Raw genomic sequence first — 863,521 nt, 5'->3', positions numbered from 1 at the left:
TAAACATGCGCCACTAAACGCCGTCAGTAGCAAGGTCCACCTCAACACTGATTCGTGGACCAGTCACCATGGACAGGGACGATACCTTTCCCTCACTGCCCATTGGGTTAATGTTGTGGAGCCGGGTACAGATCGTGAGAGTGGCGCTCTACGTGTTCTGCCAACTCCAAGGATTGCAGGAATCCAGTCTGTGCACATTGACTCCTCCTCATACTTCAGTTCCTCTGAATCATCGCTGCAGGAGCTGTCATGGTCCACCTCCACATGGACCCGTGAACGCTTACCTGTTACGACCGATATGAGCACAGCCGTGGCCAAACGTCAACAGGCCGTATTGAAATTAATTTCTTTGGGGAATCGAAGCCACACAGCGCAGGAGCTCTGGAATGCCAGAGCATCAAGCAGGAGAGCGACGTGTGGTTTGTGCCAGCGAATCTCCAGCCAGGCATGGTAGTGTGTGACAATGGCCGAAATCTGGTGGCAGCTCTGGGCCTAGGCAACCTCACTCACATCCCATGTCTGGCACATGTGCTCAACTTGGTCGTGCAGAGTTTTTTGAGGGACTATTCGGATCTTGATGCACTGCTGCACAAGGTCCGCCTAGAGTATGCTCACTTGCAGCGTTCCAGCATGGCAAGATTGCGCATTGCAACTCTGCAGCGCCGATTCCACCTTCCGGAACATCGCATCATATGTGACCTACCCACCATGTGGAATTCAACGTTACATATGTTGGAGCGGTTGTGTGAGCAGCAGCCAGCAGTAATGGAGTAACAGCTGCATCAGGCGCAAAAAAGTCGCACTGCGCGCCATTCAGACTTCACAACCACTGAGTGGGCCACTATGAAGGACATCTGCCAGGTTTTGCGTGCCTTCGATGATTCCACGCGGATGGCGAGTGCAGATGATGCACTAGTCAGCATGACTGTCCCCCTTATCTGCCTGCTTGAAAGAACACTGCAAGCGCTAAGGGATGAGGTGGTGGAAGAGGTGGAGGATGAGGAGTCAGAAATGCCATCTGCTTCTTGACAGTCTGCGCGACATGGTTCATCACAAAGGCCTAGGCAGGGGACACTTTGTGAGGAGGATGAGGAGGAGTCAGTGGAGGAGGAAGACATCTGTCCAGAGGAGGGAGTTACACAAATCTCCAGTAGTCAGTATGTAGAGCAAGGGTGGGGTGATGCAGAGCAGGCAGAGATCACGCCCCAAGCAGGGGGCAGCGTTTCTTGGCCAGTTGGCAGTCTGCAGCACATGGTTGATTTCATGCTGCAGTGCCTGACAAACGACTGCCGCATCGCCCACATTCTGAACACGGCTGATTATTGGGTGTACACGTACACCCTCCTAGATCCGCGCTACCGGGACAATTTACAAACCCTCATAACACCGTTGCAGCGGGAGCGTAAAATGCGGGAGTACATCATGTTCTCCAGTCCAATCGAGAGAAGTGCTGCTAGTGCTTTACAAAGCAGCTCAGTGCATCGAGGCAGTGGAGGAAGCTATGCACAAAGAGGGAGCAGAAGCAGTACCTCAGCACAAGGCAAGACCAGTATGGCCCAACAGTGGCAAAGTTTTGTGTGCCCGCCACTAGGGTTGAGCGAAACGGATCGGACAAATTCAAAAATCGGCAACTTTCGGCAACGTCGGGTTTCATGAAACCCGACCCGATCCTAGTGTGGGATCGGCCATGAGGTCGGCGATCTTCGCGCCAAAGTCGCGTTTCGTATGACGCGTTCAGCACCATTTTTCAGCCAATGAAGGGCGACGCAGAGTGTGGGCAGCGTGATGACATAGGTCTCGGTCCCCACCATCTTAGAGAAGGGCAGGACAGTGATTGGCTAGCTTTCTGCGGCATCACAGGGGCTATAAAGGGGCGTGCACGCTGACCGCCATCTTACTGCTGCCGATAGTAGTGGATCGCCCCCAAGCACAGGGCCACGAGTTCTCGGTACCAGGCCTCTCTGGTTCGGTTCTGAGGCTGTCACGGTGGCTAGACCCAGTCCGCGACCCTGCTAAGGGGCATCCAATAAAGGTGGTAAGAGTCTGTCAGGGATTCGTGACGCCACCTGTGGTGTTCGGTCAGGGTGACCGACGCTGCTGTGGGGTCCACTGGGGTGATGGAATGACAGCTAGATGGTATACCTTCCCACAGGCGAAGTATGTCCCCAGGGCTTCCCAGTAAGGTGGATGTTGATGGTGTGAGGTGCAGTCAATAACGAGGACACCAGGTTGCAGTCTCTTTACCTCTTTACTGAAGACTTCAGGATCCTCAATCCAGAGCACGCTTAACAGGGCTATCAGAGACTGGCCGGTCTGATGGGCACATCCAGAGTTCCCTTTGCAGGTGGAAATCAGTGCCTACCACTAGCGCTTGTGTGTTGTAGTGCTACGCTGCTGAGCATTCGGAATAGTCCTCACTAGGGTTGAGCGACTTTTAGTTTTTTAGGGTCGAGTCGGGTTTCGCGAAACCCGACTATCTCAAAAGTCGAGTCGAGTGGAATCGGCCGATTATCACGAAAAGTCGGGGATCGACCGAAACACGAAACCCAATGCAAGTCAATGGGGAAGCATAGTCGGCAGTGAGTGTAGGCCAGAAAAACACCTACAGTGCCCATTTTAATTGCAAAAACATCCATTCTTGTTACTGAAGCTTGTCAATCTTAATTTACCTTATAATAATAGTTAGGCATTGGAAATTGGGGGACATTTGGCTAAAGTTGTGGGGGGTAGGGTTGGTTCAAGTATTTAGTGGGCCCAGGTAATCTGGACCACCTCAGGGCAGTGGAGCAGGGAGAGGTAAGTATTTAAACTTTGCAAGTGCTGTGATCCTGAGCAAGCAGGGGGGGCCCACTCGTTGGCATTGGCACTGGCACAGGGCCCCTCAAAGTACGGCAGTGTGTTTGCACGGCGGGGGCGCCTCCCACCGGCAGCGACACTTTTTGCGTACTATGAGGGGCCCTGTGCCAGTGACGTTGCCAACGAGTATTCCCCCCACCTGATGAAGGAACCTGCACTTTCATCTGCACCTTCCTCTTTGTCCCCGTGTAAGGTGTTATGGTATGCGGGAAGGGGAACCTGACTTTCAGCAGGGTCACATTCTTGCTGTGTAGCGTGCACGGGGAATGTAGCGTTCTGGGTCAATGTACCAGCAGACTCATCTATCACTGGCTGGGCAATGGGCAGGATGAGGAGGAGACTAAGATATAGGCCCAAAGAATAAAGTGGGCTAAATGCAGTTCAAAATTGGTAACAGGACTAACCAGGGGGCATTGCTTTGTTCAGTGGAGTACAACTGTAATGAGAGGCTGACAGTGAGTAGGCCCAAATCAGTAAGTAGGCTAAATGCAGTTCAAAATTGGTAACAGTAAACAGGTGGCACTGGTTTGTTCAGTGTAGGAGAACATCAAGGAACGGCAGACACCGTTGGTAGGGCCAACAAAACAAGTAGGCCAAATGCAGTGTTATATTAAAAACAATTTAATGAGAGCCTGAAGATAGAAGCTAGGGAAAGGCAACCTGGAGAACACCTTGGAGCGGAAGACACCGTTTGTAGAACCCAGACCCAACTTGTAGGCCTAATGCAGTGTTGTTTCAACAACTATTTAACGAGAGCCTGAAGATTGAAGCTCAGGAAAGGCAACCAGGAGAACACCTTGGAGCGGAATACACTGGTAGTGGGCCCCAACCCAACTAGTAGCCCCACTGCAGGTAACATAGTAACATAGTAACATAGTTAGTAAGGCCGAAAAAAGACATTTGTCCATCCAGTTCAGCCTATATTCCATCATAATAAATCCCTAGATCTATGTCCTTCTACAGAACCTAATAAGTGTATGATACAATATTGTTCTGCTCCAGGAAGACATCCAGGCCTCTCTTGAACCCCTCGACTGAGTTCGCCATCACCACCTCCTCAGGCAAGCAATTCCAGATTCTCACTGCCCTAACAGTAAAGAATCCTCTTCTATGTTGGTGGAAAAACCTTCTCTCCTCCAGACGCAAAGAATGCCCCCTTGTGCCCGTCACCTTCCTTGGTATAAACAGATCCTCAGCGAGATATTTGTATTGTCCCATTATATACTTATACATGGTTATTAGATCGCCCCTCAGTCGTCTTTTTTCTAGACTAAATAATCCTAATTTCGCTAATCTATCTGGGTATTGTAGTTCTCCCATCCCCTTTATTAATATTAAAGGTGTTCGATTAAAAAACTATTTAACGAAAGCCTGAAGATTGAAGCTCAGGAAAGGCAACCTGGAGAACACCTTGGAGCAGCTTACACTGGTAGTAGGCCCCAACTTAACTAGTAGCCCCACTGCAGTTGTTCCATTAAAAAACTATTTAACAAGAGCCTGAAGATTGAAGCTCAGGAAAGGCAACCAGGAGAACACCTTGGTGCGGCAGACACTGGTAGTAGGCCCCAACCCAACTAGTAGCCCCACTGCAGTTGTTCCATTAAAAAACTAACGAGAGCCTGAAGATTGAAGCTCAGGAAAGGCAACCTGGAGAACACCTTGGAGCGGCATACACTGGTAGTAGGCCCCAACCCAACTAGTAGCCCCACTGCAGTTGTTCCATTAAAAAACTATTTAACAAGAGCCTGAAGATTGAAGCTCAGGAAAGGCAACCAGGAGAACACCTTGGTGTGGCAGACACTGGTAGTAGGCCCCAACCCAACTAGTAGCCCCACTGCAGTTGTTCCATTAAAAAACTATTTAACAAGAGCCTGAAGATTGAAGCTCAGGAAAGGCAACCAGGAGAACACCTTGGTGCGGCAGACACTGGTAGTATGCCCCAACCTAACTAGTAGCCCCACTGCAGTTGTTCCATTAAAAAACTATTTAGCAAGAGCCTGAAGATTGAAGCTCAGGAAAGACAACCAGGAGAACACCTTGGTGCGGCAGACACTGGTAGTAGGCCCCAACCCAACTAGTAGCCCCACTACAGTTGTTACATTAAAAAACTATTTAACAAGAGCCTGAAGATTGAAGCTCAGGAAAGGCAACCTGGAGAACACCTTGGAGATGCATACACTGGTAGTAGGCCCCAACCCAACTAGTAGCCCCACTGCAGTTGTTCCATTAAAAAATTATTTAACAAGAGCCTGAAGATTGAAGCTCAGGAAAGGCAACCAGGAGAATCCCTTGGTGCGGCAGACACTGGTAGTAGGCCCCAACCCAACTAGTAGCCCCACTGCAGTTGTTCCATTAAAAAACTATTTAACAAGAGCCTGAAGATTGAAGCTCAGGAAAGACAACCAGGAGAACACCTTGGTGCCGCAGACACTGGTAGTAGGCCCCAACCCAACTAGTAGCCCCACTGCAGTTGTTCCATTAAAAAACTATTTAACAAGAGCCTGAAGATTGAAGCTCAGGAAAGGCAACCTGGAGAACACCTTGGAGCGGCATACACTGGTAGTAGGCCCCAACCCAACTAGTAGCCCCACTGCAGTTGTTCCATTAAAAAACTATTTAACAAGAGCCTGAAGATTGAAGCCCAGGAAAGGCAACCAGGAGAACACCTTGGTGTGGCAGACACTGGTAGTAGGCCCCAACCCAACTAGTAGCCCCACTGCAGTTGTTCCATTAAAAAACTATTTAACAAGAGCCTGAAGATTGAAGCCCAGGAAAGGCAACCAGGAGAACACCTTGGTGTGGCAGACACTGGTAGTAGGCCCCAACCCAACTAGTAGCCCCACTGCAGTTGTTCCATTAAAAAACTATTTAACAAGAGCCTGAAGATTGAAGCTCAGGAAAGGCAACCAGGAGAACACCTTGGTGCGGCAGACACTGGTAGTAGGCCCCAACCCAACTAGTAGCCCCACTGCAGTTGTTCCGTTAAAAAACTATTTAACGAGAGCCTGAAGATTGAAGCTCAGGAAAGGCAACCAGGAGAACACCTTGGAGCAGCATACCCTGGTAGTAGGCCCCAACCCAACTAGTAGCCCTACTGCAGTTGTTCCGTTAAAAAACTATTTAACGAGAGCCTGAAGATTGAAGCTCAGGAAAGGCAACCAGGAGAACACTTTGGAGCAGAAGAATTAGTTTGTAGACCACAACGAAACTTGTGGCCCCAATGCAGTTTTATAATTCTGACAGGCTGAAAACCAGTTTTTTGTTTTTTTTTAGAGGAGAACAGCTGTATTAAGTGGCGCAGACAGACACTGCTAGTAGGCCTTACACCACAAAGTTGGCTCACTGCAGGTTGAAAAAAAGGTACGTGGGTACACGGTCGGCATTGGTGTGCTCAGCGGAGGACAAATGGAAGGATGGACCGCAGACAGACTTAGTAGGCCTACAATAAAGAAAGTAGGCTCTATGCACTTTTAAATAGGTTCCAGGGGTACACAGGCAGCATTGGTTGGTCAGCGGAGGACTATTGGAAGGAGGGACCGCAGACAGACTTAGTAGTCCTAAAATAAAAAAAATTAGGCTCAATGCAGTTCGAATTATCTTGCAGGGGTACACAGGCAGCATTGGTTTGTTCAGCGGAGGACGATTGGAAGGAGTGTCTGACACAGTTAGTACTCCCCAAAAATAAATAGATGTTAATGTCTCTCAAAACAACTAAACCAAAAAACAAAAGGGTGGCATACTTAGGTACAGGGGTGGGTTCCTCTGCTGAGTTTCAGACATAGTAATTTGGCGCTGCTAAGTATTTACTGGTGTCAATATAGGACACTGACCCTGACTATTTTAACTAGCATCAACAAATTGGTATTGTCAGTGCCAGGCATTGAAGCATGTCAGCGCATAGACTAAACATTGGTGGAGCTGAGATAATTTTGCAAGCGGTAGAGCACTGTTTGAGCTGGGGGGGGAAACTCTCTTGTGGCCGGCGGTACAGGCCCAGGGCCCTTCATGTTACAACGGTGTGTCTGACGTTGGTTGCGCGCCACCACTGCCAGAGACACTTTATTGTACTATGAGGGACCCAGTGGCAGTGCCGTCGGCCAAAAGTGGGCACACCCACCTCTTCAGACAAACGGCACTCTCACGGGTGCTTGCGCCAAGTGGCGAGACCACGGCCCCGTGGGGCGGAGTTAGAGCATTTAGGAGGTGTAAAGATGTCATATGCCGGACAAACAGCTGCTGCAGATTAAGAGATTGGAACAGTTAGTAAGACCAGTCCACAAGCAAGACCTTTTTATAGGAAAGTTAGGTGTCAGCCGGGAAAGGTGGGGCAAAATAATTCGAAATCCATGAGTGGTTCATTTTAATGAAGGTTAGATCATCAACATTTTGGGTAGCCAGACGAGTCCTTTTTTCGGTCAATATTGAACCAGCAGCACTGAATACCCTTTCTGATAGCTGCTGGGCAAGCAAGCTCCTGCAATGCATATTCTGCAAATTCAGGCCAGGTGTCTATTTTGGATGCCCAGTAATCAAATGGGAATGACGGTTGAGGGAGAACATCGATAAGGAATGAAAAATAGTTAGTAACCATACTGGACAAATGTTGTCTCCTGTCACTTTGAATTGATGCTGCAGTATCTGTCCTGTCTGCGGTCATTGCGAAATCACTCCACAACCTGGTCAGAAAACCCCTCTGTCCAACGCCACTTCTGATTTGTGCACCTCTAACACTTCTCCCCTGTTGCCCCCTGCACCTCGTGTGAGAACCATCACCGGTGCTTTGTGCTGGGAATGCCTGAATCAAACAGTCTACCAGAGTTGCTTATTTGGTTGCTAATATTTGTTCGAGGTTCTCATGTGGCATGATATTTTGCAATTTGCCTTTATAGCGAGGATCAAGGAGGCAAGCCAACCAGTAATCGTCATCGGTCATCATTTTAATAATGCGTGGGTCCCTTTTGAGGATACGTAAGGCATAATCTGCCATGTGGGCCAAAGTTGCAGTTGTGAAATCTGCGGTTGTGCTGGGTTGAGGGGCAGTTTCAGGCAAATCTACGTCACTTGTCTCCCTCAAAAAACCTGAACCCGGCCTTGCAGCACCAACAGTTTCTATTGGCCCCTGAGAAGCTTCCTCATTCAAAAAATACTCCCCCCCCAGGAGCGCATAATGGCATAAGTGTGTCAGTGTGGAGTGTGTGAGTGTACAGTAGTACTTGTTGTGAACCAACCGTTACTACTGTAAATGGGCCCCCCTGTCTCGCCAGGGCCCCAGCACTTGCCCGGGTACGCCGGGTGCTGACGCCGGCCCTGCTCTGAAGCATGTTCAGTGTGGAGTTCCACCTTGTTGCAACGTTGATGATTAGGCGATGCTGGGGAAGGTTCAAAGACCGCTGATGGTTTTGCATACGGCTGGAGTGTACAGGCGAACGGCGGATATGCGCGCAAAGTCTGCGCACTTTGAGGAGCAGGTCGGGTAACCCCGGATAACTTTTCAGGAAGCACTGCACCACCAGGTTTAAGGTGTGAGCCAGGCAAGGAATGTGTTTCAGTTGTGAAAGGGCTATGGCAGCCATAAAATTCCTTCCGTTATCACTCACTACCTTGCCTGCCTCAAGATGTACAGTGCCCAGCCATGACTGAGTTTCTTTCTGCAAGAACTTGGACAGAACTTCCGCGGTGTGTCTGTTGTCGCCCAAACACTTAATTGCCAATACAGCCTGCTGACGCCTGCCACTAGCTGTCCCATAATGGGACACCTCGTGTGCAACAGTGGCAGCTGCGGATGGAGTGCTCGTGCGACTGTGGTCTGTGGACAAGCTCTCGCTTCTGCAGGAGGACGAGGAGGAGGAGGAGGGGGGGGGGGGGCGAACGCCTACAGCCAACTGTTTCCGTGGGCTAGGCAGAACTGTCCCAATATTGCTGTCCCCTGTGGACCCTGCATCCACCACATTAACCCAGTGTGCCGTAGTGGACACGTAACATCCCTGGCCATGCCTACTGGTCCATGCATCTGTTGTCCGGTGCACCTTTGTACTCACAGATTGCCTGAGTGCATGGACGATGCGGTCTTTTACATGCTGGTGGAGGGCTGAGATGGCTTTTCTCGAAAAGAAGTGTCGACTGGGTAGCTCGTAGCGTGGTACAGCGTAGTCCATCAGGGCTTTGAAAGCTTCGCTTTCAACTAACCGTTAGGGCATAATCTCTAATGAGATTAGTCTAGCAATGTGGGCGTTCAAACCCTGTGTACGCGGATGCGAGGATGAGTACTTCCTTTTCCTAACGAGAGTCTCATGTAGGGTGAGCTGGACTGGAGAGCTGCAGATGGTGGAACTAGCGGGGGTGCCGGTGGACATGGCAGACTGAGAGAGGGTTGGAGATGGTATTCTTGCTGGTGCCCTACATGCAGTGTTTCCTACCACGAACCTGGTGATTCCCTGGCTGCTTTGGCCTGGCGAAGAAACCTGCACATTTACTGCAGGTGGTGCGGTAAACGGTGGGCTTACAGTGAGGGAAGGGATGTAGTGTTGCTGACTAGCTTCATTGGCCGAGGGTGCTACAACCTTAAGGGACGTTTGGTAGTTAGTCCAGGCTTGCAAATGCATGGTGGTTAAATGTCTACGCATGCAACTTGTATTTAGACTTTTAAGATTCTGACCTCTGCTTAAGGTAGTTGAACATTTTTGACAGATGACTTTACGCTGATCATTTGAATGTTGTTTAAAAAAATGCCAGACTGCACTCTTTCTACTATCGGATACCTTTTCAGGCATTGCAGACTGAGCTTCTTTAAACGGATGGCCACGCTGTCCTACAACTAGTTTTGCCACGTGTTTTTGGCCAGATACGGGCCCGGCAGATGGAACCTGTTGCGATGTTGATGCCTGCTGCGGCTCCTCCTCCTTCGTTCAAAGCTACTGCCGCCTGCACCCTGTTCCCCCAATGGCTGCCAATCGGGGTCAACAACTGGGTCATCTATGACCTCCTCTTCTATCTCTTGTGCAACTTCATCTGTGTCACCGTGTAAGCCGGTGGTATAGCGTTAGTGACGGGGCACCATAGTCTCATCAGGGTCTGATTCTGGATCAGTACTCTGCGAGGGCAATGTTCTGGTCTGAGTCAAAGGAACAGCATAGTAATCTGTGGCTGTGCATCTGTGCACTCCATGTCCGATTCAACTTGTAATGGGTATGGCCTGTTAACTGTTTCACTTTCTAACCCAGGAACGGTATGTGTAAAGAGCTCCATGGAGTAACCCGTTGTGTCGCCTGACGCATCCTTCTCTGTTGTTCTTGGTGAAGAAGACAAGGAAGCGACTTGTCCCTGACCGTGAACATCCACTAACGATGCGCTGCTTTTACATTTAGCAGTTTCAGAAGAGGAGGCGAAAGAGCTAGAGGCTGAGTCAGCAAGGAAAGCCAAAACTTGTTCTTGCTGCTCCGGCTTTAAAAACGGTTTTCCTACTCCCAGAAAAGGGATCGTTCGAGGCCTTGTGTAGCCAGACGATGAACCTGGTCAACAACTCGAGACTTAGGTGCTATATTGCTTTTCCCATGACCACCTGATGCTCCACCACCACTACCATCATTACCAGCTGGCAATGACCGCCCACGGCCACGACCTCTTCCACCAGACTTCCTCATTGTTTGAAAACGTAACCAAACTAACGGTATTTGTTACTGTAAAACCAGTTACAAGGTGAACTCAAACTTCTGTTGGATTTATATGTCCCTTTATTTTTATAGGTGGGTGAGACTGCAGGGAAAATCAGGCCCAATGTATAACAGTACACAGCTTCAGTGGCAGACAGATATGCCACTAACAGGACTGACGCTGATGCAGACACTAACAATTAAAATCTCCCCCTTTTTATTTTTTCTGGGAGAATATTCAATAAATGTGGCCCACTCTTATACAGTATATGTTCTGTGGCACAAAATTAGAAACAGATGCCACACACAGCACTGGCACTGAGGCATAATTGCCAATCTTAATCTCCCACTATTTGTTTTTTTTTTTCCAGGGAGAATTTAAAAGAAATCTGGCCCAGTGTTACACACTAGGTTTTCTGTGGCACAAAATTAGAGACAGGTGGCACACACAGGACACGCAGTAATGCCAATCTTAATCTCCCACTATTTTTTTTTCCAGGGAGAATTTAAAAGAAATCTGGCCCAGTGTTACACACTAGGTTTAATGTGGCACAAAATTAGAGACAGGTGGCACACACAGGAATGGCACCGAAGCAGTAATGCCAATCTTAATCTCCCACTATTTTTTTTCCAGGGAGAATTTAAAAGAAATCTGGCCCAGTATTACACACTAGGTTTAATGTGGCACAAAATCTTAATCTCCCACTATTTTTTTTTTTCCGGGAGAATTTGAAAGAAATCTGGCCCAGTGTTACACACTAGGTTTAATGTGGCACAAAATTAGAGACAGGTGGCACACACAGGACTGGCACCAAAGCAGAAATGCCAATCTTAATCTCCCACTATTTTTTTTTCCAGGGAGAATTTAAAAGAAATCTGGCCCAGTGTTACACACTAGGTTTAATGTGGCACAAAATTAGAGACAGGTGGCACACACAGGACTGGCACCGAAGCAGTAATGCCATTCTTAATCTCCCACTATTTTTTTTTTCCAGGGAGAATTTGAAAAAAATCTGGCCCAGTGTTACACACTAGGCTCAATGTGGCACAAAATTAGAGACAGGTGGCACACACAGGAATGGCGCCGAAGCAATAATGCCAATCTTAATCTCCCACTATTTTTTTTTCCAGGGAGAATTTGAAAAAAATCTGGCCCAGTATTACACACTAGGTTTAATGTGGCACTAAATTAGAGACAGGTGGCACACACAGGACTGGCACCGAAGCAGAAATGCCAATCTTAATCTCCCACTATTTTTTTTTCCGTGAGAATTTAAAAGAAATCTTGCACAGTGTTACACACTATGTTTAATGGGGCACAAAATTAGAGACAGGTGGCACACACAGCACTGGCACCGAAGCAGAAATGCCAATCTTAATCTCCCACTAATTTTTTTTTATTTATGTGAGAATTGGCAAGAAATCAGGCCCACTGTTAGACTGTATGTTTTCTGTGCCAGAAAATGACACACAGATGCCACACACAGGACTGCCACTGATGCAGATTTGTCAATTTTAATCTGCACCCTTTATTTTTTTTTTTCTTCAGGGAGACTAGTGAATAAATCTGGGCCACTGTATTAGAGTATATTTTCTGTGGCAGAAAGTGGCTTGAAGAGATATAATGAAAAAAAAAAAAAGGGACTGTCCTACAATTACTATTCCCTGCAGTAATCTCAGCAAAGTATGGCAGGCAGCAATAACAAGGAGTGGACTGCTGCACAAAAAAGTCAAAAGTGTGGACAAACAAACAAGATAGCTGTGCATAAAGGAAGGAGCAACAGGATTTGTGCTTTGAAAGAAGCAGTTGGTTTGCACAGCGGCGTACAAACAGCAATGCAGCTATCAGGGAGCCTTCTAGGGCAGCCCAATGAGCTACAGTGCTGAGGAAAAAAATTTTAGCCTCCACTGTCCCTGCAAACAAAAGGTGGTGTTGGACAGTGGAAATCGCTACAGCACAAGCGGTTTGGGGGTTAATGTACCCTGCCTAACGCTATCCCTGCTTCTGACGAAGCGGCAGCAACCTCTCCCTATACTCAGATCAGCAGCAGCAAGATGGCGGTCGGTGGGAACGCCCCTTTATAGCCCCTGTGACGTCGCAGAAAGCAAGCCAATCACTGTAATGCCCTTCTCTAAGATGGTGGAGACTGAGACCTATGTCATCACGCTGCCCACACTCAGCGTCCACCTTCATTGGCTGAGAAATGGCACTTTTTGCGTCATTGAAACGCGACTTTGTCGTGAAAGTTGCGTACCGCATGGCCGACCCCACACAGGGATCGGGTCGGGTTTCATGAAACCCGACTTTGCCAAAAGTCGGCGACTTATGAAAATGAACGATCCGTTTTGCTCAACCCTAGTCCTCATAACTGCTGTTCTTGTTCGTTCGTTCTTTCTCATTCTCTCTCTCTTGTTCCAGATGTTACTAGTTTCTCGTCCCCCAGGTATGTTATGGCTAGGACGCACCCGTATGACGGGAAGGCTCGGAGCTCTTCCGGGACCCTAGAGACGCCCCTCTCCACGCGTTGCCCCCTATGTCTTCGTAGGAAATTTAAGGTACACAGCCAACCTATAATAAACTGTCCTGCGGAGTTCAAAGTAAGGCCTAGAGTCAGTTACTCCCGCGGTGTTCCGACCACCGGCTACGCGCCTCAGTAGGATGTTGCCTCGGTCTCACGGCACGACTCCTACTGGCTCTCCTTTGTGCTTAATCTCGTTTCTCACTGTTCCACAATATCCTTCCCTTTGTGTCACTTTCTTAGGATACCGCCACGGGGTGTGCAGGCGCGGTTCCGTAACGTTCTGCTCTGTTCGCTAGGCACCTGCCAGGTTCCCACGCCTGACAGGGACCCCCCTGTGTCTTCTCCCTGCAACACCCCCTGCCACGGGATGTTGCCTGAATCCAACCCAGTCAGCTTCTGACTAACTTCCTATCCAACCCCTAGTTTTACCAGTGTGAGGAGTGGCCCAATAAATAAAGCCTTTTTCTCCCCCTAGTGGCCGGAGTGTGAAGTGTAATGTGTGCTGGTGATACCTGGTCAGTAGAATTCCTTCAGTGCCATCAGACGTACCATCACTCCCCTTAGCGGCAGAGTGTCATACTGCAATGACCAGATCTCTGGGGCACTGCACTCCCCCCGGTTAAATCCAGTACTCCTGGACTGGGAAGAAGAACAACAATACATTTCAGCAAAAGACATACAAAATTTTGAAATGCTTAAAACAAGTAAATAGAACAATGCTTCCCTTTATGGGAGGTGAGGACACTTGAACGTTACAAACAAAACTAGGTTAAATATTTTTAAATAACATCCTATTCTACGTACTATAAATAACTCTCATTACCCAGCCGGGTATTCTACTAAGTGCAAATTCTGAACAATAATTTAACTTTTCCTTTAAGGGCGTATAAGCTGAACCCACTAAAGGCCTACTATAAAATACTATAAAATAACTCAACTTTTCTTTCCTTTCTAGCTTCACCAATGCAGGACTGCCTAGCTCCCGGGCTGGGCCTACTGTCATTGTCTCTCTTTCAGCAACCAACTGTCGTTCTACGGTTCTCAGGAGGACTCTCTCTCTAACCCCTACGGGTTCACTTTCAATCTTTCCTGTCCTCAATCTCTATTAACATTATCAAACTTTTCTAAATCACAACATTATCAACATTTCAACTTTTCTTAAGGCAACATGTGAACATTCCCTTTAAGAGGAAACCAAATCTCTATGAGGTAGTGCAGATTCTCTGTCTGCAAGTCCAATGAAAGTAAGACCTTCTGCGTCATGTCCAAAAACAGTATCTTCGCAAAGTCTTCTTTCTTTTGTAAAACCAGTAGGGAGCACCTTTAAGAAGGTGCAAACTATATACAAAACAGTTTTGGAATCATTCACTGTTCATGATCCGGCAGTCTTTTAGAACATTGATGAACTTGTAGAAAAATAGAAAAGATGTAAAACAATAGGGATCCCGGGTCAACAAAGGGATCCCTTTAAGAAATAACCCTGGACGGGTTTAAAGCAGCAAAACAGGAAACAGTTAAATAACTATGTACATTTGTCGGGGTTTCGAGGTTTAGTGCTGTAACTCAGGGGGTAGCCCAGCTGGATACTGGTGGCTACCAGGTGCCACATAAGGAGCTCCCTCACTCCAGATGGGGGTCTTATGGCTTTGCATATCTCTTTTCTCATCCGATGCGGTATCAATGTCACTAATCGGTTTTTCAGGTATAATCTGGGTTCGAATGTCAGTTTTGGTAGTAGGTTCAGTAGCTGCAATAATGCCCACTGTGGTAGCAGTATTAGGATTTGTCAGTTCAGAGTTAGTCTTAGTCATGGCAGCAGGTGGCGCTGTTACTGGGCCTACCAGTAGGTCTTTGGTCACTGGGGCAGGGTCGTTCTTCATACCTGCTTCAGATGCGGTCCTTCCAGTACCGGCCTGCTCCGTCTCCGCTGGGATCTGGAACGCTGACTGCGGGGCCTTGCGCTGTGGCGTTGCCATCTCTGTTTGCAGTATCTCGCTTCCCGGCAGGGCCTTGCTTTCTGGCTTCGGAGCGCTGGAACTTCTTTCTCGCTCCGGACCACACGAGGCTGCCGACAGACGTCTGGTGAGGCCCCTGATGACGGTCTCCTTCCACCCGGCCTCGGTGCTCAGCTGCGTCCGCTGGAGTTCATCGCTGAGCTCGTCCACGCCGGCCTGCAGGAAGTCGGGTGTTGTGAATTCTGTGGCAGAGCTCCCTCCTGTGGTCACAAGTGGTACTTCGGCTGATTCTGTCTGTGAGCTTCCGTTGGTGGAGGAGAGTGGTACTGCGGCTTCTGAGTTTCCTTCCTCAGGTGATGTGGTGAAGTCGTTAGGTGCTGCTCTATTTAACTCCACCTGGTGCTCTGATCCTAGCCTCCAGTCAATGTTCTAGTATAGGACTTGCTTCCTCCTGGATCTTTCCTGTGGCCTGCTGCTCTGCTTAGCTAAGTTCCGCTTTTGTTATTTTGTTTGCTGTTTTTTCCTGTCCAGCTTGCGTATTTGTTTTTTCTTGCTTGCTGGAAGCTCTGGGACGCAGAGGGTGTACCTCCGTGCCGTTAGTTCGGTACGGAGGGTCTTTTTGCCCCCTTTGCATCGTTGTTTGTAGGATTTTGTGTTGACCACAAAGTTACCTTTCCTATCCTCGCTCTGTTCAGAAAGTCGGGCCTCACTTTGCTAAATCTATTTCATCTCTACGTTTGTCTTTTCATCTTAACTCACAGTCATTATATGTGGGGGGCTGCCTTTTCCTTTGGGGTATTTCTCTGAGGCAAGGTAGGCTTATTTTCTATCTTCAGGCTAGCTAGTTTCTCAGGCTGTGCCGAGTTGCATAGGGAGCGTTAGGCGCAATCCACGGCTGCCTCTAGTGTGTGTTGGAGAGGATTAGGGATTGCGGTCAGCAGAGTTTCCACGTCTCAGAGCTCGTTCTATGTTTTTGGGTTATTGTCATGTCACTGTATGTGCTCTGGCTTCTATGTCCATTGTGGTACTGAATTGCCTTATCATAACAGTACTGGAGGCCATCTCTGTCACGGGATGTGCATTCTTTTGTGCAGTCCTGGGGGATTTGTGCTCGGGCTAAGCCCTGCTGTTCTCGTGCCAGTGGGTTGCTTTTGCCCTTGCCGGTCCCGAAGAGGCCTTGGACACATATCTCTATGGATTTTATTTCAGATCTTCCCGTCTCTCAAAAAATGTCAGTCATTTGGGTGGTTTGTGATCGTCTCTCTAAGATGGTCCATTTGGTACCCTTGTCTAAATTACCTTCCTCCTCTGATTTGGTGCCATTGTTCTTCCAGCATGTGGTTCGTTTACATGGCATTCCGGAGAATATAGTTTCTGACAGAGGTTCCCAGTTTGTTTCGAGGTTTTGGCGAGCCTTTTGTGCTAGGATGGGCATTGACTTGTCTTTTTCCTCGGCTTTCCATCCTCAGACTAATGGCCAGACTGAATGAACCAATCAGACCTTGGAAACATATCTGAGATGCTTTGTTTCTGCTGATCAGGATGACTGGGTGTCCTTTTTGCCTTTGGCTGAGTTCGCCCTTAATAATTGGGCTAGCTCGGCTACCTTGGTTTCGCCGTTTTTCTGCAACTCTGGGTTCCATCCTCGTTTCTCTTCAGGGCAGGTTGAGTCTTCGGACTGTCCTGGTGTGGATACTGTGGTGGACAGGTTGCAGCAGATCTGGACTCATGTAGTGGACAATTTGACCTTGTCCCAGGAGAAGGCTCAACATTTTGCTAATCGCAGACGCTGTGTGGGTCCCCGAATTCGTGTTGGGGATTTGGTTTGGTTGTCATCTCGTCATATTCCTATGAAGGTTTCCTCTCCTAAATTTAAGCCTCGTTTCATTGGTCCGTATAGGATTTCTGAGGTTCTTAATCCTGTGTCTTTTCGTTTGACCCTTCCTGATTCTTTTTCCATCCATAACGTTTTCCATAGGTCATTGTTGCGGAGATACGTGGCACCTATGGTTCCATCTGTTGATCCTCCTGCCCCGGTTTTGGTGGAGGGGGAGTTGGAGTATATTGTGGAGAAGATTTTGGATTCTCGTGTTTCGAGACGGAAACTCCAGTGTCTGGTTAAGTGGAAGGGTTATGCTCAGGAAGATAATTCCTGGGTCTTTGCCTCTGATGTCCATGCTCCCGATCTTGTTCGTGCCTTTCATATGGCTCATCCTGGTCTTCCTGGGGGCTCTGGTGAGGGTTCGGTGACCCCTCCTCAAGGGGGGGGTACTGTTGTGAATTCTGTGGCAGAGCTCCCTCCTGTGGTCACAAGTGGTACTTCGGCTGATTCTGTCTGTGAGCTTCCGTTGGTGGAGGAGAGTGGTACTGCGGCTTCTGAGTTTCCTTCCTCAGGTGATGTGGTGAAGTCGTTAGGTGCTGCTCTATTTAACTCCACCTGGTGCTCTGATCCTAGCCTCCAGTCAATGCTCTAGTATAGGACTTGCTTCCTCCTGGATCTTTCCTGTGGCCTGCTGCTCTGTTTAGCTAAGTTCCGCTTTTGTTATTTTGTTTGCTGTTTTTTCCTGTCCAGCTTGCGTATTTGTTTTTTCTTGCTTGCTGGAAGCTCTGGGACGCAGAGGGTGTACCTCCGTGCCGTTAGTTTGGTACGGAGGGTCTTTTTGCCCCCTTTGCGTGGTTGTTTGTAGGGTTTTGTGTTGACCGCAAAGTTACCTTTCCTATCCTCGCCCTGTTCAGAAAGTCGGGCCTCACTTTGCCGTGTGGGCGGCATCTGGTGGTGATTGGTGCACTGTGTGGCATCCACACTACTTAAGATGGCCCCCTATGCTGTACTGTATGCTTGACAAAGACCAAGTGGTGGTCGAAACGTTGCTGTGTCATGGCTTAATAAAGCTAATTTTCAAGATTTCTACACCTGGATGGAGCGCTGTTCATTCTTCTTTGATTGATCTGGCTATATTCGGGACGGTTCCCTGAATGTTGAACGGGCGCCCCAGTACTGTGAGTGCTGTCAGTTTTCTTTTTTTTTTAAGTTGTGGTTCAGTCTCCCAAAAAAAGGGAGATTCAAATTGTCACAAAGTGGATATACTTCTGTCCTGTTAGATTGTGGTATATCAGCCAGCCACTTTTTGCCACTTAGATTGCGTTGTTATATACACTGGGCCAAAGTTGTGGTTCAGTCTCCCCCCAAAAAAGGGGAGATTCAAATTGTCACAAAGTGGATATACTTCTGTCCTGTTAGTTTGTGGTATATCAGCCGGCCATTTTCTGCCACTTAGATTGCGTTGCTATATACACAGGGCCTAAGTTGTGGTTCAGTCTACCCCCAAAAAAGGGGAGATTCAAATTGTCACAAAGTGGATATACTTCTGTCCTGTTAGTTTGTGGTATATCAGCCGGCCATTTTCTGCCACTTAGATTGCGTTGCTATATACACAGGGCCTAAGTTGTGGTTCAGTCTACCCCCAAAAAAGGGGAGATTCAAATTGTCACAACGTGGATATACTTCTGTCCTGTTAGTTTGTCGTATATCAGCCAGCCACTTTCTGCCACTTAGATTGTGTTCTTTTTTGCACAGGGCCTAATTTTTTTGTTCAGTCTCCCATAAAAAAAGGGAGATTTGAAATCTCAACACGTTTGTCTACACCTTCTACCTTGTTTTAGAGTACCATATAACGGTTGTTGTAATAATAATAATAATAATCTTTATTTTTATATAGCGCTAACATATACCGCAGCGCTTTACAGTTTTGCACACACTATCATCACTGTCCCCGATGGGGCTCACAATCTAAATTCCCTATCAGTATGTCTTTGGTTGTTATTTTGGTTAGATTTTCCCTAAAATGAGGAAGTCAGGTGGAAGTGGCCGTGGGCGGTGGTTGCGAGCTGGTACTGATGGTGGTGGTGGTGCATCTGGTGGTAGTGGCAAAAGCACAATAGCACCTAAGGCTGGTGGTGTTGAGCCAGCGTCATCGTCTGGCTACACAAGGCCTCGAAGGCTCCCTTATTTGGGAGTAGGAAAACGGCTTTTAAAGCCAGAGCCTCAGGAACAAGTTTTGGCTTTCATTGCTGACTCAGCCTCTAGCTCATTCGCCTCCTCTTCAGAAAGTTCCAAATAGAAAAGCAGCGAGTCGTCAGTGGATGCTCCCGGTCAGGAACAAGACGTTTCCTTGTGTCCTCCACCCAAACCAAAAGTGAAGGATGCGTCTGGCGACACTACGGGTTTCTCCATGGAGCTCTTTACATATACCGTGCCTGGGTTAGAACGGGAAATTGTTAACAGCCCATTACAAGATGAATCGGATATGGAGTGCACTGATGCACAGCCACAGCTAGATTATAATGCTATTCCACTGACTCAGATCACTAAATTGCCCTCGCAGTGTGCTGAGCCAGAATCTGACCCTGATGAGACTATGGTGCCCCGTCCCGAACGCTATAGCACCTTACACGGTGACACAGAGGAAGGTGCACATGACATTGAAGAGGAGGTGATAGTTGACCCAGTTGTTGACCCAGATTGGCAGCCATTGGGGGAAGAGGGTGCCGCTGCCAGTAGCTCTGAAGCGGAGGAGGATGATCCGCAGCAGCCATCAACATCGCAACAGCTGTCATCTGGCAGGCCCGTATCAGGCCAAAAATGTTTGTCAAAAAAACAAACAGTTTTAGGACAGCGTGGCCATCCAGTGAAAGTAGCACAGCGTGCAATGCCTGAAAAGGTATTCCATAGTATGAAGAGTGCAGTGTGGCATTTTTTTAACCAAGATCCGAATGATCCGTCAAAAGATATCTGTAAGAAATGCTCAAAGACCTTTAGCAGAGGGAAGAATCTTCAAAATTTAAATACAACGTGCATGCTTAGACATTTAACCAGCATGCACTTACAAGCCTGGACTAACTACCAAACGTCCCACACCGTTGGTGCACCTGCTCAGAATGAAGGTAGTCAGCAACGCTACATTGCTTCCCTCACTGTAAGCCCACCGGTTAGGACACCACCAGCAGCAAATGTGGAGGTATCGTCGCAAGGCCAAAGCAGTCAGGGAATCACAAGGTTATTGGTAGGAAACACTGTATGTAGGTCAACATCGAGAATACCATCACCAACCCTCTCTCAATCCGCCATGTCCACCACCACCGCTAGTTCCACCATATGCTCCTCTCCAGTCCAGCTCACCCTACAAGAGACTCTCGTTAGGAAAAGAAAGTACTCATCCTCTCATCCACGTACACATGGTTTGAACACCCAAATTGCTAGACTAATCTCGTTAGAGATGATGCCCTACCGGTTGGTTGAAAGCGAAGCTTTCAAAGCCCTGATGGCATATGCAGTACCACGCTATGACCTTCCCAGTCGACACTTCTTTGCGAGAAAAGCCATCCCAGCCCTCCACCAGCATGTGAAAGACCGCATTGTGCATGCACTGAGGCAATCAGTCAGTAGAAAGGTGCACCTCACAACAGATGCATGGACCAGTAGGCATGGCCAGGGATGTTACGTGTCCATCACGGCACACTGGGTTAATGTGGTGGATGCAGGGTCCACAGGGGACTGCCATAGTGGGACAGTTCTGCCTAGCTCATGGTCTAGGAAATAGTTGGCTCTAGGCATTCGCCACCCCTTCTCCTCCTCCTCCAGAAGCGAAAGCTCGTCCACAGAGCGCAGTCGCACGACCACTCCATCCTCAGCTGCCAGTGTTGCACACGAGGTGTCCCATTATTGAACAGCTAGTGGTAAGCGTCAGCAGGCTGTGTTAGAAATGAAGTGTTTGGGCGACAACAGACACACCGCGGAAGTACTGGCCGAGTACTTGCAGCTGCAAACTCAGTGATGGCTGGGCAGTATACATCTTGAGGCAGTCAAGGTAGTCAGTGATAACAGAAGAAATTTTATGGCTGCTACAGCCCTTTCAGAACTTAAACACATACCTTGCCTGGCTCACACCTTGAACCTGATGGTGCAGTGCTTCCTAAAAAATTATCCGGAGTTACCAGCCCTGCTCCTGAAGGTGCGAAGACTTTGCTCGTACATCCGCCGGTCGCCCGTACACTCCAGCCGTGTGCTGAACCATCAGCGATCGCTGAATCTTCCCCAGCACCGCCTAATAATCGACATTGCAACAAGGTGGAACTCCACACTGCACATGGTTCAGAGGCTGTGCGAACAGAGGCGTGCAGTAATTAATTTGTGGGAGGATACACATGCACGGGCAGGCAGTTGGATGGCAGACATGGAGTTTTCTGGTGTGCAGTGGTCAAAGCTCCAAGACCTCTGTCAAGTCCTTCAGTGTTTTGAGGAATGCTCACGGCTGGTAAGTGCAGACGACGCCATCATAAGCATGAGCATCCCATTAATGCATCTGCTGATGCAAAGTTTGACGCACATTAAGGAGCTGGCGTCTGCAGCTGAGGAGGAGGGAAGCCTCGATGACAGTCAGCCATTGTCTGCTCAGGGAACTCTCCAGGACGAGGTGGCGGACGAAGATGAGGAGGAGGATGATGGGGATGAATATTTATGGGAGGAGGATGCTTCTCAGGGGGCAATAGAAACTGGTGGCGTAGGTCAGGTACAGGGTTTTTGCGGGACACAAGTGATGTTGATTTGCAGGAAAGTGCTCCTCAACCCAGAACAAGCAGTGAATTGACACCTGAAACATTGGCCCACATGGCTGAGTATGCCTTGTGTATCCTAAAAAGGGACCCCCGCATTATCAAAATGATGACCGATGACAATTACTGGTTGGCCTGCCTCCTGGATCCACGATATAAAAGAAAATTACAAAATATCATGCCACATGAGAACCTTGAGCAAATACTGGCTACCAAACAAGCAACTCTTGTAGACCGTTTGGTTCAGGCATTCCCAGCACATAGCGGCGGTGATGGTTCTCACCCGAGCAGTAGGGGGCAACATGGCAGAGGTGTTGGAGGTGCACAAATCCGAAGTGACGTTGGACAGAGGGGTTTTATGACCAGGTTGTGGAGTGATTTCGCAATGACCGCTGACACGACAGGTAGTGCTGCATAGATTCAAAGTGACAGGAGACAGCATTTGTCCTGTATGGTTACGAACTACTTTTCCTCCCTTATCGATGTTCTCCCTCACAGGTCATTCCCCTTTGATTACTGGGCATCTAAAATAGACACCTGGCCTGAATTGGCAGAATATGCATTACAGGAGCTCGCTTTTCCTGCTTCTAGTGTGCTATCAGAAAGAGTCTTCAGTGCTGCTGGTTCAATACTGACCGAAAAAAGGACACGTCTGGCTACCCAGAATGGTGATGATCTAACCTTCATTAAAATGAACCAATCATGGATTTCCAATTATTTAGCCCCACCTTCTCAAGCTGACACGTAGCTTGCCTGAAAAATGTCTTGCTTTTGGCCTCCTCTTACTGACTTCTCCAATTCCTCCATTTGCAACTGCTGAATGTCCACCATAGGCCATTCTTATACCTCCCTAAATGGGCTGACTCCCCCCACAGGGACGTGGTCAACACCTGGCGCAAGCACCTGTGCGAGTGCCGTTTGCCTGGACAGGTGGGTGCACCCACTCTTGGGCGACAGCACAGGCACAGGGTCCCTCATAGTACAATGAAGTGTCTCTGACGGTGGTGGTGCACAACCAACGTCAGACACACCGTCGTAATATGAGGGGCCCTGTGCCAGTACCGCCGTCCACGAGAGAGTGTTCCCCCCGCTCGAACAGTGCTCTGCCACTTGCAATACTTACCTCTCCCTGCTCCACCACTGTGTAGTCTGTGCTGTTAAATCCTTCAATGGCACTGCCAATACAAATTTGTTGAAATGATAGACGATAGTTAAAATATACAGGGCCCTGGCCTCCATTTAGACCACTTAATACTTTGCGCTTACTACCACTGTCTGCTACTCAGCAGAGGAGCCCACCCCTGTACCTAGCTATGCCACCTGTTAATTTATGAACAATTATTTGGCAGACATTTCGCCTAATTTATTTTTTTGGCCTACTAACTGTGTCTGCGCCACTCATTACTGTTGTCCTCCACTGAACAAAGCTATGCCACCTGTTTAGTCCTGTTACCAATTTTGAACTGCATTTAGCCTACTTTTATATGTTGGGCCTACAAACTGTGTCTGCACCACTCATTACTGTTGACCTCCACTGAACAAAGCTATGCTGCCTGTTTAGTCCTGTTACCAATTTTGAACTGTATTTAGCCAACATTTTTATTTTGGGCCTACAAACTGAGTCTGCGCCACTCATTACAGTTGTACTCCACTGAACAAAGCTATGCCGCCTGTTTAGTCCTGTTATTAATTTTGAACTGCATTTAGCCTACTTTTTTATTTTGGGCCTACAAACTATGTCTGCACCACTCATTACAGTTGTCCTCCACTGAACAAAGCTATGCTGCCTGTTTAGTCCTGTTACCAATTTTGAACTGCATTTAGCCTACTTTATTATTGGGGCCTACTAACTGTGTTTCCTCTTCATCCTGCCCATTGCCCAGCCACTGCTAGATGAGTCTGCTGGTACATTGACCCAGACCACTACATTCCCCTTGCACTCTACACAGCCTAAATCTGACTCTGCTGAAAGTCAGGTTCCCCTTCCCGCATACTATACTACCTTACACGGGAAAAAGAGGAAGGTGCAGATGAAAGTGCAGGTTCCTTCATCAGGTGGGGGACACATACTCGTTGGCGACGTCACTGCCACAGGGCCCCTCATAGTACGCAAAAGTGTCTCTGGGAGGCGCCACCTGCCGTCAAACACACCGCCGTACTTTGAGGGGCCCTGTGCCAGTGTCAAGTGCCAACGAGTGGGCCCCCCCTGCTTGCTCAGGATCACAGCACTTACAAAGTTGAAATACTTACCTCTCCCTGCTCCACCGCCGTGACGTATTCCGCGGTTCCTGGGCCCACGAAAATCTTGAGCCTGCCCAACCCCCCCCCCCCCCACAACTTTTGCCAAATGACCCCCAGTTTTCAATGCCTAACTATTATTATAAAGGAAATTAAGATTGACAAGCTTAAGAAATAAGAATTGATGTTTTTGGCATTAAAATGGGCACTGTAGGTGTTTTCCTGTCCTCCACTCACTGACTTGCATTGGGTTTCGTGTTTCGGTCGGCCCCCGACTTTTCGAAATAATCGGCCGATTTCACCCGACCAAACTTTCGCGAAACCCGACTCGATCTGAAAAAAGTAAAAGTCGCTCAACTCTATCCGCCACACATGTCTACACCATCAATGATGGCCCCAGTCAGCAGGAGGCCACGTTTCCGTCAGATGGTGACAGACTACATGTCTTCCCCTTTCAGCGTACTCCTAGACGGCTCTTCCCCCTTCAAGTTTTGGGTCTCTAAGCTGGATAAATGGCCAGAGCTTAGCCAGTATGCATTGGAGGTGCTGGCTTGCCCTGCTGTTAGTGTATTATCGGAATGCGTCTTTAGTGCTGCAGGTGGTGTACTAACAGACCGTCGCATGCGACTATCCTCCGATAACGTTGACCGGCTTACTTTTCTGAAAATGAACAAGGCCTGGATCTCGCAGGAATTTGCCACTCCTCTTACAGATTAAATAATTGGTTGGCAACAGTATCCAAGTCTCCTGTTGTGTTCATGTTTCTACCACCTGAACTTTAATCCCTGGGCTCCAACACCACCAGTTGCTGCTCAGAAGTGCCGGCTGCAAAGTCAACACATGACCCAGTGTTATTGGGTTTCAGTAACGTCAACTGATCCCCTGCTGTATCCGGCAATTGCTCCTGCTACCTCCACACTCACACTACTACAGAAAGGGAACCTGTCCCCCCCCTCCCAGGCGTTTGTAACTGAAAGAGCTACCTTGTGCAGCACTAATGCTGCACAAGTAACAGGTGGCTCTTTTAGTTATGCTCCTTGCAGACGCTGCACTTAGCACTTATAAAATATGTGTCCCCTCATACCGTGAAACCATCCCAGAGGTGGTACTGAGACGCAGCACAGCTGGCATTCATACCCCCATGGCGCCAGGCGCCGCCTCCTCAGCGTTGTTTGAATCTGTCCCGGAGCCTGCGCTGTTATGTTTAACCTTGGGCATGCACAGTTAGCGCTGCCCGTCTTCTGACATCATTTGATGTCAGGCTGGCTGCGCCTGTGCGGCCGCGCTGCCCGAAATCCCGTCCTGCAGTGTCTTCTGATTTTGTCATACTGTGGAGCTGGAATTCGTGGGCATGCGAAGGATGCAGTGGGAGCAATGGATGCACATACAGTGCCTGCAGGTCTTGCACTGATGTGGATATGCTGTGCCCTGCCTGCCTAGCGCTGCAATATCGGGACTCATGAATTAGCCCTAAAAAGGACTGTTGGTTTCTCAGGAGTTGTGGATGTACGAGTTGCAGATCTACACTAACTCTAAAACCACGATTCTGAACCTATCCCGGCAGCAGCTCTCCCTACTCTCGCTGAAACAGGAACAGAATGCAGCGAGCAGGACGCGCCTGGTCTCTTATACTCGAGATGATGCTGTGCGGCCCAGCCACTCACTGCATGACCACAACAAAGATGGCTGCGGTGTTTCATGGCCTGGCAGGCAATTCCTGCACCATGATTGGGTCTCTAAAGTCCGCCAAAACTGCTGGGTGGAGACTGCAGTTACCGCCGAATAATCCCTGAAATGCTCGCCGAGTACACCGAGCATAGTGTTACTCGGGTGAGTAACGAGTGGTGGCGAGCACGTTTGCTCATCACTAATTATTACCAACTAACCGAGGGGTTCATTATAGATTTCCGGACCATACACTCCACATGCATATATCATTATACCTAGTCCATGTGGGTACAATTATTTACATAACTCTCCCATCTCCGGTCATTTCTCACATTACAGCTCTTTTTCAGGTTAATTTTATCTAACATAGGACTATAACAAGCCTGCTTTAGCAATATTCATCTACTCCTTATATCTCTTAGCAGTTGGGTAGGTTCCCATCCTTTATCCCTATATCCTTTATCTTCTACTGCTATCCTACATATGAATATGTATAACCTCCATGGTTTTATAGCTTGCATTGAGATTTTCTTTGTTTCTTTACCTTTATATGATCATATTGTTATCTTTGATTGTCTATTGATACAATGCTATTTACTTATATCGATGTATAGATATATATGTTTAGGAGGTAGGTCGCTATATGACCGAAATCCTAATGGATGTACTACTCGTGGATTACATTAAATCTTCTCATCTATATACCAAAGCTGAATGCCAAGTTTTACTGCATCATATTCACTGGTTTGGGACCCTACTTGTACACCTGCACGGTCGTGCCACGGTTTCTCATTATTATGATAAAACCAAACTGAAGACATCAGCCATATTTGCTGGGCTTCCTCTGAGTTCTCCGGTTTTGCTTCCTCCCACACCCCAAAGACATATTGACAGGGAATGTAAATTGTGAGTTACGAAGGGGACAGAAAAAGTAGCTATTCTAATACATCAGATGCAGTTACACTTTTATAAAAACCTATCCTATGACTGCCCTCTATATATTATTGTGCTCATAATACTCATTTAATCCATTTTCTTCTAGGCACTACAATTACAAAACCCTGACGAACTTTTCTTGGACAACCTAGCTTAATATTCAGTGTTTTCCCTCTCTGATTGTTGCCTCCTGGGCGGTTCTTACAGGTGACACATAGGTTTTTTGTCATGAGTGTGGCAGAAGGAGAACAATGTCCCTATGTGATTACCTGCATGTGGGTACTGTATGTCTAGGCGCAAGCAGGGAGGGCTATCACTGCATGAGACCTCCATCTGTCCAGAACACACAATACAGCAGCCTATGTGAGTGCCCCCTTATTCCAGCAGCAGCCCCACATTATGCAGATCACTGGGTGCTCTGGCGCTGCGGATTGGTGGATGCTATTTGTGGGGGTGTGATTCTGCAGGAGGTGTACTATGTCTCTAGACATTGCCCAGACACAGAGAGGAGAGGGAGGCAGGAAAGAGTCTTACAGCACAGTGGATGGCAGAATACTCTCCTACCATCAATACATCTGCACAGCACACTGGCCTGCTCAGCACTGGAAACTTTCTGTAATACCCACGGCCTCTGCCCACATCTGGCGGAGTGATTAAAGTAAGAGGTAAGTGGACACCAAGATCCCACCCGTCACTCACACAGCATTCCACCAGAGACTCCATAGGAGGGGACCAATGCGCCCCACACTGGCAGGCCTGGGCACTCGTTAATGATAGAGATGTAGCAGATGACAACTTGACGATTGACACATCACAATCCATTGGCAGTTATGTCAGTAGTACGACATAAGATTGGCAGCTGTACCCTTAAAGCATATACATGGCATTTGGCACAAAAAGAAATATCACAAGCCATCGCGCTCCGAAGAGTTAAAAGACACATTGGCGGCATGACATCTTTGCACATATGCGATTTTCTGCTTTTTGCCTTGTGCTTTTGTTGTATGACACCGCCGCTGCTCTATGGACTTGTACATGGCGTGTGTGAATGTTACTGGATTTATTGACTACAGTTTCTGCATTTACCTCATTTTGTGTTAAGAGTTCCTAGCCTGGCTCTAAATTTAGGTGGGGGAGGTGGGAGTACAATGTATTTGGATTAGGGTTTTTTCATTGCCTGCTTTGGTGCCTGGAGTCTGCTCATTATTTGCCTTCTCAATAAACTACAGCTGCTGCAGATGTGGGCGAGCAGCGTTAGCAGAGACGACATGTCACGGGCATTAGTGCTTTCTGCTGATGTGATTGTTATATTCGGTGACATAGTAGCATTTGTATCTTTGTAGCTGTTAGCCAGTAGTAGAAAGATACTTAGGCTGTGCCAGATGAAGAGACCTGAGGAATCTCCAAAGCTGCGCTTTGTTACCATCTTCTCAGTTAGCCACTAATAGATAACACTCTCTGACGACTCTGAATTTGTAATAATTTGGTCGAGGTAGGTAGTGAACTATCTGCAGGCTGTGTACCGATAGGTATTCATATACCAGTTCTATGTTCTGGCTGCGCCATCCGGGCTCCCATTTTGTGCCCAATAACACAAGTGCAAACAAAATGTTCTAGCCTTGTTTTCTTGTCACGTCAGTGCTGCCATGCTAGGCATGCTTGTGGGAAATGACAGGAACAGATGCTTGGCATGGATGAGCCAGCAACCTACATACCTTATTGCCAATGATTGGATACAGTATGTAAGTCACACAGTAATATTAGCAATAACTTGGTTTCAGCAGTCCAATCCATTGCCTGCAATGCAAAGTTTACAATAATATTAATTTAACATATGATAACACTAATTATGATGGTCATGAAAGATATAATTATGCATGAAGGTAGATAGTATTCTATAGCGAACATGAAAGCAGTTACTATTGTCCCTCTCTGGATTATGTTTTAGGCTGTGTGCACACGTTGCGTTTTTTTTGCGTTTTTTTCCCGATAAAAACGCTATAAATCTGCAAAAAAAAGTGCATACAATAAGCATCTTATCATTTAGAATGAATTCCGCATGTTTTGTGCACATGATGCGTTTTTTTCTGTGAAAAAAAAACGCATCACGGTAAAAAACGCAGCATGTTCATTAATTTTGCGTTTTTTTTGCGGATTTCCCACTACAAAATGCATTGGGAAATGTCCGGAAAAAAACGCATCAAAAGCGCACCAAAAACACGGCAAAAACGCATGCAGATTTCTTGCGGATTTCTTGCAGAAAATTTTAGGTTTTCTCAGGAATTTTCTGCGAGAAATCCTGAACGTGTGCACATAGCCTCACAGTTAAAAATGACCGATTGTTTAAATCAGGTTTTGTGTTAAATGTACCTAGGGTTGAGCGACTTTTACTTTTATAGGATCGGGTCGGGTTTCACAAAACCCGACTTTTTCAAAAGTCGGGTCGAGTGAAATCGGCCGATCCTATAAAAAAGTCGGGGTCGGCCGAAACACGAAACCCAATGCACAGAGGCGTAGCTAGAGCTTTTGCCGCCCGGGGCTGATCCCGAGTTTGGCGTCCCCCCCTCCCATCCCCCCCCCCCCAGCTCAATACACACAAAGGTTACCAAAAATGGTTTTCCTGTTTTGTAGAACTTAAACTGGGCCTAATGGTGTCACCCCCACATGCCACACCTGTGACTTAATACCACCACACCATGACCAGGCCACATAGTGACCGAATAATACTACATACAAGGGACAAATACCACCGCACCATTTCCAGACCACATATTACCACCACATAGTGACTGAATACTACAATACTGATCAGTAATAAAAAAAAAACCACAATACTATCACCATAAGTGCCAGTATTCACAGGAGATCTGTACTTAGTATGCAGTGTCTGTGTAGAGGTAATACAGAGATCACTGGTGACATTATACACAGGACCTCTATATAGTATACAGTGTATAGTGTCAGTGTATAGGTAACACTGACTCACCAGTGACGTCTCTAGGTGAAGTCCTTCATCTTTCATCCAGCACAGACCGCCATCATTCCTTCCAGCCAGGACTCGTTTCTGCAGGAAATAACACAGTTATCTCGAGCTCCGCTTGCAGAACACATTACTTAATTTTTCACAACTTCTACATTACACCACATGAAGAAAAAAAGGTGATATAGTGTCACTCTGCACAGTAACAGGACCGCCCCCCCATTTAAAACAGTATACTCAAAAAATAAAATAAATACATCACTGCAGTAACAATATCCCTTAATTATCCCCTATGGTAATAATATTCCCCACCCTGGCCCCGTTTATCTCATTCCTGGCTCCAGCCATATGTTGTCGTATCCTGCCCTCATGAGTATCCATTCTACCCCATTTGATCTCCCCATCCTGCCCCACCAGCCTCCATCGTATCCGTCCTGCCCCATGATCCAATCCTGCCCCGTGTCTCCAATCATGCCCCGTATCTACATTCTGCCCATGCCTCAAGTCCTGCCCCCAGTGTGTCCAGCATATTACCCCCATGTTGTCCAGCAATCTGCCCCAGTGTGTCCAGCATATTACCCCCATGTTGTCCAGCAATCTGCCCCAGTGTGTCCAGCATATTACCCCCAGTGTGTCCAGCAATCTGCCCCAGTATGTCCAGCATATTACCCCCAGTGTGTCCAGCAATCTGCCCTCAGTGTGTCCAGCAATCTGCCCCAGTGTCCAGCCTTTCCCCAGTGTGTCCAGCAGTCTGCCCCAGTGTGTCCAGCATATTACCCCCAGTGTCCAGCATTGCCCCAGTGTGTCCAGTATATTACCCCCAGTGTGTCCAGCAATCTGCCCCAGTGTCCAGCATTGCCCCAGTGTGTCCAGAAGTCTGCCCCAGGGTCTCCAGCATTGCCTCAATGTGTCCAGAAATCTGCCCCAGGGTCTCCAGTATTGCCCCAGTGTGTCCAGCAATCTGCCCCAGGGTCTCCAGTATTGCCCCAGTGTGTCCAGCAATCTGCCCCATGGTCTCCTGTATTGCCCCAGTGTGTCCAGCATTCTGCCCCATGGTCTCCAGTATTGCCCCGGTGTGTCCAGCAATCTGCCCCATGGTCTCCAGTATTGCCCCAGTATGTCCAGAAGTCTGCCCCAGGGTCTCCAGCATTGCCTCAATGTGTCCTGAAATCTGCCCCATGGTCTCCAGTATTCAGTGTGTCCAGCATTCTGCCCCATAGTCTCCTGTACTGCCCCAGTGTGTCCAGCATTCTGCCCCATGGTCTCCAGTATTGCCCCAGTGTGTCCAGCAATCTGCCCCATGGTCTCCTGTATTGCCCCAGTGTGTCCAGCATTCTGCCCCATGGTCTCCAGTATTGCCCCGGTGTGTCCAGCAATCTGCCCCATGGTCTCCAGTATTGCCCCAGTATGTCCAGCATTCTGCCCCATGGTCTCCAGTATTGCCCCAGTGTGTCCAGCATTCTGCCCCATGGTCTCCAGTATTGCCCCAGTGTGTCCAGCATTCTGCCCCATGGTCTCCAGTATTGCCCCAGTGTGTCCAGCATTCTGCCCCATGGTCTCCAGTATTGCCCCAGTGTGTCCAGCAATCTGCCCCATAGTCTCCTGTATTGCCCCAGTGTGTCCAGCAATCTGCCCCATGGTCTCCTGTATTGCCCCAGTGTGTCCAGCAATCTGCCCCATGGTCTCCTGTATTGCCCCAGTGTGTCCAGCAATCTGCCCCATAGTCTCCTGTATTGCCCCAGTGTGTCCAGCAATCTGCCCCATGGTCTCCTGTATTGCCCCAGTGTGTCCAGCATTCTGCCCCATGGTCTCCAGTACTGCCCCAGTGTGTCCAGCAATCTGCCCCATGGTCTCCAGTATTGCCCCAGTGTGTCCAGCAATCTGCCCCATGTTCTCCAGCATTGCCCCAGCCCCAGGCAGTCAGACATAAAGAAAAAAAAAAAAAAAGTAAAATCCTCACCTCTCCCGTTCCCAGCGCAGGTCCGGTGCAGTCAGCGTCTCTCCGGCTCTGCGACGCTCAGGACAGAGAGGCAGAGCGGCGCGCACAGTAGTGACGTCATCGCGCCCTCTGCTCTGAGACGTCGCAGAGTCAGAGGACGCTGAAGCCGCAGGAACCAGGAGAGGTGAGTATAGAGCGGGGGGCGGGGGCTGGGGCGGGACCCGGGGGTGGGGGGAGCTGGCCCTGGTCGTGGCTGCGGACGGCGCCGCCCGAAGATTTAAAGGGGCGTCTTTTTTTTTTTTTTTTATCTTCTTCTCCTGCAGCGCCGGCCGCCCCCAGCATTGTGCCGCCCGGGGCAGACCGCCCCCCCCGCACCCCTCTTCCTACGCCACTGCCAATGCAGTGCATTGGGTTTCCAATGGTTCCCAGGGTCTGAAGGAGTGGAAACTCTCCTTCAGGCCCTGGGATCCATATTTAATTGTAAAATAAAGAATTAAAATAAAAAATATTGCTATACTCACCCTCTGACGTGCCCGAGGGTGAGTATATTCCTATTAGGTATATACTCACCCTCGGACGTGCCCTGCTTCTTTCCGGCAGCCTTCCTTCCTAAGAATTAGCGCTTGAAGGACCTTCGGTGATGTCGCGGCTTGTGATTGGTCGCGTGAGCGGTCACATGGGCGGTCGCGCGACCAATCACAAGCCGCGACGTCATCTAAGGTCATTCACGCGCTGATTCTAAGGAAGGAAGGCTGCCGGTTAGTACCAGGGCGCGTCAGAGGGTGAGTATAGCAATATTTTTTATTTTAATTCTTTATTTTACACTTAAATATGGATTCCGATACCGATTTCCGATATTGCAAACATATCGGAACTTGGTATCGGAATTCCGATACCAGATTCAGAAGATCGCCGACCTCATGGCCGACCCCACACAGGGGTCGGGTCGGGTTTCATGAAACCCGACTTTGCCAAAAGTCGGCGACTTCTGAAAATGGCCGACCCGTTTCGCTCAACTCTAAATGTACCTTTAAAAATATTGAGCTACTTTTTTATTTATTTGTAATATCATAATCTGTATATATTTTAAAAAATCCTGTCATATACATATTGCCACTAAGGCTATTTCAGAATCTTAAGGGCTGGCTTTAAGGCCAGTTTCACACGTCAGTGGCTCCGGTACGTGAGGTGACAGTTTCCTCACTTCCCGGAGCCACTGACACACGTAGACACATAAAAATCAATGCATCTTTTCAGATGTCATTGATTTTTTGCGGACCGTGTCTCAGTGTGCCAAACACTGAGACATGTCAGTGTTCGTGGGAGCGCACGGATTACACGGACCCATTAAAGTCAATGTCCGTGTTCCGTGCAGGAGACAGCGCTACATTAAGCGCTGTCCCCCCCACTGGTGCTGAAGCCGCCATTCATATTTTCCCTGCAGCAGCGTTTGCTGCAGGGAAAATATGAATATTAGTGTTTAAAATCAGATCCATTTCCCCCCCTTCCCCGTGCACCCCCTCCCGCTGTGATTAAAATACTCACCTAGCTTCCGGATCCCTCGCCGCAGCGTCCTCTTCTGGCCGCAGCTTCTCCTGTATGCGGTCACGTGGGGCCGCCGATTAAAATCATGAATATGCGGCTCCGCCTCTCAAAGAGACGGAGCCGCATATTCATTACTGTAATCGGCGGCCCCACGTGACCGCATACAGGAGGCGATGCGGCCAGAAGAGGACGCTGCGGCGAGGGATCCGGAAGCTAGGTGAGTATTTTAATCACAGCGGGGGGGGGGGGGGGGGTCTGGGGGGGAGGGGGGCGCACAGGGGGTGGGACCTGGATCTGCATTTTAAACACTAATATTCATATTTTTGCTGCAGGGAACATATGAATGGGGCTTCAGCATGATGCCGGGGACAGCGCTAAACTTTAGTGCTGTCTCCGGCACACTCCATGTGGTACCCAGTGGGCACACGGGCGGCACACGTGTGCCGCTCGTGTGCCACACTGATGTACCACAGAAACGTAGGGCACACGGACTCGGATAATTCCTTTACCGATTTTTTTTTCTGGTACCGGAATTATCTGGACGTGTGGGACTGCCCTCAAACTGGCATTTCATACATCAGTCATAATGAGGGGCATGCAGGAATAAGATGCACCAAATTAATTCAGAACTTCCCGCCACTTATGAATGAGGCATATCGTATCACTGGCAAGCACATTGCCAGAGATGTTACTCCAGTCTAGGACAGGAGTAACATTTCTGTTGTAAAGTATGCCACAAGTTGAAATAAATTTGTCAGGCAGGCAGCACCATGCTCCATCTGGACAAAACTGGCGTGAAAATGCAAAGAAAAATTATGCTAAATTTTTGCACAACATTTGACTGTGCTTTGGCACAAACTCTCGATGAATCAATACCAAACTTCCTGGACCTTTATGTAATCCACATGTACATTTATATAAACAGACTCAAGCAAACCCTATCTTTTGTATTGAAATATCTATTGTGCAAAGGTCATTTTGATATCGCCTTCTGTAATTGATGGATCCTTGTCTTATCAGTTGTATATCGAAATGTTACCTGTCTGATGATGGTGAGACAGCTGAAAATGCTTCTGGAAAGGACAGGAAGAATAAATCTAAAATAACCCTAGTGGTCAGTTTGAAAATTGCAAGATTAGTAATTTTGTTTTTTTTTATAAAAATTGTGATATGCATAAAAAAAAATCCAATTTCCAATTCCAATGTAACACAAAAACCTGATTTAAACAATAGTTAATTTTTCTATGACCAATTCGCTTTAATTCAATGCCTGCACATAGAATTAAGTGATAATTAGGCTCTACTCACAGTCTCTACTCACAGCCATACACAGACCTTGACATCCTCCTGTCTGCAGCTGTGACATACGCTGGACCTTCCTTCGGGCACAGGACAGTTCACCTCTGGGCACAAGACCTGTCCACATCCGTGACCAGTCATCGTGGACAGCAGCACCACTGTGAATGCTGTGAATTGCCAGGCCTCACTCTGGCCCTGAAACACCTAAGACTCCTCAGACTCAACTCTAAAACCTCTCTATACTACAGGGCTTTTAACAATGGTAATCACAGCTACACCTGCGACTATATCACCCCCTCATGGCCTCACTACGCCTCTGTGCACATCCTGGGGAGAACAAACAGCACCCCCTAGCTGTAACAGGGGTCACTGCCTCACAGGGTGTAGCGAGGTTCAAACATCAAATTACCATATATACTGGAATATAAGCCAAGATTTTCAGGGTTTTTTTTAGGCTGAAAGTGCCCCTCTCGGCTTATACTTGAGTCATTGTCCCAGGGGGGTCAGAGGGGGAGCAGCGGCTGTGACATACTCACCTGCTCCTGGTGCGGTTCCTGGCAGCTTCCCCGCATCTCCGGTCTCCAGGTGCTGACAGCTTCTTCCTGTAATGAGCAGTCACATGGTACCGCTCATTGCAGTAATGAATATGAACCCGAATCCACTCTCATAGGGGTGGAGCCACATATTCATTACTGTAATTAGCGATACCATGTGACCGTTCACTACAGGAAGAAGATGTCAGCGCCCGGAGACCGGAGATGCAGGGACAGCGCCAGGAGAAGGTGAGGGGGAGCGCTGCGTGATAGTCACCTCTCCTCGTTCCGAGTGCCGCTCTGTCTTCCGCGTCCTCTGCAGTGTCGCTCAGGTCAGAGGGCGCGATGACGTGGTTAGTCTGCGTCCTCTGCCTGAGCGTCAGTGCAGAGGACGCGGAAGGCACAGCCGCGCCGGAACGAGGACCGATGAGTATTGCAAGTGCCGGGGGCCTGAGCGAAGAGAGGTATGTCATTTTTTTTCATCGCAGCAACAGCATATGGGACAAATATCTCTTTGGAGCATCTTATGGGGCCATAATCAGCATTTGTGTAGCACAATATGGGGCAAATGTCTCTATGGAGCATCTTATAGGGCCATAATCAATGTTTGTGCAGCACTATATGGGGCAAATATCTCTATAGAGCATCTTATGGGGCCATAATCAACGTTTGTGCAGCACTATATGGGGCAAATATCTCTATGGTGCATCTTTTGGGGCCATAATCAACCTTTGTGCACCATGATATGGGGCAAATATCTCTATGGAGCATCTTATGGGGCCATAATCAACATTTGTGCAGCATTATATTGGGCAAATGTCTCTATGGAGCATCTTATGGGGCCCTTATTAACCTTTATGCAGCAATATATGGGGCAAATGTGTCTATGGAGCATCTTATGGGGCCATTATTAACCTTTCGGCAGCATTATATGGGGCATATTTTAATATAGAGCATCTTATGGGACCCATCACGAACTGTATGGAGCATCTTATGGGGCCCATTATGAACTGTATGGAGCATTGTATGGGGCTCCTGATTCAATATGGATATTCAAAAACACTTAACCTACTGATGTCTCAATTAATTTTACTTTTATTGGTATCTATTTTTATTTTTGAAATTTACCAGTAGCTACTGCATTTTCCACCCTAGGCTTATACTCGAGTCATTAAGTTTTCCCAGTTTTCGGTGGCAAAATTAGGGGGGTTGGCTTATACTCGGGTCGGCTTATACTCGAGTATATACGGTAATCAAAATTTACCTCACTTTAACTACTTAAATTACTCCAGAAATGTACTCCATTCCTTTACTGGAGTAATATTTCTGGCAGGGGCACATGGCACTTGTAAGCTGCAACAAATTCATTAAGTCTATTAATGAACTAGGCGCTTCTTACTCCAGTGGCGCCTTCATTAAGTCTAGCATACAAAACTCCAATCTTAATGATTCGGTGTTTAAGAAGCATAAAATTATCTTCTAAAGCTACATTTAAAGAGCTTTCGAGGATTTTATATAATTGATATAAAGGGCTTTCCTTTCTAATATATATTCATGACCTATCCTTGATATGTAATTTTATTATGATATGCTGTGATTTACAGCAATAGCCTGAGAGTTTTTTTATAAGTTAAAATACAAAAAAAACTTGTTTCATTTGTTGAAACTTAGATTGAAGGACCACATGTTGTTTTTTGATGTTGAGCAAACACACCTCTATTGTGATGTCTCAATATACCATAAGGATACGTACAGTCTGACTTTTCCGAGAAGTTTTTGGAGCAGAAACTGAGTAGAAATTGAACAAAACTTCTCCAAATCCTCCTTCAATTTCCAAAACTTGTCACAAAGTTTGGTCCCAGTTCCTTAATACTTTGGATTTTCTTGCTGGTCTTGGTGAGGGGATGTCTAGGAGTCTGATGCTCCTTGCAGCAGGCCAGAAATCTTATTCCTGTCTCAGGACTGGATGAGCTGTGACGTCATTCTCCGCCATACCCCAGTCTGCCCCAGGTCTGCCTATTAGAGAAACTGGTGTGTAATAAAGCCAAAAGTTGTGACATTTTTGCACCACTACGAATTGCGCAAAAAATGTTGTGACTTTTCCAAGCTATTTATGCCATAATTCTGGAAAAATTGCTTTGATCAATCAGGACCTTTGAGTTTCCATTCTATTTCTGCTACAAAAACTCTGCAAAAACACTGTGTGCACATATCCTTCGGGGTTTTTTCTAAAGTTTTTTTTAAAGCCAAAGCAAGGAATAGATTGTAAAAGGAGGGTGAAGTTGCGCTCACACCAGCGCATAAATAACCGATCAATCCCATTCTCATACAGGAGAGCGGTATTATTTTTTCTCACTTGTCATCTGTGTGCAGTTAGTATACAATGCTTTTTTTTTACTCAGCAGCTATTAATCATTTGCAGGACGGTTTACAGTTTCCATAGGAAGAAAAGAACAAGACCCCTAAAATATTACTTTTATTCAGAGTTGTCTTAAAAGTATCACATGTTTGGCTAGAATACAATACAATAAATCAATCAAACCACAATGTGTATCCACTAAAAAAAAAATAAAAAGATATACAAATGAAAAAAATGTGACAAAAATGGGGCAGTAGGAAAGAGGGGTCAGCCACGAAAAAAAGGGAAGGTATCACATTATGTGGGCTAATATGCCCTAAAATTCCCTAATGGATGCCCTACCTAACAGTGGAGGTTGTCATCCTAAGTTTCCACGGTATAGCGCCCCACTCCTCGATGACTACCCCTAAAGTCCCTGGTGTACTCTAAGTCTAATATGTAGTTAAATCAATTATAAATGACTAGATGGCAGCCCGATTCTAAAGAATCGGGAGTCTAGAATCCATATATACTTTATTTATTCAAATGTAAGAATAATACAATTAATAAATAATAGTAAGAAAGAACAAAAAATGGCTGCACTCACCAGCTCTTGACAATTCTTGTTATTTAAGGTACAGTTACACAGGATCCATGAACATGCTTATGAGGGGAGGGATGAAAGACATCAGACGACAACTTTGCGTGTTGTGGCAAATGCCACAACAACTGTTCTTTGCTTAAGAACAATAATGTAAATAATAAATAATATGTATCAATAACTATGTATATTGGTATGTTCTATGACATTTTAAAATATTTCATTATTATGTGGAAAGGCTCTTAGTACCCATACTGGCGCATACGTGTGTGCCCATCACGTATTTTCACAGTAATTTTACATCTGATGGGTTGGTATGAAACGTTTTTAATCATCTCTTGGGCTTAGCTAAGCCTTCATTTTAAATAATTCTAATAGGTACAACAGAAATAAAAGCCTTTTTGTGTACCCAAATTTTTTGTGTTTATTTTTACAGAAGTGTAAAATTTAAGAAATCAACGTTCATAGTACACCGATGGGCTAATATAAGCATGCCCATCAACCACATCATGGTAGCCTTTGAACTGATGGGTCCTAACTAACTGATTCCTATTTCTTAATACTCAGACCTCTTTCACATCTGCATGTTTCTGATATTTGCAGAAGTAATGTTAAAAACAATACAACTTCCACACTTGGCACCAAAGAACTGACCTACAACACACTTTCAGCAAGTGCCATGCAATGTAGATGAAGCTTGGAGTTAACTTGCAGTAAATGCAGCAAACGCGGCTTCGGCAATTGCATTAAATGCAGCCACAACAAAAACACTGGTAAGTGGAGATTTTGTGGCGAAAACAGCAGAAACCACATGTGCCGCACCTGCCGCAAGTGAAGTACAAATTCCGAATACATTGCATGCAACTTACAGCAAGAGTGGCGTGGGTCAGCCCTTAGGCAGGACGTGCAGAAATAGCCTTTTTTCCACCATAAATTCTCCAAATAGCAGAAAAATGTTGATGTGAAAGCAAAATCTCTATTCTTTCCCTATCTATCTAAAAATGTACCTATCTATATATCTATTTCTATGTACAGAACACACCTGAAGATAGAGATGTGTGTGAACAGCCATCCCACCCGTCTCTTACCTGTTCACAAAAACCTCACCCTTTTTAAAAACAAAATGAAATCTCTCAGCAGCTATACTGCTGGAGCTTCAAATACAGGTTCCTATCACCAAATACAGGCATTTGAATGATACACAGCTTACATCTTGTACTTAATGTGTGTTCTACTTACCTATAAAAATATGTATTGATATATCATATTTCTAAATTTATGTAGATATGATATAGAGTTATTAACCCTATATGCTAATGAGTACGTATGTTATATACGTATTTCCTACATAAGTACTTAAAATCTATATGTCTATGGCTACGCTAATTTTTTTTTATTTATTTTTTTTTCCTTATCTCTACACATAGAATTTGCCTATTGCTGTCTATGTTATTAGAAAAACTGAATAATGAAAAAAAAGAAAAGTAACTTTAAACTAAAATATTTTTGTACACAATATTACGTGTGAAGACTTTAGTACTATCAGCCAATAATTGTCCTTGAAGTGGTGTATTAACCACTTTAACCCTCACATTGCAACATTGCTTCACCCTGGAAAAAGCAACATACAATTGACCATGGGCAAAAGCAGGTTCTGGTAGATAAATGCCAACTCGATGGAGGGTCTGGCCTTGAGATTCATTTATGGTCATTGCAAATGCGGGCTTGATTGGAAATTGTCTCCGTCTTAATTTAAAAGGTAATCCAGTCTCTGATGGACACAAATCAATTCGTGGAATGAATACCACATTTCCTGCTGCTGACCCACTAATTACTTTAGCCAGTATGATATTGGCATGTAAGGCAGTGACAATGAGCCGCGTACCATTGCAGAGACCTTTGTTCGTGTTCACATTACGTAATAACATGACAATGGTGCCAATTTTAAGTTTCAGCCGATGTGAAGGCATACCAGTTGGTGTTAGTGAATTCAAAAACTCAAGTGGGTATTGATCGAGGTCATCAGCTTCATCAGGATCGATGGAATCATCACTGATATATTCAGTATAGTCACCTATCAATAAATCCATGACTTGGGAATTGACTTTCTCAACGTCCTCATTTTTTGGACATAAAATTGCATGAGATGCAGCTGTATTTATACTTTCGGTGTCATTCACATCAATACAAAGATTATCTCCAAAAATTTCAATTATTAAAGAGCCAGTACATACCATGTCTGGAGGAATTTCAATTACATCATCTCCAAGGTTATGTTCATTAGATAGTTCACCATTTCCCAGTTGAAGCAACCAACTGCTGTAGTGAGGATCAATGGAGCGCATGTTGTTAATAAGTGGCAGGCGAGTAAAATGTTGCCAGTGTTGTGAATATTTTATACAGCTCTCTACAACATCAGTTCTTGTCACATGAGGGATGACAGGAAGACATTGTCTAAAGTCGCCTCCAAAAACAATCACTTTACCTCCAAACGGTGTTTTTTCTTTGTGAGCTACATTTGTTGTCATGACATCACGTAAAACTCTATCAATGACATGCAATGCATATTTGGATAGCATTGTGCACTCATCAATAATAAAAAGTTTAGTGCTGTGCAAATCTTTTGCTGCATCGGTATCATTCTTAATCCTGGAAACAGATGTTTCATTCACAGGAATTGGAATCCCATAAAGAGAATGAATGGTTCGTCCACCTTGTAGCAAGTTGGCGGCAATTCCAGTAGTGGCAGCAGGTGACACAATGTCTCCTTGTCCTCTTAGCTGATGTAGGAGTAGATGATATAGGTACGTTTTTCCGCTGCCACCAGGACCATCAAGGAAAAAACACTTTGCTGTAGAATTAGTGTCTTCTAAAGCTTGAGTGATAGCATCAAAAGCAAAAAGTTGGTCCTCATTTAGAGTAGCTTTCATTTCAGCAGCTGCTGATAACTCATAATCTTTATCATACTGTGGGAGGAGGTGTTGTTTCTTGACTGGACGTGGCAAATTAAAATCAATATAAGTTTTGCCATGAGCTTTAAGAACATGTTGGACATCTGTCATAGCATAGCCTTCACAATTGACACACTCCAGAGTGTCGGAGTGGTATGCATGGCAGTAGTCTTCTACAAAGTGTTCCTTAAATTCATCCCATAAGTCCCGAGGTTTAGCTGGAGGACCAAAAATACAAATGTAGGCAAACATGTCACGTAGCTCTGTTGGCATGTTGAGAGTACTGGCATCAAGTAATGCATTTCTCCACAGACTATCATCAAATAGTAAGCCAAGAGCTAATGCCGCATCTTTGAAGGTTTCATGTGTGACTCCGTGTAGTTTTTATGCTGTCAAAACTGGTTGCACCTTTGACATGTAACAATAACAATCTTAAATAGTAGCGTTCTTGGTCTTTCACACTGACAGTATACATTCGTCCAATCACAGAACCACCTGCTCGCTTTCTAACTTCCCAAGAACCTTCTTTCCAAACATAGTTTTCGGGAATTTCACGGTATAAATAAATATGAGCATGATGGTCGTTCTGATTAAGCTTGAAGTAGGCCATAAGTGTAGAATTTTGATGGAGCTTTTGTTTGATGTTTCCAATAGAGTCATCCTCATGAAAATAGAGTGGCTGAGAATGCGGTAGATGTACAGCAAGGCGAATGATGCTATGAGATTGTTTATGCATTGGATATGAGAATATTCACCAAGCTGCCTCTGGTGCACTGACATATCTTGAATCCATGAATTGGTGTGTTTCATCATGTTGGATGTTAGTCTGGCAGATTTCAAGATTGGCTTTATCATGTCCTTTGTAGACGTATTTAAATAAATATTTCACAGCCTGAATGGAACCACAAACTTCGACATTTATATGGCACTTGTATTTTAGTAGCAGGAACGGATTATATGGAACCACCCACGAATTCAATCATGTTAGAATGGTGTTGAAAAGATGGGCCAAAGTGTCTGCGGTAAGTAGGATAGGCGTCCTTAGCTATGATGGTTCTTGGTTGCAAATCTTTAGGGAAACCTTTTGTACACTTCCCCAGATCCATACAGGGAGAATTTGGGTTGTGTTCTCCACACGGACCATGAATCATATGTTGGAGAACAATTTTATGGAGCTGAGGGTAGTGGGTAGGATTGGGAATTTCAGCCCACACTGTATTGTCTATGTCCTCCTCAGTCCTTAATTTGGAGTTGCTGTCCAGAATAATCAAAATGTGAGCGTGTGGAAGGCCACGTTTTTGAAATTCAATTACATGAACCATAGCGCAAACTTTCCCAAATAATCCATTGTTAATGTCTTTTAAGAGTGCTTCCAGTTTTATTTTGAAAACACGTGCCACCAAATCAGGTCTATGTTCCACACGCTGCCAAGGTTCCAAATTCTCAGTAATCTCATTCCATTTCGGATTAGAGGTCATGGTGATGAATAGATCAGGACGACCATATTTAGTCACAATAGCCATGGCATCCTGGTACCGCTGCTGCATATTCCTGGGACTGCCTTCAAACGAAGATGGTAAAATGACCGTTTTTCCAATGGGGATGCCCTTCTCAATGGATTTTTTCTGGAGATGTTCCTGGAGTACACAATAATCCTCTACTTTCAAATCCTTTTGGTGTTGACGGATATAATTTAGGCGATTTGCCTCGATTTTCACATAAGCATCCACTAAGTACTGCTCAGTGAGTTTGCCACCATTCAGGAGTGGATTAAACTGATTACGGACAGACAGCACATAGCAGTAATATTGCAGTTGTGTAACTCTGCGTGGACTTTGCCTTTGTTGCTTGAGGCCATCATGCCAGCCCTGGTCTCCGTAAGGGAAAAATAAAGGATAGAGTAAAGCATCTAAATTACTGTGTAGAATGCTGACCTGTTGTGTTCTTGGCGCCAAAGGATTTTTGGGGTCCGGTTGTAAATGTATTAAAATATCACGATTAAATGGTGGCTCTCCATTGTCATTTTCAAATACGACAGCAACTTCATTGACAGTTGGATTATTATATCGGCGAGGGTCTTGATTCCGATCTTGTTTAAGGGCCATGATGATATTTGGCATGAGAGTGCCATTAGCTTCAGCTTTAAGATGTTCTTCATGTTCCACATCTCGTAACATTTTGTAGGCAGCAACAAAGGGATTCACATTGTCTAACTGAAGAGCAATTATACTCATCAAAGTGGGATGACATTTTTGATTTTGTTCACAGTTTAAACGTTGTTCATTCGCGGTAGCGGTATCCAAAATATAAAGTTGGGCATAAGCTGGAACTTGATCATCACTGGGATGTAGAGTTCCAGTACGATGATATATTTGTTCATGAATACGGAAACAGTAAGGGCCATGTCCAGGTGGAGGGGATATATTGGCACCCATGGAGGCAAAAGCAAATGAGCTGTTAATACTACGAATATTTTCCATGAGATTCTTACTGAACTCACTCTCCCCTGTCAGCAATCGTTTAAAGACCTCGGGATATTGGGGTATAGGTATATGCACTTTACTCTTGTAACAACACAGAGTAAAATTTTTATCTGCTGGTATCTCAGCATTAAAATGTAATGCTTGACAATGTTCACATAAATAGTTCATAGGACCACAGGAGTGTTCTACTATGGTACTGTCATCATTAGTAAAACCTGTAGGATGTTGAGGTACAGGTTGTGATAACGGAGCATTGGAATGTTTCTGTAAGCCAACATATATAAAGCGTGGACCTGGTAGAGGATCTTCACTGTCCACAGATTCAATCACTGAGGAGTTGGAAGGTGTATCGTGGTCAGAGTTTATTAATATGGAGGTGCAAGCGGTTTTTTTGCGCCATTCACGGCGTGCACCAGCTGCATTTGGTAATGGTTTGTTTGTTGCCTTAGAAGAGTCAGGTGTGAAGCATGTCTTATAAGCAGACTTAACAGTGTGCAGGCGACGGCGTTTATCATTTGGAGTGTAAGTAGGACAGTGTTTGCGCTTACGTGCAGATTTACCAACGGTTAAAGGAGCTTCAAGCTGCACACATTCTATGAATGGAGACAAAGAAGCTGTATTGTGGGCAGAATCTATGACTGAGGACGTGGAAATATTATGTTTGCAACGTTGAGAGCGTGCAGCAGCAGCTTTATTACTTAATCGATTAGTTTTGTCCTCAAAAGACTCATTAGTAATGCGTTTATTGCAAGCAGCATTAACAGTGTCCAGGCGCTTATGTCTGTCCTCTGTAGTCTCGTTAGCACGCTGTTTGTGCTTACGTGCGGCATCGGCGGCTTTTCGCTCAGCGTCATTGGTATACTTATTATCAGACCTGATGTTACGTGCGTCATCAGCAGCTTTGGGCTCTGTGTCATTAGTACACTTAACAGTGTCCAGGCGCTTGCATCTCTCCTCTGTACTCTTGTTAGCACGCTGTTTGCGCTTACGTGCGGCATCGGCGGCTTTTCGCTCTGCATCATTACCATACTTTATATCAGACCTGATCTTACGTGCGCCATCAGCAGCTTTGGACTCTGTGTCATTAGTATACTTAACAGTATCCAGGCACTTGCATCTATCCTCCGTACTCTTGTTAACACGCTGTTTGCGCTTACGTCCGGCATCGGCGGCTTTTCGCTCTGCATCATTACCATACTTTATATCAGACCTGATCTTACGTGCACCATCATAAGCTTTGGACTCTGTGTCATTAGTATACTTAACAGTGTCCATGCGCTTGCATCTATCCTCTGTACTCTTGTTAGCACGCTGTTTGCGCTTACGTGCGGCATCGGCGTCTTTTTGCTCTGCATTATTAGTATACTTTCTATCAGACCTAATCTTACGTGCGCCATCAGCAGCTTTGGGCTCTGTGTCATTAGTATCCTTACTATTAGAGCTCATGTTGGCTAAGCTAAATAGCTTTAAGCGTGGTGGTGGCAAACAACAGGTTAATAAGAGGCAGTGTCAGGTAGTAGGAAAATAGCCAGTTAATAATAGGCAATAGTTCTTTGCAGGAATGCAGATATTAATAAATAGGCAGTTTATATTGCAGAGAAATTGCTGGGCAATAATGGACAATGTCCTTATGTGGCAAATAATAGAGCAATATACCCAATGTGGCAAAGAAGAGGTTAATAAATGGCAGTCTCTCAGTATAACAGTCAGTGAATAATAGGCAGTATATGGAGAAAACACCAAACAAAAGTTCAAAATTGGTGTGAAAATGTCACTGAACCACTTCACAACTAAATATATATAGTTTTGGTAAATGGTATTATCATTTTTTTGACGAAATTCGGCAGGAGCTTGAAGAGCAACGTCACTGGGCCCGCCTCCACGCAGTAGAAACTTGCTGTGAGGTAAAAATTCAAAAATCACACCAAAATGGCGGGCGGAGTGTGTCACAGTACGGCACGTTTCTGATTGGTCGCTCGCAGCAGGCGGCAACCAATCAGACACTGGACACTGTTGACGTCACTTATCTCCGGACATTAGCTCCGGACATTAGCTCCGGACATTAGCTCCGGACATTAGCTCCGGACATTATCTCCGCACATTAGCTCCGGACATTAGCTCCGGACATTAGCTCCGGACAAAGCCACGGAAGTTGGCAGAAATTGCAGGAAGTAGTATTCTAGGCAATTAATCTCCGGACATTAGCTCCGGACATTAGCTCCGGACATTAGCTCCAGACAAAGCCACGGAAGTTGGCACAAATTGCAGGAAGTAGTATTCTAGGCAATTATATATTAGATAGAGCGATCTAGGAAGTCACTAGTAACAAATGTTGTGACCCCTATCAATATCTAAAAAAAAAATATCTTAATGGTAAAAAGAGGGAACTCCCCACTATTTGTTCTTTATATATCAAAAGTAGCATAAATTTGGGGATATATTTTTCCACTCAATATAGTAGAGCCAGATGATTGATGCTACTTCTAAGCTGATAGAGTGGACTGTGATCAGTAACCCACTGAATCTGCACACACGCACATCCATGGCCACTACTCAGTTAATGGATTTGTGCTCATCAGCTCCGCAACTGAGGTTAGACCATCTATGTTAAAGTCACGGACAACCACTTTAAGTTTAAACTACCAAAAGAGAATATACAGCAGTTTTGACATGGATATTCAAAGTAAGTACCACTTTAAAAGACACAAAAGCTATACTGACACTTAGTTGTTGTTATTTTGGGTTTCTCCTTGAATTTGTCAAGTCCTACAAAAAGGCCGATGGGGAAAAACCCCCCGTAAAAAATGTCATTCCCAGAGTATGCTGCACTTTGACATAAAAAAGACCTCCACAAATACCAAAAAAGGACAAATAAATGCATTGTATGTGATGTTATGATGTGATTATATAATTGTCAATTTTTTGGACAATTGTATATTTAGCACAAAAACCTGATTTAACTCCTGCATGACTTGGTAATTTTCCATTTTGACATATTCACTTTTTCCTTCCTCTCTTTCACAAACTAAAACTTACTGTATTTTTCCATTGACAGCCATAAAAGGGTATGTTTTTTGCAGGTCGAGTTGTTTTAAATTATACCATTGAAACCAATGTGCTGGCACACAGTAAAGAAATGTAATAATGTAAAATGGTGAAAAAAATTCCACCATTGTCTTTTTGGTTTGGTTTTTATGGTGTTCATTGTATGTGGTGAAAAAAAATCCGAAATGTAGTTTCTGGACATTTTTTTAAGATCTGCAAGACTTTATTTCATTTTTTGTTGATTTTTTCGTCTGTTTTTATTGGTTTTAGGGTACATATAACTTTTTTTTATTGTTTCTTACTGCATGTTTATAATCTGAGAACCAGTTTATTTTATAACCTACCAGGTTTTGTGACTGTTCATTGTGATTCCTCTGTAATAATTCTGGTTAAAGATATTATATTACCTTTACTTTCTTAACTCAACTCGCGTAATGCCAGTGATATCTGAAATCATAACCCTTCCATGCGATAGAGTAGTAATCATTGTAACAGCTAAACAAGAAGATGCAGATGTCAGTGTCCTTTTTTATCTGCCTGTTTTTTTGATCTGCTATTCAACTAAACTCCTATTACCAGGCGTTGACACTAAGACCTTAGTGTGAATCACTCACTATTAACTCATTCTGCTTAAGTGATTCAAGGACATTTATTGATATAAAGAAAAACTGAAGCAAGCCCGCAATGCCCCTCTGTGCACACACAGGTCTTCATATATAAAAACAAGTCCAGCAGCAATGGCAGCCGAATATTAAAACTAATTTTTATAAAGAAAATAGAAGCTGTGGCAGCTCCTTTCATAGGAAGCTGTATGCCAATCAGCTGGTTTTACCTGGGAAAGTCGCAGGTGTTGATGAGAGATTGTATAAATACTAGAGATGAGCAAGCAATGGGTGGTGCTCAATGTAAAACTCAAATCCCTGCCCCGCAATTTTGGCGCCTGTTACACAGCCAATAAGCATGCGAGGATCGCGTGCGCGTCACTGTAATGCTGTAGCCATCTTGATTGTGGCATTACTGTGATTGGCTCACCGTGTAACATCAAGGACAGGCACGGCACATTGACGCAATTGCACAGCTCTGTGACACTTTGTATCAGAGGGAGAGAGTGCCTGTCTAGGCCTTTGTGTACAGTATAACGAATCAGAGGTCTGTAGTGTTGATACTGGTGTTGAAGCTGAGCCATCATGCCCTTCTAAAGGCTAATCATTTGCTTTGCTGTCTGTATCACATACAATGTACATTTAGCCTAGGAAGGGAGAGAGAGTAGCAGGAGCAGGGAGAGTGACAGAATCCAGTCTGTAGATAGGGATTTGGCCTGTGCAGTCTGTTGGCAAATATATAGCTGCAGTTTTTGGGGGGAGGTGAGTGAAAAAATGTAATATATTTTGATTCATGGAGTATTACGTGATTTGTGTTACCTTTTTGTTATATAACTTAAAATAATAGTTTAAAATTTCCCTAGGTTAAATTTCCTACTCATACACTATTCTGTGTTCTTGATTTATATATATATATATATATATATATATATATAAACCCTCCAAAATAGCGCTTAAAATTTTTGCAGGCTTAAATTTGTCACCCACACATTATTACATGATCTGGGGCAAGTTTCATGTGATCTATAACATTGAAAAAAGTGTTCTAGAATTTTGCAGTCTTAAATTTGTCAGCCATACAGTTTTACGTGTTCTGTGGTACATTTCTGTGATATCCAACACTCGAAAAAACCATAAAAAATTAGTTGGATTACCGTATATACTCGAGTATAAGCCGACCCGAGTATAAGCCGACCCCCCTAATTTTGCCACAAAAACTGGGAAAACTTATTGACTCGAGTATAAGCCTAGGGTGGAAATGCAGCATTTACCGGTGAATTTAAAAAAAAAAATAGATCATTATTTCCCCATAGCTGTGCCATACAGTGCTCTGCACCGTTCATATTTCCCCATAGCTGTGCCCCATATACAGTGCTCTGCACCGTTCATTGTGCCCCATAGCTGTGCCATATACGGTGCTCTGCACCGTTCATTGTGCCCCATAGATGTGCCATATACGGTGCTCTGCACCGTTCACTGTGCCCCATAGATGTGCCATATACGGTGCTCTGCACCGTTCACTGTGCCCCATAGATGTGCCATATACGGTGCTCTGCACCGTTCACTGTGCCCCATAGATGTGCCATATACGGTGCTCTGCACCGTTCACTGTGCCCCATAGATGTGCCATATACGGTGCTCTGCACCGTTCACTGTGCCCCATAGATGTGCCATATACGGTGCTCTGCACCGTTCACTGTGCCCCATAGCTGTGCCATATACGGTGCTCTGCACCGTTCACTGTGCCCCATAGATGTGCCATATACGGTGCTCTGCACCGTTCACTGTGCCCCATAGATGTGCCATATACGGTGCTCTGCACTGTTTATTGTGCCCCATAGATGTGCCATATACGGTGCTCTGCACCGTTCGCTGTGCCCCATAGATGTGCCATATACGGTGCTCTGCACCGTTCATTGTGCCCCATAGATGCTCCACATAAATCTCTGCCGCCGCTGCTGCTGCTGCAATAAAAAAAAAAAAACACTCACCTCCCTTGATTGCAGCTCCCGGCGTCTCGTTCCGGCGCCTCCATCTTCCCGGCGTCTCTGCTCTGACTGATCAGGCAGAGGGCGCCGCGCACACTATATGCGTCATCGCGCCCTCTGCCTGAACAGTCAGAGAGCAGACGCCGGGAAGATAGAGCAATGCTCGGCGGATGGAATGCGGACAGGTGAATATGCTATACTTACCTAGTCCTGGCGATCCTCGCGCTGTCCCTCTGCCTGGTCTTCGGTGCCGCAGCTTCTTTCTCTATCAGCGGTCACCGGCACCGCTGATTAGAGGAATGAATAGACGGCTCCGCCCCTATGGGAGGTGGAGCCGCTTATTCATTTCTGTAATGAGCGGTCCCACGTGACCGCTGAAGAGGGGAAGAAGCTGCAGCACAGAAGCCCGTGGGACGGCAGGGACAGCGCGAGGATCGCTGGGACTAGGTAAGTATACCTCAGCGCCCTCACCCCCTCACCTGCCGACCCTGCCACCCACCTTGACTCGAGTATAAGCCGAGAGGGGCACTTTCAGCCCAAAATTTTGGGCTGAAAATCTCGGCTTATACTCGAGTATATACGGTACATTCCTCATCCATACACTATTCTGTGGTCTGGGGTAAATTTCTGTGATCTATAAAAATGAAAAAAGCGTTAAAAAAGTATGCAGTCTTAAATTTCTCAGCCATACAGTTTCATGTCTTCTGTGGTACATTTCTATAACCCTCCAAAAAAGCGTTGAAACATTATTCTGGATTGAATTTGATTGCCACCCATACACTTTTGTGTTCTATTACATTACGGTGGTATTTAAAGGGACTCTGTCACCTGAATTTGGAGGGAACAATTTTCAGCCATGGAGGCGGGGTTTTCGGGTGTTTGATTCACCCTTTCCTTACCCGCTGGCTGCATGCTGGCTGCAATATTGGATTGAAGTTCATTCTCTGTCCTCCGTAGTACATGCCTGCATGTCAGACCTCATGATTCTCAATTGGTCTGACATGCATTGTGAGCTGTGAGGTCTTATATAGACAGCTGTGTGCCTTTCCAAATCAAGTCCTATCAGTTTAATTAAACACAGCTGGCCTCATTTGAAGGAGTAGAACCATCTCAAGGACGATCACAAGGAAATGGACAGCATGTGACTTAAATATGAGTGTCTGAGCAAACGGTCTGAATACTTACGACCATGTGATATTTCAGTTTTTCTTTTTTGTAAAATTTGCAAAAATGTCCACATTTCTGTTTTTTTCAGTCAAGATGGGGTTCAGAGTGTACATTATTGTGAAAAAAATGAACCTTTTTGAATTTACCAAATGGCTGCAAGGTAACAAAGAGTGAAATATTTAAAGGGTCTGAATACACTGTGTACAGTATTATTAGGCAAGTTGTATTTTGATCATATGATACTTTTTATACATGTCCTACTACGGGCTGTTCCGGCTTGAGAGCCAACTACCAATTAAGTAAATCAGGTGATGTGCATCTCTGTAATGAGGAGGGGTGTTGTCTAATGACATCAAAATCCTATATGAGGTGTGCGTAATTATTAGGCAACTTCCTTTCCTTTTGCAAAATGGGTCAGAAGAGAGATTTGACGGACTCTGGAAAGTCCAAAATTGTGAGCTGTCTTGCAGAGGAATGTAGCAGTCTTGATATTGCCAAACTTTTGAAGCGTGATCACCAAACAATCAAGCGTTTCATGGCAAATAGCCAACAGGGTTGAAGAAGTGTGTTGGGCAAAAAAGGTGCAAGATAACTGCCCATGAATTGAGGAAAATCAAGGGTGAAGCTGCCAAGATGCCATTTGCCACCAGTTTTGCCATATTTCAGAGCTGCAACGTTACTGGAGTAACAAATAGCACAAGGTGTGCGATACTCAGAGACATGGCCAAGGTAAGGAAGGCTGAAAAACGACCACCTTTGAACAAGAAATATAAGGTAAAACTTCAAGACTGGGCCAAGAAATATCTTAAGACTGACTTTTCAAAGGTTTCATGGACTGATGACATGAGAGTGACTCTTGATGGGCCAGAGGCTGGATCAGTGAAGGGCAGAGAGCTCCACTCCGACTCAGACACCAGCAAGGTTGAGGTGGGGTACTGGTATGGGCTGGTATCATCAAAGATGAACTTGTAGGACCTTTTCAGGTTGAAGATAGAGTGAAGCTCAACTCCCAGACCTACTGCCAGTTTCTGGAAGACAACTTCAAGCAGTGGTACAGGAAGAAGTCGGTATCGTTCAAGAAAAACATGATTTTCATGCAGGACAATGCTCCATCACATGCCTCCAACTACTCCACAGCGTGGCTGGCCAGTAAAGGTCTCAAAGAAGAAAAAATAGTGACATGGCCCCCTTGTTCACCTGATCTGAACGCCATAGAGAACCTGTGGTCCCTCATAAAATGTGAGATCTACAGGGAGGGAAAACAGTCCACCTCTCGGAACAGTGTCTGGGAGGCTGTGGTGGCTGCTGCACGCAATGTTGATCGTAAACAGATCAAGCAACTGACAGAATCTATGGATGGAAGGCTGTTGAGTGTCATCCTAAAGAAAGGTGGCTATATTGGTCACTCATTTTGGGGGGGTTTGTTATTGCATGCAGAAATCTTTAATTCTAAATTTTGTGCAGGTATATTGGTTTACCTGGTGAAAAGAACAAGTGAGTTGGTTTTTATTAAGTTGCCTAATAATTCTGCACAGTAAGGCTGCTGTCACACTAGCAGTATTTGGTCAGTATTTTACATCAGTATTTGTAAGCCAAAACCAGGAGTGGAACAATCGGAGGAAAAGTATAACAGAAACATATGCACCACTTCTGCATTTATCACCCACTCCTGGTTTTGGCTACAAATACTGATGTAAAATACTGACCAAATACTGCTAGTATGACGGCAGCCTAATAGTTACCTGCACAAACAGATATCCTCCTAAGATAGCCAAATCTAAAAAAAAAGCACTGCAACTTCCAAAAATATTAAGCTTTGATATGTATGAGTCTTTTGGGTTGATTGAGAACATAGTTGTTGATCAATAATAAAAAATAATCCTCTAAAATACAACTTGCCTAATAATTCTGCACACAGAGAACATTTTCGTACCCACTTAATATACAGGCCATAGGGTATATTTTCATTTGGCAGGAACACAGAAAATGTGGTTTAAAATATGGAAAATGTTCATATTTGTAACAAAAAACATGCAGCCGCCACAATATGTATTACGTTACTGCAAATAAAATGGCTACAAATGTTTAGCCCTGCTCCATCATGATGCCCTATCTCTGTTCTCTTCATGTCCTTCTTGTACTATCCACTACGATACTAATTTCTGCTAGTAAGAGATCCATGATGGCAATGGTTAAACGCAACAAAACTTGCTTTCTGCTACCTAGCAAAGTGGGGATATGATGAACTTTAGGATTAGTATCGCACGTTAACACAAATCTCATCCATGCTGCTTTATTTCTTCTCATGTGAGGCCTGAAGCCTTGGTGTGGTTTTTTTTTTAAAATAAGAATGTGAGTAATAACAGTTCTAACCTCAAAATTGTAAGTCTGAGCTGAACGGGAAAGGCACTAGCTGTGTGTCCGGACTGCCATTATACAAAAGAATAGCTCCACTGAACAGAGGAAACACGTCAGCATATAGGCAGCACATAGGCAGCACATCGGCTGCACATAGGCAGCACATATGTTGCACACAGGCAGCACATAGGCAGCACACTGCCTGCACATAGGCTGCACATAGGCAGCACACAGGTGGATCACCCCCAAGGGCAGCGGTACTTGATACCGGGTCCTTCGGTCACAGGGGGATGTCACAGTGGCTGACCCGGTCCGTGGCCCTGGGACGTCCGTTTAAAAGGGAAAGGTCTTTAAAGGGGAAATGTTCATGACGCCACCTGTGGTATTTGGTCAGGGTGACCGACGCTGCTTTAAGGGGTCCACTGGGGTGATGTTATGGCAGCTAGATGGCATACCTTCCCACAGGTGAAGTATGTCCCCAGGGCTTCCCAGTGTGTAGATGGTGGATGGTGAGAGGCGCAGTGAAGAACGAGGACACAACGTTGCAGTCTCTTTACCTTTACTGAAGACTTCAGCATCCACAGTCCAGAGCACCAGATCACAGGGCAGACAGAGTCCAGCCAGTTTGGAGGCAAGTCCAGAGTTCCCTTATCCAGGTGGAAATCAGTAGCCTTCCTCTAGCGCTGCGGTGTTGTAGTCCCTTACAGGTAAGCTTCTCATAAGGTCCTCACAGATGTTATGTCTCTCTCTCTCTGTTCCCCGGATGGATAGGACAAACCCGTATGACCGGTGGCTTGAGGCATTTTACAGGGACTCTATCATGCCCCAGCCTCTAAGGGGTGCCACCTTGCCTCCTGGGTGTAGGGGTGGACAGGTAACATGAAATTAGCTGTCCTGCCGGTCTCTGGAGCAAGGCATAAAGGATTGTTGCTCCCTCGGTGTTTCGGCTACCAGGCTCCTGTCCCTCAGAAGGAGGCAGCCTGTGTAGGGCTGATCCCCTCCTGGAATCCACTCCTTTGCTACGACTTCTTTCACCCTATCTGCAATACAGTTCTCCTTCAGTGTCTCTTTCTATAAGCTGCAGCTCTCAGGGCATGCACAGCTCTGTGTCCTTCTGTCTCGATCTCTGACAGGATCCCACCACTGTCAGGGACCAACTACCTGAGCAAAGCTCAGCCAGCAACTAACTGACTATCCCTCCAGGTCACCAGTTTTACCTAAGTGTGGGGAGTGCCCTAATAAATAGGAGCAGAGCTCTCCCTGGAGTGTGAAATGTGTTGTATGTTTGTGATACCTGGATTCAGTTGTCCTTCTTTGCCTCCAAACATAACATCACTCCCCCCTAGAGGAGAATTATATTACTGCAATGACCAGGACCCTGGGGCGCTGCACAGGCAGCACACCGGCTGCACATAGGCAGCACATAGATTGCACACAGGCAGCACATAGGCAGCACACAGGCAGCACACTGGCAGCACACTGGCAACACACTGGCAGCACATAGGCTGCACACAGGCAGCTCATAGGCAGCTCATAGACTACGCATCGGCAGCTCATAGACTGCACTTAGGCAGCACATAGGTTGTGTAGGGAGGAGTGTCAAGTTAAAGGTCTCTCCTGCGTGTCTGCGCTGGAACCGTCAGGGCTGTCACCAGTGTTGCAGGGGGAAGAGATTGCTGACCAGAGCAGTTCTGGGCACCTGACTGATGGGGGCGGGTCCGACATGAATAGCAGTTTGAGCGGGAAGATGGGACACTTAGCGAGGACCAAGCCTGTGAGTAGTAAGACGGTTAACTCCCTCTTCATGGACCCACGCCCGCTAGCTGTGCCTATATCCCCAGCTAGCCAGACTGCCGACACATCGTAGCATCAGCCCAGAGAGACTTCCGCACCAGTTAGTGACCAGGATAGAGTACGTACCTTGGCTCCGCTCACCACCACGGAGGCACCGCTTAGTTCCATTCTTGCGGTGCCTGCTAAGGACCGGCCCGTGGCTGTGTCCGCTGGACTGTATGCTTCTACTGCGGCCTTGCTCACTGAACTCTCTTCTTCTTCTGTGCCGCTGCCCATTACCTCTACCCCACTGTGTGCATGGATCAGGAAATCGCGTGCCGAAGAACTCGGAGGAGTTGTCGTCGCAAGGAGAAAGTGCATCGCTTACCTGCGGGACTGGATCGGAGACATCTTGCGCCTCCTGCGGCGCCGCCGATGGATCTTCCAGCCAATTCCTCCAGGGCACAGAGACTGATAAGTTAACCTGCTATATTCTAGTGCATTTGACTTTCCCCCATCCTCCAATCACATCCTTTACCCCCTGCTTGTACCAATACTGTTCCTATACATAAAGTACCTGTTAACCCTTGCTCTGCCTCCTGTGTGTCACTGCATCCTACGCACCTGCTAACATCCTACAGATGCACAAGCAGCACATAGGCTGCACATAGGCAGCTCATATGCAGCACACAGGCTGCACTTAGGCAGCACTTAGGCAGCACACAGGAAGCACATAGGCTGCAGTCTCCTGCGGGGTTGGGGATTGAGATGGCATTCTTTAGAGCAGCAAGTTGTGCTTAATGTCTGCACAAAGGAAATTCCTTCCTCACATGGTGCGGATAATAGAGGACTGGAGCAGCCTAATCAGCCGGCTACATTGTACCATTGGCTCCAAAATGAGGGAACCGGCTGTATAGTCTGTACAAAGCCTTTCTCCTAGTGACAGGGTTTCAGCTAAATGCCCTGATAAGCATGTGGCGCAGTGTCCCACTACCAAGCTTGGCACTACATTTACAAAGTGAAGCCTTGAAATGTGTTGTATTGACTGCTAAAATATTTATTTGTTATTACTGAAACTATTTTAGTTGGATAGTATCAGAAACAGAACATTTTACTGGTCTAATTTAAAATATACATCCAATTTGCAAAATCATGCGGAACGTTTCATCTACAAGTTTGCCACATTTTTATTGTGCTGCAATGTGTGAATGATACCTAAATCGTCATGATACTTTAGTTCAGGCTTGCACTGGTCACAGGAGAACAGGTCACTCCAATCACCTATATATGAGGAGTAGCTGAAACCAGAGGTGTACCTAGGGTTTCTGGCACCCGGGGCAAGAATTCATTTTGGCCTCCCCCCAGGACATATGCGATTTGTACTCTTAGGCTAGTTTCACACTAGCGTTTCCCTGATGTGCGGCGAGCTGCGGACTTCCTCCGTGAAGCCCCGCCCTCAGCCGCACCTCCACTGCTAGCTCCGCCTACATCTGCATTCGGCCTGCGTACCTATATTTAACATTAGGTATGCAGGTTGTGCGGCTGTATTCGGATGGTGCTGCATGCGTCATTTTGACGATCCGGAAAAAAAAATGCTACGTGGCTGCGTCTCTCCTGGTCACCGCATCGTCAAAACGACATACAGCCGCATGACCTGCGTACCTAATGTTAAATATAGGTATGCAGGCCGCATGCGAGCTGCATGCAGATGTAGGCGGAGCTAGCAGCGGAGGTGCGGCTGAGGGCGGGGCTTCACGGAGGAAGTCCGCAGCCCGCCGCACATCAGGGAAATGCTAGTGTGAAACTAGCCTTAGTCATGTACTCACGAGCTCCTCTCCCTAATGCTCTCAATGTTCAGTGAAAAACAGAGAAGCAGAAGAGAAGCTCGTTATCACAGGACCATAAATATGAAAGTCACATATGAGTGAAGTGTCCATGTGACGACTACTGGAACCTGCAGATAATTCTCACAACTAATGCACTGCACACTTTTATAATTTTCCCTGGCCAGTGGACAGTCATGTCAGCACAAGCATGTCATTTGGATACTTCTGACATTTGGATACTTCTGACCACTTTCCGACGAGATGTGCCCGGCCTCGCTCAGTTCATTTTCATTGAGTGAGGCCACACATGTCTAGTCAGCGTCTCATCATCCCCCCATTCCCCACACAGCGTTGCATCATCCCCCATTCCCCACACAGCTCCTCATCATCCCCCCATTCCCCACACAGCGTCTCATCATCTCCCCATTCCCCACACAGCGTCTCATCATGCCCCTATTCCACACACAGCTCCTCATCATCCCCTTATTCCCCACACAGCGTCTCATCATCCCCCCCATTCCCCACACAGCGTCTCATCATCTCCCCATTCCCCACACAGCATCTCATCATCCTCCTATTCCCCACACAGCTCCTCATCATCCACTTATTCCCCACACAGCGTCTCATCATCCCCCCCATTCCCCACACAGCTACTCATTATCTCCCTATTCCCCACACAGCATCTCATCATCCTCCTATTCCCCACACAGCTCGTCATCATCCCCTTATTCCCCACACAGCGTCTCATCATCCCCCTATTTCCCACACAGCGTCACATCATCCCCCATTCCCCACACAGCTCCTCATCATCTCCCCATTCCTCACACAGCGTTTCATCATCCCCCATTCCCCACATAGCTCCCCATCATCCCCCTATTCCCCACACAGCTCCTCATCATCCCCCTATTCCCCACACAGCTCCTCATCATCCCCCATTCCCCACACAGCTCCTCATCATCTCCCCATTCCTCACACAGCGTCTCATCATCCCCCATTCCCCACATAGCTCCCCATCATCCCCCTATTCCCCACACAGCTCCTCATCATCCCCCTATTCCCCACACAGCTCCTCATCATCCCCCTATTCCCCACACAGCTCCTCATCATCCCCCTATTCCCCACACAGCTCTTCATCATCCCCCTATTCCCCACACAGCGTCTCATCATCCTCCCATTCCCCACACAGCGTCTCATCATCCCCCCATTCCCCACACAGCGTCTCATCATCCCCCATTCCCCACACAGCTCCTCATTGTAGGGATTCAAACTGAAATCTAAGAGTGGACCCTCTGGGTCGTGACTCTAGAGCCCCCGGGGTCGAGTGGACCAGATGGAGTCACCCCCTATACAGGGAGCGTTAGGAGCAGGACCTCGGGGGAATGGAGACACAACAGCTAGAGCTAAAGGGACGACCCAAGACTACAGAGCTATAGAATGACGGGGAATAATAGGAAAACAGGACTTAACTGATAAAGACAGGAACACAGGCGATGACGGGCAAGGCTGGACCACAGGACTTGGCAGGAGACGGCAGGAACACGGAACTTGGCAGGTGACGGCAGGAACACGGAACTTGGCAGGAGACGGCAGAAACACGGAACTTGGTGGAACACAGCAGGAACACGGAACTTGGTGGAACACAGCAGGACCACGGAACTTGGCAGAAGACGGCAGGAACACGGAACTTGGTGGAACACAGCAGGAACACGGAACTTGGTGGAACACAGCAGGAACACGGAACTTGGTGGAACACAGCAGGAACACGGAACTTGGCAGAAGACGGCAGGAACACGGAACTTGGTGGAACACAGCAGGAACACGGAACTTGGTGGAACACAGCAGGAACACGGAACTTGGTGGAACACAGCAGGAACACGGAACTTGGCTGGACAAAACACTGAAACAAAGCGAAGACTGAGCAGGGAAACAGGAATGGCGAAAGGGAGCCTAGGACATAGGGACACTGACGGCAGACAGTGCACCTACAAAGCAAAGGCGTCTTACCTAGGGAGACGCCGGGAAGAAATACCCGATGGGCGCCGCCATGTTGGGGCGGAGCCACCGGGTCGCGACCTCCCAGAGGGCTCAGCGGCGGAGGAGACGCGACTGCGCATGCGCAGGGAGACTGGACGCCGAGAGCCGGCGAAGGAGGAAGCAGAGCGGCGCTGGACAGGAGAGCGAGTGCGCCGAGGGATGTGAGAAGCCGGGTAAGTATGCGCAGCGATCGTAACACTCATCATCCCCCTATTCCCCACACAGCGTCTCATCATCCTCCCAATCCCCACACAGCGTCTCATCATCCCCCCATTCCCCACACAGCGTCTCATCATCCCCCATTCCCCACACAGCTCCTCATCATCCCCCTATTCCCCACACAGCGTCTCATCATCCCCCATTCCCCACACAGCATTTCATCATCCCCCCATTCCCCACAGAGCCACTCACCATCATCTTCCCTATGCAGCCCCACTCAACTAGCATCACCCCCTTTCCAAATTACATCCTGAGAGCCTCACATCGAGTCCTGCGTGCTCATTCTCTTGTACAAGGGTCCATGGTGCAGCTCCTCTCCTCACACAGCTCCATGCTGCAGCTCCTCGGTCCTCTCCTCGCACGGCTCCTCATTTCCTGCTTCTCTTCTCCACCAGCAGCTTCCTGCAATCGACTCCTCCCCTCAAGAAATCAACTCCAATTTAGACGCTGCCCTGCAGTCAGATCTTCAATTGTACTCGTGTCTGTAGGATACGAGTACAATTGAATACTGGGCCCCGGCGCGCTGCAGCTTCTCTGTCTGTGCCGGCTGTCAGCTTGACAGTGGGCGTAGAGAACAGCTGACGCCCAGTCCAGGAGGTGGCAGAATGCAGCTGCCAGGGGAGACACTGCGGAGCGTCTCATTAGGTGGCCCGACTATGCCCCCCTGCCAGCTGCGCCCGGGGCATATGCCCCGGATGCCCCCCCTAGATACGCCATTGGCTGAAGCAATACACTTGATTTTCTATGTACAGACAATGGCAAATTCTCATCATTTATTTACCAAACTACCCAGTGTATAAAAGTATAGGTAAAACATGGCGGGATATGATATTTATGTGTATCTGATCAGTGATCAGTTACCGATACTGCTTTATTACGGACTGGATCTCTCTTTGAATGCAAAATGATCAAGTTTCATTTATTTTGTCAACATTTGCTTTTAATACATTTACAAAAGCAGTGAATTGTGCCAATCTGAGCCACAAAGGGCTTATGTTAGGTAGTTTGCCTCCTGCTTTTTGCCCAGTGTTGTGGGGCAGTGGTCAGTGGATGCACAACATATTGTGCATCAAGGCTTCAAGAGGTACTGCAGATCTGGTGTTATTGATTGACATTCAGCTAACAGACTAATTGAGGTATGAAACCTTGGCCAAAGTTATCTGAACAGACTGATCTCCAAGGGTGCCAACACTTTTGCATTGGCCCATTTTCCTTTTTGTAATTTTTAAAATGTAAAAGATTAAAATATATTTGTTTTGCCTAAAATGCAAAGAAAATGTGTCATCTTTAACTTTAGGCCTTTTAGAGATCATATAATCTTCAACTTGCTTAACTGTGGACAATAACAGTCATTTTGACCAGGGGTGCCCAAACTTTTACATGCCACTGAACATATGGGACTCTAATAAAGCCTTCTCATTAACTTTTTGCCCCCTAAACTTGCCTATGTTAGTCAGTTGTGTATTGTTGTGTCAGTGTGTTAAAATACTCACCTACTGCCATCTTCTCCAGTGCCGCTCTGGTCATCGCTCTTCAAACTGTCTGGGTCACACTGGGTTCTGTGTAACCCAGAAGTGGCTATTACAATGTAAGCTTAGTAAGTGACAAAACAAGGCTCCATAGACTTACCACTCTAAAAGAGACCTCTGGCTCACGCATAGACTGTGCTGGGTAGTTTGAAGAGCGATGACATCACTCAGACAAGGCACTGGATAGCAGAGAAGGGAACAGCAGGTGAGGAAAAAAGTTAATAGGAGGGCTTGTTAATATGTTTTCCCTTGCCCAGGCATTTATTCAGATTTCTTTCTTTTTATATTTTTGTATTTAATATTTTTGATCCAGTTGCATTTTTATAATTATATAAAAAGTCCCTTTGTATAATACAGCTCCAACATTAAACATTAACCCCTTCATGACCCAGCCTATTTTGACCTTAAAGACCTTGCCGTTTTTTGCAATTCTGACCAGTGTCCCTTTATGAGGTAATAACTCAGGAACGCTTCAACAGATCCTAGCGGTTCTGAGATTGTTTTTTCGTGACATATTGGGCTTCATGTTAGTGGTAAATTTAGGTCAATAAATTCTGCGTTTATTTGTGATAAAAATGGAAATTTGGCGAAAATTTTGAAAATTTTGCAATTTTCACATTTTGAATTTTTATTCTGTTAAACCAGAGAGATATGTGACACAAAATAGTTAATAAATAACATTTCCCACATGTTTACTTTACATCAGCACAATTTTGGAAACAAAATTTTTTTTTGTTAGGAAGTTATAAGGGTTAAAATTTGACCAGCGATTTGTCATTTTTACAACGAAATTTACAAAACCATTTTTTTTAGGGACCACCTCACATTTGAAGTCAGTTTGAGGGGTCTATATGGCTGAAAAAGTGACACCATTCTAAAAACTGCACCCCTCAAGGTACTCAAAACCACATTCAAGAAGTTTATTAACCCTTCAGGTGCTTCACAGCAGCAGAAGCAACATGGAAGGAAAAAATGAACATTTAACTTTTTAGTCACAAAAACTATCTTTTAGCAACAATTTTTTTGTTTTCCCAATGGTAAAAGGAGAAACTGTACCACGAAAGTTGTTGTCCAATTTGTCCTGAGTACGCTGATACCTCATATGTGGGGGTAAACCACTGTTTGGGCGCACGGCAGGGCTTGGAAGGGAAGGAGCGCCATTTGACTTTTTGAATCAAAAATTGGCTCCACTCTTTAGCGGACACCATGTCACGTTTGGAGAGCCCCCGTGTGCCTAAAAATTGGAGCTCCCCCACAAGTGACCCCATTTTGGAAACTAGACGCCCCAAGGAACGTATCTAGATGCATAGTGAGCACTTTGAACCCCCAGGTGCTTCACAAATTGATCCGTAAAAATGAAAAAGTACTTTTTTTTCACAAAAAAATTCTTTTAGCCTCAATTTTTTCATTTTCACATGGGCAACAGGATAAAATGGATCCTAAAATGTGTTGGGCAATTTCTCCTGAGTACACCAATACCTCACATGTGGGGGTAAACCACTGTTTGGGCACATGGTAAGGCTCGGAAGGGAAGGAGCGCCATTTGACTTTTTGAATGAAAAATTATTTCCATCGTTAGCGGACACCATGTCGCGTTTGGATAGCTCCTGTGTGCCTAAACATTGGCGCTCCCCCACAAGTGACCCCATTTTGGAAACTAGACCCCCCAAGGAACTTATTTAGATGCCTAGTGAGCACTTTAAACCCTCAGGTGCTTCACAAATTGATCTGTAAAAATGAAAAAGTACTTTTTTTTCACAAAAAAATTCTTTTCGCCTCAATTTTTTCATTTTCACATGGGCAGTAGGATAAAATGGATCATAAAATTTGTTGGGCAATTTCTCCCGAGTACGTCGATACCTCATATGTGGGGGTAAACCACTGTTTGGGCACTCGGCAGGGCTCGGAAGGGAAGGCGCGCCATTTGACTTTTTGAATGGAAAATTAGCTCCAATTGTTAGCGGACACCATGTCGCGTTTGGAGAGCCCCTGTGTGCCTAAACATTGGAGTTCCCCCACAAGTGACCCCATTTTGGAAACTAGACCCCCCAAGGAACTTATCTAGATGCATATTGAGCACTTTAAACCCCCAGGTGCTTCACAGAAGTTTATAACGCAGAGCCATGAAAATAAAAAATAATTTTTCTTTCCTCAAAAATGATTTTTTAGCCTGGAATTTCCTATTTTGCCAAGGATAATAGGAGAAATTGGACCCCAAATATTGTTGTCCAGTTTGTCCTGAGTACGCTGATACCCCATATGTGGGGGTAAACCACTGTTTGGGCGCACGGCAGGGCTCGGAAGGGATGGCACGCCATTTGGCTTTTTAAATGGAAAATTAGCTCCAATCATTAGCGGACACCATGTCACGTTTGGAGAGCCCCTGTGTGCCTAAACATTGGAGATCCCCCAGAAATGACACCATTTTGGAAACTAGACCCCCAAAGGAACTAATCTAGATGTGTGGTGAGGACTTTGAACCCCCAAGTGCTTCACAGAAGTTTATAACGCAGAGCCATGAAAATAAAAAAAAAAATTATTTTCTCAAAAATGATCTTTTAGCCTGCAATTTTTTATTTTCCCAAGGGTAACAGGAGAAATTTGACCCCAAAAGTTGTTGTCCAGTTTCTCCTGAGTACGCTGATACCCCATATGTGGGGGTAAATCACTGTTTGGGCACATGCCGGGGCTCGGAAGTGAAGTAGTGACGTTTTGAAATGCAGACTTTGATGGAATGCTCTGTGGGCGTCACGTTGCGTTTGCAGAGCCCCTGATGTGGCTTAACAGTAGAAACCCCCCACAAGTGACCGCATTTTGGAAACTAGACCCCGAAAGGAACTTATCTAGATGTGTGGTGAGCACTTTGAACCCCCAAGCGCTTCATAGAAGTTTATAATGCAGAGCCGTGAAAATAATAAATACGTTTTCTTTCCTCAAAAATAATTATTTAGCCCAGAATTTTTTAATTTTCCCAAGGGTAACAGGAGAAATTTGACCCCAATATTTGTTGTCCAGTTTCTCCTGAGTACGGTGATACCCCATATGTGGGGGTAAACTACTGTTTGGGCACATGCCGGGGCTTGGAATTGAAGTAGTGACGTTTTGAAATGCAGACTTTGATGGAATGCTCTGCGGGCGTCACGTTGCGTTTGCAGAGCCCCTGATGTGCCTAAACAGTAGAAACCCCCCACAAGTGATCCCATTTTGGAAACTAGACCCCGAAAGGAACTTATCTAGATGTGTGGTGAGCACTTTGAACCCCCAAGTGCTTCATAGAAGTTTATAATGCAGAGCCGTGAAAATAATAAATACGTTTTCTTTCCTCAAAAATAATTATTTAGCCCAGAATTTTTTATTTTCCCAAGGGTTACAGGAGAAATTGGACCCCAAAAGTTGTTGTCCAGTTTCTCCTGAGTACGCTGATACCCCATGAGTGGGGGTAAACCACTGTTTGGGCACACGTCGGGGCTCAGAAGGGAAGTAGTGACTTTTGAAATGCAGACTTTGATGGAATGGTCTGCGGGTGTCACGTTGCGTTTGCAGAGCCCCTGGTGTGCCTAAACAGTAGAAACCCCCACAAGTGACCCCATTTTAGAAACTAGACCCCCCAAGGAACTTATCTAGATATGTGGTGAGCACTTTGAACCCCCAAGTGCTTCACAGACGTTTACAACGCAGAGCCGTGAAAATAAAAAATCATTTTTCTTTCCTCAAAAATTATGTTTTAGCAAGCATTTTTTTTGATTCACAAGGGTAACAGGAGAAATTGGACCCCAGTAATTGTTGCGCAGTTTGTCCTGAGTACACTGATACCCCATATGTGGGGGTAAACCACTGTTTGGGCACACGTCAGGGCTCGGAAGTGAGGGAGCACCATTTGACTTTTTGAATACGAGATTGGCTGGAATCAATGGTGGCGCCATGTTGCGTTTGGAGACCCCTGATGTGCCTAAACAGTGGAAACCCCTCAATTCTACCTCCAACACTAACCCCCCCACACCCCTAACCCTAATCCCAACTGTAGCCATAACCCTAATCACAACCCTAACCCCAACACACCCCTAACCACAACCCTAATTCCAACCCTAACCCTAAGGCTATGTGCCCACGTTGCGGATTCGTGTGAGATATTTCCGCACCATTTTTGAAAAATTGACGGGTAAAAGGCACTGCGTTTTACCTGCGGATTTTCCGCGGATTTCCAGTGTTTTTTGTGCGGATTTCACCTGCGGATTCCTATTGAGGAACAGGTGTAAAACGCTGCGGAATCCGCACAAAGAATTGACATGCTGCGGAAAATACATCGCAGCGTTTCCGCGCGGTATTTTCCGCACCATGGGCACAGCGGATTTGGTTTTTCATATGTTTACATGGTACTGTAAACCTGATGGAACACTGCTGCGAATCCGCAGCGGCCAATCCGCACCGTGTGCACATAGCCTAATTTTAAAGGTATGTGCACACGCTGCGGAAAACGCTGCAGATCCGCAGCAGTTTCCCATGAGTTTACAGTTCAATGTAAACCTACGGGAAACAAAAATCGCTGTGCCCATGCTGCGGAAAAACTGCACGGAAACGCAGCGGTTTACATTCCGCAGCATGTCACTTCTTTGTGCGGATTCCGCAGCGGTTTTACAACTGCTCAAATAGAAAATCGCAGTTGTAAAACCGCAGTGAAATGCGCAGAAAAACCGCGGTAAATCCGCCATAAATCCGCAGCAGTTTAGCACTGCAGATTTATCAAATCCGCAGCGGAAAAATCCGCAGAGGACCAGAATACGTGTGCACATACCGAAACCCTAACCCTACCCCTAACCCTACCCCTAACCCTAACCCTACCCCTAACCCTACCCCTACCCCTAGCCCTAACCCTAACCCTACCCCTAACCCTAACCCTACCCCTAACCCTACCCCTAACCCTACCCCTAACCCTAACCCTAACCCTACCCCTAACCCTAACCCTACCCCTAACCCTATTCTAACATTAGTGGAAAAAAAAAATTTCTTTATTTTTTTATTGTCCCTACCTATGGGGGTGACAAAGGGGGGGTCATTTATTATTTTTCTTATTTTGATCACTGAGATATAATCTATCTCAGTGATCAAAATGCACTTTGGAACGAATCTGCCAGCCGGCAGATTCGGCGGGCGCACTGCGCATGCGCCCGCCATTTTGGAAGATGGCGGCGCCCAGGGAGAAGACGGACGGGACCCCGGCTGGATCGGTAAGTATGATGGGGTGGGGGGGACCACGGGGGGGGGGGGATCGGAGCACGGGGGGGGATCGGAGCACGGGGGGGGGGGAATCGGAGCGCGGGAGGGGTGGAACGGAGCACGGGGGGCGTGGAACGGAGCACGGGGGGTGGAACGGAGCACCGGGGGGGGGGGTGGATCGGAGTGCAGGGGGGGTGATTGGAGCACGGGGGGGTGATTGGAGCACGGGGGGAGCGGACAAGAGCACGGGGGGGAGCGGAGCACTGGACGGAGGGGAGCCGGAGCAGTGTACCGGCCAGATCGGAGGGCTGGAGGGGCAATCGGTGGGGTGGGGGCACATTAGTATTTCCAGCCATGGCCGATGATATTTTAGCATCGGCCATGGCTGGATTGTAATATTTCACCCGTTATAATAGGTGAAATATTACAAATCGCTCTGATTGGCTGTTGAAAGTGAAACTGCCAATCAGAGCGATCGTAGCCACGAGGGGGTGAAGCCACCCCCCCTGGGCTAAACTACCACTCCCCCTGTCCCTGCAGATCGGGTGAAATGGGAGTTAACCCTTTCACCCGATCTGCAGGGACGCGATCTTTCCATGACGCCACATAGGCGTCATGGGTCGGATTGGCACCGACTTTCATGACGCCTATGTGGCGTCATGGGTCGGGAAGGGGTTAACGGAAGACAGGTTTTTGCCATCTAATCTGAAAGCAGCATAAGGACAGACAGAGATCCTGATTCCAGCTATATGTCACTTACTGGGCTGCTTTCTGTAGTTTTAGTAACATCAGTGTTTTATCAGCAGGAGATTATCACTAGAGGACTAGTAATTCTGCTGCCCTGTAGTCCTCCAAATTCATGAGCTTTGTATAACCCCGCCCCACCACTGATTGGCAGCTTTCTGCCAATGCACAAACCGCTACCAATTAATGGTGTGGGTGGGCTTAACCAGTGCTCATCATTAGAACTCAGCTTTCAGAGTGCAGACAAATCGTCAGCAGGCAACTCAGTAAGCAATACAATGCCGCTGGATGCAGGGCCTCTGCCCTATATCATACTGCTTGCTTTCAGATGGGGTACCGAAAATTTGCTGACAGATTTCCTTTAAACGTATTGTTATGTTTTTACAGATTTAGAGATATCTTCATTTCCACTGATTCATTCTTGTTGCTGTTACCAGTTGCGACAACCATAGTAAAGCTTCCTGCACATGGCCATCTTTATCAGGCTTTTTGACTATTATAACGCATTTACTGTAGTTTTCGCTGGCCACTACAGAGTCAGAAACTAACCTAGTCTTACCCGCACAGAGTAACATCACTACTGGGCGTGTAAAATAACTCTGGAAAAGTGTGCCTGTTATTAAAATTCCATAACTTCTATCAACCAAGACTTCAACCAAGAAAATGATCCCAGTGCTGAACATATGTATATTATTACAACGAGAATCACGTGTTTCTGCAAGGTCTAACACTGTTACTTACTGTAACGTTCCAGGATTTATGAAGAATGTTTTTACAAGGCAAAATATGTTGGCCGGACAGAAATCCCGACTTGCTATTCGAAGCCCTGCAGAGTTTACAGACTCTGACAGCGATTAAATCAGAATGACATGGTTCATGGCCGTGGCGCGTCTGGACAATGCAGTAGCTAAATTAAAGCATTCATCAAGTTGTGTGTACTAAATGGGTAACAGGATTTAATCAAGAAATTAGTGCTCCAATCCATTCTACTTGCTACAGCGCTGCATAGCAACAATTGTGGGATAAAGTGTCAGATTATTCCTTAATATACCGTACTTTCCCTTTTAGCAAGTCGTGGAGCAATGAGCTACACCCTAACAACAACTGGCGAAGGAGTCTAGAAAAATAAAAACGGAAGAAGAAAATGGATTTTTTTTAGTGACTGCAGAACACTGCTCGGATTTGTCTATTCAATAGGTCTAAGGGCTAAGGTTTCTCCTTGTGGATAGTGACATACCAGCTCTGGCTTGTCAAGGTAAGGAGGCTTATACGCCTTTCCCTTAGACCCCAGTCCAGAGCCTCTCACCTAGCCAAATCAGTTCTCAGGCTTCGCACTGACGAGGGCCAACAGCCAGAGACACCATGTCTGCAAATTGAGATACTGATTTGGCTTTTGTCCTAAGTCATATTGCAAGACTCATTAAAGGGTCGATTGTGACTTGTAGGATCGCTACTTCCAACAGGTGGCGCTATAGAATTCAAGTCCTCTTTTTCTCTAAAGAGGCAATTTGCATATTATACTCAATAGATAATAGGACACCATGTTCACATAAATGTACAGAAAATGAGGGCGAGCACGGTGTAGGCAAGCCCACTGCAAATACTCATCTCTTAGCTAATAGAAGAGGCAGAGGCTTTTATTCTATCATTGATGAAACAAATAGTGTATGTTATCATCTAAATAGAAATAAATATGACCCATCAAAATGTGAGACTTGTATCTTCTGCGCTAGGATGATAAACAAGTTGGAAAAATACTTAATAAACCCCCCAAATAGCGAAGGAAGTAGTTCACCTACCATAGCGCTCTAGCTATTGTTGCTATCGGTGCAGGAATATTATACGGTTGTCTACTGACCTATATCGTAGAGTGTAGATTAGGGTTGGGCGGATCGATTCTCTTGGGACTCTGGGCCATTGGCCAGTTCAGCAGTCTTTGGCTGCTAGATGGGAAACTCGCACATTTCTTAGTTTCCGTGATCCCTGTCAAGGCTTTGATTTGCCGAGTTAGCGAGACGTCATCCTGGAGAGATGCTGCAATGTTGACGTTGCTTCAACCCGAGCAATCAGAAACCATTGGGGTGTTCCCAAAATGTAAGAGATTCGCAAAGCTCCTATCTAGCAGCCAAAAACTACTAACCTGGCCTATAGGTTAGAGTCCCGCTAATTTATCTGCCCAACTCTAGTGTAGATTTTGAGTACTAGTTTAAATTATGACTTGTGGCTTGTAGAGGTCCATTGAAGTGGTGTAAACGATGTGCTTCCTGTTGTTGATATTCCTGTCTCTTCTCCTGATATAGGCTGTAGTGTCCGGGATTATTGGGTCCCTTTGGGCAGTACTGTGTTTTGTTTGAAGGCAAGTAACATATGCAGCTTTGGTTGGTGATGTGCCCTGCTTAGGAAGCCTAGCTAAACCAACAGTCCTACAATGAGCTTCGAAAAGTAATTAGTTTTTTCCCTCAGGGATCTTATTATCAATTATCCTTTCTAGAGTTGTATAATCTCAAAATCATAATACTATTACTTACACAAATGTTGTAGGCACTTTCAAAATGCGTTCGGAAACTGTGTATTGTTATTATAAATATATATATCCACTATGTATTTCCTTTAAGTAGAGGGCTTTTCCGTCTCTTTCGTCCCGCTACATTTAGCCCAACTTGGGTCTCTCCCTAAGGTGGCTAGCATGTATGTATCGCTTGCTCACCGAGCCCCACTCCATACAGCCAACCAATTCCAGCCCTGTGCTGATGAGGGCCTAAAGCCCGAAACACGTGTCCACAGGTAGGAATTGGTTGGCTGTGTAAATTTAGAAACTAATCCGCAGCATTGCACGCTTGGCGGTTCCAAGCGCTGTGGATTAGACAGGGGTGGAAAGAGATGATTTGCATAGCTCTGCCTACTGCAAAGGATTCTGAGTAAACCTGCTATTCTTTGTATTATGCTGCTTGCAAGTACTTTCCGTTTCAGGAAAGCATCCACTATGTATTTCCTTTAAGTAGAGGGCTTTTCGGTCTCTTTCGTCCCGCTACATTTAGCCCAACTTGGGTCTCTCCCTAAGGTGGCTAGCATGTATGTATCGCTTGCTCACCGAGCCCCACTCCATACAGCCAACCAATTCCAGCCCTGTGCTGATGAGGGCCTAAAGCCCGAAACACGTGTCCACAGGTAGGAATTGGTTGGCTGTGTAAATTTAGAAACTAATCCGCAGCATTGCACGCTTGGCGGTTCCAAGCGCTGTGGATTAGACAGGGGTGGAAAGAGATGATTTGCATAGCTCTGCCTACTGCAAAGGATTCTGAGTAAACCTGCTATTCTTTGTATTATGCTGCTTGCAAGTACTTTCCGTTTCAGGAAAGCATCCACTATGTATTTCCTTTAAGTAGAGGGCTTTTCGGTCTCTTTCGTCCCGCTACATTTAGCCCAACTTGGGTCTCTCCCTAAGGTGGCTAGCATGTATGTATCGCTTGCTCACCGAGCCCCACTCCATACAGCCAACCAATTCCAGCCCTGTGCTGATGAGGGCCTAAAGCCCGAAACACGTGTCCACAGGTAGGAATTGGTTGGCTGTGTAAATTTAGAAACTAATCCGCAGCATTGCACGCTTGGCGGTTCCAAGCGCTGTGGATTAGACAGGGGTGGAAAGAGATGATTTGCATAGCTCTGCCTACTGCAAAGGATTCTGAGTAAACCTGCTATTCTTTGTATTATGCTGCTTGCAAGTACTTTCCGTTTCAGGAAAGCATCCACTATGTATTTCCTTTAAGTAGAGGGCTTTTCGGTCTCTTTCGTCCCGCTACATTTAGCCCAACTTGGGTCTCTCCCTAAGGTGGCTAGCATGTATGTATCGCTTGCTCACCGAGCCCCACTCCATACAGCCAACCAATTCCAGCCCTGTGCTGATGAGGGCCTAAAGCCCGAAACACGTGTCCACAGGTAGGAATTGGTTGGCTGTGTAAATTTAGAAACTAATCCGCAGCATTGCACGCTTGGCGGTTCCAAGCGCTGTGGATTAGACAGGGGTGGAAAGAGATGATTTGCATAGCTCTGCCTACTGCAAAGGATTCTGAGTAAACCTGCTATTCTTTGTATTATGCTGCTTGCAAGTACTTTCCGTTTCAGGAAAGCATCCACTATGTATTTCCTTTAAGTAGAGGGCTTTTCGGTCTCTTTCGTCCCGCTACATTTAGCCCAACTTGGGTCTCTCCCTAAGGTGGCTAGCATGTATGTATCGCTTGCTCACCGAGCCCCACTCCATACAGCCAACCAATTCTAGCCCTGTGCTGATGAGGGCCTAAAGCCCGAAACACGTGTCCACAGGTAGGAATTGGTTGGCTGTGTAAATTTAGAAACTAATCCGCAGCATTGCACGCTTGGCGGTTCCAAGCGCTGTGGATTAGACAGGGGTGGAAAGAGATGATTTGCATAGCTCTGCCTACTGCAAAGGATTCTGAGTAAACCTGCTATTCTTTGTATTATGCTGCTTGCAAGTACTTTCCGTTTCAGGAAAGCATCCACTATGTATTTCCTTTAAGTAGAGGGCTTTTCGGTCTCTTTCGTCCCGCTACATTTAGCCCAACTTGGGTCTCTCCCTAAGGTGGCTAGCATGTATGTATCGCTTGCTCACCGAGCCCCACTCCATACAGCCAACCAATTCCAGCCCTGTGCTGATGAGGGCCTAAAGCCCGAAACACGTGTCCACAGGTAGGAATTGGTTGGCTGTGTAAATTTAGAAACTAATCCGCAGCATTGCACGCTTGGCGGTTCCAAGCGCTGTGGATTAGACAGGGGTGGAAAGAGATGATTTGCATAGCTCTGCCTACTGCAAAGGATTCTGAGTAAACCTGCTATTCTTTGTATTATGCTGCTTGCAAGTACTTTCCGTTTCAGGAAAGCATCCACTATGTATTTCCTTTAAGTAGAGGGCTTTTCGGTCTCTTTCGTCCCGCTACATTTAGCCCAACTTGGGTCTCTCCCTAAGGTGGCTAGCATGTATGTATCGCTTGCTCACCGAGCCCCACTCCATACAGCCAACCAATTCCAGCCCTGTGCTGATGAGGGCCTAAAGCCCGAAACACGTGTCCACAGGTAGGAATTGGTTGGCTGTGTAAATTTAGAAACTAATCCGCAGCATTGCACGCTTGGCGGTTCCAAGCGCTGTGGATTAGACAGGGGTGGAAAGAGATGATTTGCATAGCTCTGCCTACTGCAAAGGATTCTGAGTAAACCTGCTATTCTTTGTATTATGCTGCTTGCAAGTACTTTCCGTTTCAGGAAAGCATCCACTATGTATTTCCTTTAAGTAGAGGGCTTTTCGGTCTCTTTCGTCCCGCTACATTTAGCCCAACTTGGGTCTCTCCCTAAGGTGGCTAGCATGTATGTATTGTTATTATAATACATTTTTATAGCGCCATTTATTCCATGGCGCTTTACATGTGAAAAAGGGGCAAATATAGACAAATACACTAAACATGAGCAAAAAACAAGGCAAACAGGTACAGTACAGACCAAAAGTTTGGACATACCTTTTCATTTAAAGATTTTTCTGTATTTTGATGACTATGAAAATTGTACATTCGCACTGAAGGCATCAAAACTATGAATTAACACATGTGGAATTATACACTTAACAAAAAAGTGTGAAACAACTGAAAATATGTCTTATATGCTAGGTTCTTCAAAGAAGCCACCTTTTGCTTTGATGACTGCTTTGCACACTCTTGGCATTCTCTTGATGAGCTTCAAGAGGTAGTCACCAGGAATGGTCTTCCAACAATCTTGAAAGAGTTCCCAGAGATGCGTAGCACTTGTTCGCCCTTTTGCCTTCACTCTGCGGTCCAGCTCACCCCAAACCATCTCGATTGGATTCAGGTCTGGTGACTGTGGAGGCCAGGTCATCTGGCGTAGCACCCCATCACTCTCCTTCTTGGTCAAATAACCCTTACACAGCCTGGAGGTGTGTTTGGGGTCATTGTCCTGTTGAAAAATAAATGATGGTCCAGCTAAACGCAAACCAGATGGAATAGCATGCCGCTGCAAGATGGTGTGGTAGCCATGCTGATTCAGTATGCCTTCAATGTTGAATAAATCCCCAACAGTGTCACCAGCAAAGCACCCCCACACCATAACACCTCCTCCTCCATGCTTCACGGTGGGAACCAGGCATGTAGAGTCCATCCGTTCACCTTTTCTGCGTTGCACAAAGACACGGTGGTTGGAACCAAAGATCTCAAATTTGGACTCATCATACCAAAGCACAGATTTCCACTGGTCTAATGTCCATTGCTTGTTTTCTTTAGCCCAAACAAGTCTCTTCTGCTTGTTGCCTGTCCTTAGCAGTGGTTTCCTAGCAGCTATTTTACCATGAAGGCCTGCTGCACAAAGTCTCCTCTTAACAGTTGTTGTAGAGATGTGTCTGCTGCTAGACCTCTGTGTGGCATTTACCTGGTCTCTAATCTGAGCTGCTGTTAACCTGCAATTTCTGAGGCTGGTTACACGGATAAATTTATCCTCAGAAGTAGAGGTGACTCTTTGTCTTCCTTTCCTGGGGCAGTCTTCATGTGAGCCAGTTTCTTTGTAGCGCTTGATGGTTTTTGCCACTGCACTTGGGGACACTTTCAAAGTTTTCCCAATTTTTCGGACTGACTGACATTCAATTCTTGAAGTAATGATGGCCACTTATTTTTCTTTACTTAGCTGCTTTTTACTTACAAATTCTAACAGTCCATTCACTTGGACTATCAGCTATATATCCACCAGACTTCTGCACAACACAACTGATGGTCCCAACCCCATTTATAAGGAAAGAAATCACACTTATTAAACCTGACAGGGCACACCTGTGAAGTGAAAAGCATTCCCGATGACTACCTCTTGAAGCTCATCAAGAGAATGCCAAGAGTGTGCAAAGCAGTCATCAAACAAAAGGTGGCTACTTTGAAGAACCTAAAATATAAGACATATTTTCAGTTGTTTCACATTTTTTGTTAAATATATAATTCCACATGTGTTAATTCATAGTTTTGATGCCTTGAGTGTGAATATACAGTTTTCATAGTCATGAAAATACAGAAAAATCTTTAAATGAGAAGGTGTATCCAAACTTTTGGTCTGTACTATACATAAAGAGGGAGGACCCTGCCAGCGAGGGCTCACAGTCTGCAGGGGATGGGTGAGTATACACTAGGAGAGGGTAGAGCAGATCATGTAGTGGATCAGTAGGTTGAGGATCACTGCAGGCTGTAGTCTTCTATGGCTTTGTGTAGGCTTTGAAGGTTATGTAGGCTTTGAAGGTTTCCATGGTACGCGAGAGTCTGATGTGTTGGGGTAGAGAGTTCCAGAGTATGGGGAAAGCACGGGAGAAGACTTGGATGCGCTTATGGGAAGAAAAGATGAGAGGGGAGTAGAGAAGGAGATCTTGAGAGGATCGGATGTTGCGTGTAGGTGTGTATATATAGGTGTGCATATATTATTTAACAATTTTTTTATATTAACAACATTTTGGCTACAGAGGTGACCATGTTGTTAGTTCTACTCTACTATCCCCATGATTGGTTATATATATATATATATATATATACATATATCTTTAACTTGATTTATATCAGTTAGTCTCAGAATTGGAGACCTTGGTCCCCTTGACTACCTTATGCGCATACTCCCACGTGCTTGTGCATTATTAGTTATTTATATTAATCCCTTGCAGCCTGCCTGGTGATGCATGATGCAATAACATCAGATTTATACAAAGCTCTTAACCACGCATTATCATGTTGGTTTCAAGTACTGTACATGTTTCGTTTAAGTGTGAGTTTTAAAATATCAGTTAAACATAGTTAATGGCTGTTTCTTAAGTTTTTAGATTTGTACTAAGCAAAATTTAGATTTAATGGGGTTGTGGCATTAATCAATGGATCTTGGAAAAATAATAAGTTCCTCAATTGGATGTGTTGAAAAATAATGCTCCTGTGCTGAGATAATCTTATAAATGAGCCCTTGCTGTGTACTGTGTAATGGCCGTGTCTGACCGTGCAGGAACATGGTCTGATTATACCACAGCTCCTGGGCAGGGGAGGACGCATAAGAGTATACAGACAAGTTCCTGCACAGTCAGACACGGCCATTACACAGTACACAGCAGGGGCACCTTTATAAGATTATCTCAGCACAGGAACATTGTTTTTAAACACATCCAATTGTGGAACTTATTATTATTCATGACATTGCCATCTCCGTGTGCGGTTCCACCATTACTCCAAAGCAACATGCCCGCTGCCTTGGGGTCCTACTTGATTCTGACCTTTCATTCACCCCCTACATCCGATCACTGGCTCGCTCTTCTTACCTGCATCTCAAAAACATTTCTAGAATTCGCCCTTTTCTTACTTTCGACTCTGCAAAAACTCTGACTGTTTCACTTATTCATTCTCGTCTGGACTATTGTAACTCTCTTCTAATCGGCCTCCCTCTTGCAAAACTCTCCCCGCTCCAATCTGTCCTGAATGCTGCAGCCAGGATCATATTCCTCACCAACCGTTACACCGATGCCTCTACCCTGTGCCAGTCATTACACTGGCTACCCATCCACTCCAGAATCCAGTACAAAACTACTACCCTCATCCACAAAGCACTCCATGGCTCAGCACCACCCTACATCTCCTCTCTGGTATCAGTCTACCACCCTACCCGTGCCCTCCGCTCCGCTAATGACCTCAGGTTAGCATCCTCAATAATCAGAACCTCCCACTCCCGTCTCCAAGACTTTACACGTGCTGCGCCGATTCTTTGGAATGCACTACCTAGGTTAATACGATTAATCCCCAATCCCCACAGTTTTAAGCGTGCCCTAAAAACTCATTTGTTCAGACTGGCCTACCGCCTCAATGCATTAACCTAACGATCCGTGTGGCCTATTTATAATAAAAAAAAAAAAAAAAAAAAGGTTCCTCGCATCATGTTCTCATACACTTTATGCAGTATTAGCCCTCTGTGTCTGTACTGCTACATACTTAGGCAGTTAACTGGTTCATGCAGCTTTACATGAACACCTGAGCCTTACACTATAGCTGGTCCGAATAACTAAAGCAATTGTTACCATCCACCTCTCGTGTCTCCCCTTTTCCCCATAGTTTGTAAGCTTGCGAGCAGGGCCCTCATTCCTCCTGGTATCTGTTTTGAACTGTATTTCTGTTATGCTGTAATGTCTATTGTCTGTACAAGTCCCCTCTATAATTTGTAAAGCGCTGCGGAATATGTTGGCGCTATATAAATAAAAATTATTATTATTATTATTATTATTATTCCAAAATCTGATTAAAATATAATTTTGTTCGTGGCACAACTCCTTTAAGGGTGCTTTTCACCTTGCTGCATGTTACTCAGGTATAAAGTGCCATAATTAATCTGATCTGAGTAGGTACAGATTCATAGAGGCCCCTTCCTGGAACCGTAATACGAAAGTGCCACAGTATTTGAAAATGCAGAGACCTATTTTGATTTTTCTTTATACAGCACCAGGTTTCACCCAGTGTTATCCAAGTATTACAACCATAAAGGATCACTGCCATTTGGGTGTTTAGATCCTCATTCATGAGCCATACAAAATTATCATCTTGACATTCATCTTGCTATATTTGATCCAACATTTAATTAACTCACCCCTGATGTGATGGCTGAAACTACTTCTCTTTGGTGAGGCGTATGATGTTAGGTAGTATTGATAATGTTGCTACTTGCAACTCCTTTTCAAGGTTTGCAGCGGTCTCGAGGACTGTCTACTCTTTTCCATAAGTTTGTAAAGAAATGAACCCAGCAGTAAGTTGTTCTGAACACAGATATATAATACACTGCAGGTCTCCTGAAAGTGGGAAATTCCTCACTGATCATGTTAAATTTATAGAACTCAGGCAGTGGCAGGTCTGCATTATATGCATTGCATAGGGAACACTGGGGCTGCTATATATACATCACAAATGAGACACTGAGACAGCTGTATGCATCACAAAGGAGACACTGGGACTGCTGTATATACATTGGGTAGGAGACACTGAGACTGCTATGCATGCACATCACGTAGGAAACACTGAGACTGTTGTATATACATCACATATTAGACACTAGAACATATACATGAAATAGAGTACACTGGGGCTGCTGTTTAACCCTTCTCATACTGAGACTTCACTATATGCATCATATAGGAAACACTAAGACTGCTGTATACTCATCATATAGGAGACAGCAAGACTGCAGTATTAATCACATAGGAGACAGAGACTACAGTATACATCACATAGGGGATACCAAGACTTATGTACTGTATATACATCACATAGGACACACTGTGGTCTGGTGCATATGTATATATGTATATACATCACAAAGGAGACACTGGCACTGATTTATTATGGTTTCCAATGTGTCCTTTAAAATTATTTGTTTAGAAAAAAATAAAGAGTTAAGTTGACAGCCCTGAAGAGGGCCTTAAACCTGCAAATAGTCTTTACTCTGAATGTTAATCAAAAATCTAGGAGTCCTGTTGATCTGTGTATCAGAGTTTAGGAGAGTGCATAGAGAATGCATTACACTGCACAACAAACTTCATTTGCTGGTTTACTGCAGTAAAATCAGAGTGAGTTTAGAAATAAGAATTTCAATCAAAACATTATCCTGTTAATATATTGCAATCATCAAATTATATAGCACTGTGTACTTACAATTGCTCATTTTGCCTTTCTATCCAGTTATTTCTTCTATTTTCCATTAGGCCTATGACATCACGTGATTAAAAACTGACTAGCTGAATCCTTCTATATCAGGGATGTCAAACTCAGATACACAGTTAACCACAGTTAAATTTAAAAACATGGACAAAGTCTTAGGCCAACCTTGATATTTAACCCCTTAGTGACAGAGCTCATTTTGATCTTATCAACCGGGCCAAATCAGAAATCTGACCAGTGTCACTTGATGAGGTAATAACTCTTCAGTGGATCCCACTGATTCTGAGAATGCTTTTTCGTGACATATTGTACTTCATGATAGTGGTAAAATTTGATTGTTATGACTTGCACTTATTTGTGAAAATATTGCCATTTGGGTGAAAATTTTGAAGAAAAATTTTTGAAATTTTCAAGCTTTTAATCTTTATATCCTTAAACCAGTTAGTCATGCTGTTCAAAATAACTAGTGAATAACATTTCCCATATGCCTACTTTACATCTGCATCATTTTTCAAATGTCATTTTATTTCGTTAGGATGGTAGAAGGGTTAAAACTTTAGGGCTCGCTCTCACATTTGCGATTAAATCGGAGGAGTGCCATTTGATAAAAAAAAATTGCACTTTGACCTAAGCTAAATTATAGGGAAGATCACATCTGCCATTATTTTCTCATTTTGTTAACAAATTTACAAACCTGTTTCTTAAGGGACCTATTCAGATTTTAACCTTTTTTAACCTTTCAGGTGCTGCAAAGTAATTAATGCAAGGTGGAAGGAAAAAAATAAATACATTTGACCTCCAAAATGTTGATTTAGCCCCATTTTTTTCCCTTTTGAAAGAAGTAACACCAAAAAGTGGACCACACAGTTTGTCACCCACTTTCTTTCGAGCACAGCGATACCCCACATGTAGTCAAAAACTTCTATTTGAATAAACGGCAGAGCTCGGAACGGAAAGAACAATATTTGAATTTTGGAACACAAATTTCGCTGAAATAGATTGCAGGTGAAATGCCACGTTTGCAGGGCCCCTAAGGTGCCTAAACAGCAGCAGAAACCCCCCCACAACTGACCCTATTTTGGAAACTAACCCCTCAAGGATTTTATTCAGGGGTATAGTGAGCATTTTGAAGCCCAAAGGTACTACACAGAATTTGGTAACATTATGTCGTCATATCGGATATGTCATCATATCGTCATAATTGTTTTTTGTAGCTTTTGAAAAAATCCTAACCCTAAACACAACCCTAATGGTAAAGAATGAAAGAAATAAAAATTCTGAAATAAAAAAAAAATATTTTTTTTTTACTAAGTTGGGGAATGATCTATATATATAATTGTCTAAGGGATTTTCCGTCTGTCTGTCTGTCTGTCCTGGAAATCCCACGTCCCTGATTGGTCGATGCCGCCAGGCCTCGACCAATCAGCGACGGGCACAGTATCGACGTAGAAATCCCGCGTCTCTGATTGGTCGAGGCCGCCAGGCCTCGACCAATCAGCAACGGGCACAGTGACGATGATGTCATAATGGTTGCCATGGCGACGATGATGTCATAAAGGTTGCCTCGACCAATCAGCGACGGGCACAATCTTCCGCGAATTCTGGAATCATCATTGTCCATATACTACGGGGACATGCATATTCTAGAATACCCGATGCATTAGAATCGGGCCACAATCTAGTTAAGGATATGTTCCCACGGTTAGTAAAGCGTCCACTCCGTAGTAGTCAGATGTTACAGCATAGTGAAGGGAATTTTATGAAATCCCATCTCCACTATGCGTGCACAGACGCCTCCAGCTTCCCTGCGTATACGCACCTGTGGCGCGTCTTTCCAGACTGCCGCATGTCTATTTATCTTGAAGAGACGCTCAGTCCAATGTATAGGATGTGGTGATTCCACACGGTTCAATAAACACAACGCGTACAAAAGCCAGGAGCTGTATCCAAAGCGCTGCCAATATGGACCGTGGAAACATACCCTTAGGGCTGTTCAGTGAGGCACAGACCAAGTGTTGCCCAATTTACTAATTACTGGGCTTCTGATCACTATGATAGGGTCTATCACAGTGATCAAAAGTCAGGAACAATCCCTGCAGTAGCCAGGTGCAAGCTGGCAGATCTTGGGGAGCGCACTGCAGATGCACCCCCCATTTTGCTTTATGAAGAGGGCCGGGGAATGGTGGATCCAGTATTTGGGTACCGAGGGGGCTTGGGGACATCATTTATCTTTCCTATGGCATGTTTGATAATGTCTGGGGCGATAAAATGATTTTTACGCCACTTGTCACTTTTTAGTTTTACGTGATTGCTGTTATTTGTGGAATAGCGGTAATCACGTGATCGGGGTCAGAAAAAAACAGCCATACTAGTGTTCTGCAGGCTCTCAGCTACCGCCAGTAGCTGAAACCCTGGAGATTTTCCAAATCTGGGGGGCGCTTTTACCTTATTCTCTATCAACGTTTAAAAAGGCGATGAGGGAATAAGGCCCCTTAGCAGCTGCCATTTTTATGCATGTAAACACACAATCTATATATATAATTGTCTAAGGGTTTTTCCGTCTGTCTTTCTGTCTGTCTGTCCTGGAAATCCCATGTCTCTGATTGGTCGAGGCCGCCAGGCCTCAACCAATCAGAGATCGGCACAGCATCGACGTAGAAATCCCGCGTCTCTGATTCAGCAACGGGCACAGCGACGATGATGTCATAAAGGACGTAGACATCCCGCGTCTCTGATTGGTCAAGGCCGCCAGGTCTCGACCAATCAGCAACGGGCACAGCGACGATGATGTCATAAAGGACGTAGACATCCCGCGTATCTGATTGGTCGAGGCCGCCAATGGCGATGCCATGGCGATTATGTCATAATGGTTGCCATGGCGACGATGATGTCATAAAGGTTGCCTCGACCAATCAACGACGGGCACAGTCTGCCGCGAATTCTGGAATCATCATTGTCCATATACTACGGGGACATGCATATTCTAAAATACCCGATGCGTTAGAATCGGGCCACAATCTAGTCTATATATATAATTGCCTAAGCGTTTTTCCGTCTGTCTGTCTGTCTTTCTGTCTGTCTGTCCTGGAAATCCCGCGTCTCTGATTGGTCGAGGCCGCCAGGCCTCGACCAATCAGCAACGGGCACAGCGACGATGATGTCATAATGGTTGCCATGGCGACGATGTCATAAAGGTTGCCTCGACCAATCAGCGACGGGCACAGTGACGATGATGTCATAATGGTTGCCATGGCGATGATGATGTCATAAAGGTTGCCTCAACCAATCAGCAACGGGCACAGCGACGATGATGTCATAATGGTTGCCATGGCGACGATGATGTCATAAATGTTGCGTCGACCAATCAGTGACGGCCACAGTCTGTCGCGAATTCTGGAATCATCATTGTCCATATACTACGGGGACATGCATATTCTAGAATACCCGATGCGTTAGAATCGGGCCACAATCTAGTACAATAATATACAAGAATGTAAATTTCTAAACTCATTCTGATTCTCCTGCAGGAAACTCGGATATGTTCCTTGTTGTGCATTGTAATGCACCTAGACTCCTAAGGTAAAAATTGTGATAAGAGTGCTACTTAACCCGTTTAGGACCAAGACAATTTTTGGTTTCTCGTTTTCATTTTTCCTCCTTTTCTTCCAAAAGTCATAACTTTTAGGGTATGTTTCCACATTCAGGAAACGCTGAGTTTTTGACGCAGCGTTGAGCCGCAGCGTCAAAAACGCAGCGTCCTGATGTTACAGCATAGTGGAGGGGATTTCATGAAATCCCGTCTACACTATGTATTAAAAGACGCATGCGGCAGACCCGCGAAAACGCACATGCGGCGCGTCTTTTCAGAACGCAGCATGTCCTTACATTGCAGAAAAAGCGCAAGGACATTGCAGGTGACCTGCCAGTGACCTGAGGTGCAGATTTGGTCAGGATTTTACCTGCATAAAATCCTGACCAAATCCTGATGCAATCCTGAACGTGGACACATACCCTAATATTTTTCTGTGAACTTTCTGAAAAAGAGAAAACAAATTCTAACTGAGGTAGAAAGGAGAAAAAAAGCAATTCTATTGTTTTTTTGGGTTTAGTTTTTAAAGGAAATCTGTCACCAGGTTTTTGCTACTCCATTTGAGAGCTGTAAAATGCAGAGGCAGAGACCCTGATTTCAGTGATGTATCTCTTACTGAGCTGCATGCTGCAGTTTTGATTAAAACTGTTTTATGGTTGAAGATTTTCCAGTTCTATGAATGCTGAGTTGTATGTGTAGCGCCCCCAAAGGCTAGGGGTAATCGGTACCGGGTCCTTCGGTTCTCAAGGGGGAATGTCACGGTGGCTGATCCGGTCCGTGGCCCTCGGGAAGTCCGTGTAAAGGGGAAGGGTCTTTTGAGGGATAATGTTCTTGATGCCACCTGTGGTAATCGGTCAGGGTGAGCGACGCTGCTTTAAGGGGTTCGCTGGAGTGATGTTATGGCAGCTAGATGGTATACCTTCCCACAGGTGAAGTATGTCCCCAGGGCTTCCCAGTGTATAGATGGTGGATGGTGTGAGGCGCAGTGAAGAACGAGGACACAAGGTTGCAGCCTCTTTACCTTTTACTGAAGGCTTTAGCATCCACAGTCCAGAGCACCAGATCACAGGGTAGGCAGAGTCCGGCCGGTTTGGAGGCAAATCCAAAGTCCCCTTATCCAGGTAGAAATCAGTAGCCTTCCTCTAGCGCCTTGGTGTTGTAGTACCTTACTGCTAAGCCTCTCATAAGGTCTGTTATGACCTGGTGGTCAGGACAATAATGGACCTGGTGGTTAAGAGTACACGGAATGACCTGATAGTTACTGATAATAAGGACGAGCTCTGGGACGTGGGAACTCTGCTGACCGCAATCTCTAATCCTATCACGCACACTAGAAATAGCCGTGGATTGCTCCTAACGCTCCCTATGCAACTCGGCACAGCCTAAGGAACTAGCTAGCCCTGAAGATAGAAAAATAAAGCCTACCTTGCCTCAGAGAAATTCCCCAAAGGAAAAGGCAGCCCCCCACATATAATGACTGTGAGTAAAGATGAAAATACAAACACAGAGATGAAATAGATTTAGCAAAGTGAGGCCCGACTAACTGAACAGACTGAGGATAGGAAAGGTTGCTTTGCGGTCAGCACAAAAACCTACAAAAAGACCACGCAGAGGGCGCAAAAAGACCCTCCGCACCGACTCACGGTGCGGAGGCGCTCCCTCTGCGTCCCAGAGCTTCCAGCAAGCAAGACCACAATAAAAATAGCAAGCTGGAGAGAAAAATAGCAAATCAAAGAAAAACACGCAGGAACTTAACTTCTGCTGGGAAGACAGGTCACAAGAACGATCCAGGAGTGAACTAGACCAATACTGGAACATTGACAGGTGGCATGGAGCAAAGATCCAAGTGGAGCTAAATAGAGCAGCCAGCTAACGAATTAACCTCGTCACCTGTGGAAGGAAACTCAGAAACACCCACCAGAGGAAGTCCATGGACAGAACCAGCCGAAGTCCCATTCATGACCACAGGAGGGAGCCCGACAACAGAATTCACAACAAAGGTCCTCACAGATGTTGTAGATGTTATTGATGTTATCTCTCTCTCTGTCCCCCAGATGGATAGGACAAACCCGTATGACCGGTGGCTTGAGGCTTTTTACAGGGACTCTATCATGTCCCAGCCTCTAAGCAGTGCCACCTTGCCTCCTTGCGGATCAGTAACTTGCAATTAGCTGTCCTGCCGGTTTCTGGAGCAAGGCATAAAGGACTGTTGCTCCCTCGGTGTTCCGGCTACCGGGATCCTGCGCCTCAGAAGGAGGCAGCCTGTGTAGGGCAGAACTCCTCCTGGTATCCACTCCTTTGCTATGACTTCTTCACCCTCTCTACAATACAATTCTCTTTTCGTGTCCTTTCTGGTGGCCTGGAGTGCGAAATGTGTTGCAAGTTTGTGTTACCTGGATTCAGTTGTCATTCTTTGCCTCCAAACGTAACATCACCTCCCGCTAGAGGGAAATAACATTACTGCAATGACCAGGACCCTGGGGCGCTGCATATGTAACCCTACCTTACCACTGAGTGATAGCTTTATGTACACTGTGTATAGGCACAGTGCCTTGCGAAAGTATTCTGCCCCCTGGAACTTTTCAACCTTTTCCCACATATCATGCTTCAAACATAAAGATACCAAATGTAAATTTTTGGTGAAGAATCAACAACAAGTGGAACACAATTTTGAAGTTGAATGAAATTTATTGGTTATTCTACATTTTTGTGGAAATTCAAAAACTGAAAAGTGGTGCGTGCAATATTATTCGGCCCCTTTAACTTAATACTTTGTTGTGCCACCTTTTGCTGCGATTACAGCTACAAGTCGCTTGGGGTAAGTCTCTTATCAGTTTTGTACATTGAGAGACTGAAATTCTTGCCCATTCTTCCTTGGCAAACAGCTCAAGCTCAGTGAGGTTTGATGGAGATCGTTTGTGAACAGCAGTTTTCAGCTCTTTCCACAGATTCTTGATTGGATTGCGGTCTGGACTTTGACTTGGCCATTCTAACACCTGGATATGTTTATTTGTGAACTATTCCATTGTAGATTTTGCTTTATGTTTGGGATCATTGTCTTGTTGGAAGACAAATCTCCATCCCAGTTTCAAGTCTTTTGCAGACTCCAACAGGTTTTCTTCAAGAATGGTCCTGTATTTGGCTCCATCCATCTTCCCATCAATTTTAACCATCTTCCCTGTCCCTGCTGAAGAAAAGCAGGCCCAAACCATGATGCTGCCACCATGTTTGACAAGGGGGATGGTGTGTTCAGGGTGATGAGCTGTGTTGCCTTTAGAAAATCTCTAGCTGATAAACAGTGATTTTATCAAAACTGCAACAAGCAACCCAGAAAGTGATACATCACTGGAATCAGGACCTCTGTCTCTATATTATGCTGCTCTCAGGGTAGCAAAAACCTGGTGACAGATTCCCTTTAAGGTGTCTATTGCTAAGTACGGCTATAGTGATGGCATTTTTTTTTCATTATTTTAGTACATCAAAAACAAACAAACCAAAAAGGCCGGCGTCACACTCAGCGTAAGATAATACGGTCCGTATATTACGGCCGTAATACGCTGAAAAGTCCCCAAAATAGTGGTCCGTAGCTCCTCCGTAGGCAGGGTGTATCAGCGTATTTTGCGCATGGCATCCTCCGTATGTAATCCGTATAGCATCCGTACTGCGTGTTTTTCTCGCAGGCTTGCAAAACCGACATACGGCTATACAAGGGATCCATGTGTTAAAAGCAAAAAAAAAACATATATACTGTAGACACATATATATATACTAGATTGTGGCCCGATTCGAACGCATCGGGTATTCTAGAATATGCATGTCCCCGTAGTAAAATGTTAAAAAAACAGACAATGTGATTTTCTGGATTTTTATTTCTCAGTTTGTCTCCCATAGTTGAGGTCTATCTATGATGTAAATTACAGGCGCCTCTCATCTTTTTAAGTGGTGGAACTTGCACTATTGCTGACTGACTAAATACTTTTTTGCCCCACTGTATATGGACAATGATGATTCCAGAATTCGCGGCAGACTGTGCCCGTCGCTGATTGGTCGAGGCAACCTTTATGACATCATCATCGCCATGGCAACCATTATGACATCTACGTCGATACTGTGCCCGTCGCTGAATCAGAAACGTGGGATTTCTACGTCCTTTATGACATCATCAGAGAATCAAAAGACGTGGGCACAGCTACTTAGGTGCACGGGTAGGTTCCCACGCCGTATACATATAGATAAAAAGAACCCGGCACTCAACTTGAGTCAAACTGGTGGTATTTTATTTCGTAGTATGAAATAAAATACCACCAGTTTGACTCAAGTTGAGTGCCGGGTTCTATTTATCTTTATGACATCATCGTCGCTGTGCCCGTTGCTGATTGGTCGAGGCCGCCAGGCGTTGGTGTCATAATAGGTTGCCATGGCGATGATGATGTTATAGTGGTTGCCATGGCGATGATGATGTCATAGTTGTTGCCATGGCGATGATGATGTCAAAGTTGTTGCCATGGCGATGATGTCATAATAGTTGCCATCTTGACGGTTGCAATGGTAGCGGTTATGTCATAAAGGTTGCCATGGCGACGAAGATGTCATAATAGGTTGCCATGGTGATGATGATGTCATAATGGTTGCCATGGTGATGATGATGTCATAATGGTTGCCATGGCGATTATGATGTCATAATGGTTGCCAAGGCATTGATGATGTCATAATAGGTTGCAATGGTGACAGTTATGTCATAATGGTTGCCATGTCGATAATATCATAATGGTTGCCATGACGATGATGTTATAATGGTTGCCATGGTGATGATGATGTCATAAAGGTTGCCATGGTGATGATGATGGCATAATGGTTGCCATGGTGATAATGATGTCATAATGGTTGCCATAGTGATGATGATGTCATAATGGTTGCGATGGCGATGATGTCATAATGGTTGCCATGGCGATGATGTCATTATGGTTGCAATTGTGATGATGTCATAATGGTTGCCATGGCGATGATGATGTCATAATGATTGCCATGGTGATGATGTCATAAAGGTTGCCATGGTGATGATGATGTCATAATGGTTGCCATGGTGATGATGATGTCATAATGGTTGCCATGGTGATGATGATGTCATATTGGTTGCCATGGTGATGATGTCATAATGATTGCCATGGCGATGGTGTCATAATAGGTTGCCATGGCGACTATGTCATAATGGTTGCATTTGATGATTGTGTCATAATGGTTGCCATGGCGATGATGATATCATAATGGTTGTCATGGCGATGATGATCTCACAATGGTTGCCATGGTGCTGATGATGTCATAATGGTTGCCATGGCGATGATGATGTCATAACGGTTGCCATGGTGATGATGATGTCATAATGGTTGCCATGGTGACGATGGCCTCAACCAATCAGAGACGCAGGATTTCCAGGACAGACAGACAGACAGAAAGACAGACAGACAGACAGATGGAAAAACCCTTAGACAATTATATATATAGACTAGCTGAAGACTAGTAAATATCTGTGGTTAGTTACAGCACCTCACTTCTCTTATTTTCCCATCACGCCTCTCATTTTCCCAATCACATCTTTCATTTTCCCCCTCATATCTCTCATTTTCTCCCTTACACCTCTCATTTTCTCCCTCACTCCTCTCATTCCCCCCTAACACTTGTCATTTCGACCTCACATCTGTCATTTTCCGATCACTCCACTATTTTCCCTCACTCCTCTTTCGACCCCACATCTGTCATTTTCCGATCACTCCACTATTTTCCCTCACTCCTCTCATTTTGCACTCACACCTTTTCATTTTCACCTCAGTATATACATGTTTGTCATCTCCCTTATATATAGTATACACCTGTATGTCATCTCCTGTATATAGTATATACCTGTATGTCATCTCCCCTGTATATATAATATACCTGCTGTGTGTCATCTCCCCTGTATATAGTATATACCTGTATGTCATCTCCTCCTATATATAGTATATACCTGTATGTCATCTCCTTCTATATATAGTATATACCTGTATGTCATCTCCTCCTGTATATAGTATATACCTGTGTGTCATCTCCCCTGTATATAGTATATATCTGTGTGTCATCTCCTCCTGTATATAGTATATACCTGTATGTCATCTTCTATATATAGCATATACCTGTATGTCATCTCCTCCTGTATATAGTATATACCTGTAGGTCATCTGCTCCTGTATATAGTATATACCTGTGTGTCATCTCCTCCTGTATATAGTATGTACCTGTATGTCATCTCCTCTATATAGTATATACCTGTGTGTCATCTCTCCTGTATATAGTATATATCTGTGTGTCATCTCCCCTGTATATAGTATATACCTGTGTGTCATCTCCTCCTGTATTAGACCTCGTTCACACATTATTTGCTCAGTATTTTTACCTCAGTATTTGTAAGCTAAATTGGCAGCCTGATAAATCCACAGCCAACAGGAAGCCCTCCCCCTGGCAGTATATATTAGCTCACACATACACATAATAGACAGGTCATGTGACTGACAGCTGCCGTATTTCCTATATGGTACATTTGTTGTAGTTTGTCTGCTTATTAATCAGATTTTTATTTTTGAAGAATAATACCAGACTTGTGTGTGTTTTAGGGCGAGTTTCGTTTGTCAAGTTGTGTGTGTTGAGTTGCGTGTGGCGACATGCATGTAGCGACTTTTGTGAGATGAGTTTTGTGTGGCAACATGCATGTAGCAACTTTTTGTGTGTCGAGTTGCATGTGACAGGTTAGTGTAGCAAGTTGTGTGCAGCAAGTTTTGCGCATGGCGAGTTTTGCGCATGGCGAGTTTTATGTGTGGTGCCTTTTGAGTATGTGCAAGTTGTGTGTGAGGCAACTTTTGCATGTGCTGCAACTTTTGTACATGTGGCAATTTTTCCGCGTGTGCAAGTTTTGCGTGTGGCGAGTATTCCATGAGGTGAGTTTTGCACTTGTGGCGAGTTTTGCGTGAGCCTAGTTTTTGCATGTGGCGAGTTTTGCGCGTGGCGAGTTTTGAGCGGCGACTTTTGTGTTTCGACTTTTATGTGGCGAGGTTGGTGTATGTGTGGTGAAATGTGTGCTGAGGGTGGTATATGTGTTCACGCACGTGGTAGTGTGTGGCGCATTTTGTGTGTGTCCATATCCCCGTGTGTGGTGAGTATCCCATGTCGGGGCCCCACCTTAGCAACTGTACGGTATATACTCTTTGGCGCCATCGCTCTCACTCTTTAAGTCCCCCTTGTTCACATCTGGCAGCTGTCAATTTGCCTCCAACACTTTTCCTTTCACTTTTTCCCCATTATGTAGATAGGGGCAAAATTGTTTGGTGAATTGGAAAGCGCGGGGTTAAAATTTTGCCTCACAACATAGCCTATGATGCTCTCAGGGACCAGACGTGTGACTGTGCAAAGTTTTGTGGCTGTGGCTGCGACGCCTCCAACACTTTTCCTTTCACTTTTTTCCCCATTATGTAAATAGGGGCAAAATTATTTGGTGAATTGGAAAGCGTGGGGTTAAAATTTCACCTCACAACATAGCCTATGATGCTCTCGGGGTCCAGACGTGTGACTGTGCAAAATTTTGTGGCTGTAGCTGCGACGCCTCCAACACTTTTCCTTTCACTTTTTCCCCATTATGTAGATAGGGGCAAAATTGTTTGGTGAATTGGAAAGCGCGGGGTTAAAATTTCACCTCACAACATAGCCTATGACGCTCTCACGGTCCAGACGTGTGACTGTGCAAAATTTTGTGGCTGTGGCTACGACGCCTCCAACACTTTACCTTTCACTTTTTTCCCCATTATGTAGATAGGGGCAAAATTGTTTGGTGAATTGGAACGCGCGGGGTTAAAATTTCGCCTCACAACATAGCCTATGACGCTCTCGGGTTCCAGACGTGTGACTGTGCAAACTTTTGTGGCTGTAGCTGCGACGGTGCAGATGCCAATCCCGGACATACAAACATACATACATACATACACACACACACACACACACACACACACATTCAGCTTTATATATTAGATATATATATTATTACTTCATACAGCGCGAGATACCTTTAAAGCCGGTAGTTCAATTACCGGCTTTTTCTTTCTCCTTCCTAAACCCGACATGATATGAGACCTGGTTTACATACAATAAACCATCTCATATCACCATTTGTTTTGCATATTCCACACTACTAATGTTAGTAGTGTGTATGTGCAAAATTTGGGCATTCTAGCTATTAAAATAAAGGGTTAAATGGCGGAAAAAATTGGCGTGGGCTCCCGCGCAATTTTCTCCGCCAGATTAGTAAAGCCAGTGACTGAGGGCAGATATTAATAGCCTGGAGAGGGTCCATGGTTATTGCCCCCCCCCCCCCCCCCCTGGCTAAAAGCATCTGCCCCCAGCCACCCCAGAAAAGGCACATCTGTAAGATGTGCCTATTCTGGCACTTGGCCACTCTCTTCCCATTCCCGTGTAGCGGTTGGATATGGGGTAATGAAGGGTTAATGTCACCTTGCTATTGTAAGGTGACATTAAGCTAAATTAATAATGGAGAGGCGTCAATTATGACACCTATCCATTATTAATCCAATTGTAGTAAAGGGTTAAAAAAAACACACACACATTATTAAAAATTATTTTAATGAAAAAAGCACAAAGGTTGTTGTAATAATTTATTCTACGCTCAATCCACTCACTGAAGACCCTCGATCTGTAACAAAGTCAAAATAATAAACCAACAATATACATACCTTCCGAAGATCTGTAACGTCCAACGATGTAAATCCATCTGAAGGGGTTAAAATATTTTGCAGCCAGGAGTTCTGCTAATGCAGCGGTGCTCCTTGCTGCAAAACCCCGGAGAATGAAGGTAAAGTAGGTCAATGACCTATATTTACCTGCATTTGCGGTGAGGCGCCCTCTGCTGGTTGTCCCTAGATTGTGGGAACTTTCCTAGAAAGCTCCCAGGCTCGAGTTCATATGAGGACAACCAGCAGAGGTCGCACTCTTATGAACTCGAGCCTGGGAGCTTTCTAGGAAAGTTCCCACGATCTAGGGACAACCAGCAGAGGGCGCCTCACCGCAAATGAAGGTAAATATAGGTCATTGACCTACTTTACCTTCATTCCCCGGGGTTTTGCAGCAAGGAGCAGCCTGCATTAGCAGAACTCCTGGCTGCAAAATATTTTAACCCCTTCAGATGGATTTACGTCGTTGGACGTTACAGATCTTCGGAAGGTATGTATATTGTTGGTTTATTATTTTGACTTTGTTACAGATCGAGGGTCTTCAGTGAGTGGATTGAGCGTAGAATAAATTATTACAACAACCTTTGTGTTTTTTTCATTAAAATAATTTTTAATAATGTGTGTGTGTTTTTTTTAACCCTTTACTACAATTGGATTAATAATGGATAGGTGTCATAACTGACGCCTCTCCATTATTAATTTGGCTTAATGTCACCTTACAATAGCAAGGTGGCATTAACCCTTCATTACCCCATATCCCACCGCTACAGGGGAATGGGAAGAGAGTGGCCAAGTGCCAGAATAGGTGCATCTTCCAGATGTGCCTTTTCTGGGGTGGCTGGGGGCAGATGCTTTTAGCCGGGGGGGGGGGGGAGGGGGTCAATAACCATGGACCCTCTCCAGGCTATTAATATCTGCCCTCAGTCACTGGCTTTACTACTCTGGCGGAGAAAATTGCGCGGGAGCCCATGCCAATTTTTTCCGCCATTTAACCCTTTATTTTAATAGCTAGAATGCCCAAATTTTGTACATACACACTACTAACATTTGTAGTGTGGAATATGCAAAAAAATGGTGATATGAGATGGTTTACTGTATGTAAACCAGGTCTCATATCATATCGGGTTTAGGAAGGAGATAGCAAAAGCCGGCAATTGAATTAACGGCTATCTGCTATATCGCGCTGGATGAAATATTAATATATATATATGTGTCTCAGTGACATATATATATATATATATATATATATATACCTATTCTATGTGTACACATTTATTCTACCTATTCTATTGTAAGCTGTCAGTGTGATTTTACTGTACACCGCACTGAATTGCCGGCTTTTCTCTCTAACAGCGCTGCGTATTTCTCGCAAGTCACACTGCTGGTCCGTGTGTAATCCGTATTTTTGGGGCTTCCATAGACTTTCATTGGCGTTTTATTTGCGCAATACGGTGACAAACGCAGCATTCTGCGATTTTCTACGGCCGTAGAAAGCCGTATAGTACTGATCATTAAAAACGGCAGATAGGAGCAGGGGCATAGAGAATAATTGGGACGTTTGTTTTGCGAGTTTTACGGACGTATTTTCTGCGCTCATACGTCCGTAAAACTCGCAAGTGTGCCGGCGGCCAAAGAGTTTTGGTATGCGGCACTATTTTCTGAGAACCATAACTTTATTATTTTTTCATCTCTTAAACTTTTTGATGGCTTATTTTTTGTATGTTTTGATCTTTTCATGTTTTAACATGTTTACAGAATTAAATACTTTTATACTACTTTTTATGTGACAGGACAAAATTAGCATATTTTTTTTTTTAACTGGAGAAAAGCAGGGTGATTGCAATTTATGTATTAATCCTCATATTAGACTTGACACTGCAATTAGCTATTGCAGTGATGATGCCAGGGAAAAGAAGGATCCAACTGATCATTTTGTTTTCCCAGCAGATATGGTGCTGCTTGATGATTTTGTCAGTGGGTCTCTCACTGGGAACAAAGGCATGGTGGCTAAGCGTTCTTGTGTATGAGAAGTCAAGAGAGATAGCTGTCAGCTGATTGATTGTTAGGCCTACAGCTCTCTATAGTGTATGGGGTCTTTAGACACTGTGGGCAGACTTAGCAAAACTAGCTGTCAAGCTGGTGGGTGCAGACCTTCTGCATGACAGATCAGTCTTTCCCCAGAGGGCCAGGATCTAGTGCCTACAGGGTATTCACCTGCCCTCTAATGGCCAGGAGGGACTTCGCTGCCGGCAGACATCAAACTTTGGTGTAGTACATGGATGCCACGCTCCATCAAGGAACCAGACCGTGCATGGCAAGATGGATGGGAGGGGGGGGGGGCACTATCACTAGGGAATGATAAGGAGGGAAACGCCTGAAGCTTACCCTGTACAACCCTGAGCTCCCTGACGTCTCTAGTCATGTTCTTTCACCCTGTGCGGTGATCACATTCCGATCCCTGTCTTACACTAAGCACGGCCCTGGCTAGTGCGTCAAGCAGCAGGAATACTAGTCCTGCGCTATGATCTAAACACAAGGGAAAATAGACAATGATGACAGAAAGCGCAATCACTCAATGTGCACCCAGACTGCCGAAAAATTATTTTACAATTTGAAATGTTGGCCTACTGAATTGTATGTTCAGTAAATGCACTCAATACTTGAGGCTCCATTTGCATCAATTACTGCATCAATACTGCGTAGCATGGGGGTGATCAGCCTGTGCCACTACTGAGGTGTTATGGAAGCCCAGGTTGCTTTGATAGCAGCCTTCAGCTCGTCTGCATTGTTGGGTCTGATGTCTCTCATCTTCCTCTTGATAATATGCCATAGATTCTCTGTGGAGTTAAGGTCAGGCGAGTTTGCTGGCCAATCAAGCACAGTGATGCTGTTGTTTGTAAATCAGGTATTGGTACTTTTGGTAGTGTGGACAAGTGCCAAGTCCTGCAGGAGAATTAAATTTCTATCTCCAAAAAGCTTTTCGACAGAGGGAAGCGTGAAGTGCTCCAAAATTTAATGGTAGACAGCTGCGATGACTTTGGCCTTGATATAACACAGTGGACCTACACCAGCAGATGACATAGCTCCCCAAACCATGACTAATTGTGGATGCTTCACACTAGACCTCAAGCAGCTTGGATTGTGGCCTCTCCACTCTTCCTCCAGACTCTGGGACCTTGATTTCCAAATGAAATGCAACATTTACTTTCCTTGCGGAGTGTGTCAGTGACTGCCTTCTGGACATCTGTCAAGTGAGCAGTCTTCCCCATGATTGTGGAGCCTACTGAAACAGACAAAGGGACCTTTTTAAACACTTAGGAAGCCTTTGCAGGTGTTTTTTTTTAATTATTCTAATTTACTGAGATAACTTTTGGGTTTTCATTGCCTGTAAGCCATAATCATCAATATTAACAGAAATAAACACTTGAAATAGATCATTCTGTAATGACTCTATATAATATATGAGTTTCACTTTTTGTATTGAAAAACTGAAATAAATTAACTTTTTGATGAGATTCAAATTTTGTGAGAAGCACCTGCATCGACCATATATAAAATACAGTACATACCTATATATGCCACACACAGGTAGAATATACCCATATATAATACACACCTGTGTCTTCTTCATATGTGTATACACTATAGGTTTATGCATTATATGTGGGGATGTAGTGTACTTGTGTGTATTTATAGATACCATTTACAGTATATATTAAAGCAAATCTGTCAGCAGCTTTTTGATATGTAATTTTAGGATACCATGATGTAGGGGAAGTGAGCCTTATTACAGCAATGTGTCATGTACTGGGCTGTGTTTTGCTGTTTCAATATAGTTTGTGTGTTTTATCAGCAAGAGATTATCACTTGAGGACAAACTACCCGTGCCTCCTGGTCCAACCACAACCCCAGCATTGATTATCAGCTCTCTGTCTCACTCCACAATGTACACAGAAAGGTAAGGTTATACACAGCTCAACTACTGAGCTCTGTTAGATCTACAACAGAAATAACTGTGGTTCTATCATAACTGCTGCACCCAGTAAAATAAGTGATACATCACTGGAATTAGGGTCTTTGTCCCTACCTCATATTGCTGTCAAATTAAATAACAAAAACCTGCTGACAGGTTCCTCTTAACATATGTGTTCCAATGGGCTATAGAGTCAGGGATCTGGATTTGAAGTCCCAATTTGGGTTTGTCAGAGTAGTAATGACAGGAGGCATATTGAACTACTGATTTTTCAATATCTCCCATTGAAAAGAATGGTGAAAAAAATATACCCTATATGGGCTTTCAACTTTTTTGGAGGGCACAAAAAGGAATCGCCAATTATTTTCTGTACATCCATACAAGAAAACCACATTATACCTTAACCATGAAAAAAATGTAGTGAAAAAACAAAATTTCTTTTCTGTATCATTTCAGCCTATGGGTAAGCCTTCACGTATGTCTGAATACCGTCGTTTTGCAATTCAGATATACACATGCAGCAGAATGTATTGTCCAAATGTGAAATGAAGCTCACAGCTCAGTGGTGCAGGTTACCGCAAACTTGTGCATTTATGTGTGTCTTCCATCCGTACGTGGCAGCAGATCGTGGGGCTCTACCCATATCATGGGGCAAAGCTCATTTAAAATCAGATGACCTAAATCAATCAATTTTTTTTTTCCATTTTGCTCCTCCCCTCTGGTCATTGTGAAAACATTTGCATTGTGGGACCTTCACCATTTCTGTGCTACCGGCCCAGAGCGCGACCTCTTCTTGTGATCTCGTTCATTATTTAACTACACAATGATTAGATGCAATTACCCGAGCCAGTGGTTCTATTGAAGAAGAATGCCACATCCACCCATAGCATAAATATAACCTGACATAAAGCAGGAAACAAGCAGACATTCCAGTGCAGACAATTAAGGTTGTTTATTTGACTTCTCCTGACAGGATTTTCACATCAAATTAGCAAGGAATATTGCACTTTTTAATTGTTTTAAAAATAAGTCCAAAATATAACCCAGCTTTTCAATGGAACATTAGGCTAAGTTCACACATGACAGAATATTGCAGTCATGGATTTCACCACAATTCCATGGGTTTTTTTCCAGATTCCATCACACAAATGCAAAACAATGACACATGTGAATTTAGGGATCTAAAGTTCCATAGATTAAATTTCATAGAACTAATAGTAGACTATTATAATATTTATTGGTCATTTAAAGGGAATCTACCATCATGTTTTTTTTTCATTCTAATCTGAGAGCAGCATGATGTAGAGACAGAGACCCTGATTCCAGCGATGTGTCACTTACTGGGCTGCTTGCTATAGTTTTTATAATATTATTACAGTTTTATCGGCAGGAATTTATCACTAGCAGACTAGTAAACCTGCCGCCATGTAGTCCTCCACAGCCCTATCGCTGATTACTAGCTTTTTGTGTACACTGTGCATAGGCAGAAAACTGCCAAAGAGTGGTGAGTGCAGGGTTACCCAGAGCTCAGCATTCAGATAGCTGGTAGATCTGCAGCAAATAAAACAGTTTTAAATCAAAACTACCTCAAGCAGCCCAGTAAGTGACACATTGGTGGAATCAGGGTCTCTTCCTCAATATTATGCTGCTCTCAGATGGGTGTCAAAAACCTGGTGACAGATTCGCATTGGGACCCCATTTTAAGACTATTTTATTATCATTATTACTACTATTATTATTCTAGTTCAATTCTAAGATCAAAAATAATTTGATTTAATTTTTTTCATAAAAATTCTTTGTGTTGACATTTTAGGCTCATCTGTAAGAATTAATAACAATGGGTTTTGTTAATTTCTGAAAGGATATTTCTAGTAATAACACAAAAATGCGTACTTGATGCTTATAATTAATTCTTAAGGTATTTTAGGCAATGCTGTTAAAAGAAAAAATCTGTCGTATGACATACATCATGATTGTACCTGGTGTACAGACTGATAACCTGTATTTCATATGTAAATTTCTCATCTTTCATTAACAACAGTCTTTTCGACGTAGTGCCTTTTGTCATTATAGTATGACTGCTGCGTTTGAATTCACTAAAGCTCCTTTATTTTATCTTCACATGCGTTTGAGTTTCATCTTTTTTTAACATTTTTTTATAAAATAAAGTTTCAATTTATTGATTAAAAAAAGTTGAAAACTAAATATCTGCCTCCTGGAGAAAAAAAAAGACAGTACAGAATGCAAAGATAATTTTTTTTTCTGTAGTAGTGGCTAAAAAACATTTTCTATGGATCAATTGCCATCAGCATTGGGAACAATTGATGCTTCATTTATTTCCTTTTTTGTCATGTTTCCATTGCTTTTTGACAGACCTAATATAATACATTAGATAAAACCATTGTATGACTAGATTCATACCATGTCCAGGTCCCAGCTCAGCACTCTGATTTTTTTTATTTTACTACTGTGACATCCATGCTGGTACCTGTACCTCCTTTCTATTTATACTTCTGTCGTCGGCGATGCAGGATGACTATACGGTAGCACTGCTTTACTACTGGGACTTGTACTTTGTATGCCCTCCTGGTTCTGATCTTTATTTACTGCGGCACCAGCCAGCATCGACTTCAAGGACACACCCCAGGTCCACTTTGTAAGTCTACATCCCTACACTGGTGTTAAAGGGTGAAAGCAAGGGCTCCCCTGGGACCTGATATTGGGAGTAGCCATCACAAAGCCTGTCTCTGGTAGCCCTTTATAGAGATGCCACTGTCAGGCCCCCTTAACAACAATGCTATTGTGTCTGCTAAAAATCTGAACACCACTGGCAAGAAGCTCAAGCGGACTACAAACTTTCATACTTTGGACTCTACTTGCCTCATTGATGTTAGTGGCTAAGGAACATGAAATGAAAGCACCCAATAGAGTTAGGAGCAGGAATTAGGGCAAAGTGTGAACCCTGTCTGCACCTTTGAAATTAGTCAGGATCAGTTACAGAATATATCAAGGGCATAACAATCGTGGTTGCAGAAGGTGCGACCTCGACCAGGCCTGTGCGGGAAGGGGCCCCGCCTACACGGATTGTATTGCAGTGAAGAGACCCACGAGCTGCCTTCGTTGCAAGGCATGCCGGTGGCCAATCAGAGACCGGCAGCTGACGTCAAATTGTCATTGACGCCCAGTGCATGCAAGGGACATCATACGCTGTTCATGATGGCATGCCGAAATCAGCTGCCAACTACTGTGCTGACTATAAAACGTCACGCTGCGTAGGAGCGAAATAACTTAAGAATAATGATTTGTTTCTTTTTAAAATGTGCTAGAGAACAACCAGTGGGACCCAGGATGGGAGACTTTATACCACGATGTGGGACATTATACCAGCATGGGGGACGGTATTCCAGGATGGGGGGAAATTATACTAGTTTTTTTCATTTTTTTTTTTTTCATTTTACATTATCTAAATAAATAGTTGTTTTTAATTACCTCCCCTGGTTCTGTTGCTGAATAAGCATGTCTAAACTTGTCGTGTCTTGCTGCCAACACAGAAAACTTTCTCCTTCTATTGCCAGAAGGATATTTTCTTCAAAAATTGTTGAGCTGGAAAACCTTTTTCTATTTTTGTTTGTCAATAGCAAGCTAAATGTGGACTCACGCTGTATATTGGGATGCTATTTGAGGGCTTATACTATATATAGGAGACTATGTGGGGGCTCATATTGCATATAGAAGGCTATGTGGGGGCTCATACCGTATATAGGGAGCTATGTGTTGGCTCATGCTGTATATAAAAAGCTATGTGGGGCTCATGCTGTATATGGAAGGATATGTGGGGGCTCATGATTTATATTGTAGGCTATGTGGTGCTCATACTATACATAGGACATTATGTGGGGTTCATACTGTACATTGGAGGCTATGTGGGGGCTCATATTGTATGTAAGAGGCTATGTAAGGCTCATAATGTATATAGGAGGCTATGTTGGGTCACATGATATATATATAGAAGACTATGTGGGGCTCAAGCTGTACATAGGAGGCTATGTTGGGGCTCATGCTGTATATACAGTGGGTACAGGAAAGTATTCAGACACCTTTAAATGTTTCACTCTGTGTTGCATTGCATCCATTTGGTAAATTGAAAAAAGTCCATTCTCATTAATATACACTCTGCACCCCATCTTGACTGAAAAAACCCCAGAAATGTAGACATTTTTGCAAATGTATTAAAAAAAAAAACTGAAATATCACATGGTCATAGTATTCAGACCCTTTGCTCAGACGCTCATATTTAAGTCACATGCTGTCCATTTCCTTGTGATCCTCCTTGAGATGGTTCTACTCCTTCATTGGAGGCCAGCTGTGTTTAATTAAACTGATAGGACTTAATTTGGAAAGGTACACACCTGTCTATATAAGACCTTACAGCTCACAGTGCATGTCAGACCAAATGAGAATCATGAGGTCAAAGGAACTGGCCAAGGAGCTCAGAGACAGAATTGTGGCAAGGCACAGATCTGGCCAAGGCTTCCATTATCCTTACATGGAAGAAGTGTGGTACCACCAGAAGTCTTCCTAGACCTGGCCATCCATCCAAACCGAGCAAGCGTGGGAGAAGAGCCTTGGTGAGAGAAGTAAAGAAGAACCCCAAGATCACTGTGGCTGAGCTCCAGAGATGCAGTAGTGAGGTGGGAGAAAGTTCCACAAAGTCAACTATCACTGCAGCCCTCCACGGAAGCCTCTCCTCAGTGCAAGACATATGAAAGCCTGCATAGAGTTTGCTAAAAAACACATGAAGGACTCCCAGACTATGAGAAATAGGATTCTCTGGTCTCATGAGATGAAGATAGACCTTTTTGGTGATTATTCAAAGCGGTATGTGTGGATAAAACCAGGCACTGCTCATCACCTGCCCAATACAATATCAACAGTGAAACATGGTGGTGGCAGCATCAAGCTATTGCGGTGTTTTTCAGCTGCAGGGACAGGATGACTGGTTGTCATTGAAGGAAACATGAATGCAGCCAAGTACAGAGATATCCTCAATGAAAACCTCTTCCAGAGTGCCCCCTGATGAAGGTGGTTCTCCGAAAAGAGCGTTGGGGCGGAGGCGCGTTCCCTGGACATCTAGACTGAACTCCCTGACGAGTAATTATTATCAGTGGCATGCTGTTCATTTACTATATACTGCAGGGAATATTAACCCAGAGGAGAGATTATGGTGGATTCTGCCATCTTTTAAGTAGCAGTTGACTTTGGATTTGGATCTAACATTTCTAGACTATATTCTAATATGTCTCCATTGTGACACATTTAGAGGCCATAAATCATTATATGCTATCACTAGATGTTCAGGGTATGTGCTTCTTTTGCACAGTACTTTTACAGCTTGCGGTTCTGTACTTCACTTCCTGTCACTTGAGTCTGATGATTTTAATAATAAAGTTTGGTTATATTTTGATACTTTGACCTCAATATCATCTGTTTTGCTTGGTTGTTATAAGCTATAGTGATGATAGGTCAGGTAGTCCTTTATGCATATTGGTACCAGATATGATAGATTGGATATTGTGTACCATGCAGAAACATCATATAAGCTGCTATTTACACTTGCGGCAGGGCATGGCAGCACCTTCAAGGCATACAAGGAGAGGTCGGGCCAAGTATGCAGCTTGGAAAACCAATATTTAAAGGGTTAAAGGGCACTGAAGAATCAGGAAGGGTGCTGGTATGGTCACTTAAGTACTCCTTCACCATCACCATCTTGGTCAACTTCTCCCTCCTTGTCATAGTTACACCCAGAGATAGCCTTTGCTGATTTGACGGTTTCATGAAAATGACCCAGTTGGTGGACACTACCCCAGAGTTGCACCTGGTGTGCATGTCCCTCCCCTGTAATCCTTGTGGGTTAAAAGAGCCAATACCTCTGCCAGCAGCGTTGTCTGAGGGTAATCTTTTCAGCAAGTCTTCAACAATGGCCCTCTGGCATGCATGCACTGAAAATGTCACGTCTGCCTCTGACATGAGAGAAGGAAATTTCTCCTTGTATCATCAGTCAAAAAATGTGCACAGCCAAAATTTTGTGTTGGACAAAATGTCTTTCACACAAGGGTCTTGGAAAAGACGTCTGGACATGAATTGTGCCATGTGTGGCAGACTACAAAGAGTCAAACGTTCAGTGTCCCCACCTCTCCTCCTTACGACACATCGCCTCCTCCTCTTCAGGCCACCCATGCTGGACAGGCATGAAGCTGGAATTGAGAGTCCCCTCTGTAGTGCAGACCAAAATCTCCTGTTCCTCCTCCTTCTGTTCCTTGTCATCACCCAATGTGACCTGAGAATATTGTGTGAGGCTGGGCTGTGTGGTATTAGCCACTGTAAATCTTGCTCCGTAGCCACCTGATCGTCATTCAAAGCTTCCTTTTTGAGATTCTGCAGCGAATATTTTAATAGACATAGCAGCGGGATGGTTGCACTGATAATAGCGCTCATCATCTTGGTGCAGTCCTCAAAATTTTGAAGAACCTCACATATGTTAGCGATCCACACCCACTCAGCAGTTGTTATGTGTGGGGGCTGAGTGTTACTCTGACGGGCATTGAGAAGCTGGAACTCAGACACTGCCCTCTGCTACTCACTAAGCCTTGCCAACATATGAAAGGTCGAATTCCAATGTATGGGCAGTCAATAACGAGGCAAATTATAGCACTGCTGCAGTGCAGCCAGACCGGCAAAAGCCTGAGATGACTTTCGGAAGTGGGCCCGCTATTCTTGGTGAGGGTAAGATGTCTGATATTCCATCCGCTGACTCAGCCACAGACTCCACCAGGTTCGGGCCTGTGGGTGGATTAGTGGATATTTCTGCTTCCTGTGAAACATCTGGGACAAGGACAACTGAACGCTGTGCTGGGACAATGAACTGGACGTGGTTGCTGACTGTTGTGTCTGTGCAACTTTAGGTTGTGGGCAGGAGGCATCAGCGCCTGCTTCATGGACAGCAGATTGGGAAGGATGTAACACCGGAAGGGGCAGTGGTTTATAGCACAGATTTTGTACCCAGGCATTTCACCCACCTTCTAGGGTGCTTGACTGCCATGTACTTCTGCATGCTGGTGGTGCTTTGGTTGTCAGTGTTCTTGCCTCTTCTCAGCTTTGTATGTCAGATGCTGCAAATTACAGTTGTTTTGTCTGAATGACTTTCAGAAAAAAACTGCCATATAGGGGAAATACGCACTCTTCTTACTGCCCAGGAGAGGCTTTTGTCTTGGAACTTTGCCATGCAGACCATTTTTGCAGTCTCTTGCTTATGGTGGAGTCATGGACACTGACCTTAACTTAGGCAAATGAGGCCTGCAGTTCTTTGTTGTGGTGTCTTTTGTGACCTATTGTATGAGTCTAGGGATAATTTTGATTGGCCGGCCACTCTTGGGAAGGTTTACCACTGTTCCGTGTTTTCGACATTCGTGTATAATCACTCTAACTGCGGTTTGCTGGAGTCCCGAAGCTTTAGAAATTGCAATATAACCTTTTCCAGAGTTATAGTGTCACGACACAGCTGTCGGAGGACCAGAGGCCATGGACTCCTTTCCCGGCCCTAACAATAGGGGGCGCCTTAGCTCGCCCTGTACTTCAGTTGGCAAAGACGCCGGGGTCTCTGCCCTTGCCTTATCTCCTAAGTTAGCCCTCCATCTGTTCTGTTCCCCCACCCAGGAAAGAGGGGGCACTACTGTGCACCTCAGTACTCCAACCTGACAAACAGGGCAACAAAGTTAAGGGGTAACTGAAAACTCCACACACACAAAATATTCGCTCACATATTACAGAGGAATCCACTGGGGTGTGTAGTAATGAGAAGAAACCAAAATAGGGAGGGAGAAAGATTCATCAAGCGTACAAACCAAACAACAGTCGCTTATAATTCCTCCAGCTCTCCATCTCATACCAACTACTCTCCCTCCTTTATAGTCATGCAGCAAAGCTAACTCATGCAGAAAAAGCTAACTGACAAGGATTAGTAATAAAGCCCAGATTACATAGGAAAAAGAAGTGGCTAACCAAGCACAGCTGAGAACAGAGATTTCCAACATAGTCGCTTAACCCCTGTTCTGCCGGAAAAAATAAACACGTTTAATAAAACGGAGAAGTGCTTCTTCTCAGCGCCGGAGTAGGAACAACCAGATGCTGCAGCCTTCTGGCTCCATTCCATCGCGGTAAGCCCCTAACAGTACCCCCTCTTCTACGAGGGACCTTTGGAACCTCAGGGCCAGGTTTATCACGGTGTGCCAGCCACGTGAAAAGCCTGAACCAGTCTGGCCGCATGAACGTCAGATGCTGGTACTCACATCCTCTCCTCAGGACCGTACCCCCTCCAATGTACCAGATACTGAAGTAACCGACGAACAAGACGAGAGTCCAAGACCTTTGCTATCTGGAACTCCAGATTACTATTCATGACAGGAGAAGGTGGTAGAGGTGATGGTACTGCAGATGCCACGCATTTCTTGAAAAGTGAATGATGAAAAACATTATGGATCCTAAAGGTAAATGGTAAAGCAAGGCAAAATGCTATGGAATTGACAACGGCTAAGATCATATAAGGACCGAAAAATCCTGGGACCCAGTTTCCAAGATGGAACCTTCAGCTTAATGTTACTCGGGGACAGCCACCAAGTTACCAACACACAGGTCTGGACCCACCAAATGTCTCCAATCAGCCACACTCTTATCTTTGGAACCCATCTTTCAAATTATTAGTAAACCCCTCCCATATGGTAGAAATGGAAGATGAAAAACATTCTTCCTCCGGTAATACAGAAGGGTGATTAGTTACCATTAAAAGAACTAAACTGAGGATGGAACCCATATACCCCCCAAAAATGGGGACTTACCAATTGATTCCTGATAATGATTATTCACCCCTCGATGCAGTCTAAGTATTTCCCTGATGAAAATTTGTGCCAAGGAGTTAGATTTGGCGTTATTAAAAGCTTGTAAACCAATAAAATGAGCCATTTTACTGAATCTGTCCACCATTACCAGAAATACAGTGTTCCCTGCTGATACGGGAAGGTCCGTGATAAAATCACCAGACAAAATGAGTCCACAGTCTGCTGGGAATCTCCAATGGTTGGAAAGCCCCCGACAGACGAGTATGAGAGATCTTCGAGTGCGCACAAACACTGCAAGTGTCTACATACTCTCAGACATCCTTATGAGCACCTGACCACCAAAAACATCGAGTAAGCAAATCCGCAGTGGCCTTATTTCCAGGATGTCCTGCCAACAGAGTATCATGATGTTCACTGAGTAGTCTAAGACAGAGATTAACCGGAACGGACAGTTTACCAGGTGGATAGGCAGCAGGGGCGTACCGATGAGCGTAAATAATCTCAATTTCCAGATCAGAGCCTATAGATGCCATCACCACCCCTTTCTGATGAATAGGTACCCATTCGCACTTATCTCCCATTAAAGCAACGGGACGAGGCCTCTGCTTTAACATTTTTTATGATCCGTGATAACCATTACTGGGTGAACCACTCCCTCAAAAAAATGACGCCACTCCTCAAAAGCCCATTTGATAGCTAAGAGTTCCCTATTACCAAGGTCCTAATTTGTCTCAGCTGGTGACAGTTTTTTTGAAAAGTAAGCACATGGTTGCCATTTACCAGGAGATGCACCTTGCGATAATATAGCCCCCACTCCCACCTTCGACACATCAACCTCCACAATGAAAGGCTGAGAGACATCAGACTGAATAAGAATTAGAGCAGAAGCAAAACACCTTTTCAACGTGTCAAACGCCTCCCTTGCAGGACTGGTCCTCCTGGAGAAGTCTGTCCCCTTCTTGGTCATATCTGTAGGAGGTTTGGCTACTACTGAAAATTTCTTCATGAATTTCAAAACCCAAAAATCTCTGCAACACCTTCAAATCCTCTGGTCAATCCCAATCCAATACCATCCGTACTTTGGCTGGATCCATGCAAGGGGGTGAGTGGGTGCGGATACGGATCACAGACAGTGATCTCACATTGAGTTCCCAGAAATCCAGGCAAGGACGTAACCCCCCATCTTTTTTTCTTAACAAAAAATAACCCCGCAGCAATGGGAGATGAGGTCCTTAACCCTGTTACCCCCAAGGGTGGTTTGTACGTTAATGACTGTCCAATTTTTACAATTCTGACAACTGTCCCTTTATGAGGTTATAACTCTGGAACGCTTCAACGGATCCCGGTGATTCTGACACTGTTTTCTTGTGACATATTGTACTTCATGATAGTGGTAAAATTTCTTTGATATTACTTGCGTTTATTTGTGGAAAAAATGAAAATTTCGCAATTTTCCAACTTTGAATTTTTATGCAATTAAATCACATAGATATGTCACACAAAATACTTAATAAGCAACATTTCTCACATGTCTACTTTACATCAGCACAAGCACGCCATGTTGCGTTTGGAGAGCCACTGATGTGCCTAAACATTGAAACCCCCCACAAGTGACACCATTTTGGAAAGCAGACCCCCTAAGGAACTTATCTAGATGTGTGGTGAGCACTTTGACTCACCAAGTGCTTCACAGAAGTTTATAATGCAGAGCCGTAAAAATAAAAAATCATATTTTTTCACAAAAATGATCTTTTCGCCCCAATTTTGTATTTCCCCAAGGGTAAGAGAAGAAATTGGACCCCAAAAGTTATTGTAAAATTTGTCCTGAGCACGCTGGTACCCCATATGTGGGGGTAAACTACTGTTTGGGTGCTTGGCAGAGCTCGGAAGGGATGGAACGCCATTTGACTTTTCAATGCAAAATTGACTGGAATTGAGATAGGACACCATGTTGCGTTTGGAGACCCACACACCTTGCAATGCGATTTTGGGCTCCACTCTGGTTTGCCTGAGTGATGAGATCCCCACACCAGATATATCAGGGTGCAGAAAAAACACCTTGCATAAATCTGCCACCTCCAGACTGAAAGCTGCCCTGCTAGAGCAGATACTGGATCCATCATGGATTCGAGAAAATGATAACGGTCAAAGTTACTGTCACGACACAGTTGTTGGGTGACCCGGGACCAGGGGCTCCTCTCCTGGTCCTATCACTAGGGGGGGTGCCCTAGCTTGTCTAGTCCCCTGGGAAACTTCAGACGACGAAGACACCAGGGCCTCCACCCTTGCCTTATCTCCTCAGTTAATCTGTTCTCTTTGCCCACCCAGGGAAGAGGGGGCGATACTGTGCACCTCAGTACACCTACCTGATAAACAGGGCAACAAATACAAGGGATAACTGAAAACTCTACACAAAATATTCACTCACATATAACAGAGGAATCCACTGGAGTGTGTATGAAGTGGAAGAAACCAAAATAGGGAAGGACAAAGAATTATCAAGCGTACAAACCAAAACAACAGTCACTTATAACTCCTCCAGCTCTCATTACTGTAATGAGCGGTACCATGTGACCGCTCTGTACAGGAAGAAGCTGGGGAGCCGGGGACCTGCAGGGACCGCTCCAGCTGTCAAGAGTAGGTGGGTATAATTAGACAGCCCCTGGCTGCTCCCCCTCCCCTGCCGAGTCAGCTAGCTGAGGGCCCCTTGGGGAGCGGTGGTCCTAGGCACTGGCAGCTGCCTGCCCTTAACGCCGGCCTTGAATGGGCCCCCCTGTCTCGCCAGGGCCCTGGCACTTGCCCGGGTATGCCGGGTGCTGACGCCGGCCCTGAAGGCCGTGACCAGAGCCACACTAGGCCTGAGGGATGCCAAGGCCAAGTTACTGGGATGTGCTTGGAGAGCGAGATAGGCGAGATGTTGGGAGCCAGTGAGCAAGATCTGGACAACTCCAGTCAAGGCCTGGGATCCAGACTACGCAGATCAAGCACCAGTCCCCCAATTTACGAGATTTGGAAAGCAGCAAAGATGCCCAGAAAATATGAGACCAGGGAATCTCACTGTAACGGGGTCTACCAATCTGGGGTACCTCTTTCAGTACCACCCCGTGTTTCCGCAGGTCCACTCTGCTTTGGCTGGAGTCTGAATGAAGGACGCTGGCTGGAATTGCTTGGTCACATGGGCGCATATAAAAGATCACTGCTTCTCCATGTATTTCCAGTCTGACAACACTTTACTCACAGGACACAGAATATATCACACAGATACAGAGGGCAGGCCAATAGAAAAGCGGCAGGCCAGACATACATTACAATAGCCGCAGGTGGCCGGAGCCTGCCGATATTTACTGTGGGAATTACAAACGTGGGGGCGGACAAAAGGGGAATATCGTGTCCCCTCTGCCCAGGGGCACAGCCTGTGGGCTGATGCATTAGGGACATGCATCTCACAAGGAACCTATTATACATACATATAACTGCACAACATATTCTGGGTGCTGAGTGGTTCCGTAACACTCACCTAGGTTGGTGATTGCAGGATGCAAGTGAGCAGGGCCATTGCTTTCAGCACAGACTCACAGTACCGAGTGTGTGCAGGGGGAGGCTGCAGATGAGATGGGCTGACGCTAAAGCAGCTCAGAAAGCAATATTACACTTTGACAGGGCCCATAAAGCTGCAAGGGTGCCCTAGAACCTGTTCCTGCCAAATACAGTGTTTGCCTCCTTCCCTGTTAGACCAAGGTTGAACTGCAGACCCCCAACTGATCTTGAGGATATATCACTTGTAATGTACTAACCAATATATCTGTATGCATATAATTGACTGTAAATGATAATGTGAATTTTGCTCTTGTGTGATTTATCTGTGATAATGATCTTTCTCGAATTTTTATCCCAGTTAAGTGAATAAAGTAGAAGTAGATTGTTGATCCCACCTGTTGTCTTAGATGTTGCATTCTGATCACCTACATTACATAGGAGCTCATAATGTATATAGGAGACTGTGTGGGGGCTCATACTGTATGCAAGAGGCTATGTGGAGGCTCATACTATCAACAGGGAGCTATGTGAGGGCTCATGTATATAGAGAGGCTATGTGGGGGTGCATACTGTATATAGGGGACTACGTTAATATTAATACTGAGTAGAATTAATTTGAGCCTATTGGTAATACCCTCTACAACAGTCACAATGTCTCAAGTGGCCCCTCAGGAAAATTAATTGCCCACCCCTGCTTTTTAGGATCTAGAAAGCTACAAGGGCCTGTAGATCTGACTAACATGCAGGTGAGGGTCCAGGTCCAGATTTTGCACCTGTGCTCATCAGTGGAGTTGAGTGAATATGTTCAGAATCGGTCACCAAATCTGTATTTGCCATATTCGCGCCATATTGTTACCCTGTTCGAAACCTATTTGGTCATTTCTACTCCCATTGACTCCAATGACATTCGGCTGTGTTCGGCTCAAGATTGCAAAAACAATATGTGCCACCTATCATTAATCGGAATCAAATTTTGCTCAACTCTACTCATCAGACTCTATAGTTACAATACTGCACAACATGTTGTAAAATTAGAAGCAGTAACACCTATGTGGACAAAATTCGCTAGCAACTTTTTGTCCCAAACTGTACAGTAAGATAAGCTGCAGATGGTTGCACATTTATTGCCACAAGTTGATAAACTTTTTGAGGAATTTAACAAAAGCTGTATTTAGTTGTCTTCTCTCCCTGCTCTTTGAAATAGACAGACACCTAAAACGGCTTGACGAGTTCCTAAATTCTATGTAATTTTGTTTTTTTCCTGCCAGACAGAGAGTGATTAACTTGTTAAACTATCTGAATCTTGGCAGTGAACAGAAATTTAAATGAGGTCAATAAATATTTTATATGAAAATCATGAACACAACAAACTCACAGAGGGATTTGCTGCATTGCTTTGATGCAAAAATGATACAAATGCAAAACAAGTCTTATTGTAATCAAATAAAAATGGAATAAAGAATAACATTTTTGCTTTTATTTTTTTCATATTAAATCCCCCCTGTGAGTTTTGAAAAGTGGGCAGAGCAAAGAGGAGAGGGGGGCATAGTCATTTTGTTCTTCTGGATAAGAGATAAATATTTCAGTCAAAATAACAGATATTTCAGTGCAAAATGCCAGAGCCCATTAAATGTAATAGTGGCTTGTCGGTTGTCTTTAGTATTGATTGTGTGTTATACATGAATTATGTCCTGCTCCTCACCCCAAATTTCAGAAGTCAGGAATTTATAATCGGAGCTCTGATACACATAATGTAGCTTTTATCCATTCTACACCTTCGTGTCCATTATTTAATCAGAATACATTTTTCTTGCCAGGCAGTAAACAGTGCAAATTTCCACTGATTGACAACAAGCAGATATTTTTAAAACCATGAGATAATTGTACAGAATTAGTAAATAATCTTTTATTACACAAAGCATAATTGTTAAAAATGTGACGTGGAAACTATATATGGATGACCAAGGCCGGAAAGGGAAGGAACTAGGAGTGCAGGTCATCTTCTCATCCATCCTCCCAGTGGATGGACATGGACCAAAGAGATTGAACAGGATTCTACAGGTGAACAACATTGTGCTACGTTGGTGGTGCAGTGAGCAACGTTTTGGGTTTCTTGACCATGGAGTCAAGTACCTGTATAATGGACTACTTGCTACTGATGGGTTACATCTTACAAAAACAGGAAAACACAAATTTGGTAGACACCTTGCTACACTCATCAGGAGAGCTTTAAAGGGACTCTGTCACCTGAATTTGGCGGGACTGGTTTTGGGTCATATGGGCGGAGTTTTCGGGTGTTTGATTCACCCTTTCCTTACCCGCTGGCTGCATGCTGGCTGCAATATTGGATTGAAGTTCATTCTCTGTCCTCCATAGTACACGCCTGCGCAAAGCAATCTTGCCTTGTGCAGGCGTGAATCTCTCTCAGGCAAAAGTAATGGGTAAACAAAATTCGAATTTTCTCTTGCTGACAACTTTATCTTTCAAAAAGTAGAAGAGAGAACAATAGGATCTGCAATCTTGGACCTAATTCTTAACAACAGGGAGGGAATGGTTGAGGAAGTAAAGGTGGCTGGGAAATTAGGAGGCTGCAATTATGCCATCGTCGAATTATGGATTACATGAGGAGGAAGACCAGTGAGATTTTAATGGACACAGAAAGAGTAGTAGGAAAGGTCCAATGGCTGGATGTTCTAAAGGACAGAAATGTCCAAGAAAGATGGGAGATTTTGCTAAATGAAATTCTCTCTACACAATTGGTAACAGTCCCCAAAAGAAGGAAGAATTGTACGCATTTAAAAAGACCAGGGTGGTTGAACACAGAAGTTAATCACTTGTTAAAAAGGAAAAAGATAAATATATATCAAATGAAAAGAGTGGAGCATACCTAAAAAAGAATATAATTCTGTTTGCAGGGAATGCAGGGCAAGAGTTAGAAGAGCAAAAGCCAGTGTGATGTATTGTACATAGTCTGTTTAGAGTCTTGTGCTTGGGTGCGAGGAAGACACAGTAGACACAGGTTTAGTTATGACTTGCTTATATTACTGCATACAAGTATGCCACAGGGAAAAAGGCTTTACACAATTGCAGGTACACAGGCAGGAGACACGGCAGATGACACGGCAGGTCAGAGTAAACATTAAGATCAACATTAAGCACAAACTGGTTCAGAGTCTCTCTTTACATCCCTTGCAAATGTAGATTAGCATGCAGCAGAGTTCCAGTGTCCACCAGTGTCCCAGAGATCCACAGTAGAAGATGGCTGGATTACTAAGTCCAAGACTTCCAGGAGCAGGTCACAGGCTGACTGCAGACATGATTCAGAAGCACTGATTGAACAGCTGAGGCTGGTTATAAAGGCAAGAGGCAGAGAACAGGGCGGAAACATAGAAGCTAGAAACTCCATACTGACTCAGGGCAAAGTAGCTGCAGCAGGACAAAGCAAAATGGCCGACGGAAAAGTTAGGTTTCAATAACAGAAAACAACAGCAGATATAGCAAACATACTGGAAACCTTACATTACTCCCCCCTTAGGGACAGCCTCTGGATGACCCCAGACACGGCTTGTCTGGGTACCTGTGATGAAACTGGTGGAGTAAGCGAGGAGCATTAATGTTATTAACCTGTTCCCATGAGTTACCCTCAGCTAGGTAGCCCTGCCATTTAATCAGATATTGTAGCCGATTCCTATATAAACTGGAATCCAGAATCTTCTCAACCACAAATTCCTCCTGACCATCAATCAGCACCGGATCAGGATGGGGAGAAGAACGTCCAGGAAACGTATTGGGTACTGCTGCCTTTAGTAAGGAAATGTGAAAGACAGGGTGAATTTTCATAGTTCCGGGCAGTTGAAGACGACAAGCAACGGCACTTAAAATCTTACTGATCTTATAGGGTTAAATGTACTTACATTGTATGTCCCAATTTGGATGATGGGATTCTCAATTTAAGATTTTTAGTTGATAGCCAGACCAAGTCTCCTACCTTGAAAACTGGTGCAGGTTTACGAAACTTATATGCTGCTCTCTTATACCTTTCCTGAGCCAATTCCAGATTTTCCTTTAGAACATCAATATTGCGTTGTAAAGACGTGATTCTTTCAGCCACAGCTGGCAAGGGCGTATCTATGGGAATTGAGGAAGAATGTTAGAATGATAACCTAGATTGGCGTAAAAGGAGACTGCTTCACCTGATCTCTTTTTTGTCAGCACATACACAAAAGTGTGCATCAACAATTCTAAAGATGTCCAGTTTTTCCCCTTATATGGAAGGTTGCCTGTACGGTATCCTGCAGTAGTATGTGCTGCTGCTGTCACATTTCTTGAAGCTGGAAGTGCTCAAATAGCTATGATCTCATGCCAAACATTGAGAAATTCAGTATTTTTTTTTCCAACACAGGCCTGTACGTCTGAATAAGATTGTTGAGATACAATTTATGGTTTATCATGTTGGTTCTCATCAACTGATTTTACAAATTATTCCAATATTATCTAACAAAAACCTAGATTTTTGGAAATAGACAAGTGTGAATTTCGTGCACAAAGCACTGCACTGACAGTACTGGTTTACTGAGTTCACATTTGCGTTTCTGTGCTCAGCGTATGATCCGCATACATCAGGATGCGTCATGCATATCTTTAACATGGTGTACGCAGGGACATGTGGATGTGTACGCATGCGTCGTTTCGCGGTGTGTGGCGTGTCCGGCAAACACAACATGTTGCATTTTTTGACGCGTCAAATATTGTGAAATCATGCGCATGCATGCGGATGAGTGCATAAAAAAAAACCATTACTGTCTATGGCAACGCATTGTACACAAGGACATGTGTACGCATGTGTTTGATACGTATGCGTACTTTAGACTGCGCATGTCCAGGAAATGATGTCACCACCTCCACCATGTCCATAAACAATGCAAACGCATGCCAAAACGCATTTAAACACATGCACACGCAGCGTGTTTTTTTGTCATGCGAAAGATATGGAGGCGTAAGCATGCTTTTGCATGCGTTTTAGCATGTGTTTGCGCATGCAGATGATACGCTGCACACAGAAACGCTAATTTGAACCTAACGTAAGAGAATGCACATTTACATGCAGATTCAAGTACTCAATTTAATAAAAATTATATATTTGTGGATTGTGAGCCTTCGCGGGCAGGGTCCTCTCTCCTCCTGTACCAGTTATGACTTTTATTGTTTAAGATTATTGTACTTGTTTTTATTATGTATACCCCTCCTTACATGTAAAGCGCCATGGAATAAATGGCGCTATAACAATACATAATAATAATATATTGAATATGAAAATCCACACAATTATTTTTCTGTTACATGTCAGATCTGGAAAAGCCAATGCCCAGACACTGCATTATTTGGTGCAGCAATTGTGTTCTAGAGCACTAACACTGCATAATGTGAGCCTTGTCTAAAGTTAGATGATATATGCTACGTATTTCCAAAAGCTCTACGATTTTGTGTTGACTGACCCATCCACAGATAATCACGGACATGTGAACGGCCTTTATTCACTATTAGGCTGGCGTCACACTCAGCGTAAGACAATACGGTCCGTATATTACGGCCGTAATACGCTGAAAAGTCCCCAAAATAGTGGTCCGTAGCTCCTCCGTAGGCAGGGTGTATCAGTGTATTTTGCGCATGGCATCCTCCGTATGTAATCCGTATGGCATCCGTACTGCGTGTTTTTCTCGCAGGCTTGCAAAACCGACATACGGCTATACAAGGGATCCATGTGTAAAAAAAAAACAAAAACATATATACTGTCTATATATACGAGGGGCGATCCAAAAGTAATGATAATCAATACTAAACACAATGAATATAGTCAAAACTTTTTTTTTATTTTTTTACATAGTCTCCTATCAAGTCTATACATTTAGTCCATCTGTTTTCTAAACTTAGAATTCCCTTAGAAAAAAATTCTTGATCTTGACCCTCAAAAAAATCCCCAACAGTGGTTATCACGTCGCTATTGTCGTCAAATTTCTTGCCCCGGAGGTGTTCCTTGAGTCGAGGAAAGAGAAAGAAGTCACTGGGGGCTAGATCTGGCCAATAGGGGGGGTGTTCCACCAGTTCAAAGCCCGCTTCTTGAATGGTAGCCATGGCAACTGCAGCTTTGTGAGCCGGCGCGTTATCTTGGTGAAACAGCACTCCAGCTCGCAGTTTGCCGCGCCTTTTCTCCCTGATAGCCTCCCACAATCTTCTTATTTGTTCTGCGTAGTAGGAGCCCGTAATAGTGGCTCCCTTCTCCAAATAGTCCACCATAATAATTCCTTCATTGTCCCAAAAACGGACGCCATAAACTTCCCTGCTGAGCTTGACACTTTGAATTTCTTCGGCGTTGGTTCGTCGGCTCGTTTCCATGTCATCGATTGTTGTTTAGTTTTGGGATCAAAGTGGTGGATCCAGGTCTTGTCCATGGTCAAAAAACGTGACAAAAAATTTTCCTTGTCTGCTTGGAACTTTTCGAGATTTGCTATTGAAATGTCAACTCGTTTCTTCTTTTGCTCGTCGGTTAACATTTTTGGCACCCAACGCGCGGTGACCTTTCTCATATGCAATTCTTTTGCAAGGATTCTTTGAATAGTGCCATATGAGATCCCTGTGACCTCGGCTACATGCCTGATAGTCACTCTTCGATCTGCCAATACAACTTCTTCAACTTTTTTCACGTTTTCTTCATTGAGGGACGTGGATGGGCATCCTTGACGATGTTCATCTTCCGTCGATGTTCTTCCCAGCTTAAATTCCTTGGCCCAGCGTGCAACTGTGGAATATGGAGGAGAAGAGTCCCCCCATGTTTCCACCAAGTCGCTGTGTATGTCTTTGGTAGTCATTTTTTTCAAGCAGAGGTATTTGATGACAGCTCTGAGCTCATTTTTTTCCATTTTGATGTTCACTCCTCGGCAGTTCATATTCAAATGAATGCAGCTCTCGGGAATCGTGGTCTGTTTAAGTGATTTTTTTTTTCCTGGACTAGTGGGTACCTAAGAGAGAAGAAAACATTTTATTTTAATTTCTGTGTGCAATAGAAATAACCGATTATCATTACTTTTGGATCGCCCCTCGTATATATACAGTGGGGCAAAAAAGTATTTAGTCAGTCAGCAATAGTGCAAGTTCCACCACTTAAAAAGATGAGAGGCGTCTGTAATTTACATCATAGGTAGACCTCAACTATGGGAGACAAACTGAGAAAAAAAAATCCAGAAAATCACATTGTCTGTTCTTTTAACAATTTATTTGCATATTATGGTGGAAAATAAGTATTTGGTCAGAAACAAAATTTCATCTCAATACTTTGTAATATATCCTTTGTTGGCAATGACAGAGGTCAAACGTTTTCTGTAAGTCTTCATAAGGTTGCCACACACTGTTGTTGGTATGTTGGCCCATTCCTCCATGCAGATCTCCTCTAGAGCAGTGATGTTTTTGGCTTTTCGCTTGGCAACACGGACTTTCAACTCCCTCCAAAGGTTTTCTATAGGGTTGAGATCTGGAGACTGGCTAGGCCACTCCAGGACCTTGAAATGCTTCTTACGAAGCCACTCCTTCGTTGCCCTGGCGGTGTGCTTTGGATCATTGTCATGTTGAAAGACCCAGCCACGTTTCATCTTCAATGCCCTTGCTGATGGAAGGAGGTTTGCACTCAAAATCTCATGATACATGGCCCCATTCATTCTTTCATGTACCCGGATCAGTCGTCCTGGCCCCTTTGCAGAGAAACAGCCCCAAAGCATGATGTTTCCACCACCATGCTTTACAGTAGGTATGGTGTTTGATGGATGCAACTCAGTATTCTTTTTCCTCCAAACACGACAAGTTGTGTTTCTACCAAGCAGTTCCAGTTTGGTTTCATCAGACCATAGGACATTCTCCCAAAACTCCTCTGGATCATCCAAATGCTCTCTAGCAAACTTCAGATGGGCCCGGACATGTACTGGCTTAAGCAGTGGGACACGTCTGGCACTGCAGGATCTGAGTCCATGGTGGCGTAGTGTGTTACTTATGGTAGGCCTTGTTACATTGGTCCCAGCTCTCTGCAGTTCATTCACTAGGTCCCCCCGCGTGGTTCTGATATTTTTGCTCACCGTTGTTGTGATCATTCTGACCCCATGGGGTGGGATTTTTCGTGGAGCCCCAGATCGAGGGAGATTATCAGTGGTCTTGTATGTCTTCCATTTTCTAATTATTGCTCCCACTGTTGATTTCTTCACTCCAAGCTGGTTGGCTATTGCAGATTCAGTCTTCCCAGCCTGGTGCAGGGCTACAATTTTGTTTTTGGTGTCCTTTGACAGCTCTTTGGTCTTCACCATAGTGGAGTTTGGAGTCAGACTGTTTGAGGGTGTGCACAGGTGTCTTTTTATACTGATAACAAGTTTAAACAGGTGCCATTACTACAGGTAATGAGTGGAGGAAAGAGGAGACCCTTAAAGAAGAAGTTACAGGTCTGTGAGAGCCAGAAATCTTGATTGTTTGTTTCTGACCAAATACTTATTTTCCACCATAATATGCAAATAAATTGTTAAAAAAACAGACAATGTGATTTTCTGGATTTTTATTTCTCAGTTTGTCTCCCATAGTTGAGGTCTACCTATGATGTAAATTACAGACGCTTCTCATCTTTTTAAGTGGTGGAACTTGCACTATTGCTGACTGACTAAATACTTTTTTGCCCCACTGTATATATATATATATATATATATGTCAGTAGACACATATATGTATATATATTATTACTTCATACAGCGCTAGATAGCTTTAAAGCCGGTAATTCAATTGCCGGCTTTTGCTATCTCCTTCCTAAACCCAACATGATATGAGACATGATTACATACAGTAAACCATCTCATATCCCCATTTTTTTTGCATATTCCACACTATTAATGTTAGTAGTGTGTATATGCAAAATTTGGCCGTTCTAGCTATTAAATTAAAGGGTTAAATGGCGGAAAAAATTGGCGTGGGCTCCTGCGCAATTTTCTCCACCAGAGTAGTAAAGCCAGTGACTGAGGGCAGATATTAATAGCCTGGAGAGGGTCCATGGTTATTGCCCCCCCCCTGGCTAAAACACCTGCCCCCAGCCACCCCAGAAAAGGCACATCTGTAAGATGCGCCTATTCTGGCACTTGGCCACTCTCTTCCCATTCCCGTGTAGAGGTGGGATATGGGGTAATGAAGGGTTAATGCCACCTTGCTATTGTAAGGTGACATTAAGCCAAATTAATAATCCAGCAGCACAGGGGGCATATAGTGACCGGGGGGGATGTGCCTGCCAGCAGCACAAGGGGACATATTGTGACCAGGGGGGCATGTGCCTGCCAGCACAGGGGGGCATATAGTGACCCAGGGGGCATGTGCTTGCCAGCAACACAGGGGGGCATATAGTGACCCAGGGGGGCATGTGCCTGCCAGCAGCACAGGGGGGCATATAGTGACCAGGGGGGAATGTGTCTGCCAGCAGCACAGGGGGGCATATAGTGACCAGGGGGGCATGTGCTAGCATAAGGATGGGGGTTATAGAGATACCAGGATGAGGGACATATGATTTGTAAGACGGACACTGGCATTATAAGACAGACCCCCATTTAACATAAAAAATATTTTTTCTTCATCAAATTTGGGGGTGCGTCTTATAATCAGGTGCGTCTTATAAAGCGAAAAATACGGTAATTGCATTGAACAATCACATAAGCCATTGGACAGAAGTGAGTAGGAAGTTTTATGGCAGACCGATCAGCTGTCAGCTTGTGGAAATAAATGGCAAATTGTTAATTTACAACAGATGAAATGATAGAAGCGCTAATGAATATTCACATGTAATCTATTCTGGAGATTCATAGATACATTTTTGCAGGAAAACATGATTTATATGGAAAGAATAGCTGAACAAATTGTTATATTAGTTATGCCTGCACCTATAATAGGGATTTTTATGATATTGGTTGCCGACTTTTGAGATTACTGAGATAGACACCATCACAGTGATGAAAAGCCCAATTAGTCATTAGGACAGAGCTTGAGCTTTGCCTCAATGTGATTCACTTTGATCATTCCCCCCTCGCATCAACCCCTTAGTCAGATTTATTTATTTATTTTTATTTTATAATTTTATTTTAATTTTTGCCATTAGGGTTAGGGTTACGCTTAAGCTTAGGGTTGGGTTTTGGGTTAGGCTTTTGCTTAGGGTTATGTTAAGGGTTTGGCTTAGGGTTAGTTAGGGTTTTTTGAAAAGTTACCCCCCAAAAATTATGAAGATATGACGATCTAATGTTATGTACCTGCAGTTTCAAAATGCTCACTATACCCCTGGAGATGTGTTAAGAGACGCTATACATTTAATACAAGTACAGTATATTACAAAAAGTATTGTTCTGAAGACCTAGGATACATAACAAGGGGTGAAAGCATAGTGGAAAACCTATAATAAAGTTTTATTTATTAAAAACACTGCAAAATACTAATATTGCTCTAAGTTTTTTCAGCATTTTTTCAAATTCTCATTTCATTCAATTGGTAAAAAACCACTGCAAAATGCTGAAAGAATTGACATGCTGCAGATTTACAAAAATGCTGCAATGCTCACATTCAGCCATGAAAGAAGAAAGCGTTGAGCGTCGGATTTCTGAAATCGCATTGCTTTTGCTGGTATTGTAAAATGCTGCTTTTTTTCCGCCCCCCCCCCAAAAAAGCAACAAAAAATGTTGCGAAAACACCAAGTGTGAACATACCCTTGTAAGTATATAATTATAGTACGCTATACTTATAGTACGCTATAATAAGTGTTTTAGATATTGAGTCTAATGATGCAACAATCAGTCATCGAGTTTAAGAAAAAAAAATAGCGACATATGCAGAAAGGTTAAGGCTATGTGCACACGCTGCGGATCCGCAGCGGTTTCCCATGCGTTTACAGTATAACGTAAACCTATGGGAAACAAAATCCGCAGTGCGCATGCTGCGGAAAAAAACGCGCGGAAACGCAGCGGTTTACAATCCGCAGCATGTCAATTCTTTCTGCGGATTCCGCAGCGGTTTACACCTGCTCCAATAGAAAACTGCAAGTGTAAACCCGCAGCGGAATCTGCAGTAGAAACCGCGATAAATCTGCAGTAACAAACGGAAAATCCGCAGCCCTCAAATATACGTCTGCACATACCCTAAAAGTGCTGTCGCGTTTACCACTTGGGAAAATGTCACCTATAATGTACAGTTGATTGTTGTCTTTGAACATGCAATTGAGATCATTGTGTCCAGCTGTCCCTTTGCCCCTTATGTCAGGCTGTCCTGATGAATTTAACTTTCGCCTTACATATTTACCATTGAATATATAGCTGCACACTTAGTGCAGTGTGTAGGACATAGCAAGAGGGAAATGGCTTTGGTTTTTGGTACATTTGCAGTTTCACAGCAGCTGGGAACAAGAACAGTACCTTCCCTGAACTGTTATTCACTTTTTCTTTTATGTCTAAGTGCCCATTAGTGTTCCTAGCTGGTCCTGTTATTAACGAAATGCCTTGGGATAAAAGCAAGTGATTAAGCTTACTCCTCCATATAGATGCTTGCTGTGCTGTACAGTACACTGGAATGACACTTGCTTTCTGTACATGTAGTTTACAGAAATTAAAAAAGCTAAATTGAAATAATGGTGAGAATTTGTCAGAGATAAGCTAAATGTTCAGCAGTACTAAAATCTAAGATATTTCATCATTGCCTCAGTAAAGAGTCAGATATAGACTTTCAAGATGATTTAGTAGGCAGCAATTGCCATAAAGTTTCTTTCCCTCTGTGATAAAGCTAATATTGTTTCATGTACTTTGACCATAAGATTCCAAACTAGCCTTTACGTTTTTTATGCCTCAGACTTGTTCCTGGTAAAAATAATGAAATCAGCTTTACTTTTCTCCTGCCACGTCAGGGATACATTGGGCTCAGTGGTCATGCTGATGTAGAAAGCACAAAATGCTGAGTCCAGTGAAAGTCTGGATGAGTTGCGTGCAATAGTCGTAATGTCACCGATTCTGCCATGTCAACAATGACCGCAGGCAGCTGTGGAGAGGCATCACTGCAGCACCTAAGGTTAAGTAAATCTGATTTTTAGCTAAAGGAATAAAAAAAGGAAAGATGGAAAGCCTCCTTAAATAGAGCCATTGTTGCCCTTTATAAAGCTTAAGAAATGGGCAGCACGGTGGCGCAGTGGATAGCACTGCAGCTTTGCAGCACTGGAGCCCTGAGTTCAAATTGCACCAAGGACAGCAACTGCATGGAGTTTGTATGTTCTCCTCGTGTTTGCGTGGGTTTCCTCTGGGTACTCCGGTTTCCTCCCACATTCCAAAGACATACTGATAGGGAATTTAGATTGTGAGCCCCATCTGGGACAGCGATGATAACGTGTGCAAACTGTAAAGCACTGCGGAATATGTTGGCGTTATATAAATAAAAATATTATTATTATTATTATTAAATGAGACCCAGCTACCCTTAAACCATCAGCAAGCTACTTTGGACAAATCATAATTACTTACAGATTTGTCCTTCAAGTTCATCTGAGACATGGGGAAGGATAAATGGAATTGGGTACAGGTACATCTATAATGTGTGATCCTGTCTCATACCGAATGTCAACACTTTACTGGCACTAGGAAATCCTTCACTTTTGTGACAAATGCACTGAAAAAAGCAACAGAAATCCAGCAAATACTTAATGTGTGCTTATACCCGAACAGGGACTTTCTGATTTCAAATGAATAAAGGATAATTTTTGGACCTTTTTTATTATTTAAATAATAAACATGAAAAATTTGTAAGTGTACTGTTATTAAATGGGTCTCATCATTTCTAAGATGAGATCACTTTACAATTACTAAGTCAATGTTTGCATGAGAGAGATTTGAAAAGGTTGGATACAGTAGTAGGAGACCTCAAAGTGTTATACACATCTTTTCAGGGCAGTTAGAGAACTTGTAATTCATAGTGAATTTATTTGCCACAAATTAAATTTTTTTTAGAAAGTTCCCTAAACATGTGTAGAGGCTAAGACGACCTTAATTCTAGCAATGTATCACTTACTCAGCTGCTTGCTGCGGTTTTACTAAATTCACTGTTTTATCTGCTGCAAATCTACCAGTTCTCTGAATGAACCCCACCCTCAACACTGATTGACAGCTTTCTGCGCGCACAATGCATAGACAGAAAGCTTCCAATCAGTGGTGGGGATAGGGTTATACAGAATTTACTATTCCTCCAATGATGATCTACTGAAAAAAACAATGATTTGGTAGAAACCTGGTGATAGTTTCCCTTTAATCTTTCACCATAACTAAGATCCTCCATTCCACTTATTTTTGTGGCTCTTCTTTGCAGTTTTTCTGACTCCATCTTTTCTATGAACTAATGCCTGGAAATTAACTGCATTTTCCAGATCAGGTTGTACTAATGCTTTGTTAAATAGCAGTATTATTTCATGCATCTTTTAATACATCACAATATCCTGCTGACTTTAGATGCCGATGATTAATATTGAATGCTGGTATTTAATCTGTAATCTACAAGTACACCAAGATCCTTTTCTACAAGTGACTCTCCTAGTTTCATTTCCTCTACAACAGGTTTCTGAAACTTAGTTGGGCTTATTTGCCCTACATAGAAAAAATTTGATTTTGTGGGGTCGCATTCTTTGCAGGACAAAGTGATATTTTTATTGATATAATTTTGTTTCTATACACCTTTGATAATTTTTTTAAATGTTTGCCGTGTTTATTTTATTTTTTTTAAATAGCATTGATCATATGATTTATGGTACTGTTTTATAGTTTGGGTTGTTATGGATTTGGTGATAAAAACATGCACTTTTTGGTTAACTTTAGTTTATATATAAAACAGCATTTTCAGTGTCAAAATATTTTTCATGATTTATTTGGAATATTGTTTTTTCACAATTTTACTATTTTGTTTCCCTTATTGGCCACATACAGTAATATTTTTTTTACAATTAGCACCATATAGTAATTCTGGTAAAATTCTAATAGTAATATGCCCCAATCATATTGTGGTAACACCCCATCCTGGTCCCCATCTAGTAGTAATGCCTCATCCTGGTCCAGATATTGTAGTAATGTCCCCATCCTGGGCCTCATCTTGGAATAATGTCCCCATCCTGGTCTCCTTCTTGTAGTAATGTCCCAATCCTGGTCCTCATCTTATAGTAATGTCCCCCATCTTTGTCCTCATCTTGTAGTAATGCCCCATCTTGGTCACCTTCTTGTAGTAATGCCCCATCATTTCCTCCTTCTTGTAGTAATGCCCCATCCTTGTCACCTTCTTGTAGTAATGCCCCATTTGGTCCCCATATTGTAGCAATGTACCCATCCTGGTCCCCAACTTGTGGCGATGTCTCCATCCTGATCCTCCACTTGTAATAATATCCCATCCTGGTCCCCATCTTTCAGCAATATCCTTATCTTATAGTAATGTGCCCATCCTTGCCCTCATCATGTAGAAATGCCCCATCCTGGTTCCCTTCTTGTAGTAATGCTCCATCCTATTTCCCTTCTTGTAGTAATATGACCATTCTTATCTTCATCTTATAATAATGCCCCATTCTGGTGCCCATATTGTTGTTACGTCTCCATCCAGGTCCCCATCTTGTAGTAAAAACCCCATCCAGGTCCCCATATTGTAGTAATGTCCCAATGTCCCATATTGAGCTCTTCATCACATACACATAAAAGAATAAAAGATTCTTTTCAACCGGTCCTCTGCTCCCTTGGCGTCCTGTTTTCTGCACATGTGGCCCACGATGGCGTATAACACCACTGCTATGTATCAGCACTCCTATGTCAGCTGCTGGGCTAATGTTTGACTGGCATTGGTATTGCTGTGCAGAGAGCTTGACTCTGTGTGGTAATACATTTCAATTAGATGTGCATCTGAGGACGTACATTCAACAAAATAAAGCCCTGATATTGAAGGACCCTTGGGCTAGACTGCCATCGTCAATGAAACTACGGTGCCTGCGGGCCACATGAAGCTGCATGTTTGAGACCCCTGCTCTAGCACATATGGTACCTGCAGGTTATTAGTACAAAAATGCATACGTTTACATTTATCCACATAAAACCTCATATGCCAAGTTGATGTGCAAACACCAAAATTGTTCAAGTTAGCTTGTAATTTATTAACAAGTAATTACCCCCATATAGAAATTCTGGCAAACATCTTGTAGTAATGCGCCACATCCTGGTCCCCATCTTGTAGTAATGTGCCCCATCCTGTTCTCTGTCTTGATGTAACGCCCATCCTGGTCCTTTTCTTCTACTGATGCCCCATCCACATACTGGTCTTAATCTTGGATTAATGTCCCCATCCTGGTCCCCATCTTGTAGAAATGCCCCCATCCTGGACTCCATCTTATTATAATGCCCCATCCTGGTCCTCATCTTAGAGTAATGTCCCCATCCTGGTCCCCTTTTTGTAGCAATTTTCCCATCCTGATCCTCAACTTATAGTAATTTCCCCAATCCTGGTACTCATCTTGTAGCAATGCCCCATCCTTGTCACCTTCTTGTTGTAATGCCCCATTCGGTCCCCTTCTTGTAGTAATGTCCCATCCTGCTCCCCATCTTGTAGCAATGTCCCCAACAATGCCCATTCTTGTCCTCATCTTGTTGTGATGACCCATCCTGGTCTTCTTCTTATATAATTCCCCACCCTGGCCCCCATTTTGTAGCAAAGTCCTAGATCTTGTAGTAATGTGCCTATCCTAGTCCTCATCTTGTAGGAGTGTCCCATCCTAGTCTTCTTCTTGTACTAATGCCCCATCTTGGTTCCTTTCTTGTAGTAATATGATCATTCTTGTCTTTACCTTGTAATAATGCCCCATATTGTTGTAATGCCCCATCCAGTTCCCCATATTGTAGTAATGTCCCCTATTGTGCCATTCTTCAGATACACATAAATAAGGATTATTTTCACCTGTCTTCCCTAACCTCAGTGTCCTCATATTTCCATATGCAGCCCATGGTGATGTATGACATCACTGCCATGCGCCGGCATGCTGATGTCAGCTTCTGGCCTCTGATTGGCAAATGGCTGGCATTGATATTGCTCTGCAGTGAGCTTGTCTCTGCACGGTAATACAATTCAATTGAATGTGCATCCAAGAATGCACATTCAAATGACATAAAGAACTGACGTCGGCGGGGTCTCGGGTGCTTGGGGGTCGTATGAAGCACCCTCAAGGGCTGCATGCAGGCAACAGTCCGCGTGTTTGAGACTCCTGCTCAAGAACATACAGTGCCTGCAGGGTATTAGTACCCAAGTGCATAACTTAACATTTATCCACATAAAACCTCATCTGCCAGGTTGATGCGCAAGTTTGTCCAACTCGGCTTGTAGTATATGAACCTCTAACATAAGCTTCATTATGCTAAATAGCTTGGTGTCATCTGTGAAAGGATAGAAATAACACTATTCTTCTATATCATTAGTAAATAAGTTAAATAATAGCAAACCCAGCACTGAACCTTGGGGTACACCACTTATCACAGGAGACCATTCAGAGAAGTAGTCGTTCACCACAACTCTCTAGGTGAGATGTCTGAGAAAGTTTTCGATCCAATTGCTTACTTGCAGTCTATGAACTTTAATTTACCCATTATGTGTCTATATGGAACATTGTAAAATGCCTTTGCAAAGTCCAAAAATGAACAAGTTTCTACTCACCTCTTCCTAAAAAATTGTCAGGTTTGAAAACTTATGCCCTTAGTAAAGCCATGCCGATTATCCCCAATTATTATTATATATCACATGACAGAATGAGGGTGCAGGAATGGAGCAGCTCATGACAGAATGGGGGCGCAGGATGGGAGCAGCACATGACAGTAGAGTGTGCAGGATGGAAGCACCACATGACAGGATGGGGGCACAGGATGGGATCACCACATGACAGGATTGGGGCACAGGATGAGAGCACCACATGACAGGATGGGGCGCAGGATGAGAGCACCACATGACAGGATGGGGGCCCAGTATTAGAGTAGCACATACCAGGATAGAGGCAGCACATACCAGAATGGGGCAGCACAAACCAGAATGGGGGTGCAGGATGGGAGCAGCACATGACAGCATGGGGGTGCAGGATGGGAGCACCACATGACAGGATGGGGACACAGGATGAGAGCACCACATGACAGGATGGGGGCGCAGAATTGGAGTAACACATACCAGGATGGGGCAGCACATACCAGAATGGGGGCGCAGGATGGGAGCAGCATATGACAGCATGGGGGTTCAGGATGGGAGCACCACATGACAGAATGGGGCGCAGGATGGGAGCAGCACATCACAGAATGGGGGTGCAGGATGGGAGCAGCACATGACAAGATGGGGTGCAGAATGGGAGCAGCACATGACAGGATGTGAGCAGCACATGACAGGATGGGGACACAGGATGAGAGCACCACATAACAGGATGGGGGTGCAGAATTGGAGTAGCACATACCAGGATGGAGGCAGCACATACCAAAATGGGGGCGCAGGATGGGAGATCACATGACAGCATGGGGGTGCATGATGGGAGCACCACATGACAGGATGGGGACACAGGATGAGATCACCACATGACAGGATGGGGGTGCAGAATTGGAGTAGCACATACCAGGATGGGGAAGCACATACCAGAATGGGGGCGCAGGATAGGAGCAGCCCATGACAGCATGGGGGTGCAGGATGGAAGCACCAAATGACAGGATGTGGCGCAGGATGGGAGCACCACATGACAGGATTGGGGCGCAGGATGGGAGCACATGACAGGATTGAGGCGCAGGATGGGATCACATGACAGGATGACGGCACAGGAAGAGAGCAGCACATGACAAGATGGAGGCGCACAAAACAGGATGAGGATACAGGATGGGGACTGAAAATGACAGGAAGGGGGCGCAGAATGGGAGCAGCATATGACAGGATGGGGACGCAAGATGGTAGCAGCACATGACAAGTATATACGTTACCTAACCGGTATTGACGCGTGGTGTCTTCGGGCCGGAGGCTGGCACATGAGTCCTCCATCGGAAATGTCGCATGCGGATAGCGCACTTCAGATGCCAATTTGTAAGTTACGCATCCGGGGATGAGGATTGTGGCCCAGGAGGGCTGTGGCATCGGAATCGGCAGCTGCGCAGTCCGCGCTTTCCAACGCCACTTTTATATAAAATCTATTTATAAAATATGTCAGCAGAGCAATCAAGCCACTTTCTACTGAATATATATAGAAAATACATCAGCTCAGCAACCCAGTGACTTTTTACTGCTCGTGACAGAATGGGGGCGCAGAATGGGTACTGCACATGACAGAATGGGGGTGCAGAATGGGAGCAGCACATTACAGAATGGGGGTGCAGGATGGGAGCAGCACATGACAAGATGGGGGCGCAGAATTCGAGTAGCACATACCAGGATGGGGCAGCACATGCTAAAATGGGGGCACAGGATGGTAGCAGCACATGACAGCATGGGGGTGCAGGTTGGGAGCACCACATGACGGGATTGGGGCACAGGATGGGAGCACATGACAGGATTGGGGCGCAGGATAGGAGCACATGACAGGATGAAGGCACAGGAAGAGAGTAGCATATGACAAGATGGAGGCGCACAAAAAAGGATGAGGTGCAGTATGGGGGCTGCACATGACATGAAGGGGGCGCAGGATGGGAGCAGCATGTGACAGGATGGTAGCACCACGTGACAGGATTAGGGAGCAGGATGGAAGCAGCACATACCAGGATGGAGACCATATACCAATATAAATACTCGCCACCCGGGCGTAGAACGGGTTCAATAGCTAGTATAGTATACTAGTGGGCGTCCTCATATTAATAATCAAGTGGCAACCATAAACCAAGCTCCGCTATTACTGAAATGGAATCAAAATGATTGTGGCACGGGGTTAGTGTAAAGCCCAGTAATCATGGAATATTCAGCACAGTACAAAGACAATGCTATAAGAGTGTTATCATAGCGAATGAGAAAGATCATAACCTCAAAGAATACAAATTCATAGACAAAGATCCATATGTCCTATGGTGAGGACAATGGGACTGTAAAGGACTCCTGCCTAGTAGTGAAATGACAAAAGCAGCATATGAGACTGTAGACTGTGAGCCCTCGCGGGCAGGGTCCTCTCTCCTTCTGCACCTGTGTGTGCCTTGCTTTGCTCATGTTTATTGTACTTGTCTATATTTGCCCCCCTTGCAGCTATAAAAATGTATTATGATAATAATAATAATAATAATAGTATGAGTCTAAAGTGGGTAAAGCTCTAGAGGTAGTTTGCCGATAAAGTGTCTGAGTGCATGGTTACCAAACCAGGGGAAGGGAACACATCCCACATGTATCGCTGCTTGACGCAGCTTCATCAGGGATAAAGAATTGAGACTGTATATGACAGCTGACACCCTGCGGCATCAGCCCTGATTGGTTTCAAAACTCCTTAAATACCACTGTAAATCACGACACCGGCATATAAGTGGTTAATGTCACAGTTCCACCCCTCAGTGTGTCTGATATATATTTACTGACAACTCGGCCATCCAATCTGGTATAGGGGTGAGCTGAAGCTGTCAGTACGTTGATTAACAGCTTGGCCACCCAATCTGGTACAGGGGCATGCTGAGCTGTCAGTGTGTTGACTGACAGCTTGACTATCCAATCTGAGACTGTGAGGTGTCGGCTGTCTCCAGGTGTTCGTTATTCCAGGTAATTGCCATGCTTCTTAGCAGGGCTGTGTCTCCCAGAACTCTGCCAGACGTACATTCAGCTTGTGAGGGTTATGCTTTCCTGTGCCTTCAGTTCTGTATGCTTGATCTGTTGCTTGACCATGGACTTCTTTCTGATCAAGTGACTGTTTAACCCCTTCAGCTCGGATCCCTTATCCTCCCGGTATTCTGACCTTGGAACGTTACCTAACTACACTTTTGTCTCTTCTGATTATAACTTACCCTCCTGGCTTCTCACCTTGGACTCTTTAACCACTCTGACTCACGGCTTGGCTGAGAGAAGTGACTAGCGTCACATTACGCCTGGCCCATACGTTTTTCTTTTTCGCCAGTATGGATCCTGTTCACACACTTTGTGACCAGGTGGCAAATTTGATGCAGATGATTCAGGATCTGGCAAAGGATTGCCAGAGTCTGGAGTCATCGGAATATCAGTTGCAGGCTCAAATAAATAACTTGATGAACACCCCCCTTAGCTTAAAAGCTCGCCGACACAAAGAGAGGACTTAAAAATCCTCCAAAAAATTGAAAAAAGTCACAGAGAAAAAAGCAGAGATGTTTACCTGCTGAAGCCTCCAATCAAATGCACTGGCAGGGTCCAGCAGACCCGATTAATGATGGCAAACACACAGGTGCAAAAAAATAACGATGAAACAACCACTTTCAATCAGTGTTGGCTGTTTGGTATTAGTGCACAAAAAGATAAGACATAATATTCTGTATGTGGCATTATTCACACAGGCAATGCAGAGCATCTGGTTTACAGCCTATTACTAATGCACATACAGGCGGGCCGCCCAGTGCTACAAAATGCATGCTGTGCGAACAGAGGCCAACAGTTTACAGAGCCATCTTGGTCCGACTGCACCCTGCAAGATAAAGTGCAAAAGAAAAAAAAACACATATCAATGTATGTAAGGTATTAGTTTATATTGGGGCCTCAATACGTAAGCTGGCAACCCACATCAAGGGTCCTTACATTTTGCCAGTCCTAATGCTAAACATAGAATAAAAGCTCACTGACACAAAAAAAGGATTTAGAAATCCTCCAAAAAATTTAAAAAAGTCACAGAGAAAAAAGCATAGATGTTTGCCTGCTGAAGCCTCCAACCAAATGCACTGGCAGGGTGCAGCAGCGGACCCGATTAATGATGGCAAACACACAGGTGCAAAAAATACCGATGAAACAACCACTTTCAATCCAGTGCCGGCTGTTTGGTATTAGTGCACAAAAAGATAAGAGTGCATTTGCATTTGGTTGGAGGCTTCAGCAGGTAAACATCTCTGCTTTTTTCTCTGTGACACCCCCCATAGCTCCCCACTGCCGGCAGTGACGTCAGTACCCTCTAATGTACAGTTAGTCTCTCCCAAACTTGTGATATCACTCCCTGATAACTTTTCGGGAGAGAAAGACCAGTTTAGGGTATTCAGGGAGCACTGTAAGGTTTTTTTTACCCTGCGCCCTCGGTTGTCAGGGGAGGAGTTTCAGCGGGTGGTAATAATCATGTCCCTACTGCGAGGGGGTCCTAAGACCTGGGCATTTTCTTTGTCCCCACAAGCCCCAGAATGTCTTTCTGTTGATGCCTTTTTTGACAGTTTAAAGGGAACCTGTCCCCTGAATTTGGCGGGACTGGTTTTGGGTCATATGGGTGGAGTTTTTGGGTGTTTGATTCACCCTTTCCTTACCCGCTGGCTGCATGCTGGCTGCAATATTGGATTGAAGTTCATTCTCTGTCCTCCATAGTACACGCCTGCACAAGGCAAGATTGATTTGCGCAGGCGTGTACTATGGAGGACAGAGAATGAACTTTAATCCAATATTGCAGCCAGCATGCAGCCAGCGGGTAAGGAAAGGGTGAATAAAACACCCGAAAACTCCGCCCATATGACCCAAAACCAGTCCCGCCAAATTCAGGTGACAGAGTCCCTTTAAGTCTGATATATGACGAACCCAACAGAATCCAGATCACTGAGGCTAAGATGATGAACCTGGCAAAGAAAGGTCGCACAGCTGAGGACTGCTGTAATGAGTTCTGGCAGTGGTCCAGTGAAGTTGTATGGAACGATGCTGCTCTCAGGTGCCAGTTCCATAGAGGCCTTTCCAAGACCCTCCAAGATGCTCTGGTCCTCTATGACACCCCTTGTTCTCTGATGGAGGCATGACTCAGGCGATACAAATGGACTGCAGAATCCATGAGAGACATGGTGAACCTGCCGCATGTTATACTTCCCCAAAGCAGGTACATTTACCCGAGGTTAGAGTTTCCAGTCCTCGTGTTGCCTCTATACAAGTCACTAGTTCGACCACACTTAGAATACTGTGCACAGTTCTGGTCTCCGGTGAATAAGAAAGACATAGCTGAACTGGAGCGGGTGCAGAGAAGAGCGATCAAGGTTATTAGAGGACTGGGGGGTCTGCAATACCAAGATAGGTTATTACACTTGGGGCTATTTAGTTTGGAAAAATGAAGACTAAGGGGTGATCTTATTTTAATGTATAAATATATGAGGGGACAGTACAAAGACCTTTCTGATGATCTTTTTAATCATAGACCTGAAACAGGGACAAGGGGGCATCCTCTACATCTGGAGAAAAAAGGTTTAAGCATAATAACAGATGCGGATTCTTTACTGTAAGAGCAGTGAGACTATGGAACTCTCTGCCGTATGATGTTGTAATGAGTGATTCATTACTTAAATTTCAGAGGGGACTGGATACATTTCTGGAAAGTATAATGTTACAGGGTATATACACTAGATTCCTTGATAGGGCGTTGATCCAGGGAACTAGTCTGACTGCCGTATGTGGAGTCGGGAAGGAATTTTTTTCCCAAGGTGGAGCTACTCTTTGCCACATGGTTTTTTTTGCCTTACTCTGGATCAACATGTTAGGGCATGTTAGGTTAGGCTATCGGTTGAACTAGATGGACTTATAGTCTTCCTTCAACCTTAATAACTATGTAACTATGTAACTATGAGACAAGATTCCTTGATAGGGCGTTGATCCAGGGAACTAGTCTGACTGCCGTATGTGGAGTCGGGAAGGAATTTTTTCCCCAAGGTGGAGCTACTCTTTGCCACATGTTTTTTTTTTTGCCTTACTCTGGATCAACATGTTAGGGCATGTTAGGTTAAGCTATCGGTTGAACTAGATGGACTTATAGTCTTCCTTCAACCTTAATAACTATATAACTATGTAACTATGAGACAAGATCTCGGACTCTGTCTATACTGTGGTCTCTCTGGACATTTTCTTAAGAATTGCCCAACTCGTCCTCAAGCTATCAAACGTCTGAGTCTGGGTGACGGCCGAGGAAATCACGCAGACTTCCAGGTAGCTTTTTCTTCCTCTGATAAAGCTCTGATAAATGCGATGATTTCCTTCGAGAACCAGGTGTTATCAACATTGACGTTCATTGACTGTGGGTCTGCTGCTAACTTTATTGATTCGAGACTGGGTCTGAAGTTAGGGTTAGGGACAATTAGTTTAGGAAGACCCATTCAAGTCATCACCCTTGAGAATCAAAAAAAGCGTGTGCACAGCTCTAAAGAATGGTGCCCAGGTGCCCTCTCGGTGGAGTCCGCGTCTGCAGCACCACAGTCGGGCAGCGCTCTTATCTATGTCCTCTAACTTGCGCCTTCCTGAAGAGGGCCGTAATCAATTTAGTCTGTCAATCAGGACACAATACTTACCTCACCATTATTCACAATACGTAACTGATGAAGGTCATTGTTTATGACTGGTACATTTTGCTGTTACTGCATTTGGAATAAAAACCGTTTGCATATATCACAAAGTTGAGTGCCAGGTTTTGTTATATATATCACCCTTGAGAAGACACCATTAGCTCACAATTTGGTCAGCACTCCACTCTGAATCCATCTCCTGTTTTGTGTTAGATAATTTACCTGCTGCATTGGTATTGGGGTATTGGGGTTTCCCTGGTTGCAGATTCACAATCCAGTTATTGATTGATGTCAGAAGGAGATTGCGAAATGGAGCCCAAATTGTTACAAGAAATGTCTAAAAAATGCACAAATATGCTTCGATAGTCTGGAGGGTCTTTCAGGGTACCTGAAGGACTTCAGAGATGTGTTCTCGGAAAAAGAGGCAGAGATACTACCTCCCCATCATCGATATGATTGTGCAATTGATCTTATTCCTAGTGCCAAGTTGCCAAATGCTTTCCTTTACAATTTGTCAGGGCCTAAATGGACCGCCATGAAAGAAAATGTTAACAAAGTTCACAGAAGAATCATATCCATCCTTCCTTCTCCCAAATAACTGCTGGATTTTTATTTGTTAGATGGGGGTCTACGTCCTTGCCTTGTTTCCGAGAACTAAACAAGTTCACAGTTAAAAATACTTATCCACTTCCACTCATCCCCGACCTATATAATCAGCCTCTGGGGGCCAGAGTGTTTTCTAATCTTGATCTTAGAGGGGCTTACAATTTGATATGCGTCCAGAAGGGTGATGAGTAGGGTTGAGCAACTTTTAGTTTTTTAGGGTCGAGTCGGGTTTCACGAAACCCGACTTTCCCAACAGTCGGGTCGAGTGAAATCGGCCGATCCTATTGAAAAGTCGGGGTCGGGGATCGGCCGAAACTCGAAAACCAATGAAAGTCTATGGGGTTTTTTTTTTTTACATTTCCTTCAGGGCGATATAGCTTTAAAGCCGGTAATTCAATTACCGGCTTTTCATTTCTCCTGCCAAAACCCGACATGATATGAGATATGGTTTACATACAGTAAACCATGTCATATCCCCATTTTTTTTGCATATTCCACACTACTAATGTTAGTAGTGTGTATATGCAAAATTTCGGCGCTCTAGCTCTTAAATTTAAGGGTTAAATGGCGGAAAAAATTGGCGTGGGCTCCCGCGCAATTTTTTCAGCCAGAGTAGTAAAGCCAGTGACTGAGGGCAGATATTAATAGCCTGGAGAGGGTCCACGGTTATTGGCCCCCCTGGCTAAAAACACCTGCCCCCAGCCACCCCAGAAAAGGCACATCTGTAAGATGCGCCTATTCTGGCACTTGGCCACTCTCCTCCCTTTCCCGTGTAGCGGTGGGATATGGGGTAATGAAGGGTTAATGCCACCTTGCTATTGTAAGGTGACATTAAGCCAGATTAATAATGGAGAGGCGTCAATTATGAGTGTCTTTTTGAAAACCTTGTCATGCCTTTTGGATTATCTAATGCACCTGCTGTGCTTCAAAATTTTATGAATCATATTTTCTTTGATTGCATTGGAAGATTTGTTGTGATTTACCACGTTGACATTCTAATTTTTCTCGCCAGACTTGAAAACTCACCAGGAACATGTCCGTGTTGTGTTACTGAGACAGAGGAAGAACTCTCTGTTTGCTAAATTAGAGAAATATGTTTTTTTCTATTCAGGAAATCTCTTCCTTGGGGTTTATCTTGTCAGAAGAAGGGTTTAAGATGGACCCTGGGAAGGTGTAGGCCATAATTGATTTGGTTCAACCTTGTGATCTTAAGGCTTTGCAGCATTTTCTGGGATTCGCCAACTATTATAGAAAATTTATCAAGGGGTTTTCACAGATTGCTAAACCATTTACTGACCTTACACGTAAGGGGGCGAATCTCAAGGTTTGGTTGCCATGTGCTATCAGGGATTTTGAAAGATTAAAAGAGTGTTTTATGTCCTCACCTATTCTGATCCAGCCTGATCTCCAAGAACCGTTCACTGTGGAGGTGGATGCTTCAGAGATCAGAGTGGGGGCAGTCTTATTGCAAGTGCCCAAGACTCTGACTAACCTGCATCCATGTGCTTTTCTTTCTAAAAAAAAGTTTCACCTGTAGAGAGAAATTATGATGTTGGGAATTGGGAGTTACTTGCTGTCAAATTGACCTTTGATAAATGGAGGTATCCAGTGACGGTGATCACGGATCACAAGAATTTAGCTTACATTGAATCTGTTTAAAGGTTAACTCCTAGACAGGCCAGATGGTCCTTGTTTTTCTCTCGGTTTAATTTTTCTATTACATTCAGGCCAGGGTCTAGGAATGTGAAATATGCTTTATCTCATAGTCTAGATTCCATTTCTCGTCCAGAATTTCTATCCTCCATTGTTCCTCAGGGTATTGTGGTGTCTATGGTAACCTCTGAATTGGAAGAGGAGATTTGTAAACTCCAGTCATTGGTTCCTTCCACTTCCCCAAGGTCCAAAATTATTTTATTTAAGATTATGGGTGTTACAGGAATTTCATGGCTCCGTTTTAAGTGGTCATCCTGGGGTTACTGCCACAAGGAAAGCCATTGCTAGACTTTTTAGTGGCCGACCATGCATAATGATCTAAAAGATTTTGTATCTGCTTGTGAATTCTATGCAGTCAGTCATAGCTGGTCGGCTGGGGAATTTGCTCCATTGCCTATTCCAGAAAGACCATGGACTCATTTGTTTATGGATTTCAATACAGATTTGCCTCTGTCTGATGGGAAGACTGCTATCTGGGTGGTAGTTGATTGTTTCAGCAAACAAGCTCATTTTGTTCCTTTGTCAGGATACCCAATGCAGAGACATTCTCCAGGTTGTTTATTTGTCATATTGTAAGGTTACATGGGATTCTGAACATTGTGTCTGATAGGGGAGTACAATTTGTCTCTAAATTTTGGAGAGCTTTTTGAAATAAACTAGGGATTGACTTCTCATTCTCATCTGCTTGTCACCCTGAAACCAATGGTCAGACTGAGAGGACAAATCAATTTTTGGAACAAATTTTAAGGTGCTTTGTGGCAGTGCGACAGGTGGACTGATCTTCATTTTTACCTTTCGCTGAGTTTGCTTTTAACAGTGGAGAAAATTAATCTACTGGAACATTACCATTCTTCTGTAATTATGGTTTTCATCCCCATTTTGGTGAATTTTCTAGGATTGGTTCTGAATGCCCTGGGGTGGAGGTCACCGTGCAGAGACTTGGGGATGTCTGGAGGGAGGTTCAAAAAATATTGGGACTGCGGAGATTCGCCAAAAACGAAAGGCCGATAGAAGACGCTCAGTGGGTTCTGTTTTTAAGATTGGGGATAAGGTTTGGTTGTCTTCTAGGAATATTAAACTTAAAGTATCATTGGCGAAGTTGTGTCCAAAGTTTATTGGTCCATATAAGATCCTAGAGGTGGTCAAGCCTGTGTTATTTAGGTTAAAGCTTCCTCCATCCCTTTCATCCCTAACGTATTCCATAAATCCCTATTAAAGGAGTATGTCCCTTCTGCATTGTTTCCCTCATCCCCGCCTCCTCTGCTTTCAGTAGACGGTGTTCTGGAGTATGAGGTTCAGAGGGTTGTGGATTCTCAGAGGGTCTGTTATTCCCTCCAGTTCCTCATCCAATGGAGGGAATACGGACCAGAGGAGAGATCCTGGGTCCCTTCTCGAGATGTGAAGGCCGATGGGTTAGTCAGGGCCTTCCATCTAAAATTTCCTGGGAAGCCAGGGGGTCTGGTGGCCCCCCCTAGCAGAGGAGGTACTGTCATGGTTCCACCCCTCAGTGTGTCTGGGAAGGAGTTACTGACAGCTGGTGTCAGCTCGGCCATCCAATCTTGTATAGGGGTGTGATAAAACTGTGAATACTTTGACAGCTTGGCCATTAATAAAGAGATAAAAGAATCGGTCCTAGCGCAGATCCTTGCGGACCCCAATGCTGACTATATCCCTTTTAGAGAATGCACCATTTATGATGATTCCTTTTTTTTTCCTGTCATTTAGCCAATTCCTTACTCATCTGCATATAGTTTCCTCCAGTCCCTGCTTCTGGAGCTTCAGTATAGGGCTGTTATGTGGTACAGTATCAAATGCCTTTGCAAAGTCCAGATATATCACATCAGCTGCACTACTAACATCCAGATTTGCACTTACCTCCTCTTAATTATCAGATCAACATCAGCCATCCTCCAATCCTATGGCACCAGCACTGTTTACAAAAGAGTCTAAGAATATAAGATGCAGCGGTCTGTCAATTACTAAGCTAAATTCCCTCAGTATCCGTGGATGAATGCCATCTAGCCCGGGCATTTGTCAATGTTTAATTTGCCCAAACGCAATCATACTTCTTCTTGTGCTAAACTAGTTACAGTGGGGGAAATAAGTGATAAGTAGTGCTGATTTTGTAAGTTTGCCTGCTGACAAAGACATGAGCAGTCTATAATTTTAAGGGTAGGTTAATTTTAACGTTGAGAGATAGAATATCAAAAATAAAATCCAGAAAATCACATTGTATAAGCTATATAAATGTATTTGCATTTTGCAGTGAAAAAAAGTATTTGCTCCCTCTGGCAAATAAGACTTAATACTTGGTGGCAAAACCCTTGTTGACAAGCACAGCAGTCAGACTTTTTGTAGTTGATGATGAGGTTTCTGCACATGTCAGGAGGAATTTTGGTCCATTCCTCTTTGCAGATCATCTCTAAATCATTAAGATTTTGAGGCTGTCGCTTGGCAACTTGGAGCTTCAACTCCCTCCATAAGTTTTCTATGGGGACTGGCTAGGCCACTCCATGACCTTAATGTGCTTCTTTTTGAGCCACTCCTTTGTTGCCTTGGCTGTATGTTTTGGGTCATTGTCTTGCTGGAAGACCCAGCCACGACCCATTTTTAATGTCCTGGTGGAGTGAAGGAGGTTGTCACTCAGGAATTTATAGTACATGGCTCCATCCATTCTCCCATTGATGCGGTGAAGTAGTCCTGTGCCCTTAGCAGAGAAACACCTCCAAAACATAATGTTTCCACCTCCATGCTTGACAGTGGGGACGGTGTTCTTTGGGTCACAGGCAGCATTTCTCTTCCTCCAAACATGGCGAGTTGAGTTAATGCCAAAGACCTCAATTTTTGTCTCTTCTGACCACAGCACCTTCTCCAAATCACTCACAGAATCATCTAAGTGTTCATTGGAAAACTTCAGATGGGCCTGCACATGTGCCTTCTTGAGCAGGGGACCCTTGCGGGCATTGCAGGATTTTAAACCTTTACGGCGTAATGTGTTACCAATGTTTTCTTGGTAACTGTGGTCCCAGCTGTCTTGAAATCATTAACAAGTTCCCACTGTGTAGTTTTAGGCTGATTTCCCACGAGGTGAGATTTTGCTTGGTGCCCCAAATCAATGTTGATTGACAGTCATTTTGTATTTCTTCCATTTCTTACTATTGCACCAACAGTTGTCTCCTTCTCACCCAGTGTCTTACTAATGATTTTGCAGCCCATTCCAGCTTTGTGCAGGTCTATGATCTTGTCCCTGATATCCTTATAAAGATCTTTGGTCTTGCCTATATTGTAGAAGTTAGAGTCTGACTGATTAATTAAGTCTGTGGACAGGAGTCTTTTATAAAGGTGACTATGTAAGGCCGGTTTCACATTCGCGTTTCCCTGATCTGCGGTGGGCTGCGGACGTACTCCGTGAGGCCCCGCCCTCGGCCGCACCTCCGCCACTAGCTCCGCCTACTTCTGCATGCGGCCCGCATACGGCCTGCGTACCTATATTTAACATTAGGTACGCAGGTCGTGCGGCTGTATGCGGACTGTGCCGCATGCGTCGTTTTGACGATGCGGTGACCAGCATAGAGCCGCACGGCCTGCGTACTTAATGTTAAATATAGGTACGCAGGCCGCATGCGGGCCACATGCAGATGTAGGCGGAGCTAGCAGCTGAGGTACGGCGGAGGGCGGGGCTTCACGGAGGAAGTCCGCAGCCCGCCGCAGATCAGGTACGCGAGTGTGAAACTAGCCTTAGACAGCTGTCTTTCATGCAGGTAACGAGTTGATTAGTAGTGTCTAACTGGTCTGTAAGAGCCAGAACTCCTAATGGTTGGTAGGGGATTAAATACTTAATTTCTCACTGCAAAATGAAAATAAATTTATATAATTTATACAACGTGAGTTCTGGATTTTATTTTTGATATTTTATCTCTCAATGTTAACCCCTTAAACCCCAAGGGTGGTTTGCACGTTAATGACCGTGCCAATTTTTACAATTCTGACCACTGTCCCTTTATGAGGTTATAACTCTGGAACGCTTCAACAGATCTTGGCGATTCTGACACTGTTTTCTCGTGATATATTGTACTTCATGATAGTGGTAAAATTTATTCGATATAACGTGCGTTTATTTGTGAAAAAATGAAAATTTGGTGAAAATTTTGAAAATTTTGCAATTTTCCAACTTTGAATTTTTATGCCCTTAAATCACAGAGATATGTCACACAAAAAAATTAATAAGTAACATGTCCCACATGTCTACTTTACATCAGCACAATTTTGGAACCAATATTTTTTTTGTTAGGGAATTATAAGGGTTAAAAGTTGACCAGCAATTTCTCATTTTTACAACACCAATATTTTTTTAGGGACCAAATCACATTTGAAGTCATTCTGAGGGGTCTATATTATAGAAAATACCTAAGTGTGACACCATTCTAAAAACTGCACCCCTCAAGGTGCTCAAAACCACATTCAAGAAGTTTATTAACCCCTCAGGTGTTTTACAGGAATTTTTGGAATGTTTAAATAAAAATGAACATTGAACTTTTTTTAACAAAAAATTTACTTCAGGAGAAAATGGACACCAATAGTTGTTGTACAATTTGTCCTGAGTACGCTGATACCCCATATGTGGGGGTAAACCACTGTTTGGGTGCATGGCAGAGCTCGGAAGGGAAGGAGCGCCATTTGACTTTTCAATGCAAAATTGACTGGAATTGAGATGGGCCACCATGTCGCGTTTGGAGAGCCCCTGATGTGCCTAAACATTGAAACCCCCCACAAGTAACACCATTTTGGAAAGTAGACCCCCTAAAGAACTTATCTAGATGTGTGGTGAGCACTTTGACCCACCAAGTGCTTCACAGAAGTTTATAATGCAGAGCCGTAAAAATAAAAAATCATATTTTTTCACAAAAATGATATTTTCGCCCCCAATTTTTTTTTTCCCAAGGGTAAGAGAAGAAATTAGACCACAAAGTTGTTGTGCAATTTGTCCTGAGTACATCGATACCCCATATGTAAGGGTAAACCACTGTTAGGGCGCATGGGAGAGCTCGGAAGGGAAGGAGCGCCGTTTGAGTTTTCAATGCAAAATTGACTGAAATTAAGATGGGACGCCATGTTGCGTTTGGAGAGCCCCTGATGTGCCTAAACATTTAAACCCCCCACAAGTGACACCATTTTGGAAAGTAGACCCCTTAAGGAACTTATCTAGATATGTGGTGAGCACTTCGACCCAACAAGTGCTTCACAGAAGTTTATAATGCAGAGCCGTAAAAATAAAAAATCATATTTTTTCACAAAAATGATCTTTTCGCCCCCAATTTTTTATTTTCCCCAAGGGTAAGAGAAGAAATTGGACCCCAAAAGTTGTTGTCCAATTTGTCTTGAGTACGATGATACCTGATATGTGGGGGTAAACGACTGTTTGGGCGCATGGCAGAGCTCGGAAGGGAAGGTGTGCCGTTTAACTTTTCAATGCAAAATTGACTGGAATTGAGATGGTACCATGTCGTGTTTGGAGAGCCCCTGATGTGCCTAAACATTAAAACCCCCCACAAGTGACACCATTTTGGAAAGTAGACCCCCTAAGGAACTTATCTAGATGTGTTTTGAGAGCTTTGAACCCCCAAGTGTTTCACTACAGTTTATAACGCAGAGCCGTGAAAATAAAAATTCTTTTTTTTTTCACAAAAATGATTTTTTAGCCCCCAGTTTTGTGTTTTCACAAGGGTAACAGGATAAATTGGACACCAAAAGTTGTTGATCAATTTGTGCTGAGTACGCTGATACCCCATATGTGGGTGGGAACCACTGTTTGGGTGCATGGCAGAGCTCGGAAGGGAAGGAGCGCCATTTGGAATGCAGACTTAGATGGATTGGTCTGCAGGTGTCACGTTGCATTTGCAGAGCCCCTGATGTACCCAAACAGTAGAAACACCCCACAAGTGACCCCATATTGGAAACTATACCTCCCAAGGAACTTATCTAGATGTGTTGTGAGAACTTTGAACCCCCAAGTGTTTCACTACAGTTTACAACGCAGAGCCGTGAAAATAAAAAATCTTTTTTTCCCACAAAAATGATTTTTAAGCCCCCAAATTTTTATTTTCCCAAGGGTAACAAGAGAATTTGAACCCCAAAAGTTGTTGTCCAATTTGTCCCGAGAACGCTGATACCCCATATGTTGGGGTAAACCCCTGTTTGGGTGGACGGGAGAGCTCGGAAGGGAAGTAGCACTGTTTTACTTTTTCAACGCAGAATTGGCTGAAATTGAGATCGGACGCCATGTCGCGTTTGGAGAGCCCCTGATGTGCCTAAACAATGGAAACCCCCAATTCTAACTGAAACATTAATCCAAACACACCCCTAACCCTAATCCCAACAGTAACCCTAACCACACCCCTAACCCTGTCACACCCCTAACTCTAATCCAAACCCTAATCCCAACCGTAAATGTAATCCAAACCCTAACTTTAGCCCCAACCCTAACCCTAACTTTAGCCCAACCCTAACTTTAGCCCCAACCCTAACCCTAACTTTAGCCCCAACCCTAACCCTAACTTTAACCCTAACCCTGACTTTAGCTCCAACCCTAGCCCCAACCCTAACCCTAGCCCTAACCCTAGCCCTAACCCTAGACCTAACCCTAACCCTAGCCCTAACCCTAACCCTAACCCTAGCCCTAACCCTAACCCTAACCCTAGCCCTAACGGGAAAATGGAAATAAATACATTTTTTTTTTATTTTATTATTTTTCCCTAACTAAGAGGGTGATGAAGGGGGGTTTGATTTACTTTTATAGCGTTTTTTATAGCGGATTTTTATGATTGGCAGCTGTCACACACTAAAAGACGCTTTTTATAGCAAAAAAGTTTTTGCGTCTCCATATTTTGAGACCTATAATGTTTCCATATTTTGGTCCACAGAGTCATGTGGGGTCTTGTTTTTTTGCGGGACGAGTTGATGTTTTTATTGGTAACATTTTCTGACATGTGACAGTTTTTGATTGCTTTTTATTCCGATTTTTGTGAGGCAGAATGACCAAAAACCAGCTATTCATGAATTTCTTTTGTTGGAGGCGTTTATACCGTTCCGCATTTGGTAAAATGGATAAAGCAGTTTTATTCTTCGGGTCAGTACGATTACAGCCATACCTCATTTATATCATTTTTTTATGTTTTGGCGTTTTTATACGATAAAAACTATTTTCTAGAAAAAATAATTATTTTGGCATCGCTTTATTCTCAGGACTATAACTTTTTTATTTTTTTGCTGATGATGCTGTATGGCAGCTCGTTTTTTGCGGGACAAGATGATGTTTTCAGCGGTACCATGGTTATATCCGTCTTTTTGATCGCATGTTATTCCACTTTTTGTTTGGCAGTATGATAATAAAGCGTTGTTTTTTGCCTCGTTTTTTTTCTTACGGTGTTTATTGAAGGGGTTAACTAGTGGGACAGTTTTATAGGTGGGATCGTTACGGACACGGCGATACTAAATATGTGTACTTTTATTGTTTTTTTTTTAATCAGATAAAGAAATGTATTTATGGGAATAATTTTTTTTTCTTTATTTAGGAATTTTTTTTAATTATTTTTTTTACACATGTGGGAATTTTTTTTTTACTTTTTTACTTTGTCCCAGGGGGGGACATCACAGATCGTTGATCTGACAGTTTGCACAGCACTCTGTCAGATCAAAAATCTGACTTGCAGTGCTGCAGGCTTACCAAGCGCCTGCTCTGAGCAGGCACTTGGTAAGCCACCTCCCTCCCTGCAGGACCCGGATGCCGCGGCCATTTTGGATCCGGGCCTTGCTGCAGGGAGGAAGGTAGGAGACCCTCGCAGCAACGCGATCACATCGCGTTGCTGCGTGGGTCTCAGGGAAGCCCACAGGGAGCCCCCTCCCTGCACGATGCTTCCCTGCACCGCCGGCACACCGCAATCATGTTTGATCGCGGTGTGCCGGGGATTAATGTGCCGGGAGCGGTCCGTGATCGCTCCTGGCTTATAGTGCCGGATGTCAGCTGCGATAGGCAGCTGACACCCAGCCGCGATCGGCTGCGCTCCCCCCCCCCCCCCGTGAGTGCGGCCGATCGCATATGACGTACTATCCCGTCACTGGGAATTAAGTCCCAGGGCACCTTGACGGGATAGTATGTCATATGGGATTAAGGGGTTAAAATTAACCTACCCTTAGAATTATATACTGTTCATGTCTTTGTCAGTGTGTAAACTTACAAAATCAGCAAGGGATCAAATACTTATTTCCCCCACTGTATATCAGGTGGCGACCTTTGATTTTTGCCTTATTGAATGATTCCCAGAAAAATCAGTTTGTTTGTGAACACGGATGAAAAGTGCCTGTTTAACCCATTACTTCTAAACAGCAAAAGCACAAAAAGAGGATTCAGAGATCCTCCAAAAATTAGAAAAAACAGCAAAAACACGGCAGAGGTTCTTACCTGCCTAGGCCTCCAAACAAATGCACTAACAGGATGCAGTGGACCCATGTGGTAAAATAGAAACACAGGTGCAGCATAACCGATGACGCAGCCACTCACCAGCTACTAAACTAATGGAGGGGGTGGCTGCTTGGCACATAGCTGCACATAAAAACTTGTATGTGGCGCTGTTCACACAATGGAGATGCACAGCATCCAGGCAGGCCTAGTAGTGACACCCTTCTATTAGATCAGGCGGGCCTGCCCAGCGCTATCCAAATGCACCCCATGTGCACAGACACCACAGTTTACAAGCAGAAAATGGGTCCAACTGCACCCCGAAAAAAAGTGCAAAAAACACATAAAAAAATATTATGTGAGGTATTGGTTTATATTCTGGCCAAAATACGCAAGCTCATAACCCACGTCAAGGGTCCTCACGCTTATGAGTCCTATCTCTAAACAGCAAAAGCACAAAAAGAGGATTCAGAGATCCTCCAAAAATTAGAAAAAACAGCAAAAACACGGCAGAGGTTCTTACCTGCCTAGGCCTCCAAACAAATGCACTAACAGGATGCAGTGGACCCATGTGGTAAAATAGAAACACAGGTGCAGCACAACCGATGACGCAGCCACTCACCAGCTACCAAACTAATGGAGGGGGTGGCTGCTTGGCACATAGCTGCACATAAAAACTTGTATGTGGCGCTGTTCACACAATGGAGATGCACAGCATCCAGGCAGGCCTAGTAGTGACACCCTTCTATTAGATCAGGCGGGCCTGCCCAGCGCTATCCAAATGCACCCCATGTGCACAGACACCACAGTTTACAAGCAGAAAATGGGCCCAACTGCACCCCGAAAAAAAGTGCAAAAAACACATAAAAAAATATTATGTGAGGTATTGGTTTATATTCTGGCCAAAATACGCAAGCTTATAACCCACGTCAAGGGTCCTCACGCTTATGAGTCCTATCTCTAAACAGCAAAAGCACAAAAAGAGGATTCAGAGATCCTCCAAAAATTAGAAAAAACAGCAAAAACACGGCAGAGGTTCTTACCTGCCTAGGCCTCCAAACAAATGCACTAACAGGATGCAGTGGACCCATGTGGTAAAATAGAAACACAGGTGCAGCACAACCGATGACGCAGCCACTCACCAGCTACCAAACTAATGGAGGGGGTGGCTGCTTGGCACATAGCTGCACATAAAAACTTGTATGTGGCGCTGTTCACACAATGGAGATGCACAGCATCCAGGCAGGCCTAGTAGTGACACCCTTCTATTAGATCAGGCGGGCCTGCCCAGCGCTATCCAAATGCACCCCATGTGCACAGACACCACAGTTTACAAGCAGAAAATGGGCCCAACTGCACCCCGAAAAAAAGTGCAAAAAACACATAAAAAAATATGTGAGGTATTGGTTTATATTCTGGCCAAAATACGCAAGCTCATAACCCACGTCAAGGGTCCTCACGCTTATGAGTCCTATCTCTAAACAGCAAAAGCACAAAAAGAGGATTCAGAGATCCTCAAAAAGTTAGTGCATTTGTTTGGAGGCCTAGGCAGGTAAGAACCTCTGCCGTGTTTTTGCTGTTTTTTAACCCATTACTTGCCAAATTAGCAATTTTCGTTTTTTTTAAATGACAGATTTTTATTGATTTGCGTCCTAATGAATCAGAAACATAATTTGCAAAATTTTTTTTCAAGTACGGATTTTTCAGAAAAGGGTGTCCCTAACCTTAAACCAACCCCCTACCCCCCTCAACCCAACCCCACTGCTATTAACGATTACCTCAAACTAATAAACCTCCCTTCCTTATCAACAGATGACCTGGCCTGTATGAACGCCCCCTTCTCCTCAAATGAAATCGAAGAAGCCATCAATAAACTAACCCTCCACAAATCCACAGGCCCAGACGGATTTAACAACTCATGCTACAAATCATTCAGCAAAATTCTATCTCCCCACCTTGCGGAAGTATTCAACTTCGCTGCAGACAAAGGTTTCTTTCCAAAAGAAATGCTTGAGGCCTCGATTGTCCTAATACCGAAACCCAAAGGCAACCCAGAACTAATGACCAACTATCGCCCCATCTCTCTTATCAACACCGACATAAAGCTATTCTCCAAAATATTAGCCAATAGACTAAGCACCTTTCTCCCGAACCTACTGGTCAACGACCAAATGGGATTTACTCAAGGGAGACAACCCTCAGACGCTACGAGGAGATCTATAAATGCCATCAGATACGCCAATTCTACCAAAACTCCCACAACACTAATTTCTCTTGACGCCGAGAAGGCCTTCGATTGACTTGATTGGGGATTTCTCCGGCACACTCTCTTTAAATTTGGGTTCAACCAACAACTAGTGACCACCATTATGGCCCTTTATTCCAACCCAAGCGCAAAAATACTATCCAATAATCACACCTCTAACTCTTTTTCCATCATAAACGGCACTAGACGGGGTGCCCCCTGTCTCCCTTACTATTTAACCTAGCCCTAGAACCCCTAGCCGAACGAATACGAAAAAATGAACAAATTAAAGGTATACATACCCGACATAAAGAACACAAAATCAGCCTTTTTGCTGATGACATCATACTGACGCTAACTGACCCTTATAACTCCACATCTGAGGTCTTCAAAGAACTAGATAAATTCTCAGACCTATCCAACTACAAAATCAACCAGTCAAAATCCAATATTCTTCCCCTCAACCTTGAAACCAACCAAATAGAGGCAATAAAGAAAATGTCATCTCTAAATTGGTGTGACAAAGAAATTCCCTATTTAGGAATCTCTCTTTGTAGTAACCTCCAGTACATGATAAAGGCAAACTTGAGTAAAATAACTGACTCAATAAGCAAGGTTTGTGCAATTTTCAAAGAGAAAGAGCTTTCATGGTGGGGGAAGAATTACACTCTAAAAACATTTATCCTCCCAAAAATTCTTTATGTCCTCCGATGTCTTCCTTTACCCGTACCCGCCATCCTTTTGATAAATATTCAATCCACATTGAACACATTCTTATGGGGAGGAAAAAGAGCCAGAACCTCTACCTTTTCATTATATAAGAAAAAAAGTAACGGGGGCATGGGCCTTCCCAACATCACTGCACATTACCAAACCTTGCTTATCAAACAGAGCGCCCATTGGATTCTTCAACAGGACCCTCCTGCTTGGTTCGACCTAGAAATGTCTTTAAATAACGGTAATCAATTAAGCAACATTATTTCACAAGCAATCTCAAACTACCTTCCCAACCCTAACGCCCACCCCTTATTCCTTGCCATCGCCCAAGCTTGGCACAAATTCTCCAAACCAAAGAGAAGGACACACAAATTTTCTATCCTAAAAAATCTACCCCTCACTCTCATCTTTCGCCTCACCAACAAAACTCTCCCCCCCATCTGGCAAGAATCGAAAATCTTAAAACTAGGGGATATCCACAATGGCTCTAACTTCCTAGATTTCATATCGCTGAGGAAAAAATTCAACATTCCTACCTCCTTATTCACAGAATTCATCCTCCTAAAAGACAATGTATATACATTCCTCAACTCAAAAATGAACTTCACACATGCCTCCATAAAAGTCCTAAACAATCCCCACCACAAAATTTTCTGGAGCCATGGCTTCCTTTACAACTCCTTCAACAATGACGAAATCATGCTAAAATCCCCCTACATGTTCACCTGGGAAAAAACTCTGAATTCTACCTTCTCCCCAGAAAATTGGGAAGATGCTCTCTCAACAACCTATAACTCCACAATTTCATTTCCACTCCAAGAGACACACTTTAAAACAATTAGCAGATGGTACCTCACCCCGGCAAAATTGGCTCACTTCGGACCCTCAACGTCCCCACTCTGCTGGAGAGATTGCGGTTTCAAGGGAGACCTAATTCACATACTTTGGCAATGCCCTAATGTCAAAAAATTTTGGTCTCTGATTTCCACTACCTTTAACAGACTCTCCAACAAAGTCTTTACCCTTACCCCCCAAATGGCCCTCCTATCTATTAACTTGGATGAATTGGACTCAACACTCCAACCTCTACTCATTCATCTATGCCTTGTAGCAAAAAACATCATTACTCGCCACTGGAAGAATAAAACACTATCCAATCCGGATATTATTTTACAATTATTCCAGCAACATAGATCCCACGAACTGAAATTCGCTCTGATCAACAACCAGTTTGGCAAATTCTGCAAGAAGTGGAACAAATGGGACAAGGCCTTTCCGCCTCACTTGATCTATTCGCCTCTAACATATAGGCTTAATATTACTTAATTCTTAATTCCCAATTCTTAATTCCATACACTATCCATTAATTAAAAGATTAGTGTCAAATGCTTTGGATTAAATGCTGTCCTCATATGATTGGCCTTAAATGGCTTGCAATCAATTCAAAGTCCTATGAATAATATAATTTGAATAATTTGATTAATTTGCAAAAATTGTCTACAATAAGTTGTATTACAATGAACGTTCCTTTTGTTATATTGTAACTGTAATTGCTACAAGTTCTTGTTAAATGATCCTCCCCCCTCCTCTCTCGCTCCCCCCTCCCCACCCCTCCCCCTTCCTCCCCCTCCCCCCATCCTCTCACAGTCCCTCTCGTCCCTATAATAATAACAATAAATCTTTGGAAAAAGAAAAGGGTGTCCCAATATTCAATAAAAAATGAAATGACAATGACACGATTTCCTATTTTGTAAACATTCATTTTACAAACACAACAAAAATTGGACCTAATTATAAAAATTATGAAATCATTGTTGCTAGAAGTTAAAGGGACTCTGTCACCTGAATTTGGAGGGAACAATCTTCAGCCATGGAGGCGGGGTTTTGGTGTTTTTGATTCACCCTTTCCTTACCCGCTGGCTGCATGCTGGCTGCAATATTGGATTGAAGTTCATTCTCTGTCCTCCGTAGTACATGCCTGCACAGTGCAATCTTGCCTTGCGCAGGCGTGTTCTATGGAGGACAGAGAATGAACTTCAATCCAATATTGCAGCCAGCATGCAGCCAGCGGGTAAGGAAAGGGTGAATCAAAAACACCAAAACCCCGCCTCCATGGCTGAAGATTGTTCCCTCCAAATTCAGGTGACAGTGTCCCTTTAAAGATTAGGCATCCCAAAGAGAGGACATTGGTAGATAATGGGTTAACATCACAGCCTTTCCTTTGTCCTCTATAATTATCTTATCATCTTTTAAAGGGCTGATACCATCTGTTTTATTCTTTTTGGCATTGATGTATTTATAAAAATTTTGAGGATTTATTTTAATGTCGCTGTCAATTTGTTTCTCTGTAGATGACTTTGCTAGCTTGATTTCTTTCTTACATTTTCTATTGAGATTTTTATACTCATGAAATGCTATTTCAGTATTTTTAGACCTCAAGGTTTTTAATGCCCTTTGTTTTTGTTCGTTTACTCGATTAATCTCTTCCTTTAATTTGTTAAAATCAGCTTTTTTTAAAGTACAAGGTTTTTGCATTTTCTATCTTGAACTGTGGATAAGAACTTACAGCTTTTAGCACAATCTAGAAGATTCTATGTCCCATTGAATGTCTGGATAGTTAAAATACCCCATTAATGACCATATTATTATTTATTGCTGCCTTTTAAATTTGTTGCATCCTTTCCTCCTCTCCATGTTCAGCTAAATAGGAGGCTTACAGCAAACTCCAATTAGCAGCTTTCCATTATTACCATCCCCATGTACATTCACCCATACTGACGCTACATTGTCGCAGCTCTCCCCAATGTCCTCATTGAGCAAAGGTGAAAAAACAAAATTCTGGTGTTTTGATTTTTTCTCTCATCATGCCATTTACTGATTGGATTGATTCATTTTATATCTTTATAGATTGGACATTTCTGAACTCAGCAATATCAAATATATGTATTTTTTATTTTGAATGGGTGAAAAGGGGGTAATTTGAACTTTTAGAATATAGATTTTAAAAAGTGAAAAGAATTTAAGACTTTTTTCTACTTTTTACTTATTTTATTAGTCCCCTTAGGAGACTTGAAGCAGCGTTCATCTGATCGCCTCTGCTACACATAGCAGGGCTTCAGCCATGGCTGTCATGCCAATCCATTGGTGCTCTGCAATCATGTGATAGGGCACTGATGGGCAGGTCTTATGATGCGCTGCAGTTAAATATCGCTGTCAGAGATTGACAGCGACATTTAACATATTTATAGCCGTGGGTGGATCATGATTCCACCCGCGGCTGTTGGGGGCACGTGACAGCTGATCACATCAGCTGTCATGTGCCGGAGAAGTTGTGGGCTCAGTGCCGAAGCCTGCATTAAAGGAAGGGACACGACCTATGATGTACCAAGTTTATATAGTTTGCACAGTTGGAAAATCTGTATAAAAATGATAGAAACGTGTTCAGGAACATATGGGCTTCAGAAATTCTACATTCCAAAGAATGAGCTCACACATCTCCTGCTGCTATAACCATTATTGATTTGATCTTGGCCAAAACACATTATATCACTTTGTATTTAAACACAAAAAAAAAACAAATAAAAAAGGAGCCTAATAAAATGCCGGCATGACTGCTATTACTTTCATTATGCTGCAATGTAGCATTGCCGTGGCCCGATTTTTGGCCACATTGCAATGTGTGCTTCTACAAAAGTTGAAGTGAATCCCTAGCTTTAAATTGAACCTGTCAGCAAGATTGTGCACAGTAACCTACAAACAGTGTCAGGTTGGCGTTGTTATACTGATTAAAATGATACCTTGGTTGATGAAATCTGTCTTGTGGTTGTTGTGTAATCTGTATTTTCAGTTTTGAGTTAATGATATGCTCGTGCTCTGGGGTGGGACTGTGGGGCGGTTTTTCATGTGGTGCTCTGATTAGGTATTCATCAGTATGGCTTCTGACAGGTCACTGATCATTCACTGACCTGCCCCATAGTTTACACAATGCACGTAATAGTGTTGATATCACTGTTGATAATACCTGTAATATTGTGGCTATTGTGAGGCTTAGAAAAAAAAATTACATCCAGAAAAATGGCTTCGCTTGCGCAGTAGCATCTACCTCTTACCGATTGATGCTGCTGTGCAAGTGCCGCCGTTTCCTTCAACAAAATGGCACCGTCAGTGGCACATGCACAATCAGAGGTGTATCTAGGGTTTCTGGCACCCGGGGAAAGACTTCATTTTGGCGCCCCCCCCCCCCCCCCCACCAAGGACATATGCGATTTTCACACTTAGTCATGTAACGACGAGCTCCTCTCCCTAATGCTCTCAATGTTCAGTGAAAAACTGAGAGAGGCAGAAAGAGAAGCTCGTTGTCACAGGACCACAAGTATGAAAGTCGCATATGAGTGAAGTGTCCATGTGACGACTACTGGAACCTGCAGAGCTGAATCCTGACATTGCAGACTTCTGAATTCTCACAACTAATGCATTGCACACTTTTAGGATTCTCCCTTGCCTGTGGACAGTCATGTCAGCACAAGCATGCGATTTGTATACCTCTGGCCACATTCCGGCTAGACATGCCCGCCCTCACTCAGTTCATTTTCATTGACTGAGGCTACGCATGTCTAGTCAGCATGTGTCCGCATGTATCTAAATCGCCAGCAAGAGAGAATCCTGACAGCGTGCAGGGCGCACTGTGAGAAGTCAGAAGTCTGCAGTCACAAACAATGACTGCAGACTCATTACAAACCTGGACATCCCCTTTAAAGCTCCTAACATAAATAAAAACATGAGAGTTAGTTAGCATCATACATAACATTTACATTGAGGTACCTTATAGATGACGTCGTCTCTGGAGTCATTCTCCTTCTTTTTTTCATCTTGTCCAGATCCCATGATGCGTTTTCTCATCCACAGTTCATCTCTGCAGACTTCCATCTTCTCCGATCTTTTGCAGAAAATTTCCACATGATACCCTTAAAGATACAAGTGTCATTAAAATGCTCCTGAATAAAAAATTGCCCCTCACTATATTGTCTGCACAAAATATGACCCCCACACTGTCCCTCTTATGGTACATGCTCTTCACACTGACCTCTCCTTTCCATACCGGCCTCCTCTTCACACTGTCCTTTCATACTGTGTCCCCCCTATAGCGCCCAGTATTTATACAGTACTCTATCATCACACTCCCCCTCCTGGGTATACTGTCCCCTCCTGGCTGTCTCTCACACTGTCCCTCCATGCTACACCCCCACTATTAAGTTTCTATTCTGTGCCCACTCACTTTTGTCCCCCCATACTGTCTCCTCACACCATTCCCCTCCCTCCTCATACTGTCTCCTCTCACATCCCCCTGTTCACCATACTGTCTTCTCATATATTTACCACCTCACTTTCTATACTACCTGCTCACCTAACTCCCCACACTGTGTCTGCACACATCCCATCACCCTCACTCCCCTTTTTCACATCGCTCCTCATACTGTGCCCTCATTCTCCCATATTGTTTCCTCATACATGCCCCCCATTCCCTCATACTGTTTCCTCATACATGCCCCCAATTCCCCCATACTGTTTCCTCAAACATGCCCCCTATTCCCCCATACTGTTTCCTCATACATGCCCCCCATTCCCCCATACTGTTTCTTCAAACATGCCCCCAATTCCCCCATACTGTTTCCTCATACATGCCCCCCATTCCCCCATACTGTTTCCTCATACATGCCCCCCCTTTTCCCCGTACTGTTTCCTCATACATGCCCTCCATTCCACAATACTGTTTGCTCGTACATGCCCTCATTCCCCAATACTGTTTCCTCATACATGCCCCCAATTCCCCCATATTGTTTCCTCATGCATGCCCCCATTCCCTAATACTGTTTCCTCATACATGCCCCCCATTCCCCCATACTGTTTCGTCATACATGCCCCCATTCCCCCATAGTGTTTCCTCATACATGCCCCCCCATTCCCCCATACTGTTTCCTCATATATGCCCTCAATTCCCCCATATTGTTTCCTCATACATGCCCCCCATTCCCCAGTACTGTTTCCTCATATATGCCCCATCTCACCTTTTGCTCTTCATTTTGTGTCCTCAAATCTCCCCCATGCATTAAATCCCCCATCCCCACTCCAAATCTCACCCCACACATAATAAATTCCTCATCCACAAATTCTCCCCACACATAATAAATCCCCCTATCCCCACTGAAATTGTCCACACACATATTATTGTTCTCTACCCCACCACATAGTAACATAGTTAGTAAGGCCGAAAAAAGACATTTGTCCATCCAGTTCAGCCTATATTCCATCATAATAAATCCCAAGATCTACGTCCTCCTACAGAACCTAATAATTGTATGATAAAATATTGTTCTGCTCCAGGAAGACATCCAGGCCTCTCTTGAACCCCCTCGACTGAGTTCGCCATCACCAACTCCTCAGGCAAGCAATTCCAAATTCTCACTGCCCTAACAGTAAAGAATCTTCTTCTATGTTGGTGGAAAAACCTTCTCTCCTCCAGACGCAAAGAATGCCCCCTTGTGCCCGTCACCTTCCTTGGTATAAACAGATCCTCAGCGAGATATTTGTATTGTCCCCTTATATACTTATACATGGTTATTAGATCGCCCCTCAGTCGTCTTTTTTCTAGACTAAATAATCCTAATTTCGCTAATCTATCTGGGTATTGTAGATCTCCCATCCCCTTTATTAATTTTGTTGCCCTCCTTTGCACTCTCTCTAGTTCCATTATATCCTTCCTGAGCACCGGTGCCCAAAACTGGACACAGTACTCCATGTGCGGTCTAACTAGGGATTTGTACAGAGGCAGTATAATGCTCTCATCATGTGTATCCAGACCTCTTTTAATGCACCCCATGATCCTGTTTGCCTTGGCAGCTGCTGCCTGGCACTGACTGCTCCAGGTAAGTTTATCATTAACTAGGATCCCCAAGTCCTTCTCACTGTCAGATTTACCCAGTGGTTTCCCGTTCAGTGTGTAATGGTGATATTGATTCCTTCTTCCCATGTGTATAACCTTACATTTATCATTCTTAAACCTCATCTGCCACCTTTCAGCCCAAGTTTCCAACTTATCCAGATCCATCTGTAGCAGAATACTATCTTCTCTTGTATTAACTGCTTTACATAGTTTTGTATCATCTGCAAATATCGATATTTTACTGTGTAAACCTTCTACCAGATCATTAATGAATATGTTGAAGAGAACAGGTCCCAATACCGACCCCTGCGGTACCCCACTGGTCACAGCGACCCAGTTAGAGACTATACCATTTATAACCACCCTCTGCTTTCTATCACTAAGCCAGTTACTAACCCATTTACACACATTTTCCCCCAGACCAAGCATTCTCATTTTGTGTACCAACCTCTTGTGCGGCACGGTATCAAACGCTTTGGAAAAATCGAGATATACCACGTCCAATGACTCACCGTGGTCCAGCCTATAGCTTACCTCTTCATAAAAACTGATTAGATTGGTTTGACAGGAGCGATTTCTCATAAACCCATGCTGATATGGAGTTAAACAGTTATTCTCATTGAGAATCATTGCTCTCTTCACCACCTCCATCATTGCCTTCTCCATCATGCCCATCATTGCCCATTTCACCACCTCCAGCAGTTCCTCCCCCTAATCCCATCATTGCCCTTTCCACCACATCCATCGTTTCCACCTCCCCCACCATCCCCATCCTTGCCCATTCCAACACCTCCATCATTTCCTCCTACCTCACCATCCCCATCCTTGTCCATTCCACCACTTCCATCATTTCCTCCTCCACCACCATCCCCATCATTGCTCTCTCCCCATCAGCCCCATCATTGCCCTCTCCTCCCCCGCCATCCCCATGATTGCCCTCTCCCCGTCAGCCCCATGATTGCCCTCTCCCCGTCAGCCCCATCATTGCCCTCTCCTCCCCCTACACACGCACACACCATTTACTTCTCTGCACATTCCCCTGCAGTGCACCACACACACACACGCACACACACACACCCCTCTCACCTCTCCTTGCGCTCTGCCACAGCGTCTCCATCGCCTTCCTCTGACACAGCCGGCCGCTGAATGATGACGTCATCCAGCGGCGTGTCTGTGTGAGAGGAAGCGTGAGCAGGAAGCAGGAAGACAGATCACTACAGCTTCGCTGCTATTTTCTCTTGTAGGCAGTGGAGCTGCAGGGATTTCTCCCTGCCCACCGCAGCCACCCTGCAGGGGCACCCCTCCACCTCCGCACATGTTGGGAGCCGGCGCTCTGCATCTTCTCTGTGCCGGCTGTCAGCTTGACAGTCGGCACAGAGAACAGCTGACTCCCAGACCCGGGGCAGCAGAATGCAGCCACCGGGGGAGACACTGCGGACCGCCACATTAGGAGGCCCGACTGCGCCCCCCTGCCGGCTGCGCCCGGGGCACATGCCCCGGCTGCCCCCCCTAGATACGCCACTGTGTACAATAGCATCTATCGGTCAGAAGTAGATGCTACTGAACAGGCGCTGTCGCCGGTGGCATTTTTCTGGATGTAAATTTTGTTTTTCTGAGCCTCACAATAGCCACAATATTATAGGTATTATCAACCATAGTAGATATCAAAAATATGATCAAAAGTAATATCAACACTATTCTATGCAGTATGTAAAATAGGAGGCAGGTCACTGAGGGATTAGTGACCTGTTATAAGCCCATAAGGATGAATATGTAAGCAGAGCACCACATAAAGCACTGCACACAGGCCCACCCATAGGCCTGCATTCAGCTCTGTGCTCAAGCCCGCCCCAGAGCACGAGAATATCATTAACTGAAAACTGCAAATAAGGATTAAACTACAACCACAAGACGGATTTCATCAATCACGGTATCATTCTAATCAGTATAACAGCTGTAGGTTACTGACCACAATCCCGCTGACCGGTTTGCTTGAAAGGGAAGCATCAACAGAAAATGATATTTCAATGAGACCTTTTTTGTATTACATTTATAGTTCTTTAAATTATTGGCAATGGGTTTTTTTCACATCACAAATGGTTATACTTATATGTCTGGATATAAGTACTTTGGATATGTACTTTGGATATTTCTTCAAAAATACATATCTACTTAGCTCCTCCCCACTCTATAGCATGATGTTTACAGACATGACTGCTTTTTCATGGTAACATGTTCCCTTTAAAGGGGATTTCTGTCCCTGATGAATAGTAATGCTAGTGAATGTGAGACTAGAGCTATGTCCTATACACATAGCACAGTGCATGATACATGATGCACGGGCTGAGCACTTGAGTGCTGTATGTTGTCTTCAGCTGATGGTTGCTCATCATTGTCATAAAAAAACACTGAAAAGATCAAAATCACATAAATGTTTTTTTTTTATACATTTTCTAGTAAAGGCCATGCTTTCTATCATTGCCTCTATTAAAAGTTAAAAACAACTTTGGTTTCAGTACAAATCCTGGAAGAATGTTGTTAAAATTCTTTGTTCTGTTCTCCTTAAAACAGATGTTAGTCTGACCTAAAATATCCAGACAATGGGAGGAAAGTCCAGACCTTAAATACTTGTCTGTTCTGCAACCATTAGTGTTTAATAGGAAAAAATGGATGTCACATTCTGAACTATGATGTAACATGAAGTTCTCACTTTTGCTTCAGTACATCAATGTATAATCAGAGAGACTGGACTGCAAGCCATGCAGAATGTAGCACATTCCTACAGACATAGATTATCATAATGGTCAAGATCTTGATCCAAAACCTATATAAAGAATGACAACAATATGTGGCTCTTCAGTGGCAATCATCACAGGGTTTGTTTTATCACTACTGCTATATTCATTGCAGAATCATTCTATTCCTTGGTGGCATTCCTCTTGTGGTCCTTCCATAGTGAATAGAGGAGAAATTGCCTATTGTATGGGATTGTTGGTGGCATGGCAGATCTGCCCCCACCACAATTCATTGCAGATCTGCCCCCACCACACTTCATTGTAGATTTGCCCCACTATACTTCATTGCAGTTCTGCCTCCACTACACTTCATTACAGATTTGCCCCACCACACTTCATTACAGATATGCCCCAGCACACTGCATTGTAGATTTGCCCCACTATACTTCATTGCAGACTTGCCCCACCACACTTCATTGCAGATTTGCCCCCACCACATGGTAACCCAGATTTACTCCACTACACTGCAATGTAGATTTGCCCCCACTATACTACATTGTAGATTTACCCGCACTATACTTCATTGCAGATTTGACCCACCACACTTCATTGCAGATTTGCCCCATCACACTGCACTGTAGATTTGCCCCCACTATACATTGCAGATTTGCCCCACCACACTTCATTGTAGATTTGCCCCACTACACTTCCCTGTAAATTTGCCCCACCACACTACATTGTAGATTTACCCCACTATTTGCCCCACTATACTTCATTGCAGATTTGCCCCACCACACTTCATTGCAGATTTGCCCCATCACAATGCACTGTAGATTTGCCCCCACTATACATTGCAGATTTGCCCCACCACACTTCATTGTAGATTTGCCCCACTACACTACATTGTAGATTTGCCCCACCACACTACATTGTAGATTTGCCCCACCACACTGCAATGTAGATTTGCCCCACTATACTACATTGTAGATTTACCCCCACTATACTTCATTGCAGATTTGCCCCACCACACTTCATTGCAGATTTGCCCCATCACACTGCACTGTAGATTTGCCCCCACTATACATTGCAGATTTGCCCCACCACACTTCATTGTAGATTTGCCCCACTACACTACATTGTAGATTTGCTCCAGCACACTACATTGCAGATTTGCTCCAACCACACTGCATCTAGATTTGCCCCAACTATACTTCACTGCAGATTTTCCCCACCACAGTTCATTGCAGATTTGCCGAACTACACTTCATTGGCTTCATTGTAGATTTGCCCCACCACACTTCATTGTAGATTTGCCCCACTATTTGCCCCACTATACTTCACTGCAGATTTGCCCCACCACACTGCATTGTAGATTTGCCCCCACTATACTTCACTGCAGATTTTCCCCACCACATTTCATTGCAGCTTTGCCCCACAGCACTTCATTGCAGATTTGCCCCATTACACTTCATTGCAGATTTGCCCCACAACACTTCATTGCAGATTTGCCCCACCACATTTCATTGCAGATTTGCCCCACTACACTGCATTGTAGATTTGCCCCCACCACATTTCATTGCAGATTTGCCCCACCACACTTCATTGCAGATTTGCCCCACCACACTGGATTGCAGATTTGCCCCACCACATTTCATCGCAGATTTGCCCACCCCACACTGCATTGTAGATTTGCCTCCACCACACTTTATTGATTTGCCTCCACATTTCATTGCAGATTTTCCCCCACCACATTGCTTTGCAGATTTGCCCCACCACACTTCATTGCAGATTTGCCCCACTATACTTAATTGCAGATTTTCCCCACCACACTGCATTGTAGATTTGCCCCACTATACTTCACTGCAGACTTGCCCCACCACACTTCATTGCAGATTTGCCCCAATACAGTTCATTGCAGATTTGCCCCACTACACTGCATTGTAGATTTGCCCCCACTATACTTCATTGCAGATTTGCCCCACCACACTGCATTGCAGATTTGCCCCACCACATTTCATTGCATATTTTCCCACCCCACACTGCATTGTAGATATGCCTCCACATTTCATTGCAGATTTTCCCCCACCACATTGCTTTGCAGATTTGCCCCACCACACTTCATTGCAGATTTGCCCCACCACACTTCATTGCAGATTTGCCCCACCACACTTCATTGTAAATTTGCCCCACCATATTTCATTGCATATTTGCCCACATCACACTTTGTTGCAGATTTGCCCCTCCACACTGCATTGCAGATTTGCTCTCACCACATTGCAGTGCAGATTTGCCCCACCACACTTCATTTTAGATTTGCCCCACCACACTTCATTGCAGATTTGCGCCACCACACTTCATTGCAGATTTTCCCCACCACACTTCATTGCAGATTTGCTCCCACCGCACTGGATTATAGATTTGCCCCCCCACACTGCATTGTAGATTTGCCTCCACATTTCATTGTAGATTTTCCCCCATCACACTGCATTGTAGATTTGCCCCACCCCACTGCATTGCATATTTGCTCTCACCACACTGCATTGTAGATTTTCCCCACCTCACTGCATTATAGATTAGCCCCACCACACTGCATTGCAGATTTGCTCCCACCTCACTGCATTGTAGATTTGTACCACTGTTGTGAATTCTGCTCTTGGGCTCCCTCCGGTGGTTATGAGTGGTAGTGCTGCTGTCTGTGGATCGCAGCATCTATCAGGTGTGTTCACTTTTTCAATTTAATCTCAGCTATTTAGTCCTGCTTGATCCTTTAGTCAGTGCCAGTTGTCCATTGTTTTTGGAGGATTCACATCCCTTTCTGGTCTCTCCTGTTTGCTGTGCTTTTCTTCAAAGATAAGTCCTGGCTTTGTTTCTGCTGTCCACATTCTGTGGGCCTTTTAGTTCTGTGCATTTTTATGTATTATCTTGTCCAGCTTGTCTGTGAAAGGATTTTTTGCAGCCAAGCGGTATCTCTGGAGATGCAGATATACCCTCCATGTCTTTAGTCAGATGTGGAGTTTTGTATTTTCTGTGGTGGATATTTTCTAGTGTTTTAATACTGAACACATAGTTCTCTGTACTATACTTTCTATTTAGCTAGTATGGCCTCCTCTGCTAAATTCTGATTTCAGTCTGCGTATGTCATTTCCCTCTCCTCTCACAGTCAATATTTGTGGGGGGCTGTCTTTCCTTTGGGGATTTTCTCTGAGGCAAGATAGTTTCCCGTTTCTATCTTTAGGGGTATTTAGTCCTTAGGCTGTGTCGAGGTGTCTAGGGAGCGTTAGGTACATCCCACGGCTACATCTAGTTGTGTTGTTGAGTTCAGGGTCTGCGTTCAGTACAGGTACCACCTTCTCCAGAGTACGTCTCATGCTGCTCCTAGGCCACCAGACCATAACACACCACCACACTGCATTATAGATGTGCCACAACTACATTTCATTGCATAAAGGAAAATGCATTTAATACATTGCTCTTCCCGGGAAGAGGAATACTCCTAGTGTATGTCACTTTTCTTGGACCAAAACAAATAGCTAAACCCTTATTTAAGCAATAAGATTTATGATGCCAACCTAAATTAAATTAGGAATAAGAGCAGCAATTAAACTCGATCCATGTAAGGGAACCTCAGTAATGACTGCAGTATTGCAGAAAGCTGAGAGGTTATACAGGTGCTTTTCACAAAATTATAATATAAAAAAATTAATTTATTTCAGTTCCTCAATACAAAAAAATGAAACGCATATATTATATTGAGTCATTACAAACAGAGTGATCTATTTCAAGAGTTTATTTCTGTTAATGTTGATGATTATGGCTTACAGCCAATGAAAACTCAAAAGTCATTATTTCAGTAAATTAGAATAATTAACAAAAAACATCTGCAAAGGCTTCCAAAGTGTTTAAAAAGGTCCTTTAGTCTGTTTCAGTAGGCTCCACAATCATGGGGAAGACTGCTGACTTGACAGATGTCTAGGAGGCAGCCTTTGACACATTCCACAAGTAGGGTAAGCCACAAAAGGTCATTGCTAAAGAAGCTGGCTGCTCAGAGAGTGCTGTATCCAAGCATATTAATGGAAGGAAAAAGTGTGGTACAAAAAGGTGCACAAGCAACCAGTATAACCACAGTCTTGAAAGGATTGTTAAGAAAAGGCCATTCAAACATTTGGGAGAGATTGACAAGTAGTGGACTGCTGCTGGAGTCATTGCTTCAAGAGCCACCACACACAGTGGTCAGTCCACTCATGATGACCAATAGACAATGATAGAAGCATCTTACCTGGTCCAAGGAGAAAAAGACCTGGACTGTTGCTCAGTGGTCCAAGGTGTTGTTTTCAGATGAAAGTAAATTTTGCATTTCATGAGGAAATCAAGGTCCCAGAGTCTGGAGGAAGAGTGGAGAGGTACACAATCCAAGCTGCTTGAGGTCTAGTGTGAAGTTTCCACCATCAGGGATGGTTTGTGGAGCTATGTCATCTGCTGGTGTAGGTCCACTGTGTTTTATCAAGGCCAAAGTCAGCGCAGTCGTCTACCAGGAAATTTTAGAGCACTTCATGCTTCCCTCTGTCGACAAGCTTTTTGGAGGCGGAAATTTAATTGTCCATCAGGACTTGGCACCTGTCCACACTGCCAAAAGTACCAATATCTGGTTTAAAAAGAACAGTATCACTGCTTGATCGGCCAGTAAACTCACCTGACCTTAACCCCATAGAAAATCTATGGGGTATTGTCAAGAGGAAGATGAGAGACACCAGACCCAATAATGCAGACGAGCTGAAGGCTGCTATCAAAGCAACCTGGACTTCCATAACACCTCAGCAGTGCCACAGGCTGATCGCCTCCATGCCACGTTGCATTGAGGCAGTAATTGAAGCAAAAAGAGCCCTACCAAGTATTGAGTGCATTTACTGAACATACATTTCAGTACGCCAACATTTCGGATTTTAAAATCATTTTTCAAGCCTGTGTTATAAAGTATTCTAATTTACTGAGATAATGACTTTTGGGTTTTAATTGGCTGTAAGCCATAATCATCAACATTAACAGAAATGCACACTTGAAATAGATCACTCTATTTGTAATGACTCTATATAATATATGAGTTTCACTTTTTGAATTGAAGAACTGAAATAAATTAACTTTTTGATGATAGTCTAATTTTTTGAGACTCATCTGTAGATGCCTCCCTCCTATGAGCCACTTGAACTTTCTATGCCTTTTATTTCAGGTAATACTAACTTAACTAGTTGAAAATGCTGAAACTTAAAAAAAAAATATTTACTTAGTTACATAAAATAACATTGTTATTGCATTCTGAGATTTTATTAAAATGCAGGTTGTCATGCAAAGAGACTATAACAAAAATGTATCCCATCATATATTCTTGTAGTTAGTACACAAAAATTAGCAGGTATCAGTTATCTCAAACATAATGATGCTCTCAGATTAGGTGGCAAAAACCAGGTGATATATTCCTTTTAACCGTGTGTCATAAAAATAAATATCTTTGTTACATGTGTGTCTAATGGCATACATCACCAGGTTTTTGCAACCTAATCTGAGAGAAGAACAATGTAGAGAAAGAGATCCTGATTCCAGTGATGTGTCACTTACTGGGCTTCTTGCTGTAGTTTTGATAAAATCACTGCTTTATCAGCAGGATATTATCACTAGAGGACTAGTTAACTTGCTGTCATGTAGTGCTCTATATTCATGAGCTCAGAATAATCCCACCCCCTCCATTGATTGACATATTTCTGCCTATGCACAGTGCACACAGAAAGCTTCCAATCAGTGGTGTGGGTGGGGTTATACAGAACTCAGAATTCAGAGAGCTGAATGATAAGTGATACATCACTGAAATCAGGGTCTCTGCCCCTACAGCATGCTGCTTTCAGATTGGGTAACAAAAGAAATTGGTGACAGATTTCCTTTAAAGCAGGACCTCCCAAAAGTATTAATGTAAATAACTTTTCCGTGTGCATAAATAGGTCAAAATTATTGACAGTACTTGAAGTTACGTGCCTAAAATCTGCTGTGTAGTCTGTGTCTACTAATCAGTGGAACACTGTTTTTAATTGGACAGAATTTAGTATATGAATATTGGGAAAATGAAACTGAAAAAACTGGCCAAAGTCGTTATATTAAAACAGCTCTCCAGTGATTTTTTTTTATTTTACCAGTGGAGCTGTGCTTCTAATCTAAGGTCCCTCATAGAGGTGAGTGAACTTGTTCGGAAAGCACTCTCAAATTTGCCGCGAATGTTGCACAGTTGGATTTGTGTCTAGCTTCCTGAGCATTTTTCCTCAAAGTCTTCCAAATTCAGTCAAAGATCGATAAACTATAATTTTTACACTAATGCTTTTGTTGTCTAGGAAAGTGGTGCTGTATGATGAGCGGGGGGATTGTCTAGATCACAGGAGTGGCGGAATGTAATTTTTTTCATTTTTTTGTTGCTCTGTAATAACTTTGTGTGTACATTACAGCAGCCAATCAAGAAGCCTAAACCATCCACAAGGTCTTCAGTGATTGTCTGCCAAAGTCACATATCCTTCTTTATATAAAAAGCGGACATCTTGTTTTGCTGGCGCCATTTTCTCAGTGTAACAGCGCAGAGAGGCAGCTCCTGCGGCTGCTGAAAGTCATCTTGTCATTTAGCTAGATAGGACCCTGTCCTGTGTGAAATCGATCTTCCAGCATCTAACTAGTAACATAGTAACATAGTAAGGCCGAAAAAAAAAATTTGTCCATCCAGTTCAGCCTATATTCCATCATAATAAATCCCCAGATCTACGTCCTTCTACAGAACCTAATAATTGTATGATACAATACTGTTCTTCTCCAGGAAGACATCCAGGCCTCTCTTGAACCCCCTCGACTGAGTTCGCCATCACCAACTCCTCAGGCAAGCAATTCCAGATTCTCACTGCCCTAACAGTAAAGAATCCTCTTCTATGTTGGTGGAAAAACCTTCTCTCCTCCAGACGCAAAGAATGCCCCCTTGTGCCCGTCACCTTCCTTGGTATAAACAGATCCTCAGCAAGATATTTGTATTGTCCCCTTATATTCTTATACATGGCTATTAGATCGCCCCTCAGTCGTCTTTTTTCTAGACTAAATAATCCTAATTTTGCTAATCTATCTGGGTATTGTAGTTCTCCCATCCCCTTTATTAATTTTGTTGCCCTCCTTTGTACTCTCTCTAGTTCCATTATATCCTTCCTTGTGTTGCAGTCAAGAGGTCCCATTTGCTAATTGAAATCGTTTGGGCAAAAACTGTGTTGCATGCAGTGAGGATTCAGGAGGCCACATTTCCTCTTAAAAATCGTTAGTCCTAATAATGGGGTTCAGCCAGGAGGGCCTATTTGCTTATCCAAATAGTTTGAGATAAAACTATGTTGCAGTTAGGAATCAGCAGGCCCCATTTGCTCATCAAAATCGATGCCCAAATTTTTTTCATGTTGGATTCAGGGCTGGATGAAGTAGGGTCCAAGCAGAATCCAGACCCTCATCACCAGACGTTAACCCCCGTGGTTGGAGGTGATCCTGAGGAGACTCAGATACCAGAGGAGCACGCAGACATACACTGTGGTGTCAGGGCAGGAAGAGGATGAGGGTGACTCTCAGGGCGAGGAATGGGAGAGCAAAGAGAATGATGATGAGGTTCTAGATCCAACTTGGTGTGAACCCAGAGGCACTCAGCCGACTAGTTCAGCAGAGGAGGTGGAGGTGGAGGAGGATGACGGCGAGGCAGTTATGTTGTGGATTGTTGCACAGAAATTAAGTGATGCAAGCACAACAAGCACTGCATCCTCAGTCACAACTGTGGCTTTGGCCAGCATCGGTCGCAAGTGTGCAGTTCGCAGGGCCAGCAATGGTTGCCTAGCCTGGGTCTTTTTTGAGACTGCAAAGGATGACCCAATTCACAATATCTGCCAACTTTGCAAAAAGCAACTCATTAGAAGCAAAAATTCCAATACTTTGATTACTACATGCATGAACTGGCTCATGCATGATCAACATGCCTTAAGGTACCTTCACACTAAACAACTTCACAACGATATCGCTAGCGATCCGTGACGTTGCAGCGTTCTGGCTAGCGATATCGTTGTGTTTGACACGCAGCAGCGATCAGGATCCTGCTGTGATGTAGTTGGTCGCTGCAGAAAGTCCAGAACTTTATTTCGTCGCTGGACTCCCTGCAGACATCGCTGAATCGGCGTGTGTGATGCCGATTCAGCGATGTCTTCACTGGTAACCAGGGTAAATATCGGGTTACTAAGCGCAGGGCTGCGCTTAGTAACCCGATGTTTACCCTGGTTACCATCGTAAAAGTAAAAAAAACAAACACTACATACTTACCTTCAGCTGTCTGTCCCCGGCGCCACCGCTCTGCTTTCCGGCCGCTGTGCTCACAGTCAGTGCAGGAGGAGTGCAGAGAAGCAGAGCGCCGGGGACAGACAGCTGAAGGTAAGTATGTAGTGTTTGTTTTTTTTACTTTTTTTTGTGACAGCTCACCAGCGACCAAACAGCGACGCTGCAGCGATCGACATCGTTGTCGGTTTCGCTGCAGCGTCGCTTAGTGTGACGGTACCTTTAGTCTGGGAATCTCACTGTGGTAAAATGCAGACCAATGGGCCTCGCCAATACAGTCCGTCCCATCAACAACATCAGCTGCCTCTTCCTCCTCTGTCACCATGCCAGATCTTCTCACACAGATCTCTGGCTGCTGAAACTCCACTCCTCTACCCCTACAGTCGGGTTGAGTGAGAGCACGTCCGCTGTTATGAAAGTGCAGATGACTGCTGTTTTTTGTTTCACAGAGCACAATCTCAATCTACTATAACATCTCTGCCTACACCTCACTCACAGTCCAACAGTTTGTCCTGTTCCCCGTACTCCACCCTCTCTCAGTAAAGCAGCCCTCGGTCCTGCCGTTGTGGTCACGAAAAAGAGTATTTCCTCCTACACATGTCAAAGAGTTGAACTTCACCATCTCCAATCTATTGGCCACAGAAATGCTTTCTTTCCGCCTTGTCGATACAGATGGCTTCTGAAAGATGAAGACCAGTGCAGTCTCACAGTACCAGCTGCCCAGTCACCATTACGTCTCTAAAAAATCTATGACTGCGCTACACCAGTAAGTCGCAGACAACATCACTCGTTCCCTGAAAAAATCTATGTCTGCCAGGGTGCATTTCACCACTGATGCCTGGACGAGCAAACATGGGCAGGGGCGTTACATCTCACTGACTAGGCACTGTGTGACTCTGGTGGCTATGGGGGCAAGTGCTGCTCCACAAGTCTTGGAATCCCCAAGTCTTGCGGGACAAACCTCTGTATTTAACACTTCCTCCACTGTTGATGGCTGCTCCACCTACTCTAGGGCCTCCACCTGCGCTCAACCACTCCCTTAATGAGATACGCATTCTAACAATGCAGAGAGAATCCCCCCACCTCCTTACTGTGCAGCCAGGGCGCACCGCAATCAGGCAGTATTAAAAGTAATATGCCTTGGAGATCGCAGTTACACAGCTGAAGAGTTGTGGACAGCTATCCAGGCCAAGTTAGAGCAATGGCCATCTCCTCTGAACCTGGAGCCATGGAAGACTGTGTGGAATAACAGTGCAAACCTGGAGGCTACCCTACGCCAAGGTAACCTCACACAAGTGCTTTGCATGGCTCATGTATTCAACCTAGTGTTACAGCAATTTCTGTGCCACTATCCCGGCCAGGTGCAGAAAGCACGGTCGCTGTGTGCTCACGTCCGACGATCGCACCCTGCAGGTCATCGAGCTCTGCTGCATTATGTCCTTTTGCATAGCCTGGGCCAATGCAGTGCAGATGTGGCGCACATCACACTTGCGGAGTGCATATAGGTGAATTACTTCTGAACCGTTCTGCATAGATTCAAAATGGCTACTAAGATGGCTAGTGCTGAGGATGCTGTCATCAGCATCACTATGAAACTGATATTTGTACCATCTGAGTGTGGCTGGGAAACAAAATGTTGCATGATGTCAGCAAAGGCGGCTTACACTGCTCCCTTAACCACCAGGTCTTAATTTAAACCTCAATTCAAAGCTCCAAATGCTGGCCCAGACTCTGATATCTCACACATGACTCATGACTGACTGCTTCTGTGCCATAATAAAATGTTCTACTATGGGCCAATTGATTATTATTATTATTATTTATTTATATAGCACCATTGATTCCATGGTGCTGTACATGAGAAGGGGTTACATACAAGTTACAAATATCACATACAGTAAACAAACTAACAATGACGGACTGATACAGAGGGGCGAGGACCCTGCCCTTGCGGGCTTACATTCTACAGGATTATGGGGAAGGAGACAGTAGGTTGAGGGTTGCAGGAGCTCCGGTGTTGGTGAGGCAGTAGCTCCGGTGTTGGTGAGGCGGTAGCTTCGATAGTGATGAGGCAGCAGCGGTGTCAGTGCAGGCTGTAGGCTTTCCTGAAGAGATAAGTTTTCAGGTTCCGTCTGAAGGATCCGACTGTGGTTGATAGTCGGACGTGTTGGGGCAGAGAGTTCCAGAGGATGGGGGATATTCGGGAGAAGTCTTGGAGGCGATTGGATGAGGAGCGAATAAGTGTGGAGGAGAGAAGGAGGTCTTGGGAGGACCGGAGATCACGTGAGGGAAGATATCGAGAGATTAGTTCAGAGATATATGGAGGAGACAGGTTGTGGATGGCTTTGTAGGTCAGTATTAGCAATTTGAACTGGATACGCTGAGGGAATGGGAGCCAGTGAAGAGATTTGCAGAGGGGGGAAGCGGAGGAGTAGCGAGGAGAGAGATGGATTAGTCGGGCAGCAGAGTTAAGGATGGACTGGAGAGGTGCAAGGGTGTTAGCAGGGAGGCCACAGAAAAGGATGTTGCAGTAGTCAAGGCGGGAAACGATGAGGGCGTGCACAAGCATTTTAGTAGATTGGGGGTTGAGGAAAGGACGGATCCTGGAGATATTTTTGAGCTGGAGGCGACAGGAGGTGGAAAGAGCTTGGATGTGTGGTTTGAAGGACAGGGCAGAGTCGAAGGTTACTCCGAGGCAGCGGACTTCTGGTACAGGGGAAAGCATGATGTCATTGACTGCGATAGATAGGTCAGGTAAGGAAGATTTGTGGGATGGAGGAAAGATGATGAGTTCAGATTTGTCCACATTGAGTTTGAGGAAGCGAGAGAAGAAGAAGGAGGATATGGCTGATAGGCACTCTGGGATTCTGGACAGCAGAGCGGTGACGTCTGGGCCAGAGAGGTAGATCTGAGTGTCATCAGCATAGAGGTGGTACTGGAATCCATGGGACTTTATGAGTTGTACCAAGCCAAGTGTATAGATTGAGAAGAGTAGGGGTCCTAGAACAGAGCCTTGGGGGACTCCAACAGAGAGAGTGTGGGATGAGGAGGTAGTATGTGAGTGGGAGACGCTGAATGTGCGGTTGGAAAGGTACGAGGCGATCCAGGATAGGGCGAGGTCTTTGATGCCAAAGGAGGAGAGCATCTGCAGTAGGAGGCAGTGGTCAACTGTGTCGAAAGCAGAGGACAGGTCTAGAAGGAGGAGTACAGAGTATTGTCCAGTAGCTTTGGCGGTAAGTAGGTCGTTAGTGATTTTGGTCAGGGCAGTCTCAGTTGAGTGATGGGGGCGGAAACCAGATTATAGATTGACATACAACAAGTTAGATGAGAGGTGGGAGGAGAGTTCAGCATGGACGTGCTGCTCCAGGAGTTTGGAAGCAAATGGGAGCAGCGATATTGGGCGATAGTTGGACATAGCAGTTGGATCGAGGGTTGGCTTTTTAAGGATAGGCGTGATTGTGGCATGTTGATCAGTCCTTTGTTACTTTCCTTACATTTTTCTACCAATATTACTCTATGAATCTGATGTTTGTGTAATCTCAGTGAGGTTAGGAAAAAAAAAAGAAATTTGAGCTTTTGCATGAGGTATCAGGGCTCCCAGCAAAGAAGCCTTACCCTTAACCACTAGGTCTTAATTGTAACTTTAATTCAAAGCCCTACATCCTGGCCCTCATGCCTCATGCATGGCTCATGGATGACTGCTGTGTCATTACCAAATTTCTATTGTGGGTCAATTGATGCCACTTTTCATAGTGTTGGGCCCTAGTTTTAGCTGTTTGGGAAGTTTTTTGTCGCCTCATAAGGTGTTGTGTATATGTTTGGTTTGACCTGCCATTGAATTTAATGGGGTTTGGGTACATTCGACAAACATGTTCTGCGAACATCGCGGCGTTCTGCAAACTGAAGCGATCCAAACCTTGGAAGGTTTGCCAATCCCTAGTCACTCAACCTCTCCCTATATTTAGCTGCAAGCATCTTCACCTTTTATCACTGCCACTCCCATCAGTCCCCACCAGTTTGTGACCTGCCAGCAGCTCCAGTGTTTAAGAGGTCACAACTCAATACAAGTAATACAAGTCTGTAAGACCCTCGTTCTGACTCTCATAGACTTGCATTGAGCGCTTGTGATGTAACTTCTGACTTCCAGCCAGTCAGAAATTGCGTGCACAAAATGGCACCATGAGACCAGCATGCCATTGATAAAAGGTGAAGATGCTGTAGGGTGAGTATAAGATTAGGTATAGGGATCTTACTATAAAAGCACGACTCCAGCACTGAAAAACAAAAAAAAACGCTGGAGTGGTGCTATAACTGTGTTATGTGGGTTATGAGTTCAATTTCATTATCTACAGATATTACCATCACTTAATACATTATCAGTATTGTCATATCAGGTTAGATGACTGCAAAGAAAATGATAAGTTGTCATTTTATGTTGTAGCTTGAAAGGGGTCATCTAAAGAGTTAAACAATGTTTTCTTTTGGCTCCACCAAATTCTGCTGTCCTCAAATTTACCAATTGAAGCTTGAAAACCTTGGAGACCCCTAGTGACCTCCTTTGAATTCCCGCATCTGCTACTAATGTGCTTCATTCTTTCTCCATTATGAAAGGCATCTCCTTGTTTTGCAGACCTAGATGGGAAGAGCTTGCAGACACTACATATTTCAGTGCAATCCTCCGTGCCTTTTAGAAGAGGAGGCCGCAGTCTGTAAGTATTCATGACTATTACTATCACTATTAGAACGAGGAGAGTTTTTGCTGCTTTTCCTGTATTTTGTATTATTAGAGTGTATGAGACTCAATATCATTGAAATAAATGTCTCCCGTGAGGCCTGAACACTACTATAAGATATCGAATATTTACAAATTTGTGTATGCAGCAGTTTTTAGATACCTTGCTAATGCAAACCATATCTTATGTGCATTAAGGTCCAGATGTGCGATTATATGTAGAATTTAGAAGGTCAGGCAAAGAGGGTCAGGCAGGGTTTTGATGAGATACATTGATAGTTTAGAACTTTTTTCTACTTTCTGTACGTTCTTCACCAATTGGACTTTTAAAATAAAGATCATTTCTGCTTAGCAAGTGAAAGCTTGGCGTTCAAGCATAGCAATATGGTTTGCTGAGTCAGAAAAGATTCTTTAAAATTCACTGGGCAACATGGAACAAGAGGAGTGAGAAAGCTAATACTGCTCATATTCAGTGTACAGCTCTGACCACCACATCAAATCCCTGTCATGGCCAGCCCAATCTCCAGACCTGAACCCCATTGAAAACCTCTGGAATGTAATCTAGAGGATGATGGATAGTCACAAGCCATCAAACAAAGAAGAACTGCTTACATTTTTGCACCAGGAGCAGTGTGAAAGACTGGTGGAAAGCATGCAAAGACGCATGAAAGCTGTGATCAAAAATCATGGTTATTCCACAAAATATTGATTTCTGAACTCTTCCTGAGTTAAAACATTACTATTGTTGTTTCTAAATGATTATAAACTTGTTTGCTTTGCATTATTTGAGGTCTGAGGGGGGGGTTTAAACAAATGACCTTAGTAACGCTGCTCGACCAGAGAATATGAGTGGTTCAGCCGGCATGCATGCTCGACTATGGCTCCATTTAAACTCCTCCTCGTGAGTGGCACGACTATTCATTATTTGGTTCTGTAGAAGGACGTAGATCTGGGGATTTATTATGATGGATTATAGGCTGAACTGGATGGACAAATGTCTTTTTTCGGCCTTACTAACTATGTTACTATGTTACTATGTTACTATGAAAGCACTGGGTTTTTTGTAATTTCAACCACTGTTTAACTTCGGAAACGTTGTCAGTAGTTTATAGAATAAATGAAAGATTTACATTTTACTCAAAAATATACCTATAAAGAGAAAAATCAGAGAAACTGAACATTTTGCAGTGGTCTCTTAATTTTTGCCAGAGCTGTGTAATATCGTGGCATTCTCACTTGACGGTGTCATTTAAAGTGCACCTTCATTTTTATATTACTATTTGATTTTTTCCTTGCATGTAAATGAAGGCTACATTTCGTCTACATTGGTACATGTAAGCAAAATATTTCTAAAGCTTTAAAGTAGACTTGTCACTCGCTTCCCATTACACATCTCTCTTGGAAATAATTGTATATAGAACTATATGAGAATTCTGGAGCTTTTTTTCTTATGTTGTGCTTCTCTGTTATTTCTGTTATGAAATTTATCCTGACTGTTCATCTAATATATTCATTTGTGCTCTCCATGATTTTCAAGATCCTATAGATGTGTACAGGGAATCTTGACCTGTGATGTGGATCAGAACCAGGCATGTCTTCATGGATTTTTTTTCGGATGCGCAGTCCACGAAAAAATGCAGACATGTGAACAGCTCCTTCGATTATAATGGGTACTTGTTCTATCCGTGAAAACCATGGATAAAACACGTACGTGAAGAACGGATGTCTGCATGTGGCCTAGTGTTCTTCTGTAGCCTACAGAAATACTGGTTCATTCCTCCTTTTAGTTTCTTGTAGTTATGAATGCTGGGTTGTTTTTTCCTATCATCTAGTTCAGATCTATTAGTCTTGTGAAAAGATATGCAATAGCAACATTCATACAAGAGCTTCAATATCTACAGAGATGATGGGAACTGTTGTTTCTATAGGTTCATCTATTTTATAATCAACAGAAATGTCAGTTCTGAGGTCCAGAGACTGCTCCGAAAACAAATATATATATATATTTTTTTACATAATATATCTTTGTGTAGCTTTCAGTAAAAATTATTATTATTAAAAATTATTATGGGTGTTCATATTTAAATTTAGATTTTTTTAAAAATATTATTTAATGCATTGGATGTAGCAACCAGTCAGATTATTAAGGCCGGCGTCACACACAGCGTAAAACAATACGGTCCGTATATTACGGCCGTAATACGCTGAAAAGTCCCGAAAAAAGTGGTCCGTAGCTCCTCCGTAGGCAGGGTGTGTCAGCGTTTTTTGCGCATGGCATCCTCCGTATGTAATCCGTATGGCATCCGTACTGCGTGGTTTTCTCGCAGGCTAGCAAAACCAACATACCGCTATAGAAGTGATCCATGTGTCCCAAAAAGAAAAGAAAATATATATATACTGTCTATATATATATATATATATATATATATATATATATATATGTCAGTAGACACATATATTAGAGAGAAAAGCCGGTAATTCAGTGCGGTGTACAGTAAAATCACACTGACAGCTTACAGTAGAATAGGTAGAATAAATGTGTACACATAGAATAGGTATATATATATATATATATATATATATGTCAGTGAGACACATATATGTATATATATTAATATTTATTCCAGCGCTATACAGCTTGAAAGCCGGTAATTCAATTACCGGCTTTTTCTTTCTCCTTCCTAAAACCCGACATGATTTGAGACATGGTTTACATACAGTAAACCATGTCTTCTCTCCATTTTTTTTGCAGATTCCACACTACTAATGTCAGTAGTGTGTATCTGCAAAATTTGGCCATTCTAGCTCTTAAAATAAAGGGTTAAATGGCGGAAAAAATTGGCGTGGGCTCCCGCGCAATTTTCTCCGCCAGAGTAGTAAAGCCAGTGACTGAGGGCAGATATTAATAGCCTGGAGAGGGTCCACTGTTATTGGCCCCCCCCTGGCTAAAAATATCTGCCCCCAGCCACCCCAGAAAAGGCACATCTGGAAGATGCGCCTATTCTGGCACTTGGCCACTCTCTTCCCATTCCCGTGTAGCGGTGGGATATGGGGTAATGAAGGGTTAATGCCACCTTGCTATTGTAAGGTGACATTAAGCCTAATTAATAATGGAGAGGCGTCAATTATGACACCTATCCATTATTAATCCAATTGTAGTGAAGGGTTAAATAAAACACAAACACATTATTTAAAATTATTTTAATGAAATAAAAACAATGGGTGTTGCAGTATTTTATTCAACGCCCAATCCAGTCACTGAAGACCCTCGTTCTGTGAGTAAAAAAACATAATAAACCAACAATATACTTACCCTCCGCAGATCTGTAACGTCCAACGATGTAAATCCTTCTGAAGGGGTTAAAACATTTTGCAGCAAGGAGCTGTGCTAATGCAGGCTGCTCCTCGCTGCAAAACCCCAGGGAATGAGGCTAAAAATAGATCAATGATCTATATTTAGCTTTATTTGCGGTGAGGCGCCCTCTGCTGGCTGTTCATAGATCGTGGGAAATTACCTAGAAAGCTCCCTGGCTTTCTAGGTAATTTCCCACGATCTATGAACAGCCAGCAGAGGGCGCCTCACCGCAAATGAAGCTAAATATAGATCATTGATCCCTGGCTTTCTAGGTAATTTCCCACGATCTATGAACAGCCAGCAGAGGGCGCCTCACCGCAAATGAAGCTAAATATAGATCATTGATCTATTTTTAGCCTCATTCCCTGGGGTTTTGCAGCGAGGAGCAGCCTGCATTAGCACAGCTCCTTGCTGCAAAATGTTTTAACCCCTTCAGAAGGATTTACATCGTTGGACGTTACAGATCTGCGGAGGGTAAGTATATTGTTGGTTTATTATGTTTTTTTACTCACAGAACGAGGGTCTTCAGTGACTGGATTGGGCGTTGAATAAAATACTGCAACAACCATTGTTTTTATTTCATTAAAATAATTTTAAAAAATGTGTTTGTGTTTTATTTAACCCTTTACTAGTATTGGATTAATAATGGATAGGTGTCATAATTGACGCCTCTCCATTATTAATTAGGCTTAATGTCACCTTACAATAGCAAGGTGGCATTAACCCTTCATTACCCCATATCCCACCGCTACACGGGAATGGGAAGAGAGTGGCCAAGTGCCAGAATAGGCGCATCTTCCAGATGTGCCTTTTCTGGGGTGGCTGGGGGCAGATATTTTTAGCCAGGGGGGGGCCAATAACCGTGGACCCTCTCCAGGCTATTAATATCTGCCCTCAGTCACTGGCTTTACTACTCTGGCGGAGAAAATTGCGCGGGAGCCCACGCCAATTTTTTCCGCCATTTAACCCTTTATTTTAAGAGCTAGAACGGCCAAATTTTGCAGATACACACTACTGACATTAGTAGTGTGGAATCTGCAAAAAAAATGGAGAGAAGACATGGTTTACTGTATGTAAACCATGTCTCAAATCATGTCGGGTTTTAGGAAGGAGAAGGAAAAAGCCGGTAATTGAATTACCGGCTTTCAAGCTGTCTAGCGCTGGAATAAATATTAATATATATACATATATGTGTCTCACTGACATATATATATATATACCTATTCTATGTGTACACATTTATTCTACCTATTCTACTGTAAGCTGTCAGTGTGATTTTACTGTACACCGCACTGAATTACCGGCTTTTCTCTCTAACAGCGCTGCGTATTTCTCGCAAGTCACACTGCTTGTCCGTGTGTAATCCGTATTTTTCACGCTTCCATAGACTTTCATTGGCGTATTTCTTGCGCAGTACGGTGACAAACGCAGCATGCTGCGATTTTGTACGGCCGTAGAAAGCCGTATAATACTGATCAGTAAAATACGGCAAATAGGAGCAGGGGCATAGAGAATAATTGTGCCGTATTTTTTGCGAGTTTTACGGACGTAGATTCTGCGCTCTTACGTCCGTAAAACTCGCATGTGTGACGGCGGCCTTACCTGCACGGAATCCACAACTTTAAAATTAAACTTATGCAGGCGAATAAGGCAGTTAGTTCCCTTTGACTTGGTGTTTATCCCATGAGAGCTAAATGTGTTTTCAATGTGAGCTCTTGATGGTATTGCCTGCAGTAGCTGCTTTGTGACAACAAGATACAATGTTATTTCAGCACTGATATTACTACCACATATACAGAGGTGCTAAATAAATGAACATTTGATGCAAATGCATGCAGTGTCAATCCAATGCTTTTATTTAGAATCATTTAATTGGCAATTGCAAGGGTCATACAAAAAGATAAGCAGATCATATAAAATTTTCATTTGCCAGTTTCGTCAAATTTTCCCCTAAAATTTGATTTGTGTCGAATAAATTTTCCGCAAATCTCAATATTAAAAAGTATCTAATTACCTAGAAGATAAATGATTAACACTCTGAGGGCTCATACTGAACCCATACTGAATGGAAGTAGTGGTGGAGGCAGAACAAAACAAAACGAAAAAAAAATATTATGGCTTGCCTGTGTTACAATGGAGAAGTCAGATTTCCTGTGACACACAAGCCTTGTATTCAGGATTTTGGGTTAAAAGCAAAATTAGCAATAAGGGGTTTAATACTGCTCACCTTGTTTGCAATGTGTAAAAAACAAAAAAAGCATTTTATTAAGTTGCTGTTACTGCAGAATATATCAAATCAATTAACAGTCACACTGAGGGAGTACGCAGATGCAGGACTTCCTTATATATTGCTTGAATCTCGGACTAATATTCACAGCCTGGCTGGAGCACTCACATTTTAAATCTGCTTCAGCACTGAATTTAGTACATAACAATTAGATTAGGACTTTTTCTATCCTTAGGTGGAATGGGCTCTGCACTCTGACCTCCTATGCCTTCACTGTATAAGCATAAAATGGCACACCTTGGCAGGTCCTATTCTTTTATGTTGACTGTGATAGCTCCCCTGATTGGCTGCACTAAACCATGTCATGTGATATTGGCAGGGCATTATGGAGAAGCCTGCACAGCCATTCCTGTTGTCATTAGCCCACTTGCTGAGTCTTCAGCAGAGTAAGGCCGGTTTCACACGTCCAGATAATTCCAGTACCGTACAAAAACGGTACTGGAGTTATCCGTTTGTCCGTGTGCACACGTGGCACATCAGTGTGGCACACGTGCGGCAAATACTCACCTATCTTCCGGATCCCTCGCCGCAGCGTCCTCGCCTGGCCGCATCGTCTCCTGTATGCGTTCACATGGGGCGCTCATTTACAGTACTGAACATGTGGCTCCGCCCCTTTGGCAGGTGGAGCCGCATATTCATGATTGTAATCGGCGGCCCCACGTGACCGCATACAGGAGAGGCTGCGGCCAGAAAAGGACGCTGCGGCGAGGGATCCGGAAGCTAGGTGAGTATTTTAATCACAGCGGGGTTTGGCACACGGAGACACGGTCCGCAAAAAATCAATGACATCCGAAAAAATGCATTGATTTTTAAGTGTCTACGTGTGTCAGTGGCTCCGGGTACGTGAGGAAACTGTCACCTCACGTACCGGAGACACTGACGTGTGAAACCGGCCTAAGAAATGGCACCAAACTTGACTCAAAGTCGATTCTCCATTGATTGTTCCACTCAACTCTAGTTGTGAACCAACCTATATAGTTAAAATCAAATTTGTAAATAGATGTATTAAATGAGTTGTCTCACAAACAAAGTACATTTTAATCAATAGATCTTAACCCCTTAGTGACAGAGCCAATTTGGTACTTAATGACCGAGCCAATTTTTACAATTCTGACCACTGTCACTTTATGAGGTTATAACTCTGGAATGCTTCAACGGATCCCGCTGATACTGAGACTGTTTTTTCGTGACATATTGTAAATCATGTTAGTGGTAACATTTCTTCGATATTACTTGTGATTATTTATGAAAAAAACGGAAATATGGCGAAAATATTTAAAATTTTACAATTTTCAAACTTTGTATTCTTATGCCGTTAAATCAGAGAGATATGTCATGAAAAATAGTTAATAAATAACATTTCCCACATGTCTACTTTACATCAGCACAATTTTTTTTGTTAGGGAGTTATAAGGGTTAAAAGTTGACCAGCAATTTCTCATTTTTACAACACCATTTTTTTTAGGGACCACATCACATTTGAAGTCATTTTGAGGGGTCTATATGATAGAAAATAACGAATTGTGACACCATTCTAAAAACTACACCTCTCAAGGTTCTTAAAACCACATTCAAGAAGTTTATTAACCCTTTACGTGCTTCACAGGAACTGAAACAATGTGGAAGGAAAAAATGAACATTTAACTTTTTTTTGCAAACATTTTAATTCACAACCATTTTTTTTATTTTCACAAGTGTAAAAACAGAAATGTAACCATAAATTGTGTTATGCAATTTCTCCTGAATACGCCAATACCCCATATGTGGGGGTAAACCACTTTTTGGGCGCACCGCAGAACTTGGAAGTGAAGGAGTGCCGTTTTACTTTTTCAATGTAGAATTGGCTGCAATTGAGATTGGACGCCATGTCGTGTTTGGAGAGCCCCTGATGTGCCTAAACAGTGGAAACCCCCCACAAGTTACACCATTTTGGAAACTAGACCCCTTAGGGAACTTATCTAGATGTGTGGTGAGCACTTTAAACCCCCAGGTGCTTCACAGAAGTTTATAACGTAGAGCCGTGAAAATAAAAAAAAAAATCGCATTTTTTCTACAAAAATGATCTTTTTGCCCCCAAATTTTTATTTTCACAAGGGTAACAGGAGAAATTAGACCACAAAAGTTGTTGTGCAATTTCTCCTGAGTATGTCAATACCCCATATGTGGGGTAAATCACTGTTTGGGCGCACCGCAGAGCTTGGAAGAGAAGGAGTACCGTTTTACTTTTTCAATGCAGAATTGGCTGGAATTGAGATCTGACGCCATGTCGCGTTTGGAGAGCCCCTGATGTGCCTAAACAGTAGAAACCCCCAACAAGTGACCCCATTTTGGAAACTAGACCCCCCATGGAACTTATCTAGATGTGTGGTGAGAACTTTGAATGCCCAAGTGCTTCACAGAAGTTTAGAATGCAGAGTCGTGAAAATAAAAAATATTTTTTTTCCACAAAAAAGATATTGTAGCCCCCAAGTTTTTATTTTCACAAGGGTAACAGGAGAAATTGGACCACTAAAGTTGTTGTCCAATTTATCCTGAGTACGCTGATGCCCCATATGTGGGGGTAAACCACTGTTTTGGCGCACAGCAGAGCTCGGAAGGGAAGGAGCGCTGTTTTGGAATGCAGACTTTGATGGAATGGTCTGTGGGCGTTATGTTGCGATTGCAGATCCCCTGTACCTAAACAGTAGTAACCCCGCACAAGTGACCCCATTTTGGAAACTAGACCCCCCAAGGAACTTATCTAGATGTGTGGTGAGAACTTTGAATGCCCAAGTGCTTCACAGAAGTTTAGAATGCAGAGTCGTGAAAATAAAAAATATTATTTTTTCCACAAAAATTATTTTGCAGCCCCCAAGTTTTTATTTTCACAAGGGTAAAAGGAGAAATTGGACCACTAACGTTGTTGTCAAATTTATCCTGAGTACGCTGATGCCCCATATGTGGGGGTAAACCACTGTTTGGACGCACGGCAGAGCTCGGAAAGGAGGGAGCGCCGTTTTGGAATGCAGACTTTGATAAAATGGTCTGTGGGCGTTATGTTGCGATTGCAGATCCCCTGATGTTGTGAATTCTGTGGCAGAGTTCACTCCTGTGGTCACAAGTGGTACTTCGGCTGATTCTCTCTGGGAGCTTCCGTTTGTGGAGGAAAGTGGTACTGCAGCTTCTGAGTTTCCTCCCTCAGGTGATCTGGTGAGGTCGTTAGCTGCTTCTCTACTTAACTCCACCTAATGCTTTGATCCATGCTTCCTGTCAATGTTCCAGTGTTGGACTTGTGTTTCTCTGGATCATTCCTGTGGCCTGCTGCTCTGCATAGCTAAGTGCTTCTTTGCTATTTGTTGCTATTTTTTCTGTCCAGCTTGTCTATTTGTTTTGCTGGAAGCTCTGGGACGCAAAGGGTGTACCTCCGTGCCGTTAGTTCGGTACGGAGGGTCTTTTTGCCCCCTTTGCGTGATTTTCTTTAGGGTTTTGTGTAGACCGCAAAGTTATCTTTCCTATCCTCGTTCTGTCTAGAATATCGGGCCTCACTTTGCTGAATCTATTTCATCCCTACGTTTGTCTTTTCATCTTACTCACAGTCATTATATGTGGGGGGCTGCCTTTTCCTTTGGGGTATTTCTCTGAGGCAAGGTAGGCTTATTTTTCTATCTTCAGGCTAGTTAGTTTCTCAGGCTGTGCCGAGTTGCATAGGGAGCGTTAGGCGCAATCCACAGCTGCCTCTAGTTGTGTTTGGAGAGGATCAGGAATTGCGGTCTACAGAGTTCCCACGTCTCAGAGCTCGTTCTATTATTTTGGGTTATTGTCAGATCACTGTATGTGCTCTGATCGCTATGTACATTGTGTTACTGAATTGCCTATCACAACAGTACAGGAAGCCAAAAGTACTAATGATTCTCAATAGAGGGAAAAAAGAAGTTCTGAGACCATTTTTTTTCCTTTGCACTGTGATTTGTCTTTTTTTTCCCCTAGACATTTGGGTGGTTCAGGACACAGGTGTTACAATGGACATTAAAGGTCTGTCTTCATGTGTAGATCAGCTCACGGCAAGAGTTCAAGATATTCAAAATTTTGTGGTTCAGAATTCTTTGTTAGAACCGAGAATTCCTATTCCAGATTTGTTTTTTGGAGATAGAACTAAATTTGTGAGTTTTAAGAATAATTGTAAACTGTTTCTGGCTTTGAAACCTCGCTCCTCTGGTGACCCAGCGCAACAGGTTAGGATCGTCATTTCTTTTTTGCGTCGCGACCCTCAGGACTGGGCATTTTCTCTTGCGTCAGGAGATCCTGCATTAAGTAATATCGATGCGTTTTTCCTGGCGCTTGGATTGCTGTACGATGAGCCTAATTCAGTAGATCAGGCAGAAAAAAATTTGCTGGCTCTTTGTCAGGCTCAGGATGAGATAGAGCTATATTGCCAGAAATTTAGAAAATGGTCCGTGCTCACTCAATGGAATGAATCTGCGCTTGCAGCCATTTTCAGAAAGGGTCTCTCTGAAGCCATTAAGGATGTCATGGTGGGATTTCCTATGCCCGCTGGTTTGAATGAGTCTATGTCTTTGGCCATTCAGATCGGTCGACGCTTGCGTGAGCGTAAATCTGTGCACCATTTGGCGGTATTACCTGAGATTAAACCTGAGCCTATGCAGTGCGATAGGACTATGACCAGAGTTGAACGGCAAGAACACAGACGTCTGAATGGGCTGTGTTTCTACTGTGGTGATTCCACTCATGCTATCTCTGATTGTCCTAAGCGCACTAAGCGGTTCGCTAGGTCTGCCGCCATTGGTACTGTACAGTCAAAATTTCTTCTGTCCGTTACCTTGATATGCTCCTTGTCGTCGTATTCTGTCATTGCGTTTGTGGATTCAGGCGCTGCCCTGAATTTGATGGACTTATGAATTTGATGGACTTTGATGGATTATGCTAAACGTTGTGGGTTTTTCTTGGAGCCCTTGCAGTGTCCTATTCCATTGAGAGGAATTGATGCTACACCTTTGGCCAAGAATAAGCCTCAATACTGGACCCAGCTGACCATGTGCATGGCTCCTGCACATCAGGAGGTTATTCGCTTTCTGGTGTTGCATAATCTGCATGATGTGGTTGTGTTGGGGTTGCCATGGCTACAAGCCCATAATCCAGTATTGGATTGGAATTCCATGTTGGTGTCCAGCTGGGGTTGTCAGGGGGTACATGGTGATGTTCCATTTCTGTCAATTTCGTCATCCACCCCTTCTGAGGTTCCAGAGTTCTTGTCTGATTACCGGGATGTATTTGATGAGCCCAAGTCCGATGCCCTACCTCCGCATAGGGATTGTGATTGTGCTATCAATTTGATTCCTGGTAGTAAATTCCCAAAAGGTCGACTGTTTAATTTATCCGTGCCTGAGCACACCGCTATGCGCAGTTATGTGAAGGAATCCCTGGAGAAGGGGCATATTCGCCCGTCATCGTCGCCATTAGGAGCAGGGTTCTTTTTTGTAGTCAAGAAGGATGGTTCGCTGAGACCGTGTATAGATTACCGCCTTCTTAATAAGATCACTGTTAAATTTCAGTACCCCTTGCCATTGTTATCTGATTTGTTTGCTCGGATTAAGGGGGCTAGTTGGTTCACTAAGATAGATCTTCGTGGTGCGTATAATCTGGTGAGAATCAGGCAAGGCGATGAATGGAAAACTGCATTTAATACGCCCGAGGGTCATTTTGAGTATCTAGTGATGCCGTTCGGACTTGCCAATGCTCCATCAGTCTTTCAATCCTTTATGCATGACATCTTCCGTGAGTACCTGGATAAATTCCTGATTGTGTACTTGGATGACATTTTGATCTTCTCGGATGATTGGGAGTCTCATGTGAAGCAGGTCAGAACGGTTTTTCAGGTCCTGCGTGCTAATTCTTTGTTTGTGAAGGGATCAAAGTGTCTTTTTGGTGTGCAGAAGGTTTCATTTTTGGGGTTCATCTTTTCCCCTTCTACTATCGAGATAGATCCGGTTAAGGTCCAAGCCATCCATGATTGGACTCAGCCAACATCTCTGAAAAGTCTGCAAAAGTTCCTGGGCTTTGCTAATTTTTATCGTCGCTTCATCTGCAATTTTTCTAGTGTTGCCAAACCATTGACCGATTTGACAAAGATGGGTGCTGATTTGGTCAATTGGTCTTCTGCTGCTGTGGAAGCTTTTCAAGAGTTGAAGCGTCGTTTTTCTTCTGCCCCTGTGTTGTGTCAACCAGATGTTTCTCTTCCGTTCCAGGTCAAGGTTGATGCTTCTGAGATTGGAGCAGGGGCTGTTTTGTCACAGAGAGGTTCTGGTTGCTCAGTGATGAAACCATGCGTTTTCTTTTCCAGGAAGTTTTCGCCTGCTGAGCAAAATTATGATGTGGGCAACCGAGAGTTGCTGGCCATGAAGTGGGCATTCGAGGAGTGGCGTCATTGGCTTGAAGGAGCTAAGCATCGCGTGGTGGTATTGACTGATCATAAGAACTTGACTTATCTCGAGTCTGCCAAGTGCTTGAATCCTAGACAAGCTCGTTGGTCGTTGTTTTTTTCCCGTTTTGACTTTGTGATTTCGTACCTTCCGGGCTCTAAAAATGTGAAGGCGGATGCTCTGTCTAGGAGTTTTGTGCCCGACTCTCCGGGTTTATCTGAGCCGGCGGGTATCCTCAAGGAAGGAGTAATTGTGTCTGCCATCTCCCCTGATTTGCGGCGGGTGCTGCAAAAATTTCAGGCTAATAAACCTGATCGTTGCCCAGCGGAGAAACTGTTTGTCCCTGATAGGTGGACGAATAGAGTTATCTCTGAACTTCATTGTTCGGTGTTGGCTGGTCATCCTGGAATCTTTGGTACCAGAGAGTTAGTGGCTAGATCCTTTTGGTGGCCGTCTCTGTCGCGGGATGTGCGTACATTTGTGCAGTCCTGTGGGATTTGTGCTCAGGCTAAGCCCTGCTGTTCTCGTGCCAGTGGGTTGCTTTTGCCCTTGCCGGTCCCGAAGAGGCCTTGGACACATATCTCTATGGATTTTATTTCTGACCTTCCCGTTTCTCAAAAGATGTCAGTCATTTGGGTGGTCTGTGATCGCTTTTCTAAGATGGTCCATCTGGTACCCTTGTCTAAATTGCCTTCCTCCTCTGATTTGGTGCCTTTGTTCTTCCAGCATGTGGTTCGTTTGCATGGCATTCCAGAGAATATTGTTTCTGACAGAGGTTCCCAGTTTGTTTCGAGGTTTTGGCGAGCCTTTTGTGGTAGGATGGGCATTGACTTGTCTTTTTCCTCGGCTTTCCATCCTCAGACTAATGGCCAGACCGAACGAACCAATCAGACCTTGGAAACATATCTGAGATGCTTTGTTTCTGCTGATCAGGATGACTGGGTGTCCTTTTTGCCTTTGGCTGAGTTCGCCCTTAATAATCGGGCCAGCTCGGCTACCTTGGTTTCGCCGTTTTTCTGCAATTCTGGGTTCCATCCTCGTTTCTCTTCAGGACAGGTTGAGTCTTCGGACTCTCCTGGTGTGGATACTGTGGTGGACAGGTTGCAGCAGATTTGGACTCAGGTAGTGGACAATTTGACCTTGTCCCAGGAGAAGGCTCAACTTTTCGCTAATCGCAGACGCCGTGTGGGTCCCCGACTTCGTGTTGGGGATCTGGTTTGGTTATCTTCTCGTCATATTCCTATGAAGGTTTCCTCTCCTAAGTTTAAACCTCGTTTTATTGGTCCGTATAGGATTTCTGAGGTTCTTAATCCTGTGTCTTTTCGTCTGACCCTCCCAGATTCTTTTTCCATACATAACGTATTCCATAGGTCATTGTTGCGGAGATACGTGGCACCTATGGTTCCATCTGTTGAGCCTCCTGCCCCGATTTTGGTGGAGGGGGAATTGGAGTATATTGTGGAGAAGATTTTGGATTCTCGTGTTTCAAGACGGAAACTCCAGTATCTGGTTAAATGGAAGGGTTATGCTCAGGAAGATAATTCCTGGGTTTTTGCCTCTGATGTCCATGCTCCCGATCTTGTTCGTGCCTTTCATGTGGCTCATCCTGGTCGGCCTGGGGGCTCTGGTGAGGGTTCGGTGACCCCTCCTCAAGGGGGGGTACTGTTGTGAATTCTGTGGCAGAGTTCACTCCTGTGGTCACAAGTGGTACTTCGGCTGATTCTCTCTGGGAGCTTCTGTTTGTGGAGGAAAGTGGTACTGCAGCTTCTGAGTTTCCTCCCTCAGGTGATCTGGTGAGGTCGTTAGCTGCTTCTCTACTTAACTCCACCTAATGCTTTGATCCATGCTTCCTGTCAATGTTCCAGTGTTGGACTTGTGTTTCTCTGGATCATTCCTGTGGCCTGCTGCTCTGCATAGCTAAGTGCTTCTTTGCTATTTGTTGCTATTTTTTCTGTCCAGCTTGTCTATTTGTTTTGCTGGAAGCTCTGGGACGCAAAGGGTGTACCTCCGTGCCGTTAGTTCGGTACGGAGGGTCTTTTTGCCCCCTTTGCGTGGTTTTCTTTAGGGTTTTGTGTAGACCGCAAAGTTATCTTTCCTATCCTCGTTCTGTCTAGAATATCGGGCCTCACTTTGCTGAATCTATTTCATCCCTACGTTTGTCTTTTCATCTTACTCACAGTCATTATATGTGGGGGGCTGCCTTTTCCTTTGGGGTATTTCTCTGAGGCAAGGTAGGCTTATTTTTCTATCTTCAGGCTAGTTAGTTTCTCAGGCTGTGCCGAGTTGCATAGGGAGCGTTAGGCGCAATCCACAGCTGCCTCTAGTTGTGTTTGGAGAGGATCAGGAATTGCGGTCTACAGAGTTCCCACGTCTCAGAGCTCGTTCTATTATTTTGGGTTATTGTCAGATCACTGTATGTGCTCTGATCGCTATGTACATTGTGTTACTGAATTGCCTATCACAACACCCTGATGTACCTAAACAGTAGTAACCCCCCACAAATGACCCCATTTTGGAAACTAGACCCCCCAAGGAACTTATCTAAATGTGTGGTGAAAACTTTGAATGCCCAAGTGCTTCACAGAAGTTTAGAATGCAGAGTCGTGAAAATAAAAAATATTTTTTTACACAAAAATGATTTTGTAGCCCCCAAGTTTTTATTTTCACAAGGGTAACAGGAGAAATTGGACCACAAACATTGTTGTACAATTTATCCTGAGTACGCTGATGCCCCATATGTGGGGGTAAACCACTGTTTGGGCGCACGGCAGAGCTCGGAAGGGAAGGAGCGCCGTTTTGGAATGCAGACTTAGATAGAATGGTCTGTGGGCGTTATGTTGCGTTTGCAGAGCCCCTGATGTACCTAAACAGTAGTAACCCCCCACAAGTGTCCCCGTTTTGGAAACTAGACCCCCCATGAACATATATAGATGTGTGGTGAGAACTTTGAATGCCCAAGTGCTTCACAGAAGTTTATAATGCAGAGTCTGGAAAATAAAAAATATTTTTTTTTCTACACAAAAGATTTTGTAGCCCCCAAGTTTTTATTTTCACAAGGGTAACAGGAGAAATTGGACCCTAAAAGTTGTTGTCCAATTTATCCCGAGTACGCTGATGCCCCATATGTGGGGGTAACCCACTGTTTGGGCGCACGGCAGAGCTCGGAAGGGAGGGAGCACCATTTGACTTTTTGAGCGCAAAATTGGTTGTCGTGTTTGGAGACCCCCTGATGTACCTAAACAGTGGAAACCCCCCAATTCTAGCTCCAACCCTAACCCCAACACACCTCTAACCCTAATCCCAACCCGATCCATAATCCTAATCACTAACCCTAACGATAATCACAACCCTTACCCCAAAACAACCCTAATGTCAACCCTAACCATAACCCTAATCAAAACCCTAAATCCAACACACCCCTAATCCTAATCTCAACCCTAACCTCAAACCTAACCCTAATCCCAATACACCCCTAATCACAACCCTAACCTTAACCCTAATCCCAAACCTAACCCTAATCACAAGCGTAACCCTAATGCCAACCCTAACCCTAATACCAACTCTAATCCAAACCCTAATCCCAACTCTAACCCTAACTTTAGCCCCAACCCTAGCCCTAACTTTAGCCCCAACCCTAACCCTAGCCCTAAGGCTACTTTCACACTTGCATCGTTTGGCATCCGTCGCAATCCGTAGTTTTGGACAAAAAACGGATCCTGCAAATGTGCCCGCAGGATGCGTTTTTTGCCCATAGACTTGTATTGCCGACGGATCGTGACGGATGGCCACATGTCACGTCCGTCGTGCACTGGATCAGTTGTGTTTTGGCGGACCATCGGCAGAAAAAAACGTTCATTGTAACTTTTTTTGTACGTCTCGTCCGCCATTTCTGACCGCGCATGCGTGGCCGTAACTCCGCCCCCTCCTCCCCAGGACATAGATTGGGCAGCGGATGCGTTGAAAAACTACATCCGCTGCCCACGTTGTGCACAATTTTCACAACGTGCGTCGGTATGTCGGGCCGACGCATTGCGACGGCCCCGTACCGACGTAAGTGTGAAAGAAGCCTAACCCTAAATTTAGCCCCAACCCTAACCCTAAATTTAGCCCAAACTCTAACTCTAAATTTAGCCCCAACCCTAACCCTAAATTTAGCCCCAACCCTAACCCTAAATTTAGCCCTAGCCCTAACCCTAGCCCTAACTCTAACCCTAGCCCTAACCCTAGCCCTAACCCTAACCCTAACCCTAGCCCTAACCCTAATTTTAGCCCCAACTGCTCTTCTCCTGCCGGCCGGCAGATGGCGACAGATGGCGGGCGCACTGCGCATGCGCCCACCATTTTCTTTTCCCAGGAAGACGCCGGCGGCCAGGAGGAGCAGCAGGAGGACCCAGGGACACCGGGAAGTATGGCAGGGTCGCCGAATCCCTCTATTTCTCTGTCCTCTGATGTGCGATCACATCAGAGGACAGAGAATTACACATTACTTTTTTTTTTTTTTTGTGGTCGTCGGTAAACAGTTAATTACCGGCGATCGCAAAACAGGGGTCAGTAAAACCGACCCCGATCATGTTCTTTGGGTTCTCGGCTACCCCCGGCAGCCGAGACCCCAAAGATTCTCCTGGTGCCAGCCGGCGGGCGCACTGCACATGCGCCCGCCATTTATTTGCCGGAAAAAGATGGCGGCGCCAATCGGGAGCCACGAGGAGCACCGGGGGAGACAGGTAAGTATTGGGGGGCTATCTGGGACCCCTTTTCTCTGTCCTCTGATGTGCGATCACATCGGAGGACAGAGAAATTAAAAAGAAATCGCGTTTTGGTTTTTTTTGCGATCGCCGGTAAACGGTTAATTACCGGCGATCGCAAAACAGGGGTCGGTAAAACCAACCCCTATCATGTTCTTTGGGGTCTCAGCTACCCCCGACAGCCGAGACCCCGGAGAAAATCGGACTCTGGGGGGCGCTATTTACTTTTTCCACAGCGCCGTTAATTAACGGCGCTGTGGTTTAAAGGGACTCTGTCACCTGAATTTGACGGGACTGGTTTTGGGTCATATGGGCGGAGTTTTCGGGTGTTTGATTCACCCTTTCCTTACCCGCTGGCTGCATGCTGGCTGCAATATTGGATTGAAGTTCATTCTCTGTCCTCCATAGTACATGCCTGCGCAAAGCAATCTTGCCTTGTGCAGGCGTGTACTATGGAGGACAGAGAATGAACTTCAATCCAATATTGCAGCCAGCATGCAGCCAGCGGGTAAGGAAAGGGTGAATCAAACACCCGAAAACTCCGCTCATATGACCCAAAACCAGTCCCGCCAAATTCAGGTGACAGGTTCCCTTTAAGTAACCCTTAATGGCCGCCATTAAAAGGCGTATCGGCGGTCGTTAAGGGGTTAAAATAATAATAAGTTCTACAATTGGATATGTTAAACAATGTTCTTGTGCTGAGATAATCTTATAAATGTGCACTTGTCATGTACTGTGTAGTGGCTGTGTCAGACCATGCAGAGCTGCTCAAGTTGATAGTCGGCAGAAAGCACAGCTCCTGGCCAGGGGGATAAGCATAAGTCAATTATGAAATGAGAGTATATAAACAAAACAGCAGGGGCTGTATACTCTGTATTGTCATGATAGCATACATCCTAATACAAACCAAACCATATATATATATATATATATATATATATATATAAATATATAATATAACGCTGGGAGCGTCACTCTGTCCGAAGCCTTTATAGACTGCGCAGGAGCGACACTTCTAGCGTTACATTATAGAGTGTCAGAAAAAAAAATGGCGCCGGAAGGCGCGGACTGCCGGGAGCAGGGGGTCGGGAGCAGGGGGACACCGTGCACATAATTGCGCCCTGATTATGCTGTGGCACTTCATGCCACAGCAATTTGTTACTTACGCCATTCTTTTCCGCCGGCGTTTTCTTTGTCCTCCTGCTGCCGGAATCGGCGCCTGCGCAGTCCGCGCTTTCCGGCGCCATTTTCTTGAACACACACTGCAGTGTGTCTTCAAGAAAATGGTGCCAGAAAGCGCGGACTGCGCAGGCGCCGATCCCGGCAGCAGGAGGACGAAGAAAATGGCGGCGGAAAGGAATCAGGTGGTGCCAGTAACAAATTGCTGTGGCATGAAGCTGTGGCACTTCATGCCACAGCTATTTGTTACTTACACCACCTGATTCCTTTCCACCGCCATTTTCTTGGTCCTGCTCCCGGAATCGGCGGCTACCCAGTCCGCGCTTTCCGGCGCCATTTGCAGTGTGTCTTCAAGAAAATGGCGCCGGAAAGCGCGGACTGCGCAGGTGCCGATTCCAGCAGTAGGAGGACCACGAAAATGGCAGTGGAACGGAATCAGGTAGCATGTGCACAGGATCCCGCCCTCATTATGCTGTGGCACTTCATGCCACAGCGACTTCTTACTTTTAGGCCCCCTGACTCCGGGCCATGAATTTCTCCCTGCTCCTACAATCGGCGCATGCGCAGTCTGCGCTTTCCGGCGCCATTTTGTTGGAAACCTCAGTGTGTCTTCAAGAAAATGGCGCCAAAAAGTGCAGACTGCGCAGTCGCCGATCCCGGCAGCAGGAGGACCAAGAAAATGGCGGCGGAAAGGAATCCGGTAGCGTGTGCACAGGATCCGCACATGACAGGATGGGGACGCAGGATGGAGCAGCACATGACAGGATGGGGACGCAGGATGGGGCAGCACATGACAGGATGGGGACGCAGGATGGAGCAGCACATGACAGGATGGGGACGCAGGATTGAGCAGCACATGACAGGATGGGGACGCAGGATGGAGCAGCACATGACAGGATGGGGACGCAGGATGGAGCAGCACATGACAGGATGGGGGCGCATGATGGAGCAGCACATGACAGGATGGGGACGCAGGATGGAACAGCACATGACAGGATGGGGACGCAGGATGGAGCAGCACATGACAGGATGGGGGCGCAGGATGGAGCAGCTCATGACAGGATGATGACGCAGGATGGAGCAGCTCATGGCAGGATGGGGATGCAGGATGGAGCAGCACATGACAGGATGGGGACGCAGGATGGAGCAGCACATACCAGGATGGAGACCATATACCAATATAAATGCTCGCCACCCGGGCGTAGAACGGGTTCAATAGCTAGTATATATATATATATATATATATATATATACATATATATATATATTGTGTATATATTTATATTTAATACAGAGTTAGATAGCAGAAAAGCCGGTAATTCAATTACCGACTTTTCTATAGAACACCGGTTCTCGTAAGTCACACGCATGGTCCATGTGTAATCCGTATTTTTCTCACCCACATAGACTTTCATTGGCGGATTTTTGCGCAATATGCTGACAAACGCAGCATGCTGCGATTTTCTCAGCCCGTAAAATACGGCCGAGAAATATATGGCAGATAGGAGCTGCCCCATAGAGGAACATTGGTCTGTGTGCAATGCGTTGTTTTTGTGCCTCTCATACGTCCGTATTCCTCTCTAGTGTGACCCCGGCCTTAGATTGGATTAAATGGACACAGCAGCCTTTTAACATTTAATACAAATAGTTTAAACAATAACCTCCCAGAAGGAGTGGTCCTCGTAGCCCCAAAACTATAAATCACAGTTTTAATAATCCTACCTTGGCCCCAGGTTGAGTCTTACCTCTAGCCGCTATGCACCAGCTCAGAGGCAGCTATTCACCAACCTGGCCAATATCCAAAAAACATTGACAAGTCCCCTATTAATCCCTTCCGTGGGATTATTTAAACACCCATCCACTTGAATCCACCCAGGGGGTGTCCAGGACCTCTTGAGATCTCCCACCTTCTGATCCACCATTAAACAATTCCACCAACTTCGAGGACCTCCCCCCATGCCACACTGCCCTGACCTAAATTTAGTTATATTAATAACAATAAACCAATAGTCAATCTACATCACAATGATCCCTACACTACATAGAACTGAAACAAAATAAAACACATCCACAAACCTCAGCCCCAAATAAGGGAGGGTGGGTGTTAGCTTCTTAACTCTGTCAGGGGGTACCTATAATGGCTACCTACACTAAGATGCCTGACCCTTTTATATTACTGCCCCATAACCCCACCTCTAACCTATTCTACCCTCCAAGACTTTACCCCAGCTCCTCCTATAAACCAATCTGTTAACCCCCAATCTTCTAAATATCCATTCAGCTCACTATATTCCCACGTCAACTCTGTCATGTCGGCCTCCCTTCAAGGCCAGGGGACACGCATTGCCTCTCTTGACATATATGAGGTTTGCGTGACTCATGTGAGCTTCAATTCTTAACCTTTTAGTCACATAATCCCCTCCTGATCTTCTATACTAAAAGCCCAATAAACACACCACACTTAGATTGGATTAATTGGCCACAGCAGCCTTTTATTAACCTCTTCACCGCGAAGCCTGTTTTCACCTTAATGACCAGGCCAATTTTTACAATTCTGACCATTGTCACTTTATGAGGTCATGACTAGAGTTGAGCGACTCTTACTTTTTTAGGATCGAGTTGGGTTTCTCGAAACCCGACTTTCTCCAAAGTCGGGTCGGGTGAAATCGGCCGATTATTGCGAAAAGTCGGGGGCCGACTGAAACATGAAACCCAATGCAAGTCAATGGGGAATCGAAGTCGGCAGCGAGTGGAGGACAGGAAAACACCTACAGTGCCCATTTTAATGGTAAAAACATCAATTTGTATTACTGAAGCTTGTCAATCTTAATTTACTTTATAATAATAATTAGGCATTGAAAATAGGGGGTCATTTGGCTAAAGTTGTGGGGGGGTAGGGCTGGCTCAAGATTTTCGTGGGCCCAGGAAACGTGGAATACATCACGGCGGTGGAGCAGGGAGAGGTAAGTATTTCAACTTTGCAAGTGCTGCGATCCTGAGCAAGCAGGGGGGGCCCACTAGTTGGCACTGGCACAGGGCCCCTCATAGTACGGCGGTGTGTTTAAAGGCGGGCGGCGCCCTCCACTGCCAGAGACACTTTTGCGTACTATGAGGGGCCCTGTGCCAGTGCCAACGTGTATGCCCCCCCCCCCCATTCTGATGAAGGAACCTGCATTTTCATCTGCACCTTCCTCTTTGTCCCCGTGTAAGGTGCTATAGTATGCGGGAAGGGGAACCTGACTTTCAGCAGGGTCAGATTCTGGCTGTGTAGAGTGCAAGGGGAATGTAGTGGTCTGGGATCAATGTACCAGCAGACTCATATAGCAGTGGCTGGGCAATGGGCAGGATGAGGAGGAAACACAGATATAGGCCCAAAATAAAAATGTAGGCTAAAAGCAGTTCAAAATTGGTAACAGGACTAAACAGGCGGCATAGCTTTGTTCAGTGGAGGACAACTGTAATGAGTGGCGCAGACAGACTTAGTAGGCCTAAAATAAAAAAGTAGGCTAAATGCAGTTCAAAATTGGTAACAGAAGTACACAGGCGGCATAGCTTTGTTCAGTGGAGGACAACTGTAAGGAGTGGCTGACACAGTTACTAGGCACAAATAAGTAAGTAGGCTAAATGCAGTACAAAATTTGTAACAAAAGTACACAGGCGGCATAGCTTTGTTCAGTAGAGGACAACTGTAAGGAGTGGCTGACACAGTTACTAGGCCCAAATAAGTAAGTAGGCTAAATGCAGTACAAAATTTGTAACAAAAGTACACAGGCGGCATAGCTTTGTTCACTGGAGGACAACTGTAAGGAGTGGCTGACACAGTTACTAGGCCCAAATAAGTAAGTAGGCTAAATGCAGTTCAAAATTGGTAACAGGAGTACACAGGCGGCATAGCTTTGTTCAGTGGAGGACAACTGTAATGAGTGGCGCAGGCAGACACAGGTAGTAGGCCCAAATGATAAAGTAGGCTAAATGCAGTTCAAAATTTGTAACAGGAATACACAGGCAGCATAGCTTTGTTCAGTGGAGAACAACTGTAATGAGTGGCACAGACAGACACAGGTAGTAGGCTCAAAATAAAAAAAGTTGTCTAAATGCAGTTCAAAATTGGTAACAGGAGTGCACAGGCGGCATAGCTTTGTTCAGTGGAGGACAACTGTAATGAGTGGCTGACACAGTTAGTAGGCCAAAATAATAAAGTGGGCTAAATGCCAAAAAATAGTTCATAAATAAACAGGTGGCATAGCTAGGTACAGGGGTGCGCTCATCTGCTGAGTAGCAGACAGTGGTAGTTGGCGCAAAGTATTAACTGGTCTAAATGGAGGCCATGGCCCCTGTATATTTTTACTATCATCTATCATTTCAACGAAGTTGTATTGGCAGTGCCATTGAAGGATTTAACAGCACAGACTACACAGTGGTGGAGCAGGGAGAGGTAAGTTTTGCAAGTGGTAGAGCACTGTTCGAGCTGGGGGGGAACACTCTCTCGTGGGCGGTGGTACAGGCACAGGGCCCCTCATATTACGACGGTGTGTCTGACGTTGGTTGTGCACCACCACCGTCAGAGATACTTCATTGTACTATGAGGGACCCTGTGCCAGTGCCATCGCCCAAGAGTGGGCACACCCACCTGTCCAGGCAAACGGCACTCGCATGGGTGCTTGCCCCAAGTAGTGACCACGACCCTGTGGGGGGAGTCAGTCCTTTTAGGGAGGTATAAAAATGGTCTATGGTGGACATTCAGCAGCTACAAATGGAGGAGCAGTCAGTAAGAGGAGGCCAAAAGCAAGACATTTTTCAGGCAAGCTACGTGTCAGCAGGGGAAGGTGGGGCAAAATAATTTGAAATCCATGATTGGTTCATTTTAATGAAGGTTAGATCATCAACATTTCAGGTAGCCAGACGTGTCCTTTTTTCATTCAGTATTGAACCAGCAGCACTGAAGAATCTTTCTGATAGCACACTAGCAGCTGGGCAAGAGAGCTTCTGTAATGCATATTCTGACAATTCAGGCCAGGTGTCTATTTTAGATGCCCAGTAATCAAAGGGGAATGACCTGTGAGGGAGAACATTGATAAGAGAGGAAAAATAGTTCGTAACCATACTGGACAAATGTTGTCTCCTGTAACTTTGAACCGATGCAGCAGTACCTGTCGTGTCTGCGGTCATTGCGAAATCACTCAACAACCTGGTCATAAAACCCCTCTGTCCAACGCCACTTCGGATTTGTGCACCTCTAACACCTCTGCCATGTTGCCCCCTACAGCTCGTGTGAGAACCATCACCGCCGCTGTGTGCTGGGAATGCCTGAACCAAATGGTCTACAAGAGTTGCTTGTTTGGTAGCCAATATTTGCTCAAGGTTCTCATGTGGCATGACATTTTGTAATTTTCCTTTATATCATGGATCCAGGAGGCAGGCCAATGAGTAATCATCATCGGTCATCATTTTGATAATGCGGGGGTCCCTTTTTAGGATACACAAGGCATACTCAGCCATGTGGGCCAATGTTCCAGGTGTCAATTCACTGCTTGTGCTGGGTTGAGGAGCACTTTATTGCAAATCAACATCACTTGTGTCCTGCAAAAACCCTGTACCTGACCTTGCAATGCCACCAGTTTCTATTGCCCCCCGATAAGCATCCTCCTCCCATAAATATTCATCCCCATCATCCTCCTCCTCCTCCTCTTCTTCCACCACCTCATCGAGGAGAGTTCCCTGAGCAGACAATGGCTGACTGTCATCAAGGCTTCCCTCCTCCTTGGCTGCAGATGCCTGCTCCTTAATGTGCGTCAAACTTTGCATCAGCATACGCATTAGTGGGATGCTCATGCTTATGATGGCGTGGTCTGCACTTACCAGCCATGTGCATTCCTCAAAACACTGAAGGACTTGACAGAGGTCTTGTAGCTTCGACCACTGCACACCAGACAACTCCATGTCTGCCATCCAACTGCCTGCCCGTGTATGTGTATCCTCCCACAAATACATTACAGCACGCCTCTGTTCGCAAAGCCTCTGAAGCATGTGTAGTGTGGAGTTCCACCTTGTTTCAACATTGATTATTAGGCAGTACTGGGGAAGATTCAGCGATCGCTGATGGTTCAGCATACGGCTGGAGTGTACGGGCGACCGGCGGATGTGCGAGCAAAGTCTTCGCACCTTCAGGAGCAGGGCTGGTAACCTCGGATAATTTTTCAGGAAGCACTGCACCACCAGGTTCAAGGTGTGAGCCAGGCAAGGTATGTGTTTAAGTTCTGAAGGGGCTATGGCAGCCATAAAATTCCTTCCATTATCACTGACTACCTTGCCTGCCTCAAGATGTACACTACAAATAGATCAATGGCTGCTCTCAATTTTACTGTACTAAAGCAAGGAAATGTGCGATACATGAAAAGTGAATAGCACAATGGCTTGTGAAATCTATGAAAAAACACATGAGATGCTTAGCACAAGATTTGGCCAAAAATTGTGAGCCCATCCACCAAACGTCAAGGTAATCTCAGATCGGATGGGAACCTGACCTGTCTGCCTAGTGTGAACACTTACCTCTGAGATGTACACTGCCCAGCCATGACTGAGTTTCTTGCTGCAAGTACTCGGCCAGTACTTCTGCGGTGTGTCTGTTGTCGCCCAAACACTTCATTTCCAACACAGCCTGCTGACGCTTACCACTAGCTGTTCCATAATGGGACAACTCGTGTGCAACACTGGCAGCTGCGGATGGAGTGGTCGTGTGACTGCGCTCTGTGGACGAGCTTTCGCTTCTGGAGGAAGAGGAGGAGGGTTGGCGAACGCCTACAGCCAACTGTTTCCTAGATCGTGGGCTAGGCAGAACTGTCCCACTATGGCTGTCCCCTGTGGACCCTGCATCCACCACATTAACCCAGTGCACCGTGATGGACACGTAACGTCCCTGGTCATGCCTACTGGTCCATGCATCTGTTGTGAGGTGCACCTTTCTACTGACTGATTGCCTCAGTGCATGGACAATGCGGTCTTTGACATGCTGGTGGAGGGCTGGGATGGCTTTTCTCGCAAAGAAGTGCCAACTGGGTAGGTCATAGCGTGGTACTGCGTAGGCCATCAGGGCTTTGAAAGCTTCGCTTTCAACCAACCGGTAGGGAATCATCTCTAACGAGATTAGTCCAGCAAGGTGGGTGTTCAAACCCTGTGTATGCGGATGAGAGTATGAGTACTTCCTTTCCTAACGAGAGTCTCTTGTAGGGTGAGCTGGACTGGAGAGCTGCATATGGTGGAAATAGCGGGGGTGGTGGTGGACATGGCAGATTGAGAGAGGGTTGTTGATGGTATTCTTGATGTTGGCCTAAATACAGTGTTTCCTACCAAGAACCTTTTGAATCCCTGACTGCTTTGGCCTTGCGATGATACCTCCACATTTGCTGCTGGTAGTGTCCTAACCAGTGGGCTTACAGTGATTGAAGCAATGTAGCGTTGCTGACTACCTTCATTCTGAGCGGGTGCACCAACGGTACGGGACATTTGGTAGTTAGTCCAGGCTTGCAAGTGCATGCTGGTTAAATGTCTAAGCATGCACATTGTATTTAAATTTTGGGGATTCTTCCCTCTGCTAAAGGTCTTTGAGCACTTCTTAAAGATAACTTTGCACTGATCATTTGGATCTTGGTTAAAAAATTCCCACACTGCACTCTTCCTACTACGGAATGCCATTATGGAAGGCCACGCTGTCCTAAAACTGTTTTTGGTTTTGACAAACGTTTTTGGCCAGATACGGGCCTGCCAGATGAAAGCTGTTGCGATGTAGATGGCTGCTGCGGATCATCCTCCTCCGCTTCTGAGCTACTGGCAGCGGCACCCTCTTCCCCGAATGGCTGCTAATCTGGGTCAACAACTGGGTCATCTATCACCTCCTCTTCAATGTCATGTGCACCTTCCTCTGTGTCAACGTGTAAGGTGCTATAGTGTTCGTGACGAGGCACCATAGTCTCATCAGGGTCAGATTCTGGGTCCGTACATTGCGAGGGCATTGTAGTGATGTGGGTCAATGGAACAGCATTATACTCTAGCTGTGGCTGTGCATCTGTGCACTCCATGTCCGATTCATCTTGTAATGGGTTATTAACAATTTCCCTTTCTAACCCAGGCACAGTATGTGTAAAGAGCTCCATGGAGTAAACTGTGGTGTCGCCTGCCGCATCCTTCACTTTTGGTTTGGGTGAAGGACACAAGGAAGCGACTTGTTCCTGACCGGGAGCATCCACTGACGACTCGCTGCTTTTATATTTCGAACTTTCTGAAGAGAAGGCGAAAGGGCTAGATGCTGAGTCAGCATGGAAAGCCAAAACTTTTTCCTGCTGCTCCGGCTTTGAAAGCAGTTTTCCTATTCCCGGATAAGGGAGCCTTTGAGGCCTTGTGTAGCCAGACGATGACGCTGGCTCAACACCTCGAGCCTTAGGTGCTATTTTGCTTTTCCCACTACCACCAGATGCTCCACCACCACCACCACCACCACCACCATCAGTACCAGCTGGCAACGTCCGCCCACGGCCTCTTCCACCAGACTTCCTAATTTTTGGGAAAATGTAACCAAAGTAACAACCGTTATATGGTACTGTAAAACAATGTAGATGGTGTATATAAACTTGTTGAGAATTTAAATCTCCCTTTTTTGGGGGGGGAGACTGCACCAAAACTCAGGCCCAGTGTATAACACTACACAATGTAAGTGGCAGAACGTGGCTGGCTGATATACGACAAACTAACAGAACTGACGTAGATCCACTTAGTGGCAATTTAAATCTCCCTTTTTTTTTGGGGGGGGGGGAGACTGCAGCAAAACTCAGGCCCAGTGTATTACACTACACAATGTAAGTGGCAGAACGTGGCTGGAAGATGTACGACAAACAGAACTGACGTACATCCACTTAGTGCCAATTTAAATCTCCCTTTTTTGGGGGGGAGACTGCACCAATACTCAGGCCCAGTGTATTACACTACACAATGTAAGTGAAATGGTAAAGGTATTAAATAGCAACATCACATAAATCACCAATATATATATCTCTGTTGCTGGATAATGGATATAATTACACCCAGTCGTTTAAGAACCTAATGCTAAAGGAGGTGTGGAAACCACAAGAGAAACGACCAATACTGGGTAAATCACATATATAAATAGTCTTTATTAGTACAAATACAACAAATTTAAAAGCATAATAATCCCTGGACAACAATGGTACATAGTGAACTAATGGTGGCGGTCGCCTCAGCAAGTCGCCACTGTACAAAAGGACGTGTAGACCAAGAACCCCAAGCTACCATATGGTAAAGACACGCGCTAGTAGGTACAAGCACACATAAAAAATGCTAGCTGAAAAAGTGTATTGTGTACTTGCGCTATGGGTCAAAGAAACATGCAGCAGGATGCCTATATCCAAAATATACCACAGTGGGTTAATAACCTGCTGTGCCACATAGCGCAAGACCACATTATATCAATTAACCAATAAAGCAGCAACAAGAATATGTGTGTAACAATTACTGCCTACCATAATTGTATCTCTCCCCCATGGTCAGACACGACCATCAATCCCATTACGCACCTATAGCTGCCAAAAGTGTAGCAAGGCAGCATGGCCATAAACACAGCTGTAAATTACCTGTAGCGGGGGCAGAACGTGGCTGGAAGATATACGACAAACTAAAAGAACTGACGTAGATCCACTTAGTGCCAATTTAAATCTCCCTTTTATTGGGGGGAGACTGCACCAAAACTGAGGCCCAGTGTATTACACTACACAATGTAAGTGGCAGAACGTGGCTGGAAGATATACGACAAACAGAACTGACGTAGATCCACTTAGTGGCAATTTAAATCTCCCTTTTTTGAGGGGGAGACTGCACCAAAACTCAGGCCCAGTGCATTACACTACACAATGTAAGTGGCAGAACGTGGCTGGAAGATATACGACAAACTAACAGAACTGACGTAGATCCACTTAGTGGCAATTTAAATCTCCCTTTTTTTTGGGGGGGAGGAAACTGCACCAAAACTCAGGCCCAGTGTATTACACTACACAATGTAAGTGGCAGAACGTGGCTGGAAGATGTACGACAAACTAACAGAACTGACGTAGATCCACTTAGTGGCAATTTAAATCTACCTCTTTTTGGGGGGAGACTGCACCAAAACACAGGCCCAGTGTATTACGCTACACAATGTAAGTGGCAGAACGTGGCTGAAAGATATACGACAAACTAACAGAACAGACATAGATCCACCTTGTGCCAATTTAAATCTCCGTTTTTTGGGGGGGGAGACTGCACCAAAACTCAGGCCCAGTGCATTACACTACACAATGTAAGTGGCAGAACGTGGCTGGAAGATATATGACAAACTAAAGGTACCTTCACACATAACGATATTGTTAACGATATCGTTGCTATTTGTGACGTAGCAACGATATCGTTAATGAAATCGTTATGTGTGACAGCGACCAACGATCAGGCCCCTGCTGGGAGATCGTTGGTCGCTGAATAAAGTCCAGAACTTTATTTCGTCGCTGGACTCCCTGGAGACATCGCTGGATCGGCGTGTGTGACACCGATCCAGCGATGTCTTCACTGGTAACCAGGGTAAACATCGGGTAACTAAGCGCAGGGCCGCGCTTAGTAACCCGATGTTTACCCTGGTTACCATGCTAAAAGTAAAAAAAAACAAACAGTACATACTTACCTACAGCTGTCTGTCCTCCAGCGCTGCGCTCTGCACTCCTCCTGTACTGGCTGTGAGCCGGAAAGCAGAGTGGTGACATCACCGCTCTGCTTTCCGGCTCCCAGACAGTACAGGAGGAGAGCAGAGAAGCAGAGCGCAGCGCTGGAGGACAGACGGCTGTAGGTAAGTATGTACTGTTTGTTTTTTTTTACTTTTAGCATGGTAACCAGGGTAAACATCGGGTTACTAAGCGCGGCCCTGCGCTTAGTTACCCGATGTTTACCCTGGTTACCGGCATCGTTGGTCGCTGGAGAGCGGTCTGTGTGACAGCTCTCCAGCGACCAAACAGCGACGCTGCAGCGATTCGGATCGTTGTCGGTATCGCTGCAGCGTCGCTAAATGTGAAGGGGCCTTAACAGAACTGACGTAGATCCACTTAGTGCCAATTTAAATCTCCCTTTTTTAGGGGGGAGACTGCACCAAAACTCAGGCCCAGTGTATTACACTACACAATGTAAGTGGCAGAACGTGGCTGGAAGATATTCAACCAACTTACAGAACTGGCGTAGATCAACTTAGTGGCAATTTAAATCTCCATTTTTTGAGGGGGAGACTGCACCAAAACTCAGGCCCAGTGTATTACACTACACAATCTAAGTGGCAGAACGTGGCTGGAAGATATACAACAAACTAACAGAACTGACGTAGATCCACTTAGTGCCAATTTAAATCTCCATATTTTGGGGGGGGGGGGGAGAGACTGCACCAAAACTCAGGCCCAGTGTATTACACTGCACAATGCAAGTGGCAAAACGTGGCTGGAAGATATACGACAAACTAACAGAACTGACGTAGATCCACTTAGTGCCAATTTAAATCTCCCTTTTTTGGGGGGGAGACTGCACCAAAACTCACGCCCAGTGTATTACACTGCACAATGTAAGTGGCAGAACGTGGCTGGAAGATGTACGACAAACTAACAGAACTGACGTAGATCCACTTAGTGCCAATTTAAATCTCCCTTTTTTAGGGGGGAGACTGCACCAAAACTCAGGCCCAGTGTATTACACTACACAATGTAAGTGGCAGAACGTGGCTGGAAGATATTCGACGAACTTACAGAACTGGCATAGATCAACTTAGTGGCAATTTAAATCTCCATTTTTTGAGGGGGAGACTGCACCAAAACTCAGGCCCAGTGTATTACACTACACAATGTAAGTGGCAGAACGTGGCTGGAAGATATACAACAAACTAACAGAACTGACGTAGATCCACTTAGTGCCAATTTAAATCTCCATATTTTGGGGGGGGGGGGAGACTGCACCAAAACTCAGGCCCAGTGTATTACACTACACAATGTAAGTGGCAGAACGTGGCTGGAAGATATACGACAAACTAACAGAACTGACGTAGATCCACATAGTGCCAATTTAAATCTCCCTTTTTTGGGGGGAGACTGCACCAAAACTCAGGCCCAGTGTATTACACTGCACAATGTAAGTGGCAGAACGTGGCTGGAAGATGTACGACAAACTAACAGAACTGACGTAGATCCACTTAGTGCCAATTTATATCTCCCTTTTTGGGGGGGGGAGACTGCACCAAAACTCAGGCCCAGTGTATTACACTACACAATATAAGTGGCAGAACGTGGCTGGCTGATATATGACAAACTAACAGAACTGACGTAGATCCACTTACTGCCAATTTAAATCTCCCTTTTTTGGGGGGGGGAGAATGCACCAAAACTCAGGCCCAGTGTATTACACTACACAATGTAAGTGGCAGAACGTGGCTGGAAGATATATAAAAAAAATACAATGACTGTACTACAATTTCAATCTCCCTACAATGATCTCAGGACAAGTATGGCAGCCAGCAATAAAAAGGACTGCTGCACACAAAAGTGTGGACAAATAAACAAGATAACTGTGCAGAAAGGAGCAACAGGAATTTTGCTTTTAAAAAAGCAGTTGGTTTGCACAGCGGCGTACAAACAGCATTGCAACTATCAGGGAGCCTTATAGGGCAGCCTAATAAGCTACAGAGCTGATGCAGAAAAATATAAACTCCACTGTCCCTGCAAAGAAAAGGTGGTGTTGGACAGTGGAAATCACTACAGCACAAGCAGTTTCGGGGCTTAATCTTCCCTCCCTAACTATATCCCTTCTTCTGATGCAGCTGCAGCAACCTCTCCCTATGCTACGATCGGCAGAAGTAAGATGGCGGTCGGCATGCACGCCCGTTTATAGGCCCTGTGATGCCGCAGAAAGCAAGCCAATCACTGTCATGCCCTTCTCTAAGATGGTGGGGCCCGAGACCTATGTCATCATGCTGCTCACACTCTGCATCCTCCTTCATTGGCTGAGAAATGGCACTGAAAATGTCATATGAAACGCGACTTTGGCGCGAAGATCGCTGACCTCATGGCCGATCCCACACTAGGATCAGGTCGGGTTTCACATAACCCGACTTTGCCGAAAGTCGGCGATTTTTCAATTTGTCCGATCCGTTTCGCTCAACCCTAGTCATGACTCTAGAACGCTTCAACGGATCCCGGTGATTCTGAGATAGTTTTCTTGTGACATATTGTACGTCATGTTAATGGTAACATTTTTTTTATATAATTTGTGTTTATTTGTTTAAAAAAAACGGAAATTTGGCGAAAATTTTTAACGCTTTGCAATTTTCAAAGTTTAATTTTTATGTCCTTAATCCAAAGAGTCATATTGTAAAAATAGTTAATAAATAACATTTCCCTCATGTCTATTTTACATTAGCAAAATTTTGGAAACATCATTTTTTTTTGTTCGGAAGTTATGGGCAGCACGGTGGCGCAGTGGTTAGCACTGCAGCCTTGCAGCGCTGGAGTCCTGGGTTCAAACCCCACCAAGGACAACATCTGCAAAGAGTTTGTATGTTCTCTCCGTGTTTGCGTGGGTTTCCTCCGGGTACTCCGGTTTCCTCCCACATTCCAAAGACATACTGATAGGGAATTTAGATTGTGAGCCCCATCGGGGACAGTGATGATAATGTGTGCAAAATGTAAAGCGCTGCGGAATATGTTAGCGCTATATAAAAATAAAGATTATTATTAGTATTATTATTATAAAGGTTAAAGTTTGATCAGCAATTTCTAATTTTTACAGCAAAATTTGCAAAACCATTTGTTTTAGGGACCACATCACATTTGAAGTGACTTTGAGGGGCCTATGTGACAGAAAATACCCCAAAATTACACCATTCTAAAAACTGCACCCCTCAAGGTGCTCAAAACCACATTAAAGAAGTTTATTATCCCTTCAGATGCTTCACAGGAATTTTTAGAATGTGGAAGGTAAAAATAAACATTTTCTTTTCTTTCACAAAAATTTTCCTTTAGGCCTAATTTTTTTTACTTTCACAAGGGTTACAGGAGAAAACGGACCATACATTTTGTTGTGCAATTTCTCCTGAGTGAGCAGATACCCAAAATGTGGGGGAATTCTACTGTTTGGGTGCACGGCCGTGCTTGGAAGGGAAGGAGCGCCATTTGACTTTTTGAATGTAAAATTTGCTGGCATAATTAGCGGTTGCCATGTTGCGTTTGGACAGCCGCTGAGGTGCCTATAGAGTGGAAACCCCAACATCCATTTTTCCATATCACAAAAGGATAAAAGACCGCGGCACTCACCAGTTTGCTGAATGAACGTCTTTAATGTGCCTTCAATCCATGATAGATTATATTTGACACATACCAAGAAATAGCGAGGGTGCGGGGAGTGCAGAGGGACGACGGCCATTTCGTGCAATCAGCACTTCTACGGGTCCATGTCAGGACCTGTAGAAGTGCTGATTGCACGAAACGGCACCTTGAACCCACAGGTGCTGTACAGAAGTATATAACGTTAAGCCGTGGAAATAAAAAAAAAAATCACATTTTTCCAAAATAAATCTTTTTTAGCTCGATATTTTGCATTTTCATAAGGGTACCAGGTGAAATTGCTCCTTAATATTTGTTGTGCAACTTCTCCTGAGTACAACGGTACCCTATATGTAGGGGAACACTACTGTTTGGGTGCACGACAGGGCTTGGAAGAGATGGAGCGCCTTTTGACTTTTTGAATGTAAAATTTACTGGAATAATTAGCGGTGCCATGTCACGTTTGGAGAGCCCCTGATGTGCCCAAACAATGGAAACCCCCTCAAGTTACCCCATTTTGGAAATTATAACCCTTTGGGAATTTATCTACAGATGTATTGATGATTTTGACTCCAAGCGTGTTTTCCAGAAACAGGTGGCAGTTGCTGAGTGAAAATTGCAAACAGCCATTGTAGTGACCAGTACGTTGTAGTGACCAGTACATTATGCCCAGTTCATGCTTCTTGGGACACGCACCTGTAAATTAGGCAGACTCTCTTCACTACAGAAATGCCAAACATGTGGGCACTAAATGTTGTTTAGGCACACTGGAGCTCAGAATTGAGGGGGCATTTGGATTTGGGAGTGGAGAATTTGCTGAATTTCTTTTGTTGGGTAAGGAACCATTTTGCTTTTCCTGAGCCTTTGTGATATCAGTAACGTGGAAGCCCCCTATATTTCCATTAACCCCTTAATCCCATATGACGTACTATCCCGTCAAGGTGCCCTGGGACTTAATTCCCAGTGACGGGATAGTACATCATATGCGATCGGCCGCGCTCATGGGGGGAACGTGGCCGATCGCGGCCGGGTGTCAGCTGCCTATCGCAGCTGACATCCGGCACTATGTGCCAGGAGCGGTCACGGACCGCCCCCGGCACATTAACCCCTGGCACACCGCGATCAAACATGATTGCGATGTGCCAGCGGTATAGGGAAGCATCGCGCAGGGAGGGGGCTCCCTGCATGCTTCCCTGAGACCCCCGCAGCAATGCAATGTGATCGCGTTGCTGCGAGGATCTCCTTACCTCCCTCCCTGTAGCAGGCCCGGATCCAAGATGGCCGCGGCATCCGGGTCCTGCAGGGAGGGAGGTGGCTTACCAAGTGCCTGCTCAGAGTAGGCTCTTGGTAAGGCTGCAGCGCTGTAAGTCAGATCACTGATCTGACAGAGTGCTGTGCAAACTGTCAGATCAGTGATCTGTGATGTCCCCCCCTGGGGCAAAGTCAAAAAGTTAAAAAAAATATTTCCACATGTATTAAAAAAAAAAAAAAAAAATTCCTAAATAAAGAAAAAAAAATATTACTCCCATAAATACATTTCTTTATCTAAATAATAAAAAAAACAATAAAAGTACACATATTTAGTATCGCCGCGTCCGTAACGACCCAACCTATAAAACTGTCCCACTAATTAACCCCTTCAGGGAACACCGTAAGAAAAAAAAAAAAAACGAGGCAAAAAACAATGCTTTATTATCATACCGCCGAACAAATAGTGGAATAACACGCAATCAAAAAGACAGATATAAATAGTTATGGTAAATAACCATGGTACCGCTGAAAACGTCATCTTGTCCCGCAAAAAACGAGCCGCCATACAGCATCATCAGCTAAAAAATAAAAAAGTTATAGTCCTGAGAATAAAGCGATGCCAAAATAATTATTTTTTCTATAAAATAGTTTTTATCGTACAAAAGCGCCAAAACATAAAAAAATGATAGAAATGGGGTACCGTTGTAAAAGTACTGACTCGAAGAATAAAACTGCTTTATCCATTTTACCAAATGCGGAACGATATAAACGCCTCCCCCAAAAGAAATTCATGAATAGCTGGTTTTTGGTCATTCTGCCTCACAAAAATCGGAATAAAAAGCGATCAAAATCTGTCACATGTCAGAAAATGTTACCAATAAAAATGTCAACTCGTCCCGCAAAAAAATAGACTCACATGACTCTGTAGACTTAAATATGGAAAAATTATAGGTCTCAAAATGTGGAGACGCAAAAACTTTTTTGCTATAAAAAGCATCTTTTAGTGTGTGACAGCTGCCAATCATAAAAATCTGGTATAAAAAATGCTATAAAAGTAAATCAAACCCCCCTTCATCACCCCCTAAGTTAGGGAAAAATAGTAAAATAAAAAAAAATATTTATTTCCATTTTCCCGTTAGGGTTAGGGCTAAGGTTAGGGCTAGGGCTAGGGTTAGGCCTAGGGTTAGGGCTAGGGTTGGAGCTAAAGTCAGGATTAGGGTTGGTGCTAAAGTTAGGGTTAGGGTTGGAGCTAAAGTTATGGTTAGGGTTGGGGCTAAAGTTAGGGTTATGGTTGGGGCTAAAGTTAGGGTTAGGGTTGGGGCTAAAGTTAGGGTTAGGGTTTGGATTACATTTACGGTTGGGATTAGGGTTTGGATTAGAGTTAGGGGTGTGTCAGGGTTAGGGGTGTGGTTAGGGTTACTGTTGGGATTAGGGTTAGGGGTATGTTTGGATTAGGCTTTCAGTAAGAATTGGGGCTTTCCACTGTTTAGGCATTTCAGGGGCTCTCCAAACGCGGCATGGCGTCCGATGTCAATTCCAGCCAATTCTGCATTGAAAAAGTAATACAGTGCTCCTTCCCTTCCGAGCTCTCCTGTGCGCCCAAACAGGGGTTTACCCCCACATATGGGGTATCAGCGTACTCGGGACAAATTGGACAATTGGGGTCCAAGTTCTCTTGTTACCCTTGGGAAAATAAAAATTTGGGGGGCTAAAAATCTTTTTTGTGGGAAAAAAAGATTTTTTATTTTCACGGCTTTGCGTTGTAAACTGTAGTGAAACACTTGGAGGTTCAAAGTTCTCACAACACATCTAGATAAGTTCCTTGGGAGGTCTAGTTTACAATATAGGATCACTTGTGGGGGGGGGGGGGGGGGTCATGATATGTACTTTTGCCCTGTCCTATATTTTAATAATATGCCATTTGATGCATGTAACTGTTCTCTGGTTTCTATTAGCTGTAATTTATGTATTTTCTTGTGCTGGGAGTTCACCTGTAACACTATGTCTCCTTCCCCCAATACTTGCAGCCCTAAGCTATAATGTAATTAAGCTTTGTCAACATCACTAGTGGAGGAATGGCCATTCTTCCTCACAGCAGGTGGCTAGTCAAATGTACATACTACATAGACTACTTGGAGCCCACCAGTCTAGAATCTTCTGGTGGACCCAACCATTGAATAGAAGGTGTGACCCCTACCCCCCTTCATGGGCAGATCCCAGGAGCTCAGACAATCCATTCTTATTTTGAGATCAGATGTGAGTTGATCCTTAAAGGAGAAGGAGTGGGGATTCTTAGCTGAGGCAAGACCCCATTGTCCATCTTTGACTGCGGAAGTGAATGGTGCGAGACTTGAGCTGAGGACATATCTCGTCGTTCGTGGGATTGTTTTGGGATCCCTTGGACTCGTGTTGACTATTGCTTTGTTAGCTGGCACAAGGATTATCGGGAGGTGCCCCCGAATCTGTTCCGTTGGACTAATTGTGGACTCTGTAGATCTACCTGCATGTGTTGTTCCAGCGTTCTTGATAATAAATCTGTTGAATCATCCCTCGGCCTGTGGTCCCTTCTTGCTCTGCCGTACACCCCGTCACAGGGGGTTCTACTGTTTGGGTATATCAGGGGCTCTGCAAATGCAACGTGACGCCTGCAGACCAATCCATCTAAGTCTGCATTCCAAATGGCGCTCCTTCCCTTCCGAGCTCTGCCATGCACCCAAACAGTGGTTCTTCCCCACATGTGGGGTATCAGCGTACTCAGGACAAATTGTACAACAACTTTTGCCGTCCAATTTATCCTGTTACTCTTGTTAAAATACAAAACTGGGGGCTAAAATATCATAATAAATCTGTTGAATCATCCCTCGGCCTGTGGTCCCTTCTTGTTCTGCCGTACACCCCGTCACAAACTGGTGGCAGCGGTGGGATCAGAGCAGAAGGAATGGAGGACAATGGCCCAACATCGGGAACCAACACCGCAGAGTACAAGAACTGGACTTTGGGGAGCCTACAATCAAAGGCCCGTGAAGTAGGAGTCCGTTTTAAAGGACTCTCCAAGGAGCAGCTTATTGAGGCTTTGGAAGGAGTTCACCTGCAAGATGACGCTGAGGAAGGATCCTCACAGCAAATGGAGGAAAGACTGCAGCCGGAGGTAAATACCCAAAAAAGTCGGTGGGTTGTGTGGTACGAGGAGGAGTTGGCATTGCTGGGAGAAGAGGCCACCATAGACGATAAGAGGGAGGCCATTCACAGAGCTCAGGAGAGGGAGGCCATTCATAGAGCCGAGGAGAGGGAGGCCATTCACAGAGCCGAGGAGAGGGAGGCCATTCACAGAGCCGAGGAGAGGGAGGCCATTCACTGAGCCGAGGAGAGGGAGAGGGAGGCCAATCACAGAGCTCAGGAGATGGCATTGCTGGAGAGGCAGATCGCTTTGGAAGCAGCTAGAAGCTCCAGACAGACTCTAACCCCAGCACCCACCATGAGGGAACTCCCCAGAGTGTCCCGCAAAGACTTCAAGCCCTTTAATGAGGCTGCAGGCGACATTGAGGGCTTCTTCCAGGACTTTGAGCATCAGTGTCGATTAATGGAAGTCCCGGAAAGGGACCGAGTCCGACATCTGGTGGGGCTCTTAGAGGGTGGAGCTGCCACAGCCTATAGAGCTATGGACCCTCAAGGGAACTGTGAGTATGCGGAGATTAAATGGACTATTCTAGAACATTATGCTGTTACCCCAGACACTTACAGGACTCGGTTCCGTACTTTAGCCTGTGATGAGGAAGTGTCTTTCAAGATGTATGCCCACAGACTCAAACAAATATGTCATCGCTGGCTGGAGGCAGAGGGGGCCTTAACCTGGGAGACCTTCCTCCAGGTTATCCTAAACGAGCAGTTTTACTTCAAGTGCCCTGCTGAGATCGGGGAATGGGTGCGTGAAAGGAGACCAGCCACTGTGGAGGAAGCTGCAGCTCTAGCTGATGAGGCTCTCACCATCAAGCCTCAGTGGAGGGTTCTGTTGGAGGATGGAGAGAGGCCTACCAGCTCCACAACACCGGTGGCCCCCTGTTCTTCTGTCCCCATTGTTCCCCGTTCCTCTAAGCCACCACCTCATGCTGATACCCGTGTAAATGTGCCTCCAGTTGCTTCTACTGCGTTTTCTGGAATACGACGAGGAGAGGAAGTAGCAGAGCGCAGGTGTTATGGTTGTGGGCATCCGAGGCATCTGCAGGCCTCATGCCCAGCCAGCCCATGGAGGAGTCGTCCTCAAAACCCTACAGCACCTTCAGGTGGGGGCCGACCTCCAGGTTCCCTTACCCCTCGCCCAAGAGGACGCCTTGGATGGAGTGAGACCCAGCACAGATGCTATCGATGTGGACAGCCGGGGCATCTGCAAGCCTCCTGCCCAGCTGTTCAAATGAGGATTGATCCTGTACCCAGTCGTATTATTAATTATGTACAGCCAAGTGCCATGGAGGACGATGTGTCACCACTACGTGAGGACTGGCCTAGTGCCTCACCCACCCATGTTGCACCACTAGGAGTTTATGGTGTGCGACCTGCAGCTATGACGACTTCTGCTCATCGAGGTAAGCACTTGCAGGAGGTCGTGCTGGATGGACAGAGACTAATTGGATTTTGTGACTCAGGGGCTTTCCTCACACTGGCTGATCCCCGAGTGGTTCGGCCTGAGGCAATCCATCGAGGACCTGGGATTGTCATTGAACTGGCTGGTGGACAATGGAGGACTATTCCCACAGCCACTGTGGATCTGAACTTTGGTTTTGGGGTCAGGCAATGTGTGGTTGGGGTGATGGGTGGTCTGCCTGCAGATGTTCTCCTGGGCAATGATGTGGGAGAGCTACGATGCCAATTCGTGGCTGCATGAAGCCACATGTAAGTTACGCTCTGCCTGTGTGTACTTAACCAGCGACCTGTAGAGGTCCCTAGTACGTACACAAATTGGGAGGGGAAGGGATTGTCATGATATTTACTTTTGCCCTGTCCTGTATTTTAATAATATGCCATTTGATGCATGTAACTGTTCTCTGGTTTCTATTAGCTGTAATTTATGTATTTTCTTGTGCTGGGAGTTCACCTGTAACAATATGTCTCCTTCCCCCAATACGTGCAGCCCTAAGCTATAATGTAATTAAAGGGACTCTGTCACCTGAATTTGGCGGGACTGGTTTTGGGTCATATGGGCGGAGTTTTTGGGTGTTTGATTCACCCTTTCCTTACCCGCTGGCTGCATGCTGGCTGCAACATTGGATTGAAGTTCATTCTCTGACCTCCATAGTACACGCCTGCGCAAAGCAATCTTGCCTTGTGCAGGCGTGTACTATGGAAGACAGAGAATGAACTTCAATCCAATATTGCAGCCAGCATGCAGCCAGCGGGTAAGGAAAGGGTGAATCAAACACCCAAAAACTCCACCCATATGACCCAAAACCAGTCCCGCCAAATTCAGGTGACAGGTTCCCTTTAAGCTTTGTCAACATCACTAGTGGAGGAATGGCCATTCTTCCTCACTGCAGGTGGCTAGTCAAATGTACATACTACATAGACTACTTGGAGCCCACCAGTCTAGAATCTTCTGGTGGACCCAACCATTGAATAGAAGGTGTGACCCCTACCCCCCTTCATGGGCGGATCCCAGGAGCTCAGACAATCCATTCTTATTTTGAGATCAGATGTGAGTTGATCCTTAAAGGAGAAGGAGTTGGGATTCTTAGCTGAGGCAAGACCCCATGTCCATCTGTGACTGTGGAAGCGAATTGTGCGAGACTTGAGCTGAGGATATATCTCGTCGTTCGTGGGATTGTTTTGGGATCCCTTGGACTCGTGTGGACTATTGCTTTGTTAGCTGGCACAAGGATTATCGGGAGGTGCCCCCAAATCTGTTCCGTTGGACTAATTGTGGACTCTGTAGATCTACCTGCATGTGTTGTTCCAGCGTTCTTGATAATAAATCTGTTGAATCATCCCTCGGCCTGTGGTCCCTTCTTGCTCTGCCGTACACCCCGTCACAGGGGGTTCTACTGTTTGGGTATATCAGGGGCTCTGCAAATGCAACGTGACGCCTGCAGACCAATCCATCTAAGTCTGCATTCCAAATGGCGCTCCTTCCCTTCCGAGCTCTGCCATGCACCCAAACAGTGGTTCTTCCCCACATGTGGGGTATCAGCGTACTCAGGACAAATTGTACAACAACTTTTGCCGTCCAATTTATCCTGTTACTCTTGTTTAAATACAAAACTGGGGGCTAAAATATCATTTTTGTGAAAAAAAAATTATTTTCACGGCTCTGCGTTATAAACTTTGTTGAAATACTTGGGGGTTCAAAGTTCTCACAACACATCTGGATAAGTTCCTTGTGAGGTCTAGTTTCCAATATGGGGTCACTTGTGGGGGGGGGGTTCTACTGTTTGGGTACATCAGGGGCTCTGCAAATGCAACGTGACGCCTGCAGACCAATCCATCTAAGTCTGCATTCCAAATGGCGCTCCCTCCCTTCCGAGCTCTGCCATGCGCCCAAACAGTGGTTCCCCCCACATAAGGGGAATCATCGTACTCAGGACAAATTGTACAACAACTTTTGGGGTCCAATTTATCCTGTTACCCTTGTGAAAATTCAAAACTGGGGGCTAAAAAAATCATTTTTGTGAAAAAAAAACAATTTTTATTTTCACGGCTCTGCATTATAAACTGTAGTGAAACATTTGGGGGCTCAAAGCTCTCAAAACACATATAGATAAGTTCCTTAGGGGGTCTACTTTCCAAAATGGTGTCACTTGTGGAGGGTTTTAATGTTTAGGTACATCAGGGGCTCTCCAAACACGACATGGTGTCCCATCTCAATTCCAGTCAATTTTGCCTTGAAAAGTAAAACGGCCCTCCTTCCCTTCCGAGCTCTGCCATGCGCCCAAACAGTGGTTCCCCCCACATAAGGGGAATCAACGTACTCAGGACAAATTGTACAACAACTTTTGGGGTCCAATTTATCCTGATACCCTTGTGAAAATTCAAAACTGGGGGCTAAAAAATCATTTTTGTGAAAAAAAAAGAATTTTTATTTTCACAGCTCTGCATTATAAACTTCTGTGAAGCACTTGTTGGGTCAAAGTGGTCACCACACATCTAGATAAGTTCCTTAAGGGGTCTACTTTCCAAAATGGTGTCACTTGTGGGGGGTGTCAATGTTTAGGCACATCAGGGGCTCTCCAAACGCAACACGGCGTCCCATCTTAATTCCAGTCAATTTTGCATTGAAAAGTCAAATGGCGCTCCTTCCCTTCCAAGCTCTGCTATGCGCCCAAACAGTGATTTACCCCCACATATGGGGTATCAGCGTACTCAGGACAAATTGCACAACAACTTTTTTGGTCTAATTTCTTATATTACCCTTGGAAAAATAAAAAAAATTGGGGGCGAAATGATCATTTTTGTGAAAAAATATGATTTTTTATTTTTGCGGCTCTGCATTATAAACTTCTGTGAAGCACTTGGTGGGTCAAAGTGCTCACCACACTTCTAGATAAGTTCCTTAGGGGGTCTATTTTCCAAAATGGTGTCACTTGTGGGGGGTTTCAATATTTAGGCACATCAGGGGCTCTCCAAACGCGACATGGCGTCCCATCTCAATTCCACTCAATTTTGCATTGAAAAGTCAAATGGCGCTCCTTCCCTTCCGAGCTCTGCCATGCGCCCAAACAGTGGTTTACCCCCCATATGGGGTATCAGCGTACTCAGGACAAATTTTACAACAACTTTTGGGGTCCATTTTCTCCTGTTACCCTTGGTAAAATAAAACAAATTGGAGCTGAAGTAAATTGTTTATGAAAAAAAGTTAAATTTTCATTTTTATTTAAACATTCCAAAAATTCCTGTAAAACACCTGAAGGGTTAATAAACTTCTTGAATGTGGTTTTGAGCACCTTGAGGGGTGCAGTTTTTAGAATGGTGTCACACTTGGTTATTTTCTATCATATAGACCCCTCAAAATGACTTCAAATGTCATGTAGTCCCTAAAAAATATTGGTGTTGTAAAAATGAGAAATTGCTGGTCAAATTTTAACCCTTATAACTCCCTAACAAAAAAAAATTTTGGTTCCAAAATTGTGCTCATGTAAAGTAGACATGTGGGAAATGTTACTTATTAATTATTTTGTGTGACATATCTCTGTGATTTAAGGGCATAAAAATTCAAATTTGGAAAATTGCTAAATTTTCAAAATTTTCTCCAAATTTCCGTTTTTTTCACAAATAAATGCACGTTATATCGAAGAATCTTTACAACTATCATGAAGTACAATATATCACGAGAAAACAGTGTCAGAATCGCCAAGATCCGTTGAAGCATTCCAGAGTTATAACCTCATAAAGGGACAGTGGTCAGAATTGTAAAAATTGGCCCGGTCATTAACCCCTATCTGACCTTGGATGGGATAGTACGTCCAAGGTCAGATCCCCTGCTTTGATGCAGGGCTCCGCGGTAAGCCCGCATCAAAGCCGGGACATGTCAGCTGTTTTGAACAGCTGACATGTGCCCGTAATAGGCGCGGGCAGAATCGCGATCTGCCCGCACCTATTAACTAGTTAAATGCCGCTGTCAAACGCAGACAGCGGCATTTAACTTCCGCTTCCAGCCGGGCGGCCGGAAATTACGTCATCGCCGACCCCCGTCCCATGATCGGGGGTCGGCGATGCGTCTCCATTGTAACCATAGAGGTCCTTGAGACCTCTATGGTTACTGATCGCCGGTGGCTGTGAGCGCCACCCTGTGGTCGGCGCTCACAGCACACCTGCATTTCTGCTACATAGCAGCGATCAGCAGATCGCTGCTATGTAGCAGAGGCGATCGCGTTGTGCCTGCTTCTAGCCTCCCATGGAGGCTATTGAAGCATGGCAAAAGTTAAAAAAAAAAGTTGAAAAAAATGTTAAAAAAATTAAAAAAAATAAAAGTTTAAATCACCCCCCTTTCGCCCCAATCAAAATAAATCAATTAAAAAAAAAATCAAATCTACATATATTTGATATCGCCGCGCTCAGAATCGCCCGATCTATCAATTAAAAAAAAGCATTAACCTGATCGCTAAACAGCGTAGCGGGAAAAAAATCGAAACACCAGAATTACGTATTTTTGGTCGCCGCGACATTGCATTAAAATGCAATAACGGGCGATCAAAAGAACGTATCTGCACCGAAATGCTATCATTAAAAATGTCATCTCGGCACGCAAAAAATAAGCCCTCAACCGACCCCAGATCACGAAAAATAGAGACGCTACGAGTATCGGAAAATGGCGCAATTTTTTTTTTTTTTTTAGCAAAGTTTGGAATTTTTTTTCACCACTTAGATAAAAAATAAACTAGTCATGTTAGGTGTCTACGAACTCGTACTGACCTGGAGAATCCTAATGTCAGGTCAGTTTTAGCATTTAGTGAACCTAGCAAAAAAGCCAAACAAAAAACAAGTGTGGGACTGCACTTTTTTTGCAATTTCACCGCACTTGGATTTTTTTTCCCGTTTTCTAGTGCACGACATGCTAAAACCACTGATGTCGTTCAAAAGTACAACTCGTCCCGCAAAAAATAAGCCCTCACATGGCCAAATAAAAAAGTTATGGCTCTAGGAAGGAGGGGAGTGAAAAACGAACACGGAAAAACGAAAAATCCCACGGTCATGAAGGGGTTAACGTGCAAACCACCCTCGGGGCTTAAGGGGTTAACAGATGACAGACCTGAGTGGGGACTTGTTTTTTTTGTGGATGGAGTTGAAGTTTTTATTGGGAACATTTTACATAACATTTGGGATCACATTTATTTGGTGCTGTACGCTGACCACTTACTTTGGGGTTTCCATCTAAAGCTCTGAGTGATGTGACAGATGAAATCACTGAGAGATCCATGACATTGGTATTGTCGACTACCCCCCTTATTAAGTGCCTTCCCAAGGGATCACCGACCCCTTTTCCTCCCAACCTCCGAATACCGACATGAGTCTCAAGTTGGATATAATTGGCCACAGCGGCCTTTATTATTACAAACAAAACATATAACCATAAACAGCTGGGAAGGGGTCCTTGAAGCTAAAATCTGGTGTCACCCATAGTATGAACAAGTGGACAAGAGACCAACCGTAGATTACTCTCAGCCGTTACCCCACAGGCTCGAGAGCACCAAAATACCCCGAAGGGTTACCATTGTCCACTTCCAACTTAGGAATCTGGCCCACCATTACCACGATTCCCCCAGATCACCAGACCCGCAACCAAAACTTAAACCAACTGGAGAGTCCGTATCCCGACGGACCCCCCAGGCCAATTTAGCACCAACTCCAAGGACCCCTCCCCCCGCCTACAGCCACTATGACCCGAAAGATAAAGACAAACCACCCGTGAACACAACAAAAAGGGGAGGGCGGGCGGGACTGCTCCAGATTCTGTAGAGCGGGAAGTGAACCGCTCCACCCCCCGCTCCCATCATCCCCTTCTCCACCACTACCCCTCCCCCTGGAACGAACGACACGCCCCCACCACTTGTCGCCTGCTCCAAACCCCCTGTCATGGCGGCTTCCACCTACGCCGCCCGGGGGGGGGGGAGGGGCGGGCGGCTCGCTCCAGCCTGTCTTGACATTGGTATTGTCGACTACCCCCCTTATTAAGTGCCTTCCCAAGGGATCACCGACCCCTTTTCCTCCCAACCTCCGAATAACGACATGAGTCTCAAGTTGGATATAATTGGCCACAGCGGCCTTTATTATTACAAACAAAACATATAACCATAAACAGCTGGGAAGGGGTCCTTGAAGCTAAAATCTGGTGTCACCCATAGTATGAACAAGTGGACAAGAGACCAACCGTAGATTACTCTCAGCCGTTACCCCACAGGCTCGAGAGCACCAAAATACCCCGAAGGGTTACCATTGTCCACTTCCAATTTAGGAATCTGGCCCACCATTACAGCGATTCCCCCAGATCACCAGACCCGCAACCAAAACTTAAACCAACTGGAGAGTCCGTATCCCGACGGACCCCCCCAGGCCAATTTAGCACCAACTCCAAGGACCCCTCCCCCCGCCACCATGAGGATACTTGACCCCCTCAAGTAACCGAAACCCCACCAACCTTAACCGCTATGGCCCGCTCAATTCCCGACTGCAACCCCAAAGCCCACAAATCTATGCCTACCGCGTTTAGATGGACCCCGTCTCCCAAAAGAAATTGGTCACCACCGCGCTCCAACTCAAAATGGCGCACGGCCATCCCTCCGTTTCGCACAACAAAACCCGACACGGCCCGGTTCACCTTAATCCGGGCTCTATTTATCTTCTCCACCGACCTGGCGTGCCTCCAAGATGTACGAGGAACAATCTCGGACCACACGATCGACATCTCCCGAAACGAAACCCATAGCCGGAGCATGTCGTGTTTTATGTCCCGTATCAACTCTCAACAAGGACGAATTCCCAGGTCGTTTCCCCCAACGTGCAGAACCAAAATGTCAGGAGGCCTATCCAGACGAATGCCATTGTGTACCTCCTCCAGGACTCTGTTCCAACTTAAACCCCGAAACCCCAACCACCTGATGACGGCCACGTCCCTGGAAAACCCGAGCCGTCTTCCATCCTGCCTGACGTCGGCCCGTCTCGCGCCCCAGTACACATATGAGTGGCCGACGATCCACACCAACAACGAGGATGGACCTGAAAAACATAAACAACTTAGACAAAAGCCCACACACGCAAAATATCAACCGTTCCCAGATGTTCAAGGCCTCACATAACTCCGATAGCGGCCGGATTCCCACCGCCCAATTCTTTGCACCACCTCCGGAGCCAACCTGTTTCGTGCCGCCTCGGTGGCAGCCCCAATCCTGAAAGAATGGGAGGCGAACCTGGCCGCATCTACCCCGATGGCCTTTAAACACTGCCGAAAAACCGCTACAAACTGATATTTGGACAGGAAAGACCCATCCTCGTGACACAACAAAGGCCCATCACCCCGCGGATGCAACCTAACAAAAACCTGCCAGCAACGAATAGGACACATAACAGAACCAGGAACTGCGCCCAAAACAACCTTTTTACCCCGCCCCATCTGATCTGTCTTAGACTTCCGAATCCAGAACTGCATTGACCCATCGGAAACAAAAACGTCCACCGCCCACAGGCCCCCTTGACGAACCGTAGTGGGCGACACCAGTTCCCCAATCCTCAACGCTCCGTAAAAGGCCAAGGAAAAAGCTAAGCGAAATAGCGCAACCTCGAAACTGGAAACGCATACGTCACTCAAACGTGCCCCCAACCGCTCCAACATTTCAAAGGACACCGGGCGCCTACAATCTCCTCGGCTGCCTGATCTTCTCAGCCCCTTCGCAGCCTGCTTCACCAGAAAGGACTTTGTCACGTCCTGAAAACCCCGAAGCCTGAAACCAAAGGCTAAAGCCGCAATCGTCCTATCCACCTTCGCTGCCGACCATCCCTGATCCGCCCCATGTCTCAACCACAGCAACAATGCCCCCACCTGATCAAAACCCGTACTCCCGACACCACAAGTCGCCAGCCAACTCTCCCAACTGTTCCATACCGCCTGATAAACCGACCACGTACTTGGGGCTAAAGACGCTTGGATTAAAGGCTCTGCAGCCCGGACACCACGTTCCAAAGTTCCGCCGGGCATTCCAGGCCTGTCTCCTCGGCATCCGGCGCCAGCGACCGGAAACGCTCCCACTGGAAACGAGACAAAGAATCGGCAACACAATTATTAACACCAGGCACATGTGAAGCTGTGAAATAAGCATTCAGGTGTAAACAAGACAAAACCAACTGCCGAAGCACTCTGATCACCGGGGGAGACGCCGTCGTCAAACTGTTAATGGCGCACACCACAGCCATATTATCACAGTTAAAGCGCACCCTTTTGTTCCGAAATTCGTCGCCCCAGATCCGCACCGCCACCAAAATCGGAAAAATTTCCAACAACGTGATGTTCCGCACCAAACCTGTTTCAACCCAGGCTTCTGGCCACCTGGCCGCACACCAACGGCCCCCAAAAAAGGCCCCAAAACCAATACCGCCTGAAGCGTCAGTGAACAAGTCTAAATCAGCATTGCCCACTGCCTCCTCCATCATCAATGAACGCCCGTTGTAACAGGACAAAAAACGGTCCCAAACCTCCAAGTCAGCCTTGTGCTCAGCTGACAAACGCACAAAATGATGCGGGGCGGTGACCCCGGCCGTAGCACTGGCCAATCTACGTGAAAAAATTCTCCCCATGGGAATAATTCGACACGCAAAATTCAACTTCCCCAAGAGCGACTGCACCTCACGCAGTGGCAATTTTTTCACACGCCTAGCTCGCGCCACCTCGTCCCTCAAACCCAAAACCTTGTCCACCGGCAACCTAAACTCCCACTTCTCAGAATCGATGACAATGCCCAAAAAAGACAAGCTCGTACACGGGCCCTCCGTCTTGCCCGGTGCCAACGGGACCCCGAAGCGCTCCGCCACCCAAACAACTGTCCTTAACAGGACCTCACAACATTGAGACTGCCCAGGGCCTATACACAAGAAGTCATCCAAATAATGAATTACTGAGTCTAAACCGGACACATCCCGCACCGCCCACTCCAGAAAGGAACTGAAAGCCTCGAAATAAGCACACGACAGTGAACAGCCCATCGGCAAACATCGATCAACGTAGAATGCACCGTCCCAATAACAGCCTAACAACCTCACGCTATCGGGATGAATGGGCAACAAACGAAAGGCCGACTCAATATCAGTCTTGGCCAACAACGCTCCCTTGCCGCAAATGCGCACCCACCTGGCTGCTTCATCAAATGAAGTATAAACCACCGAACAAAGCTCCGGATCAATCCCATCGTTAACCGACCTCCCCTTCGGGTATGACAAATGCTGAATGAGCCGGAACTTATTCGGCTCTTTCTTGGGCACAACGCCCAGGGGTGACACAACCAAATCCTCCAAAGGGGGGGTAAGAAAAGGACCAGACATCCTCCCCAACGCCACCTCTTTGCCCAACTTTTCAGACACCACCGAAGCGTGCAACCCGGCCGATTTCAGGTTCTTCAGCGTCGGTGGTATCGCAAAACCCGGAGCCGGTATAGAAAAACCAACATCAAACCCAGCCCGGAGCAACTCTGCCCCCTCCCTATCGGGATACCTATTTAGATAGGGGGCCATCGCGTCCAACCTCACCGGAGTCGCCCCCTTTGGGATTACCCTCAGGCTTCCCTTTCTTCTTAAAACATTTGGAGGCTCCGTGGGAGGCACCATTGCAGTGCGAGCACAAATGCTTGAACTTGCAAGTCGCCCCGAACTTACATTGGCCCTCGTTGAACTGCCAACACACGCCATGCTTCTGACTTCCGGATTGACCCGCCTGACCCCCGGCTCCCGCAGAGGAACCCTGTCCAAAGCCTTGGCCGGAAGTTCCGGCCCCCCCTTGAAAGGATTGACTAAACTTCGTCGGCGCCATTACGCATAACCACAAACCGATGTCCTTCTGATCCCATCTGATCGCTGGACGAACCGCCTTCCGCTGCCGAAACTGCTCATCATACCTTGACCATGCTTGACCACCATAAACCCTATGCGCCTCCCCTATGGAATCCATATAACAAAACAAGGCTGAGCAATTCTCGGGAGCCTTTTCGCCAATAACACTTGCCAAAATCGCAAATGCCTGAAGCCAGTTCACAAACGTCTGAGGAATAAGTCGCCAACGCCGCTTCTCCTCATCCTCCTTCTTACTATCCTCTTTTTTATTCTTGTCCAAGTTAAATTTCTCCAGTGGTAACAGTGAAAATATCTCCACGTACTCATCTTTCCAAATCTTCTCGCGCACTTCCTTCTTCAAATGCGCCCCCAACGGCCCTTCAAAGCACACATACACCTCACCACGTGCCTTATCATCCAGCCGAATACCCCCTTCCTTCTCCTTCTCCGTCTGTACTGACACCGAGACCGGCTCAGCCGACCTACCCTGGTCACCTGAACCACTGCCCAACAACGTTAACCCTGAATCGGACGATCCGACCCAAGCTGACAAAGGGGACGGCCCTGCCCTACCACTGTTCAACCGTGACAACAACTCCCGCACCCCCGACAACAACTCACCCACTCCTTCCCGACTCGTATCCCCACGCACCGCGACTCCCTCGCCGCGCTCCACACACCCCCCAACCCGATCAACCGCAGTCATAATCGGCGTCGACAACGCCGGGGACAAACAAAACATAGAATGGTTCTCACCAGGCTGCAGGGGAGCTGCAGTCCCCCCAGCCGCAGACGTCGTCGCCGTCCCGCCGTCTCTTGCCTGCGAAGCCGTCTGTGCGTCCACCCGGACGTGGACCTCGCTCCCCACCGATCCAGCTGCTCCGCCCCCAGCAGAGGGGACCGAGCCGACTCCGTCACTCCAGGAGGCCGCCAGGAATCCGTCGGGCCCAGACCCGGACCCGCTGACCACAGCGCTGCCACCTGCCGCCATCCCATAGAGTGGTGCGGGCCCGATCGCAGGTGCATGGGGGGAATGGCGTGCCCCGGCTGAGTCTGGCAGCCCCGCCGAGTCTGGGGCGCCGCTTGCAACTAGGATGCTCCCCCGCTGTCTCGTGGCGCCGCCGGAACCAGGCCGCCCGGGGCAGGCGTAACCGCCGCGGCCCGCCGTGCCCATACCACGTCCAGCAGCCGCTCTGGCGCGCGTGGGACCAGACCCCCCAGTGGATGAGGGAGAGGGCCCAACTGCCGCCGCAGGCCCCAGCGCAGCAGGTGGATTCCTCCCGGACCGCGGCCTGCTGGGGCGCTTACACGCAGGCGCGCGGCCCGGAGGGTCCCGAGAGGGGCTCCTGCGCCGTCGCTGGGGAGTCGGGGCAGCATCAGGGGATAGCCGCTGAGGGGGGCGCACGCGCCTGGACCGCCGCTCGCCAGGCCCAGCCGCTGAGGGATCAGCGCCGCTGCTGCCGCCACCGCTGGAACCGCTCAATACCCCTGCTACCTGTGCCTCCAGCCAGCCGGGCGGCTGTGACGCCGCCGCCGCCCGCAACTGCGAAAGCACTCTTTCTATGGCCGCCATCGCAGGAGGAACGGATGCTCCCTCCTGCTCCAGATTCTGTAGAGCGGGAAGTGAACCGCTCCACCCCCCGCTCCCATCATCCCCTTCTCCACCACTACCCCTCCCCCTGGAACGAACGACACGCCCCCACCACTTGTCGCCTGCTCCAAACCCCCTGTCATGGCGGCTTCCACCTACGCCGCCCGGGGGGGGGGGAGGGGCGGGCGGCTCGCTCCAGCCTGTCTTTCACTATAATGAGACAGCAGATTTTATCTGGACTCCATCTGGCCTCTGTTCAGCAGAGCACAATACTGTACAATCCTAAAAAGATAGACACCGCCGATTACGGGACATATTGCGTCCACTGTGACTCCATCTGCCTCATTATAGGGAATATTCAGTGGGGGGGGGTTCTGTCTGAATCATGTATTTCAGAGACTTACAGAGTGCAGGATATATGTGTGCCAAGCCTTACTGCGATCTTTGGGAGGCAGAATGAAAAAAATCAACAGCATGTGAAGCATTGGTTTTATTAATTTTTTTCTTTGTGCAGTATAAGTGATTAGGTGACTATATCCTTCAGGTCGGTGCGATTACAGCGATACACTAAAAGACGCTTTTTATTGCGAAAGCTAGTTTTTGCATCACGATATTTTGAGAGCTATAATTTTTGAATATTTTGGTCGACAGAATCATGTGAGGTCTTGGTTTTCGCGGGATGAGCTGACGTTTATATTGGTATCATTTTTGGGCACATGACATTTTTTGTTCGCTTTCTATTCCAATTTTCAGGGGACAGAATGAATAAAAACCAGCAATTTAGGAATTGCTTTTTGTGGTTTTTTGTTATACTGTTCCACTTGGGGTAAAATTAATAAGGCTACGTTCACATTTGCGTTGTTGTGTGCTGCGTCGGCAACGCAACGCACAACGCATGCAAAAACGCAGCAAAAAGCAGCGTTTTGTGACGCATGCGTTCATTTTTATAGCGCAAAAAAAATGCAACAAGCAGCGTCCTCTGCGCCCTGACGCTTGCGCCCAAAAAAACGCATACATCACAAAACACAACACAGTGCCTGTCCATGCGCCCCCCATGTTAAATATAGGGGTGCATGACGCATGCGTCGCCGCGGCTGCGTCCGACGCAACGCAAATGTGAACGTAGCCTAAGGCAACTCTATTCTTCGGGTCAGTGCGATTACAGCGATACCTCATTTATATTTTTTTTTACGTTTCGGAACTTTTGTACAATAAAAACTATTTTGTAGAAAATATTATTATTTTTGCATTGCTTTATTCTGAGAGCTATAACTTTTTTATATTTCTGCTGATGGAGTTGTATGGTGACTTGTTTTTTGCGGGACAAGATTATATTTTCAGTGGTGCCACTTTTATTTACATCTGTCTTTTTGATCGCGTTGTATTGCACTTTTTGTTCGGTGGTATGATGATAAAGCATTGTTTGTTACCTAGTTTTTTTGGTTTTTTTTACCGTGTTGATTAAATGGTTTATCTGGTGGGAACGTTTTATAGAGCGGGTCGATACGGATGCGACAATACCAAATATATGTACTTTTATAATTTTTTTTATTTACATAAATATATTTATTGGGAAAATATATATTTTTTATTTATTTAGGAATTTTTAAAAATATATATTTTTACGCTTGCTAATATTTTTTTTAAACTTTTTTACAATATCCCAGTGTGGGACATCACTATATAGTGTCTGATCGCTGATCTGACAATTTGCACTGCACTGTATCTGATCAGCGATCTGACAGGCAGTGAAGGAGGCTTCTCAGGTCCTGCTATTAGCAGGCGCTGAGAATCCACCTCACTGTAGGACCCAGAAGAACCCTGCGGCCATCTTGGAGCTGGGAGTCTGAAAGAAGAACCTCAGAACAACGAGATCACATCACGTTGTTCTGAGGGAAGCACGCAGGGAGCCCCCTCCCTGTACGATGCTTCTCTATACTTCTCAGAGGGATTATATGCCCACGAGCGCTGCTAGCACCACTCATGGGCATTGCTCCAGGGTGTCAGCTATCACATGCAGCTGACACCCGCACACGATCGCTGTGGCACTCAGCGTGAGGCCACACGATCACAGCGCCGTACTAATACAGCTGCTTGCGGGAACGCACTTCCCACAGAGCAGTAGTAATATGGCGCATGTCGGGAAGGGGTGAACATTTAATATAAACAGTTTAAACAATAACCTCCCAGAAGAGGTAGTTCTCGAAGCCGCAAAACGATAAATCACAGATTTAATAATCCCACCTTGACCCCAGGTTAAGTCTTGCCTCTAGCTGCTATACACCAGCTCAGAGGCAGCTGTTAACCAACCTGACCAATATCCAAAAACCATTAACAGGTCCCCTTTCGGCAGGATTATTTAAACACCCGTCCACTTGAATCCACCCAGGGGGAGTCCAGGACCTCTTGAGATCCCCTCCCCCCTCCGAGCCGCCATTAATCAATTCCACCAACTTCGATTACCTCCCCATGCCACTAACATAAATGTTCTGACTCCTTAAAGATTTATGTCCCTCCACACCTTTAGACCTTTCTAAATTCCATTCTGTTTCGCCAAACACAACATGTCCATGCTGACAGCATTCAAATGAATTCCATCCTTCCTCCAAAATTCCCCTTCACCAGACTCCAATTCCACATAGCACACCACCACCGCACCATTCCTTACCATAAAGTGAGACACTGCTCTATCTACTTTAATTCTTGCTTGATTCACCCCCTCAATAGACCGAGCTCTCCGCAAAACCTTCCTGTGAATGATATCTGACCAGATTGCTAAAACCCTTGGGAACATTGCCCAAAGCTGCAATATATAGGGCAGCACGGTGGCGCAGTGGTTAGCACTACAGCCTTGCAGCGCTGGGGTCCTGGGTTCTAATCCCACCCAGGACAACATCTGCAAAGAGTTTGTATGTTCTCTCTGTGTTTGCGTGGGTTTCCTTCGGGCACTCCGGTTTCCTCCCACATGCCAAAGACATACTGATAGGAATTCTAGATTGTGAGCCCAATCGGGGACAGTGATGATAATGTGTGCAAACTGTAAAGCGCTGCGGAATATGTTAGCGCTATATAAAAATAAAGATTATTATTATTATTATATCAAACTTGATATCATTAATCAATTCCCTACAGGGCCTCTTACCTAAATTAATTCCCCCAAATGTATTACCAGCACATCCGGAGCACAGTCTAGATGCACAAAACGGTGAAACTCCGGTAGTAATTGCTTCCAGACTATGTTAGGGCTGGCGGAACGCACAAAATAATATAAAGGAAGATATAAGGTGCGTTCGCAGCCCGGGGTCCACCGTGCAGAAATGACACCTGCTGCTTGGTAATGGCGGACAGTATATGGTGGTATAATGAAAACACACACGGGTTAACTTCACCTGGTATGTAAGGAGGCGACACAGAGCCGCAATACCGCTGAGTGAATGCTAGTGTTAGATCACAGGACTCTGCCCCAAGGACACAGGGTTAGAGTCCCTGTAGACCCACTAGCGCTGGGCGGTGCAACTGAGGTGCCAGGGAGAAACTGACACTAACATATTTAGCACGCAGCGCTGCTCTGGCGGACGCCAATAACCACCCTAACTAGGGCCTGGAAAGTGCACTAATTAACTAATTAATCAAGCCCGACCTGACCTCGGCCACTATCGATAAATTAAATGTCAAGCCCTGTAAGACCAAGTGCTGTAAAACTTTAACCACCAACGGTGTTGCTGATGATAACGAATTTATCGCCACAGCCACCCCCTCGAACTCACAACAAAAACGTATCTTTCTATTTTGAACCTTTTCCACCCACAATGACAACGACACAACAATGGGATATAAATGAAACAATATCCGGTTCCACGTCAAACTCTGTTCTAACCAAACATGAGGCCATTCCTCCACCAGCCAACTCCCTCAAAAATAGAAACCAAAAGTGCTGTCTGTCAGTACTGATGAGAAAACCCAACGTTTACGCGTACATCACTGGTTGAATCCAAATAGATCTACCTTTATTCGGTTCCAAAAAGAATGCCCACACCTTCAAATCTTCTCGCAATTCTCTCTTCAGTCTGATAAAATGTATAGGTGATTTCACCCCCACCGTCGTCAAAGATAACCTCCAACAAAAGGCTCTACCCATCAGCATTATTCTGCATGCAAAATTTAGCTTACCCAACAAGGATTTTAATTCACGTAACGTTATTTTCCGCCAATCACTCACTCTCAAAACTTCAGCCCGCAGTCCAATCACCTTTTCAACTGGCAATCTACATTCTATCGCAATGGTATCGATCTCAATTCCCAAGGAACTCAAAGAATTCACTGGCCCAACTGTCTTCTCTGCTACTATAGGAACCCCAAATTTTTTGCCAAACTTTCCATCGTATGCAGTAACAATCGTATGCCTGAGCTGGACCAATGAACAAAAATTAATCTAGGTAATCCATGTACAGATTTTGCATAAAAGACAAGCGGAGATGATGAAGGGGTGCGGGGAGAGCGAGCTGCATTTTTTCTACTTTCTTGTGCAAAGTTTTACTGTGCTGTTATGGCTATTTATGCTGAGCATCATGCTCCAGTACTGCATGGATACCGCACGCTGTGTGTCTAAAGAGGTGTATTTGTTTCAGCGCTCCCAATACTGCCTTGTTGAGTCCTGGTGCCGTTTGTCTCTTTGAACTTTTTAATCTAGGTAATGGATGCAAAAATTCAGACCCCACACTTTCTTAACCGCCCATTCCAAAATAAGTGCTAAACCTTTCAAAGTAAACACATGAAAGTAAGCATCCCATAGGAAGACATCGATCGACAAAAAATATTCTGTCCCCAAAACAGCCCAACAAATGCATGCTATCAGGATGTACTGGTAACATCTAAATGCCGCTTCAGTGTCAGTTTTTGACAATCAAGCCCCTTTACCACACAACCGTACCCAATCCATGGCTGCATCAAACGATGTGTATAACACAGAACATTACTGTGGATCAATCCTGTCATTCACTGAAGACCCTTTAGAAAGGACAGGTGATGGATTAACCTAAATTTATTTGGCTCCTTTTTTGGAACCACACCAAGTGGTGAAACCCTCAAATTACTAAAGGGAGCCACTGCAAATGGTCGTGCCATTCTACCCAAAGCCACCTCTTTTTTTAATTTGTCATAAACCACATCAGAAAATTGCAATGCTGACTTTAAATTCTTGGTGGACAACCGAACTTTTATGTCAACAAAAAGTATTCTGAAACGATCCCTAAAACCATCTCCTAATACACCAGCCACCGCCTAATCAGGATACTTATTTAGAAAGCCCACCATCACGTCGAGACACACCCCTTTTTTCAATGTTATCCCCTCCCCTCTGTCTGCCCCCTTGAAACATTTCGCTGCTAAGTTAGTTCCCACACATGCTGAGCACTTATGCTTAAATTTACACTTGTTCCCAAATTTGCACGTCCATTAAATGAGAAACACAGCCCTCTCTGCATTGTCACCAAGTGTCCTAACTATCCCGAACCCCGGTGACCCCTGGAAATGGCTGACTACCCTGTCCCAACCTAGTAGGGACCATCACCCTCATCCATAAAGCTATATCTTTATGGTCCGACGAAATACTGGACCCAACCGCCTTCCGTTGACGAAACTGTTCGTTGTATCTTAACCCGTGTATAACCTTACATTTATCATTGTTAAACCGCATCTGCCACCATTCGGCCCAAGTTTCCAACTTATCCAGATCCATCTGTAGCAGAATACTATCTTCTCTTGGATTGACTGCTTTACATAGTTTTGTATCATCTGCAAATATCGATATTTTACTGTGTAAACCTTTTACCAGATCATTAATAAATATGTTGAAGAGAATAGGTCCCAACACCGACCCCTGCGGTACCCCACTGGTCACAGCGACCCAGTTAGAGAATATACTATTTATAAACACCCTCTGCTTTCTATCCCTAAGCCAGTTACTAACCCATTTACACACATTTTCCCCCAGACCCAGCATTCTCATTTTGTGTACCAACCACTTGTGTGGCACGATATCAAACGCTTTGGAAAAATCAAAATATACCACGTCCAATGACTCACCTTGGTCCATTCTATAGCTTACCTCTTCATAAAAACTGATTAGATTGGTTTGACAGGAGCAATTCCTCATAAACCCATGCTGATATGGAGTTAAACAGCTATTCTCATTGAGATAATCCAGAATAACATCCCTCAGAAACCCATCAAATATTTTACCAACAATAGAGGTAAGACTTACTGGCCTATAATTTCCAGGTTCACTTTTAGAGCCCTTTTTGAATATTGGTAACACATTTGCTATGCGCCAGTCCTGCGGAACAGACCCCGTCGCTATAGAGTCCCTAAATATAAGAAATAATGGTTTGTCTAATACATTACTTGCTTCTCTTAGTACTCGTGGGTGTATGCTATCTGGATCTGGAGAGTTATCTATTTTAATCTTATTTAGCCGGTTTCGCACCCCTTCTTGGCTTAGAGTGGTGACCCTAAGGCTGTGTGCACACGATGCTGATTTTTCGTGTTTTTTTCACGTTTTTTCGCTATAAAAACACTATAAACCACAAAAAAAGCATACATTATGCATCCCATCATTTAGAATGAATTCCGCAATTTTTGTGCACATGATGCGTTTTTTTCCGCTGAAAAAACGCATCGCAGTAAAAAGCGCAGCATGTTCATTAATTTTGTGGATTTTTTGCGGATTTCCCACTATATAATGCATTGGGAAATGTCCGGAAAAATCCGCAAAAAAAACGCACCAAAAACGTGATAAAAACGCGCAAAAAATGCATGCAGATTTCTTGCAGAAAATTTCAGGTTTTTCTCAGGAAATTTCTGCAACAGATCCTGAACGTGTGCACATAGCCTTAATATAGGGTTTTCTTTGTCTCTCGGCTTTTCACCTAGTATTTTATTTTCCACTGTGAATATTGTGGAGAAGAAGGTGTTTAATATGTTAGCTTGTTCCTCATCATCTACAACCATTCTTTCCTCACAATTTTTTAAGGGGCCTACATTTTCAGTTTTTATTCTTTTACTATTGATATAGTTGAAGAACAGTTTGGGATTAGTTTTACTCTCCTTAGCAATGTGCTTCTCTGTTTCCTTTTTGGCAGCTTTAATTTTTTTTTTAGATGTAGTAGTATTTTTCCCCCTATAGTTTTTTAGAGCTTCAACGGAACCATCCTGCTGTAGCAGTTGAAATGCTTTCTTTTTACTGTTAATTGCCCCTCTTACTTCTTTGTTTTTGGGTTTTTCCTATTTCTTGTCCTTTTATTCCCACAAGGTATAAACCGCTTACAGAATACCCCTTTAACATAAGAACATGTATTTATTCATTTATTATTTATTAAATTGTTCATGCTAATTGTGGTGTTGTCTCTTTTTTTCTGGATGAAAAAAGCATAATTTTTTTACGTTTGACTGAATCCAGCCTTTATCTGGCACAGCTCAAAAGCACTGTACATTGTCGTACACCTCTGTCCTACTCAATGAATGGGACTGTTCTGCAATATCAAGTGGAGCTGCTGTGAAAAGTAGGAAGCTATGCCGTACAACGCAGTGTACAGTATACTAGGAAGAGGATCGCCATTATTTCAGCTGGAAAGATCTGTACAATCTTGAACTGAGGGCTTCTTCAAGGGAAAGGCCATCAATTTTAAGAATGTAAAATTCATTTTAAAATTTGGTGCCTATGCTGAGATCTTGAGGACAGGTTAATTTATATGCATACTTATTTAGCTGTGATACAGATATGACGTGTACATTGAACCCTATGGATGGCTACATGCAAATAATGATGGACTTTAGGTCATTGAGGCTAAGCTCGGAAACTAGTGATGAGCGAGTATACTCCTTGCTCGTGTTTTCCCGAAAATGCACGGGTGGTCTCCGAGTATTTGTGAGTGCTCGGAGATTTAGTTTTTGTTGACCCTGCTGCATGATTTGTGGAGGCTAGACATCTTGAATACATGTGGGGATTCCTTAACAAACAGGCAACCTCCACATGTACTCAGCCTGTCTAGCAGCCATAAATCATGCAGCTGCTTCAACAAAAACTAAATCTCCGAGCACTCACAAATACTCGGAGACCACCCGAGCATGCTTGGGGAAACCCGATTAACCAGTATTAATAGCTCATCACTATTGGAGACCAAAATGTTCAATATTATGGTACTGAAAGCTTACCATTTTCTGTAAACATTTTGTCTATCTGTTCCAAAGAAATGCTCTCCAACCATGTGCTGTTGCGAGAGCTTGGTAATTTACATCAATTCCCTGAAGCATGTGCTGTTACGAGAGTTGGTCAATTTACATCTATTTTCTGTTTAAGGGTATGTGTACACGTTGCAGATTTGCCTGTGGAATTTTCTGCGCAGATTCTGCATCTCTTGGCAGAAAACGCAGGTAAAAAATCCACTTGTTTTTTTATGCGGATTTGATGCAGATTTTTATGCGTTTTTTTTTCACGCGGATTTGTATGCATTTTTGCAAGCTAAATAAAGATCCATTATTTAACAAAAAAAAGGAATTGTGATGTCATTTCTAGATGGACAGAGATAGACAGACAGACAGACAGATACAGTGGGGCAAAAAAGTATTTAGTCAGTCAGCAATAGTGCAAGTTCCACCACTTAAAAAGATTAGAGGCGTCTGTAAGTTACATCATAGGTAGACCTCAACTATGGGAGACAAACTGAGAAAAAAAATCCAGAAAATCACATTGTCTGTTTTTTTATCATTTTTTTTGCATATTATGGTGGAAAATAAGTATTTGGTCAGAAACAAACAATCAAGATTTCTGGCTCTCACAGACCTGTAACTTCTTCTTTAAGAGTCTCCTCTTTCCTCCACTAATTACCTGTAGTAATGGCACCTGTTTAAACTTGTTATCAGTATAAAAAGACACCTGTGCACACCCTCAAACAGTCTGACTCCAAACTCCACTATGGTGAAGACCAAAGAGCTGTCAAAGGACACCAGAAACAAAATTGTAGCCCTGCACCAAGCTGGGAAGACTGAATCTGCAATAGCCAACCAGCTTGGAGTGAAGAAATCAACAGTGGGAGCAATAATTAGAAAATGGAAGACATACAAGACCACTGATAATCTCCCTCGATCTGGGGCTCCACGCAATATCCCACCCCGTGGGGTCAGAATGATCACAAGAACGGTGAGCAAAAATCCCAGAACCACGCGGGGGGACCTAGTGAATGAACTGCAGAGAGCTGGGACCAATGTAACAAGGCCTACCATAAGTAACACACTACGCCACCATGGACTCAGATCCTGCAGTGCCAGACGTGTCCCACTGCTTAAGCCAGTACATGTCCGGGCCCGCCTGAAGTTTGCTAGAGAGCATTTGGATGATCCAGAGGAGTTTTGGGAGAATGTCCTATGGTCTGATGAAACCAAACTGGAACTGTTTGGTAGAAACACAACTTGTCGTGTTTGGAGAAAAAAGAATACTGAGTTGAATCCATCAAACACCATACCTACTGTAAAGCATGGTGGTGGAAACATCATGCTTTGGGGCTGTTTCTCTGCAAAGGGGCCAGGACGACTGATCCGGGTACATGAAAGAATGAATGGGGCCATGTATCGTGAGATTTTGAGTGCAAACCTCCTTCCATCAGCAAGGGCATTGAAGATGAAACATGGCTGGATATTTCAACATGACAATGATCCAAAGTACACTGCCAGGGCAATGAAGGAGTGGCTTCGTAAGAAGCATTTCAAGGTCCTGGAGTGGCCTAGCCAGTCTCCAGATCTCAACCCTATAGAAAACCTTTGGAGGGAGTTGAAAGTCCGTGTTGCCAAGCGAAAAGCCAAAAACATCACTGCTCTAGAGGAGATCTGCATGGAGGAATGGGCCAACATACCAACAACAGTGTGTGGCAACCTTGTGAAGACTTACAGAAAACGTTTGACCTCTGTCATTGCCAACAAAGGATATATTACAAAGTACTGAGATGAAATTTTGTTTCTGACCAAATACTTATTTTCCACCATAATATGCAAATAAAATGTTAAAAAAACAGACAATGTGATTTTCTGGATTTTTTTTTCTCAGTTTGTCTCCCATAGTTGAGGTCTACCTATGATGTAAATTACAGACGCCTCATCTTTTTAAGTGGTGGAACTTGCACTATTGCTGACTGACTAAATACTTTTTTGCCCCACTGTAGATAGATATGGGATTGATAGATGATAGATCTATAGATAGATAGATAGATAGATAGATATATAGATAGATCTATCTATGTATAGATCAATCTATCTTTCTATAGATCTATCATCTATCGATTTATTATCTATCTATAGATATATCTATCTATAGATAGATAGAAATATAGATAGATATATCTATAGATACAGTAGATGGATAGATAATCTATAAATAGATAGATAATACCACACCCCATGTTTAGTAATAAACATAATAAAATGCTACATAAAGAGTTAAATAAAGACACACACAGACATTTCCCGGTGACTCTGGTTGACTGTGCCGAGGATACTGGTTTTCCGGCTAAGCAGTCGTTGTGCAAGTGACAATGATGTAAAGAAATTGTCCGTGGTTACAGTTCTGCCCTTGTCCATGAAAGGTTCCATCAGCCTCATCACTATAGTTTCAGACAGTCTCTCCCCGCTGGGATGACTGGGGTCCTTGCCAAGATATGGGAGGACTTTACAGATGTACTTTGATTTCAAGTCGCAAGCCACCCAAAACTTGATGCCAAACTTGTCTGGTTTTGTTGCAATGTATTGCAGAAAACAGCAGCGAGTCTTTGAAGGGAAAAGCTGTTCATCAATAGTGATGTGTCGACCAGGGTTGTAGGATGCGATGCAGTTGGTGACAAACAATCTCCACACATCGGAGATTGCAGCAAACTTATCGGTCTCCACTCGCTCACTGCGTGTTAACATGTCATCAAAACGTAGGTGTTGCATGATGTCTTGGAAGCGGTTTCGGGTCATAGTTGCAATGATCCTTGGGTTTGCCAGGTTTGCTGACCAGCTGTTACGTAGTGATGGAACCTTGGTCACCCCCCGCAAGATAATGACTGAAATAAATGCCATTAGTTCCAGGAGACCCATGAACCAATCCACCTGCTCAGTGTGATGTGCATGTTGAGTAGTCCATTCTTCAATGATACGAAGCATGTCAAGAGTGATAAAACAGAGGAAGCTCTGAAGGCGACTCCGGACACTTCGTCTGGCCTTAGCACTTGGCTCTCCATCTGTAGGGTACGGTTCTATTGGGGTGAAATAATATAATAATAATAATAATTTTTATTTATATAGCGCCAACATATTCCGCAGCGCTTTACAAATTATAGAGGGGACTTGTACAGACAATAGACATTACAGCATAACAGAAATACAGTTCAAAACAGATACCAGGAGGAATGAGGGCCCTGCTCGCAAGCTTACAAACTATGAGGAAAAGGGGAGACACGAGAGGTGGAAATGGAGACGTTTCCCCACTTGTACTTCACGCCACACTGTGCCATCTTTTGCGGTCTCTGTTGGCACACTCACCAACCGAGCTCTCTTTTTTGGTAGAGGAGGAGTCTCCCCATGTGCAAGATAAATAATTTCAAATTAACATATTGTTTTGGTTCTAAATAAGGCTAGGTTCACATTTGAGAGAATTTCAGTTCCCTGCAAATCCAGCAGGGAACTTAGAAATTTTCTCAGCTTCCGCATGTTCCCCGCATGCGGGAGAGCAGGGAACGCGGTCCCTAGCAACCTGCTGTGTTTACTGGTTACCAGCTACACAGCGGGCTGCGGGGAGTGCGATTCGCACCCCCGCATCCTCCCGCACAGAGAACTCCTCAAGATGCGTTCCCTGGGGAGGGAGGATGCGGGGGTGCGAATCGCACTCCCCGCAGCCCGCTGTGTAGCTGGTAACCAGTAAACACAGCGGGTTGCTCGGGACTGCGTTCCCCTCTCTCCCGCATGCGGGGAACATGCGGAGGCTGAGAAAATTTCTAAGTTTTCTGCTGGATTCGCAGGGAACTGAAATTCTCTCAAATGTGAACCTAGCAAAAAGATAGTCAGGAAATAAAAATAGGTAATTTGAAAAATCTAACCTGTACACAGCTCAGAGTCCGAATCCGGTTGAAAGACTATGTCTTCTCCATCTGAGTCAGAAGGATAGGTGTTGCTCAGGATCAGTTCCAATGCCTGTTGAATGGTGTGTCTTCTCTGCATTTTGTTTCTTGTGAACAAAATAGGTGACGCAGTCACCTATTTATCCCCCACAGCACAAGAGGCTGCATGCAAATTTGCTAATGTGGGGGCTGGGGGGTGGGGTGGGCAGACACACTCAGGAGCAGCTTACATTCTTTTGTTTACACTCTCTCAAGACCTTTGTTGAGGTGGATAAACACAATTGCCCCCTGCAGATTCCTCAGGCAATGGCCACATTTACAAATGAAAGGATGCTAATTGGAGCCATCAGAGTTGTCAGTTTGGACTAAAGGTACTGTCACACATAACGATATCGTTAACGATATTGTTGCTTTTTGTGACGTAGCAACGATATCGTTAACAAAATCGTTATGTGTGACAGCGACCAACGATCAGGCCCCTGCTGGGAGATCGTTGGTCACTGGGGAAAGATCAGAACTTTATTTAGTCGCTGATCTCCCGCTGACATCACTGAATCGGCGTGTGTGATGCCGATCCAGCGATGTCTTCACTGGTAACCAGGGTAAACATCGGGTTACTAAGCACAGGGCCGCGCTTAGTAACCCGATGTTTACCCTGGTTACCGTTGTAAATGTAAAAAACAAAACACTACATACTTACATTCCGGTGTCTGGTCATGTCCCTCGCCTTCAGCCTCCCGCACTGACTGGTGAGCGCCGGCCGGCCGTAAAGCAGAGCACAGCGGTGACGTCACCGCTGTGCTTTACGGCCGGCACTCAGTCAGTGCGGGAAGCTGAAGGTGAGGGACATGACCAGACACCGGGAATGTAAGTATGTAGTGTTTTTTTTTTACATTTACAACGGTAACCAGGGTAAACAACGGGTTACTAAGCGCGGACATGCGCTTAGTAACCCGATGTTTACCCTGGTTACCCGGGGACTTCGGGATCGTTGGTCGCTGGAGAGCTGTCTGTGTGACAGCTCTCCAGCGACCAAACAGCGACGCTGCAGCGATTGACATCGTTGTCTATATCGCTGCAGCGTCGCTTAGTGTGACGGTACCTTAAGGGTCATTTGACCCTCTTTCTGGACTTCAGGGGGGAGCTCGAAATTTCTGGGACTTCTAGTGTTAATGGCTAAAAAGAAACTATTAAAACTCCCATTTTTTAAAGTATTCTTACTATGCAACATTTTTTCTACAGCTGCCTAAAACTTTTGCATAGCACAGTACATGCTATAAAGACAACTTCTTTAAATGGGTATTCAAATGACTGACATTTCTGACGTACAGGGTAGGCCATACAGAATGATACATACAGGTCCAATGTTCAGGACCCCACTTATTGTCAAGAATAGGGAATCTATCTGGAGAGTGGTCATCAGCTACTATACCAAGGCAGAGTATAAATGGAGACATAGCCATTGTGCTTGGCTGGCTTTATTCACTTCTATGGGACATATTATTTCCAAACCAATATAAAAAGAACTTCCATACCCGCATTACTTCCATATCAGCATCGGGAACAAACCAGTGCATCCAGACTGGAATACAATGGTACTTCTGAATCCCTAATCTATTCCCTAAACAAGGAAATATATGATTGTTTCATACTGACCTCAATGACCTAAAAATATGCATGGACATATATAATTTTTAGACTTTTAGTTGCGCTGACAATGTTGTATAAACCTGATTTCTGAACATCTCCAATCTCTTCGATGTCAGATTTACATACTGAGTGTTGCCACAGCAGCTGTGTTCCAGGGTTCTCATTAACCCTTATGAATTTCTAATTGACTAATTAAGCAATTAGGACACAAATGTTGCAGCAGATGGACATAAAATGAGTACCATGTTTTCTTGCACATCATACAATGCATCTTGTTGTATGAAGTGACAGGTTATTGTGTTAAACAATATTCATTGATTTGCCATTTGAACCGTCTTGCAGGGGTAGCAGCTTTATGTCTTAGTTCTTTCAATAAGACACATGATTGCAAGCAAGTAGATGATCCGATCTTATTTTCTGGGTGACAGTGAGTCGGCCTGACAGACTGGCATGTGTTCAAGTAAAATTAAGTCATGGCATTCTTTTAACTATCTCGTGATGTCTGTGGCTCATACATCTGGCCACATCCATCAGGTCACATGGTGTCACTTTTAGCACGAGATTTATGTTGTTATGTGGTTAAGGGAGGAAGGATAATTGTGCAGAACTTACAGCGCTGTTCTTTATGCCACTATCCTTGACAAGGGAAATTCACTTTGCTGAGTTCTGTAGTGATGGAGATTGTACGGCTGAGCGGGTTGCTAGGCGTCCTACTTAGTGGTTGAACGTTGTTAGTTCATTGCACCTCATTTAATGACAAAGTTGCGTCACAAAGTGGGACATTTGTTCTTCAAAGAAGATGTTGTGGTTTGAGTCATCAGGAAACTGAGTCACTTTCATATGTTTTGAAATTTCTATATTTGTATTGGACTAATTTAGAAGAAAAGGATATTTTTTCATTTTACGAGTGTTATTTCTGTAACAATATCTGCTGTTTTAGGTGTCGTTTGTGGGGCACGACCGTTCTACACATGCTTGAATACCATATGTGTTTCAGTTGTTGTTTTTTTAGCTTTTCTTAAATAACAATATATATCATGTTCTTAGGTTATTTGATAAAAATGATTCTGTACTTCTGTTATATAGGCCGCAATGCAGTGATTAAGTGTCCATCTAAATATATGTTCTCTCTAAGAGGAAGACCTCCTAACTGGCATACTGGCATAAAACACTTTGATAGGTGTTGTGCAAACATTTTGTGACTTTTGGCGTTTTCATATCAGTTTCACCCAGCTCTGCTGGAATCGGCAAACCTGGGGCGGGACAGGGTCCTGATGCCACAGAGTGTCTAATTCATGACGGCTGTATTAAACCTTATGCCAGAAATCTTACTCCAGTCTCCAACTTGAGTAAGATTAGTGGCAACACTTGTTAGACACTCCTGATTTAAAGAATCAGAAGCATCTGACTCCAACATGGTCCCTCATCAAGACTGGCATTGTTCATAGTCTTGATGAATCGGGGACATAGTGCCAGAAAATAATGGTCAAGATCAGGGTTGGCTTCCCAAAGCAATAATCTTTAGATTGCTGGGTGGACTTATTAAAATACATTTTTCAAATGCGCTTCTGAATTTCAATAAAAATAGTAGGTACCAATAACAGTACAAGGTACAACAGAGAGTAGATTTCTAGTATTTCTCCTATGCTGACATCTCTTGTAGTCAGTAGATTGAGCAGTATAAGGAAATTCCTTCTTATATTTTGACAAATGAGCAACAGTGGACAGAAACAACTAGAGTATTCTCAGGGTTGATGTCCCAAATGAAGTTCAGATCAGTGTTGCTGACTGCTTTCTTATCCTACTACCTCATACACGAACGTTCACTATGCCAAACGCTTCTGTGTTTTCTAGAAGAGACTCGGTGCCAGACATCTTAGGGAGAAAAAGTATCATCAGTCAAAAATCATACATGTCAGATCCTTATCTCTCCCTGTCATGTCGAACGCTATTCACACCAGGGCGTCCGACAGACAGCGGTAATTCTGCATTCGTCTACTATGCGCTCAGTGGTGCCGGCTAGATTTTATTTAGGTTGTCCAGGGTTAATCTAGCTGGTACTCGGATTGGAGGCTGGGTCACGCCCACGGCCTTCAAATAGTTCTTCTGAACTTTGGGCGTCGCCGATTATAGCTTGTGTCTTGTACCTGGTGATCTCGGTTCGGAGTGGTGGTCTTGGAGTGCAAATATCGTATCTGGTGGTGTATGATCCTTTGTCATATTTCTCCTTCCTATTTGTGTTTTGTTTTGCCCTGTGCACATTATAGTGTTTTCCTGAGTGTGTTTGCGGCATGGTGCGTTTTTGGTTTTCCCTGTCTGTGCTTTCTGTAGGGGTTGGTGTGAGGAATTATCACTGGGTGGAGGGTGGAGGTTTCAGATTAGTACTGAAACAGGAGTTAGGTTCAGGCCTGGCGGCCCAGACAAGCACACCATCAGTGTAATCTCTGGGAGAGGGACAGACAGGGTTTCCCTAGTCTGAGGGATATCGCAGGGGCCCGGGTCATTAGCTTTGCCTACCTAGGCTCCCCGTGACACTCCCTACATCAGGAGGCCCCGCACACAATGCTATGAGAGAGGTGAAGATCTCCCATACACATTAGACTGTCTTCAATATTAGTGGGTTCAGCCAAAGTTGGCTTAATCTGTCTTAACCAGTTTGCAACCTATGATTATACATACATCATACATCATAGGCCATGTCCCAGCACATGACCACTGATTTGATCATATGAACATTCGAGGTGCTCTCAAAATATATCATTCTATTGGCACAGAATGATTGTATTAATGCATAGAATGTTCATCAGTCTATGCAAATGGTCCAGTAAGCAAACGACTGTCAACTGGCTATATGAGCCAACAAGGCCTGAATAGGCTCATCTAAAAGTCCCTGGAGACAGACTAATTTAGACCGTTAAACAACTACCAATTGACTATATAAAAGACAATTGGAGGTCCTATACTGGACTTGTATTTGCTACAGACAACAAATGTGTTAATACAATCTTTCTGTGCCCAAGGAATTTCAAATTATTGACATAATTGGTCTATATCAGACAATATGAATAATATATGACAATATTCATATCAGACAATATGAATATTTTTTAAACTTGCTTAAAAAATCCCAGCACCCAATGAAGGAACATTTACTTGTTTCTTGGTTGTTTGTTGGCCTTTTTGGATGAGCCAATAGTCAGGAACTTGTGTTCTTATAAATGCTCATTCCCCTATTACTGGCTAGTAGAAATGGGCCATTAGGGTATGAAACCACAGTGTTCACTGTGCCTGCAATGCAGATGAACACCGAGCCGACATGCTTTTCAATTATTATTAATATCCACATATTTACGGCAGAGACTTTTGAGGAAAAGTTTTAGAGTTGCCCATGTCAGAAGGTGGCATCTTCTCATAGTTACTCTTGGTAACCATACTTTGGAAGATATTTAATTGAATCATTCCAGTAATAAATCATGCTTGTAGATGAGTAACTCACTGACAGATAGGTGATGACCACATTTTTACAGTATGTTCCTATAGTGCTTGTAATATTTGAATATTTACAAATCCTTGTTGTGTTTTCAGGGATATCAGACTTGCACAGCAATTTAGGTCTAATTTAATTCTTCAAGGGTCCCTGTATTTTTATTTCAAAATATTTAATCATTTAAAGTTGATATGCCTAATAATAAAACAAAATGATCTTAGAAGTGCTAACATACGCTACTGCTATTTGAAGTGACCTTAAGATCAGAAAGCTTTAAAAGCTTTGTTGTGTGGTGGAATGAGATGAAACATTATTGATTACATGGGGTTCAAGTACTAATGACAAGATGTCAGCCTTTTGCCCTGGACTATTGATCTGAGTCCTGTGTAAGTTGCGGGGAATAATGGCCACCAGGTGGAATCACTATAGGGGAATATAACTATTTTAAGTTGTGCTACTAATTCAGACACAATATAGATAATAGCAACAAATATTATTGCTCATTATAAAGAGGGAAAAAAATCAATTCAAAATAGTATATTTTAGTTTATTTGATGAGCACCGTAGGAAAAACCCAAATGTGCATTGCAGTTTTCACTTATCACTAGTGTTGAGAGATACCTTCCAATATCCAGGAGTATCGGTATCGGATTGAATCGGCCGATATCCAAAAAATATCGGATACCGATACCAATGCAAGTCAATGGGACACAAATATCGGAACGTAAATAAGCCCTTTCTGTCCTTCTATGGTGTGGGCGGTGCGTGGGCGGACACTGTGAGTGTCTGTGTGTGCGGGTGGGGTCTGTGCGGGCCTGCCAGGGATCTGTACCTGCCTACCGGGGCTCTGTGCAGGCCTACCGGGGCTCTATGCGGGCCTGCCGGGGCTCTATGTGGGCTGCCCGGGCTCTATGCGGCGTGCAGGGGCTCTATGCGGGCTTGCCGGGGCTGTATGCGAGCTGCCCGGGCTCTATGCGGCGTGCCGGGTCTCTGTGCGGCCTGCCTGAGGTCTACGCGGCGTGCCAGGTCTCTGTGCAGCGTGCTTGGGGTCTGTGCGGCATGCCGGGGGTATGTGCGTGTGTGCAGGCATCGTCCGATGGGACTACAAGTCCCATCGGACGATGCTTGCTACACTGACAGTGATTGACACATTAGCCAATGATGGGACAGTAGTAGTCCCATCATCCGGCTAATGTGTTGAATGAAAAAAAAAATACTACATACATACTCCATACATACTCAATACATACTCCATACAATACATACATATAGACATACAGTACATCAAACATAGAGTTCATACTCACCATTACTTGTCATTTTGATCCCCGAAGCCAGTGTATAGACATACAGTACATCAAACATAGAGTTCATACTCACCATTACTTGTCATTTTGATCCCCGAAGCCAGTGTCAACCTGTAAAAAATATGAAAAAAACAAACAACCAATATACTCACTGTCCACAGAAATCCACGAGTGTCCCATGACGATCCGGCGTAAAAAATGGATCCGGTGGAAAAAAACGGATCCGGCGGAAAAAAACGGATCCGGTGGAAAAAAACGGATCCGGTGGAAAAAAGGATCCGTTTTTTTCAAAACTCGCCGGATTGTGCCTGACGGCAAAACCTGATGTGTGAAAGCAGCGAGATATATGGATAGATACATCTATGTATCTATAGATATATCTATTTATAAATGTATCTATAAATAGATATATCCATAGATATATAATAGAAAGGCCGATGTTTCTAAGGCTACTTTCACACTTGCGTTTTTAGCAATCCGTCGCAAACTGTCGTTTTGGGAAAAAACGGATCCTGCAAATGTGCTCGCAGGATTGGTTTTGTACCCATAAACTTGTATTAGCAACGGATCGTGACAGATGGCCACACGTCGTGTCCGTCGTGCAACGGATCCGTCGTGTTTTGGTGGACCATCGGCATGAAAAAACGTTCAAGTGAACGTTTTTTTGTCCGTTGTGTCTGCCATTTTCTACCACGCATGCGCGGCAGAAACGCCGCCCCCTCCTCCCCGGACTTCAGAATGGGCAGCGGATGCATTGAAAAACTGCATCCGCTGCCCACGTTGTGCACAAATTTCACAACCTGCGTCGGTACGTCGGCCCAACGCATAGCGACGGACCCGTACCAACGCAAGTGTGAAAGAGACCTTAATGAGCGTTGAATTTTAAAAAAAAAATTGAAAAAAACGGCGTGGGCTCCCGCGCAATTTTCTGCGCCAGAGGGGGAAAGCCGACGGCCGGGGGACAATATTTATAGCCTGCTATGAATATCAGCCCGCAGCTGTCCGCGTAGCCTTTACTGGTTATTAAAATACGGGGGCCCCCCAAAAAATGATGTGGAGTCCCCCTATATTTTATAGCCAGAAAGGCTACGCAGACAGCTGCGGGCGGATATTCATAGTCTAGATAGGGGTCATGGATATTGGCCCCCCTCCCCGGCTACAAATACCAGTCCACAGCCGCCCCAGAAATGGCGCATCTGTAAGATGCGCCAATTCCGGCACTTAGCCCCTCTCTTCCCACTCCCATGTAGCGGTGGGATATAAGGTAATAAGGGGTTAATGTCGCCTTGCTATTGTAAGGTGACATTAAGCCGGGTTAATAATGGAGAGGCGTCAATAAGACGCCTATCCATTATTAATCCAATAGTAAGAAAGGGTTAATAAAACACGCACACATTAGGAAAAAAGTATTTTAATATTCTTCATTTAACCATACTTACCATACTTCAGCGCCTGCAAAAATGTAAAATAATAAACCGTATACTACCTGTCCACCGTAGTCCAATTAATAGCGAGTGTCCCACGACGATCTCCCCTATAGAACAGTGACATCGGGTGATGTCACTGCTCTATAGGACCCTCAGTGACACACTGACAGGCGACAATGGCTCCTGCAGTGCATCACTGAGGTTACTATAGTTCAAAGTGTCACTTTATGGCAATTGCTGCGTGGGAAAATTTCTCACCCAACAATGCCATAAGTGAGACTAGGGACTATTTTTTTACAGCGGCGGAGGAATACCTTCCTCCTGTCATTGTGTTTCTGGGGCCCCTGGAGAGCGGTCGCATCATCTAATGCTGCTGCTCTCCACGAGAGATCATCGTGGGACACTCGTGGATTTCTGCAGACAGGGAGTATATTGGTTGTTTGTTTTTTTCATATTTTTTACAGGTTGACACTGACTTCGGGGATCAAAATGACAAGTAATGGTGAGTATGTACTCTATGTTTAATGTACTGTATGTCTATATGTATGTATTGTATGTAATGTATGAATGTACTGTATGTAGTATGTATGTATGTATGTAGTAAGTATGTATGTAGTATGTAGTATGGATGTATGTAGTATGCATGTATGTATGTATGTAGTATGTATGTAGTATGTATGTAGTATGTATGTAGTATGTATAGAGGGAAAGCAGCGGACAAAGAATAATAAATCAAAAGGACAAAAATAAAAAATAAATAATAAATATCAACCAAAATTGTGTGTTAGTGTCCAAGTGAAAAAGATACATATATAATATGTAAAAAGGACCACTACTTAGAAGATGAATGGCAGACCATTCGGTAATTTGGAACAACAAAGCGCCCTATGTATGGAAGAAAACACGTATATGGATAAGAAAATGATAGCCAAATGAAAACCCAATTAATATAATAACAAACAAGTATAATATGGTAAAATGCCTTTATTATAAAAATATATATATAATGGGCAATAAATGGCAACAGCAGTAATGTGCCTGTAACTGGAGGAAAAGGTATACAAGACAAAATTTAAAGCAAAATAGCAATAATAAACCGGACGCAAAAAGGAGGCAAGGTACGTATAATAAAAAATAAATAATAAAAAATATATAAGACAATTGTCATATGATGGCTAGAAAAAATTACTCCACATATGTAATACGTAAAAAATAGTAATAATGGTTATAATAGTTTACAGTTACGCTGCAAAATATGTAAAAAATATATACAATTATATAAGTAAAAAAAATAGAAAATGAACATATGCTGTGTGTGAGATAAAAGTACTAAAAATAGGCGGCTGAATTAAAAGTGATGGCAATAAAAGGTGTAATTAGAGCAGATACAGTGTACAAACAGGTGTAAAAAACTGTATTAAAGACAGCTCATGAGTATAAGGTGAGCTGTGCAACAATTACGTATGTATGTGCAAAAAGGTAAGTGCAGTGCACAACAAACAATACAGCGCCTGAGTATGGGAGAACATGAATGTGAGGTTAACGCAGAAGCGTAAAGTGCGGTGTGCAAATACACAAAGCAAATGTGGATGATGCAGCATAAACTGAAGACTAGGGTTGAGCGAAACGGGTCGAACATTTTCAAAAGTCGCCGACTTTTGGCGAAGTCGAGTTTCATGAAACCCGATCCGACCCCTGTGCGTGGTCGGCCATGCGGTACGCGACTTTCGCGCCAAAGTCGCGTTTCAATGACGCGAAAAGCGCCATTTCTCAGCCAATGAAGGTAAACGCAGAGTGTGGGCAGCGTGATGACATAGGTCCTGGTCCCCACCATCTTAGAGAAAGGCATTGCAGTGATTGGCTTGCTGTCTGCGGCGTCACAGGGGCTATAAAGGGGAGTTCCCGCCGACCGCCATGTTACTGCTGCTGATCTGAGCTTAGGGAGAGGTTGCTGCCGCTTCGTCAGAAGCAGGGATAGCGTTAGGCAGGGTCCATTAACCACAAAACCGCTTGTGCTGTAGCGATTTCCACTGCCCAACACCACCTTCGGTGTGCAGGGACAGTGGAAGCTCCTTTTTTTTTTTTTTTCCTCAGCGCTGTAGCTCATTGGGCTGCCCTAGAAGGCTCCCTGATAGCTGCATTGCTGTGTGTACGCCGCTGTGCAAACCAACTGCTTTTTTCAAAGCACAAATCCTCTTGTTCCTTCCTTTCTGCACAGCTATCTTGTTTGTTTGTCCACACTTTTTATTTAATTTGTGCATCAGTCCACTCCTTATTGCTGCCTGCCATACCTGGCTGAGATTACTGCAGGGAGATAGTAATTGAAGGACAGTTCCTTTTTTTTTTTTTTTGGTGGGAGATTAAGATTGACATTTCTGCTAGAGTGCCATCTCTGTCTGTGTCATCTCTCACTCAGTGGGCCATAGAAAGCCTATTTATTTTTTTGCTTGATTTGGGTTCCAAAATCTACCAGAAAAAATCACAACATCAATCAGTGGGAGAAAAATATTGGCCTCAGGGCTTGTGTGCCAGTCCTAAGCATGCCATCTCTCTCTCTCTCAGATAGTGGGCCATAGAAAGCCTATTTTTTTATTATTTTATTGGGTTTATAAATTTTCCCTGGAAAAAAAAAAAAAGTGGGAGATTAATATTGGCCTCTGGGCTTGTGTGCCAGTCCTGAGCGTGCCATCTCTCTCACAAATAGTGGGCCATAGAAAGCCTATTTATTTTTTTGGTTGATTTGGGTTCATAATTCTACCTGAAAAAATCAATCAATCAATCAGTGGGAGATTAGTATTGGCCTTTGGGCTTGTGTGCCAGTCCTAAGCGTGCCATCTCTCTCTCTCAGATAGTGGGCCATAGAAAGCCTATTTATTATTATTTTTTTTATTGGGTTTATAAATTTTCCCTGGAAAAAAAAAAAAAGTGGGAGATTAATATTGGCCTCTGGGCTTGTGTGCCAGTCCTGAGCGTGCCATCTCTCTCACAAATAGTGGGCCATAGAAAGCCTATTAATTTTTTTGCTTGATTTGGGTTCCAAAATCTACCTGAAAAAAATCACTAAATCAATCAATGGGAGATTAATATTGGCCTCTGGGCTTGTGTGCCACTCCTGACTCCTGTGTGCGTCATCTGTCACTCAGTGGGCCCTAGAAAGCCTATTTTTTGTTTTATTTGTTTTCTAAATTCTCCCTGAAACAATCATTTTATTTTCTTTGGTTTCTAAATTATTCCTGAAAAAAATCATTTTTTTTGTATTTTTTTTTCTCTAAAGTCTCCCTGAAAAAAAAAAAAAAAATCTGTGGGAGATTCATATTGCCCCTTCTGCTTGTGTGCCAGTCTTGACTCCTGGGTGTGCCATCTCTCTCTCTCTCCCCAATTGTGGGCCATTGAAAGCCTATTAATTTTTTTGCTTGATTTGTGTTCCAAAATCTACCGAAAAAAATCACTAAATCAATCAGTGGGAGATTAATATTGGCCTCTGGGCTTGTGTGCCACTCCTGACTCCTGTGTGCGTCATCTGTCACTCAGTGGGCCCTAGAAAGCCTATTTTTTGTTTTATTTGTTTTCTAAATTCTCCCTGAAACAATCATTTTATTTTCTTTGGTTTCTAAATTATTCCTGAAAAAAATCATTTTTTTGGTATTTTTTTTTCTCTCAAGTCTCCCTGAAAAAAAAAAAAAAAAAAAAAATCTGTGGGAGATTCATATTGCCCCTTCTGCTTGTGTGCCAGTCTTGACTCCTGGGTGTGCCATCTCTCTCTCTCTCCCCAATTGTGGGCCATAGAAAGCCTATTAATTTTTTTGCTTGATTTGGGTTCCAAAATCTACCAAAAAAAATAACTAAATCAATCGGTGGGAGATTAATATTGGCCTCTGGGCTTGTGTGCCACTCCTGACTCCTGTGTGCGTCCTCTCTCACTCAGTGGGCCCTACAAAGCCTTTTTTTTTTTTTCCTAAATTCTCCCTGAAACAATCATTTCATTTTATTTGTTTTATAAATTCTTCTGTAAAAAAAAATTTTTTTTTAATTTTTTTTTTTTCTGAAGTCTCCCTTTTAAAAAAAACAAACACAAATCAGTGGGAGATAAATATTTACATTTGCGCTTCAGTGACAGTCCTGCGTGTGTGCCATCTCATTTGTTGCCAACAACAACAGAGTGTGTAACATTGTGGCTGATTTTCGTTGTGGTCTCACCCACCTGTAAAGGGGTAGCTAAATCATACTGAAGTTATAGCTCACCGTGTAAGTTGTGTGACAGCAACAAATACCGTTCGTTTGTTAACGTTTTTAAAACAATGAGGAAGTCTGGTGGAAGAGGTCGTGGCCGGGGGCGTTCATTGTCAGCTGGTAATGAGGGTAGTGGTAGTGGTGGAGCATCAGCTGGTCGTGGGAAAAAAAATATTGCACCTAAGTCTGGAGCTGTGGAGCCAGGTTCGTCGTCTGGCTACACAAGGCCTCGAACGCTCCCTTTTCTGGGAGTAGGAAAACCGCTTTTAAAGCCGGAGCAGCAAGAGCAAGTTTTGGCTTATCTTGCTGACTCAGCCTCTAGCTCTTTTGCCTCCTCTCGTGAAACTGGTAAATGTCAAAGCAGCGCGTCGTTAGTGGATGTTCACGGTCAGGGACAAGTCGCTTCCTTGTCCTCTTCAGCAAAAACAACAACAGAGAAGAATGCAGCAGGCGACACAACGGGTTACTCCATGGAGCTCTTTACACATACCTTCCCTGGCTTAGAAAGTGAAGCAGTTAACAGTCCATGCCCATTACAAGTTGAATCTGACATGGAGTGCACTGATGCACAGCCACAGCCAGACTACTATCCTGGTCCTTTGACTCAGACCACAACATTGCCATCGCAGGGTGCTGATCAAGAATCAGACCCTGATGAGACTATGTTGCCCCATCACGAACGCTATACCACCGACCGCCACGGTGACACAGACGAAGTTGCACACGAGCTACAAGAAGAGGTAATAGATGACCCAGTTCTTGACCCCGATTGGCAGCCATTGGGGGAACAGGGTGCAGGCGGCAGCAGTTCTGAAGCGGAGGAGGAGGGGCCGCAGCAGGCATCAACATCGCAACAGGTTCCATCTGCCGGGCCCGTATCTTGCCCAAAACGCGTGGCAAAGCTAAAACCTGTTGGAGGACAGCGTGGCCATCCGGTTAAAGCTCAGTCTGCAATGCCTGAAAAGGTATCCGATGCTAGAAAGTGTGCAGTCTGGCATTTTTTTAAACAACATCCAATTGATCAGCGCAAAGTCATCTGTCAAAAATGTTCAACTACCTTAAGCAGAGGACAGAATCTGAAAAGTCTCAATACAAGTTGCATGCATAGACATTTAACCACCATGCATTTGCAAACCTGGACTAACTACCAAACGTCCCTTAACGTTGTAGCACCCTCGGCCAATGAAGCTAGTCAGCAACGCAACATCCCTTCCGGCAGTGTAGGGCCACCATTTTCCGCACCACCTGCAGTATCTGTGCAGGTTTCTTTGCCAGGCCAAAGCCGTCAGGGTCAGGGAATCACCAGTTTCGTAGTAGGAAACACTGCATCTAGGGCACCGGTGGCAACAATACCATCTCCCACCGTCTCTCAGTCTGCCATGTCCACCGGCACCCCCGCTAGTTCCACGATCTCCAGCTCTCCAGTCCAGCTCACCCTACATGAGACTATGGTTAGAAAAAGGAAGTACTTAGCCTCGCATCCGCGTACACAGGGTTTGAACGCACACATAGCTAGACTAATCTCGTTAGAGATGATGCCCTACCGGTTAGTTGAAAGCGAAGCTTTCAAAGCCCTGATGGACTACGCTGTACCACGCTACGAGCTACCCAGTCGACACTTTTTTTCCAGAAAAGCCATCCCAGCCCTCCACCAGCATGTTAAAGAGCGCATCGTCCATGCACTCAGGCAATCTGTGAGCACAAAGGTGCACCTGACAACAGATGCATGGACCAGTAGGCATGGCCAGGGACGTTACGTGTCCATCACGGCACACTGGTTAAATGTGGTGGATGCAGGGTCCACAGGGGACAGCAAGTTTGGGACAGTTCTGCCTAGCCCACGGTCTAGGAAACAATTGGCTGTAGCCGTTCGCACCCCCTCCTCCTCCTCTTCATCCTCCTGCAGAAGCGAGAGCTCGTCCACAGACCGCAGTCGCACAACCACTCCATCCGCAGCTGCCACTGTTGCACACCAGGTCTCCCATTATGGGGCAGCTACTGGCAAACATCAGCAGGCTGTATTGGCTATGAAGTGTTTGGGCGACAACAGACACACCGCGGAAGTTCTGTCCGAGTTCTTGCAGAAAGAAACGCAGTCGTGGCTGGGCACTGTAGATCTTGAGGCAGGCAAGGTAGTGAGTGATAACGGAAGGAATTTCATGGCTGCCATCTCCCTTTCCCAACTGAAACACATTCCTTGCCTGGCTCACACCTTAAACCTGGTGGTGCAGTGCTTCCTGAAAAGTTATCCGGGGTTATCCGACCTGCTCCTCAAAGTGCGTGGACTTTGCTCACATATCCGCCGTTCGCCCGTACACTCCAGCCGAATGCAGAAGGTGGAACTCAACACTGCACATGCTTCAGAGACTGTGTGAACAGAGGCGGGCTGTTATGTTTTTGTGGGAGGATACACATACACGGGCAGGCAGTAGGATGGCAGACATGGAGTTGTCAGGTGTGCAGTGGTCGAAGATTCAAGACATGTGTCAAGTCCTTCAGTGTTTTGAGGAATGCACACGGCTGGTTAGTGCAGACAACGCCATAATAAGCATGAGCATCCCCCTAATGCGTCTGCTGATGCAAAGTTTGACGCACATAAAGGATCAGGCGTCTGCAGCTGAGGAAGAGGAAAGCCTTGATGACAGTCAGCCATTGTCTGGCCAGGGCAGTGTACAGGACGAGGTAGCGGGCGAAGAGGAGGAGGAGGACGAGGAGGATGATGGGGATGATTATATTTTTAATGAGGAAGCTTTTCCGGGGCCACTTGAAATTGGTGGCGCGGCAAGGCCGGGTTCTGGTTTTTTGAGGGACACAAGTGACGTGGATTTGCCTGAAACTGCCCCTCAACCAAGCACAACCGCAGATTTGAGAACTGGAACTTTGGCCCACATGGCGGATTATGCCTTACGTATCCTCAAAAGGGACACACGCATAACTAAAATGATGAATGATGACGATTACTGGTTGGCCTGCCTCCTTGATCCTCGCTATAAAGGCAAATTGCAAAATATAATGCCACATGAGAACTTGGAACTAATATTAGCAACCGAACAATCAACTCTTGTTGACCGTTTGCTTCTCGCATTCCCTGCACACAGCGCCCGTGATCGTTCTCACACGAGCTGCAGGGGCCAGCAGACCAGAGGAGTTAGAGGGGCAGAAATCAGAAGTGGCGTTGGCCAGAGGGGTTTTCTGACCAGGTTGTGGAGTGATTTTGCTATGACCGCAGACAGGACAGGTACTGCAGCATCAATTCAAAGTGACAGGAGACAACATTTGTCCAGTATGGTTACAAACTATTTTTCATCCCTTATCGATGTTCTCCCTCAACCGTCATTCCCATTTGATTACTGGGCATCAAAATTAGACACCTGGCCAGAATTGGCAGAATATGCATTGCAGGAGCTTGCTTGCCCGGCAGCTAGTGTCCTATCAGAAAGAGTATTCAGTGCTGCAGGTTCAATACTAACAGAAAAAAGGACTCGTCTGGCTACCCAAAATGTAGATGATCTAACCTTCATTAAAATGAACCACAACTGGATTTCGAAATCTTTTGCCCCACCTTGCCCGGCTGACACCTAGCTTTCCTATGAAAAGGTCTTGCCTGTGGACTATTCTGAATGCCTTTTCCAATCTCGTAATTTTCAGCACCTGATTGTCCAGCATACGACATGTTTACACCTCACTAAATGGCCAAACTCCCCACACGGGGCCGTGGTATCGACACTTGGCGACAGCACCCGTGAGAGTGCAGTTTGTCTGAAGAGGTGGGTGAGCCCGCTTTTGGTCGACGGCACTGCCACTGGGTCCCTCCTAGTACAATAAAGTGTCTCTGGCGGTGGTGGTGCGCACCCAACGTCAGACACACCGTTGTAATATGAGGGGCCCTGGGCCTGTACCGCCGGCCACAAGACAGTTTCCCCCCACCCCAGCTCAAACAGTGCTCTACCACTTGCAAAATTATCTCACAGCTCCACCAATGTTTAGTCTATGCGCTGACATCCTTCAATGCCTGCCACTGACAATACCATTGTATTGACATTTTTGTTATGTTAGGCCTTCGATGCCTGTCTGTGGTCACTCCTTCCACTAGGCCTCCACTGACCACACCACTGCTGCCCGTGTACCCCTGGAACCAATTTAAAATTGCCTACAGCCATGTGTTATTATTTTAGGCCTTCGATGCCTGTCTGCGGTCACTCCTTCCACTAGGCCTCCACTGACCACACCACTGCTGCCCGTGTACCCCTGGAACCAATTTAAAATTGCCTACAGCCATGTGTTATTATTTTAGGCCTTCGATACCTGTCTGCGGTCACTTCTTCCACTAGGCCTCCACTGACCACACCACTGCTGCCCGTGTACCCCTGGAACCAATTTAAAATTGCCTACGGCCAGCCCAATTTTTTTATTTTAGGCCTTCGATGCCTGTCTGCGGTCCATTCTTTCAACTACTACTACACTGACCAGGTCACTGCTGCCCTTGTACCCCTGGAACCAATTTAAAATTGCCTACAGCCATGTGTTATTATTTTAGGCCTTCGATGCCTGTCTGCGGTCCATTCTTTCAACTACTACTACACTGACCAGGTCACTGCTGCCCGTGTACCCCTGGAACCAATTTAAAATTGCCTACAGCCATGTGTTATTATTTTAGGCCTTCGATGCCTGTCTGCGGTCACTCCTTCCACTAGGCCTCCACTGACCACACCACTGCTGCCCGTGTACCCCTGGAACCAATTTAAAATTGCCTACAGCCAGCCCAATTTTTTTATTTTAGGCCTTCGATGCCTGTCTGCGGTCCATTCTTTCAACTACTACTACACTGACCAGGGCACTGCTGCCCGTGTACCCCTGGAACCAACATCAGAAAATATAAAAATAAGTATTTTGCTTACAAAAAAGAAAATACTGGAGAGATATCAAATGCAGACATTTTAACATTAAAAACAAACACACAACTAAAATCTGGTACAGTACTAAAAATGGCCACCAGCTACAATTACTTTCTCCTGCAAGTAGTTAACTGAAAGGTTTTTTCAATTGAAAACACACATATGGCATCCACCGAGTGTTGTCCTGTCGCGTCTTCTTTATATTATTGCCGAGAAGATGCAAAACAATGAAAATAATAAAATCATTAATTACCAAAATAATAGAGAAAGTCAACACCACATTGCAAATAAACATTCATTCCAAATAAAGAAGCAGGGCGCGTCCGAGGGTGAGTATATACCTAATAAGAATATAATCACCCTCGGACGCGCAATGCTTATTTCCAACAGCCTTCCTTCCTAAGAATCAGCCCTTCCGTGGTGTAGAGAGACGTTGTGTTACACTCCAAGGTGTTCCCCAGGTTGCCTTTCCTGAGCTTCGATCTTCCGGCTCTCGTTTAGTAGTTGTTGGAAACTACGCTGCATTAGGCCTTCAAATTGGGTATGGGGTGTAGAGAGATGGTGTGTTCCACTCCAAGGTGTTCCCCAGGTTGCCTTTCCTGAGCTTCGATCTTCCGGCTCTCGTTTAGTAGTTGTTGGAAACTACGCTGCATTAGGCCTTCAAATTGGGTATGGGGTGTAGAGAGATGGTGTGTTCCACTCCAAGGTGTTCCCCAGGTTGCCTTTCCTGAGCTTCGATCTTCCGGCTCTCGTTTAGTAGTTCTTGGAAACTACACTGCATTAGGCCTTCAAATTGGGTATGGGGTGTAGAGAGAGGGTGTGTTACACTCCAAGGTGTTCCCCAGGTTGCCTTTCCTGAGCTTCGATCTTCCGGCTCTCGTTTAGTAGTTCTTGGAAACTACACTGCATTAGGCCTTCAAATTGGGTATGGGGTGTAGAGAGAGGGTGTGTTACACTCCAAGGTGTTCCCCAGGTTGCCTTTCCTGAGCTTCGATATTCCGGCTCTCGTTTAGTAGTTGTTGGAAACTACACTGCATTAGGCCTACAAATTTGGTATGGGGGAAACATTGGCGCATCTGCGGTCCCTCCTTCCTCTAGGCCTCCACTGACCTGTCTACTGCTGCCCGTGTTCCCCTGGAACCAATTTTAAATTGCCTACAGGCAGCCCAATTTATTATGTTAGGGCTTCGAAGCCTGTCTGCGGTCCCTCCTTCCACTAGGCCTCCACTGACCCGTCTACTGCTGCCCGTGTACCCTTTGAACCAACATCATAAAATAAAAAAAAAAGTATTTTGCTTATAAAAAAGAAAATACTGGTGAGATATCAAATGCAGACATTTTAACATTAAAAACAAACACACAACTAAAATCTGGTACAGTACTAAAAATGGCCACCAGCTACAATTACTTTCTCCTGCAAGTAGTTAACTGAAAGGTTTTTTCAATTGAAAACACACATATGGCATCCACCGAGTGTTGTCCTGTCGCGTCTTCTTTATATTATTGCCGAGAAGATGCAAAACAATGAAAATAATAAAATCATTAATTACCAAAATAATAGAGAAAGTCAACACCACATTGCAAATAAACATTCATTCCAAATAAAGAAGCAGGGCGCGTCCGAGGGTGAGTATATACCTAATAAGAATATAATCACCCTCGGACGCGCAATGCTTATTTCCAACAGCCTTCCTTCCTAAGAATCAGCCCTTCCGTGGTGTAGAGAGACGTTGTGTTACACTCCAAGGTGTTCCCCAGGTTGCCTTTCCTGAGCTTCGATCTTCCGGCTCTCGTTTAGTAGTTCTTGGAAACTACACTGCATTAGGCCTTCAAATTGGGTATGGGGTGTAGAGAGAGGGTGTGTTACACTCCAAGGTGTTCCCCAGGTTGCCTTTCCTGAGCTTCGATCTTCCGGCTCTCGTTTAGTAGTTCTTGGAAACTACACTGCATTAGGCCTACAAATTGGGTATGGGGTGGAGAGAGATGGTGTGTTACACTCCAAGGTGTTCCCCAGGTTTCCTTGCCATTGCTTCGGTCTTCCGACTCTCGTTTAGTAGTTGTAGAAAAGTACACTGCATTAGGCCTACAAAATGGGTATGGGGTGGAGAGAGAGGGTGTGTTACACTCCAAGGTGTTCCCCAGGTTGCCTTTCCTGAGCTTCTATCTTCAGGCTCTCATTAAATTGTGGTTAAATGGAACAACTGCATTTGGCGTACTAGTTGGTTTGGGGCCTACTATCGGTGTCTGCCACTCCTTGCTGTTCTCCTGGTTTCCTGTCCTGAAATTCCATTTTCAGGCTCTCGTTAAGTAGTTGTTAATGTTAGACTGCATTTGGCCTACTAGTTGGGTTGGGGCCTACTATCGGTGTCTGCCACTCCTTGCTGTTCTCCTCCACTGAACAAAGCTGTGCCGCCTGTTTACTACGGTTGCCAATTTTGAACTGCATTTCGACTACTTACTGATTTGGCCCTACTCTCTGTGTCAGCCTCTCATTCCAGTTGTCCTCCACTGCAATGCCCCCTGGTTATTCCTGTGTTACCAATTTTGAACTGCATTTAGCCCACTTTATTCTTTGGGCCTATATCTGTGTTTCCACTTCATCGTGCCCATTGCCCAGCCAGTGATAGATGAGTCTGCTGGTACATTGACCCATAACGCAACATTCCCTGTGCATGCTACACAACAACATTGTGACCCTGCTGAAAGTCAGGTTGCTCTTCCCGCATACCATACCACCTTACACGGGGACAAAGAGGAAGGTGCAGATGAAAGTGCAGGTTCCTTCATCAGGTGGGGGGAGGAATACTAGTTGGCGACGTCACTGGCACAGGGCCTCTCATAGTACGCAAAAGTGTTGCTGCCGGTGGGAGGCGCCCCCGCCGTGCAAACACACCGCTGTACTTTGAGGGGCCCTGTGCCAGTGCCAATGCCAACAAGTGGGCCCCCCCTGCTTGCTCAGGATCACAGCACTTGCAAAGTTGAAATACTTACCTCTCCCTGCTCCACTGCCGTGACGTGGTCCAGATTTCCTGGGCCCACTAATTACTTGAACCAGCCCTACCCCACACAACTTTAGCCAAATGACCCCCAATTTCAAATGCCTTCCAATTATTATAAGGTAAATTACGCTTGACAAGCTTCATTAAGAAGAATGGATGGTTTTGACATTAAAATGGGCACTCTAGGTGTTTTCCTGGCCCCCACTCACTGCCGACTATGCTGCCCCATTGACTTGCATTGGGTTTCGTGTTTCGGTCGATCCCGACTTTACGTCATAATCGGCCGATTTCACTCGACCCGACTTTTGAGATAGTCGGGTTTCGCGAAACCCGGCTCGACTCTAAAAAGGTCAAGGTCGCTCAACTCTACTGAAGACTATGGGGGCCAATGCAGAGTTACATACGAAAAGCAACAATATTACCTCCTCCTGAGTTCCGTCCGATCCTCCAGGTACAGAGCACCCCGACGCGCGTTTCGGACTGTGTCCTTCATCAGTATGTAGTATGCATGTATGTATGAAAGGAACGTATGTTTTATAGTATGTATGTATATATGTAGTGTGTATGTAGTATGTATATAGTATGTACAGTGGGGCAAAAAAGTATTTAGTCAGTCAGCAATAGTGCAAGTTCCACCACTTAAAAAGATGAGAGGCGTCTGTAATTTACATCATAGATAGACCTCAACTATGGGAGACAAACTGAGAAAAAAAATCCAGAAAATCACATTGTCTGTTTTTTTATCATTTTTTTTGCATATTATGGTGGAAAATAAGTATTTGGTCAGAAACAAACAATCAAGATTTCTGGCTCTCACAGACCTGTAACTTCTTCTTTAAGAGTCCCCTCTTTCCTCCACTCATTACCTGTAGTAATGGCACCTGTTTAAACTTGTTATCAGTATAAAAAGACACCTGTGCACACCCTCAAACAGTCTGACTCCAAACTCCACTATGGTGAAGACCAAAGAGCTGTCAAAGGACACCAGAAACAAAATTGTAGCCCTGCACCAGGCTGGGAAGACTGAATCTGCAATAGCCAACCAGCTTGGAGTGAAGAAATCAACAGTGGGAGCAATAATTAGAAAATGGAAGACATACAAGACCACTGATAATCTCCCTCGATCTGGGGCTGCACGCAAAATCCCACCCCGTGGGGTCAGAATGATCACAAGAACGGTGAGCAAAAATCCCAGAACCACGCGGGGGGACCTAGTGAATGAACTGCAGAGAGCTGGGACCAATGTAACAAGGCCTACCATAAGTAACACACCACGCCACCATGGACTCAGATCCTGCAGTGCCAGACGTGTCCCACTGCTTAAGCCAGTACATGTCCGGGCCCGTCTGAAGTTTGCTAGAGAGCATTTTGATGATCCAGAGGAGTTTTGGGAGAATGTCCTATGGTCTGATGAAACCAAACTGGAACTGTTTGGTAGAAACACAACTTGTCGTGTTTGGAGGAAAAAGAATACTGAGTTGCATCCATCAAACACCATACCTACTGTAAAGCATGGTAGTGGAAACATCATGCTTTGGGGCTGTTTCTCTGCAAAGGGGCCAGGACGACTGATCCGGGTACATGAAAGAATGAATGGGGCCATGTATCGTGAGATTTTGAGTGCAAACCTCCTTCCATCAGCAAGGGCATTGAAGATGAAACGTGGCTGGGTCTTTCAACATGACAATGATCCAAAGCACACCGCCAGAGCAACGAAGGAGTGGCTTCGTAAGAAGCATTTCAAGGTCCTGGAGTGGCCTAGCCAGTCTCCAGATCTCAACCCTATAGAAAACCTTTGGAGGGAGTTGAAAGTCCGTGTTGCCAAGCGAAAAGCCAAAAACATCACTGCTCTAGAGGAGATCTGCATGGAGGAATGGGCCAACATACCAACAACAGTGTGTGGCAACCTTGTGAAGACTTACAGAAAACGTTTGACCTCTGTCATTGCCAACAAAGGATATATTACAAAGTATTGAGATGAAATTTTGTTTCTGACCAAATACTTATTTTCCACCATAATATGCAAATAAAATGTTAAAAAAAACAGACAATGTGATTTTCTGGATTTTTTTTTCTCAGTTTGTCTCCCATAGTTGAGGTCTACCTATGATGTAAATTACAGACGCCTCTCATCTTTTTAAGTGGTGGAACTTGCACTATTGCTGACTGACTAAATACTTTTTTGCCCCACTGTATATAGTATGTATGTAGTATGTATGTAGTGTGTATATAGTATGTATGTAGTATGTATGTATGTAGTATGTATGTAGTATGTATGGAGTATGTATGGAGTATGTATGTAGTATTTTTTTTTTCATTCAACACATTAGCCGGATGATGGGACTACTACTGTCCCATCATTGGCTAATGTGTCAATCACTGTCAGTGTAGCAGGCATCGTCCAATCGGACTTGTAGTCCCATCGGACGATGCCTGCACACACGCAGAGAGCCCCGGCACACACACACAGAGCCACGGCAGCCCACACAGAGCCACGGCAGCCCGCACAGAGCCACGGCAGCCCGCACAGAGCCACGGCAGCCTGCGCAGAGCCACGGCAGCCCGCACAGAGCCCCACAGCCAGCACACAGGCCCGGCACACACGTACAGAGCCCCGGCACACATGCACAGAGCCCCACGGTCACGCACAGACACCGCCCACACACACGCAGTCTCCGCCCTCATAGTGCATAATTGCACTATAGGAACTTCCGATTCCAAAATTGCAAAAATATCGGAACTCGGTATCGGAATTCTGATACAGCGAATATCAGCCGATACCCGATATTTGCAGTATCGGAATGCTCAACACTACTTATCACCTAACAGACAAACCTTTCTTAATAGCACCGGCCTGAGGAACTGGCGCAGCTCTTCCGAAGTCAACACTGTCTCTCATTGGTCACATTAGATGCAATGGGAGTAGGCTGTAATAGGCCTTCATGTGGTTTTACAATCGGTCTCTAATATAAAAAGTATACAGAAACCCCACATGCTGCATATTAACATACAGTACAGACCAAAAGTTTGGACACACCTTCTCATTTAAAGATTTTTCTGTATTTTCAAGACTATGAAAATTGTACATTCACACTGAAGGCTTCAAAACTATGAATTAACACATGTGGAATTATATACTTAACAAAAAAGTGTGAAAGAACTGAAATTATGTCTTATATTCTAGGTTCTTCAAAGTAGCCACCTTTTGCTTTGATGAATGCTTTGCACACTCTTGGCATTTTCTTGATGAGATTCAAGAGGTAGTCACCGAGAATGGTCTTCCAACAATTTTGAAGGAGTTCCCAGAGATGCTTAGCACTTGTTGGCCCTTTTGCCTTCACTTTGCGGTCCAGCTTACCCCAAACCATCTCGATTGGGTTCAGGTCTGGTGACTGTGGAGGCCAGGTCATCTGGCGTAGCACCCCATCACTCTCCCTCTTGGTCAAATAGCCCTTACACAGCCTGGAGGTGTGTTTGGGGTCATTGACCTGTTGAAAAATAAATGATGGTCCAACTAAACGCAAACCGGATGGAATAGCATGCCACTGCAAGATGCTGTGGTAGCCATGCTGGTTCATTATGCATTCAATTTTGAATAAATCCCCAACAGTGTCACCAGCAAAGCACCCCCACACCATCACACCTCCTCCTCCATGCTTCACGGTGGGAACCAGGCATGTAGAGTCCATCCGTTCATCTTTTCTGTGTCGCACAAAGACACAGAGGTTGGAACCAAAGATCTCAAATTTGGAATCATCAGACCAAAGCACAGATTTCCACTGGTCTAATGTCTATTCCTTGTGTTCTTTAGCCCAAACAAGTCTCTTCTGCTTGTTGCCTGTCCTTAGCAGTGGTTTCCTAGTAGCTATTCTACCATGAAGGCCTGCTGCACAAAGTCTCCTCTTAACAGTTGTAGAGATGTGTCTGCTGCTAGAACTCTGTGTGGCATTGACCTAGTCTCTAATCTGAGCTGCTGTTAACCTGCGATATCTTATCCTCAGAAGCAGATGTGACTCTTGGTCTTCCTTTCCTGGGCCGGTCCTCATGTGAGCCAGTTTCTTTGTAGCGCTTGATGGTTTTTGCCACTGCACTTGGGGACACTTTCAAAGTTTTCCCAATTTTTGTACTGACTGACCTTCATTTCTTAAAGTAATGATGGGCACTCGTTTTTCTTTACTTAGCTGCTTTTTTCTTGCCATAAAACAAATTCTAACAGTCTATTCAGTAGGACTATCAGCTGTGCATCCACCAGACTTCTGCACAATAGAAATGATGGTCCCAACACCATTTATAAGGCAAGAAATCCCACTTATTAAACCTGACAGGGCACACCTGTGAAGTGAAAAGCATTCCCGGTGACTACCTCTTGAAGCTCATCAAGAGAATGCCAAGAGTGTGCTGCAAAGCAGTCATCAAAGCAAAAGGTGGCTAGTTTGAAGAACCTAGAATATAAGACATATTTTCAGTTGTTTCACACTTTTTTGTTAAGTATATAATTCCACATGTGTTAATTCATAGTTTTGATGCCTTCAGTGTGAATGTACAATTTTTACAGTCATGAAAATACAGAAAAATCTTTAAATGAGAAGGTGTGTCCAAATGTGTGGCCTGTACTGTATGTAAGTGCAGTACCAAACTTTAAAAAGTTGTTTTTTCCCCACATTACAAGCAGTTGTTTTTTTTGTTCAGTTGTTTTAATATGTTCATGAGTAGAGTTGAGCGACCTTGACCTTTTTAGAGTCGAGCCGGGTTTTGCGAAACCCGACTATGTCCAAAGTCGGGTCGAGTGAAATCGGCCGATTATGACGTAAAGTCGGGATCGACCGAAACACGAAACCCAATGCAAGTCAATGGGGCAGCATAGTCGGCAGTGAGTGGGGGCCAGGAAAACACCTAGAGTGCCCATTTTAATGTCAAAACCATCCATTCTTCTTAATGAAGCTTGTCAAGCGTAATTTACCTTATAATAATTGGAAGGCATTTGAAATTGGGGGTCATTTGGCTAAAGTTGTGGGGGGTAGGGCTGGTTCAAGTAATTAGTGGGCCCAGGAAATCTGGACCACGTCACGGCAGTGGAGCAGGGAGAGGTAAGTATTTCAACTTTGCAAGTGCTGTGAACCTGAGCAAGCAGGGGGGGCCCACTCGTTGGCATTGGCACTGGCACAGGGCCCCTCAAAGTACAGCGGTGTGTTTGCACGGCGGGGGCGCCTCCCACCGGCAGCAACACTTTTGCGTACTATGAGAGGCCCTGTGCCAGTGACGTCGCCAACTAGTATTCCTCCCCCCACCTGATGAAGGAACCTGCACTTTCATCTGCACCTTCCTCTTTGTCCCCGTGTAAGGTGGTATGGTATGCGGGAAGAGCAACCTGACTTTCAGCAGGGTCACAATGTTGTTGTGTAGCGTGCACGGGGAATGTTGCGTTATGGGTCAATGTACCAGCAGACTCATCTATCACTGGCTGGGCAATGGGCACGATGAAGTGGAAACACAGATATAGGCCCAAAGAAGAAAGTGGGCTAAATGCAGTTCAAAATTGGTAACACAGGAATAACCAGGGGGTATTGCAGTGGAGGACAACTGGAATGAGAGGCTGACACAGAGAGTAGGGCCAAATCAGTAAGTAGTCGAAATGCAGTTCAAAATTGGCAACCGTAGTAAACAGGCGGCACAGCTTTGTTCAGTGGAGGAGAACAGCAAGGAGTGGCAGACACCGATAGTAGGCCCCAAACCAACTAGTACGCCAAATGCAGTTGTTCCATTTAACCACAATTTAATGAGAGCCTGAAGATAGAAGCTCAGGAAAGGCAACCTGGGGAACACCTTGGAGTGTAACACACCATCTCTCTCCACCCCATACCCATTTTGTAGGCCTAATGCTGTGTACTTTTCTACAACTACTAAACGAGAGTCGGAAGACCGAAGCAATGGCAAGGAAACCTGGGGAACACCTTGGAGTGTAACACACCATCTCTCTCCACCCCATACCCAATTTGTAGGCCTAATGCAGCCTACTTTCCGACACCTACTAAACGAGAGCATGAAGATCGAAGCTCAGGAAAGGCAACCTGGGGAACACCTTGGAGTGTAACACACCATCTCTCTCCACCCCATACCCATTTTGTAGGCCTAATGCTGTGTACTTTTCCACCAACTACTAAACGAGAGCCGGAAGATCGAAGCTCATGAAAGGCAACCCGGGGAACACCTTGGAGTGTAACACAACCTCTCTCTACACCACGAAAGGGCTGATTCTTAGGAAGGAAGGCTGTTGTAAATAAGCATTGCGCGTCCGAGGGTGATTATATTCTTATTCGGTATCTACTCACCCTCGGACGCGCCATGCTTCTTGATTTGTAATTAATGTTTATTTGCAATGTGCTTTTGACTTACTCAATTATTTTTTTAATTATTGATTTTATTAAATTAATAGTTTAACATCTTATTGGAAATAATTTAAAGGAGACGCGACAGGACAACACTCGGTGGATGCCATATCTGTGTTAACAACTCCAAAAAACTTTCAGTTAACTTCTTGCAGGAGAAAGAAATTGTAGCTGTTGGACCTTTGTAGTACAGTTCCAGATATTTGTTGTGTGTTTGTTTTGATTGTTAAAATGTCTGCATTTGAGATCTCAACACGATCTTATTTTTTATAATCAAATTAATTTTTTTTATATTTAATGATGTTGGTTCAAGGGGTACACGGGCAGCAATAGACAGGTCAGTGGAGGCCTAGTGGAAGGAGTGACGGCAGACAGGCATCAAAGGCCTAACATTGGGCTGGCTGTAGGCAAGTTAAAATTGGTTCCAGGGGAACACGGCCATCAGTGGCCTGGTCAGTGTAGTTGTAGTTGAAAGAACGGGACGCAGACAGGCTTCGAAGGCCTAACATAACAAACTTGGGCTGGCTGTAGGCACTTTTAAATTTGTTCCAGGGGTACATGGGCAGCAGTGGTCTGGTCAGTGGAAGTCTAGTGGAAGGAGTGACCGCAGACAGGCTTCCAAGGCCTAACATAACAAACTTGGGCTGGCTGTAGGCACTTTTAAATTGGTTCCAGGGGTACACGGGCAGCAGTGGTCTGGTCTGTGGAAGTCTAGTGGAAGGAGTGACCGCAGACAGGCTTCGAAGGCCTAACATAACAAACTTGGGCTGGCTGTAGGCACTTTTAAATTGGTTCCAGGGGTACACGGGCAGCAGTGGTCTGGTCTGTGGAAGTCTAGTGGAAGGAGTGACCGCAGACAGGCTTCGAAGGCCTAACATAACAAACTTGGGCTGGCTGTAGGCACTTTTAAATTGGTTCCAGGGGTACACGGGCAGCAGTGGTCTGGTCAGTGGAAGTCTAGTGGAAGGAGTGACCGCAGACAGGCTTCCAAGGCCTAACATAACAAACTTGGGCTGGCTGTAGGCACTTTTAAATTGGTTCCAGGGGTACACGGGGAGCAGTGGTCTGGTCAGTGGAAGTCTAGTGGAAGGAGTGACCGCAGACAGGCTTCGAAGGCCTAACATAACAAACTTGGGCTGGCTGTAGGCACTTTTAAATTGGTTCCAGGGGTACACGGGCAGCAGTGGTCTGGTCAGTGGAAGTCTAGTGGAAGGAGTGACCGCAGACAGGCTTCGAAGGCCTAACATAACAAACTTGGGCTGGCTGTAGGCACTTTTAAATTGGTTCCAGGGGTACACGGGCAGCAGTGGTCTGGTCAGTGGAAGTCTAGTGGAAGGAGTGACCGCAGACAGGCTTCCAAGGCCTAACATAACAAACTTGGGCTGGCTGTAGGCACTTTTAAATTGGTTGCAGGGGTACACGGGCAGCAGTGGTCTGGTCAGTGGAAGTCTAGTGGAAGGAGTGACCGCAGACAGGCTTCGAAGGCCTAACATAACAAACTTGGGCTGGCTGTAGGCACTTTTAAATTGGTTGCAGGGGTACACGGGCAGCAGTGGTCTGGTCAGTGGAAGTCTAGTGGAAGGAGTGACCGCAGACAGGCTTCGAAGGCCTAACATAACAAACTTGGGCTGGCTGTAGGCACTTTTAAATTGGTTCCAGGGGTACACGGGCAGCAGTGGTCTGGTCAGTGGAAGTCTAGTGGAAGGAGTGACCGCAGACAGGCTTCCAAGGCCTAACATAACAAACTTGGGCTGGCTGTAGGCACTTTTAAATTGGTTCCAGGGGTACACGGGCAGCAGTGGTCTGGTCAGTGGAAGTCTAGTGGAAGGAGTGACCGCAGACAGGCTTCCAAGGCCTAACATAACAAACTTGGGCTGGCTGTAGGCACTTTTAAATTGGTTGCAGGGGTACACGGGCAGCAGTGGTCTGGTCAGTGGAAGTCTAGTGGAAGGAGTGACCGCAGACAGGCTTCGAAGGCCTAACATAACAAACTTGGGCTGGCTGTAGGCACTTTTAAATTGGTTCCAGGGGTACACGGGCAGCAGTGGTCTGGTCAGTGGAAGTCTAGTGGAAGGAGTGACCGCAGACAGGCTTCGAAGGCCTAACATAACAAACTTGGGCTGGCTGTAGGCACTTTTAAATTGGTTCCAGGGGTACACGGGCAGCAGTGGTCTGGTCAGTGGAAGTCTAGTGGAAGGAGTGACCGCAGACAGGCTTCCAAGGCCTAACATAACAAACTTGGGCTGGCTGTAGGCACTTTTAAATTGGTTCCAGGGGTACACGGGCAGCAGTGGTCTGGTCTGTGGAAGTCTAGTGGAAGGAGTGACCGCAGACAGGCTTCGAAGGCCTAACATAACAAACTTGGGCTGGCTGTAGGCACTTTTAAATTGGTTCCAGGGGTACACGGGCAGCAGTGGTCTGGTCAGTGGAAGTCTAGTGGAAGGAGTGACCGCAGACAGGCTTCGAAGGCCTAACATAACAAACTTGGGCTGGCTGTAGGCACTTTTAAATTGGTTCCAGGGGTACACGGGCAGCAGTGGTCTGGTCAGTGGAAGTCTAGTGGAAGGAGTGACCGCAGACAGGCTTCGAAGGCCTAACATAACAAACTTGGGCTGGCTGTAGGCACTTTTAAATTGGTTCCAGGGGTACACGGGCAGCAGTGGTCTGGTCAGTGGAAGTCTAGTGGAAGGAGTGACCGCAGACAGGCTTCGAAGGCCTAACATAACAAACTTGGGCTGGCTGTAGGCACTTTTAAATTGGTTCCAGGGGTACACGGGCAGCAGTGGTCTGGTCAGTGGAAGTCTAGTGGAAGGAGTGACCGCAGACAGGCTTCCAAGGCCTAACATAACAAACTTGGGCTGGCTGTAGGCACTTTTAAATTGGTTGCAGGGGTACACGGGCAGCAGTGGTCTGGTCAGTGGAAGTCTAGTGGAAGGAGTGACCGCAGACAGGCTTCGAAGGCCTAACATAACAAAATTGGGCTGGCTGTAGGCACTTTAAATTGGTTCCAGGGGTACATGGGCAGCAGTGTATGGTCAGTGGAAGTCTAGTGGAAGGAGTGACGGCAGACAGTCTTCGAAGGCCTAACATAACAAAATTGGGCTGACTGTAGGCACTTTTAAATTGGTTCCAGGGTAACACGGCCAGCAGTGGCCTGGTCAGTGTAGTAGTTGTAGAAAGAAGGGACCGCAGACAGGCTTCGAAGGCCTAACATAACAAAAATGTCAAAACAATGGTATTGTCAGTGCCAGGCATTGAAGGATGTCAGCGCCTAGACTACACATTGGTGAAGCTGTGAGAGATAATTTTGCTAGTGGTAGAGCACTGTTTGAGCTGGGGGGGGGAACTGTCTTGTGGCCGGCGGTACAGGCACAGGGCCCCTCATATTACAACGGTGTGTCTGACGTTGGGTGCGCACCACCACCGCCAGAGACACTTTATTGTACTATGAGGGACTCAGTGGCAGTGCCGTCGACCAAAAGCGGCCACACCCACCTCTTCAGACAAACAGCACTCTCAAGGGTCCAAGCGCAAAGTGGCGATAGCACGGCCCCGTGTGGGGAGTTTGGCCATTTCGTGAGGTGGAAACATGTCGTATGCTGGACAATCAGGTGAAGAAAATTACGAGATTGGAAAAGTCATTCAGAATAGTCCACAGGCAAGACCTTTTCATAGGAAAGCTAGGTGTCAGCCGGGCAGGGTGGGGCAAAAGATTTTGAAATCCAGTTGTGGTTCATTTTAATGAAGGTTAGATCATCTACATTTTGGGTAGCCAGACGAGTCCTTTTTTCTGTTAGTATTGAACCTGCAGCACTGAATACTCTTTCTGATAGGACACTAGCTGCCGGGCAAGCAAGCTCCTGCAATGCATATTCTGCCAATTCTGGCCAGGTGTCTAATTTGGATGCCCAGTAATCAAATGGGAATGACGGTTGAGGGAGAACGTCGATAAGGGATGAAAAATAGTTTGTAACCATACTGGACAAATGTTGTCTCCTGTCACTTTGAATTGATGCTGCAGTACCTGTCCTGTCTGCGGTCATAGAAAAATCACTCCACAACCTGGTCAGAAAACCCCTCTGGCCAACGCCACTTCTGATTTCTGCCCCTCTAACACCTCTGGTCTGCTGGCCCCTGGAGCTCGTGTGAGAACGATCACGGGCGCTGTGTGCAGGGAATGCCAGAAGCAAACGGTCAACAAGAGTTGATTGTTTTGTTGCTAATATTAGTTCCAAGTTCTCATGTGGCATAATATTTTGCAATTTGCCTTTATAGCGAGGATCAAGGAGGCAGGCCAACCAGTAATCGTCATCGTTCATCATTTTTGTAATGCGTGTGTCCCTTTTGAGGATACGCAAGGCATAATCCGCCATGTGGGCCAAAGTTCCCGTTGTCAAATCTGCGGTTGTGCTTGGTTGAGGGGCAGTTGCAGGCAAATCTACGTCACTTGTGTCCCTCAAAAAACCAGAACCCGGCCTTGCCACGCCACCAATTTCCCGTGCCCCCGGGAAAGCTTCCTCATTAAAAATATACTCATCCCCATCATCCTCCTCATCCTCCACCTCCTCTTCGCCCGGTACCTCGTCATGTACACTGCCCTGACCAGACAATCGCTGACTGTCATCAAGGCTTTCCTCTTCCTCTGGTGCAGACGCCTGATCCTTTATGTGCGTCAAACTTTGCATCAGCAGACGCATTAGGGGGATGCTCATGCTTATTATGGCGTTGTCTGCACTAACCAGCCGTGTGCATTCCTCAAAACACTGAAGGACTTGACACATGTCTTGAATCTTCGACCACTGCACACCTGACAACTCCATGTCTGCCATCCTACTGCCTGCCCGTGTATGTGTATCCTCCCACAAAAACATAACAGCCCGCCTCTGTTCGCACAGTCTCTGAAGCATGTGCAGTGTTGAGTTCCACCTTGTTGCAACGTCTATGATTAGGCGATGCTGGGGAAGGTTCAAAGAACGCTGATAGGTCTGCATACGGCTGGAGTGTACAGGCGAACGGCGGATATGTGCGCAAAGTCCACGCACTTTGAGGAGCAGGTCGGATAACCCCGGATAACTTTTCAGGAAGCACTGCACCACCAGGTTTAAGGTGTGAGCCAGGCAAGGAATGTGTTTCAGTTGGGAAAGGGAGATGGCAGCCATGAAATTCCTTCCGTTATCACTCACTACCTTGCCTGCCTCAAGATCTACAGTGCCCAGCCACGACTGCGTTTCTTGCTGCAAGAACTCGGACAGAACTTCCGCGGTGTGTCTATTGTCGCCCAAACACTTCATAGCCAATACAGCCTGCTGACGTATGCCAGTAGCTGCCCCATAATGGGAGACCTGGTGTGCAACAGTGGCAGGTGCGGATGGAGTGTTTGTGCGACTGCGGTCTGTGGACGAGCTCTTGCTTCTGCAGGAGGACGAGGAGGAGGAGGAGGAGGAGGGGGTGCGAACGGCTACAGACAACTGTTTACTAGACCGTGGGCTAGGCAGAACTGTCCCAAACTTGCTGTCCCCTGTGGACCCTGAATCCACCACATTTACCCAGTGTGCCGTGATGGACACGTAACGTCCCTGGCCATGCCTACTGGTCCATGCATCTGTTGTCAGGTGCACCTTTGTGCTCACAGATTGCCTGAGTGCATGGACGATGCGCTCTTTAACATGCTGGTGGAGGGCTGGGATGGCTTTTCTGGAAAAAAAGTGTCGACTGGGTAGCTCGTAGCGTGGTACAGCGTAGTCCATCAGGTCTTTGAAAGCTTCGCTTTCAACTAACCGGTAGGGCATCATCTCTAACGAGATTAGTCTAGCTATGTGGGCGTTCAAACCCTGTGTACGCGGATGCGAGGCTAAGTATTTCCTTTTTCTAACCATAGTCTCATGTAGGGTGAGCTGGACTGGAGAGCTGGAGATCGTGGAACTAGCGGGGGTGCCGGTGGACATGGCAGACTGAGAGACGGTGGGAGATGGTATTGTTGCCGCCGGTGCCCTAGATGCAGTGTTTCCTACTACGAAACTGGTGATTCCCTGACCCTGACTGCTTTGGCCTGGCAAAGATACCTGCACAGATACAGCAGGTGGTGCGCTAAATGGTGGTCCTACACTGCCGGAAGGGATGTTGCGTTGATGACTAGCTTCATTGGCCGAGGGTGCAACAACCTTAAGGGACGTTTGGTAGTTAGTCCAAGCTTTCAAATGCATGGTGGTTAAATGTCTATGCATGCAACTAGTATTGAGACTTTTCAGATTCTGACCTCTGCTTAAGGAAGTAGAACATTTTTGACAGATGACTTTGCGCTGATCAATTGGATGTTGTTTAAAAAAATGCCAGACTGCACTCTTTCTAGCATCGGATACCTTTTCAGGCATTGCAGACTGAGCTTTAACCGGATGGCCACGCTGTCCTCCACCAGGTTTTGGCTTTGCCACGCGTTTTGGGCAAGATACGGGCCCGGCAGATGGAACCTGTGGCGATGTTGATGCCTGCTGCGGCCCCTCCTCCTCCTCTGCTTCAGAACTGCTGCCGCCTGCACCCTGTTCCCCCAATGGCTGCCAATCGGGGTCAAGAACTGGGTCATCTAATAACTCTTCTTGTACCTCCTGCGCAACTTCGTCTGTGTCACCGTGTCGTTCGGTGGTATAGCGTTCGTGATGGGGCAACATAGTCTCATCAGGGTCTGATTCTTGATCAGCACCCTGCGAGGGCAATGTTGTGGTCTGAGTCAAAGGACCAGCATAGTAGTCTGGCTGTGGCTGTGCGTCAGTGCACTCCATGTCAGATTCAATTTGTAATGGGCATGGACTGTTAACTGCTTCACTTTCTAAGCCAGGGACGGTATGTGTAAAGAGCTCCATGGAGTAACCCGTTGTGTCGCCTGCTGCATTCTTCTCTGTTGTTGTTTTTGCTGAAGAGGACAAGGAAGTGACTTGTCCCTGACCGTGAACATCCACTAACGACGCGCTGCTTTTACTTTTACCAGTTTCACGAGATGAGGCAAAAGAGCTAGAGGCTGAGTCAGCAAGATAAGCCAAAACTTGCTCTTGCTGCTCCGGCTTTAAAAGCGGTTTTCCTAATCCCAGAAAAGGGAGCGTTCGAGGCCTTGTGTAGCCGGACGACGAACCTGGCTCCACAGCTCCAGACTTAGGTGCAATATTTTTTTCCCCACGACCACCTGATGCTCCACCACTACCACTACCCTCATTACCAGCTGACAATGAACGCCCCCGGCCACGACCTCTTCCACTAGACTTCCTCATTGTTTTAAAAACGTAACCAAACTAACGTTATTTGTTGCAGTCACACAACTTACACGGTGAGCTATAACTTCAGTATGATTTAGCTACCCCTTTACAGGTTGGTGAGACCACAGCGAAAATCAGGCCCAATGTTACACACTCTTTTTTTGGTGGCTGCAAATTAGAGAGATGCCCCACACGCAGGACTGTCACTGAAGCACAAATGTTAATATTAATGTCACACTATTATTTTTTTTTTATTTTTATTTTTTTCAGGAACACTTTAGAAACCCCCCCCAAAAAAAAAAATAGATTTTTGCAGGGAGAATTTAGAAAACAAATGTAACAAACTATATGCTTTCTATGGGCCACTGAGTGAGAGATGACGCACACAGGAATCAGGAGTGGCACACAAGCCCAGAGGCCAATATTTTTCTACCAATGATTGATGGAGTTATTTTCTCTGGTAGATTTTGGAACCCAAATCAAGGAAAAAAAATGTAGGCTTTCTATGGACCACAATTGGAGAGAGAGAGAGAGAGAGAGAGAGAGATGGCACACCCAGGAGTCAAGACTGGCACACAAGCAGAAAGGCCAATATTAATCTCCCATTTTTTTGGGGGTTTTGTTTTTTTTTTTTGTTTTTTTTTTTTTTCAGGGAGACTTTAGAAAAAAAAATAATAAAAAAAATATGATTTTATCAGGAAGAATTTAGAAACCAAATAAAATAAAATGATTTTTTCAGGGAGAATTTATAAAACAAATAAAAACAAAAATAGGCGTTCTATGGCCCACTGACTGAGAGATGACGCACACAGGAGTCAGGAGTGGCACACAAGCCCAGAGGCCAATATTTTTCTACCAATGATTGATGTAGTTATTTTCTCTGGTAGATTTTGGAACCCAAATCAAGGAAAAAAAATATAGGCTTTCTATGGACCACAATTGGAGAGAGAGAGAGAGAGAGAGAGAGAGATGGCACACCCAGGAGTCAAGACTGGCACACAAGCAGAAAGGCCAATATTAATCTCCCACTGTTTTTTTTGTTTGTTTTTTTTTTTTTTTTTCAGGGAGACTTTAGAAAAAAAAATAATAAAAAAAATATGATTTTATCAGGAAGAATTTAGAAACCAAATAAAATAAAATGATTTTTTCAGGGAGAATTTATAAAACAAATAAAAACAAAAATAGGCGTTCTATGGCCCACTGACTGAGAGATGACGCACACAGGAGTCAGGAGTGGCACACAAACCCAGAGGCCAATATTTTTCTACCAATGATTGATGTAGTTATTTTCTCTGGTAGATTTTAGAACCCAAATCAAGGAAAAAAAATATAGGCTTTCTATGGACCACAATTGGAGAGAGAGAGAGAGAGAGAGAGAGAGAGATGGCACACCCAGGAGTCAAGACTGGCACACAAGCAGAAAGGCCAATATTAATCTCCCACTGTTTTTTTTGGTTGTTTTTTTTTTTTTTTTTTCAGGGAGACTTTAGAAAAAAAAATAATAAAAAAAATATGATTTTATCAGGAAGAATTTAGAAACCAAATAAAATAAAATGATTTTTTCAGGGAGAATTTAGAAAACAAATAAAACCAAAAATAGGCGTTCTATGGCCCACTGACTGAGAGATGTCGCACCCAGGAGTCAAGACTGGCACACAAGCAGAAAGGCCAATATTAATCTCCCACTGTTTTTTTTTTTTTTTTTCAGGGAGACTTTAGAAAAAAAAATAATAAAAAAAATATGATTTTATCAGGAAGAATTTAGAAACCAAATAAAATAAAATGATTTTTTCAGGGAGAATTTAGAAAACAAATAAAACCAAAAATAGGCGTTCTATGGCCCACTGACTGAGAGAGAGAGAGAGATGGAACGCTTAGTACTGGCACACAAGCCCAAAGGGCAATATTAATCTCCCTTTTTTTTTCCAGGGAGAATTTCTAAAACCCAAAAAAAAAAAAAAATAGGCTTTCTATGGCCCACTATTTGTGAGAGAGATGGGACGCTCAGGACTGGCACAGATGGCACGCTCAGGACTGGCACAGAAGCCCAGAGGCCAATATTAATCTCCCTTTTTTTCTGGGAGAATTTATAAAACCAAAAAAATATTTAAATAGGCTTTCTATGGCCCACTATTTGTGAGAGAGATGGCACGCTCAGGACTGGCACAGATGGCACGCTCACAACTGGCACACAAGCCCAGAGGCCAATATTAATCTCCCTTTTTTCAGGGAAAATTTATAAAACCAAAAAAAAAATTAAATAGGCTTTCTATGGCCCACTATTTGTGAGAGAGATGGCACGCTCAGGACTGGCACAGATGGCACGCTCACAACTGGCACACAAGCCCAGAGGCCAATATTAATCTCCCTTTTTTCAGGGAAAATTTATAAAACAAAAAAAAAAATTAAATAGGCTTTCTATGGCCCACTATTTGTGAGAGAGATGGCACGCTCAGGGCTGGCACAGATGGCACGCTCAGGACTGGCACACAAGCCCAGAGGCCAATATTAATCTCCCTTTTTTTCAGGGAGAATTTATAAAACCAAAAAAAAAAATAAATAGGCTTTCTATGGCCCACTATTTGTGAGAGAGATGGCACGCTCAGGGCTGGCACAGATGGCACGCTCAGGACTGGCACACAAGCCCAGAGGCCAATATTAATCTCCCTTTTTTTCAGGGAGAATTTATAAAACCAAAAAAAAAAATAAATAGGCTTTCTATGGCCCACTATTTGTGAGAGAGATGGCACGCTCAGGGCTGGCACAGATGGCACGCTCAGGACTGGCACACAAGCCCAGAGGCCAATATTAATCTCCCTTTTTTTCAGGGAGAATTTATAAAACCCAAAAAAAAATAAAATAGGCTTTCTATGGCCCACTATTTGTGAGAGAGATGGCACACTCAGGACTGGCACACAAGCCCAAAGGCCAATATTAATCTCCCACTGTATTTTTATCAGGGAGAATTTATACACCCCACAAAAAAAAATACAGAAAAATGAAAAGGCTTTCTATGGCCCACTATGTGAGAGAGATGGCACACACAGGGATGGCACTCTAGCAGAAATGCCAAATTGCCAATCTTAATCTCCCACCAAAAAAAAAAAACAAAAAAAAAACAGGGAATGTCCTACAATTACTATCTCCCTGCCTGCAGTAATCTCAGCCAGGTATGGTAGGCAGCTACTATCTCCCTGCCTGCAGTAATCTCAGCCAGGTATGGCAGGCAGCAATAAGGAGTGGACTGATGCACAAATGAAATAAAAAGTGTGGACAAACAAAAAAGATAGCTGTGCAGAAAGGAAGGAACAAGAGGATTTGTGCTTTGAAAAAAGCAGTTGGTTTGCACAGCGGCGTACACACAGCAATGCAGCTATCAGGGAGCCTTCTAGGGCAGCCCAATGAGCTACAGCGCTGAGGGGAAAAAAAAAAAAAAAAAAACTTCCACTGTCCCTGCACACCGAGGGTGGTGTTGGACAGTGCAAATCGCTGCAGCACAAGCGGTTTTGTGGTTAATGGACCCTGCCTAACGCTATCCCTGCTTCTGACAAAGCGGCAGCAACCTCTCCCTAAGCTCAGATCAGCAGCAGTAAGATGGCGGTCGGCGGGAACGCCTCTTTATAGCCCCTGTGACGTCGCAGACAGCAAGCCAATCACTGCAATGCCCTTCTCTAAGATGGTGGGGACCAGGACCTATGTCATCACGCTGCCCACACTCTGCGTTTACCTTCATTGGCTGAGAAATGGCGCTTTTCGCGTCATTGAAACGCGACTTTGGCGCGAAAGTCGCGTACCGCATGGCCGACCCCGCACAGGGGTCGGATCGGGTTTCATGAAACCCCGACTTAGCCAAAAGTCGGCGACTTTTGAAAATGTTCGACCCGTTTCGCTCAACCCTATTCATGAGGATAAGGCTTTCATGGTAATCAATTTCAATTTAAAGCACATAACCAGTTTACTTAATAGACTTCAGAAGCCCTTTAAAGATGAGACATCTTAGGGCAATGACAGATTGACACATAACATTTTATTAATGCTTCAAAGGAAACACAAGTTCGGACATCTAAAGCATGCAGCTGTCAATTTGATACTTCATTTGATAGAAATAAAGTATTGGTAAGCCAAAAACACTTTTTAGGCTACTTTCACACTAGTGAAATGCGTCGTTTTGCAGAAAAAACGCATCCTGCAAAGTTGTTTGCAGGATGCGTTTTTTCTCCATAGGCTTGTATTAGCGACGCATTGCCACACGTCGCAACCATCGTGCGACGGTTGCGTCATGTTGTGGCGGACTGTCGGCACCAAAAAACGTTGCTTGTAACATTTTTTGGTGTGTTTTGTCCGCCATTTCCGACCGCGCATCTGCGGCTGGAACTCCGTCCCCTCCTCCCCGCAATTCACAATGGGGCAGGGGATGCGTTGTAATAATGCATCCGCTGCCCCCATTGTGCTGCGTTGGCACAGGATGCGTCGGTACGTTGGCCCGACGCACTGCAACGGGCGGACGCCGATGCTAGTGTGAAAGTAGCCTAACCTCTTCTGGACTGCTCATTGATTTTTAACCTCAGTATGGTTCCGTTCCTAATCTGGAGTGACATTCTGAAATGTCACTAGATAGTAATGTAGCTACACGCAATCATGTAGATGCAGGAGCAGGAAATTCCCATAGAGAAGGCAAAGATAGTTTATAACCAGCTCTGCCTTCTCCATTGCTGTATACACAGAAGCGAAAGAAGTGCTCTATATGCAGTAACAGGAGTTGCTGGGTCATCAGCTAGGAGATTTCCCTTTTAACTCGGGTTAAAGTACCAGCCTCATTTACAAGGGAAATAAGATGAAAATAAAAATATTTCAATATTGAAATGGTCCCAAAGGTCGTTTATGACCATATGGGAGGGCACAATGTGAAAAAATAAATGATAAATAAATAAATACAGGTAAAAAATACATAAATATAAAAAAAAGCCAGTGTCAATCCAAATTGCTCCCACCTCGTAAAATAAGTGTCCAGTAAATAAAAATATTTGTTATGGAATGGGTAACAAATTTTTAAATTGATTTTAGTCATTCTTTATGGTCGTAAAAAATACAAAAATGGTAAAAACAGACACTTATTCCTCTTCTTTTCCCAGCAATATCACCCAATATCAACAAAAAAAAATCACAAAAATTAATCAAAACCTACTTGAATATCCGAATTAGAAAAAAATGTAAAAATCTCTAAACCGCATCTCTGAAAAACCCTGAAAATGTGCCTGTTGAGGAATGGGGTAACATGCCAGTCTTGAGCTGGTTAAGAAACCATTTTTGTCAGAGCTGTGAAACATTTCAGAAATTAATTTTATATGTTCTGTATCTTGGTGAAGAACAAAGTCAGATGATTTTGGAAGACAGGGTCAAATTAGTTGTTAGAGTAGATGATGGGGGGGGGGGGGGTCAGAGGGCATAGTCCCCTTTACTAAATGCCAGGGGAAGCAAAGCCTCAACAAACCACTCTGCCTACACCAAAGTATTTAGATGCTAAATTTCCTAGGGTTGCAAACTAAATTCTTATTCATTCTTTCTTAAAGGGGAGATGTCAGCAGGTTTTTGCTATGTAAACTGACAGCAATATGACATAGGGACAGAGACCCTGATTCAAGCGATGTATCACTTATTTTACTGGATACAGCAGTTATGATAGAACCACAGTTTTCTCTGGTGCAGATATAGCAGAGCTCAGTTGTTGAACTGTGTATAACCTTACCCACACCACAGCTTTCTGTTTACATTGTATAGTGAGAGATTATTAAAGATTACAAAATCTACATGACTACATCACCAGAACTACTGTCAGTACAGTAATACATCGCAAAAAACACGGTCAGTGCAGTAAAACATCACCAAAACCACATCAATACAATAAAACATCACCAGAACCACCGTTAATACAGTACTACATCACCATAACCACCATCAATGCGTAATACATCACCACAACCACCGTTACAGAAATATATCACCAGAACCTCCATCTCTTCGTGAATATATTGCCCAGCTTAGTACAGCAATCAATTGAAGTGTTAGGATTTCCCCAAATACAATTGTATCCTATTAACCTACAACTCCCAGTATGTCCTTAACAATGTAAGCAGATGCTTGAAGTTGTTGATACTAGTCATCATCAATAATAAAGATTATTATTATTATTATTATTATTATTATTATTATTATTATTATTATTATTATTATCATCAGGCTGAGGACCATAGAGGAACCAAGGTCCTAGGCAGGAGCTTTATTAAACATTTAAAGGGAACCTGTCACCCCGAAAATCGAGGGTGAGGTAAGCCCACCGGCATCAGGGGCTTATCTACAGCATTCTGTAATGCTGTAGATAAGCCCCCGATGTTACCTGAAAGAGGAGAAAAAGACGTTATATTATACTCACCCAGGGGCAGTCCCGCTGCTGGTCCGGTCAAACGGGCGTCTCTGGTCCGCTCCGGCGCCTCCCATCTTCATTACAAGACGTCCTCTTCTGATCTTCTGCCACGGCTCCGGCGCAGGCGTACTGTGCTCTGCCCTGTTGAGGGCAGACAAAGTACTGCAGTGCGCAGGCGCCGGGCCTCTGTCCTTTCCGGCGCCTGTGCACTGCAGTACTATCCTCTGCCCTCAAGAGGGCAGAGCAAAGTACGCCTGCGCCGGAGCCGTGGCTGAAGATCAGAAGAGGACGTCTTGTAATGAAGATGGGAGGCGCCGGAGCGGACCAGAGATGCCCGTTTGACCGGATCAGCAGCGGGACAACTCCTGGGTGAGTATAATGTAACGTCTTTTTCTCCTCTTTCAGGTAACATCGGGGGCTTATCTACAGCATTACAGAATGTTGTAGATAAGCCCCTGATGCCGGTGGGCTTGCCTCACCCGCGATTTTCAGGGTGACAGGTTCCCTTTAAAGAGTAACAACTTTTGGAAGATATCTTATATGTATTAGGTCCATGACCGCGTATGGCCAATAAAGGATACTTTCCGTAAGGCATCCTCCAACCCCCAACTACCCTGCTCCCTCTTAAACCCTTCCATTTACTACCCAAGAAAACACACCACCACGTTAATTTCTTTTTGGATAATTTGGCCACAGCGGCCATTTTTATTAACAAACAAATACATAAATAACAACATGTAAACATTGTAAATGTAAAAACCTCGAGGGGGGGGGGCTCTTGGAGCTAAAAAATCTGGCTCATAATAGGCAGAAATCCTACCCAAAAATTTAACCAAAAACACGTATTTACCCTCAGCCGTAACCACCAGCTCGAGGGCACCATGTAACCCATTTCGGGCAAACCAACCACAAAGCTCCCGAGGTAAACACCCCGTCCAGAGCCCGTAACAAAAAGCCAGGTCAACCCTATAAGCATCATCACTGACTCCAAGAACCCCACCCCCCACCACACACGAACAACCCTGACCACCTCAGGCTCGTGAGTGCCCCACCACCGCCAAAGCTCTTTCTACTCCTTCCTGTAGACCGAGCACCCATAAGTCCATACCGATCTCGTTAAGATGCACTCCATCATCCCTCCAGAAATTACCGACCCCGGCCTCTAGCTCAAAATGTCTCACGGCAATACCCCCGTTCCAGGACACAAAACTCTCCACCATCCTATTCAATTTCACCCTGGCTCGGTTAATCCCTTTATGGGAACGGGCCTCCCGCCACGTCCTCCGTGGCACAATGTCCGACCACACCGTCAGTATACCGGGAAAAGATACCCACAGTCTCAACAAGTCGAAACGGATATCCCGAATCAGTTCCCTCACTGGTTTTGCCCCCAAATCGTTACCTCCCAGGTGAACCACCAAGATGTCCGGGGGGCGATCCAAACGGGCGGCGCGGGATAATTCCGGCAAGAAGCTACGCCACAACATACCATGAAGACCAATCCAACGAATGATCACTGCCTCCAGACCGAAACCCAGTTGCCTACCATTCACCCTAGCATCAGCCCGGAGGGCACCCCAGTAAACGAAAGAGTGTCCAACAATCCACGCCAAGAAGGGGGTACGACCTGGAAAACATAACCATAATTAACAATATGCAAAAAACACACCTCCCCCCCGGCCTCGCTGACTTAATGCCGCACATAAGACAGGTAACGATTAGAACTCCATCTGCCTATCTTCTTGATCACATCCAGCCCCAGGCCCAAACCATCGGCCTCGGACGCGGCCCCAATCCTAAAAGAGTGCGAACCAAAATTTTCCGGGTTAACACCCAGTAAACCCAAGCCTTTCTTCAAAATGGCTACAAACTGGAAACGTGACAGGAAATACCCTTCTTGGTGTTGCAACAAAGGGCCTGACCTGACCGAGGACAAATTCCAATATGCTTCCAAACAGTGTTGCGGACACATCCCGCTACCAACCACCCTTCCTAACACTACCTTCTTTCCCCTCCCTAGCTGATCCGTTTTTGAATGCCTTATCCAAAAAGCAATTCCCCCATCCCAACAAACCACATCTTCCGCCAAAAGAGCACCCGACCTGTCCTTGCTCGGGGAAACCAATTCTCCCAGACGCAAAGCACCAAAAAATGCTAAAGAAAAGGCCAACTGATACAGTACAACCTCGAACTGAGATGAACAAATGACACCCAAGACCTCACCTAACCTCTGCAACATCCCAAAAGAAATGGGCCTACGCTTATCAAAAGTCGAATTACCCTTGCGAAAACCCTTCAACGCCTGCCGTATCACAAAGTCCTTTGTAACGTCCCTCAATCCTTGCAGCTGAAAACCGAAAGCCAAACCTGCTATAAACTTGTTTAGCCTAGACACGGACCAACCCCACTCCACCACCTTACCTATCAGTGCCAATAACGCCATTGTCCTATCGCTATCTGACTCAGCCGAGCCACATTGGGACAACCAACGTTCCCACATGGCCCACGACACCGCATAATCTGACCATGTCCTGTTTGACACTGAAGCTTGGATCAATCGGCCTCCCCTTCCGTAACCACCTGCCACAGATGCAAAGGACATGCTGCTCCTGCCGCCTCCGAATCTGGAGCCAATTCCCGGAATCGGTCCCACTGCAAACGAGACAAAGCGTCAGCTATATTGTTTTGAACTCCAGGCACGTGCACTGCCGAAATCCATGCATTCAACTCCAAGCATCTCAACACCAATTCCCTGACCAGCCTGATTACTGGTGGGGAGGAAGAAGATAGGCTGTTAATCAGGGACACCACGCTCGAGTTATCGCAATAAAAACGTACTCGCCGGTCCCGAAAATTGTCGCCCCAAATAAACACCGACACCACAATTGGGAACAGCTCTAACAATGCCAAATTCCTGGTAAGCCCCTTCTTTCGCCAATCCTCAGGCCACACCCCCACACTCCATTTTCCTCCACAATAGGCCCCATAACCAACTCCACCCGCTGCGTCTGTGTAGATCTCGCAGTCAAAAGCATTCAGATCCTCCCGCTGAATAAGTGACCTGCCGTTATAGCCTTCTAAAAAACGTTGCCAAACAAGAATGTCATCCTTATGCTCTCTACCCAAACGGATAAAACGATGAGCCGACCGGACTCCAGCCATTGCCCTGGAAAATCTGCGGCAAAATATCCTGCCCATTGGCATAATACGGCAAGTAAAATTCAGGCGGCCCAGCACCGACTGCAACTCCTTCAAAGATGCCTTCCGCAATTTTCCGATCCTACTCACCTCTTGCTTAGGCAACATCAACTTATCATCCGGCAACCTACACTCCATTTTTTCAGAATCAATGAGAATCCCTAAAAAACTCAAGACCTTGCAGGGGCCTTCCGTTTTATCCTGTGCCAAAGGAACACCAAACTGTACGGCCACCCATTCCATGGCAGCAAGTAGATGACCACACACCGCAGAATCCGGTGGACCAACAAATAAAAAGTCATCCAAGTAGTGAATAACCGAAGGAACAGCCGAAACGTCTCTAACTACCCATTCCAAAAAGGTGCTGAAAGTCTCAAACAATGCACAAGAAATCGAACATCCCATAGGCAAACACCTATCCAAGTAAAAACCACCCTCCCACCAACAACCTAACAAAGGAATGCTCTGCGGGTGCACCGGCAAAAACCCAAAAGCCGACTCGATGTCCGTTTTTGCCAACAAGGCCCCAGGCCCGTACTTTCGCACCTACTGGACAGCCGCATCGAACGAGGTGTAAACAACGGAGCACAACTCCTCCGCAATCCCATCATTAACTGAGGATCCTTTGGGATATGACAGGTGCTGAATTGGCCGGAACTTGTTCGGCTCCTTCTTGGGCACCACCCCAAGCGGGGAAACAATTACGTTAGCCATGGGCAACGAACTAAAAGGCCCCGCCATTCTTCCCAATTCAACCTCTTTTGCCAACTTAGCCGAAACAACCTCTTAATGCAACCTAGCCGATCTCAAGTTTTTTGTAGAAAAGGGGACAACATGCGTCGGGTGAGGGATCTTAAACCCTTCAAGAAAACCATCCCTAATAACCTCCGCCTTTTGACGATCCGGGTATCTATTTAGATAGGGGGCCATCTTTTGAAGCCTCACCGTAGTCACCCCCTTGACCGCCACCCACTGATGGCTTACCCCGTGATTTCTTGAAACACTTAGCGGCCCCATGAGAGGCTCCGTTACAGTGGGAGCACACATGTTTAAATTTACAGGTGGCGCCATACTTACACTGGCCCTCGTTAAACTGCCAGCATGTCCCCGTTTTCTCCTTTGCCCCCTGTGACCCATGTCCTCCACCTTGTCCTGACTGCTGACTGCTACCCCCCCCGCCCCCTTGAAAGGACTGCCCATATCGCACCGGAGCCATCACCTTCAACCACAATCCAATGTCCTTTTGATCCCACCTTATCTCGGGCCTCACCGCTTTTCGCTGCCTGAACTGTTCATCGTATCGCAGCCAGGCCTGGCCCCCGTAGGTACGGTGTGCTTCTCCAATAGCATCCAAATAACAAAACAGGCCTGAGCAATTCTCGGGGAATTTCTCCCCTATAACACTCGCTAGAATGGCAAAGGCCTGCTGCCAGTTAACGAACGTCTGAGGAATAAGGCGCCAACGCCTCTTTTCTTCCTCCTCCTTTTTGCTGTCGTCTTTCTTTCCTTTATCCAAATTAAATTTTTCTAAAGGAAGGAGAGAGAAAATCTCTACGTATTCGTCCTTCCAAATCTTTTCCTTCACCTCCTTCTTCAAATGGGCCCCCAGCGGGCACTCAAAACACACATAGACCTCGCCTTTTGCCCTATCATCTAACTTAACGGTATCACCTTTCCCTGTTTCCGTTTGCACCGACACCGACACCCCCGCTGCAGAAGAAGGCGGCCCGCTACCAGAGCTCGCAATCTCGCTCGAACCCCCCACTCCACCACCAGCAACTGACACCCAAGCCCCAGCGGGCGATGATCCCACACTATCAGCAACCGCATTACCCCCGCCGCCCTCCAATCTACGCAAAATCTGCGACATACCCGCCAAAAGCTCTCTAAGGGTGGTTTCACACTTGCGTTTTTGTCTGCAGCGTTTTTTTTCAAAAAAACTCATGCGTTTTTTTTTCCTATCTTTAACATTGAAAACGCATGCGTTTTTTTGTGTACGCGTTTGGTCGCGTTTTTTGACGCATGCGTTTTTTTACTGCATGCGTTCATTTTCTGAAATGCTACTTGTAGTATTTTTAGAAGCGTTTTTTGGACCAAAAAAAAACTCATGCGTTTTCATGCGTTTTTTTTGGGTCAAAAAATACATTGGAGTCAATGGGGACGCATGCGTTTTTTGGTGCATGCGTTTTTTGCGGTAAAAAACGCATGCGTTTTTTTATTAAAAAACCAGAAAACACACTGATATGCCACCCCCCAGCATAAAGGTGATAAAGGGAACCTAACCCTACCCCTAACCCTACCCCTAACCCTAACCCTAAGGGATCCTAACCCTAACCCTAATCCCTTTATGGTTAGGGTTAGGGGTAGGGTTAGGGTTAGGGTTAGGGTTAGGATCCCTTAGGGTTAGGGTTAGGGGTAGGGTTAGGGGTAGGGTTAGGGGTAGGGTTAGGGGTAGGGTTAGGATCCCTTAGGGTTAGGGGTAGGGTTAGGGTTAGGGTTAGGGGTAGGATCCCTTAGGGTTAGAGTTAGGGGTAGGGTTAGGGGTAGGGTTAGGGGTAGGGTTAGGATCCCTTAGGGTTAGGGTTAGGGGTAGGGTTAGGGTTAGGGGTAGGGTTAGGGGTAGGATCCCTTTAGGGTTAGTGTTAGGGGTAGGGTTAGGGGTAGGGTTAGGGTTAGGATCCCTTAGGGTTAGGGTTAGGGTTAGGGTTAGGGGTAGGGTTAGGGGTAGGATCCCTTTAGGGTTAGTGTTATGATCCCTACCCCTAACCCTACCCCTAACCCTAACCCTAACTATTTCTGTTTATAGTGGGTTTTTTACTTTATTTTGATGATTGGCAGTTGTCACACATTTTTCTGCATGCGTTTAAAAAACGCAAACGCATGAAAAAACGCATGTAAACGCGGTAAAACGCCGCGTTTTTTTCACCACATGCAAAAACGCATGCGTCAAAAAAACGCAGCGTTTACACGCGTTTACATGCGTTTTTTCACCATGCGTTTTTTTGCGTTTTTTACCGCAAAAACGCACCCGAAAAAACGCCAATGTGAAACCAGCCTAACACCCGGAACCTCACTACTGCCCCCACCCTGCTCCACTAAACCCGAAACACCCGGCACTGGAAAAAGACTGGACATATACTCACGGGGCTGCGCAGGTGCTGTGTTCCCACCAGCCGTGCTTCCTGAACCCTGCCGGTCCCTTTCGTCACGATGTTCGTTCCCGGAATCGTCGCTGCCACTCATCTGCCCCAGGCCCACGCCCCTGGCCTCCACGTCACCAGGGGGGACCGAGACTGGCGTAGGCGACCGGTCCCTCGACCTCCTGCTGGATCTGGATCTAGCTGCCTCCGTGGGTCCTCTGTTTCCTGCAGCCGGACTGTCTCCTCTGGACGCCGCTCCCGCAGCGCGACCCGTTCCCTGCCGCAATGCTGCCACTGGCCTGCCCGACATCCTGCTCTGCCGTCCGGTCCCCGAGCCAGGTGCACCGGACGGATGGGATCCAGGTGCACCCGCCGCAGTCCTCCCCGGCTCCTGCCTCATGTCTGATGCCATTGCTGCTGGGCTCCTCCCTCGCCCCGTCGCTTGTGCTGCCGCCACTGCAGGAGATGCTCCTTGGCGGGTAGAAGCTGCAGGTCCCGATGCTGCGGCGCCCACCGCGCCCTCTGCTAGCAATGCAGTCATGTGGGGGCTTCCTTTCAGCTGCGCCCCATACAGCCCCCCTCTTTAGACTCATGTATTAGGTCCGTAGAATGTAAGTCCGCAAGGACAGGGTCCTCTCCCCTCTGTACCAGTCTGTCATTATAAATTTGTTTACTGTAAACGATATCTATAACTCTTTATGTAACCCCTTTCTCATGTACAGCATCATGGAATAAATGGTGCTATATAAATAAATAATAATAATTCTCAGCAGATCGGTGTGAGTCTGAAGTTGGCTCTTTGTGAAGAAGAGGAATCATGGAGTGGGACCTAAGACCCCCACCGATTGTTCAAAAGATCTCTTAGAAGTGCACTGCTCAGGAGAAAGGACTCTTACTTTCTACTCACTGGATCCATTCTGCACTTTGTGCATGCTTTCCTGTCTCCAGAGCTGCAGTCTTCTAGGAGGTCCTTGTTTAGTGACTGGGTAAGGGCCTCAGAATTGGATGAGCCACCTATCTGTTCAGAATGGGCGTAAAACATAATTATTCCAAAAGTTTAGATACTCATTAAAGGGAAGGTGCCATCAAAAAAATTTTTTTTTCAGAAATTGTAAAAATGTAAAGAATTAATGATTACATTTTCTTAAAAAATATTATCATTTGTTTATAATTTAGTAAAATATGAAAAATAATTTGAAAAGTTTTGGAATTTCCACTTTTCAACACTAGGGGGAGCAGCTGCTGAAATTTCAAAAAAACCTAGTGTAGAAATAGCTCACATTACAGCACTGCAGTAAATATGGGCGGAGTCTGCTCACCTGTGTGATGTCTCCTCCCCTTCTGGGTGTTTGCTAAGGGATTAGAGAGGACGATATTCAGGAACCCAGTGAGCAGCCATTTTGTTTGTGACTGCAGAGTATGGCTGCCGTCACACTATCAGTATTTGGTCAGTATTTTACCTCAGTATTTGTAAGCCAAAACCAGGAGTGGAACAATTAGAGGAAAAGTATAATAGAAACATGTCACCACTTCTGCATTTATCACCCACTCCTGGTTTTGGCTACAAATACTGAGGTAAAATACTGACCAAATACTGATAGTGGACGGCAGCCTTAGGCTACTTTCACACTAGCGTTGTTGGCTGTACGTTGCAATGCGTCATTCAGGAGAAAAAACGCATCCTGCAAAGTCGTCTGCAGGATGCGTTTTTTCCCCATAGACTAACATTACCGATGCATTGCGACGTATTGCCACACGTCACAACTGTCGTGCGACGGTTGCGTCATGTTTTGGTGGACCGCCGCCACAAAAAAAGTTACATGTAACGTTTGTGCGTCGAGTCCACCATTTTCGACCGCGTATGCACGGCCGAAACTCCGCCCCCTCATGCCCAGACCTAACAATGGGGCAGCGGAAGCGTCGTAAGACTGCTTCTGCTGCCCACATCGGACATTTCTTTCACAGCATACGTCGGTACGACGCACCGCGAAAGGCTCGTACCGACGCTAGTGTGAAAGCAGCCTTATACTGACAAGTAGACAGTCACCGAGGATGGCAGGCAGCAAGGATTCTGGGAGATATGTGGTTGGTGGAGGGAGCAGGGTGACAGCAGCACAGAGTATTTCAGGAGAGCAGTGTGCTGGTCTATAGGGGCCCCCTGTTTGGTGCGCGGAGCAGCCAGGGATTGTACATAGAGCGCTGTCTTTTATACACATGGATAGACCGTCTGCTCCACAGAAATCCAGGAAACATTTCTGCGGATTGATGGCCTGGTCTGATCCAGACTTTGCATGCAGACCCCATTCCCCTCCTCAGATCCTGTCTTCTCCATCCTGTCCTGGCGATGTGTGAAAGGGAGGCGACAGGCGAAGTACGGGGTGACGCTGGGAAGGAAATGTAGCCATATAGTAACAATAAAAATGAGACCCCTCTCTTCAGCTGCCTCACCAGCCCTGACTGCACCTAACTGGAGGTCACGCTGTCCCCTCTATTACCCCAGACCCGCGTGCAGGTGTTCAGCCAGAACCACCATAGAATGGGTCCGCTTTCTGAAGATAATACTGCCATAGTGTTCTCACATAATACCGCCATATAGATCACACACAATACTATCAAATAGATCACACAATACTGTCATATAGTTCTCACATAATACCACCATATAGATCACACATAATACCGCCAGTGTTCTCACATACCGCCATATAGATCACACATAATACTGCCATAGTGTTCTCACATAATACCGCCATATAGATCACACACAATACTATCAAATAGATCACACAATACTGTCATACAGTTCTCACATAATACCACCATATAGATCACACATAATACCGCCAGTGTTCTCACATACCGCCATATAGATCACACATAATACCGCCAGTGTTCTCACATACCGCCATATAGATCACACATAATACTGCCATAGTGTTCTCACATAATACCGCCATATAGATCACACATACCGCCAGTGTTCTCACATACCACCATATAGATCACACAATACTGCCAGTGTTCTCACATACCACCATATAGATCACACATAATACTGCCATAGTGTTCTCACATAATACCGCCATATAGATCACACATAATGCTGCCAGTGTTCTCACATAATACCGCCATATAGATCACACACAATACCACCATATAATTCTCACAATACTGATCAAGAATAATACCACCATACAGATCACATAATACCGTCATATAGATCTCACATAATGCCATAATACAGCATGACGCTCGCAGCTCCTGTTATCGTACACATTGAGTTGCGTGTGCAATGGGGAAAGATATGCAGGGGGGAGAGGAGTGCATAGAAGTGGATTAGATACACGGTTCACCAGACAGTATCACACAGGAGAGGATTAGATACACGGCTCAGCAGTCAGTATTTCACAGGATTAGGCTATGTGCACACGTCAGGATTTTTTCCTGACATAATCCTGAGAATTCTGCCAGAAATCCGCGTGCTTTTTTGCGCGGATTTCTTGCGGAATTTGCGCGTTTTTTGCGCGGATTTTTTGCTTTTTTTTTTGCTTTTTTTTTTTATTTTCCGGAATGTCCTTTTTGATAGGAAATCTGCAAAAAGATAGAGCATGTCCGGATTTTTTGCGGTATGCGTTTTTTTTGCGGAAAAAAACGCTAACATCTGCACAAAAAATGCGGAATGCATTCTAAATGATAGGATGCATAATGTTAGCGTTTTTTTAGTGGATTTATAGCGTTTTTATGGCGAAATTCCGCAAAAAAAAAAACGCTAAAAATCCGGACGTGTGCACATAGCCTTAGATACACAGGTCAGCACAGGATAGGATTAGATACACGGTTCACCAGACAGTATCACACAGGAGAGGATTAGATACACGGCTTAGCAGACAGTATAGGATTAGATACACGGCTCAGCAGACAGTATCACACAGGAGAGGATTAGATACACGGCTCAGCAGACAGTATCACACAGGAGAGGATTAGATACACGGCTCAGCACACAGTATTACACAGGAGAGGATTAGATACACGGCTCAGCAGACAGTATCACACAGGAGAGGATTAGATACACGGCTCAGCAGACAGTATCACACAGGAGAGGATTAGATACATGGCTCAGCACACAGTATAGTAATCAACATTAACAGAAATAAACACTTGAAATAGATCACTTTGTTTTTAATGATTCTAAAGAATATGAGTTTCACTTTTTGTATTGAAGAACTGAAATAAATTAACTTTTTGATGATATTCTAATTTTGTGAGAAGCAACTGCATGTCCTCAATCCCCTATGCAAGGCACAGGTAGCATGGTCCAGTCCAATGGGAGGCTCGATTCTTGATCCAAAGTCTCGTCTCTTCTTACACGTCGTCCACCTACATCTGCTTCATATGGGTGACGCATCCAACCTCATCATCACGGTGTGTCCAAATCGCCCTCCTGCACAGGCGAAAGTCTCTCTGCCATGCCGAGGGAAGAATAAATTAATGTAGTGTGCATGGGCCAGGAAAGGCAAAAGTGCACTGATGACAGGTAGGTAAATCTGGTGCATGCGCACCACTGAACTTTTCTCTGCTCTCCGTAGGGAACAGAGAAGTGCACCTGTGCAGGAGCACGATGGTAGACACAGTGATGTGGATGTAGGACGTCACATTCATATGAAGCAGGGGCCAGAGACACCCATCGGACCGGACCTCCTAATCTGTTGGTTTAATTAAAGTTTTTTTTGCACCTTGCATAGGGGATTGGGGACATTCAAACAGCATACCAGAATGCTGTAATAGAGGCTTGTATGTGCTAGCTGCACTTTATATGGGGAAAACCTGGTGACAGGTTCCCTTTAAAGCCAGTCTCTTGTCATAATAGTGATCCATTGGTAAGAGTGAGCATGGTCTAATTTAATCCCCCCGCCTGTGCTTGCGCACCTACACTGGAGGGACACAGCAGCACGTTCCAAGTGTCAGGGTGAGTGCGCACACAATGTGGCTGTGGGTGCGTTCTGATCCTGTCTGTCTGCGGTTGCCACTCCTGGAAGTAGCGAGTGGTTTCAGTGAGATGGGGACAAGGCGTTGTGATGTGCTGTCTACTCACTTCAATGGCCTTCCTCCACATTGAGTCTGCAGCCAAAAGAAGGCAGCAACCAGGAGTCAGAACATGCCTCCAGACTCATTGTGTGCGCGTTCACACTGACACTCCGTTCCCTACTGCGCTCCTCTAGTGTAAGGACACAAGTGCAGAAATACAAAATGATTTTAGATAGCACTTACTCTTACCAAAGGACCTCTGTCAATTATAACAACGGCATGGCTTTAATATGCAAATAGGAGGGTGTGATGGTGCACCAAGGCATAGGCCATTCCAAGGGTGCACAGAAGCGCCCTCATTTGCATATAAAAAAATAAAGTATTAAGCTAAGTTAAAACTGTATATGCCTGGGCTATGTCTCCTATATAAATGTGTATGCCAAATAGTTGGTATTTTGGGGGGGAAAGACTGTTTTGATATATCGTTTTCAGCAACACACATGTGTACACAAGTGCTGCTGTGAATAATACTTTATGTGCACAGGACTGTGCTGCTATGAACAATGCTTTTTTATGTGCACAGGACGATCATGTTAACGATCGTTCTGTGCACATGAAAGTGAGGCCACATCCTGTAAGGCTACGTTCACATTAGCGTCGCTGTTGCGTCGGCGACGCAGCGGCGACGCAGCGGCGACGCGCCCCTATGTTTAACATAGGGGACGCGTGCGTCTTTTTGCACGCGTTTTCCGACACGTGCGTCGTTTTAGACGCTAGCGTCGGACGCAAGAAAACGCTACAAGTTGCATTTTTCTTGCGTCCGATTTCGTCAAAAAACGACGCACGCGTCGCAAAACGCGCGCGTTTTTGCGCGCGTTTGCGCGCGTTTTTCCGTGCGTCGCGCGTTGCGTCGCCGACGCAGGGCGGCGCAACGCTAGTGTGAACGTAGCCTAAAAAGGTTACTAACCAGCTGCTGATTGGCCTCATATAGCAGCTGAGCAGTTGTTTAAATGCTGCAACTAACCAGTGTATATGTACCTCAGCTCTAAGTACTTGAATCCATTTGTGACTTCTCACAGGAACAGCTCGTTTCTGCAAGCCTCCTTCTTCTCCGGTTTTCTGCAGCACATCCCGAAGCAGTTCTCTTAAAAATAACAATGTCATTATAATGTTCCTGAATAAAAAAACACCCACACTATTCCCTAAGTAAGCCCTATACTGTGCCCCTAAATAAATAATTTTCCCTCACTGTGCTTCCTGCACACAAAATGACCCCACATTGTCTCACTTATGGTACATGGACTCCACACTACTATAAAATATTTCCACCACACTGTCTACCCTAATGTCAGCATCCCCTCATAAATGAAAACCACCATTATGAAATATTCCCACCATAACTTCATCCCTTATGAACTATGATCTCCACATTGTTCATGCTTCATGCAGCCCCCTCTTCACTGTCCGCCTCATGTTGTCCCCATTCCATACCGTTTTCCGCCCTCATGTTCTCCATACTGTGTTCCTCCCTCATGTTCTCCTTACAGTGCTCCCCTTCATGTTCTCCACTCTGTGCTTCCCCCCTCATGTCCTCCATACTGTGCATCCCGCCTCATGTCCTCCATTCTGTGCTTCACCCCTCATGTCCTCCATACTGTGCTTCAACCCCTTGTTCGCCATATTGTGTTTCATTCTCCTTGTTCTCCATACTGTGATCTTGATATCCATACTGTGCTTAACCCCCTTGTTCTCCATACTGTACTTTACCCCTTCATATTCTCCATACTGTGTTTCCCCCCCTCATGTTGTCCACACTGTGCTGTCGCCACTCATCGTGTCAACACTGAGCTCCCACCCATCATGTTCTCCATACTGTGCTCTGCCTTATATTCTCCATACAATGCTTCCCCCTCTCATGTTCTTCATACTGTGCTTACCCCTCTCATGGTATCCATATTGTGTTCCATGTTCTTAACACCGTGATTCACCATGTTGTTCTCCATACTGTGCTTCCCCATCATGTTTTCCATAACGTGATTCACCCCCTTGTTCTCCATAGTGTACTTCACCCCTCTTTGTTCTCCATACTGTGCTTCACCCCCCATGTTCTCCATACTGTGCATCACCCCCTGTTCTCCATACTGTGCTTCCCTCCATGTTCTCCATACTGTGCTTCACCTCCCATGTTTTCCATACTGTGATTCACCTCCATGTTCTCCATACTGTGCCTCACCTCCCATCTTCTCTATACCATGCACCCCCCTCATGTTCTCCATAATGTGCTTCGCAGTGTGTTCTCCGTACTGTGCTTCCCTCCTCATGTTTTTCATACTATGCTTCCCCCCTCATGTTCTCCATATTCTCCTCCTCATGTTCTTCATGTTCAGTCATTGGCATAGTATGTGAAGGGAGATACCTGTCACTGCGCATACTGCAGTCAGTGATGTGAAACTAGAGTGTTTTTGCCTCCAGCACAATAAGTGGTGAGAGGGTTAATAGGAACCTATCTTATGGGCTGGTTTTAGTGGACCTTCATAGAGCGGGTGGGAGAAGGTCCACCTGCAGAATCCTGACAGGACCTGTGTGAGATCAAGGTCAGGTGACCATCACATGGGATGTTAAATACTTGGACATGAGAGTCAGGCTTGCGTGTCTCTTGGGAGAGCAGGAACTCCCACATATCTACAGGAGGAGCTCAGGACTGTATGGGTTAGCTGCAGGTGAACCCTACATTGAATGGACTCATATGAACTGTGTTTTGTTTGTTTTACCATTATGCCAGCAAGGCTCTGTTTATTTTGCTGAACCCTGCCAAGATTTATGTTATCCACAATAAACCAGCAGGTGATCGTCTACCAGAACGGTTCCTGGGTCTACCTGGGAAAGCAGCTGAGTGTGTCAACTCCTCACACCCCCTTGTTCTCCAAACTATGCTTCACCCCCCTCATGTTCTCTATATTGTGCTTCTCCCACCCATATTCTCCATATTATGCTTCCCCCTCTCATGTTCTCCAAACTGTGCTTCACCCCCTTGTTGTCCATATTGTGCATCACGCCCCATGTTCTCCTGTACTGTGCTTCGCCCTCGATGTTCTCCATACTGTGCTTTACCCTCCATGTTCTCCATACTGTGCTTCACCAACCTTATGGTCTCCATATTGTGCTTCCACCACCCATTTTCTTCATACTGTGCTCCCACCACTCATGTTCCCCATACTGTGCTTCACCACCTCATGTTCTCCATTCTGTGCTTCCCCCCTCATGTTTTCCACACTGTGCTTCCCCCCTCATGCTCTCCTCACTGTGCTATCACCACTCATGTTTTCCATACTATGCTTCCCCCTCCTCCCATTCTTCATACTGTGCTTACCCCTCTCATGTTCTCCATATTGTGCGCCTCCCCGTGTTCTCCATACCATGCTTCACCACTTTGTTCTCCATACTGTGCTTCACACACCCATATTCTCCATACTGTGCTTCCCTATCATGTTCCCCATTCCCTGCTTCACCCCCTTGTTCTCCATACCGTGCTTCACCCCCATGTTCTCCATACTGTGCGTCACCCCCATGTTATCCATACTGATTCACCTCACATGTTTTCCATACTGTGCTTCACCCCCCATGATTTCAATACTGTGCTTCACCCCCTATGTTCTCTATACTGTACATCACCCCCATCTTCTCCATACCATGCACCCCCTTATGTTCTCCATACTGTGCTTTGCCCTATATTCGCCCTACCGTGCTTTACCCCTCCTTATTCTCCATACTGTGCTTTACCTCTCCTTGTTCTCCATACTGTGCTTCACCCCCCCATGTTCTCCATATTGTTTCACCCCCATGTTTTCTATACTGTGCTTCACACACCCATGTTCTCCATACTGTGCTTCCCTATCATGTTCCCCATTCCCTGCTTCACCCCCTTTGTTCTCCATACCGTGCTTCACCCCCATGTTCTCCATACTGTGCGTCACCCCCCACGTTATCCATACTCTGATTCACCTCCCATGTTTTCCATACTGTGCTTTCACCCCCCATGATTTCAATACTGTGCTTCACCCCCTATGTTCTCTATACTGTACATCACCTCCATCTTCTCCATACCATGCACCCCCTCATGTTCTCCATACTGTGCTTTGCCCTATATTCGCCCTACCGTGCTTTACCCCTCCTTGTTCTCCATACTGCGCTTTACCTCTCCTTGTTCTCCATACTGTGCTTCACCCCCCATGTTCTCCATACTGTGTTTCACCCCCATGTTTTCCATACTGTGCTTCACGCACCCATGTTCTCCATACTGTGCTTCCCTATCATGTTCCCCATTCCCTGCTTCACCCCCGTTGTTCTCCATACCGTGCTTCACCCCCCATGTTATCCATACTCTGATTCACCTCCCATGTTTTCCATACTGTGCTTCACCCCCTATGTTCTCGATACTGTACATCACCCCATCTTCTCCATACCATGCACCCCCTTATGTTCTCCATACTGTGCTTTGCCCTATATTCGCCCTAGCGTGCTTTACCTCTCCTTGTTCTCCATACTGTGCTTCACCCCCCATGTTCTCCATACTGTGTTTCACCCTCCATGTTTTCCATACTGTGTTTCACCTCCCATATTTTCCATTCTAGGCTGTATCTTTGGCTCTGTGAGCGCTTAGCTGCTCCAGGCTGTAGCTTGTCCTCTGCAGTCCTCTACACTGATGTTGGCAGCATGATGAGATCTCCTCATCGCGCTTTCATGATGGAAGCAGTGTACATATGCTACCGCTGCACATCGGGTCAGTGAGCTGGTTGGAGCTCCACTGACGCCGGAAGTGCCAGAGCTCACGGAGGATCATTGTATTTGCATCTTATTGACGCAAATACACATTATGGTGCTCTCAAATTACATAGTAAAAACCTGGTGACAGATTCCCTTTAATATGAGATAGCCATTTCACACATTGAAGTAGAAATGTGCTTCTGGTACTAGCATATATTTTGAGTAGATGATTTGATGTGAAATGTATACTTGAAGTTGCTTAATAAAGGAGTAGCCAGTTCTCAGTGTAATTTGGGGTATGAAATGAAAATGCAGAGCCAGGGAGGAGACCAAGGAAACTGACTAATGGGTGTAGGCAGCCAGTAGTGGAAAAAAATGTATAGAAAGAACAAGCGTCACCTTCCACAATTCTTGGCTTATTTCGATTGTTGAGCCAAGTAATCCAGACTTCCACACCCACTGCAGGGAGCAGGGAAGGCTCTATACACATAAGCAATGTCTTCCTTTCCACACTGATTTATTACCACCACTACTTTCACTGTGGGTTTCCTTTTGCTGTCTGCCTGTGCTGGAGTAGTGTTCCACAAGTGCATACATTTAGAGAAGCCTTGGAAACAATGTTTTTATTGAGAAGGTGCTCCTACTCTAGACAGGCTAAATGTAAGTAAATAATTGAAGGTTTATGTTATTTTTACATAGTTATATAGTTGTTCACAAAATATTTTTTCACAGTTTAGGATTTCTTATGAAGTGAGTTGTTAGCTAATAGAAAACATAATAAGATAAATGTCATCATAGTTTTCTGACTGCTGCTGTAAAAACCTTTGTCACTTCCACACAGCTCCGGTTATGGACCTTGTGGACCTATATGGGTTAGAACTTGTATAAAGCTAAATAAGACAGGGACAAGATAACACTGTTCAATAAGGGTAGAGCAACAAATGTGAAGTTACCTCACTGTGTTGCCAGCTAGGATCCAGACTTCAAGCTGATATATTCAGTTACTGTTAAAGTTGGGCATCAAATTAAAGTTAGACCTTGACATGTAGGAGCATTTAAAGCTTGGTCTCCTGCACTCCGCTCCTCTTCTTTCAGGCACTGCAAAGTAGAGTGTGTAGCTATGAATAATGTTATAGATTCTCTAGAGGTAGCTTCAGACTAATGATCAGAGTCCTGATCTTATAAACGATTGATTATTTTTATCAGGCTTTCATCAAAGTTTGATCAGAGTGTGGTCTGAGTGTTATGAGTTTCTGGTGCGTGGAAAAAAAGTTTCCCCACCTTCACCTTCCTGACAGTTCATGAAAGTAAGACCACACTAGAATGTCATCCGACTGCTGTTCAACTTATTCATGACCCCATAGACTTGCATTACCCTCGAATCAAAATAGAACTTGTCTTTTTTTAAATGGATAACACTCGTACGAGAAAAACAGACGTCTGAATGAGGTCACACAACCGGCCCTTTTCTCCACAGGTTTTACTCCACAATTCTGGCATAAAACACCTTCAAATATCGCAAAATGTTTTCACAACTCAAAATAGCACAAAAATTTTGTGTCGGTTTGTGTTTTGGGCAGCTCCGCAAAAATGGGCAGGGCTGGGAAGGAGTCTGAGTGGGAAGGGGCATTGCATTGCCTGTCAAACAAATTAATTAAAAGTAGCAGCGTTCCTTATGTCAGAAATGTTACTCTAGTCCCTGTATTTAGTAACATTTCTGTAGAGGCGGATGGAAATGTACACCATTGATAAGATTTGCTTAAATTATTAAATGGCATGCACATCTTTATGCATTAGATGTGCATTATTTCTGTACACCCATCATTAAGACTGACGTATACAGTAAAAGGCTAATTTTAATGAATTAAAGGGAACCTGTCACCCCCCCCCCCCCCCCCCAGGCGTTAGAAACTAAAAGAGCCACCTTGTGCAGCAGTAATGCTGCATTCTGACAAGGTGGCTCTTTTAGTTAGTGGTGCTGTAAATGCTGAAATAATGCGTTTTGCAATTTCTCCAAAATACCTGCCTTCAGTCCTGGAGACAGGTCTTTCCCCCCCTGCTGCACACGCCACACAGCCATCACTCAACTGTCTTCTCGGCGCCGGGCGCCGCCTCCTCAGCCCTGTTTTCAAATCATCCGGCGCCTGCGCTCTTTTGTCCTGCCTGGGGCAGGCGCAGTGGGCGCTGCCCGTCTGACCTCATATGCAGTCTCGCAGACTGCGCCTGTGCGGCCGCCCTGCTTGTGAATCCCAGCCCCGCAGTGTCTAATGATTTATTCACATTGCGGGGCTGGGATTCACAAGCAGGGCGGACGCACAGGAGCAGTCTGCGAGACTGCATATGAGGTCAGACGGGCAGAGCTCACTGCACCTGCCCCAGGCAGGACAAAAGAGCGCAGGCGCCGGATGACTGTCAAAACAGCGCTGAGGAGGCGGCGCCCGGCGCCGAGAAGACAGTTGAGTGACGGCTGTGTGGCGTGTGCAGCAGGGGGAAAAGACCTGCCTCCAGGAGAAATTACAAAATGCATTATTTCGGCATTTACAGCACCAATAACTAAAAGAGCCACCTTGTCAGAATGCAGCATTACTGCTGCACAAGGTGGCTCTTTTAGTTTCTAACGCCTGGTGGGGGGGGGGGGGTTGGGGGGGGGGGTTGACAGGTTCCTTTTAAGGCCAATATCTTTTTCAGGCTGATTTTTAAAACTGCCTAAAAGAATGGACATATGCATTTCTATGTAAAAATGAGTTGCTATTCATAGGAACAGTCTTGTAACCACTTCAGGTTTACAATGACGCTAAACGCTTAAAAGAAGTGACCTGATCATCCTGAAGATGTACTTTGTAATAGGGTTAATTGGAAGGCTTCTAAAGATGCTCAGAAGTCGTCCTGGGCTTCTTTTTAAGGCCGGGGTCACACTAGCGTAGAATACGGACGAGTGCTATGCAATAAAACATTGCATAGCACTCGGACCAGTGTTAATCTATGGGGCAGATCACAACACCGCTTTTTTTTCTCGGGCGTATTCAGCATGCGTGTGAAATCGCAGCACAGTACGATTTTACACAGATATCGGCCGAGTCTCGCCAATGCAATTCTATGGGTGCGAGGAAAACTCGGACATCACACGGATCATCCATGTGACTTGCGAGAAATACGCACACATTTTTCTCATTTCAGCCCATTGAGCTATTAAATTCAATGAGAAAAAGCAGTGAGAAATGTAAAGCCAAACGCATGTCATACGGATACATAGGTGCGATAAAATCGCAGCATCGCATTGTAAATGAATTACACACAGATGACCATACGGAGAACACTTGTGCGACCCTCGGCAGGGAGACTTGGACCGATTTTCCATACTGTAAGTGTGACCCCGGCCTAAGTCTCCTGCCAGCACTGTTGCTAAAATGGTGTTAAAAAAAACCTGAAAATGGCATTAAAAGATGCCACAAAAGCACAGGAAAAACATGCCAGCAGTCAAAAACATAAAAAGAGTGCTTAAGAAATGACAAAATACACACTAAGGCCAGGATCACAGATACGCGAGATACGGCCGAGTCTCGCAGGTGAAAACCCAGCTCTGACGCCGGCACTCCGGAGCGGAGCGTGCAGCCGCACTGCAATACATGGAGCTGCACGCTCCGCTCCGGAGTGCCGGCGCCAGAGCTGGGTTTTCACCTGCGAGACTCGGCCGTATCTCGCGTATGTGTGATCCCGGCCTTAAAAAGATGCTTCAGGAAAAAAAAGTTGACATTTTATGAAGCGTGAAGCGTCTCTCTCTTGAAAAACTCGGTGGTTTTGCCCACCTGAAAATGAAGCCATGTGCCCAAGTCCTGAAAATGTATATAGCAGGACCATAATAACATTACCTTTACATTCATCAGTAAAATGAAAAGTTGCTTCCTGCACACCACCATGTCTTTTATATTCAGTAAGTTTAAAAAAGATGAAGGAATAAAAAAGAATAAAAGGAATTTTGCTTTATTTGTGTGGGACTTAGAAGCATTGCTCAGTGACTGTACACCATGTATTATTTCCCATTGTTCCTAATGAGTGGAAAACCTCCCTGCAGAATTGATGCATAATTCAGCCATTGGAGACTTGACAGCTTGAACAATGGTGCATGGATCCAGAGAATGCGTTGGGGCACAGAGACACCCCGGCAGATGTTGGAATTTCCCTCATTCATTCTGCTGCAGGCAAATCACCTTTTTAGCAGCTGAAGTTCTAAGCCTCATCCTCTATTAGAAACCAAACAAAGAGTCGTCAGCGAGCTGCCAAACCAGTTTGAGAGCAGCGTATCACATATCACATACACACTTGTTCTGTATCCCTCTGGATCACATGTGTGGGAACAAGGCTTTGATACACCTCCCAAGTAAATGTACACAATGGGGTGAGCATTTCCTGCTCTTTTCTGAAAAAGTGTTGTTCTTATAGTGGTGGAGACCACATTCCGTTTGGGCAATATAATCAGCAGCTCTGGTTTCCACAGTTTCCATCTTGATGCAGAAAATGCAAACAACCATTAGGCTGGAGTCACACTAGCGATTTTAAAATCGGTCTGATTTTGATGCAAGAGAGTCGGACGAGTGTAGAGCAAGTGTCATGCATTTTTCATGCGAGTACAATCCCATTTTTAACACCTAGCATCCAATTAACATCTGACTTCAATGTGATTTTAAAATGAGCTTTTACATAGAACAGTTCTGTATGTCATTTACACATCATTTTCAAAGGAAACATTCTTCAAAACAGATAGATAGATAGATAGACAGATAGATTAAAAGCTGACAATTCATATGCGGTGTACAGTAAAATCACACTGACAAGTTAGAATAGATAGATTAGATATATACACATAGAATACATAGATATATAGATGTCAGTGACACACACACATACGGTATATATACACTGTATATATATTACATAGATAGAAGAAAAGCCTGTAATTCATCTGCCGTGTACTGTAAAATTACTGCTGGAGCCGACAGGATAGAAAAGATGAATTACATACAATAAATACATATAGAATATAGACACATGTATATGTCACTGACATCTATAATTAGTGCAGCTTACTGTACAAGAATTTAATAAAAGATTATTTTTCTGAAAAAAATGGCATTTGCTCCCGCTCAATTTTCTTACCCAGCAGAGGGAAAGCCGACGGCTGGGGACAGATGTTTATAGCCTCGGAAGGGGGTAATACCCATGGAGCTTCCCAGGCTATTATTATCAGCTCACAGCTGTATAATTAGCCTTTACTGGCTATTAAAATGGGGGCCCACCAAAAAAAGATGTGGGGTCCCCCTGTAATTAATAACCAGCAAAAGCAATGCAGACAGCTGCGGGCTAATATTAATAGCCTAGGAAGGGGCTAGCTTTTCAAATGCGATTGGTGTGTAAACATTAGACAGCACTCACATGGTCTGAGTGCTATGTGATTTTTTTCTCGCACCCATTGACTTCTATTGCGGAATGCGATCCGATTTCAATCGCAGCATGCTGCAACTTTTTCCCAGTCCAATTGTGATCCAATCCAAGCTGCAAAAAAAACGCAGATAAACACACAATTGTAGAATAACATTGGTCCAAATGCAATCCGATTTTTTAACAAATTGCATTCGTCTGATTTCATCACAAGTGGGAATGAGCCCTTAGGCTATGTGCACAGGTTCAGGAATGTTTGCAGAATTTTCCTGAAGAAAGCCGGGCTTTTTCTGCAGGAAATCAGAATGCGTTTTATTCGGTTTTTTTGCTCATTTTTTGGCAGATTTTTAGCATTTTTTTCCGGAGCTTCCCAATGCAATAATATAGCAGCAAAAACTCGAAAAATCCGCAAAATTAATGAACATGCTGCGTTTTTTACCACAATGCTTTTTTTTCGTGGAAAATCGCAGCATGTGCACAAAAATTGCGAAATGCATTAAAAATGATGGGATGATTATGTATGCTTTTTATTAGCGTTTTTCCATGGAAATCGGCCGAAAAAACGAGAAAAAACATGAAAAATCCTGAAGTGTGCACATAGCCTTAATGTGACTTAGAACGGGATAGATATAGTTTTCAGTTGAACCCTAATATATGATAAAATGAAACCATGCCTTCAGGTTCTGAGCAGGATCGGGCTTTCAGAATTGAAAAACTGAATTATAATCTCCTCTCTTTGTAAGGCTGGAGTCACACTCAGCGTAAGATAATACGGTCCGTATATTACAGCCGTAATACGCTGAAAAGTCCCCAAAATAGTGGTCCGTAGCTCCTCCGTAGGCAGGGTGTGTCAGCGTTTTTTGCGCATGGCATCCTCCGTATGTAATCCGTATGGCATCCGTACTGCGTGTTTTTCTCGCAGGCTTGCAAAACCGACATACGGCTATACAAGGGATCCATGTGCTAAAAAAAAAAAAAAAACATATATACTGTATATATATATATATATATATATATATATATATATATATACATATACATATACATATATATATATATATATATATATATATATATATATATATATATATATATATATACCTATTCTATGTGTACACATTTATTCTACCTATTTTACTGTTAAGCTGTCAGTGTGATTTTACTGTACACCGCACTGAATTGCCGGCTTTTCTCTCTAACACCGCTGCGTATTTCTCGCAAGTCACACTGCTGGTCCATGTGTAATCCGTATATTTGGGGCTTCCATAGACTATCATTGGCGTTTTTTTTGCGCAATACGGTGACAATCGCAGCATGCTGCGATTTTCTACGGCCGTAGAAAGCCGTATAATACTGATCAGGAAAATACGGCAGATAGGAGCAGGGGCATAGAGAAGCATTGGGATGTTTGTTTGGCGACTTTTACGGACGTATTTTCTGCGCTCTTACGTCCGTAAAACTCGCTAGTGTGACGCCGGCCTAAGCTTGTGCTCTTCTTGGGGCTGATTGGGAAAGTCAGGTGTTCAGCTGTAGAATGTGTTTTTGACTAGAGGCTAAATAGATGTTACCTTCATGTTTCACATATCAGATTCGCATGTTGGAATGTTCATGTACTGAAGTCTTGAAGAATTTCACTTTAGTACACAACTTATTTGTGCATAGTTCATTGATTTTTCCCTTAATTATTCTGACATTTTTGTAATTATTCATCATATTATTATTTTTGAGGAGTCAAGTATGATACTGCCACTCACATTCACGGGTTTCCTGCACATTAGGACAGATATACTCAACAAACACCTCTCCATTGTATGGCTATAGCATTAACCCTACCTTGTGAATGTATAAATAATGTGGTGTTTAGCACCAAGTAAAAGCGGTGTGCTCATCTTCTGTCTTCTGCACCACTTTTTGGAAGTGCATTTGAACAGCAAGGTTGATTGCTGTTGAGGGGAACTAGGAAAAAAAAAAAAAAAAAATCTCTATATATCTTCAGCAGAGCGAGTGTGAGCAAGCTGAGTGTGAGCTGAGCGTAAGTGTGGACGGCGGTAAGTGTGACTTGTGATTCAGTGAAGAGGTATTTGGAAAGCCTTTAACAAATACCTGTGTGAATTGGTGTGAGTTGCTGAATTGAGGGTAGCTATATTCATAAGGGTTAACTTAGGGTGGGGGCTCATAGTTAAGGGTTTATAAGGGGCAGCTGTTTGGGGCTCAAGTCCTTTTTGGAAGTGCATTTGAACAGCAAGGTTGATTGCTGTTGAGGGGAACTAGGAAAAAAAAAAAAAAATCTCTATATATCTTCAGCAGAGCGAGTGTGAGCGAGCTGAGTGTGGCCTGAGTGTAAGTGTGGACGGCGGTAAGTGTGACTTGTGATTCAGTGACTTTGGAGTCAGGGAGTTTTCAGGGGAGGATTTACTGAATTGCTGTCTGATTTTTATTAATACTTTGTATTTATTTATTTTTTTTATTGAACTGTTCTGTCTGGTGCAATCCCCATTAGGAAATGTGCTCCACGATTGTTAATGCCATCCAGTGCACATCTTGCCACATGTATGCAGTCCTTGAGCAGCCGATCGAGGGTGCATACTGCTGTGCGAGATGTGAGCACGTTGTGCATTTGGAAACCCAGATTCTGACTCTAAATGTGCAGCTGGCAACACTGAGATCCATAGACAACATGGAGAGGAGTCTTCTGCTCACGGAGCAGACGCTCAATGGGACAGATGAGGGGGGGGATGGTGGGATGGAGCTGCAGGACAATGAAGTAGCAAGCTGGGTGACAGTTAGGAAGCGGGGTAGAGGGAAGAGTGCCAGGGAGGCTAGTCCTGATCTGGAACACCCCAATAAGTTTGCTAAGTTGGCAGATGAGGGGGGTGCCAGTACAGGGGTAGCACTGCTGCAGCCAGGCATGTCCTCTGAAAGCCGGAGGAGTGACTGCTCCAGTAAGGAGGGAAATAGGAGAGCAGGGCAGGCCAGACAGGTGCTGGTAGTGGGCGACTCAATTATTAGGGGAACAGATAGGGCAATCTGTCACAAAGACAGGGATCGTCGAACGGTGTGCTGCCTACCTGGCGCTCGAGTCCGACACATCGCTGATCGGGTGGACAGATTATTGGGAGGGGCTGGTGAGGACCCAGCGGTCATGGTGCACATTGGCACTAATGACAAAGTTAGAGGTAGGTGGAAGGTCCTTAAAGATGATTTCAGGGAATTAGGCTGCAAGCTGAAAGCAAGGACCTCCAACGTGGTATTTTCCGAAATACTGCCGGTACCACGTGCCACGCCAGAGAGGCAACGGGAGATTAGGGAGGTTAATAAGTGGCTCAAGAATTGGTGTAGGAAAGAGGGGTTTGGGTTCCTGCAGAACTGGGCCGACTTCTCAGTTGGCTACAGGCTCTACGCTAGGGACGGGCTGCACCTCAATGGGGAGGGTGCAGCTGTGCTGGGGGAGAGAATGGCTAGAAGGTTGGAGGAGTGTTTAAACTAGGAATTGGGGGGGAGGGTATTCATTTTATAGGAGGGGAAGATAGTGCAGACAGAGTCCTGGGCACAAATAAGGAAGTTGGGGGTGGCGGTGGCATGGGGGGTGGGGTCAGAACAGTTAATAATTTAAGAAATAGAAGTACAGAGAGGAACATAAAGTGCATGTATACTAATGCCAGAAGCCTCGCCAACAAAATGGACGAATTAGAACTAATGTTGTTGGAGCATAATTATGACATGGTGGGGATATCAGAAACGTGGCTGGATGAGAGCCATGACTGGGCTGTTAACTTGCAGGGCTATAGCCTGTTCAGAAATGACCGTACAGATAAGCGAGGGGGAGGGGTGTGTCTGTATGTAAAATCATCCTTAAAACCCATCCTGCGCGATAATATAGGTGAATTTAATGAAAATGTAGAATCCCTGTGGGTGGAGATAAGGGGAGGGGGAAAAAATAATAAATTACTGATAGGGGTTTGTTATAAATCTCCAAAAATAATGGAAGCAATGGAGAATATCCTCGTAAAGCAAATAGATGAAGCTGCGACTCAAGGAGAAGTCATTATTATGGGGGACTTCAACTACCCTGAAATAGATTGGGGAACAGAAACCTGCAGTTCCAGCAAAGGTAATCGGTTTTTGACAATTATGAGAGACAATTACCTTTCACAACTGGTTCAGGACCCAACAAGAAGGGGGGCACTGCTAGACCTAATATTAACCAACAGGCCAGACCGCATATCAAATATAAGGGTTGGGGGTTACTTGGGAAATAGCGATCACAAAATAATAAGTTTTCATGTATCCTTTAAAAAGATGTGTAGTAGAGGGGTTACAAGGACACTAAACTTCAGGAGGGCAAATTTCCAAAGGATGAGAGAGGATCTTGGTGCAATTAACTGGGACGATATCCTGAGACACAAAAATACACAGAGAAAATGGGAGACGTTTATTAGCATCCTGGATAGGACCTGTGCACAGTATATACCGTATGGGAATAAACATACTAGAAATAGGAGGAAACCAATATGGCTAAATAGAGCTGTAAGGGGCGCAATAAGGGACAAAAAGAAAGCATTTAGAGAATTAAAGGAAGTAGGTAGTGAGGAGGCATTAAATAAATACAGAAAATTAAATAAATTCTGTAAAAAGCAAATCAAGGCAGCAAAGATTGAGACAGAGAGACTCATTGCCAGAGAGAGTAAAAATAATCCTAAAATATTCTTTAACTACATAAATAGTAAGAAACTAAAAAATGATAGTGTTGGCCCCCTTAAAAATAGTCTGGGTGAGATGGTGGATGAGGATGAGGAAAAAGCCAATATGCTAAATGACTTTTTTTCATCAGTATTTACACAAGAAAATCCCATGGCAGACAAAATGTCTAGTGATAAAAATTCCCAATTAAATGTCACCTGCTTAACCCAGCAGGAAGTGCGGCGTCGTCTAAAAATCACTAAAATTGACAAATCTCCGGGCCCGGATGGGATACACCCTCGAGTACTGCAGGAATTAAGTACAGTCATTGATAGACCATTATTTTTAATATTTAAAGACTCCATAATAACAGGGTCTGTGCCACAGGACTGGCGTATAGCAAATGTGGTGCCAATATTCAAAAAGGGAACAAAAACTGAACTCGGAAACTATAGGCCAGTAAGCTTAACCTCTACTGTGGGTAAAATCCTGGAGGGCATTCTAAGGGACGCTATACTGGAGTATCTGAAGAGGAATAACCTCATGACCCAGTATCAGCACGGGTTTACTAGGGACCGTTCATGTCAGACTAATTTGATCAGTTTCTATGAAGAGGTAAGTTCCGGATTGGACCAAGGGAACCCAGTGGATGTAGTGTATATGGACTTTTCAAAAGCTTTTGATACGGTGCCACACAAAAGGTTGATACATAAAATGAGAATAATGGGGATAGGGGAAAATATGTGCAAGTGGGTTGAGAGCTGGCTCAGGGATAGGAAACAAAGGGTGGTTATTAATGGAGCACACTCAGACAGGGTAGCGGTTAGCAGTGGGGTACCACAGGGGTCAGTATTGGGCCCTCTTCTTTTTAACATATTTATTAATGACCTTGTAGGGGGCCTTCAGAGTAGAATTTCAATATTTGCAGATGACACTAAACTCTGCAGGGTAATCAATACAGAGGAGGACAATTTTATATTACAGGATGATTTATGTAAACTAGAAGCTTGGGCTGATAAATGGCAAATGAGCTTTAATGGGGATAAATGTAAGGTCATGCACTTGGGTAGAAGTAATAAGATGTATACTTATGTGCTTAATTCTAAAACTCTGGGCAAAACCGTCAATGAAAAAGACCTGGGTGTATGGGTGGATGACAAACTTAAATTCAGTGGCCAGTGTCAGGCAGCTGCTACAAAGGCAAATAAAATAATGGGATGCATTAAAAGAGGCATAGATGCTCATGAGGAGAATATAATTTTACCTCTATACAAGTCACTAGTTCGACCACACTTAGAATACTGTGCACAGTTCTGGTCTCCGGTGTATAAGAAAGACATAGCTGAACTGGAGCGGGTGCAGAGAAGAGCGACCAAGGTTATTAGAGGACTGGGGGGTCTGCAATACCAAGATAGGTTATTACACTTGGGGCTATTTAGTTTGGAAAAACGAAGACTAAGGGGTGATCTCATTTTAATGTATAAATATATGAGGGGACAGTACAAAGACCTTTCTGATGATCTTTTTAATCATAGACCTGAAACAGGGACAAGGGGGCATCCTCTGCGGTTGGAGGAAAAAAGGTTTAAGCATAATAACAGACACGGATTCTTTACTGTAAGAGCAGTGAGACTATGGAACTCTCTGCCGTATGATGTTGTAATGAGTGATTCATTACTGAAATTTAAGAGGGGACTGGATACCTTTCTGGAAAAGTATAATGTTACAGGGTATATACACTAGATTCCTTGATAGGGCGTTGATCCAGGGAACTAGTCTGATTGCCGTATGTGGAGTCGGGAAGGAATTTTTTTCCCCAATGTGGAGCTTACTCTTTGCACATGGGGTTTTTTTGCCTTCCTCTGGATCAACATGTTAGGGCATGTTAGGTTAGGCTATGGGTTGAACTAGATGGACATATAGTCTTCCTTCAACCTTAATAACTATGTAACTATGTAACTCCTCTGCCTCCCTGTTCCGGGGGCGGTGTACGCCTAAATACTGCGAGTTCAAGAGGACGGCAGGGTCGCACTGCTGGTCTTAGTCTACGTTCACATTTGCGTTCTGCCGGGCTGCGTCGGGCGTAGCCGCGGCGACCCATGCGCCCCTATATTTAACATGGAGGCGCATGGACATGCGTTTGCATGCGTTTTGCGATGCATGCGTCTTTTTTGCCGCAAGCGTTAGGGCGCAGAGGACGCAGCAAGATGCATTTTTTTGCGTCCAAAATCCGTCAAAAAAGGACACATGCGCCGCAAAACTATGCGTTTTAGCGTGCGTTCTTGTTTGCGTTGTGCGTTGCGTCGCCGACGCAACAGCGCACAACGCAAATGTGAACGTATCCTTAGCTGAGTGCTTTGTGCTGAACTATAGCTCTGCAGCATGTGAGTAGCACTGGGGCACTGAGGCTGACCGGATCCAGCGATCTGGCCAGCTTCGGACGTGTGATGGCAAAGGAGCTGGCAACTTAGTCAATAAGCTGTGCACTGTAAGATTAAAATCCTTCCATTATTGAAAGCATAAAGGATTTTTAATAAAAAGTAAACTGCAAAGTTGCTTGTTTTTACATACATTTTGCAATTTTAACCATTAATAAATGAGACAATTCTTTTAAAGATGTATTTTCATCTCGGATAATATTCTGCATAATAACACCATAATGTGCCACATGCCTTATAGATGTGGCTTCCAAATCTAGGTCCTGCACCTATGTTTAGAACAGAGCCAAGTAATGAGTATACACATCTCTCTCCATTTGCCTCTATGGAAGCTCTGAACATTCTTGTGCAGGTTGTTGAAGTTATTCTTGGAGGACCCATTGTGAAGATGTTCCTCCAAGTCATGGATGAAAATTATATACACAGACTTTACTATGGGTATATTATGTAGCATTGACATAACACTACTTTTTTACAGGTGTTTTATTCCTGTTAGAAAACTGCTATAACAGTATGTTACATGAAATCCCACACTATATACAATGACTATTAACCCCTTCACGACCTTGAACATACCCAGTACGTCCTGGATGAGAATGACTTCACGACCTTGGACATGCTCGGTACGTCCTGGCGATTGCCCTCAGGTGTTCAGCTAATATCATAGCTAACACCCGGCTCTCAATGTCAGGAGCAGTGCCCACTTCGCTCCCAGCAGTTTAACCCCATAAATTCTGCGATCGATATCGATCACAGCATTTAGAAGACAGGCAGAGGGAGGGACTGCCTCTGCTCTCCGATCAGTGAAGTCATCCCAGGGGGGCAGACTGACAGTTATAATTCATTGCAATGCATTACAACAATGATCTGACTGCTGAAAGTGAAAGTACCACAGAGGGACTAAGTAAAAAAAAGTGGAAAAAAGTTCAAAAATAGTTTAAAAAAATCTCAAAATAATAATAATAAAAAATAAAAACATATTGCACCCATACATTTGTATTTTTATGGAAACAAAATAAATAAACAAATAAAGTACACATTTGGTATTGCCTCATCCGGAACGACCCGCCGCATAAAACTGTCAGACTAGTTAACCCCTTCAGTGAACACCGTATAAAAAAAGTGACAAAAAACAATGCTATTTCACCGCTGAACAAAACATGAAATAAAATGCAATCAAAAAGACAAATGTAAATAAAAATGGAATAGCTGAAAATGTCATCTTGTCCCACAAAAAACAAGCTGCCTTAGGCCGGTTTCACCCGTCCTGATATTTCCAGTACTGGAAAAAACGGTACTGGAGATATCCTTGTCCGTGTGTCTGTTTGTGTACTACTTGTGGTACACGTGTGGCAACCATGTGCCACCCGTTTGCTGCATCACTATCACACGGACAGCCGCCGGGGAAGAAGTTCTACAGTAAGCGCTGTTACCCAGCGGCTGGTGGTGAAGCCGGCTTTAAGCATTCTCCGCTGCTTTGCAAGCAAGCAGAAGAGAATGATCAGCGATATGATGAGAATGATGAGCACCTTTTCTAGCCCTTTGCCCAGCTCTTTCCACTTGCCCTGTAGCGGTGGCAAGTGGGGCAATATTTGTGGGGTTGATGTCACCTTTCAGGTGACATCAAGCCCACGGCTTAGTAATGGAGAGGTGTCTATAAGACACCTCTCCATTACTAATGCTATAGTTGTAATGTTAAATAAAGACACAGCCAGAATAAAGTCTTTTATTTGAAAAAATTACACAGACACCTTTAATGTTCTTAATTTAACCATACTTACTGTAACACCTAATTCCCTGATGCCCTCAATCTCCTGTAATAAAAGTAAAATAGTAAACCAACAATATACTATACCTGTTCGTCGTTGTGTTCCATGCTGTAATCCAAGTCTGGAGGCTAAATAGTATTCAACCAAGACGGTGCCAAGATGCAACTGCCCCAGCTGAAAACCACTGGTGAATGAGGTGCTGAGAGCACAGCATCATTCACCAGCGGTGACATCATCATGGCCGTCCAGAACTGAGGTGAATTCTGGACCGTGGGAAAAAGCTGGTAATGATGTCACTGCTGGTGATTGATACTGTGCTCTCTGCAGCTCATTCACCAGTTGTTTTCAGCCGAGATGGTCGCATCTTGGCACCGTCCTGGTTGAAAACTCTTTAGCCCCCAAACTTGGAGTACAGCTTGTGACACAATGATGGACAGGTATGGTATATTGTTGGTTTATTATTTTACTTTTATTACAGGAGATCGGGGAAATAGGTGTTACAGTAGGTATGGTTTAATTTAGAACATTAAAGGTGGCTGTGTAATTTTATCAAATAAATGACTTTATTCTGGCCGTGTCTTTATTTAACATTACAACTATAGGATTAGTAATGGATAGGTGTCTTATAGACGCCTTTCCATTACTAAGCCATGGGCTTGATGTCACCTTAAAGGTGACATCAAACCCACAAATATTATCCCACTTGCCACTGCTACAGGGCATGTGGGAAGAGCCGGGCAAAGAGCCAGAAAAGGTGCATATAATAGATGTGCCTTTTATGGGAAGCTACAGGCTGCTGTTTTTAGGCTGGGGGCCTATATCAATGGCCCCTTACCAGTCTGAGAATAGCAGCCCCCAGCTGTGAGCTTTAGCAAGGCTGGTTGTCAAAAATGGGGGGACTCCACGACGTTTTTTAAAATTATTTATTTAAATAATTTAAACAACAGCATGGGGACCCCTCTATTCTTGATAACCAACCTTGCAGAAGAAGCCCCCAGCTGTGACTTTTTTCTGGTTGGTTAATAAAATAGGGGAGAACCCACGTCGGGTTTTTCATTCATTTATTTCCGAATGATCGCAGCCGGCAGTTGTGGAATACCCCGATCATCCGCACCTACTGTCACTGTTAGCAGCAACAGCAGGTGTTGGATGATGGGGCAACAGTCCCAAAAGCCACCACCTGCTGTCATTCAGACTTTAATATCACTCATCATTCTCTGCTCACCGGCAGAGCAGGGGAGAATGACAAGAGTCGGCTTCAGCAACAGCCCCCGGGGAACAGCGCTTACTGTAGCGCTTCTTTCCTGGCGGCGGTCTGTGTGATACTGATGCATCACACAGATGGTATCTGTTTGCTGTACACGTTTACATGGACCCATTGACTTGTATGGTACCGTGTGATCCGTGCAGCTACACAAAAACAGACATGTCTACGTGTGGTGCACACGTACACATGGTCCATGAATAAACACAGATATGTGCATAGACCCATTTGAATATGTCTACGTGTGTGAAACCGGCCTTACAGCTCAATCAGCAGAAAAACAAAAATGTTAGGGTATGTTTCCATGTTCAATATTCACTGCTGATTGGACGCTACGTACAGCCGCAGCGCACAATCCGCAGCGGCCTGATATTACAGCATAGTGGAGGGGATTTTCTGAAATCCCAACTCCACTATGCGTGCAGGGGCGCCTCCGGCTTCCCTGCATACACACACATGCGGTACATGTTTCAAAACCGCAGCAGGTCTATTTATCTTGGAGAGATGCTCAGTCTCAGCAAGATAAATATCACCGTCCTATGCATAGGATGCGGTGATTCCGCATGGTTCAATAAGCATGTGCGGAATCACCGCACGTACAAAATCAGAGCTGCGTCCACAGCACTGCCAATCCAGACCATGGAAACATACCCTTATAGTTCCCAGAATACTGCATTGCAGAAATAATTATTTTACCTAAAAAATAGTTGTTGTGTAAAAGAGCCAAAACATAAAAAAATGGTATAAATGTGGTATCGCTGTAATCGTACTTACCCAAAGAATAAAGCTGCTTTATCAATTTTACCACACGTGGAACAGCATGAAAAAAAAAAAAAAAATCCTGAATTGCTGGTTTCTGTTCATTCCACCTTTCAATAATCAGAATAGAAAGCTATCAAAACATGTAATGTGACCGAAAATAGTACCAATAAAAATGTCAACTCATCCCACTAAAAACAAGCCCTCACATGACTTTGTCAGCTGTGTAACATCAGCCAAGCATAAAAAAATAAATCTTGTATTGCTATAATCGAACCCGAATAATAAAGTCATCTAATCATTATACTGCATGAGGAATGGTGTAAAAAATGAAAAAAAAAAAAACAATTCTTCCCCTGCTGTTGATTTGTTTATTCTGCCTCCCAATGATCGCAGTAAGGCTCAGTGCACATTTATCCTGCACAGTGGGCTGAGAGCATCCACCAGAGTTTTAGTGTAAATCTCCGAAATAGAGGATTCAGACGGAACCCCTGGTCAAAGATTTCCTATAATGAGGCAGATGGAGACACAGTGGACATTGTCTGGCCTATGATCTGGCGGCGTTCGTCTTTTTACGCGTGCATAAAAGTGCCGTCGGACACAATTTTGTGCACTTCAGAAAAGAACGACACCGCTGAACAGAGACCAGATAGAGTCTATAGTAACTCTGCTGCCTCATTATAGTGAATTGATCATTCGGGGGTTTCATTTGAGTCACATAACTCGAAGTAAGTGCTCAGCGTAGAGCGCCAGATAAATCCAGATAAATGTGATCCAAAATGTTATGTAAAATGTTCCCAACAAATGCTTCAAATCAATTCTCAAAAAAGCAAGTCCCAAGTCAGTTTTGTCATCTGTTAAGGGACATATAAGGCGCTTCCATGTTACTGGCAGTACAAAGATTCTGGAAACGTGAAATATCTGCTCTCTCCCCAAAAGAAATTCAGCAAATTCTGCTCTCCAAAATCCAAATGCCTCCCTCTGTTCTGAGCTCGAGTGTGGCTAAACCACATTTACCTTGCACATGTTTGGCATTTCTGCAGCAATGAGAGTCCCAATCAACCTAATGATCCAACTATAATATGTGCTGCCACTAGCATATAATTCCATCTGTGTCACCATAAACTCCAAAAGGAAGTGAACAGAAAAGGCACAATATTCACTATTATCTATAAAATAATTTTTTTTTTTTTAAATTATAAGAAGTAAACTCAACCACAATAAATAGGAAAAAAAAAAAAAAAAACCTCAGATGTGAGGGACTATCCAGCTACTAATCTCATTAAACACAAGGTGCGTATATAAAGAATCCAAATTTAACAGCACATTTGCTTAACAGTACCAAGTTATATCAAGATCCAATTGGTTATAATGGTGTCAGGACACCCTCCATATATACATACATCATAAGTGCCCGATCACAGGGTCAGCTTTAACCTAAGTTTCTCATGTCATAGCAATATATTTCATGAGTTTTTATACAGAGTTCGGCCGGCGTCACACACAGCGTAAAACAATACGGTCCGTATATTACTGCCGTAATACGCTGAAAAGTCCCGAAAAAAGTGGTCCGTAGCTCCTCCGTAGGCAGGGTGTGTCAGCGTTTTTTGCGCATGGCATCCTCCGTATGTAATCCGTATGGCATCCGTACTGCGTGGTTTTCTCGCAGGCTAGCAAAACCAACATACCGCTATAGAAGTGATCCATGTGTCCCAAAAAGAAAAGAAAATATATATATACTGTCTATTTATTTATATATATATATGTCAGTAGACACATATATTAGAGAGAAAAGCCGGTAATTCAGTGCGGTGTACAGTAAAATCACACTGACAGCTTACAGTAGAATAAATGTGTACACACAGAATAGGTATATATATGTCAGTGAGACACATATATGTATATATATTAATATTTATTCCAGCGCTATACAGCTTGAAAGCCGGTAATTCAATTACCGGCTTTTTCTTTCTCCTTCCTAAAACCCGACATGATTTGAGACATGGTTTACATACAGTAAACCATGTCTTCTCTCCATTTTTTTTGCAGATTCCACACTACTAATGTCAGTAGTGTGTATCTGCAAAATTTGGCCGTTCTAGCTCTTAAAATAAAGGGTTAAATGGCGGAAAAAATTGGCGTGGGCTCCCGCGCAATTTTCTCCGCCAGAGTAGTAAAGCCAGTGACTGAGGGCAGATATTAATAGCCTGGAGAGGGTCCACGGTTATTGGCCCCCCCCTGGCTAAAAATATCTGCCCCCAGCCACCCCAGAAAAGGCACATCTGGAAGATGCGCCTATTCTGGCACTAGGCCACTCTCTTCCCATTCCCGTGTAGCGGTGGGATATGGGGTAATGAAGGGTTAATGCCACCTTGCTATTGTAAGGTGACATTAAGCCTAATTAATAATGGAGAGGCGTCAATTATGACACCTATCCATTATTAATCCAATTGTAGTGAAGGGTTAAATAAAACACAAACACATTATTTAAAATTATTTTAATGAAATAAAAACAATGGTTGTTGCAGTATTTTATTCAACGCCCAATCCAGTCACTGAAGACCCTCGTTCTGTGAGTAAAAAAACATAATAAACCAACAATATACTTACCCTCCGCAGATCTGTAACGTCCAACGATGTAAATCCTTCTGAAGGGGTTAAAACATTTTGCAGCAAGGAGCTGTGCTAATGCAGGCTGCTCCTCGCTGCAAAACCCCAGGGAATGAGGCTAAAAATAGATCAATGATCTATATTTAGCTTCATTTGCGGTGAGGCGCCCTCTGCTGGCTGTTCATAGATTGTGGGAAATTATCTAGAAAGCCAGATGTGCCTTTTCTGGGGTGGCTGGGGGCAGATATTTTTAGCCAGGGGGGGGCCAATAACCGTGGACCCTCTCCAGGCTATTAATATCTGCCCTCAGTCACTGGCTTTACTACTCTGGCGGAGAAAATTGCGCGGGAGCCCACGCCAATTTTTTCCGCCATTTAACCCTTTATTTTAAGAGCTAGAACGGCCAAATTTTGCAGATACACACTACTGACATTAGTAGTGTGGAATCTGCAAAAAAAATGGAGAGAAGACATGGTTTACTGTATGTAAACCATGTCTCAAATCATGTCGGGTTTTAGGAAGGAGAAAGAAAAAGCCGGTAATTGAATTACCGGCTTTCAAGCTGTATAGCGCTGGAATAAATATTAATATATATACATATATGTGTCTCACTGACATATATATACCTATTCTATGTGTACACATTTATTCTACCTATTGGACTGTAAGCTGTCAGTGTGATTTTACTGTACACCGCACTGAATTGCCGGCTTTTCTCTCTAACAGCGCTGCGTATTTCTCGCAAGTCACACTGCTTGTCCGTGTGTAATCCGTATTTTTCACGCTTCCATAGACTTTCATTGGCGTATTTCTTGCGCAGTACGGTGACAAACGCAGCATGCTGCGATTTTGTACGGCCGTAGAAAGCCGTATAATACTGATCAGTAAAATACGGCAAATAGGAGCAGGGGCATAGAGAATAATTGTGCCGTATTTTTTGCGAGTTTTAAGGACGTAGTTTCTGCGCTCTTACGTCCGTAAAACTCGCAAGTGTGACGCCGGCCTTCTAGTGCCAGAAGGTAGGCAATTCTTATGATGCCATGAAATAAACAAGTTACATAAATGAGTACATTAATAATGGCGCTATACTTACTATGTGTGAGATGAGTGCTGTAATCCCTCTACCCCGATGCGCGTTTCATCCACACTTCTTCAGGGGGCGTCTAGAGTCCGCCTAATTTATGGGTGCGTGTCTCCAGAAGAACGAGCTGGGCACTACAATGTACTGGGGACTACAGCGTACTGGGCGCTACAACGTACTGGGTGCTACAATGACAGTTTCACTCTGCAACATCCACTGCAGTTTGTTTTTTGCTCAGCAAACCAAATCCGAAAATTCTGCTCTGGACTAATTCGGCTAGTATGAATATAAACTATCTAGCATAGCCAGCTCATAGACTCAATAAAACTTAACATTTAATATGTATACATAAAATCAACGACAGTCAAAAATAAAGTGCTCATAAATACCAGTGCACTTAATAAAATGGTACAATCTCACCCAATTGTTGTTTCTTGATTTTCCAAAGTTCCATACAGGACCTCAGTAGATGAGTACCAAGATGAGAAGAGGCAAGGCAAGGGGGGGGAGTTTAGGACCTGACTTACCCTGTCGTGCCCTCTGCAAATAACTACCACCCTAACAAGGGCAGTACCCAAGTATGAAACTACTTTGTGGTGCCCATGATAAATGTAACTTCCCTGGATGGTATGTCTTCTGTTATGGTCTGGTAATTAAGGAGCGACATGCGACTAGCTCTGAGCAGGTGGTAACTATACTGACCGCAGTCCCTAAGCTCAACACAACACTAGAAGTAGCCGTGGGATGCTCCTAACTCTCCCTAGGCACCTCATCACAGCCTAAGAGCTAACTACCCCTAAAGATAGAAGCAGGAAAACTATCTTGCCTCAGAGAAAATCCCCAAAGGATAGATTAGCCCCCCACAAATAATGACTGTGAGAGGAGAAGGAAATGACATACGTAGTATGAAACAAGATTTAGCACAGGAGGCCACTTCTAGCTAGATAGAAATAGTACAGGACAGAACGCTGTGCGGTCAGTAATAAAAACTAGAAAAAGTCCACCGCAGAGAACTGCAAAAATCTCCACACCTGACTAAAGGTGTGGAGGGCAAACTCTGCTGCCCAGAGCTTCCAGCTTAGCTGAATAGATCCATATTGATAAGCTGGACAATTGAACAAAAACATAGAAGGTGCTGAACAACAAAGTCCACAACAAGTGAACCGCAAAAGGACAAGCAAGGACTTAGCTTTGCTGAGCTGGTCAGAGTGTCAGGAAAATCCTAAGAGCAATGACTCCAGGCTGGAACAATTGACAACTGGCATTGAATGAGGGATAAGGCCAGACTAATATAGCCGAGCCAGAACGACGATCAGTGAAAACCGCTGCAGAAGCTAAATCCAAGAAGCAGCCATACCACTCAAAACCACAGGAGGGAGCCCAAGAGCAGAACTCACAAAAATGCTACTTACAACCACCAGAGGGAGCCCAAGAACGGAATTCACAACAGTACCCCCCCTTGAGGAGGGGTCACCGAACCCTCACCAGAGCCCCCAGGCCGATCAGGACGAGCCAAATGAAAAGCACGAACCAAATCGGCGGCATGAACATCGGAGGCAACAACCCAAGAATTATCCTCCTGGCCATAACCCTTCCACTTGACAAGATACTGAAGCTTCCGCCTCGAAAAAAGAGAATCCAAAATTTTCTCAACAACATATTCCAACTCCCCCTCAACCAACAGCGGGGCAGGAGGATCAACAGATGGAATGACGGGCACCACATATCTCCGCAACAAAGATCTATGGAAAACATTGTGGATGGCAAAAGAGGCTGGAAGGGCAAAACGAAAAGACACAGGATTGATAATCTCAGAAATCTTATAAGGACCAATAAACCGAGGCTTGAACTTAGGGGAAGAAACCTTCATAGGAACATGACGAGAGGACAACCAGACCAAATCCCCCACACGAAGCCGAGGACCAACACACCGACGGCGGTTAGCAAAATGCTGAGCCTTTTCCTGGGACAACGTCAAATTGTCTACCACATGAGTCCAAATCTGCTGTAACCTGTCCATCACAGAATCTACACCAGGACAATCGGAAGGCTCAACCTGCCCTGAAGAAAAACGAGGATGGAAACCAAAATTACAAAAGAAAGGCGAAACTAAAGTAGCCGAACTGGCCCGATTATTAAGGGCAAACTCGGCCAACGGCAAGAAGGTCACCCAATCATCCTGATCAGCAGACACAAAGCATCTCAAATAGGTTTCCACGGTCTGATTAGTTCGCTCAGTTTGGCCATTTGTCTGAGGATGGAACGCTGAAGAAAAAGACAAATCAATACCCATCCTAGCACAAAAGGCCCGCCAAAACCTGGAAATAAACTGGGAACCTCTGTCAGACACAATATTCTCCGGAATGCCATGCAAACGAACCACATGTTGAAAAAACAATGGAACCAAATCAAAGGAGGAAGGCAATTTAGGCAAAGGTACCAAATGGACCATTTTAGAGAACCGGTCACAAGCCACCCAGATAACAGACATCCTCTGGGACACAGGAAGATCCGAAATAAAATCCATGGAAATATGCGTCCAAGGCCTCTCCGGGACGGGCAAAGGCAAAAGCAACCCACTAGCGCAGGAACAGCAAGGCTTAGCCTGGGCACAAGTCTGTTGTAAATTCTGTTTTCGGGCTCCCTCCTGTGGTCATGAGTTAGTGGTCTGTTCTATTTAACTCCGCTTGGATCTTTGCCCCATGCCAGCTGTCAATGTTGTAGCATTGGTCTAGTTCGCTCCTGGATCTTTCTGGTTACCTGTTTCCTCCAGCAGAAGCTAAGTTTCGCTTGCTTTTTTCTTGTTTGCTATTTTTTCTGTCCAGCATGCTTATGTGAATTTTGCCTCGCTTGCTGGAAGCTCTGGGACGCAGAGGGGCGCCTCCGCTCCGTTAGTCGGTGCGGAAGGTATTTTTCCCTGCACTCTCTGTGTGGCTTTTGTAGGGTTTTGTGCTGACTGCAAAGTGACCTTTCCTATCTTCTGTCTGTTTAGTAAGTCGGGCCTCTCTTTGCTAAATCTATTTCATCTCTGTGTTTGTGATTTCATCTTACTCACAGTCAATATATGTGGGGGGCTGCCTTTTCCTTTGGGGAATTTTCTCTGAGGCAAGATAGGAAAAATAAGCCTATCTCTAGGGCTAGCTAGTTCTGAGGCTGTGACGAGGCGCCTAGGTCATGATAGGAGCGCTCCACGGCTATTTCTAGTGTGCGTGATAGGATTAGGGATTGCGGTCAGCAGAGGTTCCACTTCCCAGAGCTTGTCCTGTGTTAATGTACTATCAGGTCTTTCCTGGTGCTCTAACTACCAGGTCCACTATTTGTCCTAACCACCAGATCATAACAGTACAGCTGGCCAAAAGTATTGATGCATCTCAATAGAGGGATAAGTGAAGCTCTGAGACCATTTTTTTTTCTTTGCAGCGTGTTCTGTCTCACTTTTCCCCTTTACCTCTGGGTGGTTCAGAACACAGGTGTAGACATGGACATTCAAGGTCTGTCCTCTTGGATGGATAATCTCACTACAAGGATACAAAACATTCAAGATTTTGTGGTTCAGAATCCGATGTCAGAGCCTAGGATTCCAATTCCTGATTTATTTTTTGGTGATAGATCTAAGTTCTTGAATTTCAAAAATAATTGTAAATTGTTTCTACCTTTGAAACCTCGCTCCTCAGGTGATCCTGTTCAACAAGTAAAGATCATTATTTCTTTGTTACGTGGTGACCCTCAAGACTGGGTATTTTCCCTTGCGCCAGGAGTTCCGGCATTGCGTGATGTGGATGCGTTTTTCCTGGCGCTCGGATTGCTTTATGACGAACCTAATTCAGTGGATCAGGCAGAGAAAATCTTGCTGGCTCTGTGTCAGGGTCAGGATGAAGCAGAGATATATTGTCAGAAGTTTAGAAAGTGGTCTGTGCTCACTCAGTGGAATGAATGTGCCCTGGCAGCAATCTTCAGAAAGGGTCTCTCTGAAGCCCTTAAAGAAGTCATGGTGGGATTTCCCATGCCTGCTGGTCTGAATGAGTCTATGTCTTTGGCTATTCAGATCGATCGGCGCTTGCGTGAGCGTAAAACTGTGCACCATTTGGCGGTACTATCTGGGCATGGGCATGGGCCTGAGCCTATGTGGTGTGATAGGACTTTGACCAGAGCTGAACGGCAGGAACACAGACGTCGGAATGGGCTGTGTTTTTACTGTGGTGATTCCACTCATGCTATCTCCAATTGTCCTAAGCGCACTAAGCGGTTCGCTAGGTCTGCCACCATTGGTACGGTACAGTCAAAATTTCTATTGTCCGTTACTCTGATTTGTTCTTTGTCTTCCTACTCTGTTATGGCATTTGTGGATTCAGGCGCTGCCCTGAATTTGATGGACTTGGAGTATGCTAGGCGCTGTGGTTTTTTCTTGGAGCCCTTGCAGCATCCTATTCCATTGAGAGGAATTGATGCTACGCCTTTGGCCAAGAATAAGCCTCAGTACTGGACCCAATTGACCATGTGCATGGCTCCTGCACATCACGAGGATATCCGTTATTTGGTGTTACATAATCTGCATGATGTGGTCGTTTTAGGGTTACCATGGTTACAGGTCCATAATCCAGTACTGGACTGGAAATCTATGTCTGTGTCCAGCTGGGGTTGCCAGGGGGTACATGGTGATGTTCCATTTTTGTCAATTTCGTCTTCTACTCCTTCTGAAGTTCCGGAGTTTTTGTCGGATTATCAGGATGTATTTGATAAGCCCAAAGCCAGTGCCCTACCTCCTCATAGGGATTGCGATTGTGCAATTAATTTGATTCCTGGTAGTAAGTTTCCTAAGGGCCGATTGTTCAATTTATCTGAGCCAGAACACGCCGCTATGCGGAGTTATATAAAGGAATCCTTGGAGAAAGGCGATATTCGCCCATCGTCATCACCGGTATGGGAGCAGGGTTCTTTTTTGTGGCCAAGAAGGATGGTTCTTTGAGACCTTGTATTGATTACCGCCTTCTTAATAAAATTACTGTCAAATTTCAGTATCCTTTGCCGTTGCTGTCCGACTTGTTTGCTCGTATTAAAGGGGCTAGTTGGTTTACCAAGATAGACCTTCGAGGGGTGTATAATCTTGTGCGTATTAAACGGGGCGATGAATGGAAAACAGCATTTAATACGCCCGAGGGCCATTTTGAGTACCTGGTGATGCCATTCGGGCTTTCCAATGCTCCATCAGTATTTCAGTCCTTTATGCATGACATCTTCCGAGAGTACCTGGATAAATTCCTGATTGTGTATTTGGATGATATTTTGGTCTTTTCGGATGATTGGGAGTCTCATGTGAAGCAGGTCAGAATGGTGTTCCAGGTCCTTCGTGCTAATTCCTTGTTTGTGAAGGGGTCAAAGTGTCTCTTTGGAGTTCAGAAGGTTTCATTTTTGTGGTTCATTTTTTCCCCTTCTACTGTCGAGATGGACCCTGTTAAAGTCCAGGCCATTCATGATTGGACTCAGCCGACATCTGTGAAGAGCCTGCAAAAGTTCCTGGGCTTTGCTAATTTTTATCGTCGCTTCATCGCTAATTTTTCTAGTGTTGCTAAACCGTTGACTGATTTGACCAAGAAGGGTGCTGATGTGGTCAATTGGTCTTCTGCGGCCGTGGATGCTTTTCAGGAATTGAAGCGTCTTTTTTCTTCTGCCCCTGTGTTGTGCCAGCCAGATGTTTCGCTCCCGTTTCAGGTTGAGGTTGATGCCTCTGAGATTGGAGCAGGGGCTGTTTTGTCGCAAAGAAGTTCTGATGGCTCAGGAATGAAGCCATGTGCTTTCTTTTCTAGAAAGTTTTCGCCTGCTGAGCGCAATTATGATGTTGGTAATCGTGAATTGTTGGCCATGAAGTGGGCATTCGAGGAGTGGCGTCATTGGCTTGAAGGAGCCAAGCATCGCGTGGTGGTCTTGACAGATCACAAAAATTTGACTTATCTTGAGTCTGCCAAATGGTTGAATCTGAGACAGGCTCGATGGGCGTTATTTTTCTCCCGTTTTGATTTTGTGGTTTCGTACCTTCCGTGCTCTAAGAATGTGATGGCTGATGCCCTGTCAAGGAGTTTTGTGCCTGACTCTCCGGGTGTTTCTGAGCCGGCAGGTATTCTCAAAGAGGGGATAATTTTGTCTGCCATCTCCCCTGATTTGCGGCGGGTGCTGCAAAAATTTCAGGCTGATAGACCTGACCGTTGCCCAGCAGAGAAACTGTCCCTGATAAATGGACTAGCAGAGTTATCTCTGAGCTTCATTGTTCGGTGTTGGCTGGGCATGCTGGAATCTTTGGTACCAGAGATTTGGTGGCTAGATCCTTTTGGTGGCCTTCTTTGTCATGGGATGTGCGTTCTTTTGTGCAGTCCTGTGGGACTTGTGCTCGGGCTAAGCCCTGCTGTTCTCGTGCTAGTGGGTTGCTTTTGCCCTTGCCGGTCCCGAAGAGGCCCTGGACGCATATTTCTATGGATTTTATTTTGGATCTCCCCGTCTCTCAAAAGATGTCAGTCATTTGGGTGGTTTGGGATCGCTTTTCTAAGATGGTCCATTTGGTACCCTTGTCTAAATTGCCTTCCTCCTCTGATTTGGTGCCATTGTTTTTCCAGCATGTGGTTCGTTTACATGGCATCCCGGAGAACATCATTTCGGACAGAGGTTCTCAGTTTGTTTCGAGGTTTTGGCGATCCTTTTGTGCTAGGATGGGCATTGATTTGTCTTTTTCCTCGGCTTTCCATCCTCAGACAAATGGCCAAACCGAACTAACTAATCAGACTTTGGAAACATATCTGAGATGCTTTGTTTCTGCTGATCAGGATGATTGGGTGTCCTTTTTGCCGTTGGCTGAGTTTGCCCTTAATAATCGGGCGAGCTCGGTTACTTTGGTTTCGCCGTTTTTCTGCAATTCTGGTTTCCATCCTCGTTTCTCTTCAGGGCAGGTTGAGTCTTCGGACTGTCCTGGTGTAGATACTGTGGTGAATAGGTTGCAGCAGATTTGGACTCATGTGGTGGACAATCTGACATTGTCCCAGGAGAAGGCTCAACGTTTCGCTAACCGCCGGCGCTGTGTGGGTCCCCGACTTCGTGTTGGGGATTTAGTTTGGTTGTCGTCTCGTTATGTTCCTATGAAGGTTTCCTCTCCTAAGTTTAAGCCTCGTTTCATTGGTCCGTATAAAATTTCTGAGGTTATCAATCCTGTGTCATTTCATTTGACCCTTCCAGATTCTTTTGCCATCCATAATGTGTTCCATAGGTCGTTATTGCGGAGATACGTGGCACCTGTGGTTCCATCCGTTGACCCTCCTGCTCCAGTGTTGGTTGAGGGGGAGTTGGAGTATGTGGTGGAGAAGATTTTGGATTCTCGTGTTTCGAGACGGAAACTCCAGTACTTGGTCAAGTGGAAGGGTTATGGTCAGGAGGATAATTCCTCGGTTTTTGCCTCTGATGTTCATGCGGCCGATCTGGTTCGTGCCTTTCATTTGGCTCATCCTGGTCGGCCTGGGGGCTCTGGTGAGGGTTCGGTGACCCCTCCTCAAGGGGGGTGTACTGTTGTGAATTCTGTTTTCGGGCTCCCTCCTGTGGTCATGAATGGTACTTCGGCTGGTTCTGTCCATGGACTTTCTCTGGTGCCTGTGGGTGTTTCTGAGTTTCCGTCCACAGGTGGCGAGGCTAATTCGTTAGTGGTCTGTTCTATTTAACTCCGCTTGGATCTTTGCCCCATGCCAGCTGTCAATGTTGTAGCATTGGTCTAGTTCGCTCCTGGATCTTTCTGGTTACCTGTTTCCTCCAGCAGAAGCTAAGTTTCGCTTGCTTTTTTCTTGTTTGCTATTTTTTCTGTCCAGCATGCTTATGTGAATTTTGCCTTGCTTGCTGGAAGCTCTGGGACGCAGAGGGGCGCCTCCGCTCCGTTAGTCGGTGCGGAAGGTATTTTTCCCTGCACTCTCTGTGTGGCTTTAGTAGGGTTTTGTGCTGACTGCAAAGTGACCTTTCCTATCTTCTGTCTGTTTAGTAAGTCGGGCCTCTCTTTGCTAAATCTATTTCATCTCTGTGTTTGTGATTTCATCTTACTCACAGTCAATATATGTGGGGGGCTGCCTTTTCCTTTGGGGAATTTTCTCTGAGGCAAGATAGGAAAAATAAGCCTATCTCTAGGGCTAGCTAGTTCTGAGGCTGTGACGAGGCACCTAGGTCATGATAGGAGCGCTCCACGGCTATTTCTAGTGTGCGTGATAGGATTAGGGATTGCGGTCAGCAGAGGTTCCACTTCCCAGAGCTTGTCCTGTGTTAATGTACTATCAGGTCTTTCCTGGTGCTCTAACTACCAGGTCCACTATTTGTCCTAACCACCAGATCATAACACAAGTCCCAAAGGACTGCACAAAAGAACGCACATCCCGCGACAAAGAAGGCCACCAAAAGGACCTAGCAACCAAATCTCTGGTACCAAAAATCCCAGGATGACCGGCCAACACAGAACAATGGACCTCAGAAATTACCTTACTTGTCCATCTATCAGGAACAAACAGCTTCCCCACAGGACAGCGGTCAGGTTTATCAGCCTGAAATTCCTGAAGCGCCTGACGCAAATCAGGGGAGATGGCAGACAGAATCACCCCTTCCCTAAGAATGCCAACCAGCTCAAGGACTCCAGGAGAATCCGGCAAAAAACTCCTAGAGAGGGCATCCGCCTTAACATTCTTAGATCCTGGAAGATATGAGACCACAAAATCAAAACGGCAGAAAAACAGGGACCACCGAGCCTGTCTAGGGTTCAGCCGCTTGGCCGACTCAAGGTAAATCAGATTCTTATGATCGGTCAAGACCACAATGCGGTGCTTGGCTCCCTCAAGCCAATGTCGCCACTCCTCAAATGCCCACTTCATAGCCAACAACTTCCGATTGCCGACATCATAATTGCGTTCCGCAGGCGAAAACTTTCGGGAAAAGAAGGCACATGGCTTCATCAAGGAACCATCAGAATTCCTCTGTGACAAAAAGGCCCCTGCCTCAATCTCAGAAGCGTCAACCTCAACCTGAAAAGAAAGAGAAACATCCGGCTGACGCAAGACATGGGCAGAAGTAAATCGGCGTTTAAGCTCCTGAAAGGCCTCAACAGCCTCAGAGGACCAATTGGTCACATCAGCGCCTTTCTTCGTCAAATCGGTCAGGGGTTTAACCACACTAGAGAAGTTGGCAATGAAACGGCGATAAAAATTAGCAAAGCCCAAAAATTTCTGAAGGCTCTTCACAGATGTGGGTTGAATCCAGTCATGAATGGCTTGGACCTTAACAGGATCCATTTCTATAGACGAAGGAGAAAAAATAAACCCCAAAAAAGAGACCTTCTGAACTCCAAAGAGGCACTTAGACCCCTTCACAAATAGAGCATTATCACGAAGGATCTGGAATACCATCCTGACCTGCTTCACATGAGACTCCCAATCATTGGAAAAAATCAAAATATCATCTAAATACACAATCAAGAATTTGTCAAGATAATTGCGGAAAATATCATGCATAAAGGACTGAAATACAGAAGGAGCATTAGAAAGCCCGAAAGGCATCACCAGGTATTCAAAATGGCCTTCGGGCGTATTAAATGCAGTTTTCCATTCGTCACCCTGTTTAATACGAACAAGATTATATGCCCCTCGAAGGTCAATCTTGGTAAACCAACTAGCCCCCTTAATCCTAGCAAACAAATCAGAGAGCAAAGGTAAAGGGTATTGGAATTTGACCGTGATCTTATTAAGAAGGCAATAATCAATACAGGGTCTTAAGGAGCCATCCTTCTTGGCAACAAAAAAAGAATCCCGCTCCCAATGGTGACGAAGACGGCCGAATATGCCCCTTCTCTAAAGACTCCTTAACATAGCTCCACATGGCGGCATGCTCTGGCACAGACAGGTTGAAAAGTCGGCCCTTAGGGAACTTACAGCCAGGAATCAAGTCAATAGCACAATCACAGTCTCTATGTGGAGGAAGGGAACTGGACTTGGGCTCACCGAATACATCCTGGAAATCTGACAAAAATTCAGGAACATCAGAAGAGGGGGAAGAGGAAATTGACATTAAAGGAACGTCACTATGTACCCCTTGACAACCCCAACTAGTCACAGACATTGATTTCCAATCCAGCATTGGATTGTGTACTTGTAACCATGGAAAACTCAGTACAACAACATCATGTAAATTATGCAACACCAGAAAACGGCAATCTTCCTGATGTGCAGGAGCCATGCACATAGTCAGCTGAGTCCAATACTGAGGTTTATTCTTGGCCAATGGTGTAGCATCAATACCCCTCAAGGGTATGGGACTTTGCAAAGGCTGCAAAGAAAAATCACAGCGCCTAGCGAATTCTAAGTCCATTAAGTTCAGAGCAGCGCCTGAATCCACAAATGCCATGACAGAAAAAGATGACAATGAGCAAATCAGGGTCACAGACAGGAGAAACTTAGGCTGCACAGTACTAATGGTAACAGATCTAGCGACCCTCTTAATATGCTTAGGGCAAACAGAAATAGCATGAGCAGAATCCCCACAGTAAAAACACAGCCCCTTCTGACGTCTGTATCCCCTCTGTTCCGCTCTAGTCAAAATCCTATCACATTGCACGGGCTCAGGACTCCGCTCAGAGGACACTGCCATATGGTGCACCACTTTGCGTTCGCGCAGGCGCCGATCAATCTGAATGGCCAGAGACATAGATTCGCTCAAACCAACAGGCGTGGGAAACCCCACCATGACATCTTTAAGGGCTTCAGAAAGACCCTTTCTGAAAATTGCTGCCAGAGCGTCCTCATTCCATTTAGTGAGCACAGACCATTTTCTAAATTTCTGGCAGTGTAATTCTGCCGCTTCCTGACCCTGACACAGGGCCAACAGTGTTTTCTCAGCATGCTCTACAGAGTTAGGTTTGTCATACAATAATCCGAGCGATTGAAAAAATGCATCTACATAAAGCAATGCCGGATTCCCTGACTCAAGAGAGAATGCCCAGTCCTGAGGGTCGCCACGCAGCAGAGAAATAACTATCTTTACTTGCTGAATGGGGTCACCAGAGGAACGGGGTTTCAGAGCAAAAAACAATTTGCAGTTATTTTTAAAGTTCAAAAACTTAGATCTATCCCCGTGAAACAAATCCGGAGTAGGAATCCTAGGCTCTAAGGCCGGAGTCTGAACAACATAATCTTGAATACTCTGTACTCTTGCAGCAAGCTGATCCACACGAGAAAACAACCCCTGAACATCCATACCCGCATCCAAATCCTGAATCACCCAGAGATTAAGAGGAAGGAAAAAGACAAAACAAACTAAAGAAAAAAAAATGGCTCAGAACTCTTTTTCTTTTCCTTCTTTTGAGATACATTCAGCTCATTTTTGGCCAGTTGTACTGTTATGGTCTGGTGATTAAGGAGCGACATGCGTCTAGCTCTGAGCAGGTGGTAACTATACTGACCGCAGTCCCTAAGCTCAACACAACACTAGAAGTAGCCGTGGGATGCTCCTAACTCTCCCTAGGCACCTCGTCACAGCCTAAGAGCTAACTACCCCTAAAGATAGAAGCAGGAAAACTATCTTGCCTCAGAGAAAATCCCCAAAGGATAGATTAGCCCCCCACAAATAATGACTGTGAGAGGAGAAGGAAATGACATACGTAGTATGAAACAAGATTTAGCACAGGAGGCCACTTCTAGCTAGATAGAAATAGTACAGGACAGAACGCTGTGCGGTCAGTAATAAAAACTAGAAAAAGTCCACCGCAGAGAACTGCAAAAATCTCCACACCTGACTAAAGGTGTGGAGGGCAAACTCTGCTGCCCAAAGCTTCCAGCTTAGCTGAATAGATCCATATTGATAAGCTGGACAAATGAACAAAAACATAGAAGGTGCTGAACAACAAAGTCCACAACAAGTGAACCGCAAAAGGACAAGCAAGGACTTAGCTTTGCTGAGCTGGTCAGAGTGTCAGGAAAATCCTAAAAGCAATGACTCCAGGCTGGAACAATTGACAACTGACATTGAATGAGGGATAAGGCCAGACTAATATAGCCAAGCCAGAAAGATGATCAGTGAAAACAGCTGCAGAAGCTAAATCCAAGAAGCAGCCATACCACTCAAAACCACAGGAGGGAGCCCAAGAGCAGAACTCACAAAAATCCTACATACAACCACCGGAGGGAGCCCAAGAACGGAATTCACAACAGTCTTCCCTTCCCAATGCGTTTCCTCCCCTGTTTAGGGGGTTCATCAGGGGAAGTTGTCCAGGCTAATTGAGGTCTTCTGCAGTGGCAGATCTGACCTCCCTATGTGATAGATGCCTCAATGTGAGGGTGAAAAAAGTGAAGGAGGCATCTATCACATAGGGAGGTCAGATCTGCCACTGCAGAAGACCTCAATTAGCCTGGACAACTTCCCCTGATGAACCCCCTAAACAGGGGAGGAAACGCGTTGGGAAGGAAAGACATACCATCCAGGAAGGTTACATTTATCATGGGCACCACGAAGTAGTTTCATACTTGGGTACTGCCCTTGTTAGGGCGGGAGTTATTTGCAGAGGGCACGACAGGGTAAGTCAGGTCCTAAACTCCCCCCTCCTCTTGCCTCTTCTCATCTTGGTCTCATCTACTGAGGTCCTGTATGGAACCTTGGAAAATCAAGAAACAACAATTGGGTGAGATTGTACCATTTTATTAAGTGCACTGGTATTTTTGACTGTCATTGATTTTATGTTTGTTTCTTGGAAAACACCCATGGAGCCAAAATCGTCACTATACCTGTGAATAAATTCCCAAAGAGCTATAATTTCCAAAATGACAATGGGGTAACTTGAGGGGGATTCTACTCTTATAGCACTTAGGGGCTCTGTATCTGGAGTCTGCAAGCTATTCTAGGAAAATCTGCTCTCCGACCCTCTCGAGTCTCGCTGTATAACTAAACAGTACTGTACAGCCACGTTGGGGTATTTTTGCATTCACAAGAAATTATGGGACACATTTTGGTGCCATTTTTACCCATTTACCTTTGTGAAAATGTAAAATCTTGGGCTAAAACAAAACTTAGGTGGTAAAAATGTATAGTATAAGATTCTGTGACACATCTGTGGTGTCAATATGATAATTGCACCCCTAGATTAATTAAATGGGGGTGTAGTTTATAAAATTAGGTCACTTATGGGGGTTTCTGCTGTTTTTGGCATCTCAGGGGCTCTGCCAATGTGATATGGCACCCTCAAAGAAGTCTAGCAAAATCTGAACTCCAGTAGGGCGCTTCCTCCTTTCTGAGCTTTGTGGTCTATTTTCTCCTACTATTCTTGTGAAACTGGAAAAATTAGGGGTTAAAGGGAATCTGTCACCCCAAAAATCTTATATGAGATAAGGCCACCGGCAAAGTGGCTTATCTACAGCATTCTGTAATGCTGTAGATAAGTACCGATGTAACCTGAAAGGTAAGAAAAACAGGTTATATTATACTCACCCAGGAGCGGTCCCGCCCTGATGTTGGTGAACTTATCTCATATAAGATTTTTGGGGTGACAGATTCCCTTTAAAAACATTTTTGTGGGAAAAATAATTTTTCTTCATTTTCACAGATCAATGTTGTAAAATTCTGTGAAGCACCTGTGAGTTCAAGATGCTCACCACATGTCTAGTTTCCAAAATGAGGTCATTTGTGGAGAGTTTCCACTGTTTAGACACAATAGGGACTCTCTAAATGCGACATGACACCAGCAGACCATTCCATAAACGTCTGCTTTCTAATACATCACTCCTTCTTTTCTGAGCCCTGCTGTGGGCCCAAACAGTAGTTTTACCCACATATGGCATATATGTATACTCAGGAGAAATTGCACAACAAATTTTGAGTTCCATTTTCTCCTGTTACCCTTGTGAAAATAAAAAATATGTGGCTAAGAAAACATTTTTGTGAGAAAATTTTGATTTTTCATTTTCATGGCTCTATGTTATAAACGTCAGTGAAGCACTTTTTGGTTCAAGGTGCTCACCATACATCTAGATACATTCCTCGAGGAGTCTGGTTTTCAAAAATAGGGTCACTTCTGTGGGTTTCCACTGTTTAGGCACATCAGGGGCTCTCCAAACGCAACATGGCATCCGCTATTGATTGCAGCAAATTTTCCATTTAAAATGTCCAATGGCATCCCATCTGAGCCCTGCTGTGCACCGAAACATTAGTTTTCCTTCACATAAGAGGTATCAGCGAACACTGGAGAACTTGCAACACAAATTATACAGTGAAATCTATCCTGTGGCCCTTGTGAAAATAGAAAAATTTGGGGATAAAGATACATTTTGGTGGAAAAAAATGTGATTTCTTTTTATTTTCGCAGCTTTAAATTATAAACTCTATGAAGAACCAAGGGATTCATGGTTTCTTACCACACTTCTAGACACATTCCTTGAGGGGTCTAGTTTATAAAATGGGTTCACTTGTTGGGGGTTTCCACTGTTTAGGCAATAGGAACTGTGGTTATGTGCTCCCACTTGGGAATGGATCAAGTTTGGTGCTACACTGCTCTGGTCACAAGTGCCACCATTGTCCTGATCCTGGAGGTGATGCTACCACACTCTCAGGGAAAACATCCCAATCTTATGGAACATTGCGATCTGGAGTAGTAGGATGTGTGGGTACTCAGGACACCATATCTCCCACGAATTTCACTGCCTTGGGAACATGGGAAGCTGTGATGTATTGTTCTAGGCAGTGGTGGAATTGTGTCCATTCTGCTGTGCAAGTTAGTAGGGTGTGGTTGTCTGAGGGTTATTGGGAGGTATTTAATGCCTAATCATTTCCTTCAGCATCAGGCGGGCTACTTAACCCTGTTCCTAGCTCAGGACTTTGCTGTTTATTGCAGTTTCTATGTGTTGTAGTGGTGAATGGTGCTTGCAGTATTGGTTGCTCTCTTTCAAGGTTTGTCTCAGGGTTTGTTTTCTTTTTTCTTCATGCTACACTCCATGGGTTTCTCAGAGAGGTATCTACTTGTTCTCAACTAAACTTCTGACGCATCACCAGACGCCAGTTGCCCGGCAACAGTGGGCCTGGGAAGGGTTGTGCTAAAGTCCCCCGCCCATTTACTGGGAGCTGGGTGAAGAATATCCCGGACTTTTAAGGCTTGTTTAGTTGGGGCAGCCTGAGCCTGTGGCTGCACCTTTGTTGGTTTGGTGCCAGTCTTGTGTCTCTCTGTGATTGTGCATAGCATTAGGCACATCAGGCGCTCTACAAACATGGCATGGCGTCCCCTAATGATTGCAGCAAATTTTGTGTTCAAAAAATCAAATAGTGCTCCCTTCCTTCCAAGCACTGCTCCCGGCACATCTAGATAAATTCCTTGAGGGGTCTAGCTTCCAAAATGACGTCATTTGTGCAAATTTTCCACTATTTACAGTTGTGCTCAAAAGTTTACATACCCAGGCCGAATTTTTGTTTTCTTGGCCTTTTTTCAGAGAATATGAATGATGACACCAACACTTTTCCTCCACTCATGGTTACTGGTTGGGTGAAGCCATTTATTAAATCAACAAGTATCCATATATCAACGGGGCACTTCATACATTAAACAGACTACTGGTCCTACATAAATACATATAGAACAAGGAAGAGATCCAACAATTAGAAAATTAAATAAAATCAATAATTTAATTAAACCATATTTTAAAATATTAATAATACAGCAGGAAATCCATAATAGGGGATGCCAGGCAGTATATCAAGAGAGCCAACAATGGCTACAGCTAAAAGTGATGTCACAAAAGTATCAATACAATAATAACTCATAATCAGTAAACATCTTAATAATGAATAAACATAAGTGACAAAATGCTGACCAAGAGCCCTTCAGAATAATGGAGCCAAACGGAAAAGATCCCCCACAGGATAAATAATAACTAGGCAGCCCACTGATAACACAAATCGAGTGAATAAAATAAATCTTAATATGTGAATCAAAAAGTAATACTCTAGGTTATAGTAAACCAAGAGTTAACTGTGTGAGCAATAATTAGCCTAAATCAGATAGATTATAAGGTCAATATGGTAAAGCCTTTACACTAAAAGTCAAATAAACCCCATGTAAGAAAGTGAAATACCATCAGTGCCGCAGCTGCATGTGTTAGCTGTGTGACAGTCACGACACATGTATGGATAGCCTGTTTGTTGGGCTCAATATGCATGTGTCGTGACTGTGACACAGCCATGACAGACTGCCCGGACCATAAAATCCCTTCCCAGTCCTCCTTGATGCAAATAATGACACACTCCCATATTCAACTTATAACTTTATTGGAGAGTCACAACATAAACAACTCTCTTCTTCTCATCAAACCCTTCTTTGTTGGAGGGGTAAGGTCACAGCTCACTCTCAATTACCACCGGAAGTTGTGAGGATATGCCACCGGACACCCTGCACATGTTACCCATTTTATTCTTCCGCCAATGCTGCAACTTTCATCAACTTTTAACCAAATAAACCATAATCCCCATCAATTAACCATCTGAGTAACCAAAACAATGGGAGGGAGGGTGGGCAGCTTGATACCCGCACCAGAGAGGCCAGTTCGCCTCACACACTCCTTTCTCTAATCTACCACTGGGCAATGGCTATAAACCCCCCCCCCCGGAAGTGACGGCGTCCTATACGATAGGCTGCCACTATGCAAGGAATCGCTCCTTGTAACCCTTCCCCCCCCCCCCCCGCACCCAAGGAAAACTGAGAAGGGGGGAGGGAACCATAAGCCCAGGCTAACCAGTTAAGAGGTCTCCGTTAGATAAAGACGGGACCTCACACATGCAGCTGTGGCACGATCCAGGAAGCTGGGTTCTCTCTGCAGCTTATTTGGCAAGTACTATAGCTTGCAGAATAAGAGTGAACTCGAGCAAATTCGCTCATCTCTACAAATGACTCTGATCAAAAGTTTAAATACCTTGGTGATTTTGGCCTGATAACATGCACAGAAGTTGACACAAATGGGTTTGAATAGCTATTAAAGGTAACATCCTTACTTGTGACCTGTTTGCTTGTAATTAGTGTGTGTGCATAGCAGAGTTAGTTTCTGTGATCCAGTCAGATTCTTGCTTCCTTCATCCAGCCACAGAATTGTTAAAAGATCTAAGGGCAAAGGTAATTGAACTGTATAAACCAGGAAAGGGATACAAAAAGATATCCAAGGAATGGATAATGTCAGTCAGCAGCGTTCAAACTGTGATTAACAAATGGAAAATCAGGGGCTCTGTAAAACCACGGTCAGGTAGACCAATAAAAATGTCATCCACAACTGCCAGGAAAATTGTTTGGGATGCAAAGAAAAACCCACCAATAACATCAGCTGAAATACAGGACTCTCTGAAAACTAGAGGTGTGGATGTTTCAAGATGCACAGTCAGGAGGCACTTGAAGAAAAATGGGCTGCACGGTCGAACCGCCAGAAGAAAGCCATTACTGCACAAATGCCACAAAGTATCTCACCTACAATATGCAAAACAGCACAGAGACAAGCCTCAAAACTTCTGGAACTAGGTAATTTGGGGTGATGAGACCAAAATTGAACTTTTTGGCCACAACCATAAATGTTACATTTGGAGAGAGGTCAACAAGGCCTATGGTGAAAGGAACACCATTCCTACTGTAAAGCACAGAGGTCGATCGCTGATATCTTGGGGATGTGTGAGCTACAAAGGTACAGGTAACTTGGACAAAGTTGAAGGAAAGATGAATGCAGCAAGTTATCAGCAAATACTGGAGGCAAATTTGCACTCAACAGCCTGACAGCTGCGCATGGGGCGTTCCAACATGACAACAATCCAAACCACAAGGCCAAGTCAACCTGTCATTGTCTACAGCAGAACAAAGTAAAGGTTCTGGAGTGGCCATCTCAGTCTCCTGACCTCAAAATCATTGAGCCACTCTGGGGAGATCTTGAGCGCACACTTCATGCTAGACAGCCCAAGAATTTACAGGAACTGGAGGCTTTTTGCCAAGAAGAGTGGGCAGCTTTACCATCTGAGAAAATAAAGAACCTCATATACAACTACCACAAAATACTTCAAGCTGTCATTGATGTTAGTGAGGGCAATACACACTATTAAGAAATGGGGTATGTAAACTTTTGATCAGGGTCATTTGAATGTTTTGGGTTGTCATTATGATTTAAAAAGCGAAAACACAGTAGTTTGACACTAAATGGCTTCACCTAACTACTAACCATGAGTGGAGAAAAAGTTTTAGCATTCATATTCTCTGAAAAAAGGCCAAGAAAGGAAAAATGCAAACCTTTGAGCACAACTGTAGGCACTTCAGGGGCTCTTCAAATGTGACATGGAGTCCACTAATGATTCCAGCAAATTTTACGTTCAAAAAGTCCAAGCCCTGCTGTGTGCTCAAACAGTAGTTTTCCTCCACATATGGGGTATTAGTGTACTCAGGAGAAATTGCACTATAAATTGAATGGTGCATTTTCTCCTCTTTCCTTTGTGAAATTAAAAAGTTTGGAACTAAAGCTTTTTTTTTTTTTTTTTTAAGTAAAATATATTTTCCTTCCACATTCCATTAATTCCTGTGAAGCATTTGAAGGGTTAATAAACTTTCTGAATGTGGTTTTGAGGACTGTTTTCTGTCATATTGGCCTGCCAAAGTCTCTTCAGATATGATGTGGTCCCTAAAAAAATGGTTTTGTAAATTCTGTTTGAAAAATTAGAAATTGCTGACCATCTTTTAACCCTTTTTAGTTCCTAACAAAAAAAATATTTTTCAAAAATCACGCAGATGTAAAATAGACTTGTAGTAAATTTTATTTATAGTGTTGATCGAATAGCTTCTAATAAGCACTTATCCGAATAGCTATAGTGCTTACCGTATAGCTGCATCGGGAACCTGGATACCTGGAGTGCTCCCGCTCCCCCCCCCCCGGAAGTGACGGCGTCCCATACGATAGGCTGCCACTATGCAAGGAATCGCTCCTTGTAACCCTTCCCCCCCCCCCCCCCCCCCCCCGCACCCAAGGAAAACTGAGAAGGGGGGAGGGAACCATAAGCCCAGGCTAACCAGTTAAGAGGTCTCCGTTAGATAAAGACGGGACCTCACACATGCAGCTGTGGCACGATCCAGGAAGCTGGGTTCTCTCTGCAGCTTATTTGGCAAGTACTATAGCTTGCAGAATAAGAGTGAACTCGAGCAAATTCGCTCATCTCTACAAATGACTCTGATCAAAAGTTTAAATACCTTGGTGATTTTGGCCTGATAACATGCACAGAAGTTGACACAAATGGGTTTGAATAGCTATTAAAGGTAACATCCTTACTTGTGACCTGTTTGCTTGTAATTAGTGTGTGTGCATAGCAGAGTTAGTTTCTGTGATCCAGTCAGATTCTTGCTTCCTTCATCCAGCCACAGAATTGTTAAAAGATCTAAGGGCAAAGGTAATTGAACTGTATAAACCAGGAAAGGGATACAAAAAGATATCCAAGGAATGGATAATGTCAGTCAGCAGCGTTCAAACTGTGATTAACAAATGGAAAATCAGGGGCTCTGTAAAACCACGGTCAGGTAGACCAATAAAAATGTCATCCACAACTGCCAGGAAAATTGTTTGGGATGCAAAGAAAAACCCACCAATAACATCAGCTGAAATACAGGACTCTCTGAAAACTAGAGGTGTGGATGTTTCAAGATGCACAGTCAGGAGGCACTTGAAGAAAAATGGGCTGCACGGTCGAACCGCCAGAAGAAAGCCATTACTGCACAAATGCCACAAAGTATCTCACCTACAATATGCAAAACAGCACAGAGACAAGCCTCAAAACTTCTGGAACTAGGTAATTTGGGGTGATGAGACCAAAATTGAACTTTTTGGCCACAACCATAAATGTTACATTTGGAGAGAGGTCAACAAGGCCTATGGTGAAAGGAACACCATTCCTACTGTAAAGCACAGAGGTCGATCGCTGATATCTTGGGGATGCGTGAGCTACAAAGGTACAGGTAACTTGGACAAAGTTGAAGGAAAGATGAATGCAGCAAGTTATCAGCAAATACTGGAGGCAAATTTGCACTCAACAGCCTGACAGCTGCGCATGGGGCGTTCCAACATGACAACAATCCAAACCACAAGGCCAAGTCAACCTGTCATTGTCTACAGCAGAACAAAGTAAAGGTTCTGGAGTGGCCATCTCAGTCTCCTGACCTCAAAATCATTGAGCCACTCTGGGGAGATCTTGAGCGCACACTTCATGCTAGACAGCCCAAGAATTTACAGGAACTGGAGGCTTTTTGCCAAGAAGAGTGGGCAGCTTTACCATCTGAGAAAATAAAGAACCTCATATACAACTACCACAAAATACTTCAAGCTGTCATTGATGTTAGTGAGGGCAATACACACTATTAAGAAATGGGGTATGTAAACTTTTGATCAGGGTCATTTGAATGTTTTGGGTTGTCATTATGATTTAAAAAGCGAAAACACAGTAGTTTGACACTAAATGGCTTCACCTAACTACTAACCATGAGTGGAGAAAAAGTTTTAGCATTCATATTCTCTGAAAAAAGGCCAAGAAAGGAAAAATGCAAACCTTTGAGCACAACTGTAGGCACTTCAGGGGCTCTTCAAATGTGACATGGAGTCCACTAATGATTCCAGCAAATTTTACGTTCAAAAAGTCCAAGCCCTGCTGTGTGCTCAAACAGTAGTTTTCCTCCACATATGGGGTATTAGTGTACTCAGGAGAAATTGCACTATAAATTGAATGGTGCATTTTCTCCTCTTTCCTTTGTGAAATTAAAAAGTTTGGAACTAAAGCTTTTTTTTTTTTTTTTTTAAGTAAAATATATTTTCCTTCCACATTCCATTAATTCCTGTGAAGCATTTGAAGGGTTAATAAACTTTCTGAATGTGGTTTTGAGGACTGTTTTCTGTCATATTGGCCTGCCAAAGTCTCTTCAGATATGATGTGGTCCCTAAAAAAATGGTTTTGTAAATTCTGTTTGAAAAATTAGAAATTGCTGACCATCTTTTAACCCTTTTTAGTTCCTAACAAAAAAAATATTTTTCAAAAATCACGCAGATGTAAAATAGACTTGTAGTAAATTTTATTTATAGTGTTGATCGAATAGCTTCTAATAAGCACTTATCCGAATAGCTATAGTGCTTACCGTATAGCTGCATCGGGAACCTGGATACCTGGAGTGCTCCCGATAATCAGCTGTGCGGCACTGCTCGAGTGGCTGTGTGACAGTCACAACACATGAATGGAGAGCCTGTTTGTTGGGCTCTCCTACAAATGGAGAGACCAAGTTATCTATGCTGTGGTTGAAATGTGTCTTGCAAACCAGTGGCGTAGGAAGGGGGGTGCGGGGGGGGCGGTCCGCCCCGGGCGGCACAATGCTGGGGGCGGCCGGCGCTGCAGGAGAAGAAGATAAAAAAAAAATAAAAAAAAAAAAAAAAAAAGACGCCCCTTTAAATCTTCGGGCGGCGCCGTCCGCCGCCACGACCAGGGCCAGCTCCCCCCACCCCCGGGTCCCGCCCCCGCCCCCAGCTCTAATACTCACCTCTCCTGGTTCCTGCGGCTTCAGCGTCCTCTGACTCTGCGACGTCTCAGAGCAGAGGGCGCGATGACGTCACTACTGTGCGCGCCGCTCTGCCTCTCTGTCCTGAGCGTCGCAGAGCCGGAGAGACGCTGACTGCACCGGACCTGCGCTGGGAACGGGAGAGGTGAGGATTTTACTTTTTTTTTTTTTTCTTTATGTCTGACTGTCTGGGGCTGGGGCAATGCTGGAGACCATGGGGCAGATTGCTGGACACACTGGGGCAGTACTGGAGACCATGGGGCAGAATGCTGGACACACTGGGGCAATACAGGAGACCATGGGGCAGATTGCTGGACACACTGGGGCAATACAGGAGACTATGGGGCAGATTGCTGGACACACTGGGGCAATACAGGAGACCATGGGGCAGATTGCTGGACACACTGGGGCAATACAGGAGACCATGGGGCAGATTGCTGGACACACTGGGGCAATACAGGAGACTATGGGGCAGATTGCTGGACACACTGGGGCAATACTGGAGACCATGGGGCAGAATGCTGGACACACTGGGGCAATACTGGAGACCATGGGGCAGAATGCTGGACACACTGGGGCAATACTGGAGACCATGGGGCAGAATGCTGGACACACTGGGGCAATACTGGAGACCATGGGGCAGAATGCTGGACACACTGGGGCAGTACAGGAGACTATGGGGCAGAATGCTGGACACACTGAATACTGGAGACCATGGGGCAGATCTCAGGACACATTGAGGCAATGCTGGAGACCCTGGGGCAGACTTCTGGACATACTGGGGCAATACTGGAGACCATGGGGCAGATTGCTGGACACACCGGGGCAATACTGGAGACCATGGGGCAGAATGCTGGACACACTGGGGCAATACAGGAGACCATGGGGCAGATTGCTGGACACACTGGGGCAATACTGGAGACCATGGGGCAGTACAGGAGACTATGGGGCAGAATGCTGGACACACTGAATACTGGAGACCATGGGGCAGATTTCAGGACACATTGAGGCAATGCTGGAGACCCTGGGGCAGACTTCTGGACATACTGGGGCAATACTGGAGACCATGGGGCAGATTGCTGGACACACCGGGGCAATACTGGAGACCATGGGGCAGAATGCTGGACACACTGGGGCAGATTGCTGGACAACATGGGGGTAATATGCTGGACACACTGGGGCAGATTGCTGGACAACATGGGGGTAATATGCTGGACACACTGGGGGCAGGACTTGAGGCATGGGCAGAATGTAGATACGGGGCATGATTGGAGACACGGGGCAGGATTGGATCATGGGGCAGGACGGATACGATGGAGGCTGGTGGGGCAGGATGGGGAGATCATATGGGGTAGAATGGATACTCATGAGGGCAGGATACGACAACATATGGCTGGAGCCAGGAATGAGATAAACGGGGCCAGGGTGGGGAATATTATTACCATAGGGGATAATTAAGGGATATTGTTACTGCAGTGATGTATTTATTTTATTTTTTGAGTATACTGTTTTAAAAGGGGGGGCGGTCCTGTTACTGTGCAGAGTGACACTATATCACCTTTTTTTCTTCATGTGGTGTAATGTAGAAGTTGTGAAAAATTAAGTAATGTGTTCTGCAAGCGGAACTCGAGATAACTGTGTTATTTCCTGCAGAAACGAGTCCTGGCTGGAAGGAATGATGGCGGTCTGTGCTGGATGAAAGATGAAGGACTTCACCTAGAGACGTCACTGGTGAGTCAGTGTTACCTATACACTGACACTATACACTGTATACTATATAGAGGTCCTGTGTATAATGTCACCAGTGATCTCTGTATTACCTCTACACAGACACTGCATACTAAGTACAGATCTCCTGTGAATACTGGCACTTATGGTGATAGTATTGTGGTTTTTTTTTTATTACTGATCAGTATTGTAGTATTCAGTCACTATGTGGTGGTAATATGTGGTCTGGAAATGGTGCGGTGGTATTTGTCCCTTGTATGTAGTATTATTCGGTCACTATGTGGCCTGGTCATGGTGTGGTGGTATTAAGTCACAGCTGCTGTGGCATGTGGGGGTGACACCATTAGGCCCAGTTTAAGTTCTACAAAACAGGAAAACCATTTTTGGTAACCTTTGTGTGTATTGAGCTGGGGGGGGGGCGCCAAACTCGGGAACAGCCCCGGGCGGCAAAAGCTCTAGCTACGCCTCTGTTGCAAACTATGTGTCCCCAAATGGAACTGCTAAATCTTGTGCCTCTGTTCAATGCAGAAGATGTATCATCATCATCATGTACCTGCTACCAAATGTATATGTCACGATTCCAACCCTCAGTGTGTCTGGGATGCAGTTACTGAAAACTAAGGCCTCCAATCTGGTACAGGGGCGTAGTAAAGCTGTCAGTACTTTGATTGATAGCTTAGTCAATCAATCTGGTGCAGGGGCGTGCTGAGCTATCAGCATGTTGATTGACAGCTTGGATGTCCAATCTGAGACTGTTAGGTGCTGGCTGTCCCATTCTGATATAACATTCCCTATTTTGGTATAATGTCCCCCATCCTGGTACAATGTCTCCTTTCAGGCATAATGTCCCTATTCTGGTATATTATCCCCATACAGGTATAATGTCCACCATTCTGACATAATGTCCCCCATCCTGGCATAATGTCCCTATTCTGGTATATTATCCCCATACAGGTATATGTCCCCGATCCTGCGTCCTTTCATTCTTCGCCAGCACATTTTAAAAATAAACATATGACTCTATTGACTTTCCCCTGCTCGCACGCTGTGCTGCCTCCTCTTCTATAGCTGGCACAGATAGTGGCAGCTGATTTCTGCGTGAAGGAATGGGCAGCACATGACGTCACTGGCAAGCCGTCTGCTGTTGGCCAGCAGTGTGTCTGAGGATGCACATCCAGGTGAAATTGACATTGATTGCTATTGTCATGCTGCTGTATATATGGATGAACTATGAAATTGGGCTAGTGATATTTTGAGTATGAACAAATCTCAATTTTTCGCATTGGACAGCATGTGTACATATATGATGTTAATGTTTTGCTTATTATATATAGGGTCTCTCCCTAACGTGGCTAGCATATATGTATCGCTTATTATATAGTTAGATGACTGCCATGACAACCCAAATGGGCTCAAAGGAGGAGGAAGTGGTGGAGCCATTTCAAATGTTGTATAGAAAACCTCAATGTGACGCCATTACTCTCTACCTATATTTTTTTTGATTGTTACGTTGGCTTTGAAAAGACGAAATATGGATGAAATGTTGCTTTTTTTTTGCTGCTATGTAATTTGAAGGATGTAATGAAAGTTATGTTTCTCATCACTAGAATGACTTTGGTGCCTCAGATTTTCTAGATTTTTACTGTGTTTTTAACCTGGTTCAAGGTCAAACGAGTGAGCACAAAAATCCGCCAATGATGCATGAGATCTCCCCTCTGGATGATGATGAGAGGAAGGATCAGTTCAAGGAAATCAAAGCTCCACCAATCAGTCAACTACTAATTTGCATAGCACGAGTGCAGATTCAAAGTTCATTTTCTATTAATTCAGCATTTGATAAGCCACACAATGGGGCTTGTTAAAATGCAAGAAAAGGTTGCTATAAATACATAGTGGTGGTTTAGAGGGGCATCTGACGGGGTCCCATTAAGAACTAAATTCATACAACTGACAATCCATTCTTGCTCTCCAGAATTCCCTACTACTCATATTCAAGTCTAAGAATAATTTATGAAGAGAGCCAGCCTTTCGTATTAGTAATTCACCACCGCTGGAGAGACTGCAATAATGGCACTGTGGGAAGGCGCCATGCTGAGACTCTTAATGTGCGTCTCATTGGTAATCATTAGATAGCAGCCATTTAGGCCTTGAAAGGCTTCTTTTCATTGCTCTGATATGAAGTCAAGCATCTCTACTCAAAAATCTAAAAACTATGTACAGCAATATATAATAGAGCCTAAAATTGTTGTTCTTCTGAAGCCCAATAACCAGTTAGGCTATGTTCACATGCAACATTTTTCCAGTGCTTTTTTTGCTGTGTTTTTTTAGTACAAATGAAAAGCTGCTTTTCCCAACAACAGCAGAAGCTCTAAGGTTTCAGCAATCTCATGTACACACTTGCTTTTTCTTGCCCTGACTGAATTTGGAAACTACAGTAATTTCAAAATCTGCAACATGTAAATTCTTTCAATTCTGTTAATTCTTTTATCGTTTTTGGTGCATTTTTTCACTCCATAGAAAGCTATGCGAACGTGAGAAAATGCTGCAAATGAAGCAAGAAATGTTTTTGTGGTGTTTTCAAAGTGTTTTTGGTGGATAGGTCTAACTGTTAAACATAAAATGTAGAAAAAGCACCCATGTAATCCACACCCAATAAAAACACTACAAAAAAAAGATAGAAAAACACTGCAAATTGCAAATTTTTACCACAGCAATTTTACTGCAGGTTGTGGTTGAAAAAAAAAAGCAGCCTAAATGCGATGTGTGCACATAGTCTGAATAAAACACTTGTCTAGCTGAGTTTTCTAGGGTTGCTAGAGGAGGTATGGCCGGCATAGAATAAGCGTCTTGTTGCGGGCTATCCCTTGGATTGATACCAGCACACAGAGCTCGTGTTCGCCGTTATTACTCAGACATAGATGTGGGGGCACACTGGCAGCAGGCGACATTCATTCAGAGGGCTCAGTACAGTAGTCCCTTTCCTCCAGCAGGCTCCTGGTAATTTTGGAATGCAGGGTCAATCAACAAGCTCAGTCATTGGAGTATTCCCCGGTGACTCCCAGGTTGTGTGCCAGGCCATCCAGGCTAATCACTTCAAGTGCTTTGTGGAAAAAACGGCTTTTGCTTAAGTCTGCATGATACTGTTCCACCAGTGGAAAAACATTGGAACGATGAGGAGCGGAGCTCGCAGACAGGAATATCTGCTCAGCAGACTATGTGCTCTTATTAGCTTTCCACTCTTGCAAGTGTGAGTAGCATTTACTTTTCTGTAAAACGACAGAATTGCAGCCTCTCCGAGAACTGGCCTCCCTTGGAGACGTTGGTGTCCTGGCGTTAAGGCGGCTGCAGTATAATGGGTATGTCGAGCTGGCACTTCTTTATTTGGGCTCTGTGTTACCTGTCGCTGCTTTAAAAATGTTTTTTAGAATAGGATGTTATATAGACTCTCCAGATGTTTAACCCTTTGTTAGTGCCGGCACTGCGGAGCTGCGTAGAGTGGAGCAATGCTTTCTTTTACTACTGAAGACTAGACAAGGGTTTCTTGTCGCCAGGGAGCTGGGGTACACATACAGATGTGCCAAATGTTCATCTCCTTGTGTGTAAAATAGCAGTTCCCTTCCCCCGTTATTGCCAGAGCTTGGCGTTTTGTCCTTTGTAACTGCACCTGTTAGAAAAATCCTTGTATTACCATAGTCGCATACTAATATTGTGCTGAAGGGTCTGTGCTCTGTGACAGTACATCTGCTTCATATTATGGAAATGTCGGCTTGTCAATCATATGCAGTCGCCTAGTGAAGGCAAATTAACGTATATGTTTGTCATTGTGTTTGCTTGATGTGGAATGTGTGTATATATATATATATATATATATATATATATATATATATATATATATATATATATATATACACACACACAAATACATAGTAATAAACATATATGTTAATGTGTGTTCACTAGCGAGCTGTATATACAGTGTATATATATATATATATATATATATATATATATATACACACTCATGCACACATACACATATATACACAGATTCACATGCACACATGTACACATATACACATACACATATACACATACACACATACATATACACACATACACATAACACATATACACATACACACACACACGCACGTATATACATACACACACATATATACATACACATATACATATATACACACACATGCACACACATGCACACACATACACATATACACATATACACATGCACACATATGCACATACACATACAGTATACACATACACACATATATATACACACACACATACACATACACACGTACACACATATACACATACACACATATACATATACACACATATACACATACATACACATACACATTTACATATACACACACATACACATTTACATATACACACATACACACATATACACATACATAGACATATACACATTTACATATACACACACATATACACATATACACACGTACACACATATACATATACACACATATACATGTGTGTGTGTATATGTGTGTATAACACATATACACACACATACACATACGGTATACACATACACATTTACATACACACATATACACATACAAACACACACATACACATACACACATATACACATACACATACACATACAGACACAGTATATATATTTCATCTGTCCAAATTGCCATTTCTGGACCTAGCTAGTGCTAGGGAATTTTCCAGTCTTGACCCTTTTTGCAGAATTGCTTGTGATATTCGGTGACTCAGATGAATGCTGTTGCTAGGTTAGACCAAAAGAAAACGGTTACTAATGTTCTCTTCACTGCGTGGCCACCACATGTGCAAATATCAGGAAGTGGAGCTCATGTTTTTCTTTAGATGTTGGAAATTTGCTTCTGGTAAGAAAGAATGTATCACATTTTCATAGTACATCATGGTCTCATTGATTCATGCATTTCGACGTATCTGGCAAAGCTGTTTTATTAGTTAAAGAATAAGGGAAAAAGGCAGCTGTTCTCCCTGCTGTACATGATGCTCCAGTCAGTTTCTAGTTTCCAGCTACAGTTTTGGTATTTTTGTTTTAAGTTTTTAAGAAACTTATTTTCACTTTTATATTTTATTTTTTAGTATGTTTTATTTAAACTGTTAAATAATAGACAGCAATACATTTTATTGAAACGTTTAAAAAAAAAACCTTCCGTTGATGTGATCATATCTTTTAAAATTAAAATTCACCAGGTTCAACACATTTTTCCAAAAGATTTGATTTACACTACATTGCAATGCTACAAAGCTTCCAATTGGCCTGACAGATGTGTGTAACACTCTGAGGTATCCTAGGACTATATTCAACCACTTTCAAACTATTTAACACACTATTTGGTTATATCAAAGTGACGTCACCATAGAAATGGATGGTAACTCCGTATTAGTCAGAAGCATATTTAATGACATAGCGCTTTGACAGACTTCATGACTATATATTTGTGACCAGCAAGTACATTGACTCTGGTTTACACTGATTTTAGATTATTTTTACTCATTAACCCCTTAAGGACCAGGGGTATTTCCATTTTTGCGTTTCCATTTTTTGCTCCCCTTCTTCCCAGAGCCATAACTTTTTTATTTTCCTGTCAATATGGCCATGTGAGTGCTTGTTTTTTGCGGGATGAGTTGTACTTTTGAATGACACCATTGATTTTACCATATCATGTACTGGATAATGGGAAAAAAAATTAAAGTGCGGTGAAATTTCAAAAAAAGTGAAATCCCATAATTGTTTTTTTAATTTTTTTTACCATGTTCACTAAATGCTAAAACTGACCCGCCTTTATGATTCTCCAGGTCATTTCAAGTTCATAGACACCAAAATAAAATCCAAAAAAAAAAAAAGTTTCCATTTTCCGAGACCCGTAGCATCTCTATTTTTTGAGATATCAGGCCAAGTAAGGGATTTTTTTGTGATCTGATGTTTTTATTGATAGCATTTTGGCATATATACGATTTTTTGATTGCCCGTTATTGCATTTTATTGCAATGTTGCAGCGACCGAAAAAAACATAATTCTGTCATTTTGATTTTTTTTCTTCCTACGCCGTTAACTGATTGGATTAATTCCTTTTATATACTGATAGATCAGGTGATTCTGAATGCAGTGATACCAAATATGTGATTATTTGATTTTTGTTATTGTTTTATTTTGAATGGGGTGAAAGGGGGTTATTTTACTTTTTTTATTTTTTTATTGTTTAAATATTTTTAAAAACATTTTATTTTTACTTTTTACTTGCTTCTATAGTCTCCATGGGAGACTAGAAGCTGCGATCATCTGATCACTTATGCTACATAGAGCAGGGCTGCAGCCCTGCTCTACAAAGAAAGCTCAATAATAAATATGGCACCATTAAACAGATGGAGTATATACAAATAGCATACTAGTCATTATAGTGCTCATGTATAGGACGTATAGTAGAACCAATTGTCATAATAAACATAGCAAAAACAAGAGGAAAAAAGCAATCACAGGGTCCAATGTGTTATAAAATTCTAAACACTTTATTAGAATAATACATAAGAGAACAAGTGGATAGGGGAAAAATGTGCATGAGTGCAGCAAAACATGCGAGGACACAGTATGCATATGGATGGCCTTATAATTTATAGGATCAGACTGGTAGTCAACCATGAATATAAATTTTAGCAAAAAAGACCAAATGTCTATAGATGTTAACAATATTTAGCAGACCTGGGTGAACAAAATGCCATGTGATTACTTGCAGTATTCAGCCTAAAGACACTGCGAAGGCAAAGAAACCAAGTCAAATATAGTAACGTAGTACCATAACAAGGTCGAAAAAAGACATTTGTCCATCCAGTTCAGCCTATATTTCTTCCGAATAAATCCCCAGATCTACGTCCTTCTAAAGAACCTAATAACTGTAAGATACAATATTGTTCTGCTCCAGGAAGACATCCAGGCCTCTCTTGAACCCCTCGACTGAGTTCGCCATCACCACCTCTTCAGGCAAGCAATTCCAGATTCTCACTGTCCTAACAGTAAAGAATCCTCTTCTATGTTGGTAGAAAAACCTTCTCTCCTCCAGACGCAAAGAATGCCCCCTTGTGCCCGTCACCTTCCTTGGTATAAACAGATCCTCGAAGAGATATTTGTATTGTCCCCTTATAAAGTTATACATGGTCATTAGATCGCCCCTCAGTCAACTTTTCTCTAGACTAAGTAATCCTAATTTTGGAAATCTCTCTTGGTATTGTAGTTCTCCCATCCCCTTTATTAATGTTGTAGCCCTCCTTTGTACTTGCTCAAGTTCCATTATATCCTTCCTGCGCTCCAGTGCCCAAAACTGTACACGGTACTCCATGTTTGGTCTAACCAGTGATTTGTACAGAGGCTCTCATCATGTGTATCAAGACCTCTTTTAATGCACCCCATGATCCTGTTTGCCTTGGCAGCCGCTGCCTGGCACTGGCTGCTCCAGGTAAGTTTATCATTAAAGGGAACCTGTCACCTGAATTTGGCGGGACCGGTTTTGGGTCATATGGGCGGAGTTTTCGGGTGTTTGATTCACCCTTTCCTTACCCGCTGGCTGCATGCTGGCCGAAATATTGGATTGAAGTTCATTCTCTGTCCTCCGTAGTACACGCCTGCGCAAGGCAAGACAAACACGGAGAAACACCGCTCTCCACCCCCCCAACCTTAAAAAATATTATTCATAATAATCGCATGTACGACGTAAGCAATGGATGCCAGACCATTCGGGAATATGGAAGCTGAAAAGCAAAACCGAACATGGATTACATCAAAAGAATAATAAGTACAGGGACAGTAATATAGATGGTATAAAAATGCCTTTATTGCCATTCATTGTACAATAAAGGCATTTTTATACTATCTATATTAGGCTATGTGCACACGCTGCGGATTTTGCTGCTGATCCGCAGCGGTTCCAGCTATGGGTCCGCAGCAGTTTCCCATGCGTTTACAGTACAATGTAAACCTATGGGAAGCGCAATCCGCAGTGCACATGCTGCGAAGAAAACCGCGCGGAAACGCAGTGGTTTATATTCCGCAGCATGTCAATTCTTTGCACGGATTCCGCTGCGGTTTACACCTGCTCCATAAAAGGATTCCGCAGGTGTAAAACCGCAGTGGAATCCGCATTAATTCCGCAGGAAATCCGCAGGTAAACCGCAGTGCCTTTTACCTGCGGATTTCACAAATCTGCTGTGGAAAAATCCGAAAACCTTCAAACTACGTGTCCACATACCCTTACTGTCCCTATACTTATTATTCTTTTGATGTAATCCATGTTCGGTGGTGTTTTTCGGCTTCCATGTGCCGGAAAAGGTGCGGGCTCATCGCCGGAGCCTGCACCAAACAAGAGGAGGCGTCCAATGTCAGATATATCCGTCAATGGACTTTAAGGGGTTAAACTGAACATTAAAAATTGGTAACAAAGGAAGGTTGAGTATACATGTTTCCATAATTTATGCTGCTAGGTTTAGGGTTACAGCATTTTTTAGCTGTATATTATTTCTATGACTTTCCAGAAGAAATAGCCTTTCCATGAGAATGACTGATGGTAATCTGCATATTTTAGATATCATTAGCACGTTACTGATGTACACACAATCTTCTTATCTTGACGTGTGAATTTTACCAAACAATGTACAATGTCTAACCGAAACTAAAAATAATTTAAAGCTGTTGGGAACATAAGAGAGAGGGTGTCAATTTGCAATGTCAACTGCGCATTAAATGCTTACATTAGAAAAGCTAACTTACTGCCTTTGCTGCTAGACTTGCAATAAATGAGTGTGGATCACAACTGAGCAGTTATTGGCTGCAGCTGTCATATTTGCTACATTCGTGACATCACTACATTAGCCGCTCAACAAAGCACGAGGCAGAGGTGGCTTAGTTTACTATTTTTTTCACCTTGGTAAGCCTTATCAGTAAAAAAAAATTATTCTTCGGAGATCACTTTAGGCTGACCATGTGCATGAGATAGCTGTCCACAGATCAGTCATCTGGCAAAAAAGCTATCCCTACTAGAGATGAGCAAATCTTTGAAATTAGAATTCACTGGCTTAGCCAAAGTTTCTTGAAACATGCAGTAGGGGAGAATGACAATGATGATGATGGTGATGATGACTACGAACAAATGTTGCCTAAGGGTGCAGCTTGGCTCTGACAGAAAGACAAGCATATTGATTAGGAGGAGGAGGACACCTTGACGCTTGCTCTGATTGCTGGATGGCTTGACTTTTCCAAATGAGCAAGTGATGTTGCATTATGTACTGAGCTGTAGTTCCTAGTTTTTAAGAAATGGGACATCTACAGATTATTTTCCTTTTGCAGAGCCTGCAGAGCAGAGGCATAACTAGGGGGGCAGCCAGGGCATGTGGCAGGAGATCACAGTCGGGCCATCTAATGCCTCATCCGAATAGTCTCCCCTGGAGGCTACATACTTCCACACCCCGGACTGGAAGTTGGCAGTTCTTTGACCCGGATGTTAAGCTGTTGCGGCTCCCAGAGCCAAGTGAACAATTGTACTCGCATCTTATAGACGCGAGTACAATTGAAGCTCTGACTGCCGGGTCAGAGCAACATCAGCAGCGTGATCAGGTCATGTAGTCATGCTGCTGACATCACAACTATCAACTGTAAATAATACATTTAAGTTCCATACTTAACAACTGAATATAACTCAAAGCAGTCATGCAATTGATGTCATATCTGCACAGAAGACACTTGCAGATCATCCTGTCAGCCAATCACAGATGTGCTTGTAAGGCAGTGTGTGATTAGCTGAGAGGTAACCATGCATAAATGTCACTGTGCAGTCCATATAACTTTAAACATGTACCAGGAGCTCTGTAGATCTCTATCCCCATCCACCCCCTATATAGTGGATCGATCATTTTAATACATTTATTCCAGGGGGGCCGGCCCTTCCCCTACCTAGACCAGTGATTAATTCATTCCTCCCCTCACCCCCCCTGTGTTCATGTATAATGTAAAGACCCAGTCCTGCGGATCACTGAGGCTCTTGGAAGAGTGCACGAACTACTGCATGTGCACAGCAACAGTGAGTCACAAGCAGAGCAAGCTTCAGTGACTCACTGTGACTGAAAGGCCCTCCCACTCCCTCCTCTCTTCCTGGTCCAGGGTCTGCTACCCGTCACCTCACCACAGACCGCACCAGTGACAGCCGGCTGGACAGCAGCATAATGTATGCTAGCAGGTGAGGTGGGGGGCCCGTTTATCTGTCATATCACATGCGTGCAGCAGAGCGGGGCCCCCTGCTTCTCCTGTTAGCATTAATACTGCCGCCGGCTGTCATTCACATTCATTGCTTTGTATGTCCGTCGGGGCCCCCCTCCCACTCTGGGCCCCTGTGCGGTTGCACAGGTTGAACAGATAGTATGTCCGCCCATGGTCCATTTCCCTGTGATCCTCCTTGAGATGGTTCAACTCCTTCTCTGGATTCCAGCTGTTTTTAATTAAACTGATAGGACTTGATTTGGAAAGGCACACACCTGTCTATATAAGACCTCTGTTAGGGGTCGAGTTCCCGCTTCTGCACAGGGGGAATCTCGAGCCACCTCCGCTGCGGTCTCCCATTCTTGTCCAGCCGCAGTGGAGCCTGCTCAGCAAAGACGTAGGTCCCAGCGTCTTGCTCATTCTCACTCTGTTCTGATAGTTACTGCTGCTTCTCCAGTCTCTGCCATTAAAGTCAGTGCTGGTCAACAGCGAGCGGACTTCTCTGGGACTAAGTCCTTGTCTGCACGTACTGAGCATGCCCAGGGTAAGATCTCCCGTTGGAGATCGAGGGTCATGTGCTCAGGCTCTGCAGCACATTCCATTGGTCCTCTTGGCAGGTCTTGGAAGGGCAAAGGTACTGTGGCCACTTTCTGTGCTGCTGCTATATAAACTGCGCATGACCGCACGGCCATGCGCTAGTATTGTCTTACAATTGCTAATGTGTGTATGTTGTGAGTGCAAGTCGTCCTTGGATACCCCTACCCTATTGAATGTCTGTTCGCGGAAGGTGTATGGCTGCTATCTAGCGCCCGACTTATCCTACAGCACTAATCACACACTACAGCGTCCAGTTGCTGTGACCGCCAGTACGGCGCCGTGCACTTCCTCTGTGCTATCCTTACCCAAGCCTGGGTGGTTAGTGGCGTTCGTCAGTGCGGCACTGCATGCACTCTTGTGCCTTAATATTGTTGTTCAGTTTCCTTACACACCCAGTTGCGGTGTTGTGCCAGCAGGGGTCTAATCGGACTTCAATCCTAGTTGGGGTTGAGTTCACTGACTACCTGCTCGCGCTTTAGGTGCGGTACCGCGATCCTGTGACTTAACAGGATTGCTTCTTTCACGCTGGGTGAGGTTAACCCACGCGTGTATACTTTAGTGTACCGCCATATAGTCTGCAAATTGCTAGCAGCAGGTTTTCACCTGCACGGTGGACCCCGGACTGAGAACGCATCTATATCATCTGTCTTGGTGCGTTCTGCCAGTCCTAACAGAATACTAGCGCCAGGGTCTGGCTAGTAAAATGGCGGACGACCAGCGTTTACAGCGGTACATCCAGCAGCTGGAGGGAAGGTTGGCGGCTCTTGAGCGTACAACCTCAGCTGTGGATGTCACTGCTGTAGCTGTGCAGGCTGCAAGTGTAGCCGCAGCCAGTTTGTCCGCTGCCACCCCTGCTCCGACTTTATCCCATCTCCCGCTACCTGACAAGTTTGCTGGCGACAGTAAACATTGTCGCGGATTCGTGAGCCAGTGCTCTATACAGCTTGAGCTCCTGGCGTCACGTTTTCCTACGGAGCGGGCGAGAGTGGGATTTATCCTATCTCTCTTGTCGGGCAGGGCGTTGGAGTGGGCAACGCCACTCTGGGAGCGAGATGATCGTGTGGTACAGAGTGCTCCTCTCTTCTTGGACACTCTGAAGCAGGTCTTTTTAGGGCCTCGGGTTACCCACGACACCGCACTCCAATTGTTGTCTATTACACAGGGTACGTCCGTGGTCAGCCAGTTTGCCATCCAGTTCCGGACTCTAGCTTCAGAGTTAGAGTGGCCAGACAAAGTTCTTATTCCGGTGTTCTGGAGGGGACTGGCAGACCACATGAAGGACGCCTTGGCCACTAGGGAGATACCGGCCACACTGGAGGTACTTATTTCTGTGTCTACCCGCATCGACCTCCGTTTTCACGAGCGGAGGTTGGAGCGGACCCAGTGTAGGCAGAGGTTTCGGCTGGCTCCAACTTTCGCCAGACCTCTGGAATCTCCTGTCTTGGCATCAGATTCCCATGAGGCAATGGAGGTTTCTCGAGCGGGACCTAAATCTCTAGCCGCTCGAGTACCCGTGGTTTGTAATAACTGTCAACAACATGGACATTACGTCAATAAATGTCCGCGGCGGTCGGGAAACGATCGCGTCTAGTAACCATTGGGGGAGGTTCACTAGACACAGCAGCATTCTCCTCCAAACTGTCCTTTAAAGGGACAATCCTGTTAGGCTCCTCCACTCTAACAGTCGAGCTGTGTGTGGATTCAGGAGCAAAGGGAAACTTCATGTCCTCTGCTTTTGCTACACGTCATGCTATACCACTAGTCATGCTCGCCAAACCAATAACGGTTAGAGTTGTGAATGGGGCGACACTCCCACTGCAAATCACACACCAGACAGTTCCGTTATCGCTGTCCATGTCTCCTTCCCACCAGGAGATTATTTCCCTTCTTGTCCTTCCTGAGGGAATGGATGAGATTTTGCTGGGAATACCCTGGCTCCGTTTCCACTCCCCACATATTGAGTGGTCCTCAGGGAGAATATTGGGTTGGAGTAAGTCCTGTTTGAGCAGGTGTGTGAGTGTGTGTGTTCAGGTCTCTACTACCGAGGTACCCGGAGATCTTTCATAACTTCCCAGGTATTATTGGTGTTATGCAGACGTGTTCTCTAAAAAGGCTGCTGAGACTCTACCACCCCATCGCCCTTACGACTGTCCTATCGACCTCTTGCCGGGAGCCGAACCTCCTCGGGGAAGGGTATATCCCCTCTCTCTCCCTGAGACGGAGGCTATGTCTCAATACATTCAGGAGAATTTGGCAAGAGGGTTTATAAGGAAGTCAGTGTCTCCGGCAGGGGCGGGATTCTTCTTTGTGCAAAAGAAGAACGGGGAGTTACGTCCTTGCATCGATTACAGGGGTCTCAATGCTATCACTATTAAGAACAAATACCCGTTGCCCCTGATATCGGAGCTCTTTGACAGATTAAGGGGAGCTAAAATATTCACCAAGTTAGATCTGCGGGGTGCCTACAATCTGATTCGCATCCGTGAGGGGGACGAGTGGAAAACGGCTTTCAATACCAGGGATGGGCACTATGAGTACCTGGTGATGCCTTTCGGGCTCTGTAATGCCCCAGCCGTTTTTCAGGACTTTGTCAACGATATCTTCCGGGATATGCTTTCTACCTCGGTCGTAGTCTATCTGGATGATATTCTCATCTTCTCCCCAGATATTGACTCCCACCGGAGAGATGTTGGCAGAGTCTTCGAACTCTTACGGGCGAATTCCTTATATGCAAAGTTGGAGAAGTGTGTGTTTGAACAGGAGTCCTTGCCTTTCCTGGGCTATATCATCTCGGCCCAGGGATTGGCTATGGATCCTGCCAAACTACAAGCAGTGATGGACTGGCAGGAACCCCATTCTCTTAAAGCGGTGCAGCGCTTTATGGGGTTCATAAATTACTATCGCCAGTTCATTCCCCACGTCTCAACTTTGGTAGCTCCCTTGGTATCCCTCACCAAGAAGGGAGCGAATCTCAAATCATGGTCCGAAGAGGTCTCCAAGGCCTTCTCTTCTATAAAGTCCCATTTTGCTAGCGCTCCTATCTTACATCGTCCCGATGTGGGTAAGCCATTCCTTTTGGAAGTGGATGCCTCATCCGTTGGTGCTGGAGCAGTCCTCTATCAAAAGGATGCTCAGTGTCGGAAGCACCCATGCTTCTTTTTCTCAAAGACCTTCACACCAGCGGAGAGAAATTACTCCATCGGGGATAGAGAGTTGCTGGCAATGAAGTTGGCCTTTTCGGAGTGGAGACAACTCTTGGAGGGTGCTCGGTTCCCATTCCAAGTTTTCACGGATCACAAGAATTTGGTCTATTTACAAACAGCCCAGCGGCTGAATTCTCGTCAGGCCAGATGGTCCTTGTTTTTCTCCCGGTTCCACTTTACCCTACATTATCTCGCCGGGGAGAAGAACATTCGTGCTGACGCTCTCACTCGCTCCTTCGTGTCAGCTGAGGAGGAGGAGGACGAGCCTCGGCTCATTGTCCCTTCGGAGAGTCTGATAACTGCAGCTCCGGTTTCGCTGGAGTCTGTGCCCCCGGGCAAGACTTTTGTTCCCGTCAATTTGCGTCCGGAGGTTCTCTCTTGGGCTCATTCATCCAGAGTGGGTGGACACTTTGGGGCAAAAAGGACATCTAAGCTACTGGCGAGGACGTACTGGTGGCCACATATGGTTCGTGACGTCGGAGACTACGTTCAGGCATGTGTCTCTTGTGCCAAGAATAAGTCTTCCTGACAACGGCCAGCTGGTTTGTTATACCCTCTGCCGGTGGCAGACAGGCCCTGGGAGATGGTCGGGATGGATTTTGTTGTGGGTCTGCCCAAGTCTCGTGGCTGTACCATTATTTGGGTAATCACCGACCATTTTTCTAAAATGGTGCATTTGGTGCCGCTTCCCCGGTTACCTTCTGCACGGGCCTTGGCAGCGTTGTTTGTCAAACACATCTTTCGTCTTCACGGTATGCCTGACAAAATTGTCAGTGACCGAGGTCCCCAGTTTGCGTCTCGGTTCTGGAGAGAGCTTTGTCGTCTTCTCAGTATCGAGTTGAATCTCTCTTCGGCTTATCATCCCGAGACGAATGGGTTGGTAGAGAGAACCAACCAGACCTTGGTCACATATCTGTGACATTTTGTTTCTGCTAAGCAGGATGACTGGGTATCTTTGCTACCGTGGGCGGAGTTTGCTCTTAACAATGCCGTCGCTGATTCCACTGGACAGACTCCATTCCTCCTTAACTATGGTCAGCATCCGCGGGTACCTGTGCCCATGCCCGTGTCTTCCGTCGATTCCAGGGTGGCAGACTGGGCTGTGGAGGCACGGGACATTTGGGATCGCACTCAGGATGCCATTCAGGCTTCCAAGGAGAGAATGAGGTCCTCCGCCGACGCACATCGGCGCCCCGCTCCAACCTTTGCTCCTGGCGACTTGGTGTGGCTCTCCGCCCGTAACATCAGGCTGCGAGTTGAGTCTACCAAGTTTGCACCTCGCTACTTAGGTCCTTTTAAGGTCCTCGAACAGGTTAATCCTGTGGTTTACCGTCTGGCCCTTCATCCACGCCTAGGTATCACCGACACCTTTCATGTGTCCCTCCTTAAGCCCGTCTACATGTCCCGGTTTTCTGAGTCATCTACTGGGACGTCGGGTTCGTCTACGGACGATTACGAGGTGAACGCTATCTTGGGGTACAAGGTGGTTCGTGGCAAAAAATTTTATTTGGTGGACTGGAGGGGTTATGGTCCTGAGGATAGATCCTGGGAGTCTGCTGAGCACATTCGGGCTCCGCAGCTCATTGCTGCCTTCGAACGTAGCAAGGCCCAAGGAGGGGGGGTAATGTTAGGGGTCGAGTTCCCGCTTCTGCACGGGGGAAATCTCGAGCCACCTCCGCTGTGGTCTCCCATTCTTGTCCAGCCGCAGTGGAGCCTGCTCAGCAAAGACGTCGGTCCCAGCGTCTTGCTCATTCTCACTCTGTTCTGAGAGTTACTGCTGCTTCTCCAGTCTCTGCCATTAAAGTCAGTGCTGGTCAGCAGTGATCGGACTTCTCTGGGACTAAGTCCTTGTCTGCACGTACTGAGCATGCCCAGGGTAAGATCTCCCGTTGGAGATCGAGGGTCATGTTCTCAGGCTCTGCAGCACATTCCATTGGTCCTCTTGGCAGGTCTTGGAAGGGCAAAGGTACTGTGGCCACTTCCTGTGCTGCTGCTATATAAACTGCGAATGACCGCACGGCCATGCGCTAGTATTGTCTTACAATTGCTAATGTGTGTATGTTGTGAGTGCAAGTTGTCCTTGGATACCCCTACCCTATTGAATGTCTGTTCGCGGAAGGTGTATGGCTGCTATCTAGCGCCCGACTTATCCTACAGCACTAATCACACACTACAGCGTCCAGTTGCTGTGACCGCCAGTACGGTGCCGTGCACTTCCTCTGTGCTATCCTTACCCAAGCCTGGGTGGTTAGTGGCGTTCGTCAGTGCGGCACTGCATGCACTCTTGTGCCTTAATATTGTTGTTCAGTTTCCTTACACACCCAGTTGCGGTGTTGTGCCAGCAGGGGTCTAATCGGACTTCAATCCTCGTTGGGGTTGAGTTCGCTGACTACCTGCTCGCGCTTTAGGTGCGATACCGCGATCCTGTGACTTAACAGGATTGCTTCTTTCACGCTGGGTGAGGTTAACCCACGCGTGTATACTTTAGTGTACCGCCATATAGTCTGCAAATTGCTAGCAGCAGGTTTTCACCTGCACGGTGGACCCCGGACTGCGAACGCATCTATATCATCTGTCTTGGTGCGTTCCGCCAGTCCTAACAACCTCACAGCTCACAGTGCATGTCAGACAAAATGATAATCATGAGGTCAAAGGAACTGGCCAATGAGCTCAGAGACAGAATTGTGGCAAGGCACAGATATGGCAAAGGTTACAAAAGAATTTCTGCAGTACTCAAGGTTTCTAAAAACACAGTGACCTCCAGAGTCCTTAAATGGAAGAAGTTTGGGACAACCAGAAGTCTTCCTAGACCTGGCCGTCCAGCTAAACTGAGCAATCGTGGGAGTAGAGGCCTTGGTAAGAGAGGTAAAGAGGAACCCTAAGATCACTGTGGCTGAGCTCCAGAGATGCAGTAGGGAGATGGGAGAAAGTTCCACAAAGTCAACTATCAATGCAGCCCTCCACCCATCTGACCTTTATGGCAGGATGGCCGATGGAAGCCTCTCCTCAGTGCAAGATATATGAAAGCCCGCATAGAGTAAGCTAAAAAACACATGAAGGACTCCCAGACTATGAGAAATAAGATTCTATGGTCTGGTGAGACGAAGATAGACTTTTTTGGTGATAATTCTAAGCGGTATGTGTGGAGAAAACCAGGTACTGCTCATCACCTACCCAATACAATCCCAACAATGAAACATGGTGTTGGCAGCATCATGCTATGGGGGTGTTTTTCAGCTGCAGGGGTAGGACGACTGGTTGTCATTGAAGGAAACATGAATGCGGCCAAGTACAGAGATATCCTGGATGAAAACCTCTTCCAGAGTTCTCTGAACCTCAGACTTGGCTGAAGGTTCACCTTCCAACAAGACAATGACCCTAAGCAAACAGCTAAAATAACAAAGTAGTGGCTTCAGAACAACTCTGTGACCATTCTTGACTGACTCAGCCAGAGCCCTGACCTGAACCCAATTGGGCATCTACTCAATACTGAGCAAAGGGTCTGAATACTTACCATGTGATATTTCAGTTTTTCTTTTTTTTAAATTTGCAAAAATGTCTACATTTCTGTTTTTTTTCAGTCAAAATGGGGTGTAGAGTGTACATTAATGAGAAAAAATGTACTTTTTTGAATTTACCAAATGGATGCAATGAAACATAGAGTGAAAAATTTAAAGGTCTATCTATATCCCATTTTAATGAGAGAAAGACCCAAAATTCACTTCAATAGCCTCATACAAAAAAAAAGGTTTGCCATATATCATGTTTACAAAAAAAACACGTCGACAAGACCCCATAAGGACGATCATGCATTTTCATTTGAATTATATAAAGTTTCTGCAAGATGTGTACATGAGGCAGAAGGTGTGTAACAGAGCAATACACTTTCACTAAATATATGCTAAAGTGTTATATCCTTGCCTATTACTTTTGCATTCACCCGTACCATCTTCCTGCCTTCCCAACTGGCGCATAACCACCCAGGCTTTAACAACAACCAAAAGGCAGAGGCCAAGCACATTTTAATGTGATGTTTTAAGATCCTTTCAGAGTATTCTTTAAAGTATTCTTTAAAGTGGTTAATATTTTCACGAGTAGTATAAAAGATGATGTACATTTATTATTGCCATATTTGCTTGTATGTATACAATATACCAGTTGTGCTCAAAGTTTACATACCCCCCGCAGAATTTTTGCTTTCTTGGCCTTTTTTCAGAGAATATGAATGATAACACCAAAACTTTTTCTCCACTCATGGTTAGTGGTTGGGTGAAGCCATTTATTGCCAAACTACTGTGTTTTATCTTTTTAAATCATAATGACAACCCAAAACATCCAGATGACCCTGATAAAAAGTTCACATACCCTGGTGATTTTGGCTTGATAACATGCACAGAAGTTGACACAAATGGGTTTAAATGGCTACTAAATGTAGAATCCTCACCTGTGCCCTGTTTGCTTGTAATCAGTGTGTGTGCATAAAAGCTGAATGAGTTTTACAGAATCCAGACAGACTCTTGCATCTTTCATCCAGCCACTGACGTTTCTGGATTGTGAGTCATGGCAAAAGAATTGTCAGTGCATCTAAAAGGTAATAGAACTGTTTAAAACAGGAAAGGGATACAAAGAGAAATCCAAGGAATTGATAACGACAGTCAGCAGCATTCAAACTGTGATTAACAAATGGAAAATCAGGGGCTCTGTAAAAACAAAACCATGGTCAGGGAGACCAACAAAAATGTCGTCCACATCTGCCAGTAATATTGTTCAGAATGCAAAGAAAAACTCACGAATAACATAAGCTGAAATACAGGACTCTCTCACCACTAGCGGTGTGGCTGTTTCAAGATGCACAATAAGGAGGCACTTGAAGAAAAATGGGCTGCATGGTTGAATTGCCAGAAGAAAGCCATTACTGCGCAAATGCCACAAAGTATCTCACCTACAATATGCAAAACAGCACAAGAGACAAAGCCTCAAAACTTCTGGAACAAGGTAATTTGGAGTGATGAGACCAAAATTGAACTTTTTGGCCACAACCATAAATATTACATTTGGAGAGAGGTCAAGAAGGGCTCTGATGAAAGGAACACCATTCCTACTGTAAAACACAGAGGTGGATCAATGATGTTTGGGGGATGTGTGAGCTACAAAGGCACAGGAAACTTGGTCAAAGTTGAAGGAAAGATGAATGAAGCACGTTATCAGCAAATACTAGAGGCAAATTTGCACTCATCAGCCCGGAAGCTGCGCATGAGATATATTTGGACGTTCCAACATGACAACGATCCAAAACAGAATGCCAAGTCGACCTGTCATTGGATACAGCAGAACAAAGTGAAGGTTCAGAAGTGGCCATCTCAGTCTCCTGACCTCAGTATCATTGAGCCACTCTAGGGAGATCTCAAGAGCACAGTTCATGCTAGACAGCCCAGGAATTTACAGGAACTGGAGGCTTTTTGCCAAGAAGAGTGGGCAGCTTTACCATCTGAGAAAATAAAGAACCTCATCCACAACTACCACAAAAGACTTCAAGCTGTCATTGATGTTAGAGGGGGCAATACACAGTATTAAGAATTGGGGTGTGTGAACATTTGATCAGGGTCATTTGGATGTTTTAGGTCATCATTATGATTTAAAAAGAGAAAACACAGTAGTTTAACAATAAATGTCTTCACTCAACCACTAACCATGAGTGGAGAAAAAAGTTTTGGTGTTGTCATTCATATTCTCTGAAAAAAGGCCAAGAAAGCAAAAATTCTGCTGGGCTATGTAAACTTTTGAGCACAACTGCTTCCAGGGATATGGCAGTAGGAGTTATATTTGTGCCTTTTGCCCGATAACTAGACACCTATATTTAGCACATGCTTATGGTTTTGAAGATTTTTTGCAGTAGGGCTCGGCCAATCTTTCACTTGTGTAGCTTTTTCTGTTACATTTTTGCTTAAACCAATCGCTGGTTCATTATGCAACTAAATCTGAACTGGGTCTATGATTTGAGTCGGGACCCACCAGACGGTATTGAGCAAAATCTCAAGAACCTCTGTTATGAAGTATAATAATGATGACCACTTTTTTAATTTTATGGAATCTTGGCCAAGGGCTGCCTAGATCTACATATAGTTTAAGTCAGCTCTGAGTTTTTACAATTCTCTCTTTCTAATCTGTCCAAGTGCTTAAAACCCTAGTAATTTTTGTAAATCTATTTTTAATCAGGCGTTTAACCTGTAAAATGATTTCAGCAGCACCAAACATAGTGTGTTACAATGTAAAAAAATATACAGAATATTCCTTCTAAACCCGTTCATTTACACATATACTGTATTGTGCGCACTTGATAATGCAGCGTTGATAGCTGTCACCTTTTCTAGCTATTTTTGTTTCCGCCCTAGGTGAGAATATGGAGCTCCACAGAGGTTGGTATCACTACAGTAAACTCCATTCCAATAGGAATTTCACCTATATACTGTCTTAAGATACATTGTCTTTTTTAGTAGGAAAGCCTGACAGTAATAATTAGAGTTGAGCGAAACGGATCGGACAAATTCAAAAATCGGTGACTTTCGGCAAAATCGGGTTTCATGAAACCCGACCCGATCCTAGTGTGGGATCGGCCATGAGGTCGCCGATCTGTGCGCAAAAGTCCCGTTTCATATGACACTTTCAGCACCATTTTTCAGCCAATGCAGAGTGTGGGCAGCGTGATGACATAGGTCTCGGTCCCCACCATCTTAGAGAAGGGCATGACAGTGATTGGCTTGTTTTCTGCGGCGTCACAGGGGCTATAAAGGGGCGTGCACGCCGACCGCCATCTTACTTCTGCCGATCTTAGCATAGGGAGAGGTTGCTGCAGCTTCATCAGAATAAGGGATATAGTTAGGGAGGGAAGATTAACCCCCAAACTGCTTGTGCTGTAGCGATTTCCACTGTCCAACACCACCATTTTTTTGCAGGGACAGTGGAGGCTATATTTTTGTGTGCCTTATAAGGCTCCCTGATAGCTGCATTGCTGTTTGCACTCTGCTGTGCAAACCAACTGCTTTTTTCTAAAAGCAAAAATCCTGTTGCTCCTTTCTGCACAGTTATCTTGTTTATTTGCCCACACTTTTGTGTGCAGCAGTCCTTTTTATTGCTGCCATACTTTTCCTGAGATCATTGTAGGGAGATTGAAATTGTACTACAGTCCTTGTAATTTTTTCATATATCTTCCAGCCACTTTCTGCCACTTACATTGTGTTGTTTTATACACTGGGCCTGAGTTTTGGTTCAGGCCCCCCACAAAAAAAGTGAGATTCAAATTCTCACAAAGTGGATATACTTCAGTCCTGTTAGTTTGTCGTATGTCAGCCAGCCACTTTCTGCCACTTAGATTGCGTTGTTATATACACTGTTCCTGAGTTTTGGTTCAGTCTCCCCAAAAAAAAGGGAGATTCAAATTTTCACAAAGTGGATATACTTCAGTCCTGTTAGTTTGTCATATATTAGCCAGCCACGTTCTGCCACTTACATTGTGTAGTGTAATACACTGGGCCTGAGTTTTGGTGCAGTCTCCCCCCCAAAAAAGGGAGATTTAAATTCTCAACAAGTTTATTTACACCTTCTACCTTGTTTTACACTACCATATAACGGTTGTTATTTTGGTTAGATTTTCCAAAAAATGAGGAAGTCTGGTGGAAGAGCCCATGGGCGGTGGTTGCCAGCTGGTACTGATGGTGGTGGTGCATCTGGTGGTAGTGGCAAAAGCACAATAGCACCTAAGGCTGGAGGTGTTGAGCAGAGCGTCATCGTCTGACTACACAAGGCCTCGAAGGCTCCCTTATCTGTGAGTAGGAAAACAGCTTTTAAAGCCGGAGCAGCAGGAAAAAGTTTTGGCTTTCCTTGCTGACTCAGCCTCTAGCTCTTTCGCCTCCTCTTCAGAAAGTTCCAAAAATAAAAGCAGCTAGTCGTCAGTGGATGCTCCCGGTCAGGAACAAGATGTTTCCTTGTGTCCTTCACACAAACCAAAAGTGAAGGATGCGTCAGGCGACACTACAGGTTACTCCATGGAGCTCTTTACACATACCGTGCCTGGGTTAGACAGGGAAATTGTTAACTGCCCATTACAAGATGAATCGGTTATGGAGTGCACTGATGTACAGCCACAGCTAGATTATTATGCTGTTCCATTGACTCAGATCACTAAATTGCCCTCGCAGCATACTGAGCCAGAATCTGACCCTGATGAGACTATGGCGTCCCGTCCCGAACGCTATAGCACCTTATACGGTGACACAGAGGAAGGTGCACATGACATTGAAGAGGAGGTGATAGATGACCCAGTTGTTGACCGAGATTGGCAGCCATTGGGGGAAGAGGGTGCCGCTGCCAGTAGCTCAGAAGCGGAGGAGGATGATCTGCAGCAGCTATCTACATCGCAACAGCTGTCATCTGGCAGGCCCGAATCAGGCAAAAACAAAAACAAAAACAGTTTTAGGACAGCGTGGCCATCCGGTGAAAGTAGCACAGCGTGCAATGCCTGAAAAGGTATTCCATAGTAGGAAGAGTGTAGTGTGGCAATTTTTTAACCAAGATCCGAATGATCAGTCAAAAGATATCTGTAAGAAATGCTCAAAGACCTTTAGCAGAGGGAAGAATCTTCAAAATTTAAATACAACATGCATGCTTAGACATTTAACCAGCATGCACTTGCAAGCCTGGACTAACTACCAAACGTCCCGTACCATTGGTGCACCTGGTCAGAATGAAGGTAGTCAGCAATGCTACATGGCTTCCCTCACTGTAAGCCCACTGGTTAGGTCACCACCAGCAGCAAATGTGGAGGTATCTCGCAAGGCCAAAGCAGTCAGGGAATCACAAGGATATTGGTAGGAAACACTGTATGTAGGCCAACATCAAGAATACCATCACCAACCCTCTCTCAATCCGCCATGTCCACCACCACCACCGCTAGTTAGCGCCATAAGCAGCTCTCCAGTCCAGCTCACCCTACAAGAGACTCTCGTTAGGAAAAGAAAGTACTCATCCTCTCATCCGCATACACAGGGTTTGAATGCCCACATTGCTATACTAATCTTGTTAGTGATGATGCCCTACCAGTTGGTTGAAAGCGAAGCTTTCAAAGATCTGATGGCCTATGCAGTACCACACTATGACCTACCCAGTCGGCACTTCTTTGCGAGAAAAGCCATCCCAGCCCTCCACCAGCATGTCAAAGACCGCATTGTCCATGTACTGAGGCAATCAGTCAGTGGAAAGGTGCACCTCACAACAGATGCATGGACAAGTAGGCATGGCCAGGGACGTTACGTGTCCATCACTGTGCACTGGGTTAATGTAGTGGATGCAGGGTCCACAGGGGACAGCCATAGTGGGACAGTTCTGCCTAGCCCACGGTCTAGGAAACAGTTGGCTGTAGGCGTTCGCCACCCCTCCTCCTCCAGAAGCGAAAGCTCATCCACAGAGCGCAGTCGCACGACCACTCCATCTTCAGCTGCCAGTGTTGCACACGAGGTGTCCCATGATCGAACAGCTAGTGGTAGTGTTAGTGGTAAGTGTCAGCAGGCTGTGTTACAAATGAAGTGTTTGGGCGACAACAGACATACCGCAGAAGTACTGGCCGAGTACTTGCAGCAAAAACTCAGTCATGGCTGGGCAATGTACATCTTGAGGCAGGCAAGGTAGTCAGTGATAACGGAAGGAATTTTATGGTTGCCATAGCCCTTTCAGAACTTAAACACATACCTTGCCTGGCTCACACCTTGAACCTGGTGGTGCAGTGCTTCCTCAAAAATTATCCGGAGTTACCAGCCCTGCTCGTGAAGGTGCGAAGACTCTGCTAGCACATCCACCGGTCGCCCGTACACTACAGCCATTTGCTCAACCATCAGCAATCGCTGAATCTTCCCCAGCACCGCCTAATAATCGATGTTGTAACAAGGTGGAACTCCACACTGCACATGGTTCAGAGGCTGTGCGAACAGTGGTGTGCTGTAATTAATTTGTGGAAGGATACACATGCACGGGCAGGCAGTTGGATGGCAGACATTGAGTTGTCTGGTGTGCAGTGGTCGAAGCTCCAAGACCTCTGTCAAGTCCTTCAGTGTTTTGAGGAATGCACACGGCTGGTAAATGCAGACGACGCCATCATAAGCATGAACATCCCACTAATGCGTCTGCTGATGCAAAGTTTGACGCACATTAAAGGGACACTGTCACCTGAATTTGGAGGAAACAATCTTCAGCCATGGAGGCGGGGTTTTGGGGTTTTTGATTCACCCTTTCCTTACCCGCTGGCTGCAATATTGGATTGAAGTTCATCCTCTATCCTCCGTAGTACATGCCTGCACAAGGCAATCTTGCGTTGCGCAGACGTGTACTATGGAGGACAGAGAATGAACTTCAATCCAATCTTGCAGCCAGCATGCAGCCAGCGGGTAAGGAAAGGGTGAATCAAAAACCCCAAAACCCCGCCTCCATGGCTGAAGATTGTTCCCTCCAAATTCAGGTGACAGTGTCCCTTTAAGGAGCTGGCGTCTGCAGCCGAGGAGGAGTGAAGCCTTGATGATAATCAGCCATTGTCTGCTCAGGGAACTCTCCAGGACGAGTTGGCAGACGAAGATGAGGAGGAGGATGATGGGGATGAATCTTTATGGGAGGAGGATGCATCTCAGGGGGCAATAGAAACCTGTGGTGTTGCAAGGTCAGGTACAGGGTTTTTGCAGGACACAAGTGATGTTGATTTGCAAGAAAGTGCGTGCTCCTCAACCCAGCACAAGCAGTGAATTCACACCTGGAACATTGGCCCACATGGCTGAGTATGCCTTGCGTATCCTAAAAAGGGACCCCCGCATTATCAAAATGATGACCGATGACAATTACTGGTTGGCCTGCCTCCTGGATCCATGATATAAAGGAAAATTACAAAATATCATGCCACATGAGATCCTTGAGCAAATATTGGCTACCAAACAAGCAACTCTTGTAGACCGTTTGGTTCAGGCATTCCCAGCACACAGCGGCGGTGATGGTTCTCACACGAGCCATAGGGGCAACATGGCAGAGGTGTTAGAGGTGCACAAATCCAAAGTGGGGTTGGACAGAGGGGTTTTATGACCAGGTTGTGGAGTGATTTCGCAATGACCGCTGACACGACAGGTACTGCTGCATCGATTCAAAGTGACAGGAGGCAGCATTTGTCCAGTATTGTTACAAACTACTTTTCCTCCCTTATCGATGTTCTCCCTCACAGGTCATTCCCCTTTGATTACTGGGCATCTAAAATAGACACCTGGCCTGAATTGGCAGAATATGCATTACAGGAGCTCCCTTGCCCTGCTGCTAGTGTGCTATCAGAAAGAGTCTTCAGTGCTGCTGGTTCAATACTGACCGAAAAAAGGACACGTCTGGCTACCCAGAATGTTGATGATCTAACCTTCATTAAAATGAACCAATCATGGATTTTAAATTATTTTGCCCCACCTTCCCCTGCTGACACGTAGCTTGCCTGAAAAATGTCTTGCTTTTGGCCTCCACTTACTGAATTCTCCAATTCCTCCATTTGCAGCTGCTGAATGTCCACCATAGGCCATTTATATACCTCCCTAAATTGGCTGACTCCCCCCACAGGGCCGTGGTCACCACCTGGCGCAAGCACCCGTGCGAGTGCCGTTTGTCTGGACAGGTGGGTGGCCCACTCTTGGGCGACGGCACTGGCACAGGGTCCCTCATAGTACAATAAAGTGTCTCTGACGGTGGTGGTGCACAACCGTCAGACACACCGTCGTAATATGTGGGGCCCTGTGCCAGTACCGCCACCCACGAGAGAGTGTTCCCCCCAGCTCGAACAGTGCTCTACCACTTGCAATACTTACCTCTCCCTGTTCCACCACTGTGTAGTTTGTGCTGTTAAATCCTTCAGTGGCACTGCCAATACAAATTTGTTGAAATGATAGATGATAGTTAAAATATACAGGGGCCCTGGCCTCCATTTGGAACAGTTAATACTTTGCGCCTACTACCACTGTCTGCTACTCAGCAGAGGAGCCCACCCCTGTACCTAGCTATGCTACCTGTTTATTTATGAACAATTTTTTGGCAGACATTTAGCCCACTTTATTATTTGAGCCTACTAACTTAGTCCGCTACCCATTACAATTTGCCGACACTGAGCAAAGCAATGTCGCCTGTTTATTTATGAACAATTTTTTGCAGACATTTAGTCCACTTTATTATTTGGGCCTACTAATTGTGTCTGCCACTCATTACAGTTTTTCTCCACTGAACAAAGCAATGCCGCCAGTTTAGTCCTGTTACCAATTTTGAACTGCATTTAGCCTACTTTATTATTTGGGCCTACTAACTGTGTCTGCCACTCATTACAGTTTTCCTCCACTGAACAAAGCAATGCCGCCTGTTTAGTCCTGTTACCAATTTTGAACTGCATTTAGCCTACTTTATTATTTGGGCCTATATCTGTGTTTCCTCCTCATCCTGCCCATTGGCCAGCCACTGCTAGATGGGTCTGCTGGTACATTGACCCAGACCACTACATTCCCCTTGCACTCTACACAGCCAGAATCTGACCCTGCTGAAAGTCAGGTTCCCCTTCCCGCATACTATACCACCTTACACGGGGACAAAGAGGAAGGTGCAGATGAAAGTGCAGGTTCCTTCATCAGGTGGGGGGGCATACTCGTTGGTGACGTCACTGGCACAGGGCCCCTCATAGTATGCAAAAGTGTCTCTGCCAGTGGGAGGCACCACCTGCCGTCAAACACACCGCCGTACTATGAGGGACCCTGTGCCAGTGCCAATGAGTGGGCCCCCCCTGCTTGCTCAGGATCACAGCACTTGCAAAGTTGAAATACTTACCTCTCCCTGCTCCACCACCTTGATGTATTCCGCGTTTCCTGGGCCCACAAAAATCTTGAGCCAGCCCTACCTCCTCACGACTTTAGCCAAATGACCCCCAGTTTTCAATGCCTAACTATTATTATAAAGTAAATTAAGATTGACAAGCTTAAGTAATAAGAATTTATGTTTTTGGCATTAAAATAGGCACTGTAGGTGCCGACTTTGATTCCCCATTGACTTGCATTGGGTTTCGTGTTTCAGTCGGCCCCCCCGACTTTTCGCAATAATCGTCCGATTTCACCCGACCCGACTTTTGACAAAGTCAGGTTTCGCGAAACCCGACTCGGTCCGAAAAAAGTAAAGGTCGCTCAACTCTAGTAATAATTAACATTCCAAGAAATAGAGACTATTGTCACATATTCTATACACAAGCCAGGTAATGTGTCTTCAACAAGTGTTCTCCGCAGTAGGAATGTGACACTTTTTTTACTTCCACAGTATGTGAGCTGTTTAGAGTCCCGATGGTTGCTTATCTGCAGAGAACGTCCTTTCTCCTATTTTTGGAAAATGTTTACAACTGCCTTTGTAAAGGATTCACATACTGGATAAAAACCACACACAGAAATAGGAAAGTTAATGTCATCACTTAGAATCTAACTTCATGTGATTTTTGGAGAATTTTTAAGGTTCAACGTTCCTTACTTTGAATCCCACAGGACTCCTCTGAAGTTTGAGGTCAACAATGCTACATTGATTATCATTTTTGTGTAAATTTTCAGTACTTTTTCATGTGTAATAAAGTATTTTTCATTGATCTTACTATATTGTATGGAACTCCATTTTTGTTTGTTTCTAATTGTATTGGGAGTATACATTTATTGTCCTGTTATGTACATGGGTAAAACTAGGGACTCACTGAGATTAGGCTCTTGTTACATGGGACCCATGTTATTTCTGGAAGTTTGATTATATTGATTACCAATGCACAGCAAAACAGTTTTACACATACTCCTAGTTTTATGGATACTTAAAAAACTTCCCAATTCAGCTTTTATTTTTAAACATTTGTTAGCTGTCAGTAAATTATGTTTATCGAGTTGCTGTCTTCTACCATTTCAGTGCTGTTCCAATTCTCTTCTGCATGATGTGACTGCAGTTTTGTCTACCTGGCTCATGCAGAGTTAATTTCTAAGTATAAGTCTATGAAACTCACAAAAACGCTCTCATAGACTTACATTAGGGTCTTATTCTCAAGTTAACTCTTGAGCATCACACTGCTTTCCAGTATCTACCACTTCCTTGTTTCTGGAGGAACAAGCACTCCTTGAGTGACAGTACTGGTGAGTATCAGAGCTGTAGAACAATAAAGCTCTGATAAAGTTCTGCTGTAACAATCATCTGTTGTAGCAGGCTGGGTGGTGGAACCACTGTGCCAAAGCCCAAGGAAGACCTGGAGGGGTGTGACTAGGAGCCTCACCCAATCTGACCATGGACACACAGCAGCAAATGACACCGCAGTCCGTGGAGAGACAAGGGAGGTGATCCAGGTGCTACTCCAGAACTGACCTTGGGTAGATAGCAGCTGACCCCTAGGACAGGATAGCTGGAATTGCCTGGGGAATGTCCAACATATGCAGGCAGGTAGAGAAGATGAAGATGGAACCGCAGGTGCACCCAGGACAGTCTGATGGATAGATGAGCACTGCCGGGTGCAGGTGGCTTGGCTGCTACTGAGGCGAGCACTGGCGGGTGCAGCTGGCTCTGCTGCAGTTGAGGTGAGCACTGGCGGGTGCTGCTGACTCAGCTGCTGTTGAGGTGAGCACTGGTGGGTGCAGCTGGCTCTGCTGCTGTTGAAGTTAGCACTGGCGGGTGTTGCTGGCTTGGCTGCCATTGAGGTGTACACTGGCAGGTGCAGCTGGCTCTGCTGCCATTGAGATGAGCACTGGCAGGTGCAGCTGGCTCAGCTGCCATTGAGGTGAGCACTGGTGGGTGCAGCAGACTCAGCTACAGTTGACGGAAGCACTGGCGGGTACAGCAGACTGAGATGCTAGTACAGGGACCTGAGAACTGACAAGCATGTTAGGAACAAACTCACAACATTGCACAGGCACCTCCATGTTGGAGGAGGTGGTTTAAATAGTAAGAGATCTCCAGCCATTGGCTGGGGACAATTTAGAGAAATGCGCAGGGCCCCATTAAGAAAGAGGAAGTGTCCACACACGCACAATCTAAGCACAGTGGAGACCTGTTGGAGTGTGTGCACCCCGGGCAGCCGCAGACCCAGAAGGACCAGGATGGGAGCCTTGGAGGTGAGTATGCTGATGTCTCTGCAGGGAGAGAAGGACTGCAGACAGAGATGCGCGCGTTACATCTGTCAAAGATTCGTTCTGAATCTACAATTATATTACTGTATTTAGATATAGACACTGTCACAGGACAGTGATTGCTGTGATTATGAGAACTGTTCTGAGAGCTGCTGATAGTGGGGACTGGTGATTTTGCAAGATTTATAACACCAGCTTTTCAGGAGCTGAAAGGTAGGGGGAGGTGATCAGCTAAGTACTGCACATAACTTAATGAGCTGCAGAAAGTTAACTGATCTGCTAATAGTTAATCCCTCTGGAATGTAACTACTGCACACTCTCAGCCATGGTTCTTGCAGGCACTAGTGGCTGAGCTCCATGGGAACAAGTTGTACAATATGTAAGATAAAAGCTCTCGGCGCAGGAGAATGACAGATATAGAAACAGTAAGTCAGTTCAAAGCTTGCATATTTTCATGCTGTCTAACTAACTAAAGCATGGAACATCCTTCAATGTGAGCTGGCAAGAAAGAGCTGTTGTCAAATGATCCAGGAGTTGACCAGTGCAGCCAGCATCAGACTGGAGCACCTGGGCCCACCAAAGAAAATCATTCTTGGGGCCCACTATGTAGCTACATAGAAATAAATACAAGACCACCTATTGTGTGGTAAAGCATGCTAATATCAGGATATAATATAAGGTAGTACGTCTTAATTACGTAGCAGGGGTGGGAGCAACCCCCTCATAGAATATAATGTAACCCCATCATAGAATATAATGCAGCCCCCTTCATGGAATATAATGCAGCTCCCCTCACAGAATATAATGCAACCCCTCATAGAATATAGTGCAGCCCCCCTCATAGGGTATAATGCAGCACCCCACAAAACATAATGCAACCCCCTCATAAGATATAATGCAGCCCCTCATAGAATGTAATGTAGCACCATCATAGGGTATAATGCAGCCCCCCTCATACAGCATAATGCCGCCATCCACACAGAATATAATGTAGCCCCCTAAGAGAATAATGCAGCTCCCCTCAGAGTATAATGCAACCCCCTCATAAGATATAATGCAGCACCCATAGAATATACTGTAGCCCCCACTTAGGGCATAGTGCAGCCCCCATCATATAGTATTATGTCGCCCCCCAATAATATAATGTAGCCCCCTGAGAGAATAATGCAGCTCCCACACGGAATATATTTCAGCCCCCCACAGAATATATTGTAGCCCCCTCAAAGTATAATGCAGCTCCCCTCGTAGGGTATAATGCAGCCCTCCTCCATCTCCATCATTGTCCTCATCACCACCTCCATCATTGCTTTCTTCCCCACCACTCTCATCATTGCCCATTCCACCACTCCATCATTGCCTCCTCCCCCACCACCCCATCATCCTTTCCACCACCACCAACATTGGCTTTTTCGCCATCATTCCCTCCTCCCCCACAACTACCATTGTCCTTTCCACCGCTACCATCATTGTCCTTTCCTCCACAACCATCATTGTCTTCTCCCCCACTACCCCATCATTGCCCATTTCACCACCTCCATCATTGCCTCCTCCCCCACCACCCCATCATCTTTTCCACTACCACCAACATTGGCTTTTTCCCCACCATTCCCATCACTGCTCTCTCCATCACCCACATCATTGCCAATCTTCAATAAAAACATCTCCAATACACAGCACCGCACCACACAATACACACACACAGCACCACATACACACACACAGCACCACACACACAGCACCACACACACAGCACCGCACAACATACACTCACGGAGGCAGACAAATAGAGACAGCAACACGCACCTATCCGCACGCTCCCCGCAGCTACAGCACATCCAGGAAGCAGATCTTTGGCGCCGGCAGCTTTCTCTCTGAAACAGCCACGCTGAATAATGAAGTCATCCAGCCGCGCTGTGTCAGACAGGAAGCGCCGGCCAGCGGACAGGAAGCAGGACGGCATTGGATCCCTGCAGCTCCGCTTCGCCTGCGGCTAACACAGCCCGCTATGTGAAATGAATACTCACTACAATAATACCATGGGGGCCTCGGGAAGCGTGAATATTCATTTCTCTTTAGCAGTAGGGACAGGCTCTTGTGTCCAGCTGCTGGTAAGCTGACACCAGGCAGGCCCCCCTGACTCAGGGGCCCCATAGCTGCTGTGAGTGACACTATTAGTGACACACCACTGGTTGGGGGCCCCTGGAACAGTGGGGGCCCTATGCAGCTTCTGGCCAATATGCCAGCAGGTGTCAGTGCCTGGGCCCACCGTAAAATCCTTCATTTCTCCGGTAGGCCAGTCTGACCCTGAGTACAGCACTGGAAAGAGCAAAAAACAGCAACCGATAAATATTTTAATACACTGCACATATTTTAGTCAATGCTGAAATAAAAAAGCACCACTGGATTGGGATTAAGAACTTGTGAAAAGCTGGATGACAACTTGCTGGTCTGACATCCATTGTAGGCTGTTACTCAGTATTTTTTATATGTTGATGACTAAGATAACTAAAAAATTGATTAAACAATCTACATAAAAAGACAACACAGGGCACACATTTATGCTCCCTCCTTCATGAACTCGTGTTAGGACCTACAACAAAACACTTAGGCCTCTTTCACACTTACACATGAATTTCAGCCTGCAAAATTGTGTGCAATGAAGAACCATATTTAAATGGGTTTTCCCATGACAGATAATTTTGGCATTTGCACTGAATATGCCATTCATGTTTAATATGTACCCCACCCAGACATGGACAAAGATAGAAGAGGATCTATGTGCAAGTACACTTTTTGGGCTCTTTGCAGGCCAATCATTCATCTTGCTGCATCCCTTTATGTTCTGATTTGGAGGTGGAAATGAGCCCTCTTACCTCTTAGGCCCCTATGTGACTGCACAGGTTTCACCAATTGTATGTCTGCCCTTGGCCCCACAACCTCTGGAACATGCATCTGTCTCTAGGAGAGTGGCCCCCACCACAGTGGCAGAAGTTACAGTTGTTCGAACATGCGCAGCTCTCTCCATTTACAACTACGGGACTTCCAAGTCCAGCCAAACAAGTCCAAGTACAGTATGTGGGGAGGTCAGGAGGAGCATCTATCAGACGAATGTAGGGCAGACACGTATTGCATATGTTTGGGCATATTAAACGTACTTCCGGGTCTGCAGTCTAATAATTCTATACAGTAATTTAAGTGAAATTTGGAATATTGTGTGATCTGTATTACGACTGACTTCCTTGCTTTCTTATAAACAGGATATATATTTCCTCTATAACCTGGGTAACACTGACAGTTTCTAGATTAGATTAAATGTACTTCCTATAATTCTTGGTGCTAGGAGTCGAGACATGTACTGAATGTACCCTACTGTACTCATGTTAATTTGTTTATTTCAAATGTTTTACTGACTTTTATTGGCCAGACAAGTTTTCTGAATGGAAAATACATAGTAATGTTTTCATTTTTATTGCATTTCCACACAGTTAAGGGTAAAATGCAGATGAAAAATATTGCCCTGCTAAGTTTACCTTTAGAATCACTTTTTTTATTCCAATGTATGTGAGTCACCCACCAGGGCAGGGTACTCGGTACCGGGTCCGGTCCGGTCGGCTATTAAAAGGGATGTCACGGTGGCTGCAACCCGGTCCGTGGCCCTGGGACTCACTGTAAAAGGGAACGGTCTTTTAAGGGAAAAGTATTTATAAGTCTGTTGTGATGACACCTGTGGTGTTCGGTCAATAGTGGGACCGATGCTGCGTTAAAGGGGTCCTCTGGGGGATGTTATTGCAGCACTGATGGTACACTTCCCACAGGTGAAGCGGGGTCCTTAGGGGTCCTAAAGTGTATGGCGGTGATGATGGTTGCCGGTAAATGAGTAAAGGACACAAGTTGTAAGTCTTTACCTGGTTTACTGTAGCTGGCAGGCCACAGTCCACCGGCAACAGGTACATAGGAGTCCAGGCAGCCCGGAAACAATTGGAATCCCCTTGGCAAGTCAGGTTAGGAGACTTCCACTCTGCGCTTTCTAAAGTCCCTTGCTGCCTGAAGTGTTCCAAACAAGGTCCTAATTCTTTCAGTTCTTTCTCCTGTCCTAGGACAGGTACTTGTATGGTAGGCAGCTTGAGCCGTTCCTTCTGGAATCTCTGCACTGTGACTCCAGGCTCCAGGATGCTGCTGTACCAGAGGCTTAATTTGGGCAATGTCTGTGTAATCCTATGCCCTCCGGTTCTGCTATGGGGCTTGCAGCTCCCCACAGTCTCGGGCTCCCAGTACTCGGTTTCTGCGCTTTGGCTCTTCGGAGCCACTTGTAGCCTCCTTGAGCCCTGAAATCTCTCCTCTGCTCCTTTCCTGTCTCCTCTCCAGACTGTCTGGTCCAGACTAAACTAGCTCCTCCTCCAAACCAGGATCTTTATTCAGGGAAGTTCCCCTAAAACAGGGTTTTGAACTCCCCCCCCCCCCCTGGCCTGGCTTCACAAGGTGTTGAGTGTGAGATTTACCTGCCAAAGAGATCCCTCTTGTTTTCAGACATAGCACTACCCTCCCCGAGAGGAAGGTAGCACTACTGTTGTACCCGAACGCCTGGGGTGCCACATATGCATCTTTAATGAAGGCTAAGTAATTTTGCAGTGTTGATTAAAGAGAACCTGTACAGAAATGCCTGTTACATGCAGATATAGGCTTGATCTGCAGGTGAATAGAATTACAATCATGTTCAGCTGCATTACTGTAACAGAGGCTACAGGGAGAAAATTAACTTGTTTTCTCCCTGATGCCGCTCACTTCCAAATAGGCCTGCATGTACGCTCCCTGACAGAAGTAATGTCGTTTATCCATGTTATGTAAATAAAAGCTTAAAACCCGACATTAAGTTCATCCATTGGTTGTATAAATTATTATTTTGAAAGCTGAAACCCTCCGAAATGTGGTTTAGGTTAAGAAAATAAATTGGCATCAATGCAGAAATGTTGATCAGTTAATGGACACAGAATGGTCAGATTTTGGCAAGACAAAAGTTTTGTCGCCCACAGAAATTAATGTGATATTCAAACAAATAATTAACTTAAAATACAAATATATGTTGAATAACATTGGTGAATGAAGTTGTGGTGAAATTAGAGTCATATTTAATATTTTGTGTGACTTCCATGAGCTTGAAGAACTGCATCCATGAGGTTTAACAATGATTCATACAATTTATTAATGAAGTCATCAGGAATAGCAAAGAATGCAGTCTTACATGCCTCCCAGAGTTCATCTAGATTCTTTGGTTTTATCTTCCATGCTTCCTCTTTCATCATGTCTGGTGACTGGGCTGGCCAGTCCTTGAGCACCTTGATCTTTTTTGCCTGGAGGAACTTTGTTGTAGATATGGATGTATGAGATGGAGCACCATCCTGCTGCAGAATTTGACCCCTTTTATGATTTGGAATATAAGAGGTAGCTAATACTGCTTGATATTTTAGGCTATTGATATTGCCTTCCACCTTGCAAATGTTTCACACACCCCCATACTGAATGTAACCCCCAGACCATGATCTTTCCACCACCAAATTTAACTGTTTTCTCGGTGTATTCTGGATCCATATGGGCTCCAGTAGATCTCCTGCAGTATTTGCGGCAACTGTAGTGTAATTCTACTGAAGATTCATCAGAGAAATCGAACGTCTGCCACTTTTCCAGCGTCCATCTGTTTAGCAGGCTGTGGGACTTTGCAAATGCCTGAGCAGTTATCTTGCGGGGTCTGCTGGACCTGGGATTGTCAAACACATCTCCAGTCTCTTCAAATCTTTTTTTAATTCTTTGTACTTGATGTTGCAGAGACTAGTGTTGAGCGATACCGTCCGATACTTGAAAGTATCGGTATCGGATAGTATCTGCCGATACCCGAAAAGTATCGGATATCGCCGATACCGATACCCGATACCAATACAAGTCAATGGGACACCAAGTATCGGAAGGTATCCTGATGGTTCCCAGGGTCTGAAGGAGAGGAAACTCTCCTTCAGGCCCTGGGATCCATATTAATGTGTAAAATAAAGAATTAAAATAAAAAATATTGATATACTTACCTCTCCGGAGGCCCCTGGACATCACCGCTGGTAACCGTCAGCCTTCTTTCCTAGAATGAGGAGTTTAGGGCCTGAGAATGACGTCGCGGCTTGTGATTAGTCGCGTGGCGGTCACATGAGCAGCACGCGACCAATCAGAAGCCGTGACGTCATGGAAGGCCCTAAACGCGCTCATTTTAAGCAAAGAAGGCTGCCGGTTACCAGCGGTGATGTCCAGGGGCCTCCGGAGAGGTAAGTATATCAATATTTTTTATTTTAATTCTTTATTTTACACATTAATATGGATCCGATACCGATTCCCGATACCACGAAAGTATCGGAACTCGGTATCGGAATTCCGATACTGCAAGTATCAGCCGATACCCGATACTTGCGGTATCGGAATGCTCAACACTAGCAGAGACACATTAAAGGTGCCAATCACCTCTGCAGTGGATCTGGTCTTCAGCCTCTTGATAATCCAGGCATTGGTCGCAGGGTGGATTTTTGGCATGTTGTCAGAGCTCAAGTTGCAGATCAAGTGAAGGTCTGGGGTGCTGGGTTTCTTTTCATACACACACACTAATTAACCGATCATTTACTGAGCACAGGTGAGGATGTAAACTAGGATTGGATGCATTATATGACCAGGCAACAAAACTTTTGTCTTGCCAAAATCTGACCATTCTGTGTCCATTAACTGGTCAATATTTCTGCATTGATGCCAATTTATTTTCTTAACCTAAAACACATTTCGGAGGGTTTCAGCTTTCAAAAGAATAATTTATATAACCAATGGATGAATTGAACATCAGGTTATAAGCTTTTATTTACATAACATGGATAAGCGACATAACTTCTGTCAGGGAGTGTAGTGGTTACAGTCACAACCAACTATACAGTGAGTGTGGCTGTAAACATTCCCTGGCACTTTGACAGGACTCTCTGCACACATGTAAGGATAGTGGACTGTCCTGTTGCTTTCCTGCAAATGAAGACACCAATCTCATTATATGTATTATGACCTGCGTCTTTATATATATTTTATCATATGAATTGTGTTGTAATGTATTATGGTATGGTTATGCATAGTGTATAAGATGGGTAAAGTGGGGACATACAGTTTATGGTTTAGTACATAAGTAAGGATGTATGAGATAGTTGACTGTTGTTTAGATAGGGACATTAGGATAAGATAACATATAGTTGATGTTTGGGACTAGCCCATAGTGGGAGAGAAATATACTAGCCCATTAGAATTAGGGAAAGAGAATGCTTCCTGGAGATATTCAGAAAGGGTTTGGAGAGTAAAGAGAGCAGTGCTGCTGTTTGAGTGAACCACAATGTCACAATCCGTTTTTGGATTTGTGGCAGCTCTGGTTCCACTATGATTTAAATTAAGCTTTTTCCTTTCAGGACCAGCTGGCGTTAATGCACGTTTCACTCGGTGGCAATCTGTTGTAACTCTGGAGTTGTTAGGTCAGCTGATGTGGGTGGTGACCACTCCCACCATCTTTTAAATCGTCATCTGATGCATCAGCTGACTGTCAGTGATAGGGCAATCTACAGTGACTAAAACTGGAGTAAGGAGCTTGCTGGCTGCTGTGGTTTATCTGCTGGTTTCGTGAGTTTGTGTGTTGTTTCCTCATCTGTCTCATGTTTGTCACTGTCCCCTGTGTTGTACTATCTGCAGTGGGGAGGCTAGCACCCTTGCCAGTCAGGGCACTAGCCTGGGCAGTGTGAGGTGACAGCGAGGGATGAGGTTTCTGATGGCGGTGGGTGGGAGGACCCACTTAGGGCATTAGGGGAGTGCAGGGTCAGGTTCAGGTTTGAGCAGGAGGTGACCATTCCTTATTTTCCTATTGGTAGGGCCTTCCTCACCCCTTTACCATCCTGTTGTGTGTTGACCGACCCCATCCCCCGTGGGGTTGCTATATACAGCTCTGGCAAAAATTAAGAGACCACCACATCAAAACCCTGTAATGGGCAGCCTAATCTCCAGACCTAAATCCCATTGAAAACCTCTGGAATGCAATCAAGAGGATGATGGTAGTCACAAGCTATCCAACAAAGAAGAACTGCTTACATTTTTGCGCCAACAGCAGTGTGAAAGACTGGTGGAAAGCATGCCAAGACGCATAAAAGCTGTGATTAAAAATCATGGTTATTCCTCAAAATATTGATTTCTGAACTCTTCCTGAGTTAAAACATTGCTTGGGAATTCGGAGACATGTTGTCAGGAGTTTATAGAATAAAAGAATAATTTACATTTTACTCAAAAATATACCTATGGAGAGAAAAATCAGAGAAACTGAACATTTTGCAGTGGTCTCTTAATTTTTGCCAGAGCGGTATATCATGACACACAAATGGAAAGGAGACTTGAGGACAGGGATAGTGAGATCTTGAAATAACAGACGAAACAGAGTAGTCTTTAGGATAAGGAGAGGACGACGAGTCATGAGACATCCTGAGCTTACAAAACAATGACGGCAATGGACCTAAACAGGACTGAGTTCATGTTACTGGTGGGATCCAGAGCGTCAGTAGTAGAAGACATAAGATGCGGAACAGCTGAACGAGTAGAGAGACTTGCTGATCAGGACTGTGGCATAGAAGGTGGGTTGTGACGAAGTAGGACATAACAGTGTGTCTCCCTGGAAGGATACTGTGTAGTGAAAATGCTTTGTACTGCAAAGGAAACGTCCATAAGTTGTACCCGCTAACTCTTGTACATAACTCTTACCAAGTTACCATGAGGTAAAGACTGTGTTTTTGAACTGAAGTCTCCTTTGTTGAACTGTGAAACGTACAAACCCGGCCAGCCGACACCACTGACTACAGGCGGCCTGCACAGGCGCAAAGGCCTTACAACATGAATACAAATACCCAGCCAGGACTGCACTTTCATGTAGTGTGCCAGGCATAAAATGAGGATTCAAGTGCCTCGCCTCGCGCCCCACTACACACACACCCACACGCTGCAGAGCAGGCTGTTATTCAGAGTTACAAGGAGTGATTACGACGTGTTCACTGTGTCACAAGTAGTGACTGTAACTGCTCCACATACTGCCACTATGACTGGAAAGGAGTGGATGCAGGAAGAATATACATTTATTTTCTTGCTATAGCCGCTGCTCCCGTAAGTCAGCCTAAAAGGATTTTTACAAGCAGCATAACAATCGCGGTCACAGAGGGTGTGACCACGACCGTGTCTGTGTAGTCAGGGGGCCCACTAACCCCAGCTCTATTCTAAGCTGAAAGTGCATCCTTGGATGCACATTATTACAGGATGATCGATTTTGTTACAGGACCTGACTGGGGGGACATTGTTAAAGAAATGCATCAAAAGGGGACATAATTATAGGAAGGGGGCCAGACCAAGGGGCATTGTTAGATGTTGGAAGCTATTATTACAGGAAGAGAGCCAGAACCGGGGTATTATGAAAGAAAGGGGTTAGGATGGGGGATCTTATTACAAGTTGATGACAAGGGTGGGGGACTTTATTACAGATTATGGGCCAGAATGGAGGACATTGTTACAGGGGCCCATGCATCTGACCAATGTGCTAGTGGGGGACCACAACCAAATTTTGCACTGGCGCCCATAGACTCTAGTTATGGAACTGATTTTGTAACGCGTTTTAACTGCAGATTAACTCCTTAGCGACCAAGTCAATGTTGACCTTAATGACCAGGCCAAATTTTTGAAATTCTCCAGTGTCATTTTATGTGGTAATAACTCTGGAATGTTTCAACGAATCCCACTGATTCTGAGTTTTTATTTCATGACATATTGTACTTGATGATAGCAGTAAAATTTGTTCGAAATGACTTGCGTTTCTTTGTAAAAATATCGTAAATTTGGAAAAAAATGTGAAAATTTCTCAATGTTCAAACTTTTGTTATGCCCTTAAACCAGAGTTATGTCACACAAAATAGTAAATAGATGACAATTCCCACATGTCTACATTACATTTGCATAAATTAAACACAATTGTTTTTTTTTTAAAGTTCTACATCCCATTTGACATGACTTTGGGGGCTTGTATGACAAAATACCCAAAAGTGACACCATTCTAAAACCTGCACCTGCACATACATTTTGCTCCCATAAAGTGTAGAGCCCCCATATATTGTACTGCCCTCATACATTGTGTCCAGCTTGTAATTCTGTTGACACAGACCCCATAAATTAAGTGCTCTCTCCTCGCTACAATAATGCCAAATATATGGCCGCTAACTGCGATTTAGGCAAGTGGTGCTCAGTAAGAGGGTGGGGCATTTGGATTTGGGAGCGCAGAATTCACTGGATCTTATTTGGGGAGGGGAAGCCATGTTGCTTTTCCAGAGTCTTTGTTCTACCAGTAAGGTGGGAACCAACTATAAGTTCAGTGACAGATGATGGACCTGAGTCTGAGGCTTTGTGTGGGATAAATTAAGGTTTTTAATTGTAACATTTTGTGGTACCTAATATATTTTTTGATTTCTTCCAGAATAAGGCTTGATCACATTCTTGTGTTTTACGCTGATCACTCATGTTGAGGTTTCCATGTAAATCCCACAAAAATGCGATTCAGATGAAACCCCCGACAGAACCATCCACCATAATGAGGCAGATAGAGACACTTTGGAATTCATTTGGTATCTGCTCCAGTGATATTCATCTTTAGAGGTGTGCACAGATCTGTGGTCGACCATACTTGTGCACTAAAAAGGCACCTAAAGTGATGGGACAGAGACCAGTTCAAAGTGACTCCATCTGCCTCATAAGTGAATTGTTCCATCTGGGGTTTTGTGTGAATCGTGGTTTTGGGGAATTTACATACAAACCCTGACTTCCGCGCTCAGTGGAGAGCATATGATAAATGTGAGCCGAGCCTTGTTACGATTTTTGGGAGGCAGAATGAACAAATAGACAGCAGTGCAAGAATAGTTGCTATTTTTATTTTTGTGCAGATTACCATGCAGTTTAAGTGATAAGGTAGATTTATTCTTCGTGTCGGTGCGATTACAGCGATACCAGATTTACATCTTTTTTTTAGGTTTTGCTGCTTTCGCACAGTAAAAATCCCTTTTTATAAAAAGTAGGTTTTTCTTGCCATATTCTGAGAGCTGTAACTTTATTTTTTGGCAAACAGAGCTGTATGAGGGCTTATTTTTTGTGGGACAAGTTGCAGATTTTTTTAGTACCATTTTGGGGTACATAATATTTTTGATCACTTTTTATTCCTATTTTTCAAGCACAAAAAACAGCGATTCAGTTATTGTTTTTATTTTTTACCGTGTGATAAAAGTGATAAGACCAATTTATTCATTTGGTCGATACAATACCAGAATCATATATTTTTTATGCTTTGCTATTTTTACACACTAAAAACAATATTTTACAAGAATTTTACAAAAATGAATTTGTTTTTGCATTGTCATATTCTGAGAGCTGTAACTTTAATTTTTTTGCTGAATGAGCCATGTTATGGCTTGTTTTTACAGGACGATTTGGCATTTTCATTTATACTATTTTTTAATTTACAATTTTTTTTGGCTCGCTTTTTATTCACTATTTTGTGAGTTACTATGATGAATAAGTGACATTTTTGGCTTGTTTTTTTAAAGATGTTCACCATACTGAATAAATAATGTGCCTGTTTTATAGAGCGGTTCATTTCGGATGCGGCGATACCAATTATGTGTACTTTTTGGTTTACTTTTGTTTTATCACGAACACTGCATTTTCAGTGGTGAAATGGCTTTTCATGATTTGTGTGTGCTTTATTTGTGTTTTTTTTTACTTTTTTACACATATCCGGAAGTGACAGCACTTTGGACGCAGCGGATGTTCACTGCCGTCTATTGAACACAGGTGAATCCGCATGTGTTCAACTGAACCGTGCGGATTCACCATGTTCAAAACATTCTATAGTGAAATTTCTCTTACATAGATGCTAATCTGGAAAAACACGCCGCATGTCAGTCTCCGTGGGTGAGCTATGGGCGTCTGTGGACACATAGTGGGCATGGCATTTCTTGAAAAGCTGTAACATCTGGACGCTGCATGTTGGACACTGCGCAATTATGCAGCGCCCAACCGCAACGTTTACTGATCGTCTGCACATACCCTAAGGAGATCCCACTTCCCATTCTCAGGAAAGTGTTTGTCATGCTTGATATTTTTGTACTTTGCGCTAAATATAACAAGATTCCTATGTGTTTGTTCATTAGTCCCGAAAATGTAACTTACCTGTGTTCTGAACGTAGTGTTCATTGTACACTTTTTTTTTTAGGACATTTCTCATATTCAATGCAGTAACTTATGATGGGACCCTTTTCTACTATAAATTATATTCGGATATAGCTTCAGATGAAACGGTATGTAAAATGATCCCTGAAAAATATTTGTTTTACTTGTCATAAATAACCACCACCACAATGGACTATTTTCTTTTTAAAAACTTGACTTACTAAAAGAAAACAGAAACTGCAGTGTCTGCAACACAATAAAAACTCATGTAAAAAATGCACCCAAAATGCAATGAAAAATGCAAGTGACCTAATTTAACTAATTGGCACAGTGGCTAGATACATGTGTTGTTTCCTGAAACATCTGGAAATTAGGATCTAAAACATCCCCAGTTTCCAGCGTTAAAAATACAAGATTTTTTAATTTTTAATACAGATTGTAATATGGAAAAAGTGTTAAATTAAAAAAATACATTTAACACAGAAAAACTGGTTTAATCAATAGGTCATTTTCTATTAATAGCTTTGTTTTAATGAAAAGCGATATCCCTCCTTTAACCAGTGAAGAAGTGATTCTAATAATAATAATAAATGATAATTGATACTTATGGAAGCTACATATTTCTGTAGAAGGTCAGACTACACTGAAATGTAACATTTGAGTTTTCCAAATGGATTCTAAATGGCAAACCTGACTTTCTAGAAATAGATATTTCCTTTTCTTTGACTCATATGTAAATCTCCTATTTTGAACATGATGTTTGTTCCCTGCTTGTACATAATCCGCCAATGCTACATAAGGCAGGTCTTACATCACAGACACCTCGATTTCATTATGGCGGCTTTTCAAACCTTTCAAAGGTACAAGATTAAGTAGGTTTAGCTGAATGTGTGCATTGATAGAGAGACAGCTAATTTGTCTGAAAGGTTTGCGCAATTAAAAACATCTGCTGACAGCAATTGTAAACTGAGGTCTGCTAATCCTTCATAGTATTACCACCATGATAGGATAACCTACTATGCGACTACATGACAGCTATAAATTACACAGCAGTAACCAAAATGATCTCAACGAATAAATATAGCGTGGCCACTATGTGTGGCCTAAAAATTCTAAGAAATATTAAATGTGATCATGCAAATATTTTTTTTTTGTAGAATGTGAATTTATGAAAGAAATGAGGGCATGCAAAGTAGAGCAATAATGAGGATATTTTTTATTTTTACTCTGGCACAAACACCCTCTTTTCTTTTAGGTCATCGGTCTTTTAGTGCAATTTGCCAGTGTTAGTAAGCAGGGATTTTATATTGGTTTTGTTTAGAACAGGGCTATCTCCAGGTTTTCATGGGCCCCGGGCAAAAGAGTCTCAGTGGGCCACTTTAACACATACCACAATTCATAATGCACAGATACGGCAGAGAAATATAGGTATAGTACAATGCCAAAGATTTCACATTCTTCTTACATTACATGAGTGATATCAATAGCTCAGAAACTGGACAGTATAGTCATCCATAGAGCATTATGGACATCACATAGTGCTCAATACAGAATAAGGAGCCTCATACAATGTTCCATATATGATAGGCCCCATGTGATGCTCCATATATAAGGGGCCCCACATGATGCTCCATATATAATGGGCCCCATATGATGCTCCATATATTATGGGCCCCATATGATGCTCCATATATTATGGGCCCCATATGATGATCCATATACTATGGGCCCCATATGATGCTCCATATATGATGGGCCCCATATGATGCTCCAGTATATGATGGGCCCCATATAATGTTCCATACATAATGGGCCCCAAATCATGCGCCATAAATAATGGGCCCCATATTATGCTCTATATATAACTAGATTGTGGCCCGATTCTAACGCATCGGGTATTCTAGAATATGCATGTCCCCGTAGAATATGGACAATAATGATTCCAGAATTTGCGGCAGACTGTGTCCGTCGCTGATTGATCGAGGCAACCTTTATGACATCATCGTCGCCATGGCAACCATTATGACATCAGCGTGGCCTGGCGGCCTCGACCAATCAGAGACGCGGGATGTCTACGTCCTTTATGACATCATCGTCGCTGTGCCCGTCGCTGATTGGTCGAGGCCTGGCGGCCTCGACCAATCAGAGACGCGGGATTTCTACGTCGATACTGTGCCCGTCGCTGATTGGTCGAGGCCTGGCGGCATTGACCAATCATGGACGCGGGATTTCCAGGACAGACAGACAGACAGACAGACGGAAAAACCCTTAGGCAATTATATATATAGATGGGCCCCATATAATTTTCCATATATAATGGGCTCTATATCATGCTCTATAAATAATTGGCCCCATATGATGCTCCAATTAAAATGGGCCCCAAATGATGCTCCATATATAATGGGCCCCATATGATACTCTAGTATATGATGGGCCGATATAATGTTCCATATATATAATGGGCCCCATATCATGCTTCATAAATAATGGGCCCCATATAATGCTCGAGTATATGATGGGCCCCATAGGATGCTTTAGTATATGATGGGCCCCATATGATGTTCCAGTATATGATTGGCCCCATATGATGCTCCATATATGATGGGCCCCATATGATACTCCAGTATAAGGTGGGCCCCATATGATGCTCCATATATGATGAGCCCCATATGATACTCTAGTATATGATGGGCCTGATATAATGTTCCATATATAATGGGCCCCATATTATGCTTCATAAATAATGGGCCCCATATGATACGCCAGTATATGATGGGACCACTATGATGCTCCAGTATATGATGGGCCCAATATGATGCTCCATATATGATGGGCCCCATATAATGCTACAGTATTTGATGGGTCCCATATGATGCTCAATTATATAATGGGTCCCATATAATGCTCCATATATTATGGGCTCCATATGATGCTTCATATATGTTGGGCCCCATATAATGCTCCAGTATATGATGGGCTCCATATAATGCTCTAGTATATGATGGACCCCATATAATGTTCCATATATAATGGGCCCCATATCATGCTCCATAAGTAATGGGCCCCATATGATGTTCCATATATAATGGGCCCCATATGATGCTCGAGTATATGATGGGCCCCATATGATCCTCCAGTACATGATGGGCCCTATATGATGCTCCAGTATATGATGGGCCCCATATGATGCTCCAGTACATGATGGGCCCCATATGATGCTCCAATATATGATGGGCCACATATGATGTTCTATATATAATGGGCTCCATATCATTCTCCATAAATAATGGGCCCTATATGATGCTGCAGTATATGATGGGCCCCATATGATGCTCTAGTATATGATGGGCCAGATATAATGTTCCATATATATAATGGGCCCCATATCATGCTTCATAAATAATGGGCCCCATATGATGCTCCAGTATATGATGGGCCCCATATGATGCTCCATATATGATGGGCCCCATATGATACTCCAGTATATGGTGGGCCCCATATGATGCTCCATGTATGATGAGCTCCATATGATACTCTAGTATATGATGGGCCTGATATAATGTTCCATATATAATGGGCCCCATATCATGCTTCATAAATAACGGGCCCTATATGATACGCCAGTATATGATGGGCCCGATGTGATGCTCCAGTATATGATGGGCCCCACATGATGCTCCATATATTATGGGCCCAATATGATGCTCCATATATGATGGGCCCCATATGATGCTCCAGTATATGATGGGTCCCATATAATGCTCCAGTATATGATGGACCCCATATAATCTTCCATATATAATGGGCCCCATATCATGCTCCATAAATAATGGGCCCCATATGATGTTCCATATATAATGGGCCCTATATGATGCTCTAGTATGCTCTAGTATGTGATGGGCCCCATATGATGCTCTAGTGTACTGTGGGCTCGATATAATATTCCATATATATAATGGGCCCCATATCATGCTTCATAAATAATGATAATATGATGCTCCAGTTTTTGATGGGTCCCATATGATGCTCTAGTATATGATGGGCCCCATATAATGTTTCAAACAAAAAAAAATGAAATACTTCCAATTCTCTGCACTGAGTGTTCAGGCAGAGGGCACACATCATTGCACCCTCAGACCTGAAACGTTAGAGTCAGAAGACATGGAAGACACCGCAGCAGAAGAACGGGGAGAGGTAGATATTGTAAGTACTGGGGCACTGACCAAATAGCGGAGAGCCCACTTGCACCAGGCTCCTATAGCGCGTCGGTGTCCCAGACAACGAGTGCCCCCCCCCCCCTGCTCAGGGCCCCAGCACTTGCCCAGGTGCTGACGCCGGCCCTGGTTTATAATGTGCACTTAACAAGTTTATTTTTTCTCTGTAGGCAAAAAATATTCAGGTGACTAGTAGAGTAAATTCACATATAGCAGATTTTCTGCCCTGCTGGAGTCTGTACACTGGCCTCCAGTAATGATGAGTTGTCACATGAGACCACTGCAGCCTGTAAGCGTGATGACACTTATCACTGGAGGCCTGGTGTACTGAGGCAGATACAGAACCAGATTAGCATTGCCATAGAGTGCCGAGAAATGGAGTACAGTATAGTTGTTTTTTTATTTGAAACTTTCATAAAATGTGTAACATTTGTGATTTGTTGCAGATTTTGTTGTTGCAAAATTTGATCCACAACCAGTCCTTTGCATTATTTCACATGCTGTGGAGTTAAATTCAGCACTTCATTTTTATGCATAAGTTAAAATAAGAACAATGCATACAAACACTGCAGTAAGTACAGTGGTTACGGAAAGTATTCAGACCCCTTTAAATTTTTCATTCTTTGTTTTATTGCAGCCATTTGGCAAATTCAAAAAAGTTCATTTTTTCACATTAAGGTACACTCTGCACCCCAACTTGACTGAAAAAAAGAGAAATGTAGAATTTTTTGCAAATGTAATAGAAAAGAAAAACTGAAATATCACATGGTCATAAGTATTCAGACCCATTGCTCAGACACTCATATTTAAGTCACATGCTGTCCATTTCCTTGTGATCCTCCTTGAGATGGTTCTACTCCTTCATTGGAGTCCAGCTGTGTTTAATTAAACTAATAGGACTTGATTTGGAAAGGCACACACCTGTCTATATAAGATCTCACAGCTCACAGTGCATGTCAGACCAAATGAGAATCATGAGGTCAAAGAAACTAGCCAAGGTACTCAGAGACAGAATTGGGGCAAGGAACAGATCTGGCCAAGGTTACAACAGAATTTCTGCAGTACTCAAGATTTCTAAGAGGGCAGTAGCCTCCATAATCCTTAAATGGAAGAAGTTTGGGAAAACCAGAAGTCTTCCTAGACTTGTCCATCCAGCTAAACTGAGCAATCGTGGGAGAAGAGGAATGGTGAGAGAGGTAAAAAAGAACCCCAAGAACACTGTGGCTGAGCTTCAGAGATGAAGTAGGGAGATATGAGAAAGTTCCACAAAGTCAACTATTACTGCAGCCCTCCACCAGTTGGGACTTTATGGCAGAGTGGCCCGACGGAAGCCTCTCCTCAGTGCAAGACATATGAAAGCCTGCATAGAGTTTGCTAAAAAACACATGAAGGACTCCCAGACTATGAGAAATAAGATTCCCTGGTCTGATGAGACAAATATAGATCTTTTTGGTGATAATTCTAAACGGTATGTGGGGTAAACTAGGCACTGCTCATCACCTGCCCAATATAAACCCAATAGTGAAACATAGTGGTGGCAGCATCATGCTATGGGGGTGTTTTTCAGCTGCAGGGACAAAATGACTGGTTGTCATTGACAGAAACATGAATATGGCCAAGTACAGCGATATCCTGGATGAAAACCTCTTCCAGAATGCTCTGGACCTCAGACTTGGCCAAAGGATCACCTTCTAACAAGACAATGCCCCTGAGCACACTGCTAAAATAACAGAGGAGTGGCTTCAAAACAACTCTGTGACCATTCTTGACTTGCCCATACATAGCCCTAATCTAAACCCAATTGAGCATCTCTGGAGAGACCTGAAAATGCTGTCCTCAACGGTCAACATCCAACCTGACGGAACTAGATAGGATCTGCAAGAAAGAATGGCAGAGGATCCCCAAATCCAGGTGTGAAAAACTTGTTGCATTATTCCCAAGAAGACTCATGGTTGTACTAGCTCGAAAGCGTGCTTCTACTCAATACTGAGCAAAGGGTCTGAATACTTATGACCATGTGATTTCAGTTTTTCTTTTTTAATAAATTTGCAAAAATTTCTACATTTCTGTATTTTTCAGTCAAGATGGGCTGCAGAGTGTACATTAATGAGAATAAAATAACTTTTTTGAATTTACCAAATACATGCAATGAAACAAAGAGTGAAAAATGTAAAGGGGTATGAATACTTTCCGTACCCACATTAAATAAATGGTAACACATATAAAAAACACAGGGTACTTAGTTGAGTTTTTTAAATGAAAAAAGTCTTAAAATTATCCTACCGCGACAAGGTCTATGTAATCAGGATGGCCCTTATCTCTAATATCTCACCTCGCTTTGTGATAGAAGGCCTCAGAATGGACTAGGACAGAGAAGGACCTGGGCCTGACTGTGTTTGACACATGCCTGTGGAAAGACCAAGTAGGTGGCACACCCCAAGTGTACGGAGTACCAGTTATACTAGTCTGCTAATGACACAATTTATGTGCACCTACACATTAAACTTATTCTGACAGGTGTCCTATTCCTTTTTTGGTTTGCTTTAAATTTTGTTTCACCATTTCTGCACCCTGTATATGGGATGTGGATACATTTTCCGTGTGAAAATCATCCACAATTCCAGTACAGTATCCTTGCATGAATCAAATATTCTAGAGACTATAATCAATGTGAAAGTCAAACATTGCATAAAGAAAACTGCAGCAATGAAAGATACTACGAGTAGTACAGGACTTTCAGGCTATTGCCAATTGCAGACAGAAAAATCTTGATCAAATCTGTTATTTTTTAGTTGATAACACTACTTTTGTGGTCAAATTAGTCATTGGACCATATGGTTTGGTCCTTTAAAATATAGAGTAAAGTCAGTTTAGCATTTTCATTTACAGCATTGGTTCAGCTTTGATACCAATTGTCATGACCTATCTAAAACTAAAATAGACCTGTTAGAAAATCTTGAGACTAAATCTATAAAGAATATAAATCAACATGAAAAATGAGCAGTGTGATACAACTATAATTGCTTTTTATTTTACAGTGAAATGGGGAACTCGGAAAGTCAGTACAGTCTTCAAGGGACACGAAGTCCGAGAGGAAGTCCAATGTCAGAGGGCAAACCGAAGGGCTGCTCTTTAAAAATTCATAGCATTAACGTAGATGAAGAGAAGGACTGGCCTTCCCCCGGTTGGGGGCGAACAAACAGCAGTACTAGTTACAAAACCCGCTCCCTAGCAAGAACCTGTCTCTCTCAGTGTAAGAGTAATCCACCGTATTCTGCAAGACATGGTGATGTTGTGCTAAAAGCCTCAAAAAGTTGTGCCCATCACAAACAAAGGCCTAATCTACCAAGTGATTGTTGCCAGGCAAACAACAACACATATTTACCAGACAATGGATATCATTATGTTGGTGTTGACACCCCAGTAGAACACAGAGGATGCAATGGACATATATTAAGTTGCTATGAAATTCGTGACAGCATGTCTTCAACACTGCAAGCTGAAGAAAGGAAAAGCCCAAAGGTATTAATAAAAACACTTGGAAAGTTGGATGGTTGCCTCAGAGTTGAATTCCACAACAGTGGGAATGGTGTACCATCTGAAGAATCTGATGGACCAGTTCAGTTACTCAGGTACTCACCTGCGATGGAAATGAAGGATGTGACTCGCCATGACCCTAGAAGAAATTCTGGCATGGAGTATATGACAAACCATGGATTGTCAGCAAGCGACTCTGGTCTAAGATCAAGCAAAGGAAGTTCACTAAGTTCTGACTCTTCTTGGTATGATTGCCCCTGGGGAAATAATAGAGACGTTAATGACTTGGATAGTTCATATCTGACCAGGAGTTCATTAGACACTAGTGTACATGGAGGACTTACCCCAAATGAAAGTGGTATACTTTTCAACCAGAGATCATCTCTTTCTTCACTCCGTGAACTATACAATGCAGATTTGCAAGATAGATTAACCCCAGGTCAACTTTCAGATGAATACATAGGTAGCGGTAGTCATCATACCCCAAGTAACAGAGTTTCGTTTGCCTCAGATATTGATGTTACATCAAGAACAGAACAGAGACGACCTTCTCATTATTCTTCATATACCTTACCCTGCAGAAAATCAAAGCCTTTAACAGAGGATGCATCTAAAAAAGATACACTAAAAAGTAGAATGAGGCGCATCAGTGACTGGACTGGTAGTCTATCAAGGAAGAAAAGAAAGCTGCAGGTGTGTTAATTTGTCTAGAAGTTTCTCTACAGTGAATACAATAAGATTTATTGCTAAGATGCTTAGATTTTTAAATACAACCTTTCACTGGATTTTATCATATAAACCAAGTACTGCCACAATTTGCCCCTGCTGCTCTAGATCTAGAACAGTTTTTCTTTTTCTTCTATGTCTCTCCATTACCCTGGTAATAACGATGCACTATTTCCCTTCAACCAACTGGGTGTATTCCTTAGAAATTCTCAGTGAGTGCTGCCATGTTTTGATTGAATATCATCAAGAGAAAAAACAAATGCCTGCCGAGAAGTTCTGTTGGTGCTACCCAGTTAGCTGAAGGGAAAATTTGCATCTTCATGACCTGGACATAACATTAGAATAGAGGGGCACAGAAGAAAAAGATTTGTTAAGCGTAAATTAAAAATCCAGTGAAAGGTCCTTTTTTAAGACTAATATACAGGCTGGAAAACATATGGTTTTTCTAATGGAGAGTCCCTACTTTCACAACTTGAAGTAAATTAATGAGCATATATAAAAATTTGTCTCAGTTTGTAATAGTACTATGGAGCAACGTCAATGTATGACATGTATCTATTCGTATGTATATCTTTCTATAATTCACTCATTATCGTTTTTCCATAGCCTCTGTTGACTAGAGAGTCATTTATATCAGTTGTATACATTATTTTCTATTTTCTCATCAGGAGCCGAAATGTAAAGAAGCAAGTGAATGTTTTGACAGTGGGATAGATGGCTTTACTGCAGAAACAAGCTCTCCTCCGCATCTGTCTAGCATTTTGTGGTCTGGGGGCTCTGGACCTCTCACGCAGCCTAGAAATGAACATACCAGTGTAATTGGCAGTGATGCTGTAAGGCAAAATATCTATGAAAATTTTATGAGGGAGCTTGAATTAGAGAAAACCAATGTGGAAGAAACAACAACGTCAACAGGTACAGACGACTTAAGCAATGACTCTCTTAATTCATTAGAACAACTTGACCTACTCTTTGAGAAGGAACAAGGAGTTGTACGCAAGGCTGGGTGGCTATTTTTCAAACCCCTTATCACCCTTCAAAAGGAGAAGAAACTGGAGCTTGTTAATCGCAGAAAATGGAAACAATACTGGGTGACACTTAAAGGTAAACTACGTAAATGCATAGAGATAAATATAATAACATGCATTATATTATAAAGTGGCAATATAGAGTAGTATTCCTATTTTTTTTGTAGCCAGAATAGCCATGTCTGTAAATAAAGAAAAATCTGTATTCTCTCAATAGCACATGGCTTACTGATTTTAATTGCATAGTTCTGCATATAGGAAGAGGTTTCCATAGAGAGCAGTAATCTTAGTTTTGGACTGTTAATATAAACATTTTCACATATTTCAGTGGTAAATAATGATGCCTGGTTGCTGTTTTTATTTTTTACAGGGTGTGGTGGTAAAATATCAGTGAGACTACAGTTTTTTTTTATTCCAGAGCAAGTAGTATTATGAATAGTGTCGATAACATTCTAGCCTCAAGACTTCCAACAAGCTTTGTCAAGCTCTCAAATATTCACTGAACTTTAGATGATATAAGATATTAGGCTTTTACCCTCTGGAAACATTTTTATATTAGCTAATGTTTCAATGTAATCAAATAGCACAGCAATACATTTTGTAAGGTCAGTTTTCCCCCCTATCAACACCAAAAAAAAAAAAAAAAGAAAATAATTTACGTACAAATAGAGGTTGAAAGTGCACATACAAAAGAAATGTTGGAGAATGCAGCAAAAGTCTGCTCTGACTAGATTGTTAGTCAATGCTTTGATTTTCAACCCCCCATAGATTTGTTTATAAAAAAGGTAAATCATTGGCTAACAATCTAGTCAAAGAAGACTTGAAACCCCTTAACATTTTTAGGCAAGCGACCATTGGATTCCATAATTGCGGGAGCTTCCCATGTCTGTCCTGTCAAAACTGTTCATCTGTTATAAAAGGTAATGCAATTTATCATCCAACTAAAGGTTTTAAAATCAAAATATCTGGATTTTTTTACCTGTAATTGTCAAAATGTAATACATACATAATATGTGGAAATGTCCTTGTGGCATGGTTTATATTGGACAGACAGGAATGCCAATCAAGTTGAAACTCAATGTACAGCATTCAGCTATATGGGGATTTGTTTAAAAAAAATAAGAAAAAATCCTCAACCAAAAGATGAAGTTAAATTAAATTGAAAAAAGATAAGAGAGACTGGGGTCACTAAACATTTTCACGTATAGACACAGACATGAAGTATCTGATCTTAGATGGTTAGTACTAGAAGAGATTGAAGTTGGTAAGAAAGAGGCAACTAGGACATCTGTTCTTCAAAGAGAGGCTTATTGGATTTTTTCTATAGATTGTCCTGTACCTAAATAATTTCACCTGACGAACAAGCAGTTTCCTTCATTATTTGGGTGATCAGCAGCCTATTTACCCTTAAAGATCATCATGAAGTGAGCATTCCTAAGAACACATGTTCTCCTAACAGGTTATCACTAGTGATGGACGAGCACTAAAATGCTCGGGTGTTCGTTACTTGAATCGAGCAAATCCTAATGCTCTGGTGCTTTTTTCGAGCAATAAACATAATGGATGTCAATGGGAAATGCAATCATTTTTCAAGCAGGCCCTATCAGGAGGTTTGGGGCCCTGGAAAATAACTGAAATGGAATGGGAACAACATGGGGAAGACTCTTGGACGCATCTCTGACTGCCAGGTCACTGTTGGGAACAATGTTGTCAGAGTATTACGCCATTTTTAGATACTTACAGTAAAACATACAAAACCGAAGATAAAATGGATTTTACAGGAAAAAATGTTAGGAAACATTCTTTCCTGCTTAATGACTTTAAATAAGGCAAAAAAACGCCATCTCTCATTGTATTCCCCTGTCAGTTTTAGCAATAAATAAATAATATTTTTAAAATGACGTGGGGTCCACCCTATATTTAATAACCATCTAAGGCAAAGTACAGAGCTGCATGCTGATATAATCAGGCTAGTAAGGTCTGTGGTTTTTAGCCCCTTTCCAGTCTAAAAATACCAGTCCTCAGGATAATGGGATTAGGGGTTGATGACAACTATGTTAAAAATCACAGTTGGCATCAAACCCTTGGGGTTAGTAATGGAGAGTTGTCTGTCAGGCACCAGGGTTACTAATCCAGTAAGAAAAAAGGAATAAAACACACTTTTTTTATTCACAAAAAACACCCCAACAAATGCCCTTGTTCTCCCATGTTTTAAAAAAATCCCATACAGTTCCGAAGTAGTCCAATGATCCCAAGATGTTCCCCATTGTCTGAAGCATATGAAGTGCCATAGTGAAGCTTTCACAGCTTCCACTGCCGGTCACGGTGCTCCGTGAGACCGGTTGACTATGAACTGATGTAACTTCAATTAATTCAGTGAAGTTACATCGGTTCACAACTGCCAGGGTCGTACAGAGCACCCTAAGTGGTAGTCCAGCAATCCTCATAACCTGGTGGAACTGTTGTAAGGCCGGCGTATGAAAAATCGGTTCTATTATCTCGGCCGAGAGTCACACAAGTGTTCTCCGTATGGCCATCCATGTGTGATGCGTTTGCAATGCGATGATGCAATTTCCTCGCATCTATGTATCCGTATGACATCCGTATGACATCTGTATGACATGCGCATGGCTTTACATTTATCACTGCTTTTCCCCAATTAATTTAATGGCTCAATGGGCTGAAATGAGGAAAATGTGTGCGTATATTTCGCAAGCCACACCAAGGGTCTGTGTGATGTCCGATTATTTCTCGCACCCATATGCTTGCATTGGCGAGACTCGGCCGATATACACGTACAATCACAGGATGCTGCAATTTCTCTCGCACGTTGAATACACCCGAGAATAAAATGGTGATGTGAGCTGCCCCATAGATTAACACTAGTCCGAGTGCTGTACAATGTTTTCTTGCATAGGACTCGTCCATGTTCTACGCTAGTGTGACTCTGGCCTAAAATGTCAAACTGCTCGACTGTGCTGCCGTCATGTCATACAGAGCGCAGTCCATCATACTACAGCAATTCCACTAGGCCACACAGACTGCTGGACTGCATTCTGAGTGACCTTGTGACTTAAGGAAGCCTTTAATGGAGACTTTAAGGTTAATAGAGTTCCCAGCTGATGGAACAACTGGAGGTTGTGAACTCTGGTATCATTAGTTCACAGCCTCCATGTGCCCCAGCAGCTGGGAACTCCAGTAACCTTAGAAGGTTCCTTAAAGACTCCCTTAAGGTTTCGGGGCCTCACAGCTGCTGGGAGACCCGGTGGCTGTGAACTCCGGTAACCACCAGTTTGTCATAATCCAGTAGATATGCTGTCATCCACATCAATGTCCAACGACAAGCCCCCATCTAAAATTCCAGCATATGGAGCCCCGTTCATCATAGGCTGTGACACCAGCACATACTGCATGATCTCGCAGCACTCCGCGATAGCCGGCAGTGTCTGTGACTGGTGGTGACGTCATTAATGTTACCTCCAGTCACAGAGGCTGTCTCCTATGCTGTCATAGTGGCTGGCTCTGCCATTACCCTCAGTGTGAGAACTGACAGCGGCTGCTACAGCATATCAAGCTTCATTCTGTAAATGAGGCATCATAAGATACAGATATCAGAGTGGTGATCATGGTGCCGTGGACTACATCATAGACGTGCTGGATGTTTACTTTCTAATAAATGGTAAAATGAGGTGAATTGTTGGGGAGTGTTTTTTTTTTAAATAAAGGACTTTTGTGTGTGTTTATTTGTTTTTACATAACTCATCTGACTGTTAAGCAGATGTAAATGCTTAATTATTATTTACGGCTTCTCCCGCCCATCTCTCAGTGCCAAGAGATAGGTGGGGGAAGCAGTGAATATGCACTTTATCCTCTGATTTCCTGAGCATCGGGTGTTACATAGACCAGATAATGTAATGTGTCCGTCCAGTCACAGTGATGCCAGTACTGCATTACTGTGTATGGCAGGCAATCCCTGCATGTTGATTGGCTGTCAAACATCCGTGAAACATGCGGGACAGGGATTTGAGTGTTGCACTCGTGCACCCCCGATACCTGGCTGAGTAACTAGTGTGCTTGCGCACCCCGATGCTCGATCGATTAACGAGCAGTGCCGAGCAAGCTTGATCATCACTGTCACCTATCGAATGAATGTTTATGTATATGATCACTGAGTTTGGTTATGAATGTCCTTGATTTATTACGATACCAAGCAGCTTATTTATGGAGTCAAAAATGCATTTATGAAGCAAAGAAACTCATCAGACTACTTTCTTGGGCAGGTAATCCGTTGGCTGGGTCACATGATGACATTGACATTTAATCATGGTGGTGGTAAAATAAGGCATTATTGCAATATGATCTTAGTGTTTCCTTATGAGAAACAAGATCACTTGCCTCATTACCATCATTGCAATCCCAAGTCAGATGATTTGCTAACACGGGCAGCAAAAGTGTCTTTTTAATGTGTTGCTTACACCAAAAACACACACAATATGTTTGCTTTCTGGAGCCACAACATGATGAATTGGAAATGACAACAAACTATAGCGGAAACCTGTCATTGAATACATCTTATATTGCATGATGAGCTGAGGAGATTGATAAACAGATTTGTGGCAAACGTTTCTGTAAACTGTACTTTGTTTTATCGAACACTCTGCTAATTTTGGCTAATTTTGGTTTTAGAATTCAAGTGAGGGTCTCACAGTGTACATAGAGCTAATTAACATCTATATATCGCTACTCAATAACTATAACGCCAGGCAATATCAATCTATAACACCCAAGAAGCACTAGGCGACACTAATAAAAAATGTATAAATTTTATTCATAAACAAATGTAAAAACATATAAAGATCAAATATAAAATCAGGGAAAACCAAACAAAATGCAGGAGCAACCAATAGGTATGGCTGGAAATAAGTTGTAATAGTCCATGTAGCGTTACCTTCACCGTAACAATATTATTATCAATAAATTTAACCATGCATTCAGGAAAAACCGTAAGAAAGCAGTTACCACACCACCCAACGCTGCAGCTGTCAGTGAAAATGCACCCAAAATTAGTGCATATGTATCATAAAGGTAAGTCAGGAATTTACCATAGGTGTGCATATCACAGCATAAAATCGTATATATCTATGTTTTCAGGAGTGCAGAATCACTGTGAGCGGCAGCATCAGGGAGTGTACAACAGTACAACCAAAACATACCAAATGGAAGGAATGTATTCACCTAATATAGACCACCAGCCAGGGACCCACGACACCCGACGTGCGTTTTGCTGAGGAAAGCTTCGTCCAGGGGTCACTGGACGAAGCTTTCCTCAGCGAAATGCGCGTCGGGTGGTGGTCTATATTAGGTGAATACATTCCTTCCATTTGGTATGTTTTGGTTGTACTGTTGTACACTCCCTGATGCTGCCGCTCACAGTGATTCTGCACTCCTGAAAACATAGATATATACGATTTTATGCTGTGATATGCACACCTATGGTAAATTCCTGACTTACCTTTATGATACATATGCACTAATTTTGGGTGCATTTTCACTGACCGCTGCAGCGTTGGGTGGTGTGGTAACTGCTTTCTTACGGTTTTTCCTGAATGTATGGTTAAATTTATTGATAATAATATTGTTACGGTGAAGGTAACGCTACATGGACTATTACCACTTATTTCCAGCCATACCTATTGGTTGCTCCTGCATTTTGTTTGGTTTTCCCTGATTTTATATTTGATCTTTATATGTTTTTACATTTGTTTATGAATAAAATTTATACATTTTTTATTAGTGTCGCCTAGTGCTTCTTTGGTGTTATAGTGTACATAGAGCTGTCAATCAAGGAGTGAAGCCACCCACTGCACTCCTAATTCAGAGGTTAGCATCAGATCAATACAGCTCAGATTATACAGAATAATATGCACAGAAATCCATCAATCTCCTCTGCGCTACCTGCTCCATAGCCAGCTGCCCACAGATCACACAGCTCTGCAACGTGACAGCGTTGTCATGGAGACCTTATGTAGATTCACAGCACAATTATATGTCTGCAAACATGCTCCCACACCTTCATGTGAGCAAGGTAGGAATTAGCCAGCACAGGAAGTCGTATAGAGCAGGCAATGGTCTCCAGCAGAAAGAAAGCACAATGCAGATTTCTCAAAGATTCCTCAAATCATTTTATGGTCAGACAAGTATTTACTAAAACAGATGTATCAGTATCAAAAGAAATGTCAAGGTCTATTTAAAGGGAATGTATCCCATCTGAGAGCAGAATGGAATAGGGGCAAAGGCCCAGATTCCAGTAATGTATCAATTAATGGGCTGCTTGCTGCAGTTTTGATAAAAATCAGTTTTATTTGCTGCTGATCTACCAGTTCTCTGAATGCTGAGCTCTGGATAATCGTGCCCACACCACTGATTGACAGTTCTCTGTGTATACTCTGCATAGGTAGAAAGCTGCTCATCGGTGGTTGGGGCACGGTTATATAGAGTTCACGAATATGGAGGACTACATGGCTGCAAGTTTACTAGTCCTCTATTGATAATCTGCTGATAAAACAGACATTTTATCAAAACTACAGAAATCAGCCCAGTAAGAGACAAATAGTTGTGCTCAAAAGTTTACATGCCCCAGCAGAATTTTTGCTTTTTTGGCCTTTTTTCAGAGAATATGAATGATAATGGAGTGCCCCCAGACGCAGGGCCGCGGGTTACTCGGTACTGGTCCTCTGCTGTCTCAGTTCTGGGGATGTCACAGTGGCTGGACCCGGTCCGTGACCCTGCTAAGGGGCGTCCAATGAAAGGTGATGCGAGTCTGTCAAGGTTTTGTGACGCCACCTGTGGTATTCGGTCAGGGTGACCGACGCTGCTTGGGGTCCACTGGGGTGATGTGATGATAGCTAGATGGTTTACCTTCCCACAGGTGAAGTATGTCCCCAGGGCTTCCCAGTGATATAGATGGTGATGGTGTGAGGTGCAGACAATAACGAGGACACAGGGTTGCAGTCTCTTTACCTCTTTACTGAAGACTTTTGGATCCTCAATCCAGAGCACAGTTAACAGGGCTGTCTGAGACCGGCCATTCCGAAGGCACATCCAGAGTTCCCTTTGCAGGTGGAAATCAGTGCCTACCATTAGCGCTTGTGTGTTGTAGTGCTTCCCTACTGAGCATTCGGGATAGTCCTCACAACTTCTATTCTCGTTCTTTCTAAATCGTTCCAGTTCTTTCTAGTTCTCCGTCCCCCAGGTATGTTATGGCTAGGACGCACCTGTTTGACGGGTAGGCTCTGATTTCTTCCGGGACCCTAGAGACGCCCCTCTCCACGCGTTGCCCCCTATGTCTGCTTAGGTGATGTAAGGTAGACAGCCAACCTATAATTAACTGTCCTGCGGAGTTTGAAGTAAGGCATAGAGTCAGTTACTTCCTCGGTGTTCCGGCCACCGGCTACGCGCCTCAGTAGGATGTTGCCGTTCTCCGGGCATGACTCCTACTGGCTCTCCTTAGTGCTTGATCTCGTTTCTCACTGTCCACAATATCCTTCGCTTCGTGTCTCTTTCTTAGGATACCGCCGCGGGGTGTACAGGCGCGGTTCTGTAACGTTGTGTTCTGTTCGCTAGGTACCTTCCAGGTTCCCACGCCTGACAGGGCCCCCCCTGAATCTTCTCCCTGCAACACCCCCTGCCACGGGATGTTGCCTGAATCCAACCCAGTCAGCTTCTGACTAACTTCCTATCCAACCCCTAGTTTTACCAGTGTGAGGAGTGGCCCAATAAATAAAACCTTTTGCTCCCCCTAGTGGCCGGAGTGTGAAGTGTAATGTGTGCTGGTGATACCTGGTCAGGAGAACTCCTTTAGTGCCATCAGACGTACCATCACTCCCCTTAGTGGCAGAGCGACGTTACTGCAACGACCAGATCTCTGGGGCGCTGCAATAACACCAAAAGGTTTTATCCACTCATGGTTAGTGGTTGGGTGTAGCCATTTATTGTTAAACTACTGTGTTTTCTCTTTTTAAATCATAATAAAAACCCAAAACATCCAAATGACCCTGATTGAAAGTTCACATACCCCATTTCTTAATACCGTGTATTGCCCCCTCTAACATCAATGACAGCTTGAAGTCTTTTGTGGTAGTTGTGCATGAGGTTCTTTATTTTCTCAAATGGTAAAGCTGCCCACTCTTCTTGGCAAAAAGCCTCCAGTTCCTGTAAATTCCTGGGCTGTCTAGCATGAACTGCGCACTTGAGATCTCCCCAGAGTGGCTCAATGATATTGAGGTCAGGAGACTGAGATGGCCTCTCCAGAACCTTCACTTTGTTCTGCTGTAGCCAATGACAGGTCGACTTGGCATTGGTTTTTGGATCATTGTCATGTTGGAACGTTCAAGTACGTCCCATGTGCAGCTTCTGGGTGGATGAGTGCAAATTTGCCTCCAGTATTTGCTGATAACGTGCTGCATTCATCTTTCCTTCAACTTTGACCAAGTTTCCTGTGCCTTTGTAGCTCACCATGTACAAAACATCAGCGATCCACCTCCGTGCTTTACAGTAGGAATGGTGTTCCTTTCATCATAGGCCTTGTTGACCTCTTTCCAAGTGTAACGTTTATGGTTGTGGCCAAAAAGTTCAATTTTGGTCTCATAACTCCAAATTACCTTGTTCCAGAAGTTTTGAGGCTTGTCTCTGTGCTGTTTTGCATATTGTAGGTGAGATACTTTGTGGCATTTGAGCAGTAATAGCTTTCTTCTGGCGACTCGACCATGCAGCCCATTTTTCTTCAAGTGCCTCCTTATTGTGCATCTTGAAACAGCCACACCTCTAGTTTTCAGAGAGTCCAGTATTTCAGCTGATGTTATTTGTGGCACTTCTGTGCATCCTGAACAATTTTACTGGCAGTTATGGACGACATTTTTGTTGGTCTACCTGACCGTGGTTTTGTTTTTACAGAGCCCCTGATTTTCCATTCGAACACTGCTGACTGGCATTATCAATTTCTTGGATATCTTTTTGTATCCCTTTCCTGTTTTATATAGTTCAATTACCTTTTCCCGTAGATCTGTTGACAATTCTTTTGCTTTCCCCATGACTCACAATCCAGAAACGTCAGTGGCTGTATGAAAGATGCAAATGTCTGTCTGGATCCCAGAAACTCAGCTTTTATGCCAACCCAACCACTAACCATGAGTGGAGAAAAAGTTTTGTTGTTATCATTCATATTCTCTGAAAAAAGGACAAGGAGGCAAAAATTCTATGTAAACTTTTGAGCACAACTGTATAACTGAAATCACAGTCTCTGTTTCTACATTATGCAGCTCTCAGACTAGTTGGCAAAAACCTGGTGACAGATTCCCTTTAAAGTATTCATATTTTTAAAATATACAAAAAAGGAAGGGCTGTTACAAAAGCCCTCCTAATTACATGTACCAGAGGCACTGTGCAGCATCAATAATCTGTAGATTCGGGTGCCCTAAGGTCTCGAAGGTGTGACTCTTCCAGATGTCTGTACTTACATGTATTGTCCATGACAGATGCACATTAAATCATGTGGAATTTTATCCATCTTGATTATAATAAAGCTCTTCCTATCTTCTTTTTACCTATTGATGGATAATTTCAAACAATATCAAACGTATAATTTGTTTTGCTAAATGTGTAAGTGGTCTGTGGGCCCCATGGACCCTCCCTACAGGTGCAATATCAAAAGATATTTTACATACAATACACAATTTTAAAATATACCGTAATCCCTGACAAAGAAACGTAATGTATAATTAGAGGAGATTACCTAGCATGCATAAAATCCTAATAATAATTATCTCATTTTATTTAAGGACTGTGAGAAATTTGTAGGCAGAATCATGATGGGAAATGGTCTTGAACTGAAACAGGTTTAGTAACCTTCTTGATGATTAGGTTATGTCAGAAATTAGCTTAGCTGGACAGTAGCTAAAGTGAAAAGATTCTGGAAATTATTTGTTTACATCTCTGTACATTTTTGACAGACTAAAAGAATACAGATTAAAACATATTTTTCAAGACCCTTTTATACAGGTATTAATCAAGCTCATAGGATCGATGATAATAATGGAAAGTAAAATTACTTTATTACTCCCCTGGCGTGCATCATTGTTGCACTAATGGGGCTGCACTTGTGATGCTTCAAGCTGCATGTTGCATACTATGGTACTTTTCCCAGGATGAATTTCACTAAATGGATATTTGGAATACTAGCCCACCTTCCTTACTTCTTTCTACAATGCAAATGTGGATCCAAAAATTGTGTGCTAGGTCCATGCATACTCGTTCTCCACAGGATATTAATGATCTACCTTGAAAAGGCACTTCAATAATGATGTCCCATATAGTGGGCAGGTGTTCAGAGCCTCTTAGATCAGTAGATGGGACAACATCACATCCTGATGACAGCCATGGAGGCACATTTTTAAGGTAAGTAAATTACAAAAATATTAAGTAGTTGACTGTAGGTTATTCACAGAATATATGTGATCTTGTAAAACAAAAATGTTCAGAATTAGGATAGAAAACTTAGCATATACAAAGGACTTCTTAAGACAGAAGGCATTTACATGCTAACTTTAATCACATCTTCATGCAACTAAGACATTAAAGATGTTAAAGCAGTGTGAGCAGCCTCTTCTTACCTCAGGACCACTGGTATATTCAGTATTAGATAAAAAAGACAGGGTGGACAGCAGTGTGAGCATCCTCTTCTTACCTCAGGACCACTGGTATATTCAGTATTAGATAAAAAAGACAGGGCGGACAGCAGTGTGAGCAGCCTCTTCTTACCTCAGGACCACTGGTATATTCAGTACTAGATAAAAAAGACAGGGTGGACAGCAGTGTGAGCAGCCTCTTCTTACCTCAGGACCACTGGTATATTCAGTATTAGATAAAAAAGACAGGGTGGACAGCAGTGTGAGCAGCCTCTTCTTACCTCAGGACCATTGGTATATTCAGTATTAAATTAAAAAAGACAGGGTGGACAGCAGTGCGAGCAGCCTCCTCTTATCTTAGCACCCCTGGTATATCAATCATTAGATCAGAAAGACATGGTGAATAGCTTCTTTTAAGATCTGCAGTGCACCCTTGTTTTCTCCAGTATTAGATCAGAATGAAATGGCAGACAGCAGTGTAACTGGCCTGTCCTTGCCTCGGTACCCCTGCTTTCTCCAGTATTAGATGAGAAAAAACATGGCAAACAGCAGTTGCCAGCATTAGATCAGAAATACATGATGAACAGCAGTTTGAGCATACTCTTTTTTACCTCAACATCCCTGATATCTCAATTATTAGCTCATATAGACAAGGTGAACAGCAGTGTGAGTGGCCTCCTACCTCGGAACCCTTGGTAACTCCAGTATTAGATCAGAATGACAGGGAGGACAGCAGTGTGAGTAGCCTCTTCCTACCTCAGTACTCCTGGTATCTCTAGTATTAGATTAGAAAAATAGAATGGATAGCAGTGTGAGCAGCCTCTTCTTACCTAAGTACTCCTGGTATCTCCAGTATTAGATTAGAAAGACAGAATGGATAGCAGTGTGAGCAGCATATTCTTACTTCAGTACTCCTGATATCTCCAGTATTAGATTAGAAAGACAGAATGATAGTGGTAGCAGCCTCTTCTTACCTCAGTACTCCTGGTATCTCCAGTATTAGATTAGAAAGACAGAATGGATAGCAGTCTGGATAGCAGAGGGCAGCATGGTGGCTCAGAGGGCAGCACGGTGGCTCAGTGGATAGCACTGCAGCCTTGCAGTGCTGGAGTCCTGGGTTCTAATCTAATTGGACAACATCTGCAAGGAGTTTGTATGTTCTCCCCGTGTTTGCGTGGGTTTCCTCTGGGTACTCCGGTTTCCGTCCACATTCCAAAGACATACTGATAGGGAATTTAGATTGTGAGCCCCATCTGGGACAGCAATGATAACGTGTGCAAACTGTAAAGCACTGCGGAATATGTTGGCGTTATATAAATAAAAATATTATTATTATTATTATTAAATCAGACCCAGCTACCCTTAAACCATCAGCAAGTTACTTTGGACAAATCATAAATACATACAGAATCGTTCTTCAAGTTCATCTGAGACATGGGAATGGATAAATGGAATTGGGTACAGGTACATCTATAATGTGTGATCCTGTCTCATACCGAATGTCAACACTTTACTGGCACTAGGAAATCCTTCACTTTTGTGACAAATGCACTGAAAAAAGCAACAGAAATGCAGCAAATACTTAACGTGTGCTTATACTCAAACAGTGACACCATCAGTTTGAGTCAGTATTTTGCACAGAATGGACTTTCTGATTTCAAATGACTAAAGGATAATTTTTGGACCTTTTTTTATTATTTAAATAATATACGGTACGTGAAAAATTTGTAAGTGTACTGTTATTAAATAGGTCTCATCATTTCTAAGGTGAGATCACTTTAAATTTATTAAGTTGCTGTTTGCATGAGAGAGATTTGAAAAGGTTGGATACAGTAGTAGGAGACCTCAAAGTGTTATACACATCTTTTCAGGGCAGTTAGAGAACTTGTAATTCATAGTGAATATATTTGCCAGAAATTTAATTTATTTTTTTTTACAAAATTCCCTAAACATTTGTAGAGGCTAAGAAGACCTTAATTCTAGCAATGTATCACTTACTCAGCTGCTTGCTGCAGTTTTGCTAAATTCACTGTTTTATCTGCTGCAAATCTACCAGTTCTCTGAATGAACCCCACCTTCAACACTGATTGACAGCTTTCTGATAGGGAATTTAGATTGTGAGCCCCATCAGAGACAGTGATGTTAATGTGAACAAATCTGTAAAGCGCTGCGGAATATGTTAGTGCTACATAAAAATAAAGATTATTATTATTATAGCAGTGTGAGCAGCCTCTTCTTACCTCAGTACTCCTGGTATCTCCAGTATTAGATTAGAAAGACAGAATGGATATCAGTGTGAGTAGCCTCTTCTTACTTCAGTACTCCTGATATCTCCAATTTTAGCTTAAAAAGACAGAATGGATAGCAGTGTGAGCAGCCTCTTCTTACCTGAGTACTCCTGGCATCTCCAGTATTGGATTAGAAAGAAAGAATGGTTAGCAGGGTGAGCAGCCTCTTCTTACCTCAGTACTCCTGGTATCTCCAGTATTAGATTAGAAAGACAGAATGGATATCAGTGTGAGCAGCCTCTTCTTACTTCAGTACTCCTGATAACTCCAGTTTTCGCTGAAAAAGACAGAATGGATAGCAGTGTGAGCAGCCTCTTCTTACCTCAGTACTCCTGGTATCTCCAGTATTGGATTAGAAAGAAAGAATGGTTAGCAGGGTGAGCAGCCTCTTCTTACCTCAGTACTCCTGGTATCTCCAGTATTAGATTAGAAAGACAGAATGGATATCAGTGTGAGTAGCCTCTTCTTACTTCAGTACTCCTGATATCTCCAATTTTAGCTTAAAAAGACAGAATGGATAGCAGTGTGAGCAGCCTCTTCTTACCTGAGTACTCCTGGCATCTCCAGTATTGGATTAGAAAGAAAGAATGGTTAGCAGGGTGAGCAGCCTCTTCTTACCTCAGTACTCCTGGTATCTCCAGTATTAGATTAGAAAGACAGAATGGATATCAGTGTGAGCAGCCTCTTCTTACTTCAGTACTCCTGATATCTCCAGTTTTCGCTGAAAAAGACAGAATGGATAGCAGTGTGAGCAGCCTCTTCTTACCTCAGTACTCCTGGTATCTCCAGTATTGGATTAGAAAGAAAGAATGGTTAGCAGGGTGAGCAGCCTCTTCTTACCTCAGTACTCCTGGTATCTCCAGTATTAGATTAGAAAGACAAAATCGATAGCCGTGTGCGCAGCCTCTTCTTACCTCAGTACTCCTTATATCTCCAGTATTAGATTAGAAAGACAGAATGGATATCAGTGTGAGCAGCCTCTTCTTACTTCAGTACTCCTGATATCTCCAGTTTTAGCTTAAAAAGACAGAATAGATAGCAATGTGAGCAGCCTCTTCTTACCTCAGTACTCCTGGTATCTCCAGTATTGGATGAGAAAGACAGAATGGATAGCAGAGTGAGCAGCCTCTTCTTACATCAGGACTCCTGATATCTCCAGTATTAGATTGGAAAGACAGAATGGATAGAAGTGTGAGCAGCCTCTTCTTACCTCAGTACTCCTGGTATCTCCAGTCTTTGATTTGAAGTACAGAATGGAAAGCAATGTGAGCAGCCTCTTCTTATCTCCGCATTTATAAAAAGAATTACATTTCCTTTTGTTATTTTTCTATTCCCTGAGAACTCCATTCATCTTCAATGACTGTGTCATTTTTTTTTGCTTCTCCAGCACATCCCGCACTTTTTATTTTTCAATATTCTTAGTCAATTTCTGCTATTATTAAGTCTTAAATATCTGCATTTTAACAGGAATTCAAATTATTGTGCAATATAACATTCTATTATGTAAATGACTAGTTCATTATCTCTAATATTAGCCTACCATTTCATATTCTCTAATCAAAGGTTGCACTCTGATGTTTTACGAGACATATGAAGGGAATTCCACAGAACAGAGTACTTCACCGAGATATGCCCTGTTTGCTGAAGACAGCATTGTGCAGTCAGTTCCGGAGCACCCGAAGAAGGAAAATGTCTTCTGTCTCAGCAATTCCCTTGGAGATGTTTACCTATTTCAGGTTGGACATGTCTAATAAGTTTATATGCTGTAATGGATTTTATATAATTTGGAACTTATTGTTCTATGTTGTGCTGGCAATTTATATATAACCCTTTTCTGGAAGAAAAATATAACAAATTATAAGTAATGTAATGTAACTTCTGTGAGCTCAGTAATATATTTTTTCCATCTTGTGCTCTTGGCATCGCTCTAGTTGTCTTCTGCAGGTTGTAACTTGCTGAATCGCTCTAGTGTTTTCTGGGCAGCCCGATCACTTCTCAGTGTAAGTCTATGAGAGCAGGAACAACTCTATCATATACATAGACTCCTTTCACATTGCGTTCTTGCCCATGTTCAGCAGTCCCATCAGGACTTGCATCCGAATTCCCCTACACAACCAGATTTGGACATATGCACCTGTAATAGGATGCAGGTACTGAGTGTGTCACCACGGAACAGATAGACCAACAGTTGAGGGGTTTATTAACAGGAATCAGGTTCTCCTTGCAGGGAGGAAGAAGTGGAATATAACTAACAATATAACAGTGCAAAAATATGGGAGTCAAACAGTGTGACAGTAGAAAACGGAATTTCTTGGGAAAAAAACACTTATCAGTCTTATGAGGACTTGCTTGAAGGGTCGTCTTCTCCAACGTAGGTGCCGAGATACAGCAGCACCTCTCGTCCCTCTATTGTCCGTGGGCTGAGTAGTCTGTAGGAACTCGCTGCCTGGGGTTTCGCGAGTTAATGTGGTATACACCGGCTCTGAGTCTTTAACTTTTGCAGCACAGCCTATCTCGGGAAAACAATGGTCAGTCTATTAATAAGTCTCTCAACAGGAATCAAGGGCTCTGCACTGGTACCGTGGGTACCAGGGGTCACAGTCTCTGCACGGGCCACTGTCTCTGCACGGGTGTCAAGGCGCCCCTCTCCAGTCACTGCAGAGTCTGCTTTATGCACTCACAAGATGCAGTCTTTTTGGGCGATCTCCCTGTATTTGTCCTCTGACCGGAAGCTCTCCCTCTTTCCCGGAGTGCAGCTGCATCCTGCTCTGACTGCTGCTCACACTGCTCTGACCGCTGCTCACGCTGCTCTGACCGCTGCTCTGACTGCTGCTCTGACTGCTGCTCACGCTGCACTGTCTCTTGTGCACTCGCCTTTCCCGCTCTCTGCCCAGCTTCCTTCCTGTCCCGGTCTCTAAGTCTGCCCCCTGGGGAACCTGTAGCACAGCTCAATGGTTCCAGGCATGGAGCCGAGATGGTAGCCGCCCCCCGGACTCTTCTTGTGCTTCACCTCCTTACATTCCCCCCCTCTTTCTGCTCGCCATTCCACGGGTGAGATTTTCAGGAGTTCCTGTGGGCAATCTTCCAGTCCTTGCACAATCTGCTGCCAGATGAACTCTTCCTGATTGTAGCGAACGGGGGGTACACCAGCCGTTGAAAATTCAGAGAGTCTCAAATCAGCAGGGGCGGTGGTGTCAACTGCTGTGGGAGGAGTCGAGGTTTCCTCTCATATGTTGGTAGTTTCAGGACCAGCCCTGTTTCTGGATTCCCTGGGAGAGATTGGGAGTCTTCCTCATCTTCCACATCAACATTGATCACTGACGCAGCCAGTGGGGGGGCTGGAGCCAATTGAACTGATTCAGGATCTCGAGACAAACATGGATGCCACATATTCCTGTGCAGTGCGCGGGTGGGTGTCCCCTCTTCCGTTTTGGGCTGGACCTCATAAACGGGACCCCCATTGCCGAGCCGCTGCTTCACTCGGTACTGCCTTTTCTCCCACTGGTATTCTAGTTTGTTGTGTGGCCGCTTTTCCCTCACTAAGACTCGATCCCCAGGCCGCATGGCTGTCTCCTTTTGAGGAGCTACCTGGGGATGCTCCAATTCTTGCAGCCGGTTCTGCACTAGACATTGAATTGTCCGCAGCCGACGATGATGTTCTTGAACTGAGGAGTACACCCCGTCCATGGGTAGTCCTCCTCAGGTTAAAGGTCCAGCTCTGCCAGCCCCTTCCCGGGTCGGCCAAAGAACAAAGAGTAGGGTGTGAATCCGGTGGTGCTGTGTTTCCAATTGTTATACACCCACACCAATTCAGGGACGGACTCAATCCACTTTGCCTTCTGGTCATCTTCCAGTGTCCTCAGCATTTGACTTATCGGGACTTATCGATTTTGTACAGCTGGTGCAGCTCCTCCATCTCTCTTCCGAGGAAGCAGGCCCCTTGATCAGAATGGATGCGCTTGGGACACCCGTACACCTGTATGAAGTGTTTGCAAATTGCGTGAGCAGCAGACTCGGCAGTCTGGTCCCGCGTGGGCGTCACTACGGCAAATTTAGAAAAAGTGGTCAATCATCACTAAACAATGCTCATAGCCTTGGTGTGCTGGTCCAACTGTCAAGTAATCTATTGCCAGTAGGTCCATGGGGCCAGAAGACCTCACCGTCCCTGTGGGGGCTCGTTGTTCTGGTGGTTTGACCAACTCACAACTTCTGCATTGCTGACATACTTTCTCCACAATGTTCCTTAAGTGGGGATGATAAAATAGGCGCTGTAACCACTGGAAAGTTTTTTCTGGCCCAAGGTGTTCTCCTTTCTCATGTGCTTCCTTAGCCACCTGATCTATCAAGGACGAGGGAATCACCATCTGCCATACAAGACTGGGTTCTGTTTGCAGGAATACCTTCTGGTACAGGATACCATCCCGCAACTGGAGCCTCTCCCACTGGCGTAGCATCTTCAGTACTTCATGTGACATGGACCTCCTCTCGTGCTGATTGGGTATTTGTTAAGACACGACCCACCTTCTCAACTGAGCTAGCTCCGTATCCTCCTGCTGCACTCGGACCCACTCATCGCAGGGCTGCTCCAGCAAATTCACACAGGCCTCTTAATGTTTAGTTTCCCTAATCACTGCCACAGTCCTGGCAGTCTCTCCAAAACCTGGAACCTCCACATCTTCCAGTTCTTCATCCTGGCTTGGTGCTGGTTTGTGATAGTTTACTCATGAGAGGGCATTCGCATGAACATTCTCAGCTCCTCTTTTATACAAAATTCTGTATCAGAACTTGGCCATTCGGGCTACCCAACGTTGTTCAAGGACCCCTAACTTGGCATTCTCGAGATGGGCCAAGGGATTGTTATCGGTACGTACATGAACTTCTGAGCCAGCCAGATATTCCATGAACTTCTCAGTCATTGCCCACACCAGCGCCAACAACTCCAGCTTAAACGAACTGTAGTTTTCTGGATTCTTTTCTGACTCATGCAAAGAGCGATTAACGTATGTGATGATACGCTTTTTCCCATCCAGCATCTGCAATAGTACGGCCCCGAGGCCCTGCAGACTCCCATCAGTGTGCAAGATGAATGGCTGCGTGAAGTTGGCGTAGGCCAGCACGGGGGCCTCCATCAAAGCCTTCTTCAAAGCCAAGAATGCCTCTTCCTGATGCTTCCCCCACTGTATGTTCCTGTTTTTGGCGCAAGAGGGCATTCCCCTCAACAACTCCTGGAGTGGATTAGCAAGACGGGTAAAGTGTTTTACGAAGCATCTGAAGTATCCTGTGAGTCCCAGGAACGCATGCACATCTTTCTCAGTTTTTGGAGTTGGCCACTCTTGTACCACAATGATCTTCTCCTGGGAAGGCCTCACCCCCTCAGCGGAGACAACGTGTCCCAAGTATTCAATCTCGTTACGGAAGAGGTGTCATTTCTGGGGGGGGTTTCACTTTCAAGCCGTACTTCTGTAGCCGACTCAGAACTTGCTCTAGTCTCTGCAGATGCTCCTCAAAGGTAGGGGAAAAGTCGATGATATCATCCAAGTAAATCAAACTGGCTTCAAAGTTCAGGTCTCCCAGACATCTCTCCATGAGACGATGAAATGTTCCTGGAGCACTTGCTAGGCCAAAGGGCATCTGGTCGAACTCATACAGTCCCATCGGAAGGATGAAAGCCGTCTTGGCTCCATCTTGCTCAGACATGGGCACCTGCCAGTAGCCACTGGCCAAATCTAACGTGGAGAAATATCTGGCATTCCTTAGTGCCATCAGGGACTCCTCTATCCTGGGCAGTGGGTACGAATCCCCCACTGTGCAAGCGTAGAGCCGGTGATAGTCCACACAGAACCACAAGGACCCATCTTTCTTTCTCATCAAGACTATAGGGGCAGCCCACGGGCTCTGACTCTCGCGTATAACTCCCTTCTTCAGCATGTGTGTTAGCATTCCCTTCACCTCCTGGTACATCTTTGGGTGTATTTGGTGGTACTGTTCTCGGATTGGTGCCGCATCACCGGTGGGTATCTCATGGGTGATGGCCGTGGTACGTCCAAAGTCATCTTCATCTTTGGCGAACACCTCCTGATATTTCCCCAATAAGGCTTTCACCTGAGGTACCTGCTGCGGAGAGAGAGCTCTGCCCTCATGCATTCCAGTGTCTGGCACCCTTCTTGCAGTAATCGGGGGTCCGGAGATGCCTTCGCTTTGACGGTCACCAGTCACGGATCTTCTGGCCTTGTGGTCAACTGTACCGCCTCAGTTGGGACCAACTCGTCTAGGAGGCCCAGGACTTGGGAGACTTCACTTCGGGGGGGCAAAGTTGCATCTGTCTCCCCCAAATTTATGCAGTGCACAAGGACAGTTCCATCCCACACGGTAGCCAGGGACCGCACAACCAATATTCCTGACGGAAGCTGGTCGACTCTGCTGGGCTCAATTTGGACTTCAACCCCTTCCAGTGGGATGCCAGTTCGAATAGGCAGGGAAAGCACCGTCTGCCCAGGGGGAAACACTCGATTGACTGAGGCAGGGGCAATTACTTTGCAGAGTTCCTTTCCATCGCTGTATGCTTCCCGGACCTGGGCCAGTTGTTGAAAGACCAGTTGTCTTTGTTGAAAGACCCTTTTAAAAGGCCAGTTGTTGAAAGACCCTTTTCTGGGGGGTTTGGTTGCTCCATTGTTGCAGGAACTGTTCCAGGGACTCATTGAAAACCAGGTTTCTGAGGTCTTTTAACACATTCATGCCACGCTAAGGTCTTTAGCTACCTCTCCATCCACCAGTATCACTCCTCTTCTCCTGAGGTCTTTTCCGCAGACCTCTATGTTTATCCATACCACCCCTGCGACCGGGATAGGCAAGTGATTGGCCACCATATGTTTGATCACAGGGTTACATTCGGGCCGTAGCGCCTCTGTGAAGTGACGGAAATATCTCTCAGGCATGGTGGTCACTTGTGAGCCGGTGTCTATCCGGCACCACACTGCTCTTCCATTGATTTCTGCCCAGACTAGAGGGCATGTGGAAACAAGACTGGGGAGACTTTTACTACTCTTCTGTTCTTCACACTCCGAGCGGTGCCCCTCGAGCTCAGAGCCACCTAGTTTAAAGGAGGGCGCGGGGATGGTCGGCTCTGCCAGGGACACAATCGGGTAATTTGGCCGGGTTCTCCACCTGTGTAGCATGTAAGAGGGCTTCTCCTCCTGATAGTTTCACCCTTCCTTTTGGGGGGCAGCTTCTCTGTCTCACACCAGAGGGCCGGGCCCTTCTACCAGAGTTCTTCTAGAGGCTGCCATTTCTTCACGGACGTGTCTAATCTCCATTCTCAGGTCCTCCACCCACTGGGGGATATTGTCTGCGGTGGCGGTTACCTCCCCGCCCTGCACCCTTCGTCACTCCCTGTTCTTGTTCTCGCACACGCCCCTCACCTCAGAGAAAGTCATGTCTGGCTTTACTCGCATGCGCTCTCGCAGTGCCTGTTTCATCATTTCGTCACGCAGTCCCATCACCAGCTGATCCCTGAGCACCACATCAACTGATCCAACCCCTACACCGTCTTTTCGTCTGATAGCAGTGTGAAGTTCTTGTAGGGCGTTCATGAATTGGGTCATGGTCTCCCCCTCTAATTGTATCTGGTGAAATAGTCGCATGCAAAGTTCCCCTACGTCAGTGGGGTCCCCATGCGTCTCCTCAAGTATGCACAGCACTTTGTCCAGGGTATCTCTCTCCCGGGGGGACCTATGCATGACAGAATCCCGCGCCTCCCCCTCCAGGGCCATCAATGCAATTTCCGCCTGCAGGGCTGATGTCATGGGATGCATCCGCATCATTCCCCAGATACGCGCCGTCCAACTCCACAGCATTACATTGTTCCCAGTGAACCTTGACAAATTATTCAACATAGTTCCCAGGGAAATGCTAGACCTGGGAACTTTCCCAGCTGCTTGGTCTGTCCTTTCCACGCTACCGTGTGACATCCTGCCGACTACGCCAAATGTAATAGGATGCAGGTACTGAATTTGTCACCACGGAGCAGACAGACCAACAGTTGAGGGGTTTATTAACAGGAATCAGGTTCTCCTCACATGGTGGAAGAAGTGGAATATAACTAACAATAAAAAAGTGCAAAAATATGGGAGTCAAACAGTGTGACAGAAAACGGAATTTCTTGGGAAAAAACACTTATCAGTCTGATGAGGACTTGCTTGAAGGGTCGTCTTCTCCAACGTAGGCACCGAGATACAACGGCACTTGTTGTCCCTCTGTTGTCCGTGGGCTGAGTAGTCTGTAGTAACCCGCTGCCTGGGGTTTCGAGAGTTAATGTGCTATACACTGGCTCTGAGTCTTTAACCTTTGCAGCACAGCCTATCCCGGGAAAACGATGGTGAGTCTGTTAATAAGTCTCTCAACAGGAATCAAGGGCTCTGCAATGGTACTGTGGGTACCAGGGGTCACAGTCTCTACACGGGCCACTGTCTCCGCACAGGTGTCAAGGCGCCCCTCTCAAGTCACAGCAGAGTCTGCTTTATGTTCTCACAAGATGCAGTCTTTTTGGGCGATCTCCCTGTATTTATCCTCTGACCGGGAGCTCTCCCTTTTTCCTGGAGTGCAGCTGCGTCCTGCTCTGACCGCTGCTCACGCTGCTCTGACCGCTGGTCTGACCACTGCTCACGCTGCTCTGTCTCTTGTACGCGCGCCTTTCCCGCTCTCTGCCCGGCTTCCTTCCTGTCCTGGTCTCTAAGCATTCTCCCCTGGGAAACCTGTGGCACAGCTCAATGTTCCAGGCACGGAGCCGAGAAGGTAACTGCCCCCAGACTCTTCTTGTGTTTCAGCTCCTTACACACCAATGGGGCCATAGACTATAATGGCGCCAAGAGAACCAAAGAGCGCTCTGATGTGCATAATTTTGATGCAAATATGCCTATTAGAAGCGGGCACACAGACGTAGAAAAAGGGACCACTGAACATGAGCAAGAACACAATGTGAAATGAGCCTTGCATTGAGAGCTTGTGACTGTTAGTTCTAAACTCAAGTGAAGCAGAAGCTGCAGTCATAAGATTGTGAATCGGGACCAGAGTGGCTCCTGGAGGAGTATAAGACAGCAGCTGGTAAGTATATTACTAAGGTCAGGGAACTTACATTAGTGGCACCACTTCACCAGTGAACCAAAAAATAACTATGATGTGGTGCTTAAAGTATTAAGCTTACAGTGGGTATGGAAAGTATTCAGCCCCCTTTAAATTTTTCACTTGTTTCATTGCAGCCATTTGGTAAATTCAAAAAAGTTCATTTTTTCACATTAATATACACCCTGCACCCCATATTAACTGAAAAAAACTGAAATGTAGAAATTTTTGCAAATTTAATAAAAAATGAAAAACTGAAATACCACATGATCATAAGTATTCAGACCCTTTGCTCAGACACTCATATTTAAGTAACATGCTGTCCATTTCCTTGTGATCCTCCTTGAGTTGGTTCTACTCCTTCATTGGAGGCCAGCTGTGTTTAATTAAACTGATAGGACTTGATTTGGAAAGGCTCACTCCTGTCTATATAAGACCTCACAGATCACTGTGCATGTCAGACCACGTGAGAATCATGAGATCAAAGGAACTGGCCAAGGAGCTCAGAGACAGAATTGTGGCAAGGCACAGATCTGCTCAAGATTACAATATAATTTCTGCAGTACTTAAGGTTCCTAAACACACACTGGCCTCCATCCTTAACCCCTTAATGACCGCCAATACGTCTTTTAACTGACCTGAGATATAAGAAAATAGCCTCCCCATACAGATGACAATCCAGCATCTGTCGGCTGTACACTATAGCTGACAACTTGCTGTACCAGCCACGATCAGTATTTGCACCTTCTAAATCTGTTTAACCCCTTAGATGCTGCTGTCAATAGTGACTACATGATTATAAATGGTTAACAGAGTGTGGGGGCTTCTTCTTTATCCCAATTGGTGCCCTCAGATCATGATTTTGTTGTCCTGATGTTTGCGATGGCAATTCATGACCAAATAGTGGTCTTAGAGTCTGACGGCTGTAGTAATCTGTTTAGAAGTTAGCAACATTTAGGTGGTAAAAATGCACATTTTCATTTCTGTCATACCACTTTGCATTAATTCCTGTAAAGCACCTGAAGGGTTAATAAACTACCTGACAGCAGTTTTCAATATGTCAGGGGTGCTGTTTTTAAAATGGTATCACGTTTGGGGGTTTCCCAATATATGGGACCCCTAAAGTCACTTCAAACATGGATAAGTCCCTAAAAAAATAAATGTGGTAAATTTCTTTGAAAAAATGAAAAATTGCTGCTACAATTTTAAACCTCCTAAAATGCTAACAAAATAAAATAACATTTTACAAATGGTGCTGATGTAAAGCCAACATGTGGGAAATGTTATTTATTAATGGTTTGCTGTGGTATGACTATCTGGATTAAAGGGATAATCATTCAAATTTAGAAAATTGCAAATTTTTTAACATTTTTCTCAAATTTTTTATATTTTTTATAAATAAACACAAAAAATGTTGAACTAAATTTACCATTATCATAAAGTATAATGTGTCACGAAAAAACAATCTCAAAATCACTGGGAATTGTTGAAGCGTTGCAGAGTTATTACCACATAAAGTGACACTGGTCAGATTTCAAAAATTTGGCTCGGTCACTAAGGGGTTAAATGGAAAAAGTTTGGGACCACCAGATGTCTTCCTAGACCTGGCCGTCCAGCCAAACTGAGCAGTCATAGGAGAAGAGCCTTGGTGAGAAAGGTAAATAAGAACCCCAAAAGATCACTGTGGCTGAGCTCCAGAGATGCAGTAGGGAGATGGGAGAAAGTTCCACAAAGTCAACTATCACTGCAGCCCTCCACCAGCCTTAATGGCAGAGTGTCCCAACGGATGCCTCTCCTCAGTGCAAGACATATGAAAGCCCACATAGAGTTTGCTAAAAAACCCCAAAGGACTCCCAGACTATGAGAAATAAGTTTCTCTGGTCTGATGAGACAAAGATTGACCTTTTTGATGATAATTCTAAGCGGTATATGTGGAGAAAACCAGGCACTGCTCACCTGCCCAGTACAATCCCAACAGTGAAACATGGTGGTGGCAGCATCATGCTATGGGGGTGTTTTTCAGCTGCAGGGGAAGGACGACTGGTTGCCATTGAAGGAAATATGAATGCGGCCAAGTACAGAGATATCCTGGATGAAAACCTCTTCCAGAGTGCTCTGGACCTCAGACTTGGCCGAAGCTTCACCTTCCAACAAGACAATGACCCTAAGCACACAGCTAAAATAACAGAGGAGTGGCTTCAGAACAACTCTGTGACCATTCTTGACTGCCCCAGCCAGAGCCCTGACCTAAACCCAATTCAGAATCTCTGGAGAGACCAGAAAATGGCTGTCCACCAATGTTCACCATCCAACCTGACGGAACTGGAGAGGATCTACATGGAAGAATGGCAGAGGATCCCAAAATCCAGGTGTGAAAAACTTTTTGCATCATTCCCAAGAAGGTTGTTTTTACTCAATACTGAGCAAAGGGTCTGAATACTTATGACCATGTGATATTTCAGTTTTTCTTTTTTAATAAATTTGCAAAAATGTCTACATTTCTGTTTTTTTCAGTCAAGATGGGCTGCAGAGTGTACATTAATGAGACAAAAAAATGAACTTTTTTGAATTTACCAAATGGCTGCAGTGAAACAAAGAGTGAAAAAAATTAAAGGGGTCTGAATACTTTCCGTACCCACTGTATATGTCTTACACCCTTATATGTCAGGTTCTTTGTTTGTAACTAGAGGAAATTCCTTTAAAAAGTAACATACAGTAAGCTTAGAGCATTGGCATGAGGTAGATGATAACTTATTGATTTGTGGGAATCCCACCACTGGGAACCCCTTTGATTTGTAGAACAGGAAATTTTTAACCCCTCTAGGTTACCGACTGCCTTCTTTTCATTCTCTTTGGGGCTTCAGAAAAAGCTGGGCACAGTACATTTCTGCTATATTCTAACTATTGGTGCGGCTCCCAGATATTGGACCCCCACCGATCAACAGGTTATCACATTTCCTGGTGATAGATAATTGATAACTTCTTTTCACTGGATAAATCCTTTATGTATTCTGCAGACATAGAGTAGAACATTTAATCCATGTTTATTTGATTTTTTTTACTTTCTTCATGACCTTTATTGTCATTGATTTAAATGGAAATAGTGACCAGTTTTTGAGTCTGTCAACAAATGCCACCACCTTTATCTGTACTGCATTACAACAACATGTATATTGATCCTAACTCGCCCGCATATTCCCCAAAATACAATTTGAATTGTTACCCCCCTGTATTTAAATGAGTAAGGTCCAGTCCGATGGATGTCATCGCTGTGGGTCTGTGTCTCCTCTCTGCCCCTATAGTGGTTTGCAAAAGTTTTCATCGCCTTGGCATTTTTTGTGTTTTGATACCTCACAACCTGGAATTTAATTCTTTTTTTTGAGGGTTTCCATCAGTTCATGTAATGAACATGTATACAATTGTGAACATATGGTTTTCTTTTTTCTGTTAGGCCGGGTTCACACTGCGTCCTGGCAGTCCGTTAGACGGACTACGTTACACCACGGCATAAACGCGGTGTAACGTAGTCCGTTAAGGCCGCCATTGACTGCAATGTCGGACGCATCGCTAGCGCATGCCCATTGTGGCGTCATTGAGTGACGGACCAGGAGACGCGGACTGCAGCGTTTCCGGGTCCGTCACTGCTAGAGCAGATAGAGCTAGCAGATGCTCTATCTGCACTAGCGCGATGTAAACGTCGGCACTTGCGCTAACAGCAGCCCGTTAGCATATGTGCTGAACGGGCTGCTGCCAATGCATTGTGAACCTGGCCTTAAGCAAAAAACAAATAGAACAAAAACCTGTGCATAACTGTTGACCACACTTAAGTCAGTACTTTGTAGAGTGTCCTTTTGCTGCAATTACAGCTGTAAGTCTCTTTGGATAAGTCTCTGAGCCTTCCACGTCATGCCCATGGGAATTTTACCTATTCCTAAAGGCAAACCACTCAAGTGTGGCTTTATCAGTATGCTTTGGATTATTGTCTTGTAGGAACCTCCATCCCAGTCTCAAATCACTGACAGATTGAAACAGGTTTTGCTCAGAAATATTCTTGTATTTCACACCATCCATCTTTCCCTCAACTTGGACCATTTTTCCTGTCCCTGCCAAAAAACATCCCCACAGCATGATGTCAGCACCTTCATGTTTCAATGTGGGGATGGTGTACTTGGGGTGATGAGTTGTGTTGGTTTGGTGCCAAACATAACATTTACCTTGTTGGCCAAAAAGTTAAATTTTGGTCTCATCTGACCACAGCACCTTTCTTCATACATTTTTGGAGTCTCCCACATGTCTTTTGGCAAACTCAAAATCAATTTTTGCGTGCAAGTAAAGGCTTTTTTTCTGCCCACTGTTCCATAAAGTTCACTGGAGTGTATGGTTTATTGTGGTCGTATGGACAGATACTCAAGTCTCTGCCTTGGAACTCTGTAACTAATTCAGGGTTACCGCTTGTCTCTGTGCTACCTCTCTGATTAATGCCCTCTTTTCCCAGACTGAGAGTTTTGGTGGGCGGCCCTTTCTTGGCAGGCTTGTTGTGGTACCATGTTCTTTTCCTTTGATGATAGTGGATTTGATGGTGCTCCTGGGGATCATCAGAGATTTTTTTTTCATAACTCAACCCTAACTTCTCAAGAACTTTGTCTCTAACTTCTTTGGAGATCTCCTTGGTCTTTTTGGTGGTGTTAGGTTAGTGGTGCCTCTGGCTTAGTTTTGTTGCAGCTTCTTGGAGTTTCAGAAAAGCTGTGTGTATACTGACAGATCATGTGACACTTAGATTACCCACAGATGGGCTTCCTTTTATTCTACTAAGCACGCGACTTATGAAGGTATCCAGAACAAGAAAAGTAACAGCGCACTCACCGGTGTTGAGCAAAAAGCGATTTATTCACATGAAATCATGCGGTGCAGGGAGGGTGGTGAAACACATACGGATGACAGCTGTTTCGTGCTGCAAGCACTTCAACAGATCCAGATTACTTATGAAGGTAATTGCTTGCATCAGAAATTTTTAGGGGCTTCATCGCATGGGTGAATACATATGCACATGCCAATTTTTAGCTATTTGATACCATACATTTTTTCTCACTTCTCCAGTTCATTTAGACTGTTTAGTGCTGATGTGTCACACACAAATTAGATTACAAAAATATTTAAACACAGGTTGTAATGTAACAAAATGGGTAAAAGGCCTAAAAGGCCAGGGTGAGATTTGTTGCTCTATATGGATGACGTAGGATGCGTGATCCACATCAATCATAGCTGAAGGACAACAATTTTGAGAAGAGAGGAGGCACCGATAGAGTGATTATACCCATTGGACCGGATCATCCTTGTTTAAATACAGTACAAGAGCAAATCAAATGGTATTTTTGGTGGTATACAAGGGAGTAAGGAGACAGTATACACGTTTGTGGAATGCAGTCCAGGGCAGATAAAGATGGTGGCATTTGTTGAGAGACTTGAAAACTGGTGACAGTTTCCATTTAAGAACTATTCATTTGTTTTTTTATTCAACCTGTAGGCCACTAGCCAAACAGATCTCGAAAATTGGGTGACAGCAATTCACTCTGCCTGTGCCTCACTTTTTGCCAAGAAGCATGGGAAAGAAGACACCATCAGACTGCTAAAGAGTCAAACTAGAAGTATTATGCAAAAGGTTGATATGGACAGCAAAATGAAGAAGATGGCAGAGCTACAACTCTCCATTGTTAATGACCCCAAGAATAGAAAAGCCATAGAAAACCAGGTGTGTTAAATCATTTTCCACCAGTGAGTGCTTTATTCTGCTAGTGATTTTATAAAGCTTGGTATGTATCAGGCCTAGGACCAGCAACCCTTGGCAATCTTTGAAACTATACCTACCAGCATTCATCTGTCAGGGCACATTGGGAAATGTAGTCTCGCACAGCTAGAGTGCACAGGGAATCCTGCTCTAGGACTTATTATTCATAAATGTCTGACAGAAGATCCACCTTTTTGTCCATAGTTACCAATCAGAGCTCAATTTTCTTTCCCTTAACTGCTTTCGTACTATGACAGCTGAACGGTGATATGCTGCTATGGGAAACATGGCTAGTTTTATGATTTGATTTCCTTTTAAGAGATACAAGCAGGCTTGGACTGGCCCACAGGAGAACAGGAAACTCCTCTGGTAGGCCCCTGTGCAAGAGTGGGCCATCACCCTCTTATATATAAGCAGTGCTTGGCACTATATACTTGAATCACTATGTACAGATAAACGCAGCATTTTATTCATTTAACAATCTACTCTGTTAGTTGTTATATAAATTTGTGATTGGGGATTTGCATGGAGCTGAAAGTTGGGCTTTGGAGTTGGTTACTGTGGGCCCTTGACACCCCAGTCTGACACGGGCTGCAAGTAAAGGACATAGATTTTTCTTTATGTATGTAATCCACTTGTTGAACTGGATACTGTTTATGCACTGTCATCTATGGACATATGCCATGCACCAGATATATACACCATGCATCCTGTACTTAGAGCATATCATATGTATTTATTCATATATTAGAATAATTACGTGCTCTCTTTATTACGCACAGAAAACCTGTAGAATCTAGAAATGAATCTAGAAATAATCAGCCAGGTTTCATAAGCCATTGGGGGCGTAAAAACTATTGCTACCTAAATGAAATGATTTTGCATTAATATGACTCCTCGCACCACTCCGACCCATTACAATTCCTACAATCATTTTAACTAAACACTTTTATGATTCTATGAGACATCATTTTGCTGATTTCATCTAGGTTTCCTACCTTCATATATCGACTTTATGCTGGGTGTTTCCATGTCTGATAACACCAAGCATTACACACAACTGGGTTGTCTCATTTGTGTATATAGGTGTAGAGACCAGAAGAAGCAACTGGTAGCAGTAGTTCTAGTCCAGTTACTGCTATTCTCTTTAATTAGATAGCAGTATGTCCATATGCCTGCCTAATAAATAAATTAGCTGCACTAACTAATCTGTTTGGATAGATTGTAGTGTATGGTTGTGAGTACATAAGAAATAATTAATTTGCCACTAACTTTTCATCATTAATATCAGGATCATTTGGAATGGTTCTGACTTGTCCACAAAAAGCTTCAGGCTTCGCTAGTAGTATTATTTTATAAAAAGGAAGGCTACCAATTATCTAATATGCCTGGCAAACAACAACCGATTTCAATCGTAATGTTAAACATATAGTATAATAACAATCCATTTTTATATAAAAGCTCGTATAATATTTCTATTCCAATTTTTGTTGGTGCCATATTAAAAAAAACAGCCATAGTGCTTACATACTGTTTACCTAATTAAAGGGGTTGTCCAGTCCAAATCAGTAAGTGTGCAGTCACTCTGTATTACTGCAGACTTATGAATCCTCCCAGTGCACACATTGTGCACTGCGGAGATTCTCTGGTTTCTGAGTCGGGTTCAGAGGTTATGTATGAGTTATACATATGGTACACCTGGCCAGAGCCTGTCCAGTGGGCATGGCCTCGCTCCATACACTTGGGATTCAGGCTCACAGAGTGACTACAGGCTCATTGATTTGTTCCGGATAACCCCTTTAAAGATTTTTCCCTTTTGGAATGAGTTTTTTTTTTGCTTTTGAGGTTTATTTGTTTCCTTTCCTTTTTCCAAGAGTTGTGTTGTTTTTTTTTTATCTATAAAGCTACATGAGGCCTCTTTCACACGTCAATTTATTTCCGGTACATGAATAACCGGCGAGCAGGGGAGAATGAATGAATGAAAAACCCGATGTTGGGTCCTCCTCTGTTTTTAAACCAACCCGGCAAAACTCACATTTGGATATGGGCCCCCAGCCTAAAAACAGCAGCTGCCCAGAAAAGGCGCATCTAATAAAGAAATCATACACTACACAGTTTTGCCATCTTTATTATACTGCTAATCCAAGCGACGCCCTTGATCTCCTGTAAAAAAAATAAAAATAATAAACCAACAATATACCATACCTGTCCGACGTTCGGTCCCACGGTATAATCCGTATCTGGGGAATGTACAGTTTACAACTGGAGCAGTGCTAAGATATACCGTGGGAGAATGCAAGTGATGAGGTCACGGCAGTTCAAGCTCTGTCACAGTGACCTCATCACTTGCATTCTCCCAGGGTCCTGAGGTCACAGGAGTTCATGCCGGCAGCAAGCACAGACTCAGTGAAGTCACCGCTAGTTACTGAGCCTGTGCCCGCTGCTTCTCATTCATTCCCCAGTAGTTTACTGCCAGGGCGTTCGCATCGTAGCACCGCTCCGGTTGTAAACTGCACATTCCCCAGATATGGATTACGCTGTGGAACTGAATGCTGGACAGGTATGGAATGTTGTTGGTTTATTATTTTTATGTTTTTTACAGGAGATCGAGGGCGTCACTTGGATTAACAGTATAATAAAGATGGCAAAACTGTGTGGTGTATGATTTCATTAAAATACTTTATACTTACTGTGTGGTGTTTATTTAACTCTTTACCAACTATAGCATTAGTAATGGAGAGGTGTCTTATTGACACCTCTCCATTACTAAGCTAGGCTTAATGTCACCTTACAATAGGAAGGGGACATTATCCCCCCATTACCACACTTGCCAGCGCTACAGGGCAAGTGGGAAGAACCGGGCAAAGCTCCAGAAATGGCGCATCTACTAGATGCACCTTTTCTGGTCAGCTGCGGGCTGCTCTTTTTAGGCTGGGGGGCCCATATGCATGGCCCCTTACCAGCCTGAGAATAGCAGCCGGGACCTGTGAGTTTTGCCGGGTTGGTTTAAAAACATAGGGGGACCCCACGTTGGGTTTTTCATTCATTCATTCTCCCCTGCTCGCTGGCAGAGCAGGGGAGATAAGATGAGAGCCGGCTTAAGCCCCAGCTGCCGGGGAACAGCGCTTACTGTAGTGCTACTTCCCTGTATCCATGCACACGGAGGACAGTGTGCACTGTTCTCCGTGTGCACCTGTGTTTTTTGCGGCCCGTGTGTCCAGGTGAAACGGACATGTCTGCGTGTTTTGCACTTGGCCACACGGTCCGTGAAAACACACTGACATGTGCATAGACCCATTCATTTGAATGAGTCTACGTGTGTACGTGTCTCCGGTACATGTGAAAACTGTTTCCACAAGTACTGGAGACACGGATGTGTGAAAGGGGCCTAGGGCTTGTTGTTTTTGTGTTACAGTTTTGAATGACACATTCATTTCCCCATATCATCTACTGAAAAATGAACCAAGCTTCCAAATGGGGTGAAATTGTAAAAACAAAATACAATTGTGCCATTGTTTTTGCATTTTGTTTTTATGGTATTAAATTTGCAGTTAAAATGGCCTATCAAAATGATTCTCCTGGTCAGTAAAATAAGGCAATAACGAATTGGTATTTGTTTTTATATATTTTATTACTAGAAAAAAACACTGAAACTCATGAAAAAAAAAGTTTTGTTTATGTTGCCATTTACTTAGACCTGATTTTTTTAATTTTTCCATCAAGGAACTGTGAGAGGGCTTGTTTGTTGCATGTCAAGCTGTATTTTTTCATTGTCATCATTTAGGGGTGCATAGGACTTACACAAGTAGACAAAATTGTAATTGTACACATGGTCAAAATAGTTTAAATTCTTTCTAGGGTACCATAATTTTTGTCCAGACCATTTTCATAGATTTTTTTTATACATTTTTCTATTGAACCACAATTCAGTAGCAATGTGTGATTTTCATTAGTTGACATTCAGTACATTTAAATAGAAAACTACTTTTGTCAGTTCCAAGCTATTTTAGTGACCATTGTGGGTTTTTCTTACTTTAATAGGAGGGTACCAACAATTTTGTCAATGTGTGTACTGGTCACTTTTTATTGTATTTTTAAGAACTGTGGTAACTGAAATTCTCAAATCTAGAGCTCTGATTTTTTTTTACTTCTTCTGGAGTAAAACGTGTTTTAAATTACAGAGCCTAATATGAAACCAAAATGAGCAAATACCCTCTAGTATGTAGACAAACAAGTATAAAAGACATCCCACCTTGACGAGGTGTAACCAATCAGAACGGACTCCAACTCTTGTAGTTCACCACACTATGCGTCACCAGATGTCAAAATAGATGGGCAAAGAGCAGGACCCAGACTATTCAGACATCTGTCCCTGGAAAGCTATATAAACAAACTGACCCACCCAAAAAGGGGAAACCTCACCTCTGTTTGTACAAATTACAAAAAACTAAAGCAAAATCTAAGGCTTCGTCCCCACGGTCAGTATTAGGCAGCGCTTTGGACACAACACATGTCCGCTCGTCCAAAGAGCTGCCGGCTTTTCAACGCAGGTGATTCCACTTGTGCTCATTGAACTGTGTGGAATCACCGCTCCCAATACATTGGACGGGTGAGATTTATCTTGCGGAGACTGTTATACAACATACACATTTTTGCTCTTTTTTCCCCAGCATCCACATATCAGAGTACTATATGGATTTTCTTGACACACAGTGAATTAATTATCATAATGATAGTGTTCATTTTTCCCAGAAGTACTACAAAAGGAGCAGCCACATTTCTTCTCCAACACACCCTCCACAATAGATACTTTTGGCTCACTCTTCTGTGATCTATTACTATTGAAGTTAAAATACTAAACATGTTCTCGGTAGCTACTTATCCCGGATAATCTGCTGCATAGGGATTTTCTGTGCTCGGTCATAAGATTAAGGCATCGCATTTTACCATTCTCAAGGAACATCAGCTCAGTGTCTTAGTACAATTACAGTATAATTACACTGTAATGGTTTCCTTACCTCTTTGATCTATAGCTAGATTGTCATCTGTTGCTTTGGTAGGGATGACAAAGGAAAAAGTCATGCACCTTGGTCACTTTTAATAATTTAGGCTGTGTCATAGTGGTCTTCAATCCCAATCACTGTGCTGAATGGTGTGCGATTTTCTATGGGAAACCCTCAGCTTATTCATTATGAGTTTCATATGGTTGGCCATTTTAGTTACTCACGTTTTAATTCAGTGTTGTATTTGTCAGCATTGAAAGACCCTCTAGAAATTCTCCAATTATCCTGGACCAGACCCAAATCAGAGGACAATAAAACTTTCACTCTCATCATCTATGAACTGTCCCAATATTTATGGCCACAACTGTTTATCCCTCTCCCATAATGATAGTTCTGCTTCACATCACTGGTCTTATCTATGGCATTATTCCTGTGTCCTGTTGTGTATAAATATGTGACTCTTAAGATTTTGTAGTCTCGAAAGCTTGCAATTTGTTACCATCTTTTCAGTTAGCCATTAAAAGGTATCAACCACTGAGGACTCTCAATTCTAAATATTTTCAAATTACAACCCAAATGTCCAAATGTCTGTGTGGTCCTTTTCCTCTCTCTCTCTCTCTCTATATATATATATATATATGCAGCGCCCCAGAGACCTGGTCGTTGCAGTATGGCACTCTGCCGCTAAGGAGAGTGGCGGTACGTCTGATGGTACTAAAGAGTTCTCCTGACCAGGTATCACCAGAACACATTACACTTCGCACTCCGGCCACTAGGGGGAGGAAAAGGCTTTATTTATTGGGCCACTCCTCACACTGGTAAAACTAGGGGCTGGGGAGGAAGTTAGTTAGAAGCTGACTGGGTTGGAACCAGGCAACATCCCGTGGCAGGGGGTGTTGCAGGGAGAAGGCACAGGGGGTCCCTGTCAGGCATGGGAACCTGGCAGGTGCCTAGCGAACAGAACAGAAGAGTTCTCCTGACCAGGTATCACCAGAACACATTACACTTCACACTCCGGCCACTAGGGGGAGAAAAAGGCTTTATTTATTGGGCCACTCCTCACACTGGTAAAACTAGGGGCTGGGGAGGAAGTTAGTTAGAAGCTGACTGGGTTGGAACCAGGCAACATCCCGTGGCAGGGGGTGTTGCAGGGAGAAGGCACAGGGGGTCCCTGTCAGGCATGGGAACCTGGCAGGTGCCTAGCGAACAGAACAGAACGTAACGGAACCGCGCCTGCACACCCTGCGGCGGTATCTTAAGAGAGAGACACGAAGGGAAGAATATTGTGGAACAGTGTAAACGAGATCAGCACAAAGGAGAGCCAGTAAGAGTCGTGCCGAGAGAGAGAGGCAACATCTTACTGAGGCGTGTAGTCGGTGGCCGGATCACCGTAGGAGTAACTGACTTCAGGCCTTACTTCAAATTCCGCTGGACAGTTAATTATAGGTTGGCTGTCTACCTTCTACACCTATGAAGACATAGGGGGCAACTTTGGGAGAGGGGCGTCTCTAGGGTCCCGGAAGACCTCCAAGCCTTCCCTTCATACGGGTGGCGTCCTAGCCATATTATACATGGGGGATGTTAGAAACTAGTAACATCTGGAACCAAAGAACGAGAGAGAGAAAGCTGTAGAGAACGAACGAACGAGAACAGCAGTTGTGAGGACTATTCCGAATGCTCAGCAGGGTAGGACTGCAACACACAGGCGCTATTGGTAGGCAACGATTTCCATCTGCGAGGGAAACTCTGGATGTGCCCATCGGACCGGCCGGTCTCTGATAGCCCGGTTGAACGTGCTCTGGACTGAGGATATTGAAGCCTTCAGTAAAGAGGTAAAGAGACTGCAACCTTGTGTCCTCGTTATTGCCTGCCCCTCACACCATCACCATCCACCTTACTGGGAAGCCCTGGGGACATACTTCACCTGTGGGAAGGTATACCATCCAGCTGCCATTCCATCACCCCAGCGGATCCCACAGCAGCGTCGGTCACCCTGACCGAACACCACAGGTGGCGTCACGAACCTCTGACAGACTGAACCACCACCTTTATTGGATGCCCCCTAGCAGGGTCACGACCGGGTCCAGCCACCGTGACAGCCCCAGAACCGAGCAGAAAGGACCGGTACTGAGTGACCTGTGGCCCTTTGTCTGAGGGCGCTCCATATATACAGTACAGAGCAAAAGTTTGGACACACCTTCTGTATTTTCATGACTATGAAAATTGTAAATTCACACTGAAGGCATCAGAAACTTTGAATCAACACATGTGGAATTATATACTTAACCAAAAAGTGTGAAACAACTGAAAATATGTCTTATATTCTAGGTTCTTCAAAGTAGCCACCTTTTGCTTTGATGACTGCTTTGCACACTGTTGGCATTCTCTTGATGAGCTTGAAGAGGTAGTCACTGGAAATGATCTTCCAACAATCTTGAAGGAGTTCCCAGAGATAGTTAGCACTTGTTGGCCCTTTTGCCTTCACTCTGCGGTCCAGCTCACCCCAAACTATCTCGGTTGGGTTCAGGTCTGGTGACTGTGGAGGCCAGGTCATCTGACATAGCACCCCATCAGTCTCCTTCTTGGTCAAATACTGTAGCCCTTACACAGCCTGGAGGTGTGTTTGGGGTCATTGTCCTGTTGAAAAATAAATGATGGTGCAACTAAACGCAAACCGGATGGAATAGCATGCCGCTGCAAGATGCTGTGGTAGCCATGCTGGTTCAGTATGCCTTCAATTTTGAATAACTCCCCAACAGTGTCACAAGCAAAGCACCCCCACACCATCAGACCTCCTCCTCCATGCTTCATGATGGGAACCAGGCATGTAGAGTCCATCCGTTCACCTTTTTTGCATCGCACATAGACACGGTGGTTGGAAACAAAGATCTCAAATTTGGACTCATCAGCCCAAAGCACAGGTTTCCACTGGTCTAATATCCATTCCTTGTGTTGTTTAGCCCAAGCAAGTCTGTTCTGCTTGTTGCCTGTCCTTAGCAGTGGTTTCCTTGCAGCTATTTTACCATAAAGGCCTGCTGCACAAAGTCTCCTCTTAACAGTTATTGTAGAGATGTGTCTGCTGCTAGAACTCTGTGTGGCATTGACCTGGTCTCTAATCTGAGCTGCTGTTAACCTGCGATATCTGAGGCTGGTGACTCGGATAAACTTATCCTCAGAAGCAGAGGTGACTCTCGGTCTTCCTTTCCTGGGGTGGTCCTCATGTGAGCCAGTTTCTTTCTAGCGCTTGATGGTTTTTGGAACTGCACTTGGGGACACGTTCAAAGTTTTCCCAATTTTTCGGACTGACTGACCTTCATTTCTTAAAGTAATGATGGCCACTCGTTTTTCTCTACTTAGCTGCTTTTTTCTTGCCATAATACAAATTCTAACAGTCTATTCAGTAGGACTATCAGCTGTGTATCCACCAGACTTCTGCTCAACACAACTGATGATCCCAACACCATTTATAAGGCAAGAAATCCCACTTATTAAACCTGACAGGGCACACCTGTGAAGTGAAAACCATTTCCGGTGACTACCTCTTGAAGCTCATCAAGAGAATGCCAAGAGTGTGCAAAGCAGTCATCAAAGCAAAATGTGGCTACTTTGAAGAACCTAGACTATAAGACGTAATTTCAGTTGTTTCACACTTTTTTGATAAGTAAATAATTTCACATGTGTTAATTCATATTTTTGATGCATTCAGTGTGAATTTACAATTTTCATAGTCATGAAAATACAGAAAAATCTTTAAATGAGAAGGTGTGTTCAAACTTTTGGTCTGCACTGTATATTTTAGACCAATATATTCCCTACATAGACTTAAACTAGAACCTTCAGTATTGAGTAGGAACAAGAGTATTAGTAACACCTACAGTAGTTGTTTATTTTTTTAATTTCAAGGAGGAATAACAGAGGAATGGCCCAACTTAAAGTTCTAAGAACAGATGCTGCAGAATGTTGTCATGGTGAATACAAATATACTGATTTCGACAAGTCAGTAGCTCTCTTTAAGCATTATTCTTGTGAGATTCTGTGCCTTATAGGTAGAAAAAAGGCAACATTCTAAGGCAACATTCTAATATTACATAACATTTTATCTCTTGTTTTGGTATAATGCTTTCACTAGTCGAATCCTTTTTTTATTTTATACCCATATTTTTTGCAGCATATTTGGTCCTTTTCATAGCAACATGGGATAAGCATTGATGATGGAAAGTAAGATGCAATCTTTTCAAGGTATCCTTTTTTAAAGGGTAAAAAGACTGGTGTCAAGCTTTTATATTTTCTTTCTTTATACCTTTTTGATAAGAAGGAGAAAGCTTTTTATCTTCTTTGTTTTTTTTCTTTGGGGGGTTAGTACCAGTTTTGTCATTTTGGTGTAAAAGACATAATTATATTTGTAGCATTAAAGCGCCACTCCAGGGTATCTTTTTTAATTTCAGTGCTGTAGTGGCGCTAAGTTCCCTTGACTTAGATTACACTTTACAGCCGCCGTCTTCTGCTCTTTGTGCTGCTCCGGTCCTTGTGACTGCAACTTCTCAGTTACCGGAAGTCAGAGGTAATCATCACAAGTTCTCAAGGTAAGTCTATGAAGGCCTCTTTCTGGCTCTCATAGATTTATATTGAATTTTGACTTTCAGCTCACTTAGCAAATACTGGGGTTATCTGGCAGGTCACAAACTGCAGAAGACTGACAGTAGCAGCGCTGATAAAAGATGTAGACAGTGACTGGTAAGTGTGAGACTAGGGAAAGAAGGATAAAGGGCACAGCGCGCCTCGGCAAATTTTAGGCCACGCTTCTGATCACACCCATTTCACAACTATTCACACCCATATCCATGCCCATTTAGCACTGCTGATCACACTGTTTCATAAACAATAACTATAAACAAAAAAAATGTGGCCACACATGTTGCTCCATACTGTATAATGGCCACACAGTGCTCCATACTGTATAATGGCCACACATGATGCTCCAAACTGTATAATGGCCACACAGTCCTCCATGCTGTATAATGGCCACACATGACGCTGCATAAAGTATAATGGTCCCACATGATGCTCCATACTGTATAATGGCCACATATGATGCTCCATACTGTATAATGGCTACACATGATGCTCCATACTGAATAATGGCCACACATGATGCTCCATACTGTATAATGGCCCCACATGATGCTCCATACGGTATAACGGCCACACATGATGCTCAATACTGTATAATGGCCACACAGTGCTCCATACAGTATAATGGCCACACAGTGCTCCATACTGTATAATGGCCACACATGATGGTTAATACCGTACAATGGCCACACAGTGCTCCATACTGTATAATGGCAAATTTTAGCCCACACCTCTGACCACACCCATTTCACAACTAGTCACACCCATATCCATGCCCTAACCACACCCATTTAGCACTGCTGATCACACTGTTTCATAACCAATAATTGTAAACAAAAACATATGGCCACACATGATGTTCCATACTGTATAATGGCCATTCAGTGCTCCATACTGTGTAATGGCCACACATGATGCTCCATATTGTATAATGGCCACACATGATTCTCCACACTGTATAATGGCCACACATAGTGCTCCATACTGTATAATGGCCACACATGATGCTCAATACTGTATAATGGCCACACAGTGCTCCATACTGTATAATGGCCCCACGTGATGCTCCATACATTATAATGGGCCCACACGATGCTGCATACTGTATAATTGCCTCACATGATGCTTTGTACAGTATAATGGCCCCACAAGATGCTGCGTACTGTATAATGGCCCCACATGATGCTCCATACAGTATAATGCCCTCACCTGATGCTCCATACAGTATAATGGCTCCACATGATGCTGGGTACAGTATAATGGCCCCACATGATGCTGGTTAGAGTATAATGACCCCACATGATGCTGGGTACAGTATAATGGCCTCACATGATGCTGGGTACAGCATAATGGCCCCACATGATGCTCCATACTGTATAATGGCACCACGGTGTGATGCTGGGTACAGTATAGTGGCCCCACATGATGCTGCATACAGTATAATGGCCACACATAGTTACCCCACCTCGTCATTGCCTTCACACCCCCATCATTGCCTTCTCCCCAACCCCTATCATTGCCTTCTCCATCACTACACACACATCTACACACAAACACCTCTCACTGTGCTCCCTCGCAGCAGCCGGCAGCTTCCTCTCCCGCGGCGCTGAATGATGTCATCCGGCTGCGCTGCACCGCTGACTGCTCACTTCACTGCAGCTTTGATATGCCCCTGATAAAGACCTCTCTGTGTCTCCTGTGACAGTCAGTGTCAGAGCGAGGAGCAATATCTGCTCCGATCCGACACAGCTAGCAATCGCACTAGCAGTTTAAAGAGGCGGTACATTTTGTCTGAGGCCATGCGGGAAAAGAAGGATCCCGGCCAGGAAAACGGTACAGAGTCTCAAAATCTGGACTGTCCCACTGGATCCGGGAAGGTTGGGAGTTATGCGTAAACAGCTCCGCTCCGTACACATCGTACACACATGGCTCCGCTCCGTACACCTCGTACACACGCGGCTCCATTCCGTACACCTCGTACACACACAGCTCCGCTCTGTACACCTCGTACACACACAGCTCTGCTACATCCACACTGTAAACCCCCTCCTGACCCCACACATATACTTACCCTCATCCAGCACCATGACAACCAGCACAGCAGAGTCCTGCATGCACTGAGGCCCCGATCATGTGACCCCTGACTCCTCCCCTCCTGTGACCTTATCACAGGTCCTGTGCGCACAGAGCAGCCATATATGTGGTGTGCGGCTCTGCGGGTGGAGGGATGAGGCTGAGGCTCACATTGCATTGTGGGAAAAGTAAGGTCCTGGTCGTGACAGTGGGGCTCTCACAATCGGGACTGCCCCGCTGGATCCGGGATGGCTGGGAGGTATGCTTTCACTGTAGCTGAACACAGTCAGCAACATGCCTTCCCTTAATACTTTCAAGTAAATCTAAATTATGTTATTGTTGGCCTATTCTTAGGATAGGCAAGCAATATTAGATTGTTGGAGGTATAACTTATGGCACCCTTCACTCACTCCAGCAACTGCCAAGTTCCCTTCATTGTCCACCTACCAGACTGCCATACATTTTGTAACACTTCTGTGCCTGGCATTGCAGCTCATTACACCAATGTATTATACAAGTGAACATAGCTGAGCTGCTGTCCCACTATCCCTCTGCCCATCACAAGCTCAGAAATTAACATTTTAGATTCTATGGGTAGAATATTGACCAGAATCTCTATTTTGGGTGAAGAAAAACCTGGTTACATCTCTAGGTTGCAGCAATGGCTTAAATATAACTTAAAGCTCATAAACAAATTTTCAACATGGCCCCCAACTATCACAGTCTTTAATTGTATTGGTCTTCTCATATGAGCTAAGGGAACCTGTTGGGCCCTCTTACACCCATGTCATAGAGTTTAATTGCAGTTATAGTAACACCCTTTGATCATAGCATTATCCTATAGTCACTGATTGGTGTCAGTTCTAAGGCAATGTGCACACGTTGTGGTTTTGTTGTGGATCTGCAGTGTTTTTCCACGTGGAATTGCACCAAATCCGCAAAGGGTAGCTCGAGCAATGTTAATCAATGGGTATCTAGAATTGGTGTGCATATGCTGCAGAAAATTCTGCACTGATTGACAGCGTTTTATTTTCCGCAATGTTACAAGGGCAACCAGGGGAGGGGAGTCAGAACCGAGTTCTTAAAGGCACAGTACACGGATAGGGTCCAATGGGCCAACTATCAGTGAGCACTCCCCTTGTCCCTTGCACATAAACAGAACCAACACAATGTTCCTCACGACATACCTTGTCCTTGCTCCAACCATAGTAGTCCAGGTAAATCAAAGGAAGAAGAGACAACCGTGGTCCAACAGGAAAAAAAATAACTTTTAATGAAACAGGATGGTGGATATAAGATGACAAAAGTGTCTGGGATCTGGGCGCTTGTAACCCCTTCAAAGTGGGGTCCTCCTATAGTCCTGGAGACCTGTGGTGCAGGCTATTATTCTTTGTTCCTCGGTCTTGTAGATTCCAAGGCAATAGTTCCCTCCTGTCCGGAGGCCTGGCAGTGCCCTGTAACATGCACATCTGCTATGTTCAGCTTCTCAGGCAGTTCTGGAGGGAAACAGCATCTTCCCTTCACCTCATCTGTTAACTGCTTCTGTCCCTACCTCTATTACCGTAAGTACATAACAGTCATGGCAGACACAGCACATTAAAGGGGAACACCATAACAACATATACTACATTAATACAGTAACACTTACATGACTTAAACTGCATGGGAGGTCATATGAAAGGAAAGGGCACAACTGAGAGGACCGGCCACCTCCTTACAGTAGCATGTCAATTCTTTTTGCGGATCTGCAGCATTTCTGCACCCATTGACGTACATTGAGTCAGTCAATCCGCAGCTAAACTGCAGGTGTAACAATGTCTGCGGACTTGCGTGCCAAAAATGCTGCAGGAAGGAAAGAGGAAGAGAGTGTGGGGGCGGAGGAGAATATGTCTGTGGGCAGAGACTATGTTTGAGCGGAGAATATGTGTGGGTCTGTCTATGGGTGTCTGTGTGTGTGCGAGTGTCTGTGTGTGTATGTGAGTGTCTCTATGTGTGTGTGCGGGTGTCTATGTGTGTGTGCGGGTGTCTATGTGTGTATGCGAGTGTCTGTGTGTGTGCGAGTGTCTCTGTGTGTGTGTGTGTGTGCAGGGTCGGACTGGGATGCCTAGGGCCCACCAGGGGAATTACCTCTAGAGGCCCACTCTACAGCTACCATACACTTTTTTTATATAATATAAGGACAGAGATGTTAATCATATTTGTAATATAACGCATTAGGAAAACAAGTTTCTGGCAGCATCGACTGATGAGTCCTGATGTTCCTGAGCTCTGAGCTTTCTCTATACCCGACCCCTGATTTACAGGTTTGTTTGTTTTTTTTAAAACTGAATTAGCAGCGGGGTGAAGAAAGTCAGGAACTCCTGAATATTCAGGACTCACCATTATGAGCGGGAGCTTCCAATACAACATTTTGGTACAACTAAGTGACCTGGCATTTTGTTATGGGGATCTGTCACTAGTTTGTATCCCACCATATGACACCATAAAATCAGTGACAGATTCCCTCTCACAGAATCCCTGGATAACACCTTTATGGCAATTTCACACTAGCAACTCCAATGCAGGATGCCCGCTGCTTGTTTCCCACAGAGGACCCGCCCAGGAGGAGGATTGTGCAGAGATTATTAAGGATAACTGCCAACCTTAAGTTAAAAGGAAAGAAGAGAACGCCACGCAGTCATTAAATCCAAAAACGAATCATACTTTATTAATAATAAACAAGATAAAACACCAGACAGATAGTGCTCAGCAGGGCTAAAAGATGACAATGAATGCCATCAGCAACATGTAAAAAGCCCAAGGTATGGCAGTCCCCAACTGTAATAAGTGATACACTAATAGGTAAATTCTAAAGTGCAACGTGCAGTCATTAGTATCATTTCAGCCCACCGATCAGCAGAAATGCAGCTACCAACACTATTTCTATAAGACAAGCAAACAAAGCAATATGGTGGCTGTATAAATATATCAATATAGACACGTGCACATCATCTGATGATGGTGGTCAGTAACGTAGGGACTCCGGTCCACCCTGACGCGCATTTCGGTTAGGATACCTTCTTCAGGGGAGCGCGTGAGGAAGCACTGAGCACTATCTGTCTGGTGTTTTATCTTGTTTATTGTTAATAAAGTATGATTCGTTTTTGGATTTAATGACTGCGTGGCGTTCTCTTCTTACCTTTTAAAATTAGAGGGAGTGGAGAATGATGGAATACAAACAGGTGAGAAGGTCAATTTTCATGATTGACCACGCCGTGAAGCACTAAGTGGCAGGACTTAGTTTGAACAGAGTCCCTCTAAGGGTAACTTGTCACCTTGATTAACCCTATATCTGCAGATAAATAGCATTTATCTGCAGGTTAATGGGGTTTAAAGCCTGGTTAGCTGACTTAATGGGAAAGCGTTGGCTACAGGGAGAAAATGAAGCTTTATTCTACCTTCCGCCAGTCGCTTCCTGTGATGGGGTCGGTGCAAGGAGCGAGACATTACAGTCACTGCTAGCTACAAAGTGAGCATACTGTAATAACGTCCCGGCACTGTGATCATGACATTGTCCAGGCAGCCCAACCTCAGGCTGAACTTTATTGATGACTAACATGGCAGCAGCACGAGACACCCATCAGCAACCTGCAGCTGAGTCACAGGGGGCTGATTGGTGCAGGTGAGTGCAGGCACTGGCCATCGTGCCATCTAAATGACGCTGTCAGTGATTGACAAGGGCATTTAAATACTTAAAACAGCAGCAATCAAGGCGAGCTCTGATCACTGATGTTACAGGCAGATGCCGGCTGTGTATTACATCCAACATCTGCCTGATATGGTGCAGGCTCAGCTCCTGAACCCGCTCCATACAATCATATCCCTAAGGTGACACCTATAACAAGGTTAGCAAATTTCACTTGTCTGTTCCTAAACATGGAAAGACAGATGGAATTCCCTAATGCATATGAAAGAGCCCTAATAGGTTTAGTAAATATGCCCAAACATATGAATGCTTTAACACACCACAATGCACTGTTACATACACACATCTTACAAAAATACATAGAATTACAGATACACAGACATGCACACAAACGCAGACACGCACAAACATGCCAGTACATGAATAAAACATCTGAACCTCCATCAGTACGTGGTACATCAATTGTAATAGGTCAGACCCATATACCTTTGTATCGCATGAACCTACAACGCCCAGTATGTCCTTACCAATTGAGATACTGGGAGTTGCTGTCCTCAGTTATCATCAGACCACGGACCATGCAGGAACCACAGCACTGATGAGGTTGGCTGGATTACAAAAAACCATTCGCATCCAGGTATCTTAACCTCAGACATCTTCTTTGATTAGAGTCGTTGTCTTCCTTTTCGTTTCCATCTTGTCCAGACTCCATGATGACTCTTCTCATTCACAGCTGTTCTCCGCAGACCTCCATCTTCTCCGGTCTTCTGCAGCACAACCCACACACAACGCCCTAAAAATAGCAGAGTCATTACAATGCTCCTGAATAAAAATATCTGCCCTACACTGAGCCTGTGTATAGACTACTAACTCTCACAATGCTCCCTGCACAAACTATGACCCACACTAACCCTCTTATGGTACATGCCCTCCTCACTGTCCTCTCTTTTCTATACTGGGTCTCCTCTTTACACTGTCCTCTCACACTGTGTCCCCCCTATACTGCCCATCTCTATAATGTGCCCCCTCATCACACTACTGCTCTACAGCATACTATTCCCTCCTTGCTGTGCCCTCACTCTGTCCCCCCAATACTGCCGCATCTATATACCTCTCCCTCACTTCTTAGTCTTTGTTCTGTGTCCCCTCACTCTTTTATCCCCTATGCTGTCTCCTATCACATTCCTTTCACTCTCCATATTGTCTCCTCAAACATCCCCCTTCTGTCCCAGCACCCATTCCCACCCTCCCCTCGTTCACCATACTGTTTCTTCCCACATTCTCTCCATACTGTATCCTAAAATTTCTCCCCAACATCTCTCCCCAATTATAATAAATCTTTGGAAGAGCACAAAGACACAAAAAGACATGCAGAAGCATACATACACACATGAAGACATGCACACACGTATGCGTGCAGACATGCACTAGCAGACACACACACACTTGCAGATTGCACACATGCATAAATGGGGACACACATACACGCAGGCAAGTGCACTTATACACACATATGTACACAAAAATTCACGCTCAGACAAGCGCACACAAATGTGGACATGCGCACACACACACGCAGGTCATCATGCACACACATGTGTGAAGACATACACACAGGCATGCACACATTCACAGATACAGGCATGCACACCCACACACAGGCATGCACACACAGGCATGCACACATACACACAGGCATGCACACATACACACAGGCATGCACACACAGACAAGCACACATACCCACAGGCATGCACACATACACAAAGGCATGCACACACACAGACATGCACACACACACAGGCATGCACACATACACATAGGCATGTAAATATACACACAGGCATGAACACATACAGGCATGCACACATTCATGTATGCACACATTCACACATACAGGCAAGCACACATACACACAGGCATGCACACATACACACAGGCATGCACGCATACACACAGGCATGCACGCATACACACAGGCATGCACATTTGCTGAATGTACTGTACTTGAGAAGCAGGCAGCAGTCCAAGCCGGGAGAGAGCTGATGCCGGTGCTTTCCAGGAGGGTGTCACCACACTGCCGGCGTTACAGCACAGGACAGCTGGGAGAGCACAGCGCGACCACTGTTCTGCTATATTAGTCATGGAGAAAGCGGGAAAGCAGAGAGCGGTGCATGTCATTGCCCACACAGAACATCAACCTCATGAATCCTGATACATTGGGAGCATCGCTGCGGTCAGAGTCTGAGCTAAAGGTACGTGCGCGAGGCCCTGCATTAACTTCGAACGCGCTTTTAAAGGGCCCACGCTTTTAAAGGGCCCCCTGACCTATTCTCTCTCATCGGGGCTCACCTGGCATTTCCCTGATATCCCGCCAGGCCAGTCCGACCCTGTCTGTGTGTGCGGGTGTCTGTGTGTGCATGTAGGTGTCTGTGTGTGCGTGTGGGTGTCTGTGTGTGCAGACGTCTGTGTGTGTATGTAGCCAGGCATCATCTGATGGGACTACTACTCCCATCCGGCTATGTCTGTTGTCACATATAACGTGCATGAGCCAATGATGGGACAGCAGTCCCATCATCCAGCGACTGTGCTCAATTGTAAATGATTAAACACAACCACAGATACACCACAACACTATATACTTATATCTGTGCCATAATGGCAATATATACTCGTGGAATTTAATATAAGTGACCAGTGCTCTGTGGAAGAAAGGAATGTGGACTAAAACCACTATTCAAGAACAAGAACACCCACAACCAAGATATAGATTAGTACCAGGTCTAACGCCAGGCAGAGAATAGATATAAAATGCCTTTATTATATATGATTGGCAAATAAATATATTTTAGCAAAACATAATTGCGCGCACAAAAAACAAAGGGAATTATTTATTAATAAAAAACATATAAAAAACAATGTAGGTATAAAATGTGGAATATTGTAACGGACTGACCAAAAGAATAATATTTGTTTATATAAAGGTAGGAGCAACCGCAAAAAATAGCCACATAATAAGATAATTATATATCAGAATTCACACATAAAATGACCGAAAAAATATATAAGAAAAAAATTAAATGAAAAAATATATATCAAAAGCCACAATGAAAGATTGAGAGAATGGTGTGGAACGAAAATTCCAGAGGTGGTATATGAGAAGCAACTGTCCTGTCTAAGGTGCTATGTGACAAAAACCGAAAAATATATATATATATATATATATATATATATATATATATATATATATATATATATATAAAAATATCAAATATATAAGTGCACAGAGAACAATGTGCAAAATAAGTAATATTTAGAAATATTTAAATAATTAATAACACAAGGTTATATGAACCAGATAGTAAAATGCAAATAAGCAAGAAAAGTGTATGCAATGACAGTGCATAAAACCACAACTACGCCATTTGGCTCCAAAGCATATAGAAGTGTGACTGAGTAATCGGCTACAGAAGAAAGTGCAATCACATGTGCAGCAGTTAAAAACGACACTGGGCTTTTAATCAGAGAATACGTGCTGTGTCAACAGGAATTGCACCACAAATGCTATATAAAAAAAAATGCCATCGTGCAGTGTGAAATAATATACTAAAAGAAAGACACACCATGCCTCAAATGGAATATGGCCAAAATGTGTGCAGCTATCAACAACGGGCTCCTCTGGAGCGGCACACACAGCTATAGACAAAATCCAGCAGGTGTCCTACCACAAGGTGCAAATTAATATAAGTGATAGAGAAACGCACCATACCTTATCCTAAAATACTCAGGGTCAGTCCGGTCCTTTGTACGAGTGCGCCCCGACGCGCGTTTTGGATCTAAGTCCTTCGCATGCGCCGCCCACACCCAGGCCGCTGATGCTAGTTTGGGGACACACTATATATACAGCGCTTAGGCGCTCCATGAGTCACCCCCTGACGAAGGACTTAGATCCGAAACGCACATCGGGGTGTACTCGTACAAAGGACCGGACTGACCCTGAGTATTTTAGGATAAGGTATGGTGCGTTTCTCTATCACTTATATTAATTTGCACCTTGTGGTAGGACACCTGCTGGATTTTGTCTATAGCTGTGTGTGCCGCTCCAGAGGAGCCCGTTGTTGATAGCTGCACACATTTTGGCCATATTCCATTTGAGGCATGGTGTGTCTTTCTTTATTTTAGTATATTACTAGCTGAAGAGCCCGGCGTTGCCTGGGCATAGTAAATATCTGTGGTTAGTTATAGCACCTCACTTCTCTTATTTTCCCATCACGCCTCTCATTTTCCCAATGACATCTTTCATTTTCCCCCTCACATCTCTCATTTTCTCCCTCACTCCTCTCATTCCCCCCCTAACACTTGTCATTTCGACCTCACATCTGTCATTTTCCGATAACTCCACTATTTTCCCTCACTCCTCTCATTTTGCACTCACACCTTTTCATTTTCACCTCACACCTCTCATTTTCACCTCAGTATATACATGTTTGTCATCTCCCTTATATATAGTATACACCTGTATGTCATCTCCTGTATATAGTATATACCTGTATGTCATCTCCCCTGTATATAGTATATACCTGCTGTGTGTCATCTCCCCTGTATATAGTATATACCTGTATGTCATCTCCTCCTATATATAGTATATACCTGTATGTCATCTCCTTCTATATATAGTATATACCTGTATGTCATCTCCTCCTGTATATAGTATATACCTGTGTGTCTTCTCCCCTGTATATAGTATATATCTGTGTGTCATCTCCTCCTGTATATAGTATATACCTGTATGTCATCTCCTCCTCTATATAGTATATACCTGTATGTCATCTCCTCCTGTATATAGTATGTACCTGTATGTCATCTCTTCCTCTATATAGTATATACCTGTGTGACATCTCCCCTGTATATAGAATATACCTGTGTGTCATCTCCTCCTGTATTAGACCTCGTTCACACATTATTTGCTCAGTATTTTTACCTCAGTATTTGTAAGCTAAATTGGCAGCCTGATAAATCCCCAGCCAACAGGAAGCCCTCCCCCTGGCAGTATATATTAGCTCACACATACACATAGTAGACAGGTCATGTGACTGACAGCTGCCGTATTTCCTATATGGTACATTTGTTGCTCTTGTAGTTTGTCTGCTTATTAATCAGATTTTTATTTTTGAAGGATAATACCAGACTTGTGTGTGTTTTAGGGCGAGTTTCGTTTGTCAAGTTGTGTGTGTTGACTTGCGTGTGGCGAAATGCATGTAGCGACTTTTGTGAGATGAGTTTTGTGTGGCAACATGCGTGTAGCAACTTTTTGTGTGTCGAGTTGCATGTGACAGGTTAGTGCAGCAAGTTGTGTGCAGCAAGTTTTGCGCATGGCGAGTTTTTGCGTGTGGCGAGTTTTATGTGTGGTGCCTTTTGAGTATGTGCAAGTTTTGTGTGAGGCAACTTTTGCATGTGTTGCAACTTTTGTGCATGTGGCAATTTTTGCGCGTGTGCAAGTTTTGCGTGTGGCGAGTTTTCCATGAGGTGAGTTTTGCACTTGTGGCGAGTTTTGCGTGAGCCTAGTTTTTGCATGTGGTTATTTTTTCGCATGGCGAGTTTTGAGCGGCAACTTTTGTGTTTCGACTTTTATGTGGCGAGGTTGGTGTATGTGTGGTGAAATGTGTGCTGAGGGTAATATGTGTTCAAGCATCTGGTAGTGTGTGGCGCATTTTGTGTGTGTTCATATCCCCGTGTGTGGTGAGTATCCCATGTCGGGGCCCCACCTTAGCAACTGTCCGGTAAATACTCTTTGGCGCCATCGCTCTCATTCTTTAAGTCCCCCTTGTTCACATCTGGCAGCTGTCGATTTGCCTCCAACACTTTTCCTTTCACTTTTCCCCATTATGTAGATAGGGGCAAAATTGTTTGGTGAATTGGAAAGTGCGGGGTTAAAATTTCACCTCACAACATAGCCTATGATGCTCTCGGGGTCCAGTCGTGTGACTGTGCAAAATTTTGTGGCTGTATCTGCAACCCCTCCAACACTTTTCCTTTCACTTTTTTCCCCATTATGTAGATAGGGGCAAAATTGTTTGGTGAATTGGAAAGCGCGGGGTTAAAATTTCACCTCACAACATAGCCTATGACGCTCTCGGGGTCCAGACGTGTGACTGTGCAAAATTTTGTGGCTGTAGCTGCCACGCCTCCAATACTTGTCCTTTCACTTTTTTCCCCATTATGTAGATAGGGGCAAAATTGTTTGGTGAATTGGAACGCGCGGGGTTAAAATTTCGCCTCACAACATAGCCTATGACGCTCTCGGGGTCCAGACGTGTGACCGTGCAAAATTTTGTGGCTGTAGCTGCGACGGTGCAGATGCCAATCCCGGACATACACACATACACACACACACACATACACACATTCAGCTTTATATATTAGATTAGCTGTACTACCCGGCTTCGCCCGGGTTAATAACTGCTGTAAGCAAAATAGAATGTGTTAACAAAAATTTATTCTGCACACAAAAACCACAAAACAAATAGATAGAAATGTAATTATTAAAAGGCAAAAACTAAGATAATATAAGCATTTTACAACATATATTTCAGCACCAGAGATATTCCACACAGATTTAACTAAATTGGCCAAGTAATATGAAGTAATCTTCTACAACTTATTCGAGAGCCTTTTGATAAACGACATTCTTAGTTTTTCCTTCAGGTGCAAAGACAAACAGATTTTTGGCTGTTCCAACTCTTGAACAGGCCACATAAAGTTGACCATGAGAAAAGCATGGAGACTGTAAATCGATTCCAACTACTTTCAAGGACTGTCCCTGAGCCTTGTTGATGGACATAGCAAATGCCAGTCGAACAGGAAACTGGAGGCGTTTAAAATCAAACGGCAAATCAGATGGAATGAGAGGAATTGTTGGAATGAAAACATCTTCTCCTGTGGCACATCCTGTCAAAATGGTTGCCTCAATTACATGTGGAAACAGGTTCTTAATCAAGAGTCTTGTTCCATTACACAGCTTTGGTGGATCCAAATTTCTCAATAACAGAATAGGTGCTCCAGGTTTTAGAAAGAGGTTGTGAGGAGGAAGTCCTTGTGGCTCCAAGGAATTGAGGAACTCAATTGGATAAAATAATGCTTGAGCAGGGTCTATTACTGTATCTACTGACTTGTAGGTTGTGCACACACCTGGAAGGAGATTTAGAATTTGAAGATTGATCTTGTTGACGCTGTCATTTTTGGGAGCTAGAATAGCCCTTTCACACAGCCAGCCAGAATTTTTGAAGTGGAGTTTTGGAAAAACCTTTGCTTTCAACTCCTCAATGGAAGTCACAATGCAACAAAAGTTGCTTGGGAAGGTAATCTGTCCAGTGGTTGAGTTTACTGGTGCCTTGCCATGTCCAATAGTCAACAGCTGGCTTGAAAACAGTCCAGCAGAAACATCGCCTGTCATGTAGACCCTCATGTTTGTGTTCAGTGACATTTTCTTTACTTTTCTCCAAAGGTACGATGCTTTCAGACAGGCATTTAGTTCGTCTGCAGGGGTTGATCTTGGAATAACAGGTAGTGTTTGGCGGAAGTCACCTGCCAAAACAACAACTACTCCTCCCATGATATATTTGTTGCTACGCAGGTCTTGCAGAAGTCTGTCCACTGCTCCCAGAGCCCTTTTGTGTGACATAGTGCATTCATCCCAAATGATAGCACTGCATTTTTGAAGCAATTTGGCCAGTCCTGATCCCTTGGCAATATTACACACGGGGCTGTCACTATAAGACAGGTTAAGTGGTAGTTTGAATGTCGAATGTGCTGTCCTGCCACCGTTTAAAAGCGTAGCTGCAATTCCAGAAGATGCCACTGCAAGTGCAATCTTTTTTTGTTGTCGAAATTTTGCCAGGAGCAAGTTGATTACAAATGTCTTTCCTGTTCCACCTGGAGCATCGAGGAAGACAATCCCACCTTTGTTGGTTTCACTGAAACTTAAAATATAGTTATAGGCGTCCCTTTGATCTGGTACCAATATTGGCTCGTTCTGAGACACACATGCTGTCAGTTCATCAATATTGTAGTTTGTTTCTATGAAAATCTCCCTACACATTTGGATGCCTTCAGGATTTCTTATTGGAGCAGGCAAACCAAGCAACTGTAAGGCTTTTCCTGACATTGCTATGCACTGGTCTTCAAGGAGCATTAAAGTTCCATTGAACATTTCCTCAGTGAAGTTGATGAGTTGCTGAGGATTTTCCCTTCTAATCTGCATGAGGATGTCCTCACTGAGATCAGTTTTGAACTTTGTCCAAATCTCAAGAGGATTTGAAATGCTACATGTTGTTAGAATAATAGCAAAGAGGTGTCTTAGTCGCTTTGGGGTTTGTGTGGCTGCAGCTTCACTGAGGGTCATGTCCCAGTGTCCATCATTTTCCAGAAGTCCTTTTCTTTGGCAAGCTTCCCTGAATGTTTCACACACATGGCCTCCGACGGTCTTCAAGTCAGAAAATGATGTAGGGCCTTTGACAACATGAAGTAACATGCGCAGGTAGAAGCACTCTGCATTTGATGGATGAACAGTGTAGACGCGACCAAGCGTATCAGTTGCTTTCACCCCTGGATAGCCTTCAATATCAAGGCCCCGTTTCCTCCGTTCCAGTGTTTTTCTGGAGGCATTCCAAGTGTAGTACTTTGGTAAATCACAGTAGAGAATTGTTTTTGCAAAAGGGTCTTGTTGACACAGCTTAAAAAATGCCAAGAGGGTGGTCTTAGGTGGTGTTAGGAGCTGCTGCTGCTGCAAGTTTTCTGGGTTAAAGTAAATTCTCTGTCCATTTTCCAAGTGCACACTCAGATGCACAACTGGTGGGTAGCGCTCATGAATGGAGAAGCTTAGTATTCTCCAAACAGCTTCATTGCTGCTTATGTACCTGCCCATCTGGAATGCCTCCACTTCATCAATAATAGGTCCATTTTTCTGGAGTTCAAAAACTGCTTGATCACTTCCTTTGTGGACATATTTGCAGATATACTTGATAGATTTCACAGAGTGGCAAGATTCGACATTTATGTGGGCCTGGAAGATTTTTGAGAGCAAAGGGTTGTAAGGCACTACCCACCTGTTGTCAATTTCTATCTCTTGGAGTGATGATCCAACACGCATTTTGAGCTTTGCTGTGAAACCACCATCCCCTGGCTTTCTTCTTCGGTAGACTGGATATCCATCTTGTCCTGTTTGGGTTTCTTGAACCAGGGATCGTGGGTAATGCTTTGAACACCTGCCATCAATCATACAGGGAGAATTTTTGTTGAGACTCCCACACGGACCATGGATCATGTTTTTTGTGATGGTGTCAAACAGCAATGGGTCAATCCGAAGGTCTGGCAATTCGGCACTGATGATATTGTCAATTTCGGTAGGCTGTATTTTTTGCTTCAGCCAGATCAAGATGTGGGCGTGAGGAAGGCCTCTTTTTTGCCATTCAACTGAATACATCCAGCACTGCGTCTCACCATAAATATGTGATTTTGTGATGAGATTAGTCATTTTTGAAAGTTTCTGTTTGAAAACCCGAGCAATAAGGTCATGGCGATTCACTGATTTTTGGCCCGGCAACAGGTGCCCTCCAATTTCCTCCCAGGCAGGATTGCAAGTAAAGGTGATGAAAAGATCTGGACGGCCATACTTTCTCACCTAAGTCATTGCATCCTGTGTGTATTCATGCATGTGTCGTGGGCTTCCAGTGACAGTTGATGGAAGAATAACCATTTTCCCCAACTCTTTTGGATCAGCATCATTTGCAACAGCATCTCTAAGGTGAATATATTCCTCTGCCCTGAGCTTCTTTTGATTTAGTCGGATATATAAAAGACGTTCACTCTCAATCTTTGCATACATGTCAACAATAAATTGGTGGAAGAGGTGTTTGCATTTCAAGATGTGATTTTCCTCTGCAAATCTTGTCATGATCCTATATGCATAGAAGTCCATGGCAGACACTTTTTTTCCTGAAGGGTTGCCTGTTGTAGGATCTGTCTGAGGTATTCCAAAGTGATAGCCATCCTGTCCCTGCCAAAAGATGATTGGATATTGCAGTGCATCATAGGACCTGTGACTTTCTGCTACTCGTTGCAAACTATTGTTCCTTTTCTGAAGCACAATGTCACGGCTTTGAAAATCATTGCCTACAATCAAGATTGCTACATCATCAAATGTGGGAGCATTGAAACGTCGCTGATGTTCACCTTGCGGTGTTTTGTCAGCTCGAATTACAACTTTGTAATCGTCATTTGGCATGCATTCAAGTGCAGTCTTGAAAAGTTGAACATATGGATTGTTGGAGTGAAGGAACTGCTGTAAAATAGTGACAATATCAAGGCGAGTGTTAGGAATTAAAGAGCATCTCCGCTGAGCCTCTGCTTCTGCATTTCCCATGAAGAAGAGTTGAAGAAATTGAGGTTCTTCTCCTTGTAATGGAAGCAGAGAGCCAATTTGAGTGGTAAACCTGTCCTTGAACTTTGAATGTCGGCAGAAATCCTGTTGTAAACATTTTTGTTGCACCAAATGATGTCATTTGGAAGCAGGAGTTGTACTTCTTGATGTTGTCCAAGAAATGCTTTGATATTGTCTGGTACCCGTCATCACAGACTTTAGGGGATCTGGTGGTGACAGGAGAGATGGAAGTTTTATCTTGCCATTTGCACAGCATAAACCTGGCGGTCCATCTTTCCATTTCAGGGCACTGCAGTACATGCAGACCACATCCATTTTTCCTATCTGAACTTTAGGATTATCCTGATAGTTTATGTCTGACTGGTAACAAAAGGCAGTATGTTTCAAATCTCCAACCATTTCCTGTGCCCTGGTGGAAGAAATAGCAATTCTCTTAGCGGCAAGTCGGCCTTCTCTCTGCTGAGATGACTCATTGGCTCTTGAGGAAGCAGCTCTTTTTCTCTTATGTGCAAGTCTCGCTTCCGTCTCCTCAGAAACTTCTTTGGCTCTTGAGGAAGCAGTTCTTGTTCTCTTGTCTGCAAGCCTCGCTTCCCTCTCCTCAGAAAGTTCATTGGCCCTTGAGGAAGCAGTTCTTGTTCTCTTGTCTGCAAGCCTGGCTTCCCTCTCCTCAGAAAGTTCATTGGCCCTTGAGGAAGCAGCTCTTGTTTTCAGGTCTGCAAGCCTCGCTTCCCTCTCCTCAGAAAGTTCATTGGCTCTTGAGGAAGCAGCTCTTGTTTTCATGTCTGCAAGCCTCGCTTCCCTCTCCTCAGAAAGTTCATTGGCTCTTGAGGAAGCAGCTCTTGTTTTCATGTCTGCAAGCCTCGCTTCCCTCTCCTCAGAAAGTTTATTGGCCCTTGAGGAAGCAGCTCTTGTTTTCAGGTCTGCAAGCCTCGCTTCCCTCTCCTCAGAAAGTTCATTGGCCCTTGAGGAAGCTGCTCTTGTTTTCATGTCTGCAAGCCTCGCTTCCCTCTCCTCAGAAAGTTCATTGGCTCTTGAGGAAGCAGCTCTTGTTTTCATGTCTGCAAGCCTCGCTTCCCTCTGCTCAGAAAGTTCATTGGCCCTTGAGAAAGCAGCTGCTGTTCTCATGTGTGTCAGCCTTGTTTCTCGGTCTTCACATTTTTCACTGGCTCGTAATGCAGCTTTTCTTTTCGCATCAGCTGACATTCGTGCCATGGAATTCCTTTTCTTATGAGGCATTTTTGTGGTAAAAATAGTCTGTAACTGGCAGTTTCTATATCCTCTCACATAGAGGTAATGTGACTGAGATCAGCCTTTCCACCAACACACCCTAACAACATGCTATTACCTCACACAAGCTTTGTTATACTGAGAATGTCCTGCAAATATTAACCAATCAGAGCTCAGATTAATTAACTGTAGCAAAGTAGAAGCTGAGCTGTGATTGGTTGCTATTGGCAGACTGATAAACGCCAGCCAACAGGAAGCCCTCCCCCCTGGCAGTATATATTTGCTCACACATACACATAATTGTGGTAAAAATAGTCTGTAACTGGCAGTTTCTATATACTCTCACATAGAGGTAATGTGACTGACATCAGCCTTTCCACCAACACACCCTAACATGCTATTACCTCACACAAGCTTTGTTATACTGAGAATGTCCTGCCTATATTAACCAATCAGAGCTCAGATTAATTAACTGTAGCAAAGTAGAAGCTGAGCTGTGTTTGGTTGATATTAGCAGCCTGATAAATCCCCAGACAACAGGAAGCCCTCCCCCCGACAGTATATATTAGCTCACACATACACATAATAGACAGGTCATGTGACTGACAGCTGTCGTATTTCCTATATGGTACATTTTTTGCTCTTGTAGTTTGTCTGCTTATTAATCAGATTTTTATTTTTGAAGGATAATACCAGACTTGTGTGTGTTTTAGGGCAAGTTGCATGTGTCAATTTGTTTGTGTTGAGTTGCGTGTGGCGACATGCATGTAGCGACTTTTGTGAGATGAGTTTTGTGTGGCGACATGCGTGTAGCAACTTTTTGTGTGTCGAGTTGCATGTGACAGGTTAGTGTGTTTTGCGCGTCGAGTTTTATGTGTGGTGCATTTTGAGTATGTGTAAGTTTTGTGTGAGGCAACTTTTGCATGTGTTGCAACTTTTGTGCATGTGGCAATTTTTCCGCGTGTGCAAGTTTTGCGTGTGGCGAGTTTTCCTTGAGGTGAGTTTTGCACGTGTAGCGAGTTTTGCGTGAGCCTAGTTTTGCATGTGGCGAATTTGGCGTGTGGCGAGTTTTGAGCGGCGACTTTTGTGTTTCAACTTTTATGTGTGGAGGTTGGTGTATGTGTGGTGAAATGTGTGCTGAGGGCGGTATACGTGTTCAAGCACTTGGTAGTGTGTGGCGCATTTGTGTGTGTGTTCATATCCCCGTGTGTGGCGAGTATCCCATGTCGGGGCCCCACCTTAGCATCTGTACGGTATATACCTTTTGGTGCCATCGCTCTTGTTCTTTAAGTCCCCTTTGTTCACATCTGGCGGCTGCCTTTTTCCCCTGTATGTAGATAGGGGCCAAATTGTTTGGTGAATTGGAACGCGCGGGGTTAAAATTTCGCCTCACAACATAGCCTATGACGCTCTCAGGGTCCAGACGTGTGACTGTGCAAAATCTTGTGGCTGTAGCTGTGACGCCTCCAACACTTTTCCTTTCACTTTTTCCCCATTATGTAGATAGGGGCAAAATTGTTTGGTGAATTGGAAAGTGCGGGGTTAAAATTTCGCCTCACAACATAGCCTATGACGCTCTCGGGGTCCAGACGTGTGACTGTGCAAAATTTTGTGGCTGTAGCTGCGACGGTGCAGATGCCAATCCCGGACATACATACATACATACACACAGACACACACATTCAGCTTTATATATTAGACTAGCTGAAGAGCCCGGCGTTGCCTGGGCATAGTAAATATCTGTGGTTAGTTATAGCACCTCACTTCTCTTATTTTCCCATCACGCCTCTCATTTTCCCAATCACATCTTTCATTTTCCCCCTCATATCTCTCATTTTCTCCCTTACACCTCTCATTTTCTCCCTCACTCCTCTCATTCCCCCCTAACACTTGTCATTTCGACCTCACATCTGTCATTTTCCGATCACTCCACTATTTTCCCTCACTCCTCTTTCGACCCCACATCTGTCATTTTCCGATCACTCCACTATTTTCCCTCACTCCTCTCATTTTGCACTCACACCTTTTCATTTTCACCTCAGTATATACATGTTTGTCATCTCCCTTATATATAGTATACACCTGTATGTCATCTCCTGTATAAAGTATATACCTGTATGTCATCTCCCCTGTATATATAATATACCTGCTGTGTGTCATCTCCCCTGTATATAGTATATAACTGTATGTCATCTCCTCCTATATATAGTATATACCTGTATGTCATCTCCTTCTATATATATATATACCTGTATGTCATCTCCTCCTGTATATAGTATATACCTGTGTGTCATCTCCCCTGTATATAGTATATATCTGTGTGTCATCTCCTCCTGTATATAGTATATACCTGTATGTCATCTTCTATATATAGCATATACCTGTATGTCATCTCCTCCTGTATATAGTATATACCTGTAGGTCATCTGCTCCTGTATATAGTATGTACCTGTATGTCATCTCCTCTATATAGTATATACCTGTGTGTCATCTCTCCTGTATATAGTATATATCTGTGTGTCATCTCCCCTGTATATAGTATATACCTGTGTGTCATCTCCTCCTGTATTAGACCTCGTTCACACATTATTTGCTCAGTATTTTTACCTCAGTATTTGTAAGCTAAATTGGCAGCCTGATAAATCCCCAGCCAACAGGAAGCCCTCCCCCTGGCAGTATATATTAGCTCACACATACACATAATAGACAGGTCATGTGACTGACAGCTGCCGTATTTCCTATATGGTACATTTGTTGCTCTTGTAGTTTGTCTGCTTATTAATCTAATTTTTATTTTTGAAGGATAATACCAGACTTGTGTGTGTTTTAGGGCGAGTTTCGTTTGTCAAGTTGTGTGTGTTGAGTTGCGTGTGGCGACATGCATGTAGCGACTTTTGTGAGATGAGTTTTGTGTGGCAACATGCATGTAGCAACTTTTTGTGTGTCGAGTTGCATGTGACAGGTTAGTGTAGCAAGTTGTGTGCAGCAAGTTTTGCGCATGGCGAGTTTTGCGCATGGCGAGTTTTATGTGTGGTGCCTTTTGAGTATGTGCAAGTTGTGTGTGAGGCAACTTTTGCATGTGCTGCAACTTTTGTACATGTGGCAATTTTTCCGCGTGTGCAAGTTTTGCGTGTGGCGAGTTTTCCATGAGGTGAGTTTTGCACTTGTGGCGAGTTTTGCGTGAGAATAGTTTTTGCATGTGGCGAGTTTTGCGCGTGGCGAGTTTTGAGCGGCGACTTTTGTGTTTCGACTTTTATGTGGCGAGGTTGGTGTATGTGTGGTGAAATGTGTGCTGAGGGTGGTATATGTGTTCAAGCACGTGGTAGTGTGTGGCGCATTTTGTGTGTGTCCATATCCCCGTGTGTGGTGAGTATCCCATGTCGGGGCCCCACCTTAGCAACTGTACGGTATATACTCTTTGGCGCCATCGCTCTCACTCTTTAAGTTCCCCTTGTTCACATCTGGCAGCTGTCGATTTGCCTCCAACACTTTTCCTTTCACTTTTTCCCCATTATGTAGATAGGGGCAAAATTGTTTGGTGAATTGGAAAGCGCGGGGTTAAAATTTCGCCTCACAACATAGCCTATGATGCTCTCAGGGACCAGACGTGTGACTGTGCAAAATTTTGTGGCTGTAGCTGCGACGCCTCCAACACTTTTCCTTTCACTTTTTCCACATTATGTAGATAGGGGCAAAATTGTTTGGTGAATTGGAAAGCGCGGGGTTAAAATTTCGCCTCACAACATAGCCTATGACGCTCTCGGGGTCCAGACATGTGACTGTGCAAAATTTTGTGGCTGTAGCTGTGACGGTGCAGATGCCAATCCCGGACATACATACAGACATACATACATACACACACACACACACACACACACACACACACACACACACACACACACACACACACACACACACACATTCAGCTTTATATAGTAGACTAGCTGAAGAGCCCGGCGTTACCTGGGCATAGTAAATATCTGTGGTTAGTTATAGCACCTCACTTTTCTTATTTTCTCATCACGCCTCTCATTTTCCCAATCACATCTTTAATTTTCCCCCTCACATCTCTCATTTTCTCCCTCACACCTCTCATTTTCTCCCTCACTCCTCTCATTCCCCCTAACACTTGTCATTTCGACCTCACATCTGTCATTTTCCGATCACTCCACTATTTTCCCTCACTCCTCTCATTTTGCACTCACACCTTTTCATTTTCACCTCACACCTCTCATTTTCACCTCAGTATATACATGTTTGTCATCTCCCTTATATATAGTATACACCTGTATTTCATCTCCTGTATATACCTGTATGTCATCTCCCCTGTATATAGTATATACCTGCTGTGTCATCTCCCTGTATATAGTATATACCTGTATGTCATTTCCTCCTATATATAGTATATACCTGTATGTCATCTCCTCCTATATATAGTATATACCTGTATGTCATCTCCTCCTATATATAGTATATACCTGTATGTCATCTCCTCCTATATATAGTATATACCTGTATGTCATCTTCTATATATAGTATATACCTGTATGTCATCTCCTGTATATAGTATATACCTGTGTGTTATCTCCCCTGTATATAGTATATATCTGTGTGTCATCTCCTCCTGTATATAGTATATACCTGTATGTCGTCTCCTCCTGTATATAGTATGTACCTGTATGTCATCTCCTCTATATAGTATATACCTGTGTCATCTCTCCTGTGTATAGTATATATCTGTGTGTCATCTCCCCTGTATATAGTATATACCTTTGTGATCTCCTGTATTAGACCTCGTTCACACATTATTTGGTCAGTATTTTTACCTCAGTATTTGTAAGATAAATTGGCAGCCTGATAAATCCCCAGCCAACAGGAAGCCCTCCCCCTGGCAGTATATATTAGCTCACACATACACATAATAGACAGGTCATGTGACTGACAGCTGCCGTATCTCCTATATGGTACATTTGTTGCTCTTGTAGTTTGTCTGCTTATTAATCAGATTTTTATTTTTGAAGGATAATACCAGACTTGTGTGTGTTTTAGGGCGAGTTTCGTTTGTCAAGTTGTGTGTGTTGAGTTGTGTGTGGTGACATGCATGTAGCGACTTTTGTGAGATGAGTTTTGTGTGGCAACATGCGTGTAGCAACTTTTTGTGTGTTGAGTTGACAGGTTAGTGTAGCAAGTTGTGTGCAGCAAGTTTTGCGCATGGCGAGTTTTGCGCGTGGCGAGTTTTATGTGTGGTGCCTTTTGAGTATGTGCAAGTTTTGTGTGAGGCAACTTTTGCATGTGTTGCAAATTTTGTGCATGTGGCAATTTTTCCGCGTGTGCAAGTTTTGCGTGTGGCGAGTTTTCCATGAGGTGAGTTTTGCACTTGTGGCGAGTTTTGCGTGAGCCTAGTTTTTGCATATGGCGAGTTTTGCGCGTGGCGAGTTTTGAGCGGCGACTTTTGTGTTTCGACTTTTATGTGGCGAGGTTGGCGTATGTGTGGTGAAATGTGTGCTGAGGGTGGTATATGTGTTCAAGCACGTGGTAGTGTGTGGGGCATTTTGTGTGTGTGTTCATATCCCCGTGTGTGGTGAGTATCCCATGTCGGGGTCCCACCTTAGCAACTGTACGGTATATACTCTTTGGCGCCATCGCTCTCATTCTTTAAGTCCCCCTTGTTCACATCTGGCAGCTGTCAATTTGCCTCCAACACTTTTCCTTTCACTTTTCCCCATTATGTAGATAGGGGAAAAATAGTTTGGTGAATTGGAAAGCGCGGAGTTAAAATTTCACCTCACAACATAGCCTATGACGCTCTCAGGGTCCAGACGTGTGACTGTGCAAAATTTTGTTTCTGTAGCTGCGACGCCTCCAACACTTTTCCTTTCACTTTTTTCCCCATTATGTAGATAGGGGCAAAATTGTTTGGTGAATTGGAAAGCGCAGGGTTAAAATTTCACCTCACAACGTAGCCTATGACGCTCTCAGGGTCCAGACGTGTGACTGTGCAAAATTTTGTTTCTGTAGCTGCGACGCCTCCAACACTTTTCCTTTCACTTTTTTCCCCATTATGTAGATAGGGGCAAAATTGTTTGGTGAATTGGAAAGCGCAGGGTTAAAATTTCACCTCACAACATAGCCTATGATGCTCTCGGGGTCCAGACGTGTGACTGTGCAAAATTTTGTGGCTGTAGCTGCGACGCCTCCAACACTTTTCCTTTCACTTTTTCCCCATTATGTAGATAGGGGCAAAATTGTTTGGTGAATTGGAACGCGCGGGGTTAAAATTTTGCCTCACAACATAGCCTATGACGCTCTCAGGGTCCAGACGTGTGACTGTGCAAAATTTTGTGGCTGTAGCTGCGACGCCTCCAACACTTTTCCTTTCACTTTTTCCCCATTATGTAGATAGGGGCAAAATTGTTTGGTGAATTGGAACGCGCAGGGTTAAAATTTCGCCTCACAACATAGCCTATGACGCTCTCGGGGTCCAGACGTGTGACTGTGCAAAATTTTGTGGCTGTAGCTGCGACGGTGCAGATGCCAATCCCGGACATACACACACACATACACACACACACACACACACACACACACACACACACACACACATTCAGCTTTATATAGTAGATTTCACACTGCACGATGGCATTTTTTATATAGCATTTGTGGTGCAATTCCTGTTGACACAGCACGTATTCTCTGATTAAAAGCCCAGTGTCGTTTTTAACTGTTGCACATGTGATTGCACTTTCTTCTGTAGCCGATTATCAGTTACACTTCTATATGCTTTGGAGCCAAATGGCGTAGTTGTGGTTTTATGCACTGTCATTGCATACACTTTTCTTGCTTATTTGCACTTTACTATCTGGTTCATATAACCTTGTGTTATTAATTATTTAAATATTTCTAAATATTGCTTATTTTGCACATTGTTCTCTGTGCACTTATATATTTGATATTTTTTTATATATATATTTTTCGGTTTTTGTCACATAGCACCTTAGACAGGACAGTTGCTTCTCATATATAACCTCTGGAATTTTCGTTCCACACCATTCTCTCAATCTTTCATTGTGGATTTTGATATATATTTTTTCATTTAATTTTTTTCTTATATATTTTTTCGGTCATTTTATGTGTGAATTCTGATATATAATTATCTTATTATGTGGCTATTTTTTGCGGTTGCTCCTACCTTTATATAAACAAATATTATTCTTTTGGTCAGTTCGTTACAATATTCCATATTTTATACCTACATTGTTTTTTATATGTTTTTTATTGATAAATAATTCCCTTTGTTTTTTGTGCGCGCAATTATGTTTTGCTAAAATATATTTATTTGCCAATCATATATAATAAAGGCATTTTATATCTATTCTCTGCCTGGCGTTTTACCTGGTACTAATCTATATCTTGGTTGTGGGTGTTCTTGTCAATTGTAAATGAAAAGAAAACTATTCATACTCACCAAACACCTAATCCCTAACACCCGCGTCTCCTGCAACAAAAATAAAATAATAAACCTATACTCACCTTTCCGCCGTAGTCCATTTAATAACGAGTGTCCCACGACGATCTCACGTGTAGAACAGTCACATCGAGAGATGTGACCGCTCTACCCGGTCTCCAGTGATACACTGACTGGAGGTGATCCTCCCGTAGTGTATCACTATGCCACCGTGAGAGTTCACCGGAGTTCGTGCTGTCACTTGCTACATGCAGCGGTGCCATAAGTGAGAGCACAAACTCTGGTGAACTCTCAGTGATGCACTGCAGGAGAGATTACCTCCTGTTAGTGTATCGCCAGAGGCCGGTGACATCACAATTCTTTTTTTATTTGTTAAATAATATATCTTTATTTAGCTTGCAAATCTGCAAACAAATCTGCAGAGAAAACTGCATGAAAATTGCGCATCAAATCCACGCGGATTTTCTGCCAAGAGAAAAAGAATCCGCTCAGAATTTTTTGCAACAGCAAATCCTCAACATGCGCACATATCCTGAATCCATAACTAGTAAGACTTAATATACTACCATTCTAAAGACATTAGTATCATGTAATATACAGTATTGTACGTAGAAGCGTTAGTTTATTTTTATCAATTAACAAAATGCAAAGTAACTCAACAAAAGAGAAATGCAATCATATATTTGGTGTAACATTCCTTTGCTTTCAAAACAGCATCAAAATTTCTAGGTACAGTTGCACACACAGGGATTTTGTTGGATTAGGCAATGTTATCATGATGAGCTTTTGAGGGGTTTTTAATGCTGTGTAAAAAAAAACTAGTTGTGGTAATGCAGCCTTGTAGTCAAGTGTATGAGTAATCAGATATACCTAACAGATAATAATGATCATCATTTTCATATGTAAGTTTCATTTACTTAAACGGAAACAGCTGAGTAGCAAGCTTAAAACTGAGTAAGGAACAGCCAAATTGTGCTACAAAGGTAACAAGAGCAAGAAGATGTCGTTATACTACATCAGAAAGGTCACTCGCAGGGAAAGATTTCAAAGTAGGCTTGAGTTTCAAAAAGCGTTAGTCAAGCTCTTTTGATGAAGCACCAAGAAATGGACAATATTGAGATTTGTAGATACAGTGGTTGGACAAAGAATCTCAATGCAGCAAATAAAAGGCAAATAATCTTTTCTTTCCTTTGAGATCCGAAGATTTTCAGCAGTGCCATCAGCTCAGAGCTGGTAAAACCAGTGGGACGCAGCTACACCCATCTACTGCTCGTAGAAGTCTAGCCATAAGTGATCTCACTGAAGAATTGTAGCTGAAAAGTAATACCTTTGACATATAAACAAGACCAAACAACTCAACTATGCACCAAAATTTAAGAAGTGGGTGCAATGCACAAAGTAACAGCAGGTAAATGTGTGGATCTTTTCAAATTTGAATTTGACGACTTAGACAAATTTTCCCAAAAAATTCGACACACATCGAATAAATTTGTGCAAATCTCAGTACTGGAAAGCTTGCAATTGCTGATAAAATTACATGTGGAGAAGAGAGAGAGAACGAGAAAAAGAGAACCCCATTGACCATGAGAGCTTACACACTACAGAAGAGAGAGAACTATGCTGAGTATCTGAGCTTACACTCTACAGAAGAGAGAGAGGATGCCGCTGATTATCTGAGCTTACACTCTACAGAAGAGAGGACTCCACTGATTATCAGAGCTTGCACTCTACAGAAAAGAGAGGACTCCGCTGATTATCTGAGCTTACACTCTACAGAAGAGAGAGAACTCGGCTGATTATCAGAGGGAAGCGCCTCCATGGGGCCATGGGGTACTCGGTCCTGGTTCCTTCGGTTCACAGGGGGGATGTCACGGTGGCTGACCCCGTCCGTGGCCCAAGGGACGTCCGTGTAAAAGGGAAAGGTCTTTAAAGGGGAATTGTTTGTGACGCCACCTGTGGTATTCGGTCAGGATGACCGACGCTGCTTTAAGGGATCCGCTGGGGTGATGTTATGGCAGTTAGATGGTATACCTTCCCACAGGTGAAGTGTAACCCCAGGACTTCCCGGTGTGTAGATGGAGAATGATGAATGGCGCAGTGAAGAATCTAGGACACAGGGTTGCAGTCTCTTTACCTTTACTGAAGACTTCAGCATCCACAGTCCAGAGCACCACATCACAGGGCAGGCAGAATCCAGCTGGTTTAGAGGCAAGTCCAGAGTCCCCTTGTCCAGGTGGAAATCAGTAGCCTTCCTCTAGCGCTGCAGTGTTGTAGTCCCTTACTGCTAAGCTTCTCATAAGGTCCTCCCAACCATTGTAGATGTTATGTTTCTCTCTCTGTCCCCCGGATAGGATAGGACAAACCCGTAGGACTGGTGGCTTGAGGCAGTTTATAGGGACTAACTTTCCCTACAGGCGACAAGTTTTATCAATGTGGGGAGTGACCTAATAAATAGGAGCAAGAGCTCCCACTGGTGGCCTGGAGTGTGAAATGTGTTGCATGTTTGTGATACCTGGATGCAGTTATTCTTCTTTGCCTCCAAACGTAGCATCACTTTCCCCAAGAGGAAAGCAATACCACTGTGACGACCAGGACCCTGGGGCGCCGCAAGAGCTTATACTCTACATAAGAGAAAAAGGACTTACTCTCTACAGGAGAGAGAGAGGACTACACTAATTATCAGAGCTTACACTCTACAGGAGAGAGAGAGGACTCCACTGATTATCAGAGCTTACACTCTACAGAAGAAAGAGAGGACTCCGCTGATTATCAGAGCTCACACTCTACAGGAGAGAGAGAGGACTCCACTGATTATCAGAGCTTACACTCTACAGAAGAGAGAGAGGACTCCGCTGATTATCAGAGCTTACACTCTACAGAAGAAAGAGAGGACTCCGCTGATTATCAGAGCTCACACTCTACAGGAGAGAGAGAGGACACCACTGATTATCTGAGCTTACACTCTACAGAAGAGAGAGAGGACTCCGCTGATTATCTGAGCTTACACTCTACAGAAGAATGAGAGGATGCCACTGATTATCTGAGCTTACACTCTACAGAAGAGAGGACTCCGCTGATTATCTGAGCTTACACTCTACAGAAGCGAGAGAGGACGCCACTAATTATCTGAGTTTACACTCTACAGAAGAGAAAGAGGACACCACTGATTATCTGAGCTTACACTCTACAGAAGAGAGGACTCCGCTGATTATCTGAGCTTACACTCTACAGAAGCGAGAGAGGATGCCACTAATTATCTGAGTTTACACTCTACAGAAGAGAGAGAGGACTCCGCTGATTATCTGAGCTTACACTCTACAGAAGAATGAGAGGATGCCACTGATTATCTGAGCTTACACTCTACAGAAGAGAGGACTCCGCTGATTATCTGAGCTTACACTCTACAGAAGCGAGAGAGGACGCCACTAATTATCTGAGCTTACACTCTACAGAAGAGAGAGAGGACTCCACTGAATATCAGAACTTACACTCTACGGAAGGGATAGAGGACTCCGCTGATCATAAAAGCTTACTCTCCACATAAGTAAAAGAAAGAAGACCCATCTGATCCTGAAGCCCTGCTATGTGTAGCACAAGCAATCAGAAGATTGCAGCTTCTAACCTCCCGTGGAGACTATTGAAGCCAGTAAAAAGTAAAAAAATCTTTATAACAAATATATATTTAAATACATATATATATATATATATATATATATAAAAGGTTAAATCACCTCCCATTCGCCACCTTCAAAATAAAACAAAAAAAAATTTGAAATACCCATATTTGGTATCGCCGCATTCAGAATGGCAAAACCGATCTATCAATTTATAAAAAGAATTAATCCTATCAATAAACAGCATAATGAGAAATAAAATCAAAATGCCAGAATTACATTTTTTGGTAATTGCATTAAAATGCGGTAACAGGAGATGAAAAGAACGTATCTACACCAAAATGGTATCAATAAAAACGTCAGCTCGACGTGCAAAAAATAAGTCCTCACCCAGCCCCAGATGCCGAAAAATAGAGACACTATGAAAATGGCGACTTTTTTTAAATTTTTTTTAAAACTTTGGATTTTTTTCCACCACTTAAATAAAAAAGAACCTAGACATGTTTGGTATCTACAAACTCGTAATGACCTGGAAAATCATAATGGCAGGTAATTTTTAGTATTTAGGGAACATGGTAGAAAAAAAATGGGAAATAGCACTTTTTTGGCAATTTCACCGCACTTTGAATTTTATTCCCATTTTCCAGCTCACTATATAGTAAAACCAATGTTATTGTCCAAAAGTACAACTTGTCCTGCAAAAAATAAGCCATCACATGGTCATATAGACGAAAAAATAAAAAAGTTATGGCTTTGGAAAGAAGGGAAGCAAAGAGAAAAAGCGGAAATTCTCAAGATGGTGAAGGGGTTAACAGTCTTTTCCATTAAAGGTGTATTCCCTTCTCATAGAGTGATGGAATATCAGGAAGATATCACCCCATGACAGGTGGGAGTTTGGCTTCTAGGATGACCAGCAATCCCAAGAATAAAGAGGCTACAGCGCTGTCTCTTCAGTCTTTCCCTGCATAGCTTTGTTGAAGCCCCTTTATTTTCAAGATGTCTGACCATGTATCTGAAGGATGCTGATGGTCTGATGCAAGTTTCATTTAGCCCCTCTTCTCCGGAAACTGTAGTGGACTTTTCTAATGCTCTCTTTAGTGTTCATACAAACCTATACTGAAAAACGATTGACATATGGACATTAAAATATTTCACTCAGATGCCACAAGGTATTTAACTACTTATCCTAGGGTCTGTCTGATAGCATTAAGCTGCATTTGTCAGTTTGTGTCTGGACGCAGGATCTAAGGTTATCTAAGGCTTGCTTTCTGCTTGTTTTGGGATGTCTATAACATGTGGAGGTTTGGCATATGGCTTTATACGATTTGTAATTACCCCCTGGTGCTATTACCAGCCATCTACCAGTGATTAGACACAAATGCCGGAATTATGGGGACAGCATCATTAGGTTTAGAGTTAAAATAAGGTAAAACACATGCTCCAATTTATTATCAGTGCCTGATCAGAAAACTCTTGAAAAAGAACATCTGGCATAGATTGAGATGTATTGATTGGTTCCAGATTGTTACTTTGTGATACCTCGTGGCACAAAACAAATACCAGCCTCCATGCAAGTAATTAAACATGTTTCTGAGTTGAGAAAACTTAGTTTATGCAACTTTGAATTATTAGGTTTCCATTTCTGGTCAATTTTCGTTTCATAAAAGCTATGATCAAAAAGACATGTTGCATTCTATGTAACTTGTATTACATGACTCCTGACACAATGTCATGAATTCTGCATGTCAGAAGCTGTCCCTTTTATTATCCTGTACATGCAATTCTTTTATATAAATGTTCTTACATCCAATACAGTCTTTTATTATATAATCATTATAGTCATATAACATACTCAGTTTGCATCTTGGGAATGGATATTGACAAAAAAATACATACACCGGGTACGGAAGACCCCTTTAAATTTTTAACTCTTTGTTTTATTGCAGCCATTTGGTAAATTCAAGTTCATTTTTGTTCTCATTAATGTGCACTCTGCACCCCATCGGCCTTTCGGTACGCTCTTCAGGATGTCCGTCCCCACCTGGGACCATCCTTTTCTTTTCAATGTTCTTTTTATTGATTTTCATAAAAGAACAGATATACAAACATACGTAAAATACAAGAAACAGTTAATGGAATGACAATAGTGAAACTTCGAGTAGGAGCTCTTAGAACAGGTATAGAGCTTTGAGGCTACTCAGAGCATATAAATGTAAGACAAGTGTAATATATGGAAGACAAGCAGTAATCAATTGAAGGGTATAGAAATCTGGCTTTATACTAAACGATAGGTAATATGTCCTGCAGTCAATCATTGTTTGAGATCAGTCTAAGGTTGCTGGTTGTCTGAGAACAAAAAACACAATTTAAAGGGATAGAATATAGAGAAGGAAAGAGGGTATAAAGGAAGGGGTCAGGATTCAGGGATATAGATGGGAGGGATGCACCTTGTTCTGCAGATGATTTTGTTTAAGGTAAGTCTTCAGGTATCAGATGTTTGTTAGACCTATAGAGAACCCAAGGGTTCCATATTTCTATGAATGATGGGGTCGTATGGTTCACGAAGGCAGCTAATTCAGCCATTCTGTAAAGTTGGTCAATTTTGGATAATAATTGTGAGAGTGTGGGGATTTTTGTTGATTTCCAAAGTGTCGGCACCAGTAGCCACCTGGGACCATCCAACATACAAGTCTCTCAGTGTGCTATTCAGGGATCCGATCCTATTTCCAGGATCTCCCAACACACAAGTCCTCAGATCCACGGCCTCTCAGTGCGCTATTCAGGGATCTGGTCCACACACAGGACCTCCGAACACACAAGCAATCAAGGATTTACACACTCTCAATTTCAGAGACCATGTGACCACACCATGGTCACATTATGTACCTGTAACCACTCCTATAGATGGGTGGTGTGTGTGGTTAGCCAGACCCGCTCAGCTCTCCAGCTAGCCCTGCAAGCCTCCCTTTACAAACTATACAAACACTTGTGGGACGACAGGTCTCAGAACAACAACATTACTGGCTTACAGTGCTGACTCCCTCTGTGACACATACCGGCCATTTACAATCCTGCCGGTCACTGTTTCAGCATCATAATCACAGATACACCTCCATGCGCATCCCAAGGAGCACCTGCAGCGCCCCTAGTTGTAACAGGGGTCACTGCATCACACATCTTTTAGATGGTTCTACTATTTCAATGGAGTCCAGCTTTGTTTAATTAAACTGATAGGTCTTGATTTGGAAAGGCACACACCAGTCTATGTAAGACCTCACAGCTCACAGAGCATGTCAGACCAAATGAGAATTGTGAGGTCAAAGGAACTGGTTCAGAAACAGAATTGTGGCAAGGCACAGATCTGGCCAAGGTTACAAAAGAATTTCCGCAGCACTCAAGGTTCCTAAGAGCACAGCGGCCTCCATAATCCTTAAATGGAAGAAGTTTGGAACCACCAGAAGTCTTCCTAGACCCGGCTGTCCAGCCAAAATGAGCAATCTTGGGAGAAGAGCCTTGGTGAGAGCGGTAAAGAAGAAGCCCAAGAACACTGTGGCTGAGCTCCACAGATGCAGTAGGGAGATGAGATAAAAAAGGTCAACAAAGTCAACTATCACTGCAGCCCTCCACCAGTTGGGCCTTTATTGCAGAGTGGCCCTACGTAAGCCTCTCCTCAGTGCAAAGCATATGAAAGCCCGCATAGAGTTTGTGAAAAACACATGAATGACTCCCAGACTATGAGAAATAAGATTCTCTGGACTGATAAGACGAAGTTAGCTTTTTTTGGTGATAATTCTAAGCAGTATGTGTGGAGAAAACCTGGCACTGCTCATCACCTGCTCAATACAATCCCAACAGTGAAACATGGTGGTGGCAGCATCATGCTATGGGGTGTTTTTCAGCTGCAGGGACAGAATGACTGTTGTCATTGAAGGCTAACATGAATGCGGCCAAGTGCAGAGATATCCTGGATGAAAACCTCTTCCAGAGTGCTCTGGACCTCAGCCGAAGGTTCACCTTCCAACAAGACAATGACCCAAAGCACACAGCTAAAATAACAAAGGAGTGGCTTCAGAACAACTCAGTTACCATTCTTGACTGGCCCAGCCAGAGCCCTGACCTAAACCCAATTGAACATCTCTGGAGAGATCTGAAAATGGCTATCCACCAATGTTCACCATCCAAGCTGACGGAACTGGAGAGGATCTGCAAGGAAGAATGGCAGAGGATCCCCAAATCCAGGTGTGAAAAACTTGTTGCATCATTCCCAAGAAGACTCATGGTTGTACTAGCTCAAAAGGGTGCTTCTACTCAATAATGAGCAAAGGGTCTGAATACTTATGACCATTTGATATTTTAGTTTTTCTTTTTTAATAAATTTGCAAAAATGTCTACATTTCTGTTTTTTTTCAGTCAAGATGGCGTGCAGACTGTACAAGAATTAGAAAAAAAATGAACTTTTTTTGAATTTACCAAATTTCTGCAATGAAACAAAGAGTGAAAAATTTAAAGGGGTCTGAATACTTTCTGAACCCACTGTAAGTATAAATTTATGTGCTTACCTAAACTTACTACAGATAATACTTTAACCCCTTCACGACATGCCCCGTACTAGTACAGCGCATGTCGTGTCTCCCCCTTCGATGTGGGCTCCGGCGGTGAGCCCACATCAAATTCGCGACATGTCAGTTGTTTTGTACAGATGACATTTGCGCGCAATAGTGGCGGGTGAAATCGCTGCTATGATCGCTGCTATGTAGCAGAGCCGATCAGGCTATGCCAGCTTCTAGCCTCCCATGGAGGCTATTGAAGCATGGCAAAAGTAAAAAAAAAATGTTTTCAAAAATCTGAAAAAAATAAAAACAATAAAAGTTTAAATCATCCCCCTTTCGCCCCATCCAAAATAAAACAATAAAAAAAAATCAAACATACACATATTTGGTATCGCCACATTCAGAATCACCCGATCTATCAATGAAAAAGCATTAACCTGATCGCTAAACAGCATAGCGAGAAAAAAATTTGAAATGCCAGAATTACGTTTTTTTGGTCGCCGCGACACTGCATTAAAATGCAATAACGAGCGATCAAAAGAATATATCTGCACAAAAGTGGTATAATTAAAAACACCAGCTTGGCTATAGCCTCGGCTTGGAAAAAACCAGGCTTGGATCTGTCGGGAGTTAAATCTCGTCTATCATGGTACATGGTAAACGAAAAATTATCAGCTATACTCACTGACAAAGTAGAGAGATTTGAACTTACTTGGCTCCCCTGGGCGGAATACGCCAGCCACACCCCTTTCGCTATTCCGGTATCTCGACTATCTAACCGTAGTCCTCAGGCTTCTGATTAAAATTACCCAAATGGGTATGGATTCATTATAACCTCTTCTTGGGTCCCCCTTCCCTTCCCCCTCCCCTAACCCTTGTCCTCCATTTTGTGTGTGTTTTTGTCGCTGTTAGTCGTCCTTTGATATGACTCGTCTTAAGTTTATTGCCAGTTACCAGAACATAAATGAAGGACTGTTACCCCCTTGTTATGATGCAATGTACTATATGATAATACTAAAGTTTCTTCTTTTCCTGTATCATATATGCAAACTTCAATAAAAATTTATTGTTTAAAAAAAAAAACACCAGCTTGGCGCGCAAAAGAAGCCCTCACCTGACCCGAGATCCTGAAAAATGGAGACGCTACGGGTATCGGAAAATGGCGCAATTGTTTTTTTTAGCAAAGTTTGGAATTTTTTTTCACCACTTAGATAAAAAATAATCTAGACATGTTTGGTGTCTATGAACTCGCAATGACCTGGAGAATCATAAAGGCATGTCATTTTTAGCATTTAGTGAACTTTGCAAAAAAGCCAAACAAAAAACAAGTGTGGGATTGCACTTTTTTTGCAATTTCACCACACTTGGAATTTTGTTCCCATTTTCTAGTACAAGACATGGTAAAACCAATGGTGTCATTCAAAATTCCACCTCGTCCCGCAAAAAATAAGCCCTCTCATGGCCATATTGACAGAAAAATAAAAAAGTTATGGCTCTGGGAAGGAGGGTAGCGAAAAATGAAAACGCAAAAACTAAAAAGGGCTGCGGCGTGAAGGGGTTAAAGAAAACTAAGATGCCTATTTGTTCTTAGCTAGCAAGCTCTTTGAAATTCTGTTCCGACATAACTACCACTTATAAGTGACCTCTTCCAGGCTCCAGGGCATTTTGTCTGGGTATTTGTTGTTTAGTAAATATTTTCTTTTGAGTATCCAGGGCAGATGGTGCCTAGAAGATAACTCTGCCCAAGAGCTTGTTATAAATATAGGGAGGAGTTACCAGTGTGATGTGTAAAGGTCAACAACAGTGTGATGTTTAATGGTCATCAGTGTGATGTGCAATGGTCACCGGTGTTACCAGTGTGATATATAATAGCCGCCCTCTGCTCTCCTGATTTCATTGCAGAGCTGTGTGTGAGTATACCTGACACATCTGCAGGTTCCTATCAGATTCCAGCTCACAGTTAGGCCGGTTTCACATGTCAGTGGCTCCTGTACGTGATGTGACAGTTTCCTCACGTACCGGAGACACTGACTCATGTAGACACATTGAAATCAATGTGTCTCTGCACATGTCAGCGTGTTTTCACGGACCGTGTGTCCGTTTGGAAAACACAGAGACATGTCAGTGTTCGTGGGAGCGAACGGATTACACGGACCCATTAAAGTCAATGGGTCCGTGTAAAACACGTACCGCCCACGGACGCTATCCGTGTGCAGTCCGTGTGCCATGCAGGAGACAGCGCTACAGTAAGCGCTGTCCCCCCCACATGGTTCTGAAGCCGCCATTCATATCTTCTCTCCAGCATCGTTCGCTGGACAGAAGATATGAAAGATCCTTTTTTTTTCTTTTTCTCGTGTTTAAAATAAAGATCCCTGTCCCCACCCCCCTCCCACCCCCTGTGCACCCGCCCGCTGTTAATAAAATACTCACCCGGCTCCCTCGCAGTGTCCTGTCCTGGCCGCAGCTTCTCCTGTATGTGCGGTCACGTGGTGCCGCCGATTACAGTCATGAATATGTGGCTCCACCTACCATAGGGGTGGAGCCGCATATTCATCACTGTAATGTGCGGCACCACGTGACCGCTCATACAGGAGAAGCTGCGGCCAGGACAGGAAGCAGCGCCAGCGAGGGAGCCGGGTGAGTATTTTATTAACAGCGGGCGGGCGCACAGGGGGTGGGAGGGGGGTGGGGACGGGGATCTTTATTTTAAACACGAGAAAAAGAAAAAAAAAAGGATCTTTCATATCTTCTCTCCAGCAAAAGATGCTGGAGAAAAGATATGAATGGCGGCTTCAGCACCAGATGCAGGGGACAGCGCTAAACTTTAGCGCTGTCTCCTGCACGGTCCGTGTGGTCCTCAGTCGGCACACGGGCGCCACACGGATGCCGCACGTGTGCCACACTGATGTGCCACATAAACGCACCGACACACGGACACGGATAATTCCGGTACCGATTTTTCCGTTACCGGAATTATCTGGACGTGTGCGACTGGCCTTAGACAGGGCTGCAATATTGTTGACATACAGCAGAGCTCAGAGAGAAGCACACAATGTGTTTGTAAGGAGACAAAATTTCCTTTCTCCAGCTCTGTGTTTGTTACTTGTCTCACACTGATAACTCCCCGACATGTACAATAAGGCTGGGTTCACACTGCGTAAATGCAGTCTGTTAGAAGGACTACGTTACACCGCATTGACTGCAATGTCGGACGCATCGCTAGCGCATGCCCACAATGGGCGTGCGCTACGGATGTGCCGTCATTGAGTGACGGACCCGGATGCTCTATCGGCGCTAGCGATGTGCCAAAGTCGGCACTTTCGTTACAGCAGCCCGTTTAACGTATGTGTTGAACGGGCTGCTGTAACGCAGTGTGAACCTAGCCGAAGCTATGGAGGCAGAGTTATCTTCCAATTATCATCCTCCCCAGAGCCTGAAAATGGTAATTTATATAAGTGATAAAAGATAATTTATCATCAACAAGGCTTCTGATATGAGACACACAGGGATGACTCTCCTCAGCTGTCTATAACCTGTCTGCCCATATGAATAGATAGGTCAAATGTGGTCCCAGATTCTCTTTAACCATTTTTTTTTATTTCTGAACATTTTATTTTCTGAGGATAGCAGTTTTCTTTTGGATTATTGTACTATATCTGTAATCAGTTCATGACTGGGTCATTTACCCTTCTTCCTGACCAGGTACATTTTTGTGTTTTATCATATATTAGCTTTACATGGTTTAAAAAAGGTTTCTAGTTCATATAGTCAAATAACGTTTGCCACTTTTTTACCTGATACATTGGGCTTAATTGTAATGCTTTTATTATATTCCTTTTTTTGTTCTCATATCAGATGAAAATGTAAAGAAAAATGGGAAATATTTTTTATTTTTTATTTTTTATTGATGACCATAAGGGCAGCTTTAAATAATTTACATTTTGTTCTCCTTTCCATAGAGATTATTTTTATATTTTGGACATGTTTTTCTGTGTGTTTTTTTTGTTTGCATTTTTTTGAGTGTGTTTTTTTTTCTGGTTTTATTTTTACTATTTTTTATATATTTGTTTTTTGTATATACTTAAAACACTGTACCTCTCATACAGTCTTAACCCCTTAAGCCCCGAGGGTGGTTTGCACGTTAATGACCAGGCCAATTTTTACAATTCTGACCACTGTCCCTTTATGAGGTTATAACTCTGGAACGCTTCAACGGATCTTGGCGATTCTGACATTGTGTTCTCGTGACGTATTGTACTTCATGTTAGTGGTAAAATTTATTCGATAGAACTTGCGTTTATTTGAGAAAAAAATGGAAATTTGGCGAAAATTTTGAAAATTTTGCAATTTTCCAAATTTGAATTTTTATACCCTTAAATCACAGAGATATGTCATGTAAAATACTTAATAAGTAACATTTCCCACATGTCTACTTTACATCAGCACAATTTTGGAACCAAAATTTTTTTTATTAGGGAGTTATAAGGGTTAAAAGTTGACCAGCAATTTCTCATTTTTACAACACCATTTTTTTTTAGGGACCACATGTCATTTGAAGTCATTTTGAGGGGTCTATATGATAGAAAATACCCAAGTGTGACACCATTCTAAAAACTGCACCCCTCAAGGTGCTCAAAACCACATTCAAGAAGTTTATTAACCTTTCAGGTGTTTTACAGGAATTTTTGGAATGTTTAAATAAAAATGAACATTTAACTTTTTTCACACAAAATTTATTTCAGCTCCAATTTGTTTTATTTTACCAAGGGTAACAGGAGAAAATGGACCCCAAACGTTGTTGTACAATTTGTCCTGAGTACGTTGATATCCCATATGTGGGGATAAACCACTGTTTGGGCGCATGGCAGAGCTCGTAAGGAAAGGAGCACCATTTGACTTTTCAATGCAAAATTGACTGGAATTGAGATGGGACGCCATGTTGCGTTTGGAGAGCCCCTGATGTGCTTAAACATTGAAACCCCCCACAAGTGACACCATTTTGGAAAGTAGACCCCTTAAGGAACTTATCTAGATGTGTGGTGAGCACTTTGACCCACCAAGTGCTTCATAGAAGTTTATAATGCAGAGCCGTAAAAATAAAAAATCATATTTTTTCACAAAAATGATCTTTTTGCCCCCAATTTTTTATTTTCCCAAGGGTAAGAGAAGAAAATAGATGACAAAAGTTGTTGTGCAATTTGTCCTGAGTACGTTGATACCCCATATGTGGGGGTAAACCACTGTTTGGGCGCATGGCAGAGCTCGGAAGGGAAGGAGCGCCATTTGACTTTTCAATGCAAAATTGACTGGAATTGAGATGGGACGCCATGTTGCGTTTGGAGAGCCCCTGATGTGCCTAAATATTGAAACCCCCCACAAGTGACACCATTTTGGAAAGTAGACCCCCTAAGGAACTTATCTAGATGTGTTTTGAGAGCTTTGAGCCCCCAAGTGTTTCACTACAGTTTATAACGCAGAGCCGTGAAAATAAAAATTCTTTTTTTTTTCACAAAAATGATTTTTTAGTCCCCAGTTTTGTATTTTCACAAGGGTAACAGGATAAATTGGACCCCGAAAGTTGTTGTCCAATTTGTCCTGAGTACGCTGATACCCCATATGTGGAAGGGAAGCACTGTTTGGGCGCATGGCAGAGCTCGGAATGGAACGAGCGCCATTTGGAATACAGACTTAGATGGATTGGTCTGCAGGCATCACGTTGCATTTGCAGAGCCCCTGATGTACCCAAACAGTATAAACCCCCCACAAGTGACCCCATATTGGAAACTAGACCCCCCAAGGAACTTATCTAGATGTGTTGTGAGAAGTTTGAACCCCCAAGTGTTTCACTACAGTTTATAACACAGAGCCGTGAAAATAAAAATTCTTTTTTTTTTCACAAAAATGATTGTTTAGCCCCCAGTTTTGTATTTTCACAAGGGTAACAGGATAAATTGGACCCCAAAAGTTGTTGTCCAATTTGTCCTGAGTACGCCGATACCCCATATGTGGGGGGGAACCACTGTTTGGGTGCATGGCAGAGCACGGAAGGGAAGGAGCGCCATTTGGAATACAGACTTAGATGGATTGGTCTGCAGGCATCACGTTGCATTTGCAAAGCCCCTGATGTACCCAAACAGTAGAAACCCCCCACAAGTGACCCCATATTTGAAACTAAACCCCCCAAGGAACTTATCTAGATGTGTTGTGAGAACTTTGAACCCCCAAGTGTTTCACTACAGTTTATAACGCAGAGCCGTGAAAATAAAAATTCTTTTTTTTTTCACAAAAATGATTTTTTAGCCCCCAGTTTTGTATTTTCACAAGGGTAACAGGATAAATTGGACCCCAAACGTTGTTGTCCAATTTGTCCTGAGTACGCTGATACCCTATATGTGGGGGGAACCACTGTTTGGGCGCATGGCAGAGCTCGGAAGGGAAGGAGCGCCATTTGGAATACAGACTTAGATGGATTGGTCTGCAGGCGTCACGTTGCATTTGCAGAGCCCCTGATTGGAAACTAGACCTCCCAAGGAACCTATCTAGATGTGTTGTGAGAACTATGAACCCCCAAGTGTTTCACTGCAGTTTACAACGCAGAGCCGCGAAAATAAAAAAAATTATTTTTCCAACAAAAATGATTTTTAGCCCCCCACATTTTTATTTTCCCAAGGATAACAAGAGAACTTAGACCGCAAAAGTTGTTGTCCAATTTGTCCTGAGTACGCTGATACCCCATATGTTGGGGTAAACCCCTGTTTGGGCGCACCGGAGAGCTCGGAAGGGAAGGAGCACTGTTTTACTTTTTCAACGCAGAATTGGCTGGAATTGAGATCGGACGCCATGTCACGTTTGGAGAGCCCCTGATGTGCCTGAACAGTGGAAACTCCCCAATTCTACCTGAAACCCTAACACACCCCTAACCCTAATCCCAACGGTAACCCTAACCACACCCCTAACCCTGACACACCCCTAATTCTAATCCCAACCCTAATCCCAACCGTAAATATAATCCAAACCCTAACTTTAGCTCCAACCCTAACCCCAACCCTAACCCTAGCCCCAACCCTAACCCTAGCCCTAACCCTAGCCCTAACCCTAGCCCCAACCCTAACCCCAACCCTAGCCCCAACCCTAACCCTAGCCCTAACCCCAGCCCAAACCCTAGCCCTAACCCTAGCCCCAACACTAACCCTAGCCCTAACCCTAGCCCTAACCCTAACCCTAGCCCTGATGGGAAAATGTAAATAAATACATTTTTTTAATTTTATTATTTTTCCCTAACTAAGGGGGTGATGAAGGGGGGTTTAATTTACTTTTATAGCGTTTTTTATATCGGATTTTTATGATTTGCAGCCGTCACACACTAAAATACGCTTTTTTTATAGCAAAAAAGTTTTTGCGTCTCCACATTTTGAGACCTATAATTTTTCCATATTTTGGTCCACAGAGTCATGTGAGGTCTTGGTTTTTGCAGGACGAGTTGACGTTTTTATTGGTAACATGTTTGGACACGTGACAGTTTTTGATCACTTTTTATTCCGATTTTTGTGAGGCAGAATGACCAAAAACCAGCTATTCATGAATTTCTTTTGGGGGAGGCGTTTATACCATTCCGCGTTTGGTAAAGTGGATGAAGCAGTTTTATTCGTCGGGTCAGTACGATTACAGCGATACCTCATTTATATCATTTTTTTATGTTTTGGCGCTTTTATACGATAAAAGCTATTTTATAGAAAAAATAATTATTTTGGCATCGCTTTATTCTCAGGACTATAACTTTTTTATTTTTTTGCTTATTATGCTTTGTGGCGGCTCCTTTTTTGCGGGACAAGATGACGTTTTCAGCGGTATCATGGTTATTTATATCCGTCTTTTTGATTGCGTGTTATTCCACTTTTTGTTTGGCGCTATGACAATAAAGCGTTGTTTTTTCGCTCGTTTTTTTTTTTTTCTTACGGTGTTCACTGAAGGGGTTAACTAGTGGGATAGTTTTATAGGTCGGGTCGTTACGGGCGCGGCGATACTAAATATGTGTACTTTTATTGTTTTTTTTTAGATAAAGAAATGTATTTATGGGAATAATATTTTTTTTATTTATTTATTTATTTAGTAATTTTTTTTATTTTTTTTTTACACATGTGTAAATTTTTTTTAAACTTTTTTACTTTGTCCCAGGAGGTGACATCACAGATCGCCGATCTTACAGTTTGCACAGCACTCTGTAAGATCGGCGATCTCACTGACATCGCTGCAGGCTTACCAGCACCTGCAGGCGACCCGGAAGTACTCCCTGCAGGGCCAGGATGCAGCCCCGCGGCCATTTTGGATCCGGGGCCTGCAGGGAGAAGACGCTCGGTACAAGGTGAGCACATCACCTTGTACCGATCGTCTCAGGGAAGCCCGCAGGGAGCCCCCTCCCTGCGAGATGCTTCCCTGTACCGCCGGCACATCGCGATCATGTTTGATCGCGGTGTGCCGGGGGTTAATGTGCCGGGAGCGGTCCGTGACAGCTCCTGGCACATAGTGCCGGATGTCAGCTGCGATAGTCAGCTGACACCCGGCCGCGATCGGCCGCGCTCCCCCCGTGAGCGCGGCCGATCGCATATGACGTACTATCCCGTCACTGGGAATTAAGTCCCAGGTCACCTCGACGGCATAGTACGTCATGTGGGATTAAGGGGTTAAAGGAAGTAGGGTATGTGCACACAATGCAGATTTAGTGCAGAACTGCAGGAGATTTTTCTGCAGCAGAAACGCTGCAGAACTGCACTGTGATTTACAGTACAATGTAAATCAATGTGAAAAAAAAAAAGCTGTGCACATGGTGCAGAAAAATCTGCGCAGAAACGCTGCAAATTTCAAAGAAGTGCATGTCACTTCTTTTGTGCAGTTCTGCAGCGTTTCTGCACCCCTCCATAATAGAAATCCATTGGTAAAATCTGCACAAAAAACGCATAAAAAACGCATAAAAAACGCATCAAAAACGCACTAAAAACGCACCAAAAACGCATAAAAAACGCACCTGCGGATTCTGCCAGGAGATGCAGATTTAGTGCAGATTTTATGCAGAAAATTCTGCACCAAATCTGCATCGTGTGCACACAGCCGTAGGGTGAAGGGTATGTGTGTCTGTGTGTGTGTGTGGGGGGCAATTTTAATACATCAATGCAGGTTTTTTTTTCTCCGATCTCCCTTGTAACTGGAGCTGGTATATTATCCCCACCTACAAGGATATTTCAGCCTTCAGATGATGCAGGAAAAGGGCTTCCTTATCTGTATACCCTACTCTAGCTCAGCATTGTGTTTAAAGAGGTAGAGGCCATAGACATAGTAATAAATCATATTTGTCTTCTTTCAGGGAAGTGCTGCTGTATCTGGCAGCAGCTTCCCTCCCCAGATCTCCTCATCTTGTGAACACTGATTAGACTGCATTGACATTTTATAATGTCAGTGCAAAGATAACAATGGACTGCCTGGACTAAAGGTACCGTCACACTGAACGATATCGCTAGCGATTCGTGACGTTGCAGCGTCCTGGCTAGCGATATCGTTCAGTTTGAGGATCCTGCTGTGATGTCGTTGGTCGCTGCAGAAAGTCCAGAACTTTATTTCGTCGCTGGACTCCCTGCAGACATCGCTGAATCGGCGTGTGTGACGCTGATTCAGCGATGTCTTCACTGGTAACCAGGGTAAACATCGGGTTATTAAGCGCAGGGCCGCGCTTAGTAACCCGATGTTTACCCTGGTTACCATCGTAAAAGTAAAAAAAACAAACACTACATACTTACCTTCAGCTGTCTGTCCCCGGCGCTCTGCTTCCTGCACTGGCTGTGAGCGCCGGTCAGCCGGAAAGCAGAGCGGTGACGTCACCGCTCTGCTTTCCGGCCGCTGTCCTCACAGTCAGTGCAGGAAGCAGAGCGCCGGGGACAGACAGCTGAAGGTAAGTATGTATTGTTTTTTTTTTTTACTTTTACAATGGTAACCAGTGTAAACATTGGGTTACTAAGCGCGGCCCTGCGCTTAGTAACCCAATGTTTACCCTGGTTACCCGGGGACTTCGGGATCGTTGGTCGCTGGAGAGCTGTCTGTGTGACAGCTCTCCAGCGACCAAACAGCAACGTTGTCAGTATCGCTGCAGCGTCGCTTAGTGTGAAGGTACCTTTAGAGATAATTATCTAGAAGTGTGGATAAGAACTTTCAGCCTGTTCTGATTCATCAAGACACACAGTGATCTTTTCCTCAGGATTGGTAGCAAAATTTATGCCATAATTGGTCCCATACTTTTTTGGGATGTTCACAATGCCGCCGTGACTAGCTTATGTAGCTTACTGTACATTGATTAACCTTAAAAAATAAATAAAAAAAATGACTTGGGGTCTCTCCCATTTTTGGTAACCAGCTAAGGTAAAGAAGACAGCTGAGAGCTGATATTATCAGGCTGGGAAGATCCATGGTTATAGGGCCCTCCCTAGCCTAAAAATACCAACCTGTAGCCACCCCAAAATTGGAGCATAATAACAGATGCTCCAATTCTGGCTCTTCACTTTTGCTCTTCATGATTGCCCTGGTGCGTTGGCAATCAGATTAATGTTAGTTGGGGTTGATCTTAGGCCGGTTTCACACGTCAGTGGCTCCGGTACGTGAGGTGACAGTTTCCTCACGTACCGGAGCCACTGACACACGTAGACACATCTTTTCAGATGTCATTGATTTTTTGCGAACCGTGTCTCCGTGTGCCAAACACGGAGACATGTCAGTGTTCGTGGGAGCTCACGGATTACATGGACCCATTAAAGTCAATGGGTCCGTGTAAAACACGTACCGCACACGGACATTGTCCGTGTGCAGTCCGTGTGCCATGCAGGAGACAGCGCTACATTAAGTGCTGTCCCCCCCACTGGTGCTGAAGCCGCCATTCATATCTTCTCGGCAGCAGCGTTTGCTGCAGGGAAGATATGAATAATAGTGTGTAAAATGCAGATCCAGGTCCCCCCCCCCCTCCCATCCCCTGTGCGCCCCCCCCCGCTGTGATTAAAATACTCACCTAGCTTCCGGATCCCTTGCCGCAGCGTCCTCTTCTGGCCGCAGCTTCTCCTGTATGCGGTCACGTGGGTCCGCCGATTACAATCATGAATATGCGGCTCTACCTCCCAAAGGGGTGGAGCCGTATATTCAGTACTGTAAATGAGCGGCCCCACGTGACCGCATACAGGAGAAGCTGCGGCCAGAAGAGGACGGTGCGGCGAGGGATCCAAAAGCTAGGTGAGTATTTTAATCACAGCGGGGGGGGGGGGGGGGGGGCGCACAGTGGGTGGGATCTGCATTTTACACACTAATATTAATATCTTCCCTGCAGCAAACGCTGCTGCAGGGAACATATGAATGGGGCTTCAGCACGATGCCGGGGACAGCGCTAAACTTTAGCGCTGTCTCCGGCACGGTGCGTGTGGTACCCAGTGGGCACACGGGCGGCACATGTGTGCCGCACGTGTGCCACACTGATGTGCCACGTGTGCACACGGACACACGGACACGGATAACTCCAGTACCGTTTTTGTACAGTACTGGAATTATCTGGACGTGTGAAACTGGCCTTAGCTGTGAATTGTCCAAAAACACTGCTGACAATTGAGATCAATATTTTAGCCAATGTACGACTTTAGTTATGGTCTGTGTCTCGGCTGGAATATGGATATTTCCATGAGGCATAGGCTTCATTCTCAGGAAGTAGGCATAAAGTAGTGGATTTGTTTTTTTCACAGTATTTCTTTAAATAGGTTTCCCTGAACATAGGGCATTACATTGCCTTCCACTGTTGAAACACCCATTACCAGCTGTGCTACTTAGCATCTGATAATAATTTTCCCTTCAGTAACAGCTAATGCAGATAAGCGTATTATTAAAATTGGATACCAGACGGAAAGCACACTGACCAATTTGGCTGTTCAGATGACAGATTTTTCATGCAGACTGAGTATATATGAGAAAAAAATCTAATCATGGACTATTCTTTTGCATTTTGGATGAAACTCACCTATTCAATTCTATGAATGCCTAAAAAGAAAAATTATCCCATGCAGCCCATTCATATTGCATTTGATTTTTAAGGGTGTATTGCAATTCTTAACATAGAAAGCTGTAAATAGACTTGTAATATTTATTTTTTTTAAAAGATAATATATAAGCAAGGGTGTCATTTGGACGTTAAAGAGAATCTGTCAGTATTATCACCCCTTCTAAGCCGTCTATATGGGTATGTAGGTCATAGAACGTGGAATAACATTATATCTGGATATCTTTGATCCGAAGTCTTATTCCAGATTAAATTCAAGGTTTTCTTAATATATAAGTTAATTGTTAAGTTCTGTGGGCTGGACATAGACCTCCCAGAGAGTATTTCTCCAGGGCTTATTTTAAATCAAAGGGGCAATACCAGTGTGAGACATGTAATCACTGACAGTCCATTCTCCTGATATACATTAAACATATCATGTGGCTTGACACCAAATTTAGAAATCTATGAACACCCGACTTTACTAACTTTAATTTCTTGATGCAGATTCAACAATGGGAACAGAACTTGGAAAAGTTTAATATGGATCTCTTTCGTATGCGTTGCTATTTGTCCAGCCTGCAAGGAGGGGAGCTGCCAAACCCTAAAAGTTTGCTAGCAGCTGCTGGAAGACCATCAAAACTGGCACTGGGAAGGCTTGGTATATTTTCAGTCTCCTCATTCCATGCATTGGTAAGTTGATGTCTGTTCACTTATAAAGGGACTATACACACTATGATTATGAAATGTAGGAAATGTATTTAAAAGTGCAAAAGGCAGAATGGAGCTCGCCATTATCAGTCATGTTGCAGCCACTGTATGTCGACGTAGACATACCAATTCAAAGAAGTCTACCAATTGCCTGTTCTCCGTGCTTATCCAGAAGGTGGGCATGTCTGGATTACTAGTCACAATGACACATATTTAATATGTTGTATAGCTGGCAATCTAAGGTGTGACAATATAGGTAGGACATATATGTAGTTTACATGCAGGAGTCTGCTACAATTCATCTTTTAACTTCCATCTTTTAAATTACATCTTTTTAATTATGATTTTGAATTAGACTGAATTGGACTGGAATTGACTGGAAGGTAACAGAATACCAACCACTACAATGTTTCGATTTCTTTTCTCTTTCACCCCCATACTACTTTCCTTCTTACAATCTCCTGCAACCCTCCACCTAGTAAGGAACTAGTCATTTCTTCCTCCATACTCCCCAGCCACCTCACCTTCTCCTCAGAACTGTTCCTCCACATACAATCCTTTTTCTCCAGACACACACGGCTGCATCATGTCCTATCCTGCTCCCACCTTCTAATATTCTGTCTGCTACTCCTCCATCGCTGGTGACATATCCCCAAATGCCGGCCCTCCCCAACTCATCCCCACACTCATTTCTAACCTCCTGCCACGATCCTCCGCACGTTTTCCCAACCATGACAACCTCATACCCATTCATCCAGCCAACACTCCCCCGCTCCCCCTACTTGGAGCACTATGGAACGCACGCTCCGTCTGCAACAAACTGACATTTATCCACGACCTCTTCATCACTAACAAACTCTCCTTCCTCGGCCTCACTGAAACCTGGCTCACCCCCTCTGACTCTGCCTCTCGAGCGGCACTCTCCTATGGCGGATTCCACCTCTCTCACACCCCTCGCCCCAGCATCAAACGTGGTGGAGGAGTTGGCTTGCTCCTGTCTGACACCTGCTCCTTTACTCCAATCCCGCTACCACCCTCCGCTAATCTTCCCTCGTTTGAGGTGCACTCTGTCCGCATCTATACTCCCTCCAACCTCCAGCTGGCTGTCATCTACCGCCCCCCAGAACTAGCCATCTCCACCTTTCTCGACCACTTCACCACCTGGCTACTTCATTTCCTCTCTGTCGACATCCCCACTATCATCATGGGTGATTTCAATATCTCCATTGACACTTCCACCTCAGCTGCCTCTAAACTTCTATCACTGACTGCCTCCTTTGGCCTCACTCAATGGTCCTCTGAGGCCACTCACAAAGATGGCCACACGCTGGACCTCATCTTCACCCGCCTCTGCTCCCTTACTAATCTCATTAACACACCCCTCCCCCTGTCTGACCACAACCTACTGACATTCTCTTCCCTCTCCTCTCCTAATGTGCAACCCCCACTCCACAAACTCCCTCGCAGAACTCAACTTACAATCACTCTCGGAGTCCCTTCTCTCTCTCACAGACATAGCCTCCCTTCATGACACAGATGCTGCTGCCACTTTTTATAACACCACAACAACAGCAACACTCAATTCGGCCGCCCCGCTCATGCATAGTAAAACTCGTACAATTAACAGGCAGCCCTGGCTGACCAGCCTGACCAAAGAATTGAGACGGGCTTCCAGGATTGCTGAGCGGACATGGAAGCAATCCCGCTCTGCCGACCACTTCACTACATACAAGCAGTCCCTCGCCAGCTTCAAGTCTGCGCTCACTGCCGCAAAACAAACTTACTTCTCATCTCTCATATCCTCCCTGTCTCACAACCCTAATCAGCTTTTCAACACTTTCAATTCTCTACTCCGTCCCCCAGCACCTCCCCCCTCCCCCCTCATTTCTGCTGAAGACTTCGCCTCTTTCTTTAAACAGAAGATCGATACGATCAGAGAAAGCTTTGGCCCACAGCGCCCACTGCCCCTCTTAGCAGCTCAACCCTGCTCCTCCAAAACCAGCTTCTCCACCATGACAGAAGATCAGCTCTCCACCCTCCTGTCAAGATCACACCTCACCACCTGCACGCTTGACCCGCTCCCATCCCACCTCATCCCTAACCTTTCCATGGTCTTCATCCCAACCCTAACGCACCTCTTCAACCTCTCACTCAGAACAGGTGTCTTCCCCTCATCTTTCAAGCATGCCAAGATCACACCCATCCTCAAAAAGCCCTCCCTCGACCCATCCTCTGTGTCTAGCTATCGCCCGATATCTCTTCTCCCTTATGCCTCCAAATTGCTGGAGCAACACGTCCATCTTGAACTGTCCTCCCACCTCTCCTCCTGCTCCCTCTTTGATCGGTTACAATCAGGCTTCCATTCCCACCACTCAACTGAAACTGCCCTAACTAAAGTCACCAATGACCTACTAACTGCCAGGAGCAAGCGACACTACTCTGTCCTCCTTCTCCTGGACCTGTCTTCTGCCTTTGACACTGTGGACCACTCCTTTTGCTACAAATTCTCTCATCTCTTGGCATCACAGACTTGGCCCTTTCCTGGATCTCGTCATATCTGACAGACCAAACATTCAGTGTCTCCCTCCCCCATACCACCTCCTCACTTCGCCCCTTGTCAATCGGTGTTCTGAAGGCTCTGTTCTAGGACCCCTACTCTTCTCCATCCACACTTTCGGCCTGAGACAGCTCATAGAATCCCACGGTATGCAGTACCACCTCTACGCCGATGACACGCAGATCTACCGATCCAGACCTGACCTCACCTCCTTACTTACCCAAATCCCGCACTGTTTGTCTGCTATTTCAGCCTTCTTTTCTGCTCGCTCTCTACAACTGAACATGGACAAAACAGAGTTCATCATCTTTCCCCCATCTCACTCTACCCCTCCACCAGACCTATCCATCAATGTCAATGGCTGCTCACTTTCCTCAGTCCCACACGCCCGATGCCTCGGGGTGATCCTCGACTCTGCCCTCTCTTTCAAGCCACATATCCAAGCCCTTGCCTCCTCCTGCCGTCTCAAACTCAAAAATATTTCCCGGATCCGTGCTTTCCTTGACCGCAACACCGCAAAAACGCTAATGCATGCCCTTATCATCTTCCGCCTCGACTACTGCAATCTCCTACTCTCTGGACTCCCCTCTAGCACTCTGGCACCGCTCCAATCCATCCTACACTCTGCTGCCCGACTAATCTACCTGTCTCCCCGTAATTCCCCAGCCTCTCCCCTATGTCATGCTCTTCACTGGCTTCCTATCGCCCAGAGACTCCAGTTCAAAACCCCCACAATGACATTCAAAGCCATCCACAACCTGTCTCCTCCATACATCTGTGACATGGTCTCCCGGTACCTACCTACACGCAACCTCCGATCCTCTCAAGACCTCCTTCTCTACTCCCCTCTCATCTCTTCTTCCCACAACCGCATCCAAGACTTCTCCCGTGCTTGCCCCATACTCTGGAACTCTCTACCCCAACACATCAGACTCTCGCCTACCATAGAAACCTTCAAAAAGAACCTGAAGACCCACCTCTTCCGACAAGCCTATAGCCTGCAGTGATCCTGAAGTTACTGAACCGCCGCGCAACCTGCCCTACCCTCTCCTAGTGTTTCATCACCCATCCCCTGCAGACTGTGAGCCCTCGCAGGCAGGGTCCTCCCTCCTTATGTACCCATGTGCCTTGTTATCTGCTCATGTTTAATGTATTTGTCTATATTTGCCTCGTATTCATATGTAAAGCCCCATGGAATAAATGGCGCTATAAAAATGTATAATAATAATAATAATAATAACATGCCCATCATGGCTATGATGCCTCCAGGCACCGGACAAACTCATGTAAAGATACAGATTTTCATGTAACAGGGTCTGAATAGCATTCAAACAGTAAGGCTCTGTACAAATGTTGCTTCTTGGCTGCTTTTTTTCTGAAGGGTATGTGTCCACGTGCAGTAAACGCTGCGTGTTTGACGCTGCATAGAGACGCAGCGTCAAACACGCAGCATCCAGATGTTACAGCATAGTGGAGGGGATTTAATGAAATCCCATCTCCACTATGCGTGGTAACACGCACGTGGCGGCCCTGCGACTCCGGACATGCTGCGCTTCTTTTCAGATCGCAGCATGTCCGTATATCTTGCAGCGATGCTGCGTCGCCGCAAGATATAGCACAGGGCCCTATGCGATGGGTGCGATGATCCCGGATGTGTGCTATAAACACATCCGGTATCATCGTGTCCCAGAAGGGGGCGGGGCTTAGCGCAGAGCGGCAAAGCCGCTCCAACGATACCGCCGGCCATCCTGAAGGTGGACACATACCCTAAAAAAGCTGCAAACAAAAATCAGGTTTTGCTGGCTTTTTTGCTGCTTTTCTTGCCCCATTTTTTCAGGATCTCACAGTTCAGCTTCGCTTCCACTACACAAGCATGAACAATGCAAGGTGTTAGGTCACCAATGTAAAACGTATGTGAAACTATGAGACCATTTTGAAAAAAAGGGAAATTTGATCAAAATATTTAGAAAAAGATTTTTATGTCTGAAAAAATAGTGTCCAATCTGAGCAAATAAATTCATATGAGTAAGAAAAAATGCACAAATTACAATGCAGTACATTGACTTTGTCGGACATTGGACACTTTTACACATTGGTTGGTCAGGTATTGTTCAATTTCACACATTGGTCAGGCATTGATTACTTCCATCACTAATTTAATTAACTGTACTAATCCTAACATCCAGGTTCAAGTGAAGGCACCAATACATTGTGGTTTAAACCTGGGAAAATCACAAAACTAAATTCATTTCACATCCTACTGTACCTGCTTTTTTCAGTAAAACACTGCAAAAACTGATGGCAACTTTGTTTGCTGTGTTTTTGCAGTTTTTTTACACTTACTCTTTGCTTTCTATGGGTGAAAAAATGCTGCAAAACGCTGAAAGAAATGACATGCTGCATTTTTCGAAAAAGCTGCACTTTTCCAATTCAGTCTTGAAAAAACAAACAAGCGTGTGCATGAGATTTCTGAAATCTCATAGCTTTTGGTGGCACTGTAAAAAGCAGCTTATAATTTGTTTAAAAAAGTAGCAAAAACAAATTGTGTGAACATAGCCTAAGACTGCGTGCATACGTTGCATTTCTGCTGCGTTTTTTAAGTGCGGATTTGTCACAAAAGCTGGAGGGAATCCTGATGCCAGCAAAGTGAAAGGGAATCCTGAAGTGTCTTGCACACTTTACTTATTTGTGACCTGCAGATTTAAATCTGCGGCGTCTCAATTATTTCAGCATTTTTGCTGCAGATTTTACAAATACTAATGAGTGGGCAAAAATCTGCACCAAAAAAGCAAGTTTTTCCTGCCAAAAGATGCCGAAATGGTGCAGAATTTTTTTACGTGTGCACATACCCTTAGTTTGCCATCTATAATGAACGACAAACTAAACAGCTCAGAATGAACAAATGGTTTAAAATCAGCCATTTAGCATGTCCTGTATTGTGCTGGCATACAGACGGTAACGTCAGGTCAGCGTTTTCTCAGTCCGTGGAATAAGCCCTGTGAGGTCATCCTCGGTGTGTAATCCCAGTGTATGTGTAACCTGTGGAGGCTGTTAAGCTATACATTGGCCAATTGAATAGCTTGTTTTCGGTGTAAAACTTGACACTCTACATATTATTGTGTTCTATTACTTTTTTATTTCCAGATTTGCTCCCGGGATGAGTCTGCTTTACGGAAACGGACATTTTCTTTGTCACATAAAGTACAAATCAAGAAGAGTTTGTTTTCTTCCCTTAAAGGGCTGGACACCTTGGCAAAGAGAATGAAAGACAAACGGCCTTCAATAACTCAGGTAAAATAATCAGACCACAGCCTTGCCGTTATAAAAAAGTCTGATTGCTTATGCAGTGGAAGGCAAAAAACCCTTGTGACAAAGAAATAGCTAGTTGTTCTTATCATGTTAGGGGAGAAAGGCCTAAAAATGTCAAAAACTCTTCAAGGGCTCATTCCCACATGCAATGAAATCGGACGAATGCAATCCAAATAAAAATCGGATTGCATTACGACCAATGTTATTCTATCATTGTGTTCAGCTGCGATTTTTTTTTTTCCAGCTCGGATCAGATCACGATTGGACTGGGAAAAAAAATCACAGCATGCTGGGATTGTGATAAGAAATTGAATAGTATTTCGCAATAGAAGTCAATTGGTGCGGGAAAAAAAATTGGACCATGGGAGGGCTGTCTGATTTTTCCATACTGATGTCCTTTGAAAAGCCGGCATTTCAGCAGCCACATACAGGAAAATCACAGTGGGACCCGACAGGAAAGAACACATAGATTACATACAGTATATACACATAGAATAGATAGCTATATAGATGTAGTACAGTGTGTGAGCAGCTTACTGTACATGTATTTAATTAATAAATTATTTTTTTTTTTTCATTGGTGTGGGCTCCTGCTTAAATTTCTTAACCAGCAGAGGGAAAGTCGATGGCTGGGGGCAGATGTTTATAGCCGGGGAAGGGGGTAATACCCATGGAGGTTCCCAAGCTATTATTATCAGCTCATAGCTGTACAAACAAGTAAAATGCTTGATGCTTGAAGGAAAACGCAGCACATAGTGTAGGATTCTATGGCTGGGGATATGCAGTATAACACAATAGGAAAGCTCTCACTCTGTGTGGTTGTGACAGCAGCAACACTTATAGCCCCAACTAAACCAAGGACGCCCAGGTAGGTATAGACTGCTGTTCAATATACAGAAAGAATGTGAATAAACATATACAAAACCCAGGCACCCGCCCTGCAAAGCATATAAAATTGTTTTCTGTCTTAAAATAACATATTTCTGACTCTTTCTGATTTTTTTCATCAGTATGATTACGGCAATATCAAACTTGTCCATTTTTAAAATAAAATAATTTTAAAAATGGACAAGTTTGATATTGCCGTAATCATACTGAAATGACTGAAATGACTGAAATGAAAATGTTACAGATCTTGGAAAATGGAGACACAATCAAAAAACATTTTTTTTTAAACAAATTAGATTCTTTTTGACCATTAAAATAAATGGTCAAAAAGAATCTAATTTGTTTTAAAAAAAATGTTTTTTGATTGTGTCTCCATTTTCCAAGATCTGTAACATTTTCATTTTTTTATCCATATAGCTGTGTGAGGGTTTTTTTTTTTTTTGCAGATATACTACATTTGATCTTTTCTTACAGATGAAAAAAAAATGTAATTTTGCTATTTTTAATTTTTATCTGTTTGTTAGGTAGTCCTCGTATATGTTTCAGCTGTCTAACAGCCGCGAAGCATGCAGCCCCAGGAACTCGAACATAACATTCAAGCATGTCCAAGATACTCGGATAACACCCGAGTACACTCGCTCATCACTAGAAATGAACATTATTATTGATTGTTCAGCTCATACAGTTTGCATTGAAATGTGCAAAAGGTGTTAAATGAGCAATGAGGTTATTGTTGGTCCTGTTCCTTATGGGTTGAAATCTGCCTAGTATAAACCTTCCTTGTTTGTTATTGGAAGAAGTGAAGATTTGAAAGGGTGATGCCAAAAAGATTAAATGCATCTGTTCATGATTTGTATTTAGAAGCATATAGAAAACTGTCAAAACAGAACGTGTGACTCAAGTTAAAAAGTAAAATTTTATTAAATCTGAAAATAAAAAAAATATCACATAAAAAGTTAAGGACAGGGGTAATATGCAGTAAAATGACCAATGAGCAGCATCACAGTTCAGCTAGGTCAATGGAATATAATATAAAGAATACAAAGTACATGGGACAGACTTATGGCAATGTGTAATATAAATGTCAGCAGATAACTGAATCATTCATGAATTATAAATATTGGGTAAAGTATTAAAGTTAAATGAATGGCATAATCAGATATCTAACTACTAAGGTAGAGTATAATGGGTCCCTTTTTCTCACAATTTTTTAATGTAGGTACTAAAATGGTGTACTGAATGGCATAAATTTGGCACAAGAGGGTAAAACTTGGAAATGTTGCAAATTCTGACAACTTTGGGTTACAAAGAAAAATTATGAATGCCCCCCACTGAGCGCTGTATATCATCAGCAATATAGGCGCGTGTCCTAAAAGTTGGAGGGTTTTACTTTGGTACATGAAGTCAGTATAGAAATAGATTCCTAAAATGAGCTTTGTAAAATTTTATCTAGATATGGGTATATATTTATTATTTGCAGCTTTCCTGTAATAATTACTCTTATGTAAGATCTTTTCTTATGTTTAGGTTTTTGAATCAACTCCTGGGACGCAGACTCCGCCTAAACTAGCTGACGCCAATGAGGTAAGACTTCAACTACCTAAAACACTTCTAAGTTTATTTTTTAGACAAGAAAGGCGTCAGTAAAAAATACAATGCGCACATATATGGCGACTCAAAATCCAATAATCAAAAAATAGGAGACCCAAGAGTCAAAACTAGCCACAATATTTCACAAAAAGTAGTTTTTATTAAATAATCAGACAAACATACATGTAAATAGTAATCAAAAAAATATAAAGTGCATAGCAACTTTATCTAAGGGTACATCCAAGTCACCCAAGTATACAGAACAGGGCCCAAATGAGTATGGAACAATAATATATTAAATGATAGATATCAAAATTGCGGTACTGCTCACATAAGGGCTATATAGCCCAAAGCATGTGGTGATCCTAATGAAAAAAGGTCTATTCACAGTGGCCACATTACATGGAACACCACATGCTTCAAGCATACAAACAGTCACATGAAAGAATCAAATAGTTAAATTACCCGTGACGTCACCCAGGACCCAGACAGGACCCCTTAAGCACACATGGGTAATTTAACTATTTGATTCTTTCATGTGACTGTTTGTATGCTTGAAGCACGTGGTGTTCCATGTAATGTGGCCACTGTGAATAGACCTTTTTTCATTAGGATCACCACATGCTTTGGGCTATATAGCCCTTATGTGAGCAGTACCGCAATTTTGATATCTATCATTTAATATATTATTGTTCCATACTCATTTGGGCCCTGTTCTGTATACTTGGGTGACTTGGATGTACCCTTAGATAAAGTTGCTATGCACTTTATATTTTTTTGATTACTATTTACATGTATGTTTGTCTGATTATTTAATAAAAACTACTTTTTGTGAAATATTGTGGCCAGTTTTGACTCTTGGGTCTCCTATTTTTTGATTAAGTTTATTTTTTGCTTGAGTCATAGCATTATGTATTGCATAACAGTGCTACAAAATTGGTAAGACCTAATCCATATACTTAAAGAAAACCTGTCACCAAAAAAAACGCTCTGCATTGGGGCTCAGCTGTCAGTCAAGGCCGGCACAGATACAGTAGCTGTTCTGTATTCTCAGGGCGGGGACTGAACCAGCGCCAAAGCCGTCCCCGTGACTGAAATGCAAATTCTGCTGAGGAGAATAAAGTTCATTTTCTCCCCACAGTGCTAGGCTGCATGCAGGCGCCAGCCAGTATTATAACACTTAACCTGCAAATTAACCCCTTATCTGCAGGGTAATAGCGTTTTTTCTGGTGACAGGTTCCCTTTAACAAGGCCTGTCAATGTGTCCAGCATTAACATTTCTAACAACTTATGCTACAATAACCAGAATGGACCAGATAAACAACCTTTGCTCCTCATGGAATATGTTGCAATCTATTGAAAATTTAATTGTTCAAAGTAAAAAAACACACATATGTAAATATCTAGAATAAACACTTGAAGATTAAATTTAATGGTGAATTTAGACAATTCATTTGTAGGAACATATATTTCCATGCTGGCAATCACGTGATGAATGAGCAGACCATTTGTGTGAAGTGTGATTGACTCATTTATTTTCCGCAAAATTGATTGGCAGCATATGACACTAAGTAAATGGGATGTGCCGCCAATAACATACACTGTGTATGGAGACAAAGCAATTGTCTTAGGGCAGTCCCACATGTCCAGATAATTCCGGTACCGGAAAAATCGGTACCGGAATTATCCGTGTCCGTGTGCCCGTGAGTTTCTGTGGCACATCAGTGTGGCACACGTGTGCCGCCCGTGTGCCCACTGGGTACCACACGCACCGTGCAGGAGACAGCGCTAAAGTTTAGCGCTGCCCCCTGCATCTGGTGCTGAAGCCGCCATTCATATCTTCTCTACGGCAGGTGGAGGTGGGAGGTGGAGCCGCATATTCATTACTGTAAATGAGCGGCCCCACGTGACTGCTCATACAGTAGAAGGTGCGGCCAGGACAGGAAGCAGCGCCAGCCAGCGAGGGAGCCAGGTGAGTATTTTAATAACAGCGGGCGGGCGCACAGGGGGTGGGAGGGGGGTGGGGACATGGATCTTGATTTTACACACGATTATTCATATCTTCTCTACAGCAAACGCTGCTGTAGAGAAGATATGAATGGCGGCTTCAGCACCAGTGGGGGGACAGCGCTTAATGTAGCGCTGTCTCCTGCATGGCACACGGACTGCACACGGACAACGTCCGTGTGCGGTATGTGTTTTACACGGACCCATTGACTTTAATTGGTCCGTGCAATCTGTGCGCTCCCACGAACACTGACATGTCTCCGTGTTTGGCACACGGAGACACGGTCCGCAAAAAAATCAATGACATCTGCACAGATGCATTGAATTCAATGTGTGTACGTGTGTCAGTGGCTCCGGTACGTGAGGAAACTGTCACCTCACGTACCGGAGCCACTGACGTGTGAAACCGGCCTTACCCATTATTGATAGTTGGCTTGTGTAAACAAACTAATAAATGAGCACAGTAAGGACTTCTAAATCCCCCACAAAGCTCAGCCTTTCAGATGTCTTTACTGTCAGAGAGGTATGTAATAAAAGTAGCTGAGTAGAAAGTTAAGACAAGTTCTTATATAGATATTGAAAATATTCTGCTTAGTGTGGGGCCTTAAGCAGTGCCAAAAATTGTCCAACATTTCTTTACATCTAAGGCTACTTTAACACTAGCATTGGTACGGGGCCGTCGCCATGCATCGGCCCGACGTACCGACGCAGATTGTGAAAAAAATGAACAACGGGGGCAGCTGATGCAGTTTTACAACGCATCCGCTGCCCCATTGTAATGTCCGGGGAGGAGGGAGCGGAGTTCCGGCCGCGCATGTGCGGCCGTAAATGGCGGACTCGTCGCACAAAAAAAGTTACATGTAACGTTTTTTGTGCCGACGGTGCGCCAAAACACGACGCATTCGTCGCACGACGGATGCGACGTGTGGCAATACGTCGCAATGCGTCGGTAATACAAGTGTATGGAGAAAAAACGTATCCTGCAGGCACATTTGCAGGATGCGTTTTTTCTCCAAAATGACGCATTACGACGTACGCCAGAAATCGCTAGTGTGAAAGTAGACTTAGCCTCTGTTCACATCTTTTTTGTGGCTTCCATCTCCAATAGAAGCCACAGCACTCTACTGATCTTTACAGCGTTACACCCCATTAAATTTTAACAGCATTACATCCCATGCATGGTAATATTTATCCAAAAGCATGACAGAATTTTTCACCACAAGGCTCTTGATGGATCAGAGCACAAGTTTTAGCCATTGAAAGGAACTTTCTCATAATATAAAGTGAACTCACTGCATTCTAATTATTATTTGTCATAATTTGAAATATAGGTAATATCTAGGGTTGAGTGAAACGGATCGGTCATTTTCATAAATCGGCGACTTTTAGGCAAAGTCGTGTTTCATAAAACCCGAACCGATCCTACAGTGGGATCGGCCATGCGGTACACGATCAGAGCGCCAAAGTCGCGTTTCATATGACGCTGTCACCGCCGTTTTTCATCCAATGAAGGAGGACGCAGAGTGTGGGCAGCGTGATGACGTAGGTCTCGGTCCCCACCATCTTTGAGAAGGGCATGGCAGTGATTGGCTTGCTGTCTGTGGCGTCACAGGGGGTATAAAGGGGCGTGCACGCCGACCGCCATCTTACTTCTGCCGATCTGAGCATAGGGAGAGGTGTTGCTGCAGTTAGTCAGAAGCAGGGACAGAGTTAGGGAGGAAATATAAACCCCCAAGCCGCTTGTGCTGGAGCGATTTTCACTGTCCCACACCACCTTTTTGTGCAGGGACAGTGGAGGTCGTATTTTAGTGCAGCAGCTGCATAGTTGTGTGCACGGTGCTGTGCAAACCAACTGTTTTTTTTAAAGCAAAATTCCTGTTGCTCCTTTCTGCACAATTACCTATCTTGTTTATTTGTCCACATTTTTGTGTTAAGCAGTCCTTTTTATTGCTGCCATACTTGTCCTGAGCTCATTGTAGGGAGCTTTTTTTTTTTTTTTTTTTTTTTAAATAATAATTCCAGCCACTTTCTGGCATGTTCATAGTGTTGTGTTGTACCACTGGGCCAGAGTTGTGGTTCTGTGTCTCCCCCCCAAAAAAAAGGGAGATTAAAATTCGCACACAGTGTATATTCTGCTGTACTGCTAGTGTGTCGTATATATCAGGCAGCCACTTTCTGGCACGTTCATAGTTTACTGTTATACCACTGGGCCAGAGTTGTGGTTCTGTGTCTCCCCCCCAAAAAAGGGAGATTAAAATTCGCACACAGTGTATATTCTGCTGTACTGCTAGTGTGTCGTATATATCAGGCAGCCACTTTCTGCCACGTTCATAGTTTACTATTATACCACTGGGCCAGAGTTGTGGTTCTGCGTCTCCCCCCCGAAAAAAGGGAGATTAAAATTCGCACACAGTGTATATTCTGCTGTACTGCTAGTGTGTCATATATATCAGGCAGCCACTTTCTGGCACGTTCATAATTTACTGTTATACCACTGGGACAGAGTTGTGGTTCTGTGTCTCCCCCCCAAAAAAAGGGAGATTAAAATTCGCACACAGTGTATATTCTGCTGTACTCCTAGTGTGTCATATATATCAGGCAGCCACTTTCTGGCACGTTCATAGTTTACTGTTATACCACTGGGCCAGAGTTGTGCTTCTGTGTCTCCCCCCCAAAAAAAGGGAGATTAAAATTCGCACACAGTGTATATTCTGCTGTACTGCTAGTGTGTCGTATATATCAGGCAGCCACTTTCTGCTACGTTCATAGTTTACTGTTATACCACTGGGCCAGAGTTGTGGTTCTGTGTCTCCCCCCCAAAAATGAGAAAGTCTGATGGAAGAGGCCGTGGGCGGGGGTTGTCAGCTGGTACTGATGGTGGTGCTGCATCTGGTGGTAGTGGCAAAAGCACAGTAGCACCTAAGGCTGGAGGTGTTGAGCCTGCGTCATCGTCTGGCTACACAAGGCCTCGAAGGCTCCCTTACCTGGGAGTAGGAAAACAGCATTTAAAGCCGGAGCAGCAGGAAAAAGTTTTGGCTTTCCTTGCTGACTCAGCCTCTAGCTCTTTGGCCTCCTCTTCCCAAAGTTCAAAATGTCACAGCAGCCAGTCGTCAGTGGATGCTCCCGATCAGGAACAAGACGTTTCCTTGTGTCCTTCTCCCAAACCAAAAGTGAAGGATGCATCAGGCGACACAACAGGTTACTCCATGGAGCTCTTTACACATACCGTGCCTGGGTTAGAAAGGGAAATTGTACCCTGCCCATTACAAGAAGAATCGGACATGAAGTGCACTGATGCACAGCCACAGCTAGATTATGATGCTGTTCCATCGAGTCAGATCACTACATTGCCCTCGCAGTTTGCTGAGCCAGAATCTGACCCTGATGAGACTATGGTGCCCTGTCCCGAACGCTATAGCACCTTACACGGTGACACTGAGGAAGGTGCACATGACATTGAGGAGGAGGAGGTGATAGATGACCCAGTTGTTGACCCAGATTGGCAGCCATTGGGGGAAGAGGGTGGCGCTGCCACTAGCTCAGAAGCGGAGGAGGGTTATTCACAGCAGCACCAATCTACATCGCAACAGCTGTCATCTGGCAGGCGCGTATCAGGCAATAAACGTTTGACAAAACCAGTTTTAGGACAGCGTGGCCATCCTGTGAAAGTTGCACAGCGTGCAATGCCTGAAAAGGAATTCCATAGTAGGAAGAGTGCAGTGTGGCATTTTTTTGACCAAGATCCCAATGATCAGTCAAAAGTGATCTGTAAAAAATGCTCAAAGACCTTTAGCAGAGGGAAGATTCTTAACAATTTAAATACAACGTGCATGCGTAGACATTTAAACAGCATGCACTTGCAAGCCTAGACTAACTACCTAACGTCCCGTACCGTTGGTGCACCAGGTCTGAATGAAGGTAGTCAGCACTGCAACATTGCTTCCCTCACTGTAAGCCCACCGGTTAGGACACCAGCAGCAAATGTGGAGGGATCGTCGCTAGGCCAAAGCAATCAGGGAGTCAGAAGGTTATTGGTAGGAAGCACTGTATGTAGGCCAACATCACCAACTCACTCTCAATCTGCCATGTCCACAACCACCACCACCGCTAGTTCCACCATAGGCAGCTCTCCAGTCCAGCTCACCCTAGAAGAGACTCTTGTTAGTAAACGAAAGTACTCATCCTGTCATCCGCGTACAAAGGGTTTGAACGCCCACATTGCCAGACTTATCTCGTTAGAGATGATGCCCTACCGGTTGGTTGAAAGTGAAGCTTTCAAAGCCCTGATGGCCTACGCAGTACCACGCTATGACCTACCCAGTCGCCACTTCTTTGCGAGAGCCATCCCAGCCCTCCACCAGCATGTCAAAGACCGCATTGTCCATGCACTGAGGCAGTCTGTCAGTGGGAACGTGCACCTCACAACAGATGCATGGACCAGTAGGCATGGCCAGGGACGTTACGTGTCCATCACGGCGCACTGGGTTAATGTCGTGGATGCAGGGTCAACAGGGGACAGCAATAGTGGGACAGTTCTGCCTAGCCCACGATCTAGGAAACAGTTGGCTGTAGACGTTCGCCACCCCACCTCCTCCTCCTCCAGAAGTGAAAGCTCATCCACAGAGCGCTGTCGCACGACCACTCCATCCGCAGCTGCCAGTGCTGCACACGAGGTGTCCCATTACAGAACAGCTAGTGGGAAGCATCAGCAGGCCGTGTTTGAAATGAAGTGTTTGGGCGACAACAGACACACCGCGGAAGTTCTGGCCGAGTTCTTGCAGCAAGAAACTCAGTCATGGCTGGGCAGTGTACATCTTGAGGCAGGCAAGGTAGTCAGTGATAATGGAAGGAATTTTATGGCTGCCATAGCCCTTTCACAACTCAAACGCATACCTTGCCTGGCTCACACTTTGAACCTGGTGGTGCAGTGCTTTCTTAAAAATTATCCAGAGTTACCAGCCCTGCTCCTGAAGGTGCGAAGACTTTGCTCGCACATCCGCCGGTCGTCCGTACACTCCAGCCGTATGCTGAACCATCAGCGATCGCTCAATCTTCCACAGCACCGCCTAATTATCGACGTTGCAACAAGGTGGAACTCCACATTGCACATGGTTCAGAGGCTGTGTGAACAGAGGCGTGCTGTCATGTATTTGTGGGAGGATACGCATACACGGGCAGGCAGTTGGATGGCAGACATGGAGTTGTCTGGTGTGCAGTGGTCCAAGCTACAAGACCTCTGTCAAGTCCTTCAGTGTTTCGAGGAATGCACACGGCTCGCAAGCATGAGCATCCCACTTATGCGTCTGCTGATGCAAAGTTTGACGCACCTCAAGGAGCTGGCGTCTGCAGCCGAGGAGGAGGGAATCCTTGATGACAGTCAGCCATTGTCTGGTCAGGGAACTGTCCAGGACGAGGTGGCGGTCGAAGAGGATGAGGAGGAGGATGATGGGAATGACTATGTATGGGAGGAAGATGCTTCTCAGGGGCCACTTGAAACTGGTGGCGTTGCAAGGTCAGGTACGGAATTCTTGCGGGACACTTGTGATGTGGATTTCCAAGAAAGTGCTCCTCAACTCACATGGCTGAGTATGCCTTGCGTATTCTAAAAAGGGACCCCCGCATTGTCAAAATGATGACCGATGACGATTGCTGGTTGGCCTGCCTCCTGGATCCACGCTATAAAGGGAAAATGCAAAACATCATGCCACATGAGAACCTTGAGCAAATATTGGCTACCAAACAAGCAACTCTTGTAGACCGTTTGGTTCAGGCATTCCCAGCACACAGAGGTTGTGATGGTCCTCACACTTGCCGTAGGGGGCAACATGGCAGAGGTGCTAGAGGTGCAGAAATCCGAAGTGGCGTTGGACAGAGGGGTTTTCTGACAAGGTTGTGGAGTGATTTTTCAATGACCGCTGACACAACAGGGACTGCTGCATCTATTCAAAGTGACAGGAGACAGCATTTGTCCAGTATGGTTACAAACTATTTTTCATCCCTTATCGATGTTCTCCCTCACAGGTCATTCCCCTTTGATTACTGGGCATCTAAACTAGACACCTGGCCCGAATTGGCAGAATATGCATTACAGGAGCTCGCTTGCCCTGCTGCCAGTGTGCTTTCAGAAAGAGTCTTCAGTGCTGCTGGTTCAATACTGACCGAAAAAAGGACACGTCTGGCTACCCAAAATGTAGATGATCTAACCTTCATTAAAATGAACCAATCATGGATTGCCAATTCTTTTGCCCCACCTTCCCCTGCTGACATGTAGCTTGGGTGATAAATGACTCGCTTTTGCCCTCCTCTTACTGACTTTGCCAATTCCTCCATTTGCAGCTGCTGAATGTCCACCATAGGCCATTTTAATACCTCCCTAAATGGGCTGACTCCCCCCACAGGACCGTAGTCACCACTTGGCGCAAGCACCTGCGCAAGTGCCGTTTGCCTGGACAGGTGTGTGCGCCCACTCTACCTCTACTAAACAAAGCTGAGTTTGAATCTACAGGCTTTCGGCCTCTATCAACAATATGAAACTGCATTTGGCCTGGTTCTTGGTTTGGGCCTAGTGACGTCTGCTGCTGCCTCTTGGTTTCCTCAAAGAAACAAAGCTGAGTTTGAATCTACAGGCTTTCGGCCTCTATCAACAATATGAAACTGCATTTGGCTTGGTTCTTGGTTTGGGCCTAGTGACGTCTGCTGCTGCCTCTTGGTTTCCTCAAAGAAACAAAGCTGAGTTTGAATCTACAGGCTTTCGGCCTCTATCAACAATATGAAACTGCATTTGGCCTGGTTCTTGGTTTGGGCCTAGTGACGTCTGCTGCTGCCTTTTGGTTTCCTCAAAGAAACAAAGCTGAGTTTGAATCTACAGGCTTTCGGCCTCTATCAACAATATGAAACTGCATTTGGCCTGGTTCTTGGTTTGGGCCTAGTGACGTCTGCTGCTGCCTCTTGGTTTCCTCAAAGAAACAAAGCTGTGTTTGAATCTACAGGCTTTCGGCCTCTATCAACAATATGAAACTGCATTTGGCCTGGTTCTTGGTTTGGGCCTAGTGACGTCTGCTGCTGCCTCTTGGTTTCCTCAAAGAAACAAAGCTGAGTTTGAATCTACAGGCTTTTGGCCTCTATCAACAATATGAAACTGCATTTGGCCTGGTTCTTGTTTTGGGCCTAGTGACGTCTGCTGCTGCCTCTTGGTTTCCTTAAAGAAACAAAGCTGAGTTTCAATCTACAGGCTTTCGGCCTCTATCAACAATATGAAACTGCATTTGGCCTGGTTCTTGTTTTGGGCCTAGTGACGTCTGCTGCTGCCTCTTGGTTTCCTCAAAGAAACAAAGCTGAGTTTCAATCTACAGGCTTTCGGCCTCTATCAACAATATGAAACTGCATTTGGCCTGGTTCTTGGTTTGGGCCTAGTGACGTCTGCTGCTGCCTCTTGGTTTCCTCAAAGAAACAAAGCTGAGTTTAAATCTACAGGCTTTCGGCCTGTATTTAGAATTTGAAACTGTATTTGCCCTACTAGTTTGGTTGGGCCCTACTAACAGTGTCTGCTGCTGCTTGTTGTTGTCCTCCACTGAACAAAGCAATGCTGCCTGTTTACTCCTGTTACCAATTTTTTTCTGCTTTTAGCCTCCTTTTTTATTTTGGGCCTATATCTGTGTTTCCTCCTCATCCTGCCTATTACCCAGCCACTGCTTGATGGGTCTGCTGGTACATTGACCCAGACCACTACATTCCCCTTGCACTCTACACAGCCAGAATCTGACCCTGCTGAATGTCAGGTCCCCCTTCCCGCATACTATACCACCTTACACGGGGACAAAGAGGAAGGTGCAGATGAAAGTGCAGGTTCCTTCGTCAGGTGGGGGGGCATACTCGTTGGCGACGTCACTGTCACAGGGCCCGTCATAGTACGCAAAAGTGTCACTGCCGGTGGGAGGCGCCCCCGCTGTCAAACAAAACGCCGTACTTTGAGGGGCCCTGTGTCAGTGCCAATGCGAACGAGTGGGCCCCCCTGCTTGCTCTGGATCACAGCACTTGCAAAGTTGAAATACTTACCTCTCCCTGCTCCACCGCCGTGACGTATTCCACATTTCCTGGGCCCAAGAAAAAATTGAGCCAGCTCTCCCCCCCACAACTTTAACCAAATGACCCCCAATTTTCAATACCTAACTATTATTATAAGGTTAATGATAAGATTGATGATTTTGACATTAAAATGGGCTCTGTAGGCGTTTTTCTGTCCTCCACTCACTGCCGACTTTTATTCCCCATTGACTTGCATTGGGTTTCATGTTTCAGTCGGCCCCCCGACTTTTCGCAATGATCGGCCGATTTCACCCGACCCGACTTTTGACAAGGTCGGGTTTCGCGAAACCCGACTCGATCCTGAAAAAGTAAAAGTCACTGAACCCTAGTAATATCTACTGTAATTAGATGAGGATTTGTGCCAGGCAATGGAGAATGACCTTAATACAATATTGTTCTCGACAATTTAGACACACAGTAGACACACCCGTCAGACAGATAATTCATAAACTTCTAGTGATATTGTATACTAGCTATTGAACCCGTTCTACGCCCGGGTGGCGAGCATTTATATTGGTATATTGTCTCCATCCTGGTATGTGCTGCTCCCATCCTGCGTCCCCATCCTGTCATGCGCTGCTCCATCCTGCGTCCCCATCCTGTCATGAGCTGCTCCATCCTGCGTCCCCATCCTGTCATGCGCTGCTCCATCCTGCGTCCCCATCCTGTCATGCGCTGCTCCATCCTGCGTCCCCATCCTGTCATGTGCTGCTCCCATCCTGCGTCCGCATCCTGTGATGCGCTGCTCCCATCCTGCGTCCTCATCCTGTGATGCGCTGCTCCCATCCTGTGATGCGCTGCTCCCATCCTGCGTCCCCATCCTGTCATGTGCTGCTCCATCCTGCGTCCCCATCCTGTCATGCGCTGCTCCATCATGCGTCCCCATCCTGTCATGCGCTGCTCCATCCTGCGTCCCCATCCTTATGTGCTGCTGCATCCTGCGTCCCCATCCTTATGTGCTGCTGCATCCTGCGTCCCCATCCTTATGTGCTGCTGCATCCAGCGTCCCCATCCTTATGTGCTGCTCCATCCTGCGTCCCCATCCTTATGTGCTGCTCCCATCCTGCGTCCCCATCCTTATGTGCTGCTCCATCCTGCGTCCCCATCCTTATGTGCTGCTGCATCCTGCGTCCCCATCCTTATGTGCTGCTGCATCCTGCGTCCCCATCCTTATGTGCTGCTGCATCCTGCGTCCCCATCCTTATGTGCTGCTGCATCCTGCGTCCCCATCCTTATGTGCTGCTGCATCCTGCGTCCCCATCCTTATGTTCATGCTGCATCCTGCGTCCCCATCCTTATGTGCTGCTGCATCCTGCGTCCCCATCCTTATGTGCTGCTGCATCCTGCGTCCCCATCCTTATGTGCTGCTCCATCCTGCGTCCCCATCCTTATGTGCTGCTGCATCCTGCGTCCCCATCCTTATGTACTGCTGCATCCTGCGTCCCCATCCTTATGTGCTGCTGCATCCTGCGTCCCCATCCTTATGTTCATGCTGCATCCTGCGTCCCCATCCTTATGTTCATGCTGCATCCTGCGTCCCCATCCTTATGTTCATGCTGCATCCTGCGTCCCCATCCTTATGTGCTGCTCCATCCTGCGTCCCCATCCTTATGTGCTGCTCCATCCTGCGTCCCCATCCTTATGTGCTGCTGCATCCTGCGTCCCCATCCTTATGTGCTGCTCCCATCCTGCGTCCCCATCCTTATGTTCATGCTGCATCCTGCGTCCCCATCCTTATGTGCTGCTGCATCCTGCATCCCCATCCTTATGTGCTGCTCCCATCCTGCGTCCCCATCCTTATGTTCATGTTGCATCCTGCGTCCCCATCCTTATGTTCATGCTGCATCCTGCGTCCCCATCCTTATGTGATGCTCCCATCCTGCGTCCCCATCCTTATGTTCATGTTGCATCCTGCGTCCCCATCCTTATGTTCATGCTGCATCCTGCGTCCCCATCCTTATGTTCATGCTGCATCCTGCGTCCCCATCCTTATGTTCATGCTGCATCCTGCGTCCCCATCCTTACGTGCTGCTCCATCCTGCGTCCCATCCTTATGTGCTGCTCCATCCTGCGTCCCCATCCTTATGTGCTGCTCCCATCCTGCATCCCCATCCTTATGTTCATGTTGCATCCTGCGTCCCCATCCTTATGTGCTGCTCCCATCCTGCATCCCCATCCTTATGTTCATGTTGCATCCTGCGTCCCCATCCTTATGTTCATGCTGCATCCTGCGTCCCCATCCTTATGTTCATGCTGCATCCTGCGTCCCCATCCTTATGTTCATGCTGCATCCTGCGTCCCCATCCTTATGTGCTGCTGCATCCTGCATCCCCATCCTTATGTGCTGCTCCCATCCTGCGTCCCCATCCTTATGTTCATGTTGCATCCTGCGTCCCCATCCTTATGTTCATGCTGCATCCTGCGTCCCCATCCTTATGTGCTGCTCCCATCCTGCGTCCCCATCCTTATGTTCATGTTGCATCCTGCGTCCCCATCCTTATGTTCATGCTGCATCCTGCGTCCCCATCCTTATGTTCATGCTGCATCCTGCATCCCCATCCTTATGTTCATGCTGCATCCTGCGTCCCCATCCTTACGTGCTGCTCCATCCTGCGTCCCATCCTTATGTGCTGCTCCATCCTGCGTCCCCATCCTTATGTGCTGCTCCATCCTGCGTCCCCATCCTGTTATGTGCTGCTCCATCCTGTGTCCCCATCCTTATGTGCTGCTCCATCCTGCGTCCCCATCCTTATGTGCTGCTCCATCCTGCGTCCCCATACTGTTATGTGCTGCTCCATCCTGCGTCCCCATACTGCCTCTGACCCGCTCGGCGCCGAGTGCTGGGGGGCCTGAGCAGGCGGGGACACCGGCGCGCTGTGGGGGTCAGGTGCCGGTATCGCCGCCAGCTCAGGCCCCCCCAGCACTTACTATACTCACCTGTCCCCGTTCCATCGCTGAGCGCCGCCATCTTCCCGGTCTCCTGGCTGTGACTGTTCAGTCAGAGGGCGGCGCCGGCGCGCATTAAGCGCGTCATCGCGCCCTCTGAACTGAAGGTCACAGGCCGAAGACCGGGAAGATGGCGCCGCTCAGCGATGGAACGGGGACAGGTGAATATAGGCCGATACTCACCCTCCTGGCGGTCCCTGCTTCTGCGGTGGAGATCGCGGTGTGCGTTCAGTGTGAACGCACACCGCGATCTCCCGGGAGCGTCGCTCTGTGAGGCCCAGACTGCGCCGGCGCTTGCGCTTGCGCAGTCTATAGAGGCTTCGGACAGAGTGACGCTCCCAGCGTTATATTATAGATAATAGCTAATTTTACAAACCTATTGATCCACGTTTCAAAAGAGAAATTAGTGAATGCTAATCTTATATATATTTATATCTCTATATAAAGAAGAATTATTATTATATATTTATATAGAACCATTGATTTCATGGTGCTTTACATGAGAAGGGGTTACATAAAAAATACAGAAATCACTTACAGTAAATAAACTAACAATGATAGACTGGCACAAAGGGAAGAGGACCCTGCCCTTGCGCGCTTACAATCTACAGGATGGGAAGGAGACAGTAGGTTGGGGGTTGCAGTACCTCCATTGGTGTTGAGGTGGCAACAGAGCCTTGAGGGGCTCCAAAAGAGAGAGGGCGGGATGAGGAGGTAGTGCAGGAGTGGGAGACGCTAAATGTGTGGTTGGTAAGGTATGAGGAGATCCAGAATAGGGCTAGGTTTTTCAGGCCATAGGAAGAGAGGATGTGTAGTAGGAGGCAGTGGTCATCTGTGTCGAAGACAGAGGACAGGTCTAGAAGGAGGAGTATAGAGAATTATTTGCTGATTTTGGCTTAACTTGTTAGTAATTTTGGTGGGGACAGAAGCCAGATTGTAGGTTGTCAAAGAGCGAGTTAGATGAGAAGTAGGAGGAAAGTTCAGCGTGAACATTCTGCTCAAGGAGTTTGGAAGCGAATGGGAGCAGCGATATAGGGCAATAGCTAGACATAGCGGTTTGGTTGAGGGATGACTTTTTGAGGATAAGCATGGTTGTGGCATGTTTGAAAGCAGATGGGAAGGTACCAGAAGTTATTGATAGGTTTAAGAGATAGGTTAGGGATGGGAGAAGTGAGGTGTGAATTGGAGAGGAAACAAGTAAACTCTCCTTCAGTGATGTTGAAGATGGAGGTTATGGGGTTAGGGCATTGGTCTGGTGTCATGGTTCCAACACTCAATGTGTCTGGGATGCAGTTACTGACAGCTTGGCCATCCAATCTGGTACAAGGCATGCCCTACTATCAGTGTGTTGATTGACAGCTCAACTATCCAATCTGTAACTAGGAGGCGTCGGCTGTCTCCAAGTGTTCACTATCCCAGGTGATTGCCATGCTACTTAACTGAGCTGCTTCTCCCAGACCTCTGCAAGATGTACATTCGGCTCTGAGGTTTGTGCTCCCTGTGCCTCGAGTTCTGTATGCTTGATCATTTTCTGCCGGACCTTGGACTTCATTCTGACCATCCGACTGTTTAATCCCTTCTGCTAGGATCCGTTATCCTCCTGGTATTCTGACCAAGCTTTTGTCTCTTCCTTCTGTTTATGACGTACTCTCCTGGCCTCTGACCTTGGACTCTATGACCGTTGTGACTCACGGATTGGCTGTGAGAAGTGACTAGTGTCACGTCTGGTATACAAAGGAGTATTGATGGTCGATCAATAAAGATTTGCCTTGTTTGGTCGATCTTTGTCGAAGTTTGTTGCAAAGTCCTCAGCAGAGATTAAGGAGGTAGGAGGGGCAGTGTAGGGCGGAGGAGGGGGTTAAAAGTTTTGAATAACTTTTTGGGGTTGTAGAATAAGGAAGATGCGACGTTTGTGAAGTAGACCTGCTTAACAGAGGTGAAGGCTGATTTGAATACGAGTGTTGCTTGTTTGAAAGCGGTGAAGTTATCTTGCAAATGTGTTTTCTTCTAATGCCGCTCCACAACCCTGAACACTTGCCAAAGCTTTTAAGTGATGTTATTGTGTCAGGGTTGTCTATTGATTCGTTGCACTCTGTCATGCATGAGAGGGGTGACTGCTTCGATAGTTGATGTGAGAGTGACATCATAGAAAGCAATGGCAGTATCTGTGTCATGGAGTGAAGATATGGATGCCAGTGGTAGTGTAACAAGGTGGTCTGGGGTGGTAGTCCCAGCTGAGTCAACTAAGCCACAGTCAGTAGACACCCCGGTGCCTTGTACAGAAATAGGCAGGACAAACGTATTCCAGTCACTGCTGCAGTCCAACAGGGAGAATAATTTTTAATAACAGAGTTAAATGAATTACAAAAACTGGCTTCCTGCTCTCTCCCTAGCTCCATCCACAGCCATACTTACAACAACCATGGCGGACAAAAGAGGCAGAAGGCCTTACGCCAGAATCTGGATGCTCAAAGTCCCTTCAGTGGGGCCCTTACCTATTCCTGGGGCCTGTGTTGTAGTCCTTAGGTACTGGGCAACAGATTATATCCCCTCCTGGGGTCTGGCAATGCCCCAGTTGTTACTGAGCTTCTGCCCTGGGCAAACATGCCCTGAGCTCTGACCAGGAAGCAGGAACTTCCTGCTCCTTAGAGGCTGCTGGCTCAGCCCACATAGTAACCCTTTGCTATCCCTGCCTCTATCATGTAAAGGGCAACACAATACAGTTCAACAGTGATACATTACAGACTAAAAGAGACATCACATGCATGGGGAACTTAGCAAACACAGCAAAATACAATAAGACTGTGTAGCATATATTACAAGTGTTGTCATACACAGTAAATGCACATAAGTCCCATGTGTGGGAGGGGTAGACTAGGGTCTCTGCCACCTCCTTACAGTAGAATAGAGTCAAAGAGTGTGTGAGTGTCTAGATGTGTGCGGTTTCTGCGGGGGTGCGCTAGTTACTGGACATGGGTGACAGGTGAAGAGGACAGGGAGGAGAACGTGAGTAGATGATCGTCAGATAGGGGGAGAGGGGGCGGTTGTGAGGTTAGATAGGGAGCAGAGTTGGGTGAAGGCAAGGTCTAATGTATTTTGTTTTTGTGAGTGGCTGAGGAAGACCACTGAGTAGGAGGAGTTTGGGGGCTGCTAACTGGCGGGTGTCAGTGGGGATGTTGAAGTCATCCATGATGATGGTCAGCAGAGAGAAAGCGAAGAAGCCGGGTGAAGAATTGGTCAATAAAGGCAGTGGCTGGGCCTGAAGATCGGTATCACAACCACTTGAGAGAGTGGACTTCAAAAGAAGGGGGATTAGGTAGGGGAGAGGTGGGATTAGGTTGAAGATGCAGTTGGTAGAAAGAAGAAGACCAACTCTTCCACCATGTCTGTTGCCGTGGCGAGTAGTGTGGGTAAAGTGGAGCGCGCCATAACACAGTGCAGCAGGGGAGACAGTGTCGGAGGATATCAGCCATGTTTTGCTGAGGCCCAGTAAGGAAACATTGGAGGTCATGAATCACATGGAGCTTATTGACGGAGCGGGCTTTTTTTGCTCATGCCAAAATCCATACATTTCCTCCCAAGGCACAGATGCCTGCATGAAATATATTGTTATCATATCGAAATCTGTGAGTAATGTTCTTCCAGTAAATCTGTTGAGTAAAATATTCTGATGGAATTAATAACATTGAACTCAGTGTTCAGAACAACAGTTGGGCCCAGATTTAGGGCTGCTGACAAAGTGTGGAATGGAAGAAAGTGTGGAAAATGAAATGCTAGGTGAAATCCCAAGAAACAATGAAAACCCTATATTAAGGGTCACCAATCTAACCCAAGAAGAGGTGCGGAACCGGCTAAATAAGATTAAAATAGATAAATCTCCGGGTCCGGATGGCATACACCCACGAGTACTAAGAGAACTAAGTAATGTAATAGATAAACCATTATTTCTTATTTTTAGGGACTCTATAGCGACAGGGTCTGTTCCACAGGACTGGCGCATAGCAAATGTGGTGCCAATATTCAAAAACGGCTCTAAAAGTCAACCTGGAAATTATAGGCCAGTAAGTCTAACCTCTATTGTTGGTAAAATATTTGAAGGGTTTCTGAGGGATGTTATCCTGGATTATCTCAATGAGAATAACTGTTTAACTCCATATCAGCATGGGTTTATGAGAAATCGCTCCTGTCAAACCAATCTAATCAGTTTTTATGAAGAGGTAAGCTATAGGCTGGACCACGGTGAGTCATTGGACGTGGTATATCTCGATTTTTCCAAAGCGTTTGATACCGTGCCGCACAAGAGGTTGGTACACAAAATGAGAATGCTTGGTCTGGGGGAAAATGTGTGTAAATGGGTTAGTAACTGGCTTAGTGATAGAAAGCAGAGGGTGGTTATAAATGGTATAGTCTCTAACTGGGTTGCTGTGACCAGTGGGGTACCGCAGGGATCGGTATTGGGACCTGTTCTCTTCAACATATTCATTAATGATCTGGTAGAAGGTTTACACAGTAAAATATCGATATTTGCAGATGATACAAAACTATGTAAAGCAGTTAATACAAGAGAAGATAGTATTCTGCTACAGATGGATCTGGATAAGTTGGAAACTTGGGCTGAAAGGTGGCAGATGAGGTTTAACAATGATAAATGTAAGGTTATACACATGGGAAGAAGGAATCAATAACACCATTACATACTGAATGGGAAACCACTGAGTAAATCTGACAGGGAGAAGGACTTGGGGATCCTAGTTAATGATAAACTTACCTGGAGCAGCCAGTGCCAGGCAGCAGCTGCCAAGGCAAACAGGATCATGGGGTGCATTAAAAGAGGTCTGGATACACATAATGAGAGCATTATACTGCCTCTGTACAAATCCCTAGTTAGACCGCACATGGAGTACTGTGTCCAGTTTTGGGCACCGGTGCTCAGGAAGGATATAATGGAACTAGAGAGAGTACAAAGGAGGGCAACAAAATTAATAAAGGGGATGGGAGAACTACAATACCCAGATAGATTAGCGAAATTAGGATTATTTAGTCTAGAAAAAAGACGTCTGAGGGGCGATCTAATAACCATGTATAAGTATATAAGGGGACAATACAAATATCTCGCTGAGGATCTGTTTATACCAAGGAAGGTGACGGGCACAAGGGGGCATTCTTTGCGTCTGGAGGAGAGAAGGTTTTTCCACCAACATAGAAGAGGATTCTTTACTGTTAGGGCAGTGAGAATCTGGAATTGCTTGCCTGAGGAGGTGGTGATGGCGAACTCAGTTGAGGGGTTCAAGAGAGGCCTGGATGTCTTCCTGGAGCAGAACAATATTGTATCATACAATTATTAGGTTCTGTAGAAGGACGTAGATCTGGGATTTATTATGATGGAATATAGGCTGAACTGGATGGACAAATGTCTTTTTTCGGCCTTACTAACTATGTTACTATGTTACTATGTAAACCGCAGTTTGAGATCTGAAAACTATTCATGTATTATAAAAACAATTGTAAAAACACATAAGAGATCACAATTTTGGAGAAAGTTATATTTTTAAATATGCTCCTTAATAAACAGTGGTCCCTTAAACGGTCACTTTACTTTCAAAATTAATATTTTATAATATATGAAATATTTTAAACCACTTTGTTTAAAATTAACCAGAACAAATTACTACAAAATGTTGACCACTGTTCCTTATTAAGTGTAATCTGTTTCTACCAGCAAAGGTGCTTTCAGTATGTCATGGAAGGATTTTTTGGCTTTCTGCTCTTACTCTTTTGTAGTGTTGAGCCACCCCTCTAGTGTTCGAGTTCGGTTAGTCGAATTGAGGCGTGTTTGACGAATGTTCGTCGAACGTTCGACGAACACCGTCGAACCCCATTGAAACCAATGGCAGGCAAACACAGACACATAGAAACACATAGAAAACACCTTAAAAGGTGTCCAAAAGCTGACAAGCTGCTCGGAAGACACAACAAACACATGGAAAAGTCACAAGTACATATAGTCATGCGAAAATAAAAGAGGTGGAGGAGTACAAGAAGGAGGAGACACAGATATAGGCATGTCATGCCCTTCTAAAATCAAGAAAGGCTGGAGTAAAAATCTAAAATCAGCCTACCAACACCCAGACGTCGTGACAAAAAAAAATTAAAAAAGAAATATCTTTAGGTAGAATGGTGGGTCCATTCAGAACACTTTCCTTAGAAGACATAGTGGTATCCCCGTTGGGAGTCGTGCCAAAAAAGGAACCCAATACATTCAGACTAATCCACCATTTGTCATTTCCAAGGGGCAGATCAGTAAACGAAAATGTCGATGTGGAACCAAGTATAGTACTATATTCTGTACCTCCTTTGACGAGGTTATCAGGCAGGTCAAGAAGTTGGGAAGGGGCACCCTAATGGCCAAAACAGACATTGAGTGGGCGTTCCGGTTACTACCTGTGCCTCCGAATAGTGTCCGCCTATTGGGCTGCTTCTGTGAAGGAGCATACTACATAGATCGCTGTTTTCCCATAGGGTGCTCCATATCCTGCTCACTATTTGTGGCGTTTAGTTGCTTCCTCCAATGGGTCGTCATGGACGTTACTAAGGGGGCACATATTATCCATTACCTCGATGACTTCTTATGCCTGGGCCCAAAAGATTCGAAACAGTGTGAATACATGCGGTAGTCCACCTGTGAGAAGGAGAGAGCTGGAGGGAGAGCGGAAACCCCAGAGCCGAGGGGTTAGATTGAGAAAGGAAGAAGGTGGTGCAGCTTGCTTCATGGGTGGGGTACTCTGCTGAGCAGCAGAAACTGCTACTAGGCCCAAAAGGATTTCCTGGGCTAGATGCAGTTAAAAATTAGTAATTAGATATACAGGCGGTGTAGCTTGCTTCATGGGTGGGCTACTCTGCTGAGTAACAGAAACTGCTACTAGGCCCAATGTATTGCCTGGGCTAGATGCAGTTAAAAATTAGTACTTAGATAAACAGGCGGTGTAGCTTGCTTCATGGGTGGGGTACTCTGCTGAGTAGCAGACACTGAAGCTTTGGAGCAGACCTCTAAATCCCAGGCCATGGTATGAGTAAATAGCTCTGCAGGCTCAACCATCTGTGTTACCCCAAGCCATAGTGTATGTAGTTTCTAAAGGTTAAAAGGGAGGGGGGGAGCGAGGGCACGACAAGATCTCCAAGGCGTGAGTGTCGAGCTCAGGCCATTTTTCCCAGATTGGAAGCCCAAAATTTGCAAGGGTCCAGTTCCACAGTCATGGCATCGATGTTAACTTGGAGATACTCCTGTACCATCTTCTCTAGGCGTTGGCTATGCGTCAGACTTCTTGTCTCCTGTGTCCTTGCAAAGGATGGTCTAAAAAATTCTTGAAACGATTGGAAAAAATTGCTGTTATCGCCAGATAAGATGTTACTGTTATGGTTTGAGTGATGACTCGACAGTCCCACGGTTGACAAGTTGGAACTCAGAGATTCAATACGTGCACCACTGGTGTTTTGTGGAAAAGCAGATGAAAGATTCTATAGCAGTCTCTGCTGATACTCCTCCATGCGTGAATCCTTTTCTATGGCAGGAATTATTTCACCAAATTTACTTTTGTACCGGGAATCTAAGAGTGTGGCAACCCAGTAGTCGGCATTACTTCGGATTCTGACAATCCGAGGGTCATGTTGCAGGTAGTGCAGAAAGAAGGCACTCATGTGTCTTGCGCATCCAGGAGGACCAAGTCCTTGTTGTCTTGGTGGCGGTGAGGTGAGAATCATGCTTCCTTCCTCTGCCCTCTCCCCTCAATCTTGCACAACAGAAATTTGATCAAGGTCTCCCTCATCTGATGAGTCTTCCATGCCCAGCACCAGTTCGTCCTCCACTTCTTCCTCAGCTCCTGCACCTTCCTCAACAGCTTAAGGTACCGTTACACTAAACGACTTACCAACGATCACGACCAGCGATACGACCTGGCCGTGATCGTTGATAAGTCGTTGTGTGGTCGCTGGGGAGCTGTCACACAGACAGCTCTCTCCAGCGACCAACGATCAGGGGAACGACTTCGGGATCGTTGAAACTGTCTTCAACGATGCTGAAGTCCCCTTGCAGCACCCGGGTAACCAGGGTAAACATCGGGTTACTAAGTGCAGGGCCGCGCTTAGTAACCCGATATTTACCCTGGTTACCATTGTAAAAGTAAAAAAAAAACACTACATTCTCACATTCTGATGTCTGTCACGTCCCCCGCCGGCGTCCACAGGGTTAAAACTGCTTCCGGCAAGAGCGCTGCTAATGCACGCGCTCCGGCCGAGAGCTTCCCTGCACTGACTGTGTCAGCGCCGGCAGTAACGCAGAGCACAGCGGTGATGTCACCGCTGTGCTCTGCTTTACGGCCAGAGCTGACAGTCAGTGCAGGGAAGCTCTTGGCCGGATCGCGTGCATTAGCAGCGCTCTTGCCGAAAGCAGATTTAACCCTGTGGACGCCGGGGGATGTGACAGACATCGGAATGTGAGTATGTACTGTTTTTTTTTTTTACTTTTACAATGGTGACCAGGGCAAATATTGGGTTACTAAGCGCGGCCCTGCGCTTAGTAACCCGATATTTACCCTGGTTACAAGTGAACACATCGCTGGATCGGCGTCACACACGCTGATCCAGCGATGACAGCGTGTGATCAGCGACCAAAAAAAGGTCCTGATCATTCCCCACGACCAACGATCTCCCAGCAGGGGCTTGATCGTTGGTCGCTGTCCCACATAACGAGATCGTTAGCGGGATCATTGCTACGTCCCAAAAAGCGTGACGTTGCAACAATATCGTTAACGAAATTGTTATGTGTGAAGGTACCTTTAGCTGCTACCATGCGCTCTCGGTAATCCCTCTCCCCCACCCTCCAATGCCAGCTGCCTTGGTGCTGCCGACCGTCTGGACCTTGGAGATATTATCCCTTCCGCATACGACTCCTCCAGTTGTTCCTCCTCCTCCTGCTCTTGTCCCACCACCTGACTCCGAATACTGTTTAAGGTGTGCTCCAGCATGTAAATGACCGGAATAGTCTGCTGATAATGGCATCGTCAGCACTAAACATCTTCATCGCTATTTCAAAACTGTGCAGAAGGGTGCATAGGTCCTGTTGTGAATTCTGCTTTTGGGCTCCCTCTGGTGGTTGTAGGTGGTAATGCAGTTGTCCCTGGGCTGCAGTCCTGGTCAGGTGTATCTGCTGATTGCAATTCTGACTGGGGTATTTAAGTTTGCAGGATTCATTAGTCCTTTCCAGTTGTCAATGGTTATTGGGAGGTGTTGGACCTCTGTCTGGTTTCTCCTGCTTAGCTGTCAATTCAGCAAAGATAAGTGTCTGTTTTTTTTTCTATGGCACACATGCTGTGTGCTGGATTTTTGATTGTATTTCTGCTCTGTGTGTAGGTTTCTCTGGAGTTGCAGATATACGTTCCACGTCTTTAGTTAGTTGGAGGAATTTTTTGTATAATCTGCTGTGGATATTTTTGGAAGGCTTTTAATACTGACTGCACAGTATTCTGTCCTATCCTTTCCTATTTTAGCTAGAGTGGCCTCTTTTGCTAAATCCTGTTTTCTGCCTGTGTGTGTCTTTCCTCTCTACTCACAGTCAATATTCGTGGGGGGCTGCCTATCCTTTGGGGTTCTGCTCTGAGGCAAGATAGTTTTCCTATTTCCATCTATTGGAGTATTTAGTCCCCTGGCTGTGACGAGGTGTCTAGGGTTTGTTAGGCACACCCCACGGCTACTTCTAGTTGCGCTGTTAGATCAGGATTTGCGGTCAGTACAGTTACCACCTACTCCAGTGAAAGTTATTCATGCGGCTCCAAGGTCACCGGATCATAACAAGGTCCCTGATCTGAGACCACTCCTGCAGTGTGATTTGCCCCACCTCTGGATCTCGTTGGCCCAGGCTATACTTCATAACGTATTGCACCAGGGCTCGTCCGTGCTGCCACAGTCGCTGCAACATGTGCAGAGTTGAATTCCACAGTGTGGGCACATCGCATTTCAGCCGGTGAACTGGCAGGCCCAGCGACTTCTGTAGAGATGTAAGTCGTTGAGCTGCGGGATGCGAACGGCGGAAGTAAGCACACAGCCACCGTGCCCTCTGCAGAAGCCCATCTAGTCCAGGATAGTGGGATATAAATTGCTGGACAACCAGGTTCAAAACGTAAGATACAAGGCACATGTGTGACATTGCCCCGGCAAAGGGCCGCACCCAGGTTTGCAGCACTGTCGCACACGGCCTTCCCTGGCTGCAGGTTCAGTGGAGACAACCACTGATGGAACTAAGCCTCCAGAGCTGACCACAACTCCTCAGCTGTGTGACTCACATTTCCCAGACATTTCACCACCTGATGCCGTTGAGCCCTGGTGACAGCATAGTAAGGAGGTGTGCAGGATTCCTTCTGCGCAGTTAGAATGCGGGTGGCATTACCAGACAGGCTTTGAGTGCAGGTGGAGGACCGAGAGGAGGTTGAGGAGGCAGAAGCAGTGGAGGAACTTAGATACAGAGGATCGACGCGCAACTCGTGGGGACGGCAAGACTTGGACAGCAGCCCCTTCTCTTGATATCACCATAGTTATCCAGTGCCCAGTCACAGACAGGTAAAGCCCCTGTCTATGTCAACTTGTCAAGGTGTCTGTGGTGAAATGCACCCTGTCACACACAGGGTTTCTCAAGGAAGTGATGATGTTGTGTGCGACATGCTGGTGTAGCGCAGGCACAACTTTCTTTGAAAATTAGTGGCAACTGGGCATCTGGTACTGGGGCACTGCGACTGTCATAAGGTCTCAAAAATCCTCTGTGTCCACCAGGCTGACAGGCAGCATTTCTGTAGCCAACAGCTTGCAGATGGTGAAATTCAACCTCTTAGCTTTGTCATGGCTAGGAGGAAATGGGCTTTTACTTGTCCACATCTTGTCCACATCTGAGGAACCGAGGGCTGGCTGCCGTGCTTAGACGGGGTTGAGTAGGGTGTCCCCGGCTAACTGCTGGTCTGTGAGGAAGGTGCAGGCAGAGATATTATGTTGCCTTGATCAAAATGTGGTGGTCTCGATGTCGGAGAGCGCTCAACACCAGCAGGCGTTTACACTTGCAAATTTACTGACAACCTGCCAATCACACTGGCTGTTGCGGGTAAAGAGGTGGAAGGTCTGCGTCCAAAACCATGTGTGACTGCTGTCCTCAGTCACAGAGGATGAAGAGGCTGCAGATGCACTTGATGGGGCAGACGCTGGTTGGCCCGGCCCACTAGGCCGCATTGTAGCACAGTGAGCTTCCCACTGCAACCTATGCCTCATATCCATGTGACGGTTCATGCATGAAGTACTCAAACTATTCATTTTTTGGCCTCTACTGAGATTTTGGTGACAAATCTTACAGACGACATGAGTTGGGTCATCCTTTGCGATCTCAAAAAATGTCCAGGCTATGCAAGGCTTAGAGCCCATGCGACCTGAAGAGCCACCACGACTTGTGCTCAGAGGCTCAGTTGTGGTTGAGGATGCAGTTCTTAACGTGCTTCCAGTACTACGTCTCTGTCCAGGAAGGGGCAACCTAACCTCGTCGTCACTAGCATCCTCCTCCACCTCCTCTGCTGACCTCATGGACTGGCGGACTGTGGGTTGATAGTAAGTGGGGTCTCCAACCTCGTCATTATCACCCTGTGTGTTCTCACACCCGTCGTCCTCAGAGCCAACCTCTTCCTGCCCTGACCGAAAAGTCAGGTTTTCGTTCCAATCAGGTATCTCAGTCTCATCATCATCTTCCTCATTGTCTCCACCAACAGGAGTTACAGTTTGGGAACGAGGGTCTACATTATGCTCAGAACCTTCTTCATCTGGGCCTGGATCCGACTCACAAAGATTCTGGGCATCAGTGCAGATCATTTCCTCATCTGGATTCACAGAAGCTCTGGGGCAGACCTCTGATTCCCAGGCTATAGTATGAGTAAACAGCTCTGCAGACTCAACCATCTGTGTTACCCCATACTCAGACGGGCAGCTGGAGACTTGTGAGCTGTGAGGAAGCAAGTGCGATTGGGGTGACACCTCTGAGGACTGGAGTACTTGTGATGTTGAAGTTGAGGTGGAGGAGAGCCCACTTGAACGAGCACTTGATATCCGTTCAAGCACCTGCTGTTTTTGTGCCTCATCTGGAGTTTGTAGTGATGCTCTTAGCGATGGTCGTAAGAAAGAGATCATATCAGATTGTTAACGAAAAGAAGTAGACATCTTACTTTGGCTGGAAGATGGTCTTTCTTCTGCAGATGTTACTGTTGCTTTACCACCTACCCCACGGACACAACCTTTTTTTCCCTTTCCACTAGCAGCAGGCCTTTTGCCACTCATTTTGATGCTTTACTAATTGGCAACTCTGTAGTTGATGGCACAAAAAACGATGGATGGAAACCGAGCAGAGCTGAGTGGCCAATCTGTGGTACACAGGCGGTGTATCTTCACAGGCGGGCTACTCCGCTGACGTGCAGACACTGCACCTAGGCCCTAAACGATTTACTGGGTTAGATGCAGTAAAAATTTAGATACACAGGAGGTGTAGCTAGCTTCACAGGCGGGCTGCTCTTCTGACGTGCAGACACTGCTCCTAGACCCATATTCCTATATGTATATTCATCACTGTAATAAGCGGTACCACGTGACCGCTCACACAGGACAAGCTGCCGGCGCTGAGAGGAGACATCGCGGGGGCTGGGTGAGTATTTCTCTGCAAGCAGGCGGGCGCACAGGGGACGGGAGGCGGGAGGTGACCCCAAAACTTTATTTTTAACAAAAAAAACAAAAACTTGATTTTTCATCTCTTCTCTCCTGCAGGGGAGACGAGATGAATGTCGCCTTCAGCACCACATGCAGGGGGACAGCGCTTACTGTAGTGCTGTCTCTCCTGCACGGTCCGTGTGGTCCTCGGGTGGCACACGGCGGCCGCACGTGTGCCACACTGATGTGCCACGTGAGCACACGGACACGGATAACTCCGGTACTGTTTTCTCCGGTACCGGAATTATCTGGATATGTGAAACCGGCCTTAGACAAGGGCAGGTGTTACACAGGTTGGCCAATGAAGAAAATGAAGTTCTAGTTTCTATAATACTGGCAGAATGCTAGTGAAGATACGCTGCCCCTTCAAAAGGTGTGTATACCAAGTTATAGGGAATGAAACTAACAAATCACAAGAAGTGGGCTCCATAATGTAAGAATGTAAAATCAGGAATAAAAGAAAATCACCAAAACGTACGCTCATCCTGTATATTTGTGCAAGGAACAGGCACAATACTGAGTCACGCATGTACAATCAAAATCAGGAATATATTGAAGCACACCAGATAGGGGCAAAATCATATTCATAAAAATCTGAATATTTATTGCTAGATAACACACCTTGTGTTTCGAAACCAGGTTACCTAAAGAACAAACCAGACTGGTAAATATTAAATACTAGCTGAAGAGCCCGGCGTTGCCTGGGCATAGTAAATATCTGTGGTTAGTTATAGCACCTCACTTCTCTTATTTTCCCATCACGCCTCTCATTTTCCCAATCACATCTTTCATTTTCCCCCTCACATCTCTCATTTTCTCCCTCACACCTTTCATTTTCTCCCTCACTCCTCTCATTCCCCCCTAACACTTGTCATTTCAACCTCACATCTGTCATTTTCTGATCACTCCACTATTTTTCCTCACTCCTCTCATTTTGCACTCACACCTTTTCATTTTCACCTCACACCTCCCATTTTCACCTCATCACCTCAGTATATACATGTTTGTCATCTCCCTTATATATAGTATACATCTGTATGTCATCTCCTGTATATAGTATATACCTGTATGTCATCTCCCCTGTATATAGTATGTACCTGCTGTGTGTCATCTCCCCTATATATAGTATATACCTGAATGTCATCTCCTTCTATATATAGTATATACCTGTATGTCATCTCCTCCTGTATATAGTATATACCTGTGTGTCATCTCCTCCTGCATATAGTATATACCTGCATGTCATCTTCTATATATAGCATATACCTGTATGTCATCTCCTCCTGTATATAGTATATACCTGTATGTCATCTCCTCCTGTATATATATGTACCTATATGTCATCTCCTCTATATAGTATATACCTGTGTGTCATCTCTCCTGTATATAGTATATATCTGTGTGTCATCTCCCCTGTATATAGTATATACCTGTGTGTCATCTCCTCCTGTATTAGACCTCGTTCACACGTTATTTGCTCAGTATTTTTACCTCAGTATTTGTAAGCTAAATTGGCAGCCTGATAAATCCCCAGCCAACAGGAAGCCCTCCCCCTGGCAGTATATATTAGCTCACACATACACATAATAGACAGGTCATGTGACTGACAGCTGCCGTATTTCCTATATGGTGCAATTGTTGTAGTTTGTCTGCTTATTAATCAGATTTTTATTTTTGAAGGATAATACCAGACTTGTGTGTGTTTTAGGGCGAGTTTCGTTTGTCAAGTTGTGTGTGTTGAGTTGCGTGTGGCGACATGCATGTAGCGACTTTTGTGAGATGAGTTTTGTGTGGCAACATGTGTGTAGCAACTTTTTATGTGTCGAGTTGCATGTGACAGGTTAGTGTAGCAAGTTGTGTGCAGCCAGTTTTGCGCATGGCAAGTTTTGCGCGTTGCGAGTATTATTTGTGGTGCCTTTTGAGTATGTGCAAGTTTTGTGTGAGGCAACTTTTGCATGTGTTGCAACTTTTGTGCATGTGGCAATTTTTCCGCGTGTGCAAGTTTTGCGTGTGGCGAGTTTTTCATGAGGAGAATTTTGCACTTGTGGCGAGTTTTGCGTGAGCCTAGTTTTTGCATGTGGCGAGTTCTGCGCGTGGCGAGTTTTGAGTGGCGACTTTTGTGTTTTGACTTTTATGTGGCGAGGTTGGTGTATTTGTGGTGAAATGTGTGCTGAGGGTAATATGTGTTCAAGCACGTGGTAGTGTGTGGCGCATTTTGTGTGTGTTCATATCCCCGTGTGTGGTGAGTATCCCATGTCGAGGCCCCACCTTAGCAACTGTACGGTATATACTCTTTGGCGCCATCGCTCTCATTCTTTAAGTCCCCCTTGTTCACATCTGGCAGCTGTCAATTTGCCTCCTACACTTTTCCTTTCATTTTTTCCCATTATGTAGATAGGGGCAAAATTGTTTGGTGAATTGGAAAGCGCGGGGTTAAAATTTCACCTCACAACATAGCCTATGACGCTCTCAGGGTCCAGACGTGTGACTGTGCAAAATTTTGTTGCTGTAGCTGCGACGCTTCCAACACTTTTCCTTTCACTTTTTCCCCATTATGTAGATAGGGGCAAAATTGTTTGGTGAATTGGAACGCACGGGGTTAAAATTTCACCTCACAACGAAGCCTATGACGCTCTCAGGGTCCCGACGTGTGACTGTGCAAAATTTTGTTTCTGTAGCTGCGACGCCTCCAACACTTTTCCTTTCACTTTTTTCCCCATTATGTAGATAGGGGCAAAATTGTTTGGTGAATTGGAAAGCGCGGGGTTAATATTTCACCTCACAACATAGCCTATGACGCTCTCGGGGTCCAGACCTGTGACTGTGCAAAATTTTGTTTCTGTAGCTGCGACGCCTCCAACACTTTTCCTTTCACTTTTTCCCCATTATGTAGATAGGGGCAAAATTGTTTGGTGAATTGGAACGCGCGGGGTTAAAATTTCACCTCACAACGAAGCCTATGACGCTCTCAGGGTCCCGACGTGTGACTGTGCAAAATTTTGTTTCTGTAGCTGCGACGCCTCCAACACTTTTCCTTTCACTTTTTTCCCCATTATGTAGATAGGGGCAAAATTGTTTGGTGAATTGGAAAGCGCAGGGTTAATATTTCACCTCACAACATAGCCTATGATGCTCTCGGGGTCCAGACATGTGACTGTGCAAAATTTTGTTGCTGTAGCTGCGACGCTTCCAACACTTTTCCTTTCACTTTTTTCCCCATTATGTAGATAGGGGCAAAATTGTTTGGTGAATTGGAACGCGCGGGGTTAAAATTTCGCCTCACAATATAGCCTATGACGCTCTCGGGGTCCAGACGTGTGACTGTGCAAAATTTTGTGGCTGTAGCTGCGACGGTGCAGATGCCAATCCCGGACATACACACACACATTCAGCTTTATATAGTAGATATACCTGGATTTTATTGCATCTTATACCTCCATAGAGCATGAGAAAAGACATATTAGACTGGCATAGACACCAACATTATACTGGTAGTGGAGAAAGAGGACAGCAGGATTATGCTTTGCTATAGCTTTCACGTGAAAGGACAAGCCTGCATTTTTTTTTATTGCAGCCCTGCAGTGCTACTACTAATGTAAGGTCCCTGACCCAAGTCTGATACCTTCTGCAGTGTTGAACTTCTATCGCCGCCACACGTGTCGGTCTCCAGTAGTTTGTAGCCTGATGGCTTGCTCCAGTGTTTGCTAAAGCAAGCCGGAGGTCACAACTCAATATTAGTTTGTGAGTGCCTCATTCTGGCTCTCCTCTCATAGATTTGCATAAAGAGCTTGTAACGTAGCTTCTGCCTTTCAGACAGTCAAACGTTGTGGTCACAAGAGGGAGCCGGGGGACTGGAGCAGTGAAGACGGCGATGGGTTAGTATAAAATTGGGGACAGCGACATTAGTTTAGTAGCACCACTCCAGAGCTGAAAAAAACAACAATGCTGGAGTGGTACTTTTGGTAGACCTGTCACAAGATTCATGCTGCCACTGGCTTTTTTTCTGAAACTCTTCATCGGATTAGTCTATCCCTGTGGTGCACAAGTAGAGGCCTTCATGCTTTAACTAATGTTACATTTTGATATATTACTGGTGGATTACTTTAATTTGTTCCAGAATAAGTACTGTAACTTGAATTGTTATAGGTTAAGACCATAGTTCTATGGAAAATTGGTAAATGATTATGAAACCCCTAAAAGACAGCTTGATAAATAAATATAAAGGAAGCCCTAAAGGTTAGAATTACATGTTGGGAGCTGGTAAATTAATGTATCAGTAGAGGACATGTAATGCTGTACCATACTCCGGAGAACTGCTTTTAGACAGCATCTCCAAAATGAGCCACTGATTCCCAAGAGTTAGAGAAATAAAATGGCAAGCTCCAAGTCTCGACGTACCCCAACAGATGAAGAGCCACGGGTAGGAGGCCACAGGGCTGTAATTGAGAACTGGCAAGGCTTCTTTCACACTTGCGTAGGTACGGGCCTGTCGCTAAGCGTCGGGCCGACGTACCGATGCACGTTGTAAAATGTATGCACGACGTGGGCAGCAGATGCAGTTTTTCAATGCCCATTCTGAAGTCCGGGGAGGAGGGAGCGGAGTTCCGGCCGCGCATGCGTGGTAGAAAATGGCGGACGCGACGTACGAAAATACGTTCCCTTGAACGTTTTTTCGTGACGACCGTCCGCCAAAATATGACGGATCCGTTGCACGATGGACGCGACGTGTGGCCATCCATCGCGATCCATCACTAATACAAGTCTATGGGCAAAAAACGCATCCTGCGGGCATATTTGCAGGATCCATTTTTTGCCCAAAACAACGGATTGCGACGGATTGCTAAAAACTCAAGTGTGAAAGTAGCCTAAATCGCAGGTATTTTGTATTCCCGTTTAGGTAAAATAGACACGAGACAGACTTGTGCTCTGAGGCCAGAAAAACCATGAGTGCTATGTCAGGAATGTCCATTACATCATGGAACTGAGAGCCGCATGTGTTCAGTGTTACAGTCAGAAGCTTTTTATAGAATGTCTGAGAAATAAACCTCGGCTGAAAATAGCCGTTATTCCTGCTCACGTTTTTCATTTTTCTCTTCATTTTCTTTTTGGGTCATTGCATAAAACTATTCTTGTTGGCTGCTGATAAGTTTTCTGGACTGACAGAACTATTTTTGGGGGCATCTGCAATACTAATAGGATAATTACCTAACATTTAAATTGAATCTGTCGCCAGGTTTTTGCTACGCCATCTGAGAAAAGATGTGTATCAATGTATCACATACTGGGCTGCTTACCGCAGTTTTGGTAAAACCACTGTTTTATCAGTTACAGATTTATAACCCCACCTGTACCACTGATTGACATCTCTGTGTACACTGTACATAGGCAGAAAGCTGCTAATCAGTATGAATATGGAGGACTACATGACAGCAGATTTATAAGTCCACTAATGATAATCTTCTGCTGGTAAAAAAGTGATTTAATCAAAACTAAAGCAAGCTGACCAGTAAGTAATATTTTCCCTTTTGTCACGACAGCACCCTACTGGAGAGAGGGATCCGCCCCACAGGAACAGGAAACCTACAGAAAGATAAAGGGGGCGGTCCGCCTCTCCTCCTCAGTTTAGGTTTCCTGTTCCTGCGGGAACGGCAGGATTTCTATGTAAAAAAGAAATATACCTGGGCATGCATGCCGCCTGTGCGGTATCTTCTGGAACGGCAGGGGCTGCAGTCCAGAGGCAGCATCGGGGGAGATCCGTTTGACGGCTCCCTCCTCGTCTGGTAAGAAGCCCGGATGATGGCCAGGTCCGGGTGAGGCCACCTGGCATCACCTCCGAAAATGGGTGGCAGAAGCAAGCGCTGGAGCCCTGGGTGAGCGTTCCGGAAGAAAGTCTGAGGTAAATTTCGGACTGCGCATGCGCCGACCGCCACCAAGGATTGCCCGGAAGTAGTGGTTAAACTTCCGGGGCATCCAGGCTGGAACCAGCGGCAGGGGAAGCGCTGCTTTTGCGCATACGCAATGCCGCAAAAAAGGAAAAAAAAATGAGGGGAGAACGCCCTATATAAATCAAATGGGCACCATTATTTGGCGATGCAAGATGTCATCCCCAGGTGCCATGGACCCTAAAGCAGGAGACCAAGTACCCCCCGCCAAGGATCGTACCAGCAAAGGATTTTCAGACACCGGTCATAAGAGCGGCTCGGTGGTTAGATCCAGGACAGGATCTCGGGCTTCTGATCCGGTATTAATTGCTTCACTGGGTGAGTATGTCTAACTCTGCCTATTAAGTTTTTTTCTTTCTTCCTCCTTCTCTCGTGGACTCTGGTCAGGCTAAAAAATGACAAAAAATAAGGAATGCGCCTACCAGACTCATACCCTAAGAGGCTCTGCAAGGACTGTATAACTGAAACCACACAAGGAGCGGCAGTGTCCGTTATGGACTTGCGTGCTATTATTAGGGAGGAGTTAAGAGCTATGTCCCATAGTAAACCTCACAAATCTAAAACAAAAATGCCAACACCTTCGTCTGATTCAGATAGTAACCAGGCTGTAGACTCAGAGGTCTCCCTATCTTCCTCATCATCATCTTCGTCATCTGAGATTGAGGGACGTTCTTGTTTTCCGGCGGAGAGTGTGGACAATTTAGTTAAATCGATAAGAGACACTATGGGGTGTGAGGAGACGAAGGGTGCCCAAACCACGCAAGACATAATGTTTGCGGGTTTGACAGACAGAAAAAGGAGATGTTTCCCAGTTATCCCGGCAGTAAAAACGTTAATAAAAAAGGAGTGGGAGAAACAGGATCAGAGAAGCTTTCTACCCTCAGCGTCAAAACGAAAATATCCGTTTAGTGACGAGGAGCTTCTTACGTGGACTAAAGTCCCTAAGGTTGACGCAGCTGTAGCCTCTACCTCTAAGCAGTCATCCTTACCCGTAGAAGATGCGGGTCTGCTCTCTGACCCTCTGGATCGCAAAGCCGAGTCCTCCCTAAAAAGATCCTGGGAGGCAACTACTGGCATTTTCAAACCAGCAGTAGCAAGTACTTGCACCGCCAGATCAATGCTCATCTGGATTGATCAACTAGACCAGCAGATTGAGAAGAAGATCTCAAGAGAAAAATTTCGGGCTGCTATCCCCTTAATACGAGGCGCAGCAGCCTTTATGGCGGATGCTTCTGCAGATTCTCTCCGGTTGGCGGCTAGATCTGCAGGTCTTGTAAACAACGCAAGACGTGCACTATGGATGAAAAGCTGGAAAGGCGATGCGCAGTCAAAATCGAAAATATGCGCAATCCCATGTGAGGGTGAGTTCCTCTTTGGCAAAACCTTAGACGGCATATTGGAAAAAGCGAAAGACAGGAAAAAAGTTTTTCCTGACTCTTCTATCCCCTTTTATAGGAGAGCCTTTAAAAGGAGGCCGTTCGGCAAGAGAAGGCAAACAGACAGATCAACTGCATGGACCACTAAAGAAGATAAACAGAGAGGTACCATGTTCAGAAGAAACAATCCCCCAAAGGATAACAAGTACTGATGATATACCAGTAGGGGTTAGATTGAAATTTTTCGCCATCCAGTGGGAAAAAATAACATCCAGTTCGTGGGTTTTAAATATCGTCCGAGATGGAATTAAATTACAATTCTCTCGTGTCCCCCACGAGTCATATATTATAACATCCCTCAGCTCTCAGGTACAACAACAGGCTCTGGAGCTTGAAATTCAAACCCTGTTATCAAAGCGGGTTTTGGTCCAGGTTCCTGAAGGACAGGAAGGTAGAGGATTCTACTCTCCCTTATTCCTGATTTCCAAACCCGATGGTTCATTCAGGACAATCATAAACCTTAAAAAACTCAATTCCTTTATCGAAAACCACACATTTAAAATGGAATCCATTAGATCCACTATAAAACTCCTCTTTCCAAACTGTATGATGGGGGGCATTGTTTTAAAAGATGCTTATTATCATCTCCCTATCCATGACAGGTATCAAAAATTCTTCAGGGTAGCAGTGACAATCAATGGCAAGATTCGTCATTTCCAATATGTAGCCATGCCCTTCGGCCTTTCTACATCGCCAAGAATCTTCACCAAGATAATGCTAGAGGTGATGGCCTATCTCCGTCAAAAAGAAACATTAATTGTACCATACCTGGATGACTTTTTGGTTATAGGAAATTCAATTACTCAATGTGCTGACCGCTTGGCTCATGCAATTTCCTATCTACAGGATCTAGGCTGGATAATCAATACCAACAAATCCAGACTTACTCCACTTTCCCGTCAAGCGTTCTTGGGGTTCCATCTAGACTCCATAACCCAACAGTGTCTTCTGCCTCAGGTAAAGATACTACTTATCAGACACAAAGTCATAGCTACAATACATAGTCCACGTATATCCGTAAGACAAGCTATGTCATTGCTAGGATCCCTTATTTCTTGTATACCTGCAGTAAAATGGGCTCAATATCATACCCGAACGCTGCAACACCAAATTTTGCAGGAAGAAAGACGGTTATTGGGTCGTCTAAGTGCAAAAATAACCTTGTCAGAGGAAGTTTTAACTTCCTTAACGTGGTGGCTAGATCCAGACCATTTGATGAGCGGTGTTCCGTGGGTAGTAACGCCAACTCATACCATATCCACTGACGCCAGTCCTCATGGATGGGGTGCTCATATGGGAAATGATTTTTGCCAAGGATTATGGAACATGAAAGAACGATACGACTCATCTAACCTTAAAGAACTGAATGCGGTAAAGTACGGCAAGGAGGCACTCGATCAGAGACTCTGATGTCTTCTTCTGGGCAAATCTTGACTCTAGCGGAAAGTCACCTAACATCCCTTACTGCGCTTCATATAAGAGGGGAAAGCAACCAGCAGGCAGATTTCTTAAGTCGGCACACCTTGAGACAGGGAGAGTGGTGCCTAAACCATCATATCTTTCAGGACATAGTATCCCTATGGGGTCGTCCTCAAATAGATCTCTTTGCCACAAAAAAGTCCGAAAATTTGCCTCCTTATCTCCAGCGGATCATCCGGACATTCTGGAAGCTCTCCAAGCCCCTTGGCAGTTCGGTCTAGCATACGCCTTTCCTCCGATCATATTACTACCACAGGTCATATGGCCATAACATTGCGGGGGATAGATGGGTATCCCGATTTATTACAGCCTGCGAACGGATAAATCCAGTTAATATACCTAGAATTCCTCCCTGGGATCTAAATTTAGTTTTACAAGCCCTAACAGACTCTCCATTTGAACCAATAGATTCGATACCAATCAAAAATCTATCGCTAAAGACAGCCCTCTTGGTAGCACTGACTTCAGCTAGGAGAATCATTGAAATCCAAGCACTCTCTATAGATCCACCTTTTATGTTAACCTTTCAGGATAAGTTAATTCTTAAATCAGACCCTTCCTACCTTCCCAAAGTAGCAAAGAAATTCCATAGGTCACAGGAGATAATCTTACCCACTTTCTTCAGTAATCCCGCTACTCCTGAAGAACAGAAGTACCACACTCTAGATGTTAAAAGAGTAGTGTTAAAGTACATTGAAAGGACCGGCAACTGGCGACAGAGTAGGGCTCTGTTTATATCCTTCCAGGGTCACAAGAATGGTCATGGAGTAACAAAGAGCACGTTATCCCGGTGGATCAGAGAGTCTATCAGACTGGCCTATTCCGCGAGGAAAGAAAGTATATATTAATAAGTTAAAAATTCCCTTATCTTACATAGAGCAAATAAGTTTGATTTTTAAATAATGATATTAGCCTAACATTGGTGGTCCTCCGGGTACTCTGAAATCAAAACTGAGGAGGAGAGGCGGACCGCCCCCCTTTATCTTTCTGTAGGTTTCCTGTTCCTGTGGGGTGGATCCCTCTCTCCAGTAGGGTGCTGTCGTGGACTCACTAAAAGAGTATTACCGGTAAGTAATCCAGCTTATTGCTAGAATTAGTGTTTCTAACCCTACATGATGCTGCTCCCAGGTTAGGTTGTTAAAATAAGATGGCAGATTTAACCCCTTAGTGACACAGCCAATTTGGTACTTAATGACCGAGCCAATTTTTACAATTCTGACCACTGTCCCTTTATGAGGTTATAACTCTGGAATGCTTTAACGGATCCCGCTGATTCTGAGACTGTTTTTTTTGTGACATATGGTAATTCATGTTAAAGGTAACATTTCTTCGATATTACTTGCGATTATTTATGAAAAAAATGGAAATATGATGAAAATTTTAAAAATGTTGCATTTTTCAAACTGAATTTTTATGCCCTTAAATCAGAGAGATATGTCACACAAAATAGTTAATAAATAACATTTACCACATGTCTACTTACAACAGCACAATTTTGGAAACAAAATTTTTTTTAGAGACCATCTCACATTTAAAGTCACTTTGAGGGGTGTACATGACAGAAAATACCCAAACTTGACACCATTCAAGAAACTACACCCCTCAAGGTGCTCAAACCCACATTCAAAAAGTTTATTAACCCTTTATGTGCTTCACAGGAACTGAAACAATGTGGAAGGAAAAAATGAACATTTAACTTTTTTTTGCAAACATTTTATTTCAGAACCAATTTTTTTTATTTTCACAAGTGTAAAAAGAGAAAATGAACAACAAAATTTGTTGTGCAATTTCTCCTGAATACACCGATACCCCGTATGTGGGGGTAAACCACTGTTTGGGCACACAGCAGAGCTTGGAAGAGGAGTGCTGTTTGACTTTTTCAATGCAGAATTGGCTGGAATTGAGATTGAACGCCATGTCGCGTTTGGAGAGCCCCTGATGTGCCTAAACAGTAGAAACCCCCCACAAGTGACACCATTTTGGAAACTAGACCCTTTAAGGAACCTTTCTAGATGTGTGGTGAGCACTTTAAACCCCCAGGTGCTTCACAGAAGTTTATAACGTAGAGCCGTGAAAATAAAAAATCAATTTTTTTCTACAAAAATGATCTTTTTGCCCCAAATTTTTTATTTTTACAAGGGTAACAGGAGAAATTAGACCACAAAAGTTGTTGTGCAATTTGCCCTGAGTGCACCAATACCCCATATGTGGGGGTAAACCACAGTTTGGGCGCATGACAGAGCTTGGAACAGAAGGAGTTCCGTTTGACTTTTTCAATGCAGAATTGGCTAGAATTGAGATCGAACACCATGTCGCGTTTGGAGAGCCCCTGATGTGCCTAAACAGTAGAAACCCCCCACAAGTGACACCATTTTGGAAACTAGACCCTTTAAGGAACCTTTCTAGATGTGTGGTGAGCACTTTAAACCCCCAGGTGCTTCACAGAAGTTTATAACGTAGAGCCGTGAAAATAAAAAATCAATTTTTTTCTACAAAAATGATCTTTTTGCCCCAAATTTTTTATTTTTACAAGGGTAACAGGAGAAATTAGACCACAAAAGTTGTTGTGCAATTTGCCCTGAGTGCACCAATACCCCATATGTGGGGGTAAACCACAGTTTGGGCGCATGACAGAGCTTGGAACAGAAGGAGTTCCGTTTGACTTTTTCAATGCAGAATTGGCTGGAATTGAGATCGGACGCCATGTCGCGTTTGGAGAGCCCCTGATGTGCCTAAACAGTGGAAACCCCCCACAAGTGACCCCATTTTGGAAACTAGACCCATTAAGGAACTTATCTAGATGTGTGGTGAGCACTTTGAACCCCCAAGTGCTTCACAGAAATTTATAACGTAGAGCCGTGAAAATAAACAATCCTTTTTTTTCCCTCAAAAATGATGTTTTAGCTTGCAATTTTTTATTTTCTCAAGGGTAGCATGAGAAATTGGACCACAAAATTTATTGGGCAATTTATCCTGAGTATGCTGATACCCTATATGTGCGGGTGGGGGACCACTGTTTGGGTACATGGCAGAGCTCGGAAGGAAGGAACGGCATTTTGGAATGCAGACTTTGATAGAATGGTCTGCGGGCGTTATGTTGCGTTTGCATAGCCCCTGATGTACCTAAACATTTGAAACCCCCACAAGTGACCCCATTTTGGAAACTAGACCCCCCAAGGAACTTATCTAGATGTGTGGTGAGCACTTTGAACACCCAAGTGCTTCACAGAAGTTTATAATGCGTGTCGTGAAAATAAAAAAACATTTTTTTTCCACAAAAATGATTTTTTAGCCCCCAATTTTTAATTTTTCCAAGGGTAACAGGAGAAATTGGACCCCCAAAATTGTTGTCCAATTTGTCATGAGTATGCTGATACCCCATGTGTGGGGGGACCACTGTTTGGGCACACATCTGGGCTTGGAAGGGAAGTAGTGACTTTTTAAAATGCAGACTTTGATGGAATGGTCTGATGGCATCATGTTGCATTTGCAGAGCTCCTGATGTACCTAAACAGTAGAAGCACCCCACAAGTGACCCCGTTTTGGAAATTAAACCCCTCAAGGAACTTATCTAGATGTGTGGTGAGCATTTTAAACGCCCAAGTGCTTCACAGAAGTTTGACGCAGAGCTGTGAAAATAAAAAATCATTTTTTTTCCACAAAAATGATTTTTAGCCCCCAATATGTTTCTATTTTCACAAGGGTAATAAAAGAAACTGGACCCCAAAAGTTGTTGTCCAACTAGTACTTAGTATGCTGATTCCCCATATGTGGGGGTAAATGACTGGGTGCATGGGAGAGCTCGGAAGAGAGGGAGCACCATTTAACTTTTTGAGCGCAAAATTGGCTGTCTCGTTTGGAGACCCCCTGATGTACCTAAACAGTTGAAACCCCGAATTCTAAGTCCAACCCTAACCCCAACACACCCCTAACCCTAATCCCAACCCGATCCATAATCCTAACCACAACCCAAACCATAAGCCTAATCACAACCCTAACCCCAAAACACCCCTAACCCTAATCCCAACCCTAAACATAACCCTAATCAAAACCCTAAGCCGAACACACCCCTAATCCTAATCTCAACCCTAACCTCAAACCTAACCCTAATCCCAATACACCCCTAATCCCAACCCTAACCTTAACCCTAATCCCAAACCTAACCCTAATCCCAAAGGTAACCCTAATGCCAACCCTAACCCTAATCCAAACCCTAATCCCAACCATAACCCTAATCCCAACTCTAACCCTAACTTTAGCCCCAACCCTAGCCCTAACCCTAACTTTAGCCCCAACCCTAACCCTAACTTTAGCCCCATCCCTAACCCTAACTTTAGCCCTAACCCTAACCCTAGCCCTAACTGGAAAATAGAAATACATATTTTTTTTATTTTATTATTTTTTCCTAACTAAGGGGGTGATAAAGGGGGGGGGTTCTTTGCTATTTTTTATTTTATTTTGATCACTGTGATAGGATCTCACAGTGACCAAAATAAAAAAGAGGAAGAAATCTTCCTCTGCTGGCCAGCAGATCACGGCGGGCGCTGTTATGAACTGGTGGTTTAGGAGCAACATGGGACGAGCTCTGAAGGAGGTGGTACCTGTACTGACCGCAGTTCCTAAGCTCAACACAACACTAGAAGTAGCCGTGGGATGTTCCTGTCACTCCCTAGACACCTCGTCACAGCCTGAGAACTAACTACCCCTAAAGATAGAAACAGGAAAGCTATCTTGCCTCAGAGAAAATCCCCAAAGGATAGATAACCCCCCACAAGTAATGACTGTGAGTGGAGAGGGAAAAGACATACATAGAATGAAACCAGGATGTAGCAAAGGAGGACAGTCTAGCTAGATAGGACAGGACAGAATACTGTGCGGTCAGTATTAAAAACTAGAAAAATCCACAAAGAGTTTACAAAAATCTCCACACCTGACTAAAGGTGTGGAGGGTAAATCTGCTTCCCAGAGCTTCCAGCTTAACTGAATAAATCCATACTGATAAGCTGGACAAAACATAGAATGTACAGAACAATGAAGTCCACTACATGTGGACAGAAAAGAGCAAAGCAAGGACTTATCTTTGCTGAACTGGTCAGGATATCAGGGAAATCCAAGCAGAGATGTGAATCCAACCAGGAACCATTGACAAGTGGCACTGGCTGAAGGGAAGAGCCAGGCATAAAAGCCGAGCAGAAAGACAATCAGTGGAAGCAGCTGCAGACTGCTAAATCCAAGGAGCAGCCATTCCACTTAAAACCACCGGAGGGAGCCCAAGAGCAGAACTCACAAAAGTGCCACTTACAACCACCGGAGGGAGCCCAAGAGCGGAATTCACAACAGGGCGCACTGCGCATGCACCCGCCATTTTCTTACCGAAGCAAGAAGCCGGCGGCCAGGAGAGGAAGCAGGAGGACCCAGGGACATCGGTAAATATAACAGGGTCCCCGATCCCCCTATTTCTCTGTCCTTTTTTTTTGCGGTCGTAAACGGTTATTTACCGGTGATCACAAAACAGGGGTTGGTAGAAACCGACCCCGATCATGTTCTTTGGGGTCTCGGCTACCCCCGGCAGCTGAGGCCCCAAAGATCTTTTTTTTGCCAGAAGAAGATGGCGGCGCCCATGGGGAACCACGAGGAGCCTCGGTGGAGACGGGTGAATATCGGGGGCAATCGGGAACCCCATTTCTCTGTCCTCTGATGTGCGATCACATCGGAGGACAGAGAAATTAAATGGCAAATTGCTTATTTATTTTTTTTGCGACCGCCGGTAAATGGTTAATTACCGGCGATCGCAACTCGGGGGTCGGTGAAAACTGACCCGAATCATGTTCTCTGGGGTCTCGGCTACCCCTGGCAACCGAGACCCCAGAAAATATCCACTTCTGGGGGGTGCTATACACTTTTTCCACAGTGCCGTTAATTAATGGCACTGTGGTTTAAGTACCCTTAACTGCCGCCGTTAAAAGGCGTATCGGCGGTCGTTAAGGGGTTAATTGAAACTGGTCATAACATAGTGCACAGACCTGCCATAACTTTAAGGTAGATGAGAGTTCAACATGTGGGTCCAGCAGACGCCTCCTTGGCGTATTCCTTGCACAGTTGTACTTGTTGTACTGGGAATGCCAATATAGTGAATAGTGCTGTGCCGCTGCACAATGGGTGGCTCGGAGCAGCCCAATAAGTGCACATCTCTGGAATCAGGGTCTCTGTCTCTACATTATGCTGCTCTCATATTAGGTGTCAAAATCCTGGTGACAGATTCCCTTTAAAAAAGTCCTAAATATAGTAAACTTATATTCACTGTGGCCAGGTTAAGTGAATGAATACTTGTTTATTTTTATAGATCCATAGTTAATAAGGGTCAAACCTATAAACCTGCATTGTTAATTTAGAAGAAGGCAAACGCCATTTGCTTTACAATAGGGGTAGATCATTTTAAGTAAATATATGTTAATCTAAATAAATCTCTAGATAGAAGTCCAAAACCTAGTACACATATATTGTGGTGTTACTTTGCAGTAAGTAATAAAAATTCCTTAAAACATTCTCTCTCTCTCTCTCATTATTCTGCTATTTGGCAAATATTAATAATTATGGTAATCCTAATTGACCTAAAATGGGAAAGGTTTATTCTGATTTAATTTCAGATATTGAGAAAAACATGCAGATGTGTCTTTTTACTGTATATAGTATATGTAAACTTCTGGTTTCAACTGTATATATGCAGCTCTGGCAAAAATTAAGAGACCACTTCAAAATGTTCAGTTTGTCTGATTTTTCTCTTTATAGGTATATTTTTGAGTAAAATGTAAATTGTTCTTTTATTCTATAAACTTCTGACAACATGCCGCCAAAGTTCCAAGCAATAATTTTTGTATTTATTTTCTGAAAATGAGAAATGGTCAAAATAACAAAAAAATGCATTGTTTGCAGACCTCAAATAATGCAAAAAAAAAAAACAAGTTCATAATCATTTAGAAACAACAAAACTAATGTTTTAACTCAGGAAGAGTTCAGAAATCAATATTTTGTGGAATAACCATGATTTTTCATCACAGCTTTCATGCGTCTTGGCATGCTTTCCACCAGTCTTCTTCTGGTGCAAAAATGTAAGCAGTTCTTCTTTGTTTGATGGCTTGCGACTATCCATCTCCCTCTTGATTACATTCCAGAGGTTCTAATTGGGGTTCAGGTCTGGAGATTGGGCTGCCCATGACAGGGTTTTGATGTGGAGGTCTCTTAATTTTTGCCAGAGCTGTATATAGATTTCACTTTAGGAACCTGCTACATTGTTCTGTTGATATTTGGTGAATACATAATATGTAAATGTGTCTAATAAAAGTGTAGTATACTGTATTAATTTTATGATGTGTCGTACACTGACGGTGTTTCTTGTGGGATGTCAGACTGGTGGGATGTGGTACTTGCTCTCCTACAGTTGTAGCTGGAAGTGACAATGCTGGTTTATCAGCCTTGGACTTGTTAGCTGTCAACTAACAGAAGGAGATGTCATTGCTGTCACAGGCCCAAGAAGAGCCTAATGCTGCATTATGAAATTGTGATGCTTCAGCTTGGCACCACCATGATGATAAAAATAAGCTGATAACGGAAAAAGATATGATGCCATTGTGCGCAGAAGGGCCACACGGTGTCTGGGAGATCTGAAATTGTAATTGCCTTTTCTTGCTGTTGTCCAGTGGGAAATCTTATTAATCATAGAAGGGTTGGTGGGCTGGAGGACCAAGTGGCATGTTCATAATGATTGAGGCATGGGCTGAGAAGCTGGAGTAAAAAATGAGCAGTGGAAAGCCTGTATTGAGGGTCTAGTAACATGCATATTCTTGCTTAGGAAACCAATAAACCCGAGATGCCATCATATAATCACATACCAAGGCCTAGAGAATGGTACTGAGAGTGAAGGGTGCTTTACAGTAGAGGAATGAGGTGGTCTTAGTCATGGAAAGTGACAGCTTTCAGGGTTGTGTGCAGGCTGTTGTGCAAGAGAAATGAGCTGAGCTTGTCTTCAGCCTTGGATGGAGGTTGGTCTGGCAAGTCTGCAAGGGATGGGAGAGAAATCACAAATATTAGCCTAAATATTCTGTATGTCATCTATTTAAGGAATCTGGAATTATGGGCCAACAATATTTATTTGAGAAATACATTTAAAATCTACAATAACATAGATTTTTCCTGGGGAGCTTTCTATATTTTGATAGGACCTTTAGGGGTGAAATGGTATTAAATGTAAAATCTATTAGTGTAAAAAATATTCTATATTGCCAGAATGCTTAAATTATAGGGTTCTTATGAGGGAAGGTGTGATCACCTTCTAACCATTTGCATTCTGAGGGGTTACAATGTAGAGAGAAATGATAGGCATTTAATACTTAAAAGCTTGTGTACTTTAATTGGGTTCCCATGCCTTTTTTTAAAAAAAGGCTCAGAGACTGCTTAGAAAAATAAAAGAATTCATACTCATTGTCACCAATTCCCGGAGGGTCTTATTCCATCGCCCTGGCCTCTGCTGGTCTATACTTTTGTAGCCCATGTTAGCACCAGAAATGGTCAGAAAATACTCACTCAGCCAATTAAGTCAATTGAGTCAAATATAAATTTATATTTGGAACTTTAGAGTAGTAACTTGGGGCAAACTGATGTATCAAAGTAAAAATGACCTTGGTACCAATAGTAACCCAACAGAATCCAGATACTATGAAGGGCGCAGTGGTTAGCACAACAGCCTTGCAGCGCCGGAGTCCTGGGTTCAAATCCCACCAAGGACAGCATCTGCAAAAGAGTTTGTATGTTCTCTACATGTTTGTGTGGGTTTCCTCCGGGCACTCCGGTTTCCTCCCACATTCCAAAGACATACTGATAGGGAATTTAGATTGTGAGCCCCATCTGGGACAGTGATAATGTGTGCAACCTGTAAAGCGCTGTGGAATATGTTAGCGCTATATAAAAATAAAAATAAACTGCAGTCTAGAAAATAATGACTGAACCCTGATTAGTTGATATGGGCAACTAGACAACTTCTCCAAAGCGGTTATGCTTGGGTCCTCTATAGTCCATGATCAATCCAATCATTATAGCAATCAGCTGGCTGGTAGCTGAAACTTAATTATCCCATCTTGGATTTTTCAGTTAATAGTTTTGGTTTTGGCATCACTTGTCACGACTATAGTTTAGCATCTTGTGTGCACGACCCTGTTAGACTAGTCAGCATCTTAAGATCCTGCAATGGATCAGTGACCAGTAAATGCCATGATATTAAAATCTGCAGCCAGACTGATAGAAGTTATTAGCCTGTGAAACTAATGCTATTATAAAAGGCTTTCCTTTCCAAAATTCCTTGGAAGCAAGCTGTTAAACCAGGCCAACATTTTTCAGCAGATTGGGTTTGGCTTGACTCTGTGAGTTAAAGTAAGCCACCCTGATTACCACAAGTAGACAGCGAGATCCCTCTAGACTAAAAGGGTGGCTTTGTACTTTGACCTGCCAGGAATAACCAGCATACCACATTTGTCCTGGATTGCTAGTCTGCAATAGAGAGCTATTCTGTGTGCAAGCTCCTGTCTGTGAGGGGAGATAAGCACTAAAGCAGCTGTCATAACGAAGTGGAGCTTGTTGACAGAGCATTGTAAAGAGCTTGTATACCACGCCTGCTGACGCTCAGTTTGCTTTATTTGTCGTGTGTTCTATATTACTCATATTGTACATTTTTTCTTACTTTTTTGCTCCCTTTGGAAGAACATTTGTATTATGTACATAGAAATCAGCTCATACAAGTGAAATTATTGCACAATGTCATTGTATTCTCTGCAGGCCAGTAGGTGCCTGAGCCCCCAACTGATCGCACAAAAGGTCACTCAAAAGTGGGCAATTCAGGAGGCAGAAGTGCGCAGCTCCTGATTGAGTGAATGCACATAGCACACATCTGTGCATCTAAAATCTGTGAATACCAGGGGCATTGCTAGAAAAGATCAGGGGTTCAAGGTCCGACACATAACCACTCCCCTCCTTCCCCCAAAAAGTATAACACCATAGTTAACCCAGTGATATCTCTCTGAGCACAGATAATGTAGACAATGTTACCTGCAGTCCTATGTAACACCCCAGATAACTCTGAATGCAGATCATGTATAAGGCTAAGTTCACATTAGCATCTCTGTGTGCAGCGTATCATCTGCATAAGCAAACGCATGCCAAAATGCATGCAAATGCATGGTTACGCAGCATTTTTTATCCGCATCAGCTTATGCATGACGCCAAAAAAAGCTGCGTGTGCATGCGTTGAGTTTTTGCATGCGTTTGCGTTTTTTCAGCGCATGCTTTTGAAGTTTCAAAGAATTTTGTTATGCTGCAAATGCTGTTCAAGGAGAATTTCCTTGACAAAAGCCACACCCAATGGGCATGTCTCATGGGGATTTGGTATATATAGACCCTACACAGATGAAATCCTCATCTTTTGCTGCTGTATACAGCTACAAGATGGATCTTGGCATGGAGAGCTTCTATCGTAATCTGAATTCGGAATTGAAATTGGCTTTTGCCTTTGCTGTGGCTTGCGAAGAAGAAAGAAAAAGAGCAAGACGGAGAAGATGTCATCATCGCTACTGGCAATACCCCATCATTGAAGTCAGAGAGAGCCATGGAGCCTACCACTCGTTGTACACTGAGCTGCATGCAAGCCCAGAGAAGTTTTTCCACTACACAAGGATGTCTGAACACAGCTTCAATGAATTGCTGCAACGTGTGCAAGGATCCATCACAAGGCAGGACACACAACTACATAGAGCAATTCTTGCTGAGGAACATCTGTTGGTGACCCTGAAGTACGTAATTTTGAAAAATAAACAGATCGTTTGTATTATTGTAATAAAAGTCATGTACTGTTTTTTTCCCCCATTTTCTGTTTGTCAGAATCCTGGCTACCAGAGAGACTTTAAGATCTCTACATTTCCAATTCTGGATTGGAGTCTCCACCCTTTCTGGGATTGTTGGAAAAACCTGCCGTGCTTTATGTGACGTTCTGCGTGCAGAATTCCTCCCCCAACCCACAACTGAACTCGGGCTGAAAAATGCAGCAAAATTCAATGAAATTTGTAATTTTCCTAACTGTGTGGGTGCTGTGGATGGCAAACATATTCGGATTCTGAATCCTGCTTGAAGTGGATCCGAGTATTTAAATTACTAAAAATACTTTTCGATTGTTCTCATGGCGATTGCAGATGCTGAGTGTCGATTTATCGCTGATGATGTTGGCTCATTTGGACAAGGAAATGACTCACAGACTTTCAAAACTCTGACACGGGATGTTTGTATGGTAATAATTTTAATTTTCCACCGCCACAACCTCTTCCGAACATTAAAGGACCGCCAATGCCGTTTGTTGTGGTTAGGGATGAGGCATTTCAATTGTGTGCCAACCTCATAAAACCCTACTTGAGTCGGGACTTGAATCACACTAAAAGGGTTTTCAACTACCGACTGACAAGGGCACGAAGAATTGTGGAATGTGCCTTTGGTTTGCTTGCATCAAAATGGCCTGTTTTGGGAACACCAATCAATCTAAAAACTGAGACAATTGATGATGTGGTCAAAGCGTGTGTTTTTATGCTCAATTACATCCTGAAAAAAGAGCGACTACAAATAGAACTTGATGAACCTCTTGATACTACTTTGCAGGATTACCGTGATAACCCTTGGAGGACTACAGTGGAAGTTGCCCACATGAGAGACAAGTTTGCTGATTTGTTTTGGATATTGGACATCTTGCATGGCAAGAAGATATGGTTTAATACACTTTAAGTAAATGTTATATGTTTGCTGACTTACTACATATGTTTGCTGACTTTACTGCTAATAAAACACCTCCAGTTAAACACCCGTTACAACTTGACAACAATACAGTACACACGTGTGTGTTTTCGCATAAAGAGACAAACAAAATGGATTGTGCAAACAAAATAAAAATTTTATTTAACAACAGACACACAATGGGTTTTATGTTCGGGGTCTGTATGATGGTGAAATATTGTGGACCTTGGGGTGTTGAGCTGCGATCACTGAGTAACATTTGATGATGAAGGGGTTACAGGGGAAGGGGCATTTAATTGAAGGATTGCCTCCTGGATGGTAATCGACACATTGGGAGTAGAGAACACATTAGGAGTTGAACTGTGGGAAGGGATAGACAAATTGGAAAGGGGATAAACAAGGGAAGATAGTGATATATTAGACCACAGAGACACATCGGGAGGTGAGGGTGGAGGTGGTAGGAGCATTTTTGGCTGATATTTTTTGCTCCTGGTCTTATGGTGCGGAACCAAGTCAATAGTTGGAGTCCTTCTGAGTTTCTTTGTTTTGGCCTCTGTAGCAGTGCGTGGTGCTGGACTGTGTAGCATGGTGAATGCGGCTTGCTGCAGGGGTGCTACACTCTGGAACGTGGTGGATGCTGCACTCTGGAGCGTGGTGGATGCTGCTTGCTGCAGGGGTGCTGCACTCTGGAGCGAGGTGGATGCTACTTGCTGCATTGGTTCTGCACTTTGGAGCATGGTGGATGCTGCTTGCTGCAGGGCTGTGAACTGGGGGAACAGGCATCCCAGAGTCCACTGATTGGTTTCAGCTATTGCACTGGTTTCTGTAATTGGCTGCAGCTCTGAAGTCACTTTGAAAGTGCTGCAGGCAATCAGTGAGCTCTGCCAGTATACATGAAATACACCACTCACAGCTAATGAGCTGAGTGATTGACTGCTGCGGTGTCATTTGTGACATCAATGGTGCAGCTAATTCCAGACACTGATGCTGAAGACTCAGCGCTAGACCAGGGACTGTGCATAAAGCACTTTTTTTTGTAACAAACAGTGCTGGTAATGTCAAGTCAGCACCCACTATATACAGGTGTGCAGCGCCCCAGAGATCTGGTCATTGCAGTAACGTCGCTCTGCCACTAAGGGGAGTGATGGTACATCTCATGGCACTAAAGGAGTTCTACTGACCAGGTATCACCAACACACATTACACTTCACACTCCGGCCACTAGGGGGAGAAAAAGGCTTTATTTATTGGGCCACTCCTCACACTGGTAAAACTAGGGGTTGGATAGGAAGTTAGTCAGAAGCTGACTGGGTTGGATTCAGGCAGCATCCCTTAGCCGGGGGTGCTGCAGGGAGAAGATTCAGGGGGGTCCCTGTCAGGTGTGGGAACCTGGCAGGCACCTAGCGAACAGAACACAACGTTACGGAACCGCGCCTGCACTACCTTGCTGCGGTATCCTAAGAAAGAGACACGAAGCGAAGGATATTGTGGAACAGTGAGAAACGAGATCAAGCACAAAGGATAACCAGTAGGAGTCGTGCCCCGAGAACGGCAACATCCTACTGAGGCGCGTAGCCGGTGGCCGGAACACCGAGGAAGTAACTGACTCTATGCCTTACTTCAAACTCCGCAGGACAGTTAATTATAGGTTGGCTGTCTACCTTACATCACCTACGCAGACATAGGGTGCAACGCGTGGAGAGGGGCATCTCTAGGGTCCCGGAAGAGCTCCGAGCCTACCTGTCAAACGGGTGCGTCCTAGCCATAACATACCTGGGGGACGAGAAACTAGAAACATCTGGAACGAATTAGAAAGAACCAGAACAAACGAGAACAGAAGTTGTGAGGACTATTCCGAATGCTCAGCAGGGTAGCACTACAACACACAGGCGCTATTGGAAAGCAACGATTTCCACCTGTAAAGGGGACTCTGGATGTGCCATCGGACTAGCCGGTCTCAGACAGCCCTGTTAACTGTGCTCTGGATTGAGGATCCTGAAGTCTTCAGTAAAGAGGTAAAGAGACTGCAACCCTGTGTCCTCATTATTGTCGGCACCTCACACCATCACCATCCACCTTACTGGGAAGCCCTGGGGACATACTTCACCTGTGGGAAGTTACACCATCTAGCTGCCATCACATCACCCCAGTGGACCCCAAGCAGCGTCGGTCACCCTGACCGAACACCAGAGGTGGCGTCACGAAACCTTGACAGACTCGTATCACCTTTCATTGGACTCCCCTTAGCAGGGGAGAGGGGAGAGCTCTATGGTATATAGAGCCATTACAAACAGAGTGATTTATTTCAAGTGTTTATTCCTGTTAATGTTAATGATTATGGCTTACAGCCAATGAGCTTCAGGAATCCAATACGGCCTTTGGTTTACACTCACATGTGGTTCCGTCAGGATTTTGTGCAACATCACCTGAGTACATCCTGGTAATTCTGAAAACAGGTCTTGGTTCCGCTGAAGCAGGTCATAGCACTGTTGTTTCTGGCCGGCGATAGTGTCTCTGCCACTGTGACCTCCTCGACCTAGGCGTTAGGATGGGCTACTAGGCAGGTTGCTTCTAACAGATCCCTGTCTCACCACTGGTTATAGCAGGTTGATGTACGCTTTCTTCTCCCTGGTTGGTTTACTTTATAGTTGACATCACTCAACTTCTCAACCACCTCGTATGGCCCTTGCCACTTGGCCAAGAATTTGCTTTCCACAATGGGGATAAACACGAGCACCCAGTCACCAGGGCTAAATTGTCTCAGCCTTGCAGCTTGATTGTATACCATCACCTGGGCTTCTTGTGCTTGAAGGAGGCTCTCCTTCACAATTGGCATCACCCTTGTAATCCAGTCCTGCATTTGGGCCACTTGATCATTGACGCTCCAATGGGGTGTAACTTCTGCTTTCCAAGTCTCCTTTGCAACATCTCCTGGGGATGCCATCTGTATAACAGCTCGAAAGGTGACAACTTAGTAGAGGCCTGGGGGACTTCCCTGATGGAGAACAGTAGGTATGGCAGGAGGCAATCTCAATCTTGGCCATTCTTCTCCACGACCTTCTTCAGCATGGACTTCAGAGTCTTATTGAACCTCTCCACCAGGCCGCCTGACTGCGGATGGTACAATGACGCCCTAAATTGGGTAATCTTGAAGGTCTTGTACAACTCCCTCATTACATTGAACATAAACGGTGTCCCCTGGTCAATCTGGAGCTCTTTCGGCAGTCCCGTCTGGCAGAAAGTATGGACTAGCTCTCGTGCTATAGTCCGGGCGGAGGAGTTTCTCAGGGGTACCGCTTCCTGGTATCACGTAGCGTAGTCCATTACCACGAGAATGTATTGATGACCCCTGGGCAACGTAACTAAAGGCCAGACCAGATCCATGGCAATCCGATCAAACGAGACTTCGATTATGGGTAACGGAACTAGGGAACTGCAGAAGTGGGATACAGAGGCAGTTAGCTAGGGCAGGAGTGGCAGGAATTAACAATGTCCCTGTGACACCCAGGCCAGTAAAACCTCTGAAGGAATCGTTCTTGGATCTTATCTACACCTAGGTGCCCCCCTAAGACAAGAATATTGGCCAGATCTAGTACCCTACGTCTATAGGGTCCCAAGACTAATAGTTGCTCTGATACTTCCCCTTTCTGTTTAGTGACCCGATATAGCAACTCCCCATTGACTGTACTGGAACCTGGTGTCGGCTCGCGGCTCTTGGGCAACCCCATTTATCAAAGTCACATTTTCCCGAACATTTTTCAAAGTCAAGTCCTGCATTTAGGCAGTCCCAAAATTCCTGCCAGAAACCCCCAGCTTTAAGAATTTCAGCCTCACTGGTCAACATCACATCCTCATCACCAGCCAGGACACACAAGGGAAACTCGTCCATCTCCAACTGTGATGGAGTTTTTGATAGTGTTGGGCTGGCTCATATCTGCATGCTTTGATACCTCCGCCTTTCCCCCACAAGTCCCAGAAAAGGCTGAAGTCCCACCCGATTATCACGGGGTGCAGCAAACCTTCGACCACCCCTACTTCATGGAACTCTGTACCCCAGCTTGTTTTAAACAACAATCTCACGACAGGATAGTCATTGGTGTCCTCCTGGATACAGCATACACCCACGTGTTACCCCGGGATCAACTGATGGGGAAGTGTGGCCCTTACCGGAGTCTAAGAGTCCTGTCACCAGCACCCCCTTTATTGACACGGGACATGCCTGCGGTCCCACTCTGGGCTGATAGTCCACACTGCAGGTGGGATAGGCATAGTTGGAACAGCACCTCCCTAGGCTACAGTTCATCTCTTCAGACGACAAGGGACAAGAAGCGGCTTTATGTCCATGACTGCAACATCTCCAGCAAAGCAAGTCTTTATCTATGGCCTTTGACAACCCCTCAGTGACCCCTTGGGATCTAGGTTTCCCCCTCATGGTGGCGGCTTTACTACCCATCTTTTGGGGCTCATGTTCTTGCTGAGTACCCCAATATGAGGATGCACCACCCCTGGCTTTCTTAGTGACCTCTCAACCACCTGAAACCGTTCCAATAAGCCCACCAGTTCATCTGCATTGTGGGGATCTTGTTTGGCAACCCAGGTCAGCATCAACCTAGGAAGGGAGTGCATGAACCTGTCCATGACAACGCACTCAACAATCTGGGCTGGAATGGAGGATTCTGGCTGCAGCCATTTTTCAATCATAATAGGTCTTTTGGGGCTCACCAGTCAAATAGGGGGCCAGCACCTCCGCCCACTGCTCTGGCAGTACCTTCTCACACTCTGCTACCCTCTTGAACACAGTCAAAAATGCCTCCACTGCATCACCCAGGATCATTTTTTGCATGGCTCATCTTACCATCTTCCGAACATACGTGTCGTCACCTGGACTTGGGGGAGGGGCTGCCAGCCTTCCACGAACTGCCTCTGTAAGCAAGTCAATCTGCTGCTGGTGATGCTGGTGCATCTGTTATATAAGCAGCTACCACCTCTGGTAGATCGGCTCACTCGTCTGCACACGGAGGTAGTCAATGGAACACTGCGCCTCTAAGGGTGCACTTGGTTTATTTAGTACAGCATAAACGAAGGTTTTAAGCACTGAAATAAACACAGCCCTCTGGGAAAAACACAAAACAAAGCAAAACGGTGGCACTTCATGCAGTCTTTGCACTAGTGGTAGACAGCCCACTCAGGGTTAACAATGTCCTTGCATAAGCACTATGTGCACAAACACTTTCCTGGAGTCTTCCTCTCCAGGCCCTCAAAAGCCCAAGTAAACTGTCCCAACACATAGTGTGCTGGAGGAAACTACTCTAGTTCCACATCACTGCCGCCATCATGCGCAGTGACACGTATCTCCCCTCCATCATTTCACCAGTGACTCTGTCACAGATGGAAAAGGGAGGTGATTTATACTTTTATATTTTTTTATTTGTTTTCATATTTTTTTAATGACTTTTTTTTACTTTTCACTGCACTTATTAGTCTCTTTAAGGGACTTCAATCTGCTTGCATCCAATTCCTTGCGCTATATACAGTGTTAGTGTATATAGTAAAAATCATAGTTTTCCATGAACGCCGGCCACAGGTTGTCTTTCACATGAGCACCATCATGATAGGCACTGGGGTCTTCAGCAGACAACTGGCTGTCATTGCAACCCAGTGGCGCTCTGCGATCATGTCATGAGAATGTGCAGGCGCATGTTAAATACAGCTGTCACACATTCACAGTGGTGTTTAAAAGGTTAATAGCCTCGGGCGGAGCTCTACTTCACCTGCAGGAGTTATAGGCAGATGATGACTGATTTCACAGCCATCATCTACTGGAAAAAATGTGGGCTCAGCTTGCAAGCCCGCATATGACAAATCCAGTACGTCATGTGTTGTTAAGGAATTAAACACTATGGGGAGATTTTTCAAAACTAGTAGAAGGCAAAAATGATGTAGCTGCCTAAATCAATAAATCTGTGTATAGCTACATATAAAACACACTCATACAGTGCATACCTATATATATGATATACACAAGAAGAATATGTTCACCATAATGTGTCTATGTAAGAGGGTGGGGACCAGGGAGGTAGCCATGGCCGACAGCAATCCCTGTATCACTCCCTGGACCCCCTCCTGCATAAGATCACATTTCTCTGCTGCGTTACCTCTGCTGATTCTCTGCTGCTTCATATGGACTTGCCTGGTACAGGTTCTGAAATAAGGGAGACACACTCCGGCTCAACTTCAATGTTAACTCTTTTACTCAGCACAGCTTGTTCGAATACAGGCACTTCAAGAATCACAGTTGATTTGTTCCTTTCTGTCCCTTCTCTGCCCCTTTCTTCACTATGCTCAGCCTCGGGTCGGACCGAATCTTCCGGTCCCGCAGAATCTATTCCATCGGGAATTCTTGCCTCACATGGGGGAGTCCTACACCGCTTTTCCTCGGTTCTAAGAACTGCCGCCCAGGCAAAGACCTGCCACATCTTGCTTGTGCTGCCCGGCTGAACAAATTTTTCTCTCTCTATGGGAACAGATTCCTTCAGCTGCGTCCGTAGTGTTCCCGTACTCCTTTCCTCCTAGAGGAATGCTTTGGTGTCCTGTTCTATGCTGTACCCGTTCCTTAACGTCACGGGGCACAGCGACTCCTGGCTAGGCAGCCCAGTGAGATGCATCGGCGCCCAGGCCCTGACTGACTTAAAGCAGGGAGTACTCACTAACTTATGCCAATGTGCCCCTCCTAAACTAACTATACACTATAATGCCCCCCTCTAGTGGCCAACTAAGGACACTACTCCCCTAACACTATACTGGGCTCGGGGACAAACTTTCCCTAACACCAAGTGTGCAATATACATACAGTATATATATATATATATATATATATATATATATACAGTAAAGACCAAAAGTTTGGACACACCTTCTCATTTAAAGATTTTTCTGTATTTTCATGACTATGAAAATTGTACATTCACACTGAAGGCATCTAAACTATGAATTAACACATGTGGAATTATATACTTAACAAAAAAGTGTGAAACAACTGAAATTATGTCTTAGATTCTAGGTTCTTCAAAGTAGCCACCATTTGCTTTGATGACTGCTTTGTACACTCTTGGCATTCTCTTGATGAGCTTCAAGAGGTAGTCACTGGGAATGGTCTTCCAACAATCTTGAAGGAGTTCCTAGAGATGCTTAGCACTTGTTGGCCCTTTTGCCTTCACTCTGCAGTCCAGCTCACCCCAAACTATCTCGATTGGGTTCAGGTCTGGTGACTGTGATGGCCCAGTCATCTGGTGTAGCACCCCATCACTCTCCTTCTTGGTCAAATAGCAAACACCTCAGCCTGGAGGTGTGCTTGGGGTCATTGTCCTGTTGAAAAATAAATGATGGTCCAACTAAACGCAAACCGGATGCAATAGCATGCTGCTGCAAGATGCTGTGGTAGCCATGCTGGTTCAGTATGCCTTCAATTTTGAATAAATCCCCAACAGTGTCACCAGCAAAGCACCCCCACAACATCACACCTCCTCCTCCATGCTTCACGGAGGGAACCAGGCATGTAGAGTCCATCCGTTCACCTTTTCTGTGTCGCACAAAGACACGGTGGTTGGAACCAAAGATCTCAAATTTGGACTCATCAGACCAAAGCACAGATTTCCACTGGTCTAATGCCTATTCCTTGTGTTCTTTAGCCCAAACAAGTTTCTTCTGCTTGTTGCCTGTCCTTTAGCAGAGGTTTCAGCTATTTTACCATAAAGGCCTGCTGCACGAAGTCTCCTCTTAACAGTTGTTGTAGAGATGTGTCTGCTGCTAGAACTCTGTGTGGCATTGAACTGGTCTCTAATCTGAGCTGCTGTTAACCTGCGATTTCTGAGGCTAGTGACTCGGATAAACTTATCCTTAGAAGCAGAGGTGACTCTTGGTCTTCCTTTCCTGGGGCAGTACTCATGTGAGCCAGTTTCTTTGTAGCGCTTGATGGTTTTTGCCACTGCACTTGGGGACACTTTCAAAGTTTTCCTAATTTTTTGGGACTGACTGACCTTCATTTCTTAAAGTAATGATGGCCACTCGTTTTTCTTTACTTAGCTGCTCTTTTCTTGCCATAATACAAATTCTAACAGTCTATTCAGTAGGACTGTCAGCTGTGTATCCACCAGACTTCTGCACAACACAACTGATGGTCCCAACCCCATTTATAAGGCAAGAAATCCCACTTATTAAACCTGACAGGGCACACCTGTGAAGTGAAAACCAGTTTTTGTGACTACCTCTTGATACCCATCAAGAGAATGCCAAGAGTGTACAAAGCAGTCATCAAAGCAAAAGGTGGCTACTTTGAAGAACCTAGAATATAAGACATATTTTCAGATGTTTCACACTTTTTTGTTAAGTATATAATTCCACATGTGTTAATTCATAGTTTTGATGCCTTCAGTGTGAATTTACAATTTTCATAGTCATGAAAATACAGAAAAATCTTTAAATGAGAAGGTGTGTCCAAACTTTTGGTCTGTACTGTATATACACAGAGCAATATACATACATTATAGCAATGCTCTTGTACATGGTGGTAATACACTTTATGTGTAGCAGTACCACCGTGTACGAACAACATTTGCAAAGAGTTTGTATGTTCTCTCCGTGTTTGCGTGGGTTTCCTCCGGGTACTCCGGTTTCCTCCCACATTCCAAAGACATACTGACAGGGAATTTAGATTGTGAGCCCCAAAGGGGACAGCGATGATAATGTGTGCAACCTGTAAAGCGCTGCGGAATATGTTAGCGCTATATAAAAATAAAGATTATTATTATTATTATTACTGTTTTAAAGGGAACCTGTCACCAGTTCTGTCATATATCAACTAAAACTGGCACGTTATTAAGCACCAGTGCTGTATTCGAGAGTCACTATGAGTCCCCCAGTATGTGCAAAGAAGCTTATGGAGGCCATGGGAGTGCATTGCAGTCACAAGTGTAGCTGTGATTGCAATGCAAAATAAAAGTGAGTATTGGTCTTGGGCGTGCTATGTGTCCAGGGCATATTTAAGAAAACCTGCTGGGCTTTTATTTTTGAAAGGGACTACAGGATGGTAGTGGGGCAGTCTGTTTCCTCCCCTCCTGTCAGGATTCCCCTGACCGCTGCCACCAATTCGTCACGATTCACACCGTGACCGTCACCCCTACGTCACGGGTTGGAGTGACTTTAGGCCAACAGACGGCTATCACATGTGCAGGGGGGCTTATCTTAGTTATCCCTCCACTGCTAACAATGTGATGAGAAAACACACACAAGGCTATTGACGTCTTAGTTTACAGCAGGGGCTTATTCTAGGTATCCCACTGCTTTCAATATACCACAAACTGCAGGGATTTATGTATATCCCGCTTACAGTTCCACTTAACACTTGCAGCTCTCTGGCGCCCCCTTACTCTCAGGTCAGATTAGGTACTGCACCCTGGGTAATTAGTCGCCAGAAAGGCTGCCTGCTATGTACTGGCTATTGGGCACGCTGCAGCGACGCGATAACTACTCCTACTCAGGCAGGAACAATAATTATCAACGCCGCAGCGGCTACAGCATCACTCAACAGTCTGCACACTGTATCACTGCCACCAGCTTCGATTAAACGGCTCCGAAGCTAACCCAACACAACAGTAACAGTAGCGTATTTCCCTTCAGAAAACTTAGGGTACGGTTTAGAACAGGAGAACGAACTAATATTAAATATTATATCCCATAAAAATTAGGCAGTGCTTTATCAAAAATATTTTATAAAGATGTTACAAATGAGACAATTGCAAATATGTACACGGGTAATTATAACATAAAGGGAATAAAGGAGAAAAGATAACACTCACATGTTCAAAGCATGGCAGGCCCCCCAGGCTGGTGCAGCTTTCCATACATCCCAGCTCATGGGATGTGCTCAGCTCTTTCAGGATAATAGGACAAGAAGAAAGCTGGGGATGTGTGCAGACAGTTGTAGCCAAGCCTGTAACATCCCAGAAAGGGGTTGGATCACCTCGTCCCTCCTACCTCTTCAGTTAACTCATTTTATTCTAATCTATATCTAATTTCGATAACTCCGCTACAAAACATGTCATAGTCCTAACAAACTCATCATTCATCTCGGATTAACGTGAACATGCTAATGAGATCAAATATGTCCTATCTAGAATACATATTTACAGAGAAAACCCTACTTCTTTACCAGACTGAGTTAGAAGCCGGTGTTTCGGGGAATGGGTAGGTCCACCGAGTGAGAATACGAATATATATTTTCGTGTTCTTAACGTAAACATGGTGCATAATATCGTACAAAAAACAAACAAAGAATCTTTCATGGATCCTAGAAACTTCTAGACACTTCTAAACAGTTCTCTGCTAGAGGAAAATTTGAGCCTAGTCGTAAATACCTCTCGGCCATAAAACTCCCCAGTACATTGGCAAAGCAGCTCTTGGCTGAATGAAAGGGAAGGGGGGCTTGGGAGTTGAAAGTCAGGAATTTGAAGCTACAAACTGTTGCAGCATCACTCCAAGAAGGGGGGCTTAGCCCACGCAGGCTAGCAAGAGAACTACTTATGATATTTCATACCATATCGTGACACCTCCAGTCCGGGTTTTCCATGGGGTCCAAGGCCACAGATTCAAGTTAAAAACCCTGCAATAAATGGTTTGGGGGTGTCAGTTTCGGTCTTGCAAGCAGGCAGAGCGGAAGGCTCTGAAGAGCTCAATCTGTGTGAGGCAACACTGGGCCAAGTGGACCCAAAAGTCCTGGCACCTTCAGAGTACACGGCGGTGCAGTCGCCCACGCCAAATGGTCACGGACTGTCTTTGTTTCCCCGGCTGTGATCCGGAGGGTCCGATTTACTTTCTACTGTGAGTACGTGTTCATTAAAAGAGACTTTGAACTTTTCCTAGGTCACTGCCTCATCACTGCTCAGTGTGGACATTGCTGCACTACAGATCATAGACTAATTCAAGTGAACAATAATAGCCTAATTTGTCCTAACCAAAACTCTGTAAAATAGCTTTATGTCATGATCTGGCCTGTGCCAAATGTTACAGTAGACATATTGCACTAATGTTTAGTATCATTTATGGACATCAGACTGCCAGATAGTAAGAGATGATTCACTTTGGGGAGAATATTCTCACTTCTTCAGAGTTCAGTGATGTTTTACAGTGCAATGATGATGAGTGTGCAAATTTCTTCTGTTGATGTAACGTTCAAAATGCGTTTGATGTCAAAATCAGTAGGTAACAAAGTCAGTAGACAACAGAGAACAGGTTATTTTACATACCACACATGGTAGCACGCATCTGCAGACCCACTCTGCAAGTTTGATAATCTACCACTACATGGCTGAGCTGCAATCCCTAGATGCCTCAAATTGCATGTAGATGTAGCAGATCAGATATTCATGACTTGTCTTGTGGCGAACTTATAATAATGCCAAACTTAAAGTCTCCAAGCAGGGGCACACAAAAAAGTCATGGGGCCCCAGATCAGAAGCCCTAATTGAGCCCCCCCCACAAAAAAAATAATATTAAGCTGGGTCATAGAAGATTCAATGTTTCACAACTTTGCAGCCCTTACAAAGAAACTTTCCTCCTATTCAATGCCCTAAATTTCCCTTTTATTGCCCCCATGAAGTATGATGCCAACTAAAATGCCCCCTAGCACAGTATGATACCCCAGAGTGAATTCCTACACAGTAGCCCCCACATGCACAGTATGATGACCCTACTGCACCCACCCCTGCCTCCCCAGCAAAGTATGATGCCCCAACGGTGACATCAACAGAGCCCTCCACCCAATATGATGGCACCCCAGACAGCCCTCCATACAGTGTAATAGCCCTCCATACAGTATAATTGCCCCCATACAGTATTATAACACTAAGATAACCCTCCACACTGGGTGATGGCCCCAACACAACCCTCCACTCTGTATAACGACACCCAAAAGCTAATCAAAACAGTATAATGGTCCCATCTGGGGTGCCAAAAAACAGTATAATGGCCCCCACCCAACTGTCCAAACAGCATAAGGACCCCCCACAACCCTCCACAGTATGAGGACCCCAGTAGAAACCTCCATACTGTATAAAAGCCCCCACTAGCCCTAGAAACAGTATAATGTCCTCCACATAGCCCTCCAAACAGTAAATTGGTCCCCCACATAGCCCTGCAAACAATATAATGGCCCCCACAACACCCTCTATATAGTTTAAAGGCTACCACATAGCCCTCCATAAGTATAATGGCCCCATATACCCCTCCAAATATTATAGTGCCTTCTATATAGCTCCAGCATAGCCTACCAAATAGTATACTGGCCTCACATAGCCCTCCAAATAATATAATGGCCCCAACATTGTGCTCATTGATTAAAAAAAAAAAAAAAAATACTCACCTCTCCTCATTCCCCTCTGCTCTAGTATCTGCAGTGTGTGTTCTAAAGCTCTGCACTGCTCGGCACATTGGGTGCTATTTAGTGACGTCATTGTGCCTTCTGCACTGAGACTTCAGAACTCAGCAGATAGAGAATGATTGATGGAAGAGCTTACAGCTCCAGTGGAGCAACATCATTGCTATCAACTGTATTGGCATCAAGTATGCCAATACAGTTGAAAGTGCAATGTTAGGTGCTGCCAGCGTTTGCACTGCACCCCCTCACGGGCTCCACAGTGGCCAAATTGGCCCCAGGACCCCAAGCTTCTGCATAACCCATGCTACTACTAGTGATTGTCGGTTGAGACTGCACAAGTATGTTGATTTTATGCAGAACAGAGGTTATGACTGAAGGCCTTCTTTGCAGCACTGGCAGCTGAACATGAGATGACATTGCTGAGAGCTGCATTTGGGATGTTCATATTAAATGCCCCAAGAAAGGGTTGTGCTATTAGTCATAGTGGCTATGCTATAAATACTTTACCTCATGTGGCTTGGTGTTTTCAGAAGGAAAGATTGCATAAAATGATGGGCCTTTTGACCACAGTTTAAAAATAACATTCAAAACTCAGGAGGAACAGTATAATGATATGTTTTTTGTACAATTGTATGAATAAAAGTGCTTATTGTCAACTAGTAGGATCAATGTCATGTGCATGTTGTAAGTATCAGCTGACAATCAGATGTATTCCTGGGTTTTTATGTAGTTTGACAGGGATGTGCAGACAGCAGTTTAATCGTTACTGTTTATAAGAATTTAACCCCTTTGAGACTTAGCCTGTTTTCACCTTTCGGGCCAGGCCAATTTTTACAATTCTGACTACTGTCAATTTATGAGGTAATAACTCTGGAACACTTCAATGGATCCCACTGATTCTGAGATTATTTTCTCGTGACATGTTGTACTTTATGATAGCATTAACATTTATTCGATATGACTTGCGTTTATTTGTGAAAAAAATGTAAATTTGGTGAAAATTTTGTAATGTTCAAACTTTTCATTTTTATGCCCTTAAATCAGAGAGTCATATCGCACAAAATAGTTAATAATTAACATTTCCCACATGTCCATATGTTGGGGGAAAACCATTGTTTTGGCAGACAACAGGGCTTGGAAGGAAAGAAGTCCTATTTGACTTTTTGAATGCAAAATTTGATGGAATAATTAGCAGACACTATGTCCCATTTGAAGAGCCCCTGATGTGCCTAAACAGTGGAAACCCCTCACAAGTGACACCATTTTAGAAACTAGAGCACTTTGGGAACTTATCTAGATGTGTATTGGGGACTTTGAACCCACAGGTGCTTCACAGAAGTTTATAACATTAAGCCGTGAAAATAAAAAAAATCAAATTTTTCACGCAAAAATCTTTTTTAGCTACAAGTTTTGTATTTTAACAATGGCAAAAGGAGAAAATAGACCTCAAAGTTTGTTGTGCAAGTTCTTCTGAGTTTATCGATACCCCATATGTGGTCGAAACCTACTTTTGAAGCACAGTGCAAATCTCAAAAGATAAGTAGTGCCATATTACAGTGCAGATTTTGCTGCACTTGTTTGAGGGTGCCATATTACATTGGCAGAGCCCCTGAGGTGCCAGAACAGCAGAATGCCCATAAGTGACCATGTTGTATCAATGAAACCTCTCAGAAAAAACAATGAGGAACTTTATTAGGAACCAGAGAGCGTCGAATAGCTAGGGTGTTGTAAGTTATTACATCGAGTGAGTGAGTGGGGGAACACAGGAGGGCCAGAGTAAGATCTCTGCCTTATTTCCCATCAGGTTAAATTCGAGATTAGAGGTTTTAAGATCTGGATTAGTCTTAACTAAACGTAACCATCTAGCGAGATGGATTGCTTGGTAATAAGTCTTAAAGTTGGGAAGGCCAAGTCCACCTTTATTTTTTGGTAGAGAAAGAATTTTCGGGGGGAGTCTGGCTCTTTTAGATCTCCTTACAGAACTAGGGAGAGGAATGGGGACCATGTTCATTACATAAAAAAAAATTTGGGAGAATATAGGATTTAATAACATTAATCCTGCCTATCCAAGAGAGATAAGGTAAATCATAAGATCTGAGCAAAGCTTGTATCTTGGCCAATAAAGGGAGAAAGTTTGTAGAGTGCAGTGGGATCTGCAGACAGATAAATCCCTAGGAACTTTAATTTCTCAGGAGGCCAATTAAAAGGGGTAGTTTGTTTGAGAATCGTGGCCTCTGCCTCTGGTACCGAGATATTCAGAGCTTCAGATTTGCTCATATTGATTTTAAAGTTTGAGACAATACAGAACTCATGAAATAAGTCCAAGAGATTAGAGAAGGCTGTTTTGGGGTAAAAGTAAAAGATCGTCAGCAAAAGCATACTGTCCAACCATTAAGCCTCTATTATCGGGGTCCTGTCTAATTTTCTGAATCAAAGTCTCCATCACCAACACGAAAAGGGAAGGGGAGAGAGGGCAGCCCTGTCTAGTACCGTTTCTAATCATGAAGGAGTTCGAAAATAACCCATTTACTCTGACCTTAGCAGTTGGAATCGTATAGAGGGTCATAATAGCGTCTATAAAAGGAGGGGGAAACTCAAACTTTTGTAAGGTGCAAATCAAGTAGTGCCAGCTGATTCTATCGAAGGCCTTCTCGAGGGGATGCCAGAGCGTCTAGCGTGAGAAATAGCCAGGAGGGTTTTAATAGAATTATCCTTGCCCTCCCTTCCCTTAACAAAGCCAACTTGGTCAGGATGGATTAGTGTTTCTAAAACACTATTAATTCTGGCGGCTAGGATCTTTGCCCATAATTTTAGGTCGGTATTGAGCAAAGAGATAGGCCTATAATTACTGCAAAAGCTGCCATCCCTGCCCTCCTTGGGAATAACAGTTATAAACACCTCTAGGGATTGCTTAGGTGGAGCCTTCCCTTCCAGAAATGAGTTGAAGAGGTCAACTAGGTGGGGGAGAAGAATATCTGAAAACTTCTTGTAGTAACCCACAGGGAAACCATCTGGGCCTGGAGTTTTGTTGTTTACAATGGTTTGAAGGGTATCTTTAATTTCTTGGAGAGTAATTTTAGAAAGAAAAGCTAATTGGTCATTGGGTAGGACTATAGGGAGGGAGAGGGGGGCCAAAAGACTATGAATCCTGTCCGCAGCAGCAGGACACTCTCTCATAGGTTCAGGTGTGTCTAAGATATTAAGTGATTCGTAATATTGTCTAAAAGCTTCAGCAATTTCGTCGGACCTAGCCACCCTCTTATCAGCCTTGGTATGAATGTGTTTTATAAATGTTCTCTCTTTTTGGTTTTTGAGCAATTGGGAGGTAAGCTTACTGCATTTGTTCCCATGCATATAAAATCTACGTATGTCTGCAATGTAAAAACACTTTTGCAGATTTGGCGTTTAGCAAATCATTCAGTTTGCTGCAGAGAGAGGCGAGGTAATGACGAGAATCCCGAGAAACTGATTTTTTATGGAGACGCTCTGCAATACTGATTTGATTCTGGTTCTCCTGCTATCACTCTGACCGATCCTTCACTGTATCTTTTGCTGGTTCCTCCTCCTCTCACCTTACCCTTACTGTTGGGGTTCCTCAAGGATCAGTCCTAGGCCCCCTCCTTTTCTCTTTGTATACTGCCCCTATTGGACAAACAATCAGTAGATTTGGTTTCCAGTACTATCTCTATGCTGATGACACCCAATTATACACTTCTTCTCCTGTTATCACGCCGACCTTTTTAGTAAACACCAGTGATTGTCTTACCGCTGTCTCTAACATCATGTCCTCCCTCTATCTGAAACTGAACCTGTCAAAAACTGAACTCCTCGTGTTTTCTACTTCTATTAACCTACCTTTGCCTGACATTGCCATCTGCGTGTGCGGGTCCACCATTACTCCAAAGCAATATGCCGGCTGCCTTGGGGTCATACTTGATTCTTGATTCTGAGCTTTCATTCACCCCCCACATCCGATCACTGGCTCGCTCTTCTTATCTGCATCTCAAAAACATTTCTAGAATTCGCCCTTTTCTTACTTTCGACACTGCAAAAACTCTTACTGTTTCACCTATTCATTCTCATCAGGACTTTAGTAACTCTCTACTAATTGGCATCCCTCTTACAAAACTCTCCCCGCTCCAATCTGTCCTGAATGCTGCAGCCAGGATTACATTCCTCACCAACCGTTACACCGATGCCTCTACCTTGTGCCAGTCATTACACTGGCTACCCATCCACTCCAGAATCCAGTAAAAAACTACTACCCTCATCCACAAAGCTCTCCATGGCTCAGCACCACCCTACATCTCCTCCCTGGTCTCAGTCTACCACCCTACCCGTGTCCTCCGCTCCGCTAATGACCTCAGGTTAGCATCCTCAATAATCAGAACCTCCCATTCCCGTCTCAAAGACTTTACACGTGTTGCACCGATTCTTTGGAATGCACTACCTAGGTTAATACGATTAATCCACAATTCCCACAGTTTTAAGCGTGCCCTAAAAACTCATTTGTTCAGATTGGCCTACCCCCTCAACGCATTAACCTAACTATCCCCGTGTGGCCCATTAAAAAAAAAAACATAATCAGGTTCCTCGCAACATGTTCTCATACACTTTATGCAGTTATTAGCCCTCTGTGTCTGTACTGCTACATACTTAGGCAGTTAACTGGTTCATGCAGCTTTACATGAACACCTTACACTATGGCTGGTCCGAATAACTAAAGCAATTGTTACCATCCACCTCTCGTGTCTCCCCTTTTCCTCCTAGTTTGTAAGCTTGCGAGCAGGGCCCTCATTCCTCTTGGTATCTATTTTGAACTGTGATTTCTGTTATGCTGTAATGTCTATTGTCTGTACAAGTCCCCTCTATAATGTGTAAAGCGCTGCGGAATATGTTGGCGCTATATAAATAAAATTATTATTATTATTATTATTTGATGTAGGAGCGACATGATCTCCTTGTCTCTTTGCTTCTTTGAGTAGGAAGCAATAGAAATCAGTTCCCCTCTGAGGACCGCTTTATGGGCCTCCCATATATTAGGAATATGTTGGTTTTCAGTGATATTTTCAGCAAAATACTGCAAAATGATGGTTTTTAGTTTTTCAATATTATTGGGGATATCTAGGAGAGATTTGTTTAATCTCCAGGACAAGGCAGGGTGGGGTAGTGGGTTGATAATAAGATCAATAAAAATAGGTGCATGGTCAGAGATAGTGATAACTCCTAAATTTGGCGTCTTTTATTAATTGTAAGGCCTGAGCTTGGACTAGGAGAAAGTAAATTCGGTGGTATGAGGAATGGGGAGGGGAGAAGAACATGTAGTCTTTTGTGGTAGGATAAAGAAGGCGCCAAGGGTCTATGAGTTGGAGAGCCTCTAGTTTATTCAAGAGTTTACGTTTTAATACATGAGAGATGGGAGAGGTGCCGCTTGAGGCGTCTATATCAGGCTGGAGTGTTAGGTTTAAATCTCCCCCCACAATCAGAAGCGCTTCTTTAAAGAGTTGTAGAGTATCTAATGCATTTGTGATCCATTGCACTTGGTGAATGTTGGGGGCATATAGGTTTGCAAAGGTGACCATAGTGTTAGCAAGCCATCCCTTGACGAAAATATATTGGCCCTCGTGGTCACTTAGACTATCTTTTAAAGAGAATGGGATACCTTTTCTTAGTGTTATGCTCACTCCTTTAGGGGAAGAAGAACTGCAGCTGTTAAACCATATGGGGTAGGAAGAAAATGACGTATTGGGGACTCTATCGGCTCTAAAATGGGTTTCCTGAAAGAAGACAATTTGCAAATTCTGTTTTCTTAAGAGGGTAAGAATTTGGCTTCATTTAGCTGGGGAGTTTAATCCCTTGACATTAAATGAAGCCACAGTGACAGAGCCCGGACCAACTTGACTACTCGTAGTTAGCATATTTCGTGAAGAATTCTGACTCACCTGAGAACCTGAAAAAGGAAGAGAACAAAATAAACAATAAACTTTTTGCAAACATTAGCTCGCCTAACGCAGGGGCGGTATAGGAACCCAAACATAGGTGAGGTAGTCCAAGTTGCAAACTTGGACTTTTTCTTGGAAGGTAAAAGAAAAAGGAAAAGAAAAAGGAAAGAGGATTTGAATTGCAGACGGAATGCAAACAATAGGAATTGGATCATAGGCTAAAGACAATTTACTCATAAAACTTTAGTAGACAAATGGAAAGCAGAGACAGTGTGTATAGTATTGCTAAATCAAGGTGGGTGTTGCTTGGGATCCTGTTTCTTGATTTTAGGAGATGCATGTTTCTTGCGATCTAGTTAGTGGAGGAAGGTTAGTGGAGGAAGGTTCCAATTGGTGTCAATTGGAAACCAAGAAGGCAAATCAATCACAGGAATACCCAAGGAGTCCCAAGCATTAAGTAAATCTTCCGGGGAACGAATGGAAATTTGTCGGTCTCCTATGTTAATAGCAAGGCTGAAGGGATACAGCCATTTATAGTTCAGAGTTTTAGCTCTTAAAGCTGAAAGAAGGGGTCTGAGAATCCTTCTCTTTGCAAGAGTGGATGGAGCCAAGTCCTGAAAGAGCTGAAGTTGCGAGTTGTAATACAAGATTTTGTCCTGTTCTCTAGCGCTTGCTAAGATGGCAGCTGTATCCACATAGCTAAGGAGGCCACAGAAAATATCTCTGGGGGGGTTCATCTTGCCTTGGTTTAGGTCTCAGAGCTCGGTGTACGCTCTCGATAGTGATTGCGGCAGCTCTGTCTTGGCCGGTGAGGTTGGCAAAGATTTCTCTGGTTACCTTTTCCAGAGCTTCAAGTGCGAAGGACTCAGGGATACCTCTTATACGGATGTTTTTTCTTCTGCTCCTGTTCTCCTGCTCCTCTGCTGCTAGTAAAGCTGCATTAAGGTGATGTTGCTGTTTAAGGATTTGCTCATTGAGGCAGTTTAAAGCGTCGACAGTATCTGTATTGGCAGATTCTAAAGCTTCGAATCTATGACCCAATTGTTGGAGATCCGAGCGCATACCCGCTAACTCATCCAGGATGGGTTTCATATTTTGGGCCATTAATTTTTTCATAAAAGCTCTGGAGATAGGAGCTGCGTCTTCCATCATGGAGTTGCTATCCGAGTCATCTCCGCTAAGGTCAGAATCGTCTAAATTATCAAAAGAGGTAGATTTTTTAAGGGATCTTCTTGCAGAGGTTTGAGAGGAATCTGATTTTTTCTTTAAATATTTGTCTAGATCCCCATGCGTATTTTTTTTCTGTTCATCTGCAACGGCTTTGTTCGCTGTTTTTTCACGTTCTTTTTGTGATTTGACCATTATGAGGTGCTGTTAACGTGAGAGGCTTTGTTTACAACTTGGACATATGAAGACTTGGATAAGTACACATTATAATGGATTTTAAAGCGTAGTACCTAGCAAGTGCACCAGGTGTCGCTGGAAGAGCATGGGAAAAAAAAGAAAAAAAAAAACAAAAGAAAAATGAGATGGCAGCGTTGGTTTTAGAGTTAAAAAAAAAAGAATCTTAAAACAAAAGAAAGAGCAGAGGTAAGCTCCTTATATTGTGGCTAACAAGGAGTCTTGAGAATAATAAGCCCTGGTTCCGAACAGTCAAACAACAACAGGGTATGTGATTGTTTACTTGAGATATAGTATAGTCACAGTAGGCAGTCCTTCAGCACACAAAGGTAGATGGTGTGCCTTTTGTTATTGTTATTGGGTATGGGGCAGCAGGAGGCAAACACCTGACCCAGGAGACCAAGAAGGCTCAGGGGAGGAAAACATGTCTCCCTCTCTCGTAGATCGCAAGACCTGCAGCCCCAGCCACGGGAGCAAGTCCAAAATGGCGACAGATGGCGGGAAAAGGGACGGGACCACCAAGTCTCCTCAAAGACACTCCAGGCCAGTTCTCAGCACTGGGACCGGAGAGGTGCCGAGCGCCGCAGCAAGAAAGCAGCAGGACCTGCCCCCAACCGCCAGTAAGCTACAGACCCCAACGGGATCACCAGCACAGGAAAACTGAGGTGGGTGATGTGGGAGATCGTAGGTGGTGGTGGGGAACGTACCTGTGAGGTCCGGGTCCCGGTCTTGTGTGGTGGACACAGACACCGACGTGTCACAAGCTGGGTGGGGTAGCTAGGTCAGCTCGCTCTAGTTGATACCTCTGTGGAGTGGCTTTCCTTGCAGCACGGCAGGTCCCAAGATGGCGCTTCTTCTCTCCTCTGTCCTCCTTTAACGGCAAAGGCGCGGGTCGCTGAGAGCCGTGAAAGCCACTTGCGGTGCACAAAAGTCCTCCCTGCGGGAAGATTGCCTTGCGCAGGCATGTACTACGGAGGACAGAGAATGAACTTCAATCCAATATTGCTGCCAGCATGCAGCCAGCGGGTAAGGAAAGGGTGAATCAAACACCCGAAAACTCCGCCCATATGACCCAAAACCAGTCCCGCCAAATTCAGGTGACAGGTTCCCTTTAATATCTCTTCTCCAGGGTGACCCTTAAGCCTGGGCATTTTCTCTCCCATCTGATTCCCAGTCTCTTCAGTCAAGGAATGTTTTCAGGCTCTAGGTCTCCTCTATGAAGACCCCGACTGCATCTCTCTGGGTGAGTCTAAATTATGTCAGCTTCCGTAGGTAGGTCGGGCAACGGAAGAGTATTGCTTTGAGTTTCATAGTAGTCTATGGATACTAGGTGGAATGACCCAGCGCGCCGTATTCAGTTTTGTCAGGAGCTTTCTATAGAGGTAAAGGATGCCTTTACTCCATTGGTAACATAGTAACATAGTTAGTAAGGTCGAAAAAAGACATTTGTCCATCCAGTTCAGCTTATATTCCATCATAATAAATCCCCAGATCTACGTCCTTCTACAGAACCTAATAATTGTATGATACAATATTGTTCTGCTCCAGGAAGACATCCAGGCCTCTCTTGAACCCCTTGACTGAGTTCGCCATCACCACCTCAGGCAAGCAATTCCAGATTCTCACTGCCCTAACAGTAAAGAATCCTCTTCTATGTTGGAAAAACCTTCTCTCTTCCAGACGCAAAGAATGCCCCCTTGTGCCCGTCACCTTCCTTGGTATAAACAGATCCTCAGCGAGATATTTGTATTGTCCCCTTATATACTTATACATGGTTATTAGATCGCCCCTCAGTCATCTTTTTTCTAGACTAAATATTCCTAATTTCGCTAATCTATCTGGGTATTATAGTTCTCCCATCCCCTTTATTAGTTTTGTTGCCCTCCTTTGTACTCTCTCTAGTTCCATTATATCTTTCCTGAGCACCGGTGCCCAAAACTGAACACAGTACTCCATGTGTGGTCTAACTAGGGATTTGTACAGAGGCAGTATAATGCTCTCATCATGTGTATCCAGACCTCTTTTAATGCACCCCATGATCCTGTTTGCCTTGGCAGCTGCTGCCTGGCACTGGTTGCTCCAGGTAAGTTTATCATTAACTAGGATCCCCAAGTCCTTCTCCCTGTCAGATTTACCCAGTGGTTTCCCATTCAGTGTGTAATGGTGATATTGATTCCTTCTTCCCATGTGTATAACCTTACATTTATCATTGTTAAACCTCATCTGCCACCTTTCAGCCCAAGTTTCCAACTTATCCAGATCCATCTGTAGCAGAATACTATCTTCTTTTGTATTAACTGCTTTACATCTGCAAATATCGATATTTTACTGTGTAAACCTTCTACCAGATCATTAATGAATATGTTGAAGAGAACAGGTCCCAATACCGTCCCCTGCGGTACCCCACTGGTCACAGCGACCCAGGTCGAGACTATACCATTTATAACCACCCTCTGCTTTCTATCACTAAGCCAGTTACTAACCCATTTACACACATTTTCCCCCAGACCAAGCATTCTCATTTTGTGTACCAACCTCTTGTGCGGCACGGTATCAAACGCTTTGGAAAAATCGAGATATACCACGTCCAATGACTCACCGTGGTCCAGCCTATAGCTTACCTCTTCATAAAAACTTTCACAATTCTTTCTACCTGTCGTAGTCCTTTTGGGTGGAAGAAAGCTGTCTATTTCTGTCTTTTTGGAAATTGGGCAGGGTTTAATCTGGTTGAGGCCCAGTTTGTCCAGACCCAGCGCCTTAGCATCATAGCATGTTAGAGTTCGAAGGGACCTCAAGGATCATTGGGTTGAACCCCCTGCTCAAAGTAGGATTCACTAAACCATTTCAGACAGATGTCTATCCAGCCTCTGTTTAAAGCCTTCCTCACCAACTCTTGTGGCAGCCTGTTCCACTCATTGATCACGCTTACTGTCAAAATGTTTTTTCTAATATCTAATCTGTATCTTCTCCCTTTCGGTTTCATTCCATTGCTTCTCTTGTTTCCATGTGCAAATGTTCCTTCTACACTGTGACATCCATTTATTCCTCATGACTTGCCAAGACCTATTCCAATAATTGCAATAGATTCTGTATTCTTGAGTCAGGGACATTTCTCTCAGGTTGTTCAGAATATACATGTACACTTAGGGGCCATGCAAACTGACTTTATGAAGTGTCATGTATTAGAGGGCTTGACTTCCTCAGTGGTTCGTGGCCTTCCTTGGCTAACATTACATAATCCTATAGTGGACTGGCAGTAGTGAGATGGAGTGATTATTGCAAAAATAACTGCATGAGCAATCGTTTATCCATGATAACTACCAGGTCTCTACTGGAGTATTTGTCTGATTACAAGAATGTGTTATCTGAACAAGGTTGTTGTCACGATAATGTAATGATGTCATATTGTGAGTTTAGTTTCAGAAGGTTACATGGCTTTCCAGGCACGCTGTGGGCCATTCCGACCCCTCCTCTTCTCTCTTTGCCTGCTGCTTGTGTGTGAATCCTAAACCCCTCCCTGAAGGATTTTTATGGTTCTATGTTGCAGGCAGAGCAGTCTCCCTAAAATTACTCATTCCCCCTCCCACATGGTACTAGTTGAAACTGGTGTAGCCACCATGAGATTCTTTATTCTATTAAAGTCACATATTCCGGCACCGATCTGGGCTAGAGATATAAGAATTGTATATTCCAGATCTCCATCGATAGATCTATCATTCCCTGAAACCGCTAGCAGCTAAACACGACGAGAGGGCATATCTTAACCCTGGTGAGTTGTGACTCAGTTTTGACCCAGGAAGCGAGCTAACAGCAGTTCTGCAAGCTGTTCTGATGCACCTTGATGTGTCTCCTGAGCATACGGCCGCCATGACGATGCAATGGCGTAACGACCTGTACGTGTTCTTTTCAATTTTAATCCTTTTTTATTTGTAATTGTATTGTACACATGATTTGTCTTCTTTTTAATATCTTTTTTTATACTTTGTAAACACTGCCTATCTTTTTTGGAGTAAAATATAAAATTACTAACTTGTCTCTCCATGCTCTAAACGAACTGTCGTGTCTTCTAAAGTGAATTACGCTACTGATTTGGGTTGGCTCCGGACCCGTTAACAATTAAGAGAATCGAAGCTGGTGGCAGCATACTTTGTTCTGTGCGTTTGGAAGGCTTTGTAGCAATGGTGACATTGATAATTATTGTTCCCACCTGAGTAGAAGTAGTTATATCACCCTCACTGCAGCAAGCCCAATAGCCAGTACATAGCAGGCAGCCTTTCTGGCGACTAATTACCCTAGGTGCAGTACCCTGACTGACCTGAGGGTAAGGGGGCGCCAGAGAGCTGCAAGTTCCAAACCGGAACTGGTAAGTGGGATATAGATAAAACCCCTTCAGAAGGAACCAGGGGCAACCAAACAATAAATTGGTATGAGTGGCAAATTGTCAAATTGCCAATTGTCAATTTGTGACAAATGATAAAGGTATCTTCCCCGTGAAAGATGACATAATGGTGGGATCCCTGACATATCCGGTGGAATCCGTGACATATTGGTGGCAGCACAGGATCCGTGACAGTTGTTAAGAACTACCACCTCATTGCCCTAATGATTTGTCAGTCAATTTGATTCCTGTGGCCAAGTTGCCTAAGAGCAGGTTGTATAATATTTCAGGTGCTGAAAGGCAGGCCATGAAAGATTATATTACAGAGAGCCTTGCTAAGGAACATATCAGACCCTCATATTCGGTGGCAGGCAGATTTTTCTTTCTTAATAAAAAAGGATTTTTGGGAACCAAATCGGTCACTGTTCGGGGTCCCTACCCTCTCCCTCTCATTTCATATCTTCGTGGCTAATTGGTGTTCCATACTTATGCTTGGGGAGACCTTCAATTTCATCCATAGGGGGATCATCCGTAGGAGGATAAGTGGAGACTGCTTAAAGTGGGTTGACCAATGCTTTCGCCATGTTTCAGCACTTTGTAAATGATATTTTCCATCATCTGAAAGGTAGAGCTGTGCTAGGATGGCATAATGATTTATTTGATGGACCTTGAGTAACATCAGATACACGTCAGGCAGGTACTACAATTACTCAGGAAAAATAAACTTTATGTCAAGTCAGAAAAATGTATGTCTACTGTTCAGATTACTTTTTTAGGAAATCTATTATCTTCCACCGGATATGGATCCTGCAAAAGCCCGAGGGGTACTGGATTGGGATCTTCCTAAAAATGTAAAAGCTTTACAAGACTTAGTGAGCTGTTACCACAAGTTCATCAAGGACTTTTCAGTAGTGGCAAACTGTTTATGGATATGACAAGGAAAGGAACAGACTTCTTCAAATGGCCTAAACCAGCCTGTAAAGCATTTCCTACCTTGAAAATATGTTTTGCTTCTGTTCTGATTCTTATACAGCTTGATATTACTCAACCATTCATTGTGTAAATAGAAATGTCGTAAGTACGTGTTGGAGATTATTGTCACAGGATTCGTCTCCAAATAAATGGCATCTGTGTGCATATTTCTAAGCCAAATTTTTATCCACATCCACCGAAAACAATTATGACATAAGAGGGGCTCTTGGCAATAAAGTTGACCTTTGCGGAAGGGCATCATTTTTTGGAGGGGGCAGTTCAATTGGTCATTATTATCACTGCTCACAAAATTCTATAGTATATGGAATCAGTTAAACATCTGACACCTAGACAGGCAAGGTGGCCATTTTTTTTTACCAGATTCAACTTTTTTGTGACTTATAGGCCAGGGGATAAGAACATTAAGTCGGATGTTTTGTCTCATTGTTTTCCGGAGGGAGGTAGTAATCGGGAGCCAGTTCCCATGATACAGAAAGGTATATTTATTGCTACAATATGTTCTGATCTGATTTTGAGTGAACATCACGATTCGGTCTTTGCTGGACATCCTGGTAGTAAAGCTACCACAGATCTTCTTACTCTTTGTTTTTGGTGGTCTAGGATGCACCAGGATGTTCGGAATTATGTAGCTGTCAGTAATACTTGTGCACGTTCTAAGATCCTACAGACACATCTGTCTGGGACTCTTCAACTTTTGGCAATTCTCTGTAGACCATGGACTCATTTGTCTGTAGATTTGATTTTGTCACTGATCTACCCGTGTCAGCAGGTAATAAAGTAATATTAGTGGTGGTGGATAGATTCAGCAAGATGACTCATTTCATTGCGCTACCTGCATTACTGAATGCCGAGACTTTGGCGCAAATTTTTATTAAAGTGAGCCTGTCACCAGCAATAATGCTGTTAACCTGCAGATATGCAGTTAATCTGCAGGTTAATAGCGTTATTCTCCCTATCAGCATTCGGTATTCAGTCACAGGGGCAGGGGCAGCGCCAGTTCAGTCTGAGCATACAGAGCGGCCACTGTAACCGCGCCCCCTGGCCCTGACTGGCACTGGCTCTACATTGAGGCCGGCTGTCAATCATGGCCGGGGACGTGGTTACAGCGGCTACTCAGTATTCTCAGAGTGGTGACTGAAGTAGCAGCGGCGCTGCCTCCCCGACTGAATGCAGAATGCTGGCAGGGAGAAAAGACATAATTTTTTCCCGACTAACTTTGGCTGCGGGATGACACGGATGGCATAATAACGGTGTTAACCTGCAGATTATCCGCATATCAGCAGGTTAACAGCATTATTTCTGGTGACAGGTTCCCTTTAAAGAGATCGTGAAATTGCATGGAATTCCCTCTGATATTGTTTCAAACCGGGGGGGTTCAATTTATATCTAAATTTTGGAAAGCCTTTTGTGCTTATTTAGGGATTCATCTTTCATTTTCACATTTTCATCTGCCTTTATCCACAATGTGATGGGCAAACTGAGCGAGTGAACCAAAATCTTGAGACATATCTTAGGTGCTTTGTGTCCGAGAATCAGGAGGAGTGAGTTTCGTGTTTACCCCTTGTGGAGTTCCCTGTAAAAAATTGTTGTCATGAATCAACTGGCAAGTCCCCATTTTTCGGGGCATATGTGCTTCATCCTCAGCATTTTCAACAGTGATCATTCTTCTGGGGGTACCTGAAGAGGAATCATTTTTCTCATCTATTACATCAGTATGGCAAGTTGTTCTTAAGGAGGATGGGGTCCAGATATGCGAGTATGGAAATATGACTGGAAATGCTTACTGGGTCCGAAACTGTGTGTATGTGATTTGGTGTGGTATTCCTTAAAGAATATTAAATTAAAAGTTCCTCCTTGGAAACTAGGATCCAGGTTAAATAGTCCTAATAAGATTGTTGCTGTTGTCAATTCAGTGGTGTTTCGCCTTGCTCTACTTTTAAGATCCATAATGTATTTCATCATTCTTTTCCCAAAAAATATGTTGCCTTCTTGGTACTACCACCACCTTCCCCTGTCATGGTTACTGGAAGTCTGGAATTCCAGATTGCTAAAATTGTTGATTCTTATATCGTTTGCTGATTTCTTCAATAATTAGTGCATTGAAAGGGTTACGGTCCAGAGGAAAGAATGTGGGTATCAGCATCCGCTGTTAATGCAACCAGGTTGGTTTGAGCTTTTCACATCTCCCATCCTCATAAACTGGATTCTGAGAGTCCGGAGTCCCCTGTTAGAAGGGGGGTACTGTCACAGAGATACCGCAACAGTGTGGGGTCAGACAATCGCAGTGTCTGATGACACATACACCTGTGGTAGTTAGAACGGCTTCACTGTCTAGTTAGCAGTTCTGGATTTCTTTGCTACGGTCCTGCAAGGGTTAATCTGCTTAGTTGGACTCCTTGAGTTCTCTGACTTGGGTTGCATAATCTGTTCTGAGTTTGTTACTACCAGCAGATATAATAACCTGCCTCCTGCTTCTAACCTTGCCATTGATAGTTACCACTACCTGTTTTGCAGTTGAAGGAGTGTTTTGAGTAGGCAGTTGGAGAGTTTTTCCAGGAGATTGCTGCGCGCAGTTGGTTGTTTATCCTTATCTTCTCCCATTTGGTTTTTTCCGTCCTATTCCTCCCTGGCTTCCTACTCTGTTGTTTTGTGAGCGTATTTATATGATTGTAGTTTTATTTTATCCCTGTCTGTTTACCCAAGTCTGTCTGGTTAGTGTTACATATACAGAAAAAAGGAAAAAAAATTGTGTTCCAGCTCCAGAATAAAATATATAAAAAAAATCCTTTATTTGTTAAATGCTAAAACAGCATGGCACTAGGCATAGTAACAGAGAAAAAGCGATGTGTTTCTGCCGCAACTGAAGAAGAAGATTGACAGTTGATTGCAGTTGTTACTACTAAAGGTGGCCCAACCAGTTATTAGGTTTAGGGGGCAATCACTTTTTCACACAGGGCCTTGTAGGTCTGGATTTCTTTTTCCCTTAATAATAAAGACCTTCATTTAAAAACTGCATTTTGTGCTTACTTGTGTTATCTTTGTCCAATATTTAAATGTGTTTGGTGATCTGAAACATTTAAGTGTTGCAAACATGTAAAAGAATCAGGAAGAGGGCAAACACTTTATCGCACAACTGTGTATACACACATGCTCATTATGTAGGCTGGATTTATATTACCTTTTCTTATGCCACTAAAAGATTATACAGCCTTGATACATTCTCTTGTGTTCATCATTGGCAGTCTGTGCTGTTGACTTCCTCTTGTTTTTCCGACCCCAGATGAGCAGTGTTATCAAGTAATTCTGGTGCGTGGGTCGTTTGAATAAAAACAGCCTAGTTCTCCTTGGAAAAAAAGAGAGGCAGCTTCCAATAGTGCACAGTGTTCTGAATGGCCTGTGTAGTTGCTGAGGAGTTGGGCAGCTTTGGATTAACAATACACTGGAACATTGCATGCGTCATATGTATTTGTTTGCCTAGGTTTCATTGTTTGATTAATTTGGTAGAATTCACATGATATTAATCAGGTTTTGATATTTTTTCTCTTGAAGATGTTTGAGATCATAAATATTTTTCAGAAACATCATTATTTTAATATTTGTTACCTCCATTTTTATAACATCTTTATATTAGATTAATTTCATATCATGATTACAAGTCACAAAAGACAGGTTTTATTTTTAGGCTTATTTTACTGGACTAAACAGTGGTCCATACTCTTAGAACACAGACATTGGTTTGCGAAACCAGTGCAGCTCTGTGGGGAACACATCAATGATGGAAAACTAGGCTTCTGTTATGGTTGTATATTCAAAGCTTTACTGGTTCATTGTGTTCTACAACCTACAAAAACAACATCTGAATCTCAATTTATTTTTTCAGTATTTTTCTTTTTTTGATGGCTACATAAAGTTTTTTTTTTAATGGTTAATCAACAGTGACCTCTAGTGGAAAAAAATGTTGCAAGGTCGTAACTCGTAAGCCATTCCTCTAGTTCCCAGATGTATAGAAGAATGCAATAATATGGTGCAGGTTATCTAATATTTTACATATTTATTAGATTGAGATGCAGTTGGAACAACAGCTCATACTTAACAGTTTTGTCACAGTGTTTTTTCAGATTAATTTCGATTTTGCCACAAAATGCTTTGTGTAATTTCTTCTGCTAAGTGTACTACTCCAATACTTGGTTCTTTACAAAAACTTAAGGATATATTGTATGTGAAATCCACAGGATATGGTGAAATGTCCATGCATTAATGTATAATATTAATATATTAAGAAGCTTTGTATTCAACTATATGACAGCGCTATTGATGTGTAATTTGCAGATGATTCACATAAAATTAAAAGACATTAAAAGATCTTTACAGTTTACAGTCTTTACAGTTTCTGGAAATACAGAGATTTAGGTCTAAGCTGTATAAAGAGGAGTAGCCTTTTGCGTTTCTGAACATAGGGAAGTGCAAAAGTGCAATTAAAATTAGGTAAAAGTCCAGACATCATAGATAAAGTATCAATCCCTGAACCCTGGGCTGAACGTATGGGAGCCAAGAGACCACCAATAATAGTAATAATCTTTATTTTTATATAGCGCTAACATATTCCGCAGCGCTTTACAGGTTGCACACATTATCATCACTGTCCCCGATGGGGCTCACAATCTAAATTCCCTATCAGTATGTCTTTGGACTGTGGGAGGAAACCGGAGTACCCGGAGGAAACCCATGCAAACACGGGGAGAACACACAAACACCAATGCATTATTCTGTGTTTCTTGTAACTGCATGATTAAAATGTCTGCCATACTTGAGATGTATTATCTTCTTCATTACAGCACATTGAGGAATTGGTGAATATCTATAACACCGTTCCAGAAGTTCCACCCAAAGAAAGTTCTTGGGAAATCCCAATATTTGTCCACTTTTACGATGGTCATGGTGTTACTGTGAACCTCAGACCAGAACACCGGGTAGAAGACATCTTGAACTTAGCGTGTAAAGTAAGTTGTGTTTGGGTACCATAATAGGGATGGATATACTGTAAAAATCATGAAAAAAAAGAGGTGAACATACCTGGCTACAGAATGTGGGAGCACTGTGATACAGTGGTGTTTGTTTAGAATGGAAAATGTTGTTGTCCATATGGGAAAATGTGAACCCAAGGGTCAGGTATGATGATATGCCTGGTCCTTTATTCTCTTTGGAGATAAGCTATTGCCAGATGTTGACATTTTTCTACCCCTATCCATCATATTTATGGAGAAATCAAAGAAGAACAACTCCTTAAGGTCCCATACATACGTTAGTGATTTTTCGAGTACCCAAAAATACACCAATTTTCATCAGTGTTTGTGTTAGTTATTTTTCATAGCAAAAAATCTAATTGCAAATCTTCTCCTATTCATTGCAATGTTAATCACGGACAGCAGGCAGATCGTGCACTGATGGCATCCGTGTGTGCTCACTGATTTCCACAGACCCATAGACTTGTATGGATGATTTTGATTTGTGACTCAGACATGTCTCTGATTTTTTGTGTATAAGCGGTTTGCAAAAAACACTGAAATGTGAATAGCTCCATAGATTATAATGTGTATAAACGGACATTAGTATGAGGCCTTAGGTGCAGTGGGGAAAATTAGTATTTAAACAACACAATATGTGCTGAAAATAACTAATAGACACTAGATGCCTTCCTGTGCTTCTATAAGTGGATTGTTCAGAATACGTTCTTCTGTGATTAGTGTCGTTTCTATTCCGCGATGTTTCAAAATGCTGTGTCCCAGATGTCTCGAGTCCGTGCCAAGCACTCTGCGAACATTGTAGGAAACGTTCCGGCCGGACATGTCTGCTCAGACACTTGCTTTTAAAAAATCTGCCACCCTTGTTGTGTGACGTCACAAAAACTATGATGGGCTATCCTTCGGGGAAAAAAGAGCACCAACTGTCCATCCAGCGCATTTCTGAGGCTTTGAGAATTAGTGAACGCTCAATGGGTGAACTTATAGTCCTTAATAGAAGCCCTTCCAGTTAGTATTAGAGATGAGTGGATCAGTCTGCAGAGAATCAACTTTACTGAAATGTACGGTTTTGCACAGATTTGAACTCTCTTTCTCTTTTTTTTCCTATTTCCGTAGTGAATTTATTCAGTGCAAATCAAATTTTGGGGGAAAACTCAGCTAAATCAGCAAATTCAAATTTCAATGCCCTGCTCGTCCTTCCCTAGAATGCAGGGCAGTCTATAAGCATGGTGCTGTAGAGACACAGGTGATTTAGTAAAACAGCATGTTTTTATGGGGTAATTTATGAGTGGGCAATGTAGCTCCTAAGTTCTAAAAGTTATCTACCCAGAAACTGGCCTAGAGATTCAACATAAAACAAGCTGATAGCACTCTGAATTATCAAATCAAATGTGAAGGCTTTCTGTGAAAGTCTAAAAAATATTCATATTGAATAAAGTTTTAGAAATAGTAGTTATATAAGATATTGAACTGTGTATCTCCTCCCATTATTTCTGTGGGGGCTGTTAATTACCCTAACATAAGTGGGTGCATAGTAAAGGAAACATTATAGAACGTAAGGCAACCTAAGCATAATTTTAATAAAATATGAGTAGTCTCTTAGTGGGGCAATACTAGTTCTGTGAAGCAAGAACATTCTCTAAAAATGTCCACAAGATGGCAGCCAAAATTCAATTTCATTTTCTTTTCTGGGACATCTACTACTTGAACAGCAATTATACATTAATTAATAAAGTAATTGCCTAAGCTGACGATAAGTCTGTAATTATAGCTTTAAATTTATGCGTGCAAAGGTGAAATGAGATAGAACCTAAATGTCTTGTGCATGACTGAACTCATGATGAAATATTAACTGTCTTCTCGCTTTTTAGATTAGACCCATGACAAGGGCATATCCATTGTTCTTTGTGACTGTACATGTTCAAAATGCATTAATGGGAAAGCCTTCTTGTCTCATTTTTCTAATAATGACAAAAATATACAAATTCCTAATTAAATTTGAGAAAAAGCAAGAAATCATTGCAAAACATTAGGATCGTTTTTTGAGCAATGAATAATTTGTTTCAAAAAGGAGGACCGCTTTCTTTGTGTTCTTGTAATAGAAATTCTGACAATCTTTTCAAGCATGTCTGTTTCTTTCTGCTGCAGCAAAAGTGATAACATTATTTTTTAAAAGCGTTTAAGTACTGACCTGTGAAGAGTCAAGTGGGCATTCCCACTATACAAAAGAGCCCCTCTAGTCTTGGGTGTCCTTGCCTTGAACCAGCCCTTGAATGCACACAGATCAGCATGGTATACTATGTCAGACTTTATTACAGTATACTTTGCTGTACTGCACATGCTAGTTGGGATGCTGAGTCACTATTCACGAGCATTCTGTGAGAAAGTGTAGTCAGGAGGTCCGAGATCAGATACCAGGAGTGCTCATAATGCAGAGGGGTAAGTCAAAGGTGTGGTCAGAAAGCAGTCCGATGTCAAATACCTGAGGGGTACATCAAAACCAGTGATCACAACAAAAGGATAGTCAGAGACCAAGTTTGGGGTCAGATACCTGAAGTAAGAGAGCATCAGAAGCAGAAGGGAAAATCCACGAGAATTGTCACAGCAGATCAAAGATCATAAACAGAATCAGAAGTCAGACACAGAGCAAGCACACACGCCTAGCTAAAGCAAATCTACAACTGACACTGACTAATAGCAGCTAGCCAACTAAATACCTAGAAAATGGTTAATGATAGGAGGCACCTGGGGAAACGCCTACAGACTACACCAGATTGAGCAGCAGGGCAGTCAATGAAAATGTTCACAGGCCAGCACTCACCAGGAACAGATTGTATGACTGGACTGTCACTATCAAAACAGACTGTCCAGCACACTCCAGATTCCATAGGGTGACTGAGCCATCACTCATAGCATCCCTAAGCCACAGTTTGCTATGAAACCGTGACACTAGTGGAGTATAAGGTAGAGGCGCATAGGTTTAATTTAGTAGACCCTTGTTGTGACAGTATGTCACTGACCTGTGAAGGGTCAAGTGGGCATTCCCACTATACAAAAGGGTTTTAGGAAGTTTTACCCCCAGCAGTTCGCCCCCAGCAGTTCGCCCCCAGCAGTTCGCCCCCAGGTACACTTCGCCCCCGAACATTTCGCCCCCAGCATTTCGCCCCCAGGATGTTTCGCTCCCGCACATTTCGCCCCCAGCAGTTCGCCCCCGGATGTTTCGCCCCCGGATGTTTTGCCCCCAGCAGTTCGCCCCCGGATGTTTCGTACCTGGATGTTTCGCCCCCAGCAGTTCGCCCCCGGATGATTCGCCCCCAGCAGTTCGCCCCCGGATGTTTCGCCCCCAGCAGTTTGCCCCCGGATGTTTCGCCCCCAGCAGTTCGCCCCCGGATGTTTTGCCCCCAGCAGTTCGCCCTCGGATGTTTCGCCCCCAGCAGTTCGCCCCCGGATGTTTCGCCCCCAGCAGGTCGCCCCCGGATGTTTCGCCCCCGGATGTTTCGCCCCCAGCAGTTCGCCCCCGGATGTTTCACCCCCAGCAGTTCGCCTACGGATGTTTTGCCCCCAGATGTTTCGCCCCTGGATGTTTCGCGCCCAGAAGTTTGCCCTCGGATGTTTCACCCCCAGCTTTTTGCCCCCCAGATGTTTTGGCCCCAAATTAGGCAGGGAATTTTGGCCTTGTGTTTTAGCCCTAAGACCTCTTTCACAGTAGCCACTTTCCAAAGTGCTAAGTACTGGAAAATCGCTAAGAAGATTGCCAATTTTGAATATACTAGATGGTGGCCCAATTCTAACATATTGGGTATTCTAGAAGGCGCAGCCACGTGGTATGTTGCACAGGTTATGTAGTATATTGGACAGTCCACGTAGTACATTGCACAGGCCATGTAGTATATTGGACAGCCGAAGTAGTATTTTGGACAGCGCACGTAAATTGCACAGTCCACGTAGTAAATTGCACAGCACATGTAGTATATTGGCCAGCCAACATAGTATATTGCACTTGTCACGTAGTATATTGCACTGCCCACGTAGTCTAGGAATGTGGGCACTTTATTCGTGTTAAAAAAAAAAATAATAAAGATATACTCACCTTAGCCACGGGCCCTGAAGTCCTCGCGCCTCTCTGCAGTGCTGGCACTGGCTTCCGGTCTGAGCATAGGACCTGCGATGATGTTGCGGTCACATGACCGTGACATCATTGCAGGTCCTGGACGCATTGCATCCTTTCGGACCGGAAGGCAGGGCGTGCACTGGAGAGAGGCGCGGAGGACAGCGCGACATCGGAGGGGGTGAGAATAATTTTTTTAAAATTTTTTTTATTTTTAACATTACATCTTTTCACTATTGATGCTGCATAGGCACGATCAATAGTGAAAAGTTGGTCACACAGGGTTAATAGCAGCATTAACGGAGTGCGGTACACCGCGATCCATTAACGCTGGCATTAACCCTGTGTGAGTGGTCAGCGGTGAGTGCAGGGCAGTGAAGCAGCGGCCATTTTTCTGGCAGCCTGTGACCGTCGCTGATTGGTCGTGGCAATGGTCGTGGGCGTTTTGCCATGACCAATCAGCGACTTGACAGACAGACAGACGCCGCGACAAATGAATATACGAATAAAACGTTACAGACAGAAAGACGAAAGTGACCCTTAGACAGTTATATAGTAAATAATTCAATGGCTGGAAAAGCGAGGTGTTGTTTCGGTCAGCTCTTTTTATTTTATTACAGGAGCTGTTTTTGAGCACTTAGCATTCATCAATAGCCTGTATCTTATGGGTCATTACCGAGAGCGCTCACAAAAGCGCTCTGAAAAATGCCATTAAAGCACGTGCTTTAGAGTTCTAAAACAGTGGCAGCATAAGGGTGCTTTTATACTTCCGCTACATACGCACTACAGGCCGCCCGTTCGCTTCTGTGATGCCGCATTCCGCTAACCTGCAGTGGAACGAAAAGAAGAAAAAGCTCTTCTTTTTATTCTGACACTGATAGCGGAATGCGGCATTATGAAAGCGAACGGGCAGCTGCAGATCGCGGAACTGAGCCGTTCACTTCTATGGGCAATGCGAGCGGAATGCCAGCATTCCGCCAGCATTGCCCTGGGGTCAGCTGGATGTCAGATCCAGAGCGGATTGACCTCTGGCGGCCACAAACACAAGTGTGAAACCACTCTAAAATTACAGTGTGCAAGAGGCCTAAAATCTAAACAATTTTGAACTTTTACCTGACCCAGCACTGACCTGCTTTGTTGCAAGTTTTGTTGCAGATGTAACAAGTAGCAGGTCACATGTCCTGCAAGTTACATTAGACTAGCTTTTATTCCACCTGTACATCAGAATATAGCAGTGTCTGAAATCTCCACAAAGAGAGAAGTGTACTGCCACAAAAAATCAGTCAGCTTCCACAGCAATTCACTTTCTACAACTATGAATTCAGTTCTGTCCAAACGTGGAAGGAGGAAGTTGGTCCATGAGAATCAGATTTACTTATTTTCCATAAGTCAATCAGAAGAGATGAAAGTCAGATTTAGAGAAAGGGGTTACCCAGAGAGGTTGCTGACATCTACTTTGGACAGAGTAAAAAATGAGAGGATAGAAGGGGTTGTTAAAAAACCGCCCTCCCAGAGACAGGAGATTGGGAAAAGATTTACTTTTTGTTTTAAATATAGCAACATGGACCAGCAAATTAGGTTAGCTGTTAAAAAGAACTAGCACCTGTTAGAGAGAGATAAGGAGTTAGCCGACGTAGCAGCAAGAGGCCCCTTAATAGCCAATAGAAGAAGTGCAAGGTTAAGAGATAGATTGGTAAGAAACCGCGTCACTAAATCAAATACTAATTGGCTAAATGGGATGTCCCCTAAAGGCAATTTTAGGTGCGGCCATTGCTCGTGCTGTCAGCAGCACCTTACAGAGCGGTTTCTCCGTATAGGTGCAGTGTCACACACGGTTAATGATTTCATCACGTGTAAAACTGATCATGTAGTGTATATTGTATTCTGTCCTTGCAAGTTGCAAGCGATATTATATCGGCAAAACTATCCGCCCGATGTATGTCCGTTTTCGAGAGCATTGCAGGTCAGTAGCATCAGGAAAAGGTGTCCCGCGATTCATTTCCCATGTGAGGGAGAAACACGGTGGTAGGACTGAATGTCTTACCTTTGCTGGCATCGAAAAGGTGAATTTGCCTGCCCAAGGTGGTGATTTGGACAATCTGCTCTTGAGATGTGAAGCCAGGTGGATCCAGCGCTGTAATGCCATGGGTCCGCTTGGTTTCAATGACAGAGTCGATATGTCCATTTTTCTGTAGTTGTTTTATGAGCGCAGTGTCACGTATAGTGAACACAATTGACAGGTCATAGAGCGATAATTTGGTATAGCATTTGCTGACATCTCTTCAGTAGCGATTTGTGTTCCATGTCATATATGTACTCCATAAGCCATGTATTGTTTTTAACTTTTGTTTTTAATATGTGCTTTTTGTATTTCTATGGTTTGTGGGAGGGATTTGGTGGCGGGGTGTGTCTGGCCGGTGCACTATATCCGCTGTCTGTCCTGAGCACAAATCGACCCGTAGAAGCGCAGGCATAGCGCGAAACGGCCGTCATCCTTCCCTGCTCACACGAGCTTTGGCTCCCTCTCCCCCGGCCATGACTTTTATCTGGAGTTGTCGTTGTTAATAAAGAAGTAACTTTACCGAAGACTGGTGAGTGCCCTCATTTTTTACTTACAAGGGGTGCATATATATATATATATATATATATATATATATATATATATATATATATATATCTCTGGAGAATTAATTCCAATCTTATCCTATCTTTCCAGTGATCGGCCAACACTAGTTGGAATCAGTAGGCCTCACTGCATTATATTACCCTCAAAGTTTCCCTTGAAGGCAAAAATCACATAGTATTTTATATCAGCACCTTACAGTCTATCATTTTTCACATTTGTGCAAAATAAACTTTGCAATAATTATGCATAATGGAATTGTTTTAATACAATGTTAAATGGTTAAGTAGCTTACCAGAGTCATGCAGAAGGAACTGCTGCTGGACACCATCAATACTGATCTCCTGGAACTCCAGGGGGATAACAAGTTGATCAAGGGTTTGAGGTAACCTTGGGATATTGCCAAGTTGCCTTGCTAATCGTATTGTCCTCTTCAGTGATGCTTTCCTTGGGAGAAGTGCTGCAACATTAGAATGGGCTCCTGAAACGATGTCTGTGAGAATCTGTTGTGGTGTCTCCTGTGTTGTCCTTGCCCTGGTGACTGCCTCATTAACAAGTCGGATTGCTTTAGGTCTTGCAGCTTGTGCTGCGTGACTGAGAAGATTGACTACTTTCACAACTTCGCCAGATTCTTCATTGGTCCAAACACGTCCCTTGCAAGTCGACCGTTTTTCACATACCCAGATGGAATGGGCATCATCAGCCGTTCGTTTGGAAAATAAGTAAATGTGTTTCTCATGGACCAACTTCCTCCTTCCACGTTTGGACAGAACTGAACTCATAGCTGTAGAAAGTGAATTGCTGTGGAAGCTGACTGATTTTTTGTGGCAGTACACTTCTCTCTTTGTGGAGATTTCAGACACTGCTATATTCTGATGTACAGGTGGAATAAAAGCTAGTCTAATGTAACTTGCAGGACATGTGACCTGCTACTTGTTACATCTGCAACAAAACTTGCAACAAAGCAGGTCAGTGCTGGGTCAGGTAAAAGTTCAAAATTGTTTAGATTTTAGGCCTCTTGCTCACTGTCATTTTAGAGTGGTTTCACACTTGTGTTTGTGGCCGCCAGAGGTCAATCCGCTCTGGATCTGACATCCAGCTGACCCCAGGGCAATGCTGGCGGAATGCTGGCATTCCGCTCGCATTGCCCATAGAAGTGAACGGCTCAGTTCCGCGATCTGCAGCCGCCCGTTAGCTTTCATAATGCCGCATTCCGCTATCAGTGTCAGAATAAAAAGAAGAGCTTTTTCTTCTTTTCGTTCCACTGCAGGTTAGTGGAATGCGGCATCACAGAAGCGAACGGGCGGCCTGTAGTGCATATGTAGCGGAAGTATAAAAGCACCCTTATGCTGCCACTGTTTTAGAACTCTAAAGCACGTGCTTTACTGGCATTTTTCAGAGCGCTTTTGTGAGCGCTCTCGGTAATGACCCATAAGATACAGGCTATTGATGAATGCTAAGTGCTCAAAAATAGCTCCTGTAATAAAATAAAAAGAGCTGGCCGAAACAACACCTCGCTTTTCCAGCCATTGACTTATCTACTATATAAAGCTGAATGTGTGTATGTGTGTGTGTGTGTGTGTGTGTGTATGTGTGTATGTCCGGGATTGGCATCTGCACCGTCGCAGCTACAGCCACAAAATTTTGCACAGTCACACGTCTGGACCCCGAGAGCGTCATAGGCTATATTGTGAGGCGAAATTTTAACCCCGCACGTTCCAATTCACCAAACAATTTTGCTCCTATCTACATAATGGGGAAAAAAGTGAAAGGAAAAGTGTTGGAAGCGTCGCAGCTACAGCCACAAAATTTTGCACAGTCACACGTCTGGACCCAGAGGGCGTCATAGGCTACGTTGTGAGGTGAAATTTTAACCCCGCGCTTTCCAGTTCACCAAACAATTTTGCCCCTATCTACATAATGGGGAAAAAAGTGAAAGGAAAAGTGTTGGAGGCGTCGCAGCTACAGAAACAAAATTTTGCACAGTCACACATCTGGACCCTGAGAGAGTCATAGGCTACGTTGTGAGGTGAAATTTTAACCCCGCGCGTTCCAATTCACCAAACAATTTTGCCCCTATCTACATAATGGGGAAAAAGTGAAAGGAAAAGTGTTGGAGGCAAATTGACAGCTGCCAGATGTGAACAAGGGGGACTTAAAGAATGAGAGCGATGGCGCAAAAGAGTATATACCGATCAGTTGCTAAGGTGGGGCCCCGACATGGGATACTCACCACACACGGGGATATGAACACACACACAAAATGCGCCACACACTACCACGTGCTTGAACACATATACCACCCTCAGCACACATTTCACCACACATACACCAACCTCGCCACATAAAAGTCGAAACACAAAAGTCGCCGCTCAAAACTCGCCACGCGCAAAACTCGCCACATGCAAAAACTAGGCTCACGCAAAACTCGCCACAAGTGCAAAACTCACCTCATGGAAAACTCGCCACACGCAAAACTTGCACACGCGGAAAAATTGCCACATGCACAAAAGTTGCAACACATGCAAAAGTTGCCTCACACAAAACTTGCACATACTCAAAAGGCACCAGACATAAAACTCACCACGCGCAAAACTCGCCATGCGCAAAACTTGCTGCACACAACTTGCTACACTAACCTGTCACATGCAACTCGACACACAAAAAGTTGCTACACGCATGTTGCCACACACAACTCAACACACACAACTTGACAAACGAAACTCGCCCTAAAACACACACAAGTCTGGTATTATCCTTCAAAAATAAAAATCTGATTAATAAGCAGACAAACTACAAGAGCAACAAATGTACCATATAGGAAATACAGCAGCATGACATGACCTGTCTATTATGTGTATGTGTGAGCTAATATATACTGCCAGGGGGAGGGCTTCCTGTTGGCTGGGGATTTATCAGGCTGCCAATTTATCTTACAAATACTGAGGTAAAAATACTGAGCAAATAACGTGTTAACGAGGTCTAATACAGGAGATCACACAGGTATATACTATATACAGGGGAGATGACACACAGATATATACTATATACAGGAGAGATGACACAGGTATATACTATATAGAGGAGGAGATGACATACAGGTACATACTATATACAGGAGATGACATACAGGTATATACTATATACAGGAGGAGATGACACACAGGTATATACTATATAGAGGAGCAGATTACCTACAGGTATATACTATACACAGGAGGAGATGACATACAGGTATACGCTATATATAGAAGATGACATACAGGTATATACTATATACAGGAGGAGATGACACACAGATATATACTATATACAGGGGAGATGACACAGGTATATACTATATACAGGAGGAGATGACATACAGGTATATACTATATATAGAAGGAGATGACATACAGGTATATACTATATATAGGAGGAGATGACATACACGTATATACTATATATAGGAGGAGATGACATAAAGGTATATACTATATATAGAAGGAGATGACATACAGGTATATACTATATACAGGGGAGATGACACACAGCAGGTATATAGTATATACAGGGGAGATGACATACAGGTATATACTATATACAGGAGATGACATACAGGTGTATACTATATATAAGGGAGATGACAAACATGTATATACTGAGGTGAAAATGAGAGGTGTGAGGTGAAAATGAAAAGGTGTGAGTGCAAAATGAGAGGAGTGAGGGAAAATAGTGTAGTGATCGGAAAATGACAGATGTGAGGTCGAAATGACAAGTGTTAGGGGGGAATGAGAGGAGTGAGGGAGAAAATGAGAGGTGTGAGGGAGAAAATGAGAGATGTGAGGGGGAAAATGAGAGGCGTGATGGGAAAATAAGAGAAGTGAGGTGCTATAACTAACCACAGATATTTACTATGCCCAGGCAACGCCGGGCTCTTCAGCTAGTTTACTATATAACTGTCTAAGGGTCACTTTCGTCTTTCTGTCTGTAATGTTTTATTCGTATATTCATTTGTCGCGGCGTCTGTCTGTCTGTCAAGTCGCTGATTGGTCATGGCAAAACGCCCACGACCATTGCCACGACCAATCAGCGAAGGTCACAGGCTGCCAGAAAAATAGCCGCTGCTTCACTGCCCTGCACTCACCGCTGACCGCTCACACAGGGTTAATGCCAGCGTTAATGGACCGCGGTGTACCGCACTCCGTTAATGCTGCTATTAACCCTGTGTGACCAACTTTTCACTATTGATCGTGCCTATGCAGCATCAATAGTGAAAAGATGTAATGTTAAAAATAAAAAAAATTTAAAAAAAGTTATTCTCACCCGCTCCGATGTTGCGCTGTCCTCCGCGCCTCTCTCCAGTGCACGCCGTGCCTTCCGGTCCAAACGATGCTATGCGTCCAGGACCTGCGATGATGTCACGGTCATGTGACCGCAACATCATCGCAGGTCCTATGCTCAGACCGGAAGCCACTGCCAGCACTGCAGAGAGGCGCGAGGACTTCAGGGCCCGTGGCTGAGATGAGTATATCTTTATTATTTTTTTTTTTTAACACGAATATAGTGCCCACATTCCTAGACTACATGGGCAGTGCAATATACTACGTGACAAGTGCAAAATACTATGTCGGCTGGCCAATATACTACATGTGCTGTGCAATTTACAACGTGGACTGTGCAATTTACGTGCGCTGTCCAAAATACTACTTCGGCTGTCCAATATACTACATGGCCTGTGCAATGTACTACGTGGACTGTCCAATATACTACATAACCTGTGCAACATACCACGTGGCTGCGCCTTCTAGAATACCCAATACGTTAGAATCGGGCCACCATCTAGTATATTAAAAATTGGCAATCTTCTTAGCGATTTTCCAGTGCTTAGCACTTGGGAAAGTGGCTACTGTGAAAGAGGTCTTAGGGCTAAAACACAAGGCCAAAATTCCCTGCCTAATTTGGGGCCAAAACATCTGGGGGGCAAAAAGCTGGGTGTGAAACATCCGGGGGCAAACTGCTGGGCGCGAAACATCCGGGGGCAAAACATCCGGGGGCGAACTGCTGGTGGCGAAACATCCGGGGGCGAAACATCCGGGGGCGAACTGCTGGGGGTGAAACATCCGGGGGCGAACTGCTGGGGGCGAAACATCCGGGGGCGAAACATCCGGGGGCGAACTGCTGGGGGCGAAACATCCGGGGGTGAACTGCTGGGGGCGAAACATCCGGGGGCGAACTGCTGGGTGCGAAACATCCGGGGGCGAACTGCTGGGGGCGAAACATCCGGGGGCGAACTGCTGGGTGCGAAACATCCGGGGGCGAAACATCCGGGGGCGAACTGCTGGGGGCGAAACATCCGGGGGCGAACTGCTGGGGGCGAAACATCCGGGGGCGAAACATCCGTGGGCGAAACATCCGGGGGCGAACTGCTGGGGGCGAAATGTGCGGCGGCGAAACATACTGGGGGCGAAATGCTGGGGGCGAAATGTTCGGGGGCGAAGTGTACCTGGGGGCGAACTGCTGGGGGCGAACTGCTGGGGGCGAAATGCTGGGGGCGAACTGCTGGGGGCGAAACTTCCAACTCCCATACAAAAGAGCCCCTCTAGTCTTGGGTGTCCTTGCCTTGAACCAGCCCTTGAATGCACACAGATCAGTATGGTATACTATGTCAGACTTTATTACAGTATACTTTGCTGTACTGCACATGCTAGTTGGGATGCTGGGTCACTATTCACGAGCATTCTGTGGAAAGTGTAGTCAGGAGGTCCGAGATCAGATACCAGGAGTGCTCATAATACAGAGGGGTAAGTCAAAGGTGTGGTCAGAAAGCAGTCCGAGGTCAAGTACCTGAAGGGTACATCAAAACTAGTGATCACAACAAAAGGATAGTCAGAGACCAAGTTTGGGGTCAGATACCTGAAGTAAGAGAGCATCAGAAGCAGAAGGGAAAATCCACGAGAATTGTCACAGAAGATCAAAGATCATAAACAGAATCAGAAGTCAGACACAGAGCAAGCACACACTCCAAGCTAAAGCAAATCTACAACAGACACTGACTAATAGCAGCTAGCCAACTAAATACCTAGAAAATGGTTAATGATAGGAGGCACCTGGGGAAACGCCTACAGACTACACCAGATTGAGCAGCAGGGCAGTCAATGAAAATGTTCACAGCCCAGCACTCACCAGGAACAGATTGTATGACTGGACTGTCACTATCAAAACAGACTGTCCAGCAACCTCCAGATTCCATAGGGTGACTGAGCCATCACTCATAGCATCCCTAAGCCACAGTTTGCTATGAAACCGTGACACTAGTAGAGTATAAGGTAGCGGCGCATAGGTTTAATTTAGTAGACCCTTGTTGTGACAGTATGTCAGTGACCTGTGAAGAGTCAAGTGGAAATTCCCTTTGTACAAAGGAATCTGTACAGTCTTGATTGACATAATTTTGTTGCTTTAATACTAAATGTCCATAGGGAAGTGGTTTGCCCAATAAACACTCTCATAGAATTCAACAACAATATCCATACCGGTACAATTGCCCGTGGATAGTAAGTGATGTAGGCAGAAAAATTAAAAAATACATTTTTATTACAATAATTTTAAAACCTAGACAATAAACAGGGCTAAAAAAGCCTCAATGGGGAGGGACAAGTTACACAGACACAGTAAAATGGTGGACTGTAAATAATGTGTATCAGCTGGCAGACAATAATTACTCCTGCTATATATTTTTTTATAAAATTCAGGGGGTAGCATGTAGCAAATAGTTAATAAGCCATAAAGAGAACAGGAAGATATATTAATACTAGCTGAAGAGCCCGGCGTTGCCTGGGCATAGTAAATATCTGTGGTTAGTTATAGCACCTCACTTCTCTTATTTTCCCATCACGCCTCTCATTTTCCCCCTCACATCTCTCATTTTCTCCCTCACACCTCTCATTTTCTCCCTCACTCCTCTCATTCCCCCCTAACACTTGTCATTTCGACCTCACATCTGTCATTTTCCGATCACTACACTATTTTCCCTCACTCCTCTCATTTTGCACTCACACCTTTTCATTTTCACCTCCACTTTTTGCACTTGTGGCGAGTTTTGCGTGAGCCTAGTTTTTGCGCGTGGCGAGTTTTGAGCGGCGACTTTTGTGTTTCGACTTTTATGTGGCGAGGTTGGTGTATGTGTGGTGAAATGTGTGCTGAGGGTGGTATATGTGTTCAAGCACGTGGTAGTGTGTGGCGCATTTTGTGTGTGTGTTCATATCCCCGTGTGTGGTGAGTATCCCATGTCGGGGCCCCACCTTAGCAACTGATCGGTATATACTCTTTTGCGCCATCGCTCTCATTCTTTAAGTACCCCTTGTTCACATCTGGCAGCTGTCAATTTGCCTCCAACACTTTTCCTTTCACTTTTTCCCCATTATGTAAATAGGGGCAAAATTGTTTGGTGAATTGGAACGCGCGGGGTTAAAATTTCACCTCACAACGTAGCCTATGACTCTCTCAGGGTCCAGATGTGTGACTGTGCAAAATTTTGTTTCTGTAGCTGCGACGCCTCCAACACTTTTCCTTTCACTTTTTTCCCCATTATGTAGATAGGGGCAAAATTGTTTGGTGAACTGGAAAGCGCGGGGTTAAAATTTCACCTCACAACGTAGCCTATGACGCTCTCAGGGTCTAGACGTGTGACTGTGCAAAATTTTGTTGCTGTAGCTGCGACGCTTCCAACACTTTTCCTTTCACTTTTTTCCCCATTATGTAGATAGGGGCAAAATTGTTTGGTGAATTGGAATGCGCGGGGTTAAAATTTCGCCTCACAATATAGCCTATGACGCTCTCGGGGTCCAGACGTGTGACTGTGCAAAATTTTGTGGCTGTAGCTGCGACGGTGCAGATGCCAATCCCGGACATACACACATACACACACACACACATACACACACACACACACACATACACACATTCAGCTTTATATAGTAGATATTTGAATTCTGTCTTCCAAATCCTCTATATATTAAGGGCCGATATCCTATCCCCATATACCGATATACAATTTAACAATGAAAGGCCGTCATTATTGCATGTAATGAAAGGAAATGTGCAAATAATACAATGTAGCAAGTGCTAGTACCGATAATGTGAGTCTTATATAGTCAAGGAGCTTACCGCCAGATAGTGTCCTGTGTCTAGTGTCCTTCCCACCCACCCGACGGGCGCCTTTGCGCTGCTTGCTTGTTTCGGGGGCGTGTGCGGTGAGGGATGCCGACGCTGCATAAATAGGCCGTGCATGATTGTGATAGGAGGTGCCTCCGAATATAATGGCACATGCGCCAGGACCTATCATCCCCATCGATGAAGAAAATGCGACTTCCGGGAAATGCCTGTTGGAACGCAGTGGAGCGCACTGCGATCACATGATAGACATACCCGGAAGTCAAGGGGAATCTGACCCAGCGCATGCGCACTTAGGAGGCGGGGAACTAATATAATAACAAGATAAACGGCAATAATATATCTAGTGTGGCAGCCATACCAGCGGAATAGTATATACAGTTAGGGCCAGAAATATTTGGACAGTGACACAAGTTTTGTTATTTTAGCTGTTTACAAAAACATGTTCAGAAATACAATTATATATATAATATGGGCTGAAAGTGCACACTCCCAGCTGCAATATGATAGTTTCCACATCCAAATCGGAGAAAGGGTTTAGGAATCATAGCTCTGTAATGCATAGCGTCCTCTTTTTCAAGGGACCAAAAGTAATTGGACAATGGACTCTAAGGGCTGCAATTAACTCTGAAGGTGTCTCCCTCGTTAACCTGTAATCAATTAAGTAGTTAAAAGGTCAGGGGTGGATTCCAGGTGTGTGGTTTTGCATTTGGAAGCTGTTGCTGTGAGCAGACAACATGCGGTCAAAGGAACTCTCAATTGAGGTGAAGCAGAACATCCTGAGGCTGAAAAAAAAGAAAAAATCCATCAGAGAGATAGCAGACATGCTTGGAGTAGCACAATCAACAGTTGGGTACATTCTGAGAAAAAAGGAATTGACTGGTGAGCTTGGGAACTCTAAAAGGCCTGGGCGTCCACGGATGACAACAGTGGTGGATGATCGCCGCATACTTAATTTGGTGAAGAAGAACCCGTTCACAACATCAACTGAAGTCCAGAACACTCTCAGTGAAGTAGGTGTATCTGTCTCTAAGTCAACAGTAAAGAGAAGACTCCATGACAGTAAATACAAAGGGTTCACATCTAGATGCAAACCATTCATCAATACCAAAAATAGACAGGCCAGAGTTAAATTTGCAGAAAAACACCTCAAGAAGCCAGCTCAGTTCTGGAAAAGTATTCTATGGACAGATGAGACAAAGATCAACCTGTACCAGAATGATGGGAAGAAAAAAGTTTGGAGAAGATAGGGAACGGCACATGATCCAAGGCACACCACATCCTCTGTAAAACATGGTGGAGGCAACGTGATGGCATGGGCATGCATGGCTTTCAATGGCACTGGGTCACTTGTGTTTATTGATGACATAAGAGCAGACAAGAGTAGCCGGATGAATTCTGAAGTGTACCGGGATATACTTTCAGCCCAGATTCAGCCAAATGCTGCAAAGTTGATTGGACGGCGCTTCATAGTACAGATGGACAATGACCCCAAGCATACATCCAAAGCTACCCAGGAGTTCATGAGTGCCAAAAAGTGGAACATTCTGCAATGGCCAAGTCAAACTCCAGATCTAAACCCAATTGAGCATGCATTTCACTTGCTCAAATCCAGACTTAAGACGGAAAGACCCACAAACAAGCAAGACCTGAAGGCTGCGGCTGTAAAGGCCTGGCAAAGCATTAAGAAGGAGGAAACCCAGCGTTTGGTGATGTCCATGGGTTCCAGACTTAAGGCAGTGATTGCCTCCAAAGGATTTGCAACAAAATATTGAAAATAAAAATATTTTGTTTGGGTTATGTTTATTTGTCCAATTACTTTTGACCTCCTAAAATGTGGAGTGTTTGTAAAGAAATGTGTACAATTCCTACATTTTCTATCAGATATTTTTGTTCAACCCTTCAAATTAAACGTTACAATCTGCACTTGAATTCTGTTGTAGAGGTTTCATTTCAAATCCAATGTGGTGGCATGCAGAGCCCAACTCGCGAAAATTGTCACTGTCCAAATATTTCTGGCCCTAACTGTAGATCAACTAAGTGTAAAAGGTGCTTATTTAAACAGATGTACTATAACGTGCACAAACGAGGGAGTGCCCATAGTGAAAATACATTATTTATTAATAAATATATAATCCATCATTAATAGATTATCAACATTAAAATTGGTGAAAAATAAATAAATATAAGATGCCAAACTAAATATGTCTGTGATAACATATACATATATGTAAATAAGTCCCTATAAATGTGTACATAAATATGAGTTAATTGCCAAGTAATAAATAACAAATATGTGATCGAATTATTATAAACAGTACATAAATATATAATATATAATACATCACATAAACAAGACAATCAATAATATATGATGAAAAGAAAATAATCATAAATAAATATATACATCAATTAATAATAATTAGTGAAATGTACTAAACAATACTCCTGTAAGGGAAGGGAGGGGAAGGGTTAAAAGGGGGTGGAAGCGCAAAAGTTATCTAATATTGAATGTATACAGGCTAAATTTAAATATAAATTATCCAATGTGCATATGGACTATACTGGTGATCCCCATTCACCCATATTTGCTTCTTTGTCTTCGTCATCCAACTGGTGGCCTCAAAAGAAAATTGTGTTGTTATCGCCACTTGTTACAGGAATAATAAATATGTTAACGTTCCTCATTGCCAAATATTTTGCATTATATATTCACAATCTCTCATCACGGACATTTCTGCAAAGGATAAAAATAAGTAAAAACCTGTAAAAATAGCCATTATTAATTATCTTTTAAAAATGAACCCCTAACTTACATTACGAAAAAAGACCAATGAAAAACAACCTATTATACTACAAAAAGGCATTAAAACCCAAATTTTTGTTAAGGCCTTGTGGTGTAAGCGTACCAAGGCGGGCGGAAAATCCATCTGCTCTCGTACTGACTCAAACCTTTGCCTAAATCACCCCCTCTAATACTGAGGTCAACCTGATCTATCCCCCGAATGACCAACCCTCGTGGATTACATTTATGATGGACTTTGAAATGGCGGGGTGGGGTTTTAAGGGTAGAGACATCTTCGACTATTACTGCTTTTTCAAATCACACGGGCATTTGGCATAGTAAATGACTCCTCATGAGGTACCTGTAAGATGTTTTCTGATTCCATAATTTTTGATCCATTCCAATTAGTAAAAGAAGATGATTTACATAAGTTTGAGCATGCTTTGCAAAAGCCACAGGGGAAAAGCCCATCTTGCAATATCTTCTTCTTGGTACTCCGTTTTGGGTCATAGTGGCTATGGACTAATATGTCCTTGATGTTCTGACCACATTTAGCTACCATCAATGGGGCTGCAGGAATTACTTCACGTAGGATAGGATCCGATTTCAAGATGTCCCAATTTTTTTTTAAATATTTCTGAGTTCATCCCACTGATTATTGAAATTTGAAATGAATCGCACTGGTTCCATGGTGTCAGCGTGACACTTCTTTAAAGAAGAATGTGCCCCTTCGTATGCCAACCTGTTTATGGGGGCCTGGGAGAGAGACATTTTCCGGGAAGGCACCATCCCTGAAATGGACAAAGTTCCGGGATGGATGCGTTATATCGATGACATTTGGTTTGTGTGGGAAGGGACAATCGATGAACTTCATAGTCTCATGGATAAACTTAATGACAATTCCCTTAACATCCGTCTAACTTACAAATATGGAAGGAACTTGGATTTCCTGGACCTAAAAATCGGGGTCCTAGACGACGGAACATTAACAACATACCTTTATAGGAAACCGACCTCCACCAATTCTCTATTGCATTATTCTTCATCTCATCCCCCATCTACCATTAGAGGAATCCCAATTGGTCAATTCCTTCGGGTTCTAAGAATTTGTTCCCAACAGGAGACGTTTGAAGATCAGGCGGTTGATCTGGCATGGAAATTTTCTAATAGAGAGTATAGTAAAAAATCAGTCAGACGGAGTTATAAGAGGGCTAGTAATAGTATCACGCTGACTCCGTGGAACCAGTGCGATTCATTTCAAATTTCTATAATCAGTGGGATGAACTCAGAAATATTTAAAAAAAAATTGGGACAACTTGAAATCAGATCCTATCCTATAGGAAGTAATTCCTGCAGCCCCATTGATGGTAGCTAAATGTGGTCAGAACCTCAAGGACATATTAGTCCATAGCCACTACGACCCAAAATGGAGTACCAAGAAGAAGATATTGCAAGATGGGCTTTTCCCCTGTGGCTTTTGCAAAGCATGCTCAAACTTATGTAAATCATCTTCTTTTACTAATTGGAATGGATCAAAAAATTATGGAATCAGAAAACATCTTATATGTACCTCACAAGGAGTCATTTACTATGCCAAATGCCCATGTGATTTGATTTACATCGGCCTCACCACTCGAGAACTCAAAATAAGGGTGAGAGAACATGTGAGGGACATTGAAAAAGCAGTAATAGTCGAAGATGTCTCTGCAGCGCCCCCCCAAGGGCAGTGGGGTACTCGGATCTGGGCCCCTTTGGTTCTCAGTGGGGATATCACGGTGGCTGATCCGGTCCATGGCCCTAAGGAGGTCCGTTAATGTTGTGGGGAAAAGGTCTTTAAAGGGATAATGTTTGTGACGCCACCTGTGGTATTCGGTCAGGGTGACCGACGCTGCTTAGGACCGCTGGGTTGATGTTATGGCAGTTAGATGGTATACCTTCCCACAGGTGAAGTATATCCCCAGGGCTACCCAGAGTGTAGATGGTGGATGGTGGATGATGTAAGGCTCAGTGAATAACGAGGACACAGTCTCTTTACCTTTACTGAAGGCTTCAGCATCCACAGTCCAGGGTAGGGACCACAGGGTAGGCAGAGTCTGGCCGGTCTGAAGGCAAATTCAGAGCCCCCTTATCCAGGTGGAATTCAATAGCCTTCCTCTAGCGCCTGGGAGTTGTAGTACCTCCCTACTGAGCAACTCGGTAAGGTCCTCACAACTATTGTAGATGTTAAGTCTCTTCTCTCTGTCCCCCTGATGGATAGGATAAACCCGTATGACTGGTGGCCTGAGGCTTTTTATAGGGACCCTAGATAGGCCCCGGCCACCACAAGTTGCCACCCTGACTCCTGGGTATATGGTCAGGCAGTCAGCATGGAATCAACTGTCCTGTCAGCCTCTGAAGTAACGGCATAGAGATCCTCACTCCCTCGGTGTTCTGGCTACCGGTACTGCGCTTCAGAAGGAGGCAGCCTGCTTCTAGCTGGTCTCCCTCTGATGTTCCTCTCCTGTTGCTATGACTTCGTTTCTCACTCACTGCAACACAATTCCTTTCAATGTCTCTTTCTTGGGATGCTGCCGCATGGGATTCAGGCGCAGCTCCGTGTACCCTTGTCTTCCGCAGGCCGCAGTCTGGAGCTGGCTGGAACCCACTCCAACCAGCCTCTGCCAAACTCGGTCGGGACTCACTGACTATTTCCTACTCCCTCCAGTCAGCTTCTGTCTCACTTCCTAACCAACCCACCAGTTTTACCTAAGTGTGAGGAGTGCCCTAATAGATAGATGCATGGCTCCCCCTGGCGGACTGGAGTGTGAAGTCTGTTTTGTGGTTGTGATAACTGGACAGAAGATCTCCTTCATTGCCTTCAGACGTAACATCACTCCCCCTGGTGGAAGAACAACATTACTGCAACGACCAGGACTCTGGGGCGCTGCATGTCTACCCTTAAAACCGTACCCCGCCATTTCAAAGTCCATCATAAATGTAATCCACGAGGGTTGGTCATTCGGGGGATAGATCAGGTTGACCTCGGTATCATATCAGAGGGGGTGATTTAGGCAAAGTTTTGGCTCAGTACGAGAGCAGATGGATTTCCCGCCTTGGTACGCTTACACCACAAGGCCTTAACGAAAATTTGGGTTTTAATGCCTTTTTGTAGTATAATTGGTTGTTTTTCATTGGTCTTTTTCCTATTGTAGGTTAGGGGTTCCTTTTTAAGGCTGTGTGCACACGTTGCTGATTTTTCGCTATAAAACCGCAAAAAAAACAGCATACAATATGCATCCCATCATTTTGAATGAATTCCACATGTTTTATGCACATGATGCATTTTTTTCCGCGAAAAAAACGCATCGTGGTAAAAAACGCAGCATTTTCATTAATTTTGCAAGTTTTTTGCGGTTTTCCCGCTATAAAATGCATTGGGAAATGTCCGGAAAAAAACGCATCAAAAACGCACCAAAAACGCATGCAGATTCCTTGCAGAAAATTTCAGATTTTTCTCAGGAATTTTCTGCAAAAAATCCTGAACTTGTGCACATAGCCTAAATGATAATTAATAATGGCTATTTTTACGAGTTTTTAACTTATTTTTATCCTTTGCAGAAATGTCCGTGATGAGAGATTGTGAACATAGGATGAAAAATATTTGGCAATGAGGAATGTTAACATATTTATTATTCCTGTAACAAGTGGCGATAACAGCGCAATTTTCTTTTGAGGCCACCATTGGATGACGAAGACGAAGAAGCAAATATGGGTGAATGGGGATCACCAGTATAGTCCATATGCACATTTGATAATTTATATTTGAATTTAGCCTGTATACATTCAATATTAGATAATTTTTGCTCTTTCACCCCCTTTTAACCATTCCCCCTTCCCCTCCCTTCCCTTACAGGAGTATTGTTTATTACATTTCACTAATTATTATTAATTGATGTATATATTTATTTATGATTATTTTCTTTTGATCATATATTATTGTCTTGTTTATGTGATGTATTATATATTATATATTTATGTACTGTTTATAATAATTCGGTCACATTTTTGTTATTTGTTATTTATTACTTGGCAATTAACTCATATTTATGTACACATTTATAGGGACTTATTTACATATATGTATATGTTATCACAGACATATTTAGTTTGGTATCTTATATTTATTTATTTTTCACCAATTTTAATGTTTATAATGTATTAATGATGAATTATATATTTATTAATAAATAATGTATTTTCACTACGGGCACCCGTCGTTTGTGCACTTTATAGTACATCTGTTTAAATAAGCACTTTTTACTATATACTATTCCGCTGGTATGGCTGCCACACTAGTTATATTATTGCCAGTTATCTTGTTATTATATTAGTTCCCCGCCTCCTAAGTGCGCATGCGCTGGGTCAGATTCCCCTTGACTTCCGGGTATGTCTATCATGTGATCGCAGTGTGCTCCACTGCGTTCCAACAGGCATTTCCCGAAAGTGTCTGTGTAACTTGTCCCTCTCCATGGAGGTTTTTTTAGCCTTGTTTATTGTTTAGGGTTTAAAATTATTGTAATAAAAATGTATTTTTTATTTTTTCTACCTACATCACTTACTATCCACGGGCAATTGTACCGGCATGGATATTGTTGTTGAATAATTTTGTTGCTGTAGTCACCACTAGGCCCTTTAAAATGCTGCACATGAGTCATCACATTGTGTTCCCTGTGTATGTGCAGTGTAGCAAGGTGTAAAGTGTCTAACTTGCACATGGGCGGTATCTCCTAGAGCCTGCTTGTGAGTACAGTAGCCAGGTGGATGATAATAAACACCAAGTATATTTTATCACCTGGCACTTGATGTTGAGGAGCCTGATTGTGACTATATCAGCCAGGTTTTGTCAAACAAATCTGGAGCAAAAGGGTTGGACGCATAACAGCATGACTCTTCTCTACAGCAGGAACATCCACTTGACAGTTTATAGGTTATGGGCATACAGTGTCCAGGATTTTGAAAATGTATTACCTCTGCTGCTTCTGAAAAGACATGAGTATGTTTGATATCAGGTCTCCTCCTACAGCATGGTGGTGGTTTAGGGTGGTAAATTGACCTGACCGCTTCCCCTTAAGTGAAGTCACATATGAATTTTCCAGGTTTGCATTCTAGTTAAACTATTCGTGGTACTTTGGAATAGAATATGTCAAGTATTGAAGTTATTTTTAATGTTTCACTATTAGGCTATGTGCACACGTTGCGGTTTTTGCTGCGGATCCGCAGCGTTTTTGACGCTGTGCATCCGCAGCAGTTTTCCATGCGGTGTACAGTACAATGTTAACCTATGGAAAACAAAAACCGCTGTGCACATGTTACGGAAAAAAACGCGCGGAAATGCTGCGGTTTATTTTCCGCAGCATGTCAATTCTTTGTGCGGAATCCGCAGCGGTTTGGCACCTGCTCCATATTAAAAATCCGCAGGTGTCTAAAACCGCAGTGGAAACCGCACAAAAAACAGCGATAAATCCGCAGTATTTTTGCAGTGCGGATTTCATCAAATCCGCTGCGGAAAATTCCGCAATGGAATCCGCAGCGTGTGCACATACCCTAACATTACTTAAACCAAAACCAAATGCCGAATAACTGTTGGTTGAATGTAGCCCCTTTGATTATTATGGCATGAAGTAAAATTCACTTTGACGTGTATCTCTACCTTTTACTTTTCTTGTATGACTACATGGATAGCCATATTTCGATAACTGTGTCTCATTTACTACATCTTGTTCAGTAAGCCTGTGCAGTGACCTATTGTGTCTGCTATCTATGTCTAGTGAATTCCTAGGCTCTTCTCGGTGTATGCTTACCAGAAATCGCACAGCCAAAAAGAAGAAAGCAACTACCCAGCCAAAGAATTGTTATTGTTATCAGTCAGCGACTGTGTCTGTGTTGCATCTGTACTCAATGTAGCAGTAACTGTTTGATTTAAACATTTTCTTTTTTTCTGTCTTTTGTTTTTGTGCTTGAAAGTTTATCATAGCCGTGTGTAGTGCTGACTCCTTTCTTCTACATCTTTCCTGGTTCTTTTTCCTCCTTACATTTTCTTACTGCTCTGGTGAGTGCAAGGAATCTAAATTGGTTTTGCACACTGTACAATACTTCTTTACAAGTTTAAACCAACATTGTATTCTCTTGTCTGTACCAATTGATGCATGAAGCCAAGACACGTTTATACCAGACAATGTCTAGATGTTAATGCACAATATCAGACCTAATATATATCCCTACATGCAGGTGTCCAGAGCTAACCATATGCATGGAATGCCATGTTAGAGTCAACCTCCACTAGGCAATCAATCTACCAATTTTTGCCAACCCCAAAGTCATATTAGGTAGCAAGTATTTCTGAGGTCGGGTTAGAATTTAGTTATGTCTCCATACAGATGTAAAAAAGTAACATATACTCAAACATTTAGTCCCCATCTGGTGAGCTCTTTCTGTCTCTGCTTACTTCCTATAGCAAGGACTTGCTATCTATGGACATGTGACCCTCACAGCCAAGCAGTAGTTTCAGTGGTCATGTGACATTCTTGTCAGCATCACTAGAATGGCCACTGATTGACTGCAGAGGTACAACACATCATTAATTATTGAAAAAAGTAAGCGGAGACTGGGCTTGATCTCCTGAGCGACAACACTGGGGGGATTGCCCCTGTAGATACAAGTTACTTCCTTATTTTATACCATTTGTTTCCTCTAGGGCAGTGTTCCCCAACTCCAGTCTTCAAGAGCCTGCAACAGGTCATGTTTTCAGGATTTCCTTATGATTGCCCAGGTGATGGAGCTTTGCCTGTGCAGGTGATGCAATACTAAGGAAATCCTCAAAACATGTCCTCTTGAGTAGCTCTTGAGGCGTGAAGTCGGAGAACACAGTTCTAGGCAATGCCAACAAAAACACATTAATTCTCTAATTTTTTATTGTAGATTGAATTTAAATAATAGTATTTATGTTTCCTCTATTCAAGGCTGGTTGCATTTTAGCTGTACTTTTGGTATCCATGTCCTGTGTTGGTCATTTACATCGTATGTAACCATGAGGAACAAGTAGTAAGATTTGTGTACATGATGGCACCAATCCACCAATTCTACCCAAATATTAAATGTTAACCTACTCTGGGAAAGGTCTATTATTTTACTACTCATAATACAAAAATGAATATTGGCTACTTTCTAAAATTTCAAAAAAAGATGACCTTGTTGTGCAAGTCTCATTGACGTACAGTATATAGTCTACAGAACCTAATTTAGACTAATGATGGCCATCCATAGACTACACTTTGGATTTAAGCCTCATCTAGTAGAACTACTTGTTATTTGTAGAAAAAAAAATTTCAGATCATTAATGCTACACTGTACTATTTTTATTACTTACTATAATATTGCCCTTGAGTTTATTACGCATTTAATAAATCCAACCATTCCAATGGCATCTAAGACTGCAATATAAAACTCCTATGATCTTGCATTTAACATATTTCATCATTTTAGCAATTCAATCCATATACAGTTAGGTCCATATATATTTGGACAGAGACAACTATTTTCTAATTTTGTTTATAGACATTACCACAATGAATTTTAAACAAACAATTCAGGTGCAGTTGAAGTTCAGACTTTCAGCTTTCATTTGAGGGTATCCACATTAAAATTGGATGAAGGGTTTAGGAGTTTCAGCTCCTTAACATGTGCCACCCTGTTTTTAAAGGGACCAAAAGTAATTGGACAGATTCAATAATTTTAAATAAAATGTTCATTTTTAGTACTTGGTTGAAAACCCTTTCTTGGCAATGACTGCCTGAAGTCTTGAACTCATGGACATCACCAGACGCTGTGTTTCCTCCTTTATGATGCTCTGCCAGGTCTTCACTGCGGTGGTTTTCAGTTTCTGTTTGTTTGTGGGCCTTTCTGTCTGAAGTTTAGTCTTTAACAAGTGAAATGCATGCTCAATTGGGTTGAGATCAGGTGACTGGCTTGGCCATTCAAGAATATTCCACTTCTTTGCTTTAATAAACTCCTGGGTTGCTTTGGCTTTATGTTTTGGGTCATTGTCCATCTGTAGTATGAAATGACGATCAATCAGTTTGACTGCATTTGGCTGGATCTGAGCACACAGTATGGCTCTGAATACCTCAGAATTAATTCGGCTACTTCTGTCCTGTGTCACATCATCAATAAACACTAGTGACCCAGTGCCACTGGCAGCCATGCATGCCCAAGCCATCAGACTGCCTCCGCTGTGTTTTACAGATGATGTGGTATGCTTTGGATCATGAGCTGTACCTCACCTTCGCCATACTTTTCTCTTTCCATCATTCTGGTAGAGGTCGATCTTGGTTACATCTGTCCAAAGAATGTTATTCCAGAACTGTGCTGACTTTTTTAGAAGTTTTTAGCAAAGTCCAGTCTAGCCATTTTATTCTTGATACTTATGAATGGCTTGCATCGTGCAGTGAACTCTCTGTATTTACTTTCATGCAGTCTTCTCTTTGTGGTAGATTTGGATATTGATACGCCAACACCCTGGAGAGTGTTGGGCACTTGGTTGGCTGTTGTGAAGGGGTTTCTCTTCACCATGGAGATTATTCTGCGATCATCCACCACTGTTGTCTTCCGTGGGCGCTCAGGTCTTTTTGCATTGATGAGTTCACCAGTGCTTTCTTTCTTTCTCAGGATGTACCAAACTGTAGATTTTGCCACTCCTAATATTTTAGCAATTTCTCGGATGGGTTTTTTCTGTTTTCACAACTTAAGGATGGCTTGTTTCACCTGCATAGAGAGCTCCTTTGACCGCATGTTTACTTCACAGCAAAACCTTCCAAATGCAAGCACCACACCTCAAATCAACTCCAGGCCTTTTATCTGCTTTATTGAGAATGATATAACGAATGGATTGCCCACACCTGTCCATGAAATAGCCTTGGAGTCAATTGTCCAATTACTTTTGGTCCCTTTAAAAACAGGGTGGCACATGTTAAGGAGCTGAAACTCCTAAACCCTTCATCCAATTTTAATGTGGATACCCTCAAATAAAAGCTGAAAGTCTGAACTTCAACTGCATCTGCATTGTTTTGTTTAAAATTCATTGTGGTAATGTCTATAACCAAAATTAGAAAAATGTTGTCTCTGTCCAAATATATATGGACCTAACTGTACATTGCATGTGGTATTTGCCGCTATGATATTTTAGAAAATTAGGCGAATGAATACTAAAATGTGTAAGATATGTATGTTTTCTTTGTTTTTATATTGTGTATGTGCTTTTGCTGGGTACATTGTTGTCATGCTCTTTGTGTGTTTTATTATTGTGCTTTTTGCAACCCCACCTCCCTGCACATGATTGTGATTCATTTTTAATAAAACCACAAGATTTCTCTACTACACCACTAATTAAAGATATAAATACCACTGATGCATATCACCACAGAATATTAAAACAGGGATATGCCCTAAGTGTGGACTATTAAAACAGGGAAAACTCCACTAATGAATATATCCTACAAACAAAAGGAGTAAATACAACCCATCTCCATATAAGGTACAAATAGTAACAAATTTTATTATAAATATGTAACAAAACAGATAAATGAACACAATACAGACAAGGTACACGCAGAGCTAATGTACATAGGATCTGGGACACTGAAGGTTACACCATAGGTAGATAGGTCTATCAGGGGCCTAACACCTCTGAGCAAGGACCAGAGACGACTAGTGTGTCATAAAAAGTGCATAGTACTTAGTTAAGTAATCCTGCTGTTAAATGATACTGTTGAACTAGCCCAAATGGGCACAAAGGAACCAATCACCCCTCCCTATCTTACCCATGAATCGGTGCCAGTGTCCGTCCTGCTAGCCCCGACGCGCGTTTCGCGTTTGCTTCCTCGGGGGGCGTGTTTTTGTGTGTTAACCAGGCACCCTATAAAGGGTATAGGCAGCTGTAGCTACTCAACGGCGCCGTGATTAGCGCATGCGCACCGCCAGCATGGGGATGTCTGACACATGCCTGCCGGCCCTCCTAGTGTACAGAGCTGGGGGAGAAAAAATCCTCTGGACGTCATTTCCCGCTACGTCCCGGATGCCAGGAGGAATGGTCAGCAAGTCCCCGCTGTGGCGCGCATGCGCACGCGCCGAAAACGCCATCTTGCTAGAGGGAATAACTCAGGGCAGTACATATATAGTAAAAAAAACTAGGAACAGAGATCAGATTCTGTTCTCAGACTATAATGTGTGGTGAAAAAGTGCTTAGAGATATTAAAATATAGTCACTAACGTAACGATCACATCAAAGAACAAGTGAAGTGTAATTAGTAATAAGTGCCATCGGTCATAAAGCTGACGCATCCCAGACTACAACTACTGAGCATTATAAAATAGTCCCGCGCTCGGTGCAGATGGATATAAATATATATACCACACAATACATTAATATATGTATGAAACCATAAGTCTAAATCAACAATACAAAAGGCATAAGAATAATGCGCATTCGTATGCTAATTTATTTCTGGGATACTGGGAGAGGACTCTCTTCCAGGAGGGCGCACACTCCGCCCCCCAAGTCCTGGGGTGGTATCGGTACATAGATGATATTTTGTTTATATGGAAGGGGCCTGTAGAACAGCTACATCTTTTTATGCAGGATCTGAACCGTAACAGCCTCAACATCAAGCTTACATATAATTTTAGCCATGAAAGAATTTCTTTTCTAGATATCATGCTGCAGATCCAGGATGACGGCTCTATTAATACTGATGTGTTCAGAAAAGAGACCTCAGTTAATGCACTCCTCCATGCCTCCTCATCCCATAATGGCTCTACTATTAGAGCTATCCCCATTGGGCAGTTTTTAAGGATGAGGAGGATTTGTTCCACGGAGGAGGCTTTTGAAAGACAGTCAGTGGACCTTGGGGAGAGATTCTGGTCACGTGGGTATAGCAATAGAAGCATCAAACGAGGCTATACCCAGGCAAAAAAACAGAGGAGAGGTGACCTTTTGTCATATCCACTTAAACCTAAGAAAAGAGAAGGAGACAAAATTAGGTACATCTCTACATTTAATCATCAGTGGGGTTCCATGAGGGATATCCTGAGGAGACACTGGCCGATCTTGAAAACAGACCCTGTTCCTAGTTTTTTTTACTATATACGTACTGCCCTGAGTTATTCCCTCTAGCAAGATGGCGTTTTTGGCGCGTGCGTATGCGCGCCACAGCGGGGACTTGCTGACCATTCCTCCTGGCATCCGGAAGTGACGTAGCGGGAAATGACGTCCAGAGGATTTTTCCTCCCCCCGCTCTGTACACTAGGAGGGCCGGCAGGCATGTGTCAGACATCCCCATGCTGGCGGTGCGCATGCGCTAATCACGGCGCCATTGAGTAGCTACAGCTGCCTATACCCTTTATAGGGTGCCTGGTTAACACACAAAAACACGCCCCCCGAGGAAGCAAACGCGAAACGCGCGTCGGGGCTAGCAGGATGGACACTGGCACCGATTCATGGGTAAGATAGGGAGGGGTGATTGGTTCCTCTGTGCCCATTTGGGCTAGTTCAACAGTATCATTTAACAGCAGGATTACTTAACCAAGCACTATGCACTTTTTATGACACACTAGTCGTCTCTGGTCCTTGCTCAGAGGTGTTAGGCCCCTGATAGACCTATCTACCTATGGTGTAGCCTTCAGTGTCCCAGATCCTATGTACATTAGCTCTGCGTGTACCTTGTCTGTATTGTGTTCATTTATCTGTTTTGTTACATATTTATAATAAAATTTGTTACTATTTGTACCTTATATGGAGATGGGTTGTATTTACCACTAATTAAAGTACATTACAGCTGGACTGTAATCCATATTAATGGCCTTTATATGCCAATACATCTTTTAGTGACTGATGTGTTTCTCACAGGTTCGACAGATGGACCCTGGCTTTTTTGGTTTGCACATAAGAAGAAATATGGGTGACAATGTTGAGTATTATGTTCCTTCACCGATGGACTACATACAAGAACAGGTATTGAAGTACTGATTCATTTTTAGTAAATGTTTTATTGGTGAACTATTTTCACTCTTTTCCTCCATAATTTAGATTAAGACTAGGTTCAAACTTGCATCATGATTGACAACCTACCAGTAAACAAACAGATGCCAGTATAATCACTGTATGAACTTAGCCTAAGTCAAGTATTAGACAATCAAACCATAGTAAAGCAGTTATTCCTTAATAAATGTTGATTACAAAAATCTGATAATAGCGGTTTTGAAGTAACTCACAGTCTTCCTTGTATAAAATATTTATATTTTTCTAATTTTTTTGGCTGCTTGATGCTGCTGTGGATGGGTAATGGACAGAATCAGTCTCCTTTTCCCTTTCTTATCAGACAACATACAGGTGCATCTCACAAAATTAGAATATCATCAAAAAGTTAATTTATTTCATTTCTTCAATACAAAAAGTGAAACTCATATATTATATAGGGTAATTACAAACAGTGATCTACTTCAAGTGCTTATTTCTGTTAATGTTGATGATTATGGCTTACAGCCAATGAAAACCCAAAAGTCATTATCTAAGTAAATTAAAATACTTTACAACACCAGCTTGAAAAATTATCCGAAATGTTGGGCAACTGAAATGCATGTTCAGTAAATGCACTTGTGACACCCCAGGAATCCGGTTGTCACAGTGGTATTGCCTGCCTCCCGAGCATGGTGATTCCATGCCTGGAAGTGAGAAGGAGTCCCCTTAGCAGGTAACATGAGCATACAACACTTTCCTGACTCTGGGCCAGAAGGGGGAGCTCTAAACCCGGTTTCAGGGTAGCTTCCTGTTGTGAATTCTGCTCTCGGGCTTCCTCCGGTGGTTATGAGTGGTAGTGCTGCTGTCTTTGGATCGCAGCATTCATCAGGTGGGTCCACTTATTGCAATTTGGTCTGGGCTATTTCATCTGGCTTGATTCTTTAGTCAGTGCCAGTTGTCCATTGTTTTTGGAGGATTCACATCTCTGACTGGTCTCTCCTGTTTTGCAGTCCATGTCTACAAAGATAAGTTCTGGCTTTGTTTTTGCAGTTCTCATGCTGTGGGCTTAATAGTTCAGTGCTTTTTCTTGTTTAGTCTTTTCCAGCTTTGTCTGTGTAAGGATTCCTTCAGCCTTGCTGGAATCTCTGGAGATGCAGATATACCCTCCATGTCTTTAGTCAGATGTGGAGTTTTTGTATTTTCTGTGGTGGATATTTTCTAGTGTTTTAATACTGAACGCATAGTATTCTGTCCTATTCTTTCTATTTAGCTAGAATGGCCTCCTCTGCTAAATTCTGATTTCAGTCTGCGTATGTCTTTTCCCTCTCCTCTCACAGTCAATATTTGTGGGGGGCTGTCTTTCCTTTGGGGATTTTCTCTGAGGCAAGATAGTTTTCCATTTCTATCTTTAGGGGTATTTAGTCCTCAGGCTGTGTCGAGGTTTCTAGGGAGCGTTAGGTACATCCCACGGCTACATCTAGTTGTGTTGTTAAGTTCAGGGTCTGCGTTCAGTACAGGTACCACCTTCTCCAGAGTATGTCTAATGCTGCTCCTAGGCCACCATATCATAACAGCTTCCCTATAAGTTCTGGTCTTTAGGGGGAGTTGGTCAGTCTGTGTGAGACAGTGAAGGGAGAAGAAGCAAAGGAGAGAGAAACTGTGAGAGGAGCTGTGATTGAGCTTACCCCCAGGATTAAGTGCAAGATAAACGGACACAGGGCTCCGAGGTTGTGTGGGAACTGTATGCCCCACACCTGAAACTGGAGGGCAGGAGATTGCAGGTCTCCTGGTCACAACTGACACCCGAAGGCACAGCAGCAGATTAGAGCTTGGAGTCACCATGAGAGAGGGACACCTGTAAAAAGGCTCGAGCTGCCTGCCATGCGGACAGTGTTCCACCTGAGGGACAGATTGAGAGAGGGACTTGAGGAAAGCTAAGGCATCAAGAACCTAGAATTCAGTGCAGAAAGAAAGGCTTCCAACTCCACCTGGCTAGGGGGATTCCGAACCGATTCCAGACTGCCCGGATTTCAAAGATCATCCGTAACCTGTGCCCTGGACCGCAATTTCACTAGTAAAAGGTAAAGAGACTGCAAATCCTGTGTCCTCCAATTATTTCCTGCACTCCACCATCTATCATCCCTTACGAACTGCACCAGCAGGAGCCCTGGGGACCAAGCTCTACCTGTGGGGAACTATACCAATTCTGCTGCAATTCCTTCAGTCCCAGTGGGCCCTTCTAAGCAGCGTCACCCATCACTTGCCAAGTACCACAGGTGGCGCCACAAACATTTCTCCATAGACTTTATTTGCCACTGCACTTCATCCCCTTTAATAGGATGCCCAGGGCCACAGACTGGGTCACCGCTGCTGTGACCTTCCCCTTTAAGTACCGCCGGACCCGTCCTGAGTACCCCACGGTCCTAGCGGGCGCTCCACACTCAATGCTTGGTTGGGGCTCCTTTTGCATTAATTACTCCATGAATGCAGCGTGGCATGGAGGCGATCAGCCTGTGGCACTGCTGAGGTGTTATGGAAGCCCAGGTTGCTTTGATAGCAGCCTTCAGCTCGTCTGCATTGTTGAGTCTGGTGTCTCTCATCTTCCTCTTGACAATACCCCATAGATTTTTTATAGGGTTAAGGTCAGATGAGTTTAATGGCCGATCAAGCACAGTGATACTGTTGTTTTTAAACCAGGTATTGGTACTTTTGGCTGCGTGGACAGATGCCAAGTCCTCCTGGAGAATGAAATTTCCATATCCAAAAAGCTTATCGGCAGAGGGAAGTATGAAGTGATCAGAATTGTCCTGGTAGACGGCTGCGCTGACTTTGGTCTTGATAAAACACAATGGACCTACACCAGCAGATTATATGGCTCCCCAAATCATCACTGATTATGGAAACTTCACATTAGACCTCAAGCAGCTTAGATTGTGTGCTTCTCCACTCTCCATCCAGAATCTGAGACCTTGATTTCCAAATGAAATGCCACAGATCCCATTTAAACCCTGCAGCAAAGGTTTGGGGGAGTCAGAATTTTGTTTGCAAACTATATATCAGGTGGGTCTGCAACATCCGGCTTGTGTGAAGTCAACACAGAGCCAAGGAAAGCAAAACGCCTGGCGCTCCCTCAGCGTGACACAGTGGTGCAGTCGTCCATGGTAACTGGTCTCGGACACAGACTGTGTTGATGCCCCAGCTGCGATCCGGAGGATACCGTTTGCCTTTCATTTTGTGAGTTTTCGAACAATAAAGACATTTGCGTTGAACTTTACTGGGTCACTGCCTCATTACTGCTTGGTGTGAACACCGTTGCACTACAACTGGAATAAAAAAAATAGACACCACACAGTTTTTCATTGTGCTGCATTTTTTCTAAAAAGTAGCCCTATGCTTTGTCCTCTACAACTGTAGTGTTGTGTGCTTTGACTTCAATGCGGAAGAACTAGAGAGCAGAAAGCTACACGTGGAATCGTGATAATGATCATGATTATGAAACTGCCAGTGTAAACCAAGCACATAGCTTTGTGGCAGACATAGATCTTATAGAAATGACATTTGTGGTGTTCTAATCTCTGCCTCTAATTAGAGTGCGACCTCGGTATAGCCAAGAGGTTTTGTGCACCATTGTATGGTTCTGTGTACCCATTGGTTTTGCATGTCACCACCTCACTCACTGGTGACTTAGTGCTGGCTTCGTTGGACGTTGCTTGCTGCACATTTTAAAGCTCTAGAGGATCATGACTCTTGCTAGTGGTAGGAAACCTTTTTAAATATCTGGAGCTGTAAATTTAACTATATTCTCAATAAATTAAGATACAATTATCAGTGCTGCATAGAAAAAGTAGCACCAAAAACTGCAGCAAGTTTGCCTGTTAAATACAAGCAGTTCTATGAAATGCATATGAAAAATTTGCAAGTAAACCAAAGAAATCTGAAGCTTTCCTGCAAAATAGCACAGGTTGTAGCTGCAGTGTGTGAATCCAATTTATAAATTCTCTATACTACAATGCATAATCTGGATGCTGCCGTAAGATGCCGCTAGGGCCACGTACTGTATGTCTATATGTGATTGTGCTGTAAAAACCGATTATGCTTTACAATATTATGCCGTAACAGTTACAAATGATAATTTTGTGCATAATGACTATTACAGATTAGGTTATTGCTTATTTTCATTACTACTGCAGGCACAAAGAACAAGTAAACAGTACCTGAACTGCCTTGTTTTTCAGGTGTTCGATGAACTAGAAATATTTCCTTTGGGTATTTACAACGTGCATCTTATCAAGTCTGGAGGTGAAACTGATTTTGGTAAGCTTAGTTTAGAGTAATCATAGAAAAATAGTACAGTGTAATCTTATTGAAGGAAAAATGTAATGTACGGTCATGGGGAAAAGTTTTCAGACCGACACAAATTCTGTTTTTCACAAAGTTTGCTGCTTCGGTGTCTTTAGATCTTTTAGTTGGATGTTTCTATGGTTAATGAAGTACGGTTATAAGCATTTTATTAGTTTTTACACTTGTATTGACAAATATATCAAGTTTATGCAAAGGCTTGACAATTACAGTGTTCTCCCTTATTTTTCAAGACTTGTTCAATTCAGCCTGGCAGCTGGATATCAACTTCTGGGCCAAATCCTGACTGATGACAATACATTATTTACTAATCAGTAGTGTTGAGCATTCCAATACTGCAAATATCGGGTATCGGCCGATATTTGCAGTATCGGAATTCCGATACCGAGTTCCGATACTTTTGCAACATCGGATACCGGAATTGGAAGTTCCCATTATGCAAAGAGCCAGTTTCATTTAATTCTGCCAATGAGGAATCATTAGAAGTGTGGGCACATCCTGTTCTGCATGTTAGGCATGTAACTACTGGCATGGCTGTGATTGGCTGCTGAAATGATGTCATGATGCACTTTAAAAGTCGCCGCCGCCGCCATTTTGGGTTCACTCTGATGTGAATTCAGTTAGGGACAGGACACTGTGTTCTGACTGAGGGCCAGTTTTGAGATAGCGATTTGCTTCATTGTGCTTTATCCAGGCTAATTTAGCAACCACTGTGTGAGAACCTTGTTTTTGCCTTGCAGCGTTGTTCACGGCTGTCTGCAAGGTGTCTGTGTGAGTGCAACTCACTCTGTAGTCTGGTCTGCAGCCACAGCTGGTTGTAGTCAGCTCAGCGTGTGTCACTGCCTCATACTGTTCCATTGTCCTTTTTTCAATTAGTGCAGCCTGCTGCACATTTTTTCAAATTTATCCTATTAGTGGGTTTCCATAGGTATCCTGCTAGATTGTGTAAAAACCCAGCAGGAAGTACGGCGGCGTCTAAAAATCACTAAAATTGACAAATCTCCGGGCCCGGATGGTATACACCCCCGAGTACTGCAGGAATTAAGTACAGTCATTGATAGACCATTATTTTTAATCTTTAAAGAGTCCATAATAACAGGGTCTGTGCCACAGGACTGGCGTATAGCAAATGTGGTGCCAATATTCAAAAAGGGGACAAAAACTGAACTCGGTAATTATAGGCCAGTAAGCTTAACCTCTACTGTGGGTAAAATGCTGGAGGGCATTCTAAGGGATGCTATGCTGGAGTATCTGAAGAGGAATAACCTCATGACCCAGTATCAGCACGGATTTACTTGGGACCATTCATGTCAGACTAATTTGATCAGTTTCTATGAAGAGGTAAGTTCCGGACTGGACCAAGGGAACCCAGTAGATGTAGTGTATATGGACTTTTCAAAAGCTTTTGATACTGTGCCACACAACAGGTTGATACATAAAATGAGAATAATGGGGATAGGGGAAAATATGTGTAAGTGGGTTGAGCGCTGGCTCAGGGATAGGATCAAAGGGTGGTATTAATGGAACACACTCGGACTGGGTCGCGGTTAGCAGTGGGGTACCACAGGGGTCAGTATTGGGCCCTCTTCTTTTTAACATATTTGTTAATGACCTTGTAGGGGGCATTCAGAGTAGAATTTCAATATTTGCAGATGACACTAAACTCTGCAGGGTAATCAATACAGGGGAGGACAAGTTTATGTTACAGGATGATTTATGTAAACTAGAAGCTTGGGCTGATAAGTGGCAAATGAGCTTCAATGGGGATAAATGTAAGGTCATGCACTTGGGTAGAAGTAATAAGATGTATAACTATGTGCTTAATTCTAAAACTCTGGACAAAACCGTCAATGAAAAAGACCTGGGTGTATGGGTGGATGACAAACTCATTCAGTGGCCAGTGTCAGGCAGCTGCTACTAAGGCAAATAAAATAATGGGATGCATTAAAAGAGGCATAGATGCTCATGAGGAGAACATAATTTTACCTCTTTACAAGTCACTTGTTCGACCACACTTAGAATACTGTGCACAGTTCTGGTCTCAGGTGTATAAGAAAGACATAGCAGAACTGGAGCGGGTGCAGAGAAGAGCGACCAAGGTTATTAGAGGACTGGGGGGTCTGCAATAGCAGGATAGGTTATTACACTTGGGGCTATTTAGTTTGAAAAAATGAAGACTAAGGGGTGATCTTATTTTCATGTATAAATATATGAGGGGACAGTGACAGGGACAAGGGGGCATCCTTTACGTCTAGAGGAAAGAAGGTTTAAGTATAATAACAGATGCGGATTCTTTACTGTAAGAGCAGTGAGACTATGGAACTCTCTGCCGTATGATGTTGTAATGAGTGATTCATTACTTAAATTTAAGAGGGGACTGGATACCTTTCTGGAAAAGTATAATGTTACAGGGTATATACAGTGGGGCAAAAAAGTATTTAGTCAGTCAGCAATAGTGCAAGTTCCACCACTTAAAAAGATGAGAGGCGTCTGTAATTTACATCATAGGTAGACCTCAACTATGGGAGACAAACTGAGAAAAAAAAATCCAGAAAATCACATTGTCTGTTTTTTTAACATTTGATTTGCATATTATGGTGGAAAATAAGTATTTGGTCAGAAACAAAATTTCATCTCAATACTTTGTAATATATCCTTTGTTGGCAATGACAGAGGTCAAACGTTTTCTGTAAGTCTTCACAAGGTTGCCACACACTGTTGTTGGTATGTTGGCCCATTCCTCCAGGCAGATCTCCTCTAGAGCAGTGATGTTTTTGGCTTTTCGCTTGGCAACACGGACTTTCAACTCCCTCCAAAGGTTTTCTATAGGGTTGAGATCTGGAGACTGGCTAGGCCACTCCAGGACCTTGAAATGCTTCTTACGAAGCCACTCCTTCGTTGCCCTGGCGGTGTGCTTTGGATCATTGTCATGTTAAAAGACCCAGCCACGTTTCATCTTCAATGCCCTTGCTGATGGAAGGAGGTTTGCACTCAAAATCTCACGATACATGGCCCCATTCATTCTTTCATGTACCCGGATCAGTCGTCCTGGCCCCTTTACAGAGAAACAGCCCCAAAGCATGATGTTTCCACCACCATGCTTTACAGTAGGTATGGTGTTTGATGGATGCAACTCAGTATTCTTTTTCCTCCAAACACGACAAGTTGTGTTTCTACCAAACAGTTCCAGTTTGGCTTCATCAGACCATAGGACATTCTCCCAAAACTCCTCTGGATCATCCAAATGCTCTCTAGCAAACTTCAGACGGGCTCGGACATGTACTGGCTTAAGCAGTGGGACACGTCTGGCACTGCAGGATCTGAGTCCATGGTGGCGTAGTGTGTTACTTATGGTAGGCCTTGTTACATTGGTCCCAGCTCTCTGCAGTTCATTCACTAGGTCCCCCCGTGTGGTCCTGGAATTTTTGCTCACCGTTCTTGTGATCATTCTGACCCCACGGGGTGGGATTTTGCGTGGAGCCCCAGATCGAGGGAGATTATCAGTGGTCTTGTATGTCTTCCATTTTCTAATTATTGCTCCCACTGTTGATTTCTTCACTCCAAGCTGGTTGGCTATTGCAGATTCAGTCTTCCCAGCCTGGTGCAGGACTACAATTTTGTTTCTGGTGTCCTTTGACAGCTCTTTGGTCTTCACCATAGTGGAGTTTGGAGTCAGACTGTTTGAGGGTGTGCACAGGTGTCTTTTTATACTGATAACAAGTTTAAACAGGTGCCATTACTACAGGTAATGAGTGGAGGAAAGAGGAGACTCTTAAAGAAGAAGTTACAGGTCTGTGAGAGCCAGAAATCTTGATTGTTTGTTTCTGACCAAATACTTATTTTCCACCATAATATGCAAATAAAATGTTAAAAAAACAGACAATGTGATTTTCTGGATTTTTTTTTCTCAGTTTGTCTCCCATAGTTGAGGTCTACCTATGATGTAAATTACAGACGCCTCTCATCTTTTTAAGTGGTGGAACTTGCACTATTGCTGACTGACTAAATACTTTTTTGCCCCACTGTATACTAGATTCCTTGATAGGGCGTTGATCCAGGGAACTAGTCTGATTGCCGTATGTGGAGTCGGGAAGGAATTTTTTCCCCAATGTGGAGCTTACTCTTTGCCACATGTTTTTTTTTTGCCTTCCTCTGGATCAACATGTTAGGGCATGTTAGGTTAGGCTATGGGTTGAACTAGATGGACTTAAAGTCTTTCTTCAACCTTAATAACTATATAACTATATAGGATTACATAGAGGAGCTTTTTGGCCTTGCAGCGCCGTTCATGGCTGTCTGCACAGTCTCTGTGTGAGTGCAGGTCACTCTGTAGTCTGTTCTGATGCCACAGCTGGTTGTAGTTAGCTCATGGTGCGTCACTGCCTCATACTGTTCCATTGACCTTTTTTCAATCAGTGCTACCTGCTGCACATTTTTTCAAATTTTTCCTATTAGTGGGTTTCCTTCCATATCCTGCTAGATTGTGGAAAACCACTATATAGGAGTACATAGAGGAGCTTTTTTTGGCCTTGCAGCGCTGTTTACGGCTGTCTGCACGGTCTCTGTGTGAGTGCAGGTCACTCTGTAGTCTGTTCTGCTGCTACAGCTGGTTGTAGTCAGCTAAGGGTGCATCACTGCCTCATACTGTTTCATTGTCCTTTTTTCAATTAGTGCTGCCTGCTGCACATTTTTTCAAATTTATCCTATTAGTGGGTTTCCATCCGTATCCTGCTAAATTGTAGAAAAATACTATATAGGAGTACATAGAGGAGCTTTTTTTGGCCTTGCAGTGCCGTTCACGGTTGTCTGCACGGTCTCTGAGGGAGTGCAGCTCACTCTGTAGTCTGTTCTGCGAAAAATACTAAAAGTTAATAAAGTTCATCAGACACTCCACTTTACAGTTGTGTAGGTCACATTAGCTCATATTAAAGAGTCTAGTCCACTCTTTATAAAATTAGTGTTTCTTATAACAGAGCAAAAAAAGGGGAGAAGCCAGCGCAGCCTAAGGTTAAGACGCAATACATGAAGTGCAAATGCACATATTAATTTCTAACTGTATTTTCAAAATGAGACATTTAGCAAACAATTGATCAATTCTTTGAGCCACCCCGCCTCTTCACGGCAATCTCATATTGGGGCAGTCCTACACTACGTTTTTTATATTCGCTGTGCCATAAAGGCCTCCTAAATGAACTAAATGCAAGACCACATTAAAAACATGCTGTACCTGGAGCATATACTGAGTCACCCCCATGGCGCCAGAGTAGGCAAGCGAGGATAAAGGTTGACCAGGTCCAGACAGACATTTCGGATCCAACCTCCACACTGCCCATCCAGAGCCACAGATGAAGAGTGAAACAGGCTGAGGCCAGCGCAGCCTAAGGTTAAGACGCAATACATGAAGTGCAAATGCACATATTAATTTCTAACTGTATTTTCAAAATGAGACATTTAGCAAACAATTGATCAATTCTTTGAGCCACCCCGCCTCTTCACGGCAATCTCATATTGGGGCAGTCCTACACTACGTTTTTTATATTCGCTGTGCCATAAAGGCCTCCTAAATGAACTAAATGCAAGACCACATTAAAAACATGCTACCCCATTATGAGAATGCCGTGAAGGGGCGGGGTAGCTCAAAGAATTGATCAATTGTTTGCTAAATGTCTCATATTTGAAATACAGTTAGAATTTATGCGCAATTGCTCTTCAGTTATTGCGTTCTGACTATAAGCAGTGCTGGCTTCTTCCCTTTTTTTAGTGTTTCTTATACCTGTTAGCAGCTGTTCAGGAATAAGCACACTAAGCCCTTAGTACTTTTCTGCCTATCTTTATCAGTTTACCAAGATGAAGAAGGCAGGGAGTAAGGCACATGGTCATGGGTGTGGAGTTTCTGCAGGGAGAGGACGTGGGGATTCTGTGCCTGCTGCAGGCACCGGTGACTCATCATCCCCCAGTTTTAGCAGAGGACAGTCCTTCATGCGTAGCTTTGTAGAAGCTCGCCGTACCCCGCTGCTGCGGGATGAACAAATTGTGAAGCTGTTGTCAGATGGATGGCAGCTAACGCATCGACTTCAATTAGTGCCACTTCCTCTCAGGCACAGAGCACTGAAGAGCACCCATCTGTCTCTTCACCACCTGCCAAATTGCCCTCTCTACTTGTGTTCTCTGAATCTCTTGGCTTGGAAAGAGGGGGCCAGTCAAGCAGCATTCGAGAAATGGAAGAAGAGGCAGTATGCAGTAATGCCCAACAGCTTTGTCGGGTGGGCCAGTGCCTCCAGTCAGCACACCTCAGTATGCATCTGATGATGAGACTCAGGTGCCACTTTCTGGTGCATACTGTGCTGCTGAGACTACCCAGGAGAAGCAGTTGGTGGAAGAGGGTAGTGTAGATGATGAGGTCCTTGACCCATCATGGTGTGAGGTACAAGAAGGTGGTGGGAGCAGCTCTGAGGAAGAGATTGCCCAAACAGCCCAAAGAGGGAGAGGGAGGGGGAAGACTGTGTTGCCTGTAGCCTCCACTTCGGCACCCATTAGGAGCATGCCTCTTCCAAAAGCCAAAGCGTGCGCTCCCAAGACTTACAATGCCTGGTCCTTTTTTGACACGGTTTCAGATGACATTTGCTTTGTCAAATGCAAGCTGTGAAATCAGAAAGTCAAAAGAGGGAAAAGTGTCAGCAGCCTCAATACCACAAATATGTGGAAACATGTGCGGGCCAAGCACGTGGTGGAGTTACAAAAACACACTGAAGACCTAGGCCAACCTACAGTGACACCTACCACTTTTCAGCTCGTGTTGCAGCCTCTTCCTCCAGCTCACACACAGCTGGTTCTGCTTCCTCACAGGATCGCCATGGAAGAACCTCTGGCACTGTTGTACAGAGACCCAGTGTAATTCCACCCACAGCACCACATTCCCTGTCATCCTCACATTCCCAGCCCAGTCTACAGCCATCGGTAGCACAGGCATGGGAGAAAAGTGCCCATTCTCGGCAAACCACCCCCGAGCACAGGCTCCGAATGCTGGCATTGCAAAACTACTGTCCCTTGAAATGCTCTCATTCAAGCTGGTGGAGACTGACACCTTCCGTAACTTGATGGCATTGGCAGTCCCACAATACAACGTGCCCAGCTGCTTTTATTTCAACAGGCAAGGCGTCCCTGCCCTGCAAAAGCATGTGGAGGGAAACATTGAACATGCTCTACTAAACGCCATCAGTAGCAAGGTCCACCTCACCACCGATGCGTGGACCAGTCACCATGGACAGGGATGATACCTTTCCCTCACTGACCATTGGGTAAATGTTGTGGAGCCGGGTACAGATCTTGCGAGTGGCGCTGTGCATGTTCTGCCAACTCCAAGGATTGCCGGAATCCAGTCTGTACACATTGACTCCTCCTCATACTCCAGTTCCTCTGAATCAGCGCTGCGGGAGCCGTCGCAGTCTACCTCCACCTTGACCCATGAAAGCTTACCTGTTACGACCGATATGAGCACAGCCGTGGCTAAACGTCAACAGGCCGTATTGAAATTAATTTCTTTGGGGAATTGAAGCCACACAGTTCATGAGCTCTGGAATGCCATCAAGCAGGAGAGCGATGTGTGGTTTGTGCCAGCGAATCTCCAGCCAGGCATGGTAGTGTGTGACAATGGCCAAAATCTGGTGGTAGCTCTGGGCCTAGGTAACCTCACTCACATCCCTTGTCTGGCACATGTGCTCAACTTGGTCGTGCAGAGTTTTTTGAGGGACTATCCAGATCTTGATGCACTGCTGCACAAGGTCCGCCTAGAGTGTGCTCACTTGCGGCGTTCCAGCATGGCAAGATCATGCCTTGCAGCTCTGTAGCGCCTATTCCGCCTTCTGGAACATCGCATCATATGTGGCCTACCCACCAGGTGGAATTCAACATTACATATGTTGGAGCGGTTGTGTGAGCAGCAGGCAGCAGTAATGGAGTTCCAGCTGCATCAAACGCAAAGAAGTCGCACTGCGCACCGTTCGGACTTCACAACCACTGAGTGGGCCACTATGAAGGACATCTGCCAGGTTTTGCGTGCCTTCGATGATTCCACGCGGATGGCGAGTGCAGAGGTTGCACTAGTCAGCATGACTGTCCCCCTTATCTGCCTGCTTCAAAAAACACTGCAAGCACTAAGGGATGAGGTTGTGGAAGAGGTGGAGGATGAGGAGTAATAAATGCCATCTGCTTCTGGACAGTCTGCGCAACGTGGTTCCTCACAAAGGCCTAGACAGGGGACACTTTGTGAGGAGAATGAGAATGAATCAATGGAGGAGGAAGACATCTGTCCAGAGGAGGGAGTTACACAAAGCTCCAGTAGTCGGTAAGTAGAGCGAGGGTGGTGTGATGCAGAGCAGGCAGAGATCACGCCTCAAGCAGGGGACAGCGTTTCTTGGCCAGTTGACAGTCTGCAGCACATGGTTGATTTCATGCTGCAGTGCCTGAGAAACGACCGCCGCATCGCCCACATTCTCAACACGGCTGATTATTGGGTGTACACCCTCCTAGATCCTTGCTACTGGGACAACTTACAAAGCCTCATAACACCGTTAAACCGGGAGTGTAAAATGCGGGAGTACCAAGACACACTGGTGCATTCCAACATCTTCTCCAGTCCAACCGAGAGCAGTGCTGCTAGTGCTTTACAAAGCAGCTCAGTGCGTCGAGGCAGTGGAGGAAGCTCTGCACAAACAGGGAGCAGAAGCAGTGCCTCAGCACAAGGCAAGACCAGTATGGCCCAACTGTGGCAAAGTTTTGTGTGCCCACTACAAATGTCTACACCATCACAGACAGCTCCAGTCAGCAGGAGGCAACGTTTCCGTTAGATGGTGACCGACTACATGTGTTGCCCTCTCACTGTACTCCCAGACGGCTCTTCCCCCTTCAAGTTTTGGGTCTCTAAGCTGGATACATGGCCTGAGCTTAGCCAGTATGCATTGGAGGTGCTGGCTTGCCCTGCTGCTGGTGTATTATCGGAACACGTCTTTAGTGCCGCAGGTGGTGTACTAACAGACCGTCGCATGCGACTATCCTCCGATAACGTTGACTGGCTTACTTTTCTGAAAATGAACAAGGCCTGGATCTCGCAGGAATTTGCCACTCCTCTTCCAGATTAAATAATTGGTTGGCAACAGTATCCAGGTCTCCTGTTGTGTTCATGTTTCTACCACCTGAACTGCAATCCCTGGGCTCCAACACCGCCAGTTGCTGCTCAGAAGTGCCATCTGCACAGTCAACACATTACCCAGTGTTATTGGGTTTCAGTAACGTTATTGGGTTACATTACCCAGTGTTATTGGATTTCCCCTGCTGTGTGTGCGGCAATGCCTCCACTCTGCTTCTCCTGCATTCCCTGGGCTCCAACACCGCCAGTTGCTGCTCACTCAACTACAGATTAGAAACTTGCTCCAATTAGGCCTCAGCCTACACTGTGTTTCTCCTGTAATCCCTGGGCTCCAACACCGCCAGTTGCTGCTCGGAAGTGCCGTCTGCACAGTCAACACCTGCTCCAGTGTTATTGTGGTTCAGTAACGTCAGCTGATCCCCAGCTGTGTATCCAGCAATTGCTCCTGCTCCCCCCACACTCACACAAATACAGATTAGAAACTTGCTCCAATTAGGCCTCGGCCTACACTCTGTTTCTCCTGTAATCCCTGGGCTCCAACACCGCCAGTTGCTGCTCAGAAGTGCTGTCTGCACAGTCAACACCTGCTCCAGTGTTATTGGGGTTCAGTAACGTCAGCTGATCCCCAGCTGTGTATAATAATAATATAATAATCTTTATTTTTATATAGCTCTAACATATTTTCCGCAGCGCTTTACAGTTTGCACACATTATCATCGCTGTCCCCGATGGGGCTCACAATCTAAATTCCCTAACAGTATGTCTTTGTAATGTGGGAGGAAACCGGAGCACCCGGAGGAAACCCACACAAACACGGAGAGAACATACAAACTCTTTGCAGATGCTGTCCTGAGTGGGATTAGAACCCAAGACTCCAGCGCTGCAAAAGCGGCAGTGCTAACCACTGCGCCACCGTGCTCCTGCTCCCTCCACACTCGCACAACTACAGATTAGACCCTTGCTCCAATTAGGCATCGGCCTACACTCTGTTTCTCCTGGTTCCAGTACCGTCAGCTGGTTCCAGGCAGAGCCTTTGGCTTAGGTGCCTCCTTCTGGGTATCCGAGTTCGACCAACGTCTTGTGGTCCTTGGTAGTGCTTTCTGGCATGGGTACCTCCTGCTTAGTAACCGGGTTCCAGTACCGTCAACTGGTCCACGGTAGTTCCATTGGCTCTTATACCTTTTGCTACCCATCCGGGTTCCAATACCATCAACTGGTTCTCGGCAGTATCTTTTGCTCTTGTACCTTCTGCTCCCCATCCTGGTTTCAGTACCGTCAGCTGGTTCCAGGCAGAGCCTTTGGCTTAGGTGCCTCCTTCTGGGTATCCGAGTTCCACCAACGTCTTGTGGTCCTTGGTAGTGCTTTTTAGCACGGGTACCTCCTGCTTAGTAACGGGTTCCAGTACCGTCAGCTGGTCCTTGGTAGTTCCATTGGCTCTTGTGCCTTCTGCTACCCATCCGGGTTCCAGTATCGTCAGCTGGTTCTCGGCAGTGTCTTTTGCTCTTGTACCTTCTGCTCCCTATCCTGGTTCCAGTACCATCAGCTAGTTCCAGGCAGAGCCTTTGGCTTAGGTGCCTCCTTCTGGGAATCTGAGTTCCACCAACGTCTGCTGGTCCTTGGTAGTGCTTTTTTGCACGGGTACCTCCTGCTTAGTAACCGGGTCCCAGTACCGTCAGCTGGTCCTCGGTAGTTCCATTGGCTCTTGTACCTTCAGGTAGACATCCGGGTTCCAGTACCATCAGCTGGTTCTCGGCAGTTCTTCAGCCTTCTTGTAACTTCTGCTACATTTCCAAGTTCAAGACCCTAAAGACGACAACTGTTATGATCTGGTGGCCTAGGAGCAGCATGAGACGGACTCTGGAGAAGGTGGTCCCTGTACTGACCGCAAACCCTGAACCTAGCAGCGCAACTAAAAGTAGCCGTGGGGGGTACCTGACACTCCCTAGACCCCTCGGCACAGCCTAAGATCTAACTTCCCCTAAAGACAGAAACAGGAAACCTATCTTGCCTCAGAGAAAATCCCCAAAGGATAGATAGCCCCCCACAAATATTGACGGTGAGAGGAGAGGGAAATAACATACGCAGAAATGAAATCAGATTTTAGCATAGGAGGCCATACTAGCTAAAAAGAAAGAATAGAACAGAGTACTATGCGGTCAGTACAAAAACACTAGAAAATATCCACCACAGAAAATATGAATCACCACATCTGACTAAAGACATGGGGGTATATCTGCATCTCCAGATACACAGCTTAGCTGCAAAAAATCCTTCACAGACAAAGCTGAACAAGACAAAAACATGAATATGCACAAAACATTAAGGTCCACAGCAGGTGGACAGCAAAAACAAAGCCAGGACTTATCTTTGTAGAACAGCACAGCAAACTGGAGAGACCAGCAGGGAAGTGAATCCTTCAAAAACAATGGACAACTGGCAGGGACTAAAGAGTCCAGCAAGGCTATATACCCCAGTCAGTTTTGCAATTAGTAGATACACCTGTCCAATCCTGCAGTCCAGTCACAACTGCATTACCCTCTACAACCACTGGAGGGAGCCCAAAAGCTGAATTCACAACAGTACACCCCCCTTGAGGAGGGGTCACCGAACCCTCACCAGAGCCCCCAGGCCGATCAGGATGAGCCCGATGAAAGGTACGAACCAAATCAGCGGCATGGACATCAGAGGCAGAAACCCAAGAATTATCCTCCTGGCCATAACACTTCCATTTGACAAGGTACTGAAGCTTCCGCCTCGAAAAACGAGAATCCAAAATCTTCTCAACCACATATTCCAACTCCCCATCGACCAACACAGGGGCCGGAGGATCAACAGAGGGAACAACGGGCTCCACAAATTTCCGCAACAAAGATCTATGGAAGACATTATGAATAGCAAAAGAGGCCGGAAGCGCCAGGCGAAAGGACACTGGATTAATAATCTCAGAAATCTTATAAGGACCAATAAATTGAGGCTTAAACTTAGGGGAAGAAACCTTCATAGGAACATGACGGGAAGATAACCAAACTAGATCCCCAACCCGAAGCCGGAAACCAACACACCGACGACGGTTAGCAAAATGTTGAGCCTCCTCCTGAGACAACACCAAATTGTCCACCACATGAGCCCAAATCTGCTGCAACCTGTCGACCACAGAATCCACACCAGGAAGGTCAGAAGGCTCAACCTGCCCAGAAGAAAAACGAGGATGAAAACCAAAATTACAAAAAAAAGGCGAAACCAAAGTAGCCGAACTAGCCCGATTATTAAGGGCAAACTCGGCCAATGGCAAAAAAGCCACCCAATCATCCTGATCAGCAGACACAAAGCATCTCAAATAGGTCTCCAAGGTCTGATTAGTTCTCTCAGTCTGGCCATTTGTCTGAGGATGAAATGCAGAAAAAAAGACAAATCAATGCCCAGCTTGGCACAAAAGGCCCACCAAAACCTAGAGACAAACTGGGAACCTCTGTCGGACACAATATTCTCCGGAATACCATGCAAAAGTACCACATGCTGAAAAAACAACGGAACCAAATCAGAAGAAGAAGGCAATTTAGGCAAAGGCACCAAATGAACCATCTTAGAAAATCGGTCACAGACAACCCAGATAACCGACATTCTTTGGGAAACCGGAAGATCGGAAATAAAATCCATAGAAATATGTGTCCAGGGCCTCTCGGGGACCGGTAATGGCAAAAGCAACCCACTAGCGTGGGAACAGCAAGGCTTAGCCCGCGCACAAATCCCACAGGACTGCACAAAAGAACGCACATCCCGCGACAAAGAAGGCCACTAAAAGGACCTACCAACCAAATCTCTGGTACCAAAAATCCCAGGATGGCCAGCCAACACAGAACAATGAACCTGAGAAATAACTTTACTAGTCCATCAATCAGGAACAAACAGTTTCCCCACAGAACAGCGGTCAGGTTTATTAGCCTGAAATTCCTGAAGAACCCAATAAAATCAGGGGAGATGGCAGAAAGAATCACCCCTTCCTTCAAAATGCCGACTGGCTCAAGAACCCCAGGGGAATCAGGAAAAAAAACTCCTAGAGAGGGCATCCGCCTTAACATTCATAGTACCAGGAATGTACGAGACCACAAAATCAAAACGGGAGAAAAACGGGGACCATCGAGCCTGTCTAGGATTCAGCCGTTTGGCAGACTCGAGGTAAATCAGATTCTTATGATCGGTCAGGACCACAATACGGTGCTTGGCCCCCTCAAGCCAATGTCGCCACTCCTCAAATGCCCACTTCATAGCCAACAACTCCCGATTGCCAACATCATAATTGCGTTCCGCAGGCGAAAACTTCCGAGAAAAGAAGGCACATGGTTTCATCAAGGAACCATCAGAATTCCTCTGAGACAAAACGGCCCCAGCCCCAATCTCAGATGCGTCAACCTCAACCTGAAATGGAAGAGAAATATCTGGCTGACGCAACACAGGGGCAGAAGTAAATCAGCGTTTAAGCTCCTGAAAGGCAGAGACAGCCTCGGAGGAACAATTCGTCACATCAGCGCCTCTCTTGGTCAAATCGGTCAGAGGTTTAACCACACTGGAGAAGTTGGCAATGAAACGACGATAAAAATTAGCAAAGCCCAAGAATTTCTGAAGGCTCTTCACAGATGTGGGCTGAATCCAATCATGAATGGCCTGAACCTTAACCGGATCCATTTCTATAGATGAGGGAGAAAAAATGAAACCCAAAAAAGAAACCTTCTGCACTCCAAAGAGGCACTTTGACCCCTTCACAAATAAAGCATTATTACGGAGGATCTGAAATACCATCCTGACCTGTTTCACATGAGACTCCCAATCATTGGAAAAAATCAAAATATCATCCAAATATACAACCATGAATTTATCAAGATAACTCCGAAATATATCATGCATGAAGGATTGGAACACAGATGGGGCATTAGAGAGTCAGAATGGCATCACAAGGTATTCAAAATGGCCTTCGGGCGTATTAAATGCAGTTTTCCATTCGTCACCCTGCTTAATACGAATAAGATTATATGCCCCTCGAAGGTCAATCTTAGTAAACCAGCTAGCCCCCTTAATCCTAGCAAACAAATCAGTAAGCAAAGGCAAAGGATATTGAAGTTTGACCGTGATCTTATTCAAGAGGTGATAATCAATACAGGTTCTCAAGGAGCCATCCTTCTTGGCAACAAAAAAGAACCCCGCTCCCAGCGGTGAAGAAGATGGCCGAATATGCCCTTTCTCCAAAGACTCCTTAATATAGCTCCGCATGGCGGCATGTTCAGGCACAGACAGGTTGAAAAGTCGGCCCTTAGAGAATTTACAACCTGGAATCAAGTCAATAGCACAATCACAGTCCCTATGCGGTGGAAGGGAACTGGATTTGGGCTCATCGAATACATCCTGGAAGTCTGACAAAAACTCAGGAATTTCAGAAGAGGGGGAAGAGGAAATTGACATCAAAGGAACCTGATCATGAACCCCCTGACAACCCCAACTAGTCACAGACATGGATTTCCAATCTAACACCGGATTATGTAGCTGCAACCATGGAAAACCCAGCACAGTATCATCATGCAAATTATGCAACACCAGAAAACGACAATCTTCCTGATGGGCCGGCGCCATGCGCATGGTCAGCTGTGTCCAAAACTGGGGCTTATTTTTAGCCAACGGTGTAGCATCAATGCCCCTCAAAGGAATAGGGTTCTGCAAAGGCTGCAAGGGAAAACCACAACGTCTGGCAAATTCTAAGTCCATTAAGTTCAGAGCGGCGCCTGAATCCACAAATGCCATGACAGAAAATGATGATAATGAGCAGATCAAGGTCACAGATAACAGAAATTTAGGTTGTATAGTACTGATGGTAACAGAACTAGCAATTCTCTTTATACGCTTAGGGCAATCAGAAATAACATGAGCAGAATCGCCGCAGTAAAAACACAACCTATTCTGACGCCTGAATGTTTGACGCTCAGCTCTAGACAAAGTCCTATCACACTGCATAGGCTCAGGGCTCCACTCAGAGGACAACGCCGTAGAGTGCACAACTCTGCGCTCGCGCAAGCGCCGATCAATCTGAATGGCCAGAGACATAGAATCACTCAGACCAGTAGGCGTGGGGAACCCCACCATAACATCTTTAACGGATTCAGAAAGACCCTTTCTGAAAATTGCCGCCAAGGTATCCTCATTCCATTTAGTCAGTACAGACCATTTTCTAAATTTCTGGCAATACGATTCTGCCGCTTCTTGACCCTGACACAGGGCCAACAAGATTTTCTCAGCCTGATCCACAGAATTAGGCTCATCATACAACAACCCCAATGCCTGAAAGAATGAATCAACATTAAGCAAAGCAGGATTGCCAGTTTCCAGGGAAAATGCCCAATCCTGTGGGTCACCACGCAGCAGAGATATGATGATTTTAACCTGCTGAATAGGATCACCAGAAGACCGGATTTGGATCTGTCACCAAAGAACAAATCAGGAGTAGGAACCTTAGGTTCTAAGGCAGGAGTCTGAACAATATATTCTGAAATACCCTGTACCCTAGCAGCAAGCTGATCCACACGAGAAACTAACTCCTGAACACTCATGTTATTACTAGGTTTCGCAGCCACCCAGAGGTAAAGAGGGAGGAACAGGCTAAGGAAAAAAAAATGGCTCAAAAGCTTCTCCCCCTTCTTCTGAGATGCAATTAACTCATTGTTGGCCAGTTGTACTGTTATGATCTGGTGGCCTAGGAGCAGCATGAGACGGACTCTGGAGAAGGTGGTCCCTGTACTGACCGCAAACCCTGAACCTAGCAGCGCAACTAAAAGTAGCCGTGGGGGGTACCTGACACTCCCTAGACCCCTCGGCACAGCCTAAGATCTAACTTCCCCTAAAGACAGAAACAGGAAACCTATCTTGCCTCAGAGAAAATCTCCAAAGGATAGATAGCCCCCCACAAATATTGACGGTGAGAGGAGAGGGAAATAACATACGCAGAAATGAAATCAGATTTTAGCATAGGAGGCCATACTAGCTAAAAAGAAAGAATAGAACAGAGTACTATGCGGTCAGTACAAAAACACTAGAAAAAATCCACCACAGAAAATACGAATCACCACATCTGACTAAAGACATGGGGGGTATATCTGCATCTCCAGAGACACAGCTTAGCTGCAAAAAATCCTTCACAGACAAAGCTGAACAAGACAAAAACACGAATATGCACAAAACATTAAGGTCCACAGCAGGTGGACAGCAAAAACAAAGCCAGGACTTATCTTTGTAGAAAAGCACAGCAAACTGGAGAGACCAGCAGGGAAGTAAATCCTTCAAAAACAATGGACAACTGGCAGGGACTAAAGAGTCCAGCAAGGCTATATACCCCAGTCAGTTTTGCAATTAGTAGATACACCTGTCCAATCCTGCAGTCCAGTCACAACTACATTACCCTCTACAACCACTGGAGGGAGCCCAAAAGCTGAATTCACAACAGACAACCCTGAAGACCACCCCGAAGAAGACTATGACCCCGAGACGACGACCCCGGAGACGATGACCCTGAAGACCACCTCGAAGAAAACGACGACCCCGGAGATGACGACCCTGGAGACGACGACCTGGAGACGTCGACCCTGGAGACGACGACCCTGAAGACCGAGAAGCAGAAGAACAAGAAGCTGCAGAACAAAAAAGCAGAAGAACATTAAGCATAAGACTAAAAATCAGAGCAAATGATATTATCTAAATTATAAGCAGAAAAAGACTAAGCAGTGTATGGGGGTGAGTTCGTTCCTCCTTGTGGTGCCCCTGGAAAAAACCTGGTGCTGCAGGCCAAACTGAACGTGGACAAATCCTGTTGTAAATCTTTTGTGACAGGCATAACGGAAGGTGTAATCTTCAAACTTTTATAGATAACAACTACAGGAATGCCTGTCACAAATAAGAATATGATGAAGAAGAAGAATATGAACATGAAGAAGTAGAATATGAAGAAGAATAATAGTTGAATAAAAAGAATATGAAGAATGTAAAAAAAAAGAATAATAGGAAGAAGGTGAAAAAGAAGAAGATGAATAAGGTGAAGGAGAAGTTGATGAAAAAGATGCTGCTGCTGAGGATGATGAAGAAGAAAGTGCGGGAGAAGTAAAAAAGAAGGTGAAGAGCATGGAAGTAGTGAAACATCAATATCTGACAAAATATAAAAAATCTTAACATAGTCAATATCTTTGAAACTCTGAACGTCTTAAAAAAAAATTGAATTCCTGCTATTCCATTTGATTGGGCTAATCCTCTATGCCTTTAATGTCTCCTCCACCTCCCCCAATACATCCTACATTATTCTTCGTTGTTTGCCTTCATGTAGAATTAACCTACAAGGAAAGAAAGGGTTTATTTTAATTCCGATATTTTTGTCCCATTGACTTGCATTGGTATCGGGTATCGGTATCGGGTATCGGTATCGACGATATCTGGTATTTTTTGGATATCGGCCGATCCAATCCGATACCGATATTTCCGAATATCGGAGGGTATCACTCAACACTACTAATCAGCGCTTGCAGTTTATTACAATCTCATTGTTTTTGTTGGGTCACCTGCTTTTTGAGGATTGCCCATGGGTTTTTAATGGGATTGATATCTGGGAACTTTCTGGCCATGGACCCAAAATAAGGCAATGCTTGTTCACTAAGCCACTTACTTATCACTTTTGCTTTGTGACATGGTGCTCTATCATGCTGGAAAAACTATTTTTATCACCAAATTGCTTATGGATCATTGAGAGAAGTTTCTCTGAAGGAAATTCAGTTATATTTCTTTATTCATGGTAGCGTTCTAAGGAAAAATTGTGAGCGAACCCGCTCCATTGGATGAAACCCCCCACACATGAATGGTCTCAGGATGCTTTGCTGTTGGCAAGACACAGACACGACTTCTAGTTAAATGGTATCTAAACATCCTCCAACAGCAAATATTCCCAACAATCCAGGAAGAATGTGGTAATGAACTATGCTTTTCCCATGTCACAAGGCAAAATTAATAATTAAGTGGCTCTGTGAACAAAATATTGAAATATTTTCACCATGTCCAGAAAACTCCACATGTCTTTATGCCATGGAGAACCAGTGGTCAATACTCAAAAAGTGGGTGGACAAACAAATACACAGAAATTGTGATAAACTCCAAGCAATGATTAGGTGAACATTTGTTGCCATTTGTCAGGATATTGACAAGAAGTTGATACCCACCATGCCGGGGCAAATTTCAGAAGTGTTGAAAAATAAGAAATAACCCAGTAAATATAGAGTACTATATGGTGTCCCGATTCTAACGCATCGGGTATTCTAGAATATGCATGTCCACGTAGTATATTGCCCAGTCACGTAGTATATTGCTCCATGCAGTTATGGCCCCATAGATGCCCCATATAATGGTCCATGCAGTTATGGCCCCATAGATGCCCCATATAATGCTCCATGCAGTTATGGCCCCATAGATGCCCCATATAATGCTCCATGCAGTTATGGCCCCATAGATGCCCCATATAATGCTCCATGCAGTTATGGCTCTATAAATGCCCCATAAAATGCTCCATGCAGTTCTTTGTGGCCCCACAGACGCTCCATACAGCATTGTGCCACATGTAATGCTGCTGCTGCTGCAATAAAAAAAAAATCACATACTCACCTTTCGTCGCTGCTCCTCAGCGTCCCGTCTCTCCGAATTGACTGTTCAGGCAGAGAGCGGCTCGCACACTAATACGTCATCGCGCCCTCTGACCTGCACAGTCAGTGCAAGAGGACGGGAAGACGGAGCGGCGCCCGACTGATGGAACGCGGACAGGTGAATATTAAATACTCACCTGCTCCTGACATTGTCCCTGCCTGTTCCATGGTACCGCAGCTTCTTCACGCCTGCGCGAGAAGGACCTGCCATGACGTAATGGTCACATGACCGTAACGTCATGGCAGGTCCTTCTCGCGCAGGCGCGCAGGGCCTGTGGTGACGTCGCGGTCACATGACCGTGACGTCATGGAAGGTCCTTGTCGCATACCATTCTTAGCATCGGAACATCGCGAAGAGCATGAAAGGCACCGGAGGGTGAGTATATGATGATTTTTTATGTTTTTTATTTTTAACATTAGATCTTTTTACTATTAACGCTGCATAGGCAGCATCAATAGTAAAAACTTGGTCACACAGGGTTAATAGCGGCGGTAATGGAGTGAGTTACCTGCGGCATAACGTGGTCCGTTACCGCCGGCATTAACCCTATGTGAGCGGTGACTGGAGGGGAGTATGCGGGCGCTGGGCAGGATGGAGCGGCCATTTTCTTCCGGACTGTGCCCGTCACTGATTGGTCGCGGCAAAACAGCCACAACCAATCAGCGACTTGGATTACATTACAGACAGAGGCCGCGACCAATGAATATCGATGACAGAAAGACAGACAGACAGACAGAAAGACGGAAGTGACCCTTAGACAATTATATAGTAGATTTGCAAAAATGTGATGTAGTTGTCAGTAAAAGTCTCAAAACCTTTGGCCTTGACTGTACATAGAAGTACCAAACAAAAGGACTCAGTTAAGTCTGAAAGGAGTCATTTTGAGAGATTACAACTGGCAAATTTCAAATTTTAAACCAGGAACATTATAAAATGAAAACCATTATTTTAAATATGAATTAAAAATATTAAATCAAAATTGTCACCAGGTTTTACCCTATAACCCTTTGGCTAAGATGTATTCTATGGAATTAAAACGATGCAAATTTATATCTATTGATCCCTCCTAGTGCCACATTCCTTATCAAGTGAAGTTTAATAACATTGCTGCTGAGTGCAGTAAAGTGCATGTTGGAAGTATCCAGAAGTTCAGAGTGTCCAGGAGGATGGTTATGAATGATGCCTCCAGAAGTATCCACAGGTTGCTTCAGCATAGGGCCTTCACAAGCACAGTGGTGTGTCCCTTTTGTGGGCTAAAGAATTATAGGGCATGCGCAGAACAACAAGGAATCCTCTGCCTGAGGAAAAATTTACTGTGCCTGTGCTGGTTTTCTTTCCTGACACAGCCTGTGGATGCCATTAGAGACTGCATCCATCTCAATCAAGGGAACAGTGCTGGCTTAGCGATTAATTTGCTAGCCACTTGGAAGATCAGAATATGCCCATCACACCCTTCATCCCAAAATAGAAAATGGAGTGGAGTTTTTAGACATTTTTTATTGCACTTTCCACTAATCATAATTAATAGATACACTGGGGGAAATAAGTATTTGATCCGTTGCTGATTTTGTTAGTTTGCCCACTGACAAAGACATGAACAGTCTATAATTTTAAGGGTAGGTTAATTTTAACATTGAGAGATAGAATATCAAAAATAACATCCAGAAAATCACATTATATAAATTATATAAATGTATTTGCATTTTGCAGTGAGAAGTAAGTATTTGATCCCTCTGGCAAACAAGACTTAATACTTGGTGGCAAACCCCTTGTTGGCAAGCACAGCAGTCAGACATTTTCTTGTAGTTGATGATGAAGTTTGTGCACATGACAGGAGGAATTTTGGTCCACTCCTCTTTGCAGATCATCTCTAAAATTTTGAGGCTGTCGCTTGGCAACTTGGAGCTTCAACTCCCTCCATAACTTTGTCTGGCTAGGCCACTCCATGTGGAATGTGCTTCTAAATGTGCTTCTTTTTGAGCCACTCCTTTGTTGCCATGGCTGTATGTTTTGGGTCAATGTCTTGCTGGAAGACCCAGCCAAGACCCATTTTTAATGTCCTGGCAGAGGGAAGGTGGCTGTCAATCAGGATTTTACGGTACATAACTCCACTGCATCAATGGGTAGAATGGATGAAGTAGTCCTGTGCCCTTAACAGATAAACACCCCAAAACATAATGTTTCCACCTCCATGCTTGACAGTGGGGACAGTGTTCTTTGGGTCATAGGCAGCATTTCTCTTCTTATTGGGCATCATTATTCTTTGTGCAGTGTTATATGGGGCATATTTTAACATGGAGCATCTTATTGGGCATCATTATCCTTTGTGCAGCATTATATGGGGCATATTTTAATATGGAGCATCTTATGGGGCCATCATTAACCTTTATGAAGCATTAAATGGGGCATATTTTTGTATGGAGTATCTTATTGGGCCCATCAAGAACTTTATGGAGCATTATATGGGGCGTATTTTGTATGGAGCATCTTATGGGGCTCCTGAATCAATATGGATATTCAAAAACATTTAACTTACTGATGTCTCAATTAATTTTACTTTTATTGGTATCTATTTTTATTTTTGAAATTTATCAGTAGCTGCAGCATTTCCCACCCTAGGCTTATACTCGCGTGATTAAGTTTTTCAAGTTTTTTGTGGCAAAATTAGGTTCCTCGGCTCATACTCGAGTATAGACGGTACTTATTCCCCCACTGTATGTTGTGAAAGGCCTTTAGATGTCAAACATTATGGTGTGAGAGGTTTATTAGGGAAAACCTTTTGCCAGTTTCAGTTTAACACTACTACTCAGTGTCCAAATAGTCTGTAATACACTGTGCAAACAGAGGCTTTGATAATTCCATCCTATAGTGTTAAAATAGTAATGCCATATAGTGCACACCATATATGCTAACTATTACTGTCGCACAATGTTCATATAATACCAACATACACTTCAGACTATACCCTGTAAGCCGGGGTCACACTTGCATGAGCAATGGGTGAAGCTCGCGTGAGTCTCTCGCGTCAGTACCCGGCACTGCTGCCAGCAATTAGAATCGAAGTGTGCGGCTGCATGTGTTTCTATGCAGCTGATTGCTCCAGTCTGAACCCCCGGCAGCAGTACCGGGTATTGATGCGCAAGTGTCTCGCATTGCTCTCGCAAGTGTGACCCCGGCCGCAGACAAAGTATTGGTGAAACAATGGTGTATTGATGCTGATATACAACATATACTTCTCTTTTCTAGGATTTGCCGTTGCAGCTCAGGTTGACGATCACCATGGTCTTTCTCACATCTATGTAAGCTATGTTCACCCTGACGGACTGGCCTACAGAGAAGGTAAGTACCTGTGTGTATTATTTTTGTGCTGGTCAGACTGATATGGCTTTTCATTACAAGGTAACCATTGTTATACAACCCCTGACGAAAATTATGGAATCATCGGCCTTGGAGGATGTTCATTCAGTTGTTTAATTTTGTAGAAAAAAAGCAGATCACAGACATGGCACAAAACTAAAGTAATTTCAAATGATAACTTTCTGGCTTTAAGAAACACTAAAAGAAATCAAGAACAAAAAATGTGGTTTTCAATAATGGTTACTTTTTTAACCAAGCATAGGAAAAAAATTATGGAATCACTGAATTCTGAGGAAAAAATTATGGAATCATGAAAAACAAACAAGCAAAAAAACACTCACATCACTAGTATTTTGTTGCACCACCTCTAGCTTTTATAACAGCCTGCAGTCTCTGAAGCATGGGCTTAATGAGTGCCAAACAGTACTCTTATTCAATGTGGCTCCAACTTTCTCTGATTGATGTTGCCAGATCAGCTTTGCAGATTGGAGCCTTGTCATGGACCATTTTCTTCAACATCCACCAAAGATTTTCAATTGGATTGAAATCCGGACTATTTGCAGGCCATGACATTGACCTTATGAGTCTTTTTTTAAGGAATGTTTTCACAATTTTTGCTCTATAGCAGGATGCATTATCATCTTGAAAAATGATTTCATCATCCCCAAACATCCTTTCAATTGATGGGGTAAGAAGTGTCCAAAATAACAACATAAACTTGTGCATTTATTGAAGATGTAATGACAGGTATCTCCCCAATGCCTTTACCTGGCATGTAGCCCCATATCATAAATTACTGTGGAAATTTGCATGTTCTCTTCAGCCAGTCATGTTTATAAATCTTATTGGAACGGCACCAAACAAAAGTTCCAGCATCACCTTGCCCAATGCAGATTCGTGATTCGTCACTGAATATGACTTTCATCCAGTCATCCACAATCCAGGATTGCTTTTCCTTAGCCCATTGTAACCTTGTTTTTTTCTGTTTAGGTGTTAATTTCTGTTTAGGTGCTAATGATGGCTTTCGTTTAGCTTTTCTGTATGTAAATCTAATTTCATTTAGGCAGTTTCTTACAGTTTGGTCACAGACATTGACTCCAGTTCCACCCATTTGTTCCTCATTTGTTTTGTTGTGCATTTCCTGTTTTGGAGACATAATGCTTTAAGTTTCTGGTCTTTACACTTTGATGTCTTCCTTGGTCTACCAGTATGTTTGCCTTTAACAACCTTCCCATGTTTTGTATTTGGTCCAGATTTTAGACACAGCTGACTGTGAACTACCAACCTCTTTTGCAACATTGTCCTCTTTTAAGAGTTTGATAATCCTCTCCTTTGATTCAATTGACATCTCTCATGTTGGAGCCATGATTCATGTCAGTCCACTTGGTGCAACAGCTCTCCAAGGTGTGATCATTCCTTTTTAGATGTAGACTAATGAGCAGATCTAATTGGATGCAGGTGTTATTTTTGGTATGAAAATTTACAGGGTGATTCCATAATTTTTTCCTCAGAATTGAGTGATTTCATTATTTCCCCCTATGCTTGGTTAAAAAAAAGTAACAATTACTGAATACCACATTTTTTGTTCTTGATTTCTTTAAGTGTTTCTTAAAGCCAGAAAGTTGCCATTTGAAATGACTTTAGTTTAGTGCCATGTCTGTAATCTGCTTTTTTTTTCTTCAAAATTAATCAACTGAATGAACATCCTCCAAGGCCGGTGATTCCATAATTTTTGCCAGGGGTTGTACAAGTAATCCTGTATATAATATTTATAGGATTCCATACAAGCATCTGCTGATGAGTAAAATAATATTTTTTGACATGGCTGCTGATGCTTCCCAACAACTAGAATCATAGGTACAGGTTCAGTCCATGGGTCGAAACCCCTCTGAGTGGCCACCAAGCTGGGTAACACTTAGTTACAATATCAAACGTGCACTTTTACCACTAAACAACCTGGGATGAATATTTTTGTCATAGGTCATAGAAATCAAGCCCGCACAGGGATATGCTGTGTTTCATGCTATGTGCACACGTTGCAGAATTGCTGCAGAAATTTCCGCGGCAATTCTGAAACTCCCTTCAGCGGGAAATACGCATGCAGAATTGGCATGCATATTCCCGCTAAACACTAGCGTTTTGCAAGCATAATTAGCTTGCAGAATGCTAGCATTTTCCATGCAATCTGTAGCAATTGATTGACACATAGTGTTTGACAAGCGTGACCAACTTTTTACTATTGATCCTGCCTATGCAGCATCAATAGTAAAAATATAGAATTTTAAAAATAATAAAAAAAATAAAAAATTGTGATATTCTCACCTTCCGGCGTCCCCCGCAGCCTTCCTGCTCCTCGTGATGCTCCTCAGCAATGACCCCAGATGACGTAATGGTCTCGCATCATCACAGGTCATTGTTGCAAGGCATCACTGGGAACGGGAGCATCACGAGAAGCAGGAAGGCTGCGGAGGACGCCGGAAGGTGAGAATATCACGATTTTTTATTTTAATTCTTTTTTTTTTAACAGGTATATGGTTCTCAGGGCCTGGAGGAGAGTCTCCTCTCCTCCACCCTGGGTACCAACCGCACATGATCCGCTTACTTCCCACGTGGTGTGCATAGCCCCATGCGGGAAGGAAGTGGATTAATGCATTCCTACGTGTGCAGAATCCCTGCGATTATGCACAAAGAATGAACATGCTGCGTTTTTTTCCGTAATGCGATTCCGCCGCCGGAAAAAAACGCAGCATGTGCACAAAAAATGTGGAATGCATTAAAAATGATGGGATGCTTATGTAAGCGGTTTCTTTTGGTGGAAAATGGCTGAAAAAAACACTAACAAAATGCTAAAAATTCTGAACTTGTGCACTTAGCCTCAAAGTCAGCCTCTGCTTCAAGTAGCAGCAGCCAGAGCAACCTTCAATGGCTCCTGTTTAAGCATTTAAATGCTGATGTCAAACATTTATAGTGGCATTTAAATAATATTAAACTTGAACCAATTTTAAACGTTTTATTCGTCCCATTTTTCCCTATTTAAAAAGAAAAAAACATTTGTTATCATTGTCTGTAAAAACCCGATCCATAAAAATATAATTTAAATGTTAAGTCAAACAGCAAAACAACGGAAAACCTGAAACACCAGAATTGCAATTTTTCAGTCTATACACTTCTCCCAAGCAGTGCAAGTGATACAGGACGTGCAGTGTGGAAGCGCCGGAGCAGTGAAGAGTAGAGTTGAGTGACTTTTCCTTTTTTGCGGATCGGGTCAGGTTTTGCAAAACCCGACTTTGTCAAAAGTCGGGTCGGGTGAAATCGGCCGATTACTTCAAAAAGTGGGGGGCCGAACGAAACACGAAACCCAATGCAAGTCAAAGGGGAATCAAAGTCGGCAGTGAGTGTAGGACAGGAAAACACCTACAGTGCCCATTTTAATGCCAAAAACATCAATTCTTATTACTTAAACTTGTCAATCTTAATTTACTTTATAATAATAGTTAGGCATTGAAAACTGGGGGTCATTTGGCTAAAGTTGTGGGGGGTATGGCTGGCGCAAGATTTTCGTGGGCCCAGGAAACACAGAATATGTCACGGCGGTGGAGCAGGGAGAGGTAAGTATTTCAACTTTGCAAGTGCTGTGATCCTGAGCAAGCAGGGGGGGCCCACTCGTTGACACTGGCACAGGGTCCCTCATAGTACGGCGGTGTGTTTGACGGCGGGTGGCGCCTCCCATTGCCAGAGACACTTTTGTCTGTGACAGTGACGTCGCCAACGAGTAAGCCCCCCAACCTGATGAAGGAACCTGCACTTTCATCTGCACCTTCCTCTTTGTCCCCGTGTAAGGTGGTATAGTATGCGGGAAGGGGAACCTGACTTTCAGCAGGGTCAGATTCAGGCTGTGTAGAGTGCAAGGGGAATGTAGTGGTCTGGGTCAATGTACCAGCAGACTCATCTAGCAGTGGCTGGGCAATGGGCAGGATGAGGAGGAAACACAGTTAGTAGGCCCAAGTAATAAAGTAGGCTAAATGCAGTTCAAAAATGATAACAGGGCTAAACAGGCGGCATTGGTTTGTTCAGTGGAGGACAACTGTAATGAGTGGCAGACACAGTTAGTAGGCCCAAATAATAAAGTAGGCTAAATGCAGCTCGAAAATGGTAACAGGACTAAACAGGCGGCATTGGTTTGTTCAGTGGAGGACAACTGTAATGAGTGGCAGACACAGTTAGTAGGCCCAAGTAATAAAGTGGGCTAAATGCAGTTAAAAAATGGTAACAGTGCTAAACAGGCGGCATTGGTTTGTTCAGTGGAGGACAACTGTAATGAGTGGCAGACACAGTTATTAGGCCCAAATAATAAAGTAGTCTAAATGCAGTTCAAAATTGGTAACAGGACTAAACAGGCGGCATTGCTTTGTTCAGTGGAGGACAACTGTAATGAGTGGCAGACACAGTTAGTAGGCCCAAATAATAAAGTAGGCTAAATGCAGTTCGAAAATGGTAACAGGACTAAACAGGCGGCATTGGTTTGTTCAGTGGAGGACAACTGTAATGAGTGGCAGACACAGTTAGTAGGCCCAAATAAGAAAGTGGGCTAAATACAGTTAAAAAATGGTAACAGGACTAAACAGGCAGCATTGGTTTGTTCAGTGGAGGACAACTGTAATGAGTGGCAGACACAGTTAGTAGGCCCAAATAATAAAGTAGTCTAAATGCAGTTCAAAATTGGTAACAGGACTAAACAGGCGGCATTGCTTTGTTCAGGGGAGGACAACTGTAATGAGTGGCAGACACAGTTAGTAGGCCCAAATAAGAAAGTGGGCTAAATACAGTTAAAAAATGGTAACAGGACCAAACAGGCGGCATTGGTTTGTTCAGTGGAGGACAACTGTAATGAGTGGCAGACACAGTTGGTAGGCCCAAATAAGAAAGTGGGCTAAATGTCTGCCAAAAAATAGTTCATAAATAAACAGTTGGCATAGCTAGTTACAGGGGTGGGCTCCTCTGCTGAGTAGCAGACAATGGTAGTAAGCACAAAGTATTAACTGGTCTAAATGGAGGCCAGGGCCCCTGTATATTTTAACTATCATCTATCATTTCAACAAATTTGTATTGGCAGTGCCATTGAAGGATTTAACAGCACAGACTATACAGTGGTGGAGCAGGGAGAGGTAAGTATTGCAAGTGGTAGAGCACTGTTCGAGCTGGGGGGGAACACTCTCTCGTGGGCGGCGGTACTGGCACAGGGCCCCTCATATTACGATGGTGTGTCTGACGTTGGTTGGGCACCATCACCGTCAGAGACACTTCATTGTACAATGAGGGACCCTGTGCCAGTGCCATCGCCCAAGAGTGGGTGCACCCACCTGTCCAGGCAAACGGCATTCGCACAGGTGCTTGCGCCAGGTGGTGACCACGGCCCTGTGGGGGGAGTCAGCCCATTTAGGGAGGTATAAAAATGGCCTATGGTGGACATTCAGCAGCTGCAAATGGAGGAATTGGAGAAGTCAGTAAGAGGAGGCCAAAAGCAAGACATTTTTCAGGCAAGCTACGTGTCAGCAGGAGAAGGTGGGGCAAAATAATTTGAAATCCATGATTGGTTAATTTTAATGAAGGTTAGATCATCAACATTCTGGGTAGCCAGACGTGTCCTTTTTTCGGTCAGTATTGAACCAGCAGCACTGAAGACTCTTTCTGAAAGCACACTGGCAGCAGGGCAAGCGAGCTCCTGTAATGCATATTCTGCCAATTCAGGCCAGGTGTTTATTTTAGATGCCCAGTAATCAAAGGGGAATGACCTTTGAGGGAGAACATCGATAAGGGAGGAAAAGTAGTTCCTAACCATACTGGACAAATGCTGTCTCCTGTCACTTTGAATCGATGCAGCAGTACCTGTCATGTCAGCGGTCATTGCGAAATCACTCCACAATCTGGTCAAAAAACCTCTCTGTCCAACGCCACTTCGGATTTGTGCACCTCTACCAGCTCTTCCATGTTGCCCCCTACGGCTCGTGTGAGAACCATCACCGCCGCTGTGTGCTGGCTGGCTGGCTGATATACGACAAAGTAACAGGGCAGAATATATCCACTTTGTGAGAATTTGAATCTCACTTTTTTGGGGGAGACTGAACTAAAGCTCAGGCCTAGTGTATAAAACAAAACAATGTAAGTGGCAGAAACTGGCTGGAAGATATATGAAAAAATACAAGGACTGTAGTAAAATTTCAATCTCCCTACAATGATCTCAGGAAAAGTATGGCAGCAATAAAAAGGACTGCTGCACACAAAAGTGTGGACAAATAAACAAGATAACTGTGCAGAAAGGAGCAACAGGATTTATGCTTTTAAAAAAGCAGTTGGTTTGCACAACAGCGTGCAAACAGCAATGCAGCGATCAGGGAGCCTTATAGGGCAGCTCAATAAGCTACAGAACTGATGCACAAAAATATAGCCTCCATTGTCCCTGCAAATGGTGGTGTTGGACAGTGGAAATCGCTACAGCACAAGCAGTTTCGGGGGTTAATCTTCCCTCCCTAACTATATCTCTTCTTCTGATGAAGCGGCAGCAACCTCTCCCTATGCTACGATCGGCAGAAGTAAGATGGCAATCGGCAGGAACGCCTCTTTATAGCCCCTGTGACGCTACAGAAAGCAAGCCAATCACTGTCATGCCCTTCTCTAAGATGGCGGGGACCGAGACCTATGTCGTCACGCTGCCCACACTCTGCGTCCTCCTTCATTGGCTGAAAAATGGCGCTGAAAGCGTCATACGAAACGCAACTTTGGCGCGAAGATCGCCAACCTTATGGCCGATCCCACACTAGGATCGGGTCAGGTTTCATGAAACCCGACTTTGCTGAAAGTCGGCGATTTTTGAATTTGTGTGATCCGTTTAGCTCAACCCTAATTGGAAGCTATCAATGTTTATTGCACAAACTACAATAGTGTTTTTAACTACTCATGGACTGCCCATAGACTATAAAGTTCACACTTTACTTTGCATTGGTGTTCTAAATCATCAATACAGCGTAAGCAACTTGTGGGAGATCATACAGTTGTGGATGTGGAAATATGGTTTGTTTCCATGTTTATCTTCCTGACTGTTGGATACAGGACTCTGAACCAGCACTTGTGTATACAGATTAGGAAGCACTGATAATGTGTCCTCATCTAGACTCCGTGATGATTACATTGCTAGTTGTACAGAGAAAGCACCCTAGGAGACCCAGTTAGCTCTGCTGTGTAACTAGCAGGCTGAATTTCTACTCTAGATGGTGCTAAAATACAATATGTTAAAATACCCTCAAAAAGTCTTTTAAGACCTTTTGGAGGGGCACAATTTGTTAAATGAATGGAAATAAATAAACAAATAAATAAAGCAAAAAGCAAAAAACTGGATAGAAAAAAGCAGCCCTTTGTGGTAAAACAAAAATGTATTAATAAAAAAATTGAAAAATAGACATATTTCCTGTTTTTCCTGAGATTTCCCCCTGATATAAGCAAAAAGAAAAAGAAATAGGAAAATGACATACAAATTAAACTCTGTGTACCTCTAAAGATGAAAGCAAAAATTTTTTAGAGTGCAAGGGTATGTGCACACATTGAGTATTTGGATACAGAAATCTCTGCTAAATTTCTGCATCTCTTGGCAGGAAAAATACAGCGCACAACACATGCGTTTTTTATGCATTTTTTATGCTTTTTGAATGCTAACAAAGTGATACTGCTGGCGTACCACAATCATAAATCAATTAACACAGGGGGTGCTGAAACAGTGGCGAATAATGACAACCATGAACATAAAGAAAAGCGCCACTATATAATATGCACTCCACCACCTAAATATGTGAAAAAAGGACAAGCTTTATTGGCAACAATCATAAAACAGAAAAAGCAGTACAAAAACACTCCCCCATTAAGCCTGTTCCCATATAAATGCATGGCAAAAAATGTCACAATTGACCCCACATGACACTTAAGAGAAACACCCATATACAGGTCCTTCTCAAAAAATTAGCATATAGTGTTAAATTTCATTATTTACCATAATGTAATGATTACAATTAAACTTTCATATATTATAGATTCATTATCCACCAACTGAAATTTGTCAGGTCTTTTATTGTTTTAATACTGATGATTTTGGCATACAACTCCTGATAACCCAAAAAACCTGTCTCAATAAATTAGCATATTTCACCCATCCAATCAAATAAAAGTGTTTTTTAATAACAAACAAAAAAAACATCAAATAATAATGTTCAGTTATGCACTCAATACTTGGTCGGGAATCCTTTGGCAGAAATGACTGCTTCAATGCGGCGTGGCATGGAGGCAATCAGCCTGTGACACTGCTGAGATGTTATGGAGGCCCAGGATGCTTCAATAGCGGCCTTAAGCTCATCCAGAGTGTTGGGTCTTGCGTCTCTCAACTTTCTCTTCACAATATCCCAAAGATTCTCTATGGGGTTCAGGTCAGGAGAGTTGGCAGGCCAATTGAGCACAGTAATACCATGGTCAGTAAACCATTTACCAGTGGTTTTGGCACTGTGAGCAGGTGCCAGGTCGTGCTGAAAAATGAAATCTTCATCTCCATAAAGCATTTCAACCGATGGAAGCATGAAGTGCTCTAAAATCTCCTGATAGCTAGCTGCATTGACCCTGCCCTTGATGAAACACAGTGGACCAACACCAGCAGCTGACATGGCACCCCACACCATCACTGACTGTGGGTACTTGACACTGGACTTCAGGCATTTTGGCATTTCCTTCTCCCCAGTCTTCCTCCAGACTCTGGCACCTTGATTTCCGAATGACATGCAAAATTTGCTTTCATCAGAAAAAAGTACTTGGGACCACTTAGCAACAGTCCAGTGCTGCTTCTCTGTAGCCCAGGTCAGGCGCCTCTGCCGCTGATTATGGTTCAAAAGTGGCTTTACCTGGGGAATGCGGCACCTGTAGCCCATTTCCTGCACACGCCTGTGCACGGTGGCTCTGGATGTTTCCACACCAGACTCAGTCCACTGCTTCCTCAGGTTCCCCAAGGTCTGGAATCGGTCCTTCTCCACAATCTTCCTCAGGGTCCGGTCTCCTCTTCTCGTTGTACAGCGTTTTCTGCCACATTGTTTCCTTCCAACAGACTTACCATTGAGGTGCCTTGATACAGCACTCTGGGAACAGCCTATTTGTTGAGAAATTTCTTTCTGGGTCTTACCCTCTTGCTTGAGGGTGTCAGTGATGGCCTTCTTGACATCTGTCAGGTCGCTAGTCTTACCCATGATGGGGGTTTTGAGTAATGAACCAGGCAGGGAGTTTATAAAAGCCTCAGGTATCTTTTGCATGTGTTTAGAGATAATTAGTTGATTCAGAAGATTATGGTAATAGGTCGTTTAGAGAACCTTTTCTTGATATGCTAATTTATCGAGACAGGTTTTTTGGGTTATCAGGAGTTGTATGCCAAAATCATCAGTATTAAAACAATAAAAGACCTGACAAATTTCAGTTGGTGGATAATGAATCTATAATATATGAAAGTTTAATTGTAATCATTACATTATGGTAAATAATGAAATTTAACACTATATGCTAATTTTTTGAGAAGGACCTGTACAAGTAGAGAAATTGCAATACATAGCCTATGTTAGGTTCCACTAATTAACAATGGGTAAAAGTGCCTAGCATATAGACAAATCTACATAATAGTAAAGACCGTCTCTTAAATGCAGTCACTCCCAATAGGTGACCAAATACTTAAAGGTCCCCCAAGGCGCAGCCCAGTGCATGTGTGATAATAATAAGGCCCCCAATGTAAAGTGCACAAGTGCAAAATGCAGTAGTGCCTGAGATGAAAATCAGACAAAAGAGGGTTAAGACCGCTGTGGAAAACAGGAATCACAGCATGCAAAGTAGGAGCTGCCAACGTGAGAGCCTCGGGGGTTAAATATCCTAGACAGCCAGCAGGGGGGGGGGGGGGAGGGGGGCAAGGCAAATGGAGGCTATGTATTGCAATTTCTCTACTTGTATATGGGTGTTTCTCTTAAGTGTCGTGTGGGGTCAATTGTGACATTTTTTGCCATGCATTTATATGGGAACAGGCGTAATGGGGGAGTGTTTTTGTACTATTTTTTAACTGTTTTTATGATTGTTGACAATAAAGCTTGTCCTTTTTTCACATATTTACGTGGTGGAGTGCATATTATATAGTGGCGCTTTCTTTATGTTCATGCTTTTTGAATGTGTTTCTTCACCAGCATTTTTCAACTGTTTTTAGACAGCAATAAATGATATCAAATATAGATAGACAATGATAAAAAGATGGTGTAACAGCACCACAATTTGCTCCAAACAGCCATCTAGTTTGTTGTAAGTATATAAAATGTAATAATAAAGGCAGCACTCCAATTTAGAGTAAAAAATGTGGACTTTATTGAGCCCAGATGGCATCGTTTCGTTCACAGAACCATTCTCAAGCCTCGAGAAAGGTTCTGTGAACCAAAACGTTGCCATCTGAGCTCAATAAAGTCCACATTTTTGCATCTAAATTTGAGTTCTGCCTCCCATTTCATATTTTAGATATATAGATATCAGGCAGATATATAATTGCAGAACCCTCCAACATATTATAAAATTGCACCATTTCATGCCTTACATATGGAGCTTATTGTACAGCTCTCTACAAAGTGAATAAATAGTTGAAAAAACAATGATGTGGGGTCTTCTACATTTTTTGTAACGAGCAAAGGTAAAGCAGACAGCTGAGAGCTGATATGACCAGTCTAGGAAGGAACATGGCTATTGAGACCTTCAAAGCCGAAAAATACCAGCCTGCAGCTGCCCCAGGAGTGGAGCATCACAGTAGATGCTTCATTTCTGTTGCTTCACCTTCGTTCTTCTCGATTCCCTGGTGCTTTGACAATCAGGATAACAGTGGTTTTTGGGGTGATATCAGCTGTGTAGCGTCCAAAACCACAAATGACAAGTCCTGGTGCTAGTAATGGGGAGATGTCTATCAGACACTCCATCAATAACCCAGTTAAAAAAAATACTTTTTGAGATAAACACACCCTAACACTTTTCCTGTTTCACTAATTTATCACCAAAAACTTTTCCAAGAAGGTCTTACGTAGTCCATGCAAAGCTTATGGAACTCCATTCTGATGCTCCAAAGGCTGTTGCAACAGCCACTTCTGGGCCACGCTGCACAGTGCGTGGCTTATTACTGTTTTTTCAAACAAGGGTGGTTATATTGGTCACTGATATATATATATATATATATATATATATATATATATATATATATATATATATATATATATATTTTAAATGTCAGAATATGTCATTTTTTATCTCTTATCTAGCTTGGGTTTTGGAGCTCTTTATCAGAAAAAGAGATCTGACCACTCTAAAGATATATCATTTATAATTCCCCAAAATGAGGTGTATAGCTGTGGAGATTTTATTTTAGTGTAGGACACAGGAAAATAATGATTGATGTCTAGGTGTTTAACACAGTATGCTTCGGTCATGTGTCCTAACCAACATATCTTTCATGTTTATTTTCAGGCCTTCGCACAAAAAATGAAATCCTCTTTATCAATGGAGAAGCGGTTTCAGACCTTGACCTAAGGAAAATGGAGTTTTTATTCTCAGAAACGAGTGTTTTGTTGTCATTGAGGTCTTGTCACGTTGATGTCAAACCATCAGTAACCTCATCATGGCCAGAAAATTATGTTTTCAAAGATCAGATGAGACCTCTGCCACCATTGAACCAGTCTCAGCTCCTAGAGGAATTCCTGAACACATTCCGCAGAAATTCTATGAAAGGTAAAATGTATAGATGTAATATTGTACATTCCAATTTCATTTTCAATGTTAAAGATAAGAAATATGTAAATTGAAAATTTGAAATCAATGCATTTAATTTATTTAGCCATTTGTTCCCTTTTGGATGTCGATTTATTATGACGGAATATAGGCTGAACTGGATGGACAAATGTCTTTTTTCGGCCTTACTAACTATGATTTATCACTGCATATTTGTCAGATTGAGTAGTTTCTGATTTTAAAACAAAGAAGGTGAGTATACCCTATATTCTGAGTAATTGTAATGATCGTTGGCCAGTATAAATGCATAAAAAGATCATCAATCATTTTTCACTGATCTGTGTAGGTCATGCTGCTTTAAAAATTGTAATTGGCAAAACAATTGGTAAATGCCGCTCATTGCCATGTTGGCAGCAATCGGGATGGCTTCAGCTGAAAGAGGGAACTCCAGGAGACAAATGCAGATAAACCATCGATGAATGATCAGCACACTTCCAGTGACTAAATCCACGAATGATGAGCTGTTTCTCATTGTGAAGCTGTGGACTGATTTATATTACCTCTGTAGTATTTAATGTAGTAATATACACATGCCATTTAAAGAGGACCTGTCACCAGTATAATGTCGACCAGTTTTTGCTTTTATTTTCATCCCACTGTACTTTCTTTTTTTCCAAATAAAATGGCCCTCTGGAACTCCTGATAGACTGTTTAAGATGGGTTTGAGGTCTGATTCCGAGTGTCCACGTTGTTCACAGGAACGGGCAAATATGCTACATATGCTGTGGCACTGCCCTAGATTGTCTGCCTTCTGGACAGTCGTATTGAATCGGATTGAAATTATATATAGGTGTGTAATTCCCAGAGACCCTTTGGTCTGTATATTAGGCTACGTGGAAGAAATAGCAACGATATCTATGGTCAAACTGGAAATTGCTAGATTGTTATTCATAGCAAGGAAATTAATAGCTCGGTTCTGGAACAGAGAGGAGCCTCCGACTAGAGCCTTTCTTACGCAAGTGGATCATATAATTCTATTGGAAAAAGTATATATACTAAGAGAAATAAACTTGAAGAATTCCAAAAGATATGGCAACCATGGATGGAATGGCATTAGAATTGTGAGGAGGATGCATAATGCTATAGATGATGTTCATACTGTATAATGGGATATGGATTGGGGAAAGTTTATCGGAAGAGGAATGAGGAAGGTACTGAAGGGGTCTCAAAGGAGGGAATGGATGGGAAAAGGGAGGAGTTTTGTTTATAAGAAATATATATGACTACATGTGAACAGTAGCTTGATGTCATATATGTTATAATTGTTTTTCTTAATAAAAATTTATCTGATTAAAAAAAAATGTGGTGACGATGTCGGAGAGCGCCCAACACCAGCAGGTGTTTCCACTTGCAAATGTCCTGAAGACCTGCCAATCACACTGGCTGTTGCAAGTAAAGAGGTGGAAGGTCTGTGTCCAAAACCATGTGTGACTGCTGTCCCCACAGTCACAGAGGATGAAGAGGACGTGGATGCACTTGATGGGGCAGACGGTGGTTGACCCGGCCCACTAGGCCGCATTGTAGCACAGTGAGCTTCCCATTGCAACTTATGCCTCACATCCATTTGACGGTTCATGCATGAAGTACTCAAGCTAGTCGTTTTTTGGCCTCTACTGAGATTTTGTTGACAAATCTTACAGACAACATGAGTTGGGTCATCCTTTGCGATGTCAAAAAATGCCCAGGCTATGCAAGGCTTAGAGCCCGTGCGACCTGAAGAGCTACCACAACTTCTGTTCAGAGGCACAGTTGGGGTTGAGGATGCAGTTGTTGACGTGCTTCCAGTACTCCATCTCTGTCCAGGAAGGCGCAACGTAACCTCGTTGTCAGACTCATCACTTATCCCCCTCCACCTCGTCTGCTAACCTCATGGACTGGTGGACTGTGAGTTGACAGTAAGTGGGGTCTCCAACCTCGTCATCATCATCCTGTGTGTTCTCACACCCGTCGTCCTCAGAGCCAACCTCTTCCTGCCCTGACCGAAAAGTCAGGTTTTCGTTCCAATCAGGTATCTCAGTCTCATCATCATCTTCCTCATTGTCTCCACCAACAGGAGTTACAATTTGGGAACGAGGGTCTACATTATGCTCAGAACCTTCTTCATCTGGGCCTCGATCTGACTCACAAAGATTCTGGGCATCAATGCAGATCATTTCCTTGTCTGGATTCACAGAAGCTCTGAAGCAGACCTCTGATTCCCAGGCTATAGTACTGTATGAGTAAACAGCTCTACGGACCCAACCATCTGTGTTACCCCATGCTCAGACGGGCGGCTGGAGACTTGGGAGCTGTGAGGAAGCAAGTGCGATTGGGGTGACAACTCTGAGGACTGAAGTAGTTGTGATGTTGAAGTTGACATGGAGGAGAGCCCACTTGAACGAGCACTTGATATCCGTTCAAGCACCTGCTGTTTTTGTGCCTCATCTGGAATTTTTGGGGATGCTCATAGCGATGGTCGTAAGAAAGGGATCATATCAGACTGTTAACGAAAAGAAGTAGACATCTTACTTTGGCTGGAAGATGGTCTTTCTTCTGCAGATGTTACTGTTGCTTTACCACCTACCCCACGGACACAACCTTTTTTTCTCTTTCCAACACGCCTATTCCCCTTTCCACCATCAGCAGGCCTTTTGCCACTCATTTTAGTGCTTAATTAATTGGCAACTCTGTATCTGTAGTTGTTGGCACAACAACCGATGAATGAAAACCGAGCAGAACTGAGTGGCCAAACTGTGGTACTAGGCCCAAAAGGATTTACTGGGTTAGATGCAGAAAAAATTTAGATGCACAAGCGGTGTAGTTAGCTTCACAGACGGGCTACTCCGCTGACGTGCAGACACTGCTCCTAGGCCCAAAACTATTTACTGGGTTAGATGCAGTAAAAATTTAGATACACAGGCTTGCAGACACTGCTCCTAGGCCCAAAACTATTTACTGGGTTAGATGCAGTAAACATTTAGATACACAGGCGTGCAGACACTGCTCCTAGGCCCAAAACTATTTACTGGGTTAGTTGCAGTAAAATTTGAGATACACAGGCGTGCAGACACTGCTCCTAGGCCCAAAACTATTTACTGGGTCAGATGCAGTAAAAATTTAGATACACAGGCGTGCAGACACTGCTACTAGGCCAAAAACTATTTACTGGGTTAGATGCAGTAAAAATTTAGATGCACAAGCGGTGTAGTTAGCTTCACAGATGGGCTACTCCGCTGACGTGCAGACACTGCTCCTAGGCCCAAAACTATTTACTGGGTTAGATGCAGTAAAAATTGAGATACACAGGCGTGCAGACACTGCTCCTAGGCCCAAAACTATTTACTGGGTTAGATGCAGTAAAAATTTAGATACACAGGCAGTGTGGTTAGTTTCACAGGCAGGCTACTCCGCTGATGTGCAGACACTGCTCCTAGGCCCAAAACTATTTACTAGGTTAGATGCAGTAAAAATTGAGATACACAGGCGTGCAGACACTGCTCCTAGGCCCAAAACTATTTGCTGGGTTAGATGCAGTAAAAATTTAGATACACAGGCTTGCAGACACTGCTCCTAGGCCCAAAACAATTTGCTGGGTTAGATGCAGTAAAAATTTAGATACACAGGCATGCAGACACTGCTCCTAGGCCCAAAACTATTTACTGGGTTAGATGCAGTAAAAATTTAGATACACAGGCGAGCAGACACTGCTCCTAGGCCCAAAACTATTTACTGGGTTAGTTGCAGTAAAATTTGAGATACACAGGCGTGCAGACACTGCTCCTAGGCCCAAAACTATTTACTGGGTTAGATGCAGTAAAAATTTAGATACACAGGCGTGCAGACAATGCTACTAGGCCCAAAACTATTTACTGGGTTAGATGCAGTAAAAATTTAGATACACAGGCATGCAGACACTGCTCCTAGGCCCAAAACTATTCACTGGGTTAGATGCAGTAAAAATATAGATACACAGGTGTGCAGACACTGCTCCTAGGCCCAAAACTATTTACTGGGTTAGATGCAGCAAAAAATTAGATACACAGGCGGTGTAGCTAGCTTCACAGGCGGGCTACTCAGATGACTACCAGACAATGCTACTAGCTCAAAAGGATTGGCTGAGCTAGTCCTTGCCTTGCTTGTGTGCATCACATGCACATTGCTGTGTGTGTGTGCACTGCTGATAGGCTGAGAGAATGCACCGCCCCACTGTAAATGTGGGAAACAGAAAAAAAATGGAGATTGGCATTATTTCAGCACAGATCTATCCCCCCACCCACTATACACTGAAACAGTCTATTAACAATGATAAACAGTTTTAATGTGCAAATCAAGTTAGGCTTTGGGTGAACGAACAGTTTTCGAACAGAAACTCGAACAGCCGAATTTTAAGGAAATTGTTCGAGTTCGTCGAACGACTCGAACACCACCCAAAACAGCTCGAATTTGAAATTGGCGAACAGTTCGACTCGAACAGGGCCGGCTCCAGGTTTTTGAGGGCCCCGGGCGCAAGAGTCTCAGTGGGCCCCCTCTTTAACACATACCATGATTCATGATCGCATATATACACAGCCATGTAGTATATAACACAGCCCACGTAGTATATAGCACAGCCACGTAGCATATAACACAGCCATGTAGTATATAACAGCCCACGTAGCATATAACACAGCCACGTAGTATATAGCACAGCCCATGTATCATATAACAGCCCATATAGTATATAGTACAGCCACATAGTATATAACACAGCCCACGTAGTTTATAGAACAGCCATGTAGTATACAGCACAGCCCACATAGTACTATACAGCACTGCCCACACAGTAGTATACAGCACAGCCCACACAGTAGTATATAGCACAGCCCACACAGTAGTATATAGCACAGCTCACACAGTAGTATATAGCACAGCCCACACAGTAGTATATAGCACAGCCCACACAATAGTATACAGCACTGCCCACATAGTAGTATACAGCACTACCCACATAGTATATAGTAGCCCATGTAGTATATAACACAGCCCACGTAGTATATAACACTGCCCACGTAGTATATAACACAGCCCACGTAGTATATAGCAGCCCATGTAGTATATAGCAGCCCAGCCCACGTAGTATATAGCAGCCCATGTAGTATATAGCAGCCCATGTAGTATATAGCAGCCCACGTAGTATATAGCACAGCCCACGCAGTATATAGCACAGCCCACGTAGTATATAGCAGCCCATGTAGTATACAGCAGCCAACGTAGTATATAGCAGCCCATGTAGTATATAGCAGCCCACGTAGCATATAGCAGCCCACGTAGTATATAGCAGCCCACGTAATATATAGCAGCCCAGCCCATGTAGTATATAGCAGCCCATGTAGTATACAGCAGCCAACGTAGTATATAGCAGCCCATGTAGTATATAGCAGCCCACGTAGCATATAGCAGCCCACGTAGTATATAGCAGCCCACGTAATATATAGCAGCCCAGCCCACGTAGTATATAGCAGCCAATTTAGTATATAGCAGCCCATGTAGTATATAGCAGCCCATGTAGCATATAGCAGCCCACATAGCATATAGCAGCCCACGTAGTATATAGCACAGCCCACGTAGTATATAGCAGCCCACATAGTATATAGCAGCCCAGCCCACATTGTATATAGCAGCCAACATAGTATATAGCAGCCCATGTAGTATATAGCAGCCCACGTAGCATATAGCAGCCCACGTAGTATATAGCAGCCCACGTAGTATGTAGCAGCCCATGTAGTATATAGCATCCCACGTAGTATAGGAAAAATATAGGAAATCGTTTGTGCCAACTGCCATGGGAATGTACAACAATAACATTAGGGTTAAACCACCAAGGTGAATGTCTACTTATTTCTCTACATTTCAGTTCACTCGTTGTGTATGTCCTATTCTAATGTATAATGTTCTTCTGTCAACAAACTGTCATGTCAACTATGTAATTCCTTTATGATTTTTATGATTTAAGTCGTGCTGCTGTGATACCATAATTTCCCACGGGATCAATGAAGTGTATCGTATCGTATCGTATATAGCAGTCCATGTAGTATATAGCAGCCCATGTAGTATATAGCAGCCCACGTAGTATATAACAGCCCACGTAGTATATAACACAGCCCAACCAGTACATAAGAGCCCATACCTTGTCCTCCCAGCCAGGCTCTGCATCCCCCCGCAATCCTTTGTTCCAGGTGGCAGGTGCTGCATACTTCCTGCTTGGCGACGCTCGGCTCATTCTTCGAGCACTGGACGGTCGGAAGTCACTCTGCTCTGCGTATCCATGGCGAGGGATTGTGGGTGGCTCTCCAGCAGCTGCAGTGCAAAAGTCCCAGAGCTCCGTGCTGCTTCCTCTCTTCTAGCATGCACCTCAGACCGCAGATTCCTGCCTCAGGGGCCACATGCAGGCAGCCTGCACCTAACGCCGGCCCTGAATGGGCCCCCTTGTCTCGCGAGGGCCCCGACACTTGCCCGGGTATGCCGGGTGCTGACGCCGGCCCTGGACTCGAACACCGCTCATCTCTATTAGTAATAGAGAGGCGTCTATAAGGCACCCATCCATTACTAATCCTATAGTTGTAATGTTAAATAAAAACACGGCCAGAATAAAGTCCTTTATTTGAAAAAATTAGACAGACACCTTTAATGTTCTAAATTAAACAATACTTACTGCCATATCTAATTTCCCGACGTCCTCGATCTCCTGTAATAAAAGTGAAATAATAAACCAATAATATACCATACCTGTCCGTCATTGTGTCCCATGCTGTAATCCAAGTCTGGGGGCTAAATAGTTTTCAACCATGACGGTGCCAAGATGCGACCGTCCCGGCTAAAAACCATCCGTGAATGAGCTGCAGAGCGGGCAGCATCATTCACCAGCGGTGACATCCTCTCAGCCGGCGTGAACTGAGGTGACCTCTGGACAGTGGGAAAAGCCGGTGATGACAGTCCTAAAAATGACCTGCTGTCATTTGGATTTTAATATAACGCTCAACTTTCTTGACTGCTTGCTGGCAGAGCAGGGGAGAATGATGACAGCCGCCTTCAGCACCAGCCGCCAGGGAACAGCGCTTACTGTAGCGCTTCTTCCCCTGCAGCCGTCCGTGTTCACACAGAGGACATCAAAGTGTGTTCTCTGTTTGCACGTGTTCGGGAGGATTTGCCATCCGTGCTGACAGCAAAAAATGGACATGTCAACGTGTTTTGCCCACGGACACACAGTCCGTGGAAACACACTGACATGTGCACAGACCCATTCATTTGAATGCGTCTAAGTGTGTACGTGTCTCCGGTACGTGTGAAAACTGTCACCACATGTATCAGAGACACGGACATGTGATAGGGGCCTTAGGGCTCTTTCAGGGGAGCATATTATACAGACTTGTTCTCTCCAAGTGAAAATCAGACAGGACACGGATTGTTGTAATACAATAGACATGTAAAGTTCAGCAAAATACGGTATATTGGTACTAATGGAAAAAAAATTTTTTTTACAATTGGGTTGTTTGGATGATAGATTTTTCACATGGAGTAAGTGCTCTTTTCTTTTCCATATATCAGATGTGACTGGCCCATTTAAGTCTATGGGTGCGAAAAATCTAAATTATTTTTATTTTTCATTGCTATTATTAACATGAGAAATTATTTGATCATGTACATCATTAAAATGTTAGTGTACAATATGGATGTCATATAAATGTCAGATGTACGTAAAATACATGAAAATCAGGTGAATTTTAATTTGCTTATCTGCACCTGGCTTGAAGGGGTTGTCTGGTCCAAATCGATAAGTTCAGTCATTCTGTGTGAATGCTAACTTATAAATCCCCCCAGGGCATTCACTGTGCGCTGTGAGGATTCAACGGTTTTTGAGCCAGGATTGGAGGATATGTATAAGTTATACATACTCCAGGTGCTTCTCACAAAATTAGAATATCATCAGAAAGCTAATTTATTTCAGTTCTACAATACAAAAATTGAAACTCATATATTCGATAGTCAATACAAATAGAGTCATCTATTCCAAGTGTTTATTTTTGTTAATGTTGATGATTATGGCTTACACCCAATGAAAACCCAAAACTCATTATCTCAGTAAATTAGAATACTTTATAACACCAGCTTGAAAAAATGATTTTAACATCCGAAATGTTGGCCTACTGAAATGTACAGTACAGACCAAAGGTTTGGACACAGCTTCTCATTTAAAGATTTTTCTGTATTTTCATGACTATGAAAATTGTAAATTCACACTGAAGGCATCAAAGCTATGAATTAACACATGTGGAATTATATACTTAACAAAAAAGTGTGAAACAACTGAAAATATGTCTTATATTCTAGGTTCTTCAAAGTAGCCACCTTTTGCTTTGATGACGGCTTTGCACTCTCTTGGCATTCTCTAGATGAGCTTCACGAGGTAGTCACCAGTAATGGTTTTCACTTCACAGGTGTGCCCTGTCAGGTTTAATAAGTGGGATTTCTTGCCTTATAAATGGGGATCGGACCATCAGTTGTGTTGAGAGTCTGCTGGATACACAGCTGATAGTCCTACTGAATAGACTGTTAGAATTTGTATTATGGCAAGAAAAAAGCAGCTAAGAAAAACGAGTTGCCATCATTACTTTAAGAATTGAAGGTCAGTCAGTACAAAAAATTGGAAAAACTTTGAAAGTGTCCCCAAGTGCAGTTGCAAAAACCATGAAGCGCTACAAAGAAAGTGGCTCACATGAGGACCGCCTCAGGAAAGGAAGACCAAGAGTCACCTCTGCTTCTGAGGATAAGTTTATCCGAGTCACCAGCCTCAGAAATCACAGGTTAACGGCAGCTCAGATTAGAGACCAGGTCAATGCCACACAGAGTTCTAGCAGCAGACAAATCTCTACAACAACAACTGTTAAGAGAGGAGACTTTGTGCAGCAGGCCTTCATGGTAAAATAGCTGCTAGGAAACCACTGCTAAGGACAGGCACCAAGTAGAAGAGACTTGTTTGGGTTAAAGAATGCATGGAATGGACATTAGACCAGCGAAATCTGTGCTTTGGTGTGATGAGTCCAAATTTGAGATCTTTGGTTCTAACCACCGTCTCTTGGTGAACAGATGGACTCTACATGCCTGGTTCCCACTGTGAAGCATGGATGAGGAGGTGTGATGGTGTGGAGGTGCTTTGCTGGTCCCACTGTTGGGGATTGATTCAAAATTGAAGGCATACTGAACCAGCATGGCTACCACAGCATCTTGCAGCGGGATGCTATTCCATCCGGTTTGCGTTTAGTTGGACCATCATTTATTTTTCAACAGGACAATGACCCCAAACATACCTCCAGGCCGTGTAAGGGCTATTTGACCAAGAAGAAGAGTGATGGGATGCTACACCAGATGACCTGGCCTCCACAGTCACCAGACCTGAACCCAGTCGAGACGTTTGGGGTGAGCTGGACCACAGAGTGAAGGCAAAAGGGCCAACAAGTGCTAAGCATCTCTGGCAACTCCTTCAAGATTGTTGGAAGACCATTTTTTGTGACTACCTCTTGAAGCTCATCAAGAGAATGCCAAGAGTGTGCAAAGCAGTCATCAAAGCAAAAGGTGGCTACTTTGAAGAACCTAGAATGTAAGACATAATTTCAGTTGTTTCACCCTTTTTTGTTAAATATATAATTCCACATGTGTTAATTCATAGTTTTGAAGCCTTCAGTGCGAATGTACAATTTTCATGGTCATGAAAATACAGAATCATCTTTAAATGAGAAGGTGTGTTCAAACTTTTGGTTTGTACTGTATGTTTAGTAAATGCACTCAATACTTAGTCGGGGCTCCTTTTGCATCAATTACTGCATCAGTGCAGCGTGGCATTGAGTCGATCAGCCTGTGACACTGCTGAGGTGTTATGGAAGGCCAGGTTGCTTTGATAACAGCCTTCAGCTCGATTGCATTGTTGGGTCTGGTGTCTCTCATCTTCCTCTTGACAATACCCCATAGATTTTCTATGGGGTTAAGGTCAGACAAGTTTGCTGGTCAATCAAGCACAGTGATACTGCTGTTTTTAAACCAGGTATTCGTACTAGACCTCAAGCAGCTTGGTTTGTCTGTCTCTCCACTTTTCCTCCAGATTCTGGGACCTTGATTTCCAATGTCTAGTGTGAAGTATCCACAATCAATGATGGTTTTGGGAGCCATGTCATCTGCTGGTGTAGGCCCACTATGTTTTATCAAGACCAAAGTCAGCACAGCCGTCAACCAGGAAATTTTAGAGCAATTCATAATTAGCTCTGCCAACAAGCTTTTTGGAAATGGAAATTTAATTCTCCGGTAGGACTTGGTACCTGTCCACACTGCCAAATGTATCAATACCTGGTTTAAAAACAACAGTATCACTGTGCTTGATTGACCAGCAAACTTGTCTGACCTTAGCCCCATAGAAAATCTATGGGGTATTGTCAAGAGGAAGATGAGAGACACCAGACCCAACAATGCAATTGAGCTGAAGGCTGCTATCAAAGCAACCTGGGCTTCCAAAACATCTCAGCAGTGCCACAGACTGATCGCCTCCATGCCACGCCGCACTGATGCAGTAATTGATGCAAAAGAAGCCCTGACCAAGTATTGAGTGAATTTACTGAACATACATTTCAGTAGACACAAAAGAGAATAGTAAAACCAAAAACACTCAGTTTGAAAAAAGGTTGCAGTAATCCGCAAGTGCTAGTAAAAGATGTAAAAAACAGGGTATTTGGTTGATACGTTTTTTGCAAAAAATGTATACTAAGCTGCTCTACCAATCTTCACGGTATACCCTTATCAGAGCAGTCCTAACTAATGTATGCAATCCCTATCTGATGTATTTAAAAACCTGATCATCTGTATATAACCTGTGTGAACAGGGTTCAGAGAGGAAAAATCCATGTGTGCATACAGGGTAGAACAGCTTTTGTGCAGATAGCCCAAGAGGAGTGGTGGAACTCCCCAGTCTTGTAGACACAAGAGAACAATTATGGAAACAGGAACACATGGGCTACTTGCACAGTGAACAAGTCTGTATGATCATGTTCACACACCACCAAGAAACCTGAAGACACAAAAGAGAATAGTAAAACCAAAAACACTCAGTTTGAAAAAATGTTGCAGTAATCCGCAAGTGCTAGTAAAAGATGTAAAAAACAGGGTATTTGGTTGATACGTTTTTTGCAAAAAATGTATACTAAGCTGCTCTACCAATCTTCACGGTATACCCTTATCAGAGCAGTCCTAACTAATGTATGCAATCCCTATCTGATGTATTTAAAAACCTGATCATCTGTATATAACCTGTGTGAACAGGGTTCAGAGAGGAAAAATCCATGTGTGCATACAGGGTAGAACAGCTTTTGTGCAGATAGCCCAAGAGGAGTGGTGGAACTCCCCAGTCTTGTAGACACAAGAGAACAATTATGGAAACAGGAACACATGGGCTACTTGCACAGTGAACAAGTCTGTATGATCATGTTCACACACCACCAAGAAACCTGAAGACACAAAAGAGAATACTAAAACCAAAAACACTCAGTTTGAAAAAATGTTGCAGTAATCCGCAAGTGCTAGTAAAAGATGTAAAAAACAGGGTATTTGGTTGATACGTTTTTTGCAAAAAATGTATACTAAGCTGCTCTACCAATCTTCACGGTATACCCTTATCAGAGCAGTCCTAACTAATGTATGCAATCCCTATCTGATGTATTTAAAAACCTGATCATCTGTATATAACCTGTGTGAACAGGGTTCAGAGAGGAAAAATCCATGTGTGCATACAGGGTAGAACAGCTTTTGTGCAGATAGCCCAAGAGGAGTGGTGGAACTCCCCAGTCTTGTAGACACAAGAGAACAATTATGGAAACAGGAACACATGGGCTACTTGCACAGTGAACAAGTCTGTATGATCATGTTCACACACCACCAAGAAACCTGAAGACACAAAAGAGAATAGTAAAACCAAAAACACTCAGTTTGAAAAAATGTTGCAGTAATCCGCAAGTGCTAGTAAAAGATGTAAAAAACAGGGTATTTGGTTGATACGTTTTTTGCAAAAAATGTATACTAAGCTGCTCTACCAATCTTCACGGTATACCCTTATCAGAGCAGTCCTAACTAATGTATGCAATCCCTATCTGATGTATTTAAAAACCTGATCATCTGTATATAACCTGTGTGAACAGGGTTCAGAGAGGAAAAATCCATGTGTGCATACAGGGTAGAACAGCATGGGCTACTTGCACAGTGAACAAGTCTGTATGATCATGTTCACACACCACCAAGAAACCTGAAGACACAAAAGAGAATAGTAAAACCAAAAACACTCAGTTTGAAAAAATGTTGCAGTAATCCGCAAGTGCTAGTAAAAGATGTAAAAAACAGGGTATACATTTTTTGCAAAAAACGTATCAACCAAATACCCTGTTTTTTACATCTTTTACTAGCACTTGCGGATTACTGCAACATTTTTTCAAACTGAGTGTTTTTGGTTTTACTATTCTCTTTTGTGTCTTCAGGTTTCTTGGTGGTGTGTGAACATGATCATACAGACTTGTTCACTGTGCAAGTAGCCCATGTGTTCCTGTTTCCATAATTGTTCTCTTGTGTCTACAAGACTGGGGAGTTCCACCACTCCTCTTGGGCTATCTGCACAAAAGCTGTTCTACCCTGTATGCACACATGGATTTTTCCTCTCTGAACCCTGTTCACACAGGTTATATACAGATGATCAGGTTTTTAAATACATCAGATAGGGATTGCATACATTAGTTAGGACTGCTCTGATAAGGGTATACCGTGAAGATTGGTAGAGCAGCTTAGTATACATTTTTTGCAAAAAACTTATCAACCAAATACCCTGTTTTTTACATCTTTTACTAGCACTTGCGGATTACTGCAACATTTTTTCAAACTGAGTGTTTTTGGTTTTACTATTCTCTTTTGTGTCTTCAGGTTTCTTGGTGGTGTGTGAACATGATCATACAGACTTGTTCACTGTGCAAGTAGCCCGTGTGTTCCTGTTTCCATACATTTCAGTAGGCCAACATTTCAGATGTTAAAATCATTTTTTCAATCCTGTGTTATAAAGTATTCTAATTTACTTAGATAATGAATTTTGGGTTTTCATTGGCTGTAAGCCATAATTATCAACATTAACAGAAATAAACACTTGAAATAGATCACTCTGTTTGTAATGACTCTATATGAGATATGATTTTTGATGATATTCTAATTTTGTGAGATGAACCTGTAGCTCCATATACTTGTATTGAGAGAGGTCGTGCCCCGACTAGTGACAAGGCCGTCCAGTGGGCATGTCTGGCTAGAGGGCACAGCCTCACTCCATACACTTGTACGGGCTCTGGTCGGGAGTATGTATAACTCATACATACCCTCTGGTGTGAATCCTTGCAGTGTACAGTATGTGCTGGGAGATTCATAAGTATTCTGTCACACAATTTGACCACTGACTTATCGATTTGGACCTGACCACATCTTTAATTTAATAGAGCAGTATTTCACTTCAGTATGTGCAAGTCAAACCATGTGTGAGTTAGATAGATATAAGAGGAGTAGATATTTCCATTATAATTACAGTGTGTTAGTTCAATTTGGAGTTTGACTTACAAATACTGATTCAAAATATTGAAAAACAATGTGCTTGGTGATTAGTCGCACAAGTCACATGTGCTATATTTGTGCTACAGTGCACCTGGGAAGGGAGACTAACAGCTCCATTTATTATTTTATAGATCTGCAACCTCATGGAAAAATAAAATTTTAAAACGGAAAACTCCTTTAACCCCTTCCTGATATACGATGTAAACTTACGACAAGAAATCACAGGTCACTGAAGCATGAGTGACCCATCAGTCAGAGACAGGAGTCAGGCACCAGATGGAAATAGGAAAAATTTCAACTATGGATTTCTCTAAGGGCTCTTAGACGTCAGTGTGTTCGGTACGTGTGGTGACAGTTTTCACACGTTCCGGAGCCACTTACACACAGACCCATTCATCTGTGCATATGTCAGTTTGTTTCAACAGACAATGTGTCTGTAGGCAAAACTCACTGACATGTCCCTTTTTTAAAAGCAGCACGGGATGCAAAACATCCCACACATGTGCACAGTAAAGACACACAAATAACATTCGTGTGTCATCAGTGTGACATGTACTGGTGGATGAGAATCAGCCTTGTTCTTTAGCGTTGGGCAGTGAAGACTGCTCTCATCATTCTCCCCTGCTTGCGCTGAGATCAGCGATAGGAGGGGACAATGTTGAGAGTTGTATTCAGCTGATGACAGTGAGAGCAGGCAGCGACCTGAGCTATAAGTAAATAATTAATTAAAAAAAAAAAACAATGTAGGGTTCCCCGTAATTTTGATAACCAGCCAGGCAATACATGACATATTTTTACTTATTTAAATATTTAAATAAACGGTGTGGTTCCCTTTCATTTTAGACAACCAGCCAAGCTAAAGCAGACAGCTGGTATTCTCAAGCTGGTAAGGGGCCATGAATATTGGCCCCTTCAGCCTAAGAACAGCAGTCTGTAGCCACCCAGAAAAGGCACATCTATTCTCCCACTTTGCCTAGCTTTTCCCACTTGCCATATGGCAGTGGCAAGTGGTGTTTACTGTATATTTGTGGGGTTGATGTCACCTTTGTATTGTCTGTTGACATCACGCACACAGCTTAGTAATGCACAGGCATGTATAACAAATGCTAATCCTATAGTTATATGGTAAATAAAGCCACAGCAGGTATAAAATCCTTTATTTGAAATAAAACAAAACACAATTTTCCTTTTTTGTTTAAAAATAACAAACACAGTTATACTCACCTAATGCCCATTCTATTGAATCCTTTGTCTCCTGTAATAAAACAAACAAACAAAAAAAAAACATATCCTCTCTGACATTCTGTCCAGCATCGTAATCCATGTCTGGGGATAGGCAGTTTTCAACCTGAGCAGTGCCAAGATTCGACCATCCAGGCTGGGAACCACTGATGAATGAGCTGTTGCAAGTGCAGCATCAGTGAGCAGCGGTGACCTCATCAAGGTTAATGCCAATCAATGAGGCTACGATCCCATTCAGGCTGAACTATGGTGAGCTCATCACTGTGAGAAAAACCCAGTGACTTCATGGCAGTTCAGCTCAGTGAGTTAACTGTAGATCATGTCACCCCTATGACTGAAACTAAAGGTATGCGAGGCAATCCCCTAATGATAAAGTGTTTTTTAAACATAGTATTTGGAGCTTTTCTTTAAGAAAACCATGTTAGTAATGCACAGTGCATCACTAATAACACACTAGGGCCAATTGAATAGCAAAAAGATGTGACAGGTCCTTTAGTACATTAGTCAAAATAACTCATTAGATATTGTTTGCATGTTGTGCAGTACAGTTACTTTGCTTACAGTTCATGTTCACCACTGGATACCATTTATAATATGGGCCCTTTACACACAAATATCATGGTTTCTGTTCATGATGGAGGCAAGATGTCTATGACAAATTATTTGTCCAATCTTAACAGTTATTGGTGTCCCATAATGTTACCATCTAAGTTCCAGTATTTGATAGCAAAAATATTATTGTAGACTATTATATTTTTGCAATTAAAAATATTAAGACTGCAGTCAGAAGAGGATAGAGCCTTAAGGTACCGTCACACTAGACGATATCGCTAGCGATCCGTGACGTTGCAGCGTCCTCGCTAGCGATATCGTCCAGTGTGACAGGCAGCAGCGATCAGGCCCCTGCTGTGCTGTCGCTGGTCGGGGAAGAAAGTCCAGAACTTTATTTCGTCGCTGGACTCCCCGCAGACATCGCTGAATCGGTGTGTGTGACACCGATTCAGCGAGGTCTTCACTGGTAACCAGGGTAAACATCGGGTAACTAAGCGCAGGGCCGCGCTTAGTAACCCGATGTTTACCCTGGTTACCATCGTAAAAAAACAAACACTACATACTTACATTCAGCTGTCTGTCCCTTGCCGTCTGCTTCCTGCACTGACTGCTGGCCGTAAAGTGAAAGTGAAAGCACAGCACAGCGGTGAGTCACACAGCGGTGACTCACCGCTGTGGCTGTGCTGTGCTTTCACTTTACGGCCAGCAGTCAGTGCAGGAAGCAGACGGCAAGGGACAGACAGCTGAATGTAAGTATGTACTGTTTGTTTTTTTACGCTGGTAACCAGGGTAAACATCGGGTTACTAAGCGCGGCCCTGCGCTTAGTTACCCGATGTTTACCCTGGTTACCGGGGACCTCGGGATCGTTGGTCGCTGGAGAGCGGTCTGTGTGACAGCTCTCCAGCGACCAAACAGCGACGCTGCAGCGATCCGGATCGTTGTCGGTATCGCTGCAGCGTCGCTAAGTGTGACGGTACCTTTACCAATGATTCTGAATTACAGTCCAAACAAGAATTCACAAATAGGGAGGCTAATGGCTTGCTCCTAGTAGCAATAATCAGAATTGTGATTGCAATTGAACTATAATATAGACTATAGTCAGGAGGATTACTAAAAGTAAAAGTGCAGTATTCTGTAAAACGTACAATCTGTATAATGATATTCATAGATGAACATATGTCTTCAACTTAACATAAATGTCTACCCTTGAATAGCTTTTTCAGAACTGGTTTAACATTTTGTGCTGATTGCTTTCTTAATAAACACGCAATTGAAATTTTAACACCAAGAAGGAAAAGTCATGGAATTTTGGAGATCACAGGATAGATAGACATGTTATTGACATGTTATTGACATGCAAATGTTCAAAAACTGGAAACTACATTTTCAAAACATCTCAATTTATTCAGTATTGAGTATGAGCACCATCATCAGAAATACAAGCACTTACATGCCTTGGCATGTTACGTTATTAATGGCTGTCTCAGGAACGTTCTGCCACATTGAATGCACTTGGGCAAATCATTCCGATCCGTTACTGGCCCCTACTTTTGCAGTTGCCGACCAAAGTTGTCCCAGATGTGCTCGATGTGAGACAAGTCTGGAGATGATGCAGGCAGAAAAAAACGTATTAACTAAATACCCTGTATTTTTTCATTTTTTGACTAGCACTTGCTTATTTACTGTGACTTTTTTACAACAGAGTATTTTTTGACCTCTCTGTACGCTTTTGTGTCTTTAAGGCCTAGTAACATGTTTAGGACATGCAGGCTGCTCACAGTAGCATGAGGAACACAAAACCTGAGTGGTTGAAAAACTGTTCCTGGGACATTTTGGAGAAATAGCCGTGTGATTTTCATTATTTCCAATGATTCTTGCACGAACAGTATAAAAAATTAAGCTTGCTTCATTTTCTTGCTCTTCTTTTCCTTGTAAACTGAATTTTCAGTGCACATTAGATGAATCATTGCTTCTAATTAAGTCGTCTCTGCACTTCTTGTAAGGAATATTAAAAAGTGCAACAGACTGGGGAATGTTATGTTTTCAATGACATTTACTAATTATGCCACTCCTGGGTAAGAATAATAAGATCATTTTCATGGCGTGCTGTATGTTCCCCAAATTTAGGATGAGTTTTTATCCACTTACATTACACTGTGTGAATAGCAGGATATTTGGAATGTGTGTACTGTTACATCATTAGGTGGTGGGTGGTGTGGGATGGATGATGTCAGAAAGAACAAAGCAAGCTGTGCCGGCTTAGCAAAACATTGTTTTATACAAGCTTTAATTAAAAATATGTCTGTTCTTGTTGCAAGTGGAGATCTTAACCCATCTTTACTGTATAAAAAGTCACAAGGCCGATGTGTAGTTTAAGGCCACATTCACACGTTCAGTATTTGGTCAGAGTGCAGTCTAAAGTTTTCCACGCACCCATAGACTTGAGTAGGTGAGTGCGATCTGATTTGTGCAGCACCTTGCAGTGTGCTGCAATATTTGTCTCATGCTGAATCAGCATGAGAAAAAAAACGCTGATCAGCAATGCTCCATAGTTTAATATTTGTCCAAGTACTATCCAATAAAATGTGGGATAGCACTTGTCCTATGTATACGCTCATGTGAACAAGCCCAAAGTAGTTTAACAGTTGCCATGTTTTTTTCCTTTGTAACCACTAAGGCCGGGTGCCAGGTCCAGCTCCAGGTTTTCGTTGGACCCAGGGTAAAGAGTCTCACTGGGCTCCTTTAACCCATACCAGAATGATGCATAGATACGACAGAGAGATATAGGTACAGTACAATGCCAAAGATTTCACTTCTTGTTACGTGAGTGATATCTATCGTAAATTCTACAATAGCTCAAAATCCAGACAGTATAGTCCTCCATACAGTATTATGGGAATCACATAGTGCTCCATCTATAATGGGCAACATATAATACTCTATACATAATGGACCCCATATAATGCTCAATTCAGAATGGGCTCCACATAATGCTCCAGTATATGATGGGCCCCATATATTGCTCCATATATATTGGGCTCCATATAATGCTCCAGTATATGAGGGGCCCCAATATAATGCTCCAAACATAAAAAAAATGAAATACCTCTCCTCACTGGCCTGGTTGCTGCTTTGTTCCGGACTCCTCAGCGTTGCAGTCTTCTGGCTCTCTGTACTGTGAACGTTCAGAGCAGAGGGCGCACACTACTCATGTCATTGCGTCCTCTGACCGAAAACGTCACAAAGTCAGAAGATGTGGAAGACGCCGCAGCTGTGCAGGAATGGTGAGAGGTAAGTATTGCAAGCGGGCGGGGGCCCCACTCGCAGGCGCTGGCTGCATGTCAGTGCTTGCGGGTGATCTGCAGATGCAGATAAACGCATGGTGGACATGAGATTTCTGCAAATCCCATCCACTATGCAGTCTCAGCTGGCCACTGGGGGTTTGACGCTGCATAAATACACAAGTCCATGATTTGTTCACTTTGATGAAACTTAAGTGGTCTACACTTTCAAGTGACAGCTGGATGAGCTTATCCGTCAGGACACCACCAGCAGTGCTGAAGACCCGTTCTGAGAGAACACTGGCTGCCAGGCATGACAAAACCTTCAAGGCGTGACAAGTTAGCTCAGGCCACTCTTTCATTTTTGAAAAACAAAATGTAAAATTCCTCCTGACGGCATGGATATTGAGCTTGAGATACTCCTGCGCCATTCTCGCCAGTCATTCACATGTCAGAGTTGTACTTTGTTCTGCTGGTGCATGGGCTGGTCTAAAAAATATGTGAAATGACTCACAGGAATTGCTTATGTCACTTACACTGCTGCTGCTAATGTTTTTGCGGTTACGCCTTGACATTCCTGGGGTTGGAAGTCTAGAACTGTCTTGGGGAAAAACACTCTTAAGCAGTCTACAAGTGTGTTTCGATACTCCAGCATGTGTGCATCCCTTTCCAGGAAGGGGGGGAAATATGGCAAAATTTACTCTTGTACTGTGGATCCAACAGAGTGGCAACCCAGTAGTCAGCACTATTTCTAACCATAAGAATACGAGCATCATGTTGAAGAAAGTGCAGCAAGAAGGCGCTCATGTGTTTTGCGCTTCCATGAGGTCCAAGTCCATGGTGTGTTGGTGGCGGGGTAACACTCAAGCTTGCTTTCCCCATCCCCTCCCACCAACCATGGACAACAAAGAGGGGATCATTATCCTCTTCATCTCCTGACTTGCGCGCCCATCACCTCTTCTTCCTCGTCCTCCTCCATTTGTTCCTCGGGTCCTGCACCTTTCACTAACAGTTTGTCTGACACCATGAGCCCCCCTCGATCGCTGTAATCCACCTTCCCATGGCACCCACCTGTGTGACGACGGTCCGGATCTTTGAGATATTGTTATCCCTTCCTCATCCTCCTCTGCTTCCACCTCTTCATCTGAGACCACCAACTCCTGTCACAAACTATTCAAAGAATGGTCCAGCATGTAGATGACCGGAATAGTGATACTGGTGACGGCATCAAAACTGCAGAAAAGTGCAGAGGTCCTTCATCTGTTCCCACTCTGCAAGCATGATTTGAACCACGTCCGTACTGTGTTGGCCCAGGCTATGCAAAAGAACATATTGAAACATTGCTCGTTGCTGCTGCTACAGTTGTTGCAACATGTGCAGAGTGGAATTTCACTGTGACGGCACATCGCAAATCAAACGGTTAACCGGTAGGTGGAAAGACCTCTGTAGCTATGCAAGTCCATAACCTGTGTGGTGCGATCGGCGAAAGTGAGCACACAGCAGCCATGCTTCCTGCAGCAGTGGCAGAGAAATTTCTTTACACCTAGTTGAGGACATGAGCCACGCAAGGCACGTGTGTGACATTGCCCTGGAGTAAGACAGCCACCATGATAACAGCATTATCGCACACGGCCTTCCCTGGTTCCAGGTTCAGTGGAGACAGGAGCTGTAACTTGGCCTGGATAGCTGTCCACACCTCTTGAGCTGTGTAACTGTGGTCTCCAAGACATATTAATTTAAACACTGTCTGATTGCGGTGAGCCCTGACTGCGCAATATGGAGGTGGGGCAGGATTCTCTCTGCACTTTTGAAATGCGTGTCTCATTAAGGAAGAGGTGTAGGTCCTAGACATGGAGGGGCCAGAAGCAGTGGAGGAAGTGTAAGATACAGAAGGGATTCCAAGACTTGTGGACCTTGACCACCTGCCTCCACAGCCACCAGAGTCACCCAGTGGCCAGTCAGCGAGATGTAGCGCCCCTGCCCATGTTTGCTCATCTAGGTGTCAGTGGTGAAATGCACCCTGGCAGACATAGTTTTTTCAGGGAATGCATGATGTTGTCTGGTGTAGCACAGGCACAGCTTTCTTAGATAAGTAATGGCAATTGGGGGTCTGGGACGACCATCAACTTTTGTATAAATCTGTATTCACCAGGCTTAATGGCAGCATTTCCGTGGTCAACAGATTGGAGATGGTGGAGATCAAGCTCTTCGCTTTGGCATGTGTAGGAGGAAATATTCTTTTACGTGACCACAATTGTGGGAACGGGGGCTGGCTGCTGTGCTGATAGAGGGTGGAGTAGGGTGAACAGGACAAACTTCTGGACTGTGAGTGAGATGCAGGCAGAGATATTTTGGTGGATTGAAAAGGATGTGCTGTACTCGGTGAAACGAAAACAGCAGGCATCTCCACTTCCGTATCAGCTGACAGGCTGACAGGCTCTCCCTTCCCTTCGACTATAAGGGTTAAACAAGTAGAGGTTCTGCAGCTGGAGACCTGTGTGAGAACACTTGGCACAGTGATGGAGGAGAAAGAAGCAACAAATGCGGTTGATTGCATGGCCAGTGGTTGTCAAGGCCCGCCAGTCTGCATTTTAGCACAGTGTGATTCCAAGACTAAAGCATGTTGATCGCACATGTGCTGGTTCATGCATGTGGTAGTCAAATTATTGCAATGTTTGCCTCCAATGAGTAATTTTTGGCAAAGTTGGCAGATAATGTGAGTTTGGTCCTCCTTTGCGGTCTCAAAAAAGGCCCAGGCTAGGCAACCCTTGCCGCCCTTGCGAACTGCAGACTCGTGACCAATGCTAACCACAGTTGTGGCTGAGGATGCATTGCTTTTCGTGGTTGCATCACTTTGTGTCTGTGCAGCAAGCCCAGTGCAACCTCCTCGTCGTCTTCTTCTTCCTCCACCTTCATTGTTGAGCTACTCAGCTGCATGCCTCTGGGTTCACACCAAGTGGGATCTACAACCTCATCGTCATCCTCTCTGTTATCCCACACCTCGCCTTGAGAGTCATCCTCCTCATCTTCCTGCCCTAACAGCACAGCATCATCTCCACTCCCGAGGGATAATATCTGCTGATGAGTGTCTGGATTCTGCTTAGAACCAACTTCATCTGGCACCGGATCCAACAGGATAAAATTTGTGGCCTCTGTGCAGATGCTTTTGAGTCACCCGTCAGGGCCTGGGGTACTCGGAACCGGGTCCGGCTGCAATTAAAGGGGTGGTCACGGTGGCAGCGACCTGTTCCATGGCCCTTGGCACCCAAGTAAAAGGGGAAAGGTTTTTTTTTATCAAATGGGCCTCCTGGCTGAACCCCAATATTAAACTTTACAATTTTGATTATCATATGGGGTCTCCTGAGTTCTGACTGCAAAACAGTACTAGCCCAAACGATTTTGAGTAGGAAATGTGGACTCCGGCCTGAACAACACTATTAGCCCTAACGGTTTTGATTAGCAAATGAGGCCTCCTGGCTGAGGCCCAATATTAAACCTAAAGATTTTCATTAGCATATGGGGCCTCTTGAGTCCTGACTGCAACACAGTTTTAGCCCAAATTAGGGTTGAGCGACTTTTACTTTTTCAGGATCGAGTCGGGTTTCGCGAAACCCGACTTTGTCAAAAGTCGGCAGTGAGTGGAGGACAGAAAAACACCTACAGAGCCCATTTTAATGTCAAAATCATCAATTCTTGTTACTTAAGCTTGTCAATCTTAATTAACCTTATAATAATAGTTAGGTATTGAAAATTGGGGGTCATTTGGTTAAAGTTGGGGGGGGGGGAGGGCTGGCTCAATTTTTTCTTGGGCCCAGGAAATGTGGAATACGTCACGGCGGTGGAGCAGGGAGAGGTAAGTATTTCAATTTTGCAAGTGCTGAGATCCAGAGCAAGCAGGGGGGCCCACTCGTTTGCATTGGCACTGACACAGGGCCCCTCAAAGTTTGGCGTTGTGTTTGACGGCGGGGGCGCCTCCCACCGGCAGTGACACTTTTGCGTACTATGATGGGCCCTGTGACAGTGACGTCGCCAACGAGTATGCCCCCCCACCTGATGAAGGAACCTGCACTTTCATATGCACCTTCCTCTTTGTCCCCGTGTAAGGTGGTATAGTATGCGGGAAGGGGGACCTGACTTTCAGCAGGGTCAGATTCTGGCTGTGTAGAGTGCAAGGGGAATGTAGTGGTCTGGGTCAATGTACCAGCAGACCCATCAAGCAGTGGCTGGGTAACAGGCAGGATGAGGAGGAAACACAGATATAGGCCCAAAATAAAAAAGGAGGCTAAAAGCAGAAAAAAATTGGTAACAGGAGTAAACAGGCAGCATTGCTTTGTTCAGTGGAGTACAACAACAAGCAGCAGCAGACACTGTTAGTAGGGCCCAACCAAACTAGTAGGGCAAATACAGTTTCAAATTCTAAATACAGGCCGAAAGCCTGTAGATTGAAACTCAGCTTTGTTTCTTTGAGGAAACCAAGAGGCAGCAGCAGACGTCACTAGGCCCAAACCAAGAACCAGGCCAAATGCAGTTTCATATTGTTGATAGAGGCCGAAAGCCTGTAGATTGAAACTCAGCTTTGTTTCTTTGAGGAAACCAAGAGGCAGCAGCAGACGTCACTAGGCCCAAACCAAGAACCAGGCCAAATGCAGTTTCATATTGTTGACAGAGGCCGAAAGCCTGTAGATTGAAACTCAGCTTTGTTTTTTGAGGAAACCAAGAGGCAGCAGCAGACGTCACTAGGCCCAAACCAAGAACCAGGCCAAATGCAGTTTCATATTGTTGATAGAGGCCGAAAGCCTGTAGATTGAAACTCAGCTTTGTTTCTTTGAGGAAACCAAAAGGCAGCAGCAGACGTCACTAGGCCCAAACCAAGAACCAGGCCAAATGCAGTTTCATATTGTTGATAGAGGCCGAAAGCCTGTATATTCAAACTCAGCTTTGTTTAGTAGAGGTAGAGTGGCGCACCCACCTGTCCAGGCAAATGGCACTTGCACGGGTGCTTGCGCCAAGTGGTGACCACGGTCCTGTGGGGGGAGTCAGCCCATTTAGGGAGGTATAAAAATGGCCTATGGTGGACATTCAGCAGCTGCAAATGGAGGAATTGGCAAAGTCAGTAAGAGGAGGGCAAAAGCGAGTCATTTATCACCCAAACTACGTGTCAGCAGGGGAAGGTGGGGCAAAAGAATTGGCAATCCATGATTGGTTCATTTTAATTAACGTTAGATCATCTACATTATGGGTAGCCAGACGTGTCCTTTTTTCGGTCAGTATTGAAACAGCAGCACTGAAGACTCTTTCTGAAAGCACACTGGCAGCAGGGCAAGCGAGCTCCTGTAATGCATATTCTGCCAATTCGGGCCAGGTGTCTAGTTTAGATGCCCAGTAATCAAAGGGGAATGACCTGTGAGGGAGAACATCGATAAGGGATGAATCATAGTTTGTAACCATACTGGACAAATGCTGTCTCCTGTCACTTTGAATAGATGCAGCAGTCCCTGTTGTGTCAGCGGTCATTGAAAAATCACTCCACAACCTTGTCAGAAAACCCCTCTGTCCAACGCCACTTCGGATTTCTGCACCTCTAGCACCTCTGCCATGTTGCCCTTTACGGCAAGTGTGAGGACCATCACAACCTCTGTGTGCTGGAAATGCCTGAACCAAACGGTCTACAAGGGTTGCTTGTTTGGTAGCCAATATTTGCTCAAGGTTCTCATGTGGCATGATGTTTTGCATTTTCCCTTTATAGCGTGGATCCAGGAGGCAGGCCAACCAGTAATCGTCATCGGTCATCATTTTGACAATGCGGGGGTCCCGTTTTAGAATACGCAAGGCATACTCAGCCATGTGGGCCATTGTTCCTGGTGTCAATTCACGGGTCCTGCTGGGTTGAGGAGCACTTTCTTGGAAATCCACATCACAAGTGTCCCACAAGTAACCTGTACCTGACCTTGCAACGCCACCAGTTTCAAGTGGCCCCTGAGAAGCATCCTCCCATACATAGTCATCCTCATCATCGTCCTCCTCATCCTCTTCGACCGCCACCTCGTCCTGGACAGTTCCCTGACCAGACAATGGCTGACTGTCATCAAGGATTCCCTCCTCCTCGGCTGCAGACGCCAGCTCCTTGATGTGCGTCAAACTTTGCATCAGCAGACGCATAAGTGGGATGCTCATGCTTATGATGGCGTCGTCTGCACTTGCCAGCCGTGTGCATTCCTCGAAACACTGAAGGACTTGACAGAGGTCTTGTAGCTTGGACCACTGCACACCAGACAACTCCATCTCTGCCATCCAACTGCCTGCCCGTGTATGCGTATCCTCCCACAAATACATGACAGCACGCCTCTGTTCACACAGCCTCTGAACCATGTGCAATGTGGAGTTCCACCTTGTTGCAACGTTGATAATTAGGTGGTGCTGTGGAAGATTGAGCGCTCGCTGATGGTTCAGCATACGGCTGGAGTGTACGGGCGACCGGCGGATGTGCGAGCAAAGTCTTCGCACCTTCAGGAGCAGGGCTGGTAACTCTGGATAATTTTTAAGAAAGCACTGCACCACCAGGTTCAAAGTGTGAGCCAGGCAAGGTATGTGTTTGAGTTGTGAAAGGGCTATGGCAGCCATAAAATTCCTTCCATTATCACTGACTACCTTGCCTGCCTCAAGATGTATACTGCCCAGCCATGACTGAGTTTCTTGCTGCAAGAACTCGGCCAGAACTTCCGCGGTGTGTCTGTTGTCGCCCAAACACTTCATTTCAAACACGGCCTGCTGACGCTTCCCACTAGCTGTTCCGTAATGAGACACCTCGTGTGCAACACTGGCAGCTGCGGAGGGAGTGGTCGTGCGACAGCGCTCTGTGGATGAGCTTTCGCTTCTGGAGGAGGAGGAGGAGGAGATGGGGTGGCGAACGTCTACAGCCAACTGTTTCCTAGATCATGGGCTAGACAGACCTGTCCCATTATTGCTGTCCCCTGTGGACCCTGCATCCACGACATTAACCCAGTGCGCCATGAAGGACACGTAACGTCCCTGGCCATTCCTACTGGTCCATGCATCTGTTGTGAGGTGCACCTTCCCACTGACAGACTGCCTCAGTGCATGGACAATGCGGTCTTTGACATGATGGTAGAGGGCTGGGATGGCTTTTCTCGCAAAGAAGTGGCGACTGGGTAGGTCATAGCGTGGTACTGCATAGGCCATCAGGGCTTTGAAAGCTTCGCTTTCAACCAACCGGTAGGGCATCATCTCTAACGAGATAAGTCTGGCAATGTGGGCATTCAAACCCTTTCTACACGGATGACAGGATGAAAACTTTCGTTTCCTAACAAGAGTCTCTTCTAGGGTGAGCTGGACTGGAGAGCTGTCTATGGTGGAACTAGCGGTGGTGGTGGTTGTGACATGGCAGATTGAGAGTGAGTTGGTGATGTTGGCCTACATACAGTGCTTCCTACCAATAACCTTCTGACTCCCTGACTGCTTTGGCCTAGCGACGATCCCTCCACATTTGCTGCTGGTGGGCTTACAGTGAGGGAAGCAATGTTGCAGTGCTGACTACCTTCATTCAGACCTGGTGCACCAACGGTACGGGACGTTAGATAGTTAGTCCAGGCTTGCAAGTGCATGCTGTTTAAATGTCTACGCATGCACGTTGTATTTAAATTGTTAAGAATCTTCCCTCTGCTAAAGGTCTTTGAGCATTTTTTACAGATCACTTTTGACTGATCATTGGGATCTTGGTAAAAAAAATGCCGCACTGCACTCTTCCTACTATGGAATTCCTTTTCAGGCATTGCACGCTGTGCAACTTTCACAGGATGGCCACGCTGTCCTAAAATTGGTTTACGCGCCTGCCAGATGACAGCTGTTGCGATGTAGATTGGTGCTGCTGTGGATAACCCTCCTCCGCTTCTGAGCTAGTGGCAGCGCCACCCTCTTCCCCCAATGGCTGCTAATCTGGGTCAACAACTGGGTCATCTATCACCTCCTCCTCCTCAATGTCATGTGCACCTTCCTCAGTGTCACCGTGTAAGGTGCTATAGCGTTCGGGACAGGGCACCATAGTCTCATCAGGGTCAGATTCTGGCTCAGCAAACTGCGAGGGCAATGTAGTGATCTGACTCGATGGAACAGCATCATAATCTAGCTGTGGCTGTGCATCAGTGCACTCCATGTCCGATTCTTCTTGTAATGGGCAGGGTACAATTTCCCTTTCTAATCAAGGCACGGTATGTGTAAAGAGCTCCATGGAGTAACCTGTTGTGTCGCCTGATGCATCCTTCACTTTTGGTTTGGGAGAAGGACACAAGGAAATGTCTTGTTCCTGACCGGGAGCATCCACTGACGACTGGCTGCTGTGACATTTTGAACTTTGGGAAGAGGAGGCCAAAGAGCTAGAGGCTGAGTCAGCAAGGAAAGCCAAAACTTTTTCCTGCTGCTCCGGCTTTAAAAGCTGTTTTCCTACTCCCAGGTAAGGGAGCCTTCGAGGCCTTGTGTAGCCAGACGATGACGCAGGCTCAACACCTCCAGCCTTAGGTGCTACTGTGCTTTTGCCACTACCACCAGATGCAGCACCACCATCAGTACCAGCTGACAACCCCCTGCCCACGGCCTCTTCCACCAGACTTCCTCATTTTTGGGGGGGAGACACAGAACCACAACTCTGGCCCAGTGGTATAACAGTAAACTATGAACGTGCCAGAAAGTGGCTGCCTGATATATACGACACACTAGCAGTACAGCAGAATATACACTGTGTGCGAATTTTAATCTCCCTTTTTTTTGGGGGGGGGAGACACAGAAGCACAACTCTGGCCCAGTGGTATAACAGTAAACTATGAACGTGGCAGAAAGTGGCTGCCTGATATATACGGCACACTAGCAGTACAGCAGAATATACACTGTGTGTGAATTTTAATCTCCCTTTTTTTGGGGGGGAGACACAGAAGCACAACTCTGGCCCAGTGGTATAACAGTAAACTATGAACGTGGCAGAAAGTGGCTGCCTGATATATACGACACACTAGCAGTACAGCAGAATATACACTGTGTGCGAATTTTAATCTCCCTTTTTTTTCGGCGGGAGACACAGAAGCACAACTCTGGCCCAGTAGTATAACAGTAAACTATGAACGTGCCAGAAAGTGGCTGCCTGATATATACGACACACTAGCAGTACAGCAGAATATACACTGTGTGCGAATTTTAATCTCCCTTTTTTTGGGGGGGAGACACAGAACCACAACTCTGGCCCAGTGGTATAACAGTAAACTATGAACGTGGCAGAAAGTGGCTGCCTGATATATACGACACACTAGCAGTACAGCAGAATATACACTGTGTGCGAATTTTAATCTCCCTTTTTTTTCGGCGGGAGACACAGAAGCACAACTCTGGCCCAGTAGTATAACAGGAAACTATGAACGTGCCAGAAAGTGGCTGCCTGATATATACGACACACTAGCAGTACAGCAGAATATACACTGTGTGCGACTTTTAATCTCCCTTTTTTTTTGGGGGGGTGGGGGGGGAGACGCAGAACCACAACTCTGGCCCAGTGGTATAACACAACACTATGAACGTGCCAGAAAGTGGCTGGAATTATTATTTATAAAAAAAAAAATAACAAGCTCCCTACAATGAGCTCAGGACAAGTATGGCAGCAATAAAAAGGACTGCTTAACACAAAAATGTGGACAAATAAACAAGATAGGTAACTGTGCAGAAAGGAGCAACAGGAATTTTGCTTTAAAAAAAAAACAGTTGGTTTGCACAGCACCGTGCACACAACTATGCAGCTGCTGCACTAAAATATGACCTCCACTGTCCCTGCACAAAAAGGTGGTGTGGGACAGTGAAAATCGCTCCAGCACAAGCGGTTTGGGGGTTTATATTTCCTCCCTAACTCTGTCCCTGCTTCTGTCTAACTGCAGCAACACCTCTCCCTATGCTCAGATCGGCAGAAGTAAGATGGCAGTCGGCGTGCATGCCCCTTTATACCCCCTGTGACACCACAGACAGCAAGCCAATCACTGCCATGCCCTTCTCAAAGATGGTGGGGACCGAGACCTATGTCATTACGCTGCCCACACTCTGCGTCCTCCTTCATTGGATGAAAAACGGCGGTGACAGCGTCATATGAAACGCGACTTTGGCGCTCTGATCGTGTACCGCATGGCCGATCCCACTGTAGGATCGGTTCGGGTTTCATGAAACCCGACTTTGCCTAAAAGTCGCCGATTTATGAAAATGACCGTTTCGCTCAACCCTAGCCCAAATGATTTTGAGTAAGAAAGGTGGACTACGGACTGCACAGCATTATTAGCCCTAACAATTTGGATTAGCAAATGGGGCCTCCTGGTTAAACCTCAATATTAAACCTAATGATTTTGATTAACATATGGGGCCTCCTGAGTCCTGACTACAACACAGTATTAGCCAAAACGTTTTTTAGTAGAAAATATGGACTCCTGCCTGCACAACACTATTAGCACAAACTTGTTAGATGCTGGAGGGTCGATTTAACACAGGACAGGATCCTATCTAACTAAATGACAAGTTAATTTGCAGCAGCGGCCTCTCTGCGCTCTTACACTGAGAAAATGGTGCCAGCAAAACAACATGTCTGCTTTTTACATGGAGAGGGACATGTGACTTCGGCAGCCAATCACAGAAGCCCTTATGTCATGACGTTGTGGATGGTTTCTGTGCCCTGTTTGGCTTCAGAAATGTACACACATTAAGTTATTAAAAAAAAAAATTACACTCCGCTGTTCCTTTGACGTGTACACACACCCTCTCCCCTCATAAAACACTTGTCCCACGCTCATCATTCACGAATCACGACCACTTTCCTAGCCGAAGTCAAAAAACAAAATCATTAGTGGAAATGCAATCATTTACTGATCTGTGACGACTTTGAGGAAAAATGCTTGGGAAACCGAACGCAAATGTGCTACGTTAGTGCTGATTTTGAGATTGACAAATGTTTCCCAAACAAGTTCGCTCATCTCTAGTTAATAGTTTTTTTTTTTCATGTGACGTTCCCTTTAACTTTAGTCTACTTTCCCATTATGAGCATTGAGTGAGTTTTTGATGTTGCAGATTTTCTGAAGCTTTTCTGCACCTATTAGGTAAATTAGTTTACTTGCTTTTCAGTATAATTTCTTTTTTACATGCATTTTTATTCCATTTGTCCCTGCGGATTTGGTCTCTTTATGGTATGTTGTGTTTTAAATAAAGCTGCTTTGATACTTCCTGGGATGAAAAATCATTGAGAGAAGCAAGAAAAAAAGCCAATTGACACATGACTAAGTATGTTAGGATTTGGCACGATACAGCGCTGAATTTTACATGTAATGTTCCTAACGTAATTACTGATATAGTAACCCTTATCGTGCCATCCAAAAAGTTTCTTTATTAACACAGCCATTTATAGGTTTATCTGACAAGTTATCGATTTACATGTGTACAGGACAGAACCAATAACAGTTCAAGAAGAACAGGGCATAAGAACCAACAACAGCAGTGCAGAAATACACCACCAAAACCATCATCAGTACATGATTACATCACCAAATTAGTTCTCATGCTTCGCACTGATGAGGGCCAACAGCCCGAAACACCGTGTCTGCGAATTGAGATACTAATTTGGCTTTTATCCTAAGTCATATTGCACAACTCGTTAAAGAGTTGATTGTGACTTGTAGGATTGCTACTTCCAACAGGCGACGCTATAGAGTTTAAGTCCTCTTTTTCTCAGAAGAGGCAATTTGCACAGTACTAATTAACAATTTTAAGGAGATACTGGGAGTTGCTGTTACCAGTCGTCAGACTGAGTACCATACAGGAACCTCAGTACTGATGAGACATCAAAAACACAGCAAAAAAAAATGCTGTTGCATTTCTTGCAGCATTTTTTCACTTTCTCATGGCTTTCTATGGGTAAAATATAACTACTAAAATGCTGACACAATGGACATGCTGCAGATTTTTTTTTAAAACGCAGCAGTTTTGGCATTGTCAGAAAAAAAACACAAGCGTGTGCAAGAGATTTTTGAAATCTCGTAGCTTTTGCTGGTACTGTAAAAAACAGCTGTTAGTTTGCCTAAAAAATGCTGCAAAAAAATCTGTGATCATAGCCTTATAAAGCTTGAGACTGGTATAACATTAACAATAGGTAATTGCCACAACTCACTTCTACCTTCCCCCCTACCTTTATAGAAGTCTATATACAGAATATAGAATTAAAAAAGAAAATAAATAAAGAAAAAAATGAGTAAAGTCTGGGTGATGCGTGATGCATCAGTGGAAGTCCCAGCACTTATGTGTGGTAATTGCTTAGTAATTGCCATTTTATTCTTCAGTTACTGAAAATCTGCCACCCCTGTGTCTCCTCGCAACACAGCAGTCAAGTGACCCCATCACATGGCTTCTAATACCACCAGATTGTACGAGTTCAAGGGCCGCTGCTGCACTGTCGACATGCAGCCAGCCACGCGAGGCATAAAGTAGGCATCATTAGAAGGTTACCTGTTATGATCCGGTGACCTTGGAGCAGCATGAGAACTTTCACTGGAGAAGGTGGCCACTATACTGACCGCAATCCTGAACTTAACACCGCAACTAGAAGTAGCCGTAGAGTGTACCTAACACACCTAGACACCTCGTCACAGCCGGAGGACTAAATACCCCTAAAGATGGAAATAGGAATACTATCTTGCCTCAGAGCAGATCCCCAAAGGATAGACAGCCACCCGTTGAAGCGCCAGACCGGCGCGAAACGGCCGTCGTTCTGCTCCCGCATTCTCTTGTACAGACACCCTCGTGCCATGAAGATTTTTAATCAATAAAGATACCTGCTTATGAAGATCGGTGAGTGCTGCCGTGTTCTTGTTCTCATATCCATGATATCTGGCTTTCTGGCTTGAAGCACCCGAGATCTGTGGATCAGCTGTGGCTGACAAGCTCGGAGCGGAGGCAGTCAGCTGCAGCGGTAGTGCGGTCAGCTGTGTTCTATTAGCAAGCCCCCCACAAATATTGGCGGTGAGTCGGAGAGGAAAAAACATACACAGGCAGAAAAACAGGATTTAGCACAGGAGGCCACTCTAGCTAGATAGGACAGGATAGGACAGAGTTCTGTGCGGTCAGTATTAAAACCCTTCAAAAATATCCACAGCAGAATATACAAAAACTTCCTACATCTAACTAAAGATGTAGGAGCGTATATCTGCAACTCCAGTGAATCCTACAATCAGAGCAGGAATACAAACAAAAACAAGCACACAGCAGTGTGCCACAGACACAAAAACCAAACACTTATCTTTGCTGAATTTGGCAGCAAGCAGGAGAAGCCAGAAAGTGAACCAACACTTCACAAGGAACATTGACAACTGGCAAGGGCTAATGAATCCTGCACACCTAAATATCCCAGTCAGAATTGTAATCCGCAAATACACCTGGCCAGGACTGCGACTCAGAGACAACTGCATTTCCACCTACAACCACTGGAGGGAACCAAAGAGCAGAATTCACAACAGTACCCCCCCCCCCCCTTGAGGAGGGGTCACCGAACCCTCACCAGGGCCCCCAGGACGATCAGGACGAGCCAGATGAAAGGCACGGACCAAATCAGCAGCATGGACATCAGAGGCAAAAACCCACGAATTATCCTCCTGGCCATAACCCTTCCATTTGACCAGGTACTGAAGCTTCCTCCTCGAAAAAAGGGAATCCAAAATCTTCTCAACAACATATTCCAACTCCCCATCAACCAACACAGGGGCCGGAGGATCAACAGAGGGAACAACGGGCTCCACATATTTCCGCAACAAAGATCTATGGAAGACATTATGGATAGCAAAAGAGGCCGGAAGCGCCAGTCGAAAAGACACCAGATTAATAATGTCAGAAATCCTATAAGGACCAATAAACTGAGGCTTAAATTTAGGAGAAGAAACCTTCATAGGAACATGACGGGAAGACAACCAGACCAGATCCCCAACCCGAAGCCAGGAACCAACACACCGACGACGATTAGCAAAACGTTGAGCCTCCTCTTGAGACAACACCAACTTGTCCACCACATGAGCCCAAATCTGCTGCAACCTGTCCACCACAGAAACCACACCAGGACAGTCAGAAGGCTCAACCTGCCCAGAAGAAAAACGAGGATGAAAACCAAAATTACAAAAGAAAGGCGAAATCAAGGTAGCAGAACTAGCCCAATTATTAAGGGCAAACTCGGCCAATGGCAAGAAAGCCACCCAATCATCCTGATCAGCAGACACAAAGCATCTCACATAAGTCTCCAAGGTCTGATTAGTTCGCTCGGTCTGGCCATTTGTCTGAGGATGAAATGCAGAAGAAAAAGACAAATCAATGCCCAGCCTAGCACAAAAGGCCCGCCAAAACCTAGAAACAAACTGGGAACCTCTGTCGGACACAATATTCTCCGGAATACCATGCAAACGAACCACATGCTGAAAAAACAATGGAACCAAATCTGAAGAGGAAGGCAATTTAGGCAAAGGCACCAAATGAACCATCTTAGAGAACCGGTCACAAACAACCCAGATAACAGACATCTTCTGGGAGACCGGGAGATCAGAAATAAAATCCATCGAAATATGCATCCAAGGCCTCTCAGGGACTGGCAATGGCAAAAGCAACCCACTAGCACGGGAACAACAAGGCTTGGCCCGCGCACAAGTCCCACAGGACTGCACAAAAGAACGCACATCACGTGACAATGAAGGCCACCAAAAGGACCTACCAACCAAATCTCTGGTACCAAAAATGCCAGGATGACCAGCCAACACGGAACAGTGTACCTCAGAAATCACTCTACTCGTCCATCTGTCAGGAACAAACAGTTTCCCCACAGGACAGCGGTCAGGTTTGTCAGCCTGAAATTCCTGAAGAACCCGTCGTAAATCAGGGGAAATGGCAGAAAGGACCACCCCCTCTTTCAGAATACCGACCGGCTCTAAGACCTCAGGAGACTCAGGCAAAAAACTCCTAGAGAGAGCATCAGCCTTAATATTCTTAGAACCTGGAAGGTACGAGACCACGAAATCAAAATGGGAAAAAAACAAGGACCATCGAGCCTGTCTAGGATTCAGCCGTTTAGCAGACTCGAGGTAAATCAAATTCTTATGATCGGTCAAGACCACAATACGGTGCTTAGCTCCCTCAAGCCAATGTCGCCACTCCTCAAACGCCCACTTCATAGCCAACAACTCCCGATTGCCGACATCATAATTGTGTTCAGCAGGCAAAAACTTACAGGAAAAGAAGGCACACGGTTTCATTAAGGAACCAACAGGATCCCTCTGAGACAAAACGGCCCCTGCCCCAATCTCAGAAGCGTCAATCTCAACCTGAAACAGAAGAGAAACATCCAATTGGCGCAACACTGGAGCAGAAGTAAATCGACGTTTAAGCTCGTGAAAGGCAGAGACAGCCGCAGAGGACCAATTCGCCACATCAGCGCCTTTCTTCGTCAAATCGGTCAAGGGTTTAACCACGCTGGAAAAATTAGCAATGAAACGGCGATAAAAATTTGCAAAACCCCCAAATTTCCGAAGGCTCTTCACGGATGTGGGCTGAATCCAATCATGAATGGCCTGAACCTTACCCAGATCCATCTCTATAGACGAGGGAGAAAAAATAAAGCCCAAAAAAGAAACCTTCTGCACCCCAAAGAGACACTTAGACCCTTTCACAAACAAAGCATTGTCACGGAGGACAATGGCGGTGAGTCGGAGAGGAAAAAACATACACAGGCAGAAAAACAGGATTTAGCACAGGAGGCCACTCTAGCTAGATAGGACAGGATGGGACAGAGTTCTGTGCGGTCAGTATTAAAACCCTTCAAAAATATCCACAGCAGAATATACAAAAACTTCCTACATCTAACTAAAGATGTAGGAGCGTATATCTGCAACTCCAGTGAATCCTACAATCAGAGCAGGAATACAAACAAAAACAAGCACACAGCAGTGTGCCACAGACACAAAAACCAAACACTTATCTTTGCTGAATTTGGCAGCAAGTAGGAGAAGCCAGAAAGTGAACCAACACTTCACAAGGAACATTGACAACTGGCAAGGGCTAATGAATCCTGCACACCTAAATATCCCAGTCAGAATTGTAATCCGCAGATACACCTGGCCAGGACTGCGACTCAGAGACAACTGCATTCCCACCTACAACCACTGGAGGGAACCCAAGAGCAGAATTCACAATAGTTACCGTACCTTACCAGCATTGTCTTCACTTTTGTCCAATACCAACAAAATGCATGTTTGGACCACCCCTCTAAGGGCATATGCACACGTCTTTACCAAGCCAATAAAAGCACTCTGGTGTTTTTCTGAAGTGTATTTTTTAAAATAATTTTTGTGTTTGTTACTTTTGCACTTTAACTTTTTGCCACAAGCATTTTTTTAGCCTTTTTCAGCATTTTGGGTGGCATTTTCTAATGGCATTTTCCAGATGTTTCTTTTTATTTAACTACATTCAACAATGAAAACATCCCAAAAAACAAACAAAAAAAAAACAACAACCAGGCATCTCTTGCGCCCCAGTAACTACTATTATACAATATAGTGTCTTCAGAGCAGAAGAATGAAGAATGGTCTGATCTCTTCCGTTAATCACTTGGCATCTTATAAAACCTTTTAAAAAACAAAAACAAACCATGCTCAAAATATATGAATAGCAAGTGGTGTTCACATAGAAAGCCATATGTTCAGTCTTTTCAGCATTTAATTTGTGACTTTTCCAGTGGAATTCAGTGTTGTGTGCACTTTCCCAAATTGTGTCTTCCATAGGTGCAATCTATTTTGTGACTACTGTTTTCATAGTCACCAGCCCAATGATAACCTCCTGCACTTTGCCTCCAGAGGGAATAATCCACATTGTGTCACTGTCTTTGGTATAGAAGGGATGTCCCAAACCTACAATGCTTCCTTATAGTTAATACAAGAAAGACATAGTTCACACCTGAATATTTAGGCCTGGTTGAGAAGATAATAGACTCGTTCTCCTGATAATCCACTAGTCATTATCTTGATATTCTGAATTGGAGCAGAGCTGAGTAATTATAGGCTTGGAACATGTTAAATGACCCAACAATAAGAGCAGTTTGTGCATTTTCCTACTCTTGTGGGTGAATGCTTTTCCTGGTGGGTGATAGTGACATATTCCTACTCCTGCTTTTTGTTGCCTCTTATGACTCAGTCTCTGTATTGTATCAAATGATCAGAACAAGCAGGATACTTAGAATGATTGGAACATCGGGGGAGCATGGATTGTGTATGTGCGCAGGCTAGATGCCACCTGATGTGGTTATGGCACAGTGGAAACTCTATGTAATTAATTGCAATCCTATAGCGTTTACTTCATCTCTGTAGTTGCCTAGAATGGCGTCAACACTGGAGCGATTAAACATGGCGTATCTAAACAGGTTGCTAAATCAATTAAATCACAATATATTTATAACTGTGCATCATTTTCTCAATGTTTCCCAAAATGCAGGTTAAAAATCCTTTTCTATCAGGAATTAAACAGTTAAAAAAAAGTGTGATTTGGGTACCAGAACAGGGCACGAAACCCTGTCTCCATTAACATCCATTGCTTGCCATGCTGTAATTTGAATGACAGCGCGACAAACACTATCTCTGATGGGCAGTAAGATCTTTACTGCCGGTCAGAGAGCTGCAGTTACCACGCTAGTAAAACATTTACCTTCAGTCACAGAGGCGTCGGCTGATAAGAAAATACTACTCCCATCAGCCCATGCTTACTGCCATTAATAACAGAGATAGCAGGGGGTCCTGATGGAAGTCCTGATGGGAGTATTCATCAGCCAGTGTCTGCGCTATAAATAAATAAATAAAAATAATTCACATGGGGTCTTTCTATTTTTGATAAGCAGTATGGCGAAACTAAGTTTTGCTGCTGTTAGGACTGGCGGAACGCACCAAGAAAGATGTAATAGATGCGTTCGCAGTCCGGGGTCCACCGTGCAGGTAAAAACCTGCTGCTAGTAAATGGCAGCGTAATATGGCGGTGGAAGCGAACCCGGTAAAACCACAGGTCCGCAATACCGCACTAAAGAGTGCAAGCAAGGAGTCAGCGAACACAACCCCAAGACACAGGATTGAAGTCCGATTAGACCACTTGCTGACACAACACCGCAACAGGGTGTGTTAGGCAACTCTTATAATTAGAGCACCGAAGTGCGAACTGTGCCGTGCTGGCAGGCACCACTAAGCACCCAGACGTGGGTCAGGTAGCGCACTACTGGCGCATGGCGCCGCACTGGCGGTCACAGCAATAGACGCTGATACGTGTGTGACACGTTGAGTGATTAGTCGGGCGCTAGATAGCAGCCATACTCCATATGCGAACAGTCATACAATAGGGTAGGGGTATTTAATGAACGACTTGCACTCACAACAAACACACGTATTCAATTGTAAGACAATACTAGTGCATGGCCGTGCGGTCATGCGCAGTTTATATAGCAGCAGCACAGGAAGTGGCTACAGTACCTTTGCCCTTCCAAGACCTGCCAAAAGGACCAATGGAATGTGCTGCAGAGCCTGAGCACATGACCCTCGATCTCCAACGGGAGATCTTACCCTGGACATGCTCAGTACGTGCAGACAAGGACTTAGTCCCAGAGAAGTCCGCTCGCTGCTGACCAGCACTGACTTTAATGGCAGAGACTGGAGAAGCAGCAGTAACTCTCAGAACAGAGTGAGAATGAGCAAGACGCTGGGACCGACGTCTTTGCTGAGCAGACTCCACTGCGGCTGGACAAGAATGGGAGACCGCAGCGGAGGTGGCTCGAGATTCCCCCTGTGCAGAAGCGGGAACTCGACCCCTAACATTACCCCCCCCCCTCCTAGGGCCCCCCCTCCTTGGGCCTCGCTACGTTCGAAGGCAGCAATGAGCTGCGGAGCCTGAATGTGCTCAGCAGGCTCCCAGGATCTATCCTCAGGACCGTAACCCCTCCAATCCACCAAATAAAATTTTTTGCCACGAACCACCTTGAACCCCAAGATAGCGTTCACCTCGTAATCGTCCGTAGACGAACCCGACGTCCCAGTAGATGACTCAGAAAACCGGGACATGTAGACGGGCTTAAGGAGGGACACGTGAAAGGTGTCGGTGATACCTAGGCGTGGAGGAAGGGCCAGACGGTAAACCACAGGATTAACCTGTTCGAGGACCTTAAAAGGACCTAAGTAGCGAGGTGCAAACTTGGTAGACTCAACTCGCAGCCTGATGTTACGGGCGGAGAGCCACACTAAGTCGCCAGGAGCAAAGGTTGGAGCGGGGCGCCGATGTGCGTCGGCGGAGGACCTCATTCTCTCCTTGGAAGCCTGAATGGCATCCTGAGTGCGATCCCAAATGTCCCGTGCCTCCACAGCCCAGTCTGCCACCCTGGAATCGGCGGAAGACACGGGCATGGGCACAGGTACCCGCGGATGCTGACCATAGTTAAGGAGGAATGGAGTCTGTCCAGTGGAATCAGCGACGGCATTGTTAAGAGCAAACTCCGCCCACGGTAGCAAAGATGCCCAGTCATCCTGCTTAGCCGAAACAAAATGTCGCAGATATGTGACCAAGGTCTGGTTGGCTCTCTCTACCAACCCATTCGTCTCGGGATGATAAGCCGAAGAGAGATTCAACTCAATACTGAGAAGATGACAAAGCTCTCTCCAGAACCGAGACGCAAACTGGGGACCTCGGTCACTGACAATTTTGTCTGGCATACCGTGAAGACGAAAGATGTGTTTGACAAACAACGCTGCCAAGGCCCGTGCAGAAGGTAACCGGGGAAGCGGCACCAAATGCACCATTTTAGAAAAATGGTCGGTGATTACCCAAATAATGGTACAGCCACGAGACTTGGGCAGACCCACAACAAAATCCATCCCGACCATCTCCCAGGGCCTGTCTGCCACCGGCAGAGGGTATAACAAACCAGCTGGCCGTTGTCGGGAAGACTTATTCTTGGCACAAGAGACACATGCCTGAACGTAGTCTCCGATGTCACGAACCATATGTGGCCACCAGTACGTCCTCGCCAGTAGCTCAGATGTCCTTTTTGCCCCAAAGTGTCCACCCACTCTGGATGAATGAGCCCAAGCGAGAACCTCCGGACGCAAATTGATGGGAACAAAAGTCTTGCCCGGGGGCACAGACTCCAGCGAAACCGGAGCTACAGTTCTCAGACTCTCCGAAGGGACAATGAGCCGAGGCTCGTCCTCCTCCTCCTCAGCTGACACGAAGGAGTGAGAGAGAGCGTCAGCACGAATGTTCTTCTCCCCGGCGAGATAATGTAGGGTAAAGTGGAACCGGGAGAAAAACAAGGACCATCTGGCCTGACGAGAATTCAGCCGCTGGGCTGTTTGTAAATAGACCAAATTCTTGTGATCCGTGAAAACTTGGAATGGGAACCGAGCACCCTCCAAGAGATGTCTCCACTCCGAAAAGGCCAACTTCATTGCCAGCAACTCTCTATCCCCGATGGAGTAATTCCTCTCCGCTGGTGTGAAGGTCTTTGAGAAAAAGAAGCATGGGTGCTTCCGAACCTGAGCATCCTTTTGATAGAGGACTGCTCCAGCACCAACGGATGAGGCATCCACTTCCAAAAGGAATGGCTTACCCACATCAGGACGATGTAAGATAGGAGCACTGGCAAAATGGGACTATATAGAAGAGAAGGCCTTGGAGACCCCTTCGGACCACGATTTGGGATTCGCTCCCTTCTAGGTGAGGGATACCAAGGGAGCTACCAAAGTTGAGAAGTGGGGAATGAACTGGCGATAGTAATTTATGAACCCCATAAAGCGCTGCACCGCTTTAAGAGAATGGGGTTCCTGCCAGTCCATCACTGCTTGTAGTTTGGCAGGATCCATAGCCAATCCCTGGGCCGAGATGATATAGCCCAGGAAAGGCAAGGACTCCTGTTCAAACACACACTTCTCCAACTTTGCATATAAGGAATTCGCCCGTAAGAGTTCGAAGACTCTGCCAACATCTCTCCGGTGGGAGTCAATATCTGGAGAGAAGATGAGAATATCATCCAGATAGACTACAACCGAGGTGGAAAGCATATCCCGGAAGATATCGTTGACAATGTCCTGAAAAACGGCTGGGGCATTACAGAGCCCGAAGGGCATCACCAGGTACTCATAGTGCCCATCCCTGGTATTGAAAGCCGTTTTCCATTCATCCCCCTCACGGATGCGAATTAAGTTGTAGGCACCCCGCAGATCTAGTTTGGTGAATATCTTTGCTCCCCTTAGCCTGTCAAAGAGCTCCGATATCAGGGGCAACGGGTACTTATTTTTAATGGTGATAGCATTGAGACCCCTGTAATCAATGCAAGGACGTAATTTCCCGTTCTTCTTCTGTACGAAGAAGAATCCCGCCCCTGCAGGAGACACTGACTTCCTAATGAATCCTCTTGCCAAATTCTCCTGGATGTATTGAGACATAGCCTCTGTCTCAGGGAGAGAGAGGGGATATACCCTTCCCCGAGGAGGTTCAGCTCCAGGCAAGAGGTCAATAGGACAGTCATAGGGGCGATGAGGCGGTAGAGTCTCTGCTGCCTTTTTAGAGAATACATCTGCATAGCACCAATAGTACCTTGGAAGAGATGAAAGGTCTGCGGGTACCTCGGTAGTAGAGACCTGTACACACTCACTCACACACCTGCCCATACAAGACTTACTCCAACCCAATATTCTCCCAGAGGACCACTCAATATGTGGGGAGTGGTAACGGAGCCAGGGTATTCCCAGTAAAATCTCATCCATTCCCTCGGGTAGGACTAGAAGGGAAATAATCTCCTGGTGGGAAGGGGACATGGACAACGAGAATGGAACAGTCTGGTGTGTGATTTGTTGTGGAAGTGTCGACCCATTCACAACTCTAACAGTTACAGGTTTGGCGAGCATAACAAGTGGTACAGCGTGGCGCAGAGCAAAAGCAGAGGACATGAAATTTCCCTCTGCTCCTGAATCCACACAAAGCTCGACTGGTAGAGTGGATGAGTCAAACAGGATTGTCCCTTTAAAGGACAGTTTGGAGGAAAAAGCCGCTGTGTCTAGTGAACCTCCCCCTAAGGTTACTAGACGCGATCGTTTTCCCGACCGCCGTGGACATTTATTAGTGTAATGTCCTCGTTGGTGACAATTTTTACAAACCATGGGTACTCAAGCGGCCTGAGACTTAGGTCCCGCTCGAGAAACCTCCATGGGCTCATGGGAGTCGGACGCCAAAACGGAAGATTCAAGAGGTCTGGCGAAGGTGGGAGCCAGTTTAAACCTCTGCCTACACTGGGTCTGCTCTAACCTTCGTTCGTGAAAACGGAGGTCGATGCGGGTAGATAGAGAAATAAGCTCCTCCTGTGTGGCGGGTATCTCCCTGGTGGCTAAGGCGTCCTTCACGTGGTCTGCCAGTCCCCTCCAAAACACCGGAATTAGAACTTTATCCGACCACTCTAACTCCGAGGCTAGAGTCCGGAACTGGATGGCAAACTGACTGACCACGGACGAACCCTGAGTGATTGTCAATAACTGGAGCGCGGTATCGTGTGTAATACGGGGTCCCAAAAAGACCTGCTTCAGAGCGTCCAGAAAGAGCGGAGCACTCTGCACCACATGGTCATCACGCTCCCAAAGTGGCGTTGCCCACTCCAACGCCCTGCCCGACAAGAGAGATAAAATAAATCCCACTTTCGCCCGTTCCGTAGGGAAACGCACCGCCAGGAGCTCAAGGTGTATGGAGCACTGGCTTACGAATCCGCGACATTGTTTACTGTCACCAGCAAACTTGTCAGGAAGCGGGAGACGGGATAAAGTCGGGGCAGAGGTGGCAGCGGACAAACTGGCTGCGGCTACACTTGCAGCCTGAACAGCAACAGCAGTGACATCCACAGCTGAGGTTGAACGCTCTAGAGCTGCCAACCTTCCCTCCAGCTGCTGGATGTACCGCTGTAAACGCTCATCGTCTGCCATTTACTAGCCAGACCCTGGCGCTAGTATTCTGTTAGGACTGGCGGAACGCACCAAGAAAGATGTAATAGATGCGTTCGCAGTCCGGGGTCCACCATGCAGGTAAAAACCTGCTGCTAGTAAATGGCAGCGTAATATGGCGTGGAAGCGAACCCGGTAAAACCACAGGTCCGCAATACCGCACTAAAGAGTGCAAGCAAGGAGTCAGCGAACACAACCCCAAGACACAGGATTGAAGTCCGATTAGACCACTTGCTGACACAACACCGCAACAGGGTGTGTTAGGCAACTCTTATAATTAGAGCACCGAAGTGCGAACTGTGCCGTGCTGGCAGGCACCACTAAGCACCCAGACGTGGATCAGGTAGCGCACTACTGGCGCGTGGCGCCGCACTGACGGTCACAGCAATAGACGCTGATACGTGTGTGACACGTTGAGTGATTAGTCGGGCGCTAGATAGCAGCCATACTCCATACGCGAACAGTCATACAATAGGGTAGGGGTATTTAATGAACGACTTGCACTCACAACAAACACACGTATTCAATTGTAAGACAATACTAGCGCATGGCCGTGCGGTCATGCGCAGTTTATATAGCAGCAGCACAGGAAGTGGCTACAGTACCTTTGCCCTTCCAAGACCTGCCAAAAGGACCAATGGAATGTGCTGCAGAGCCTGAGCACATGACCCTCGATCTCCAACGGGAGATCTTACCCTGGACATGCTCAGTACGTGCAGACAAGGACTTAGTCCCAGAGAAGTCCGCTTGCTGCTGACCAGCACTGACTTTAATGGCAGAGACTGGAGAAGCAGCAGTAACTCTCAGAACAGAGTGAGAATGAGCAAGACGCTGGGACTGACGTCTTTGCTGAGCAGACTCCACTGCGGCTGGACAAGAATGGGAGACCGCAGCGGAGGTGGCTCGAGATTCCCCCTGTGCAGAAGCGGGAACTCGACCCCTAACAGCTGCAACCCTGGCTGGTTGTCAAGAATAAAGGGGTCCCCAAACATTTATTTATTTAAATAAATGATTATAAAAAAAACAGTGTGGGATCAACCCATTTTTGACAACTAGCCAAGCTAAAGCAGACAGCTGGTTGCAGATATTCTTAGACTGGTAAGGGGCCATGGATTTTCCCCTACAGCCTAAAAATAGCTGCCCGCAGCCGCATCTATTAGATGCGCTTATTCTGGTGCTTTGCTCGTCTCTTCCCTCTTGCCCTGTGATGGTGGAAAGTGGGGTTCATATTTGTGGGGTTGATGTCACCTTTGTATTTTCAGGTGACATCAAGCTCAGCAGTTAGTAATGGAGAAAAGTCTATAAGACTCCTCTCTATTACAAACCCCATTGTCATATTGTCAGTAAAAAACACCCAGAATAAAGTCCTTTATTTAAAAATACACATGGTTTTTACAAACAGTTTTACTTTCCCATGCCGTAATCCATGTCTGCGATTTTTGGTTTTCAACTTGGATAGTGCAATGATGCCACTGTGCAAGCTGAAAAGCAATGAAGAATGAGCTGCTGCAAGTGCAGCGTCAGTGACTGTGAGCACATTGTCAAAGGTTACCGCAGATCACTGAGGCTGCATTCTCAGATCACTTCAGTGTGAGCCAAGCCAATGAACTCATGGTGTAAAGCTGAGCTCAGTGAGTACACCATGAGAAATTTCTTACTAAATTTCCATTACTAACTGAACCGCTGGGCTTGATGTCACCTGAAATTACACAAATATGAACCCCACTTGCCACCACCACAGGGCAAGTGGGAAGACCCACGAAAAGCTTTGGAATTGGTGCATCTAATTGATGCGTCTTTTCTGGGGCAGTTGCGGGCTGATATTTTTTTGCTGGGGGCCATTATCCATAGCCCCTTACCAGCCTGAGAATACCAGCCCCTTCTGTCTGCTTTAGCTTGGCCGATTGTGAATAATGGGGGGACCCCACGCTGTTTTTTTTAATTATTTATTTAAATCATTTAAAAAAACGGCATGGGGACCTTTCTCTTTTTGATAACCACACATGATAAAGCGGACTGCTGAGGGTTGCAGCCTGCAGCTGTCAGTTTTGCCATGCTCGTTATCAAAAATAGAAAACACTCCAAGTAATTTTTTAAATTTATCACAGGCACTAGCTGATGAATATTCAGCAGCACCTGCTCTTGCTGGTATTAGCTGCAGCAAGTGTAGGCTGATGGAAGTAGTACTCACGTCATCTAACGCCTCTGTGACTGTAAGTAACCTTTTCACCGCCGGTCACAGTGCCCGAGAAGTAACATGAGTAGGTGTTCAGTACGGACCACAAAATGTACTGTTTGGGTTCTCCCATCACTAAAGGAGAAGTCTCATACCATAAAAGATTTACAGATGGAAATTTAGACAGGAAAGTTGTGTTAGTAAGGCACATACAGCTTGAGCTGGATACAATGTCCATGTAAGTTTCTAGTCCTCTGTGCATATTTAGAGATTAAAGGGAACCTGTTATGAGAATTTTACATCTAAACTACTGATATTAGTGTACAGGCACTTCAATACTGATTACGTCCTTATCTTATGTGAAGAAATCAGTGTTGTAGTTTGAGAAATCTAGCACTGAAATTGTATGCTAATGATTCAAGTGCAGCAGGGTGGGACATTGCACTAACAGCTGTCCTGCTTCTCTCCCCACTTCAATCACGCTGCTGTCTCCTAGGTCTGATGGTCAGGTTACTGTCTTATTAACCTGTTAAGGGCTCACTGTTCGTAGAAGCGTCTGGTAGTGGTGTCAGCTGTATGTGGTGTCAGCTGACACCCCACAGCAATGCTCATGATCGGTGCTAGCACGGATGACGGGAGTTTAACCCTTCTGATGCCTCTGTCAGTAGTGACAGCGGCATAAAGGAGCATCGTGCAGGGAGGGTGCTCCCTGTGTGCTTTCATCAGGAAAATGCGATCACATTACACAAGTCCTTCAGGTAAGGTAGCTTCCCAGTGCCTGCAGAGAGCAGGACCTGAGAAGCCTCCTTCCCTGCTTGTCAGATTGCTGATCTGATACTCTGCAGTTCAGAGTGTCAGATCAGTGATCTAACACAGTACAGTGTTGTCCCATACTGGGACAATGTAAAAAAAAAAATTACAAAGTAAAAATATATTTTTTTTAAATCTCCAAATGAAGAAAATATAAATATTTTTCCAATAAATACATTTATTTATTTATGTAAATAAAAAAGCAATAACAGTAAACATATTTGCTATCGCCACGTCCATAACGACCCGCTTTGTAAAACGGTCCCACTAGTAAACCCCTTCAGTGAACACCGTAAAAAAAAAAATTTAAAACGAGGCAAAAAAAAACAATGCTTTCTCATCATACAGCCGAACAAAGTGTAATAAAACACGATCAAAAAGACGGATGTAAATAAAAATGGTACTGATGAACAGGTCATCTTGTCCTGCAAAAAACAAGCCACCATACAGCTCAATCAGCAGAAAAATAAAAAGTTATTGCTATGCAAAAATAATTATTTTTTCTATAAAATATAGTTTTTATTGTGTAAAAGCGCCAAAACATAAAAAAATGAGGTATCAATGTAATCATACTGACCCACAGAATAAAGTTGTCTTACCAATTTTACCACACGCATAATAGTATAAATAAACAAAACAAAAAGCAATTCCTGAATTGCTGGTTTTTGTTAATTCTGTCTCCCAAAAATCAAAATAGAAAGCGATCAAAAAAGGTCATGTGCCCAAAAATGGTACCAATAAAAACATCAGCTCGTCCCGCAAAAAACAAGCCAATATGACTGTCAGCTGACATATGAGAAAAATTATAGCTCTCAAAATGTGGTGATGCAAAAACTAGTTTTAGCAAAAACGAGCATCTTTTAGACAGCAGCCAAACATATATACCCGATATAAATCTGGTATCACTGTAATCACACTGACCCGAAGAATAAAGTCACCTAATCACTTACACTGCAAAAAATAAATAAAACCAGTTCTTCGCATGCTGTTGATTTGTTCATTCTGCCTCCCAAACATTGCAGTAAGGCTCGGCACACATTTCTCCTGTGCTCTGCGCTGAGTGCTTACACCGGGGTTTCCGTGTAAATCTCTGAAATACGTGATTCAGACAGAACCCTCGGTGGAAAATTCCCTATAATGAGGCAGATGGAGGCACTGTGGATGCCATAGGACCTGTGATCCGGTGGTGTCCGTCTTTTTAGGATTGTATAAAAGTGCCATCGGCCACAGTTTTGTGCACTTCTAAAATGGACACCGCTGAACAGAGGCCAGACAGAGTCCAAAGTAAATCTGCTGCTTCATTATAGTGAATGGATCCCTCAGGGGTTTCATCTGTCACGTCACTCACATTTAGATGGAAACCCCAAAGTAAGTGCTCAGCGTAGAGCGCTGGATAAATGTGATCCCAAACGTCATGTAAAATGTTACCAATAAAAGCTTCAATTCTATCCACAAAAAAGCAAGTGCCCACTCAGATCTGTCATCTATTAACAGAAATATAGGGGGCTTCCATGTTACTGGTTGCTCCAAGGCTCTGGAAAATGAAATGGCTCCTCATCCACCAAAAGAAATTCAGAAAATTATCCGCGGCCAAATCCAAATGCCCCCCTCCCTTCTGAACGCCAGTGTATCTAAACCACATTTAGCGCCCACATGTTTGGCATTTCCGTAGTGATGAGAGCTTGCCTAATTTGCAGGTGCATGTCTTCAGAAGCATGAGCTGGGCATAATGTACTCGTCACTACAGTGTACTGGTCTGTTACTCTAGTCACTTCTCACGGTCAAGCCGTGAGTCAGAGTGGTCAAGGACTCCAAGGTCAGAAGCTGAGAGGGTAAGACCTGATGAAGCTGCATAGAGGCAGCGATACGCGTGGGATCTCTCTCCCCACTCCTTTCCCCTGGTATTTTGGCTTCCTGACACTTTGGAGGCTTCTTGCATTGTCTATGGCTATTAGGGTATGTCTTTGAGTTTTACCTGCTCCCGGATCTCCCACACCGACCGGGTAAATCCTTGAGATGGATCCAGAGTCCTCATAAGCTCCTTTTGGGCAGCACAATTTATGAGTTATACATTTTTGACCCTCTATTTCCTCTCTTTGCTTGTTTATTCTCATTTATTATACTGCTGCTTTTCAGAGCAATAAATATTCTTCTATTTGGGTTCTTTTACGCTTATAGCTTCCCTTACAAACTGGTACCACATACTCTCTTATTGGCTTTAAAGGGTTATGATTATTATTTTGGGGACGCCCAATTTTTGCTATATTACCTGATTGTGAGAGTTTGCATGATATTATATTGTACCTGTACATCTCTATGTGCCATAATATGTTATTTTTGTAAATGTATTTGTATACTATTCACGCAGGATTGGACCTTATTTTGATCATATTGTTCTTCCAGGGGGAAGGGTGGTTTCTCCACATGGTTTTAATTGATTTTAATTGATTGATGTGTCCTTGTCTTTGTTTTTGTTACAATAAAGATTGTTCACTTATTTGATATATAATAGGTGTGCGCTTGTTTATGCATAGGCTTTTTCCTCCTTTTCTTCTTGTGGCTAAGCTGAGAGGGTAAGTCATAAACAGAAGGAAGAGAAAAAAAGCATAGTCATGTAACTTTCCTAAATCAGAGTACAAGGAGGAATAACGGGTCAGAGCAGAAGAGGTTAAACAGGTGGATAGTCAGAACGAACTCCAAGGTCAGGCAACAGATCAAGCATACAGAACTCAAGGCACAGGGTGCACCTCACTTGTTGAATGTACATCTGGCAGAAGCTGCTCATGGGCAATCACCCATTATAGTGAACACTTGGAGACAGCCGATGCCTCCCAGTCACAGATTGGCTAGTTGAGTTGTCAATTAACACACTGACAGCTCAGCACGACTCTAACATAGTAACATAGTTAGTAAGGCCAAAAAAAGACATTTGTCCATCCAGTTCAGCCTATATTCCATCATAATAAATCCCCAGATCTACGTCCTTCTACAGAACCTAATAATTGTATGATACAATATTGTTCTGCTCCAGGAAGACATCCAGGCCTCTCTTGAACCCCTCGACTGAGTTCGCCATCACCACCTCCTCAGGCAAGCAATTCCAGATTCTCACTGCCCTAACAGTAAAGAATCCTCTTCTATGTTGGTGGAAAAACCTTCTCTCCTCCAGACGCAAAGAATGCCCCCTTGTGCCCGTCACCTTCCTTGGTATAAACAGATCCTCAGCGAGATATTTGTATTGTCCCCTTATATACTTATACATGGTTATTAGATCGCCCCTCAGTCGTCTTTTTTCTAGACTAAATAATCCTAATTTCGCTAATCTATCTGGGTATTGTAGTTCTCCCATCCCCTTTATTAATTTTGTTGCCCTCCTTTGTACTCTCTCTAGTTCCATTATATCCTTCCTGAGCACCGGTGCCCAAAACTGGACACAGTACTCCATGTGCGGTCTAACTAGGGATTTGTACAGAGGCAGTATAATGCTCTCATCATGTGTATCCAGACCTCTTTTAATGCACCCCATGATCCTGTTTGCCTTGGCAGCTGCTGCCTGGCACTGGCTGCTCCAGGTAAGTTTATCATTAACTAGGATCCCCAAGTCCTTCTCCCTGTCAGATTTACCCAGTGGTTTCCCATTCAGTGTGTAATGGTGACATTGATTCCTTCTTCCCATGTGTATAACCTTACATTTATCATTGTTAAACCTCATCTGCCACCTTTCAGCCCAAGTTTCCAACTTATCCAGATCCATCTGTAGCAGAATACTATCTTCTCTTGTATTAACTGCTTTACATAGTTTTGTATCATCTGCAAATATCGATATTTTACTGTGTAAACCTTCTACCAGATCATTAATGAATATGTTGAAGAGAACAGGTCCCAATACTGACCCCTGCGGTACCCCACTGGTCACAGCGACCCAGTTAGAGACTATACCATTTATAACCACCCTCTGCTTTCTATCACTAAGCCAGTTACTAACCCATTTACACACATTTTCCCCCAGACCAAGCATTCTCATTTTGTGTACCAACCTCTTGTGCGGCACGGTATCAAACGCTTTGGAAAAATCGAGATATACCACGTCCAATGACTCACCGTTGTCCAGCCTATAGCTTACCTCTTCATAAAAACTGATTAGATTGGTTTGACAGGAGCGATTTCTCATAAACCCATGCTGATATGGAGTTAAACAGTTATTCTCATTGAGATAATCCAGAATAACATCCCTCAGAAACCCTTCAAATATTTTACCAACAATAGAGGTTAGACTTACTGGCCTATAATTTCCAGGTTCACTTTTAGAGCCCTTTTTGAATATTGGCACCACATTTGCTATGCGCCAGTCCTGCGGAACAGACCCTGTCGCTATAGAGTCCCTAAAAATAAGAAATAATGGTTTATCTATTACATTACTTAGTTCTCTTAGTACTCGTGGGTGTATGCCATCCGGACCCGGAGATTTATCTATTTTAATCTTATTTAGCCGGTTTCGCACCTCTTCTTGGGTTAGATTGGTGACCCTTAATATAGGGTTTTCATTGTTTCTTGGGATTTCACCTAGCATTTCATTTTCCACCGTGAATACCGTGGAGAAGAAGGTGTTTAATATGTTAGCTTTTTCCTCGTCATCTACAACCATTCTTTCCTCACTATTTTTTAAGGGGCCTACATTTTCAGTTTTTATTCTTTTACTATTGATATAGTTGAAGAACAGTTTGGGATTAGTTTTACTCTCCTTAGCAATGTGCTTCTCTGTTTCCTTTTTGGCAGCTTTAATTAGTTTTTTAGATAAAGTATTTTTCTCCCTATAGTTTTTTAGAGCTTCAATGGTGCCATCCTGCTTTAGTAGTGCAAATGCTTTCTTTTTACTGTTAATTGCCTGTCTTACTTCTTTGTTTAGCCACATTGGGTTTTTCCTATTTCTAGTCCTTTTATTCCCACAAGGTATAAACTGCTTACACTGCCTATTTAGGATGTTCTTAAACATTTCCCATTTATTATCTGTATTCTTATTTCTGAGGATATTGTCCCAGTCTACCAGATTAAGGGCATCTCTAAGCTGGTCAAACTTTGCCTTCCTAAAGTTCAGTGTTTTTGTGACTCCCTGACAAGTCCCCCTAGTGAAAGACAGGTGAAACTGTACAATATTGTGGTCGCTATTTCCTAGATGCCCGACCACCTGCAGATTTGTTATTCTGTCAGGTCTATTAGATAGTATTAGGTCTAAAAGTGCTGCTCCTATGGTTGGATTCTGCACCAATTGTGAAAGATAATTTTTCTTGGTTATTAGCAGAAACCTGTTGCCTTTATGGGTTTCACAGGTTTCTGTTTCCCAGTTAATATCCGGGTAGTTAAAGTCCCCCATAACCAGGACCTCATTATGGGTTGCAGCTTCATCTATCTGCTTTAGAAGTAGACTTTCCATGGTTTCTGTTATATTTGGGGGTTTGTAACAGACCCCAATGAGAATTTTGTTACCATTTTTCCCTCCATGAATTTCGACCCATATGGACTCGACATCCTCATTTCCTTCGCTAATATCCTCCCTTAAAGTGGACTTTAGACAAGACTTTACATAGAGACAAACCCCTCCTCCTCTCCGATTTTTACGATCCTTTCTAAACAGACTGTAACCCTGTAAGTTAACTGCCCAGTCATAGCTTTCATCTAACCATGTTTCGGTTATTCCCACTATGTCAAAGTTACCTGTAGATATTTCTGCTTCTAGTTCTTCCATCTTGTTTGTCAGGCTTCTGGCGTTTGCGAGCATGCAGTTTAGAGGATTTTGTTTTGTTCCAATCTCCTCGCTGTGGATTGTTTTAGAAATGTTCTTACCTCCCTTCTGAGTATGTTTTCCTGGATCTTCTTTGTTCAAGTCTAATGTTTTTCTTCCCGTCCCCTCTTCTTCTAGTTTAACGCCCTCCTGATGAGTGTAGCGAGTCTTCTGGCGAATGTGTGTTTCCCAGGTTTGTTGAGGTGTAGTCCGTCTCTGGCGAGGAGTCCATCGTACAAGTAATTCACACCGTGGTCCAGGAATCCGAATCCTTGTTGTCTGCACCATCGTCTTAGCCAGTTGTTTGCATCAAGGATCCTGTTCCATCTCCTGGTGCCATGCCCGTCTACTGGAAGGATAGAAGAAAAAACTACCTGTGCATCCAGTTCCTTTACTTTCTTCCCCAACTCTTCAAAGTCTTTGCAGATTGTCGGTAGGTCCTTCCTTGCCGTGTCATTGGTGCCAACATGTATCAGAAGAAATGGGTGGACGTCCTTGGAGCTGAAGAGCTTTGGTATCCTATCGGTCACATCTTTGATCATCGCACCTGGAAGGCAGCATACTTCTCTTGCAGTTATGTCCGGTCTGCAGATGGCTGCTTCTGTGCCTCTCAGTAGTGAGTCTCCCACCACCACCACTCTTTGTTGCTTCTTGGCTGTACTTTTTGCTGTCACTTGTTGCTGTGTGCCCTTTTCTTTTTTGCTTGCTGGTATTGTTTCATCCTTAGGTGCGCCATCTTCATCCTCTACAAAGATTTGATATCGGTTCTTCAGTTGTGTGGTTGGTGATTTCTCCATGGTCTTCTTGCTTCTTTTGGTCACATGCTTCCTCTGAACCAGATTGGATGGCCATAATGACAATCAAAGTACTGACAGCTTCAGCATGCCCCTGTACCGGTTTGGACTGCCGAGCTGTCAGTAGCTGCATCCCAGACACCCTGAGGGGTAGAACCGTGACATGGTCACTACAACGGCAGTTTGCAATTTTCACTCCGCAACATTCACTGCTGCCTCTTTCTGGAAAACACCCATGGAGTCAAAATCGTTACTACATCTGTAGGTTAATTCCCAAAGGGTTATAATTTTCAAAATGTGGTCACTTGAGATGGGATTCTTCTTTTCTTGCACTTAGGGGCTCTTTATATGGAATACATAAGTTAGTCTAGGAAAATCTGTGCCCCAGAAGGCAAATAGTGCTCTGTCCCTCCCGAGTCACTCCATATGGCAAAGTAGTACTGTACAGCCACATATGGGGTATTTCTACCATTTTATGCCATTTTTAAACGTTTCCCAGTGTGAAAATGTAAAACTTGTGGCTAACACACAATCTTGGTGGTAAAAATGTAAATTATTTTTTCTTCACTGCCCAATGATTTAAATGTCTGTGACACACCTGTGGTGTTAATATAATCACTGCACCCCTGGATGAATTCATTGAGAGGCTTAATTGGTAAAATGGGGTCACTTATGGGGTGTTCTGCTGTTCTGGCACTTTAGGGGATCTGCCAATGTAACATGGCATCCTCAAGCTAGTGCAGCAAAATCTGCACTATAATATGGGGCCATATATGGGATATCAGTGAACTTAGGAGAAATTGCTCAACAAACTTTGGGGTCCATTTTCTCATTTTACCCTTGTGAAAATACAAAATATGTAGCTAAAAAAGATTTTTGTGGGAAAAATATGATTTTTTTATTTTCACGGCTTAACATTATTGTGTGTATTGAGCACCTGGGGGTTCAAGGTGCTCAATACACATCTAGATAAAGTCCTAAAGGGGTCTAGTTTCCAAAATAGCATCATTTGTGGGGGGTTCCACTGTTTAGGGACATCAGGATCTCTCTAAACGCGACACGGCACCTGCTAATTATTTCAGCATATTTTACATTCAAAAAGTCAAATGGCGCTCCTTTCCTTACAAGCCATGCTGTGCATCTAAACAGTTGTTTTCCTCCCTCCACATATTGGGTATCTGCGCACTCAGGAGAAATTGCACAACAAATTGTATGGAGCAATTTCTCTTGTTACCCCTATGAAAATGCAAAATGTGGAGCTTAAAAAGATTTATCTGGGAAAAATTAGATTTTTTTCACGGCTTAACCTTATAAACGTCTGTGAAGCACCTGTGGGTTCAAGGTGCTCAACACACATCCAGATAAGTCTCCTAAGGGGTCTAGTTTCCAAAAAGGTGTCACTTGTTGGGGGCTTAAACAGTTTAGGCACATCAGGGGTTCTCCAAACATGACATGGCATCCACTAATTATGTTGGCAAATTTTACATTCAAAAAGTCAAATCGCGCTCCTTCCTTTCCGAGCCCTTCAGTATTCCCAAACAGTAGATTTTCCCCACATATGGGATATCGGCATGCTTAGGAGAAATTGCACAACAAAATGTATGGTACATTTTCTCCTGTTATCCTTGCAAAAGTAAAAAGAAAAATTAGGTCTAAATGAAATTATTTGTGAAAGAAAAGTCAATGTTTATTTTTTTCTTCCACTGCCGGGGGTAGCCGAGACCCCAAAGAACATGATCGGGGTCGGTTATACCGACCCCTGTTTTGCGATAGCCGTGGTGTGTAATTCTCTGTCCTCTGATGTGATCGCACATCAGAGGACAGAGAAATAGGGGGATTCGGGGACTCTATTATACTTACCGGTGTCCCTGGGTCCTCCTGCGTCCTCTCCTCCCCACCGGCGTCTTCTTTGGGAAACAAAATGCGCAGTGCACCCGCCATCTGTCGCCATCTGCCGGCCGGCAGGAGAAAGCAGTTGGGGCTAAAATTAGGGTTAGGGCTAGGGTTAGGGTTAGGGTTAGGGCTAGGGTTAGGGTTAGGGCTAGCGTTAGGGCTAGGGTTAGGGCTAAATTTAGGGTTAGGGTTAGGGTTGGGGCTAAATATAGGGTTAGGCTTCTTTCACACTTGCGTCGGTACGGCGCCGTCGCAATGCGTCGTCCCGACATACCGACGCACGTTGTGAAAATTGTGCACAACGTGGGCAGCGGATGCAGTTTTTCAACGCATCCGCTGCCCAATCTATGTCCTGGGGAGGAGGGGGCGGAGTTACGGCCACGCATGCGCGGTCGGAAATGGCGGACGCGACGTACAAGAAAACAACACATTTTACGATTTTTCGTGCCGACGGTCTGCCAAAACACAACTGATCCTGTGCATGTCGCGATCCGTCGGCAATACAAGTCTATGGGCAAAAAACGCATCCTGCGGGCACATTTGCAGGATCCGTTTTTTGTCCAAAACGATGGATTGCGACGGATGCCAAATGACGTAAGTGTGAAAGTAGCCTTAGGGCTAGGGTTAGGATTGGGGCTAAAGTTAGGGCTAGGATTGCCGCTAAAGTTAGGGCTAGGGTTGCGGCTAAAGTTAGGGTTAGAGTTGGGATTAGGGTTAGGGTTTGGATTAGGGTTGGCATTAGGGTTACGCTTGGGATTAGGGTTAGGTTTGGGATTAGGGTTAAGGTTAGGGTTGTGATTAGGAGTGTATTGGGATTAGGGTTAGGTTTGAGGTTAGGGTTGAGATTAGGATTAGGGGTGTGTTGGATTTAGGGTTTTGATTAGGGTTATGGTTAGGGTTGACATTAGGGTTGTTTTGGGGTTAGGGTTGTGATTATCATTAGGGTTAGTGATTAGGATTGTGGATCAGGTTGGGATTAGGGTTAGTGGTGTGTTGGGGTTAGGGTTGGAGTTAGAATTGGGGGTTTCCACTGTTTAGGTACATCAGGGGGTCTCCAAGCATGACAGCCAATTTTGCACTCAAAAATGGTCAAATGGTGCTCCCTCCCTTCTGTGCTCTGCCGTGCGCCCAAACAGTGGGTTACCCCCACATATGGGGCATCAGCGTACTCGGGATAAATTGGACAACAAATTTTGGGGTCCAATTTCTCCTGTTACCCTTGTAAAAATAAAAACTTGGGGGCTACAAAATCTTTTGTGTGGAAAAAAAATATTTTTTATTTTCACAACTCTGCATTTTAAACTTCTGTGAAGCACTTGGACATTCAAAGTTCTCACCACACATCTATATAAGTTCCTTGGGGGGTCTAGTTTCCAAAATGGGGTCACTTGTGGGGGGGTTACTACTGTTTAGGTACATCAGGGGCTCTGCAAACGCAACATAATGCCCACAGACCATTCTATCTAAGTCTGCATTCAAAAATGGCGCTCCTTCCTTTCCGAGCTCTGCCGTGCGCCCAACCAGTGGTTTACCCCCACATATGGGGCATCAGCGTACTCGGGATCAATTGGACAACAACTTTAGTGGTCCAATTTCTCCTGTTACCCTTGTGAAAATAAAAACTTGGGGGCTACAAAATCATTTTTGTGGAAAAAAAAATATTTTTTATTTTCACGACTCTGCATTCTAAACTTCTGTGAAGCACTTGGGCATTCAAAGTTCTCATCACACATCTAGATAAGTTCCTTGGGGGGCCTAGTTTCCAAAATGGGGTCACTTGTGGGGGGTTACTACTGTTTAGGTACATCAGGGGCTCTGCAAACACAACATAACGCCCACAGACCATTCTATCTAAGTCTGCTTTCCAAAACGGCGCTCCTTCCCTTCCGAGCTCTGCTGTGTGCCCAAACAGTGGTTTACCCCCACATATGGGGCATCAGCGTACTCGGGATAAATTGGACAACAACTATTGCTGTCCAATTTCTCCTGTTACCCTTGTGAAAATAAAAACTTGGGGGCTATAATATCTTTTTTGTGGGAAAAAAAATATTTTTTATTTTCCAAAATGGAGTCACTTGTGGAGGGTTTCTACTGTTTAGGAACATCAGGGGCTCTCTAAACGCGACATGGCAGCCGATCTCAATTCCAGCCAATTCTACATTGAAAAAGTAAAACGGCACTCCTTCTCTTCCAAGCTCTGCGGTGCGCCCAAACAGTGGTTTACCCCCACATATGGGGTATTGACGTACTCAGGAGAAATTGCACAACAACTTTTGTGGTCTAACTTCTCCTGTTACCCTTGTGAAAATAAAAATTTGAGGGCAAAAAAATCATTTTTGTAGAAAAAATGCGATTTTTTTATTTTCACGGCTCTACGTTACAAACTTCTGTGAAGCACCTGGGGGCTTAAAGTTCTCACCACACATCTAAATAATTTCCTTAAGGGGTCTAGTTTCCAAAATGGTGTCACTTGTGGGGAGTTTCCACTGTTTAGGCACATCAGGGGCTCTCCAAACGCAACATGGCGTCCGATCTCAATTCCAGCCAATTCTGCATTGAAAAAGTCAAAAGGCGCTCCTTCACTTCCAAACTCTGCGGTGCGCCCAAAAAGTGGTTTACCCCACATATAAGGTATCGACGTATTCAGGAGAAATTGCACAACAACTTTTGTGGTCTAATTTCTCCTGTTACCCTTGTGAAAATAAGAATTTGTGGGCGAAAAAATCATTTTTGTGTAAACAAATGCGATTTTTTATTTTCACGGCTCTACGTTATAAACTTCTGTGAAGCACTTGGGGGTGCAAAGTGCTCACCACACATCTAGATAAGTTCCTTAAGGGGTCTAGTTTCCAAAATGGTGTCACTTGTGGGGGCTTTCCACTGTTTAGGCACATCAGGGGCTCTCTAAACGTGACATGGCGTCCGATCTCAATTCCAGCCAATTCTGCATTGAAAAAGTTAAACGGCACTCCTTCTCTTCCAAGCTCTGCGGTGCGCCCAAACAGTGGTTTACCCCCACATATGGGGTATGGTCGTACTCAGGAGAAATTGCACAACAACTTTTGTGGTCTAATTTCTCAATTTATGGTTACATTTCTGTTTTTACACATGTGAAAATAAAAAAAATGGTTCTGAATTAAAATGTTTGCAAAAAAAAGTTAAATGTTCATTTTTTCCTTCCACATTGTTTCAGTTCCTGTGAAGCATGTAAAGGGTTAATAAACTTCTTGAATGTTGTTTTGAGCACCTTGAGGGGTGCAGTTTTTAGAATGGTGTCACACTTGGTTATTTTCTATCATATAGACCCCTCAAAATGACTTCAAATGTGATGTGGTCCCTAAAAAAAAATGGTGTTGTAAAAATGAGAAATTGCTGGTCAACTTTTAACCCTTATAACTCCCTAACAAAAAAAAATTTGTTTCCAAAATTGTGCTGATGTAAAGTAGACATGTGGGAAATGTTATTTATTAACTATTTTTCGTGACATATCTCTCTGATTTAAGGACATAAAAATACAAATTTTGAAAATTGCAAAATTTTAAAAATGTTCGCCATATTTCCATTTTTTTTCATAAATATTCGCATGTAATATCGAAGAAATGTTACCACTAACATGCAGTACAATATGTCACAAAAAACAATTTCAGAATCAGCGGGATCCGTTAAAGCGTTCCAGAGTTATAACCTCATAAAGTGACAGTGGTCAGAATTGTAAAAATTGGCTCGGTCATTAAGTACCAAATTGGCTCTGTCACTAAGGGGTTAAAAGCCTGGGAGGCTCCATGGGTATTACCTCCTTCCCAGGCTGTAATCATCTTCTGACAGCCTTCAGTTGTCCATCTGCTGGTTTGGAAAATAACTCTGGAGCCCACGCCATTTTTTCCCCCAGAAAAATAAGTAATTATTAATTAAATGCATGTACAGTGAGCTGCACACACACTGTGCTAATTGTATATGTGACTGATATCTTTATATCTATCTATTCTATGTGTATACTGTATGTAATGTATCTATTCTATTCTGTTGGGTCACACTGTGATTTTACTGTACGGGGCTACTGAATTGATGGTTTTTCAAAGGACATGGGTGTGTAAAAATCGGGCGGCAATCGCATGTTCCATGCACTGTGTGATTTTTTTATGACACCCATTGACTTGCATTGGCGAGTCTCATCCGATATGAGGACAATCACAGCATGCTGTGATTTTTTTTTCAGTCCGATTTCAGCTGAGAAAAATATCTCAGATGAGCAGAGACTCATAGATTAACATTGGCCAGAGTGTAATCTGATTTTTTATCACATCGCACTCATCCATTTTTTTCTCGCAGATGAGTATGAGCCCTAAAAGCTAAATTGTCACAAACTGACGATGTCCAGCAGTAGTCATTACATTAGTGCAGCGCCGCCTGGGGACCAAGGCAGGGTTTGCAGAAGTATGTTCAGACACGGATGTTACACTTGTCAGGACAGGTCTCTCACATATTGATGTGGAAGTTTGAGGCACTGGATTATACCACCAGTGTATGATTCCTCAGTAGTGATGAGCGAGTGTACCCGTTGCTCGGGTTTTCCCGAGCGCGCTCGGGTCGTCTCCGTGTATTTGTGACTGATCGGAGATTTAGTTTTTGTTGACGCAACTGCATGATTTGTGTACATGATTTGAGTACATGTGGTTGTTGCCTGGTTTCTAGGGAATCCCCACATGTAATCAAGCTGTCTAGTAGCCGCAAATCATGCAGCTGCAGCAAGGAAAAAAAATCTCCGAGCAGTCAGAAATTCTCGGAGACCACTCGAGCAAGGAGTATACTCGCTCATCACTATTCCTCAGCCGTTATTTCTTTATGAGCTGTCGGAGCGCAGATTTTGGTGCAATTTACTTGCTTAGCTAAGGTCCTACATGTGCTTATTATATATATCTTGCTTTCTGACCATGGAATTCCTTTTTAAGCATTGGTAGTATGGTCTAATTGCTGATACTGATGTGTGACCAAAGCTTCTGACCGAAAATCTGTGAGCCTAACACGATGTGCATTTTACATGCAAAATCTTGGAAGGGTTTTTGAAGGGTTGTTGAAGTAAATTTCTAAATACAAATGTATGAAATTGTAGTGAAATCTTATGATTTTTCTTGCAGTTATGCCATTCCTGTAATTTTTTTTTTTTTAGATTTAAGCAATGTACCAGATGTCACCATTGGTACCTTGAAACGGAGTAGCACAGATGACGCCTTGGATCAGGTGAAGTGCAGGCCACGGACGGATCAAACCTATAAGGTAAGAAGATTGACTTCTTCAAACAAAAAATACATTTTCAGCCATATTGTCTCACTGCGCTTTCGTTTTTTTCCTCCACTTCTTCCCAAACCTTACAGTTTATTTTTTTCAGTCCAGATAGGCGTATGTGGACTTTTTTGTTTGACAAATTTTATTTTTGATTTACACCATCCATTTTACCATATGCTGTTTAGAATAACAGGAAAAAAATTCATGATTGTTTTTGGAGTTTAGTTTTTAAAGCAGTCATTATATGGTAAAAATGACCAGGTAATGTGATTATCCAGGTCAGTATGATTACGGCGAGTACTTGAATATTTTACTTTTCTTTCAATGGCACTAGTTAACAGCTTTTTCTTTGCTTGGAGAGCTGTTGTGTTCATTGATGTTATTTTAAGTTCCATGTGTCTTTTTTTTTTTAGTGTTTTTTTTTAGATGGTGTGATGAATAAAAAATCTTGCATTTCTTGCATGTTGATATTTTTTCTTGTAAAGCCACATTCACACATTCAGTGTTTGGTGATTTCTTTTACCTTTGTACCTGTAAGCCAAAATCAAGAGACTAAGGCCACATAGCAATACATGCAGCTGCATGCTCCGCTCCTGAGTGACGGCAGCAATGCCGGGTATTAACATGCGAGACTCGGACGTATTTCTCGCATGTGTGATCCCGTCCTAACAAAGAGAGGAAAAGTGCAATAGAAACACGTCACCACTTCTGTATTTTTCATCCACTCCTGGTTTTGGCTTACAAATACTGAACATGTGAACGTGGCCTTATAGTGCTTACCAATCTGGTTAATTACGGTAGTTTTATATTCTGATAGATTGGACTTTTTAGGATGTGGGCAAAGTTGTTTCCCCGCCCTCTTTAGCTTGATTAGTAGCTCACTGTCTGATTTCCTTGCCTGGCCCCTGATATCACACAGACATTGAGCTACTAATCAAGTTAAAGTGGCTGGGGCATGGCGGGAAAATACCTGTTGAGGTACAGATCACTCAAGCAACAGAAGATATAAGGCCAAATGCACACCTTGATTGTTTGGTGAGATTTTTTTTATAAGCCAAAGCCAGGATTGGGTGAGAAATACTGAAGTGGTGACGTGTTTCTATTACACTCTTTCTATGCTGATATTTGCTTACAAATAATTTTTTTTTTTTAAATTCGTTTATTAAGTAACAACTAGGGTTGAGCGAAACGGATCGGTCATTTCATGAAACCCGACCCGATCCCTGTGTGGGGTCGGCCACGCAGTCGGCGACCTTCGAGCCAAAGTTGCGTTTCGATGACGCATTCAGCGCCATTTCTAAGCCAATGAAGGTGGACGCAGAGTGTGGGCAGCGTGATGACATAGTTCCTGGTCCCCACCATCTTAGAGAAGGGCATGGCAGTGATTGGCTTGATTTCTGCGGCGTCACAGGGGCTATAAAGGGGCGTTCCCGCCGACCGCCATCTTACTGCTGCTGATCTGAGCATAGGGAGAGGTTGCTACCACTTCGTCAGAAGCAGGGATAGCGTTAGGCAGGGTACATTAACCCCAAACCGCTTGTGCTGTAGCGATTTCCACTGTCCAACACCACCTGTTGTTTGCAGGGACAGTGGAGGCTACATTTTTTTTCCTCAGCGCTGTAGCTCATTGGGCTGCCCCAGAAGGCTCACTGATAGCTGCATTGCTGTTTGTACGCCGCTGTGCAAACCAACTGCTTTTTTCAAAGCACAAATCCTGTTGCTCCTTCCTTTCTGCACAGCTATCTTGTTTGTTTGTCCACACTTTTGACTTTTTTGTGCAGCAGTCCACTCATTGTTATTGCTGCCTGCCATACTTTGCTGAGATTACTGCAGGGAGATAGTAATTGTAGGACAGTCCCTTTTTTTTTTTTTTTTCTTTTTTTTTTTCGTTACATCTCTTCAAGCCACTTTCTGCCACAGAAAATATACTCTAATACAGTGGCCCAGATTTATTCACTAGTCTCCCTGAAGGAAAAAAAAAAAAAAGGGTGCAGATTAAAATTGGCAAATCTGCATCAGTGTCAGTCCTGTGTGTAGCATCTGTGTCTCATTTTCTGGCACAGAAAACATACAGTCTAAGGCCAGCTTCACACTTGCGAGTTTTACTGACGTAAGAGCGCAGAAACTACGTCCGTAAAACTCGCAAAACATACGGCACAATTATTCTCTATGCCCCTGCTCCTATCTGCCGTATTAAACTGATCAGTATTATACGGCTTTCTACGGCCGTAGAAAATCGCAGCATGCTGCGTTTGTCACCGTATTGCGCAAATTAAACGTCAATGAAAGTCTATGGAAGCCCCAAAAATACGGATCACAAACGGACCAGCAGTGTGACTTGCGAGAAATACGCAGCGCTGTTAGAGAGAAAAGCCGGCAATTCATTGCGGTGTACAGTAAAATCACACTGACAGCTTCCAGTAGACTAGGTAGAATAAATGGGTACACATAGAGATATATATATATATATATATATATATATATATATATATATATACCTATTCTATCAGTGAGATATATATATATATATTTCTTCCAGCGCTAGACAGCTTTAAAGCCGGTAATTCAATTACCGGCTTTTGCTTTCTCCTTCCTGAACCCGACATGATATGAGACCTGGTTTACATGCAGTAAACCATCTCATATCCCCATTTTTTTTGCATATTCCACACTACTAATGTCAGTAGTGTGTCTATGCAAAATTTGCCCCCCCCCCCTGGCTAAAAACATCTGCCCCCAGCCACCCCAGAAAAGGCACATCTGGAAGATGCGCCTATTCTGGCACTTGGCCACTCTCTTCCCATTCCCGTGTAGCTGTGGGATATGGGGTAATGAAGGGTTAATGTCACCTTGCTATTGTAAGGTGACATTAAGCCAGATTAATAATGGAGAGGCGGCAATTATGACACCTATCCATTATTAATCCAATACTAGTAAAGGGTGAAAAAAAAACACAAACACAATATTAAACATTATTTTAATGAAATGAAAACAAAGGTTGTTTTAATATTTTATTGAACGCCCAATCCAATCACTGAAGACCCTCGTTCTGTAACAAAAAAAAACATAATAAACCAACAATATCCTTACCTTCCGCAGATCTGTAAAGTCCAACGATATAAATCCATCTGAAGGGGTTAAAATATTTTGCAGCCACGAGCTTTGCTAATGCAAAATTGCTCATGTCTGCAAAACCCCAGGGAATGAAGGTAAAGTAGGCCATTGACCTATATTTACCTGCATTTGCGGTGAGGCTCCCTCTGCTGGCTGTTCCTAGATCGTGGGAACTTTCCTAGAAAGCTCCCTGACTCGAGTTCATATGAGGACAACCAGCAGAGGGTGCCCTCTTATGATCTTATAATATATATATATATTTTTTTTTAACACATGGATCCCTTGTATATCCGTATGTCGGTTTTGCAAGCCTGCGATAAAAACACGCAGTACGGATGACATACGGATTACATACGGAGGATGCCATGCGCAAAAAACGCTGAAACACCCTGCCTACAGAGGAGCTACGGACCACTATTTTCGGGACTTTTCAGCGTATTACGGCTGTAATATACGGACCGTATTTTCATACGCTGAGTGTGAAGCCGGCCTAACAGTGGGCCTGATTTCTTGCCAATTCTCCCATAAATAAAAAAAAATAGTGGGAGATTAAGATTGGCATTTCTGCCTCAGTGCCAGTCCTGTGTGTGGCATCTGTCTCTCATTTTGTGCCACAGAAAACATACAGTCTAACAGTGGGCCTGATTTCTTGCCAATTCTCCCATAAATAAAAAAAATAGTGGGAGATTAAGATTGGCATTTCTGCCTCAGTGCCTGTCCTGTCTGTGGCATCTGATTTTTAATTTTATGCCACAGAACATATACTGTATAAGAGTGGGCCACAGTTCTTCAATATTCTCCCTGAAAAAATAAAAAGGGGGAGATTTTTATTGGTAGTGTGTGCATCTGCGTCAGTCCTGTTAGTGGCATATCTGTCTGCCAGTGAAGCTGTGTACTGTTATACATTGGGCCTGATTTTCCCTGCAGTCTCACCCACCTATAAAGGGATATATAAATCCAACAGAAGTTAGAGTTCACCTTGTAACTGGTTTTACAGTAACAAATACCGTTAGTTTGGTTACGTTTTTCAAACAATGAGGAAGTCTGGTGGAAGAGGTCATGGCCGTGGGCGGTCATTGCCAGCTGGTAATGATGGTAGTGGTGGTGGAGCATCAGGTGGTCGTGGGAAAAGCAATATAGCACCTAAGTCTCGAGTTGTTGAGCCAGCTTCGTCGTCTGGCTACACAAGGCCTCGAACGCTCCCTTTTCTGGGAGTAGGAAAACCGCTTTTAAAGCCGGAGCAGCAAGAACAAGTTTTGGCTTTCCTTGCTGACTCTGCCTCTAGCTCTTTCGCCTCCTCTTCTGAAACTGCTAAATGTAAAAGCAGCGCGTCGTCAGTGGATGTTCATGGTCAGGGACAAGTCGCTTCCTTGTCTTCTTCACCAAGGACAACAGAGAAGGATGCGTCAGGCGACACAACGGGTTACTCCATGGAGCTCTTTACACATACCGTTCCTGGGTTAGAAAGTGAAATAGTTAACAGGCCATGCCCATTACAAGTTGAATCGGACATGGAGTGCACAGATGCACAGCCACAGCCAGATTACTATGCTGTTCCTTTGACTCAGACCAGAAGATTGCCCTCGCAGTGCACTGATCCAGAATCTGACCCTGATGAGACTATGGTGCCCCGACACGAACGCTATACCACCGGCTTACACGGTGACACAGACAAAGTTGCACACGAGATAGAAGAGGAGGTCATAGATGACCCAGTTGTTGACCCCGATTGGCAGCCATTGGGGGAACAGGGTGCAAGCGGCAGTAGCTCTGAAGCGGAGAAGGAGGAGCCGCAGCAGGCATCAACATCGCAACAGGTTCCATCTGCCAGGCCCGTATCTGGCCAAAAACGCATGGCAAAACCAAAACCAGTTGTAGGACAGCGTGGCCATCCGGTTAAAGAAGCTCAGTCTGCAATGCCTGAAAAGGTATCCGATAGTAGAAAGAGTGCAGTCTGGCATTTTTTTAAACAACATCCAAATGACCAGCGCAAAGTCATCTGTCAAAAATGTTCAACTACCTTAAGCAGAGGTCAGAATCTGAAAAGTCTCAATACAAGTTGCATGCATAGACATTTAACCACCATGCATTTGCAAGCCTGGACTAACTACCAAACGTCCCTTAAGGTTGTAGCACCCTCGGCCAATGAAGCTAGTCAGCAACGCTACATCCCTTCCCTCACTGTAAGCCCACCATTTCCCGCACCACCTGCAGTAAATGTGCAGGTTTCGTCGCCAGGCCAAAGCAGTCAGGGAATCACCAGGTTCGTGGTAGGAAACACTGTATGTAGGGCACCAGCAAGAATACCATCTCCAACCCTCTCTGTCTGCCATGTCCACCGGCACCCCCGCTAGTTCCACAATCTGCAGCTCTCCAGTCCAGCTCACCCTACATGAGACTCTCGTTAGGAAAAGGAAGTACTCATCCCCGCATCCGCGTACACAGGGTTTGAACGCCCACATTGCTAGACTAATCTCGTTAGAGATGATGCCCTACCGGTTAGTTGAAAGCGAAGCTTTCAAAGCCCTGATGGACTATGCTGTACCACGCTACGAGCTACCCAGTCGACACTTCTTTTCGAGAAAAGCCATCCCAACCCTCCACCAGCATGTAAAAGACCGCATTGTCCATGCACTCAGGCAATCTGTGAGTAGAAAGGTGCACGTGACAACAGATGCATGGACCAGTAGGCATGGCCAGGGGCGTTACGTCTCCATCACGGCACACTGGGTTAATGTGGTGGATGCAGGGTCCACAGGTGACAGCAATATTGGGACAGTTCTGCCTAGCCCACGGTCTATGAAAAAGTTGGCTGTAGGCGTTTGCCCTCCCTCCTGCTCCTCCTCCTCATCCTCCAACAGAAGCGAGAGCTCGTCCATAGTGTTGAGCGATACCTTCCGATATCGGAAAGTATTGGTATCGGATTGGATCGGCCGATATTCAAAAAATATCGGATATCGCCGATACCCGATCTCAATGCAAGTCAATGGGACCAAAATATCGGAATTAAAATAAACCCTTTCTTTCCTTGTAGGTTCATTCTACATGAAGGAAAACAACTAAGAATAATGCAGGATGTATTTGGGGAGGTGGCGGAGACATTAAAGGCATAGAGGTTTAGCCCAATCAAATAGAATAGCATGATTTTTTTTTTTTTAAAGACGTTCGGAGTGACAAAGATATTGACTATGTAAATTTTTTTTTATTTTGTCAGATATTGATGTTTCACTATTCCTCGCCCTTCCCCTTCTTTTTTTTTCCTTTTCCCACACTTTCATCTTCATCATCATCATCATCGTCATCAGCATCTTTGACATCAACTTCTTCTTCACCTTATTCATCTTCTTCTTCATCTTCTACCTATTTTTTTTTTTATTACATTCTTCATATTCATTATATTCAACTATTATTATTCTTCCTATTCTACTTCTTCATCATATTCTCATTTGTGACAGGCATTCCTGTAGTTATCTATAAAAGTTTGAAGATTACACCTTCCGTTCTGCCTGTCACAAAAGTTACATTTGTCCGCGTTCAGTTTGGCCTGCAGCATCAGGCTTTATCCAGGGGCACCACGAGGAGGAACGGACTCACCCCCATACACTGCTTAGTCTTCTTCTGCATATAATTTAGATAATATCTTTTGCTCTGATATTAAGTGTTATGCTTAATGTTCTTCTGCTCTTTGTTCTGCAGCCTCTTGTTCTTCTGCTTCTCGGTCTAACATGTCGTCGTCTCCAGGGTCGTCGTCTCCAGGGTCGTCGTCTCCGCCGTCGTCATCGGGGTGGTCTTCAGGGTCGTCATCTCTAGGGTCGTCGTCATCTCACTGATTGTCGTTTCTGGTGTCGTCGTCATCTTAGGGGTGGTCTTCCGGGTCGTCGTCTTTAGGGTCTTCAACTTGGAAATGTAGCAGAAGGTACAAGAAGGCTGAGAAAATGCTAAGAACCAGCTGATGGAACAGGAACTCTGAAGGTTCAAGAGCCTATGGAACTACCGAGGACCAGCTGACGTTACTGGAACCCGGTTACTAAGCAGGAGGTACCCGTGCTAAAAAGCACTACCAAGGACCGCCTGACGTTGGCGGAACTCGGATACCCAGAAGGAGGCACCTAAGCCAAAGGCTCTGCCCGGAACCAGCTGACGGTACTGGAACCAGGATGGGGAGCAGAAGGTACAAGAGCAAAAGACACTGCCGAGAACCAGCTGACGGTACTGGAACCCGGATGGGTAGCCGAAGGTCCAAGAGCCAATGGAACTACCGAGGACCAGCTGACGTTACTGGAACCCGGATACTAAGCAGGAGGTACCCGTGCTAAAAAGCACTACCAAGGACCGCCTGACGTTGGCGGAACTCGGATACCCAGAAGGAGGCACCTAAGCCAAAGGCTCTGCCCGGAACCAGCTGACAGTGCTGGAACCAGGTGGTGGACCAGAAGGTCCACAGGAGAGGAGAGAACAGCTAGGCTGCGAGGCAGCCGCAGTTACCGAACCCCAACAGTCCTACAGGGGGAGCTTGGCCTACTGACACTACAGAACCAGCTTTGACTGCCAATTCACGCAGCCCACATAGGAAGCTCCTAAACTGGAGGCACCCTGGAGTTGGCTAACCCGACCGCAACATGACGGGGCATGCATAGGCATCTCAGTGAGATTGACACTACCCGGAAACAGCTGACGGTGCTGGAACCAGGCTGGGCACGAGGGAGTACTCGTGACAAAAACACTGCCGAGAACCAGCTGGCGGTGCTGGAACCCAGATGCGTTGCCCCAGTGTGCAAGAGCCAATGGCACCGAGGACCAGCTGACGGTGCTGGAACCCGGTTACTAAGCTGTAGGTTCCCACGCTTAAAAGCACTACCAAGGACCGCCTGGCATTGGCGGAACTCGGATACCCAGGAGGAGGCACCTAAGCCAAAGGCTCTGCCCGGAACCAGCTGACGGTGCTGGAACCAGGTGGTGGACCAGAAGGTCCACAGGAGAGGAGAGAACAGCTAGTCCGCGAGGCAGCTGCAGTTACCAAACACCAACAGTCCTACAGGGGGAGCTTGGCCTACTGGCACTACAGAACCAGCCTTGACTGCCAATTCACGCAGCCCACATAGGAAGCTCCTAAACTGGAGGCACCCTGGAGTTGGCTAACCCGACCGCAACACGACGGGGCAATGCATAGGTGTCTCAGTGAGCTTGACACTACCCGGAAACAGCTGACGGTGCTGGAACCAGGCTGGGCACGAGGGAGTACCCGTGACAAAAACACTGCCGAGAACCAGCTGGCGGTGCTGGAACCCGGATGCGTTGCCTATTCAAGATTGTCTTCCTAGAGCCCCAACTAGCGGTGTTGGAGCAAAGAGTAAGCAGGGGGAGCATAGTGTAGGCCGATGCCTGCACTGGAGGCAGCTTTGTGTCTGCGTCGCGTTTGCAGGACACGTTGCCGGCTACACAGCGGGGGAACAGCTGGCGGTGCTGAACCCCACTGACACATTGGCTGGTGTTTTTCTCTGTGCAGCTAGCACTTCCGGGCAAAAACTGGCGGTGTTAGAGCCCAGGGTCAGCAGGAGGAGGAGAGGAGCAGAGTGTAGGCCGAAGCCTAATTGAACCAATTTCAAAGGTAACCTTTAACCCACCCTCAGGTGTTACAATGTAGAAGAGCCACACCTTGTGCAGCAGTAATGCTCCACAAGTGAAAGGTTGCTCTTTAAATTTTGCTCATTGCACACGCAGAATGAAAGACGTACACAATTTTGCCCATTGTACAGTAGAACTGTATTGGAGGCGTGACTTGTCTTTTTAAGGAGACGCAGCACAGGTGTCCAAAAATAACGCCTTGGTGCTGGGCGCAGCCTCCTGAGCATTGCTATTTGCTGTACAGGAGTCTGCGCTCTTGTTAGCCTTTGGCCATGCGCTGTGAGCGCTGACTGTCTTCTGACCTCATTTCACGTTGGCCGGTGCGGTTAGCGATGGCCATGAATCCCAGACCCACAGTGTCTTTTCATAAAGTCACACTGCGGGGCTGGGATTCGTGGCCTTGCGCAGTAAATATGTTCGCCGCTCACACATGTCCTTACACCTGCTTCAGACTGAGCGGCCTCAGCTGATCCCTTATTGCATGCCACGGCCATGAGGCCGCACAGTCTGAAGAAGGCGGAAGGAGATGAGTGAAGACAGGCGAACATATGCACTGCATATGCCCATCAATCACACCCTCGCAGTCAAAATATATGAGACAACGAGGGGCGTTGTGTCGGGCAGGGCGGACGCACAGGCAGCCAACCAATGATGTCAGAAGATGGGCAGCGCTACCAAGGGGGGTGCTGCGTGTCATTAAAAAGGAAAGTCACACCTCAGGGACACTGTAATGGTCTCTAATGAGACACATTTTGTACGTGTTTGTTGAGTTCTACGTGGGCAAGGAGAAAGTCAGCCACCTTGTACAAATGCAGCAGTACTGCTGTACAAGGTGGCTGTTATACATAGAAACACCTGGGGGGGCAGGTTCCCTTTAATTTCAATTCAGGTGCCTGCATGGCGTTTGCAGGACACGTTGCTGGCTACACAGCAGGGGAACAGCTGGTGGTGCTGAACCCCACTGACACATTGGCTGGTGTTTTTCTCTGTGCAGCTAGCACGTGTGGGCAAAAACTGGCGGTGTTATAGCCCAGGGTCAGCAGGAGGAGGAGAGGAGCAGTGTGTAGGCCGAAGCCTGCACTGGTGGCAGCTTTTGTTCTGTTGTGCCAGCATGGCTTGTGCTGGACACGTTGCCGACTACACAGCAGGGGAACAGCTGGCGGTGCTGAACCCCACTGACACATCAGCTAGTGTTTTTTCTTTGTAGACAACACTTCCAGGTGGCAACTGACAGTGTTGAAACCCAGGGAATCAAAGAGGAGCAGAGTGTAGGCCGAAGCCTTCAGTGGAGCAAGTTGAAAGGGAACCTTTAACCCCCCCCCCCCAGGCATTTGTTGCTGAAAGAGCCATCTTGTACAGCAGTAATACTGCACATGGAAAATGGTGGCTCCTAAAATTATGCTCCTTGCAAACGCTGAAGTACACACTCATATAATGTGTCGCCTCACACCGTTAAACCGTCCCGGAAGTGGGACTTTCCTTTGTAATGTGACACAGCACAGCCGTAATTCCAACCCCCTTGGTGCCGTGCGCCACCTCCTCAACGTTGTTTGGTTCTGTCACGGAGCCCGCGCTGTAATGTTATCCCTTGGCCATGCATAGTTAGCGGTGCCCGTCTTCTGACATCATTTAGGTGTCAGGCTGGCAGTGCCTGTGCGTCAAAGCTGCCCGAGATCCAACCTCGCAGTGTCATCTAATGTAATCCCACTGCAGGCCTGGGATCCATGGGCATGCGCAGTGCATATCGTCGCCTCTCACTCACCTCCTTCCTGCTTCTTCAGACTGTGCGGCGTCACGGCCGTGGCATGCTATTAGGGATCAGCTGACGCCGCCTAGTCTGAAGAAGCGTGAAGAAGGGGAGTGAGAGGCTAGTATATGCACTGCGCATGGCCATGGATACCAGGCCCACTGTGGGATCACATTAGACGACACTGCGAGGTGGCATTTCGGGCAGCGTGGACGCACAGGCGCAGCCAGTACGACAACAAATGATGTCAGAGGACGGGCAGCGCAAACTGTGCATGGCCAAGGGATAACATAACAGCGCAGGGTCCATGACAGAATCAAACAAAGCTAAGGAGGCAGTGCACGGAGCCAAGGGGGTAGGAATGACGGCTGTGCTGCGTCACATTACAAAGGAAAGTCCCACCTCCGGGACGGTTTGACGGTGTGAGGGGACACATTACATGAGTGTGTAGTTCAGCGTTTCCAAGGAGCATAATTTCAAGAGCGACCTTTTCCTTGTGCAGTATTAGTGCTGCACAAGGTGGCTCTTTCAGTAACAATCGCCTTCTGGGGGGGGGGACAGGTTCCCTTACATTTTTGTTGTGCCAGCGTGGCGGTCGCATGACACGTTGCCGGATACACAGCTGGGGATCAGCTGACGTTACTGAACCCCAATAACAGAGGAGCGACTGTTGACTGTGCAGCTAGCACTTCCAGGCACCAACTGGTGGTGTTAGAGCCCAGGGACAGCAGGAGGAGCAGAGGAACAGAGTGTAGGCCGAAGCCTGATTGGAGCAAGTTGAAAGGGAACCTTTAACCCCCCCCCCAAGACGTTTGTAGCTGAAAGAGCCATCTTGTGCAGCACTAAGGATGCAAAAGGAAAAGGTTGATCTTTTAATTATGCTGCTTGCAAACACAGAAGTAAACACTAAAAATGTGTCCCCTTATACCGTAAAACCGACCCGGAGGTGGGAATTTCCTTCGTAATGGGACGCAGCACAGCTGTCATTCCTATCCCCTTGGTGCCGTGCGCTGCCTCCTCAGCGTTGTTTTAAGCTGTCACGGAGCCTGCGCTGGTCTGTTATCCCTTGGCCATGCCCAATTTGCGCTGCCTGTCTTCTGACATAATTTGGTGTCAGGCTGTCAGTGCCTGTGCGTCCATGCTGCTCCAGATCTCACCTCGCAGTGTCGTCTAATATAATCCCACTGCGGGCCTTGGATCCATGGGCATGCACAGTGCATATCCTCGCCTCTCACTCCCCTCCTTCCTTCTTCTTCAGACTGTGCGGCGTCACGGCCGTGGCATGCTATTAGGGATCAGCTGACGGCGCACAGTCTAAAAAAGGCGGAGGGAGATGAGCGAGAGCCCGAGGGGAAGATATGCACTGCGCATGCCCATGGATCCCAGGCTCGCAGTGTGATTCAATCAGAAGACACTGCGAGGCGGGTTCTCGGGCAGCGTGGGCGCACAGGCGCAGCCAGCCTGACACCAAATTATGTCAGAAGACAGGCAGCGCAAATTGGGCATGACCAAGGGATAACAGAACAGCACAGGTTCCATGACAGCTTAAAACAACGCTGAGGAGGCAGCGCATGGCACCAAGGGGGTAGGAATGACGGCTGTGCTGCGTCACATTACGAAGGAAAGTCCCAGCTCCGGGACGGTATAACGGTATCAGTGAACACATTTTATAAGTGTTAAGTTCTGCGTGTGCAAGGAGCTAAACTAAAAGAGCTACCTTTTCCTTGTGCAACATTACTGCTGCACAAGATGGCTCTTTCAGTAACAAACGCCGGGGGGGGGGGGGGACAGGTTCCCTTACATTTAGGTTGTTGTGCCAGCGTGGCGGTCGCAGGACACATTGCCGGCTACACAGCTGGGGATCAGCTGACGTTACTGAAACCCAATAACACTGGGTCGTATGTTTTGACTGTGCAGCCTGCACTTCTGAGTCGCAACTGGCGGTGTTGGAGCCCAGGAATAGCAGTTCAGGTGGTAGACAGATGAACACATCAGGATACCTGGATGACACCCAATTACTTAATCAGGCAGAGGAGTGGAAAATTCCTGCGAGATCCAGGCCTGGTTCATTTTCAGGAAAGTAAGCCGGTCAACGTTATCGGAGGATAGTCGCATGCGACGGTCTGTTAGTACACCACCTGCGGCACTAAAGACACGTTCTGATAAGACACTAGCCGCAGGGCAAGCCAGCACCTCCAATGCATACTGGCTTAGCTCTGGCCATGTATCCAGCTTAGAGACCCAAAACTTGAACGGGGAAGAGCCGTCTGGGAGTACAGTAAGAGGGCAAGCCATGTAGTCTGTCACCATCTGATGGAACCGTTGCCTCCTGCTGACTGGACCCGCAGGTGATGGTGTAGACATTTGGGGCGGGCACACAAAAGTTTGCCACAGTTGTGCCATACTGGTCTTGCCTTGGGCAGAGGCACTGCTTCTGCTCCCTCTTTGTGCAGAGCCTCCCCCACTGCCTCGACGCACTGAGCTGCTTTGTAAAGCACTAGCAACACTCCTCTCAGTTGGACTGGAGAAGATGATGGAATTCACCAGTGTGTCGTGGTACTCCCGCATTTTACGCTCCCGGGCCAACGCTGGGATGAGGTTTTGTACGTTGTTCCGGTAGCGAGGATCGAGGAGGGTGAACACCCAATAATCAGGCATGTTGAGAATGTGGTCGATGCGGCGGTCGTTTCTCAGGCACTGCAGCATGAAATCAACCATGTGCTGCAGACTGCCAACTACCCCAGAAACGCTGTCCCCTGCTTGAGACATGATCTCTGCCAGCTCGTCATCACCCACCCTCGCTGTGCACACTGACCACTGGACAATTGTCTCACTCCCTCCTCTGGACGGAGCTCTTCCTCCTCCATTGACTCCTCCTCATCCTCCTCACAAATTGGCCCCTGCGTACCCCTTTGTGAGGAACCACGTGGCGCTGACTCTCCAGAAGCTGATGGAAAAGGTGACTCCTCATCCTCCACCTCTTCCACAACATCATCCCTTATCCCTTGCAGTGTTTGTTGAAGCAGGCAGATAAGGGGGACAGTCATGCTGACTAGTGCATCATCTGCACTTGCCATCCGCGTGGAATAATCAAAAGGACGCAAAACCTGGCAGACGTCCTTCATAGTAGCCCACTCTGTGGTTGTGAAGTCTGATCGGCGCTGACTGCGACTTTTTAGCGCCTGATGCAGCTGGTACTCCATTACTGCTTGCTGCTGCTCACACAACCGCTCCAACATACGTAACGTGGAATTCCACCTGGTAGGTAGGTCACATATAATGCGGTGTTCCGGAATGCGGAATTGGCGCTGCAGAGCAACAATGCGGGATCTTGCCAAGCTGGAGCGCTGCAAGTGAGCACACTCTAGGCGGACCTTGTGCAGCAGTGCATCAAGATCCGGATAGTCCCTCAGAAAACTCTGCACAACCAAATTGAGCACATGTGCAAGACATGGGATGTGAGTGAGGTTGCCAATGGCCAAAGCTGCCACCAGATTTCGGCCATTGTCACACACTACCATGCCTGGCTGGAGATTCGCTGGCACTAACCACACATCGCTCTCCTGCTTGATGGCATTCCAGAGCTCCTGCGCTGTGTGGCTTCGATTCCCCAAAGAAACTAATTTCAAAATGGCCTGTTAACGTTTGGCCACGGCTGTGCTCATGTCGGTCGTAACAGGTAAACGTTCACGGGTCCATGTGGAGGTGGACTGTGACGGCTCCTGCAGCGATGATTCTGAGGAACTTGTGTATGAGGAGGAGTCAATGCGTACAGACTGGATTCCTGCAATCCTTGGAGTGGGCAGGACACGTCCTGCGCCACTCACACGATCTGTACCTGGCTCAACAACATTAACCAAATGGGCAGTGAGGGAAATGTATCGCCCCTGTCCATGTTGACTGGTCCACGCATCGGTGGTGAGGTGGACCTTGCTACTGACGGCGTTCAGTAGCGCGTGTTTTACGTGTCCCTCCAAATGCTTGTGCAGGGCAGGGACAGCTTGCCTGCTGAAGTAAAAGCGGCTGGGCACCTTGTACTGTGGGACTGCCAATGCCATCAAGTCACGGAAGCTGTCAGTCTCCACCAGCCTGAATGAGAGCATTTCCAGGGACAGAAGTTTGGCAATGCCTGCATTCAGAGCCTGTGCTCGGGGGTGGTTGGCCGAGAATGCCCGCCTTTTCTCCCATGCCTTTACTACCGATGGCTGTAGAGTAGACTGGGAGTGTGAGGATGACTGGGAATGTGGTGCTGTGGGTGGAATTACACTAGGTCTCTGGACAACAGTGCCAGAGGTTCTTCCATGGCGATCCTGGGAGGAAGCCAAACCAGCTGTGCGTGAGCTGGAGGAAGAGGCAACACGAGCTGAAAAGGTGGTAGCTGCTGCTGTTGGTTGGCCTACGTCTTCAGTGTGTTTTTGTAACTCCACCGCGTGCCTGGTCTGCACATGTTTCCACATATTTGTGGTATTGAGGTTGCTGACACTTTTACCTCTTTTGACTTTCTGATGACACAGCTTGCATTTGACAAAACAAATGTCATCTGCAACTGTGTCAAAAAAGGACCAGGCACTGCAAGGCTTGGGAGCACCCTTTTTGGCTTTTGAAAGAGACAGGCTCCTAACGGGTGCCAAAGTGGAGGCTACAGGCTCCGCAGTCTTCCCCCTCCCTCTCCCTCTTTGGCCCGTAAGGGGAATCTCTTCCTCAGAGCTGCTCCCACCACCTTCCTGTTCCTCACGCCACGATGGGTCAAGGACCTCATCATCTCCACTACCCTCTGCCACCAACTGCTCCTCCTGGGTAGTCTCGGCAGCACAGTACGCACCAGAAAGCGGCACCTGAGTTTCATCATCAGATGCGTACTGTGCTGTGGTCACCGCAGGCACTGGCCCACCCGCCTCTTCAGAGTCAGAGAGACACACTGCCTCTTCTTCCATTTCTTCAATGCTGCTTGGCTGGCCCCCTGTTTCCAAGCCAAGAGATTCAGAGAACAGAAGTAGAGACGGCTCCTGTCCTGGGCTCTCTGACTGCCTGGCCAATTTGGCAGGTGGTGAAGAGACAGATGGCTGCTCTCCAGTGGTCTGTGCCTGAGAGGATGTGGCACTAATTGAAGTCGATGCCGATGCGTTAGCTGCCATCCATCCGACAACGGCTTCAATTTGATCTTCACGCAGCAGCGGTGCACAGCGCTCTCCGACAAAGCTGCGCATGAAGGACTGTTCCCTGCTGAAACTGAGTGATGATGAGTCACCGGCGCCCGCAGCAGGCACAGAATCACCACGTCCTCTCCCTGCTCCTCTCCCTGCTCCACGCCCACGTGCCTTACTCCCTGCCCTCTTCATCTTGGTTGACAGATAAAGATAAGCAGAAAAGTACTAAGGCCTTAGTGTGCTTATTCCTGAAATGCTCCTCCTAACAGGTGTAAGAAACACTAATGTTGTAAAGTGTGGACTAAACTTTATTATTTTTCAAATGTGGCCTACACAAGTGTTAAGTTGTGTTTGGTGAACTTTACTTTTTTTTTTGTGCAGATCGGGCCGCAGAGCGAGTTTAACTCACACGGGGACCGTGCAGACAGCCGTAAACGGCGTTGCAAGGCCCAAAAACCCTCCTCTAGGTTATTTTTAAAAAAATGTTCAACAGGCTGCACTATTTCAAAAAAAGGACAAGTTATTTAACGGTATGAGGCAGTAACGCACCCTGAGCTGAATACAACCGGCTGTGGCTGCACACAGACTACAGGACGAGCTGCGCTCACACGGAGACCGTGCAGACAGCCGTAAACGGTGCTGCAAGGCCCAAAAACCCTCCTCTAGGTTATCCTATGTAGTGTTTTTCCACTATTTAGCTGGAGACGGGTAGAAAAACACTAATAGGAAATTTTAGAAAAAATGTGCAGCAGGCTGCACTATGAGCAAAAAAGGACAATGGATAGAACTGTATGAGGCAGTGTGAACCCCCCCTGAGCTGAATACAACCGGTATATGGCTGCACACAGACTACAGAGTGAGCTGCACACACACACACACACACACACAGAGACCTTGCAGAACGCTGTTAAAACAGCGCTGCAAGGCAAGAGCAAGGTGAACACACAGCGTTTGCTAAATTAGCCTTGGAAAAGCAAAATAAAGCAATTAGCTATCTCAACTGGCCCTCAGTTAGAACACAGCGTCCTGTCCCTAACTGAAATCACAGCAGAGTGAGCGCAAAATGGCGGCAGCGTTTTTTATAGTGCAGAGTGACATCATTTCAGCAGCCAATCACAGCCTTGCCAGTACTTACATGCCCACCATGCTAAACAGGATGTGCCCACACTTCCATTCATTCCTCATTGGCTGCTGCGTGCAGTTTGAATTCTGGGAAATTCTGATTCCGGTATCCGATACGCGGGAAGTATTGGAATTCGGTATCGGCATTCCGATACCGCAAGTATCGGCCGATACCCGATACTTGCGGTATCGGAATGCTCAACACTACGAGTCGTCCACAGACCGCAGTCACACGACCAATCCATCCGCAGCTGCCACTGTTGCACACGAGGTGTCCCATTATGGAACAGCTAGTGGCAAGCGTCAGCAGGCTGTATTGGCAATGAAGTGTTTGGGCGACAACAGACACACCACGGAAGTTCTGTCCGAGTTCTTGCAGCAAGAAACTCAGTCATGGCTGGGCACTGTACATCTTGAGGCAGGCAAGGTAGTGAGTGATTATGGAAGGAATTTTATGGCTGCCATAGCCCTTTCACAACTGAAACACATTCCTTGCCTGGCTCACACCTTAAACCTGGTGGTGCAGTCCTTCCTGAAAAGTTATCCAGGGTTACCCGACCTGCTCCTCAGAGTGCGCAGACTTTGCTCGCATATCCGCCGTTCGCCCGTGCACTCCAGCCGTATGCAGAACCATCAGCGGTCTTTGAACCTTCCACAGCATCGCCTAATCATCGACGTTGCAACAAGGTGGAACTCCACACTGCACATGCTTCAGAGACTGTGCGAACAGAGGCGTGCTGTTATGTATTCGTGGGAGGATACACATACACGGGTAGGCAGTTGGATGGCAGACATGGAGTTGTCAGGTGTGCAGTGGTCGAAGGTACAAGACCTGTGTCAAGTCCTTCAGTGTTTTGAGGAATGCACACGGCTGGTTAGTGCAGACAACGCCATAATAAGCATGAGCATCCCCCTAATGCGTCTGCTGATGCAAAGTTTGATGCACATAAAGGAGCAGACGTCTGCAGCCGAGGAAGAGGGAAGCCTTGATGACAGTCAGCCATTGTCTGGTCAGGGCAGTCTACAGGACGCAGTAGCGGGTGAAGAGGAGGAGGATTATGGGGATGAGTATTTTTTGAATGAGGAAGCTTCTCCGGGGCCAATAGAAACTGGTGGCGTTGCAAGGCCGGGTTCAGGCTTTTTGAGGGAGACAAGTGATGTAGATTTGCCAGAAACTGCCCCTCAACCCAGCACAAGCGCAGATTTGACAACTGGAACTTTGGCCCACATGGCGGATTATGCCTTACGTATCCTCAAAAGGGACCCACGCATAATTAAAATGATGACCGATGACGATTACTGGTTGGCTTGCCTCCTTGATCCTCGCTATAAATGCAAATTGCAAAATATCATGCCACATGAGAACCTCGAACAAATATTAGCAACCAAACAAGCAACTCTTGTAGACCGTTTGATTCAGGCATTCCCAGCACACAGCGCCGGTGATGGTTCTCACACGAGCTGCATGGGGCAACAGGGCAGAGGTGTTAGAGGTGCACAAATCAGAAGTGGCATTGGACAGAGGGGTTTTCTGACCAGGTTGTGGAGTGATTTCGCAATGACCACAGACAGGACAGGTACTACAGCATCAATTCAAAGTGACAGGAGACAACATTTGTCCAGTATGGTTACTAACTATTTTTCATCCCTTATCGATGTTCTCCCTCAACCGTCATTCCCATTTGATTACTGGGCATCCAAAATAGACATCTGGCCTGAATTGGCAGAATATGCTTTGCAGGAGCTTGCTTGCCCAGCAGCTAGTGTGCTATCAGAAAGAGTATTCAGTGCTGCTGGTTCAATATTGACCGAAAAAAGGACTCGTCCAGCTACCCAAAATGTTGATGATCTAACCTTCATTCAAATGAACCACTCATGGATTTCGAATTATTTTGCCCCACCTTTCCAGGCTGACACCTAGCTTTCCTAGAAAAAGGTCTTGCTTGTGGACTGGTCTTATTGACTGTTCCAATCTCTTAATTTGCAGCTGCTGTTTGTCCAGCATACGACATGTTTACACCTCCCTAAAAAGGCTAACTCCCCCCACGGGGCCGTGGTCTCGCCACTTGGCGCAAGCACCCGTGAGAGTGCCGTTTGTCTGAAGAGGTGGGTGTGCCCGCTTTTGGTCGACGGCACTGCCACTGGGTTCCTCATAGTACAATAAAGTGTCTCTGGCGGTGGTGGCGCGCACGCAATGTCAGACACATCGTTGTAACATGAGGGGCCCTGGGCCTGTACCGCCGGCCACAAGAGAGTTTCCCCCCCCCAGCACAAACAGTGCTCTACCCCTTGCAAAATTATCTCTCACAGCTCCACCAATGTTTAGTCTAAGCGCTGACATCCTTCAATGCCTGGCACTGACAATACCAATTTGTTGACATGTATGATGCTAGTTAAAATAGTCAGGGTCAGTGTCCTATATTGACACCAGTAAATACTTAGCGCCAAATTACTATGTCTGAAACTCAGCAGAGGAGCCCACCCCTGTACCTAAGTATGCCACCTTTTTTTTTTTGTTTTGTTGTTTTGCGAGACATTAACATCTATTTCTTTCTTGGGAGTACTGTGTCAGACACTCCTTCCAATCGTCCTCCGCTGACCACACCAATGCTGCCTGTGTACCCCTGCCACATAATCGAAGCTGCTTTGAGCCTATTTTTTTTTTTAATTTTAGGCCTACTAAGTCTGTCTGCGGTCCCTCCTTCCAATTGTCCTCCGCTGAGCACACCAATGCCGACCGTGTACCCATGTAACCTTTTTTCAACCTGCAGTGAGCCAACTTTGTGGTGTAAGGCCTACTAGCAGTGTCTGTCTGCGCCACTTAATACAGCTGTCCTCCTCTAAAAAAAAACAAACAAAAAAAACCACAATTGTCTGGTTTTCAGCCTGTCAGAATTATAAAACTGCATTGGGGCCACAAGTTTCGTTGTGGTCTACAAACTGAGTCTTCCGCTCCAAGGTGTTCTCTATGTTGCCTCTCCCTCGCTTCTGTCTTGAAGCTCTTGTTAAGTAGTTGTTGAAACAACACTGCATTAGGCCTACAAGTTGGATCTGGGTTGTAGAGACGGTGTCTCACGCTCCAAGGTGTTCTCCAGGTTGCCACATAATTGAAGCTGCATAGAGCCTATTTTGTTATTTTAGGCCTACTAAGTCTTTCTGCGGTCCCTCCTTCCAATTGTCCTCCACTGAGCACACCAATGCAGACCGTGTACCCATGTAACCTTTTGTAAACCTGCGTCGATCCAACTTTGTGGTGTAAGGCCTACTAGCAGGGTCTGTCTGTGCCACTCAATACAGCTGTCCTCTTAAAAAAAAAAAAAAAATGGACCTGCAATTGTCAGGTTTTCAGCCTATTGGAATTTTAAAACTGCAGTGGGGCACTGGGGCTACAAGTTTGGTTGGGGCCTACTAACAGTGTCTGCCGCTCCAAGGTGTTCTCCAGGTTAACTTTCCTGACCTTCTATCTTCAGGCTCTTGTTAAATATTTTGTTAAATGGAAGAAATGCAGTGGGGCTCCAAGTTTGGTTGGGGCCTACTAACTGTGTATGCCGCTCTGTGCTGTTCTCCTGGTTTCCTGTCCTGAACTTCCATTTTCAGGCTCTCATTAAGTAGTTGTTCATATTACACTGCATTTGGCCTACTAGTTGGGTTGGGGCCTACTAACGGTGTCTGCCGTTCCTTGCTGTTCTCCTCCACTGAACAAAGCTGTGCCGCCTGTTTACTACTGTTGCCAATTTTGAACTGCATTTAGACTTACTGATTTGGGCCTACTCTCTGTGTCAGCCTCTCATTACAGTTGTCCTCCACTGAACAAAGCAATGCCACCTTGTTAGTCCTGTTACCAATTTTGAAATGCATTTATCCCACTTTATTATTTGGGCATAGATCTGTGTTTCCTCCTCATCCTGCCCATTGCCCAGCCAGTGCTAGATGACACTGCTGGTACATTGACCCAGACCGCTACATTCCCCTTGCACGCTACACAGCCAGATTCTGACCCTGCTGAAAGTGAGGTTCTCCTTCCCGCACACTATACCACCTTACACGGGGACAAATAGAAATGTGCAGATGAAAGTGCATGTTCCTTCATCAGGTGGGGGGGCCCACTCATTCGCATTGCCACTGGCACAGGGCCCCTCATAGTACGCAAAAGTGTCGCTGCTGGTGGGAGGCGCCCCTGCCGTGCAAACACACCGCTGTACTTTGAGGGGCCCTGTGCCAGTGGCAATGCGAACGAGTGGGCCCCCCCCCATGCTTGCTCTGGATCACAGCACTTGCAAACTTGAAATCCTTACCTCTCCCTGCTCCACTGCCGTGACGTGGTCCACGTTTCCTGGGCCCACTAAATACTTGACCCAGCCATACCCCCCACAAATTTTGCTAAATTACCCCCAATGTCCAATGCCTAACTATTATTATAAGGTAAATTAAGATTGACAAGCTTCAGTACCAAGAATGGATGTTTTGGCCATTAAAATGGGCACAGTAGGTGTTTTCCTGGCCTCCACTCACTGCCGACTATGCTTCCCCTTTGACTTGCATTGGGTTTTGTGTTTCAGTCGATCCCCGACTTTTTGCGATAATCGGCCGATTTCACTCGACTCGACTTTTGAGATAGTCGGGTTTCGCGAAGAAAACTAAAAGTCGCTCAACCCTAGTAACAACAATAAAAAAAAAGAACAAATAGACATACAGTACAGACCAAAAGTTTGGACACACCTCATTTAAAGATTTTTCTGTATTTTCATGACTATGAAAATTGTAAATTCACACTGAAGGCATCAAAACTATGAATTAACACATACTCAGAAGGGAGGTAAGAGCATTTCTAAAACAATCCATAGCGAGGAGATTGGAACAAAACAAAATCCTCTAAACTGCATGCTCGCAAATGCCAGAAGCCTGACAAACAAGATGGAAGAACTAGAAGCAGAAATATCTACAGGTAACTTTGACATAGTGGGAATAACCGAGACATGGTTAGATGAAAGCTATGACTGGGCAGTTAACTTACAGGGTTACAGTCTGTTTAGAAAGGATCATAAAAATCGGAGAGGAGGAGGGGTTTGTCTCTATGTAAAGTCTTGTCTAAAGTCCACTTTAAGGGAGGATATTAGCGAAGGGAATGAGGATGTCGAGTCCATATGGGTCGAAATTCATGGAGGGAAAAATGGTAACAAAATTCTCATTGGGGTCTGTTACAAACCCCCAAATATAACAGAAACCATGGAAAGTCTACTTCTAAAGCAGATAGATGAAGCTGCAACCCATAATGAGGTCCTGGTTATGGGGGACTTTAACTACCCGGATATTAACTGGGAAACAGAAACCTGTGAAACCCATAAAGGCAACAGGTTTCTGCTAATAACCAAGAAAAATTATTTTTCACAATTGGTGCAGAATCCAAACAGAGGAGCAGCACTTTTAGACCTAATACTATCTAATAGACCTGACAGAATAACAAATCTGCAGGTGGTCGGGCATCTAGGAAATAGCGACCACAATATTGTACAGTTTCATCTGTCTTTCACTAGGGGGACTTGTCAGGGAGTCACAAAAACACTGAACTTTAGGAAGGCAAAGTTTGACCAGCTTAGAGATGCCCTTAATCTGGTAGACTGGGACAATATCCTTAGAAATAAGAATACAGATAATAAATGGAAAATGTTTAAGAACATCCTAAATAGGCACTGTAAGCGGTTTATACCTTGTGGGAATAAAAGGACTAGAAATAGGAAAAACCCAATCTGGCTAAACAAAGAAGTAAGACAGACAATTAACAGTAAAAAGAAAGCATTTGCACTACTAAAGCAGGATGGCACCATTGAAGCTCTAAAAAACTATAGGGAGAAAAATACTTTATCTAAAAAACTAATTAAAGCTGCCAAAAAGGAAACAGAGAAGCACATTGCTAAGGAGAGTAAAACTAATCCCAAACTGTTCTTCAACTATATCAATACTAAAAGAATAAAAACTGAACATGTAGGCCCCTTAAAAAATAGTGAGGAAAGAATGGTTGTAGATGACGAGGAAAAAGCTAACATATTAAACACCTTCTTCTCCACGGTATTCACGGTGGAAAATGAAATGCTAGGTGAAATCCCAAGAAACAATGAAAACCCTATATTAAGGGTCACCAATCTAATCCAAGAAGAGGTGCGAAGCTGGCTAAATAAGATTAAAATAGATAAATCTCCGGGTCCGGATGGCATACACCCACGAGTACTAAGAGAACTAAGTAATGTAATAGATAAACCATTATTTCTTATTTTTAGGGACTCTATAGCCACGGGGTCTGTTCCGCAGGACTGGCGCATAGCAAATGTGGTGCCAATATTCAAAAAGGGCTCTAAAAGTGAACCTGGAAATTATAGGCCAGTAAGTCTAACCTCTATTGTTGGTAAAATATTTGAAGGGTTTCTGGGGGATGTTATTCTGGATTATCTCAATGAGAATAACTGTTTAACTCCATATCAGCATGGGTTTATGAGAAATCGCTCCTGTCAGACCAATCTAATCAGTTTTTATGAAGAGGTAATCTATAGGCTGGACCACAGTGAGTCATTGGACGTGGTATATCTTGATTTTTCCAAAGCATTTGATACCGTGCCGCACAAGAGGTTGGTACACAAAATGAGAATGCTTGGTCTGGGGGATAATGTGTGTAAATGGGTGAGTAACTGTCTTAGTGATAGAAAGCAGAGGGTGGTTATAAATGGTATAGTCTCTAACTGGGTCACTGTGACCAGTGGTGTACCGCAGGGATCGGTATTGGGACCTGTTCTCTTCAACATATTCATTAATGATCTGGTAGAAGGTTTACACCGTAAAATATCGATATTTGCAGATGATACAAAACTATGTAAAGCAGTTAATACAAGAGAAGATAGTACTCTGCTACAGATGGATCTGGATAAGTTGGAAACTTGGGCTGAAAGGTGGCAGATGAGGTTTAACAATGATAAATGTAAGGTTATACACATGGGAAGAAGGAATCAATATCACCATTACACACTGAACGGGAAACCACTGGGTAAATCTGACAGGGAGAAGGACTTGGGGATCCTAGTTAATGATAAACTTACCTGGAGCAGCCAGTGCCAGGCAGCAGCTGCCAAGGCAAACAGGATCATGGGGTGCATTAAAAGAGGTCTGGATACACATGATGAGAGAATTATACTGCCTCTGTACAAATCCCTAGTTAGACCGCACATGGAGTACTGTGTCCAGTCTTGGGCACCGGTGCTCAGGAAGGATATAATGGAACTAGAGAGAGTACAAAGGAGGGCAACAAAATTAATAAAGGGGATGGGAGAACTACAATACCCAGATAGATTAGCGAAATTAGGATTATTTAGTCTAGAAAAAAGACGACTGAGGGGCGATCTAATAACCATGTATAAGTATATAAGGGGACAATACAAATATCTCGCTGAGGATCTGTTTATACCAAGGAAGGTGACGGGCACAAGGGGGCATTCCTTGCGTCTGGAGGAGACCACCAACAAAGAAGAGGATTCTTTACTGTTAGGGCAGTGAAAATCTGGAATTGCTTACCTGAGGAGGTGGTGATGGCGAACTCAGTCGAGGGCTTCAAGAGAGGCCTGGATGTCTTCCTGGAGCAGAACAATATTGTATCATACAATTATTAGGTTCTGTAGAAGGACGTAGATCTGGGGATTTATTATGATGGAATATAGGCTGAACTGGATGGACAAATGTCTTTTTTCGGCCTTACTAACTATGTTACTATGAATAATATACTTAACAAAAAAGTGTGAAACAACTGAAAATATGTCTTATGTTCTAGGTTCTTCAAAGTAGCCACCTTTTGCTTTGATGACTGCTTTTCACACTCTTGGCATTCTCTTGATGAGCTTCAAGAGGTAGTCACCGGAAATGGTTTTCCTTTCACAGATGTGCCCTGTCAGGTTTAGTAAGTGGGATTTCTTGCCTTATAAATGGGGTTGGGACTATCAGTTGTATTGAGCAGAGGTCTGGTGGATTCACAGCTGATAGTCCTACTGAATAGACTGTTAGAATTTGTATTATGGCAAGAAAAAAGCAGCTAAGTAAAGAAAAACGAGTGGCCATCATTACTTTAAGAAATAAAGGTCAGTCAGTTCGAAAAATAGGGAAAACTTTGAAAGTGTCCCCAAGTGCAGTGGCAAAAACCATCAAGCGCTACAAAGAAAGTGGCTCACATGAGGACCGCCCCAGGAAAGGAAGACCAAGAGTCACCTCTGATTCTGAGGATAAGTTTATCCGAGTCACCAGCCTCAGAAATCGCAGGTTAACAGCAACTCAGATTAGAGACCAGGTCAATGCCACACAGAGTTCTAGCAGTAGACACATCTCTACAACAACTTTTAAGAGGAGACTTTATGCAGCAGGTCCTCATGGTAAAATAGCTGCTAGGAAACCACTGATAAGGACAGGCAACAAGCAGAAAAGACTTGTTTGGGCTAAAGAACACAAGGAATGGACATTAGACCAGTGGAAATCTGTGCTTTGGTCTGATGAGTCCAAATTTGAGTTCTTTGGTTCCAACTACCGTGTCTTTGTGTGACGCAGAAAAGGTGAATGGATGGACTCTGCATGCCTGGTTTCCACCGTGAAGCATGGAGGAGGAGGTGTGATGGTGTGGGGGTGTTTTGCTGGTGACAATGTTGGGGATTTATTCAAAATTAAGGCATACTGAACCAGCATGGCGACCACAGCATCTTGCAGCGGCATGCTATTCCATCCGGTTTGCATTTAGTTGGACAATTATTTATTTTTTAACAGGACAATGACCCCAAACACACCTCCAGGCTGTGTAAGGGCTATTTGACCAAGAAGGAGAGTGATGGGGTGCTACGCCTCCACAGTCACCAGACCTGAACCCAATTGAGATGGTTTGGGGTGAGCTGGACCGCAGAGTGAAGGCAAAAGGGTCAACAAATGTTAAGCATTTCTGGGAACTCCTTAAAGATTGTTGGAAGACCATTTCCGGTGACTACCAGATGAAGCTCATTAAGAGAATGCCAAGAGTGTGCAAAGCAGTCATCAAAGCAAAAGGTGGCTACTTTGAAGAACCTAGAATATAAGACATATGTTATGTTGTTTCACACTTTTTTGTTAAGTATAAAATTCCACTTTTGCTAAATCATAGTTTTGATGCCTTCAGTGTGAATTTACAATTTTCATGGTCATGAAAATACAGAAAATTTTTTAAATGAGAAGGTGTCTCCAAACTTTTGGTCTGTGCTGTACATGGTGTACATATATCCAAGTTCGCACAAATACACTCATCATAACAATAGAACCAAAAACACATGGGCTACTTGCACAGTGAACAAGTCTGTAGAAACCTGTTCACACCACCAAGAAACCTGAAGACACAAAAAGAGCACAGCGAGGTCAAAAATACTCTGTTGTAAAGAAGTCACAGTAAATGAGCAAGTGCTAGTCAAAAAATGAAAAACAAATACAGGGTATTTTGTTAATACGTTTTTTTGCAAAAAAATGTATATTAAGCTGCTCGACCAATTGCCAAGGTGTACCCATAATAGAGCAGTCCTATCTAATGTATATAATCCCTATCTGATGTATTAAAAACCTGATCATCTGTATAGTACCTGTATAAGCAGGGTTCAGAGAGAAAATATCCATGTGGACATGCAGGATGGAACAGCTTTAGTGCAAATGGCCCACAGAGGAGTGGTGGACTCCCCAGTCTTGTAGAAACAAGAGAACAATTATAGAACCAAAAACACATGGGCTACTTGCACAGTGAACAAGTCTGTAGAAACCTGTTCACAATACCAAGAAACTTGAAGACACAAAAAGAGCACAGCGAGGTCAAAAATACTCTATTGTAAAGAAGTCACAGTAAATGAGCAAGTGCTAGTCAAAAAATGAAAAAGATACAGGGTATTTAGTTAAAAAAATGTATATTAAGCTGCTCCACCAATCGCCAAGGTATTCCCATAATAGGGCAGTCATCTCCTCATAATAATCATAAGAGTACAGTAAAAAAAAGTTGTAATGAGTTTTCATTGATATAAATCTCAAAGCATAGACTGGTTCATATAAACTCAAAGTATTACAGCATGTTTAAAGTACTTAAAACCCTAAAACTATTTTACTGCCAGAACAATCCACATCACATTAATAAAGTAATATTGAAGTACAGCGTGAACAATGCATATTTTACAGTGAGCTCTATCATATTGGAGCTAGGCCATCAACTACGTGAGTATATAGTAAGGTACGACGAGTTCCATATATCCCAAATTTTATTAATTTTTTCTAAACAGCCCCTATTCTGGTATAAAGTTTGTTCGTATGGTATGATTGAATTTACCAGCTCAATCCAGGCCCTGAGAGATGGATGCGTATTCCCCATCCAGCGTAAAGCTATCAGTTTCCTTGCCAAAAAGTCTCTCTCAACAGGATTTGCAAATGCTGTCCCCACAGCTCTTCTTCTAGTACCCCAAATAAACACACTAATGGATTTAGAGGGACGGGAACATGCACAGAGAAGTCAACAATGAAGTTCTCTTTCCAAAAAGAGAGAATAACTGGACATCCCCATATCATGTGTATAAAATCTGCCTCCTCTGTATGGCATCTGAGGCATTCTGAAGATTGAGACCACCCTATTTTGAATAATCGCAGCAGGGTTAAATATGATTGATGTATTATATACATTTGTATCATTTTATTGTTAGCCGAAGGGGATACCCTAGTTGGAGACTCAAGAGCCATCTCCCAATCCTCATTCTGAAGATCAGGTATCAGGAGTCTCCACTTTTCTCTAGCTGACAATAGAGCAGAGTCAGCGCCCACGGATAGCATATATGTGTATAATGCAGAGATAAGACCACGGGGTCCCTGTAATTTAAGGATCCATATCAGTGGAAAGGATTATATTATTTGCACCATCTTCATGCCACGCATATGTGATTGAATCGCTGATCTAAGCTGCAAATATCGAAAGAATTGAGGTCTTGGGATATCATACCTTAGTTGCAGTTGTTCAAAAGACATTAAAGTTCCTTGTTCATAAAGATCATTAACCGACAAGACACCGTGTGATATCCAGAATTGAGCAGATGGGTGACTCAGTAACCCCGGGAAATATTCATTATTCCATAGAGGCATTTCAGCTAAAATACCATCAAAGTGGATTACCTTTTTTTACTTGCTTTCAAATCAATCTCGCCAACCGGAGTAATGGTAATAGTTTAGGGGTGTTAGGCCTATTTACTTTTTGAAAACCCACTGGGAAATCAATCTTTGCGGCATGAGACAGATGGCTCTCTAAGTTTGGCAAACAGCCCCCCAGCATCCACTGTCCCAAAGCTCTAAGTTGTCCAGCCAAATAATACAGAAAAAAAATCTGGTAACGTCGCTCCCCCCATTTGTTTAGACCTATGCAAGGTAGACAATTTAAGTTTAGGTCTAGCCTTCCCCCATATAAAGGATGAAGCTAGTGAGTTTAAATTTGAAAAAAAAGATCTAGGGACCGGTACTGCACTATGTTGAAGGGAGTAATTAAGCTTCGGAAGTAATATCATTTTAATCAAATTTATACGACCAGAAACAGACAGTGGTAGTTTACTCCATATAGCAAATTTGTGTTTGACTAGGTCCAGCAATGGGAGAATATTAAATTGTAGATTAAGTCTGCTGCATTTTGGTGCAATTATTCCCAAGTATTTACATTTAGAGACGACCAATAGTGGGGATAACGTTTCAAGGTGATCTGTGGAGTCATGGGAAAGGCAGACTTATCCCAGTTAATGTATAGTCCCGAGTGTTTACCAAATCCCTCTACAATGGTGATCACACGTGGCAAGGTCTCCTCAACTTCATCCATAAATATTACTATGTCATCCGCGTATAAACCAATAATATCCGTGCGGTCCGCTATTCTAATCCCCCTGATGGCTGGAGTGGATCTCATACTTATTGCTAGAGCTTCTATCGCAAGAGCAAAGAGGGCAGGGGAGAGGGCATCCCGGACGGGTTCCCTTTCCAAGGAGAATGTTTCAGATATAGCATTATTAATAATTATTGGAGCTTTTGGTTTCATATATATTGTGCCAATCCATTTCTGAAATTTAGGACCAAATTTATATCTCTGTAGATATGCAAATAGGAAAGGCCATTCGAGAGAATCAAATTCTTTGGCCGCATCTAGCAAGGCCATAGCCCATCTATTCTCCGGTATCAATGTACTATATTGGGATATTGACTGAACCCTCCTAATATTTATAGACGCACTCTTACCCAGCATACATCCAGTCTGATCTGGGTGTATTATTTCCAATATTACTGTATTCAATCTAGTGGCCAAAACTTTAGTAAAAATTTTATAATCTACGTTGAATAATAGGACGATAAGATCCACATTCCAAGGGGTCCTTCCCATCTTTTTAAGAATTATAATATTTACATCATAATAAGAAGCTCGCAAAGACCCCCCCCGCCCCCCAATCCCCTGAAATACTTTCATAAGAATTGGCACCAGAATGTCTCGATCTTTCCTATACATCTCTATGGGGAATCCATCTGGGCCGGCTGCCTTTCCAGAAGCCATATCTGTTATGGAAGCATTTATCTCATCCAGAGTAAAATCTGCATCTAAGAAAGCTTGTTGTGTGGGACTCAGTGTAGGAAACTCTATGTCTTATAAATAGTTTGGGCAATCCAAAGTATCAGAATCCCCCTTGGAGCTATATAACTCTTTATAATTATCATGAAAACGTTGAAGTATGTCGTCTGTCGAACTTACTATTGAATCGTCTGATTTCCGGATTTTAAGTATAGTGTTAGATGTATTATGTTGGCGTACCATAAAAGCTAAAAGTTTGCTAGACTGGTTACCCAGTTCAAAATACACCTGTTTAGTAAAAAACAGCTCACGTTTAGATTTAGTGTTAGCATATTTACTATATAATCTACAAGAATGTAACCACTCAGCTCTATTTTCACTTGTCTGATTAGCTATGTAAGCCGCCTCCGAGTCTTTCAGACGTCTCTCCATGTCATCATCTTCCTGTGAAGTCAAACGTTTGATATAAGAGATTGTAGAGGACAAACATCCTCTCAGATATGCTTTAAGAGCATCCCAGAAAATATTAATATTTTGTGGTTCTGGGTGGGATGCGATGAAACAGTCCAGTTGATCTATAGTCCTGTCGTTGGTACCTATTAGCTTCAGCCAAAATGGATTTAATTTCCAAGTCATGATATTTCTTGTCTGACCGAACCTAAGTTTAAGAATTACTGGGCTATGATCTGAAACGCCCCTATTCCCTTGTCTCACCTCCCCCACCCGCACCGCCAAATTACTAGATCCAAATATATAATCTAATCGGGATAAGTGCGTCTGACGGATGAAATAAATTCTCTTATACCGGGATGGTGTATCCTCCACAAATCTAACCAACCTGTACCTTCCATAAATATTGACAGTCGAGATGGAAGAGAGTTCATCCCTGGGGCCCTGCCATGTAGTCTTGAGTCTAGATCAAATTAAAGTCTCCCATGCACATGACATGTGCATCCGGATAATTTAAGGCGAAGCTCACCGCTTTTTTAATGATTGACATATTTGCTGGGGGGCTTATATATCCAAATTATAACGTAGTCATTTAAGTTCACCATTGCATGTACAAACACAAAGCGTCCTTCTGGGTCCCTCCGAACCTCTCTTTACAAATACTTTTTGAAGCAGAAGACACCAGGAAATCGTCAGTGGTGTTTTTTCTGAAGTGTATCTTTTGCATCTTGATTGATTCATTGGCAACTTTGACGGCTGCAACTTTTTTTTTTTAGCCAGATGACAGCTTTTGACTCCTGTAGCACATAACATAAGATAAAAAAGAAGGAAATATGCACAGCCAGTCATTTTGATGCTGCGCTGAACATGTTCTCTTTTTGGATTTTTTTTATTTTTTAGCGCTTTTTTGCTGTGGGTTCCAAGTAGAATTCACCTGAAAGGCGACTTGTGCACATACCCTAATGTCAGCAGAGGCTGAGGTGGGTAATTTTCCTTTATCTGATATAAATTACTTAAAAAACATTAACTCTTCACTGACATTTGTCAGTAATGGTTATATGTTGTAATAGCAACAGAGTCCTAAAAATGAACTCGTTCTAAATATGTTGTTATCCTATGTCTAAAATTGTAGATGAAATTTAGTCTTGTTGGATTGAGCAGCAACTGTATCTCAGCCGTCGACAGCTCTGCAATTTAACGAAACAGTGAATAATAGGGTAGCGTTCTGCTGTAGGTGCCCATTACTGTCAAAGTTCTCTTTCCAGATAATTTATTTTAACCAAGTGTGTTGCTAGCACAATTCAGAGCTGAAACGACAGCGACATTTCTGCATATGTGAGAGCTATTCAGTTTGGTAACTCTCTGATAATAATGAACACTATTATCGAATGTTCCTCTACTAGGAAAAAAGGGAACATTTTGGTTCATGTTGTTCTGGAACTGCACACATTACTGCTAATCAAAACCTTTCAATGTTATGTGACATTAAATTATGCTTGGCAATTACGCAGAATACTTTTCTCCAGTAAATATTAGCTGGCTGCGAGCGATCAGGCCATTTGTATCATAAGATACTAGTGTTCCACAGGCAAGGCTGCGATGAAAAGAATGGGGGGGTGTCAGGAGCTCTTCCATTCACTAGAGGTTGGTGGCGCTAGGCAAAGCTGCCAGTTGGGATGATTTCCGAGCACTGAGAGAGCATTGCTCATTTCCCCATAGGCAACAGCTGTATACCTGATCACTTATTTGTATCCATGGATTCCGACTTGGTTTTCCTGATATATCAAGTAAGTGACAATTAGCCAAATAATCTGCAGAAAATATTTGAGTTTAGATGATTTTTGTGCATAAGATTTACATCTCTCATCATTGTATATTGTATGCTTGTATGTATATTTATTATATACATACATATGGCTCTTGTGTAGATCTATAAAATGTGCATCAGTTTATTTTACAATTTTCATGCGTTAATGTAGATTTAATTTATAGAAATCTTCCAGTGATTCCTTTTTAATCATTGTTATCAAATTCTTCTTCTGTTATGTTAATCTTCTTTAGATGTAGCAGAAAATAATTCTTTAATGTAAGCCTTCTTCACTCTGAAGATTGTGGTTTCTCTTTGCTTGTTATGATTATTTTATGCCATTTTTGAGTGAGGCTTGAACTAAAAAAATGTAATCTTTTGCTGTAAAATGCAGATTTAGGTATGGTATAATGTCGTTCATAGAGAAGTCATTGCAAATTCTTTGAGATATTTACTTCTAGGAGTTGTCTGTAAAACTAATTGGTTGTATGACCGAGGATTTTACACTAAATCAGAAGAAAAGAGTTAACTATGAGTTGTTAGGGGCAACCATCCCTTTTAGCTTATTATTAAAGACGAATGTATGGAAAGCAGGGGGTCCGAGTCAGTGCTTTAGCATTGTAATATAAATTGTAACGCTTAAATAAAAGGTCAAGTATCGTCCGTACTTTACCTGCATTATGTGAAGTTAAGAACAAGGAAAATGAGATTATATATTATACATTCACACATTTATTTTATTTTTTTACTTACACTCTGCTTCAGTACTTAATTAAATTATATGAGCAATTATTAAGAAATCCTGTATACAGTATCTCTATCTTCATTTTGGAATTAATCCAATGCCAAGACTGTATGTTGGCATCACAAAAACTGCAATTGTTTATCAGCAAACTCACAAATATACAGAGAAAACAGAGAAGTCTATTTTTTCAAATTTGAATAGATTTCTATTTTTCTTTATACAAGACTGACAGGGTGCAAAATTATTTTATGGCATTTTTAGTGACTTTGAGACTTATCCAATATACAGTGATTCATTTTCCCATTGTTGACATTGGAAATCATGGCAAAGCATGGAAAGTCTACTTCTAAAGCAGATAGATGAAGCTGCAACCCATAATGAGGTCCTGGTTATGGGGGACTTTAACTACCCGGATATTAACTGGGAAACAGAAACCTGTGAAACCCATAAAGGCAACAGGTTTCTGCTAATAACCAAGAAAAATTATCTTTCACAATTGGTGCAGAATCCAACCAGAGGAGCAGCACTTTTAGACCTAATACTATCTAATAGACCTGACAGAATAACAAATCTGCAGGTGGTTGGGCATTTAGGAAATAGCGACCACAATATTGTGCAGTTTCACCTGTCTTTCACTAGGGGGACTTGTCAGGGAGTCACAAAAACATTGAACTTTAGGAAGGCAAAGTTTGAACAGCTTAGAGATGCCCTTAATCTGGTAGACTGGGACAATATCCTCAGAAATGAGAATACAGATAATAAATGGGAAATGTTTAAGAACATCCTAAATAGGCAGTGTAAGCGGTTTATACCTTGTGGGAATAAAAGGACTAGAAATAGGAAAAACCCAATGTGGCTAAACAAAGAAGTAAGACAGGCAATTAACAGTAAAAAGAAAGCATTTGCACTACTAAAGCAGGATGGCACCATTGAAGCTCTAAAAAACTATAGGGAGAAAAATACTTTATCTAAAAAACTAATTAAAGCTGCCAAAAAGGAAACAGAGAAGCACATTGCTAAGGAGAGTAAAACTAATCCCAAACTGTTCTTCAACTATATCAATAGTAAAAGAATAAAAACTGAAAATGTAGGCCCCTTAAAAAATAGTGAGGAAAGAATGGTTGTAGATGACGAGGAAAAAGCTAACATATTAAACACCTTCTTCTCCACGGTATTCACGGTGGAAAATGAAATGCTAGGTGAAATCCCAAGAAACAATGAAAACCCTATATTAAGGGTCACCAATCTAACCCAAGAAGAGGTGCGAAACCGGCTAAATAAGATTAAAATAGATAAATCTCCGGGTCCGGATGGCATACACCCACGAGTACTAAGAGAACTAAGTAATGTAATAGATAAACCATTATTTCTTATTTTTAGTGACTCTATAGCGACAGGGTCTGTTCCGCAGGACTGGCGCATAGCAAATGTGGTGCCAATATTCAAAAAGGGCTCTAAAAGTGAACCTGGAAATTATAGGCCAGTAAGTCTAACCTCTATTGTTGGTAAAATATTTGAAGGGTTTCTGAGGGATGTTATTCTGGATTATCTCAATGAGAATAACTGTTTAACTCCATATCAGCATGGGTTTATGAGAAATCGCTCCTGTCAAACCAATCTAATCAGTTTTTATGAAGAGGTAAGCTATAGACTGGACCACGGTGAGTCATTGGACGTGGTATATCTCGATTTTTCCAAAGCGTTTGATACCGTGCCGCACAAGAGGTTAGTACACAAAATGAGAATGCTTGGTCTGGGGGAAAATGTGTGTAAATGGGTTAGTAACTGGCTTAGTGATAGAAAGCAGAGGGTGGTTATAAATGGTATAGTCTCTAACTGGGTCGCTGTGACCAGTGGGGTACCGCAGGGGTCAGTATTGGGACCTGTTCTCTTCAACATATTCATTAATGATCTGGTAGAAGGTTTACACAGTAAAATATCGATATTTGCAGATGATACAAAACTATGTAAAGCAGTTAATACAAGAGAAGATAGTATTCTGCTACAGATGGATCTGGATAAGTTGGAAACTTGGGCTGAAAGGTGGCAGATGAGGTTTAACAAAGATAAATGTAAGGTTATACACATGGGAAGAGGGAATCAATATCACCATTACACACTGAACGGGAAACCACTGGGTAAATCTGACAGGGAGAAGGACTTGGGGATCCTAGTTAATGATAAACTTACCTGGAGCAGCCAGTGCCAGGCAGCAGCTGCCAAGGCAAACAGGATCATGGGGTGCATTAAAAGAGGTCTGGATACACATGATGAGAGCATTATACTGCCTCTGTACAAATCCCTAGTTAGACCGCACATGGAGTACTGTGTCTAGTTTTGGGCACCGGTGCTCAGGAAGGATATAATGGAACTAGAGAGAGTACAAAGGAGGGCAACAAAATTAATAAAGGGGATGGGAGAACTACAATACCCAGATAGATTAGCGAAATTAGGATTATTTAGTCTAGAAAAAAGACGACTGAGGGGCGATCTAATAACCATGTATAAGTATATAAGGGGACAATACAAATATCTCGCTGAGGATCTGTTTATACCAAGGAAGGTGACGGGCACAAGGGGGCATTCTTTGCGTCTGGAGGAGAGAAGGTTTTTCCACCAACATAGAAGAGGATTCTTTACTGTTAGGGCAGTGAGAATCTGGAATTGCTTGCCTGAGGAGGTGGTGATGGCGAACTCAGTCGAGGGGTTCAAGAGAGGCCTGGATGTCTTCCTGGAGCAGAACAATATTGTATCATACAATTATTAGGTTCTGTAGAAGGACGTAGATCTGGGTATTTATTATGATGGAATATAGGCTGAACTGGATGGACAAATGTCTTTTTTCGGCCTTACTAACTATGTTACTATGTTACTATGTTTTGTTGGCTCGTGACGGTTGGCTCTAATTGGCTGTCTAATCGCACTGTCTACTAGGGTAGTCTTATGTTTCTGCTGCTTGACAGGTATGACACTGAACAAATGTGGAGCCCTGCTTAATAATGACGGCCAGTATTGATATATCCTTTAATTATGTCAGGTTTTCTCCTGGGAAAAATTGTTCCAGATGATGTTTACAGCAAAGATATGTTGAGTTTATTGCCATATTTATATTTTGTCCCATGAATCTTTATTCTAATAGAATATAGCTATCACCACACTTTGGGCAAGTAAACTCTGTTAGCATTGGTCACTGTTCCTCTGAGCTTATTCACCTCCTGAGCAGGACAGTTTGGCCACTGCTCAATATCCCATTAAAAGCCGGTGATCTGTTCATTAGTGTAAGAGCAATAAGGGTGTGATTTAAAAAACAAAAAAAGACTTCTGACTATGAAGTGCAACAGCAGACTTGATGAGGCATATGGTGCTACAATTTTATTCTAATTTGCCGATTGACAGTAAGTAACTCTACATAGTTCACATTAGTCCTAAGTACCTCCCATTAATAAGCAAAGATGCCCCACATTTATAGTAAGTATTCCTATGTGTTATACATTAGTATCCCCAACAGGCATTATTACACTGGTCTACAAAAAAAAAAAAATCTGGCATGGACTTTTAGAACAGTTTTAGACTAATTTGAGGGTGCTGAATTCAAATCTGATCTTATAATTTCTCTATCACATCACATTTTTGCTCTATAGGTATATAACCCATTTTCATGAATTCCATTTTAAATATAAGTAGTGTATGAAAAGTGTCGGTTTATACGGTTCACTAAGGTAAATTTAGTTTTCATTTAGTCTCCCAATAAATGTGAGAATATCTTTGTTTTCTTTGAACATGCATAATTCCCATTTGTTATGATAACACCCTTGTTTTCTGTGCTACTGGACAGTAGAGCTACAGCAGAGCATTGGGTGAAAACTGAATGGCCTCAGCGACAGTTTGGCATCTGGCGATAAGAATGTCATCCATGATCCTCTAGTGGATAGGAAGGACATTGTCTTTCCTCCCTTACACATAAAACTTGGATTGATGAAGCAGTTTGTCAAAGTTCTCAATCACAGTGGAAAATGCTTTAACTATATATTTCAACTTTTCCTGGTCTTAGTGAAGAGAAGAAAAAGGCTGGAATATTTGAAGGACCTCAAATAAGAACACTTATGAGAGACCCAAATTTTATCACATCAATGAATGAGACAGAAGAAAGAGCTTGGAATGCATTTTGTAATGTGGTGCAGAATTTTCTAGGGAATAAGAAAGCAGACAACTATGAAGAGATTGTGGAAGAGCTACTAATGAGTCTGCGAAATCTTGGATGTAGAATGAGTATCAAGATTCACTATTTACACAGCCATTTGGACTTTTTTCCAGAGAACTTTGGGGATGTGAGTGAGGGACAAGGGGAGTGTTTTCATCAGGACATTAAAACAATGAAAGAATAGTATCAAGGCTGGTGGGACTCACATATGATGGCTGACTATTGCTGGAGCTTGATGAGACAACCCAGAAGCTGTACATCACAGATCAGCCAAGAAAAGAAAGTTCAAATAACTGCCATTGGACCCCCTCCATTTCCCATTGGTACCCTATCCTGAGGATAGGTATCTAAGTAATGAAAACTGATTTGAAGGGATTGTGAACTAAATGGTCAACCCCCTTTCAAAAACCATAGCTGCACCATGTAAAATAGCAGCTATTCTTGCCATGTAGGTGCCGTTCCATCGATATTTGCACCTGCTTTCCAGTGGTTTGAGTGACTGTCAGAAAGCAGCAGCAAGTCTCAGTTTTGTCTGAAGAAAATGAGAGGGAAGTGGCAGCTGATTTGCTGCGAGGCGTGCATGGCATAACTGGAAGAGCTGATTTGGCCGCAAAGAATGTTCTTAACGGATGTCGCCTGCACTGTGTATCGCCAAAGCCAGCACCCTCTAATCTCAAGTATTCCCCCCCATCTAATTCCCAGGTTTTGTCCAACACAAAATCATCATAATTTTTATCATAATTTATGATTTGATTGACCGGTGCCTCCACAAGTGAAATTGTCAGTGCTCCTTGCCCCTCCACATGATTCCCATCCTGTATTTTGCCCTGGCTTAAAGTGCTGCTACCACTGACAGTGTCCCTACCACCATGGGTTGCAGAACCAGCAGCACAGATTCACACATTAGTATTAGAATCATGCTGTCCATCTCTTCCAGCACCATGTATTCCAAGAATAAAGGCTGACTGTTCAAGTCAGCCAAAATATTAAGCAGAAGACCTTTTTCTGGTGAAGTATGTTCCTTAGCCCACAGAGTGCAGTGGGTGACAGCACTTTGAGGCAGAATAGAAATGGGTGTCATTAATAAATTGGATATTTTGCCCTTCCAGACATTAATGGTTTTTGCAGCAGAGGAGGTGGACTGAGCAGATCACAGTACTGGAGCTGATGTCCCAGTCAGAAGCTACATCATCTTGATGTGATTGAGATGTGCTATGGGACCTATACTGCATTGAACCCTGTACTTCCTCCCCATTAATGCACTTGCCAGAGTTTGTAAAGAAGGCCAAATGTGACTTGTGTTTGATACTTCTACTGCTGGGACAGTTACTGCCAGCATTACCGATGGTAACATAGTAACATAGTAACATAGTTAGTAAGGCCGAAAAAAGACATTTGTCCATCCAGTTCAGCCTATATTCCATTATAATAAATACCCAGATCTACGTCCTTCTATATAGAACCTAATAATTGTATGATACAATATTGTTCTGCTCCAGGAAGACATCCAGGCCTCTCTTGAACCCCTCGACTGAGTTCGCCATCACCACCTCCTCAGGCAAGCAATTCCAGATTCTCACTGCCCTAACAGTAAAGAATCCTCTTCTATGTTGGTGGAAAAACCTTCTCTCCTCCAGACGCAAAGAATGCCCCCTTGTGCCCGTCACCTTCCTTGGTATAAACAGATCCTCAGCGAGATATTTGTATTGTCCCCTTATATACTTATACATGGTTATTAGATCGCCCCTCAGTCGTCTTTTTTCTAGACTAAATAATCCTAATTTCGCTAATCTATCTGGGTATTGTAGTTCTCCCATCCCCTTTATTAATTTTGTTGCCCTCCTTTGTACTCTCTCTAGTTCCATTATATCCTTCCTGAGCACCGGTGCCCAAAACTGGACACAGTACTCCATGTGCGGTCTAACTAGGGATTTGTACAGAGGCAGTATAATGCTCTCATCATGTGTATCCAGACCTCTTTTAATGCACCCCATGATCCTGTTTGCCTTGGCAGCTGCTGCCTGGCACTGGCTGCTCCAGGTAAGTTTATCATTAACTAGGATCCCCAAGTCCTTCTCCCTGTCAGATTTACCCAGTGGTTTTCCGTTCAGTGTGTAATGGTGATATTGATTCCCTCTTCCCATGTGTATAACCTTACATTTATCATTGTTAAACCTCATCTGCCACCTTTCAGCCCAAGTTTCCAACTTATCCAGATCCATCTGTAGCAGAATACTATCTTCTCTTGTATTAACTGCTTTACATAGTTTTGTATCATCTGCAAATATCGATATTTTACTGTGTAAACCTTCTACCAGATCATTAATGAATATGTTGAAGAGAACAGGTCCCAATACTGACCCCTGCGGTACCCCACTGGTCACAGCGACCCAGTTAGAGACTATACCATTTATAACCACCCTCTGCTTTCTATCACTAAGCCAGTTACTAACCCATTTACACACATTTTCCCCCAGACCAAGCATTCTCATTTTGTGTACCAACCTCTTGTGCGGCACGGTATCAAACGCTTTGGAAAAATCGAGATATACCACGTCCAATGACTCACCGTGGTCCAGCCTATAGCTTACCTCTTCATAAAAACTGATTAGATTGGTTTGACAGGAGCGATTTCTCATAAACCCATGCTGATATGGAGTTAAACAGTTATTCTCATTGAGATAATCCAGAATAACATCCCTCAGAAACCCTTCAAATATTTTACCAACAATAGAGGTTAGACTTACTGGCCTATAATTTCCAGGTTCACTTTTAGAGCCCTTTTTGAATATTGGCACCACATTTGCTATGCGCCAGTCCTGCGGAACAGACCCTGTCGCTATAGAGTCACTAAAAATAAGAAATAATGGTTTATCTATTACATTACTTAGTTCTCTTAGTACTCGTGGGTGTATGCCATCCGGACCCGGAGATTTATCTATTTTAATCTTATTTAGCCGGTTTCGCACCTCTTCTTGGGTTAGATTGGTGACCCTTAATATAGGGTTTTCATTGTTTCTTGGGATTTCACCTAGCATTTCATTTTCCACTGTGAATACCGTGGAGAAGAAGGTGTTTAATATGTTAGCTTTTTCCTCGTCATCTACAACCATTCTTTCCTCACTATTTTTTAAGGGGCCTACATTTTCAGTTTTTATTCTTTTACTATTGATATAGTTGAAGAACAGTTTGGGATTAGTTTTACTCTCCTTAGCAATGTGCTTCTCTGTTTCCTTTTTGGCAGCTTTAATTAGTTTTTTAGATAAAGTATTTTTCTCCCTATAGTTTTTTAGAGCTTCAATGGTGCCATCCTGCTTTAGTAGTGCAAATGCTTTCTTTTTACTGTTAATTGCCTGTCTTACTTCTTTGTTTAGCCACATTGGGTTTTTCCTATTTCTAGTCCTTTTATTCCCACAAGGTATAAACCGCTTACACTGCCTATTTAGGATGTTCTTAAACATTTCCCATTTATTATCTGTATTCTCATTTCTGAGGATATTGTCCCAGTCTACCAGATTAAGGGCATCTCTAAGCTGTTCAAACTTTGCCTTCCTAAAGTTCAATGTTTTTGTGACTCCCTGACAAGTCCCCCTAGTGAAAGACAGGTGAAACTGCACAATATTGTGGTCGCTATTTCCTAAATGCCCAACCACCTGCAGATTTGTTATTCTGTCAGGTCTATTAGATAGTATTAGGTCTAAAAGTGCTGCTCCTCTGGTTGGATTCTGCACCAATTGTGAAAGATAATTTGTCTTGGTTATTAGCAGAAACCTGTTGCCTTTATGGGTTTCACAGGTTTCTGTTTCCCAGTTAATATCCGGGTAGTTAAAGTCCCCCATAACCAGGACCTCATTATGGGTTGCAGCTTCATCTATCTGCTTTAGAAGTAGACTTTCCATGGTTTCTGTTATATTTGGGGGTTTGTAACAGACCCCAATGAGAATTTTGTTACCATTTTTCCCTCCATGAATTTCAACCCATATGGACTCGACATCCTCATTCCCTTCGCTAATATCCTCCCTTAAAGTGGACTTTAGACAAGACTTTACATAGAGACAAACCCCTCCTCCTCTCCGATTTTTACGATCCTTTCTAAACAGACTGTAACCCTGTAAGTTAACTGCCCAGTCATAGCTTTCATCTAACCATGTCTCGGTTATTCCCACTATGTCAAAGTTACCTGTAGATATTTCTGCTTCTAGTTCTTCCATCTTGTTTGTCAGGCTTCTGGCGTTTGCGAGCATGCAGTTCAGAGGATTTTGTTTTGTTCCAATCTCCTCACTGTGGATTGTTTTAGAAATGTTCTTACCTCCCTTCTGAGTATGTTTTCCTGGGTCGTCTTTGTTCGAGTCTAATGTTTTTCTTCCCGTCCCCTCTTCTTCTAGTTTAACGCCCTCCTGATGAGTGTAGCGAGTCTTCTGGCGAATGTGTGTTTCCCAGGTTTGTTGAGGTGTAGTCCGTCTCTGGCGAGGAGTCCATCGTACAAGTAATTCACACCGTGGTCCAGGAATCCGAATCCTTGTTGTCTGCACCATCGTCTTAGCCAGTTGTTTGCATCAAGGATCCTGTTCCATCTCCTGGTGCCATGCCCGTCTACTGGAAGGATAGAAGAAAAAACTACCTGTGCATCCAGTTCCTTTACTTTCTTCCCCAACTCTTCAAAGTCCTTGCAGATTGTCGGTAGGTCCTTCCTTGCCGTGTCATTGGTGCCAACATGTATCAGAAGAAATGGGTGGACGTCCTTGGAGCTGAAGAGCTTTGGTATCCTATCGGTCACATCCTTGATCATCGCACCTGGAAGGCAGCATACTTCTCTTGCAGTTATGTCCGGTCTGCAGATGGCTGCTTCTGTGCCTCTCAGTAGTGAGTCTCCCACCACCACCACTCTTCGTTGCTTCTTGGCTGTACTTTTTGCTGTCACTTGTTGCTGTGTGCCCTTTTCTTTTTTGCTTGCTGGTATTGCTTCATTCTTGGGTGTGCCATCTTCATCCTCTACAAAGATTTGATATCGGTTCTTCAGTTGTGTGGTTGGTGATTTCTCCATGGTCTTCTTGCTTCTTTTGGTCACATGCTTCCACTCATCTTCTTTTGGAGGTTCTCTGACACTTTTTGCACCTTCTGTGACCAGTAGAGATGCTTCTGTTCTGTCTAGAAAGTCTTCATTCTCTTTGATGAGTTTCAAAGTTGCTATTCTTTCTTCCAGACCCCGCACCTTTTCTTCTAAAAGGGCCACTAGTCTACACTTCTGACAGGTGAAATTGGATTCTTCTTCTGGTCGATCTGTGAACATGTAGCACATGCTGCAGCTCACCATGTAGGTTGTCACATCTGCCATGTTGCTCCTAGATCCTGCTGACTTGCTGTGTGTTTTCCTTCTTGTGTAATCTACTCAGCCTTACGGCGCGCGGTTTGGTGATGCTTTCGAAGCAGCTGGTCCCGGCTGTACCCAACGATCTTCTAGCTTAGGGAGACTTCGCTTCTCCCAGAAGGCACCTGGAATATGCAAATTAGCCTCCTGAAGCTTGAATCCCTGGTTTGGTGATGCTTTCGAAGCAGCTGGTCCCGGCTGTACCCAACGATCTTCTAGCTTAGGGAGACTTCGCTTCTCCCAGAAGGCACCTGGAATATGCAAATTAGCCTCCTGAAGCTTGAATCCCTGTTAGGCAAGTTCACATTAGCCTATCTGCGCGCAGTGTATCATCTGCATGCGCAAACTCCTACCAAAACGCATTTAAACGCATGCTTACGCTGCATTTTTTTATCCGCATCAGCTTACGCATGATGCCAAAAGAAACGCTGCGTGTGCATGCGTTTGTATGCATTTTTTGCCTGTGTTTGCTTTGTTTATTCGCATGCGTTCGATATTTGCAGGAGGGCGTGTCTCAATCAGTTCCTGGACATGCGCAGTCCGAAGTACCCAAGCGCATCAAATGCAAACGTACGCATGTCCTTGCGTACCAATGCGTTCCCATAGACAGTAATGCCTTGTTTTGACGCACTCATCTGCATGCTTGCGCATATTTTAATCGAACAAAAAAATGCAAGATGTTGCGTTTGATATGCTCAGCAAAACAATGCATGCGGACGCATCTGCATGCAAACTGATGCCAACGCATGTCCCTGTGTACACAATGTTAAATATAGGTATGCAAGATGCATACGGATCTGTATGCTGCGCTAATGTGAACTTGGCCTTAGAGCTACTGCTAATGGTAACCACATTCTTATCTGTGATATTAGGTTTGTTTGTTTTTTATCGCCCTGCCATTTCTGACTCCTGTGACATGTTTTGATTTAGCAGCATACATTTTGAACAAAAGTATTAAGTTGAATTTGTTTCTAAAATCTGTTGACTTAACAAATTTTTGTTTTAAATTTAACCCTTAATAATGAGGTTGCTATTTAAGTACACTCAGGGAAAGTAATTTGCCGCAACCATCAGCAGTATTGTTAAATGCGACTAGTCAAACTGTTATAAAAACTTAACCTCTTGTTATTGTGTTTTTTTTTTTTATAAATACTTTACATTTTAACTGAATGTCATTAAGTTAATTAAACCTAAAATGCTAGGTTTTGAATTTGATACACATACGTTCACGACTGCTAAATATGTGGCAATACAGTAGTAAGGCTGTGGGTGTATACATTATCTAGAGTAGACAAGTTAAACAGGTATCCAAAAAAAAATAAGGTGACCTTTTATATTTCCCCATATTGCCTCACGGAGTGCGCAGCATGGGTGATATGGCGCTGGGCTTTTTTTTTTTTTCTTCTTCAAAATTGCAACCTGCAAATCAAATTGAAGCTTGTTCGCTTACAGTTTTAACCACGGATTCAAGAGATTGAACTTGATCCTCCCATCTATCAGCTCAATTGTAGTTCTATCAGATGTTTGATCTCTACCCAGTTAAAGAAACCACCAGAGACTACATGGAGGTGGACATGACTTGGGGCTGGGTGGACATTTAACTCCTGCAGCTTTGTTTGTATTGCAGTGTAGATTTTAAACAAAGGGATGTTTCTTTAAGACAAAGGAGCTTAGTATGTTTGTGCTTGGTGTATTACTGTGAGGAGGGTGGGGCTTATATAGAGGAGGTAACTTTGGCTCTCTCTCCCTCTTTCTCTCACTGGATGGACAGGAGGAAACATTACCCACCCTCCCACCTTTTTTATAATCTCTGTCCTAAAACATTTTAATTATTGCTCGTATAATGATGAATGTTTTATTGTATTTTCGAATTTGCCATTTTATATATTGTACCAGGTTCAATTTTATATTGCCTATAAAGAGTTATCATTTGCATTAACCTTCTAAACCCAATGGAAGAGTAATCCTTCAGCCATGGTTCCCTAGAGATTTCCTCCACAGGGGTTTTTTACTTTCCTGAGAGCTGTATGATGAATCTTTGTGAGTCGGAGGTTTGCCAAGTTTCCTTCCCTTAATGCTTTTGCAGGGACTTCTAGTTTTTAAGTTTTCAAAAGTGATATAATTTAAAAAGTGTCAAATGTGACTTGGAATTTATAACCCATCACGGATTTGCGGGTGGAAGTTGCAGACAAGTTAAGGTGGACTAATTTTAACTAATAGAGGATTTAAAACCTCATGGTGGTGAACAAGCTCCACTTTGGTGGCCGTCCTCAAGAATGTTGTAATGTTAACGTCAATCAGGTGTGGGCAAGGTGGTTAAGCACAGGAGTGAGGAAAATGGGGTCATTGGTGCCCTGAAAGTTTACTGGCTCTGCTTGAATGGCAAGCCAGTGCGTGCCACCTCTTTATGGCTGTCTGTCCTGGTGCTATATGTCGGACAGCTGGGGATATCACAGTACTTGTGAATCCCAATGTAATAGCACTTCACCTGACTCCTACTATCCCACTATCCTGTGATTTAAATAAAATTTGTGGCCATTTTGACAACCAAAATAACATGTTTTGTGTATTTATTTTAGTGCCTAGGTTTAATGTAGTTATGGTGGTTTTAAGATGGAGTGGGGTCCATCCCATATCCAAAAGTTATTGCTTCTTATTTCTCCATTATTTTCCCTCTGCAGTAGTAATTTAGAATTTTCTTTGTGTAGTAGTTATGAGTGATTTTTCCTCAAATTCTTTATGCTTTTTAGAGCCAATTGATATAGTTTTTGATTATAAAACTAGGAGATTATTATGGAGAAAAAAAAGGAATTAGCCTAAAGATTCTGTGTGCACATGTTGCGGATTTTGATACATTAAAGCAGCGTTTTTGCATGTGCAGAATTGCATCAAATCCGCAGTGTAGTGCACAAGCAATGTTAGTCAATGGGAAATTGAGAATTGGTGTGCACATGCTGCAGAAAAAAATGCATGGATGTGCAGCATTTTATTTTCCACAGCACGTCAATTCTTTTAGCAGATCTGCAGCGTTTCTGCACCCTTTGACTACCATTGAGTCAGGCAAAACCGCAGGTTTAAAAAGATCTGCAATTTTGCTGCAGAGTTGCCTGCAAGAAACGATGCAGATCAGGAGGAAGAATAGTATGTGGGCGGAGACTGTGTGCGCAGAGAAGATGTGTGTGTCTGTGTGTGGATGTTTGTGCAGCGCTGTGTGTGTGTGTGTGTGTGTGTGTGTGTGTGCAGGGCTGTGTGTGCAGGTCTGTATGTAGGCAGGCATCGTCCGATGGGTCTGTGACGGGGTGTACAACAGAGCAAGGAGGGACAACAGGCCGAGGGATGATTCAACAGATTTATTATCAAGAACGCTGGAACAACACATGCAGGTACATCTACAGAGTCCACAATTAGTCCAACGGAACAGATTCGGGGGGCACCTCCCGATAATCCTTGTGCCAGCTAACAAAGCAATAGTCCACACTAGTCCAAGGGATCCCAAAACAATCCCACGAACGACGAGATATGTCCTCAGCTCAAGTCTCGCCCCGTTCGCTTCAGCAGTCACAGATGGACATGGGGTCTTGCCTCAGCTAAGAATCCCCACTCCTTCTCCTTTAACACTAGAAGTCCCGGGAATTTCAAGATCCCCCCTGAAGTCCTGAGAGAGGGTCAAATGACCCTCAGTCCATAGTGACACCTTAATTAGCATCCTTTCATTTGTAAATGTGCTCTTGCCTGAGGAACCTGCAGGGGGGATTATCTAAGATAAGAGTGTGTAAACAGAATAATGCAAGCTATTCCTGAGTGTGGGGGTTGCTGCTCACAAGAAAAACCTATTTTGGTTTCTCCCTGAGTGTGGGGGAGAAACCTATTTTGTTCACAGGAAAGAAAATGGAGAGAAGGTACACCATTGAAGAGACATTGGAACTGATTCTGAGCAACACAAACCCTTCAGACTCAGATGGAGAAGACATAGTCCTTCAACCGGCACATGTGGGGTCTGTGCTGACACATGCCGTAGGCATGGACATACGGGACACATGTTCCCCTATGGCCCCATTCCGCACGAACTGTGTCTCTGTGTGGAGCACATGCGTGTCCGTCTGCTCCACACAGAGACATGTCCGTTGTTTTGCGGAAGCACGGACCGCTTTTTGCCGAAAACATCCATGCACACAGATGTCATCCGTGTGACTTCCGTGTGCACGGACAACGGAGGAAAGTGAAAAGCCTAAAAATAAAGAATTTCTTATTCACCTCAGTCCAGCGCTGACAGTTCCTCTCACTTCCGGTGCCGCTCGTTAGGCTATGAATATTCACTTCACTGAGCCCAAGAGTGAACCAGAAGTGAGAGAAGAGGAGCTGGAGGGAGGTGAGTATGTGGTGACAGCAGACAGCTCTATCTGTGGATTCACGGATAGCACACGGACATCACCCACGGTGCACGGGGGCCAAAAGGGATCCTGTTCTGCTTGTTTCAAAAACGGACGGAACAGGATGCCAAAAAAGGCAGTGTGAGTTACCTATTTTATTGCCTGACTATCTTTTTTTATTTTGAACCAAAACAAAATGCTTATTTGAAATTATTTATCTTGCAGATGAGGAGACTCCTCCTCTACCAAAAAAGAGAGCTCGGTTGGCGAGTGAGCCGACAGAGACCGCAAAAGATGGCACAGTGTGGCATGAAGTACAAGTGGGGAAACATCTCCATTTGACCCCAATAGAACCGTACCCTACAGATGGAGAGCCAAGTGCTAAGGCCAGACGAAGTGTCCAGAGTTGCCTTCCGAGCTTCCTCTGTTTTATCAGTCTTGACATGCTTCGTAGCATTGAAGAATGGACTACTCAACATGCACGTCACACAGAGCAGGTGGATTGGTTCATGGGTCTCCCGGAACTAATGGCATTTATTTCAGTCAATATCTTGCGGGGGGTGACCAAGATTCCATCACTACGTGACAGCTGGTCAGCAAACCTGGGAAACCCAAGGATCATTGCCACTATGACCCGAAACCGCAGAACTGTAACCACGGACAATTTCTTTACATCATTGTCACTTGCACAACGACTGCTTAGCCGGGAAACCACTATCCTCGGCACAGTCAACAAGAGTCGCCGGGAAATTCCTCAATCCGCTAGACAGATGGACCGCACTGAATTCACCACTCAGGTGTTTTCAACCACTGGTGCCACACTGACAGTGTATGCACCCAAACGAAAGAAGGCCGTCTACATTCTCAGCAGCATGCACAGCGTGGTTGAGACTGAGGATACCAACAAAAGGAAGCCAAACACGGTCACACGATACAACCACACAAAGTGCGGTGTGGATGTAATGGACCAAATGGTGTGGGAGTACAGCATGCGTGCAGGAACACAGAGATGGCCAGTCGCCGTGTTCTACAACATGATTGACATGGCAGCACTCTATGCTCATGTACTTTATCAGGCATGCACTGGGGTGCGGGAGAGACGGGTGGACTTCCTGGTTGAGCTTGCAAAAGAGTTAAGTGGCCGTCATGTGACTGAAAAGAAGGCACGCAAGGAGAAACTCCTTTGGCATCTTCCTTCCACACCCAGCCCTGGCAAAAGGGTGAAGTGTCAGGTAAACCATCGATGCACGAACAATTGTGCAACTGAGAGATGTGTTGACTGCTACAAATACACGTGTGGCAAATGTACCAGGGACATACCCAGGCAGTGCCAGGTATGTTCCGACATGTTCAGACAGACTGCTGAGTGAGTGCTGAAATGCTAGTCACACAAGGACATGCCACTCACACACACACAGCCCCCCACTGCAGCCTATGGAAAATACGTGTGGAATTGTTTTATTCCTTGTATTTTTTTAACATTTTTATAACAAAAATAAAAAGCATCCTTTGATGCGTGCTCCTTTACTCCCCTACCCCCATGTATTTGTCTTTACCCTTTCCCCCCTCCCCTCTTCCCACTCCTCCACCAACATCCCTCCCTGTTGTATAATTTGATTATATTGTTTTCTTGTTCACTGTTTTATCACATTTGTTTGGCCATGCCGCTTATACACTGCTCATCTTGAAAATGTGACTATTTGTTTGATGTTGGTGTGAAATAACCCTTTAGTGAAAAAAAATCTTATTCGTTTTTATAAAAAAATTAAAAGCATCAAAACAAATAACAGTTGTTCTTTTGTATATTTTTCACACTAAAATTTCAGTCCTCTTGTGGGAATTTTTTTCGCGCCAAATTTGCACAATAATGAACATGCTGCGATTTTTTTTTCGTTAGTGTGATTGAGGCCTAAAGGTACAGTTACACGTTACGATCTCGTTGATGATATCGTTTGAAAACGTCACATGATCACGTCGTTCATGCAATGTCGTTTTCACATCGTTGCGTGTAACGTGAAGATATCGGACGAACACATCGTTGGATCGCTGATCGCAGATTTGAGGTCAGGATCTCAAATCTGTCGATCCTCATCCAATTATGTGTCAGAAGATGTGCAGCATCGTTCAGTGTAACGCTGAGATGAACGATTTTGGTGTAAATTCTCCTATTCCTGCCATTGTGAAAAATCGTTCTGCAAACGTTTTCAATGAGGCTAACGCGGAGCCAAAATTTACATTGTTAACAAGATAGTTGCATGTGACGCCTCTTGGACGATGTGAAACTGATTGCACGAACGATGTGATCACGTGACATTTCTAACTATATCGTCGACGAGATCGTAACATGTAACGGTACCTTTGACCGCTGTGGATCCACAGCAGTTTCCCCTGAGTTTACAGTACAATGTAAACTTATGGGAAACAAAAAATGCTGTGCACATGCTGCGGAAAAATCCGTGCGGAAACGCTGCGGATTACATTCCGCAGCATGTCACTTCTTTCCTGCGGATTTTCACCTGCTCCAATAGGAAACTGCAGATGAAAATCCGCAGAAGAAACCGCAGTAAAAAACGCGATAAATCCGCAGTAAAACCACAACGGGTTTTCACTGCGGATTTTGGAATTCCGCTGCGGAAAAATCCACAGTGGAATCCGCAAAGTGTGCACATAGCCTTAGACACAAATGCTTCTGGTCATTACTCACAGCTGTACCTTGCTCTAAAATTTCTAATTCTCTATTTAAAATATATAAAAAATGATTAATTGTTTCAGCGCTTTTTTGCACAAATAATACTAAACTAAATACAATATGTATAGTCTTTATATTATCAAATACAATAAACTGAACAGAAGTAACTTGAAACTTGAAACTACATGGGTAAACTGGATGGAAAACAGCAAACAACCTCCTGTGGTGCAACAGTAATGGCCTTAATTATAGAACAAAAGACAGTGAATAGAGATAAGATAAGCTATAGATAAAATCCTTTAGGTCATTTGACCCTTGTCTGGGTTTCAAAGGTAGAAATGTCAAATGACCAGTCTCTGGGACTTCTAGTGTTAAGGATCAACTCACATCTGATCTTAAAAATAAGAATGGATTGTCTGAGTTCCTGGGATCAGCCCATGAAGGGGGTAGGGGCCACACCTTCTATTCAATGGTTGGGTCCACCAGAAGATTCTAGACTGGTCGGCTCCGCTTAGTCTAGAAGTTTGTGTATTTGGCTAGCCACCTGCTGTGAGGAAGAATGGCTATTCCTTCCCTAGTGGTGTGGACAAAGCTTAATTACATTATAGCTCAGGGCTGCAAGTATTGGGGAAGGAGACAGGTTAGTTACATACACCCCATGACATTGCAAAATGTGCAGTAAATACAACGAAAGAGAAGTCGCATCACATCATGACATATTATACAAAATACAGGACAGGGCAAAAGTACATATCATGACATGGTCTACTAGTCCCATCCGGCTATGCCTGCCACAGTGACAGCTAGCCTATGATGTGACAGCTAGCCTATGATGGGACAGCAGTAGTCCCATCATCCGGCTACTGTGTGTGTTAATAAAACAAAACAAAAAAAAAACATATACAGTACAGATACTAACCAATCACCTAGTCCTCCTACGTCCTCGATTACCTGTAACAAAAATACAAATAATAAAGCAACAGTATACTCCCTGTTCCTGTGTAATCCATTTAAGTGTCCCACAACGATCTCCCATGGAGAGCTGTCACATCGGCAGATGTCTTTATTTAACTTTCTATGTACCATCTTAGTATGTTTATTACTAAACATTGAGCTTGGTATTATCTGTGCTTGGTATTATCTGTCCTATCTATAGATAGATAGATATATCAATAGATGATAGATCTATAGATATATCGATAGATCTATAGATGGAGATATATCGATAGATGATCTACAGTATTATCTATCATCTATCTATAGATCTATCTATCTGTGTGTGTAAACATTATTCTTCAATAGAGTTTGTAAATGAAGAGGTTGGACAAGAAATGACATCACAATTCTTTTTTTTTGTTAAATAATAGATCTTTCTTTGGCTTACAAAAACACATACAAATACACATGAAAAAAACACAAAAAAATGCATCAAATCCGTGTGGATTTTTACCTGCGTTTTCTGCCAAGAGATGCAGAATCTGCACAGAAAATTCCACTGGCAAATCTGCAAGGTGTGCACATACCCTTAATATATATTTTTCCTTATGTTACTAAACAGTTTTGGGGTTTGTGAACACGTTCCAGATTTGGTACATTTTTGTAATGCAGATTTGAAAATAAGGGTGGTGTCACACTCAGCGTAGGGAAATACGGTCCGTATTTTACAGGCGTAATACGCAGAAATGTTCCCAAAATAGTGATCCGTATGTCATCCGTAGGCAGGGTGTGTCAGCGTATTTTGCGCATGTACTTCTGCGTATGTAATCCGTATGACATCCGTAATGCGTTATTTTCTCGCAACTTTACAAAATTGACATTTAACAGTTTTCAGGACTGAATTTTATTGAAATCATCATCACCAGCCCTATTTAAAGCCTCTGCAACAGGTGGCACACTCCCATCTGGCCATTTTGTGGGTGTGCATCTGTTGGTGTATTGTTGTTATGTTGGCACCATTTCTGAGCTGCATTTCACCACAACTCAGCGGGTGTTGTCTCGTCGCTTTGGCCAGCCATACCCCATGATAGTAGATCCGCGAAGGAGGAGAAGAATGTGGGTGCATCCACTTTTGAGACAACGCGTCAGTAGAGGACATTTTCAGAGGCTGTATAGAGCTCTGCGGGCACATCCTGACAAATTTTATCTTTACTGTCGAATGTCAATACCAACCTTTGACATCTTGTTGGAGACAGTACGTCCAGGACTAACATTTCAGGACACCAGGATGCGAAAATGCATATCCGCAGAGTGTCTTCTCCTTACTTTACGGTATGTATTCACCATCCTCACATACTATATGTTGATGATGTTTTCTTTTTTATGTTGTTTCTTAGCAGCTCCATAAAGATTTAGCAAGTTACACTGTTTTTCGTGCCTTTTTACATTTATAATGTTTTTTTTTACTCTATTTTTTATTTTTTTTAATTTTACTTAGCTAATCTTATTTGGTCTGTACTTTCAGCTTCCTGTCAACTAAATTGTCCTATGGCGGACTACATCTGGAGTTTCTCATCGAACGATCCACTATTTCTGGCACTGTGCGTGCAACATGTATGGAAATATGGTCAAAACTCCACGAACTTGTCATGCCTGAGCCAAAAATGGATGATCAGGTCAAAACAGCCCGTGGATTTAATGTCACTTGCCAATTCCCTCACTGCATCAGAGCCCTGGATGGGAAACATATCAGGGTGCGTAATATCGAATTGTAGATATTGGGGCCTGTGGGCGAACTGGAGACTCTAGGGTCTTCAATTCGCCCATTATGGGTCGGCGGCTACGTGAAAATCAGTTTGACCTCCCACCACCACGACAACTCCCAGGCTCCAATGCTGAAGCCGTGCCATATGTTCTTGTGGGAGATGAGGCCTTCCAATTGACGGTGGCATGTGATGAGGCCTTATCCCCGGCGCAACCAGGACCACCGGTGGCGGGTGTTTAATTTGAGGCTTTCCAGGGCACGGCGAATGGTGGAGTGTGCTTTCGGGATTCTGTGTGCCAATTGGCGTGTCCTCCAGTCTGCCATTCAGCTGAGTGGGCTAATGTTAACAAAGTAATAAAAGCGTGTGTTGTTTTACACAATTTTATGCGACATCATGATTGCTCCTCAGCTGATAGTGTCCTACACCACATTGCCCTCCTCTGCGGCGTCCCCTTTCTGGCCTGAAGGTACCGTCACATTAAGCGACGCTGCAGCGATCTAGACAACAATGCCGATCGCTGCAGCGTCGCTGTTTGGTCGCTGGAGAGCTGTCACACAGACAGCTCTCCAGCGACCAACGATCCCGAAGTCCCCGGGTAACCAGGGTAAACATCGGGTTACTAAGCGCAGGGCCGCGCTTAGTAACCCGACGTTTACCCTGGTTACCATTGTAAATGTAAAAAAAAAACACTACATACTTACATTCCAGTGTCTGGTCACGTCCCTCGCCTTCAGCTTCCCGCACTGACTGAGCGCCGGCCGTAAAGCACCGCGGTGACGTCACCGCTGTGCTCTGCTTTACGGCCGGCCGGCACTCACAGTCAGTGCGGGAAGCTGAAGGTGAGGGACGTGACCGGACACCGGAATGTAAGTATGTAGTGTTTTTTTTTTTTTACATTTACAATGGTAACCAGGGTAAACTTCGGGTTACTAAGCGCGGCCCTGCGCTTAGTAACCCGATGTTTACCCTGGTTACCAGTGAAGACATCGCTGAATCGGCATCACACACGCCGATTCAGTGATGTCAGTGGGAGATCCAGCGACGAAATAAAGTCCTGGACTTTCCCCAGCGACCAACGATCTCCCAGCAGGGGCCTGATCGTTGGTCGCTGTCACGCATAACTATTTCGTTAACAATATCGTTGCTACGTCACAAAAAGCAACGATATCGTTAACGATATCGATATGTGTGATGGTACCTTATAAGTGAGGGATATTTACACAAATTATTTTGTTTCTCCTCAGGGTGCTACTCCCTGGCAGGATTATGCTGTATCTCAGTTGCAATTGTTTTCTTTATTCCTATACTATATATATATAAAATTCTACATTGATTTACTGAACTATATGTATTGATTTGACTTAATTTTTAGCTTTATATGAACATAATGGTTGGCTATGATGTCATAATGATTTGAGAAACACAAAGAATTTGGCTTGCAAAATATTTTTTATAAATGATTGGTTTAGCCAATTTTATACTTTCATTAAACATATTGCCAGCATAAGTCTTTTGTGGCCAATAAAACTTTGCCAGAAAAAAAACAATAAACAAAGAAACACATTGCTATCACAGCAGATTATCAAATTGTGTGTATTTCACACACAATTTGCAACAACAAAAAACCCTTTTTTAGAGATTGATATGTTGGTGGAGGTGATGGCGGCAGTTCAGGTTGCTGGTCTTGTGGCCTTTTGTGGCCCAATTGCCCTTCACCCTGTTGTTGTGCTCACTGTTGGACCTGCCCCAAAATCCGGCCCTGCTCAGATTGACCACTTGAGTACTGGCCATAAGGGTTCATACTATGGGCATCATGACGATAATATAAGTCATGTGTGTCACAACCCCCACCAATATGACCATGTCGTCCAAACCCAGGTTGGGACCAGCCTCCAACACTGGGTCTAGACAAGTGCCCATATTGGTAAGGTTGGTATAAGGATGCCATTGGGTAATTAGTTGACATTGGTGGGTTCTGTTGGGGATAGGGTTGAGGTATAGGCCCACGTGGAGGAGGTGCTGCAGATTCCTCTTGAGCATGCACTGGTTGATTTCTTGGCATACACAAGAGGTTAGATGGTGACACCTGCCAACTCTCAATGCACTCAAACAAATTGATAGGGTCATTTGGGGGTGTGCATGCATCAAGAAGGATCTGCATGCACCCTCTCACACGTAGCCTCACCTCTCGGGGAATGGGGCAGAGATACCGGGCCAGGCTACGTGCAAATGACTCCTCACCCTCATCCTGAATAACCCTGGCCAAATAATGTAAGACACCAGTGTCCACATTTCTTCTGCTTGCACTAAGCTCTCTCCTTCTGCGGCCACGGTGTGAGGTCACAGCAGGCTGTGGTGAGGCCTCAAGAGGAACAGTTGGGCTGCTGCTGTGTCCAGTATCCTCGGGCATCACTGAAGCTGGGGCATCTGTGGCTGGTGCTGCAACATCAGGACCAGGTGGATGAGAAAGCTGAGGGGCATCCGAAGATGGATTTGGAGGGAGAATCCTAGAAGGAGCCGCAGATGGTCCAGCCAACTCTTCTCCTTCAACAACAGGATCTATGAGTGCCTCTGAATCTGAACCAGTCTCCCTCTCAGAGAGGTTGGATTGAGTTCTATAATTTGAAAAATATTTCAAAAATAAAAAAATTACAATCATCAATGCCCATTCCTAACATATTAGTATTGTGACGTGTGGTTTGTAATTACGGTCTGAGATCCATACTGGGATCCAGAAAGGACAGTCGGTCAAAATAAATGTATTTGCGTTTGGCAGGAGCAGATGAGCCGCTCCTGGACTGCTGCTGCCTTTCTCTTCGGTACTGGTCCCGAATGCTTCTCCAACGTCTCATAACATCTTCCACTGTAATGACAGAGAAGAAAATAATGTCTAAGGACATTGTACACATTGGTAACACATGGTGTCAGTGATTTCACAGATTTAACTAGGCCCTATTGTAAGCAGCATTTCTAACTTAATATCTGCAATTAGCAAAATAAACACACACAAATACCACAATCCCATAAAAGGGGGACACCATAGAATGTAAGTACACAAAAGCAGGGTTCTGTCCCTCTAGACCAGTCTGTCATTGTCAATTTTCTAACTGTAAGCAACATCTATAAATGCTAATTCTTGTGTACCTGGTAGCCACATTCAAATCACACAGTCAAATAAATAAGGCAGCACACTGTAGCGCTAAAACATGCAAACATGGAACATGAAAGTTGAACTGCATTACTGCATGAGAAATATGAAAAAATGAGAGCGTTTAGCGCATACATTGGCCAATTCATGTGTACCTGGTAGCCACATTAGGGCATCTCTCGTATACCAGGTCCTACACATTTCTTTCCTCGCTGAGAATAAACGTTTTCATCTGAATGGGTACCTGTGAAACCTCTTCTTAGACTAAATTTCTCTCTCTCTCACTATGGAGGGGTAATGGACCTGCTGCGATTAAAACACCTGTGGCTAAGAGGCGGAGTGCTCGGTCAAAAGACTAGTGAATACAAATTTTAAAAAACTGACCGTCACATCCAAACATAGATCAAGTGTGAACAGGTGCTGAACCTAGAGTCACCAATTCGTATACAGTCAAATAAATAAGGCAGCACACTGCAGTGCTAAAACATGCATCTATAAATGCTGTACGTAACCCCTTTATCATGTCCTGCACCATTACAGAAATGCTGCAATATACATTCCAAATCAGGCAAACATAAATATAACTGTGAGCAAATATTGTACTTACTGCAGTTTGTAATATGAAATAGTTGATAATCAGGAATGTACTTACTTAGTTGCCTCTGTCCCTCACGTGGCCGCTGGTCATAATTTGGGAAAAGGATTCAACAAATTCTCCTCCAAGCAGCCACTTTCCTTGCCTGGTTGGCATAATTGGCATCCCGTTGGTCCCAAATCTCGGGCCTTTCCTGGACCAGGACCAGGAGCATATCCACATTTATGAGGTTTGCAATGCTGCTTGCAACTCCGCAGAGGCGAGTGCCAGACTTCTGGAATGTCTGTCTGGCTTTTTCAGCTAATTAGCATGTCTGAGCTTCCTGATTGAGGGCTTGGCACATTTCCTGGCACCTGAAGATGTCTGGCGTATTTCTCGCAAGTCACACTGTTGGTCCGTGTGTAGTCCGTATTTTTCTCGCCCCCATAGACTTTCATTGGCGGATTTTTTGCGCAATATGCTGACAAACGAAGCATGCTGCGATTTTCTACAGCTGTAAAATACGGCTGAGAAATATACGGCAGATAGGAGCTGCCCCATAGAAAATCATTGGTCCGTGTGCAATGCGTAGTTTTTGCTCCTCTCATACGTCCGTAAAACTCGCTAGTGTGATGCCGGCCTAACCTGAAGCAATCTTGATGCCAGCAAAGTGAATGAGAAACCTGAAGTGTCGTGCACACATTGCTTATTTGTGTCTTGCAGATTTGATGCAGAAAATAATCTGCTTCTTGTCAATTCTCCGTGTGTTTTTGCCCTGCATCTCTCACTCAAATCAGTCAAAAGCACAGCCAGAAACACAGGAAAAATGTGCGTTTTTGCAGCTGCATTTTTCCTGCCAAGAGACGCAGAAAACTCTGCATCCCATTTACTCAAGGTGTGCACATCGCATTGATTTTAAAAACTGTCCGAAACCCTGTATCAAAACTGCACCCTTCTTCATTATGATATAGACTTAGATCAGATTGTCTGCTGTATCATTAAATTTGCCACTTCGCATTTAATACAATGTCTACTATTTGATTATTCGAATTAGAACTTGTTATTGTAAGATCTGCAATGCTTTCTCCAAATGCTATAAATGCTGCATGACTGACATAACAAACCAGTCAGTTTTTTTTTTTTTTGCTATTTGCATAATTTTTTCTAAGTTACAATGTTCCACATTTTATGGTTTGTTTATAGCACATTGAATAATTTTACATATCAGATTGTGGATTCGCAGCAGTTTTCCATGCAGTTTACAGTACCATGTAAACCTATGGAAAACCAAATCTGCAGTGCACATGCTGTGGAAAATTCCATTTCACACCTGCTCCATAATTGGAATCCGCAGGTGTAAAAACGCAGGTGAAATCCGCACAAAAGCCGTGGTAAATCCCAGGAATTTTCGGAATCTGTTCGGAAAAATACGCACACGAATCCGCAACGTGTGCCATTTTAACTGCTACAGAACCATATGAGTATGAGCCCCATTGTCTTTTAATGGGACTAAGCCTTGGCTTTGTCATGCCAATAATGGCAAGTGAATGTAGTTGTGGAACCCCTATTCATTTACATGGGATGCCTGATTTGGCTTGGATTCTGAAAACCATGACAAAGCTAAAATGGACATCTCCCACAGTAATGGCAAGAAAGTGGATAAATGATCCTCCTTCCATGCTTAGCCATAGAACTGCTTGCAAAATACTTTATGAACAATTTTCGCTGCAGATTAGAGCATACAGGCTAACTTTTCTCACCCCCTCTCTCCAGATTTATACCACACTTTAAAGCATTTTCATGGGGTTCATCAGTTTGTTTGTTTTTTAATAACCCAACCCTGACTTGTGCTTCTCAACAACTTTGTGCCTGACTTGTTTCGGGATCTCCTTGGTCTTCATGGTGGTGTTAGGTTAGTGGTGTCTCTTGCTTTAATGGTGTTGCTGCCTCTGTGGCCTTTCAGTGAGGCTGGAGTCACACTAGCGTGTGGCGTCGGATGCGATATGCTAATGACCCTCGGCTCCTGCTCTGCTGAGAGCCGGAGCCGAGTGCCATGAGTCTGTGCTCCGAGCGTCTTGCACAGAGCAGATCGGAGCACAGCTGCGGAGGAGTTGGAGAAATGAATTTCTCCATCTCCTCCATTGCCGGGGTCAGCGTATATCGCACCTCTCTTGGATGATATCCAAGTGATGTGCGCTGTCTCACTCGCAACCATAGGCTTGTATGGGGGCGAGTGAGCCGAGACTTGGCCAAGTGTCGGTGACAATCGCAACATACTGAGATTTCACTCGCACACTGAAAACGGCAACACCAAAAAATACGGTGAAGTGAGCTGCCCCATAGATGAATACTGGTCCGAGTGCAATGCGATTTTTTTATTTTTGCTTTTTATTTTATTTATTTTAATCGCATAGCACTCGTCCGTATTCAACAGTAGTGTGACTCCGGCCTAGAGGTGTGTATATACTGACAGACCGGTGATACTTAGATTGCACACAGGTGGGCTTCCTTTCACTAAGTATGTGATTAAGGGGAATTGCTTGCTGCAGAAATTTTTAGGCTAAGTGCACAAGCTGCGGATTCCATTGTGGAATTTTCCACAGCGGATTTGCAAAATCCACAGTGAAAATCCGCTGCGGTTTTTACTGCGGATTTACCGCGGTTTCTTTTGCAGTTTCCTCTGCGGGTTTTCACCTGCAGATTTCTATTGGAGCAAGGGCAAACCCGCAGCGGAATCCGCAGAAAGAATTGACATGCTGCAGAAAATAAACTGCTGCGTTTCCGCACGTTTTTTTCCGCAGCATGTGCACTGCGGATTTCATTTCCCATTGCTTTACATGGTACTGTAAATGCATGGGAAACTGCTGCGAATCTGCAGCTGTGGAAATGCTGCGGATCCGCAGCAAAATCTGCAGCGTGTGCACATACCCTTAGGGCTTCATAGCAAAAGGGGTGAATTCATATGCACATGGAAATTTTTACAATACTTGATTCCAGATTTTTCTCACTTCACTTAGATTATTTAGTGCTGATGTATCACGCAAATCTGATTACAAAATATTTAAACACAAGTTGTAAAGTGACAAAATGGGTAAAAAGCCAGGGGGGTAAATACTTTCGCAAATTACTATATATCAGCCATGGAAGCTATTTTTAAGACCAGATGAATCTTCCCTGAGTATATATACAAACACTGTGCAAATATATCTGACTAAGTTACTTGAACATGTTAAAGGTGATGACGCACAGCGTGTCTACAAATAATTTTAAATTGCCATATGGTCAACGTCAAGCAAGTAATCCTAAGTAATCCTGCTTTACTTAGAACTCGCAATAGAACGTTTGTGCAAGGCCACTTCCCTACATGCTCTGTCCCAGGCTAATCTGGATAAGCACTGGGGTAGAATACATAAAATAGGAAATATCTATGAGAATCGGAATCAGAAGCATACTTTGGACATATATTCTGCGCACAAAATGGAGGAAAAAATCCTTTCTTTACAATTGGCTATTTTAGCAGTGAAGCTTGCATTGAAGAACACACTCAAAGATCTCACCTCATGTCTGAGCTTTTCAGAGGATTCGGATTTCTATTTTTCGGTACGGTAAGAGATATGGATTTGCTAATGTTCCCTTCTGATGTAATGCTGTGTAGTGTCATATTGTCGGTTTAAAGTATCAGCATTGTCATGTCGGCATTGTAGATTAGCGACATAATAAGTATACAGACCTAGATTTAAAAAGTTGCAAAATTTATGCTTGGCTATGTGATAATATGGTGTTTTTGTGTAATGCATTATATGAATATTACAATTTTTGATGGGGTTGCATTAAATATGAATATTTTAGTTTACGATGGGTTTATTTTCACCAATCTTCCATCAAACATGTAGTGTACTGTCATGTGCACTTTCTTTTTTTGTAGTGTTTCTGACTGTTTATGTTAAAGACATTTTTTAAACATTTCTAGGAACACCAACTAGACTTGGTATGTAAATAAATAGAAAACACAGTTTTATGTACCAAAAGACATTATCTGGGCAGCAGGAAGACAGGAAGGCTGTCAGGTTTTGAAAAAAAAAAGCTCCTCGTGCAAAACTTTTTTTTTTCCAGTTCTTAAAACATACACTAAGGGTATGTTTCCACGTGCAGGAAACGCTGCGTGTTTGACGCTGCATAGAGCCGCAGCGTCAAACACGCAGCGTCCAGATGTTACAGCATAGTGGAGGGGATTTAATGAAATCCCGTCTCCACTATGCGTGGTAACACGCACGCGGCTGCCCTGCGACTCCGGACATGCGGCGCGTCTTTTAAGATCGCAGCATGTCCGTATACCTTGCGGCGACTCTGCGGCGACGCAAGGTATGACACAGGGCCCCATGGTGGGGTGCGATGATCCCGGATGTGTGCTATGAACAGGGGGTGGAGCTTATCACAGAGCGGGTTTGCCGCTCCGACGAAACCGCCGGCCATCCTGATCGTGGACATATACCCTTACCGAAACCCTAACCTACCCCATAATAATTAAAGGTGCCATTATAATTACCCTGAAAATCAAGGGAAAAGAAAGCGGTCACTAGGGAGCGCTGTGAGGGTCACAGTTAAAATTTAAAGCAAAAGGTCCACCGCAGCTCCAGCCGTTAACCTTCTAAGGCTGGTTTCACATTTGCGTTTTTTTGGGTGCGTTTTTGTGGTAAAAACGCAAAAAAAGCATGGTGAAAAAACGCATGTAAACGCGTGCAAACGCTGCGTTTTTTTGACGCATGCATTTTTGCATGTGGTGAAAAAAGCGGCGTTTTGACGCATTTACATGCGTTTTTTCATGCATTTTCGTTTTTTAAACGCATGCTGAGAAATGTGTGACAGCTGCCAATAATCAAAATAAAGTAAAAAACCCACTATAAACAGAAATAGTTAGGGTTAGGGGTAGGGATCATAACCCTAACCCTAACCCTAAAGGGATCCTAACCCTAACCCTACCGCTAACCCTAACCCTAAAGGGATCCTAACCCTAACCCTACCCCTAACCCTAACCCTACCTCTAACCCTAAGGGATCCTAACCCTACCCCTAACCCTACCCCTAACCCTAAAGGGATTAGGGGTAGGGTTAGGGGTAGGGTTAGGGGTAGGGTTATGGTTAGGATCCCTTAGGGTTAGGGGTAGGGTTAGGGGTAGGGTTAGGGGTAGGGTTATGGTTAGGATCCCTTAGGGTTAGGGTTAGGGGTAGGGTTAGGGTTAGGATCCCATAGGGTTATGGTTAGGGGTAGGGTTAGGGGTAGGGTTAGGATCCCTTTATCACCTTTATGTTGGGGGGGTGGCATATCAGTGTGTTTTCTGGTTTTTTAATATAAAAACGCATGCACAAAAAAACACATGCGTCCCCATTGACTCCAATGTATTTTTTGACCCAAAAAAACGCATGAAAACGCATGCGTTTTTTTTGTTCCAAAAAACGCCTCTAAAAAATACTACAAGTTGCATTTCTGAAAATGAACGCATGCAGTAAAAAAACGCATGCGTTGCAAAACGCGACCAAATGCGTACAAACAAAAACGCATGCGTTTTCAATGTTAAATATAGGAAAAAAATGCATGCGTTTTTTTTTAAAAAAACGCTGCAGACAAAAACGCAAGTGTGAAACCACCCTAAGAGGATACAAAATGCAGTAAATAGTAATAACGGTCCTAGGAACTTCCACCTGATGAAGACGGTTTAACCGTTGAAACGCGTTGTGGTTCAACACTAAAATCCTTGTTTTGGTCTCATTTCCAGCGCTCCTAGGACCGTTATTACTATTTACTGCATTATAATTACCCTGACATCAGTCATAAATTTTGCAGTTGTGAACGCAGACTAACCCTTCTGAGTTTTGCACTGTGCCTCCAAAAGTAGTTTTCGACTACTTGGGCTATCGGTGAAATTGCACAACAAATTTTGGGGTCCATTTTCTCCTGTTACCTTTGTGAAAATACAAAATTAGAGCTAAAAAAAGTTTTTTTTTCTGGAAATATGTTTTGGTTTGTTTTAATTTTCACAGCTTAACGTTATAAACTTCTGTAAAGCACCTGTGGGTTCAAGGTGCTCAATACACATCTAGATAAGTTCTCTAAGGGGTTTCGTTTCCAAAGTGGGGTCACTTGTTGTGGGTTTCCTCTGTTTAGGCACATCAGGGGCTCTCCAAACGCGACATGGTATTCGCTAATTATTCCAGCAAATTTTACATTCAAAAAGTCAAATGACGCTCCTTCCCTTCTGAGCCCTGCCGTGAGCCCAAACAGTAGATTTCCCCCCACATATGGGGTATCGGCATACTCAGGAGAAATAGCACAACAAATTGTATGGTCCATTTTCTCCTGTTAGGCCGGCGTCACACTGGCGTATCACATCCGATGCGATATGCTAATGACCCTCGGCTCCTGCTCGCAGCAGAGCAGGAGCCGAGTGTCATGCGTCTGTGCTCCGATTCTCTCGCACAGGGAGGATCGGAGCACAGCTGCGGAGGAGGCGGAGAAATGAATTTCTCCATCTCCTCCATTGCTGGGGTCCGCTTATAGCGCACATCACTCGGATGTTATCCGAGTGATGTGCGCTGTCTCACTCGCACCCATAGGCTTATATGGGTGCGAGTGAGCCGCGAGTTTTCCTCGGTCCGAGACAATCGCAGCATGCTGCGATTGTCTCGGACCGAGGAAAACGGCCGACAAAAAGTCGGCTGCTGGGAGCGGCCCCATAACTTAATATTGGTCCGAGTGCAATGCGATTTTTTATCGCATTGCACTCGGCCGTTTTAAACGCCAGTGTGACGCCGGCCTTACCCTTGCGAAAGTAAAAAAAAATTAGGTCTAAAGGATAATGTTTGTGAAAAAATGCAAATGTTTATTTTTTCCCTTCCACATCTAGTGAAGCACCTGAAGGGTTAATAAACTTATAAACTTCTTGAATGGTTTTGAGTAACTTGAGGGGTGCAGTTTTTTAGAATGGCTTAACTTTTGGGTATTTTCTGTCATATAGGCCCTTCAGTCACTTCAAATGTGAGGTGGACCCTTAAAAAAATGGTTTTGCAAATTTTGTTGAAAAAATTAGAAATCACTGGTCAACATTTAACCCTTATAGCTTACTAATAAAAAAAAGTTTCCAAAATTGTGCTGATGTAGACATGTGGGAAATGTTATTTATTAACTATTTTGTGCCATATGACTCTCTGATTTAACTGCATAAAAATTAAAAAAGTTTGAAAAATGTGAAATTTTCAAAATTTTCACCAAATTTACGTTTTTTCAGAAAAAAAGCAAGTTATATCAAAGAAATGTTACCACTGTCATGAAGTACAATATGTCACTAGAAAACAGTCTTCTCAGAATCAGTGAGATCCATTGAAGCATTCTGGAGTTGTGACCTCATAAAATGCCAGTGGTCAGAATTGTAAAAATTGGCCTGGTCAGGAAGGTGAAAACAGACTTCGGGGTGAAGGGTTTCATTTTGTAATTTTTGAAATAAAGAAACTAAGCCTAATGGCAAAGAATGAAAGAAATAAAAATTATATAATAAAAAAATGTAATCTGACTAGGGGTATGACACAGGGAGGGGTTATCAAGGGAATATACACCAAGGAACAGCCCAAGTGCTGTCCTAACTACTAATTATTGGGCATTTGATCACTGTGATAGACCCTATCACAGTGATCAAAAGCCCAATCACAGTGATCAAAAGTCAGCAACCAATAGGAAAAAATCCCTGCTTTTGCAGGGTGCAGGCAGGCAGATCTCGGCGGGTACACTGGCCCGCATGTCATTTTTCTTAAGGAGAAGGAGGGTCAGAGTGATTGTGGAACTGGTACTAAGGTATAGAGATGAGTGAATATTTCAGAATTCTGGTCAGATTACGATTGCCGTATTTGCAATATTCGCCGAACGCCATTGGAGTAATTGGGAGTACAGATGAGCGAATATGTTTGGAAACTATAGTCAAATATAAATTCGGCACAAATATGGTATGAATATGGCAAATTTGAATTCGGCGATCATTTTCTGAACATATTTGCTCATCTCTACCAAGGTATCATGGGCGGCCTGGAGACGTAATTTATCTGTCCTCTTGACAAGTTATAGCTTATATCATGTCAGAGGAAAATATTTTTGCTCAGTATTTATTTTTTTTATTTTTTTACATCATCTGTATTTCTGTGAGTAATGGCGATCATGTGATCGGGGATTAGAAAAACCGTCCCTTTTCATGTTTTCCAGGGTCTCAGCGTTTTTCCCTGTCTGCATTCTGCATGGTGTCCTAGGTATCACTTTTATTCGAGTGAGTAGGTGTCTCCTGATTTTGGAAGAACTGTTCACTCTCCGACTACAGTTTTCCTGTCTGACAGAGAATGGTTGTAAATGTCACAACAGACATAAGTCTCTGCCAGCCCCTCCACCTCCCTCCTGCTCCAGCCTCCCGTGCAGCACTGGGAGGCAGCAGACAATGAACTAACCAGGAAGGAAAAGTCTTCTACATAGTACAATGCGCTGTGTGCATCCATCCATCCATCCATCCATCCATCCATCCTTCCCTCCCTCATCCATCCTTTTCTCCCTCTCTCATTGTTCCCTCCATCCATCATCAATCCCTCCCTCTCTCGTCCACTCCTCCCTCCCTCCCTCATTCATCCATCCATCCATCATCGATCCATTCATCCATCCACGCCCACACACACATACATCCATACCCACATCACTATAGACTGAGGTTCTGCAGCAGCTGAGGTATATTATGTGGTTTATATGTAGATACAGTACATCACCATAGACTTTACAGTACACATGTCAGAGGTAATGTTGGGACATTTGAAGCTCTTTCAGCACTGTGGATATAATGTGGAAACATGTGAAGCTCTGTCACCACTGTGGATGTAATGTGGAGTCATTTTAAACACTCTCACCGCTGTGGAGGCGGTATGGAGACATGTGAAGCTCTTTCATCACTGTGGATGTAATGTGGGGACATGTGAAGCTCTGTCATCACTGTGGACGTGATGTGGAGTGCAGTGATTGTGCTGCTTTCCACAGACTAAGAACACTGCTCTGTTATTTCCAATACTGGAGTGATGACGGCGGTCAGCGCAGGGGCAGATTCCTGACAACCAATGAGTGTGTGGAGGACGGTGCTGGACACTGAGGTCTGGCGGTGCCAGCTCTGACTGTGAGGTTAGATAAGGCCAGTCTCACATGTCCAGATATTTCCAGTAACGGAAGAAACGGTCCCGGAGCTGTCCATGTGTGCACATATGCCATCCGTGTGCTGTCCGTGTATTGAAACAATTTGTTTCCTTTTTAACCCTATGACTTTAAAAAAAGCAAACGGACAGCACATGGACGGCATCCGTGTGCGGTACGTGTTTACACGCACCCATTGACTTTAATAGGTCCGTGTGATCCGTGCGCTCCCACAAACACTGACATGTCTCCGTGTTTTGCACATGTACACACAGTCCGTGAAAACTTGCTGACATCTGCAGAGACACATTTATTTTAATGTGTCTACGTGTGTCAATGTCTCCGGTATGTGAGGAAACTGTCACCACACGTATCGGAGCCACTGACGTGTGAAACCGGCCTAATACAGTATCAGGAGCTGTCAAGTTTGGTAGAGCCGCAGGGAAACAAAGTGGGTGCAGGGAATGAAATGAAATTCAGGAAAGAACAGAAAACTAAAAATATATAGAGGTGTAAATTACAATACAGCACAGATTAGCTGAAAAAAAATTTGGGGGTCAGACAACCTATTTAATTGATTAAAAAACAAAACAAAAACTAGCACTTCTATTTTTGAAAGCATTCTTACTTTGGGCCTTTTTTGACTAAGACTACAGCGACCGTATTAACCAAAACTGGCATGCACCACAACCCACTCACAACCATAAAATAACACAGGATGATAGTCAGTCACAGGTTTATTAAAGTATTTTAACAAAACCATTAGAAAGGCACTTCAATTTATTAAACCGGACTCGCCGCCAAATGCCCTGCTGCGTATTCACAGGCAATTCAGCAGACGAGTTGCACCATGTATCCTTTCTGTTCCTTTACCGCTGTGGCTTGAATTCTAAGAAATAAAGTAAATATATTTCAACATTAAATTACACAATAAACAGGGAGGGAGGGTGGGACCAGCACCTCCAGGACCCTAGTCAGGGGGAAGAGGAGAAAAAGGCGCCAAACCCCATTATATATACTGCAGGAGGGGGCCGTATAAACCCCCTCCTAACCTTATTGTTCCAGTATTAAAATCTCCCCACCCCTTATTTGCATGTGGGTGGTGGGGGGGAAGGGGCGTGCCATAGCAACATAGGCAGCAGGAGAGGGGAGGGCACTGTAGTCAGAGGCACCCTCCTTAATCAGTACAGTGCCTGCCAGACTGCAGTGACCACATTAACCAAAACTGGCATGCATCACAACCATAAAATAACACAGGATGATGGGTGAAGGTCGGTCACAGCTTTATTAATGTATTTTAACACAACCATTAGAAAGGCACTTAAATTTATTAAACCAGACTCGCTGCCAAATGCCCTGCTGTATATTCACGGGCAAGTCAGCCGGTGAGTTGCACCATGTGTCCTTTCTGTTCATTTACTGCCACGGAGGATCCTGTGTTTATACAGGACTCTGACCCCACCCATCAATAACAATGCCTGTTCAAGACCATCTTGAAGACCCGAAAAGAAAATATCAAGGCCGATATCAGTTAAATGTACCCCATTCTGCCTTAGCAGTGCTCAATTATCACCTTCAAGTTGCCTGTGCCTAACCACCACTCCAAATCTTTCCCTTATAAGTTTAGAGATACGAGCGTTAATTGTCCTTCTAGAATGCTCAATGGCTACACCATCTCTGGCACCCCTCCAAACTGCCCTCAGAACAATTTCCGACCATAAGCTCAGAGAAGAAACCGTGGAAACGCTCCATATCTGACTTCACCATTGTGAATAGATCCGCCACTTTGTATGAGCATAGGTCGTAGCCATCAGCATGCAATAGCAGAACCACCGGACCAACGGACTCTCTTGCAATAGTTACTTCTTCAGGGAAAACTTTTGGCCATTGCAATCCTCGAATACCCCGCCAATTGAAATTCACACCTCGAAATCCCAAATTCCTCCCACCAGGATGGCATTCGGCCTATTGAGCTGCCCAAAAAATATAAGAATGACCCAACAACCAAACCGTAGGTCTGACAGCAATGGTAGATAAAAGCACAGCATTTGTTTAGCAAGTCTGGCCTGATATATCTGGCAAAGCAAGCTGAGCACCAGCGGCCTATCTTCTGAACCTCCGAATTGGGTAAACCCGCCTTAGCTGCCTCTGTGGCAGCTCCAATGCGGAATGAATGTGTCCTATAATCCTTTTGCAAAACCCCAGAACCTGTTAAACATTTCCCAAATAAAAATCGAAATTGATACCTCGTTAAAGGGGAACAGTCTACGCGAGTCAAGAAAAAACTCCCACCTTGTCTGACAGCTAAGTAAGTGTTAACTAGCTTGACCGGACAAGCTGGGCCATCAGAGGGATGAAGCAGCAGCCAAGCACCCCTACCTGATGCATCCATTTTTGAATACGAAGGCGTAATGCATCATAATAATAATAATAATAATAATAATAATCTTTATTTTTATATAGTGCTAACATATTCCGCAGCGCTTTACAGGTTGCACACGTTATCATCACTGTCCCTGTTGGGGCTCACAATCTAAATTCCCTATCAGTATGTCTTTGCATCATCCAATAATACGACATCTTCATATAATAAACCACCAACCCTGCTAATTCTCAACTAAGGGACCAGCTCATCGATACAAAGGGCTCCAAAAAAGGATAACCCAAAAGCGGCAGATAGGAGAGTTGACTCAAATGGAGAACCACATGTAACAGCCGTATTGGCAATTAACCAGCCGAGTAATGCTAAAGAAATAGGGCGTCTACATTCGTTACTCGGTTGCGCTCTTCTCCACCCTTTCTTTGCCTTTCTAATTATAAATACATTTCTAACATCAGCCCAACCCAACAATTGGAAATAAAACGCTAAACCCGGCAAGCACTGCTGTGCAGACGCGCCAGAAGTGCTGTTGTTATAAGTTGAGAAAGAAATTCAATGGTGACTTCCAACCTAGCTTGATCACAATCTTCTAATGATCTGCCCCTATCAAATTTCACCAGTCTTCCCATACCTTACCATACATTTGCCAAGTCGAAGAGGCCACCGATGAACGAACTAGTGGCATCAGCAGTTCGCTACCATGTCCCATAGAGAATGAGGGCAAATTAGGGTTAGGCCCACTAGTTGGACAGTGGGAAATCTGTCTCTGAAGACCTGCCAACTGAAATGTGGTAAAACGTTAGTAAAGATGTTAACCGTATCCTGTACTTGCTGAGCCTGAGGCCAAATATTAAATTGTAAACAAAGCAGCGCTAAACGGCATAGAACACCCAATACTGGAAGCAACGCTGATGACCTATGATTGATACAGCGTGCACCACTGACACTATCTGTCGTAAAACATATTTTTCTGTTAGACAACTGAGATCCCCAAAGCTCAACTGCCACTACAATTGAAAAAACTTCACCAAGGGTGTGATCTACAAGCCAACCTTGGGCCTTCCAGGACTCCGGCCAAGTGTCTCTGCACCAATGGCTACCAAAAACTGCTTTAAAGCCCCCACATTACATCAGATTTCATAAATAATTGTAAATCTTGACTCCGGATTTCAGGTAACATGAAGCACGTGTCACCATTAAACGACTGAAGGAAGACCTTCCACACATCCAGGTCTGCCTGCATGGACCTAGAAATGCACAACCGATGGTTAGGCTTGGATAAACCTTTTGTTGATAAAGACAAATGCCATGGGAAAACCCTGCCTACAGGCATAACCCTGCTGTCAAAAACCAGTAAACCCAGTAAGGACTGCATCTGCGCTAATGTCACCTTCCGCACGGAACAAAAACCCTCGATTAAACCAATAGATTTTCGAATTTTATCATCCAGCAGTCGGAAAACGATCTCCACCGTATCAATTTCTATACCTAGAAATGACAATGACTTGACAAAGACTTGAGCAATCATTTTGAATTTACTAATCAAATTTTGGCATAAGTCAGAGTTTTTGGGACCAACAAATAAAAAATCATCTAAGTAATGGGTCACTGCATTACTGCCTTTTTCGTACCTTATCACCTAATCTAAAAATGAACTGAGAAGTTCGAAGTAGTAACAGGAGATTGAACAACCCATTGGGAGGCACATATGATAGTAGTAATCACCGGCAACCTAATAGATGAAAACAATCAGGATGCACTGGCAATAAACGAAAGGCAGAATCAATATCTGACTTTGCCAGCCAAGCTCCAACTCCTGCATCCCGCACCAGTCCAATGGCCCTGTCAAAAGATGCATAAGATGACGAAGCATCCTCTGGCGAAAACCCATCATTGACTGAATCTCCCTTGGGGTATGACAGGTGATGAATAAGCCTGAATGAACCAAGCTCTATTTTGGGAATGACTCCTAAATGTGAAACTCGTAAATTATGAAAGGGGGGAGGGGAGCTTGAAAAGGCCCGGCAATTCTGCCTAAGGCCACTTCTTTCTTGATCTTAATGCGGAGGACATCTGGATGCTTCTAGCGGATTTCAAATTTTTTGCAACGTTAATTGAATTTTTTAGTTTGAATGGGATGAAAAAAACGTAAGTAAACCAGTGTCATAATTGGCCAGCTGCCTCTTTTTTTAGGGTACCGGTCTAACCATGGGCCCATCACGACTACGCTCACCAGAGTCCTTGTGTTCTGTTTGTTGGAGTTTAGTTGGTAACTTTCCTGTCGGGCACGGGCACCTGGCTGCCGGGTGAGCTCCCCCACAGGCGGAACACTTGTGTTTTAAATTTGCATAAACCGTAGAAACGGCAATGCCCTTCATTGAACAACCAACAGGCCCCAGGTCTGCGCATGACCACTGAAATCTGACCTATTGTTGTTTGTCCAGTAGCCCGCTGCTGGAAAGGGGAATTGCTTATGAGATATCATAAGCCGCAACCAAACATCCGTTGCTTTTACCCCCCATCCTATCTCTGGTTGAAGAGCCAGACACCTCCGAAACTCCTCATCATAGCGCCACCAGGCGGTGCTACCATGTGCTTTAAATGAGGTATAAATCATGTCTTGATATATAAACCATTCCGAACAGCGTTCCGGTTGCCTCTGGCCCATAAAACAACCCAAAACCACAAATGCTTGAAGCCAATTATTTGTTCTTTTCGCTACCTTTTTTCTAGACCTATCAAATGCTTTTCCAATTATCATCCTCTTTGTCTACAGTATGTTGGTCAACAGAAATTAAAGATCAAATGTCAATATAGTAATTGTTCCAAATTTTTGTTTTTTCCTCCTCACTTACATGAGACCCAAGCGCGCTAACCCCACAAAAAAATGCTTCTTTATTTACACCCGCCAGCGGGGGGTTAACTTTAGACATATCTTTAACTGAATTAACCGATGCAGATAACTGACTAATGTATTATCATCCTTATTGTGAACTACCACAGCAGCACACTCTGATTGCCATATGTGGAGTCGGGAAGGAATTTTTTTCCCCAATGTGGAGCTTACTCTTTGCCACATGGGTTTTTTTTGCCTTCGTCTGGACCAACATGTTAGGGCATGTTAGGTTAGGCTGCGGGTTGGACTTAGTCTTCCTTCAACCTTAATAACTGTTACTATGTTACTATGTTACCCAGATCAGCAGCTGGAGGAGGGATTCCCACAGGTGGAGGAACTCTGGCTCCCGATTAGGCGCACAACAAATTGAGACTGTGGCTTGAAGCTCCTGGCTCAACCCAGCTTTGAAGGTGCCCTTGACTCCCGTCTCTCACAGGGTGGGCCAGTCACATGATCAGGGCTTGCAGACACGCTTGACATCCCCGACGATAAAGATGGAGAGCCGCATCTTGAGGACCGTGATCGCTATCGTCTATGGGATTTCGACCTCCTGCATGAGTATGCAGAGCACTTTTTGCACTGATCAGAATTATGATGGCGATGACGGGAATAAGGGGATGAGGAAGAAGAAGAATATGACGTGTCTTCTACGCCTGTGAAATTTACCACTGCAGGAGTGGGCAGCAGAGATAGGAGCTGTAAGGATCCCATCCCAGTCAAATATGGCCCAGAAGTAACAGGCACAATCGTAGGTAAAGGTGGTACCTGACTCTGTGTCTGAGCAGCATATGGCAAAGGGGGGGGGCTGTTGGGAGTACAGCGCCACTAGGCTGGCTACTTGATGCTGTGCCAGGCTGACTTAATTCTGTCATAGTCAAGCATCCCTGCCTTGGGGCCATACACTGAAAGGCAGGATCCTGAGGAAACTATTGTTGGCAAAAGGGGGTTAATTGGCTCCTCATTGAAGCGAAGGGGTACTGTTCTTGGATCCCATGACAGTCACCTCAGGCACACTTGCTGCAGCCTGATCCAGCTGCACTGCTCTTAGCTCAGCTGGTATACCCGAGCTGTGTATTACCTGAAGTGCCTGCCCTGGGAGTGCTGTGACAAGAGATGGCTGAGGTAATTCTGTGTTCCCACCGCTCCACTCACTGACAGCAGTATGTGACGAGCACGGAGGCGGGAACAAGTGCCTCCTGGGCAAGGTCCATAATGTTTTTGAATTCATGGACAAATTTACCACAGAACTGCCCCATTTGCATCCCACTGTGGGTAGTATTCTCAAGTTTGCCCAGATTTATATCTTGGACAGTGAAGAAGCATTAAGTACAAGATGTAAAGCAAATAAAAAGTGCCTCCCAGCACTGCTATCATCTCTTGGAGAGAAAATGAAAGCAATTAACCCACTCGCAGGAGCCTTCAGAATGATGAGGGTATTTGAAATAAGAGAAGAGAGGATTGCTGAATTAGAAAATCGCAATCCACTCAAGATAGCAATGTCAAGTATAAATGACTACAATGATGACCAGAGGCGCTACAATGCACCAAGGTGCAATGAAGTAGCTGTAATTTATCAAAATGCAATGGGTGAACCCCCATTTAATAGGGACATCAGAGTTCACTTCAAAAGTGAAAACCAAACTGTTCAAATCAGCTTTCTTCATAGAAAGTGTGATGCAATGACCTATCCATTTCTATTCCCATATGGGACAGTGGATTTTCTATTGGGGAAAATAATAATACAAGTTCAGTAACCGGCCTGAGGAACAGTTTGTTCTCCCCAAGCTTGCACACTCTGACCTCTACTTTGCGCACCTTCCCGTCCTTGCTGGGAAAGGGCTTGGTGACTAGGCCGAGTGGCCGCTCGTTTCGATGTGACTTACTGTCTTTAACAAGAACAACATCGCCAGGTTGGATGTTTGGCGGTCTTTCTGCCACTTTGTCCTGATTTGCAGGGTGGAGAGATATTGCTTTCTCCAACTGTCCCAAAAGACGTTGGACATGCTTTGTACAACACAAAGTATTGTAACCTTGGCTCTTTCTAGGTTGGGAGTGGTAAACGCATGCTTGCAGTGATGCCAACCTTTACAAGGTTTCTGGTTTGCAGGTACTGCTGACTTGTAGGACTGGGCTACATGAAGTAGACAAGCGATGGCTCGAACAAGTGACTTCCAGGTTGAGAACCTGATGAACCGATGAGATTCGAGGTGTTGACTTGAAATCACTGTATGTAGAGCAGACACTGGAGGATGGAGCTCTTCATCGGTATCTGGATCCACTAGCTCGAATGTATCAGGCCTGCTGATGTGGAGCATCAAATGGTTCAAGAAGGCAGGGCCTGTGAACCATGTAGTGTGCTTAAGATGACTTGGCGCAATGGATCTAGTCGCATGGTCTGCAGGATTGTGGTGAGTAGGCACATAGTGCCACTGGTTAGGGCAGGTGGATCGTCTTATCCTCAGCACCCGGTTGCTGATGCAGACATAGAAGTGTCGAGTTTTGTTGCAGATGTATCCCAGTACCACCTTGTTATCGGTGTAGAACTCTGCATCTTTGATCTCCAGATTCATCACATTTGAAATAAGGTCAGCCAACTCAACTGCGAGGACGGCAGCGCAAAGTTCCAGTCTGGGTATCGTGTGTTTGCGTAGTGGTGCCAGTTTAGTCCGGCTAAATATGAATCCAATATGGCATTGTTCCTTCTCATCTATGGTTTTGAGGTACGCTACTGTTGTGATTGCTTTGACTGATGCATTACAGAAGATACAAAATCTTTGTGATTTGACTTCTTTTGATAGCACAGGCGCATACGGTTGTTTCACACGAAGGTCAGTCAAGGCTTCGAGAGACTTCCTCCACTCTACCCACAGGTCAGCCTTTTCTGCCGGAAGTGGATCGTCCCAATTGAATGTGTCTTGGGTGAGGTCCCTTAGCATCATTTTTCCTTGGATGGTTACCGGAGCTACAAATCCCAGGGGGTTGTATAGACTATTCACGAAAGAAAGAACTCCTCTGTGCATGAAGGGTTTCTCATCCTTGCAGATCTGAAAGGTGAAGGCATCCGTCTTCAGATCCCTTCAGAGGGACAGGGTTCCATCAACTCTCGTCTGTTGGACGAAATCTTGTGTAAACCTTAGGTTAGACTGAGCGAGCATTTCTTGAGCCCTTTTTAGTAGACTGATGGCAGCTTCATTTGTTGGTGTGGACTTAAAACAGTCATCTACGTAGAAGTCCTTTTCTACGAATGATCTGATGTCTGACCCATACTCTTCTTCTCCCTCTGGCGGAATGCTGGAGGCCGTGGATAGCACCCTGGGTTCGACGAAGTGAAATGCGCTTTGGGGCTATGGTGTGGATCCCTTTTGATGCCAGCACATGGGTAAGAACCCGGGGTGGGAGTGACTGTTTACCTAGTGACTTTTGGAGCCTGTGTACAAGGCTAAGTGATCTCCCCATACGGATTTATTATACCCCCGGTCTCATGCCTGTCTATTTTTGCACTATGCACTTTATGTTTGTATATGGCATCAGCTGTGATCCACACTGGGTTTGTGGTCTGTGCTACCTGGTTTCTCTCTGTCTGAAATAGATCTTATTTTTGTATTAACTAATTTGTATATATTTCATTGTTGTGATTTTGTGACCAAATAAAATTGTAACGTGTTTATTTATGGACATATACTCCATTGTTTTTTTCTATGGATCTAGTTGTGGGAGTGTCCTATGCGTATTTTTTAGACACACTTCTCCTCTGTAGGCTCCCCCACTGTGGTTGAGAGCATGTTGGAGAAAATCAGACACTTATCTTTAATTTTGGGCTTGTTCTATTATAACCTGAAGACACAAAAGAGAATAGTAAAACCAAAAACACTCAGTTTGAAAAAATGTTGCAGTAATCCGCAAGTGCTAGTAAAAGATGTAAAAAACAGGGTATTTGGTTGATACGTTTTTTGCAAAAAATGTATACTAAGCTGCTCTACCAATCTTCACGGTATACCCTTATCAGAGCAGTCCTAACTAATGTATGCAATCTCTATCTGATGTATTTAAAAACCTGATCATCTGTATATAACCTGTGTGAACAGGGTTCAGAGAGGAAAAATCCATGTGTGCATACAGGGTAGAACAGCTTTTGTGCAGATAGCCCAAGAGGAGTGGTGGAACTCCCCAGTCTTGTAGACACAAGAGAACAATTATGGAAACAGGAACACATGGGCTACTTGCACAGTGAACAAGTCTGTATGATCATGTTCACACACCACCAAGAAACCTGAAGACACAAAAGAGAATAGTAAAACCAAAAACACTCAGTTTGAAAAAATGTTGCAGTAATCCGCAAGTGCTAGTAAAAGATGTAAAAAACAGGGTATTTGGTTGATACGTTTTTTGCAAAAAATGTATACTAAGCTGCTCTACCAATCTTCACGGTATACCCTTATCAGAGCAGTCCTAACTAATGTATGCAATCTCTATCTGATGTATTTAAAAACCTGATCATCTGTATATAACCTGTGTGAACAGGGTTCAGAGAGGAAAAATCCATGTGTGCATACAGGGTAGAACAGCTTTTGTGCAGATAGCCCAAGAGGAGTGGTGGAACTCCCCAGTCTTGTAGACACAAGAGAACAATTATGGAAACAGGAACACATGGGCTACTTGCACAGTGAACAAGTCTGTATGATCATGTTCACACACCACCAAGAAACCTGAAGACACAAAAGAGAATAGTAAAACCAAAAACACTCAGTTTGAAAAAATGTTGCAGTAATCCGCAAGTGCTAGTAAAAGATGTAAAAAACAGGGTATTTGGTTGATACGTTTTTTGCAAAAAATGTATACTAAGCTGCTCTACCAATCTACCGTGAAGATTGGTAGAGCAGCTTAGTATACATATTTTGCAAAAAACGTATCAACCAAATACCCTGTTTTTTACATCTTTTACTAGCACTTGCGGATTACTGCAACATTTTTTCAAACTGAGTGTTTTTGGTTTTACTATTCTCTTTTGTGTCTTCAGGTTTCTTGGTGGTGTGTGAACATGATCATACAGACTTGTTCACTGTGCAAGTAGCCCATGTGTTCCTGTTTCCATAATTGTTCTCTTGTGTCTACAAGACTGGGGAGTTCCACCACTCCTCTTGGGCTATCTGCACAAAAGCTGTTCTACCCTGTATGCACACATGGATTTTTCCTCTCTGAACCCTGTTCACACAGGTTATATACAGATGATCAGGTTTTTAAATACATCAGATAGAGATTGCATACATTAGTTAGGACTGCTCTGATAAGGGTATACCGTGAAGATTGGTAGAGCAGCTTAGTATACATTTTTTGCAAAAAACGTATCAACCAAATACCCTGTTTTTTACATCTTTTACTAGCACTTGCGGATTACTGCAACATTTTTTCAAACTGAGTGTTTTTGGTTTTACTATTCTCTTTTGTGTCTTCAGGTTTCTTGGTGGTGTGTGAACATGATCATACAGACTTGTTCACTGTGCAAGTAGCCCATGTGTTCCTGTTTCCATAATTGTTCTCTTGTGTCTACAAGACTGGGGAGTTCCACCACTCCTCTTGGGCTATCTGCACAAAAGCTGTTCTACCCTGTATGCACACATGGATTTTTCCTCTCTGAACCCTGTTCACACAGGTTATATACAGATGATCAGGTTTTTAAATACATCAGATAGAGATTGCATACATTAGTTAGGACTGCTCTGATAAGGGTATACCGTGAAGATTGGTAGAGCAGCTTAGTATACATTTTTTGCAAAAAACGTATCAACCAAATACCCTGTTTTTTACATCTTTTACTAGCACTTGCGGATTACTGCAACATTTTTTCAAACTGAGTGTTTTTGGTTTTACTATTCTCTTTTGTGTCTTCAGGTTTCTTGGTGGTGTGTGAACATGATCATACAGACTTGTTCACTGTGCAAGTAGCCCATGTGTTCCTGTTTCCATAATTGTTCTCTTGTGTCTACAAGACTGGGGAGTTCCACCACTCCTCTTGGGCTATCTGCACAAAAGCTGTTCTACCCTGTATGCACACATGGATTTTTCCTCTCTGAACCCTGTTCACACAGGTTATATACAGATGATCAGGTTTTTAAATACATCAGATAGAGATTGCATACATTAGTTAGGACTGCTCTGATAAGGGTATACCGTGAAGATTGGTAGAGCAGCTTAGTATACATTTTTTGCAAAAAACGTATCAACCAAATACCCTGTTTTTTACATCTTTTACTAGCACTTGCGGATTACTGCAACATTTTTTCAAACTGAGTGTTTTTGGTTTTACTATTCTCTTTTGTGTCTTCAGGTTTCTTGGTGGTGTGTGAACATGATCATACAGACTTGTTCACTGTGCAAGTAGCCCATGTGTTCCTGTTTCCATAATTGTTCTCTTGTGTCTACAAGACTGGGGAGTTCCACCACTCCTCTTGGGCTATCTGCACAAAAGCTGTTCTACCCTGTATGCACACATGGATTTTTCCTCTCTGAACCCTGTTCACACAGGTTATATACAGATGATCAGGTTTTTAAATACATCAGATAGAGATTGCATACATTAGTTAGGACTGCTCTGATAAGGGTATACCGTGAAGATTGGTAGAGCAGCTTAGTATACATTTTTTGCAAAAAACGTATCAACCAAATACCCTGTTTTTTACATCTTTTACTAGCACTTGCGGATTACTGCAACATTTTTTCAAACTGAGTGTTTTTGGTTTTACTATTCTCTTTTGTGTCTTCAGGTTTCTTGGTGGTGTGTGAACATGATCATACAGACTTGTTCACTGTGCAAGTAGCCCATGTGTTCCTGTTTCCATAATTGTTCTCTTGTGTCTACAAGACTGGGGAGTTCCACCACTCCTCTTGGGCTATCTGCACAAAAGCTGTTCTACCCTGTATGCACACATGGATTTTTCCTCTCTGAACCCTGTTCACACAGGTTATATACAGATGATCAGGTTTTTAAATACATCAGATAGAGATTGCATACATTAGTTAGGACTGCTCTGATAAGGGTATACCGTGAAGATTGGTAGAGCAGCTTAGTATACATTTTTTGCAAAAAACGTATCAACCAAATACCCTGTTTTTTACATCTTTTACTAGCACTTGCGGATTACTGCAACATTTTTTCAAACTGAGTGTTTTTGGTTTTACTATTCTCTTTTGTGTCTTCAGGTTTCTTGGTGGTGTGTGAACATGATCATACAGACTTGTTCACTGTGCAAGTAGCCCATGTGTTCCTGTTTCCATAATTGTTCTCTTGTGTCTACAAGACTGGGGAGTTCCACCACTCCTCTTGGGCTATCTGCACAAAAGCTGTTCTACCCTGTATGCACACATGGATTTTTCCTCTCTGAACCCTGTTCACACAGGTTATATACAGATGATCAGGTTTTTAAATACATCAGATAGAGATTGCATACATTAGTTAGGACTGCTCTGATAAGGGTATACCGTGAAGATTGGTAGAGCAGCTTAGTATACATTTTTTGCAAAAAACGTATCAACCAAATACCCTGTTTTTTACATCTTTTACTAGCACTTGCGGATTACTGCAACATTTTTTCAAACTGAGTGTTTTTGGTTTTACTATTCTCTTTTGTGTCTTCAGGTTTCTTGGTGGTGTGTGAACATGATCATACAGACTTGTTCACTGTGCAAGTAGCCCATGTGTTCCTGTTTCCATAATTGTTCTCTTGTGTCTACAAGACTGGGGAGTTCCACCACTCCTCTTGGGCTATCTGCACAAAAGCTGTTCTACCCTGTATGCACACATGGATTTTTCCTCTCTGAACCCTGTTCACACAGGTTATATACAGATGATCAGGTTTTTAAATACATCAGATAGAGATTGCATACATTAGTTAGGACTGCTCTGATAAGGGTATACCGTGAAGATTGGTAGAGCAGCTTAGTATACATTTTTTGCAAAAAACGTATCAACCAAATACCCTGTTTTTTACATCTTTTACTAGCACTTGCGGATTACTGCAACATTTTTTCAAACTGAGTGTTTTTGGTTTTACTATTCTCTTTTGTGTCTTCAGGTTTCTTGGTGGTGTGTGAACATGATCATACAGACTTGTTCACTGTGCAAGTAGCCCATGTGTTCCTGTTTCCATAATTGTTCTCTTGTGTCTACAAGACTGGGGAGTTCCACCACTCCTCTTGGGCTATCTGCACAAAAGCTGTTCTACCCTGTATGCACACATGGATTTTTCCTCTCTGAACCCTGTTCACACAGGTTATATACAGATGATCAGGTTTTTAAATACATCAGATAGAGATTGCATACATTAGTTAGGACTGCTCTGATAAGGGTATACCGTGAAGATTGGTAGAGCAGCTTAGTATACATTTTTTGCAAAAAACGTATCAACCAAATACCCTGTTTTTTACATCTTTTACTAGCACTTGCGGATTACTGCAACATTTTTTCAAACTGAGTGTTTTTGGTTTTACTATTCTCTTTTGTGTCTTCAGGTTTCTTGGTGGTGTGTGAACATGATCATACAGACTTGTTCACTGTGCAAGTAGCCCATGTGTTCCTGTTTCCATAATTGTTCTCTTGTGTCTACAAGACTGGGGAGTTCCACCACTCCTCTTGGGCTATCTGCACAAAAGCTGTTCTACCCTGTATGCACACATGGATTTTTCCTCTCTGAACCCTGTTCACACAGGTTATATACAGATGATCAGGTTTTTAAATACATCAGATAAAGATTGCATACATTAGTTAGGACTGCTCTGATAAGGGTATACCGTGAAGATTGGTAGAGCAGCTTAGTATACATTTTTTGCAAAAAACGTATCAACCAAATACCCTGTTTTTTACATCTTTTACTAGCACTTGCGGATTACTGCAACATTTTTTCAAACTGAGTGTTTTTGGTTTTACTATTCTCTTTTGTGTCTTCAGGTTTCTTGGTGGTGTGTGAACATGATCATACAGACTTGTTCACTGTGCAAGTAGCCCATGTGTTCCTGTTTCCATAATTGTTCTCTTGTGTCTACAAGACTGGGGAGTTCCACCACTCCTCTTGGGCTATCTGCACAAAAGCTGTTCTACCCTGTATGCACACATGGATTTTTCCTCTCTGAACCCTGTTCACACAGGTTATATACAGATGATCAGGTTTTTAAATACATCAGATAGAGATTGCATACATTAGTTAGGACTGCTCTGATAAGGGTATACCGTGAAGATTGGTAGAGCAGCTTAGTATACATTTTTTGCAAAAAACGTATCAACCAAATACCCTGTTTTTTACATCTTTTACTAGCACTTGCGGATTACTGCAACATTTTTTCAAACTGAGTGTTTTTGGTTTTACTATTCTCTTTTGTGTCTTCAGGTTTCTTGGTGGTGTGTGAACATGATCATACAGACTTGTTCACTGTGCAAGTAGCCCATGTGTTCCTGTTTCCATAATTGTTCTCTTGTGTCTACAAGACTGGGGAGTTCCACCACTCCTCTTGGGCTATCTGCACAAAAGCTGTTCTACCCTGTATGCACACATGGATTTTTCCTCTCTGAACCCTGTTCACACAGGTTATATACAGATGATCAGGTTTTTAAATACATCAGATAGAGATTGCATACATTAGTTAGGACTGCTCTGATAAGGGTATACCGTGAAGATTGGTAGAGCAGCTTAGTATACATTTTTTGCAAAAAACGTATCAACCAAATACCCTGTTTTTTACATCTTTTACTAGCACTTGCGGATTACTGCAACATTTTTTCAAACTGAGTGTTTTTGGTTTTACTATTCTCTTTTGTGTCTTCAGGTTTCTTGGTGGTGTGTGAACATGATCATACAGACTTGTTCACTGTGCAAGTAGCCCATGTGTTCCTGTTTCCATAATTGTTCTCTTGTGTCTACAAGACTGGGGAGTTCCACCACTCCTCTTGGGCTATCTGCACAAAAGCTGTTCTACCCTGTATGCACACATGGATTTTTCCTCTCTGAACCCTGTTCACACAGGTTATATACAGATGATCAGGTTTTTAAATACATCAGATAGAGATTGCATACATTAGTTAGGACTGCTCTGATAAGGGTATACCGTGAAGATTGGTAGAGCAGCTTAGTATACATTTTTTGCAAAAAACGTATCAACCAAATACCCTGTTTTTTACATCTTTTACTAGCACTTGCGGATTACTGCAACATTTTTTCAAACTGAGTGTTTTTGGTTTTACTATTCTCTTTTGTGTCTTCAGGTTTCTTGGTGGTGTGTGAACATGATCATACAGACTTGTTCACTGTGCAAGTAGCCCATGTGTTCCTGTTTCCATAATTGTTCTATTATAACGTTGACAAATGGTTTACTGTCAACTGTGTGTACAAAGAAGTATTTTATTAAGCTTTTTAACAATTGTAAAAGCCAAAACAATTTTTACACAAAAGCGGGACTAACTCCTAGCCGTGGTCTGCGCACCAAACATTGGGCATGGGCAGGTCCTTGGGGGCAGATCCCAAGTGCGCTCAACCATGTGAAATAGCGTATGCTCAGGAACATTGAGGAATAGCGCTATTGGATAGCTCTACCCATTCATTTCCTTTAGGAATAGGGCTATGGAATAGCTCTACCAGTTCATTTCCTTCATGGATAGCGCTATCGGATGGCTCTACCCAAGCAGTATTAAATATAGATCTTTTTCATACACAAGGTAGGAGTGACAGGAGAGGAACACCAGGTATTTGTTTGCTATTAGTCTGCACATACACCAGTCTGGTGCGAGGGTACACCCCATTGCAAGGACAGCCTGCTGCATGGTTACACCCCATTGCGTGGTTCGTAATCACAGCGCGCGCCCGAAGGGCAATTACTCGTTGTATATAAAGTAATATGCACAATCATATGAATTTCATATCTTCGTATTCCACTGTCATTCAGTAATCGCGTAACAATTGACTTCACTCCCTTTTGATAGACATGGATAATATGAGGGCATGATAAAACCGAAGAGTCTCCATTTTTCTCAGTATACCTAGATTACATGCTTTATAGTTGCTAGTACATGAATGCTGATTCTAAATCCCTTTTTTGAAGGTAGGGCAGTTTCCCAGTAGTCTGAGAGAAGAATTCTGTATAATGTGAAGCTGAACACATGGGTTTCAAATACTTGGCAACAGAAAATGCTGCAGGTTTGCTTTGCTAGATACAAACCTTTCTCTTCAGCTTGTATTCATCTCCACTGTTCTGGAGGTGTTTACCAAATGGATCTATGTATAAAGCCATTATACAAAAGGAACGGGAGTAACCTCTGTTTTTTCTTATTTCTTTCAACATTGTCTCAAAATGAATACATAAGTGACATAAAAAATAAGCGATAACCTTGAGGTTGGTTTCAATGAGCAAATTACTTAACATCACAAACTGTCATACTATACCATAAATCATTGATGGCATGTTTACCTGCACAGATTTAAAAGAAGTTATTAATACATTAAAAATCTATCTTTAAAGGGATAGTCCATCATTTTAGAAGCATGTACAGAAAGCAGGGTATGCATTAGATTAACAAAATAACTTTTGCTTGTCCCTTAAATCTTCCAAAGCTTAAGTGGCCCTGCAGCTCTTTGTCAGCTGGTCTGTAGTTATGCATGCTGAATATCTTCAGGTGGCCATTGCAGCCAGACGCTGGCCTCTTTAATCACCCGCTGACCTGAGATCATTACCACTAAGGTCAGTAATTGGCTGCAGTGATCACTTGATGGAAGTCGGAATGTCACCATTGCAGGACAGGTACCAATCATTGACAGGACCACCAGAGTGATGATGCTCTAATGACAGGGGGTTTTACTGGATAAGTGTGTGTGTGTGTGTGTGTAATTCAATTCTTGATTTCTGGCCTTTTTCAAATATTTTACACAATCCATTTAGGTTGACCTTCTCTCTTGTTGATATTTCTATATGTGTCTAACCATATACAGTAGGTGGCATCCAATATAGCTGCATATGCGGATCCCAAAAAAAGATTATTATTCTAAATGTCTTGAATAGCTAATCTTCCAAGTGATTTAGGTTGATATATCCTTGCAGAATCATATGTAGATTATGGAGTCCTTGAAAACTAAACAATTCATTTTATCTTATTAAGCTATGCTTTTTGTATGTGCTTAGAGTTTAACCTCCGCACAGTTATACACAAAATAGATATCCAAAACTTTCTTAGGCTGCTTTCACACATCAGGTTTTTTGCCGGATGCGGCGTCGCGCCGCATCACCGGATCCTTTTTTTTTTTAAAGAAACTGGAGGCAACCGGATTAGCCGGATCCGTTTTTTTAGCTGGATCAGGTGTCCGGATCCGGCGAAAAACCGGATCCGGCTCATCCGGTTGCCTCCGGTTCGTCCGGTTTTCTTTCCGTTTTTTTACGGATCCGGCTTTAAAAAATGCCCCCTGAAAGGCTAAAAAGGTGATTGGCCGGCTGAAAACTATATATACAGTGTTCTTAACATCTGTGACGGGTTGGAGAGGAGCAAGATACAGAGCAAGATGGATGGCATTATTGCAAAGATTCTGCAGAACAACGTTGATTTTATCACAGAGGCGAATCGATTAAAAGCTATTGAGAAAGAGAAAGACAGCGTGTCATGCGTCTGCGACGACACCGTTTGTAGATCCACCCCATCACGGCACAGAGAATGACCCGGGGAGTCTTTTCAACGTTGTATATGGAGCTTCGAGGTGACCCTGAAAAGTTTTTCTGCTATGTTCGGATGAAAGCGGAGAACTTTGATATATTGGTGGAGCGGGTTCAACATCTGATAAGGAGTGATACCTATTGCCGATTCTCCATTACCCCGGCTGAGCGTCTGATGGTCACTCTTCGGTAAGCATTCTTTTTGAATCAACTTTTGTTGTGGACTCTTTATTTGATATTTTGAATTTGTAGTAATTTCTGCCTTCCTTTTCTTCACAGATTCCTAGCAACCGGTGAATCCCTGTCTTCCCTACATTTTCAATTCAGACTGGGCATTTCCACAATATCAGGAATAGTGAGGCACACTTGCCGTGCACTGTGGGACTGTCTGCATGAAGAATACATTCCACATCCCACAATGCAGACATGGTTGGAAGTAGCTGACAGATTCCTGGAAGTGTGCCAGTTTCCCAATTGCTTGGGTGCGGTGGACGGGAAACACATCCGTATCGTGAAACCGGCTGGTTCTGGATCTCAGTATTTCAACTACAAGAAGTACTTTTCCATCGTGCTGATGGCCATCACTGATGCGGATTACAAATTTGTAGCGGTGGACATTGGGGCGTATGGCCGTTCTAATGATTCGCAAGTTTTCAAACTGTCTTCTATGGGGCGGCATTTATATGGACAAACCTTTCAATTCCCCCCCCCCCCCCAAGACCACTGCCTCAAACCTCTGAGCCACCAATGCCATTTGTATGTGTTGGGGATGAAGCTTTTCAGCTTTCAGAGCATCTTTTGAAACCCTACTCCAGCCGTGGTTTAACCAATACTAAAGGAATTTTCAACTACAGACTCACACGTGCAAGCAGAATGGTGGAGTGTGCGTTTGGGATCCTAACCGCCAAATGGAGAGTTCTCTTGACATCCATAAACTTAAAGACAGACACTGTGGATGAGGTGGTGAAAGCATGTGTTGTCCTACACAATTATGTTATATCCAAGGAACAGCTTTCCATTGAGGACCACTCTGCCGAAACCACCTTGATGGATTATAGCAACCAGACATACAGAAGTTCTGTCACAGTTTCCAGAATACGGGATCACTTTGCAGAATATTTTATTTCACCCCAAGGAAGAATACACTGGCAGGATGATAGAGTTTAAACACTTTGTATGTACCTAGTAATAACTTTAACCTTTACCCATGTTGTGTACCAGTTTGGTTTTTACCCTCATGTTGCGTACCTGTTTGGGTTTAGCTTTTACCCATGTTGGGTACCTGTTTGAGTTTATTTTTAAACCAAGATCTGTATCTTTTGGGTTTTACCCAAAGTACTACTGTTACCAATAAACCTTTTTTAACAAAAGTGTTATTTGTGCCTAATGAATAAATACAAGAGAGTTTTCAACCAAAAAATTTTATTAACATAATGTAACAACATGCAAAAAAATGGGGTACTAAATGTTTTCATACGTCGGGGTGGAGATACTATCAGAGGCACCGTCTGATAGGGACACTTCGACAGTGGGAGTGTGGAGAGAGGAATGTGATGGTGGTGGAGAATGTTCAACGGTTAGGGGTGAAGGAGTGGAGAAAGCTATTGAGTGGGTGGACAAGAAAGTGGGATTGGGGTTAGAAATTTGGTAGGATGGAGGGGTGTAGGAAATGTTTTGTGAGGATTGGGTGGCAGAATGAGTGATGTGTGTAGAAGATGTTTGGGAAGAGGGTGATAGAGTCTGTTGGAAGTGGGCAGGGAGAGGAGGCGAGGATGAAGTAGATGTGAAGTTGTATGGGTCGGAATCATCATATGGGTGGGAAGTGGCACGGGCGGGAGGCTGGTAGTGTGGATGGTGGGAAGGGGCACGGGGCTGGTGGTGTGGCTGGTGGGAAGGGGCACGGGAAAGCTGATAGTGTTGTGGCTGTTGGGACGGGGCACGATGTGGATGATGGCGAGTTGGGCGGGATGGGGCAAGGTCAGTTTGGCGATACGGGTCAGGAGGATGGTACTGGCTGTAGTGGTTGACAGTGGAGGAAGGGGGGCCAGTTGGAGGATGGTTGGAAAGACTATCTGCTCTAGAGGCAATTAGCGCTAGAGTAGACTGGCAGGATTCCATTACTTGCATCTGCTGAGAAGTAGATAGCGTCTCCATTTGCTCAAGCACCGACTGAAAAAAAGTGTTGTTCGGTGACTGTTTTGCCTCTGAACGCATCGTTACCAGAAGTGTATGCATCTCGAGCATACTTTTATTTATGAAATTGAATCCAGCAGCCATTTGCTCGGACAAAACTTTCAGACAGGTGCAAGAACTCGGGAGCATAACTATGTACCTGACCCCTCTGGCGAAACCGCCCCGATGCTACAGGTGTACTAGAGGTGGCTGCAGCAGAGGGGTGGGGTACAGGAAACGCTATGTTCTCACCAGCAGCTACATGCAATGGAACCGGCCAGGATGCTCCAGCGCTCGTGGATGGGAAAGAGGGATCAGTAGAGTGGGAAGGTGCAGAGTGGGAAGGTGCAGAGGGTTCCTCACTGTCAAAGTGTCCCTCGGTGGCGGCCTCCTGAGGGATCGCCCCAGAAGTGTTCAATTGTGCTGCAGGCTCCCGAGTGCTCCCAACGGTACTGTGGAAAAAGAGAGAAACAAACAATTAATATACTGTCATTGCATGGCCCTGGCGGAAAGAGCAAAAGAGGTTAGTCATGTAAAACATTAGTGCATGTGGTGGGTAATATTTACCTTCGGGTGACCATCGTTGACCTGAGGAACGACAGGGCCCTTGCGTATTTGTACGTGCTCCTGCATCCTCCAGATCCACTCGGGGCCCGCATCTCTTTATTGAACTCCTTCTTAAAGCGATCCCTGATCGACCGCCACCTTTTCACAATCCGCTCACCTGTTAAAATAGGAGAAAGACAACTTGGTTAGAAACAGCATTTTAGAATGCATCACCAAAACTGAACTGAGGATACTTGCGTTCTTGAATCTGGGCCTGAACATCTAGGTCCTCCCACCTCGGAATCAGTTCACAGCAGATTTGCTCCCAGAGTCGACGGGTCACTGAGAGATCAGCATGGCGGCGGTCACCCATATTCCACAACGGCTCCCTGTCTCTGACAAGATCGATGAGGAGGTCAATATCAAGGCCGACCTCCTCACCGTCCGAATCTGGAGCACGCTGTGAAACCTGTTTGAAAAGGGGGAAAAAAATTAACACCAAATTTGAAACATTGCTAACCTCCACCCAAAAAATAACAAAAAACCTACACGACGATGGCCGCCACGTGAATGTCGCCGACGACCCTGCGAGCCACTGGAAGGACCTATTGCTTGGGCACCAGATTCAGAACTCTAGAAGAAAAAAATAAAAAATTATGTGCTTGTTGGTAGCCATTCTATCTGTTGTGTGCCCTGTGATATATATGTATTGTATGTGTTGTGTGAGGTTTGAAAGTATCAGTTTCTATGTATTTTGCTGTAAGAATCTAGTGTTGTTTTGTGTGTAGTGTAGGGTGTGTTTTCGCAATACATCACAGATGCATACCAATTGTGAGCCCTCTCCGTGGGTTTCTCCACCCCTTCCCTCATCTTCGGGGACCACCTCTTCTCCTGGGGACTCAGCCTCATCAGCTTCCTACGATGAAAGATAAAAAAATACATGATACACACACACACACACACCTTAGGTTCATACTAACCTCTGTGCGTTGACGGCGAGGATGGCGAGGAGGAGGAGGGCTCCCCGAAGACATGGCTGCAGGCTATCGGCTCTGTGGCTGGCTCTCGGCTCTGTGGCAGGCTCTCGGCTCTGTGGCAGGCTCTCGGCTCTGTGGCAGGCTCTCGGCTTCCGGCTCTGTGGCAGGCTCTTGGCTCTCGGCTCTGTGGCAGGCTCTCGGCTCTGTGGCAGGCTCTCGGCTCCCGGCTCTGTGGCAGGCTCTCGGCTCTGTGGCAGGCTCTCGGCTCTCAGCTCTGTGGCAGGCTCTCGGCTCTGTGGCAGGCTCTCGGCTCCCGGCTCTGTGGCAGGCTCTCGGCTCTGTGGCAGGCTCTCGGCTCTGTGGCAGGCTCCCGGCTCTGTGGCAGGCTCTCGGCTCCCGGCTCTGTGGCAGGCTCTCGGCTCTGTGGCAGGCTCCCGGCTCTGTGGCTGGCTCCCGGCTCTGTGGCTGGCTCTCGGCTCTGTGGCAGGCTCTCAGCTCTTTGGCAGGCTCTCGGCTCTGTGGCAGGCTCTCGGCTCTCGGCTCTGTGGCAGGCTCTCGGCTCTGTGGCAGGCTCTCAGCTCTGTGGCAGGCTCTCGGCTCTGTGGCAGGCTCTCGGCTCTCGGGCAGGCTCTCTGGCAGGTTTCTGGCTCCTTCCGCATTGGCAGGGTGTGGCAGGGTGTTGGCTCTTCTGCTTTTGGGCTGGAAATGGCTGAAGGCCTCATGGTCCTGCTTTATATATAGTCCAGGGGGCTGATCAAAGTTTTTTGAGCATGCTCAGTGTAAAAAGCCAGATACGGCCGCCGGATCCGACTTTTTCCGGATCCGGCGCTTTCCGGCGTCCATAGACATGCATTGTTGTAAAAAGCCGGAAAGGCCAGATCCGGCCTTTCCGGCTTTTTCGCCGGAGACAAAAAACGTTACAGTAGACGTTTTTTCCAGACGCCGGAATCGACTTGACGCCGGATCCGGCATCAGACTGGAAGGAACGCTGGGCCATCCGGCACCAATAATATTCAATGGGGGAAATGCCGGATCCGTTTTTTTATCGGAAGAGCCGGAATTCGCCTGAAACAAAAAACCTGATGTGTGAAAGCAGCCTAAATCATACATTTGTAGATTATCATTAATGAACTTAAAGGAGAATTAATTCATTCTGGTTAGTCAATCATTATGGGTCCAACTTCTTTGACCCCTGGCACTAACATTTGATTAAATAAAATGCAGTCACTTATTTACTCTTGCCTATTTAGCCCCTTTCCCAGCTAGACCTGGTACTTATTGACCTGGGATGTATGGATACGTGTCATCTTTAATGTGGCACAGCGACAGCTATTGCGTACTACCATTAAAATTCCGGCGCCATCTTGAAGCTGGGCACATGGTATCATCGTTCCAGGGGGTGGCGACACCGCCCGCAACTATGATCACTGTGATTGACTGTTCAATTATGAACAATCAATCAACTGTGATTGACTGTTCAATTATGAACAGTCAATCACAGCATTTCTCAGTGTTTCAGGCAATTAGATTGCCTGAAATGTTGATGTCCAGCCTAGGATGCTGTAGGAGTACCAATCATAGGGAAGTGCCTGGCAATGCCAAGATCACCAAGGCCAGCTCTGATTTGGTGCGAAAGACTATGACATCGATCGCACCAATCAGAGCGCACAGACGCGCTATTACCTGCAAGTGACCGTCCTGTACTTCCTCATTATAGCTTTGAATTTGTACAGGACGGTCACTCTGCCTGTCTGTGCACTGTGCTGGGCCCTGTGGTGCCACAGAAGCCTGTAACATCACCGATCCTGCTGCTGCTTGATCATCGTCGCACCTGCTGAAGAAAGAAGAAGATTTTCTGATCCCTTTTCTCTCTTCATCCACCTCAATCCCCCTCTCATCCCCTTTTTTCCCCTAACCCCCCTTCTGCCGCAGAGCGCTGATCAGTACTTGATTGCCTGATTTTTAGCATTTTTCTTTTTCTTGCATCCTGCAGCGACTGAGTGTTGATAAGTGACTCAAATTGCTGACCATCGTCCTTTGTCGCTGGTTTCCAGGACTCTTTTCGTCCCTGTCCATTCCCTTTTGCACCACCTCTATGCATCCATCCAGCAGCCGCTGAGAGTTGATCAGCGACTCAAATTGCTGATTCACACTGTCTCACTGTTTTTCACAACTTTCTTCTTTCACTATATTTTTTTGTGTGTGTATACAGTACAGACCAAAAGTTTGGACACATCTTCTCATTTAAAGATTTTTCTGTATTTTCATGACTATGAAAATTGTAAATTCACACTGAAATCATTAAAACTATGAATTAACAAATGTGGAATTATATACTTAACAAAAAAGTGTGAAACATCTGAAATTATGTCTTATATTCTAGGTTCTTCAAAGTAGTCACCTTTTGCTTTGATGACTGCTTTGCACACTCCTGGCATTCTCTTGATGAGTTTCAAGAGGTAGTCACCGGAAATGGTCTTCCAACAATCTTGAAGGAGTTCCCAGAGATGCTTAGCACTTGTTGGCCCTTTTGCCTTCACTCTGCGGTCCAGCTCACCCCAAACCATCTCGCTTGGGTTCAGGTCTGGTGACTGTGGAGGCCAGGTCATCTGGCATAGCCTGGATGTGTGTTTGGGCTCATTGTCCTGTTGAAATATAAATGATGGCTCGACTAAACGCAAACCGGATGGAATAGCATGCCGCTGCAAGATGCTGTGGTTGCCATGCTGGTTCAGTATGCCTTCAATTTTGAATAAATCCCCAACAGCAAAGCACCCCCACACCATCACACGTTGTCCTCCATGCTTCACGGTGGGAACCAGGCATGTAGAGTCCATCCGTTCACCTTTTCTGTGTCACACAAAGACAAGGTGGTTGGAACTAAAGATCTCAAATTTGGACTCATTAGACCAAAGCACAAATTTCCACTGGTCTAATGTCCATTCCTTGTGTTCTTTAGCCCAAACAAGTCTTTTCTGCTTGTTGCCTGTCCTCAGCAGTGGTTTCTTAGCAGCTATTTTACCATGGAGGCCTGCTGCACAAAGTCTCCTCTTAACAGTTGTTGTAGCGATTTGTCTGCTTCTAGAACTCTGTGTGGCATTGACCTGGTCTCTAATCTGAGCTGCTGTTAACCTGCGATTTCTGAGGCTGGTGACTCTGATAAACTTATCCTCAGAAGCAGAGGTGACTCGTGGTTTTCCTTTCCTGGGGCGGTCCTCATGTGAGCCAGTTTCTCTGTAGCGCTTGATGGTTTTTTCCACTGCACTTGGGGACACTTTCAAAGTTTGCCCAATTTTTCAGACTGACTGACCTTCATTTCTTAAAGTAATGATGGCCACTCGTTTTTCTTTACTTAGCTGCTTTTTTCTTGCCATAATACAAATTCTTACATTTTGTTCAGTAGGACTATCAGCTGTGTATCCACCAGACTTCTGCTCAACACAACTAATGGTCCCAACCCCATTTTTAAGGCAAGAAATACCACTTATTAAACCTGACAGGGCACACCTATGAAGTGAAAACCATTTCCGGTGACTACCTCTTGAAACTCATCAAGAGAATTCCAAAGACATACTGATAGGGATTCTAGATTGTGAGCCCCATTGGGGACAGTGATGATAATGTGTGCAAAACTGTAAAGCGCTGCGGAATATGTTAGCGCTATATAAAAATAAAGATTATTATTATAAGAGTGTGCAAAGCAGTCATCAAAGCAAAAGGTGGCTACTTTGAAGAACCTAGAATATAAGACATAATTTCAGTTGTTTCACACTTTTTTGTTGAGTATATAATTCCACAAGTATTAGTTCATAGTTTTGATGCCTTCAGTGTGAATGTACAATTTTCATAGTCATGAAAATACAGAAAAATCTTTAAATGAGAAGGTGTGTCCAAAAAAATATATACGGAGTGCTTGCGAAAGTATTCAGCTCCCTGGTACTTTTCAGCCTTTTCCCACATATCATGCTTCAAACATAAAGATGTCAAATGTAAATTGTTGGTGAAGAATCAACAACAAGTGGAACACAATTGTGAAGTTGAACGAAATTTTTTGATTATTTTAAATTTTTTGTGGAAATTCAAAAACTGAAAAGTGGGGCGTGCAATATTATTAGGCCCCTTTAACTTAATACTTTGTTGCGCCACCTTTTGCTGCGATTACAGCTGCAGGTCACTTGGGGTATGTCTTTATAAGTTTTGTACCTTGAGAGACTATAATTCTTGCCCATTCTTTCTTGGCAAACAGCTCGAGCTCAGTGAGGTTTGATGGAGATCGTTTGTGAACAGCAGTTTTTAGCTCTTTCCACATATTTTCGATTGGATTGAGGTCTGGACTTTGACTTGGCCATTCTAACACCTGGATATGTTTATTTGTGAACCATTCCATTGTAGACTTTGCTTTATGTTTGGGATCATTCACTTGTTGGAAGAAAAATCTCTGTCCCAGTCACAGGTCTTTTGCAGACTCCAGCAGATTTTCTTTAAGAATGATCCTGTATTTGGCTCCATCCATCTTCCTATCAATTTTAACCATCTTCCCTGTCCCTACTGAAGAAAAGCAGGCCCAAACTATGATGCTGCCACCACCATGTTTGACAAACCGGTCATGCTGAAGGATCTTGCAAGCAGCAGATCGCTCTCCTAGGTGTCTCCAGACCCTGTCACATCTGTCACATGTGTTCAGTATGAACCTGCTTCCATCTGTGAAGAGCACAGGGTGCCAGTGGTGAATTTGCCAATCCTGGTGTTCTGTGGCAAATGCCAAGCATCCTGCACAGTGTTGGGCTGTGAGCACAACCCCCATCTGTGGACGTCGGGCACTCAGACCATCCTCATGGAGTCGATTTCTAACCGTTTGTGCAGACACATGCACATTTGTGGCCTGCTGGAGGTAATTTTGCAGGGCTCTGGCAGTGCTCCTCCTGTTCCTCCTTGCACAAAGGCTGAGGTAGCGGTCCTGCTGCTGGGTTGTTGTCCTCCTGCTGCCCCCTCCATGTCTCCTGGTGTACTGGCCTGTCTCCTGGTAGCGCCTCCAGCCTCTGGACACTACGCTGACAGACACAGCAAACCTTCTTGCCACAGCTCGCATTGATGTGCCATCCTGGATGAGCTGCACTATCTGAGCCACTTGTGTAGGTTGTAGAGTCATTCTCATGCTACCACGAGTGTGAAAGCACAACCAACATTTAAAGTGACCAAAACATCAGCCAGAAAGCATTGGTACTGAGATGTGGTCTGTGGTCCCCACCTGCAGAACCACTCCTTAATTGAGTGTGTCTTGATAAATGCCAATAATTTCCATCTGTTGTCTATTCCATTTACACAACAGCATGTGAAATTGTCAAAATCTTATTTAACGAAAGAAAAACACTGCTGTGGTGTTCACAATCCTCTTGCAATAGGACAAGCTGGATGGCAAAACAAGTGCTAGTAATTTCGCAAAAGTAATAGAATGAAAAAATAACTTTTAACCATGCCAAAGGAGTTGAAAAGAAAAGTCGTGCGTGAGGAAAAGAAGGGCTCAATTCTGGCTTTACTAGCAGATGGACACCGTGAGCGTCATGTTGCCTCCATCCTTAACATTTCTAACATGGCAGTCCATGGCAACAAGGTCAAGCAGTAGACATTGGGGACAACAAAGCTACAGACCGGCAGAGGGCGAAAACAACCCTCCACTGACCTGGATGACCGTCATCTTATTGCAATGTCACTCAGCAACCGCAGGATGACATCAAGTGACCTAAGAAATGGAATGGCAAATGGCAGCAGGGGTGAAGTGCATGGAAAGAACAGTTCGTAACAGGCTCCTAGAGGCAGGACTCAAGTAATGTAAAGCTAGAAAAAAAGCCTTTCATCAATGAGAAGCAAAGGAGAGTCAGGCTGAAGTTTGCCAAAGACCATAAGGATTGGACCATAGAGGTCTGGAGTAAGGTAATATTCTCTGATGAGTATAATTTTCAGCTTTGCCCAACACCTGGTCGTTTAATGGTTAGACGGAGACCTGGAGAGGCGTACAAGCCACAGTGTCTTGCACCCACTGTGAAATTTGGTGGAGAATTGGTGATGCATCTGGGGATGCTTCAGCAAGGCTGGAATTGGGCAGGTTGTTCTTTGCGAAGGACATATATGAATCAAGCTGAATACAAGGTTGTCCTGGAAAAACAGTTGATTCTTTCTGCTCATGCAAAGCTCCCCAACTGAGGACAATGTGCCATGCCACACAGCTAGGTCAATCAATATGTGGATGAAGGACATCAAATCCCTGTCATGGTCAGCCCAATCTCCAGACCTGAACCCCATTGAAAACTTCTGAAATGTAGTCAAGGGGGAGATGGACAGTCACAAGCCATCAAAGAAGAACAACTTACATTTCTGTACCAGGAGTGGCATAAGGTCACCCAAAAGCAGTGTGAAGACTGGTGGAAAGCATGCCAAGACACATGAAAGCTGTGATTTAAAAATCATGGTTATTCCACAAAATATTGATTTCTGAACTCTTCCTACTTTAAAACATTAGTATTGTTGTTGTTTCTTAATGATTATGAACTTGGGTTTTTTTGCATTATTTGAGGTCTGCAAGCAATGCAATTTTTTTGCTATTTTGACCATTTTTCCATTTTTCATTTTCAGAAAATAAATACAAAATGTATTGCTTGGAACTTCGGAGACATGTTGTCAGTTGTTATAGAATAAAAGAACAATATACATTTTACTCAAAAATATACATATGAAGAGAAAAACCAGACAAACTGAAAATTTTCCAGTGGTCTCTTAGTTTTTGCAGAGCTGTATATGTATTTATAATGCATAGAAAGATAAAAGAAAAGCTGGTAATTTATCTGCCGGCTTCTGTAAAATCACTGCAGGAGCTGACAGGGTAGAAGAGATAGACTACATACAGTAAATACAAATAGAATAGGTAGATATATAGATTTTGGTGACAAATACAATTAGTACAGTGTGTGTGAAAATTACTGGACATGTATTTAATTAATAAAAGATTATTTTATGGAAAAAATGGTGTGGGCTCCCATGCAATTTTCACAACCAGCAGAGAGAGAGCCTACGACTGGGGGCAGATATTTATAGCTTAGGAAGGAGGTAATACCCATGGAGCTTCCCAGGCTATTAATTTCAGCTCACAGCTGTATACTTAGCCTGTACTGGCTATTAAAATAGGGGAGCCCCCAAAAATATGGGGTCCCCCTAGAATTAATAGCCAGCAAAGGCTATGCAGACAGCTGTGGGCTGATATTAATAGCCTAGAAAGGGGCCATGGATATTGCCCCCCACTGGCTAAAAATATATCAGCATTCAACTGCATCTTTAAGATGCGCCAATTTTGGCACTTAGCCTTGCTCTTCCCACTTGCCCTGTAGTGGTGGCAAGTGGGGTAATATTTGTGGGGCTTGATGTCACTTTTGTGGGGGGAGGGTGAGTTGATCTCACTGATCAAGTTCTCCAGACATAAAATACAATGCCATGAGAAAGGTCAAAGTGTGGTACAAGAAGCTGGCCATGTACATCGTTAAGATGGCAATTTACAACGCTTTTGTGCTTGCTATCACAATGTGCAGGCCAGTACGTCAATCCTTCAGTTCCAGGAGGCCCTAATTGATAAGGAATAACTTCTCAGTCTCTCAAGGACGATGTCACAACCTTAAATTGGGTTAAAGAAAGGTTTATTGTAGCCACAAGAGCTCTGATCGATGTTACAACAGAACTACCTCCAATGTATCGCGGCACAATTCTTATAAAATTATTGGGAGGATGTACAGGTAGGAGGGACATGTGGAAATCATCAAGTAACAAATCATCAAGTAACCAATCATATTACAGTACAAAAAATTAACAACAAATCAGATCATGACAAGAAGTTACATAAAGGATTCCATGTGTTTATGCTAAAAGGATAAAGATGCAATGTAAGGGTTTTGATGTTCAAGGTTTTTACCCCAGACCACACTGACCCTAAAGGTAGCGTGACCAGGTTACATGGCTAACTGCAAATACTGCAGTGGCTTCTGTCAACATTGTATCTTTGCTTAGGGCCCCTTCACACTGAGCGACGCTGCAGCGATACCGACAACGATCCGGATCGCTGCAGCGTCGCTGTTTGGTCGCTGGAGAGCTGTCACACAGACCGCTCTCCAGCGACCAACGATGCCGGTAACCAGGGTAAACATCGGGTAACTAAGCGCAGGGCCGCGCTTAGTAACCCGATGTTTACCCTGGTTACCATGCTAAAAGAAAAAAAAAAACAAACAGTACATACTTACCTACAGCCGTCTGTCCTCCAGCGCTGCGCTCTGCTTCTCTGCTCTCCTCCTGTACTGTCTGGGAGCCGGAAAGCAGAGCGGTGACGTCACCGCTCTGCTTTCCGGCTCACAGACAGTACAGGAGGAGTGCAGAGCGCAGCGCTGGAGGACAGACAGCGTTAGGTAAGTATGTACTGTTTGTTATTTTTTACTTTTAGCATGGTAACCAGGGTAAACATCGTGTTACTAAGCGCGGCCCTGCGCTTAGTTACCCGATGTTTACCCTGGTTACCAGTGAAGACATCGCTGGATCGGTGTCACACACGCCGATCCAGCGATGTCTCCAGGGAGTCCAGCGACGAAATAAAGTTCTGGACTTTATTCAGCGACCAACGATCTCCCAGCAGGGGCCTGATCGTTGGTCGCTGTCACACATAACGATTTCATTAACGATATCGTTGCTACGTCACAAATAGCAACGATATCGTTAACAATATCGTTATGTGTGAAGGTACCTTTAGTAATTACTTATTAATCTGGTAAAGAGATTCACTTGCTGTAATTTGGGTTTCTATTCTACTGAAACGACAGTTAATGGGATCTAGGTGAATTGATTAAAGGGAAAGTAATTATGGTATATGAAATTTCCTATGAATAATCTTTGGAGGTCAGGAAGGAGCAGGTCCCAGGCTGTACCAGGCCAACGTTTCCCCAGGGAGGTGCCTTAAAACACAAAACAAGGAAGGTCATGGAAGATGTCCCATAGTGTAACAGAAGGGGGATGCGGAATGACACCACTTATCAATGTGACACCTGCCTCGACAAACCTTGTCTGTGTATGAAATAATGCTTCAGACTGTACCACACAATCCATGGACTACACAACTCGTGTATGCCAACCTGACAGACACTACACTATTCACGTATGCCAACCCGATGCACTCTACACAACTTGCGTATGCCAAGTATGTATGTATTCTAAAATTAAAATACCAGGAAACAGTAGATCAGTTAAAAAATGGGGTCAGTTGTGGGGCATTTCCACTGTTTAGGTGCATCAGGGGTTCTGCAAACGCAACATGATGCCCGCAGACCATTCAATAAAAGTCTGCATTCCAAAACGTCACTCCTTATTTTCCGAGCCCCAGTTTGAGCCCAAACAGTAGAAGTGTTCCAGAGTTATTACCTCCTAAAGTGACTGTGGTCAGAATTGTAAAAATTGGCCTGGTTATTAACGTGCAAGTTACTTTGGTGGGATGAAGGGGTTATAAACGGTTCCGCAATCAGAGGATTGTATGGTTGTGGGTTTGTACCATAAGCGCATGGTTTTTTTGTGTGTTCCATTAAGAAAATGGAACAAGGTTGTCTTGACGGTATAAACCACCTTCAATTACAAAGCTATGTAATATCTCTGTATGAGAGCAGTATGTAAATAAAATTAATGACGTATGGCCTTTTTGTTCTGTAGCACCAGAACTGCGGTGCGTATCTCTTCGTACAAGGTTTGAAAATTGTAAGGCCTCATTGTCACATGGCCACAGAAGTTAGAATCTTATTACTGCAAGAGGGGTAACAAACTCTGGTGAGGCCACCGTTGCAATTGTTGAAGCAGTAGAAAATTTAGCAGACTATCTTATTTGGTTGTCTTACCGCACCCCATACCATGCTTTCTGGCCACATTTAAAAACTTATTTTATATGGTTTTCTTTTTTATCACTCTGGTATAATTTTTTTCAAAGTGATAAATATGTGTAATGTAAAACATTGTCTCTTCCTTTAATTTGATCCTATATACTGCTTTAATGCATTAGTTAGTGCAGATCTATTCTCAGGACTTCCTAATTTGTGGCCACTAGACGAGAGCCCTGAATATCACTTCTACCTCCTGGTTATCAGAGGCTGCTCTTTTGATTACCTGGCCTGGCACAAATTCATCATTGTGGCGTGACACAAATGTGACGTGATAACTGTCTTGATAGTCAAACGAAGAGCCACTGATGCCGTCGGGTAGGAAGTGGTTTTCAGGTCTCTTGAACATCAGCCACAGATTATTAACATGGCTGATCGACTTGGTCCTGCAAATCATTTACCATCAATTCTAATGCTTTCTTTACTCCTTATTTAAATGGTAGACCCTCAATACTTTAACTTGGAATTAATCAATTATATTTCATTTTTTTTCTACAAGAGTGCTGATCAGATCTCAGCATTGTGTCGAAGTATGCAAGAAGTCAACCAAGACATGATGGATGGTCAAAATGAAAGCCCCGACCCTCCGAGGCGACCACTAGCTCGTCACTTATCAGATGCAGATAGACTTCGGAAGGTTATACAAGAACTGGTGGATACAGAAAAATCTTATGTTAAGGTAAAACCTATGATCATTCTATTATACTCTGTATAGTATACTGTTTTTGTCAGTTATATAATTACTAGATGGTGGCCCGATTCTAACACATCGGGTATTCTAGAATATGCATGTCCACGTAGTATATAGCACAGCCACGTAGTATATTGCCCAGCCATGTAGTATTTTGCCCAGCCACGTAGTATATTGCCCAGTCACGTAGTATATTGCCCAGTCACGTAGTATATTGCCCAGTCACGTAGTATATTGCCCAGTCACGTGGTATATTGCCCAGTGACGTACTATATTGCCCAGCTACGTAGTATATTGCCCAGTGATGTACTATATTGCCCAGCTACGTAGTATATTGCCCAGTGACGTAGTATATTGCCCAGTAACATAGTATATTGCCCAGTGACGTACTATATTGCCCATCTACGTAGTATATTGCCCAGCCACGGTGAGTATATAACGATTTTTTATTTTTTTTAATTATTTTTAACATTAGATCTTTTTACTATTGATGCTGCTTAGGCAGCATCAATAGTAAAACGTTGCTCACACAGGGTTAATGGCACCGTTAACCGAGTGCGTTACATTGCGGTCGGTTAACGCTGCTATTAACCCTGTGTGAGCAGTGACCGGAGGGGAGTATGGAGGGGGAACTGACTGAGGGGAGGAAGGAGCCGCCGGACTGTCTCGTCGCTGATTAGTCGTGGCAAATCAGCGACTTGAATTTCATGACAGACAGAGGCCGCGACCCATGAATATCCATGACAGACAGAAATACAGACAGACAGAAAGACGGAAGTGACCCTTAGACAATAATATAATAGATTCCGCTGTACTGTATAGAGATTACCGTTCATTTCAGTCTAGATTGTGGTGGTTTCCAATCTAATTTTTGCTATCATAGCCACGTGCATATTAGGGCCATTTTAGCAGGAAGCTGTAAAACCTCTTAGTGTGGAAGTAAGCTGGAGATCCTAGAGAAAAGCCATACAAAGATGAAGAGAATAAGCAAACTCCTCGTTGGCTATATGCCTATGAAGTGTAACACTTTCCACGTATTAAGTTTGTTAAATGTTTGAATATATGCTGCAGGTTTGCAATGAATATGTCCCTTATTCCAGAGATTAAGTATACTATAAAGGAAAAATTACTAAATAAGAAGTGTAATAGTAAAAAATCTCAAGTATTTACATACATTAATGATTCCCAAGTATTTACTGTGATGCTTTGTTACTGATGTCTGGTAATTCTCTGCTTTATTTTTGTTCAGCTGTCTTTTATTTTAAATGTACTTGATTCCTTTCTTGCAGGATTTAAGTTTTCTCTTTGAATTGTACTTGGAACCCTTGCAAAATGAAACCTTCCTTACTCAGGATGAGGTAATGCTAAAATCACCATTTTATGGTTGTACTGAGCTTGTCACCCATCCCCCGCCCCCTCTGCATTGTGTGCAGGGCTGGGGATTCAGGCAGTGCTCATAAGTCAGTGCTGTTAGTCCCACTAAACAATATAAGGAGAGGATTGTAATTCATGTACACTGAGCCTTTGGCCACCCAATGAGGCACCGAGCTCCTCGTGTGTTTATATGTATATATATCATATAATGTATGTGTGTATGTATATACAGTACAGACCAAAAGTTTGGACACACCTTCTCATTTAAAGATTTTTCTGTATTTTCATGACTATGAAAATTGTACATTCACACTGAAGACATCAAAACTATGAATTAACACATGTGGAATTATATACTCAACAAAACAGTGTGAAACAACTGAAATTATGTCTTATATTCTAGGTTCTTCAAAGTAGCCACCTTTTGCTTTGATGACTGCTTTGCACACTCTTGGCATTCTCTCGATGAGCTTTAAGAGATAGTCACCGGAAATGGTCTTCCAACAATCTTGAAGGAGTTCCCAGAGATGCTTAGCACTTGTTGGCCCTTTTGCCTTCACTCTGCGGTCCAGCTCACCCCAAACCATTTCGATTGGGTTCAGGTCTGGTGACAGTGGATGCCAGGTCATCTGGTGTAGCACCCCATCACTCTCCTTCTTGGTCAAATAGCCCTTACACAGCCTGGAGGTCTGTTTGGGGTCATTTTCCTGTTGAAAAAAAAAAATGATGGTCCAACTAAATGCAAACCGGATGGAATAGCATGCCGCTTCAAGATGCTGTGGTAGCCTTGCTGGTTCAGTATGCCTTCAATTTTGAATAAATCCCCAACAGTGTCACCAGCAAAGCACCCCCACACCATCACACCTCCTCCTCCATGCTTCACGGTGGGAACCAGGCATGTAGAGTCCATCCGTTCACCTTTTCTGCATCGCACAAAGACTCGGTGGTTGGAACCAAAGATCTCAAATTTAGACTCGTCAGACCAAAGCACAGATTTCCACTGGTCTAATGTCCATTCCTTGTGTTCTTTAGCCCAAACAAGTCTCTTCTGCTTGTTGCCTGTCCTTAGCAGTGGTTTCCTAGCAGCTATTTTACCATGAAGGCCTGCTGCACAAAGTCTTCTCTTAACAGTTGTTGAAAAAGAATAGGGGTAGCCACAGGCAGAGAGTATCTATAAACTCGCATCTGGGAAGATTATAAACAAAGTATAATACAGAAAAATATATATAGTAAAACGTTCCCAGTAGAACTTATTCTGCCCTAGTAGCGGATCAAGACAGTTATCAAAACCATATACTAAAAGGAGGGGGGGGGAGGAAATAAATCCAAAAAGATAACCTTATTTCTTAATAGTAAAATTGCTTTATTGAAGTGCAAGGCAAGAAGACAGTGATGACAACAGAGTCATCCAATCGTGCATAAAAACAGTCAATGCATATGGGACACTAAGACAACTGCCTGCCAACCCATAGTAAAAGATTAATACGCCACATTAGCATAAAGGGTTAAGGTTACAAGGCCAATAGGGGACAGAACCTGAGTCATAGTAGACTAATGTGCAAAAACCGCCATATATTATACATGGTAGTACAATATTAAACATATCATTCAACATCACATAGGAGGAAATAAATCCAAAAGGGGGGCTGACGAAGGTGTTCCGAAACGCGCGTTGGGGCGGACACTGAGACGCTGCATCTGCCAAGTACCGGTCTTTTTGGGGTGATGTATTAACTTCTTCTATTACCGTTCTGTACAGTCCTTAACTACTATGTGATGTTGAATGACATGTTTAATATTGTACTACCAAGTATAATATATGGCGGTTTTTGCACATTAGTCTGCTATGACTCGGGTTCTGTCCCCTATTGGCCTTGTAACCTTAACCCTTTATGCTAATGTGGCGTATTAATCTTTTACTATGGGTTGGCAGGCAGTTGTCTTAGTGTCCCATATGCATTGACTGTTTTTATGCACGATTGGATGACTCTGATGTCATCACTGTCTTGTTGCCTTGCACTTCAATAAAGCAATTTTACTATTAAGACATAAGGTTATCTTTTTGGATTTATTTCCTCCCCCCCCCTCCTCTTAACAGTTGTTGTAGAGATGTGTCTTCTGCTAGAACTCTGTGTGACATTGACCTAGTCTCTAATCTGAGCTGCTGTTAACCTGCGATTTCTGAGGCTGGTGACTCGGATAAACTTATCCTCAGAAGGAGAGGTGACTCTTGGTCTTCCATTCCTGGGGTGGTCCTCATGTGAGCCAGGTTCTTTGTAGCGCTTGATGGTTTTTGCAATTGCACTTGGGGACACTTTCAAAGTTTTCCCAATTTTTTGGACTGACTGACCTTCATTTCTTAAAGTAATAATGGCCACTCGTTTTTCTTTACTTAGCTGCTTTTTTCTTGCCATAATACAAATTCTAACAGTATATTCAGTAGGACTATCAGCTGTGTATCCACCAGTCTTCTGCTCAACACAACTGATGGTCCCAACCCCATTTATGAGGCAAGAAATCCCACTTATTAAACCTGACAGGGCACACCTGTGAAGTGACAACTATTTCCGGTGACTACCTATTGAAGCTCATCAAGAGAATGCCAAGAGCGTGCAAAGCAGTCATCAATGCAAAAGGTGGCTACTTTGAAAAACCTACAAAATAAGACATAATTTCAGTTGTTTCACACTTTTTTGTTAAGTATATAATTCCACATGTGTTAATTCATAGTTTTGATGCCTTCAGTGTGAATTTACAATTTTCATGGTCATGAAAATACAGAAAAATCTTTAAATGAGGTGTGTCCGAACTTTTGGACTGTACTGTATGTATGTGTGTATATACTGTATATATATATATATATATATATATATATATATATAATATGTATATATATATTGTGAGGCAGTGACCGGTGTCATATGCGAGGGTCGCTATGTATCCCCCAGGATGTGCTTAGAAGCATATTAGATCCGCTGGAGTGCCCTGTGCTCACAGCAGGTTGCCTGTGAGACACAGGGAAGAATAAAAGTGAGTGTGAACTGGGTCAAGTTATTTGTCCCAGAAATTATTCAGGAAAACCCGGTATGGGCTTTTATTTTGAAACGGGCTGCAGGAAGGTAGTGGGGCCAGTCCGTTTCCTCCAGCCCAGATCTTATAGTGGCCCATGGCCATAGAATCTGGAGGAAAGAAAAAAAAACCTGCAAGAGAGTTTGGGTGTGTCAGTCTGGTCTGGGAGTCAGACCTAGCAGGAGGCTTATGAGGAGCTCCTTCCGTGTGGAGCAACACGGGTCAGGCAGAGCCTAAAAGCCTGACACCCCAGCGTACACAGTGGTGTAATACGGCCACGGCAACGGATTGTGGACTGTCTTTACTTTTCCCGGCTGCATACTGAAGGACTTGTTGCTTATGTTTTTGGTTTGTGAGTATGCTACAAAGTAAACAAGACTTTATTTGAACTTTATACGGGTCACTGCCTATTCACTGCACAGCAAGGACATCGCTGCATCACAATATATATATAAAATCTCTATCACTCGCAAGCATAAATGGTTTAATTTGAGACGTGGCCTGACGAATTCCCTTTTATATCATGTTGATATGTTTTTTTGTTGTGCAGACTTGCTGGTAATATTTAGCTTTGATCAGCTTCAGCACTGCTAGGTTTATTCTGGTTAATGACAGTAATAAGTATAGCTCTTTACTTTTCTGTCTGTGCATTTTACAAATCTGTTTTACTAGAACCTTCTTAAAATACCAACTTTTAGTAGGTAAACGCTCATTAGACTCATAAAATAGCCATGCACAGTATAGTTATAACTTGCCAATTTCTCAGGACGGACCTGATGATAATTTAATGGAGGCTTCCTGAAATTCCCCGTACAGAATATGATTTGTGAGAAACTCTACTCATGCTACTGTAAGCACATAATAAATAATAATTTTTATTTTTATATAGCGCTAACATATTCCACAGCGCTTTACAGTTTTGCACACATCATCATCACTGTCCCTGTTGGGGCTCACAATCTAAATTCCCTGTCAGTATGTCTTTATACACATGTATATAGGGGAGGAGAGGACTGAACAGCCATTCAGCCAAAAGCTAGCTAAAACTGCATGCCTACAAGTAAGGGGTCATACCCATGACCATATTTTCGTTCCAAGTTGGATCCGACCAAATAGCTTGCTCTCGGACCAAAGTTGTTCTATGGGGCCATGTTCATGTCTGCAGTATTGTCTGATTGGATTTGACTATCGGATCGCACTTGGTCAATGAGTCTCTGCAAAACATTGGACTGTACTTGGATGGCCTGTAAGTTCACTCTGAAAGAATGGAGAAAATGGAGACTTTTTTCCTTCTCCGCATCCAAAATTTTGGAACACACTCTGATCTAACTCTGATCGGAGTTTGATCTGAGTGTAATTTGCATAATCTGCCCGATTCTCTCGGATAAAAGAATACACGGTCGTGTGACCCCAGCCTAAGAATGAGTGATCATGTAATGTACAATACTCATATCAAGCTGATGGTTTGCTATTTTTTTAGCCCTAAAACTTTTCTTTTTGGTGCTGCTCTTAGATGGATTCTTTGTTTGGCAGTCTGCCTGAAATGCTTGATTTCCAGAAGATATTCCTCCAAACCTTGGAAGATGGCATTTCAAGTTCTACCGACTTCAACATACTTGAGACTCCGTCGCAGTTTCGAGTAAGTCATTAATTGGTTCTTATTATTGCAAACAGGATAATGTGCATGACATATGTTATGTAAGTGTCCTAGTTTACTGTAGGTTGGATTACTCATTGTTATTATAAATGACAAAGTTTTATAGCTTGACAGAAAATATGCTTTTTACTCACTTGGTGCCAAGGATTATTACTCTGAGTGTGTGCATCATGAATGATGACACTCAGGGTATGTGCACACGCTGCGGATTTTGCTGCGGATCCGCTGCGGGTCAGCAGCGGTTTCCCATGCGTTTACAGTATAATGTAAACCAAAATCCGCAGTGCACATGCTGCGGAAAAAAACGCGTGGAAACGCAGCGGTTTACAATCCGCAGCATGCCAATTCTTTGTGCGGATTCCGCTGCAGATTTACACCTGCTCCAATAGAAAACTGCAGGTGTAAAACCGCAGTGAAAACCGCAATAGAAACCGCGATAAATCTGCAAGAAAAAACGCAGCTGTTTTGCACTGCGGATTTATCAAATCTGCTGCGGAAAAATCCGCAGCCCTCACATATATACGTGTGCACATACCCTCAATGTATGAGTAAACCAGGCGTGATTATGGGTACTTGTGTGGTCTTCTTGGGTATGGGATGTACCACATGTTCTTGCACTTTTTAATGGAAAATAAGAAGAATGAAAATCAATAATTGTCTTTTTTACTTTTCAGAAATTGCTGTTTTCCCTTGGGGGATCATTTCTTTATTATGCAGATCACTTCAAACTGTACAGCGGATTCTGTGCAAACCATATAAAAGTGCAAAAAGTTCTAGAAAGAGGTAATGCAGCCACTACTTATTGTGAATTCATTGAATGCCCCACTTTAGAGTAAATCATTATACTATGTGCACAGTGGTGGATATTGTAGACACGGGGGTCAGTCACATTTGTAACTATACCACAATTTCTTCCACTGCAGCTAGAACAGACCCAGCTTTCAAGGATTTTTTGGATGCAAGAAATCCCACAAAGCAGCATTCATCTACCTTGGAGTCATATCTAATCAAACCAGTGCAGAGGGTTCTCAAATACCCACTTTTATTAAAAGAACTGGTGTCCTTGACAGACCATGAAAGTGAAGAGCATTATCACCTGACAGGTACATTTTCTTACATTGTGTGTAACTTGTATCTACGATATAGTACATTTATGGACATGTGTAATATTTATACTCACACACATAATGACACTTGAATCCTCTATTGGACAAACAGGCATATCTTGTGTGTGCGCATCAAATGTCCAATACGGTAATATCTCTTTAAAGCCGTTCGATAGTGCTAGTAAAACTCAGATCGTATACATTTGCCAATATACTGTACGCTAAGCAAACAGACGTTGATTATGAAAGTTGTCAGCTTTCTTGAAACAAAAGTTTTTTTAAGGAGAGGTTGAGAAAAAGTTGTAGAAATCTGCTGCAGCTGCTACGTTAGTAGTCTATGGCCGATGGACCCTGTGCCAATATCTGTGAACCTTAATATCTGTGAACATCAACTGCGACTCTTCTGATTAATAGGCTGCTGTATTATTACTTTGTTGACGTACTAATTAGAAGAGGTGCCAGTGATGCTGACATGTGACAAGAGGTTGGCAGAGCTCTAGTCATGCAGCCAGGACTAAAGACATGGCCACTGGATCATGGTCCTGTAAATCTTTTGGCCTATTCAATGGGTTTTAAACTCCTCTCATTCTGGGGATTATTGGCGATGACAAACAAGACCTTTCTGAGCTTTACAGATTTATTTGTGACTGATCAGTGGATCATTTTCACTTAAATTGCCCCTTTAAATGGATGAAGTTAATACATCTGATCAGTGGAGTAGCTAGGGGTGGCACTCCAAAATGTGGGTATAAAGAGAACTTGGCAAATGACCATGAAAATATACAATGGCATGTCAAATTTGGGCACCCCTGGTCAAAATTACTGTTATTGTGAGCAGTTAAGCAAGTTGAAGATGAAAAGACACATTCCCTTTGTTTTTTAGGCAAAAATATATATTTTCATCTTTTTCATTTTAAAAATTACAAAAAAGGAAAATGGGCTGATTCAAAAGTTTGGATGCCTTGCATGGTTAGAACCTAGTAGCATCCCCTTTTTTGAAAGTACCACAGATTGTAAACTTTTTGTAACCAGCCAAGAATTTTTCAATTCTTCTGTGGAAAATTATTTCGGTTCTGTAAGATTCCTGGATTGTCTTGCATGCACTGCTATTTTGAGGTCTAGCCACAGATTTTCAATGATCAGATCAGAGGACTGTGAGGGCCAGTGTAGCTTGCACCTTTTCAGGAAGTCTATTGTGGATTGTGACATGTGTTTAGGATCATTATCCATTTGTAGAAGCCATCCTCTTTTCAACGCCATCTTTTTTTACAGATGGTGTTATATTTGTATCAAGAATTTGTTAAAATAAGGCAACTTTTCATGTGACCAGGCTCGTTAAAGGGTCGACATTGACTTGTAGGATTGCAACCTTCCAATAGGTGGCACTAGAGCTCTAATTCTCTTCCTCTCTGAAGAGACAATTTGCATAATTAAAATTTAATTGAAATGTTCCCCATGCCATTGGCTACAACACAACCCCAAAGCCTGATTGATCGATCCCCCTACTTAATGGTTGGCGAGATGTTCTTTGCCATGTTTGTGTAGATGTCTCTGAACAGTAGAACAATGTACCACAACTCCAGAGTCTACTAAATCTTTATGAAGGTCTTTTGAAGTTGAGCGGGGGATCTGATTTGCCTCCCGAGAAATCCAATAAACAGATCTCACTGAAATTTAGCTTGGTCTTCCAGACCTTATCTTGACTCCACTGTGCCTGTTAACTGCCATTTATTAATTGCATTTGCAATTGTGGAAAGGGCAACTTGAAAATGCTTTGCTATCTTCTTCCTTCCTTCTCCTGCTTTGTGGGCCTCCACTATTTTCATTTTCAGAGTGCTAGGCACCTAAATAGAAGAACCCATGGCTGCTGTTTTTTGGCACAAGGTTAGAGGAAGCTGGGTTTTATAATCTGGGGAATTTGTATTACCTGGCCTTTCCTAACATGACAGTCATTTTGACCAGGGGTACCTAAACTTTTATATGCCCCTGTATCTGTATCCAAACACCGATATTACTTATGTATGGTGATTATATAATTGTAGATAGAAGTCCTGCAGAACATATAGGAGATTACAGTATAGTTATAGATAACTTACAAGTGATGTTTTTTCTGATGTATTCGTTCACTTTTATGTCTTTCATCAGGCCCAATCCAACAAAACAATGTCTTTCACCTATGGTACTACAATAGATTTTAAAACAAATACACATTTCATTTGTGACATTTCAAATATTGCCTCCATCTATTCCCAACCTGCACAAACGCCTCATCCCACAGCTGAGCCTTCTGCTGCCATATGTAACTCGATTACTGCACCTGCTGTGTGGCACAAAAACAATGCTCCTCTGGGTCCCCACATAATAATGCCCACCACTGTGCCCCTTACAGAGTAAAATGCCTCTTTTGCACCCTCAAAAATTTCAAGTGGACAATTTTAACTGTTAATGTGCCTTTAAAAGCCAGTGCCCACATTTTGTCCCCAAAATAATAATGTCCCCTGTGTGGACATATGAGGGACATAATATCTCTAATCTATTATAACAATATTGCTTTTTAAGTGCCTTCTTAAAATTGAATAATGTCTCCTAAGTCTCACCGTTACAATAATAATGGCCCGAGTCCCCTCCATTTACAGTAATGTATCCTGAGTCCCCCATGTACATCGCCCCTATAAACAATATGATGGTCCCACAGCTCCCGTATACACAGTATGGTGGGGGCAATAGCTTCCCTATATACACTGCATGCCCACAGTTCCACACTACGATGGACCCACAGCTCCACTGATCACAGTTTGATGCCCCTTACATTGTATGATGGCCCCCACACTCTATGATGCCCAGGCTGTCTTTGTATAAGTAATATTAAATAATTATTGTATACTTCCCTTTGCAAACATTGCAGTGAGTTGCAGGTTGTATTGCAAATAAAGAAAATCAACTATTTTTAAAGCATCTGAAATAGTGAGTAAAAGAGCTTGTGAGTGGATTGCCTTACAGTGGTATTCCCACCTCCAAAATCCTATTCCATAATGTAGAAGATGTAGTAATAATAATATTTGGTATCACCTCTAATTAGAAATGCAGTGTAATATTTTTGATTCACTATGTGGCTTACCCCATGTGCAGGGTATTGCAGTAGCTTAAAGATCTATGGTTGCGACCACTATCAACTAACTGTCACTATATGAGTTGTCATAACCAAGGATACCTTAGCTACTGCAATGCCTGCACATGGGCTAAGCGACATAGTGAATCAGGAGAACTATACTCCATTTCTCATTGGAGGTATTTCTTAATGTTATTATTACACTTACTGCATATTGCAATAGCATCTTGTAAATGGGAATACCCCTTAAATGTGACTTTGGATTCATGGAGTTTAGAAGGGGAAACTTGTAGCATGAATCTTTGGGACAATGAGACGGCAAGCAGGGGAGTAGATGGAAGAGTGTCAGGGAGAATAGTCCTGATCCGGCACACCCCAGCAAGTTTGAGAAGTTGAAAATGAAGGGTGTGTCAGTGGAGGCGTCACACTGATGCAGCAAGACATGTCGTCTGAAAGACATGGGAATGTCTGCTCCAGTAAAGGTAGTAGGTGGTTGTCCAATACTTTAACATTGATGGCCTATCCTTAGGATTGGTCATCAGTGTCTGATCAGTGGAATCAGCGAATAGTACCTTCAAGGTCTTTGATTTAAAAAGGTTGTCCACTACTTTACCATTGACCTATACTTGGGATAGGTTATCAATGTCTGATCGGCCGAGGTCTGACACTGGGCATCCTGCCGATCAGCTGTTCTCGATGCCGGCGACGGCCGGAAGTGCTTAAGTACGGAGCTGTTCGTCTGATCGTGACGGCAGCCAGGTACTGCACATCCGCCCCCTATTCAAATCAATTGGGGCAGATGTGCAGTCCCTGGCCATTTCTATCATCAGTAGACAGAGCAGCACAGTGACTGGGCAGTTCTGGCTGCTACAGGCACCTAGAGGAGCTGACCAGCAGGGGTGCCAGGTGTCCCACCATCCACTGATCAGACATCAGGGCCCTTTCCTAAGGATACTTCATCAATGTTCAAATAGTGAACAACCCCTCTAAGGAAAGGACCTTGAAGGTAGTATTTTCTGAAATACTGCCAGCACCATATGCCATGTTGGATAGATAGCGGGCGATTAGGCAGGTGAATAAGTGGCACAGACTCTAAAAGAGTGGTGGGCTGCAACTCAATGGAGAGGGTGCAAATGAGCTGGGGGAGTGTTTAAACTAGGAACTGAAGTGGTAGGAAAATTACTGTATTAGAGAGGAAGATAAAACTGTAACACGGTTACTGAAAAATAATTGAGCTCATGGGTAGATGGCAAAGTCCACTTCAGTGACTTGGTACCAGGCAGCTGCAGCCAAGGCAAATACAATCATGAGAAGCATTTAATATAGGCACAGATGCTCATGAAAAGAATATACTTCTGCCTCTATACAAGTCACTAGGGCAGCCCTTCTAGAATACTGTGCACAATTTGGGGCTCCATTGTATAAGACGAACAAAGCTAAACTAACGTAGGTGCAGAGAAAGGTGGTCAGGTTATTTAAAAGATGGGTGACCTTCAATCACAAGACGGGTTATCAAACTTGGGGTTATTCATTTTGGAAAAATGAAGGAATGGGGGCGATCTTATTACAATGTGCAAATATATGAAGGCACAGTACTGATGTCTTTATAATGGCCTTTTTACACCTAGTCTTGTGACTATGGGTTATCCTCTATTTCTAGAGAAAAGTAGCTGAAATCATAGTCACAGATGGTGGTTATTTACTGTGAGAGCAGTGAGATTATGGAACTCTGTCACATGATGTTGTAATAGTTGATTAATTAAAAATGGTTCAAAAAGGGCCTGGATACCTGTTTTGAAAAATGTGTTACAGGTTATGGGTACTAGATTCTACAATAGGATGTTGGTCCAGGGAACTAGGCTGATTAACATACATATGTGGAGTCAAAAAGGTATATTTTCCCCTAAAATGTATTTATTTATTTTATTCACTTGTATAGCGCCATTAATTCAACAGCGCTTTACAAACATTATTGACACTATGGGGCAATTAGAATTTGCTTCATGGGAGTTGTGCTTTTCTCTGGATCGACATGTTAAGGTATGGGTTGAACTCAATGAAAGTATGTCTACTTCTAGTCTTAAAAGTCTACCGGCAGACAGCAGTAAGGTGCGGGTGGACCAAAGTGGTGATGGCATCATGCTGAGTCATGCACAGGACATCTTTCCACCCGGGATTCATCCAACGTGTCTTTCTGCCATCCTGTAAGCTACCTTATGCAACCTGCATAAAACAAACACATGAGCAGTGCACACGGTGAACAAGCCCGTAGGGACATTGTTCACACCACCAAGAAACTGAAGCACAAAAACGGCACAGTAAAACATAAAAATACTCTGTTGCAGAAAATATCAGTAAGCAGCAAGTACTAGTAAAAAGATGGAAAAACACAGGGTATTTGGTTAATACGTTTTTTGCAAAAAATGTATATTAAGACCCTCTACCAAACGTCAAGGTATACCTGTATTAGAGCAGTCCTAACTAATGTATGTAATCCCTATCTGATGTATTTAAAAACCTGGTCATATGTATAGTACCTTGTATGAGCAGGGTTCAGAGAGGAAATGTCCAATGTGGACACGTAGCATAGAATGGCTTTTATGTGCACGGCTCACAAGTAGGGGTGGGAACCTCCCTAGTCTTGTAGAAACAAGAAACCTGCAGCTTACAGAACAGAGAGTGGTTGTGGCGGGGGACCATGTCGTAGATCTCAGCTGTTGCTCTGTTCAATGGTTGAAAGTGGCCCCTTTACCTCCCCCACAGTAACTAATTTATAGAATAAATGCTGAGAGTTAAATGGGTTGGTTTGTCAATTTCTAAGATGGAAACATTTTGTAGCCAACTAGTTCATGTTAACCTCTAAGTACCTCCTTGATCTTTTTTATAGCCTTGTAATTTAGAAGAGAATATGCTCTGAAATGGCTAAGTGCCGAGCTGAGTATATCTGGTTAATTTATGATCCACAGAATTAAAAAATGGTTATTATCACAGCTATAAAAAAAAATTGTTGGTCCATCTGTGCATGCTGTCTTTGAGCAGTTATAGCAAGCAGCATTGCATGTTCCTATGGTGTTAATATTGTACATTGCTAATTAAATACTTACAGTAGACTTTTTATAGATGTGGAAATGAGAAAAGAACCTGTATGGGTTGGATCAAACTTCTTTAGAAAGTATATGATCCTAAAACTAGAAATGCAAATTAACTTTTTTTTATAATGTAAAGTTTTACTCTTTCCATTTTCGTTTTTTTTTTATGTAACTGATCGCGAAACAATTTGAAACTTTAGTGATGAATTTCCTTTTTTTATTACTTTGTTTTATTTCCATTTTTTCTATTTAACAATTGGATTTATACTTGCTAAGACTGGCAAGCTTCTAAACATTCTACAATTGTGTCAATATTGTAGGATGCACATGTTGATTGAGGAATATGGCCAATACTGTACCAAACCCCTAAACCAGGTTATATATGGTGAATAATACCGTCTCCTCCTTTCCAACAAAACTACAGGGTTATAATAAAATTTCAGGAAGCTCAGGAATTTGATAAAACTTCAGGGATTGATCACTTTAATAAATATGCTCCATTGATGTTGTTCATGCTTCATCTGTTTGATTGATAAAATTAATGAGTTGTTTGGCAGCAATCACATGTTTGAATCCCAAAAATCCCAATATTTTATCACTTCAAAAATGAAACTATTCTGTTTCCATACTTTGTAGTCTGTAATGTCAGTCAATTATTGAATTTTCTACTTTCTAAATTTACAGAAGCACTAAAGGCTATGGAGAAAGTGGCCAGTCACATTAATGAAATGCAGAAAATCTACGAAGACTATGGAACTGTGTTTGATCAACTAGTAGCAGAGCAGAGTGGAACGGAGAAAGAGGTACCCTAAAAATCTGGACCTCTCCACTGGTAACAATGTTTTCTTGGGAGGGCGCCTTTCAAATCAAGTTTTATATTCGCAGGTCACAGAGCTCTCTATGGGAGAACTGTTGGTATATTCTACTGTAACCTGGCTTAATATCTTTCCATCTCTTGGCAAAACAAGAAAAGAGCTTGAACTGACAGTGTTTGGTAAGTGTTGTATATATTGTATATATATTGTATTATTATAGTGTGTGTGTGTGTGTGTGTGTGTGTGTGTGTGTGTGTGTGTGTGTGTGTGTGTAAAAGTTTGGACACACCTTCTCATTTAAAGATTTTCTGTATTTTCATGACTATGAAAATTGTACATTCACACTGAAGGCATCAAAACTATGAATTAACACATGTGGAATTATATACTTAACAAAAAAGTGTGAAACAACTGAAATTATGTCTTATATTCTAGGTTCTTCAAAGTAGCCACCTTTTGCTTTTATGACTGCTTTGCACACTCTTGGCATTCTCTTGATGAGTTTCAAGAGGTAGTCACCGGAAATGGTTTTCACTTCATAGGTGTGCCCTGTCAGGTTTAATAAGTGGTATTTCTTGCCTTATAAATGGGTTGGGACCATCAGTTGTGTTGTGAGAAAGTCTGGTGGCTACACAGCTGATAGTCCTACTGAATAGACTGTTAGAATTTGTATTATGGCAAGAAAAAAGCAGCTAAGTAAAGAAAAACGAGTGGCCATCATTACTTTAAGAAATTAAGGTCAGTCAGTCCGAAAAATTGGGAAAACTTTGAAAGTGTCCCCAAGTGCAGTGGCAAAAACCATCAAGTGCTACAAGGAAACTGGCTCACATGAGGACCGCCCCAGGAAAGAAAGACCAAGAGTCACCTCTGCTTCTGAGGATAAGTTTATCCGAGTCACCAGCCTCAGAAATCGCAGGTTAACAGCAGCTCAGATTAGAGACCAGGTCAATGCCACACAGAGTTCTAGAAGCAGACAAATCTCTACAACAACTGTTAAGAGGAGACTTTGTGCAGCAGGCCTTCATGGTAAAAAAGCTGCTAGGAAACCACTGCTAAGGACAGGCAACAAGCAGAAGAGACTTGTTTGGGCTAAAGAACACAAGGAATGGACATTAGACCAGTGGAAATCTGTGCTTTGGTCTGATGAGTCCAAATTTGAGATCTTTGGTTCCAGCAACCGTTTCTTTGTGCAACGCAGAAAAGGTGAATGGATGGACCCTACATGCCTGGTTCCCACCGTGAAGCATGGAGGAGAGGTGTGATGGTTTGGTGGTGCTTTGCTGGTGACACTGTTGGGGATTTATTCAAAATTGAAGGCATACTGAACCAGCATGGCTACCATAGCATCTTGCAGCAGCATGCTATTCCATCCGGTTTGCATTTAGTTGGAACATCATTTATTTTTCAACAGGACAATGATTCCAAACACACCTCCAGGCTCCGTAAGGGCTATTTGACCAAGAAGGAGAGTGATGGGGTGCTACGCTAGATGACCTGGCCTCCACAGTCACCAGACCTGAACCCAATCGAGATGGTTTGGGATGAGCTGGACCGCAGAGTGAAGGCAAAAAGGGCCAACAAGTGCTAAGCATCTCTGGGGACTCCTTCAAGATTGTTGGAAGACCATTCCCGGTGACTACCTCTTGAAGCTCATCAAGAGAATGCCAAGAGTGTGCAAAGCAGTCATCAAAGCAAAAGGTGGCTACTTTGAAGAACCTAGAATATAAGACATAATTTCAGTTGTTTCACACTGTTTTGTTAAGTATATAATTCCATATGTGTTAATTCATAGTTTTGATGCCTTCAGTGGGAATGTACAATTTTCATAGTCATGAAAATACAGAAAAATCTTTAAATGAGAAGGTGTGTCTAAACTTTGGTCTGTACTGTGTGTGTGTGTGTGTGTGTGTGTGTATATGTATATATATATATATATATATGTATATATATATATATATATATATATATATATATATATATATATATATATATATATATATATATATATATTTTGTAACTGTATTGTAGCTAGAGAACTATGAAGTTCATTGATTAGGAAATAATGACCAAAATAGAATATTATCAGAAGATACACTAAGCTACTATGAGCTCAGGTACTTTATTTTAGCGGTTTCCTAGAACTATCTTATAACTTGTCACATCATACTAAAAGAGATGTCTACTACCCCCTTCAGAGCCATTTGTATTTTAGGCTTTGACTAGAGCGGTGTTTTAAGATAATTTAAATATTCTATGATAATCTTCCTAAATATTTTTTTTTTTAAAGAGGGGAAGGGGCACAGGCCTTTTTAAATTATCCAAAATGGAGTGGAGAGCTTTTTATTTTGCAGGTCATCTGTAGTGAATAGGACGTAATGCTAAAAAACATAACCAACTTACGGTACTTTGCACATGAACGAGAAGTGCAATCAAATAGGGCATGCAAATTATCAAGGAATCTGCCCATAAGCTATGAGCTTAAAGGAAACCTGTCAGGTCCTGCATACCCCCTAACCCAGCAACATTCTCCTATGTAAGATTAACCCCTTCATGACCCCAGCTTTTTTTGGTTTTGCATTTTTCACTCCCCTCCTTCCCAGAGCCATATCTTTTTTAATCTTTCTGTCAATATGGCCGTGTGAGGGTTTATTTTTTCCAGGATGAGTTGTACTTTTGAGCAAAACCATTGGTTTTAGCATGTCATGTACTAGAAAACAAGAAATTTTTTATATATATATATATATATATTTTTTTTTTTAATAAAATCTTATTTTAGTTTTATCAAGTTGTGATTTTCTTTAAATTGATTGTCTAATTTTATACCATCGCTGTACGCACCGTAACAAACTGTATAGATGTACGGGCATGCTATACTAGACCTCATGATAAAGGGTGGGTTAAGCCCCTGAAACACGTAGATGTTTGAGTTTAAACATGTCATCAAATTGTTTTGCACATTTAATAAAATATGGCTTTCCCCTGAATCTGGACTACTATTCTCCTTTCCTGATAGTTGGCGTACAGGCGGATAAGCCTTCCATGTTCCGGATCACATTCTATATGTAGAAAGATGAGCTGGACTAACTTTCTCTTAGACCTTATCACCCTGGTTGCAACATATAGATATTGAGACACTACATCAATCAATGAGAAGTGATATGAAAACATGGCGCCACAGAGCTGGACGCTGCAGAAAAAGCAACCGGAGGCACGTACACAGAGAAGACAGTCCACATAATATACTAATCACATACTGCCTATCATAATAAAAGCCAAATTGCACTAAACCAGGAAAAAACCTAAAACATAACAATAATAAATACGGCTATATGTGGCAGAAACCCATTGGAGTGGGAAATCAGATTATCGGCGGTGATATCTACATGCTACAGTCCCAGGGATACTAATAAATAGTACAGAGTAGAAGTATAAGTGTACCGGGACCTAGCACTGCCTATCAATACAATAATAGTTAAATCAATGATACGACCAATAGCAAATATCACCGAATAGTACCCACCGCAATGTGGACTGAAGTTCCTGGGGACGTGCCTCCGCACTTTATTATATTAATAAAGTTTATACATTTTTTGCTAATACTTTGGCCGTGAATCATCTTTTTCCTTTGCGTAGTTGGTATGCGTTTGGTGATAGGCCGTTTAGGTCTTGGTGCTACTAGTGGTACAGATTTCTGATTTCTATTTTCGTTACCATGCTAGTTGGCTATATTGTTTGGTATCAATCAATGAGGTGGTACCTACAGTGTTCATATACGACCACATTAATCAGACTCTGTTGACCATATACAGTGTTAACAAACCAGACATAAATCATAAAAAGGGTTATATGGAAAAGGAACATTCTTGCCACTTCCATGAGTCAGGGTAATGAGGTATCTGAGTTCCCACTGCTACTTCAGTCCTTTTAACAGGCATCCAGATTCTGCCCGATCATGCCCTGGTGTTCCCTTAACTTCTGCCCCTCCTCAGCTGTCCCTGTAGATAAATATCCTACCATCTCCTAGGTGCTTCCCTACCTTTTTTGTTAAAAGCAAAACCTTTTAAAACTTAGCACTTGATAAGAGTCAGAAACCCACAATAAATAGTCATACTGAAAATAGAATTTTAAAAACACAGTAAGTAAAACGAAACACCACAGCGATTGCAGCAATACATTGCCTGACTAAGGTCGGCAGTCATCGAAGAGAAATGCACTGCCATACAAAGTACATTCAGTTACGTAGTTGTTATTTTTAGTGGATGAGGTAAATGGTAGATGGCACTTGGAGAAAATGCGTAGCAAATTCAGATACCCTTGTATACATGTAACTACATTGATTTTTCAGAAATGATGCTTAGACTATTTAATATGATTATTCTGAAGAAATGGGGAGCAAAAATACAGGACAAAATATTAAATAAACATAGGAATAAAACAATTAAGTCTGGGCTGTCTTACAATTCGCTGACCATGTTTTCACAAATACGCTCCTTTCAATAATTGGCCCATGTAAACATGTGGCCAAAAATGAGCTAAATGTTTTTGTTTCCTGATCAGGTGTAGTACAAAAGGGCTCTTACACACATCAGTGTTTTGGTACATGTACTATCCGTCTTGCTTTCAGCTTTGCTTTGGACCAAAGTCACTCTTTCTAGTCAATGCGTTGGTAAGAAAAATGAATAGCTTTTGCATGAAAACCATGTGTCACCCTTGTGATGTCTGATTTTTCACTGTGTAGGTGCTGGTTAAGCGTTTGAATTTTTTTGAGCTAGTAAAATTGCACCATTCTCTTTCTTAAAGAGAAATCTCTCTAATCCTTAAGCTTAACTATAAGTTGTTACTGGAGTGTGGGCATTGTTTAAAGGGAAGATCTCTCACCAGGATTGTGCACAGTAACCTACATACACTGTCAGGTCGGTGCTATTATACTGATAAAAATGATACCTTGGTATTATTTTACTACTGGTACAATATAATTTTGCTAGTGCCCTGGTGGTGCCATCTTGCTAGAGAAAATATATTGCCTCCTCCAAGATGGCGCCGCTGGCACCTGCACGGTAGCAGCTATCGGATCGCCGATAGTGACTAATGCACAGGTGCGACCGGCGCCATTTTCAAACTGATTTTTTTTTAACGAAATTAAGGATGACCTGAAAGAAAAGGATTACATACACATTATATATGCGATGACAATTTGGCCATTTAGTGGGTTACTAAAATTAATAAATAAAGCCCTTTCTTTCAATTAAAATTATATTTAGAGATGGAAGGACTCCTCTTTGCTTTGACCTCCACTTACAAGTGTCACTATACTTAATAAATGGAATAGTCTCTTAATATCTTTTTGGCAGAATCTCAGCAGTTGTGATTATACTCCCTAAACTTCTATACCTATTTGAAACTTTCCCTATTTGCGCTCCTTATAAGATGCTGAAAGATGATCAGTCATCTATTCTCTAATTTATTTGGGTCCACAAAAGACACAGCAATAACTTGATTTTTATGCTAACAGGTAAAATCAGGGTCAGATTGAGTGGACTGGATATTATTCGGCAACTCCTTTACGTTACATCCTAGCCTGGTCAGCTCTTAGAGCATCTTTCTAGGTGGATGGGAATAGAAATAGAAACGTTAGCCCTGATTTACCCAAAGTCATACCGTTGGGCTACTACCTCCAATAAGCTAGGCACCCCAATGTTGGGACCAATGTCTCTTACTAAGAAAACCCTCTAGGAAAAATTCTCAGTTAATGTTGGAACGCTCCACTGTGACCTCCATTTTATTTAATCCCGCACTGCCTGATAGCTTGGATGCCACCTTGATTAAACCATGGTTCAATAAGCAACTATTTTGCTTTGCAGACATACAGGTGCTTCTCACAGTTAATTTGATGATATTCTATTTCAGTTCTTCAATACAAAAAGTGAAACTCGTATTATATAGGGTCATTATTATTATTATTATTTTTATTTATACAGCACCATTAATTCCATGGTGCTGTACATGAGAAGTGGTTACATACAAATATACAAGTATATTATAGATATCGTTTACAGTAAACAAATTTACGATGACAGAACTGGTACAGAGGGGAGAGGACCCTGTCCTTGCGAACTTACATTCTACAGGATAATGGGGAAGAGACAGAAGGTCAGGGGTGCAGCAGCTCTGGTGGTGGTGAGGCAGCATAATGGTTATTGCAGGCTGTAAGCTTTCCTGAAGAGATGGGTTTTCAAGTTCCATCTGAAGGATCCGAGGATGGTGGATAATCGGACGTGTTGAGGTGTGGAATTCCAGAGGATGGGGGATATTCAGGACAAATCTTGGAGGCGGTTGTGTGAGGAATGAATAAGTGTGGAGGAGAGAAGGAGGTCTCGGGAGAATCGAAGATTACACGAGTGAAGATATTGGGAGATTAGTTCAGAGATCTACGGAGGGGACAGGTTGTGGATGGCTTTGTAGGTCAGTGTTAGTAGTTTGAACAGGATTTGTTGGGGAAATGGGAGCCAGTGGAGGGATTTGCAGAGGGGAGAAACAGGGGAGGAGAGAGGTGGATTAGTCAGGCAGCAGAGTTGAGGACAGACTGGAGTGGTGCAAGAGAGTAGGGTGTTGCAGTAATCAAGGCAGGAGATGATGAGGGCATGCACAAGAGATTTAGTAGATTGAGGGCTGAGGAAGGGACGGATTCTGGAAATATTTTTGAGTTGGAGGCGAGAGGAGGTGGCAAGAGTTTGGACATGCAGTTTGAAGGACAGGGCAGAGTCGAGAGTAACACTGAGGCAGCGGATTTCTGGTGCAGGAGAGAGAGTGATGCCATTTACCATAATAGATAGGTCGGGTAAGGGAGATACGCGAGATGGAGGAAAGATAATGAGTTCGGTTTTGTCTACATTGAGCTTTAGGAAGTGAGAGGTGAAGAAGGAGGATATGGCTGATAGATACTCCGGGATTCTGGACAGCAGAGAGGTGACATCTGGGCCAGAGAGGAAGCCATGGGACATTATGAGTTGTCCTAGGCCAAGGCTATAGATGGAAAAGAGTAGGGGCCCCAGGACAGAGCCTTGAGGGACAACAGAGAGAGGGCGGGATGAGGAGGTAATGTGGGAGAGGGAAATGCTAAATATGCAGTCGGAAAGGTATGAGGCAATCCAGGACAGGGTAAGGTCTTTGATGCCAAGGGAAGAAAAAATCTGTAGCAGTAGGCAGCAGTCGACTGTTTTGAAGGTAGAGGACAGGTCCAGAAGGAGGAGAATGGAGAACTGTCTGTTAGCTTTGGCTGTAAGTCATTAGTAATTTTGATCATAGCAGTTTCGGCGGAGTGGTGGTGGCAGAAGCCAGATTGGAGGTTGTCAAGGAGAGCGTTAAATGAGAGGTGGGAGAAACGTTGAGCATGGACATGCTGCTCAAGGAGTTTGGAAGCAAATGGGAGCAGTGATATGGGGCGATAGCTAGACGTAGCAGTTGGGTCAAGGTTAGGTTTTTTGAGGATGGGTGTGATGGTGGCATGTTTGAAGGGGGAGGGGAAGGTACCAGAAGATAGTGATAGGTTGAAGAGATGGGTTAGGGCTGGAATACATACATACTCATGTATGTTAGTGAGGTTGGGGAGCAGGTAGGAAGGGATGGGGTCAAGTGCACAGGTGGTGAGGTGTGATTTGGAAAGGAGGTGAGTAAGCTCTCCTTCAGTGATGTTGGAGAGGGAGGTTATTAGAGAAGGGCAGATGTCGGGTATTTGGAGTGGTTGGAGTGTTGAACAGTAAAGGTTTGCATTGTTTGGTCGATCTTATTTTTTAAGTAGGTGGCAAAGTCCTCAGCAGACTTTAGGGGAGTTGGAGGCGGCAGTGGTGGGCGGAGGAGAGAGTTGAATGTGCTGAACAGTTGTTTTGGGTTGAAGGATAATGAAGATACAGTGCCTTGCGAAAGTATTTGGCTCCCTGGAACTTTTCAACCTTTTCCCAAATATCATGCTTCAAACACAAAGATACCAATTGTAAATTTTTGGTGAAGAATCCACAACAAGTGGAACACAATTGTGAAGTTGAACGAAATTTATTGGTTACTATAAATTTTTGTGTAAAATCAAAAACTGAAAAGTGGGGCGTGCAATATTATTCGGCCCCTTTAATTTAATACTTTGTTGCGCCACCTTTTGCTGCGATTACAGCTGCAAATCGCCTGGGGTATGTCTCTATCAGCTTTGTACATTGAGAGACTGAAATTCTTGCCCATTTTTACTTGGCAGACAGCTCGAGCTCCGTGAGGTTTGATGGAGATCGTTTGTGAACAGCAGTTTTCAGCTCTTTCCACAGATTCCTGATTGGATTGAGGTCTGGACTTTGACTTGGCCATTCTAACACCTGGATACGTTTATTTGTGAACTATTCCATTGTAGATTTTGCTTTATGTTTGGGATCATTGTTTTGTTGGAAGACAAATCTCAATCGTAGTCTCAGGTCTTTTGCAGACTCCAACAGGTTTTCTTCAAGAATGGTCCTGTATTTGGCTCCATCCATCTTCCCATGAATTTTAACCATCTTCCCTGTCCTGCTGCAGAAAAGCAGGCCCAAACCATGAAATGCACCACCATGTTTGACATTGGGGATGGTGTGTTCAGGGTGATGAGCTGTGTTGCCTTTACGCCAAGCATATTGTTTGGCATTGTTGCCAAAAATGACGATTTTTGTTTCATCTGACCAGAGCACCTTCTTCCACATGTTTGGTGTGTCTCCCAGGTGGCTTGTTGCAAACTTTAAACAACACTCTTTATGGATATCTTTGAGAAATGGCTTTCTTCTTGCCACTCTTCCATAAAGGCCAGATTTGTACAGTGTACGACTGATTGTTGTCCTATGGACAGACTGTCCCACCTCAACTCTAGACCTCTGCAGTTCATCCAGAGTGATTATGGGCATCTTGGCTGCATCTCTGATCAGTCTTCTCCTTGTCTGAGATGAAAATTTAGAGGGACGTCCGGGTCTTGGTAGATTTGCAGTGGTATGATACTCCTTCCATTTCCATACGATTGCTTGCACATTGTTCCTTGGGATGTTTAAAGTCTTGGAAATCATTTTGTATCCAAATCCAGCTTTAAACTTCACAACAGTATCACAGACCTTACTGTTGTGTTCCTTGGTCTTCATGTTGCTCTCTGTGCTTCAAAAAGAACCCTGAGACTATCACAGAGCAGGTGCATTTATACAGAGACTTGATTACAGACAGGTGGATTATATTTAGCATCATTAGGCATTTAGGAGAACATTGGATCATTCATAGATCCATAATGAACTTCTGGAGTGAGTTTGCTGCACTGAAACTAAAGGGGCCGAAAAATATTGCACGCCCCACTTTTCAGTTTTTGAATTTCCACAAAAATGTAAAATAACCAATACATTTTGTTCAACTTCACAATTGTGTTCCACTTGTTGTTGATGCTTGTCGGAGTTTTTTGGTGAGATTGTTGTGCCAGGGTTGCCTATTGATTTGTCGCACTTTGTCATGCATGAGGGGGGTGACAGTCTATGGCTAATGTGAGGGTAGAATTATAGAAAGCGGTGTCGCTATCCGTTTCATAGAGTGAAGATATGGAGGACAGAGGTAGAAGAGAGTCTGAGAGTCTGTAAATGTCTAGGTGTGCGAGGTTTCTGTGAGGATGTGCTAGTGGCTGGACATGGGGGGCAGGTGAGGAGGACATGGATGAGAAGGTGAGTAGATGGTGGTCAGATAGGAAGAAGGGAGAGGTTGTGAGATTAGATAGGGAACAGAGGCGAGTGAAGATGAGGTCAATGTGGTTGTTCGTCTGTGTGGGTGGCTGTGGAGGACCACTGAATAAGTCCAAAGGATGAGGTAAGGGATAGGAGTTTGGAGACTGCTGGCTGTTGGGTGTCAGTAGGGATATTAAAGTCGCCCATGATGATGGTGGGAATGTCAGCAGAGATAAAGTGAAGGAGCCAGGTGGAGAATTGGTCAATGAAGGCAGTGACTGAGTCTGGTGGTCGGTATATGACAGCCATTTGGAGATTAGAGGGAGAGTAGATACGGACAGAGTGAACCTCGAAAGAAGGGAGGAAAAGGGAGGGTGGGGGTTGGATAGGGTTGAAGGAGCAGTTTCTAGACAGAAGGAAACCCACTCCTCTGCCAAGTCTGTTGCCAGAGCGAGGAGTGTGGGTAAAGTGGAGGCCACCGTAACTTAGTGCAGTAGGGGATGCCGTGTCGGGGGCGTCAGCCAGGTCTCAGTGAGGGCCAGGAAGGAAAGATCGTGGAAAGTAAAGAGATCGTGGATCATGTGGAGCTTGTTGCAGATGGAGCAGGCATTCCAAAGTGCTCCAGAGAGAGGAAGCAGGGGGATGGGGGTCAATGACACAGATTCTAAGTGTGAGGGATTGCGGTATATTCTCTTAGTGTGAGAAGTATAGGGGTGAGGATTAGTGGGATGTATGAGGCGGGGGAGACAGGATTGGGGAATATGTTGCCAGCAGTGAGCAGAAGCAGAGAAAGGGAAAGCAGGTGGGTGAAGGAGATTGATCGGTTTATATTATATTTTAGTAGGAGAGGTCTGAGGTTAAGAAGCCAATCTGCAGATGAAGCGAGGTGGGGGTAGGAGAAAGGGGGAGATGCAGGACTTTGGGGATAGCGAAGGAGAGTGAGAATTAGTAGCGCAAAAATGGTGAGGGCAAATGTGAGCATGGTTAAAGAGCAGGATAAGAGAAGAAAAGGTCAGTAAAATTAGAAAACAATGATTAGTCATACCGTCTGACCAGACATCTGATTCTGGTATATTTCTGATGTTACACTTCAAATGATGTCACATCTGACCAAGGTCATATCTGACCTGCTCCATTCAACTTATATATCCTTCAAGTGTCTGTGAAATGAAGACAGGTGAGAGAGCAGGGAGGAGGAAGGAGCAGAAGGACAGTTCACAGCAGGGAGCAATTAGCATAAATAGAACATTTGACTAACATCAAAGCTGAGGAAAGAGACCAAATCAGATGGAAGGATAGGGCTAGGTGTGAGGAGCACGGACATATCAATATGAATTCAGTGAATTTGAAGTATGATACATGGAATTAAAGTCAGGGAAAAAGCAGCAGGGTACCAGTTAGAGCAGAGGAAGAGGAGTACATGGGATTCTGGGGTGCAGTGGGTATTCTGGATTAAGAGACATACCGTCATTACCATCAGTGATCTATTTCAAGTGTTTATTTCTGTTAATGTTGATGATTATGGCTTACCGCCAAAGAAAACCCAAAAGTCATTATCTCAGTATGTTAGAGTAATTAACAAAAAACACCTGCAAAGGCTTCCTAAGCATTTAAAAATGTCCCTTAGTCTGTTTCAGTAGGCTCCACAATCATGGGGAAGACTGCTGACTTGACAGATGTCCACAAGCCAGTCATTGACACATTCCAGAAGGAGGGAAACCACAAAAGGTCATAGCTAAAAAAGCTGGCTGTTCAGAGTGCTGTATCCTAGCATATTAATGGACAGTTGAGTGGAAGGAAAAAGTGTGGTAGAAAAAGGTGCACAAGCAACCGGGATAACCACAGACTTGAAAGGATTGTTAAGAAAAGGCCATTCAAACATTTAGGGGAGATTCACAAGGAGTGGAATGGTGCTGGAGTCATTCCTTCAAGAGCCACCACACAGAAGTATCCAGGACATGGGCTACAAGTGACGCATTCTTTGTGTCAAGCTATTCATGACCAATAGACAACACCAGAAGCGTTTTACCTGGGCTAAGGAGAAAAAGAACTGGACTGTTGCTCAGTGGTCCAAGGTGTTGTTGTCAGATGAAAGTAAATTTTGCATTTCAAATGGAAATCAAGGTCCCATAGTCTGGAGGAAGAGTGGAGAGGGACACAATCCAAGCTGCTTGAGGTAACATACATAGTAACATAGTAACATAGTAAGGCCGAAAAAAGACATTTGTCCATCCAGTTCAGCCTATATTGCATCATAATAAATCCCCAGATCTACGTCCTTCTACAGAACCTAATTGTATGATACAATATTGTTCTGGTCCAGGAAGACATCCAGGCCTCTCTTGAACCCCTCGACTGAGTTCGCCATCACCACCTCCTCAGGCAAGCAATTCCAGATTCTCACTGCCCTAACAGTAAAGAATCCTCTTCTATGTTGGTGGAAAAACCTTCTCTCCTCCAGACGCAAAGAATGCCCCCTTGTGCCCGTCACCTTCCTTGGTATAAACAGATCCTCAGCGAGATATTTGTATTGTCCCCTTATATACTTATACATGGTTATTAGATCGCCCCTCAGTCGTCTTTTTTCTAGACTAAATAATCCTAATTTCGCTAATCTATCTGGGTATTGTAGTTCTCCCATCCCCTTTATTAATTTTGTTGCCCTCCTTTGTACTCTCTCTAGTTCCATTATATCCTTCCTGAGCACCGGTGCCCAAAACTGGACACAGTACTCCATGTGCGGTCTAACTAGGGATTTGTACAGAGGCAGTATAATGCTCTCATCATGTGTATCCAGACCTCTTTTAATGCACCCCATGATCCTGTTTGCCTTGGCAGCTGCTGCCTGGCACTGGCTGCTCCAGGTAAGTTTATCATTAACTAGGATCCCCAAGTCCTTCTCCCTGTCAGATTTACCCAGTGGTTTCCCATTCAGTGTGTAATGGTGACATTGATTCCTTCTTCCCATGTGTATAACCTTACATTTATCATTGTTAAACCTCATCTGCCACCTTTCAGCCCAAGTTTCCAACTTATCCAGATCCATCTGTAGCAGAATACTATCTTCTCTTGTATTAACTGCTTTACATAGTTTTGTATCATCTGCAAATATCGATATTTTACTGTGTAAACCTTCTACCAGATCATTAATGAATATGTTGAAGAGAACAGGTCCCAATACTGACCCCTGCGGTACCCCACTGGTCACAGCGACCCAGTTAGAGACTATACCATTTATAACCACCCTCTGCTTTCTATCACTAAGCCAGTTACTAACCCATTTACACACAATTTCCCCCAGACCAAGCATTCTCATTTTGTGTACCAACCTCTTGTGCGGCATGGTATCAAACGCTTTGGAAAAATCGAGATATACCACGTCCAATGACTCACCGTGGTCCAGCCTATAGCTTACCTCTTCATAAAAACTGATTAGATTGGTTTGACAGGAGCGATTTCTCATAAACCCATGCTGATATGGAGTTAAACAGTTATTCTCATTGAGATAATCCAGAATAACATCCCTCAGAAACCCTTCAAATATTTTACCAACAATAGAGGTTAGACTTACTGGCCTATAATTTCCAGGTTCACTTTTAGAGCCCTTTTTGAATATTGGCACCACATTTGCTATGCGCCAATCCTGCGGAACAGACCCTGTCGCTATAGAGTCCCTAAAAATAAGAAATAATGGTTTATCTATTACATTACTTAGTTCTCTTAGTACTCGTGGGTGTATGCCATCCGGACCCGGAGATTTATCTATTTTGATCTTATTTAGCCGGTTTCGCACCTCTTCTTGGGTTAGATTGGTGACCCTTAATATAGGGTTTTCATTGTTTCTTGGGATTTCACCTAGCATTTCATTTTCCACCGTGAATACCGTGGAGAAGAAGGTGTTTAATATGTTAGCTTTTTCCTCGTCATCTACAACCATTCTTTCCTCACTATTTTTTAAGGGGCCTACATTTTCAGTTTTTATTCTTTTACTATTGATATAGTTGAAGAACAGTTTGGGATTAGTTTTACTCTCCTTAGCAATGTGCTTCTCTGTTTCCTTTTTGGCAGCTTTAATTAGTTTTTTAGATAAAGTATTTTTCTCCCTATAGTTTTTTAGAGCTTCAATGGTGCCATCCTGCTTTAGTAGTGCAAATGCTTTCTTTTTACTGTTAATTGCCTGTCTTACTTCTTTGTTTAGCCACATTGGGTTTTTCCTATTTCTAGTCCTTTTATTCCCACAAGGTATAAACCGCATACACTGCCTATTTAGGATGTTCTTAAACATTTCCCATTTATTATCTGTATTCTTATTTCTGAGGATATTGTCCCAGTCTACCAGATTAAGGGCATCTCTAAGCTGGTCAAACTTTGCCTTCCTAAAGTTCAGTGTTTTTGTGACTCCCTGACAAGTCCCCCTAGTGAAAGACAGGTGAAACTGTACAATATTGTGGTCGCTATTTCCTAGATGCCCGACCACCTGCAGATTTGTTATTCTGTCAGGTCTATTAGATAGTATTAGGTCTAAAAGTGCTGCTCCTCTGGTTGGATTCTGCACCAATTGTGAAAGATAATTTTTCTTGGTTATTAGCAGAAACCTGTTGCCTTTATGGGTTTCACAGGTTTCTGTTTCCCAGTTAATATCCGGGTAGTTAAAGTCCCCCATAACCAGGACCTCATTATGGGTTGCAGCTTCATCTATCTGCTTTAGAAGTAGACTTTCCATGGTTTCTGTTATATTTGGGGGTTTGTAACAGACCCCAATGAGAATTTTGTTGCCATTTTTCCCTCCATGAATTTCGACCCATATGGACTCGACATCCTCATTTCCTTCGCTAATATCCTCCCTTAAAGTGGACTTTAGACAAGACTTTACATAGAGACAAACCCCTCCTCCTCTCCGATTTTTACGATCCTTTCTAAACAGACTGTAACCCTGTAAGTTAACTGCCCAGTCATAGCTTTCATCTAACCATGTCTCGGTTATTCCCACTATGTCAAAGTTACCTGTAGATATTTCTGCTTCTAGTTCTTCCATCTTGTTTGTCAGGCTTCTGGCGTTTGCGAGCATGCAGTTTAGAGGATTTTGTTTTGTTCCAATCTCCTCGCTGTGGATTGTTTTAGAAATGTTCTTACCTCCCTTCTGAGTATGTTTTCCTGGATCTTCTTTGTTCAAGTCTAATGTTTTTCTTCCCGTCCCCTCTTCTTCTAGTTTAACGCCCTCCTGATGAGTGTAGCGAGTCTTCTGGCAAATGTGTGTTTCCCAGGTTTGTTGAGGTGTAGTCCGTCTCTGGCGAGGAGTCCATCGTACAAGTAATTCACACCGTGGTCCAGGAATCCGAATCCTTGTTGTCTGCACCATCGTCTTAGCCAGTTGTTTGCATCAAGGATCCTGTTCCATCTCCTGGTGCCATGCCCGTCTACTGGAAGGATAGAAGAAAAAACTACCTGTGCATCCAGTTCCTTTACTTTCTTCCCCAACTCTTCAAAGTCTTTGCAGATTGTCGGTAGGTCCTTCCTTGACGTGTCATTGGTGCCAACATGTATCAGAAGAAATGGGTGGACGTCCTTGGAGTTGAAGAGCTTTGGTATCCTATCGGTCACATCCTTGATCATCGCACCTGGAAGGCAGCATACTTCTCTTGCAGTTATGTCCGGTCTGCAGATACTAGAGGTCTAGTATGAAGTTTCCACAATCAGTGATGGTTTGCGGAGCTATGTCATCTGCTGATGTCCACTGTGTTTTATCAAGACCAAAGTCAGTGCAGCCGTCGAACAGGAAATTTTAGAGCACTTCATGCTTACATTGGCTGACAAGCTTTTTGGAGATGGAAATTTCATTCTCTAGCAGGACTTGGCACCTGTCCACACTACCAACAGTACCAATACCTGGTTTATAAACAACAGTATCCCTGTGCTTGAGTGGCCAGCAAACTCGCCTGACCTTATCTAAATACAGAATCTATATGAGATCAAGAGAAAGATGAGACACCAGACCCAACAATGCAGATGAGCTAAAGGCTGCTATCAAATCAACCTGGGCTTCCATAACACCTCAGCAATGCCACAGGCTGATCACCTCAATGCCACGCTCAATTGATGCAGTAATTGATGCAAAAGGAGCCCTGACCAAGTATTGAGTATTAAATATGACTCTAATAGCACCACAACTTCATTCACCAATGTTATGCAACATATATTTGTATTTTAAGTTAATTATTTGTTTGAATATCACATTACTTTCTGTGGGCGACAAAACTTTTGTCTTGCCAAAATCTCACCATTCTGTGTCCATTAACTGATTATTATTATTATTATTATTATTATTCATTTATATAGCACCATTAATTCCATGGTGCTGTACATGAGAAAGGGGTCACATACCGGGTTATAGATATCGATTACAGTAAGCAGGTTTACAGTGACAGACTGGTACAGAGGGGAGAGGACCCTGTCCTTGCGGACTTACATTCTATGGGAAAGTGGGGAAGAGACAGAAGGTAGGGGCAAGGCGGCAGCTCTGGCGATGGTGAGGTGGCAGAATGGTTATTGCAGGCTGTAGGCTTTCTTGAAGAGATGGGTTTTCAGGTTCCGTCTGAAGGAGCCGAGGGTGGTGGATAGTTGGACGTGTTGAGGCATGGAATTCCAGAGGATGGGGGATATTCGGGAGAAACCTTGGAGGCGGTTGTGTGAGGAACGAATAAGTGTGGTGGAGAGTAGGAGGTCTTGGGAGGATCGGAGATTACGTGAGGGAAGATAATGGGAGATTAGTTCAGAGATATAGGGAGGGGACAGGTTGTGGATGGCTTTGTAGATCAGTGTTAGTAGTTTGAACTGGATTCGTTGGGGAATGGGGAGCCAGTGGTGGGATTTGCAGAGGGGAGAAGCAGGGGAGTAGCGAGGAGAGAGGTGGATTAGCCGGGCAGCAGAGTTGAGGACAGACTGGAGTGGTGCAAGAGAGTTAGCAGGGAGGACACAGAGGAGGGTGTTGCAGTAGTAGAGGCAGGTGATGGTGAGGGCATGCACAAGAGTTTTGGTAGATTGTGGGCTGAGGAAGGAATGGATGAATATTTCTGCATTGATGCCAATTTATTTTCTTAACCTAAACCACATTTCGGAGGGTTTCAGATTTCAAAACAATAAATTCATCCATTGGTTGTGTAAATTAACTGCAGGTTATAAGCTTTTATTTAAATACTGTAACATTGATAATCAACATAACTTCTGTCAGGGAGTGTATGTTCTTTTTCTGTATTCTGTATCTTTATATTGAAAAACTCAATAAATATTCAGTTCAATAACTGCTTGAGAAAGGTCCACATCCTGGACTGAAACATCGCACATGGGCCAATAAACCACATTTATTTTTTCTGTTGGAGTACTGCCTTCCTTTTTCTGGATAATAGCATGAGGTTTGGTATATACCTGGAAGGATTTTTTGCACCATTTGTTTTCTTTTGGTGCTGCTTTTTGTTTTCCTTTTCAAAAATATTCAGCTGTAAAAAAAATATGCTGTTGGTTACTTCTAGTTACCATCCATTTTCCCCTAACTGGATAGGTTTTATACATTTGGACATTATAAAGACTGCATTTGCATCACAGAGCTCAAAACATTTTCATTTGATTCCAAGGGTAACTCACAGAGTACTACACAAATTTTCCAGGCAATTAGAGACTATTTAATTATGGAATTGGTGCAAAATAATTTGATGCAAATTGCACTTTTTCTGAAAATTTGGCAATGCCAGAGAATTTGATTTTCAAAAGATCGCTCATCTCCACTGTGCTCTGCTTTGTACAATATGCAGATAACTTGTTGAATTTCATCATTGAAAGGAAAGCCTTTTCTTTGTAAACTAAAAGGTATACTCTTAAAAAGCATTTTTTTGTAATATGAAGTTCTTTAGACAAACTAATGAACATTTAGTGTTTGTACTGTTTTGATAATCAATGCTATAGAACGAGCGAGCTGTTACTTGGCAACAGAACTGCAGAGAGTGGGAGAGACCCCATTCTTTTGTTAAGATTTGGCATTGTGTATGCTGTATCAGAAGCAGTATATCTGTATCTGTCCTTGGTCTCCTACTTCAGGGCTTAACACCTTTCCGAACATTGGGCGTAATAGTACTCCGATGTTGGACTCCCCATGTTTGGTACGGGCTTCGGCACTGTCAGTATTATGCTTTTTTAGATCACCGCAACATTGCAATAACGGGCAATCAAAAGATCATAACTACAAAATAAGGTATCAATAAAAAAGTTAGCTCGTCACACAAATAAATAAGCCCTCACCCAACCCCAGATCCCGAAAAATGGAGACGCTACAGGTCTCAGAAAATGGTTCCATTTTTTTTTCACCACTTAAATAAAAAAGAACCTAGACAATTCCAAAACTGTGGAATTGTTTTTTGCAATTTCACCGTATTTTTTTTCCTGCTTTCCAGTACATGATATGTTAAAACCAATGGTGTCTTTCAAAAGTACATCTTGTCCTGCAAAAAGCAAGCCATCACATGACTGTTGCCTGAAAAATAAAAAAATTATGGCTCTGGGAAGAAGGGGAGCAAAAAATGAAAACACAAAAACGGAAATACCTCTGGTCGTGAAGGGGATGAAGTCATCAAATTAATGCCAACACTGGGAATATAATGTACATTGCATAACAAATCCAAGTTGTGCATGGTGTTGTAATCTTCTCGGTGATTGTCACATTCATGAGACCTAGTGTACTGGGTGGAAGGTAGAGCACCGCTTCTAGAAGGAGTAGGTGGTGAAAAGCCAATCCTTTCAAGCTGTGTGCATATGTTTTATCTGTGTAAATAAATATGAATTTTCATTTTTTTTTTTTTTTACTTATTTTTGTTTTATTCCTTGCAGTGTTTAGAAGGGCAGTCATTCTTGTGCACAAAGAAAACTTCAAGCTAAAAAAAAAAACTGTGAGTACTCCACAGGTTTCACTACATGTCCTTGTAATGCTCCGTATTTGTAAATATGGCTCTCCTCCTTACTGATTCCATTAAGTATCATCACGTCATAAAACTAACCCTCTACGCAGTGCAGGTTGACAGTTTTGTGCCCAAAATGTTAAAGGGAACCTGTCAGTAGATTTTGCCGCTGTAAGATACGGCCACTGCCTTTCAGGGCTTATCTACAGCATTCTATATTGCTGTAGATAAGCCCTGGTCCGACCTGCAAGTGAAGAAAACTAAGCTACGTTATATTCACGTGGGGGGAGGCGATCCGGTGTGGTCCGGTCCGATGGGTGTCGCAGGTCTGGGTCCGGCACCTTCCATCTTCTTGCTGTGCTGCCCTCCTGCTTCTTCATCGCTCCCCAGCTTCGGCGCTCCTGCACAGGTGTACTTCTCTGCCCTCTTGAGGGCAGAGTGAAGTACTACAGTGAGCAGGCACAGGGCCTCTCTGACCTTTCCCAGCGCCTGCGCACTGCAGTACTTTACTCTGTCCTCAAGAGGGCAGAGAAGTACGCCTGCGCAGGAGAGCCGATGCCGGGGAGCGATGAAGAAGCAGGAGGGCGGCGTCGCAAGAAGATGGGAGGCGCCGGACCCGGACCTGTGACACCCATCGGACCGGACCACACCGGATCGCCTCCCCCCCCTTCCCCGCGTGAATATAATGTAGCTTATTTTTATTCACTTGCAGGTCAGACCGGGGACCTATCTACAGCATTATAGAATGCTATAGATAAGCCCGGAAAGGCAGTGGCCGCATCTTATAGTGGCAAAATCTGCTGACAGGTTCCCTTTAAAATATAAATCTGTATACAAAAAAAAAAGTCTTGCATCTAACTATTATTTTCCTTACATTCTACTAACAAGTTCACGACCATAATCCTCAGAAGAAAGCTGACAATTGTCCTTTAAATGTACTGGATTAGGAAAGGTTGACATCAGCATTTCTGTGCGCAGTATATCATCTGCATGTGCAAGCGCATGCCAAAACGTATGTTTACGCTGCGTTTTTTATCTGCATCAGCTTATGCATCACGGCAAAAAAACCGCTGTGCTGCGTATGCATGCATTTTTGACTGTGTTAGCGTTGTTTATGCGCATTCATTCGATATTTCCAATAGGGCAGGTCTCAATGGGCGTGTGTCAAAACAGTTCCTGGACATGCGCAGTCCGAAGTACGCAAGCGCATCGAACATATGCGTATGCATGTCCCTGCATATGCATTTGTTCCCATAGACAGTAATGCGTTGTTTTCATGCACTCCATCCACAATCCTCTGCATGCGGGTGATTGCGCGTAATTGACGCCTCAAAAAATGCAACATGTTGCGTTCGCCGGACCCCGCCGCACACCGCAAAACGACACATGCTTACGCATCCGCATGTGAACTGATGCAAATGCATGTCCCTGTCCCAATGTTAAAGATATGTACGTAAGACACATGATCATACGCTGCACACAGATAGGCAAATGTGAAACCGGCCTTGGTGTGCATACTCCTAATAGTCTAAAAACTCAGTCTGGTTGGTAAAGGGGATGCTGAGGGGAGGAGGGAAGCCAGGAATCCTCTTATGAGGGTAAATTTATGGGAAGAAAATGAAAACGTGCATTACTGCGTGTAGGTGGCACGAACAAATGTACCATTTGTAATTAGGCCCTGTAGGAAAAATAGACTGCAGATTAAGATGATGACAGCATTTTACCGTCACACTTATTTAATCAATTTCTCGGTTTTTATATGCAAAGTTCTTAAAAGTAAAGTTCCAGAATGTCACATAGAAATCAAAGCACTGACACTGGTAACATATTAGTTATAGCAGTCCTATCAATTAATTATGGAGCAAAGAAAACCAAAATCCTAGGGAGATGGCTAAAATCTAGTTGAATATAATTGACTGCAAAATATAACTCTAATTGCTTAGTGAATTGACCACGGTGAACTGCTGTGAATTCACTGACTTTTTCTCATGATGCTGAGGTCACCGCAGTTCAAGCTGGGCCCGGATGGTAACGCAGCCTCAGTGACCTCCAGTAACCTTGATGAGGTCACCGCAGTTCACTGACGCTGCACTCGCAGCAGCTCTTTCACCAGTGGTTCTCAGCCTTAACGGCTGCATCTTTGCTCCGTCCAGGTTGAAAACTATTTATCCCCAGACATGTGGGACAGAACGTCGGACAGATGAAGGAAATTGTTTTTTTATTTTTATTTTATTACAGGAGACAAGGGATTCAATTTAATTGGGCATTAGGTTAGTATAACTGTGTTTTTGTTATTTTTAAATAAAAAAAAAGTGTGTTTTGTTTTTATTTCTAATTCTTTATTTACAATATAACTATAGGATTAGTAATGGATAGGTGTATTATAGACACTCTCCATTACTAAGCTGTGGGCTTGATGTCACCAGGAAATACAAAGGTGACATCAACCCCACAAATATGAACCCCACTTGCCACCGCCACAGGGCTAGTGGGAAGAGCCAGGCAAAGTGTCAGAACTGGCACATCTAATAGATGTGCCTTTTCTGGGTAGCTACGGGCTGCTGTTCTTAGGCTGAGGGTTGGCAATATCCTTGACTCCTTACCAGCCTGAGAATACAAACCCTCAGCTGTCCGCTTTCTCTTGGCTGGTTGTCAAAAATGGGGAGGACCCCACATCGTTTTTTTAAATACCGAATATACTCGAGTATAAGCCGAGATTTTCAGCCCAAATTTTTGGGCTGAAAGTGCCCCTCTTTGCTTATACTCGAGTTACGGTGGGCGGCAGGGTCGGCGGGTGAGGGGGAGAGGGCGCTGAGGCATACTTACCTAGTCCTGGCGCTCCTGACGCTGCCACTGCCTGTCACACTGTCTTCGGGTGCCGCAGCTCTTCCTGTCAGCGGTCACTTGGGACCGCTCATTAGAGAAATGAATATGGACTCCACTCCCATAGGGGTGGAGCCACATATTCATTCCTCTGAGCGGTGCCAGTGACCGCTGACAGGAAGAGCTGCGGCACCCGGAGACAGTGTGCCAGGCAGGGGCAGCGTCAGGAGCGGCAGGACTAGGTGAGTATTTTATATTCACCTGTCCGCGTTCCACACGCCGGGCGTTGCTCCATCTTCCCGGCGCCGCTCTGTTTCCGCGTCCTCTTGCTCTGACTGTGCAGGTCAGAGGGCACGATGACGCATATAGTGGCGCGGCGCCCTCTGCCTGAACAGTCAGTGCAGAGAGACGCTGGGACGAGACACCGGAACGAGACGCCGGGAGCTGCAATCAAGAGAGGTGAGTATGGCTTTTTTTTTTTTTATTATTGCAGCAGCAGCAATGGCAGAGCTTTATAAGGAGCATATATGGGGCAAGAATGAACGGTGCACAGCTTTATAAGGAGCATATATGGGGCAAGAATGAACGGTGCACAGCTTTATAAGGAGCATATATGGGGCAAGAATGAACGGTGCACAGCTTTATAAGGAGCATATATGGGGCAAGAATGAACGGTGCACAGCTTTATAAGGAGCATATATGGGGCAAGAATGAACGATGCACAGCTTTATAAGGAGCATATATGGGGCAAGAATGAACGGTGCAGAGCACTATATGGCACAGATATGGGGCAATAATGAACGGTGCAGAGCACTATATGGCACAGCTATGGGGCAAGAATGAACGGTGCAGCGCACTATATGGCAGAGCTATGGTGCAATAATGAACAGTGCAGAGTACTATATGGCACAGCTATGGGGCAAGAATGAACGGTGCAGAGCACTATATGGCACAGCTATGGGGCAATAATGAACGGTGCAGAGCACTATATGGCACATAATGAACGGTATGGAGCATCTATTTTTATTTTTGAAATTCACCGGTAGCTGCTGCATTTTCCACCCTAGGCTTATACTCGAGTTAATAAGTTTTCCCAGTTTTTGGTGGCAAAATTAGGGGGTCGGCTTATACTCGGGTCGGCTTATACTCGAATATATACGGTAATTAAAACCATATGGGACCCCTCTATTCTCGATAACTAGCCTTGCTAACGCTGACATCTGAAGTTTGCAGCCCCCAGATGTCCGTTTTGGCTGGATGGTTATCAAAATTACAGGGGAAGCTACGTCAATTTTTTAAAATTATTTGTAGCGCAATTGATGGGCCAATTGATGCCACTTTTCATGATGTCTGCCCCTAATATGAGCTGTTTCGGCAGCTTTTAGACCTTCTTGAACGTGTTATCTATGCGTTTGGTTTTGCCTCCCATTGAATTGAATGCTGTTTGGCGAACATCGGGAAGTTTAGCAAACATGGCCAAACTGAGCCTTGAAAAGTTTGCTCATCTCTAGTGACAAGTGATGTTTTTTCAGGTGACTTTGCTTATCATATACTTGTGGGTGAAATCTAATATATCGCTAATGACATATTGCATCCATCTCCATATTGATCACTTACACCACATTTCATTGATCTAGCACATTGCTTTGTCTAATTATTGCATTTTTCTGTTATTGCTAGAAAATCATTTTATCATGAACTACTTTACAGATCTGAATAAGAAGCTTTCGATCATTACTTTTCTGCTTCTAAAGTAACTCATGATTTCATGAAAATTAATAATATGAATGATGGTAAGCATCCGCCTCCAGGGTAGATGAATGTTTATCTGCCAAATACAACAATGGAGGAGATTTATTCAGCTTAAAGGGGTTGTCTGGTCAAAAATGATGAGTCTGCAATCACTGTGTGTGACTGCAGACTTATGAATCCCCCCAGTGCATGCACTGTATGCTGCGGGGATGCGCCGGTTTCTAAGTCGGGATCTGGGGGTATGTATGCATTTTATACATACATCTGGCCAGAGCCCGACTAGTAGGAGCGACCTTGCTCCATACCAGTATCGTAGCTACTGGGGGGCAGAGGGGGGCCTTGGCCCCGGGCCCCGTCACATGAAGGGGCCCACTGGGAACCTGCAATGCCACTTCAGTGATAAGGTAAGTGGGGATAAAAGGTATTAGATTGATAGGCATGTCATAGTCACTGGGGGGTAAATGTGAGGGGACGGGGTATTGTGGGGGCTGAGGTGGGGGAAGGGGACAGGGCACTGGGGGGGTGAATGGGAGAGGATGGGGGTATTATGGGGCTGAGGTGGGGAGGGTCAACAGGGCACGGGGGTAAATGTGAGACGATGGGGGGTACTGTGGGGGCTGAGGTGGGCGAGGATAAAAGGGCACTGGGGGGGAATGTGAGACAATGCGGATATTGTGGGAGCTGAGGTGGGGGAGGGGGGCAGGGCACTGGGGGGTGAATGTGAGAGGATGGAGTACTGTGGGGAGGGGGACAGGGCACTGGAGGGTGAATGTAAGAGAGTGGGGGTATTGTGGGGGAGACAGAGAGGGCACTGGGGGTGAATGTAAGAGGATGATGGTGTTGTGGGGCTGAGGTGAATGGGAGAAGACAAGGGTATTGTGAGGGCTGAGGTGGGGGAGTGGCGACGGCACTGGGGAGGCTGATTATTATACGGTTTGGTTATGAGATTATATGCACTTCAGCACATGTAATAGTTGTTCTCTGGGATGGGGAGGTAGGGGGCTAATTATACTTACCAGCTGGGTAAGCCATGAGCTGCATCACATTTAAGGCACCACACCAGCATTTTTTTTTATTTCACTGCTGGAATGGAGCTTTAAATCCAAGACCGACTGTCTGATACTCACATTCCGGTGTTTTCATCTGTTTTCATCATCGCACCGCTTGGGTCCATCTCCTGCAGTTTGTGACATGTCCACTGCCACAGTGTTTCATGGAGCGGTATGGAGGTCACTGAGTCTATGAGAGCCTCTTCCTGGCCCTCATAGACTTACAATGAGCACTTATCACGTTGCTTCTAACTTCTGTCCAATCAGAAGCTGCGCTCACAAGATGGAGCAGTGGTACTGGAGTGGTGCCAAAAAGCGGTAAATACGGTGGAGGATGAGCAGGGCCGGCGTCAGCACCCGGCGTACCTGGGCAAATGCCGGGGCCCTGGGGAGACAGGGGGGCCCATTCAGAGCCGGCGTTAGGGGCAGGCAGCTGCCTAGGGCCCCCGCTCCCCCAGAGGCCCTCAGCTAGCGGCACATCACGCAGCCGCTATGGGGCCTCTGTGAGGCAGTGGGGCCTGCCTGTCCCAAGCGCCAACTTTCCCAGCACACCATTGAACTATACCGGCGTCTACCGGTAAAGTTCAAAGCAAATGATAGAGGAGAGAGCGTCACCTGCCGCTCCCTCTCCCATCATTCCCCACTCTGCCTCTGACACTGCCGCTGCGGGTGCGTGATGACATAATTGCGCACTCGCTGTGTCAGTGCAGCGGCAGCCGCTGAGACCGGAGCAGGGAGCAGCGCGGGCACGTTGAGAGGTGAGGAGTGTTTTTTTTGTAACTATAACAGTGAGTACATGTCTGTGCTAATATACTACATGGCTGCGTTATATACTACGTGGGCTGTGCTATATACTACATGTCTGTGCTATATACTACATGGCTGTGTTATATACTACGTGGGCTGTGCTATATACTATATGGGCTGTTATATGCTATTTGGGCTGTGCTATATACTACATGGCTGTTCTATATACTACGTGGGCCGTGTTATATACTATGTGGCTGTGCTATATACTATATGGGCTGTCATATGCTGCGTGGGCTGTGCTATATACTACATGGCTGTTCTATATACTACATGGGCCGTGTTATATACTAAGTGGCTGTGCTATATACTATATGGGCTGTTATATGCTACGTGGGCTGTGCTATATAGTACATGGCTGTTCTATATACTATGTGGGCCGTGTTATATACTACGTGGGCTGTGTTATATAATATGTGGCTGTGCTATATACTATATGGGCTGTTATATGCTACGTGGGCTGTTATATTCTACATGGCTGTGTTATATGCTATGTGGCTATTATATACTACGTGGGCTGTGTTATTTACTACATGGCTGTGCTATATGGGATCATGAATCGTGGTATGTGTTAAAGGGGGGGCCCACTGAGACTTTCGCCCGGGGCCCTCAAAAACCTGGAGCCGGCCCTGAGGATGAGTATATGACTTGCGCTTAAAGCACCACTCCAGCAGTGAAAAAAACAACCCTGATAGAGTGGTGCTTTAATAATTTAATTATGAGCAGACTGCCAAATCATGACAGGGAGCGCCTGCTGCTTGAGCCCCCAATATCACTGGCGTTATCAGGCGGTCATGGACTATATGTTTGTGTCGACTAGAAAGGTTTGGTTTCTTTCAATAGAAGAGAATTGACAGAAGCCAAAAGAGTCGTCACTTGACCGCCTGCTGACATCAGCAATGCTGAGGCCATTATTACTGTACATGAGGGGACTCAGGGGACATTATTAAATGTCAAGTGGGCACTTAAGCATTATTATTTATAGGGGCACCAGTGTGCAGCTACTGGGTGGTAGAGGCTGCTGCGCTGGCTGTCAGTCAGGGTAAGAGGTGCAGTTACAGCTGCCGCTCTCTATATACAAAACGGTGACTGAAACTGTGTCGGCGCCGCCCCCGAGGCTGCAGTGAGGAATAAAGTTAATTTCCTCCTGGCAGTGTGACTCTTAGTGCAGGCAATACACTGTGTCAGAACACTATTAACTATTATACTGTGTTTTGGGGAAGCAGTGGGGACATCATTCTATGTGTAGGAGAACTCTAATGGACATAATACTGTATGTATGGGAGCTGTGGGCCCATCATACTGTGTATAAGGGAGCTGTGAGCATACCATACTGTGTACAGGTGAGCTGTGGGGGCATTGTACTGTGTATAAGGGAGCGGTTAGCCCATTATACTGTGTAAAGGGAAATTGTGGGGGACATCATACTGTATATACAGGAGCTGTGGGCCCACCATACTGTGTACAGGGGAGCTGTGGAGGCATTATACTGTGCATAGGGGAGCTGTTGGCCCATTATACTGTATATAGGGGAGCTCTGGGGTGCATCATACTTTCTATAGTGGAGCTCTGTTGGCATAAGACTGTGTATAGGGGAGCTGTGGGCTCATCATACTGTGTATAGGGGAGTTGTGGGCTCATCATACTGTGTATAGTGGAGCTCTACATGGGGGCTACTTAGGTGACATTTTTAAATGTTAAGTGGGCACTTAAGCATTATTGTTATAGGGGCACTCAGAGTACTGTGACCATCAAAATTGCATATGTGGTATTATTACTTTCTAGGGACAAAATGTGGAGGGCACTAGCATAGGGCATCAATGTTTTCTAGGGGTGAATTTTATTATCTAGAGAGCACAAAGGAATCTTTATTACTATGTAAGGGGCACCGTGGTAGCAGTATTATGTGGGGTGGTAAGAGAAGCCGTTATTGTACCACACAGCAGGTGCTCTAGGACACACATGGCAGCAACGGCTCAGTATTGGGGTATCAGCAGGATGAGGAGCTTGTCAAGGTTGTGGATAGATGGGGACGGGATTGGGGATGTGACAAGTTAGATGTGATGTTGTTGTAATTGAGCAGTGGGGTACTTGGTACCAGGTCCAGTCGCACTTAAAGGGGATGTCAAGGTGGCTGTGACCCGGTCAGTGGCCCTGGGCACTCAATTAAAGGAGGTCTTTTAAAGGGTTTTGTATTAAAGTTTGTGTTTGTGACACCACCTGTGGTCAGAGGGGACCGACTCTGTTTAAAGGGGTCCTCTGGGGTAATGTTGTTGCAGCAAGATGGTCCCCAGGGCTCCCAAGATGTATGGGCAAGGATGGTGTATGCCAGCAAATAAGTGGAGGACACAAAGTTATAAAGTCTTTACCTGGTTTACTGACAATAGCAGTCTACAGTCCAGAGTACCAGGAACAGTGATGGTATGGGCCGGCCTAGAGGCAGTAGTGAATCCCTCTCCCAGTTGAGGTCCGTAAGCCTTCCTACTTGCGCTAGTGTGTGAGGTCCCTGCTGCCTGTAGCTGCTGGCAAAGTCCTCTCTCTCCTGTCCTGGGACAGTTACCTGTATGGTGGGCAACTTGAGCTGTTTTATAGGGTATCTATCATAGTAACATAGTAACATAGTAACATAGTTAGTAAGGCCGAAAAAAGACATTTGTCCATCCAGTTCAGCCTATATTCCATCATAATAAATCCCCAGATCTACGTCCTTCTACAGAACCTAATAATTGTATGATACAATATTGTTCTGCTCCAGGAAGACATCCAGGCCTCTCTTGAACCCCTCGACTGAGTTCGCCATCACCACCTCCTCAGGCAAGCAATTCCAGATTCTCACTGCCCTAACAGTAAAGAATCCTCTTCTATGTTGGTGGAAAAACCTTCTCTCCTCCAGACGCAAAGAATGCCCCCTTGTGCCCGTCACCTTCCTTGGTATAAACAGATCCTCAGCGAGATATTTGTATTGTCCCCTTATATACTTATACATGGTTATTAGATCGCCCCTCAGTCGTCTTTTTTCTAGACTAAATAATCCTAATTTCGCTAATCTATCTGGGTATTGTAGTTCTCCCATCCCCTTTATTAATTTTGTTGCCCTCCTTTGTACTCTCTCTAGTTCCATCATGACATCATATCATGACACAGGCTCTTCAGGTGCTGCTTCACCTTCAGGTGTAGTGTGGGCAAATCACATACAGTTCTATGCCCTCCAGTTCTACTTTGGACCTTGCAGTTATCCACAATCTCGGGCTCCCGGTGCCCGGTTTCTGAGCTCCGGCTCTGAGAGTGCCCGGTCACAGTTCCCCTCTGAGCCCCTTTTCTTCTCCACTTTGCTCCTTTCCTCAGTAGCTCCACCACTTTCAACCCCTCGGGTTCACTTCCTTCCCTGTAGCTGCAGATCGGTCCTGGCTGCATGGCTCCGCTGTCTGCTCTCTGTTCCAGACTTCCTTCTCTCTCCTCTCCCTCCAACAGACTGTCTAACCCCTCCTCCAGACCAGGAAATATCTATCTGAGGGAAGCGCACCTGAATCTGGATTCAGAGCTCCCACTTCTGGCCTGGATTCGGAATGTGTTGAATGTGGGTGCATTACCTGGTAAAGAGAATCCTTCTTGCCTCCAAGCATGATATCGCCCTCCCCAAAAGGAAGGCAACATCACTGTAACAACCTGTGGGGTGTTGCATAATCTCTGCAGCCGAGTCCTGGCTGAAGAAGTCATCATGTCTGTCTGGGCCAGATGGAAAAGACTGGAAAAGTGACGACTCCATAAGAAGTAACATCAGCTGTAAGTCACCATCTGTAACTGTGCTGTGACCTCTTATATGGTCTTCTGGACTGGTATCTACCATTATATGGTCTCCATATAGTAATATCAGTGTTTGTTTTTGTATATAGATTTATTTTCAATCACAGCGCGGTCATCTGCTGATGTTCCACTATACTCACAATTAGGGTGCACCACGTAGCTGTAGTCAGCTACTCAGATTTTTCACCCCCCCGCCCCCCTAAGCTGAAACCCTAGCTACGCCTCTGCTCCATACACTTGTATGGAGTGAGGCTGTGCCACGTGTAGAGAACAGGCAGTCCAGTAGATGTGGTCTCACTCAATACAAATATATGGAGCGAGGTCACAACACTGGCTATTGCTGGTAATATACATACCCTACGGTCCTGGCTCAGAAACCGGTTAATCCTTGCAGCAAACAGTGTGTGCGCTAGGTGATTCAGAAGTCTGCAGTCACACAGTGACTGCAGACTTAGGCCGGCGTCACACTAGGCGTATGAAAATACGGTCCGTTTTTTACGGCCGTAATACATAGAAATGTTCCCAAAATAGTGATCTGTATGTCATCCGTAGGCAGGGTGTATTTTGCGCATGTCTTCCTCCGTATGTAATCCGTATGGCATCCGTACTGCGAGATTTTCTCGCCGGCTTGCAAAACGGACATACAATGGATCCATGGGCTCAAATATTCATTAAAACATATATACTGTTATATATATATATATCTAATATATAAAGCTGAATGTGTGTGTGTATGTGTGTGTGTGTATGTATGTATGTCCGGGATTGACATCTGCACCGTCGCAGCTACAGCCACAAAATTTTGCACAGTCACACGTCTGGACCCCGAGAGCGTCATAGGCTATGTTGTGAGGCGAAATTTTAACCCCGCGCGTTCCAATTCACCAAACAATTTTGCCCCAATCTACATAATGAGGAAAAAAGTGAAAGGCATGTACTATGGAGGACAGAGAATGAACTTCAATCCAATATTGCAGCCAGCATGCAGCCAGCGGGTAAGGAAAGGGTGAATCAAAAACCCCAAAACCCCGCCTCCATGGCTGAAGATTGTTCCCTCCAAATTCAGGTGACAGTGTCCCTTTAAAGAATGAGAGCGATGGCGCCAAAGAGTATATACCGTACAGTTGCTAAGGTGGGGACCCGACATGGGATACTCACCACACATGGGGATATGAACACACACACAAAATGCGCCACACACTACCACGTGCTTGAACACATATTACCCTCAGCACACATTTCACCATACATACACCAACCTCGCCACATAAAAGTCGAAACACAAAAGTCGCCGCTCAAAACTCGCCACGCGCAAAAGTCGCCACATGCAAAAACTAGGCTCATGCAAAACTCGCCACAAGTGCAAAACTCACCTCATGGAAAACTCGCCACACGCAAAACTTGCACACGCGGAAAAATTGCCACATGCACAAAAGTTGCAACACATGCAAAAGTTGCCTCACACAAAACTTGCACATACTCAAAAGGCACCACACATAAAACTCGCCATGCGCAAAACTCGCCATGAGCAAAACTTGCTGCACACAACTTACTATACTACACTAACCTGTCACATGCAACTCGACACACAAAAAGTTGCTACACGCATGTTGCCACCCAAAACTCATCTCACAAAAGTCGCTACATACATGTCGCCACACACAAGTCTGGTATTATCCTTCAAAAATAAAAATCTGATTAATAAGCAGACAAACTACAAGAGCAACAAATGTACCATATAGGAAATACGCCAGCTGTCAGTCACATGACCTGTCTATTATGTGTATGTGTGAGCTAATATATACTGCCAGGGGGGAGGGCTTCCTGTTGGCTGGGGATTTATCAGGCTGCCAATTTAGCTTGCAAATACAGAGGTAAAAATACTGAGCAAATAACGTGTGAACGAGGTCTAATACAGGAGGAGATGACACACAGGTATATACTACATACAGGGGAGATGACTCACAGATATATACTATATACAGGAGAGATGACACACAGGTATATACTATATAGAGGAGGAGATGACATACAGGTATATACTATATACAGGAGCAGATGACCTACAGGTATATACTATATACAGGAGGAGATGACATACAGGTATATGCTATATATAGAAGATGACATACAGGTATATACTATATACAGGAGGAGATGACACACAGATATATACTATATACAGGAGGAGATGACATACAGGTATATACTATATATAGAAGGATATGACATACAGGTATATACTATATACAGGGGAGATGACACACAGCAGATATATACTATATACAGGGGAGACGACATACAGGTATATACAGGAGATGACATACAGTTGTATACTATATATAAGGGAGATGACAAACATCTATATACTGTATACTGTACTGTATACTGTACTGTGTACTGTATACTGTAGAATGTAAGCCCGCAAGGGCAGGGTCCTCGCCCCTCTGTATCAGTCCGTCATTGTTAGTTTGTTTACTGTATGTGATATTTGTAACTTGTATGTAACCCCTTCTCATGTACAGCACCATGGAATCAATGGTGCTATATAAATAGTAATAAATAATAATAATAATATACTGAGGTGAAAATGAGAGGTGAGAGGTGAAAATGAAAAGGTATGAGTGCAAAATGAGAGGAGTGAGGGAAAATAGTGGAGTGATCGGAAAATTACAGAGGTCGAAATTACAAGTGTTAGGGGGGAATGAGAGGAGTGAGGGAGAAAATGAAAGATGTGAGGGGGAAATGTGAGGCGTGATGGGAAAATAAGAGAAGTGAGGTGCAATAACTAACCACAGATATTTACTATGCCCAGGCAACGCCAGGCTCTTCAGCTAGTATATATATATATATATATATATATATATATATATATAGCGTCAGTGAGACATATATATATATATATATATATATATATATACTGTATATATATAAATATATATACATACTGTGTCAGTGAGATATAACCGCCAAGCGTGCAATGCTGCGGATTAGTTTCTAAATACAGCCAACCAATTCCAGCCCTGTGCTGATGAGGGCCTAAAGCCCGAAACACGTGTCCACAGGTAGGAATTGGTTGGCTGTGTAAATTTAGAAACTAATCCGCAGCATTGCACGCTTGGCGGTTCCAAGCGCTGTGGATTAGACAGGGGTGGAAAGAGATGATTTGCATAGCTCCGCCTACTGCAAAGGATTCTGGGTAAACCTGCTATTCTTTGTATTATGCTGCTTGCAAGTACTTTCCGTTTCAGGAAAGCATCCACTATGTATTTCCTTTAAGTAGAGGGCTTTTCGGTCTCTTTCGTCACGCTACATTTAGCCCAACTTGGGTCTCTCCCTAAGGTGGCTAGCATATATATATATTCCTCTTTAGTAATGTAAGAAGTGTCTTTGTGTCAAATTTGGGGTCTCTAGCTATTAAATTAAAGGGATAAATCCCGGAAAAAAATTGGGCTCCCGTACAATTTTCTCCGCCAGAGTGGGAAAGCCAGTGACTGAGGGCAAATATTAATAGCCTAGAGAGGGTCCATGGTTATTGCCCCCCTGGCTAAAAACATCTGCCCCCAGCCACCCGAGAAAAGGCACATCTGTAAGATGCGCCTATTCTGGCACTTAGCCTCTCTCTTCCCATTCCCGTGTAGCGGTGGGATATGGGGTAATTCATTTGACACAAAGACACTTCTTACATTACTAAAGAGGAATATGTAATAAAAGAAAGGATATGAGATGGTTTACTGTATGTAAACCATGTCTCATATCATGTCGGGTTTGAGAAGGAGATGGCAAAAGCCGGCAATAGAATTACCGGCTTTTCTGCTATCTAGCGCTGGATGAAATATTAATAAATAAATATATATACTAGCTATTGAACCCGTTCTACGCCCGGGTGGCGAGCATCTATATTGGTATATGGTCTCCATCCTGGTATGTGCTGCTCCATCCTGCGTCCCCATCCTGTCATGAGCTGCTCCATCCTGCACCCCCATTCTGACATGTGCTGCTCCAATCCTGCACCCCCATTCTGACATGTGCTGCTCCATCCTGCGTCCCCATTCTAACATGTGCTGCACCCATCCTGCGTCCCCATCCTGTCATGAGCTGCTCCATCCTGCACCCCCATTCTGACATGTGCTGCTCCAATCCTGCACCCCCATTCTGACATGTGCTGCTCCATCCTGCGTCCCCATTCTGTCGTGCTGCACCCATCCTGCGCCCCCATCCTGCCATGTGTTGCACCCATCTTGCGCCCCCATTCTGTCATGTGTTGCACCCATCCTGCGCCCCCATTGTGACATGTGCTGCTCCCATCCTGCGCCCCCATTCTGACATGTGCTGCACCCATCCTGCGCCTCCATTCTGACATGTGCTGCTCCCATCCTGCGCCCCCATTGTGACATGTGCTGCTCCCATCCTGCGCCCCCATTCTGACATGTGCTGCACCCATCCTGCGCCTCCATTCTGACATGTTCTGCACCCATCCTGCGCCTCCATTCTGTCATTTTCTGCTCCCATCCTGCGCCCCCATCCTGTCATGTGCTGCTCCCATCCTGTGCCCCCCTTCTGTCATGTGCTGCTCCCATCCTGTGCCCCTGTTCTGTCATGTGCTGCTCCCATCCTGTGCCCCTGTTCTGTCATGTGCTGCTCCCATCCTGCGCCCGTTCTGTCATGTGCTGCTCCCATCCTGCACCCCCCTTCTGTCATGTGCTGCCCTATTCTGTGATGTGCTGCTCCCATCCTGCGCCCCCGTTCTGTCATGTACTGCTCCCATTCTGCGCCCCCGTTGTGTCATGTGCTGCTCCCATCCTGCGCCACCATTCTTTAATTTGCTTCCCCATCCATATGCCCCATACGCTGCTCCATTATGGTTGATGGCCCCCATAAGATGCTCCATAGTGTATGCCCTCCGTACACTACTCCATAAAGGTTTATGGCCCCCATAAGATGCTCCATAGTATATGCCTCCGTACACTGCTCCATAAAGGTTTATGGCCCCCATAAGACGCTCCAGTGTGTATGCCCCCGTACACTGCTCCATAAAGATTTATGGCCCCCATAAGACGCTCCAGTGTGTATGCACCCGTACACTGCTCCATAAAGGTTTATGGCCCCCATAAGATGCTCCATAATATATGCCCCCGTACACTGCTCCATTATGGTTTATGGCCCCATAAGATGCTCCATTGTATTATATGCCCCCCATAAGATGCTCCGTAGTATTATATGCCCCCCATAAGATGCTCCATTGTATATGCCCCATATGCTACTGCCATATATAAAAAAAAAAAATACCATACTCACCTATCGTCGCTGGGCGCCGAGTGCTGGGGGGCCTGAGAAGGCGGGGACACCGGCGCGCTGTGGGTGTCAGGTGCCGGTATCGCCGCCAGCTCAGGCCCCCCAGCAATTGCTATACTCACCTGTCTGTCCCGTTCCACCGCTGCGCGCCACCATCTTCCGGCTCCTCTGGCAGTGACTGGTCAGTCAGAGGGCGGCCCTGGTGCGCATTAAGCACGTCATCGCGCCCTCTGAACTGTGAACGTCACAGCAGAGGACCCGGGAGACGGAGCCGCACGCTGCACTGGAACGGGGGACAGGTGAATATACTTACCCTCCTGGCGGTCCCTGACTCTCCGGTGGAGATCGCGGTGTGCGTTCAGTGCTTACGCATACCGCGATCTCCTGGGAGCGTCACTCTGTGGGGGCTAGACTGCGCCAGCGCTTGCGCAGTCTATAAAGGCTTCGGACAGAGTGACGCTCCCAGCGTTATATTATAGATTGAACCCGTTCTACGCCCGGGTGGCGAGCATTTATATTGATATATGGTCTCCATCCTGGTATGTGCTGCTCCATCCTGCGTCCCCATCCTGTCATGTGCTGCTCCATCCTGCGTCCCCATCCTGTCATGTGCTGCTCCATCCTGCGTCCCCATCCTGTCATGTGCTGCTCCATCCTTCATCCCCATCCTGTCATGTGCTGCTCCCATCCTGCGCCCCCGTTCTGTCATGTGCTGCTCCCATCCTGCGCCCCCGTTCTGTCATGTGCTGCTCCCATCCTGCGCCTCCATTCTGTCATTTGCTGCTCCCATCCTGTCATGTGCTGCTCCCATCCTGCGCCCCCGTTCTGTCATGTGCTGCTCCCATCCTGCGCCCCCGTTCTGTCATGTGCTGCTCCCATCCTGCGCCCCCGTTCTGTCATGTGCTGCTCCCATCCTGCGCCCCCGTTCTGTCATGTGCTGCTCCCATCCTGCGCCCCCGTTCTGTCATGTGCTGCTCCCATCCTGCGCCCCCGTTCTGTCATGTGCTGCTCCCATCCTGCGCCCCCGTTCTGTCATGTGCTGCTCCCATCCTGTCATGTGCTGCTCCCATCCTGCGCCCCCATTCTGTCACGTGCTGCTCCCATCCTGCGCCCCCATTCTGTCATGTGCTGCTCCCATCCTGCACCCCCGTTCTGTCATGTGCTGCTCCCATCCTGCGCCCCCGTTCTGTCATTTGCTGCTCCCATCCTGTCATGTGCTGCTCCCATCCTGCGCCCCCGTTCTGTCATGTGCTGCTGCCATCCTGCACCCCCGTTCTCTCATGTGTTGCTCCCATCCTGCGCCCCCGTTCTGTCATGTGCTGCTCCCATCCTGTGGCACCGTTCTTTAATTTTCTGCTCCCATCCATATGCCCCATACGCTGCTCCATAAGATGCTCCATAGTATATGCCCCGTATCAGGTGGCATAAGTAACAAATAGCTGTGGCATGAAGTGCCTCAGCCTCATGCCACAGCAATTTGTTTCTTGCGCCACCTGATTCCTTTCCGCCGCCATTTTCTTGGTCCTCCTGCTGGCGGAATCGGCACCTGCGCAGTCCGCGCACACTGCAGTGTGTCTTCAAGAAAATGGCGCCGGAAAGCGCGGACAGCGCAGGTGCCGATTCCGGCAGCAGGACCAAGAAAATGGCGGCGGAAAGGAATCAGGTGGCGTAAATAACAAATTGCTGTGGCATGAAGCAATTTGTTACTTACGCCATTCCTTTCCGCCCATTTTCTTCGTCCTCCTGCTGCCGGAATCGGCGCCTGCGCAGTCCGCGCTTTCCGGCGCCATTTTCTTGAAGACACACCTGCAGTGGAGCCGGAGTGTGTCTTCAAGAAAATGGCGCCGGAAAGTGTGGACTGCGCAGGCGCCGATTCCTGCTGCCGGAATTGGCACCTGCGCAGTCCGCGATTTCCGGCGCCATTTTCTTGAAGACACACCTGCAGTGGAGCAGGAGTGTGTCTTCAAGAAAATGGCGCCGGAAAGCGCGGACTGCGCAGGTGCCGATTCCTGCTGCCGACACCTGCAGTGTGTCTTCAAGAAAATGGCGCCGGAAAGCGCGGACTGCGCAGGCGCCGATTCCGGCAGCAGGAATCGGCGCCTGCGCAGTCTGCGCTTTCCGGCGCCATTTTCTTGAAGACACACTCCGGCACCTTTGCCTGTGACTGGTAAGTCAGAGGGCGGCCCCGGCGCGCATTAAGCGCGTTATCGCGCCCTCTGAACTGTCACAGCAGAGGAGCCGGGAGACGGAGCCGCACGCAGTGCTGGAACGGGGAAAGGTGAATATACTTACCCTCCTGGCGGTCCCTGCCTCTCCGGTGGAGATCGCGGTATGCGTTCAGTGCTTACGCATACCGCAATCTCCTGGGAGCGTCACTCTGTGGGGGCCAGACTGCGCCGGCGCTTGCGCAGTCTATAAAGGCTTCGGACAGAGTGACGCTCCCAGCGTTATATCATAGATATATATATACCGTATATATGTACATATATATATATGTCTCACTCAGGGGTGGATTAAGGGTAGCCAGGGCCCTGGGCTGTTCAGACACTGTGGGCCCCCGGGGTCATGTGACTGGGGTCATGTGACGGGGGTCATGATATACCCGAACCAGATTATTCCAGAAAAATGGCCGGGCCCTACTCAACTGCAACCTATTAAATATTTGTTAAAATCTGCAATACAATTTAGGTATATTTTAACCAATAATATCACATACAAGGAACAAATACCACCACCCCATGACCAGACCACAAATTACAACCACAGCGATCGAATAATATCACATACAAGGAACAAATACCACCGCACCATGTCAAGACCACATATTACCACCACTTGGTGACCAAATAGCACATACAAGGGACAAATACCACAAAACCATTTCCAGACCACATATTACCATCACATAATCACTAAATACAACAATACTGATCAGTAATAAAAAACAAACAAAAACACAACACTGTCACCATAAGTGCCAGTATTCACAGGAGATCTGTACTTAGTATGCAGTGTCTGTGTAGAGGTAATACAGAGATCACTGGTGGTATTATACACAGGAGCTCTGTATATAATGTATAGGTAATACAGTGATCACTGGTGACATTGTACACAGGACCTCTGTATATAGTATACAGTGTATAGTGTCAGTGTATAGGTAACACTGACTCACCAGTGACGTCTCTAGGTGAAGTCCTTCATCTTTCATCCAGCACAGACCGCCATCATTTCTTCCAGCCAGGACTTGTCTCTGCAGGAAATAACAGTTATCTCGAGCTCCGCTTGCAGAACACATTACTTAATTTTTCACAACTTCTACATTACACCACATGAAGAAAAAAAGGCAATATAGTGCCCAGTTACTGCACAGTAACAGTACCGCCACCCCCCCATTTAAAACAGTATACTCAAAAAATAAAATAAATACATCACTGCAGTAATAATATCCCTTAATTAGCCCCTATGGTAATAATATTCCCCACCCTGGCCCCGTTTATCTCATTCCTGGCTCCAGCCATATGTTCTCGCATCCTGCACTCATGAGTACCCATTCTACCCCATATGATCTCCCCATCCTGCCCCATCTGTCTCCATCGTATCCATCCAGCCCCATGATCCAATCCTGCCCCATGTCTTTCATTCTGCCCTGTGTCTCCAATCATGCCCCGTGTCTACATTCTGCCCATGCCTCCAGTCCTGCCCCCAGTGTGTCCAGCATATTACCCCCAGTGTGTCCAGCAATCTGCCCCAGTATGTCCAGCATATTGCCACAGTGTCCAGCAATCTGCCCCAGTGTCCAGCATTGCCCCCAGACATTGTCTCCAGCAATCTGCCCCAGTGTCTGACTCCAGCATATTGCCCCCAGTGTCCAGCAATCTGCACCAGTGTGTCCAGCATTGCCCCCAGACAGTGTGTCCAGCAATTTGCCCGTGTGTCCAGCATATTACCCCAGTGTGTCCAGCATTGCCCCCAGACAGTGTGTCCACAATCTGCCCCAGTATGTCCAGCATTGCCTCCAGTGTGTCCAGCAATCTGCCCCAGTATGTCCAATTGTCCAGCATTGCCCTGAGTGTGTCCAGCAATCTGCCCCAGTGTGTCCAGCATTGCCCCAGTGTCTCCAGCATTGCCCCAGTGTCTCCAGCATTGCCCCCAGACAGTGTGTTCAACAATCTGCCCCAGTATGTCCAGTATATTGCCCAAGAGAATCCACCATTGCCCCCAGTGTGTCCAGCATTACCCAAGTCTCCAGCATTGCCCCAGTGTCTCCAGCATTGCCCCAGTGTCTCCAGCAATCTGTCCCAGTGTGTCCTCCAGCATTGCCCCAGTGTGTCCAGCAATCTGCCCCAGTGTCTCCAGCATTGCCCCAGTGTCTCCAGCAATCATCTGCCCCAGTGTCTCCAGCAATCATCTGCCCCAGTGTGTCCTCCAGTATTGCCCCCAGTGTGTCCAGCAATCTGCCCCAGTGTCTGCAGCATTGCCCCAGTGTGTCCTCCAGCATTGCCCCCAGTGTGTCCACCGTTGGGTTATCAAAAAACAAAACAAAACAAAAAAAAAAACGAGTTCTCCTCACCTGACCTGCGCTCCAGGCGGCAAGCTCCCTCCAGCAGCGCATACTCGCCGGCGACTGACAATGACGTCAGACGCCGGCGACGTGTGCGCTGCGGCCGACTTCAGCTGCCAGCCTCCAATTGGCTGGCAGCTGTTGTTAACTATTGAAGTGCGGGCCCCCACGTCAATAGGAAACCGCCGCAGCGCCGGAAGGGGCCCGGTGAGAAGATGAGATGGGGCCCGATGCGGGCCCCCTCTCTCTGCCCACCGGGTCCGGGGGCACATAAATGTCGGCGGGCATTCACAGTCACACTCAGGGGCGGATTATCAGAGGGTCAATCTGTGCGGTAGCCCATGCCCCCCCCCCACACACACACACACACCACTGGGCCCTGGGCTACCGCACAGATTGACCCTCTGATAATCCGCCCCTTGTCTCACTGACTTATATATAAATGTATATATATATATATATATATATATATATATATATATATACCCCTATACTATGTGTAGACATTTATTTTAGTTATTCTATTCTATTCTGTCAGTGTGATTTTACTGTACACCGCACTGAATTGCCGGCTTTTCTGTAGAACACCGCTGCCTATTTCTCGCAAGTCACACTGTTGGTCCGTGTGTAATCCGTATTTTTCTGGCCCCCATAGACTTTCATTGGCTTATTTTTTTCGCAATACGGTGACAAATGCAGCATGCTGCAATTTTCTACGGCCGTAGAAGACCGTATAATACGGATCCGTAAAATACGGCTGATAGGAGCAGGGGCATAGAGAAGCATTTTACCATATGCAATCCGTATTTTCTGCACCTCTCTTACGTCTGTAAAGCTCGCTAGTGTGACACCGGCCTAATAATTTTGGACCAGACAACCCCTTTAAATGCCCCAGAATACTGTCATAGTCTGCACCAACAAACTACCTTTGTTGACCTGCATAATATTAGTATTTTTGACATTTTGTGGCACATGTCTTTTTGCACAAAATAAGCAACTTTTAAGTAGTGTAAACTTATACTAAACAGTCTTAACATTAGATAGCAACAACTATGATAAATGATCTGGGGAATCTTTAGATTGTCAGTTTTCACTCTTTAAGAATTACACAATATTGGTAAATTTGCCCCAATGTTGTTTCATGAAAACAAATGGATACCACACTCATCAATCAGTACGCTGCTTTGAACTAACATTGCAATATTTTATTCTTGCATTATGTGTATTTGCTTAGAATATCTTTCTTACTGTCTACTTTTAAAGGGACACTGTCACCTGAATTTGGAGGGAACAATCTTCAGCCATGGAGGCGGGGTTTTGGGGTGTTTGATTCACCCTTTCCTTACCCGCTGTCTGCATGCTGGCTGCAATATTGGATTGAAGTTCATTCTCTGTCCTCCGTAGTACATGCCTGCGCAAGGAAATCTTGCCTTGCACAGGCGTGTACTATGGAGGACAGAGAATGAACTTCAATCCAATATTGCAGCCAGCATGCAGCCAGCGGGTAAGGAAAGGGTGAATCAAACACCCCAAAACCCCGCCTCCATGGCTGAAGATTGTTCCCTCCAAATTCAGGTGACAGTGTCCCTTTAATGTAAACTTAATGTATTTTTTTATGCATGCATATTTGGACAGAGCCAGAACACACGAAGCTCCCAAACATACGGCGATATTGATCAGTTTAAATTCCGCTGGCTGATTCCATTGTCTACTGTTCAAGTCAGGATGGGAAATGCTGCAGGTAAATAACATGATCCACATGACGTTATTCAAAGGTACCAAGATTTCAACAAATGATTTCAATTATTTACATAAATCACATTTTAGTTCATCAGCACCTGGGTGGTTATTGAACCAGTTCTGTCACATCCAAGTCTAATGGTAGACCATCTGAAAGCTCTTACAATAAAGAAGCCTTGTTTTGTGCTTTTACATTATCTTTTTCTAAATAATTTTGAAATACTAAATGAAATATATTTTTCATTTTAGCTGTTTGCAGAATGTTTTGTATAGACACTAGATAGTTCTTACATGACATAGTTAGGTCTTAGATTTGCTATATAATCTCAAGTCTTCTGCATAGGAGACCCCTGACCCAGCTGCTCTGTCCCGTTTGCTTCATCTCTTTTCCTTAATTTTCCTGCCCATTATTTGGAGCCAGAATATTCTCCTCGGTGCCTTTCACTGCGCTGTCTCTGCCTCTAATCTCCATATTTACTTGCCGCTAAACCCTGGTATAACCCTTCTCTTCTCATTGTGAGGAAACTTGTTATTAGGTCTAGTAAATGTACATATGTACAGTGGGGCAAAAAAGTATTTAGTCAGTCAGCAATAGTGCAAGTTCCACCACTTAAAAAGATGAGAGGCGTCTGTAATTTACATCATAGGTAGACCTCAACTATGGGAGACAAACTGAGAAAAAAAAATCCAGAAAATCACATTGTCTGTTTTTTAAACAATTTATTTGCATATTATGGTGGAAAATAAGTATTTGGTCAGAAACAAACAATCAAGATTTCTGGCTCTCACAGACCTGTAACTTCTTCTTTAAGAGTCTCCTCTTTCCTCCACTCATTACCTGTAGTAATGGCACCTGTTTAAACTTGTTATCAGTATAAAAAGACACCTGTGCACACCCTCAAACAGTCTGACTCCAAACTCCACTATGGTGAAGACCAAAGAGCTGTCAAAGGACACCAGAAACAAAATTGTAGCCCTGCACCAGGCTGGGAAGACTGAATCTGCAATAGCCAACCAGCTTGGAGTGAAGAAATCAACAGTGGGAGCAATAATTAGAAAATGGAAGACATACAAGACCACTGATAATCTCCCTCGATCTGGGGCTCCACGCAAAATCCCACCCCGTGGGGTCAGAATGATCACAAGAACGGTGAGCAAAAATCCCAGAACCACGCGGGGGACCTAGTGAATGAACTGCAGAGAGCTGGGACCAATGTAACAAGGCCTACCATAAGTAACACACTACGCCACCATGGACTCAGATCCTGCAGTGCCAGACGTGTCCCACTGCTTAAGCCAGTACATGTCCGGGCCCGTCTGAAGTTTGCTAGAGAGCATTTGGATGATCCAGAGGAGTTTTGGGAGAATGTCCTATGGTCTGATGAATCCAAACTGGAACTGTTTGGTAGAAACACAACTTGTCGTGTTTGGAGGAAAAAGAATACTGAGTTGCATCCATCAAACACCATACCTACTGTAAAGCATGGTGGTGGAAACATCATGCTTTGGGGCTGTTTCTCTGCAAAGAGGCCAGGACGACTGATCCGGGTACATGAAAGAATGAATGGGGCCATGTATCGTGAGATTTTGAGTGCAAACCTCCTTCCATCAGCAAGGGCATTGAAGATGAAACGTGGCTGGGTCTTTCAACATGACAATGATCCAAAGCACACCGCCAGGGCAACGAAGGAGTGGCTTCGTAAGAAGCATTTCAAGGTCCTGGAGTGGCCTAGCCAGTCTCCAGATCTCAACCCTATAGAAAACCTTTGGAGGGAGTTGAAAGTCCGTGTTGCCAAGCGAAAAGCCAAAAACATCACTGCTCTAGAGGAGATCTGCATGGAGGAATGGGCCAACATACCAACAACAGTGTGTGGCAACCTTGTGAAGACTTACAGAAAATGTTTGACCTCTGTCATTGCCAACAAAGGATATATTACAAAGTATTAAGATGAAATTTTTTTTCTGACCAAATACTTATTTTCCACCATGATATGCAAATAAATTGTTAAAAAAACAGACAATGTGATTTTCTGGATTTTTTTTCTCAGTTTGTCTCCCATAGTTGAGGTCTACCTATGATGTAAATTACAGACGCCTCTCATCTTTTTAAGTGGTGGAACTTGCACTATTGCTGACTGACTAAATACTTTTTTGCCCCACTGTATATCTTCCTGTACAAATAATTGTTTTTTGGGAAGACATTCAGCTTGTCTTCAGATCAACCCTTCCCCAGAGCTGCCCCCGCCCACACCAGGCACTGTATACATAGCTATAGACCATGAGATGCTAATAATAGGGGAGGGGGCAAAGTCGATCCTGGAAGCGCGTGCCTGCTAGTCAGGCAATAATAATCACCAGGTGATAAAACCTTCAGTGTAAATCGTTGAATTAACCCTTGACGACCGCCGATACGCCTTTTAACGGCAGCAGTCAAGGGTACTTATTTCTCAGCGATGCTTTTCAACAGCACAATGAAATAAGGGTATAGTGCCCCCCACCAGGGTTAGCCAAGACCCTGGAGAAATATGTACAGGGTTGGTTTTTATAGTCCCCTTTCACATGATCGTCTTTAATTCTTCGAATAACAGCCATTACAAATAAGTCTGATTTACAGTTAATTTCTCTCTTCGCTGATGATTTAGCATGATCAGAGAAAAGAAAAATGGGGTCCCCCAGTCCCCAAGACTTCTGTCATCCTCAGACCCTTTTGCTTCATCACCCGCCCCCCCATGTCATCTTCCTGGAAAAAAAATGGCGGATGCATACGCAGTGCTCCCACTGAGATCTGCCTGCCGTTACCCGGCATCAATAGGGGATTTTTCCTGTTTCGTTCCTTTTGATCACTGTGATAGACACTATCATAGTGATCAATATAAGATAATAGTAAATCAAATCCTCCTTAGATAAAAATTCTATGAAAATTTGTTTTATTTTTTTTCCATTCTTTGAAGTTAGGGGTAGGGTTGGAGTTAAATTTGGAGTTTCTTCAAAAGTAAAAAAAGAAAACAAAAAAAACTAGAACAGCTAGTTTTGAGCGCAAGCGCTTGCTACTCAAGTTTGCATCAAGTGCTCGGGTACGTACAGAGTATCGCATTTTTTTTTACCACTATCATGATGTTAGGGTTGGCAGAACGCAACAAATATATTTATTAGATGAGATAGGTGCTTTCACAACCCGGGATCCACCGTGCAGGAAAGAACCTGCTGCTAAGTAAGGTGGTGAAGTAAATTAGTATAAACGAACTCTGTTACTTCACAGAGCCCGTAGTAAAAAGAACACTGTGCCCTGTTTAGCTCACAGGGAACACAGCTACGGAGTAGAGCCGACAGTGGTCATGCAGTCCCAACCAAACACGCTGCTCCTCTCCTGTGGAGCCGGAATTCTAATGGCTATTAGCCAGCCCTGAATTCACTCATGAGAAACTCCTCGCCGGAGGTGCCAGCATTCTAGAGACTTATTTCAGCCCGGTCCCTGACTGCATACACACAAAAACTCCTCGCCGGAGGTGCCAGCATTCTAGGGGCTTATTTCAGCCGGATCCCTGACCACACACACTCGACCACACTGGCGCTGAGCTCATACATATTTGATACTAGCGCATGGCCGTGCGGTCATGAGAACCTTTTATAGCTGCAGTAACTTCAGGACCTTTCTAGAAGGACCAATGGAAGGCTGCCACAGAAGTTGATCAGGTACATGGCCTTCCTGGAGGACCAATGGAAGTTGCTGCAGTACCTGAGCATGTGACCCTAGACCTCCAGTGAGAGATCTTACCCTGGGCATGCTCAGTGTGTGCAAAGCAAGACTTAGTCCCAGAAAAGCCTGCTCGTCTCATACCAGTGCAGGGTACAATAGCAGAGCCTGGAGAGGCAGCAGTAACCCATTGCACAGTATCAGATTCAATGAGATGCTGGGATAGACGTCTCTGCTGAGCAGGCTCCACTGCGGCCGATGCAGAATGGGAGAATGCAGCAGACATGGCTCGAGATTCCCCCTGTGCAGCGGTGGGAACTCAACTCCTAACACATGAAGTACAATATGTCACAAAACCAATCTCAGAATCCGTGGGATCTGCTGACGTGCTTCAGAGTTGTTACCTCATAAAGTGACACTGGTCAGAATTGTAAAAATTGTCTGTCACTAAGGGGTTAAGTACTTTAACCCCTGCCTTATGCTGATAGATTGCCTTTAAGGGGATAAAAACTTGGATGGGACTGCTTTTTAAAGGTTAAAAATAGCTATAAATTAACATGAAAATGTATATCACTTTTCCTTCAATTTCGCTACACAGGCGCAGAAAATAACTGCTTGTGGGAACTTATCCATACAAAATCAGAACTTCAGGGGCGGCCAGAAACTATTTTTCAGCTCTGTAGTAGGTAAGTACAGTTAGTTTTATTATGATCTATTTTATATGCAGCGCTGAGGCAAATGGCCATATGAGGGTATGTTTCCACGGTCAGGAATGGCTCAATATTTGCTCAAGATTTGACCCAGGTAAAATCTGCATCTGAGGTCACTGGCAGGTCACCTGCGTTTTTTATGCATTTTTTTTTTACCTGCGTAAAAACATGTATTTTTGATGCGGTGTTTCATTACATGTGTTTTTTTTTGTCACTTGAAATAAAGCTTATTGAAAGTTGGCTTCTGGGAAGGAAAAAAAAGTGATTTCCTGTTTGCAGATAGGGTACATGCACACAGTCAGTAAATGCTGCAGGTTGGACGCTGCGTACATCTGCAGCGTCCAACCCACAGTGGCCAGATGTTACAGCGTAGTGGATGGAATTTCATGAAATCCCATCTCCACTATGCATCCAAAGACGCAGGCGGTAGACCTGTGTAAACGGACATGTGGCGCGTCTTTCCAAACCGCAGCATGTCTATTTACAATATGAAGATTCTCAGTCTCCGCAGCGTAAATTTCCCATAGACTATCATTAGGTAAAACCACATTTAATTATTAGTCACATGCATATTAACTGCAGGAACGCAGCTTACTTCGCATGTGTACTAATTTACATATGTTGAATTTTGTGTCACATCCCGAAGTACGTGACAGGCCGGTGTCACACTTGCGAGTGTGATGTGACAAACTCACGCGAGTGTCTCGCATCAACATTTGGCGCTGCTGCCGGCACTCGGACCAACGTGTGCGGCTGCATAGAAATACATGCAGCAGCACACTCCAGTTTCAAGTGATGGGTGTTGATGTGAGAGACTTGCGTGTCCTTACCTTTTTTTTTCAGCCAGTGACTGGGGGTTTATAGCCTGGGAAGGGGGTAATACCTTTGGAGCTTCCCAGGCAATTAATATCAGCTCACAGCCGTAAACTTAGCCTTTATTTGCTATTAAAGTAGGGGGACCCCAAAAAAAGACGTGGGGTCCCCCTATAATTAATAACCAGCAAAGGCTAGGCAGACAGCTGTGGGCTAATATTAATAGCCTAGGAAGGAACCATGGATATTGCTCCCCCCGGCTACAAACACCAGCTCACAGCCACCACAGAAATGGTGCATCTCTTAGGCTGCCATCACACTAGCAGTATTTGGTCAGTATTTTACATCAGTATTTGTAAGCCAAAACCAGGAGTGGAACAATTTGAGGAAAAGTATAATAGAAACATATGCACCACTTCTGCATTTATCACCCACTCCTGGTTTTGGCTTACAAATACTGATGTAAAATACTGACCAAATACTGCTAGTGTGACGGCAGCCTAAGATGCGTCAAATCCGGCACTTAGCCACGCTCTTCCCACTTGCCCTGTAGCGGTGGAAAATGGGATATTAGTTTGGAGGTTAATGTCACCTTTGTATTGTAAGACATCAAGCCCTACTTAGTAATGGAGAAGCGTCAATAAGACACCTATCCATTACTAATCCTATAGTTAATATGGTAAATAAAGACACAGCCAGAATAAAGTATTTTAATAAAATAAAACAGCACACAGTTTTCCCATTTTTATTGTTCTGCTAATTCCACGAAGCCCTCGATCTCCTGCAAAAAATAAATCAATAAATCAACACAAATATTCCCTGTTCTGACGCAGTCGTTAATAACGAGTGCCCCATGACGAGTCCAGCTCTGCTACATCTGGATGCCTTACATCCAGATGTAGCAGAGCTTGTAGATGACTGCCGGAGATATCTCCGGCGGTCACCTACACTGCAGTTCTCAAAATCAGCTAATCAGCTTAGTTACCGGAGGTAATCCTGGCGGTCATGTGCACGGCAGTTCTCACGGTGAGCTTGGTCATCGCGAGAACTGCAGTGGATGCGGACTTCCTGCTGTCACAAGGTAAGATATAATTTGTTTGCATGTGTAGTAAGCTGCGTTTACGCAGTTATTATGCATGTGACTAATAATTGGATGCGGTTTTACTGCATCTAATGATGGGAAATTTACAGTGCGGGATGGAGCGTCTCGGCATCGTAAAAAGACATGCTGAGGTCTGAAAAGACATGCTGCGTGTCCGGATATGCAGATCTGCTGCCTGCGTCTCTGAATGCATAGTGGAGATGAGATTTCATGAAATCCCCTCCACTATGCTGTAACATCTGGACGCTGTGGGTTGGACGCTGCGGATGTACGCAGCATCAAACCTGCAGCGTTTCCTGACCGTGGAAACATACCCGGCCTTTACTCATCACACAGGAAATGCCTCCTTCATGTAAAATAAGATCATCAAATCATAGATATCAAGGTATAATTGTATTCAGTTTTCTATGACCTACGTTCCCATATAGCCATATTTCATATTAGGAGGGTTGTTCTTATTAATAGATTCCCTTTTAAGACTTCGTTTTCTATGGTGCTGTGGGGGAGGGTGCATTAAGGTGCTTGAAGACTTGTATCTCCTTTTTTCTGATTATTATACATTGCGTTCTCTGTCACATATCCATGAGCCATGATCCGAGCACAGACAGTGATTCACGGACTGTCCGCACATATGGAGATCTTTGTCAAGAGTCTCTAATTTCATTATTACTTAATAATTCACTCTTTGTGACAATAAATTGTTAATTATTCAATGCTCGAGGGATTCATTATTATTATTTTTTGTTTGTTTGAGTGGACTAGTTTTATTGCCACTGCATACCCATGATATTACAATAGAAACTCCCAAGTATCATTGTTATTGTGAACAGTTATAAGCAAGCTGAAGATGAAATGATCTCTAAAAGGCCTAAAGTTGAAGATGACACATTTCCATTATATTTTAGGGGAAACATTTTTTTCCATCTTACATTTTAAAAATTACAAAAAGGAAAATGGGCAAATGAAAAAGTTTGGGCACCTTACATGGTTAGTACCTAGTAGAACTCCATTTTGAAAGTACCACAGCTTGTAAACCCTTTTTGTAGCCAGACAAGAGTCTTTCAATTCTTGTTTGAAGGATTTTCATCCATTTTTCCTTGGAAAATTCTTCCACTTCTGTGAGATTCTTGGGTTGTCTTGCATGCATTGCTATATTGAGGTCTAGTCACAGATTTTCAAAGATGATCAGGTAAGGGGACTGTGAGGGCCATAGTAAGACCTTCAGCTTCTGCCTGAGGTAGTCTATTATGGATTTTGACGTGTGTTTATGATTATTATCCATCTGTAGAAGCCATCTTCCTTTCAACTTCAGCTTTTTTTTTTTACATATGGTGTTATATTGGCATGAAGAATTTGTTGTAAATTCATTAAAACCATTCTTCCCTCAACCCGTGAAATGTTTGCCATGCCATTGGCTACAACTCCAAAGCATGATTGTTCCACCCCATGCTTAATGGTTGGCAGTATGTTCTTTTACTGAAATTCTGTGAGGGTTTTTTCTCCCCACATACCTTTTGATCATTGTGGCCAAAAAGTCTTATTTTAACCTCATCTATCCACGTGACTTGTTTCCAAAATGCATCAAACTTGTTTAGATGTTCTTTTGCATACTTCTGATGCTGAATTTTATGGTGAAGATGCAGGAGAAGTTTTCTTCTCGTGACTCTTACATGAAGGCCATATTTGTGCAGGTGTCTCTAAACAGTATAACAATGTATCACAACTCCAGAGACTGATAAATATTTCTGAAGGTATTTTGCAGTTATGCAGGGGTTCTGATTTGCCAGACTCTAGCAATCCTATGAGCAGCTCTCACTGGAATTTTGCTTGGTCTTCCAGACCTTATTTTTTACCTCAACTCTTCCTGTTAACTGCCATTTCTTAATTAAGTTTTGAACTGAGGAAAGGGCAACTTGAAAACACTTTGCTATCTTCTTATAGCCTTCGCCTGCTTTGTGGGCCTCCACCATTTTCATTTTCAGAGGGCTAGAAGAAGCCATTGCTGCTGTTTTTTTGGCACAAAGGAGGCTGGGTTTTTATAAAGCTGGGAAATTTGCATCACCTGGCCTTTCCTAACGATGATGGTGAACCAGCCAAAAAGCTAACCAGCTAATTAAGGTCTGAAACCTTGGTCAAAGTTTTCTGTGCACCCAAATCTTCAAGGGTGCCCAAACTTTTGCATTGGCCCATTTTCCTTTTTTGTAATTTTAGTTTTAAAACTGTAAAAAATTACAATATATATTTTTGTGCCTAAAATACAAAGAAAATGTGTCATCTTTAATTTTAGGCCTGTTAGAGCTCATTTCAGCTTAAACTTGCTTAACTGTTGTTCACAATAACAGGTGTACCCAAACTTTTACATGTCACTGTACCTATATGATCCTAAACAAGGTGGCAAGATTTAAGAAATATTTATGGCTAATATTTATGTATAACTAAATTTTAACCTGTAAAATTAAATTTATGCAGTGATTGTGAAAGTAAGACCAGCACGATTAAAGTGATACGTTCTATTTTGAGAGAAAACCTAAGGCGGAACATTAAGTGTGACATGCCTTTGGAGAAAACCAATAAAGATCGACTGGGTCCATTAAGAAACAGAGTTCCACTGTCCGCAAAATTAGGTATGTTGCAAAAAACATATTATTGAAAACGTGCAAGGAAAATGAAGTTGGAATCATGCTGTACTAGCAGGAGTCTTATAAATTGTGTTTGGGAAGGTGTTCAGAGCTCCTATGAATGAATCCTGAACAAATGTATTTTTGAAGACATGTTATTAGTAATTCTATATATCCAAACTACAAGAACGAGGTGAAAACAAGGAATTTAGGAAAAGGGTTTCTCTGCTTTAGGCGGTGCTTAATGGATTTGTAAGGGCCATTTCGGTGTACAGACAAATCGCACATCATCTTACAATAGAGTTTGTAAGTCTAAATAGCGCCTCTTCCGTGTATATTGGAGCCACTCCTGTTTTTAGCTTACAAATTTTGATGCAAATACTAAAGGAAATACTGAAAAGGGCTCATACTCACATGCGAGAAACTCGGATGAGTCTCGCATGTCAATACCTGGTACTCAGGAGCGGAGCGTGCGGCTGCATGTATTGCTATGCGGCCGCACGCTCCGATCTGAGTGCCGGCAGCAGCGCCGGGTATTGACGTGCGAGACTCATCCGAGTTTCTCGCATGTGAGTATGAGCCCTTAGTGAGAGACCTGAGACAGAAAGATTTCTTACAAATAGGAACAGATGGTATGTGTCAAAATGCAGATACGGGCGACAGAGTAGTGTTTCCAGCACATATCTTTCTTTCTGTGTAAAAAAGCAGAAACTGAGCAGAACAAACATATTTTTTTCTGAAATGTAGTTGAAATGATTTTTAAACAGAAAGCCTTCTATTTGGATCAATTTGCATCTATTTCTACAAAAAGAAAAAAACTAAACAACCAATTTCACACAGAAATGAACATGATTAGATGCATATTTAAACATAAATGGTTTCAAAAATAGTGACACAAATTAATGAAAGAAAGGAAGTAAATCTACTGACTGGGTTTTGCATATCTATTTTTAGTAGGTAAAAAAAACTCAGTTGTATAACGAATATAATAGCATCGTTGTCACTGATTTCTAAAGTTAAATCTCTAAGAATGGCTGCCACAAACTTGTTATTTTATTACATATTAATTACATAATTAAAACAATTAGAATATGAGAATCATACTGTACTGAGAACACTTAGGTAAGTGCATAATACATCTTTATATACACGTGAATAAATCCAGGCCCAGCACCTGAGAAGTTGTCTACATGGTAAGGGAACCAAACATGTGCTAAGTTGGTGAGGAGGTAAATAATTATAAATCTATGATATACAAGAAAAAACATGGGTAACTATGCCTTTTTGGATAATATTAATAGAGATCTGCATAACAGAGGTGACTATACAATCAGTCGCATCTTCTTGCTTGTGTTTTCTGCTTTCATGGTTCTAACGTGATGTCTCTTCACACTTACACTGGATTCTCTGGTCCCAGGTCCCTAATTTGATCAAATGTGCATTTCTGAACATGCCAATGAACTAGGCCAGAGTCGGACACAGACAGAAGGCCAGCACATGGGCTCTTTGCAGTCCAATAGTTACCCATAATGCATTCCTCTGTGTGTCTGTGACAGAAGCTGCTTGTTGCCGTGGAGGTGGAAATGGGCCCCCTTAACCTCTGGACCCCTGTGCAGCTGCACAGGTTGCATTATTACTGGTATGCCTACCCCTGGAGCTAAGTCCTATTGGTTTAATGGCACATAAAAAATCCCCTGTTGTTTGCCCCAGAAAGAAGCAGTAGCACCGATCTACCAAACCGCTGCACGACCAGCTCTATCCTCACCTACTGTATCCTCACCCATCCCTTGTAGATTGTGAGCCTTCGCGGGCAGGATCCTCTCTCCCACTGTACCAGTTATGACTTGTATTGTTTAAGATTATTGTACTTGTCTTTATGTATACCCCTCCTCACATGTAAAGCGCCATGGAATAAATGGCGCTATAATAATAAATAATAGCAAAAGACGCATCAGGCTCACACTGAACCAATAGTATGGCTGCCCTTGGGCTAGCTCCTATTGGTTCATTAGCAAATAAAAATGCCCCCTGTTTGATGTAATATTCGCTCCAGGAAGAAGTGTTGGCGAAATGCATGTCAGCTTCACTCAATTATGAAGCGCTGATTCTGAATTGACACAGGTACATGGATTGTTATTTTGTCTCTCTTAGTGCACTTATATGAAGTATATGTGCTAGGCAACAATGTCCGGCCATGCATTCACTAAAGCCATGTGTACATTATGTATGCATTATGCACCTTACCTATCTAATCACAGAGCTGACCCATATGATTGCCCACACAGGGATTGCATATTATATATTTAATTAGCTCACTACTAATTTATCTTGTTTCACCTCCTTACCATTTTATGCATATGTATATATAATTATACTTGCCTAAGTGTTCTCAATACATTATGATTCTCCAATTCTAATTGTTTATATGTAATTTAATATGCAAATAAAATAACAAATTTGGTTAACTGATTGTGCTAGTTATTCTAATAACTACTAGTGCTGCAAAATACGCACCTAAAATACTTTCGACATGTTGTTACATTTGGAGACAAATACTTTGGCACTTGTGTGATGTTAGATCTGTGTATGGAATGTTTCACTTTTAACTTTTTTCTATGTTCTTGAATTTATTTTTAATTGCAAAGTTAAAACACAAATCTTTTATTACCTTCAACAGCATCAACAAGGTCGTTAAAAGTGCTAAAGCATAGCTCCAGTACAGATTGGAGTAACAGCACAAGGGACAAAGGAAATGGACTAGATTCAGATGATGGCAGCCTAAGCAGCGGTACGCAAAGTAGTGATTGTCCAACAATAGAAAGCTTGCAGGAGTCAAAAAATCAATCTCCAATCAAACACCTAAAGAAGAATGTCCCAACCTTACCAAATGCAACAGTAAAGGAATCGGACATTCTCAGTGATGATGATGAGGATTACAGGTTGTCAAATGTGACCAGCAGCTCAGCAAGTATGAGAAACAGCCCAAATCAAGGAATAGAGGTACACTTCCAGAACCTAAATATTTCGGAACACTCTAAAATTGAACTAAAATACTTGGAGCCCAAAATGATTGATGCAGAGGGTAACTTCCAACATGAGGAACATCCAAAACTTGTACGGGGACACTTCTGTCCAATTAAACGAAAGGTGACCAGCACAAAACGGGAAAAGACTATTATAAAAGCGATGAAGGACCACCAACAATCTCTTGACAGCCATTCTGATTCTGCAAATATTGACCTGAATGCCATTTTGGAGAGGGAATTCAGCATTCAGAGTTTAACATCTGTAGTAAATGAAGACTGTTTTTATGAAACTGTTGGGAACTGTGGATAGTCCTAGCTCCTTTGCTTATGTAGACAATTCCAACTTGTGTAAATTTAATGTATAGAAAAGTAAAGGGTTTTGAAAAAATAACAAAAGTATTGAGCTGATGAAATCTTGTTTTAAGCTACACATGGATTAGAAATTGATGAAAAACTACTTACTTTATCTGTTTTTTTTCTTGTGCACTATTTCATGATGCCACATATTGTTTAAGTTATTTTTTTTATTTATTGTGAATTGCAAAATAAAGTAGACCAAATTCAAAACTTTTGAAAGGATATCAATATGTTGTCTTAATTATATAACGTGTAAGATAAAATGTGGTACACATTGTGCATGCTGTCAATGAGATAAGTTATTTTTTTAATAAAGCAGTGGAGGACATAAATAAAATGCCTCAAAAGTTGTTACATAACATCATCATTACTATACAATGAGGATGAATTAAACACCGATGAGCTATCAGTGACTGAAGACTTTGGGCATTTCTTTTTTAATCATTTAAGTTATTGTGCACAAACATGCAGGCATTTCATTTTGTACACCATAATATGGTTTAGCAAAAAATATTAATACAATACATGTGTTAAAAAAAATATTATGTACTTTTGTCGGCTGTATTTTACTTTCTTTATCTTGTACAGTAAAATGAGTTGTTGCCCTAAATCACTGTGGAATGTTTCATTTGGTGAGGGTGTGTGTATATGTGTGTGTGTGTGTATATATATATATGTGTGTGTATATACAGTGGGGCAAAAAAGTATTTAGTCAGTCAGCAATAGTGCAAGTTCCACCACTTAAAAAGATGAGAGGCGTCTGTAATTTACATCATAGGTAGACCTCAACTATGGGAGACAAACTGAGAAAAAAAAATCCAGAAAATCACATTGTCTGTTTTTTTAACAATTTATTTGCATATTATGGTGGAAAATAAGTATTTGGTCAGAAACAAACAATCAAGATTTCTGGCTCTCACAGACCTGTAACTTCTTCTTTAAGAGTCTCCTCTTTCCTCCACTCATTACCTGTAGTAATGGCACCTGTTTAAACTTGTTATCAGTATAAAAAGACACCTGTGCACACCCTCAAACAGTCTGACTCCAAACTCCACTATGATGAAGACCAAAGAGCTGTCAAAGGACACCAGAAATAAAATTGTAGCCCTGCACCAGGCTGGAAAGACTGAATCTGCAATAGCCAACCAGCTTGGAGTGAAGAAATCAACAGTGGGAGCAATAATTAGAAAATGGAAGACATACAAGACCACTGATAATCTCCCTCGATCTGGGGCTCCACGCAACATCCCACCCCGTGGGGTCAGAATGATCACAAGAACGGTGAGCAAAAATCCCAAAACCACGCGGGGGGACCTAGTGAATGAACTGCAGAGAGCTGGGACCAATGTAAAAAGGCCTACCATAAGTAACACACTACGCCACCATGGACTCAGATCCTGCAGTGCCAGACGTGTCCCACTGCTTAAGCCAGTACATGTCCGGGCCCGTCTGAAGTTTGCTAGAGAGCATTTGGATGATCCAGAGGAGTTTTGGGAGAATGTCCTATGGTCTGATGAAACCAAACTGGAACTGTTTGGTAGAAACACAACTTGTCGTGTTTGGAGGAAAAAGAATACTGAGTTGCATCCATCAAACACCATACCTACTGTAAAGCATGGTGGTGGAAACATCATGCTTTGGGGCTGTTTCTCTGCAAAGGGGCCAGGACGACTGATCCGGGTACATGAAAGAATGAATGGGGCCATGTATCGTGAGATTTTGAGTGCAAACCTCCTTCTATCAGCAAGGGCATTGAAGATGAAACGTGGCTGGGTCTTTCAACATGACAATGATCCAAAGCACACCGCCAGGGCAACGGAGTGGCTTCGTAAGAAGCATTTCAAGGTCCTGGAGTGGCCTAGCCAGTCTCCAGATCTCAACCCTATAGAAAACCTTTGGAGGGAGTTGAAAGTCCTTGTTGCCAAGCGAAAAGCCAAAAACATCACTGCTCTAGAGGAGATCTGCATGGAGGAATGGGCCAACATACCAACAACAGTGTGTGGCAACCTTGTGAAGACTTACAGAAAACGTTTGACCTCTGTCATTGCCAACAAAGAATATATTACAAAGTATTGAGATGAAATTTTGCTTCTGACCAAATACTTATTTTCCACCATAATATGCAAATAAATTGTTAAAAAAACAGACAATGTGATTTTCTGGATTTTTTTTTCTCAGTTTGTCTCCCATAGTTGAGGTCTACCTATGATGTAAATTACAGACACCTCTCATCTTTTTAAGTGGTGGAACTTGCACTATTGCTGACTGACTAAATACTTTTTTGCCCCACTGTATATATATATATATATATATATATATATATATATATATATATATATATATATATATATATATATATATATATAGGCTTGAGAAAGGCTCAGTGTGAGCCGAAACGTCGCACAGAGATGTGGGTTTGAATAAACCACACTTTTTTCACCTTGAAAAGGACTTGGAGTGCTGCCTTCGTTTGTCTATTTTGTATACATGTTGGGTAGATGAGTGGACCATTCTACCCAGGAGGCCAGGCACCCACCGGTGATCATTGTGCTGTTCCATTTTTTCCTATATATATATATATATATATATATATATATATATATATATATATATATATAATGTATGTGTGTTAATAAAGTCCTAATTTTTCATCTTTTTGGAGTGCTGCCTACTTTTCTGAAATTATATTTATATGACAATAGGATAGCTGTCTGGGAGGCTTTGAACCCATTTCTGGTTTATTTTGCGCTGTTCCAGTATTATTATTATATGTATATGTATACAGTCCTGCTCATCATTATTGCCACCCCTTAATTTTTTTCATAGATTGTACAATATCTTCATAAATAAATGGAAATATGCCAAAGTTGTATCCTCAGGATTTCTTAATTAGTGGTCCAAAGTAATATAACAAAAGATTTTCAACTTACATGTTGCAATTTCAAAGAAGAAACAGAATAAACAGCATGTGCAGCAATAAAGGCACTCCTAATTAATACTTGGTTGCACCCACTTTGGCATCGATGACAGCCTACAAACATTTGTTGGAGCCATCGATAAGCATCTTTCACTTCTCAGCTGGTATTTTCTCCTACTCGTCCTTTGCAGTTTGTTCAAGCTCTTGAATGTTTGCAGGGGGCTTGTTCCCAATGGCAGATTACAGCTTAAAGATTTTCAATGGGATTGAGGTCTAAGCTCATTGCTGGCCATTTTAAAAGAGTACATTTTTTTCATTTTTAAACAATCCTGTGTACTTTTTGATGTTTGCTTTCAGTCATTGTCTTGCTGGATGACCCATGATCTTCGACTCAGACCAAGTCTTCTTACACTGGGTAGGACAGTTCGCTCAAAAATCTCTTAATAATTCTCTGATTTCATGATTTCTGTGATACGGTGAAGACTTCCAGTGCTAGACGCAGCAAAGCATCCAGACAGCATTATGGATGCTTAACTGTTGGTAGGGTGTACTTTTCCTTGCACAGTCTGCAAACAAACAGTTGCTTTGCATTGCCAAAAAGTAGTAATGAGCGAGTGTACTCATTGCTCAGGTTTTCCCGAGCACGCTCGGGTGACCTCCGAGTGTTTATGACTGCTCAGAGATTTAGTTTTCATTGCGGCAGCTGAATGATTTACAGCTACTAGCCTGCTTGATTACATGTGGGGATTCCCTAGCAATCAGGCAACCCCCACATGTACTCAGCCTAAACATTCAGCTGCCGCGATGAAAACAAAATCTCCGAGCAGTCATAAATACTCGGAGGTCACCCGAGCGTGCTCGGGAAAACCCAAGCAATGAGTACACTTGCTCTTCACTACCAAAAAGCTTTACTTTCTTTTCATCTGTTCACAGAACATTTTCCAGAAAGATTGTCAATGTACTTTTTGGCAAAAATCAGTCATTCCTTTTTATGTCTGTTCTTCAGCAATGGTTTCTTCCTTGGCCTTTGCCTATAAAGCTCTGCTTGGTTTTGTGTGTGAAGTATACTTGTTGAAATCATGACCCCAGACTTCTCCAGATTAGCCTTCAGATCTTAGGAAATGTTACATTTTTCCACCATTCGCACCAACGTCCGAAGACCTCTCTTGTCAATTTTCCTCTTTCACTCACGTCCAGGTAGGTCTTGATGGTTGCATGCTTGGCAAACTTCTTAATAACATTGTTCACTGTTGAAACTTGGATACCAAGGAGATGGCCTAAAGGTACCTTCACACATAACGATATTGTTAACGATATCGTTGCTATTTGTGACGTAGCAACGATATCGTTAATTAAATCGTTATGTGTGACAGCGACCAACGATCAGGCCCCTGCTGGGAGATCGTTGGTCGCTGAATAAAGTCCAGAACTTTATTTCGTCGCTGGACTCCCTGGAGACATCGCTGGATCGGCGTGTGTGACACCGATCCAGCGATGTCTTCACTGGTAACCAGGGTAAACATCGGGTAACTAAGCGCAGGGCCGCGCTTAGTAACCCGATGTTTACCCTGGTTACCATGCTAAAAGTAAAAAAAAAAAAACACTAGATACTTACCTACCGCTGTCTGTCCTCCAGCGCTGCGCTCTGCACTCCTCCTGTACTGGCTGTGAGCCGGAAAGCAGAGCGGTGACGTCACCGCTCTGCTTTCCGGCTCCCAGACAGTACAGGAGGAGAGCAGAGAAGCAGAGCACAGCGCTGGAGGACAGACGGCGGTAGGTAAGTATGTACTGTTTGTTTTTTTTTTACTTTTAGCATGGTAACCAGGGTAAACATCGGGTTACTAAGCGCGGCCCTGCGCTTAGTTACCCGATGTTTACCCTGGTTACCGGCATCGTTGGTCGCTGGAGAGCGGTCTGTGTGACAGCTCTCCAGCGACCAAACAGCGACGCTGCAGCGATTCGGATCGTTGTCGGTATCGCTGCAGCGTCGCTAAATGTGAAGGGGCCTTTATACCTTTTGGATGTCTTGTGTTTGCTAATAATAGCAGTTCTGATGTCTTCAGACATCTCCTTTGTCTTCACCGTGGTGAGAAAGGAACAAAGCCTAAAATGTAGCTTTTTAAAACACTAAAGTCATCATTCATTGGCTAATTCCTTTCCCATGGGCACCCACAATTAATCACATGTGATTCTCATTTGTAATTTACCAAAGGCGAGGCAAAATGTTTTTGAATACTAATTTAATGTAAAGGGTGTTAAATACTAGTGTCACAGTCACGGGTTGTAGAGCCCGTCTCATGCTACCACGAGTGTGAAAGCACAACCAACATTCAAAAGTGACCAAAACATCAGCCAGAAAGAAATGGTACTGAGATGTGGTCTGTGGTCCCCACCTGCAGAACCACTCCTTTGAGTGTGTTTTGATAATTGCCAATAATTTCCGTCTGTTGTCTATTCCATTTGCACAACAGCATGTGAAGTTGATTATCAAACAGTGTTGCTTTATAAGTGGACAGTTTGATTTCACAGAAGTTTGATTTACTTGGGGTTATATTCTGTTGTTTAAGTGTTCCCTTTATTTTTTGAGCAGTGTATGTTAAAGGGCATAGTAGATCACATTACTAGTATTGCAACAGATATATTTCCTAATTTCAAATTCTTTTTTACTATCTGCCGAACAGAGAGAGGAGGTGCGGCGGACATTGGCGCAAGCTACGCAGTGGCCACACTTAAAGCAGCCTCTGATTGGTTTTGTCGAACCAAATAGGTTTACGTTAGGTGCTACATAATGGCTTTTTATTAGCAAATCCTTAAGATTTTTGGATCTGTGTGGGGGTCATAAGCGGCCGGTCTGTAATAAAAGGTCCCACGGAGGGTTTGGTACTCAAAATGGGCCAATGCTTAGTTAGAATGGCATGCATACTATCCGATTCAGGTTTGAATACAGAGATGAACTGTATGGTTTCATCTTCCTTCTCTCTTTTGGTTTTACGATATAACAGCGCATCCCGAGACGCTGACTTAGCCCTATTATATCCATTTTTTACACTTCTCTTGCTATAACCACATTGTCTAAATCTTTCCCTTAAGTCCAAGGCCTGTGTCTCAAACTTCTGATTCATTGAGCAGATCCGCCTCATCCTCAAGAACTCTCCGACTGGGACGGACCTAATCGTAGCATGGCTATGTGCGAACTTGGCATGTATTACAGCATTAACTGATGTTGTTTTTCGAAAGACATCAGTCTGTATAGATAACGATTAATCCACCTTTAAACCAATATCTAAAAAATCAATTTTAGTAGAGTAATTCCTACAAGTCAATCTAATATTCAAAGTGTTGGTATTCAACATAGCCATAGAATCCTCCAACTGCTACACTGTCCCTCACCAAAATAGCAAAATATCATCAATATAGCATAACCAGCACAGCACATGGTTTGTGGTCCCCGCCCCCGAGTCACCAAACACCAACCCTTCCCAGAACCCTAGGAAACGTTTGGCGTACGCGGGTGCACAGGCCCCACCCATGGCTTCGCCGCGCTTTTGATGGCAAAATTGATCTTTGAAATCAAAAAAATTATGCGTCAGGACAAAGTGCAACAGTTCGAGGATAAGTTCACAAAGAGGGCCGTCCAGGCCGGAAGCCTCAAGGAAGAAACGGACTGCCCACAAACCATCTTCATGGTTTATAGAAGTGTACAACGTCTCGACATCCGCTGTCACCAAAAGTGTCCCCATGTCAACCCTAGCAAGGACATCCATTGTGTCTTTAATACACTGTGTTCCAAATTATTATGCAAAATTTTTCTCGGATTTTCCTAAATGGTCGGTGCAAATGACAGTCAGTCTAATAAAAGTCATCACTAGGGTTGAGCGAAACGGATCGGTTATTTTCATTAGTCGCCGACTTTTGGCAAAGTCGGGTTTCATGAAACCCGATCGATCCCAGCGTGGGATCGGCCATGCGGTACGCGACCTTCGCGCCAAAGTCGAGTTTCATATGACGCATTCAGCGCCATTTCTCAGCCAATGAAGGTGGACGCAAAGTGTGGGCAGCATGATGACATAGTTCTCGGTCCCCACCATCTTAAAGAAGGGCATGGCAGTGATTGGCTTGCTTTCTGTGGCGTCACAGGGGCTATAAAGGGGCGTGCATGCCGACCGCCATCTTACTGCTGCTGATCTGAGCATAGGGAGAGGTTGCTGCCGCTTCGTCAGAAGCAGGGATAGCATTAGGCAGGGAATATAAACCCCCAAACCGCTTGTGCTGTAGCAATTTCCACTGTCCAACACCACCTTTTCCTTGCAGGGACAGTGGAGGCTAGATTTCAGTGCATCAGCTCTGTAGCTTATAAGGCTGCCTTATAAGGCTCCCTGATAGCTGCATTGCTGTTTGTACACCGCTGTGCAAACCAACTGCTTTTTTCAAAGCACAAATCCTGTTGCTCCTTCCTTTCTGCACAGCTATCTTGTTTGTTTGTCCACACTTTTGTGTGCAGCAGTCCTTTTTATTGCTGCCTGCCATACTTTTCTGAGATTACTGTAGGGAGATAGTAATTGTAGTACAGTCCCTTTTTTATATATATATATATCTTCAAGCCACTTTCTGCCCCTGAAACTGTGTAGTGTGAAACAGTGGGCCTGTATTTTTCTGCACTGTCCCACACCTAAAAAGGGAGATTTATATTGCCAATCAGTGCATCTGTGCCAGTCCAGTCTGTGGTATCTGTCTGTCCTTTTCTGCCACAGAAACAATACTGTAAAATAGCGGTCCAGATTTATTCACTAGTCTTCCATATAAAAACAAAAAGGGGAGATTAATATTGCCAAATCTGTGCATCTGTGCCAGTCCAGTCTGTGGTATCTGTCTGTCATTTTCTGCCACAGAAACAATACTGTAAAACAGTGGGCCAGATTTATTCACTAGTCTTCCATATAAAAACAAAAAGGGGAGATTAATATTGGCAAATCTGTGCATCTGTGCCAGTCCAGTCTGTGGTATCTGTCTGTCATTTTCTGCCACAGAAACAATACTGTAAAACAGTGGGCCAGATTTATACACTAGTCTTCCATATAAAAACAAAAAGGGGAGATTAATATTGGCAAATCTGTGCATCTGTGCCAGTCCAGTCTGTGGTATCTGTCTGTCATTTTCTGCCACAGAAACAATACTGTAAAATAGTGGTCCAGATTTATTCACTAGTCTTCCATATAAAAACAAAAAGGGGAGATTAATATTGGCAAATCTGTGCATCTGTGCCAGTCCAGTCTGTGGTATCTGTCTGTCATTTTCTGCCACAGAAAATATACTGTAATACAGTTGGCCAGATTTATTCACTAGTCTTCCATATAAAACAAAAAGAAGGGGAGATTTTTATTTACAGTGTGTGCATCTGCATCAGTCCTGTTAGTGGCATATCTGTCAGCCACTGTCTGCCACTGAAACTGTGTACTGTAATACAGTGGGCCTGATTTTGCCTGCAGTCTCACACACCTATAAAGGGAGATTTAAATTCACAACAATTTTTTGTCCACCTTGTAACTGGTTTTACAGTACCAAATACCGTTTGTTAGTTTGGTTACATATTTCCAAGAATGGGGAAGTCTGGTGGAAGAGGCCGTGGGCGGTCATTGCCAGCTGGTAATGATGGTAGTGGTGGTGGAGCATCAGGTGGTCGTGGGAAAAGCAATATAGCACCTAAGTCTCGAGTTGTTCAGCCACCGTCATTGTCTGGCTACACAAGGCCTCGAACGCTCCCTTTTCTGGGAGTAGGAAAACCGCTTTTAAAGCCGGAGCAGCAGGAACAAGTTTTGGCGTTCCTTGCTGACTCTGCCTCTAGCTCTTTTGCCTCCTCTTCGGAAAGTGCAAAATGTAAAAGCAGCGCGTCGTCAGTGGATGTTCCCGGTCAGGGAGAAGTCGCTTCCTTGCGTTCTTCACCCAGAACAACAGAGAATGATGCGTCAGGCGACACAACGGGTTACTCCATGGAGCTCTTTACACATACCGTTCCTGGGTTAGAAAGGGAAATTGTTAACAGGCCATGCCCATTACAACATGAATCGGACATGGAGTGCACAGATGCACAGCCACAGCCAGATTATTATGCTGTTCCTTTGACTCAGATCACAACATTGCCCTCGCAGTGTACTGATCCAGAATCTGACCCTGATGAGACTAAGGAGCCCCGTCACGAACGCTATAGCACCGTCTTACACGGTGACACAGAGGAAGGTGCACAGGACATAGAAGAGGAGGTCATAGATGACCCAATTGTTGACCCCGATTGGCAGCCATCGGGGGAACAGGGTGCAGCCGGTGGTAGCTCTGAAGCGGAGGAGGAGGCACAGCAGGCATCAACATCGCAACAGGTTCCATCTGGCAGGCCCGTATCTGGCCAAAAACGTGTGGCAAAATCAAAACCAGTTGTAGGACAGCGTGGCCATCCGGTTAAAGTAGCTCAGTGTGCAATGTTATGGCTGGTAATTCAGTACCACAATGGACATAAGGGCAACAAAATTAATAAAGGGGATGGGAGAACTACAATACCCAGATAGATTAGCGAAATTAGGATTATTTAGTCTAGAAAAAAGACGACTGAGGGGCGATCTAATAACCATGTATAAGTATATAAGGGGACAATACAAATATCTCGCTGAGGATCTATTTATACCAAGGAAGGTGACGGGCACAAGGGGGCATTCTTTGCGTCTGGAGGAGAGAAGGTTTTTCCACCAACATAGAAGAGGATTCTTTACTGTTAGGGCAGTGAGAATCTGGAATTGCTTGCCTGAGGAGGTGGTGATGGCGAACTCAGTCGAGGGGTTCAAGAGAGGCCTGGATGTCTTCCTGGAGCAGAACAATATTGTATCATACAATTATTAGGTTCTGTAGAAGGACGTAGATCTGGGGATTTATTATGATGGAATATAGGCTGAACTGGATGGACAAATGTCTTTTTGCGGCCTTACTAACTATGTTACATAGAGGTCAGTGCACATACAGTGACCTGGCAATAACCCAAAAAATAAGAACGAGCTCTGAGACGTGGGAACTCTGTTGACCGCAATCCCTAATCCTCTCCAACACAACTAGAGGCAGCCGTGGATTGCGCCTAACGCTGCCTATGCAACTCGGCACGGCCTGAGAAACTAGCTAGCCTGAAGATGGAAAATAAGCCTTCCTTGCCTCAGAGAAATACCCCAAAGGAAAAGGCAGCCCCCACATATAATGACTGTGAGTTAAGATGAAAAGACAAACGTAGAGATGAAATAGATTTAGCAAAGTGAGGCCCAACTTCCTGAACAGAGCGAGGATAGAAAAGGCAACTTTGCGGTCAACACAAAACCCTACAAAATCCACGCAAAGGGGGCAAAAAGACCCTCCGTACCGAACTAACAGCACGGAGGTACACCCTCTGCGTCCCAGAGCTTCCAGCTAGCAGAAAAAACAAATTGACAAGCTGGAATAGAAAAAACAGCAAACAAATAGCAAAGAGGAACTTAGCTATGCAGATCAGCAGGCCACAGGAACACTCCAGGAGGAAACAGGTCCAAGACTAGAACATTGACTGGAAGCAAGGATCCAAGCACCAGGTGGAGTTAAATAGGGTAGCACTTAACGACTTCACCATATCACCTGAGGAAGGAAACTCAGAAGCCGCAGTACCACTTTTCTCCACCAACGGAAGATCACAGAGAGAATCAGCCGAAGTACCACTTGTGACCACAAGAGGGAGCTCTGCCACAGAATTCACAACAGTACCCCCCCCTTGAGGAGGGGTCACCGAACCCTCACCAGAGCTCCCAGGACGACCAGGATGAGCCATATGAAAGGCACGAACAAGATCGGGAGCATGGACATCAGAGGCAAAGACCCAGGAATTATCTTCCTGAGCATAACCCTTCCACTTAACCAGATACTGGAGTTTCCGTCTAGAAACACGAGAATCCAAAATCTTCTCCACAATATACTCCAACTCCCCCTCCACCAAAACCGGGGCAGGAGGATCAACAGATGGAACCACGGGTGCCACGTATCTCCGCAACAATGACCTATGGAATACGTTATGTATGGAAAAAGAATCTGGAAGGGTCAGACGAAAAGACACAGGATTAAGGACCTCAGAAATCCTATACGGACCAATAAAACGAGGTTTAAACTTAGGAGAGGAGACCTTCATAGGAATATGACGAGAAGATAACCAAACCAAGTCCCCAACCCGAAGTCGGGGACCCACACAGCGTCTGCGATTAGCGAAACATTGAGCCTTCTCCTGGGACAAGGTCAAATTGTCCACTACATGAGTCCAAATCTGCTGCAACCTGTCCACCACAGTATCCACACCAGGACAGTCCGAAGACTCAACCTGCCCTGAAGAGAAACGAGGATGGAACCCAGAGTTGCAGAAAAATGGTGAAACCAAGGTAGCCGAGCTGGCCCGATTATTAAGGGCGAACTCAGCCAAAGGCAAAAAGGACACCCAGTCATCCTGATCAGCAGAAACAAAGCATCTCAGATATGTCTCCAAGGTCTGATTGGTTCGTTCGGTCTGGCCATTAGTCTGAGGATGGAAAGCCGAGGAAAAAGACAAGTCAATGCCCATCCTACCACAAAAGGCTCGCCAAAACCTCGAAACAAACTGGGAACCTCTGTCAGAAACGATATTCTCTGGAATGCCATGTAAACGAACCACATGCTGGAAAAACAATGGCACCAAATCAGAGGAGGAAGGCAATTTAGACAAGGGTACCAAATGGACCATCTTAGAGAAGCGATCACAGACCACCCAAATGACTGACATCTTTTGAGAGACGGGAAGATCTGAAATAAAATCCATAGAGATATGTGTCCAAGGCCTCTTCGGGACCGGCAAGGGTAAAAGCAACCCACTGGCACGAGAACAGCAGGGCTTAGCCCGAGCACAAATCCCACAGGACTGCACAAAAGTACGCACATCCCGCGACAGAGATGGCCACCAAAAGGATCTAGCCACTAACTGGTACCAAAGATTCCAGGATGACCAGCCAACACCGAACAATGAACCTCAGAGATGACTTTATTCGTCCACCTATCAGGGACAAACAGTCTCTCCGCTGGGCAACGATCAGGTTTATTAGCCTGAAATTTCTGCAGCACCCGCCGCAAATCAGGGGAGATGGCAGACACAATTACTCCCTCTTTGAGGATACCCGCCGGCTCAGATACACCCGGAGAGTCGGGCACAAAACTCCTCGACAGAGCATCCGCCTTCACATTTTTAGAGCCCGGAAGGTATGAAATAACAAAGTCAAAACGGGCAAAAAACAACGACCAACGAGCTTGTCTAGGATTCAACCGCTTGGCGGACTCGAGATAAGTCAAGTTCTTATGATCAGTCAAGACCACCACGCGATGCTTAGCTCCTTCAAGCCAATGACGTCACTCCTCGAATGCCCACTTCATGGCCAGCAACTCTCGATTGCCATCATCCTGGAAAAGAAGGCACATGGTTTCATCACCGAGCAATCAGAACTTCTCTGCGACAAAACAGCCCCTGCTCCAATCTCAGAAGCGTCAACCTCGACCTGGAACGGAAGCGAAACATCTGGCTGACACAACACAGGGGCAGAAGAAAAACGACGCTTCAACTCTTGAAAAGCTTCCACAGCAGCAGAAGACCAATTGACCACATCAGCACCTTTCTTGGTCAAATCGGTCAATGGTTTAGCAATACTAGAAAAATTGCAGATGAAGCGACGATAAAAATTAGCAAAGCCCAGGAACTCTTGCAGACTTTTCAGAGATGTCGGCTGAGTCCAATTATGGATGGCTTGGACCTTAACAGGGTCCATCTCGATAGTAGAAGAGGAAAAAATGAACCCCAAAAATGAAACCTTCTGAACACCAAAGAGACACTTTGATCCCTTTACAAACAAAGAATTAGCACGCAGGACCTGAAACACCGTTCTGACCTGCTTTACATGAGACTCCCAATCATCCGAGAAGATCAAAATGTCATCTAAGTACACGATCAGGAATTTATCCAGGTACTCTCGGAAGATGTCATGCATAAAGGACTGAAACACTGATTGAGCATTGGCAAGTCCGAATGGCATTACTAGATTCTCAAAATGGCCCTCGGGCGTATTAAATGCAGTTTTCCACTCATCGCCTTGCTTTATACGCACAAGATTATATGCACCACGAAGATCTATCTTGGTGAACCAACTAGCCCCCTTAATCCGAGCAAACAAATCAGAAAACAATGGCAAGGGGTACTGAAATTTAACCGTGATCTTATTCAGAAGGCGGTAATCTATACAAGGTCTCAGTGAACCATCCTTCTTGGCTACAAAAAAGAACCCTGCTCCCAATGGCGACGATGACGGGCGAATATGCCCCTTCTCCAAAGACTCCTTCACATAACTCCGCATAGCGGCGTGTTCAGGCACAGATAAATTAAACAGTCGACCCTTTGGGAATTTACTACCAGGAATCAAATCGATAGCACAATCACAATCCCTATGCGGAGGTAGGGTATCGGACTTGGGCTCATCAAATAGATCCCGGTAATCAGACAAAAACTCAGGAACCTCGGAAGGGGTGGATGACGAAATAGTCAGAAATGGGACATCACCATGTACCCCCTGACAACCCCAGCTGGACACAGACATGGATTTCCAATCTAATACTGGATTATGGACTTGTAGCCATGGCAACCCCAACACGACCACATCATGCAGATTATGCAACACCAGAAAGCGAATAACCTCCTGATGTGCAGGAGCCATGCACATGGTCAGCTGGGTCCAGTACTGAGGCTTATTCTTGGCCAAAGGCGTAGCATCAATTCCTCTCAATGGAATAGGACACTGCAAGGGCTCCAAGACAAACCCACAACGCCTAGCATACTCCAAGTCCATCAAATTCAAAGCAGCGCCTGAGTCCACAAATGCCATGACAGAATACGATGACAAAGAGCAGATCAAGGTAACGGACAGAAGAAATTTTGACTGTACCGTACCAATGGTGGCAGACCTAGCGAACCGCTTAGTGCGCTTAGGACAATCAGAGATAGCATGAGTGGAATCACCACAGTAGAAACACAGCCCATTCAGACGTCTGTGTTCTTGCCGTTCAACTCTGGTCAAAGTCCTATCGCACTGCATAGGCTCAGGTCTAAGCTCAGGTACTACCGCCAAATGGTGCACAGATTTACGCTCGCGCAAGCGTCGACCGATCTGAATGGCCAAAGACATAGACTCATTCAGATCAGCAGGCATAGGAAATCCCACCATGACATCCTTAAGGGCTTCAGAGAGACCTTTTCTGAAAATAGCTGCGAGCGCACCTTCATTCCACTGAGTGAGTACGGACCACTTTCTAAATTTCTGACAATATACCTCTATTTCATCCTGACCCTGACACAGAGCCAGCAAATTCTTCTCTGCCTGATCCACAGAATTAGGCTCATCGTACAGCAATCCGAGCGCCAGGAAAAACGCATCGATATTACTTAATGCAGGATCTCCTGGCGCAAGGGAAAATGCCCAGTCCTGAGGGTCGCCACGCAAAAAAGAAATAACGATCCTAACTTGTTGACCTGGGTCACCAGAGGAACGAGGTTTCAAAGCCAGAAATAGTTTGCAATTATTTTTGAAACTCAGAAATTTGGTTCTATCTCCAAAAAAACAAATCAGGAATAGGAATTCTCGATTCTAACATAGAATTCTGAACCACAAAGTCTTGAATACTTTGTACTCTTGCCGTGAGCTGATCCACACATGATGACAGACCTTTAATGTCCATTGCTACACCTGTGTCCTGAACCACCCAAATGTCTAGGGGGAAAAAAAAAAAAACACAGTGCAAAGAAAAAAAAATGGTCTCAGAACTTCTTTTTTCCCTCTTTTGAGAATCATTAGTACTTTTGGCTTCCAGTACTGTTATGGCTGGTAATTCAGTACCACAATGGACATAGAGGTCAGTGCACATACAGTGACCTGGCAATAACCCAAAAAATAAGAACGAGCTCTGAGACGTGGGAACTCTGTTGACCGCAATCCCTAATCCTCTCCAACACAACTAGAGGCAGCCGTGGATTGCGCCTAACGCTGCCTATGCAACTCGGCACGGCCTGAGAAACTAGCTAGCATGAAGATGGAAAATAAGCCTTCCTTGCCTCAGAGAAATACCCCAAAGGAAAAGGCAGCCCCCACATATAATGACTGTGAGTTAAGATGAAAAGACAAACGTAGAGATGAAATAGATTTAGCAAAGTGAGGCCCAACTTCCTGAACAGAGCGAGGATAGAAAAGGCAACTTTGCGGTCAACACAAAACCCTACAAAATCCACGCAAAGGGGGCAAAAAGACCCTCCGTACCGAACTAACGGCACGGAGGTACACCCTCTGCGTGCCAGAGCTTCCAGCTAGCAGAAAAAACAAATTGACAAGCTGGAATAGAAAAAACAGCAAACAAATAGCAAAGAGGAACTTAGCTATGCAGATCAGCAGGCCACAGGAACACTCCAGCAGGAAACAGGTCCAACACTAGAACATTGACTGGAAGCAAGGATCCAAGCACCAGGTGGAGTTAAATAGGGTAGCACTTAACGACTTCACCATATCACCTGAGGAAGGAAACTCAGAAGCCGCAGTACCACTTTTCTCCACCAACGGAAGATCACAGAGAGAATCAGCCGAAGTACCACTTGTGACCACAAGAGGGAGCTCTGCCACAGAATTCACAACAGTGCAATGCCTGAAAAGATATCCGATAGTAGGAAGAGTGCAGTCTGGCATTTTTTTAACCAAGATCCAAATGATCAGTGCAAAGTCATCTGTAAGAAATGCTCAAGGACCTTCAGCAGAGGTCAGAATGTTAAAAATCTAAATACAAGTTGCATGCGTAGACATTTAACCACCATACACTTGCAAGCCTGGACTAACTACCAAACGTCCCTTTACACCCTTTGCACCCTATCACAATGAAGCTATTCAGCAACGCTACATCCCTTCCCTCACTGTAAGCCCACCGTTTACCACACCACCTGCAGCAAATGTGAAGGTTTTGTCGCAAGGCCAAAGCAGTCAGGGAATCACCAGGTTCTTGGTAGGAAACACTGTATGTAGGCCAACTGCAAGAATACCATCATCGACAACCCTCTCTCAGTCTGCCATGTCCACCGGCACCCCCGCTAGTTCCACCATATGCAGCTCTCCAGTCCAGCTCACCCTACAAGAGACTCTCGTTAGGAAAAGGAAGTACTCATCCTCTCATCCGCATACACAGGGTTTGAACGCCCACATTGCTAGACTAATCTCGTTAGAGATGATGCCCTACCGGTTAGTTGAAAGCGAAGCTTTCAAAGCCATGATGGACTACGCTGTACCACGCTACGAGCTACCCAGTCAACACTTCTTTTCGAGAAAAGCCATCCCAGCCCTCCACCAGCATGTAAGAGACCGCATTGTCCATGCACTCAGGCAATCTGTGAGTAGAAAGGTGCACCTGACAACAGATGCATGGACCAGTAGGCATGGCCAGGGGCGTTACGTGTCCATCACGGCACACTGGGTTAATGTGGTGGATGCAGGGCACACTGGGGACAGCAATATTAGGACAGTTCTGCCTAGCCCACGGTCTAGGAAACAGTTGGCTGTAGGCGTTCGCCCCCCCTCCTCCTCCTCCTGCAGAAGCGAGAGCTTGTCCACAGACCGCAGTCGCACGACCACTCCATCCGCAGCTGCCACTGTTGCACACGAGGTGTCCCATTATGGAACAGCTAGTGGCAAGCGTCAGCAGGCTGTATTGGCAATGAAGTGTTTGGGCGACAACAGACACACCGCGGAAGTTCTGTCCGAGTTCTTGCAGCAAAATACTCAGTCATGGCTGGGCAGTGTACATCTTGAGGCAGGCAAGGTAGTGAGTGATAACGGAAGGAATTTTATGGCTGCCTTAGCCCTTTCACAACTGAAACACATTCCTTGCCTGGCTCACACCTTAAACCTGGTGGTGCAGTGCTTCCTGAAAAGTTATCCGGGGTTACACGACCTGCTCCTGAAGGTGCGCAGACTTTGTTCGCACATCCGCCGTTCGCCCGTACACTCCAGCCGTCTGCAGAACCATCAGCGATCTTTAAACCTTCCCCAACATCGCCTAATCATCGACGTTGCAACAAGGTGGAACTCAACACTGCACATGCTTCAGAGACTGTGCGAACAGAGGCGTGCTGTTATGTATTTGTGGGAGGATACACATACACGGGCAGGCAGTTGGATGGCAGACACGTAGTTGTCAGGTGTGCAGTGGTCGAAGCTACAAAACCTCTGTCAAGTCCTTCAGTGTTTTGAGGAATGCACACGGCTGGTTAGTGCAGACAACGCCATAATAAGCATGAGCATCCCCCTAATGCGTCTGCTGATGCAAAGTTTGATGCACATAAAGGAGCAGGCGTTTGCAGCAGAGGAAGAGGAAAGTCTTGATGACAGTCAGCCATTATCTGGTCAGGGAAGTCTACTGAACAAGGTGGCGGGCGAAGAGGAGGAGGACGAGGAGGATGATGGGGATGAGTATTTTTTGGATGAGGAAGCTTCTCAGGGGGCAATAGAAACTGGTGGCATTGCAAGGCCAGGTTCAGGGTTTTTGAGGGAGGCAAGTGACGTTGATTTGCTCCTCAACCCAGCACAAGCAGTGAATTGACAACTGGAACATTGGCCCACATGGCAGATTATGCCTTGCGTATCCTAAAAAGGGACCCCCACATTATAAAAATGATGACCGATGACGATTACTGGTTGGCCTGCCTCCTGGATCCACGCTATAAGGGGAAACTGCAAAACATCATGCCACATGAGAACCTTGAACAAATATTGGCAACCAAACAAGCAACTCTGGTTGACCGTTTGATTCAGGCATTCCCAGCACACAGCGCCGGTGATGGTTCTCACACGAGCTGCAGGGGGCAACAGGGCAGAGGTGTTAGAGGTGCACAAATCAGAAGTGGTGTTGGACAGAAGGTTTTCTGACCAGGTTGCGGAGTGATTTCGCAATGACCGCAGACAGGACAGGTACTGCAGCATCAATTCAAAGTGACAGGAGACAACATTTGTCCAGTATGGTTACTAACTATTTTTCCTCCCCTATCGATGTTCTCCCTCACCCATCATTCCCATTTGGTTACTGGGCATCCAAAATAGACACCTGGCCTGAATTGTCCGAATATGCATTTCAGGAGCTCGCTTGCCCAGCAGCTAGTGTGCTATCAGAAAGAGTATTCAGTGCTGCCGGTTCAATACTGACCGAAAAAAGGACACGTCTGGCTACCCAAAATGTTGATGATCTAACCTTCATTAAAATGAACCACTCATGGATTTCTAATTATTTTGCCCCACCTTTCCCGACTGACACCTAGCTTTCCTTTAAAAAGGTCTTGCTTTTGGACTGGTCTTACTGAGTGTTCCAATTTCTCCATTTGCAGCTGCTGTATGTCCAGCATACGACATGTTTACACCTTCATAAATGGGCTGACTTTCCCCACGGGGCCGTGGTCTCGCCACTTGGCAAAAGCACCCGTGAGAGTGCCGTTTGTCTGAAGAGGTGGGTGTGCCCACTTTTGGTTGACGGCACTGGCACTGGGACCCTCATAGTACAATGAAGTGTCTCTGGTGGTGGTGGCGCGCACCCAACGTCAGACACACCGTTGTAACATGAGGGGCCTTGGGCCAGTACCGCCGGGCACGAGGGACTGCCCCCACCCCCCAGCTCAAACTGTGCTCTACCACTTGCAAAATTATCTTTCACTGCTCCACCACTGTTTAGTCTATGTGGTGAAATCCTTCAATGCCTGGCACTGACAATACCAATTTGTTGACATGTATGATGCTACTTAAAATATTCAGTGGCCCTGTCCTACATTTACACCAGTAAATACTTTGCACCAAATAACAATGTCTGAAAGTCAGCAGAGGAGCCCACCCCTGTACCTAAGTATGCCACCCTTTTTTTTGTTTTGTTTTTTTTGCGAGACATTAACATCTATGTATTCTTTTGGAGTACTAACTGTGTCAGACACTCCTTCCAATTGTCCTCTGCTGACCAAACCAATGCTGCCTGTGTACCCCTGGAACCTATTGCATAGAGCTTCCTTTTTTAATTTTAGGCCTACTAAGTCTGTCTGCGGTCCCTCCTTCCAATAGTCCTCCACTGACTACACCAATGCTGCCTGTGTACCCCTGCAAGATAATTGAAACTGCATTGAGCCTACTTTTTTATGTTAGGCCTACTAGGTCTGTCTTCGGTCCCTCCTTCCAATAGTCCTCCGCTGACCATACCAATGCTGCCTGTGTACCCCTGGAACCTATTTAAAAGTGCATAGAGTCTACTTTTTTTATTTTAGGCCTACTAAGCCTGTCTGCGGTCCCTCCTTCCAATAGTCCTCCACTGACCACACCAATGCTGCCTGTGTACCCCTGGAACCTAATTAAAAGTGCATAGAGCCTCCTTTTTTATTTTAGGCCTACTAAGTCTGTCTGCGGTCCCTCCTTCCAATAGTCCTCCGATGACCACACCAATGCTGCCTGTGTACCCCTGCAAGATAATTGAAACTGCATAGAGCCTCCTTTTTTTATTTTAGGCCTACTAAGTCTGTCTGCGGTCCCTCCGTCCAATAGTTCTCCACTGACCACACCAATGCTGCCTGTGTACCCATGTAACCTTTTTTAAACCTGCATCAAGCCAACTTTGTGGTGTAAGGCCTACTAGCAGTGTCTGTCTGTGCCACTCATCGGAATTTTAAAACTGCAGTGGGGCTACTAGTTTGGTTGGGCCTACTAACGGTGTCTGCCGCTCCTTGCTGTTCTCCTCCACTGAACAAAGCAGTGCCGCCTGTTTACTACTGTTACCAATTTTGAACTGCATTTAGACTACTTACTGATTTTGGCCTACTCACTGTGTCAGCCTCTCATTACAGTTGTCCTCCAGGCCTGTTTAGTCCTGTTACCAATTTTGAACTTTTGTATTTGGGACTATATCTGTGTTTCCTCCTCATCCTGCCCATTGCACAGCCAGTGCTATATGACTCTGCTGGTACATTGACCCAGACCGCTACATTCCCCTTGCATGCTACACAGCCAGATACTGACCCTGCTGAAAGTGAGGTTCCCCTTCCCGCATACTATACCACCTTACACGGGGACAAAGAGGAAGGTGCAGATGAAAGTGCAGGTCCCTTCATCAGGTAGGGGGGGGGGAATACTCGTTGGCGACGTCACTGGCACAGGGCCCCTCATAGTACGCAAAAGTGTCGCTGCCCGTGGGAGGCGCCCCCGCCGTACAAACACACCGCCATACTTTGAGGGGTCCTGTGCCAGTGCCAATGTGAACGAGTGATCAGGATCAGGATCACAGCACTTGCAAAGTTGAAATACTTACCTCTCCGTGCTCCACTGCCGTGATGTGGTCCACGTTTCCTGGGCCCACTAAATACTTAACCCAGCCATACCCCCCACAACTTTAGCCAAATGACCCCCAATGTCCAATCCCTAACTATTATTATAAGGTAAATTAAGATTGACAAGCTTCAGTAACAAGAATGGATGTTTTTGCCATTAAAATGGGCACTGTAGGTGTTTTCCTGGACTCCACTCACTGCCGACTATGCTTCCCCATTGACTTGCATTGGGTTTCGTGTTTCGGTCAACCCCCGTCTTTTTGCGATAATCGGCCGATTTCACTCGACTCGACTTTTGAGATAGTCGGGTTTCGCGAAACCTGACTCGACCCTAAAAAACTAAAAGTCGCTCAACCCTAGTCATCACCCGTTAGATTATACATCGAATTTATTGAAGAAACCTCCCACTGATAACAGTATAATCTCCAAAATAAATAAAAAATAAAAATGCACTGTTCCAAATTATTAGGCACAGTAGAATTTCTATACATTTGATATGTGTTAAAGAACTGAAAATGCTCATTTGTGGAATTTTCAGCATTAGGAGGTCACATTCACTGAACAAAACAGCTATTTAACTCCAAAACCTCCTAACAGGCCAAGTTACATGTTAACATAGGACCCCTTCTTTGATATCACCTTCACAATTCTTGCATTCATTAAACTTGTGAGTTTTTGGAGAGTTTCTGCTTGCATTTCTTTGCATGAAGTCAGAATAGCCTCCCAGAGCCGCCGTTTTGATGCCTCCCACCCTCATAGATCTTTTGCTTGATGATACTCCAAAGGTTCTCTATAGGGTTGAGGTCAGGGGAAGATGGTAACATAGTAACATAGTAACATAGTTAGTAAGGCCGAAAAAAGACATTTGTCCATACAGTTCAGCCTATATTCCATCATAATAAATCCCCAGATCTACGTCATTCTACAGAACCTAATAATTGTATGATACAATATTGTTCTGCTCCAGGAAGACATCCAGGCCTCTCTTGAACCCCTCGACTGAGTTCGCCATCACCACCTCCTCAGGCAAGCAATTCCAGATTCTTACCGCCCTAACAGTAAAGAATCCTCTTCTATGTTGATGGGAAAACCTTCTCTCCTCCAGACGCAAAGAATGCCCTCTTGTGCCAGTCACCTTCCTTGGTATAAACAGATCCTCAGCGAGATATTTGTATTGTCCCCTTATATACTTATACATGGTTATTAGATCGCCCCTCAGTCGTCTTTTTTCTAGACTAAATAATCCTAATTTCGCTAATCTATCTGGGTATTGTAGTTCTCCCATCCCCTTTATTAATTTTGTTGCCCTCCTTTGTACTCTCTCTAGTTCCATTATATCCTTCCTGAGCACCGGTGCCCAAAACTGGACACAGTACTCCATGTGCGGTCTAACTAGGGATTTGTACAGAGGCAGTATAATGCTCTCATCATGTGTATCCAGACCTCTTTTAATGCACCCCATGATCCTGTTTGCCTTGGCAGCTGCTGCCTGGCACTGGCTGCTCCAGGAAAGTTTATCATTAACTAGGATCCCCAAGTCCTTCTCCCTGTCAGATTTACCCAGTGGTTTCCCATTCAGTGTGTAATGGTGATATTGATTCCTTCTTCCCATGTGTATAACCTTACATTTATCATTGTTAAACCTCATCTGCCACCTTTCAGCCCAAGTTTCCAACTTATCCAGATCCATCTGTAGCAGAATACTATCTTCTCTTGTATTAACTGCTTTACATAGTTTTGTATCATCTGCAAATATCGATATTTTACTGTGTAAACCTTCTACCAGATCATTAATGAATATGTTGAAGAGAACAGGTCCCAATACCGACCCCTGCAGTACCCCACTGGTCACAGCGACCCAGTTAGAGACTATACCATTTATAACCACCCTCTGCTTTCTATCACTAAGCCAGTTACTATCCCATTTACACACATTTTCCCCCAGACCAAGCATTCTCATTTTGTGTACCAACCTCTTGTGCGGCACGGTATCAAACGCTTTGGAAAAATCGAGATATACCACGTCCAATGACTCACCGTGGTCCAGCCAATAGCTTACCTCTTCATAAAAACTGATTAGATTGGTTTGACAGGAGCGATTTCTCATAAACCCATGCTGATATGGAGTTAAACAGTTATTCTCATTGAGATAATCCAGAATAACATCCTTCAGAAACCCTTCAAATATTTTACCAACAATAGAGGTTAGACTTACTGGCCTATAATTTCCAGGTTCACTTTTAGAGCCCTTTTTGAATATTGGCACCACATTTGCTATGCGCCAGTCCTGCGGAACAGACCCCGTCGCTATAGAGTCCCTAAATATGAGAAATAATGGTTTATCTATTACATTACTTAGTTCTCTTAGTACTCGTGGGTGTATGCCATCTGGACCCGGAGATTTATCTGTTTTAATCTTACTTAGCCAGTTTCGCACCTCTTCTTGGGTTAGATTTGTGACCCTTAATATAGGGTTTTCATTGTTTCTTGGGATTTCACCTAGCATTTCATTTTCCACCGTGAATACCGTGGAGAAGAAGGTGTTTAATATGTTAGCTTTTTCCTCGTCATCTACAACCATTCTTTCCTCACTATTTTTAAGGGGCCTACATTTTCAGTTTTTATTCTTTTAGTTGAAGAACAGTTTGGGATTAGTTTTACTCTCCTTAGCAATGTGCTTCTCTGTTTCCTTTTTGGCAGCTTTAATTAGTTTTTTAGATAAAGTATTTTTCTCCCTATAGTTTTTAGAGCTTCGATGGTGCCATCCTGCTTTAGTAGTGCAAATGCTTTCTTTTTACTGTTAATTGCCTGTCTTACTTCTTTGTTTAGCCACATTGGGTTTTTCCTATTTCTAGTCCTTTTATTCCCACAAGGTATAAACCGCTTACAGTGCCTATTTAGGATGTTCTTAAACATTTTCCATTTATTATCTGTATTCTTATTTCTGAGGATATTGTCCCAGTCTACCAGATTAAGGGCATCTCTAAGCTGGTTAAACTTTGCCTTCCTAAAGTTCAGTGTTTTTGTGACTCCCTGACAAGTCCCCCTAGTGAAAGACAGGTGAAACTGTATAATATTGTGGTCGCTATTTCCTAGATGCCCGACCACCTGCAGATTTGTTATTCTGTCAGGTCTATTAGATAGTATTAGGTCTAAAAGTGCTGCTCCTCTGGTTGGATTCTGCACCAATTGTGAAAGATAATTTTTCTTGGTTATTAGCAGAAGCCTGTTGCCTTTATTGGTTTCACAGGTTTCTGTTTCCCAGTTAATATCCGGGTAGTTAAAGTCCCCCATAACCAAGACCTCATTATGGGTTGCAGCTTCATCTATCTGCTTTAGAAGTAGACTTTCCATTATTTCTGTTATATTTGGGGGTTTGTAACAGTCCCCAATGAGAATTTTGTTACCATTTTTCCCTCCATGAATTTCGACCCATATGGACTCGACATCCTCATTCCCTTCGCTAATATCCTCCCTTAAAGTGGACTTTAGACAAGACTTTACATAGAGACAAACCCCTCCTCCTCTCTGATTTTTACGATCCTTTCTAAACAGACTGTAACCCTGTAAGTTAACTGCCCAGTCATAGCTTTCATCTAACCATGTCTCGGTTATTCCCACTATGTCAAAGTTACCTGTAGATATTTCTGCTTCTAGTTCTTCCATCTTGTTTGTCAGGCTTCTGGCGTTTGCGAGCATGCAGTTTAGAGGATTTTGTTTTGTTCCAATCTCCTTGCTGTGGATTGTTTTAGAAATGTTCTTACTTCCCTTCTGAGTATGTTTTCCTGGTTCTTCTTTGTTCGAGTCTAATGTTTTTCTTCCCGTCCCCTCTTCTTCTAGTTTAACGCCCTCCTGATGAGTGTAGCGAGTCTTCTGGCGAATGTGTGTTTCCCAGGTTTGTTGAGGTGTAGTCCGTCTCTGGCGAGGAGTCCATCGTACAAGTAATTCACACCGTGGTCCAGGAATCCGAATCCTTGTTGTCTGCACCATCGTCTTAGCCAGTTGTTTGCATCAAGGATCCTGTTCCATCTCCTGGTGCCATGCCCGTCTACTGGAAGGATAGAAGAAAAAACTACCAGTTCCTTTACTTTCTTCCCCAACTCTTCAAAGTCCTTGCAGATTGTCGGTAGGTCCTTCCTTGCCGTGTCGTTGGTGCCAACATGTATCAGAAGAAATGGGTGGACGTCCTTGAAACTGAAGAGCTTTGGTATCCTATCGGTCACATCCTTTATCATCGCACCTGGAAGGCAGCATACTTCTCTTGCGGTTATGTCCGGTCTGCAGATGGCTGCTTCTGTGCCTCTCAGTAGTGAGTCTCCCACCACCACCACTCTTCGTTGCTTCTTGGCTGTACTTTTTGCTGTCACTTGTTGCTGTGTGCCCTTTTCTTTTTTGCTTGCTGGTATTGCTTCATCCTTAGGTGTGCCATCTTCATCCTCTACAAAGATTTGATATCGGCTCTTCAGTTGTGTGGTTGGTGATTTCTCCATCGTCTTCTTGCTTCTTTTTGTCACATGCTTCCACTCATCTGCTTTTGGAGGTTCTCTGACACTTTTTTCACCTTCTGTGACCAGTAGAGATGCTTCTGTTCTGTCTAGGAAGTCTTCATTCTCTTTGATGAGTTTCAAAGTTGCTATTCTTTCTTCCAGACCCCGCACCTTTTCTTCTAAAAGGGCCACTAGTCTACACTTCTGACAGGTGAAATTGGATTCTTCTTCTGGTCGATCTGCGAACATGTAGCACATGCTGCAGCTGACCATGTAGGTTGTGACATCTGCCATGTTGCTCCTAGATCCTGCTGACTTGCTGTGTGTTTTCCTTCTTGTGTAATCTACTCAGCCAAGCTTTCTTGCAATAATGTCCTACAGGCAAAAATTCTTACGGCGCGCGGTTTGGTGATGCTTTCCAAGCAGCTGGTCCCGGCTGTACCCAACGATCTTCTTGCTGAGGGAGACTTTTCGCTTTTCCCAGAAGGCACCTGGAATATGCAAATTATCCTCCTCAAGCTTGAATCCCTGGTTTTCAGGTGGCCACACTGTGAGTTTATCTCCTTTTATGCCCATAGCAGCCAGTGACTCAGAGGTATTCTTTGCAGCATGAGATGGTGCATTGTCATGCATGAAGATGATTTTGCTCCTGAAGGCACGTTTCTGCTTTTTAGACCATGGAAGAAAGTTGTCAGTCAGAAACTCTAAATATTTTGCAGAGGTCATTTTCACACCTTCAGGAACCTTAAAGCGTCCTACCAGCTGTTTCCCCGTGATTCTGTCCCAAAATGTGATTCCTCCACCTCCTTGCTGACGTCGCAGCCTTGTTGGGACATGGTGGCAATCCACCAACCATCCACTACTCCATCCATCTGGACCATCCAGGGTTGCTTGACACTCATCAGTAAACAAGACTATTTGGAGATTAGTGTTCATGTGTGTCTGGGCCCACATTAACCATTTCTGCTTGTGAAAACTGATTGAGGGTGGCTGAATATTAGGTTTATGCACCACAGCAAGCCTTTGAAGGATCCTACACCTTGAGGTTCGAGGGACTCCAGAGGCACCAGCAGCTTCAAATAACTGTTTGCTGCTTTGTAATGGTATTTTGGCAGCTGCTCTCTTAAAGGGAACCTGTCACCCCGAAAATCGCGGATGATGTAAGCCCACCGGCATCAGGGGCTTATCTGCAGCATTCTGTAATGCTGTAGATAAGCCCCCGATGTTACCTGAAAGAGGAGAAAAAGACGTTATATTATACTCACCCAGGGGCGGTCCCACTGCTGGTCAGGTCAAACGGGTGTCTCTGGTCCGCTGCGGCGCCTCCCATCTTCATTACAAGACGTCCTCTTCTGATCTTCAGCCACGGCTCCGGCGTAGACGTACTTTGCTCTGCCCTGTTGAGGGCAGACAAAGTACTGCAGTGCGCAGGCGCCGGGCCTCTGACCTTTCCAGCGCCTGTGCACTGCAGTACTATCCTCTGCCCTCAAGAGGGTAGAGCAAAGTACGCCTGTCCCGGAGCCGTGGCTGAAGATCAGAAGAGGACGTCTTGTAATGAAGATGGGAGGCGCCGGAGCGGACCAGAGACGCCCGTTTGACCTGACCAGCAGCGGGACCGCCCCTGGGTGAGTATAATCTAACGTCTTTTTCTCCTCTTTCAGGTAACATCGGGGGCTTATCTACAGCATTACAGAATGCTGCAGATAAGCCCCTGATGCCGGTGGGCTTACCTCACCCGCGATTTTCAGGGTGACAGGTTCCCTTTAATCCCATGAATTTGTCTAGCAGAAACCTTCCTCATTATGCCTTTATCTGCATGAACTCTGTGTGTGCTCTGTGTCAGTCACAAATCTCTTCACAGTATGATGACCACTCTTAAGTTTTCGTGGAATATCTAATGTTTTCATACCTTGTCCAAGGCATTGCACTATTTAATGCTTTTCAGCTGCAGAGAGATCCTTTTTAGTTCCCTTATTACTTGAAACCTGTGGCCTGCTTAATAATATGGAACATAATTTTTAAGTAGTTTTCCTTTAATTAGAATCACCTGGAAATCTAATTATCACATGTGATTAAGATTGATTTCAGTGATCCATTGAGCCCTGAGACACAATACCATCCATGAGTTTATTTGAAAAACAAAACAATTACATCTTTATGACACTTAAATCCAATTTGCATAATAATTTGGAACACAGTGTATAAGAAGGTAGGGTTTCTACCAAAGTCTTCAAATAATGATCGATG

General features: G+C 44.2%; 1 protein-coding gene across 5 annotated transcripts; it reads left to right on the top strand.

Annotated features, from left to right (window-relative positions):
• Window positions 1-26,922: 26,922 nt before the first annotated feature.
• TIAM2 (TIAM Rac1 associated GEF 2) lies at window positions 26,923-837,046 on the top strand. 5 transcript variants are annotated; one of them, XM_069769404.1, is made up of 29 exons: window positions 26,933-27,101; window positions 164,984-165,062; window positions 368,070-368,154; window positions 375,279-376,470; window positions 377,172-377,607; window positions 392,065-392,237; window positions 405,143-405,367; window positions 460,650-460,835; window positions 466,555-466,701; window positions 469,135-469,191; window positions 545,669-545,833; window positions 569,525-569,609; window positions 575,460-575,564; window positions 579,806-579,884; window positions 602,035-602,127; window positions 613,702-613,962; window positions 672,407-672,513; window positions 769,232-769,411; window positions 770,713-770,781; window positions 775,380-775,505; window positions 776,198-776,306; window positions 776,447-776,626; window positions 783,512-783,630; window positions 783,713-783,821; window positions 802,218-802,276; window positions 824,012-824,117; window positions 828,409-828,496; window positions 832,905-833,059; window positions 835,731-837,046. In XM_069769404.1, the coding sequence occupies exons 13-29, from the start codon at window positions 575,469-575,471 to the stop codon at window positions 836,387-836,389; spliced, it is 2,595 nt and encodes an 864-aa protein (XP_069625505.1). In that variant the 5' UTR covers window positions 26,933-27,101; window positions 164,984-165,062; window positions 368,070-368,154; window positions 375,279-376,470; window positions 377,172-377,607; window positions 392,065-392,237; window positions 405,143-405,367; window positions 460,650-460,835; window positions 466,555-466,701; window positions 469,135-469,191; window positions 545,669-545,833; window positions 569,525-569,609; window positions 575,460-575,468; the 3' UTR covers window positions 836,390-837,046. The 5 variants fall into 5 exon arrangements, with proteins under 5 accessions (XP_069625504.1, XP_069625505.1, XP_069625503.1 ...); XM_069769403.1 differs by lacking the exon at window positions 569,525-569,609 and having other exon boundaries at window positions 26,923-27,101; XM_069769402.1 differs by lacking the exon at window positions 569,525-569,609 and having other exon boundaries at window positions 579,761-579,884.
• Window positions 837,047-863,521: the final 26,475 nt, after the last annotated feature.

Source organism: Ranitomeya imitator, chromosome 5 (genome assembly GCF_032444005.1).
Source record: "Ranitomeya imitator isolate aRanImi1 chromosome 5, aRanImi1.pri, whole genome shotgun sequence".
Classification (NCBI taxonomy): domain Eukaryota; kingdom Metazoa; phylum Chordata; class Amphibia; order Anura; family Dendrobatidae; genus Ranitomeya; species Ranitomeya imitator.
Note: the sequence above shows the minus strand (reverse complement) of the source record. Positions and strands in the feature narration are given on the sequence as shown.

What these genes read in the sequence shown, in the direction of transcription:
- TIAM2 (XM_069769402.1), top strand. An exon ending in CGGACTGGCCTACAGAGAAG is followed by an intron (nt 602,128 to 613,701) that starts GTAAGTACCTGT and finishes GTTTATTTTCAG; the next exon opens with GCCTTCGCACAAAAAATGAA. An exon ending in GGACGGATCAAACCTATAAG is followed by an intron (nt 672,514 to 769,231) that starts GTAAGAAGATTG and finishes TTTTTCTACAAG; the next exon opens with AGTGCTGATCAGATCTCAGC.